Genomic DNA, 1,001,365 nt, shown 5'->3' on the forward strand with positions numbered 1-1,001,365 from the left:
TACGGTACTAGGATATTCGATTCTGTTCGAATTCCATATGATTAATCAAAATTTTTCCTTCGAAAGTTGTCTTACGTTCGAGTTTACAATCTGACATTTGTCGAAAGATATTTTACGACTTATCTTTGAAATATGGTATCTGGATCAAAAGTGATAGATTCAAATTTATCTTAAATTAAATTTAAATTATCTTTTAAGTAACGTCGATTTAAAAATTTAGTTTCGATAGAAAAATTATTTAATTTAGTTATTATAGTTAATTATTTTCTCAATAAATTTTTTGACTTTTTGATCAAAAAATTCGTTTAATTTTCTTTATTTTCAAATATTTTGTCATTAATTTTTGTCATCAATTTTTCAAATAAAATAGATGGAAAACAATATGATAGATGGCGTTCAGTTAAAAAAATATGGCGGACGTACGTTGAAACCGTTTTGCGTTGTTTAATTTTTTGTGTTTGATTAACAAGTGTTATAGCAGAAAATTCTTCCCTGTGATTTCTTAAAAGTAATCTTTTGTTCATCAAAATTAATCTTTGCCCTTTTTTCGAAAGTTTATAACAAATAATTATTCACAATTGCAATTAGATTTTCAAAGCGAAATCCTAACCTAATAATTTTCGTTATTTAATCAACGTGATTGCCAACCTCTAATTGGTCAATTGTGCCAAAAACGATCCATCTATTCGAATCACAAGAGTTAAAAGAAAGTGTGGAAAGTCTTCATTAAAGTAACTTATATCGTAAAAGATTCGTGGTGTGTGGTCATCGTGGTCCTTCCAAAAGAGATGGTTCGAAAGGAGGGTAGTGCATCGGCGCATTGTGTCTCATTCCACGGTGCATTGCGCAAGCTTGTGAGAGAGTCGATTGGCTGATCGGTTACAAAGTCTTTCTTGCGGCAAGACCGCATTCCGTCTTTAACCGGTCCCTACATCGACTCGTCGGCTCGATCTCATCGATGAATTCGTCGATCCGGCAATACCCAAGATTTTTACGATCCCTCCAACCAGGATCAGGCTTCATCGCTTCCTCTCTGCTAGGAAGGGGTATTCTGCTCGTCGATCGAGGTACGTCGTACGACATATTTGTAAACCGTATACCGTTTCACGAGGAAATAAACTTCCGCGCGATGGCGTTTACCTACCTATATTTATCATGCAAATTTGTCGTAATTTAAAATTTACGCGTGTCTTTGAAATTACACGTCTCTAATATATATTCCCGTAACTTTCCAACATGGTTTTAACATTGCTATTTTGATGAATGTGCGTTTTCTAGTGAGTTCCTCGAACTCTACTACGGCAGGTAGCTCTCTGGCTATGTTTGATTGATAAAACAGCACCGATCTGCATACCGACACGTACCTGCGTGAATATATAGGGTGTCTAATTTTATCTTATGAGAATTACTCATAAGCTATTTTTTGTTTAAACATTGTTTAAAAAAGATACTACACAGTAGTATCTAGTAATATAGATGATTTTTCTATATAAATTATATTTGATACTTTTTGTAGGAAATAGGGCATTAAAAATTATATTTAAAGGAATATATATCGTATAATCTCTACGCGTTTATCTATAAAAAAAAAAGATAATTAGAGTCTATTGCATCGAAATTATTTAATTTCTATCTGAATATTTATACAATGAATATAATGAGTTACGAATAATTTACAAAAAAAATAGAATTTATAATTAACTAAATAAGAAATATTCAAGAAGATATTCAGATATTTTTGGAACCGACCATAAATTCATTTCCTAAATTATGGATATGCATTTATGAATCATTCTGTACAAGTATTCAAGAAGAAGTATGAAAGAATTCGCATGGAACAAATATATATATATATAAAATAAACCCGCGGTTGCTCTTCCCCAAGTTATTTTTTTCTCTTGTTATCCCTTGGTTCTCGCTAATGATGCAATCGACTAACAAGAATTCCAGCTATCAACTTCTCGTGGCCGATCGTTTCCTCTTTCCGTTACCGTATCTCGGTCCATCTCGTTCCTCAATCTTCGTTGGTAATCGTTTTAATCTTTTCTTCGAGTGAAAGCAACTCCGGCTAAATTGAGATCTCGTCGGTTCATCCGGACTACGCCGGTGAATTTCATCGATTTACCCTTTTCCCTTTGAAAATTCAACGCAATAATCATCCGTAGCCTTTCTAATTTCGCGCTCTCAATTTTGTAGGATACAGAAAAATGCATAATTTCATTTTCATTAAATAATTGATTCTTCTTAACTCTTCGAAGTAGATATGTATTGTGGATCCATAGTACGACGATTGAATGAAAAGATAATTTTTTAAATTTTACTTTCTGTAAATCTATTGAACTATCAGTATTGAAGAAAATTGGAGGGTGACCAACAGTATAAGTGCTTTTTAGGAGATTAGGATGGCTTTGATTTTTAATTTACGACTTTTAATTAATTAATTGATATTCTACAGAAATATCAAAACGATCCTCGAATCATTTAATACCGTTAGTCACAATTCCACTGTATTTCCATCCATATTTCTATAATTCAATTTCCACGGAATCACAAATTATAAAATGATAAAAATCGTGTTAAAATTTCACCTTATCTTCTATCAAAGTTACTTGAATATTACAAAAGAGAGTCAATTAGTATTTACTTTATTTTCGTTTCATGGGAATAGTTATTTTTTTATCTAGATCCAAGCAAGGCGGGGAAGAAATATGGAAAAAAATTTCTCCGATTGTATTAAATCGGTATCGGAATGGATTTTTAAATCCGTGGCCCGCACGTAAAGTGTAATTTATCGGATTGGACAACCGGGGTCGTTCCGTTTCTATGGTGCAACGAGTGCATCGAAGGCGATACACCTTAGGCGGGAATAAAATCGCCGGGAGTGACGAAGGGTCGTGGCAAAAACGCGCTCTCGAAGAGCTAATTTTTCATTCGTCTTCTCGGTCTATTTGGCCCCTCTTCTCCCCTTGCATGCTACCACTTACGTGTAGATCGGGCAAAGCATCCATCAACCGCGCGGCGGTGGTGACTTCTAGATGCAGAAAAACTTAATTACCTTCATTAAGGTAGAAGAGGCTGGCTGCGTGATCGCGGCTGATCAGTCCTCGATTTCGTCCGTACCCCTGTCCCTCGATCATTTTCGAACGATTCGTCTTGGATCGCCTGTCAAATCAACATTCCTCGTCCCCATCGGATAAAAATTAATTCTCTCTTTCTATAGACGGAATCCTTATACGTTGCAAATACATAGAACCTCTCCTATTTTTCTAGCCTAATTGAGAATAATCTGCGATTGGGAATAGTAAAAAAAAAATATATATTACGAACACCCTTAAACGTATACCCAATCGCAGTTTCGTTCGAATTTTAATCGATTCATAGAAAGAAAAAACAAACGAACAAACGATCACGGCCAATTAGAAACTTCGGCTCGTGCCTTTCTCGAGTGAGCGAGAAAGAAGGCAGTAGTGCATGCATGCGCCCACTTCGCATACGCCGGTAACGCACGAGATATTATACAATGCCCCCCCTCCGCCCCTCCCCCGCCCGCTTAATGACTCGGCCGCCGTAGTGCCGCCAAAGGGGCGAGCTTCGTGCCATTTTATTTTTACTTCCGCAGGCACCCTATAGGCACCCGCTATTAATTGCCGTCGTTCCGCACCGACTTCGCCGCGAATCCATCTACAACCACCACCATCACGGCCAATACTTCTGCGTCCTATATAATACGTCCCGCGGGGTTTCCCCGCTTAAACTTGCGACCACGCTAATTTCTCCTCGCAGTCCTCTCCTGTCGTAGTAGTCGGGATCACTCGATCGTAGGTGGGGGGATCGCTGTTCGAGAGCGAAGTAATAGATATTTTGCGTGTTGTGTAAATGTGGATAAACAATGGAATAAGTTGTAAAAATATTCGTTTCTCGAATAAGAAATAATAACGATAATTTCTTTCCCTCGATTAACATTTCGAAAGGACGAAATATACAAGTTCGAATGTATAACGATACTTTTTTTATTATTATTATTATCCCGGGAGATATTTGGACAGGTGTTATTTTAGGAATAATTGTACGAATTTCGTATTAGCACAATGTTGCGGTTGAAGTTTATTGGTTATGAAAAAGTATAGATATTTTTTGGCAAATGTTTTTTTCGGACAATCACAGTTATCAAACGATTTAATTGAAGCGTCGTCGTGTCCATTATCCTCAAAAAGAAAAAAAAATAAAGTAAAATCCACGAAAAGAACGCGTCTCGGTTGAATATCAGATGGCCTGAAAATCAAATTAGAGAAGAAGACACACGCGAAAGTATTAAGAAGGGAGAAGAGAGGAGCGTGCTCACCTTCGTTTTTTTCCCCCTTCCCTTTCGTGTTTCGCCAACATTTCGCCGGGGGAGAAGGGGGAGGAGGGGGCAATTTTCCAGTGCATGACAATGGGAATGCGCGTTTCGAAGATGACGATAAGAGTAATGGGGCTCCCTTCTTGCTGTCATTATCGTCCCCGCTTTATTATCCCCCGCACCAGCTCGTTATTGGCCGCAGTTAAACGAGAGCAAAGGACTATAACGAAGGACCGTATCTTCTGTTGAAACCCGTACTACGGTTGCCGTGAATTAACGCGGGCATAAATTCCCATAGACACCTCCTTAATCGGCGTGTTCCTCTCCACACCTGCCCCCCTTCCTCTTCGAGGGAACACGTTCACGTCGCCGTGGTTGTACATAAGCATACCATGAACGCGTCGCTGACAATACCGGCTAATGCACGATACAGTAACTGATACAGTTATCTGTTCTTAATTGTGCGGAGAGATGCGCGCGTTTGTCGTGCGGGAGATTTTTTCTTTTCTATCGCCGATAATAATCGGCGAGCAAGTTTTCTCTTCAACTTCGAGCAGAGTTGAAATTGAATCCCAAGAAATTTCTGATATTGCTAGGATTAGGAAAACGTTCGCGAGGGATTGGATCCGAAGTAGTGGTAATTATTCAATCTTGGATGGAATTGTTTCTCCTCTTAAAGAAAATTACAAAAGAAATATTCGAGAAAAAAATAACGAGATCGCTGCACTAACCAGGAACACGTTTCGATCCCGACGCTCAACAACATAATTATCGCGTCTCATTTTTCTTATTCCCTTCGATACTTGGAACAGAGTTGGTTGTGCAAACACATCGCCTCTCCGATATCTGTACACACGTATGAACGAATGGAGAAACTTTCGACCTTTGTCGGCGAGAATATTTCAGTAGCAATCATATCGGGTAATTCGCCAGGCTGATTGTCCCTGACCGCAGCTCCTCCGATCCACCAACGGGCATCGTTCCTTATTTTATTCCGTCCTTATTTGGCCAAAGGTAAACTCTAGCCGAACCACCGACATGGCTAGCCGCGAAGGAATATATATATATATATACGATCGAAGGGGAGGAAGGGAAGGACGAGATCAAAGGATCAGCATAAACGATCCAATCAGTCGAGTAATTCGCCGTGATTGCGTGGTATTCGCGCTGTTCGGACCGTTTCTGCTACCGTGCTGAATATCCGTGCGGCTATGTTAGAAAACAATCGTCGAATTCCTTTCAGACCCGTATGGAAAAAAAAGAGAAAAAGAAAAGAAGAAAGAAGGAAGATCGTATATTATATCTTCCAGTTCCCACGGCGGATAATTTCGGCAACACTTTTAACTCTCACCTCTTTTCCGGCACGGGAGCAGCCAGGTTAATTGAATTCGAAACTCGTCCTTGCATCTTACGCTTCTTATTCTTTTCGTGCTCGTCATTAACCTATTTGGAATAATCTCTTATTTGCACACTTTGTATAATTTCTATAAGCTTCAACTGTCTTCAAAACCCCGTGTTAAATCCATAACGGATCGATGTCGAAAGAAAATAGAAATTGGACGGAGTTAGAATCTCGAGGAGCGTTGTTTGTCCGGAACATTTTCCCCTTAAGGTAGAAAAGATTACACCTCGGCCCCGTGGCTTATTAAATTAGGATGATACGGTGTCTCACGTCTGGAACAATTACGATCCGCAGGGTGTTTTCAAAGATCATCGCCGGGACCGGTACGGTCAATTAGTGATCGGGATCGTCACCCGTCGTCCGCGTATCGTATTTCCAACGTGGGAGGTCCGCGCTATCTCTTCCGAAACGATGAACTCGTGGAACTCTGTAAGAGGCTTCCACGGTATGCCCCGCGTTCGTCGAATACTTGGATTACGTGCAATCGGGGGGAGGAGGATTTTCGCAACGACAACCTCGTTCGATATCATCTCACGAAAATGTCTGTCTTTTCATCATCAGTCGGGAAATAATACAGGAATAATCTTTTTCAATCGATATAACATTCAAACCGATCCGGTTGGATATCGAGTTATTGATATATGTAATTGGAAAATATTTACGAATCCTTTATCGAGCAGCAGATTTAAGATTACGAACTTGGATTCGACTGGTCGAACGAATGGAATGGAATCGTAGTTAACGAGAATCATTAATATACATCGAGCGCGAGCGAGGAGGGGGAGGGAGGAAGGTGTCCGAATTCGGGTGCGATCATGCAAGAAATCTGGCCGAACGAACTGGAAGGGACGGGGATCCCGTAACACGATCGGGCCAGTACGATCACTCCGGTGATCCCTGACGAGGCACACGTATGTAAACGTGAAATGGTGATATCGAGATCGCAGGGAGGAGAAACCGGGCACACTCGTCCTCGCCTCCTCTTCACGAGGGAAACGAGACGAGTGTCGGCCTGTCCCCAACGATTAGCGGCTCGTCTCACCGGCCACGGACCGTCCTACGAAGATTTAAACCGTTTCGATTACGAATTCGCGAGTGTCCTCGTTCGAGGAGAAGCAGCTAAGTGCGGAACGAGAAGTATTCGGAGATGAGGATGCTTAGAGGTAGAAATATGAGGAGAAAGGGGGAAAATTTGGAAGAAAGGAGCCATTAGAGGGTAGGTTATCTCGAGAAGAATTCCATTGAAAGAGAGAAAAACTGTTTTCCGTCGGTCCGTTGCGAATCACTTTGAGATCGAGACGAGCTCGAGCGAGAAAAACTCTTCGTACCGTGAATTCGCCCTTAAGGGTTGTTGGTTCGCCTCTAATGGAGGGTGTCGTGTCGACAAAAGGAGGAAGCGGGTGTCCCTCGAGCTTGTTGACTAAATAAAGGATTGCAAATTTTCGATTCGACCGGCCACAGATTCTGCGCCCTCTCCGCCCTGTTAACGGTCGCCCAATTTGTCACACGGCTTACAGGGCCAGCCACCTCTCCTTTTCACCAATAAACCATTCCAACGCGGGCCTCGTGACAATGCCTCTCGTAACTGGTCTAACGTACCGAGGAGGAAATCATTTGCGGCCGAGAGACGTTCAGGTTTAAGACGCGGGATAATAGATTCCTGTGATCGCCACTGTGTTCGTCATTCGATAAACTGAACGAGCCTTGGAGAGAGAATGGGGAAAGTTGAGCGAGTTCAATTTTGGTCGACACCCAAGGGAATGGCATTAATATTTTTAGACAAAGAAAAAGAAAAGCGTGATCGCCCGTTGGAAGGAGGAAGAGGAGGTATTTATTATTGGTGCGGTAATAGCGGTCGTAAATTACTTTCTAAAGGGAGTGGAACACCTGCGCGGATCCATGCATAAACGTTGGATCGATAAGATCGAAGGTCCATCTTCGCGAGCCGTGGCAACGGTAGGGTAATTCAGCTGTTTCTTTCTTTACGATTTCATTCCTTTCTTTATTTCCGTTTAATTTCCATAAATGCAAGCCCGCTTATGTATCTGCACTCCTGTTCGAAAGTCGTTCGATGCTCCATCGTTTAAAACGTATTACATCGATATATCGGACAATTAACGAAAACGATTATATCGTAACGTCTCTTTTGATACCCGAAAAGCAAAATATTCTTCTTCCAATTAAAAAAAAAAAAAGAGAGAAAAATTGAAAAGCAATCAGGTTTTAATTTAACGCCCGTCATCTCTGTCGTATTAAAATATTTTCAAAGTGTCATACGGTGTACGGGAAAATGCACAGATTGTCCCCTGCATCCGTGTATGCGTTATATTCCGCGTGAAAATTAATAATGAACTCTTAAGATAACGAAAGACTCTTTCGATCGACTGTACCCGCAATTTTTAGTTTTCCTCGCTCAATAAAAACGTAATCATCATTTTACAACCGCGCAATATTTATCTCTCCCTATTCTAAAACTTTTATCGCCGAGTATACATCGGATAAATTATCCACGTGTTTCGTGTGGTGTACAAGCAAGTTGGAATTAAAAGAAAAGAAGAAAGAGAGAAAGAAATATCTAAATTGAGGCCAGCTATTCGATTATACTAATGAAAATACTTTCACATTTCCATGTGGGAAGCGATATTAGCGATCAGAAGAGTGGCGCGCATTAACAGGGACACGTAGAAACCGTGCGGCCTTTTCGCGATAGAGCAGAAGATTACGTTCCGGCAAAAGTAGTGGAAAATAACGCTTCCACCTGCGAGCCGGGCTCACAACAACCGTGAAAAAATCACGTTAGAATTTTACTTAAGCCCAAGATACGTGATTCTCTCAACCAGAGAAACGGTATGCTCGATCCCCCTCGCCGTGGTGATGTAACAGATGTAAGCAAGATCAAAAGTTCGCGTGGATGGAAACGCGAGTCGCCTGTAATAGATAGAAAGATTACGTTCGCGATTGGCATCGAGGGGGGATAACATTTTCTCCTCGCGAGATTAGCGCAAAATTACGGATGGTCGAGGATCGCTTACGACCGATTGCACGCGTCTAATTCTTGGATTTCGTCCTGGATCTAGACAAACGAATTGACGTGAACAATGTAAGTGCGCATAAATTTTTTTCTTAGAACAAGGCCCTCGTAAAAGCGACTATTAAACTCCGTATATCACGTTCCACCTGTATCGTTATCGAGCCTGACTCATCTGTATTTTCGGGGGAGAGGAGGAGGGAGGGATACCGATGATACCGATACCGGTTCTCGACGAAATCTAAGATCCCATGATACATCGGAAGGAGAAACGGCACACCTCGACGTGGATGAATGGTTATCTATCTTTCATCGTTCACGCACCACGACAAATATCTCGAATATCTCCCTTAACGCAATTTCGAATCGCGATTTCGCGGATAAGGATGAACCCCACCCCTCTTATAATAAATTTCACGACGGCCAATTCCCGCGATTTTTAATTTACGGGGTGTCACGTTTTAAAAACCACCGACCCGTAAATTCAATTAATAAGCAAAGCGGTATAATTGTCGTGTTTGAGAGCCGCTGGCCTACAGATGTCTCCCCGCTTAATTAGGCACACCCGGAATTATACCTTTCGGACCAACTGAAACGAAACACAATTCATTATCCCGGCCGTGCCACGCCACCTTTAAAGCCGCGCGGAATGCGCTCGTGCCCTTACTCGAGGAGGACGCGTCATCTCGTTTCTCAGCCTCTACCGCTAAGCGTAATTGGACGTTAGACAGGCAGCTGCAACAACGGGAGGAAAATTGAAATCGCTAATTGTTGTCGCGTTTTTTTTTTCTAAGGACACGATTTTGAACCGCGCGTCTTTCCAATTTCTTCGAGTTGTTTCAAGGGGTGCGGAATATTCTTGATGACAATCGAAAAGATCATACATAATACATAAATCGAGCTGTTAAATTCCAACTAATTATTTATCTCTATGATTCGTCAAGATCAGCCCTGCCGCGTCGAACACCACCCGTCTGAATCTAACAATGGGGGCAAGTTCGTTCGCGAATCGTTGTAATATAAGTGACGAGGAACGTTTTCACGTGAATTCGTGACAAAGGGAGTACAGAATCGGGATTATTGTGTACCAGGGCGAAGTTAGGAAACGATTTACCCCCACATAGTAGTGCACAGTCTCAGCTGCCCATTGCGGAGGGGTAAAGGCCATTAAAGAGGTTTGTCCCGAGACCGTTGTTTACGCGGCGGAAGTGGGCTATAATCAGGCCACGGTGCACAAAACCGCAAGGCAACGATATTACTGTCATTTCAACGGCCCCCTCCCCCTCTCCGCTGCCCCAGTCCTCCCTCGCACCGAGGAAAGACCCGGGGAGAGAGCTGGAAATTAAATGGATTGTTCCGTCGTTATTAAGGGCAAAGGAGAGGCGCGTAATTACCACCGATCGCGTTTTGACTCGTGGAAAAAAGCTGTTTCTTATTCTTCTTCTTCTGTTCGTGTGATTGCGAGCGTCGATCTGCGTGTGTCGTCTCGGAACGTGGGACGGCACCGACGATCGGGAGGGCGATCCTCCCTCGATCCTTATTATCAATCTCGAAACGAGGCTTTGGAACGAAGGTTTGATACCGCCAAATCGGCGAAAATTAAGTGTCTCACCGCGGCGATCGTTCTTCGGCGATTATGGGGTAATATAATTCCTCGCGTTTTGACCAATGGTAATGATACCATTGGGAGAAGGTATGCTGCCGGCTCTCTGTCTCCTATACCCGCTTCGATCTCCAAATCTCCATCTCTTCTTCTTTTTTTCCTCATAAGAAGACGAAGCAGTTAACGAAGCGGATCGTTGCGAAATCGTTCTGCTTGATTTAATTTACGATCCGCGAAAAACTGTAACGAACGAAACGATTCGATTCGATTCGAGATCGTGATCGATCGTGCACGTTAAGATTATTATTATTATTGTTGTTGTTATTGTTGTTGTTATTGTCGGTCGGTCGTTATCCGGTTTGATTGGTCGGGGCCGAAAAATTAAACGCTCCGCGAATCGTATTCCGTGCTCGTTACGAAAGGCGAGTTTCGCGGGAGAGGTTGGGACAGACAATAACGATATCGAGTGGAAAAATACCTGAAACGAGTTCTCCGTTGTTACTCCAATGGAATGGATCGTCCAATTACGGGCAGTGTCGTTCGACGGGCCCGAATAGACTTTCACGACGACGACGACCTATATCTCGATCGTGATCAATCAATTATGGACAATTTTACGACAACAGGCCTCCTATTTCCTTCTTCGAATCTCGCTCGTCTCTCGAACTCTTTCGATATAATATAATTTTCCTTTCGATTTATCTTTCTCCAGTTTTTTCGAAAGAATTCGATTCGACGTGAAAACATTTTTATCTACTTTCAACCCGGAATACATATATTCACACTTTGCACACTTTGAACGGGGAGAAAAAGGGACGGCTTACACACATTTCACCCCGTAAATCTGGGCGAGCGTTGCCTCGTCGGGGGTGACGTCTTCCTCATCGATCGGCGGTGAACGATGCCTTCACGATGCCTTCTTATCCTCTGGCTGCGGTTTAATTTATCGTTTTATGGTCCTTTCTGGGAGGGGGGCGAGCTACGAGGCCGCCGAGCACGGCACACGGATGGGAGAAGCGTCGCTGGAGACCCTCGGAGGATCGGGATGGGCCGAGTCAGCCAGCCAGAAAAGAGAGAAAAGAGCCACGGACGCGAGACGGCGTCCGGATGGAGGGAGAGAGAGGGAAGGAGATGGGAGGTGGGAGGGAAGGAAGGAAAAAAGGTTGGAGGAGGATGGAGAGGAAGAAAGACAAATGAACCGCGAAACAAAAGGGGCATCGGCGCGATAGATGGAAGTGGGGTTTGGCCAGAGGGTAACGAAGAAGGGATGAGGGGGCGCAGCTAGGGGGCGTGGCTCATGCGGTATTAAGCAACCGCGCCACCGCATTGTAAAAAGGCAAAGTGTTATTGTTGCGACCACCGAAACACTCTCTCGACTTAATTAGATTCAAAAACCAATTTACCCCCTTCCGTTTCTTCCCAATTCTTCGCCACTTCCGCTCCTCTTTTTAAATTCTGAAATTTTTGAACGCACCAGTTAAATCGAGCCGACGTCGAGTAAAATTAACAAATTAAATACAACCAGCCTTTTACCTCATGTTCTTCCATCTCTGCTATCTGTACATATATATATATATGAAAAATGTTTCCTGCAACATCTTCGCTTCCGCGATTTAACAACGTAACTCTCAACCACTATCATCCTTTTTCAATTATCCTCTCGGCGTTTCCCCGGTTCCGATAGTTATCGATAGTTGAGCGAGCACCATGTATTTTCCCTTCGAACGTCCAAAGGGAACGATCAGGGTGTTCTTCTCCTCCCCCTTAGTTTTCGAAAACGCTATTACGAATTATTAACCGCGCGTTACGTTATTTTGCACCGGATGCGACGCGCGGTAACAGGAACTTTCGACTCGAATCCGCGATACGGAATATAATGGAACGGGCTAAAGAGAGACGGGGGAAAGGAACTCGAGACGAGCTCCTCCGCCCCCCGAGTCCATTCAAAAAAAGGTGCGAGAAGGTGTATTTCGTAGGAAGGTGTGTAATTAGAGTTATTACTTTAACAAGCCTGTTACCAGAGGAGAAACGGGAGAGAGAGGGAGAAGGGAAAAGTAAAAAAAATACCGTAAGAGCCGCGGGGGCGCCGAAGGGGTTGAGGAGAGGAGCACGATGGTCGAGCCATTGTTAGCGGCTAATGCTGGCCTTCTTTGCATCATAAAGGCAATGTGCAGACCTGGCCTTTTATGCAGGCGACCAGGATAGTGCACCCATACCATACTCGCACGGTGTTGTTCCCCGCGCACGCACACGCGTGTAACGCACGCGAGAACGAGCCGCACCGTACGCGGGCGGTGGCCCGTGCTACTCGCCTTCACGGCCCGCTATCTGTATGCCAACTTATCGGAGTCAATTAATTTCACTTAGGCCCAGCTGCTTTGGCTTGCTTGTTAAACGAGCATCGACAAGGAATGGCGTCTTTGTTGGGTCGCGTCGCAAACCATCGCGGCGGTTTAGCATTGCATCACTGGCCCCGCTTCTTTCCTACGTTTTACGCGTTCGTTATTTATTTGATGACTGCCTTTAAAAGTACTTGTCTTTTTTTTCTTCATTTATTCATCCAGTACAGCCGATGGCAAAACATCATCGATGTTCTAGCAGGGAATTGGTAATATTTTGAAATTTTGATTTTAGTTTGAAACTCGATAATTTCTCCCTAGAGAAAATCGTGTATAAACGAGTTATGCCGCCTCGTTGAATGATAAATGTAATTTAAAAAGACGCGAGTTCGGTATTAATGAGTAAGAAAAGAAAAATAGGATGAAAGATTTTCGATCGACGTCGAGGAACGAAGATCGTTCCTCGTATCTGCTCACGAAATGAGTTCTAATTAATCGCGGCCATTAATTCAATTAAGCCTGAACATCGGTTATCTTACTGTCCTTATGCGCTCGGAAATTCACACTATTGACTTAGCGAATTAACGTAGGCCGCCATTAATTTCTAACTGCACCTCGTGCGTTAAGGCGGTGCATAATTCAGCGTTTGTTAATTAAAAATCCACGGAAAGAAGCGATCAGCGGTACGCTAAGTGGAACATCGTTTCCCTTTAGAACACGACAGTAATTAATTTAATAGCCCGAGAAGATGCGTTCTTGAGAAGCAGAGCTCGTTACAACGTCCTCATGCATTTTTATTCGCTCGTAAAAAAAAAAAAAAAAAAAAGATATAACGTATCTATTTCATTTGTCCGTATCCACATGTTTCGTAACGTGAGAATTTCAAAAAACCTCGAGCGAGAACTAGAAAATAAAATTAAAACTTTTATCAATTATATTGATTTTAAAAGACCAGAGTTAAATCCTCGTCTCGCAAGTTTTTATTACAAAGTTTTAGAGAAATCGACAAATCGTTCTTCTCAAAACGTTAAGAAATTGAGTTGTTAGAAATTTTTATAATCGGCGTTTTAAATCCATCGTATATAAGCGCGTTGGTACGTGATATGGAGAATCGGTGTGATTCGAGTTGCGCGAAAATTTGTGCAAAAAGGGAACGGCGGAACGGAGAGGGAAGAATTGTCATAATGCCCCGTGAAATAAGACCGTTCCCATAACGCGCTAGTCGGGTGCAATGGGCCGGATAAATCGTCAATGTGTTTCGCAGAGGAATTTCGTGACGCTTCATTAGGCGAAACCATGGTCGCGCCGCTTGTCTCGGTGACAAGTTTGACAAATTATTCCTCGGCGGTCTTGTGCAGCTTGCGAGCGTCCTTTAACTTGCCTGAAAACCCGTCGGAGGATCCTTCAAAGGATCAACCTTACGCGTTAACATCGGGGACAAGAGCAAGCCGATACTTTTCGAAGAAAATAATTTCTTTTGCTAATGGCGCGAAGGGAGGGGAGAGGAGAGATTCTCCACAGATGGCGCGACGATCGCCGTCCAATGAACCATAACCTCGAAATTTCTCACGCTTTAAAACGATCGCGATTTAATTTCAAACGAATTCTGCGCAAAGGAGAATCGTTGTTGTGATATACAATTCGTTAAGATTAATTTCGAGAAATGATTTCGTGGAATAAGATTATAAAATATTATTAAATATTTTGAATAAAATAAAAAAATGAAGGAGAATCAAAGAAGTTGGTGAGGGTGAAAGAATAACGGGGGGAAAAAAAGGAGAAAATCGCGGCAAATGTGCTAATAGTTCGCAAAACATTTGGCTTTAAGAGCTGGCAGGGGCTCTCGATGCAACTCCGGGAAAATTCGTAATTCACAGGGGGAGGGTTGCTCGTTTATAAGAGCTTCTCGACTCCAGGAATTGGATCGGGGCGCGAAAGTTTTTGCCCTGTTATTTTTGTAATTAAAATTAACAACCGGCACGCTGCCAAATTGTCTTCTTAGTACCGTCTCCTCCCATCCAACGGTATCGTGTTGTTCCTTCGACGAGAATCTCCCTTGGCACTGGAACCGCTTTGAGCGAAGGAAGGACGCTAGCTGCTGGCCATCATCAATACGTGTCATCATGTTATACGCTTATCTCTATACATATACATACACATATATATATATATACGCGTATTATATAACGATGCAGCATTTAACGTACAACGGCGTGCCACTATTATTTCTCCAATTAATCATATTTTTTACGATCGTTCTGATGTTTCTCCTATGCAGATTTCTATTAAACTTTATTTCTTCGCCTTGCTCGCCTCAACAGGGACAAATAGGGAGTGACGTCCTGTCATAGAATAAACAATTTTCTCTCTCTCTCTCTCTCCAGAGAAAATTCGAATCCTCGCGAGTCCTCGTTCATTCTACGATTTCTTCGATCCTCCTCCCTCCCTCTTCTTTTTTATTATTATTATTATCATCATCCTCGTCGTTCTCGAAAATACGTATCCGGCGGAGGAAAGGGGAGAGAAACGAGAGGAGGAGGGGAGCAGTAGTTAAAAGATGGCAGTGCTACCATCATCAATATGTGTCACGGGATACGTACCGCTCTCGATACGCTATATATAAGAGAGCCTTACACCGTTGCACACGGACGGGAAAGTATTTACCACGGGACCGCCTTAATTATCTCTCTCGCCCTCTCTTTTGGCGGTGTACGTACGCACGGCCACGTTTCTTTCCTGATATCTGCCGCGATCTCGGTTTCTAACGACCGTCCGTACGAACTTGAAAGACTCCTCTCTCGAGTGCGTGAAACGCCTCCTCCTCGGGAGGAGGAAGGGAGGAGGGAACAGGAGACAGCTGCGGCTCTCCCTCCCCTCTTCCATTTCGCCTCGTTATCGCGGTGTATTCGCTGTCCACCGATAAGCTTCGAATTGAATTCGAGGGCGACACGATTTTTCAAACGGAGGCAGGAGAGAGATCGCGATCGTCAGATGACATCTTGATCCGAGGGGATAAAGGGAGGAGGAGGGGAGAGGCTGTCGTTTTAATTAAATCGAATTTACATCGGATTATTATATCGAACGAAAATTAATACCACTCTCGATTTCCATCCAAAGAGAGACGAGAGTATGGACTAAAAATGATCCAATTTTCGAGATAGATCAACGCGAGCGACGAAAGAGAGGCGTGTATTAGAGACGGTAGTTCGGTAGTTCGGGGATAGTCGAGGGCCTCGATCCTCGTTGAAATGATTCCACTTATCCTCTACGGGGAGTCCCCGAAGAATCCAACAGCGGGTACAAAAGCCGAACTCGATCGCCCCGGGACGCCCAGCTACCGAAGATATTTCATTTACCGGACAAAAACCGCCTCCCCCTCCGCCCCCTCCTCTTCCGCTTGCCCCCTCGATTCGTTGGCGCGGTCTAAGGGAGGAATTCGAATTAATATTCGGCGCTGACGTATGAAATTACAGCCAGCCTTGTCTGCCGTCTTCCTGTCATCGTCGTTCCCGTTCTCGTTGTTGTTGCTTCTGCTCGTTGCTGCTCCTCCCGACGACGCCTCACCCGCCAGGAAACAAATGAGCGACGATCATCCTGTCCACTCGGAGGCACAATGGGAAACGAGCACGACTTGAAACGACTCGATGCCACGACATCTTACATATTGGATAACGCGTCGACTTCTCTTCAAAACTGCTCCCTCGATTTGACTACCGATTTTCATGCAACGAGGATGCACTTTACTCCCATCATTTTCCTATGGAATTTTTTTTTAACGCTCACTTCCAATTTTATTTCGTATCGAAAAATATAGGAAAGAAGATTTACAGGAAGATTTTAGAGGTTTAGATTTGTCGAGGATGAAAAGAAAGGTTGAAGTATTCTCGATCTAATGCGTTTTCCAATCACGCTTATAGCCGGGGCCAACGATCTTCCGGAATGGAAACACGAAGCAAAAGAAGACTTCTCACCTGTTGGCCCCATTGTCCGCGAGATAATTTGGTTAAAGTAACTAATCGTTCGCCCTTTTCAGGTCCCGCCGCTTATATACTCGATGCCAAACCGCGGCCCCTTTTGTCGTAATTAATAGTCCTCCCCGCAAGACCTTGCTGCTTCTTCTCTAAATGATTCTTCATCCATCATCGTGCGCCCGACTTTTGAACCTTCGCCTTTCGATTTCCCAGAAACCGCTTCCCAGAACCGATCCCAACCGCTCTCAACATCCTTTCGTTTCATCCTCGCTTATCAACGAGCAACGAATCAATTTTCTTTTTCGACAAAATCGATTTCATCTCGATCCGACGACCAACATGTATCCAGATAAAATTGAGTAATAGTTTAATATCAAAGTTTATGATCCAAGATTTATACGGTGTTTTATCGCTCTTCAAGAATCTCGAACGGTAAAAAAAAGAGAAGAAATTAGAAATTAGAAATTCTCCCTCTGTCTTCTCTTTCACCGTCGGTTCCCCAGAAGCCGTTTCGGTGGATAATATCACCGATCTTGAATCCGTTTGCCGAGTCATCTCTTAAGATGATAGTAATTGTTCGTTAATTTGAAAGGAAAGGAATCCGTTTCCATCTTGCGTTTCGACGGAGAATGTAGGTAGGGAAAAAAATTAGCTACGTTCCAGGGCAGCTGTGCCGGGCTTTTTAAGCGACACACCTGCTAATTTCTTCAAATGCCCCCGTGTGGAATTGCTCCGCGAGTAATCTTTTCCCGGGAAAAAAAAGAAAAAGAGGGAGAAGGAGAGTGAGAGAGGGGGGGGGGGAGACAGATGAAAAGGAAAGAAACCTTGGCTCTCGAGAGGAACCTTGAGGAGAAAATATACACAAAGGTGAAAAAAAGGGAGAAAAAAGTGGGACGTTCGAACGATTCGAGCAACGATTCGTTCTACGATGTATGTTCGTTTAAAATTCGGTTGAAAGCGAAGGTGTTGGCGGAAGAAGGTGTTAGTGGAGGAGGGAAGAGAAAGCGCATGTATATAAGCGTCATCATACGACACGCATAAGGGGGCTGAAAATATGGGCAGTGATTTAGACTTACACCAATCGCGACATCCGCAGGAAGGCAGCCAGGTAAACAATCCGTGTTCACAAGCGGTTCTCACTGAATTCCACCTGCCGCCACACTTTCCCCTTTCATGCCGTGGATTTATCGAGCTCGCCGCCACTTCTCAAGGCAACGAAATTTCCTGAAACGACGACCCACGCTGGATTCTGACTCCTCGCTTCGTCTCAAATAAACGCTAATGAACGAAATTCCGCATATATTTCCGACTAATTTCCATAAATATATGAAGATGGGGCAAGCATTTTTTGCGTTTTTAGTAACGATTTCCAATCGCTGCTTTCACTTCAAAACAAAATTTAGTCGAATTAAAATTGAAACCATTTCCTTATTTTCTTTTTCTAATAGAAGTAAATTCGAAAACTTGCTTCTATTACGATATCTTTTCGCTCGATGAAAGATGTCTGTTCGTATAATAAACAACAGGAAGAACGATCGATATCTCACACTTACCCAAAAGATCTTATCCGGATGCACAGATGTTACGATTAGACGCCAAACCGTATATACACCTTTTGCTCGCGTATTACACGCGAAATCCCACCTTAACGAAGTGAATTTGTTCCTCAGAAATTAAAAAAAAAAAGAAAAAAAAAGAAACAACAACGTTCATAAAGCAGTCGCGAGAGAAAGTCGTAAATTCCCGGCCGCGTATTTTATAAATGATTTACGAAACGCGTATGCAAATGTTCCCACCGCGCTAAAACGATAAGTTACAAAAATGTTGATAGTTGAAATATATCGTCGATTGCTAAATCTGATTCCCGCTTCCTCCTCTCCCCACTCCGCCGCTACCGTGTCCACTCTTCCCCTCTCTCTCCCTCGCGCTCTCCTCCTCCCTCTCTCTTTCGCCCCCCCTCTCGCCCCCTTTCCGCTAGCAACCGCTCTCGCGCACACGCGAGAGTGCGACTGCACATGCAATCGCATCTCGATGACCGTACCTGCCAGTGATTTAACGACTTGTCACCCACTTTATCAATTTACCGCCGCTGGAGACCTCGGGTTTACGCACGTAAACTGTGCCCATCCACTGTGTACTTATAGTTTCTACCCACCGCGCGCTCTCTGTATCGGGTTAAGTAATGATTCTGTCTTGGTGCTGACTGCCGAACGGTTGCCGGGGACATTACTCAACCCCATAATCTGGAATCGAAGTTATCGCGTGGAATTTCTTTGGATGTGTGTTTGTAATCCCTACGCCGATTTCCTAATGTCGTTTTCAAGGGATTTTGTATTAGAGGAGTAGTTAAGTAAGTCGTAAGATATATAAGTTTGTCGTCCAGAGAGTAAGAGTATGCAAATGAGGTTTTTCTTTTGTAAGGCATCAGAGGATGTTTGGACTTGGTGCTTATTTCGTTGCCGATTAAGTTATTCCATGAGTAAATTTATTTTGAAAGTGTGATTTTAATATATATTCAGGATATATTCGTGGAACAGTTTTAGAGATTCTAAAGATTAAGTTTTATTTATATCAAACGTAGTTAGTACATTTTAGATTATTTCTAAACATGTACTTACTTGTTAGGCACAAAATACAATATTTAAAAATCGTTTATTTAGAGAAAACAGTATTGTATCTATATAAATATCTCTGATGTATTCGTTTGACACTCGACTACAAAAATCCCATCTTTATCCGTTCGATCGAATCCCACGGAACAATTAGTCTCGACACGAGAAAACGCTTTGACCGAGAGAATTCTGTAAAACAATATTTTTTTCCGTCACGGGCGGCGTTGATTCGAAAAATACGTTACAAGGAACGTGTTATATCTTGGAGAATTTCAACGGACGAGATGGGACGGGCCCAAAAATGGTCGGGATCGAGAAGAAAGATAAGATGGGAATGGCGTGTCCCAGCATGTTTTCAGAGTTTGCGTGGTAATTGTCCAACCATATGCTCGAAACTCGCCCACCGAAACGATAATCGAAAGAAGCTTGGGCTTATGAGTCTCGATTACAAGCGTGGAGAGCTTCCTCTTAATTATAATATTTAAATTTCCCGCGCGAGGTCAGGCCATGTGTTCAAACCTACCGCGCCCTCTTTATCTTCTCGCATACAAGGTGATGCGTCTATTTCGTTTAGCCAATGTGGCGGCTATTTGCATGGGTACGTGTTCTTGTGCACATGCAAATTGTGTGAGGGTTACGCGAGAAAAATATTGGTTAAACACTGGACGGTTATCAAGATTGGACAACGATAATTCATTACCTTAATATGGCCGCATCAGATAGAACGTTGTGAGTGACTGCTCGAAGAAACACGAGGCTACGTTTAGATTATTTCAAAAGTGGTGAATGAATTACTTTTTTCTGTTTCTTATTTTGCTCTGTGCGATACACGTGATAAGAAACAACATTGTATTCAACGTGAAATCCAAAGATTGTGTAAGTAATATGGTAAGAGATATAAAATAAGTATAATATAATTTATAGGAATAGATTAAAATGTATAGGTTATGGAAATAGGTTAAACACGTAGGTATACGAATAGTATAGGAATAGGAATAGGAATAGGAATAGGAATCAAGTTATATGGATTCAGAAGTTTAGTTTACGTTGAAAAAATTTAATAAACTGTTATAAATGTTTAAAATTCGTAAAATTAGCTTAGATATTGTTACAGTATATTGTGCGTATATATATATTAGGTATTGCGTATATTCAGGCAGGTTGGTCGCTGAAGTTCATTTTTAGGTTAAATGATGTTTTCGTCGCTGATGTATATAAATAGAAGAAAACACTTTTTAATACCATGGCTAGTTATATTATATGTATTATAAATATTGCATATTTACTTAAGTATTATTAATTAGATATCGTTAAAGAGAAAAAAAGATTAATTCCTTTTAGAAATATATTCTTGTTTCTTATTTTCATTTGTTAGATATTAAATTTTTCTTTATAGGATTAACGAAGATAACCAGAATAACATTAGAGTATTGCGTTGAATTCGTCGCGGATACTGGACGATGATTTGTCATCGGATGGGTAACGATGCAAGCGACAAATCTCGCTCGTCTGGCGTATTGATGAACATCGATAATATATGATACTCAATAATGACAAGCTACCATTGATTATATCGTTTTCACTCCTCGTACACCTGCACGCGCCATGTATCCTTTCTGAAACTGGTGCATAATTAAAGGATTCGATTAAACGATAAACATCGCGATTCCACGGTTTTTAATCTCTCTCTTTCTTTCCATATCTGCATGTATATATATATGTGTGTGTGTGTTATATGTGTCATAATTTATCGTACGTCTTTAATGATGAATTATAGACGTTTTTCTTGAGTGAGAAATTTACTATATCATCCGATCAGAATTTTTCATTTATAATCATCCGAAATAAATCAAACGATTAAAACTGTTTCGGATAATTTAATAGAAAGATACGAATGTCACGATATTATTTTGATATAACCGCAAATAGTTACAAAGTGGAGGAATATTCGGCGACGAATTTTCGTTTGAAAGGGATGTCCGGTTCGAGGCCAATTTACCGGCAATTCGTGTTCGACATTACGCTCAATTTTCGCGTACACGTTGGAAATAGGAGGTGAGAGCCAGAATGATTTTTTTTTTTCGAACACACGCGCGTTTACGCGAGTAAGCGGTTTGCAACCGTGCGATTACGCTTCTCCCGTGATCCCCTCGGTTTTTTCTCGTCCACCGGTTGGCTCACTCCTGTCACGTTGACTCGACCAACTGGTTTCGTCTTAATCTCGTTCGACGAATCTCCGTGACGTTGAGAGAAGATCGTTAACACATTTGCCATCAGAAGAATGCCGGCATTCGACATTTTGGCGACTAATTATACGACGCGAATCGTGGCTAATCGCGTTGTTTCTTCTCACCTTTTATCATTACCAATTGAATTCTTTTTTTTTTTTTTATTCAAATGTTAAAAAGAAATTAGCATCTTTCTATGCTAGTTTTGTCATAATATTTTTATCGAAAAACAATACGTAAATAAGTAATGCAAACGTTTAAAATATTTTGTCGTTTTTCCTATTTGATACAAATTATTATTTATTTAAAACGGATCTCCTCAAATGATACCTTATTAATATATCTTCATCATCGATAAATATAAATACCATTTATTATTACAAACGCGAAATATATGAAGCAAAAAACAAAACATTTCTCGTTGTACGTAAATTATGAATATTTAAGAAAAATTAGACAGGTCTGATATGCTGGTACGTTAATATACAACTTTTGCTTCTTCCTTTGCCTATTCTTCAGCAATCATTACAGCTCGCTGTAGAATACTCGTTACACCGGCGAAAAGAGCTGCAAGATCTGCGAAATAACGAAAACTTTCCTGCCAATTTGTTAACTGTTTAACGTACCCTCGTAAAATCCGGCATAAATTAAGGTTAATCGTCATCGCTCCATACTGATTTTACACTCGAGCTCGTCCCGAGACCGCGTAAAAGGAGTTCATTGGATATTCTTCAATTAATTACGCTAACATATATATATACATACACATATAACCTCCATTCCAGGAGGTAACATCGTGTACTGCCAATTTACATGCCAACAATGTTGGCCGATTTCCCTGTTTAAGTACCCCCCAATTATATCGATTTCCACCGAGTAAAATGCGATAAATAATATTCGTGCGAGGCGATTAAGCGCATTGTACACCATACAGTCGAACGTCCATTTTACGCGAGGCCGCTTAAAAGGGCATACAAGCTTCCGTGTGCTCGCCTCTTTCCGAAGTTTAACCATAATGCGTGCTCTTAAACGCGCAAGCGCGTGCATCGGACAGATAAAACGAACCAAGTGGAAGCGAGATAGAGGGAGAAGGCGAGGCGGAAGGTGGTAGAACAGGGAGAGGGGAGGGGGGGACCGGAAGTGGGAGCAATTAACGATATAAGTGGTTCGCTGGTCTCGAAACCAGATAAGATCGGCTAACTCGAGTCTAGCTCCTTTTCTCGAGACCGTTCGATGGGAAGATAGTAAACTCGAAAGAGGCAGGTGCCTTTTGGACACATTATACGCTGTTACCTCGATCCACCTTTTTCTCTTTTTTTTCTTTCTCTCTTTCTCTCTCTCTCTCTCTCTTCTCTTTTTCCTCCCAATCCTTCGTATTTTTGTATTTTTCTTTTTTCTTTTTCTCTTTTTTTCCTTGTTCCTCGCGTAATACAAGAAGATGGAACTCTGTCGTCTCGATCCGCGACGTCGCGAAAATAGCTTTATTTACCGCTATCCGTGATAATCGATCGCCTCGACCGGTTATTTGCATTTTATTAAATGCCCACCGGTTAATTGCTTCTCGCTTCTCTCTTACCTTGTGTTCCAAGGGACGCGTTATTAATATTAAGTAGGCGTCGGCTCTTGGTAAAACCAAGTACATTGTATTTCTAAGATAGCGGGACCGATAATCGATTGATCTTGGCCCGACGCCGGCCCTTAATTCTTTATTTCTTTATTTCGTTCAATTTAACGACGGGATAAACTGTAATTTCAGTTGAGTAGCAACACCGGTTTCGATGTGGAAAAAAGTATGTATTTTAAATTGGGATTTCGATAAGCGTCATGCACACGCAATTAACGTATGTATCAGACTCATTTATACGTTATAATAGATTACAATGTTTTCTTTTTCTTTCTTATAATCAATTTCCATATATTGCATTCGTGCTAGATATATTCGAAGATTGTCCGTTTGATGTTCTAATAAAAATACTCGTGAAGTTTCACTATATACATATACGTATATATTTCCTTAAATTATTTATACACAAGATTTAAAAGTTAATCTATTTGTTCTTTAATTAATCGAAAAAAAAACTGTTTATAAATACTCATGATCTAACAAATATGTATACCGCAATAATTCTCTTTCTCATTTGCATAATTCCTAAGGATTGTATGTAAATGAGAGAAAAAAAAGTCTAAGTCTATAAAGTTAATTATTTTATATATGTACTTTATACCCGCATTATTGCTAATAATAAAATATAATTAAATTTTCTTTCGTACGTGCATATATATATGATGTATATACTTACACTCGCTGCATTAGTCTTGGCTAATCACGTAATGTGATATAGCAAAAAGTATTATTTTGTAATAACAATATTCTTCTCTCTCTCTGCATCTTTGAATATTTATAAAATCCATAAAAATCTGCGCCACATCTGCCAATAAAAAAACAGAATGCGGCTTTTACGCACAGATCATGCCTCGTTTCGATCGAAAAGTCGGGGCAAAAGCGGACAGGATGCGGGGGCAGAGTATACTCGCGTACTTTTGTTCCGGTGATTCTCTTTTGTCGCCCGTTTCAGGATGCAGAAGCCCGGCAAAAGCTCGATTTGACCGTGGGTTAACCACATCCTCTCTCGCCAGTCCCTTCTTCCTCCTCCTCCTTCTCTTCCTCTTCTTCTTCTTCTTCTTCGGTTTCCATTGGGGCGGTGTACCTTCGGGAAACCAACTACCGCGCGAAAAAATGAAACTGTGATTTCCTACCAGCTTTCAGCTAATAAGCGCATCCGTTCTCGGCCACGGTCTGCAATTATGCAAACCGCGCGCGCACTGGTTTCTTAAAACATTTTACGAGGCACACGTTCGGTGCGCGATATTTAACAACGTTGCATTCATGCCCCCTGTCCCACGGAAGTGACGCTCGTTCCACCGACACGAACCTTTCTTCTATAGAAAGTATTATAAAAAAAGAAAAAGAAAGAAAAAAGGAAAGAAAAGAAAAGGAAGAATAAATATTTTGCTTTTCCTCGCATGCGTCCTTTCACCGATGGATCGGTTAACGCTCTATCTAATGGCTGAATCTTCGATGCGACTTCCTGTTTATCAAATATAAATAAGAAAGTAAGCAGATGATTGATATTGATTATTTCAATTTCGAGGATAAATAATCAATGAACCTTTTATGATAATAATTTTCTCCTTTTCATCGTGCGTTTTTCGAATTCTTCGATTCGAGATTGTACCGTTTCCGCGTGACTAAATTTTGTCTATCTTCGCTGTTCGTCGATCGAGAAATTAAAAATTCTTCCAACTTGGATGAGAAATAATTGCTTTCACCGAGGATAATATTCTAGATTTATCATCCTTGCATCGATGCGAAGGAAAATATTGTAAAAGGATAAAAAATAAAAAAAAAGTGAACATCTCACTTTCCTTTATCAAGATTCCTTTCACCGAAAGAATGTGTTTAAGATTTATTAAGATTCCTCGTTGCAAAATCATCGTAAGAAGTTTAAAATAATAATTTCTCCGGAGGGAAATTTCAGAGGATGTAAATTCGATTTAATACGGATTAAAAATTCAATTCCAACAACGAAATCTCAAACAATAATCTGAAATATCATCGGCCGTTTCCCGCTTCAACATCGTAATTACAATACACGCGCAAAGCTCGAGAGTTTTTCCTTCGTGTATCGAGGCGAGGGGGGAGAGTCGTCGAGAAAAATCGTTGGGCCACCGCTAATGGGGTCGAAATTAATTTCACGTAATTGAGGATACAACGAGCGCGCGTCCTCCTCCTCCTCGCTGCTACCCGTTTTACCCTAATAGGAATAAAATAAGCCCTTGTGCAGCAGTTAGCGCTCGAGCCTCGCTCCTACATAATTGCAGCGTCGGCTGACCAACACCGGAAATAAGCAAACGCGATTAAAGCCTCGGCCACGCTGTCACGCTTCCCGGGTTTCGCCTTCGACGGCTCGTAAGGCCCTGGCAAATTACACACCGGGCCCCGAAAACACGGAGACGGTCACCCCTTTCTCTCTCTCTCTCATACTAAAATAATAATTGTTTTACGCTTTACGCTTTTGCGATTCTTTCGGGAACAAAACTTCGATATTGCTCGATTGTTTCGTCTTGCGGTATAAGGGGAGGAGGTAATCGATGATCGCTTGTTACTCGTTAATTTTAATCAATTCATTGGATAAGTTTAGGGTTTATTCGGGGATGAATATCTTGCTTCGTTATGGTCGAAGTTATACGACTGTTTCGATATTGTGACATTTAAATGGTGAAATAAAATTTCCATTTCTCTAGTCACGTTCAATTAAAAATTTGCATGAAAATTCGCAGTCTGTTTATCGTAAGCTAAACTGTCGAATAGGCGAGATCAATATACTCACTGCGTTTTAATCCGAATTAGTGCATATCTACTGTGTACTCATTTTTGGAATATCTGTACGATATCCATTTGAATCGAGGTTCAAAAATTGTGGAAAATAATTCATAAAATATAATACCGTGTAAAGTATTTACGTATATATACGATGCTCGAATAAAACTCGAAGTTTATAAAATTTTTCGTCGATATATTCTAAAGATCGTTCGATTACAAAGAGAAATAAGAAATTCGCGATACAAATTAACAATGTGAATAACTGGAAAAATTAAGACAAATCTGAGAAAATTCTATCTATATTTTCTGTACTTGCCATTGGTAAACAATTCGAAACAGTTTGGCTTACGTTATTCGATTATCACGATTAAGCGTAGCGTTTTTGGATCGTTTGCTTGGAAGACGCAAAACGCGATCAAACGGTTTAACATACGTGTGCGTATGCAAATGGGAATGCAAATGAGCGAATAGTACGCGATCTCTGTGTGTGTTCAGGCATTAACCTGATCGCGAGTCTCTTGAAATATGCATCGTCGCGTGAAAAACATTGGAAAGAAGGGCTTGAAGGGCCCTTGAAAGGTCAATTCGGTGGCCAGGGGGAAAGAATCGATAGCTAAACGAGGCTTGCCTTTTAATAGTTGCAAATTTTTTCCCCTCCGAGGAAACACTGCGAAGAAAACACGCCTCTTCTTCCTTTCATTTTCACCTAACGACCGAGTTGTAGTAACTTTAATCTACGATCTGCTTCCGGCTCGTCGTTAATTTCGCGAATTAAGAAGAAGAAGAAGAAGAGGAGGAAGAAGAAGAGGAAGAAGAAGAAGAAAGTGTTAATTCGAGAATTCGATTAAGCTCTACACCCCGCCATCTTTGGATTATAAAAAAAATAACGATGATTTTCGAATCTCGAAAGCGTCTTTCTTTTTTATATCAAAATGTGTAACGATAATAATACGTTTCTGCTCTCTAATGATAATATCTAATACAACGTTAACGAGCCTGTGTTGCCAGAAAGAGATAGAAAGGGATATTCGTTAAGACAGAGAATAAAGAAACAGAAGAATAATAAAAGAAAAATAGAATGAGAGAGGCTGAGCGTTAAATTTAGTATAATATATTTTCCATATAATAATTCTCGCTATACAGACATTATTTTACAAAGCATGATTTTTATTACTATGTATACTTCTTGCTGCATTACTTAACGTTAAGTCGCACGATACCGTGAGACCCACCGATTCTGATGCGTCCCGACGGTTTTTACACAACAACGTCGTCGTTCCTCCAATCCCTTTACACGTCGTTTACACCTTTATTCTTTTCGTCGTACAGCCTAATTTTATGTATTCGTAATACTGGTATTTCATCATTTCGGTGAACAACGCGACAATCGTGTTGTGGAGCGTCGAACTTTGGAAATATGTATCGAATTTGGATATCTATAAGTCGAGTTCGACGATTAAGTTATTCATTTTTAAAAACGTGTCTATCTAAAGCTTCGACGATTCAAACACGTTGTCCACGCGTTTCCACGCCTTCTACGTATACTGAAATCTGAAAAATACTTCTGGAATATCTCGTTATCACGGTTGGCGGAGTATCGACCAACCTGTTCAACCTTACCGATACGCCATCTCGTCCTGAAACGTAGCTATTTACAACATTCGTCTGCCGAAATGGAATGGAAATCGACGCCGCGCCAATCGAATCCTATAGTTCTATTTACAATTTATTTCGTATAAGTGATACCCATTCGAGGCGAAAAACTGTCGCTCCGAACGCAACGTTCGAAATTCCCGCCAATTTCTCCAAATACTCTCCGTTATTTAAAAGTTTCGCGAACGTTGCATTCGGATCAGCTCCCTTCGAGTTTTACTCGCTCGAGATAATGTTCTACGAGGTCTTTGAGGCAAGGATCGAGGCAAGTCGCGACCGATTAGCCCGATATTCCTCTTTCTCCAAATGGGGGAGAAAAATACCAGTTTCGAGAACTACGCTTCTCTCTTTTCGACCGCGTGTAATTTCGTGTCATTTCGTATCCCTTCCCCCCTTTCCCCAGGCAAAGGTCCCCTCTCTAATGTCGTATTAATCGCAGATTCGTGCGCGGTCGCCTCGTTCCCTGGCGCGACTCCTTCTCGAGAGGCCTCCTAACTCTTCCCTCCCTCTTTTCACCGGACGAACAGTTTCCTTTTTTTCTTTTTTATTTACAAAAGAAAACGTTTGGAAAACGTTTCTTTCTTTCTTTCTTTTTTCACTCGCGTCGTTCAACGACGCTCGACCCACTCGTCGATCGTTCCCTTTTGGCGTTTACGTTACAAACATCCACACACGCACGCACAAACCTGTCGAGTCGTCGTCGATCTCTTTCGATCGGTATATAACGATTATTAGGAGTATGAATACTGGTCTCAGCGTACCGTTCGGCTCGCTAAATCGTTCGAATCGCGAAACTTTGGTTAACCACATAACGCTTCCTCTTCGCCCATTCTCATTATCTAGGAAATCCCGGACGTCCCGTGCAATGTCACTTCCTCCGTTCCACCTCACGAAATCGACCGTTCTTTCTTTCTTCTTCTTCTTTTGCTTTCGATACTTGGCGTGGAATTTCGCGAGCTTTCGCACGCCAAAGTTTTTTCGACGATCGACGACGAGAAATAATTCCTTTTTTTCCTGTTCTTGCTTTTCCTTTTCCCCCCTCCCATTACATTCATCCGTTGGCGGTTACGCAAGGTAGTAGTTGGGTTAGTTAGAACGGAGTAATTGCTACAAAAATCGCCGCGCGTCTTCTTTATAAAGACTTCTTCTCGTCGGTTGGCTGCCTCTAACAACATAATAGAAAGACTCGAACATTTTTTTCTAGATATCACTCGCACACACACACACACAAGCGCGCACAACTTTCCACGTTGAAAAAGAGAGAGAAAAGAAAGGATCTCCTCCCATCCAGAGCGAGTTTCTCCTTGCTCGATCTCAACCCTTTACCTCCATCTTCCACTCTCCTCGTTCGTACCCTAGATATCGTGTATACTCTCGTCGTCACTGTCCGCCCTTATACTCTGAGGGCTGTCCTCCCTCTTCGGGGAACGGCTCGCGCTCCTCTCCCTCTGCCTCGCTCCTCTCCCCAAATGTTCCCTCTCCCTTCCCTCGATCATGTCCGGACTGTCCCTGTAATAACCGGCCAAATTCTGCATCCCGGAACCTGTCAGCGCTGCCACGCTGTTGCTCGGCCCCGGCTGGAGCATCGCGGACGGGGGATACAGCCTCTCGTCCTTGACGCACATGGGGGACCTTTCCCTCAAGCCGGCAGGAGGACTCTTGCTCCTGTCCCTCTGCCTCGACCCCCTGCCCATCCCCTCCCGCCCATCCTCAGGGCTGTCCCTGTAGTACGCGCTCAGGTTGGACAGGCTGCTGGAGCTCGCTGTGAGGGTGCCGCCGAGGGTCGTGTTGCTCGACCCGGCCTGCACCATCGTCGCCGCGTAAAGCCTCTCCTCCTTCATCAGCGGCGACCTGTCGCTCAGCACGGGACTCTTGCTCCTGTCCCTCTGCTGCCTGCCCTCCCTCTCCCTCCCCTCGCCCATCTCCGGGCTGTCCCTGTAGTAGTTGCTCAGGTTGGACAGGCTGGAGCTGGCGGTCAACGATCCAAGGGGGTTGCTCGGCCCGGCCAGGATCATCGTGGGTGGGTACAGCCTGTACGGAAGCGGCTTCTGCAAGGTGACGGCCGCTGACGCTTGCTGGTAAAACAGGCCGTTCGCGGGCAGTGCGTGCGCGCTCGGGTAGGGCCAGTATCGGCCAGCGGCGGGGTGCGCCGGGACAGCCGCTGCCCCGCTTCCGTACAACTGTTGGAACGCCGCCACCGCGAAATTGTTCTCCGCCATTATCTCGAACCCGACGATCGTTTGCCTCTTCCACTTCGTTCTGCGAACAGAATGGACGGGGGGGAGGGGTTAATCTTTAACGCGACTTGTGCATTTCCTTTTTCGGTTGTGTGTTTAGGGGAGAAAGAGGGAGAGAGAGATATCGTGGTATCGTTCGAAGGTATGGAAATTTGATGAACGGAATTTTCTCGAACTTTTTCAGGGTGGAATTAAAGTTGGAAAAGACGCGAGTGTTTAATTATTACGAATCTCACGTTGGAAGTTTGTTAATCAAGGAAACGTTGAGTCGCGAGTGATTTTTCCATCCGGATGATTTGGATATGTATAAAAAGATGGAATTATAAGAATTTACGAGATTTGCACTGAGAAGTTTCACGTGTTACGTAAATGTGGAAGTTTGTTAATTAAGAAAACTTGTATTTTTTTTTTCTTTTCATCGATAATTACAACTTCTACAATTTCAAAAGTTATATTGACCTTTCCCCCTCCCTTTCAAATTTACTTTCAAATTATTTTAGATCCTCGATACGCTTGGTAAAAAAATTGTTCACAGTTAGTTTCCCCCGTCTGTATCCACCCTCTCGAAGGGTGGAATAAAAATTTCTCCTGCCCTTTTTTCCTTTTACGATTTCTTCGAATCCGAACCCCTGCTCGTTCGATCGCCTCCCAATCTCTGCTCGCGTATGTAAATCTCGATCTGGGACAATTACGCTAAAACGGGGTGGCGTGCCGCCAAGTGGTTAGGTTGGCCACACTGTTGGCGGGCTTATTATACTAACAAATAGCCCATGGAGTTTCGCCGCCTAATCATCGCGTATCATGCCACGCGCGCGAATACACCGCCTAGGCTACCAAACTGCTTCCAGTGTTTAGAGGTGTGCCGGTGCAAATCTTTCCAAAATTCTTACCGATCAATAACAACCCACGATTGAATACGAGCAACGATGATTAAATATTTCAAAAATGGAACACGAGAAAAAATATCTCTCTAATAACAATAATAATAAAATGATAAATTTCTTACGAAAAACGGATCTTTCTTGATAAGTAAAATTTGATAAGGGCTTTTTTGTATATACACGGTTGCGATGCGGCGCAATGACTCGAGGAAAATTGCGATCATTTGTAAAATAAAAGGGTAGTGGCATTGGTTCGATCCCATTCACCGATAAGAAAATGTTTGCGAGTAGAAGAGGAAGGGGGGAAAAGCGTGCCAAGCTTTTCCACGTCGCAATTATTACTTGGAAACTTCTCCTCCCCTTTCGAGAGCTTTCGAAAACCCGCAGAGAAAAGTCCAATAATAATAAGATTGTAACATCAACTGTCTCTCGAGATTCGTCGAGGATTTTTCGTTACAAATCGGGAAGGCGAAAAGGGGAGAGGCATGATGATGATGATGATGATGACACGAGTTCGATTGAAACGATTACCCAACTCGGTTGGATAATTATTAAAGAGCGGAGAGGGAAATTATAGTCTCGCGTCGACGAGCCGACACGTGGTGATTTACCTCTCTCTTCGAGTATTTGCAGCGTAGAGTATTTAAACTCGTTTGTTATTACTGTAAACGTAATGTTGCACTTCCATTGTCTTCCAATTACATTAACGGGGATGTTCCAAACGAAAACGACGTTTGCGAAATTATTAGGTCAGACGAGGTTTTAAGAAGGACCAACTTCATTATTTGATAATATACAACGAAAAGAGAAGAAATCGCCCCAATTGTTAAAGCCAAAAAGCAAAAAAGTCTAACAACTATATTACTGCCTCCTCGTTAATAATTAACGGCAGTTATACGCGTAATCGATCTCCATTTAATATGGATTCGTGGCACAGTAACGGTCGATCGATCAACCGACACGCGCGAACTTAATTACCCAGGCCCCCTAGCTAATTAGAAAGAAAGAAAGAAAAAGAAAATCCACGGAACAACAATCGGATTGTATATAAAATTTCGTGGCTAGGCAGCCGACGTCAAACGTCCACGATTATCCACAATGATAAATCAGCCTGCCCGGGCCGTCCACTCAATTAAAAGCCGACGAATTCGCTCGCCGCTCGGAATTCGGGGCGATAATTAACGAGTCCTCCCTCTCCCCCTTGTCGGGAGGGGGACATTCGTTACGTTTTTCCATAAAAACAAACCGGCGGCGCTGCATGAAAATTAAATATATAAAAAAAAAAACGAAATAAAAATAGATAAAAATAAAGTAGAAAGAGAGAGAAAATGCTGAAACCTTCGAAACGAGGCCGCGAGGCGAGCTCGAAGGGGGATGAGAAAGTTCGTTGTCAGGGTAATTAATAATCAGGAGATCCGTAGCTGGCAAGGGACAAAGCGGGGCTCTAACGGATATGCAACTCGCACGGAAAATTCGACAATTAATATATTTCGTGGGGTTGCTGCACACCTCTCTCTCTCTCTCCATCCCTGTCTCTCGACTTTTATCCAACGCGGATCGTTTCGAAATGTGGGCCACACATTCTCTCTCTCTCTCTCTCTCGATATGCCTCTTTTGTGGGGAGATCGGGGGGAGAGGAGAGCAGTAAAATCGTTCATGAATTTTAAACAGGGCCCTCGAATCGAGGAGCCGCGCGATCATTTCTCATTTTTCCGCTGCCACGTTGGCGAGAGGGGGATGGAGAGAGAGAGATGGATAGAGATGGAAGCCGTGTAAACCGAGCGGAGATACGTCGGGGCGAGAAGGGGAGGGGTGGGGACGACAAGTTGCAATGAAAACCACTCGTGCGATTATATGATGAGTAATGTTTTTTAATACCCCCACCGCGTGCACGCAAGCAAGGGGTGGCCGGTCATTTTCGAGTGCAGCCACTCTAAAACACCCTTAATTGCTGTGCCGGCTCTTTGTATCGGCGGTGAACGATACAAAGAGAGAGAGAGAGGGGGGGTCGGAAGTGGCTGCGGAAAGAGCAAGAGTCATTGATTTATCGTTCTCGAGAGCCGGGTTGCGAATAAAGCGAACGGTAAACGGGAGGGAGAGGGGTGAAGTGTTAAGAAAAGTGTAACGATCGCGCTTCCATTCCAGGGCTTAATGATCGTCGACCAAGTAAAGGGAAGTAAAGGTTCGATCCTGACTCTGGGAGACTGGTTTTTCCTTCGATCGGTCGCGTATTGTATTCTCAACGTTCGATAATAATGATAATTAATAACCGATATATTACCACGATATATCTTCTTAATCAAGGAGGGGGGGAATTTCGACGAAATTCGTTTCCTTCTTGCGATTACACGGCGATTTATATGGACGATATATATATAGACAAAGAATTGCGCCAACGGTTAAAAGGGGGAGGATAAAGGGAGAGAGAGAGAAAGAGAGAGTTAATGCATTTATAATGGTGTTTTGGGACCGGTCGGTGGTTTTGCGGTTACACGGTGTCCTCGGCGACACTAATGCAACCAACCTCGGTTTGCGACGATAAATATAATGGCGACAGATGAAGAGAGAAAGAGAGAGATGAAGCGAATAGAATGGGGAGACATATTTTCAAATTATTATCTGCTCGACTTGCTCCGTTCGAACACATGTTCCTCCGTGGATGGATACCTACGTCTACGATCCTCTCGTACAAAGGGATGGTGTATGAAAGCTTCGAAATTAACATTCCCTATCACGCGTTTCAACGTACGACAAATTTCAAATCGCATCAGATTTAAAACGATGATCGAGAGATAACGAGAAAGAAAACTATATATATATATATATATAACCACGCTCTCTTATAGAAATTGTCGTGCCAGTTACGGTATTTTTAGACGAGGAAACATAGTTATATAACCCCCGTTAACTCATAAAGGCCGACAAATGTGCATGCAAATGTATCGTTACACCCTCCTTTGGTTAGCCTCGTTTCTTCTTTTTTCCCTACCTATTTCGCGAAATTCCACGGATCGCGAAATCAATGTGTGTACGCGCGCTCGAAATGCAAGCGTGCAGCCACTTGGTTTTCGTGACACGAATTTTTCTCGGGAGGGGGGAAAGATCGGCTCGAAACGAGCGCATTTGACTAGCCGGAGAAATCAAGACGATCCGTTATAAAGCGGTTTACCGGAGGCGTGGGAAGCTCGTGTGTTCTTCCGGCTGGTGTCGAGAAGCCTCGAGAAACAACGGAGCCGGATTCTCACGATGTGCGATGTATCACGTCGGCGTTGGCTGATGTGTCGCCATACGGCTGTTACGTACGTACGGCGCCTCTTTCGTGGGAGGGGAGGGAGGGAGAAAAGGAGGGGAGGGGAGGGGAGAAAGAAAAAGGAAAAGAGAAGAAAGGAAGAAGAAGAAGAAGAAGAGAAGAACGGGGAAAAATCACCGTTTCTTTCGCGCATTTCTCTCGACGCCGTTTCTTTTCTTTTCTCTCCTTTTTTTCTTTTTGTTCCATAAAAGAATCCCGCGGTAAAATTTGCACTTAATTTACCGTTTCAATGGAAATGCTTTTTTGCTCTTCGCCGTCTCTCTTAATTAACAGATCCCCTCGAGGCGAGGAAACATGTTTAAACATAGGACGGTTTAGGTAATTGCTATATTTAACGAGAACTTTCTCCTCGTTTGCCGTCGATGTCCTTTTGCGCCGTTACTTTGTTTCGACTAATTGATTCGTTAATTCGTAACACGGATGTAACGGTACGATTAATAAAGTGTCGAAAGCGAGGTGAAAATGTTCGTTACGTGTTTTTTTATACATCGTACGGGTTTACGAAAGTGTTCGAAGAAACGATTGATTTATTTGTGAAATTTTTGGAAATTTTCTTTCATTATATGCATCGTTGCAAGTTAACGTTAGATCGAATCTTGATATTGTGCCTGTAAGATCGAAATGTTAAAAAATATCCATAAATATTTGAAAACGTGAAAACGTATTATCCTCTAATTTCGATGACTTTTTTTCCAAATCCGATATAAAACATTTAATTTCACGATTTAATTTCATTTTCAAAGTCAAAATTAAAAAAACTCGATCAATTTTTACTCCGATTTAATCCAATCTGAACGATCTAATAAATCTTCGTAACTTTAATGACGCGATATTCGAAAAAATCATCGAGATCGGAGGAAGATTCATTTTTTCGACGATAAATAATATAATACTTAAATAATTTTTATTTATATTCATATAAAAAATACGTATATTTAAAAATCATCGAGATCGGGGGAAGACACAACATTTTTTCGATGATAAATAACATGATACTTAAATAATTTTTATTTATATTTATATAAAAAATACGTGTATTTATATAAAAAATAATACAAAGGAAAAATGATGTATTAAACGACTCAATTTTAATATTCGACCGATCGTAACGACGAGTCGTACGTGAATGCGCGATACGTATTTAATAACCGTACGTATGTACACAAACGCGATACGTATTTAATAACCGTACGTATGTACACAAACGCGATACGTATTTAATAACCGTACGTATGTATACAAACGCGATACGGGAACGTTCGTTCTCCTTGGGCTCGAGTTCGAATACAAAACAAAATACGCGTACGAATACAAAACAAAATTTCGGGAAACGGTCGTCCTCTAAATTTAGTCGTAGTATATCCGCCGTACCGTTAACATCGTCGTCTTATTTCTGCGCGTCGCGAAATTTTCTTCCCGTTTTCAACGTGCACCGTGCTTTTTCTCGATCCTGCCTTCGTTTTCAACCACCATCCACCCCCACACGCTTCGATTCGTGCTTTCCCTGCATTCCTGTTGGTGAAGATTAACCCGGTTTCGAGACCGTAAGGAAATATAAGAATATATTCTAGTATTAATTGGTATTAATTGGTGTTAAAGAATAGAAATTATTCGGATTACTCGATGAACTCGTGGCGTGTTAGGGGGCAATTTTTTAATTTCCTTTTTTTTCTTATCGGTATCTTATTATCGCCTCGGTATCTCTATCGTTAGGGTTGCGCTGCGTTATACACGCGTATCATTCTTCTATCCAACGCGTATTACGGCTCGAGATAGCCGTGTAGTAAAATATTACATCGTGTTCACGGTCGATGGTGTTTAACGTTGATGGTGTATAACGAGCGCAAAACCGTGTGAAGGATTTTCTAGTAAGCCTCGCGGGACAATCCTGCGTTCCCCAGGATTCGTGTTCTCGTATATTCGTTCGAGTTAGCGATAGTTTCGTCTTCTTTACGCGTAACGAAAGATTCCGTTTCGGTTAAAAACGATTCTCTCGGCTAGTAGGGTGTAGGTGAAGAATGTTACCGCGTCGAGGTGGTAACATTGCGATCTCTTAGTTGTAGCAATTGCCGGAGGGGGGTGGGGGGATTTTGTGGCGAGCACGTGGATTTCTTATATATGCGCGACTTTTAGTTATCGTAATTTGGAAATTACGTCGAATTTCGATTAGATTAGATTAGTTTAGATTAACTTTAATGAAAGGGGAAAGATTTTTTTTTCATTTTTTTATTTTGGCGAACCTATTGGCGACCACGTGGATTTTTAATAAATTTTATATACGCGCGACTTTTAGTTATTATAGTTTAGAAATTAAGTCGAATTTCGATTAAATTAGATTAACTTAGATTAAGTTAAATGATCCAGAGAAGAAAGAAGATTTTTTTTTTTATTTTGGCGAACTTATTGGCGACTACGTAGATTTTTAATAAATTTTATATACGTGCGACTTTTAGTTATTTTAGAAATTAATTAGTTTAGAAATTACGTCGAATTTCGATTAGATTAGGTTAACTTAGATTAAGTTAAATGTTCCAGAGAAGAAAGAAGATTTTTTTTTTCTTATTTTATTCAAGTACACGATGCAGAGAAGAAAGATTTTTTTTTTATTTTGGCGACCACGTGGATTTTTAATAAATTTTATATACGCGCGACTTTTAGTTATTTTAGAAATTAATTAGTTTAGAAATTATGTCGAATTTCGATTAGATTAGATTAACTTAGATTAAGTTAGATGTTCCAGAGAAGAAAGAAGATTTTTTTTTTTTATTTTGGCGAATCTATTGGCGACCACGTGGATTTTTAATAAATTTTATATACGCGCGACTTTTAGTCATTTTAGAAATTAATTAGTTTAAAAATTACGTCGAATTTCGATTAGATTAGATTAACTTAGATGTTCCAGAGAAGAAAGAAGATTTTTTTTTTTTTTATTTTATTCAAGTACACGATGCAGAGAAGAAAGAAGATTTTTTTTTTTATTTTGGCGAACCTATTGGCAACCACGTGGATTTTTAATAAATTTTATATACGCGCGACTTTTAGTTATTGTAGTTTAGAAATTAAGTCGAATTTCGATTAAATTAGATTAACTTAGATTAAGTTAGATGTTCCAGAGAAGAAAGAAGATTTTTTTTTTATTTTGGCGAACCTTTTGGCGACCACGTGGATTTTTAATAAATTTTATATACGCGCGACTTTTAGTTATTGTAGTTTAGAAATTAAGTCGAATTTCGATTAGATTAGATTAACTTAGATTAAATTAGATGATCCAGAGAAGAAAGAAGATTTTTTTTTTTTATTTTATTCAAGAACACGATGCAGAGAAGATACAAGATTTTTTTTTTATTTTGGCGACTACGTAGATTTTTAATAAATTTTATACACGTGCGACTTTTAGTTATTTTAGAAATTAATTAGTTTAGAAATTACGTCGAATTTCGATTATATTAAATTAACTTAGATTAAGTTAGATGATCCAGAGAAGAAAGAAGATTTTTTTTTTTTATTTTGGCGAACCTATTGACGAGCACGTGGATTTTTAATAAATTTTATATATGTGCGACTTTAAGTTATTTTAGAAATTACGTCGAATTTCGATTAGATTAACTTAGATTAAGTTAGATGTTCCAGAGAAGAAAGAAGATTTTTTTTTTATTTTGGCGAACTAGCGTAGATTTTTATTAAATTTTATATACACGCGACTTTTACTTATTGTAGTTTAGAAATTAAGTCGAATTTCGATTAAATTAGATTAGCTTAGATTAAGTTAGATGTTCCAGAGAAGAAAGAAGATTTTTTTTTTTATTTTATTCAAGTACACGATCCAGAGAAGAAAGAAGATTTTTTTTTTTTTATTTTGGCGAACCTATTGGATCTCGTGGATTTTTAACAGTTATATATATTTTTAACGTATTTTGGCGCATATATATATTTAGAAAAAATCTTAAAAGTCATAGTCTATACATAGATATATATATATATATATCTACGTATAGAGGAAAAATTATTCAGAGTCATATTTTCGGCGATATTAATTCTTTACGAATAATTATATATATATATATATATATATATATATATATATATACCAAAACACGTTTGAACGCGTTTCAAATTCTGCGATCATTCATGGATGATTCATCTACTACGCGTCTTAGAAAATAAACAAATATTCTAGAATAGTTTCCAGGAAAGATTGAAACGAACGAGAAATTTGAATCGCGATACTGCCGATAAACAAAACGAGAGTAAACAAGATCGCGGCGCGAAACGAAAAACGACTCGTGGATGGACGCTCGCTCGCCCCGACCGCTATTTACGCCGTTCCTGAAATCCCTGATCCACCATTTAAAACCCGAGTCACGGTGATTTCCTCGGGCGTACGTGTTTTCCGCGAAATCGATCACTGCCCCGGCTCAAATTGCCTCGTCCACTCCTCGATAAGCGATACGCCACTTTTTCTCCACCGCGGCAAACACACTCGGTTGTTATTTAGAAGTCATTAGGACTCGTTACCGTTGCTCGCTCCCCGTTTATCGGCTAATTGCGTGCACGATCGTGCATCGACTCGGTGCATCCATAAACGGCGCGCACACGCGACCGTTTTGGTATTTGAGCCAATCCTTGCTTGATAAACCAACGTGTCGAAAACTCGAATATCCAAGGTGAATCGGCAAGTGTCGGTCGGTTGATAAAATTAAGAATCTTGTTCATTTCCCTTCTGGAGAATCTCTTCTAAAAATTCTAATTCCACTCGCGTGAAATTTGCAATGAACAGAAGATTCGTCCAATAGCAATAAGGTTCGCATTCCAATTGAAATAGGAGCGTATATATCCGCGATGGATTTAGGATATGGAGGTCGTGGTTGGATTTATCGAACGAATCACCGAGGAAGCCTCGCTACTTTAATTAGTTGCCGGCCTTAACCCTTAACCCTCGTTAATCCCGCTGGAATTTAGGTATTTTAGACGTCGTGTCTGTCCAGATTAGAGATAATCTAATCACTCGGAACTCTTGGAACCCCTCCTCCGCTTCTTCTTTCGAAACCGAACGTTTCATCTCCCTCCTTTCTTTTTTGAAAAACTCGGATGAAAATTGGACGTTTCCATCGCTCTCTTCCATATATCGGTCCCATCGTTTCGAGATCTTTTCGCGAGAGGGGAGATTCGGTCCTCGAGGAGCGAAAGAGAGGGTAACGACTTCGAAAAACGTAAGGCGAAGCATCGAGCTACCGCATAATACTCTAGAATTACGAGTCACGTCCCGGGGGCACCGAAGATTCCCTCTCACGAATCTCCAATTCGAAACTTCGCCTTTAATGGCCGGCGTAAGTGCGCGAAATTACGCCGATATCGGCTCGAAACTCGAACAATTTTTACATTCGCACACGCTTCGACTTGCGTTCAACTCCCCTTCGAATCCAGATATATCTGTTGCAGTACAAGGATCGTTTCGTTAAGAAAAAAGATACTTTCCCGTTCGCAAAACGAATTATCCACCGTTGAAAGATGTAATCTAAAGCCCCAAAAACCCTTTGGAAACCCCCCGCATCAGGTCCTTTTAATTACGAAGCGAAGAAAAATCGTTTCGACGAAAAATTGACGAAGAAAAAAGGAAAGGGTGTACATCGATACATTGGAAAGTCATTTGTCACTCCTCCTGCCCCCCTCGTAAGGTGACGCTTGGAGAAATTCATCGCCGAGCCATTCATCTCCCTAAACGCATCCCTCGCCCACTCTACTCGTCGACCTTGCTTCGAGTCGCGAAGAAACTTGCTTCAAAATTCATGGTGCACGGCGATAAAGTCCGCGTTGAAAAGTCGCTGGCCACCCCTCACCTGGTAGGCGATGGTTTAGAGGAAGAAGGGGACTCGCCGGGGGATCCGTTTGGCCGTCGTGGCGCCCGAGGTGTGGTCGGCGCCTCCGCGGCGAGAAGGCGCCGAGTCACTCGGGGCGAAGCGTGTACACGGAGCAACAAAAGTTTAAGCGGGCACTTAAGAAGCCGGCTGACAGAAGCGTCACTAATTTTCCCGGCTTTTTGCTCCTCCCCCTTCCATACCATCCCTTCCTCTCTCTCATCGAAAACCAGCGATAATCGTGGCACGCGTATCATCATCGTCGTCGTCGTCATCCTCCTCCCCGATTAATTAACTCCCCGATCGTTCGATCGTCGGTATGACGATACGTTTTCTTCTCCGCAATTACAATTACAAATAGAAATTGAGAATTCTTGTTGATAAAAATTGAAGAAAAATTGGGTTAGATCGTCAATGTATATTTTTCTTCTTCGTGTAACGACTCGTTCTTTCTTATTCGTGTCGTCTCTGTTTAAATATGGCGAGGAGGGAGAGTAACGGGTTGGATTTCGAGGTCGCAATTAGATTGGAGAAACGCCACCGAAATGGCCGATTTTTGAACGTCTGTCATTAACGGAGCACGGTCGCCACGGTAATTGACAGTCTAATGGCACGGTTTAGAGATTTTGCTTCCCCTTCGTGTTTTTTCCCTCCTTTTCTCTCTCGGCATCACGATGGTTGGGAGATTCTCATTAACGATTCGCCTTCTTTGAGCTCGATCGGCCGCCCGTCCGAGTTGAACGGGGCGCAGAAGTCGCGCAGTCATTCAGTTGTGGGTGTTTCGAGGCTAATCACCCCGCGGAGGAGCTTAACAACGGGGTGAAAATTGGCGTGAAGCCATTTTCGAGGACGGGGAAATTTTAGATTGGAACGGAATTTCTTTTCGCGGAAAGTGAAACGCGTTCCTCGCGAGAGACTTTGAACCCTTTGAAAAGAAGTTCGGAGAAGGGATTTCTTTGAGGAACGACGATTTTCTCTGAATATTCCTTTGTACAGTGAAATTTGCATTCTCTGTGAAATTCGAAGGGAGAGAGACTTGAGGGATGTTTCAATGACTCGGTATTAAAATTCAAGTAGCTAGTAGAGTTTAATCGAATTCGCTTTGATTAGAATTCTTCTTTCGTTGCTCGAGAGGATTATTCAATGGTTAGAAGATTTCCTCTTTTTCTCTTTCTCTCAATGGAAATTCGAAATTTTTCCGAAATTTCCCTTGACGAATCGAAAGACGATCTTCTTATTTTTTTCTCTCCTTTCTTTGCCCGATGTTAAATAACTGGATCTTCGTGACTAACGAGCGTGATGATCGAGGAAAGATAGGGAAGTATCGAGACGAAATTGCAGGCGCCACTGAATGACTCGGTGGAAACAAGTGGTCCGGATACAAAGGATGCCGCTAAAGATCCTAAAAATGGACTCTTCTACCCCTTCCCTTCTTTTTTCCTCCCCATCGAATTCATCCAAATTTTTAATTTTCCAACATCTTTTTCTTTCTTCGCCCTTATTAAAATATCCACAAATTCTTGAATCCTTGATTATCCTCGAAACGGAACGAGCCATCTTTCCGTCGAAATTATTATTTATTACACTTTAACGCGTATCGACCCGAGTTCGCGATCAAAAAATCCTCCCAAGAGATTTTTCTCTCTTTTTCAAAGGATCATCGTTCTCGTCGCCGTGATTATACCAATAATACCTTTGGAACTTTTGCGAGGAAACATGACTTTCGAAACGTCCTCCCTGCTCCTCCGCGATCCTCGCGTTTAACCACGTAAACAGCCCCTTTGTTGGCCGCCGCGATTTCCATTTACGAATTCGACACGGCCTGTCACGAAAAGATTTTTGCCGCCGTGCGTTTCGCCCGAACCCGCCTCGACGAGGAGGAGGAGCATCCTTGGATTGACACGCACCGAAGAGTAATTCGAATCCGATCCCGATTCCTTATTTTCGTGTAAAAGCGGTCCCGCGCGTAGTAATCGACGAAGAACAAGGATTCTCCATCCAATAATTATTGATCGGGAAGAGGGAATTAGGAAGAGTTTTTCTTTTAAATTCCGAAACCCGATTTCGAAGGAAACTGAATCCCTTCGAGGAAAATGGAATCTCAATTTTTCTCGAGAGAGGGATAAGCTGTTCGATATTGGCCAATTTGGAGAGAGGCGATCAAATTTCACCGAGAGGAAAAAGGAAGGAAGAAATTTTCGTCGTGTTTTTGAATTTTAAGATTCGAGAAGATATTTATTACTATTCGATCGATTCGTTGCAGGTTATGGTCGCGAGGAGGTTAATCTCTCCAAGATTATGTCTCCATTCCTTTATTGTCACGGCGCGGGGACAGAAAGTGGTGATCTGTGAAACGGGTCGTAAGTTTCCTCCGAGTTGATCCTACCTTCTGTTCTGGTACCACGTCTTCACTTGGGTGTCGGTCAGTTGCAACTTGGCCGCGAGCTCCATCCTGTCCTGCACGCTCAGATATTTCTGCCGCTCGAAACTCTTCTCGAGGGTCTGGAGCTGATGATCCGTGAAAGCCGTGCGCGCCTTCCTCTGCTTCTTGCTCTGCGCCGAGCTCAGCGTGCTCGACGATGAACTCTTTGGATCGTCCTCCTTGCCACCTGGAAAATGCACCGCCAATGTTCCATTAAATCTCGCTCTCGCGAAATCGTATCGAATCGCATTATTCACGAATTCCACGTAATAGCAATATTTCACGTGTATTCTTAATATATTTTTCCCGCTCCTTAAACCCATCATTCCAACTAAATACGTTTAACATGGAACGTTTAATTGATCAGTTGAATTCGATCTTCGATCTTTCGTGAGAAAAAGGGGAAAAGGAACAGACCTTTCTTCCTTCCTTTTCTTTTTATTCAACGAAATATAAAAATATCGTCCTAATCGAATTTCTCCTATAAAGAAAAATTATTTCATCTTCGAAATTCAGGAATCATAGTCATAGTCGAAATATTTTCAAGACGAAGGAAAAAGATAAATTAAGAGTCGAAGATCTTGCTCCTCATTCAGTTAAATATAGAATGTTTAATTGATCCAATTCGATCTTCGATCTTTCGTGAGAAAAAGGACAGGCCTTTTTTCCTTCCTTCCCTTTTTATCCAAAGATAGAAATATCGTCCTAATTAATCGAATTTCTCTTATAAAGAAAAATTATTTCATCTTCGAAATTCAGGAATCATAATCGTGGAAATATTTTCAAGACGAAGGAAAAAGATAAATTAAGAGTCGAAGATCTTGCTCCTCGTCCAGTTAAACATAGAATGTTTAATTGATCCAATTCGATCTTCGATCTTTCGTGAGAAAAAGGACAGGCCTTTCTTCCCTTTTTATCCAAAGATAGAAATATCGTCCTAATTAATCAAATTTCTCCTAAAAGAAAAATTATTTCATCTTCAAAACATCGGGAGTTATAATCGTGGAAATATTTTCAAGACGAAGGAAAAAGATAAATTTAGAATCGAAGATCATGCTCCTCGCCCGGAGTTCGTTCTATCGGGTTTTATCGTAAAGGGGAAGCGTAATCGATGGCAGCGCGGTTTTTGCAGGTCCCTGCATGGCGATCACGGCCGCCTCTCCTCTCTATCGGCGGAGATCCTTTTGTTCTACGTGCTCGAGTCCGCGCAGCCGTGAGCCGATTGGCTGGTATCGCGGATTGGACCACGCAGCCGCGTCGAGACGCCGCAAATTATCCCTCCGGTTCGCCGGCACCCACGGAAGAGGGTGGGATTCCCCGAGGAAACCGATTACGTGCACCCGATACACGCGTCGCCTTGCTCCTCCACGCTCACCCTCCCCTCCCTCCCCAGTTCTCCACTCATCTCCCCGCGAATCTCGTTAACGGGCCGCCTCCTTTGTTCCTTTTTTCCCCTCTCTCTCTCCTCGTTGGCGGAAAGAAAGCCGGTTCAAAGGACTGATACGAAGAGTTATTAAATTCGTATTTGTCCTTTCCGAACGAAGCCTATTTCCGAGATTTTATTGCAATTCGTATCCCTCCAGAAAGCCTTCATTCGCGATTCGAGGAATAAGATCGATCCGTTTGATGCGTGGACAGAAAGATAGCTGGTTACACGAATAAGAATAATAAACTATGATAAAAGAGTATATTTCGATACAAATACTTTAACGTAATCCTGCCGGATTTAATTTATATTTTCTCCCCCTCTCGAGGGTATCCCCTTTCGGAAACGCGTTTCATAGCTACCTAAATTTTATCTATTATCAGTCGACGTGAAAGGGAGGAGGGAAAAAGACGATACGGCGGAATTACAGTCGAAAGGGTATCCGTTCCGGTGTAAAACCGGAGGAAGAGAAGGAGGAGGATCTCGAGGTTTCGAGGGAATCCCCGTCGGGGGACCGATCGCTCTCTTCCCCCTCCCCTCGAGCACCCCCACGGGAGAGACGTTGCCGCGCGCGGCCTTCTGAAAAGGACTGTCTAAAGGACCGTTGTCGCGAGCTCATCGATTGGAACGGTCTCTCTCGTGGGTGGTGCGGAAGAAAACAGGGTGGAGGGGTGCAAGTAAGAGGGAGAGGAAAGAAAAAGGGAGGAGGAGGAGGAGGCGAGAGTGGTAGAGAGCGGCAGCGATGGAGGGGGTATGGAGCGGGGAAGAAGAGAGATATATATATATATAGCGCGTTGGAGAGGGACGACGTGTTGTTGCAAGAGTGGGAGAGAGAGAGAGAGAGAGAGGCAGTGGATTGAGTTAACTCGACGAAAGCGTGGCTCTTAGCCTCCGTTTGATCGGCCAGATTCGCTCGAACGGATCCAGGGCCTGGGTCCGCCATGTTGAAAGATGGCCGACGATCCCTCAGGAAAAGCTCGTGGAGGAATTTCATCGTCGAGGTCTGGATTTGGAGGTCGAGTCGCGGGATGAGCGAGGGGGATGCGGAGACAGATGGAGGACGGGGTAAAACGGAGGTTGGAAAACTAAATTTACTATGTGATACACTTAGAGCTTGGGTCTCGACCAACGTAGCTTCTCTCTCTCTCTCTTCCATTTTTTTTTTTCAACAACACTTTCGCGATGTTGGAACTTTTTCAACTCCCTCTCTCGAAACGGCAGAGAGTTTCGAGTAACTCGAGAACTATCGCGAAACGGAATCTCTCTCTCTTTTTCCTCCTTAAAAAAAAAGAAGCTGCCTTTTCCACGTTTCTTCCACCGCTTACTCCCACGACACGTAGCTTCTCCAAGCTTTGTATCTTCCTCTTTACTACCAGCCTTGTCCCCAGCTTTGTACGTTTCACTTTGCCTCTCCCCTCCCCTCGATCCTCGCGTAATAGGAGTCGATGCTCTCGAAGGAGATTCCCGTTATGGATTGAAACGTATGACAAAATTGTCGAAGTGAAAAGGGGCCGATCTTGTTACTTCTTCTTATATTTTTCCTCGTCTCTTTCCGATCGATCATCGGTTTAATTCGATGAAAAATGAACAAGTCTCTCTCTCTCTCTCTCTCTCTCTCTGTCTCGTTACTTTTCAAGAAGTAAACCCGAAAGGATTCATTTTTCTTTTTTTCTTTCCTGTCTACGATGACAGAGTGTTTCTTCTTGACTTCTTTCCTCTCCTTCTTACGTTACAAGATGCCACGAGTCTTCGTACACTTCTTTTCTCCTTCCTATCGGGACACTTTCGAACAAACACCGTATATCTTGTTATACTCCACGCTGTCCACGAGTATTTTCCATAAACTTTATTGTTTTCGCGAGTTTGCTTAGGGAGGGGATCGAAACTCTCCCGGATTATTATTTCGTAAACTTTGTATTATTTACGATAGGTGATGTATACACGGTATATTCGGAATTAAATTTTTCAAGAATCCTCAAATTATTCAATCTGCCCAATTTATTAAAATCAACGAAAAAATTCTCAACATATCGTTTCAAAGAATATCGAAACTCTCGATATTCCTCTCGATATTCCGTTGTGATACGATATAGGAAAGAATCATCCCGCGTAAAGATAAAAGAGAGATCGTTTCCACGCATTTCCAGTTACTCGCGCAATTTGGATAGATGGTCGAAACGGAGTTTCGTAATTGCATCGTAATGGATGTAAAAGAAGCTGGAAGAAGGGATGGAATAATAATAATATAAAGGCGTGTATATATATATGTATACCGGATATACAGAAGAGGAGGAGGCGAGTGGAAATTGTCGTGTTTCGTGTGCGTGGAACGGAGAGGGAAAACGAGGCCCTCGCGTGCTGCACAGCTACAATGTATGGAACATAAAAGTGAGATTAACAGGATGTTTATCGAGCAATTATTCCGTGGTGCAATTAGTGCCAGCACGTCCACGAGGTATCGTCTTCGGGCGGAGAGAGAGAGAGAGAGAGTGCGGGGCAAAAATGTTGCTTGGCCGCGTTTTACAACGAAACGCGACACCTGCAGGATGTACAGGCGATTACCGCGGAACGGACATAACTCGGGCGGGTTGATTACGATTGCCCCTGGGGCGAGCGACCACGCGTTATTTTTCAACGTTATCGATTAAATCTACTACTTGCTCGGGAGAAGCGAGCATCGTGGGATTGGGAATTCTGGGAATTTTCGAGTTTCGACCCGAGATTCGATTAGATCGAGAAGGGGGAATAAATTAAATAAATTTGTTACAGAGGCATTTGCCGTATCTCTTCTTCTTGTCGATACTTTCTTACTTTTTCGTTGCATCGATCGTAATTATCCGTACGATACTCGCGTACGTAAGGCGTGAACGTTATCTTATCTTAATAATAAAAACGTCGAAAGACGGGGGAAAAAGTTGAGAAGCATTAGGCGCGATCGCTTTTTGCACCGCGGAATGTTTACTTTGCGGTTTACGGGGGCCTGCATTCCTCGAATCGTTAACGTTTGTACGTTTGTATCTGCGGGTAAAAACGCACACTACTGCGAACTAGTTACCCGCGGAGTAACTACGCGACGAAATAAAGCAATAAGCGAATGAAATCGTGGCGCACAATGGAGGACCCATTCTCCAACCCTTCCGCGCCGCCCCCACACGCCCCTTTCCTCCTCCTCCTCCTCTCCCCTCCCGTCTTTCTTCCCCAGCTCTATCCTCCACGGACCATAAAGCGAAGCGAAGCAACGGTTTGCGAAACTTTTATTATCGTTGCTTTTACGATCTGTCCGGGTTAAATCTCGAAACTCGCACACGACGAGTTTTCCCCCTCGTTTTATTCTCCTCGTAAATGGACGATCGTTAACAACGAGCTCGAAAGATCGGGAACCGTTTAGTCGATCACGCGGAATAAACGAATTAATATATGTGTACATATAATTGGAGAGGTTTACCTTTGATACCTGGGTATTCTCATAGGATCTACACGTTCGTTGCAATAACGGGTTAATTGGTAATGGAAGAAATTTTTATCGCTGCTTGGGTAATCGAAGGAATATATAAATTTATCGTCATTATTCTTATTCGTTATTCGCAACAAGCGTGACATTTCGTGGAGTGGGAAGGGAAACGTTCAAGAATTTAGCTGACAGTTTGCCATGCGCTCTCTCACCCTCTCGCCCATTGTGTACAAGGGCGGTGGTCCCCGACGGGGGTAGAATCTGACCCCTCTTCTGTATTGTGTTACCGTGTCGCCACCTTTGGGGGTCGGGGACATCGGGGGATAATGTTATATAGGGTTAACGTTTTATTGCCTGCCCACTCTATTTCCACTCACCCGGACAGGGGAGGGGGAGACAAACTCCGGGGGGCGAGAATTGGAAAAACAAACTACGCGGTGCCGAATTAGTATCCCATCGCTTCTCTCCCTCCTCCTTATCCTCTTCACAACCCTTGCATCATTCGTCAAAAGTAACCTCGTTGGAAATAATTTTTAAATCCGCGGACAGATACAAGTAATAGAAAAAGAAAGAACGATGTCGTGAAACGATTGAAGGAAAAATTAGGAAAGGGAATCGTTATCAGTGGCACGCGTGTGTGCGTGTTAAGGGGCTGTTTTGTTAACGTAAAGTCTCCCGGCGGTTTTTAAAGGGATCCGGAGGAATAAGGACGGGGAGAGGTGTCGAGTGTCGGGTGTTGTACAATGATCTGTCTTAGCGTGGAAACATTATAGGGAAAAATGCAATCGGGAGTTACTGTCAGATCGAATTATGCGAGCCTAAGGTTTCGCGGGGTGCATAACGAGCGCGTTTCTCGAATTTCATCGGGCGCATTCCGCGTGGCCGGTGAATAGGGATACGCGACTACTGCACCATGCATGATCGTTCCGAAGTAATTAGCTAGGACACCGGAGAAGTTTTACGCAGTTTCCATCGACCGCACATATTTTTCTCCTCTCCGATCGCTACGAACCGGTATTCTATAACTATCGTTTCGAATGGCGTTAACTATGTGCTAATAAACTCTGATCGATCTTTTAACCTTTATGTTAGAATTACCTCTGTTGGATACGAAACGATAATTACGCGATATCACCTACATGTTTGAACGATTTTCAGCGTAGTAGTAACACTGCTACTCCCTCCTCCTCTTCGAGATCTCAGATTCTCGAAAATTTGCATAAATACCTGAGTGGTGGAGTCATTGGTAAAAATCGAAGCATTCGGCGATACGTCGAAAATGCGTAAACCTACTTCTCATCCGAGCTATTAATCTCTATCGATCCGCGTTAACCTACAAAACGGGGAGGGGATTACGATCCACGTAAGAATCTAAATAGCGCCATCAACTGGATCAGCTGGATGTTTTTCCTTTTCTCCCCCCACAAATTTCGAGTCGTGGAAGAAGAGAGGAATCGATTCGATCGAATGGAAGGAAAAGCATCGCGGATGAAGGTGGGACAAGGCGGAGACTCGTCTCGAATCGAAGCGGAAAACGAGGATCGAAATCGAAAGCGACGGGCAGATCGTGATCGACTCGTAGAATTATTAACGAAATGACTTGAAAAAAGAAATCCTACCAACGTAACAAGAACAACAAGAAAGGAAAATGTACATCGATTCGTCGCTTTTTCTTGTAACGAGAAGGCGTGCCCCTCGGCGAAAAATTGTCGAAATTGCGGAATTATTCGTGAATAATAATCGAAGGTCGATCGGCTCGTTCCAGCGCGCCGAAACTCGGTCCTCGCCAAGGCCTTGCCTCGGTCACGCAAAAGTCGTGTTAGCGACTCGCCAAGTGGCCTCCTGGAGCACTCCGTCAACGTTCCCTCCGAGGGGGAGGAGGGTACACGTGTCCACCACTCGCGTGCACTTTTACTCGGTGGCCGCGCTCACGTACAGGGCCGATATCTGGCGATTGTGTGGGCGCGCCGAGGCGTTCGTGACCGTGCTCGCGTGTTAATTGGTGGCGGCCTGCCTGCACTCGAGGTTCATACGTGGAAGGAAATTTGGCCAAACGGCGAGACGCCTGCGGCGATTAACCGAGGAATCCGATGGGAGGAGAATGCTTGTTTCGTCGTAATTTTAATCGGTAAAGGAGTAGAGATTTGGAGAATCTTTCGGAAAGATCGGGATGGATTATCGGGTTAATTGGCGCTCACGCGCGTCCAGTGTTTACAAAGCGGCCGATCCTAGATTAGAAGGGAGTATGATTAATTATTCGAATCGCGGAGTTGTCTTGCAAGTCGGATATTCCTTTTTTTAAATAATTTAACACATCTCGATGATGAATAATCCGCTCGCGCCGCGTGTCCTTGAAAGTGCAACCACCGTGACGACGCCTCTGCACTTTGTTCCACGTCTGCTCGAAGAGGAAACAAACTAAGTAGCTCGTTGTTCGAATTTACTCTCGCTGAAATAAAATTTTACACGACTCACAAAAATTAGACAGGTGGGAACGCGTAGAAAAATATATATATGTATATATATATGTAAGAAATGATTGGATTGTTTCCCGATCGTGGATATCGGATTCCTTCCATTCATTGTTCTTATGGATGATTTACTTTGGCTACTCGAGTATCGAGTCTAGACGATCGGTTTACTTTCAGTCGTACAATTTCTCAAATGCAATAAACAAACGTTGCCTCTTTAACGGTAGCGGCAAAGCGAGGTCACCACTGTCAACGCTGGGACGAGGTGGTTAAGAGGATTTCCGATCCCGAATCTTGTTAAGAGAACGTTGAAAACGAAGCGTGCGAATCCCAACGACAGCGGTGTAGCCAGCCGGCTGTCGTGCGAGAGCTACGGAATGTTTAGGAAATCCTAGCCTGATAATTCGTACTTTATTCACAAGTATAACGATCTCTCGAGATCTCTTTCCAAGCTTGGAAAATGCTTTGCCGAAATGCACATGATTCGTCTCCAATCTCGTGTAATAATACGATAATCGAAAATTTCTCGAAAATTTAAAGTTACTCGAAAGCTACCCTTGTTCTCTGACTTGACTTTTCGAAAAATTTCACTCGGCTTGCTCTCTGTCTCTCGCGTCGAACACCTTTCCCCCCTTCGAAAGGCCCGATTTCACCCTTTTTGACGTTTCTATAAAGACGGGCCCTCGATTATTCGGTGCACGGGATTAATCCTCGGCGGGGACAGAGAGGCGACAGCCGGTTCTCTCGTACGGGCGCGAAAAAAAAGGGAAGAAAAGAAAAAGAAAGGAAATGAAGGAAGGGGAAAGGAGAGGAAGGCTTTCGACTCTCGTGGAATTATTTCCTAATCCGCGCCGAGATCTAAACGGTTGCCAATCATTTCCGGTTCTCGGATTAGTCGCGCGCGAAAAGTTGCCTTCTAAGGGCGTGAAACTGGCCCCCGTTGGCCCCTTCCGGCCAACAATGAGAGTCTTGGGCACGAATGCTGGCTTCGTAAGCGGATTACAAACGATTTGTACACGCGCCTCGAGAAACGCTCCTCTCTCCTTCGCGAGCGAGCCTCACTTTTCTCGCCGATGAGGGAGAGGAGCGACGATTTCGTCGATGTCTTTCGACTCGTGCTCGGCAAATTTTTCGTTTCGAGAAATAGAAGAAAGAAAAAGTGGGATACACGAATATAGTGTTCCCTTCCGTCGGAGGGAAGAATCGGAATTGAGGATTCGTTATTAAAAATTTATCAGATAGAAGGAGAATTGTTTCGTCGAAGGAAAAGGGAAAAGAAAAATCTAGGATCGGGATGGAAGGAAAATTGGCCGGGCAAAGTGGCGTCGCGCAAGCGTGTCCGACGGCAATTAAGCGAGGACGGCGTTACTCCTCTCGGTTAATTGGCTTTCATTAATTCTTTATTGGATTGAACGAGCAAGGTGGACAACGCCGCGTGTTACCTATAATTACTCCTGCTAGATTAGATTGCGCGCGCGCAAAACAGCTGTACGAGATAACGTCAACCCGACGTCAACCCCCTCCCCTCCTTTTTTTCACTCCCCTTTCCTGTTCTTCCTATCAAATACCCGTTATCCTATTTTTAATAATCGTCACGTAAATATGCCCTGGAGATAAAGAGATGCTTGGAAACAATCGTCGAAGTTTATTCCATTTTAACAATTATTCTTCTTTCTCGGCGAGGGAAAGTTTATTCGATCGAAAGAAAGAAGAAAAATATCCAAAGTATCGCGAGGATACTTCGATTCGAGAGGAAGAACGGGACCCCCTTTCTTTCTTGTTAAAACACTGTGAAACTTTGCAAGTTCGAGTTAATATCGATAACGTGATCGAAAGTAAACGATCGTTCACGAATCTTCCCGAGTTTGAATATTTGTGTGAACGTACGGTGCATCTCGATCGTTTCAAATTCGAAATATTTAGAAAGATTATCGAAAGCACGCGTCGTGGTTGAATTTTAAAAGAGTCGAAGGGGAGGGGGATTGGCGCGACACGGCGAATTGACGGTTTGCTACAATACGAGCGAATCCTCTTGTGCTCCAACGATTTAATAAATTCTCCGTCTTGTGTTGTACGTGATTTACAGGCTCTCGAGATCGATATCGAGGGAAGAAACTCGCGAGTAGGATAATTGTTCGGAGCGGGATAAAACGTTGTTTCCGTTTTTTTCTCTTTTTTTTTCTCGCGCGCGGAGGAAAACGCCGGCCAATTCTCCGGTTCTCGCAGCCAGAAGCAGTATTAGTGCCTCTAATCACGTAGCGGCCGTAGTCATGCGCGTAATTGTTCTTAATGTCTTTTTTCTTCCTTTTCGTTGTTGTTTTTTTTTTATTTTTTCTTTTTTTTACGAATAAAAATAAGCCGATTACGAAAAGTACGAGCAAGTATGAGGTTAGCCTCGAGGAAGGAAAACAAGCCTCGTAGAACGGGAGGAGGAAGGAGGGGGGACGTGTATTTACACGCGAGAGGAGAGAAGAGGAGAGGAGAAAAAGCTGATGGTTGAAAATTGACGTTGGAAATCGTCTGAAAAACGATTAACCGGCGGATTAACCAATGCCGTTCCCTTCTTTCTCTCTGTCAATGTGGCAATCAAAAACGTGGACGAGCGTGTCTGCCTCTTCTCTTTTCTTTTTTTCTTTCTTTCTTGTAATTGTTAACGAATCGATCGAGGTGTAAAGTAGTATTCCTCTTGGACGAGAATAATAATAACCGAACACTCGATTTGCTTGAGAAGACGTGAGACGGGTTGGCGAGGAGGATTTTTCAAAGCGAGTTAAATTAAAAGAGGAAAGGAAAAGGATCTACGAACGGGCGGAAGTGTCGAAATGGTGGTGAGCTTGGTTTAATGATCGTTGGGGATATTCCATTAAAATGCCGAAAAAAAGTCCCGCGATGGCGGCCTCTAATTAAGGGGAAGGGCCGGGGAAAGGAAAAATCGGATCGTTAAAAGAGAGAAAAAAGAGCGCCGCGTTCCGTGAAATTTCGAAAGGCAGATCGATCACGGTGTTACATATTATTATGCCGGCCGTCCTCAAGGGTCAATAGCCGTGAAGCATCGGCCAATTAAAGGAGAGGACCGAGGTAAACTCGCGATAGACGGTCAGAAATGATGAATGGGAGGATTTCTTGGTCCGTTTAAAAAATTGCTCGTAATTCTCTTTCGATACGAACGATTATCAGTGACCCCATCGAGTGACGAGTAAAATTCAGAGAGAGAAACGAACGCGCTTTGAAAATACGTCGGTAAAAAGAAGCGTAAATTCACTTGGCGCTCGGTGGCCCCCGACACGTACAGCGAAGAGTTGAGCGGGGAACGAGAAACGAGGGTAACATAATTAAAGCGTTGGAGAGCCGAAGACCAATTTCGGACCATTAAAATCCCTAAACGATGTCGGGTTCGATGTGGAGGAACGAGAAGAAAAAGAAAGAATAAATAAATCCGCGGTCGACATTTCGTATCGCTTCTCTCGCCGAGTCTAACATCCGCCCCCATAAATGTCCTTGACACCTCTCTCCCTCTCTCTCTCCCTCCCACTCCTCCCTCCTAGATCCTTGTACCTTCTAGTAGCGATCGGCGAAGTAAACTTTCGTGCGGAGGATGAGCTTACCATTGGAAGTGACGGAAGCGCCATCGTGATGGCTGGCGTCGCTGTCCTCGTCGAGGTTGCTGTTGTTCAACGACGTCCTCGACTGGTGCCTCACGCTGAGGTCCCTGGGCGTGGACGGGGGGCTGGCCGGTGGCTCTTGGCTCTGGAGGGCGGCCTGGTGGTGCATCTTGCTGGACGCGCCGCCGAGGATATCGGTGATCATGAATCTAGACCTCTGGGGCATGGTGGTCGAGGATGCGTCCCCGCGCTCCAACCCGTTGTTGCCCGCGTGGCTGTTGCTCCTTGCGTCGAGCCCATTCGAGAGACGTTCCACGCTCACGCCGTTCCTCTCCACGATGTTCTCCAGCCTGTGCGCCTCGAGGCCGGACATCCTGGTCAGGTTGAGGCCGTTGCTGCTGGCCACGGTGACGCCGCTACGTGCCGCCACGTGGTGGTTCTGATGGTGATGGACGGTCATCACGGTACACGTAGGTGGTTCCTTCGGGCTACGGCCACCCGCGGGTGCCTCTGTCGCCACCCCAGGACTCGCCCGATACCTGGGAGACAGAATCTTGCCGACGGTGACGGGGCGTAGCAGAGTCCAACACCTCGAATCTCGAAATCCACTCGCTGTTTCTTCCTTCTCTTCTTCTTCTTCTTCTTCCTCCTCTCTTTCTCGTTGTTCTTCACTTCACTTTATTTTACCTCCTTCCAACACCGTTTCCTCCTGTCTCCGCTCGCCCCCCTTTACCCGTGACATCCCTCCGTCATTCTATCCAACGTACGCTCCTCCGCGAATATATTTTGTTACACTCCTCTCTAACGAAACTCACGCCTCGAACAATCGAAACGCGCCGCCGCGGGAAACGCGATACTTGGAGATGAGGCGATGACTTCGTTTCATCGAAGGAAAATGGGGAATAATAACAAATGGCGCGTGCGACGCACCTCCACCTTCTTCCTCTTCTTTCTCTTCCTCTTCTTCGTCGTCGACGTCGTCGTTCTCCTCTTGTTGTTGCAAGCAATTAAGGGGCGCTCCGCTCGCCTCCTTGGTTAATTGCTAATTGGCCACTTAACATAATTGCCGCGCGTAACAGCCAGTTCGTCGGCCATTTCCGCTCTGCTTTTTCCCCTCCCTCTTCCACCCCTCCCCCTCCTCGTTTAATTATCAATTATTATTCCTTTCACGAGGTGGTAGAAGGAACCTTCTCTCCTCTCCTTTTCCTCTCCTTCCTTTTTCACGCGACAGCGCGTGGCCCGACGATGACCACGATAGCAAGGATAATCGTGCACGTACACACATACGACGCGAAACACCCTCGAGAGGGAGGAGTGTGACAGCTCCAAACCGTTCTCCTCCAAGGTGGTTGTAATCGCCGGCCCGGTTCCGCCGGAGAGATATCCCCTTAATGGAACCGGTGGTGGCCGAAGACGACGCGAAGATTCCACGGGATCTTGGACGAGGCACACTCGATCATCCGACCGGTTAATCACTGGTGTCGCACCGCGATTAATGGACGGACAGCCACGGACCGAACCGGTTATATATACCGCGACTCTCTTCTCTTCTCTTCTCTTCTCACGGTTCTCACCGAAACTCTCCAAAAATTGCCGTCCTCTTTCCTTTCCTCGAAGCGGTTCTTCGAGACAAACAACGCTTGTTTGTCGCTCACTTCTCGTTCAATCCCATCCTGTCGATGCGAACTTGCGTCCAATAGGAGGCGGAGGGTGACATCCTTTCCTTCCTTTCCTTCCTTCCTTCCTTCCTTCTCCTCCCTCCTTTCCAAGAATCGATCCACGAAGCCTACGATTTCGTCTCAATTAAGCCTTCGATTTCTCTCTCTCTCTCTGCCTCCCACCCTTCCTCCCTCTCTTTCTCTTCTATCGGAAGAAACTCACGCGCGCGCGCGCGCGCGGAAAATCGTGGAAAGTGATGCGCGTGGTGTTGGAACTCGCGGCGATGTACAATCGGAGACCGAAAAGAGACGCGAAAGATCGAGATTCGAGAGATGGAGATCGGTCGTTGTCGAGAATCGGTCGGTTCGAGGCCGAGGCGTGCGTGTGGCATCGGGTTGCCTCGACTGATCTGCTCGCACTGAACGGGACGCCGACCGCCTCCGTTCCTCGTTCCTGGGCGGCCATATCGCCACTCCGGCACGCCCCCTGCTCCCCCCACCGCGAGCCGCTCGCGGCCAATCGGGGGCAGCGGCGCTAACGAGCCGGCCAATCGGCGAAACGGGGACCTCGGCGCCTCCGCTACGTGGCGCGGCTACGCCCAACTAATTTGAAATGTGTTTCAGCGGTAATTCGATATAAAATTGTAGTTAATATCTTTCATTATAGCGCGGCTCGGGTGGGAGGGAGGAGTCGAGAGCCGAGTCGCGCTTGGAGCGAGCGGAAAGGAGGGGTCGAGGGGAGGTCGAGGGGGGTCGAGAGCCGACCGAATCGGGGCAAGGGGAGGAAGGGGTTCTTCGGAAGGAGGAGAGAGAGATTGATACGAAGCGCGCTCTTCCAGAGCTTCCACCGGGGCTCTCTCCTCCTCGCTCGAGCCGGAGGAGAGAGACGTGGCCACCTGGAAGGGGTTGAAGAGGCATCGAGGAGGAGGAAGGGTGGTGGTCCTTCTACCGCGGATCCTGCCTTCATCTGCTTCCGATTTCGCTCGTCAAGGATGCGGATCAAGGATGATACTGCCACTCCAACTTGGAACGTTTTACTCCCTCCCCCTCCCCCGTTGGACGATTCTCCAATGCTTTTTCGATTGATATCGGTTAAAATCGTGACGCGATTCGATCGATGCGTGGTGCAAAGATCAATTTCTCAACTCGCTCGAAGTCTTCGAAGTCGTCGAATTTTGAAAAAGAATTTTGAAAAAGATGAGAAAGAAGGAAGAGTTCTCGCGAAAGAAAAGTGGTGATTGGAACGGGACGGGGAGGGAAAAAAGGAAACTTTCCTAACACCACCAAAAATTTCACCACCGGCGGATCAGTGAATCGGATCTAACGACCATCTGGTTCGAAGGTGTTTCAAAGCCTCCTCTCTCTCTCCCTCCCTCTCCTCCCTCTCGATATCTGCCAACTATGCCCGCTCCAATTTACGTACCGTGTATGTATGTATGTATGTATGTGTGTGTGTGGATGCTCTTTCTGGAATCTATTGGAGCGTTTCGAACGTGAAAATACGGTTCACGCTCGGAAACAATGAGCGCAAGCTCGTCGAGGAATAATTATAACAGCGCTCGCCTCGTCGAACGAAATCGGATTAGACACACAGCGGCGAATCGAAATGGAAGAATTATAGAAATTAGGGTGGCATCATTTAATTAGGGGCGATGGAAGCCGATAGGCGGATGCGTATTTACGCGAACGAGACCCCCATATGGCGTGCCCTGACAACGCGATTACGTCGTACACCGTGTGTTTGAAAGTAGGATACGAGAGTTTAATATATATATATATATATAATCGATCGAATTAATCGATACATTACGTATCGTATCGTATCTAGATAAAGCTAGTATCTTGTAAGGATTCTTTCTTTCGTATCCGTTGACGCTCGATCGTTCATTTATTTATCCATTTCAATTTTCTCCGAGAACAATATCGAGATGATGAGACATAAAAGGGAGAATCTCTCTTCTTCCATTTTTTTCCATCAACGTGGAACCGTATACCCAAACGTTGAATAATTACGAAAGTAATGGCGTTTGAACAGTCAGAGGGAGAAAGAAATTGCGAGCATCGAACGAACTCGTACCCCCTCCTTTATCGAACAAATTACGAGGCCGAATCGCGGGCTAAGAAATGCTCCGTCGTTAAGTGCTCAGCTATTCGCGCTAACTACGCTGCGTGACGTGTTACCATTAAGCGACGATTATTACACGCCGTAGGAAAGAATAACGAAACGTTATATCAACGTCCTCCCCTTTCCCCCGCGTCCGTACGAGACGGAAAAAAAGGCGAACGACGGTGGCTCGATGTGGAAAAGGGAAGAGAAGAAAGGAGAAAAAAAGAGGTTAACGGAGCCTGTAATGAGAGCATCAAACCGTGACACGATTTAAACCGCGGCAAGAAAGGCGAACGCTTTTCCTCCCTTCGGTTTGCACCTACGGCTGCCCTTTTGCGGATGTGCAACACCCTCCTCCTCCTCCTCCTCGGCGCGGCGGCTGTCGCCTCATTAAAGGAACATGAGAATTAGTCACGAGGGCGGAATGAAAGAGGAGGTTAGAGAGGCTTCGTTGAACAGAAGGCCGAGCGCGAACAATGACTTTTCCACGATTTTCCGCGAATCCAGAGTCAAAGCCTCTCTCGAACCCGGTGTTTCTTTTAATCGATTCGTTATTCGACAGTTATTTTTTCTTCTTCTTTTTCTCGAAACCAATTGAAAGAGCCGATGAGAATGAGATTCGTTTCTCTAAACAGTTTTCTCGAGTAATCGCGCGATTAAAGGATTGGGATTTTGAACGAGATTCGAGTATCTCGGGACGCGATTCTGAAATCGGGTTAGAGCTCATGTTTGGAGCGCGAAGCGAAAAGAGAATTTTTCCTTTCTTTCTCGAGATTTCTTTTTTTTAATAAGAAATCCTTTCCGACGAGGAGGAGGTGTAAGATTCACCGAGGGTTAATTGCAAGTTGATGAAAACAGTTTTAACGCTTTTAACTTTTCACTTGGTCTTCCACACCACGGACGGCGAGACTCTCATGTATATTTAATAAACCGACACGTGGATACACTTGTCTAACCTGTTAACGCGATACATGGTGTATCCATGTTAATTCGCTCTCGAGGCTTTAAAAAATTCAACAACCTAACCGCGCTTCTTCACGCCCGGCTGCGCCCTCTCCTCCTTCGATTCCTTCGGATCGAAATTTTCAATTATACCCGACTCCGTGATCGTCCAACTCGCGAGAAGTGGACGTGATTAGAGAAGCAAGAAAGGTATCGCAGCGAAGAGAAATAACAAAATGTCGAAGGAGCGAACAGGGAAGAGACAATAAAACCGCTCGTCTCGATCGAGAGAGACATCGAGAGAGATCGTTCCGCGATGGAGGGGAGAGCGTCGACCGAGAAGAGGCGATCCCGCGGGGCGGTCGGGCGATAAACGGGGCGAAATTAACGATCCTTTAAAACGGCCGTAAAATTCGGCCGGAGATAAGGATCCACCTTCCACTTGCTTCCTCCGGTATCGGCCGCCACGCAACGAAACGTACTCGCGAGCTCACAAATTACTCCCACGCTCGGTTAACAGTGTTTCGCGCGTGCTGTGCAACCTGCACGCTCTTCCTACGCGCGCGCCTTCCTCCTCCTCCTCCTCCTCCTCGCGCAGCACGAGCCGGCGCGGTGTTCCCGCAAAAAAGAAAAAAATCAAATCCTGTCCCGGTGGTGAGTTACGATAGGTAAGGAAAACGTCGTGTTTAGAGACGTTTGCTGGATTTTCTTTCTCCATTGGTGCACGTATTTAGAAAATATACGCGTTACGATAAGATAAAACGTGTATATATATATATATATATGTATATCGGTTATCGAAGAATGCGTTGGATAGCGTAAACGTCGAATAGCAGGAAAGATCGTACGATATCGAGTACAAAAAAAAAAAGATATTTCGATTTAGAAAACGATGGGCAGGAAAAGTTGGGAATTGAATATTTCAACGGAGAGGAGATTTGTTGATACGGGAGCGTAATAAGCCGAGAGGCGAGCGAGCGAATTAATTGCGATCGCGACCGCAAGCACCGCAACCACGATCAATCAACGCGACTTTATTCGATCCAACTGGGATCCCCTGCCGATACGGCGCCGTTTACCGTTCGAATCGGCCTGTCTCCTCGAGATTTCGCTTCCTCTCTTCCCCTTCCTTCTTCTCTTCTTCTCCCTCGCAATCAACGTGGCGAGCTTTAAACCGAGTGTTAAATAAAACACACGGGGGAGGGGAGGTTGGTGGATCGTGGAAACGGAGCGTGAGCAAACGGCGGGCCTCTGTCGGAGAGAGAGAGAGCAGAGGGTCGTCGCGCGTGGTGGTGGTGATCGTAGCTCGTACCGTGTCCGATGCATATTCATACGGCCATACATTATACCGAGCGAGCAGTGCACGCGGCAGGCCAGAGCCGAGATCTTAGATTAAGGTAAACGCCGGTTAAGTTAACGGCTAAACTTCCATGAGTCGTCGCATGCGCATCGCGCTTCTCTTCTCTTCGATTCGCCCTTTTCTCTCCTCTCCCCTCTCTTTTACTCCCGCCGTAGATTTCCAAGATAAGTTTTATCTTATCGAATTCTCTTCCTTTCTTCTACTTCTTCTGCAAGTGATCGGTGTATCTCGAGTCTTTTCTCTCCCGAGAAGATTAAACGCGTCGCGTTTCGTTCGTCGAGCATTCCATTTCGCATATCGTGCACGTTTGTTACGCTTAACCGATCGGTTCCCGTGCCGATGGAGGAAATTTGGCGCACGGAAGAGGAGAGGAGGAGGAGGACGGTTAGAGAGTTAAACGGGCGGGTTAATCGAAGGTGAAGCTCTGCGAGTTTCGCAAATTGCGTGCAAGCGAATGAACGTTTACGTGTCTTTACCGATGGGGATCGGCCACGAACGGCTCGATGATTTTCAACGGGATTTTTTTCCTTTCTTTTTTTAGTACAACGTCCCATTTTCCAATTCGAAACCCGCCGGTTTATCGCGTGCAAAAATTGCTACATTACGGTTAACGACGCGGTTATCGATCAGTGGAACGGTGTTGCGATTTCACTGCAAATACGCGCGGTTGCCCGATCGGTTTCAACGAGGGATTCTCGTTTAAAATTTATAATCTACGGTTTGCTGAAGTCTGATGGAAGAGTTAATCGTTTCAAGTAAATGGTTTGGAAAATAAGGGATTAAAAGAGACGTTTGAGAAGAAAGTCGTTTCCGTCCAATTCTGCCAGGCAATTTAAAAATTCCATCGCTCTTGAATTGAAAATATTATTGCCACAGATTTGTTCACTTATGCGCCGCAAGCACGAGAGATTAATCAAAACCAGGATATCGACAGGATACGCACGAAAATATAATTCGTCCAACTTAATAAACCATCGGTGATAAGGGAAAAAAAGTGAAACAGAGACAGAGAGACTTACTTTTTTTTTTTTTCAATTAAAGGCTCTTTCAAAACTCGACACGCAAACGCGCTCGATAACACCTCGAGATTTTCCTTGGACGACACAATCGTGCAGGTGAGACGATTAAAGAGAACCGACGAACGCGAGCTCCCTTATTCCCTTATTCCGTATCCGATTTCGTCTAAGAGCCTCCATTACCGGCAATTTGCATTGATAGCGAGCTAGATAACCTTGAAACCTTGAACGTAAGAGCCACTTTGCGTCTCTCGAACCCGCCCTAGGACTTCTATCCACCCGGAGAGCCATCCTTCTGCCCATCGAAGGAACGGTGCTTGGGGGAATGGCGATGGTAAAATTTCAAACTTTCCCAACCACGACTTTCCTCCCCCTTTCTACGTAAAATCATTTGGGAAAAATCACACGAATATTATCTTTTTTATAAAATTATATTCCCTGTTATACCATTACCATTATTATTATTAATTTAAAGAAAAAAATCTGAAATTCTTTTCCCACGAAGAATTAATTTTTATTATCGGGACCGTTGTTATATTCGCACCGTGTCGTTTCCACCGAGTCATCGTTTCTGTGGCATTGTGGGCGGTCTGTGGGGGGAGGGGGTCGCTTTTCGAAAGGTGCGCGGCGGCCCCCCTCGTTCAGAGTTAATCTCGACGGGGTCGTTGTTTCGACGCGGCCGCAAAGTCGAAAGAAGGAAAGAAAGAAAGAAAGAAAAAAGCGTTTCCTCGTAATGGCGGTACTTTTCTATAGCAATTAAGATAATATTTGCATTCGGGGGTTGTGATTTCCTGCAGGTGTTGCCGAAGCAAAGAGGGTTGAGGGGGCTCTCGTTAGTTGTATATATATATATATATATGTGCGTATACCGTGTGTTCCGCCTGTTACGTACAGGCGTTCGCCCCTTCTTTTATGCTATATTCGCATTTTATATAGATGGACAGGGCTGATTATTGTTTCTGTGTGCGAGGAGTTTCTCACTCTCTCTCTCTGTCGTATCCTCTCGTTTTATATAACAACGTGGAAAGAAACTTATTGGTCATTTCAAGCTCCTATTATACTCTTATTACATCAAACTGGATATATTATATAGATTCTGGAAATATTAGAAATATCCGTCTCGATCGAGAGAATCAAATCGATCGACTGACCGTACGAAGCATAACATTCGAGATGGAGGATACTCTCGAGGATTTAACCTAGTCCAGTCGTTGATTCAACAAAACAGCGATCGCAAAGTAAACTCTGCCCTCGCCACATTCGAAGAGGCTCGTCGAGCGGTATGACACATCGAGGGGGAGAGGGTGTGTGTGTACCCACGTTGGCGCGTGTAGCCAACGCACACACGCTCGTCGAGGGCTATTAGATCTTTCTCATGCTGATAAAAACTGTATAATGGGCTTAATCGGTTTGCGGGGCCTGGCCTGAATTTTCGTTATTTTTCACGGGTGCCCGGGCAGGGAGAGAGAGAGAGAGACGGAAAGCACGTCCGCAACGACAACGAGCCAGCCGCGCTCTATCTACCTCGACGGATCTACTCCCGTTTTTCGCCCCCTCCCTTCCTCCTTTCGTCCCTCCATTCCGCCTTTTGTTCCACGGCCGCGAAATCCATTGATCCCGCGGGACACGCACGTCCGGTGGCGGCACCGCACTCTCACGAGGGGGAGGAGGGGGAGGGGCATCCATCGTTCGGGAAATTTTCGAAACAAAAGGAAGGAACAACGGCGGGTCTCTCTCTCCTCGACCAAGATTATTATTTGTTACTTGTCGCGTCTCGTCGATCCGATGCCTTTTTTTTCCACCTCCCCCTTGGACGGCTTGGCTCCCCTCCCCCGAATTTCGCGTGCTTTTTTTTAACGCGAAGGGAATTTCAACAAAAAGGGAGGGAAGCGTAAATCGATACGGATACGAAAAGGCGAGAGGAGGAATTTTTTCACTTCTTTTCGCGCATCCCACTTTTCCATCACGCGATCCTCGAGTCGGTCCACGCATCAGGAAACGCCTCGAGACGCAACACGCGCAAATTGTCGGTTGTGCTCGATCGATTCCGCCATTATTCCGCTGCCCATCGCCATATCGTTCGTACGTATCGTCGAGGAGAGGAAAGATCATCGGATCGTGCGTCCGGAACAATCGGATACATCGGCAATTTCTTCGAGGATAAGAAAAGAGAGAGAGGAAAGTTACTATTATTATTATTATTATTATTATTCGTGGTTGGCGTCAAGGGTTGGCGTAAAAGTGGAAATTAAACGGAAGGGATATACAATTACGAGGCGGCGGCACGGTACAGATGCAAATGCCCCCCGCATATATTATTGTGGCAATTAAAGTTGCCTTTGTGGCGCGGTGAAACGCGGCAACCTTATAGGTATGCCGCTCGCAAGGGTGAGCCAGCTAATCCCGACCAACTAAACTAATATAGGAAACTTGCTCGTACTTATCTACCTGTAACACCGGTGTAAAACGAGTAGTATACCTGGCCAATACGTGCCCTGTGTTTATACGCGTGCACGTACGAGTGACGCGTCGTTGTTGTTATTATTATTACAGGCATTAAAAAATATTTCTCGACGACGAGTTAACAATAATCCCATTCAAGTTGGTTTGAGGAAAATTCTTCTTCTTTTTCTTTTTTTTTTCTCTTTTGTTCGTCCTTAAATAATAACACGATAATATCGTCCGATCGTATCCTTCATTTTGCATTCACACGCGAGGTGTTCGAGGAAAGTGGAGGAGACTGAGTGCGGTCAGAATTTTGGTAAAAAAAAGAGAAGAGAGAGAAATTGTTGGAATTGTTGAAATCTTTAAATATCCAAATTTAATTTTACAAGAAGACTCGGCTCGACTTGGTTTCGAAGTTGGACGCGCGCAACTATTCCCTTCTGGGCGAAGTTTGGGCCAAGAGTTTCCGTATTAACTCGAGCACACGAGCGCCTCGGCTCCGTCCGTCCGTCCGTCTTTGGATAGCGGCTGATTAGCATAGAAACAGCGGTAAACTCGTGGCTAGCTTACCGAGCTAACAGCGTGTAAAATAACCGCTAAGTTGTCAAGACAATGCCTCCTACGCGCGTAGCACGGCCGCGAACAGGCCGAGTCTGAACACCGCCACGGGCTAAGTCCTCGGCGAATTACTTCCTTCGTCGAGGCATTGTCCAAAGAACTGGCGAGACGTCGCCCGACTTCCGCTCTCCCTCCTCGCTCCGTTTCCTAGAGGATCTGGAGAGGATCGGCTCTCTCTCTAACTCTCCGTGAAAAAAAGAAGGGAAAAAAAATAAAAGTGGAAGTTGTCTCACTCCTGTCTATTCGAAAATCTTAATGAAATAAATAATAAATGTGTCGAGAAAGGAACGAAAGACGGATCGAACGATAGTAGTAATGGTAGTAATAATGACTCGCGCTCATCGTGGCGGGTGTTGGTCAAATAACACCTGTACAGTACACGAGTCTATAAATATAATTTTATATTTATCATAATTAGCGGTTCTCATATTTATAATTCGAGCTTTCCTGTTTCCCGTAATTATTGCAATAATTTTCATAATTTATATAGCTTTCATTTACGCGGTAATTACACTCTCGTATCAATTCATTTCCTTTCCTTTCTAATTTTTTTTTTTTTCCTTTTTATCCGTCTATTAAAAACAAATAATCGTAATAGCAGCAACAACAGTAACGACGCAATTCTCTATTCAATTTCTTAATAAGAAACGCGTAAGAAACGTTTTATTGAGTAGCGTGAACAAAAAAATACGTATCAATAAAACTCGAGTTGCGTTACTTCTCTTTTAGGGGGTAAAGGGAGCATTGATTAAAAGAAAAGAGGGGAAAAAATGGGAACGAAGCAGGAGGGAGGGAGGGAGAGGGCTTCGTTCGTTGGTTTCGAACGAAAACTGAAAATAAATTCACGGCAATCGGTGTTCTTTCTCGCTGGTCAAAGCTGCAGATTCACGTCATTATCGAACGTTCGTGCGTTCATGGTTTGGTGAATGCGTGATAGCGAATTGAATCGCGCTTGGCGTAAGAGCTTGGCCGGGCAATTTCATATAATATAAATCACCGTAATGGCGGCGAATTAGTTTGATGTCAGGAAGTAACTATACTTCATTATATGCTACGGCAGTCGTGAAAAACTTTTCGCATTGCACGCCGATTTTGTTGCTAAATACGAGCGATCTTATCCGACCACCGCCATATTTATATATATACGTATATAGTGTATATTTATACGTACGTGTACGTATATATAGCGCACACACACATCGCGATACACCGTTGGTAATTTCGTTGTTTTATTCTCTCGCTCATTCCTCCTCTTTCCTCCATGAATATGGATCGAGGATGAGTTATGAAAAAAAAAAAGAAATAATAATAATAATAATAATAATAATAATAATAACAACATAACCGCAATACCCGTTACGTGTACGCGAGTTGACATGTTCTGTATTTTTTTCCTTTTTTTTTTTTTTTTATTAGAAGCCAACCGATTTCTAGTATTATAATCGTGTTGCTAATTTGCAGAAGAAATCTCTGTTAAAAAAATCTCTGTTCCTCCTTTCTTGGTTCCGTCGATGTTTTTTTTTTTCTTCTTCTTTTAGAAATTTCTAATCCGATTATTCGTCGAAACTTTCCATTGCGATCGAGGATAGATACGCTTACGTGGAACGAGAGTCAAAAGTGAGCGTTGGAAAAATAATATTCGCTCGTCGCGGATGGGCGAAATCTGAACGTGATACGTTAAAAACGTGATACGACACGTGTTTTTTTTTTTCCTTTTCGTATCACGAATCTTTCGTTCATAACAACTTTTCCGATCGATCTCAAAATAGAAATTACCGTAACCAGATCCTCGAAACCAGATTCTCGTACGTAGTAACGCAAAACAATCGTGCAAATCTTTTATTCCAATCGAAATTTATTGTCCATCCCGGTTATTACGCACCGTTGGAGAATAATAGAAATCCAAGACTTTTGAACCAAGATTTTTTTCACCGCACATTCTATTCACAAATTCTAATCAAATTTTTTTTCAGGGCGCAAGTAGTAGTAATAATAATACTGTCCCCGCATGAAATTTAAGAACGAACGCCCGCAATTTTTCCTCCCTGGAATGGAATGAGAGTCGCTTTCACATTCTGCCCGCCACGCCAATTGAAATATTTTTTCCAACCGGGTATATCGCCTCCCGCCACCCCTTGGCGGCCATTCCTGGAAGCCAATTAACTCTCTGGTGGCGTTGGATTCGATCGAGCTCTCGAGTCGAGAGAGGCACGATTACGAGAGAGAGAACGATCACGCGTCAACCACGATCGCACAGGATCGTGACACGAAAAATTCCTCCGAGGAAATGATTTAACGATTTAACCTAATCCGAAAAACCTTTCTACGAGAAGATATATATATATATATATATGTGTGTTGAAATGATGTTTAACACGAGATCCGCGTGGAGATCGCGTGATGCGTCGAGGGAGGAGGAGGAGGAGGAAGGAGGTCGGCGAATCGCGATGAAAAAAGGCGGCTTTAGATTCTTAATTGCCGCCAGTAAAGAGTAAAGTGCGCGCGCATGCGCGCGCGTGTGCTCCTTCGCCTCGTTCGTTTACGGAAACTCGTGGTAGAGGAGGATTTGTTTTATTTTACGTTCACCGAGTTCCTCTCGCCCGTTCATTCGAATAATTTCCAAGTTCTAATTTTCGCTGCTTCGTAATTCGAACGATTCGGCTATCAATTCGATCGATCCACTCTGGAAATTGGATCCGATTTCTCGTGTTGTTATTTTAGGTTATGTCGAACCAAGTTTCTTCAATTAATTATTTGTGTCCGATTAATTTCGTTAATTCGCGTATCAATTGGATCCATCTGTTTGGAGGTGAGCAGTTTTCTACGTGCTGTTTTAAATTATAATGCATGCTCGATGTAATTTCGTTCTAATTTTCGTTATTGTTTCGAGTAATAGTTATCAATTCGATCGATCTGTTCTCGTTTGGAAATGGAAATAATTTTCGATCTGATTTCTCGTGTTATTCTATTTTAGATTATGTTTCGATCGAAATTTCTACACTTTTTACGGTATTTGTTCGAATAATTTCGTTTTAATTTTCCTTGTTGATTCGAGTAATCGACTTATCAATTCGATTCATCTATTCGCGTTTTGGAATTGAAACGCGTCTGATTTTCTCGTGTTACGTTATGTTACGTTAAATCGAACGAAATTTCTTACATTTCTTAATTATTAGGATAATTTCGTTCGTTGATTCGAATAATCGATCGATTTATTCTTTTTTTGTTTTTTAACTTAAAAGGATAAGAATCAAAGTGATGCTATAAAATGAAAATTTACAGACTGTCGAGTAGAGTCTTTGTAGCATTGGGTCTCTATTTAAGAACTTTTGTCCTTTTTTAACAATTAAAAAACAGAAGCGGAAACCTTCCAAGAAGTAATCCAATTATGGATAAATAAAAAACCGCTGATATTTCTACAACGTTCGCCTTTCAAAAAATTCGCCTCGCCATTCTACTAATTTTTTTCGTTACAACACGCGATAATTAGCGATTCCATTTCCATTTTTATCGAGGAGAAATCAAAGGAGAAAGTTTTTTTCCTACGAACGCATTGCTCCATTCGTCGTAATTAATCGCGGGCAAAACGAATTTTTAGCGAATCACACGCTCACCGGAAGTGTGCGAGCCCGATCGGTATATCCACTCGTCGTTATCGATCGAGGAAATCGTCCGAGGAGATCGTCGAAAAAGCAATCTTCTCCTCGGTTCTGTTTTAAATCTTCTCCTCAAGAATGGAAATCTCGCGATAAAAGTCTCCTCTTTCTTCTCGTTCTTGTTCTCTCTGATCTGTTCGAGCAGTTTCCTCCTCTCCCTCCCTCTTTCCTTCTCCCGTTTGCGAAACGCAATTAAACCAATTACCGCGACCAGAACGGAGAAATGAAGGCGCGGGAGTTACGTAAAGTAATTGGATGTGCGCGCGGATTTCCTAAAACGATAATTAACGAGTTATTAAGCGGCGGCTATTCCTGCCTTCGACGGTTGCTCGTCATTATCCGCGTTTCACACGAGAGCCGAGTGAAATCGTCGGCCGATCATTCGTAGATAGTGGGAGGGGAAAAAAAAAAAAAAAGAGAAGAGAAAAGAGAAAAAAGGGGTATCGCGTTAAAAGGAACAAGGAGGGGAAGCGGGAGTTTACTGGAGGTTAAGAGAGAACGACCGAGGGTTTAAAACGCGTTGCGCGCGCATCGCAATATGGCCGCCGCTTGGGCGAACAGCTGATCCGCGTGTGTGGACAGGGCTTAAGCGTACAGGATGCAATTACACAGAGGAGCTTAAGCGTTATCGTTAAAAGAAAAATATGCGGTCATAAATTGCCGGTTCTCAGTCGACGCGCATCGTGCCACGGCAATGTATCATGCAAATACGCGAGTTTCATGCTCGTACCTTTGGAATTCATTACACTTAATTGTTCCCGATTGAGATGCTACCGCGTGTTTTCATCGAGTCGAGTTTAATTGCGGGTGTTTCGATCTCTGCGACTTTGCTACGTCGTCGAGATGTTACGATACGTATTATACGTGTGTACGCGTGCGTCCGTAATTTCGTAACGTTGATATCGTTATGATATTATATTATACGATGAAATTAAATTTTATTATTTTTTTTTTTTCCTCTTTTCCCGTAAACAGAAAGTTAGTCTTAGTAGAGCAATGCCTTCTCTCTCTGGAGAGGCAAGGCTAATTACCGAGCAACCTCGAACCAATTTCTATGAACTAGCGTTGCCTGTTAGAGAGGGTTTTAAAAAGACGAGTTTGAGAACCGTGAAAATAATTAACGTTATAGGGCTCACTGCTCATCAATGATGGCTGTCGGATAAGGCGTACTTGTTAAATTACATACGTTCGCCGAACCGCCGTGCGAGGCTACGGTACGTGAAAGCGGCCATTATCTAGTTTTGCTTTTGCGCAACTGTGTTACACCTTTACCAAAACGTGTCGTCCCCTTCTCGAGGCCTAGTTTATCCTTACCGTGACGCAACGGTACACCGATTATAAATCGCCATGCAACTCTGTTTGTCACGAAAGAAAATTCGTTCCTTTCGTTCGATTATTATTATAGAAATTAACGCTTTTAAAATATTTCCCAGATTTAGAAACGGCGATTATTTTTACATTAACTTATTCTTCCTTCTCTCTCTCTCTCTCTCTCTTCGAAGCAAGCAATCGTTCTCCAGAGAGAGAGAGAGAGAGAGAGAGAGTTTTAAACTCGGAACGATTTCCAATTTATAATTTCGAATCGTTCCGTTTCTCCATTATCTCTCGAGGCCAAGTATTATCGTTCCGGAGGCACGGGTGATACATTGTTGGTTAGCCAGATCGAAGAAGATTCACGCGTGCCGTACACGGAGAGACGAAAAATATCCCGTCCCATCCCATCCCGCGGCCGCCGTGGAAGATGCTGGAGAACCGCGTGATTGCACGTCTTCCACGGGCCATGATGGCCGCTCTGAGCACGGCTATTGGTCGATGGGTAATCACACGGTCCTCCCTTCCTCTCCACCTCGCCTCAAAGATACCGGAGCCACCGCTGAAGACCCGGCGCGCTGTCATTACTCGATCATTTTTTGTTTCAACGGCATTTAATTTGAATCGCCCCTCTCCCCTCCCCCTCCCCTCCACCTCCTCGCTCTATCTTCTCTCGCGTTCCGTTCCATTCCTCTCCTTTCCTTCCCTTTCCGACTCGAAAGCTCGGCCGCTTTATCTCTTCCTCGAACAACCTCTCCTCGATATCGTTCCTCCCTTCTTATTCCGTTCGCCCCGCGAGACCGAAACCCGTTGCTTTATCCGACTGACCACGATTCATCCTCCAAGACGACATGTTATTACGGGGGATCTCCGGTAATGGATGTTCCTTCGATGGACGCGGGAACGCGTGGATGTAATAATTTGCTCGTTTTACGACCGAGTAATTAGGCACGAGCAGGATTGTCCGCTTCCATCCTTCGAACATCGTATTGTATATATTGATTTTGAAATAATTTTTTTACAAAATTACGAGAATCGTAAAAAATCCAAATATTTAAATACTTAATGTCAATCGACATTAACGTTGGATGACGTTTACCTCACTCGACTATTGAAGACATCGAAGCAACGTTTCTTCTCCTTCTTTTTTCAAGTTTGCTCTCATAATCTTTAACCTAGATCGATCTCGATCTCGATTTTCCCCGTCAACACTTGGCTCGAAACGCTTGATCCCTCGTGGATCGAAAGCAATTTGACGATCGACAACTCGTGATCGACGATTCGTCGCATCCTGTCAATTAAGGATTTCGTCCAAGGACGGAAAAGGATCGGTTGGCGCCAGGTAAAGAATCGTGGAATCGTCCCACGCACGGGGGGACACGGACAAAACAGGTACACGACGAGCTAATTTCGTGGTGCAACCGTGCCTGGCCGCAGGTTTCCTCCCTCTCGGCCCCTTCCGCCCTGGCTTAGCCGGCTCCCTCCCCGCGTGGAAGGTGAATGAAAGACTCCCCGCGGGCACGAGCGACTCGCCGCGTCGTCGCCCGGCCAGAAACGGAAATCCAGCCGAGAAACCACGCTCCATTGACCGGCGGAGGGAAAAAGACCGTCCGAAATCTCTGAATGAGTGTAATCTCGTTGCCCCGGGCGAGGGAAAAACGGGGCCTCGGCCAGCGTTTCTCAAACCGGAGGAATCGAGGATTCCTCAAAGATTTGGGAGAAAAGGTTGCTTTTCCATCCACGATGAAAGAGATATATATATATATATATATATACTTGATATCGAAAGAAGGCTGATAGTAGTACATTCGTCCTCGAGTTCGATTGGAAGAAACGGTAAAAAATTTATCGAGGAGGAGCGAGAAGGATTCTTGGAGCTGAGAATCGGTGGAGAAGAAAGGAGAGGGAGGGGTGGATAGAAATAGATATGATTCGCGCGGAGGAAAGGGGGGAGGAGCGGTGTGTCTAGGCGGTGCACGATGCACGATGAGAGTGTTCATCTACGCGGCATTCCGCGACCGAGCACGAAATTACGAAGAAGAAATGAAATGACACACCCGCCTCGGATTATCTCTCGAAAACGACTTATTAAGCCCTCCCTCGAGACCGTGGAGTGGATCCATCCCCATCGAATCGCCGTGTTGAATCGCGTACAATTACGTGCGATCGAGCTCTGCCTCTCCGCTTCGTCGTCGTCGTCCGCAGAAAATCCGCCCCGAACGAAAGATATGTAATTTCGATAATCAATCGCATGAACGTCGTTTAATTTTTACGATACAACGCGCTTTTATATATATATATATATATATATCTCGCATGGGAACAACGATGAAACGCTGCTGCTGCTTTTAGAGAACCCGTTCGATACGAGAAATCTTGCAATTTTTTGTATTTTTGTATTTATCATTTATACAAAGGTTTTTATACATCAAGTTTCTCTTCAACTCTTTTATATTTCGTTTGTTGTGAGACGTGTTCGAAGATCGTGAAGCGAAGATAATTATAAATCTTGTGAGGCTAGAATAATAAAGTTGGTTGTCAAGCCAATTTCTGGAAGAAAAAAGGAAGAAACGACGTTTCATTTAAAATTAATACAACGGATAAAAATCCACGGTTGTAAATTAACTACGAGTACTCACGTATCGCGCTTCCTATCGTGAAGGAACGGTTGATCTATCGGTATCTCTCCGATGTTTCCCCATGATTTGTCCACTAAATTGCTGTTTAAGAGACGATTCTTAAAGACGCCATTTAAATCCACGTGGTCGGGTTGTTGGCCGTACGAGGGCGCTGATCCCATGATGGGAGAAAGTCCATCCAAACCGGATTATCTAAACACAGAAATAACGACCGTCCGTCTTATCGCGTACGAGAAGGAGATACAACTTCTAATTATGTTTCGAGAGCCCTTCCAGGCCCTCCTTTCTTCCTCGACCGGTTTCTCTTTTTGTCCTTTCGATTTGGGTATCCCTAGGAAATCGCGATTTATCCCTAGGATTGATTATCGCGCGTTGATTGAAAGATTTACGTCGTAACATCTGATAATTGGTCGATTCGAAACGCTCATCTTAATTGAATTATTATTTTGAATGAATGTTTCGAATCGTTGAGAAAAAAGTTTCCGCAATTAACGATACTTGGAATATTATTCATCCGTTTCGATCGTGAGATTTTCCTTTTTCTACGTGTACGGATGAAAAAGGAATAAAAAATTGTCGTCAATTTCTTCGATCTTATCCGTTTCGTTTAACCATGATAACGATTAACTGGGATTCGCTAATCTTTATTTCAATATTTCCCGATATTTTTCAAGATTCGATCATTGATTGCGTCGAGCTCGGTTCTTTTTTCCCAACCAATCCCGAACGGAGACGACTATACATAGTTTCGTACACTGAAATTCACCTGCTTCGTTCTATTGCTAAGCTTAACACGTCGATTCGCTCTCCACGTCCGGTTCAGAAGAACGCCGCAGCAATTTCCTACCATTATTCGACTCCACGATATTCCACCTTTACCAACGCCTGAAACCACTCTTTTTACCGGTCAAGAAAATATTACAATATTATTATTATTATTATTATTATTATTGCTATTTCCTCGAAGAGGCGCGGCTGCTAGCGCAACACGTTTGGATTAATAACATCAGATTTAACGTAATTAAACCGACGTTTCTTCCATATACGCACACACACTACGTTCCGCGATTGAAACATGTTGCGCTTTTATCGCTGTTGAATCGGCATCGAACCGCCTCGGGAAACATTTATACTTCTGAATTCGCATACGTTCCTCAATTTCCATCTCGGCGTGGAAGGGGAAGCAAGGATCTTGATACGGGATATGCAATAAATATGTACAGAATGATTCATAAATAAATGGTTAAAAGAGATACACGAGATACACGTTGAAGTAATAAAGAAAATATCGTGTGCGAAATAGAAATATACATACATATTTAGACGTCTTGAAAAACAACTCTCGCGTATCTGCATATAGCAATAATCTTTTTGCATTATCGCGTATTGCATAATTTGAAATCGGTAAAAATCGGGGGATTCCTTGTTTTCAGTTCAGAAAGATGTATCATCCGCTTACGAACTTATTTACGAAACGTACCCTCTTTGAATTATATTATTCCAATCTCCTATATCCTACGAAATAAATATATATATATACATATATAACCATCATTAAGAGGCGCATTGTTGTTTTCTGCGAGTCTCCTGGCGCGTTACAAAGAAAAGTAGGAGGAAGAGAGGTTAACTCTCGGTTACGTTAGTTACGTTAATTGCAACACGCATTACGGTCTGCGGAGCGAATTAATCTGGAAGGAGAAGAAAGGAACGATTTCGTTTGATCGGCGTCATTCTCGTTTCCCCCGCAGTGATGATACGATTACGGATCCTTTGCGAGGAGGAAGAAGAATAAATAAATAAATAAAACGAGGGAAAAGGAGGAAGGAAAAAAAGAGCGGGAAAAATACGTTCGGGCACGAAAGCGACGACGGCGCGCGTGAGCGTTGGACATTCGCATACGCTTAGCGAAACAATTAGACGATTTTATCGCGCCACCGGTGCATTCTGTCCCCTTTGCCGCCCGTGTGTGCCCCCACAGGCGAACCGGAAGCTGCGAACCGGCCGCAGGTGTCGTTCTCTCTCTTACCCGGAATTCCCCCTCTTGGCGTGCACTCGTACGCTTCCGGCGACGCTCATTAACGCGCTGGATTTGTTATTCGTAATCGTGCGCGGTTAATTCGATTTTCACGGATTCTTTCTCTCTCTCTCTCTGCCTTTCGACGGCCTCCATTGTCGGGGGGAGGGTAAGCTTTTGTTCGAGGCGATGACTAAGCGTCGAGAGGCGTAGATTGTGTAGAGTAAACTCGATCGGGGGAAGTTGGGGGAGGTGAGGTGGAACGAGAGATGATTTTTTTATTTTTCTTTTGATAAGAGATCAATTCTGAAATGAAATTTGGAAATGGAAAAGTTTCGGTGGTGGCGGTCCAAGATAAGAATGCGTTTAAGGGAAAACGATTTGCCTGCGCACAAGCCTGTTATTTCGATCGATAAATTAACGATCCCCTGTCAACCGCGCTTTGCCTTGATTCCAACGTACGCATCTCCACTTTACCAATTTTCTCGATTACCGGCACGAAAAGCTCTCTTAAGTGGACGGCCATTAGATTAACCGGAAGGTCTCCCTTCCCCTGTCGAGTTATCCGTCGGCCTCCATTTTCCTCGCCTCGAGATGTCTCGGAAATGCCCGTAATTTCGGCGACGAAACACCGCTAACCACCACCTTCGACCCAGGTTTCGACGGATTCTAACAGGTGCAGCTCTCTCGACAGGTCAACTGGAGAAGAGCGAGAACAAGGGGAAATGATAATTGGATGGAAAGTTTTCGGAGGATCGAAAAGTTGGTTTTTAATATCTACGAAGAAGAGGGAATTATTATAAGAGATCAATTTCCCGTGTTATTATTTATTTCGCGTGGCGATAGAGAAATGAAAAATTAAACGAATGAATTATCTGTTGCCTATCTCCGTTCTCCGCCATTAAAATCACGAGCTGTAAAAATTTCGTCTCCTTCGAATCGGATTGGAATCGATGCACGATCAATTCTAAATATATGTCGTATATATAAATGTTGGCAAGACAGTGAAATTTGCTGAAGGAATATTTTAATTGTACGTGATTGCGCGTAACTGTTTACAAAACAACTGATACGTATCTAAGAAAAATGGCATTTCTAGCAATTGAATAAATAAAATTTCGGTCAACTTTAAATTCTTCAACGATAAACGTAACATTTTCGAGGAGGAGGAGAACACGAAGCAAGAAGAAGACGTCTTGACAATGCTCGAAACAAGCTCGTCAACTCCGTTAACGACTGTAGGGTACACGTCGATCTTTTAATTCCCTCGTAAATCGTGCCGGATGTGACGTAACAGAGAGTCTATCTGGAAGAAAAGCGAGCCATTAAAAAGAAATTTCGAGAGATCGCCAGAGGGCCAGTCGAACGGTGAATGAAACACGCCTCTAATTGGATCCAGCTTCCACGCAACTGTACGGATTGAATTCGCTAATTTCGACTAATTTCGGGGCATCTTGTCTTTTTCCCTTCCTCCTCGATCGACCGCCCGCGGCGTTCTCCTCGAGAAATCGATCACCCACGCGCGAACTCATTTCGAATTTTCAAAAGTTGAGGGGAGGAGGTGAAGAAAGTGGACGATAATTTGTCGGGGAATAAAAAGGCAGCAGCGCTCCCCGTGGCGCGAGGAATAAACGAAATCGGCGTGAATGGTAGCAATGTTGGAGACAGATGGTGCGTTTTAATGATTCCGTGTCGAGAAGTTTAGATCTTGAGTTCAGGTTGATTTCTGGAGGAGGAATTTCGAGAATGTTTCAGGAAAATTTGTGGAGCAGAATTGGACGATTTGTTCGTATTCGTTCTGTTCATTTGTTCGGATAAGGAAAATACTTTGAGAAAAATTATTTCGAAATATTTACCGGTATTTATCGATAATAATATTGGATGAATAACGACGCGGGTGTGAGAGAGTCATTTTTCGACGGATAACGGGAACTAATTTCGTTTAATCATGATCAAAACAGGGGAAAAAAATGTTTTAGTTATTTCTTTCAATTTTTATACAGAGATTACATCGTTATGTAAGAAAGAAATAAGATATGTCTCTTCGCTTTTCCAAAATTAAATTTCGATAAAGACGAAATACCTTTACCTTTCGTAAACAATTCATTGCAAAAAAGAAGATGGAAAAAAAAATAGCCATCGTAAATAAATACCTTTATTTATTTATTTATTTGAATTTTTTCCAGACCGACTGCAAAAGGGGGAGGGCATGCACGAGCACAATTTCGAGCCAGTTTCCTCTGTTCAACGCAACGCGCGGGATATTCTGGCGGAAAAACGATCTTCGTGCCGCGTATTTCCATTTTTTCTTTTTTTTTTTTCCCCTCTCCTCCCTCCCTCCAACCATTCAGCGTGATCGTTTATCCGCCGCTGCGGCCAGCGGTGTCGGCCATGTTGGCCGTGTGGCGTTAATCGATGCCCAGAAAATTAGATTAACGCATTTGGCAGCCACGTCGCGCATACCTATGCGGAATATAACACTGACTAACGACTTTCGCCGGTGCGTTAAGCGCTCCCATTGTTCTGCCGCGGAAGTTGGCCGGTGAGCCGGAAACGCTCCACTCGGCCGCAGTCATTCTCGATGTCGTGAATGACAGAGCGTGTTCGTTAACACCAATTACCATGCACCCGCCCCCTCCTCCCCCCCGGCCGGCTATTATATTGAATTATTGGAAAATTCGCTTGGAAAGTGAATCTGCCGAATTTTCATCGCGTTGCCCTCGAATCGAGCGTGGCCAATCAACCGGCGAGTAACGCGATTCCGAATTTGAATTTTCACGCTCGTTGTGGGTAAACGGTCGGCCCTTTTGTAAAAGGTAACTTTTGACGTCGCAATGTATACACGTTGTTATTTCAAAAGGCAAGAACGAATAGCTTCTTGCAATTATTTGTTTTTAAGGACACGAAGGATCGTCTACCACTGACGACGTTGAAAGACAATTATAATAATACGTGGCCGTGAGATATAATTGTGCGTTTCGCGATAGCTAAATGGATTCGGAAGAGAGGATAATTTTCAAACTTTATCCGCGAATTTAATACGTAATAATACCGCGTACAAATATCTCTAACCGAACAAATATCATCGATAAAAAGGGCCATTTTGCCAAACGTGTGTCCCTCGTTGTAATCGATATTTCGATTTGCAAATAGGATCGTCATGTACCTCGCTTCCACTCTGTTTCATCCGCTCGTATTACTCCACATACCGATATAAAGCAGGAATATTCGCAAAACTATCCCTCCACCACCACCACCCTCTCCGCCACGAGATCGATTACGCAACAATGTTTCGTCCACGATCGTTAACCCACGAGTTTCCAAGAGTCGTCCGCGAATCCCTTTCTTCTTCTCCTTTTTTTTCAACCTTTTTTAACTCGATCGTTAGTCGCGACTAAGCAACGATCACGGATCGTTGGAACAGCGATGAGAGAGGCATTAGACCGATGGAAAGGCAGGAATGGAGGAAGTTGCGGTTACGGGTTGTGGTGCCGTGTTTTCGCGGCCGAACGATCAACGAATAATGGAAAAAAGTATGGGGAGGGGAGAGGGGAAGACTGATGACAGCGGGTGACAGCCAGAGGGGAAGCGAGACGAGAGTGTATGAAAAATTGAAAAAGAAAGAGGAGGAGGAGGGCGTAAGTGGCATAAGTCGAGCACGGCACCCCCGAATGAATCGTCAATTTCGTAATAATGGCAAAGTTGCCATATGTCGCCCTTTCGTATTCTCTATTCCTTCCTTCTTTCCCCCCTAACCGCGCTCCAATATATATATATATATACACGCACACCTGAAGCCTGATTGTTGGTTAATTATCCATTCGTCCGCCATGGTGCGGTTTGTACGCGTTGCCGGGTCAATTATTACGGGGCAAGCGAGCGTGGCGAGCGCGCAGCTCTTCGATTCGGCAGCTTTAAACTGTTCCTCTCTCGTCTTCCACGATCCGAGGTTGCGATCGAAAGGGGAGCGTGACGAAAATGACCCTCGTTAAATTTCGATCGGGTTCATTAACCTCGTAATTTGATCGGACGTGATTAGACAGGGGGGGGAGGAGGGAGTACGTAATTGGACGCAAGTGGATGAATATTTCCTTCCAAGTAATATTTGAAAAATAATATTCTTCACACTCTTCTTCGTATTTCTGATCCATTGAGATCGGTTTTCTGCATCTCGTATCTTATTTACCCAGATGTCGTTCCCAAATTCCTCCTTCCATGCTTCCAAGAAAAATCGTAAAACCTCGGATCTCGATTTAAAGGCCGGCGTCGATGGAAGGATCTCGCGACGAAACGATCATCGCCCCTCCCCTGTCCTCCTGCACGAGAGGATGCGAATGGTCGTCGTCGTCGAACACGGGTAATATTTCATCGAACGTTTTCCCCGCCATTATCGGCCCGGGCCCGGCGAAAATGTACGAGCGGTGTTTAATAAAAATGACGATAATATGAGCATCCCGTGTCGCGGTAATGAGACCCGTGGATCGACTATCTTCTCTGGTCCGTGTCCCCGATAACCGAGCCGCATCAATCATCCCCACTCCCGCATCATCCGCCCTCAACATCACCTGGTAATAAAGACGAAACTTTATGGGGAGAGGGGAGGAGAGGAGCAGCGATTACTTATCGAAAAGAGATTGGATTTGAAACGTTGACGAATCGTTACGAATTCAATTATTATTTCGATAGATTCACTTTCGTGATTCGAGGAATTTGTTCGGTTTTATTCGGTGTATATTTATCGGGCACGAATATACGAAAGGATGGAATATTTTTTTTTTTTTCTTTTTTAAATATGCACTGCCACGGGTGGAAGAGTCGAGCTGTATTTACATTAGTCATAAGTGCTTACCAGCGTTTATGACTTGTAAATTTTGCCGATAATATTAGTCCAAATTGTACGTACTAAGAAGAACTAGTTGACCGTGTAAACATTTTAAAATCGTAGTTTGCAGGCGATACAAATAGCACCCACTTCGTTTTTAAGTGCATATATTAATTTTTATCGATATTTTCAACTTTTCTGTTCTCATATTTTTAATATTTTTAATATGTTTACTTAGAAAATAAATGCAAAGATAACTTTATCTTTGCGGTTATTATCAAATATATAATGAACGGAACTAGCTTCGAAAGATACCAGCTTTTTAAAATAAAGAAAAAAAAAATTTTTAAATATTGTTCAAAAAGCGAATAACTGTCGATTCGCAAAAATATTTTGCAAATAAATTGCGATAATCAATAATTTTTCCTTCGCCAAAAATTGGACGGACCTCCAAAATAATATTTATCCTCCGATCGATTCGTTTCGACGAAACGGATATACATTCACCTATTATTTTTTAAATACAATTTCACAATCCGATATTTCGCATTCGGGTCAAGCCTAATCTAAACCACCTTTACCCGTGATGTCGACAAAAAAAAAATTTTTTTCGATACATATACATATATACACACATATTTCGAAGGACAACCGCGAAGGAGAAACGCGACGATAAAAAAATCGTAGGTGGATAAAATAGCCGCACGGCAATTATTTAATTAAACGTCTGGCCTGGTGTGACTCTCCTGGTGTATTGTCGTACGAACGGATGGAATTTCCTCCGCCTGTGCGACCTCGAGCCGCGATCCAGCTTGGATGGAGAGTGAGAGGGGAGGGGAGAGAGAGGAGTATCGATGAAAATCAGTAAAGCGAGCGAAGGTAAATCGCTGTGATTACGTTGTCAACGATACCAAATAGCTCGTGTTCGCGACACGGTAATAACGGTAATGAGAGAAAGAGAGAAGGGGGGCCGGTGTTAGATTCGATTACCACGGGCGAGAAGTCGTATTTTCTCGCGGTTCGTTCGCGCTTACGTAAGACGAATAAGGCGACGCATCGATTCAATCCGTTGCAAATCGTTCGAATCCGATGAGAGTGGCTCGCGCAACCGTTTCGCAGTCGCACGCGTGTTACTAAACACCTTTGGGATCCCTCGATGGAATCTGTTTGCACAATTTTTCTCTCTCCCTCTTTTTCTTCCTTCTCCGAGAGCGAGAGCGTGTAACGTTAGATCGTGCACAACGCGTGTTTACGTAACCGCGAAACTTGCTTCAACCCGTTAAGGAAACCGATGTAATTTTTCCAACTACGTACGAAACGAATAATAGCGGTTTTTATCGCCGAATGCACAGATCCTTTCCATTTTCGAAAAAAGAGAAGAGATACGAAATTCGGTTCAGAAAAATTTTTCCCTTCCCCTCTCTTTCGAATCCCTGTTGAGGGATACCGGTGGATGGAGACGTTTAATTTGTGAACAGGTCCCCGTATCGGCCCCTTAACTCGCCTTATAAATTAGCTACAAGACCACGCGGCCAGATAAAGCGGGTATACGCGTGCTTTCCACCTCGGATCGCCCTTTCTTCGAACAGGTAAATGTACACGAAATTAAGATATCCGGCGACGAGGCCGCTAGACTAAATCGTTCCCATTTATATAAGAGCTCTCTCGTGATCCCGGGGGACGATTTATGCGAGCCGGCCTCGTACAAATTTGCTCTCGACCTCGCGTTGATTTCGTCACTCGATCGCCGCGTGATCGCGTCGAGTAAAAAGAAGGGGAAAAGGAAAGAGAGAGAGAGACGCCATAAATTACCATCGTAATTTACCGTCGTCGTGTCGCGTTTAAACGGGAATCGGTCACGCTCGGATTTGCACCCCCTCGGAGATTTATCCTTGTTGTATTCGGATGTTGCGGCGAGAAATGGAAGAAATTGGACGTCGCTCGCAATTTTGCCAAAATTATTGTATTCTTTCGAGGCGAATTAAAAACTCGAGTTACGCTCTGCCAAACATTTCGTTCGCGGGGATAATGAGGGAGGGAACGAGTTCGAGTCAGCCACGATAAACGCGAATTACGCCTAGCCTCGGGGATACAATCCAGGTCGTGAGTCGATTCTATGCTAGATTCGAGTTACGTCCACGTATGTGTGTGTGTATACACGTATATACTACTCCATCGAGTATCGTGTAATAAGTTTGTGCAAATTTTTATGGTTGCGGAGAGGTAGTAAATAAATCTGTGTCCGATGATGTGTAAAATACAAATATCCCAGCCGTGTTGAAGAGTTCGTTTTATCTTTTATATCGATTTAATTCCCCCTTAAGTGATTCAATATATACATATATATATATGCATAGAATTCAATCGAATAATTATTGTTATCGAGGGACCACCTCGAAAAATTGAAAAAAGAGAGAGAGAGAGACTTATCCTCCTGCTCGTTTTCGAAAGTGGCGAAATAATTTGTCGGAAAGAAAGGAAGAAAAAAACCGTCGTCCGAATGGGTTCACAGGCAGGCAAAAGACAATCGTAGGAGGCAGAGAAATAATATTACAGCGGGAACCGGCGATAAGGCCGGGGTTACGTGGAGGAGGGGGGGAGGGGGGCCGAGATAAAAGGACGTGGAACGAACAAAGCGCGATTACCATTTGTCATGCCGGTAAACGATGCGATGCCGGACGAGCCGTTATAAAGTATAAACGCTGCGCGCGGAGATTACGAAACTCTGTCGCGTTGATAATGCGTTTCGCGCGACACGCATGCGAGAGAAATGGGATACGGCCGTTCCCAGATACCTTCGCAACTTACAGCCACTTATTATCAGATCCTTACGTCCTCTCTCTCCCTCTCTCTCTCGAAAGATTAAAGTCCCTCCAACGATGATCGTTCCAAGGACGAAGGAGGAGGAATATCGTTGGAGTGGAAAATTTTAACATTTTCGAACGAATCTCTGGGAAAGAAATCCGTTTCTTTTTTTTTCGAATTGACTCGATCAAAGAAGAATCCTCTCTTCCTCTGGAAGAGAAGAAATCTCGAGTATTTATTCTCGTTATCGCGATATCTCCTTCTTTTCCTTCTTCTCGTACGCGCGATTATTGCGAAAATGCTGGTGCAAGCGACACCAATGGAGGGGATCGGGAAATCGCGTAAGTGACGAGAGTTTTCGTTTTCGTCGTGGCACCGCCGTTCGCGGTGATTCGTGGTACGAGCCGGGCCGTAAATCGGCGTGTAAGCAGATAAGAGAGCCGAGCGTTCGTAAATCGGTAGATGAAACGGAGTTACGAGCGCGACGACGAGTTTGGAGTGGACGTGTGGGTATAATGGTGGGGCACTTTTCCAAAAAGGACGAGACTCGGTGTCCTCGACAAAGGGCGTCGTAAATTTCGGATTCCTCCTCCTACTCCTTATCGCTCCTCCATCTCATCGATGGGGATTATAGGCAACACGTGGAGATAATTGTGAATAATCGTGTGCGCTGGAGAAGGAAGTAAAGTATCTTAAAGGAAAAGTATCGCGAAGAACTTAATAATATTGGATGATGTTTAAGCAATTTATTTATCGATTCGAGACGGATCGTGTCGCCGTTCGCAAAAGGACGAAAACGAATCGGGGGATAAATCAAATGTCGGGATAAAAATCGATGTAATTAAGGTGGAAGAAGGTATAAAAGCGTGCCGTGTAAATCGATCGTTTCGCGGTTGGGGCGAGGGACGTGGGACGTTGTTCTTGTTGGACGGGTTCCTTCCACGAGGGCCCCTCTAAAACGCTCTATCTTCGGGAGGAAGGGACACGATTAGTATAAGGCATTCTCGTTATCTTAACAGGGAGGGGGAGGAACGGGTTGTGGCACCAGGGCCTCGCCTTAATCTCTCCTAATCATGGCTCTATTTAGATCCAGGGGGGACTCCTTTAAGAGGATATCCGTGTTTGACTCGAACGCGCTCGCTTTACGACTCTTTAATCGTACGAAATTTGTTGCTGACCACTAAAAACGTCACCTTTCTCCCTCCCCGACACTTCCTCAAAGCCTCGCACTCGAGTAACCCATCCCCCTCCCCCGTAGGAAGGAAGAAGAGATCCTTCCCTCGGGCGAAACGTTTGTCGATAGGATGTATATAGGATCCCTCCTCGTTTAAGATTACGCTGTTTCGTGAATAAGTATCGATATCGCGGCGACAAAGGAGGGCCTTCGCTCGAAATCCTTCTCCAAGATCGGCTTTTCTTCCGTATTGTGTACACTCGATTAAATCGAGTTGGAGGAGGAAATATTCGGAAAATGGAAATATCATTAACTCTTTCTACTTTCGACGAGATAATATAATAGCGAGAGAGGTAAAAATGACTCTGCCTCCGAATGACCGAGCCTCCAAGCTTTTTAAGACGAGGTTTTCTCGGCCGCGCGATCGCCGCCATAAAACGAATGGCATCCGCGAGCACGGTTTCCGATGGCTGTTTCACCCTCGTTGGCTCGCGGCCTGATTGCCCCGTGATTCCGAGTCGTCGATCGGAATCCCAGCGTCGAGCGTGTGCATCCCCGGATCCATTGAACGACTGATTACGATCGTTTCGCAGTTATCGCAGCAATAAAAATCATCCGCTCCTCTTTGACTATCAATTCGAAATTGAAATTGCTACGCTCCCGCGGCCCACGGGATAACGTACTCGCGTCATTAACGTCAACTACCGATACTTCATGATCGTTACGAGCGTGGGCCAATTACTCACACCACTCTCCGCTCCGCGATTCGAAATCCAATCCTCGACAATCGTATCGTTCTCCTCCTCCCTCGCGGGAGGGAACCTCTGCAAGAACCTGCACTGAGAAGAATACGTTTTATCTCGCGCTTTATTATTGAATTTTACAACAGCGTAATTCGAAGAAGAACCGAACTAATTGCTCGACTAGTCGTTTAATCGATGTAAAATTGGTAAATTTTCTTGCTCCAATTGTGACCTGTCTTACGAGTCATAACTTATTCCATTAACTCTCCCCTCGCGGGACAGAGAGAGAGAGAAATTGAGTTATCGGCATTTTTAATCGTCCGATAATCCGTTTTGTCAATTTCAGGGCGAGGCAATTTCACGCGGCGCGAGATTCAAATCTTGTACCCTTCGAGTGATTGAAATTGAAGATGGCGCGATTCGAGGACGGAGTGGAGAGAGAGAGAGAGAGAGTGTGTGTCAAGCGCACACAGGTACGTACACTTCAATTTACCGTTATCTCCTCCCTGAAAAATTAATACCGGCGCGGTTGATCCTCGGGCGTAGATATCCGCTTGATCCACCACCACCCTTGACCACAGCCACTGATCGGCCTATCATTTTCGATCGTGAACAGGGGGGAAGGAAGCGTGCTCGCGATCGCAAAATCGTAATTGCGCGGCTGCGGCTGTGCCCATCGTCGAACGAACAATCGAGCGGAGGGAATGAAGATGGAACCGGGTAAGATGATTTTTCCTCTCGTGATTTAATTTTGCGACGCTTCTCTTCGGGTTGTGCGAAACAGTGGAAGCTGTTTTGGAACAAGCGCAACTCGATATACGAGTTTTATCAAGTATCGAAATATTTATTATCGTTGGATTTCGGCGATCGATATGTATGCAATTTTATACATGGTGTGTAATGCATTTTATTTATAGTCTCAAACGGTGTCGAATAATAAAGAATGTAGAGCGACGTAGAAGAAAGAAAGTTGGCAGCAGGTTACCCGTAGATTTTAAATTACGTAGAAGTATACCGTCGGTAACTGGCTGTTAACCTCGGAATTACGTAGAATTACGTAGAATTACGGTAATGGCAAGTAGCTACAAATTTTCGAAAACGATGCCAGTAATCCGAAGATTTCTAAATAACGTGGAGGCAAAACGTTTGTTACGTTTGCAACACTCGTCGACTTTTAACGATTATTAAAATATCTCTTTCCTTTCTTTCCAGCGAATTGTAACGAATTTTTCTAAACGAATTTTTATCGCAACTTTTATTTAATATTCCTCGCATTTTCTTCTGTAACTAGATAATAAACGTAATTCCAACGTAATCATCGATGATGCCAGCATTCGAAAGCAACGAGATACGAAATTCCCATCCGTTTGGAAAAAGCAAGATTCCGCAATTCCAATCGTGCGTGTAATCCCAATAGTTGGCAGCCACTTTGGAAATAGAATATTCCTTCTGGTATCGGTGTTTGAACGGAGCGACGACCCGTTGTAACCGTGGCGCAGATTCCAATATCCGTCGGCCAATCTCGGAGCAACCGGTCGTCGACGAGCATCGAATCGAATTAGTATTCGGATATCCGGTACAATCTCGGGCTAATGCATAGAAAGCGGGTTGGGTCGGGCGAGTAGCACGTTTTGTATTTGTACGGGTGTCCAGCTCAATATCGGCCGGTCACGCGAAATCGAAGCATCGGTAACTACGAATGCGCACCGAATGGCCACGCCACCTGCCCAGGTAATAACGACGATAAAACGCACGCCTGAAACGTTATTAATTTTAATGCCGGACGAACCGGCCTTCCAACCAACTCCTCCTCGCGTAAACTCGTCTTTCTTTTTTCCTTTCGTCGATCCTTTCTCTTTTCAAAGGTTGACACGCGTTCCCTTCTTCCTCCGTGTAACGATAATATTTTTATTTATATTTCGATAAAACAGAAGAAGCGAAGAAAAGGCGGATCGGATTCGAGGATTAATAATGGAGATAGATTTTGCTTTTCGTCTTTTTCTTTCCTTTTCTTTTCCCCCCCTGTGAGAAAAAGATAATTGCGGGGGCAGCCAAGGTTTCGAGACGATTCGTCACACGCGAGAGGTAAAATAATTTTGCGGCTCGACACCGATTTTACCAGCGATTATTATCTCACCACTTAGGTTCTCTCGTGACAAACTGTCAGCATGCAAAATTCTTTCGCGAGACGACGAAGAATCGTTGGAAAATGGCACGGGCGTAATGCTACACATCGTACACGTTTGGTAAACGTGTTTTACGTGACTTCTCGAACGAAAACCGCCCCCTACTTGGGGGATATACCGTGATAATGGGCGAGTCGTTTTCTGATTGTATCGCGGCCACGTGCCAGCTTTTGCGATCGAGCTTAGATCTGCCCGATTGCCTCTCCTCCGCCATTAGATATACACAAGTCGAATTACTCAGCCGCGACCTTCTTGGGGCCGAGATTGTTTTATTTCGAGATTTAATCGAGGGACGAAATCAAGGACTCTCGAGGGAATCGTGATTTATTCATTTAACCTCTCTCCTCCGCCACGGTTTCATCGATCGCTCGTTCGAACGATGATGATCGATCGCAAATTGCTGTGACCGCCATCCGCCACGTTCCTTCCGCGTTCTCTCGCGATAATTTTTCGGCTCGCGGCGGTGAGAAAAGGTTCGATCCAAGGTTGATCGAATCGTTGCACGACCGATGCGAAAACGCGGTGATGGTGAAACGTTTCCAACGCAATCATTTCATCCTCCTATGGTTAATTCGTTTTTTTCTTCCGAGTAGTCCCTCCATAGTTATCGCTTTTCTAGCGATGGGATCAAGTTGAACGCATACGCGAACACGAAAACGAGTAACGAAAGATTCGAGTCGAGCGAAAGATTGGTTTTAATATGTATCCTCTTGACATAAGAGGATCTCGAACTACTTTTTCTCAATTTTATCAGAAGAAACGCGTCGTGCTCTACGTCTACTCTTTTTCTCGAGATATTAAATTCATCCGCGACTCGACGCCTTCGCTATTATCCTCGCGGAATTCCATTCCTCGCTTAATAGACAACACCTCTCCTCCATCGACGAATTGTTCGATCGACGTAGCAGCAATTTGCTATTTTTATCTCTTTTTTTCTTTTTTCTCAAAACAAGAAAAAGAAAACCCACACAAGAGTATTGCTCAAGAAACAAGATAATGGGTCTGTAAAGTCCTCGGATTCGATCGAGGGGAGGAAGGGGAGGCGTGTCAATTACCGTCGTCGTCTCTCGCAACGGTTGAATATAAAAGAGCGGAAAGCTCGAATCGGAAGAGAGGAGGAGAGCTTTGAATCCGTAATGGGGGTTACCGATGAAGAGGCCTCGAACGCCATTAAAACGCGCGAACAATCAACTCGTTTCTGCCGCCTTTGAGGGAAACGGAGCTGTTGACATCGGCTCGCTTTGAGCCGAGAACTTCGTCGTATGAATTTTAATCCGTCCGCCCGACAAATCGCGGAAAACTAATTTCGTCCCCGCGAACTCGAGATATATATATATATATCTACGTTCAATTTCACCCAAAGTTTTCCACGGCCTCTAAAGATTTCGGCGTTGTCTCGGGATCGATCCAGAACCGCTTTTAAGCAGCGCAACAACGCTGGCTTTCGAGGAGTTCAAGTTTTTCAAGATCAACATTTCAAGGAATCCTCGTCCAGATTTCAGACGGGCAAAATCGATTGTTGCGAACGGTTGGGAGGAGGAAAATACAAGGAAACGTATCGATTCGATCTTGGAGACTCGAAAGTGGCGCTAAAACCCGTCGAGGAGAGTCGAAAAAGTTTGGCGTGACACCGAAACAAATCGTCTTCATCAGCGATCGGCTGATGGTTGCCAAACAATAACGGAACCGTTGAAAAAAATCGTTGGTCGAAAGATGGCGGTAGCGTGATCTCGCGATCCGAATCGGCGCAGATACAGTCCGCAGAAAAACTAACAAGAGGCTGTCATAACCGGCTTTCATCGACATCCCCCTGGCCACGAGAGATGGCGATCCCTTTCGTGATCCCGAGCGTGAAATTTTGAAATTTCGCCGAGCGTGAAACTGTTTCGCCCCGAACAATCGTCGAGGAGATGGGCGAAATCGCGTGACGCGAGCATCCTCACCTCGGGACCGACCGATCGCCGGCTTGTCAACCCACACGTTCGTTTCTTTTCTTTGCGATCGACCTATATCTTTGCGCATACCTCACCGATTCTTTTCTCCAATTATCTTCCTATTCCTCATTATGCATCCTGGATAGCTGTTCACGCGAGGAACGATGGTGGTTGAGAAAAGGATAAAGAAGAAGATCTCTCGAAAGGTTCCGGTCGAAAGAGGGTCGCGTTAATCTCGACGCAAAATCGTGAAACCGCGAATTCGTGCGGGGAAGCACGCGCTTTCGCCCCGGTTCCGCTTCTCCATATGTTGCGAAAACGCATTATGCGCATTATGCGCTGCACGCGTGTGCAGCAGCAGGCGCGTTTCGTGATCTCGGTGGTCGGCCAGCTGCCGACCGATGGTTGCTTCGTCTTCTTCTTCTTCTTCTTCTTCTTCTCCGCTCCGGGCGTCGTCGGTGATTTCCTCTCGGACGATTCAAAAAGGAGGGAGAGAAGAAGAGAGGAAGACCACCGGACATCCGAGACACATGACGGAGGAAGGAACCGCAACGCGCGATTATATTCCCCCGCAACTGTTTTCTCGTGGATCACGCGATATAACACTGGTGGTGCCCTGCACGCGCTTTTGAACAAGTCGGGGCCCAGAAGACGGCCGTTCGAGAACCGTTTCGAGAATATTTCCCCCTTTTAATCTCTCTCTCTCTCTTTCTGTGCAAAGATGAAGTAGAGGATTGGAAGTAACGTTCGAAGACTAGATTCATCGATACGACCGTCTGAATGAAACGAATATTCGAATACGACGAATTTCCTTCTTCAACATCTACCCTCTTTACACCCTTCGCTCGTTAATTGATTCTTCTGGAAAGAAGGGGGGGGAAAAAAATGATGCAATTATCCCGCGTGAAAGGATGATTGGAATTGAAATTTCGCCAAAGGGTGGAGCGTTCCGTGGAAATTTTCGAGGAAATTTTCCAGCGTTCCCAGGTGGGAAGGCAACGTTGAATTTCATAGGTTGACTCGTCGATGATCCTTTTGAAGGGGAATCCCCGTGTCGTCCGGCAACACGCCGCCACGACCAAACTCCACCCTGCGCCCTCGTCTTCGGCAAACCGAGAGAGAATAAAATATACATGAATCTCTTTTTCCCAAATATTCAAATTCTCCATTCCTCAGATCGAATAACCGCGGAGAGAGAGAGAGAGAGAGCGGTATCGGGTCGCCGTGTTGGCCCCGAGGTGGTCTCAGGCCATGAATATCATGACTGACCAAACTCGGTTCCCATACTAGTCACGTTCTGACGATTCCCGTAAGGTGTGGTCCGCAGAGTCGGTTTCCGGAAATCAGGCTATCGGGTTTCGCGCCCGCTACGTAGCCTGGTTTCCGTTTGGAAACCGCGCGGTGTGATACATTTCAAACGAGCCTCGGTTATTAATTCCCGTGTGTCGATCATCTTGCGAGAGAGAGAGAGAGAGAAGGAATTATTGGAGGAGGAAATAGCAAGGTTTGGAAAAGAGAAAAACTTTGGAAGAGATTTTACACGAGTTTGGAAAATTTCTGTTCTATTTAACATATATATGTATATATATAGAAGAGAGAGATTTATTATTAGGATAAAGAGAAAGGAGTTGGTTTTACTGGATAGACGGGCCCTCGTTGCAGCGCAACGTTGATGGATTCCAGTGACAATGGAGAAGGCCCTTCGGATCGGGCTCGTAAATCGAGGCTCGTCAATAGAGACGGGGGTTGGCTGCCCCCTCCTTTTTTTTTTTTTTTCAAAGAGGACGGGCGCGATCGAAATGCACCTCGTTTGCCTTGTGCTCGTCGCTTCCGGCGTAACGAACGGGATCGTCGTTTCGTCGAGCCTCGACTGACGTTGATCGTCGCGCGCAAAGTTATTTTCGTCAACATTCCCTCCGTCGCCGATAACGAGAAAAATACACATCTCTTCGCTGGGAATTTATAATTTCTTTTTCCTTCCTCTTCTTCTCTCCCTTTCCCTCGAAAATCGTAAATAAATAATTTCTCTGTGCTCCGTATTGCGTATCGACCTGCTCGAAACTGGTATGATTGATTCTCCTTCGCGGCATTTGCAGATAACGAAACGTGTGCAAAACGGTGATCGGGTGGACGGAAGTTCATTATCTCCGCTCCAATTTTCGTCTGGGCGACAGAGGAACGATTAGTCAAGTCGAGTTGAGCGCGTTTACGCGTGGAAATTTCCGATGGAAAAAGAATCGCGGGAGGAAGGAATGGAAGAAATTGGTCCGTTATTTCCTTTTTCGAATCAATCACCGCTTAAATCGAAACGTCGAGTAAGTAAAGGTTTTAAATGAATTTGTTCTTCTACTTTATTCCTATACGAGATCGTTCGCGTAAATACATATTTCGAATTGAAATTCTTCCTCCCGAAGAGGAGTTGCAAATCGAAGGTTGCAGCATCGTTCTCTTTCGAACGAGGGAAAAAAGACGAGGAGGAAGAAAACGCGTATATGCGAACGAATGATTCTTTCTCCTCCTTCTCCTCTTCTTCTTCTTCTTCCCTTTTCGAAACACTGTAATTCATCCGCGATAGTTCTAACGCTGGACGATCTTTTATAATACCAGTGTAAAACCTGCAATAATAGGGCTTGCAGTGCCGCGAGATTTTCGTTGGTTTACCGTTTTCTGCCAACCGATCATTTACTCGATTATCGACGATGCACCCTGCACATCCTTCGACTTTCACATTCCTTTGGAGAACGATGCAGATCCTCGACATCCATACTCGAAAGCGAGAAACAGACGTTCAACCATCCTCTTGGAATCTCTTCTTCGAATCCCGAGGAGAAATTCTCTTAACCTCTTGACCTCTCCTCAAGAAAAAAAGAAAAAGAAAAAATTTCTCAGAATCGAAGAGACCGCCGTCCGGCTGCACAAACTGCTAAACAATCCGCACAATTTCGCAAGTCGAGGGGAGCAAGGTTCTTCTCGCGAGAGAGGCGCGTAATTGCGAATCGGCGGTACTTTGGGGGAGGGGGGGGTTGCCGATGGCAACGTGACCGCGATCAGCCGCGCTGTTCGACCGCGTATCCAATATTCGACAGGGAACCCGGTGAGGTGTTGCGGTAATACACGATCGGCGGAGGAATGCCATTTGCCGGTGCTTGATTTATGCATTACAGAATATATATAGCGGAGACACCGTTGCCGCGCCGCGGCCCGTCGCCCCGTGGGGGATTCGTCGAGGGCGTGGATCGGGCCAACGTGAGTATTATTCAAAGTGTTGCTCATTTGGACACGTGGACAGGCGGGGGGGAGGGAGTAAATCGGGCTTTGACCGTAGCCAACGACACGTGACGACACGTGCCACAGCGTTGCACATTTCGTGGTCCGCGCGTTCCAACGATCCTCCGTTCCGCGATTCCTCTATGACGGGGTAAATCGCGGGAAACGGGATTTTTTGAAACGATTTTATCGCGATCTTGTGTCTTGTTCTTGGGTTCGGGAGATCGGGGAATTCTTTTTGTGTGAATTTTGTATTATATAAAGTATAAGGAGAAAAAGTAAGAGGTAGTTGAAAAAATTATTTTGTTAGTTGGAGAACAACCTTGGAATATAATTGTTGATATTTCTTTCTTCCTCTTCTTTTCCATTTAATCTGAATCTTATCTTAACTTTAATCCATATCTCGATTGCACAATTCACAGGTATATTTATAATTATATTTATATATTGTATATACAGTATAACAGGTGTATAATATTAAATCCGTGATCTCATCGCTAGTTTTTATATAAGTATGTAAACGATAAAATTGACTTCTTCCCGGACTCCGTTACTAAATGTAAAAATTCCTCTAAATTACAAACTTGGATCAATGTATCCAACTTACACACACGCACACACACATATATATATATATATACATTATTTTCTATAAAATTTCCACTGTATAATAATATCGGATATACTGCGATTTCCGTCAAATAAACGAATAAATAATAGTGGGAAACGAGGAGAAATCCAAAATGGATAACGCCACCAACTAATTGGATGTATATATTCCGCGGATCGCGTTTTTTGCGGGAATTTCTTCAAAGGCGATCGCGTTTGACGTTAATGGAACTGAACTCGATCTGTATACGAATCGGTGCGGAATAGGAAACGATCGAGTTTAAGATGGAACGCGGAAGAGACGCTTGACGGTTTCTTGCAATCCGATTCTTCCTCTTATACTCTTTCGAGAATCACGTCAATTTACGTAAAGAAAAAATGAAGGAATAAATGGATAAAGTAACGATATAACGCGATAATAATGAGAATCGGAACAAAATTTTTGTCGATCCAATTGATACGTTCTACCACTTAGTGCGAATTTGACGTGGTCACGTTCTCTGGCCTTCCAACGCCATTCTCCGTCACGTTCTAGATCGTTTCCAAACCGTTTCCAAGCTTTCAACGAGGCCTCTCATCGACAAAAGGCGCACTCGAGTTGCGCCACCAAATCGCTCGCTACCAGTTGCATGTTCGAGGACCGTCGAGCAAAGCACTCGAGCTTTCGTGAAATAAAAATCTTTCTTCGACAGTGTATTTAACAGGGTCGAGTGCAGGGTCGAGTCTGATGGGTGGCCACGTAACGGGTGACCCGCAAGTGTGGAGGAACACGAAGAGAGAAGAAGGGAGGAAATGCAAATGTACTTTGATTCCTCGAAATGGCACGAAAGGAAAGTATGAAATCGATCGGTAGAAGGGATCTGTATTTATCGCATTGTTAAATCTTCTCGAACGACAACTTATTGTGAGGAAAAAGAAAACGCTACCGGAATAATACATACACACAAAATTCGAAAAATCAGCTACGAGGCCACGCGATTCCTCCTCTCCACTCGAAGAGCTGGAGAGCAGGAATTGGCAGGGACACCCCGTACACACGCGCGAGGAACGCACGATTCTTCATTCTCCACGTTGGCCATTTATGGGTGGCGTGCCACTTGACGGGACGCACGGCGTCACGGGGTAATCAAAGTGCCATTATCCATGGGAAATTGTAACCCCCAATCTCTCCAACCCCTCCAACTCCTTTGCCACGTCGTATTCAGTACGCGAGACTTTTCTCTTTCTATCTCGAGACCGTAACCGACCACGACCCCTCCTCAACCCTCGAAATCCTACGTCGCACCTATATACACGCACATATACGTGTATGTATATATACACACCTTCGATACGCAACGTGGTACACGTATCGAAGGGGTGGTCGTTACGCAAACCTCTGCCTAACCCTCTTGTAACGCGCGTTACACGGTCTGGCCGAGCGAGGGTCGACGAGTGTCAAAGCGGAGTCAACCGGTGAAAAATGGCCCCGACTTGTCACGAAGGATTCGTAAGTAATCGTAATTCTTATCGGCTTAGGGGAACTGCTTCGACCTTGGTGCGTAATTGTAATTGTTCTCGTGACGCATCGTGACTCGTTAATACTCGTTAATACGTACGATTGCAAAAACGAGGTAAAACATCGGTTATTAAGTAGATTTTTGCCGCGCTCGATAAGATTCCTTCGTATTCGTAAAGGCAATTTCTTATAGCGATATATATATATATAGTTTAGATTCCACGTAACGTGAATAGATGTGGTTAGCCACGTAATCGGAGCTCGTTAAAAAAAAAAAAAAGATTGTAACGATCTTTCGGGTAAAAACGTCGAACGAGATCGAGGAAAAACTTACTTTTATCATTTCCGTACGTGTCTCCTTGCTCCTCGGCCGCGATGGAAAAGTCCGTGGAAAATGAGTTTTTGGATAATCGATAGATCGGCTCCCCTTGATATTTAACCCCGTAATTAGCGGGATGTCACCCGCCGCTATTCCCAGGCGAGGCCGCGTCTCGTCGCGCCGAATCCTCGTGTTTCACGGGTGACGGAAGCGCGGCACCGACATGGTTTCCCTCCCCCCCGCCGCCAGTGGCGCGAGTAAAAGTATTCGAGAGGGTGGAGGAGGTGGTTATGATGAGAGAGAGAGAGAGTGGCGAACCGGTTCGCAGCCTCCGCTGCAACCCCTCCGCTGGGGGTTTCCGCGGTAGCGTGATTTTCTGATTAGCAGCGGGTCGACTGGTTGCGGTTAACCGTTGTTAGGTTACCGGTCAATTGGTATGCATGGGCTGGGACTCGTGCCCACGGTACAGCCCCTGAACCCGGCTAACCTCCTCTCCCTCCTACGCCACCGACTAACGGCCGCGCACCGTGCTGTGTCTACTTCGCCACCTTCCTCGATCGTTGGACCTAGATCGTTTCCACGTTGCGGTTTCCACGCCACTTTTTTTCCCTCGCTCTCTGTCTCTCTCCACCGGCCTAAAATTTTCTCCACCGAATTTCGGTGCTCGGCTGGGGAGGGGGAGGAATAGAGGAATATTCCGTAGGGAGGCTGGTGTAATTTTATATATAGTTTAATATTAAAGTATAGCGTGGACGATGATATATGAAAGAAAAATGTGAGTTTGGGAAAAGGTGTTGGGAAAAATGGAGAAGAGAGATATTTTAATATTATTTTCTGTCATGATTCTAACTCGTGGTTTCCAGTCGTTTCGGCCTCCCTTCCAATCTCGTGGATAACGCAATAACGTGTCCAGTGTTTCGGGCAAGTCGGGCCCTCGAAATTTTCTTGGCGAACGCACCCTTTCTTCGCGTGGACTGCAAAGTGAACGCCGGTCCCACGACCGACGAGGAATCGACACTCGCATCGGTTACGTTTCGAGGGTGCGATCTCCCCTCGAGTTTTTCGAGAGGCGTGCAATGGTCGAGAGCCTCCTTGACAAGGTATTACGTCCGTGGGTAATAGATTTACGACGCGGAGAAAGGTCATTCGATACTATTGCGTGATGTATTGCTGGAAGGTTCTTCAACCTTCGATGAATGGTGACGTAACTTTTGCCTTGGTTATCGTCTTGATCTCGTCGATTTATTTTGAAACGAAAAAAAAGTTAAGAAGATATTCGAAGATATTATACATACGCTCATACGCTTTTATTGTTGAGAACGTAATCGATAGATACGAATAATCTTGAAACAAACGGCTTAAACTCTGAAGAAGAAGAAAAATCTGACAGATCATGGACGATAATTGTTTAATTGTAAGGAAGGACGAGGAAGCAAAGATCAAACGTTTCCAAGTTTCTCTCCCTTCTTTATCCCCGATCCAACCCCGGGAGGAAAGCAGCAACGACTTTTAAAACGCAATTTAAAACGCCGTTGCTGCCGCTTTTGTGAAAATAATCAAGCACTCTCCGTGCTCCGGTGTCCCTGGTGATTCGATCGGTTCCTCGGATCGTGGAACTTTTTAAACCGGCGTCCGGTTTACAGGGGGAGGAGAGAGAGAGAGAGAGAGAGCCGTGGAAAGGGATTTTCCAAGGCAAGGAAAAGCGGCGCGATCGGGCGGGAGTTTAAATTAGATTTCGTACTTCCGAGACGCTACAAGAACCTTAAAAGAGGAGGTAAGCGTGGACAAACGTCCTCCATTTTATCAGAGCTACCAGAGAGTTTCTTTCTTACTTTCTCCGCTCTGTTCCTTTCCAACTCGAACACTGTTTCACTCTGCGAAGAAAGATCTTTTAAGGGTATCTTTTAAATTTTTCCTTTTTTCTTTTTTTTTCGCGACTCTGTTCACTCTGCAATTATTGGTACACAAGATATACTTCACAAAATAATTTTTCGTTTTTGTTTCAATCAAACAAGAAGATTTTAATTTTACAATCAAACGTAAAGTTGAAATTTGAATTATGAATTAAGATTTCTTTTCTTATGCGCTTATGATGCAACGTGAATAAATTATCTTAGTCTTGTAGATGTTTTTAAATCCTAAAAAACTTTTTTTATTTATTTATCCAAACATCCCTTACGTACTAATCTCTTCCTATAATAAAATATTATATATTATTATAAATTTTATTATATATTATATATTGTATATAATAAAATATATATATATATAGATCTCACTATTTCACTAAGAGGGATTCTATAACGTTTACTCGTTATCGAACTTTTTCTTGTCGTTCCCGATAGAAATTCGAACGAGAGGGAGGGATAAAAGAAGCGCGTTCTCGTATATATAGGGAGAGGGGGGGGGAAAAAAAATGAGGGAAGCACAGAACAGGCGTACGCAGAGAAAAGTTTTCGCCAAACCGGATACAAGGAAGTTCTACCGTATTCGCGCATCCGGTGCTATAAATCTCGGTCTCTTCCCGCCTTCTCGTGCCCGCTGGCCAAGTCACCGAGCCCTCACTCTGTCCGACGAATAAATTTGCGATCAAACCTTTTTCCAGTTCACCGTCTTTCTCGATCAATCGGTCGCCTCTATCGATTTTCGAGGAATCGTTCGTGATCGACAGCCGTACAGACAGAACCACTTGATCCGTCGAATCTGTCGATATTTTCTACTTTACCGATCGATCTATATCGTGGAAATATATATTGAATTTCTTAAAGATCAAGACAAGTTGAAATTAAAGTATATCACGCTTGGATCATTGTGTTTGCGTTAGGATTGTAATTGAAAAGTATAAATTTTAAAGGGCGATCATGATAATGATAAATTGCCAATGTTTCAGGTTCCGGTAGATACAACAGATGTGGATCATTGGATTTCTGCAATACCAACCGATCACTTCCTTTTGAATCAGTGGTTCTCACTCCATGAAGAGAGAAGAAGATTGCTACTATTTATTTTAATATAATTGCGTTATCAATTATATTTCATAAGGATAATTAGAATAATTGCTGCAGGACAAATTATAACAATTATTTTTAATTTTCCTTGCTTTGTATGATAAAAAGAAGAGATATTTTTAAATATCAAAAAAAAAAAAAAGGATTGCAACAATGATAGATGATCTTGTTAACAATCATATATATTATTCCTGCGATTGTTTTCTACTCGATTATCGTCAAAATTATTATAAAAAGAAATTATAATCCTATCCTAAAATTTTTTCTTCGAGCGGATTTTCTGCTTAGACAACGGACACGAGATGAGTATTTATGAGTTATTGATGACACGGACGCTTTCAGTATCTTAGAGGATCGTATAATAACGTAATTAACGACGCGTTGACAAATTGAATCGGCGGCGAATGTATTCTTTTCATCGTGGCTGTACCCCGGTGCTCTCGCCATAAATATTTCATGGCGGTCGGGCGTCCCCGTGTCCGTGGAAAATCGTAGAACGTTCAATGATCGTCCCCCAGCCGCGCTACACACCCTCGAAAAATCTTCACGAGGAAACCATGAAGAACCGATAATCTTTCATCGATCAGCATCAGAGAGAGAGAGGATAAAAGGAAGCGTTTCTCGAAAATGGAAATCTTCTTTAGGGGGGAAAAAATGAATTACGTATAACAGGCATGAAAGATTTGTCTCTAAATATACGAATATAGATTCCAGGCCTGTCGTGAAACCGAGTCGCAGCGACAACTTTTTTTCCTTCAATTGATTTAATTTGATCCATTAACGAGTAAAGAAATTGTTTTAGGCTTGCAAAGAGAGAGAGAGATCATAATTAAGAGATATGACGTTTTTAAAATTCCGTCTAAATGTCTATCATGTTGTTTCAATACATTGCTGGAAAATAGAAATATCATACAATACAGTCTCAATTTATTTAACTATTATAGAAAAAAAATGTTTCTCCAAAAAGATTGAGAAACACTGCCTTGGAATGAAATTAAATCAAATTTTATAACGTTGAAAATTTTGTCAATTCTATCATAAATTGTCATATTTTATTTTCTACAACAATCTAACGGTACGTAGATATTTTTCAACTCCCCCACTCCGGATAAAAGCGGGAGATTCTCATTTGGATGCTTGTCAAATTTCAAAATAACACCGAATCTCGATCTCGAAGAACGGGGTTTAGATAAGCGCCCCCTACAGGAAGCCATTAACCGGAGAGAACGGCGTGAAAAGCAAGGAGAATATTAGAGCGATCCGGCGATTGGCTCCGATGCAATTTCGCACGGTACAGTGGCGGCACGTTGGGCGAAGGTGTTAAATTCACTGGATGTACGTCGGACGAGCCATTCTGGGGTAGCCGACAAATCCGATCGTATTTTCATCGACGCCAAATTGGCAATATCCTCGCCGGTGACGATTCCTGAATTATGCATCAGCCACGGGGACAGTCGCTTCGCTTCGCTTCGAAGTTTATCCATCCCGCTCGTTTCCATCCGCAGCCTCGACCCGTTCGACTCACTTCCACAAGGGGTAGAATTTTCTGCCCTCGCAGCTTCCACCCTCGCGACCACCCCCGACCCGAAACACCCTCCGCCGCCTTCTCCGCCGCCTCTGCCATCCACCCACTCCTCCTCCTCCTCCTCCTCTTGCACCGCTTCCTCTTGCACCGCTTTTCACCCCACTGTTCTCGATCTCGCTCCCTCTCCCTTCCTTCGGGCCCTTTCTCCAATGGAAACGTCACTTATTGGTCGAACGAAAGGGAGGAAAAAGAGAGGACACCCTCGAATCCGACCAATCACGGTGAACGTCCGTGATAATGCTCGCGATATTTGCCCGTGGTACAGCCATCGGCAAAAGTGTCGTCTTGTTTTCCAAGAGATCGAGCGAACGATCGAGAGGATTCATTGGATGAAATTTTGATCATTGTTTCGTTGATCACTTTTAACGTTATTTACACGATGACAATTTTAGAAGGGAAATTGATTGATAGACGGTAGAACGATCATTAAATTGCGAATTACTGAATTCATGTGAATGGAATCATCATGAATAGAATCAAAAATGGAATGTTTTCAAATGAATTAAATTACACGTACCGCTTACAAGATTTTTATCATATTTTCTATCGTATATGTTATTTCTAGATATAATCTGGATATAATAAAAAGTTATAACCATACAAAGTTTGTAAAGTTATAATTATAATAAACGATATGATAAATAAACTAAATATAAATAAAATGAAATAAATTCAAAATATCGAAAAAGTTAATTACAAAATATATAATTATTGCACATTGCACAATCATGATTGCAACTACATTCTTTCATCGTGCATAAGAAATTTTTGTTTTATTGATCAATCAATTAAAAAAAATCAATTAAAAAAAAAAAAACTAATAGAAAAACTAACGAAAAAATGGATCGTTAATTATTCGTTTTCGCGAACGAGCAAAAAGTATGTAATGGCGCGTCTCGAACGTACAAGAAAGAGGTACCCGTGGATGATAATCGAATCGAGCGTTTGGAAACAGCCCTTAAGCCTTTACGATAGGGAGACAAACAATGGAAGGTAAAAGTAAAGCGTCGTTCTTGGAATGGAGGGGCTGCACACCCCAATAATAAAATGATAAGAACCCCGATGTATCCTTTTCCCTTTCTCTACATCCCTCTTTCACCCCACTATCTATCGCTTCCTCTGTCCGGACCCGGCTCGTATATAAATGTCGATATTATTGTAACGAACCGCTTTTGATGGCAATTTCTCCTTCCGCGCTGTCTATTGCTCAGACGAGCCCACGCGATCGGACACTCGCAAATTCGTTGAATCGACCGAGGAATTTATGGTTTCCGCGTCGTGTGCGTGACAGAAAGAACCACCAAAGCGACGCGTCGAGATATCTCGATTCGATGTTTCGTCACTCATTTGCCGGTGAAATCTATATCTTTTCGCTTGTCTTTTTTTTTGTTACGTTATAATTGAAAAATTTAAATTGTGTAAAAACTTACCAATCGAAATTGAGTTGCTTATCGAATCCCATTTGTTATTACACCTGGTATTCTACTTCTTCGTAATAATAATCAGTCTCACTTCGTTTGAATAAAAATATAATTTTTTTTAAAAATTTAATTACCGATACAAGCGAGAATTTTAACTACAACTGGATTTATTGACGTATGATATATATGTTTGTACAATTTGTCTTTGGTCTCGTTAGCGGAACTTTCACCTTGCGATTAGAGTACGTGGAAATTTTGATCGAATCACATAAGATAATTATTCAAAAATTCTGTTGCTGCGTTTTCCCGAGCCTATCCCTTTTCTTTTCCTCTTCGTATCCCCCTTCCTCTTCGTTCTCCGCAAAAATCAATCCCTTAACTCACAAGGTCTATACGAATTTAGACTTGGACTTCTTTAAAAAAATCTAATCGAATGTATATCGAGTGTCGCGTGACCCAACAAAGCTCGTTTCGTTGTCGTTCGAATCGGAAAAGGATAATGTTTCGAATGCTCGGTCCGAAAAAAACAGAGAGAGGTTAGGAAACTGGCGAAAAATTTTTCGAGACGTCTGCCACATTCAACGACGGCTTTTCACCTTTCTCACGATTGTCGGGCCTTTACGTGACAAGACTCGGCAGCACAACGAATGAATTTAAGACGAAAACGCGACGTCAGGCACACGACAAAGAATATACACGAACAGGTCGACTCGTTCGCCCTCTGCGTCCCGTTCCACGGATCGTTGGAGTGGGTTCACAAAGATGAGACATCGTGTTGGATAATTTCGATTGGTGCTCGACCAATCCTTGGATCGAGAGCTGACGAACGAAACGACCGAAAATATCGTTGACGACTATCGATCCGTGAAAGGAAATATCAATTTCTGATAGACCTCATGAGAAATTGCAATTTTGTACATCTTCATGTACATCTGATGTCCATTTGGAAATTCTCCTTCTCTGAAAATTAAAATATTAAATGTGTCGATACTTTATGAAAATATCAAATTTTTTTGAATTCAGTATCTAATATGATTTAAGTTGTCGTCCATATAGCCGCCTCGCCATAAGTTCAACATTTTAATTCCTTAATTTATCAACAGGGGGCAATTTCCTTTACAAAACGAAAGGTGTGAACGAACAATTTTTATCTTATATGTGTTTATCATAAAAAAATTTTTAATGAAATGGAAAAAAAATTCAAAATATCTAAGTGTCAAATATTAAGTGTTTATCTCATTATATCAAGAGTGTTATTCCATAGAATACTACACAGTTATTATATAAGAAATTTCTTGGAGGTTAGATAGTTAATAAAATAATAACTCAACTTATTGAAATATAAAACAAAATCTAAAAAAGAATTATATTAAAAAATTAATGTTATTATCTACGATAATAATGAATATCAATCTTAAATAAAATCGACTCAGCATATCATAAAATTTGTTAATAAAATAGCGTAAGTAATAAAAATTATTTCAAAATAATTTCAAATATACAGATATAAAGATAGGTTTCTTTAAATATCGATTTATAAAAGTTAATATTTTAAAATATTCATTTTACGTAATTTTTGTTTGCTACTAACAATATGTATTCAACATACGTAACATATCATTAATCATCAAATATGCATCGCATCATCGTCATTATTTAGTATTTTCGTATCATGCGTCTTCGTATCAGTGTATCAAACGTGATGCAACGTTTATTTTTCGTTGATACAAGAATACGTACGATAAAATGTATATACAAATAGATACGCTCAGTGATAGAACAAATCATTTCACTATTCATATGCATCGTATGATGAATGAAAGCAAAAAAAGTGAAGCAAAAACTATAGCAAAATATTCTTACCTATTTCTTTTTCTTCTTCCTCTTGTCAAGATCGCAGGTCGGCTTCCTTGTACAAGTCGGATCGAATTGACATAAAGTAGATTCATGCGGACAGACGTACTTTTCCTTCTTCGGACATGGTGGGAATTTTGGTTTGGCTAACTTTGGCTTCTTAAAATCGTAACAGGGGCACGGTCCAGCGGGCAACTTAGGCGGAGCTGGACAGGGACAAAGTATTACCGGTTCCGTGGGTGGTTTCGGAAGAGGCGGTGGCGTGCATGTTTGCTTCTTCTTTTTCACGCGATCCTCGCACGGAGGTAAGTACTCAAATTTGGATTCCGGGACATCTGGACAAGGTTTGGGCTTGGCAAACTTCGGAGGTGGACAATCCATGGGCCCGTATTCCATCTTCGGTGGTTTAGGAGAATCGGGCAATTCACATTTTCCCCGTGGAATGCATTTCTCTACACACTCCTCCTTCTCCTTGTGCTCCTTCTTTTTTTGTAACTTTACCATCGTTCTACCTTCGCACACATCTTTCTTCTTCTTTTTCTCCTTCTCGCAAGGTGTTATAACACATTCGTCTTTTTGCTGTTCACAGATATCTGCCATTTTCGTGCAGCTATCCTTTTTATCCTTTTTGTCCTTTTTATCCTTTTTATCCTTTTTGTCCTTTTTATCCTTTTTATCCTTTTTATCCTCGGACAGCATCGAAAACACGTGGAACTTTCTTCGAGGAACGATTCTTCGAGAGAGAAATTTAGATGGAGCGTGATACGTGGACAAACTTCTTTTCTTCATATTCTTGCTTTTTTGGCTCCTCTTAGGGTTGAAAGATTTAGAACAAGACGGGACACCTTTGGGACACCCGATCGGGTTGTCAGATTGTTTGGCTTGTTTTACACAAGGTTTGGGGCATGGAGGAGGTGGAGGTGGTTTAGGACAAGGGCAAGGGCAACACGGTGGCGGGGGTGGACAAGGAGGAGGTTGCGGACATTCCGCGCATGGTGGACATGGTGGACAGATCTTAGGCGGGGGTGGTGGCGGACAAGGAAGAGGCTTGGGGCACGGCATCGGTACTGGACAGGGTGGACAAGGTGGCGGAGGTGGACAACATGGTGGCGGACAGGGTGGTGGACAAGGGCAAGGCTCGCAGGGTGGTGGCGGTGGACATTCCTTTTGAGGTGGGCATTCGAGCTTGGGTACCTTTGGACACTTGGGCGGTTTTGGCGCAGGAGGCGGCGGACAAGGACGCGGACACTTGGGTAGTTTGGGCAGTTTAGGTAGCTCCGGAGGTGGCGGTGGAACAGGAAGCTTGGGACATTTCGGAAGTCTGGGTAATTTCGGAGGTAAGGGACACTTTCGATAGCATATTTTGATCTGTGGAGGTTTTTCGACTTCCTCGACTTTCGGGCATGGCATCGGGCAAGGAGGCGGACACGGAGATGGTGGTTGGATGGGACACTTTGGGTTCACCGGTCGTTTACGACAACACGGTGGAAGGGGTGGTATACACTTCTGCGGCGGTGGACAAGGCTTTTCTCGTTGATACGGTCGTTTGCAAGGCACTTTCGATTGGGGAGGACGTTTATCGCATGGCACGCACGGTTTCCTCTCCTTCGTCTTGGTCATAAGGATCGCGTCCTCTCGAAAGAACCTCGTTTGCTCTTGTCGCAGATATCTCGACAATTCTTTCGACAGACAAACTGTTGTTCCTGGCTGCCACGGCGGGAGAAGAGTGCTAAAGTTTCTCGCGAAGGCGTAGCTATCGTAACGTGTCCTCGAAAAAGACGCCAAATTCCAGCCATGGAGAAAGGAGGATCCCAGACAGTACGGGCTTTTGGCTCGGAAATTGCCAATCGCCGCGATGGAGAACTTGAAGGACGGCCTCAGGAACGGGATGATTCGATCGTGTTTCGCCTACGACACGAACAATAGAGATTTTCGATCGATAGAGGGGATCGTTTTGCCCGCTGCATCTGCCGCTATCTCCACGTACCCTCTGTCTCTTGGTGTGCGAGACACCTGACAAACTCTTTAATCTCTCTAAACTCTCTTTTTTTTGCACGGTTTCTTTGGTGGACATTTTACGCAAAACGGCTTCCTCTCCGGCTTCGGTTTCGAGGGATAGCCCGGTGGTTCCATGGGTGTACAGGGGCCCTCTGGTGGATGGCAAGGGCTCTTCTGATCGTGCCAATCGGGTGGACCCTCGCCACAATCAGGATCGCCCAATCGTAGCTCCCTTATTTTTCCTACACCCTGGATACATATTCATATTCACGCGTTGATTTTTTTGTTTTTTATTTTTTTATTATTTTTTTTTTTTTGTTTTAGATCTCTCTCAGGTCTCTCAACTTTTTTTTTTTTTTTTCTCTCTCCTCCAATCGCAATCGTGCAACGCCTTACCTCTGGTCCACCTCCCTCCTTCACCAACGGGGGTTAATCGACGATATAATAAATGGACAAGGATGAGAAAATAGCAATGGGTTTCGAACGATCGTTTCTCGATGGCGATGGATCACGATCGCAAGGTGAAATTCGCGACGGAAAAAAGATTCTCTTTCTGCGATCGATCTTTCTGGTATCGAGCGAGGATATATATATATAAATATATATATATATATGTACGAAAAAAAGGGGATGTAAGATACACGAGTATATAATTAATGAACGAAAAATTTTAACTACATAATTTCCAAGTGACAAACTTAAATTAGATAAATTAAAGATAATAAGTTTAAACTTAAAATTATATAACGATCGACAACGTGTTCAACGACGTTCGATCATTTCTCCACCAGTTTTCCTCAAGCGTTCTTCGACGATTCGAAGCGATCCGTCAAAGGCTTTTTTAGGGTATCGCTCTTAGGATTTATCGGAAGCATGTCCAATTCTTCCTCCTTCGAACGCCTTTTGTTCGGATAATCTTTCAGAGGTTGCCTGTTATCAAAGCCAATCTCGTCCTCGTAATCCTCTCCTTGAGGAAAATAATCGTCATTACGAATTCTGTCACCCTCTTCGAATAACACGATTTCCCGTTTCGTGATTTTTCCATCGCGGCCAATTTGATCCTTCACGGCGTTGCCGACGATCCATGAAACGCCGTGATCTTTGATCGATGTAATCGTGAATACCTTCGGTTCAGAAGAGATGATCGACAAAGGGCCCCTGTTCCTTCGGTCCGAGACTTGCACGATCGATCCATCGATTCCGAGCGGAGATGTGCTCGTCCTCTGCGGGGAGAGAGGATGATCCGACATTTTTGACTGATTTCTTTTTATTTTTTTTTTTTTTTTTTTTTTTTTTAGAGCAATGTTTTTTACTTTTCTATTTTTTATTATTTTTTTTTTGTTTTTGCTTTAAATTATTTCACGGTAAAATTTTTTGGAGATGAGGAAGAGGCAGAAGGGAGGTGGAGCCATAGCGACGAGTATCGATTTCACGCGCTGCTCGATCGATTATCGTGATCGGGAGTAATCGCGATCGATTATCGAGAGAGGCGATTAGTTAATAAATAAATAGTTGTGGTTGTTAATTTGTTAAACTGTAACTGTAATCTGAAAATTTATTTTTATAGGGACTTACGTCGATTTCGATACGATGCTGTTGCCTGATCAGGGTTTCTGGCGTAGCCTTCAGCTGGAATTAAAATTAAAAACACAGAGATGGATTTTTTTTCTTTTCTTTTCTTTTCTTTTCTGCTATTTTCTAATTTCTCGTTTATTATCGTAGAAGGAAAGGGATGCGCGTGGGCGTAGTTAGGTGGATAGAGGTCGAAAGAGGTTGAAAGAGGAAAAGAGAAAAAGTAGGTCGAGCTTGATGTGAAATTACAACATTTATTCAACAAACGATTCACATATCATTATAGTAACATAAAAATATCAATCGTATCCAATCGAGATGTTGAGAGACAAACGGTTAAAAATATCTATCTCTAATGATTCCGTGAATTTTTCCGCGTTATTCGAGAAACTTGGAAATGGAATAGAAAAATAAACGATTAAAATAAACACGTTGGATAAATTCGTTAAATTTCATAAATTTCCCGTTCCTATAATATTATACGTAATATTATAAGTTCAAAACGCTCGCGCCATTGAAAAAAAATAATACACATATATATGTATATATATATGTATATATACATGTATATATATTGTGGCCAAAATCTTTGCTCGAATCGATCCTCGATAACTCGATACTCGGGAATGAAACTAAAATAAAGCGAAATTAAGATAATAATAATAATAATAATAATAATAATAATAAAAAATTAAGAGGAGATCACGTCCGCAAGTTTTCGGCGTAACACGAACTCGGCACGTGATTGAACACGCTCGTGTTCAACAGGCCGATCTTGTTCATCTTCTCTTGATAATTGTGCTCGGACTTTGCCACGATATCCTTCAAAAGATCGACACTCAGGATACCCTTGAAATCATCGTAAACGCTGATTTTCGAGATGAGGGTGGAGTATTTCCTGTAACTGCCCTTGTCGCCGGAATCCTTGGGGGGGCAACCAGGCGCCCTGAACACGGGCGGGCACTTGCACTTGTCCTCCTCCTTCTTCTTCGCGGTCTCGTACTTCTTCTCCCTCTTCGGCTCGCACTTGGTCTCCTCCCTCCTCCGCTCGCACTTCTCCTCCTTCCTGGGCGCTTTGCACTTCTTCTCCCTCTTGTCCCTCTTCTTCTTCTTCTTGCACAACGGGCCGTGGATATCCTCGTTGTAGAATTGCTCGCAGGGGTCGTCGTCCGGGAACGGCTCCTGGTACACTTTGCACGGCTTGCCGTGTTGCTCGTTCTTCAACGGGGTGCAGGGGTCGTCGTTCGCGGCCCCCCCGCATGTCGATTGACACCTCTTCTGCATAACGTCCTGCCTCTTGCACAGCAACTCCCTCTGCTTCCGCCCCCCGTTCTTGCTCTTCCTCCCGTATTTCTTGCCCGGCCTCGTGCTCGACACCTTCTTGCCGCTGTAGATGTAGCCGTTGCTGTTGCTGTTGCCGGGGATCACGTTGCTCTCGCTGAACAAATCCATCGAGGCGATCAATCTGAGCTCGTTCTCGCTTGACGAGAACACGGACGTGATCCGATCGAACTCGTCCCCCCCGGTCGTCGAGGGGATTTGGGACGGGGGTTTGGTTTCGAAGGGGTCGGCGAACAACGAGTCGAGGTTGTACGAGGTGAGGCTCGCGAGGGATCGCGACTTTTTCCTGTTCACGTTCAAATTCTCGAGGAAAAGGGCGATCTGGGAGGAGATTTTCCTGGGGCTCTGGCTCTGCGACTCGAACACGCTCACCGCGTCGTTCTCGGATCCCTCGTAGCTCGACGTCACCCCCCCCTTCTCGTCGATCAGCTTCAAATTGTCGTCCAATTGGTCGACGGTGATCGACTCTTCCGCTTCCTCGGCCTTGGTGCTCTTGTCCCGATTACCGCCCTCCTCCAATTCTGGCGTCACCTCGCTCATCGAGGTGGACGCGTCCAGCCTCTGGTTCGGGGACAACACCTTGCAACACTTCGATTGATCGCCCCGCCTCTTCAACGGACCCCTCTCGTTGCTCCCCACGGAAGAAGCGAGGTTGTCCATCCTCAAGCAGCCGGCGACCATTTTGTTGTTGTTGTTGTTGTTGTTGTTGTTGTTGTTGTTGCTGTTGCCGCTGGCGGCGACGCTGCTCGTGTTGTTGCAGTACTCGTCCGAGGCGATCTCGTTCTCACGAACGTCGAAGAACCTGGTGAAGAAGTTGGTGAGAGGTTTCCTCCTTTGCCTGACCAACCCGTACAGCATCTTGGGCTTCTTGTCGGACAACGCGGCAGGTATCGTCCAATTTTTCGACCTCGTCTGTCTCCCCAACTGGGACTGCCTCTCGCACGTTGCCAACGTGGTGATCGTCTTCTGCAGGATGTTCAGCTCGTTGCACTTCCTCGCCTGGCTCCCCCTCCTCTTCTCCCCCGCCTTCTGCCCGGCGCCGCCCACGCCCCGGCTCTCCCCGTCCTTGCACACCAATTTCTTCTTCACCAATTGCTCGGACGTGACCACGTTCAACTGTTTCGCTTCCTTCTTCTTCGCGTGCCCCTTCCTCTCCGCTTTCTCGATTAACGCAGCGGGATTGTTTCTCGCCGCCACTTTCCCTTTCGAGGCCGGTCGAGGCTCGAAATACGGGATCAACCCGGGTATCGACGTTTCCAACACGAAGTCGTTTGCGACACCGTTCGACAAAGTGACGTTCGAGTACCATCGTCGAGTCGGTGCACCGACGTGGCTCTCGTTGAAGCGATTCTTGCCGACCGCGAAATCGGGGATCTGGTTATAAATCTCGGAAAAGATCCGGCCACCGTGCGGGAACGTAGCAGGGCCCATCTCGGCGAGAATTCGAGGACCTTGCAGCTCTCTAGCATACGCGTAGTTCCCCTGAGAACAGAGAGACGGAGAGACGAAGGTCGTTCATACTTTCTTTTTTTTTTTTTTTCTTTTCGAATACTTTTCTTTTTTTTTTTTTTCTTTTCCTTTCTTTTTCCTTTCTCTAGCTTTTTTTTGGCTCCGCTCGGCCGTTTCGCGGCCTCGAGACGGCAAAACAAATCGATTTCCTCGAGATAGAGGAGGGGAAGATAGAAGATGTGAATCGTGATTAACCCTTTCGCCGTGATGGAAATTTCGGATTAGAAATTAGTTTCTCTTTTTTTTTTTTTTCTCTTTCTTTTGATTCGCCCTTTAGCTGCTATCGTGCCGTGATAATTTTAAGGTTTCAATTTCAATTCAGATTCGACATTTTATTGACAATGAATCTCGGTTGACAGACTATAATTAACTAAGACAAGAGGCAAATGGCTAATGAAACTGGACCAGGATTGAATGGAAGTAAGTAATTCGCGAATTCTATTATTTTCTTTATATATATATGACGTTCGATTAGAAGGATAAAATTATTGAAAATTATTGAAAATAATTGGACGAATTTGTACTTTATATACGAGGGTTGATTAATCGATCGTTTTCAATGATATCCGAGAAATGAGAAATACATACAGTCGATTTAGTACAGACGAGTTTTAGCAGCGAAAGGGTTAATGAATGAAAGGAAGACTCGTCGCTGGTACAACCAGATGGAAGAGGAGAAAAAAAAAAAAAAAAGGAAAAAAAAAATAGTTGGGACGTTTATTTGGCAGGTTTAACGCGTTCAAAGCCCGTCCATCGTCTCTCGTCATGCATTTTCTAGGGGACAGGGTATATGTTGCAAAAAAAGAGGCGCGCGACGTGTATCACGTACGTGATCCGAATGCCACGTAGGATTCGAATAACGATTCGAGGCGAAAGCAATCCCTTCCGTTGCTTTCTCTTCGCGAATTACACCTGCTCCTAAGCTAACAACTTCCGTTCCCCAACAGAGGAAGGAACTCTTTGATCCGCGCTACTGTTCATTACCTTGTCTTTTGATCTTTGGGATAAAGAATAAATAAAAAAAAGAAGAAGAAGAGAAGAAGAAGAAGAAGAAGAAGGAAAAAAAAAAGGAAATTATCTCCTCTCGTCGAGAGAGAGAGAGAGAGAGAGAGAGAGAGAGGGAGGTTGCTTTTTTCCCCCCTCTTTTTAAATTTTCCAATCTTCCACCGATCATTATTCGATGTGTAAAGAGTGATTGTTGTTTGTCCGGTATATAATAAACCGGAAGTCGCAGCGAAATTATAATCTTTGCGCAGCCTCGTCAGCTTCTCATCCCTATCCTCCTCCTCCTCATCCTATGATCATCGACGCGGTAACAAGTCGACGAGACGCGCCATCGTGTGTTTATATACAACTCATCGATACGTATCTTTGATCGATACGCGCGAGAAAAAAATCTCGATCTCGTTTTCGCATCCGAATATTTGGAGATACACTACGAATTCGGATCGTAATTAATTATATGTGGTGGTCTCGCGTTAACGCGTTCTCAAACTGACAAACTGCTTTCGAAAAAAGTGATCTTTTTTTAGGTTATGTTCGTGGAAAATTTTCGTCCCACTTCGACGAAATTAATTCGTAAGTTTGTAATAATACGATATTTATTCGCGTGGATATTTCTATTTTCGTGATTTCAATAATCGAAATTTACGATCGTCGGGAATTTATTATTATTATTAATTCTTCAAATTTTTCGTTTTGTTTTCGTACTCATTGTTGATACTAGATAACACCGAATTATCCAAGAGATTGGATTATTATTTTTATTAAAAGTATCCGGGAAGAAAAATTCTACTTCAGTGAGAACGTGTTAACGTAGTAATATTCCATTCTTTGTCCGAATGAAATACACGTCGATAAAATATTGGGAATGTATATTAACAAAACACTCTTACCTGCGGTTGCTCTGCAGTTTTCGCATATTGATTGGTGGCGCATTCTTCGGCGGTCGGCAATCGGTGAATGTTAACGAAATCCTCGGTCAGATTCTTCGTATACAATACGAAATATATTTTCAATCTATGTCCGTGTATGTGTATCTTATCAAACGTATCAATTAATAGAGATTTTTTTCAATTACCTCGTTCACGTTCGACAGACGATAGTCACCTTTGTTTGTCCTCGATTTCTCCAGCATCGTTAACATCCGCGAATTCTGTTCCGAAATTCGAATTAAAAGATTTCGTTAAAGTTGTATAAGTAAAAAAAAATATACATATATATATATATGTATGTATGTATGTATATATATATGTATATATACGTACACATATATACATATATATATACACATATATTCCTCTTACTGAATAGAGGAATCTTACCCCGGTATTTGTGATTTTAGCGTCACAAAATTTATTAATCTCAATCGGAGTTGAAAATCTCTTATTCAACGCGGCCACGTCATACAGTGCAAGGACATCCAGCTTAGAACTTTGTTTCAGCATTTGCGACAAAGATCTGCCTATTTCCCCTGCCCCTCCGATCAATGCCAGCTGCATTCGTGATAAAAAAAAAAAAATGATAAGGAAAGGCTAGATGTATTTTGTATTAATAAAAGATCGCGGTTTATTTTCGAGATTGTTTAAAGTCGTGAATTGCCACTAATGGTAATTCGAAAAGGGGAAGGATGATATCAGGGGGGGGATTCGTATCCTTGAGAAATTTCTCGTTTTCTCGAAATAAATGTTATACCTTGATGTTCTCTTCACCAGCGGGATATTTTCGCTGACCGATGGTTTTCACGATGGATTTGGCGGCCCGGGAAAACATTGTTATTCCTATTGGTGTATTACTGGAAATTTTTGTAACGCCTACATTGGGCGCCCGGTATGTCCAAATTATGGCGACTAACGGATCTCGTTACCAGGTGCAATGTTGCAATTGTTTCGCCAACATGTTTCCAAGTGTGCCATGACATCGGAGGAAACAAAATAATAACACCGAAGGGACGGTTGATTTCCGATTAATGGGAATTAATTTGTGTATGAAATAAAATTTACGGTTGATAAAAAAAATTTTCATATTTTTATGTATGTGTATATTCAAGCCTCTTTCTAAACAAAGGGAGAGGAAATGAATTCAAATTGTTCGCGCCCTTTCAAGAATCATCGTAGATACAGACATCTAACGAACGTATGGTGAAACGCGGAAGTGCAGAACTGTCGGTATCTTCGTAAGGAATTGGTTTGGATGCGGACACAGACTATCAGTTTGCTTCATCTCTCGAGTGGCAAAAAACAATTTTAAAAAGTTATGGTAATATAGGATAGGGATTGACTTGTATCACCATCTCTCGAATATCAAAGACACTTTTACGAAGGTGTGATAAGCTAGGGGAGAACTGACTTCTGACGCCATCTCTTGAGTGTTAAAATATCTGTTTTAAAACATAAAACACTCGAGAGATGGCGCTACGAGTCATTTCGGACTATATCTCTATCCTTCTTTCATTATTTACTCTCTTTATTTGGATTGTGTTTCATTTGCGGCACTCTAGAGATGGCGCTGATTCTCACATTTTTATCCTATCTCTGTCCTTGTCTCGTCATTAAAATTATTGTAGCTAACAGATGGCGTTCCTAGCATCATTTCCCTCCAAAAGTTAGTACAACAAGTAAAATTCTTACAGTCGTATGCGTCGTAAGTTATGTAGCGAGAATATATTGAAATTATTGTAGTAAACATTATTTATCATAAAAAATAAATATCAAACAATGGATCCAAGTGAAGTAGAGTTTCTTGGTGAAAAAGAATTAGTCACTGTTGTACCCAATTTTAGTTTTGATACAATTCATTTGATTTCTGGCTCGGTAGGTCCTTTTCGAGCTGGTTTACCTGTCAAAATTCCAATTTGGTTGGCTGTGAATTTAAAGCAACAGCAAAAATGTCGAATTATTAATCAAGAATGGATGGATGCCGAAAGTTTAAATGAAGCGAAGGAAGAAGAAAAATTATCAAAGTAAGTAAATAATTTCGTTTCTTCTTTTTTCTTTTTTTTTTTTTTTTTTCAGTAAAACATCCCTTAAAATAAAAAATTTATCGTTATTTATTATTTAGATTATTCACAAAAATGCCTAGTAATCATTATGTGGATGAAACGCAACTTTTACTAAGTGCTGCAAGTGATGATATACACGAAGCAGATAAAATAAGGACAGCAGTGAAAGTAAGACAATTATCATAATTATTTATATTTTTTTAATATTAACATATGGATAATTTTTAGGATTTATGGGACATAAGAATGTCAAAGCTTCGTACATCTATAGATGCATTCCTCAAAAGTGATGGAATGCATGCAAAATTAGATCATTTAACTGCTATGGAAATCAATAGTGTGCGTCCATTACTTCCACATGCTCTTGATCAAATAATGAGAATTCAAACTGTAAGTATCTTTCGCAAAAAAATAATTTTATTACAAAATTTATTTTGTTATTCATTGAATAAATTATTTTCTTAGATTGCAAAATCAACACAACTTCAACAACATTTAAACAAGGTATAATAAACATTGAATATTTTCTTTTTTACATATTCTAATATTACACTATTGTAATATTATTTTTTAGAACTTAAATTATATTTTATAAATATATGTATATATGTATATAAATATATATATTATATGTATATAATATATAAATATGTATATATTTATATACATATATACATATATATTTATAATGTATTTATAATATATTTTCATTGATCTCATTGATATGAAAAAAAAAAAAAAGGAAGTGGACAATAAAACAATTCATTTATATGTAATATATGAATGTAATAGTTTTATTATTTCTTATTTCTATTTAGATCATTACATACAGTCACTAGCATCTCAATCACAATTTCTCATTATCACTAATGTGTGTAAATTCGTATTTACATCGGTAATTTGTCGCTTCGATTAATTATTTTATTATATCGTATTCATTCGGCGCTATGATTATTATTTTTTTTTTCTTCACAATATTTACATCCCTTAAAATTATAAATACACAGTCCTTTAATAATCTTTGATTTGAATTCTTAAAGTAAAGTTTTCGTTTTAGCAAACTTAACATTGATCGGTTAAGCTAATTAAATGGAAAAAATTAATTTGCTTTAATATCAGTCAAAACTTCAATCCAATGTTAAGTTTGTAAATCGAAATATTCAATAAAGAACGTGGAAACTTATTATGAAATGAAAGATGAAAATAATTGGGAATTGTAACAAAGTAAAATTTCAATGTTATAATTGAAAGTTTAAATTTTAAAATTTGATATAAAATACTCAATCAATAATTACATCTAAATAATTATAAGATCGCTTATTTATGATACATTTCTTATTCAAATATCCTCTTATTCAAATTTCTGAAATTAGATAGAAATATTACATATGAATAAAGAAATAAAGATAATTGAAATTCAAAATTTCCCAATTCATATCCTCCAAGTATTTCATTTCATTAGTTACTATCGTTTCCTAAATGTTTCATGTATATTCTGACAGTTTCGCTATACATAGTATACTCTCAGTGCAATGACGTAAGTACCACGTGCTTTGTATATATAAAGTACTTCTGCCTATCACATCAAGTATACAATTAATAAATATCAAGTACCATTAATCGTTTACTGGACTGACAATACATGTAAAAATAAAAAATGCGTATAAACCACATTGAAAAACACACATGTGCACGCGTGTGTAACATAACAGTACTAAGTGGAACGATAGCGATTGAGATAGTATGATACAACGTATTAAAAAATACGATTCTGGTGAAAAAAGATTCATTCTTTTAAACGGCTACTATTTTACTAGGATCGACCTTTACTCGGATGAACATGGTGTTATCTTTGACAAAATGTCGTTTCTTTACCATTTCATGAGAAACAAATCGAGGAAAACCAAAACCAAGGGAATCGGGTTCACGACTGGGCCTCTGAAAGTTCTTCCATGTTGGATCTGGTATAAAACTTTCTACAATATTGCACGCTTTTTCTGCAACTACTGTTTGATCGAATATGGTAAAAGACACGCTATGGGAGAATGGCCATCGCAACAGAGCGTCGTACTCTCCGGGAAGAATCTTTATGTATATTGAAATATGACTTCCTTCGCCGGTTCCGTTTCCGTTTAAGAAAACTGACGCCTAAAATATTGAACATTTCTACAATTAATACAATTATAAATAATTATTTTTAATTTTTAATGATACTGCAAGGAACTTAACTAAAAGAAAATGATTTGGAATGTTAAATATTATCTACCTGTAGCTTGTAACCATATTGACTAGTGTAAAAGGGAGGGCTGACGAGTTCCATTCCTTCCTTAGCTTTCGCTTCGGACATTTTAGCACTGTAATCCGTGATTTTCCATATAAGAGTGCCTGTATAGTTTAACGATAGTTTACTAATAGCAGATTTCAGACTGGTTATTTGGTGCTGCTGTTTGGTTACCACACTGCACATCAAACTTAAATGCATCTTTGCTGATTCTTCCAGATGTTTGTCCAACGAGAATCTGTTTCCCTGTAACAATGGGTAAAATGTTATTTTACACACTAATCTAAACAAAAAACGGAAATACAAAAATGTTTATATAATTTAAATTATTAAACAAAACATATACCTTAAAACGGCAACCAGCATCTTTGAAAGTACAAGATAAGAGATGTGTAGTACAATGATCTTTCAAATGGACTTCAAGATCTTCTCTTGGTAAAACAGCAGTTTCACAACGATGTGGACAAGCGACTGGAAAACGACCACACTTAGCGTGATGAGCACCAAGAGTGTCAAAAACAAACTCTTTGTTACAATAACGACACGCCACCAGTCTTTTCGCACATTCGCCCAACTTATGCTGACTGAGGTGCCTTCGTTGTACCTTCATACCGCATTTATTCTCGCAGTAGAGCGGTTCGTAGCCACACGTTCCTGTGTGTTTCTGTATACAAACAAGAAGAAATAGAACTATCAGTTATACCGTCAATCTTATTAAATTTCATCACGATATCAAGTTATCGTATAAAATAATAAAAAATAAAAAAAAATAATACATCTCCAAATTAAATCAAATTAAATTTCCAATTATAACCTATAAAAATATTCGATGGAAAAGCAGTAGTGTCTATCCATTCTATTGAAAGGGAAAAAAAAAAAAGGAAAAAGAATTTGAAAAATTTTATTTGAACTCGTATGCTTTCGCTTCTAACCATCCGTTCCCACTGCAATACAGTTAATATTGTCTGGCACTCGATCGCGATTCTTTTAATTAATGCAGCGACGGTTACCTCGAGCGTGTGACCGGTGAATTCTTTGGCACAGAAGTCGCAGCGTGCTCGCCGCTGGGCACAAGTATATTTCAAATGGTCCTCCATCAGTACACGCGGAATCATCGCACCACATTTATTGCTGCATGGAACTGCGTCGTGCTTGCAGGTATTCAGGTGAGCCTAGACAGGATATAATGCGATTTTTACATTAAGCGCAACTAATGCAATCCACGATGCATTCCATTTATTTCGATCGGATCTATCTGCACTCTTGTTGCGACAATCAAAAGGAAACTTGGATGAACAAACCGTATACCGAATCGAAGGAATATCGAAGGAATGATATTTCCAAAATTAAAAAAAGATAATCGAATTGAAAGATAAAACAGTGAATATATAACAAGTTTTATCACTATTTAAATCTTAATTTTTTTAACATTATAGAATTTTAGTTTTTCGAAATGTTAGCCTAATTTTAAAATAAAATATATCGATTTATTAATATAGATAAAAATGAAAAGGATGGTAAGGATTTAATTGATCAAAGTCAATTTTTAAATTAAATAATATTTTACAATAGCTTCTTACAGGATTCTTTTAATAATGGAATTTTCTCATTATTGTTTATACCAAGAAGTACAAAGCCATTTATAGCGACTATTTTCCACTTATAGAGTATTTTTAACTCGCAATTTATCCAGAGGTCATGTAGAGTTTGATAATGATAATAGAAGAAGAGATGATAATTGTTCTTATAAATGACCGGAAGGCCGACACGAGTTATCCTTAAAACGCGTGGGAGTCGTAACAGTGCCGAGACCACAGTTCAACGACCTATCAATGCAAGGTCGCTTAAAGATCAGAAATGCATAATTAAAACAATCTTGTTGAACCATATTTGTATAGTTGGGAAATTTTTAATACTTTTTACAAAGAACAATAGTCTTAATTCTCACATCAAATATACTAATACTCATAAATTTCATATTTTAATTATTACAATCATACCACGACTGTTAAAATTGAATTTGTATCTGGTACAAAATATTTCGATAATAATTATTTTTTAAAAATTTTTTAATTGATTCTGACCAATTTTCCTTTCTTTTAAACTTCCAAACTTTTTGAAAAAAGACAAAAAATAATATAAATTACCTTTAATTTCCGAAGTTCGTCCGACCACTTGCACCCGTCCTTATGATGTATACAGTACACAATGGATCCCATTATTGCCTTTTCTGCTTCCAGATCCTGGAAATTCTGCAATACACAAAGAGAACAACCATCTTATCCATTGTTTCCTTCAATTTCCAATGCAAATAGCCATCTTTCCGCTCAAAAAATTACAGTCTATCAAGTCGTTTCGACTCGACGAAGCGAAACTAGATCAATTAACGAAACTTTGCAAGACCATGACAATTTCGTGCTTGTTCCTCCAACGGAGGAACGATGAATTGTGTGGAATAATCATCCTCGATCATTTTTGAATCTGAACGAATGGATCGTCGAACTGTTCTGGTGTTGATCCAACGGAGAACGTGGGTAGCGATTAATTGGGTAACAGGTAGTTGTTACCAGGCACTCCTGTCTACGAGTGTGCACCTTTCATGCCCAATAAACAAGTCGTTTGATATTCCATCCACTGGTGAAATATGATAATCAATTTTCTACGCGTTTGTAAACCGACGATTTCTGATCCTACGTTTCATTTTGTTAGGAATTCTTCAGATATGCGGTTTCGTATGAAGTCTCTTTCTGGCTGTTTTGCAATTGAGAGATAATAATGATAAATAAAGATCAAGATAATGGATCTTTTTTTTGTCGTAAGTGTTTAAAAGTTTTTGAGAAATCTGGTTGAAGATAAACTTAATTATTTAAAATATCAGATATTCTATATTTATTTTAAAGTATAAAGAACAGGATATTATCTTAAAATTTTATAATTATCCTACATATCATATCATGTCATATCATTTAAAATTTATTGGAAATAGAAATAAATTGCATCTACATAAATCAAATAGTTCCTTAAACTCTTCAATAGTAACAATGATTAATTATTTTTTTTCCTCATATTCTATTTACAACTTTTACATTCAATAATAAAATTTATTAGGTTTTTGAAATAAAACATAATTTAAAATATAAGCAAAATAGTGTCAATAATAGTCAACAAATAATTCTCTTTTTCTCTTACAATATTCAATTCCATGAAGAATAAAACTCAAAATATTTCATCACAACTCGAAGACTAGGATATACGTAACACATTTCAAATAAAGAATTAGCATTATAATCTCTATTTGTAAAAATTTATTTGTTCTTGATAACGCTAGTTAAAATTGTAAAGTTGCAGATCTTCGAATATAGGAAAATTTTTGTAAACAATGTGACGGCGATAAAACTGATATCGAGTACTTACAAACAACAATGCAATATTGAACTTAGAAATAAAAACTCTGTCATTACTCGATACTCGTAAATTAGATAATATCCAGTCGTCGATTGATAAAGTTTACTAGGTCTAGTTCGTATAAACAACTTTCTCCGGAAACATTATCATCACACATGAAAATACATAAAAAATTTGAAATGACTATGGAACAATGTAATCGGTTATTTAATCCTTAATTATTAAGTGGCTGCTGGTTTCGCGTCAATGATTCTTATGATGTTGCTTAAATTAAATGATAGACTGTATCGATAAATACAAGCTTTCATTGTTTGTATGCTAAATGAGAATCCCATTAGTGCCATAGTGAACGATTCCATCAATGACTACTAGCTTATGTCTTTTCTTTTGAATTTAGTTTGGATTCAATTAATAAGTAATAATTTAAATGCTACGTATTTTCCTTACGTCGACAAATGTAATTTTCTATTTTAAGATTATTATTTATTTTCTAATTGTCAATATCGTACGATGATGTCGTAATATTGCATAAGATATTGCTAAGAACTTCTGCTAACTTAGATTTTTTTACGTTGAAATTTTTACAAATCTAATTTAGATTTAATGAAATTTTCTTTCAGAGCAATAACTGTTCAGTTTAAGAATAAAACTAGAATAGTATTGAACAAGTAATATTATAATATTAAAAATTGATATGCAGATTGAAGAATATTACATTATATTTTTATAGAAATGATAAGTATATAAAATATATAGAGAGAGGAGAAGAGAATAAAAATATTTTTCCTTTTTAAATTATATTTAAAAGTATAAGATACGATAAAATGATATTGAATTATTAATATTACATTTTTTTCAATATTGTAACAAGTTTAAATTAATTCCTAATTAAATTAAAATTTAAAGTAGATTAAAATAGGTTGTAAGAACACTTTAGAGGCTCATGCAGAACATGTTCGAAGTGGACAAGCGATAAAACGGCTGAAAATACACGGGAAAACAAACGATGGACGGTGTGTAACAACTGTCCAATAAATCTAAATCCGTCCGTGGAAGACTTTCCCCATTACGGAGGAGGTATGGGTACAGCATATGGGAGGCGGCATACAAATCTTTTTAGAATTTTTATGCCATGTTTCTGGTTCCAGGAAGAACCATCGACCATGGCAGTCGACGAAGAAGTCGTGACGGTTTTCGGAAATAGCGAGGTTCAATAATAACCCTGATGCAGGAGGTGAACCCGTACCGAGAACCATGCAGGAGGCGGGAGAACTGAAATTAAATTTAACGCGTTACGTCGTGCATGGAAATAATAATTGACTCTATTATTAATACATGATACGATTTTTAATATATATCATTGTTCCAAATATCCAATTCCTTTGGAATAAATTATTAGGCAACGATCAAAAACTAGTGCTATTTTTGAATGAATCAACATAGAATTTGGATGCCAACAGAGATAGATGATACTTCTTAAGTATTTTTGATTTCTTTAAAATTAATTTCTGTATCTTAATACTAACGATTCTATGATAACTTTTCAGGATTCCTCAACTTGCGTGAAATGATCATACAATAATTTTCCAAAAAAAAGAAAAAAAGAAACTATTACAAGGAACTTTTAATAATCATCTCCTCTGGAAGAAACTTTTGTTCTCGAGACATAATGGGCGCAATAAAAGGACATCAAAAGTCTCTCAAAAACTGTTCATTACTGAGGCTTTGGATTCATAGAAAAGTTCATGCAAGAATTTCAAGATTATACCATAAGTATCAGAAATTAAATAAATTACAATATTCGATCAAGAATTATTGAATCTTTTTAATCATTATAATTTGATAATATAGCTTTCATCTTTCAGATATCGTGCGCCCCGATATATAATACATTTAGCTTCGTTTTCACGCAGGTACACCCAGTATAGATGTCTGTAGGTGCCTGCAAGTTGAAACCTGCACGACCGGCAAGGTCGAGGAACCTAACGCAACCAGCCACCGCCGGCGCGATATAAACACCGCCGGGAATGGAAGAGACAGACCTACCTCTTCAGTTTCGAGATTGCGAAAAAAAAAAGGAAGAACACAAAGAAATAAGAACCGACCATAATACCGGGAAAAATACACTTGCACTGGTCATGATCGAGACTTCATTTCACTCCGGTCTTCTACTTTATAGCCTTTGTTCATTTGTCTACGACTTTTCGTCCTGAAATGGAAAATCTTTCTCTATATATGGTATGTTGAAATTCGAGTTTCGATTATTTATAATTAAAAAGTTGTTTTTTTTTTCAGAGATACGATTGGATACTTACGCACTTTTATAAATTCAAATTTTTTGAGATTTAATATGATTTGTGAACTGAAAATAGATTAGACGTGCATTAAAATTTTGGAATATACAATAATTAAATTTATTAAAAAAAAATTGTATGTAATTGCATGTAAAATAATGAAATTTTATAATTTTGATGTAATTATATAAATTGGAACGTTGAATCCAAAATTTATTTCTTTTTGAGATAAAGAAGAAAGAAGAAAATAAGTATAAAAAAATATTACATATTTAAAATGCAATTTCTTTTGAAATAAATATTTTACGTCGGAAAAATTATTCTTTATGATGAATACAAATGGTAACTGATAAGTGTATCCTTCTGGCGATGATGGATTATGTTTAATTAGAAAGATAATGACGTGACTTCGTAGAATTGGTGAAGCGTGTACCATTAGGTAGAGTTTGGAACAATCGAAAGGAAGCCAGGCGACGAATTAATTAAAACAAAGAGCGGCCAATTAAGCCAACGGCGGGCAACGATCTCGCGTTGCGCAAGTTCCGTAATACCGTCAAAACGAGACGGTTGCTTTCTCTTGGGAAACTAAGCGGCAACAGAAAATTGTATTACCGAAAGTATAATGTTACATAAGTTCGAAAGTTTGATAATAAAATGATGCGTCTTCGCAAATATTGAAGATCGATATATCAAAGATTAGAATGTTTCAATCGTATGAATTCGATATATTTAAATTCAATATAAATTGAATTCAAATTTAAATATTTACTTGTTGAAACAAACGTCGCTTCATTCAACAACTTATAAGTTAAAACGATTGAAGCTCTGTTAAATAAACAAAGTATAGTATTAAATTCAAATGTATATAAATATAGCAAATTCTTAGTTTTAAAACAATTAAAAGATCAATTTCCGATCTCATTCTTAAAAGATTCAAATATTCCTGGCATACAACGAATATTTCCAATTCTAAATTCCTCGAAAAACAGGAATATAAATACCGATTATTCAATCGAAAATTTCCAACCGTTTTAAATCTCAAGATACGATATTTAATAATCTTAATAATCCGTTAATCTATCAAATAATTGGATTTCTAATTCCTCTAACTGTAAATGATAAAATATAAATTAATAAATAAATCCAATAATCTCAATTTATCAATAAATACTTTTATCAAGAAATTATATCTTTAAAAAAGATTTTTCTAAAAATATAGCATATAAAATAACACGATATAAAATAAAATAACTATTGTCATTATCATTAATTTATTAATGTCAACTAGTTGTCAAGTCAAACGATTAAATGTTTGAAAGAGGTTCCTCTGATTGAATAGCGACGAATCCATACGAATTCATGCATCTGATTCCACGAAACATTATAATGCTTGAACAAGCAAATTAGAATACCGACACGAAGCATCGCGAGGCTGACATCACGGGCAGTTTCTCTCCATAGCGTTCTTACAGCGGTTACAAGTCGTGACGTCACAGCGAAATAACGGACACAATCTTCGCGTACGTTCCACTTATTCTCGAGGACGATGATCATCTCTGCGTTATGCGGTCCCGCAGGAATTTTCTAACTCGGTCTGCCGTGTGAAAATTCTCTAGAAACTGAGGAAAATCGTTAAATAACCATTTTAACACAGGGGAATAGGAAATCGAATTGGATTTATTCAAGAATTCGATGCGTATACCTCCAATTTTTTTAATATTCTTTTTCATACATTCAAGATCTTGAGAATTTTACACGAAGTTGTCTTCATTTTGAAAAAGATAGATAAAAAAAAACTAATAAGATTCTGAAAAGAAACGAATGATAATTATTAAATCGTCAGTAGATATTTTTTGAAATGCAAATAATTTTCAAAAATACATTTATAAAATTCGATTCTTCGAGAACTGATACATCGGGCAAGGAACGCACATTATTTTAATGAAACGGAAAGCAGTCTGACGAGAGTGTTCGGTATTCGAAAAATCTTCCACTGATATTAGCGATGCACGAACATGATGGTTACGCATTCGAATCTCATTTTTTTTTTCGTCAACTCGAAACCATGCGACCTTGACAACTCGATGACTAAAGATTAACATATCATATCTCTCGAATCGCTACGCTTGTTAATCTGTTTCAAACTAAAATTCCTCAACAAACCCAATCCACACGATTCACAATTTCGATCATTTCTTTTTTATAATCTTTCAATCCATTGATATTATTTAAATTTTCATTAAATTTTTCACTTAAAAGTAAGAAAGCCATAATGAATCATCGAGAAGATTCATTATTACAATCTCTCAAATCTCTTTTTATATCACCCCGTATTCAACGTAGCCTTCGTTTATTCCAAACATATCGTGTCCGATGATTAATACACATAGTATTTTATTATGAATGATCGAAATTACGCATCAACGAATTAAAAATCGATTTTTCGACTATTGTATATATGTGGTTTGTATCAAGCCACTATTTTATTTACGATTGAAATGCACGTTAAATTCAATAATTACAGGTTGTTCGCTTGATTTCGAGTTTCCCGTCGTGGAATCGCTATTTGCGGATCGATCATTCTAGCCGGAGGAAGACAAGATGATCGCGTGCGAAAGAAAAACTTCCGGTCGGTTACAGAGAGCTCATGGATCTATCCGGGCTCGCCTGTACACTTCAAATCCTATAAATTAGAGATCGTGGGATGGCATTCAACGATTTCCTAGAGGTAATCTTCGTGATCCATGAATTTCACATAGATTTTGCATGGATTAATCACACAATGGATTGTTAATTAAGATCAGGTTCACCGGTTTTTTCACTGAAGCGAGAAAAGTCGATGGAAAGAGAAAACTTTCATTTCTCTATCGTTGAAGATTTTTCTTGACATTGGAAAAATAGAACATTCCTTTCTTTGTTCTCATGGAATGAACATCAAAGAGTCGTAACATAAAATTTAAGGGTTCCAAGAGAAGTTCACGACCCATGAACGAGCATAATTTTAGAATTTCAACAAGGCCATTTTAATTTCAAACAGTTTTTATAGTCGTATCTCGTTTAGAATATTCTGAAAAATCAAAAATTAATTTTATTCGAAGATACGATCAAAATATATACTTATATATATTCAAACGAACAATTACATTTAAAAACAATGTAATTAAGAATTAAGTAAAATATATGATTGTTTCTGGAATTTTTTTCAAAATTAATAATTAATAATTTTTTCAGGTCACATTCAAAATATAACATTTATAAATGACCGATTTAGATATATTTTTGTGTACAAATTCCATTCGGATGTTATATTTAAGAAGACGACTGGAGCGATAGATTTCCAAGTAAAAGCGCTACCGATAGCCTTTTATCTTTCGAGTACATTTTTCTGGTATCTTATCTAGTCATAGGAATCTACAAACTTTTAAATTTCGAACAAATGCGGCTCGTTCTCTGTGATGTCATATCAGGATTCATGATCATTGTATTTTTACCCATAATCTTAACAAAAATAAATATAAATAAATGTATTCGTAATATTAATGCAATCAGAAGATACCAAAGACAGTCCAATCATTACGTAAATAAGCATACACATAAATTACTATTAATATTAATCACTGGCAATCACTTATTATCAGTATTTAAAGAAATTAAAAAAAAATTCTTGAACTGTGAATAAATATTACGTGTTTAAGAGATATAAATTGTTTAAATACTCTTAAATTTTGAATTTCATATTGAATACTTTATAAAAAAAATTTGTCAGTTCAAGTAATTCAAATGTAAATAAAATTATATTAATTTTTATTCATTAAAATTTCAAAATGCAAATATATATTTATTCAAAATTTTTAATTAATATAAATAATATTCTAATTAATCAAACAGATGATTTTATGTATAAATACTATTTTTAATAATAAATTTTTCACCATCAACTGTCTTCTCTAACGATGAAAGATTATTATATTTAAAAAGGTGCATTCATTTTTCCCAATTAAAATGATAAAAACATTACGGAATTTCAGTAACAATACTGACGGATCGCTTCAAAAGTACCAAAAGAATAGATAAGGAAAAAAACTAATGGTCGCACTTCAAGAACTCTGTTAATTTCTATCATGATTGTCTTATATATCTATTTTCTTAAATCATGCAGTATCAGAGAAAAAGATAGAAATTGTTCATTACAATGGAATGCGTAGAGGGAACAATACTGGAAGAAACAGGCACCATAGCAACTTCCGGTCGCAAAGAAGGCGGTGGCCTCTATGAGAAGGGAGACGGGGATTGCTTTTAAATTAACACGGAGTAATTACAGCGACTTGTAAGCATTTGCGTTACCTCATATTGCTAAATGAGAGTCAAGAATCACTCTTCATATGTAATTTAATAAAAACTAATTAGAGATATTAGTTCACAGGCAACTAATTTAGTCATATTTTTAGGAATTATCCAAAACCAATTGTCCTGTAAAAAGTAATAAAGAAATCAATATGATTGGATTGTAAAATAACTTGCAATTAAATAATTGAAAAAATAGAATGATGATAGTCCTCACTATAATTCGTTCTTTCTTTCAAAGAACGCCTTCTTAAAGATTTTTTAAAACAAGAGCTCATAATTATTTCTGACAGTTATTAAAATGCAAACATGAAAGACAACAGAGAGTTTCTTGTAATGCGTTTATATATATATCATTCTTCATTAAACTGTGATAATATCACTCTTCATTAAACTGTTTTAATGATCCCATAGGTCACAGAATCATGGTGAAGCAAGATAATAAAAATAATGTGATACAACGATTTTTACGGGAACATATTATTTCCTGAAGATTATGTATTTGTGATATTTCCTCCGACAATTTCCTGTATTGTCATCAGTTTCTAACTCGCGAGATTTCGCGACAGATTGGTTAAACTCATTGGAATTCAGATTAAACCTAAAAATAATTTTATTATTATTGTCTATCATGTTAATGTTTGCATTTTATTGAATCATAAGAAATATATGATATCTAAATTAAATTATTTACCTTTATTATATTTATAATAATGGATTTTTAATACCTTTATGCAGATATATATGTGCATTCGATTTTATTACTAATACAATAATATGACTGCATTCAAACATGTTAAAATATGTCTGAATGCTTCCTGAGACTTTACCGATGCACAGTATTGGGTTAAGCAAAAAAAGTTGCCAGCTAATATCTTCTATTATAATTTTTGTTTTGCATCATTGTTAACCTCTCAATCTATATTTCGCTGTCAATCGAATGATATACACTTCGTAAGTTAATTACGTAATTTTGTTTCTTTTAATATTATTTATTTCTTTATCTCATGATAACAGTAAAAATGTTTTGCGACCTACGTGTCAGTTAAATATTTTCTTCTTCGAAAATTAAAATATTCATTTTATCGATTTCTTGAACATTTCGCAATTTTTTCGATTATCTTGTTTAAAATTAAAAAAGATTTAGTATGATAGTAAATCTAAATATTATATACTAACAATGATAACTCACAAGAAAATTATCGAATCTAATTATCTAAATTTTTGCGAGAATTGAATTGCATCGATACATAGAACGTACGAAACGCGCGAGAACGGAAAGCAAATCCGATGCTACGAAGGTGCACGAAAGAGGCCGAGCGGGTTCGGAAGCAGCCGAGGCCATCTGTTACGCTCGGTTCCCACGCTTCCGCCGTCGCCTTTCCCCGCCTTTGGACCAGTCTTCATCGGTCCTTTTCTTGCCTCCACCTTCATCGACACTGGCAGCTCTTGCTGTCGCTTTATTTTATATAGCCCGAGAACGCTTGAACGTCTTTAACCGCGACTTTGCGTTTTCTGTTACGAGGCTAAACTTTTGTCCATTATCGCGAAATTTCTGCGTATTCACAGTTTCAATTTAGTTTTGTGGTATTAAGTAAAAGTTACATGACATATTTTATCGAAATCGAACAATTTTTTAAATTTTTATCGATCCTAAAGTTGTTCATATCGTAACAAAAACAAAAATATTATTATCTTATTTTTTTCATTTGTTTTTTGTGAATTGAATAATTGAATAAATTGAATTTTTTTATAATAAAAGATTAAATATCTTTATATATTTAAGATTTATTTGAATGTGCATATTTCTGTGAAAACAGTTACATAAATTCTGCGAATAAGTTTGTTTTCTTTGATTTATTCATCAAGTTGTCTATGATACTTGAAACTAGTCCATATAATATGCATATACCTGTTTAGTAAAATCTAGAAACAGATCGTTTTTCTAGTAAAGATGTTTCCAAGTTAAAATGCGATTTTTTTTTCTAACCTAATTTTGCCATAACAATTTATAAACTATTTATATATAAATACAATATTAACAATTATGCTAATTATTATTTTAAATATGATTATTAATTTGATGTGGTTAGACACATCAATAACACGAATTTTAGTTTGTGAAAAAAAGAAACTTTTAACGCAAGGCACGTGCCGTCAAGCGGCTACAGTCATGCCATTGTCACGACTTCTGAGGCTGTGTTTACACAAACGAATATCCCCAATCACCCCTTGCGGAAACTTGGCACTCCCAATCATTGTGTACAATCGTTCGCAAATGTGTTCGTATAAAGAGAATCATAAACGACGTGCACGTGTGTTGGCAACGCGTCGTTGAGGGGGCTAGAACGATTAAACCGACCGCAAAAAAGATGAACTCGATTCCTTAAATACACGGTCGATATGGCAGGGGGATGACAGTGACAATGTCAAGTGACTTCCAGCGATCCCTTGTTTACCCATGAATAAATTCCATTTATTTTATTATACAAACACATAAAGAATAAAGGATCAAAAAATATAATAAATCAAATATTTGAAGCGACTCTAAATATATATGAATAATTTGACAATTTTTTGATAATTTTAAAAACAATTCCTTGAACAATTTAAAAAAATATAAGGAATAATCTCAAGAAGAACGATTACATTTTAAATTCGATATTGATAAATTCACATCGTAGTTGGTAATCGATATAATCATCCAATCGATAATAAATCGATAATAAAGAGACAATCGATTCTGAATGAAGTCAAAAAAGTTTGCAAACAATTTAACGATATATTTCTAGCTATCGAAATAAATCGATCATTCAGTCGATATGATAGAAAGATGGCGAAGAGGTTATGTAGTTTCGTCTATGATCCTGTTGAAACATTTGGCTGTTATGTTTCATGATTTTTTTACCCATAAAATTGTTTTAACGAAAGATTATTCTATTCTCTGTAATTAGTGGTGTTATTATACAATTAAAATTTTTTGCAATTTATAATGTAGCCATATTAATTTGCAAAAAAAAGAATATTGAGAGAAAATATTAAATATTAGTTAAGAAGCATGTATTCAAAAAATAATTATTACACTACATTACACTATATTATTAAAGCTGCCATAAGAATAATTTAGTTTTGCATTGAATTGCTTGACTGCACTCAAAGAATGAATACGAAAATTCTCCCTTTTCAATATTCAAACTTATATACAATGTTTTGTTTCTGACAAAAGTGTTCACAAATCGATACCAAATGGTTACAAAGGTATGTATTTACTTTAATAAGAGAACAAATATGTAATATATCAACAAGGGCGCGTATAGGTAGAAAACTGAATCTATGCCAATAACGATATAGAATCATGAATGGTGCTGTTGTAAATGATATCGAAACGCAACCCTCTGTTTCCGTTTTGTCCAATAATAGATTTCCCCCATTCTGCGGTTTCCCTTTATTCGCATGAAGATTAAATTACATGGTTGTTCGACATGGTTATGAAATTGAATATAACGAATAATGAACGTAAGTAAAATTTATTTTCTAAAAATTAAAAAATATATGTTTTTATAGTAATTTTAAATAAATATGATTGGGAGATAAATCTCAATTAAAAGTAATATAAATTAATGTCGCGTTTATTTAGTAATACTTTTTTTTAATGAATTATCAATATGTGAAGTATCAATGTGAAAGTAAACAAACGCATAGGCCACTACAAGTGCAAATGCAAGAACTGAAATGCAGCACATAACTGACGATTAAACCATGGTTGCTTGAAGCGTATAGCAACAGACCGTTATCTGAAACACGTATGACGATAAACTTGAAACGCTGCTCCAGTATATTCGAGGAATGACCTACGTGGAAGTTGGCATGCCTAACTGAGATCATTTATAAGTTAAACAATATAAAATTAAATTTGTATATTTCTTCGAATGAGGTTATTCACTTCGAATGAGGTTATTTGCAGAAACTAAAACACACTTATGTTTACATACACAAAGAATTACACAATCTACTATTATTTTTCTCTCTTACGAAATCAATCATCATTAATATAATATATAACATAGATTAAATTTCGAAAGCATTAGCATTAACCATAATATAAAGATGTTAGAATAAAAAAAGTGAGATTCTAACCTCATCGGTAATAATCGGCGCCTTGTCCATGTTGTCGTTGATCGGGCTGGGTGGCGATGTGGGACTAGCACTGGGACTCACATGAAACCCTTTCGACTCCTTGGCAGGCCTCTGGGGGGACACCCTCGCAGGGAAGCTCAAGGTTTTCGTCCACTGCGACAGACCACGCACCATCTTTTTCTTCTTTTCCAAAATTTCACCGATATAATATACAGTAATACTACTATCTGTACGTATATATCTAATTTAGTGAGTTCAATGCGCGTTCCGGCACTCGCGATTGTTTAAAAAATTGGGAAAACACAAGAAATAACGAGGGAATTCTATGTCGGCATTTGTTCAGACGCAAATCTTCTGTAGCCTGATCTTCACAAACTATGAATTCACTTTGAAGCGTTAACCAACCGCTTATAAATATTAATAAGCAGTTCGAGAGATCGGCTGGCGTGTATCCGTGTCGTGACACGCATGGAAACGGTCTGCTAGCACGCGCGCTAGCAACGCACGCCACGAAGTTTACTGACAGACTGTTCGCAGTCCGGTCGGTCGGTCCTCTCTGTGGAACGGTCGCGTCATGCCCGCTGGACCAAGCGCGCTGATTGGTAGATACGATAGAAAGCGAGAAGCAACGCGTGCGAAACAAGGACGAGCATAGTGGAAAATGGCTAATGGGGTGGTTCGTATTATAAGAGGAAGCGAGACTGTATAAAATGATATCGTAAGACGAACGCAACCACGATATAATTTTCAAGAGATATAAACTTTTTTTCATCAAAGTAATACGTTGCCTTCTTGTTTTTTCTTTATTTTAGTGAACGAAGAAAAAGAGAAGAGCGAGAGAAGTTTAATGGCGTTGATGAGACAAGGACAGTGACCAGGGAAAGACGGTGAATGAAGGAACGTGTGAAAGAGATTATCGGATATGTGGCACAAGTACAATCGCCGCTGACTTCATGGATCGCGGTTTAGAAATCGTTTAAGGTTACCTAGGATTCGCATCGGTTCAATATACGTAATAAACGATACGAAACAATTTTATATTAAGGTATGATTGAAAATAATAGAATTCAATATTTTTTATTCTAATTATTTTTTTTCTAATTTCTTCAAACTTATTCCATTTTAATGAGATTAATAATTATATAAATCAAATAAAGAGTAATAAAAAAAAACTAATTTTAAAAAAACATATCAAAATTTATTATTTTTAAGGTTTGATTAATGTTTGACTAAATATTTTAATAGAGGTTAAGTGAATATCGAGGCCAATCATTTCAAAAATCCAAATCAATGTGTTTAAAGAAAAATTATCTATGATCCCTTTACAATAGACACTCCAACAACTAATCAAGGCTATTGATGTGTTGATTGGGACCAGGTAGTCGAAGTAGCCGCTATCAAAGCGGTACTCTTACTGACGCCCTTTCCAAGAGACAAAGAATTTGTCCGATAGCGACTCGTGATCGGTAGACATACTCGTGTTGCCAACTGCAGGTCCGTCACGGTGGAGGGGAGGAAAACGACATTGTAAGGCCCAACTGGCAAGGCATGTTCCTTACATTCAACCGCGTTCAGCTGTATGTACGCGGACAGGATCTAGCCAGCTGCGGCCTTCTTCGACCTTCCCCCCACCAGACCGGAATCGAGCCTTCTGGCCAACTATACAAACCGGTACCCCAGCGTTCTAACAAGGAACATCCGCGAAGACTCCGCCTTCGATCTTGGTGAGACATTATTTTGCCAGGACAATCGAAAACAGAGCACATTTATATATTATCTCTTTATATTTATAGATGGTGATAGTTAAATGAAAGACAATTATGCCATATGGAATGCAGTGGAGAATTAGCAGAATAAGTGGAACATAAAAATAAACGATTAAAGAGAGAAAGAGAAACAGTTAGTTGATTGATTCTGAATCGTTCATAGACAAAAAAATCCTTGAATTGAATTCAATACAATTGAAATTCAGTACAAAAAAAGTTGAGTATAAATAATCATTGTCTATTTTTATTATGATTGTTTAAAAATAAAGATAAAAAATTCATATATCTATAAATATCATTTTGATATTCTGATAAATATTATCAGATTTGAGTAGTATTATCAGATTTAAAAATATTTAATATTGATTCTCTTCCGAATTTTTAATGCTTTAATCAGTTCCTTCATCGTCATATCTTGTCTAAGCGACACAATTTCGACCAGTGGCTTTACCCTTTGAGTTCATATCTATTATGGGCATTCAAAAGATTCGTAGAACGATTTGAATTTTTAATTCAGCCCGCATAGTTCAAGAGTTCACATCTGTTCCCTATTTTCCTTGACTAGAAAATTCCAGCTGACAATCAGATAAATGGGTATGTCATTTTTCTCTGCCTGATGTATTCTGAACCTTTAGGGGATCAATTCACAATTAAAATTCGAAGCACGTTTTGTTCGAATAACTTTATAAATCGATATTAATTAGTTTAACATATGTTCTTGCGAATAATCCAATTTCTTGCCATGATAATCCCTAATTTGATCAATCACCATGTCGAAGACAATGAAATCTATTTCAAAAATCGAAACGGATTGAGAGAAACGTTATTACTACGAGCTATGTCAGGGATAGTTGAAGTCGATTGTAAGGATTCCTGTTTAAAGCTTTCGACTTATATAAATAGCATTCTTCACCTTGGATGGATAACGAAGTGGATTATCGTGAACGTCGTCGTTCATTCATTGTTTTATTTTTACATGTATATGAACAATGTATATATATCTATAAGAAGGATAAATTAGAAAATTATTTTGATATTTTGTAAAAATAATTCAGAATGAATTACTAAATTATTAGGCTAAATTTCATAATTATTAATAAAATTATATGAATTTTAAATAACAATAATGTTATAATTCAAAATATGATTGTTTCTTGTTTTCTAAATGAGAAGCTTTAATATTGTTTTAAAAAATTCAAGAAACTTATCAATTTAACTAGACTAAGATATGATTGCATTTATTGTCTCATTTTTATTTGTAGCTCTTGTCTTCACAGAAAGAAGGAAACGTCAAGAAGAGAAGGATGATAATGATGGTTTGAATTTCGAATATAAGGATTCTTTTATTTAAAATTCGCAACAGGTGCGCTATGTTACAGGTTGTATTAATTCCCTAAGGACATACTATAATTTCACAGACATGATATTCACGATCACGCACCTTTTCGTCCCTTCTTATACATAGGGCAGGTGTCTCTCCCCTCTTTTTTCTCTCTAGATCAAAATCATTCTTTCTTAAGAGTAAATTTACATAAGTTTCGATATCACTTGTCGTCGACATCACTTTTTACAGATTTTATAATTTGAGTTTCTGAAATATTTTATTCCATTTTATTTCATACAGAGTTTAAAGTGTATAATATATTAAATAAAAGACGAATCATTTTAGATATCGAGGAAGATCACATTATAAAGTTATATTAATGATAAAAGGCATAAGAAATAATTTTTTAAAGAAATTCTAAGGTAATATTTTTTATGAAATTCTAATTTTCTTTCTATATACATGTACAAGATTATATACATATACATTCTACATATACATATATAAGATTTTCTTTCTAGCTACATAAGGATAATTGAAAAGAACTTCCATATGTGTACATGAATTACAAATTATAAAATTAAATATTTCATTATAAGAAAAAAAAGATATCCTGAATCAAAAGAAATTTTTCATTTGGAAAATTATTCGTTTTCTATTTGGATCTAATATGAAGAAATATGGTGGTGCAGACCATTGCATTTTTCAACAATATCAATTCAGGCCACTTTTACGATGAAATATCGAACACTAATGTAATTGGTGCGTAACGTTTCTCGTGTTAAGGGATCCGATATCCTTAATAACCAGTTTCTCCGATTTCCAGACCAGATGCTGACTTATCAGAACCGCCAGCACACAGAATATCTCAATGCAACCGGAACTCAGAAAAACCGTCCTCTCATCGGCATCTTTTTATCATCTCGATCTATTCTAAACCAACTCGATTACATGTCGATAAACTGAAATAGAGCGATTCGAACGAGAATTTAATGATTCACCATCGTTTTTTTAAATAAAAAACAAAGTAGAAAGTTGTCAAACATGTTACAAGTTATCAAACTACAATCCATATTGTAAGTTCGAAATCATAGTAGCTCTTTTTATAGTCAACAGGTTTGAAACTGACAGTTTCATGATTTTTCCATGGATTTCTAGTGCACGTTTTTGTAATCACGAGGGAAATCGCGATTACGTAGGTTCAGTGGTAGGTACACGTTTCCATGACGTTAGTCCAGTTTTGCATCCGGCACAGGTACATACTGGGGAAAGGTCGAGCTACCGACCTGAATATGTTGATGGTTACGCAATAATTCGTGCACTGAATATACTTTTTATACTTTAATTTAAATTGATCAACTTGGAATCAACAATAATATTGGATGGAGATAATTATATAGAAAGGAATATTTTAAAATATTTTATTTTAAGAAAAAAATTCTGAATTATGAGTTATAAGAGAACGAATGTCTCTTGAAGGAGAAAAATAAATTTTCTTTGTATTGCAATCGATCGATATTCGATGATGAAGTAATTTTTGAAGCGAATAAAATTATTTCACAAGTATTGGATATTATATATTTATTAAAAAATTTAGATATAATCAATATTCCTCGCAAATAACATATATTGCAAAACATCTTAAAAAAAAAATATGAAACAAATTTTTAATATATTCCATTTTCTATATAAACTTTAAATAATAAAAAATTTCTTGATACAAACATACAAAGATGACGTACAATATTAGAAGTATATAAGTTTTAATACACGCTTTAGAAATAAAAATAAATTTTCTTCTTTCATCACAATATAACATGAAATCAATAAAAATTCATCCCAGATCGATATTGAACAGGGTAGACAGCACGTAGAGCGTTCAGCTCGAACAAAGAAGGATTTTTCGAGGCGCCGATGCGAGCAGCACCTGGAGAGGCTACGTGAGGGACCATTCGGAGGATAGGAGCGGCCCAGCGAATAATATTGGGAAGTCTGCAGCTGTCACAGCAGCTGCAACCCTCCTCGCTTGGCTCACAATCTGACCGGCAGCTTTTCTGCCTCCTCCTCATCCTCTTCACCCACCTCTGCCACCTTCTCCTCTCGTATGCCATTACCTCGTTCTCATGGTCTAACTTCTGCCTCGTGTTCTCATTCCGGTCCTTCCAGAATTGAGGTAAAAACCATCTTATGGAGACCATTATTGGTTTAATCCTTTAGTTTTAGTTTTAATCTTGTCAATTTCTTGGGAGGAAATTCTTTGAAAAATTTTTCTACTTTTTTTCTTCAGCTTGATTATCTTTTTCAGGTAATAGTGCCAGAAAATTGTGGAATTTAAAAGAATTTATGTAAGATGGAAGGAAAATTATATATGCACCCTTCTAATGATACGTGATGATAATGATATTCTAATGATATAATGTTTTGAATATTGACAATAAATGAAAATGTTTGGAAATAAGATAATCAGTCTTTACATATATGTATTTATGAAAGATAAGCTTTATAAGATAAGAAGCACATTATATAATAAGAATTTATAATGATTCTTAGTTTTCTTTTATTTTTTTAATATATTAATTCATAATAACATATGTTGGATAAATGAAAGTATCATATAATTTTGAATTTTTCTTAATATGTCTACAATGAAAAGTGAAAGAAAACATTTCGTTTGAAAAGTTTAATCAAAGAAAATTCAGTGTATATTACTTCATATATAATACATATAAACAAACATAAGCAAATACGCAATTCGTTTCAAAAATCTACAACAATCAATGAAAAGAAAATGAAAAATAAAAATAATCGTAAATCTTCGAATTTAAAAGGAACAACAATATTCTCACAAATGATTTAGAAAAAAAAGAAAAAGGGTGCCCATTTCCCGTGTCAAATAAGCATCCCTTAAAACATGAAATGAAAGTATGCATTGAGAAAATGAACATTAATGAAGTGGTTTCTCAAATAGGGGGGCCCCTTTCCTTCCTGCGCCAACATGTGGGTGTATATCTAGACCGTACCTAGCTCCACGGAGCAATCAACCCCCTTTTTTGAAGCCAACCACCGAGACCATCCTCTTGCACGAGGAATGCGCGGTGTAGGTCAGCTGCTCCTTCTGTAAAACTAAACTTCCTGCGTCCACGTGCACATCTGCTCCCTTTCAGGCACCTGGAAGGGGAAATCTCGTGGTCCTGGATGAGTATACGTAGTCACGTATCACGTGTATCCCGAGGGTTCTTCGCGACTCGATGGTGTACATGTATAATGACGGAGGAACATAAATATTCTCGTCGTTAATTGCAGGTATGGAAGATTTATTCTTTGTTTCGTGTTCTCCGGTATTTATGGGGAACAATAATGGATTGGTATTGTTACGTCACATTGACACATCGTCTATAAGAAGTTTTTATTGAGATTTTTATACGGTTTTTACATTTGAATATTGTTTCGTATATCATAATGTGTAAGTTCTTGAATGGTGTTTCCTGACTCTTTGAATGATCAGAAGTCTTTAAATGAATATTTTCTATTTTTAGAGGAGATTTTTATGAATGTATGAGGAATAAATTGTGATAATATTGATTTTTATAACAGCCAAATTGAAAAGTTGATTCTTAGAAAGATATGTGGAAATGAAATAGACAGTATGTATGCGGATTAAAGTATTATTGAAATAGTTTAACGAAACAAAAGTTTATTTGATATATCGACTATTTTTCTTCGTTTGAACTAAGGAATTAATGGACTACTTAAATGCAAAGAGGTTCATTCTTATTCAGTTCGATCGAATTTTCTTGTTAAATGGCTTTAATTAACTTAAGTACTTTGGAGAAAAGATTAAACCTGAAATCGCATTGGAGAACGATCAATAAAAATGAAGAGGAAATTTAATATGATTATATCAAGGTATTAATAATAATTATTTATTTAATTGTTAAAATAAAGTTGATCTCCTTCGAAGTTAATTAAATCATTTAGCTACTAATAATTTAGAGATCATTTTCACTTCTAAATTTAACGTCTTAACCTTAATTAATAATTATAAAATATATCATAATGAGCGTCAATTAACCTCAATTTTTGCAAGTCGTAATACCATTCAAATTTATTACTCTGAAGTTAAATCATCTTGAATTCATTAAATAATTTCGAGGCAAGACATCTCTGAATTTATCAGTTTTTTGGAATAAATCGATTTCAATTTATCAATTGCTTCCAGTTATTTCTGAAGCTTCCTGTTATTTTAAATTCATTACTTCGAAATATATTATTTTTTGGATTTATCGAGTTTCATTATTTATTAATTTTTTCAATTTAATTTATCTCTTGATGTCAAATTGACACAATGCAAAAAATAAATGTAATAAAAAGATAGATAATTAAATTACAGAATCCAATACTCGAATTCAAGACGACGTTTTTCATTAATTCATCGTATTCATTCATTGACGAAAGCCATAGTGATTCGGTTGATCCGGCGAGAGACCGGAAGTCGAAACTATTACGACCGGTTTCGAGAGATTGGCCGGTTATCCGGCGCAATTACATTGTAACCGGCTCATCGCACGGTGCTTGTTACGAAACTCAACCTTTTCCAACTGTAATGGACAATCTAATATTTCGTTGAATCGATAATTCTTCGAAACTATTCGATCTTCTTTTCTCGCATACGATCAAGAAATAAATCTCGACGTGACATCCACACAAAGTTTCAAGTTTGTCCGTGGAATCTATGCATTCCACTCGAGCCATTAACACGAAAGCAGTACTGACAACTTACAGGCGAATTCTCAACAAATGGCTTTAAGTGCATCTTCTTGCCTTTAAGCAATATATTTAAGAAAGTCGTTAGTTCGTGGAGCTACTATATAATCGTTCTCCACTACATTGAGCATTTGGCAACTTGTGCATTGTTCTAATTTGTCAGAACTCTTTGTTTCCAACTCGATAAATTGTTAACCTAAAAAGTTTGTTCGATGTTTGTTATCATCGATATGTTTGTCGGTATTGAAGTGAATATATTTTGTGAAAGAAGATGATGAAAGTTGCGGGTTTAATGAACTTTGACTGGAAATATATATAGGGTGGTTTATTTGTTATTTAAATGAGGAAGAAGTACAAGAATCATAAATTCTCTTTCTTTAATATATCCAAACGTCATGAATCTCGAGTGTATAATTAAACTTTTAATAAATATCATAAATTTTCCAATTTTTTAACCACTTCGAAACAATCAAAAGTTAGAATAATTGAATGATTCTAATAAAATTATAAATTTTTCTTTAAAAATCTCGATATTTTTCTTTTTAAGGTTCATCAATGAAAATTTCTTCAATTCGAGGTAACGTTGCAGCGAGCAAAATCCTTGAGATGTTAGATCCCATATCGGGAAAGTGGCAGGAATTCCGAGCAAACGGGACACCCTGTATTCGCTTGGTTGTGTAATCGGCCTTAAGGATAAACGGACGCACACACGTTTAAGTACCATTCGCAAGTAGGGAGGTTCGTATCACAAAACGGCCAAGTGAAAGGATAGGCACCAGTTCATCTTGTGTCTCAACCTCCAACCAACCTTCTCGAATATATCCATTCGTGCTGCAAGTGCGTCAGCTATTCGCATAAAACAACGGTTAATTCGAATTCACGTCGTTCACTCGGCGAGCGAAACGAGAAACGCAGTTATATTATTTCTTTGACTATTTTTTCAGAAGGAAAATACATTCTGTTTATTCGTTGCTTGTTTTACGAGGGCACGCATAAGTTATTACATAAATTTCTACTATTCATGGGTAATGAACTTAATTTGCTTTTTTTAATTTTTCCACCGTGTATAATTTCAAAAGTTAAATTATATTAAATTAAATTAAAATTAAATTCAATTATACTGGATATGAATTTTAATTCGGGAAATTAATTTTATTATCTAAGATTATATATACACGGAAAAATTAAAAAATTCTTTAATCAATTCATAATTTTACTTGTTCTTCATTTTTCAATTTTCTATCTATTAATTCTACTTTAAATTTTTTCTCTTCTTTTTCTATTTTATTGCTATTATCCAATTCTATAAAATTCTTTTTTTGATTTTTTTCGATCATTTATTTTTATCATATCTTTTTTTTTATTACTCATTTAAAATTAAATTTTCTAGTGATTCACATAGATATGGATAGAAGAATTAAAAAAAGTTACACTAAAAGATCGTACAAATCCACCTTCTATGATTCTCAACAGGAAATTTCAGCAAGTATTTTTCTCAATTTACCTAACACCAGAAAAGAATCAAGCAACAATTTATCATCACACGACATCTTTCTCTTATTTCGATCTTCATCTACCAACAGTATAATTAAGGGTCATGAATATTCGACCGCCATTCCGTTTCCTTTTTTCCATCGATCTAAACCAGGATCTCGATCTAGTTAACTGACTATAATATTTCCACGAGCAATTCAATTTCACGCAGAAGGAAAAGCGAAATCTGAGTATCAACGATACTCTCAGATGTTGAACATCTTCGAAAGCGTGCACAACATCTGTTCTCATCAACTGTGAAATCACCCCCAATTTTCAACGTGGAAAGAAACCTTTCGAACTCAACTCGACTGGACAAAATAACGATGAAATCACAGAGGAACGCGCCGCTTGCATGGATCGAGGATGCACCTGCATCTGGTGCATTTTCGGATGGATCACTGGCCAGATGTCTCTCATACCCGTGTCGAGCTTTGGTACACGTTTCTGGCTGCTGTTCAAAATTATCCAGAATTCGATTATTCTTTTTGAAGTGAATAATTTAACATGGAAGATTTTAAATACCGTCGACTGCTTTGATTGAGTACTGTTATGTGAAACGTTGTATTCGTTGAATTGATAATATGAATAATAATGAGATAACTCTGATAAGAAGATTTTTGGATGATGTGTCTGTTCAAATTTGGAATAAGTTGATTATTACGAATCAACATTCATATCTGTTGAGTGATTATCTTACATAACAATTAACAATGCTTATTTGTCTATTAAATGAAATTATCGAATAAATTCACTTTTGTCGCAATCTGGTCACAGGATTAACGAAATATATAATTTCATAGAATTTGAAAAGTTACAGAAAATTGAGATAATTACTGGAGAATATTATAATTATTAAAACATTCTGTTATTAAAAGATTATGATAACACAATGACAATGGAACATACAAAAATCTTAATTTATAATCAAAGAAATCAATTTTGTTTCAACAAAATTCTATTTTAACGTGTCCTACAATGAAACTTTATCTTTCAGTTCCAACTAATTTGCAATAAACAGGATATAGAATATCGTGACACATCGCCCACTATATGAAATATTGAAATATTAAATACCTTTATCGAAATACACAGCTTCAAGGACTACAAGTTTCAAACATCGCGTGGAATTAATCACAATACGCTTTCTCGCGTTATTATTATTTTCTAAAAGATCCACAAATAACGCATCAATGTGCACGATGAAATACGTAAACAGAAATTACATGGAAATTTATTTGATCATTTCCATACGAGTAACCAATCCTTAAGATCAATCGACATTGACTGGAGAATCAAAAAGTTGTCTACGGTAATTATATATTGTTATAATTTATATGTGTAATAGGATATCATATTGCGTCGTTTCCCTCTCTTTTTCCACGGTCTTTTTATCGGCCAGTGGCGTGCGACCAGCACGATCATGCCGTGTCCGACGTCTTCCGCACATGGAAACCAGAGTAACCAGTGCAGTGAGTAAAAAGCTGCAGCTGTCACACAGAGCGGGCAGCTGCAGCCGCGATGCATCGGGGACTAGCGATGAGAGTAACACGTTTCCAAGCGGTTTTAGTATTCACGGTGATTTCCAATTTTGCATAAACTCGTCGAAGGTCTGTTAAATGTCGCCAAAACAGGCGAAAGAAAGATGAAGAAGTACTCCACTAATATCGTACTCTTCAAAGTGTTTTTTAAATAAAATGTTTAAAAATTGAATAATAATTTAATAATCAGAAGTAGCTTATGAATATTTCGAGGTATATATTTGATTTTAATGTCATTCAAAAATTAGCGTAATTTAAAATTGTTACTAATCTTTTCCAGAGAGTATTTTTTTTTAAAAATTCCAAAGAATCGGAATATTCGAAATGAAAAAAAAATAAAATAGAATATGCGATGTTGAATCTACGATCGGAGCAGGTGGTACTTGGAATTACAGACCCTTCTCCTATTCGCATATATGTACAGGTATGCGCTGGAATTCGGTGTTCTCCCTTTCATACTAATTCATTCACCTTAAGCAGGTATGTTGAAACTCGGTTAAACGGAGAATTCTTATAAAGTTTAGCAATTTAAATTCGCCATGATGAGTTTAAAAAAATAGAATTCTTATTTTATTGAATTAAATTATCTTTTTACTTAAAGTGTAACATTTTCTTATTTTAGAATATTTGAAAAGTCCTGCATGATTTTTAAGGATCTTGAATCAGAATTCTGAAATTTTTTCATCCCAAAGAAGCTAAATCTAGCTAAAATATTCAAATTAGAATTCAAAGAGAAGAGGATAAAATAGACTTTGATACGATTTATTATGCATTCACATAATAAAGAAAGGATGAAAAATTCAACATTCCTAAAATTTCAAAAGCAATTTGAATCGAATCGAATAGCATTCAGAAGGCGCCATAAAAAGAGACTCGGTAATCGATCAGTCTTTGATCGCTTTGATCGTCACGGGTGTTTATCGGTCAGCAGCAGCATTCCGTGCATATGCAACCGCACACCTAAGATGGATGCACGGAGATGAGAGAAAGTCGGAGATCCTGGCCTCGAGGTTGTCTTCGAGAATGTAACGAAGCGTTCGTATGCACGCGCGCGATTCTTGCCAGCAGATAGGCGTGAACGTGTCGCGAGGAAAATGTCATTGGATGCACTCTTGCCATCCCACACTCTAATATCATTCTTATTAATTTTCCTTCTTTCTTTCTCCATCCATGAAATCATATCGATTGTATTCGTAATACAAAATTTCAGAGAAAATCAACGTTGTGAAGAAAATATGTTTTAATTAAAATCATGTAAATATTCTTCAATCTTCTTTTGATTCTCTTTTGTGGTATTGGAAACAACTTATGATTCAAGGAAAATTAATTAATGTAGAGTTTTTGATGATACAAGGTTAATGCTCAAAAAATCTTTAAATAAAATTATTTTTTATATTTGTGGAATTAATTTTAAATTAACGAATTAAATTAAAACAATTCTCGAATTTATGAAAGGGATTTCGATCGAGAATTCTATTTCGAATTCTCTTCAGAATTCATGTATTAATTGAAAATTGTAAAATGATCGAAACTAAAATCCTTGTTAATAAAAAGTTGTTAATAGCGGATAGCTATTACATTCGATACGATTAAATTAAGGTTTATTAGCGGCGTATTTTCCATTGAAACGAGCCACTTAGCAGCCAGTAGCCGAGAAACGAAGGTAGATACCGAGTTCCTTTGTAATAGCACACGCGGCAATAAGTAAACAGTCGGGAGAATGGTTGATGCATGCGGCCTCATTATTCTCCCTCGTCAATCGGATTGTTTCGAATTAATAATTCACCGTTCCAGTTTATATGTCACTATGCATCCTTGTTATGCATTAAACGATCGATAAACAATTTAACAATTATTACTCAGCAATTAATATGATCGAATATTGGTACGCGTACAATTCGAATAATTTTAATTGATGATATTAAAATTTCTTGTCGAGCAAAAAAATGGAATAAAAAAATGGAATGTCGAGAATGTATAAAGAAATGAAGGCTCGTTTATTGTAAAAAAAAAAAAATAAAAAATAAAAAAGAATTAGATCGAATCGAAGAATGCTTATGAATTAAAGAAAATAAGTTTCTGAAAGTAAAAATAGTTTCTTCACTTTCTTTCACTTGACGAGAGAAGAAATAAGAATTATTATGATAATGATACTTTAACGTGTTTAGAATTTCCTCTGGAGTTATTTCAAGCGAATAAAGTTTCAAGAAGAGGATCGTTGTGGGAAAGCTATGGAAGAATCGAAATTGCTCGCTCTTGGAACGCGGCCGGAACACGTGCGTATTCACGCCAAGAGGGACGCCATTACAACCGCCTATGAGAAGAAACGCACGAGCCCATTGTTTCAATAGGTTTTTCTACCTGTCCTGACTAATAATATCTTGAAATTTGTTTTTCAAATCAGGACTCTGGGATTTTCCATCAATAATCACCTCTATCGATCGTGAATGTTTTATGACATTATCTCTAATATCTTTAAATCCCGAGGTAACACTCCTTACTTGCAATTAATAATTTTTCAAATAATGGAAAAAAAATGGTAATGGAAAAAATATATAAAATCCATCGATTTTAATCGTAATTATGAGAGGAAGATTTTTTTAAAATTTTTAATTCTAATCTACCATAGATGTAATAATAGAAAAACCAGAATATTGTTGGTTTTATCATAAGAAACTTGTGCAAGAATTACTCACCGGCTACGAAATCCAGATGACATTATAAAACACCGAAACCAACGATAAAGGAATCAGTTCCACAGTGCAAACAGTTCAACAGTCACTTTACAGTGAAGATTCACCTTTCGGCTTCGAGAAAAATTATTACACTTAAACAAATCCTTCACTGTCGCAAGAACTCGCGAATATCTAGTCGAGATCTCGGCTCGTAAAATGGAAAAGGATCGTTCGGCACGCTCAGCTATTTCAAATCTTCTATGCCATCCTTGTTGAAACGTTCCACGATCTATTCTTCCTTCTTCTCAATCAGAACATGAAAAATAAAAACGTCCCTTGTTAAACAATATCAATAACAATGATCCAACAGAAATTCTATTCCAATAGAAATTCAAATATAGATCCGAACTTCCTTTCAAGAAAGATCACAATGGGTTTCAAGGATCACGGTGAACCTTCAATACCTGTTATTATTCAAAATCTAAATAGATAGGTCCTTTCGATTACTCTTTGGAAAAATACTTAGGTAGAAGAACCAGGTAGCAGAAGAGGTACTAAAGAGATATATCAAAAAAAGAAGAAATAGGATTATTTATATTAATCGAACCTTTCGATTCCAATCCTGAAGAAATTGAATTATTCGTGGCCGCGGAGGACACTAACGATCGGGCGCAGGTTCGCCGGTTCGAGGCGTGACTGTTATCAACGGGAGAGGAAAAGCTCCGATAGTCCGGCCGTGGTGAACGACAGCGTAACATCGACTGCGTGTAGCGAACTCGACGTGTTTCCAGGTGGAATGTGTGCGCTAGTAGGCACAAGCCAGAGAGTACACCGTGGCCGATGAAACGAGCGGAGAAACTAAAGTCCCATAGGATACACGCTTTGCTTCTATACGCTGTATACACTTAGATAGTTATGAAGGCAGGTGCCGGCAGTCAGGTGAACGTGGCGGAACACAGGAAGTGCCAGAGACAGAGAGGCATTACAAAACTGTGGAATGGTGGGGACGGGGCAAAGGACGATAGAGGAAAGAAGAGAAAAGAGAGGAATACCGTGTGACTCGAGAAGTCGCGTGCCCCTTGTCGATGAAATTAATTTCCCTTCGTGAATCTGTTGTTTCGCGATTTTCAAATTCCTCGAAATGCTGTGTCGAGTGCTTAGAAATATCCCATGAGTTGTTCATTATGCATTACCATGCATTAACAATAACTTTCTATTCAGTAAACACATTACAGACATTCAATTTATTCGCAGACTTGCTATTCAGACATTCTAATCGTTTTTGTTTTACTTGAGAAAGGTTTAGGTACGAATATCATATAGCTTTGAAATATACGTTTGCTCGATATCGAAATTCTTAAAGGAAAATTGCTTATCCTTCCATTCACACCATAAATAGCCAATGAAACAGTGATGGTGATTCTTAGAATTATCAGGCACGCTTTAAACTTGATTAGTGACGAAACGATTGACTAATACGATATTCAACACGGTTCGACAAATACCTTCCTTTCTTCGTCTCATTAAAATCGACGATTAATGAAAACGAGCGTGGAGGTTGTTTCCATGAATCACATGAATCACATTTTCTAAAGAGTAGAGCAAGGAATTTCAAGATGTCGTTGCGTTATCAATCCACCACCCCATCTCTCGGCCGCAACGAAACGTAAATACATAGCGTATAGGGCTGTGTTGTTATGCTACTTGCGACTCCAGGAATAACTTGCAAGGCATAGCCCCACCTTTGCGATCCACGTGCGTGTATGCGGTACGCCATATTTCCCGCATGCAACAGTGCACGTATGTGCAACACATCCGACAAAGTCGTTGACTGGAAAACGAGCACTGGGCCTAGGAAGGAACATGAGGAACGGCAGCGGCACGTTCTTCATACGCTCGTTTATTCGCACTTTTACCCGGTTCGTTTAAGTGTAGCCGGTTTGTTTATCGATACTTCTTGTTTTTAGGACCGAAACTTTGTTATCCTCGTGATATCTTGATATTCTGATACGGTAATATGCTTTGAGACATCTTCAAGTTTCAAATTAGAACGTGTCCAATAACAATGAATATCATGGAATGTTTACAAATTTGTTATTAATAAAAAATTTTTTTAATAAATAAAAAAGAATATTTGAAATATTTCTAGTTATAATATTTCTAGTTATTACACTATTACCTTGTTTCAATCTTGTTCTTAGAATAATAATATTCGATTCATTGATTATTGGATGTTTAATACAAATAATTGGTAATATTACACATAAAAACATAATAGTTTTTTAAATTTAATTTAAAAAAGGATCAAAAGATTACTCAATTTACTGCTTTTACCTAAAAAAGGATTATTTGTTTATTAACATACATAAATATCTATAACGCTTGCATTTATACTTGAAAATATTTTTTTTTCCTAGGAAAAACCGTTGAACGCATTACCAGTGCTGATTGTTCATTGCTTCAAACAAAAATGTAATATACGCAAGTCAGAGTTCCAGTTTTTACATCGTAGAAAATGACATTATGAGTTCAATTTTTTTGTCAAATTTCCAATAGTCTTCAATACAATATGAATCCGTGCAAATCACGGAAATCATGGAACAACATCTAAATTTACCTGATCGTCATTGAAATCGATTAGTCATCAAACAATATTGAATTTGCAGTTGTATTATAAAATATATTAAAATTATGTACAGTCATAAATTATTTTTAATATTTTTTTTAATTTTTGAAATTAGAATGTATCAATAACAAAAAAGAACAGCAAGAAAAAGAAAAAAGTATTAGAGAATTAAATTAAGGAAATAATGTTTCGATATAAAAAGTATATAAAAATTAATAATATTAAAATATCAATATTTTTTTCTATCTTATAAATGAATTTGATTCATTTCCATATAAATTAAAAACGAAGAATTTATTCGTAATCGTAATGTTATGTTTGAACTTTCGTGACTTCCGGTAGAATCCGCCTTTCCGGTGCCCCCATCTGCCAGCCCACGTACTCTAAGGTTTCTTTCAAACATTTCCGTTTCTTTCTCATTGGGCCGCTTCGAGTACCACCACATGGCAATATTTATTCTTGATCCTGGTTCAGATGGCAGTACAGTACAGTACTACGAAATGATATTTGATGTGTCAAAATAAGTTTTAAATGAATAAAATAAAAATTATATTTATATATATATATATAAAAAATTAGGGAATAGCAATTTTCTTATTGCATCCTATGTTTCATACTTCATACGCCTTATTTTTCTTATTATAATTAAGTTCTTATGACGGTACTTATATATTATTCATAATATATTCATTATTTCATTAATCTTAGAATTCATCAAAGAAATATGTATTGTATTTCTAATTGAACGTCAGTATTTTCCTGATAATTTATGGGGACGGGTTGTGACGGAGTAATGAAGACCATTTTAATCCATCGGGAGTCGTTGGGATTTTCTTTGCAGATGAAACAATTTTTAATGTTTCAGTATCCTCGTCTTGGATAAGTGCCTTTTTCTGCACTTTATGAGGTGTATTTTTACCTAAACCATGATCATGCATTGATACTACATAGTCATTTAAAATTGGGTTAGAATCATAAAAATAACCTAAGTGTTTTAAAACTTGATCTGGAAAATCTTGCGGCGCCGATTTTTTTTTGTTAAATTTTTTATTTTTTTTTGGAGATTTTTCTTCTGAAATTAATTTTGATATATCACCATCTGATACTTGAGAAGCTCTGCTTACTGAAAATTTTAATGAAAACAATTGTAGTGAATGAAGTATATCTATTTTTAACAAAACGAGTAATTAATTTTTACCCATTATAATGTCAGGTTCGTTTAGAGCTGCTAAACGATTTTTTAATTCTTTCCATTTATTCCCTGAATTATTTTTAAATTTTTTAAAATATTTCATTAAATGAGGTCTTGTTTTTTTACCGAATAACTTTCTTATCCTTGATTTTAAATTGATAGTTTTTTGTTCTGGTAGATGTTTATTCTCTTTCGTTTCTTTCGCAACAGATTGTTTGTTTTCCGTGATTTCTAATTCATTATTTTTTACGCGAGGCACCAAACTGCGCAGTTTTGCATGTAATTTCTCAATTTCATCAAGCTTCTCAAAAATTTCCTTCACATATTTTTCGGACATATTATACCTCATAAAATATGTAACATATTTGTCAATTCCAAAAATATATACATATCTATTTTAGTATTTAATTAAAATACAAGAACAGATGAACTTCGCGCCAATCTGAATTTACTTCATTGTAATGTCACAAACATAACCTATAATTTCATCGTGAAATAATGTAAACACTTAATGTAACATAGAAGAAGAAATTAATTTTTTTCACTTCACAAGGCAAAATACATTATTATTGTAAGCATTTTCTTTTGAATATATAATATGCTGTTATATAAAAATATTAATAGAAATGTCAATACATGTAAAACAACCAACGACAAATCGTTGTTATTGTCACGTCCAAGATGAAGAAATCAATTTAAATGATATTGCGAAAATTATAACTATTGTAAATCATAAAATTCTACAATTACGAGATGAAATCAGTGCTCTAAAAAATGTCAACTATGATAAAAAAAAGAAATTACTTAAAAAAACTGAAAATGCTTGCAACATGTCTTTCAGTTTTGAAAATGATTTTAATACTTCTCAAAGTAATATAAAATTTGATAAAGTTATTTTTTCGAAAAGATCAGATATTCTTGCAAGTTTTTTAAAAAATAATTTATTAAATAATTATAAAACAAAATATAAAAAAATTGATGATAAAGCATCTAATTATATAACAGATTTAAATAATCTTTTAACAAATGAAAAATTACAAGTAAGAGATTCAGAGTTTGTTTTTGAAAACATGGAAAAAGAAAGGAAGATGAAAATTTCTCAGGGAACTCAGTGCAACTTAACAATAGATCGTAAAAGGAAACGATCTTTTTTAAATTTTTTCAAGATAGAATCATATATGAAGGATAACAATGTTTTAAAATCAAATAAAAAAATAGAATTTTCATCGAAAACTAATCTTTTTATGACTTTAGATTCTGATATAAACATAACAAAATTAACAAATACAAAAGAACAAGAGAATGACGAAAAATATCAGTTAGATGATTTGACAAATAGTGAAAACAATATAACATGTGCAAAAGTTAATTATACGTGTAAATTAATTGAATCTGAAAAGAAAAAATCGCAAGAAAATAAAATTGGATCGGAAATGAAAAATGAATTGATTAACAATAAGTATAAAATAAATTTAACAGACAATATGGAAGATGAAAGTGAACTTTTTAAATATTCAATAAATCGAATGGCTGGTGGCGCAGAAGTTCGTGGAAACCATTTCATTTCAGATTTCCATAATAAAATACAAAAAATTAATTTATTAAAGAACTCAAAATTTGATGCTAAAAATGTAAAGAGAAGATTGGATGCATGCATAAACGAATTAAATGAAATAATCGAAGATGCTTCTTTAATTTTCTCAAATGCGCAGTGCAATATCATAGAAAAATTATAAAAATAAAATATGAAAAATATTTGAATAAGTAAACAAAAATTTTTCATTTTATAAAATTTTTAAATTGAAATATCATATATTCTCTTGTTAAAAGAAAAAAAAAGAAAAGAGAATTTTATTTTCGCCGTCTTTTTTCATATATTTTTGTGTATTAGTGAATCCTTTTTTGAAAAATATTTAATTATGAAATTTTCGTGATATATTTTTCGTAAAATATTAGGGAATTTTGTTGCATCTGTAGTGCAAGTGTAATCGCGCGTGGATATAACAGCGACTATGATCGTTAATAAAAGTGCATATGTTATCATACGGTGCATTCAAATTAAACCAAAGTAACCTCAGTGCACTTCGAGATGCATGAGCGATTATTATTCACTGAGGCCTACGGGAGTGAGAAAGATAGATTTTTCGTCAAATCAAAAGGTATCTGTATTCTGACATAATAAACATTACTATTAGTTTACCTAACCTATCGCTTAACTTCTACAGACGAGCAATCGATAACTGAACTGTTATCAGACACAACTAGAACGAAGTCTTTTTATTCCGGTTTAATATCGATTATAAAAGAAGTATTTTTACCTCAAGGATTTCCTGATAGCGTTCATCCCGATTATACTTCTTATCAAATATGGGATACAGTTCAGGTTAGTTTACATAGAAAGATACAAAATTTATTTGCAATATTATGAATGAAACTATTGTTTTTAAGTGAAATTTAATCTGTATTACTATTTTTTAATTTGTTGTAGGCATTTGCAAGTACCATAATGGGAACTCTCACAACACATTCTATTATGCAAGGAGTAGGTGTAGGTGAAGCTGCAGCAACTCCATTAGCAGCAGCAATAACATGGATATTAAAAGATGGAACTGGAATGGTTGGTCGAATTATGTTTGCATGGTGGAATGGGTAAGTAAAATTATATAAATGAATATAATACTTGTAATTAATCTTTAAAAAATAACATTTGTTTTTCATTCATTAGGACAGATTTAGATGGACAATGTAAAAAATGGAGACTTTTTGCTGATATTCTTAATGATTTAGCAATGGGATTAGAATTACTTTTACCTTATTTTTCCTCTTATTCTCTTGGAATATTATGTATTTCTACAGCAATGAAATCAATTGTTGGTGTTGCTGGTGGAGCAACAAGAGCGGCACTTACACAACATCAGGTAAAAAAAATTTAAAAACAGATTTATTTAATTATAATAATGAATTGTATTATAGGCATTACAAAATAATTTGGCAGATGTATCAGCTAAAGATGGAAGTCAAGAAACATGTGTAAATTTAATAGCATCTTTTGTTGGTATTTTAATACTTTCAATCTTTCACAATGGCCAGTAAGTATTTTATTACAAATATTTATTGTTTTTGTAATAAGTGAATTTAATTTTATAAGAAACGTGTTAGCAATATTGTTAATGTATCTATAGCATGTATCTATATATCTGCATGTAGATACATAATGGAACTCTATCTCTTCCTCGTGATAATACATCTTTATGCAAATTATTCGGCGGTAAAAGCATTATGCTTAAATTCTTTAAATGAAGATCGTTTAGCTTTAATAGTAAAAAGTTATATTTCGAATGAAGTCATTCCAAAACCAGAAGAAGTTAACAAAAAGGAATCAGTATTATTATTAACAAAATCTAGTAAGAATATTTGATTTCAATTTAAAATATTAAATTACAAATATTAATACAGATTGTTATTTCTATTAATAATTTTTTTTGCAGCAATGAACATATGTGGATTTAATATAAAAATAGGTGTCTCTCTTGCAGCTCTTATAAAAAAAGATTTAATTTTAACAAGTGACACTGAGCTTTCATTGAAACTCTTTTTAGATAGAAAATATTTGATTTCTATTGATGTACAAAATAAAACTATTTTTATATGCCTTAAAAAAGACGCGCAACCATATGATGTCTTGGAAGCATATTTTCATGCTTGTCTTTGCGGCTTGTTTATTTGTATGTCTTTGAAAGTGCCACTTGTAAGTAAGTCATATAAATACGTTTGTATATATGTTGTATATTTATACTTCTAATATTATGCTTTTTTAGGATGTTTTCTTAAAACCTGAAGTAAGTGATTTGTCGTATCCCTTGATGCGGCTTTATGTACTTAATAAAAAATATTCAACTACAAACAATGGCATACAATCATCAAAAGCCATAGAGAGTATTTATGCTACGAATTTATTGATTTCTAATGAATTTAAAGCATTTATTAGTGATCTTGAAAATAAAGGTAAATAATTTTGCTATTATATGATAAAAGTTTAATATTTCTTTTATTTATGTAATTTTTTATATTAATTTTTTAGGATGGAAAACAGAAACTAATTTGTTACCAGTAGCAGGATGGAGATTTTTATAAAAAATTATAAACTGGTAAAAAAAAAACAGCATGAACATTGGAAATTAAAATATTGTTGTTCCTTATTATTTACCTTGATAAAATTTTATAATTGTTAATTATTTAAGCAATTTTATTTGCATATCTTGTAACTATTTGTTGGAAATGAGATAAAATTATTTATAAATATTTTTTTACAAATTTTTATCACAGGTGATTATATTATTAGTAAAAATCTACATGGAAACCAGTTTATTTCCAATAATTTATAAAAATATAATACGCCTTTAACCTGTACAAATATTTCAATGAAGTTAAACTATGACTCTTGCTCTTGTTTAGGGCCAGTCTGTGATAAATGTTTTACTATATCCACCCAATCCCATCCTCGTGGTTTTTCTCCTTTTCCATCTGCTTTATTCCATTGTCTGCGCTTTTGAGCTTTAGTTAGATGTTCCTTCTTTGGCTTCTTTGTTGTTTCTTCCAGCTTGACGTAACATATTGATTCTCTTATATATGTATCTTAAATAAATTTATAATTTGATATAATTATTTCTTACCTTTTGATGTTCATCTGTTATTTTAAGTTGGTTAATTTGCGAGTTTAAATCAACAACAGTATCTGGTTGAGCTGAGATTAATTCGGTAAAATGTTCTTGTATAGATTGAAATAATGTGTAAGTCATAGCACTTCCTAACCATTGATCAGCCTCTGCTTTCAGATGTTGAACCACTTTATCTTTTACTTCTTGTACACTGTATTCCAATCATTCACCTTTAATAAAAGCAACAGAATGCAAGGATAGTCAAAAAACAACATGGTTGGACTTACATGTGCTTGTTATAAAATGTATTCATATTAATAGTAGGTCTTTCTGATGGATATGTTGTGCCCCACGAAATTTCCAATAGAAATGATTTCATATCATTGTCCTCTCCATACTGTGTATAAAATTAATGTTTTATATATAGATATGTATATATATATATATATATAAAATAACTTTATATATATATTTTAACTTTATATATATATATATATATATAAAGTTAAAAAATTATTTTAACTTAAAAACCATTATTTTAATAAAGTTCGAATATAATATAATTTAATCACGAATATTGATTAACTTTAAAATTAAGTTATTATATTTCACAATACAAAAAAATAAATAAATATATAATGAAAAATTTTTATATTTTTATGAAGGACAAACCTTATACTGAAATGTAGTAGGTGTCAACTGTTTAAAAGCTGGATCTCCATCATATATCGAAAGAAGTACTTCTCTTTCCTCTTCCTGAAGTTCGGCATCGCTCATTTCCTTTTCCCAGTATTAAATTTTGACACTTTAATTTTTTTTAACGCATGCAACTCATGCGTTACTTTGAGGTTAGAAAAACAGCCATATATATATATGTAGATATAGTTGCTAATCGATTGTACTATCTCGATCATGCCATGCGTATTATATCTCGATTATCATTATCATGATTTAATTTATGATTTAAGAATTATTTATTTTAAAAGTTAAATAAAATGAATACTTTTTTTATTTTTAAATAAATTTGTTATATATTTTAATATAAATAAAAATTCATTATAATATTTTAATGTTAAGCTTAAGGATAAAGAGGACAATGATCTTAACAACAAAATTAAATAATTACTTCTTTATATACCAGATGACGCCACATTTCTGTTATGTTAGTTTTCTATTAAATTAAATCGATTAAACAAAAAATAATAAAGAATTAAAATTTAAAAATTTAAAAAAATTAACTTTTCAAATCTAGTAAAGGTGATATGAATAAGAAATAATAAATATAAATTAGGCAAGGAATGAAAAAGAAAATTTGATAGAAGAAATATAAAGTGCAGTAAATGAAATGTGTTATTCAAGTTATTTTAAATCTGTCACATACACAAATACAAATATTTCTCATAATATTGTTCGTGAATAATTTGTTTAGTCATATGCCATTACGATAAATACAGGATGTGAAAAGAGAAATAAAGCGAAAAATGGATAAAGAGAAAAGTTAATGAAAAAAAAAATCTAATATGTATTAAGTGAATAGTGAGCTATGGATTAATGTGAATTTTTACTTGACCTAACCCCATATTTATATGAACATCAGTTTCTGATTCTGTTTGCTATTTCGTTTAAATTTCATCGCGTAACACTGTATTGGGAATCTAAGAATGCATCAACTGTAACAACGCATCATCGATTTCCTGTCAAACGAATTTTTCATTCTTGCTTCACGCGATGTGCTACTGATAGCTTCTTTTTTCTGTTCGAAATATTTGTATTAATCTTTCTTCAATATTGTTTTCATAACTTAAAGATATACTTTATTTATATTTATATATTTTATAAACAAATATCGCAAAATAATTTTAATGAAGATGTCATGTTAAATCATTACAAATTAGAGTTAACAGCAGACATTTTGAAAAATGTCGTGATTTTAATTCTCTCAATTTCAATTGGATCAAATGTAAGGTAAATAGGAATATTTTAATTCTTTGAATAAAAAAATTAAAAGATAAAAAAAATTGAAATAAATTTTTTGATATAAAATATTATTACATGCAATTCGTTAAGCAGATATCAAGATCTCGGGTAATTTCATTCTATTCTGATTCAATTACCAAGAACTCAGTGGGTGATAATAATCTACAATTTGTTATTTATAAACAAATCGATGGTCGATCGGTTAAGACAAGCGAGCTTATAGATTGCGTTCGTTTTTCAAACATGCGTCGGGACACGTGGCGAACGTAAGTCATATTAACCCTTTCTCCGTTCACCGCAAAAGAGATTTCGTCGAATTCATCGATGATTCCCTGAAATCTCTGAGATTATATTGCCTCTACGCAACTGTATTTCGCAGTAGACGCGTGTACAGGATGATTCTCTTCTACGAATTCGGCCTGCATGACATTCCCGACGAAATGTTCCGTCTGTCCATTATTCATTGCGACCACTGAAAGTGTGCACGCACATTTCGTGCTTGAATTTTTCTTTTATCCGGGTATGCCCATATCCAATTCGATTCGTATCTTTTCTCAACTTGAGGGAAAGAGATTAAAGAGATTAAAGAGTTTAAAATGATAAAAAATTATAAAATTTATAATAACCTTTGTAAGCCTTGATGAATTTATTTCGTTCTTTTAGTTTGAAATATAAATGAATTCATCTAAATCTATCTAAAATTTATTTCAATATACTGTTAAATAGATTTATTTCAAAATTTTTTATAAGTAAATCTTTAATAACATAGTAAAAAAAAAAATTCAATCCATGAAATAATGAAATTATTAAAAAGCAAACATAATTTTTATATCTCATAAAAATTAAAAATTATTAACGACTATTATTAAGTCATCAGTTAATCATTAATTAATCAGTAATTTTTATCTTTCTTTAGTTTCAGAATTTTATTGCTTTACACTCAAGAAAACTGTACCACTTGCACAATTAAGATTAATAATTTGATCAATGAAAATCTTCCTATGTTACATCGGCTTCAAACTTTATAATGAAACTTTTCGTTTAAATGAACTTCGGCACATAGTAATCATCTTATCTCACTAACAAAGGTTCCCTATAACTTTCGTTCGACACTATCTAATATCGACGCAAATAAAGTTAGCGATTTCAATCAGGATCATTTCATGGAACGTTTGTAAGGAGCTTCCCCACTCTTTGTGGATAAAGACAATTATAATCGCGAGAAGAAAAAGGTAAGGGTGGCGCCGTAGTGTCGCGAGTGTATCGATCACAAAGAATCGCCTAGGTACCTGTGATTCAGAACAGCGGCCTGCCTCCCTCGGCTTGTAAGTGCTTGTACGTGGCCGGCCCTTTCTCTAGTTCGAGCATGAGGAGCCTCATGAAACATGGATCGAGAGTCGCCCTGGAAGGAGCTGCGGGAAAGAAGCCGACCGCCTGCCGTGCGGTTGCCGATCATCGCGATAGTGATGGGATTAATACTCTCACGTATCGTATCGAAAATCCGGTCAAACAAACTACATGTTACCGTTGAAATCATAAGTAAGGTATGGTATCGTTATTTAAATGAAAGCAATACTTTGATGAGATATTATGACGTAAAACTGGAGAAGAAATACATAACGATTGTTATTGTAGATGAAACCAGGAAGTTAAAAAGAAAATTATGAAGATATAGACGTATGAGTTGAAGGTATGTTCAGAAATAGGAAATATATCAGTATAAGAGTATGGAAATTGAGAAAAGAAATTTCAGAAATTGAAGAGCATATGAATTTAGATACAGATGTACAAGGATGCATAGAAAATTTTTGAAATATGAAAGAATGGAAATTTTGGAATTTTAACAACGAAGACTTAGAAATTACTGCTTGTCTGAACCTCGTGTCGAATGATTTCGCGATCAGTCCCATCACTAATCACCGATGTGACTACGCGGTTACTTTTCAAGCGGCTGTGCAAGAAGAGCTTCCTGGCGCTGTTGATTCACGGAAATTAGTGCCACCGCGGTGCGTGCTCTGAACATTACTTTGTAACTCGATATGCATTATGTAAAACCGGCGACTACCGCGTCGTAATTGTATCGTTTTGATAAGTAAGCTCGCACGCTTGTTTCCTCATCTCCGATGTTGTGATTTCACTTTATTTCTTGCGTTCATCCCCTATCTCTGCTTTCGATTCCACGTGAAAAAAATTCATTTCGATCGATTATTCATTGGAAATTTTTTCATCATTCTCGTTGTAAGCTAAATCTCATCGGTTGATAATTTATAATTTACAGTTTAAAAGAATTTATACTTTATTGATACCATAAAAATGATCTCGTAGAATAGAAAATCCTTTTAGGATTTCCTATTTCCCTTCCTTGTAGAATAATGATTAAATTGTAACAGAATCGATCAACCATGACATTACAATTATTTTATAATGGATGGTTGAATTTAGAGTTGAATTAGAGATCGAATAGTACGAAAGGTTTAACGCAATACATAACGAAAACTACGGCATAATAATCGTGTCTGTATTTAGTGCGTTCTAGTATCAGGAAATTCACTTACGAACACATGTGATTGGAGATTAGCGTAATCATACCGTGATTATTTCACCGGATTAACTCTTCTGCCGAATAGTTGGCCAGTTACTGTATACGAATCTGTGAGATGTATTTAAAATGTATTTGTAAAACTATATAAATACAAACATTATTAGGAGATTGAAGTCAAGAATTTAAACTTTTGAAATTTAATCGAGGAAAGAAGTTTAATCGTTTTAAAATGATTAAATATTTCTTTATTAAATTATTTAAAATATTATTACGTTCTGTTATTCTATAAATTTTAACAAATATTTCGAGGAGAGAAAGACGGAGATGGGAAAACAAAGAGGTATGAAGATTCTACGTGAATCAGAAGAAAATATTTGTCACGGATGATATATGTTGGTTGATATGGTTGATGATCGAAATCGGAGAGACAGGTCGCAGATTAAAAGGGCAAATAGAAAAGGCACAGCCTCTCTGCTTGATTGCACGGCTCGTGGAGAGATATTTGTCTTGGAGATGAAATATGTGCGATGCAATTAGACCGGAACGTCTGTAGGAACTAGCTGTATGAAGAAGCAAACGGATGTCTTAAGAAATTCATCTAATCGAAATAGATAAATCGTATTTAAAATGTGAAAAGAATATGAAAATTGATAAAATACGTTTTACAAAGTGACATAATCGTAATTATATAATCAAAAGAATTTCCAATTTTATGTAATATTTTCACATGAATATTATACAAATTCTATTAAGAAATTGAACGATCAAGATCTTAATGGTATTTATTCAACAAAAGTATACATATTCAACTCTCATCGCAGTAATTTTCTAACCATTCACATCTTTTCAGGTTCCTCAAATTTGGCCATGGAAACTTTAACCCATCATTCACGGCTCCTTAAACCTTCGCCCTCGGCCGCGTTAATTCTCAAGTATTATCAATTCAAGAGCAGCTTCAGAGGCACTCGACGCGTCATCAATAAACGATCACCCCTGTTTGGATCTATCTATCTCGTCCTAGGATCCTTGTCTTGTCGATCGTTCGCGTGGATCTCATCGATCATCTTCGTCGTGCGGCGGCGAACGTTCGACGAAACCTGAAAAAAGGAGAATACACACGTGGTGTCTCTGACCACGTAGAAAAAGGAGAGGAAAGGAAGAAATTGATCCTGCCTGTTGAATCCTCGTTACAAAATACTCGATACTCAGAGGAGGTCGGCTTTCGTTCGAAACGGCTCTATCTTCATGCGAAACCATGGGAGAGGCAGGTGGCTCTGCGGCCATAAATGGGTGATGGACGACGTAACGATCTCTTCACTCTCTCGTATGGACGTCACAATTAGCCATCTACGTAGACACGGCTACGAACCAACAAACGGACCGAACAAACTGTCCTGTCTATCTGTTTGTCTATCGGATCTGCCGCTTGCGCGGCCAGCAGGAATTGCGTTCGTTCAATTAACGATAGACTCGATTAACTGTATTCCCTCCGGTGGTGAGCTGGTGCGAATATAAATTAGCGACTTCGATCGATTGTTTTGCCGTAGCTCCGGGAGAGATTGAGAAAGCAGGTGGCGACCGATCGCACGCATCCGGACTTTGAATCGCCGATTTGGAGTAGTCAGATTTAGGGAAGATTCTTGTAAAGATGAGAATAATGGAAGAGTAATTTCATTTGTTTTATAAATTATAGGAAATTGTTGGAAAGGAAGCGATGTAATAAAAGTTTATTGAATCTTCTCACTTGTATGAAGTGGATTAGAATGAGAGTTGTGATGTAATTGATTAAAATCTCATTTTAATAGAATTCTGTATTTCAAGGAATATTCATTTGTCTCTGTTCGATAGTCTTTTAATTCTTTATGTGTTTAGTAGACATTTTTAAGTTTGAAGGAAAAGAAAGTTTTTCAGTGAGTTTTCAGTCAAGATTGTAAAGTGAAGTTTTCTTCGCTGTAAATTCTACAATTTTATTAGTTTTATTCAGTGAAAAATACCCAACTTGACGCCATGGTCAAGAACCTAATTATCTGATTCTGAAAGAAGCTTCACCTCGAAATTGAAGTTTCTAAACTACTACGTGTTAACATTATCAACAAACTTGGTCACACTACAGGCGAAACTTTTCTATTTTCATTAAATTGCTCTTTGATTTGCCGTGATCTTGCAGAAATCTTGTTGCCACGAAAATTAGACTAAACTTAACTAAACTTAGCTAAAGAAGAAAAATTATCGTTCAAATCCGACTTTTTGGCGGATCGAAGAATTGAAATTGTGCTAGAGCGTTTATAATTGAATGATAAAAATAAAAAAAAAAAAAAAATAGAGAAAGAGCATAAAAAAATAGAAAATGAAAGAGAATAAAATGTATTCACTTTTGACGAACTGAAATTTCGAGCAACGCCACGTGCTTTTGGTTCTGCACTTTTGACATTTCACGAGCTTTTCACCAACAGACAGCGATTTTCAATGGGATTGTCCTACGGAAAGAGAAACTTCAAAGGGAATGGTATTCGCAAATTGAGCGGAGTCAGTCGGAATACCTTTTTGTAGTTTCGTAAATGCAAAATTCGACACACGGCCAACAATGGGTGGACGGGAAAGAGAATGGGGAAGAAAAAAAAAGCAAGCAAAATCAAGATTGTGCAGTTACAATACGCTATAACGTTGTCATTGAGAATTACTTATTATTATTTCTTTCCCTTCCTTAAGAAATATTAATGAAAGATAAAATATGGAATAAGGGAATTGAGGAACAGTAAGTAAAAAAGGAACGTATTTCAAAGAAATTACACTACGAACGAAAATAAAATTGTCCAATTTTCAGGTTTCAAAATTACGCAACGATCCAAACAAAAAGGGAAAGAGAAATGTAGGAATTTCCTAGAAGAACCTCCATCACAATCGAATTTCCTTTGCATCAATATTCGAAGGACTGTCTTCTTCGAGAGAATTGCTCCAATAAAATCCACGCGTATTCGTAAAAGTCGCTTCCTTTCTTTGAGCTTTTCGCGTGGAAAGCGTAGAGTTCCATCTGCTCGATGGCGAATAAAAATGAAAGGATTGTTCTTCGATGCTGTTTGATCGTTGCTGAGTCTCACGCGCATTTCTTTGCTCGTCATCGAGTCTCTATAGTAACGTGCGTGCGCCTCTAGTTGCCCAGATTCGTCGAAGAAAACACAAATAGACTTGTCCATGGCACGCTTTTGTTCGTGTCTCGTGTGCACAAGTAATCATTGATTCGTTTTTCTTGTTGGCCCTGTTACACACTTTTTCCGGATCGACACGAAACCCACGATAGTATCAAAGCTTAATCGAAAGTGCGTCCCTATGTTCGTTCACCGATTCAGCCGCAGTTCTTGTTTCTTTTTTTTTTTTTTTCGATGAACAAGGAACAAGGCATGAGCAAGTTTTTCACGCCATTTCGAAGAACAGTGCTGTAGATTGTAACTCAGAGATTGAATTATTTACAGACCCGATCGGTTTGCTCCTGCCACCCGGAGAGTGTTTGATTCTATTTGTTAAAGTGAAGTCAGTAACGTTGGTATTGAAACATTAAATTTATAATAATAACTGTAATAATTTTAAGCTTGACAGAGAGAGATGCTAAATGAAATTATTGTTAAAAATTGGTGATGTTTGAAAAATTTTTGTGATTTCATTAGGAATTATTATTAAATTCTAATTACTGGTCAAATAATGATAGATGGAAATTGTTAAGGAATATGAATATAATGGAACATGGATGTAAATGACATTGATAATTGTTTATTATTTTTATTAAAATACACGTATAATATAATCATAAAATACTTTTAAACCATGTGAAAAAATATTGCAAGTTTACATATAATTATCTTTAAATTAGGCAAATTAAGGTAAGTCTAATATCTGTAACAGCGATATATATATATTGTTTAATTTAAATGTTTTACTCAACTTGAAATTTCAAGAATTTAATTTCTTCTCCATTATAATTAAAGCTTCTTTCCCTTTAATCAGAGATTAGCCATCGGATCGTAAAGTTCTTGGACCACAATATCCCTTCAGAAGACGTCGTTAACCTCCTGTTTCGGTTTATCGTCGCGGAAGGCATAGGAGGAATCAGCTTTGATCTTGGGCAGGTTCCACGCGATTCCTGTCGGAGCCTTGGGCGATGGAGCACACCATGGTTGCACCGTCAGAAAATTTCATGGGACCAGCACAATGTCTGATAGCAGAGATTGCGTAATAGAGATCACTTGGCAGAGGATCTGATCAAAGTTGAATCTCATTGGCTTTCGTTTCGGTGGTACCGACGAGGGAACTGCCTTGTCTCTGCTATGGAAATCCTGGATGGAAGAGATAAGGGATACAGAATAAAGATAGTTTTTAGGGAGTAATGATATTGACCGCGAGTAGATTGTATTAAGATTTCTCAACTCTCTTAAGTGTGATAATTGGATAATTTTAATAATAATGGTAAATTTCTTTTTTATTCCATTTCTATTTTATATTATTTTTACATTATTATATATTTTTAAATTTGTATAAATGCTAAAACAATTTTACAATTGTGAGAAAGTAAAATTTTATTAACATTATTTACTTAAATTAAAAATTAAAAGATGTGAACGAACTCTAATGGTAAAGTTTAACGATAACTCGTAACTTTTTACAATATGTTCTAATATTTTAATATCAATGAGAAGATAATTTATTTCATTTAAATTTCGTAGAATTTAAAATGTCTTATTTTCATTCTAATTGATTCGAGAATTATTTTTATTAATGGCAAGGATGAAATGATTTAAAGGCAAATAGTAATAAATTAATTACTATATATATATATATATATATAATAATAGTCAAATATATTTAACCATTCACCATAATTTATCCCATTATATAATCTGGTTTATTTATGAATATTTATTAGTAAAATTATATTTATCCTTTCTATAAATTTTTAACATTTATATATAGAAAAATAGAATAGAATACATAATGAAATACAATATTAATTTTACGATTTATCTTTGAATATCTAGATTATATGGATCGAATTTAACGTGTGAAAGCTGAAGAAGTGAATTCTCAAAATTGTTAGGAGTTACGTGGGAAAGAAGTACAAGTGCTCAGATTTCCAGCAGAGGATTAGATTTTATAGAAGATGCTGCATAGATCAAGAATATTTTTATTTTTCATCAACCACCAGTTGCCCATTTGTGTTCTCTCGTACCTCGATTATACATTTTGCTACATGACTTAAAACCTGGTCAGAGGTTGTTCCGGTTACGCTTTAATAATGGTAATATTTTCTGAGCATCCGTGTCATGTATTATGAGAAGCCAAGATTTCGCGTCAAAACATATATCTTAAAAATTAATTAAAATGACGGATACGATCATTTTTTAAAAATATTCTTGGAAGAGGAAGATCCAATGAAAAAGAAAAATTTCGAGATCTATTTGGGAAGAACGTGAAATTTCATGCGCAATTTCATACGCGAAAGAAAACAGAGTAAACAGAAAATCGTATTACCAAGTAAAATGATTTTGAAACGGAATAACGTTCTCCATTGAGATGCGGAAATACCGTACAAATAACCGAGATGTTTACATAGGATGGGGACACCGGGCGAAACTCATCTTTTCAGATGTTTCCCAGTACACCGATAGTCGTGGTCGAGAGGAATGAATTAAAAAAGAAACCATAGAGACAGGCTAAGAGGGAGAAAGAGAAAGAGAAAGAGGAAAGGAAAGAAAAAGTAAGAACCTGTGGGAAGAAGACAACAAACGTCTATTCATATCTTCGAGCAATGAATTGAGTTTGAGTTGCGCAACATAAAGATTGCAATAAAATAACGAAGATTTTAATTATTTCCTTAATTTAAAGTGTCACTGGCAGTATAATTACCGTGCTAAATTTAATTTCATAATATAAATATTATCCATGCATACATGTATTATGAGCAATTTTTCTTTTACGTTAAAAAAACTTAAATTAAAATATTCCAATAATTCAAGGAATAGAAAATTCAATAATCAAAGAGCTCTATATTTTACCACCATGGATTAATTATCATAATTGTTCAATCGTATTTTTCAAAGAGGCTAACGAAAAAAAACTAAAAACTTTAATAATTGTGAAGGGAATTTTCATGATAATTCACAAATAAAAAAGTGCACGAATAAAAACGCATAAACGTGGTAATCCAATAATGCAGCAAATTTTAAAACTTCTTCATAAACCGACTTCTTACGTCACAGAGAACGCGTCCTCGTACCTAGAAGTATGTTTGCAAAGGGACAGAGGAAGATGCATCCTACGCGGAGGTGGCTGAAGATAAGGAGAGGAGGGACACAGGGCTGGGGTTCGAGAGGCGGGGGAGAAGAAAAACGAAAAGCAGGAAGAGGACACCGCAGTGAGAGGCGGAGGAGGCTGGCCATACCGAGGAGGGCAGAGTGCGTTTAAGCGTCCGCTGGACGAGGAGGAAGCGAACGTAGGATGATAAGAAAAAGAAAAGGAGGTGAACAAAAGGTAGTGGTCCAGGAGGTGAGCAAGTGCATAATATTCTGGAGAGAAGGAATAAATTCGGCAACGATGCTCGCTTATGAAGAAAATTGGAGAGATAGAACAGATCTGGATAATTTTTGCTTAACAATATGATTCTTATATTTTATACAAGTGTTTAAATAAATTTGAAATGATAGAATAATCAAGGGAATATATATTTAGAAGAAAAATTTTAACAATGATACGTTTTACAAATAAAAGGAAGGAAATGCTTTATTAGAAGTTTAAATTTGGATGCTTGGAAGTTAACAACTACTTTGTCAAGAATAATCAAGAGAATATATATTTAGAAGAAAAATTTTAACAATGACACGTTTTACAAATAAAAGGAAGGAAATGCTTTATTACAAGTTTAAATTTGGAAGTTAACCACTACTTTGTCATAGCTTGATCACTTTCATTTTTCAAAAAATTGCCTCATTCGAATTCAATCCGACCAAAAGTCATGCATATTTCCCTCCTGTTTCCACGATTTAAACCAATCAGACGTACGAATAGAATCGCGAATAATACAAGACGACTTCTTTACGAACCACGTGGAGAAAATCATACGTTTAGCGAGGCAGGAAGGAGAAGAAGAACGAGCATTTAAGTATACGCTAAGCGATCGGGTAAAATGAAATGCGGTAAGAAAGGTGGAGAAGAAGGCGCGAGGAAGCCGGTGGTTGGGCGCTAACGTAGTCGAACGAAGAAGATAAATAAGGAATGTATAAGGCGTGCAAGAAACGAGAAAATTGACATTCCAATCTCGTGGAAAATAGTATGCACGCGAAGAGTGGAAAGGAAGAGGGAAAAAAAAAATGCGTATGCGAGCAGAGAGCGGATGGAGGAAGGAAGAGGGTCAAGGAGGCGGAGATGAGATGAGAAAAGAAGAAATGGAACGGCGAATCGTTCAGCGGACGAGGAAGAAAGGAGTCTGCCGGAGTGAAGGAAACGAGTATCGCGAACTGGAGGAAGAAGAAGAAGAAGAAGAGGAGGAGGAGGAGGAGGAAGAAGAAGAAGAAGAAGAAGAAGAAGAAAAAGAAGAGGAAAGAAGGGAGCCAAGGTAAAAGGGAGAGGAGGCGAGGGGACGAGGTCTGGGTTGGGTAAGGTGAGGGCTCCTACGGGTGAGTACCACTCACTTCATTGACTCGTGCGTACGCCCGCACGTCTGTCAGTCCATCCTCACTCACTCGATCCTCGCTTGGTCTCGTAGCCATTCTAACGGAGGCCACAGTTCTCTGCTTCGAGCTCCACGTTTACCTCGTCCTCGTCCTCGACGTGGTAACGTGCACGGCCACAAGTGAAGTCGAGGCCGACATCAATAACGTGGCTCCTTTTTTCCTCTTTTCGCTTCGCTACGACCGACGACCGAGGGAATCGCGGTGTCGTGATCATTCAGAAAATCTATCTTCGCGGGTGGATGTCGGCTGGCAGCAAGAACAGGATGATTCTGGGCAGCCTGGGAGGAATCCTCGCTGTCCTCCTGCTCGTGCTCGTGGAGATCTCGTGGACCAGGGCCAAGCCTCAACAGATCAAACCTGGTGAGTGTTTTCTACTTCTTCCTCTTTTTTCCCCATCCAATTTTCTTATCACGCAACGTACAATCGATCAATCTTTCCATGGAATATCAATTTCTTTAATTCGAGTAGGAATTATATTCAAAAGAATTCGATGGAAATTTAATTTATGATCCAATTTCTCAATTCTCTATTGAAAAAGAGAATTGTTGAATCGTCTCGAAAACATTTTTCTCAACGTATAACACGTCAAGAACGTATGCGTAACATGTTTCGTACTTGCGAATTCTTTATCGCGTTTCGAAGGATTAATTAAAACGCGGCGGATCTGTAACGAGGGAAGTAATACTTCCTCCTTCATTACGGTTCACGGTTTATCGTTGGCGATCAAACCGTGATGAAAAAAGAAGAAAGAAAGAAAGAAAGGGAGAAAGGAAACGAGAAACAAAGAGACGCAATGCCATTGTTCGCGGCGCTATATCGATTCTTTCGAGGAAGAAAGTCCGATGATCGGTATTATCGGCAGATGTCAGAAACGAAAGCACGCGCACACATACACGCGCGTCGTCGTCGTCGTCGTCGTGGGAGCATTCGAAACGCGGCATTGTTCGATCCGTGGATCGTCTATTGCGCAATTCCACCGGATCAGGGTTAACGTACCGGCACGATTACGTTACCGGAATCCGTTCGCGGAACGATCGATCGATCATGCGTCGTGATCGATCGTGTCGGGAATTTTTTTTCTTTTTTTTCTCCTTTTTCGCATGGAAACGTGGCCCGTTTCGAGTCGTGCCGACTACCTGACCGGCAAGGTGGTCCAAGCGTTGGATATCTAATCTGGCGAACGGAAGTCGCTTTGTGCGGCAGAGAAAGATACGAGCAGAGTAGTTGTTCCTCGCCTACTTCGATAATGATGTTCGAGATTTTATCTCGGGATTCAAGCCTAATATTTTTTGCCCCACTTTCGACTCGAACGCGTTCCTTTTCAGGAGGAGGAAGTTTTTAACGCGCAGATAATTTCCTTCGAGTCTTGTTTTCTCAAGATAACAAGTCTTTCTTTCTTTTCCTTTTTATTCAATGTATTCATTTAATCGGACAAGAAGAAAGGAAGGAGAAGAGGATTATATTTTTTCACTCACATCATCGACAGTTGGCACAATCAATATCGAAGTAACGCTAAATCTAAAATCCATTTTCCAACAACCAACTGTTATTAATTAATGGAAATTTAATCAAACCGCCGATTCCCCAACACTCGACGCATCTTTCTTTCTCAGCCATCGTGTGTACACACACTTCGAACTTTGGCCTCCTATAATAACGATCGAGCCGTAATCGAAGTGAGGACACCGCGTGCAGTTAAGCATCGCGAACGACCAAGAAGTAGTTTGTTCTGGTCCAGCCGAAAGGAGTTTACGTACCTTGGCAGACCGCACGCTTTCGGCGTTATACGGCCGTGAATGCCCTGAGAACTTTAGCTGTATTTCGCCCTGCACGTTTGTCCCCCTTCCGGAATTATTGTCTCGGGACCGAGTCTAACTCGCGGCCTCGCTCGTTTCAAACTTCTTCGCGGCGAGAAATAATATTTCAAGGCGTTTGCAAGGCTCGAGGGGCGGTCCTTGTGTTGTGTCCCTTACGCCTCGCTCGTGTAAACGGAGGAATATATATATATATATATAAAACGGAGGAACAATGAGGAAATTTTATAAATTATCGGGTCAAGTTATGCTTGTTGGAAATCGATTGATTGTGTTCGACTTTCGAACTCGTGTTGAATCGTCTCGAGGATTGCGTTCTGTTCTTGGGGAGAAACTTTTCGATTTTAATAATGAGAATAATGATAAGGGATTGTTGTCGCGCCGGGTGAATGGTGGATGTTTAATAATCAATTGGAAACCGATCGGTGGATCGGTCATTGTTAACCGAGCGACTCGAGAAGGTTTAACGGGTATGTAATGTATATATTGTTGGATCGTTGGAATTTTAAGATCGAGGAGAGGAATCGAGCCGATTTTTTTGCCATTGGCATTCATTCGTCTTGGAGGGAGGAGATAGACAATGGAGAGAAATAAATACGACGAATAGAAGATCCATCTCGATCTCTTGCGTTCCATTGTCCTCCCGATCTATGTGTGCCATCTGCAAATTTCCTGCGAGAAACATCCGGAATTAATTTTCACCAGAGTCACTCGTTGCACATCCATTTAAAATTTAAAAAATTAATTCTCGAGGGGAGGGAAAAAATTGAGAATGTCCGTGCAATCGACTAATTATTGATTAATTCAAAGAGACTCGAAGAAGTCCTCCATCAGAATCCTTATTTTTTTTCCCCTTTTTTAACCATCACCCGTCATGCACCGAAATCCATCATCCCATTCAGGCTCCACTCGATCTTTCGCGAGGTTTTTCCGTCCAATTATCTCTCTCGATCGAATTCGATCTTCTCTGTCTCTTTCCCTCTCTCCCTTTTTCTCCCTCGACGATTCGGTGCCGAATGAATCTTACATGCTACGTCCAAGCCAGGGTCTATATATCATTTCTTGGTCGGAAAACTGTAGCAGGATAGCCTTCTTTCCACTTTCCAGACCGATTTCAACGCCAAATGGCGGATACGCGGCTGGTCCACCGATATGGAACCTATTCCGGTTTATTGGAGATGGCGTATGCAGCCCAAACATCTGGCTCCCGCGAGATATATTTCCGCGGCGATCCGAGAAGATCCGCCGGATGTTTCACACCGGTTAGTTTTTAAGATGGATTCGTGGCGAAGGAATGGGTGATTGATTTCACGAGATAAAGTTCTTCTTGTAGAATTGCAGTTTGGGGAGGAGGGTATTTTTGGAAGGTTGATGCCCTCTCTCTGGTCGCGTGAAACAATTTCTTTTTGATCGATGAATCAAATCGATTGAGAAAATGGAGGTGTGGAGTGTGATAAAAATTTGCCTCGGTCATTTTAAAATTACCGATACGTGAAATTCATTCAAAGATGATTCTGATCCCCCTAAAATCTTTTTCACCGGGTTCAGCAATTTTTCCATCCCAACTTCCTTTCGGACAAGCTCGAAGCTTTAATGGAAGGGGCACCGTGAGATAAATTATGTCGACATTCGGGATAATTAGAGAGATCGTGTATCGTGGCACGCGCTCATCTCCGTTTTCTCCATCGATCTTGCAGCTTCCGCGACGATCCACCCTCCTCCTTCCCCCGATTCGTATGCTCCATTTACCCTCATAGTTCTTGCAACGTTTCCGACAGGTTTGACTTTAAAAGAAGTCGTATTAAAATTCTCTTCACACTTTGGAAATTTACAAGTTTCCAACCGTTGAGCGTATACGTGGAAAAGTCAATCTTTCTCGCGAGAATCAAATCGGAAAATTGTTTGAAACTTTTGAAATTTCTTTTCTTTCCTTTTTTTGTCTGGTTAGTCTAGTTTCGATTCATCCATTCATAGTTATCCATTCATAGTTCGACTTCATCCCTCTTTTCTTCGACTCTATAGACAAATCTAATTCCTAAACTGTTCAAAAAAGATTTGAAATTTTTTCTCAGGCAAATTGTAGTAAATGTTTATTATGAATCATTTGAAATCATTTTTAAGGATATTTTTTCGAATTAAAAAAAAATAAATAAACAAAAGTAAAATAAAAATTCGCTTCAAGGAGATTCAAAAGTAAACGTTTCACTCTATTCAGTTAAAGACTCCATTCCCCTACAGAAGGTTAAATCAGTTCAATCCCCTTAAAAGATATATATCAACCCACTACAAGACAAACAGTACACTCAGAGACAAAGTAAACTTCTCTCAGAAATAGCAGGAATATTCAAACTCTCTTCCTCCTACCATTGTTCCTTACTTGACGAAAGATTACAATTTACAACGCGCACCACCCCTATATAAAACCGAACAATTCTCTCGAAGTGGAGAAAAGTCAAAAGTTAAAAAGAGACTCACCGTTCAAAATGCAGATCGACTCGTCAAAAAGAAAGAAAAAAAGTCACACTTAAGCTTACCATAGTGAAATCTACCATAACCACTTCCATAAGATAATGTTCGCCTCGAACGCCATCGTTCTTAGTGAAGAGAATTTTCGAGTTGGCCAGTCCCGGACAGCCGGCGTCGAAAACGAGCTTTCCATCTTAATTAACGTACTCTTCTCCTTGTCACGGTTCTTCGCCCCGATAGAGGGCACTTGTGGCGCTAATGCAGCCAGACGACCGCCGTTTCTTGCAATCCGTGTCGCACAAGACAAAGCATATAATACGAACCGAACCCCTTTTTTCCCTCACAATCCCCTTGACCCGGTTTTTCTGCTTAACCTCGAATAAAAAGGGGAGTTCCTTGGCCAGTTTCCCCTCCGGAACGATCCCGTGGAAATGTGTGTGGATTAAGATCGAGTTAAATAATCGGGGAGAAATTTGACGAGATAAGAAAAGGGATCCTGTGGAAACGCATGGATCAAGATTAAATTAAATAATCGAGTAAGAAAAAGGAGGCTGTAAGAAAAAGAAGGAGAGTTCGACGTGGAGGAGATTTTCGACTCGAAAGAATCCTTTTTTGATGGAAGATTATGTTGGAAAGAAACGAAAGAATAAATGTCCCGATAAATGATCCTTTGCAACTACGACTTTCGCGTTATCCCTCTTCTTATCGCAAACGTTTAACGATACGTATCGATAATACGCAACCCTTTTCGAGGCCGTTCCCGAACGCTTATCTGACAATTTTTCGCTCCAAATAACACGGTTGACGCGAGCCAAGATAATAATACGAAATGACTCGCGCCAATTGGTTTGAACGAAAACAGTCGGAATAAGAGCGGAGGGGAAAAGGAGAAAAAGGAAAGGAAGAAAGAATAATGGCGTCCTTGGTCCCGTTCGAGCGTGTTCCAATTAATAACCAACTTTTGAACTGGTTCCCAACGATAATTAACAATTTGAAAGGCGTCCCTTTTCACTTTTCTCGATCGGTTGGCGGCCGTCATCCAACATCCGGGATCGGTGGAATGGAAATTGTTCATTTTCACGAGAAAGAAAAGTAGCCGGGGCCGGTTTCGCGGCCTGTATGACGCAAATATTGAATCGAAAGCCGCCGGCTTCGGCCTTTCCACGGCTCATTCATGCCAGATTAAATTTTAATCGAACACTAGACCGAACACTGCCTGTCATCTTGCCAGCTTTTGGCCACGTTCCATCGCGGCCGTTTCGTTGTTAACCCGTCTAACCGGAATCGAATCTTTGGAGCTTTGCAATTGAAACGAGGCGCTATTAATTGGAATCGTAGAGGAGGAAAAGGGTGTCGCTTCGTTTGAAATTGAAATGATTTTAAATCGGGATTGTAAAATAGATTTTTGCGATTTTTACGAATTAATCGATTTAAGGATATCTGTTATACCCACCCTTTTTCGAGACCTCTTTTATTTCGCCTCTCTTAATTCGGGATCTTAATTTTTATTAAACGTCAAGAAACGACACGGAATTCGAAATCATCGATACAACAGATAACCAGATATTTACACATCGCAACAAATCAAGGCCGACAGATCCTGAAAACACGCTCCTCAAATTACGAAATATCGAAAATTTCATCAGGGTGACGAATCATCACGTACAACGATCCCAGAAACGATCTTGCATTCCCCTCCCCTGTTCGAACTTGGTGAAACGAAACGAGCTGTGAAAATTGCAGAGAAGTAACCGGATAAGGCAAGTGTCATTACAGCGGTGCAGCGAAGAAAACGAAAAAAAGAAGAAGAAAAAAAGGAGAGGAAAAAAAGGAAGCGTGGAAATGGCGGTGATTCAGCGGCGATTTCCTGGTGCTCCGTGGACACCCGGTATATGCCTGCTGCGCCCAGGCTAATTACCGAGAACACATAATAATGGCAGCTAGTGGAGGGTCGGCCTGGAAAAACTAGTACAAAGTCGTGTCTCCTCTGTGTTCTCCGCGGCCTCAAACCTCTCCTCGTCACAATCGTGAATGAGCTCGGTTCTTGTCCACCTCTCTGACTAAATACCAGTCGATGTCGGCTCTCATAGGCGTCGATCCCGACCAACTCGCGTGCGTTGTTCACCCTCCAGGCTTGAGAATCTCGCACGGTTCTTCTTTGTATTCCGTGTATTCATTTCCAATTTTTCTTTCTACCAATCCTTTTTCTTTGACGAATTTTATTTCTCCCACCGATCATTTTTATCTTAAGATTTAACACGAAGATTTGAAAAAATGTTGCACATAAATAAATACTTGCCAGAGTCTTTTTAGCCTTCGAGTTAGGAGGATTAGGAGGTGAACGGGGATGGAGAAGGTGGATGGATCAGAGAATAGTTTTCGGAATACGAATAAAATTATATCCTAACCTAATCGTCTCTCGTTTCTTACGCAATTATATATATATTTACAGACTGTATACACAAATCGATAGGAATTAAGCGTAAAAATATTTATTTCTTTTCTCCTGCACCGTTTCTTCGAAATTAAAAAACCGATATCGAAACTTTCAAATAGAGCGAGAATGGGAAAAACGATCGTAGACAACACGTTCACGCGGCATCATCCGATTATGCGATTCGCTAAATTTGTAACATGTTTCGCCTCTATTAATTATTATATTAATTATCCACGTATCGGCGCGACCGTCAACACGCGCCGACAAATTAATAATTAAACGTATTCCGCGTTGTGCGCGATCGAAACCCTCTCCCCGCCGAATTAATTTTCAACGTCGAAAACGCCTAACGTCACGTAAACGGCTTCCGGCCCATTCGATCGTGCGCAATTAACGTGATCAAAGCTTTATGAATCATTAAACCGAACTCGTCCAACGTTTTAACCGTGCGCTTGTGTCGCGACGATCGATCAGCTTGTACAAATCAGCTTTCTCTCAGTGAGTATTTCGGGGATTTTATATTATGTTTAATTTCCCCTGGAAAAAATTTCTCTCTCTGGATGATAAAATATCCAACTATTCTGGGAGGAGCGGGCGGAGATGGAATTTAAAACTTGCGGAGATTCGAATATCGATCTTCTAATCTTTTTGGAGCTTGTACGAAATTGTATAATTTAAGTATAATTGTTGTAGGAATGCAGAAGATCACAGATCTCTCGGGTGTAATTTTAATAATGGTATATACACTTTTCGATTCTCACCCTCGATTTTATCCCTTCCCTTGTGACATTTATCTCCTCGAATTTTTCAATTCTCTCAACGATATGATCCATTTATATATATATTTAGATTGGAATAGCTTTGATCTAAATTTCATCCCAAACAAATAAATATCATACAATGATGAATATATAGATGAATATATAAATTCGATGTATAAACAGTTTGATGAAGTTCAAGTAACGAAGATCTGTCGATAAAAATTTACGTAGAATCTGCAAAGTCGTAAAATATCGAAACGAGGATGGCCGAGTCGTGACGTGTTTCGATCCGAGTTTCGAAATCGATCCGAAATCGCCCGTTTTCCCGCTCGTTTCCGCGCGAATCCCTCTCCGTTTGCCGGAATATAAAATCCGAGCCAACCGATCCAATTAACCTGATGCGTATTAAAGGCGACCGCCTTCTTTAAATTCGCCCTGTGTAACGTGAAAACGCAGATGGACTATTTATAAATCTGTCGGTTTCCATCAAGAAGACGGTCGTGATTAAGATTCAGCCGACGACGAATCGGTCAATTAAATCGGTTCGCCTCCTTGGCCTATGACGATTGGATTGCGGAGCATCGAACGTGGAAAATCGGAAAGATTCGAAATTTTTTCTCGTAATAAATAATTTTTAATCTATTCGCAAAATAGATATCTCTTTTTTTTTTTCAAATTAATTTTGAACGAAACAAGATCGTTATTATTCTTATTTCCCATATAACGTTGCGATTACGAACAATTTTGATCATAAATGGCAATGTACGAATCCTCGGGGATTATCGTTTGTCATTGATTAAATTTGCATCCGTGACATCGTGATAGTATGGATCAAATTGATATTTCTAGATTATTCTGCAGGGAGGATCCACTTTAGATAGATTCCTAAAATTATTTACCCCGTAATCGAAAGTAAATCACTCGTTTCGAAAATTATAAATTATCATTTTACGCGAGGATAAAAGGAATATCTATTTTTAACTATTATATAATTTTTTTTTAAATAAGCTTTTCGAAGATGTTCCCAATAATCTTTTGCGATCGTTTGATCATATAGTGCAAAAAAGGAATAGGTACTTAATCTCTAATTACTAATTGCAAACTTTATTTATTCCAGGTAAATTCGAAAACACATCTATTCAATTACAAATACCTCTCGACTATATATTTAATCAACCCGAACAACATACCTTAAATCAAAGAATCTTGTTCGATCCTCGACAACAACGGCGGAGTTAATTATCCATCTTCGATTAACGATGTCCCTTCCCTCCTCCTCGACAGAACCTACCTCATACAAGAACCAAAGAACGAATAAGGAAGTATTCTTATTTATCGACAATCGCATCGATCCCTCGATTGTCGTTCATTCGATTGATCAAAGAGAGATCGGGCACTAGTGGATTTAAAAAATTGGGCCAACGTAATTGTCATCGCATCTCCACGACCACTCTTCTCCCCACTCGTTCCTTGTTGTTCCTCCTCCTCCTTCTGTTCCTCGAAGAGGTTCTTGGCGGTCGTTAAGACGGGGAACGTTTAGGGGAAGATTTGCATTGCGTTTAATTACGAGTCTACTCTTATGATCGTCAAAGGACTGATTCCACTCGGCGGATTCCTTGAAAATTAGTTGCTCGCGGAGGCAAGCCTTTGTTCCGCTCCCAGAGAGTTATGCTATTTAGACAAGCACTTAGCTGACTGACACGGTTTTCGATGATAGGTATGTTTTCCAGTCGAGGTAAAAATACGGAGAATACGGTGGAAATCTTTCGAGTTTTGTTTCAAAAATCGAAAATCTACTTTCGAATATCTTTTTTTTTTGAAAATTATTGAGTTTCGTTGAAAATAATCAAATGCCTTTCAAATTTTTTTCTTTCTCCTTTTTTTTTTTTTGAAAGCCAGGATGGAAATATCGAAAATTAAAAACATCGACAAGTTTGTTTTAGTTTCGTTTAAGCCCTTGGTTAATGGCTGCTTTATCGAAAATGTCAAAATCCCTTCAATAACTAAAAACTGGATGTATTAAAAATCTCTCGTTAAAAGTGATTGCTTGATGAAAACAAAAAACAAAAAAAAAAAAAAAAAGAAAGAAAAATTGGAAACGACGAAAATTTTTATATTTTGTTAGAAAGAAGAAGAAGAAACAAAAAGATCGGAATTTCAAAAGTTTGACCAAAGATAAATTATTCTTTAAACGATATATTTAATTTCGAGTGAATAAAGATGGATCTCGAAATCGAGATTCAGGGGATGGAATGAAGTCATAACCGTTGTTGGCCGGTATGAAATTGCACGCACGCGAGAATGGTGGTTCGTGTGCAACATGCAAACGACTTTCTTCGTCGGAAGTTAACTAGGTGTTAATTTGGTATTCACGAAACGTGGCTTGCCGAGCACACCTAGGTATGAAGGATCTGCCTCGCTATATTCATTGGGTCACTATCGTCCTTATCATTTTTCCCATCCCTTTCCTCACCATTTTGAAAAATTGCCCAAAACCTTTCCCTTCCAATCCAACAGCTCTATCTAAATTTCTCTAATTCACCATAGACCGAAATAACCTACTCGCTTGTACGATTATTTTAAATCGTTTAAACCACACGTAATTTTCGAGCATATCTTCAAACAACCAATCCATTTCATTCTGGCATTAAGAAAGAGTTGTTCAAAGAGCGTGCACGTACAAACAATCCTCTCGAGACTGTACGAAGAAAAAGAAAAAAGAAGGGAGAGGATGAAAGATATATCGAGAAACACGATCGGCTGTAGTCCAAACGAAAGTCGTGGGGCCAGTTTCGTGGAGGGCATATTACGTAACATTTCTGCCGTGGATCAAACGATCCACGAGCGATCCCTGAAGCGGAATTCTTCTTCTCTGCGAGGCCAAGGTGGTTATACACACTTGGTGAACAGTCACGACACCGTATCGGTCGTATGGCGGTCGTATAATTTCAAAGACCTTAAGGTCTGACCTGAGTCAACAAGAACGAAAGGGGTTTTACACGAAGCGGGGAACGTGGGAAGCGGAGTGTGTGGACAGAGAGAAACCGGTGGACATTCGAACATTCGAAAACATTCCGCGCGATCTCTCCGCCATTTTCACCGGTCATCCCTCTCCGGATGAAATATTATTTAATATTTCCGCCATCTTTTTTCTTCTTACAGTAACAAGTTTATTCGAACTCGTTTGGTAATATTTGGCGAGATTCGTTATACATCGCCTCGATATCCATTTTCCAATTATTTTAATATATTAATTTTGGTCAGTCTGTAACGCAACATCGGTATTTTTAGGTAAACAGTTCCAGTAATTAATTACACGGAGCGTTTAAATTATCCGATTAATCGATTTCAACGAAATTCTTACGTGTTTTTCTTTTTTTTAATCCAAATATTCCACCAGCATGTACACGCAGCATGGCCTCGCAAAATAATTCGAGAATGCGCGGTTTGCATAAAGGATCGTGTTTGCCCGCAAACATTGGCCGAGATATACGTACTTGATTTCCCTTCTCTGCCCTTTAAACAAACCGTTCTTGCTTCCGCTTATTCCGATTTCTTCCGTGGCGGGAGGAGGAAAGGGAAGGAAATCAAAAACCGATGGACGGTTGAGGGAGGAACAACAAACGAAGAGGAGAAATCTGATCGATATTCCATAAAACGCGAGATTTGCCCGGTTATATCGAGGGCGAACGATTTTCTTCCTCCCACGTCGTGTTTCCCTTTCGATTCTTTCGAGCCGGAAGATAAAGGAGGAGGGATATTTACCCGCGGCGAATCATTTCGCGTGTAATCTTCTTCTCGTCGGTAAGCAAAAATTCTGCTGCTGAATTATCTTTAAAAGTTATTTTTAAACCCGATTTTCCCTCTTCGAGAAATTTGGCGAAGCCAGAGTTAGAAATTTTACGCGTAACTTTTACTGCTTGGTTGGCTCTCAATAGTTTCTTTTTTTTTAAATTTATTTTCTATTTTTTTTATCCTGTTTTAGCGATAACTTTCATTGGTGATAAAAAAAAATCAAAATTTGATCATTTCTCGATGGAATTTGGATTATTAAGAAGAAGACAATTGATTATCTTTTATCTATATTAAGATGTACATAACACGTCGCGCGATTAAATCCGACAAAGTTTTTAATCGCAAGTTGAACGAGCCTTAAAAATCTCGGAAACTACCAAAGGGAAACTTTAATTCCTCCTCCTCCTCCTCGAGAAGAAAATATTTTTCTTCTAATTACCCCTTTAATGAACGCATCTCCTATCTCTGCTTACGCCATCGAAACGCTTTTTGCATTTAATTTTTTCCACTGATAATCAGTTGGAGAAATTGATAGTAAAATTCGATAAATGAAGTTTCGAACGCGTGATTCGAATTCCCTTGGGATCTTTATTAAAAAAATTAAAAGTACAATTACATTTAATCACGAAGACAAACAGAACGAGAAACGGGATATAAAAAAAAGTTCGTATTATCGTAGTAAGATTCACCGCTTCGCCCATTAAGAAATTAAGAAGAGGAAAAATACGAAATAAAAATTAATTGGATGTCTCGAAGATGGTGTACGAAGAATATGCCATAGAAACATTTAAAACTAAAAAGAAACTACGTCGAAAGAAATTCGAACGAGAGTCAAAGTCTCGATGTGGTAGAAGACGCTAAATGAAAAGAAAGAAAAATCAACGTTCACACCAAACGGAAAGAATGATAAATCAATAATCAAAGAGAAGGATCGACGAAAAAAAGGTCGAGAAGAAAGGTGTGCGATTGTATTAAAGATGGAAGACATTTTCGGCTCGTTCCAAGCTTTGTTCCAACTTCCCCTCCCTTGGAAACCATCACGATTTCGTGCTGGACGCTTTAATTCCTGCCGGCACCGGGTACAGCACCACGCTGTAAATTAAGTTCGAGCGCAACGATTTCTCTTCAACAACAAATCACCACCATCTTTTGAATTACCACAATGGAAGGTGGCCATAATTTTCGGGTTGCTGGATGGGACTCGCGAGGCCAAAGTTCCTTCCGTTCCAACTTCGTTCGACCCAACTCTTCTCCTCTTCCTCCTCCTTCTCTTGCACACGTATATACACACGTATATACTTACACAGGCGTGGATGGACAAGGTAAAGAAAAAAAGAACGATGGCCAATCGAAACTGTTCGGCCAAGTTTAAAGTTTCTTCGATGTACATCTGTAATTTGTAAGTTGGGCGGAGTTTTATTTTTCTACGTTTCTTGATATTTATTTCCCTCCTTTTCCATCTTTCTTCCTTCCTTTCTTTCCTTCCTTTTCCTCCTCTTCCTTCCCCGCTTCGGTTCTTACTTCTCGTTTTAAGGTGGATTTAATTGCACGTTAAGTTTGAGATTGTTAGAAGGCCGATATTATCGGGAGATCGGAGGATTGGGCGGATTGAAAAGTTCGGTTGTTAAAGGAGGTTTGCGTGGAGAGGGTAATGGGTTACCCTTGGCGCACGTAATATCGTGTAGTATCGAGAAGGTAATTGAATAGTCGAGCAAAGATTTCTCGATTCCTTCGAGAGATTATTTACACGTAGCACGAATTATTTCAACTCGTTTCGATTTTCAATGCTCGGTAAAATTCGTTACGATTTTTCCAACGTTGCGTGTTTTCGAGATGATCCGTCGGGAGAGAAAAATCGTTGCAGTAAGAAGAACACTTGTTTATTACTCTCTCCCAAATTATTATATTAAAAATCATCAAGAGTATCCATGGAAGGAAACAAATTCCACTCTTCCATCCAAAGGTTCATCGACCCTGATACGTACCTCTCGAAGGGAAACGATAACCAAACGCGAATTGAATCGCTTCAGCGGCCGGGGCAGGCATAAAACGCCTAATTATTCGCGTCATGAATTATTCAGTTTACAAATCAGTCAACTGTCTAGTGGAGAAGAGGGGAGGGGTCGAAGGTAGCGGCGAGCGGTCACGTCCGTTCGAAATTTTGGTTGCCGAATAATATCGAATAACATCGGATCTTGATGGATGCGTCCTCTTGTCCTAAATTTGTTTATTTATTTTCGAATCGCTTAGCAATAGGAATCTTACCACTGACTCCTCCTTTTTCGCCTACCTAAACAAGACAGCGTCACATTTCCAATCAGAAATTTCGAAAGAAATATCGCGTCGGTGCGAGGAAATAATTCGCCTCGCCTCGAGGAAAGCCGATATTGGTACCACCAGGCTCGCTAGAATTAATGCATGTTTTCTGTCTGTCGCTTCCTCCCTCTTCCTTTTTTTTTTCTTCTTTTTTTTTTTTTTAATAAACGAACACGTTTCCGCTCGACGAACGCGTCGTAAAATCGGTGATAAAGATATATCGCGTTAGACAGCGAGACGACAGTGACACGTAGCGGTGGCGCAAAGATGAAAATATTGGGCGAAGCTTTATTGACAGTGGCGGGGGAGGAAGGGTAGGGACGCGCGTCGATGCCCGGCTCCACAGCTTCCGCCCATTGATACGGAGGACGCATTTTGTTTCCGCCCGCTTTTCCACCGCCTTTTTTCCCCTTTTCTTCTCTTTTTTTCCCATCGTGGAAAGCGTTATACCTTTAACAGGTAACTGCCTCGGCCGTCAAATGTTCCGTCCAAACGCTCGTCGATGGGATTATCGCGGATCTTTTTGTTGCGCCGCCTATATATATTGGGCTGGTGTCTGCTTTTTACCTCATTTTTTATATCCTTCTCTCTCCCTCTTCTTCTCGTTTTTTTCGCGTCTTTCGGCTTTCGAGCGGTTTGCTCGAGACGAGAGAGGGGATTTTTCAATCGTCTCGATTAATTTTTTCCCACTCTTCTCTGTGTATTTCTTGGGCTGACGACGATAGGATGTGGCAACGATATTTTTCGGTTTATATTCTTGGATTTATATATTCTGCGTTTTTCTATTAATATTGGTTTTATGTCGATTCTTTTTCGGATATTGGAATTTTTTAAAACGATTGCATACAACATATCGTAATAATAATCGTGAAAAAGAGAAAAGATTCTATTTTCAATGTAACGATATATACATATATATATTGTTACAGCGCTATAATTTGTGTTGTGTTTCGTTATGTATTCAAATTATTACGTTTCGGCTTGTCAATCATCATATTATCAAAATCATATTATCAAACATATCAATTTATACTTGCTCAACAATAATACTCATGATGAAGATGGAATTAGAGGATGCTATTAATAATCGATAGTTAAATATGCAAATAAATTAAATTGTATTCATACATTACCGTTAAATATATATCACTCACCGAAATTATTTAATTATTCAATATTCCCAATCATTAGCAATCGCACCGTGTCCCCGCACGGGCCTCAAAAATTGAAATTTAAAAATAATATCCAACACTTTCATATTTAACATTCGGTTAAATTCAAAACGAAATTCGCTAATAATTTATTAAATTTCATCTCGGGACGATAATTTTCCTTTTTCTGCAATTGCGGGCCGGAAGTGGAGGGGATTGAAAAATAGCGCGGGCAGCGAATTCCCGCAACGTCCCGGATTCCCGGAAACGATTATTTGATCGATTAATTCACGTGGATGTTCGTTGGGCGTTCGGAGGACCCATCGAGCGTTAGCCTCGACACGCGTACACCTTTTCCCTCGAGAGGGGCCCCACGGCCCAGGTGTGCGAGTGTGGCCGAGCCGAGGGGTCGCCCGTTTATCATTGCATAAGATTCAGAACCTGTTCCGGTCCATTCATCGCCGGTCGCTCGTATATACAACTTCGAAAGTGACTCGTGGGATGGGCTACGAAAGGTGTAGCCAAGTACGCGCCCCATTGGCGTGGAATTTGCTTCGTCAGCGTATTTTTTCTTTTTCAGAATTTTTTTTTTTACGAATCTTTCCCTTCTCCGAAATTCGTTTCGCGTTCGATCAAGATCTTTTGTTGGAGAATTGGATTAGATATTTGGATATGAAGATTCTTCAAGTTTAGAAATAAAATTTGTAGAAAATTGTGGATTTTTGAACGGTTGAAAGAGGTCGATACTCAAAACTTTTGGACGTTTCCTCTCATTTTTTCGTCGTTTCGTTTGTTAGGTTTTTGTAGAATGAAAGGAAGGAGGAAATTTGAGGGGAAGTAGTTGATGAGCGATACGAATTTTCAACCGCGGATCACTTCTCCTCCTCTCAGAAGCATTTTCTTGAAAGTAAGTTTATCTCAAAAAACATTTTTCATCATCGTCGCACTTTTAATCTCAACTACTTGAACTTTGAAAACTTTTTTTTTCTCCTCCCATCGCACGTTTATTTTTCAAAAACTACGCTCCTCCACGCTTTATATCACTTTCTTAACTACTTTGTCTTACCTTCTTTGTATCATCTTTTCAATCACAGGAGCTTATACATCAACTTTCAATTTTTTTTTTATCCTCCTTTATATCAATTTCCTTATCCAAACTGCTCACACCTTTATCACAACGTATCATTTCCAACGTCATTAAAACTTTTCCCTTACGTATCGCTTCTCAACTTCTCGAATTCTCCTCTCTCAACACTAGCCCCCTTCCAACCATAATCCATCTTCCCAAAAGATGGACAAACACTCTTTAAATCCCTCTAATTACTTGTTGATTAATTTCCATCCACTCGAAGATTAATCGCCAATTAATCTCGATCCCCAATATTTCTCACAAACGATTCTTCTTCTTCTTCGTCAAAAATTAATTTCGTCAAAGAAAGAAAAAAAAAAAACTTTTTCTTCGTTTCAACTTCGTTCCACTTCGAAGGAGCAAAAACCACGATCCATCTTCACGAAAGACACCGGCCTACCAAATCTCATCTTCCCCCTCTCCCGTTATCGTTGATCAATCCCCCCCTCAGAAGCTCAGAAATTAATTATCACCTCGATCCACCTTGCCCGATCGATCGACGATCGAACTCTCGATGATCCTCGTATTAATCTCTCCAGCTGGCCGATGTATCTATCGATCGATCGTGGTTTCGTTAGCCAGATTCACGCTTATCACGTGACCACGGTGTCCAACCGCGGAAAATATTTCGTAATACGCGGCCCTGTATTAGTTTATGGGAAAACTATGGTAATCGCGGTGATCCTCGGCAATTACACGCGCGCCCCCTTCCTCCAACCGCGAAACCCCGACGCTTTTAGACAACGGGGCAACGATCCGTGAAGATCGGAATTAACAACAACCGATTCGAAGATTCCCAAATTGACGGTGGATGGAAAATGTGAACGGATCGATTCTCCCATTTATTTTCGATTTTTTTCGACGAATTGAGTTTCCTCTTAATTTTTTTTTTTTTCTGTTTCGAAGATAGGTATCGAGGATAGCAAGCTTTTAATGATTTTTCTTTCGAATTTTTTGGTTTTTATTTATTTATTTATTTTTTTTTTTTAGGAGAGAAGATCGGAAAGGATAAGGGAATTATTTCGATGTCTATTGATCGAGTGAAATGCGATACGGGTATACGTTATATGTGTCGTTGATTTGTGTTTTGGTAGCGTTTCGTTAGATATTTTTGGTTTTTAAAATTTTTCCCGATTGAAATACTGTAGTTTGGATTATTGGATTAGGACTACTCAAAGCTTTCGGGGTTTTTTTTTTATTTTTATTTATTTTTTTTTCGGTGAAAATAGAAATGGCGATCCACGCAATCACTCAAATTCAAAGTATGCTCGAAATGCAATTCGATTCCCCCAACTTTGAATTTTAATCGTATTTAGGTTTAAATAGCATTCTAACTATTCTTGGAACTTCTAATTCGAAATGATTAATATTTCGAATAAAATAAACTTTTCAATCGGATCAATAGTTTGGAAAGTTTTTCTTTTTTTTTCAAGATTATTTTTGATCATTTTCAAACTATTTTTCATCTTCACGAATTTTGTTGTTTCTCTCATAATATTTCTTGTTCACGTTCTTGATCGCGCGATTAAAGTTGATAGCCCATCTCTTCATAGCAAACGTAATATCTTATAAAAATGATGAATCTTTCTTGTTCATCTCCAACGAGTTTCTCACAACGAAGTTCATTTGTATCGTTTATATCGTATTATTAGCCAAGACATCTGATTCATTAAGAAATATATTACATTTCCACGATATTTCCATTCTTTATTATAAAAATATAATTATAAGTGATTAACGAGAGATAGCCGATAATCACACGGAGTGAAAAGCTTGCGGAATCAGTTGCTTAATATTTAATTTAATAATCTTCTTACTTCGTCCATTTAATTTTTTAAAATCGACGTCTTATTGCATTTCCCCTCTCGCTCTTTTCCCTTTGCAAAAAGAAGTCTTGGGAGAGAGATTCAGGAAATTAAAATACGAAACGGAGAAGGGGGAAAATGTATTATAAAAATATCCAGAAGAAAATTCATTGAATATTCACATCTCATAGTTGTATCCTTTTTGATTATATATATATGTATATGTATATATATATGATATCGATAATGGATCCACGAATTAGAATTTCATCGTCGTTAATTGAAGGATCGGCTGATAAGTGAAATTTCCAATTATCTCCGGAATGGGTTTCGATTCTATTTAAAATTGAACGAGTTAATCGAGTTTCGAGTTAAGAAACTTCAGCTACGAACCATTAGGGTTCGTGGGACGAATTTCATTCAAAAATCACATTTCGATTTCCAATTTTAGTAAAAGTGACAAAATTTTCGAATCTACTATTTTCTATTGGATTCTAGGGATTTTAGGGATATTTAGGGTAACAAAATTGCTACTTTTTCCTATTTTCCTTTTTCTCTTAAACGAAATTACAAATGTAAGATATATATATATTTAACTCTTTTCGTAAATCCTAATTTTTTTTATTTTACTTTGTTTAATTTTTGAATTAATTTCAAATTAATTAAAGGTGAAGAAGAAAGAAAAATATAGGTTAGGTTTTCTCTCCTCGCAAGATGATCAGTTTAATTCGTGAAATCGACGGTAGATAGTGTCTTGCACATTGGATAGTTTCGATTTCAGTCCTGCCAATCGTTCCTCGTGCCCCCTTGGGCAGAATAAAGAAAAAAATTGGAGATATCTCACGAATCTTTATCCCGTGTATAGCAGAGCTCGATAGCAATGGACGTTTCGATCCTTTCGAAATTTTCTTTCTTTTTTCTCCTTTTTTTTTCGTACTCTTCGATCGTCTACGTTATCGTAGAAATAAATTTTCGTACATTTCTATTTTATATATCATCCAGATTTTAATTAGAAGAGGAAAAAAAAGGAATTGATAAGTAAGAAGAATTAATTTCCAAATTTTTTTTCTTTTTAGAATTTAGAACAGTCTTGTCTCATTTTTATTATTGTCATCTCGAAATTCGTTATATTAATCAAATATTAATCGATATATATATATATCAGGAGAATAGACGAAAATCGGGATGTATTCGCGATTCTAATATTCTTACTGAATAAGAATATTATCAGTTTTTATAATATTATCATGCGAGTTAATATCCCTTTACATATTAGCAGGGAAAGAAAGGTATATCTAATTACAAGTTGCTAGATTACAGTTACGCTTGAGATGGAATTAAAAGATTGGGAATGAAAAGGGTTTGAAATTAAACCCTGGGAATTTTTTTTCACTTTTCTCATTCTTTTACCTTGTAATTAAATACAGAGTAATTAAAACTTGTTCATGTGAATTAATAAGCCGACCGTCAAAGCGCAAATCGTATTTCGAATTAAGTATCGCACTATTTTCTATCTTTTCACTTTTCAATCCTTCTTCAATTGCGGATATTGTCGGAACAAAATATATTCGTTAAACGGAAAAAAGCAAAAATTACAAATTGTATAATTTGAAACGAATCAATTTCAATTCTCCTTTCGAACGAATTTCTAATAATCATCGTTATCCAAGCTATTCGATTCGATAAGAAAAATTAACCTTCCCCCCAAAATTTAAGGACAATTTTTCATTTCAATCGCAAGAAGAAAAAAACGGATAATTCCAATTCTTGCAGAGGAAAAAATCAAAAATCGAGGAACATCAGTGTCGTACGAGGAGTTTAATCGACCGCCCGTCGCGGAGGTGCCATTTTCGGCGTCCCTTTCCCTCCATCTCCTTTCCTCCAGACAGGAAGTGGTCCCGTTATCCCCGAGGCGTGCGTCTCGTATTTATCCAGCTTGATTAAGGACGCCTCATCGCCGCCCCAACAACGCCCGATTTGTCAGTGTCCGATCCGCGTTTTATCCTGGCCGCGTATTTTTCGAATCGGTCCTCCCTGCGTGTCGATTCCCGTTTTTTATCTTTTTTACCCCTCTTCCCCAGAGCCTGATGGCCCTCCCCCTCCTTTTTTTTGACGCCACGCTGTCATCGACGGCATTTTACCGTCCGTTGTCCGTTTTTTCATTCAGTTCTTGTCGCGCAAAACAAGTTGCACAAGTAGAAACGTTGCAATTATATTTTCCTCTCTATTCGGATTGTTGTTGTTGTTGTTGTTTCATTTACCACAACGTGGATAGCGTTGAGAATATAATTTGTTCTTTGCTGACGATATTCCTTCCTTCTTCGCATTTGAATTTTAATAATTCGAAATTTCAAATTTGTTGGATCATTGTCTTTTTGGGCATCGAGGGGATAAATTTAATAATCCCTTTCTTTGTAACATAAAACATCCTATTTCATATCTTCGCAAATGTACGAATCAAAAACGAAGATGAATTTAAAATAACCTCTCTCCGCATATATTCAACAATATATTCCCAAAATATCCTATTCCCAGAATTATTTAACAACGTCAAATCCCTTCCCGCGTTTACTTGTTCTTCTTCTTCGTACGAGCGAATTGTTTCCAAACGCTTCGATGCTCGTAGCGTAGATTGTCGATATAAACCGGTATATCGACGATAAATTTTACTAACCGGCCGATTTACTTACAAAACCCGTCCCCTCATTCGACGCTCGACCGCCGCGGCCAATTAATTCGACGAAGTGTATAAACGCTTGCGACGATTTTAACGGGGAATTTTCAGCGGTTATCACAGAGATACTGATCGCGGATATCGTGTATATATGAAATTGAACGGTAATATCGAGGAATGGAAAACAGAGATACCAGAGGATATACCTCGATCGGGTTATATTGCACCGAGTTCTAACTACGAAGTGATTAAACTATTAACTTTGATCACAACGTATCGATGTCAATATCACCGGGGGAGAAAATTATTCACGGTAATTCGATATTAACGCGGCTCCACCCCTCCCCTCCCTTCCTCTGTTTGTCGGATTTTGTAGCTGTAATTGCGATTACCGCTCGCTTAGAATCGATATTGTGTATATGGAGACTGTTAATAGAGACGGATATCGTATGTTGCAGAATAATCATATTAAATGGGATAATAAAGTTGCGGGGGCGAGCACGATTTTCGATTTTCGAGGGAAGGAGGGAAAGGAGGGATGGTTAGATGTTGCCGCGAAAGAACGATTAAATTACGCGAGTAACGAGTATTCTTCCTTCTTTTCACTGTAATGGATAAAATTGATCGAATTTGAATTTCGTTCAATTCATTTCCCTTTTCGACTTTTCGATTTGTCGTCTCGTAATTTTATTAATATAAAAGGATAATCTTGGAAATTTTATAAAAATTATATTTCCACGTATGTATGCAAATAACGCGCGTGTGTATTAATAAATTTTTAAAGTTATTTACAAAAAGATTTGTAATACCAAGTTCCATTCATTGAAAATTTTTAGCCGAATTAGATTAACGATATTGGATTTCATTGGTGTCACGCAAGCCAGCGCTAAGCATTTCCAAAAGCTTACGTTGCATCGTTAATTTATGGATCGATATCGAAATACGCTATTTCGGCCTTTGGCCTTGGTTATATTATTCGGAAAGGGACGTTGCGATAATTACGGATTATACAATGCATTTCAACAATCGAATTTCACCCGAATTTCACGCGTGGGCGATATTTTCTTTTATTCGACGACATCGACTTGAGGCGTAAAGAATATATATTTGAGAGTTTGGAGAGTTTGGATAATTATTTTATAAGAAATATATTCGAAAGTTATTTTTTTTTTCGTTATTGGATATTGGTAAATGTCAGGATAATTATATATTTTTCGATATCCGAAAAAACATTGCATCTACGTGTGTATTCTATTATTTCGTATTTTTTTTTTTTTTTTGATTTTCGTAGTAGCTTTCGAAATTTCTGTTCGAAAAGGACACGGTTTATAAAAGCATCGACAGTATTTTCTTTTAACCATCAGGACCAGTTGATGGTTCCATTTGCTCCTCCTAGATGTGTATTTTTATGTCTCAAAAACGACCATTAGAGATCGATCACCTGTTGCTCTCGGTATTGGAAAATATTCAAACGCCTTTGAAATGGCACAAAAAATGGCAAATAATATCTATTGACGTATGAAATTTTCGTTTACAAGCGATGTTTGAAAAATCATTTTGATCCCATCGGATTTCCTAGTTTTGTGATTCTAGTTTTTTTTTTTTTATTAATATCTATTATATTGCAACACGTAATTTACATTTATCCAAATTTTTATAACAATATTAGCAATCTTAATACGTTAAAAAAAGGACAGAATTCGTTTAATAGATTGGAACGATCGATCGTTTGGTCATTTATTGAATCGAAATATAGCCAGTGTTATCGCATTCTTTCCATCTCGATCATCTAATCGATATTCGAATAATGGCGCCACGTTCAAATTCTTCTTTTTTCCAATCTTTCATTTCTGAAATTAAAATTATTCATTAACTTAAAATACATTTTTAAAAGTATCTTTGTAATCATGAGAGAACTACATTTGAGAGAAGATATACATTCTTTTATAATAATAAAAACAGAATAATCTCTTCTGTAAATTATTTCATTTTTTCCTCGGGTTTTCCATTAATCCTCTGCAAATTCTTTTTTTTTTAAAAACGTTTTATTAATAGCACTTGAGATTAAAATGACAAAGCGTTCTTTTTTTTAACGTGTATTTCATTAATCAGATTTGAAAGATAACAATATAATCTATAGATACTTTATATTTAATATTCTCTAACAGAAAATGGAAACCCAGGTCCACCATTCGAATTTCATTATAATAAGAGAATTCCATGTAAAGTTCATACACGTACAATGTAATTTTATATTTAATTTAATTTATTACCCGATGATGATACTTTCTTTGTAATTTATAAAAAACGTATAAAACGTTTATTTTATTTATTGATTAATCAACGAAGATAAACTCCAACTAATTTTAATAGCAATTTTAAAATATATTGTTTAATATATTGTTATTTATATTGTAATATTCAGAAAATTATCTTATGTAGAAAATATTTAACGTTTAAATTACCTTCTTTTTTCGTCGAGTTTCAATTCACACCACGAATCTTATTTTATAAATATTACACTCTGTATAATTTACATTTATTTTGATTTGAGTAAAATACGAGATAGCATATTTCTTGATTAAATTACAGCGATGGAAACTACTTTCCCATCCACGACTCTTCCTTCGAAAAGACGGAACGAGCGATTTTCTTTTTTTAATATCGTTATCAAAACGGTCCTCGAAGAGGAAGCAAAGGCAAAAGTATCGATTAAATTTTCCACTTTTCGCTTTCCGCTTGAAAATTTTCATTGTGAATTTCGATAAATCACCGACTTCCCACGCTCGGATAAATCATCACGGTGTGAAATTACATCACTTTCGAGGGCTCCGAACTCGAATTGGCTGGACTGGGGAGGGGAAAGAGGAGGGGGAGGAGGTTAAAAACGTTAATAAATAACAAGGGGAGAAGGCTGGTTAAACATTTCTGTCGGAATTATCCGCCATCTCGTTTCCTCGATGAAATATTTTCCCGCGTGTGGAAACACGATGGAACAATTACAAGGGAATGGGAATAATATTAAGAGCGTAGTGAAAAAAGTTTGGATTCTTTTTTTTTTTTATCCTTTCGCGCGAACTCTTTCTGATTTGACCTGTGTGTGTTGCGAGTTTATAAGAGAGAACGTTCTTCTTTTTTCCATTGGTCGTTTGGTATTCTTGCATGCATGGAAGGATTGAAATTAAATTTGCTTTTTGAAATTTCAATGCTACACGAGTTAAAGAAGGTATGGCGATCTTAATCTTTCGTGGAATCTTCTTTTTCGACAATTTTCATAATCTGTCTAGAATTTTAGGTATGTATTGTATAATTGTATATAATATATATAATGTAACAACAAAAATGGAAGATTCGTGCGATTATAAAGTGATTGACATTTAAAGGATTAAATAAAATTTCTTTAGAATATTCTCAGAAATTCTCTAACCACGAAGAATAAAAATTTTAATTCATCGATTGGCGGTATATCTTGAAACGGAAAATTAATTTTAACAATTTTGTATTGGTATCGTTTTTAAATATATAATAATCCCAAACATGGAGAATAAATTTAACTCGAAAAACAACTCGAAAATAGGATAATAATAATCAATATCTGTTTTCCAGTTTGTTTAATGCGATGGAAATCGAAAGATGGTGGATGCGAGCTGCGCTTCCGGCGATACCGGAAGTCCGCGATTCGATTGGCCAAATCTAGCAAGAAGAAGTTAACTTGCGCAACATTTCATTGGAAATTGAAGCAACGATCAACTTCTTCGATTTCGACGAAGTAAAGCGATGAATGGCAATATATTTCGCGTAAATATTTATGCAAACAATTCTTTTTAATTAAATTAGTGATTTGATAGATAAAATTTTGACTATTAATAGAAAAAAAATTATAAAATACGATGGAAATTAAAATATAATATTTAGTTTTAATAATAATCTTCGAATTATCTAATTGAATATTTAATTAGAAATGATGTTAAGAATAAATTTTTCAATTAACTTTTTAGAAAATTTAATCGAAGAGATAAAGAAACGAGTTGATTATATTATTTTACGTAACGATTATCCCATTTCAATATTCAAAATTTCCTAATAAAAATGGAATTTCCAATATTTTTATAAAATATTCGTAAATATGTAAAACCTCTTCTCCATTATTCGAAAATAACATCGCACGTTGTTTCCAATATCTTTTACAATTTTAATCTAAAGAAAAAAATGCGTTCAACACTCACCACGATTCGAATTCGAGAGAAACTACGATAATTCCATATCCAAATGAAAAATATTACATAAAATATATGTAATATTCAAAATCGAGAATTCTCAATCTGAGATGAAACGTCACGAGGTCAGTCGCGTATTCTTTTAAAAACAAAAACGAGAGATGGATTGAAGCGAAAAAAAAGAAAAATAACGAAGAGGAGAGAGAGAGAGAAAAATTGGGTTGGCGTCGCGGTGCATCGAGCAGATTGACCAATCCGCGTCTGGATCGCGAGGATCTCTGCGTCGCACTGATAAATCGGATTCCAGCTGATAAATCAGCCGTGGCGCGACGATAAATTCGGCGGACGTATCGCGAGGAAATATCGCGTGATCGTGCCCGATTAATAACCGGCCGATCGGCCATCTTCGACCGCCATGTTTTAATTAAAAACGCGCCCTCTCGAGCCACCTCCGCGATCTTCCTCTTCGCCGAATCTTTATTACTCCATTATACTCGTTATCCTCGTTCGAGATCGATTTTTTGGAGTTTTCGAATAATATTTTATACACGTCTTTACGACGAAACTTTCAAAGTTGGAAATTTTAAAAGTAACTTAATTTTCGATATTCGAAGAAGATTTCGAGAGATTTGACGTGAATGTTTAACACTGATTTTATGATTTTTGTATTATTATTCAAAATGAATTTTTTTTTTTGGTTGTTGATTCTATTATTTTTTTCTAAGAAATATTTATGCGGACGAAATTTTGGTAATAAGCTTGGTTGAACTGTAAGCATAACAAGTAAATGGTGCATTACTCGATAATGACGTCGCTTATGGAATACCTGTTAAATTTAATGCAATAAAGGTTTGCCCTCGAGTTTACCAATACTCTCCTCTTTTGATGGCATTTCTCAAAGGAATCGACTCTATAAGGATTGCCTTCGAAGAAAGGAAAGTCTAGTTGGACTTTGAACATTGTTTAAAAAAAAGGTGAACTTTTTTACAAAGGTAATACATTTTTTTTTCTTTCATAAAAAAAAGTAATCTTTCTAAGATGAATCTTCAGCTAAGAAGACTCTTCAAAAGATGTATAACACGCTTTTTTTTCTTCTTTTTTTTTGAGAAGATGATATCTCGAGGATGTCTAATCGATTAATCCAAAGAATCTGATATTTTCAGGCTCTTTAAACCATTGAATTCTATATATTCGCGTAGAAACAAACAGAAGAAAGGAGTGAATATGTTAAGAAGAAGAGAACTGTTATAATTGTTCAGTTATTCGATCAGTATTACTTCCTGTATCTTGTCTGGGAAAAGAAAGAATCCCGTAATCTATTCAATCATAATCTTCTCATGACTCGAGTCTCGACATACACACACACACACACATAATGACGATTAAAAATATTAAATTCTTACAGATAAGTATAATTTATGGCAAGGCGGATCGTTAGAGGATGTAATAGTACAAGATATCATACGGTTTACGAAAATTCCTGTTACCCTTTGTCTTCCATCCATTATTCAAACACTCATCCTGCGAAAATTCATTATATACACGCTTTCATAGCTATTGCAACATTTTAATCGCTAATTAGAAATACCATGATATTAATCTTTGATATTAGCCAGCAATCCAGATATACAAAGATCTGTCAAATTTTTATTACAATCCACAAGTCTCCCCACTCTCGTTGTTCATCCATCCTTCTCCAGGATCGAACCAAAAATTATCCAAAAATGCAGGCACACGTGATTAAGACGGAAAGCAAACGCAAGTAGAAGAGAAAATATTACTTAAACTCTTATCTAATCTTATCTCCACTCAACAACGAGTGTTGATCGAAATATTTCTCACGAGTGCATCGATACACGGTGCACATAGTCTTCTTCAGCCTCATCGGCGACCATCACCTTGCATCGAAGACAAAGGTCATCGGGCGCAGCCTTGGTCCGTTCGCGTGTGTGAAAACGTCACGTTATACACGCGTGTAAACGTTGTTTAGCCCGCGGCCAGGAGATCCGTTCACGTGGTTCGTGGAAGGAGAAAGGTTGAACGAAACGGCGGGAGGGTCAGAGGGAAACCGTGAAGGCAACGAGAGAAAGGAGGTGGAGGAAGAGGGGGTTGGGGAGAGGGCAGAGTTCGCTCCATTCATAGCTGTAGTATGCACACGCCGCTCCAATGTGCACGGGTGCACCGTTGCGCTCGGTGCAGTGCGTGCATCGCGGTGCAGTGACTCTCAAGGCTGCGCCGTGGCTCCGCCTCCCTAATTGACGCCGAGCGTCAAGGTTCCGATCCTCGACTCGAGGATTCCGAGCTCCTTCGTTTTCTTTTCTCCAGGATTTTGAAATTTGAACAAAGGAAACGCGCTTCCTTTTACTCGAGATTTCGTTTTGGAGAATTTGAATTCTGCGTCGAAGTATCGTGGATGATTCGAGGATGGTTTTGTTTCCTTCCTCTTGTTTTTGCGACGAGAAATTAGCAAGGGATTTGTTAAAAATTTCGAATCGAATTTTTTTTCGCTGTAAATGTTTATGGATTGAGAACCACTGATCCAATGCGGTAATGGAAAAAGTAAACGAAATTCTAAGATTGGTGTATATACGACGAAGTAGCGTGTAGTTTTTTTTTTTTTCGTATTATCAGAATGTTGGGGAGAATGTTAAAAGAATTAACTCAACGAAAGTTCCACCCAACAAATTTGACTCCCCTTTCCTCTCCCCAAAGATGGAATCTTTCTCGACGAGACACGCCCGTTCCTCTGGCTCTCTTCCGGTTTTGCACCAGCCAACTTGGCTTCCTTTTTCCGCTGAGTCAACAATAAAGCGCCCTTTCCCCTTTGAGTCTTACCAGTTCTTTCGACTAATAGCACTCTAATTCTTCTCGTAGTCGCTTCGTCAACTTTCTGCTTGTTTTCGCGGTAGCGCATGTAAGGGAGAAATTGCGAGGTTCCATTATTTGGCCGCAAAAAATCGATGATACGACTCCGTCTCTTCCTTCCTTCCACGTTGTTTGTTCGAACGGAAATTGATATAACGTAACAATAGTATATCTGTCACACTTTATAGAGTCGGTTAGATTAGGATTAACTTTTTATCGATTTCAATGAAATTTTTTGATCGATCGTAAATGTGAATATCGAACGAAGGAAAAGTTTTATTTCGTTTAAGATGGGCGAGAGCTGATAGAAGAAAAATATTGGATTGTTGAACAAAACGTATCTTTTCTAAGTGGAGTAAAAGTCGATGTTCGATTATTTTATACACAGATCTCATATTCTTAAGTAGAAACGGTCGACTATTGTCAGACGTTTGGTGCATCCATTAAATTTGAACGTAATGTAATTTTATTTTTTCTTAAATCCGATTCATTCATATTCCTTTCCCCCAATATCCATATTTTATATGTATACCTGTAATATCTTTATATCCGTTTTATGTATTCATTATTAAATCTTCTTGTTCGCAATTTAAATCATTCAAACGCGTAAACAAAATAAACTCGTTCGACATTAATTTATATTCCTTCTCCTATTTCTCGATAATATCGAATTAATATCAATTTACAATCACATTTGATAATCTCGCTTCCATAAACAAGCCAATTTCACAGTTTGCGTGATAAACATTCATTTCCATCTTCGCTCTTAAATCCTATTATCCCTCCTTTTCAAGCACATTAGGTTAAACTAAAAATATCTCTCGTATCTCTCGAAAATTAATTTATCGCACGTCCATTTCACGTATTTTCACACACACATATATATATATATATATTTATTTTTCTTTATTTCCTCCTCCCTTTTTTTGGCTTTAACCGTCAAACAAAGATAATTTTTTTTCAAACGAAAAAATCGTTGCGATCCAGTCAGAGGTTATTTCATGATCGTGTTATTCTAGCGTGTACAGCTCCATTACAAATTGTTCCGCAGTGATTTCACATAATCCTATTCACTTGATGGAATAGGTTTTGAAAGCGAGATTTTGCCGCGGTACGATCGAAAATTCGTGTGGAAAATCCGACAAAATGAGTCATTCAAAATCGAATCGGAGCAGTGGACTAGGAAAAAAAAAGAAAAAAAAGTTGATGGAAACCTAGAATTTTGAATTGTTTTTGCATTTCAAATGGCCAATTTTTCTTTCAAACTTGTTCCAAAGTTTTTTTTTTTCGTTCTCGTTGAGAATATTGCTGAAATAAATTATGAATTTAAAAATATATTATTTGCTCCTTAAATAAGAGTGGTATTTGAGATATGAATTGATAATATCGAACTATCGATTCGTAAAATACACGATCGTTTTTTCCATTTCGAGACAGAGAATAATCTTCATTTTCGTTCACGAATTTTAATATTGAATATTATATATGTTACTTTTTAAAGAATTTTTCTTGATAAAAATTTTTATTTGACCTCTTATAAATATTGTTATATTAATAACTTTGAATGTTAAGATTAAAAATATATACATGCAAATTTTTCTGTTGTAAAATACAACCGAACAAATAATCGTATTTATTTTTCACATTTTAAATGAAATTAAAATATCTCCAAACGGAATAAAATTGAAAAGGTTTCGATAAAAATTAAATAAACGAAATTTATCACAATTCATTTATTTATCGAATATTATTTACAATTTATAAAATTTCACTCATTCATCAAATTATAATATCACTTTTACTTTCCTACCAATTCCCAATTTTTGTATTTGCGATTACTTGCCTGAGAAAATTTTATCAAAAATTTATTTATTTTTTTTTTTTTAGAAAAACCATGTCAAATAAATATATTTGAATATTAAAACATTTTCTACGTATTCACGTTTTGAACATTTAAAAGAAAACGAGGGAAAAAGATTGCAATTTATTTGGCAATTATATTCTACAAATAAAATTCTTATTACATCCCACAAATTTTAAAATATCATGGAAGGGAAGTTATCTTTTCGATTATTACAAAAACGAAATATTTATTTCAAAAAACACTTTTTTATTATATCTCAGAATAATTTATTAACTGGAACGAGTTGGTCTGTCGCAGGGTGCAGATACGAGGGCCGCAGATACGAGGAGGGCACGTCCGTGGTCACGTCCGAGCCCTGTTTGCAGTGCAGGTGCAACGAGGGCGCGCTCAGATGTCGTCTTCGAGTTTGTCCACGATTACCAAATCCACCACCCACGGGATGTACCGTCCGCTCCCCGGAAGAGAACGTCTGTTGCGCGGAATTAGTTTGCAGCGAGACACGTTAGTACGACTATGGAAAAAAAAAAACGGTTTAGTTGCAATTTATTGATATTCAATAGAATTAAAGAAATATTATTTTTTTAATATCGTGATAAGTAAACGTATACATAATTAAATATCATGTAATTTAACATATACTTTGAACGATATTACACATTAGTTGATTATATTGTTTCAATCACGCATTATTAATTATTCAAAAATTTTTATTCGAATTAAATTATAATTCAAATATAAAGTACATTCTTTCAGATGAAGCCGTGAGCATGCCACGAAGATCTAACGCTCATGTGGAGCAAGATGAGGGGGACGAGGATTACCAGAATCCTCGTTTTCGAGGTAATTGTCGTGAAGTGGAAATTGGAAGATAACGATCAATATTGATGGTTATTGTTGTTTCGACATGTTGTTGCGGCAACGGAGTGTAATAATTGAAAATTCGTATTGAAGTATCGCGATAAGGATATCAGGATCGTTACGTCCTCGAAAAAGTAACGTAATACCTATTTTTTACGAAACTCATCGGGGTGAGAATGACCGTTGTGCTTTATGAGAGCACAAGTACGGTTTACACTTTGGTCGTTGTTATCATAATCTATGATATGCCACCACGGTCCTACCATTTAAGGGCTGTTATTACCCTCTACTTCGTTAGTATTACGGTTTACGAGTTGAAAATTATCGCTTCTATAACATATGATTCAGAGTTCCTATTATAATGGCCTGTGATTTAGGATAATTGTCGTTAAACCACACGAGATTCAATTTTTGCTATTACAAACTTATTGCTACCGATTCTAATCATTAACTCTTGAAAAAATCTTTAGAAATTACTCTCTTTCCTTCTTTTCTTTTCTTTTCTTTTTTTTCTGAGCTTTTAAAAGTTTTGAAACGAAAAGATGATTCAAAATTTCAGACAATTTGAATCTCCAAATATATTAAAAATTATCCTAATATAAGTGAGTTCTTTTACAAATTCTCAACATTAAAATATCTTTGGCCAATTTTTCGTTATTCTCAGATCCTTCCCTATATTTTCTACGCATAATATTTTCCTTTTATCCACATCCCAAACAAATGTTGCGAATTCTTAAAACACATTCTCCGATACTTCTCCGTTCCTTCTTTCCACCCTTCTTTTCCACGTGTACACATGTGAAAAAGTAAAGCAGGCAACTTTCAAAGCAGACCACGTCCGAGAACGCTCGTAGTTAAAAGATTCAACCGGGCTGACGGTCGTTCGTGTTAACAATCAGGTTGCCTGCACGAAGGCGTGAGATACGGGCCAGGCTCGGCTATGATGGGCTCACGTAGATGCGAGTACTGCTACTGCATTTCTGGCGCGAGAAGATGCATCCGCCCGAAGTGTCTCCTGCCCCTGCCAGGATGCACCCCGCTCTACGCCCCGCACTCTTGCTGCCCTGTTGCCTACAACTGCACCCGTGAGTACCAATTCTATCGATCCGCGGAATCATAATTCGTACACGGAATCATAATTCTGTGCCCCCCTCTGTTTCTTTTTCTTTTCTTTTCTTTTTTTTATCTTTTTAAGATCTCCATTCGTCGACATTGGCGCCGATCACGGGAAACGGTGAGTAAAATGATTCGTTTCTTTATTTACTTTTTGGTTTGTTCTTTGAGGATGAATCTTTGCTTTGTAAGGTTTTTTATCTGCTCGCCAGATATCAAATATTTAATGATAAATATAACGAGGTACAATAAAGTATTTTATATTTTACAAACACGAAAGATTTTACGAATATTTTGAGGTAAAGTTGATTTAAATAATCGGATAGATATATATTATATTGTAATCAAATATATCGAGGAAAAAATATATAAACAAATGGAAAATGTAATAATTAAATATTTAAATTTAGGAATATAAAATTCTCTAAGAAATATAAAAATTAAAATTTTTCAATTTGGAAATATAACCGTTGAAAAAAGAAAAGGAAAAAGAAAAGAAAGATAAAATTGTTAAATGCAAAATATCAAAGATCGAATTATAATAAATAACAAATTTCCTCCAAAGTTCGCCGTTCCACCAAATCAATTCTCCCAATGTTTATATTTCGACGCGGAGGTTAACGATTGTTCGCGTGTGGATTCGCTCAGTTCGTTCGTTTCTCGAGAGGCGTACGGGTGCGGGGCCGTCTCTATCCGGTGAAAGTTGGGACGAAAAGTTGAACGCGATAAAAAGGAAAGTTTGCCTCGGTCGCTGTATCAGCCGCTTTGGAAGAAGCCCTCTTTCCCTTCCACCCTTGCTGGCCGAATTTAAATTTAAGCTCGGCTTATGAGGAAAAATCGCATCGCGGCACAAAATCAGCTGCATGGCGAACTTTAATCCTTTTAAATTGTGCTCGGCTTTATCGCGCGCCGAGTACCATCTAATTATCCTTACAAAGCACCTTTTAAGAATTCCTTTCTTTCTGTCTTTTTTTTCTGCTCGATACGCTATACGTTATTTTTTTTCTTTTTGGTCGAAAGTTTTTTAAAATTTATCATGCTACGCGCGAGTCGCATATCAAGGAATATCGAACTGATCAATTTTTTTGAGAGTATTTTTATTTATTTTATCTTACTGTACTCTTTAATATTATCAATTTTAGAATTTTTGTTTTTTACTTTTACGAATGTGTTTGGTAATTTAATATTTTTTTTATGGAATATTTTAAAAATTTCAAAAAACAATGAAAATATTGTGCTCTTTTCATCTTCCAAAAAAAAAAAAATGAAAGCCAGTTGCATCATCGACGATACAAATATCCTAGATTATATATTTCTTCGATTAAGAAACAATCGTAGGAAAATCGTAGAGTTACAAAAATATATTTATATCAAAGTCTTTAAAGATGCGTGAAAAGACTTTTTGAAAAAAAAGGAAAAGAAAAGTTGGAAGATAAAAACGTCAGTTCTAAGTAACTCGGGGGTAGCGTCGAAAACGAAAATTCACGGAAGTAAAACAAATGCTCGACGTCGCCGTTTCACGCGTCAGATTTGCCGGGGAACATGATTTCTCATTTCCACGGAAGAAAAGGGGCCGCCGTCGTAAAATTGAATGAAACTGGGCGTTAAGTGAACGAGCGGAGGAACGACGGCCCCTGCCTCCGTGGAAATCTTTCCGAAGCGAGGGAATGTCACGGGATAACGTACCGTCGACGTGCACACCGTGCTTTTATTGCATTAAAACGGTTCCTTTCAACACCTACGTATGCGCGCGCGCTACGTATGCATTGAGATGGCACGAAAAAAATCGAGATTGTACGATTATTTTTCTAATAGCGAGGTAAGAATATAAAAAAAAAAGGTAAAGGTAATTTTTAAGACGCTGTAAGTTTTATAGGATGCTGGAGTTTTGATTTTTATTTTTATGTATCGAAAAAGAAGAAAGAAAAGAATAAAAATGAGGGAAAAATTAGAACAATATTTATCCAATTATTGTTCTTTAATAATATATATATATCACTTTAATCGATCAAACAAAACTTTTCGTTGTCTATCAAGAGACCAACATTCTCAGACGTTGATTGCCCGTTTAATGGCCGGTTACACATGACCACTTGAAACTTAAACCTCCCTCTAAAGCCTCGTTTCCACCCCATTAGAAGTCCTCTCCGACCGCTGACTTAATCCCACGTGCCAGTTTCCCGGAAACTATCCACGAAACTGGCCTTCCTCCTCGTTTCGAGTCACCGCCAACCGGAAGTCCATCGTGAAAACATTGAATAACGATCGAGCAACGGGCTCCATTGTTCCCTTTGCGTCACCGATCGACGGAAAGATGCAGTAATCGTCTAATAACGTCCTCAAGTGACGTTTTCGAGATAGAATCGAGGAAGAATCGATCGAGTTCCTCGGCCTTTTTATTCCTCGGCTCGAATAGTGAAGTCGCGAGGAAATTGGCTTCCATTGGTTTATGACGATTTCCGGCGAACAGATTTCGCAGATTCTATTGCCAAGAAAGTTGTTTCGTTCGTACTCGAGTCGAAGATACGATTGGAAAGTTAAATTAATGGATTATCAAGCTCTTGAAAATGTACGGGAACAAGGAAGAAGTAGAATATATTTGGGAGATAAGTTCGAGTATAAAATAACTAGGGTAACTAGTTAATAAAAAATAACTAGTAATAAATAATCTCTCATATCGATCGATAAATCGGACAGATATTCCTCGTTCATTTCCCTTTAAAAATAATTTAGCATTATTTTTGCAAAGATATTGATCGTCCTGTAAAGAATTAAATCTCTGGAATTATTCTGTTTAAAGATATCAACGATTACTACTCGAATGAAGAAAGGGTTGAATCTCTAGAACCGAATTTCCATTCCGTAGGGTGCCGTGTGGGATCGAGGATGTACGAGGAGGGCGAGATGGTACGGGACATCGAGTGGAAGGCCGCCTGTGACAACTGTTTCTGCGCCATGGGCGCGATACGTTGCGTTCCCCTCGCTTGCGCGCCTCCTCTTCAAGGCTGCAGCCCGATCGTACGCGAGGGACACTGCTGTCCGTCCACCTACAACTGCAGTGAGTCGCAATGCCTTCGCATCAGGGTTGCCACGATTTCGCCTTTCACCCGACTTGGCCCACCCTTGGATTGTGTGTTTTCCGCCTCGTGCTCGATTATATTCTCGCCGTGGAATTCTCGTATTACGTCTCTTCTCGATGATATCGCGAATTTTGTGAATTTGTTGGAATTTGTTTTGAGCGATTGTACGAATTGGAATTTTAAATTATTTTATTCTGATCGAAACTTTGTTCGAAATTTAACATAAGGATCGAAATTACAGAAGTTTTCTTAAATATGTCAATAATAACATGAGTTGTCAATAATACAAATTGATGCAATTGTAAATAAGATAGGTAGATAATGTGAGAGATGATATTACGAATTTTAAAAGTTTAAAAAAGATTTAAAGGATCATTTATTCAGTTTGGTTTTGTTTTAATTTAACGTATTTTGAATACTTTACATATGGATTGGATTTTTTTCGAGGCATAAAGTTGAAGAATTGCAAAACAACGATAAACTATTAAATACAATTACTTGCTTTAATCATCACGTTGCTATAGAAATTATTTTCCATAATTAAATATATAAATCAAATCTGTTTCTAATCAATTGAGATACTCATTGAGATTGATATCTCACGTATTATTGGTATCTTCAGAATTGAAATTCGAAGTTTCAGTAGAAGTATGCGAAGATAGAATATGAAATCGATGGTTTGTTACGACGAAGATATTGAAGTTGAAGTTGGAGGATTTCTCCGGAGGTATTGAATGAATTTTTTAACGGGGGAATCGGGGGCATGAACGAATAAGTTTTGGATCAAGTTAGGATGCTGAATGAGAATCTGCGATGGATAACGGGTCACTGAATGAAAAAATATGAAAAGCTTTCAATATTTTTTTTTTTATTTTACTTTCCAACCGAATCGTATCGTATTATTAATACATTCTCGAGAGAATTTTCATACGAAAATTCAAGATTTACACAAAGATTTTATTTCGCAAACAAATTTTCCAAAAGAAATTAAATTTTTACTAAGAAAAAAAAATTCCAATTCTAATCTCGTAAGATTGAAAATGTCACGGCATAGCGGAAGTTGGATTGAATTAGGAAATCGCGCAGGAAGCGTGGAATCGCATGGAAAATCATTAAATTTGAATGCTCCGTTGAGTATCCGGATTCCGTGAAAAGGATAATATCCTCGGTGATTTCGTGGTTCCCGTAAGGATTGGAATTTTTATCTCAACCTCTTTTAATTTTTAAAAATTTTTCCTTCTCTAATATTCTTTAAAAATAAAATTTTTCTTAATTATGAAATATTAATGGTATACATATTTATAATTTATAATTTAAAATTACATACGAAAGAAAAAATTTCAATTCGACTCTGAAATGACTCTGAAAAAATTATATTCGAAATAAATATTTATCGCTAGTCCGAATCTCGGAAATTAAATAAGAAATTTTATTCTCCTTCAAAATTTTTATATATTTTAATAATTCCTTAATAATTCTACAAATTTCTTGTTTTTTCAAAAGTCGTCATAATAATAAAACAGTTATTTATCAAAACAAAATAATCGATATGAAACAAAATTATAAACTATAAATTTTCATAAGATCAAAACGAGATTAAATATTTATCGTTTGTAAACTCTAGTTTATAAACTTTATAACGAAGGAAGAAATCTTATTAGTCTCAAAAATTCTCGTAGCGTTTCCATCGATCCGACTTTAAGCAGGAGCACAGGAGGCAAACGATCGTTCCAATTTCCTTTCGGTTCTCCTTGTTAGGGCAAGTCGGTAAAAGAAAAGGCGGAAACACACAAGCCGGATGGGACGCCCAGCAAAAACCCTGTGCTCTTTCACAACCCTGATTACCACCTAGGTGTTTTAGCCCGAATGCCATAAGAAACTGACAGATTAAACGTTCAAGGCGGTAGCATCGAGGTTAAGGCCACCCAGAACTACGCCTCGTACGCGTTCATCAGCAAGGACTACGCCAAGTTTCGCAAGGAGACCAATTTCTTTGTACGTTTCTCATTTATTTTTCAATTTTAAATCCTTTTAGTAAAATATCCTAATTTTCTTTGTTACATTTTTATATTTTTTTTTTATTATATTATAGCTGAAATAAATTTTTAAATCTTTCTTTCGAATGAATTATTTTAAATAATTTAAGGTTATCTTTTATTAAAAAAAAAAAATACTAGATGAGTAAAAGATTTTTATTTACTAAATAATATCATAGGGATATTTTTTTTATTTTATTGTTACTGAATATGTTTAATTTCAAGAAAGATTTTTAAAACTTTTATTTTTAATAATATTTTTAATAATGTTCAGTAATGTAAATGTAAAATATTTAAAATGTGTATATAAATATTGAATATTATACAATATTTACATAATTCTATATTTTTATTTTAATATCTCATTCATAAAATCGATATTGCGAATGCAAAGAGATTAAAATAACATTTTTAAATTTATTTCGATTCTGAATTTTTATTATCTTTTTTAACAGTCAATATTATCATTTCATTTTATCGTAAATCTATAGTTTAAGCAAATTTCCATGTAAAATTTTTTTTATTCGCAATATAATATTCGAGAAAGATTAAAATAAAAATTACTAAAAATAAAATCGTGTAAAATTATCTAAAATTAAATTAGATTAAATAGAAACTAAAATAAAATTACCAAAACATCATTTTCTTTTTCTCTTCATCCAATTACGTCTTGCAAATTTTAACACTCGTTTTAATGCACGTTTTAATTATGACTATAATATCCTTTTAATTATAAATATTCGAGCACAAGAAGTTCTAGATTGAACTAATCCATCTTCCAGTATCACGAACAGTTCCTAAAGCGTCGAACATTAAGCGACAAAATCGTCAAGACAAATGACCGTATAATTGTTTCGAACAGTAACAGCTGAGTAACAAATACGAGGAACAGGACCGATCGGTTGAGTACCCGTATCTATGTACGAGGAATGCATCGTGCTGCGTTCCTCAACTAACTAAGTTAAACATCTAACTGACATGGCACCCATTCCGGCGGGTTTGCATTAATTAAATTCCACTAGGCTTGTAAATCACGCGACAGAGGGCGCGAAACTGGTTGTCTTTTATGACAATGGACGACAAGTAGAATTGAGACTCATTGTTACATAATTTATTTAAAATAAATTTGATCGTGTTTCTAATATGAAATATCATCGATTATCATTTCTTTGTTATAATTAATTTGTAAATTTTGGTGAAGTTTTGATATTGTGGTAGAGAAGTTATATTACGATTGTTAATGTATTAATAAGATTTGAAGGAAGATGGTAATTATAATGTTGAATTTTAATTCTTTTAAAATTTTTCTCAATTTCATGATTTTAATAATAGGATTTTAATAGAACATGTGATATAATTTCTAATTTTTTAAGAATATATTACGATAACGATATTTATAAAAAATGGATCAAATTAATAAATTAATGATTAAATCATGTATCTCAAGTATTAACTATTTTCTATTATTTATCATAAATCTAAATAAATGAAATCTATATTAATGATAAATTTTAATGATAAATATTCCAAATAGCCGGCAATCGATCAAATAACAAATCCTCCAGTGGAGGGACGAGGTCATCGAGTGGTCGAGGAACGGATCGATTCCAGTACGAAGGAACTCGTGGAGGAATCTTCAATAGTGACCGATTCCACATCCTGGCCGTCCACCTTCGAGACAGACATCATGGACAATGAGATCCTCGAGACAGTAGACTACGTGAAATCTAATCCAGAAATTGCCACTACCACTCCTGCTGCTGTTGATGAGGTAATTTTTGAATTGCAAATTTCGTGAAATATGCGCTTTATAGATAAGAAGATATATCCTTTAGATTTTTCAAGACTGTTATTATTTATTAATCTAATCATTAAGTCAATTTGATAAAAATCTTTTACAATTTTATTTCAATTTTAAAAATTTAATTGCAACAAATCTTTATACTAGATCTTTTTTTTCCCAATTTTAAATTATTATATTAAATTTTCCGAAAATTTTTAAAAAAATTTCAAAATCAATTATACATCACTTGCAATCAAATTCAACCATTTTATACTCATCAAAATTCAATATAATTCAATTTAAAAATTACATATCAACCATTAAATCTTCCAAATAAAAATTTCAAAATCAATTACATGTCATTTTACAGTCAACGACGGTTATCGATTCGACTACTATAGATTCAACTTCGTCGATCAGAGATGACGATCTGAACGATTCATCAACGATTTTCTCGACGAACAGTATCGTCGAATCGACGACGATCACCGTGAGCGAAGATCTGTCGTCGACAGACGACACAACGACCACCACGATCACGACTACGACTACTGAATTGACCACCTTGTTACCAGAAGCGAATGGAAACGATACAGTGACGAAAGTGCAGGGATTGGAGGAAGAGAAGATGCACAACGTGACTGTGAGGAACAAGAATACGACATCGACGACGAGCGGAGATTTCGAGCAGGATTTCGAGCACGCCAACTCGACGGTTAGTGTGCAAACAAATTGCTCCAGGATTACAAATAAATCGAGGATTCTCAAGAGGATACGGGCGAGATTCTCTTGGCTCAATCGCTTGGAAAATGTTGTTCTTGTAGATAATTTGTATTTCATTTTGTGAGGAGATGATATGATTTTAATTAGTGCAATTGAATTGAAAAGTCTATACTATTGTGAGATATAATATTATGTAATATTATATAATACAAAAATCATGATTTTAGGTTTGAATGTTTATAATCTTTATAAGAATAAGTTAAAAAATAGTTTGATTGTATTAATTTAATAATTTATAATTAATAATTAATAATTTTTCATTCAGTATAAGAAGATATTAAGTTTCTTATGTCTTAAAATTATTTGTTTAAGATTATTATGTATTTATTACTAATTAGATTATATCTATTAAGAAAACAGGAATTTTTTTCTGATAAAGTAATTGAATATAAATTTTTATCAAGTATAATTTTTATAAGAAAATATAAAAATTTCGTAGGAAATTAGATTAGATTTTCTTGAAAATGAAATCTTGCAGTATTACAAAAAAATTACAAATTAATATCTCAAAGAAATAAGGCTTTATTCGTCTTTTACCCTTTTCAAAGAAGTTTATTTTCATTATAATTAATTACGATTAGGATAAAAATTTAAAAGAATTAAAAAATATAAAAGCAAAAAGAGTCAATAAGAAAGGATAAGAATAATTTTTTTCTATTTCCCATGATCTAGATCATTTTTGCATAAGAAGAAAGACTCTAAAAAAATTTAGTAAACATTGATTTAAATATTAAAAAATTATTCGAAACAACTAACAACTAACTAACTAAAAATAAATAAGAAGATAAAATAGAAAAAAATCGATCTTTCACGATATTAAACACGTCATTCATCTTTGACTTTACACTCGTAACCTCACCATCGATCAATTAACGTCGAGTTTATCCAACTAGTCGATATCAATTCACAAGTCGAGGTTGAACTACATAACCTGTTGCCATTAGGCGGAAACGATGGAGACCACGGAATCGATGGGCAAAGGGACAGCTACCAGAACATCATCCACCGTGTTAATGCCAGACGACATCCTGGTGATGAACGTGACTGTGAAAACGAACGTCTCGGTCAGTCACATACAGGGTGTGACGATCAACCCTATTAGGTCGATTCCGCCGGACGTTGAGGCTATCCTAAACATCACTCACCGTGAAAAGGGCGAGGATTATGATTACGACTACAGCGAACCAACATTGCCGCCATCATTACCGAATGTCAGGTAAGGTAAATACTATTGATTATGTTGCAGGAAATATAGAAGTAAATTGGATTGAGAAAATTTATTCAAAATTTATTTTTTAATTATTTGAAATTTTATTAATAATTATTTTCTTATCAAAAGAAAAAGAATTGATAATAATTCAAAGAGAATTGAAATATTTTATAGAAATTTAGAAATTTAAAATTTTATGTTTAAGTTAGATTTAGGTTAAGTTGGTTATCTTGGATTGCTTAGAATTTTTCCTTATTTCCTATCAGTAGATACATTTTATAGTGAAAATGATGTGATGAAAGTGAAGTGATAATCATTTAATTAAAAATCTCTGTAGTATTTTGAAGATTGAAAAGAAATTCAGAGAAATTGTGCTTGCTTATGAATGTAAATACATCGAGTCGATTTATGATTCAATTGCTATTAATTCGTAGAAAGAGTTCCAAATACGTAATTTTTCTAAATTTAAAAATCATTTGCTAGAAATAATAAATAAATAATGAATAAGAAAGATAAACATAAAATGTATGAAAATATTAACCTAAAAACAGCAAATATTTTCATATGATATATTCATATCATCAATTGTACAAGAAAACACAACCAACGAATTTTGAAATTGCAAAAAATAAAGACAAACAAATGAATTCTAAAGAAAATGAAAAATATCGAATTTATGCATTTGAATGCAGGATAATTCCGTTCGTGGCGGCAGATGCGCTTGTAAAAGACAAGGCAGTTCCATCCTCGGTCACTGGATATCCTTCCGGTTCCGTAGTGGTTCCTCCAGAGCTACGGCCCACAGACACCTCAGGATTTTACGATATCGCCACTCAGGAAAACAGATTCAGCCCGCCTGTGGAGACTGAAGGTAGGTCGTATTTTAAACTCGTTCCACTGATACATTCAGCAGCCGCTCGTTCGAGTTTTACGCCCTTTCGTAAATCAAGATTTCTCGTTAGGTGACATTTTCGAAAAATCTCGTTTTTATATATTTTTCTTTTTCCTTATTTATTATTTTTTATTTTTTAAGGTTCCATTGATTTTCTTATAGATTTCTTGATTGAGAAACGAAAAGTTCTTATCAATAATCTTTTAACTCATTATTTTATAAAATTTTAGTTTCTATTTCTTTTTTATTTTTATTATATACGAAATAATTGGAAATACATGTAAGGTTTATATAATCTTTTTTATAATACAATGTATCATTATCATTTTAATGAATCATTTAATAATTTTATAATCAATATATCATTTGTTGATTTAATTATTGTGTATATATGAATGTTACATAAACAATTTAAACATAACATTACATACATTATTATTGAAGTTGAATAATTATTTATAGAATAAGAATTTTATTCTATTAATTTTGAATTATTTTTTAAAAATAGATCAGGAAACGAACATCTTTGATTATGATTCTAGAGAAATAAATAATTGATTTGAAATTTATGATATTATAATTAATATTATTTTTTTAACTTAATTTATTTTTCTTATTTGAGGTGGATTCGTACCAAGAGAACCGCCCTATTTCGATCCTTCTTATCATTCTACCGACTTGAATCTGGAAATCGGAACAGGCGTCACTGTGGTTCCGGCGCCAATCACGAATCCCCATCGTAAAGGCGATGGTAACGAATATATATTTCTTTCCATTTTTTACTTAAATTCAATATTTCCTTATTATTTTCACACCGTTAGATACATTGTCAACTAATCATAATATCATGTGGCTCGAAAATTAAGTATTAGTACAAGTAGGCAAAAATTTTATTTACAGATTACTAAATTATAATTTCAAGCTAAATTTAAAATTCAAAAGAATTTTGGGAGCTTGCAAGATCAACAAAATTCTATGCTTTTGTTTCATAAATCTCAGCCAACTGTCTCTTCGAGAATATGGAGTACCGTCACGGAGAGATTTTGCCGAGCAGCAGTATCTGCGTGATTTGCATGTGCTACCTAGGTGAGGTGATGTGTTCCTCGGAAAAGTGTCCGCTCCTCAAGATCGGATGTAGGAGGATCAACACCGACGAGACGTGTTGCGGAAAAATCGTCTGCGGTATGAAAAACTTTACGTGATTATTTAAAAAGGAAGCAGCAAAATTTTAATATTAAATTTTAATTTGAAGATTATTATTGCATGTGTTTAAACATTTCTTAAAATTTTTAAGTTGAACATATTTCCTAGTAAGATATTGTATGTAAATATGCGAAGGAATTCAAATTATATTAAATACAAAATTATATCAAATATTATGCCATCATCACTTTAAAATTTCAAAATAATTTCAGTGGAAGCAGACGAATCACCAACGGTAGTGTTGGACCGAGCAGATGCTACAGCACCTTCACTTCATCAGCCAATAGTATCACCAGATCCATTCCGCGATGTGATTAAGACTGAACCAGCTCCTGATCTGCCATCCCTGATCGGAGAAATGAAGCCTCTCCAACCTAATTTCGATTTCATAAATAAATTTCCTCTTCTGCGTCCACCTTACAGACCGGAAGAAGATCCAAACAGATTGATCTCCAAAAATAAATACAATTTAGGTCAAGAAAGTCTTGTACAACAAGAGATTTCATCAAATTACAATCTTAAAGAAACCGATCAGACTTTGAATCACATCTCTGAGACAATTCCTCAAAGAATTGGTTCTCTGGTGATAGATCACACTATCAAGAAACAAGAAAATGATACACTTCCCTGTATCAATGCAACAAAGTCTTTTGTCAAATCGAATGTTTCTAAAATTGATGATATTAATATTTCAACCGATGCCAAGCTTGGAGAGATATCTGTAAAAGTGAACGATTCTAAATTTTATTCTACTACCAGCAGATCTTCTGAATCTGATCTAAATCTCGAGGATCCTAACGATCACAGTAGCAAAGATACGAAGACAAAAGAAATATCGACGACTAGTAGGTCGGCTACCATTATCAATCAGAAGCCAGGAGAGGAAAAGAAGTTTTCCAAGGCTAGTGAAAAGATGGAAGATTTCACAGAGAGTGTAACGAAAATTATAGAGAACGAAATTCCAATGTCGGTGACGAGTTTATTGAAACTGGCTGGATGTAATATCTATGGAAGAATGTACCGCGTTGGAAGGATCATCACCGAGCTGTCTGGACCTTGTTTGGAGTGCAGGTGCACGGAGATTGGGGTGCAGTGTAAGCAGCTCAAGTGTTGATCGAGGTTGCCCGTGCTCGGGCAACCTGTTTTCCTTGCAATTAGGTTCGTTCGAGTTAATAGATTCACTGCTGCTCGATGCGTTTCCGGAGGAAAATCTTGAGATAATTGATTGACGATCTCTAACGATTTAGAATTGAATGGATCTTTAGATAGAGTGCTGGTATATTGTATTATAATTCTAATACGTTGATTAATACTTTATCTGAGAGAATTTTTGGAATTGAAAGAGATAAATTTGGAAAATTGGAAGAAGGTAAGTGAAAGAATAAGTTTGGAATAATCTTTTATGGTTATTATGTTGAAATGAGAAATTATGTAAAAGATATAAAGATTTTCAGTAAACAGGAAATTATTAAAGAAATTGAAGAAAAACTCATATAAGTGACAAAATATTTTATTAATTGAAAAATATTGAGAGATGAATTTTAATAGAAAAATTTGTATATTTCAAAGATAACATTAATAATTAATAAAAAGTATAATAAACGCAAATAGTGCAAATATGATAAACATAGAATTTTCTGAACTTATATTTGAAAAAAGATTCATTGTACCATTTTTCCTCTTAAAAAAAGTAAAATTTTTCTTTTTCTGACACTTGCATCATTTATCATTTAAACTATACGATTGGATATCATGTTTTTATTTAATTTTTTGAATCAAATTCCAATCTTAAATTTAAATTTGATTAATGATATTGCAATTTATTTGTTTTTCATTTTACTTTATTATTATTATTTCTTTTTATTCACAACCGAGCATATTTATCAAACAAAAGAAGGCTTTATATTTAGATTGAGTAAAGTGAATGTGTTAATTCCTCGAATCTGTTTTGTTCAGCGAATTAGCTTGTTGGAGGGTGATGCCACGATGGAAATTCTTAAGCAGTTGACAAGATTTTCAGGCACGTTCCGAGATTCTAAATTCCTCTTCCACTATATATTATAATTTCAGAACTATGCAATCATAATATTTCTAAGTAAAATATTCTTAATTAGGATTTATATGTGAAAATTTCATTTCGTGCACGCAAACAATTATATATCAGCATTAATTAAGCATCTTATAACAATATAGTTAAATATTATTACAAAATTTTCAATCTTTTATAAATTTTTTTATCAATATTCTAATTAACATCTCGATTGTGAAATTATTTCTATCAATTATTATTGATTCAGAGAAAGATCATTGAGGATTCAGAGAAAACGATTTTTCAATTATATTTTATGGCAAAAGTTCCTTCAAAAAAAGAAGATGGAACATTTTTTCACCGTTAAGTCTTATTAAGCTTTTGGTCTGGAAAAAATCCACAAGATTTGCAAAAATCGATCAGGATGTAATTGCAAAGGATAACAATTTCATGCTCCGTAAGAATAAAGGCAGAAGTTGCCATTTCGAGTTCCGTTCCTCTGCTTTAGGAATTAACCTGCTATTGGTCGGTGTTTCGTTTTGATTTATTCGCGTGATTTAATTCATTTGATTAAGTGGCGCACGATAAAGCTATTAAGCCGTTCACGAGATTCCGTGGATTCATCTTGTAATATTTCATAAAATAAAATCGTTACAATTTTTTTTTGAATTACAAATTTTTATCGAAAATAAATAAAACGTATTAATATTTAATATACGAAAAATATTATATTGTGTGAAACTTAAATTACGTCCTTATATATTTTATATTACAGGAATAAGATCTACATTTTATCAAAAATCTTATTTAGTGAAATATTTATATAAAAAGTATGAGTAGAAATTAAAAATTTTATTATCAAAACGCATTCAGAAAATAGAGGAAACCGTGCTATTGAATTTGCTTTTTGATTCATCCAAATATCTCGATCGGTTGCCGAGATATAAGAACTCAAAGTATCCATAATGTTTGTATTTAAGCCAGTGTAAAGTTTACGAATGTGTTCGTGGCACAGTGACCTATATTTTTTCCAGGAATCGCATCTATTATTTGTTTGGAGTTTGGGATAGGTCAGTGAAACGAAGTGCGAACGAGAGTTCCGAGTAGAGACAAAGACGGAGATAACAGAATATTGAAAATTACCTTTTTCTTTACACGACGATATCTCGGGAACCGAAAGTCGTATCGAGATAAATTAAAAAGCATTTTAAAGGGCAAGGATCCTAATTTCTAATGATCTTTTATTATTGATCGGAAATCATTATCTTCAAAATTATAGCGATTTAAAGTTTTCATAATTTTAATAGGACTTAATGCGATAGATATAATTATTTCTGAAATGATGTTACTTATATCAATTTTACAGGCTGATTTGTTACAGTTCAGAGTTTCGAAAACTCGATTTAAATAAATTCATTCTATATTCCTCCGATAAAATAAAAATTCGAATAGGAAAATTTGCATCTCGGAACAATTGCCAAATAATTCTATTTATTTCAATTTCATAACGTGTATCAGTGGCATCGCGTCCTCCATAGATACACTTAATCCTGTATGTTATTTTTTTTTATCAACCAGATCCCGTATACTGCGTAAATACAATTAATTATAATATTGTGATTCTTACAACGTGGTGCTATGATCACATTGCTATTATTTAGATCGTAAGCGTAGCCAGTAATTAATCTTAACGTAATCAATGAAGAATAAGTCGATATTGTAATCGAATTGGTACAACGATTCCTCGGCGAAACGTCTTCTCTTTCCTTTTTTTCCGTTCCTCTCGTTTTTTCTCGTTTTTCTTTCTCGTTTTAAGAGTTGCAGGGGGACACCGTGCCGGAAATGGATCACGGGTAAGCGTAATCGTTTCTGTATCGCGTTAGCAAGGCCGTAAATTCGCGCTGAATGCCGCACAGAGGCTTGTACTATACGTTTTATTGTACGATTGTCGTAATAAACGTTTACGGAATTCATGTTGGTTATTATTCTTTTGTTACTCCTTTTTTTTTTTCATGTTTTAGGAGAAAATGAATCAGAATATAAGTTTGTTTATGAAATCTTTGTGGAATAGGGATTCATGCATCATAAAAATTGTTTGTAGTTTAAAAATTTAGAAAATGAATTACGAAATGTGTAATAATAATTGATTTTTATTATTTTTCTTATTTTATACTTTAAAAATATAATATTATATTTTTTTCTCTCCTATGATTTTTTATATATAAAGAATCTTACCTTTTCGTTGATTCTTCTTTAACTTTTCTTCTTAGAATAGTTGTTTTATTATTAAAAATTTTTATTAAGATAATTTTCGAATTATTTGCTGTTATCTGCTGTTAATCTAAACTTTCAAGTTATAATTTTATTAAAATCGAAACTTGGATAATACATAAAGATTTTAGAATCATAGATGGAAGGATTAATTGCTCAATTGTGAGGTGAATGGTAGATCAATTTCAATTTATTCAATGATAAGAAATTAACCATGAAATTTGTCGAGGTTCCATGCGTTTGTTAAAGGTAAAAGGCAATGGGATTACAGAAACCATGGTATGATTTCGACTTTATTGCAGGCAATCGATTGTTTTGATACACAGTTGGAGAGGTGACAAACTCTCCATTTAAATATGGCCCGTGATCAAATCACAGCGTATATAATCGTATTTATATTTATATCCAATTAGTCGGTATTTACAGATATATTCCGTGTTCATCATTATTATTAATCGTGTCGACGATATTATATTTTATTGAGTTCATAACACTAACATAATCACAGCCAGTTCGCCACGTGTTTTTGGTAGATGTATGTATATATATATATATATTATATATATATATATATATGTATATATATATATATATTATATATATATATAACTTTGTAAGTGTGTATTAATATCGTTAAACAAGTAGGTACGATGATCGACTAAATTGCCGGAGAGAACACATTTTTTTTTTCGTTCGAATTCCCCACAAATCGATTTAGAAATATCAGAGGTAAGAAAGATATATATTTCTTTAAATGTTGATGTTTAATTCTAAAATTTTAAACTACTCTTCTTCTTCTCCTCGAGAAATTTGAATTTATTTAAAAAAAAAGTAAAAGAATTAAGAATTTTTCTTCGATTATATTTATCTCTCGAAAATTTACAAATTCTACTTTCAGAATCCATCTTAAATAAACAAAGAATTATTTCTAAAAATCTTTCTTTTTTTTTCCTCGTTCAAAAAGTAATTTTCTCGACGAAGAAAAATCAAAATTTTAGATAGATAGTTCTTATTGTCTGACAAAGCCTTTTTTTTGTATTAAAAAAAAAAATCATTTGACGATTTATTGTCAAAAAATTAAGGGAAAAAGTTCTTTCCAAGATTTGTGAGTAATCGGAACACGATACGGCACTACTTTCCTATCTATCGATTAATTCCTACGTACAATTGTAAATGTATTCTTTTCTTGTATTTGGCAGCATGGTTAATGCCTTCGTCGCGATTCAACCAAAGAGACAATTTTCTAGATTGTTGGCTCTTTGGAAAAAATTCTTCACCCCTGAAACTCGGATTTCTTTTTCACCATTCATACTTCCTTAATATTCAAAAAGGTTCATGCATTCGTAAATTCTTAACGAGCGTCTACCAAAATTATCTAAACTAAAATTGGCTATTGATTAAAATTTTCTTCTCTATACGAAAAATCTCTTCGCACGCATTCATCGACTTCCGATTTTTTTTTCTTTTTCATCAAAATTGCATTAATTTTGAGCTGAAAATTCTCGAGAATCTGCGATTCGAGATTTTGAAAAATCTTGAGAAAAGAATCCAAGAAAGAGCGGTTTTTTTTAAATAGCATTTCTCATCTCTCAATCCTCAAGTTCTATCTTTAATTCATTTTTCCATTGCACAATATATTAATAATAATAATAATTGGTTTACAACCAATGTTTGTTAATTAAAAATTCGAGCATTCAATTATATCATTTTCTTATTTGTCTTATCACATGTTAATTGGTAATTAAATGAATATTAAATATTCTTATTAAAAGATTCGAATTTCTAAAGATTATATATAATAATTTTTCTTCTTTTGATATTTCTCTCTCTCTCTCTCTCTTTTCTCTTTTATCACGCATACACGTTAATCGATCAACCCATTTACATTACGATACTTAATTACTTTCTTCCATTGTACAACAATCATTCGATCGCCAATTCAAAAATTCCATTTCATCAAACGTAACAATTTTATTTTCGACAGATAATCGGAAATCGTTTCTTTCCAAGCCTCTATATAACATCAATAATTTTATTCTATCTACTCTTAACTCTTATTTTCTTATCACTGTACAATTGCATTATCGTACATTGCACTGACGTTAGAACAACAAGTGTTCTTGTTTTCTAATAAACAAAACAAAAAAATATTATACAACTTTTATTCAAAAGAAAAAAAAATTATCTAGGATCACTTTAACCAATTAAAGTGCAATCTTAAGTGTCCTTCAATCCCTTGCCTTTTCCCTCCTCTTTTCTTTTTACTTAACCCCTTGTAACCTAATTTATATATATTTTCTTAAACCTCAAAAATCGTATCACCAAAATTTTTTCTCTACTCTGAAACATCTTTTGCTTTACCTTCTAAATCCTACAGCAACAAATCCAAATCTTTAATACAAAAAAGAAAAAAGAAACTACTCATAAACGATATTATATTTCACAATAAAAAAAGATCTTCTTTTAAGCGTTCCTTTCCTTTTCTTTATCGAAGCAAAATCATAATTCCTTCCTTGGTCCGCGAACGTGACCCGATATCACGAGGCAAGGGGTTAAATTCTCATCGAAATCGTTCGGAGCGAGAGTCGCGGAAAAGACACTTTCAGCTTAGAACTAAAGGTGTGACGTCGTAAATACAAGAGGGTGCAGGCGACGCAGAACTTTAATTCCTTCTTCTCCTCCTCTTTCTCCTTCTATTCATTCTCATCTTTCTCTCTTTCTCTTATTTGGCGTGGACAGAGGAGATGCACGATTAGAGGGTGGAAAAAGATCGCGATCGAAATTCCAGCCACGTTTGTGTACGCCAACACCTCGCGTTTCTTGGAAAATTTTTCGATTTACTACAATTAAATTCCATGTCTTTCGATGTTTCTTCCATGGACCCGAATAATACGAGTGATTTTGTGGAATTAACACAACGATCTCTGAATACAACAACTCTTTGCGCTCTTGATCTTTATTGATATTTTATTTTAAGTTGGTACCCCAGGAAATAGGAATCAGTAAGTCATGTTTATGTTTCCTTGTTCGATTAATGTCGTATTATATTTATATCATTTCACATTGCAGGGGATGAAAAAAGAATTGGTGAAAAGAATTTGCTGCAATATAACGGTATTTGATAATTTAACCATTATATTTTTCTAATTCGTTTCATTTACATTAAGAATTAGATTAAGAATTGAAATAAAAATCTTTCCAAACGAGTTACCATCAGAACTACGAACTTTTGAAACGATAGAAGTTTAGAATGCTCAATTGAGAAATTCCATTGCGGTGGCCCTCCCGCATTCACCGCCAGAGGAATTCGTAGCAACACAGCAATTCTCGCAAGTTCTCGCCTAATCATCCTGTTCATGCGAATATGTCCTCCGAGACGCCAGTGGAGCGTGAATTTCACCTCCACCACGTCTGGGGCAAGAATCTCTCTTGGGGAGGCTTGCTAATGAGTCCATTAGCAGGCCCTGGACGACATGCCATTTTTCTTTCTTTTCACTCATCCTTCTTTTCATTCCCTTACCCTTTTTTCTTTCTATTCACCGTTATATTGGATAAAGGGGGAATACGCGCGTCATGAATTTGAATGTCAAAAATTTGGATACAATCAAAAAATGAAAATGAACCTGTCCCTCTGATAAAAATATCCATGATGATAAATTATGAAAATCAGAAGGGTTGGTTTAATGAAAAATTCTGTACATGCGAAGAGAGAACATGGACGTGCAACAATATTGTATGGGAAAGGAAAAATTGTATATCTGGAAGAGAAAATATATATAGTAACTTTTAAAATATGAAAATGGAGAATATTCTGTGAAAGAAGAACGTTATATATAGAGAAAACAATATGGAAGATATGTATGGGATATGGAAATTGATAAATAATAAAGGAAATATTCAATGTGAAGGATATTTATAATAACAAGATATGAAGATATAAAAATTTGATGATACAATGGTGGAAAAATCTGTCTACTTTATTGGAGCTGTATTGTAAAAGGACGGAATAATATTGGCAGTGTTTTAAAAATTAATTTTGATCCCCTTTTCAGAGATATTGGTTTCGTTTTCCTATTTTTTAGAAAAAATCATTCCTTAATTTATAGAAATACAAAATTTAGGCATCGACATTTTTGGAAAAGAAATTTTCATCCCATATTTTAAATATAAAATAAAATATCTATAAAATCACTCTTATCATGACTTGATACAAATCGATAAAGAATCAGAGCGCAAAAGATTAAATATCAAATATCCAAAAATCGTACGATATTCCCACTCGAATTAAATTTAATAAAAATATTAAAATTTCCAATACACGCAAATCGAAATTCAAATCGAAACGATTCATAAAATCCATTCCACCATGCAAAAATTGAACTATATAATACTAAAAGTATTATAGGAGACGCATAAAATTGATAAAAGGTAGTCGTACGATTTTTCAGAAGGAAATCAGGTCGTTCTCACGCGTCATCTTCGACGACAACGACGTCCTCGATGTCGACGACCATCCACCTCGACCAAGGAAGCATCGTTGTGTCGATTCTGAAAATGCATTTCTCGTCCAATTTTTGTCAGATTTCATCCATGGGATCAGTTGGAGGAAAGAAGCGAGCGATGAGAGGAATTCGTCGTTTGCAGTCGCCATTAAATATCGAATACTTATCCTTATTTTAATTGGTAATCTATAGCAAAGAATTATTTTAGAACGTTCTTATTAATTAATGTTCCTGAATTTGTGGAGAATCGAATGAACCGAAGTTCGTTTCTTTTTTTTCAATGTGATAATTTAAAAGAATTTAAGAATTAAAAGTTATAATAAAATTGAACGGTATTGAAATATAATATATGGAACTAAGAAAATGTTTGTTAATATTTATATCTATAGTTGAATGTTATGTACAGAGTGTTTTAATTTAGAAGAAGAAATCAAATTTAAAAATTGCTAAGGCATTAAGAATTACATTAAAATTATAAGATGTTAATACTCTTTATATAAATATTGTATATAGACTATTAATTGATAACAATAGTTATTTTTTAATTGAAATAATAATTTTTCAATGATAGAAAGATATTAGAAAATGAGGAAAATTATTGAATGAAATAAATTACAAAAAACTTGGAAAAAGAAAAAGAGACTATTATATCTCTTCTGTTCATCAGTTTTCACACAATCAGGGACAACGGCCTAGCGATATTTTACCAATCAACGGATTTCAGGCTTACTACTAGTCGATTGTACACTCGTCACTTCAACAATTATCTCGTCGATCGACATCGTTCGCTATCAATTCTTTTCTGTCATTGTTCCGAACGTTTCGATTCAACAACAAAATCATCCTGACCATTTAACGTTTTTCCAACTTTGTTACATCAGTTTTCATCATCCACTTGTTTCATGAGAAAGCATTCTTCAAAGTCTCAAATCTTTGATCTCTCTCTTTTTTATCAGTACACTCAACAATTCTAGTTCGATCATTATTAAACAGACCAATTTCTTCGATTTTCTCGACACTTTTTTTTAACACTTCCTTCGTTTGAAAAAGAAGAAACTTTTAAGTTTTCTTCGAATGCTCAGCAAATAAGTACGTGGATCCATTAGAGGATCCTTCAAGAGTCTAACTTTTGCTTTTAAAATCCTTTTTCTTCAATCATCGAAAGTTAAGGCCAAAAATTTAAAATCACTCTCCTACATTGAATTAAATTGAAAATTATGCAATTACGTGTATCAATAGCAATTTTCTTTACTTCTTTAAAGGCTTTCGAAGAATTTTCATATAATAAAATTCTTAAGTCGATTCTCTTTTTCAATTTCTTAAGGGACTTGGTAATTCCAAACTTTTGGCCAGAATACCAAATCTATTTTTTCAAATAATCCAGTTTCTTTAACTTCCGCACTCATTTCTCTGTCCATTCACTGAACGTTCATTTAAATAGCTGATCAGATCATTGCACAATTCAACTTCTTCTTTCGATTCTCTGTTTCACAAAACTACAATCAAAAGTTCCTGTCGATCGAGTTCTTTCAATTCCTTCTTTTCATACACCAGAAGTACATATAAATATCGTACGTAGTCAAACTTCTTCAGTCACCATTTCTATCTATCAAAATCATCTTTATCGATCGTATTGACAAAATAATCGCGGTCCAGCAAGCAATTTATACGGTTCGTAAGTGTCCATTCGTCGTTTGAACGACGACGATTCGTCAGAGTTTGAAAAAACACCGTCACAAATCACTGTAATCTCGCTATTAGAGACAGTTTGGCCAACATAGATTTCTCTTTTCGAATCGAAGACATCACAAAGTAAAGATAAAAAGAATCAAATCTTTTAAAGGAGATATTTTAAAAACGTGGACACGATGGTGTTGTGGTTCTCTCGAAAAAGAGATTCTCGATCATTCCTGTCGATACACTTAAAGAAACTTCGATCCAGCTACCTGGAATTCTACCAGCCAATTTTCTTTTGTTTCCTTTTTTTCGGTAAGAATCGCTTAGGTTCCTCTCATGTCTCTTCTCCTTTCTCTTTTTTTTTGGTTGATCGATTGATCTTGTTTTTTTCCATTTTTATTACTATCTTCTTTCGAGAGGGAGAAATTGTTTGCTTGATGGATGGTTCTCTTGTGGCAGTTTTTTTGTAAGCAGTGAAAATCAATGGATTTTTCAGGGACACTATCTTTTCTTCGTGTTTCTTCTAATTTTTCAGAATGTCTTTCCTTTTTACAATTAAATGCACATCGTTTATTCATTACTGTTTATTCTCAAAGTTCAAGTTATACAACTCTTTTCAATATTTTATTTTTCCAAGATTTCTTCCAAGTTCAATTTATAAATTAATTTCTTATTCCATACAATTCCAAAATCTTTCTTCTCGATCATTTCCATCAGCACCATGTCACTTCTAACCGATTCACACTTGTAAAAAATTTCCTTATTTATTAATAATCCACAATATTTCCAATCTTCGAGATTCAAAGATTCATATCTCAGATTTCATCGTCGAATCTTTCTTCCCACAATTTCACACGATTCCAATTTTCTCCCTGGGTCCAAGTAGCGTGGCAAATATTCCCATTCCAAAGAGATAAAATTGAGAAGGACCTACTCGAAAACGCTCTCGGCGGCTTCCCTGATCTTGACGATAAGGAAGGATCGTCTGCAGAGCTTGACGAGCAGCTCGATCCTCTGTCAGGATGGCTTCCTCAGTTGTGGAAGGGCGATCAGGTAGATGTTGCCCAAGATGGCGCCTACGACGAGGAGCATCACGCTAATGGCGGATAAGAGTCGAACGAATCTGACGAATCTTCGTCCCCTTGCGTCCTTTTTGCTCTGGTTTGGGAACACAGCCAGCCCCAAGAGAGGTCCTGCCAGTGCACCAGCTACGTGCGCGGCCCAACCGACTCGACCACAACCTAGAAGGGCTGGGATTGGCAGAGAAGCAACGTCCGCACTGGCTAAGAGTAGTACCGCGCCTAGCCGCCAGCCGGCATAACGGAGCTCTCCATGACACTGGAAACATAGATGGATACATAGATGGATTTTGTTATTCAATGGTTTATGAGTTTTGTGAACGAACGAATGAAATTGGATTGAAATTCTTAAGGAAGAAGTTTTTAAGGAATTAATTAAATTAAACAAAATTAACAATTTTTTAAATTTTTTATGCAAGAAAAATTCTGGAAGAATTTAGAGAAAATTTGAGTTGAATGATGAATGTCTTGGAAAAATGTTTTAAAAGAGCAATAAAAGAGAAAGTTAAATTACCTGAAAATCATATAAATAAAGAAAAAAATTTGTTATATATATAATAATAATTTTACAATTTTGAGAAGATGTTGAATCAAGCATGTTTCACAATATCATAATGATAATTAACAATATTTCTTACCAAATAAAGATGTGCAAGATGGCTGGTAAGTAAGGCATATACACCTGCCGAGGCACCAACCAAGAAGAGGCTTGGTTGAAGAAGGGATGCCCCAAGTGCACCGCAAACGCCACCTCCTAAATAGATGGTTGCCACTCCTATTCGACCCTGTTCCACCTATGATCATCGATAATTTCTTTCCTCCCATACATTTCCCATGCCGTTAGAAGAATTTCTTGTAATAAATAGTTGAACACAGAATGCTTCGTTAATACAAATAAAAATAGAATTCTTCGTCTTTCCATAAAAATTTCAATTAAAAGAACCAAAGACGATGAAAAGAAAAATTGAAGGATATCGAAAGAAATTAATGTGAGAATTATTACAGATTACTAAAAAATTCCAATTTTACGTTATAATAAATTCAAGAACAATACAAATATATACAGATTTTACAAAGAGAGACGTAAGTATCTATATATATAAATCTAGGTCCATTGGAAAATCCACGCAATTCTGACGGCGTTTTTAATCTAGCTAATATCATAAAATAAGGAAAAAGAAATTTCAAAGAAGGAAATCATTTTTGAATTCAATGGACACGGATCGATCGGTCTGCCCGAAGGATACACATTGCAGGAGGTCACCGTAAAGGGTGGCCAGCCAAAGGTAGGCAATTAGTCTGATTAACTCACCTCGAGAGGGGTGGCCAACACCAGCTGGATGACCACGTTCAACGCAAGGTGGAGCGCGTTCGAGTGCAGCAGCATGTACGAGGCGAACCTCCATCCTTGCACCCTCTGACGGGGGTCGTAGACCAACCACCTGCGCAGCGTCGCTTCGTCTCCCAGGCAGTGTACGGCTATCTATCGTCATCCAGAATGCGATTTCATTGCCTCGTGTTCTGGCGTACCATGAATATAATGTGCATGATAAATGGTGAATCATGCAAGGGTGAGTTTTTGTAAAGAAACGTTTTGTGTTTCAGTTTCTATCCAGTATGCAGTACACAATACATAATACATTGAATATTTATCAGTATTGGGAATTTAACGCAAATTTGTCATGGATTTGTTATTACCATAGATGATACGTTAAAGGAATAAGAATTGTAGAGGAAAAATTATTTACGACTGTATTTAGATAATTGTTCCTGGTAAGAAAAATATTTTTAGAGTATTTTTTATTTAACATATGTTGAAATGTTTATAATTGTATTGTATTTTTAACTAAAATTTATTTGATTAATGATTGCAGGATGCTGGATATTGCAAAATAAAGGAATTTTATAAATTAAACATTTTAATTTGTTTTTGATACAATAGATGGATTCGTATCTAATTAATATACAAACTAGCTTGCAAATTATTCCAATAATCCAATACACTATTTCATTTCATTAATATATTATACAATATGTAAAATTAATTAATTTATCATAAATATCATCGAATCTTGATATCTTCGCTCAAACGTGCATCAAAAGAGAGACACGTAATGGAAAAAGCACAAATCTTTAAAACTGATTGTCTATTGGAAAAAAAAAAGAAAAAAAAAAAGAAAAATGTGTTGCGAACATTTTCATCGGCGAAATTATTTGCAAATTATTGCCATTACCCCGAAAAACAAAACATTAATGCGTTTCTGGATGAAAATACCCATCCCCTGTGCAAAGGAGTTAAAAATTCGAATGCGCATTATCGATGAACAATCTAGCGAATAATTAATTCCATTCCCGCATGGAAATTCGAGCTGGCAAAATGATAATTAATCAAAACTGCTTGTTTAATGCCGAATAAACCGCCGTCGTTGTCAGCCTTTAAATAATGAACGATTTGAATATCCCTTCGTGTTATTATGAATGATAATTGACACATCGTGCGAGAGAAAAGACGCTGTATTATCGAGAAATCACCTGTGATGCCAATTCAGAAGTGAAGTGAAGTGAAGTGAAGTGAAGTGAAATGAAATAAATTAAAATATAAGTAATTAAGAAATAATTAAGAAAATGTATATATAATGTATATTAGAATGTAAGAATAAGAATATGAAATAAGATTTTGTTATTTTTAATTGTAATAGCACGAATATATTTGAGAATAAAACTTTGAAAAATTATTAAGAATGAAAATTACTCTAATGTGTATCTTTGATTTTATAGAATTTTATTCTTAAATATATTTGTGTCTAAATGCTAATAATTATTAAATGTATTGTAAACTTTTCAATTAATAAGACATTATTTTATTATAAAAATTTTATAAGAAAAATTTCATCATATGTATATATATATTTTAAATTATAAAATATAATACATATGAACATAAAATTTTATGATATAAAATATATATACATATGAATGTTGATTTTGTCTAGTATATTTATGTATAAGATATATGTAATATAAGGTTATGTATAAAATATAAGATATATTACTACATGTACAAACACTTATACAATAAAGCTATTTATTTTTCTTTATATATATTCTTTTTATATTCTATACCCATCAATACATCCTCTATCAATATAAATTCCACATATTCCCTTTTTCCGATTAAAATCAAAAAATAATCAAAATACTAAAATTTAAAAAAAATCCCATAAAATAAATATAAAATAAATATAATAATAAAATAAATACAATAAAATATTTCACTATTTCATAAAATTAATTCCTCTAAAATATGAAGTACTAATTACAATAACATAATAAATAAAAATTAATTATAAGAGCATTAATATTTTTAGCAAATGAAATACTATTAAAAATCATAACAACACAAACCGTAACTTCGCCAACACAAATCGTTAAAAAAACGAAAATTTGGACCACAAATACTGCAAGATCGATGCCTGCGAGAAATTTTAAGTGACACCAACACATACATCATAATCTCCTGTTAAAAAACGGAAAATTTGGACCACAAATACAGCAAGATCGATATCTGCGAGAAATTTTTAGTGCCACCTACATAAACATCATATTCTCCTGTTAAAAAGTCGGAAATTTGGACGAGAAACTTTAAGAAATTGGTCTCTGTTAAAATTTTTTAGTGCCACCTCTTTACATATCATATTCTCCTGTTAAAAAGTCGGAAATTTGGACGAGAAATTTTAAGAAACTTTAAGAATTGGCCCTCTGTTAAAATTTTTAGTGCCACCTCTTTACATATCATATTCTCCTGTTAAAAAGTCGGAAATTTGGGCGAGAAACTTTAAGAAATTGGTCTCTGTTAAAATTTTTAATGCCACCTCTTTACATATCATATTCTCCTGTTAAAAAGTGGAAAATTTGGACGAGAAACTTTAAGAAATTGGTCTCTGTTAAAATTTTTAGTGCCACCTCTTTACTTATCATATTCTCCTGTTAAAAAGTCGGAAATTTGGACGAGAAACTTTAAGAAATTGGTCTCTGTTAAAATTTTTAATGCCACCTCTTTACATATCATATTCTCCTGTTAAAAAGTCGGAAATTTGGGCGAGAAATTTTAAGAAACTTTAAGAATTGGCCCTCTGTTAAAATTTTTAGTGCCACCTCTTTACATATCATATTCTCCTGTTAAAAAGTGGAAAATTTGGACGAGAAACTTTAAGAAATTGGTCTCTGTTAAAATTTTTTAGTGCCACCTCTTTACTTATCATATTCTCCTGTTAAAAAGTCGGAAATTTGGACGAGAAACTTTAAGAAATTGGTCTCTGTTAAAATTTTTTAATGCCACCTCTTTACATATCATATTCTCCTGTTAAAAAGTCGGAAATTTGGGCGAGAAATTTTAAGAAACTTTAAGAATTGGCCCTCTGTTAAAATTTTTAGTGCCACCTCTTTACATATCATATTCTCCTGTTAAAAAGTCGGAAATTTGGGCGAGAAATTTTAAGAAACTTTAAGAATTGGCACTCTGTTAAAATTTTAAGTGCCACCTCTTTACATATCATATTCTCCTGTTAAAAAGTCGGAAATTTGGGCGAGAAATTTTAAGAAACTTTAAGAATTGGCCCTCTGTTAAAATTTTTAGTGCCACCTCTTTACGTATCATATTCTCCTGTTAAAAAGTTGAAAATTTGGACGAGAAACTTTAAGAAATTGGTCTCTGTTAAAATTTTTAATGCCACCTCTTTACATATCATATTCTCCTGTTAAAAAGTCGGAAATTTGGGCGAGAAATTTTAAGAAACTTTAAGAATTGGCCCTCTGTTAAAATTTTTAGTGCCACCTCTTTACATATCATATTCTCCTGTTAAAAAGTCGGAAATTTGGGCGAGAAATTTTAAGAAACTTTAAGAATTGGCCCTCTGTTAAAATTTTTAGTGCCACCTCTTTACTTATCATATTCTCCTGTTAAAAAGTCGGAAATTTGGACGAGAAACTTTAAGAAATTGGTCTCTGTTAAAATTTTTAGTGCCACCTCTTTACATATCATATTCTCCTGTTAAAAAGTCGGAAATTTGGGCGAGAAATTTTAAGAAACTTTAAGAATTGGGCATCTGTTAAAATTTTTAGTGCCACCTCTTTACATATCATATTCTCCTGTTAAAAAGTCGGAAATTTGGGCGAGAAATTTTAAGAAACTTTAAGAATTGGGCCTCTGTTAAAATTTTTAGTGCCACCTCTTTACATATCATATTCTCCTGTTAAAAGTCGGAAATTTGGGCGAGAAATTTTAAGAAACTTTAAGAATTGGCCCTCTGTTAAAATTTTTAGTGCCACCTCTTTACGTATCATATTCTCCTGTTAAAAAGTGGAAAATTTGGACGAGAAACTTTAAGAAATTGGTCTCTGTTAAAATTTTTAGTGCCACCTCTTTACATATCATATTCTCCTGTTAAAAAGTTGAAAATTTGGACGAGAAACTTTAAGAAATTGGTCTCTGTTAAAATTTTTAATGCCACCTCTTTACATATCATATTCTCCTGTTAAAAAGTCGGAAATTTGGGCGAGAAATTTTAAGAAACTTTAAGAATTGGCCCTCTGTTAAAATTTTTAGTGCCACCTCTTTACATATCATATTCTCCTGTTAAAAAGTCGGAAATTTGGGCGAGAAATTTTAAGAAACTTTAAGAATTGGCCCTCTGTTAAAATTTTTAGTGCCACCTCTTTACGTATCATATTCTCCTGTTAAAAAGTTGAAAATTTGGACGAGAAACTTTAAGAAATTGGTCTCTGTTAAAATTTTTAGTGCCACCTCTTTACATATCATATTCTCCTGTTAAAAAGTCGGAAATATGGGCGAGAAATTTTAAGAAACTTTAAGAATTGGGCATCTGTTAAAATTTTTAGTGCCACCTCTTTACATATCATATTCTCCTGTTAAAAAGTCGGAAATTTGGGCGAGAAATTTTAAGAAACTTTAAGAATTGGCCCTCTGTTAAAATTTTTAGTGCCACCTCTTTACATATCATATTCTCCTGTTAAAAAGTCGGAAATTTGGACGAGAAACTTTAAGAAATTGGTCTCTGTTAAAATTTTTAGTGCCACCTCTTTACATATCATATTCTCCTGTTAAAAAGTCGGAAATTTGGGCGAGAAATTTTAAGAAACTTTAAGAATTGGCCCTCTGTTAAAATTTTTAGTGCCACCTCTTTACATATCATATTCTCCTGTTAAAAAGTCGGAAATTTGGACGAGAAACTTTAAGAAATTGGTCTCTGTTAAAATTTTTAGTGCCACCTCTTTACATATCATATTCTCCTGTTAAAAAGTCGGAAATTTGGGCGAGAAATTTTAAGAAACTTTAAGAATTGGGCATCTGTTAAAATTTTTAGTGCCACCTCTTTACATATCATATTCTCCTGTTAAAAAGTCGGAAATTTGGGCGAGAAATTTTAAGAAACTTTAAGAATTGGGCCTCTGTTAAAATTTTTAGTGCCACCTCTTTACATATCATATTCTCCTGTTAAAAAGTCGGAAATTTGGGCGAGAAATTTTAAGAAACTTTAAGAATTGGCCCTCTGTTAAAATTTTTAGTGCCACCTCTTTACATATCATATTCTCCTGTTAAAAAGTCGGAAATTTGGACGAGAAACTTTAAGAAATTGGTCTCTGTTAAAATTTTTTAATGCCACCTCTTTACATATCATATTCTCCTGTTAAAAAGTCGGAAATTTGGGCGAGAAATTTTAAGAAACTTTAAGAATTGGCCCTCTGTTAAAATTTTTAGTGCCACCTCTTTACATATCATATTCTCCTGTTAAAAAGTCGGAAATTTGGGCGAGAAATTTTAAGAAACTTTAAGAATTGGCCCTCTGTTAAAATTTTTAGTGCCACCTCTTTACGTATCATATTCTCCTGTTAAAAAGTTGAAAATTTGGACGAGAAACTTTAAGAAATTGGTCTCTGTTAAAATTTTTAGTGCCACCTCTTTACATATCATATTCTCCTGTTAAAAAGTCGGAAATTTGGGCGAGAAATTTTAAGAAACTTTAAGAATTGGGCATCTGTTAAAATTTTTAGTGCCACCTCTTTACATATCATATTCTCCTGTTAAAAAGTCGGAAATTTGGGCGAGAAATTTTAAGAAACTTTAAGAATTGGCCCTCTGTTAAAATTTTTAGTGCCACCTCTTTACATATCATATTCTCCTGTTAAAAAGTCGGAAATTTGGACGAGAAACTTTAAGAAATTGGTCTCTGTTAAAATTTTTTAGTGCCACCTCTTTACATATCATATTCTCCTGTTAAAAAGTCGGAAATTTGGGCGAGAAATTTTAAGAAACTTTAAGAATTGGCCCTCTGTTAAAATTTTTAGTGCCACCTCTTTACATATCATATTCTCCTGTTAAAAAGTCGGAAATTTGGGCGAGAAATTTTAAGAAACTTTAAGAATTGGCCCTCTGTTAAAATTTTTAGTGCCACCTCTTTACATATCATATTCTCCTGTTAAAAAGTCGGAAATATGGGCGAGAAACTTTAAGAATTGGCCCTCTGTTAAAATTTTTAGTGCCACCTCTTTACATATCATATTCTCCTGTTAAAAAGTCGGAAATTTGGGCGAGAAATTTTAAGAAACTTTAAGAATTGGCCCTCTGTTAAAATTTTTAGTGCCACCTCTTTACATATCATATTCTCCTGTTAAAAAGTCGGAAATTTGGACGAGAAACTTTAAGAAATTGGTCTCTGTTAAAATTTTTAGTGCCACCTCTTTACATATCATATTCTCCTGTTAAAAAGTCGGAAATTTGGGCGAGAAATTTTAAGAAACTTTAAGAATTGGCCCTCTGTTAAAATTTTTAGTGCCACCTCTTTACATATCATATTCTCCTGTTAAAAAGTCGGAAATTTGGGCGAGAAATTTTAAGAAACTTTAAGAATTGGCCCTCTGTTAAAATTTTTAGTGCCACCTCTTTACTTATCATATTCTCCTGTTAAAAAGTCGGAAATTTGGACGAGAAACTTTAAGAAATTGGTCTCTGTTAAAATTTTTAGTGCCACCTCTTTACAAATCATATTCTCCTGTTAAAAAGTCGGAAATTTGGGCGAGAAATTTTAAGAAACTTTAAGAATTGGCCCTCTGTTAAAATTTTTAGTGCCACCTCTTTACATATCATATTCTCCTGTTAAAAAGTCGGAAATTTGGGCGAGAAATTTTAAGAAACTTTAAGAATTGGGCATCTGTTAAAATTTTTAGTGCCACCTCTTTACATATCATATTCTCCTGTTAAAAAGTCGGAAATTTGGGCGAGAAATTTTAAGAAACTTTAAGAATTGGCCCTCTGTTAAAATTTTTAGTGCCACCTCTTTACATATCATATTCTCCTGTTAAAAAGTCGGAAATTTGGACGAGAAACTTTAAGAAATTGGTCTCTGTTAAAATTTTTTAGTGCCACCTCTTTACATATCATATTCTCCTGTTAAAAAGTCGGAAATTTGGGCGAGAAATTTTAAGAAACTTTAAGAATTGGCCCTCTGTTAAAATTTTTAGTGCCACCTCTTTACATATCATATTCTCCTGTTAAAAAGTCGGAAATTTGGGCGAGAAATTTTAAGAAACTTTAAGAATTGGGCATCTGTTAAAATTTTTAGTGCCACCTCTTTACATATCATATTCTCCTGTTAAAAAGTCGGAAATTTGGGCGAGAAATTTTAAGAAACTTTAAGAATTGGCCCTCTGTTAAAATTTTTAGTGCCACCTCTTTACATATCATATTCTCCTGTTAAAAAGTCGGAAATTTGGACGAGAAACTTTAAGAAATTGGTCTCTGTTAAAATTTTTAATGCCACCTCTTTACATATCATATTCTCCTGTTAAAAAGTCGGAAATTTGGGCGAGAAATTTTAAGAAACTTTAAGAATTGGCCCTCTGTTAAAATTTTTAGTGCCACCTCTTTACATATAATATTCTCCTGTTAAAAAGTCGGAAATTTGGACGAGAAATTTTAAGAAACTTTAAGAATTGGCCCTCTGTTAAAATTTTTAGTGCCACCTCTTTACATATCATATTCTCCTGTTAAAAAGTCGGAAATTTGGGCGAGAAATTTTAAGAAACTTTAAGAATTGGCCCTCTGTTAAAATTTTTAGTGCCACCTCTTTACATATCATATTCTCCTGTTAAAAAGTCGGAAATTTGGGCGAGAAATTTTAAGAAACTTTAAGAATTGGCCCTCTGTTAAAATTTTTAGTGCCACCTCTTTACATATCATATTCTCCTGTTAAAAAGTCGGAAATTTGGGCGAGAAATTTTAAGAAACTTTAAGAATTGGCCCTCTGTTAAAATTTTTAGTGCCACCTCTTTACATATCATATTCTCCTGTTAAAAAGTCGGAAATTTGGGCGAGAAATTTTAAGAAACTTTAAGAATTGGGCATCTGTTAAAATTTTTAGTGCCACCTCTTTACATATCATATTCTCCTGTTAAAAAGTCGGAAATTTGGGCGAGAAATTTTAAGAAACTTTAAGAATTGGCCCTCTGTTAAAATTTTTAGTGCCACCTCTTTACATATCATATTCTCCTGTTAAAAAGTCGGAAATTTGGACGAGAAACTTTAAGAAATTGGTCTCTGTTAAAATTTTTAATGCCACCTCTTTACATATCATATTCTCCTGTTAAAAAGTCGGAAATTTGGGCGAGAAATTTTAAGAAACTTTAAGAATTGGCCCTCTGTTAAAATTTTTAGTGCCACCTCTTTACATATCATATTCTCCTGTTAAAAAGTCGGAAATTTGGACGAGAAACTTTAAGAATTGGCCCTCTGTTAAAATTTTTAGTGCCACCTCTTTACATATCATATTCTCCTGTTAAAAAGTCGGAAATTTGGGCGAGAAATTTTAAGAAACTTTAAGAATTGGCCCTCTGTTAAAATTTTTAGTGCCACCTCTTTACTTATCATATTCTCCTGTTAAAAAGTCGGAAATTTGGACGAGAAACTTTAAGAAATTGGTCTCTGTTAAAATTTTTAGTGCCACCTCTTTACATATCATATTCTCCTGTTAAAAAGTCGGAAATTTGGGCGAGAAATTTTAAGAAACTTTAAGAATTGGCCCTCTGTTAAAATTTTTAGTGCCACCTCTTTACATATCATATTCTCCTGTTAAAAAGTCGGAAATTTGGGCGAGAAATTTTAAGAAACTTTAAGAATTGGCCCTCTGTTAAAATTTTTAGTGCCACCTCTTTACATATCATATTCTCCTGTTAAAAAGTCGGAAATTTGGGCGAGAAATTTTAAGAAACTTTAAGAATTGGCCCTCTGTTAAAATTTTTAGTGCCACCTCTTTACTTATCATATTCTCCTGTTAAAAAGTCGGAAATTTGGACGAGAAACTTTAAGAAATTGGTCTCTGTTAAAATTTTTAGTGCCACCTCTTTACATATCATATTCTCCTGTTAAAAAGTCGGAAATTTGGGCGAGAAATTTTAAGAAACTTTAAGAATTGGCCCTCTGTTAAAATTTTTAGTGCCACCTCTTTACATATCATATTCTCCTGTTAAAAAGTCGGAAATTTGGGCGAGAAATTTTAAGAAACTTTAAGAATTGGCCCTCTGTTAAAATTTTTAGTGCCACCTCTTTACTTATCATATTCTCCTGTTAAAAAGTCGGAAATTTGGACGAGAAACTTTAAGAAATTGGTCTCTGTTAAAATTTTTAGTGCCACCTCTTTACATATCATATTCTCCTGTTAAAAAGTCGGAAATTTGGGCGAGAAATTTTAAGAAACTTTAAGAATTGGGCATCTGTTAAAATTTTTAGTGCCACCTCTTTACATATCATATTCTCCTGTTAAAAAGTCGGAAATTTGGACGAGAAACTTTAAGAAATTGGTCTCTGTTAAAATTTTTAGTGCCACCTCTTTACATATCATATTCTCCTGTTAAAAAGTCGGAAATTTGGGCGAGAAATTTTAAGAAACTTTAAGAATTGGCCCTCTGTTAAAATTTTTAGTGCCACCTCTTTACATATCATATTCTCCTGTTAAAAAGTCGGAAATTTGGACGAGAAACTTTAAGAAATTGGTCTCTGTTAAAATTTTTAGTGCCACCTCTTTACATATCATATTCTCCTGTTAAAAAGTCGGAAATTTGGGCGAGAAATTTTAAGAAACTTTAAGAATTGGCCCTCTGTTAAAATTTTTAGTGCCACCTCTTTACATATCATATTCTCCTGTTAAAAAGTCGGAAATTTGGGCGAGAAATTTTAAGAAACTTTAAGAATTGGCCCTCTGTTAAAATTTTTAGTGCCACCTCTTTACGTATCATATTCTCCTGTTAAAAAGTCGGAAATTTGGACGAGAAACTTTAAGAAATTGGTCTCTGTTAAAATTTTTAGTGCCACCTCTTTACATATCATATTCTCCTGTTAAAAAGTCGGAAATATGGGCGAGAAATTTTAAGAAACTTTAAGAATTGGGCATCTGTTAAAATTTTTAGTGCCACCTCTTTACATATCATATTCTCCTGTTAAAAAGTCGGAAATTTGGACGAGAAACTTTAAGAAATTGGTCTCTGTTAAAATTTTTAGTGCCACCTCTTTACATATCATATTCTCCTGTTAAAAAGTCGGAAATTTGGGCGAGAAATTTTAAGAAACTTTAAGAATTGGCCCTCTGTTAAAATTTTTAGTGCCACCTCTTTACATATCATATTCTCCTGTTAAAAAGTCGGAAATTTGGACGAGAAACTTTAAGAAATTGGTCTCTGTTAAAATTTTTAGTGCCACCTCTTTACATATCATATTCTCCTGTTAAAAAGTCGGAAATTTGGGCGAGAAATTTTAAGAAACTTTAAGAATTGGCCCTCTGTTAAAATTTTTAGTGCCACCTCTTTACATATCATATTCTCCTGTTAAAAAGTCGGAAATTTGGGCGAGAAATTTTAAGAAACTTTAAGAATTGGCCCTCTGTTAAAATTTTTAGTGCCACCTCTTTACATATCATATTCTCCTGTTAAAAAGTCGGAAATATGGGCGAGAAACTTTAAGAATTGGCCCTCTGTTAAAATTTTTAGTGCCACCTCTTTACATATCATATTCTCCTGTTAAAAAGTGGAAAATTTGGACGAGAAACTTTAAGAAATTGGTCTCTGTTAAAATTTTTTAGTGCCACCTCTTTACATATCATATTCTCCTGTTAAAAAGTGGAAAATTTGGACGAGAAACTTTAAGAAATTGGTCTCTGTTAAAATTTTTTAGTGCCACCTGTTTATTTATCATATTCTCCTGTTAAAAAATCGGAGATTTGGTCCAGGAATTTTGCAAGATCGGTGTCTGTGAAGTATTTTTAATGCCATTTCTTTACATATCATATTCTCCTGTTAAAAAATCGAAGATTTGGTCCAGGAATTTTGCAAGATCGGTGTCTGTGAAGTATTTTTAATGCCATTTCTTTACAGATTATATTCTCTTGTTAAAAATCGAAATTTTGTTCCAGGAATTTTGCAAGATCGGTGTCTGTGAAGTATTTTTAATGCCATTTCTTTACATATCATATTCTCCTGTTAAAAAATCGAAGATTTGTTCCAAAAATTTTGCAAGATCGGTGTCTGTGTAGTATTTTTAATGCCATTTCTTTACATATCATATTCTCCAGTTAAAAAATCGAAAATTTGGTCCAGGAATTTTGCAAGATCGGTGTCTGTGAAGTATTTTTAATGCCACTTCTTTACATATTATATTCTCCTATTAAAAAATCGGAGATTTGGTCCAGGAATTTTGCAACATCGGTGTCTGTGAAGTATTTTTAATGCCATTTCTTTACATATCATATTCTTCTGTTAAAAAATCGAAATTTTGGTCCAGGAATTTTGCAAGATCGATGTCTGCAATGTATTTTTAGTGTCACTTCTTTACATTTTATATTCTCCTGTTAAAAAATCGAAAATTTTGTCTAAGAATTTTGCAAGATCGATGTCTGCGAAGTATTTTTAGCGTCACCTCCTTACATATCATATTCTTATGTTAAAAAATCGAAAATTTGGGCGAAAAATTTTGCAAAATCGATGTTTGCGAAATATTTTTAATGCCATCTTCTTATTATATTCTCATGTTTTAGAAAGTCGAAAATTTGGACCAGAAATTTTTTAGGAAAGGGAAAATGTAGGAAGAAAATAAAAAAATAGAAGATATGTGTACAATATATGTTTATTAAATAACATTGAAGTTACATTACATTTACAATTATTTTACATTACATTTGGATCAGAAATTTTTTAGGAAAGGGAAAATGAAGGAAAAAAATAAAGAAATAGAAGGTATATGTACAATATATGTTTATTAAATATTAAAGTTACATTACATATACAATTATTTTACATTACATTTAGATCAGAAATTTTTTAGGAAAGGGAAAATGAAGGAAGAAAATAAAAAAATAGAAGGTATATGTACAATATATATTTATTAAATATTAAAGTTACATTACAATATACATAATTATTATACAATATATACAATATACAATTATTTTACATTACATTACATACATAATTTATACTTATATAACTATATTATATTTATATATATGTTGGTTGCTCCCGATTATATGTTGTCTTCGTACTTTAGTTTCAATTTGAAGATGTTGAATCTTGTTGAAGTGATGACAGTGATGTTGCTGATGAATAAATCTTCTTGAGAATTATGTTGCTGGTCAATCCAATTCTCATGGTGTTTGAATTAGTCTGAGCAATCTTCTATCAATTTATGTTCTTCTAATACAAAGATAAAAAATTGACTGTAAATTTCATTTGCTCAAGAGTTTCAATAATTTCAAGAATGTTAGAAATTCCAGGAATTTAATGTCATTTCCAAGAACTGCTAAAATTCTTGGAAAAATTTCTCGGATATCCTTCTTTTAACTTATATTCTCCTAATAGAATCGAAAATCTGATTAAGTTTTCTGAAGTTGATATAGGAGAATATAACTGAAAAAGAAATGATATAAAATTTTTAGACTTTAATACACTTATTTTTATTTTCACTTTTACGTTTATTTTATTTTGACGTTATATTTTCAGGAACAAAACATTTTTTAATCATTTTAGTTAATTCTAATTTGTAAATTTGTTATGCTTACCTGTTTTATATTTATCTTCCTTTTTTATCTCTTTAAGCTATTTATCAGATCAATAATTTTTTTAATAATTTTCCTTGATTATAAATAACTGAACAATGAACAATGTCCTAAGATGTATTTACTTATTCACAGGTTTAATATTTGATCTTTTTTTACATTTATCTCTTTAATTTGTTATATATTCAAAAATTAAATCATTTTCTAAATATTTTTGATTCTTCTAAGATTCTTGAGAAATAGAATCCAAATTTTGTTAATGTTAAAAGATAATTTTCCTTTATTTTTGCTTTCTTTCATTATTATTTTTATTTATTATTTTTAATATATCAATATTTGTAATATATCATTGTAATATCTTTATAGAAAGAAAATATGCAAATGTTTTTAGTAATCCATCACTATGTTATACCTTTTACACAGAAGATTTTTAATAAACTGTTAAAAAAAGAAATTAAAATTTCAAATAATAAAAAATTTTCCTTCGTTCCATAATTTTTAATCAAATCCACTTCAATGCTTATTGCATATATACGAATTTTCGGCTTTATTATCAGTGATATGATCGGCCGAAAAATTTCAGCCAATCAGAATCTGGTCAAATCGAGAGAAATGGTTCGATGACGACAGGTGTTTCTAGCCTGACAACTATATGCCTCTGACAACGATCCAGTTTTAGCTGAAAAAAAAGAGAGAAAAAAAAAAGAAATGAAAAATGGAGGGAAAAAAGTATTGATGTTCTCGTGGATGTTTTGACGTGCCCTGTGTCCTATGAAAATTTATTCATCTCGATAAATGGAAAGAATATTTTATGAATGATTTCGTTCCAATAGATTACTCCTAGAAGTTACACGAACGAATTATTTGGAAATTATTTATTATCCTTTACACTCATAGATTTGTATTCATTAAATTCATAATCTTGGAATATGTAATAATAATAGATATTGCACAGAGTGTTAATATATCCGTAAAGAGTCAATTCTAAAAATCAAAACGAATAGAAAAATTAATATGAAAGAATATATCAATTTATTAAATTGATAATAAATTGATAAACAATTTACGCTTGCATTAGACGAAACGAGATAAAAATAGAACGATATAGCTCTATCTGCATCTCCTTACATCTAATCCAAACCTAAAATTGCTAATATAATTTAATAAATAAATAAACCAAATTTTTATACACCAACTTTTATACGATATAAAAATATCCTGTAAAATAATATTATATTTTCCTTATCATTTACATTTATTTCGAAACTTAAAAATCTTTGAAACAATTATCCATCTTTTCTTTCGTCAACCCTTATATAAACGTATTATCCAACCATGGAATTTAAAGTCGTAATTTCAGCTCCAATCTTTTAAGTAACTGCGGATGATCGAATAGAAAGTTTCCTCGTGCTTCTCTATGTTTCATTTCCGTTTCGAATCGTGAAATTTTATTTTCAACGAGGAAGAAAAAAATGCACTTTCAGAGGCTATTGGTCAGGGTTGCCGGAGATATTGCATCACTCGGGAACGAACGATAAAGTATATGGATTGGTCGTGTAGCAGAAAAATGGTTTCCCCCATTAAATAAATCATAAACTATCGAATGTACCGTGGAAACAAGCGGATACGACTCGGGAGTAGTATTTTTCGCCCCTCTGTCCAACTATAAAATTTTACACTTGTTCCGTGCACAGATAGATGTATTTTTACCAAAAGACGAAATTGAATTATGTAGCTCTAGCTTTTCGTTGTTGGACACGATTGTTAACACGTAGAAATCGATATCGTGGAGTTTGCATTATTATAGATATTTCTCCGAAATATTCTGTTTCAAATATCAATTTCCACATTAATTATAATATTATTACCGATAATTATATTATAATTTCAATTTACATCGTGAAATATTATATATCAAATATTATAATATATAAATATATATGTATTATAATTTCAATTTATATTTCAAGAAGGAAAAGTTTAACTGGATCTAAAGAAGTTATAATGAATATTTCTATCCTTAGATAGAAATGGTGTACACATAATTTTATTATAAAATAGTTTTGTTAACCAACCGTGAACACGGATCTACCATTATTTCTATATTAAAATATAATAAAAATATCTTACATACAATTTCAAAGAAACAATTTTATTTTCTGTTCAAATATAGCGCATTTTATTACATGGAAAATCCGAGGAAATAAAATGGCGCCGGTAACCGAGATTTCTTTATTTTATTTTTCATCGTTACTCAAGTTTCTTAAAGAAAAGTCTCCGTATACTTAATAAAAGAGAGCATTAAACGAAGCCGCGATAACCAACTATTCCAGCTAAATGTAGAATTTCAAATTTGAAAATTTCATCAAAGAAAATGTAAGTATCGAAATTAAAACCGTCGATAAAAACGGAACTCGTCGATACCATAAGAGCGAAGAAATTTCGCGAGTTGAGAACCGCCGAGCTCTTTTTCAATCGCGATTTAAAAAAACCCAGCTTTGCAGAGTTTCTCCTTCTGCAAAATTCTCAGAGCCGATTTATCAGAGCTCTCTTTTTTCTCTAACGAGCTGTATTTACAATTCTGCACTTTTTCTTCTCCTCGATTTTTATCGCGCGTTTCGTTATGCTGGAAGAAAACACGGGAACACAAACACGCGTGCGATTATCAGCGGAACGGAAGTCGACTTTTCGGCGGCGTTTCGGGCCGGATATCGCCGTTTCCGCTATCTCAGCGTTTTCATTAAAGGCCCGCACACCACGTTATCGTTCACGTTTCATCGCGCGAAACTGGACGCGAACGCCGATTGGATCCCAACCAACCCCCGTTTCGACGAATCAGCCGTTCCGATTTTACCGAAGAGGAGAGAGAAGGAGTACGGATTTTACTCGATTTTGGGCGAATTCCTTGGTTTCACGCAAAAGCGTGTAATTAATGTGTGATATGCATTTATTATTACACTTCTGAATAAATATCGATATTAATTTTGCTAAAATTATTCTTACTGTAATACTATTTTTAAATTTTAAAGTAACTTGTTTGATATCCAAATCGTTCCTTTTCCTTTTTATCCGATCGGAAAAGATTAAATTCGAATTAAAGACGATGATACAAGTTTACGATGGTATCGAGAAAGAAAAATTTGACGTTTAAAAAGAAACAGATTACACGAGAATCACTCCTCCTATCTTTAATTTTCCCAATCTATCCAAATCTATCCCCAATAATCTCGGGAAGAGCGAATTCAGAACAACGGCAATAACCGTTCCAAGAACATCCCCCGGTGAAATAATCGTTTCGTCTCGAATTCTGCCCGATTATCGCTGCCCGAAATCCGATCTTCGAACCGCCTCTCCCCTCCCCGCCCCTTTCGGTGGCCGCCATTCCTCCACACCCCTTTCTCGTTTCATTAACTCCCGTCGACACCGTTAACTTCTGTTTTATTGCACGAGACTTTGCCCGGTGGAAAAGAAAAGAAGAGTGCAATTCAAGTTGGCGGCTTTAAACTCCTCCCGTAGCATTTTATCCGCCACGTTCGCTCCTCGTGCCGACGATCCCCCGGAAGTGCTCGAATAAGCTCCCCTGGAATTATTATCGAGCCAGAGGGAAAAAGTCCAAGGAAAGAAGTATATATATATATATATATATACACTAGAAAAAGGTAAGGAAAGATGTAAGGAGTAGAGCATGGAGGAACGTCTCGCCTCCCTCCATTTTTTCCCCCTCTTCTCTCTTTCTCTCTTATTTTCCCTCTTTTTATCATTCTTCCATCCTCTTCTTCGCCTCGTTCTCCTTCATTTTCTTTCTTTCTTTTTTCCTCGTTTCGTTTCGTTTCGTTTCGTTTCTTTCAGAGTTTCTTGAAATCTACCGGCACGACGATATTCCTTCGTGAACTCGTGCGAATAATTGAGACGGATTCCACATCGGTCTCTTCAACAGGCTTCAACGACGCATTAGCTCGGTTAATGGGAAATTTTTCGAGGTTGGACGAGTCGGTACAGACGCGAGATCGAAATTTCTTAGTCGAGACATCCTTAGTTGCATGATATTAGTTGCGTTTTTTTTCTTTTTGAGGCGCTATAGATGGATGCTTTTCGATGTAATCCCGAAAATATATGTAGATAAGACTATTTGATAATATCAATAACTTGGAGAAAAATTTATTTCAAGGATGGTATATATTAAAAGAAATATCTAATTATCAATTGAATATTAACAGTTGATGGATCACTAATATCGCATCGTAATGTTAAAGAATAAAAAAAAAAAGAAGACACGACAGGTTTTCTAATTTTTAAGACGAGAAATATCCTTATTATTTTGCATTTAAGTGTTATTAACGATTAAGAGTTTAAGGCGAAGAAATTCCTTTTAAAATTCTGGATCCATTTATCTCGATATAAGAAGCAGAAGGAATTTAAATAGTTCGCCTTCTGGAAATTAAACTCCATCAAAAGATTAATATTTAATTTCACGTATTTCCTTTTGAAACACGATAAACGAAGAAGAAGAAGAAAAAATCTCCTTCTTATAATTTAATCAATTTTCGAAACACGATTCGTTGAATAACTACTTCTTGCATCTAAATTAAATTTCGATACATTTCTTTAATAAGTCATAAATCACTCCAAGCAATTTCCAAGTCCAAATTAATTCTCATCCCGGTTCGTAAATTACACCTGCAGTTTACAACCCATTCAAAAACATCCCACAGCTAACTTCCACGCTCTATCTCCAATTATAAGTCTTACCGAACTATTCAAAAACACATCCAGTTTTCCAAATTTAATTGTCGTAATTTCTACTTCAAATTTCCCAGTTACTCTTTGACACATTAATTTATTCTTATCCTTAAAAAAAAAACACCATTATGTTTTATGCCTAAAGAAACGTTGCCTGTTTGATTATATCCGAAAAACAATTGTTTGTAATATTTAATAAAATTACAATAATTTTTATACATTAGAATAGACGAACAGGGATTAAAACAACTATTAAAATACTATATTTTGCACACGATTACAAATTTTTACGAGTAATTTTATAACAAAATTAACTTGGACTGATTTGATTCGATATTGAATAAAAATTTATGACCTGTATATATTCACCTCGATCTCGATCGATAGCAAATTTATCCACGGATAGAACTACGCCGTTCTCGAGGATGAAAAAGTAAATCAATTTTCGAGGCTCACCTCTATGATGCTGATGCAAATCATGAGATAGGGCGGTCGTATCCGGAAGTTGGGCTTCCTGGGCGGTAGTGGATGCCTGGGTGTCGGTCTAGGCGTGACCTCATCATCCTTTGTTTTCTTGTACGAGGACGAGGTGACGATGATGGGCGATTCCGGGGAATAGGGCGAGCCAGGGCCCGAATATGTGGTGTCGGTGCAATCCGACGAGATCGTCGACAGTGTTGGAGAGTTCTCCAGCAGCGCTGCCTCAACGTCCATGATGGCCTGTCTGTAAAAAGGGAAAGATTCGAGAACCCTGGTTGGAGGAGAGTTTCACGATAATAAAATCCCTCGTTCGGGAATATTATATTTTGTTATGGAAAAATCAATATTTCTATTTCCGCTTCTCGGCCGAATATTTTGAACGTGGCGTGTTTCACGTATACGGAGATAATTAAGAGACGAAGTTGGAGAATTATTTCGATTATGATCGATTGTGAGAGGTTTATATTTCTTTTTCTTTTTTTTTTTAAGAGAAAGTTTGCTCGTATCTTCCTTTATTTTTCCTTTCTCCGAACATCCATAGAGTTTTCTAATCCTAATTTCAATTTAATCCAAAGCTTTCTCACGTAAAATTTTACACTGCCGGAAATTTCACAACCTTTGTTTGCACATAATTCCATTTTAAATTAACTAACTCGACGAGAGGAAGGAGAAGCAGATGTTGGGGAAAAAAAGAAGTTCAAATCGAAAGAGAAAAGAGAAGAGAAAAGCGCAACTAAATTGCCCTAGGAAAAATGGCAACGTTTCGCTCGACTGAATCACCGCTCGATCATTGTCCAATTATCGCGATAATCTCGCCGCAGAATCGATTAATCGTAATTTACGAACCGTATTCCCCGTTCTTCGCGTAGGCAAATTTTGCCAAGTGGAATTACAATTATCTTGTAACTCTGTGAATAGAAACAATTTTATATCGCAATTTTGTATCGTTGTTAAACAAAACCAAGAAAAATAATAAAAAACATCCAACATCCCCTTCCCTCCCCTATTTTCGAGCTTTTTCGTTCAAGAACCATTATTTACCCTTTATTTTCAACCCTTACAGTTCCCTCAGCCACCGTTCACACTCTTTAATTCAACCGCAGCTGCACGCATTCATTTATCCCCTGTGGTTCCCGAAGTGGACAGGGATGCAGTTGCACAGAGAGAAGAGTGGGGGAGCAAGCAGGACAGGAGGATGCAAGGTGAACAGGAAACAGGACCAGGAGACAGAGACGCGACAAGTTTCGCGAGAAGGGTCAATCCTGGTCACCCTTTTGTCCCCGCCGCAAGGCTTTGTCCTGCCATCATGGCTGGTTCCATAGAACCACCATAGAATTTGTCTCTGAATTATTGGGGCTCGACTCGAGTTCGCGAACGAGTCTCTCTCTCTGTCCCACGATTGCACACCCAAACGATTTCATCCACGAGGCTGTTCCATGCCTCGAATCGAATCGATCTTCGATCGCTCAGTGTCTGGATCTCTGTACGGGTGGAATTTTGTCCTTGAATTGGGAGGATAAATAGTTCTATGGGATTTTATGAATCGTATATACCACGATATTCAAAAAAAATTTTTTTGAATTTTTGATGCAATTGACGAGCATCGCAGTATCGATATTGGTATTTTTTCTTTTTGAATTGTCTAACAGGCTTTCTCCAATTTTTGAAGGGAATTGATAAAATTCCAGATGTACAGAAGTAGGATCACTGATCAGAGGTAATTGAATCTCCAAAGTATTTGAATTTTATTTATGTGTTTTTTTTTATAAAATTAATGAACATTGCAGTATCGATATTGATATTTTTTCTTTTTGAATTGTCTAACAGGCTTTCTTCAATTTTTGAAGGGAATTGATAAAATTCCAGATGTACAGAAGTAGGATCACTGATCAGAGGTAATTGAATCTCCAAAGTATTTGAATTTTATTTATGTGTTTTTTTTTATAAAATTAATGAACATTGCAGTATCGATATTGATATTTTTTCTTTTTGAATTTTGAATTGTCTAACAGGCTTTCTTCAATTTTTGAAGGGAATTGATAAAATTCCAGATGTATAGAAGTAGGATCACTAATTGAATCTCCAAAGAATCTCGAGAAAAGATTGAAGGGAGGAAAGAATTTGAATTCTTTTTGCAACAAATTCGAGCAATGTTCCAACGATTAAACGCAATCCGCAACACATTTCAATTCCTTCAATTTCTTCCGCATTACGTTCAAATCGTCCCCGCGTATCGCCAACACGAGCATCGTAACAATACCATCGTCGTGCGAAACGAAGGGCGGTGGAAAAAAAACAGGAGAGAGAAAGAAAAAGAAGAAAAACAAATAACGGGAGCGTACCGTGAAATAACCGGGAATTAAAATTCAAGGCTACTAAATGTTAAAAAACTACTACGTGCCCCATCCGTCCAACAACCGCCGAACAAAATGAAACCCGCGCGATTAACGAGGGGGAAAAAAGGGAGGGAAAAAGAAGGGTGGGACGACAATGAAGCCGGCAATGGCGCATATTTTCGCGTAGAATTCATTTGGCAAATGTGGAAGGAGGAATATAAACCGCAACGGGATCATTTATCAACGGAACGATCACTCGTTACAATAATGAACATTAAATGGTCACGGCGATGTCACGGTGAACTGTGGTCGATCCTGGCGCTAGAAAATGGTGGGAAAACGAGAAAGGGATGGCTGATTCAACTATGATTGGTTCGCTCTCGTAGATTTCGCGCCCCTAAGGGCCGGATCCTGTGTTAAGCTTTGCGTAGAATTGCACGGATGTCAAGTGGACGGCCTGGAAGAACGCTTCGAATCTAAAATGGCGGAAAATTCAATTTGAAATCTGTTCTTAATTCAAAATTATACCAATATTTAAATAGAATTACTCTTCTCAAAACTTAATTCAAGAAATATTTATACTCTTTAAATTCCTCGGGGAAAAAAACGAAGTAAAAATTAATTAACGATAAAAATAAGCTAGAAAAATAGAGCTTATTCTTACACTTCTCAAAAAAACGAAGTAAAAAATAAGATAGAACGATAAAAATAAGTTAGGAATTCGAGGGGCTCGCTCGAATCGTTCAACTTGGGCGTGTAGCTGTCCGCGCGTAATTAACGTAACGGCACGCAAATCAAACGTACACGGGGAGCGGCGGTGTAATTAAAGCCTCTCCCAGGCTGCACGAAGAACAATGCGACTCCACCCGCGTGTGTCACGCGTCAATGGCCACGACGTGGCCGATCATCGATAATCGGCCACGTCCAAGTCGATCCAACCGCTCCTCGACGCGTGACAGGGGATGGGCGGCCTTCTCGATTCAACACTGGATACAACAATGTGGCAGAAATTCTTCCTTTTGTAATTGTCCGCTGTACCTTTGTTCCCCATCAAAGGTAATTATCGATAACGATGGATTTTTGTCGTATTTCTTTTCCCTCTCTTGTTTTCGTTCCTGGCGAGTAATGAATGTACTGAGTATTCTTGCGATTAATTTTTTGTTTTGAAACAGTGGACGATAATATAATTCTCGTTTTAATTTTACTTGGGTCCTCCTATGCATTTCCTCCATTTTTTTTTAAATTCTTTTCAAAGAATTCGAGAAGGAATAATTGTTCTCGATACATCTCTGAAAAAGATTATCTTGAGATATAATATTTTTCCATCGATTTGTACTTTTCAGAATCGATCCTCGTGTGAGTTTATAAATATAAATTTCACTTTCGATTTCGAATATTATTAAATACTAATTAACGAATAATTAACATTAATTTTCGCGGGGATATTAAACGGATGAGAGATTAAATCGATACGAAAAGAAGAAGAAGAAAAAAAGAAATTATAATCGAAGAGTATAATGAATAATATGAATAACATACGTGGAAAATCGGATGGATTTCACCGCGTTATATGGTTCAAAGGCATAAAGGAGAAAAATTCAGATCTAAAAAACTTATTCACTCACCGATGGAAGAAGCAAAGTTGATCTATTCCTAGCGATTTAAAGTGGAGCTTTCTCGAGCGTGAGGCTTTAAACAAACAAAGAATTTTTTCGATACTTTTCTACTACTTGAAAGTCTGCAGACGTTAGGATTTTGGTCAGCGAACTTTAATGTAGGTGAGCAAAGGCGATGAATAATACTTTCGTGATGCAACCGCTAGAACAGAGTTACGGTTCAAATTTTGCAATTCATGAGGGACAGGTGAACTAGGCTCTTTCGAGCTCGACATTTTACAAACTTGTCATTATCCCATGCTAATTTTCAACTTGAGTAAATCGTCAAAATGAAAGAAAAAAGTGTATTTTTCAGAACGATAGAATCCCCTTCGAGTTGACCTTTTATTAACATACAATCTTCCTTCGATACGATGTGTTCCAAAATTAAAAACGATCACATTTCACAAGAAAGCTGAAATATTAAAATAATCCTATCAAGACTCTTACTCAACGACAAAAATCACCATGAAATATTCAATAGTTCCTTAATTTTCCTCACTTCCTCTTTTTCACGATAATTAAATAATAATATCCATAAATAAAATTTGTCAAATCAATGTAATCATCCAATCCTTTCGCTTTATATCCAAACACACCCCCCTCCTCCCGATCAAGGCAAAATTGATCCATTTCTCTGGAAGAAGAAGCAGGATGCGTCAGGGAAAAGCGACGAGGGGCTCGAATGGGAACCGAAGAAATTACAAATAACGGGATCATTAATTATGCCAGCCACTCGAGCAGCGTGGGGTACACACGATTGGCTCATTAATTTTCAGCGACGTTCCTATCGACTTTCTGTCACGAGGCCTTTGCCAAGCGCACCGAAATCCCCTGGTCGGGACGACGACGACCGCAAATCAAAATCGTGATCGTGCATCAGCCTAAATAATTTCCAACTTTAACCCGCCCCCTCCTCCTCCACCTCCTTCCGCCATTATGGGCGTAAAGGGAATTGCAAATCGTACGGACGAATATTTAAGAGAAATCGATGACACACGATCCGTGTGTAGCGCCTTTCCGTACCATGAAACTCGTATTCTATCTTGGAAAAAATTTCCATTCTTGGACGGTATGATAGGTAGGTGATATATTCACGATATATTCATTTTATTATTGTATCGATTATCTCATTGGCAAATAAATAAATAAGAAAGATGTGGAAGTGTATCTATTGATTTCTATTCCTTGGAGCGAAGAAATTATTTAAAAAAATTGGTACAATCGAATTATTTTTATAAGAAAAGGAAAAAAGATCCTTTTAGGAGATGTCTATCTAATTATTCTATTTTCATCTTTCGATAAAATGTTATGCTTAAAATAATATTTGAAAAATATGGAAATGAAGGAAAATTGTAAAGGAATATAATTTTAAAATTGTATTTCGAAACATTTTTAAAAAGGAAAATATTATTTTAAAAGAAAATTACGTTTTAACGAGTTTTGACAAATTTTTCTTTAAAAAAAAAAAAAAAAAAAAAGAAAGATTCGTATGCGTGTATTTATTTATTTCTTCTTCCTCTCGAATGTATCAAGTGAATGGATGATTTATAACGAGCATAAATTGATATCTCGATTACAGATGGGAATTGGGAGTATTCCGGAAGTTGTACGCGACCTGGTTCGTGGACAGTTTTAGGGTTTGTTTGATTTAGGAATTGCTCTTCTCTCTTCAGAAAAATTTTGAGGATCTGTCTGGGAATACTTCTTAAAAGAAGTTTCTGAAACACGTTTTAGAGAAGATCTCGGTTTCTCCTTCGGTTCCGTTCGAGACTCAAGACTTTCCTTAACTTCAAATTTTACTTGATTTTTTGGAATTACTGGTTCGCCAATTTCTATATTTAAATGTTCAAATTTCATGGAAAATTTTATAAAAGATATTATTTTATTTTGAACTTTACGAGATAAAGAAAAAATTCGATACGACCTCCTTTTGAAAAAGTCTAATTTTAATAGATAGTTAATTATTGCACAAAGAGTTTATCTCGGTTTAATCCATTTATTCCAAATATATGAAAAAAATAAGCAGAGAAATATTTTTCGTACACAAGAAATATATACAAAAGAAAACTTAAATTTACCACCAAATTTACTAGTAGTAAACTAAACGTTCGACACTCGATATCCCGACACGTGATTTTTCCTGTTCAATTGATCAGCAAATTTCAAACACAGTGAAGTGGGACACGGGTCCAGTTCATGCTCCACTTAGGCTCGCTAATCGAGTTCAGCTTAGTCTATCGTGATCGAAACCACGTTTCGTAATTCAAGCAATTTTAACCAATTTTAGCCTGTTTCCGGCCTGGATCAAAAGCTATCACTTCGATTCCAATTTTCGTTCACAAGGGGAGGAAGAGGAGAGAGAAAGAATTTACTTAATCCGATATACGTTTGTTCTATAAAATCTAGGGAACCCTAGGATCGATAGGATAATATAACGCAGAGGGCGTGTTACGTGTAATCTCGTGGATTCGATGGAGTAACATGTTATACACGATATATACGTCAACATTGTAAAATCCATGGGTCAAACTAATCATGTATCGGATGACGAGATAAATAATTGATGAAAGTACAGATATAAAGGAAATTTCAAATGTTTGAATAATACGAAGAAGAAAAGAAATATCATAGAATATTCGTATTCGAGTTTAATCGCTTTTTTTTCTGTTTGCACCATCCTTAATCAATCCATGTTACGTGTATCATAATATGGAATTTGTTAACTTTGGTCTATTTCTACTAGCAGACACAAATGTTGTATCTCGACCCTAATTGTCAAGCACAAACACCAGGAGAAGTACATATATATACACGATGTGTGACAAATATCGATTGATCCGAGCTATTCAGTATCCTGCAAGTTTGTGGATGTCAATTTTAGGTTTTATTTCGGCAAATCATTGTTGGGTAAAAATGTAACTAAAGAAACACGCGTGTGCTCGACATCGATTGTTCTTAATTACATTCAACCAATTGTATTCCACACGATTTTATATCGTGCATTTCGTGTTGTTTATAAATCAAAGATCAAAAATTGTCTCTCGATCCATTCTCGCGTATCTTTAATCTTTAAAAAAGCATAAATACTCACTTGATTCAACAAAGAATATTCGAAAAAATCTTTCGAAAGAGGACATCTAGTCACAACTGTTATTAGACGACTGTTATGATACAATTCTCATCACAATATCGCACTTGCAACAGACTTAAAGAACCTATTTAACCGCTGTTTCGAACACGTCTTCCATTTACTCCCTCTCAACCCGTCTAAGCGCCACGTTTTCCAAACACCGTCGAAACCCCATCGATCCCTATACACATACACACCAAACTAGTCGCCTCCTATCCTTCCACGGTCGACCACGAACACGAACTATCAACTGAGACCAAACTAACGCACAGCCTCCGCACGAAACCGATCTACCAAAGATAAAACTGGGACAGTGTGTTACGTAAACCGGAAGTAGACGATAAACCGGCTCATCGACTCGCGATTCCAGAACCGAGTACAGAATTAGAAACCAAACCGTTTTCGGCCAAATAAATTTATTTACTTGATTTTTAAAATGTTTTAAAAGGGAATTGCAAATTTTGATTCGAATTAAATTTAAAAATGGAAAAATCCAAGCAGGAAAGTATATCAATTTGGTTTCTGAGTTAAGTTTTTCGAATTTCTCGAAATACTAAATATTGTTTTTTTTTAAATATTATCTGGTTAATTTTAATTTTTGTTATTCAATAAAAAATAGAAATTTAAATTTCCACGTTTCCATACATTCGATACTTATACCATTTTACATCTCTCGAAAAGTTGGTAATTATTTTCAATAAATATCTTACAATTCACGACGACTATTTATTACAATATACACTTTTTAACTATTCGTATTAATATTTTAACACAATTTCACATTCCAGAAATCTTCTGAAATATGTATATACGTGTTACTCATTTGTTACAATTTTGTTAATAAACCAAGTTCTCTCTCGTGCCGAAATTTAATACACTTAATTCTCGCACGGTATATTGTTGCATTTCGTTAAAACTTTTACCCATTACTATTCATGTTTTCAGGAAACAGGTTGACTGGCTGCGACAAAACGTTGCAAAATCGTCCACGGCCACGTTCAAGCTTTTTGCATAAATTATGTAACCGCGACACAAGGCTGTAGAAATAGTGACGAGCTTCTGCCTCGATCAATCGGGGCCAACTTCAACTTGACCCAGGTTGTCGCCAGAAATTGACTCTAGGTCGCCGTTGGAAACGGGGGCGAGGAAGGAAAATTAAATGGATCCGGAAATTCGGCGCGTACAGATTTAACGTAATCGTTTTCGCGCGAGGAATTATTAGATTTGTCGAACGATTTTTCGTCTCTTTTTTAAATCGTATCTTTTAAAATACGATAATTTCTCCATAATTCTCAATTGTAAATTTTGCGTCACGAAATTCTTTCTTTTTTAGAAAATTTTGCCAGTTAAATGTAGACGAAGAGACACACACACACACACACATATATATACTCAATCATCGAGATTTTTAAAACGAAGAAAATGGCGGGAAAAGGTTCGAACGAGCGAATAGTTCGAAAGATTTCGAGAAAACTGAGGAATATCTCTTCGTATTTACTTACTTTCCTTTAAATCTGGAAAAATATTTCGAAAGTTAGTTCGAGAAAGAAGAAAAATTAAGAAACAACGAAAAGTATTTTATGATCTCCCCATAAGAGATCCGATATTTCACCACCAACGTATCCTTTCACTCTCGATCGAAACAAATACAAGAAAATCATATTAGAAATCATATTCCAAAATCGAAATCCACTTTCACTAGCTCCAGCGTGATCGCGGGCCAAATTAACCCACCCGATTAACTCGAAACTCAAATATTTTCCCATTATTTACCGCAACCGGTATTTATTACCGGTTCGAAACCGTTCGAGTCCACTTTGTAACCGAGCGAAAAACGCACACATAAGGCAAAACGATTCCGGCACAAAAGGGAGGGGGAGGGGGAGGCGAGCCATTTTTACACGCCGCTATTTACACAAAACGCCATTTATTTCACTATTTTTCTAACTTTTCCACCGAAGCTCGGCCAAATATTTGATCCGCAAATATTTGTCGCGCAAATAACCGCTCTCTCTCTCTCTCTCTCTCTCGTCTGTTAATATTTCGCCGCCACGTCTCCGTCCACGAAAATAACACTTTTCTGATCGAACGGGTCGAAGAATTTCTTTTTCTCTCTCTTTCTTTCTTCTTCTTCTTATTATTATTATTATTTTCCTTCGTTATTTTTCGCAAAACGACTGTACACCCCCGTCTTATACGCGGTTTTTACGCCAACCGCGCCTCGAGGGCCAACACGAGGTCGCGGTGATTGCGCGGGATTAGAGCGACATTACGTTTATTAAATCATTCCGACTCGTTTGTAATCAAGGGAAGGCCGCGTCTCTTGCCGCGTGAAACATTGTTTCATCAAAGTAATGAAAGATTTAATGAATATTTCAAAGAGGAGGGCTGACGGTTTACGTGCTGCATACTCGGTTTTGCGCTGGTAGCGTACAGTTCTTGGCTGGATTAATTCCGCTCGTTTATCTTTGAATCGAATACTTCCGGGAGGAGGAATTTTCTTTTCGAACGGTATATATATATTCATATATTGTTTCGCTGGATGGATGGGAAGAAGTACTACTTTGCGAATGATTCGTTACGATAATACGAATATTATAAATAATATAATTAATTGGACAAATATGTATAAATGTTTCCATCGTTCGAATTCGTTCTATCGGTAGAATTATTTATTGTGCAAATATATCTTCATCATTATACTATTCAAAAAGAAAGTTTTTTTGCTGATGGAGTATCATGATATTCGATGGAAATACAGAAATAGTGAAGATACAGGAAAGAATAATTGTTGAACGAGGGAGAATTTAAGGATTAAATTGTTGTTGTACGAAAATGAGGTTGAACTGTGCTCTAAAATTTGCAGGGGCTTCGTTGAATTCTAATTGCAAATAGAACAAGAGTTTTTCACCGAGTATGTTTGTAACAAGGATATAATATCTGAAAATTATATCCCTATGGATATAAATTTCACAGGATTATCCTTAAAAGATATAAAAATTCTTTAATGTGAAAAGCTAAAGTAATTTATTTTAACTTCTTTTCAGTTTCAAGCTTCGTAATATAATTTAACAAATTAACGAATCAAATAAAAACTGATCAAAATGATTCTTTATCTCTTCGCACGTGCAAAATACTATACATTATACACAAGTACGAACACAATATCCTACAAATTCCTCCATATTGTTCCCAAAATTATTCACTTTATTCGCTTTAAACTTCCCCTACTTACATCCTTTCAATTCCCTTTTTCACGAATAAATATACGATTACGAACGATTTAAGCTCGCGTTGTCTCGCATTATTATTCCAAACGATCCCTCCCTTTCTTGCAAAGCAAGAAACTCAGAAATAGAGAGATACCTGAACATTAACAACCGTGCAATTAGTTCCACCAAGTACGATCGGCAAACTTCTTCCCCCTCTCTCTTCCCCACCCAATTTCATTGCTCAAAAACACGCGTGCAGCTTCGAGTTCGGCTCGTATCTCAAAAACGCGGATGGAATTTCATCGTCCATTAAGTCCAACTTACCGAAAGCGAATTATTCCGGGAGCTTGCTCGAGCGTAATTGCCTACGCGTCCCCCCATTTCGTCCATTTTTCGTTTCTCTTTGCGGGGAATAAGATGGCGGAAGGGTGAAGCAAGTGGCGCCCCCTGTGCCAAAAGAGAGACTTTCTCCGCCGCAGTTAAGATGACAGATCGAACGGAATCGCGACGAGGCAGGGAGAACAAGTAGAGTGGAAAGCGCGAGTAGAGGCGCAATCGGGGCACCCGTGATTTAATGCAACGCGACTGGCAACGATCTTATCCGGCCGAAAACTCGTTTTCCTAGGGGAGACGCCGCCCGATTGCGGCTCGAGAGAATCCGGAAACGTTCGATCCGGGACGATAAATTATTCCGTCGTCAACTTTCGCCCCCCTGTTCCGTGAGACGAATCGCTTGGGCAAAGGGATCTTTCCATTTCTAGGTTAGGTTCAGTGGTACAGGGATTTTTTTTAATATTGGAAGAATAGTTAATCGTTGATTTTTACGATTATTTGGATTTCTTTTTCTTCGAGTTTGGGAAAGGATCTTATATACGTTGATAAGATAAATATTAGAATTATTTAATCGATCTGGAGTTCAATTATGTTTATATATTGTTATTGATTATGGAAAATAGGGTTTGGAAAGAAAATTTTCGAGATTCTTTTGAAAGAGGTCGCAGTGGATTGCTGGTCCTCGAGCAGGAATTAATTCGAAAGTTTCGCGATCGATCGACAAACTGCTTTCTATCGCGTCCACCCAATTTCTCGTGGCATTACGAAATAAGGGAAACAGGGAACCGGCGTACATTTAACCAACGTACGGCCGTCTAATACGGTAATGGACCCAGAGACAAAGCCACTCGTTAACTTTCGACATTTTATCGTGAAATATCCCCAGCAACCCTTGGTCGCCGATTTCCCTCTCGGGTCATCGCGTAACTTTTGTGATATTTTCAAAGCCTTTCGCGACCCCGATGTACCACCAAGCACCTCGAAACTTGATCTTTATCTTTGAGATTGAACATCTTCTCTTCTATTTTTGTTGCGATTTTTTTTTTTTCATTTAAATAACCGTCGAGTTTCGTTTTTCTATATCTTTATATATGTATAAAATATTATTACATCGTAGCTATTAATGGCAATAAATTACAATAATAATAAATTAAAATCATTACGAAGAACATGCTCCACTTGATTTGAATGCAAATGCAATATGAAACCTTTCCTTATTCAAGAATGTATGAGAAAAAAACTCATTTGTTTAAGTATCTCTTGAAATATTCTCGACAAAATAAATTCACGTATTCACGAAAATAATTAAAATGATCGGATTATTTAGCTTCATATAACGTATAGTGCCTGATCCATTTATTTTCTACGCGCTTATATTAACTTTGTTCGAATAAATAACAGGAACACGAAGAACACATGGATAACATCCATTAATAATAAGTGAAGTCAAAATTTCAGTAGCGAGGCTCCGTTAAATAACTCCGGCCAATTATCCCGTGACACTAACGAGTCAACGACAAGTCAGACAGCTGAATTCCATCCGAACTCTTTCTCTCGTCCGTGTATTTTTCCTCGAGGATGGAGAGGATATTGTCTCCATTTTCAAGCTTGATATCATGAATTTTTAAATACATATGTCCCAACCACCAATCTCCTCCTCCTTTTATTGTATACCGACGAAGAAAAGAAGATACGTGCAATTACGTAATTGCGAATCTTATTTCGTATTTCGTTAGTTAAACGAATCATTTATATTATTTTGTAGACAATCAAATTCTGATAGTTTTCCCACGAATTTTCTATCTAATTTTTCCTGTAGTTTTTCTTATAGTTGTAAGAATTTATATTTTTTTATATCTTCAAAATAATCCTGGAACAATTAAACAAATACAAAAAAGAAAAGCTCAACTATTTCAAATTCTATTACTCGCTCCAACACGTATTTATTCCATCCCGTAATCGGAATAATCGAGTAAAATTTTCACGATATTACAAAAGAAAGGTGGGGGGAAAAAAGAAACGAACCCATTACTCAACTTAATAATTTACAAGTCTCGCTAATAAGAGTTGTGTATATTTTCCGCGTCACACCCCAGAATTCTCCAGTTTGTAGAGCGGCCCTGTTTGCGGATTCTCTGTACAAAGGTGCGCCACGACGCCGGATTATTCGCAAACAAACGGAGGAGAGAGGGAAGGGGGAGGGGGGGACCTCCACAACGCTTGTTTCTCCTTCCTTCGCTGTCATCGATCATCCGCCATTGTTATCGCGTTCCACCTCTTCTTCTCCCGAGTGAAAACGATTCTTCGCGCTGCGTCGTTGCGAAGATACAGCGAAACGAAACGAATGCTTCCGCGAAAGCTAAAAGCTAGTTTCCATACGAGATGTTGCCGCATGAAATTTTAGGTTAGAGGGGAAGAGGTGGTTGTTGCGGGGCTTTTGAATGATTGAGAAAGTTGCCTTTTAAACGCCACGATGCGTTGAGGCAAGGTTTTTCGGATCGTTTGTTGGATTTATCTCCTGGAATTTTTTTTATTTTTTCTCTCTTTTTTTTTGGAGGAGGATGAGGGATCGTTGTTTGTGCCGCTATTTTTTTTTTTTATTCCTGGAATTCCTGTTTTTTACACCGCTTTGTTTTCACAATTGGGAACACCTCTTCTTTGCTTCGGTTCGCTACTTTTTTTTTTTTTTTTTTTTAATTAATCGAATATTTTTTTTTAACTCGTTCATTGGACGATTATCGAGTTGTATTTTTTTTTCAAATGTTCTTTAGATGTTTGCTTTCCTCTTGTTTATACTCGGCAATCGATATGTTTTCGAACGGCATTAACAAGCTACGAAGCAAGTTTCCACGTTGCTACTAAATTTCATTATTGCAATCTCTACAATTATTAGATAAATTTAAAAATCTCGATCTCTGTATTTTCTTTGACTGGAGTTTTTTTTTTTTTTTTTTGATTGTGAAGATAGCAATAATCGTGATTTTATTAGAAAACAAAAAACTTCACTTCAACGCTTTCTTTCTATTCTTTTAATTCTTCGAAAAAAGAATCTTTCTTAAAAATATATACTTCGTGAATATATAATTCAAAATCCACAATCCATTATCCAATCCTTCGCAAATGATTTAATGTAACGTTTTACAAATGATCATTTACTTTTCTCGTCTTACATCCGAAACAACCAAATTCCAATAAATTACACGGCTCGCGTTCTTCCTGGCTGTATTCACCACCGATCCCGCCCAACAATCGCATAAATCCATCGTACTCGATCCCTCTTCGTTACATTAACGCGGCAAAAGACCGTCTCGTAAATAAATAAGGGCGAAAGCGAAGTCCCTTTTTCCGGGTATTAAAAATGCACTTTACCCGATGAATCTTCCGGCTTGCAAAGTTAACACACACATACACATATACTGTCACGACTTGTACACTTGCGTACATTGCATGCATACAGGGCGGTGCACAAGCATTCCAAGATCCCCGTGCACGCAACCGCCGTTCGGACGGTTTGGTAAACAAGCTGGCTGGTCCCCGACGCTGTAAACGTTCCGAGAAAACATTGATGCAGTGCCGGAAGCTCGGCGAGGAATCTTCCTGTTGGCGAGAACAACGCCGCAAACATGTAAATCACGCGACGAAGCTTTTGGGATAGGATGGAGGTTTTCCGATTTCTCTCTCTTTTTTTTTTTTGTTCTCTGCGGGTTTGAAAGAATTTTCAAGGGATCATTTCGAGAAATTAGGGGAGAAATTAGCCTGGAGATACGAGTATTTCTTTCTCCTTTTAATTTTTTGTGAATTTGTAAATTTTTAAATATTTTTCAATATTTCCAATATCTCGCGAAGGAAATATTCCCCCATGTTTTTGTTGTAATTGTAATTTTTGCGCGGGTTATAGATGAAGTGTTAGTACGATCCGTAATTAGTTTCTCAACTAGTTTTCGTTTGTTCCGCGGGAAACACTAATTTGAAACGAACGGGGCGATAGATTCTTCCGAATATTAATTCCTTCTTCCGGGGCAAAGTTAGGAGGTTGTAACGTGTGTTATCGCGTTGCTAGTATCAACCATTCAGAGGGTTAGATCCGGAACTAGTAACCCGATTCAATCCAAAGTTTCAATGAGTTGCGGGTTTCGATTAAGAAACAAGAGAGAGAGAGAGAGAGAGAGAGAGAGAGAGAGAGAGAGAGAGAGAGAGAGAGAGAGATGTTGCACGATTTTAGATACAATAATTGTCTGTCTGCGACATAAAAACTGCGGATAACGAAGAAAAATTTTACAGGATATACTATTTTTACTCCAAATAGTTGATTTGATTACAAATAAATTATAAATATAATTGAAAATATTAAAAATTATCTTTTAAACTTAATATAACCTAACTTAACTAAAAAATATATAATATCCATTATCTTTAAGTGTATCATTCTGTTTTCAAGCGCGTGCACATAATAATATATGATGCATCACCCAAAAGCATTTAATTTCGCCTCATAAAATTTTATACTATCTTTTATCACTTACGGCTAGTTAGTTTAGTTACATGAAACATTCTGTATACAACTGGGATAATGCAACGACCGGAATGATTGATCGAGTCGTATAAAGTGATAAAGGAAACAGTCATTAGATTGAAGACATACCGAGTAAACTATTACTTTGTAAGGATCGAGTTCTATCGCACAAGTTAAATATCGTACTCGGAGATTGATTTATGTATCGTTCGCTTTGGCGAACTTTCAAATTGTAATCCTTAAGATAACCTAACCTGTATCAGGATCCATGTTGAAATCAACCGGCAACGATCTGCCCATTTTTCTCCATGCCGATTCAACCAGTCCAACTTCCAGCACGCAATTAAACAATTCCATCAATCTCATAGTAGCCATTTTCTAAGCGCTCCTGGAAAATTACACTTTGTTCCGCGACGCGACAATAGCTTGACAAATTCGTAACTCACTCAACCGGACAATCTAACCTACAATGTACAACTCAATCTACACCTGCACTCCGTATACAATTCTATTGCACACCGTGCACCGTATTTATTCGCGTCGACGCACATCGTGCAAACGGTGAAAAGACACGTGCTTCGTGTCACGCTCGAAATTGCGTAGAATTTGCTAACGACAAGCGTCAAGGATGCGTTCGGAATATTCGCCGCGAAGGCGAAATAATGGGATTAGCGGGATCGTAATGGCGGCCGACCGTGCGCGAGAATGTATGCGCGAGCGTACGTATTCGTATTCGATGGGAAAATTGAATTCGTTGGAATCGCATGTTCGAGCGCGATTCGATTTATTTTAATCGCATTGTTACGTACAGATGGAACAGCGATCTAATACCAGATACTTACTGGCGCGAAAAATAAAATTTGCCATTTATGCGTATCAATGTTTTTTAATCTTTTTCGAGTTGCGATCCCGTTTGTAATATTTGAATTGCACATTATTGTTCAATTCTTCCGAAAAACAAGCGATTCGCTTACGTAAATACGTATAAAAATAATATACATATATTCATAATAAATTCCATCGAATATTTCTAACATTATCATATTCTCTATTTTATAATTTTGAAATTAACGCAACTTCAAGTTTTGAATAGTTTTAAACGAACATTCTATCATTTTCCCATTTTTCAATCTTTCGGAAATGGCAAACTTTTCCAAATCTCGCGACTTGGAAAATGTTTCGCAGCGGAACGTAGTATTTCATTTTCTCACGTTGTCCCCGTTCCATGTTAAACGCGGTTGAAACGCAAAATGGACAATCAAGAGAGTGGGTGGACAGTGGCGGAGGCGGACATTTTGGTCGAAGGCGTTTAATGGGGGCCGCGTTCGCGGGCTAACCGCGACAGTTAGCGAAAATAATCACCGCGGCCAACCGGAACGTCGCTCGACCGGTGTCACCTATGGGATTCAGGTCCATTTTTAACGCAAGGCGCCACCGGTGAAACCGCGAATATCGAGGCCGTCCGCGAAATGGGCGAATAAAAGCACCGCTAAAAGAACTTTTGCGGTCGCCGAGGCGAAAAATGTAAAATTTTGTCTGTGGTAAGGACAATGAAGAAGATTTTGGCCACTCTTCTATGTTAATTAAGAAGAAAAACTGAACATTTTTGTCAGAGAGAGGCGAGAATTATTAAAAGAATTATTAAATTCGCGAATTTTGCTTGATATTTAAAATGGAGAAACTTCTGTTCCCTTTTGTTCCGATGAAAAAAATTTAATTGCCGGTAATGTAAATTGACTGAAGTAAACTATAAATAAAATGCAACAAACATTGGAAAGTTGGAAATTTTTAAATTAATCCTTTTTCCATCCTTCTCCCATGATCGGTATATTGCGATAAATGTAGAAACATAGTATAACCTGCGTATACGTATATTTTATTGCGAACAATTTTATCCCACGATATATTGAAATTTTATTTCCGTTTATTTTCAACTATTTTTCCCTTTAATAAAAGAATTTTCAAACGTATCTACGTATTTATCTTTCCATTATATCGATGTTTTTGCAATTCTATGTGAAAGGATGCATTAAGTTATAATAACGATGACGATAAATTGCTCCCCTTTTAATTTTGCAAAAATAATGCAAAATATAATGCATTTCTTGGTTATTGATTGTGTTCTCTCTCTTTCTCTCTCTCTTTCCTTTTTTTTAAATTTCAAATTTATCTCGTTCCATAATTCGATCCATTGTGAAACGCAATAATTCTAAACTAATAATTCGACGTTTATATTTTATAATATATACGATCATCGCGCTATTCGTTTCTATATCAAACTTTATTCACGGATATTTGGACAACGCGAAAACAAACCGGTTCAATCGATATCGTTGAAATTTAACGATTCTCCATGAATTATCTTCGAATTATCCGACATTCTACCCTGGACAATCGTCATAATTAATCGATCAACATGTCAACTCTCGATTTCTCGTTTTATAAATATTTTCCCAACGCGTATACAGAATACAGAGAGGGATAAATGTAAATGCCTCGAAACGAATTATTTTTCACGATTTTGACGCGATTCAGCAACTGGAAACGGTATTATCAACCGTGTAACCGAATAAAATTGCTGCCCTCGATGAATTCGCTTGATCGCGATATCATCTGAACGTTATTATTAATCGTGTAAGTGTCGAATCTTCGCGTTTGATGCTGGGTCACGACTCCACGTGGAAGTGGTAGTACGAAAATTGCGCGCACGAAAGTTAAACATCGTAATTGGACGTCTCGTAATAATTCATCTCGAGCCAATGACAATACCCTCCCCCAAAATGATAAATTTGGTGATGAATAACGATTTCCTTCTTCTTACCCCGTTGAAATTTTTTTCCACGGCTTTTCGATTTAAAAAATTTTTGATTCGAAGAAGGCCCCAAATTTCCCAAAGCCTCGACGAAGGATAACAATTCTAAACCTTCCATCTTTTCTTCGAATCGTTCGGCCTGATTATAATTGATCAGTTTAAAATTAAGCTAGCATAAACAATAGAAGAACTCGTCTAAAGGAAAATGAAGAGGCGCCAACAAGAAAGGAACGAGGTTACTTTGGAGGAGACACGACTCTTTAAATCTTCCAACAACGATTCCACACGTTATAGATTTTTTTCTTTTTCTTTTTTCTTTTCTCCCAGACCATGGTAAAAGGCTTCTCGATGCGACCTGTGAAAGCGCTTAAACTCGATTCTCTTCTGTCAGCAGGGGACGTTGCTCGTAAAGAGGTTCCCCGCATAGTCGTTTTCCTGACCCCCTCTCTACAACCCTTAATGGCACTCGTAATTCCGATATGCCTTCTCATCGAGGAAAAAACCGGAAGTACAGGAACTCGAGGGAAGACACGTGGAAAGATCAATCGTATGATATATTCCAATTTTCATTCATCTGCTCGAACTGTACCATACCAACGTCGCCAAATCAACGTTTCTATTGTTTAACTTGAAAAGAAAAACGGGCGAATTAATTAATTCCACGAAGCGATCGGGGGGGAAAAAATTATAGAAGATACAGAGAATTGAAGGAATTAGAGAGAAGCTTAAAAAAGAAAAAAATAAAAAGAATTAGCTAGGAGACTCTATTAAACTTTGGATTCGATTAAAATTGCCTGTGATAAGAATAATTGCAAGTAATTTTTTTTACCTCGCTCAAAAAGAAAGGGAGAGGGAGAGAGAGAGAGAGAAATAAAATTTCAACCAAGAGTGAAACGGATACAAAGGCCAGGCGAAACAGCGGTTTAATTACCAAAGCGGGAGATTTTTCGAAATTTCGTCCTCGTCCAACGTCCTCCTCCCCTGCAAATTGCCCCTTAAACGACTCTCTAATTACGCTTCTTGGCAGGGCGAGGGCGTAATCGTTACCTTTTCCCCTCGGGCTGCGGAAGAACTTTTCGACTTATCGATAAACTTCTTCTCGGTTACTCGGCATACTTTTATCGTGGAGCACGTGCACGACGCAACGACAATTGAGAACTTTAAAGGCTACTTTTTCGAGTTGGGCGATATATGCAGAAACATTTTAAATATATTAATCTTACAGTATATGGAATTGATGGAAAATTCGAATTTATTTTTTTCGTATTATTTAATATTGAAATAATTAGTTCAGAAGCAGCCTCGAACTTTAAAAATTCGTAAAAAATAAAGATTTTGAACTGATTCGATGGCTATCTATTGTGTAAAAGTATGTAGATATATAAGATGTTCCATTAAAATTCGATCAACTCGAATATTTCGATAAATATTGGACGATATTCGAAAAATAGTTTTCGTCGAATCGAGCTACTTAAAAGAACATACGAAGATTAATTTCTTTTTCACTTCTGCCAGAAAGAAAGCATCGTGTATTTTTAATGGATACATTCTCTTTTCAACTCCAAATAATTTTATATTATTTGTAAAAAAAAAAAAAAAAATGGAGCTATTCGTTAAAAACGTCAATTCTATCTTCTCGATTCGTCGAAGATGCGCGATAAGAAATTTCCCTTTCCCGGTTTCCAATGTCTGTTTCTTTCCTCTCGCGTATTTCGAGGGACGATGTTTACCATTGAAATTGCAAAATTTGAATGTGAAAGCTATTCAAAGAATGGCGAATGAAAGAATAATAAAGATGGGTGGGCGAGTGTGGTATTGTTGTTTGCAAGCTTTTTTGCGATTTCTTTTTTTTTTTTTCTTCTTCTTTTGACTGGTTCACGTTGGAATTCAGAAGAAGATGGATACGAATTGGAAATATGAGAAAAATCGCATAATCGAATCTTTATTGGTATTCTTATATTTGAGATTTTCAAGATACGATCAAGTTTGTAAGGAAAGGATTGATTTTTTTCGCAATTATTTGCACGAATCATTGGAGGATTTATAATTACTCGAAACAATTCGAGATAATTAAGAGGAAAGAAAGTTCAATTGCAAACATGGATAAATGCATTTTTGTACGTAAGCGGTTCCTTTCCGTTAGCTTTTCAATTGACCTCTTTTTCCATTTTATCGTACCATTTTCACCTAGGTTTAGAGGTCTGTTTTATTGTTGCTTGTTACTTCAGTTTGCAGATTTGGTATATTACTCGTATTGATATGAATTCGTGGAAAAACACGAGCGATATCACAATATTTATACGAGCAAAATAAATATCGATATCAGTAATAAAAAAAAAAATATAATATTTTTCGCGTGCTATTTTTCGTTCTTCAGAAAATTACACGAAACTTCAATTATTCTTTCATTTATCTACGAATCGATAATACATCTTCTAATATTTTCCCTTTATATAATTAACTATTTTTATTAAACTTGAATAAGAACACGCAGTAATACATTACTCACCTCATAAAATGACCTTCATAGAGATTTCCTTAATTTTTTGGAACTACATTCACGAAAAAAAAAAAAAAAGAAGAAGAAGAAAAATCAAATTACATCATTTAATAAACTTGGAAACAACACTCTCTCCAAAAACACCACCTTTTAAACTCGCGCGTCCCATCAACCCTCTGTTAATCTTTATTCATGCCACTTGTTAGTTAACTTCGTGCTCTCCCCGCTCCCCCCGCTGTTCCATGTTTTTCGTCGAATCGAACACGACACGCGACAAAACCGGTCCCTCTCGATCGGTGAATATTCAAAAACCGTGCGCCGAGACGAATTGATCGAAACGAGTGTCGTGCCAGTCGTGAGCGGCTAGAGAGTAAGCAAAACGAAAAAAGAGGGGAGGAAGGGAAGGGAGGGGAAAAAAAAAATACACGCGGTTATGCGTCGTTGTCCGTGTTCGAACGGGGACGTCGATCTGGCGAGGATTAATTTATTGGCCGCGGGTTTAATATCGCGGGTTCATCGCCGGTTCATAAACACTTATCAAATCCGATATTTGCCGAGTGCGGTCGGTCGACGTGTTTTCTCCGATGATCCCCCACGGTTTGTACGTGAATGAATATAAAATGGCGTTCAACGATAATTATAGACGCGGAAAAAGAAATTTGTTTCCTCTTCGAAACGCACGTTTTATTGATATTTCCATGTGCTTTTTGTTTTGCATTAAATATTACGTGCATTTAAATTTTCGTGCCACAAATTACCAACCAACGTTTAATAACGTGATGATGATCGTTTACGATGAAGTTTTGAAACTTTTTTTTGGATTTTTTTCGCCAACGAAAAAAATTTAATCGGAATTTCTAATTATGTTATAGATTTTATTATATAAATATTTGTTATTAAATATAGGTATTTCGTAATACGCGAAAGTTTGACGGATTTAGTTTGGGTGAAATGATGATGGAATTTTATTTGTCTCGCATGATATCGCATGATATTGCGCTATTTTTTTTTTTGTTTTCCGATAATATCGATAACACTTTTTTCCCCCTCTCCATATCGATAGTTGCTGTTTTATCTATTCAGAATTATTGGAACAATATTACTTGACTTTTCTTCTTCATAATTATAAATTATAAAGAAACAACTAGAAATGAATAATTCTAATAATTCCGTGGGGACAAAAATGGGAATAAAAAGTATATACGTATTAGCGACAGAGCTTTGATCGTTGAAAAGTGGAACGTGCATTAGAGATAAAGGCGTGAAAGAAGAGTATCTGACCGTCCAGTCTTTTTATCAACTACAACTACGTAATGGTAGCGATAGTATATCGTTCCATTTAGAAAAAGGTTTCCTATTTTAACATCCTTTCCTCTTCCTCACAAATATCACAATTTCTTTTTCGTAGTTATACTATTCCCAATTTATTAATCTTCCTCACTATTTCTCACTATTACTCCATATATATAATATGGTAAATAGACTGCATTGACGTACACTCGAGTATCTTTATTTGTGCTTTTTATTCTTTATCTTTTAATTTATTTTCCTCTCTCTCATATACATTTTTATTTATTTAACTTTGCCATAAATGGAGAGGAGAAAAAAAATAATAAAAATTCGCAGTTTAATCACAAATTTTAAAGCGCACATACAACGTTGATTTCGGTCAAGATACTTCCTCACGTACTAGAATTTCACATCCACGGCATCTTCAACCATATATATATATATATATATAAATATACGTACTGTAAACGAGGATCGTATCTCGCTTTTCGCAGTTACTAAATTTCATCGTTACGAAGACGTGCCCCGTTTACTAATGATTGCGATCATTCAAAGGTATGCAAATAACTTCTACGGATTTTAGTTTACGTAGTAATAACTTCCGGCGTATCTGGCACGGTATCCAATAAAACGTTTCCGTGTTTGGATTTCGCCATTTCCCGCGAGAGTTTTCCACTCTGAATATCTTCAATCTTATTTCGTTAATTTTCTTTACACGTTAATCGAGAATTATCTGGCTAATTATTTTTCAATTTTTTTCACCGAAATAAAAGTTTCTGAAACTTGAGATTTCGAGTTTAATCGAGGTTAATCAGAAAAGTTTCTTTTTTACCAAACAATTTATTACCTAAAATTTTTACTTTTAATCGAAGTTATATTAAAACTTAACATCATCGTGACTCCTCCATTTTACAATTTCTTTTATTCCAACCATTTATATCTCACAAACGAGTAAATCACAAGATGGTTGCTGGAGGAATCATCCGGTATTAAAATATATAAACCCGTTACACGTTCGACGGTGGTCTGGTCGCGCGTTTCGAGCGCGGAATAAACGTATTGAGGGGGGTCTCAGTCGACCCATAAACGAATAAATAGCGTCTTAATGGGCGGTCGTAAATCGAGGGAATCGACCTCGTCTCGTGGCGCCTCTCGTCGAATTTACGACGCCTGACAAATTTGTTCAGGGGTTGGAAACAGAGAGAGATAAAGAGAGAAAGAGAGATTGGCGAACAATGTGCTCGATCCACTTCTTCTTTCTCCACCCCCCTTCCTGTCCCCCAAGTTTTACGAACAGAGAAAGAAAAAGGAACACTTTGCCACGAATCTTTGCTCTCTGCCCGAGAACTCTTGTCAGATCTTTCGATATTCCTCTAGTTATAGATAATTTCGTTTATTTTCCTTTTTTTATTTTTTATTTTTTTTTAATGTTTCTCACATTTAATCGCGAAACCCATAGCTTTTATATTATAATCTTCTGAGACAAAATGATTTAAACCAGTTGAATTTATGACTCTCGATTAACTCAAACTGAACTGTTAAATTAAATACAAATACAAATACAAAATCTTCCTTTAACCACCAAAAACAATTTATCCTACTTTCCACTACTTTTCGACCCTCAAAAATTCTCGTTCCAACAAGCCAAGAATCCAAGTTTCCCTCCCTTAAAAACCCCCTGTGCTCAATCAAAGAAACGACAAAGTCCCCCAAACCAGGTCCGCGAGTTTGCAGGCGGAACAAGAACGCGGAGAGGAACGCAGTGACAAGGAAGATCAGGGGAAAGGGGGCGGCATCGCGCTCGAGCAGGTTCTCGAGAAAGTCCGTGGCAAGCGCGAACTTGGAAATTAACAGAGGGAAGTCGGTCGAAAGGGACGGGTCGAACGGAAAGTGGAGTAAATTAATAAGTTTTGGATCGCGGCCAAAGGATGAAACGCCAGAGGTGTCGCGCCGTGGATCGAGAAGCTTTTCTTTACTCGACGAGGAGAACTACCAGGGTCCCTTTATCGACCCTGTTCGCAAAACGATGATAAACATGGCTGGAAGTAACTAGAATTTCGACGAATGAGTGCCAATGATCTTGAGTCCTCGTTTTGAGATTCGTTTTACCTGAACGCCTTCAATGTTGTCCAAAATATTACAACCAAAAATGATCCTCTCACCTGCAATCAAACGAAATCAATCTTTAACAATATTCAATTAATTTTTAAAAAATATTTCTCTGCGTCAAATTCTTTGATAAAAATCAATTATATATAGATAACTGTAATTACTAATTAATGATTTTCAGATGTTTCCATTAAAAAACATAGTCGAAAAACAATTACGTTTCAATTGGCAATGGAAATTCTACCTAAAAACTCGAGTTAATGACACGTTCGCGAATTCGATAATGAATCACATCCACCTCCCTTTGTGTAAATGGATAGACGAAGGGGTTTCGCGTGACCGTCCTTCCTAATTCACCGACTAACACACAGCCACGGGACATTTCTGTTCATCATCAGAGAGGGAGAGAGAGAGAGAGGGAGAGGGTTTCCCGTGGAACTTGGGGAAAGTAACAAGCGTGTTGTTCAGAACTATTCCACCCCTTCGCGTAGAATTTACACTTCCACTGTTACGGCAGGGGGGCAAAAGACATTCCCTGGAACAATGTTCCCCGAAATGTCCCTGTTCATCACCGGCTTCATCGATCTTCTTCCTGAGGGAGCGAGACACAGCTGAAGATAACAAGTGTATCAGAATCCCGAATTTCTCTTACACGGAATTCCATCCCCTTGATATACCCCACCATTCCTTGGGTAATCTTGGATCGAGAGGAGAAAGAGCTTACTTCACTTGAGGATACATTCTATATTTTTTCTTGTTGGAGATATTTCAAGTTACTTTAAATTTGGAAATTTAAATATCATTGATCTTTATCTGATGGACAATGCAATTCTGTTTTTCTCTCTACTTTCCTCTATTCTTGCCTCTTAAAAAATATATTTATACAATAAATCAATACAATCGCTTTCCAAAAAATTATTTTCGATTTAATTTTACCGATTCTCATATCGCTAATTAAATTTCACATCGTCGCAATTTGTTCGAAAATTTTCGAAAATTTTCCTATCTTTATATATACTTTTTTTTTTTTTTTAATTAACTGCGATATCCCACTCATTTTCCTCGATGTTTAACTTTCATACACGATTAATTTCCCGAACTTGAAATATTTGGATCGATAATATTTATACAACCGAAAGTTTCGATAAAGCAGAATTAAAATTATTGCAATTATATATATATATATATAAAATATGAAAGTTTTATACGAAACAGAATATTGTCTTTCGGAAGAATAACGTTCGAATACGTTTTCTTTTCTTTCGTTTATCTTTCGAAGCTCCGAAAGAAATACCAAGTATATCTTTGTAGTAGCGCTGGGGCAACGTACGCCTCCACCATTACACCGTTTTTCCATTGCCACCAGAAATATCTCGTTAAACAACCATGTTATCTAAGAGTTAACGGCTCCGTCTCGGCAAAAGAAAATGTCTTAAGGTGTGCCTTAAGTAAGGAGCATCGTCCGGAAAGCGCCTCTTCCATGGAATTTACACGTTTTTAGGGTAGTCCTTGCTCCAGGACCACGTATATTTTTCAAGACCACGTTTATGACCCTCGTTGTTCATAAAATATGAGAATCCCAGTATGGAGTGTGCAATTTTTGTATTACGATATTTAGAAGATTGTTGAATTTAAAAAGCTTGTTTTTTTTTTAATAATTTTTGATAGATTTTGCTTACGACAAAGAAATTAAGTTTACATTTAAGCATTCAGTGTTTTATTAATTTTTGTTTAAATCACGAGTCGAAATACCCAAGTTTCTTTCCATCATTTTCAATATTCCGAAATTCGATGTATTAAAAAATATTATTAAGATCGTCAAACTTTTAAAAATCTTCAATTCCCAAGATTTCCACGATTACATCCCATCTGGCCATTTTTAAAATTTGAGAATTTCAATCGAACCACAGACACTCGATTCTTAGAATGCCTTCTGAAAACCTATTCCTATTCAATTTTTCCAACTTTTTCCCCCAAAACACTTCGATCATCAAAAATTTAAACGCGCGTCCCGAAAAAAGCGCCGTGCCTTCGCCAGAAGCGAAACTCAACGAAATTGAGCCCGCCGCGTGGAGAAAACCGCGCCGTGGTGAAAAAGGCTCGAAAATCCAAGCTAAACCGCACAAAAGTTCCCTCTCGAATCGGCCAATTCCAAAAACCACCCCTTTCAAACCGCCATTTCACAACCATCCCCTCCCCCTTCCCTCCCCGTAGTCATCGTCCAATTTCACCCACGAAAGTTTCGAAAGGCAAGCTGCGAAAAATCGTCAGTCGGAAATAAAGGAGGAGGAAGAGTGGATAAATCGCAGGAATCCGGAAGGATAGAAAATGGTGGAAGAGGAAGAAGGTTCGAAGGAAAAAGCCGAGAATATTTCTATCCCCACAATTGCAACAATTCCGCAAACGTAGAGCAAGAATCGAATTAGCACGTAACAAGTCGAAGTCTCTCTTTCGATTTGTTCGAATTTAACATTTTTTTCGAGAGATGTCGGTCGACGATTCATCGATTACTCGAGATATTATATGCTAAGATATCGAGAGGCTGGCGCGCAAATGGCCCGGCCCCGTTTCGATCGAGCTTCTCACCTCGGCTGCTATAATCGTGTTAATTAATTGGCCTCCGGCTCACCTTGCAGGCTGCGGTCCGCGAGGCTGCGTTGCGGTCTGGCCGTCGGTTGCCAAGCTTGTCGTCTCTCGGAGGGGCGCGATTGTTGCCCTCCTCCCAAACCGCCGCCGATCATCCGTTGCTCTCGCGTGAAAGAGGAATTACCGTGTCATTGTGCCCCGATCGAGGCCCTAATTTTCCCGCCAACAGGAACAGTTCCGACAGAATTCGAACGGGATTATTATCGAACACCCGATTAACGATAATCCGTTTCCATCGAAGAGCTCGTTTTACTTGGTTTTTTGTTGCTTCCATTAACTTCGTATATAATTTTTCAAATTCATTCTTTTTTCGCTAAAATGTGATATTAATTTTATCTTCGGTTTCTCTGATTTCTCCGAGTTGCGTTTAAAAGAACATAATAAAAAGCTTCCTATTCCAGGATTTCCTCGGAATTTTATTCAATGTAATAACTTGCTCAATAGTCGAAAACCGCAAGAATTTTCTTTCCAACCTGATACATTAGATGTCATTTCACTATCTTCGAATATCTTTAAATTCATCCTCTCTCTAAGAATTCCATCCATTCCCATCGAAATGATCAAACAACGAAATAAGAACAAAAGCGACGAGGTAGAAGGAGAAAGAAAGGAACGACTATGGTCGTCAAGCGGTTTAATTATCCCGAACGGTGGTGGTAAGCGCGCTTCATTAAAAGCACGGCATTTAATTTACCCCGCTACCTGCTCGCCGCAACCGAAACGGCCAATTAAGATTCCTAATTTCGGTGTTATCGGGCCGGTCGTCCGTTGGATAGGATCGATCCAACAGGCGACACCTCGAGAGTCGTGGATACGTTTCGACAACGAGGGAGAGGAGAGGCCGATAATACTCGGTGATCGCAACGAAATACCCCGACCAACTAATTGTTAGTCGATTATTCCCTTCCACTCCGCTCGAATTACCGATTTTCGAGTCGCATCGAGCCGTGGCCTTTGAGGGCCAAGCTTTCGATCGATACTTTATTGACAAACTGAGCAAGGAGTGCCCCTCCCCGACCCTTCGTTTGGAACAAGTTCAATTTGTCGAGCAGCGTGGTGGACAGCGAAGATAAACGAAAAGTAGGGATGAATGTTTAATAAAAGGATAGAAGGAAAGAATCTTATAAATATTTTTTACGGCGAAATCAAAAAATTGGTGGGTTTACAAAACCTCAAAGACAACATACGAGGATACATCGAGTGTTCCCTTAGCGGCGTCCTCGCTCGGGAGTTTCAACTTCTGAAAGCCTCCTCCCCCTCTTAAGAGTTAAAAATAAACGCGATGGTCGGACGTATCCTCGAAACTTTTTATCGAATCGAAGGAGGGAATGGGTTCGATTGAAAAGGCAGCGGATAACGAGGGTACTTTTCTTTAATGGACGAGTTACCGAAATGATCGTCGATCATTTTGATTCTCGAGAGATGATGATTCTTTCGACAACATTTCGATTATTAATTCTCCTAACTCGTGATACAATTATTTTCCATAAAGACACGATCGAAAAATAAATTTCATTCATAGGAATTCTAAACTTGGCGAGATCCATCTAATGTAATACTTCTTCGTCTTACAAAATATTTGAACTTTTAAATAATCCTCTTACGGGAAGCCCTATGTATATACACACTCGTACATACATCTTGCAAATATCTAGAATCAAATCTAATTTATTTCTCCCAACAAGAAATGAGAACGCAAAGAAGATGATAATAAAAAAAATCTTCCTTTCCTTTGAGTTTGAAAATGTCGGATATAATATTTCATCCGCTCCTCGACTTTCGAGTAAAATTAGAAAGCCCCGTGTATTCTCTGCAAACATCTACATATAATCGTGTCCAATTTATTACTAAAAACTTCCTTCCTCTCCCTCGAACGCAACGATTAATCCCAGACGAAAGAAATTTCGTAAAAAAAGAACCTTTCAATTATTGTACGCGAGATGTGATGTTAATTGAAAATTAACAATCGAGAGAAGACGTGAATTAGGATCGATCGAAACTTTTCCCAATGTCGAATCGATGAATTAATACGAGATGGACGCGTTGCCGTTTTTGTCACTTTGTTTGCCGCGTGATAACGGTGTCGAGTGTCCGTCGCCAGCGTCCGATTCCACGCCACGATATATACCAGGTATTGATTTAACAGGGACTGCGGACGCTTTGAACTACGACACCTGGTATCCCGCGCGAAACTGGAATCGGATCCGACTCTTCTCGTTGTTCTTTCCATCCTCGATCAAACGATTGACGCGTTACGATCGGCGCACGATTTTAAACGAGCTATTCCAATTAATATATATCCGCATCACGATTCAACTACGAGTTTTCGAGACACTCGCGTTGTATTTCGTTAGCCGTATTAAATTATGGAGAATAGTAAAATGTAAATAATAACTAGTTCGAGCGTTATGTTGTAAATAATAATACACGTATAATACGTATATATAAATCACCTAATTTTTATAACAGCCGAAACTATCGTTAATGGAGTTTGAAAGTAGTTTGTAAAAAATAATTCTCTTTCCAACTTTTCCCCATATTATTCCCAATGAAACTATGAAACGTGGAACAATATTTTCAAATTTCATCCAACGACAGATTCACGATCTCCTTTATCAGGATCGACTTTGTAGATAAGATTCGCGAGATACGATCGAGAATCGACGATTAACGTGGAGAAATTTCCGCTCGCGGCTCATTTGCCCCCTTTGTGAGTTTTAACTAAGGAAAGGGGGGAAAGTTTGATTTCCCGATTTAAATTCCTTTCCACTCCATTTTTACTTCCAATGAGAGATAGCAAACGAATAGGTGGGAGGGGAGAATTGTTTCGTTTTATATAATCTATGAATCGATGAAAAAAAGTTAATATAAAAATAATTAACCCCGCTTATATATACCAAAGCAAATTTTCTAGAGAAAAGCCTCATCCTTGCTCGAGGAAGAAGCGACAATTATTTGAATCAATTAATTCGCCTCCCTTCCACTCCTTCTCCAATCGCTAATGAAATTGATAAGTATGGCTCCTTCGATCCCTCTCTTTTTTTCTTTCCTTTTTCCATTCTCTCGCGTCGATAAATAGGATAGAACGCGACCAGTGTTCGATATGGAAAAGCCATACTATTCCATATCTCTCGCCACGATGTAAAATGGGCGAAAACGCGTAATGGGATGCTGATAGAGGGAGGGGGAGGGGAGGATCGATTTTTCCCAACCGGAAACCGTCGCTCGGGTTTTTCTTTGACCCGAGGTGGAGAGTATACGTGGACGGAATTTTTTCGGAAGGGTGTTTCTCGAAATGGACCAGCGCTTTTTTTTTTATTTTGCGTTGTTTAATGGATTTCGAGATGGAATGGGAACAGAGAATGATAAGGTGGGGTAATTATCGAAAAGGGAGGATGTTTGTCGATTGGTTTTAAATTGAATAAGGGTGCGATTTATCACGAAAAGGGGAGAAATGTTATTAGGATTATTCAATCGAATTTGCTCGTTTGTTTCGATCGAACAGACGTCGAATAAATTTTTCGAGATTCAGATTTAAATTTTGAGATTGAAAAATGGTATTCGTGCGTGTGTTATAGATGATATGGGTAATAATTTTGTAGAAATTTTGATTATGATACGTAATATTAACGATTGAAAATTGTTGGATAGAATTTGCTGATGAAATTGATAATGATCAAAGTGGAACTATCGATGATTGATAAAAATAATTGCTGAAAATTGGGAATAATAATTGAGATGCGAGAGAAATTATTGATATCCGTGTGCGTTGATTGTTTGATTTAAAAAAAAAGAGGAAAATTAAAAGAATATTCGAGTAGAATTTACACAATAATTAAAATGACAACAGTGGAATTAATGTGATCAAATATTGACAGAATTAGATTATCGATATAATCCTTAAAAATGAATAATAAATCGCCAACGATTGTGAAGCTGTAGTAAATTGTGCAAATTATTGGAATGGTTATGTACATGACATTCATCCAAATTCTACATAGAATTTCATTTTATTGCATCGAAAACATGAACAATGAATTTACTTTCATCAGTTTCAAAATCGCAAATTAATTCCAGCTGGAAACATTCGAATTAACATTTGGAAATTTCATTCACAGAATTCAAGTCAATTTTGTTGAAAAATTTCTTCTTCCTATCAAATTATCTATCGAAAATTGCTGCTGCTTTTGATAACATTGATATTAATTTTTTTAAAAATACTTTTTCAATAATTGCAAAAACAACGAACTTTTGGAACCTCTCAATTCTCATTATTCTCGAAAATTCAAATTTAAATGATATCTCTAAAATCAGTTTATTACTATTACTATCTCAGGCGCAAGAATCACTTTGAAATCGAGGAAAATATCAATGGAATATTTCTAAAAAATTACTTTTACCACCCGATAGAATAAAAATCCAAGAAAAATTGATCTTTTTCGATTCGAACGAAAACGAGAAAATTATTAAAAAAAAATATCTTCTCAACAAACAAAAAAGATCGTATTCCAGCCACGATCGCCTGGTAAATTCTCCAGGAGGGGGAGGGGGATGGCCGCCCTTTATCCCGGGCGACAGCTTGACAAACACTGATTACGGAGAACCGAGGAAGCGTCGAGATAAAACATCGCCGATTTCCTTTATCAGCCTAAATTGCCCTCGTTATCGAAAAACTATTTCGCCGCGGCTTGTTTCAACCCCCATCGCGGGGTTCCTTATAAAAGAAATATATGAATTTTCAAATTCGTGTCCGCCAATTCAATTTCGAAAAAAAATAAAGAAAAACTTTTTTTTTCACGGATGAACAAACGAGAAAATTTTATTTCAATCGAGAATTCATCGGATTTCGACGGAGCATTAAATTTCGATATCGAAATTTCTGTCGAAACGCTCCTTTAACGGTGTTTAGCGAACGGTATCGTTAACGATGCGTGTTGCGGAAAATTTTTAATTGAGGTTTTCCACTCGTTCAGCAGCGAGATTGAAATTTTTATTTTTTCTCGATTAAATTCAATAAACGTCTAACCCTTATTTTAAACTAATAATAATTCCAACGTGAAAGAAACAAAAAATATATCTCAATTTCAACTCTTCCCGAACTGAAACAAAACCCTTAATTGCGCAGAGAAATAAAAGAATAAATTGATTGAAAGCAAACACGATGTGCCAACAGCTTCTATCATTCCAAATTAGATCATCGACTCCATCCCTCCAAAAAAAAAACATTTCAAATCTCCACCACTTTGTTTCTTATCCTTCGATCCCTTCGAAAAATTCTTTTATCTCGCAGCATAATGGCGTCATAAAATTCGTACTTTTTTGCAAGAGCAAAAAAAAGGGAGGGAGAAAACACTTGTTTCCATTAAACGATTTGCCACCGATTTGCCTGGAGAAACGGAAACGCGGCTCGTTAACGCGGAGAGAGGGGCTCCCAGCCTGAAATCGGACGTTTAATTTGATTAATCGTCTCGAGGGTCTCGAGGTAAGCAGCCCAGGGCAACGCGCCACGCCCGCCAAGAATATTCTTCCGGGGGTGAACCGAGGGTGTTTAATTAAATTAACGTTACCAAGCAGCTCGTAATTACACTCTTGAAAGGCTAATCGGCGTTCAATTAGAGGAATTCTTGCTGGACTTGAAAATGCGAATGTGTTGTTGGAGATACGATTCTTTGTTATTTTTACAAAGATGAATCTTCGAGGATATGTAAAAAAAAAAAATAAGTTTTCTTATTCTTTGATCCAAATCTAAATAGAAACGTTTAATATGCTTTTCATGCTTTACAAAATTCAGAATTTAAAGATGCTATATATAACTTTTCGTATCGAATTGTTCCATTTAAAAAATCGAATTTTCGATATACCTTTTACTCGTCCACATACAAAAGAGAAATCTAATCAACATATAAATTTCAAAGCAAAATTCCAACGATCGATTTCTCATTCGAACGATATAATTAGCGCGAAGCGAGATAATGTTATCGGTCGAAACTTGCTGAAATAAAAAAAATAATAATTTCATTTTCGCCTGCTTGGATTAACTTTTTCCAATCTATTTATCTTAGGATCTATCCGTGCAATTACGCTCGAGATCACGAAAACTTTTATCCCACAGAATGGAGTTGGAGAATCCGTGAAAAAGATTTCACGGATGCAAAGTTTCTGGCGATAAAACACCGCGAGAGAAAATAAGCTTTGGGAAAGAAGGGGGTGGAAAATGGCAACGGTTCAATTTCAAGAGAAAACGATCGTCGTTAATAAACTTTTTTTACCACCGTCTCATCGACGTTTACTCTCTTCTCTTCTTCCTACGCGAACAATCTTTCCTATCACAATTCTTTTCTTTATAAGTATATGTCAATTTCTTTCGATTAAAAATTAAATTCCGAGTATTGACAAGTAGAATACTAGAGGACATATAATTTCGAATTGGATCGAAATATTTTCTCTCTTCGTTCAAACGATTCCAACGAGGTAATTTCATTAATTTTTATCAATATCAAACAAGACGTTCGTCGTTGATCGATGGTTTTTAAATGGAGAAAATGGACGAAAAAGTAGGAGAAGAAAGAATTTGTCTCGAATGGAAGAGTGCAAAGGGAAGCGCGGCTAATTATTATTTGAACTTCATCAACACCGCCATACTTTCGAAAGAAGTTAATTGCCACCCTTTCGACGGCCAAAGAAAGGACAAATGATGGAAAGAATCGTAATTATAGTCTTCACCAAATACACGTCGGAATTTCTGACTTTTAAACAATTTTTTAAAAACGAAAGATAAAAAAGAAACCACCTGTAAAATTCCATTCCAAACCGTGCAAAAATGAATCGAGGGAGAAAGAATAAATCAAACTATTTATACTGAAACCATCCACAGATACTTGTCAACAATTAAAACTTGACGTTGATCATCTGTGTCCAAATAAGATCCGTGTTTCTTCTTCCTCTTCTCAATTACATTATAGATAGGGACGAAGAAACACCATCCATCCAAAAATAATAAAGGATGGTTGAAATCGTGTATGCGAACTCGTACAAAATCCGTGACGGGATTGGGAAGAGTGGAAAAATGATAACAGAGTCGAGAGACACGATAGAGGGGGGCGGTCAAAGAGGAAACCGTGCGGAGAATATTCGCAGCTACTATCGGCATCCAATAAAAGTGGAGGGGGGGAGCAGCTGGAATTGTTCCAATGGTTTATATTTATAGATTGAAATCCTTCTTTCCTTATCTCTCCCTTTTTCACTGCTTGTGTCTTGTCCGATTGTGCACGATAAGGTTCAAAAGTTTCATTGCACGGCTTTTGACTCTTTCTCGCGAGAGAAAAATTTTCAGAGAATATTCCACGCTCGAACCTTCTCCGTTACGTGCTCGACGATAACTGATCGGTGTTATTGCTCGCCGATGAATTCTCGTGATCTTTAAATGGTTGTAATACACGTAAATATTACGAGTACGAGCACGATTTAGTTTTAGTTTCTGTATTTATGTAAGATATTATGGAATATTGGGACAGATCAACGAGGTATGATATATATGTAAATATTGACATCGTTCCTCTTCCTCGTAGAAGAATCGTACAGAGAAAGAATGATAATTTACAATAGAAAATAGAGATTATATTTTTAATACTTTTTAAATCTCGAAAAATTTTCATAAAAAAAATTTCATCTTCCCTCCTTCGTTTTATATCGTATATTTACACGCTTCTTGACTTGTTGACTCAACTCCTGTTTTGTTATTGACGTTCGGTCGTTACTCGAAAAATGTTTTCGCTACAGGATAAAAATAACATTTCCCTTTTCATCAAATCTTCCCCTGGTATTTATTACCAGACTTTCCAAACTTGCTCGATCCTCGGTTACAAATAGATAATATTCGAAAATATCGGCAAATTTTCCTCTAAGGATAAGCATATAAATAATATCGCAAAAATAAATTCCAACCCTACTCGTTAAATTAAATTCTTATTTGAAAGCTTGCTCTCTTTCTCTCTTCTCGCGAAATAGGGTTTTCGTTTCGTTTTATATTAATTCCAACGATGACGATCGAGGGCGAGCAAAGCTTTTCAGCTTTGTATTTCCTTTTATTCGATATCCTATTTCTATCCTCCTTCTCTTCCCTCGTCCTTTTATCGGTTATCGTCGATACCGTCTCCTCACTTGGGCCAAATGACGGACCCTTGATTCACCCTATTATTCGTCCTCGAGGGCCCTCGAAATTCACGAAATATCGAGGAGAAAGAGGGGGGCGGGGAGTGGCCGAGAGACTTTTTCGAGTGGCGAACGTTAAATTCATATCGGAGAGCCGAAGGAAGAAGATTTCCCCTCTTGTTTTCATTTATTTGAAGGGAGGAAATTCTTAGAGGAGGCTTGATTTTTTTAATATACCGAGTCGTTGATATTAAACAAAGGATTGTCAATTTTTCTAATCGAAAACTTTTATTAAATTATTAATAAAACTGATTAAACCTTCTCTGCAAAAAGAAATATATCCCCAATTATCGAACCAAAGAACAAAAAAATTTAGACATATAATTTATAACTATATTCTGAGAAGAAAAAAGATGTTACAAAAAAATCTTTCTAAAATTTCCACACACACACACATATATATACATCGAGGGAAAATTCTTCCTCCACATATTCGACAATTCTGCCAACAACCCCTCCCCGGAATCGTTGGCGATTCACATTCAAAATCCCCCCACATTCTAACAACATCTTTTCCACGTAGCAACGTCTTGAAACGTCCCTCCGACTCAACCCCTCCTCTCCTTTTATACCCTCTTTTCACCCCGTCAACGTTTCACCGGTCTCCACCGCTCATTTCACCACCCATCCCCTCCTCCGTTTTTGTGCGCGCACATACACACGGTCGGCACACCCACATGTATCTATCCGGCCAATGGATGATGGAAGGGGGGCACGAGCGTGTCGCGCCATCCATTCCGTTTGATCTCGCGACCGTGATATTTTTCCAGATTCCACCCTCTTCTATCCCACACCCTTCATCATCCATCCCGATTGAAACAAAAAGGAAGGGAGGGGGAGGGCGTCGTATATGCGTGCGATACGGAAACCTCGAGAGATCGGAGAGGGATCGATGGAAATGATATATAAAATATCATTTTGAAAGGAAAATTACTAATCTTCATTATTTCATCTCCCAAAATATAAGTACTTATTATATCTCGGGAGAAAGAATAATTATATCGGATTACAATTGAATTTTCCATTGATCGAGAATTTTATCCTAATGAAAAAAAAGAAAAAGAAAAAAACAGCGTGCAAACTTCGGTGGATTAACTCCGAAATCTCCCTTCGTTAATTCGATTCCAGGGGGGAGAGCCTTCCAACAGATTCACCCCTTTGAATCGTGAAGGGAAGCACGAATTTCTCTCCGTATCACGGTAAATTAAGGGAGCGAAAGGGTGCACAAAAAAGGAATCGAATGATACAGGAGGGAGGGATGTACAATTTGCCATAATCGAGGAATAGGAGAGGGATGGAATGGACGTCTATCGAGAGGGAAAGAGAGGGGAGAGAAATGGACGGCCACGATAACCGCGATTCAACGAACGCTGCTCCCAGAATTTTTGTTGATATCGAATGAAGTTTGGTGGACGAGTGCCCAATGATAAATGCGATTACTAAATTTTATTGACTGTTCGGGGACGTTGCTCGTTCGAGATCCACAATTTTTATCGTTTCGACCGTTTCTCGTTTTCGTTTCGTCGCATGGAGGGGGAGGAGGGGAGGAGAGGACACGTTTTTCTTTGATGGAGAAACGGAATTCCATTTTGAGGAGAGATCGTGATGGAGGACGAAAGCGTTTTGGAAAGCAGAGATGGAAAGCCTCCTCCTCCTCCTCGTAGCGGGGCGCTATCTGAAATTCTATCTGGATTTAAGCTCTTGTAATTACATTTTTAACCCGTTAACCGGGTAATTTGTTAGGATTTTGGCGAGATTTTCGGGACACCGATTTGAAGATTAGCCGAGAGAATTCTATTTTAATTTTAATTTAAAAAATTGCATATCGAAATAATAATATGAATCGTAAAAAAACAAATAATCAAAACAAAACAATAGAAAAGAGATTGAAAAGTATTTACAAATTGCTTAAATATTCTGCATTTTTTTTATTACCATTAAATAAAATAAAATCTATCAAACTATGCAAACTTACTTACCACGAATAATACTTGAAGTATTTTTCTCCGTAAAATACAATCGCATATATTACTTACGCCTAATATAATCCCCACATAAATGCCTCTCTCTCTCTCTCCGTAATACGTCGCAACGTAAACAGCATCCGTGTCTAATAAAATCCTTCGGGCAATTAAGACCCGATTAATTAAATCGAAACTAAAACAAATAAGCTCGGCGCGGCTGTTTTAATTATCGGCGATAAATAAGATAGAAAAGTGGGCGGAGGAAGGGGGTACATACCTTTTATCGTGGCAATTTGTCGTCGAGACGAATATCGACGGATTAAAAGGAAGGAGGAGCTTTCGCGCCACGCCTCCTCTTTTTTTTCTTTCTTTCTTTTTTTATTTCGTTGCCAATTGAACGTTGCTTAAGAGTCGCGAGGGGACCCGAGCAATTGCCGCGAAACATATTGTTTCCCTCGTGAAAGGGGGAGAGATCACGATTATTTTTCCTCCCCGGAAGGGAGATTTAACGAACTGCGCCGCTTGGCTGGTGTTTTTCGCGATGGATGGTCGTTGATTGGGATCGTTGATGGGCGCGTCGATTATTTTGCTCTGAACGGTATTTAAATAATTAATTTTGCGTCCAAATTTACGAAACAATGTTAAATATTTACGATTTTCTAAAAGTTATAAAAGGCACAATTTTAATAATCCTCCTCGGTTTCCTTTCTTCCCCTTTTACACGCACGAAGAGAGGTAAACTCGATTAAAATTAATCGAATCCCAAGTTTTCGCAATATCAAATATGTACATCAACAATTTTTCTTCGACTTATTCCGCCTATTTCTCTTCTCCCTTATCGAAAAGCTTATATTCGTTTTCCTTTCATCGGACAGCCTCCCGTGTTTGTTTGCCGCTTAATGAACGCGAAATTGCCGTGCAAAACAAAAGCTCTTCCACCCCCTCTCTGTCCGGCATTCGTCATTTATTTATCCGTCGCTCATTGTTCGCCAGAAAAGAAGGAGAGAGACAGAGAGAGTGAGAATAAGAGAGCGAATAAAGTAAAAGTCAATCCTTTGGTTTATTGTTCCTACTCCCTTTACTCTTCAGCTTGTAATTATTACTGAAAAATAAATATCTTCTTTATCCCCGTTGAACGTAATTACTGCTATAAGATAAAAAAAACCGCCCTTCCATTGGCTCTGACTATATATATATATATATTTATATACGTCATTATCATTTCAATTTCTGTCTTCGTTAATTCTTTCTCCGCTTTTATTATCCAGTTTCGCAGGACCCTCCTGGGAATCCTTCTCTGCAATCTTTTCGGCATTGTTAATCTCCTTTGTTCTTCCTTTTTCTATCCTTTGTACAAATCCTGATATTTGCTTCTCTCGTCCTCAATTTAGAGCGAAATCTTTTTTCTTACTTACTATTTCTCTTACACATATATATTTATTATCCCTCTTCGTTTCCATTCTACACAATTTCGAAAAAAAAAGGGAAAAAGAAAATTTCCCCTTCAAAAATCCTGCTGCACATTTAATACACCGTTAATACACGGGAGACGGCAATAAATCATGCGAGAGCACCCTTGTCCAAATAAATTAACCCCACTCGCGTCTTAACACCCCTATCTATCACGCCGATCTGCACACCGATAACCGCTTCACAACGCGTCTGTATCCAGGATAAACCATCCATCCTCGGCGCGATATCCATTCACGGGGAGGAGCCCCGACATACGAGCCGATTGTTTCGACTTTCGCGGAAATTACACGGGTCGGGGAGCAACGATTCCGATCGGATGGAAGAGGGGAGAAATTGGGCCACAATTCGTGGAAACGTTGGACGGGTGGCAGCAGGTAGCAAGGGTGGGGGGGAATCTGGAAAACGGGCCACCCGGGGGAGGATTCGCCGCCGATCATATCCTCGGCCCGCTAATTTGCATTCGATCATTCGGTGTAATCAAATCGATTCCACCACGAGCGGCCTCCTACTATCCCGCTGCTACGAGGGGCTATGTTATTTCCGGTCGAAATATGAAAATGGGGGTTGCGCGTGATTAACCGCGTAAATTCGGCCCCGAGACGAGTCGTTCGATTTTAAAAAGCTTGATTTTGTATCGTTTGATCTGATCGTGGGTGAAGTTTTCAATAGGAGAGAAGAGAAATTGAATAATTGAGTTATTTTTATGGATAAAGGAAGTGATATAATTTTAATGACATAAAGGAGAATTGCGGTGGAAAGGAATTTTCTTCTCCTCCGCCGAGTTTCTCCATTATTTACGCGCAACGACGTTCACGCGTGTATTGCGAGAGGTGTTTGCAGTTTAATGAGTACGGCCACGGTCGGAAGAGTAGATTGTAACGAGGCAGTGGAATTGATTCCAAAGGAATGACGCGCGGCGGACCATGTACAGTCCGATACTACTTGCACGGATCTGCTCGAGCAACGACAAACGTAATTTCTTCGTTCGTTGTTCGAACGAATAATTTGAACTTTCCACAAGTTTCCATTAGCAATGGTGTAATAAATAAAATTCCAAGAAAAATCCATTGAATCCAATTAATTCTCTTTCTTAATAAGAAAACCTTGAGAAATGAAGAGAAGCAAAGAGAGTAGCATCACGATCGTAAAGCGTTCAATATCCTCTCGCCATCCCTTTTGGGTCCAGAAATTACGAACCTCCCTTATCGAAATTGACTTTATCGATAAGCCTGCCCCGCACAATGTACGCCTCAAATACGAAAATAATTTACGAAGGCGGGCTTCCCTCCCCTCCCCTCTCTGATTGATTTATACACGCATACCAGTATTCCATTATCTAATTCCCAGTTTCGATTCGGCTCTCTTTTTTTCTCCTTTTAAATTAAATTTTGTTTCTCCAGTTCATCGATGCGCTACTTCAAAGAAAGGGGGGGAAAAAAAGAAACGACTTTTTCCGCGTCGACTAATTTCGCGCGTGGATGAACGGTCGAAAAAAAAAAGATGACGTCAATTGTGAGATTACGAGAGCTAGATTCGAGCTAGGGGCGATTTGAAAGGCGTCCAGAATAGCTTATTGGGAGAAATAGATTCTCGGTTTGATGTGTTGCAGAAACGTAATGGTAGAGGGATGGGAGGAAGAGGGGGGATCGGTATCACGGAAAATGGACACGGTCCATTTTCGTAGCGTAAGAGGCACTGCGGAAGATTAATGGCGCGTTTGGTATCATAGAAAATGGATATGGAAGACTTGTAAAATTAATCTTCCACGATGGAGCGACCATCGAGCGGAAATAAATTTTAAAAGCCAACGTCTTGCGGGCAGGATCAATGATATATATATATATACTTTGTTGTTGAGGGGAACAGACGTGGCGGTACTTGAGAAATTAAATGAACGGAAGCGAGGAGGAAGATAATGGAACGTGTCTTCCTCTTTTAAGTAAATTAATATTCCAAGTTTCGAAGTTTCGAAGAATAATCTATACGTGGAAGAGATTCATTTTGAGCAATTTTTCTGATGTTATATATGATACGTTCGATGTAAAAATATGATCCAATTCCTTTTTCCCTCTTTTAACGTGTTCCCCTATATCGTGAAACAAATAAACGAAAGATACCTTTTATATGTAAAATTGGATGTTAAGAATTAATAATATCTCGAGATTTAACCAATTTCCAAGATTTAATAAGTAACCGTCCTATTTAATTGAATTGAGATCCCTGGATAAATAAAGTCGAATGTTTTCCCGATTATAAGGAACCTGGAATTTCTTCCCTCGATTTCGAGAGATGAAAAATCCCCTAACCTAATCTGACTTCGTATAAAAGACAAATATTAGGATAAATCTCGACCGGAGATGTAACAGGGCGGTGTACGGTTCGATGAAGGAAAAAAAAAGAAAATAAAAACCCTAGACTCTTATTGTGCCGCATAATAAAATTTTCAATTCAATCGTACCTCTCATGAATCGTATTGCTTATTTGCGATAAGCGAAATAAAATTGTATACCAATGTAAAAATCATTAGAAACTACATAAACAAAATTATCGTATTTCAACGCTGTGAAAAAGTGAGGTTAAGAGTCAGAGTTACACGGGTAAATATCCTACACATCTAGGGAGAGAAACATAAATATAAAGAATGTCTCCAATATCTGGTGACATGTTTTCCACTTTGAAAAATTCCCAGCGAAAGAAATCGACGAATCCAGGACATTTAGAGAAATCTATGCCCGATCCTTAAACGATAATAAGAAAGACATATTCGTCGAATCACGGACCGCATGTATCCCCGCCTGTTCGAAGTTTACGAGATGCTATCACTTCTTACGATCTGGCTTGCTTTTATATCCGAACGCGTGATACACATATTCGCAGATCTTTTTTGGCTCCTTTCGTCTTGGATCTTATATTTCTCTTTATATATATATATTTTTGTTAAATTATCCGGAGATAAATTTACGATCTTTAATAATTTAAAAAGTATTCACTTTCTTGACGGTATTTCAATTTTGTACTCTCTTATGCGAAACGTATAACATGTTATTTTAAAGTATAATATAATCCATAACCGATGTTGTTCGTACTTTTGTTACGTAAATTATGTTGTGGATTCTCAGAGAATAATTTCATGTTTAATATTTAAATTTGTTCCTGATATAAATTGGCAATTGGGAAATGTTTTTGTTTTTGTATTCGAGATCATGTATTATTCATAATATACTACATGAATTTCCGCGTAGTTACACATTTGATTTTTTCGAGGCTGAATAAAAGATTACGTTCCAAACTAATTTTCTCTTTCATAGATTTTAGATTATCACGTAACTTTTCTTATTATATTGACAAAAGGGAAGTAACATTATTAATCTTATTTTTAAAATTGGACTCGATCTACTTTTCTAATTTTAGTATCGTACTCATTGCCAAAAGTGAAATAAATAGATGAATGTATGGAAGATTCTCTCAGGCCACACGAAATAATTTAATTCGGATATAATTTAATTTAATAATTCTATTCTTGTAATTTAATTTTTCCTTTTAATCGATGCCCTCTGTATTTTGAATTTCTTTTTTTTCTTCTTTTCACTCGTTAAAAAAAAAAGTCTTTGATATTTTTATAGTTTTAGTATTTTCCTCTGACATTTTGCTATTTTTTTATTGCTGCAATATTTCACTATCCGTTTCCTCCTTTTTCCACAGCCACGCCGTTTTTCGCTATTTCACTTTTTACCTTTTTTGATTTTCTCACGGTTTCACGTTCTTCTTCTGCCCACCTCCTCTATTTTTCACTATCGCAATGTTTCATCCTTTCTCCTCCCCTCCCTTTTTTTTTTACACACCGCTTTGACTCTCCCTGTTTCTTTTTTTTGTCCTTTAATAATCTATTAATATTCCGTCCTTTCCGCTCTCTCGTCTCCATTTCCCTTTTTTCTCCATTTCCATTTCTAATTCTCGCCCATTTTTCTCTAATTTTCTACTTGTGTTGTATTTTTTATACCTTCTTAAAAAAAAAAAGAAGAATATTCGTTCCACTAAATTTCTCTCTCAACCCTTTGCTTAAAACTTTCCTTCTTCCTTCTATTCTTTACATCCCTTCCTTTTTATCGCAATCTTGTTTCTCATTTCTTATTCCTCTCTCTCTCTCTCTTTTCTTCATATCTTTAAAATTTTATACTTGACATTTTTTCACCGTCCCCCTCGTCTCTCCTTCTAATATTCCCTGCTCTCAAACATACTCTCTCTCCAATATTAATCCAAAGAAAAAAAAGAAAACAATATTCTCTCTCCACCATTACTCCGATACAATCGTTTACTCTTTCTCAAACATTTTCCCTATTACTTTTCCCCCGTCTATTCCCATTTCCCCTATTGCCACTTCTTCCCAACTATTTCTTCGCCACTTCTTCCCTCCCTGTCTCTCTCCCCCTCCCAACCCAAAAACTTCCATCTAGAAATTCCTTCCAGTTACACATACCGACACAGGTATGCAGTCGAGAGTTCGAAAGAGCGAAAAGAAAACCGTGAAACAAGGAGAGCGGAGAGCGTATGCCCCGGGTTATCCGTGTTATCGCCAACTATTCCAGCCTCGAAAGTTTTCCCTTCTTCTTCGAGGGATAAAAAAAAGAGGGGGAGAGAGAGAGAAAAAAAGGAACAGGAAGTGGAGAATCCCGCGAGGCCGGGATTTTAAGATTCGAAAGGTATTTCATTACGGCTTTCGTTCATCGATCGTCCAAGTCGTCGTCGTTTTGCAACGCGGCAGCCGCCGTTTATTGAATCCGGAATCGCGGATGTAAGTTGGATGGCCAAGTTAGACGGGATCCACTGGTTGAAAATTGGGAACTCGGTGGGATATCTAGTTTCTTCTTCGGGAACACGTGAAATTGTTTGAAATTGTGGATCATGAATCGACGATGGATGGATGACGGAATCGAGTATGATTGAATTAAATCACGGTTGTCCCACGCCGCGTCGCGTTTGGAAACGTTTGGTAATGGATGTTGGTAATGGCCTCGATCGATCGAGAAACGACGGAGGCCGGGCAGATTTGGAATGGCGCTTGTCACGCGTGCCGATATCGTATAATTCCGTTGCGTTTTATCGCGTTGCAACGAGTGATTTTGCTCGATATATTTTTGGAATATTTTTTTTTCCTGACGCGAAAAATCGATGGTAACTTTGATCAAGAATTTCTATTATATTCGTCGTTTAGTGTTTTATCAATTGGCAAATGTGAATTTGATTGTATATTTTTCAGAAACAGATTTTTAAATCGTATTAATTATTAATTATTAATCGACTTGATCGAAATTAATTTCACAGAGAAAGAATTCGTTTCGAAAAAGAAGTTAATAAATATATCCTTTTAATTACAAAAAACTATAAATACATAATTCTTTTAGAAAAATTAATATTCTTGCCTTTCATCGAAATGAAAAAAAAAACATGCAAAAATTCATATCGTACGAATCAATTTAATTCGCAAAATATTCGTACCATCGACAATCAAATTAGATTAGAACAGAGCTCGTAGAGAACGATGGAGAAAATTCTATTATCTATCCCAATAAAAGTGGTATTAAAAAAATAATAATAATAATAATAAAATAAAAACTGAAAAAAAACCTGCAATATCCATTCGCAACGAAATTATCGAGCTTCGATTTAAACTAAAAAAGAGAAACAAAAATAGAGAGAGAGAGAGAAAACTTACACTATCGACTATAGAATCGAATTAAAAATGGATATTGAAAGAAGGATCCTGAAAACAGTTATTGAAATTCGTGTCGTTCCTCGTTGGATCGAGATCGGGACCAAAAGGTATGATGTGCAAAAGTTGGCGTGGCATAGCGGCGATTGCCAAATCCTATAAATGAATCAACAAGTTGCGAATTCGATAGAAATTCGGGCGTCGAGATTGTGCAATCAGCAATACGCTACGTATCCAGATAAAAATAAACGATATCCAAGACCGGATCGCTCGATCGATAAGGAATTTAAATTCAATCCGGATACCGATCGAGTTGGACCTCACTTTTCCGAAACCCTTCTCCCCTTCGTTTCGTTCATTCGTTCCGCGCTTATCCGCCATCTTTCAATTCTTCGAAAAGAATTTTTTTTTTTTTATCATCTTTTCCGCTACAACGCGGATTAATTTGAAACGTGGAGCAATTTTCTCGACTCAAATTTGTATCCCCGTTCTTCTTCGAGATTATTTCTCCATAAACGTGGAGCAATTTTCGATTATTGTGAAGATGTAATGACTGTAACAACTGTCACGTCGATATCTTTAAAGGATGTATCCGATTAAATATATACGCTTTTTAATGTTTATAAATAAAATACGATCTTTGCGTCACAATTGCATACAAAATATAATCAATCATAAATTAACAAAAAACGGAGTAAGGGGAAAAAGCGAATTTCCAAGATGCAAATCGATCATAAGCTGAAATTAAAAACAAAAAGAAAACGAGAGAAATGTATATGAAATACGAAACCAATCAGATTTCCGGAAGAAAATTAACGTATTCACGATATTCCTTCCCTCCTTCCTTTCTTTTCTCCTCGTCTTTCCTTCTCCCCTGTGTCGAAACGCACGTGCGCCCAGGTGAGAATATTCATAACGAGGCCGAAAGAGAAGGTATGGCATTAATGGGCGGGACCAAGAGGGAATTTAAACGTTTCCGGCGCGAGGGAAAATTGCGAGCAGCTTAATCGTTCGAAAGACGGGATGGAAATCCGAATGGAAGCGCGTGGAACCACGAGGGACGATTGGAGGGAGAAGATTGAAAGAGGGATAACTTTTGACTTGAAAAAAAAAAAAGGAAGATTTATTTTTTGCACGGCGAGCGAATGGAAAATCGGTGGATTGATTTATCTGTTGCTCGTTGAAATATTATATGGTAAGATTATTAATTGGACAGAGGAAAGTATATTCAATTATTAATTATAAACAAATTCAACATGCTGAGATTAGAATTTCAATATCAATTTCTCGAATCGAATCGAAAGGAGAATTAATCGAAAGAAGGGGAAAGGAAAAGAAGATAAAAGAATGTGAGTTTATGCGTGTCACGTGTTTAAACGATGATTAAACAACCTTCGAGTCGCGATTTCATCAATTTCGAGTGAAGTGAGAGATGAGAACGATGTGTTGGTCATCGTGCGCAGGTGGATGAGCGGAAGAAGGGGGTTAGGTAGTAGCCGCGTAGGTCGAGAACGCTGGAGACGATATTTCATCAGGAGAGGCACAGTGGTCGAATGGTTTTATTAAAAAGCGCGAGTTGGCGTTGTAGAAAAAGAGGGGGGGAAAAAAAGCGGACGCTGAATTTATGCCCGAGAAAATCGGGAAAATTCGCGATCCACACCGGTTGGAGGGAATTCTCTGCCTTTTTTTCCCCCTCGTGGCCATCGCGATTTCTTGTGACCGAAACTGCATTCATCTTTCTACTCTGCTGCAGGTTTTTCCCATGTTTCAACGAGATTTCTCGACGTCGCGTGTTTAATGAGGCGTCCAAGATAATTGGCTCATTAACCGTTCGTTTTTATATCAATTTTACAAGTATTTTCTGTAATATATATATTTGTGGTTTTATGATCCTAATTTTAATGTTTCTATTCTGATGAGTTTCATTTTTTTTATAAACTGGAGAAAGATATTTCTTCGTTACGTATCATCTGCTGATATCTGGTGATAATAATTGTTCGCCATTACTTTTGGAATAAAAAAAATTTTCTACGCGAAATATTATTCCATTTTATTAGGAACCGAAATCGTTCCCATATTTCCACAGCCGAATAAATCATTCTCGAATCTCCGAATTGTGTAAAAAGGGAAACGACCGTCGGCGACGAAAATCGTATCCATCCGCGTCTTCGTGGGCAGAGCATCTAGGCGCGAAAAAGCGCGCGATCGGGCGGAGAAAACGGCTCGTTTCCGGGGAATCGAGCACGGGTCAACGATGATCAACGATTTCGAGGCGCGTTAAAAAGTAATGGAACATCGTGTTTCACCTAGGCGGTAAGGGTTGCTACGGGAGGGCGCGGCCACCCTGTCAATAATTCATCCTTTCAATTTTCCGCGTTATCCGGTTAACGTCCCGTCTCGTGTTTCGCTCGAGCGTGTTGGCATAGTCGAGCAAACCCATCCAATAATTATTGTCCAGCCTCCGATCGACCGCCATCATTGCTAAGTGACGCTAATTCTTACGAATTTCATTTCTTTTCTTTCCTTTTTTTCCATTCTTAACTTTGGAAATGTTACACGAGATCTTTATATATCGACGAGTTTAAAATATACTTAGATAAGTTATTGTGATTAGGATTGATTAGATTCAAATATTCGGTGTAGAAAACATATGTTCGCAAACCATTGAAATCACGCAATTGAGAAATTTTCACGTGGGAAATATGAAAAGAAAATTTAAAAAATTGAATTCATTGTTTACCCCAAACGATTGCCGAGATACGAGGTTTCGAAGTATTCATTAAGACAGTGCAGAAATTATGGATGAACTCGTAACTCGAACTTTGAAATGTACTTTATACGTTTTTCTAGAAATCGTTTGTTTGTTTGGGATAGGTTGGCGAGGCGAGACGCGAGCGAAAGATCCGAGTAACCGATAAGAAGATAGTTAAAACGATTAAAAATTATCTTTCTCTTTACACGACGATATCTCGAGAAGCGGAACTCGTATCGAGATAAATTAAAAAGAGTTTTAAAGAGCAAGCTTTCGCGCTTCTAATGATCTTTCATTCGTTGATTGGAAGTCATTATCTTCGAAGTTATAACGGTTTAAAGTTTTCTTAATTTTAAATTACGCGACAGATATAATCATATCTAAAAGAATACAGCGATCTTAGTAATGGTATATTAAAGATTAAACGATTGATAAGAAGAATTTGATTATTCTTCAAAAGATAATAATTTAGAATTACTCACAAGTATTATGCTGTTCCGAAATATAGCCCCGTAAGGAATTTTCTAATTTTATTAAGCTTCGTAATGGACAGTACCTGAAACAGAAAAAAATATTGTATTAGTGTAAATTCAACGAAGGATAAAAGGGATTTTGATGAAATTAATATAGAAAAATATGGTACGATCGAGAAAATATATTTTTTCGGGATAAAGAATTTCGACGAAATTTATAAGTGATTCAACCAGCAATTTCAATTCGTCGAAATCGTAGAAACGAGAGGATGCTAATTGGTATTTCTGGCGCACGTGAATTCGATCGGTTAATTAATTAAGAGTACCTGCCCTGCCAGCTCGAGCATACATTCGATAAATGGGACTAAGCTCCTCCTCATCCTTTATGTGGTTTAGATTATTCCCTCCTATCAAATTTTCTATCTCTTACCGATGGGGAAATTAAAACAAATATTTTCTATCCACATACACGCATATATCTCCAATAATTCACGAATATATGAATTATCCGGGAGAGGAAAATTTGATATAATATATTGTAATTTTATAATCCATAGAGATCAATGATAAAAGTAACACGGTGATTCATCTTCGAATAATAATTTTATGAATTTACAAGTTCTATTAATTAATTCTGCAGATTTATAAGTTTAAAGATTTTATCATACATATATATAACGTGAAAATATTATGCGATTACGATTATTTTTCTCACATTTTTTTCCTTTTTTTTATATGTACGACAACACCACGTAACGAAACGAATTTCGATTCTCCGCCACAAAATATCAACAATGCAAACATATTTCAAACACGAACACGTTTCATCAGATCGTCGTCCATCGTGATAAAGGTTGCAGATATTTCAATACAACATTTTCTACCTTCGAATCATTTTTAGTTTACGTTTCAAAACTATATTAAAAAAAAAAAAAAAATAAATAAATAAAACAAAATAAAAAAAAAAAAATAAAAATGACATAAACAATTGTTATTTCCGTCTCTGTTCATTTCGTGAAATGTAACTTGTTTGAATTTCACGTCATAGTGATTCGTGACTTTATAAACAATTTTCTCTTTTTATTACTCTATGATGGCCTGTTTTTTTAAAATATTTATTTATTCTTTTTTTTTTTTTTTAATATTTGAAATATCTATCGCGGGGAGAAATAAGCGAGGCAAAATTGATTCGTTATAACGCGTTTTTTTTATTTTTTTATTTTTTTTTCCATCGATCCCAACGATCCGGATGAGAATAATTTGCAACAACGAGATTAAGCTACTTTGCAATTTTATCTGCCAGCCGATGCCGTTAATTCGCCCCTCGACTTTATCAATAATATCGCGTTCCCAACATTTATTGCCACAATTGATCCGATTATCTTATAAATATTACGCCAAGTGCCGATTTTTAACTCTTTTGTATACTTAACGCAAATGTGTGTATCGTGCATAGAATTGTCCATTTTTGATGGCGAGTCATCGATAGTTTCGAAAGAAATTTGAAATTGAAAGTAATATTTTTCAAATGAATACGTATAATAAATGCATGTGTGAAGAGTAAAGTGTGTGCGTGTGTGTAAAAAATCACGAATAAATTACTAGTTTTATGATTTAATTTTATGATTTAAAAAAGATGGAAAGATGAAAATTATAATGAAATTGATATATTCAGATTTTAACATGGTTTAAATAATGTTACGTGTTTCGATTCAAGCACTTGGAATGCGATAAAACATTCATCCATTATTAGAGATTGTTTGGGAATTCTGGATATTTATTATTCATCCTTATAAATTGTGTATAATACTTGTTGTTTACGAGCGATTTTAGATTACATTGGATTACTCCATTCTCTATGTCACAGATTTATCAAGTATATATCTTTTTGATTGTTTGAAAGATCAAGAAAAAAGTTGTTCGTTGCATTGGATTGCTTGCAACACGAAGAAATTTCTTTGCAAAGTTTACAAGAGTACAAGTTGGTGTTTACAATGCAACTTGTATCTAATCTTGCCATGAGTTAACTTGTTTAACTTCGACGTAAAATTGTCAAATTGCACGACTACGTGACCTGAATGATTATTCAGAGATATTTTTCAACATTATTGTTCATCGTCTAAAGATTAATCTCATCAAAATTCTATTAAACAGTGCGAAGAGATATTCATATGGATGATATATTCATTTATATTTTATATTCATTATGAATATAATTAAAAATGATTAAACCTCTTTTATATCAGTGAAACTATATTAAAAAGATCCTTTCTCCATCTACCGAAGAAATGAAAAATTGATTCTAGTCAATTCTTATCTCTTTCTAGAAAGGTATAAAAATATATTAGAATCTTCAATTTTTTCGAAATTTAAAGAAATTTATATATTCAATTATTGTGCGTGTTATCTACAATTATATATTACAAAAGAATCTATATCTAATTAAATATCCTACAATTTTCTGAATCCTAAATCCTAAAATTACCAAAACTTTCCATTTTCTAATTCAATTATAATTGAACGATAATTCAATTCAATCAAAATAATCGATCAATTTCACGAAAAGAAGAATTATGCAAATTCGCTTCTTCCATTAGAAAAGAAAGAAAGAAAGAAAAACCAAAATAACATCAAAGATACAGATTTGCAGAGAATAATGGCGGATCAAAGTCCGTCGATAAGGCTTCACGGCCCTGTAATAAACATCTCCAATTGCTCAAACGCAATGGGATTATCAAATATCATCGGGCTGTGCATTAATAAGCCGGCCATTTATCGTTCGCTAATTTTCTGTAATTAAATAATGGACAATACGTGGCCATCGACAATAGAAAATCTCGTTTGCACGCAAAGCGTGTACACTGGCACAATGTACATCGGATGTTCGACGAATTTTCCCTCGAATTATCCTTGCAAAATGTCATCCGACGAATCCTCCTCTGTCACGAACCGCTCCGCCTTTATCCGCGTGAATTCCACCGGTACACGGTAATCCAATTTATCGGGGATCGTGTATCGTGTGTTTGTTATTGTAAAAAAAAAAAAAAAAAGAAAAAAGGAATTGGGACAGGGTTATTGCAATAGATGAATCGATGATAACACCGATAAATAGAGATTCGTTTTATCTAATAATTGGAAAAAATATCGATTGATCGATGCGCGATGAAATTTTAATAATTTTTTATTTTTTATTTTTAAGGGAGAATAATTATTTACGATGATGATAATGAATGAGGGTTTCGTTCGGGGAAAAGGGGATATTGATGACCGATATACGATGTAAAATTTTATATTGATTCATGATAGCATTTTATTTTAAGGGGGTGATTACATTTTTATGTGAAGATTAATAAATGATAGGCGATAAAATATTGGAAAATATAAATTGTATTAAATAAATTAGCGGGGAAAATTTTGTAAAAACGTCAAAAGTAGAATTTAAAAAGATGCAAATATTAAGATAGAAGAGTAATATAAAATTTCTCATTCAAATTAAATCTTGAAAGTTAATATTAAAATTTTCAATAATTAAAAAAAAATTAAAAATCCAAAAATTATACATATTACAATTTAAACACAGATAAAATATATCGTCCATTTAAAATTTGAAAAAATGGTCCCATTCCAAACCGAACGAAAGAAGCGATAAATTTTCCAACAACCTCTAAAGCGAATTTGTGAAACAGGATCCATCGTGCACGCATTTTAGAAACCAGACGGAGTAGAAACAAGCTACGTTGTTCATTCCTACTTTTGCGTCTCATTCAGCATTTACGCGATCCCTGCTCAGGGTATTTTTCCCAGGGCGCTGAGACACCAGTAATTCAAGGGAACGCGGCCACACCGAAGAAGCTTTACTTCTCTACTACGAATTCCTCCCTTGGGAACTTGGTTGCCCGTGTGCACGCTTCTTCCTGCCTCTTTGTTTTCTCTTAGTGCTCCCTTCGCTTGCAAAACTCATCGCGAATTTCGTAGGATAAGGTTTAAAAGGGTTGTCTACATAAGAAGAAAATGGATATATCTTCTTTTTTTTTCTTTATATATTCTGTTTCTTTTGCCTATGCTTCTTTCTCTCTTATTTTTTTTTTTTTGAAATTTTATTATTATTTTTTTTTTTGAAAGTAATAGTTTGATTTTGAATATAATGAAAATCTTATCTTCGTATCTTAAGAGAATATACTTTGTAGTAGAGTACAATGGATTATAGATATATGAAACAATTTTTCGAAGAGATGAAATTAATTACAAATAAAGAATGAAAAAATCTTGAAATAAATATTTTATTAATTTTGTGAAGTAAAAGTTGTCTTTGTATTATATATAAAGCTGATACACGCTAATTCTTAATCCAATATTTATTCAATTTTTAATATTTTCCATTATTCTATTTGAATGATTTATCTTCAATAAAATTCTTCATTTATGAAGAATGCATATTCTAATAAAACATATATATATATCCATTTATCATTACGCGATAGAATTTCCCTAAAATTAAATTTAAAATAAATTTTTTTCTAATATATAACTAATAACTAAATATAAATTATGCAATTCCTGTTATCAAAATAATTATTCCCAGACGCACGATAAAATAATCTAATTATCATTATTTTCAATCCGATCAATTTCGAATCTATTTCTATAATTTATCATAAATTTAAAATACTACTGATATAAATAGAAAAAGAAATATTTGTTCCATGAATTTAAAAAGCCATTTTCAATATTCAGAATCGTGTTAATGGAATATTTCCTTTATTATCCCATCCATTTGAAACGAATTTCTGAATCACAGAAATTGGATTACGATAGTTGATAATCGAATGTAACTAGCGACCAAAAACATGATATAGTTTTACCGAGTTACAAATTGAAATTATCAGAAATTTTCTGGAAAAATTTCATTTGGAACGATTAAATTCTTAATTATTTCATTTTTTAGCAATATCGAATCATCTTATGACGAAGATTTGGCGAATATTTCTAGATAAATGAAAGAACATTGCGAAATACAATTGATGCATTATCTGCATTGATTTATATTTGATCTTTGATATTTAATAATTATAGATATAATTATAACATATATATTTATAATTGAAATTTTATTTGCTTTTGAAATAGATTCTTATATCGAAAATTAGATAGAATAATGATAATAATAATAATAAAACATTATTTGACAGTAATATAATAATATAGGTTAGGTTAAATTCGACTTCTACAAAGATGATACAAGATACATTTTCATGAGTTATTATTTATATTAATTCACAAAAGTTTTCAAATCTAACTAAAATTATATTTAACCTAAATTTAAACATCTCATTATAATTACACATATTTTTATCTTTAAAAATTCATAATATGTAAATACATTTTCATAACTCACTATTAATCCACAAAAATTTCTACCCAAGAAAATCTAACCTAAATCTAAATATCTTATAATTCACTAACAAAATTATCTTTATTTCTTAAATATATTTTCAGAATAAATTATTTATAATCAACACAATCCTTTTAGACAATCTATATAGACAAATCTAACCTAAATTCAAAAATTTCACAATCCATTACTATAGTTACACATATTTTTATCTTAAAAAATTCTTCCTCTAACATCTCAAGCATGTTTTTATAAACTATTCCATTAATCCATAATACTATCTTTTTCAATGGAAAATCTAACCTAAATCCAAACATTTCATAATCCGCTATTACAAATAGTTAAAGTTTCATCTTCGAAAATTCTCCATAACATCCCAAGTACTACTTACCTTCTTATAATCCTTTTATACAACGCTCATCTCAAAATTCCTTTCCGAACAGCCCATTCAGGTTCACAAAACTGGATCTCATGGACCCCAATACCGTATACGTCTCTCGGTGGAATTTCAATGATAACAGTTCTTGCAAGTTACATTGACGAAAGTGCCGACGAAAACGATTCTAATCTTAGACGGTTGTTCACGTGAAGCTTTTGCTCGCGAATAAGGAAACGTACGTGCCCACCACCGAGTCTCGCTTTTCTCGAGATCATACCTTCTTATGGCCCTTCTCTCTATCGCGTTTACGATGTCCCGTTATATCGTTTCTGCGAACACTCGATTATTAAATTTTCTTCTCGTTATATACACTATACACTTTGTAACTTTTGTTTAACGAAACAAGAAAGGACTACCTTTTATAACGGATCTAGTCGGCCATTGAAGACCATAACTGTTTTATTAATTTGAGGTTATAGGTTGATTTTTAAAAAGCGAACTAGTGGAATTTTGGCTGTACTCTATAATGAAATGAAAATGTAGCTTTAATAGATAGATATGTGAGAGTGAATAAAAGAAAAAAAGATAAATTTCGTGGATTCTTATTTTACAATTTATATAATAGTTTTTATTAAGGATTCAATTGGTTGTGGTTTTAAAGAATAAAATTTGAATGAATATAACAAATAGAAAAAAAAGAGATGAAAATATATATTAATTTAAAATTCTAGTAATTTTGGTGAATAATTTAAAATGGTATGATTCTGGTGAATAAAATTGGTGCATACAATGATTCTATTAAATCGAAAAAAAATGAATTTATATAAATTCGAATAATAAATGTGAACAATTAGATAAATCCATTTTTTCAATTAAATAAAAACAAACAATATTTCATTATATTTATACTATAAAAATTGATCGATACTTCAGTTACACGAAATATACAAAACAAATATCTATTGAAACAAGATATGAAATCATAATTTAAATTCTCTCTTCAATTTTTTTTCCAATAATTAATTTATGCTATAAATAAGATAACTTATAAAAATTAAATCATTTTTAAAAAATAAAAAAATACATAAAAAAGAATATAATATATATATTAAAAAAAAATAAAGTAAAATAAAAATTGAATCTTTTCATCAAATTTAATACTTACACCATTACCACACCATTACCAAAAAATCTACCATTTTCCCATCGCTAACCAACGACTCCCTTAACAAGCACGTGATGTCCCGTGGGAGTGATTTAGCTTTTACATTAACGATGCATTAACGAGGAACCAGAACGATGCCAAAATTTCTCTCCACCCTCCGTTGATTCCCCTCTAAATCAATTATGATAATTGGCCGGCAATAAATCGCTTATTACTCGAACGAATCGATGGAACGGGGGAGGAAAGATTTCCGGTCGCCCCATTTTAAATCGAGCGGAAAAATCGCGGAACATGGTTCGTAAAATGAAAATCAGCGAAACAGGAACGAGCTGTGTTTTATTAATCTCAGCCCCGCTGTTGCGGCAATTAGAGGGATTCGGCGATCAAACTGTTTTCAACCGCAAATTGTCTGGAAATAAATTGGCAAGGGGTGGCGGGATTTGGGGAACAGTGAAAGCTATCGACAAAGTCTTTTCGATGATTCTTTGTAATTTGATTTTAATATTACGTTAATTGAATTGTTAGAATTATATTCTTTGCACGAGATAATTGAATTCATGAGAAAATGGATTATTTTATTGTGACATAGTTTATTGATAGAATTGTTTCATTGGGAAATATTTGAGAATATATATTAATAGTAATTATTAACTAGTAATTATTAGACTAGTAGTAATTATTAACTAGTAATTATTAAATAGTAATTATTAACTGTTTGCGAATATGAATTAAAAATAATTATCTTTAATTTTTATATTATTTCTATTATTTTAATTCAATTACAAAACGAAAACAAAGTGCAAAATATGATTTGAAAAATTATATTAGAGAATTTTTTCATTGTTAATTTATGCTCATTATTAATTTCAATTATTTACTATTATAAAACGATAATCGAAAATAATTTTTTTCCAAATCCTCTAATTTTATCTATGGAATTCTATACTTCCAAAGAAATTTTATCCAACAACAAACCAAGTCACTAAACAATCTATTACTCCAAGCACGACGCAAACATAACGTTTTCTTTACAAAACCATTTAAAATCCATCCCTCAATTATCCTCTGAACAATCGAATCTTTTTCTAACGAACCAAAAGAAAAAAAGAAAAAAGAAAGCTTCCCTACAACTAGAACACTTTTTCTCAACGCGAAACAAAAGCTACCCCCAAGCGTTTCTCGCTTTTTACTTTTTTCCTGTCTTAACCCTCCACCCTCTTAGGTAGAAATTAAATTTTACATCTCACTCGTGTCCGCTCCTTCTTGTCGACTTCTCGCTACCGTTGCCAGACGTTAAAGGGAGAAATCCTCTCTCCACCGTCCCTCGGTATATCCCCGTTTCCTTTTCCTTTTATTCGCGAGAAAATTTTTCCGCGGGACCAGGCTTCTCCTCCGTTGGCGAGCCATTGAATTATGTATATGGAATAAATAAAAGCCGGATGAACAAAATTAGACGCAACATACGCGTCGTCGTACGCGACTTAAGGGCAATTTAAATTTTCCCGCTCTTGCGATACATGGTCTTTATTTGAATTCGACGCGGCAATTCGAACGTGATAATGGTACATATTTTTAATAAATTTGTTGAAAAGTTGCTGAAATTAAAAAATTATAAAATTAAACCATTGTTAATATTAAATACTAAAATAAAATTATTTATTATTAAATAGATATTAATAATTATTAAATGATTATTGAAATATTTAAAAATTCAGCAAAATATAAATTTTTTCAAGCAATTGTTTTGAAATGACTATCAAAAGGTTATTCAAATACAAATTAAAAATGATTAAAAAAAAAACATTGTGTTAAATTTTAGAAACCTCAAAGGTTTTAATAATTCAATCGTTAAACTCGATAAATTGGAGTTGAAAAATTTTTCATTTCTTATGAATACTTCCTTCAAAAACTTATTGTTTCTTTGAACTTTTCCAACGAATATTCTCTTTTATTCTTTAAAATATTTCGAAGAATTTATAATTCCGATGAAAACCAAATATTAATTCCTTCAAAAAATACCTAAAAAAAAAACACATTATAAATTTAAATTTTTATATAAAAACGTTAGAAAATTAAACAAATATTTATCAGAAAATTGTTTCGCATTTTCAATTACGTATTATAGCTATTTATCGCGAAGAGATTTAAGATTAAAGAGATTACTATAAATTTTAGAAAAATTTAAAAAAAAAACGCGAGATGTTCAGAAAACTCGAGGAGGAGGTTTAAAACGAGCTCCGATATAATTCTTGTTTCTTCAGGAAAATTTTCAACAGGCTCGCGTATCGAACTCACAGGTACGATGCTCCAGTTTCGAGAAATTCACGATATTGGTTCACCGTCTGTTCACCACGGGAGTTTTCAAATCGCGATATACCGTGTTTTCTGGCAATTTTCTGCTCGTTAACAGCAACCATTCTCACCTCTCGCAATGTCGCAAATTTTCAAACGATCTTTCCATTCGTATCTTTTTCATCAAATGTTATACATTGATCTATCTAGAGAATTTTATGATACAGTTTTTCTTCTTAATGATTCGTACGTTTTTTATGAGAATGAAGATTTCTATAAAATTTTATTGAATTATTTAATAAATATGATCACTCTAAGAGCTTAATTTTTTGCAATTTGCAACTACTTGTTTTTTTTTTGCATCAAAGTTTACTGGTTTAATTATTCAGATGAATTTTATTTTAAAAGTTCAATAAATAAAGAATAAACAAAATTATTTACAGAATGATCTAATATTCACAAATCAATTTTAATAAATTTTGAACACAATAAAGCAAACATGTATTATTCAAAAGAATATAAAGATGCAAGGAACGAGACGATATTTTCGAAGATGGTTGTTTTATGAGGTGATTCCAAGGGTTGTCGAGTATAGTAGTAACTGGCCATTTGAGAACGAAATATTCCATGCAAGAGGATCCAAGGAATCTAGATGTAAAGTTCACGCAGATCCTTTTAAATGGTCCCCATTTATCAATCCAATGACCAGTCATATTCTTCTTCTCTTTAAGCTTGAAGAAACCAGAGAGATATTGTTCACGATGATTCTGAATTGTAACATAATTGGTTGCTGGTGAAGTACTTTCTTTTTCGCAGAATACAAAATATTACTTTTAAAAGTTTTTTCATTTTTCCATTATACACATGTTCATTGAAATTTTCATATTATTTTTATGCTTCTAATATACATTTAAAGAAGAAAGAAATCGATTTTAGATTTTTATATTTTATCACAAGAGTTCAACAAAATTTTCTTGTCTTTTATCAACACATATATTAACATTAATAAAGCCTTTATTAAGCTCTATTATTTAGAACTCAATATTTCTTCTATATTGAGTTCTTTGGAGAATGTAATAAAAAAAAGAGTGATAAATTTCAATAGGAATTAGAATAGCTTGGATATTATTTAGGGTTTCCACAGAGTGGGATTAGGTTTTAGTTGGGTGTATGACCTCAACTGGATTAGAGTAGGTTAGGTTTGGATCAGGTGTGGATTAGAACTCAACTAAGTTAGATCTCAGGTAAGATCTGGCAAGGATTAATCCAGATTTCAGTTGAAAGCCTGCATTCGATCCAAGTGACGTTAAGTTACTAACTTTATCACACCTTGATTTATATTCCAAATTTTTAATTCAACAAAATTAAACCATGGACGTTACAAATCTTTCAATTTTCAACAATATATCCAACATTTCTCTAAAATTCGAAATATGCATCCTTTAGAAATATACCAAAGAATCAAAATAAAAACTTTCTTTTTTACCTTCTCAAACGACGTTACTCAATACGATCAAAGAACAAAATCTTCCTCTTCCACCTTCCTCTCTTTCATTTTATCTCATCAAACAAAGTCAAGTTTTCCACAAAATCCGCAAAAAACTCGCAAAAAAATACGGAATGATTTGCCAGAGAGTAGAGTAGTGTAGTTTCACATCATGAAACCTTTAAGCTTTAAAATTCAAAAGAGGATGAAAAAAAGAAGAAAGAGGGGGCCGAAAGGCTTGAGCAAACGTTTTAAAAACACCTTGTACAGAGGCTTCCGAAGGGGCCTCTGTAAGCAAATAATCCAATCAGATTTTGTCGTCCAGTCTCCACGGGCTCGTGGCCCTTCTCGAGGATTCTTTTATTGGCTGAAAAGGGTTGAAGAAGGATGGAATTACTGGCGAGTCAATTGGAGCAAGTGAGAGGATCTCGTGTTTTTCCTCTATTCCAGCTTTCTATAGACTTCTTCGCGAGTCCTTCTGTGTATACACCCGGTGCCTTTCTTCCTTCCATTTCCGCCGTTTTCTTTCCCTCTTCTCTTTTTCTCTTCAGCTCACTTTTTTTTCTTCCTTCCTCCCTTCTCAACCTCCGTTTGTTCCCGATTCGAAGCAACTTTCATCTCCCATTTTTCGCTGGTAAATCAGCGGAGCGTAATTTCCGGTGATTAATAATCTTCTTTCAGTTTGGTAGCGAGGAATTGCTCGATGACTATCGATACGTTCGATCATCTGTGAAGAAACGCTGCCACTGCTGATTTTTTTTTCTTTTTTTTTTTTCTCTCTTTGTAATATAATTTTCCATCCTCGAAGGAGATATCATTATATCGATTCGAGGGATTCATGGTTGTAATTTTTTGATGGATTTGGTTGATATATTTGGTTTGATGATTACATTTCCCATATTAATATCTTCTTCTGCAATTAGAAAATTAAACAAGTTGAGCAAGTTAAATTTTGCAGTTTAAATCTGCCGTATTAAATCGATTTTAATCTCATTGTGCAAAAGAGGAAATTAATGTACGAAACTGAAAAATTGTTACACGAAACTTTTTTAATAAAGTCAAAAGATAAAAAATCCGTGAATTAACCAATTCCAAAAAGCTTATAATCGTATATAAATGTGTAAAATAATTTTAAGAAATAATGAATATATTAATCTAATTTCATTAATTCTTCGATAATAAATAATTAAAAAAAAATAAAACGTTAAAAATATCAAATATCAACGGCACAATATACCATAACAAATTTCTAAATAATTTATGCAAACAATGTCGAAGACAGGTGATTCATGAATATCCAATCTGTTAGAAACCACTTTTTCCATCGTCAACTTGAAGGAAAGCAAACGGCTGAGAAGCACGAAATCCTGTGAATCCGCGGTGGAAACCGGAAGCGGGCTAGGGATTATTCAAAGCAAGAGAGCAAGAAACAACAGACAACACAGAGAGAGGGACAATTTACATCTTCTTCGGGTGTTCTTCCAGTGATTAACTTGCTTGCCGCGCGGTTAAGTGACATAATTTCGAGAAAGCTTGGTGCTTGGTTAATTACATTGAATGAACGAATTTCTCATCCTTTTGGACCATTGTCGAATTCGTTTCTCTGTCGAAGAGATTGTTTGAAACTTTTGTCAAACGACACTACGTGATTGAATCACTTTGTGTAATCAATTACATAGTTTTGCAAATGGTTTATAGTTTGTCAAAATTATTATTGTTATATGATAAGATTCCATTTTAAAAATATGTATTACAGTAGACTATTCAATAATGTATAAAATAATTTAATATAGTAATGATATTCAATATAATATTTAATAGGCTTTAAATACATAATATTTGTTGTATATAATATAATTATTATTTAATGTAATTTAATACTTGAGGTTAATTGAATACAAATTGAATTGCAAATTATATGCTATGATGTGTAAATTATATTTTAACATCCAACCGAAGTATCTTTCTTACACAAATTGATAAACTTGCAAATAAAAAAAGAGACCAAAAACCTCTTGTAAAAAAGTAAAGTAAAAAATTAATAATAATGATTAAAAAGTTCCATATTTTTTCATAAACATTCTATAATATTCTGTACTTTTTTTAAAACTTTTTTATGAATAAAATTCTTCAAAATAGCAGACAGAAATTATGAAGAAGAAAAAAAGTAGAAATTCCCTTGAATAGGGTTAATTCGCGGAACGTAAAACCGCTTCTCGCTACATATTTCGTTTGTATCTTAATAAGGTAATCTCCGGTGAAAGTAGCGACTGAATGACAGATCTACGTCTTAAAACTTCATTGCAACGAGCTAAATCATAAGAGCTTTCACAGATTTCATCTTTCATTGCTTAACAAAGTCCACGTATTTTTTTCTCTTCTACGTATATTATATATTATATACATTTGCTTGAAATAATTTCTTTTTCAAGCATTGCGGTCATACTTTCGAGAAATACATCATAATTGAACTGTCTCATCCCTTTACAACGGCTGTCTCTTCTTGTGTTCTCCAATAAGAAAAACTCACTCTCTTCTGTTCATTTAAACCGAGTATATATGTTTCATAACCGAGAAATTTTTTTACCTCTTCTTTTTTTTAAACGTCAGTGATAATTCATTTCTCTCTTTCAATTTTAAGATGAGAAGATATATTTTAAGATTAATGTCGTTTTGTCCTTTAAAATGAGAGTTGTACTTTTCTTTTTTTTGTTTCTTAATATTTCACAAAATTCTGTAAAGATAGAAATTTGTTCCCTCTTTGTAAATTTCTTCACGCTTTATTACTTATAATGAATAATAATTTTGTTTCTGGAAGAACATTTTTTAAAGCTCCAAGTATAGAACATGCTTCAAACACTTCCCCTTTCATAATATTGCAACATTGTCAGGATGAAATGTGAATTCCTTTGGAAAGGTTATTTTCAAAGGATTTTATGAAAGATGAAGAAATCTGAGTCTTCTCCCTCTCTCTTCCGTTTCTTTCTCTTTTGTTTTCCTCCTTTCCTCAAGTAATTTCACATTGGAAGAGTTTTTATAGCATGCTTGTACATACAAACTTTTCATAGATGTAATATCTGGTGCACGTGCTTCAATGTTTCTTTCATTCAATAATTAACGTATTTTCGCTGAATTCATCCAGGAGATTAATTCAATTTCAATTTAAACGGCTATTTATTTTTGTTTTTTTCTTTTTCCCCTGTAGATTAAATGTAAAATTCATTAATTTTCATTAAATGTATAATATATTCAATTTCTTCATATTAATAACTCCTTTCAAATTTTTCCATATACAAAAATTTATCGAGTTATATGTTTTGCATGGAACAATAAGTATTGAGAATTTTATTTTTAATTTAATTAATTTCCATTATCAATTTATTCATCGTTAATAATTTAACGATACATTTATATAGAATATATATTCTAAATTTAATTTTGCATTATTAATTTTAATTGTAATTCACAGAAAAATTTTCTTCACTCATCAAAAATTTGAAATATTGGTTATTTGTATCTAAAGCCTGACGTTTAACTATTAGACCACTTATGTATTGTATACTCCAATGTTATTTTTAACTACTTATAATACATTCATTTTAATAATACAATCATAACAATAATAACTTTATTTTTTTTTTTAAGTACTTATTCCATTTTTCTGTCACTTATGTTAAATTTAAATATTTTATATTCTATAATATTATATATTATTTATATTCTTCTATATTAAAAAATGTATTAATGTAAATCCTCTAAAATAAATCCTCCTCTAAACCTCTACATGCAAGTAAATGATTCACAATTCTCCACGAATAATTCACATCTTCTTTTATATCAGCCCTTAACAATTACCTTAGATCCAACGTCTCATAGACTAACTCTATCTTTTGTACAATGGCACGTTTCCCACATTTTACGGTTTCACCGGGCCCGTTCTTTCGACGACACAGGCGAACATTCCGCGTAAATTTTTGGATCACGTAACGCGATATAATACGTGCCAGAAATATCGATATCCACCATCGAAGCCCTTACTCGCGAGTACACGTCATTAGGAAGGAGGTTGGTCGCTCGTGCTATCAGTTTTCAACATCCGAACGATTATGCAAATGCGATAATTATTCGGAATTAAATCGAATTCTTAATCGTGACCGGAATACTGGGCCAATCGGCGAACAATATCGGGTTTCACAATCAGTGGGGGATAGTTTTATAGTGTAATTGAAATTTTCCGGTGTAAATTGTTTCAAATTATCAATTTATGAAAATATTTTAATGCAAGTTGTTTGTAAGGCAGTTGTCAATAGATTATTTCATGATAAAAAAATATAATAAAATAGATAAATTAATGTGAAATTGAATAATGGAAGAGGACTTAAATCAACTTAATTTTTCCCTATAACTCTGTAGTATCATCAATGAATCTAAAAAAAATATACATTCTAAAAGTAAAAAATAAAAATACAAGAATGCAATATAAATCAACATCACAATAGAAAATTTTTCAAAAAAAAGTTGAACTCTTACACTCTACATTTGAAGCGAAAAAAATTTCTTTAAAATCCGCGCACCTCTAACAATATCCCCTCATAAATGTATCCCGATTTATTCGACTTCGGGCAACAGCGAGCCGTCAAAAGTATCATTGAAGGGGGACGTAACACGGCCGGGTTCCGCTAAATCACTCGAGCCATGCCATTGTTGCATTGTTTCCGAGTGGCGAACAATACGGAACCTCCGCTCGTAATCGTTAGCCCCGCCGCGTGCGTTTATTAGCGCGAGAACGCGCGTCTATGGGGCAACTCGCGCGCGCATAATCCACGCATCATTCCACCCTCGCACAGTCGTATATACTCGATCACGCCACGTCGCGTTATATACCTCGCCTGTTATTTCGTAACGGGCCATCGTTATTACCGCGAATACGGTCGTCGGTTATCCAGAGAATTGATTCAATGGTGGAGGGATGAAGAGTTTATGGAGAGTTGTGTGCGGTGTCCGTTTTAACAGGCCATGAAAAATACAAATTTGACAGGGCAGGGGTTAGAGATATTTTTAGAGTGTAGGGATTTTTGATTATTTGTGCGATTAATCGAGGGAATTATTGGAAAATGTTTGTCTGTTACCTTTATTTCAATTTATTGGATAGATTTTCATTTTGATGGTCTGTGATATGTGAAATGATTCATCGTCAATGTATAATGCTTCAAGCGAAATATCAAATATTTCTAAAGATGTCGTTTCAACTCGAGATCGGGAAATATATTTCAATCGTAGAGGTTGGAATTTTCTTCAATGATAATCTAAAAATAAAATTTGATCGTTAGTATTATTATTCGTAATAATAAAAAAAATATTAATAATGATCAATTAATGTTGTATATTAATAACGTTAGTATAAAAACTAAGTTTAAAGATTTTGATATAAATCTTGAAATTTACTAGAATGCATCTTGCACACTTTATGCTTCGATTTTCTCATATATTTATCAATAGAGGAAAAACAGCAGTTTATATTTGTTTAACATCGAATCTTCAAAGATTTATCGCTCGTTATAAAAGTTTGACAAATTGGATCAGAGCGAAAGCTCGATAGCACGTATGAAAGGACACATTTTGAACGAAATTGAAAAATATATTGCACAAATTGTAGGATTAAATTTGTCGCACGGTCGATTCGTTGAAATCTAGAGACAACGACAATATTGACAGATATTGTTGGAAACGTTACACGTGCTAGATTGGGATCGGAATTAATCGTGTTTTTTCCCTATATTATTGAATGCAGAATATGGCCGGGTGAGCACGAGATTAAATTCTATCATATACTGTCACGTTCGATTACGCCGATTGCTACGAGTTATATTATATAAAAAACCCCGGAATTGGTGCGCCATTTTTCGGAAAATAAATCGCGATAAAATCATCGAGATTTGACTTCGAAAAGAAGTTTCGACTAATTTCATTAATATGCAACACATTCTGAATAATGCATCAGCTTTTTATTAAATTTTCAAATAACGATTTTAAAAAGGGGATAGAAAAATACTAATTTAAAAAAAACTATACAATTTTAATTCTTAAAACAACTTATTTTAAAAATAATGATATGTTAATTTTCAAGAAATCTTGTAATCAAATTATTAAAATTTGATTTTTAAAAAATGTGCTCATCAATATCCTCGATTCTAAAATTTTATTTGTTTAAATAATGCATTCACTTTCGCTGAAATTTTGAGATAAAAATTTTAAAATATATTAATTTTGAAAAAATTGATTATCTTTCAGTTTATAAAACAAAATTTCTTAATTTTTTTTATTATTTTCACTAAATCGAATGCATGAAACGTCCTTCAATGTCCATCGGTCTAAACTATTTAAACTAAACTCTCTAACTCCGCAGCCAAAACTCAAAATTCAAATACAAGTAAAGCCATAGAAACAATCGTATAACAAACCGGGAAACACTTTGAAACGCCGTAATTATCCTAATTTCTGACAAATTGAACGCATGAAACCTCCTTCAACATTGGTCAAATCGTCCAACCCCCAAGTCTCGAACTTTCCAGCCGAAACTCAAAATTCAAACACACGTAGGAATTGTGGAAACAATCGTGTAACAATTCAGGGAATACGTTTTCCTCTTCTAAAAATCTTTCTATTTACCGATTTCTCTCGGAAATCGAGAAATTCACTGATAATTCCAATTACACTTGCCACAATAATGCACTATTGGAAACGAACAATAACGTGTAGACGAATCTCGTATCGTTGCATTCACTCATTCTGCTTTATTCCTCTATTCTTTGTGTCAAAGAACACGTATTGCGAAACCACATGATCGATCTGAATCTTTTATGAGTTTCTGTAGTAACAATGTGCCTTTTGATCGAGATCTAAATTATTTGTGATTAGTTCAAATGTTTGCAAATAAATTGAAAAAAAATTTATAAATATATATATATAAGAACACTATGGATATTATACTATGAAACACATATCAATCTAAAACTACATATATATATATATATATATATATATATATATATATATATATATATATATGTATATATAATAAATTACGTATTATAAAAAATTATTATAAATTATATTTATATGTAATGAAAAATGAATAAAATGCGTCACACATTTTATTCGATACTATCGTATACACTCGTTCGATATTATCGTATTCACTTGTTCGATACTATCGCAATATTATATTACTAACTTCATTCTATTTTATTTTTATTTTATATTATAAAAATATATCAATAAATCATTTGATGTTGAATCTAATAATTATTACCATTTATCAGTGTGTGATCCTTAATATTCTTAATACTCTATTGAAAAAGGCACAGATTCGACGAATATCCAATCAACAAATCACCTATTGCATACGATATTCACTAAACTCAAACAATGCATATCTCTTAGCCTAAGATGAACATGCATCTCTCATTATGCAACACAAAATGTACTTATCAAACGAATTAAGCCGCTCATCCCCTAATCATACGTGTGGCTCACATTTCCAAGCATTCTGTTCGACCGCTACATGGTGGCTTAACTATTCCAACCTCGTATATAGAGAGCCAACTCACGTATCCTAAATCCTAAAACGCGAATTTCAGCCTATAGATAGCGTACAGGTTCTCCAGAATAATGTTTCAACTGTCCACCACCATCGCTGCGAGTATCGGCGCGAATCGTTTTCGGGCCCACCCGTAATAATTGGTCCTGCACACGGGTCGTTCATGCACTCGACGGCGGTTACGTTATGTAAATTCCACGATCATACGCCGCGATACAGCGGAATTAACGTGTACACGCGCCTGAGCAGCCGGCCGATGTAATGGCTTAAGCCGTTTACACGTCGTTGGACCGTGCGGATCTCTATGGGATGGGATGGTGTCCATCTCGGCCTCTCATCGTGTTCAATATATGCGAATGCGTTTAACAGAGTCGATGGTGAGTGTGCACATGTACGCGGATATTTCGTGAGAAATGGCGGCGTGTATACGAGTATATCTTCCTCTCCTCTGGACGCGGGAACGAGGAAGCTTGTGGATTTGCATTTTAGGGATTGGTTGTTGGTGGTTGTATCGTATAGGTTAAGGTGGTTTTTGGGAAATTGAGTGGTTTGTTTGGAATTGGGTTAGTTGTTTGAGAAAACTGGATGCGTTGAAATACAGATTTCGATTGGGGACGGATGATAGAAAATTGTGATGTTATTTATTTAATTGATGAAATGGAATGGATAAAATTAGGTAAAGAATCATGAAAAATTATTTTAGTAACATAATGATTCTTAATGTTGGGATGATAGCTATAACAAAGAATCTTTAAGAATTGTATTCTGATGAATTGTCTTTATATTTTTTTTATTTTACATTATTTTAAATCACTCTACATAAAATATAGAGATATATACTTTTGTTATACTTTTCTTTACTTTTTATACTTCTAGCTAAAATTTTAAACAACTTAATCATTTTTCACAACATTCTAAATCACTCGCAATTTCAATACATTGTAATTTCAAAAGTGATTTGTTTTTATAATAAATATATACGATTCTCTTATATACGTGAATAAATTGTATCGATAACCGTACTGAATTTTTGTATAATGGAAAATATCAAAAGTAAAGGAATAGAAAGGATGTCGATAAACATAGGATGACTTTCTCTGATAAGGAAAAAAACTTGTAAGTAGAACAATCTAATTTTTCCAATATGTCTCGATAATAATACATCATATATATATCTCATTTTCATTCAATCTAGAAAAAAAAATAATTTGCTATTCTTACTCAAATTTTTAAATTTAATCTTTCAAATTATGTTATTTTTATATTTTAATCATATATTTTTACAAAACATTATTGAAGAAATAAAAATATATGAAATTGAATTAAAAACAATAATTTTTTATTCCATTTAAAGAAATCAAATTTCAACAGGTTAAGTATTATATGTACTACAGAAGCCTTTTAAAAATATAAATATCAAATCCATAAACATTCAAACAGAAATATCAAATTCAGATTTCAACAGCTTACGGAAATAAAAACTCGTAAAATCGACAATAAAAACAATAATTTTTTGCCATATTTCAAAATATCGAATTTATATTTCAACATTACACTATATAAGGTAATCTTTATTCCCTATTACAATATAATAAATTCAAAAACAAATTTTCTAAACTTACTTCTAATCCACAGAAACCAAAAAGATCAAAGAGAAAAATCGTCCGTAATCCTCGTCTCCACAATTTCATCTCTCGAACACGAAAACTAAAAAATCGTGTTTCGTCGAGACCAACGTATAAAGGATCTTTTATATCCGGTATTACATCCGTCGTTTATGACGTAATACAGGGAACGAAACTGAGCAATCGAGGACATTCAGCCGAGCAATCTGCGGCCCGCATGCATACAGAAGTTGCTATGAAACCCAACTCAGAAATCTAAGTTTCGTCAAGCAACGCCAACATGCTTCCAGATAATATTCTCATCAGAGTAATAATTACCACGATTCCTACGTGTCGCGTTACCTAAATATTCCTATTAACAGAACTAATCTAGCCACTCGACGCGACCACGATTCGTTTGTTTCTATCAAACTTTGACTCGTGCCGAAATTAACATTGAATCTACATACGAAAGGAAAATTATGTATTCCATCGCGAGCATTAAAGGTGATAATCGGTTTTCACGTATGCCAATATAATTACGAATCTAAAAATTTAATTTGAAGTTCTTTAATTTTTCTTTTTTTTTTGTTCCATTTCTATTACGTGTTTCTTTTTTTCTCTTTTTCAAGTCGAGATGTTTCTTTATCTAAAAGAGAATATAAAGAAAATTATTTACAATAAATTCAAAATTAAACTTTTGATTCATAAATATTGAATAGAGAATTTCAAAATATATAAGCACTGATTTAGAATTAATTTTTTCATATCCAAATTTTGAAACATTTACAATTAAATATGATGAGAATTATTATTTATTCAAAATAAATAATCAAACAAGATTGTTATCAATTCTGACAATTAAATCAACTATTGGACAGCATCGAATTTACACATATGCCATTACAAAATTCCGCATCGATATAGCTTTCTCGTCGAACTAAGGCCAGACAACTCGATGAAGATCTATAGGGAAACACGTGGCGCACATTGGAGGAAGAGGGAAAGGAGAGGAAAGAGGAAACTCGTTTCGCGGACTGAAATTGCAGCCGAGAACCCCGTGGAAAGTTCTTGACAGAAAAAGATCGAGTTTCCAACTGTCTACGCGGCTCTACACCACCATCCCCGACGCGCCATCTGCAACGTATATAATCGTCCGCCGGAAGATAAGACGAATCTCTGCGTCACAGAGACGCGGCGCAACTTTTTCGCCGGACCAACTGCTGATTACAACCCCGGATACCAGACCACCCTTTGCTGCTGTTTTCCAAAAGAAAGGGAAGCAGAAGGCTTCTTCCGGTCAAGTTTCTTTGAGTCTGATTCTAGATGAGATAGTTGGAAGATTGATTTTAAAGGGATAAGGATGATTAATTTTTCTTCTAGTTGAAAAGAAAAGTTTCCTTTTGAAAAGTTTGATATATGAAACTGTTTATGAACATTGAGATGATTGTTGAGATGATCTTATGAGAATTGACTTAGATATGTGAAACAACAGCTCATGGTAGAGAAAGTAAAAAAATATTTTCACCAAAGCTCATAATTTCTGCAATTTCTTTTAAAAAAATATATATATATTATCTTGTGATAATTTAAAAAGTATCATTGAGAAGGAAGAATTACACTTTAAGTATACAATTTAAATAATTCCCATAAAATGCAATCGTCCAATGAATCAAAATAAAACGTGGAACACAACGTGGAGCAATTATCCAAGCGAAATGGAAATGATCAACCAAGAGGGGCATCGATCACGTCAACGATTTCAATCATTTCGATTCCTTCGGGGAACATCCATTTCGCGTAGTCATTTCGAACGTTTTCCAACCCTTTGCCGGGAATATCTCGTGACGGTTCCAACGAATGGCGTCGATAGATCGAATCCTCCGCCGGTCCCGAGAAATCGACGAATTCCACGAGTCTGCGATGCGAATTTCCGAATCCATGGCGAAAAAAGCGAGGGAGGGAAGGTTGAAGCTCGAAAAGTCGAGCTGTCGATCCGACGAATGGGACAGCTTTGCCTGGCAAATTTCGTATCTGAGAAATAAATGGGAACCGTAGCATAATCTCGTTCGCTTACAGAGGAACCCTTGCAAGACAGGCTTGAGGTATTGGAAGCTTTTTTGCTTTCGGTCAGGTTTATACGGCAAGGAAGAGATTTTCCGCGTGGCAGGGAAAGATAAGTGTTTTTTTTATTTCTCTTTTTTTTTCAATAGTTATTATTGATTTCAAGAAGAAATTATTGATATAAAGGATGGACCATCTTTGGAAATCTACAAAATCTTCTGGATAAAATAATCACTAAATTTCTAGAAACTAATAAATTTAAAAGAATTTTTTCCATTTATTTTTTTCATCTAAAAAAGTTGTTCCACCTTTGTTTTAAAAGATTATCTATATAGAAAGAGAATGATTAAAATTTTTTGTAAAAAAAAAAATTACTTTAATCTTCGTGATTAAAATCGATTGTCTTTCAGAAACGATATGTGGGTTACGAAATGACGAGGATTGATGAAGTTGGTAATGCCTAAGCACTATCATGGAGAGATCATAGAGAGATCATAGAGAGATCAAAGGGACGATAATCCCTCCAAGGAGATCATTTGAAGCTTATGCTTACGGCTCGAACCAGCGCACTGGCCACAATTTTCCCAAGGAATTTGCCAAAGACACTGTAAAGGATTCATAATCGTAGGTTGAAGTCTTTGAGGCTTTAACCCTCGTCAACATGGATATTCAAACCGAACGTAACAAGTCGAACATATCGACAATTTATAATTTTATAATTATATCTTATATCTAATATAATGAAATAAGAATTTCAATAAAATAAGAAAGAAATTTACTGATGTATTATTTAATTTTGTTTTAGATTTTACATATCAATCAGTAAAATAAATAAATAAATAAATAATTTTTTAAATGTATCGAAATTAATAAACGCATAAATTGTCACATTCTAATAATAACTTACGTCATTTTAATAATTAATTGAACACCACTCGAGCTTCCATTGCTTGAACAATTATTCAGCGTCACAATGCAGTTATACAAATGATTTTATAATATTGTTACTCTAAAAGAGAGATATATATATATAGATGGGTTTATGTTAGAGGATGTATTAGTAATGGTTCCAGACTCGTGTCTTGGCCACTATTACAGTGGAGGTCATATCAGGGGATGTTAGTGTCACGTTGAACCTCTCATGAATATATCTCGACTACACCCAAGTGATTAGTATATACCTGAAAAACTAGAACACTGATCCCCAGTTTACAATTATGGAGATAAGTATCTAAGATAAGTAATTAGATCCCATTTGTTATTATTTAATTTAATTAGAATGTACTATTCAATTTCTAAATATTTCATTGTCATTGATAAAAAATTTATTTCTAAATCCTCTATTTTCTATTTAAATTAAATTAAAGCAAAAAAAGAAAACGAATCGATACCTATCGATTAAACATCTTCCATTCGAATCTCCTTTTAAAATAAATCGACAAATAACAATATCAATTTGTCACTAGGATCTTTTCAAAACACCCTCTATACAACAGTCCAGTAAAAGCGGCCACCGTTCAGATAAAGAAATAGCCACGAGAAAGGACGCCAATAAAATCCTTGCCGCGAAATCACGAATGAAGTGGCTCGTTTATTTTCCTCTCGATGAGAATCGGGAGGAGCTGGGTCAACAAGCGCGTGGTGGAAGACGAGGAACGAAAGAGGAAGGAGAACGAAATCCGGATGAAGTTGGAGAGCGGTAGCCTCTCTGCACGCGATCCGCTTCCGCCTCGGCCTCTGTTCGCCGTGGAAAGCGGCTTAAAAAAAAAAATGAAAACGCTTGATGCGGCCTCCTCAGGGGGAAAAGAGATCCCGGTTTCGAGAAACGAAACGTGTATTTTTCCACCCTCGATACGAGGGATCGATGATTCAATGGTACGATGGTTAGGAATGGATGTAATTGGGGTTAAAATCGAGCGGAGTGATTGCTCGAAGATTGATGAAAGAGGATCTTGAGAAAGATTTTTTAGGATGATTTTTTTAAAGGAGTGGAGTTGTTTTTTTTTAAGAATTGTGAATTGTAATTTTGAATGAATTGGTAAGATGGGGTTAAAATGAAATGGAGTTTAGGAATTTAGAAGATGGGAAAGAATCTTATGATAAGAGATAATATAGTTCTTTTTCGAAAAAGAAAGTTAAGAGAACAATTTTGAATAATAAATTAAATACTATTGTTATTAAAAATAATATCTTTTTATAATAATAATCCAAAGTTTTCTATCTTTGAATTTATCGAGTTGTTCTCCTTTTTCAATCGTTTCAGATTAAAATATAAAAATAATTTTCTATTTTAATGACCAACTTAAAAATTAGAAAAGAAACGAACGACAGAGTTCATCCATTATTGAATCAAATCAAATTTAATTCCATGAAGTTATATTTGGCCAAATCATATTAGGTTTGATTTAATATCATTTAATTAAACAGCATTGTATCAAGTGGCTCCCAAGTGTGAATACTCTGTTGTACATATGTAAGAACATATTGATAAGGATTAATTGCGTTTAATTGAATTAGATTGCAACTAAATATGGAACATAATTCTATAAAAGAAAAATTAAATAAGATATTACAATTCTACATTTTCATTTCATTATTAATTCATCCATAAATCTGATTGTTCCATCTTAAATACATCCAACAGTATCTAATTATAATCACGAATATTTTAAGAATACAAAAAGATATAACTTTTAAATCCAATTTAAAATCCAATTTATTCCTATTAGATTATATTATGAGTATCTCAAAAATTAATTCTTTACTTTTACATTAAACTACTTAATCTTAGAAGAAACATAATAATAAAATTAATAATTATTTATAATTCTTACCATAAACTATTTCTAATTCTATTTTTCTATTTTTTTATACAATTTCTAAAATTAAAAGAATAATTCCTCCTAAATTTACAATGTAAGATCCATCAAATCTCTTCGCGTTCAAACCAACAAATCAAATTACCAAAATCAAATAAAGCTCAAACTTTCGAATAAATCAACTTTAATTAAAATTCCATCGAACAATCTACAATTCTCCATAAATCAACCCTTTCAGAAACTTCTCTTGATCCTTCAAAAATCTCATTTCCAGTCATCAAGAATACAAAACCATTGTCCCATTAGTTTCCAAAATGAACTACTAACACGAAATCGGATCAAACAATCAGATCCTGTTTTTATCTAACCAAAATCCAACTTCCAACTCAAGATGGAGGGGAAGAATTGTCGAAGAGTACAATCGAGGATAAAGAGTAATGGATTGGGATAAGTGGAAAATTAACTGGAAAAGATCTGGAAATCGTGTACACGAAAAGGGATGAGTTTCGTCTGCGGTTTCGAGGCAACCAGTGTCAACAAAGCATCGAGGCGAGTGAAATGGAATTAAATCAAGGTTTTTTTTAAAATGAGAAAGCAAGAAGGAGGATCGAAATGAGACAGTTTCGAGCAAGGGGGGATAAAAAAAAGTGTATTTGTACTAATAACGATGCAGCGAGCCAACCTCTCGTAGAAACACGTTGAAAAATAGAAAAGAATTCTTTGAATTCTTTGAGTTAAGAGTCAGAGAGTGTGTTAGTTTATTCGTAATGGAATTAATTAAGCCGTAGTTTCGTTGGAATTATGTGGGTACCATGAGGGTGATTGCAGAGGAGGAGATGGAGCTGGAAATTTGAATTGGATAATTATAGAAAGTGTGAATTTTGATGTGAAACAAAATCTCACGAAAGCTGATGACATGCTTAAAAATGAATTTTTTGGAAGAAAAAAAAATTAGGATATGCAATTTATAGAAAATATCCAGGAAAACAGACTCTCGAGAGTTTGCAGAAGAGTTAGAAAATTTCTAAAAAAATTTCCAAGAATTCTAAAAAAAAGAAAAAACTTTAATTAGACTTGGAACAATTCCTTTATACAAATTTAATTGTTGTTAGAATGTAAAAAATCATTCGGTCACAATTATCTCCTCAATTTACAGATTTAACCATATTTTTCCATTTGCTCATAAAATATTAAGAATCTTGACCAAACCCATTCAATTCCTTCTGACCTTACTCCTCGGGATCTTCCATCGTTCTTACATCTTTACCACGTCTCCAGTTAGCTTTTCCATTCGACAAAAGTGGCTTGCACGAGGCTGAATCTCTTCATCCTCCCTTTTGGCTCGTGTCTCCCTTTCACCGGTGAATCTCTGCACCCTGGTATTCCGTCTCAGATGAGCCAGCACCGGAAGCCACTCGTGGAACCTCAATATCTTATCAGTGGTCTCCTCGTCCCAGAAAAGTACACGAGAAGCCACCACGTGAAACTCGGCTATAGCTCCATTCGCTCCCTTCTCTATCTCTTTCTCTTTATTCTTCCTTCCCCTCTTTTCATTTTTATTCTTATTCTCCTTTTTTTTTTATTTCTTTATTCTTATTTCGAAGAACATTTTCTAATCTTTTCCCTCCTCCTTCTTATTTCCGAGGAATTTTCTTCCTCCTTTTCCACTTCTTTCCTTTTCCTTTTTATTTTTTAAATTATCCTCGAGGCTTTGACCCCTCTTCTTTTCTTTTCTTTCTTTCTTTTTTTTTTTTTTTTTTTTGGAGATTCCAAGTCTTACGTATCGTTCAGTTTCCAGTTTATGTTCGACTTGGCCACTTCTTGAAACGCCTCGTTTCCTTTTCCTTATCACCACAACGCCGCTTTTCACCCTCCTTTCGACCCCGTTCGACCATCCTTTCCGTCACGTTCTCGTTTCAAAGATCGTCGCTTAAACCCTTACCGTACGCGACACGTTTCCTCGATGAAACATTCTATCCCCGTATCCTCGATTCGATACGGAAAATATCCGATCCGTTCCGAATATTTTCGGAATTTTAAGGAGAAATCAAGGTATTACTAGATCTAGTGAGAAAATCGTTGAGATTCTGAAAAATTTTATATATATAAATATTGTAGAATCCTTAAATAAAGTAATCGAATTAAAAAGAAAAGGTACTCGATAAAGCTTTTTAATTTTGAGAACAAGTTGGAATGAAATATGAATATTCGATCCAAGAAAAAATTCTTAGAGAACTTGTATCCGTTCGAAAAGCGTGATAAGCGTTATTTTTTTATTTTTAATTTCTCTTTCGACCATCTTTCGCGCAATTATAAATTTAAAACGATGCAATTTTCAATACCTCATTTTGGGTACATCAAGTTACATACGATAAACGAAAATAAATTACAATCTGCTATTCCATCGTTACAACGCTACAACTATTCAATCAGTATAAAATCACTCTTCTTATCTTCGAAAGGAAACAAATCACGAGGCAAAAACGATGCAACGAAAACAAAGGAACGATCGAAACGGATACGATTCACCGAAATAATTCCTCGACTTCCTCGCCGCGCGAAAAGTTCTTTTGATTCTCGCACGAACCAATTTCCGTGAAAGTGAAATTTTTCAGAGCGTGTCCGACTATTAACAAAAGTCGAGCTGTAAGATCTCGTCCGAAGAACAACGTAACGTGCAATTTCGTTTCAGTCGCGAAATTCCTACGCGCGTCTCTACGGAGGAAAAGGAGGAAGGCCACGTATTTCCGGAATGCGGTGAGAAGAGACGGTTGAACAGGAAGGGCGGAAAAAGAAGAGCGGCGGCGTGCAACCGAGTTGAAAATAAACCAGCCGAGAAAACAACCTTTTCGGGCAACCCTTTCCCCCCCTTTCTCTTCTTCGAAATGAGCGAAACGCCATTTATCCATCTCTCTCTTTCAATTGAAATTACATTGGAAATGGAGAAAAAATAAATATGTAGGATTTTTAGTAAGATTTTATTAAAGAATTTATTAATCCCTTCCTCCAAGTGATCGAAAATATAGATTCGACGTATTTATCTATTTCCTCCGAAGAATCGAATACAAAAAGAAGTATTTTCGAATGTATTCTCAGATTTCTTATTACTTTTCGACACCTCCTCGATTAATCGGGAAGGAAGGGTGAGGGAGGAGGGGAGGGGGAAAAAATCTGGGCGAATAGAGCGCATCGACCAAATCCCTCGGAAATAAAGGCGAGCGCCCGGGTTTCTGGTTCGCGCTCAGAAATTAATTCCCGGACTCATTAAAGTAATTAAAACGAGGGAGGAGGGGCGAGTGCACGGGAGAAAGACAACTAGTAAATGAAGAGAGGGAGAGAGAGAGAGAGATCAGGAGCTGTAATGAAGGAGGCTTCGAAAGTTGGAAACGTTGGGCTGGAAAAGTGCAAGGCACACCTGAGCTGCTTTGATTAATCTGAATGTTTGAATTAAGGGGAGTGGAAGGAGGAGGGGAAGGGGAGGGAGGAATTACAAAAGGGGAAATTTAGTGTGTTGTTGGATATTTGATCCGCTCGACGCAATCCTTTATTATCAACGGTTTTCTCATTTTGTAAATTCATTTGTCGAACTCTTGTTCCAATTTTTCTTCTCATCGAGATTCTTTTTGGGGGGAGGACAGGTAATTCAATGACGCGCAGCGACGCAACGTGTCAATTCGATGATAAGTAAAAAAAAAAGTAAGGCAAATCTCTGTTCGAACTTCGTTTGTTTGGTTGTTCGTGCTGGTATAAATTTTATTTGAGGGGACGTTTATCGAAACAGACATCACAGAAATCGATATCCGGAAATCATCCGTTGGCATCATCGAATTTTGTAGTATAATAATTTTTTCCTAAAAAAAATTCATTGCGTATTAAAAAAAAAAAAAAGGATTAGCTCGTTTTCTATTTAAAAAGAAAGGGAAAAAAAGGAAACGAAGTTAATATTTTCATTAAGGTTTCTGAGAGAGCAATTTGCAACATTTCATTTGGACTAATGACCACTTTAATTGGGAACTACCGCTTTGAATGAATATTAAATCGTTGGTGAAATAAATATTAAATATACAGGGTAGATTGTTACGTTACAGTCTCAATTATTTTCATTATTAACTGAATGTCGGCTCACTGTGATATTGTAATATTACGTAACAAAGAACGAATAAGATATTTAAAAAAAAAAAAGAAAGAAAAAAGAATTGCTGTGTTACGTAGAATACTTTTTTGCACAATGAATAAAAAAAATTGAGAAGAAATACGAGTAAATTATTATCGTTTGAATTTTACAAGCGAATTTTATGATATAACGAGTGAAGATTTTATAGAGTTAAATTTTGTCGAATTATAAATCATTCGAAAAATTAAAAATCATCAAAAATTGTGAGGGAGAGATCTACGATTTTATTCGTTCGATATTTAACGCGTAATTTATCAATTCAAATAATATTATTACTTGGTAAATTATTGTGCAAAACGATGCAAGATAATGAATAATAAATTGTACAGTATTGATATGTATCAATGGTACATTATTAATAAATTTTAATAATCACTGATACTTCGAAAATTTGTATTAACAAAAGGTAGAAAATAAATGGCAAATTTCGGCAATAAAAATTGATTCATCACGCATACATACATTCGTCGATCCACGCGAAATTTCCATTTTTTCCAAGGGATGAGAAGAGAGCCAATTTCATTCGGTCATACCTGAAAATAAATAATGAAGAGAATGATTAATGACGTTGATAATTCATATTATACCTATTATCATTATATTGTAGTTAAAATATTAATGAGTTATTATTACGATATTGCAATTTAAATATTGTTAAATAATTAACATTTCAATGAAAATAATTATTAGATTCTTGAAATTATAAAAATCAACCACAAAGGGAGAAACTAAATCTCACATCTCGTTCCAAAGATAAAAATATGATCAAAATTTTTATCACACTTGCAATAAGCAGCAAATATTAGGTCATTGAAAATCAATAATAGAAACTACACATCTTACAATATATTAATCTTTAAAAAATATTGCATCATTAAATAAAATAAAAATCAATCACGACATTTCACAAGCCTCATCTCAAAAGCTAAGTACCTAAAATGACCAAAATTTCTAATACTCTTATCCCACAAAGAATATCTCAAAATATCTCATCCCAAAGCTAAAAACTAAACACCAGTCTACTAATTAACGTTTCTCTCAAAATTCTTAATCACGTTCAAAAATTTCCACACTAGTAATCTACTAAATACCAAAAAAAAATAAATAAATAATGATTTTCATCCCACGAAACCTATTCCATGAAGTTAAGCATCAAAAGCGTAGAAAATTCGATAACGACAAACAAGCGTTAGCTTCCCCTTACACGGTCGAAGACCAAGTCTGGAATAACCTGAGGCAATCTTAACAACCTCCCTCCGGTTCCTTTTGTTCGAGACGAGGGTTGCGAAACTGGGTCGCGAAACCTTGGGCCGAGTTAATAACGCGGAAGAAGGTTGGTTTGCAAAGGGGCGGTTGGCCATCGGTTCGCCCGCCAAATTTGCATACTGCATTATGCACGTATGCATGCACGCACGTATCCAAGTTGCAGGGAGAAATAGACCGACTCTCAAAGCGCCACTTTTTCCTACCTTTTCACGCCTCGAATCCCCGCTCAAGTGGAATTTTCCACTGGAATATATATTATATAATTAAATAGGAAGAGTTATCCTGGCTATATAGTTTCAAAGGCGGGCGTGCAAAATGTATTTTGACGATCAAACGCTTTTGAATGGTCTATGGGCTGTTTACCGATTCTGTGAATCGAGGAACTAATTTTATATGTGTATATTTGTGTGAACTTGTTTGTATTTAGTGACTACGCGCATGCGTGTACGCGCGCGTGTGTGTGTAGAGTTAGATTAAGTTCGACTATTGAGTATGCATAGTGAAGTTGCCGATTATTGCAGTAGTGAAACAAATAAGTGGATGAATCTAATTGATGAAGATTGCTATTTGCTAATTTCCCCTCTCTCTCTCTTTCTTTCTGTATAGAGACAATGTATGATGTATGAAATTGTCTGTTTACTTGTGAAAAAGAAAATATATATATGTATATATAGTAAGCAAGATTACATAACTGAATTCCTAATCCAACTACACAGACAATTTTAATTTCTTTCTCAAACTGCGTTTTCTCAAACAATGCAAACATAAGTTAATAATCTCGATTTTTGTGCATCAACTTTTAAAATCAATCTCCATCTCATAAAATACCGACCTTATACCCTGCACCTTCATACGTAACGAATATTTATCAGAGCAGGCGTCGCTATTATATACTTTTTACACAACAATACGCGCTACAAATAAGAAGACAGGAAATGAAGTCAGGAAAGAAAGAAAATGCACCAAAATTCTCAATTACTCACAAAACTAGACCATACGACGAACGACCAAGTAAAAATGCAGAAGATTTTCGTTAATATATCGCAGTCATCTCCATGCAGCTGGCAAAAGATACCAGACGCTTTCCACGACAATTTCAACCGGGATTACCATATACTCGCGACCAGTCATCGTTTGTGTACACTCCACAGTTACTGCCACCGGCACTGTTCATTTTTCTTTCCCGGTGACTATCTTTATCACCCCACGTGCAACGATGAATTACACGGTTGTACAGGGTAATTCCCTCGTTCAATGGTGTATTTTTGTTTTTTTCTTCGAGGAAAGGGGGAGGAGGATTATTAATTATTGTCAACGATTTCACAATTAAGAAAACACGAAGATATTTTTCAAATAACGAAATATTAATAATGTAATTTTGTTAAGATAGAAATATAATGCATCATTTATATATGAAACAGGCTAATTTTTATAAAAAATAAAAATGTTATTCACTTTATCCTTTAGATCTCATCTTTTAATACAATTATAGTTGAAAAATTCTTTTCTGCGTAAACTGGAATATTATCTAAAATGTAGGGTTTAAAAATTGAAGAGAAAAATTAAATATAAATAAAATTGAATTATTAAAAATAATAATAATAATAATAAATAATTAACAATTCTCTTGAAAAATTCTTACCTCGATAACTACCAAATTTATTACATATCTATATTTATCAGACAATACTGTACTATACTTCGATGCAGTCGAAATTGGCAATACTTTCAAGTGACAGAAAAGAAGAATCACCCCGTGGAGCGGAGAACCAAGAGAACCAAGGGGTGAGATTTATTTGGACAGATTTAGCGATTTTTGCACTCAGTGGTGAAGGTTTACGATGTGTAACAGGGGTGAGGTTTATGGAATTTATGGAGGAAGAGAAATTAGTTTGCGGCCAGGAAGGATTGAGATGGAAAATTTTCCTAACTGCTCGTGCGAGTTAAAAGGTTGTTTAAATCGGTGTGTGCAGCATTAAGTAATGGAATAATCTCGGAGGGAAAAAGGACGAAAAAAAAAAAAATAAAGAGAAAGATATAATTCAAAGAAGAATTCGTAAAAATAATTCGTTGCGGGATTACATTTAAATAATTAAACGCAAGGTAAAACAAAAAAAAAAAGAAGAAAGCGCGGGTCGTGGAATTTACTTGGAGGATATTTTTACGTTTAGTGGCTGAACTTTATGGTGTGCAACGAGAAAGTTTATGCAAAGGGGAAGAGAAATTGCGATTACCGGGGATTGGAAAAGATCTCATAGGATTGAGTTAAATGTAAAATTTTATGAGATTAAGGTAAATTGATTTTTGACGTGTTCAGCATTTCTATTTAGTTAGAATCTTGAATTTCTTTCTTTCTTAAATCTGCAGATAACGTGTACATTACATCAAACGAAATTTATATCTCTGATATAAATTAGATAAATTTATGCAAACATGTAAAATAAAATATGCTTTTCTTTTCACATAGATCGTGTCTCGAATATTTAATGAAAGCAATTTATGCGTGATTCTCTGCTCTCTCTCTCTCTCTCTCTCTCTCTCTCTCTCTCTCTCTCTCTCTTTTTCCTCAATGATTTATTTCATACATTTAATATGTATAATAATATTTCAGATTTGATTCAACAAATTTTTACGAATAATAATAGATGAATCAAATACATGAAATTTCAAATATACAAAGTTAAATATCTGTAAATAATTCTACGTATAGCATAAAAAATATAAAAAAAAGAAAAATAAGAATACAAATATTTCACTGTAATATTATTCTATTACAAATACTTAACTGTTATTTCTATCACATCCTGTTATTGAAAACTTTATATACGCCGAAATTGAGAGCGTATATTTTTCTTGAATAAATATTATTCAACGATCTACATTTCGTTTTATAAATAAGTCTGGTATTATCAACAAATGAGAGCTGTCTCTTGTTGTTCTCAATTTTTCTAATACGAAGAATCACTAAAATTAATTGCAAACGATTAAACATGAGAAGAAATTAAGCACGATACGGTCAAAGGTCACTATTAATTATGATATCATAAGTTTCTGGGCTGAATCGCTGCATTCATGATTGTGATACGCTATTCAATTCTCCACTGAATGGGGACAGACAAGTTCCAGAAACTCTGATTAAAGTTTCAGCTTCTTGGGACTCGAGGGTATAAGTTTCTTTAAGCATATGAAGCTTGGCGTTCTCGAAAGTGACAATCAAACTCCGTGACATAGCTTGAGAGTTCATTCTCAGTATGACACAAATAAATGATAACTTTGCCAACACGTACATAATTAATTGAAATATTTAAAAAATCGAATTTTTTTTTTGATATATGTACAATTTTAATGGTCAAACATTTAAAAATCGTGAGATTTCACTTTTCATCGATCATTCAAGAATTTTATCAAGCCGATTCAATTTCGAAAACACTTGGAAATCGTTGAAATTCGATTTGAGTTTATGAGTGCATCATCAATTTAATGACGAGGATAACATTGTCAACTTTTCCTTTCTCCCTCTTGAAAATTTTTACGCTCAATTTGATTTGAAAATATTTATTGTTGCAAGTATGCATTCACCCATAACGATTCTTGATTTCTCTGAAATGAAATAAAACAAATATTAAAACAAATTTTTATATTTGTTTTGCAAACAAAAATCAGCGATTAACTTACCGAAAATCTAACGTAGAAGGGGCAAAAATTGTTGTCTCGCTGTTCTCGCTCACAAGGATCGTATTTTCGACGAGGAGAGACCGCTTTTATCGGATGGCCTTCGGCACTTTAGATTACCGTGTGCTTCGGCAGTTTCCAAGATAGATAGGTTCGATGGAAACGTGTACTGACAACGAAGTATTGCGCACCGTGCAATCTCCGGATAGATAGAGACGCGCGATGCAAGAATTTCCATCCACCGCTTTTGAATTTCCCGCGCTCCGATACGCGTCCTTTATCGCGGACACCGCGCGAATTTTAAATGAAATCGCTTCTCCCACGCGAAAGATAATTCGATTTGAGGGTATATTAAGGATATTTTGCGCGAATAATTTAGATTTCTATGGATGTGAATAAGAATATGATTGGCCACAAGATAATAATATATGATTATCAATTAATCGCTGTAATAAAAATTTTATTGTAAAGTTAATTTGTTAGAACTATTATTTTATTGATTATTGAAATATCCTTCTCGAATTATAAAAAAAAAATTATTATTCATCCAAACTTATTCAATTCTAAGAAAAAATTAAATTCTACCAAGTATTCGAGACTCGTAGAATAATATTAATTACGAATTATAAAAATTCTGTAAAAAAATAAACAAAGAGTTTCACTTAGTTTAATAGATCATTTCATAATTTCAAACATACCGTTTCCTATCGTTCATTCGATCCACCAAGCTCAACGTATTATATTACAACCCGGCTTAAAGCTTAAATTTCAAATATGAGCCGACTGATACCGAGAAATAATCGGTTGGGTGAACGTGGCACGGCAGGTTAAAAAGTGAGATCTCTATGCCGCGTTCTTGTCACGTTTTCGACTCATTGGATGGCTGGTGGTCGATAACGAGAAAGATTTCCGGCAAGGCAGAGGAACGGGTTGGCACGAGCACGGGTTACTCTGCCCACGAATTTCCGACTTTCCAAGCCGCTCGTTTTCCAAACCTCCTTTACGGTTGCCAGAGCTTCCTGTTCCTCCATCTTTACGATATTCGCGGTTAGATAGCTCAATAAAGGATCCATGTTTCGAAACAGTAATTGTAAAGAGAAGATAGAAACTTGGAAAGTTAATAATAAGGAATTATTAAATTGAGATTCTAAAGATATTTTTATTGCATAAGATGAATTTAAATTGACGAGAATGCGATGAAAATGATTCTGTTGAAAATAAACTATTTTGTTAAAATTATAAATATATTAAAAGACTTGTATAGATAAACGTTTTATGATTCTGTTTAATGAAGATTGAGTATTGAGAAATTGTTAAAATGATGAATTATATGTGGATAATATTTTTCTACAATATAATTATAAACAATATAGCAATTGTTTAAAAATCTAGAATTGAGAGAATTTAAATTTATTGGAAAAAAAGACAAAATACTATCCTATCTTAGAAAAAGAAAAATATCAAAAAATTTTGTTTTCCTATATCATTCTTTAATAAATTTACGCTAAATATACATGCAAAAATTTATTTAAAATTCAACATATCATTGAGAAAAATTATCGAAGAAAAATATACAAGACGAAATTTCAAAATAAAAAATATACAGATACGTATTAAAAATTTCAATATATCAAAATCCTTTACATTTAAAATTACACATCTCTAACAAATATATTCTTTTATCCCTGTATAACTGATTCCACGAAAATTTAAAATTAAATTCCCAAAAGTACTCAAGAAATCACGCAAAACTCTCTCTCGAACTACTTCCAAAGAACAAAGAACAATAACAGGAAGACTTTAATTATTTACAACGAAACGTTGTTAAAACTCTCTCAAGAGCGAGACCATATCATATTTTCCCCCAAGGCGTGACAAAAGAAACACTTTTGCAGAATATAACAAAAGCGAAGCACACCCTGTAACATCTCCAATTTATCTGATACACGTTCTTCATAACGTTGACAAAGACGATTTTCACCTAACGTGATAGAATGGGAACAAGCATGTTCTCATTTGGTGTACGAGATCTCCACGGCCACGAAATCTTGGACTTCCTTTTCCGAATCCCGTTCCTCGTCCATCCCTTCGGCCAATCCCTCGTGATTCGAGGGAATGAGACGTTGGCGGTCTTCCAGGGACACCCTTGCGTCGTTAAAAGGATTCACGAGTCTTTGACCTGACAATAACAAGTTGCAGAAAGGTGAGAGAGTGATATGGAGGCAATCCAGCCTTGCATGATGTGAATAGATCACTTTACAAGAAGGTACAAGATTCGAATGACGATTCATCGTGGGAAGAAAGCAGGTATAATGTTAATGAGGTGAGGATTTTGAATTGAGATTAAAATGAGATGAAGATGGATGAAAATATACAAGTTGATGAAATGGGAAAAATGGAAGATTGTAAAAGAAAAAGATTTGATTATAGGTAAGAATTTAAGAATGGAACAAAATATTGTAGAAGTTGGTAAAATAGTAAAGATTGTTTAAGGTGGAAAATAGAATATAATGCAAAATTATACATTATATAAATTTAGATATAAAAAATAATGAAGTGTAGATAGCAGAATTGTTCTTTGGAAAATAGAAAAATTTAGAAAATACTAGTATATAGAAAATTAAAAATAAAAAAAAATTGAAGTGGTGTTGAAAAATTGTAGATTATAAGTTAATAAAGAAGAATATTGAAATACTAAAATATAAAAATATTGAATAGATAGCAAAATAATCTGGATTAATTTGAATGAAAAGAAAATAAAAAAGACTTTGATAAATTAAGAAAATAATAATAAATGTAGAGAAGAATTAATATAATGATGGAAAATTGTAAATTATAACAATTAAAAGAAAAATATTTCATATATTATAATACATAGTATAAAAAGAGAGTGATTATTTGATTATTTTGAATGGAGAAAAAGATATAGTGTTTGAACACTTTAGATAGTAAGAATTTATTACTGGTAATGAATATTCATGGCTAGATAAAAAACTGTCTTAGTTTTAAAATAGAAGGTAAAAGAGGTTTTATATAGTGTTGGAGTACTTTAAATTCTATTTGTAAATGGAAATGAACACTCAGGAATATATAAAAAAGTAGTCTTGTAAAGAGTGGAAAATAAAAAAGAGTTGAGCACTCTGAATTCCATGGAGAAAAATATCCAAGAGTATATGAAAGAATTTTTTAAGATAGAAAATGTTATATAACATATTGATGTAATACTTTAACATGATATTACAAATTTAAATATAAAAAAAAAATATATCCAGCAATATACAGCAAAATGATTTTCTTTTTTATAAAATATATTAGTTTTAATATAATTTTGTATTACTTTGAACTTTACAAATTAAGATAAAAAGGTTATCTATATTAAAAGAGATGATATTGAAATACTTTCAAACTTTATAAATTTAGAGATAATTCTGTAGCAATATTTACGATTCTGTATTTCAATTCTCTCGAATTTATATACGATAATTTATGGTGGTTATTTTTTTAAAAATAAATCGAATATTATTATATTCGAGTATTATCGATAATTGTTAATATTATAATAAATTTTGAAACTTTGAGAAAGAATGAAAACCGAAAAAGAAAAAATATTTTAACTAAATTTGCGTTAAATTTACTTACTATCTTTAAAATCCTTATTCTTTATTTCTTTTCCAAAGAAGATTAGAAAATTCTACAAATTTAAAAGCAATTCGTTGTAATTTTTACTGATTTACAATACCCTCTATCGGATTCTATAAAAACTAAGATCAAGTAGCCATCATGGTTGCCACAATAGAAATTTATGTCTGCGAATGAACTAGATATCCAAAGGATCTTTGAGTTCTCTAGGGAATCTAGTGAACTAAGGATTGTTAACCAGTTTAACCGATCTGTGAGTAAACTGCGGTGTATCTTTAATGATTCGAGTTCTCAGGGATCTATGATGCGTCTCACGAGTTTAGAGATAATTTGTGGTATCTTACGGCTCTGTAATGATCCCTGATGGGTTACGACTTACCGAGTAATATCTGTAGCTGTACTTCTTAATGACATATCATGAATTATACATATGTGTTCGTAAATCGACTACGATGCAATTAGCCTAGTTTTACGTGTTTGAAACGATTTATATAGTGTTCCAGTGAGATTCGATTAATTTTGTAATATGTGAATAGTGTACAAGGTATTCGTTGATGAAAGTGACGTCATATCAGATATATTAAAATCGATTTTTAATTTAGAAAAAAATATCATTATGCCCTGTTTTCAATGCGTTTCGTACATATCTAATTTGAATGAATTCTCCATGTTTATTGGCTTGTATGTGAATTCAATTACTTCGTGAATTCGCTGTGAAGAAATTTATCACGGTAATATTAACTTGAATCATTACGATCATTCATACATTTATAATCGAACAAATTAATTAAATCGGCTTTTTATTTTCTTTTCTGTTTTTAATTTTTTCTTGAATAACAATGTTAACGCAACCAGTCATGTTTGAATTATAATTGTTTTAAATTCGAATTAACAAAGCATTAGTATTATGATACTCTCGTGATATAAACGTTAATATAATATTAATGTTACGATACAATATACATTGTATTACAATTACATTATTCTATCCGTCATTTTCAATTCTTATTGTGTCTCTACAAAATTAATGTAGATTTACGATTTTGATAATTTAAACAATTCTTAATTAATGTGATGTTAATGTAGATAAATCTATCGATATCGAAATTTTAAGATATGTACAAGAATTAATTTTTTATTATTATATTAGATTTTATATTAATAACATTTCCAATGTTATTCAACTTTTGATTTCGGTGATTTTCTCCTAATAAAATTCTAATATATGAAATATAAATACGCAGCAAATATATCAATATAACAAATATTCAAATGAATTTGAAAATTTTTTGAAGAGAAAATAATTAAATAACTTTTTAATTTTACGTAAAATAAGAACGTGAACTGTGAACGTAAAGGTTAGGTTTTGCAAAGTAAAACATTTGAAACAGGTCTTTTACAATATAATAGTGTTAAAAGTTTTATGAAATTAAAAATACAAATAAAAAAGAGAAATATAATTCTATGAATATTAAACACAATAAACACTATCACAAAGATAATCAATGACGATCATTCTTACAAAATCTCGATGCAATAAGCCAAAACAAACGAAGCGGCAGAGACAAGACAATAAGAAGCTCGAATACAATTTTCCATGAACAGCAGATGAGCTCTAGAAAACTTTTGAATCTTGTTCTTGTATTCGCTAAAAAAGTTCCATCGTTTCCATAGTATTAGACTTCATCTCCCACTCTCTTTCTATCTACATCTCCATATGTATATCTATATATAGGATATACAGAGTGGTCCAATAATTTTGGCCAATTTAAAAGTATGAAAAAGACTTTATTTCTAAATAATAAAAATTTGTATAATTGTATAACTAATATCTTAAATTTACGAATATTTTTCAACTTTCGTCAAAATTTTAATCAAAATATCGAATAATAATCCTTTTTTCTTGCATAACGAGCATTGTTATTTCTCCACGCGTCCATATACTCATCAAACATAGTTAACAGATAAAACATAATTAAAAGAGAGAGGAGGAAGGGGATCAGATTCCCAAGAGATCAAATTATATTTTAAATAAACAACAACCGAATGCAAATCTGTAACCTAGTTTTCCAAAACTGCTTGCTTCTTCCTTCCATAAAGTCTAGAAAAGCTTAAATACGCCGATCAAAGTCAATCCAAGTTTTCTCCCTCGAGATCGAAAGTTTCGATTCGAGTTGACGCCTTCCGATGTCAAACCTAAAAGAAAAGTTACCCAGTTCTTCTTTTTTTTTTTCCTTTACTTCCTTAGTAATTGCCTGTACGTATATACCTTTAGGATCTTCTGCCGGGATTCTTGAACAGAGTATACCCAGATAAGATATTTTTGGCGTATAGCCAACCCCTGATTCTGTCCCCTAAAAATTCGCGAATAACTTCGTTATTCGTGGAATAAAAATCTTCTCTTTCGTACAGATATTGGTATTTTTCACGCGTATACAGGATGGCTTATTAACATTGATAACTTTGAATATTTAAAAATATTATCCATTATATTTAAAAACATGAAAGAAGTTTATGTAGATGTTGGTAATTAATAAATATAATTACGTTATTTTAAATATAGTATTAAATAATTCTGAACAAGTGATAATAATTTTAATTTTTTTTCAGTATCCATTCCTCTCCAATTCTTTCTTTTTTAATATTGGACAGTTCGTTTAAACTCAACGAAACTGAAGAGAATTGAGGAGTTCCCTTCAAGGTGTAGACGGTAACTTTAGGAGATACTCTTGTATCTTGACTGACGTCGATGAAACCAGATTAGTTCTAGTCAAGGCGCAAAAATACTTGATATCGCTTTTACACGAAGAGAAAAAACTTTGCAGACAACAAAGAGGGTTGAATTAAGGATTTAATCAAGTACTTTTTTTTTCAATTTTCTATTACACGATATTATACAATATTTATGAAAAAGATAATGACAATAAAGAGAAAATAGTGTAGATGCTTTATACAAATCTTTTGAATGATTAGAAAGATAATTTTTGGAAAGGATATAAATTGAAAGCAATTTGAGTAATAGAATAGAAGTGATATTGTCGTTTAACAGGTTGGCTTGTAAATACCGTTGTTCTATCTCCAATGCATCAAGTACTGAATTTGTAAATAGGTATCCACGTACCATTATTCTCTATTCCCGGTAAATCACTATAAAATTAACCTTTGAGCGTATACTATTCATCATTGAAAATGTTTGTATTTCATAATAATACAAATATTTCACTATTATGATATTAAAAAGTTCATTAGTATTTAAATTTTTATTTATAAAATTTGGAATTTAAGAATCATTCATTCCTTTGTCTTGTATCTATTAATTTCTATTTTATGAACTTTATATTTATTATTTACAGATTTGTTTTATTTTCTTCAATAAAATTTATTTTTTAATTTTCTAAAAAAGATATTTCAATTATTTAATGTGATGTATAAATATGTTGTAGGTATATATTGCACGTATGCATTCCAGATTCTCCATTTTTCAATTCTCTCTATCCCACACAAAAATCGATCAATCATCCCCAAGAGTGGTGGAAACTACACTACATCTAGGATACATTCACACCGATTCACCTAAAAATTCCGGGAGAGTCGGACGTAAATCTCCAGGGAGGGCGCCATTAAAAATTTAGATCCAACCCTGAAGGACACAATTCTCGCCATCGTTTCCCGCAGCCACTACTGGAAAACTGGAACTGATTCTGTTGATTTATGCGGCTAATATAGCCATTAGAAGAGATTTATCACGTCGAAAGAGGCGCATGGCGAACGTATTAATATTTACGTTTCTACCAGCTTGATATCTAACACGGTCGTACACTCACACTGAGCCCATATATATATATATATGTATGTGTGTGTATGATACATACTGCTTTCAATGACATACGATGTGAATTATTATTGTAAAATGATTTTTATTGCTAAATTTTATTATGGTTGTGCAAACTATTCTCAAAATTTTATTGTTATTTGAAAATTTGTTGGATGTGCATGAAATTATTCAATTTGACAATAATACTTTTGTAATTTATTTATATAGAATATCAATATTTTTTTTTGGAGGATACATATGAAAGATTGATTCTAGAAGCCAAAACAAATACAAAAACAAATATAAAATAATTCATATATCATTATGATATTTAACTGAAACAGATCTCTGTTTAAATTCCACATTTTCAATTACTTTGAATTTGAAAGAAAGATAATAATATAAAATATTTTTTTTTGTCACATTGAAAAAACTATTGATATTCCACACCACAATGGAAATTTGATTTAGAAAGATGTAGGTAATAAAATATTTTTAACACGATATTATTAAATATTTTTAATAGAAAAGAACAGATTTAACATTCTGTATTAATGAGAACTTCTTCATTTTGGAATTAGCATATTTAATAATTACAAATAAAAATTGAACATTTGAAATTATTAAAACTAGTAAATTATTTATTCACCAATAATTCCTTTTTTCGATAATTCCATTACAATTAAAAGAATATTCACATACCTATAAAGTGTACTAATACAAAAACACATCCTGTGACAGAGCAAATATAGCTGGGGTCAAGTGGTGAAAACGAAGGGCGGGAATAGACGTGGAAAAGTAAGGAAAATAAACGAATGGGGGAAGAAAAAGGAGGACACAAAGAGGAATGAAGGATGCCTGCGGCCGCGTATGCTTTTTGCTTGCTGTCCTTTCGTTGAAAGGGAAAGTGCGGGGAGAAAGGAAGGGGAGAAAAGGGGAATCATCCCCTTTGTGTCCTGCGGGGATAAAGGCCGCCCGCTTTCAGCGATCGTTAAATTCACCTGTCGACTATCGAGAAAACCGTGTTTTCATTGAAATTACACATCTTGAATATGATTTCTCTTAATCTCTTGACTGTCGAGGATTTTTCTAAAAAAAAAAAAAAATTCAGAAATTAGTTAAATTGACACGATGAAACAATTTATGTATAGAAAAGAATATAAGGATACGAGTTGATCATATTATTACAATACCGTATTTTCTGAGTTAATATATATAATTATAATATTGGATTTCGTGTTCGAATAATAATTGATGTTGTTTTGCTTCTTATTATATGATTTGCTACTTTATTCGAAATAAAATTGATAGGTAATTGATAATAAGCAAACATTTTAACTTCGAAAATACACAGAATATGTATTTGAATAACTCGCACGCGAATTAATGAGATATGCACGTTAATGATACGCTGAATGAGAAGTCTCAAAACACACGATGATTAAAATTTTCTAAAAATGCACGAACTAATATTACTTTTAATATTATCATTATGGAATAATTTAAAAATATCAAAGCTATATTTACAAACTAATTACCAAATATTATTATAAATTATACATCACATATATAATTAATAATAAATCTTGTTTCACCACTAATTGTAATTTAAAAATATATATTCATTCACTAAAAAAAAGTATTTCTTTTTAATAGCTAGACTTTCTTTTCCATTTTATTTTATAACAATCTAAATACCTGAATTCAATATATACAAAACCTGATCCATTATCATTCTTCGATCATTCATCATATTAATATTTTCATTATAATCATTCCATTAATATTTTCTGAACCTATTAATTCCTCATTTCTTCGATGGAGTAAAAATAAAAAATTAAAATTTAAAAAAAACAAAAAAATATTCCCGCTGTCTTCATACGATCTCACGTTCTTTCCGAGTAAATCTCTCCATAGTATCGGCGATGTGTAACGCCAATTTTTTAACCCAACAAAGCTAGGAACGGCATTATCGGATTCCAGGAGCCGATCTTGAAGCCTCTCCAAATGCGCAACATTCACATTCGAGTGTCGATTCCATCCCAATCAACCAGCCTCGATTCAATCGACAGCCCATCCATACCTTCCAGTTTTCATTTTTACCGCGCTTTTTACCCTTCTTTCACGGACCTCGGATCCCAATCACTCGAACCTTCATTAATTTTCATCCCATGTTTTCAGATTCAAATGAGTTCAAATCAGTTCCCGTCTCTAACCAACACCAATTCCTCGATTTCTTTTATTACTATCATCAATTATTCTTATTATTTGAAAATCTTACTTAAATTTATCACGACAGATTATATTACAAGCGAAACGTGTATTCCTTGATTTTATTTTTCGTGCGAATTACGCTCTATTACGTTCCATCTGTCGCACTCGTTTGGGAATAATATTCATCGAGGAAATAATTTTTTAATCAAAATCTCAATAGATGAAATAGAAGGGGGAATGCTTCAGAATAGACGGAGATTCAGAAGTATCGTTACATCTATTCTTTCCACATTCCTTCGGATGCAATAAAATCAAACAACGCATCACACGTTTCGTGCCGCGTTAAACCGTGCATTTACTTTAATTCGCGATTTCAACAATTCCCGCCCACCGAATTCCACCTGTTTTACCATTCGTTCCGCGTCATTTATTTCCACCTTTCACGATAAAACAAAACTCGCGAGATCGTTGACGAGTTGCGTCACAGGACACGGATGAAAGCACGTCGTTGAGACGTGGTATCGACGGGAGACAGACAGTGGGTTGGTTCGAGAACGGAAATCGGGGTCGAGCGACATCGAGAAAGGCATCGTCGATTAATTATTTAAGCCGGAGCATCGACGCCAATCCACCCAACCCCTTAAACCTCCCCCTCCCAGCCTTTATCCAGGCTGACACTGCACCGACGTAACCCGCGATTCGTTTAATTAGGTTAATTTAATTAAATTTCATCCCACTCTAATTAGTTGCGCAACATCCTCGACCAACGGAGCAAAGGGACTCTCTTCTCTGCCCCCTTTTGCCCGCCATTGTGTTCGTTGCGCCTCGTGTAACGAACTCCCTGCCCCTCCTGGCGGGGGAGAGACGAGGAGGGAACAGAATATACGAGGAGGGAGGAAAAGAAAGAAAGAAAAGGGGGGGAAGGAGCAGCACAATGTCGAGCACATTTTCTCGATGGGATAATTATTGGCGTGTATAAATATCTAGATATTAATGAATTTTTATAATCGATACCCCCCAAATCCAATTTGAGTTTTGTAAATTGGTAAAATAATTAAATATCGAGTTTATAACGGATCAAGTGGAGGAATCGAATTTCCATGCACATGGAAAGAACAATTTTTAAACTAAAATAGATATAATTTCCCCGAAGAAAATTATCGTGAAAAATATGAATGATTTATTTTCACACGTTCGATCATATCACGAATATCAATCAAATATTTATTGGCTACCTTTCAAGGGTGAACTTAAAACCGACAAAACTTTTCCACCGACTTTTCGAAAAGATCCCAGAAGCGGGACCGGCTTGGGTCGTAATTATCGAAAGCTTCGATTCCCTGGCCACCCCATTAAGAGAGGGGGAGGTGGAGGAAAGAGAATTTTATGCGACGGATCGTTCGCAGAATTTTTAAGAAGTCGTTCCACCCCTTTATGTGCAACCCTCCTCCGACGCAGAGGCGGAATGCACGGTGAATTTTACAGTTCAGTCAGGGGGAGGGGGTGGAAGAGGGCTTCCGGCCCAGTCTCGCCCCTCCCTCTGCGCCACGAGGCAAGGAAATTCGAGCTAATAAAAAGGCTACCTTACGGATCCTAATTCCCGGCATACCGTGCTCGCGTAAATATGGCGACCATCATATTCTTAAATTTCTCCATCGAGTAATATTATTTATCTTAGTTTATTCAATTTTGAACATAGAAACGGCAGTATGTATAAAATTATATTTCGAGTTTAAAATTAAATAAACAGAGAATCCTTTTTTCTTTTTCATCTTCCAACATGAATAATTGTACATTTCAAATATTGAACCAAATTAACCCTCCAACGGTATGCCAACTTGTTCTACAATCAAAAGGGAATGTATGCGTGTGTGGAAAATATCCACGGTCGATTAAAAAGTCGGTGGCAGCCAGTGAAGTGTCTCTTTCATCGAGAACGATGACAAAAGGGTGGCAGAGAAGGTAAAGCGCGTCTGAGTGGTGGCTTGAAACCGGGGAATCCCGTTCCACGATCCCTTTCGGGATAACTAAGTCTTCTCCTCGTCTTTCAGACAGTGCCACCCTTCCACGTCTCCTCCACTTCCGACATCGCGTGCCCCTCCTGCCATTTCGAGTAATCAGCCTATCCGAGCATCGACGTGAAATCGAGACGAAAAATCTATCTTTCTCTCTCTTCTTATTTTTTCTCTTATCTTTACTCGACAGCTTGTCATAATAATAAAATAATACACGTGTTTGGATAGTGATATTAATCGACGAATCGAAATTATTAAGAACGAAAATAAGTTCGATTTATATTTTCCACGAAATATAATTTTCCATTATACTTAATCATTTTCAGCAATGATCAATTTAAAATTCGGACTCAAATCCTGAATTTTGGGATGATTCTCGAATGAAAAGGACGCCTAGTGGATGATTGTGTGTTATATAGAATTCTGCCTCTTACGACAACAGAGGCCATTGTTAGTTTATGCGATGAACCATGTTTCTTTCCTCCCCTCGTTCTTTAATCCTTCGGTGAAAAGGCTGGCAAAGAAAGGGTTCTTCTCATCCATCAGTCCCTCCGCCATTTAAACGTTGAAATAATTAACGATAATAAGTAAAGCAAGAATAAATACGGACGTGGTGGTCGAGGCATTGAAGAGGCCCGGCCAGAGAGCCTCAAGGGCCTCCAATTTTTATTTCACCCCGCGAATAATTCATTATCCCCCTTTTTCTCGGCAAGGGTGGAGAATGGAGATTCGATAGATCATTATTTTCTCCTTTGTTGCTGAATCAAAAATCGTATCGACTGCTAGTCGATTGTCGCGATTTTCGAGGAGAGAAATATTTTAAAATATTATTCGTTCTTCTTAGTAAATTTAAATGAATTCCCTTTTTTTATAAAAAGAGACTGTACGTATTAAATATTGTAAATATTATCTATCCGTGCAGAGAGAACATATATTTATGAATGAAATTATGATCAGGATTAAACGAGAATCGTTTTTATTGGTGAACCTTGCGATTGCCTCGATTGTCGTTCAAAAATGATAAAAAATAAAACGATAATAATTAATCGAAATAAAAGGAAGTATTCGGATCGGAATCCGGTGTTAAATCTTCCCCGTTATAAATATGTTAAAAGCAAACTGTATCCTCTATAAACAACGTTATCGATCCATTTTACATCGTTACACACCGTCCTTGTTTCGAATGTAACATCCATGTAAATCATCGCGTAATTGCTCCCACGATTCGTTCGTACGTTCGTTTCGAATCGTTCGCAGGTGACGATTTTTTATCCCCGGTATTAATGATCGTAATTTTCAATTACTCGCGGGAAATTTGAACGGATAAAGCGTATAGGTTGCATCGAGAAATTAACGGCGTGCTTCGAAAAGCACAATACTTTCATTCCGAAAAAAATAACACTTTCCTTCTCTCCGATAATTCGGAAAGATCGAGAAAAATCATACGCGTCGATTCATTGGGATAAGAATTTTGACATTTCTTCTAAAAAAAATTCTTCTCTCTAAAATCGAGGCGAACTCTCCCATTACCACCATTCATCTCGATTACCGATTGTTACGAACCTTTTAATCCTCATTCTCATGTTCGCGCGCCGTTAATTTCGCACGCAATTCTCGTCCATAACCCCGGCGTGCACTGGACGCGAAAGGGTCGGTCGCATCCCCATTGGAAAACGCTTCCTCATTGATTCCTCCACCCCCTCGTGTCGCAATGCGCACCACTCCCCCGTTAATATTTAATCGTTAATTTTATTCGACCGGTAAACACACGCGCGCACACGTGTTAAAAAAGGGGGGAGGGGGTTGCACCGCCTCAGGATACGATTTTTTCCCCGACAAGTGAGATCGATCATTATACGCGAAATTTCGTTTTTCTTTTTTCTTTTTCATTCACGTTCTCCAGGGAGATGGCGTTAATTTTTAACGACACCCTCGATGGGCATCCGTCACGGGCGAACGAGTCCCGTGGAAACGAAATTTCGTGGAAAAATCCACGCCACTTGGACAAGTTCGCTCGATACTTGTCGCGGATGGGGATTGGAAAACGCGGCTTGGAAAAATGCGAATATTTCTCTTCCCACCGTGGTTAATAAATATTTATCCTTCCTATTTTATCACGTAAATTATGAGGAACGATTGTAGCGTTATTTTTTCACATCATAAGATGAATATTATTGTTATCGTTGTTTTTAAACTTACGTTTTACGTACATCGTTTCTAAATCATTCTTCTCCCCATTGTTCGAACAATTCGGATGCAATTTAAATTTTATAATCTCCTTTTTAATTTTCCATAATTGTTTTCGATGGGGTTGGTGGGAGGGAGAGGGGAAGAAAGGAACATTAATCGACCGAATTGCCGTTCCGCAAATGGAAAGTCGAGGGGGTTGGTTGCTCGTGATTCGTGACCATAGCGCGCAACTTGCAATTTTTATCCGTTCCCATCGTGTTTCCCTCCCTTCCGTTCCGCGATTTAAAGCGTGTGTTTGCATCATTAAGGCCGGTGCGGATAACGACGTGTATCGCGTTCAGAACGAATAAACCCTGCCCCCCTTTTAAAACGCTTGCCGGAAATTGCTCGTTATTAAAAGTTCCTCAACCTCTATTCTCCATCTTTTAATGCGGTCCCCAGAGGGAGGGAGAAAGACCAGAAGGAAAGAATTTCGGTAAGATTCTTTCCATTTTCTCCACCGTTGAACCATTTTATTCATAAATAAATTTCTTTCTTTGGAAATACACGTTATACATTTTTATCCTGAAACTAATCGAATCGTATTTGTTTAAAAAAAAATACCAATCGCCTTAATCGATGAAACTTGCTACGAAAATTGCATATCCCACGCGATAAAAACAAAATTAATCTTTCGTATTTGATAAATATTAATTCACTCGACAAAGTGTCTTGGGAGGGAGAAATTACAAATAGATAAAAATCAACAACGACTTCGTTCCCAACCATCTAATACCATTCCCCTGGAAACCACACCAAATCCCCAACCCCCAACCAAAAGAAGAAGAGGAGGAAGAGGAAGAAAAAGAAAATCGAAATAGCGGGACGAGGAAGAGAAAGAAAAGAGAAGAAGAGAAAAAGTAACGATTACACGATTTCCCTCCCCCGTGGCAATTGTGCCTCGCGGAGGGCGGAGCGCCGCTCGTATTTTCGCACGCAACAGGAAGAGAATGAAACTGCTGAAGTCACCGGGTCCCCGCAAAAATGCTCGTTTCCGGGGTGGCGACTTATCGCCATTAGCTGACACTTCAACCGACGCTGCGCGCTTTTTCATCGGGCTTTGCAAACCGCCCCGAGAGGGGGTGGGTCGCGGCCGAGTCGTCGCGGAAGGATTGCAAGCGCCGTTAATTCCGGGAAGAAGAAAAACGAGATTACGACGGTTTCTAAGGAACTAACCATTCCTCCTTCGCCCTTCCGTACATTTTTTTATCCTTCGTGAAATTGCGGACAGAGGGTGGGATGCGATCGTTGTTTCGCGCGAAAGTTATTGTTAGGAAGGAAAATTTAAATTCGAAGACGCGCAAGAATGAGCATTACATTCTGACGATTTGTCGTACGTGTAATTTAATCGAGGAAAATGGAATATTCGTGGAAAAAGAAGTATGAAACTTATTATTAACGTTAAGTTGAAGATTGAACATCGAATCGCTACTGTTCGAGATAACTTCTTGCTGAGAGCAAACTTGTTAATGTCTCCAGTTTCTTTATTTACATCTCTCTCTCTTATCTCTCTCGATTCTCGTATCTTCGACGTGCGTTTATTTACATTTCACGCTCAATTTCGTGATATTTTCGCGTTACGTAAGAGAATATTCTCCCGACGACAAAAAGTTGAGTAATGTTTATAATCGGTTGATAAGCTCCTAAGCTCGGCCGCTTGGAAGATAAAGGGTTCCCTTTGAAAACCGGAGAGATAGGGAAAGGTCTTCTTCAATTACCGCGCAAGTGCACACGTCAGCGTGCCTTCCGGCTACCACACTCCATTATGTACTCTCTCTTTCATCCACCATGTGCGTAATATCTTCTCTCCTCCCCCAAAAAATATTTTTTTTCCTTCCTTTTTCGGAGAAGACTCGACCGAGTTGAGATTAAGACGGAATGCGCAATTCTCTTTTAATGGCTCGTTTGAAAAGCAACTTTTTTACACGAGGTAACTCGTTGGGAGAAAAAAAAAGAAAGAAAGGAAGGAAGTTCAATGAAAATTTGTGAAAAGCTCGGCTCGTCCCTTTTTGTCTAAAATTTGCACGACGAACGCGTAACAAAGAAACGAGTGGAGAAAATCGTTGCATTCAGGCCGCTTGAATTTAGGGGATTGTGGGGGAGGAATTTTCGATTCGAACAGTTTGTTGTCAGACATTTTGCAGTTTGGATAAACGTTTGAATAAGTATGAAGAAAAGGGGTATTCAATTTTAAATAAATCTTTTCGACGAACCAAATATATTAAATATATTAATTCCGTATATGAATCGAAACAAGAATAAGAGTAAATTCTTTCGATGAAAAAAAAGAAGAATTTTCTTGTTACCCGAGTAATTTTTGATTCTCGATTAGTTTGAAACGCGGATTTAAGAGCGAGGTAGTTGGTCGTTTGTGAAAATGGCGAGGGGGTGGAACCCTTGGGACGTGGAAAGTTATCAAGTGGCAAATACTGGTGGAAAGATGGAGCGAAGGAAAAGTTGCTACTACGAACTCGTGAATGTTTCACGAGTGGAAACGATGCTTCTCGATGTTTCTCGGTATAATTAATTTCACTTCGAATTTCGGATAAGAAATTACAAGGGGAGAAGAATTTCGAGCAATCTCAGGCGACCCAATTAAACCTTTTGCAAACGTAGAAAAAGAAAAACGGCTTCATCGTGACGAAATCTTATCTCCAGTTGCGGGAAAAAAATAGAGAATCCGATCTTTTACACCTAACTTCGAGCACTTGCGCGAAATTATCCTAATCTTTTCGAGAAAATTTTTAAACTACGAAAATTTCATTATTACCAATTTCTCCAAGATTTCGATCCTACCCTAATACCGTTTCCAAGATTAGAAATCTGGCTCTTAATTACCCCCTCCCCCGCGTTATACGAGAGCCAACTCCAAACAGCACAAATCTTCCAAGCTTAAATCCTCTAAACGCTTTATCAGCTTAACAATCACGCAATCATTAGCAGTGAGTAGAAATAAGGGAGCAAACCTGCGTCTAATGGCAACCTTAATTGCCTCCACGGTATATATATATATACATATATATAGAGAGAGAGAAGGGGTAGAGATCCTGCAGCAAAATTCTCTAAACGCTTTATCAGCTTAAAAATCAGCATAAACTGTAATATTCCGCGTAGAAATAGGGAGCTGAATCTAACGATAACTCCAATTACTATCGTGCACACGATCCATCAGCCGAAGAATCTTACGTAAAAATTCCTCCATGTTATTCTCAAACATGTCCAATTAATTCACAAAGCTTCATTATCCATATTAAAATTAAATCCAAATTATTAATTTCAAGTACTAGTAATAACTCTAAAACGAAAATCCGCTCTTACATATAATCGATAAACATTCACAATTCGATCGACGGAGAAACTTTTCCTCTTAGGTTGGGAACAAAACTTCTCTCTTTGACGGCGTTTTATCAGCGGAGAAAAAGAGAAAACCGCACAACGTTCCGTGGCAACAACGCAGAAATGGCGTGCAGCAACAGGGTTGGAAAACGCAGCTCTCTCTCCTCCCCCCCCCAATAAAGCAACGTCGGTGGAAACGGAGTAATTTTATACCCTTTCTCGTCGGGCGGCAGCATGAATACGCGCGTAAACGAAACGTGTCACGGTTTGCAGCCAGCTCGTTCACAATTGCCATTCGCAGCCGGGACGCAAATTTTATTTGTCAAATGTACAACACGTGAACGACGTGTCGCATGCCTGGCATAAACGTCACGCCCCCTCCCCCCTCCCTGGTATCGCTTACTTTTGCAACCTTGCCACGCACCAACGGTTCGAGGAGAGCAAATTCAAGGGGGGAAATCGTGCGACTCCTCCTCCTTCCAGAGAGAGAGAGAGAGAGAAAGAGAGAGAGGTACGTCGTTACGTCATTAGCGTCGTCAGCTCGTTCGCGTTTATAACGTTAGACTGCGCCATTTTTCCGCCCAACTCCTCCCTTCAGACGATCGTCAGGGGGTTTTAAAAGCGTTCCAAGCGACGGTTCTTCTCTCTGGCTTTATCGAGATATTTCCCTTTTTCCAGCGAGGCGAAACTCTGATTTGTGGTAAAGATCGTGTATCGGATGCTCTAGGATATTAAGGAATATGTATGTGATTTTTTACGCGTGTATGTAAATTTTTCTTGGAATTTTCTCACTCTGAAGATAAATTTGATAGGCGGGGAAAAATGTTTTGAAATGTTTTTTTTTTACTTTTTTACTCTCTCTGGAATATCATATGTAAAGTATTCTGATAATATAGTAAGTTTAATATTATATATTCCGAAGGTACTGAAGAATATGGAATTGACATTACCGTGGTAAGTTATTATTAAGTTGTGATATTATAAGTACGTAATTGAATACAAAGTGATAATTGGAGGAACACGGAGGAAGTGCAGAGGTGCAAGATTCATCGAAAGCCTCGAAGAACTCCTTTCTAGAGAATATTCTATCGTTAATGAAACATCCCAATCTCAAATCGATCTCAAAATAAGACACGCGGATATTATCAGAAGTGATAAATCTCGTTTTAAAAAAATCCGAAATAACATCAAAACTGTCTACTTTAAACCAGTTACCAAATTACATACATATATATATATATATAGAGAGAGAGAGAGAGAGAGAGAGAGATTTCAATTTTTGAATATTAAAAATTCAGATTAAATATTCAAATGAAAATACTTATAGTGGATATTTTTAAAAAATACCGCCTCTCCACAAACTTGCCAAACTCCAATTCTCCTCTCCATTACCCCCCTAGAAGCGACTTCGCTTTTGATATTTACCATTAATTATAAAATATCCTGGTCGCTCCTGGCAGTCTCTTCAACCCTCCCCTCCGTTCACCAATTCCACCGTCCATAAACGAGCCTCCAGAAAGGGGCAGGGAGGGATAGAGATCAGCTCTGACGTTGGTGAAGCGACCCACCACCACCACCACCACGCACGCAGAGCCATCTCATCTGCGGTTCGTGTCTCGGTAAAGAGAGGTAATCGTGGTAAATTTAGGGAAAATCCGAGGACGTGGAGCCCGAGCATCGTCGATTCTCTCGTTACGTCATTAACGTCCCCCGACACAATGTGTCCCGAGTTCGTTACCGCGAGTGCGATCACTCGCGACACTCTCCTCTCCCTACGACCTCGTTACGCCGCTGCACTCCCATTAGAGGAAAATTGATAGTGACTATCTCTCTCTCTCTCCCTCCGCCAATCTCCAGTTTAAGTTTTACTAACCTCCTCCTCTTTCCATCTTCGTGCTCCCTTTGTCCCCGTTTCGTTCCACTCTCTCGCTCTCGTTTGTCGAGAGAGAGAGAGGGAGGGGAGGGTGTATCCCAAGAAATGTCACGTGTTCGTCGTGTCAAAATATAAAGATGGAACGAAGCTAGATAGGTAAACTCGGGAATACATCTTGTTTCTTCTTGCTTTTCGAATCACGACCGTTTTTATCGCTACGTTTCTTCAGAAATTTCCATTTCTGTCCTCTCTTTCCTCCAGTTTTCCACCAACTTTTTATCGCTTCCTTTCTTCTTATTTAACGAAACTTGCCTTGTCTACGTTTCGTCGCTTTTGCGCAATTTCTAGGTTTCGTTCCTCCTTCAAGGCGGCCAGATCGCGACGTTTTTTTACCACCCCCTCCGCTTCCTGCAATCTTATTGCAGTCAAGTCTCTAATTTTCCTTCTGCTCTAAATTCTGCCATGCTGTTGTCTTTCGTTTTTTTTTTTTTTCGTTTTCTTTTTCTGGATTTACTGGCGCGAGTTACTTTATCCGTTTACGGGTCTCTCTGTTCAATCCTCGTAAAAAACGAGGGTTTTTCTTTTTTTCTTTTTTTTTTTTTTTTACTCCATGGATGGATTCGATCCATCCCCTTTTAGATCCCTTCGGATCATTGTCCCGAGAATCTCTCCGCGCTCTTTGTTTCCATTTCAGCCTTTCCGGTTTTATGTCTTCGTTTTTTCTCCTCTCTCTTTACGAGTTTATTTCGTTTATTTGTTTTTTTTTCCCTCCCTCTTTCTCTCTTCCATTTTTGGTCCTGGGTATTTTTATCTAATCGTAGAACGAGTGCGACGTTAATAATATCCGGGAAAATTTCGGAGGGACATTTGCACGAGGCAAAAGTCGTAATGTTATTACAAATATAAGAGCGAGCTGGGTCAAAAATATTAATTTTAACGCAGGTATCAACTCCGATATTCCACGGTGAAATTCTTTCTTTGCCAAAATTATCCGCAATTCTTCCCAATAAAGAAATGAATCCTTCGCCCCGTAATAATCTAGCAGATTTTTCAATCCACGATTCTTCTTCCACGATTACACACCCAATAAAAGAATCTTCGTCGTTTCCTCTAAATCTTCCCCCACAACGTCGATTTCTTCCTCCCCTCTTCTCAACTGTTCACCAAGTTCCAAAGGGAAATTAACGAAACGAAGGAGCATCATTCGCCGTGAATTACGCGTCGAGTGACCCGATATATATACCGGGATCGAAGGAAATGGACCCTCTTTCACCTCTGTCACGTGCTCCAGGAATTTCGACCAGGTCTCCTCCCTGATAAATCGTCGTGCGGATAATTTATGAGAGGGGAAGAGAGAGAGAGAGAGTTATCATCGACCCTCGTGCTGTTTACCCCCCGCGTTTGCTATATCTTCCACGATCAATTGCCCCCCTCCCCCTGTTTTTTTCGTTGCTCGTCGGTGAATTACACGAGGGCGCCACTTTCCTACAGTAATTTATTTCGCGTCGAACGTTCTCCCCCGAAGCATGGAGGAATTTTCATACCATCGAACCTGATAAGGTTTTAATGACCTCCTTTTTTTCCTCTTCCTCTTCTTTGCACGACTAATCGCGCCGCTGAGCTACTAGATTAGAGTGGATCAAGCGAATTAAGGAATAAGAGGATTACGAATGCGTGTTTGAATTTATAGATTTTGGTTTTTTCCCAATTTTTCAAGGAAGTTCGACCGATAATGCAGCGACGTAAGTATAAAGGGCGATATTAATTGAAAGATTTATACGCCTGTTCTCTTTTCTTTTTTCAAGCTTCCATTACGCGTAATCGATTCGAGACGCGCAAGGTTTCACGGTGGAAAATTAACGAGGGGCGGCGTATTAACGATAGAGACGATTATTGAAACTGAATTAAGTCGGAAGGGGGGGAGGGTCGATTTAAGCAAGCCATTAGGGTTGGCCGTGTAACGTAAACCTCGAAGGAAAGAACGTGGAATGGCACTCAAAGGGCTCGATCTCCTCTCGGAGGAGAAAATTCATGGATAAAGTTCCAATTTTCAAATTCACCGGCTGCTTTTACGGAGAGTGGATTAATTTTACTTTCATATCTGCAATTTTGATGTGTAAAACGGCCTCGAGAGAGAGAGACCTGCTACACCGTGCACAGGTCAAGTAAAAGTGATTTAAATACAGACGTAAAAAGGGATATAAAACTTCGAAAGTTAAAAGTTGCGTAAAAAAAGCTATTAAAAGTTGTTAAATAATGTAAACGAAAATTGAATCGATCAATAGTTTATCCTACAAACGATTAATTATTTTAAAAATACAATTTCCATAGAAGAATGATCCAAATACATTTAATGCTTGCAATTTGAAAAATGTTTTGATTTATTATCAACGATTAATTACGATCTTTCGTGTAATTATTTCACGGATTAATCGAGTCAATCAGATTCTATAAACAGATGAATTAACGATATTACCTGTTGACAGTAAGTTTAATGAGGAAAATTTCACCAACGAAATCATTTGTTTACAACTGTTCACAACGAAAAATTCACGAACCTTCCCTGATTATTCCGTGTTTCGTTTGTTACGAATGCTCCCCAAGGACAGTGTAAAAATTGGGCAGCTCGACTATGATGCACGATAATTGAAATAACTGGTCCGCTTGTTCCGCTCCAAATGAACGCGAGTGCGGTTTCATTAAAACCAGCGAAATATACGGAATATCTAACGGGATACGTTATATAGCGTGTACGAGGAGCGAGAATTTTGTAGAGATAATGCAATGAAATGTTATTAGAAGTGGCTGTAAGTGATAACACGCGAGCGTGATAAACTGTGAGCAAATAAATATCATCCGTTATTCCAAGAAATTGTACTGTTATTAACTTACGTATAATTAATAACCATATACACTACAAGTTACGTTTTATTAAAACTATCCAACCTAACCTAACTTACACTCGATACGTATTCCTAGATACCACGGGAGACGCATGGCTCGGCCAAAATCAATTTCGATTATTTCACGCAAAATAACAAATTCCTCCGCATCGATCCGACCTAACCTAACCCTACACCCCGATATCAGATTCATAGACTCTGAATACACCGCGTTTATCCACAAAAAAAAGAACCACTCCGAGGATTTGCATAATCCCTCTCTCGCCGGGGGGTGTAAGCGACGTTAATTGTCATTCAAATTGCACGACCCGATCGAAAATGAAAAATACACTTCCTTTGTATCCGCGTCCCTTATTCCGCCCACCGTCGGAGGTACAATTGAAAATTTCCACTCGAAATGGGACGATTTATCAAAGCCGCCCGCCCGATAATTCGCCCCCCTCCGTTCCTCAATAACGCGCAGCGCCGCGTTAATTGCCGTTTTAATTGCGCCTCAAGTCTTTCCGCGGCGGCCACGCTTTTTTAAAAGGAGCGGCGGCGCACCGCCAACCCTCCCCCATTGTCTCCGTCGTTTCCTCTCGTCGACTCGAAACTCTATTTAATCTCGCTTAATCTCGGGAACGTGGTCGAGCGTGATCGTTGCACACCTTTTCCCTCCTCTGTTGCCCGCGACGCCGGCTTTAATTACATTGATTATCATCGTAATGGCCAAGAATTCGCGACACCGGTTATTATTCCGTGAATCCATGCGTGTGTCGCGCGTTAAAGCGCCTGAAACCACCGAAAAGAGACGTGTATACGTTGCGTACGAATTTTACGTATATATGTAAAGATCAGAGAGAATAGCAATAATGTAATAATTTGTCGAAATAATCGAAATAAACGGATTTCCTTTCGATCGAATATTTTATGCTTCCAACAAAGATCTAGTTTAATTCGTTTAACCTTCGTAATTTATATAGTGGTATTTCATATTTTATATACGAAATACGAAATTCTTGGGCGAGGGAAAAATTCCATGGAAAAAAAATCGCATCCATCCTCGACTCGCGTCCATTTCCCATCCCCGAAACGAAAAAAATCTAGGCGACCCGAGATACTCGGGGGAAAAAAAAGAGAGAGAAAAAAGGGGAAAAAATCTACGTCCAATTAACCGCTCGTCGCCACCTCCAAAAATTCGTCGAAAGCGTCGACACCCTGTATCCGATAGCCGTATAAATCCAGGCGCCGCGACACGACCGTGTCGCAAAGTCGAGCACGGTGAAACGAACACGGCCGCCTCCCCCTAAAAAAAACGAGGAATATGAACGAAAATACGTGGCGAAAAAGAAGAGAAAAGAGGAGCACGAGAGAAAGAATAGGGAGAGCGAAGAGGGGCACGATCCTGTTAAAAGTTGGGATAATATAATTAATATTTTCTCCCTCTCCTTTCTTTCTTTCTTACTCTTACCTCGTTGTTTCCTCTCGGAAAAAAGTTGGACGTTTCTTCCTTACTTCGTTTATTTTCCCAAATTTCGCGGTTTGCAGACGAATAAGAATAGGACGAGGGTTGGAAATTGCTTGTTTCGTAACGTTTATTTAGCAGTAAGGAATGAATTTATATGACGAGTCTTCCTTTATTCTTCTTCTTCTTCTTTCTTTTTCGCGGTTTTGGCAAAAATTACCTCGTATCCCGAAATGGGCGAAAGGGGGATGTAAGGGGAGAAATTTTATTCAACGATTATGGAGTCCGAGTAGTTGGAGGAACTCGTGGGGGAGAGATTTCGAAGAGAATGAATTTACTTTTTTTTTCAGGAAGATCAGAAGAAGTCGAGTGGTAAAAATACGACTTGGAATACGATTTATATATTCTCTTTAAAGAGAATTCCGATTCAATTAGATTACGCGCGATGAAAAGATATATATTACTCCATTTCCATTATTAATTCCATCAAAATCTAAATTTATGCATAAAACATTTTAACGCACTTAAAGTAAGAGTGGAAAGAGAAAATCTTTCTCTCCGCTTCGTGGCTAACGCGATAATCGTTTCGGAGGCAAGGCAAACATGGTAGCATCGCGATAACAATTGCTTCATCAATTTTCTAATTTGGTACGACTCCAACGACTAACTAACGGCAAAGGAGGGAAAGAGGGGGCCTCGAAGAGGACGAGAGACAAACGTTAACGAGGCTTGCAATAATCCAACGAGACGAGAACAGAAGTTAAACTTGTTCGAGTCGCTTTCTCTCTCTCTCTGTTGGTCCCCCGGGCCATCGAGGCGGCCTCTCTCAAAATCATTTGGTTAACGAATCGCGTGCCTTCGCCCATTCCATCGAAACGTTTACGTGTTCTTCGACGACCACCAGGAGGAAGAATCTCCGCTCCACGCTCGCCTCGAATCGATTCTCGAAAAAATATATATACAGTCTCGACCTTCGACCAACTTTTCCCAACCTCGACGCCAAACTTCCGCCATCGACCAACCCCTCCTCTTCGAGAGCGAGGCTGAACATTGAATGTTCTCTAACAAGTTCTCTGCTCTTTTTTAATTTCACCTACGGGTTTCCAGCGTACGTAAGTCCCCTTCTTCTTCTTCTTCTTCTTCTTCTTCGTGTTTCTTTTCGCTCTCCTCTTCGTTTCTCGTTCAATTCTTCTTAAGTTTTTTTTTCTCCCTTTATAGAATGGAGAAGTACGATGAATATAGATTTGTATTAATTTTGTAAAAATTATATGGGTTGGTTTTTTTTTTTTTTGATCAGTCAGAATACTGAAAGTATAAATTCTTTTTTCTCTCCTTTCGAGCTTCTTTTTATCAGTTATCTTATTGCAGATAACATGATACGATATATTTTGTTAATAAAAATAAAACTTGTAATTGATATTTCCATTTTGAAATTGTGATTGATTCCGTGGAGGATGGATTTCGAGAAAAAGCAAAAATGACTGAAAATCAGATAAGATTTTCACGTGTTCTTGAACGTTGATTACTCTGTATCTTCTTGAATGCAAAATATAAGTTGGGCAAAGTTTTTTCCCTCCTAGGTACAGAGAGTTCAACGTAGTTCTCTCTACGTTTTTTACTCTTCTTTCTATTCGAAAAAAATATGCAGATTTATTTACGTGAAGAAGAATAAGTTTCGCGAAGAAGTTTTTAACGGAATTTCCTGTGAGAGGTTGTTAAACAGTAAGATGCATTTCATGAACTATGCAATTCGTTCCATTCTTTTCTTCTCCTTTCTCCTTTTTTTTTCCATTTTTTGCGTTGTTAGTCGATCTTTTCCGTTTACATTTTCTTTTTAAAATGTACCAAGTTTAAAGAATTATATTTAAAGGAAAGAATCGATAAGAATCTTTTAATAACTTTTACTCGAAGGAAGTTGCTTTATCTCGAATCTCTGGAGGCCAAAAAAAGAAAAAAGTTTCAGTGATCTTACGTTTATTATATTCCCAAAACGAACCTAATATTATTAAAAAAAAATTATAACTATTTCTAAACAATAAAATAACAACGATAAATTTCTAAAGAGAGAAACTCACGAGTATAAACAAAAATCTAACATTTATCGATAAAACGAAATTACATTCCTCGCGTTCAAAAGCAAAAAGAGTTCTAGAAATTCTAAAAATCTAGAGAATAAAAAAAAAAGAAAAGAAAAGTACCTACTTGAACAAAATAAAATTAAAAACGTTCGTTATTAAATCTTCAAAATAGAACTACTACTACTAGAACAAGAAGAAAAAAGATATCACATCCCTGTAGAGTATAATAAAAACGAGGAGAAAAAAAAAATCGATATCCATCAAAGACCGATATATACATATACGTGTAATTACTCTTTCATAAAAAAAAAAAAAGAACCCAATTAACTAGCACTGTAAAAAAAAAAAAAAAAAGAAAAAGAAAAAGAAAATACGAGAACACTGTCAATATCCGTATTCATCGATAAAAAAGTAAAGAGAAATCGGCTTCTCGAGCCAAATATCCACCTTAATTTCGACCCCGTTTTAATCAAGCATCGTTTCAATCCGTTTCCCCGACGCATAATCGAAAACGATAAATCCCAGGGAATCGTCGGGTCACGCTCTTTTCGTTGATTTTCAACGACGATCGACGGTGAAACAAATTTTCAGACAATCGGGAAACTTTATTTCCCGTAATCTCGTAACGAGGCTGTGGCGAATATGGATTACAGGACGAGCAATTTTAATTTACAAAATTTAATTATCCTCCCAAGTAATCGTTTTTAAAAATATTTGGAACGGGACTGAAAAGGGGAGTTAATTTCAATTTGAAACGTTATTTTTATAAATGAATGCGTAAAAACGAAGATTGATTTTTTCTTCTTTTTCTTTTTTTTATTTTTTATTTTTGCGCTCATTTCTCTTCCCTTTTTGTTTTTTATTTGTTGTTTTAATTTGATTGCGGGCAAATATATTTTTCATATTATATTTTAGGTTAGTTATTTTTTCTTTTTTTTTTTTTTCCACTGCTCTTGATTCTCGAAAAATTCTGAAATTATTTATCCAAGCCTGTATTTTTGATTACAAGATGATAAAAAATCTAAAAAGAAAATCTCTTGAAAGAAACTTACAATGCTCGTTCCATTTACATCATAAACGATCCAAATTGTCCACTGAAGGTGTAAGATAATAAAATCGATTGAAATTCCAAAGCTTCCAGAGACAACTTTCTTCTAACAATATTAAAATATAAATATCGTAAAATCAACACGTGCTTACTTTTTAAGCACCGGTATCACACATATATACACATAAATTCTCTTCAAATATTTACAAATTGATCGAGTTGAAAACACTTGGTAAACAGTTAAACTATTCTCCCTTCCTCTCTCCTTTCATAATTGCACAAATTCCCTTGAAATATTCTCATCTCATCATAAAATGAACGCATCTTCCAATTTCACCAAAATATCCTTCCCTCTTCCTCAACCACCGTGAAACCACCATAAACAAAGAGAGAAAGACCGCGGAGTGGCAACCATTTTCGTTCCCAAGGACGAGTTCGCCTTAAGGTTAACCGAAAATTCGAAGTATTTCAGGTTTTATCCTCGAGAAAAGGTGGGGAACAGAGCAGTTTCCGAATCCAGTTTCTTCTTCTCGATCTCCATCGAGTGGCAAACCGTCGAACAGAGATGTTTATCGGCCAGGCTGCGAAAAAGGGGTCGTCTCTTTCGCCACCTACGAGGAGGAAGAGGTGTCTTCACACTATTTACGTTCCCCTCCCCTTTCCTTGGGAATATTCTCTCCTTTATGTGGTTGCGTTTCTGGAAATAAGAGGGAGGATTCTTCGAGTGGAACTCTCTCCATCTCCTTTCCCTTCCCGAAACGTTTAGAACAGAGATCGAGGGTGAATTTCTTCGAGGGAAGTTTTAGAAATCGTTGCAACGATCCAAACTTAATCCTTTGAATTTTTAATGGAACGAGAAATTATATAAAAATTTATATATGTATATATATATATTTTCCTCCGAGAATGGGCGACGAATAGCAAGGAGAACGATGTCGAGTGGTCGAGCGCTTTTGAGGAAATGAAGACGTGGGAAAGTTATTCCTCGTCGATGTAAATATTTCCATGTATTCGAATCGTCGTAGGATTAACACGGAGACGAACAAAAACAAAAATAAATACCATACCCGAATCTACCTTCGTATACTTTCACATATATTATAAATACGTATCTTACGTGTTCGAATATAATTATTAAATAACCGATATTCGAACATGAATCTAAAAATAAAGAAAACGCTGCTGGTTAACGATTATTATATCTATCAAACGTAAGAAATTACTTTGATAATTTCAAATTCAGCTTAAAGATCACAAGGATCACTCGAAGCTGAAAGGATTGGAAAGAAAAAGTTCGAATAATTAACTCGGTAGCAAACTCGTAGTTTGCGTTTGATTATCATCCTTTCGACTCGCATTCCATGGATAATAATAAACAGGCTGATATCGTTAGCGACGATCCGCGCATGCTTCCATATTATACACGCGTTGACCGAATTTCGACGGCCGTGTATTTCGAGACCGCGATCAGCTTCAATATTTGCATCGAGCGATCCGGCGCCGATTAATTAGCAAAATGTATATTTGTTCCCAAGTTAATGCAACAAGATCGTTTCGGTATTGCTTACGTTGTTTCGCCGGGGAGCCATGTTCGATCGATCCTCGTCGATCGAACGAAGTTTACCGCAACTTTTTAGGTCTTTTCTCGCTTCAACCAACGAAATTTATCTAAATTGTTTAATTCCTCTCTTTCCTAATTAACAGTGGAACTTATTATTGAGGAGAAAAATATTAATGAAAATGACAAACGGAAAAATATTCGCCAAAAAGAAAAAGAATCCCTGCTCGAAACTAATCGTCACAATTTTTAAAGCAAATTCAACGAGACCTCCTCCTATCGAAACGTTGTTTCTAAACGTTGCTTCTTGCGGAGGAACCTCCTGATGAGGGGGAGGATGAACCGGGTCCGAGCCCAAGAAAACAATCCGTGGAGTAAGTTTTAATAGAAACCAGTTCCCCTAAGTTCGCGCCGGTGACACGTCATTAAAGAAGGAACATTTTTCTCCGACGGTTGTCCTCGCTCTCGCGAAAATTACACCAACCACCCTAACGCGAATCTCGTTTTCTACGGGAATGGGAAAAGGCTGGATACAAGATTTTTCGCCGAAAGGAGGAATAATAATAATAATAATAACAATAACAATAATAATAATAATAGTAATAATAAGAAAGGGAGAGGAAGAGAAAAAGGGAGGGAAGAAAAGTGAATCGTCTCGGTGAATTGATTTGGAACGAAGGTGGAGGATGAAGCGGAGGATTGTGGAAGAATTATATCAGAATTATACGAGAAAAAAAGGTGAACCCTGGTATCCTTCTCCTGTCTGCAATTTTTTTTTAGAAAATCAGATTCCTCCCTTCGTTTCACGTATTCCAATTCCGAACGAATATTTTCCTTTTTTTCTCTCGTAGATTCGGAAAGTTTGAGATGGTTTAGGTTTGAGGAATGGCAGACAGGTTGAGACAGTATGTACAGCATGCACAGCTAGAGGGGGTTGGAATTAATTCGACGGTATGACTCGATCGTGGTGACTTTGAATGATGAATAGCTCTGGTTTACGAGATCGCGTGCGCAAGAAAAATGTAAATAATACAGTATTTATTAGCAAGGTAATCGAATATCAAAAAGAAATGAACGATTCTAAAAAAGAAAAAATCAAATCGTACACACAATATATATTATTCAAAAATTCGTATCAAGGGAATATTACTTGCTAAAAGAAAGAATTTCTTCCCTTCCTCCTCGAAACCATTCAACATTCTTCGTTAAAACCAAACCAAGGGAGACATTTAAATGGCCTCCCTCGTCTGGAACAACCCGATGAAACAACGGGAACCCATACGAACATTTCTCTCCTATCAACAACAACAACAATAACAACAACAACGACGAGGAGAGAGGGAAAAATCCTGGAGAGGAATATATACGCTCGTTGAACCGAGACGAGTCGAAAAGTTCTCCAGAGTGGCGCGAGCGCGACAAAAAGGGGTGGAGCCGAGACAAAGAAGGCCTTCACCAACTTTTCTTATCAATGCATCAACCCTCGCGATAGAATTACCCCTTCTCTCCTCTCCTCTCCCTCTTTCTCTCCGCCTACTTTTTCGACCCCTACCGAAAAAGGAACCGGCCAGAGAGAACAATGGATCCCCCCTCCCCTCTCCCCGAAACGCGTACACGTGAATACTAAATTTTAAAAGTAAGCCCCCCGCCGCCCGTCCCAGGGAAATTTATGGCCGGCTACAAGTTTACAATTACACGGAAGAACGGGGAGGAGGGGGCGGGAATCCGCATCTTAATCCCCTTTTTATCTCTCCGCCACCCCCATCCGTTCTACTTCCTCCATCCCCCCTTTTGGCCGGTTATCCGTGACCTTTCACGGAGGAAGGGGGAGGAGGATCCATCCCCTCCCCCGTAGCAGATGGTAGATACCGAAAATCGGGATTAGAGGAAAAGGGAGGGATATACTTTTGGAAATTTGCCGATTTTTCCAGATCTTTGCAAAACTATTTTTATACATAATTTCCTATGTTTTTGATTGTTGATTGAGGGAGAGAGAAAGAATATATGGATGATTTATGGTGAGAGTGAGTTGAAATATTTCGTTATTGAGTAATTTGGAATATAAATTGTCATTTGAAAAGGGAATATATTGTACGGTTTCGCGAACGTATGAAAAATTATTTTAAATTTTTGCAAGTATATAAAAATTAAATTTACTTGAATAGGAAAATAGCTCTTTGCATATTTCAGGCTCGACCGGTTTAAAAATAATGTGCACAAAATAGGTTACGTCGCATATAGGTTAAACAGAATCGTGGAAGCGGTACGTCAATATTAATAAATAATAATTTATCGCGAAAAAGAAAAAAAGAAAAATACTTTCTCGTTGAACGGTATCGAACGTGTATACAAGACATTCAGAAGCATGAAATATATAAAAATCTTAAAGTACACAAACTGTGTAATAGCTAAAATACACGTGTATTTGAAGAAGATAAAATATTGAAATTATTCCAAGATCTAAAATATACAAAACCACTGAAAACTGAAATCGTCGAATCGTGCGATAAAAAAGAAGAAAAAATACATACGCTTCCTAAAATATATGTTCTATAAAAAAAATATAATTTCAAAGAAGTAAAAAAAAATTTTCCAAAAATAATTTTCCTAAAATATAAAAATTTTAAACGAAATCCCAAAATAAAAAAATTCAATATCCATATCCAAAAATAATTTATCTTTACAAATAGCAAAATATTAAGTCGATCGAGACAATTAACAAAATACCAAATATATCTAAAATATCGCAAAACTCTACCGAAATATCTATTGTTTAAAACGTTGCTACCAAGAGCAAGAAAAAAAAGAAAAAAAAAGCACAATACGCGCTTCAAACAATTTACAGAGCAATCAATTTCCCTGTTACCGGAAGCACGATGGATTTAACCAACGGAAATACATATATAACGGTATGCTTTAAACTCCGGATGGGATAGCAGAACGGCGGCAATGACACCGGAGGCAAGCTCTGCAAGCTCTTGATACCGTCTACCGATTCCCAGACTGTTTCCATCATACTCTAAATTCCAAGTTTATACGTGCCGTCATTGGGCAACATCTGCGCGGACGCACGTGCTCGTCCAAATTTACTCTAGCCGTCTCTAGCATCCTTCGAATTACGCTGTTCTACACCGCGCCGGATAACCCCCTTATTACAATTGAAATTAGTCCCGCTGCCGGCCGAATTCGCTCGCCGCCACGGTTAAATAATTAACGAGGATCTTTGTACACAGCCCCGTGTACCGATTCGATTAATGTATCATTTTCCATGAGAGAAAGAAGAAAAAAAGGAGTAAGGAAAAAGAAATTTATTCTCCAAGATACAAGATCGATATATTTGTAATGAAATTTGCTCGAGTCGAGAAGAAACGATGAAAGGGAATAGCCTGTTGTGCTTACGAAGGCGATTTTTAAAGCGATTCCTGGCACGAATCGCGGTATCTCCCTATCTTAAGGGAATTCTCGCGGTGTCTTTCGATTAAACGACTAATTACGATTGAAAGTGAGGCGGTGATATTTCGACATTGTAGGAGGTATTACGATTAAATCGAATTATAAAATTAAACGGAACCGTTAATATTATTCGTGCTGTTATCATTCCTGTTGTTATCTAATAGATTCAAAGGCTACCGTGTTTCTTTCAGCCAGAATAATTTCTTTATCTTATTTGATTTATTTAATATACGTGATTAGGATTAAAGTTTTATTAAAAGAAACTTATTAAAGAGGTTTAATATATATATATATATATATATATATATATATATATATATATATATATATATTTTTTTTTGATTAATGATTGTAAATTTGTAGAAAAAAAAGTTTTTCCTATACAGAATACAGAAAATAAAAATAAAGAGAAACAATTAATTTGTACCCGGACGAACGAAGCATTAATTCAACGTGAAAAAAAAGAATTTAAATCCGCATACGCTGTGAAAAGAAATTGTTCCTTTAACCTCGACCAAATCCCTCGAAATCTACATTTTACTAAAAGCATGAGAAATAAAAAAAAAATAATAATAATAATAATAATAATCTCCCCTTCTAATCCTCGGAAACCTAAAACGTGACCCGTTCCATTAACGGAATATTAAAATTTACTATAAAATTCCCGTATCGTACAAAAAGAAGAAGCTTTCGCTATCTCGCAATGAAAGTAATTTCGATAAAATTTGACGTAACGCGGAAAATTTCGATTTTCAAGGAAATAAAAAAAAAAAAAAAAAAGAAAGAAAAAAAAACCACGCGATAGTGCAGACAAACAAAAGTAAATAAATAAAAGGAAAACGCGTACTTTTTCCCTCGTTCGAGAGAAATCGAAAACACAAATACTGCCTCTGTAAAAGGAATAATCAAATTTTACGAAGAAAAATATCCTCGAAAATATACGATACAAAACAAACTCATTTCATCGAACTTGGCTTGAAATAAGCGTACAAAAGAGCAGAAAATGCAGAAAATTTGAAAAACATCCATATATATATAAACAAAATTTAAAAACATTCTTCAACGCAAAAAAAAAAGAGAGAGGCTGCTACCTTCGAATCGAAAAAAGAAAACTTCCAAATTTCCAAAAAACTCGGAAATATTTTAAATATCTACTTTCTTTTCAAACCGCAAACAAGAGGGAAACGAGAGAGAAAAAGAGAAAAGGAGGGAAAGATTACCTCGACCGCAAAAAATCCAAAATCCCGCGCAGACGTAGCCAGCTGGAAGGCTATTAATTCGAAGGGAGGAGAATGCACGTGGCAGTGGAGTGTTTTTTTTTTTCCAACAGAGATAATATTGTCGATGCGGCAAGCATCGGACAGAGATCGCGGTGGGGTAAATCAAATCGAAACCGAAAAACTCATATCGGTTTAATAAAGCGCCTCTGGACATTCCCCGTGCGCTGATTACACGCCGATGGGGTTATTCACGAGCTCCGTTTCCTTTTTTTCCCCACCCCTCCTCCTCCCTCTGTTTTATTTCCACCCCCTCCCCCTCTGAAGCGAGTCGGTAACGGTGAAACGTGTACGGGGTTCGCGATCGACGCGAAATTGGTCCGATGCCAGATCGAGCTTAAAGCTTTTCCACTGGCCGCTGCAAATAGCACGGCGGAGCATCGCGTGGTTGGTCAGATATATGTTTGAAAAATCGGCCGTCGCCGATCCGTTTGAGAAAATATTTGCAGTTATTTCGCCCACGGAAACTGGACACTGGAGCAAGGAAAAAAGCACGTGTGCTGCGGGGAGAAGGGCGGTGCTTCTGACTTCCCATCTGTTTTTTCTTTTCCTATCGTAACACGGCTTATCCCAGAGGTGTAGGATAAAATTTAAGAGATGGGAAAGGTAATTTTGGGATCTTTTTCACATTTTGGATGTGCTCGAATGATTTTGGGATTGGTTGGAATCATCGAAGCTGCTATCCCAGAAATTATTTGTGCGGGAAATGTGGATTGAATAAAAATGGAAGGAGAGAAAATTGTTAAAAATCTCGAAAGATCGGATCGAGTCAAGGAGATTGTAAAAATATCGATCCGCAGAGAAACGAGAGATATATCGATGGAATAATGGAGACCTCTGCTCTCATTACAGGAGAGGCGTGTTTTCGTTTCGAATTCGTTCGGCTCGACCTCGTAAATTTCTAAAGGGGATGGCAAAAAAAAAAGAAATAATTTCACGATTTCCTATCTGGCATCTGGGAAAGGGGGAAAAAAAAAGGAAGCCAGTTTGTCGGGATTGGAACCGATCCAGACTTTCCTATAAATATTACCAGCCCGTTGATCATATCTTGAAATGTTAATTTGAGGCAGGGATCGAATTTATTGGATTTTCTCTGACAAACGCTTCGTTCGTATAGATACTCAAGGGTTGATAAAAAAAAGAAAGAAGAAAAAGTAAAGGAAATTTTTCATTCCAAAAAAAATGCAAATTTAACGAGTATGTAATGGAGAATTAGATTGAACAATTCGTATTCATATTGCAAAATATTATATATTCTTAAATAATAAAAAATAATAAATCTACACCCGACTTCAACTTTCCACAAAAGATAATAGATTTTTGTTCGACGAGATAAGCGTGAAACATTATTAAAAATAATAATAATAATAATTAATACATCGTTCAATGGAATTGTGAAATTAACGAAAAGGAAAAAAGAAAAGAATTTGTATCCATCGAAAGCCATTCCATTCTAATTGCTCGTTATACAATATTGGCGACTTGGTCACGTATTTCGATAAAGGAGAAGGGTATGAAAAGGCGAGGGGGCGGGGGAGGAAAAAAATTTGTGTAAACCATGATAAGGGTAGAAAAGATGCCATTGTACGGGGAGGACAATTTCTTCGTGGAACAAGAATGCTTTCGAAATGCGAAAGAGCCTCCTCGAGTTCTTCAAATAGAGCAATATATATTTTCTTCTCTCGAGGCTTTTCAACCGATCTTAACGACGTATGAAAAGCCAGCAGGACAGATGTCTTTCGAAATCCTTTGTCAGAGACTTTTTAAAAAACATTGTGTGTACGAGAGGTGTTCGAGACACCCTTAACCTTCGTTACCTCTTTTTTTTTGTTTTTTATCAAAGCAAAACTTTCCTTGCATACATGCACAAGAGACAGAAGATTATTTATTTAACTCTCTGTCGCATTGAATTTTTACGACGAGTTGAAAAAAAATATATATGGCTGTTAGTCTGCTTAAAAAATAAATAACAGCATTTTGACAACATTCTTATTTCTTAAAACACTGTTAAGTTATGGAAATGCAATAGAGGTTAGATTACACGCTAAAAAGGCGAGTAAAAAAATATATGCGCACATTCTATGCGCGTGACGCGATAAATAAACGTATTTATTCTTTTGATCCTCCAATAATGGAAAGTTTTGTTCTTAAGAGCCTGATTTGTTATCTCCTACATTCCGATTACCTATTGCGTAATCTATTGCCATTACGTATTAGATTTGACCACAACGCATACCTTGTCTCTTAATCACCAGAAATTTCATCATCGCTCTTCTAACCGCGATTATAAGTGCGCGGTGAGCATTCTGTTACTTATATTTAAGAAACAGATGAGAATTTTAATTTTATATCTCATTTTTATCTCGAGAATTATTTATTCGCCAAAAGTTGTAGGATAATTCACGATACTTTCAAAGGCAATTTCCAATCTTTCCAATATACAGAGCTATAATCATCACATTTCTGCTGATTTCTCATCTCTAATAACAAAAGGAAATACATAAGAAAGATACTTATTTTATTAAAATATTTAAAAAGAATTCCTCCCTCTCGAATTCCAAACGCTTCGTCACTTCCTGTTCGAACGCCATCGCGCGAGTTAATCATACCAATCGCGACACGCGTGAAAGGAACACCAGCCCAATAATAGCTACGTCTAAATAAACGTCAGTCGATCCAGCCGGTCGATCGAGAAAGGTGATCGATCGAGATGACAGAAAGAGAAAGAGAGAGCGTTCTCAGCACGGGACAAATCGTATTTCCGGCCAAAGCATCCGCCCCGCTCTCCCTTCGCATCCCCCTCGTCGACAATGGTCGATAGAGAAGTGAAAAAAGGACAAAGGGAGAAGAGGCGAGAGAAGGAAGAGAGAAGAGAGAGAGAGAGAATCGGTAACGAGACATCGAGGAAGACGACTTCGCCTCTTTGATTCCGGGGAACGAGGATGAAACAACTTTCACGCCGATTGCGAATCGATGGGGAGTGCATCCCCTTTCGTTTCTCTAATTTCAATCGAGGCGGGCGCGAAAGAACGGATTCCACCTTGGAGAAACGGTTTAGTGCTTCCTCCGGGGTACGATTACTCCCTAACTTGGAGTATAGACCAAGGAATTAGAAACCTGAGAGAGAGAGAGAGAGAGAGGGAGGGGTTGCTATTTTGGTTGCGAAGTTGGGGGAAAAGAGGATGGGGAGTTTAATTAGTAGAGCGAGGGCTGCTTTATGAATTTTTTATCCTTTCCTAGCCGAGAAAATGAAATCGTTCTTGGTTCGAAAATTATTATCTCGTTGATCTGTTACACAATTTCAGATTCAGTGCGGCTATAGGATAATGGCGTTGAGATCGGTATTTTCAAGAAGGATTGTTTTGTTGATGTTTCGTTGATTAAATTGCAATATATAATTTATTTTTAGAAATATGATTAAGAATTCGTTTCATAATTCCTTCACGTTTCTCCACCTGCGTAATATTACGTTTGATAACGTTTGATGTGATATTTGATTACGTTTGGTAAGATCATATTGGGTATCGTGTATTGTTTCTCTTTCTTTTCTTAGATAATTATTGTTGTAAGGAAATTAAAGGTATCTAGGATACAATTGTTTAAAAAAAACGAACGTTTTATATAACGTTTGAACTGAGGATATACGTAAAATGTCGAGTGACAAAATGAAATTTTTCCATTTTTTCAGAAAATTGAATTTGAAAATTCGTCAACGTGATTAAACTCTTCACCGATCATTTGAACACATTCTTGAAAACTCAATTTCAGTTTACAATACAGCATCCCCCAGCAACAAAAATACAAAATTTATCCACCAGCCTGATTTCACAAAAATTCCTAAATCCTCGATCTACGTCACAGAATTTAAAAAATAAAAATTTCCACTCTCTTTAAAAAAAAAATATCTACTTCAAAAATTAGCCACTAAATTTTTAAAGGATAAAAAAATCTATTTCGAAAATTAACCAAACGTTAAACTGTAATAAAAAAAAAAGAGAGAGAGAGAGAAATTTCGCAAATCTGGTGAAAAAAAAATTCAGAAATTAACGAATCTGATAGATCCCCCGCTGGGAGAGCGAATTTTCCAACAAAGTCCATCGAAAGCAACGATATTTGTATTCGTATGCGGGCTCAGTCCATATATCCGCCGCGTGGATATTATAAAATCGCGATGCCGCTCGGCCCACCGTGAAATCGTTTAATAAACGACGTCGACCCTCCGGTGTATCGACGAATTTTGAAACCGGTCGTGCAATTTTTCACCGTAACGAGAGATCAACAACAACAAGGCCCGAGTTTCGCCAATTCTCCCTTCATTTTTTATAACCATGTAAAAGATGCAGGAGATTAGAAATGAAAATTTAAATTTTGGGCGAATAAATATTGCTCGCGTGTGCATTTTACCTCGAAAAGAAAGAATAGTTTCTTCGCTTTAAACGAATGGACGGATGGATGGATGGATTCGTTCGAGATGGAAAAAAGTGTAAATTTGCCTTGTACGTTCGAAATTTATTTAGGGATGTTTTTCTTCATCGTCATCTTTCGCGCTAGAGAGCATCAACCCTTCTGGCTTTTCTCGCTAAATATTTCCTCCTCCAAGGCAAATGTTTCCGAAACGTTATCTCAACAGTTTTATGATCGAATCGACCAACTCGAAACTCGAAAATACCTCTACTTGATTGTTCTTGATTTTAGAAGCTTTTGCTTTTTTTAGAAATTTCTGGATAGAGAATTATTGGATTCACTCGCATGTTTATTTAATATCAATTTTACACGACGTATAAGATTATAATAAACTGACTTACTTTATAAAATAACGCACAATGTGAATATACATTAAATTTGAAATTAACAGGGAGATATTGGAATTGCTATCCTGAAATAAATCATCGCTTTTAATAAATTAAAGCTTGTGCACATTGAATTCTGTCTTCTATGTTTATCCCCGTTATTTATGAATCGTAAATATCATACTATGATCTAACGATTTAATGTTGAAATCGATAATCGAAGGGTTAAAACACTGGATCGATCCATTTTCCTCCTCGATTTTCCTATTATTTGAAAGTTTAATAGATAACCACTTAAATTCTCGAGCAAATTTATTTCTGTTCGAATTTTTACTTAACAATTTTCCCTGATTAATAATCGATATTCGAAAAAATTAAACGAATCACGATTAACCGATTCCTCGATATTCCTATTGTCGGAGGTTTAATGGATGGTCAAAGATGACCAAGACGATACTTAACCCGATAGGAACCACCTTCGATTCAATTAGACCCAGAAGAAGAAAGGGATCCTCGGTGACCCGGATATCTCAATTAATAAAACAACCCAGCACCGCGAACAAAAGGGTTCCAATTCGAACCGACTCTTCCCTCTCGACCACGTCCATCCGTTCCCAATATGATCCTCAGTTACCCTTAATTTCGATCCCCGTGCATAGCTCCGCGCACCTATCCGATCGGAGGGCAAACAGAAGAAAAGAATAAAGAAAAAAAACATTCACGAACGATTCAACCTATAGAAAAGTGTCTGCAAAATCGCAAACAATGGTCTCGACCTCAAAATCCGACCACCCGATCGAACACGTTCTTCTTCTTTTTTTTTTTCTCTTCCTTCTCTTTCTTTTCGATAAAGTTGCAAATAAAATTTTCGTAGTATTTTTTAGTATTGATCGGAAAATATTCTACGAGAGTCGGGTTTAATTTCTTCGTATAATAAATTTGCGAAACGAATTCTACGTAATACATTGCGAATAAAATTAAGTATTACGATAAAGCGATTAATTTGTTTCTCGACTCTCGATATAAAATATTCTCTGGATAGTTATAATTAAAACTTTCATTGTGAATTTAAAAAAAAAAAAGGGAGGGAAATAATTCATTTCTTAATATTCTACCTCGTAATCATTAATTTCTTACTTTCGTGAATATTATTTCGAATTTTTCACCATCTCTTTTTAAAATTCACAATTCTTAATATTCGTTTCGTTTCCTACGAAATATTCACCGCTATTCCCAAGAGTTCGCGAAGAGAGCACGTCGAAGTATCCCGACCAATTACCGTATCGCAACCAATATTAATTCTGACCTAATTACTTTAACATAAACAAATGCGTGCAAATTTAAACTTGATAAACAGTGCCGAGAAAATTACGCATATAAGGGGAAAAAGAAAAAGGAAACGATGATCGAAACTACCTAAAAATTAACACGATAGATTTCACGTCGAAAGAAGAAGAAAAAAAAATAAGAATTTTTGCAACGTGTATAATTTACACGAGAAAAACTCGCATAGTGGAATATTTAATTAAGGAAAAAGGGAGTAGCACTCGTGTTCAATTAACTGCGACTCTTTTGATCATTACTCTATTGCAATAAAACAAAAAAAAAAAAAACGAACTATTCTCTTTAAGGTTGAAATATTTCGTACTTTTGAAATATACTTTGAAAGTTTTTATTTACATTTCCTTTGCGAGAGACCTGACTTTAAATCCCTACAAAAGACGCAGAGTTTGTTAATTTTCTAAAAAAAATTAAAATATATATTTCTTCTTGAAGAAAGTAAGGAAAATAACAAAAGTTTGACCATTAATTTTCGGCAAAGGAAAATTCGTCGTCTGATCGATAAAGTGAATATAATAATTTTCCGTAATTGACTATGATATCGTTATTACAAATCGTATCAGATTTCCTTATCGCGATACTATTACTGTAAATTGCATTCTACAACGGTGCCCCACCCCCTCTATTATCTCTGTACATGCAAGCGGTGGTATAATTATTAGTTTCTCCAGTTGCGACACACACTCGTATTAGCTATCGCATGAATTTACATCGGCGCATAAATCTCACAAGTCCTCGCTTGATTATCCTATTCGAACACGAAATATGTTCTTTGACGTGTTTGAAGAGTACGATATCGCTCCCCCACGTGTTTGCTGCACGTGCAACCCTTTTCGCGACTATAGACGAGGTCTGCATCGCGTCGAAACATTATTCGTGGATACGTGCCCTTTCGTTATTACGCCAGATATTCCATAGCTAAGCTCGCTAACTGTTTTAAACTCGATGTATACCGTGCTATAATATTATCAAGTTCTAAAAAAAAAAAACTTGGTTCTAAAGGGGAGATTCGGATTAAACTCCTCGTCAGAGAGTAAAATTATAGGGAAAAGTTTTGCTACTCGCATGAAACGAAGAAAAATCTATTTGCAAATTCTTGCATAATTGAAAAAAATTGCTGAAATACGTACGTCCCAATTTTCTTTTTTTTTTTTAAGAAGCAAGGAAAGTTGTTGCTGGGATAGTAAATACAATTTTAAAAAGCTACCGTATTAATTCAATCTACGTATCTTTAATTAAATACTATAAATTCTTAAAGTAAGAAAGACAAAAAAAGAATTTAAAAGTTATTTTATATAAACACAAAAATCATCGCACAAATTTCAAATTCAATCTACACTCTATTTCTAATATAATAAGATACCTAATTTTAATTTCAAAATAGAAGAAAAGAAAGATTAAAACCACGTAAGAAAAACTTCTTGTTTAAAAACAAACAAAAAGAATTCCTTCGCGAATATATTAAAAAACGTTTCATCCAGATTCACGTTTTTCAACGAGAAATAGAAAAGATGGGCGTAGTCTCGTTTCGTATCGCGTAAATGGACAAATCGACTCTGAACCGGATGCAAATGCACGCGGGGAATCGTGCACCGAATACTGAAGGAGCTACTTCCGAGTTTGAGCAGTCACGGATCCCTTTGAACGGGGAAGGGTGGAACGAAAACAAAGGCGGCAGAGAGGCGAGGCGAGCTTATTCGAAAGGGAAATATTTGGACTGGAGCGCGTCTTCGCGGTGTTAACCTTGAAACGGGCGGGCTAAAACGGAAGTCAGCGGCGTCTGCAGCTTCCGCCGAGGTGGAATTTGGCCGGCTCTTTTAAACCGAACCGCCGCAAACCCCGTCTCAGAGACGCCATTTTGTGTGTACCGTGGATCGCTCCAACGATCTTAGGTGAAATTACATCGCTCGAAATAGGCGAGTTCGCGAAGCTTTGGAGAAGACTTCCGGTTAAGTCGATTTAGACTGGTTTCTGTGAACAGATGCGTTTCGTACTGATTTATAAATGAGACGCCGCGAATAATGCGAGAGCGAGAGATGTCTTTGCACAGTCGAGCTCTAGTTTTTAAAATTCGTTATCTTTTTATTCCAAAATTTACAGATTTTAATCGTGGAATAATCTATATTATTTGGAAAATAATTATTATATATGTATATTGTATGTTAGAGTGAAATAAAAGATATGAATAACATTTTTTTTCGATTCGTTTCTCATGACTTCTCTAACGAGAACGAAAGTAATTTCAGCTATTAAAATTTGAATTTGATGGATGAATTTCTTAAAATGTTGTCAACAGTTTGAAAATTATTATATTCGTTAATTTTATTAAATGATTTCGAAATATATTTCGCAATGATTCATCTCAAATAATTGCTGGAATTTTGTCCACCATTTAATTAATATTATTGTGTTACGTTCGATTTAAAAACATTTTTAAAATTTTAATTATTAAATTTTAATATTTTCTAAATGGAACCAATAAAATAAAAATTTTTTTAAATTACTATAAAATTAAAAAAAAAGGAAGATAATTTTTTCATCCTGCAATAAAGGAACGTAATTTTCTAAAAGTCACTAAAATATCGAACAAAAAGCAATGGTTGCATCTACGCGAACAACGCGGAGTTTAAAAGGGTCGATAGTTCGGGTGAAAAGCTTTTCGACCTAACCAAAATCGAAACGACGGGGAAAAAAATCACGAAAGTGCATTCAGGTCGAGGATAACGCCGCTTTCATCGTAACCTGATAAACGACGCACTCACTTCTAATGCGATCTTCAAAACTAAAAGCAGAACGAACCACTCGATCGGTTGACAGAGATTGGAACACTTGAGAAACATTCGTTTCCATTAACGTGTCCTAACGCATCACTATATCGTAAAAACGATATTTTTATGTTTAAAAGCATTAAAATATGCATTGTCACATATTTTATTCTTATAATAATATTTCGAGAAAAAATTGTCCGATTCAAATTTTCGCGCCTAAATATGTAGTTGAAGGAAGCCATTTTGCTTTTTTTTGACGCATTTTATAGCTATTTGCTCAACTTTATATTATGTGATCGTACCATTCTATCGAACGCAATATCGATATAATATCAGTTGTTGAATCCGCACACAAGCTATTTCGTTCTTTTTACAACGGCTGCCATATTACGAGAAAGCGTTTCTCAATATCCTATCGGTTTTATCGTTTCAATTTTACCGGCTGACAACTAAGCGTCAGTCAACGATACACGTTTGTAACGATATTAATGCACGAATATTTTTCAACAGAATTACGATTCCGTCAAATGCGATCGCTTTTTCTAATTCGATAGAGATGCCTGTAATATATCGATGAATATAATATGATACCTCACCTTATTTGAGAAGTCGATGAATAGTCACTCCATGATCTCTTTAGCCACGATGAATTTTGATCCTTACGAAACCCTTTCGGCAGTTCGCTGCTTGTCCAATGATACAAAAACACAAGCACTATAAACCGACGGTACGAACGACACGAGAAAGTTAAACGTCACGAAAAATTCGCACAAAGAGAACATAAACATACGGCTCGACGTCCGCGCGTGCACTGACTTCTGTTCGGTCGCAGTCCATCCACCTTGGAGTGTAGACTCGTCGCACGGTTGCCATGACGATGGGTCAACAGCACGCGTTGCGCGCGCAACGAAGATAGTTCCACTCCACGCTGAATGGTCGCAACAAGGATCGACAAGTCGATCGTGTCGTTTCTTGTATGTATTTTACGTTAAGTCGAGGCCAAAATTATAATACGCGCGCATGGAAAATTAATAACGACGCTTGTTAACTTGGAATATGCAACTGTGTCCAAAGTACACGATCACTAAAAATAGTGATCTATACGATTGGCTAGCGGACAAAAATGAAACACGATATCTGATTCGCGGAAATTAATAACTAGCAAAGTACTACGTAGTTCGAACGACTGTGTGGAAAATCGACATGCGATCGAAGGATAGTTATTTTAAGCTTTATTTTAAGTTCTAATAATATAATAGGATAAATTGAAATAACGAGGTAATGTGTTACATACAAACAAATATCCTATTAAAAATTCAATCATAATTCAAAGTGTCGAAAATGACTAGCGCAGTAGACGTCACGATCGTGAATAGTAGAAATGGCGGGATTTAATCGTTTTCTCGTGGTCTGTTTCGTCAATTTCCGAATAAAGTGACATGATTACTATACACGTTTAGAGTTAATAAAGTTAAAGTTAATAACGATCGTGGTGAAAAGGAGCATCGAAGTCGAACTAGCTGATGCTGCAAGAAGGTATTCTGTGAATATATAAGCCAACGCGACAGGTTTTCTGTAATCAGCGTGTTCCAACGACGACAACTCCCTAACCTTCCATTCGCCCACGTTGGCAGATTCGCAAGTAACGCAAACACGCGAAGGGATGAATTATAAGGTAAGAGGCAGAGTTCACACGTTAGAAATTTAATCTTAACACGAATGAGATTTCTCGTGGTGCGGCTGAGAAATGACTTTCGTCTATGTTGGATGCTTTTTCATGTTTCGAAGTTAACCTAACGAAAATGTATTGCGACTTGGAAATATTTTCGCATCGTTCTTAGCTGGAGATAAATAACTTCTCTTAAATCTTTTTAATTTATTTTTCATCGTATTTTTTTCTATTACTAACTATATGCATTAAGTAATAATTATTAATGTAATTAATATTAAAACATTTCGTTGATATGTATCGAGCAACGCGAAAGCCATTTTGAACGTCGCAATTAACCGATGATGAAGTAAGTTCACTGTCGGAAGTATGCATTTATATTTATTATTCCCTTGAGAGGGGTTAAGCTTCCATATTGCTCTTTATATTGACCCTTTCTCGTTTGAAATTAACATTTCTACGAGCACATAGTATCTTCAAGGCGCACATGGGTCCGGTATTATATTAATTAAATCTTGTTATTAGTATTTATGGGTATGATTTGTAATTAGTTATGAATTTATAGCTAATTAAAAGTTAAACTTCTTATTAAATATATAGAGAATTTAGCATTACAAAAACTCTAACATCTAAATTTAAAACAGTTCCTTAACCACTCATATACATATTCCAAATTTACATTGTAAATATTAAATATACATTTTAAACGTAAATATATACATTTATGCTTTTATATATATATGTATATAATATAAAGATAATACATATTATCCTAAATATTAATTAATGGCAGGCCTAGCTTTAATATTTATTACAGCCGAATATGCATTAACGTTAATGGATGTAATCATTCAGTAGCTAACGTAGCAAAGCAATTTTGATAATATTTAAAATTCGCAATACTTTTAATATTACGATATAAATTACATATTTTTTGAAAAAATAATTATTATTCTATTTCTTACTCTATTAATATGAAATGTAGAATAGTTAGGTTAGTTTAAACTACGTCTTAATAGTAATAAAGATTATTATTCTTACAAGATAAAAGAATTTTTTAATTTTTATACTTTTAAAAAAATACATTACTTTTTCGACTTTCTCTTCGTCGATTTTTCATTTTAAACATAAAATAAAACTTTGTGAGAAAAAACTGTAATAAAATAGTTAAAATTAGAAAAAAATGATTAACCAATTTTATTCTTTACGACGAATTTCGAATTTTTCCGTGAAATCTATCCCGTCACCGATACAACTATAATCAAATACGGAACGAACAATAGCGAGAAGGGGCGCAAAGAGCACATTTTTTACGGGACTGTCGAAAAAATGCACTTGGACCGCGGTGCATCATGACGACGAGGTGAAAAGTGGCCCGAAACATTTTACTGATTTTCACGAGTTACATAGTACGCGCACGTCGTTATGTAGTACCGATTCCCTCGTTCTCTCTCTCACTTTTTTTTCTTTTTTTTTTTTTTTCCCTTCTCCCGTTTCGTCCGCGCGAATACACATACAGAGACACGAGAGGACGTGTGTCGCGCACACGAAAAGAGATCGTAAATTTAAAGCACGTGTAGCGCCGTGTATTCAGTCAATGAATACCTAGACGACCATGTACGACTGTGTATCGCGACAAAGGGGAAATATCCTGATAAATGGAAAAATAATTTTTAATCGCGGACCGCCTGTGTAATCTATTTCGTTGCGTAAAATTCGCTGTATTAACGGGATCGTGGCGCAGGAATTATTCGCCGCCACGTATCACCGGACATTAAATTTTAATTGGGCCGTTGAATCGTCGAATTTCCTCTCCTTCCCCCAACTTGGCTCGCTCGATCCCACGAAAATTCAAAAGCGGAGAAAATCGTGAAAAGGAGGTGGTGTTGGAGGGTCGTGGACTGGCCGAGAAGGTGAAAGACAAAGAGGAGAGGTAGAAAGAGTGGGCGGGAGGGAGAAAGCTCATAGGTAGCCGGCGGGGAAATTTACATTTTTAAATTGCATTTATTGCGAGCCGGCTATATAGCGGCACGCCGAGTGGTTCGAGAGCGCTTACCGTGAATTAAAGCTGACTGATTCATCGATGGCTCGCCGCTCTTTTGAATAAACCACGCTTTACGTGGCCGAGCTTTGCATTCGGATTTCCCCTGTTATCCGTTTAATTGATTATTTCCACGGAATTTTTGCTACAAAATTCCGTGTACCGAGATGATTAGGATGGATGTGAAAGTAGATTGGGTTTTTTCATATTTTTCTTGGTGATCAAACGAAATTACGATCTTGGTATTTATTTGGAAAGACGTTGTTATAGAATTACGAGATTAGATTTAATAGAATATTATCGCTTTTTTTCGTTACAAAATTCTGTACATCAAAATGATTAATGAGTAAATAATTTGTAACTCTCAAATCCGTGATACGTCCATGATATAACGTGTTCTTGGTAGAATATCGTAATTGTAATTGTATACGATAAATTATTTTTTACATTTCCCTTGTTATCTGATTATTCCTACGTGTCCTTATCGTAATTTTGTATATCGAGATTAATTAATATCAAGATAATTAGGATGGAGGTAGAGAAAAATTGGGGATAGCATCGTTGATATTTAATTTAACGTTTTCCAATATTTCTCTATAGTTATCGATAATCAAATAATTGTCGAGCCTCGAATTATCGGTTCATATTTGCATGGAAAGATGTTATTATAGAGTTGCGAGTAATTATTGGATTTACGACCCTTAGTAGAATATTACTGCTATATCGGAGTAATGAAACACAGTAGAATTCCGTTTATATGAAGCTGACAGAGGGGACGAGCAGATTTATATAACCAGGTTGTTCATATAAGTAGAAGTCTATGTAATTCTCGTCACGAGTTATGATTTTTCGTTCAATTAAGAGGAGTTAATGTTCATATGAGAGGATTTTATGAAACATTTTCTCTGAAATGCATAACGATGTATCATACATTATAAATTTAAAAATAATTTTTCAAGCGTGATAATTGCTCGATGCTTCGTGAATTAATTCTTAATTATTTATTTTTTATTGATGAATTAAAAAATATTTTCAATTATACATATTATTTTTTTATATTCGCGAATGAAATTTATTTTTAAAATAAATTGCAACGAAAGATAATTACGATTATTTTTCGAGGGAATACTTTACGATCTTTTCGAGATTGTAACCACATCTGATTAATTATCATCGAAGCAGATATAATCACAAATTTGCAATATTTGCAATTGTTAATTTATTATGAAAATTTTATTTTCCAAGTAAATTTCCTTTTTCGAAAAATTGTAGGAAAGAGAAAATCGCGGATAAAACGTGGTAAAAATTCTTTTAGATCCTGCTTTATTGTTACAAAAGCTGTTAACACGATTCAACGTTCCTTTGAGTAAAATATTGACTTCGAGAATTCGACGTTCCTTTCAATAAAATATTAACTTTAGAAATTCGAAAAATTCCTCTTGAACAAAATTTAAAACTTCCGGAATTACATTTTTATATTATATAAAATAAAATAAAATTTTCCTTATACGATATTACCTCATACTTTATTCGACAATTCAGAAAAATTTTTCGATAAAAAAAAGAAAATTCTCTTCATTTTTACAAATCCACGATTCAATGGAGGCCGCGATTCAATTTAATTAAGAAACCTCTATGCGACCCTTACTTTTTCCATCATTTTTCAAGGAACTTTCAATCTCATTTTCATCACGATGAAACTGCTAATGGTATCGCGATAATTAATTTCGTGGTGGAAATTGTATGACTTAGACAGGGTGGAAGACAGAAGAGAAACAGCGGAAAGTAACAAGCGCGGAAAATAAGAGAATTGTCTATGAATACATCTTTCTTTTTCTTTTTTCTTTTTTTTTTTTTTTCTCTCATACCAAGTATTTTTCCATCACGAAAAGAGTCTCTCTTCGTGGATTTGAAATCTTTTAAAAACGAGGCGAGGAAGGATAACTGGAGAACAGGGTTTCGCAGTTAAATTCGTACGTCTGGTAGGATATTAATAAGAGGAACGATGTAAACATGCGCAACAGTGATAATCTAGAGAAACATTAATTAATTCGAGTATCTCCTATTTCGATTCTATTCGAAACGAGAGATTAAAATTTTGACAACAAATTCGTCAAATTCTGACATTTTGCGAATTTCGAAGGAAGGATTTTGTTAAGAAATATCGAGAAATCTTTTATTCGGGAGATTTCCAAATAATACTAAGAAAATAAAACAAATAACAAACAATAATAATTTATCGTAATTGCATACGAGATCTTTATCTCTTGGTTAAACCAAGATATAAAGAAGGAAACAATTTTTTATATTTTTTTAGCAAAGACAAATTAATGCCGGGATAAAATAAACAAGTATTAAAATAATTTATTACTCGATTAAATAAATACAAATAATACCGTTTGCAATAAATTGACAATTTACTTCCATAACGCTCAATCCTGGTTTAAAATCACCTGGTGTAATTTATCGATTGTAAAATTTAAAAAAAAAAAAAAAAGAAAAACAATCATATTTATTCGAAATTAATAAATATCTCGTATATAAATACAATTATCGCGATGTCGATTATTAATAAAAATTATCATTGCTGATATAAATTCAATTTTACACGCCCTACACGCATAATGACGAATTTTCGTTGAAACACAGCGGGGCGAGATGAATTATTGCAGGATAATAATAATAAATTTCCACGTTGTTGTATTCTTTTCTATTTCCCCCCTTCTTTTTTTCTCTCTTTCTCTCTCTTTTTTTTTTTCTTTTTTTTTTTTTATTTTGTAAAGAGTGCTTATACATTTTTCCTCCCGTGTATCAATGTGATATACGAGGGAACGAGGGCTTATAAATCCAGTTAAATCAGGGGAAAACGTATCGCGAGCTATGGAAACACATATTTGCCCGTAACGGAAGCACGTTCGCGCTCGAGGTTTATCGAAATACGAGTATGACAAAAGTAACACAAAACCCATTCAGAGTCAGCTTTTATATACTGCCTCGCGCGTCATTTGCATACGCCTCTGCTACCTTCGACCTTTCCCAGATATTACTGACGCGAAATCCAGCCTTCTTGGCGAGGGAACGCATGAAAGTATCGCATATTAGACTGCTGGTAACTTTAATACCCTTAAAATGGCGAAATACATGTACCGAGAATTATAAAATATTTTTGATAACTGTGGTGTAAGAAACCTCTTATCTTTTTTTCTCTTTCGGTCGTTTTTTTGTATATTTTAAATAATATCTTGAATAAGAATTGATAAAAAATTCAGGGACCATAAAAGTTTCTTTCCTAGAAGGTTCTAAAGCTCGGGATAGCGGGCGAGAGATATTGAACTTGTGTGAAATATGGTTAATTCTTCTTTTTCTTCTTAATCGTATATATCAACTATATTATAGAAACTTAAATGAAACGGAAATTAATAATTGAAGATAAGTCTGCATCTACCAAGCAAAATATTATCGCCGATATTTCAAATTTAATTAATCGTTTACTCCTTCTATTTCCAACATATTCATCGTGTTACATGCATTTGCAAGACCATTCGATTAATCACAAATTATTCCAAATTAATCTATCGAGAAACTAAAGTAAAATAAATAATTCGTCGCTAAAGATACCAAATTAACTTTCCCCTTTTCATCGTGTCATCGAAGAAAAAAAAAAGAAAAAGCTTTATTTCTCCGGCAAAACCATTTACCGACCCATTTATCAATCAACCTCGATCATAAAAGTGTCCAACTGGAAAACCAGAAACTCCCAAAACGCTTCCCAAACTCTCGCCAGTAATTCAAACCAGCACTTGACCGGCCCTCGAACCGATTCCTTACCTTCCCCCTCCATCGTCCATCCGGTTCCTCTAATCGCCCTGTCCTGTCGGTCGTCGTAGAGCTCCGCGTTATCGATCGGGCGGGCCTCGAAGGGAAAAAGCGACGATCCATCAAGCGAGAGAAGGGGGGGGATCGTTTTTACGAAATTGCGTCGCGCCCGATCGATCCTCGCGTGTGGAGAGGAGGGAGGGGGGGTAACTTGTTCCGTGGACGACGACGCGTAAATTATGACTCGTCCGGGTCGAAAGAAAGGGTTGGGAAGAACCGATGAAAGAGGAGAGCGTGCGTCGGGGGACCGTGGCAAGTCGCGACGAGTCTCGTTAATGGGTGCAACCGAGGGCGTCGAACGAAGCCCTCCGATTCGACGGAAGCTTCCGCCCGTCTGACGCGGATTTGCGTCAACTTGACTCGAAAAAGTCGCGAGAATTTTATTTTTCCAAGGGAAAAATCTTCCTTATCCTCCTCGCAATTGCTTGTTTCCCGCTTTTATCTCTCGGTTTATCAAGCAATATTCAGAATGCGAGAGTAAGGAATAGAGAGAATTTTTGAAAGACGTTTCACAATAGAGATTCGAACGTGAATGAAAGGAAAGAATGTAAGAAACATTGATAAAGTAATCTTGTGATTTTTAAATTAAAACTGAATATTAGGCTGCATTAGATCGGATTAGATGGAATCGAAAGAAACAGCGACACGTAATTGACACGTATCCCTCGCGTAAAATCCGCAATATTAAGTCACCAGGTAAGAGCTTGGAAATCCTCTATCGCATCATTTGCACTTTTCACGCATCGATTCGGAATCGATTCGAACTCGGCGTTCACGAAATCGTTTGTACGCCGACTTTGTTATTTTATTCGCAATTTTAATCCCGGCTACGCTAATGCAAACGTGGATACGCATCGCTCGTCGCGTATCAATCAGTGCCTTGCTCCTCCTCGTGATCCCCTTTCACGAGCCGCCATTATTATTGCATGCAATTTTATTTCTGCCTTTCGAGATCGAATCGTTAAAATTGATGGGGGGACGGGAATTGGTGGAATTCGAAACGAGGGATATTATCGGCGCATACGTGGAAATTTCACGATTCATATTTTCTTTCCCCTCGGTGTCGACTCGCCTCGTCGATTTTCCTTTATTAACCTCTTGATTTTTAATGTCTACGATCCAACGAACGGCGCAATCGGGAATCGCGTCTTTTTCAGGGTTAAAATATCCCCTATTTCGTTGCGTCGTTGAAAAAATTAAATCGATTGTAGATCCCTTTCGAAAAATATTCATCGAATTTCGATCATCTTCGATATATTTATCTTTCGATTGGATGGAAAATATCGACCGCCACATTTCGAGAAGGAGGTTAATTACTGGAGTATAATGAACACGAGAGAAAGAAGATGGTGAAATTTTGTGTCTGTACAAATGACCGATCTTCTTGCAACGATAACGTAAGAGATTGTTCTGCTGCATTATGAAATATGCCCGCAGGGTTTTGAAATATAGTCGAAGGAAAGGTGTTGCAGGGGTGTCATTGAAAATTCGCCGGGAAATCGAGGACAACTTTTTCGATCCATTTTCCTTATCTTCCGAATGGAAAATCAAGATTTATGGCTTTGTATCGGGCGATGTTGCTAGATGTTCGCCATTAGCTAACGGTTAGAGAAGATCGATATTTTCTTTGAAGTCGGAGGGAATATTTCGCGTTTATGTATGAAAATGAATCGGCAAGCATTAGCGCACGTGCTTCGTAAATTTCTTGTTGGGGATATAAACGTCGAAAAGTCGCGAAGTCGTGTGGTAGTTCCGTTCCAAATTCTCATATGCGACTCTTCTAAGAGTTCTTGTCATGATTGGAACGAAGTACTTATACGCTCGAGATATCGATCCGACTTAAATTCGTTTTAAAATCGGTCAAAACTTCACGGATTCGTTATCATTCGATTCTCGAATAACATTACCGGTGATACGCGAATGGCCGCAATTCGTGCAATGTGAATTTATTATAAAATTATTATACTTTTATCCGCGCAATAATCAATTTTTCACTCTCGTCCATTAATGACGAATAACTTATTCAATTATGCTTTTGAGGCCCCGAATTTGGAACGAAAAAAAAGAAGGAAAAACCTCGCAATCAAATTTAGATCTGGAAACGTTTTCATCCCGACGAGAATCCTCTTTCTTTCTCTCTTTGGGGCGCAAGAGGGACGAACGGTTAAGAGACGACAACGGTTGCAGACAAAAAGATGAAGGGCGGCGAGGAAAGGAGGAATAGGGAGGCTGCGTCGCGCTATTTAATCACGCGCAGATTATGCAAGATTAGACGCGTCTCGAAAATTAATATTCGTCTCGAGTTAATGTTTGTATCTCGTAGTAAACACGAAGAATTCGAGGAAAATTCTTCGGCCAACTTCGTCAATATTTTGCCGCGCGAATATCTGCGTAATATCTACGATGATATTCTTCTTCAATTAGCGAGAGGGAAACGGAATTTGAATGATGCTGCGCCGATAGATAAAAAATTTCGTCTTAATTTTTCTCCTCTTCTTTTTTTAAAAATTCTTTGTCCAAGGTGTTCGTCGAAGTTTGAAATTTATTACAGTTATTTGGAATTGTTTAAATAATAATTTTACGGAAAGGATATTTCTCAAATCCATCCATTGAACGAAATCGTATCCAAGATTTCTTCCAAGATTTGATCGGAATAAAAGAAATTTAAATTAAAAATGAATTAAAATTTTACTCCTTGGATCTCCTTGGATTTTCTAATAAAGTGGATAGATATCACGTTTCGAACGAACTCGAAGGAAGATGGTGCAAACGTATTCGCAGGAATTTCTTAATGAGACTCGCAATAATATACAAGACTCTCCAACAACCCCTTCCTCCCCTCCATCCCTGTGTAATTCTCGCGATCCAACTTTTCTCCGAGTTTATCTGTTTCCACGAGCGAACCATTTATTACGAGATATCGCCGTCCATACGATGGTTTGTAAGTTAATGTACCGAGAAAAATTGCTTATCTTATCTTCGACTGTATTGTTGCATCGCTGCTGGATATAATTTTCCGCCATTTCTTTCGACGAAATTTAAAATTATCCAAAAAATTTATAACTTTTCCCGAATACGAAGTTTCGAGCTGTCCTAATTTTACTAATACATTTTTTTTATGAATACGCTACATTTAATTACGCTACATTCCCTAAAAGGACGATATAATACTTTTGTCTTACAGGAATGTGATACGAATTATCGAAATTTTAGGGAATACTTCAGAGAATCTGAAGAAAAGTATTCTGTTCGATTAATTCGAAAATCGTGATACTCTCCAGAACCCTGTGTTCGAACATGTTCGAAATTCTTTAGATCAAGATATCGCGAAACCTAATATATCCGAGTTATTCTGTACAAAAATTCTATATAAAATTCGAAAAACCGAAAATTTACAAATCTAGCCGACGACGAGAAAGTTCGCTTCATAGATATTAATAGAAACCGTCGTGAAAATCGACGCCCAATCGATTTATACACACGCGGTTGTTTTCTCGTTAGAACATCACCGATGGGATACGCGAAATTGATAGTTTCGTACGAACGACAGCTTTCGACGAGTTTTCTTTTTTTTAATTTTTCCCAATCGAAAACCTCTTGGCAACCGATCCCCGAGAATCGTCGATCGAAAAGTCGGGAATAAATTTGACCAAGCGTGTGGGCAAAATTGGAAAAGAAAAAAAGGGGAAGAAAAAAATAATAATTACCAGTGGAGATGGACGTCCTCGTTTCCCCGGCAATTATTCCCTCGAAAAGAACCAGCCTCCTTTATTAAATCGCGCAATTTCTCATCTCTTGCCCCCGTGTTCGTTCAACTTTCCTTCCTTCAACGATCCACCTCGTCGGGGGATAGATAAATAGCGAGATAATGTCCGTGGAATGAGACAGCAAGGGTGGAATTAACGTTTCCCTTGGCCTATGATTTTTTAGCTCGCCCTCCATTCTTTTTTTCTTCTCGTGTTTCGAGATTTTCTTCTTCTCGATCTTTCGACACATTTTCTTTTCTTCTCGTGAGGATCTTATGGTATCGATTTTTGTTAATCATTAAGGAGGTTTCTTTTTTTCTTATTATTTTGATCTTCCTGTGTGTGATAATGTTCATCAGGATAATTACATAAGAGTCTTCTCCTGTCTCTCGAATTCTTAAGATAGTCGTTCAATCAACTTTAATTTACAGATGAAATTATTGGATAAATATTTGAACGAAAAAAGAATTTAAGCGATATTAAAAATTTCACGTAATCTCTCGTTTAATTAACTGCACAAGAGGATATAAAATAACGCGATACACATGGCGTGCAAGTGCATACATCTCGAAGCCCCGTGTCAATAAAGTTTCGTTTTACACGAGAGAATGGCCTTCCACGAGGCTAGATTTTCATCGGTGTTTCGTTTCCTTCGATATGCGTCGCTGTCGATCATCGCAAAATTCGAATAATTCTACCCGTTCATTGTTATCATATCCATTAATAATAATCGAGATTCCCGGTCTCTTAATCGTTCAACGAACAACCATCGTTCCATTCCATCTCGTTTCGTTTCGTTGCTCTCTCGTTTATTCGTGTTATCCCAAACGTTAATGGAGTGACGAGTTGTTAATCCTTTAAGCAGTTATTGTACATATCGCGACCGAAATCATTGTGAAACAAATATATTGTTTTATTCCATCTATACTCGGAGATAATATAATGTAACGCAATAAAGATGAAAATTTGACGTGATAATATTTCGAATACAGTATTAATGCGATTAATATGCAGCGACGAAAAATTTGCCCGTCATCGTAGAACATCGTTGTACGTATTTACTTGACTTATTAAGTTAAAATGGATCTGTATTTTTCCATTACTTTACATTGGTATTATATTGCAGTTGAATATCTTGTGTAATTGTTAATCATTGTAACGAGAGACGTAAAAATTGTTTATATCGTTTATATCTTTTTTCTTTCTAGATATACGTTTACTCCGTCTTTGTCCAATTCAATATTCGGCAAATTGAGTCATAGCCCTATCGTCACTATCGCGAGCGAAAATTTATTCCGTTCTCGAATTTGCTCGAATTTTCTCGAAGAACGTTCGCTCGGCCACACCGAAAATAATTCATACTTTCGAGTTGGTCGCGTATTCGCTGCATACGTCATTAATTTAATCCCCGTATTCGCCCATCCCGCGCAAACATTCATTCGAAATTTCATTAAAGTTTCCTCCAACGTCCCCGCACGTCCACACGTTTGATAATTAAATCGTATCACTCCTGCACGACGTTCGAGGCGAAACGTTATTTGATAATATCTTCTCGTAAATCCACGATTCCGCGCGGTTAAGAAAATCGGTGGAAATTTCCTTTGGGACCGCGCCGCTCCTCGAAATTCGACCGTCTGTCGTGAAAGTCGCGACGAAAATGGAAATGTTTCGATCGTCTCGAGCGGTTATACGCAATAACAATCGGCTTATCCCTTCCACGGGAGACGTTCGTCCGCGCCGTAATTTGTAAATATTCGTGACTAATCGTTCGAATCGTTGATTTATTAACAATAGGATGTTAAAAATGTTTGTGGATAAAAACTTAACATTTTTTCCCGTCGTTATTTTTGAAAGTCTTTTTTAATTTTTTTTTTATACGAAGTTTAAATAAATAATCTTCTTCTTTTAATAAAGTTTTTTTAAAGTTTTTTTTTTACTCGAATATTAAGCATGCTTTCTTTCTTTCTTTCTTTTTTAATATAAGAATAACGGGAGATGAAATTTTCAATTACAAAATATTTCGTGCTGATGTGTCCAAAAAAAAAAGAGAGGCAAAATTGTATTTTGAAAAACACGAAACTTTGATTTTATCCCGTCAAAGAGATTTTCTCGTAAAAAGACGAAAAAAATTTCGCTTCCCGTGTAACTTATTACATGCCGCAAATTTTGATTAAAAAATGCGTACACCAAATTTATTAATTAACTAATAATACCGTATAAAAGTTTCCTTAAAAATCCTTAAAAATGAAAAATAACGAATATATCAGCAATGCCATTCGTTTTCGAAACGAATCGAAAGAGTGGCGAGAGAGGAAAGAACGAGAGAGAGCCTGCAGCCTCCCTGCCCTCCCCAATACAGAAATTCGTTATCCAGCGCCTCGACGTAAGGGATGGAGAGATCGACTGGTCGGCCGGGTCCAGGTGGGTGGAAAACCTTTTTAGGCGGGTGTTTCGCATGAGAACGGTAACGGAACACGATTTACGGGCGGAAAATAGAGGCACGGGCGAAAAGCTTTTAGTCGTTGGGGGTAGGTCGGCAAATATGTGACTAACCCGGAGCTCGGGGGTGCACGGCGGACCTCGCTTTCATCCACCTGTGTAATCGTCCCCCCTCCGCCATTTCTCCCCCCTGTTTTCGTTTCGAGGCCATCCTGTCGATGACGATCCCGAGCATCCTTGCGAGGCGATCCCTTCGTTTCTCCGGGTTTAATAATAAGCGAGAGAAGTTGCGACGATTGCGCTCTCTCTCGTTCTTCCTTTTCTTCCTTTCTTATTGTCAGTTATTATGGAGGTAAGTAGGAGGGACGAGATTAATTATCTCGGTTCCTTTGATTTTGTTTATTGAAGGGGGATACGAGATATTTTTCGAGAGCTTGGAAAAAGCAGTTACACGATTACATCAATTTTTCTACAAAATAATTTCCACATTTCTACGATTTTCTTCGATCCACCAGCGTCCATTACTCGCCAATCGACCGCGCGCGCTATCACTCGAAAGACTCGAACGGGGAATTAATTGGAATCTCGTTCGCGAGGGAAATCGTTCGATTCCACCTTCCTTTTTTTATTTCTTTTTCTTTTCCCCTCCCGCCATCATCGAGGAGTGAATTTAAATTACCGTGGAAGGTAAATGAAGCGAATTCTCCCCGCGACCGAATTCGTTCATTCGGTAATTAGATCGGCGGACGATACGCGTTTCCACGAGGTCCGCCGTTCGAGATGCCTGTGCCCTCCCCCGTCTTTCATTTTCGTGCGCCGTAACTTCCAATTTCTCGATAATATCGTTCCTGGAATCGTGGATGCACGGCTCGCATCGTGGAAGGGTGAAGGCCTCCCCTTTTACCGCCTTCGAGATTAATATTCAGTCGGGTGAAATATAGCGGAGTAGACGACAGAATTTTATTATTTTCCGGAACGATGCTACGATTCATAAAAGTGTATGTTAGACGATTTCTTTCTTTCCTTTTCTTTTATCCGTGGGGCGAATGTTTTTTAAGCGATGATTAATCGATGGATGTAAAAATTCACAGTGTCTCGTCGATTGATTCGATGTCGATTTGTTTAGTCTTTGCCGTTGAAAAGAGTGTTTTAGATAAATTCTCGTCACTTGTATTCTTGCATTTAAAAATTATTGCTTTTCGTTCCCTTCGCTATTCCCTATAACTGAAGCAAAATATAGAGAATTGTAAAACAGTCGAATAAATGACACAAAATATAAAGAATTATAGTAGAACATAGAAACGTGTGTGAAAAATTTATGCTTCGATATTTTTCTAGAGAGCAAAATTGCATTCGTACTCTCTGTTACTAAAAATCTTAAAATATTCACTTATAAAATAGATCTTGATTCAATCATAATTCATCGTGACACGATATACTCACTCGATACATTTCCGTGTCTAATAATAATTCCTCTGTTAATTAAAATATCGAATACTTGTTCCACGATTTATCGATACGAAAATACGATTTAATATCAAAAGGAGTTTCGCTCCCTGTTCAAACACCACCACGATTATTCGCATTATTCGTGGTCGTTAGCTCCAAGTTTCTTTCGTTTGGGTAAACAGAAACTTTTCACCTCGGATTTCATCTCTTCCCCCGCCACTTCCTCCTTCCGCCCTTGCATTATAGAAATTATATGTAATATAGAAAAAGTTTTGGAAAAGATATACGAAACTTGAACTCGATCGAACACGCCGATCTCCTTTGTCTGAATATCGAGATCGAATATCTTTATCGACTTTAAGGAACTTCCAATATACGAATTTTCTATCGATCCGATCGAATGCCTTTTCGCCCAGAGAATTCATCTTCGTTATATTTGATTAGAACAGAAACGTACGATTATTCGAACAGATTTCCCTTCGAAAGTATCCTTATTTCGGTTATTAGATTTAATTAATAATAATTTCGAACTTTTTGAATCGATGAATTTATTCAAGAAGAGTAAGGAAAACGATATTATCAGATAATTTTTAATAATATTTGACATTAGTATTGCTGTCCAAATTGTTAAATTGACGATAAGTAATTAAGAGAGAGAGGTAATTAGATATTTCATATCCAAATGAATTCCGAAGCAGGAAATTTTTTATTGATTCGAAATTAAAATTATTCGAAAAAAAGAGAAACTTTCGATTTACATAAATTTATAATTTAACTTTCAACATTAACTTCAAATAATCTATATTCAATTCGACGGAACAAGTTTCTGAAACAAAAACGAGTCTTATCCTGATTTTTCAAAGCGCGTACAATTTTCAAGATGAATCGAGTTCACTTTAATGGAATGAAAGATCGAAAGAGAACATGGTGCATTCATCGACCATATTAATCGATTCAATTCAATTTACCTTTGCAATCCGGTTCGCCGTCTCTCGTTTTTTTCCATTTTTCTATTTTTTTTTTTAGCTTCTATTTTATTTCATCCGTGTTACACACCGACTCCCACACACAGTGGCCCGCTCGCGACCCCTCGATCGGTTCGTTTCGATGCTCGATTTCCGTGTTTCCGCGTCGAAATCGCGGATTAGCCCCGCAACGGGCCAGAAATGAAGGGGGCGAAAACAAAGTCCTCTGCGGAGGAAAATCAGAAGGAGAAAAAAATAAAAAGTAAAAAGGAAGGGTCGCAGACAGAAAAAAGAGGACGGGGAGGGAAAAACAGGAAAAAATAACGAGATATACCGCGAGCGGAGAGGAAACGGGGAAGAAAAAAAGTAGAGGAAGGGTTGCTGTAAACCAGAGGGAAATTTCAAAGAAACTAGCCGAGAGAGGTGAAAAGGGAGGAGACGCGTAGTGAAAAGGATGGAAGGGAGGAGTTGTAGAAAAAAGATCGAGGAGAAATATAAAGATGGGCAACGATGAATGCCACGATTTTTGGGGCGAAGGAAGGAAACAATTTGTCCAATTCGTTGCAAACTCCTTTGCAACGATTGATTGTATGAAAATCGGAGATCTCGTTGATGATGGTAGGATAGTTTCGAAACTTGTTCCCGAATTTTACATCGATTCGTTCGTTCGGATAGCGAGCTGTTACTTTCATTTCGCTCTCTCCAAACGCTGAATTAAATCCATCTTTTTCCAACGCGTTTCAGTTGTTTGCCGTGAATTATCGAGAAGCCGATTGTGTGGGAATAAAAAAATTATAGAAAGAGCAAGAGAATATTAAATATTTCCTTTTGTATTCGAAAATATGGAAATAAAAGAAAAAAAAAAAAAAAACGAAACCTGAAACCGTCAAGAAGCAGACTTATCAATTCCCCAACAACCACTTCAGCGACGTCGTCGCTTCCAACATTCTTCGAATCATCTTTGCCCCGAACTTCGGCATCCGAGGAGGTATCTGGAAAGGCTTTTTCCAGCTGCGAAAACTTTTTTCGCGATTAGCTTGTTTTTCACCAGGGATAGGAAAATAATATCACCCCTTCGATAAGAGGGAAAGAATATACATCTGAAAGTTGGGAGAAAATTATAATTCGTCCGCCAAGAATGTGTCGATCGTTCGTTCCTCCTTTTGCTCTCTCTCTTTCTCTCGGTAATTCTCTGGATAATCGATGTACAACGACGTCGAGTTTTGACGACGAGAAACTGGTTCGAAGATCGAATCGAACTCGTTCGAACGGGCGCATTATCTACGACGACGAAACTTTCTTATGGCTCGTTTCTCCTCGTCGACAATTTGCCGCTTCGCCGGAGGATCTCCTTCTAAAACTAAGTTCGGATGATCCTTGTCGAACGAGCAAGCTGTGGTTCTTCCGGTTATTGGGAATGGGGGGAAGGATAACCGCTTGTCCGATTTTCAATTTCGCAGTTCGTTTCGTTGCTGATAACGCGAGAAACCACGGTGTTGAAATACCCTGCGATCGTCTTTATTGTGATTTTTCTGTTTCGTTTTGTTTAATTCTTTCGCTATTTATTATCATTATATTCCTTGTAAGACGTACGTGAACGATACGAATGCGTGAATTGTTCAGTTTTGAAGTAATTTCGAGTAGAACGAGTCGGTGATTCTTGGTTAATCGTACGACGATTATTTATTATTCATTTACGAATCGATAATTTTAGCACTTAACAACTTCTTAAGCATAAATTTCTTTCCACGTTGGAACGTGTATTATGCTCATTTCGCAACGAAATTGTGGAAATTTTGTCGAACATGCGTGATAATTAATCCTTCCGGCTATATTTTATGATAATCGACGTGTTCATAGCGCCAAGGGAATATCGACGATCGAACAATGATCGGCAATCCGGAGAATAATTTCGGCCGTAGCAAACCAGTTTCAGGTCGAGATCGATCAATCCTGTTTAAAATGGCTGACGGTTATTATCCTAATTTCCAGCCGACCAAATTTGTTTACGAAACGCGACGTTAAAGCGCAATCATTTTCGGACCACATTACGAGGCGATAAGTGTTCAAACTTACCTTTAACCCTCGTCAAATTGTGAAAGAATCGTTACTCTTTCTGGGAAAGAATTGAATAAGACAGCTATTGAATTAATTATTAACAGGGCAGGAATTATTAAACTCGAGTATTTCTTATCGTGGATTGTCAAATTAATAGACAAGTTTCTCTAATTAGATATAAAAAGCCACCATATTATTTAATTTTAATGATTCAACATTTAATTGCTTAATAAATAATTTATCTTTTTATAGTAGGGTGTCTAATCCTAGTTTTTCATTAAACTATTAATTAATTCTAAATTTCACTTCAAATCAAATATATTTATTTTGATTTTTACATGTTAATTTTATTAGAAAAAATTAATTTCCGAATTAAACTTTCGTTCATTGTTTCAGAATTATCTATTGATTTAAATTTTTATTTTTAATAATTTTATATAATTTTATTGATATAATTAATTTCAAAACCATAATACAATTTTTATTAATAAGTATAATTGGAAATTAATGATCTGTAATAATTAAACTTATTATTCATATCTTTTAATTTATAATTATTACAAACTATCCATTCTTCTAAATGAATTCGTATATCTCTTATCGGAATAAAACGGATTCTCAAAACGTTTATAAATGTTCCAAATCCGATTCGAATTTAATTACGCTTTCGTTTGACAATTTGAATAAACTACCCCCTCGACAATCCAAAAATTGCAATTTAAAAACGAGCCAAACCTATCACAATCATAATTAACATCCCTTCTTACGACTTATCCTTATCCACAGAATCTGAAAAATCGTGAAAAAGAAATCTCGATAACGCAAAATCCCCTTCGAATTATTATTATCCCAAGAGGCACCCCTTTGACCCATCCCCGATTTACATTGAAGGAAAATAACGTTATAAAGGGGAAGGAGGCGCTATACGAGCATTAACGAGCGCGATTATCCGTGGAGAATTACACGGGGATCCATACGTTTCCCCCCTCGTCCCTTATCCGTGGTAATCGTTTTCAGATAACGCGGAATACCTGGTGTAAGAGTTTACCCCGGTATTTGCATGGCCCTTGGGAACCGAGGTCGGTATAAACATGCCCGCATCTCCTTTTCTTCCGATCGGTGAATGCCCCTCCATGCGGCAGCCTCCTCCTCAGGGATCGAAAACTCATCCTAATAGAGCTGATTCCTTAATTCCTTCGGCCGTTCGTCTTCTCTCCGTGGAGTCTTTGGATGGATAAAGTGCGGGGAGAGGGGACTATCGCATGCAACGATACGACGGCTCGTCTGACAGGGGTGGGGAAAGGAATTTTTGTCATCGAAGACTTAAAATTGAAATTAAGCGAGGAAGAGGAGAATTGTATATTGGATTCGATCTTTGAGGTCATCGCGGTTTCAATCGTTTTGTTATGCGATTAAAACCGAGGTCCTTCGAGCTTCCATTTCTAATCTACTTGGTCTTTAAGTGGAAGAGTCGGTAATTATTTTCATCAAGGCTTTATGAAAAATAAATACTTGGAATTTTGCCCCTTTTTTTTCGTGGAAAAGGAAAATTTGTACCTTCTTTGGCTCGTTCCAATTTTCGGCGCAGTTGCGCCAGATCTCTTCGCTCGAGATCAGGGTCGCTTGTCGCATTTCCGGCGCATCCTCCGAGATTGAAAGCTGCTCCCTTTATGCAACAACAACACGGGTATGGAAAAAGAAAAAAAACAATCGATGGAGATGGGGAAAAAATGAGGATGGAAAAGAGAAAGAAACGCGAGGAGGAGACCGATGCTCGATCGATGAACCAGCTCGGCGGTATGAGCAATAAGATCCTCATCTCTCTCGTTAATTATCTCCCTGTAATATCTTTACGAATCGTGCCTTCCTTTTCCTTTTCTTTCCCCATCCTCGTTCTATTCATTTTCCAGTTCAGTTCGGCTATGTCGAAAAAAATATTCTCTTGCATACAAATATTCGTGAATTTAGAAATTTGTAAACGTTGAAAAATGATGTAGAAAATAATTATCCAGATGGATCGTGTTGCAATTCGAAAACTCGATTCCCGAAACGAGACTCGAAATCCAAGTTTATTAAACATATTTTCCCCTGGAAAAATCGCTTTGTTTTAACATAATCCCGTGGAAACTGACGAAACGAACAAGCCCAACGGACGGTTACTTGGAATAGATTTAATGGCCACTTGAATCCAGTTTGCAGCCCTTTCGCCCTCTCTCCATCTTTAAGGCGGAAAAAAAAAGAGAGCGAGAGAAGGGAAGAAAGGAAAGAAAAGGAAATGAAGCAGGAGAAAGGAGGAGGAGGAATCGTGAAAACGAAAGATCCAATTTACTCGTAATCGCGTCACCGCTTTCGGCTCGATTAATTTCTCGTTTCTCCTTTTATCCCTCTTATCTCCGCCCCACCAACGAGACGACGATATCATCGTGTTATGCTTTTCTTTTTCATTGGTGCACACGTACCGAGAAGATTTCGCTGGATCGCCATTGAAATCGGCTAGTCAAAAGCAACCGAACATTTCTGGATGTGCAACTGTTCTGTACTTTGCGATAAAACAAGAAGAAATTGATATTTGGAGTGCAATCGTTTGAAATATTTCTTTCCATCGAAATGAATTGATATTAAAAACCGATCTCATCGCTGGCCGTTTCCTGCACAAATATCGTAATCTCGTGTTTAATCGTGGCGAGTATCCTAATATAATATTCTGTATATTTATTTCTTATGCGAAATTCCAAAGTGTTGAGAAGAATTTCGAAAAATGATAACGCTCCATTTTCTCGCCACTTTCGAGGCGGATTTTTCGCCTTTGTTTAACCCATCGAGATTGAAAGCTACTTCCATTATTTCGAAACGACTCGAATGGATCTTGGAGGAAAATCTTTCCGCCGGGTCCACTGCTCGATCCCCGTGAAAGTAACCTTGTCAAACTCTGCCGTTGGATCGCCTTTTCATCCCCCATTTTCACCCCTCCGCTGTTTTTTTCCTCGCCATTCAATTCTCATTTCTCCACGGTTTTTTCTTTTTTTTTTTTTTTTTCCAACTAATTTCATAACTCTGTTTCCTTCTCTCTCTTTCTCTCACTTTTTTTTTTCTATTTCTTCAGTTTCTCCCGGATTAAATTGCATTATTTTCCGTCCACCCCTCCCCCATTCTCGTTTCATTCGCGACGAAAGAATTAATTTCTTGCGAAAATCTCGTAATCTCGTCTTTTTTAAACGCACCGTGAAAGAAATTTCGATACAATGGATGGCTCTAAAAATCTTATCGGGGCTACTGTTCGTGGTCTCGTTATGCTTTCGCGTTAAGCACGCGAGAATTTTAAGTTTCCTTTGAGAATTCGAAGAATTGAAATTACACTTGGTGAAACAAACATTTCATTTCATTCGACACTTTTTTCTTTCTCGTTGTTGGCACTCGTATTGTGCGAATCGTCACTTTAAATTTTTTGAATTTGTTAATATTTGGACTGGAGAAAGATTAATGAAGCTCTGATTGTACGTGTTTATATTATTTACACGTAGGTTTGTGTACGTTTCAGTGATATTAATCGAGGAATAAATGGAAGAAATTTTCCTTCGTAAGTTTATTTAATGGGTGGCAATAATGGTTCATCGTGGATTTTAAAATAGTGAAATTGTTATATGAAGCTATAGAGCAAGTGTACAGAGGTTCCACGAATTAAAAGACCTCGCCGTAATATAGGCCACAGCGTAAAATTTTACGATATTGCGCCTGTTTATCAGGAAGTTCGTTTGTTCGCGAATAGGGGGTGGCGCCGAGTCATTCTCCATAATCGAAGAGAAAAGATATTATCACCTTTACGAGCATCTTCAAATTTATTCAAATAGTCCAACAATTAATTTCCTTTTATTTCTTACGAACACTTAATTATTCGTCACGCTCCAATTCTTCCCGATAAAATTTTCGTATTACTCCTCGAAATAAATTACTCGTAATTAAACGAAAACCTCGATATATTTTCTTTCCTTCCATAAAATTTTTAACCTCGAATTATTTTATTTTAATCTCCGAGTTTCATCTTCACACACAATTTCTGCAACTCGTGAAAATTTATAATGTTACAAGATGCCAGAAACTAAATCGTTCGTTATTTAACATCTCCCTTCTTTCAATTATTTTCTCAAACAACGTAGATGACCTATTTCTTCAACCAGAATTCTGATTATCAATTTTTCGTATCAATTTTTTTCATTTATCGAATCTTCTTTCTTCAAACCATAATTGACGATTTTCTCGAGAGTCGAGCTATTCGACGTATAATAAAATTGAAATTTGACGTGGATCGACACGAAAGAAATATTATAAAAATAAACCGGTAAAAGGAGAAATTAAGAGATAGCGTAGGACGATGGAAATCCTGCAGCCAGATGGATGAGCATCGAGTAAAATACCAGGAATCGTGGAGCGTGCAGTGATTCCGTAGGTCGAGGTCTGTTTTGAACGGGCAAAGAGCCCGATAAGACCAGGAAGGAAGTAGCTCGGCTTGTTTCCCATTGTTGCCAGCCACAAAGAATGTAAGTACGTCCCTTGCCTTTTCTTCTTGTTTCTTGCCAGATAGTTGTCCGATCTAATACGGCCGAATTAGGTAGCCAGTCAACGATAGATCGATAGAACGATGTTCTTTCGCCAATGCTGCCCTCGAAAACTTGAAAAGATTTACGGCGATCTCGTAATTCGTGCGTTTTCTTCGGAAAGTAGATTTCCTCGAACTACGTTAATAATAAAACGTCGAAGACTTTGTATTAATTTAAAAGTTAATATTCTTCGAGGTAAGTTGGATCTTTATTTAATCGATCTCCGTCGAGATTAATTATGTCGATTAAGGAAGTATTGAGTAACTGACGAAACGAGGGGAAAAAAGTAAAGGAATAATGTTGCTTAATAAAATTGACTACCTTACAGGTACTCAATTAGTTTATTATTAAGTGTAAAGAGAATATTATAGATAAAATAAAAGTAAAGGTGATCAGTTAATGCAAGTAGAATATTAATGCAATAATGGGCGTTAAGGAAAAGAGGATTGGATTATAAAGGAACTCGCTAAAATGGTTATAATAAATCGTTGGAAAAATCCTTATCAAAGTGAATATATTCCTCCATAAACGATCTTTGAACGATTAATCGCGATAACAATTGTAAATGAAAGATCGTTAGAAACGCGCAACTTTAAAACGTTTTTTGATTTATCTCGATATGACTTCCGGTTCCCGAGATATCGTCGCGTAAAGAAGAGAATAATTTTTAATCATTTACCTTGAACTAAACCTGATTAATCCTATTAAAATTAGGAAAACTTTAAACCGCTATAACTCCGAAGATAATTACTTCCGGTCAACGAGCGAACGATCGTTGGAAGCGCAGAACCTTGCCCTTCAAAACGCTTTTTGATTTATCTCGATATCGCTTCCGGTTCCCGAGATATCGTCGCGTAAAGAAAAGGATAATTTTTCATCGTTTACCTTAAACCTGATTAACTCTATTAAAAATTAGGAAAACTTTAAACCGCTATAACTCCGAAGATAATTACTTCCGGTCAACGAACGAAAGATCGTTGGAAGCGCAGAACCTTGCCCTTCGAAACGCTTTTTGATTTATCTCGATATCACTTCCGGTTCCCGAGATATCGTCGCGTAAAGAGAGAGGTAATTTCTGATCGTTTATTATCTCCCTCCTTGTCGGTTATTCGGGCCTCTCGCTCGTTCCTCGCCTCACTGACCTATCTCAAACTCCTCGACGAACGACAATAGATTCCTGGAAAAAATGTAGGTCACTGTGTCGCGAATTCGTTCATAATTCCTGCACCGTCCTAACCACTTTGAATCGTTATATCTCGGGAACCGATCGAGATATCGGGATAAATCAAAAAGTGGCTTCAATGGAACGATTTTCTCTATTTCCCAAATGTTGTTTAATGACGAAATTTTTAATTTCTCGTGCGATTTTTTTTAACGAAAACTCAAACTTACTTTCTTCATTTCTCGATCGCGGTTCATTTGTAGTTTTATCGCGATAATAAATAAAATGAACGATCCCACGTTCGTATCAAATTTTTCTGTCTAAAATTAACCTAAAATTATATACATATATATATAAAATATATAAAAATCTATTCCCAATTCAATTTCTACGCACGAGAACGATAACGTTTTCTATATTTTCCTTCAGTTTTCAATCCCTACTTCTATTATACTCCCACGCAAACTCCGCGCCCCACTATGAGGAAGGCTACATTGGACGGTAGCCGAATTCTCCGGATAGTTGTTGATTCGTATCGAGCCACGGGCGGAAAAAAAATTCAATCAATTCCGCGGCAACTCAATCAACTTTCATGACAGAAGGTAAAGCCACTAAATTGATCGATATACGCATACATGTATATCCTGCCTGTACCACACGCTCGCGCGCACACGTGCACGTATATATGAAACCTACGTATCCGTTCTGGAGTCGAGGTTCGGAAATAATGCCGCGGAATAGATTTAAACAGCAAACCAGAACAGACTCGGTTACTGTACCGAAACGTATTTCACGGTAATTTCGAGGGGAAAACTGTGAACAAAAGGCCGGCCACGGCTGAAAAGCGGCCGTTATCGGCAGAACAATAGCAAATCCAGCTGAAAATCTTTATTATCGCCGGGAATTGGATACATATATATATATATATATTGTATCCACGCAAAGAAGGAGAGAAGGAAAGAGAAGAATGGAGTTACGGATTTTCCTCTTACCTCGGAAAAAAAAAAGACAAACCGTTCACGCTGTTGCACGCATCGACGTGCATTTTCCAAAGTGTGCTCCTACGAATTCGTTTCGCCAGAAATGGACCTGGTTTTTCCAAATTACACGCCATCCTGTTCGACCTATCGCATTATTATAAATTATTATAATTAATATAACATTACCTCGTGATATGTCGATGACACCGGCGAGTTTCAATTTTAATTTTCGACAATTTTTCCAAAAGAAATTCCACGAGATTATTAACTCTCGTTAACGCAAGTATTTCTCGCGACGTAATATTCGTTCGACTGGAAACACGCGCAAATATAAGCCACGCTTCTTATCTTCTAATCCGACTCGGTAAACTCGGCCGAATGTTTCCATCCTTGTGTTGACATTTTTTCCCAATATTTCTATCCCCGGCACGAATATGATGAATTCGTAGGAAATAATATATACCGAGAGGAATCTCGTTTACGCTCCTGAATTAAAACCTCTTCAAACTTCCTCTCGGGAGCGATAACGTTGGAAATCGAGGAGAATCCGGCGAATTCGCTCGTCAAACCGAGTGACAGTGGAGACGAATGGGCGAAAAGTGGAGAGGTGATCCGAGACTTATCGAACGAGTCCGCGAAAAGGGGGGAGGGGTCGGTAAAAGGGAACGAGGCCGGAATAACGACGTCAGCCCGAACTAGTTTCGAACTAGTTGGAGCGGATTGGCCGGGCTGTGAAAGACGGCGGACGGCAGGTGCGTGGCCGGTTGATTGTCGAGGTGTGAAATCGCCGCGATTTCGAGCAGAACAGGGGTCACCCTCCCTCCCTCCCTCCCTCCCCGCTTGAAATTTCGTAAAATTAGCCGAAACTAGGGAGGGAATTCGTGTGATCGATCCGCTTCCATTAATACACAGGGATCCAGTTTAAAGTTTGAAATGATGAGGGTGGAATATCGAAAAGGGTCATATTCGGTTATGTTCGATTAAAAAGTAAATAATAACCATAGGAAGCTTATTATTTTATATACGAACGAATAGTGGAAAGTATTAGAATTTTTATATTATCTTAGGGAATTTATTATACATAGGGAAGAAAAGTAGCAGAGAATGATAAATCCTTGAGGATAGTTTAATTGATTATTGAATTTGTGTAACTTCATCGTACGTGTTGTATTTCGAAACTTAACAAGTTGATAGCTTCGATAAGAGAAGTTTAATATCTGAGAGAGGGGGAGGAGGAAGGAATTTGTTTTTCAGATACACGTTTCTGCAAAGACTCCGTTGAAGAAATCGTATGGAGGAGGGTTCAAAGCGTGGAAACTTTTAAAATGGCACAAAGCTGTGTCCACCTTGTTTCGTGGCGGAGTTCTTTTAATGAAGAGGAAACTAATTAAAACGTCTGCGAAGACGAAGTCGGCCGCGTGCGTTGCGGGAATAAACGAAAGTTTCTTTTGTTCCCGCGCGGACAAAAGGGAAACAAGGTTTCTGATGAAAGGGGATATGTTTTTTCATTAATGGGATATTATCAGATTTTCTGTCTTATTCTAAAAATAATCCACCGAGAATCTAACTTTTCAAACGTTTATAATTCCTCGATGTATACATCAGAGCAAATAACAAAGAGAACATATATATATTTTCAATAGAATAATAAAAAATAGTTATACTAAATCAACACGTATTATGTACGCCTAGATTAAAAATTTTCACAATTTCATAACTCTTAATATCACCTCGATTGTATATAAAAATTCGCGATCAAATTATTAAACGTAATTACAATTTTCAAACGGAAGAAGCGGCATAAATAACATGCTGGAAACAACAAAGTAGCAATACTTTGAAGGGAAATACGCGCACGATTACCCCATCCCGATTCAGAAAGCGGCGTTCGAAGCGAGCTGCTTCTTTCTGGGCTCGAAGAAGAGGGAAAGAGAGAGAGAGAAGAAACGCGAGAGGATTCCTCGAAACGTCTCTCGTTATGAATGACGAGAGAGGGAGAAAGAGCGATGGAGGGGACGACGAGGAAATCTGGGTCAGTGGTGGAGGGCGGAAAATCGCCGGTTACGGCTCGGTTGGCGACCGACAGATATTAAAGGGGCGACGACCACCTCCGTCGTCCCAGAGTCTCTTAATGCCTCTTAATTAACGTCGACGAGAGGCCTGGCCGTGTGCATCCCTTTACCACCTTCCTTACCCACATTGCCGCCTCGCTAACAGGCTGCGGAAATTGCCGTGGTTACGCGTGGAAAGCGGCGAAAGAACGATTTTCGAAAACTCGATCGATTATCTCGATCGATATCTTATCGATTATCAATCTGGATTAATCTTTTCTTTTTATTTTTTCTAAATTGGAACGAAGATTTGAGAAACGGTGATATTTCTTTTACAAACGGAGTGAGTTTAATTTGGAATACGACGACGATTATAATTGTTGAGTTGAGAAACGAGTTGAAGAAATTAAATATTGATCTGTCGATGATATACAAATTAATTTTTCCACTTGTCAATAATATTATTAAATTATCGAGTTAATGTACGAATTGATATTTGATGAAGGAAAGGGAGATTATTAAGGGGAGGTAGATTACATGGAATCTTTTTAATTTCAATCCCTTTGAAATTTAAACTTCTCTTGTTTTCGCATTTATTATTAATGCGACGCGTTTATCCATTCGTCAAACGTTTCTTTACATTTACAAAGATAAATGACAATACACGGTGAAACCGTGGGACGAGATACGCATCAAGAAATGAAAAATAATGTTCGAAACGAAATGGTCGGTGGACTTCCGTTTTGTTCTATAGTAATATGTGTACGATTTTATCGGATCAGATATAGAATATCCGCGAGAGGTATTAGAGAAGGGCGCGCAAGGGTGCGGGGAGGAATAAAAGGCGGGATTCCATCGAGAAAATATTAAACACCGAGGCGAGCGCAATTAAAGGTACACAGCGATATCTCGATATTGGACTACATTCTTCCTTTATGGAAAAGATATTGCCGGGCACAAAGCGTCGACGCTGCACCTCCATATTTCATTCGGCAATTAATCCAACCTCACGGTCCAATAAACTCAACGGGCAAATAAATTGGGAACAAAATTTTCCACCGAATAAACCCCCTCTTGAAAAAAAAAATCTCGAAGGAATCCATCCCCTCGTTTCAAAAGTCATCATCAGGGAGAAAATAAATTTTCGCGGGAATCGAGAGAATTGAAAATTTCCCTTCCCTTAACACTCACATAAATGATAAACTTTGCAAAAACTCGGTTACCAATTAAAACTTAACGACGAATAAATTTCTTCGTTACCAACGAATTTCGAGAATTGAAAAAATCTTCTTTTCAACAAATATATCCCTTCGAAATCTAACTTCCGAGCGTAAGATTTCCGAAAGAAAAAAGAAAAAAAATAAATCCTCGAACAAATCCTTATTTCCTTATTTCACGTCTAATTAAAAATCAAGAATCTCTCTCTCTCTCTTCGTAACGAACTTCGAGAATTGGAAAAAGAAAAAAAAATCTTTTCCAATTTCTCTCCCCCCCTCGAAATCCACGTGTAAATTCCACGATGAAATTTCCAAGTTTCGAGGATTCGTTCGCGTTAATTCCTCGCGAGATCAAAATTAATTCCAAGACGAGGAAGGAGAGCGAGAAAAATCGAAGGAAAAGGGAACGATCGAGGGTAAATCTACGCGAAGAACAATGGCGGGAAAGAAGTGGAGAGAAGTAGAGGGGGGTAAAGCGGAAAAACGCGGTCGTTCGCCGCAAGCTCAATTTCTACGTGGAATGCGCGCGATCCACCTTTCTACTTTATCGTTCCGGAGAGAAAGAGAAAGAGCACTCGGCCGTTTAAACCCTGCCACGCGATCGACAAGGAAATTTCTGCACGAGTTCACTGGGATTATGTTGTCCTCCCCGTACCCGTAAATTGCCCCCGTTGTAGTTTAATAAATTTCTAAGGATCGCCCTCTCCTCGAAACTCGGCTCACAAGCTCTCACTTCCTCAATTACACACCCGTGCAATTTCTTTGATCGTGATGATTTTATCCGTTTCTCCTTCCCCGTATCATCCATCCGTGCTCCTTCGATAGAAATGAAAATTTCCCAAGAAGAAGAAGGACTCCTTCCGAATTCTCCTTCCCTCGAAAAGAGAATCATCGACCCTTTCAAACTGTTTTCCAAACTTCGCAACAATAATTCTACCTCTATAGAACTTTATCTCGCCATGGTGAAATCACTTTATTACTGGTTGAAATAACTGTAAAGGGATAAATAAATAAATAAAAACGAGCGAATTCTCTTGCGTGTCACCCTCTCCCCTCCCCTTCCCTCCCGTTAGATCGCTCCTATAATTTGCACGGGGCCGAGGCGGGAAAGAGGATCGATTCGAAGGGGCCGTGTAATACGGGGCATCCGCGCCGGAATTCACCGCAAGGATCGTGAAATCCTGTTAGGGCCGGCCGTTGGACGGCCATTTAACGAGACAGACGTCCCGCCCACGGATTAGAGGGTAGAAACGACAGGACGTTTGACTCTGAGACAATCTATCGTCGGATAAAGGCGAAAGATAGGGGCCGGGAGAGGGAGAGGAAGAGGGACGTCTCTATCTATCGGAATCCACTTTGCAGACGGATGCCGGGGAATTTTGAATGTCCCGGCAAGAAGCGGATCCTTCCCCCTCCTCCTCTCCCCTCCCCTCCCCTCGTATCGACAGGTCGAACTGTATTTATGGTCGGTGGACCGGCCTTCGAGTAGGAATCACGGATGTGGGCGGGGGAGGAGGGGCGCGGATCCGATTCCCGGATGCCGGATTTATCTTTCGATTGTATTTGGTGAAATAACGGTGGATTTTGTTCGTTTCTGCCCTTCTGTGAAAAGGGATATTATATCCGATTTTTTTTCTCCTTTTTCACGTCGTATACGTTTTCTCTCGTTGTTGCTTTCAAAAGTGATTAGATGAATTTGGTAAATTTAATTATTATTTGTCGTGCAGTTTCTTTCTTTCTTTTTTTTTTTTTTTTTCGTATTTGTTAGTTGAAAAGGATTATTGTACGGATAAATTCATTACACGATTCGTATCTTGAAATCTATTTACAAACTATTTAATTTATTAAAATTATTATTAAATCGCAATTAACAATCGTGAATGGGAAGATGATGTACAAACGAATAAACGAACTCTCTCAGAAATAAATGAATATATGTATTCGTGCGAGGATTGAAAGGAAGAATTTACCCTTCTTTCCGATAACAGTACCGATATGATCAATATCTCTCGCGGCAAATATTTTTTTAATAAAATACTTGTTTTACACGGACACGTTTCAAACACACCAATGATATTGACAAACACTGCAATTGTAAATATTCATCGGCAGGGAACACGTCACCGACCGATGAACATCAAAACACCCATCTCCTATCTCTCTCTCGAACTCTCTGAACCGAAACCTTTACGCGCAATTTAATTATCCTGTAATTCGACAGGACTTGTATTTGCCAGGAATCGGTGAAAACGATCCCTAGGTGATGCGAATTCTCGAAAGGGAGGGAAGGGGTCGACGTCGAGCATTCGTGAACTTGGCCATCGAGGATTTTGGAGGATCGACTCGATTTATTCTTACCTCTCCTTTATTCTTTCGAAGAACAATTTTTATGATTTTGTATTCGCGACTACACGTTAAAAAATGCTTCGCAATTTCTACGATATATTACATTGTACAATTTAAATTCTTTTTTAATTATTTTATTGATGAGGGGGAGGATGATAATTTCCGAAAGGATAATTAAATAATGTATTCGCGTTTATCCCTTCTTTACAACCCCTCGTACGACTTCCTCCTCGTTCCCTTCGAGCATTAAAGGTGAAAATCTATCGATAACTGGAACAAACTACCCCTCCCCCGAAGGAACATCGTCATCCGCAAACGCTTCTCCTCCCTCCACACCCATTTAAATTCAAATTCACCCACTTTCCCGCCACTTCTTCCCTCGCAAGAGACCACTAAATTCTCCATCTTCGAAAACTCGATTTCCACGAGTAGAGTAGACTCCGGCGGTAGACCAGCATGATTTGCATAATGCTGTTTAATCAACAAAATATCGATACCGGGAAATCTATGGATATTCCGCCATGAATACAATGCCCAATTAACGTTATACAGGGACTCGCGTAAAATTGGCCTTTCTCCTCCACCCCAAAGTTTAATATAATGGAAATCCTGTAAGACGCGGCGGGGAAGTTGAGCTGGGACGGAATCAATTTCCCCCAGAGCCATCCAGCGTCAAATCGCTCGAACAAAGTTGAAATCACGCTGCAACAACACCGATAACGGGTGTTCCTGACGCGCGGCAGCCTCTGTTTCCGCTCGTGGCCTTCCGGTCGCGAAGTAAAGACCTCCCAGTTACAGGAGGAATGTTTGCGGGTTGTCCAGAACGATCTTGAATCTTTCTTTTTTGGTTAATTAAATTCAGAACCAGTAATCTTCTTTCTGATGTTTGATTAATTCTTTTTTTTTTTTTTTAATGAGACTGACTATTTTAACGGTATGTTTTCAAAGGAAAAATTAGATGCCTGAACGATGATGCAGAATTTATTTATTAATTTTTATATGTTGTTTGGAATTAATCAATGAATACCAATATCTATAATTTTCGGAGAAAATATATTCCGTTTTCGGGAGAGGATCGTATTTCTGGATAATTCAGTGTAATAAATTAAATATTGGGAAATCAGATACAGTTTATTTGATACGATAATATTTGTGCTCAATGTTTAATGGATTCGGGTTGACGAAACTACTGAAATATTACTCTAGCGAATATCAATGTTATTTAAATAAATCATCCTAACGTGTTATAACTCTAATAAATAACAAGTCTATATCTATCCATATTGAATTTTTAATTTCCACGAATCTTGCGCGATCCTTTCTTACATTCCAACTGTAAGTAAAATCTTTCGATCCAAAAAGACGAACCATCTCAAAAATCGCCTTAAGCCTCGCTTAATTAACCTTGAAAAAATTCATATCGCAAATCCCTGTGAAGAACGGAACTCTTGAAACCCCTTCTAAATAAATAACGCGCAAACGAGGTAACAAAGTGAGCCCCCTCCCCCCAATTATTTCAAATACCAGGCCAGTGTATAGAAGAGGTACGTACCAATTAAAATCCACGGGGATCAGACGGGGAAAGGTTGATACACACCGTTATACACACCTCCTGTAAACGACAAAGTCGTTTGAGCGAACGATCCGCTAATTATTTCCAACGACAAAGTCGTAAGCGGCGGCTTACAACGCGCGTAAGCTTCGCCAATTTTTCCGTGTTCGTTCCAAACTCAAACTTGTCACGACCTATTATTTCGCCTTCCTACGTGTGCGTGGGTGTACACGTAGCGGAAAAATTTTCGCGAAAGAATATTTTTCTAACTGTCACCGTTGTTTACTCGCTACTCGTGCAAAAGCTCGTGGAACCTGGTGGCACGAAACTGAAATTTCCTCCCCGGCCCGGGAATATCGTTCGAATTTTATTTCGTTTCGAAAGATAAAACGAGTGGAGGAACGGAGGGAGGGAGGGGAGTAGGTGTGTGTATCGACTCCTCGTGTCGCGAAAGAAACACAATAATGCCAAGAGAAGGGAGAAATTGTACGCTCGAGGAGGAAATTTATCGACGATGAAAGGTGGTCTATCGTATATTTTCTTCTCGTTTTTTCCGCCTATTTTCGATATAACGATTGCGGGGCTTATTTATGTAACTTTCGAGGTTTTTAATTCCTCGAAACGAGTCGTAAAAGATGTATTGACGAGAGTGAAATATATCTGAAGATCAATTTAAGCAATGTTTCTCCTTTTTCTGATTTTATAAAATGGAGTATATAATTGACTTTAACTGATCCGTTTACGCATCAAGGTTAAAATTTTACCAGAGAGATAATTATTTTTTAAGGGATTTTTAAGTGTTCGATTTTCGCGCGTGAAAACCGTTTCGAAATTTGCGTCGAGCGAAACTCTGGAATACAATAGGAAAGAGGATATAGTGGAAATATTCTTGTTGAGAATGGGGGATGGACTCGTTCGATTTGTGGAGAGTACAATTCTGAGTTGTAATTGTTGATGGGCAGGTTGATTGTTTAGGAAGAGTGGTTCATTGAAATGGTTGAGGGTAGAATTTATTCAATGCGTAGAATGATGAGCGAAGTAGCGGATATCGATCCTCGTGTACTGGCGTCTCCTCTATATTTTCTGAAAATGTTGCGTACACGCAACATAAAATAGAACAGAACAGAATTGGACGTTTTACGAGTTACTTACAAGTATTCACGAAATTCACGTTATATAATGACAATGTATAAATAATTTTTATGAGAAAGCTTCATAATTATAGATGGATTCGTATATAATACCACGCTACATTAAAAGAACGATATTTCAAAACCTTTATAATCTTTCTCTCTCCCCCTCGTTTCGTTTGGAATAGAAACGAAATAAGGTGGAAACGTCCTCGAATCCTGTAATCCAACCCTGACTTCCGGTTTAATTACCGTTGGCCGGTGGCTGTGTGTTCGTTTGTCCCGAGTGCAATTACATAAGCGCGTATCTCGTGTCAAAGGGGAAAAGAGGAGAAGGAAGAAGAGAAGAGAATCGAGCATTTTCGAGTTGACGGTCGTCCTAGTTGGGAATTTTTCCCACGACTTGGAGAGCTCGCGGCCGGAAACCGCCTCGGCCAACGGAGGAGAACATCACAGAAAGAAACTGTAATACGCTCGTTAGCATGGTCATCTAAATGCAAAAGTGCGCCGAGGAGAGGATGCTGCTTGTAACTGGTCGCCACTTTAATTTCATTCCTTCCTTCCGGGTCTCGGTCGGTAAATGATATCTTGCAGTCATTTTGGCAACCTTGCCGGCAATTACTACCGATTTCTTTCAATTTTCAATTTAAGTAAATATCCTTTAATAAATAATATTTTCCTTTCTTTTCTTTTTCTTAATCGGAATGATAATCGTTAATGATAAAAAGGAATTGTTTATTATTAATTTCTCTCTGATATTTTCGAAGAATATAACAAAACGAGTAAACAATCTTGCTCTCTTTTCAATTTTGCAAATATCTCTCGTCTACGATTCAAAGATGATTCCGTCTTCTGAAACTCGATCGAATGGATCAATTAAGCGGGCAATGAAAATAACTTGTGTAATTATCGAGCGTGCGACGCTAAACAAAAACCTATTATAATATAGGCGGGCGAATTTGAATATCGACTTAGTAATTAATGCGACTGGAGCAATTATCGATGCTCATTTGGTTACAGGGGCTGATATTCGCGCGTAATGTATGTAGATCAAACGGGATCCCGCGTGATCATACAATGCTTCCCGCTCTCAATAATGAATCTCTCGTATAATTTGCCGCTGGTAAAATAACAAAAGATATCCGAGCAAACGAGCATTGTAATCAACATTGGTTAAAACTTGGTTAATAAAAGGGAGGGGATCGTTCCTTGCGTTAAATCTCTTTTTGCAATTCGATCCCCTCGAAACAATTTTAATATCGTAATCGCGTGTACGTAAATAATACGGATTAATATTATCAATTTTAGGCCAGAAATATAATTCATACGCATTTAATCCATCTTTATAACAATATAATAGATATTCTCTTTCAAATTTTCATCCATTCTGCAGCGTCCTATTTCCTATCTTCTTTATAACGTTTCCGTTTTTATGCCAGCTATGTACAATTAAAAGAAATGTTTCAACTACTGGAATTATAATAATTGACGAATATCTTGCTCGGTTTAAGTAACTTAAAACGTTTAATAATCATATCTTCGCACCTTATCCCCTGTTTTCTTTGTACGCCTCTCCAACGAGCGAGCCATCGTTCTCTATTTCGTATCTCGCGTCAAAGAACGGAGGAGACTTGGAGGCGAGATTGCGCTAATTAGAGCCTCGACCGCCACGGTAGACAATAATTATCACGAGAGATCCGTGGTTAAGAAAAAAAGGGAGAGGAGGGGGAGAGAGTGGTGTCGTTTTGAAACGCGGATCGCAGCCACAAAACCGGATGCTAACAACGTTTCGACAAAACGCCGTTTCGAAAAATCGTGGACGCTTTTGTCCCGCGTCGACGACGACAACAACAAGCGTGGAAAACTTCAATTTTTTTCTTTTTTCTTTTTTTTTTTTTTTTTGTATCGGGCGAGCGATGTAATTTTCGATTGAGATTAAAATGCTTTCCGAGAGGAATCGGTTGGTTCTCTTTCCACCATCGGAAAAATTGAAAATGGGAGAACAAAAGGGTGGAGAAAATATTTTTAAAAATTCATTCATCTCTAACCGCGAATGCACTTTTTTCCTTTTTTTTTTCGTTCTACTTATTCCGTTGTAGTTCGAAACTAACAATTTCAATTTTCAGCGTGAAAAGAATTGAAATTTTTAAGAAGTGAAATTTCAGATAGAATTCGAAGAATCGAGAAGATCGAAAGGAATGTAGAGGTAGAATGGGATGATCGTCTTTTGGTCAGGCGTTATCGAACTCGTTATCGAATTCCAAACTCGTGAAGGATGGGAAAAAAAAGCAGTTCTCGAAGAGTTATTATAATTATTTATTTATTATTTTAATATTGAGTACGTGTAGGAATGTGATAAATAGAATTAATATCATGGTTATATATAAATATATTTCTGTTGACAGGTTCTTAATATTTTTTTATTAATTATATACGATTAGAAGTATACATCTTTATCTTTTTTACAATGGATATTTATGGACCTATCACTAACAATTAGATACCTCCACCAGTGCGAGTTTCGTTAATTAAAATATATTTAACGAACCATTTCATTTCGTATTCGTGGTTATTTTCCATATGCTGGAGTGTTAATAATTAATAATAAAAAAAATACAACACAGTTATATTTACTTCATCCCATACATTTTTATATGATTATAAGAAGAGAAGGAATAATCGTTGATTATTCGAGTGTTATAAAACATATCTCAAAAAAAGGGAGGAGGGGGAACGAAAAATAAAAGAATCTCGCTCTGTATCGTGTTTTTTTTTTTTAATAATTCGTGGAAAAATATCGGTTTACGGAGATATAAATTTTAATTGCGCGTCGATGATGCGAACAATGATAAAAAAAAAAAAGAAAAAAAAAGGAAAACATTCGAAGCGTATTAAAACACGACAATTAGCAACATCAGAAAGAAGAGAAGACCGTGTGTGTTCTCGCATCGATGCATCCGATTGCGTTTTCAGACCGTTTTATATCTGCAGATATGATTCGATATTATATTAAGTGATTGTGGATTTTATCGCTAATAACATCGTTTTATAATTTATCGCGAAAATTAACAAAACAACTGATGCATATATACTTCGATTCACGGAGATTATTATAGAATTAAGTATATTATTCTTCAATTTTCAATTCTCGATACAATGTTCATTTTTAACGAAAAATAATTCTAACAATGATATTACTTAGAAATACATTTGCATAAAAATCTATGGCCATTTCTTTCACTTAGATAAGGTGAAAATTATTTTTCATCCTTTTCTTTTTTATTCTGGTGATTTTCAGTGAAATGTACAACAACAAAAAGAGGTGAAAGCGTTGACACAAAAATATTAATAATAGATACAAATTTATAGAATCTTCAATAAACGAATCTAAGAATGAATCTAGACCTTCGAGAGAATTTCTCTCGCCAATATTTCCCAGCAAATGGATACTACATTGTAACTGTCCAAGAGTAACTTTCGTTCCCTTCCTCGATATCCTCGAGTATCCATTATTCTCGAAATTTCCCAAAATTCCAACCCACGCAAATTTCCAATTATTTTCTTCTCCATTTCAAAAGAAACGGGTACAAAATCGCCGCGATTGATCTCCACGTTATCGACAATTTCTACAAACGATAATTAGCCAAAGGAAAAAGTGTGCATCGATGCAACGCTGAGATTATGCTCGTAAATAACGAGGGGTTCAACACTGGAATACCTTTATTAATGGTTGCATACGTTTTCAGATTCCGCGCTATTAAACGAGATTTCTCGCAATAATTATCGCGTATAATCCGAAGGTCGAGACCCTAATTAGCGCGAGTCCAACGTTTCTCATTTTCCGGCCAATCGGGCAAACGCAGTCGTGCCAACTTTAAACCGAGACTGGACCCTCGAACGCAATTCTCTCTCGTTAAAGGGATGCAAGCCGCGGCCCTCGTCATTGTACACCAACCTAATCGACGCGTTCCAACCAATGGCTGCTCGTTTTCCTTGGCCAATTAAGAGAACTTTCGTCCCACTCGCTCTTTCTCTCTCTCTGTTTACTTTTAACGATGTATACGTAACGTAAGTTACTTACGTTGCGGATGGATTTAACTTGTTGACCAGGTAATTTTCTTCTCTTCTCTTAATGGGAGAATAGTTATTTTTCCTTTTTCCTCGTACGGTTAACGATTTGAGAGGATTGTTTAATTTCATATGTATAATTGTGAAAGCTTGTGTTTTGAAGTTTGGTTCAAGTAAGGGATCGGGATGTTATTATTTTTCTTCTTTTTTCTATATTCGTATAGTTGTTGTTATCCATGTTTCAAAGTTTCTTCAATTTGCACGGTATAATTCTTCGTTTGTTTATATAATTTATATGAACAAAGTTTTCAATAATATCTCTTTGTCCCGGTTTGAACTTCTTTGTTATCCAAACATATACGAATTTATTAAAGAAATGTTATCATAAACTATAACGTATAATATCGTCACTCGAATTTATCTCTCGAAATAATCCTTTCGCTTTACAAATTCTCGATATAAATTACATCGTCGTCCAAATATTCGTATCTTTTTTAAAAAGCAACATGACTCTCGAATCGAATCGGAAAAATTTAAAAAAAGGAAAGAAAGGAAGGGAGGATCCTCCTCCCCCGTAGGTTTATCACGTGCTCAAAGAAGTAATTCTGAAGTTTGATCCCGCCGGTCGAATTGCCTCGAAAATGAGGGAAACGCTCGAGGACGTTAATTAGGGGTTGGAGGAGCACGCGAGCACTCGCGAATCCTGCACGCCGATAATCGTACACCAAGGGGGAGGGGTGTGTTACATCGATTTCGGTTTTTAAAAGCCTCCCGGCTTCGTTAAAACTTCCCCGCCGGTCTCGTTTCCACAATAACCAACGGATAATCGTGGATGCCTGGAAACTCGAGGATATCTAATTAACAGTGGCGGAAAAACGTGTGTATAGGGGAGGAGGGAAGGATAATTTTATTTTTTTCATTTATTTCCTATCGAATCGTTACAATTCTCTTACTTCTTTCCACGTATGTATATCGTTTATATATATTATATATATATGTGTGCGTATATCTATTTTTCCTTCTTTTTTTTTCTTTTTGCAAACTACCTGTCGATTATTTTCACGTGGATCGAGAGGATTTTCAAACAGTTTGTTAGAAAAGCGTGGCTCGCATAGCCGACAAAATATTCTCCTTGTAGAGGGGCTTTCTCTTTTTTATTCATTTTTCCTCTTTTTTTTCTTTTTTCTTTCTTTCTTCCTTTTTTTTTCCCCTTTTTTCGTGACCAACCAACGACGAGTTAAAGCCAGCCAGACGATAGGTCATTAAAATGCAAAGCGAGGATCAAAGGATGGGATTGGATCTCCCCGTTAGGGGGACTGGCTGCTGGCTTGGTGGTGGTGCTGTTGCTGCTGCTGCTGCACCAGCAGCCTGAAAACTTTTTCTATACACGCGAATTCGAAATCGAACGTGCAAAGGTGACACGGTGGTTTAACTACAGGTGAACTTGTTCCTCTTTCAATGGAAAAATCGTTTCTCCTTTTTCCCTTCTTTTTCTAATTACTTTTTTCTCTTTACTTTATCGCGCGCGATGTCAATCTTTTCTGGATTCACGGGAGACGCGAATTCAATCCTCGAATCGTGGTTATAAATGATCGCGTTATAAAACAAATGGGAATTTCTCTACTATATTTTTAACTAATAAAAACTACAACTCTCTCGTTTAATCGGATGAAATACAATCAATCGGGTCAATCGAATTATGAAATTATATATCTTGAAAAAGAATACTTTTCTATACGAAGTGTAAAATTACACGAAAAAAAAAGAAGAAGAAGAAAACACTCGTCGACCCCCTCCAGAAAAAATGCCCACTCCCAGGAAAATTCAGTGGGAAACAAGCTATCCCTATTAGAGAACGAAATAAAGTCTGACAAAGAAGCTGGGTATCGAAGGAGGTATCGATATCGATGGGTTGAAAATCCATCGGTGAAAGCGTAGAAGCGGCTGTCGTTACTGGAGAAGAGACCTCTCTTCCCCTGTTCCACGGTGTCTCGCACCCTCGGGACGTATAGAAAATGGGAGGGGGGCAAGGAGGGCAGAGGGGATGCTCACCTCTTCCTATTACCTCGAGTGACATCCAGGCTAATATCCTTCCACTTCCTGTCACTTCGTCCCCGCTGTGTCTATTCCCTTCGAGGCTGGGATACTCTCTCTCCATCTTTCTCTCTTTCTCTGCGTCACGGTTTGTGTACGACCCTCCATCCCCCTTGGGGAATATTCGAGGGACCGCCACGTAGAAAAAGGATGTCGTCGCTTTTGCGAGCCGAACGAAAATTCCTCCTGGCGATTTTCGCCCGCTTTTCGACGATGGAGGATGAAAACACGTTAAATACCGGTGAGATATTATACAGTGGGTATCTTTATTTAAGTTAGAGAGTAGTTTCAAAGTGCCACTGAAGATTCTAAATCTTTTAATGTTTTACAATCGGTAAAATTTAACTTTGGAATTATATATTTATTTGAAAAGAGAAAAAAATCCTCCATTACAACTCGACTATAAATCTCGTTACAGGGAACTACTAGAATTTTCAGAATATTTTTATAACACTATCAAAGCCGTTTCAATCGATACGATTTTCGATACCACGTGCGATACTATCGAAAATAGCGATATGAATGGTCAGAGAGAGAGAGAGAAAGGGAGAAAAAAAAGAACGAGAGTTTCGCGATTCCCTCGTCTTTTCAATTACGAATTTACCAAAGGGTATATCAACGAAACAAGCCTCCGCATTCAAATGTAAAATACGCGCTGCTGGTTGAAATTCGCGCGAATAGAGATAACGTAAAAATATGTTGGAAAATGGCGGATCAATATCCGGATTTACGCCGGATGGAAACTTTCGTCGGCGTGGAAAAATCATCGATGGGAAAAAATAGCCGGTAAATTTTCATTGGGAAAATTCCTTTCCATACCTCGCCGAAAAATTCGCTGTATCGGTTTATTAATGAATTTTTGCAAATTGCGTGTTAGCAATTTATAGTAACTTCGAAACGAAGTGTTCGTTCGACAACCTGTGTTTCGAAAAGCTTGATTCGTTCAAATTTCATTTCGTCGAATGCGAAACGTGAGTGCTGATTAACGAATTATTCCCTTTTCCCTCCAGTTTTAAATAATTAAATAATTCGAATAATTCTAATTTATTAGTTTTTGTTTTTAAAAAAAAGGAATAAATTCGTACGTACATGATACGATTGAAAATATTACAAGTAAAAAGATTGATCCTCGTGTTACGTGAAACGCTCGATTTGTGTAATGATGTAATTAACTTTACTCGTAAAATATACGGGCAAAATTAAGTTGGTGTTAATGCCGTGGATAGAGATTGGATTTACGGATAGGAACGTGACTCCATCGCTATTTTTGAGATTAAGAACTTCCCACGTATTTTCTGTGTCAATATGTTCGTTCCTTTATACGCGGGAAAAAGTCCAAAATTTTAATCAAGAATACGGGAATCCTTTTTTTTCGTAAATCTTGTTTGCTTTCTCGTAAACTTTAAATTTTAAAAAAAAAAGATGATGATATCATTTTAATTATACCACGAACGATCGATTTCTTTTTTTAATTTTTTTAAAAAAACTTGACTCGTGTAGTAGAATTTATAATTTATGTTTATAAATTTTAAATAAATACTTTTACAATTTCGCTTTTGATTCATAATTCAACTCCATCGATTTCTAATCATCTTAAATCTTCTAAAATTATAGAAATATCTATTTTTTTCAATAAATCGGTATTTCCAAAGCGACAAAGAAAAACAGATGTAATAGATAATTAATTTAAAAAAAAAAAAAAGGAAAAATGAAAAACATACGCGTTTTCTGAATGTTAATTCGTAAAACGTCGACGATTTCTGATTTCGTTCGCGGCAACGAACGAATATTCGTCGACGCTGACGTCCTTCCGGCCGCTTGCCGGAAGTTTGAACGTGGCCCGCCACCGTGGCTGAAAACTTGTGACTAACGAGATAATAATTTTGACACGTAAGGGAGGAAGCAAAACGCGAGATAGACCAAGTTACACGAGTCGAGTTATACGCGTTTCCGTACACACGTGTACGATATTCACTCCTGTACGAGTGTGTGTACACGTACGTGCGTGGATGAAATTCCATTATAGTTGGAGAAAAAATACGCAGAAACGCGTTAATTAACTCGTGCGACGAAAACTTGTATCGCTTGGATCTAGCCTCCAATGCGTTCTCATAATAAACTCGTCACTGTGTATCATTTTCTCTAATTTAATTATACTTAAAATTTTTTTTCTCTCTTTTTTTCATTTTTTCACGTAGCATTAATTTTTAATCGTTCGTCCCTGTTATATATTTTTAACGCATGATGTAAAAAATGTAATAGATTTTTAATAATAAAAAAAACTTTGTAGGATGTTATGTTATAGAACGAGAAAGTTTGATTAAATTTTTCGCACGATTTCGAACGAATAATAGAGCCCCCACCACTGCGCCGCTCTAAGGTTAAACGAACGCGCTCGCCGCCAGTTTACTATCGAAAGTCGTAAGGAGTGGTTGCGTTACGACGTTCTTAATTTCGTTCAATTAATTACGTGTTCCTTCGATCATTTTTTAGCATCTTGCGTATTTTTTTATCGAATTGAATAATTTTTCGTAGAATTGAAAAATTTTGAACAATAAATAGAGCGGTGTATTAGTTTTTCGATAGTTTGCTTATATTTTTTATTTTTTATTTTTTTTTTTTATAATTTAAATTATCAATTTTATTATTCATTTTCACGGTAGCGTCTCTTAATTCATTCTCGCGTATTCGCATACTCCCTTTCCAACTTCTTTTCAATTTTCTACAACTTTTCGATCGAAACATTTTTTTTTACGAAGAATTTATCCAATAGATCGAATTACAATTTTCGACAGATAGATATCGTTTATTCCATCGTCTCCGTTTGTATCGCGAATAGAAAATAGGGGAGAGTATTTGTCGTTGTTTTATCGGAAACGTTGAAAGTGATTACCGGTGTTGCTCTAATGCGAGAAGAGTAGAATTCTAGTTCGAGTCTGTTAGATGCGAAGTACGTAAACGAAACGAAGATCTTGCTATCTGGTTGAATAAGATCAAATGAAGGGAATTACGAGGCAAGTGACAGATGCGAAGTGGTAAATGGATATTCGAATCGTGTTGTTATATGCGTTATAAAGTTGAAAGAGAGAGAGAGAGAGATTCTTAAAAAAAATTCACACGATATATACTTTAGCGTAAGAAAACAAAAAAAGTATAAATCAACCAGCCAATTTCAATTCTCAAGAATCTTTTCGAAAACAAAATAATCTCTCCTCGCTTATTACTTATTCTCTCTCCTTTATCATCTCCTCCTTTCTCATTTTCATTTCACTCCTCTCCCTCCTCTTTTTTTCTCTCCTCCCTCTTTTTCGCCATTTGCTCTTATCCCCTGCACGACATCTCGTTACAACGCGATTTGTCGCGTGCGAAATGCTTGCGCGTATCACACGTTGACGTGTTGTCGTCTCTCGTTCTCTTTGTGCTAGAATCACAACGTGTTCACCTCTTTTCTTTTTCTTTTTTTTTTTTTTTTTTTTTTGAAGGACCGATGACAACGTTCGTCGCCGGCAGACGACCGTGGTTGGAAAAATGATCCGTGGTTCTTTTGAAGCCACGAACGTCGTCCTACGGTAAATTGGAAACCGGTATTCAAGAGCTTTGAGCTGCTCGCGAATCAAAGTCTAACGAGAGAAAGAGGGAGAGTTACGTTCCTGCGCGACGTATTCCTGAAAGTCTTCGCTTTTTCCTTCCCCCGCCGCAATCGAACGGGGACGTTCGTCTCTGCCTCCAAAGGATGAGTTTTAAATCATCTGCTGGTTCATCGTGCTGTTTCGGATTTAAGATCGATGATAATTACTTCAATATTGTATCGATTTAATTTTTTCATTGTTTTCAATAAATTTATTAATTTTTTGTTAAAGATAAAACGGTTTATCTCGCCACCTTTTTCTGGTATTTTGTTATCCCAGTTTCTTAATAGAGTGCTCTCTCATTGGAGATAAATTTCGAAATAAAAAAGAAAAAAGAAAATGGAATTTTTTGAAATTCGTCAAACAAGTATATCCAATGAATTGAAAAAAAAAATTAATATTTCACAAAAAATAAACGGGAAGGGAATAGAAAATCGATCGATCGACACGAGTTAAATCTTAACTCTTTATTCGATCGACATACACGAAATAAAGAAAGAAAGGAAAAGAAAAATTCCGTGGAAATGATTTCGAATTGGCAATCGAGTGGTGGAAAAAGTAGATCAAAACGTTATATCGGGTGAGTTTGATCGACCGCCTATTTCCGCGTATTTCTCGAAGGCAAACGGAACCAGAAAGGGATAAGTGGTAAGGAGACGAAACTCGCGTGCCCCAACTTTCCCTGGCGAAAGAACAAACTGGAAGGAAGGAGAGGAGGGAAACGAAATCGAAGAAGAGGATTATCGGCGTTGGGTTTCGGTATTTTCGGTCTTTTATCGCCGTTTAAAAGTTCCTCGCCCTTTGATCGGCTTCGAATCGAAAAGTGGCGATCGTTGGTCGCGTTGTCTGCCCGCTTGAAAAGTTTCTGGCAATCAAATTGGAATATCGAGTTTCGATATTTCGCCACGAATATCCGATTTCTATATCCGAAATATTTGAAATTTTCTTCAAGAATATTTAGGATGAGAGATTTTTGTTTGTTTCAGGAAAAAATTAAAAAGTGTTTTTCCTTTTTTTTTTAAATTGGCAACCGTCTTGATAATATTTAAAGAAAGGAGAGAATATCGTTTAGAAAATCGTTGAGTCTATTATCGCGACGAAAATGTAATTTGCGAGTCTCTTTTCTTCTCGATTCTTTCCAATAAACGGATTATTTATTACAACAAGGTTAGAATATGGATAAAAACGGCAGCCATTTTCGAATATTACGAAAACTGAAAAAAATACAAATCGTTCAATTGCACAATTTGCAGAGAATCTTTCGCGCAGTATCGGTATCGTGATTCTCGAAAGTAGAACAAGATTTCGGATAAGATTTTTGTTTTCTTCGTTAATAATTGTCATTAAGGCAAACGTCCATGGTTGAAATACGAGCTCAAAGAGGACGAAATATGGATGACTCTGAAATATCGCCGAAATTCCTTCGAACGAATTGGAATAAATAAAACGCCTCGAATCGACGATGGAACACTGTCCGCTCGAACAAGTTCCAGATGTCCGTGGCCATTAACGGTACTACTCCCACAGAGCGGGAAATTGTCACGAGGAAGCGTTTTGCCACGGTCCCTTGAGTAGTCGAAACCGATTTTCACGCTTCGCGGAGCAATCGGCTAACGATTCGCGACCAGAGCCCGAAAGCTAATTCGTGCGGATACTCGCAACAGCTGTCCCCCCCTCCTATTTATGCGGTATAGAAAGCACGTGTTTCCCCTCCAAACTGCCCCCTCTTTTCCCGCCCAATATACGACATTTTTCCATTACTCCATTTGTATTTCTCTCTCTGCCTTCGAGGAACACTTAAATTGCAATACGTTCGAAAAATTAAAGAATCGAGATGTGGCTTACCATTCGATGTAACTTCTTTTCCTTTCAATTACTGTGAATATAAGAATTTAAATATCCACGAAAGATTCGCGATAAAATCGGAGAATTCAATGAGGTTAATAACTCGCACATCGATTATTCCCTTCGACTCGATCCAAAGATAGCCAAATTCCCCGGAGACTCGCCCTTGCGTGTCGCAACAATTACCCCAACAATCGACCTGCTCCACCGAAACCAGTGTATAACGAAATTAGCCTGTGCAACTCCTCGATCAAAGAAACATCCACCGCTGGAAAGGCTGAAAATCACGATGGAAACGAAAGGAGGGTGGGCCTCGATTATCGGCGACAAAGATGTCGTCGATCGATAATCGAAAGCACAATCGCCGTCTCGTGTCTGCGTGCGTGCGTGTGTGAGGGCACGCGTCTCCGTGCCCGTCCTCTGTGCGTCGTAGCCGATGTGTTTGTCCACGTGCTTCCGTGCAAGCACGATATTTGCCATAGGAAACCGCACAATGGCCCGTCACACCGCAGCTCGAGCATGGCGGACGTGCCGTGTGTCCACTGTGCCAATGCGAAATAATGCGGCCTCTGTCCAACGATACAATGAAACTTACTTACGAAAGAAAGGTTAGGTCTCTTTCTTTTCCTTTTTATTTCGAACGAGGGACGGGTATTATTGGGTATCGTTGGGAGGGTAAGAGAAATTGATGGGCGAAAAAATTTTTGCGAGAGTTTGAGATGTTGAGTTGGATGGATCGGAGGTGGAGTTGTTATTCGTGGAAAAATAAAATGTATCATCGTTTAATTAATTAGATTAAAAGGGATTGTATTTATATGATAATATTTTCACACGATTATAGATAATTTGATATACGCGAAACGTAGAATATGATTGATAAACGTTTTATATACGCGCAAATACTTTTTTTTTTTTTTTTTCATAAACGATAAATCACGTTCACGTATAACTGAATTTATTAATTTGTATGTGATGGGATTATTTGAATATCGTGTTGCTTGTCGTATGGAAATATCCATGTGTAATAATATCAATGATTTATCGCAGTTTGTATGAATACGAATAGAATATTTCTTTTTTTTTTAAATGAAATAGATTAAAAATAAAAGAACATTAGATTACATCGACGAGTAATCGTGTCCCTTTCCTTTTTAATATTTATACGAAATATAAATTGAAAAATAAACGAACAAACAAATATCTAAAACTTTCATCGTTTCGTTAATTTCTATTATTAAGTAAATGATATTTCCCCGATTTTTATTAATATAAAAGTAACGAGAGGAAAAAATATGTATCGATAGATTGTAGACTCGTAACAACGTGCTTGATTAATAATGGGTATTTTTTTGATTCAACTTCGATTCGAACGGGGGGATTGTTTCGTTTTATTGGAAATTTATTTGGAACAATAGAATTTCATATTACTTATGTATCTCGTACGTATAGACGTTTTATACGAGAAAGTTGCGCAGTATCGCTGGAACTCGTCCAGAATCGTATTTCATACGGAATCGAACCTCATATCCTAAACTGCCACTGAATTTCTCCTCTAAACAAGTGGCTCTCGCGTTTAATACAGTGGATGGTTCGCGCCCGCCATTCCAAAAATTTACTCGTTCGTGAAATATGCACTTACGTGCGATATATAACGAACCCTTGAAATCTATCGAGCAGAAAATTCGATTGTGTTACTTTATTATCGTAAAAGTTGCCGCGAGAGATGTAATTCGAGATAATAATACAAAGATCCGTCGCGATAAATATAATTATCAACTCGGGTGGGAAATTATCGGATTAACGCGTGAACGCGTGATTAAAAATTAATAGAAAGTCGAGTCGCGTAAATAATCAAGAATAAACGGATTATTTGTTCCTTGAAAATGGATAATTTAAAATCGATACGAGGAAGAAACTTTGAATTCGTTAATTTTTTACTCGTGTCATTTACATCTTTTTATGTAATTAAAAGAGACGTGCGATGAAAATATCGTTGCGTTCTTTTTACATTGTTTTCTCCAAAATGTAACCAAAATTTAAATTAACGCGTCCACGATATGTTTCATCTTTTATTTCTCTTATTCACGTGAATTACTTAATTTTATCGAGAATAAATTTCTCCCTTACCAACCATAATTTCTCTAAATATTATTCTGCGAATTTCGATGAATATTGGAATAATCTTCGTGGAATGGTTGATCCCTTTGGAAATTGGTGATCCGTATCGATAAGATTTAATGGAATTTCGAAGAAAACGCATTATACACTTTATCTTACGCATCCAACAACACAAATATCCACTTACCTTCCATATCACCTGAAAACTTACTTTCTTTCCAACAACAATTAAAAAAACCTCCCCCAGAATCATCGATCATCATCGACGACGTGATTTCTCCCGTGTTCCTCGGCCAGGAATCGCCACGAGGCTCCTCCTCTCGAGCCACGAAAGGGAACCGGGTTACGACGCTGGCCAGAATCGATTGATCTCTTGTCTTTGAACACGGTAGACAGACACTATTTGCCCACCGTCCCAATGTATATGTATACGTAGTTACCCCGAGCTTTGGCGGGTCAATGCGTCGAATTGCGCGCTATCGAGTTTCGGCTGTACGCGCCGTTGCGACCACCACCCCCTTACCTCGCGTATATTGCCTCGTAGAACCTCGTGGTATCATAAACTAAGAGGGGGAGGGGTGTAGGTATTTGCGGGAAACAGTTCCATTTCCTAACCGAAGGGGGACGTGTGTAGCGGTGTTTCACCCTTGGCCGTTCGCGTGTCGACGAAACTTTGGATTTATATCCCGGTGGCCACGTCGAAAGGGATGCCCTCGGGCCTCGTGATGCCCTGTGTGCGACACAGTTTCCATTCCGAGCTCTCTTGCTTTGGCTTGGCTTTCCAGTTATGCGTGGCGACACAGCCAGGAGTAGAATCGTTCTGGAGAGATATCGGAGGGATTCGAGGGATCCCTCGTTTCTTCCAGCATTGTATTTTAATAATGGAGATTATTTCGATGGACTGAGGATGGAATAAGGGTTTCAACAGGGCAGGATTTTTGCTTTTCTTTTTTTTTGGAATAATATATAGGATAATAATAATTTTGACACGTAAGGGAGGAAGCAAAACGCGAGATAGACCAAGTTACACGAGTTATGCGGGTTTCTGTATACACGTGTACGATATTCTGTACAAGTGTGTATACACGTGCGTGCGTGGATGAAATTCCATTATAGTTGGAGAAAAAATACGCAGAAACGCGTTAATTAACTCGTGCGACGAAAACTTGTATCGCTTGGATCTAGCCTCCAATGCGTTCTCATAATAAACTCGTCACTGTGTATCATTTTCTCTAATTTAATTATACTTAAAATTTTTTTTCTCTCTTTTTTTCATTTTTTCACGTAGCATTAATTTTTAATCGTTCGTCGCTGTTATATATTTTTAACGCATGATGTAAAAAATGTAATAGATTTTTAATAATAAAAAAAACTTTGTAGGATGTTATGTTATAGAACGAGAAAGTTTAATTAAATTTTTCGCACGATTTCGAACGAATAATAGAGCCCCCACCACTGCGCCGCTCTAAGGTTAAACGAACGCGCTCGCCGCCAGTTTACTATCGAAAGTCGTAAGGAGTGGTTGCGTTACGACGTTCTTAATTTCGTTCAATTAATTACGTGTTCCTTCGATCATTTTTTAGCATTTTGCGTATTTTTTTATCGAATTGAATAATTTTTCGTAGAATTGAAAAATTTTGAACAATAAATAGAGTGGTGTATTAGTTTTTCGATAGTTTGCTTATATTTTTTATTTTTTATTTTTTTTTTTTTTATAATTTAAATTATCAATTTTATTATTCATTTTCACGGTAGCGTCTCTTAATTCATTCTCGCGTATTCGCATACTCCCTTTCCAACTTCTTTTCAATTTTCTACAACTTTTCGATCGAAACATTTTTTTTTACGAAGAATTTATCCAATAGATCGAATTACAATTTTCGAAAGATAGATATCGTTTATTCCATCGTCTCCGTTTGTATCGCGAATAGAAAATAGGGGAGAATATTTGTCGTTGTTTTATCGGAAATGTTGAAAGTGATTACCGGTGTTGCTCTTTTATTTTTTTATTTTTTTTTTTTTGTAATTTAAATTATCAATTTTATTATTCATTTTCACGATAGCGTCTCTTAATTCATTCTCGCGTATTCGCATATTCCCTTTCCAACTTCTTTTCAATTTTCTATAACTTTTCGATCGAAACTTTAATTTTTAACAGAGGAGGATTTTTGTTTTTCTTTTTCTTTTGGATCGATCGAATTGGAGAGAGAGTTTTTTTGGCGTAGGTTTCGAGTAATTTTTTTTTTTTTTTTTTTGGAATAATATATAAGAGTCATATATACATGGCTTTGTTTAAATACCATGAAATTCGAGGACGATGATAGCCAATACATTGTCGAAGTCTGCGTAATCGATGCCAATACGCGTACTCGATGAATAACTAAGCGTTAATTAACAAATCGAATCAGCAAATATCAAAACAGATTGCTGCTATCCGCATCCAATCTTCTTACAGTTACGATCATATTCATTGCCTCCTGTACTATCATCTCGCTCTAGACTCCAATTAAACTCGAATTATTCGCATCTTGATAATAAACAAGCCGATCGAGCTTTTATTCATCGTTCGTTCCGACTTTTAAGTTTCAACCAAGAACATCGATCAACAACGTTACATGCACCCACACTCTTCCGTTTCCAAATTCGAATAATCGTTTGGAGAGATAGGGAAAACATTTCCAACCTGCTAGTTACTCGAAGCGCCGTCGAGATTAAAGTTCGAATTGAATTGGAACTACTTTGGATCGACCCGAATCGGGGTTAATTAAGGATTAAGAGTAAGGAGACTTTCGTGCCACTGTATCCTCGAAATATTACACATACCCGAATCTTTCCAAACAGAACTGCATCCTCTTCGAATTCACCTTTAAAAGAGATCCAATCGAAATTTTGAAATCCCCTTTTTTTGAGAACAACTCGTTATCGAGACGTATCTGTAAAATTTCATTCGTAAGAATTCGATTTGAAAGGAGGGAAATCTGCTTATAAACGAAGCAAATTACGAGATCCAACGATTCTCCTCCGAAAGAATCCCTCGCGAGAAGCGTGACGCGATCTCGAGGAAAACACATCCCCTTCCTCGTCGAATCAAACCGTTGTGACGTTTGCGTTAAGAGGGCCAGCAGCTTCTTCCCCGGGAACAATGCATGCTAATTACCAGGCGGCAATTATGATTCGCTCTCGAGCCGACGAGGGAACAAGCTGGCTCATGTACACGCGCGCTCATATACACACGGAGGGAAGAGGAAGAGAGGAGCGCAGGATGGAAGTTTGTTGGAGTGTAACGAGGGTTGTAGCTTTGAAAAAGGAGGAGGAAGTCGTAAAGATGGCGCAACTTCCGGCTCGATGAAAGAATTACAGGGAATAATAAAGGGGAGGAGAAAGACATTGCGCGGAGGAGGAGGAGGAGGAGGAGGAGGAAGGGGTCGTTTGAGAAATTGGAAAGACCGAATGGAGAAATGCAGTTAAAGCTGGTGGCTGTTGCCTCGAATTTATCGCTTACCCTTTCGCCATTGTTCGATAATTCGGAGATCCTTTATGCCAGTGTTTCTCAATCGATTTGGTATCTTTGATCTTAAGTGGTATTAATACTTTGTTGTACGGAAATTTGTGTGATGAAAAGTACGTGTTAATAAAAAGTACGATATATTCGTTCATTGTTGTTCCATTGTTGTAAAATCTTACTTTTTATGTGTTGCTTTCGAGAAGGAAGGAAGGTTCTTTATCTGGCTCTTTTTTTATAAATCGTGTCTTGAGAAAAGGATTTTGAGAAACGTTGTTTTATCGCTCTGATTCGTTTCTGTACAGAACGTAGAAAGGAATACTGTGTTCTTATTTTCTATTATTTCTATTGTTTATTTGCGTTAAACATTGAAAATTCCTCGAAAGGGAAAGGTGTTGAATTGGGAGATTGAAAATATTCCGTCCCTTGATTTTTCAATTTGGAAATATTAACAGGATATTCTAAATAATTGTCCTTTCTTCGAACAAATAAAACTCGATAGTATCCAGGCCAAAATTCGAACCAACAAATTTACCAAATATATTATCAATGGAGTTAACACGTATATACAATTTTCCTTAACTCAATCTGTTCAACGATACAATCTTCTCTCCAATATTTTTATAATCTTAATTTTAATTTTCTCTGCCACTTGGAATCTATCGTTTTCAGAGATATAAATATAAAAATTTCTATATACATTTCTATATACATTCAACAAACTAATAATAATCAGTTGTTAAGTTCGTATCCAGACCAAGAATCATCGCGTAACCATCATCGTGTTCCATAATGGCGGTTTTATTTCCCCTCTAACTCCACTTCCCTCTAAGAAACTACTCACGATGCGACGTGACACGAGCGTCCCACACCCGCACATATTTCTCCAACGTTATCACGGAGAAGAATGGATGGAGGGGACAAGCGTGGGGGTGAATCCGTGGGCGTGCAAAAGGGAGAATAGCAGAAGGGATTTAGCAAAGTCCGGCCATAAAGAGTAAATTACGATGTCGGCCCCGCTTCACAGTTTTACGTGGGCCACCCTTGTTCCGCTCCCACTCCTCTCCTATTGTGTGACCCGTTGCTTACTTTCTGACGTTGTCCACGAGGGGGTCAAACGAGGACCAGGCTTTTCGAGTATCGTACGAAATGCGAATTACGAAATACGAACTCCTTCCATCCAATTTCTCACTTGGAGCTTCCTTTTTCTCTTTCTAATCGTTTGTTGCTGTTCATTATTGTTATAATACTTGTTGCAATAATGTAGAATATATTAACAGTGCTTCGAGTTCTCTTTGAAAGATTTTAATTTTTTTCTCTTTTTAGCATATCCTTTGATGGTATAATCAATTAGTTTCCTAAAATTTTATCAGAAATGTGTCTCGTTCAATTAAAAATAAATTCGAGGAAATAGTCTTGCTCGATAATTGTTAATTGATATTGTAATCAGTCAGATGGATTAATTGTAAGATACTTTTAAAAGTGTGGAATTAATTGTCCATTTATAAGATTCATAAGGAAACTTTAGAAAAATTGTGGTGGTTAAATAATACCGCAAACGCTTTTAGTGGTAATTTTCCGGGACCAATTAGGGTTCGTGTTAAATAACATCGCGTATCCATTCAGTCGGAGCAAAGTGAACAGGCCGGGGACATTGTGCAGAAATGACACACATCCGTGGGAACAAACCGCGGGTGTATAGGTAACCCGTGTAACAAAAGAGCTAACGATTATAATATCACCGTTGTAAATAATGAACAGTGGACAAACGCAAATCCCAGCATTGTACCAGCGCTCGTGTACACGCGTTTAATCAGTGGACACGTTCGATAAAATCTAAAATTCGAATCAACGATCGCCCGTCTGTTCTCCCATGAATTATAAAATATACACGGGGAATGAATTGAATTATAAAGTATTACTGGGTCACCCGATATATTATATAGCGAATAACAGCTCATTAACTTTTTAGAAAATTGAGAAATGTTTCAGATACAAATTGTACGATTTCGAGCAAAGAATATTGCGATATTAATTTTGTTACATTAAATAAAACCATGTGTTTTTTAATATATTAATATATGCAGCTCGGTATTCTCTATAAAAAAAGTCTTAAGCCATTTATAACAAAAATACATTAGTTTAAAAGTCATTAAAAGATATTCATTTAATCTTAATTATTTTCTGAACTATAAATTCTCTTCTACGTGGACTAAATATATCTGTATGAAGGCAAATGATATACATCAATTACAGCATTGATAAGCTTATGATTCTGTCCAAAAAATCGATATTGATATTCATAAATATTTCAATATACAAAAAAATTCAGCACATCAAAATCTATTTCTCTCGAAACTTTTCTTTGAAACATTTTTTAATATTGCCAAAAATAAGCTTGATACATCGGAGAATATTGTTGGGACACCCAGTATATTGTATTATGCAATTAATTATTAAAAATAATCGATATATTTCGAGTAAGAGCAATGCTGCTTTGGAATTTTAAAAAAATTTAAAAAATGATAAAAAACACTCCAGAATTGGCAATATTTATGATAAAAGACGAATAGATACGTTAATTTACATAAATTGTGAAAAAAAATACTTTATAGTACTGAAAGAATGGTAACAATAAAAAAAAATGGTAAAAAAGTAAGTACAAGAACGATAAGTATGTAAAAACTCCTTTGAAATTATGTTCTCCTAATAAAAGATCGAATTCCTGGGCAAAAGTTTCGTACGTGTGAAATTCACTTGGAAATTTCCGAGAAAGTGACGTCAATTCCAAGAACCTTAGAAATTCTCAGAAATCGACGTCACTTCCAAGAATTTCAGTGCTTCCGAGAACTTGACGTCATTTCTAGGAAAAATTTTTCGATCGACCTCCTACCATATCATGTTCTCCTAATACAAAATGGAATTTTTAGACAAAAATTTTTCTACCGCTCAGGGAATTTCGATATTAATCTTTTTTCTCAAATATCTCGTTTATTCTTCGTAATATTAAAAAATGCTTGGAATAAAAGTTGAATGGTTTCGAAAAGGCTATATTCTGGTGATCTCACTTTTTTTGTAGGTGGACCCATAAAAAAGTTATCAACGTCAATTGTATTTGTTTAAATGGAATAGTATATTTTTTAATGCATCAGTCGATGCGTCTCTGTATTCTCTATAAAAAAGTATTTGGCCATATATAGCGAAAAACGATTAGTTTAGAAGATATTTAATAAAATTTAAATTAAAAAACCTCCTATCGGATCATGTTCTCCTAATACAAAATGGAATTTTTGGGCGAAAATTTTTCCACCGCTCAGAGAATTTCGATATTAATCTTTTTTCTCAAATATCTCGTTTATTCTTCGTAATATTAACAAATGCTTGAAATAAAAGTTGAATGGCTTCGAAAGGGCTATATTCTGGTGATATCAGTTTTTTCGTAGGTGGACCCATAAAAAAGTTATCAACGTCAATTGTATTTATTTAAATGGAATAGTATATTTTTTAATGCATCAGTGGATGCGTCTCTGTATTCTCTATAAAAAAGTATTTGACCATATATAGCGAAAAACGATTAGTTTAGAAGATATTTAATAAAATTTACTTATTTTCCGAACTATTAGTTTTTTGGTATATATGGCTTAGTACTTTTTTGTAGAGAATGCCAAGGTACGTCAATTTGAATAATAAAAAATATATAGTTGTATTTAAAAAACATTATTCACTTTTGTAGATCCTTTAGGCTTGTGGATATAAAAAAATGAATAACAGCAGGATAGATTCCCCTCAAAACTGTATAACTTTTATTCGAAATATTTTTTAATACTGCCAAAAATAAGCTTGATACATCGGAGAATATTTTTGGGACACCCAGTACATTGTATTATGCAATTAGTTATTAAAAATAATCGATATATTTCGAGTAAGAGCAATGCTGCTTTGGAATTTTAAAAAAATTAAAAAAATGATAAAAAACACTCCAGAATTGGCAATATTTATGATAAAAGACGAATAGATACGTTAATTTACATAAATTGTGAAAAAAAATACTTTATAGTACTGAAAGAATGGTAACAATAAAAAAAAATGATAAAAAAGTAAGTACGAGAACGATAAGTGTGTAAAAACTCCTTTGAAATTATGTTCTCCTAATAAAAGATCGAATTCCTGGGCAAAAGTTTCGTACGTGTGAAATTCACTTGGAAATTTCCGAGAAAGTGACGTCAATTCCAAGAACCTTAGAAATTCTCAGAAATCGACGTCATTTCCAAGAATTTCAGTGCTTCCGAGAACTTGACGTCATTTCTAGGAAAAATTTTTCGATCGACCTCCTATCATATCATGTTCTCCTAATACAAAGTGGAATTTTTGGGCGAAAATTTTTCCACCGCTCAGGGAATTTCGATATTAATCTTTTTTCTCAAATATCTCGTTTATTCTTCGTAATATTAACAAATGCTTGAAATAAAAGTTGAATGGCTTCGAAAGGGCTATATTCTGGTGATCTCAGTTTTTTTGTAGGTGGACCCATAAAAAAGTTATCAACGTCAATTGTATTTGTTTAAATGGAATAGTATATTTTTTAATGCATCAGTCGATGCGTCTCTGTATTCTCTATAAAAAAGTATTTGGCCATATATAGCGAAAAACGATTAGTTTAGAAGATATTTAATAAAATTTAAATTAAAAGACCTCCTATCGGATCATGTTCTCCTAATACAAAATGGAATTTTTAGACGAAAATTTTTCTACCGCTCAGGGAATTTCGATATTAATCTTTTTTCTCAAATATCTCGTTTATTCTTCGTAATATTAAAAAATGCTTGGAATAAAAGTTGAATGGCTTCGAAAGGGCTATATTCTGGTGATATCAGTTTTTTCGTAGGTGGACCCATAAAAAAGTTATCAACGTCAATTGTATTTGTTTAAATGGAATAGTATATTTTTTAATGCATCAGTCGATGCGTCTCTGTATTCTCTATAAAAAAGTATTTGGCCATATATAGCGAAAAACGATTAGTTTAGAAGATATTTAATAAAATTTAAATTAAAAGACCTCCTATCGGATCATGTTCTCCTAATACAAAATGGAATTTTTAGACGAAAATTTTTCTACCGCTCAGGGAATTTCGATATTAATCTTTTTTCTCAAATATCTCGTTTATTCTTCGTAATATTAACAAATGCTTGAAATAAAAGTTGAATGGCTTCGAAAGGGCTATATTCTGGTGATCTTAGTTTTTTTGTAGGTGGACCCATAAAAAAGTTATCAACGTCAATTGTATTTGTTTAAATGGAATAGTATATTTTTTAATGCATCAGTGGATGCGTCTCTGTATTCTCTATAAAAAAGTATTTGGCCATATATAGCGAAAAACGATTAGTTTAGAAGATATTTAATAAAATTTAAATTAAAAAACCTCCTATCGGATCATGTTCTCCTAATACAAAATGGAATTTTTGGGCGAAAATTTTTCCACCGCTCAGAGAATTTCGATATTAATCTTTTTTCTCAAATATCTCGTTTATTCTTCTTAATATTAAAAAATGCTTAGAATAAAAGTTGAATGGCTTCGAAAGGGCTATATTCTGGTGATCTCACTTTTTTTGTAGGTGGACCCATAAAAAAGTTATCAACGTCAATTGTATTTGTTTAAATGGAATAGTATATTTTTTAATGCATCAGTGGATGCGTCTCTGTATTCTCTATAAAAAAGTATTTGGCCATATATAGCGAAAAACGATTAGTTTAGAAGATATTTAATAAAATTTAAATTAAAAGACCTCCTATCGGATCATGTTCTCCTAATACAAAATGGAATTTTTGGGCGAAAATTTTTCCACCGCTCAGAGAATTTCGATATTAATCTTTTTTCTCAAATATCTCGTTTATTCTTCGTAATATTAAAAAATGCTTAGAATAAAAGTTGAATGGCTTCGAAAGGGCTATATTCTGGTGATCTCAGTTTTTCGCAAGTGGACCTATAAAAAGTTATCAACGTCAATTGTATTTGTTTAAATGGAATAGTATATTTTTTAATGCATCAGTCGATGCGTCTCTGTATTCTCTATAAAAAAGTATTTGGCCATATATAGCGAAAAACGATTAGTTTAGAAGATATTTAATAAAATTTAAATTAAAAAACCTCCTATCGGATCATGTTCTCCTAATACAAAATGGAATTTTTGGGCGAAAATTTTTCCACCGCTCAGAGAATTTCGATATTAATCTTTTTTCTCAAATATCTCGTTTATTCTTCGTAATATTAAAAAATGCTTAGAATAAAAGTTGAATGGCTTCGAAAGGGCTATATTCTGGTGATCTCAATTTTTTCGTAGGTGGACCCATAAAAAGTTATCAACGTCAATTGTATTTGTTTAAATGGAATAGTATATTTTTTAATGCATCAGTCGATGCGTCTCTGTATTCTCTATAAAAAAGTATTTGACCATATATAGCGAAAAACGATTAGTTTAGAAGATATTTAATAAAATCTACTTATTTTCCGAACTATTAGTTTTTTGGTATATATGGCTTAGTACTTTTTTGTAGAGAATGCCAAGGTACGTCAATTTGAATAATAAAAAATATATAGTTGTATTTAAAAAACATTATTCACTTTTGTAGATCCTTTAGGCTTGTGGATATAAAAAAATGAATAACAGCAGGATAGATTCCCCTCAAAACTGTATAACTTTTATTCGAAATATTTTTTAATACTGCCAAAAATAAGCTTGATACATCGGAGAATATTTTTGGGACACCCAGTACATTGTATTATGCAATTAGTTATTAAAAATAATCGATATATTTCGAGTAAGAGCAATGCTGCTTTGGAATTTTAAAAAAATTAAAAAAATGATAAAAAACACTCCAGAATTGGCAATATTTATGATAAAAGACGAATAGATACGTTAATTTACATAAATTGTGAAAAAAAATACTTTATAGTACTGAAAGAATGGTAACAATAAAAAAAAATGGTAAAAAAGTAAGTACAAGAACGATAAGTATGTAAAAACTCCTTTGAAATTATGTTCTCCTAATAAAAGATCGAATTCCTGGGCAAAAGTTTCGTACGTGTGAAATTCACTTGGAAATTTCCGAGAAAGTGACGTCAATTCCAAGAACCTTAGAAATTCTCAGAAATCGACGTCACTTCCAAGAATTTCAGTGCTTCCGAGAACTTGACGTCATTTCTTGGAAAAATTTTTCGATCGACCTCCTATCGTATCATGTTCTCCTAATACAAAGTGGAATTTTTGGGCGAAAATTTTTCCACCGCTCAGGGAATTTCGATATTAATCTTTTTTCTGAAATATCTCGTTTATTCTTCGTAATATTAAAAAATGCTTGAAATAAAAGTTGAATGGCTTCAAAAGGGCTATATTCTGGTGATATCAGTTTTTTCGTAGGTGGACCCATAAAAAAGTTATCAACGTCAATTGTATTTGTTTAAATGGAATAGTATATTTTTTAATGCATCAGTCGATGCGTCTCTGTATTCTCTATAAAAAGTATTTGGCCATATATAGCGAAAAACGATTAGTTTAGAAGATATTTAATAAAATTTAAATTAAAAGACCTCCTATCGGATCATGTTCTCCTAATACAAAATGGAATTTTTAGACGAAAATTTTTCTACCGCTCAGGGAATTTCGATATTAATCTTTTTTCTCAAATATCTCGTTTATTCTTCGTAATATTAAAAAATGCTTGGAATAAAAGTTGAATGGCTTCGAAAGGGCTATATTCTGGTGATCTCAGTTTTTTTGTAGGTGGACCCATAAAAAAGTTATCAACGTCAATTGTATTTGTTTAAATGGAATAGTATATTTTTTAATGCATCAGTCGATGCGTCTCTGTATTCTCTATAAAAAAGTATTTGGCCATATATAGCGAAAAACGATTAGTTTAGAAGATATTTAATAAAATTTAAATTAAAAGACCTCCTATCGGATCATGTTCTCCTAATACAAAATGGAATTTTTGGGCGAAAATTTTTCCACCGCTCAGGGAATTTCGATATTAATCTTTTTTCTCAAATATCTCGTTTATTCTTCGTAATATTAAAAAATGCTTGGAATAAAAGTTGAATGGCTTCGAAAGGGCTATATTCTGGTGATATCAGTTTTTTCGTAGGTGGACCCATAAAAAAGTTATCAACGTCAATTGTATTTGTTTAAATGGAATAGTATATTTTTAATGCATCAGTGGACGCGTCTCTGTATTCTCTATAAAAAAGTATTTGGCCATATATAGCGAAAAACGATTAGTTTAGAAGATATTTAATAAAATTTAAATTAAAAGACCTCCTATCGGATCATGTTCTCCTAATACAAAATGGAATTTTTAGACGAAAATTTTTCTACCGCTCAGGGAATTTCGATATTAATCTTTTTTCTCAAATATCTCGTTTATTCTTCGTAATATTAAAAAATGCTTGGAATAAAAGTTGAATGGCTTCGAAAGGGCTATATTCTGGTGATCTCAGTTTTTTTGTAGGTGGACCCATAAAAAAGTTATCAACGTCAATTGTATTTATTTAAATGGAATAGTATATTTTTTAATGCATCAGTGGATGCGTCTCTGTATTCTCTATAAAAAGTATTTGGCCATATATAGCGAAAAACGATTAGTTTAGAAGATATTTAATAAAATTTAAATTAAAAAACCTCCTATCGGATCATGTTCTCCTAATACAAAATGGAATTTTTGGGCGAAAATTTTTCCACCGCTCAGAGAATTTCGATATTAATCTTTTTTCTCAAATATCTCGTTTATTCTTCGTAATATTAACAAATGCTTGAAATAAAAGTTGAATGGCTTCGAAAGGGCTATATTCTGGTGATCTTAGTTTTTTTGTAGGTGGACCCATAAAAAAGTTATCAACGTCAATTGTATTTGTTTAAATGGAATAGTATATTTTTTAATGCATCAGTCGATGCGTCTCTGTATTCTCTATAAAAAAGTATTTGGCCATATATAGCGAAAAACGATTAGTTTAGAAGATATTTAATAAAATCTACTTATTTTCCGAACTATTAGTTTTTTGGTATATATGGCTTAGTACTTTTTTGTAGAGAATGCCAAGGTACGTCAATTTGAATAATAAAAAATATATAGTTGTATTTAAAAAACATTATTCACTTTTGTAGATCCTTTAGGCTTCTGGATATAAAAAAATGAATAACAGCAGGATAGATTCCCCTCAAAACTGTATAACGTTTATTCGAAATATTTTTTAATATTGCCAAAAATAAGCTTGATACATCGGAGAATATTGTTGGGACACCCAGTATATTGTATTATGCAATTAGTTATTAAAAATAATCGATATATTTCGAGTAAGAGCAATGCTGCTTTGGAATTTTAAAAAAATTAAAAAAATGATAAAAAACGCTCCAGAATTGGAAATATTTATGATAAAAGACGAATAGATACGTTAATTTACATAAATTGTGAAAAAAAATACTTTATAGTACTGAAAGAATGGTAACAATAAAAAAAAATGGTAAAAAAGTAAGTACAAGAACGATAAGTATGTAAAAACTCCTTTGAAATTATGTTCTCCTAATAAAAGATCGAATTCCTGGCCAAATGTTTCGTACGTGTGAAATTCACTTGGAAATTTCCGAGAAAGTGACCTCAATTCCAAGAACCTTAGAAATTCTCAGAAATCGACGTCATTTCCAAGAATTTCAGTGCTTCCGAGAACTTGACGTCATTTCTAGGAAAAATTTTTCGATCGACCTCCTATCGTATCATGTTCTCCTAATACAAAGTGGAATTTTTGGACGAAAATTTTTCCACCGCTCAGGGAATTTCGATATTAATCTTTTTTCTCCTATATCTCGTTTATTCTTCGTAATATTAAAAAATGCTTGGAATAAAATTTGAATGGCTTCGAAAGGGCTATATTCTGGTGATCTCAGTTTTTTTGTAGGTGGACCCATAAAAAAGTTATCAACGTCAATTGTATTTGTTTAAATGGAATAGTATATTTTTTAATGCATCAGTCGATGCGTCTCTGTATTCTCTATAAAAAAGTATTTGGCCATATATAGCGAAAAACGATTAGTTTAGAAGATATTTAATAAAATTTAAATTAAAAGACCTCCTATCGGATCATGTTCTCCTAATACAAAATGGAATTTTTAGACGAAAATTTTTCTACCGCTCAGGGAATTTCGATATTAATCTTTTTTCTCAAATATCTCGTTTATTCTTCGTAATATTAAAAAATGCTTGGAATAAAAGTTGAATGGCTTCGAAAGGGCTATATTCTGGTGATCTCAGTTTTTTTGTAGGTGGACCCATAAAAAAGTTATCAACGTCAATTGTATTTATTTAAATGGAATAGTATATTTTTTAATGCATCAGTGGATGCGTCTCTGTATTCTCTATAAAAAGTATTTGGCCATATATAGCGAAAAACGATTAGTTTAGAAGATATTTAATAAAATTTAAATTAAAAAACCTCCTATCGGATCATGTTCTCCTAATACAAAATGGAATTTTTGGGCGAAAATTTTTCCACCGCTCAGAGAATTTCGATATTAATCTTTTTTCTCAAATATCTCGTTTATTCTTCGTAATATTAAAAAATGCTTGGAATAAAAGTTGAATGGCTTCGAAAGGGCTATATTCTGATGATCTCAGTTTTTCGTAGGTGGACCCATAAAAAAGTTATCAACGTCAATTGTATTTGTTTAAATGGAATAGTATATTTTTAATGCATCAGTGGATGCGTCTCTGTATTCTCTATAAAAAAGTATTTGGCCATATATAGCGAAAAACGATTAGTTTAGAAGATATTTAATAAAATTTAAATTAAAAGACCTCCTATCGGATCATGTTCTCCTAATACAAAATGGAATTTTTAGACGAAAATTTTTCTACCGCTCAGGGAATTTCGATATTAATCTTTTTTCTCAAATATCTCGTTTATTCTTCGTAATATTAACAAATGCTTGAAATAAAAGTTGAATGGCTTCGAAAGGGCTATATTCTGGTGATCTCAGTTTTTTTGTAGGTGGACCCATAAAAAAGTTATCAACGTCAATTGTATTTGTTTAAATGGAATAGTATATTTTTTAATGCATCAGTGGATGCGTCTCTGTATTCTCTATAAAAAAGTATTTGGCCATATATAGCGAAAAACGATTAGTTTAGAAGATATTTAATAAAATTTAAATTAAAAAACCTCCTATCGGATCATGTTCTCCTAATACAAAATGGAATTTTTGGGCGAAAATTTTTCCACCGCTCAGAGAATTTCGATATTAATCTTTTTTCTCAAATATCTCGTTTATTCTTCGTAATATTAAAAAATGCTTAGAATAAAAGTTGAATGGCTTCGAAAGGGCTATATTCTGGTGATCTCAGTTTTTTTGTAGGTGGACCCATAAAAAAGTTATCAACGTCAATTGTATTTGTTTAAATGGAATAGTATATTTTTTAATGCATCAGTCGATGCGTCTCTGTATTCTCTATAAAAAAGTATTTGACCATATATAGCGAAAAACGATTAGTTTAGAAGATATTTAATAAAATCTACTTATTTTCCGAACTATTAGTTTTTTGGTATATATGGCTTAGTACTTTTTTGTAGAGAATGCCAAGGTACGTCAATTTGAATAATAAAAAATATATAGTTGTATTTAAAAAACATTATTCACTTTTGTAGATCCTTTAGGCTTGTGGATATAAAAAAATGAATAACAGCAGGATAGATTCCCCTCAAAACTGTATAACGTTTATTCGAAATATTTTTTAATATTGCCAAAAATAAGCTTGATACATCGGAGAATATTTTTGGGACACCCAGTACATTGTATTATGCAATTAGTTATTAAAAATAATCGATATATTTCGAGTAAGAGCAATGCTGCTTTGGAATTTTAAAAAAATTAAAAAAATGATAAAAAACACTCCAGAATTGGCAATATTTATGATAAAAGACGAATAGATACGTTAATTTACATAAATTGTGAAAAAAAATACTTTATAGTACTGAAAGAATGGTAACAATAAAAAAAAATGATAAAAAAGTAAGTACGAGAACGATAAGTGTGTAAAAACTCCTTTGAAATTATGTTCTCCTAATAAAAGATCGAATTCCTGGCCAAATGTTTCGTACGTGTGAAATTCACTTGGAAATTTCCGAGAAAGTGACGTCAATTCCAAGAACCTTAGAAATTCTCAGAAATCGACGTCACTTCCAAGAATTTCAGTGCTTCCGAGAACTTGACGTCATTTCTTGGAAAAATTTTTCGATCGACCTCCTATCATATCATGTTCTCCTAATACAAAGTGGAATTTTTGGGCGAAAATTTTTCCACCGCTCAGGGAATTTCGATATTAATCTTTTTTCTGAAATATCTCGTTTATTCTTCGTAATATTAAAAAATGCTTGGAATAAAAGTTGAATGGCTTCGAAAGGGCTATATTCTGATGATCTCAGTTTTTTTGTAGGTGGACCCATAAAAAAGTTATCAACGTCAATTGTATTTGTTTAAATGGAATAGTATATTTTTTAATGCATCAGTCGATGCGTCTCTGTATTCTCTATAAAAAAGTATTTGGCCATATATAGCGAAAAACGATTAGTTTAGAAGATATTTAATAAAATTTAAATTAAAAGACCTCCTATCGGATCATGTTCTCCTAATACAAAATGGAATTTCTAGACGAAAATTTTTCTACCGCTCAGAGAATTTCGATATTAATCTTTTTTCTCAAATATCTCGTTTATTCTTCGTAATATTAAAAAATGCTTGGAATAAAAGTTGAATGGCTTCGAAAGGGCTATATTCTGGTGATCTCAGTTTTTGTAGGTGGACCCATAAAAAAGTTATCAACGTCAATTGTATTTATTTAAATGGAATAGTATATTTTTAATGCATCAGTGGATGCGTCTCTGTATTCTCTATAAAAAGTATTTGGCCATATATAGCGAAAAACGATTAGTTTAGAAGATATTTAATAAAATTTAAATTAAAAAACCTCCTATCGGATCATGTTCTCCTAATACAAAATGGAATTTTTGGGCGAAAATTTTTCCACCGCTCAGAGAATTTCGATATTAATCTTTTTTCTCAAATATCTCGTTTATTCTTCGTAATATTAAAAAATGCTTGGAATAAAAGTTGAATGGATTCGAAAGGGCTATATTCTGATGATCTCAGTTTTTATGTAGGTGGACCCATAAAAAAGTTATCAACGTCAATTGTATTTGTTTAAATGGAATAGTATATTTTTTAATGCATCAGTCGATGCGTCTCTGTATTCTCTATAAAAAAGTATTTGGCCATATATAGCGAAAAACGATTAGTTTAGAAGATATTTAATAAAATTTAAATTAAAAGACCTCCTATCGGATCATGTTCTCCTAATACAAAATGGAATTTTTGGGCGAAAATTTTTCCACCGCTCAGAGAATTTCGATATTAATCTTTTTTCTCAAATATCTCGTTTATTCTTCGTAATATTAAAAATGCTTGGAATAAAAGTTGAATGGCTTCGAAAGGGCTATATTCTGGTGATCTCAGTTTTTTTGTAGGTGGACCCATAAAAAAGTTATCAACGTCAATTGTATTTGTTTAAATGGAATAGTATATTTTTTAATGCATCAGTCGATGCGTCTCTGTATTCTCTATAAAAAAGTATTTGGCCATATATAGCGAAAAACGATTAGTTTAGAAGATATTTAATAAAATTTAAATTAAAAGACCTCCTATCGGATCATGTTCTCCTAATACAAAATGGAATTTTTGGACGAAAATTTTTCTACCGTTCAGAGAATTTCGGTATTAATCTTTTTTCTCATATATCTCGTTTATTCTTCGTAATATTAAAAAATGCTTGGAATAAAAGTTGAATGGCTTCGAAAGGGCTATATTCTGGTGATCTCAGTTTTTTTGTAGGTGGATTCATAAAAAAGTTATCAACGTCAATTGTATTTGCTTAAATGGAATAGTATATTTTTTAATGCATCAATGAATGCGCCTCTGTATTCTTTATAAAAAGTATTTGGCCATATATAGTAAAAAATCATCGGTTTAGAAGATATTTAATAAAATTTAAATTAAAAGACCTCCTATCGGATCATGTTTTCCTAATACAAAATGGAATTTCTAGATGAAAATTTTTCTACCGTTCAGAGAATTTCGGTATTAGTCTTTTTTCTCAAATATCTCGTTTATTCTTCGTAATATTAAAAAATGCTTGGAATAAAAGTTGAATGGCTTCGAAAGGGCTATATTCTGGTGATCTCAGTTTTTTTGTAGGTGGACCCATAAAAAAGTTATCAACGTCAATTGTATTTGTTTAAATGGAATAGTATATTTTTTAATGCATCAGTCGATGCGCCTCTGTATTCTCTATGAAAAAGTATTAGGCCATATATAGCGAAAAACGATCGGTTTAGAAGATATTTAATAAAATTTAAATTAAAAGACCTCCTATCGAATCATGTTCTCCTAATACAAAGTGGAATTTTTGGGCGAAAATGTTTCCACCGATCAGGAAATTTCGATATTAATCTTTTTTCTCACATATCTCGTTTATTCTTCGTAATATTAAAAAATGCTTAGAATAAAAGTTGAATGGCTTCGAAAGGGCTATATTCTGGTGATCTCAATTTTTTTATAATTGCGTCGATAAAAAACTTATCATCCTCAACTTTAATTTTTTAATGGCAAGATGTATGTTTTAATACACCAATCTATATATCTTTGCATTCTCTGCAAAAATGTATAGAACCATTTATAGTAAAAAACCATCGGTTTAGAAGATATTTAATAAAATTTATTTATTTTCCAAACTATTAGTTTTTTGTTATATATGTACTTAGTACTTTTACTTTTTTGGCTTAGTACTTTTTTGTAGAGAATGCCAAGGTACGTTAATTGGAATAATAGAAAATACATAGTTATATTTAAAAAACGACATTCACTTTTGTAGATCCTTTAGGCTTCTAGGTATAAAAAAAGGAATAACAGCACAATATGTTCCCTTCAAAACAGTGTAACTTTTAGTCAAAACATTTTTTAATATTGCCAGAAATAAACTTGATACGTCAGAGAATATTGTTGGAATGGTCGGTGCAGTGCATTATATAATTGATATCTGTTTAAGAATTTATAGGGATCATTAGGAATCTCGTAAATCATTATTAAGAAATCGAATAACTTAGTCATATCCGTTAATATTTTAGAATATTTAGTAATCTTTATATATTCTTAAATTAATTTCAGAGCACCCATAATACGCACGAAAGATTGTCCTCAATTTTTCGTCGGAGAAAATTCCGATACATGTTTCCACGCGTTGGCGAGTGAATTTTTTTTTCGAAAAAATGAAATCGAATGATAAAATGATAGCGAAAATGAATTTTCCTGGGGACAACCGGTATTCCAGTAGATCGAACGGTTTTTAATTAAGGGCTGAGGAACAAAGCAAACGAATGAGACAACCGAGAAGTTTCTGAAGGGGAAACGAGGAACGTACGATCGTCAAAGAGAACGAACGCTTCGATAATCCCGTGGACGTAATTAAATCGTAATTTACAGTTTCCAGATGAATCACTCCCCGTCCATGCAATCTCTTGACATTATTCTTACGAATCTCCAATTTTATTTTCCACCTAGTATAATAATTCTCCTCTCCTCTTTTATCATGCATCATGTCACCATTCTTTCGTCTGCTGTTCCCGAAATATAAACAATTTCGTATTTTACGTCGTCCTTTCTTTCTTTTTTTCGTTTTGACTCTTTTTTTTTTTTTTATGGAAGGTTTTTCATTTTCATTTTTGGCATTTTTATAATGTCTCTCTCTCTTTTTCTCTCTCTCTTTTCCTCCATGGAAGTATCGTTTTCACGAATTCAAGCGTATCGCATAGCTTGATCCCGAGTGAGTTACCTCCACCACCTTTTATATAATATACTGTGCGCGCTCGGTTAAAACTGGAAACGACAGAAAAAAAACGTGGCGCATTTGCATAGCTACGCGAGACTCAGTGCGACCCACTTCTCCTATCGACATTCGGTTTACGCTTACGCGAATCGGTTCTCTCGCTCTTTGCCGCCACAAATTCGAGATTCGAATATGACTTCGACTCTCAATCGATCGAAGATAAAAGAATTTGCAAATGCGTGGAGGAAAAAATTTATTGGAATTTTTTTTTTTTTTTTTCTTTTTCTGAAATTTCACCATTATATCCGATTTATCGTCGAACGAACGTTCGAGCGACGTGAGACGTTTATTTCTATTGTTACTTAAATATTGGATTCAAATTTTTCCAAAATAAAATTTAAAAAATTGGATAATTTAAAAATTTAGAATATTATTTGTTTGATGCTTGAAACTATATAGAGTGATATTTATTTGAGGTTAATAAAATGGAAATTAAAACGGTTTCCATTCAATTACCACGCTATGGAAGCTGGAGATATCTATGCTTGATATTTCGTTTCGCAAGTTGGAAATTAGCACATTGTTTCTTTGATGTTTTACCGTAGAATGGAGATTAAAGCAATGTTTGTTCGACATTTCATTACGGTTTGTAAAATAAAACCCGTCTTTTGTTCGATTATTCCGGTATATAAGGCGGAAATTACAGTGACTTTGGTGCGATATATAATCCATATATATGTATCGAATCGATCTTTGCTCGATACCACGAGATCAATATTTAAGAGAAAATATCTTCGCAATTAAACCGAAGAATGAAATAAAACCTTCTTCCTCTTTCTTCATCTCCTATGAATCCTCAATTCGAAAATCTCAATTCAGAAATTACCCAAGAAAATTCTTTCCAATTGCATAATTCGAAGGGTGAATGATTCTCATCCGTGGAATAGTGATGTAAAATTTAATGACTCCGCCGGATTGAGAAAAAAGGAGAAGCGAAGGAATATAAGGGGAGGGAAAAAAAGGAATTACATCAAAGCCACTCCCCGCGTAAGGGGAAGAAATTCGATCCAAGAATGGAATATGATTCTTCCCGATACTTTTCCTCGACGAAATTCCCGAGGAATCGGGACGTATTTCTCCATTCCCAGAAATTCTTCCTCCCTGATGGAGTCTGGAGCCGGAAGCCACGTTCTCCTCCTCCTCCTCCTCCTCCTCGAAATCGCGTGGCGGATATGCAAATGCGGCGACGCGGCCGCTTTCTGCTAATTCGTTTCGCGTACTCCACCCTCAAAATACGATTTCCCAGAAGTTGCGCAAACTTGTTATCCTTCGTTTTATTCCGAGGAAGTTGTGCCTTCCTCGCGGCTTTATCCCCTCGCTGAAACTCTTCACCCTCGATTGTTATATACTCGAGACATTAAACGTATTTCCAATTTCTAATTGCCATTAAACGATAACAATTATGATGATATTGTTATATTGATCGTTAATTTCTGATCGAGCAGAAATTTTTCTTTTTTCGCAAAGCGAGTTTTTCGTTTAGCTTTGTTCTTTGTTCCCCCAGTTTCGCGATTATTATTGTTGACACGCGTGATTGACATAATCATTCTTGTGATTTAAAATGTGATTAGCATTTTATACGATTAATTTATATAAGATAGATTTATGGAAGGAATTATTACTGCAATTTTAATTTTCAAACTTATCTAATTTCTAACCTCGAAATATCAAATTTCTCCGTGATATCGAAAATAAATCGAAACATTCCCTCCCGAAGATAAGATATGCAGGAAAAACGATAAGAGACAACGATGCACGGTTTATTCTGCATCGATTCGCAGCGAAAACACGTCGTAGTGCCGTGTTACTTACGTGAACCGGGAAGAATCGGGTTCTTGTGGAGGAAAGGTCTCGAAATTCAACGAGCTACGTTTATCCAGGTTTCCCCGTTAGAAAATCGGTTACCAAATACCGAAATAAAGGAACAAAAATATACGGTACAGGAAAATATGGGTTTACGAAGTTGTAAGAAAATACGTGTAATATTTCCATTTATGTTGATTTTTAAGAGGCGCAGTGAAAAAACTATTGGAACGATCGTTAATATTCATACAAATATAAAATATAATCTTGCGAAAATTTCATCTTGGACGAACGTTTTCTTGTAGCTCTATATATATATATATATCCACAGTAAAAATCCAGTCGAATTGGAATTAATTTAATCGCGATAATATTATTCCAATGTTAATTGGTAGATTCCCTGGTAGAATTGGTGAAAATTCAGAAAATGGGGGGATAAAACGAGATTTTTAAAAATAATCGACTCGTTTCGATTGTGATCGATGAAATTTTTTAAATCCGAAATATTCCGTGCGTTTGATTAACGCCTCTAAAAAATATAATTGATGAAACACCACGTTTCATAATCGTTGAATTAATTTCCTATGTAAACCCCTCGCTTCCGTGTCCCAATATCGTTTGCCAAATAAACAAACGTTCGAACTGTTCAAACGTTACGAAATCGTGGTATTTTCATAAAGTATTCGAGCGCACGATGGCGTTTGTTCGCGCCCTGATAAAAGTTTTCCAATTTTTTGTTTGCTGAAAAAAGGAGACGAACGAAGGAGGAAAGAAAAAAAAAAAAGAAGAGAAAATTAATGAAATGTGTGGTTCTAGGATCGCAGTATTCGTTGAAACGTTCAACAACGATGTTCGGACAACCACACGAATGCGACGAATGCGTGATCCCTGACGTGGTTTTTAATTATTTGTACTTTGTGCGGTGAAAAAAAACCAGGAGGTTTATTTGGAGGTTCGATTGGAACTCTTTTTTACGTGGCACTGTATATAAAAAAAAAGTCGTGTGAAGAAGAGAGAGAGAGAAAAAAGAGTGGTGAAACAATCGATTCGCAACAAAGCATAAAACTTGTGTTGAATTAAAGCAAACAATGGGAAAAGCAATTTAAAATATGGAATTGCATTCGATAACAACTTTTTTTTATTCGATAAACTCGTAAAAAGATAATGCGTCGAGGAAAGTATATATATATTTTTTTCAAAAATCATGAAAATTTTATTCGCAAACTCAACTCAACGACAAGCATTACGATTGGTTGTAGCGTTTTTTCATTAATTACTACGCTAAACCGAAAATCGAAAATCTCGGATTTATGCTCGATTCGATGCAGGACGAATTCTATAACATTTTCTATAAATTTCCATTATATTTTTAAATTTCGAACGAATTGTGCTCAGCTAAAGTTCTTTTAAAAATCCAAACATCTCGTTTCGCGAATCGAATAATTTATTCGACGACGGCAAAGTGTCGCTAATAGCTCGTTCGCCGATGCAAATTACTGTTCTCGCATCGAATTACCGATCCAGTCAATAATTCAAATCCCATCAGGATCTAAAACATCCCTTCGTTATTCTTTCCCCTCCATTTTGTTTCGTAAATAATTCAAGCGCATAGGCGTTCTCCCAACAAATAGATAAGAAACTCGTCCATTATTATTATTCTTCTTATTATTACACGATGATAATTACACGATGAAAATGATCATTCTTCGTGGAAGAGGATCGAACGATTTCCTTTCAAATTCCCACGGAACTTCGAAATAGCTTTTCCATCTCGAGGTGAGGGATGTTCCGCCGCCAATGGGGGGAAAAAATATCTGAAATTCATGAATCTATCGGCGACGAAACGTGTCGGTTTAAAATTCCAATCATATTCAAAATAAATAATCAAATATGCATTTTATCGATCCGCTCCCCATTTATTCGAATCCGGAAGTTTTAATTGAAAAAGACTTTGCCAAGCACGGAAATGTCTTATTATCCCTTGCACGTTTCCCTCCGATTATTCACGATGACATCTTACCTATCTGTAAGAATCATCGTTCCATCGAATGTCAAACTTGTTTTTCCAATAATTTTCTTCTCGAGTTTCTCCTATCGCCGAGTGCTATTCTTCTTTTTTTTAATCTCCGCGATCGCATATTCGATTCGCTCGAAAGCTTCGTTGGAATTTTGAAAGCATGCAAAATTGAAGAGATCTTGTGCAACCATCCCTTTGTGTCGCGAAGGGCGCGACGCGACGCGACAAACCCAAACGCAAAATAATCTCGGGTACACCGCGATCAAAGCAGCCAAGCAACCACGAAACAATACCTAGCCATCAACGCGAGCGCGAAAAAGCGCGACTCTTCCACGTGTATATATATTATATATATATATATATGTAGTTACGATGTCGTGGCTCGTTAAGCGTAGGAATTATCAGATAATTAATATGCAACCCTTCTCCCCCTCCCCCTCCCACGTTGACGTCTCTTACGCAAGAACCTTCTCTATCCGCTCCGGTAAACCGAGTCAATAGATAATACAATTAACCGACAAGTGGATGGAGAATGCCTTGTGCGGTGCATCAACGCGCAGAATTAACGCGCCCTGCGTGTGCACGTGCAGATGCACGCCCCTATAATCATGTCCACGTGTATCCCTGCACATCTGTCGGATCCGGTGTCAATCGTCTTCGGATATTGGTAAGGTCGATGAATGGAGGCACCCCTCGGTCGAGGATTTGATGGAGATGAGTTGACAGGCAGGTGGTCGCTTTGATGGATCGTTTTTCCTTTCTTGTTTATTCTATATGTAATATAGTATACGAATCGTATGAGTAATGTAGTATATCGTGTCGGTGCAATGTGAATTTAATATGGTTCGTAGTGGTACAGATACAATAGCGAGGAAGTGGAAATCTTGTGGTTAAAATACATTGAGAGAATAGAGAAAACTATCCCGTCGAAGCCACTTTTTGATTCATCCCGATATCTCGATCGGTCCCCGAGATATAACGGTTCAAAGTATTCGTAGCGGTTAAGGAGAAATTATGAACGAGTCCGCGACACAGTGACCTATATTTTTTCCAGGAATCTATTGTCGTTCGTCGAGGAGTTTGAGATAGGTCAGTGAGGCGAGGAGCGAGCGAGAGGCCCGAATAACCGACAAGGAGGGAGATAGTAAGCGATCAGAAATTACCTCTCTCTTTACGTGACGATATCTCGGGAACCGGAAGTGATATCGAGATAAATCAAAAAGCGTTTCGAAGGGCAAGGTTCTACGCTTCCAACGATCGTTCGCCCGTTGACCGGAAGTAATTATCTTCGGAGTTATAGCGGTTTAAAGTTTTCCTAATTTTAATAGAGTTAATCAGGTTTAAGGTAAACGATGAAAAATTATCCTTTTCTTTACGCGACGATATCTCGGGAACCGGAAGCGATATCGAGATAAATCAAAAAGCGTTTCGAAGGGCAAGGTTCTGCGCTTCCAACGATCGTTCGCTCGTTGACCGGAAGTAATTATCTTCGGAGTTATAGCGGTTTGAAGTTTTTTTAATTTTAATAGGATTCGATAAAAAATTTTCGATTCAGTTCGTGTAAAATTGATCGAAAATTAGCTTTCGAAAAAGGTATAGGATAAAAAAAAGAAAGACAGGATCGTTGAATGGATACACTTTGGCCGAGGATTTAATGAAGAATTGTTCAGAGTTCGGGTGTTGTTCGGGGGTTGGTTTTTTCAAGCACGCAATTAGAGTAATTGAGAGGTCTCGTTATTGTTTCCGTTTCGCGGAACTTCGAATCCCCCATGGAAATGTTTGCTTTGCTTCGGTCCTAAAGGGAAGAGGAGGGGGGAAAGGGGTTAGAGTCACAGAGCTTCTACATTTACGTGAAAACTTTCAGTGTTTCGGCGAACCGTAAAAATATAACCTCGATCCCTTCTTTTGCTAAAATTTTATTGTACGATATTGTTGATCGAAACGTGATTTCAATATTATTCAAAAATATTATTCAAATTTATTTTTATACACCATATCAATCTTAGAAACCTCTTAATCAATCCGTCCTTGATCATCGGCTTCTTCGCTCTAACTTCCTCAATTTAAATCCTCCAACTTTCCTTCCTTCACGAAAGATTTGTACAATCTATAAATGAAAGAAATAACAAGCTTCTTTACAAAAAAAAAAACACTTCGTACTTCTTCCATTAAAAAATTTCTCTCGATTATCCGTCAAAAAGAAAATATACAAAAGAAATAACAATCACAAAGAAGAATAAAATAACCAATACCCTTAAACCTAGATAAGATTCGATAAACTATTCCAATCAACTGAACCACTGGACTCTAAAGGGTATGCAAAAATTTAAAAATTCCTAATTTTTAAAGCCCAAATACCAAATTTTCAAACCCTATCTACCCACATATAAAAGTACATTAGTTTCTTCTAACTCCCACGTACAACTTCGATACTTTTAACAATTTCCTATCCTTCCACGCCGTTACATGAAAATCATCGTATCCATACTGAAAGAGAGAGCTCTTCACGCGAGATATCTCTGCTGGTACAATGTATCGTATGATAGATGCTCCTCGTGTTTAAACGAGGGAATACGGAAACGTATGCCGGCCGGGTAAAGTATACCGTTTTATAGACGATTATTGATTTCCACGGTATCGAGAATAACCGTAAAAATGGATTTACGGGTGCCGCGACGATATAATGGCCGAGGGAGGGTGGTTACGCGACGGGGTTAAATCGCGCGTTCCGCGCTATTCTCTGCTCGTGGAACGACTCCACTATATCGCGAAAAAAAAAAAAACTCACGAAATATACACGTGCATGCACGTATGTATGTATATATTATACGTAGAGGCGTCGTTTTCCTCCATCGAGTCGATCGAGTTCTGTGAATTGTGGGGAAGGGGGGATCATGGAGATATAGAGATTCTGGGGAAATGGGAAGAGGAAGTGACGAAAGGATGAATGTTGAACGAACAACCGATCGAGCGGTGATCGATGGTGTTATGTATTTTTAACGGTTATGGTGGATGGGAATTATTTGTGGATTTCTGCGGTATTATATTGTTTATAGTAAAGCGCAAGTAAATTGTGTTTATTGGTTTTGATCTTTTGGCGTATCGCATTTCGTTGCCGTCGATTTCATCGAATTGAATCTTTTTCTTCGATAGGTGGATCATTATATTAGGTGGAGTATTATTTTATCAAGAGTATGTGTCCGAAATGATGATTTTATCTCTATTGATGAAATTACTTCAAGTGTATTTTAATAATAAAATTCAAAGTTTTAATAATTCAAATAAAAATATATTTCAATCTGTTTTGATTATAATTTCATGTAACTTACTCTTTTAGAAATATTTTTTTATTTTCGATAATTCATTCGTAGTTGGAATTATCAAGTTTCTTGCACTTGGTTCATTGAACATTTCGTCAACGAGAAAAATAATGGTCGAAAGCAAAAACTCAAGTTGATTATGTATTCAGGATACTCCCACTTCTTCCTCCACTTTTCCATAGCAGCAGTTTCTAATTAAACGAATTCTCTCTCTCTTTCCTTTCTCTTCTCTTTTTCTGTTTACTAATTTTATCGCTTGCAACGCATCTCTTTTTTTTCCAACCAACTTTCTGTCTTTGTGATAGAAAAATTTAACGTTTCGTTTTTAGATTCGTATTTGAAAAAATTTGCAGTGGAGTAACTCGATGATATTTCTGCCAATGTATCGTTAATTCAACACGTATTCACACTTGGTATGCAATTGTCGATGTCTTCTTTCCATGTGTGTATTCGTCAGTGTGATCGTTTTGATATAAAAATTTAAAAATTTCGTTTAGCTTTATTTTCAATAAAATTTCCGTTTACACAATAGTATAACTCGGTGATCGTTCTGACAAATTTTCATTAATTCCACACGTGTCATGTATTTCCATAAAGTTGTTGCGTATTTTCCATACGTATTGTTGATTTATCTACCAATATTTTAATAAAATATTAAAAGTTTCGTTTAACTTCGTTTTTTTTTTTTTGAAAAGGTTACATACAATTCAATCATTGGAATAATTTTTTTATAATTCGAAAAGTATCTACAATTCGTATGTATCTCTTTTTGTTTATGTGTATGTGTATGCATTTTATATTGAAATCATTTTCACGTTCGAAAAATTATTGAAAATTTAATTCAGCTATATTTTTTAGAAAAAAAAACTTCCTCTCTTCTATTTAATATAATTCGATAATTATTCAGATTTTTCGTAATAAGATGACGGATAGATATCCTCAATCGATACGAATGATCGTAAAAAAAAAATTCCATTTATTATTTAAAAACATTTCAACGAAAAATCTTTTTTTATTATTATTAATAAGAAATTTTTGGTAAACAAAAATTCCTCAGTCGACATTAAATCAAAAACTTTCAGATTTTCGGTGAAACGATCGGTCCTTTTTATTAAAAACATTCCTTTCGTTATCGAAAATTTTTTCTCGTCTTTTATATAATCACGTTATTGAAAGTTCTCTCCCGGAATTTTTAGCTGCATCGCAGATTTCTGGCTGCCTTCGTTTTTAGACCGGCGAACAACAGAGTGTGAACGACGGTCTGAAAATAAATTATATTCTGAAAAATTTAATTAAAATGTCTATTATATACGATATTTTTCATAACCGAGAGATCAACTATGTTCCGTATTACTTTTATACATGCGTATACACACACAACGAATTCTGAAAAGAATCTTGTTATAATTAACTTTTCTCGATTTAATTTTCCTTCCTTTCCTTCTGTTTCTCTATTTTTACACTTTTCCTTATTTTAATCGCGTGTGATACTCGTATAATTACACGTTTGATGACTCACATGTATTTACACATTAAACAAACGGTTTGAAAATAAAATATAATCTCGAAAATTATATAATTAAAAATTGATTACACGATATCTATTGTGATTAAGATCTCTTAAGATTGTTTTACATATTATTCTCATGCAATACAAATAAAATTAAGATTAACTTTTCGATAATTCAATTTTCTTTTATTCCTATCTCATTGATGGCATTTTATTCGTAAGTTCTGTATTTTCAATTATCAGAAATATAATATATTTCATTAAAATTAGTATCCACTCGACACCACGATATTTTCCGATTGATCAAGAACAATTTTGCTTTGTATCATTTTCATCATCACGAAATCCGCGAATAAAATTCGCTATCGATTAATCCTGTCGTTATTTAATTTTTCTCTTGTTACAATTTTCGTATTTATTTCGTTAAAAAGAGGAAAAGGGGAAAAATTCAATTGATTAACACGCATTTTTGCGTTCTTTTTTAATCATATTCACTAATAAAATCGTCGAGTTACCATTCAGAGCCGAATTCAAATTTCAAACACGCTCGATCTTGTAATTAAAATAATAAAAATAATAATAATAGATCGATCTTCGTGCGTTTATTAAGGGGGATTAATCAAGTTTGCTCGAATGTAAGCAAATTTGCATACAATGTTCGTCGAAGACGTTCGAGGGAAGCTATCGACTCCTCAGATTCATAATGCATCGCACGTGCATCGAGTCAATCCGATTACACGGCTGAACGGAGTTAAACACGCTCCCCAACCCCGCGTCTAGGATGACGTTTACGCATGGTCGCCCCCTCCCTCCTCCCCCTCTTCCTCCCCGGCTTATGGGTATATTCTGTCTCGACTATATTCCCTCTCTCTTGTTTCTTTTCGCTAATCCTCCAATCTGGTTAGTTACTCCGATACCCTTCCAATTTTTACCGATCGAGCCTGTAATACCTTGCCGATCGAGCAACTTGTTACGTGGGGAAATTGCGTTACTTGGGGAAATTTATGCATACTCCTTATTCGAGGCTCGGCATACTAAAAAAGTATGCCTTATATTTATAAGGGAAGCCGTATTATGGATCAATTTTAAAAAAAATGATCCAAGTTGATACAACGCGAATTATATCGCGAGAGTAACAATGCGAATCTTGTTTTTAAACGGGAATTAAAAGAACAAGGATTAGATTCTTGACCCCTATTTTCATTATAAACTTATAACGAATATTTTCTAAAAGGGGAGTGTCGAGGCATCGATCGAAAATATACTTAATGAAGGGAAAATTATTAATTAAATTGTAATTAAATTCTACGAACAATGATCGATTTTGAAGATAACAAAAAACGGTCTCGAACATGATAAAAAGTATATAAAGATATATATATATATATATATAATTCTCGTTTTCCATGACGGGTTGCACGAGAGGGTTAAGACACGCATACAAGGGGTGCGTGAGAATTCAACGATCGTCATTACATTTAATTATCGCAGGGACGGTTGCGTTTAACCATTAACAATGGCCGAGATGGTAGAATGCCAACGCAGTGTGAAAACGCAGCCCGTCGTTTTCACGATTTCCACCGTGATTTTCGCGGCGCTGCGATCGCTTTAATGATCTCTCACGGTGCGCCATTAACAAAGCGTTCTGAAGGGTCGGCTTCCTAGATGAACCAACGTTCCTGATGGCACCTCCTCCTCCTCCTCCTCCCCTGTCCCGTGACACGTCGTACACGAGGCCTTTTCAACGCACCAACCCTCCACAAATTCACCCTCTCGTTCTTATCACACGCGTACATGATTATGCATGGCCGATGGTGAAAGGCAGGTGTTGTGTATGGTTTCCTCCATGTTATGAAGTCGTTGATCTTGTTCAGTCAACTTTGTTAACAACGTTGGATACTGATAACGTGATAATGATTCTTGGTATCTATAATTTTTTGAACTACTTTAATTTATTATTGGATTTTTATTCGTCTTAATCATGTTTTTTAATCATTTCCATTATTTTTATTTTCCTCGTTAATTAATTTTATTCTAATTTTATCTGTCCATTATCGTTTTTCTATCTAATTATATACGATTACTTTCGTTAATCAATTCCATTAACGAGAGATAAGTATATTGAGAATCTTAGGAATTATTTATGCAACCCGATGTATCCATAATCGATCTTAAATTTTACAAAGAAAAGGGAGATGGAATTCTTCGCGTCACATTAACGATGTCGGTTAACGTAGAACGCGCGTCACGCTTTGGTATACAGAGTTTAGCAATGCGTCGCTCTGCAACGTAGCAACATCGAACATTAAACTGCAGTGTGCGCGAGCCGGTTCATCCTGCCTCTAGTTTATCGTTGCAGGATTTCCTCCTTTCGTCGTTTGCCCGCCGCAGCCTAATGGGGAACATTTACTTCGAAGGGTTGAACCACCTCAGAGCCGACGTTCAGCCATTTTCGTGGAGGATAAATTCCACGAAAGATCAATACTCGAACGAATGTTGGCTTATTTAATTGTATCCTAGTGAACGATGAACGTGCACTAGTTGCAAGATTAGGTTGCTCCATTTTAAGGAAAATTATATTGCAAAAATTAAAACTTGGAGAATAATTGAGAAAATTATCAATTATTAGAAATTCAATGTTCGATATATATATATATATATTGATTTAATTAAATACTGTTCTATATCTACATGTATATATTTAATTTTTCACAATATCTAATTTCCTTTCTTACATGTAGTCCATATTTATAATTATTCGTATCAATTAAACGAGATCGTATATTTCAGAGTAACCATATCGAACGAATGAAAAGCGAAAAAATAATATAATCGTTCGTTATATTTCTTATTATACCTCCAATCACGTCTGTCTTTCAAACATATTCGCCCAAGGAAAATCTGCGAAAATTTCGAAAAGTGTATCCCATGAGTCGATTCTATTGAAAAATAACGTATACATACACATAACGCGAAACATTCGATACGTCAACACTTACCTATCGTTCAAGGCGAGCCTTCAGGCGACCCGGAAATATTCCCTGGAAAAATTCAACCGCAAATGCCCACCCACGACTTTCCCCGTTTAACAGGTAACTACCGAAGGGAGCGGTCCGCTGCGTTGGAAGTGAATCTTTTAGCTTGTCGAATGCAAAATCGTCGCCAGACAGCTGCCCCTGGAGCTCCTTCCAATATATTTCATTCTTATCTACACTTCATCGTGAAGGTCTCTTTTTCCCCTAGCTCTTCTAGGGATGGACTTTGAGCACCGCTATCTTTAATGCCATGTGTACACGCACACAAACACACATACGGTTTCGTTTTAATCCGGCATGAAAAATACCTGGAAAAAATACGAAAAATGTTAAATTACGGGATAATTATTTGTTCATTTATAAGTATTTTTGTATATTTATTTTATATTGCACGAATATACATAATAATGTGTAGAATGTAGCTTTTGATCTTCGAAATGTAAATGTAGAAATTATTATTTATTATCCCGTTTCTATAATTTTGTTGATCCGAGAATTTCCATCCGAGAGTTTCCAAACATTCTCATCGTTAAGAAAAAAATCAATAACTTTACGATCATTATTCTTAAAATATTATTATATCCCGTATCGTTTTTTAAATGAATAGCGTTATGAATAAAATATCCATAAAAATAAGAAAAGCATATATTATTCTAATATATAACAATGTCCAACAGCATATTACAGGAATATTATCCAAGGAAATAAACGAAGAAAAAAGGATCAAGAACAACGAGATAATTCCAACTTCCAGTATCCTCTTACAACCAACTTCCGTTTCTCCATGAAACCCGATCGGCGCCGGTTACTTATAACACCGGAAAAACGCTAATCCCGAGACAGAGAGCATCCGGTTAACGAGGCAACGCCTAGCCAGAGGTAAATTGAAAATAGACGCAGTGATGCGAATTATTATATATAATCCAAGGAAACCAAGAAAAATATTATAATTTCGTTGAATTATTAATTTTTCGAGAAATATCAATTTTATGTGTGGACAGTATAACAATTGACCGATATCATATCATCTTACCTTTACACTTATCATCGATTAGAACGTGGCGTAAATTCGTAAATTGATACAAACAAGATCAAATAGAAAAATCGCACAGTATCCAATGGGAGAAAGGATTATAACATATATCCATTTCTTCTTAATTTTTTCGTCAAAAGTAATAGAAAAAAACAAAGTATGTGGCAAATATAAATGAAGATATTTTAAGGTATATAAAAAGAAATTCAATGGCAAATCTATGATTTGCGACTGGCCCTTCGGGTATTTCCGTCAAAATAAATTGTTGTTCTCTTTCGAGAATTCGAGGAGGATGCACCGCGTGTGAATCCACGAATGCCCCAAACAATATCGTTAGTACCTTCGAGAACTCTGAAATCTCTCTCTCTCTCTCTCTCTCTCTCTCTTTCTCTCTCTCTTTCCTCCAGTTCCACCATCTCGCTCCGACCATGTCCAACATTTAAATTTATGGCACGTCGCGCATTTATATGCCCACACCCTCCATAAATTTGACTTTACGCGCATGTAAGTGGCTCCACTTTTGTTCATAGATTCCTACGACTGTCAGATTTATACTCGCGTACGATTCGTGCCACGATTCGATGCCCGAGACATGATAAGGGCGGGCATTCGAAGGGGAAGGATACTGTTTTGTTATCGGCTAATAAAACTGCCGAATTGCCGAATAATTATACCGTGATATTGAGAATTTGAGTGTATAAGATTTTTACTCATTCTCTATTATTTATTGTATATTTTATTCGATTGATATGCCAGTAGTGCGGAAAAAATTCTCGAAAATCTGGATTTCGAAAATAACGATAGGATATGTATATATATATATACGTTCAGATAAATATCGATAGATGTAATTAAATTTGATGAATTAATATATGATGCAATAATATATTCATTTAATAATATAATATTGATCATCGATCAATTCAATATCATAATTACATACATCAAAATTAAAATTAAAAATTAACAAATATAGATAGTATCATTAATTCATTAGAATTTTCAACTATATGTAAATAAAACCTATAATATAATATTACATTGCATAATCAATTGTAATCAATACATCGTTATAGATTGAATTAATTTTTATATTTTATATTAAATATAACAAATATTTGAGTCTGTGTTATATTGATACTGATTATAAATACTTCCTATTAATAAAAAATTTTTATTTTTAAAAATAAAATAATTATATTGTAAATATGATGTAGAACAAGCAAGTAGATATTCGAATATCTCTATGATATCAAACAAGGATAATAGATGGTAAGAGAAGGACAGAGATAGGATAAAAATATGGAAATCAACGCCATCTTCAGAGTGTCGCAAATGAAATTAATGAAGGGAAAGAAAAAATAATAGAAGAAGGATAAAAATAGAATAAGAATTGAAAATCAACGCCATCTTTTGAATATAAAATAAACATTTCTTACAAAAAGCACTCAAGAGATGGCGCTAATTCTCAATTCTTTTCTATCTTATTCTATTTTTAAAAAAAGAGATCTTTTTAGTATTCAATAGATAGCGTTATTAATCTTTTATTTTTTTCTTACTATTTGCTTATCTTACATTATTTTAATCTCAAAGATATTCAGAAGTGGCGCTAATTTTACAAATTTTACTCTATTTTTATTTTTTATTCTCTTTGATTACGATTTTCATTTAACAATTCATTAAAATTTCGATTTGGATTTATTAAGTTTTTTAAGAAAATAATTACAAGATTTTCTGACGAGACAATAATGAATATAAATAAATAAAAATACAATTTCATGAAATGTAATGAATTTTTTTGTAAAGTAAAAAAATAATGAATTCACTCATTTTATTTTGTTTCAATATAATGAACTATAAAAACATGTAATATAATATAATTTTTAAAATTAAACTCTGTATTATTTTATGATGATTCCTTCATTGAACACATTTTTTCAAATTGACACTCTTCTTCTTGGTCAGGATAAAGTGCTTTCATAGTAGACAATGAACATGGTATATTTATAGGACATCCTGGTAAATATAATGGTCTTTCCTGATGCATAAAAAGAACACTGGAAATTCCAGAACAACTAAAATCAAAAAAATTACAATATTATATACAATTAATACAATATTATAATTACTTAAATTATATATATATATATAATATAAGTAAATAATTACTTATATAAAATGAATGCAATATTAGATGCAAAAGTATCAATAATTCCAGTTCTCCAAGCTCTATCGTCAGCATATAATGGAAATAAATCGTGTGTTAAATGTTGGTCATCTTTTGCAACTCCTAATAAAGTTAGCAACTTTAAAATAGTGCCTGAATGAGTAAAATACGCCGATACCAACAACTCTTCATCTGATCTATAAATTGAAAATAAAATTTTAATAATACATTTAACATAAATATTTCAATTTTCAGAGAAAATTTATTCTTACGCAAAAAAGTTAAAAACATCTCTCAAAGCAGGACATGCTTGCTCATAAGATAATTTATAGCCATATCCATCATTCCAATAATATTCCAAATCATCAGCAAATTCAAGTATCTAATAAAATATCAATTAATAATTAAAATTAACAAATTCAATAAATTTAATAAATTTAAATCAAATTTAAAAATATACCTTAAAGTCATGCAATGAAAATACTTTACACCATGGTGATTCAAACTTTTTATTCCATGCTGTTTCAAATCCACACATCAAATACATTAAATATATATTTTCTGAAATATAAATATTTTTTTTTTATGATATATTTTTTTTTCATGTTTTGAAATTAATTGCAATATATTCGATATACCATGATTAATTTGATAACCAATACGTTTAGAAACATCATCTAACATTTTCTTATAAATTTCACTTTTCAAAAATTTATCTTTTTCTACGCGCGAGTTTGGGTTTTTGTCAATTTCAGAACGCCAACGTTCGCAACGTTTATAAAACTAGAAACTTAAAAAATCATCATATAATAAAAAATCATATAATTATTAAATTACATAATTATAAATTACTCTTAATATAGGATCCTTATGTTCTGCTTTTGGATATTGAACTTGATGACTATTGTATCTTCCAAATAGACCAATAACAAAATTTTTAGCACTTTCTTCTGTGCGTTGAGTAGCAGTGTATTTAAACTAAAATTAATTCTTAATTAAGAAAATATATTAAAAATAAAAAATATATATTATTATTTACCTTATAAGTTTGATTATTATATATTTCTGGCATAAGATCAGAAAATCTGGATTGATATCTTTCTCCAATATCGATCATTTCATTTTCACCTTCTTCTGTTAATTTCATAATATTATCTTCGCTAAAACTAATTTTCCATTCTTTAAATAAAACTGCTTCCTCTTTTGTAAATTTTGTTTTGTTTTCTTTATAGTTGTCTAGAATAATTTTTTTTAATTTTGGCAATTTCTCAATCATAGATGATGCATATTTTTTACCAGGATATCTTGTACCATGTCTTAAAAGCAACCATATTTTTTTTGAAATACAACCTAAAGTTTAATTTTGATAAAAGTTTGTTATTAATAGAATAAAAAAAAGATAATACTTTGATTTTATTCAATTAATATTACCTGAATATTCAAGAGGAGAATCATTATAATTTGATATAAATCTATATGGTGTCTTTGTTCCTAGTTTACATCTATAATCTTTATTATGCAAAACACAATTATGTGTAAATGTGAATATTATATTTATTGCATTAATAATTAAAAGTATTTGAATATTTAATAGCCACTGCATCTTTTTATTTGTTTCCAACAATCTAAAACATATTATATATACATAAAAATTATATTCAATTTAAAATATTCAATACTATTGAAAAATTAAATTTCTACATATTAAAAATTCTTTTTTTAAAAATTTATTTTAAAAAAATAATCAACTTATATAAATTTAAATTGATTATTTAAAATGATTTAACTTTCAAATTCTAAAAATATACAATTATTCCTATTATTTGTTATTTATATTTTTTTAACATATATTTATATAAAACAATAAACTCAATTAAAATCATATAATTTTTATTTTTTGTTGCAATATAATTTTGTAAATCTTTTTTAAAATTTAAACAAATTTAAAACTTATTATAAAAATATATAATATATAGTATAACCAAACTAAAATGATAATTAAAATAAAAATATAAAATGTAAAGGATAAAATTATAAAAAATTTGAAAATTAAAATATATTAATGATATTATTAATACAAATATATCAACTATATTGGATTAATTGATAATAAAATATACTTTACCTCTGAAAAAGAAATCATCGAGTTCGTTAAATGTATAAAATTACTGGAGATCATTTGATTTGTGTTTTTATAATAATTATTAATTCCTAATTAATATAATGTAACTTCTATTCAAAAAAATTGAAAATAAAAAATAAAATTAAAGATATAATAAAAATTACTTAATTTTCATTAATATAAAAAAAAAATTATATATTTAAATTGTACTTAATATTCTAACCTCATTTTTTCAAATTCTCAATGATATATATATATACATATATATATTAATAAATAAATAAATAAGTAATTAAGTAATTTATCGTATTTTTCTTTGATAATAATAATTATATATAATTTTTATCTCCAAAAGAAATATGATTTATATTATTTAATATACAAATAAATTCAACGTGAAAGGTTTGTAATAAAATAATATATGATACTATAAAAATTATAAAAGTTATTATTAAATATTAAAAATTTATATATATATAAATATGCTAATTGTTTTATAATTTAGATGGGAAAAAAAAGAAACAATCAATCACCATCTGTACCAATACCCGGTCGTGTAAAGGTAGAAATAAAAGATGAATTAGGTAATAAAAACTTATTCATATTTCATAATTTCATTAGTAATAAATAGAATATTACATCAATATGTATAATAATTAATAATAAAGTATATTTTATTCTATAGGAGATAGTGATGTACTTGTAGCAAGAGATCGTTTAAAAGGAGCTCTCAGAGAGTTATTGCAACATAGTGATACAGGATCATCAGCAGATTCAAGTGAAGAGAGTTCTACACAAGATTATAAACATCAAATTAAAAAAATGTAATTCTTTTAATATGCATAATTTCTTTTATATATTTATTATAAATCATTAAATAATAAATTTTTATGCAGTGATAACATATATAGAACAAAATCAATGGGTTTTCAACAACCACGTAAAGTAAGACGTCGTAGACAAGTGCAAATGGATACTGCATTTCATCATACTTATGTAATGAAATTATTTGATAGAAGTGTTGATTTAGCACAGTTTCAAGAAGATACACCACTTTATCCTATATGTAGAGCATGGATGGCAAATCAACCAAGAAATCCTAATCTTGTTCCAAAGTGAGTAATAAAAAATAATGAAAAAATTATTAATATTCAATTTTAATATTGTTTCATATATGTTAATCCTGTAATGGCATATAAAAATTTTTGATTACCTTAGTAAGTAACTAATTTTTATTATTATATTGCAAAATAATTAACAATATAAAAATTACAAATATAATTTTTATTTGAACATTTAATATATCTTAAAGATAAATATTTATAATGAATTTTTAAAAAATTTTTTACATAATATAAACTATTGTGTTGTCTATATGTATTTAATAGAAAGAATATGCCAATGCAAAGTTAATGCTAATTTTAACATAATTATAAATATTAATTATTCATGATGTTATACAAAAAAATTATTTTAATGATTTATTATATATATTTTATTATATTATATTAACATAAAAAAAATAATATGAAAAAAAATTGTATATTTTTTTGTTTAGAATACGTAGTCCAAGTCCAGAGATATTAAATGAAGTTAATATAAGTAATAATATATTAGATAGTAATGGAGAAGTTCGTGATGTTTATTATTTACCACCTCCATTACCTTGTGAAGAAGCTATACCTAAAAATCGTATACCCTCACCAATAATTAGAGAAAAAGAGGAATTGAATTTAGATTATGTAAGATATTTATGTTGATAAATCTTCTTATTTTGTCTATTTTTATAAGATGATTTAACCAATACATCATAAATTTGTAAATATTGTAAATACATAATATATTCCAGGACGGACAAACTCTAAAATCACGAGAAATGTTATTAAGAGAACACAGAGTACATTGGAATGCTGTGCGCAAAAAATGGTATCAACAAGCATATAAGAATGAACAACGTTTCACACAAAGTGCAAATATATTAAATACTATATTTAAGAGGTACATATTAAATATTTTCAAATTATTTGAACGAATATAAATAACATAAAAATATTGTTCAAATGATATTTTATACTATGAAATGTAATTATAATTATAAAAACATTATTTCTTTTTCTTTCAGGGCACAATCAGAATTTGAATGAATTATTATCTGACAAATTAATTACTATCATCTATTAGTAATAAATATAATTTTTGCTTATGTTATATAAATATTTTTTTTCACACTTTTTCTACATATTTTATTTTGTACACATACTTATATTTGTTATATACTACTTGTAGAAATATACCTTTTTATTACAATATTAATAATATACTACAATTACATTTCATTATGACCAATTATTTAATTTATAAAAAAGATTCTGTTTTAAGTAATAATTCAATTTTGAAATAGAAATTTTTACAGATATGTAGTTATTACATTTGTCTCTTGATAAATTATTGGTATACTAATAACAAATTAATTAATAATTTTTTTTTTTTATTTCATACACATAATTTGTACTAAACATTCCAACAAAATTATTTATCTACAATGCATAAACTACAAGAAATAAATAATATATTTTCGTTATATTGCTATTTTTAATAAATTGAAATGCTACTTACAATTATTTTATCACGGGTATAAAAAGGAACTTGGAATAGTTTTAATTGCCTGAACGTTAAGAGGCAGTTTTGTTAGTATATTATTCGATAAAATATTAATTTGGTATATATCCCTAAATTTTGATACTAGAAATTTTTGAAAATTCGAATCTAATTATTAGGAAAAAGGATAAAACAGATAATCATCGAAGACTTGAGAATTACAAGCTTTTTATTTGAAATATTGACAGTCGTAACTTACAATACTTTCAATAAGAATTTATCTCTATTTATTTAATATCATTTAATTCGAATATAATTTGGAGAGCCAGAAATATTCTGATCTTTCTGTTAGAGCAATTGTAATTTTCAAGACTTCTGAGTATTATGCATAATATACCATGTATTCCTCCATACTATTCAATTTTTTAATTCATATAAAATGTAGCTAAGAAATAAATAACATAATTTAAATTATTTACTTTCATAGTTAATGTTATATTATCTCCACCGTTCGATTTATATATATATATTACGTATGTACGTACGTACGTATGTAATGTATGTATATATTTATGTATATATATATGTATTCATAAACACATATACATACATACATACATATATACATATTATATATATATATATATTTTTTTTTAACTATTTATATATATTATAACAAATGACTGTTGTAAACAACAGGTTTATTTAATGCGTCTTATGAATTGTAAGAAATGATTTCGCGTTTAATAGCCATGCTTTTGGAAGATTTCACGTAGTCGTGGAAGTATAATGTGATCAAATTTGCTATGACTATTGCACATTCATTTGTCTGTGAGAGATAATTCCAACACTTGTCGAAACGTTTCTTCTTCTAATAATCGACGCTGTTCTTCTTCTAACTGTTGTAATTCCGAAAGTCTTAACGCCAGTCTTAATTGTTCCGCTGTATCTTCGAGCGAGTCACTGTTTTCTAAATCATTTGTTTTATCCGTGTTATTTTGACCGCTCGCACATCCAGCAGTACTATCTTGACAAAGCGCCAAACTTGCCTGTATAGCTCTGTTTTACATATGAGAGAAAAAGAAAGGATAAAAATTATTTATTAAAAAAAAAATTTTCTGATAATAATATTCTATAGGTACATTAATATGTACTAAAAAAATATGTAATATATGTAATAATGTAATAAAAAAAAATAAAATATCAAAATAAATTGGATTTTTTTTTTAATATCTGCTACAATTCCTTGAATTTTCTGTAAAAATATTTACATATATATATATTGTTAATTTATTATGCATCTAATATTTATAGCAATCCATCACCCACCTTTCTGAATTTTAATTGTTGAGCAAGAACACATGCAAAATAAAATTTTAGAACTTTTAAAATAAAAGAAAAATATCTAAAATAATATTCATAATAATAAACGACATATTTTCATACCTTTGTAGCTGCCTTTCTTCTTCAGTAGTCATATTAGGCGTAGTAGGTCGTGATGGTTTCTGCGCTCTTAAGGCTTCCCATATATCAACCTTAATAAATGATATTAAATTATAAGAATTTATTTTTTATTAAGAATTTATTTTTATTAAGAAAAAATTTTTTAATGAAATATAAAAATATAAAAATTTTAAATATTTCTACCTCATCACGTTCACTTCCAACTTCTAATAAACTTTGTTGAATAGCAAATTGTAATAGATCATCCTCTTCTTCCATACTAAATTGTGTTCGAACTTCAGCACCTGCTAAATAAATAATTACAATTATATTAATGTTGTAACAGTAAAAGAATTTTGTCAAATGAATAAGTACATTTAAGAATAAAATAATAAAAATTTAAATTATGAATACTTTTATTTAATGTTTAATTTGTATAAATATTGAACTTACCTAGTTTTACATATCCCATTGGCGCTTCAAAACAAATATCATCAACTAAACAAGTCATTCTATTAGTTTCTTGTAAATGTCCTACATGAGCCACTTCTTGGTCCATACCAAAAATATTCCCGAATGTTATCCTTGCATTTAATATATGAAATAAAGGAATTTCTATAAAAAAAATTCGAATACTTAAAAATTATAATTTATATTAAAAAGAATAAATAAATAAAAACAATTTAAAGCTAACCAATTTTAACAGGAAATCCAGCTGGTAGTTGCATTTGGATAAAATCCTTTAGTTTTGCAAAATGTGAACTAGATATTGCCATAAGATCAACAATTGGCATAATTTGTTCTTGAAGGCTTAATGGATACTGTTCACTAAGCCATAAAGTTGCCTATTGTTTTATATTTGATTATATTCATTATATATACAAACATAACTAGATTTAGATTTAGATTTTTTTAGATATTGCTAATAATGTTTTTTTATATATATATATGTATATATATATATACCTTAAATTTTTGAATTTTTGTATTAACTTCTTTTGGTCTACCTATATCTCTTCCATTTAAATCAACATCTGGATCAAAATATTCTTCAGCTGTTATATTAGAAGGATTTCCAATATTATTATATTCTTCCTAAAAACGAATGATAAATGAATTTCATTGTTATTGCACATTATATAGAAAAGAAATATATAAGAAAAAAAAATTACACTAGTAGTTGCGCTATTACTGTTCTCTTGCTGCTGTTCAGCCATACCAAGAAATGATTGAAGAGGTGTACGAGGTGCACGAGCTCGTGCCTTATCAGGTTCAGATAAATGTTCTAATCGAGTTTTTGTTATTAATTCTACATTACATGCACTAAACACTTTACACTCATGTCCATTAACTACTTCACTTTTATCAGAGCGCCATCCCCATAAACCAGCTTTATTACTAATTAAACATAAATAATTATTAATAAATATATATATACTAATGGAAATGATAAAGAAAAACAATTACCGTTCAAAACTAATTTTATCTGTATCTATATATGTAGTAACTATTGGATTTGTAAGTCGAGCTAGTACTCCTTCTTCAGAGGGTTCCATTAATTGCATATCATCAATATCTACGAGTTTAATATGCTCAACATATACTTTTCTTGTTTTGTGATCTACTTCCATCATTGTTGCTCCATCATCTGTATAAATAAATTTAATTATTATTAAAAATATATATTTAAAAAAATTTATTCAAATAAAGTTTTCTACTTAAATTTAAAATTTTTTACTGTTAATTACAACAATTTTAATCAAAACTTTTCAAATTTATTATATTAATCATTATTATATTAAATTACTCATAAAAAACATACAGATATAAATAACATTAATAATAATTATTTTTACTACAATATCTATATTACACTTACCATTTAAAGTTTCAATTTATTATATCAGCTTTTTAAAAAATAATAAAAGTAATAAAATTACAAGAAAATTATAAGAAATAGAAATATATAAATAAATATGTATATAAGAAATAGAAAATTTTCCTATTTTACAGAGATGTTTTATTATATTTTTATATTTTCTATGATTCTGCATATGAATTTAATTTTAAAAATAATTCTGTCACCTGACTCTTGTCCAACCATACTGAACACATAACTCCGTTCACATCTAATTGCCACAGGTACATGTGATGCAGCTTGCATTTAATATATACAATTAAAGAATAAATAAAAAATTCTACTATTAATATAAAAGAAAAAGACACAAAAAAACCTGAAGATTAAAATAAATTTATATTAATGTTCATGCAAAGAATTATATTCAATTACTCACTTTGTCCTTTAAAAACATAACTACGATTTCCACGTTGCCATTTTGTATGATCAAATCCTAATAAAGTTGTATCAATTCGCACATTACTGCCTTGTTTATATACTTTATAAGTATCACTAGGACATATTCTAGAGGCAAGAGGAACTAATAATAAATAAAATATTAATTTAATTTAATATTTATAATTAAAGACAATGAAAAAGTTATAAAATCTATAATTACCCCAACTAGTAAATTCCCATTTCATTTCTACATAAAAATCAGGAGCCTGAAAAAATATTTTTTTAATTTATAGATATTATAAATACTTATAGATATAAAATTTTTATTAACCAGGGAAATGTTTCACAAATATTTTTGAATTTTTGATTTGTATTATTGATATGAATTTTTATAATTTGTATTTCATATTATCTTATTTAAAAAATCAAAAGAAAAAATTCTATTCATGAACATTTGTTTAATGGAAATGCTAGCTAAAAAATTTTCACTATGCTCATAAATATTTGTATACATATTTTAACTCACTTGTTTAAGTTTATGAAGCAATTCTGGAATACCAGCTACCCGATTACAATATCTTTGATAATCCCTATGTGCTAACACCATTTGTATTAATTCAGGATTTCCAGTACCAACTGCCTCTTGTACCACTATAATAATAATAAAATTATAATATTAATTAATTTGATATTTTATCAAATAAAATTATATGATTAATACCAGTCCATCCTTGAGTATTCTCTGTATTAACATTAGCTTCATGTTGCAATAATACTCCAACAGATTCAATGTGACCCAAAGTCACAGCTAACATCAATGGTGTTCTTCCTCTATTATCAAGTTTTTCAATATTATGCTATAGAAAATAAAATATTACTTTCTTAATATGCAATAATATAAATAAAATATTATTAAAATATTTGTATTGTATAATTATATTGTATTTGAATTTTAAGAAATATATATATGAATTAATATTAAAAAACATTTTTAATGTTTATTTTTCCTTATTTTCCTATTTTTCCTTATTTTTTTTCTCAATTATAAATGATATTAAGTACTATCAATATTAATAATTAACATAGTAGATCTCTTATAAGCTTTATCAAATTCATCAATGATATATTGAACATATAATATCAAAAGTTTCAAGTTGATGAACATTTATGGTTTCTACTCATGCAAGGCTTCATTCATCAGATTCTGACAGTATCAAATGATTTTCTTAAATCAATAATAATAATATATAATTAATTTCCATAATTTAAAAATCAATGATTTATTTATTATATAATGTTAATATTAATATCAAACATATAATTTTAAAAAAAATTAAATTTATATTTTATATACTAACAATATACAACTTTTTTAATAAAGATATTTTTATCACGTGTATATGTATATCTTTCTTTATTGTAATTACAAACTATAGTAATGTCTAACATAAAATATAAATTGTCATCTGTCATATATATATATATATATATATATATATACATATATTTTATAGAAAAAAAAACAATTGATAAATATTGTCAATTCGTATATTTTTATTGTCACCATTAGTTTAATCACAGGTATAGTTTACTTAGTAATCGACACTTCTTTTTTTTTCCTAATTTTTTTTTTTTTTTTTTACCAACCAGCTTTGTAGATAATTCCTCTTCGAGTTCTACATAATTGTTATTCCATATAAGCCAATGCAGCGGATAATTTTTTTGTATTGTGTCTATATTCACCATTTCTATAAAGTCTCGTTAATGTTAACATACAACACCAACAATTATTGTAAGTTCCACAACTTGAAGGCACAACATAAAATTTCGTCTAACAAATACATGACACTGAAAAGAATAAGCAACGAATGATTTTGATCATTCATTGAAACGACAAGAAAGCTAGATAAGAAACCGCGATTATCATATTGAATGCACCAAGCCAACGAAAAAATGTTGCAAGTGGCGCTTATATATAGTTTTATTATATATATATATACACACACGCACATATACACTCACGTGTATATATATATATATATATATATATATCAAATAAACGTTTCCAAACTAATATATTTTAGCTTTATTTTGAAACAGCCTTAAATGCATTCAATACATATTTCTTATTCAGAAATAAAATTATTTTTTATTATAATACATATAATTTAAATAAAATTAATAAAATTATTAATTCCTCCATTAAAAATTTTTTAATACTTAAAGAAGAAAAATAATATATTTTAGAATGACAAATATAAAAAAAAATATAAAAAAAATATTAAATAGTAAATTTTACAAATATAACATTAAATAAACTAAAAATATTATTGATAGAATAGATAATCAAGAAGAGCGATTTTGCGAACGCGAATATCGTTCAAATAAACGTACTGAAATCCTGGATTGTCGGGCACCGATTGACGTCACCGATAGGCGGCCAAAATGGTTGTCAATGTTGATAAGTGGTTTGGTTACACGAAGAGTCAGTAATAAAGCCGTGACCGATAGGAGCCTCGGGCAAGCGAAATTATGCCTGTGAAATAGGAGTTAGCCTCGTATAGAACGAAACAAGAGGCCGTCATCGTGACACGGGATGGCGGACGGTGAAGATGCTGAACAAGAAATCCGTCGAGCCTTAGATGTCGTTCAATCCATGATTGACATCTCTGCTGAACGACTCGAAGGCTTGAGGACCCAATGTTCAACCAGTGCAGAACTTACTCAACAGGAAATTCGAACGCTCGAGGTATCTTGAAGAGCGCGCAATTCTTTAGATCCTTTCCTATTTTTTCCTTTACTTCCTTCGAATGATCGCCTTGACCTCGTGAAGGATTGCTTTGTGGTTGTCAACAAGTTGCAAATATATTTCTTTATTAACTTGAAATTTGTGTCTACGTGCTTATAATTTATCTTTCTTTAAAAGATATTTTAATATCTTTTTTTATTTTTAAAATACTTATTTACTATTTTTTTAATATTTCAATAAAATTCAAAAGATTATAGTTTATATCATTGAGTATAAAATATTCTTAAAATAGTTTTTCAAATAGATTTTTCAAATAAATTTTTTGATCCTAATGAGAAAAATATTTTTAATTTGTCATTTAAGTATCAATAATTAAAATACATTTTTAAGTAATTATATAATTTAAACAAAATAACTTAATTTGATGACAAAAAATAATAGATTAGATTTTTTATTTATTTTAGGGAAAACTTATTAAATTATATTCAAAGCAACTTGTAACCAAAGCCAAATTGGCTTTAGAAGAATCATTACCTCCAGAGATGAAACAATATCCATCTTTGCAACAATGGTTAAGAGTAGTAGGTCTTACTCAAGAGTCTATTCAGGTATGACTAAATATAAGTTTTTTTATATATCAATTATATTATATTAAATAATTAAAATTTTATATTTCTATTACTAAATTTTATATTATTTTAATAAATTTTAGATGATTTGTTCAAAAGCTAATTCACTTGAAGCTCTTAAAGAGAAATCTGAGCATGAATTAGGTAGTATGTTGGGAGAAAATAATGTTAAACATGAAGAAGAACTACGTAGATTATGTAGAGCATTGCGCAATCTTCGTCGATATATGGGTAATAATTTATTTATTTGATATTATTATGATTATAAAAATATATTGAAATATGACATATAATTTTATATATATATACTATAATTCTTTATTCAGATGTTCTCCTAAAAGGAGATATGGATAACAGTGATATGAATTTATATTGGGATTCTTGGGATAGACACCATTTACGTACAGGAGCATCTCCTAGGCCAGCAAGATCTCGTACAACAAGATGCTCTGTTCCTTCAGAAGACAGCATTCCATATCATAATAATAACAACAATCTTAACAGTGATATATTAGCACAAGCTTCTTCCATTACATCTTTATCTTCAACTAGTCCACCTTCCACTCCTCTTTTGCAAAGGCCAGGACGTGGTAAGCGATATATAGAAATATTTTCTATTTTTTCTATAAATTTATTATTATAATAGTGAAATAGTGAAATTTATATATAGTGAAAGTTATATTTAATATAATGTATAAAATTTTACTTTTTCAAAACAGGAATTAAAGTTCCAACAACTCCTCCTCCTTATAAAAAACATCAAATAGGTTTACAGAATACAATATCACAACCAGAAGTGTTTCCTTTAACTAAGTCAAAATCTCATGAATCACAATTAGCAAATCGTCTTGAAAATGGAGATACAGCTTCAAGGTAATAATTTAGTTTTTATTATAATGATTTTTTTATATAGAAAATTAAAATTAATATTGATATTAAATATTTTTTTTATTATTTTCATAGTTGTGGAAATATGGACCCTGTTAGTTCTGTAGGACGAAGAAATCGTTTACCTACAGAAACAGGATCTTGCAGTAGTAATGCAGACATTACAGGGGAAAATCTTTTATTAAATAGTAATAGTCCTGTTAAGTCACCACCTTATTCTAGTGCAGAAAGTGATGATAACAGTTTTAAGGGAACAGGTAAATGTAATATATTATTTTAAAAATTTTATATTATCTCATATAAATATGAAAAATTTAATCACAATTTTTAATAGTAACAAGTCTCCAAGTGCCAAAGTCACCGCGTACTCCGACTGTAACCCGAGGAATGGGCCATATAATTGCTCACCGTTTTACCAAAACGTTTAAGATGATGACAACATGCGATTATTGCGATAAACAAATGTTTATAGGCACTGGTTTGAAATGCAAAGAATGTAAATATAAATGTCATCGAGATTGCGAATCCAAAGTACCACCATCTTGTGGCCTACCTCAAGAACTCTTTGATGAGTTTAAAAGAACTGTACAAGGTGATGGTATGTACATAAAATTATTTAAATCTAATTTTACTAGTTTATAATTTGTTTTTATAAAAATATTAAAACTAAAATTTTTTAGGTATGGTAAATGTTTCTCCAATATTAAGCAAGCCTGGTATAACATCTCCTAATCATCATAATTCAAATTTATTAAGCTCTTTAAATCGAAGGGATCGAAAACGATCGCATCCACATTCTTCTATGAATATACCTTTTCAGGTATGTTAATTATGATTTTAATTTTTTATTTTTCATATTAAAAATTAGTATACGTTATAATAATATATATTTAGTATACATTATTAATTATATTGTTTTTTTAGAGCGCGGATTCTAGTTCAAATACCTCGAGCTGCAACAGCTCAACGCCTTCTAGTCCAGCTTTGCTACCTGCCAATACTAGCCAAACTCTACAAGCACCTGCCAAACAACAGTTCCATTTTCCAGGTAATTTTTTTGTAATATATTTCGTTACAATAAATAATATTAAAATTCATAATATTCTACTTTTAAATTTTTAGATGTTGTGCTCAATGAAAAAGGTGTTACATTAGAGACTCATCAACTCGAAGGTACAACTATGTCAAGTGATAGTGAAAGAACGGTGAGCGTTTCAGGATCTGGTAGCGTTAGCACAGATTCTGAACGAACACCTGTTAGAGTTGATTCACAAGATTCTCAAGTCTCTGATGGAGAACCAGGAGATAGTCGTTGGCCTCGACAAAATAGTGTACGTAATTTTAATATATGTTTACAATGTTATTATTATATTTAAATTAATTTAATATTATAGTTATCTATGCGAGAATGGGACATTCCTTATGATGAATTAAAAATTGGAGAACCCATTGGTACTGGAAGATTTGGTACAGTGTATAGAGGTTACTGGCATGGTAATGTTGCTATTAAAGTCTTAAATATGGACTATTATTTAGATGATGACAAAATATTGGAAGCATTCAAATTGGAGGTATATATAAATATATATATATTATAATATTTCATATAATTAATAGTATATTTGAAAATATAATGATTTACTCTCAAATTTGAATATATATTTATAATATAATTTAATTATTTATTTTGCATATAAATATTGAAAAATATTGCATAAAATAATTTGAAATTATTTTATTGTTAAAATTAATTTACATTCATATTATTAAAATTATATTTAAATTTATAGGTGGCTACATTCCGAAAAACTAGACACGAAAATTTAGTTTTATTCATGGGAGCTTGCATGAAACCTCCACGCTTGGCTATAGTAACTAGTATGAGTAAAGGAATGACTCTCTACACTCATATTCATTTACGTAAAGATAAATTTAATATAAATAAAACCACCATCATCGCTCAACAGATTTCTCAGGTATATTTTTATAAAAAAATATAATTTTCGACATTTTAATATATTTTAATATGACTTATTATTTAGGGAATGGGATATCTTCACGCTCGTGGTATAATTCATAAAGATCTCAAAAGTAAAAACATATTTTTAGAAAGCGGAAAAGTTGTAATTACGGATTTCGGTTTATTTAGTGTTACAAAACTTTGTTATGGAAATAGGTAAATATATTTTATTTATTGTATTATATTTATTATATTTAGTTATATCTGAATTTTTTATAAAATATAATTATGATTTTATATTTATGGTTTTATTTATAAACAGAAAAGGAAATGCATTGAGTATACCACCTGGCTGGTTATGTTATTTAGCTCCTGAAATTGTTCGACGATTAAGACCTCAACAAAATCGGGATCAAGAAGAATTACCTTTTACTGAAGCTTCTGACGTTTATGCGTTCGGGTTGGTGTAAAAAAATAATATAAAATATAATTTTAAGAAATCATTCTTTTATAAACTTATTAAAAATACTTATTATAGAACTGTATGGTATGAACTTTTATGTGGAGAATGGCCATTTAAAGGACAACCTCCTGAAGCAATTATATGGCAAGTTGGCAAAGGAATGAAACAAACCTTAGCTAATTTACAAGCTTCTCGTGATGTAAAGGTACAAAATTATAATAAAAAATTATTTTACAAATTTTAATTTTATTTTTTAATTTTTTATAAAATAATTTTAATTAATTATAATTATTAATTTAATTTTAATTAATAAGTTAAATTTTTTTTATTAATTTCTTTATATTATTTCTAGGACATCTTAATGCTTTGCTGGTCATACCACGCAGAAAATCGGCCCGATTTTGCAAAATTGTTAACTACAATTGCAAAATTACAAAATTGTTTAGAAAAGTTGCCTCGCAAAAGGTTAGCACGTAGTCCTTCCCATCCTATACATCTTTCTCGTTCTGCAGAATCCGTGTTTTGAATACATTTAAGTCTATTTAAATACACTGTTGTTCTCGTAGTGTAAATATAGAACTGTGCAAATATTGCCAGATCTTTGTTCGTGAAAAGTAAAATAAAAATAATCACTGAAAGTTTCATTCGTATATCCTTCATTTAGGTTAATAAAATATCACTAAATTAAACGTGAAAAAAAATTAATGAAATTTTATTTCTTATATAATACTACAGTTTTTATGCAGAATATTGTTTCATCTTCTATAATAATAAATAATACGAAAATAAAACGGGAATTCATTACTATGCAATAAAAAAAAATTCAACTTAATGTACTTATACACACGAAAAAATAGAGAAACATTGTCTTTAATTATAACATAAATTTTCATCAATTATATATTTTTTGTAGTTCTTGTAGCTGCCTTCGAAGATATGCAGCACGTAATTTATTTAAAGCTATCCTTTTCTTAAACATTAATACCAAAGGCTTAGTAATTATATCTGTTATATGAACTAATGTTCGTGTTCTCACTGTAATTAATAATTGAATTAATTTTTGTTATATTAAATAAAACTTTCAAATATTAAAATAAATAAACTAACCAGCATTATTGTGTATGCTGGCAAGAATATCTTGTTGATCTTTATATGTTTCTGCCATCTCTTCTTCTTCTTGTACCAATAATTTTAACAAATTTGTCATTGTCTAAAAAATATATAGAAATTATAATTGAAATTTAATTACAAATAATTCTAACTAATTATCTATGAGCTTACTTTTAGACATGTATTTGATATTATTGGTGTATGTACAATTTCTAATGGAATTTCTGTTAATTTCTCATTATGAGATTGAAAACAAATTAAAGAAATTTCTTGCTCCTAAAATAAAATATTTCATTTAAAAAATTAAAAATATAATAATATTAGAATTATTTATTTATTGTTTACCTTAGATTCTTTACTTTCTGAAAATACTGAAAATATTAAACCAACAAAACCATGATCCATTGTTTGATAATTTGTTTGAGTTCTAATATCTAAAGATAAATTTTTTAGATTAAAATGATATTTTTAATTATAATTTGTTTTTACAAAAATATATATATACTAACCAAGATGTGATGGCCAAACTGTAATATGAGGATGAGAATGATACCATCCAAGAATACGTACAGGACGTTTTAATTCTTCACTTAAACGATCTGCTTCACCAACAGCTTTTAATAATTGTTCAGTTGAAATTTCTACTCTGTCTTTCTTTTTATCCAAATGTCTTAAAATAATGACTGCCACTATTCTTGCAATATTATCTTCTGTCTAACAAAAATTATTAATAAAATAATAATTTTTTACACATAAAAAATTATATAAAATAATAAATATGTTCAAAAACATACATCTCCAATTAGTAATCCCATTACTTCAAATTTTTCTGTTGACAAGGCATGCTGCAAGCATACCATGTATACATCAGTTTGTAATTCTACCTTTGCTAATGTAAATGTAGCCATTATGTAAATTTTAAATTCAATGTTTGTAATATAAATGTAGAACCTGTAATTATATTATTTAACAAATTTAAAGCATTAGTTTCCATATCAAATAAAAAAAAAATTATTTTTATTTTTTGTTTTACTTAAAAATCTGAATTTTATAAATAAGCAAAAAAAGATAAAAGTAACCTGTAATATTATATGAATCAAAATTAAGATTAATGTAAAATCGATTATTATTTAGTTCTTCTTACACTTTTATTTTCAACTATTCAACAAATTCATGAAATAATAGTTACTTTATTAATGATAAAAATCATCAAAACTTTAGAAGTCATTAAAACGAATTTTATATATATGTACATATATATATATATTATATATATTTACTTTTTCTTATGAATGAAGATACAAATTTAAATTGTTATAATTTTTTTATTCTATTTTTACGTATTGTTATGCAAATTATATTTCATAAAACATAATATTCAAATTAACTTCATCAATTATGCACCAATGCTCACTTATTATTGTAGGTAAAATCCTCGTTTATATCTAGAATACAACATATCATAACGATTTAATCAAGATAGGTGACGTTAGAAAATTTTTTTTAGTAAAAATTATATTTATTGTATTTATATATAAATAATAAATATATATACTACAAATTATACATAATATATTTTAAAATCAAATAATAAACTGGAAATATGTTTAAAAGTTTAAAAAAAGTAAAAAAAGAATTATCTACAGAAATCTTTTTAAATAACATGAAATTATTTTAACTACTTAAATAAAGAAAATCTATAATAAAAATATATAAAAAAATATTTCATTTGTTAATTGAAACATACAATTTAATATAAACGCATTATTTATATATTTTATCTATTTTTTATTAAAAATCTTAATATATTATTAACATAAAAATAATTATATTGATAAAAATATTTTTTTTATAAATTATTTTTTTTTTAATATTGAATGTACATATTGATATTTTTTTTTAAATATAATCAAATTTTAAAAAAAATTAGGTATTAAATATAGAAATAATCCTTAATATAAATCACATTTTATATATATTTTATGTATTACATGCATAAAAAATTTTAAAAATATTCACTAACAAATTTTATATTCGTTTAAATAATTCAAAAAAAAATTTAACAGAATTAGATGTTTCCTACACTGCTTACCATTAGACTTACAGATTACTTTACTTCATGGCGAATCAAGATTCATAACAATATCGAATTCTTCTCGACAAATTTTTAAAAGTACTTGAAAAGCATTTTGTGTATGTTGGATTAATTAATAAGCAACGATAATTAATGATGAATACATTTTGGAAATAACGTTTTGTTAAATCAGTTAAATAGTTAAATAATACCGCTCAAGATGAAATGTCGGAAATGTGCATAACTTTTAAAGCTAGTAATACATACAACGATCAATAACACTTAATTAATTTTTCATTAATAAATGACTGACAGAATGGCTAGTAGAGAAACATCAATTAATTCAAAAAACTCGGATGATCATAGTGTAGAGGTTTGTAAAATTGTAATGTTTTAAATTTTTGTAATTATTTTTATATGTGTAGTTTAAATTATAGTTTAAGTTATATACTTTTTTTTTATTAAATGAAACTATAAAAGTAATGAAATATAATATTTTAATTCAATATATCAAATTTAATATTTTAATCTATAATATTTAAAAAAAAATTATTTAAAACTTAAAATATACCATAATCAATATATTATAAATTTGAATTACAAATTTAAAAATATATTGATTGATTACTACATTGCATATATTATTATATATGTAATTAATTATACATATATATATGCAATTAATTATATATAACAATTAATTATACAATATTATATATATATATATTATAAATTAATATATATATATTTAAATTTTTATTTTAGACATTAGCAGAAGTCTTCAGGTGTTTTATTTGTATGGAAAAATTGACAGATGCACATCTTTGTCCTCATTGCAGTAAATTATGTTGCTACACATGTATCAGAAGATGGTTAACAGAACAACGTTCTCAATGTCCTCATTGTAGAGCTTCCTTACTTTTACATGAATTAGTAAATTGTAGATGGGTTGAAGAAGTAACACAACAACTTGACACACTTCAAGCTGTTGGTATTTCAAATTCTAGGCACGATGATTCCAGTAGAGATAGGTATATTCTATTTATAACATAAAAATATTTAAACTTATGTTTATTTTAATTATTACTAATACTAATGTCTATGTCTTTTTAAATAGGTGTACTGTGCACCGTGAAAAACTGTCTGTTTATTGCTGGACTTGTCGTAGATGTATATGTCACCAGTGTGCTCTTTGGGGTGGCACTCATTCAGGACATACTTTTAAACCATTAGAAGAAGTTTATGAACAACATGTTACACAAATAAAAGCAGAAGTAGGTCAATTAAAAAGAAGATTGATGGAGTTAATAAGCCTTGTTCAAGAAGTAGTATGTGTGAATTTTAAATATTAAATATTTTAAGGAAGATCAAAATATTATTTTATATCTGCTTTTTTACATTAGGAACGAAATGTAGAATCTGTAAGAGCTGCAAAAGATGAAAGAGTTAGAGAAATCAGAAATGCAGTAGAATTAATGATAGCACGTTTAGATTCTCAGTTAAAAGCTAAATTATTAACGTTAATGAGTCAGAAAAACTCTTTGACATTAGAAACAGAACAACTAGAAGCATTATTGCAAGAAGTAGAGCATCAATTACACACTTGTACTCGTTCTGAACTTATAATTAAAAGTGCAGATCTTTCACGAATGATACATCAAGTACGAAAGAAACCAATGACTAGTTTTGTTACAGCTCCTGTTCCAGCAGATTTTCATAGGTATTTGACTTAATATATTTTTAGTTACAAAAAATTTCATAATTTTATATCTCTTATAATAATTAAAATTATTTTAGCGAAATTGTTCCGGGATATGATAGTGCTACATTTGCAATGCAAAATTTTACACAATTACAATTAAAAGCAGATCCAGTATATTCTGCACCTTTACATGTTAATGGATTATGTTGGAGATTAAAAGTATATCCTGATGGAAACGGTGTTGTACGCGGAAATTATTTATCTGTTTTTCTAGAACTAAGTGCTGGTTTGCCAGAGACATCAAAGTATGTAGGGATGATTTCATTTTTAATCATATTTTATTCAAAAATAATTTTTTTCAGATATGAATATAGAGTAGAAATGATTCACCAAGGATCTCGTGATACAAGTAAGAATATTGTTCGAGAATTTGCTTCTGATTTCGAAATTGGTGAATGCTGGGGATACAATAGATTTTTCAGACTAGATTTGCTTGCAACTGAAGGATATTTAAATACCGAATTGGATACTCTTATATTGCGGTATGTTTTATTTTCACTAATATGTAATAATAATATTCAAGTATAATATAAAAATAAATAATAGGTTTCAAGTACGTCCACCAACGTTTTATCAACGTTGTCGAGATCAACAATGGTATATCAGTCAATTACTTACAGTTCAAAATCAATATGCTACTCAAATTAATGAATTAAAAGAGGTAATATGCGAATTTATAATATCTAATTATATATTATATTCATACATAAATCATTTTTCTTATAGAGATTAGCAATTGAAATATCACGGAATGCTATAGCAGCAACCCGAGTACCTAGTGGAGCAACTTTATGTGGATCAACATCAAATGTGACACCTATGATTATGCAACAACAATCACAAACTGCTGGAGATTCATTACTTAATTCCAATTCTACTCGTTCGGGTGAAACATATCAAAATAGCACATCCACGAGGTAAAATAATTTTTTTTTAGAAATATTTTTAAAAAAAAAAAAATATTTTAAAATTCAAATCTTATGTAATTTTTAGTAGATCAGTACAAAATGTACTTCCTGGTGGAAGTAACAGTGATGTTTTATCTGGAGATCAATTAATGCCTATGTGTGAATTAGGAGAACCTTCAAATATGCGTCCTCTTGGTTCTTCTTCGACATTATCTTCTATTTCATCAAAAACAAGTTTAAAACAACATAGAGTAAATAACTTAAGCGTCGTTGAAGCTGAACCACCTAAAATGCATAGTACGAATGATAGTTCTATAGGAGATTGTCCAGCTACAAGTACTCATTCTCCACCTCCTTCATATTCTTCACCAACAGTTAATCAACAACAACTGAATCTTTTGTCTAGTAGCAGCAGTAGTGATAGTGGAGTAAGATATTTAAATTAAAACCAATATAATTAAATATATTCATGAATTTTAATTTTGATTGATTTATTTATTATTAATAATTTATGTTTTATTTTATTTATTATAATTTATTTCAGGAATTAAGTGAACATGATATATATTTGGATGAATGCGAACATAACGAACCACATTTAACACTTTTAGATGACAATTCTAATGATGAAAATGATGTAGATGATGAAACAATGTCAGGTATGACATAAATCGTTTATTATTATTTTATTAAATGTAATAATTTATAATATTAAATTATTCGAACAAGCTAAAATTCCTTTTTATATTATTTTATCATATGTATGTATATACGTAATGTAATACAATAATATACTGAATTAGGTACAAGTTCAAACAGAGGTTCTATAGATAATGTGCAGAGACAACGGGAAAACAAGTTAGATAAAGGTGTTGAAAATGAAAAGCCCACGAATGAGAAACCAGATGAAGATTTTATGAAAGAAAATCCCACTTCCCATACTCCTAATCATTTTCAAGCAGTTTTATAAGAAATTATCTGTCTTTTTTCAAATTAATCTCCGTCCTTTTATGTTTCATTTTATAACAAAAAATAAATATTCCTATATATGTACTATGATATTCAAGTTGGCAGAAACTTGATCTTAATTTACTTATATTGCTTGTGTTATCTTATATGAAATAATTTTTATAAATATCGTACATTTTGAGTTATTTATAATATTTTTTAGTTACATCATAATTAATATATTTATTAATTAATGAAAATATGTTTGTGATATTGTCATATTTGCAGGAGAAAATGACGTAGAAGTTGCCGAGTCATTATCAGCATGGATTCAGAATAAACAACGTACAAAACAACAGAATAATCGAGAAAGTACAGGAGATATTTGGAGGTATATTATTGAAAATAAAATTTTACTATGATTATAATTTATAAAATTAATAATTTAATTTTATTGTAAATAGATTAGGAGGTACTGATAGTTTAGAAGATGAGATTATGTTGCAGTTATTTGAGATGCAAGATCGAAATTCTACTTGGACTTCATTATGTTTTAATCAACATGTAGATGATACTTGTGATTCAAGAACATCTTTAACGACTATACAACATCATAATTCTAATCCTTTACAACCAGAACATGATTCAACATGTAATGAACAATTTGCTGACAAACGTTCCACATGTCCTTCACATCTTTGTCAACCACAAATGATATGTGGTAGATCAAAATTAAGTCAATTACCCAATATTTGTCAGCAAGAAATTTCTGGATTAATAGCTTGTGGAAGTCAAACAAGATCTGAACCTGCAACTCGTTCAAATTCAATAGACTGTGAAAAAGAACTTCCAAAGATACCTATGGTTAATAAAGTTAATCACGAAGTAGAAATATCTAGATCTGATTTGATAGTGCCAAATGGTAAATAAAATTAAAAATTTATATAAATTTTATATAAATTATATATATATATATGTATTCATATTTATCATATGAAGTATACTTTTTCAGTAGTACTGGATAGTAATAAAATAGTATCAAAACATTTATTATCACGACGACAATCTTCGCCATCATCGTCTACTAATGTTAGTATTATAAATAATGAAAATAGCAAAATATTTGAATTTGAACAATTGCTGGAAACTATTCAATTATCTCCAATATCTCAAAAAGATACTGCCAGTTTCAATAAATTAAGGTATCGATTTTTTTAATTATTTAAAAAAAATATGTATGCATTTTTAATATTTAAAAATTATTTATAGGAAAAATATTTCATTAGAAGGAAAATCTAATGGTTGCGTCACTGCCAGTATAAAATCTACTGCACTTTCTTTAGGACATGATGTTCCATTATCGTCCACAAGCAGCACAGATGCTATTCCGAGTTCCAATAATTACAGTTGGGCACCTGCATTATATCAACATAAACATGGTAAAATTATTTTTATAAATATAATATAAAATAGCTAAATATAATAAAAATCATAAATCATTAAAATAATCTTTTATTCTAGGTCAAAAAAACATTTTAGAGGCTACTGCATCATCTAATGATACTTCCAATAAATGTACCGCGGAAAAGTAAATACAATTTTCTATTTCATTAATGAAATATCTATATAATTTTATATATATAATAATATTTAAAAATATAAAATTATATTACAGATCGTTAGAAGAAACTAATTCGTGAAATTAAATTTGACCTGTATCTGTGACATTTAACACTATGAATATTCTGTGATTTTTTTTTTATTTACATATATACAATGTGTTAATATTATTAAAATGATAAGTAATAAGAATTAGAGACTTGATATTTGACTTGATATTCTAACAATAGTGGTAAGTGAAATATTTTATTATAAAGATGATATTTTTTGTACTAAATATTGTAAAAAAATATTGCATGTTTATTTTATGATTATGTCAATACTGCTTAAATCTTAATTGGATATCAGTATTACAATATTGATTTTTTTTCAGTTTAAAAAATATATAAAAAAAAATATTATGTATATAAAATATATTCAATTCTAAGTAAACTTATATTCAATTATTAATATATTGTATTATAATATCAAAATACTCAATATGTTTATCTCTGCAATTGGTTATGGTATTATAAATATTATAAGAACAAATTTTATATTATTTTTATGTGATTGCTTGTGAATATACATAAAACGAGCACAGCCCATGACAGTAAAATAAAATAAAGAACATTAAATATATATTCATTACTATTGTATCTACTATATACTGTTAAATCTTATTATAAGTACATAAATTAACTTTTAATAACAATGTTATCGTTCTAATGGAATCAAAATATAAATTAATTACTGTTTGCAGTTCAAGCTTTGGTGTTTATTACATTTGCATGATATTTATATAATAAAAATGTCATTAAAACATAAATCATTTCTCACTCTTATTATACATATATTCATACACACCTTATTATCACATATAAATCGAGTTAAAAATCAAAAGATATTATTTATTTGAACTGCCAACAGTATTTTAAATAATAGAAAATTATATGTGATACACAATTTGTACAAATTTTGTTTCATTTGTTGCTTTTTTAATTTTTTTAAACAAAAATTTATTAAAAATTGTTTAAAAAAATTTATGATGAATTATATCACAAATAAAAAAAATTTTTTTTAAATTTTCTTTTATGAAAATATTTTTTTAAATATTATTTCTTTTAATATTATGCGCGGGATACATAATAAGGAAAAAATAACTATTTTATCATACTATTATCTTGTATTCCAATTAAGGAATATAAATTGTTAAGTAGTATTATATGTTATTCCATTTTGCATATATTCAACAATTAATTCGTTGCAAACTTTTTCATCTTCTGGATATTCTCTTGCTTTTTCTTCATTTGGTATGTAATGTGCACCACTGAACTTATAAAAATATCTGCCAATTGCATGATGATTTATCCATTCTGGATTAGGAGCCAGTAATAAATTTTCTAATAATAAATTCATATATTAAAAATATTTTGCTTTTTTTATAAATAAAAACAAAAATATATAAATAAAAAACAAAAAAATAATAATTTTACCTTGAGCTGCATATTGACATGAACCATCATCTACAAATATTTTATAAAATGGTTGATCTGCACCTTCTTCTAATCCATCTACGTTCATTTCATTCATCCATTCTGTAGAAGCCATACAACGGACATCCCATCCTGTTATTACACATAAATATCCATATATTTTATGTTTCATTATCAATCCTATTGCATATTTTACACTTGGAATTCTTTTCTTTGGTTTTATTTCTTCCTGAATAAAGTATAAAGAATAAATATAAATTATATAAACTTTATTATAAATTTAAGATAAACTTTTATTATTTGAAAATTTTAACAAGCATTACCTTAGGTTGTAATCTTTTTTGACATTTTTGGAGTGTTTTAAAAGTCTGTGAAATCATATTTGCTTGTCCTCTTGACATTAACTCCAAATCCTTTAAATTTTAATAAGACTTTGATACAAAAATAAATTTAATCCCTCATAATATATATTATCAATTTTATAAAATACCTTTTGCATATTTTCTAATATTTTTACTAATTCAGTCAAATCCATATGTTGCGACATATATATTCGTCCTAATTGTAAAACTGTGTTCGTGTCATTGGGTTGTATCATATATCGAAGTTCAAGTGCAGAACGTAATCTTGCAGTTCTATGAGTACCATTTATATGAGTATGTTGTCTAGCAGCTATTTCTAAATTATTTGCCATTCTTGTCACTACCTATTAAAAATTATTCCTATTAATAAATAAATTGAAAGAATAATATAATAATAACAATAAATTTTAATTCAAAAAAACTCTATATCAACCTCTACAGCAGTTGCTTCTTCATGAACATTATATTTTTCTATTGGACATCTTGAAACACCTCCAATTCTAGGACAATTTTTTTTAGTCAGAAATTGACCTCCATTGAAGACATCAATATAATAATTTTCAGTGTCCTTAAATTCTGGTGCACTATAATGAAACATAATATTTAAAGTAAAACGAAATATTTAAAGTAAATTTAATTAAATTAATGAAATTTGATATCATAATTATTAACAACAAGATTCTATAAGAATTTTTGTTTTTAGCAAAAATTTAAAATATATATATTTATTATCTATGAATCATATTAATAACTTACTATGTTTCTTTCCATCGTAATAAAAAATGAGATGGAAAGCTAACAGGCTCACAGCGTATACCAAGTCTTCGAGCAACACTTTCAAATACTATTGCTAAAGTTATAGGAATTCCGCGTCTACGTTCTAAAACCTAATAAAAAAATTTTATATACATTCAAAAATAATTTCATATATAAAATAATTTATTATTTTTTTACTTTTTATAATGTTTATTCATAACTTACGCGATCTATGAACGAATTTTCTGATGAATAATACATTTCACTATTTCCATAAAATCCTAATTTTTCAAATAATACTTTACATAATGCATCTGTTACTTGTCTTGTTTCTGAAATATTCCACTGATTGTCATCAATAATATTATTTTTCCAAAAGATAAATCTCTCTGTTGGAGTTGAAAATATAGAATGATTTGGATGTTGTTCTTTGAGTAAATCTTTTGTTTGTTCTGCAATATTATCTAATATTGATGATATTGTTGGATATGATACATGTCTTTCTGGCTGACTCCATTGTGCTACAATAGTTGCACCACGTTCTAAAGTTTGTTGTTTTGATGGTAAAGATATAAACTTTTGCCATTCACCTTTCAAATGAGTTTGTTTCAAATATCGAACAACTTTAAGAGCATAATATCTATGTGTTAAATTGCTTACTCTAAAAATATTAATGTTATTAAATAATAATAAATTCTAAGAAAAAATATATTTGATGTTGATATACTTACATAGCAGGACATTTAATCAATGTTATAAGTTCATCTATTAAAAAATAATAAGCTAAAGGATGAGCACCTTCTTTTGGACAAAATAATGAATCAAATTCTTTAAATTCAGAATTGGATAATTCTTGTTTTTTATGGTGTTTATTAGACATAGAAGATAGAAGACAAAGTAATTTAGTTCTACTATTCAAACTAATTTTTACTTCTTCTTTCCAGTTTATCATCTGATGCTCTAATTCTTTACTTGTTTGATATATTTCTTTTAAAAGTGGCCATCTATTGTTACAAAAAAATTAAATTAAATTAGATCAAATAAAAGTACTTGTAAAAATTATTTTAATTTCATTTAAAAAATTTTATATTTTATTATAATTAAGAAGAATAATGTTTTTTATTAAAATAATCTGTATTTACAATGTTTTAAATAAATATAAATATTTTTCAAATTAAAATAGCAATTTACATTTCATTTATTCTGTCTAATATAAATAAAAATTCGGCTTTAATTTAAAATCCATTACAAATTTCATAATAAAAATAAATAAAAAAATTATTTTCCAATTAAAGTTAAGTATATATATAATTTGTTTGATTTTTTATTGTAATAATTTTTCAATATTCAAATTGACAAATACCTTTGAAAAAATTTAGTCTTCCAAAGTTTATTATTTTCGTTGACAATTTTGTACAAACTTTTACACGTTGAACTAAAATTAATGACATCCGAAAAGTCAAGTAATTTATCTTCCAAAATATACACGATTATCTCTCCAGGTAACGAGATTATTGCGTCACTTGCCATGTCTTATTATTCTGCCTTATAATATATGGCTAACTTTATTTTTCTCGTTCAAAAATTTGTAAGATATTTTTACATTTTCTAATATCATAATAACAATTTTAACTTTAAAAATCCATGCAATCGAAAGTTATATATATGTAAAATTATATTTTATGAGTTACTTCGACCGCCATTATGATTTTACTCACAGTTCATCCAATGAGAAGAGTTTCTTGTCCTTCATGATGACGTCATATATATCTTGCTTATGTTACCATTTTTACCGACATCTGAATTTTATTTAATTGCACAAATTTTCTAAATTTTAGGCTAGATTTATATTACAATGAGATTATCTAAGAAATTTTTTGTTTTATTCATTCTATAGCATAGATAATTATTATATCAATTTACAACTATTAATATTATTAGATATCGGTAAAAATGGTAGTATAAATAAGATATGTATTAGAAGACTATAGATGAAAATCATAAATTCTTCTCATTGAATTATTAAAGAAACTATCAAAACTATGACGATTGAAATAATCCATAAAACATCGTAATATTTTCACATTTAATCTATTTGATATATTTTTTAATTTCAGATTCTTAAAATTAAAATTTTTATTTTTGAACTTTACTTGACAAATGTCAGAAGATATAAATATATATCACAAATTTTTGATTCAAAAAAATAAATTAATTCAATGTGTAATTAATCCTGATCCTTTATATATAAAATATTATATAAAATTGAACGAAACACATTCTATATGTATATTTGTCATTTCACTGCCTCGAAATTATGAACTTTTATCAGGAACAATCAAATTAACACTTTTAGAAAAATACGCGGCCGACCAGGAAAACCGCACTGAAATGTTGTTTCTAGATAGATAAAACACTACTACAAAAATAATAGCAATACTCAACTTGACAACCAGTCAGTATTGTATGAATCATAAGTATTAGCCAATAGGAATAAAATTCTCTTTTAAACTAAACATAAACTTCCAATAGTGGCATTTTATTGAAGCACAATCTACAAACTAATGAAAAGTATATGTATATATTACATATATCATAAATACTTATATGTCTGAGATTAATACAAAATACAATTTCAAGTATCATATTAAATTATATAATGTCTTTGTTTCTAATGATATATTCAATTAATTTTTTTTTTATATACGAAAATTGTAATATAATATTAATTTTTATATTTTTAATTTGTATAAAAAATACTGTTATTATTTTTTTATATTTATCATATAAAAATTTTAATGATGTTATTCAATATTTGAATTAATTTCAATATACATGATAGAACATACTCTGACGAAGAGTCATACAATCGACTTCATCAATTTTTAATGTATTTGTTTTAACATTAATATCTTCTTCGATCTGAATTTGTGTTTTCAATAAATAACGCAATGATGCCTGAGCCTAAAAGAATAAATATAATTATTACTATATATTACATATGAAATTAAATGATCATATAATAAATTACAAAAAATATAAAATATAAACCTCAAACATAGTTGCTTGCAATTTAGACATAACATCGCGTAAATCATATACTTCCTTTACAAGATTATTTTCGACTAGATCTCGTGTAAGTTCTAATCCTGGTCTTTGACAACGATTACCGAGTCTCGTATGAGCCAAAGCTAAGAAACATTCCTTTTCTGCAATTGATTTTTCTATCCGCGTAATATTCTCCTTCATTTCTTCTGCTTGTCGCATTATCTGTATATATATATATAAACATTTATATATATATATATATATTAAACATTTTTTTGTTGACTTGCATTCAAATTAATAAATGTATTATAATATTTATAATATTCGTATTTATATAATGTGGGCTATTTTTATAATTTTTAATTAAAAATCTGATTATACTATACACACACCTCAGAATGCTGTAATTCTAATTTTGTTTTTGCTTCCTTGGTTTCTTCGATACGGCGTCTGAAAGCTTCATTAGTAGCATTTTTTTGTTCATTTAGATCATCGATTGCTTGTTTTATAATTGTATCAATATAACAACGCAAAGTTATAGCACAATTTACTTCTTTCGAAGCTATCATGATATTGTTATTAGTTTGCATTTCCCATTCATTCAATTCAATAGTTCTTAATGAATAAAAATAAATTTTAATAAATCAAATATATTTATGAAATTAAGATGAATAAAAAACCTAAAAAAAATGATACTTACGATGGATCAAGTCGTGAACTGCCATGATAAATGCTTAAATTTAAACTAGTTTCTTTTAATGTTAAATTATGTTTGTCAATACGTAAATTATTTTCTTTATCCTCAAGTTCGTGATCCATATAATAAAGTGTTGCTTTTAATCGACGTATTTGTTCCTGAGTTTGTTCTAAAGTTCGAACTAATAAATTTTCGACGCCCCTAATTACTTCACATTCTTTTATCAATTCTTTTTCAACGTCATCATGAACTAAATCAATTCCTAATCTTTGTTCTCTATAATTAAAATAATAATAAAAATACTACTTATTAAATTTTGTGGTTCAATTCTTATAAAAAATTTAAAATATTTTTATGATTAAGATACAAATTATACGTTTAATTAAATTAAGAAAATCATATTATCATATAATCATATTTGATTTATTCGAAAATCTATTTAAATTAATAAAAATAAACATACTTTTTTTTAACAATTTCGTATGCATATAAATCACCAATTATATTAATTTATATTTTCAATGTCATTTCGAAAAATATTTGCTGGATAATCATTTATTGTTTTTTTTTCTATTTATTAAATCTTACCTAAAAACGAGACACTTTTCGCAAATAATAAGGGCACTTTTCCTTATGGATGATAAAGCATCCATAATACGTTCCTTATATATCGATAAAGTATCAATTTCAAGGATAACTTCTTTCCTTATACGTAATAGTTCCTTTTTACGAAATTCTATATCTTCAATTTTTTCTTTAAGTCTATGATCTGTTTCTTCTTTATTATTTTTTACTGTTTCAGAACTCAATTCACAAATACGTTGAGATTCATTAAGTAATCGATCTGCTAACTCTTGCTGCGCTTCCGAACATCGATACCTAATAAATACTTTTTATGTTCAATTATTTTGTCTTTTTTATTATTTAAAACTTAGATGAAAGAAAAAATGTGATATTATTGTTTATCATTGAATATTCATACCTATGACGATTATTTAGATGCCATTGATATAAAGTAAACTTCAATGGAGGTGGAGGAACTAATTCAAGTGGACGATTGTTCATTTTATTTTTCAATTTCGAAAATACGTATAAAGGAATAACGTTTTGTTAAGCGACGGGTTCACAGGTTTGATCTATATATGAATGAATCAATTCAAGTTTCTATAGAAACGTTTAATGTTTAACCTATAAATTAATTCTTTTAATTTATTTATAAATCATATATTAGGAAATCATATATTAAGTATTACATTGCAATACAAACAAATTATTTTTACATGAAATAATATACTTCTTATTAATGATTAAATAAACTATTTCTTAATTTACATGAACAAAAAATTATTTAAATACCAACTATAAATAAAGTGTAGAATATATTTTCATTATATAAGACTTCGCATCCCATGTTTTTAATTATCCTTGAATTGAATTATCTTATTATTTTCATGTTATAATTAATGAAATGACGTGACGTTTATTGGTTCAGTAAGCGAAATTTCGAAAGCCTGTCATCTAATTTGATTGAAACTTTGAAGATAGCTTCATTTTGCATGATATTTAGAAAAAACGATATTTAGAAAAAAAAACTTTTGGCGATTTAAAAATTAAAATCCAAAATATTGTATCCAAAATATGTTTTACTATTTAGTATCATTTTCAATAGATAGAACATAGAATTATAACAGAATTCAATATATTCGAATAAATTAATTTAAATTTATCTTTATTAATTTCCTGCATATGCATATGTTATATCATCTAATAGTTGATAAAATAAATCTTCTCTGATTTTTATCTTATATCATAAATATTCATATATACAATCAATTCATCTTCATATCTCCATAGAGATCCTTCGAATATATGCGAAAATGAAATATAAAACAATCCTGCAATTGAAATTATGATCGAAATTACAATAATATATATAAATATAATAATATATTTATATATTAAATATAATATTGATATTATTATTATTATAACTTTGATCATTATAATTTCAGAACTGAATGCAAATAAAAAATATAAAACATAGAGAGTTTAAGTATAGCATAGTATAAATATTTCGAATGTCAATAATCTTAAAAGAATTTTAACAAGTTTTTATAATTACAAGTAATATTATAATATTATAATTTATACTTTAAAAATATTATAAAATGAAGATGAAATGAAATTTTTCTATATTATTGAAATATAACTTTTTTTGAAAAGTGATAATAAATTAATAAAAATATATTATCATTATACAAAATTATGATTTTTTGTATATATTTCATAATGTAGATGAATTCAGAAGAATTAAAAATCTGGAATCAAAATTTATGATTCAAAATTTTCAAATAGGTTAGGTTTTTAATATAGATATTTTAATATCTCTATTAATTATAATCTGTAGTTAGAAATGATTTTTGAATTGATACCTATTATTATAATTTTATTTTTAATTTTATTCGTATGATAATTAATTAAAAATAAAGGAAATATAATAAAAATTGTCTTCTATTAAAAAATAGAATTAACATGTTAATTATTATTGTATTATTCTTTTTAATAAATTTATAATTTTAAAATCTATAAAATAAATTATTATAAATTGAATGCATAATAATATTTTCGATTAAAATATTTTAAAGAAATAATATGAAAATGTTATAAGAAACATATAAATAATTATTCTTAAATGAAATGTCTGATTTTAAAATAAATCTGCACTTACATATATTAATTTTTAATGTTTTGTTTTACTTTTCCTTTAATTGATATGATAAGATGATGTTATCTACCTTTCTTAATTTATTCAATTTACATCAGATGGACATACAATATAATTAAGAATCCAAATGAAAATGTAAATGATAACTATGTTTCTTATCTATTTAATCTTTATAATCATGGTGAATGGTGTTTTCGCTTTATTTTTTGATTTGCCGCGTATGCAATGCTATGATATAATGGCGGCTTCCGTTATAAGCACGTATGTAGAGTTGGAAAGAAAGCATTCGAAAGGAATGTGAATTTGATTGGTTATTTCTGATAGAACTAACACAATCATATAAATAAGCACGCATATTGGTCGAAAGTGTCACATTCACAAAGACGATCATATAACACCGCGTGTCGATGAGCAAAAGAGGGGAGGATTCCCCTTGCCCCTATATTGCCCCATGAGACTTCTTTCTAACTCTGCATAGTACTTTTTGTCGACCGTTTTCATAAAAATGTAAAGATCTGTCGAGAAAACAATCTTTTCGACAGGTTTTAGATATCTAAAAATGACATAGTGATATCGAAACTTTAAGGTATTTGTGGAGAGGATCGCTGGTGGTATTAGTATACGTTACGAGGTACGGATTCTTTTGATCAATAAAAAAATTTCAAAGATTGTAAGCAATAAATTAGATACAAAGTGTTTGTTTTTCATTTTTAAATTTTTATATATTTGAATTTTTAGACAAGGAAAAACGCTTACGACAAAATGTCAAAGCGACCTGCAGAAAGTGGGGATTCGGGTTCCCAGCCACCTATTAAAAAAGTTCAATTCGAACCAATTTTAATCGGACCTATTTCAACTCTTGAAGAAATGGATATGAAAGTTTTACAATTTCAAAATAAAAAATTGGCCCAGGTTAGTTGTCAAATATACATTTATAGAATTATGTATGAATTTGCAATGTTTAAAAAATATTAGCCATAAGATTTTAAGATATTAATATATCAATCTTTATAATAAAACCATTGTCATTTTTTACAACTAATATTATTATTTTTGTGATTATTCATTATAAATGCAGATGTCATATAAAAGTAGTATTTATTACTAATAATATAAAAAGTTTATTATGTAAGCATGTAATATTATTCCATATTTATTTGATTATTAACAATATTGGATCGAAAAGACATAATATATATTTAGATAAGATTATTATTAGTATTTTATTTATTTTAATATTGAATCATAATTAATTATTTATTTACAATAAGTAAAGATTAATTTTCTAGTTGATTATTTTTTTTATATCCTTTCTTGATCAAAATATAAAATTATATTCATAATTTCCTTTTATATTACATTATCTTGATTTTTTAGAGATTAGAACAGCGTCATAGAGTAGAAGCTGAATTAAGAGAACGAATTCAACAATTGGAAATACGACAAATGCAAGATGATGCAGTGCTTAATGTTGTTAATCGTTATTGGAATCAATTAAATGAAGATATACGTATATTACTTCAAAGATTTGATGCTGAAACAGCTGATGAATCTGAAAATAAAAGTAAAAAAAAACTAAATAATTGCATTTATTAAAGCTTTAGATTTTTATAATTTATAATAAATGTTTTAACATAATTATAGATGAAAGTGAAGCTACAACATCATTTCTCATGCAGCTTTCTTCATGGGACAAAGAAGAGTTAAATGATAAATTAGCAAATCGTGTTCAAGTATCTAAACGTGCTGTTTCTAAAGTTGTACAGGCATTTGACCGTCTTTCTCAAAGAAATGAAAAAATTACTCTTGCACTTAAAGGAGAGTTTGATGGAGGTATTTTATTGAAATATATTTTAAATAAAAAAATATTTATTTTTAAAAAATAATAAATTTATTATGAAAAATTATTATTTATATTTAGAGGAAGCACCTAATATTGATGAAGTAGTACGTAGAGCAAATGCTGAAATACAAATGGAAAATAGGAATCTTCAAGCAATAAATATACAACTTCATGAAAAATATCACACCATTTCATTAAAGGTAAAATAATTTTATATTTATTTTAATAAATAATATTTAAATTATGTATTAATAAGTATGTTTTTTCATAGATGTCAGAATTACAAGATACCATAACAGCAAAAGATACATTTGCTTTAGAACTTTGTAACCAAGTAGAAGATCTTCAGTATGAATTGAATAAAATACGAGCCCGTAATGATAAATTAGAACATCATCTTGGAGAAGCAATTGAGAAATTAAAAGCATTTCAACAAATACATGGTACAGATGAAAAAGGAAGTAACAAACCAAATACTTTAGTTGCATCAAGTGTGTCACAAACGAAGGTATAATATATATAATAAATAATATAATTATAATAAATAATTATTATATTTTATTATATGATGGTTTTTTATTAAAATCATTATTATATGTTATTATTATATGTTTAATTCTATTTTGTCTTTTATAGCTTGAAGATTTACAAAGAGAATTGGAAGAAACCAGAGAGTTAGCTAATAATAGGCTGCAAGAACTGGATAAACTGCATCAACAACACCGCGATGCATTGAAAGAGGTAGAAGAATTAAAAATGGATGTGAGTTCTTTGGTTTTTGTATACACTTTTATGATACCCAGTATAGAATGTAAATTAATGTCATGTGCAATAAATACTTATGTTATATTCGCTTTTGCTGATTTCTTGTGTTTTACTTTTTTATATTAATAGATAAAATATTATGTAAAAAAAAAATTAAGTAGAAAATTATATGATCATATTATGTTCAAGTATTATTTTTACTTTGAAAAATATTTTATATTTACAGATACGACAACTTCCAGAATCAGTAATTGTTGAAACAACAGAATATAAATGTTTACAATCACAATTTTCTGTATTATATAATGAATCAATGCAATTAAAAACGCAATTAGATGATGCTCGTCAGCAATTGCAATCTAGCAAGAATGCTCATTTACGTCATATTGAAATGATGGAGGTAAATGTACTTTTTTTTTTTCATAAAATTATCAAAATTAAATAAATTCATTAATATTTTTAGAGTGAGGAGTTAATGGCACAAAAGAAATTACGTGGAGAATGTATACAATTGGAAGATGTTCTAGCTCAATTAAGAAAAGAATATGAAATGTTAAGAATAGAATTTGAACAAAATTTAGCAGCAAATGAGCAAACAGGACCGATAAATCGAGAAATGAGACATTTGATTACATCTTTGCAGAATCATAATCAACAACTTAAAGGCGAAGTTCATCGTTATAAACGAAAATATAAAGAAGCTTCATCAGAAATACCAAAAGTACGTATATTATTGATATTATATTTAAAAAAAAAAATGGATTAACAGAATAAAAGTATTTACAGTTGATATACGTTTATTGTAGTTAAAAAAAGAAATTGAAGAATTAACGACAAAATTGGGTCAACAAACATCTCAAGAAAATAAAGAGGGCAATAATTCAGATGGCAGTGGAAAAGAAGAAGATGCATCGAATTCTCTTCCAGGTTCAACACAGGTATAAAATAAATTATTTTAACATATTTTTTTCATATTGAATCTAATATTTTTCATGTTATAAAAATAATTCTTTAAACTTTTATATTTTTATATTAATTTAGATAAAAGAGGAGAGTGGAGTTTCAATAAAAAGGGAATCTGGAGAAGAAGAAATAGAAACTATTGAAGTTGGAGAAGGAGAAGGAAATAAGGGCACTCCAGATTCCTTAACTTTAACGTCTCCAACTTTAAAAAAAGAAAAAGATATTAAACGCGAAAAGGACATAAAGAAAGAAACTATAAAAACTGAACATCGTGATCCTGCTCATCGTGCCAAAGATACGAAAGTAGCAGAATCGGAGCTTGTTAGAGATTTGAAAGCACAACTTAAGTATGTTGTGTATTATTTTCAATTCAATATAATTTATTTATTATTTATTTATTATTTATATTTAATCGTTTTAATTACAGAAAAGCTGTGAATGAAATGAAAGAAATGAAATTATTGTTGGACATGTATAAAGGTGTTGGAAAAGAACAAAGAGATAAAGTGCAACTAATGGCAGCTGAACGGAAAACAAGAGCAGAATTAGATGAATTACGTCAACAATTAAAAAAAATTCAAGTATTTTTACCATTAAATTATAATTTATAATTAAAGTTTTTGTACTTTTTAAAAATTTTATCAATAAGTCTGTTTTCTTTTTTTTTTTTTTTTAGGAAAGTAAAAGAGAAGAACGTAAGAAATTGGCAGATGAAGATGCACAAATAAAGATTAAAAAATTAGAAGAACAAGCATATACTCTTCAGCGTCAAGTTGCTTCTCAAAAGCAGGTAACTTTATATATTTGATAAATTCTATAAAACATAAGTCTTATTTAAAACTATGAACTATTGGTAATGCTAAACAGAATTGTGTGTGGTTTCAGGAAGAAGAGGCTCTTTTGAATGAAATGGAAGTAACTGGACAAGCTTTTGAAGATATGCAAGAACAAAATTCTAGATTGATTCAACAATTACGTGAAAAAGATGATGCGAATTTTAAACTTATGACAGAAAGGATAAAAAGTAATCAATTACATAAATTGGCTAGAGAGGAGAAAGACGTTTTAAAAGAACAAGTTTCTACCTTAACAACGCAAGTTGAAGCTGCTAATGTTGTTGTTCGTAAATTAGAAGAAAAAGAACGTCTTTTACAAAATTCACTTGCAACTGTTGAAAAGGAATTAGCTTTGAGACAACAAGCAATGGAAATGCATAAGCGGAAAGCTATTGAAAGTGCTCAATCTGCAGCTGATTTAAAACTTCATCTCGGTAAGAGATTTATTTAAAGATATTTATATTTGTAATATTATATATATTTAATTAATAATTACAATAGAAAAATAGAAAAATATTAATTGTCTTATTTAGAAAAATATCATTCTCAAATGAAAGAAGCACAACAAGTTGTAGCTGAAAAAACGAGTTCTTTAGAAGCAGAAGCATACAAAACAAAAAGATTACAGGTAAAATTGTTATATTATTATAAAAAATTTTACAAATTAATTAAAATTTAATTATTCTCATATATATTTCATTATAGGAAGAAATAGCTCAATTAAGACGTAAAGTTGAAAGAATGAAGAAAATAGAACTTGCAGAAACATTGGATGAAGTAATGGCTGAGGAACTTCGAGAATATAAAGAAACTCTTACTTGTCCATCTTGTAAAGTTAAGCGTAAAGATGCTGTTTTAACAAAATGTTTTCACGTATTTTGTTGGGATTGTTTACGTACACGATATGAGACTAGACAACGTAAATGTCCAAAATGTAATTGTGCTTTTGGAGCTAATGATTATCATCGTCTATATCTCTCCACATGAAGAAGAAAAATTTAAATTATTAAAATTCATATTAATGTCATATTAATTCAATTGTGTAAATTTTTCTTTCTATTATGATGTGCATTTTTTTCTTATATTTTCTATTTATTCTCGTGATCATTGGTAAATAAAAAATACAATTGCACGTCTTGTGAAAAAAGAAACTGAAAAGAAACAAAATATGTAAAAAATTGTTATTATTTAGTCGAATGTAATATAAAAAAAATACTGCATTTTTTAATTATTTTGTGGTAATTTTTTTGAATTAATTATAATTTTTTCATAAATTTTGATCTCATGTAAAGTAAAATTTTGTAATTTTTTTTTTTTTTTTTTTTGGTAGTAACACAATGAGAATACTGGAATACTGAAATATATAATAAGTTTAGACTTAAAATTCAATTTGATTGATTTGAAACGGAATATTGTAATATATTATAAATAGACACTTAAAGTATATATTATAATTTAATAATAAAAAAATGAAAACATTTATTTTATAATTGTTCTTTTATGAACAATTATATTTAAAATATATTGAGAAAATTTCAGTTTTTAAAAATCACTTGATACTATCTTTTTTTCTGATTAATTGAACTATTAAAAAAGTAGAAATGTAATTTATTATATCAAAATTATATGAAATATATAACTGAAAAGTAAAAAAAAAAATAGTTAATTTTAAAAATTTTATTTCTTTAATTGAATTTTATATTTTGCCTAATGTCATTTTTTTTAGTTTTGTTAATATTTTAATTAAAAAAATAAAAAAATGTGAAAATATCACTTGTATACATGATGTATTATTATATGTATTACATATACATGTATATGTATTACTATAAAGAGAAATACTAAATCAAAAAAACAAAACCTAAATGTAAAAATAAAATGATAATCATCATTTAATGATGTAATTTATATTTTGTAACAAAGACCAAAAGATATGTATCAATGATTTAAAGTATAAATAGAATATATCTTTTAAATTATATTTTTAATGATTTATAATAATTAATTATGCCATTTTTTAAAGAAATTAAAACAAATATATCAAGTTACAGTAAAAAATGTTTCCTGAAATACATAAGAATATATTATCTTAATTTTAATTTAAGTGTTAAATTAAAATTAATTAAAATTTTTTTTTCATGATAACAATATAATATTTAAACAATCTTTCTTGTGTTTAAATATTAATAGGAATAATAAATACTTAATTCTATTAATATTTGATATCTGTAATTAAAAATATATACTTACATTAACCATTTTTAAGGAATTAAATTATACATATTTTCATAAATTCTTATGAATAAGATTTTATTATGTTGTTATGATAAACAAAAGTTATGTTATTGCATTTATATAAGATTATCATAATAAATTAGAATATTACAGATTACATAATAATATTTTAAAATATTTTTATCTGAATATAAATTATAAATTTAGGAACTGTTTTAAAGAAAATAAAATATTGAAAGTAAAAAAGAACTATGTTTATGAATTATATGTTTTTTGAATAATTTCTTGATGAATAAAATTATAAATTAAATTTTTAAAAAAATTAAGTTGACTGAAATAATTGATAAAACCATTGTATATAAAGTGTTAATATATTGGATATCTTGTTTAAAAGCCAAAACATACAAATATAAAAATATTGATTGAGGTTTATTTATTAAATAATAAGCAATTTAAGTTTTTATTAGAAAAATGAAATAGAAAGAGAGATAAAATCACATTATTTTTATTATTTTTACTATCATATTTTTGCCTCATTTTATCTAATGTAAACTTAAATTGTTTATAATTGAATACATATACTTTAATTAACATTTTTGTATATCAACTTTTATGTTTATTTTGATTTTGATCCAAAAATGTCCTACAAATATATTAATATTATTATTTAAAACACTTTAATTGAAAACATTAAAAATGTGCAGCATTCAGAACTATATAATATTTTATGAAAATTGAATTTACTTAGTTTCATACAATATGTTATATTCACATTAACAAGTATTTTATTAATTATAAGACTCAAAAAATGAGTTATTTATAAATAAAATTTTATCTATAATTTTGTAAATCATCTTGTATACATATATTTATTGCAATATAACAATAATACAATAAATTTAATATTATAAATTTATTTATCTAAAGCAAGGGATCTAATGTCCTTTTACAAAGTTAATTATTATCATCGGCAATCATTAATAAATAAATTATCTAAATATCTTATTAAAAGAGGCTCACTATTATTAAAAAGTAATCAGAAATCCTTTGATATCTTGTATTTTACTTGAATTATATAACGAACACTTTTTATTATATGCAAGTTTCTTTTTCAATAAAAAGCACGTAATATGTAAGTACTTACATATATCTGAATACACATGTATATATATATACGTAAAAACATGCAATGGAGGACAAATATATATTTCATAGTAATTTTATATTAAGAATTTGTGCTAACTATATGTAATAATCAAAATACTTTTTTAGTAAAATGTAAAATATTATTAATTTATGCATAAAAATATAAAATTTTTTTAAAATTATTTAAATTAAAACCAATTATAATTATAATTTAATGAAAACTATTGTATTTTAAATTGTATAAAAAGATTATATAAATTTATTTTTTTTATTTAAAAATCTTTAATAGAAATAAATTACTATATAAATTAATGTAATAAATAATACTAATAATTAATCTAATTATATCTTGATACAGTATTTTTTTCATAATTTTCTAGTATTTTTCAATATGCTATTATAATTTGTATGAAAAGTGTTTTGCTTTTAAGTAAATAATTTTTAAAAATCTTATAATTGAAAACATAAAAAATTTATTTTATGTAGATGTATAGATATACAAATAATTTAAATTTAAAAAGAAAATAGATCAAAAAATTTAAAAGTCGGAAATCATAATGTATTTATAATAATTATATTCAAATATTTGTGCTCAAAAACAAGCAATTATAGTTTATACAAAACTTTTTAATAATCGAAAAAATTTGTAACATTTTTTTATTATTTATATTTTATGAAAATGAAAGTTTTGAAAGGAAATCATACTTATTTCTATATTCTGTAGTAGCACATAACATTACTAATCAAATACTACTTAGATCAAATATATATCGGATCATTATAAGTTAGTTTAAAATTATATATTAAATAACAATAAATTAATTTGAAAAACAAGAAGCTCTTCGCAATTATATGAACATTTCTTATTTTTTTATAATATTCTAATTTTAAAAAACATGAAACGCTTGAAAAAGGACACTTTTTAAATGTTTAACTGATTTCTTTTTATTGGTGAAAAAGCTTCCATTTAACCAATTGATTACATTTACTTTACATAACAAATATGTAATTCCGCAAAGTCAACCGTTCATCGATAGGGTGTATATTTGACGTGTAGTTTTTATTGATGATAATCGCATTTTTTTTAATAATTGTATCTATATATGAGTCTCTTTCTCTCTTAATGTCTTTGAGTGTATAAGTGCGTCTATTAAAAGCACGAAATCCTTATCAGATGACCGGTCGCGCGCGCCAGTGCATGAGTGCATACATGCATGTGTGATTATGTAAACGTGTATATGTGTGACTGTGTAAATTTTTTTCGTCTATTTTTTCAATTAAACGAAAGATGACTTAACAATAATTTATAAATATCTCGATACGAATATATGTATATATTATTCCTACAAAATCATATATACCAATGAAAATCGATTTTATAATTGATTTATAAATGAAGTTTGATTATGAAAGAATGGCTTCTTGTATTTCTGTATATATTTTAATAGTTACATTATAAAAAAAATGTGTGGTACAAAAAAATTTTAGCTGGTAATGATAAAAATCACTCAAATAAAGTTGAAGAAAAACTTCAAATCAATATTATGAAATATTAATATAAATATTTTTAAAACAAATTGAAAGATTTGCAGTAAAAGAGATGATTACATTAATTATTAATTCTATATTTTCATATTAATTTTCTAATTTTCTGATATAACTATTTTTCTTATTATTATAAAGAAATTTTTTCTTTTTAAAAATAAAAATTAATTTTTACAGTGATAATAAAAATTCATATAAAAGTTATTGTGAATTGTTTATATAAAAGAGAGTTTCTCATTTTAAATTAAAAGTTTTATTTATGAACATATCGAATAGTTCGCAAATTTATATAATTTAGTTTAATAATTTTGAGAAAATTCAAAAAACTGCAAATTCTCTCACTGCAAATTCTCTAATTATATAAATATAAATCCATATGTATATTAATATATATAATACATTATATGTGTATATACATATATATCGATCGATATAAAAATTCGACAAATGTGAACGAGTCACAACAGGAAAAGCCAAAAAATGGCGATTAATATGAGCAAAGAAGATATCATGTATAACTACAAACAAACAAAAAAAATAATTATTTGTGAATACAAGTTATATCTACTTTTTAATGCAGCACAACAGTATCTTTAGGAATGTTTATAATTTTCCCATCTTGTAATTGTGATATACTTAAAACATAATTGTGTTCTTAAAAAATGATATACACATATGTATATGTTATATTTTATATAAATATATAAATATGCATATATTTACATATTCATATATAAATATGCATATATTATATATTCATATACATAATTTTCATAAAATTATCTGCAGTTTTCCTTTTCTTTATGTAATTTCATAATTGACTAAATTTTATATTGATGTGATATTAACTAGAACGAGAGTTGTGCGTACACAATCCCTTATAAATGTGCGAATGCACGGTAGCGCATGTATAATTTTTCATTTTACATTTCCTACTATATCCTTCTTATAACGAGTTTTATTTACAAAAATTAATATCCCCTTACAATGAAATTTTTATTTTTGACTACCTATGCACTATAATCTATAAAATATTTCGTTCAGTCCGTCAAACAGTATTCTCTTCCGTTCGATTTTTTTGAATTTTTATTACGGAAGATGTACGCACATAAATATTAAAAAAAATCTTTTTTCCAATAGGAAAAAACTTGAGACTATATATTTTTTTTTCAACTTTTCTTTTTATCCTTTCAATAGATTTCATTTGTAATGCATAAAGCTTACTCGAAATCGGATTATATAAAACAAGATACCTAGCTTTTTCTATCCTATTATTAGTCTACTTTTAAAATGGGTTTAATTTAATAATTTTACGTAAAATATGCATATAATAAAAAATTATTGTTTTTTTTATTTTCACTCTTTACTTCAGTTTCAACTCGTTTTAATCAGACTATTTCATTTATTTAAAATTGCAGTAGAATTAAAGCATTTTTCGGAAAAATAAAAATTTTAGAAGATAAAAAATTTAATTACAACATAGAAAAGAAAATTAAAAATATTTATAAATAATTTTACATCGATAAAATTCTTTTAAAATTATTAAATTATTTATATAGATTATCAAATATTATTTGTAATATATTTTTATCATATTCAAGTTGTCCTATCAAATTTCAATTGCCTCTATTATAGAAATCTCGTATTAAATTATTATCGTCTTATGTGCTACTGAGGCAAGATTAACAACCTATAATTTGTTTTTTGTTTAAAAGATTTCAGAAAAGACGATAAGTAAATTGGAGTACATATTCATAAATATGTAATACATATTATCTTATATGCACAAATTAAACAGCCCATTATGTTTTGTATATAATCATATCTTTTCTAAATAATGATATAATTTTTTTCAACAATATTCGAAATAAGTGCGAGCAATAATAAATATTAATAAATAAATATACGTTCCTATGTTTATCAATATCGATAAATAATCCATTGAATTCAGTATATTTAAAAAGAATTTAATATTGATCTTTGGATTTGTATTTTTTTCGCTGTTAATAATGTTTATTATTCTTAATAATGATAATAACGTTCCAATTCCACAGCAATATTATTTGTGAGACTTATTTATAATATTCATAGGAATCGAATAATAGACTATATTACAATGTAATTTAAAAATTATGAATATTACTATTTAAAGTATTAGTATTAGTACTGCATTTTTGCTGATAATCGAATAAATCGTTTACAGTTTGCACATTACACGATTTTCTATTTACAGCTCAATTAATTTTTATACATGCGTCCATTTATCTCACGATAATTACCTCAGGAAGTCATTGTTAATTCTGATAAACGCAACAATATATCGACACAAAAAAAAATATCTAATATTTTTAATGATTAGGTCGATCATGTATAACGTAAAAATATGTTTTTTTTCATTCACAAAATTGTCGAGTCAAAACAGAATTTATACCTTCAAAATCTGCATTCAAAGACATAAAGTTCTTTTGTAATTATTAGAATATTTTTGATATTTAGAATGCAGAAATCTTTTTTTTAACTTTGTTTAACTTCATTCTCAATAATATTTATGTGAGAACACAAAACACTAATTCTTCCAATAAGAATAATTTTTTTACACTTTTTGCACAAATTGAGCAGTTCCATGAGTATTTCACTATATAACACATGAGAATAAACACATTCATTTGTGTGAGTTATCATTCTCCCGAATTAGATTCATCATAGTGAGAAAATTTAAGAAAAACTTGTTCCAAAGTAGTTTGGCTGAAACTGTATTCTTCAATATCCAATTCAAGCTTGGCTGAAATTCGAAATATCAATTAAATTATTAAATTAAGAACTTTTAATGGTTTAATTATTTATTTGATGTTTACCTTTCTCCAATTGCATAAAACACTCGGCCAGCGAGTTAACTGCATGTTGGGGTACAGCAAAAACTAATCTATCAGCAAAACTTTCTTCTAAAGTTGCATCTGGAAAAAGACTGGAAACAAATTCCTTCAAACTTGTAATTCTATCACCGGAAGGTGTGGTAGGTGTACAATCACCGCCTAAAAGTTTCATTTCAAGAGTATAGCCTGCACCATATAAATTCTTCAGATGTTGAGTAGAACCAATACACCTTAACTCTCCTTTTACCATTATACCCACTCTGGAACAGAGAGCATCAGCTTCTTCCATTGAATGAGTAGTTAAAATCGCACCTCTACCACCCTATTGTATAATAAATTTATTCATAAAAGAATTATCATCAACAATCATATTAATAAAAAATTAAAAATTTTAACAGAAAAACAAACCTGAAAACTAGCAAGAATTGTATCCCATAAAAATCTCTTAGATCTAGGATCCATTCCTGCACTGGGTTCATCCATTAAAACAACTTTTGGACCTCCAATCATTGCCATAGCAAAACTAAGTTTTCTTCTAGTTCCACCTGAACACTCTTGAGTTTGTTTATCGGCATGCTCATGAATTTGCAAACCAGTAAGATATAAATCTACAATTCTGAAATATAAAGTTTTATTTTACAATAATTTTTTAACTAAATATATATTTAAAAATTTTATAATTATTAAAATAATTTGAATTCAATATTTTCCGAAATATTCAATATCTAGATATTATCCTTATCATCACCTGTCAATATCTCCCCACGGTACACCACGAATCGCAGCGTAACATTCTAAATGTTCCCTGACAGTAATATTCTTCCATTGAGCATCATGTTGGGGACAATATCCCATTTGTTTAAAAGCTTCTGTTATACTGGAATTAATATTATGACCACCAATTTGTACTCTCCCTCGAGTTGCTGCTTCTTCTGCTATGATAATTTTCATTGTTGTTGTTTTGCCAGCACCGTTGTGACCAAGTAATCCAAATACTTCTCCTGGTTCAACTGCTAATGATAGATTTCTTACAGCAACTTTTCGTTGTATTTGGTTAGCTTCTTCATCTTGTTTCGAACAGCAACTGCATGATCCTGACTCCTTTTGTCGATATTCTTTTCTTAAATTCTAATAAACATAATAAATTCAATTATATATATATATACATAAATTAAAAAATATTAAAAATAAAATAATATATAATAAAAAATAATACCTGTACTAAAACTACAGGTGGTTCTTGAACAGATGATGAAGTAATAAGATTAAAAACTTTCTGTCTTTCAATTTTAACATCTCCATCTTCATGTTCTCCAATATCAGAATTTTCCATTATTTCTTCACCGATTGAACCACCATTACGCTATGAAGATAAAAAAACTTTTATTTTAAATTTTATTTTAAATTAAATAAATTTTAATAAATAATTTTAATAAATTTTATTTATTTTATAAATTAAATATCTATTTAATTTTTTAATCTATTATATTAATTATACTAACCAAAAAATGCTTCAATATATCGCCAATATTACCACCAGTTTTTTTAATATCCAATAATAAAAGTACGAAAAACCACATCGGACAGTGCAGAAGCACACCAAAGGCCATTAAAATGATTTCCGTGGTTAAATAATCGGACATAGTTAGATGATGACAAGCAGCGTTAATAGAGCACATTATATGTACTCTTTCTACATAATATACTGCAGCATATGGTATATATAATGTGTTTAATAAAGAAAAAATTACGTGTAAAACGAATGCTGCTGTCCCACCTAAAAAATTTATTAATATTAATCAATATTAATTTATAAATATAATTCTTAATAAAAATTGGAAGTTACATCTAAATAAATGAATTTCTATGAATAAATAATAATTTTTGAAATATAACTTACTAAGACCTAGCATATCAAGAGTTGTGACTAGTATAAATGGTATAAGTCCAAAGAACGTAGCAATATTGGGTAAAATACTTTGAGCTGAATCCATCTTGTCAAAAATATAACTCAAACACGTCGAAAATAGAATGGATGATGGACAATAAAGCATCAGAAGACCACCTAAGGTAATGAGTGCTGGTATTTCTTGAAGCGAAGGCACATCAAAGACAAATATGATGCCAAGGATGCATAAACTTATAAATGTCATCAGGCCGATAAGTACAATAAAATATGTTAGAAAGTACATAGAAAATGACAGACCATTAACACGAAGTTGATTCTTTGCTTTTATCTAAAAATATGAATATAAGGAATATTGTTTTATAATATATAATATTATTAATTATTTATATAATATAAATAAATAATATAAATATCTAAAATAAGAAAATAAATATATTATTTTAAAAATACGATTAAAATAAAAAAAAAATCTTACTTCACGATCATAAACCATATCTACAACTAAGGTTATTGGTAATAATATAAAATGCATTCCAATAAATAGAGCAGAACTCGCTGTGCCAATATTAAATTCTTGTGGCTGAGAAGTTTGTTGGAAAGGATGTGTTTTAACTTCAATATGTGTTAAATTATCTTTATCTGAGATCAACCTAATTAGAAGAAAATAAATGAATTTTATATACAATTATTTAAATTTGCAATATATTGTTGAACTATTAATTATACCTATAATAAGTGTTTGATAATAAATTTATCAAGATTGGTAGAGAATGTTGCATAGTATCGTTATATGCGATAATTAAATTGATTTTAGATAGACTATATTCATTGATATTGAAAGCGGCAACATGTGGTGCGATTTTTAACAAATTTGCAAAATTTCCGTGGTACTCTTTAATATATTTTACATCTTGACCTATTCCATCGATTAAATCTGTGATATCGTGGTCAGTACTATTTGTGTACAAAATTTTTGTCTGATTTCCATAAGTATCTGTAAAAGCAAAAAGAAAAAAAAAATATTCAATCCAGATAAAAATTATTTATTAAGATACAATTATTCCAAAATATACCGTTATTCAATTTAAGAGATTGCATTTTGATCTCGACTGTTTGAATGCTATGTAAATGAAGGCCAAGAACTATCAAAAAAAGAGGCGCAACGATAGTGAAATATAATAACTGAATGTTCCTAAAAAGCCTGAGTATTCTTAGGCGAAGCATAGCATACAAAGTTTGAATGAAATTAGGCCGAATTTTTATGGGGTCTAATCCGAGGCCGAGAACTGGAGGGTTTCTATCACTATGAACGCCATCCGGTAAATCTCCTGCCTCTACAGTAAAATAAAAATGAAATTAACACATTATAATCTTTCTAATATTTTAAAAATATTAAATTGAATATACCTTTTGCTTGACCATCATTCTGGACAGTAACACCTTCATTTTGCAAACTTTGATAAGAAGTGCTTTTCGACTGTAATGATAAGGATCTACTTAATGCACGATTGCGCACCATTTTTTTTGATAAATTATCCATCGTATATTCAGGACCTTCGTCCTTTTCTAAATGTAAGAATACTTCTTCTAGAGTAGTCATCGATACTCCATAGCTACTAATACCCAATCTACTTGATCGAGTTTTAATCTCATGTTCTATAGCTGAAAAAAGTGGTGCAAAGCTTTCTACTGAATTATGAGGTAAAATAAAACTCAGTTCACGGCCATGACGTCTCGCTTTTTCTGCTTTTGAAACATGAGACATTACCAATCTAGTAATAGCGTGTTCTCTTGCATTTCCTTCAAGTACTAATCTGTAAGAAATCAACAAACATATATTTATTAATTATACTATATCATATCATTTTTCATTTTTTAATAAATGTCGGACATACGTTAAATGATATCCAATGCCAAATTTATTTTTTAAGAATAAAGAACTACCGCAGCATCTTAGTTTTCCTTTACTAATAACTGCTTTCCTATCTGCTAGTATATCTGCTTCATCCATAAAATGAGTCGTCAGTAAAATCACTTTTCCGTGACGTCTAGATTGTAAGAAAGACCACATCTGTCTTCTGGAGTAAGGATCAACTCCAGCTGTAGGTTCATCCAGAATAATAATTTTTGGATCACCGATAATGGCGATACCTACGGATAATTTCCTTTTCAGTCCCCCGCTTAAATATTTTGCAAAAGTATCTGCCTTCTCAGTTAAATCGATATCTTTTAAAGTTTTATTCACCTAAAAATAATCAAATATAATTTGTTATTCATAATTTATAAAAAAATTTTTTATATAACTTGTTTATGTTACCTCGTGTTCAATCATTGATCGTGGAATACCACGTACAGCAGCAAAAAATTCAAGATGTTCGCGAGGTGTAAGAAGATCAAAAAGAATGTCATGTTGTGGACAAACGCCCGTCATACTTCTGATCATCTGCATATCATTAGAATCCCGAACATCGTAACCAAAAATCAAGGCAGTGCCAGCGGTAGGTGCAGTCAAACCAGTTAATATATTAAAAAGACTAGTTTTGCCAGCTCCATTGTGTCCAAGTATCGCTGTGATTTGGCCTTCGTAAATCGTTAAATTAATACCATTTACAGCTTTAATTTCTGGTTTACGACATTTTTGATAGGATTTGTAAAGATCAACTATTCTAATTGCTTCACGACCTTTCATTTCACGCACTACTGGTTCAACATCGCGATTAATTTCTTCACCAGGAATAAAAGAGTTCGATTCACCATTTGATGATGGTACCTATAAATACAATTTTAAATATATTTTTTTTTATTTTTATATTCGTTTCTTTATTATTATTAATAAAATTCACCCGTGGAGCTTTTCTTTGACACCAAAATTCAGGTGTGAAGCAAAACCAAGGAGTTCTTTTCGTTCCGTATTCACCTAAATTATATATTTAATATTTAATTCGTTATTAATAATTTAATGGATATAATAACAAATTATATTTTTAAAAAACATACTTGGTATGACACAATCAAAATAGTAAGCTAAGCAAGCATAGAGAATTATGTCTAATGTCATCATAATAAGGCTTCCTCCAAATGGTATACCAGGACCTGACCAAAGATTATCAAAATTAACTCCTTCTCCTTGCAAATCTAATACAAGCGCCTGTAAAAGAATTCAAACATTTTTATATAGAATATATCTTTTTTCGTAAATACATTATTTTCTTCCAATACAAACTTTATCCATAGCTAAAGCAACTCCTGTTGGACTAAGAAGAGAAACCAACCAAAATGGTACAGAACTAGAATCGTTCACAAAGACTTGAATAAAGTACATCAAGCTCATTATTGTGACTGCGAAATTGCCAAGTACACCGGCAGTCTGATAAAAATAGTTAAGATTAATTTAATAAAGTAACAATACGATAATAATACAATAATATGAATAAAATACTTACTCGTGACTTATCAAAGAAAGGTGTTATCATAAAAGCGAGCATGATTATAGAGAAACTGTATAGTACTACTAAAAGAAATATTGGTAAAAAGTGTGTGTGTTGAAACATTTGTAGTGTAAAAAGTAATATTACTCCGACAGCAGAAAGTAACAAAACAAAAACGCTATAGATAATGAACCATGATAACCTGAAATAAAAATATTAATTAATTTTTAAAAATTTTCATTTTTTAAATTTATTAATATTTTATATATTACTATATATTAACATTTCAATGTAAAAAATTTTATAAATAATATTCATTTACCAGAAAATCGAATCTTTTAGGCCCATTATCTTCATTCCTTCCTTAATCTTTTTTTCTTTTTCACCAACTATCAGGATCAGAAGATAAGTAACAAATTGTGAAATGGCCAGGACCATAAAAAGTGGTATAACAACTCTAAAGGCCAACATCCAGTCTAAATAAAAAATATTCTTAGAAACATGAAAAAAAAAATAATATCAAAAAAAAAATAAAAAAAGCAAGAAATTTAAATATAAACTTAATTTATAAATTATAATTTTTATAAATTTTAAATTATATAATTATTATAATTATATAATTTAAAAAATTCATTAATTTTTAATCAATATGCAGAAAGATGAAAAAATTATTTTAAAACTAACTTATTTTATAATTTAACATCTTTACCTGCGGTGAAAGCTTCTTTAGGAAACATTTCTAATTTAATATCCGGTACAGTTATATCTGTATTCCTCGTATCTAACTAAAAATTGTTAATATAGAGATTTAAATCAATATAAAATATTTTTCGATTACGAGTTAATCTAAAATATCAAGAAACATACTCTTATCTTTGTAATGTCCATTATCATTTGTAACGCCAAGAAACCTGAGTGCAAATAATTATTCGCAGGACATGATCCACCAGTCTCTATTGACAATACACCACCTAACCAGTGGCTCGTATCTTTCCGACAAGTAACTGGGGCAGAATACAATTCAGTCGGCGAAGGTGGATTCGTATATGATGGATTTGTTCTTATCTCATATCTAATATAAATTAGATAATTGCATTTAAATTTCTTAATTTTAGTTAATGCAATTGATTATTTAAATTAAATATTATTAAATATTACAAGAGATGTTGAGATATAGGTTGAGAATCTTCGAAGATTACTGCTAGGGGAACACTATATGGATCTCTCCAATATGCTGCTTGCAAATCATCCTTCGTATCAAATACCATGAAATTTAAAGGAAGCTTGCCAGGATAATCCCACATTGATAACCATAGAGCATTCATTGAATTTAAAAAGGCCTAAAATGGAAATATTATAGAAATTGAACATTGAGAATACAGATAAAATTGTTAATACAGGAACATATACCAAAGTTTCTGTTGAATTTGGAACAACAGCTATCGTATTGTTCTTGTAGCCATTGAATGTCTCGAATATACCACCTTCTTGTCTTTGTGTTGTCATTGCGGGATAGTTTGGATTCGGTGGTAATACTTTCACCACAATTAACACACCTAGAGTGCAAAGAGGGAGGAAAATCTCCTGTGAACAATAAAACAAAACAACATAAGAAAGAACATAAAGGAAAAAATATTATAAATCAAAATTAAAATTTTAACATTTTTTAAAATTATTTTTCTTTATTCTTATTTATTTTTTATATATATTCTATGTTTTCTATATAATTTAGTTTAATTATGTTTAATTTAATTATAAAATCACATGATTTATTTATTATAATACAAATTTTAATTAATTAATTAATTAATAAGATTTCAAGTAAATGAAATAAGTAAATAAATTTAGATTTATTTCAAAACTATTATTATTTTCATTTTTAATGAAAATATTTGAAAAATAATTTATAATAATATAATGAATAATAAATTGTTCAAAGTAAAAAAAATTAAAAAAAAAATATACAGAATAAATGAACAGACATTTTTAATTATAGAATCGAACAAGTTTTTAACTCGACTCTCAATCGTTACCAGCAGCTGTTCTTTTTTATATGTATATAGTTGAATAATAGATACGTTAAAAATTACTCATTTTAGGAGAAAAGAATATAGGAGAAAAAGAGGTGCATAGTTTCTAAAAGGAACCACCCTCGTGCGTGCATAATAATTATTCCACCTGCACTCTCTCCCACAGTTGTCGTGCAATATAAACCTGCGCAAGCGTTCGATACAACCTTTGCTGGTTCGTTTGAATATGAGAAAAGTGGATATACTAGTAGTTCGCTTTCGTATTCCGTCACCATGACGATCAACAACGGACCAAACCAGTCCGATTCATTAGCACGATTATTCTTGGTTTTACAGTCGTTCACAAGCGATTTAAAATTTCCTTGTTGTAAATCGAAATTTTTTATTTATAGAAGAATTTATAGATAAAGAAAATTAATTAAAAAAGAAAAAAAATAAATAATGGTGTACATTGTAGTAAGATAAAATAGATTGGAAAAAAAAGATAATATCAGAAAATAATTGGTTTTGAAGAATTTTAAAAATTATATTAACCAGAAGATAAAAATTCTTCTAATAATAATGAAACGTAGTTTTTCAAGAAATCATTTTGGATTGAAAATTTCAAAGTTTTCCCTTTATTGATAAAATAATTCAATTTTAGTGCAATTTAACGATTCATTCTTCTCAACGAATAATCAAAAATCTTTATTATATAATTTCAGATGCTTCTGAATTTTTTAAAAATAAAAAATGTTTATCATTCAAAAGAATGATTTTTAATTATTAAATATTAAGATCGATATAATATTTAATTAATAAACATTAATATTTTTCGAAATCGTTCTTTGTGGGAAAATTGATGAACGAATATTAAAAAAAAAAAAAAAAATACATAATAACTCAATGTCTTTCTTCGTCGATATCGTAACGGAGGATTCTTTTTACGAGAATCTTACATTAGGTGTGGTCAAGATTCTCGAAAGTTTTCCATATGTAAAAAATGTACGAGTCGATCGTAGAAACGGATGTGAAACTACGGTCATTAATAGCTGGGAACAACGCCATTGTTGTACACTCCCAGAAGATGTTAAGAACTTTTACGCCTCGATCGACGGCTTTCTGCTTCAATGGAATCTTGAGATAGCAGGTAAAATTCTAAACTTTTATTCTAAACTTATCCACGCATTCGATAATCCAATTTGTCAGCTTTCATTCATGATCATTGCTCGAGATCCCATGTGTTATTAATAATTATGTCATATCTCTATTTCTGACTCTTCAATAGCATCATAATTTCAATTTCTGTTTTTTATTATCTTTCTATGTTTTTTTTAATATAATTTTTTCTTTATAATTCTGTGATTTGAATAAAAGTAATTTTTGCTAATATTAATTAATTTTTTAAAAATATATTAACACTAAAATTATCAAATTATATTATAATAAAAGTTTTAGATTTTTTATTTTTTGAATTTATTAAGAAAATAAAAATTTGATGAAGATGTTAATTTTTATTAAGATAGAATTTTGATTGTATACACATATCTATCTTTAATTTCATAACAAAATTTTAATTATATATACTATATTATATATACTATAATAAGACATATATATTAAAATCTGATAGTTTTAATATTATAATTATATTAAGTTGATAATGTTAAAGTTTAAAGTTTTAAATAAAAATAATCTTTTTTGTTTTATTTTTTTTTCCACGAGAAAGATAAAATAGAATTAAAATAATTATCTTTATAAAAAAATATATAGATATCAACTAAATAATTAATAATTATAATATTAATAATATATAATAATAATATTATATATGAAAATTATAATTAAATTACATATTTTATATCAAATTAAAATAATATAATATCATTATTAATTGTTATCAATTTTGAAAATTGAGAATATCTTCATAAAAAATTTATTTATTTTATACAGGTGAAGAATTTCCCATAGGATGCATGGAAATTGGCACCTTTTCCTCTTTAAAACGCTATACAAACAATTCTAAAAATTATCAAACAGATGCTACTAAGAAAGAATCTTATAATGACATTCATAAATCAGACAATGAAATTTGTGGTAGTTCTACCGATCTTGAAAATACAATTTCACTTCATTTGCAGGAAAATGATTACAAAATGTTTGAAATAGCAAGATGCTTTCCAGAAAGTGAAATTGCCAAGATCTATTTGGTATATCGTATAAAACCGGAAGTGGAGTCGCCAACAATCTGGCTGCATCGAGAGAGTACTAATAAATGGTATCGCTTAGCAGAAAATTTCACTATATATTTTCGTATGATGCTTGTTCATTTGGGTCTGCCATTGTGGCAATGTTGCGTGGCTGGTTTGTCTCTTCCAGCATGGATACAACAAGTCTATTTTTTAATTGGTCCTCATTTACTTCCTTCTACCGTTGAACCAATGGAGACAATTTCTACTTCCATGTGGAACAATGGACCTACAAATATTATCGATCCAGCTATTTTTAAAGGAAGAGAAGGAAAACAAAAAAATTCAAAAAAGAAATAATTTTTATAACATTATGGTTTCACTCTTCTTAATATATGGTTTGTAAGATTCAAGAGTAGATAAAATTGATGTTTTTAAATTAGTAGAATGTGCATCTACATTTATGTACGTAAAAGTAAATTATAAAATTATAAAAGTAAATAATATTTTTTTCATGAAGATATTTTTTGTTGAATATATTGTTGTTATGATATCATAGTAATAAAATTTCATTAAAGCATTAATAAAACATGTATTAATACATTTCAATTGATGAAAATCTGGCAGTATTTAAAAACTATTCACATTTTCCTCCAAATGTCAATCATTAAAAATAAAATATACTGTTGAAATCGACCACGTGAAATCACCAAACAGTAAAGCTAAATGAGTGAATTTATTTTGAGAACTTGAGATCATACTATGCTCTAATATATTCACATTGTCCTTGGTCAAGAGTATCAAAGAGGAAACAAAGAGAACATTGTGTTCCATTTCTAATCCATCTTTCAAGATCAATGGAAAAATAATAAGACGAATTAGAAAACTTTATTCTTTCCTTCTTTTCTCCTCTCTTCTAGACCCTTCCACGACGACCCTTGGCCCAGTTGGCACAAAGCTAATGTAAAAACACCTAATGAATTGGCAATACGCCTTCCCCCGTTGGCAGATGTGAATGTCCACGGAACGCAGTCACTTTGTCGTCGTCCATGGAAACTATCTGCACATCTTTCTCTCCATTGTAACTGGTGAATTTGGATTGCAGCTTTACTGGCATCCAACATACACATTTTTTTTCTTTTTTTTTACATTCCCTCTTTTTCTGATTCTTGCATATTCGATTTATTCTGTACTCTTATTCTATAGTAGACTGACTTATATATCCAATTCACCAATTCATTCATATGTAAATTTCTTCCCAATGAAATTGTTTGTAATAGTAATTATTTTCAAAAAATCTTTTAACGATAAAGAATTGATAATTTCAAATATTAATGATTAGTTTTCTATTTTGGAAAGCAAAAATTATTTTTTTCCCCTTATTTCTCTATTTATATCAACATAAAATCTTTAAAATTTATTTAAAAAGAAATTTTATATAATAAAAATAAAAAAAATTGATAATTAAACTATTTAAAATATCTAAAATAAATGATAATGTAAAATAGAATATAATCTGTCCCACAGATTGCAGAATTCATTTGTCAAGATGCCAGAAACGCCACAAATATTGACACTGGCGCCAATAAAATAAATACTTGTTATATAAAAAATTATTATGAGCAAAAATTTCTCAACAACAATGATCAGGTAATATTAATAATCATTTTATTATATATCTATCTCATATTATTTATAGATCTTTTTTTAGCCATCTATTTTAACATCAATAATCATCATGTAAATTTTCATTACTTAAAAACAATATACTTCATGATGTCATATAAGTATGTAGTCACATTCTTTCATACAATTCAACTCATTGTTATAGTATCTTATTACCAAACAGATTAGCAATTATTTTCTATCTTTCAGATTACAATAAAAAATTCTAGAATTTCTTTTTTTATAAACAAATTAAATTCCATTTATAGAGAATTAATAAATATTAAGTGCGTATTCTTTCTTCTTCAATTTTTAATTGTTGTTTTACTATTGAATCTTCTTTCTTTAGTAATTTTCTTTCACATAAAATGTGTTATTGTTCAAATATTATTTTGTTACACTGTTCATCAAAACTTTTGCTTCGACTTGTTAAGATAAAGGGCAGATCGAAGAGAAGAGAGGAAAGGCAAGTCTAAATATAGCTCGTTAAAGGTAGAGAAAATCGATTTATACATAAAATAAGTATTCGTGTCTATACTTAGTTCTGGCCTCCTAACGCAAACTACTACTTGAATAAGACTCTTCGTTCCATAAAATGGTAACATAAAAATCCTACGATAACAATTCAGGTGTATACTTGAACCTCTGTATGATAGTCTGGATCAGATTTCTCATTCCTTGACAATCGGTGAAACATAATTCCTTCTTAACGCAATATATGCTGACACATTCAATACAAACTTGAAAGATTCCACTGGAACCTTGAAACCAGGTCAAACAGCTGTATGACATTATTTAATTATACAAAACTAGCGATTTTGATGAATTATTCACAATTTCGTCGTTTCTCTTCTTTAAGTATGTATTTGATTGAAGTTTTATTGTGTGTATTGATGATTCATAGTATGTGGAATTCGATAAGATCAAACAGATATAACTTATACATTCTATAGATAAACAGAATCTTATATTTCATATTCATTTGATTAAAGTTTCATGATTAATAATCAAAACAATATATAGAATTCAATAAAAATTTGAAAAATAAATTAATAAATCAAACGTTTTATAATTAAATTGGTGTAGCATAAAATAGAAAAAGAAGAAATTCTGTCAAAAATTGTAATAACAGTTTTACGAAAAAAAGTAAGTTTTTTTTTTAGTTTCAAGTTCATGTTAATTATAACGGATGTTAAATCTTGTTAAATCAATTTTGGAGTGTTAATTGCTTTATAATTAACATACCGCCGTAGTCTTCCGTTTCTCACGCTTTTTCAAGAGAAGATTCCTCACGAGCATTGCTCGCAGTTGAGACAAGTAGACCCCGCACGTACCCATTTTGCGAGATGTACTCGTCTTTGTAATTTCTGCAACATAAACGGAGGCAAGATAAATTTTTTTTTTATAAAACAGAATATATGGAATTTAAATTAATGTAATATATTGATTCAAGTGTGCTTTTTATCAAACTGGCAAATATATTTGTGAATTTAATGATAAAATAAAATACTTAATGATTAATATTATACATGTTTGTTTATAAATGTATAGTTTGCAGAATTCTTTTTTGAAAAATATTAAATTATTAACTGATTACGAAATATAATGTTTTTATATTTCAGCAAGATTATTTTCCCATTTTCCCAGAACCAATCATTTTGTCTTTAACAAATCAGACAACCATCTATCATTTTTATTACTTTTTATTACAATCTAATTACACTCAAATCCTACAATTCCATCCAAATCTTTAAAAACTTTTACTTTCTGTCAACTTTTTAATATTTTATTATAATTTCCATTTTATTAAGCATTCCCTATTAATGACCTCTTCAACCTCAAATCTATTCATTCAATTCCTTGATCAGATATTTTAAATCTAATATTCTCTCCACCAATCACTTTAAATCGAATAAATCCGATCAGAATGCAAACTTCCTTCCATATTCGATCATTAAGTTATGGATATTTCTAATTATTATTGTGCGAGAAATTGGCCACTATAGTGGCTTAAAAGTAAAAAATGTACTCACTTATGATTTTGATGATGACAAATCAACAACACACAATAGCATTAATTTTAATGTTCTTATTATAAATCTATAATAATATAATATTCTGAAATTAATATCAGGTTTTCTAAAACTTTGTTCAATTACATTATGATTATATTTGATAATGATAATTTCCTGATGTATTTTTTATTCTTATAATTTTCTTAACCGAATTTTTACTTCGTACTTCAATATATCTCGTTTTTTTTCGATAAACATGCTCCTCTATAAATAGATTTGCGTTATGAGAGTTTCGATTAGCAATAAAAATTTATGAACGCTATATTTGTAATCGTACGAGAGGAAATACAGGCCTACAATCAATCAAACTCAAATTCCTTCCGCTCGTCAATTTCTCATCTCTGAAACAATAAGGCTTTCCTAAATTTCAGATTCGTATGGATCTATATTTCGCGGTGTCGGGTGAACCAATCGCGGAAAAAGATTCTTATTGATTAACATCCAGCTGTGCCGATGATTGGCCCCGGCCGTGACGAAGGTTTTCGCTTCGACGTTCGGACTTTTTGTTGGAAAGTCACGGGCCTAGTAACGTCTGCTTGCCACGTAAATACATAGATACAGCAGCGATGTGGTCGATAATTCGTCGTTTGCACTATTTAAGCATTCGCGCGTGTAAGAGCGAGCAATATGCCATCGAATATGTCAAGGTCTTCGTATATAGTTCCTCTATAGTAACCTATGAAAAAAAAAATAATTTATTAGTGGATAGGTAGATGGTGGAAGTAAGAGTTGAGACCGGAATAACAATGGAATCGAAAAGAGAAGATGTGGATAGAATATACGATAGGAGATAAATGTGGACACGTGATCTTTTTGATGATTATTATTATTATTATATCAAATGATTTTATAAAGAATCAATATAATATGAATGAATTTGACTGAACTTGAATCAATAATCAGAAATTATATTTTTTATAAGCATAAATATTATGCTTATTAAGATTAAAAAAATTCTATTGATCTATCGTAACATTAAAGAAATTTATAAAATAAAATATGATTTTAACATATGATTTTGCTGTAAATATTGAAAAATTTAGAAAATATTTTTCAAAAAAAAAAAAAAAAATCAAATTTGATGATACAATTAAGTTTTATATAATAGGAATACAATAGGAAAAAGCAATTAGAAAAATCATACATGATATAATTAATGTACGATGATAACCAACGATGCAAATAGTTGATAAGAAATTCAACGTGCATTCTTTTCTATCATGGCATCAATAGATGGTTGTTGCATAATACTGACTTCATTCTACGAGCAAGTTGAATTTCCGGTCATATCAGAAATTGCAGCTGGAAACTTCTTCGTCGAAAGATAAGTAGAAACTCTTTAATCTCGTCGTTTAGATGTAGATCTCGAGATTCAAGAGAAATAAATTGGCGAAAAAATTTTGGATAACTTTTATTCGATCCGTGCCAAAATTAATCAAGTTGATGTTATTTTTTAAGCAATATCATTTGTAACTTTCAGATGGTTTAATTGGTTCTTGGAATAATGTATTCCACGCTTATTGTTAATTATTATAAATTAATAAAATTAAAAACACACATCGTGCATTGTATTATTATTTATTATTATGTATTAAAAAATTTCGTTATTTTTATAACGCATGATTTTCTCTTAAATTTTTTTTTATATTATTTCTTTTTATTGAACTTGAATTTTATAATATATAAAAAATAGATACTATAATATAATAAAAAAAGATATAAATTAAATTAAAAATGAATGCCAATTGATTAAAATTTCAATCTTTTCTAGAACAATTTGTTTTTCTTAACAATTCTATGATTCACGTTTCATGCTATGAAACACGAATAGCTAGTCGACGATTAGTTGATTATCATCTATCAAGTAACTATACACGTTAGACATTTATATCTACAAACGAAGTACGAATGCGCGATTCATAGAAATCGAATCGTAAAAGACACAGTACTTGGCAATAAAACCAATAACAAAGCATTTATAAACTAATTTAACCGATGGCCAACGGGGTTTTATCGAAACGATAAGTTTATCTTATCTTAACCTTTGCGAAAATCGATTCCCTTTCTTTACACTTGTTTGCGCAACAAAAGACGTATTTTTTCACAAGTGAACATTATCGTAATATCAATAGCAATTTTTGCATAACTTTTTAAATATTGTTTTAAAACATTTTAATTCTTCTTTTATTTATTTCTCTTTTTAATTTCAAAAAAATCAGAAAAAATAGGAAGTGAACAATTAATTAATTTTGTTTGCTTTTCTTTTTATATATTTTTTGGTTTTACTTGAGTTAAATAATAATTGGATAACTATTAATCTTCCTTAATTAGATTCCCTTCTTTTTAAAATGTAAAAATCTAAAAATAATTACTCAAGTAAAGTCATTAAATAAATTATCTAAATTATTTACTTTCCATTAATTTTCAAATAAAATATTTTATAATTTTTACAATACATTTTGCTGAAAGCATCAAAAATTAAATATCGTTATCGAATTATCCTTCGTTTAACACATAAAAATCCAAAACCCCATTTTGATGGAAATTCCAAAGAAAAAAAAGAACCATGCTCATTGACAGCATCCAATATCGATAAATAAAAAAAAAATTAAAAAAAAAAAAAAAACGAGGTCGTTCGATATTTTCCATCAACACGAGAGAAGAAAGAAGAAGAGGATAGAAAAATAGCAAAGAGAAGAAAAATCTCAATCTTGTCTATTCAATTGGCCCAACAAATGAAAAACCAAATAAACAAACAAAGAATAAAGAGAAAAATAAAAAAAAATAAATAAAAATGAAAAAGATACCAATTTGCTTTATTGCAAACGTGAAACTTACGTGAATCACGTGCTGCTCGGCAGTTGTATCGAAAGGGGCGACTCTAATCGACCGTGCCCTCTCCCTGATCGAAATTGGCAGCGTAGCCAGTGTAGGCAGAGGTAGCAGTGCCGTGGCCGTTTCTATCGTACCCGATTCCGATCGATCGTGATTCGCGAACAGACGTACTACAAGCTGCGACAACGGCATCGCGATGAACGACGATGGTGCGATCGGTGCATCGCCGGTGCGCGTTTGTAGAGCCGCTGCTCCTGGCCATCCTCGTCCCCGATTATCCAAGACTTTTCACACGCTGCAATTCATCAAACACACAGGTTTTTATAGAGCATCAATAGAGAGAAACACGTAAATCGTGTTAAGAAGGAATTGATCCGGTGGACGATTTTTAAACTAAAAGCTTTAATCCCGTATATTGGATATATAAATCAACGAACATAATAGCGGACAGAAATTCAACCCTTCGCGATAAAATACATGTCGAGATATAATGAGATTGTAAATGAAATCATCGAGAAAGGGTATCAAACGGTGACGTTTGAGAGATCCACTTAAGAATTTTGCATTTTGTTTTAGGTTTTTATACTGGGGAAAAGATGATGACTAGAAGATGCTTCATGAATCGAGAATGAGAGATTTTAATAGAAATGTAAATTTTTGATTTTTACATAAAAAAAAATGTGTTTACTTTACTTTTCATTGTTTTTTTTCCTTGAACATGCTGTATATTATAGTATATTTAGAGATTATTTTGTCTATCCCAAGAATCTTTAATAATTTAGGCTTTAAAACTTATCAAAGCATTCTAAACTTGCTAAATATTTTTATTTTATAATCCAAAAAAATAAATTAATTGTGAAAGTTAATAACAATCGAAATAATTCACTTCATGTATTTTCATATATTATATATATTTATATATATTATATATTATATATATATTTTAATATATTTTCATATATATATATCATATTTTCATACATCTCATATATTTTCTAATCAGGATTAATAAATAATTTCTTATCTAAACGAATTCTAAGATATTAACATAGCTATCTTCTTAATAGGTTATCATAATATATGATATGTAAATATTAAACAATTACAAATTAACAATTTGTAATCTTATTTAATGTCTTACTCACATATACATATATATATAATACACGTGTATGTAAATTCACTGTACTTATGTCTGTACTTATATCTTTAATTTATATGAATGCTGTAGATTATCAAGAAATATATGATTGAATCAGTTTCAAGAAATCAGTATTTTTCACTAGCTGTAGGATTATTTTATAATTTTTTTTTTTAATAACATTACGTGAAATGATCTCAAAATTTTAATGTGAATATTTGGAAGTATAATTTATAAATCAATATATATTTAAAATTTGAACTACTTCACATATTTCTTTCATGATGACGTATAACGTTTGAGATAAAAATATCATTGCAATAATTATCGTATGTTGAGTTCTTAATCAGAATAGGTTTCCGTTTAGAACAGATTTCTGTTGTGCCAATCAGCATATTTAATTTCATTATTATATTTATATTATTGATTATTATAATTTCATTATTTAATAATATTATTTGTTCAACAATTTTAAATGATGATCATATACATTATCAATGATATTATTTTTAAGAAATGATGAAATATTATATAAATAAATACATTAATTGTATAATTATAAAGAAAATAAATGTGTAAAATACATATAAAAGTCGATTAAAATAAAGGATTTTTAGTTAACTATAAATTTCTTATAAAAGAAACAATGAAAAAAATAAATAAATCATTGATACTTAAGATACTTAATAACAAAATACTCACGTTTGGCCAGAACAAAATTAATCCAGTCCCCAGTCGTCGAAAGCAATTCGATGAGAAAACAGTTGAGGACCAGGATGGCAACTAGGATGGACTCTTAGCCCTTCTGGCTTATTCCATCCATGTGGACTAAGTTCGATTGGAATCAAGGGATTTGCCTTTCATCTATGAACAAATAATAACGAAAAACACTTTTAGTTATTCGTTATAAGCTAGATTGAAAAATAAAGAAGCTTTCCACCATCGAAAGATTTAACGCATGGAAGGAAAACTAATTTTGCAAGAAATTGAAGTTAACTTTGAAACATCATGCAAGTATTACAAGACAAAGAATTAATATGATACGATGAAATAAACTATAAAAGAACAGAATTTCAATTTTTATTAAGATAGCTTAAGATAATTACAGAATATGTCAGTAAGAAAAATATTTCATCGATTTCATGTTAGATATTTTAATAGCATAAACAATTTAATATATATAAATGTTTTATCTAAGGATATTACGTCATGCGATTATTCTTACTTGTATATATGTTTAATAGTAGAAACATTAAATAAGCAAAAATTCTGTTTAGATGATGTCACATCTTATTGAGAAAGCATTGCAAATAATGACACTTAATGAGATCATGGGAATAATATTAGATATTGTAGTTGTTCATTTTAAGTTATTAGTTTTACTAAATTTTTAATAAATCTGTTTTATGTTTGATTTTTAAAATAATATGATTATTTTTAATATTTCTTAATATTTTTATTAAATAAAAATTAAAACATAAATATAAAAATTGGAATATATATGCATAGGATACAATTTAATTCTGAAAAATTCTTTTTATTAAATCCTAGAGATAATCTCGATTTCATTTTTTAAAATTTGAAATGTTTTTTAAAATTCATCAATATTCGATATTAAATCATATAAAAGCACTTATATAAAATTCTTTTTTTCTATGTAAAATATAATTAAAAAAAAAAAAAAATAATAGACATCATATATGTGTTCAACAAAATTATTAGCGTACGAAACACGCGACATTTCCTTCGTCCCTGAAACTTAATTCATTCCGTTGAATTGTACGGAAACGCGAGACCCTAATTGTCTTGATCATATTATATCTCCAGCAAACCATATTTTATCAAGAATTCTCCTGGAATCCTTTTTCGACGAATTCTTTCGATATATAAAGAAAAAATTTAAGAAAGAAAGTAAAAATTGTTTTGTAAATTATAAAATAATATTTATAAAATAATATTTATAACAAATATAATATATGATAATAGTATTTATTAATACTTATAAATAATATTTATTATAGAAATTATTAATTTCTTACCAAATTATTAATTTTTATAGATTAATATATGAATTTAATAAAATTCTCTTTCTAATATATATATATATATATATATATATATATATATATATATATATATATAATAATATATATATATATTATTTCATTTTTTGAGATTTCATTTTCTTCCCTTAATTACTTTCTTTTTCTTCATTGATTTATTCTTATATTTTCAAATTAAGAATAATGATTTATAATTAATTGCATTCGTTATAATTTTCTATATAAGAAAAAAAATTAAAAAATTAAAAATAAAAATATTAAATAGAAGAAAATACCGTATTTAGAAAATTATATATAAAGAAGAATGAGTAAATAAAAAATTACATAATTTATTTTATTATCTAAGTATTGCATCAATTTAAAACATATAAAATTTCAATTAAGATTTATTTTTAAAACCAAATTACTATAATATTCCGTATAATACTATCCTATTTAAACGAACTTTGAATTCTTGTTGAGCTCTCTTAAGTATTCCTTACACACAAATGATGCATCCTCGTTCACATAGATAATAAGCGAAACACACAACAGATGGACGCGGATATAAATAGTTATAATTCAAGTATAAATACTAAGTATGCGGTCGAGTTTTCTTCGATCAAACCTTGCGTTCCATTATTCATTCGATTCATGTAACATAGCAGTACCATAAACAACCAAGGTTTTCCGATAAAAATGCAAATCCGACAAAATTCTGTCCTTTAATCCATGCTATGTGAGATCAACTTCTCCGCGATCCAGTAAAAAGATGCGGAAGAATTTATGAATTTCAAGTGAATTCTTCGATTCCTCAAAGAAATATTGTCCTGTTGATAAAAGAAGATTTTACAAAATATTTTTAGAAATGTTGTATTTATATATAAAGATATAATTAATATTTAAAAAATATTATTATTGAAAAAGCTAAAAACTAAAATCTAAAAGATATTAATTATATCTAATAAATTTAAATCTTTTTCTTGATAAAAATTTTATATTTTAGAAAAGTTTGTTAAATAATTTAGTAATATCAGAATTGAGAGATAATTATTGCATTATTTATTGTGCATAATGTTTTCTAATGTGAATATTTATAATTTTGAATTGAAATTGTAATCAAATGATAGAATATGATAATAAAATATATGTAAATCTAGATTACTAAACAATCGACATTCATGAATAAGAAGTTAGATAAGTGTTGTTTTTGTATATTAATTGAATCTTGAGTTAGAACTTACACTTATGTAGAATAATAAGATTTGATTTGTTAAATAATTTGTGACAAAGGATTACATGAATCAATAACATAATTTTTAAACGATCGATTAATTTCAATCATTTTAAATTAATTAAATTTAATTTAAAATTATTTAACGTATTAAAATCCTTAAATTTAATTTAATTTATTAATTCTAAATTTATTCATCTAAATCGTGTAAAAAATAAAAAAAGATAATTTTAATTTTCTATTGCAAGATTTTTTGAAAAAATTATATTGAATTATTTTCTTTAAAAATTAATTTAATACAATATTACGAATATATCAAATAAACAAAATAAAACATATTATTTTTTATTAATCTAATTATCTATTTTATTAATCTAAAAATATCAATATAAATATTCAATCAAATTATTATTGTAAATTAAGAATCATTCTCAATTTATCCAAAATCTTAAATTAATTTCAATTTTTTTTAAAAATACGAGCCATTCAATTACTGTTTTTTTAGAAATCTAATGTTATCAAATACAAATAATAAACTCGTGTCGCTGTATTGAATTTGACTGTTCATTTTAGGAAATATACGATGGAAAGATCTCCCCTTAATCGTATAATTTTGCATCGGGGTACGACGCGATACTCTTTTTTAACGAAGTGGATTTCCCGCGCGTATCCTACCGGATGTAGACACTTGTCGGCGTATAAATAATAAATACGAAATGCACGGGAGACTCTGGCTAGACACGCAGGGTCTTCACCCCACGACATCGAGGGTTGTCGAGGTAAGGAACATGCCAGACAAACCGACGCCGCGTCGTAACGACGATATTACTGACCAACGCCGAATACGAAACGGCAATAATTTTTAGAATTACATGACAATATAATATATATTAAAATTATTAATTATAATTATAATAATAATTATTAAATTAATGATAAATTTTTCGATTATATAAAATTCGCATGATATAATTTCCAGTTTGATGTTTTGCTTAAAATTTAAAAAATTTTTAAAAATTTATATTTTTTGTAAAATTTTTTATTCAAATCTGAATCAACAAAGAAATTAAGTTAATTAATTAAGTAAATTAAAGAAATTAAGTTTAGTACATATTATTTGATTAATTCAGATTGCATTTGAATCTACATATATTGCATGTCACATTATATATATGAAACAAAAACGCATCTTCAAACGAAATAATTTTTATAAGCATCAACGAAAAAGTTTATTGTGTTAATAAAAATCAAAGAATTATTTTTTCTTATTAATAATGTAAAAAGATTAGGAAAAAAAAAAATAAGAAAAACAGAAAAAATGAAATCTTCGTTATGCAATTAATATACAAATTAAAACGATATCTCACATTTGCAATATAAATTTGAAATATAAACATCGAATATACCATGAATATTTTCAAGAATGAAAATATAAGAATGTAGTATTATAAAAATGAAACAAATAAATGATAAGATCAAAAAGATGAATTAAAGGAGCTCGAAGACTAAATTTATTAATTTATTAAAAATAAAGTGTAATCGCATTTTAAAATAATTAGAGATTATAATATTAAATCTATATTAATACTTCTAAACCTTTTTTTTTATTAATTTTTTTTCTTTACTTATATATTGTTAAAGTGATATTTAAAATCATTAATTAGATCATCAATTAGAATATTTTTTTAAAGAAATATTTCATCTCTGCTTACTTTAAAGGATTAATAAAATGATTAATAAATTAAACATATAATTACGTTTGCATTGTTATTAATTAATTTGTTTTCTTTAATTCGCTGAAATATAAACAGAATTTTCTAATTACATCGCGATAGATATATACAAAATGATTTAGTAGAGTAGATTTAATGTAAAACTTTATAACTGTTTTAACGTATTAAATTCTTAACTTGTTATTTTAAATGGTATTATCAAATGTAACTGAATTAAATTTTTAAATAAATTAAATTTTTTTTAATTAAATTAGAAATAATGATTATCAGATTTAAAGATTCTCTTTCGTTTCTCGAAATATGAATTCATAATGAATAATATATGAAGAAAAAAAACGGGATTTAATGTCAACAAGACAGAGAATACGAAAACCCTACACATAATCTCGAAGCACTACAAAGACCTTAGAAGATTACTTGTTGCAGTTGCAGTCATACACATATCCAGGATTTAATCGTATTTGAGGAAAGTCACGTAAGCTGTAAGCAGTAGACACTATTCTTTGCAAAAGAACATCTTGTTATGTGTTATTATTATTCTCACAATAGAATAGTAATAATTAATATTAATTCAATATGAATAACTGAGAGATGTACTATCATTTTTGTTTGGGATCATTTTTTTTAAAAGAAATATATGAGAATATATCAATATACTCTATATCATAAATGTCATTAAATGTTTAAATGAATTAATTGAATTTTGATATAGATTTGTGAAGCATATGGATTGATTTTTTTATAGAAAATATTGAAATATATTTTCATTTCATATAAAAATAAAAATTTATTATATTATATTTAATATTTTGTGTTAAAAAATTTTTCTTTATTAAAAAATAATTTAAAAATAAAAACTTTTTTTCTAGTTCTATTCCTAAAAAAGGAAGATTTACAAAAAGATTTTTTTTAGAAGTTATTCAGGCGATTGAGATATTACAAAAGTTATTCGGCTTAAATAATTTAAAAAATTATTTAAAAAATTCGGCAAAATAATTATATATTTATTTTCATTGTTTTCATTAAAAAAATAAGGAAAGACATAATTGCAATAATATTACATTATTAATGTACATTTATTGTAATTATAATATAAAATTTAAATGCGGATTAAAAAAAAGTATATTTCAATTTCAACTACAAAAATTCAAATCTTGTTATCATAATTTAAAAATATTAATTAAAATAATAATTAAAATACATTTTTGCTTCATTAATTAAAAATTTAATCAACATCATTTTCATCACTGTTTTTATACAGATTCACTAATTCAATTTATGTCATTTCATATATTTGTTGAATATCTTTCTCCAAAAAAATAAAAAATTTATTTCTTTAAAATGTTAATATTTAATTTATAAAAAATTATGATTAATAATCTCTCACTTACCAATAAATAAAACTTAGAGATGAAAAAGCACAATTATTTGAAAGAAAATCTCAATTTGTTAAAGTGAAAATCACTTCTGAAAAGTTTAATATTATGGACTATTAAATGTGCTTATTAATTCGAGTCATACTATTTCGACAATTCGATTACAATTTCTGTATTCATTTCCCTTCAACTGTAATAATTCTAACGAAATACATAAAAAATATAATTATCATCAGTCTTTCACTATACTTCATTAGCTATCACATTATGTATGGTCCATAAAAATTTAATAGCTATAATATCGATTTAGAAAATATAGCAAAAATATCAGATCTTATATAATATAAATATATACATATAATCATGATACAATTTTCATATTTTATTTTCTTATTTTTTTCACTTCGTCTTCATTCTTTTTATCAAGCGCATGAAAGAGAGAGAGAGAGAGAGAGAGAGAGAGAGAGAGAGAGAGAGAGAGAGAGAGAGAGAGAGAGAGAGAGAGAGAGAGAGAGAGAGAGAGAGAGAGACGTCAAGTTGGGTCTATCGACCGGAGGAGAATCAGAGGGCGGAAGAGGGTCAGAGACGCGGAACTTCACTAGAACGAAAATTCCATCCAATTACTGTTCGTATAATCCGCATATAATGTTGATACACAATATCATTTATACACGAAGTATCTCGTTATACGAGACGCGTCATCTTTGTTTAAAACGGTCAATGGTTTCTAATTCATTTAGGGCGCATTTAAAGCGATTATTACTTTTACACTGGTACGTAGAGGTCGCTAAACGTCATTCTCGTGATAATAATGCCCTCGATCATTTTCTAAGATCTTATTAAAGTTTTCTTTTTATAATAAATTACATTTGTTCAAGAAGTCAATCTTCATTTATAAATTAATTGTAAATTGACTCAATTCTCAAAAATAATGCGAAAATTTATCATTGTAATATGTATAAAGCACAATGGCTGAAATTGATCTACCATGAAGTCTCATTTTTCGTATGAATTATTCAACCTTTGTGTTCTCAATATCTTATGAATCAAAAATAAAATTTATGATAAATATATTGTTTTAATTATAATTATATAAGAAACAAATTTATAATCTAATTATATTTTCTAATTTTTTTCTGATGAATCAATTTATAATAATGTCATTGATATAGTATTACACCGAAGCGTGTTTCGATGAAAAGTTCATGTTCCTTTGGTTGCAAGACGTGTTGGAACGGTCAGTTACCAGAAATACACTCGTAGGTATGAACGAATATGAACAAAATGTAAGATGTAACTAAATAGAATGAGAGAAAGAAAAATAGACTAACATAATAAGAATGAAAAAAAACTACCAAAAAAAATATATTGATTTAAAAGGGAGATAATATAAAATATAATAAATCAAATACAGATAAAGAAGAATTAATAAAAATAAAGGAAAAATACTCGTTCTATCCCTGTTATCTTCTCTCATTCGATCGTAGCACATACGTTCGTTCTTTCCCTCTCTCTTTCTCTCCCTCTCTCATAGCTCCCGCTTCTCTCTTCATGAAAATCGATTCGTTACCGGCCTGGACAGCAGTCCACATAGAACGATTCAAAATTTTTTTTTTGTATTAAAACCTTATTACCTTATTACCCATTGTATTAATTGGAGACCATCGAACGAAATTTTCCACGATAGAAGTCACAAAATCTCATCGACTGGCATAACTAGTTTTCGCTTACTATCATTGTACTACAGATACAAACTTCGCGACAACACTCAAAAAACGAGTCTCGCGAGAGACATAAAAGCAAACGATGTCACGATTAAAACTGTTGAGAGTATAAAGAAATAAAAGAAAGTCACGATTAAACACACCCTCAATGTACACCTGTCGGCCGACGACGCCAGACTGCGCGAGAGCGCCACCTTTCTCGCCTGTTCCATTCCATCCCCGCCGCCCCTCATAACGTTTTATATTCGCTATCTTCCTCTTTCCTCACACCGTTATTATTCATTCTATCCCTCTTTTTTCTTTTATTTTTTTATTCTATAATATTGCATTCTTTTTATTTTATAATATTTTATTTTCTATAATTATTAATTTTTATTCATATGCCATATTTATTTAATGAATCTTTGTTTCTGTTTCATTTCATTATTTTCTGTTTCTGCTTTATTTCATCATATTATATATCTTGTAATATTTTTATGTCATGTTTTCCTATATTCTATTTTATATATACCTATATTCGTTTGCTTAGTGTATCTTTTTTATTCTCTTGTTTTCACTCTAATCTTTTCACGTCATGTAAACTATCTCTCTTTATCGTTTTTATTTTTTTTCTCTGCTTCTTGTCTACAAATTCTGCTTCAATCTACGCAGTCGCGCAACTCTGAGACCGCCATCATAAATGAAAATTCTATCTTTTTAATATCTCGTTTTTCTAATTTTTTTATTTTTTTGTTATTCTCTTTCAATATTTAGAAATAATTTAGAATTTATCTATTCATCTCCTTCTGAAATAATAATGCAATATATTTATTTATTGATATCAATTGATAGATGATGCCTTTTGTTCTTTTACTATCATCATCAAGAAATATGTTTAAAGATAATATTAAGTAAAAATAATGTCTATTCGATATTCAAAATATAAATTTACAATATGAAAATCCAAATTAGTAAATATAAATAAAAATTAAATTTATTTTAAAATATTATGACGATATACAATTTTTAATTTCTTATTTATATTTCTTTATTAAATACATCTTTATTATATATTCTAATATTCATTTATATATATTAATAAATTTAAAATTAATTGTTCTATATACAATTATAAATTTTTAAATATTTTTACGTAGGAATTTATAACTTTTTAATAATAACGAGATGGCGCTGATGGTTACAAAAAAGAAAGAATATCGATATATCGATAGAAATTATTGTTTAATGCAGGAAAAAATATGTATTCAGCATACGTTTTCACGGTCTTATACCATATATATATTATTATATACATTATTTATATATGCAATTATATTTAAGTAAATTCGAATTTATAATTAGATTTGGAAATTCGCAATTAAAATAATTATATAAGGATATATAATTATATGGACTTATTAAGAAGATAATATTAGAATTTTATTATATGTTAAAAACACATATTTTGAAAAATTATGAAAATAAAGATCTTGGAATATTTGTCAATATTTCTAATTCCTTTTTAATTGTTTTAATATCGCTAAATTATATTAAACAATTTTCCAGTTTTCATCGAGCAATACCAAATATAAATTTACATCCAAGAAATACGATGTCTACTATATTATTGATACATTCTCCTTATAGTTTTCTGCGATCAAGAATTCCTTACAAAAGTACTTAAACAAGTATCTTTAATTTTTAGACATATCTTTCATCATTATTATGATACTCCTATAATTATAAATCATTCATTAATATTATGTAAAAATATAAATTATATAAATTTTAGAAAAATTTTAAAAATATTACATTCATAAAATATTTATCAACAAAAATAAATATTTTATAAGACAAAATATATTTAAATTATTTATAAAAAAAAATTCTTATTTTTTTATATAAATTAAAAATTTTTATTCTATAAATATATATATATATATATAAATTTTTTATAAGAAAAATTAAAAATCATTGAAAAACTGAAAATCAAAATGTAACATTCCATGATAATATGTTATATTATTTGAATGAATGAAATAAATCGAAAGAAAGAATCACTTAAACAATTGATCACTTGAGGTGTGGTCCTGTCAAGATAGATTTACTATGTTCTGATTAAAAAAACGACACATCCAGAAAAATTTTGTCAAAAAATAAATATCTTCGATATTCTAAAAAAAATATCTAAAAAAATAAAATATTTAGAATTAAATATTTTTAATTGAATGAAAACTTTGATTAAAATTTTAAGTTAGGATTAAATTAATATCTAACTACAATAACTTTAAATTTATGACTATTTTCCAATAATATGAAAACAATATCGAGAAGATTATCACTTGCTATAGGTAAATAGCAATTTACTCATTATTAGTAATTAAATTAACATTCATTTGTACTTATCAAAAACTATGTAATTGACAAAAATTTTGATCCTCTTAGATTGAAAAAATATAATATAATAATTATATATATATAATGTGGTAATTTAAATAATTGATTTTTATCAAACGAGAAATTTTGATTAAATAATATATTAAATTATATTATTTGTGATTTAAGTCAAATAATATTAAAAATATTAAATAAATAATAATTATAAATAAAATATTCATAAAAATAAAATTTATTAAATTTATTTTTATAACATTTTTTGTAAAAATGACATAACCTGAAATTTCTAAATTCTAATTTTATTAACACAATTAAAATTTCATGATATTTTTATGTTGAATAATATAATATGAAGTATGCAGTAACATCATAAAAAAAATAACTTCGACCTTTATATTTGTAATAATGTCAGAACATGCGAAAACCATTTCATTCATTTCTTGCGTCACATTGACTCTTCTATCTTTTTCTATCAAATCAAATGTTTCGAGGTCACATTACGAGATGTTTGTTATCGAAAAACTTAAAATTAATTTCATTGATAAAAAATAATTAAATTTATTAATTTAATAAAAGTGTATCAATTACCTTTTCTTTTTATTATTTTCTATATTATTTATAATTTCTATTAGAAATAGTTTGTTAAAATATTTTAAGTTTCTGATCGGTTTTATAAAATTAGATTCTACATCTAATTCTGTAAAATTTAAAAATAATAAAAATAAATGTAGAACTAGATATAATATATAATTATAAATATAGAATATATGTAAATAATTTAAAAGTAAATTAAATTATTTTTTAAATCTATATATATATTAATTAACCTTATTTTGTTCTCAGTTTCGGTCCTCAAACATAAAACCTTCGATAGCTCAGTTGGTAGAGCGGTGGACTGTAGTTGGCTTCTTTAAAAATTCTCAGATATCCATAGGTCGCTGGTTCAAATCCGGCTCGAAGGAAATATTTTTTCACTTTTTTATAAATTTATATAAAGATATAATAAGGATTTAATAAAATTAAATACTTTCTTTTACAATTAATATTGTTAATTAATAATAAAGTAATAATTTTGTAATTTTGTATGTAATTATAAATAAACTAATGTAAAGAAACTAATATAAAATATATTAATCCAGATGAAAGACTAGAATTTTTAATTTTTTTTTGTATTTAGATTCTAAGTTCATAAAAAGATATAAATTATTTATTTATTAAATGAATTCATTTCTAACAATAAAATAATTTTTTGATATGTTGCTCAATTAATTTTTTCCGAATACAAATAATATGTATACAAATAAAAATATTACTTTAATAAATATAATATATTGATTTTTATAAAAATTTTGAATAAAAAAAAAATTATTTAGAACGACCGTGACAGGACTCGAACCTGCAATCTTCGGATCCGAAGTCCGACGCCTTATCCATTAGGCCACACGGTCAGTTGTACCTCATCATAGAAATAATTTTTATTAAAGATTTTTATATTATTTATTATTTTATAATATTTAATAAATATATATCTTTTTTATGTATATAATATGAATGGAGATAAAAACTAATAATTATTTTTTATTTCTTAATATATTCTGATAATAATTTTATTATAAAATTAAAGTTTTTTTAAAATCGAGAAAACTATCGATTTAATATCGATTTACAAGATCGATGTCTTATTGTCTTAATATGATTATTCAATTAATTTAAATAAAAATATATCATTTACTGTTCAGCAAAAGAGAAATAAAAATATATAAAATGGGATTAACAACTATAATATTCTATTTTATATATAAATTATATTTTTAAAATTACCAATTTTAGTAGAATATTAAAAATTAGAATAAATGTTTAAAATAAAATATTCACTCGCATGATTTACCTACAGTTAATTATGAAAATACGAATATTTATGTAATTCTTCTTTGACAAACCTCATCTCTATTATTTATCCATATAGTCACAGTTCTCAAAGAACTTATTCATTTCTGGCTTCATAATTACAATTGTATTTTGCTATTTAAAAATCAAAATTATATGATTTCGAAATTTAAGGGATATAATAGGAAAAGGACAGAGGTTAAAAATTATGGAATCAGCGTTATTTCCAGAATGTCATAAATAAAACAAATGTAAAAAAGGAAAGTAAATGATAAAAAAAGAATAGAAATAGAATAAGAATTAACTATTGGTGCTATCTCTTGAATGATCAAGGCATCATTTTTTCAAAGATAATATAAGATAAAGTAAGAATTGAAAATCAATGCCATCTCTTGATTTCTAAACATATTTCTCTAAAAATATTTATAATAAAATATTAAGTTATCATTTATTATTACGTTATAATATGATTTGATAATAATAAAATTTTTTTATTATTCATATTTTATGTGTTTTGATATCTTAAAAATTTTAAAAAAATATTTATATTTTTATTATATTCTCGATCCACAAGATGGCATTAAATACTGAAAACAAATCAAAACAATAATAATTTAGATAGAACAGTATTATTTTATTACCACTATTTTCAAATTTCAAAGAAGAGATTAATTTATTTAATTTTTTCGATTCATTGTTTTTTATAGGAAAAAAATATCAGAATTAAAAAAATGACAACTTTTCAAACTCAACTTTTTTATGCTTTAGGAAATAAAACAAAAATTCTTTCAGAATTAAAAAAGGTATTTATTCGACCTTTGATTCAAAGTAAGTTTAAATAATATATTTTTATTTTATATTTTAAATAATATATATAATATTATAATAAGTAATATTAGATAATGTTTTTGTATGCATACATATATCTTTTATATTATATTTTAAATACTTTATTTTTTGAAAAAAAATTGCAATTCATTATTTGTAGTAGCTGTAAAAACAATAAATCAAGAGTACATAGAAGAAGGCATATTAGATAGAATAAGTCAAAAATACAATGTATCAGAAGAAATTATAGATGAATATTATTCAATTATTTTTACAATATTAAAAATTCATTTAAGTACATTATCACAAAATGTTAAACCTACAGAATTTAAACAAATATTAGAAGAATTAAAGTATGTATTTTATAAATATTATATTATTATATTATTTCATTATTTTTAATTTTATTATAATAAATATATTATTTCATTATTTTTAATTTTATTATAATAAAAATATATAATATTATTTCCTTAGATTATCACCAGAATGCATTGATGATCTTTCTATAGTTGTATATGGTCAAAAGCGGTCAGAATTAATATCAGGATTAATACAGAAAACAAAATTTTATCCACATTTAATATCTTGTAAATGGCGCATAGATATTACTATTTCTTCCAAGTAATTTCATATTTTTATTAAATTTTGATATTTATAATATAATAAATATGTAATGTAATATAATGTAACTTAGAAAATATTTTTATAAATATTTATAAATATTTAAGAAATATTACTTATTATATACTTAATATTATTTATTTGAATCTTTTTAGTGTATTAAATAGAGTTTTAGAACCATATATTATTATGGAATGGACATTTAATAATGGAAAGCGTCAAATATTTGAATTATCTTTGCCAAAGTTTCATCAATTAAGACATGCTATAGCAACTATACTTGTGGAAATGCAAAAAATTGAAAAACAATGTGCTGCAAAAAATATTATTTGTAGTTGATAATAATATAAATTTTACTACTGTTAATTTTTTTATTTTTATTTCGTATAGCATTGAATTAGAAATAACCAAAAAAATATAAAATATGTATAAAAAAAATATAAAAAAATTATTTTCTTTAATGAACTATGGAACTATGGAATATAAAAATAATTATTATAAATTAATAACTATAAATTATTATTATAAAATTATTAAATTATATATCTTCTTATTTTTTAATTTTAAAAAATTTATAATTATATTTATATAATTTATATATTATATTATATTATATTATATTTATAATATAAATTTAAAAAAACAATATTTCATATTAAAAAGTTAAAAATTTATATTCTACTTTATTTATTTTTATTATATGAAAATAAAAAGATAATTTTATGTTAGCATCTTCTTATATTTTAATGTTTTAAATAAACAAAATGTATTATCATATATGTATTTAAAGTATGTAATAGCACAACATATATATATATATATATACACCAACCTAATATTTTATAGTATTATATGGATGAGTGTATATGTAATAGTGGGATGAGTGAATCTGTTTGAAGAGAATCGAAGTTTTTCGCAAAAATGTCATCTTTATTAAAAAATTATTGGAAACTCATGAGAAATCTTCCTGTTACAAGCCCAAAATGTAAAAAGTTTATTTAATAATTTTTTAATCTTTTATATTTTATATTATGTAATAAATTATAAACTGAATCAATAGGTTATCCAAAACTTCTTCCTTTGACAAGAATGAATACTACAAATACTGAAAAAACAGAAACGCGACGTATGTAAAATTATAATTCATTATATATCTAATAATTTAATTTTTAATAAATAATTATAATATATTTGTAATAGTTCTCTTTTAATATTTAAAATAACCTTTATACTTATATATGTATACTATAGTTATACTTTTTTTAATAGCAACAATACGTAAAATTCAAACTGATTTGGAAACTGTAAAAGATTTGGGTTTATATATTGCTGGATGTTTACCAAAGTATGTGCAAAAAACTCAGATTGTTGCTGGTGATGAGCTTGAAATATTAGTATGTCCAGAGGGGATTATTCCAACATTAAAGTTTTTAAAATTACATCAAAATACTCAATATACTTCATTATCAGATATAACTGCAATGGATGTTCCTTCAAGACAATATAGGTTTGAGGTAAATTATTATTTGAAAAATTTTAATGTTTTAAAAATTTTATATAACAAATATTGTTCCATTGATTTTTAGATTATCTATAATTTACTTTCTCTAACTTTTAATAAACGTATTAGAGTAAAAACATATACAGATGAATTGACACCTGTACCATCAGCAGAACCAATTTTTGATGCTGCTAACTGGTATGAACGAGAAATATGGGATATGTTTGGTATATTATTTATGGGACATACAGATCTTCGTAGAATTCTTACAGATTATGGTTTTGAAGGACATCCATTAAGAAAAGATTTTCCTCTCAGTGGTTTTGTAGAGGTAATTTTATAATTTTTATATCTTTTTTAATTAATACAAATATTTTTAATTAATAATGTATAACATAAAAAATATATTACACTTAGGTACGCTATGATGATGAATTAAAAAGAGTTGTATGTGAACCATTAGAATTAGCACAAGAATTTCGTAAATTTGAATTATCTGCTCCATGGGAACAATTTCCAAATTTTCGAAGTATACCTCCATCTGATGAAAGTAAGGAAGATTCAACTAAAGATAAAAATTAAATTATATTGTCATTGCATATAAACATAAATTGAGAAAATATTTACATTAATATTTATTTAGTGATATTATTATGTATTCAAGAAAATAAATATAAAATATAAAAACTTTTATAATTTGTTTATTGAAATTTTTTATAATTTGTTTGATTCTAATAGCATGAACAATTTATTTTTTTTATAAATTATATATTATAAGACTTTATAAATTATTTCAAGTGAAACATATAAATTTTATATTATTATTTATTTTATATATTGTATAATATAAACATAATTCATTAATTACAAAGTGCTTATATCCTAATTTTAAGGCATATTTTCCAGTGAATTGTAAACAAATCGAATTAATAACAAAATTGACTGATTCTATCTTTAATATATATATATATATATATATATATATAACAATAAGAATTACTATGTATTCATTTTTTTCATAAAAGATGTGTACAAATACTTAATCTTTGCATTTTACAATTGTACATATGCTAAGAACATTTTATATGTAAATTATATTATTGCATCTTTCATTTTTTTTATTTAATTACAATAGCACCAGTAATTAGTACATTTCTTAACTAAGTACTTAGATAAATATACTCATATAATTTTATTTAGTACTAACAAGAACTTACTTTCACAGAATAAATTTTTTTTCAAAGTGTAAGGCAAGATACTTCCAATTTAGCAAAAAAGAGTACTTTTGTGTTTTTAAAAATATATTTTTTAATAATTATTTTCTTATTAATTCTTTTGAAAATGTGCGTGTAGATTATATATATATACATAAGGTCATCACAGTGCCAGTGGTTTATAAGTACATACATAACATTCGTTCTAACATCACAGTATTTCATAACATGTCTTGTTATATGTGTATATACGTATATGCATAATTGCGATACACATTACAAAAAATTTTATAATGACCATATAGTTAAGCTCTTGTCTATGTTCAATTTCAACTAATAGATACATTATAATTTTTCAATTGGACTCTCTTTCTTCATAATTTTTTGTCGTTTCCTAATAAATGGAACAAAACCCCATAATGATGCGCCTACCACTAAAACAATTCCTAAGATGCTAAAGATTGGACCATAACTGCCGATTTGTTCATATATAATACCGCAAATAGGGGGGCCAACTAGTTGTATGATTCCATTTACAAATAATGAAATACCATAAGATGAAGTTAATTTTTCGGTTCCTAACATATCTGCCATTATAACTGCGGTGATACCGACGTAAATACCGGAGGCTAAGCCAAAAATACCACAATAAACTGATAATAAAGTGTAACTTGTAACTATAGGAAGAAGGGCCAACGAGATTCCAGAAATGAACAAACCACCAACAAAATACCAATGCTTTGGCATGATCGAGACATCAGAAAGAGCAGAACCTCCGATACGTCCTATCAAATCTAATACAGACACAGTTGAAAGAAGAAGGGAAGACATATTTTTATCGAAACCTAATGAGATCGCGTATGCTGGTAATAAGATGACGAAGTTTGTATAACTGACAGCGTTTGTGGAATTTGAGATTAAAATTACCAAATAAATAGGATCCCGCAATAAACTAAAGTCAAAGAATTTGTTCTTCTTTTCTTTTACTTCGTTCTTATTCGTTTCTTCAGTGCCTTTTCTTGCGAATGTGCTTGATATCGCGTTTAAAGTTAATGTAGATGCTCGTTCCGGATGTAGAGCGGAAAGTGTACTTCCATGATATGGTGTGCTGATATAATTGAAAGATGACATACTGGGTGATTGAAAGGGCGATTTCTGACGTTTCGATAGCTTGCCAGAATCTGCAGCACGTTCCGGAACCGCATGTAGGGCCGGTGTACTGTGCATCTGACCCGTTATCTCTCGTCCCATTGGCATACTAATTTTTCTCGTTCGACCTTGAACGGGTGTATTCTTGTAATATTCTAAAGCAACACTGGACGCGCTCTTTGGTACTATTGGCGCGGCTTTCTCATTTGTGTTCGAAGAAGAAACAACATGATTTGATTGCTTCTCATCTTCGGGACTAGTTATTGTGACCGAAGCGGCTTCCAAGTCGACATCGTTCGATTTGTTCGACGATGATGCTGGTACCATGTGTCTTTCCACTGGTTCGTACAAAAGAGCACTCGCCCATACATTCAAAGTGACAGCACCCATTATTAATACTGCACCTCTGTAAAAAAGTAAAATGAGTTTTAGCGCATTTTGTTTGATCTAACAATAAGATTAACTATAGCTTACAATATCGTCATCAGGCAATATTCCACGGCTGTTGAGAAAAAAATGTCACTTCATTAGATCAATTATAATATTTAAATTTGTTATTAGATCAGTTAATATTTTCCAAATATATTTTTTTATATTTAATATAATTAACCAATTAAAATTTGTTTGATAATATAAATATATAATTTAAATTATATTGTCAATAACTTAAATTACATTAGTCAATAATTAAAATACAGTCACATTTAATTGTTAATTTAATTAATCATGATTATGTAAGTATGGAATGGAATAGGAAATGTTTAAAAATTTTTTATGAATATCTTCTAAAAAATAAAAAAATAAAAAAAATAAAAAGGATTTTTCTATGTAATGATTTATGATGCACTGAAATAAGAATAATTCGAAATATTATAAATATAAGCGTTTCTGAAAACGCTTTATTATTACATTTATTGCATATTTTTAATTATTTTAATTTTTAATTATAATTAATTTATATTAATAAAATATATTATTTTATATTGTATGAATAAATTATAAAAAATACAAAAATTAATATTATTAAATATATACAATATTTAAATATAATTTGCTAATCTTCTTAAGAAATTTACTTATTATAATTTTTGGTAACCAATAGATAATAACATGTAACAGATCTTAACTTTTAATTAATTATTAATATAATTTTAATATCAGATTAAATTTTGTAAATTATTATTGAATATTAAAGATAAAGCGTTATATATTTTAAAATATATAAGCTTATTTATTAGTCAAATTTCTTTTTTAAATAACATTCTTAATTAAAAATTCATATATTATGTTTCATAATCTGTGCTTCTTTTTTAGTTAGAACTGACTAATATATACAATTCGTGCGTCAATCTGAAACAATTTTTTATATCCATTAAAAATTAAATTAATAACATAGATAAAATTAATTAAATTAACACATAATAAAAAAATAAAAATATAATTTAAGCAAACATTTCATTGCAAATATCTTTCATTAAAAGATATTTTTTCAATAAGTTATCAATCTTTTCAAAATAGAAAAAAAAGATTATGAAAAAGCATATATTTAATATTCTTTTCTCATCTTTAGAATAAATTAGAATGAAAATTATATTGTTAATGTGTGTTTCAGATTGCGTGTACAGTATTCTGCGGTACGAAAGAAATTCATCTTCTTCGAATTGTCCTTTTCTTCTTCCATGGAAAACATTTTTCTGCAACAAAAGAAAAAATAAAAGGAACGCTTAGATTGATAGAAATTAGGCTAGCTTATATCTATTATAAATACTTATATATGTTATATATGCATATATATATATATATATATATATATATATATATATGTAATAGCATTTATAAGATGTATAAAAAATGTGATTACATCTTGAAGCTTATATGATATTCTATATTTGGTTTTGTCAAAGATTAGAATTTTTATTTCAATACACATATTTAAATCATAATTAATTCAATATTCTAGTAGTATAATATATGAATTTTCGACAACATATACTGTCTCGAATCGCTGCAAAGTAAAACTATAAAAAAATAAACAAATGCTAATATAAAGAAATAAAAAAATACGAAATATATATTGGAATTGATTTACATTCGAAGAAACATACATTAGTTAATTTATACTTTGATTTTTCAATATACTTGAATAAAAAAAAATAATTACTTATTGTTCACATTCAATTGATAATATATTAGCGATATATAAGTGAAAAAAAATAAATTTGCTATATTTAGTTTATAGAATAAAAATATTGCATAGATATTAAAAAAAGATAAAAATACTTTTTATAAAAGTGATAAATAATTTTTTTACTACAACTATCACAATTACTATAATAATATAAAATACATAAAAAGGAAAGTTATCTTAATTCCATTTTTATGACTCATTAACTCTAAACACGTGAGTATCACGCGTTTGCCATTTATAATGCGCACACTAAAAATGTGCAAGCACTTTCAACGTCAAATCGTACGTTTCCGCAATTCTCGCACGGACGTGATTATTACATATGCATATACAAAGAAAGACATACACGTGTAATTATATTCGCGGTTGTTTAATAGATATTTCTTCCTTCTTCCTTCTATTTTATTTTCAATCTAGCGATTCGTTTTGAAAAAGATAAGAAAAATATATTATTTTCTTATATGTATATATACATATATTTCAAACAAGACAAATTACATTTTGTATACTAATGATGATACTTTAATTCTAATACTTAATTGTAAAGAGATAATTGATAATGAAATAATTGATAAAGAGACTGCATCATTTGCACTGATGGTTAAATATATAAATATCGAATCGCATTTCATTAAAAATCACATCCTAGATATTTAATTATTATCCAATCAAGGATCTTATTTTTATCATCATGGAAAAAAGTCGTCATAATAGGTTGATGATACTGGTCCAAACTATTTCGTCCTTTTCTATCGAAGTTCAATGTTGTTGAGTCTAATTCAAAATCAAGCGTTAAAATTACGCGTGATAAAAATTTAATAGCGACAAGATAGAAAACATAACAGATATTTTACCATTAAAGAATATAACATAAGACAAAAACGTACATACAATACGGAATAAATTCTTACCTAAACCATATCAGATGAGTTAAGTGCCATTTTCACATGCAGGCTTCAGGGTTAGTATATAGAATATTTCTGCGCCTTTTAAAATTAAAAGAAACGTTAACTTTCCGCGAATCTATTTTTTTGACAGATAATAATTATTTTTATACGTATGTGTACATTACCGTATCGAATAGTTAATATTCGTTATTTTTAATAACAACATCTTTGAAAAAGGCTATAAAACAATTATAGATATTATAAATTTTGCAGAGATACAATAATGAAGTGTACACAAATGCACGCGCGTGGTTGGTCCGACATGCATGATTGATTATCATCACATTTAATTAATTTTAATAATGATTTAATAAATACTCACCAATAATAATCTTCACAAAATATATAAAAACTTTCTATGACACTTTACATACGAATCTTCATAAGAACAAGAAGATGCACGTAATAATACACAGACTTCTCGTATTTTTTTTTGTGTCACAAATTACATAAAGTTGGATAAATCAAGCTCACAAACCACAGGTACATTCAATTTTGTCAAAAATAAAACGAATGTATTAAAACATATTTTAATTAATTATATTATTTAATCAATTTCAAAATATTATTAATAAATTTAATAAATTAAATACTATTAAATAAACGTTTTATCAAAATAAAATAAAAATTCAAATTTTAATTTTATTATCTATTTATAGATTCTTTGACTTAATTTTTAACAATTATAAAATAAATTTTTATCAAAATAATGAAGCCATACCTGTTATTTTTTATAAGTATGAAAAAAACCTACCTATAACCATATTCTCGTAGAAGAATTCCTAAGATGGGTGGTAGAAATATTGAACCTAATGCACTGCCAGATATACAGAGTCCATTTGCAAGTCCACGTAATCTTACGAAGTATGAAGTTACTATATATACAGTTGGAGGAAAAGCTAAGCCTGCTCCTGTTCCTACCAGAACACCATAACTAAAAAATTAAACAAATAATAAAATTATACATGAATATTAAAAATATTCTATATTTATGTACTTTTATTTATTAAAAGTATATTAACAATTACCTAATACACAAGAAGGCTACAGAATTTGCAAAATAACTTAACATCATTCCTGCAGCAGCAAATGTTCCACCTAGTAAAGTTACTGTTCGATAAGAATATTTAACTGATAATATACTGGAAAGTGGACCTGTAAAAAAATTATTATTTTTATTTTTCGTTTTTTATTTTTCATTTAAAATTTTTAAAAATATCTAGTTTTATTTTTAATGTCTTACCAAGTGAACTGTAGAGAAAATAACATAAAGCTGGAATCCAAGCAGCTGCAGCAGGTGATGCATCAAAAACTTCAAGAAATTCAACAAATAAAACTCCAAAAGATTTTACTGTTCCAGGAATAAGTAAATTCACCATAACAGATGCTAACAATATAAGCCATCCCCATCCTCCATCTGGTGGGACTAAATCTTCTTCAACAGTTATACATTTAACTAAAAAAAAATAAAGTATTACAATAATTTTTCATTATTATTATTATTTATAAATATATGTTATATATGTTATTGATTTATTAAATTAAATATTTTAGTATATTTTATAAAAAAAATTGATATTATATATAAAATGAATATTAAATATTGTAATTTTACTAATTCAAAAAAATTTTCTTCAATATTATAAGTATTCATTAAAGTATATCACATTTTTTAAATTTGAAATACATTTAAAAAAAATATTGCAAAATATTAGTGTCTATGTTATTTTACTATATCTTTATAATTAATATTTATCATAAATATTTTAAATTTTTATGATTATTATATAATAGAATACAGAAAAAAATAATATAAATTACTTCAGAAAATTATTTATTTATATTATGTTTTCCCTCTTTCATATTATTTTAAAATCAGTGGCCATTGATTTTTTAAAAAAATAGAGAAAAAAATTAAAATATACTCACAATGTAAATAACTTACTTTGTTTATTGGTCCCATTGAAATTACTTTTTTTTTCATTTTCGGAGTGTTGCGATACAAGTCTATAGCTTCCTTTCTTGTTTTTGTTTGCACCGAATTTGATGTTGATTCCATTGTCTTGATCTTGGACTCGTTGCATTGTCATCGACCTTTTCTTTTCTTTTCACACTAGCGCACGCGCGCATACACACATGTATAATGTATCTTTGTAATTATACAAAGAAATAAAACTGATTCACTGTGAAAAAAAATCTAAACCACTGTGTATACCACTGTCGGCACACGAATACTAATTAAAATGCCACAATATAACAAAAAAATAAAAATTAAGAAAGTGAAAGGGAAATAATGAAACTGGCAATGCACTGGATTACACGAATGGAATATATTGTGATCTATGGTTGCATCAGCATCAATGTTCACAAACTGCAGGATCAGCAGTCGTGTCCTCTTCTTCGATTGTTTCGGACTTCATCAATTTTAATCTGATGTTAATAGTCACACCTATATCATAGCTCTTTCTATATCTGTGATAGGATGAACCTCGTGAAGCGGTCATAGACCCTAATCGTATGAACAATTTTCTTCGAAAAAGAGAAAAATATCTACGATTCAAGTGATTCGACGTCACTAATAGCGATCCGCAATGCGTCGATATTGTGAATAATTTCACTGGTGTTATAGCTTCACCCGTAACTTTTACTTTCGATACTTTGACAAATTGCATAGAGCACGTAAACAATGGCATGTATACGAAAATTCTTATATGTGATTCACTGTCATTCTATGGAGAAAATTTCTTTCGTTTCAATTTTATACCATCGAATTTATACCAAAACAACTTGTCCGTTACAGAAACGACGAACGACTGACTGATCAGCTGTGTCGCTGTCTCACGCAGCGCAGGCTGCCACTACTTCATCCTCTCTCCCACCACATTCATATCCTCCCATTTCAATCTTTCTTTCGATGATTAGTCGATTCTTCTCCTACTCTTTTTAAATGATATACTATTTTTTTTTCTTTCTGATTCACTTTTTTTTACTATTCTTTTCTCCTATCGAAAACTTCTTTCTTTTTTTGTTATACTTTCTATAGATCTATTCGAGAATATATCAAGAAATAAGAGAATGGAAATTTTACGATATGGTATAATAGAATCATAATCAAGAATCGCGCAGAATGTATCAAATGAAGAATTTTTTATCTTTGTGATGCAAACATCGTGTGAATTTAATGTTTGTCGCGTGCGACCGCGTTCCACTTATAGTGAAATCGAGATAGAAAAAACAAGCTTAAAGCATCGATTCGAATTTCTCGTATCCTATCATGAAAAATCATTTACAATCTCATCTTTTAATTAGATGCAGAAAAATAAATTTTCAAGCCATTAATTAGCAAATTTACTCACCTCTTAAAAAATCATTATTTGATGATATTCTATATAAAATGATGAACTAATTCATTGATGTTTTTACAATAAATAATACATATTGTAAATTTATAATATTAATAAATGTGTTATTTTAATTCTTTCTAAATAATTAATAATTTTAATTTTAATAATTTTTTTAATTTTTTTAAATAAAATTTTTTTTAAATTATTTATTCAATATATTATAAAATTTAAAACAATGTCGAGAATAATACATTTCTCTTGTAATGACACTATTTGGTTTCGTAGAAAAGCAAGATTCTATCGTTTCAGTCATATCGCAAATTGGTAGTATTATGTGTTTGTTAGAGAAACCATTGTGCGTACATTTGATGATGATTGTTCAAAGAATTAGAACGAAATATTTATGATAACACGAACATAATATAATCTTCTCAATGAACACTAATTATACTATTCTTTGAAAAATTAAAATATTAAAAATATTAAAATACTTTTATATTAATTTTAAAAATTCATAATTTATATAAATAACGTAATAATATTTTTAATTTATTACATTTCTTATTAGTTAATTTATTTTTCAAATAAAAATAATATTTTTATCTGCAAAAAGAACAATATGTAAATATTGATTGTATATAAATATTATTGAATCAAATATATAATTTTTTTTAAAATAATTTTTCTAAATAACTTGTGATAAAATTTTTTTAATCAATCTGGATGCTCTATTTTTTTCAAGTACATAAAGGTACGCACTTCATTTTTATCATACTTTATATACATAGAACATATTCCTGATAGTATATGTATATTGATATTTTGATATGTCCATCATAAAACGTAGATTTATATTAAATCTATAAAATTCTGATAAGCATGTCGAAACATCTCGAAAATATATACATATTATATTTCTTATATGAACACGTATAATTATATTATAATATATAATTATATATTTTATAGTATGCATATATAATGCATTATTATAAATTACAAGTGATTTTCATTGACTTTATTTAATATAGTAAAATCGATTGATTTATAATAGAATAACAGAAAAAATGATATTTAATTTTCAAAATTAGAAAGCAATTTCTTAATCAAAAATGTTGGGCTCCTAAATAGTTATAAAAAACTATAGGCAATGTAATTACGAATTAACGAACTAATTGTTGTTCGCGAATTAACTTGAAATGCACAATTGGCACTAACTACATATGACTCAGTTTATATTCGTTCTTATTAAGCATCAATTGGCGTTCTGATGATAGTTATAAGAGGAATGTACAAGTTACTGATCCAACTTAACTTTTTAAATTCTTTTAATTATTTGAATCGAAATCTTATTCTAGGAAATTACTCGCTATGAATGTATGTAATTCCATACATCCATATATGGATAAAGATATAGAAATGTGAGTAAATATTTAATCGGATATCACGACTATGAGGAAATCTAAATGCTTTCATGTTATGTTTCTTGTTCTATGTTAATATCATGTATGAATGAAATTATTTTTACAGAAATATCAAAGGATATATTCAACGGGATTGAATTATTGAAAATTTTAATTAATACCTTTATTCATTGAAAAATATGATTTGAATAATATATTTATTTTTTTCACATATAATATTGCATGAAATGATTAAATTTTTAATTTTGTCTATCATATATTTATTAAATTAAATATAAGAATTAAATTGATAAAACGTATCTATCCTTATCCGCTTCTTTCTTCATCGATTACGTTATTACATCGTTGTTGATAGCGTAATAAATTCATACAAAAACAAGTACAAATAGAAATGTTTTTGTCAACAACTTAAATTGCCATTAAAATAGTTCATTTACAATGTGCATTTGTGTCAATAAAAATATTTATCACAATGACATACTGCTTTATTGTTTATACTCTAATAAATTTTGATTGTGATCTGAAATACTTCCCGTTGATAATTTATAACTTTTGAAATTTAAAAATTGATTATTTTAAAGCAAAAAATTTAAATATAAATTTAATACAGGAATAAAATTGATATTTTATGAAATAATTCAATGAAAACTGATATGATAACTTAATTATGATAACAAATGATAACTTGGTTAAAAACAGTACTGATACTTAAGTTTATTAATTGAAAAAAAGCTTTAATTGTTTAATTAAATATATTTATTTTTGAAAAAATGAAAGAATATATGTAAGTACTACATTAATATTAATTTTAATTAAATTTTATATATAATTTAATATACACTTTTTCATTCTAATCACAACACATAATTTATGAATATTGTTATATGTAAAAATTAGTGAACAAACAAGTGAAAAAACAAAAAATAAGATATATAATTCTAATATTTTTTACTATCATTTGAAATATATGAGAATCATGTTTCATTTTTATTCTTATTATCATTATTTTTCAATTTTTGTTTCTGTTTTATATTATAATCTGACAAAGCAGCCTTAATTGCATCTTCTGCGAGCACTATAATATATAAAAGAAAGAAAATAAATAGTGTATCTTTAATCAATATTATAAATATATTTAATATTCAATATAAATAGTTAATATTGAGTAATAAATTCTTCATCAACATAAATACTTCAATATTGATATAAATTATTATATATTATATTATTATTATTATTATTATTATTATTATTATTATTATTATTATTATTATATTATATTTTTAAAAAAAAATCTTTATAAAATCTTTCTACTCATATTTTACAGCTTATGAAAAAGATATTTAAATAATGATAAATATTACTTACTTGAACAATGTAACTTGACAGGTGGTAAGCACAATTCTTTAGCAATATCACCATTCTTAAGAGCCAGTGCTTCATCAATCTATAATATAAATTATAATAATTCTTTTTTTTTGTTCTATATAAAAAATTTATGAGCATATAATATTACTTACAGTTTTTCCTTTAACCCATTCTGTGGCTAAGGAACTTGAAGCAATAGCAGAACCACAACCAAAAGTTTTAAATTTAGCATCAATAATCTTTCCTTTCTCATTAATTTTAACTTGAAGTTTCATTACATCTCCACAGGCTGGGGCTCCTACGATACCTGTACCAACCTGAGAATCATTTTTATCCAAAGAACCTACATTTCTTGGATTTTCATAATGATCTATCACCTAGAAAATAATGAAATATTATAATATAAAAAAAAATAACTTTCATGTTTTATTTCAAAATTGTAAATATTTTCAATTAATAATGAAATAATAATAAGTTTGTTATATCATCAATAATAACCTAAAATTTTTTACAAAACTAATATGAAATATTGACTATTATATTTAGAAAAATTTATTTTTTAAAATAAAACCAATCAAGATTATAAATTAAGGTCAAACTTTATGTATGTATGTATATATATATATTGATTGCTTAAAATAAACGCAATATATTTGTCAAAATTGTCAATATTCTAACATGAAATAGTAAACACTTACATTTGGATGATAAAATACAGCTGGGACACTTCGAGATATTAATTTCGAAGTTTTGTTAAGTCCTGAAGACAATGATTGCAGTAAAGACATTGTGTTTATTTTTGAGTTAACATTGAGTAACTTGAAGCAATCTGTTCGTTATATATACTTCACTAAGCAATCGATATTGCCTTGAAGTGTACGATTTAAATGTTGGTAATGTTCAAAAATGGTAGTCTTGCTTCAATCTGGGAATAAATAATAATATGAAAGGATTTGTTATTATTTTTTTATAAAATTAAAAAATCAGATTATTCTCTTTAATTTTTTTAATAATAATAATAATAAAGTTAACATTATAATAAGTATTTGTAAATAGATAATTTTAATATTTTAAAAATCACTGCAATTTGTTTATATATAAAATCAATATTATATTCTGTATTAAATGAAATTTTAGAAATGACATTTTAGATAATGAATTATCCATAAACTATATATATATATATATATATATATATACTACATTATTTTCTTATTTTATAAAAAAGTTAAAGAATATTACAAAAAAGCTATTCCATAAAATATAACTATGATTTCGTAATTTTGATAATGTTTTTAAATAAGTCTATGAAAGATTTGAATTGCTAATGTGTCCAGATAGTAATTTTAATATCTGTACTGGTTGGACTCAAGAATGGATATCTTCAAAAAAACTTCAAAAAGATAAACATCTTGATATACAAGAGATAGTGCGTGGACCATTTTCTTCACCAAGACTATTAAAAACTTGTCCATTAATAGTGTTTTCGTCTTGTCCACAACAAAATGAAAATATAGAAAAAAATTATTGCAATATACGTCGAGGTATACCTGATACTTGGAAAGAATATCTAGCGTGTAAAGGTTTTTGTAATACAATAGAAAAATATATATTGCAAAAAAATTTGATATCTTCCTGTGTCAGATATTTTGCCACTGATAAAATATGGACTGACACAGGTTTACATTTTACACAAGGAATTCCTGATCCATGGAAATGTAAGTCTCTGACAACAAGTCAGTGCATCAAATATCCACGAGCACAATATTCTCGCGCCAAAAACATTTGTTCTACTCGAAAGGCAAATACATATGACGGAGATGATGAAGCAGAAATAGAACTCAATGAACAGTTTAATAAAGATCACATTGATAATAAAAAAGATTCTCTTCAAGAAGAACGAAATAAATCAAATCATCCGCCAATTTCAAACAAAGAATTTAAAATATTAAAAAATAATACGGAAGAAATTAAAAAAGAAGAAAAAAAAAATACTAATCAGTTAATTTTAGATAAGAATTCAAAATTAATATCTAATCAGAAAAAGCATAGAGAAAAAATAAAAATTGAAAATACTGAATTTAATAAAACTGAATTAAATAAAACTGCTCTTAAACCTCAAGAAATCATATCTAATAAAAATAAAAAAAAAAATATTAAAATAAATGTAGATGAAAAACAATTTTCGCCAAATATACATTCAAATGATTTAAAAATTAAAACAAATAACAAAAAAGAAGTTCAAACTATACCAATAAAAGTTATAAATGAAGCTGTGCAAACTAATACAATTCAAAAAGAAAAAACTGAGCAAGTACAAGATTCATTTTTTGTAAATCAAGGAAATCTTAATACTGTCTGTTGCAATTGTATATTACAAAATTATATACTTTCATGTATGAAACATTTTTCTAATTTTGCAAACTTATTAAAAGGCGTAAATCTATCAAATCACATATTATGTCAAGATTGCGAAAATATTTATTGCAGAAATAATTCCCAAAGATTAATTTCTGCCGTGAAAGAGTTAGAATTTTGTACTCCACATCCAGAAAAATATTCAAAGCAAAAAAAAATTTACAATTGGACAAAATTAAAACTGTGTGCTTGCATGCAAAAAGCTAAAAAACAATTCGAGAAACGAAACAGATTAGAAAAATGTATGAAAATAAAAAATTCGATTATTTCTAAACAAAATCTAAAACTAATATGTCATCATTGTGATAGTCCTTATTTAAAAATTATAAAAATTAATAATGCAAATACTTACGATCGAAAAACATATTCATGTATTTGTAAAAAAACCTTGAATGCATCGAAAAACGAAATACAAAATACATGCATACAAAATAAAATTAAAGATTGCACTTCACAACATTCAATTGCAAAAAAACGAAGAAATCGAGATTCTAAGAAATGTTATACGTGCAATGAAAACATAAAGCATACTTCTAAGAATGACCTTGAATGGACGTCACATTTGATGGCTACTGAATGTGAAAAAGATAGAACAAAAAAATGTGATCATAGATTCCCAAAAAAAAATAATTACGATGATAATATTTTAAAATTAGAAATTCCAGAAATTAGAATTAATAAAGAAGAAGATATTCAAAATTGTTCTGAGATATATGATAGTAATATGATATATGAAAATATAATCAAAATGCAAAAAATGCAAAAAAATCTTCAATGTAATCAATCGTTTATTGACAATGAAAAAAATGAAAAAAAATGCAAAAAAAAAATATTGAAAGATAAATGTTTTAATGTTATAAATACTGGGACTAATACTAATGAAGAAATTAAAGTTGAATTTTCAAAACAAATTCAATGTTCAAAATTAGACAAAACTTTATATTCTGTAACAGATAGTGGAGAATATGCGGACATATCTGATAACATATCTGGATTTTAATGTAAAAATCAAATGTCAGTGACTTTAATAATTTAAGCACAATGATTAATACAATTCCAATATTGAGACAATTTAAGAGAAAAAAATTTAAAATTATAATTATAAATTGTAAATCATTGGAAGAAATCATATTATATATGAAGATTTTGAATTTTAGAAATCAAAAACAAAATCAGACATGACATCAAAATAATCAATTGTGTAACAATATTTTTTGTTTCATGTTTAATAAAAAGATAAAAATTATGATTATGAAAAATTAATTATTGATTATGAATAATTAATTAGAACAAGAAAATCAAAAGATAAGTATTGAAATATATAATAGATAATATAAAAGTATATAATATAAAAAAATATAACAAAAAATATCTGATGTTATTTTCACAGGATAATATAATTATGTTAGTAACATATAATTGAGAAATGATCATAAAGGAAAAACTAAATTGATAATATTCTTGTAATTAATATATAAATAATTTCTAAAACAATTTTTTTGCTAACATCAATAATAAAATATTCATCAATTTTTATTATCTGAAAGAAACTTGTTTATATTATTTTTCATTTAAAAATTATTAAATCAGTATATTTATTAAAATTTACAAAATTAATTATGAATTTAACATATTAAATTATAATATTAATATAATAAATGATTTAAATAAAATCTCAAAAGAATTATTTATTATGCATAAAATAAATATATGAAATTATCAATTATCAATTAACCAAACAAGATTAGAATATTGTAATTGAATATCTTTTGACATTATAGGACAAAAATTAGAAAATACTTAAAAGATATTTAATAGAATAAATATAAAAGATAAGAAGATTAATTTAGAAAATTATTGTTTATTTTTCACTTTATTTTGTATAAAAAATAATTTTTCAAACAATATATATTATATTAAATAAAAAGATTATTCCTAATTTAATTGAAAATTTAAAAAAAAAAAAGATAATAAAATTAAGTTGAAAAAAATTCTTTTGATAAAAATAATATATCTTATAAAAAAACAATTAATTTAACTTTTTTATTATTTTTGATTTTCATAAATATAAAATAAAATTCAAATTAATTAAGAATATTTCAATTCATTATTCAATGAGTATAATATTTAAAAAATATATATTTATTATAATATAATAAAAACAGATTTTTAAAAATTGACATGCTTTTTTGATATTAAAATTTAAAATATTCGAAATACTTAAAAAAAACATGTTTAAAATATAATAAAATAATATCTTAAAATAATATCAAGAAATTTTAACCTAATTTTAGCTATAAGATATATTAAAATAAGTTATCTTCATGTAATAATGTTTTAAATTAGACAATCAATTTACTTGAGAAATCAAAAAATTAGAATTGAAATTCTTTTAAGAATGATAAGATATATTTAAGATATTTATTAGAAAGATTATAATCTAAGACAATTTAAGTTAAATTTTTTCTAGTAATATATACATAGATATAAAAATCTATTGATTTACGTGTAATGCTAAAAAATAAACTTTCACCTGATGTTAAATGTTAATGTTTGTCGTAATTACAATCAATTATTTGTTGATTGTAATTATTAAAAATATATTTATTATAATTTTCAATGTTTATTTATCGTTTCATTTATTAGAAAATACAGTAACATTTATATTTGAAAAATAAAGAAAAACTATAATTAAATAGAAGATTTTATAGTTTATAAAATCATAAATTATCATTTGTTATTAATATTACAAACCTTATATTAATATTACAACCTTATATGTAAATTAATTAAAATAAAAACACAAAATATCTTCACAAAACTGAATTATGCATTGGTCGCGATTGGTCCATTCTCTTAATTGACTTTTACCGCCATCTATCAATGGGATTATAAAATATTTTATATTGTGTTTCTTTTATATATCACGGCTGTCATTACTTATTAGCGTAATGCTAAGAGCAACAAAAAAATATTTAATGTTATAGTGAATGCTCTTAAAATGCACCCTTATCGATATAAAAGTTATTTTTGTGCTGTGATGTCATTATTTGACAATATACTTTAACGTTATAAATTCCTAGTCATATTTAAATTGTAAATAACCTAATCTTAATTAAATATTTTTTCGTAATATGGCAAAAACTAAAACAATTAGTAAAGGTTGCCCTAAATGTGAACAACAGGTAATCATATTATGATTATTTATATTTATATGATATACTTTATATTAATTTTATTTTTAATATTTTATAGCTGTATTTAATTACATTAATTGTATTAAATTTTTTTGAATGAATTTGGAAAAATTCAACAAAGAGAGAATAAAGTCATATTTTGTGAATCATAAATTTTACTATTATTATCAAAATATATATATATTATCTTTAAAATTAAATATAATTGATTAATTTATGATTTCTTTAAATGTAAGCTTTGAATAATTATATTAATTTTTAATAATATATACAAGAAAATATTAGATCTCTATTTAGAATATACATAAATTATATATATTATTTATATAATGCATAATATATTTTTATATTATATTATATTTATTATTTTATATTTTTTTTTTATATTAATTACATTTATTTATCAAGGTCCCTGTAGCTTGCAAAGCATGTCCATGTGGACATTCATTTTTCAATGCAAGACGAAATTCAATAAAAAGTCCTCCTAGTCCTGATAATGGGGTAATGAAAACAAGACGAACTAATCGAATCAAACGTGAAAAACCAAATTATTATGATGCTTTAGAATATGATAAACAGTCAAAAAAGAGTGCTAAAGTAAGATATTATTTATTTAATTATATAAGTATATATCAGAATGATTATACAAAATTTTAATTATCATAGATTAGAAAAGCAACAGATGCTGCTAGTGATATAGATTGCAGACAATTAAATAAAAAAAAGAAACGAAAGGGAAAAGGTAAAGGAAAGAGTGGAAGTAATAATGGAATAGGAGATGATGATGATGAAATGGAAGGAATTAATAGTTTATCACCAGAAAAACAGCTTACATGTTCTTTAATATTACAAGAATTAAATAACAAAATGAGAGTTGTGGCTTGGAAACCAACATAATTTTTCTTCATTGTGACATATTTCTTACTCTAAGAAATACTAGTATCCAGTTTTAGTAAAACATAATCATTTTATATAGGTATTGAATTGTATTTGAAATACTATCTATTATGCAATCTAAAAGATTAAGATAGTATTATATAATGTTATGCAAATTGATAGCATTAATTTATATAAATTATATATAATTTTTATTAACAGAAATATATATATATATGTATATAAGATATACATAATGTATATAATATATATATGATATATATTATAGATAGATTTATTAATAAAATTATATATAATTTGTGATAAAAGATATATATTTTTTTTATAGCCATTTTGAGATTTTTAAAGTTTTTTGAGTATTAATTTGAATGTTGAATTATCTTCCAAAGTAGAAAAAATAATATTACATTAATGAAAAGAATACAATTTTTATTAAAGATCACTGTGTTTAATTACATCTGTTTGTATGAAAAATATGTATTTCCTACTAAGATTATTTCTTTCATCGCAGGATCTGCCGCAATTCTTCATTCTCTACAAATAATCATAATGTAACATGTAAATATAATGTACATAGTGTTAATGTGATATATAAGACAAATTACAAATATAAATCAATTTTTTTTAAAGTAATTCTTTATATCGTGTATATATGTATATGTATAAGAATGTTTGTTCTTCGTTTTTACTTTGAATGTAAATGAAAATGTCATTTACCAATAAAATAAGAGAGATGTGCATTTATAAAAACTTACAAAAATTACCCTTACCTGCAGCAAACGAGGTATTTTATGTAAACGTTTCGAATACACTGAACCAATTAATACATCATAGTGGAATAATTGTAGCGACAAATGTGGTGATTTATTAGATTTCTATTACACATTCAATCACATTCGCAAAATATCTTTATTTTTTTGCAATCGCTTCTCCTTGACAATTACTGTTCTTGACATTATTAACAGTCATCTTCGATGAATTCGATACTTCGTTAAAAATCAGAAGTAGAGGTAGACCTCCCATAACCATGCATGTGCCCATGCATAGGAAACATACGGAGTAACTTCCGGTTACATCACGTAGATATCCTGAAATTATTTGAATATTAATATTATTATCACTGTTTACATTTTAAATAGTTAAGACAATATTTTGTAAATTAATATCGAATAAGCACTTTTATCTTTATTATATTATTTTTTTTATTTACCTGTAATCAATATTTAATATATTTTAAATTTATTATAATAAGATAATGTCATACCTGCTAAAGGCGGAATAGAAATTGCTCCGACGCTCTGGAACATCCTAACAAGACCGTAAGTAGAAGATATTTTATCAGTTCCGTATTGGTCTGCAAGAAGGACGGGAACCAAAAGAAACCAACAGCCTAAGCATAATCCATACATGCCTACGGAACATGCCAACACATAGAAAGAATGGGCCATTGGAATTGCCAGTACTGCTACACCAGCACCCACAACACTATCAAAAATAAACATAGAATATTTTTATTATAATAATAAAGAAAAATATATATTTTTATAATACCTTCCGATATATCCTTTCCGTCGATCAAAAAGCTTTAAATCTGAAAGCCATCCAAGTCCTAATCTTCCGCATAAATCAAGCGCGGCGGAAATAGCTACCAAGTATCCAGCTTCTGACTTTGTGTAACCAGCAGCATGCACATATGCCGGAAGATAATAAAGCATATATGGACTTCCAGTTGACATCAGACTAACGGAAAAGCACATCATGATGAATTGAGGATTTTTTAATAGAGATAAATCGATATATTGTGTTATTCTCTGCATTAATGTTTTCTTTTCCTCCGGCAGTTGTGCTTCGTTTTGAGGAATTGAAGTTCGTTCTGGACATACCACCGTAATCGACGACTTTAGTGATCTTAACGATGATCTGGCCTTGTATACACACGTAGAATCGGTCGACAAATCTTCGACACTATGCAATATACTTGAACTACGTATTTTCGAGATTGGTTTCATCTGGAGACCTTCACCCATCACGTCCTTCTCTTCATCGCTGTCTGTCAGTTCGACCGTCACCACACTGTTCTGATGAAATAATTCGTTCAACAGATTATGCTTTGCAGTCGAATCGTTAGCGAATATTAAATCTAACTTTTGTTGTTTTGCTGATTCTAATTCCTTTGTATATTCGACCTTTTCCTCTTTCTCTGGTATCTTCAAATCTTCCGGCGCGTAGTTATTCTCTAAAGGCCGATATAGAGTTGCACTCACGCACACGTGTAACATGCAACCACCAAGTAGGAGAATAGTACCGTGAAAACCAAAATTATCCACTAGAATCTTGATTAAAAGTGGAAACACGAAACTACCAGCCGCTGTACCAGATACACATATACCATTTGCTAGGGCACGATGCTTGTCGAAATATTGAGAAACGAGGATAATACCTGGTGTTGTCGAGAGACCACCACCAATTCCTAAAATTGTTATATTCATAATAAATATTATTCTAAAAATATTTATGTTCAAATATTCGCAATTTAAATATTAAAATATTATTATTATTATTATAAATATACATATATATCTTTTTCTTATTCTATTGAATCTGCAGTTTGTTACGTAATCGAATGACGTAAGTTAATAGGTGTATGTATAACTAGAGAGACATAGCGATATAGTTAAAATAAAAGTATTTCAATGATGATTTAAATGATTTTAGGAAAAATAGAGGAATATCATCAATCAGTACTACTTATGATACGATATTTTATAACATCACTATATCTTCTCAATTGATTATAGATGGAAATATATGATAAGAATTTGATAAAATTATTAATCTTAAACAAACCTGTCAAAACACCGAATGTAAAAAAGAGATGTATCAAGCTCGTGGCAAAATAACTTATTGTTAATCCTAAAGCGCAAAACAATCCACCGACGAAAACGACAGCCCGACAACTGTATTTCTGACACAACATACTCGTCACTGGAGCTGTATTTGAAGTATTTGTATGTTAATTTTCAAAATATAAATGAAACACATGTATGTTACTGTTACATATTTCAACAACTATTTATCCTTTTAAAAAAAAGGATCTTCGTTTAATAAATTTTTTATTAATCTAAATATATTTATCAATATATTTATCAATATATTACAAATATATTTTCAAAAATTTGTAAACATTTATTTTTATTATTTTCATATTATGGTTTATAAAAATACAATATTCTTTTGAAATATCATGAGAAATATTAGAAAAGAATCTTAAGAATCAACTTATACCTGAGTTGAAATTCTTAAAAAATTACTTACCAAGTGCGAGACAAAGACAAGATAAAATAGCTGGTATCCAGGAAGCAACAGACGCTGAGGAATCCTTAAACGTTTCCATCACCTCAACATACAGCACTCCATAAGATTTCATAAGTCCAGTCACCCAAAACTGAACGAAAAACGCCCCGAATACGATAATCCAACCGTAACCACCATCTAATGGAACGTATGTAATATTTCTTGATTTTTTTTTCGTTTCGCTTTTTTTAGGTTTCTTCTTTTTCGTACTAGAGTTTTTAGTTGATCGAAGTTCTCGAGATTTGGCAATCAACGGTCTAGCCGTGAGACTCGATATAGTCAAGAGATTGTCGTTATCTTCGTCCTCTATCGTCTCTGGACTTTGAAGATGCGGTGGTACAACTGGCGTCGAAGTTGCTGTCGCCTGGACGGCTAAAGAAGCTGGTCTCTTAGGCGATGGCATACCTGTACTCAAATCGAAGACAGGCGCTGAATGTATAGACAAAAGGGAACCCAGTTGATTTTGTTGATTCATATTTTCGTCGATGACAGTCGTGCCGACCATCTCCTGCGACGCTGTCGTCGGTGCGACAGCGTCACGTTCAACCGAATCCTGCAGGCACCATTCTCGTGGTAACGACATATTTCTGTAATTTCGTTTACGCGAGGGGGACCGTAATACATTGGAGTTATGTTACTTTTCTTCCCCTTCGTTTGCTTTAGCTGGCAAACTGTCTTCTTTCACTTATTATACTATCTTCTTCTATTTTTTTTCTTTTTTTGAAAAACGGAACTTTTGTTTCACTAATGTTCTATATCTCTATTTATGTGTTCTTCACTACGTTTTCTATATTTTTCTCTATCCGTCTTATTAAATGTCAATCAAAATGCTCTATTTTTGTGTCGTTACTCTTCAAATCTGTAAGCTTCTTGGTTCTAGTTACGCGCACCTTATCGGTCTACCCGATTTAATTTTCTTGTTATCTATGCTTCCTCGATTTCCTTCTCACCATTTGCACGTTCTCCAAAGTTCTCCTGACTCGGTCTAAGGGTGCTTGGTAAATAACCGAAATGAAAAGGGTGCGCACGCAGAAGAGGTCGCCACCGAATGGAAACTTACGGGATCGATATGTGGCCACAATTGACGCACTGGCATTTCACGGTGTAATCACCACCACGTGGCTTGGAAACAATGCAGAGCCTATCGGTTTATTGTCCTACTAGTCGACCTACTTTTCCTTTTCTTGGTTTCCAACTTGTAATTCCATTCAGCAGGCTTCCACCCTATAATTTTTGCAGAATGACCTTCGATTCATCCAAATCACGTGTTTTTTATTCTTTTGCAGTTTCAATTATTCGAACATCTTACGAAAAACAGAGGTTGTCGATCGATACTAATCGTTAAAAAAATATTGATTCGAAGGAGATGTTACCAGTTGTTATGATAATTAAGATAATCTTTTAAATTTTGCTAACTATTTCTCCTCTTCTTCCTTTGTATCGAAGACTGAAAGAAAAAAGACTATATTAGAACTGAATTGTTATTTAATTTTACATATTATTATATTTTACATATTATATAATTGTTTTACATTTATATATATTTTTTACATATCATTATCAAAAAAAAAAAAATTTGCATTATTTCTTATTCATTCTTTACTTTTTCAATTTAATAAAATTTATGTTATATTAATACCACAATGAGAAAGCAATATAATATAAAAAAATAAAAAGCTAAATTAAACAATTTTTATTAAAAATTAAAAAAATAAAATTTCAGAATATTTAAGAATAAGATCTACAAATATATTTTATATTTATTACTAATCAAGTTTATAACAATGAGTAAACTTGGAAGATTAAATGTAAATTTGAATCAAATTGATTGATTTTATAAATAAAAAATAAATAATAAAATTAAAATAACGAAGAAAATATATGCTTTGAAAAGATTGGAAAGATTGACTGAAAAATGAATTAGGAAAACATCCTAATATTATAATAGTGGGGACGAAGTCTGTGCGCAGCATCCGAACGGATCAATGAATCTCCAACTTCTGTCTCTCAGATCTACTTTTGCGCTCATCGTTAACACTGGATCTGTTCATCGTGTATTTAGATAAGGGCGTGAACGGTTAACAAATGAATCATCAGCCAATCTATATATCCCCAAATATTACGTGAACAATCGAGAATTCTGCACTGATCTGGTACGTTCAGATTTGATCTTTAACAAAACGTTTTTAAAAATAATTATTTCAAAAGAATATGTACTTGAATATGTACTATTTTCATGATTCATTACATACATATATAATTTTATATAGTTTTTTTTATTTATACTTTAATTAATAGATAAAATTCATTTCTATATTTTATTGTAGGTCAATTTTTAATAATGAAATACGAAAGTATCGCATTATTCATTTCTTTGATTATTTTAAATGATGAAATATATAATATCATCGCGAATCAACAATTAAACAATCCCACCTTGTTTATGATTGGCGGTGTTTTCTCTAATAATAAGAGTAAAAAATGTTTCGAGCAAACATTAAATGTAAGTAATATGAAAAGAAAAATTTTTAAATTTTCTTAAATTAAATTCAATAATTTAAAATATATACTGATTGTTTCATTTTGATATTTTATTAAAATTTAAATCAACTTAATTAAATTTTCATAATTTTTTAATATAACTTCCCCTTTATAATACAAAGTAGTTAAGTTTAAATTCAACATGAGATTTAATTATTTTATCTAATGAAACATCAAATATAGTCACAAATCTATATAGAAATCTATATCTATATGGAAATGGAAATTTTTAAGTATTTAATCATCATTAATTCCGCGTTTTCCCTGGTTTCCAGGAATTAAATTTCAACTTAAATTACGTTAATAAAGGAGTGACTTATAAGCACACAATAATTGAAATGGATTCCAATCCAATTAAAACAGCTTTAAGCGTATGTAAGTCTTTGATAGAAAGACAAGTGTATGCCGTAGTGGTATCTCATCCCCTTACAGGAGATCTGTCACCAGCTGCTGTTTCTTATACAAGTGGATTTTATCACATACCCGTTATAGGTATATCTTCGAGAGACTCAGCATTCTCTGACAAAGTGAGTCAATTAACAGATTTGACAAAGATTTCTATTTTATGAAAATCAATAAAAATATTTGTTAAGAAAAATAAAGAAAAATATTTGTTAAGAAAATATAAGAAAATATCAATTAATTATTAAAAATTAAATAGTGACATAAATAAAATTTCTTTAGAAAAAAAATATAATTAAAATTTCTATATTATATTAAAACATATTTAATATATAATAAACATTTTTTATGATATGTATAATATTATTTTAATATAATTAAAAATATATAGATTTTAAATTATTTTTTAACATAACATGTTTAGATATCTCTTAAATTTCGATTCACCAGAATGTTCTATACAAATAAGATTACTTATAATAGTATTACTTTAGTATTATATTATCGGTATTATTGTATTGTTACGTTAAATATCTATATACCATGCATGAACTATATTAGGAACTACAATGATTCTGGATATTTCAAATCAATAAAATAGAAAATAAATTTAATACTTATTCTTTTAGAATATTCATGTTTCATTCTTAAGAACAGTACCACCATACTCACATCAAACAGATGTTTGGGTTGAACTATTGAAACATTTCAATTATATGAAAGTGATCTTCATTCATAGTTCGGATACAGATGGCCGTGCATTACTTGGAAGATTTCAGACAACTTCTCAAAATTTAGAGGATGATGTTGAAATCAAGGTTCAAGTACGTATAAAATTATCAAATTATATCCATCTAAAATAGAAAGTTTTTAATAAAAATTTTGAATTATTAAATTATTTAAAAGGTAGAGTCTGTGATTGAATTCGAACCTGGTTTAGATAGTTTCACACAACAATTAATAGAGATGAAAAACGCGCAAGCAAGAGTTTACCTTTTATATGCTTCGTAAGTATTAATTATTTCAATTTAAAATTTATATGATATTAATCTAGAAAGAGAGAAAAATAAGATTTATAAATTATTTAAAATAATTATAATAAATATTAATATAATTAATATTATATTCTCATATGATACAAAATAATCTTATGAACTTATAAACTTATAATCTTATGAACATTAGCAACAAATATATTGTTCTTTAATCTTTTCTAAATTTTGTTTTTATTTGTTAATTATTTAAAAAAAATCCGTTTATTTTTTAATAGAAAAATGGATGCAAATGTTATCTTTCAAGACGCTGCAGTAATGAATATGACCGGTGCAGGATATGTTTGGATTGTGACAGAGCAAGCCTTAGATGCGCCGAATGCACCGGAAGGTCTTCTTGGCTTGAAATTAATTAATGCAGAGAATGAGACGGCTCACATCAAAGATAGCCTGTCAGTTCTTTTCTAATCATATATAGACATCCACGCATGTATATTACCGTCCGTAGTTTCATGTATTACTACTGAAAAAATCTTCTCCCCAGAAACAGAAACAGAAGAATACACGCATGGAAAGGCTTAAAATAAATTAATAGATATCTCATAATATTTTATAAAAAAAACAAACAAGGAAAATATTTTCCTCACTTCTTTAGATTTCTTTTGATATAGATTTGTACAATTGCATGCAATGCACAAGAAACATGCATCTTGATTTCACAGCAATGTACAATTGATTTCAGATCACTGGATTACATACTCTCTTAGCACATCCTTCCAATGGATATTTCGTACAGCAAACATGAATATGCTTTGAACATATGTGTGTACAAGTAACGTTGCTCTGTCCCTCTATGTGAAACAATCTAACAATTTCAGATACATATAATTAATAGTTAATGAACACACGATTGGATGATATAAAAATAATCTCGAATATTCATGAAAATTATTTAATTTGAAAAATTAATTATATTATTATATAATTTGAAAATTATTTAAATAAAAGAAATTTAATATTTTAAATTTTATTATTTTGAATTGGGCAAATTTTATAAATTTGATTTTTATAATTTAACACATTATATATTTCAGGATAGTGCTTACATCTGCTTTACAAGAGATGAACAAGTCAAAATCAATTACAGAACCGCCGAAGAATTGTGGAGATTCTGGCTCTATATGGGAAACTGGCAAAAATTTGTTTGAGTATGGTTTATTTCTACTATTTTCTTTTTTAATTTTTTAATATAAATTAATTAATATTATATGATAAAATTTCATTCTATTTTAGATTCATCCGCAAACAAATATTATCAGGTTCTACTGGCAAAGTAGCGTTTGATGATAATGGAGATCGTATTTTTGCGGAATATGACATAATTAATATTCAGGAGAATGGTGATCAAGTCTCCGTTGGACGATATTTTTATCCAGTGAGATTAAAAAAAAATAAATATAATAAAATAATAAAAACAACTTTTTTTTATATTTATGATTATTTTTTTAGACAATTATTTAAATATTAATTTATATTATTAATTATTTAAAAAATGAATAATATTTTTTTTTTAGGAATTATTTTTTACAATTTTTAATATAACAAGTAATAATGCTTTATGATAGATATATAATTCATATATATATATAATTTAATTTATAATTTAATATTTTAAAATATTAAAATCTAAATATTTTGTGAATATATCTTTTTGCTTCTTTAGTATTGATATTCAGTATCATATCGTAGAATGGTACTGAAAAAATGATATTAAGTGTCAACGAATCGAATATAACATGGCCTGGCCGATTACAAACTAAACCTGAGGGTTTCATGATTCCTACGCATCTCAAAGTGCTCACTATTGAAGAAAAACCATTTGTCTATGTTCGTGAAATCGCATTCAGTGAATCATGTCTTCCAGAAGAGATTTTATGTCCTCATTTTAATGTCACCGATGGTGAAAGTAAGAATACTAAATATCACAATATATAATATATCTTTTTCATTATTGACATTAATTGAAATATTTTCAGCTACAAAAACATTTTGCTGCAAAGGATACTGCATGGATTTATTGAAAGAGTTATCAAAGACTATTAATTTTACCTATAGTTTGGCTTTATCTCCCGATGGACAATTTGGCAATTACATAATCAAAAACAATTCAGGTGAGAATAGAATTATGATAAAACAATTATAAAGAGATATAAAATATAAAACATATAAGATCTCACTTTTTTGAAAATAAAGTTTGATATGAAAAGATGATTTATATTTAATTTATAAATACCTTTTTTTAGTAGGAGGAAAAAAGGAATGGACTGGACTTATTGGAGAACTGGTAAACGAAAGAGCAGATATGATTGTTGCTCCTTTAACAATTAATCCAGAACGTGCTGAGTTCATCGAATTTAGTAAACCATTTAAATATCAAGGCATCACTATTCTTGAAAAGAAGGTATATTTTTTAATAATTAATTTTAAATTAATTATGATTAAAATTAATTTTAAATTAAAGAATAATTAAAGAATTAAAAAAATAATTATTTATTTATTATTTAACATTATATTTCATAATAATAATTATTTGAGTAAATAATTAATATTATATTGATTAATAAAAAAACTATAAAATATACTACTAATATTAAAAAAATATTTATTTTTAGCCATCAAGATCATCAACCTTAGTGTCGTTCTTACAACCATTTAGCAATACTCTATGGATACTGGTAATGGTATCGGTGCACGTAGTGGCTCTAGTTTTGTACCTCCTCGACCGGTTTTCGCCTTTCGGGAGGTTCAAGCTAGCAAACACTGACGGTACCGAAGAGGATGCTCTGAATTTATCTAGCGCTGTTTGGTTCGCTTGGGGAGTTCTTCTTAACAGTGGAATTGGAGAAGGTTCGTTATTTTCCCTTTAAAAAAATCTATTCAAATAAAAAAAAGAATTTATGTATAATTATGAAAATGATTATTTTAAAAAATGAAAACTTATTTATTATATTAGCTTTTTTTAATACTTATATAATTATAATTTATAATATTGATTTCTATAATATTGAATATTATAGAATATATTTATAACTATAAATAAATATTAAATTGATTGTAAGCAAAAATTAAGTTGTATAAAAATAATTTCTATAAATGAGCATGATTTTTAAAATTTTATTTAACTTTATTTATTTAATATTTAATTATTATTATTATTTAATTTTTATTTATTTAAGGTACTCCACGAAGTTTTTCTGCTCGAGTGTTGGGCATGGTATGGGCAGGTTTTGCAATGATTATCGTTGCTTCTTACACTGCCAATTTAGCTGCATTTCTTGTGTTGGAACGGCCAAAAACGAAATTAACTGGTATCAACGATGCTCGAGTAAGAACAAAATTAATAAAAGCAAAATTAATATTAATTTTTTTAAATTCTAATGCAATTGACTAAATCGTATACAAATAGTTCCATGACAATATTCAATATTTAATTGTATTGTTTTAGATATAATCTTTGATATCAGAAAGAAAAATAATAAAAAGAATTCTACAATTTATTTTAATAATGATGTTCATAATAATAAATACAATAATATTATACTGCATATATTTTATATGTATTTTTTTATTATATTTATAATATTTTTTTTATTAACATTTATAATTTTAAATTCTTTATCGAGTTATTTTTATAATATTTTATATATATGTATATACATTTATTGATTATTGTTATTGCTATTTTGTTACTATGTTAATATTGATTTTAGTTAAAGTAACAAAGATATTACATTACCTGCGAAATATCACATGCATATATTTATAGCATATATTTATAGCTTAGAAATACTATGGAGAATCTTACATGTGCCACGGTAAAAGGTTCTGCTGTAGACATGTATTTCCGTCGTCAAGTCGAATTATCCAATATGTATCGTACAATGGAAGCGAACAATTACGATACTGCCGAAGAAGCTATTAGAGATATAAAAATTGGGTAAAGAAAAAAAAATTCTGGTTGCTATAAAATCATTAGCAATTCTAAGAGAATATAATTTTAAGAATTATATTATGCTAGGAAACTTATGGCTTTTATCTGGGATAGTTCTCGATTAGAATTCGAAGCTGCTCAAGATTGCGAATTAGTAACTGCTGGAGAATTATTTGGTCGTTCTGGCTACGGGATTGGTTTGCAAAAAGGTTCTTTATGGGCAGATGCAGTAACTCTTGCTATTTTAGACTTCCACGAAAGTAAGAATTAATATAAATTATTACCTAAAATAATAAAAAATTTATGATACAAAAATTATCACATATTAAAGTTAATAAAAAGAAATATTAATTAATAATTTTTTCAATTATTATTAAATATATAATATATTTTTAGGTGGCTTTATGGAGAGTCTCGACAATCATTGGATTCTCCGAAGTAATGTACAGCAATGCGAACAACTTGAAAAAGCTCCCAATACTTTGGGCTTAAAAAATATGGCCGGAGTGTTTATAGTAGTTGGTGTTGGAATTATTGGTGGCATCGGACTAATTATTATCGAAGTAGCGTATAAAAAGCATCAGATTCGTAAGCAAAAGAAGATGGAATTAGCAAGACATGCAGCCGATAAATGGAGAGGTGCAATTGAGGTAAAGAAAAATTTGAATATACTAAATTTTTAGCAGAAACCGATTTTCTTGTGTTCGATATCTTTCGTTCTTTTTCTCAGAATTCTATGTTTATTAGTAAATTGCAAGCAGCCAGGACAAATTAGGGGAGCAACGCAGGAAATTCTAACAGATCTCAGTAACAAAAAAGAATACGATTATCAGATGAACATAGATCAAAGCACAAATATTCATCGCTTTGCAAGCTTCAATAATAAAAATAAATTAGTTAATGCAATGAGATTCAACTTTTAATGAAAAAGGTGTAAGCTACGATGAAAAAAAAAATAATTATCGTATTCTACACCAAAATTGCTTTTTTTATATTGCATCATACTGTTGGCTTTTTTATACTGATAATTATACTGATACTAATAATATCTTTTTAGTCTTTTCTTTTAAAAATATATACAAAAATTGAGAGAAAATTTCTAGATTTTAATATGCTACTGCAAAAAGCTATCATTATTATCATAGAAGCACAAAATATCACTATTTATAATTAATTTTTAATATTTTTTATATATTGCAATACGAATACAATAGCATTAGTTAAAGCAATGAAATGAATGCAATTGTTTAAAATATTTAATATCTAGTTTATATTTAGTTCAATTTTTTGATTTTTGGTTTTTGAAATGCAGAAACGGAAAACTTTGCGGGCTTCGATAGCTGCTCAACGAAGGATTCAAAGTAACGGCTTTAACGATCCTACAACCGTGAGTTTAGCAGTCGATACGGTAGCTAGATCAAACGTGACTCCACGAAGTCCTGGTCGAGCATGGCCAGGAGATAGTGATATCCGTCAACGTCCTATTCCTCGTTCAGATGATATCAGATTATCGCCAGCTGCAAACGTCTCACATCTCATTGTATAAACAAACTAAAATTTTTATCTTAATTTATTAATTACTTGTATATCATAAAATATCAAAATATATCATTACCTGAAAAATTTGTTAGATGTGACAATATATATAATTGTGTTAAGAGTAATAAGATTTGTTTTATACAATAATAAAAATCATTGTTTTAATATGATGTTTTAATGCTCAATAAATATACTTTAATATCATAAGTTATTTTAATTGAATAAATTTTGTCAATTTCCAATTCAATAATTATTGAAAAAATATTTCATATTTAATATAAACAACTTCGTATTTTATTATTCTTTAAAATTTAAAATTTTGAATAAACCATAATCAAATGTGTATTATTATACAATTTCATAATTGTATACATATCGAATTTTTGAAATTATATATATCTACATACAAAAATGATCATTTTAATTGTTTTTATGGTTATGCGATGGATTTTTCTAAAAATATATTATATTCTAAAACATTTTTACCTTATTTTATTATTGTTTATTAATTATATGTATAAGAAAAAATATTGATATATTTATGTATCAATTTTTAAATATTTTTAAAACATTTATTTTATATAACGTATAATAACTAGAGTCAATATGTAACTTTCGATTAATACATCTATATAATATCCGTAACTATTACATACTATTAGAATATTTAATTATATATTTAATTTATTTAGCGTAATTTTGCAATATTATTATATTATTACTGAAAGATGATTATATTAAAATTTAATCAATTAAAAATATAAATTTGACAAAAACGTAGTTTTAATATTATTTTATAGACATAATATACGTATCTTATTTAATTTGTAAGTTTCCTCTCTATCTCCATTCTCTTATATCATAACCATAGACATAACACATGAGAATAAATTGTGTCAAGTTTCTTACCGCTGTCATTTGACGAACTTTCATTATCCATTGTATCGAATTTGTTTTTTAGGTGATATTTAAACTGTTTAATTAATTTACAGTTAAAAGGTATGGCGGATACGACAGTGGACGCTACACGTCGTTTAAATGTTAAAAAACAGACTCTGGATGACGCTTATGCAGCGCCTGCAAATTTTCTTGAAATTGATGTGATTAATCCAATCACACACGGCGTCGGCAAAAAACGATACACTGATTATGAAGTTCGCATGAGGGTAAATGATAAATTCTTTTTATTTTAAACTTATTTTTATCTAATATTATAAATTTTGTATATTATTGGGTATTTTTCTATTCTAAATGTCAGTTTTTTTTTTGCCGCTTAAATGCAACATAAGACTATATATTCTTATCAATATATATAAACTCTTTATTGTATTTTTACGTAATGTAATAAAATATTTAATTAATTAATTCTTATTTATTAATATAATAAATAAAAATTAATTACTTATATATATAATATATCATTTTTTGTAAAAAAAAATTAGCATTGTATTTAATATATATATATATTATAATATTACATATTATATATTACAATATTATTACATTTTATTAGATAATTTACAAAAATTTGCAAAAATAAAATTTAAATGTTTTTAAATATTTTCATTTCATATATAATTATGACATTAATGAAAGGAGTAATTTTATTGTAGATATTAACCAAATCTATTATGGGCAGTGTCTGCTATCTTACTTTTAATGATAATTTGGGTAGATATAAAAAAATATACTATTGAAGTTATAAACCTTAGATTAATGTCTATTATTATGGATTATTTTAAAAAATTAAAGCAATAGTTTTTTATACAAAATAATTTTTATATAATTTATTTACATTATATTATTTATAATATTATAATATTTTATAATATTATTTAAATTAATTTAAAATAATATTAATTTGTATATTATATATTATATTAATGATATAAATATTTTATTATTTTAAAAAAAAATTAATTATGAATTATATATTTTTATATTATATTTTAAATGTTATATAAATAAATTATAAAAAAATAAATTTTTATTTCAGACAAATCTTCCAGTTTTTAAAGTAAAAGATTCCACAGTAAGAAGAAGATATAGTGATTTTGAATGGTTAAGAACTGAATTAGAAAGAGATAGCAAGGTTAGTTAATAAAATATATGTAAAAAATTAAATTAATTTTTTTAAATGTGTATATTTAATATTGGCAACATTGACTCATTATGCTAAAATTTTTTTATCAAAAATATCAATATTATAAATAAATAAAAAATATTTGCTACAAACTTATAGATAGTAGTGCCTCCATTACCTGGAAAGGCTTGGAAACGTCAAATGCCATTTCGAGGAGATGATGGTATTTTTGAAGAAGATTTTATTGAAGATCGAAGAAAAGGTTTAGAAGCTTTTGTTAATAAGTAAGCATATTTTAATATAATATAATTAATTAATATATATATTTTTTTTCAATTTTAATATATAAAAATTATATAAATTTAATATATAATATATAAAATTGTTGAAATTAAAATTTATAATATTTCAGAATAGCAGGACATCCATTAGCACAAAATGAACGATGTTTACATATGTTTCTACAAGAACCTGTAATAGACAAGAATTACGTACCTGGAAAAATACGTAATACATAAGTTACAATAATTCTTATTTCAAGTATATTTTTCTCCCCACCTTCAATATATATGTAAAGTTATATTCAATTATTTTAAAATTTTAAATTTACAATTTATTAAGATCCCTCTATATCTATATAATATTTAATCGAGCTTTCTATACTGTGATGTTGGACTGAAATTTGTTTCTTAAGATCATTGTGTTTGAAACACAATGATAAAATATTTGGAGGGATTTTATTATTAAATATCATTATCAGTTATAGAAAAAAAGATTAATAAAGTTTTTTTTTTTTTTTTTTTTTTTTTTTTTTTTTTTTATAAATAATATAGCTATTTCAATTTCTATAAAATATTTATAAATTTACACTTATCAGTTTCAGAAATTGCAGAATAATGTTGTATACAGTTCACTTAATACATAAATATATGAAATTGATGAATTTCAAAATATGGCTTGAAAAATAAAATATTAAGACAAAAAGTATTTATTTACAAGTTATTCAATAGAAAGTATAATAAAGATTTGATCTTTTTTAATAGCTTTATCACTGTTTTTTGTATACAAATAATATCAATATAATAAAATAAATTAAATAATAATATTTTATTATGCTGTTTTTTTTTGAATAACTTGTAAATAGCATATAAGTTTATTTGTAAACAGAATTATTACAAATAAGTAAATAAGATAAAATAATTTAAAAATAGAAATGAATCTCTAAAAAATTGTTTATAATTTAATATTCTTTGCATAAGAAAAACTGTTAAAAATCTAATATTTACTAAATTTAATCTTTGTTTATTAATGATAAAATATATATATAATTAAGATATTTTGAATCTCCTTGTTATGCTCCTTATTTTATTTTGAAAATAAGATACAAGAATATTATTGTTTTGTGGAATAAAATCAATAATTCATATATTATGTTTTCACATTTTTGTAACTTACATTATGGAGAAGTAATACTTTTGAAACATTTATATTTATCAAAGGGACTATGTACAGGGCATAGATTAAACTATTTTACATTATTTTATTTAAGTTATAATTATTGCAAAAAAAATTTTAAATATATTTCATTAATTTAATATAAATATATACGTATATACAAATGCACACATAATATTGCATACTAAGTTTTAATATTGCAGAAATATTATATATCAATATAAATAATAAGGAACATAAGAATTAAGACTGTGTTTTAAATATTTATTTTTACGAGAATATTCAAAAAAAATTTTAATTTTAGTTTATTTTAAAAAGTTTATTTAATTTTTTATGTAAAAATATTTAAAAACTCAATATTCTTGAACTATAATACTTTACTTTTAAATTAAAAAAAGTTCCTGTAAATAATCCTAAATTATTATTTTATCTTATATTGTATTCTAAATTTAGTTTATAATAATTTAATATAATATTATATTTATTCTTTTTTTTATAATAAAACATATAATTTTGTTTTGATTTAATCTCAAGCTTAAAACTTTTATTTAAATAAATGCAATATTAATAATTGAGTTATATGAAACATTTTATGAGATTTTTTTTGATCTAACAGATTAAATTACATAATGTATATTTATAAATATACATCTTGTTTAGTTCTAATAAATTTTTTATTTTTAAAATATGTTTCTATATATTTGCTCACACAGTCTTGTTCTGAAAAATAAAAAAAATGTATTATATTAAATAATTTTTAATTTGTTAAGAAATTTAATATTTGTTTACTAACCAGGAAATGTATTTTCAATAATAAGCATATCAGCTACATGCTTTGCAACTATTTTAAATAATTGCCTATCTTTAATTCTTCGTTTTTTATAAAATGGCATTAAATGTTTTACAATCCATGGTGCTATTCTTTCTTTACATGCAGTTAAATGTTCTTCTATACAAATTGGTGAATCTGGCATCATTTCTTCATCATCAGTTTCTCCAAATAGTTCAATAAATTTTTCTTTAACTCTACCATGTCTTCTATAATCTTTTAAAGATAATTCTGTCATTTTTGCTTTTAATTTAGATACTTGATATACACGTTCAACAAACCAAATACTATTTATTCTACGTTTATGTTTATTTTCTATTGTTTCACTTTCAACTGGTAATAATTTATTAGTTTGTCTGGTTTTCATTTCTTTATAATAACTAAAACTGTACTTTCCCGTATTTGTATTTAATGCCTTTATATTAGTATTCTTAACAGAATTAATTTTTATATTATTTTCAGGCATATTAATAGAGCCATTTGAATTATGTGGAAGAAGAGCATTAATTTCCTTATCCATATTAGCTTTAGTAACACCTGAATGTTTTTCAATTAATGTCATAAGATCGCTACTATCATCACTATCGCAAAACATGTCTTCCATGTGTTGTAAAAGCGAATCCTGTGAATTTTCATCATCATTTTGAATATTAGATTGATTTGGAATTTGAGAATTAGAATTATCTTTTATATAATTAAAAATATTGCTATCTTCTTTCATTGTCTCTTCATCTACTATCATTTTTTTATTTATTTCTTCATCTGATTTGATATCAAATTTATTTTGTATTTTATCATGAGTAGAATTTACAATAGGTGAAGTTGTATTATTGCAAATAGTCAATTGAGAAGATATATCATAATCTTCACTTTCATTATTTATATCATCTTCTTCTTTATACTTTGGTGTTTCTTTATGTAAGGATAATTCTTCACAATTGGATGTGATACATATACTTTGTATATTATCTGCCCTTTCTAATTCTGCCCATGTATTAATTGTTTGAACCCCAATGTCTACTTTAGTTGATGGGGTTTCTAAAAATATTATTAATTTTTTATAAGCTTTCTTTTCTGATGTATGTGATTTTACATCTGAAATCTATAAATCTTAATTTCAACTATTAATCAATTTATAATATTAAAATACATCAATAAATAGACTTACTAATTTTAACATATTTTGTCTATATAAAGTAGCTTCTAAAGATGATCGTACTGCAAGCAATTCCATTTCATTTGCACATTTTTTTAATTGATTACTGGGAATATCTTCATTTTTTTCTTTATAGCAAAGAATATAATTAGTGAGTAAACATTTATGAAGATATGAAAAATATACAGCACGAACCTGTAATAAAAATTAAAATATTAAATATTTTAACATTTTATAGATATATTGATATTTAATTAATTATAAATTATAAAAACCACTAAAATTAAATGTATAAAAATAACTAAATATTTAGATTTTAATATTTTGAAATATTTATTGTATTTTATACAAGAAACATGCCGTAGTAGTTAATCGAAGAAATTCATCATTTAGATCAGTAGGAATGTGAAATTTATTCGCCGAAAGTGAAGGTATTGATATTGATAGAAGATCGTTAATATCCTCGAGACTAGTATTGTCATCATCAGTATCTTCTATATCAAATTTTTCTTGTCCTTGTTTCAACGTAAATGGTAAAGATGTATCAATTTGATTTATCGTTGTCATATTCAATAGTCTGTAATTAAAATTTTATAGAATTATTTCAAATTTTTCACGGATATTTCGTATATTTCGTAAATATTCACCATGCAATAATATCTTGTTCAACATTCTTATGAATCAAACATCCATTTATTACTTCGTAAAATGAATGTAATAGCTATTAAATTTTTATATTAATATTATAATTCAGGAAAATTAAATATTCTTTTTATTATCAAACGAAAATATTATTTATATCTACACTTATTTGACTCCACAATTGTAATTTATTAAGTAAGTAACTAACTTCACACATATCAAAACTTTATATGTATATAAAATGATTTTTATATAATTTATGATAATCATTAATAAAAAATTTAAATAACTAATAATTGTTTAAATATAAGACAAAATTTTTACTATATTCTAGAATATTGAAAAATATTTTTAATTAGTAAATTAAATAGTAAATTATTTATCTAATTACAATGATAATCACAATTTGATATATAATTGAATAATTGTTTAAATTTGAAATATATCAGAATTAAATTTAAATAAATATCAATATTATAAAATAAATTATTGAAAGTTTTACATACTTTTAATATAATTATATTGCATTTCTTTAAATATTTTTTAAATATTTCAATATAAGTTTATATGATAAACTAATAATTTTCCAATTTTTATATTAAAAAATATATTTTTATAAGAATATTAATTTATATTATAATAATTAATAATAATAATTACAATTATTAAGTTCATATAATGGTAAATTAAAATACACAAATTATTTTTTTATAATTTTTTTATATTACAAATTTTATTATTTTTTAATTTAAAAATAATATTAATGGTATAGAAAAATACAAAACACAAAATCGGAAAAATTTGTTTTAATGATCCTGATTTATATTTGTACTCTTTCAATACCAATTTTTATGAGAATGTTAGATTTATGTTAATATATGATGAAATTGAAATAGTACTGAAATATTTTAATTATCTCTAGTTTCTGGTTCTTCATCATATGCTCCCATAACTTTTTCCATTATTTCCCAAAGTTTATCTCTTGTTAAATCTTTACAGAAGACCTAAAAAAAATTACAATTTGCTTTATATTTTTAAATGGTTTTTGATTTTTAAATTTAAAGTTATAAAATATTTTAATTATTACATTAAACCAAGGTTGCTGATCACATTCATCCATTAATGGTACTACTACACCATAAATCTGTAGTGACAAATTAATACAAGCAATTGCTATTAAATTTGGTGGATAATCAAGTATAGCTGGAGAATGATGAAAATCTTGCAAAAGTGCCATACTGGTTTTTGCAACTGGATATTTAGACCATTCTTCTTCTCCAAACCATGCTTGCAAAGACCGTAAATAATGTAACATGTACTAAAATTAATATTGATTAATATATATAATAATTTATATAAGAATATAATATTTATATAATATAATATATGATTAATATTTACTTTATGTGGATGTATTGGAGTTACTTGAAATTTGAGCATACGCATGATTAAAAGTTCTGCTTGAACTATTGCATCTCTCATACTCCAATATTGATCTCCCAATTCTAAGGGTTGTGATCCTCTATGTAATGTGCTATAAGATACATTCATTACATCTCTTATTTTTAAATTATCATCTTTTACTTTTCCAGCTAAATAAAGGCATGTTGCAGCAATTAACTAAAAGACATATATACATCTATATAAATGTTAATTATAAAAAATATATATTAGATATTCTAATTATTAATATTATAAATGTATAATTTACATAATTATCATAACCTCCTGGAATAGCTTCTTTTATAAATCTATGATATAATGTTGCAGCTGTAGCAATAGTCAATGGATGAGCTTCTAATTTTAAACCTATAATTTTACAAAATTTAAAATTATTTTTCATAAATATAATCTTTTTGAAATACAAAATTTTTAATTATTATTTTTAAAAACCTATACATATACATTTTTTAAAACCTACCACATTCAAATATAAATCTTGAAATTGTGAAACTATCACTACTTTTTGTATAATCAATTGTAATACTTTTCTGCAAAGTATTCCTCTTCTCTCGTTGCATAGCTAATACATCAATAACATCTTTCATTTTGGAACTATACAAAATTTGAAAAAAAAGTTTATTTTAAACAATATACTTTTATTAATTAATCTATTATAGATTATTATTAATTATAATATGAAATTAATTATAATATATAATTATAATATATATAAAATTTTTAAAAATACTATAAAAAATTAATTCAAGCATAAAATTTATTTAATATATTATTGAATTTTTTAAATATGAAATAAAAATGAGATTAAATATAAGAATTGCATAGAAATTGCATAGAAAATAATTCAGTATATTTTTATCTTAAATTTAAAAAGAAATTTATTTTAAACAATTAAATTATATATAATTACCTTAAAGTTTCAGTACTTGTAGGTTCTGTTGGATTCATTTTAATGATATTTTAATTGAATTTGTTTATAATGAAAATAATTTGTTCTGTTACAGGTTATAATATTTATTTACTATACACTGCGTATCAAAATTACCAACAGTCAATTATATTCCTGCAAAAATTCCTTCTTAAAGAAATGTGCTGTATGATTATTCTCACTCTTATATCTCACTTTACATTATATGATCTTCACTTTCATTTGTCAACAATCTACAATATGATTATTATAATAATGTTATTATAAATTCATTAATTAATTTTTTTTTAATACAATAATTCTATTTATTACTTTTTTATTTTCTACATTAATAACTGATCAATATGCTGGTAACTCTGATTATCAATATGTACTTTTTTCCATTGGAAATTTTAATACCAATATTTGAATAATTAAATATTTTTTTAATAAAATTAATTCAATGATTAAACTTTATTTTGATATAAAAAAATTGATCATTTTTTTGTTTTACTAATAATTTTTAACAAAGAATTTAAAAATGTTAATTTTAAATTTAAGAATTCACTAGTTCAAAAATTATTCATATGTAAAATTGATGCTTTTTAAAAATATATATTGATTTCGCTCATTGGACAATTCAATATGACGTAATAAAATATTTAATAAAATATTAAATTTTAACATCATTAAATAAGTTAAATACGAAGAATTTTTGAATAAATTTCTAAACTTAAAATTAATATTCTATTCATTAAAAACAGATACAGAAAAAAAATATTAATTTTTTTATTTTAATAAAATTAATTGATATAATTATTATACGTAATATCATATACATTTATTATCAAAGTTTTTTTTTATTCTTTTTTATTATTGAATATTAATGCAATTGTATGTAAATATTCTTCTATATAATTTTCATTCCGTATTGATTTTTGTGGCTTTTATCATTAATATAAATATGCCTTTAAAAGGTATAAAAGTATTAGAATTAGCTGGAATTGCTCCAGGTCCTTTTTGTGGAATGATATTAAATGAATTTGGTGCATCTATAATTAGAGTAGATAAGGTATTATTAATATATGATTTTTTTTCAATTGAAATAAGTTAACATTCATTTTTTTGTAGATTGATGGATTTTATAATACTATTGATGTTCTAAGTCATGGAAAAAGATCAATTGCATTAAATTTAAAAACTTCTCAGGGTCTTGATATATTTAAAAAACTGAGCAATCAAAGTGATGTCATTATAGATCCTTATAGAGCTGGTAGTATTTTTTAATAAATATTATTATTATGTAAATATAATAAAATATAATAAAATTGTTCAATAGGAGTAATGGAAAAATTAAAACTTGGACCAAAAGAACTTATGGAAACAAATAAGAGATTGATATATGCTAGATTAACAGGATTTGGTCAAAATGGATCTTATGCTAATATGGCTGGACATGATATTAACTTTTTAGGTTTATCTGGTAATTTAATAATAACATATATTATTATGTATTTATATATATTTAGTTATTTTATTTCAAATATTTCAAATATTATAAGAGTTTTAAAATATTTTTAATAATATTCAGGTTTATTATCATTATTTGGACGATATAATCAAAAACCAACACCACCAGCTAATCTAACTGATTTTACTGGTGCATTGATTTGTGTTTTTGGTATAATGCTAGCATTATTTGAACGTAGTAAAAGTAACATTGGTCAAATAATTGATGCATCAATGGTAGATGGATCAGCATACATAGGTAGTTGGATATATAGATCTCAAAATATATTTGGTTTATGGGGAAATCCCCGTGGTAAAAATATGTAAGAATTTAATTAAATTAAATCATTACTTATTTTATTCTCTATAGTTTCATAAAAATAAATAATTAATTTTTTATAAATATAGATTAGATTCTGGAGCACATTTTTATGATACATATGAAACAAAAGATAAACAATATATATGTGTTGGAGCAATTGAATCTAAATTTTATGAGATATTTTTAGAAAAACTTGGTATTACTTCTGATGAATTACCACAATTTGATAAATTTGAAAAAAATCGTGAAAAATTAGAAAAAATATTCAAACAAAAAACTCAAGCAGAATGGTGTGTCATATTTGATGGCACAGATGCTTGTGTAACACCAGTTTTAAATTTAAAAAATGTTGCATTACATGCACATAATAAAGAAAGAAATACATTTAAGATTGAAGATGATGGTTTAGTTACTCCAAATCCTGCTCCTCGTTTATCTCGTACGCCTGGTATATCCAAAAAATATCAAAAAATTCCTGAATTAGGTGAGCATACTATAGAAATTCTTGGTGAATTAAATTTTAAACATGAAGAAATTACTAATTTTATAGCAAATGGAATTGTTAATCAAAAAATGAAACGTTCTTCACTTTAAGCATATATTTGATTTCTACTGAAATTTATATATCTTTATTAAATATATAAAATTATATAAACATATGCCCATACTAATCATTTATAGATGATACAGTAAATAATGAGAATGGAAAATAACAAATATATTTTTTATATGATTTATATATATATCTGTGATTTATATACATAATTGTATAATATTGTTTCATTATTAAAAAATATATATATGTGAACTATTTATAGATAATGTTTATTATATATCATATATTATATATTATAGTCAGGTAATATGATTGTATGTATATGTATAAAAAATATTCTTTTGTTTTCACTATTTTGTTTTTATTATTTAAATATTTTATATTTTTGTATTTCATTATAAATATAAGTATATATTTTTTAAATTATTGTTTTTATTTATTATATTATAAAATTAATATAGTAAATTATTGTTTTTTAAATTTAATATTTCTTTTTTATTTAATCACATGATCAATTGGATTTTTAATAAATCATAAGTTATTTATTTGTTTATTATAATTTCTGAAACAATATAAACGATTATTATATCATTTGATTTCATTACATAAGCGATATGATCAACTATCAAATAATAATACTATCAAAAATAAATCTCGATTTTTTTTAGATATTTAATCCAAGAACTTAACTGATATTTAAAATTATTTAGCCTCTTTAATCTATTATATTATCCAAATCTATATAATATTTACTTCTATCTCTTGTTCGATTTATTTCTATGTTATAAATTTTATTAAATTTAATATTTTTATCCAAATTTTAATGTAATTTAGCTGATTTTTTAACTATTAAAGATTTGTAATTCTCTTTAAATTACAAATTAAGAATATTTAATAAATTGTGTTCTATATCTTTGTTGTTAGTAATTTCATGAAGAATTATTTGATTAAATCCATTATTTATATGTCATTAAATTTTTCAAAATTTGTAGAACATAATATTCTTAAAAAAAATATATATATATATATATATATCTTAAATATTTTATCTTTTATGTAAAATATATATTCTATATATATTATATATATATTCTACATATTTTATATAAATATATTCTAATACTCAGCAAATAATTTGCATGTTTATATATTATATATAAGAAAACAATATTGACAAAATTTTTTCATGTAAGAGAGAATATATATTTGTAAATAAATAAATTATACAACTAATTAAGTGCAAAAATTTACTAAATATTTAATATAACATTGAAGTAATCTTTCTAACAATATGTTTGAATACGTTATGAATCACTTTTTATAATATATAAATTTTATTTACAATAAATAATTATTACAATATCTGTTTATGTAGTACATTGCTAATTAATGTCAATTTTTTGCACTTTAAATTTTTCACATAAATTTTTTACATAAATTTTTTAAAATTAAAATTTATATAAAATATATTTTATTATTTAATGATAAATATCTACATAATAAAATTATTTATAATAATGTACTTGAAATTTAATTTATCAATTATATACTTGAAATGTAAAATTTTATTATAAATATCGAATGTTTGCTACAAACTACATCAACAAATATGAAGCATATTATTGAATTGGAGATGGTTGCACAGGCTCATCTCGACGAGAATCCTTTTTAACAGGGGGAACAGATACAGATTTTATTGACAATAAAGAACCAAACAAAACATGTTGAATAACAGGGAATTTCGCCAGAACCTAATATTTAAAATATAAAATTTTTTAATATAAAAATATATTTAAAAATTATATTTAATTTACAAATTATTAACAATAATATTTACCTCAACTCTATACATTTTAATAAGTCCACTATTTACTTTGACCCATGTAGACACTGCACTCACATTCCATAATTGATTTGAATGTTCAGCAAATGGACCTGTTTTTACCTAAAATAATTCAATATATAATTCAATATATAATATATAATAATTCAATAATTTAAAATTTAAAAAAAAAATTAAACTATACCATCTATACATATACTATGTATACATGCATATATACAAACCTTTGAAATGAATTCAATGCAACCAAGAAACATATATTGCTTGCTATATGTTTGAACAATATCTGGTTCAACAAAATGACGAGGTTCTATACGAGAATGTCCTAAAATATTTATTTTATGTATGTTTATATATATATGTTTTAAATATATTATTATAATAAAAAACGGAAACAAAATAATACCAATTAATTGAGCACTTCCCCATATAAAAGGAACAAATTGATAGTCATCTAGACTCCATACACCATGACTACCTGCTGGTTCCATCCGATAAGTTAATTGTAATCTACGTACTAATTCCAAATATCTTTAAAAAACATAAATAATTTTATTTTTTTAATTTTAAGAATATATAACATATTGATTTTTAAATTAAATAAAAAATAAATTACCTATTAAATATTTTTATTACTACTGCAACTTTATCATCTTGTGTAAAAGCACCAATTTTGAACATACAACATAAAAACATTAAAAATGCCATTTCATGTCCTGTGCCATAATCTATACGTGTTGCATTCCCAAAGCCTTCACATAAATATTGAACTATTTCTGGAACTGCTCTATGTAATTTTTGTGGCAATACTTTTTGTAATTTTGTTATTCCATTCTGAAATATTATTAATCAAAAAATTTTGAAGATTTTCATATAAAAATATATTATATTTACTTGTTGTAATCTTTCATGCCATATTCTAAATGATTTATTTCCAAAACGTTGGGGCTGTTCAGTGGGAGGTATTTGTGTTATCCATTCATCAAATTCATTAAGCATTTTAATAACATTTCCTATTGCAGGACTTTGTGGGCATTCAACATCTAAAGCTTTTCCTTGAACTGATTCATTCAAAGCTAATATAAATCCCAAATATTCCTACAAAAGCATTCTTATATTTTTTTCATGTATTTGAAGATACTTAAAGATTATGATTTTATGAATTAAAAAAAAATTATAAAAATTCTTACAAAATATGCTTCGGATTTTTCCCACATTTTCATATGAGTCGGTGTTTTAATCGATTTTTGTGGAACAACAAATTCATGATCATCAGCTAAAATTTAATAAAAAATAATTATTTGAATTTATTAATTACAATTTTGTAAAATACATACGTGATATTGGTAACTTTGACGTTGACATCATATTTATTGTAGAACTTGACTATCATATATTGAAAATAAATTCGGACTATGAAAAAAAAGAGAGAGATATACTTAAATTATATATAGATATATATAAAATATTATAAAACATTTGAATTATATACAAATACCAGTGTTAAAAAGCTAAGTTGTTTTAAATATTAACACAGTTTTATTCAGAAACATACAAATTTAACTTAAATTGTTAAAATTGTGTAAGAAATACGTTTAAAAATGTTTTAAAAAAAAAAATGATTTTTTATCATATTAAAATTTCATAAAAAAAAAGTTAAAATATAAAAATATATCATTTATGAGCATTAAAATTAAATTTTAAAGATAGATCATATACTGTCTTATATACAAATTTATTACTAAAAGTAAAACCAATCATATTATGTTCAAAAGTTACTGGAAATATAACTATCAAGAAGTTACTGGAAATATAATGATTGAGAATGAAATTTTTCCCTAGATAGTAAAATAGTATCATTCAAATTAAATAGAAGCAATACAATAACTTTAAACAATAACTATCAATAAAATAAGTTATTAAATTAATTTAAATTATAAAATAGAAGAAAATGAAAAAACTATATATTGTTATGTATTTTGTAAAATCATATTGACTATTCAAGATTTATAAAAAAATATATACAAAGAAATATACAAAGAAATATACACAGAAATATACAAAGAATATATACAAAGAAAGGTATACATTATATACATATATATGTATCAGATTTATAATTATAATACAAAAATATTTAAATAACATTTTTAAAATTTTAGGCATGAATTATTCTCAAGAAGAAATTGAAAAAAAACGTTTATTAGCTATACAACGTAAACAACAAGCTCAATTAAAAAACAGTTCATTTAATTCTACAAATATAGGAAATAATATTTCTTCTAATGATAATATTTTAATTAAAGAAAATAAATCAAATAATAATACAAAAGTTTTGGGATATGGTCAATCAAAATATATTAATTTCAAAACAAAATTTGGAAGTAATTCTGATAAAAATAATGCAAAATTCAATAAACAAAAAGAACGTTTTAATCCTATATCAGCTCAAAATTTTTTTGGTCAAAAATCTTCTATTACAGGAAAATGTTATATGATAAGTGATACAAGATTTATGTTAGAAATTTCATCATATTTTCCTCCACTTATCGAAACATTAAAAACAATTTCAAGCAGAACATATGGTAATATAAAATATATATTTGATATAATTTTATTAGTTAATAATTTAATATTTAAAATAAAAAATAATATTTATAAAATATGATATATATTTTAGATATGAAAACTAAAAATTGGAGTTTTCATTTGAAAGATTACGAAGCATTAATGGAAAAAATTATTAATTTCAAATCTGATGTACAAATTATAGGATTACCAAAAATAGTTCTTCAGGTACATTGAAATATATATTATATAATATAAATATAAATATATATATATGGATTTATATATTTTAAATGTTTTTTAGATATTTAGAAAAAATGATACTTCAATAAATACAACTGAAAATATTGATCTATCAGATATTGATCCTAAATTATTAGAAAATATAATGCCATTTCAACGAGAAGGAATATGGTATGTGATTTATTGTATTTTATGATTATATTTTTATAATTTATTGTATTGTATTTTAACAAATTTTTTAAATCAAATAATATTAAATTTGTTATTTTTAGTTATGGAATATCTAAAGGAGGTCGTTGTATGATTGCTGATGATATGGGTTTAGGAAAGACTATTCAAGCATTAGGCATTGCACATTATTTCAGGAAAAATTGGCCTCTTCTTATAATTGTACCTTCTTCAATGAGGTTTGACAATGAAAAATACTATATAGAATACTATATAAATGTATATTGTATATATGTTATATAAATATATATATTTCATTATAATCATAATTTCAATATATTTCAAAATATATTTCAGGTATCAATGGGCAGAAGCAATATATACATTTTTGCCATCTGTACCTACACATTATATTTATCAATTTGCAAATACAAAAGATATTATTGATGATAGTAAAATTGTTATTACAACATATGATCTCTTAGTACGAGCTGTAGACACATTTCAATGCAAAATTTTTGGTTTTGTTATTTTGGTATGTTATAAATATCTTATACATATAGTAATATAGTAATTATATATTGTAATATTTTATTGAAATATAGAAATTTATATATTAGGATGAATCTCATGTCTTAAAAAGTTCGAAAACTGCAAGATTTAAGGCTGCACAATGTATAGTTTTGCAAGCACGTCATGTTGTTTTGCTATCAGGAACGCCCGCGTTATCAAGACCTATAGAATTATATTCTCAAATAAATCTTATAATGCCAAATTTTATGGGGTAATATAATATTTCTTATATATAATATATGCACAAATAAAAAAAAATTATATTTATATAGATATCATGAATATGGAACTCGATATTGCGCAGGAGAAAAAACTTCATTTGGATGGGATTTTACAGGATCATCAAATATGCAAGAATTGCACTTATTATTAAAACGCAGTTGTATAATTCGAAGATTAAAAAATGATATTCTAATTCAATTACCAATAAAAAAAAGGTAAAAAATAATATTAATATCTTAAAATTATATATAAATATATATCTTTATAATAATTATAAATGTTTATTTTATCAAATAAATTTTAGGGAAGTTATTTTATTAAATCCAGATTTAATAAAAATTGGTAAAGAAATGTTAGAAATATCTAAAAAGCTAGAAAAAAAAGTTTTAAATAACTTAGAAAAACATAATACTCTTTTGCAATATTATAATGAATCTAGTATTGCTAAACAAAAGGCTATATGGTAAATAATATTATTATAAGTATAATAATATATTATTTAATAAATATTATTTTGAATCAATAATATTTGTAAATGGTAATAATGTTTCAGTGATTATGTTTCAAAATTATTTGTAAATAAACAAAAATGTATTATATTTGCTCATCATCATAATATTCTAAATGCTATTTGTGAAGTTTTGGAATTTATGAATATAAAGTACGTAGTAATTATATTGATTATATTGATTATATTGTTACCTTTATGCCAAAGACATAAATATGTAAATTTTCTGTTAAGAATATAGATAATAAAGAATATTATATTTAACTTTAATTTACAATGATTTAAAAGTATTTTATAATCAAATTGGCATTGAAAATAAATATTGATATCTTAAATATATTGATTTCAATAATTGTTTTTTTATTTTTAATATTTAAATTATGAATTTCCATAAATTATCAAATTGCATATTTATATCTAGTATAAAGGGCATGATATATAGCATTATAGAAAGATAAAATTTTTATTTATTCGCAAAATTGTATGAATGTTTTAGATTCATTAGAATTGATGGGAAAATGAATCCAGAACGCAGAAAATATGAAATTGATAAATTTCAAAACAATGATTCTTATATTGCAGCAGTATTATCAATTACTGCAGCAAACGCCGGAATTACACTTACAGCAGCACAACTCGTAATTTTTGCAGAATTGTTTTGGAATCCTGGAGTATTTATTGCTTATATTATTTTTGAAATTATTGTTATAGTTATATAAAATTAAAAATTAAATTTATTTAAAATATTTTATTATAGATTTTATGTCAAGCAGAAGATAGAGTACATAGAATTGGTCAATACAAAAATGTTATTATTCAATATTTAATTGCGAAACATACAGCAGATGATTATTTATGGCCTTTAATTCAGAAAAAAATGAACGTATTGAACGAAGTTGGACTGGATCAAGATTTTTCTTTGAAAGATATTGATTGTACTACACAAGGATTAAATTCAAAACAAAAAACTTTAAGTTTTTTCATTAATAATGAACAATATAAACATGAAGTTGAAAAAAAAACAGTACAAAATAATGAAAATATAACAAAAAATATCGTATCACAAAATCAATCTTGTACTACAGAAGAATTTAAAGAATTACTTGATATGAATGAAGAAGACTTTGACTTTTGTGATTGGGACAATATGGAATAAAAAAAGAATTATTATAACTTTATAAGAAGTGTATGAATTTGTATTCAAGTAATAAAAATGTTTATTTTTTAATATTTTTTTTTAAATTATTAACTAAAGTTTTCATAATAAAAAATATGTATTTCAGTAATTTTTTATAAAATTTTAATTGCAAATTTGTGAAATTGTAATTCTAGACATATTGTAAAATCAAAAATATATATTATCTTATTTTTTATTAAAAATTATAATTATGAATAAAAATATTAAGATTATAATTCTAAAATAGGAATGATAAAGTTTTGTTAAAATTGATATCTCATATTTTGTCTGTAAAATAGTGTCAAGAGTAAATAAACAAAAAAAGGATAAAAACAAAATAAAAATTAGTGAAATAATAATGAAATATAATGAAATATATGTAAACAAGGAAAATAATGCATAAAAAAAAAGCATAGGAAGAGATAAGAAAAATTGACTATTAGCGCTATCTCTTTAATACCGAAAACATTTCATTCAAAGATAGGATAAGATAGACGGAAATTAAGAATTAAGTGCCATCTCTGAATACATTTAGAAAGATGTTTTTTGGAATAAAATAGCGTTGGCTTATACACATCTTATATGAATATAGTAATAGGTTATACTTTGAATATTTACCGCACAAACGAATGCTTTCAATGCAGTGTTTTTTCTGAAACTTATGTTTGTTCGTTGATTAAAGTTGTGTGTGAAACTTAATTTGTATTTATTTATAACAAATATATTTGCAATGTCCATTTTTAACGCGCAGCAGTTTTTAGGTGCATTGTATAAACGTTATATAATTTCACTGCCATCGATAAATTTATCTAGAACTCAAAAAGCAAGTATCTCTTTTTGAGGTTAGAATAAATATATTTACATTCAATAATTTTGACATTACATAATATTTAAAAAATGATATTTCATATTTTTTTTATTATATTATTCTTTTTAATAATCTGAAAAATATTTGTATTATTATTCCGTATGATATTACTTCGTAATAAAGTAATTAATAATATTTTAATATTTTGTTTTTCTTTTTGTAGATTTTTATTATTTGTCTTACGGGAGGATCATTACTATTAGGAGGATTAGCACAATTTTTAAAAAGACGAAGAAGACATCCTCTTCCTTCTTCAAGAAGACCTTTAAGAGAATTAAAACAAAGATATGCTGCTGCAAAAAGTTCTAATTTTGGTAATCTAAACTAAAATATAAACTATATAAACTATATAAATTATAAATTTATAAATAGATATTTAGTAATTGTGATTAATAAGTATAAAGTTTTATAATATTAAAATAAAATTGCATAATGTTTTTTCTATATATAGATGCATTATCACAAGCATCATGGGCAAGAAAAAGTGAGGCTAGCAGCAGAAGCCATATAAGTGATCGAGTATCACTTATATCTTCTGTTCCAGGAGGTCCAGATGGTGATGTAAGACTTACTCCACAACAATATGGAGTTCTTGGTAAGTCATTTTTATATTTAGCTCTTATAATATATTCTTCTAGTCATATTTTAAATATATTCTTATATTAATTTTTTTATAATTTTTAAAAGATTTCTTAAAAATATTTAATATTTTTATTATTAATATTAATATTATATTATTATTAATATTTAAAAATGATATGCAAAAAAATTATGAACTTTTTTCCTTTATATGGAAATTGAAAAGTAATATAAATAATATTTATTAGTTTTTAATTTTATTGAGATAATTGATGATATACAAGAAATCGGAGTATACATAATATTATTAGAGATAAAAATAATAGAATATAGAATAGATATAATTTTTTTAATGTTCAAAATTATTCTTTATATATATATACATACACACACACACGCGCATAGAGAGAGAGAGAGAGAGAGAGAGAGAGAGAGAGAGAGAGAGAGAGAGAGAGAGAGAGAGAGAGAGAGAGAGAGAGAGAGAGAGAGAGAGAGAGAGAGAGAGAGAGAGAGAGAGAGAGAGAGAGAGAGAGAGAGAGAGAGAGAGAGAGAGAGAGAGAGAGAGAGAGAGAGAGAGAGAGAGAGAGAGAGAGAGAGAGAGAGAGAGAGAGAGAGAGAGAGAGAGAGAGAGAGAGAATGTATTTATATTTGTAAAAGATAGAAATAACATAATAATTTATTTAAATGATATACCTACATCATATATTTATAAAAATTGAGAATAGTTGTGGATATGGTTAAATGCGATTTTTTTATGTTAGAATTTTTATTAACATTTTCTCAAAGGCATACAGAAATATGAAGAAGCAACAAAAAAATAAGCGATAATTCTTTTTCCAAATACACAGATATCCTATTATCTTTTGTTTCTTTCTTTTCAAGATAAAATTAATTTTATCTTGATACTATATTATTGATTTACTTTGAGCCACATCCAATGTATCATTTTATTCACAATGAGAAAATATTGTTGAGTATTAAATATCATTATTTTACTTTATCTTCTATCTATTTTTTTCTTCTGTTTCATTTAAACACATAACATTCTAAAATTTACATGATCCAATCTTGCAACAAATTATTGCTTTCTATTATAATTAACAAATTATTTAACAGAATATGTTATATCTTTTTACATCTACATAAATCTACATAAATTTTTTACTGAATATATCACAATATTGTGATTAGGCTTACTTTATATATATATTAAAAAATTATAGACATTTTGTTTTTATTCAAATTAAATGATTTATGATAATTTTTGCATATTTTTTTTCATTGGTGCATATAATGTAATAAAATATGAATAATTCATACAATGTTATTTACCGTTCTTAATTATAAATGATTAAATAAATTCGTAACAGTTTCCTAATAAGAAGAAATATAGAAATTACGTTATATACATATAAATGTACTAAGAAAATATCGAGAATACGTAACGAATGTATGATAAATACTATTTTATTTTCGAAACTTCCAACGCAAAACCAAGTTCTATTAAATGTAGTTTTTAAATAAGTTCGTATTTCTCGTTTTCTTATCAAACAAATATACTTTACAAGTTATTAACATATCTATACAAATTAAAATACTGCATTCGTTTGTCATTACAATTTCCATTAATAATTATTTTTTAGGAATCTGCAAGCCCTATCACTTTACATGAGACAGATGGGTACACAAAATATTGTATTATTTTTACTGTATTCAAAACAAATCATTTCAAATAATTATAGAAATATTAATAGCTTTTTTTTAATTCTTTAATATTATTTGAAAATTTACATATTATTATTCATTCTCAAATAGTGTGCACTTTATTATTATTGTTATTATTATTATTTATTATTATTATTATTACGTAGCAAATCCTATTATTTTTTTTTTATTTGTTTTATCTAAGGATCTTTCAAAGCTTTACATCAGTCGATTAAATAATACTAAAATAGCGTTGGAAAAATACCACGTACCCATCCACCTGAAGTCTACATATTCTTATTTGCTACACCTTTATAAATCTTACAATTTTCTAAAATTATACTGCACTCTCAAAAATATATAACTGCATTAATTCGCGAATCTTTATCTCTTCACATTCTTATTCTCTTTTATTATTCTTCAATTTCCATTCGTTTACTCATCATTAAAAGCTTTCTTTAAAAGCTATTCACATTCTTATATACATATATAGTTGTCTGAAATAATACCTGTGGTAATTCTAAATTCTTTTTGAACACGTCTTTCTCAAAAAAGGATATCATTCTTTTCTTTCTTATTCTTTTTTCCATTCAAAGCTTTTCTTCAAAATTTTTCCCAGAAAAGATTCTAGAATGTACACTTTGCGAAGGCATAAAATAGTTTAACTGGAAAATCGATTCACAGCAAGATTAGTTTAAAGACGGAATGTCATTAGTTTACATTCATCAGTTAATTCAACAATATAGAGGTAAATGTTAACGATCTATAGTTGTTAACATATCCATATATATGTTGGCTGCGATCGCTTGTACTTAACATTCGTCATGAGACTAGCTCATCGTTAAGATATTTTTCGCTATCCTAAATGTATATATATATATATATTTTTATGTATATATATATATTAAATATGAAGTATTTTTTATTCATCTTTGAAAGGCAAGCACTATGTCAGCTCTGACACGGCATTCTGACTGATCAGCAATTTATAACGAAGGAGCTTTTTTATTTCATATCCACACTCGCTATATGTACGAAATTACAGCAATATTTCGGTGTGATTTGTTCTTCTATTTTTTTCTTTTTTATGTTATTTTTTTTCCTTTTTTTTGGTATATTTTCTTTTGTAATCTCTGGACAATTTTTTCTCTACGAATATATTACTATTGTAACTTAGGTAATTAAAATATTTTTAAAGTTGTAATTATTTCACGTAATTCTATGGACGATAATTATTAACGAAATTATAAACATCCCTAAATTTATTCTAAATAGAGATGTTCCAGAGTGCGTCGTTTCTACTTTATTCTTCAATGACAACGGTCCACCATCGTCGCTTTGCATATTAGATATATCCGATTTTTTCGGTGGTATGATCATGTTCTCATCGTGATCCTCGTTATCATCTATGTTATGATCACGATGAATATTTTTTCTCGTGTTTTGAGAAATTGTGGTAGTAGTAGTAGTGCTCGGTTCCGTTGTTGGTGATGCGGTGGTTGTAGGAACTAAACTGTAATTTCCAAGGAAATAGATAGGTCCAAATTCGGGTTTTACATCAAATATTGTCTGTTCGCTGCGAATACCGTTTATCAAACGAGATTTGGTCTCTCCATCTTCGTAATGCGAAATTAAGGTTCCAGAATAGGGTACTTCCATATCGATACAATAACCTTTTAAAGTAACGTTTATTCCTGTACCGGGTTCGAGGATTATTTCCACCCTGTTATAAATAAATATTAATATATTAAATGAATATAATATAATATTATATTTATATAATGATAATAATTAGAGATATGTTCATAATATAAAGTGTAATTTTTTTAATCAAATAAATTATTTAATATTATTTAAAAGCTGTCAATAATTAGTTGTATAAAAAAAATATCTGTTATTTCTCATATGCCTTAATTAATTTATTTTAAATAATACAAAAAATACTCACGTATATGCATCAGTACGAGTACTAGTTTCCTTTGTGCCCCACATTATTTGTGGCAAAGTCGTACCATTCATCAATACAATTAATGTATTTAGACCTTTTAGAATGGCGTGACCTTGACCCCAGTACATAGAATAATTGTACGTGTAAGTGAAAGCTTTCGCCATTTTTGCAGCTTCCGGTCCATTATTGATGATCGTCGCGTTATCAAATATACAAGGATTACTTGACATTTTGGTCACTCGTTTTTTAGGCCAACTTAATTTAACCATCGTCAGATTATAATAGATAGGTTCCGTTTCGACCAGAATGTCACCACTCTTTGCAATTCCTTCTGTACCATCCTAACGGAAAAAACATAATGCTTTTTAATTATATTTTATTAAAAAAAAATCTATATATAATTCAATATTTTAATTTTTACTTATTGAAATGCAATTCACGTTTTGAATAATATTAACTCTCTAACTAAAACAACAAATTTCTTCTAATTTAAAATAAGTATCGATCAATTACGTAGCCGATAAATGAAATCAGTTTATCCGTCATTTGCATGCAAGATTACCCTTCAATCAATTATACTAATAACTATATTTTCCTGTTGTACTCTTTATCCTATGTCAATCCTTTCCTATTTCACGTTAAATAAAAAGTTTTAACAGGTAAAACGTATAATAAAAATATATATACAAATTACAAACAATTATCGAAACTGCTATTGCATCGAATATAAATCACTGCCGTTCGAATCGCAAAGGGTTTAATTCACCGCAAATCTTAAAATCCGGTGGCAGTGCCCCATTTTCATCCAATTCTCTCGACTGAAAACCAACCCGTAAACGGTTCTTAACCGCAACTTCACATCTGAAAAGGAACATCCTCCTCCCCTGTTTCTCGTTTCAATTCCCTCTACCACTCTCCATTAACAAATCTCTATTACGGCCATTGCAATTTCCACCATCCAAGCAAACATCGTATCCAAAAGAGGAGACTAACCCCCACTAACCCTCAGTATGTTTTCATTCCATGATACGAATGGCTTAATCCCTCTACCACCTTACAAACGCGAAACGCAAGCATTGCAATCTCAACTACAAACATCCTTCTTCCTCAAGAAAAAGAGAAAGAGAGAGAGAACACCATGTATTCCACGCTGCACGAGCCGCGTAGCAATTACTTACATCTTTCACGTAGCTGATACTCTCTAAAATGTTGTCGTTGGTGGCCAAGGTGCCGATATAATGGGTATATCTCACCGCCGATGTGTTCTTGGGGGTTTCCGCTAGGTGCCGGGCGACGAACATCTTCTCCGTGGCTACAGCTCCCAACGGGGTGGGTTTGTATTTGTCCAAGTACTCCCAGTTGATGCGTGCTGCATTGTTCACGTTCTCGAGCAAGTCGTATTTATCGTACGACTGCACGGTACCGTGCATCGTCACGGTGCATCGTTGCTCGTTACCCCTTTGGGCACCAGCCACCCAGACAGTCGTGTGCAATACCCTGCATACGTACAGGGGTACTCTTTTTTCTGATTTGTCTGCTTGATTGTTGAACGAGTCGTCTGCGGAAAGAAAGAAAGAAAGAAAGAAAGAAAAGAAAAAAATAAATGTCGACGGATTTTTATCGGAAGAGACGAGAACGGTTGGATATTTTTATCCAGCCAAGAGAGGGGATGGAGGAGATGAGAATTGCATATTCAAGATATTGTCAAGAGAGAATAATCCTGTCTGAGCCAGGTGTATAGGCGAGAAAAGTTAATTCATGGGCTCTTTTGAAAATGTTGCTTCGAGGCGATGCTTAGCGGCAATTAGTAAGAACGGGAAATTAACGCGAGCTTGTGCAACCGTGCAGGCTTTCCGAGTGTAAATGATATACATTACCATTCACAAGTGGTGGCCAGACACTTGCTTGATTTCGATTTAAGGATGTATCTTAATTATGAGATTGTCATGATAAATATTCGTTTATAATAAAATATTTAAACACAATTTCTTCGAACCTACATTTCTCTTAAATATTTCGAAAGAATTTTCTCAATTATTTCAATTTCTAAAATTTGAAGGATAAAGATATTAAAGAATGTTTAATTAAATTTAAATAAATAATCAATCAAAGTTCTTAGGATTAATTCATTTATGATGATTATACGATACATATAAAAAACTAATTTATTTTAATGCATTTTATATTTCAATGCTTTTTCGTAACAAAAATTAAGATTTTTTGACAAAGTTAATCATCGAAAAGATTATATTTCATCCTGTTTTCTCCTCTAATTCGACATACCTTCCGAGTTTTCGATCTCGAAACCACCAATGACTATTTCCTTGAAGCGATCATAATGGGTGCGGGGCAGCCAGTTCAGGGTGGTCGAAGTGATCAATTGGTACTTTGACAGGATGTGCACGCTGTTGTCTGCATTCGTCAGCAATAGAAGAACACCGAATAGTCCTACAGCGAGGAAGATCCTTTGCCAAGACATCTGCAATTTTAACGTTTTGCCATTAAGAAGAAAGAAAGAAAGAAAGAAAGAAAAAAAAAAGGAAAAAAGGGAAAGAGAAGAAATAAAAATGTCTGTGAAGAGAATAATTTTTTGTGCGAGCTATTCGCAAAATCTACATGCCGGAAGTTCAAGAGTGTAGTTCATATCTAATCCAGGAAAGGGTTGAACACGTGGTGAACGAAGGAGACGAGTTCTAATGAGATCGTTATTACGATACAGCAAGCTAATTTAGAGGTAATTTGAGATAATAAGGCTCAGCTTGCACCGTAGAAAAAAAAAATATCGGCAAATTTAACATCGTGTGCGCTATTAGCTTTTTTAACCTGTGTATATATTGTTAATGGATTGAAGCTTCATCGTTTTCTTCGAGGATATTCTTAATATTGCGTGGAATTAATTTTTATTCGAATAGTTTTGAGGATTTGGAAAAGTAAAGATTGTAATAATATTTAAAATATTGTAAAAATAAGAATATTTTTTAAGATAAACGAAAATTTCTCGCTCTATTGATTTGTATAATTGATAATATTTCTGCCTTAGAGAGAAAATTAAGTAAAAGAATTTATTTGAGGATAAAACTCTTGAGAATTCCTCTAACTTCTTCATTTTGAAAAATTTTTTTCAAAAAATCAATTATAGATAATATTTTTATGAAAATAATACATTATCATTTGCCATACTTTTTAGACAATGTATATTTTTTTTCTTATTATTATTTTTCTTTTTTAAAGTAAACATAATCGTTTCTGACAAAGTAATCTATCATTATTTGTCTTTTTCTTATATAATGCATGGTGTTCTCAAAAATCAGCCAAGTTTCCAATTTTTAAATACAATGTTACGCAACGTTTCAACGTGTTTTATAGCGACCTTAACTTTTGTAACAGTAATACCTTGCCTCTTTGCGATTATGTTTCTGCTTACAGAGCGTATCTTTAACACAGCTCGCGTATAACTGGATCTCCTACTTCGCCTCGTGTGTTTTCGCTTCAGTTAATGGCAAGAAAACGAAACGAACACGCGAATATTTCTAGAGTGTCCTGTGATCGAGCCAAAATATTTTCTCATATCGTATTCATGGTCAATTCTTTTTATTTTATCAATTTCCTGTTTTTGAATTCTTACATATTATTCATGAAATATATTTCTTTGGAAGTTCTCAGTTTAAGAGTCAAAACTTTATACAATTTTGTTCAAAGTTAATAATATCGACAGAATTGAAAACATCAAAAAAAAGACTTTAAAAAAGAATCGAATATTTATAATAAAATTTTCAATTATAAAAAAATAGTAATACATACATAAATTCTTAAGAGATTCTTGGTTATTTAAATTTTTTAAAGAATAAGAATATCCAAGAATTTAAAAAGGAAAAAGAAATTATAATTTTATAATAAAAATATTTAATTGTAAAAAAGTAGAAACAGATTAAAATTTATAGTATACTTTATATATATATATATTTTGTTGGAAAAATTGAATCTTGAATATTTTTCTTCGGTCAGTGGAAATTTTACCTTCGAGCTACATGGAACGTGTTAATGTATGATTTCCTGTATTTCTTAAGTTTCTTTTTATAAAGATATTTTTATGTTTAGCAATTTCTAGATAATATTATATAGTTAGACGATCCAAAGTTATTATGTTAATAATAGATAAACGTTGAAAAAGAAGAGATTTTTCTTGAAATCAGTTCACAATAATTTGAAATAATTGATTTTTTATTTTTCGATACCCTCTATCTGACTATTAGATTTATAAATTTAAAACATTTTCAAATTAATATTAAATATTGGAATATTAAAATTTTAAAACTTGTCCAAATTCTTTGCGATTTTAAAATAATTGATCAATAATTTACTTTTCGAATAAATATAACAGAGAAAATTATTTTTTCTCGTTTTACAAAAGAAATTATAATTTTTCTCTGTTAAAATTTTCTATAAACTTAATCGGTCATGCTCATCTACGCATTCGCAGTCAATGGTGTAACGGAAGTTGCAGGCTTTTACCCATCATTAACGGAGATTCATAAAATAATATAATATCGAGTTGGAAAAAAAAAAAAGAAAGGTTCGGTCGTAAAAAATGTTAGTCTGGAAGGAAGCATGAATGCACTAGTTTCCTTTCAAGGTGTACCTGGTACATATATATCTTCAATATACATAGAAGTTACTGTAACGGTTCCGTGGCATATCCGTTTACGTGATAATACACTTATTTTATAACGCTCGTGCCCCACTGCGTACAATTCTTTGCTTTTTCATTTTAAGATCTCGCTTGACTGACTTCTAAAGTTATCTTTGAACATGGGCAACAGAGTAAATCTTAACTCAATTTTTACGCGATATTTAATACTATTTTATTGCGGCCGATTTAATGATGAAATGGGAAAATTCTTACATGATTATGGGGGAAGTTTAGAGAAATTTTTATCTTTTAAAGGTTTTAATTAAATGTTTGACGAATAAATTGGAGGAAATTAATTTCTTTGAAAACTATTTGAGCTAATCGTCTTGGGTTATTGATCTGTTGATTCGTGACTCATATTTTTGAGTTGTAGAGAATAGTTAGGTTACGTTATTCAATTTTATTAATCAGTATAACTTTTTCCTCTTAAATACACGTAGAATACATTATATTATTTAAATATATTATTTTGATTAAATAATTATATCATTAAATTTTTAATTATACATTAAAATAATATAAAATTCGAAATTTTTTTTATATGCTAATAGCAACGTGGATTAAAGAAATAAGAGAATTTTAAATATTTTTTTCAAACGATTTATATTCTTTAGAAAGAAAAAAATAAGCAACTATATATTTGAAAGACTTGGTTGTCGATTTTTGGGATAACTCCAAATTGTAAGGAGGGCTGTTCCATAATCTAGTTTGGCGAGTAAAATAGATTAGGGTTCACAAAGAGAGGTGGATGCTCTTTGTTCCATTGCGTAAAAAGCTGAACAAAAGCGTGACGTTGTAGCTAGAGGGAACAAAAGAGCATCTGTGTTTTTCGTTCCAAGTGATCCTGAATCGCGACCGGGATCAATTTCATTTAAGAAATGATGCAATTTTATGCGGCAAAGTGCTCCGCATTTAAACACTCAATTTAAAGATCTTGCATTCACTTTGAAATAAAAAATTCAAATAGAATCTTTTGTTTTAAACGAATATTTCAAAATATTATAAATATTATGTTTAAAAGTTGTATTTTCAAAATACATATATACATCTCCATTTATATGAAGTTATAAGATAGCTACAACTGTACATTTTTTATAAAAATTTATTAGAATTTATTGTCCTATCAGTCGAAAGTATTAATTTATTTGAACAAACTACGATTACATAAATTAATTTCAATTTCAAAGATGGAAATTTCCAAATACACTATCCAATAATTAAATTCCATTCCCATAATCCCTGAAATTTCATTAATTCTTTTAAATTGATCCTAGACACGTGATCGTTCAATTCATTTAATTATAAGGTTTGTATATATATCTTTCACAAAACCTTATTTTCAACTGTATCTTATTTTACTTCATCTTATTTCTTCTCATTGATATTTTAATTATATCGCAAATTGAATGAAATCTCATTAATCGTTAACAATATATCGTTAACAATATAAATATCGATAGTTACAATTTTATTCCGCGCTACTTGATGGATTAAAAATCGTGAGGTACCTGTTCTGTCTTATTTATTTTACTTAAAATATCCTATCTACTAACATTTCCCAAAATATGTTGCAAGTTTCATTTACCTTTTTAAGCAAAGTTAGAAAGTTTGAAACGAACTTTGTAAAACCAAAAAAAAATGATAAAAGACTACTAAAGATGGTAGTATTTTATTTCGTATTTGTATTGACGAGTGAAATCGTAGGTAGGTAGCGTGGAGTACTCGCTATACCCTTATGTTTACTCATAGTTTAACAAAACGTTTCCGTTCTGCCCCATGGATTCCCGCGGATGCATCGGTATTGTTGCTGCTTTCGATCGAACGATCGAAAAAGGGCTCTGACCTGGTGGAGATATCGCGCATTGTGCGTTCCTACGTGGAACGCTAGACCCAGTGATGGTCGGTCGAGCATGTTGAACGACCAAGCAATAAAATTCCCCATCTAGTCCTCCCTAAATCGAAATGAGAATAGCTATCGGCTCAAAAGAATTCGTTTTTATAAACTGATCGTATTGAATTAACGTTGTGAAAGATAAATCGTTTTTTCCCCCCAATTTTTCAATTATTCTGCGACACATTTCTATGCAATTTGTCCGTCTGCAATGAGTTTTTATCAAGAAGTAATAATTTTCTTTTTATTTTCAGTAAGTATTTTAAATTGCTATTCAATGATGTAAAAAAGATTGTTGGGTTTCCTTAATTAATATCATGTTGGTTTTTATTTTATTTTCTGATTATTTATATTTATACAGAAGTAATCTATTCAATATTATAACTATTCTTTATGTTATTAACATGTTTTCATTTTATTTCGTTATTTTATAAACTTACAGTAAGTATTTAAAAGTTTGATTATCTATTTTTCTTTCATTCTTTTCTTTTTAATTTGCTTTAATAATTTTTAAAAATGTATAATCTTAATTATTAATCTTAATTCGAATTCTTAGATTTCTTTCGATACATTATGGATCAGCTGTGAGAATTTCCCGTTCTATTTCCAGTTGTTCGATCAGCCGAGCGGTTTTATTGAACGACCAGTCGCTCGTGATTTAATTAGCCTCGAAAACGAGGTATCTTCTGTCGAATCTCTAGTTGCATCTCCATTTATATTCCAAAATGGAAGTATGTCCTACATAGATGTGATTTTATAAAACATCAACGGGATCGTTGCTAGATTATTATCGAAGTGTTCCAACATCAGAATAAAATAAGGAATATTTTAAAGATTAAATTCGATATTTAAATATCCTGTTCTGAATTTGTACGTTCCAAATTCATCAAATATCGAGTTATGTATTTCGAAACTAGGATCGCTAATAATGAAAGTGAAGAATACTAAGAATACTCGACCAAATATCTGGAAAAAAAAATTTATCTAAATTTTGTAAGTTACAAATAAAATTTCTAAAATTCGCGAATATTATTAATATTGGTCAAGAAGATTTGATTATTTAAAAATACAAGAAATGTTATTATATATTATACATGGTCAGATAAGGTTATAGATTATTTGATGAAGATAGATGATCTGTAAATGATATAAATATTTGAAGACTGAGAATGAGAGAAAGAGATTAAATATTTATTTTAAAATATATGTTATCTGAGTATCTGATGATAGATTCTAAGAATGCACATGGAAATTATTCCATGATGACACGTGGAAAGATAATATTATCAAACGATTATCAAGTGATCAGTATTATATGAATCTTTGCCTTTCATTTTTTAATCTTTCATTGTTTAAATGTACATATTTTAATCTAAAAAATATTTTATACACAATAATCGAAATACATATGCATAAAAATACTCTGATACATAAAATACAACGTATTTAAATAGAATACTCTTATTATATGCTCTGAAAATGCTCGATAAGATATCAAAAAAATAATAGAAAAATTAATCGAAAATAATCATGAAAATAATACAAAAACAATATATATATATATATTTTTTTACCATTTTATATCATATGCTTTTATTTTCCAAAAATCCACATATAGGATATTTTACTAAAACTAAATTATCACATTAAACAAAAAAAGGAACTTAAAATCATTTGAAAATTGGTCGAAATAATTATTTTTACATACGAAAAAATATGCAGAAAGGATTTTGTGCTATAAAAAAAAAAAAAAAAAGAAACAAATCGGATGAAAAAATACGAGACATTTGATCATGACATTGGAGAGATACCAAGCCTAGCTTATCATCGTTCGACCGAAAATAATAGGATAAAAGAGGTGGTGTCCACATAGTAGGTGGCCTGTCAACAAGTTACTTTGCAACCAGTTACTTTACCGATAATGCGAAGCGCCAACCTCGATAATGTCTCGAATACAAGTTAAAGAGCTCCAATAATAAACCGTTTTACCGTTTATTTTTTTTCCTCTTTCTGTTGGAAACCAAGGAAATTTATATTCATGAAACGTTATTCCATCTGCTCGTTTCACGTAAATAGCCTATTACGTGTATGCATGGAGAATTATTATCCTTTCCCCCCTTTTTCTGTCGCGTAAGTCTAGGTTGCGAATCGTTTCACCATGAGGATCACGGTCCATTGTGGAATTCTGGTTACATCATTTTCCGGCTTCCGTGCGATTCACACCGAGGGAGAGTAAATTGCCGATTTAATCGTTGCGTTTCCTTTCGAAATCGCTTGGCACGTTCAACGATTCGGAATAACTACAGTTTCGAGGGTATAGACATGAACGAGTTGGATGAAATTGCTTTTTATGTGTAGATAGAAACGAATATTTTAATTCATAAGAGAGAAAATTCACTGTGTATTTGAAGCGATAAATGGGTTAGTGGAATTAGATTATTAAAATCGAATATTAATTCTCCTTAAAATTTCGATAATAAGTTAATTATCGTCATGGATAAACTTCCATTGCTTACAGAGAAAATTATTTAATCTACCAAAACTTGATCCATTCTATTTAAAAAAAAAACGTTTCGATCATTATTCTTTTGACCACGAAAACATCGAGCATCCTCTTTTCAACCCCTGCAAAATTCAATTTTCCCCAAAGTGACCATGAAAAGCGGGCATCGATTGCCATCGAAAGCAGGGAGAGAGAGAGAGAGAAAAAGAGCAGGTTTCTCTCGTTGCGGCTTTCATCAAGATAGATTGGTTGCGACCACGCGATTCGATATCAAATACACGATACATCAAAGGGATCGAGAGCCGCGAGTCGAGAGCAAACATAATGAAACGGAAAGAAATGAGAGAAAGAGAGAGGAAAGAGAAGAAAAAACTGCGTGCACCCTAGTCACGGATGACGATGATGCCTTCGAGGTGCACGATTGACAAGATTTACAGACAAGAGGGAAAGAGGCTATATGTTGTGCGCTATGTGTGCCGCATGCATTATTAACACGCCGACATCGTCCTTCGTGCAATTCGGTCGGGTTGGATTCGTATATTTCATTTGATACGACGCCGACCTACTGACCTTAACTGGTACGGAACTTTTATACGAGTCGAGCACATACCGGCACATAAAGTTTATTTAATTAAGATCGTCGCGCATCAGAAGGTACATAAACGTCTGAGACGACGAAGAGGAGACACCATAATGGGAGGATTGTGATTGTTTCTGCGAGCCTGCATAAAAATTTAAGGCATCCTTCCATGACGGTGATACGATGGTGCGTACGTGTCGTTACGTATACTGTCCCAACTATGTGAAGGGAAGTGTGTGTATTCTTATTGCAACTATTATTTTATAATATAACATGATTTATTATCTCAATTATTTTCGTTATTAGTGATCGATAGAGGAATGATAATTGCGTTACACACTGTGGATGGTGTATAATCCATAATGACTGCTCTTAAAAGAAAAAAAAGCATCGTAAACTGGAATGATAATTCAATACGTTTATATAATGTTAAAAGTATACCTCTTATTCGAGATGATTCTATTTTTAAAGAATTAATACTCGTTTGTTCAAGATCAATCGATACAATATTATGACAACTATACATTCTTTATATAATGTTAGAACGTAATTCGAGAATACATATCAAAGTCTTTCTTTGATTTAATAATATAAAAATATTCGAAACTATAAAAATGTTTATAATAAAATTTGATTAATAATATTATTAAATTAAATTCTTAACGAATTGATTGTACGATGTTTTCTAAAAAATCTTAATAAGAAATTTTTATTCCCAACTAAAATGCTCGATTACGTGATTGTACACATCAGTCGATTTGTAAATGTCTTCATCTTTCGAGAAAGTTTATTTTTCGTAATCGTACAAATCTAATTTGATCTAATATTAAACATACTCTGCCACAATAAATACGAACATTAATAAAACGTTTTTTCTCTGCATCTTTCTTCGTCGTGCTTCATCATCAAGTGAAAACAAATATTCCATTTGAACGTCTATTCAAGAGAGGCACAACCTACTACAAAGTTTTTCGTCCAATAGATGCCACTTTCTAAAGGAGTAACGAGAAGAGATACGATCTCCTGTTGGAACTATAAAAGGTCTTTGACCTTTCTTGGCACTAAACTCCAATGAGTTTCGAGGATTTCGACCACGGAATTCAAAACGATTCCACGGTAATTCCTTAATATTTAAAGTTAAATTGTATCTTATAAAATCATTCTCTGTAAAGATCGCTCTAATTAAAGAAACCTTTCTCTCGATGATACGGATTATAGTTAAAAAAAAAATAAAAATCACGCGATATATCGGCGTGCATTTACGGTGAAACGTTACCGATGAAATTAGATAATTGACTTTCACGCTAAATTAGCTTTGAAATACCTTCGATCTCTTAGAGCTAGTAATTTTAGAGAAAGTCTGGCCATTCTCTGACCGTAGATTGCTCTTTCGTCCCTCGTCGAATACGGTTTCCGAGGCTCGTGGGAATAGTACACCTCAGATTTATTTTAAATCTTTTATTTTGTGATGGAATCACTGTGTAATGTAAATCGTGATCGAAGCGTGATAAAGACAGTTGTATTTGTCTTGGAGATACGTTGCTTATCATTAGATGATCGATAATGGTAAATGAACACGGAGAGAAAATGTTACTTATGAAGAAAAATTTTTAAAAATTTATTTCTTTTCTTACGTTCTTTTTATGTAATATTCTATTCGATCGTTTAATAATTTGCAATATTTAAAATTAATTTTAATAGAAAAATTATATGTAAGAAACGTAACAAAGTGAAGAGCAAATGTTATTTGCGCCTGTTCTTTACAACTATCCATTACCTACGTTAACTTGTATTCCAATTACCATTTAGTATCATGTGCCTACTTATGGCATCATTAAATTATGACACAATTTTTCGTTATTATCGCGATAGCATTCTTTTCTCTTTTTTTCCCCCCGCAGAATCAACCTATTTTAACATTATTCGTATTCATCTCCTTGTCCACGAATCCACGAATTTTTTTAAAGAATTTTAAAAATGATCCTACTTCACCATCGCATTTTAAAGAGATGATAAAGTGTAGATATTTTAAGGTGAAATCAGCTAGATGCTTTGGGACGAGGTAAATTGGCATATACCGTGAACGAACACGATTCGAACATCGAAGGTCGAGTTTTAGAGGCCGGTAAAGGTGGACACTTGAAACCTTTGGTATATATCGTAAAAGGAGCGAGCATTGGTCGATTGCGCATGAAAGGGACCAGTCTCGAGGGTACACATATGCACTGATAAATAGATTATCGTTCCCTGCACCGTCGCGAAAACCGATACGATCGACGAAAGATATTCCCAGTATTATTCGGAATGCAGCTACATTCTGATATTTGTACAATTTGATAACAATATAGGTAAATAGTTTAGTCTGAGAAACATTGTAGATACGAGAATTTATCTAGAAATTGTACGAATATTTTTCGAATATTTATTTCGAAAGGAATTTTTCGATGAAATTTTCATTTCTAAAGAGAAAAAATGTAATTAACATTAATTTTGTTACGTCGCTCGAAGGAATGTTCACTTTGTCGATAAAAAAAAGTAAAATTAACCCTTTCAACATCTGCCTTCCAAACCGTCTGAACTCACAATCATATATCTTCATTCATGCAATATCTCGACCAAAGTCTCGAGTTTCTTGGATTACTCCGGTTCCAAGTTCAACTAAAATAATAATCAGATTGATCTCCGTCCTATTTAATTCGATTCCATGGTTGAAACGAAGTTAGCCTCGTTTTCACGCCACGATACAACACAAAACTGGCCCGATTCGTGAAACGCATTACCGCCCCTCGAATTTATATAATCCATGCGCCGATTAAATAATTTCTTTGCGTGAGAAAATCGTTCTATCGTGTCTGATAGAAAAATTGCTGAAAATTTTCCAATGTCGACCGCATTTAATGGGCTACTTATTGCAATTGCACTACTGTTGCGTTGTTTGATAACGCACTTCCTGCACCGGTATATCCAACGCGTGTATATATATGTTAAAGTAAATGTTATTAATCCAGTAAATACTAGCCACTAGTATTAATTTGACAAATATAATGATATGTATTCGCAAGCGATATAACGGTATTACGATACTATTTCATTTTATATATGTAAATGTTTTATATATTACAAATTAATTTTATAAAAAGATCGGTGTAGAGTTATTGAAGAATATAAGTGTGAATGAGTATAGTGAACCATATTGATAAATATGAACAATTAATTTGAGTACAAACATAATGAGAAAAATTATTATTTTAAAATAAATTTCCCATAACTGGCCTGGCCCTTATGGACGAAGGGGTACTGTGCACAGTTTTACACATTCAAAAATGTAAAAAATAAACAAGGGTCACAGTTGGTATGTCAGGATGGTAGATAGGGCATGCCCTTGCCTTGGAATACGAAATGAGAAAGGTATCGACTTTCCACAGTCGTGCTATCAGCGTTACCATGATAACACCCCCGCATAGCAATCCACGCCGGAGTGAAGAACACTTTACGATTTTGCTTCTTAGCCACGTGCACACACGCGTTACAATTGTAGTTTATTCCACTTCTTTCGTTCTCTGTTGCCCTGGCATTGGCGTGAAGTAAAGAGTAGAGAATGAAAGAGAGAAGGAGAAAAGAAAAAAGAAAGGAAGAAAGAAAAAGCCGCGACAAACACTTCAGACTGTGGTAATGACGAGGAAGAAGTAAATTTTACCGGGTACAAAGCAAACATCACGAGGAGACACCTCAGGTACACCCTACCGCGTCGTCACAAGTCGCGCACAATGGGACAAAGAACTTCACTGTTTGCTGATTCGTCACTGTTGTTTCCCTCAATTGGGATATATTGTGTACAGAATCCTGTTGAAGCGAGGATAATGACGATTTAATAGAATCAAGATTGTTGACTGACTATTGAACTTTAATTAAGTTTAATTTAGTTTTTCTATGAGAGAATTTAAAATTTTGATAGAATTTAAGGAGAAAAATATGAAATTTTTTATTTGTAAGAATTTCATGTATGCTCGAATAAAAAATGATTCATCATGGTTAATTTTCAATATCAGAGAAACTCGATTAAAATTAATGATAGGAAATGACATTTTTAGCACGACTCCGTTTATCTGAATCATTAGAATTAAAAAACAATTTCATAGAATCAGCTATGATTTTTCATTCAAATAAAAGTTTACCTTCGGATAATTAAATTCAGAAGTTAATTCATACTGAATTAATAAATCCATATTAATTAATTAATTAATTAATTAATTGTTTTGAAGTTTTTTATTATCTTTGTCTTCAATTATCTATATCTCTATCCTTTTCGTTTGAAATCAAGCTTTCTTTGATGATCACCATGAATCACCATGAATGACCTACGTGACACAAGAATTACATAGAATAGAATTAAATCCAATTACATGAGAACTCATAAAAATCGAGAAAAATTTTTACAACAGAGATGTAAAAACTCGCAGAAATGTTATCTCGATTAATCAATTATTATCATCCATTATCGACATCATAATCAAGACATCAAAAATGAATTTCAGAAAATTGACCCTGATGAGAACTTCCTGCTACTGGCCAATCGATAATACACTCAGGAGAAACGTGATTCATTGCGTGCTACGAATGCGTCAGTTTCCCCGTTCGAAATTTATGAGAGAATATTATTGATCATTTATAAACTACGATTATTTCTATTACAAAACATAGAAAAACAAAGTTTGCTTGGAGCAAAAAATTATTAATCGATGATATATGCAAATCAGTTAAACGATATATAAACAAGCATTATAACTTGTAATACCGGTTTTTTTTGAATCTTTACTCAACGTGATCATTCTGAATTTTTCCCCCATTTCTTTCTTTTATTGTAGAATTGCGTCACAGTACAAGAATATTTTATCATCGTTAACAATTGGGTTCTCGACTTGTGGAACAAGTAGTGGTAAAACGCTAACAACTTAAAGGTCATCTTGCTATAGTTATTTGCTATACTGATTCCATGAATCGTAAGCTTCCTTGACCCGAAAATTCTCCTTAAACGAACTTCAATATATCCCCATTTTTATTTGTAGAATTTCTTTTATATTTCAATTCTGAATACAAAAATTTTAAACCATATTATTTATAAAAAATAAATATTTTCCAATAGGAAATATTAAAACTGTTGAGAAACCTAACAGTCGGATATTAATTATTTTAAATTGAATACTTCCACACGTTTGAAACTAATAATAAGACTTGTTAACATGATAATTTGTATATGCTATATGTATACTCATCTATCCTCCAAATGCAATTACCAAATCGATGGAACATATAATATCGTCTACTGTAATCATTCAAACTATAAAAAGAAAAACGAAATTATCCAATCGTTATTGGCTATGATTTTATAGTTATTGCCATGTTAATGTAGCAAACTGAACGGCATGGAGTGATAAAAGTGATAAAAGTCTACATAGAAATTTTTATATAAAGAGAAAATAATCTTTTTCAAACATTTGCATCATATAAATAGATTGCAAAATAATAAAATCGGCTCAAAAATTCGAAATCGAGATTCTCCTTGTTTTCATATGGAATCATATCCTAGCGGCAAGGCTATCACAGTATCTATTTATCACTGTCAAGGGCACCTATGCAACCGGATCGTCTCTCTGCAGTCATTGTTAAACTCATTTCCGTCGCTCGATTGTCCGTGAGTGCATTGAAAATTGAATCACCAGTTTATGACTAACAAGATCTCCTTCTCTTATCATTGTCCATGTCACAGATTATGTTGAAAGTAGACATACGTAAAATCACTTATTTTTAATTATTTTTCATTCAGAAAGAAGAGTGACTCTCTCTAATAAATCACTTAATCGTAAAGATTTTCCTTGTTCCAAAAATATCTTTTGAAATTGGGCTAAGTCATTTGTAAGAGATGAATGAAAATTTCATTAAGCTAAATTAATCTTTTCATATTGTCTATGAGAAATTCAAACAAGTCATCGTTATTATGATAAAATTTACATTTTAAACATTACTATACTTAATGAAATTATCGAAATGTACTGTGCATACAAAAATTTGAGAATATATATTCTTTTGTGTTAAAATTTTTTATAATGAAAAAAATTATTAATTTCTAAGTTATTTATGTTCTCAATTACTTGTTATTGTATTATTATATATGGAAAGTTTAAATGATTTCAAGTGGTATATCTTGTAATCTGTTGCGTGCCCCAGAAATGAAGAGGTGCTTCAAAGATTTCAGGACCACTTCTATGTGTACATATATTTTCGTAATTTAACTATATATGTTTCCATAAATGTGTTGATGCATTGTTTTTATTTTCTTTGAAAAAGAATCGATATAATTAATTTGAAAAATTAATTGTAGATCTTGAAGCTACGATTCGTCTCCTTAAAATATTCTATACGTGTATTGAATAGCAGAAGATATTTACAATATACATTATATATTATTTAGATCTTATATATTTTCTTTTCTCTTCTATTATTCTTAATTGTTTATAATATTTCTCATTATTTGTTTAAAATCGATGATAAAATTGATATCTTTTTATTATGATGTGTTGAATTCATTTCATTGAATTTATCGTTCATTAGCTTTTATTTCTTCTCTCATGCAAATCCGTATGAATAATCGATTATGAACGAAGCTTCGTATTTAATTCCACAAGGTTTATTCAAACCGATTTGAAAGCAATCCTCGAGTCCTTCAGATCCAATTCAATGAATCCTCCACTTCAGTTTCGTTCCAAGAGATTGGAATCATATTCCTTGAACTCATCTAGCAAAGTTTCTAACACTTGATTTCCACGAACTTCCTTTACAATGTTACATTGTCTGTCTTCCTCTCATTAAACCAATGTGTCATCTCAAGGCAACGATCTTTCTGTCAAATTAAAGCTAATGAACTAGATTTCTGACTGTATCATACCTTATGCATATATCATCTCTCATACAATGCTGTAGAAGAAGTAATATTTATCAAATTTTTTCTTTATTTTTTCTTTTTTCTTTTTTAATTTATAATTGAACTTTTTATTTTAGTATTATTATTATATATATAAGGAATATAAAATAAATATATATATTTATGTTGCATAAAATAAAATTAGCAAAATTAATTTAAATTAAGAAAAGTCTATTTTAATGATTATTTAAGTTAAAACATTAAGAATATCCAGAAGCCATACTATGGAAATTAAGTCACCTATCTTCACCCTATGAAATGTATATGCGAAGCTATACGAAAAAAAGAGAAACCATAACATTATATTTTTATCCTATAAATTTTAATGAAACAAGTCGAAACAATTTTAAAAATTCATTAAATATAAATGCACTAATTATTATTTTTTAACAATGATACAAACTATCAGTAAAAAATAATATTAGTGATAGGAAATAAATCATAATTAATATTTACAAATATACGAAATCAAAAATATATATTTACAGGAAGACTTAAATCAAAACATAGTTTCTTTTTTTTTTTAATTGAGCTTAATATATAAAGATTTATTCTAAATTTTTGATTCATAGAAATCATTCTCTTCATAAAAAAAATCATCTCTTTCGTCTGTGTATTACACAATCCTATATATCGAGAACATCACATTCTCTGTAAATGAAAAATCATGATACCCAGTCGATGATTCATCTCGGGTATATAATACGTTAAGAAGAAAGCGACCGTTTAAAAACAAAACCGCTATGTTCGATTCGACTCGATGCAATCAATTGAAAGTTTCCATTCGATAATTCTATTTCTCACAATTTCGAGGATTCAAAATGGAGCGATAATCTTCAAGTCGAAAAACTCGAAACAAATGGGACACGTTGCCGCTCAGAATAATGAATAATTACAACCGTCATTGTAGTTATTTACACCGATCTTACGCCACTTTCATATTGCACCACATTTCCAGGTACTCGAATTCCGACTCGTTCTATGCTCCAACCGATTCCATCGAATACGAAGCTCCCCCACACGCCCACGAGAAACGTTCTAATACCTTGATGACGTTCAATGAATTCAAACGGGTTCAACTGCGAGCTTGGCCGACGAGGGAACTCGCGTATTATTCGAGAATAGAACTTGAAGAAGAAAACTAAGAGATATTGGAAGAATTTTATTAGGAAATTGTGAGAAATCAAGTTTTTTGAATTTTAACGTGTTTGAAGTGGAAGTATCTTCTCAAATCTATTCCTCAGAAATTTTTATATATAAAACGAAAATGCTAATCTTCGAAAAATCATTTCCAATCAAATTTCACAAACAGAAAATCTTTTGAGATTTTTATAAAAAGTGAAATTTTTCTAATTCATTAATATTTATAATTTTTTTTAATTTTTATATAATGGATAATGGAAATGTGGTAGAAGTCTTATTTCTTTATGAAATTTTTTTTTTATGAAAAATACGTTTCTTGAAAAAGAATAAAAGTTTGAAGAATTGAAAAGAGATTTGAACTCTGAATTAAGAAAAAATATATTTGAATATTTTGCACTCCTCTTTATTCTCAAAATACTTCATTGAGTTTGAACTACGATATATAGAATTTATGGATAATTTGAAAAATTTTATATCACCATTGATATTCCATCGATATACTTCAGTATTTCAAACTTTAACTTGAAGAAAAATGGTTTCCGTGTTTCTGATGCAAGTAATTTCTAATTTATCAGAAAAAAGAATATAATCTTAAACATTGGACTTCGAATTTATCGAGATATCTTAAAGATATCTGAAAAATCTTTTCAGCTGACATGACTCGTATAATGTGACCTTCGTCGTCTACTTTATGAAAGTAAAATTCTAAGTGGAGGGTATGTACACTTTTTACTTTTTTTCCTGTTTCACGATCTTTCAAATGCTTACTTTAAAATAGTAAGTAGATTTTTTTTTCTTTTTACTATCTATAAATATTATGATCAAACAATGAAATAAAACGTTAAATTTGCGTAAATTGAAATGTTAAAACTGAATTTTTATTGAAAAATATAATAATTATTAAAATAATTCTTGATATTGATTAGACAAGAAAAAATTAGATAAATAAGAAACACAAAAGAAAAATTCTTACAGTCTAGAAAAAAGAGAATTCGTCATACTTTAATTTTCTTAAATTTTATAAAATTGAGATCTAAATAATAAAAATAATGAAAAAAATGAATATATAATAACAAAAAAAAATGAATTAAATCTATTAAAATTTTCTTAATTATAATTATAATGTTAGGAAATAGAATTCCTAAATGTAAATTGACTAAAGAAAAATCACAAATGAAATTTAAAATCAATATTTCTTTGATGAATTAATACTATTTTCATTTTCAATTGATACTAGATTTTTCTTTTCATAATTTACAAATGTTAGATGTAAATGTTAGATAAAACAAGATAAAAAGAAAAATTTATATTTTTATAAATACTTTCTCTCTTTGTTATTTACCGGCACTAACAAAAAAAAGCAAATGGAGGATAGAGCTTTCATGATGATGTGAACCAGATTATGAAAATCAGAGCGAGCCACGTAGGTTAAAAGCTCGTTGTGGCGAGCGATAATAATGTCACTTTTATTAGGCTCATCAGGGTCGAAGCATCCTCGACAGGGGATCTACTATTACCTAATAATCGACACGATCATATCATGTCTCTTGTAAGTTATCTATAGCAAAATTTGCATTCACTCATCGACAATTGGTATATATCACATGTCTTGTATAGTTTCCTTTTTGAATTGATTTTTAATAATATTACTAAAAACTTATCTAGTACTAAAAACTCATATGGTTCTTGAGTCAATCGATCGATTTTTGAATTTTCACTTAGTTTATTAATGATTTCATTTTCTATTTTTCTTACCTTTCTTTCTTTGTTTTAATCTTTTAATTAAAAAAAATGATATATAAGATAATTAATATAATTGGATAATTTAATCAATCCATTTATGAAAATTTTTCTCTTTTTATTAAATATTATAAATACATCAAATCATACTTTTTAATTCCTTCTCTTTTTAATCTCATTTACTGTAATTTCAAGATTATATATTGTATTATAGTTATTAACATAATTATAATATAAATATAAGGTATAATGTTAATCTTCTGATAATCAATTCTTCAAGGTATGATGTCTGATTCTTTAATTTTTTATTTTTTGTTCTTTTTTTGTAATTTATAATTTGCTTTTATATTAAGTATATATTAAATAAATAATATAAAAAATATATAAAATATACTATAATTTACTTCAATTTAAATATTGTTGATTCATTGTCATAGTTGGTGCTATGTAATTAAATCGCCGCTTTAAAACGGTTTTTTCGTTTTATCATACTATTTTATTCTAATGAAATTATTTTTTTTCATGTATATCATGACTCATACATTTATATCACTTTATATCATTTATTTTCATAATGTACCATTACTTTTTTGGCAAAACTTCAATATATTTCAACAGAATTTTCAAGCAGAATTCAATAATTCAATTATAACAATAATATTAAATTCTTTACACTCCAATTTTTATTTCTTCTTTTTATATTCATGCACTTTAATAATATTTAAATTAAAGCAATATTTTTATCAAATAAAAATAAATTCAAATAGAAATAAAAATTAAAATAAGATTAAATTATACATAACAAGATTATATATATCTTATATTTAATTTTCACTTCTTCAATTTTATTCACTATTAAGTGTTGTTTTGATTGTTTAATTTAAATTTAACTAACATTTTTAATTTTTATATTTGTTAATTTTTATTATATTTGATCAATTTTAATTTTATTATATTTTTAATCCTTCATAAAGATTTTTCATAAATTTCATTTATCCTGAATGATGCCAAGATCTTTTATATTTTGCATACAATGTATTTCGATTACGGTACATACTCGTCAAATATCCTATGCATCACGTTAGGTGCTTGTACTTTAAGATTTAATAGAAACATGTACAGTTCGTATAGGACAAAATATATGTAATAGATACGCAAATATCACGGGTGCAGGAAGTGCGCGTGTGCTAGGGAAATTTCCAAGTTCACCAGCGCACCAGGCACCTCCATCGATCTGCCGGTACGCGGTGCTATTGCTACATTTACGGCATTCACTTTTATTCAAGATTCAACGGGTATGAGGTATTGACCCCTGAACTTGACCTATACTGAAGACATATCTGATCTTGAACAATTATAGAAACAGACAAGTTTTTCTTTTAAAAAGATATCAGACATTTAATATAATCTTGGATGATTCTCATTATGTCGTTTATTCAATTGGAAACCATGCAATATTTTAAAAGCTATAATATTTCACAATTTTTCTTACTACAGTCAATTAATTGTCTAGTCAAAAATAAAAAATTATTCTTACTTTTATATATTATTATTAAACTATTTTCTTATCTAAAAAAATGTAATAGAATGTTTATGATATCCTTCACATAAATTATTAAATTTTATAATAGTATCATCTGAATATTTTATTTTCCGTTTGCCAATAAAAATATAACATCGTTTCGGAAGAATAATTGTAACGATTTAAAATGTGTAATGATAAAAAATTTTCTATAATTTCATTATTCTTTTTTTAATAAAATTCGGTTAAAACCATTGATATTCAATAATCAGAATAGAGAAAGAAACAATCATACTTACTATTGCATTATCTTAATCCAAATAATGCGAGCGTCCAAATGGCATCAAGAAGATGGGGATTATGCGCTATGACACTAGATCTTGTCCAAAGATTTATTCTGTTTATTCTGTATGTAACAGAATATACGTTACAAAATATTTCTTCAAATACGTTTATAATTTTTCGCGTATGTTATTCGTCGTAACAATCGTCGAAAAATATATAAGCACACTACACCCGCTAAGGAAGCGGTAAACCGAATAACTGACGCTAGCGCCGAGGACCCACGATGTGTCCCACCCTCCCTGCTTCCTCTGCGCGCTCACAATCTAATTCGATCTTCGTCTCTCTCGTATTGCTTTCGCGTGTTCTCCCTCTTTTCTTCGTATTACTCTCTCAAACCTACCTCGTCGTGGTGTTTCCAGCAGTGCACTACTAGCGCGCCGAACCGCGATGCCGCAACGCGTGCTTGGAGCACACTTTGAGACCGCGCGCGCCTCCCAGCTGCCGTATCGACCCCTCCCCATTGGATGACACATCCTCCAATAACGAACCTCGAAAAGGATTACGTCACTTTGGTATTATTGACGCCAACCATCCGGCAGCATCGCAGTGCTGGATTCTTCAGGGTGTATCTTTTCTCTAATAGGGGATGCAAGAATTCTCAATGGGTAGTCAGCTACATGAAAGTTTTTCTCCATCTAAAACTCACAGAGAATCTCTATCTTCGTTAAAAAAAGGATACTTGTATTTACTACGAGCTTGAATGGCATGGTTTGTATTATTTTTTAGGTTATCTTTCTTTTAACATATAAATTTTCAATTGACCATTTATAAGAAACTCAAAAAATTAAAAAATTCAAATAAATAAAAAATTAATATATATTTATTACATATATTAAAATTTTTATGAATTACTTATGAATTATATTAAATTCGATATAAGTATAAAAATATTAATTTCTTTTTAATGTTTAATGTTCTATTAATTAATGTTATAATTTATATATATAAGATTTTCAATGTTACATAAAATTTGATTCATTTAAAATATTTTATATAAATGTTATATACATTTCATTTCCATATTTTTTAATAATAAATTTCAATTTTTAATAATAAAAACTACGTAATTGCTTATATAGATACGTCACTGGTAAACACCTCTACTTCGCTTTTTGTATTTCTTTTTTTATAAGCGTTCTCTTTAAAATTACGACAATTGAAAAAAAACATAATAAAAATAAATATTTTAATTGAAGAAAAGTATAAATATATTCATATTTATACAATATTTATTTATATTTAAATGTCATATTATTTTTTTATAACAAATTTTGTTTAATACAGGTGCACTGTATAAGAGACAGTAACAACTATTTCAAACTATTTATTTTATTTGTATATATTTATATATATTTATGCTCATTGTTCTATTCATCGTCAGCATATTGTATATATTATTGATAAGTTTAGTAGATAAATTTATTTTTGCGCAAATTAAAAGTAATAGATGCATCTTTAAGATATGGATTCTTTTTAATTAATACAACGCGTGCTTAGTTTCCGTTTCACAACAAATTTCGTGTAAGCATGCCGATTTATGAGTGATAAAATGTTGAATACAGAGAATGTCGTCACCGACTCGGAATTTAAATCCTGCGACAGTGTGACAACGTTAAGTAGGTGCTCTCAACCCTTTACTCTTTGCTGACTGGTTGACACGCCGGCCAACAGGGTCTCTCATTTGTAAATCTTCTGTCGTTGCAAAATCAGTCGTTGAACTTACCTTTGCCTCTTGTGCGAATGTCAAGTACCGAAGTCGCGACATTCGTCTGAAGCTTCTTTCCGTCAAGATATTTCCTGGTTGACTGAAAATATACATTTTACTCATTTTCTTAATTCAAAGTATTATCATTTTCTTTTTTTTTTATTATATTTTTAAATTTGTAAAATTGCATTTTACGAATTCTATAGTTATTTTTTAATCAATATTCCAATACATACACATATAAAATATAATTCAAAAATAGAATTGAAAAAAAAAGTAAAATTCCGATTTTAAGATCTTTATATTGTTATAAAATTAATATTCCTTCTATTCGAAAAATGCAGGAATTACGTCTGAAAAAACTGATTATAATAAAACAATTATTTCATAGAAAACTCCTAAGTTCAATATAAACAAAAATAAGGATCTTAAACAATATACTTCTTAGCCTTAACTAAGAAAAGAAAATATAAAATTTATTTCTTTATATCGTTTAAATATGTTATATTAATACATTAAATATAAGTTTAATATATGAGTTGAAAATGTAAATAAATTACAATTATGTCAAAAAAATAAAAAATACTTATTTATATATTTGGAAATTATTTTTTCCAATTATTTTTTATTAACTTAAAATATTTTATAATTAATTAGACAGTAAAAATGATAACATTACAGCATAACATGTGTAAAAACTAACTAGTCTGTTTTCTAATATTGTTGATATACATTTTTTAATAATTGTTTCGTATTATATAATATAAATATATTTATATATAGAAATATAAATATATAATATATATATATATAATATAAATTATATATATATAACGTAATATTCATAATATTATACATAATATTATATATATATACACAACATAAATTCATTTATTTTTTTTCTTCTAACTTATTATATATTATGTATTATCAATATAATTCTTTCAAAAATTTAGAGTAATATATTTATGAATAAAAATTATAATTTTTAAATGATTTATAAAGATTGTCATAGATATAATATTAAATCATATATATTATTTAATTAAGAATTATTATATATACTATAATCATATAATTATCATATATACTATTTAATTAAGATTATTTAGTTAAAAAAAAACAAGCAATAAAGATCAAAAGAATTGAGATACACAATATATATACAAATTTAAAATTGAAAACATTAAATATCATTTTGATTACTGATGATTAAAATCTTTAATAAATTTTTAAAGAATAAATAAAAATAAAGAATAAAGAATAATAAAGAATAAAGAATAATAATTTTTATTCTTATAGAATATATTTTATATAAGAATATATTTTTTATTCTTCTTTATCTTAATTCAAATAAATCTATAATAAACAATGTTAATAAATAAAATTTATTTATTCTTGAAAAAAATTTTATTCAATATTTTTTTATCGTAAATAAAAATTTCGTAAAAAATAAAATATAATAATAATAAAATGATAATCATGTAAATTTCTTTTATATTGCTGTGCGAAAATGTTTCTCAGAACAAATTAAATAAATTCGAATTCATCATTTACATTATATATGCTAAGGAGAAGAATGAAAATTGACAAATGTAAAACGATGTAACTTAATGATACAGGATTGGAGGCTCTGGAAAAAGCTCTCTATTGCTGGGAGGATGCTCTTACAGCATTCAGCTCTTCACTCAATAATGGTACGCTCGCATTACCGTCTAAGGCGGATGCAGCATTTACGCACGATGTGCAAGAACTTCTCGATATGGGTTATCAAATCCAAAACCATGCAGAACTCCTATTTATCGACCAGGTAAACATATCAATATATATATTATTTTTCTTTTTTTTTAAATTAATAGATTTCTATTAAAATTATTGTATCATTTAAAATATAAGAAAAATAAAATATATTTATTATAAAATATTTTGGAATTATTTAATTTTTATTTTAATACGTTATTATAAATTATTTTAATAAAAAAAAATAATTAATTTAATTAAATAAAAGTACTAAGTAATTTAATTTTGATTAATAATAAATAATTCCTCCGTTATTTAACTAAGATTTTATAAAATTTTTTCTATTCATTTGAAATCTTTTCTGTATCATGTTAATATTTATATATATTATATTTAGATCTCCGCTATATTCATAAATTTTTTTTTACTGCATAAAAAATGCAGAAATTAATCCAATTTAAATGATAACTGACCAGAGTAATTAATGCAATGAGTTACTTGACTTAACAACAGGCAATAAAGAATTATACATAGGAAGTTTATAGCTATTGCTATTTTAATCTAATCTATGTTATATAAAATGTTGTTACATATATAAATATTAGTTATTTGATATAAAAAAATATATATATATTTTAATTGAAAATTTTGTTTAATATAATCTATAATCTATAATCTATAATCTTTTTATATTTTTAATGTTATTTACCTATTAATATTACACAAGCAATTTAAAAATAATAAATTTTAAATTAGAAAAATAAAATAATTTATTATAAATAATATTTCAATATTAACAGCATTCAGTATTGTTCCGAAATGAAGATGAGGAAAGTATAGATAGTCATAAACCTTCGAATGTAGGTAGCCGAATATCCGGGAAAGATAAAGCAGATGCAGCATCTTCTCCAGAATCTTTCGAATCTGCACGTGATGGAGTAAGTAATTTTTTCGTGTCTTTGAATAAAAATAAATAATAAAAAATTATTTTTAATATTTTAATTAATTAAAATATTATTAATAATATATAATATATATTTATATAATATATAAATATTATATAATATATACATATATATTTAATTAATAATATATAAAATATATATATTTTTAATATTAACAATGTATAAAAATTATTGATATTTATATTAATATAATATATACATTAATTTATATAATGTAGGTAGCAGATTTGCGGGAATTTGAAGAATTCTCTGAATTTTTTCCACATTTTGAAAAGCAAAAATTATATCATGCTGCTCTTAAACAACACGAAGACAAAGGTATTCCATGCAGGTAAATAATTTTAAGATATGTCTAAAAATTTATATTTAAATATATATATGAATTCATTATGATTTATATTTATTATAGACGATTACATACGGAACTAGTGAAATGTGGTTCAGATGTAGAATATTTAGCAAAGGTACATTGCTTACGACAAGCATACACGAAATTATTTACTGTATCTTCTGCTGCAGAGTGGATTGCAGATATAGGCCGACAAGTTATTAGTGATTTGATCATGTATGCAGACAGGGTATACACAACATATATATATAATATCATTATGTATAATATCATTTATTTCTATCTGAAAAAAACATAAATCTTAAGAGTAATATAATTCGGATTTTAATAAATAATTTTTAGTAAATTTTAATGAAAAGTTTCTAATATTAGGATCCTAAGGATTATTTAATACACTATGAACGAATGTTAGAATTCTTACAAGAACAAAACAATCGTAGTATTATGGAAGAAGAACTAACTAGCAGAGGTGTAAAATGTATAAATTTCTACGACGTTCTGATTGATTTTATTTTATTAGATGCCTTTGAAGAAGTTGAAAAACCACCATCATCAATTAAAGCTATTTTACAGAATAGATGGATATCTGCTAGTTTCCGCGAAACTGTAAGTAGAAAAATAAATTTATTAATTTAATTTTTTATTTACTTTTATTTTATATTTAAGGCAATTGGAACTGCAGTTTGGTCAGTGCTTGTTGGTAAAAGACAAATGTTAAAGTATGATAAAGGATTTCTAGCCCATTTTTATTCGATTTCTGAACAAATTTCTCCAGTACTTGTGTGGGGTTTCTTAGGCCCAGAAGGAAGTTTACGTTCTACTTGTCATTATTTCAGAGATCAAGTAATAGAATTCCTTATAGATATATTTAATTTCTTTAAAGTAAGATATACTACTATTGATAATCTTGCTGAAGATATACTCAAGGAAATGAAAATAAGAGTTGAAAATATAAATCAAAGACTTTCTCTAGAAGGCTGCTAATTGAATATAAAGTAGGTATATATTAAATAGGTATATATTAATATTAAATATATATAAGATATTGGTATATTTAAATTAATATGATAATGATTTGACATAATTTCTATCATGTAATAGATTTAAAATTGTTGAAAATAATTTAAGCTAAGAAATAATTTTTATTCTTTTGAAATTTTTTATTCAAATATTCATATCAGTACAATACAAGTATTATATGAGCATTATAAAATTAATGTTATAAGAAAAGATTGATATATTGATTATTGATATATTTCATAATATAATAATCTCAGTGAAATTATTAAAAATTTAATTTTAAAGCTTCAGTTTAATATTCAGCAAAAATATTTTTCATAATTTGCATCAAAATATTTAAAAATAAATATATTCAAATAAAAAATGTATAAAATATAAAAATAATTTTTTATATAATTTTATTACTTGTAATATATGTAAATTTTTGTAGATATTAATTTCAATATATTACATATTTAGTACAAAATTTATAACAAGATGTTTGAATATAATTATTTTATAATGAAAATGAATTTTAATATATTGTTATCATTTCAATGTTATAAAATTGTTTATATTAATATATTATTGTATAATTATATTGATTAGGTATAATTATATGATAAACAACTATTCATAGTATTTAAAAATAGCATAAAAAAATATTTTAATTCCTTATATTTATATTTCATGAAATATCATGATTTAATATCAAGGTTCTAATATGCTTTAAGATATATTCAATTTTTATCAAAAAATTATTAAAAAAACATTAATAATTTTATTTCATAAATGTATTTATATTATCTTTTCTATGATAAAATTATATGTACAATATTTTTTTAATAATCATTTATAAAATTTACATAAACATATAAATATTGTTTAAAAAAAAATTCATTACAAAAAATAAGCAATACAATATAATTAATAAAAATGTAACTATATGTTTCAATATTTTATATTTTAGCAAACATTCCAATATTTTGTAGGAACATTATTTATTTTTTCATTCAATGTTGAATTTCATATTCTTTATTAACAAAATGAAAACTACTAGAAATTTAATACATTATTTTGTCTTAATTTAGAGCATAAATTCTGACAATAAGTCTGCATGAATAATTTATTTTAAAATTTGTATTAATATTATTATCATTATAAATTTTTATTTATGAATTTTACTTTGATAAAATTGATTATAAAATAAATACAATATATTATATTTCTTTTTTTATTCTTATTTTTATTCTTATTTTTTAGATGTTATAACATAAATTGCATGTTTATATATGATTAATATCAAATTATTTATAAAATTGAATCAATATAGATTTTAATAAATTGCAAATAAAATTAAAATGATCAAGTTTATACAATTTATATACACAAAAAAATGTATTTTATCTTAGATTTTATTATATATTATGTTATATAATTTTACAAAAATAATGAATATATACAAAAATTTAAGTAAAAAAATTTAGTTTAGAAAGAAAAATATTAAAGTTATATTTTTTATTTTTATTTAAAAATATATTTGAATATTAGATATATTAGAATATAGATATTGCATTGATCAAATATATTTATCTTATATAGATATAGATTAAAGAAATAACATGTCCATTGCTTCATCATCAGATTCTTCTTCATCAGTAGATGGTACATCTGGCATTATTTGAGTTATATTATGTCTACGTTTATACTCTGCAAAACTTTCTCTTTCTGTGATAAAATAATTTTTGTTAGATAATATGATAACTAATAAAAATATATTATTAATTGTATTATTATCTTTTTCCACAAGCAAATACGAATAAAAATAAACAAATTATTTAATATTAATTATAACATAATGTTGTATAATTACCTATGTTTTTTAATGAATCAATAATCCAATCACGTTTATATATATGTGCTGAATCTATACTAATTAAAGGATTTCTTTCTTTTTCAATACATAATCTTAACCATTCTGTCCCTATCAATTTGATAAAAATTAAATAAAAATGGTAAAAACAATATAAAAAATAAATAAATAATTATTTTACATTTATGTGCCTTTATAAGTGTTATTTTAATTTCTCTTTCTAAGTTTATGTGAATTGTTTTTTCTGCTATTACAGTTCCAAAAAGATATAAATAAATATAATAATTTTTTGAATTTACTGTAGTGCTAGAAATAATATATAAATATTCTTATATAATTTTAAAAATTTTGTAATTTTTATTTTATATGAAATATTAAATGTTTAAAATACCTAAATAATAAATGATCATATTCTACTCGAAGGAAATATTCCTTTATATCTTGTAATAAAATACGTACGATTACCGTAGTATCTGTTTGATACCATAGAATTTTTGGCGTAAAATATTTACTTACAAGTTTTGGACAATTCATAATTAATTATTATCTTACAAAAAATACATTTATTATGAATAAAATATCATAGAAATATAATATTATTTCGTCTTCAATCTTTTACAAATTTAAGGAGTGTATTCATAAAATATAAATGATATTTGAATTAAATGAAAAATAATTTTACATACAAAAAATGTTTTCATAAAAAAACATTTAATTTGTTATTATTTTCCACATCAAACAATTAAATATAAAAAAAATGTAAAAAATATATTAGATTAGATTTAAATCTAGATTATATTTGGCATATACACTTTTTTAATTTATTTGATTTATATATATTATATTATATTATAAAAAATATAAATTATAAAATTAAATAAAAAAATAATAAATTATAAAAATATTTCGTATTTCTAATTGGTAGAATTTTTTAATGCATTTAATTAAGAATATATTTCTTTATAATTTTATATTTATAATAAAATAATATAAATATATACAAGAAAATTTTTAATTATAAAAAATAATGAAAATAAATAACAAATTTCTTTATTTTATTCTCTGTTTAAAAAGAAAGACATACTATATAGATTACATACTTGAAGACCAATAAAGATTCATTTCACAACGTTAGTTGATAAACCGGGTATAATCACGGTGAAACGTCAAATAGAAAGATAAAATGTCAAGAAACGATGGCAAAAAAGATTCATCAGCATCGACATTTCGAAAAATCGATGTTGATCAATATAGTGATAATAATTTCAGAGAAGAAGATGCTGATGGAGGCATAGGAGGACCTACAGGTCCAGATGAAAATGAAATTTTAACACTTCTTAGCCAATATCCTTTTTATAACTTTCAATAATTTTCTTTTAATATTTTTTATAATATTTTTCAATATTTTTCTTAATATTTATTTACGGGTAAGAATGCCGAAGCTTTAATATCAGTATTGAGATCTGCACCACTTGGATGCAAAAATCAACAAGTAAAGGTAACCTTACAAATACGTTCATAATTGTTTAAAATATAAATTTTTAATAATAGAATTTTTTTGTATTTATTATTTTAAAATATATTTTAATAGTTTTAATGTATAATATATATATAAAATAATTTAAATTCTTCAAATTATATAATACTAATAAGAATATATAATTCTATGTAATGCTATTCATAAAATATATTTAATGTAGTATTTAACAAAATAAAAATAAAAATTTGTGTTGACTTTCTTTTATTTTATATTAATATAATCATATATGTCACAATATATAATTATTTTTGCATCAAAAGCAAATATTAATTGAATGTTACAGGACAATGCTCGGAATTTAACACTAAAAGTTCTTCTAAGTATAAAATCTACTCAAATAGATGATTGTTTAACACAATTAGATCGTGACATGCTGGATGTTTTAATGAAATATATTTATCGGGGATTTGAAATTCCAACAGAAGGTAGCAGTAGTCATTTATTAACTTGGCACGAAAAGGTATATAATATCAGTGGTGTTGGCAGTATTGTTCGGGCATTTGCAGATAGCAAACGTGCTTAAAAAAATTTGTACATTTTCCAATGATATTCATTACAATAACTGCTATTAATCCTTACTGTTATTCAGTGTCATTGTTAATACAATGAGGATGTAGATAGAGGATGTAGATTCCAAATGAAAAATATAACACATTGGTGTACATTTGTTATCAATAAAGTAATTTTTATTTCTTATATATTTGGAGAAATGTCTTTCTTATTTTAAATCTTCAGATTGATAAATCTTATTTTTCTTCTCTATTTAAACTAGAATATTCTTATTTTTATATATAAAATAATAGTACAATATATTAGAAATTAGAATAAGTTAGAATAAATTAGAATAAATATGTATATATATGTAATAAGTGAAACCAAACCTCAATTATTGAATCCATATCTATGTATTATACGATCTATTAGATCTACTGCATACATATTTTTATACGTTATAATATATTTTATATTATATTTTTGTATTTTTATTTTAAAAGACAATAAAGTTTATCAGATATTAGAGTTATCTTTTGAGCACATAAATTTCGTAAAACAAATATAGAGAAAGCGAACAAATAATAGGACAGAGATAGGGTAAAAATTCAGAAATCAGCGCCATCTTTAGGATGTCATAGATGAAACAAATATAGACAAAAGACCAAATAGAAAAGTATTAGGTATTTGTTAAAATATCAAAAAAATTTTTCAGACTAGTAACTTACTTAAAGTAAAATAAGAATTGATTGCCAGCATTATCTTATTAAAGAGTTTTAAAATTATTTAAGAAATAACATTGATTCTTAATTCTTATTTTATTTTTATTCTTTTCTTATTTGCTTTCATCTACATTACTTTCATAGCAAAATATTAAGATATTGGCACGTAATATTCTTTTGTGTCGCATAAATCATTTGAGCCTTTTGTAATACATGCGACATTATTAGTTCAATACAAAAAATGATTATAATTTTGAGTGATCAGAATTCATATTTAATTTTATATTAAAATTCATTGACATAAAAAATTAATATTCTTATATATGAATTAATATATATTATGTTACAATGTAAATTAGTATATATTATACGTATGTACTTTATGCAAAGAATTTATATATATTTTTATATATTATATTAGTTTTCCTATATATAAAGAATTTATATGTATTTTATATATAAATAATTATAATTTATCTATGTATGTAATTTATGTATTTATCTATGTAAAAGATTCATATATTTTTATACGTTTTTTATATGTAATATTTATAATTTAAAACATTTATATTTTCATATTTATTAGATATAAAATATTTCTTTTTGCTATTCCTAAAAATATGATGTTTTAAAAAAATAAATATAAAAGATACATATAAAACAAAATATTATTTTTCATAATTAGAATTAAAATAAGTAAAGTGAAAAAATTATAGAGTGATAATTTCTGTCAATATATCTTAAAGAATATATAAAAAACAAATATATAATAAAGTAAATAAGAATTCCAAAAAAATTTCATATATCATTTCTTGCAGAACTATATTTTTATAATCATAAAATTTGATAAAATATTTTTATCAATTATATTATTATACTTAAAAATTAAAAAAAAATTTCATATCATGTGTCTTCTAATTATATTATATCCTGATATAAAATTTTAAATTTGAACAAAAATTTCAATTTTGTATTAAAAAAAAAAAATTTGAAAAAACAATATGAAAACTTTCTCTTTTCAAAAATAATTTATCAAGATATAACATATATTTATGATATATATGTGCATTTATAATTAGCATAATTAAAAACATGAATTTTTAAACTCCTAATGCATATTAAACATATATTTTAATATAAAATAACTTCTCTTAAAAATAATTATATATTAAATATTAATATTTAATTAAATTATTTAATTAAATTATATATCAAAATATTTATATATTTTAGAAATCTTATATATTATGTATCTATGTATTCATTTACATGTAATAATTTTATAAAAATTTAATACATATAAAATAATATTATACATGTTTTATATGAAATGATAATTAAATTTTATGATAATCAAATACATAACAAAATGGATAAAATTGGAATTAAATATTTTATAATAGTTCCAATTAATTTTATTATTGCAAAGATATTATTTAAACGAACACATTTATTCACATTTATCTTTTACTGTGAGCATTATCATATTTGTTTGATGTATCAAATATAATGCACTCACAAATACTGCATTTGCTCTGTAAAAAAAGATAATTATAAAAATAGAACAACTTAATAGAAAAAAATGAAAAATTAATAATGCTTACTGTCCTTCTTTAAAATATTCTTTTAATGTATTGCTAAATCTTTTACTATATTTAACAAATTCTCTTTTTCTTTGATCTAATGCTTGTTTTCCAGCAGAACCACGAATAAATGCAGTTACTTCATTCACTGCATCTAACAGTTTTTTTATTGCACTTGCAATTTCTCTGAAAAAGAAAGATAAAAAGATAGAAAAAGTATATTAATCTTATATACATATAATATTAATGTTATTGTAATATAGAACTTATCAAAACATACTTGATTGTTTCAAGAAAAGTCTTACGATCTGTTATTTCATCAGGAATTCTGCTAAGTATTCTTTTTAAAGAAGTTGATTTACGGTTTAATTCTTGAAAGGCATCTTCAGACCTTGTTGATTTATATTCTACAACTATAATTATAATACATGATAAAATAATAAAATATTTGTTAACTATATCAAACAATTTTTAATTAATTTGTTTTTTTTTATCTTGTTGTGTATTATAATTATACCATCATAATCAGAAGCTGTTCCTTGTAATCTAAGAACACTTTCATTCATATCAAGATTAAGTTCTGCACGTCGTATTATACCAAGAATTAAATCATGTGTAATTCCTGGATGAGAATTTTCAGCTTTTAATAAAGCTGTACGTAATGTTTGAGCAGCCAATACATTTTGCCTCTCTAACTATGTAATAATGGATTAAAAAAATAATATGAATTAGAATATATAGAATTATACATTAATGTATATTATTTTTAAATATTTTTTAAAATAAAAATTCCAAAAAAAATTTTTTTATATTTAAAATTTTGTTTATAATCTCAAAATTATAAATAAAAAAATATCAATACCTTCATTAATATTGGTCTTAAAATGACAGGAAGAACCAGTGATGTAACTGGAGTCTCATCACCCATTGTCATCCTTTACAAAGTTTATTTATAAGTACAGTTCAAATGTAATTAATTTTCAATTAATTAAATGCAGCTAATTGATTTCTTAATTAGCTAGCTTAGCATAAATCGAATTGTTTACATTAAAAAATATCTATTTCAATCATATTTCTACTATGACAGCTGTCACGTTTAATAATATCTTGTTACAAAACGAGGTAAACAGGTTGTGCAACTTGAACTTAGTTCAATATCTTTAAATAAATTTTCTTTGAATATATAATTGTTTTATTATTTTTTACTAATTTTAATATTATAATAATTTTAAAATAAAATGTTTTTAAAAATATAATATTAAAAATTTTAAATATATCAAATATTTTATTATTTTATAATTTAAAAATAGAATATTTCTTAATATTTATGAATATCTATAAATATTTTTTTTAATAAATAAAAATATTTTCTATTAGATTTATGTACAGCACCAAATAATTTTCAATTATTAATGATCAATGAAATAGCACCTTGATATAGCGTGGTTGAAACGAATTGTATCAAAATACACAGTACAAAAATAACCTCAAAGTACCTCAAATAATTATTAAAATTTTCAATAATGTTAGAACGCAAAGATCCAGAAGGAAATATATATGTTTTTGTAAGTAATTCATTGTGAATTACATTGTGAATTATATAATTGTGAATATCATTTTAATTTTTATAATATTATTTTAATATCTTTATCTTTTATGTAATTTTTTTAAATAGAATGAGGAAGATTTACCATACGAAGAAGAAATTTTAAGAAATCCATATTCTGTAAAACATTGGCAACGTTATATAGATCATTTAAAAAGTACAAAAAGTAATAATTTAAATATCGTATATGAACGAGCATTGAAAGAACTTCCTGGAAGGTAAAATATAAAATTATATCTTTTTTATTTCTTTTTATCAGATTTTATAAAATATTCATTTTTATTTATTTTTATTTTATCAAATTTTCATTTTTATATGTTAGTTATAAATTATGGTATAATTATCTTCGTCAACGTGTCAATCAATTGAAAGGAAGATGCATAACTGATCTTCTTTATGAAGATGTAAATAATGCATTTGAACGTGCTTTAGTTTTCATGCATAAAATGCCTAGAATTTGGATGGATTATTGTACATTAATGACAGAACAATGCTATATTACACGTACTCGTCAAGTTTTTGATAGAGCACTTAGAGCTCTTCCTATTACACAGCATCATCGTATATGGCCATTGTATATTGAATTTTTGAAAAAACACAATGTATATGAAACTGCAGTCAGAGTTTTTAGACGATATCTAAAGGTAAAGTAGAACATTCTTATTATGATTTATATTTAATAATATAAAATATATTTCTAGTTAGCTCCAGAAGATACAGAAGAATATATAGAATACTTGAAATCAATTGGAAGGCTTGATGAAGCAGCTGTAAAACTTGCACAAATTGTTAATCAAGATGATTTTATATCAAAACATGGAAAGTCTAATCATCAATTATGGAATGAATTGTGTGATTTAATATCAAAGAATCCTTCTAAAATAAAATCTCTTAATGTGGATGCTATTATTAGAGGTGGATTAAGACGTTATACTGATCAATTAGGTCCTTTGTGGAATTCTTTAGCAGATTATTATGTTCGTAGTGGTTTATTTGAAAGGGTATTAAATAATCTTTTATTTATATTAAAATGTAATTTATTAAGTTTATAATCATAACTTCATATTTTCATTTGAAATAGGCAAGAGATATTTATGAAGAAGCAATACAAACAGTAACTACTGTTAGAGACTTTACTCAAGTATTTGATGCCTATGCACAATTTGAAGAACTTAGTCTTAGTAAACGTATGGAAGAAGCTGCAAAAAATCCTACTGAAGATGGTATTAGAAATATATTTTTATTTTTAATATTCATATATTTTTTATTATATATATTGCAGTAGAAGTATCAATTCAATAAATGTTACTTATTACTCAATGTATATATTAATTTATAAAGTAAATGTATTCTAAAATCTATTAAATATAAATTAATAAATGCATACATTTTCAAATCTATTTTAATAAAAATATATACAATAAAACTATATATTTGTACATAGATTGCATATATATAATTTACACAATGATATAATTATAATGATTATTTGAACAATATTAAAAAACATTATTGCTGATATTATGAACCATCTATAGCTATCAAAAAAAATTTATTCTAACTAAGTAATTTTAAATATATTTAATGGATTTATTTTAAATTTATACATTGTTTAGTAAATGTGTATTATTATTAAAGAATTGTATTGAATTAATACTTTCACTAAAATCTTAACTATATAGTATGTATATATATATATATATATACACTACATAGTAAATATATGTATATAAATAATTTTATTGCAATATATATATTTATTAAAAATATATGTATTTATAATTTCTATCATATTTTCTATCATATTTATAGATGATATTGATTTGGAATTGAGATTAGCACGGTTTGAACATTTAATGGAAAGACGTTTATTACTTTTGAATTCTGTATTACTCAGACAAAATCCTCATAATGTACAAGAATGGCATAAAAGAGTTAGACTTTATGAAGGACAACCACACGAAGTATAAAATATTTTTATTAAAATTTTTAACAAAAAATATTTTATAATTTTGCTATTATGATTATCACTTTTTTTTTTAGATCATTAATACATATACAGAAGCTGTACAAACTGTGCAACCACAATTAGCAGTAGGTAAATTACATACTTTATGGGTTGAGTTTGGTAAATTTTATGAAGAAAATAATCAAATAACAGATGCTAGAGTAGTTTTTGAAAAAGCAACTCATGTTCCTTATACTAAAGTAGACGATCTCGCTTCTGTATGGTGTGAATGGGCAGAAATGGAAATTAGGCATGGGTATAGTATTTTTTTGTAAAATAATTTTTTCTAAATATATCAACATTTTATAATTAATATAACAATATATTTCATTTATACAGAAATTATAAAGAAGCATTAAAACTTATGCATCGTGCGACAGCTATGCCATTCCGCAAAGTAGCTTATCATGATGAGACAGAAACAGTTCAAATGAGATTATACAAATCTTTAAAAGTTTGGTCTATGTATGCTGATTTAGAAGAAAGTTTTGGAACATTTAAAGTATATTAATATTTTCTAAAATCATACTTTTTAAATATTATTCATGAAATTTTGTAATTTTTAATATTTCTTTTACAGACATGCAAAGCTGTATATGACAAAATTATAGATCTAAAAATTGCAACACCACAAATCATTATTAATTATGGTCTCTTTTTGGAAGAAAATAAATATTTTGAAGAAGCTTTTAGAGTATATAATGAATGATATTAGAATATTATTGAAACTTTAATCATTTTTTTTCTTTATTATAATTTAATTATTCTTTTTAGGCTTATGAAAAAGGTATTGCACTCTTTAAATGGCCCAATGTTTATGATATATGGAATACATATCTTACAAAATTTTTAAAGCGTTACGGTGGAACGAAATTAGAACGAACGCGAGATTTATTTGAACAATGTTTAGAATTTTGTCCACCAAAATATGCTAAAGGTATTTTCAAATAATATTTAATTATATATATTATAAAAAATAATGTTTTCTTTTCTTATTTAATTTTTTTTATTGTAGCTTTATATTTACTATATGCAAAATTAGAAGAAGAACATGGTTTAGCTAGACATGCAATGTCTGTATACGAACGAGCAACAAATGCTGTTCTTCCTGAAGAAAGATTTGAGGTAAAAAATATAATAATATCTATTTCATATGTATTTAAATATATCAATTATATTATTAAATACATATAGTAAATCTCATCCTAAAATTTTTTTATTCTAAATGACTCTAAATGGCTGGATTATTTGATTTAAAATAAAGATCATGTTGATATCTGCAAAAATTTCAAAGAAAATATTTTATAATTTTATTCACTTATGTCGATATATATTTACCAATAATATAAGAATGTATATATATATTTATATTAAGAACATGGATTTTTAATTTTATAACATGTTACATGTATCCCTATATTTTAATATATGTTCAAAATCAAAACACAATAAAAAATAATGTTCATACAAATCTATATTTAATAAAAATTTAATACATTTTTATAGATGTTCAATATATATATAAAAAAAGCAGCAGATATATATGGTGTACCAAAAACAAGACAGATATATGAAAAAGCTATTGAAGTACTTAATGAAGATAATACAAGAGAAATGTGTTTAAGATTTGCAGAAATGGAAACAAAATTAGGAGAAGTTGATAGAGCTCGGGCAATATATGCTCACTGCAGTCAAATTTGTGATCCAAGAGTATAAAATATTATTTAATTAATTAATATAATAATAATATTGAAATTAATATTATATTCATATATATTTTTTTATTTTATTTAGGTAGCATCAAATTTCTGGCAAATATGGAAAGAATTTGAAGTAAGACATGGTAATGAAGATACTATGCGTGAAATGCTTCGAATTAAACGTAGTGTACAAGCTATGTACAATACTCAAGTAAATATGATGTCTGCACAAATGTTAAATAATACATCGAATTCACTATCAGACGTACCAGCAGATGCAATGCGTCTTTTGGATAGTAAAACACAAGGTATAGATTTTAATTTTATTATTAATTATTATTATATTTGTTCGATTTTAATAAATTTTAATAAATTTTGTAGATAATATTACTACAAATAAGGACAGTATTAAATTTGTTCGTGGTGTGACAGAAAAAGACGGTAAACCGGAATCTCAAGTAAATAATCCGGATGAAATAGATATTGATATTAATGATGTTAATGAAGGAGATATAGAAGAAGGTAATATATAATGTACAATATATAACACATTAAAATTTTTATTACTCTTTATCATGTGTAATATGTTTACAAATTGCTTTAAAGAACTTTAATTGCGACACATATATTTAATATTCTATTTTTGTATATGTGTTTTTCGTTTCAGATATACCTATTGAAAAACAAACTATTCCGTCACAAGTGTTCAGTAGTTTAAAAACAATTGATGATGATGATTAACATATAAATTATATCATTTGGAAAATATGTAAATAATAAAACTTGCAATGAAATGATAAGATTTTATAATTGATATACATTGTTTGTACAACTATAATAATTATTTCTGGTCAAAAAATTAACTTTTCTAGATGATTTTTTTTTTTTGACAAAAATAAAATTAATACTTTAAAATTATTTATCATAAAATTTTCTCACAATTTTTTAATAATATCACTTTTTTACTTTCCAGTTAAATTAATTTTTAGTAAATAATTTATAATAGAATCAAGGCTAACAGAATTAAACTATTCTTAATTAAACATAGAAATGTATTATTTGTTGCTACAAGATATTAAATAATATATCTTGGTGGATTTATAAAATGGAGATCATTATAAACTTCAGGCTCATCCATATCAGGATGATTTTGTATAGATGCTTGTTCTTTGCCAATACCTCCAAATACTATTAATTCACCGCGACCAGCTACGAGCGAATAAAGTATTCTTTCATTGGGACCCGATTGATCATTATGTTTTAAAGGAATCCACGAAGCACTACATTCTTCGCATAAGACATTCGTGATGTCTAATACAAATATGGACAAAGTATTTTTTGTCTTTTTTGCAGGCTTCGATTGTGCTCTTCGATTTCTAATACTTTCTTCCATTCTACGAAGAGATTCTAATTGTCGTTGTCGATGACTATTAATGTCATAACGCACTGGTTCATTACGAAAAGCTGTCATACTTAACATATTATCATAACATAATGTTAAATTCTTTGTAAAATTAGGAGGATGATGCGGAGGGCGTGGATTTTGTATAGATATTTCGGAAAACGAACCATGTCGTCCATTAATGTTTACATCTCTATCAATATGAGATACGCTTCCTTGTCTAAAAATAATTTATAACTGTAGATTTAAAGTTAACTTCACACATATATAAGTATTAACAATAAACTTAAATAACCAAACCTTCCATGTAATGGAGATGAATTATTTGTTCTCGTTGAAGATGCTGCTTGACAAGTGACCTTTTTGAGCGATATACTCATATCATTTGGCTTATTCTGACATTTATTAATGCTAAGAACAATAATATGATTTCCCACCTATAAAATAAAAAATATTTTGAATACAATATAATAAAAAAATATTATAATTGTATTATGATAAGATAAAATTATTACCTTACAAGCTTGATGACACCAAATGCGTGTTGGAGCCCATTCTGTATTGTGCATATTTACTTTTTTCCATGTCCATACTGTACCTTCCATTTTTAATAACCAGGCATCATTCATAGCAACATTAGGTCCAGTGCAGCCTCCTTTAAATATTTATATTCATATTAATATGTTAAGATATTTATAATAAAATCAAAAAAATTTTTAGAGTATATTTTTAAATTATCTACCTAATACAAGAAGATGTTTGTCTCCAAGCTCTATTTGAGATTGACCATAACGTGGTTGTGGTTTTAAATTTGAAGTAGGTTGCTTATGCCAACTATAGGAATCCAGATTCAAACACCATACGTCATTGGATCTGTCTCAAAATAGTACTGCATTGTTATTAAATTAAATTAAATAGTTTATTAAATGCCATTCAACAACTTCTGATATATACCTATATCCATTACATATACCACCAAAAACAATCATATAATTTTTATGAATTGAAGCAGAATGTGCTGAAGTGGGTGGAGGTGTTTCCAAGGTATTTATAGCAATCCATTTATTGGATTCTATAGAATATACATGTAATTCATTGAATAATTTTGATTGCTAAAAATATAACAATAATATTAAATAATATAATAATATTAAATATTTTCTTACATAATCAATTTTATTTATTCATTTATATATATTTATATATATTTATTATTTTATTTATTATATTTTTATAATTTTTTAATCAAATGTACCTGATGTACAGAGTATAATGCTGGATGAGACCATCCTCCAAATAAAATGAAACTTTTTTTATAATATAACATAGTAGCACAAGCTTTAGGAGATGGATATGTTCCCATTGTGATTAATCTGATCCATTTTCGTGTATCCAAATCCAATCTCCATAAATCATTGAATGTTGTACATGTTGCAGTACATCCACCAAATACATACATAGAATTTTCATATGTACAAGCAGAATGCGAATGTCTTTTTGCAATAGTAGGCATCCAATGCTTGGATGGCCATGGACTCCAAAGCAATGATCCATAAGCTACAGACTTATGAAAATGTGCTTTATTGTGTTGTATTACATCTATAATAAAAATAAAATTTTATTGATTTTTAAAAGTAAATTAATAATTAAAAGATAGATATAGATATATTTTTAGAACAAAAAAAATTTTACATACTTTTGGTAGCACGGAACCATCTTTTGGATACAAGTTTACATTCCTGAAGATTTTTATATGGTGGAATTAAACTTAAAATGTATTCTAATACAACATCTGGTAAATCATCAATATTACACTCCATTCTATATTAAATGCTTATTAAAAATGTTTTACTAATAATCTTTTATTTTATGTCTAATTTTTTAAATATTCAAGCCAAATTGAAAGTATTATTATCTCAAAGAATCGAAAATCATGTTTTTTTTTTTATTTACTTTCTGGCGATTCCGCAAATTAAAGAGATTCCCACCTGAAAATTAAGAGAATTTTCTATGCGACAAATTCGATACGTCCACATAGCATAATAGATATTTATGCTCCTATTATGCATTTTACTTAACTATTTTATAAATTACAAATTATACAGGGTAAGTACTACCATTTTCATAAATAAAGGTAACCTAAGAATGAAAATCATATGTATAACTGCGATATAATGTAGATAGATAGATCTTTACATGTTGGCTATCATGAAGTAATACTTGTTTGACAGTAACTAAAATATATTCAAATCACGTTAATTTCATTTTTTTGTTAATTTCTTAAGAGGTATTTCCCTTATGTATTCATATTTGTTTATGATAAAAATATTTTTATATAACATAACTGGAAAAAAGTTATAATTTCGATTAACTTCAGATTTTTGTTAATTATATTTCGATTTCAAAAACATTATTGTATAATTGACTTCTAATTTCAAGATAAATATATTTCTGTATCAATTTTTTCTTATTTAATAAATATATTTAATATAAGATTAAAAAATAATATAGAAAATGCTATTTTAATTTTAAATTTTGTCAATAAATTTTTATATAAATAAGAATTACATTTACAGCATTTCTGTGTATTGTATTTTGCATATCTATCAATCTTATCTATCATTATTCTAAATAAGAATGATATTTATATCGATCTTATTGTTGCTTATTTGTCAAGAAAGCAAAAATATTGAAATAAATCCATCAAAAACGATATTTTGGGGACCAGGATTGAAACCAGATAAAATAACAATGCGAGCAAGATATATTTTTTTACAATTTGTCGATTTAGAAGGAAAAAAGTATGTTTTTTTATTTTTAAGATATCTACATCTTAAAAAATTATATTATTTTTTATTTTTAAGACTATAAGATTATAAGAATTAAAATATTTTTAAGATATTTTTAAAATTTTATTATTTTTAAGATATCTATATTTTAAAAAATATATAAATATGTTAATTATATTAATTATATTAAATACATTAACTAATTGAAATTAATTAGCTTAGGTTTATTTTTTTTAAATAATTATATATTATTTCATTCATTATATATTATTTTTAAATAATTATATTTCATTCAAAATTAATAATATATATAATTATTAATATATATATAATTTTTTATTAATTTAAAAATTTTTAAGTTTAACAGAATCACCTGGAAAAGATATAATATCTGTTTTTATACAAGGACAAACTTCAATAGGATATACATGTCATGTATGGACACAAATTTTAGATTGTAAGGATGGAAGTTTTATTGTTAGATATAAGTTACATAATACATGCTTTAATTTAAAATTAAAAATAAAAATGAAACATAATAATTTACCTATTTTATCAATAGAATTTAAAGGTACTAAGTTAATTATAAATTAAGTTTATTATAAATTTCTTCATTAATTTTTGTACGATATAATTAATTTAATAAAAATTTTTTTAGGACCTATTTATGAAGAAGAATGTTATTGTCCAAATCCTTCTATTAATAATTGGTTAAGCGATTTAGGGTGTTTAAAGAATTACAAACAAATACATAATGATCTTATTTCTTTCACAAATGTAAATTTTGATAAAATACGTAAAAGTATTGTGAAAGCATATGATCGACCAGGAAGTGTTAGTTTATGTCACTATGTAGTTCAATCTAACAAAGTAAGTAATACTGCAACTTGTAATTTGAAATTAATTTAAAATTATATTTGAATTAAACTGGATGAAATAAGATTTTTAGGGAATGTTATGGACGATATGTAGGCTTCAAAATATTTATGGATTCTATTCTTTTATCTATTACTCGTAAAGTTTTATTGCCAGACATTGAATTCTTTGTAAATTTGGGAGATTGGCCACTTGTTCCAAAAGAGGGTAAAAATTATCCTATATTTTCTTGGTGTGGTTCTTTTGATACAAAAGATATTGTTATGCCGACTTATGATATTACAGAATCATCATTGGAAGCAATGGAAAGGTATAAATTTATTAATCATATTTTAAATAAATAAATAATTATTTTAATCCATATAATTTTAAGATTATTGTATATTTTTATGTTGCTAATATTATATGTAAAATAATATAAAATAATAATATTTTACAGAGTAATGTTAGATATGTTATCTGTACAAGGTAGTACAGATACACCATGGAAAAAAAAGATAGAAAAAGTATTTTGGCGTGGTCGAGATTCCCGCAGAGAACGACTTGATTTAATCGATATTTCGAGAAAATATCCTGATTTGTTTAATGTTTCAATTACTAATTTCTTTTTTTTTAAAGATGAAAAGGATAAATATGGTCCTGGGCAAAGTCATGTATCTTTCTTTAATTTTTTTAAAGTAAGAATAAATAAATTCATATATCATGTAATTTAATTATAAATTGAAAAATTGAAAAATATTAATATTTGCGCAGTACAAGTATCAATTAAATATAGATGGTACAGTAGCAGCATATAGATTTCCATACTTACTTGCTGGAGATTCTTTAGTATTAAAACAAGATTCAAGATACTATGAATTTTTTTACAATGATCTCATACCTGGAGAACATTATATATCAGTTAAAAGTGATTTATCAAATCTTATTGAAAGAATTATGTGGGCTAAAGAACATGATCAAGAAGCATTACAAATTGTTAAATCTGCTAGAAAATTTGCAAGAGATAATTTATTACCACATAACATATTATGCTATCATGTAGCTTTGTTTCATGTAAGAAATTTCGATTAAAATTATACAGATTCAACTTTATTTATTTTTTTCTTAAATATATATATATTAGAATAACATATTTTTTTTATATTTGAGGAATGGAGTAAACGCTTAAAGAGTAAAATTGAAGTTTTACATAACATGGAAGAAGTGCTGCAACCAAAACATTCTTGTAAATGTTACAACGCCGATGTTACAAAAATTAAAGAGGAACTATAATATATTAATTCAATCCTTAATAATATAATTTGTATTTTATATTCGATTTTGTGTGAATAAGTAATCTATATTTTTATATGCTTTTTGTAAATATAACAAATATTTGCAATAAATTATAATAAAAGAGAAAAGATGAATTTGATAGCATAAAATATTCATATTATTACAATGTTAAAAGACTCTATTTTAGATTCTACAAATTTAAAAATATGTTATTTTATGTTATAAAAATCTTTTTTATTTTAATTAACCAAATTTATTTAAATAATATGTTATATTGATAAAAACAAAAAAAGTATACACAAAAATTCTATGAATAATAAAAAATAATTATACATGAAATTAAATAATATATAATTAAAAATATATGTAAATTTTTTGCTATCAAAATGAGAATTTTTCATATATAAAAATGATAAAAATTCTTCAAGAAAAAAATGAAAATCGTTGTATAAATTCAAAACTTTTTAATGATAATTAATTAAAAACTAAAACTAGATAAGTAAATAAAAAATTAATAATTCTAAAACAAATTGTTTTAATGAAAATTGTAAATAGCAAGTACATATTGTACTATATTTCATACATTTTATCTTGGTGTGATAGATATGATTATATTATTTTATACACACCAAACTTTTCAAATTACATACATTCCTAAACAATATATTTTATATTTAAATACCAAATTAAATATAATAAAGATTAATAATTCTTTAAACTTATATATAATATAAATATATAAATCAAATTTTTGATATCACATCAAAAGATTTATAACAATAATTTGATAAATAATATATTTTTTGAATGTTTTTAATAAAATGAAATTTTTAAAATTTAATGTTTAAAGTTTTTTGAAATTAAAATCCTCAAATATATAATTTGCAATATTTATACATTTTTTTCTGTATATTGAAATATATTTTATAATATTAAATTGCATATCATATTTGAAAAAATCGAAAATATAATTTCGAATTACTACAAACTTAATGAAATTTTAGCAGCACCTTTCCTTAGTAATATATATTTTCTATTGTTTCATTATATAACATTGGACGATATGCTATTAAGAATTAAATTAAAATTTTATATACCACTTGTTTTCAATTTGAATCATTTTTATATTAATTAAATCATTTTTATATTAGAATGAATATCGCTCGAATTTACATTAATGTATACTCTATTGTGGAGGTGGTTGATATCCATAACCTCCATATTGATTTGGTGGAGGAGGTCCTTGAGGTCCAGGAGGAGGAGGCATATGTCCACCAGGTGGTCGCGGTGGATATTGAGGATATCCTTGTCCTGCTGGTGGTGGTGGATAACTCTGAGGATATTGTGGATGTCCATAATGTTGGCCAGCTTGAGGTGGATGAGGAGTATATACCTATAATTTAATATATTTTTTATTATATAAATTTCTATATTAATAAGAATTGAAAAATAATTAAATAATTTAATATTTTTAACTTATTTTAATACCTGTGGCTGTCCTCCTGGTGTTGGTGGTACATATGTCTGTGTAGTAGCAGGACCATATCCAGGCTGTGGTCCTGCTCCTGGAGGTGGAGCAGGACCTTGAGGAGGTCCTGAAGGTGGTTGAAATCCACTAGGAGCAGGACTTTGAGACTGTTGCTGTTGAGATTGTGGTGGTGTCTGAGATTGTTGTTGAGATTGTTGTGGTTGATGTGGTGCCTGATGTGCAGGAGGTTGATGAGTTGATTGATGAGAGGGTTGATGTGGTGGTTGATGAGGGGCATGAGGAGGTTGATGTGGAGATTGATGTGGTGGCTGATGTGGTGGATGTGATGATGGATGAGGTGTTTGATGTACAGGATATCCAGATGGAGTAGGACCTGGAGGAGCATAATTTCCACCTTGTGAAGTAGGTGGTGGGGCACTATTTGGTGGATAAGTTTGAGTTGAAGCAGATGGTGTACTAGTTGGTTGACTACTCTGAGCATAAGTGTTTACTCCACTGGCAGAAGCAGTACTGAATGGTGGAGATGTAGAAGCTGGACCATATTGTGTTGCACCAGGACCAGGACTTGGTTGATTACCATAATTTGGTTGAGGACCAGTATTTTGTTGAGATCCAGCTTGAGGAGGTTGGGCACTAGATGTAGGAGGAGCTGGATAATTTTGAGGTGGAACATTATTTGCATATGCTTGTGATGAAGGAGGAGGATAATTTCCAGGTTGACCACCTCCATATGCATTTTGAGGCGGAGCTTGAGATGGAGGTTGTTGATAATTTGGTTGTGGACTAGGACTACCATATTGTCCTGGTTGTTGTTGCCCACTTGATGGAAAGTTTTGTTGAGAAGGATTAGAAGGAGGATATCCTTGTTGATTGGGTGGTGGTGGTGGACCATATCCTGTAGGAGGTTGAGTTGTTCCTGGTGGTGGATATCCTGGTTGAGGGCCATAACTATTCACAGTAGTTGGAGGACCATAGTTAGGTTGTGTCGATGTGCTATATCCTTGTTGCTGAGAAGTATTTGGTGGTCCATATTGATTTGGTTGACCTGGAGTATATGCTGATCCCTGAGGTCCTTGATAATTAGAACCCGGATTTTGGTTAGCATACTGAGCAGGATAAGTTTGTTGAGAAGGTTGTTGAGGATAACCTTGAGGTCCTCTATATTGTTGTGGTCCAGGTGCAGCAGGTGGTCCTTTGAAATAATAGTATATTAAAATTAATAAATAATAATAATATATAATAATGTATAATAATAGTAATATTAAAATTAAAAAATAATATTGATTTATGAAAATAAAAAAATTTTTTAAATATAATTATATTACAACATACTATTTATAGCAGGTCCTTGCCCAGGCATAACAGGACCACGATATCCTTGTGACATTGGTTGCCCTTGACTAAAGCTTGACATTGGTAATGTTGGTTGACTATTTGGAGGCATATCACCTGCAGGTCCACTTGATCCTGTAGGAGCATTAGGAAGACCTTGTGGATTCATCATACCATGTTGAGGACCATTAGGAATTCCTTGCGGAGGCTTATTAAAAAAGCAAAAGTAATATTAATATATTTTTATTTTAAATATTTAATCATTTAATAATTAAATATTTAGAATATTTCTTACTGGTAATAATGCTTGTATATTTTGATTTGCATCAGCAATGGATGCCAAATATACTAAATTCCGATGTAACATTTGCTGATATCTAAAAAAAAAAAAAAATCACAATAATTATATTAATATAATTTGGATATTAACTTTGAAATTAATTATAATTATGTATATTTACTGTATACATTCTTGAGGTTTTCCTTTATTCTGATATTCTTGTATTGTCTGTATTAGTTGACTATTTTCATCAAGCATCTATTGTAAACAAATTAATTTATATAAATATAAAATATATTATATTATACAAAATAAAAATATTTCAATATTTTACATTAATAATAATGAGTAATTCATACCTTTTGTATTTGAGCAGGATTCGGTGGTGGCCTGCCGCGTTGAGCAAAGGTCACGGACATTTTTAAATAGAATCAATCGTCGAAAAATCACAATAGATAATATAGTAATTTATTGTTTTTTTTTTTTTTGATCTTTTTTATTTAATTTATGGTTCCGTTACCTTTCTCTTTTGTATTACTATATTCATTTGAAACTTTTAGGCTTTGTATCAGTATTGGTTGTTCACATTACTGCATCATATCTTTATACGTAAAAGAGAAGCACTTTTAATGTAATTTTGCTTCAGAAATCCAAAAAATCACAATTTTATTTTATCAAAATTGATATTTATTGAAAAAATTCTAAATATAGCAAATTCTTGCTAATAATTGCTTTGTAAAATTTCTAGTTTTACAAATAAATTATGGTGGATGTCCATTTCTAAAATAGAGAGCTTGGGATAAGAGCGTACCAGTGGCAAATTCGTGAACTATCATAGTAAAATATATAGGATAATACGATATACAGGATAAGACAATCTAGTAAAAATTAAAAATCTGTTATTTATTTGTATTACCAAAAATTGTACAAAATATTAAATATAAAAGATTTTTAATAAAAATATAAAAAATTGTATATTTATCAATAAATAATAAATTTAAAACTTATTCTTAAATAACTTAAAATTAACGGTAAAAAATTTTTATTTTCATTATACAATAAAAATTCTTATTATTACTTGAAATTTAAATATATTTTTTACATTTAATTTTATATTTTTAAATCTAAATATGCAAAAAATATTTTCTTTTTATTGTTGATATAATTTGAAATAATTTTTTTCTTTTACATTTTAATAAAAATTTGTATTGAATTTTTTACATAAAAATGATTATATTCGTATATTTTATATTATATTATATTATATTTTATATTATATTATTACATCTATTTATTGATATGATTTGAAATACATACAACAAAGAAAGTTTTTTACGATTTTATTATATTACGAAACACGTAACCTTAAACCACTGAAGATTAATTTATCTTTTTTTGTAACAGGAAAACTTACTTTTTGCTGATACTTTTGCTAAATAACATGACTACAACAAAGGTAAATTATAGAAATACAGAAAAAATAAATGTTATTAAAATAGTACACTTTTAGATTGAATTTGCAGTAAACATGACTTGTCAAAAATGTGTTGATTTAGTACGCAATACATTAACCGGTATAGATGGAATTGAAAATATTGACATATCATTAGAAAATAATAATGTTATTGTTGAAACAAATTTACCATATTCTATAATTCAAGAAAAAATTGAACAGTCTGGAAAAAAAGCTGTTTTAAAAGGATATGGAGGTAATATTGTATATAGTGCATTATATTTTTCTTCGATTTTTATAAAATAAAAATTTACATAATTTTTTATAACATAGATACTTCTAGTGCTGTTACAATGTTAGGAGGAAATTCAGGATATACTGTAAATAATAAGATAATGGGTGTAATAAGATTTGCACAAACTCCTGATGGTTGTCTTATAGATGGAACAATTGATGGTTTAACACCTGGTGAACATGGTATACACATTCATGAATGTGGTGATATTTCTCAAGGTTGTGATAGGTAAGCATATATATTTTAGGTTTTTTTTTTTGTTTTAAATTTTTTGTATTATATTTTTAGTGTTGGAGAACATTTTAATCCAAATAATACAATACATGGTGGTCCTAAAGATGATATATTTAAACGGGTAAATATTATAATTATAATATTATATTTAATTATAATGAATTATTTTTAAACAAAAAAAATATTACAGCATGTTGGAGATTTAGGAAATATAATGGTTAATGATTTTGGTAGAGCTACTTTTAGAATGATAGACAAAGTTATAGAAATAGCTGATATTATTGGAAGATCTTTAGTTATTACAGAAAAACCAGATGATTTGGGAAGAGGAACTAACCCAGAATCTAAAATAGATGGAAATAGTGGAAATAAGTAAATAATATAATATAAAATAATAAAATAATTGATATACATATATTATATTATATATCATATATACATTATAATTTATAATGTTATACTTATATATTTTAGATTAGCTTGTGGTATTATTGCTCGTTCATCTACTTTATTTCAAAATACAAAAAAGATCTGTGCTTGTGATGGACTTACATTATGGGATGAAAGGGATAAAACTTTTACAAATAAATATGATTATTCTAAATCAAGTAACAATTGTACAGTATTCTAAAATTTTCAATAACTTTTCAATAACTATATAGGATAATAATAAATATAGTCATATTTATAGATTTCACATGAACTTTTATATATTTTTTATGCATGCATATTTTATATTTGTCTATTATCCTATAATGAATAATAATTTTTATTTATTTACAAATAATTTTAAAATAATTTGTACTTTTTTTAAATTTTTGACATTTTGTTTTTTTATTATTTTTATTTATATTTTAAGTGTTAACACTTAACAAAATTTATCCTTTTTCAGCAAAATTATAAATAACATAAAAAATCCAGAGAATGGATTTTATAAAATAAATCATTCCAATAAAATGTTTCTCATATAATGGAAAGAGCATAAAAGCACAAAATTATATTTTTTATAATATGTGAAACTTATATTAAGTTTTAATACTAATATTTTTCTTAAAATATTACATTTATAATTAATTTATAAAATAATTATATTTTCAATGTACATAAAAATAAAAGATATAATATAATTTGTGTATTTGTTATAATTAAATATTTTTAAGATTTTTTTTTCATGCAAAATTTACTTATTTTTTTTCCAAATTTGTATTATTTATTCAAATTATTTTCAATTTTAAAGCATCATAATATCATAAATTCTTTTATTTGCATTTATCAAATCTAATGACAAGTTATAAATTTTAAATACATGTAATTCTTCATTTATTTACGTATAATTATAATATCAAAGCGAAATTTAAGTGAGTTTAACAAAAATGATAAACATTATATTTTAAATAAAAATATGATGACAAATAATAATATGTTCATAAATAATACAATTTTTATTTTCTTTTTTTTTCTCAACATAACCTATGTTGTTAATAGAAAAACATCTTACACATAATATGTAAAAAATATCTTTAATTTTTGGCGATTTATAATTTTAAATTTAAAGAAAATAAAAATAAAAAAAATATAATGGGAATTCCTGGCTTAACTACTTATATAAACAATCGTTCAGATCGTTATTTAGAATATTATGAATTACAAAATTCATATTTAGTAATTGACGGAAATAGTGTCTGTTGTTCAATATATAATTTATATGCAAAGTGTAATTGTGCATTTGGTGGTGATTACGATAATTATGCACAATGTATATCAAATTTCTTTGATGATTTATTAAAATGTAATGTGACACCTTTAGTTTTAATTGATGGCGGCAATGAAGATAAAAAATTTAAAACTACTATAAGAAGGACTAAAGAGAAAATTCGTATCGCATGCTCGTTTTGTCCACTCAGTCAAAAGAAAATGAAATTTTTTCCTTTGTTAATACGAGAAGTTTTTAAAGAAATAATGACAGAAAAAAATATTCGACATGTGCAATGTTTATTTGAAGCTGATAATCATATAGCAGCAGTAGCAAGAATCTTGAATTGTCCAGTACTTAGTTATGATTCAGATTTCTATATATATGGAACATTATACATACCATTTGACACATTAGATACTTATGTAATTAAAAGTTCAACTGGAAATTGTTATGTGAAACGCTGCAAGATTTATAAAGTAGAAAATTTACTTAAATCTTTTAAAGGATTAGATCAATCAATGTTACCATTAGCTGCAATATTATTAGGTAATGATTATGTAAAACGAAATACTTTTAAAAACTTTTTTCGTCATTTGAAATTAAGAGGTGCATCAAGAAAAAAACATAATCATAGACAATGTCGCATAGAAACAACTTTAGCCTGGTTAAGCAAATATACTTTGAACAAAGCTATCATTGAAATTTTAAGTAGATTAACTAAAACTATACGACAAAGAATATTAAATTTAATAGAGATTAATATAAATGGTTATACAAATATATCTGCTGAAATACTTATACCTCTAGGTTTTTCAAAAGATTATATTATTCATACTAATATTCATTATTTGAACAAAACTTTCAAGTTTGATGGAGATGTTAATACATTGGCATACATAGAAGAAATTTGTGAAGGAGAAGATAATGAAACAAGTGAAGAAGAAAATGAAGAAGAAAATGAAGAAGAAAATGAAATTGAAATAATAAATATACTTAGTGAATCTGAATCAATATTTAAAAAAAAAGCTATTAACAATTTGCCAGAATGGTTTATAAATGAATTTCTTATGGCTAGACTTCCAACATATTTTATAGATTTAATAATTAGACATTTATATATTTGTTCTGTACAAATAGAAGATTATCGTTATCCTCCCAGCATTTTAGCAAGTTCAAAAATTCTTAGTGTAATATTTGGAATTCTGAAATCAGGAATGAACAATAAAATATGTTATATGAGATATATGACAAGAAATCAAAATAAAATTATGAACTTGCAAAGAACAAAGATCATATGTTATAAATTATATGGCACAGAGACTTTAGATATCTATAAACTTCCTTCTTTATTCAATCTTAGAGAAATTTCTTTAGTTGTTCAAAAAGAGATTTTAAATAATACTCTAGGAATCACAAATATGGATTGTATATGTGAACTTCCATCAGAATGGATGTTATATGTTGGATGTATAAAATATTGGATGCAACAACAAAACCATTCTATATCTTATAAATGTTACTTATATTCTATATTTATTTCTATGTTGTTTAATATAATAGATTCTAAAATTGGAAGATACAGAGTTATGTATACTTTTCAAAATAAATATGGTCAAATAATTGCAAATATAAAACAAAAGAGAAAAGAAAATAATTTTAAGCCAAGTAATATAATGAATGATTCAATCATTAAAGCTTATAATGAAATTGATTATGATGACTGTATATTAGCAGCATCATTTTTTATCACTCATTTTAATATGGACAAAAAATTATACACAAATCCAAAAAAGTATAATAGAGCTACAGTACATATATTTGCAGAATTTCAAAATTGTTTAAAACATACTATGAATTTAAATGCACTTTTGGGATATCCTTACCCACAAATTAAAATAGCAAATTTATTTAATGGTACTTTATTATATAATTTAAGTAATAATTTTAGAACACGTAATGATATTGAAGAATATATAAATACTGTTTTTCAAATAGCTCCAAGTCTTTTGAGATTACTTAATATATTTTTATTAAAAATTAAACCAATGTTTCCATCTATGCTTCAAAATAAAATCAATTTGCTTAAAAAACAAAGAATAAAGTCAAAATATTCAAAATCTGATAAAAACATTTCAGCTGAAAGTGATTCTGAATATTTTACTGCTGATGATGATTTATATGAATCATGTTATGATCCAAATAATCGTTTTTCTATGCTTAATCATTCATTATGATATCCATTTAATATTCCGATTGCGGAATCTTATTGCGTATTTAGAAGTCAAGTATTTAAAAAGATATTCTTAAGCATTTCTATTTTCCTTTTTTTATTCTATAATCTTTAAATAAATTTGATGTTAAATCAAAGAACGTATCGAATGAAAATGTGGAATTACAGTAATTAATCAGCAACCAAGTGATTATCTTACTATGTTTATTATAACTCACCTTATAAAATTAGATCTAAGAGCAGATATATTATCGCGTCCGAATAATAGTTATAATAGTTATAAATAATTTTTTTTCGATATATTTCTTATGAATTGCACATTTTTATATATATTGTATAATTAGAAATATAAAATATTTCAACATCATGGTTGTAAAATTACAAATGTCACGATGAATTGTTTATTTGTAACTATTGTAATGAAAATTTAATATTTCAAAAAAACAAAAGTACAGTCAAAAAAAAAACTATTACATTTTTCGAAAATCTTATAACATTGTTGAATCACGGCGATATTATAATAAAATATTTATTTTTTAAATATAAATTGAAATTATTAATAAAAAATTTATAATATTTCATTTAAAATATTTTTTATTTATTATGATTGTCATTATCTTTGAAATATTTCATATTTTTGGTTCGTTTTTTAAATGTAGAATGATTTCTATTTTGATTTTTGGTTTGTGAAATATGGAATTTAGACCACTGAAAATGTTAAAATATTTTTAAGAATTAAGACATTACTAAAAAACATAAATCATAAATAAAAATTACAGAATGTCTAGTAATATTTATGATTACGTTTTTATATATTTCCCAAAATGCAGTAAATGCTGTTTTAAGTGTATTTGCTTCTTGTCTTAAAGTAGGTAAGTAATACGAATCTTCTCCATGTTTTAGAATTAATCCAACACGTACAGCACAATTTAATTTCTTTCTTAATTCTTCGTTAAACGTTTTTATATTACTTTTAACTGGATAGGAATGACGTAAATATTCACTAATAAGATTTGATGGAACATAAATTTTAAGTAGTTGAAGTCTTTTTACAGCTTCAATTATCATCTGCGGCGTTATTGAAATATGACTACCTAATTAATTTTTACATAAAATAATGTTTAGCATAGACATAATTTAAAAATATATTTCATAGAAACGATATGAACAATAAATATATATATATATATATATATTATTTATAATTTATATATTTTGTATATATAAATATATAACTTTTTAATATCTTACATAATTTATCGTTATTAAAATTCATTTTATATTTCCGGGTGAAATCCTTTTTTTAAATTATTTATTTTATTTGAACATATTATTTGATGGATTTTAAATGATTATTACTTGATTTTAAAATTTATAAATAGTAAAAATCAATTTTATTAGTTACATTTTCTTAAAACAGGTTATAATAAAAAACAAACGTCTTCATGCAGTGCTTTTATAATTTGAAATCATGAATATTAAATAAATTATTTTAAAAATGCAAATTTCACATGTTTTATTTTTAAGTATATTCTTTATTTATTATTATATTATATATTACCTACACAATTCCAGTGATTCCATTAATATAAACAATTAAATCAAAATAATGCAATTATTCAAAAAGACATATATGCATACATATATTAAAACCTGAAGTGGAATATATATTTTTTAATAATTATTTGTATATGATAGTTTATATATATATATATATATATATATATAAAATATAAAGATAATATATAATATATATATAAAGATCATATGTTTGAATTTATAATATAAGAATATTAGATATTAAGATAATCATTTTTTCATTATTTCAGTTTTTGTATTTTTATAATTTTAATATTTAAAACATCAAATTATCATAAAGAATTCAAATATTTCAATATTTATAATTTTTTTAACTTAAATATAAATATGTTGTAATATAAAAATATCAGGTACTCTATGGAAAATATTTTACAATATGATAAATATTAAAAAATAATTAATATTAATATAATCTAATAAAATTTTTTTTTTGATATTAAATTTTTATCCAGAGATGTCAAAAAACACTTAATTTTAACAATGAATTTATAATAATAATAGAGTAAATAATAGAGTAAAATTAAATAATAGAAATAGTATAAACAGGAAATAAGTTTGAATTTTTGTGCAAAATAAATTAGATAGATAAAACTATACTTAAACATCAATTTTTTTTAAATATCCAATAAATAAATTTAAATTAGGAAATTCAATAATTTATTTATGAATTTATGTAAATAAAAAAATAAATTTAGCTAATTGCAGTATTTTAAAAAATTGTAAATGTATACTTTATAATTTTTATATAAAAATTTTTATACAGATAGAAGTAGATAAAGATATAATTAGGGAATGTTTCATTCATTAAAAAAAAAAAACATATCTAATAAAATTAAGCTTTAATAAATTGTATCAAATATATGTCATCAGTAAAAAAAATATATAGTTTATATTATTAAAAATATTAGAAGAACAAAAATAATTATAGGATGATTTAAAATTTTATATAATATATAGATTATATTAGTATTTATAAAAAGAATAATTTTACACTAATAATAAATGCTTCATTATTTATAAAAACATTTTTCTATTATTTCTTTTATTAAAATATAATATATGATATCAATCAAAATAAGAGGACTATTTGGATACTAATTTTTTTTTTTAGAAGAAAAAAAAATTAATTCTTACTTGAATGTTTAATGAATGTTTTATCTTGATATACTAATATAAAAAGTCAATTTAAAATTTATATAGAATTGATACAGAATTAATGATACATTTGTTTTATATATTATCAATATATAAAACAAATATATATAAAAATATATTTAGTTTGATATGATATAGTTAACTTTGAAAATTATCCATTATAAATTGTTATTTTAATAATATAATTACTAACATACAATATTCAACATATATTTTTATTATTATATTTAATTAATTTTCAAAATAAATTTTGAAATATATCTCAAAAAATATTAATAATAAATTATAAAATACAATTTTATAAATATATTTATAAAATTGTATTATTATGAGTATATTTGTAAATATATTTAGAAATTTAAATTATTAAACTATTATTAATGAAAATTACTCCAAATATAAAAACAATTTCTATACAAATGCATCATAATATATTTATCAATATAAAGATGCAAATAATACAAAATAAATTTACGGTTTAAATTATATATTAATATTTTGGACATATTCTTATTATATACGCGAATTATTAAAATTTGATTTTTATTTTATAAGGAATTTATTTTTGTTAATAATAATAATAAAAAAAACTGATGACTATTTAATATTTTCAAGATACAATTTCTTGATAGCCACTATAAAATTGAATTTATATTTCTCTTGAAACTGCAATTAGCTTCTTTTGTTTTATATCGCGATAATTCCAAGATAATCAAATTCATAGTAATATATGTTACATTACTATATTTTTATAGTAATCTTATTATTATCATAAATACACTTTACTATTGAGCGCCTGCAATAAATACTACAACATTATTAGAATTTCTGAATAAATATATAATTATTTTCTTGTGCATTAGCACATAAAATATTATATACATAAGCTCAAAAAAATTCAATCCTTTTATCATGGTTAATTGTTGTGAAGAACAATTAACAAAGACTAAAAATATTACATTATTATATAAGTAATTACTAGAAAAGGCTAGATTTATATAATGAATGTATCATCAGTAATTAAAATAACAAAAGCTAAATAACATTGCACTGCGATTATCTGAATATATATCTTTATATCTGTAACTTTTTTACTCTATTTTTTAATGCACTAATAAAAAACAACGTGTTTTTTGCTTCCACCAAAAATACATTTGAATTAACTATTTTAAATTTCAAAATCTTATTTCAAGATTTTTTTTTACACAGAAGCTGATAATTCGAATTCAGATAAGATAAATAATATATACAATTTATACTACGATCTTATTAGCGTATTTTCAACCTCCACTAGATTCGTCGGTCCATATTTTTACAAAGTATTGTACAGAAAAAACTATTACAATAACAAGAATCGTATCTATGAAGCTTTTCAACATATTTATACTATGATATTGATCACCCTGTTCTCTTTGTCTTATAGCAAGTTGTTCTAATATATGTTGTATACGATTTAATTTATCACCATATTCTAACATTTGTCGTTCTAATTCTTTAATAACATCTATAATCCTGAAAATACAATATCTTCTTGGTTAAAATTTATTAGAAGTATATCAAATATTATTGCAATAAAATTATAATAAAAAATTGAAAAAATTAAATAATTTACCTTGCAGCAGAGCGTTTCCTTTTACCTATTGATTGACTAGAATCTGAATGTACCTCTGCAGAGGAACTTCCAGAATCATGAGCAGTTTCTGCTAAATTATTAGATAATTGTCTTTTAGAAGATTTTAATACAGAAAGTGATGAACGTGATTCAGCTTGAAGAAGTGGAACCTGTAACATAAAATATAAATTTTTAGAATATCTTATTTTGTATAAAAAAAAAAATAAGTGAAATGAATTATTCTTTAATATACAATTAAACAATTAGATGAAACGATTTTAATATTACGTTACACGTTAAATTATTAAATAAATTATTAAAATATAAAATAAATTATTAGGATGCAATTTATTTTATTAATTTTTATATTCTTATACCTGTGTTTGTGGTTCAGTAGAAACGATACTGCCAGTACGCATAATCGGTGTTTTGTGTCTAGTTTTTGTACGTACTATATAATCTTGTTCATATTGTACAACATCATTTCTAGGATCCCATGGTCGAACATCTGCATGTCGATAAACCCAATTACCAGTTATAATATCCTATTGATATGAAAAAATGATATTTTTAAATAATTTATTTTTGAATATTTTTAAAAATTTCAATTATTTAATTTTATTAATTTTATTAATATATAATACCTGAACAAAGTGTTTAGGAACCCATTCCTGTCCTTTAAGTTTTCGTTCTTTAGCACGCTCTCTTTGAGCTTCTTCTAATTGAGTTTTTGCTTCAGTGGCAGCAATTTGATCGTCTCGATTGATTGCTTGCGTAACATCATACCATAATTTCTCACTTTCCCACAGACCTTGATGTTCCAAAGGTACGGTATATTTTTTTAATCTTCTTTTACGTACTTCTGGAGTGGGATTAAAGAATACATTTTCTTGCTATAAAATTAAATAATATAATAATGATTTATTATAATAAATAATTCATAAATAATAAGTAATACAAAATTCTATTGTCTGATTAGACATACTCCTGTTCTTTTATCAGTAATTAATATTTGACCATCCCAATAGCCTGATATAGTAGCAAGAGTTTCTTTGCCTAAACGTATTCCTCCTGTAACTTGATTCATTTGTTCTGCACCCCCAAGAAATGGCTATTGAATAAATGATTAATTAATTTTGTTTATTATTTTACTTTTGTATTCCATATTACCTTAAGTTTAAATTCCAATTCAGTATGATAACCTGTTTTTTCGCAATTTATATGAATTTTTCCACCTAATTCCATTGATAATGTACCCATAAGAATTCCTTTGCAATGAGCATAAGGTATTGTCATTGTATAATCTTCTCCCCTAGGTAACATTGTTAATATGGCAACACCATCTAAGACTGCTGATGTTGAATTTCCTGAGGAATAAAAAAAAAATATATATATATACTTATATATAACAACTATATTTTAGAAACATCTTTTAGAAAAAAAAAAAAAAAAATAAGAAAAAAATTACCGTAAAATTTAGATTTTGCAATAATTGTAGCACTAATAGTAAATCCATCTTGTCGATTAGTAACATAAAATCCTGATATAGGTGGATGATGAGAAAGCTATTAACATTAATATGTTTATAATAAATATATTATAGTTATAAAAATGGCAATACATAAGTATAATTTAAATAATTACTATACCTGTTCAGCTATATAGAAAGTTCTTGAACCATTAGGATGCTGCCAATAGCAGCGAAAAGTTTCACCCAAAAGTGGATTATAAGGTTTCTTTAAACCTTGAGGTTTTTTATAAAATCCAGATAAATACCATTTAACAACACCTTTCATACGTGTAAATGCATCATCTTCTACTACTGCTCTGTAAAAGCAAGTATTCATATAAAAATATATATCATATTTTTATATGAATATTTCTTGAAATCTATAAATTTATACTTACTGAGACAATAAATCTGCATGATAATAAGAATCAGCCAACTTTTCTAAAAACGAACGAGGTTCTAAAATAAAAGTCGGTAAGACAACTTTTGATAAATCCATGCCTGGTCGAACTTGTTTCATTAAGAACCATATTAAAGATTTTTGTTCTTCTTGTAATTCTGTAACTACTTCTCCAGCCTATATATTGAATGCAAATATAAAAAATTTAAATAATTTTAATTATAAATATAATACATAATATTATATAATTTTTTACCGCTCCAAGAACTTCTTGTTCATTTGCAGCATATGGAGTTTCATTAATTGCTTCTTGTTGATCTTCCTTGGCGGATCCTTCAGATTCACTATCCGAAGCGCTAATTTCTGCATCAGCTGTTACTCCATTTTCCGGTTGGCTAATATCGTCCAAATCTATATGCGAGGAGTGCAGAGGATCTAGCATTACTACTGGGGTATCATACTCCAAAACATGTATAGAAGGAACAGTCATACGACGAATACAAGATAGAATTGGTTTAGAAGAAGAAGATTCGAAATGTGAATAAATATTTCCATCACTCAATGCATCTACAGAATTTGAAGATAAAATAATCTCTGTATCTGTAGCAAGAGTTGGAGATTTATCATGAAATTGTTTGTCCCAATATGCTACTGCATGGTACAATTGCTCAAACATTGGAGTTGGTGAAGGACAAATGCTTATAGCATCATCATTTATCATAGATGCTATTGCAGGTTGAGGATATGATAACAAACGTTTTTGAGATGTTGTAGATGATTGAGGAGCATAATTAGATAAGCATACTAGGTATCAAAAGCAAGTATTTTAGGTAATATGTCAGGAAAGGAATGATAATAATGATATAATTAATACCATTAATTTTCAAGAATAAAATTTAATCAAATATTTTTTTGAATACTATTCTTTATAAAAGTCAAATAATATATCAAATGTAAAAATCAATTATAACATTAAAAAATAAAATATCATTCCATATTTCATTAAACAAATTTTTTTTAAAATTTAAAAAAAAATTTTATTTTTTTAACGAATACTAATATTTTGTAATATATTTGTTTTACCTACCATGTTCATCAAAATGTTTTTCATAATCTGCTTCACTCCATTGAGTTTCATGAGTTGTTGTAGTATCATGTGGTAAAGTACGTGGCAATGCACTTGTTGAGCGTACTATTAAAGAAGAACAACGTAAAGATAATTCAAGTGCATCCAACCAACATTTACCAGCTGCCTGAGAAGGTGCTCTAAATATTAAGTAAGATGTTGGCAAAGGTTGTACAACAGCACCTATAAAAATAATTTAATAAAAATATATTTTTTAATTTATAAAAAATTTTTTATTTACCAATAGCTTCTTTTTCTGGACCTCTTGGAGCCCATATTGATTGTTCCAAAGGATGAAACAATTTAAAACAAAATCCATCTTTTTTACTTGGCCGTTCTATCACTTGACATGTATTAAGTAAAACCGTTCCTACCCAATGATTGCTCTGTAATAATTATTTAAGTGTAATTTTGAATGAAATAAATAAATATTTTAGTTAAAAGCAATATAAATGAGCACTTTTGCTTTTGGACTTTTATATAGCAGTAGCAAACCAGGCTTCAGAATACACCATAGTTTTGTCCAACTTTTTAATGTACCACGAACTTTGAGCCAATCACTCATCACAATAACAGTTGGATCTTTAAAAGAACTTAGAAGTTCATCAGCAAATCTCTTTTTTTCCATTCGATAATTCTTTCTTTGAGCTTTATATGATTCTTTCCTTGTTAACTTACAAGAATCAAAAGACTAAAATAAAAAATTTATATATATATATAAAAATATATAAATTTTCATAAAAATAAAATAATTTTATTTTAAATCTTTTAAAACAGTAAACTAAATATTTCTTACTTTATCAGAAACATTATCTGTTTTTTGATTTGCTTCTCCCATTGATGTAGATAATCCTATAACAAATAAATTATACAAAATTGCATGATTAAATATTAATTAAATATTAATATTATAAAAACATAAAAATATAATTTTAATTATAAAATTTAATTTAATAAATAAATCTTAATATTTATAAGTAGTTATGAAAATATTAAATAGTCGTAGTATAGAATATAACTATTGTTATGGTTTTAATAATTAAGTTATGATTAAGTTATATGATTTCAAATAATGTATATTGAATAATTATTAAATAAATATAATATATATTGAAAATAGATAAAAATGAATATTAAATATTTATGAATATTTTCATATTAAAGTGTTTATAAAATAATTAAGATATGCAGATAACAATATTTATTTAAAATTTATAAATGATTTTATAAATTGTACAAACAATAATTTTAATATACTTTTTTTCATTTATAAATTATCAAAAACTTTAGAAATAATCATTAGCTTAAAACATTTATACAACAAGCTTAGCAAGTATTTTAATTTTAAGAAAATGCAAACTTATTGATCTATAAAAAAAAAATTCAAAATTAAAAGATAATTAAATTTTTAAAATTAAAAAAAAGAAATAGGATGCAATTTTTTTTAATTAAAATAATTATTTTATATAAATAAAATTATTTTATATAATAAATCTCAATAACATAATGCATTATGCAGTTAGCATCTTTTTAAAATAGATTTTAATTCCATGTTCTTTTTATCTATGTTAAAAATTATATTTAATAAAAAATATTGATTGCATTTATTTTAATCATTAATATTTAAATTAAATAACATAGGATTTATAAACTATAAATTTATATATAATTATTATACAAAAATATTATTTACTTAAAATTTATATTCATAATAGAAATCTATTTAATATATATCATCTTTCAGACAAAGATTATACAATATATAAAGATTACATTTCAGAGCTTATAAAAACAAATAATAAAATATGCATGATATAAAAATACACACACACACACACACACACATACACACACACACACACGCGCGCGCGCGCGCACGCACACAAGCCAAACAGGAAATAAAAAATATGCAATTTATTATAACTAATCAACTACTTGAATAAGTAAAAAATAGTATTAATTTACATAAGAAAAGCACCTGATAAAGTTTGAATTATTGTCCATTATGATATTAACATAGCTTTGTATTTATACCTGGAGATAGTGGAGGTGCAGCAGTTGCAAAATTTACACTTGTTGATAGGGACTCTGTTGATGGAAGTTTAGGTAATGTTGCAGATTGAACTTGAACACTGCTTCGTCGAAGTTGTTGATCCACTGGTTCTATATATTTAGTTTTATGTTTTCAATCACAATTACTATTTATCAATATCTTTATAACTGTTTTAGAAAAATATATTCTTCAAATTTATTTAGATATCTATCTTTTAAAATCACAAACTCTAAATTTTTCAAATCTAAACTATTCAATAACAAAAATTCTAAGATTAAATTATATCATATTACATTCTAATAAAATTTTTTTTTTTTTGCAACACTAATTGTGAATTGCTAATAATATTAATTTTCAAAGAGAAGATTTGTAAATATAATTATATATAATATAACTCCAAATTTTAATTTAATATATTAAATTGCAAAAGCAAAAAACAAACAAATATGTATATTAAGATGTATAAAAGTATAAATTCATTAAGAATATTTGCATGCATAAAAAGAAACATATTTTTTAAATATACATTATATTATGTATATTTTGAATATTCATAAATATTTTTCTACTTAAAAACTATTAAAAATTATAAAGCAACATTAATTTAGTAACAAATTTAAATATTAACATGCATCAATTATATTACATAAGATGTAATTATTCATGCATTAAAAATTAAAATTATAAAAATTTGTTCTAAAAAAAAAGTTTACATATAATACTCCTTATAATTCACACAATAAACATATGAATAAATGTCCATATTATACAATATACTAAAAAATAAAAAAAAATGTGCTAACAGCATGAATGTATTATGTTAATTTGATATTTAATAACAGCATTTTAATAATTCTAGTAATATAAATTATTTTTTTGCTTAATAATAATATTAATAAAGATCATATTTAAACATTAAATGAAATCAATTTGTATATGATAAATTTTATTTATAATTTATTTGATAAGATGATAATATAAGAAGTTATTGGAAATGAGAAAATGCTAATAATAATATGTAATCTGAAAATAGAATATTTTATATATATATATATATATATATATATATATATATATAATATAATATTCTATATAATATTCTGCAACATATATATATGTATATACACATATCTACTTATTCACTTTTGTGATTTTAATATCAAGGCTTACTACTGTATGCACACAATATATATTAATAAGCCTACCTAGCTTACTTGGTAATGTACCATATCCACTGTCATTAATACCTTTAAATAATATAGTTCACATAATATTTTATATATTATTAAAATAATAAATAATCATTAAAATATAACATATAATTAATAAATATTAATATAACGTATAATATATAATATATAATATATAATATATATATATATAATTATAATATTAATATATATAAATATCATAATATGTATATATAAGTTCATATATTTTTTTATAAAAAAAATATAATAAATTAAAATTGAATATAGAAAAACAATATATATTAACAATATATATATATAATAATTGAATATTAGAAGACAATATATATATATAAAGAAATTATTTATTAAATTTATTAATTTGCAACAAAACTTTTTTATTTTATATTTTATATTTTTCTGATAAAAAATATATATAAATATATAATTTTCACATATATATTATATGATTATACATATAATTAAATTAACATCTATAACTAATCAATTATTATAATCAATTATTCACTAATAACATTTCTTCAAATTTTTATTAAAAAATTTTATTAAAAAATTTATATTTATTCTTAAGAATATAAAAGTCAATTTAAATTATAAAATTTAATTCAATGTGATACTTACGATTACTTAATGATCTGCTTACATTTGGTGGTGTCATAGTTTTAAAAGATTCAGAAGTATTTCCAACAGACATAGAATGAGTTTCTGATTGTGATCGATGTTCACCTCCAGGTACCACAATTGGTTGGGAAATCATTATGATCTGCCACATTAAGTACATATTTTTAATATACATATAATTTTATGTACGTTAAATTAATATATAAATAATATATAATACATAATAATAAAATATATATAAATTATTTTAACATAATAATTTTATAATAAAATATTAAAAAATAATTAAATCAAATAGATAGACATTTAAAAATTATTATTAATATTTATATACTACACTAAAAATATAATATATATTTAATATAATATAATAAATATATATAATAAAGTAAAAGTAATCTTCAATTATTAATAATTGCTAGAATTAAAAAAATTAAATGAAGCAATAGATAATTTATGTAATACAATGAATAATATATGTAATTATAAAATGCTATGTAATGATGATTAAATAACATTTTACTTTATGATACAATTTTTTACAAACTAAGCGTAAAGAAATAATAACTAAACAAAAATAATGAAAAAAATATATATATAAAATGTCAATATCTCATTCATTATTTATATGATCAAAAGTATATAAATTTATTTTTAAAATAAATAACTACAAAGATATTACGTAAAGTAACCATAACATACCTGATTTTGAACAATTGTTTGTCCAGTCAATACTGTATTATAATAATTTATTACACTTAGAAAAAAATATTAGAACACAAATAAAAAATAAAGATATAAAATTTATATATATTTACTATTATATATAAAATTAAAATGATTAAATTTAATATATCTATATATACTTCCAAATTAAATAATTTTTTATTGATGTAAGAACAAATATCCGAAGCAAAGAAAGAGATATATGTATATCAATATCAGGCTACGACGGCGCGAGCGCGAAGTCCGATGTTCCATTGATCACTTACTAATAACATATGGATCTGCCAAGTTACTTGCAATCAAAACGTATGACGCATAAATGTCGCAAATATATTTTCTATTATAGATGTAAAATTAATGAAGTATAAACATTTTAATGAATGAGAATTACTTGCCGAAATAATAAAATATTTGTTAAAATAATGAAATAATTATGCAAATTGATGCAATCCAATTAAATTCATTATTCAATTAATCAATTAAATATATAGTAAAAATAAAAATATTTATTAAACCATAGAATAGAAAAGTTATAGAAGAATAAATATTTTTTATAAATCAATACAATTTTGACGAAACAACTTCAGATATTAATATACATATATATATGAATATTTTGAACAAAATTATTAATAGGAATGCGCAATATATAATTATTATCGATGATTCAAAAAATAAAAAAAATAAATATTACATATTAAATATTACACGTTTGTTAAATTAATTAATTGTATTAATTTTTTATTCATCTAAATTTATTGATATCTAAGTTTATATTTATATTGTATATTTATATTATATATTTATATTCTATGCAATTAAAATAAATAGTATAAAAATAAATCTATATATTATATTTAAGTAATAAATTCAAATTTGAATAGAAACTTAAAAAATATATTTAAATAATAAATTCAAACTTAACGTTCAAAATAGAGAAAAACAACATTTATATTACGTCAAAATGACGTCATATAAATAAGAACATTTTTTTTATTTTTTGAAAATAATTTAATGTATTAAATTTTTTTCTAGTTAGATATTTCTCTTAATCTCTAAATAATACAATGCATTTTTTTATTTATATTTAATTTTTTTTATATATAATTATAAGATCGAATATATATCGAAATGTATATTTAACTTCATTGAACTTACCTGTGCCTATGTTCATCTTATATTTATTTTAATAAAGGTAACTAGAAGAGCTATAAGTAGTATTTATTGAATTTGTAAGTACAATTGGTAAGGAATGTAATTATTATTTTATGTTATATTTTATTTAATATTTTTTATTTTGATTTGTTATTTGTATTGTAGAAAAACATAAATCTATATAAATATTTATAATTATTAAATATAGATATTCGATTGAATTATATCAATCTTGTGAATTAAAATTATAATTTTAAAGAAATATGAATCGCCATCCAACTACGGACTATAAAAATCGTAGCGAGCCTCAAGTAGAATTGGAAAGTCAATTTATTTTGCGTTTACCACCGGTAAATTTATTGTTTTAATATATAACCTAAATTATTTAAAATTATGAGTTGAATTAGAAGTGATTTAATTTTTTAAGGAACCAGCGAGAGTTTTACGAGAAACATTACGTAATGGATTATCTTTAAAAGATAGATTAAGTATAAAATTGGAAAATGATATGCGTTATGGTGAGGTTAGATTTGATCATTGGCTTCTTCATGGAAAAGTAAGATATTTTTCTTATTTATATAAAAATAACATGTATGTACATAAATATAATAATTTTAAAAAATATGTTATTACTAGATTGTTGATTTACCAACAATTGTAGAATCTTTGAAAACTATTGATAACAAAAGTTTCTATAAAACTGCAGATATATGCCAGGTAAAAAATCAATTTTATTTGTTCACTTACTTATTAATTCTATTTTATTTAGTTTTATTTTATTTTATTATTTATAGATGTTAATTTGTAAGGAAGAAGATGATCATACTACTACAGATGAAGAATCTCCAGTTAGACAAAAAAAAAAAGATCCCAATAAAGTAGATAAGAAGTTTTTATGGCCACATGGTATAACTCCTCCTACTAAAAATGTTAGACGTAGAAGATTTAGGAAAACCTTAAAGAAGAAATATGTAGAAGCTCCAGAAATTGAGAAAGAAGTAAAACGTTTGTTAAGAGTAGATAATGATGCAGTTAATGTTAAATGGGAAGTAATATGTGAAGATGAAGATCAGTCAAAACCAAGTAAAGTCTCATCATCTGGTACAGTGAAAACTAAAAGAGAAAGTATTAGTGGTAATACTTCGCAAAGTCTTGATGTTGGTAAGTGATATAAAATGAAACATAAATGATAAATTAACTATGAATAAAACATTAATGTTTTTAATTTATAGCGGAACATGATATATTTGGTGAACCTGTAAGTGACAGTGAAGAAGATGATGAAGAAGGAAACATAAATGTAATGGAACTAGATGAGAACAGTCGTCTTTCTGCAGATAGTAGAGTATCAGACTCTAATTCTATGCAAGCTACATATTCTGAAAGATCTAACAATAATACAGCAACAAGTAGTAATCTTGTTACAGAATTTAGTAAAGAAATGTTTCAAAATGATAATAATATAGAAACAGAAGTAGAAAAATCAGAAGATACATCTCCATCAAAAATAGCTAAAGTTGAACAATTTCATTCAGAATATATTATTTCAGAAAATTTTACAGAATCTCCTTCTGCACCAGTAACAAAAGGTATAATTATATTTACATATGCATTATTTTTCTGGTAAATGATTCATATTTAAATATTATAGATTCATTGCAAACACGTCTCGCAACTTTACACGCGGAATTAGCTGAATTACGTCAAAGAAGACAACAACAAGAACTTGAAATAGCCAATATAGAAAATGTTAAGTTAAGACAAAGATTTCAAGAAATATTAGATAATTTATTAACTCAAGAAATGCAAAAAGTACAAGAGGTATGTATTATTATTCATATAATTTTGAATAATAATTATATCATCATAATGTTTCAGATTCAAGATTTAGAATTAGGATAGTATTGATATGCCATGAAGTTCTTGCCAATGCAATTTTTTTAATCAAATTTATGTATTGTATTTTTTTTATTTCTAATCTTTTTGTATAATACAATGTATTTTATTATTTAAATATGATATTGTATACTATTTCTTATTGTACACATTTTTAACATGTATGTATATAAAATGTACATAAAATATACAAAACATTAAATAAAATATAAATTTTTTACAATTAATCAATTATTGCAAGGTTAATAAAACTATAATCAATATTTAAAAAATATGATTTATTAAAAATTTCAAAGCGTTTTATATTATGCAATATATAACATTTTAATATAGACAACCAATTGTCAAATTCCAAGTCGCCGTACAATGCATAACCATGAAATGCACCAATGAAAGTCCAGCTTGAGTATTCGACTACGACATTCAAGATACAACAGGACGACCGTAATGGCTGACTCTTATTGAATATAAATGCGTTATAGATTCTTATTTTATTGTAGTGTCAAATACTAAAGTGCTGTAAACATAATTATTCTTATTTTATTGTCTTCCGTTTTCGTAAAAATATTAAGGGTGAGTAAAAATTTCTGCCATTAAACGATTTTTGTTCATTCCAACTGTCATTCATTTATCATATTTTTCTTTTCATTTGGCGGTAATAGCAATGAATTATGAGCTAGGTGTCAATTGTTGTTTGATCTTTTTTGTTTCTTAATTATTATAATATGATTATAATAAATTTTACAAACATATTCTATTTATACTGTTTCGAATTTTAATTACTTTAAACGTAACTTTTACAGAATGTTGAATTCTTTTTTGTATTATTGTATTCTATCTTTAATGTAATCTATCATCTTTGATTAGGATATTTTATTTCAAGATTTAATTTGTATTTAAAAAAATTATTAAAAAATTTAATAAAAAAAAAAAAATGACATAAAGAAACTACATATATGAATATGTACCACGTGTCATTTATCATTAAATTCTGAATTTGATATAGAATATATGCAAAATATATCATTTATGAGTTTTAATAATATGTGAGTTATAATATAATTTTGAATCTATATTATAAATGATTATTATTAAAATAAAAAAACTTTTAGATATTTTTATAAATATATACAAAAATATAATTTATGATATATCATGTATATATTACAATAATATTTTTTTTTCTTAATCGTTTTATGTTAAATATAACATTTATTATAGAATAAAATTGTATAACAAAAAAATTATAATATTAAATATTAAATCTAATATTCACTAATTTTAATGAAATTTAGCATATTAATAAATCTATAAATTATAATTATAGCTCTAAATAGTTTACCAATTATATAAAAAAATGTATCTAAAGTTTGCAAAAATTTATATTGTAATTTTGAATATATTTAAATAGTATACCCGATTTATGTTGATCGCCACGTCAGCCATATCTAAATGACAATTTCCGTATATTACCTATTATTTATACATGTATATAGATAATTTTTTTATCCAATTATATAATATTTTATAAAAAATACATTATAGTTTTTAAAAATTTTTAGAAATATGAATATTTAATTGTAATAATATACAAAGTACATATAAAATTACGATACATATAAAAGTATGTAATATTGTTAATTTTTGTGATATTTTTTAAAATAGTTTTGAATATTACTTTATTCATATTATTATTTATTTTTTTTATTTTCTTATAAATTTATTTCTTCTAAAATGTTTTCAATATTATCAATATTTAATATATGTATATATAATTCATTATAAAATAATGAAATTTGAATAAATTCTTTTTTTTCTATTTAATTGAATTTTTCATCTTCTGAACATATGTACTCATAATTATATTTTTATATATTTTTACAATTACAAATATTATAGACAAAAAAATAGGAACTTATAAATATACATATATAGAATATTATTGCAGATTTATTAACGAAAAAATATGATTCATTTCTTATTGGTAAAGTTTAAAAATTGAAATTTATTATACTATCGACCTAATAATTTTAAGAAACGAGTCATATTTGCATCTAATATAAAACATATTAAATTTATGATTGATTCATATATAGTAATTGTGATATAGCAAATAATTTAATTTAATAAATTTAATTAAATTTTTTATCTTAAATTTAAATTCTTTCACAGAAATTAGATTTTTCAGTTATAATTATTCTTATAATTAATTAACTTTTACGAAATATAAAATGTAATATAAATAAGTTTGTATTTTTATTGTTTCTATCAAATTCTATGTATAATTATTAAATAAAAATTAATTATTTATATCTTAATCTATATTTATATACTTGTTTTCCTTTTTCCTTCCCTTTTTAATAAAATATAAAAATAAATAAAGTTAGAAAAAATAGTTGATATCTTAATAATTTTAAAAATTTATATAATTTCTTTTTAATCATTTCTTAAAAAAAAGGATATTTCTGTGATAGGATTTAAATTCAGGATAAAAAATTTGAAATTATTTCTATTTTCTATTATACATGCTGTTAAAATTATTATTAAAAATTCTTGTACATTAAAATATTCATAAATGTCAGATTCCATAATTTTTTAAAAACTTTATTTTATCTATAATAATCTATGATTGATGAATTACAATTATAATAGATATTTGAAATCAAAAAATATTAAACTTGAGATTTCTTTTATGAGTAACATATATATATATATGTATTCTTATAATTCCATACATTTTTAATAGTTGCTTTGAATAAATTTTAATATTTTATATCGATTTATACTATATATATAATATATACATATATTATGAATATAAATTATTTAAATTATTATTTAATTATTATTATAACATATCCAATTATTGATAAAAATTAAAATAATGTATGATTTTATTGAACTAATGAACTAATATCATAATTATTTTTTTGTATTTTCAAGTAGATTTCGTGATGGCCGACGAAGGATTTGATCTATGTGAATGTATATGGAACCATGAATTTGCTATGCAACGCCTACTTTCTATTGTAAGTCTTGATCAAAATGTTTTGCTTGCTTATTCAAGAAATTAAAATCTTTATTAAAATTAATGTATATTTTCATTTTTAGTATATAGAAATTATTTAATATTTTATTCATTTTAAATAACTATTAAAAATATTTCATTTTATCATATTTTTAAAAATTTATAAATTATTAAAAAAATAAATTAAATTTCCTTTTATTTTTATTATTACAATATCATTTTTATAACGTTTTTAACAACGAGTGTAGTTGTTTCGAAATAATCGAAAACTCTACGGATGAATAATATTTAATCTCTATAATTTAATATAAGATATTTTTCATATTTTTCATATAGTAGTAAAACCATTCGACTGGTAAAAATATGTCACAGTAAGCAACTTTTTGGGAATTTATTTTACTTTATCAATTCTTTTGTAAGAATTACGCAATTAAACAAATATAAATAAATATATAAAATATGGTAAGAGAATGAATATATATTCGATAATAATTATAATTTTATTAAAGCATTAAATTTATCTACATATTTATTTTTTTTTACATTAAATATATTTTTAAACTAATTACAAAATCTTTATTCATTTATAGAATTTTATCAATTCTGTATAAATATTTTACGTATGATATTTATCGTTTCAGTTGCGACAGAGTCAAAATTACTGTACAGATAATGAATGTTTTGATATGTCACGATGTAAGCATTTTTTAAAATTTATTATTGATATTAATTTTTTTAATTTAATTAAAAATTTCTATTATGTATTTTTCAGTACCAGGGCCACGCGATGTTTCATCGTGGAATTTAAATTTTTTCATGATTTTATTAATTATTGTATTTGTTATCCTTATGTATGCTCTTAGACCACAGTCTCTTCGTCATTTAAACAATGATATTGCTAAAGATCGAAACAACGAACGTGTAAGTTCGTTAATACAAATTGATTTGATCAACTTATATATTTTTTATTCTTATCTTATCGATATGAAATATATTTTAATTTTCACACATTTTTTTTAGGATTCGCATGACGATCCTCCAGTACCACCACCGACAATACAATAAAGAATGAAATATAATAAACGCTTTTATGTAGGTTTTTGTAAGAAATCTACTGAATTTATAATAATAGAGGAAAAATTAATTAATTTGATTTATATATGATATCTCTATGAATATATTTAATCTAATCTAAAAAGAATTGTAATTTTCTTTTTTTTCTAATAATTTGAAAATCATTATATTTGTATATGTTAACATTCGCATTTTTCGATTTTTATTTACTAACATTTGTTACATATCAAAGCTATGTGTAAAAGAAAAAAAATAATTATGATTCAATGAAAATATTTTCATCAAATATCTAATTGAATTGTTGATATTATGCTATAGGCTGTTGGAAATTCATTTTTTAAAAACGCATAACTGTATAAACGATATTGAAATTGTGATTGTTAAAAAAAAAAATAAAAATTTTTTTATCATAAATAATTTTATTTATAGAATAACATAAATTAATAACAAATTAATTATTACATAAATAAATTATTAATAATAAATTAATATCATTAATAATTAATATGATTATTAATTTATGTTATTCTTATAGTATGATTTTTCATATGAATTTTTTATCGAAATTCATTTAAATTTGTATTACACGAAAAATAGAATTTAATAATTTTATAAATTATATTTTGAAATCATAATTCGATGAATTGAAATTTATTTATTTACACATGATTTAAATTTTTTAATAATTTTTTTTTCTTAAACAATTGTGAGTGTTGCATTCATTTCTTTAGAATAATAATAATATACGTTATTTTAAATTTATTTTTATCTGCTTTTTTTTATAAAAAAATAATTTAATATGTTAAATTTTTATATTAATATTATAAAAAATACATTATTATTATTTTTTAATTAAATAATAATATGCATTGTATTTAAATTTCATATACGATATTTAATTATAAAAAATATAATAATTATAAATACATGTATGTTTTACCAAAAAAAGACAATATATAATTAAAGATATTTTATGGAATCAGTATACTATTCTTTAATGATTCAAAAATTATCATTATATTATAACATATGTTAAATATCAATAACATATAAAAAGAATATATATATATATATTATAATTAAAATATTATATTATATTAAAATATTTTAATTATAATATATATATATATTAAAAATTTAAATTATTGACTTTATTAAAATTTAGAGTTCTGATAAAGTTTTTTAATTATTTTATTTTATTTTATTTTAATAATTCTTTCTTTTTCTTTTTCTATTTTATTTATTATATTATATAATTCTATTAGAAATAAACGAATTTTTTAGAAGGGAGAAAGATAGACACTTCAAATACATATCTTGTTAAAATGTTTCTATTAATATCTTATTATCATTATTACAAAAACACATTCCTTTTTTTATTTACATATATACATAGTTTTCCAAATTGATGAATTTATCTTATTATAATTATTTATTTTTTAATTGGAAAACTAGAATGAAAATTTTAATATAAAAATTTTTTAATTAACAATTTTAATTTCATTTTCTATTTGCTTAAAATTTATTATTGAGCAAAAAAATTAATTGCTCAATTATTTTTCTTTCAACATATTTGCTACTAATTGCTAATAATATATGTATATGTGTAATTAAATATTATATGACATATGTAATATATATGTGAAAGTTAATATCACATATATATAACAAAGATAATTTTTCATTATTTAATTATATACATAAATGAACATAATATATTTTAGCCATAATCTAATATCATTATGTTATATGTGCACAAATAAAATATTATGTATATCAGTGTAAAACTATTAAAATTAATATAATGACTTATAATGATAGGCAAAACGCATAATAGTAAAAATGTTATAAAAGAAAAAAATTATTTATACATTTATTTATACACATGTAATAAGAGAAATATTTTAAATGCATATTTAAAATTTATAAATTTAAGTACAATTAATATTTAAAAATAATTTTAAATATAATTTGAATTTATTACAAACAATTTTTATCGTTAAAAAACGATTATATTTTACTATGTACAAGAATTTTGCTTGTACTGATAAAAATATTCGTTAATTTTAAAATAAATTTGACATATAAACAAAATTTATTGTAATTTATAGCAATGAGTATAATATTATAATAATATTTAATTGAAATAATTATAAAATAAAATTTGAAATCTTTTGTTCAATATGAAATAGTTAATATTCATTTACAATATATTACGCGAGAAAATGTCATTAATTAATAGAAAAATAGTATATATTTGTACTTCTTTTATAAGTGAGGTATCATTAATTTTTTTTAAAAATTATGAATCTTTTTTTTTATCTTTTCGACACAAATAGGAAGACCAATCAAAAGGACGATTATTTTACATTGCATTTTCTTTCTTTTTCATTAATATAGATTTATGTCAGAAATATTCAATTGCAATATATTTATAATAATGATTAAAAAATTTTTAATTAAAATTAATATAATTGTATTTTTTTATTTATTAGAACAAATCATTCAAAAAAAAAAAAAAACCTTCAATCATTTTAGATTAAGAGAAAAAATTACCAATAAAATATATTAAATATTTTCTGATCTTTTGAAAAATATGCAGATATATAAATTTAAAAATAATAAAGAATAAACATATGGTTCATACATTTTTTTAATTTATAAAACACATATTTTTACTGAAAAATTATATATATTTTAAATTAATTATAATTAAAAATATATTCTCTAACTAGAATTATAGTTATTTAATGAAATTTAGCGAGAAAAGAAAATAATTTTTTCTTTATATCTTAATAAGATACCTATAAATAACATAGAATTATTGCTTACTTTTTAATGAAAAATTTATATTTATGAATTATGATATTCCTTTGATATTATAAAACCTAATTGAATATTTATGACTATTCTTGATTAAGTTTTGCCAATGTGTTTCTTACTTTTTGCAAAACTCCTGTCATTTGTTCGTACTTACCCGTTGAATCCGGTAAGTTTTCGTAATTAATCACATTGCAAATATTCTTTGAAAATTTTTCAGATGATGGTAATTTATTATATGGAGATGTACTTTGTAACACAGGTGTGCCTAAATCAATAGATTTCACACTTCCATGACTTGTATTTAATTCATTTTGACGAATATGATTTGATTCTGGAGTAGTTTCATTACTAGATGGTAATATATCAGATTTTGGAACTGAATTTGAAGAATTGCTTTTTAATGGAACATCTAAATTTGATTCTTGAAGTTCTACAAGTAATTGTTTTTTCATATTTTCCAATTCAAGTAATGATGGGGATTTCGTTCGCGAAGGTGATATGTTATTTTCCTGTAATATTTTATATAAAATTTATCTTTTTTTTTTTAGTATATTTCATAAAAATAACATACAGATATATTTATTATAAAGATAATACATGTAACACTGTTTTATACATACTACTGGCTTAGAAAGCTGTAATTCTTGAGAATGATAATCTGAATCTTCAGATATTGTTTGTGATACTGGTAATGGTGGTTCAGGTGGTTTCAATGGAGATTCTGATGGTAATGGTGGCACAAATAACCCATTAGCAGGTACATATTCTACCACACTTTCTATTTAATAAAAAAAAAATATTTTTATATTATATAAAATGTTAACATATTGAATTTTGAAGGATCAATTTTGGAAATCAAAACAATAGAGATATACAAAAATATCTATTAAGACTTATTTATTGAGATAATAGATGTAATTAATGTATTTAACATTTATAAATGATAAATATATAATTTGATAAAAGATAAATAAATATTCAATTAAAATTTTTGTACATTGTATTTGTTTTGGCTTTTAGAATTAATATTTCAAACATATTCCATGAATATATTAACATCATATATTATTAGAATATGTAAATTTTAAAAAAACAAGATATATTTTCTATACCTTCTGTATCTTCAATTTCCATTTCACTAGGTTGTGGTGCTGGACTATCATTTGATGCACTATTAATAGTCTTGAGTTTTTTTCTCTTATATCCATCATCTGCTTTCTTCCCTCTTAATTGTAGTAACATTCTTTGCTTACTATTAATAGTTAACATTCTTGATATCCAATATTGTCCATCCTCCTATTATTTATAATTTATAATATAATTCAAGAAATTTAATTTTGTAAAAATATATTAAATTGTACTATGAAATTTGTTTATCTTACATCACGGGTACCAGGTGGAGCTGGTACATTAAAACCAGGAAAATCATATATTTTTTTTATATCATACTGATCTCTATCACCTTCTTCAATAATAGATCCTGGTTCATCATTAGGATCTTCTACTGGAATACCATCAGAATTAAATAAAGATAAACCAGAATGTTGTAAACGTGCTTCTTCTAACCATCCTGGAGGATAACCAAGCATTCTCATTCTAGAAAAAATATTTTAATATAAAAAAACTATAAGAAACTTTTTTTTTGATTCTTATATTAAAAATTATTTTACTTATATTTCTATTTTATATACAATCAAATAAATTATTTTTTCTATTTTATATTTTTATTTTTATATTTTTTTATATTTTTTTTATTTTTAAAGATTAATTTAATTTCATCAAAAATTAAATATAAAAACTAATTACCTATATATATGTCTAGGTAATTCATTACTTCTCAAACCTAGTGCTTTACGTAAATTATTGCTTAATTGACCAGGAATTATATGACCAAATCTTTGATTATCTTCCAAATGATATCTAACAGTTCTTGTATTTTTCATATTGAAATTTTTTCTATTTATTTCTATATTAGCATAATTTCTTGGTTCTGGACAATCCCGTAAATTATGATTTTCCAAACAATTAAAACACATCATTCTTGAAGATGGACAGTCAGTCTTTAGTTTTATATCTGATTCTAATATTTCTTTATCAAACACATTTTCATATTTCTAGAATAATTATTAATAATGTTAAAATATTAAAAACTTAGCAGCAATAAAATACCAACAAATATTTACTGTTTGGAATAAAAAATCTTATATATCACTAAATTAATTTAAATATTGAATATTAATAAAAAAATATTAATAAAAAAAAACAGACCTTTCCATAAGTTGGAATATCAAAATCATCTTTAAGTTTTGGTTGTTTATCTACAGTAAATAATGTATCACATATTATATCTTGACTATCTTCACTTTCTGTAGTAATTTCAATAGACTGACTTATAGAATCAGTGTCATTATCCCAAACTTCTAATGTTAAACCATTATCATTTTCTTGACATCTAATTTTGCAAGATTCTAATTCTTCTAGAAATTCTTTAATTTTTTTATTATATTGCCTAAAAATTTAATAAAGAAATGAAAATAAAAATTATTTCAGCAATAATTGAATAATTGTTTTAATTTATGTATTAATTAATATATTTTACTTAGAATTAAAATGTTTTTTACAGATGATTCTTTTATCATATATAATAAAATATGTATATTTAATATATATAGTTCAAATTATATATAATTAAATAATTTATTTATTTTACGCGAAAATTTTTAGCAAATTATTTTTAGCAAATATAAAAATATTTTATAAATATTGTAATTTCTTACCGTGAAATACTTTCATCTCGAAACATAACCTTCAAAAGTGGTTTTGATGTACTTGCGCTATCACATGTTACTCTCATAGATGTATTCTTATTATTATCTACATAATCACTAATTATGTTCGTCTTCTTCGCATTGTTGTTCGATAATGAATTTTTTTCAATCGAATATTCACTTTGGTCATTGTCAGTAACATTGATGGCATCTTGGCTCGAGTCCAAATCAATCACCTCTTCGTCGGTATCTTCGATAGTAATCGTAGAATTCATGGAAATACTATCGACACTGGAACGAGAACATAGATGAAACAGTTATATATTGTAAATGTATAACTTTATCGAACGAAAACTTTTTCCTCTTTCGAACTTTTGTCTTAAAAAAAATACAATACTCCAATCCTATGAAGTTTCCCAAACGCAATAAAACTTAACTGTAGAGGCGCTCTAATTCGTGAACAGATAAACATACATGGAATAAATTTTTTTTTAAAATTTAGTTGAAAACTATGATTAATTTAAATATTTCTTTAAATAATTTTATTATTAATATATTTTTATTTAATAATTTTTGATATTACAAATTTTTAAATATATTTTAAATAACAATCATAAATATTTATATATTTTATTATATATATAATATTTTTAATAAAAAAAATATATTGCTAGTATGTTTTAAAACGATTAATTATATTATTACATATTATTTCATATTTCTAAATTATAAAATATAAAAGTTTGACTGTTTTAATAGATGGCACTGTCAATATAAAAATTTGCATCACTTAATTTCGTATAAAAATTTTGATAATCTGTATTCTCAGACTTGTATTAATGAATCAAATTTTTAGCTTTTTTTTAATTTATTTTCATTACATTGATATTAAGTGATATTTTTGAAAAAGAACAATGAATTATAAAAGATAATTAAATATTAACCAATTTAATATTTAACATGCTAAAAAATTATTTTCAAAATTTAAATGAAATATTTAATAAATTTTATGATGGTTTTTTTAAAACATATTAAAACTTCATATACTCGACGTAAAATAGAAAATTCAAAAAGAAATGGTTTGCGGCATACTATTTTCAGCCCCCGAAGCAAAAGTTATTATATAGGTGAATGGAAAAATGATATAAAAGAAGGTAGAGGTAGAGAAGTGAACAGGTATATTAATTATTATGTTGATAATATATAATAATTATATAATTATATTATAATATTAATATTATAAATAATATTAAAATTAATTAAAAATATTTATTATTATTTGTCTTTTATCATTTATTTTTTGATATTTTTGACATATTTGAAAAGAAATTTCATTTTGAAATTTTATAGAGATGGATGGATATACGATGGTAGTTGGCTTAATAATAAAAAGCATGGTTGTGGTATTTTAAGCAAAATTTCAAAAGAAGATCATAAAATTCGCCGATATTATATAGGCGAATGGGTAGCTGGAGCAAAACAAGGATTTGGATATAATTGGTTCGAAGATGGTAGTTATTATGAAGGTGATTTTTGTCGAAATAAACGACATGGCTATGGTCGTATATGGTATTGTAACGGAGATTATTACGAGGGAGCTTGGAAAAATGATCTTTATCATGGTTTAGGAATATTCATTAAAGGTTTCTAAATTAATATCGTCTATTCTTTTTGTAGTTGATTTTTATATTTTATAAAAATAATATAAATATATAAATTAAAAAAGTAATTTATCAAATAGAACAATGATTGAATTTAAAAAAAATATATTTATGCTATATCATTATAAAAATTAAATATAATTTTTATAGATAATGGCAATAAATATGAAGGTCAATTTGTTAAGGGCAAGAAAGAAGGTTACGGCACATTTTACCATATAATTACTGGTCAAGAGCAGCATGGTTTTTGGACAAGCGATTTATTTATAAATGGCACTATGTTGGATGCAGATTTTCGACAATGTGCATCTCGTCCGACGCCATATCCTATTCCAGAAGTATAACGATTATAAATAAAATTTCTATTTAATTTATATTCATTATCATTTTTCTTGATTCAATTTTCTAGATTAAATTGATATCGCATATCAAGAATTCTCAAGACATTTCTGAAACCAACGATCAAAAGAAAGAATTACCTTATACTGAAGATTTATGTAGAAAAATACCAAAACATATAATCGCAAATATATGTGTATCTAGAAACACATGTTTTTGTTTAAATTCTGTTTTATAAATAAATATATTTATTTTTTAAAATAATACATAATACAAACTGAATCGATGTTATTATATAATTTATTGTAGCAAAAGTACTTTAATTTTGCATATTTTTTTTTATCAACAAATCATTTGTTCGCAATAAAAACTATGTACAATTAATTACTACTCTTTCAGCGACGGCAGTAACTTGACAACCAAGTATAAATACAACAAAGACAATAAAATAGGAAATTATTTTGTCTCCGCGTAAAAGACTTGAAATGTCACTTGAGCATAGGACGTCTTATAAGATTATAAAATAATAAATTAAATGAACAAAATTGTAAAAATTGTGAATAATACCGGGAAGCATATTTTTAAACGAGATAATAAGTACATTCAACGCGAGTTAGTCACGCATTGTCAACGAAAAATATAAACTTATATTCACAATTGTTGCTTTTTGAGTTATAGCTAAAGAAAATTATATGATAAATATTACTGCATATCGTTATTTTGATAGATTAAGTCGCTATGCAAGAAAAGGAATGTTTAGCTTTCATGCCCACACTCTTTCATCAAAAATTATTTTTCAGTACGTGTAAAATTCATCACTATGTGGATAAATATGGGGAAAAATACATTATATCGCTTATTGTTTTCTTTCAAAGTTATTATGTTTTTCAAGTATTGAATATTTTCTTATATGATTCAAAAATCACATCTAATGTAAATTTGTTATATACATAATTATTTTTGGTATTTTCCAAATTTTTTGAATCAGTTTTTATCTTGCATTGTAATATATATAACATGTATAAGTTTATATTGCAGCCTGAGCAGATAATCAGAGATTCACCATCCTCCATTATGAAAGATTATCACACTTTAAAAGTAACATAAATCATGTCTCATTATGTTCAAACTACGTGTGTCACGCCAGCGGTTTGTAGCAAATTTACACCATTCCTACCCTCAACATCAGTTGATTCTATTTGTTCTTTAAGTAACTCCAATTCTCTTATACCAGATACTGTGACTTCATATTTATGAGCTACTAAACTTCGATAAAAATGTATCGCGAATGCAAGAAAAATTATTAGTACTGGTATTAATACGATACAAGCAGACCAAGCGGCCACTTGTGAAAAATCATAAAACTTTACCCAACAAAGTATAGCAATTTCCAATAAGAATAGTAAAAGTCCTAATAAAGTGGAAAATGCCCATGCTACTTCAATGTACCAATGTAAACGTTCATGTGGCGATTCATGTACCAAACTTATACTATGTAAATTGCATACAGCTTCAATATTTGGTAAAATACACGTTGATATCATTAGGGCTAACATATGAACCGCGACCAGCAAGGTAGTACATACAGCGAAGGCAATTAACATCTCTGAAGGTACTTTCGTATCGGAATTCAATTGTACTTCAACCATGGCTACCTGTGACAGAAAATTTTATGTATTAATGTATATTAATATATAATATATAATAATAAATATACAATAATGTCTGTGTAATAAAATCAATGTATTCAATATTATATAATATTTTCTATTATACATATACAATTCTTTGATCTTTAAAATAATATTTTTTTTTAATAAATTGATATCTATTAAAAAACTGATATCTGATAAAATTAATAATTTGAAAAATTCAATTATAGATTATTAATAAATATTAATAATATATTTATATTTCAATTTACGTAAATTTAAAAATTGTATTAATTTTATTAATTATATTGTACTTAAATTATAAGAAATTCTAATTAATATAATCTAATGCTAAAAAATATAATAATAATCTAACTAAATTATTATTACTAAAATATCATTATTAAATTTATTAATATTAAAATATAGAGTAATGTGAAAAGTTTAAAAAAGTATAAAAGAAAACAATAATCAAAAAATAAAATGAAGATACATTTTTGTTTGATTTTCAACGATCAATTATTTTTGAGATTATATTTTAGAATAATAATATATTTGTTTTCAGTAGTATTATATAATAACAACAACTACAATAACAATATCATAATGAATTAATTTAAAAATATTTTTAACTATTAAAGAAAAGAAATATTAAAATATTGATATATATATATATATATATACCATAGCAAAACCGGAAAGTAGAGCAGACGTCTTGCTTGACGCTTTAAGTTTCGCTCGGCTGAGTTGTAATTTTCTCCAAGAGAGATAACCCGGCGTGTGAAGGCCATCTCCTGATTGTGACATCTTTGACTAGTTTATAAAAAAGAAAAACAAACAATATAGAGAAATTATATTAATATAAAGTTTGTAAAATAGAATTGAATGAAAGCAAATGATTGCACAATATGTTTAATCGAAAACGATATGCTAACTTGTCACTGCCTCGGATATCTCGTGATAATTATACAATCTAATTGAAACTACTGATCTATATTATCGGACAATGTAATATAATTAAATTAATTAACAGAATTATTTTTTAATATATTTATAAATTACGTTAAATAATATAATGATTTTTTATATGTTACAAATATTTTATAGATTTTCACAAATGAGTTTATGTGAAATTATATTTAATTTCTTAATATGATATATTAATTTGATATTAGCAAATCAGAAACTCTGAATATATTGTATTTTTTTTTCCTTATAAATAAATAAAATTCAAATATCTTACATATTCAGCTAAAAATGTTATATAAGACGTTAATAAAATTATTAGACAACTACAAATTATATAAATTTTAAATAATAAAAAACTTACATTGTTAAAATAATTTATTTTTAAATTTGAATTACAATCATTAAGTTACAAATATAAATCCTAACTCATTTTTTGCCTTGAAACAGCGATCAATATATTCATATGAGATTTTAGATTTATGATATATGTTCGTGTGGCAAAATCATTGTTGAAAATACATCGGAATAATTGCATATCCAGGGTTACTAGGTATCCGGATAATTGGCGCTCAACTGTACAAGCACATGAAGAAATAAAGACACGTACCGAAAGTAGATGGCAACGTTGGTGCCAATGGGAGAACTTGCCAAAAGTCCTGTGTAGGACAAAAACCCAACGGGTGCTGAACGAAACAAATAACAAGGAAAATTAATGAAAAGATATAATAAAAAGAAAAAAAAATTCAACTACTAGATTGATATATCTGCAAAGTTTGGCAAGCAATAAAACGACAAAATAATTAAAATTAAAAAAATCATATTAAAAAAAAAAAGAAAATATTCTTTTTTCATGCCTTACTTTATATAAGTAATTAATTAACTTTTTTGATGATATAATTTTTGCTATATTTAGATCAGTATAATTATTTTAGATTATGATTAATTATAATCTAAATCAATTTAAAGTATTGTTTCCCGTATAATATACATCCGTATAATATAATAGATAATATAAATATATTTTTTTAGTTACTATGAAACTATTAATATATTATGTGTTTGTGCTTTATGTAAGTTGAATTTGCGGACATAAAATAGTTGTTAACACGAATATGTAATATCACATAATTATGTGATTGATATGATTGCCGGATAAAGATGTTGTATCATCAACAGTGATAATAAGTAAGTAATATTATAATTCGTACAATTCCGATTGATTTTATCAGTATTTTCAAGCATTTCTTGAATACAAAATAATACATATTCAATTTTCTGTTTCTACCGACGAACATTAATATACGAGTTCTTTTCCGGGTAATAATCAACGATTCTCATGAATCTCAATGTTTCAATCTAATTTCCTGATCATGAAATCATCAACGGAATGAATTTTAAACAATAATATAAAGAGAGAATGATTTATCAAATAAAAACAAGCAACAAGCAAATTGATCCTTGTTATTGAAGTTCAATTGTAAAACAAAGAGATATAAAAGATTTAATACACATTCTCATTTGAAAACTATAAAATAGTCATGATTGATTTAATATTTATATGAAATTGTTCTAATTTTAATATCTGAAATTTTAAAATATATATAATTAATAATTTAACTAATAATAATTTAAATAATAAAATTTATAATTTTAATATCTGCATATTAGATAATTTTGATTAATACAATTTTAAATGCAATTTTATCTATTCACATATTTTATTGAAATATACAATATGTAATTATATATACATTTAATATTTTTTTATTAATTATATTTCAACATATTTTTTTTTGTATTTTCAAAATATTATTATTTCATAACAAAAATATTATATTTATATATATCATATATAATAATTCATTCTCTATAATATATATAATGTTAACATAATTCATAATATAATTATGAATATAATTATTCATAATTATTTGATATAGTATATCTTTATAAAATAAATTCTTGCCAGATAATTCTAAATATTTTTTCATAATATTATTTCTTGAATATATATACCAAACTAACATTATTAATATTTATATCCATAATATTAAAAAATAGATCAAAATGATCAAGAATTCATATATGAATCTTAATAATCTTAATTAAAAAAAATGAAAAAATAAATGAAAAATTAATCACTAATAAGAAACGCGAATATAAAAATGTGTATGATGTTCGGCAAAAGAAGATAATAAGACAACAATATAATATGTAGTACGATATACGAAAAGATAAAAAGGAAACGAACTGCAAGATCAAAGAAACAAGGGGAGAACTACCGACCTGACACTCGTGGAACCGCTTATGGAAGCAGTGGCCGTCAATGTTGCGCAGATGTGTGCGCGCCACGTGTATCGGCAAATGCGAGGAGGGGAGTACCGCTCCGTCCTCCGCGCCAAATACTGAATTGCGTCCAGTGCTTGTCGACCATATGGACATTAGGCTTGGTTCTTGTGTGGCTCTGACAAACGCTAAAATAAAAAAAATTGTAATAATAAACTGTTCTAAATATTAAAATTGTTAATTGTTATAATTGTAAAAATAGATAAATTTTCATTGTTAATTACTATAGTATTGATTCACAAAATTTAAGTAATAAAAATTTTATCTTAAAATATTAACTTTTTTAAATAAGATAATAAAATAAGATTTTATTTAAAAGTTTGTATTTAATTTCTTTTATATTTGTACATGTATAAAAATTAATACATGTATCTATTTGTTTATTTATTGCATTGTACTATGATTATGTCATTCAATAATGCAAAACTCTGATTTTTTGCCTGTTTCATCATTGTATAAATAAAAATTTTGATTTACCGATACGCGAAATTGTTAAGATTATTGTCCATAGTTAAATAAACAAACAAAAAATGATAAAACATTCTTTATTCAAATAAATTCAATTATATCATATCATTTTTTTATTATAATGGTAAAAAATTGGTTAATACCGATATTCATAATACCAATTTTCGTATCAAATTTTGTCACATATGATGAAATTATATATCTATCTACACTAGTTAATGATCAGAAACAAATGAATATATATATATTATCTTGAGTATAACCTTAATGCAATTAATGACATGATTTTAAAAAGAAAAAGTGAAAGGAGAGAAAAATTAATCTCTCAATTTTTCAAAGTTAATTTTATTTCTTAATCTAAAGTAAATTGATTGTTTTGATTTTTTTAAATATTTATAGCTTCTTTTTATTTTATTACATATAAAATATACGTATAAAATGTATAAATATACGTATAATATCTATATATCGTTTAGCTAATATTTTTTACTCACTAATGCATAACCTTCATAAGCAGTCAATTAACACCTTAAAGAAGTAAATTTTTCATTTATATTCATTGATAGTGCATCAAAAAACGATTTAATAAAGATTTAAAATAAAGAAAATAATGGATTTTACTTTAAAAAATTGTGAATTTTGATTTTTTATTATTTTTAATGATCATTGATAGCAATGATAGCGTTGCACGCATAATGTTCGCTTTCATTTACATGCTATTATGCAAACGATATATTTCCTGCAACCTTTTCAACTTAAACGCCATCAAAGAGCAAATATTGAAATAAATGTATGCACGCAGAATTAACATTCTTTTTTGAACATATCATTTGATCATTTATATATATATTTATATATATATAAATCAAAGTGATTTATAATTTCTATATTTTTGTTCCAATAGGTCATTGCACTTGATAAAATTGTCACAGATATTATATATAGTATTGCTAAAAATATATCGGTACTTAAAAAAAATAAGTATTACTTTGATTAAAAATAATTGTAACTAAAATTACCTATTGAAGAAATATAATATGTATGTTGTACAGATGAAAGATTATCAATATTATCAATAATAAAAACAAATATTATTGACAATAAATCTTTGAATATCAATAAATAAGTAATATATATTTTGAATGTTAATAAATTAATATTTTTCATATTATAATTCCTTTAATATTACAATAAAAATTTGAAATTATACAAATAATATGATAATGATTCATTTCAATGGATCTTAAATTTGTTTTTTTTCACATAGCTATTCTTGTTAATTTGACCTTGATTTTATGCTGCCAAAAAAAAAAATGGAGATTAGTCCAAGTTAAATATTATGAAAAAAAAAAAATTATTTTTTCTTTAATAAGCATTTCAACAATATTTTTTTTTCTGAATTAAATATATTTGAAATTTACATGAAATTTACAAATTCCAATTTATAAATATATAATTCATTAAAAATTACCTTTTAATTTTATTTTATATATATATAAAATAATTATTTAAAAAATATATATGTATATAAATTATTAGTAATAATTTTATATCTAAAAGTTATTATAACATTATTTTAAAGAACTAATAAATATTTAATATAAGAATATATTATTTAGATATCTACAACATACATTTTAAAAAACTAATTAAAAATTATAAATCTTAAATGTATTCAGTGTGTTAAATATAAATTTTTATTATATATTACTTAAATTATTTATAATAATTTAATAGAATTAATTTTAATTATATGTTTGTTTTAAAAACAATATAAAAACAAATAAGTATTAATTATCTAGAATACATCTAGAAATGATTCGTAATTCCTATAAATATAATAAATCCTATAAATATAAATAGATAATAAGAAAAATTTTCATTACAATTTTTTTACGAATGATTCAAAACATTTCCATTAATCATATGTAAAAAATAAAAATCATAACGAATTATCTATATTGTCATTGAGTTGCAACTAATATAGTTCAGAGATACGTGCCAATATCACTAAAAATACGGACGACGGTAGAATGCGTAGAGAGCTTGCTGATACGACTTAAATACCAAATTAAATCATGATTAAAACAACTGAAAAAGTTATTATTGATGAAAAATAATTAGTTTTGTTTGATATACTTATACAGATGTCATATCATTACACACGAGGTCAACAAATTGTCGAGTACTTAGCGCCAACATGTTCCTGCTTTTTATGAATGCTATAAGATAATGACTACACACACACACACACACACACATTGATAATTTGAATATAAAAAAAATTAAAAAAAATTTTATAAATACGATAATTACAGAAAAGTAATATAAAAATTTTATAATATAATTTTTTTAAAAAATGAGAAGAATAACATTGATTTTTTAATATAATTTAAATTATAAATTAAATAAAAAAAAAATAAATAAAAAATAAAAAGAAAAAATTCAGATAAAATCAAAATAATAATTCATTTTAGTAGATTATATATTTCAATAAAATAGAAGTTATAATAAATAAATTAATTAAAGTAATTAATAAATAATTATAAATTCTATTACCATTTTGAGAGAAATTGAAGAAGTGTGTAAAACAATGTGCGAACTCATAACAGAAATCAATTTTATATATTTTTCACAAGAAAAAAAGATAATATTAAGAAAAATAAGAAATAAATAAAAACTTGATGGAGAAAAAACACTAGCATTTACTTTAAAATTATGATATTAAAATGTTTGGAAACTAAACACCATGAAAAATTTCGCAAACAAGTAAAAATCACACCAAATGACAGTGGCAAAAGACATCAGTATACTGAATAAGAACGCGATATGGCATCGATGAACATTAACGACTGATGTCGAAAAAAGCCGATAATTGCCGAATGTTTTTGGCGCGTAAATTAGATACCAACAAATCTCAGATATAAATAAAATGCAAATTTGATATAAATATTGATCTTTTTTATTTTATTAAATAAATGAAAATAAATTTATCAACTTATAAATAATCTTGTAAAATATTTAAAGATTATAAATAATTCTAAAAAGTCAAATAATTACTACTCTAGATAATAATTAAAATTAAAATAATTTTTTATATTAATTCTCTATATATATTTATTCTATTTAATATTTTAATTGTATATTTTATATATAATTTAATTTTTATTAATTTCTTTCAATCTTAAATATATTTTACAAATATTAAAGACATTTAAAATCAAACAAAAAGGAATTACGAATGTGTTCATATACCATAGATTGCATCATTTTCGTTTACATTTTTCTTGTACATCAAAGGATAGATAAAAATATAAATCAATGTTTGACTAATGTTAAATCAAATTTATCGTCTTTTTAACGACTTATAAACAGTTTTGGTATCTCCAATTTTATAATACTGTGTATACTGAAATGCATTAAATCAATAATAAAGAAATATCATAAGATATAGTCATTTTTAAAAAATTCAAAATATATGTAATATATAAAGTTCACGTAGAAGTAATAGATGCAAAAATTTTTATTACAATAAGCTGAAATACTAAAATAGCTAATAATTTTATTTTATAAATTTTTCTTCATGGCAAACATCCAGAATGTGGTCATTTCCAGTGGAAAAAAAACTTCATTTCCAAATCTATTATATTCAGAATCAGGTAATCTCTATTTATTGTATTGTTATTGCTTTATTTAATTTTAATTTAATTTAAATTTAATTTTATTTAATTTTAATTTAAAACTTAAAAATTCTTTTTGAGAAAATTATTCACTTATTTTACTATACTTACTTTAATCCATATTAGATACCTAATTAATGAGATTATTAGTATAGAGAAGAAAGAAAATTATTAGTATAGAGAAGAAAAATAAGTAGTTTATAAATGAATCATATTTTTTATGAATTTTATTTAGTTTAATTATGAAATGCATGTATACGATATTACTAATTATTAAAAAAGTATAATCTATTACTTATAAAAAAATTTCAATAATTTAAATATGTATTGCCAATATTTATCTCAATTTAAATTTTATTTATATTTTCCCATTTCTTAATTTATAAATATTTTACATAAATATTTTTAATAGCTTTCACGCAATGAGCAAAAAAAGAAAAATAATTAATTTATCAAATGACTTACAAGAATTATGCTCAGGTTGTTGACGGGTTTCCATAATTAGCACAGATTAATCTATGATTTCAATAATTTATGATCAATAGTTTTTCATATCATCATTTTTTATTAAAAATATATATATATAAACATACAAATTTTTATTCCATTTAAGTTTGTTAAGAAACTCTTTCCTCTTTACTTTTTTAAAACTTTAATATTTATATTTGCAATTCAAGTTTATCATGATCATTGATAAGCTGGTATCAGAAATGTGCACAATCTCACAACTTTATTTTTGTCGATTTATAATAGTGTCTATGTATACTTTTATAATTATAATAATTTTATAATTTCACTGAAAAAAACTAAAATATAGATTCACAATTCTTGACAGATAACTATGAATACGGATAGAAACTAATTGCATGTGAAACGACTATATCTAACTATATCACTAACTATATCTAACTATATCACTGAATTGTTTCGATAAATTATTGTTTTCAATTTAAATGATGATAGCCCTCTCTTGAAGTGAAAATATAATATGGACATATTTAATAAAACAAACATGAAAATCACGAAAAAATTAAAAAAAATAATAAAGAAGATTCAATGTTCCAATTTTATTATATGTATATAAACCGGCCGTAATACAATACAATGTACAGCTTCAAGCGAAGCTGAGAGAAAGATACCTATAGTTTAAGAACCAGATCTTTTTATCCCTAATATTTCTTTAGTGCCAGTGTCGCTCAACGTATAGTTTTTTCAAAACTATTTTCCACGAAGATATTTGGAAAATATTTGGAATATTATACATATATATGATGCAGCGTAAAAATTATGTTTAATAATTATTAATTTGCTTAAAATATAGCTAAAACAATATAAAAGATATAAATTAGTGAATATCAATTTTATAATTTTTTAAATTGTTATTTAATATTATATTATACTATATATTTTTATCATATGAGAATTTTAAGTTAATTTTACTTACAAATATTTTTAGAAATCAAAAAGGAAATTTTATTCAAATATTGAATGATATCATAATTTGTTTTATCATATACATATATTATGTATGTATACGAACAGATAATATTTATATATTTATATATATATGATATATTTATATCATTTTAGTTCTTTCAATTAGTTCTTTCAATATTAGAAAATTAACAAATAGATATCAAATTTTAAAATGTTATATTTTTAAATAATATAATATATATAATATAATATATAATAAATATATAATAATAATAATAATAATATATAATAATATATAATATAATATAATATATAATAAAATTTTATAATAATTTTTTTATTCATTATTAAACATATAAAAGAAAAAATAAATATTTAAAATCAGAATAAGAACCACTGTTCTTCACTTCACTTCGAAGTATAACATAAATGTACATGGCTTCATTTCCTTTCTTGACTTGAATTTTATTCTTTGAATTTAATAAATATGTATACATTTTAATTAAGAAGATAATAATTCTTAATAATTAAGAAAGTATAAGACTAATTTTTGATTTGATAAAATTTTTTACAATATTCAAAAATAGGAAAACAAATATATAAATTTAAAATTTCTTCGCACAATAATAAATTACGTTATATTTGACATGAATTCGTATGATGAAAAAAATTGTCAAATTGTTATTTAATATTTTTATATTATTTAATATAATGTTATATAAAAATTGCATAAATTTAAGTATAAGTTTATTTAATACTTTTAAAAATATGATATAGAATATTTAAAATAACAAGTTGTGAATAACAAATTAATATTTTAATGAATAAACAAGATATATAAATAAAATTGATGATGTAAAAATTGATTCAATATGAATTGAATGCAATAGAAAGTAAAATTTTAATATATTATACTTAATTTACAATAATATTTTTTGTTTAAAATATTATATTATAATATTTAAAAAATTATAATTTTTATAAGGTTAGATTACAAATAACATAAAAATTACAGATATTATGAATAAAAAAAAATAAAAAAAGATGATATATGAATTATAATTCAAACTAGATTCAATAAATATCGTTTAGATTCAATATACTTAAATATTTTTTAATGTAATTAATTTTTTTTATTACGATTGTTTTAATAGATAATCAGAATGCAAATAATCAATATTTTCGGATTGGTATTGTTTAAAATATAAAATAATTATAAGAAATTACTTACTTGATAAGATTCTGATAGCGATAGAATTTGTTTAATCTCGATATCGATGAATATATTCTGTCGTATAATCTGTTTTCTTGTCGAAAGTTATGTCGGCACAAAACGCCGATAATGTATCGCTTGAAACAAAACTGCATTCTTTGATGCAAGTTCAACTAAATAATTATAATACAATTACATAAATCACTTTCTCAATGCTAATTAATCAAAATATGGATTTTAAAATTAATAATATTGAACTTATTCGACGAAAAATCACATAAGATGTTCCATTTATCCTACGCCATAACTAGATGTACGAAAACAAGAGATCGATCGAGTTGAATACTAGTGATTGTCAATATTTTCATCACAGATAATATGAGAATTTTTCTACAGATGGCATTAGTGATACTTCGAAATGGCAGTATAAAATTGAGTATCAAATTTTCTTTCAACTGACCCACAAACTACTTATAATAGTATTATATATTTACATATTATATAAATAAATATGGCGTCCGTAAACCAAAAATTATCAAGGTTACTTTGATATAAATATGTAATAAAAACGCTGATCGATTAATCATTGATTAGCATATAATATAAATTTATTAAAATGAAATATCGAAAGATTAAATCATAATAATCAGTTAATAATAATCATAGTTTTCAAATAATCTTAACTGTAGTTACTCACAAATTCGCGCGCATTCAAAATGATCCAATCCAATACTACATTTTTCCCAACGTACGCTGTAATCTGCGGAGGAGGAAGAACTCATATCTTAACACGTTATCAAATATTTCCAATTTAAAAATAATTGAAAAAACTTTTGATTGATTTATGTTTCTCTATTATAAACTTGGACACGAACGGACAAGTGGTGGGGTATCCCCTAGTACGGTAGCGCCCCAGGCATCATGAATACAGCGTAGAACAGAACGGTACCCACTCTTCGAGTGTCAGTCAGCGCGCAATATTCATTTTTAGTAGAAAATTGATTCTTGAACTGGAGCACGATGATCACAAGAGACACCTGTTGCGCCATAAACTAAGCCTGTTACCGCGAAACACAAACGCAATAACGATTCATTATTCGAACATGCTTACGCGCCAAGTGACAACGTAACATGTTGACGATTTAATAGATATACAAAAGTTTTTTGAAGAAAAGTTATAAATTCATTTATTTCATTAATTTTTTTTTTAAATAGTTCAAAGTGCATTTTAAATAGTGATTACGAAATTAAAGGAGTTAAAGGGAATTTATTTGATTGCAACATACATTTTGTACATATATGCGGAGAGAAGTTGAAGTATGGTAATTATTGTATCGATTATATTAATTTTTTTAATAATATTCATTAAATAATATTTTTTTATAATAATGATTTCTTTATGATTTATTATGATAATTTCATATCTTAATTTGATAATATTATATAATATATTTCTTTATAATATCGATTGAATTTTATCGAATTAATATCGATCACTTATATTTGATCAAGAATTGTAATTATATAGATGTTCATGTAATTTTTTTTAAATTTTAATTATTTAATCGGTAATACATTCTTTAATATATTTTTTAAAAGATACAAGAAAACGAATAAAATAAATTAATAAATTAATAGATATAAATTTTTTTTCATAAAAAAGCATCATTCAGTTAAATCATGTTTTTTGTCTAACCTTATATATATATATATATATATATATATATATATATATATATTTACATATTTATTATTTTATAAAAAAAATAAGAATTGATTTTAACATTTATAATTTTGAAATATAAAGTGAGTTTATTCCTATGTATAATAATAAATTGATTATCATACAATAATATATGCTATGTCTATATTATATTAAATTTTTTCTAATTTATTAACGAAAAAAATAAATAAGTTACCAAGTTATCAAGAATTCTCTAAATTTTATATCATAAATTATTATGTACATTCTATTAAATTACGTACAATCTATTGTATCTATTAAAATTTATTCATTATAAAAAATTAAATGTATTTCATATTGATGTTCATATTTGTTCTAAAAATTTTAATAATAGAAGAATTATTTTCAAAGTTGTTTTTAATTTCTTGTAATTTTATTGCATTCTTAAAAAATAATAATAATCATTACATTTATACATGTGAATATTATTATTTATTATTTTAGCAAATACAACAACAAATTAAAGATCAAGAAAAAAAAATCTTGTATGACACAGCATAGTTTAAATTACTATAATTAGTTCAAGTATATTCGAAAAAATAAGGTTGGTATGATAATAAAGTTGATTTGTATGTATTAGCTATTTAAATATCTGTATAATCATGCTCAATACAATCAAATGTTGTTGTTTATAATTAAATATGAATTGTTTCGATATTCCGTATTTGAATGGATAATATAAATCAAATAATTATATAATATAATATAATAAATATATAATTAAATATAGGTATCAAGGAAAAAGAAGAACTGAAATAATAGTTAAAAGACAAATAAAAAAAAAACGAAAATGATGAAAATAGTGGGATTGGAGGACAACCAACGATTTGCATTGATGAAAGTAAGTCAATGACTCGATTTTAAAAAACATATGACACTAGAGGTCAATGATGATATATAAAAAGTGTTTAACATATTTTTTTGGTAAATTTTTTTAAATATTATTGATATTTAATGATAATAAAGGATATAAATGTGTATCATCAATGGTTCACAATTAGTAAAAGTAAAACTTTCTAAAGAAAAAAATTTAGAGAAATTTAAAGAATAACTTTATATTATTATAAAATAATTAAAGAATAATTTAGAAAATAATCTCAAAATTTCAATATCAATTTTTTTATTTTTTTAACTTTAATTTTTTTAATTTTTTTTTGAGATCTTATGACTTCTATCAGGTTATCTACATAACAAAATGATTATATTTTAACTTAATATATAATATAATGATTTTCTTTTTTTTAATTATATAACTATTAATCAATGATGATTATCATATGTTATCATTCACATCTTTTCAAAATCAATTCTGTTCAATTAATGAACTGTTATTACAATTTATCTACGATTATTTTATTATTGTTTCCTATTCCTTTAAAACTTTCATTCTATGTCATTAGGAACGGGCATGTTTTTTACCATCGCTTTCGTTGTTCGAAAACGTGTTATTATTTGATGAATTTCACCCGAATGAAAACCTTTTTATCGCGCGATTTGGACCGTGCATTCCCATCTACATTTCTTTTGTCTATGGTCGCTGATTTCTTTTTTTGAGAATCGCTAAATCTATCCACATTTTAAACGATTTCAGATTCTCTCCTCGTAAAAGGCAATTCTTACTATACTTGTGTTTCTCTAAACAGAAGTAGTTTTTTTTATTCAAACACTATGATGATCGAAAGGAAACGGTACCTCGTGTAAAACGGCACTTTCTTTATTCTGTCGTTCTTTGTAGATATATATGTAATTTTATGTGACAAAGATTAGTCAGATACATAAGTCCGAAATCTCTTTTCGCTCATTATATTTGCTTATTGCTTATACATAAATCTATACTTATAAGTCAGTTTCATCAAGTTTTCGAGAATTATGCTACATGATATAAGAATATAGTTAACATCGTGTGCATAGTAGAAATGTTTTATTAATTGATTGAGAACTACAATAATTTCCTATTTATTCTACATTATTCTAAATAAGAAATTATACAAAATGTTTTTATAAAAAAATATTGATTTTTTTCAAATTTTTTATAATATTTTGTAATAGTATTTTTATTGTTATTGAATATGTGTTGTAGATTTATACTTTTTATACATATATATACATATATATTTAATTTTTTATATAATTAAATATCAATTATATGTTATAATTTATGAAGTTTTTTAAGATTTAAATTAATACAGATTAAATTTCAATTAATTTTGCATATTTTTTGTAAAATCGACTATCTCATAATTACTTGGACTATCTCTTGGACTATAATTGTAAAATGTACGAGTGAGATGGTATGAAGGATATTTATGAAAGATATATATAATATAATATATATGACATTTTGAATATTCAGAAAAAACTAGTAAAAAACAGTTAACATAAATAACATAATAGAATAACATAAATTAGAATAAATATAAAACAGAAGAAATCTTTATCATATGATCTCTTCATTTTTACATCTTTTTATTTTTTAGTAAGAAAATAATATAAAAATATTATGTGCATATTCTGATTATTCATAATGAATATCATTATTATTTTTATTTTTACAAACTTCATTATAATTTTAATTTTTTCTTCTTTAATATGATTAATAACTCAATTGTTAATTATGCATTTGTGATAAAAATTAAAAATTAAAAAGTAAATAATTAAAAAAACTATATTTAAAATAACGTTATAAAATTTAATAGATAAAATGAATTTTTATTTATTCATTTAGTTATTTTTACAAAAATATAAATTTGTATATCAATAAATTATTATTAACAATTGATGATGAAATAATATTTAATAAATAGAGTTTGCTCATCAAATTTAAAAGATATATTTCATATATATCAATCTTATAATATATCATGATTTTTTAATTGCTATTTTTCTCAATGTTTAATTTAATTAAGTATAATTTTAAGAAATTTAAAACAATTTTATTTAAAAAATGAAAAAAAGAAAGAAAAAATAAAAAAAAAATTTCATTATTAATTCGATACATGTCGGTATGTATTGGTAACTGGTATTTCGGTTATGGGTAACCGGAGTGGGTTGACCTGTAAAAAAGTCTGATAATGTGAAAGTAAATACAAGTGGTTTTGTGAACAGTACAAAGCGAAATAATCGAAGATTTTTGTGCTGATCGTAAAATCATCATTGCATTTCTCTGAAAAACATTTTGCTTTCACTACAAATCATAAATAAAAAGTGAACAAATAATATAATATCCTAGTAGCAGATAAATTATTTACAAATTGTGCATAGAAGCACACATTCCAAGTTTTATCTTTTTATTATGTCATATAATTACAGGTGTACATAGTCTATCGTAATCTGCTAGAAAAAGTATAATTTAGTTACATAGTTTCTACAGTTCTTTTTTGTTATAATTTATAAAGTATATTTGTTTCAGTTTAATAGTATGTTACTATTTCAATTTTATTATATATTACTTGCCTGAAATTTAGAATCTTTACCGTACATTCGTTTGTTTCTATCATTAAAAATTAATTACAGTTTCTCTCTCTGATTTAAAAAATACAAAATAATATACTATATTAATTATTCAATAAATAAACTGTAATGTTAATATGATAATATAGTAATAATAATAACAATTATGAAGAATTAAAGAAAAATGAAAAGTAATTAATATCGCGATAAAATAAACTAATTTAATTTTAATTTAAATTCTAATTTTCATATATGAAATGAAAAAAAAAATCATTTAATTATATAATTTGATGTATTCAGTTTAGGAAGGCAGTTCAAGATGTAACACAACCGCATCATGACGATAACTTTCTACTACGTTGGCTTCGAGGTAAAAATTCTTGTAATTTATTATAATTCTTGTAATTGTTTATAAGATATTTTAATATTATATGCATTAAATGAATAGCCTGAAAAAAATCTAACTTGGAAAATTATCTTTGCTTTTAATTTAATTGCGCTTAAATTTTTATGTTTTAATAAAAATAATACGATAAATGTGTACAGTAAATTGTTGCTTTTATATGTTTAAAGGCAATAAATATATATATTCATTTTTAGTGTTTTATTGAGATATTTTCCTTATTGATTGATTCAAAGTCAATGGCACGATTATTTTATTAAATTATTCAGTAATTTTAAAATTTTTTGCTCGAATAAATTACGACTCAGTAAAAAAATTTTATTTCAATTATTTTTTTCACAATTAAAAAAAAAAGTTGTGCAGTTTAAAATTTTTATCCGAATTTAATATATAATAATATATAATAATAATAATAAATCACGACTTCTAAGAAAATTTTTGATAAAATTACTAAGAATTCTTTTATCTTTTCGATTATTTGTCTTAATTATTTTTTCAAACAAGACATAATCTTACAAAATTTATATAAAATGTCATTAAGAAATTAATCTCTTTTTTTTAAGCATTATTAATAACCTAGATAAAATATGCATTAAAAGAAATTTATAAAATGTAAATATTTCTTGATTTAAATTGAATGTAAAAATCTTGAAATCTTGAGGATCAAAATGATTATTTTGAATACTGAAATAATTTTATATTTTATTGAAAATCAAATTAAATTAATGTATTTTCGTTAATAAAACTAAATATATTATTAGATAAATAAAGTTAAATAAAAGAATAATAAAATCTTAAAAATTTTAAAAAGATATTTAAATATTTTACTATTTTTATTATAATACAATAAAAAAACTGATATCAGTGAATAAACATATTTTTAAATATTTCATTATATATATATGATGAAATATTGATCATGAAATTTAAAATGAAAATGAATATATTTGATACATTTCATAGTTTTGATATATTTTTTAATTATTTTAGATATTTTTAATTGATTTTAAGTTTAAGATAAAGTTTAAATAATTTTATTTTAAATGTTTATAATAAATATTTTTAAATAAAAATACGTTATTTTCAGCAAGAAAATGGGATCCAGTTGCTGCGGAGAAGATGCTGCGTGATGTAAGTTTTTACATATATACATATAAGTGTTTTTGCATATATATATGTATGTTTTTGCATATACACGTAATACATATAATTACTAATGCGATCCAATTATGTTCATTTTTCTTCTCTTTTTCCATCTTATCCATCTTCGTAGAAACTGAATAATAAATAAACATTTCTGTTTCGAAAAAATTCTTTTGAAAGGGGGACAACTTCGTTCAAACTTACTCTGTACTTTCACATATTTCTTATGCATCCTATATTTACACTATACAAAATCATGCGATTAAAAATTTGATTATTACACTAATTAAACATCATTAAATTAATTTCAATACGTATAAGTTCATTAAATTTGTGTTAAATGTTTTATTTTTTAAATCCATTGTTATTTTATATTATTTATTTTTTCTAATAAAATGCAATATACATTGCCAATTGAATCAAATTCAAAAAAAATTTATCAAATAATATTTTTAAATGTTTAAAAAAACAATAGAATCTAAAAATAAAATTTTTCTTATCTAACTAATATAGAAAACAAAATTATTTAGAAAAAGATAAGAAGTATTATTTATGAAAAATAGAAGTATATTATTTATGAAAAATATTTGGAAAATAGTAAATCTTTCTGAATGAATCATATGTTTTTTTAATAAATTTTAATAAAATTCATAAATTTATTAAGTCTTTTTTTAATTTGTTATTATGAAACATTTCATGTAGTATTTATTATATTTTATTTTAATAAAAACATATTAACTTAAATATATTATTTCTTTGCTTGCAAAAGTAATAAAAATACATGCAAAATAAATAATTTTTGAAATCAATTTATTGATTTTAAACAAATTGAAATAAAATATCAAACAATGTTAATTATATTAGTTAATATTAAATTCATAATATAATTTAAACAAAATTTAAATAAATAATTATTAATATAAATAAATGAACGATATAATATATGAAAATAAATGAAAATAAATATATATTTTTCATAAATTACAAATAGAAAAATTTAAAATTTACCTTTTTTGATTGATTCTAACATTATCAAATATAATTTTAAAAAAAATCATACCGAATGAAAAAATATATTCGAACTGCATACTTTTTTTATCGTAATCTTATTTAGAAATTTAGATCTACTTTTTTTAATTGTAATCTTATCTAGAAATTTAGATCTAGACATAATAATGATAAGTTGTACATTCATACCATCGATTATTATAATTGATATCCATATTTCATATAATCAATTATCCATATTTTGCGTTTGACTTCGCGACTCCAAATTTAAACTTCAATTTTTTTACTTAAATTTAGCGACAAATTTAATTAGAAAAGTTTAAAGGAATATATTTCACAATTTTCTGAAATTTCATTGATTTATAGATTGAAATGTTAATGAATATGAAAAAGTTCATTTTACGGACTAGTGATCAACAGAAAGAAAAAAAATGAATTTTTTGGCATTTTTTATTGTTTTGGATGTTTTTAGATGTTATCGTGTTAAATCATTAGCAACATGAATTTTTTCTATTATATTCTCATTTGGTCGATGTATATTTTGTATAATTATTTAATTAATGAATTAGATACATATTTGTATATTGTTTATACAATTGTTTCTAAAATAATATAAATTTATTTGCATTAGATTTTAAAATATTTTAAAATATCATGAATTATTATATATAATTAAGGATTCTATATTCCTAATCCCTTATAATGTGGATTTATATATGAAAAAATTACTGCAATAGTTATACAAATGATTATAGAAAATGATTTACATTTAAAAATTAATTTATTTGATTTTATTAATATCTTTATTAGAACATTAATTCATCAAAAAACATATTCATTATAACTGCAACTAAGAGATAAAAAGAGAGTATAACAAATTGCAATATAAACATAATATAATATTTTATATTCATATGTTGACTTTCTGTATATATTTCCTCTTATATTTATATTTTATATATTCCATTATAAGTTCCATTATAACAAAAGAAAAAACAAATTATGAAAGAAAGTAGATTTCATTTAATAAATGATTACAATTTTCTATATTACTGTTAAATTGTAAAATAAGGAATTCAATACACAATTTAATGATGTAATTTTATCCATAAGTCATTATAGCTTTTTACAATTAAATAATATTTAAAAATAATATGTAATAATAAAATGTTTTAAATATACGAATATATTTTATTTTTTCTACTTTTCTTCTTTCGTGTATTTAGAATTCCGGATATTGCAACATATTGATTGCAACTATATTGCCTTTCTCCTTTTCAAGGAAACTAGAAATCATATTTCTCAACTCTATTCGATTAATGCTTTCAATTCTATTTAAAAACATAAATTTAGAATCAAAAATGTTCTTTGGATATAGAATTTTTAAATTTCTTGAACTAATATTTTTTTAGTTTTAATGATCTATGAAATCTTCTAACTTTATATCTTTTTAATTTCATTATATATAACTTTTCAAAAAGATTGAAACATTGTTTTGATCCAAAGACATTCGACATTTTATAATTAATTTAAATAATTTTTCAGTCTATGGAGTGGCGAAAACAATGGGAAGTTGATAAATTAACTAAATGGGATCCTCCTAAAATTTTGAAAGATTATCTACCTCATGGTTTATGTGGTTTCGATAAAGATGGGGCACCAGGTATAAATCTTTTTTATTTATTAACTCTTAATAATGAGATAAATATGTTAAGTTTATCAAAAATAATCAAATTAAAAACAATTCTTAGAAATATTATTAATTATTCTAAGAAATTCTGATATTTTTACAGTTATTGTTGTATATTTCGATGCGCTTGATCTTTATGGTATTTTGCACGTTGTTTCACGTATGGATATGATAAAAATGACGATAAAATGTCTTGAAGAATATTTAATGTTGTGTAGAGAGCAAATGTTAAAACACGGTCCTTTGGCTGGTCAGGTAGTTGTAATATTTGATATGCAGGGATTCAATTTAAGACAGTATCTTTGGAGACCAGGTAAAATTTATATGCATCATGTAATCTATCATTATTACATAAGTCTTTTATGGTACATTTGATTTTTGAAAGTATTCTTACAAGAAATCTTTTTAATTCATTATATGCGCAAAATCTATAAAAACAAAATATTGAGTAATGAAATTCTTATATAAGATGAAGTAGTGTTTTGTATCCTATAAATTTTTAAAATGATAGTGATGTAATCCTTATTAAATTGAAGTTTTTTTCATATATATATTTCATATTATATATCAGTTAATAGTTTTTTTGCCAAAAAGATAAAATTTGAAGTTTTTATAATAGTTTAATAATTTTATTTTATTTTAGCTGGAGAAGTTGTAATTACCTTAATCCAAATGTATGAGGCTAATTATCCGGAGATTTTGAAAACTTGTTATATCATTAATGGTATATACTTTATAATATAATATATATAACTATATAATGATATAATCATATATATTATTAATGTAATTATATATTTTTATAGCTCCGAAAGTATTTGCTTTTGCGTTTTCGGTAGCGAAAAAGTTCATGAATGAATATACTCTGTCAAAGATTCAAATATTTAAAACAGATCCTTCTAAATGGCAAGCAGCAATATTTAGTAACATTTCAAAAGATCAAGTACCTGCTTTTTTTGGAGGTACTCTTAAGGATCCTGATAGCAATCCAAAACTTGGAACAAAGGTGAAGAAAGAAAAAAATTTACATCATTTCTAAAGTTTAAATAAAGTTTTGTTAACTATATAAAAATACAATAGAATATTTATCAGAAATGACTTATTAAAACGAAATTTTAATTGATATTCAATAACTAAGTTCTTACCAATTGAATTCATTTATTTAAATTTTATATATTATTTATATTAGAATAAGAAATTGTAAGAAAGAACATCAATATTAATATTATATCAATTACATAGTACATAGTACATACAATTTTTAATCAAAATTTCTGTTTATGTTCAGATTTGTCTTGGTGGCAAGATTCCTCAAGAAATGTATGTGACTAATGATAGTAAAGAGAACTTTACAACAGTCACAATTAAGAAAGGTGGAAAATTGGAACTTAATATGACAGCACTCGAGATAGGATCTTTATTAAGGTATAAACAAATTTATAAATTAATTATGAGAATTATGAGAATTATGAAAATTTATTAATTGTATTTATTAATTGTGAATGATTATAGTTGGGAATTTCGAACCGAAAATCATGATATTAAATTTGGTATTGTAAAGAAAGATGATAATGGAATGCAAAAGGAAGTGATACCTATGCGACGAGTAGCTGCTCATCAATTAGATGAAATTGGAATTCTGACTTGTGAAGTACCTTCTACATGTGAGTATACATCGCGTTTTAATCGTAAATATATCAAACATATTTTATTCATAATTTTATCTATTTTAGATTCTATTGTCTTTGATAATACTTATAGTATAATGAGAAATAAAAAAATTCATTATTCCGTGAAAGTTATACCACCATCACAATCGCAAGAAATAATATCAGCGACTTTATAAATAAAAAGTAATAATAAATACATAAATATTTTTTAATAAATATATTCTATAGATTATTGATATTTGAAGAAAATTATTTTTTTGTTATCTTTATTTTTTCTTCTTTATTTGTATTATATCTAATTATAATTTATATTAAGAAATATTAAGAATTTAATGGCATTTTTTATAGGTTTTATAGAAATGAATTTAAAAATAATTTATTTAACTTTATATATAAATTTATGGATGTTAAATTTCATTATAAAAATTATTTTTATTTTATCTGTATTATAATTGTATTATTATGTATAAAAAAATGTAGAAAATTTGACTACAATATGTATTAATAAAAATTAATATTGTAGGAAACTTCAAATTCATTTTTTATAAACTTACACAATTATTCATTTTGGATATCCATATCATCATGTAGAATAGAACTATCTAATCATCTTCATCAGCAAGTAACATTTCAATTAGATCAAGTTTTAAACATTGATTTCCTTCCAAACGTTTTTGTGTACCCCATTTTGCTAAAGTAGGTAGAACTTTTAATTTTGTAACTGAATTTGCTCGAAATGGACAATTTAAATCTTTCCAACTAAAAGAAGAAAGTATTTTATAAATTAATTACTTTTCAAAAATAATATATTAATATAATATATAAAATATTTGATTTATATATATATATATATATATTGATATATAAAATATTTACTACGGCCGATCTCCAACTTCAACTTCAATTAAATGTGCTGATGTAGGAGCTATTTTAAATCCTTCTTCTATAAAAGGTTCAGCTATAACAAAGATATAATTTTGTTTATCCTCACATATATATATTGTTGATTTATTCACAAGAATATTTTGAAACACTAAAATATACTTTAATTTTTATTATAATTATATAAAAATATACATATGATAAATAATTACTAATTCTAAATTATTTTATGCAAAAATCTGGTAAGTTACATACAAATTTATGTTATGTATGAAAATATATAGTTTAGGTTATGTATGAAATAAATGACGACGATCGAAAGATTGTACCTTCAACACAGTCTGGACACCAACTTTTGCCGTTAGGAAGTTTTTTTCCAGTATAAAGTATGTAAATTGATTCATTAGATTTAAAATTTTTCATAAATTCGAAAAAATTTTCGAATCCTTCAACGTGATGACGTAAAACCATTTTCTATTATTTCTCTTTGAACAATAAGTATAATGATATTAAAATTTTACGATTTTTTTTTATTACATGATATATTAGTGTGCAATAGTCTCTTATCAACTGTAAAAAGGTGACACCTATGCGAGATATTTTTGGTTGATATCGAGACGATAAGTAGTAAAATTTCTGATTAATTGAGTTGAATATAAAAATTCTAATTAATAAAGCTAATTTAATATTGTGAGTAAAATATTGTAATAAAATACAATTTACAAAAAGATTTTATTATATTTGAGATATATTTGAAATATTAATATTAATTAAATATTTATTCAATAAATAACAGAATATTCTATATGATATATAATATACAATATTTATATATATGTGATATACATATTATTATTTTATTATATTATAATATGCAAATGTTCACATAATAAATATTTTAATTTCTATTTCATATGTTTGATATTTCAATAATGCATAACTTCAATAATATATATATATATATATATATATATATATATATATATATATCAATTTTTCTAATTAGTAAAATTGTAATATTTAAATAAACCGCGGAATATCCTACCGAGAAAACTTGGCAATAGTGCGTAGAATTCCGTAGTTGTCAATTCCTTTTATATAGAACTTGAACATCATTATCCGATTGGTCGAAGCATCCACCCTCCCACTCCGATAACATGACGATGACGAGATTCTATGGCCAATCGGAGTGTGTGTAAGGCGAGGGTGTTTGGTATGCTCTGGGACAGGGCAGCTTGTTCGCAGTAATTCAAGGTTTTGACTGTGTAACAATATTGTGTATCGTTGTTTATTACAAGAAAAATAATTCGTTTTTACAATAGCCGCGAAATCTCGTTGGATTTAAGTTAGCTGCGCATAGAATGGCTGCAGTTTTTGATATTGAATTACACGATGCAGATACGGTAAATAGGGACGAGTCTGATGATGATGTTATCGAGATTGGCGAGGTAATTCTTCATCCACACACGAGCACTCCAGTTTCCTTATCGTCATTTTCATTTCACGTTCCATAACGCTGTTCCTATACGTTTTTCTTTTCACATAGGAAGAATACGATGCGAATCCAAATGTGAATGAAATAACCGAGTGAGTAAGCTTTCCTTTCCGCTTATATATCTATCATGCCTGAAAATTTTCATGATAATGACAATTTTCATGCTCTGTTAGCTCGGAAGGTGTCGAGACAGTTCCAATATCAGAACAAAATGTTAATCGCGGAAGGGAAAGAGCTGGACCACAGGATTTCGAGCTATGCAAAGTTATTGGGAAGGGTGGTTATGGCAAGGTTTTTCAAGTGCGTAAAATAACGGGTAATGACAGTGGCACAATTTTTGCGATGAAGGTAGGAAAATATTAGATTTATTTACTTATATATAATTTATTAATATTTTACGATATGTATGACATAATATTTTCAGTAATATAATGATTTTATTTCGTAAAAAATTTTAATTGATTATTTTGTTCAGTATTATATAAGTTCTTTGTCTCCCTTTGTCTTGTATATAATTGTTCAAATGATTATTTTTTTCCTCTTTTTTTTATATATATATTTAAATGTGAATTTTTTGAATTAAAAATTTAAAAAATTCTTGTAATTAATTTTTTCTTTCTGTATTTATGAATTTTATAAAAAAATGTATAAATCTATTCATTTGTATAAATCATTATGTATAAATCATTCATTATTTCAATATAAATAATTATTTTTTTAAATTCTCTAGAAAAAATATATATTTTATTGTATTTAAATATAGAAAATAATGTTTCATTTAATAAATTATGATAATGTTATTATGTATCTGTCTTTTTTTAATTTAAAAAGATTATATTTATTTGTTTAATGTCATATGTCATGTTTTTAATTATATTTTTGATAAATTTATGTTAAATATATTTATCTAAAAAATAGGTCTTACGTAAAGCTTCAATTATAAGGAACCAGAAAGATACTGCACATACTAAGGCTGAAAGAAATATTTTAGAAGCTGTAAAGGTAGGTCAAATAAATGAATTTTAATTTAATAATTTTTATGATTATTTGTCATTTAATTTTCAATATCAATTTATTTTAATTAATAATAATATAAACTAAAAATAACACTTATCAAAAATATATATCAAATTACTTATTTTTACTTATTTTTATTTATTATAATTACACAACTTAATCAATAATTTTTAATTAATAATTTAATTAATAATTTTTTAAGTTAAATTTTGTTAAATAATATATATATATCATATGTTCTATATTATATAAAAATTAAAATATGTATATGATTATGGCAGCATCCTTTCATCGTAGACCTTATGTATGCTTTTCAAACTGGTGGAAAATTATATTTAATTCTGGAATATATGTGCGGTGGTGAATTATTTAGACATTTAAATGATGAAGGCATTTTTCTTGAAGAAACTGCTTGGTAAGAAAAATAATATTATAATAATTATTTCAATTGTAATCTATTGTATATATAAATGCTCTTCAAAACTATATGTAAATTTTATTTATAGCTTCTATCTATCAGAAATAATATTGGCCCTTCAACATCTTCATTTACAAGGAATTATTTATAGGTATTTTAATCTAACTATATATAAATTTAAATATATTGATATTCAAAGTATATATATAATATATGATATATAGTGTTATTTCAATGATTAATTATTTTTTTATTAATTATATTTTTAGAGATTTAAAACCAGAAAATATCTTATTAGATGCAGAGGGACATATAAAATTAACTGATTTTGGTTTATGCAAAGAACATATACAAGATGGTACTGTTACACACACATTTTGTGGTACTATAGAATATATGTAAGGAAATTTTTACAATTATAGAAAAAAAAATCTTATAATCAATTTTCATATTTTAATATTTTTTATTTTAATGAAAGGGCTCCAGAAATTCTAACAAGAAGTGGACATGGTAAAGCAGTAGATTGGTGGAGCCTTGGCACTTTAATGTATGATATGCTTACAGGTTCGGTAAGTATCATTAGATTCTGAGATGGATTAATGTTGTAAATTATCTAACTTATGTATCTTTAATTTCTAGCCACCATTTACATCTGATAATAGAAAAAAAACTATTGAAAAAATTTTACGTGGTAAATTAAATCTTCCACAATATTTAACACCTGATTCTCGAGATCTCATTCGAAAATTGTTGAAGGTTAATTTTTTAAATCATAATCATCAAAAGATATATATTCTAAATTATATAATAATACAATAATTTTATATTTTCATAGAGACAAGTTGCACAAAGATTAGGATCCGGTCCGTCTGATGCAGAACAAATAAAAAATCACCAATTTTTCAAGCATATCAATTGGAATGATGTTATCTCTCGTAAATTAGAACCACCATTTAGACCAACATTGGCAAGCGAAGACGATGTATCACAATTTGATAAAAAATTTACGACATCTGCACCAATAGATTCCCCTGCAGAATACACATTAAGTGAATCTGCTAATAGAGTATTTCAAGTATGTTTTTATATATTTTTTTGTCAATTTTCTGTAAAATTTTATTTTAATACTTTATATAATTTTTAATATTAAATTAATATTATATTATTTTTTTACTTTTATTTTTTTTTAGGGATTTACTTATGTAGCCCCTAGTATACTTGAAGATATGTATTCGCAACCACGAGTAATAAATGCTAGAAGTCCACGTAGAGGCAATATGCGTGGTTTTTCTCCACGAACAACGCACTTTCATTTACATAATAATCATGTGCAAAATCATAGGTAAATATATTTTTTTGTTATAGTTTTTTCAATTAATTATATTTCATAATATCATTATATATTCTAGCATATAATATCATAATTTAATTTTCAAATATTTTCAATAATTGAAATCATGAAAATTTGTAGACATAATGGAGTTGGACATGGCAATGTAGAAGATACAGAAATGATCGAAATAGGCTAACTGCCACTTCTTCTTATAGTGAAAAAATGCTTAGCATTTCGGCCTAACTGCTAAATATCCATGACCAATCCTTGTGTCTCAGGGAGGGATTTTATAAGATATAGATGGAATAGCAAAAGGATAGGTCCAATATCCATTGCTTCATTGGATATTCAGCAGTTAAATTTAGCTAATTTTTTTTTTTAAAATCAAGTTTAATTATAATAAAGGTACTAATTAAGATTATGCTTTAAGTGCAGCGACGCAGCAGTTATTTGGTAGCATATAATGAAAAAATATATATTTATGAGTAAAAAATCTCTTGCAACATAAATAATCAAGAGGAAGAAGTTTTATTTACTTATTTTCGTTGGTAACTATGTACTGAATATTATAAAGATACATTATTCGCATATATTAGTCAAAATACTGCATATGTTTCATTAATCCATTAACATGTAATCACTTACTATGTTTTTTGTACATATGATCCACAGGTTGGTTGGATATTCGTATATATATACATATATATATATATGTATATATATATGTATGTATGTATTTCTATAAAAAAAAAGAATACACACAAACATCATTTAAACTAAGTGCGACAGACTGAAAAATTCCAGCACTTTTAGAGATTCATAAATTATATTGTTAATACATAAGTTCAACCATCCTGTAATTTACTTGTATATTTAAAAGTCCGTACACGGCGCTTATAATAATATTGTACACATGCTTAAGTATAATTAATTCAAAGAAAAGAAAAAATCGGAGAAAGAAAGAATAGATAAAAGACAAATAGATTTAAATAACGAAGACTTACAGCTGCCACAACCGCTCCGCCGCTCAAAATTCCATATCCGGTTGTTCATTTAAAAAATATTTTCAGCAGTAATAACGTTTCCATGGCAATAATATAAACAATAACACATCTGCACGATAGTCTTAGACAAAATGTTTATGTAATATTGCAACGGAATTGCATTTGTACAATTGAAAGTTCCTAAAGAAATGCGAGTTCAAAAAACTTTGCAATTTATATTTCAAACTTTAAACATACAAATAACATTTGTAAAAGTATTTATTATAAAAAATTTAATTTAACCACTTGAATGTTTTAGCAAAACAAACAAACTTTTTTTCCAGTTTTGTATAATTAATAAAAAAATTTAACACAAAAACAAGTTACCATGGTAACAATGTTACTGCAAAATGTTAACTTTCCACTATTATCAGAAAATGTTTCGTATCTTAATGTTCGTGTTTACACGTTATTTAGTGTGACCTATATCGCAATTTATTTAAATATCTATTTGTTACATAAATATTTATATATTACTGAAAACTAATATATATTAATTTCGATGTATACATGATACACTAGAAAAGATAAAAAAAGTGTAAAAACTAAGTGTTTAGAGTGACTTGTTGGCCGCTCATCGCGTAATTTCAAACTACCCAAGTGTTCACAGGCCATATTAGCTGGCATTACAATTTTATCTATATTTACTACAGCGAATATATACACATGGTCGAAATGTTAGAAAATTTTCCCAATGATTTCGATATTACATTTCGACTATGCATACACGGAGACAAACGTATATAAATAAATAAATATATATATATATACATATATATGTGTGTACGTGTATATATATATATATACACACACACACGATATATGATTATATTCGCGCAATTGTATTGTATTAAAAAGAAAGCGTATATTTGAAGAAAATAATTTATAAGCCACTTTTTCAGTACGTATCGAATGATGTATTTTCGATGTTGAAGTGAGAATCTGTCTACAGAGTTATTGGAATAGTAATGATCGTGTTTAATATATATGGATTTTTTTGTAGTAGAAAGTATTAGGATACAATTGATAAACGATTTGGTATTTTGTTACATCGTTTTGTCGGATTTATAAAATGAAGAATTAGCATTTAATTGATAATTGTAAAAAATCATTTATGCAATTACAATTAATTATAATTATATAGTGATGTCAGTGTATTATCATATCTTTATATATAATATTATAATAATTTTTTATGTATTTTTCGATAAAAAAGAATGTTATATAAAATCAAGATCATTTTGGAATGTATTAGGATATTTATAAAAAAAAACATTTCATTATTCATATAATATAACTTGTAGGTGGATTCTACAAAATGTGCTTTATAATAATCGATCTTGGTGCTCGATACTCATTTGATTCAATTTTAAGCGGCCTGAATACCGTAATTAATTTTTATACTACAAAAAAATATTGTTTATTATAGCATGTAGTGTTCCATTTAAATTTTACGTATATTACATTTTTTCATAGCGATTGGAAATGATTACGAGACCGAATTTAGTAAAAATTGAAGATTTATTTTTCATAATATTATTTTCAATATAATAATAATAATAATAATAATAATAATAATAAAATAATAAAATAATAATAATAATAGGAATAATAAAAAAATGTGTTATAATTATTCTCGAGGCACAAGAGATATATATATATATATATATATATATATATATATATATATATATTAATTAAGCGCTTAAAAAACAAGAAGAAAGAAGTATCATCAATGATGTGCAAATGAAACACTAGCCATTGGCCAAACCAAGTGATATGTGGTTTAATGCTTCCAATTAAAAAAAATATAGATTCTTCAATTGACTTATCGCAACCATGATTTGTAATCCTCTAAATCATATTTACGAATAAATATAATGTTTTGTGACATGTTTTTGTTATATATGTACCAATTTTTGTTTTTAAAAAGAATGAAAAATAATTAGTATTTTGAATTTGGCGCCATTTAAATATTTCAAGAATAGCACTATCATTAATTTTGCTATTATTTTATTATAATGATTGCTACTATTAATTGCTATTGCTAGTATTTAAACGAAATACAATTGTAGTATCTATTGTGAAACTGAAAATATTGGCAAACAACAGATTGTGTTTAAAGGACATTTAAACTATGCACAACGTGTGTCATATTAATGTCTGATTGTATATACATGTATACAAGAATGGAGAACTAGCGTCATTCGCGTGGGTGCGACCGTGCGTGGTTAATATTTCATGGACGTTCAAATGAGTTGCAGATGATCCAGCTCAATCGTCATAATATGTGTACGCGTAAATGGCATCGCTTCGAGGCATGTATTCTTCCGTTTTTGGCAAACCATGATGATCCGAAGGTGTGAATACGCGTCACATGCACGTTAAAGATCGATGGTGTACATACGTCGCAATTTTAAGTGTCGAGCATTCGCATCGATGTTGGTCTCGAGAATCGATTGTTTTGAGTAAAGTTGTGTCAGTCATCTTGAAATGTTTAAAGTGTTGATTACGAAAATTTATTATGATCTTATTCGAGTGTGGATCTAGTATATATATGAAGATAAAGTTTTAATTTCAATTTCGTTAAATAAATTTGCATCGTAAAAAAGAATATCATTTGAATTTAGTATATGAAGTGTGAAATAAAGATTTTGATTTGACGTACATATGAAGCATTGATTTCTATTGAAAAAAAGTTTATTATTTGAATTAAAGGTTTGTGCTTTCTCTATACTTATATATGAATCAATTATATATTAATTATGTATGAATTAGATTACAGTTATATACAAAAAATAGAAGAATTGAATGAAAATTTATTAAAAAAAATTTATTGCGCAGAAATAGGATTTAGCATTTTTTTATTTTTTTTTTTTGAAGAATGTGGTACTTTTAAATGTTAAAATCTTTAATATTATTAAAAATTTAATATTATTTTTTCATTTTTATTTATATATTATCGTTTTCTAGTTTTCTTGTAAATATTGTGTAAATATTTAAAATTTGAAGAAAATAGTAAACTTTAATTGTATCATAAATAAATTTAAAAATCATATTTAGGTTCATCATATAATTGCTGAGAAACAATGATGATTCATCATGATAATTTGAATACAAGTTCGCGGTCGTCTCGAATCGGTTGATCGAGTGCCAGCATCGAGACGTCAGTGCCGCGGCTCACTTCCGGTCTTCTGCGCCGGTAAAACGAAATTCTAACCGAACGAACGATTATTTCAAAATTTTTCAACGAATTCTTTAATATCTTGAAGGTGTTTTTCAAATTTGAAGTAATTTTAACAATTTTTCGTTATTTTGCAATGTATACAGGTTAGTAAAAATTTATAATTAATTGAACTCAATTTATTAATTTTTATTAATTACACTATCGATGATAAATATCTAGTATCTATATTGAAAATAGACTTAATTGAATACAAAATGAGAATTAGAAATTTAGTAATTAAATATATATTATAAATATTTTTTTCTATAGTTTTTACACATTGATTTTTTTATTTCAACAATAAATATAAAATATTTCTGTAATTACATATAACCGAAAATCAATTGAAATAATTTTACAATTATAAATATAATATTATTAATATTTAAAAAGTTAAAAAAAATAATAAATTACAAGGAATTATAATGTAATTTGAAAATATATATGTATAATTCTATATATTTGAACAGCTTTTATACTAATAAGATATTAAAAAATTATTATTTTATTTTTGAAGTTTTTTAATCAAATATAAAACATTATGGATTTTCAAAGTTGTTTTTTTTAAATAAAAAAACTTATCTATAGGAAGTTTATTTTACATTTTTGACATTTTTTTGTAAAAAGCCACGCATTTCCTGGATATAACAATCGCAGAAATATTTTATATAATAAGAATAAGTTATAAAAATTATTATTATATCATTTTTAAAATTTATTAAATTTATTTGTTGAAACGTACAGTGTAATTGGTCGCAGAATCGTTGATCTCTTCAACCATTGTAATCGAATAATTAGTCTTCAAAATGGTACGCGTTGCACGTTTGTCTCATGCAAAAGAAGAAGCAACAAAGGTAAGTTAATTAATGAAAACGGAAATAAAATAAAAATTAGATAATGTAAAACGAAGGACAGTATAATATAAAAATGTTCTTTATCTAAGAATGGTGAATATATTTACAAGATATTGCATTAGTCATAGATATTTAAGACACAAACGGAGATGGAACTGAGGCCAAAATATTTCGTGTGTTTTTAATTTCACTTTTAATAGATATTAGATAAATTATTAGATATTAGATTAATTAGGAATTGAAAATCTTTATTGTATTATAATTTAAAAAAAAAAAAGATTAAAATATAAAGTATTATTATTATGAAATATAAAAATAAAATTATAATACAATAAAAATTACATTACAATAAAAAAATTGAAATCTTGTATTTCGATTCATCATTCTTCATTTTTAATTTTTCTATTGATACTATCTAATGATACTATTGTGGATTTGCATATCGATAAAAGATATATTATAATATATATAAATATTATATCTATATCTATGATTAATATTTTCGCTAATTACAGGCATTGTGCTTTTATATCATTATTAATTTATTTAATACTATATATTATACGTAAAATAACAAGCGATGAATAATCTTTTTTAATCGTGCATGAGAAGATACCACACATTTTATATCCATTTTAGTAAAAAAGTTCTAGTTGGCATCAATAGAGGGTAAGCTAATTCTAAGAAAATATTAACCAAGTTTAGATTCGCAAACTCCATACATATAAACTACAAGAATTCCTAAATTTCTAAAATATTTTAATTATCACATCTCGAAGATAATCTCATTATAATAGATTAATTTATTTAGATAAAGAAAAAATAATTTTCTGCATAAAGAAAAACATAAAAAATTAAATACAATAAGTTTTTTTTTTATTAATCGTCACTCCCTACTTCTTCAGTGCGATTTTTACTACATGTACTTCGAAGAGGTGACTGAACACGCGCTCAGAACCGGGTACCATCAAAGAGAAGCGTGGACGTTCGCGTTCGACAATTTTCGGATCCACCCTAAAAACGTGTTTCGTCGACACACAATCAAGGATGATTCTCGTCGGATATTTCAGTCCACTGTTAGCGCGGTGCAGCGCGCATTAATACGTATGTAAGCTCGTATCGTGTGGCTGTATATTCGTTGGTTCGTTTCGTTCGCTCGCTCGTGGCCGTGTCGTCTATTATTAGTCGACAGTCATCAGAGTCGGCTGTATAACGCGCGGCCGAGCGACAACGCGGAAAAAGCTGGAAGAAAATTCGACGAGAAAACGCGAGAAACCCGCGAGATTTTTGTGTGGCACGTGCTGATTGATAGACAGTTTGTCATTACTGCTCGTATTGCCAGCCACCTTGCCGTTCCCGCCCTCACTGCCACCCTATCGCGACCAGGATTTCCATCCGACACTCTCTCGACGCCCTTGGAAATGATGATTTTCACACGCTTTCCACTGTGAGTCTCCTCTGTTTGTTTCGGTACTGCGTCTTTCGCCTATCGAAATACTATGTAATCTCTTTGTTGCGAGCACATTTTTTGAGTATATTTTTTGAAAAATAGGGACTATTGTAAAACATTTCTATGAGATAATCGAATTTAATCCCCGAAAATCATATTTTTCCTTCCTTTCCATATTTATTATTTATATTCCATAATTATTTATACAGAAATTATATACATATAATGAAGTACATAAATGATATAATTAATATGTATGATACATAGAACAAAATTTAGAAAATATTTATTATTTTTTATGTTTAATTCGTATATTAATTTAGTGGTTAATTTATTTAAAATATATTTAAAAATATTGTACAATGAATTTTATATCTATTTATATGAATTTTTTGAATTGAATTTGTAAAAGATTTTTAAAATGAATTGTTTTTATTTTTGAGAGAATCAATTATCAATTTAATTTTTATGAAGGTTATAGATCGATACAGTAATACATATCTGAACATATGGTCAATAAGTTAGGAAAATTTTAATGTAAAGTACAGTTGTCTTTCTATTATTAGTGAAATTAATTTAGAACAGTATATATAGATGTCTGTAAACAATCATTGATGCATTTTTGAACAGTGATTGCTTGAAATTAATTTGTTGTTTAATCTTGCAGATGAGGGATGCGGTTCCACACAAAGGAAATAATAATAATAATAATAGTAGCAGTAATAACAATAACAACAACAATAATAACGTAACCACATTAAAAAGCAAGCCTTCCTTGGAAATTTATCGACCTCCAGGTTAATATTTTATATTAATTTTTTAATAAGATTTCTAAATTTTATATCCTTTTTTAAGATTTTCAAATAAATTTAATGAACATTTAACAGTTGATATTATTTTTTAGGAGGAAGAACGGAAGGAACTACGGCGAGTATCACTAATCCACGGCTAAACGTACATGCTAAGGAGTTCACTATGAAGCAGAACGATTCGCATCCTTCTAAGTGAGTATAAACTACTTACTTAAGTTAAGAAGGTCTGGTCGATATATTGAGAATACTTGGAAAAATGTTTAGAAAGTATGATGTTCTTATAAAATATAAACTTCTTATAAAAATGATTAGTATTATTTAAAAATTATAGATTGAAATCTTGAAAATAAATTTTATTTTAATATAAAAAACAATAAATTATTTACAGTATTTTATATATAAAAAAAGAAAGATTTGCTTTTTCATGTTTTAAGAAAAAAATTATTTCTATTTCTTATTTCTATATTTCTATTTCAATTTGAGTATAACATATTTGGAACGTAATATCTTTTTTTTACTTATAACTTTCTTTAATCCTTATAATTTTAAAAGATCAAAAATATAAATAAATTAATATATGCAATATGATTAAAATTAACATATATTTAATAAAAAAAAAATATAATTTCAATAGGATATTTTATGATTGATATTTTAATAATTTTGATTCAGGTCTCGGACAAATGCTTCAGAGCGATCTCCATATTATTTGCAACACAGCAAATCAAGTGGAAACGTACATCGATATCTTTATGCTCAACAGCAACAACAAATACAACATACTCTTCAGCAACATCATCAGACATCACGTCACTCTCAGAGTAGTCATCATTCAACGGGATCTGCTTTACGACAGTCACATCCACTCGATACCTCGGCATCAAGTGGAAATATATTACATGTAATCATAAATTTCTTTTACAAAATAATATTAATTGTCTATTAATAGAACTTGGAAAGTAAGTTTAATTTTTTTAAAAAAAGAAAATACTATAATAGTAAGAAAAACAACAAAAACATAAATGAAAAAATCCTAAAAAATAAATAATATAAAAATTGAAATATTATGAGAAATGTAGAATATAAAATATAAAATATTAAATATACTTTTTAGTATTATCTTCTTATAAAAAAATTAATTTTTATAGATTTAATTTATTATTATATTTATATTATTTAATGACATAAAATATTTAATTGCCTTTAAGATTGTAAAAAACCTTGAAATATAAATGTGCGTAGGATGAATGTGAAAGTATCGCGTGCTAAACACATGTTATGAAACAGGGTTCAGGTAGAGTCCACTTCAATGTAGATCAAAATGATGTCAAAGTGAACACAGCTAAACCTGGCAGACTTATAAAATCATTATCCTTTGTCTCTACTTATGGATTGAAACGATCGAAAAGTTTGAATGCAGCTGATGTGTTGGCTGCAAAAGCAGTAAATATTTCAGACGCATCTGAACTCGGGAAATTTCCAACAGTGATTCAGGATACACTTCTAAAAGCTATCGAAGGTAATTATAAAAAATTAAATATATAATTTTAAATTTAACATTTATTCTTATTCTTATTATAATATCTATGTTTATTAATTGAAATTTAAATTTTTAATTCTTTTTTTTTTAAATTTAGATCCGAATTTATTGAATGCTCGAGCTTTAATGGAACTTGTAAGACATATTTTGGAGAGAGTTGTCGAGAACCGGAAGTATGCTGAACCTGCAGCGAAAATTTGTATCACTATTATTGAGGTTGTTATATTTACACTGTTATAAAATATTACACTATTAATTAAGACGAATTTCAAATTCATGATTATCATAGAATTTCTTTTTTTAATGTAGAAAGAAAGTAAAGAAACTTTCTTAGAATCCTTGTTAAATACATGTCAACAATGGTATCAAGATCGAGTTAAAATACTTTATGATGGATCCAGTTATCATCGTTATTCCGCTTTCATGACATTCTTGAACGAGATGTATTGTCAGGTAGAATAAATTTTTTTTATCTTATATAAATTAACCATTAATAAATTTTTAACTCACATCCATAATTTAAATGATTTTTATCCATCACGATTTTTAAATTATCTTATTTAAAATTATTTGAAATTATATTTCACAATATTAGTTGCATTAAACCAATAAACTTTTTGCTATTTGTGAATGTTTGATTATACTTACATATCTATCCTCATCCATATGGATGATTTTATAGCTAAAACGAAGGCAACTTCAATTAAAGACACAACAGGAGGGTGTTCCTCCCGGACGTGTTCTTCTCACATTGCTTTGGAAATGTTGTCAAGATTGTTTGCAACCTCCAGTTGTAAATTCTTTAGCTGAAGTAAGTTTAATACATAAGTATCAATACACAATTAAAATAATACAAAAATTTATTCATTATTTGATATCCATATATGATAAATAAATAATTTTTCATGTGTTTTTTCATGTGTTAAAGACTGACTGCTTGTTTTTCATCTTAACATGTATCGGCAAAGACTTGGATGCTGAATTACCAGTCCAATTGCAGCAATTACTTGGAAGTTTAAGAGATGCCTTTCTCGCGGAAGATACGATATTACCGTCAGTCAGAAAGACCCTTTTACAACTGATCGAACTACATGCTGCACATTGGCAACTTCCAGCACCAGCAGTTGTCTATTATTATCCTGGATCGACTTCGAAATGATGTTTCTATCTTTTCAATTTCTCCGTCCGTTCATTGATTTTCTGTAATGATACGTTGACAATTTTTTAATCATTTTAAATTAATTAAGAGCTATATTTTAATACTCTACGCAATTATAAAGTGGAGTATTAAACGTGTAATAAACGGCTCTAAAAAGTAATAGATTAAGCCGTTTGTGACGCGTTCTTGTGAAATTTTTTTTTTTAATTAATGTCTCATAATGTAGTCGTAATGTAGTATTGACGATTGATGCGTCAATCGACAAAATACGAATAACCGTGATCTCGTTGTTACTACAAAAAATGACTGTGCCTTGTGCAATTCTGCAAGAAGTGATTTACGATGAACTTTGTTGCGAGAAATGTCAATTTACGTTTGATTTTTTACATGATTGATTATTTCATTCGTATAAATACTTGGACGTCTATCATCTATTGACATGATGATAGAACTCGTTCGTACTTTCTATGATTTCATATTAAAAATATTTCATTAGAAAGTCAATGGATTAAGAAATCAGAAACTAGTTAAAATTAGTATATTATTTGTCCTAATTATTGTGTTAAAAAACCGCGAAGTTTGAATTTTAAAGGACAAATAGATTCATGAATAAAAACCTTGAGAATTAAATGTGTATATATATATATAATGAATGATTTAATAGAATGGATATTTACAAAAAGAAAAAAAATATGTCATCATCAGAGAATTAAAAAACATGGATAATCACGGATTACGATAGAGATATTTTACTTCGAATTTTCCCCGGCTTTTTCCGTAAATAACGATACTATAATACACGAAGCATCTTAAAAAAGATATAAGATAAAAAATAAAAACGAATCGAATGAGTGATATTACCGTCGAACTCGTCGAACGATTATATTATAAAAACGACCCTTATGTGGAACGATTTGAATGTTTGCAATAATCTATATGGTTTTTTCTTAAAAGTGTGGAATAAATGATGGGTAAAAAACTGATGTTAAACAATCTTCCGGTGTGTTCTGGATGCATTAAAATCTGTAGTCGAACATTTTTTTTTACATGTATGCAAACTATTCGAAAAAAATAGTGAATGTGATTTACAGATTAAAATACAGGTACAAAAATTTTTTCGTTCTAAAGCGTTTGCTTCTTATTAATTATTTTTTATCCTTTGTACATTAATATTGATTTTAATTTCAGATATAATTTCCCAGACAAATAATATATCAAAGACATTTTTTTGTGATTGCCTATAAATTAAAAATTGTTGGTAAATTGGCTATATATTTATCATAGAAATGAAGAGCTTTTTGAAAGAGAGCAGATAAGCAGAAAAGAACTTAGCATGACATATATTCTCAATAAGGAATATGTCTGATCTGCTTTTCGAAATGCAATCTCTTTTGCTAATTTGTGCCAAGGGCGATAAAAATCGTCTGGTAGCTGAAGTGAAGATTTCTTTGCGATTGACTCATTATTCATATTTTTTTTTTTTAATATTTATATATATTATTTTTATTAAAATTTTTGAAGATTTTATATTTAAAATCTGTGTACATTATTCAAAAATGAATATTATAAAAGTTATAAAATCTTATGACAAATATAATGTCAATGCATATAATTTCATTTTTCTGGTTTTTTTTAGCTAATTATATATGTGCTATAAAACAAGAAAAAAAACACATATTTTTGCAATTGTTCTTATAAGTAAAGAAAGAACACATTATCAAGATAAGATATATACAATTATTCTTTCATTGGTAAAATGAAACAATTGTTTGATGTAAAGAATAGGACACAAATATATAATTTAATTTAATATGTGAATTAACGAAACAGAATTTCATTTTAAAATTTTCTTTAGGAATTTAAAATTTACAGGAAAATTCATAGAGATATAAAATTAATATTTTATGATGTGCAAAAATCTTTGATCAGGTATTTTTAAAATTTATTTCTAACAATATAATCAAACAATAATCAATAAAATAAATAATAATAAATATATGTTCGATAAATCATTTTTCTTTTAGCATACATCCTCATTCATAATATTATTGAAACATTTGTTTTATATTTTTGATGAAAAAATCAATAAAAAGTAAATTTTTATTGTTTTAAAAATATTTTATAATTACAGATACTTCAAGCTAAATTCAATTTGATATAACTAGTATTTATATTATTTATATTATTTCTTCAATTTATGGAATTATTTTAAATGGAAATAACAAAAATTTTTTAATTTTTTAAATTGAAACATTAAATATACATCTAGTTACATTAATCACATTTAGAAAGCATAAAGCTTTGAGATGCAAATTGATATTCTATTCTCTTACATCAAATCATTATACGGTATTAAATTCTAATTATTTTTACTTACTATTCATTTTAAAAGAAACAATTTTGTAGAGACCTAAATAGGATTTTGAGATTCTCAGTTCTCGAAAAGTATCTCAAATTACACGTTAGTATCTTCAAAATTATATAATTATATTAATGTTCTAGCTAACTTTAGATCATATATTTTATAATCATAATATATCGTTTCCTTTAGTATACCTCATCATCAAGCAATGTACTCATGTCAAGGTCACGTATATTGTCCTCCATACTTGTCCCAAGTTTTACGTCCGGAATCAAAGAAGCAGAACACGAAATACTTGTATTCCAACTTGTAAATTTCGTCGCTGCCAGGATGTTCTCTACTGGTATCCGTAGGAGAGACGTCCCGTCATCGACCTTGAAAACTCAGGTCAGAGAACCGAGAGAGGTTTCGCCTTGGGTAATCGGTGCCGCGGATTCGAAAACTAGGCCTGTGCCTGCGGTGGCGGTGACGTCGTCATCAGTACACATCGCGATGTATACGGTGAACGAATCATGGGAAGAGGTGAAGAGACGACAAGGACGAGAAGACGAGAGTGGAGGAGTGTAGAGGAGAATAAGACAGAGCTGGTGAGCATTTGAAAGAAGAAGAAAGATAGAAAGAAGAAAAGAAATACATGCATAATGTTAAATGGAGGAAAAGAGAAAGAAGGATAGCGCGTTCGCGGTAACGAAACAAATAGGCCGGCGACTTTCACCACGTATCCAAGAACGGCTATACAACACACAGGCAATAGGCCGAGCGCTCTTGGCCCAAACCACTTGATTATGAGGTGTACCCTCGCTCACCGTTCTCGATGTCCTCGCAGTGGGGGGAATCCTGCTCGAAGCCACCAGACACGAGGCATACCCTGAGAGCCAGAGCGAACGGACCTCGATTCTTTTTCTTTCATCCGTATATCGCACGTGTTGTCTCTGTTCTCCGTGATAGCCCGGTTACAGACACACGGTGGCATATCCACGACAGTATATCCACGACACGGAAAGTGTCATTTCCTCGCTCTCCTTTTTTTTTCTTCTTTCGCTCAACTCTTCTTCGTAAACAATTTTTTAAACATTTGTCTTTGTCGCGGTGCGTGCCTCATCTTATATGTCTTCCTCATAACTGTTCCTCTTCTACACGTTAGTATACTTAAAGATCGTTCTACCAAAGCAGAAACATATTTCGCCGGGATATGCATTCCTTCGATAGAATTTGAATCTAAAGCATCGGATAATAGTGATTGTTTAGTGTGCCAGAAGCGGGACCAAGTGGTGATAAACGAAAACATTAAAAGAAATGCACGGGTGCGTGTTGCCGATTCGCTGACGATGACACGACGACGACCACCGAGATCAGATTCAAACTGGATCTATCTGTTAATCTGGCTACTCTGGATCGTCCTGCCTATTAAGACCGGTACAATGCTCATGACTTTTACTTTATGATGTTAAATCGTTTAGTGTATGCCTGCGATTCCGTTATGCGCTCAAACAAGTTCAAGTCGAAAGTGTATTAAAAGTGAAAATGTAGAACAACGATGTTCCATCGGAGAGGTTTTTTTTTTTAGTATCTTTTAATTGGAACAATGATGCATCATTTTTTAGTATTGACACATTAGAAGTAGATCTATATGAAATGAAATAGAATTTTTTTGTATTTTCATAGAAATAGTTGATTTAGTTTTGAAACGAATATTCAGATTGTCTTTTATCTTGATTGTCTATAATAAAAAATCTAAATGGAAACAATATTTAGGAACAGAATTTTAAATTGAATATTAATTCTTAATCTTTTTTGTTGATATATGTAGTAATTTTGAAAATGAATGATATATTAGATTATTAGTTTATTAGTATTAGTTAAAACATATGTTGATTTTGATTATGACATATGAATAAGTATTTAATTTTTACAATTAAAAAAGAATTTTTATTCAATTTTTATCACAAGCTCTAAATAAAGCAAATTAAAGATAGTTCTAATAGCAATGTTAATAATATATTAATTCTTAGTCTTTGCACATTCATTTGTAATTAGTAAATAAAAAAACTTCGTCGATCGTAAATTAGACGTTGATAGCCGGATCTGTTTAAATATCTGAGCCGCGATCTCCTCTGTAGCTAAAGAATAATTTATGTGCATAGTCAGTCTAAATGTCTGTCTAAGCGATTATGTCTAAACTAACTATTCAATCTTTTCAAAAATAGTGACAAAAATAAACGAATAATTTTCTTTTTTAAAAGTTTCACGATTCTAAGAAATGATTCATACTTCAATGGTACAAGCCATTGATGATTCATTATATATTAAAAATTTATTGATTTATTTAATTAAAGATTTTCACTAATTATTAAATAATTGCTATAACAATCTTGAATTCTTTTATGATGATCGATTTTAAAAATAATTGATATTTTATTGATAAAAATTTATATTTTGTTGTTGATTATGATCATAAATAACATTTTCTCATGTTGCAGGAGTAGTGCACAGTTATGCAGATAAACAGAGGTACGATGGATGGTACAACAATCTGGCTCATCCGGATTGGGGATCGATTGGCAAGTAGTTCAAATAGCATTGCTTTGTTATTTTGTCAACGACAAATATATGTGTGTTGATTTGTTTAGTTTTATTGTTCTGTTTAAATTTGTTTTACTTAAAATGATGCATCTGTAATGCATTGAAAATTATTACAATTTAAAATATAGTTAAGCATAGTAATTATCAATGATAGCGAATTGTCATAAATATTTTTCGTTGACATTGTGATGCGACTCAAATTGCAATAGCGTGTAAAACCAATAGTGCATAGAGTGAAACGCGAAAAAAATTGCTATTTTGTTTCAATATAGGTCGATATAAAATAGCCAATAAAAATTTTAATAGAGAAAGAATGTGATTAGCTCGACAAAAATGTTATGGCTCTTTAAACATGAAAATCATTTTGTCCCTTGATCATATCTATTATTAATGTATCTATTTAACATGAATTATAATAGTAATAAATAAATAAATAATCTAAATAGAAATATATAAAGAAGAATAAAGAAAAATAATAAAATTTTGTTATGATATTATTTAATAATTATATATTTTATATGAAAAAAAATTAATTATAAATTAATATTTTTAGCAAGATCTATCTTTTTTTTTTTATATTAGATATGTTTTTATAATTGAATTATTATAATTGATAATAAATCCAAATTATTATAATTGCATTCTGAATATCTATTATTTTTTAAGCTACATTGTGTCTTGCATAATGCTTAGCATGATATCGAGATGAAATCCTATCTTAATGCATATATAATAATAATAAAATTTAATGTTAATTTATATTTATAATTTGATAGATAAAAACTTGTAATAAAATGTAATTTTAAATAAAAGTAATTTTAAGTAATAGACTTAACATGTTCCTTACATCCGTAGACAGCAGGCTGATACGAAAGATGCCAGCAGCTTATTCTGATGGAGTTTACATGTTGGCTGGCCAGGATAGACCGTCTCCAAGGAAGCTTAGTCAGCTTTTCATGCAGGGTGACGATGGTCTGTCATCCGTTAAAAATAGGACAGCACTATTTGCGTTCTTTGGTAAGAATTAAAGCTGGAAATTTTTTAAAAATAATTATAGAAAATAATAGAAAATTATAGAAATTAATTATAGAGAAATAATATAAATATAAATAATATTGTTTGTAATTTTAAATAATTAATAATTATGAATAATTATGAGTAAAATTGAATTGAAAAGAAAAAATATATATGCTTACAAATATTAAAATAAATTAATATAGTATTTTTAATAATTTGAAAGAATAAGAATATTTAAATGATTATGGATCTTAAATAAGTTTTTTATATTTATTTTGTTTGGAGAAAATATATTTATATTTTTATAGAATAATTATTATTTTTAATTATTATTATTGTATCACTTATCAAATAGTACATTTAAATTTGTCATTCATATAAAGAAAAGTAATTTCGTATTTACAAAACGATTAATTATATTCATCTATTTCATGCAAATGTTTTATTAATCATTTTGCACAATTTATTTAGTTTTTGTAAAGAAACTAGAGGCAAAAATACATGATGCAAACTATCTCTTGATAATTTCTTAAAAATATATTCTCCTTCTATTCTCATATATATTTGCAAAAAATTGACATAGCTTGTTACATAAAAATATTTAATATAAATTGGATAATAATAGAATATTATTAATAGAATATTGTAAAATTAGGAAAAAAAAATTACCATGGTTGACGGTGCACCTATTCGACATTATTGCGTAAACTGTAACGTGTCTGAGTGTTGGAATAGCATAAGGTGCAAGAAACTTTTTGATCTACTTTTCACGCTAAAATATTCCGTAATAGCGTGAATATAGTGAAATTTTGGTTCATGTAATTCAAATAATTAGGAAATATTATTAATTTAGTGGATAATTTATATAGATATATTTTCATGTTAAAGAAGATAAATATAAAAAACAAGATCCATTTTTATTTGAAATATAATACATTCTATATATGATTATTGGTGATTATGAAAATCTCATTTAAATCTTGTTCAATATTATAATTCAAGTTTAGAATAAATACAATATTTACATTTCTTTAAGATTAAAAAAATACTTTTAGAAATTAATCATAAAAAATAAATCACAAGTTATAAATTCTTTTACGATGATTTTTTAGTTCTTACTTATTGTTGAAACACGCGAACAGAACAAAAGAAAATGATTATCTAAAAAAGTAAACATATTAAATTAAATAAGTAAATTTCAAGTTAAATCTATTGTATACAAATGATCAAAATTAACAAAATAATATTGTAAAAATATATTATTTATATATAATATAAACGCGTTTCTGAATAGCTAAATAAAAATCAACATTAATTTTGTTAATAATAAAAACATTTTCATGCGTGTAAAATCGTTTTTCAAAAATCTTACGAACTTCAATTATCTTATATTTATATTTGTATGCGTATAAATAAAGCAAAGATATAAAGATAAAATTGAAATGAAAAAATGAGAATGTAAAATGTAAAATTCTCCGATAATTCGAAGTAAAACGTGGGTAATCTCACGTGTCCTCCACTTTGCCGAAAATGTGGGGCATCACACGTTAAAGTGGAATGAACAAACATGGTGAGACTCGACAGGGAAAAGCGTGGCCGATTCTCGAAAGAGGCGGAAAGTAAAAACTGGGCCAGTCCCCTGGATTCCATCCGTGTCGATTTTTTTTTTTTTATTGGCGACCAGTGGTACGGAAGCGCGACCGGAGAAAAAGTAAATCCTTCGAGTAGAACCGGTCCCGGCGTTTGCAACTTCTCTTCCTCGAGAGCAATAAATATCTGGATCGGTGTACATCGAATACCGCATACGGAATCGTTTCAGGGCAACTGGTCACGTCGGAGATAATCATGGCCAGCGAAAGTGGCTGCCCCATAGAGTACCATCGAATCGACGTGGACAAATGTGATCCGGTTTTCGACAAGGAGTGCCAAGGTAACAAGTACATTCCCTTCCGACGGGCGGATTACGATCGACAAACCGGACGCAGCCCTAATAGTCCTCGTGAACAGGTAATTTCTTGCTTTCCCTGATCCGATTTATTCTCTTTTCTTTCCGGGAGATAATTTTATCCATGCGTTGATTTGGAATTATTTAAGATAATTGCAAATATAAGTCATTCTTTTTGATTTTAATTGGAAAATAGTTTTATTATTTTTAATTTATTTAGAGAGAAATAATTGGATGGAATTTGAATGGCCAGTGGTGTTGTCTATTAAAAGGTAGAGTTGTAGTAGTTTGGAGAATTTTTGGATATAAAGACGGTAAAGAATCTTGAATTTAATTTAAATTCGATTTGAATATTTTATTATATAAACATTGTGAAAGTTTTAAAGAAAGAACTTTACGTAGTAACTTTTTAAATAATAATAAAATTAAATGATGCAATCTATTTTCGTTTCGAATTGTACTTTTATTGTAGTTTTTCATAATTGTTAAATTTCTGAATTACTTCATAAAAATTCCCAGAAGTATAGTAAAATGGAATTATTAAAGAAGAGTTAAAGATTTTATAAAAAATTTATACGACCTGTTTCTGAAACAAGATGAGTTATTTTTAACGATGGAGAAAGTAATGGTCATTAAGAGCTCTGTAAGCTGTTTCTTACCCTTTCTTTCAGCGTATCACATAATTACTGACCAAAGCACGTCGAACATTTTTCATGAGAAAATGTCACGTATATGCTTTTAATACTATAAATAAATAAATATAATATAATATAGTATAATGTAATTCAATATAAATTCATAGAAACTTTTTCATTTCTAATACCAGAATTTCTACTCATTTATTTTTATTGCTAAACGTTAAGAGAATGAAATTTAAACACAGAAATTTTTTTCTTGTATCTTCTTCATGTATAATTTGTACTTTTTATATATTTTATATATTTTTACATATTATACAAAATTTTCTTATCTTCTATTGTTTAATATTATCTTGTATTGTTTAATATTTTCAACATTTGGATGACCACCATGCTGGTTCCCCATGATTGAATCTTTCACGATAATTTCTTTTTTTGAAATCTTATTTTCGATATAAAAATCTTTTAACATTAAACAATATAATTTTAATTATAGATATTCTAAATAAATAAATCATGAAATAATTAAAACACTGTTTCGCTGAAATTTCAATCGAAATTTCACATATGTGAAAATGAAATTGCTTTTGAATCAATTATATGAGAATAAGTACGAATATTGTGAGTATCGAAAATCGTTCAAATACTGGGAAATAAATCGTGAAAAGTAGCTCTGAATACGTGAGGTTGCAGATAAACAAAGTGACGAGCTGGATCGATGGTAGCTTCGTTTATTCGAGCAGTGAAGCGTGGGCGAATACCATGAGATCGTTTAAAAATGGGAGCCTCCTCATGGAACCAACCAGGAAATTCCCTGTAAGGAACACGATGCGTGCTCCACTTTTCAATCATGCTGTTCCACATGTTATGAGAATGCTCAGCCCGGAACGCCTTTATCGTGAGTTTCTCTCCTTTTATTTCTTCGTACGTGACAATTTTCAATAATTTTTTTCACGATAAAAAAATCGTTCAGTTCTTGGAGATCCACGAACAAATCAACATCCTCCACTATTGGCTCTGGGAATATTATTTTATCGGTGGCACAATGTGATTGCTGCTCGTATTCAACTGGAGAATCCGAGTATGTCCGATGAGGATATCTTTCAGAAAGCAAGACGTGTTGTTATAGGGACGCTTCAGGTAAAAATCTTTTATATCTTTTAAATTTTGTATTATAATGTTTAGGATTTTTTTTACAATTTACGTAGATCAATAATGAAGTTCAATGTCATAATAAATATACAAGTATCTTTAGTTTCGATAATATTAATTAATACTATTTAATTCAATTATAAATTCATCCTTCTTAAAATTTACATATAAATTATCATTGTAATGCAAATAGTGTTATATTTTTTGCAACTTGTATACCGATTGATGTAATTTGATATACCAATTTTACTTCAAGAATTAATATAAACTCACATACCGTAATCCTTCATGAAATCCTTTGAATATCGTTTTTATACTATTCAAACATATTGCACATGATATACAAGATTTCTTTCTTTAATTTTGTTTTTTTTTTTCCTCTTAATTGCAGAATATCATTTTGTACGAATATATCCCTATACTTTTGAACGAGGATCTGCCACCTTATACAGGATACAAGTCGGATCTTCATCCTGGCATCAGTCACATATTTCAGAGTGCAGCTTTCCGGTTTGGGCACACTTTGATACCACCTGGATTGTACCGTCGAGATGAAAATTGCGAATACAGAAGAACAAATACTGACCAACCTGCGATTAGACTCTGTTCCACCTGGTGGGATTCTAATGTAATTATTAAAATATCATATGAATTTATCTTTTATTTCTTATTGTTTGTTAAACTTTAAAAAGATAATTATTTTGAAGAGAATAATCTAACTTAAATATAATTATACATGTGTATGTATACTTGTATTTAGGAAGTTTTAACTAATAGTACAATTGAAGAACTTCTCATGGGTATGACCTCGCAAATAGCAGAGAAAGAGGACAATCTTCTTGGCACTGATATCAGAAACAATTTATTTGGGCCCATGGAATTTTCAAGACGAGATTTAGGGGCTTTGAACATTATGCGAGGCAGAGACAACGGGCTTCCAGATTATAACACAGCCAGAGCACATTTCAAACTACCACGAAAAAAGACTTGGAACGAAATCAATCCAGAATTGTTTAATAAAAATCCTTCGTTATTGCGTACGTTAGTCGAAATCCATTCAAATAATTTGAACAATATGGATGTTTATGTCGGCGGGATGCTGGAGTCTAGTGCAGGCCCTGGAGAACTTTTTTCTACTGTGATAAAAGAGCAATTTCTTCGTTTGAGAGATTCTGATAGATTTTGGTTTGAAAATGAAGAGAATGGGTAAGTCATGTGGTTAAATTCGATACTAAAAAGCAATAGAAATTAAATCAACATCCAATAATCTTGACTTATATATAAAATTGAAAAGATATATGAATTATACAATATAAAATTTTATAATATGTAAAAATCTATAATATACTATCTATTCCAAACATATATTATAAATCTAAATTTCGTTCCAGAATTTTTACAAAAAGCGAGATAGCAGATATTCGCCGAATTACTTTATGGGATGTAATAGTAAACGCGACAGGAATACCAGCGAACGCGATTCAGAGAAAAGTATTCACTTGGGAGGAAGGAGATCCCTGTCCCCAACCCTATCAATTAAATTCAACGATGTTAGAACCCTGCGTCCCGTTACAACGTTACGACTACTTTGAGGTGATTAGTATTCCTTATATCCCATTCTGGTACATTATCTAATGCAACACTGTCTTCCTGCAATTCCCCTCTTGATTACCTTATACGTACAAGTTTTAAAACTATGTGCATCCACTCCATTATAGGGAAGCGAGCTGGTGTACATATACGCCTGTGTTTTTCTCGGGTTTGTACCGATTCTCTGCGCCGGTGCCGGTTACGGTCTGGTCAAGCTTCAGAACCGGCGAAGAAGACGATTGAAAATTCTCCAAGAGGCGATACAAAAAAGAAACGATGGTAAGATCTGCGTGGACAAGATGATCGTGCGCGAATGGCTACACGCGAATCATCGTCGTTTGGTCAAAGTGAAATTTGGGCCGGAAGCGGCTCTGCACATCGTCGATCGCAAAGGCGAGAAACTGCGCACATTTGATTTCAACGACGTTAACACGGTCACGATGGAAGAATCGCAGGTGATTACGAAAAGCCTTCATTCTTATTTATATTAAATTTCAAAGGAAAATCTAGTTAAGAGATCTTATACGGAATTTCTTAATTGTATAACAAGTAAGGAAATACTAATACGTGGAAATTTTTCAAGACTGGTTCTATGGAATTCAACGGACCGGATTGATACATGAAGCCAGTGTAATTCCACGCTTTCGTGAATTTAAAAATTCATGAAAATTGTGATTAATTAAATGAAGTTACAATTATTGTTAGAATAATTAATTGTAATTATATTCTTATCTTACATTCAATCCCTGATAATTAATCATTGATGTCAATCAATGAATAATTTATCCTTGATTATTAATTAATAATGTATGATTATTAATTAAAAATTAGCATGTCCTTCACAATCCTATTTACGATAATAATTATGTGTTTATATAGGAGAATGAAAATGGTCATCGTAAGCCACTGGTTCTGTTGAGAATACCGCGAGACTACGACCTTGTCCTTGAACTGGATTCACTGGCCTCGCGTAGAAAGTTCATTGCGAAACTGGAGGCATTTCTGGCGTCCCATAAGAAGCACTTCACACTGTCCCAAGTGAGCCGGGACATTATGCTTGCAAAAGCGGAAACGAAGGAACGCCGTCAGAAAAAATTGGAACAAGTATTATTATATTTTTTCTTCCTTCCTTCCTTCCTTCTCAAGAAATCAATTCCTATCTCGGGTTTTAACCTACCATTTCCTGCTTCACCGCTATGTAATACCAGTTTTTTCCTTTTATGACAGTTCTTTAGGGAAGCTTATGCTTTGACGTTTGGTTTACGACCTGGTGAAAGGCGGCGACGATCCGAGGATAGCGACAGCGGTGAAGTCGTTACCGTGATGAGGACGTCGCTTTCTAAAAGCGAATTTGCGAGTGCGCTTGGAATGCGTGCGGATGCGGTTTTCGTGAAGAAAATGTTTAATATCGTCGATAAGGACAGAGATGGTCGTATTTCGTTCCAGGTAATGAAAATTAAATATTTGGGAAATGGTCTTTATGCGTAACTTTGTATCTTTTATATTCGTTAATCACTTACTACTTTACTGTAATGTCTATCGTTTATATTTATTGTATGAATTTTACATGAAAGTTTCTCCTACTTCCGGTTAATAGAGATTGGTAAACTTCTTCTATTCTTTTGAGGTTAAATATTTCAATAATTTATGGGGATATTATGCAAAATTAAAAAAGAAAATAATGAGAAAAATTAATAAAAAAAGAAAAGAGAAAGAAATTGATTAAAATTTTAAAAAACTAATAAAGATATAAAAAATAAAAGAGTTAGTAAAAAATTATTTTTTAGGAATTTTTGGACACTGTTTTGTTATTCTCGCGAGGAAAAACTGAGGATAAATTGAGAATTATCTTTGATATGTGTGACAAAGACTGTAATGGTGTTATCGACAAGGAAGAATTATCAGAAATGCTTCGATCCTTGGTAGAAATTGCACGTACCACCAGTCTGTCGGACGATCATGTCACAGAATTAATCGATGGAATGTTTCAAGTAAACTTTCAGTTCTAAAATGGCATTGTTAAATTATCCGTATCTAAAGACATGATTACACTTTAAATCGATTTGTTTCAGGATGCCGGACTCGAGAGAAAGGATTACCTTACATATAACGATTTCAAGTTGATGATGAAAGAATACAAAGGCGATTTCGTGGCAATCGGTCTTGATTGCAAAGGCGCGAAGCAAAATTTTCTCGACACATCAACAAACGTAGCTCGCATGACGAGTTTCCATATTGATCAACTTCCACCTGAGGACTCAAAGACTTGGGCTCAAAAACAGTGGGATGCCATTTCGACATTTCTCGAGGAAAACCGACAGAATATTTTTTATTTATTTGTTTTTTATGTCACAACCATTGCTTTGTTCGTTGAAAGATTTATATGTGAGTCTTTTTCATTATTTTACTTTTCATTACGAAAGATCTTGATTACTAAATTATTTTAAATTTCAGATTACTCTTTCATGGCTGAACATACGGATTTGAGGCATATTATGGGAGTTGGAATCGCCATAACTAGAGGATCTGCAGCAGCTTTGTCTTTCTGTTATAGTCTGCTTCTTTTGACCATGTCTCGCAATCTTTTGACTAAACTTAAAGAATTTTCTATTCAACAATATATTCCACTCGATTCACATATACAATTTCATAAAATTGCTGCGTGCACTGCATTGTTCTTTTCCGTTTTGCATACCGTGGGGCACATGGTTAATTTTTATCATGTGTCCACTCAACCATTAGCTCATCTTCGATGTTTGACCAGCGAACTTAGCTTCCCAAGCGATGCTCGGTTGACCATTTCGTTTTGGCTTTTTAGAACTGTAACAGGTAATTAGTTGACTTTAATATCTATTATAAAATTTCGTATAATTATTAAATTATTGTTTCTTTAACGCAGGTTTGACTGGAATTTTATTATTTATTGTAATGACAATAATATTTGTTTTTGCTCATCCAACTATTCGCCAGAAAGCATACAAATTTTTCTGGTCTACGCATAGCTTATACGTGGTATTATACGCATTGTGTTTAATACACGGTTTGGCCCGTTTGACTGGTTCTCCACGATTTTGGATTTTCTTTGTTGGACCTGCCATTATTTATTCTTTAGATAAGGTAAATTGAATAATTATTTTTACATGTAATCATCTTTCTATTAATTATTTTAATTATTTTCCTATTGAATCATTTTTTATCTATTATATATTATATAATAAATAATCTTATTATTATCATTCTTTAGGTAGTAAGTCTTCGTACTAAATATATGGCGTTGGACATTATCGAAACAGAATTACTTCCTTCCGATGTAATTAAAATCAAATTCTACAGACCGCCAAATTTGAAATATTTATCTGGTCAATGGGTTCGTCTTTCCTGTACCGCCTTTAGATCAAACGAGTTTCATTCGTTCACTCTTACTTCCGCACCGCATGAAAACTTCTTATCATGTCATATTAAAGCGCAGGGACCATGGACTTGGAAACTTCGTAATTATTTTGATCCTTGTAATTATAATCCAGAGGATGAACATCCAAAAATAAGAATAGAAGGACCGTTTGGAGGTGGCAATCAAGATTGGTATAAATTTGAAGTTGCTGTAATGGTTGGTGGAGGTATTGGTGTCACTCCCTATGCCTCTATGTTAAATGATCTCGTGTTTGGAACCTCTACCAATAGATATTCTGGAGTAGCTTGTAAGAAGGTAAGGCTTGTAAAGGTAAAATTTAATAAATTATTTAAAATTAAATTATAGTGTTATTTTTTATTATTATTATATGAAATATTCCAAATAAATTTTTAATAACAGATTAGAATAGAAATTATTATATTTTAATATCTCGTTTTCTTTCTTATTAAATTTAGGTTTATTTCTTATGGATTTGTCCATCACATAAACATTTTGAATGGTTCATCGACGTACTCAGAGATGTCGAGAGGAAAGATGTTACAGATGTGTTAGAAATTCACATATTCATTACACAATTTTTTCACAAGTTCGATTTACGTACAACTATGCTGGTAAGTTGTTGCGTATTTGTGATGATAGTTTTGAAATTATTGTATAATCACTTCTTTGTTACAGTATATTTGTGAGAACCACTTTCAAAGATTATCTAAAAAAAGTATATTTACTGGATTAAAAGCAATAAATCATTTTGGTCGACCGGATATGACTTCATTTCTAAAATTTGTTCAAAAGAAGCACAGTTATGTAAGTTCTATAATTGTCTTTGTTTAATTAGTGAGTATAATTAAAACATTGAGATTTAAAATTAAAAACCTTATATTAATGAATATATTTAAATTCAATAATTTGATTAAATTCAATAAATGTTTGAATAAATTAAGACATGTATTACTCGCAGGTTAGTAAAATAGGAGTATTTAGTTGCGGGCCTCGACCATTGACGAAGAGCGTGATGTCATCCTGTGACGAAGTGAATAAAGGTCGTCGTTTACCCTATTTCATTCATCACTTCGAAAACTTTGGCTAGTCTGATCAATATTATTAATGAAGGAAAAATAGAAGAAGAAAAACGATGGATTCTATCGTGAATTTCATGCAATTCCATCAAGTGTACATATTTATGCGCGTACGCTTATTTATAACAAGTATTATATTTCTTATTTATAATTACAAAAAATGAAAGAATATTCCTTTGTTCAGTCACGTTTTGAAATGTCAGTATGAACGAATCATATCAATTTGTTTCATTCTGATATTGATAATCAGAACTGATTAAATTGAGGAAGAGAATTTTTAAGAATCATTCATGATTCTTAAGACATCTCCCTTGAGTTTAGATATTTTTTTTTAGATATTTTTTAAATGATTAAATTTATTTAATTGTTTGCAATTTATTAAGAAAATTACAAGAAAATATTTTATTATAAATCATTATTTATTCCTTTCCTTTCTCCATTTTAGAGCTAAATTTATAGTTTTAAATGAACTAAAAACTTCTGAAATGTTGAGGAATTTACTAACAATAAAAGGATAAATATAAATAATAATTACAAAAAGAGATTAGCCATTGATAGTTCTACGAGAAGATGATGGAAATGGATAAGACCAATTATTTTTTGATGAATCATTAGATTCATGATGAAATTCTGAAGATTCATGCGATGTATATCCTCGATTTATCACACCTTGTGATTCCTCCTTGATATCATGTCTATTTTGCAACTTTGACGATAATTGACTGAAATCATATAAGTTTCATTCATTTAATAAATCTTAAAACATATTATTTTATTGAATAAGACAATTGATCAGAGTAAAATGGAACCTTATTATACGATCACCAAATGAATCCTCTATTTTAGGTAGTCTGCGTCTGATATTCCTCGTGTCGAAACTTTCTTCTATAATAACATGTCTATCATACGGCGTATCATAATCAACTTCTAATATGGTGGAAAATTGATGAGGAAAAATCATGTCTATTGCTGTTATCACCACTCCAGCGAATAAACATCCGATACCTAAAGAAAAATTCACTTCCTGAAGATCCAAGATCCTATCCCACCAAATTCTATGATATATTTAAAATATAAGAGAGCTAACCAGCTAATAAAACAAGCCAATAATTCCATCCTAAATTAAAAGCAAGAATGGAACCGTCTACATGTGCTATCAGAGGCTCGCAAGGTAAAAGTGCCCAGTAAACTAAATTCGTGATTAACATACATATCCCTGTAAAGATCATTCCATAAGCGCCGTATCGTGGCACTACTATTAATAACAGATTCATCATGGCCCAAGAGGCAAAGGACGTCCTAAAAAAATATAATTAGTCAATGTAAATAAAAAAGAAAGATACAATCAGGATGAAAGAATGAATTAAGTGTGACTCAATGCTAATGGTATTTCGTCGAGACATACCAGAGCATGAGCGATGCGTAGTAGCCAGCCTGCCGATACTTGCTTCCCCAGGAGAAACCTTCTTGGTGAAGACTAAAATATTCGGCTAGAGAAACGATAGGAAAAGGTGCTCCCTGATTCAAAGCTTGTTTGAAAGCGCTTGTCATCTCTCCTGTGCTTCTCCACCAAAATCTTTCATTGTATTCTACGTCGTCCATTGGATTTTCACTACTTGGTAACACTATATATGGAAATTAATTAAAATAATGAAGGAGAATAATTTGTAGTTTAATTGAAAAATTAAACTAGATTTCTTTTTTGCTTTTTTTTTATACAACATGTCTTGGATGTAAATAAAACTTAAATAATTAATATAATCCAAAAAAAAAAAGATTTTGAACAATTAATTGATTATGAAATTATATTTGATTAAATATATTTAAAATTCAATTAAAATTATTTTAACTGAAACACGTTATTTATAACATCTTTTATAATTTAAGAAATGATCTTGAATAAAATCAAAATTACTTTGCTGTGTTACGTTTGAATATATCTAAATCTATTTTAGAATAATTTATATACGTCATTCTTGATACTTTTTATAATCGAAAAAGAGACCTTGAACAATTGATTTTGGACGAACAGTAGACTATTATAATCGACTGAAAAGTTTGTTATAAATGACTCACATCTGTACGTGATGTTTATGTGCATCAAACCGATATATCCGCCAATTTCAGCAGCGGTTTTCTGCCTTGAAAATGCACTGTACGTGCTGACGATAGTCGCGGAGCTCGTGTGCCAGGAGGATCCATACTGAGCAACTATAAACGTGGAAAAATAAGTTATATATATATAATTCAATGAAAAAAAAAACGCAATTAAACGTGATCGAATAAACCTTGAATCGATGCTCCAACAAAAAGGCTCAAGGTCACCGTGAGGAACGTGCTAAAACGCTGTGGACGACACAAAAAAAGTTGTAATTAATTCATAATTACATCTATTGATAACGTAAGACAATAATTTCAATAATAGAAGGAAAAAGATAGAAGCATTAACCTCTTTTCGTATCCCAGGAAATATGACTAAGAATGCGGTGAAAATAGTGCCGAAGACGACGAACACGATCACCAGAGGAACATCTCCCGTGACGGGTGTGCGATTACTATAACTATACAACGTGGGTCCACCGTCGATTCGAAACGCGTCGAACCACCCCTTCATCTTCTCGATTCAATCTTCGACTTCTCTTCGATCCTGAGGGAACCGGCTAGTTCCGGTTCTCTTTGCAAACCGCTTGGCATCAGTGGCTTTCCCTGAACATTCGACAAAATGGAACGAAAAACGAATCCAGCTAAATACAAAACTCTAATAATAAATTGAACATTGATGCAACCAAAGTTCTTTTAGAATTATACCTTAGGTCGCCTCTGGCTACCAATGTCCAAGGACGATTAATTGTGAAACCAAGATACACACAAAACGAGCATCTGAGCCATCAACATGGAAGGCACGAAGGCAGCGCGAACACTAAGGCCCACAGTAGGTTAACGGGTCTTCGAAAGCGATCTCCAGTCATGGAGCGTAGAGGGGACTGAGAGTTGGTTATTCAAGAGGGGAGTATGAAAGAGAAAGACGGCCAGGTGGGGCTGAGTAAGGAATCGGCCACCACCACCCATTCCAAGTGGCCGAGGTGAAGAGGGACAAAAGGTATTCCCGATCAGCTGAGGCAGGAAAACGCGGCTCCGCGTTTTAAAGTGCATGTCTGACGCGTTTTATTTCGGCAGATCGGCGATCGATGATCCCGGATGACGACACGAGACGTGACACGTGAGCGTGGATCGCGAGGTATGCTCGATGGCATGCGGGAGACTTCGATGGCTGCACGAACAGTGACGTTGCTTAGCTCTCCGGAAACTTTTTCGTGTTTCATCACATGTATACCTGAAATAAATCATAGTGAAAAGAAACCACGTTAGATCTTTTGTTTGTTGATCTAAGGTATGTTAAATGTTGGAATTTTTATCTATTTATATATCTCTAAAAACCTGTTGAAAGATGTTAAGTTGAAAGATTTTTATATAGAAATATAGAAAAGTCTCATTTTCTAAATTGAAATGGAGAGTAAGTAAAGATTGCAAAAAGTTTAGAATGATATATGCAAATATTTATTAATATATAATATATAATATATAATATATTAATATATAATATATATTATATATATTATACAATATAATATATATTATATATATAATATATAATATATAATTGTTTCAAGATAAAAAAAAATATTAATTTAATTTATTCAATAAAATGTTCAATAAAATTTATAAGCAATTATTATTTCCTGATAGAGATATTTATTGGATTGTTTGCCATTCTTCTTATTTCTAGTTATTTATCTATAATATAATTTTTAATATGAAAAGTAATATTTAAATAAATAAGTCTTTCTTAGAAAGTTTCTTTTCATATATTTTTCATAGTATATTTCACTCCTACTATATATAATGCAATCTTAATTAAATGAGTACAATTAATGATATAATAACATCATTATTATAATAATATTTCAATATAATAATCATCCAATAATCCAATTGAATCGCAGAAACTGCCGGCTAGAACCGACAAACTCTCCAACCGAACTCTCACCTGACTCACATCCTCCTATTCACAATAAAAGCAACCCACGGAATGCTGGTCAACGGAGTTACTGGAACGTAAAATCCCGGATACGAGCTACCGTTTTTCATTGATGCGGCTACGGCCAGGTGTGCCGATCGCACGAGATGTTGAAGCATCAACTCCACAAAGGCGACGGTGTTTCATAGGCGTGAGGGCAGTGCCAAGAGGTGGACACGCGCGTATCCGTGTCCGGTACCGGAAGTAGCCGCGTATACCGCGATCACGACGTGCACGATAGCGAGGTATGCGTCCAGGCTGGTCCATAGTGCCGGCAATAACTCGGCTGCTATTTCAGGAGGTCTAATTCGAGCCGGGTGACGGTAAGCTTTTAACGGCAGCGCTGCTAGCATCATCCACCGTCGACAGTGCCACCACCACCTATGGCACCTCCACCACCACCAGCACCGCCGACGACGACGATAACCACCGGAACGAAGAGTCTGGTGGCAGAGAGGCTGTTCCTCGCGCAGTCTCCCGTGCGCGTAGGCCCCCAATACACCGACACTGCTCCTCTGACCCTTCAAGGTAAACCATATAATCTCTTTTGCCTTCTAATTGACCCGGTGCTGACAAGTGATGGCGATGTTGTTGCGATCTTTTTACCGTGAGCAACGATCACGTGTAGTTCGATGAGCAAAATTAAAAATGTAGTTGTTAAACTGTAAAGAAAAGTTCACCGGTAAAAATTCGCAACGACGTACCATCGCATATTCGTTCGCAATGGGTCCGAATAATCGAACGCTTTGTCATTTTTCATCAATCTCTGTGGAATATCCGAGCTTCCTTCTCGTCCATGGTTTGAGACGTGCATGTTGAGGAATAAAAAAAAATGGACAGTAGAGTAAAATAATAAGGAAAGGGATGGAAGAGATCGTGATTTCGACAGAGAATTTAATTGGTTTAAAATAGAGCAACAGTTTTAAAGCGGAAGAAGACCCGCCAAGAAAGAGGGACTCGTCATCGCATTGCAATCGATTCCGTTGTGTCGTGTGCTCTTGACGATTGAAACGCGTTTGGATTCATCGTTAACGCGTACGTTGCCAAAATCGGGCAGCTTTCGAGCAACAAACCGCCCGTTTGGCAGACGTCCACGAAGAACAGACCGTGTGGCCGATCGCCTCGAATTTGATCGCTTGTAATAGGCAGTGGAAACGGAAGGTCGCGAAAGATATGCGTATTTTGATTAACCTATTAAGAATCAAGCAGTGAAATAAATGCATAAATGTTGTACAAACGCAATGTTAATCATAGAATCGAATGTACTAATAATTAATGTGTTGTTTTATCCAGATAATAGATTAATGGATATGGAATGTCCTTTTTCAAATAAGATTTCATGTATTCTTACTTTTCTTTTTTATCATCATATATTTAAAATAATTTCTACACATTTTTCTCAATGATTAATTAATTGTTACTTCAAATAAGAATTTAAAAATTTCCTTGAATGCTATTCTTAAAGTTTCTTTTAAAATGATTAATATTCGTCTTCTTCTCCTTTAAATTTTTATTTTCTTTGAAAATAAGGATTTTCCTTTTTTCATAAGGAAAATCTAAATTTATATGACAAATTTGTTTCATTTATATTAGCAAAGAAAAATAATTAATTATTTCTTTGAATAAGAGACGAGTAATGATGAAAAAAATAAAACAATTTCATAAATGTCAAAAGATAGAATTCGATAATGTAAAAAGATTGGAAGAGAGATTGCAAATCGAATTTAGAAATAGTAAATACTAGATTAATTCAACTGGTTGGTCTTTAATGGGTTAATAAATTTGCTAAAGCTCGAGGAAGGCCGATGAAGGTGCTTTCTCGAGGTGGTATCGAGAGCCGTCTACCACGGTGAAACTTCTCCGAACTATTTATAAAGCAATACAGCAACTCATGGTAGGACGCAGTTGCCTATCATGGTCGTCTCGCGTGCAAAGCAAACTGACCGGAACTTTCGCCCGCTTTCTCACCCTCGATAGAACCATCGTCTAACTACACGAGAAGAGTAAATGTTGTTCGTTTCCTATCTTAAAGGATTCTTGCTGAATAATGTTCTTGCCTGGATGTCATTGACATCAGTTTTTCTTAACTTCTAGTGTTAAGAATATATGAATGTGTGTACGTGATGGAATGTGTTGGAAGTAGGAGAGACTATATACCTCCTTTCATAAGTATTGAGACATTTATGAACGAATGAGGTAAAAAATTCTGAAAAATCAAATAAAATAATAAAGAATTTGCATGCACTATTATAAATTATAAATTTGTATGTAATTAAAAATTTTAATCAAGTAAAAAAAGTATCAAAATAATTATTTTTATACCAATAATTCAAATATTGCAAATTTTTGAAAAAATAAATTGTATTACTATTATGATAAATGAATGATATGTATTAATTATATCCTAAATATTTTCACTGATTAATCTTCTGTAATCTGAGATCAATTATATCATTTTGTATAAAAATTCGCAAGTATCTTAATATTTATAACAGGAAATATAAATATATGTTTCTCATTGATTAAAAAACAATTGTTTTTGGCTAAGAAGTATATTTCTAAAAGCAGAAAAAATAAATGTTTAATATACTGTTTAGTAAAAATTTTAAGAGATTTAATAGATCAAAATTTTAATAGATCATCATACGTTATGCGTATATTTCTTGCTATTAACAAAATTAGATTTCTGAAGCTGGGTATCATCCAAAGATTCATTATTCCATTTAATAAATATTTCTTAAAGGCTTGAAACAAATTTGAAACTTGAAGAAGTAAAATTGATCCAAACATTGTAACATCTTTATTATTACTGGTATTACTTTAATTCTTATAATTTCAAAATTCAGAAACTTAAAAATTCAAATGAGGTTACTGAATCTCTTACAGATTTTTTAAAATATATATATACATACACAATTTTAAGTATAGAAACAGTTAAAATTATATTAAAGTTAAGATATTTTTCAATATTAAAAATATTTAAACAATATTTAAACGATCTGACACAAAAAAGAAATTAATCCAAAATATTCAATTGTTGCAAAATTATCTCATTTGAAATTCTAATGATTAATAATTTATTTTATATTCTTTTATTATTATGATTCACAATTATTCATAATTATTTACAATTATAGTCTGCGATAATATACCTAACTATTTTTACTTTCATGAAGTTTATAAATAGTTTGTCACAAAAGCGCAGAAAGTATAGAAACTCGTTCGTTCCTCAAAATAATCTTTATGATCACGTTGTACGAATGTTTGTCGCTCTTTCCCTACCCTTTTCTTGCTATTCTAAGGCATTAACACGAATAACTTTGCCGAGTGACCAAAATGTTACCGAACGATTGGAATAATGCCGGAGAAACGTTTATAATATAACACACACACGGATTTATAGATTTTGCGTTGATCTTTTACGTGAAAGAAATGAATGAGTAAACGTGTATTACGCAATACTCTTGGAAACATTTATTATGGTATAGCAACAACTGGAGGATGTTTGTTTAACTCGAGTTCTAAAAAGATTCGTAGTTGATGATGATACGAGAATAAATGAAGACTAAAACACTTTCATTCCAACCGATTTTTCTATTCTACATATGACTTAAAAAATGATGTATATAATATATAATATGTATATAATATTAAAAATATAATAATATTTTTTGTAAAAGTTTTACTTTAAATATATTTTTAATAATATTCTAATTCAAATTTCAAGTAATAATGAAGAAGATTTTATAATAATATACTTCAATTTATATATATATTCATTTTTCTATTTATAATATTGAATAGTTATAGAAGAGAATTATCTCTGATGTATCATAACTTTAGATATTATTTTGTATTTGTATTTGTGTATTAATTAAATACATTGTTTTTGATATTTCTCTTATATCTTATTTTCAGTATTATTTTTTATTAGATGACAGAATTGTTTTATAACTTCGATTTATTTTCCAATGTAACATGTTAATCTATATAAATAATTAATTGAATTCCAGAAAAATAATTCATCTGGTCATCTATTTTCAATATCTATAACCAAAAATTCTAAAAATCTTGATGATAAAAAATAATTATTTTTTAAATTGTTTATTTTCTAAATTTCTTTTTATTTTATTCACTATTAATATATTAATGTTAATAAATATTAACCAACTACAATATATATTTTAATACACATTGTATAAAAATGATTAAAGTTAGAATACTTACATCATGAAAATAATTGAATATTAACATTATTTTGTCAAAGGTACTTGTGGATTTTTAAAAATTTCAAATAAAACTCTGCGAATTAATTAATTTCACTTAATTTCACAGTTTCATCACCAATTTTAATATTAAATTAAACATTATTGATATTAAAACTATTCTATCAAATTATTCTATGCATCAAGAAACGAAACTATCGAACTAAAACTATCGAAATAAAACAAGAATCGACATATTGAAATCGAGGTATCTGAATAATTTACGAGTCACGATTCCGAGTATCGATATATCGTATCGAGAGCATGGCGCGTAAATCGCATAGAATCGCAGCGAAGACTTCCTAATTTCCGTATGCGCGAAAACAGGTCAAAGTTATTTTCGCGCGAGGCTTGCCTCCGAAACAGCCGCCAACCTTCTCTGCGATCGAGAAATACACTGGCTAGACCTAGAGTCGGTCATTTAACATTCTGGACCCAGACGCGATCATATTCAGTTGTTTCGCGGAAACGCAAGATCAGAAATCTCGAAAACGCGGCGGATACTGTTAAATTGTGTAGAATGAATGTGATCAACTAAAAGTGGCTCAATGTATTCAATTCAAATTAAATAAGAAAAAGTAAAAAATTCTCTTTTTTCTTGAACAAGAAAAAATTGGGAAAAAGAAGGTAATGGATATATTTTTTGAAGGATAGATTAATATTATGGTTGAATAGGGATTTGAAAAAGTTGAGAAAGTTAAGAAAATATATAAATTAATTTTGTAGTTACATAGAAGTTGCAAGATAAATGGAATTTTTGTTTTGATTTGAAAAAATATTGAAACGAGAAAACGAGAAATAAAAATAGATTGATGCTTCAATATGAATTACTAACAGCAAAATAGAAATTTATTTTTCTATATTTTGAAATAAATAAAAATTATGAAAAAATGAAGTGACAAATAAATTACAGAATTATATAAAATAAATTAATATTGTTGAGTAGAGATTTCTAATATTACTATAAAAACTCGCTATAGAATAATGTTTGATTTCGGTTCCAGGCGGCCGGTTGAAGATCCGGAGGATCAAAATGTCAGAGGCGGAAGGTGAGGTCTTCTTTGTGACGAGCTGGTGTCACGATATTCTTTGAATATTTCTGGCCTAGAATTATTCGAATATCGTATGATAGAATAATGAACAATACGTCGACAGGAACTCAGGGAAAAATGTACGATAATCGTGGCTACTGAACGAATCTGAAAAGGCGTTCAAATGATTCCTTTCATTTTCAAATATATAACATAATTAACGAAACACTATCTCTTATTTTCTTTCATTTCTGAATTCTGATTCTGACTACTTCTTACTTTATCACAATTGAAAGATGCTCTTTGCACGTCATCTCTTTACTAAAATAAAGCATTAAAAAAGAAAATAAAATTAAAATGGAAATTAAAATTAAAATGCGTACATCTTCCTGCGATGTAACCATTGCTGTATTGTCTGCTATACAAATGTATAATATAAAGAAAATGAAAATATTACTAAACAATATTATTGATAATTTATATTAAAACGATATTAAAACGAATTAATCAATAAACAAGAAAGTTAATTAATTATTGGCATTTATTATCTAAATACTTATACTTTATCAAATATCACTTGAATAATATTATTTGATAGTTAATTAATATTAGAATTATCAAACTTGTCAAAATGAAAATTTATAATTACTGAAAATATGCTAGTTTTAGTAAAATTTATTGATGTTTTCATTAATTTCACAAATTTCATTAATAAATGAATTAGATTATTGATGATAAATAAAATTTCACAATTTATTTTTATTGAAAATCAATTAAAAAAGAACAATTAAATTAGAGCAAATAATCTAATTTGATTTCCAGTATTTTGATATATATTAAAAATGATAGTTCTAGTGTTAATTAATAGGATATTTAATATATTTAATAGGATAACGAAATTCAAAAAATATTTGCTACGGTTAGTATTTCTCATGAATGGATGATTCAATTTGAGTATTTATTAATATTTAATTTTTGAATTTCTATTCTTTCTTTTTAATAAATATATTTATTTTCATAAGAAATTAATATGATGATTCCTCTTAATCATTTATATCCATCTATAAGTTAAAACATTTTGAATTTATCAAAGTTCTTAAAAAATTTCATTTACATCCTTTTGGAATTATTATTTTTATGTTATTGACAAAGAAATTTCACTTTATGATGAATCACATTGACAGAATTCTATGTTCATTTCTGATATTTCTACTTTAATATCTGTGAAATTTTTTCAGATATTCAATCTGTCGTGGAGAACCATGATTTCCAGAGTATCATAGAGGGAGAAAGCAGAAGATCCAACTCTGTACATTATTTAAACACTCATGAGAATATTCCAAAAGAAAGTGTAAAAGAATATCCGGAAGAGACTAAAGAGGAACTATACCAAGAGAAAAAGGAAAAAGAAATATTCGTGGAGAACGAGAGGAAATCGAACGAAGTGGAGAAGAAAGAGGGCACCCAAGCAGGTTCGTGACGCATAGTAATTCAAGGGTAGATGGATCACCTGTTTCGAATCGAATGTATTTAGCTCAACATTCCGCGTTGTTAATTGCGTGTGAATTGAAATGCAAAGTGATTTGGAGAATCATTATATCTTCTATTTAATTTAGTCCATTGTTATTTACGATTAAATTGCGATTTAATTTCATTAATTTCATTCATTTTAATTTTTCTTTTCTCTCGATAATTGTTATCAATGATTGTGACACAGAAACTGTTAAAAATGACTGACAATTTAATATAATAACTATTATAATATAAAGCTTACTGAAATCTGGAGTGATGAATTCATAATAATTACCGCAAGATATTTTTAATGAATCGAAGATAATTTCATTAACAAGAGATTAAGAAGCTGGACCAATTCCATCAACGTTATGTATAAAATCTCTCATTGTGTAACGAAGAGGTTGATCCATCTGGCTCCTTATCAAAAAAGTTAAAACAACAATCACAAAAAAACAACAATTTAACTCTTTATACACAAGTACCGATCATCTATTATTATCGACCTATGAATGACCACAATTAGAGAAACTTCAAAATATTTTAAAAAATATTTTGAAATTGTAAGATAACGAAATATGCTGGATAGTATTTAGTTTGAATTAGCCGGCCCCATCCGGCACCGATCTCTTGTCTCGCGGCTTCGTTCACGATTCGTCAAGCCTCTCTCTTCTGGTGGGTAGCCGCGAGGCGTTGAACGAGCGACCGAAAATAAATCCTCGCGGAGAATCCCGTGGCTTTTAAATAAAGCGAGCGCGACTGCCGGTCAAGCCAAGCGGCTCCTCCTCGCGAAAACGCGTTTCAGGCGTTTCTTCTCTCTTCTCTTGCCATGTCTCGAACCAACACATGATTATATTTTACTCTTCATGCATACAAACTTCTTAACTTCTTACCTCACTGTAAAAAAATTGAAACAAAAAAAAACAGAATATAAAAGAAAACAGAAAACACAAAGAAAAAGATAGGAAAAAAAACGAATCGACAAACAAGAAAAATAAATTTTCTCTCGTGTGTACCTCATGTGCTGTCTCACAAGTTCTTCAGCTCGTCTGTTGGGTTCAACCCTTGCTTCGTGTCGTTTCTTTTTCAGCGGGTTCGAGCACGGGAACCGTGGACGACAACGACAAAGGCGTCTCGAGACTCGAAGAGAACGCGACGAGAAAAGAAGAGGCCACGAATACGTCGACTACGACAGGTACCACCATCGATGGACGGAACGCGCCAGTCGGTGAGTGGAATTCATTACCACATCTGGTAGATCGTCTACGCGCGGCGCTCGAGCTTTCCCTAGGAAGTCGTCGCGACGATGAGCCGCCAGCTGTACTCGAGGACTCCGGTGTCGATTCTGAAGAGGACTTCCGGATGCGCAATTCGATGGAACAAGCGTTGGGCAACTGCAAAGAGCCGGAATTAAAAAAGGATCTCAAGTTTTTGGAGGATCTGTTGTTATCAGACATACAAACTGCCCTGTCGCGTCTTCGTGAGACCTTGGAGAAGATTGATGTGGCTGCGCTGGCTAAACACAGTGCTGCTTCCGATCCTACAAGTAAATTACAGTTGTTAAGATTGGTATCGAGTTTATTGTCCAGACTACAAGTGCCTGAGGAAAGAACTAAAGAGAAAATATCATCGGTATTACCATCGACATCCTTGAGCAGGAGACGAAGAGGAACCAGACATACTATAGGTGTTTCCACGGAAGAATTGGCTAAAGCTAGAAAGTGGTTAGAGGAAGAAAAGAATATTTTACCTTTGGAGGATATTACGCTGGTTATTAAAGAGCAGAAAGAACAGAATGTGTCTGAAAATGGAGTTAATGTGATTAATATGATAGACAAGAAATCAGAAGAGATTCGTGACAAATGCACAAAGGACGCGATCAATCAACGTCAATTGTTAGAGGATAAGAATAAGGAGATCAGAGATAATTGTGTGTTTCGAGAAATACAACAAGTGGATATTGTAGATAGTAAAAGTAATAAAGACTTAAATATGTATCCGACTCAATATCGAGTTAATAATTATCAAGAAAAAGAAAATAATGAAAATAATATTGTTGAGGATAATGAAGAAAAAAGTCGTGTAAGTAAATTAGCGTCTATGCTGAAACAACGTGCTGAATTATCAGCTTCAGGAAGTGGAAAATACGGTGGTGCTAACAAGTTCAGTGCAAAAAAGTCAAAAATCAAACGTGCAAATACTATTGACATTCCTAGTTATTTGAAGCTTCAAGCGGAAAGTCTTGGTCACGAGACTGCAGGTTGTGTTTCTTTGAGGAAACCAATTAACGTTGGAGATAAGACAACTTTTAACTCGGCCAATGTTATCGTGCCCACATTTCAACCTAAAACGGAAAATGATAGAAAATTTTTGGCTCTGATTAATAAGAACAATGAAGTACCACCAGTTTCCTCAGTAGTTCCATTTAAAACCATTGGACAAACTATGGATATGTCATCGGTGACTAATGAAAATTGGAACAGTAGATTCTCTAATATCAAGACTGCCTTTGATAAATCATCTGCAACAGATAAAAGAGAAATTAAACCGTCTTTAAAATTTCGTGCAAATAAAATGTTCCCAAGTTCACCTCAAACACAAATTTATTCTAATACTAATTCAAATTATGGACCTCGAATGATGAAGATGGACGCAACTACGGGTTTCAGACACGCGCCATCTTCTCCTTTTCGTAAAATAGAAAAATCAGGATCTCCGTCAAATGTTCCATTGTCGTATCACTGGCCGAAAAATATTCCAATGCCGACAAACACATTGAAGGAAAAGGCTAGAATGATGTTCGATCGAGAAACCACACAGTCATCTTCAAAATCCTCTAGAAACTATCCGGAAAAATCTAGTTTCACTCGACCTCCATGGATCGAACATGAAAAGAATGAGAATGAGAAATCCAATGGCACGGTCACAGAAAACGGTAAATTGGATTATCGATCATTTTGCAAGCAATTCGCTCCATTCGTTGGCAAAACTTTTTCCATGGAATCAAAGAAACTGGAAGAACAACATCAACAAGAATTGATCCAACGGGACAGACTTCCTGGAATAGTGGATGGTAAGATTTCCTTTAAAGTAGTACCAGATAAACGTGTTCAAACCTATCAGTATCCTTCGATGGAACGTCGAGTATCTAAGGAGAAGCTTGAAATCATAAAAAATGGAAAAGAACATGAATATGATGAAGATAGCTTTGCTGATGTCATTCTAAGAGGTAGTTCATCTGTGGCTGTTCAAACTGGAATTGACGAAGATCATCAAAATGAAGAGAGATCGTTCAGAGTAGCGCCTAGAATCTCAAAAAATCAGAATTTAATTTGTAACAATGTTGCTGTGCAGACTTCCAGCGAATTGAATAAACCAGTAATATCAGTAAATAATATGGATAATAGAAAACAATGGACACCTTTGTGTTATGAACAGTCTGATTCTGATCAGACATGTGAAGATCGTCAGAGATTCGTTTTGGATCATAACCAAAATTATCACACTATATCCAGTGATTCTGAGTTCAGTAGTCCTATAGTGATCCCTGATCATGTTATTAATGAACAAGGTTTTAAGGAGATTGTGCCTTTTCTGGAAACTCAAAGTTACCAGAAATCAATTGAAAATCCGGTAAAGAATTATCAGACTGAAAATACGGATAATCAAAATTATTCTTCTTCTCTTATTTCTCCTATTTTGTCTGATTACAATCAATCGGATGAAATATTAAATGCACGAGAAGAATGCGAAAATCATCAGAAAACACCAGATTGGCCTGTAGAAAATTCTAATTTCCCAAATGATCAAAATATTCAGAATCAAGATATCAGTCCGGAAATTGGAGTGGTTACAAGGTATACATGTGCCATTGGAACGGTAGCATCGTCGGTAGATAGTCCTGAACCTCGATCAGAGGAAATAGCAGTGGATTCTAGAGCATCTTCATCTCCATCACCTTCACAATGGTCATGGACCAGATCTAGACCACCAACTAACGAGACTATTGCCTCAGAAGATGAAATCCGTCGACATAACTTATTGCAACAGAGTTTAGTTCGTCGTCTGCAAAATGAAATCACTTCTCTAAATGATCAGTCTCAAATTTCTAATTTTGGACAACATCTGACTATTAATCAAAAAAGTCAATCTCCTAATTTAGTTCAGAGTTACGAGCAAAAGTTTTCCAATCAATCGATGAATTTTGCGACAACTCACCAACAAAACCAACCTACAAACGTATCTCAAAAGAATATTCCTTTTCAACAATCCAATTTTAATAAATCCATACATACCATTCATCAAGAACAGACTTTCAATCAATCTGTAAACTTTGATCGATCCTCAGGTTCTCAAAAACCAAATCGATTTATCAAATATCTAACACCTCAGAAGAAACCAGAGACATCTCGAGTACATTCACCAGGTCCAGTGATTGTGAATAGAGTAGGTGCTCTCAGGGAAGCCTACGAACAAACGCCGAATTCTCAAACAAAATTAATTCATAAGGAACGTTCACCTGTTCCAAATGGAATGGCTCCAAATGATTCTAGTGATGAATATTTAGTATCCTGTGCAACGAAACCTTCTAGATCCATAGTATTATCGAAATCAGAATCCTGGCATCAGTTGGCTATTTCTAATCGTTATCCTCGGACTTCTCGTGTAAATGCACCAGCATCACTATTTCCGAAACCACCAAAGCCAAGATCACCATCTTCTCAAAAATTGAAATCTAAACAATTTGAAGCGTCCTCTATGGCAGATAGTGTAAAGAAAATGGAGGATAAGATTAGACAATACTTCGATCAACCAAATGATATTGTTGAAACAAAGGATTCTATAAAACATAGAAGATCTCCTAGATTTGCATCTAAAGGAATGCTTGAATTATCTCGTAGTCGTACTATGCCTGGTTTGTCCGAAGAAAAATTACATGTTTTAATACCAATGCCTCAACAAGTGCCATTATTGAATGTAAATACTGCAGACGTTGACAAAGTATTTGACGATTTGTTCGAAGAAGCCACGAGGACTGATAATCAGTAATTATTGATATATTATACTGATTTGAATCATTGTATTCTTCGTTTATATAACATGGCTTGTATTCGAGAAATACAAGTTACCATATAGGATTTTTCTATGGTGAGATCTATTATTTTTTGGCCTAACTAGAGGAACTGTTGTATCCCAAGGATTCTTGTTGTCGATAATTGTAATTGTCCTTCAATTCCAGAAGAGGTCTCTAGTATCGTGTTTAATCGAAACATTTCATCGATATAAACAATTAGTTCGATTACTTGTGACGCTACAGTGTCTTTTAAAAATTAACAAACAGAAAAAAACATCTATAAAAATGATATTATTATATTAATTTAGTAGAGATCAATTAATTAACAGCGTTGTGACATAGAGAAGACAGTGAAAGTATCAAAAAAAAGTGAAGTGAAAATAAAAAAAAAGTAAATCTTAATAAATAGAAATAAAAAGAGTAAAAAAGTCAAAGTAATTACACAATGAAATAAAAAAGAAGCTCAAAACAGTGGATCTGCGTGGATTTCGACAGAGAGGATCAGCTAATATTGAAAGTCGTTCGTTGAGGAGACAAAACTGAATACTGAACTGATTATTGCTCGTGTATCAAGCGTTCTCTCACGGAGAAAGTTTCTTGTTTCATGCCGAAGAAACACCCTGCGTATGCTTTTCACTCTTGTTTGTTTTATATTTCTTTTTTTCTTTTCTTTTTTTATTCTTTTTTTAATAAGCTTCGAGTCGCGCTCTATGCGCGAACACGTTTTGTGGACGGACATTCAGAGTCGCTAGAAGGTCGTGCCAAAGCCCGAATAAAGCAGTGAGTCACAGCCCTTCTTTGTTGATCCTTTTTTGACGCGCAGTAGCGTGTAGCTTGCACCAGCCGAAATGTGCACGAAGTTTGAAGAGTAGCATATATTAGTATTATACATTATACATCTAGGTACTATAAAATACAATGGAGGACGCTGTCTGAGTATTCTAATTCAATTTTACTTTGAAGAATTTTTGTTTTCTCTATTTATTTTCTTCGTTGAATTATTAATAATCAGTCAGTATCAAATTACTATTTCAATTGTTTTACATATTTATAAAATAATTAGTATTAATATTATAAAAATTTAATTTCAGAAATTTAGATAACGTCCTTTCATCAAACAGGCGACAACACACACAATCTGAAATTGTTTGAAACTAACGAATCTAATTATAATATAATAAGAAAAAATGCATTAAAATTTATTCAAAAGGATCAAACAGTTAATTTCATGAATTAAAAAAAACAAAGACTTGATAATCTTTAATTAGTATAATAGTTTTATTTTATATTCAATGCTTGGATACTTGGCAAAAATGAATAGTATATATTGATAATATGCACTGATAATATATTGATTGTTCTTAGCAATCCAAAAAATGGAGAAGGATATATATATATATTACTAGCCATATGATTGAAATTCATTTTAACAACTTACTCAGTTCATTTTTTTCTTTTACTAATCAGACCATAAAAATTATTTTTATACAAATTACAAAAATAAATTCACAAATTACTTAAAAATCATAATGGTTTCATTAATGATAAATATAAAATATAAAACAAAAAAAATTGAAAAACTTATTTAAAAATCATATAATAATTAAATATTAACAATATTAACAGTATTAACAATTGAAAGTTATTAAATAAAAATATTAAAATTTTCAGGAAAAAAACTTTCTTACTGTATTTTTTATCAGGAACTTATAATAAACAGCAAATGGTTCTTCGATTGACGTAGAAGTAATTCGTCCTCTATTAATATAAAAATAGTACACCTTGTAGTTATACGTATATTTATTTGGAGATTATAAACACAGAGGGAGAAAGAAAATCAGGTGATGCGCCAAGTTTCCAAGTTTTATTCGCAAAATCAATGAAGAATTATTTCTGATAACTTAATTTTCACACTTTTGCGTTTCATCGAGAAAATACCATTGTACTTATACGAAACTTTACTTTCATGTATTTAATATGTATGCATACACATATATGAATATAAATATTTATGTGAGCGCGTAAAACGCACGAATTGAATCTATTGCACTTTATCTAAAACTTTTATTGCTAACGTTTCTCACATGAACACAGAAAACACACATTTTAGATTAGGAATCTTTTAGTTTTAGATTTAGCTCCACGTGTTTCTTGCTATTGGAGCGATTTCGTCATCGCCTCGTTGCGACTCGAATCACAAAATCAGAAACGAAAAACAATGTTTAAAATAATGATGTATTATAACAATATATTATTATTTATTGGTTATATTGATTTGAAAAAAAAAAAAAGAAACCTCTGATCGAGAAATGGCGACGAGGTTGAGAAACGAAAATTTTTTTCTTAATTTTTGAATTTTTTTGTTGAACTTTGCCAAATCCTTCTAATAATTCTCACATGCGCAAAAATTTTTATTGACAAATTTTTAATTAGATATAGACAATTAACATTGATAAAATGAATTTCAATGAAGTTTTATATAATGATAGTAATGCTTTCTTGATTTAAATAATTTTATTCGTTTTTCAGTTCGCAAGAAGCCGTTATCACCGTTTGCCAAGTTTCGTGAACTCGACAGACAAAATAGCGCCGCTTCGTCACCTAGGTAATTGAATACTATTTACAAACGTTGTTTATTTATACAATAGGTATTTTCGCTTTTACTATTGATGAAAGAATCGATATTATTAGACAACGAATCCGATATTTAAAAAAATGTAACTATTTTAATAATATTATATCAAAGAATATATTTTTTAAATAATAAAAAAACCATTACTATTAAAATAATTAATGATATTTTAATATTAATAATACTAAAATATTTAAAAATATTAAAATTACTAGAATTCAAAGTTTAAATTAAAATAGTAATTACATCATTTAAATTAACTATGAAATAATATTATTAGATTACAATATACAATATTTATGTTAATTATGTTAGAAAAAACATTTTTTCTTTTTCTAAACTATAAAATAAATATATTTTTTTAAAAGTCTAAAAAAAAATATATCTTGTTGTTTAACATAATCCTCTTAACAAAATCCTCTTTTTTTCTATTTTCTTTTAAGAATGCTATGCTATTCATTTAGGTAATATAATGACAAACCATTTGTTAGACTATTTTCAAGTTTTACTTCATTTTAATATATAACTTTAACAATTAATAGTTAAGAAGACTTACCAATAATTCTGTTTATGGTTGGATTATCCTCAATCCTCATTATCCATTTATCCTCATCATAAAAATATTCCTTAGATTTAATTTCTATTGTAAATGTTTGAATGAACAATAACGGTTATTTACTTTTGACTATATTTTTCTATAATCGCTATTATTAATATATACATATAAATATCATAAATATTATATTTGCCAATAATTCTAATAATTTTATATTCATAATTCTTTTATATTTTTTTTCTATATTTAGTCCTGTAAAGTCACCGGCAACAGAGTTTCGATTCAAGTTTACTGAACCAACAGTGCGGGACAACGCGGTACAAATAAAAGAGCGGCTACTGGCGTGGTGCCGTTCCAAAACCAAAGAATATGAGGTAAATCCGTTTTGCAAATAGAACTTATACATTCACATATTCATATGTAACTTAACTTGTTATTTACAGAAAAAAGCGGTTCTGAATGAAAAAATGAAAAATAATTATACATTGGTAGCCAACATCAAAATTGCGCATCAATTATGATATAATTATATTTTTTATTGCAGAATGTACAATTAGATAATTTCTCGACGAGCTGGAACAATGGATTGGCATTTTGCGCTCTGCTTCATCACTTCAGACCAGATGCTTTCGACTTTTACTCGCTACAGCCGGAGAATCGCAGAATGAATTTTGAGTTGGCGTTTAAAAAAGCCGAGTAAGCTTGTATAATAAATATTTTTTTATAATTTATATATATATTTCTTCATTTTTCTTTTCAAATCATTTTTTTAAAATAAATCTATAATATAGAATATATATAATTTGATAAACTCTAATTAAAATAATTAAAGAAAACATATGAAAGAAAAAGAAAAGATTACTATTAGATAAATAATTATTTTGAATAATTAACTATGAATGTTATAATACAATTTACAATGTTTTATTTTTCAAAAAATCCTCTACATTTTATTTAAAATTCTTCTGATTTATAATTATTTAATAAAATTTTTATTTTTAAAATTGAATATAGTTGATAATTTTTTCATAGTGAACTCGCCGGAATCGCACCACTACTTGATGTTGAGGATATGGTGATGATGCGTCGACCAGATTGGAAGTGTGTCTTTACTTATGTACAATCCATTTATCGCCGCTTTAAAGACGAAGATTAAGAATTGATTTTAACGCTTTTTAATAGCGTTTTCTCAATGCACATCTAACTTTCAACCATCCTACGATTCGTGGAGTCGACTTACTATTCTTTTGAATAGATATTATCAAAAAATCATATTCTTCAAACATGAGAAGGAAATAAATTTGGAATAAAATTCTAGAGCAAAAAACAATGAAGAAATACTAAATAAAAAAATATACTATTGTGCATTTCACGTTCAGTAATACATTCTGTAACATTTTTATGCACGATTTTTATGCCAGTCTTCTGATGATAATTCTTAATTATTTTCATTAAAAGATGTGATGCAAATAAAACAGCTTTTTTGAATATATATATATATATATATATTATATATATATAATATTGTATTTGATGCGTGAACAAATCATCAGTTATTATCAAAATGAAATTTATATTATAATGTTGATGTTTTGAATGAAATTTAAAATCTTCTACACCAAAGATTTGTGAAATAAACATGTGATGCTAAATTCGATTAATATCATTATTTCTTGTTGACAATAAAGTAATACAGATTATAAATTTTTTAATTTTAGGTACAAAAAAAATAATTTCAAAAAATATTAAAAGACCAGTTTATTAATTATAATCAAAAATATATTTATATTATATTAGATAGTATTCTGAGTAAGTACAACTATATTCGCAGTCATAGTCTTAATTAATTCAGTACATACATACACATAATCATGAACAATTAAAAAGAAATAACTATATAAAAAAAAATCTTGCATTTCTAGCTTATAAAAGCTTTATTTGAATTTTAATTCAGATTATGCAATCTGTTAATTTCTTATTAATAAATCTATATATTATCCATTATATTTGATCTCAAATTAAAAAACATTTAATGTTTGAAGAATCAAGAGTTAAGGCACTAATTGCTATTTGATTGCATAATATTAAATTAAATAAAATATTAAATGGTATCTTCTAGGGAATTATTTATATCATTTCTATCTTCTCCAATCATTTCCTATAAAATAAATTATATTTAATTATACAAAAATATTTTAAATGTTATAAGTAAAAGATTGCTTATGATTATACCTGTAAGACTTCAACCAGTGCTCTAGATTCATCTAACATTTCTTTATAAATACGATTTTCTTCTTCTAATGTTTCAACGCGTTCAGTCAATTCTCTGTTATCTTCTAAAGCATCTTCAAGTGCTATCCGTCGTCTTTCAGCTAATACTTCCCAATAATTTTCACTAGGGCCAGCTAATATATATGAAATATGAAAAATTATCATATTAACAATCATATAAAATAATTTTTTTATTTTTAATTTTTGTTTTTAACAAAAATATACCTTCAGATGTCAAATCTTCAACTTCAATTTTTATTTTTCCTCCTCTTGCAGTTTGTACAGCTTTATCTTTTAAAACTATTTTCTTACGTTTTGGCTTTTCATCAATTTTTGGTTTTTCTTTCACTTCACTGAAATTTAATTTGAATGATATATTTACATTTAAATATGGAATATAAAAAAATTATAGAATTTATTTACTTTTTTATTGTTTCCTTTGCTGGAAGAGCAGATCTAAGCATCCTCCTCCCACCACCAACTAAATTTTCTTTATCAGTTGCTGCTGGCTGCAAAACGTGCAAAGACTTTCTGACCTTATCCTGCTTTAATAAAGATATATGATGAAAAAATATATGATGTATGATAAAGCATTCACATGCATTGTGTTGCTTGAATCATATATTACATTTTCATTAAGAATGAATGAATAATTAATAAAAAAAAAAGAATTTATGCATTATACAAAATAAAAAAAAATCATATATTTATATATTAAATTACATACAATTTTAAGAATTTATTGATAAATTTAAAACGACAGTTAATTAACATTCAAAATTCGTAGAGAAATAAAAAATTTAACAAAACAAAATAATAGTTTCATAAATTAAAATATTTATATTATTCTAAAACAATAAAATTTCAATATAATCAAAATGCAACCAATATTTTCATCTTTTATAAAAATTATTGTATTAAAATTTTCATTACTATACTAACCTCAGGAGTAACGGTTTTGGCGGCAGAAACCTTCGTGCCAGGTTTCATGATAATAGCCGTTAAAAACGCGAGTCAATAAAATAATTCAGGTTATTATTGTAACGCTGAACGTATGTACAAAATATTAAAATGATACTTATATTTTCAGATTATAATTTTTAAAATAGATATAGTTCAAACAAAAAATAACCTTCATCCTGCGTTTACAACTGTACAATAAACTTCAATATATAGTATACTATTTTCCCGCTTTAAGGTATTATTTCTATCTCAAAAATATTACTTTTATAACGCAATAATAATTTAAGATTAACGGATAGTCTTTAATTATAATTAGATAATTAATATAAATATATAAATTATAAAATTATTTTAATGATTCTAAAAAAAATAGGGAAATTATTTTTTAAAATATTATTAAAATTTAAATAAATATCAGATTTTTATTAAAATACGAATATTAGATATATTTATGAACACTAAAATATTGTAAATAAAATTAAAAAAAAAAAATTTTTTTTAAAATATATTATATTAAAAAATTATATAAAAATAAAAATTTTAATTTATTTATTTATTTTGTCATGAAAATTTAAAATATTAATAAAATAAGTTGCTAGAAAATTTTCTTTTCGCTATTTATATATTATATATGTGATCAGATAGATGGCGTTATTTATTGTCTTGTTGTCAAGATACACAGTCTTTTACCAGTACTAATAGTTTCTTTTTCTATGCCATAGATGTAATTTCTATATTCTCATTTTCCATTTCTCTTATTTAGTTGATGTCTGTATCTCGATAAGTGTCTGTGAAAAATTTTTGATAATTTCATTCGTAGAATATTATATTATTTATTATAATATATTAACCGTTATTATTTATTCAATAAAAATATTTTTTATTGAAGATTAAACAAAGATTATAACATAAAACATTAAATATGTCGATGGAAACAGTTCCGAAAGAATTACGTGGATTAAGAGCATGTTTAGTATGTTCTTTGGTTAAGGTATATATTTTTGTTTTTATCATAATTTTTGTATAAAATTACATCATTAAAAATTTTCATTTTATTGTAGACATTTGATCAATTTGAATTCGATGGTTGCGATAATTGCGATGAATTTTTACGTATGAAAAATAATAAAGATAATGTTTTTGATTGTACCAGTTCTAATTTTGATGGGTAAGTTATTTAAATAATAAAATTTTTATATACTTTAATATATATAATAAATATATTTTTTTTATTTCAAATAAAATTAATTATTATTTTTTAGTATGATTGCAGCAATGAGTCCTGAGGATAGTTGGGTATGCAAATGGCAAAGAATAAGTAAGTAATAAATCTATATTTATACTTAATAAGTTAAGCAAAAGAAATATTGTTATTTTATTTTTGTATTTTGTACACTTTTACAAAATTTCTTGTTCAAAATTATAAATATTTATTATTAGAACTGAGATTCGATTTTGTTTTTTTTTTTTTCAGATCGATTTTGTAAAGGTGTGTATGCAATATCAGTATCAGGTCGATTGCCAGCAGGTGTTATAAGAGAGATGAAAAGCAGAGGAATAGTGTACAGACCACGAGATACAAGTCAACGATAATTTCAAAAATTGTAAGATCACTACTGTATTTTTTTTTTTAATATTATTTAATAGAATAATCTAATTACTTATTTCATAATTTGCACTAAGAATTTTATAAGATCTTCACGAAAATATTATATTTGATTTGATTGATATGAACTTTTGTTCAGATTTTCAGAATTCTATTGAAATTCTTCCAACCTTTTTGACTATATTTAAGATTTTTGTAAGATTTGTTCGCGATTTTTTTGCTTTTTTTCTAATTTCAAAAGATTATAGTATATTAATATTTCCTCTAAATTTTTTGATATCTGTACAGTTTTTAAAAGAACTAATTAATACGATTTTGAAAATGTTCGATTTTTAAAGAATATGTACAATTTTCGTGAAATTCTTTTTCTTATCATAAACATTTTCCAGATTTTTTAAAACCGCGTTTATATTGGATAATTTTTAAAAAATGTTAATGTTTGATTTTCTAATCATTAATTAAATATAAAGTTAGTTCACTCTGATTTTCTATAAATTTTCATAGTAAATTAATATGCGTACATTAAAAATTTTTAAACGCAATTTTTATCTTTTTCTCTACAGATCAATATCAAATATGATTGTTACCTGGACATGTGTTCGAATGAGAATAAACGGGATGCCGCATCACGGGCAAATTACTATTTACACAATTAAGCCATAGATTTGCACAAGTAACGTGATAATTATTCTCGTTATATATTACTCTGCCGCTGGTAATAACTGTTAAACAAAGTGAGCAACAAATGGCTTCTCCTTGATGTAAAGGCCAAGCTGGTAATTCCGTAACGATCTGAAATTTATTATAAAAACGTACAAATTTTAATGTATAAATTATATAATAATTGTATATAATAATTGTATGTAATGTAATTGTATAATAATTATAATAATAATAATATAATATATATTATTATAATATATATTATTATAATTATAATATAATAAAATAATAATGTAATTGTATAATAATTGTATAATAATTGTATAATAATTGTATAATAATGTATAAATTTTTGTACAATAAACTTTGAATTAATAAAAATTAACAATTTGATCTTATTAATTAAAAACCTTTAATGTTTGAAGAATCAAGAGTTAAGGCACTAATTGCTATTTGATTGCATAATATTAAATTAAATAAAATATTAAATGGTATCTTCTAGGGAATTATTTATATCATTTCTATCTTCTCCAATCATTTCCTATAAAATAAATTATATTTAATTATACAAAAATATTTTAAATGTTATAAGTAAAAGATTGCTTATGATTATACCTGTGAAACTTCAACCAGTGCTCTAGATTCATCTAACATTTCTTTATAAATACGATTTTCTTCTTCTAATGTTTCAACGCGTTCAGTCAATTCTCTGTTATCTTCAGAAGATGCTTAAAGCATCTTCAAGTGCTATCCGTCGTCTTTCAGCTAATACTTCCCAATAATTTTCACTAAGGCCAGCTAATGTATATGAAATATGAAAAATTATCATATTAACAATCATATAAAATAATTTTTTATTTTTAATTTGTTTTTAACAAAAATATACCTTCAGATGTCAAATCTTCAACTTCAATTTTTATTTTTCCTCCTCTTGTAGTTTGTACAGCTTTATCTTTTAAAACTATTTTCTTACGTTTTGGCTTTTCATCAATTTTTGGTTTTTCTTTCACTTCACTGAAATTTAATTTGAATGATATATTTACATTTAAATATGGAATATAAAAAAATTATAGAATTTATTTACTTTTTATTGTTTCCTTTGCTGGAAGAGCAGATCTAAGCATCCTCCTCCCACCACCAACTAAATTTTCTTTATCAGTTGCTGCTGGCTGCAAAACGTGCAAAGACTTTCTAACCTTATCCTGCTTTAATAAAGATATATGATGAAAAATATATGATGTATGATAAAGCATTCACATGCATTGTGTTGCTTGAATCATATATTACATTTTCATTAAGAATGAATGAATAATTAATAAAAAAAAGAATTTATGCATTATACAAAATAAAAAAATCATATATTTATATATTAAATTACATACAATTTTAAGAATTTATTGATAAATTTAAAACGACAGTTAATTAACATTCAAAATTCGTAGAGAAATAAAAATTTAACAAAACAAAATAATAGTTTCATAAATTAAAATATTTATATTATTCTAAAACAATAAAATTTCAATATAATCAAAATGCAACCAATATTTTCATCTTTTATAAAAATTATTGTATTAAAATTTTCATTACTATACTAACCTCAGGAGTAACGGTTTTGGCGGCAGAAACCTTCGTGCCAGGTTTCATGATAATAGCCGTTAAAAACGCGAGTCAATAAAATAATTCAGGTTATTATTGTAACGCTGAACGTATGTACAAAATATTAAAATGATACTTATATTTTCAGATTATAATTTTTAAAATAGATATAGTTCAAACAAAAATAACCTTCATCCTGCATTTACAACTGTACAATAAACTTCAATATATAGTATACTATTTTCCCGCTTTAAGGTATTATTTCTATCTCAAAAATATTACTTTTATAACGCAATAATAATTTAAGATTAACGGATAGTCTTTAATTATAATTAGATAATTAAAAATATAATTATAATTAATAATAATTATAATTATAATTTTTAAATATAATTATAATTAAATATAATTATAATTAATATTTATATAATTATAATAAATATAATTATATAAATATATAAATTATAAAATTATTTTAATGATTCTCAAAAAAATAGGGAAATTATTTTTAAAATATTATTAAAATTTAAATAAATATCAGATTTTTATTAAAATACGAATATTAGATATATTTATGAACACTAAAATATTGTAAATAAAATTAAAAAAAAAAATTTTTTTTAAAATATATTATATTAAAAAATTATATAAAATTATATAATATATAATAATATAATATAATAATATATAATAATATATATATAATAATATAATAATTATATAAATATATAATAATTATATAAAAATAAAAATTTTAATTTATTTATTTATTTTGTCATGAAAATTTAAAATATTAATAAAATAAGTTGCTAGAAAATTTTCTTTTCGCTATTTATATATTATATATGTGATCAGATAGATGGCGTTATTTATTGTCTTGTTGTCAAGATACACAGTCTTTTACCAGTACTAATAGTTTCTTTTTCTATGCCATAGATGTAATTTCTATATTCTCATTTTCCATTTCTCTTATTTAGTTGATGTCTGTATCTCGATAAGTGTCTGTGAAAAATTTTTTGATAATTTCATTCGTAGAATATTATATTATTTATTATAATATATTAACCGTTATTATTTATTCAATAAAAATATTTTTATTGAAGATTAAACAAAGATTATAACATAAAACATTAAATATGTCGATGGAAACAGTTCCGAAAGAATTACGTGGATTAAGAGCATGTTTAGTATGTTCTTTGGTTAAGGTATATATTTTTGTTTTTATCATAATTTTTGTATAAAATTACATCATTAAAAATTTTCATTTTATTGTAGACATTTGATCAATTTGAATTCGATGGTTGCGATAATTGCGATGAATTTTTACGTATGAAAATAATAAAGATAATGTTTTTGATTGTACCAGTTCTAATTTTGATGGGTAAGTTATTTAAATAATAAAATTTTTATATACTTTAATATATATAATAAATATATTTTTTTTATTTCAAATAAAATTAATTATTATTTTTTAGTATGATTGCAGCAATGAGTCCTGAGGATAGTTGGGTATGCAAATGGCAAAGAATAAGTAAGTAATAAATCTATATTTATACTTAATAAGTTAAGCAAAAGAAATATTGTTATTTTATTTTTGTATTTTGTACACTTTTCTAAAAAATTTCTTGTTCAAAATTATAAATATTTATTATTAGAACTGAGATTCGATTTTGTTTTTTTTTTTTCAGATCGATTTTGTAAAGGTGTGTATGCAATATCAGTATCAGGTCGATTGCCAGCAGGTGTTATAAGAGAGATGAAAAGCAGAGGAATAGTGTACAGACCACGAGATACAAGTCAACGATAATTTCAAAAATTGTAAGATCACTACTGTATTTTTTTTTTTTTAATATTATTTAATAGAATAATCTAATTACTTATTTCATAATTTGCACTAAGAATTTTATAAGATCTTCACGAAAATATTATATTTGATTTGATTGATATGAACTTTTGTTCAGATTTTCAGAATTCTATTGAAATTCTTCCAACCTTTTTGACTATATTTAAGATTTTTATAAGATTTGTTCGCGATTTTTTTGCTTTTTTTCTAATTTCAAAAGATTATAGTATATTAATATTTCCTCTAAATTTTTTGATATCTGTACAGTTTTTAAAAGAACTAATTAATACGATTTTGAAAATGTTCGATTTTTAAAGAATATGTACAATTTTCGTGAAATTCTTTTCTTATCATAAACATTTTCCAGATTTTTTAAAACCGCGTTTATATTGGATAATTTTTAAAAAATGTTAATGTTTGATTTTCTAATCATTAATTAAATATAAAGTTAGTTCACTCTGATTTTCTATAAATTTTCATAGTAAATTAATATGCGTACATTAAAAAATTTTTGAACGCAATTTTTTGTCTTTTTTCTCTACAGATCAATATCAAATATGATTGTTACCTGGACATGTGTTCGAATGAGAATAAACGGGATGCCGCATCACGGGCAAATTACTATTTACACAATTAAGCCATAGATTTGCACAAGTAACGTGATAATTATTCTCGTTATATATTACTCTGCCGCTGGTAATAACTGTTAAACAAAGTGAGCAACAAATGGCTTCTCCTTGATGTAAAGGCCAAGCTGGTAATTCCGTAACGATCTGAAATTTATTATAAAAACGTACAAATTTTAATGTATAAATTATATAATAATTGTATATAATAATTGTATGTAATGTAATTGTATAATAATTATAATAATAATAATATAATATATATTATTATAATATATATTATTATAATTATAATATAATAAAATAATAATGTAATTGTATAATAATTGTATAATAATTGTATAATAATTGTATAATAATGTATAAATTTTTGTACAATAAACTTTGAATTAATAAAAATTAACAATTTGATCTTATTAATTAAAAACCTTTAATGTTTGAAGAATCAAGAGTTAAGGCACTAATTGCTATTTGATTGCATAATATTAAATTAAATAAAATATTAAATGGTATCTTCTAGGGAATTATTTATATCATTTCTATCTTCTCCAATCATTTCCTATAAAATAAATTATATTTAATTATACAAAAATATTTTAAATGTTATAAGTAAAAGATTGCTTATGATTATACCTGTGAAACTTCAACCAGTGCTCTAGATTCATCTAACATTTCTTTATAAATACGATTTTCTTCTTCTAATGTTTCAACGCGTTCAGTCAATTCTCTGTTATCTTCAGAAGATGCTTAAAGCATCTTCAAGTGCTATCCGTCGTCTTTCAGCTAATACTTCCCAATAATTTTCACTAAGGCCAGCTAATGTATATGAAATATGAAAAATTATCATATTAACAATCATATAAAATAATTTTTTATTTTTAATTTGTTTTTAACAAAAATATACCTTCAGATGTCAAATCTTCAACTTCAATTTTTATTTTTCCTCCTCTTGTAGTTTGTACAGCTTTATCTTTTAAAACTATTTTCTTACGTTTTGGCTTTTCATCAATTTTTGGTTTTTCTTTCACTTCACTGAAATTTAATTTGAATGATATATTTACATTTAAATATGGAATATAAAAAAATTATAGAATTTATTTACTTTTTTATTGTTTCCTTTGCTGGAAGAGCAGATCTAAGCATCCTCCTCCCACCACCAACTAAATTTTCTTTATCAGTTGCTGCTGGCTGCAAAACGTGCAAAGACTTTCTAACCTTATCCTGCTTTAATAAAGATATATGATGAAAAATATATGATGTATGATAAAGCATTCACATGCATTGTGTTGCTTGAATCATATATTACATTTTCATTAAGAATGAATGAATAATTAATAAAAAAAAAAGAATTTATGCATTATACAAAATAAAAAAAAATCATATATTTATATATTAAATTACATACAATTTTAAGAATTTATTGATAAATTTAAAACGACAGTTAATTAACATTCAAAATTCGTAGAGAAATAAAAAATTTAACAAAACAAAATAATAGTTTCATAAATTAAAATATTTATATTATTCTAAAACAATAAAATTTCAATATAATCAAAATGCAACCAATATTTTCATCTTTTATAAAAATTATTGTATTAAAATTTTCATTACTATACTAACCTCAGGAGTAACGGTTTTGGCGGCAGAAACCTTCGTGCCAGGTTTCATGATAATAGCCGTTAAAAACGCGAGTCAATAAAATAATTCAGGTTATTATTGTAACGCTGAACGTATGTACAAAATATTAAAATGATACTTATATTTTCAGATTATAATTTTTAAAATAGATATAGTTCAAACAAAAAATAACCTTCATCCTGCGTTTACAACTGTACAATAAACTTCAATATATAGTATACTATTTTCCCGCTTTAAGGTATTATTTCTATCTCAAAAATATTACTTTTATAACGCAATAATAATTTAAGATTAACGGATAGTCTTTAATTATAATTAGATAATTAAAAATATAATTATAATTAATAATAATTATAATTATAATTTTTAAATATAATTATAATTAAATATAATTATAATTAATATTTATATAATTATAATAAATATAATTAATATAAATATATAAATTATAAAATTATTTTAATGATTCTCAAAAAAATAGGGAAATTATTTTTTAAAATATTATTAAAATTTAAATAAATATCAGATTTTTATTAAAATACGAATATTAGATATATTTATGAACACTAAAATATTGTAAATAAAATTAAAAAAAAAATTTTTTAAAATATATTATATTAAAAAATTATATAAAATTATATAATATATAATAATATAATATAATAATATATAATAATATATATATAATAATATAATAATTATATAAATATATAATAATTATATAAAAATAAAAATTTTAATTTATTTATTTATTTTGTCATGAAAATTTAAAATATTAATAAAATAAGTTGCTAGAAAATTTTCTTTTCGCTATTTATATATTATATATGTGATCAGATAGATGGCGTTATTTATTGTCTTGTTGTCAAGATACACAGTCTTTTACCAGTACTAATAGTTTCTTTTTCTATGCCATAGATGTAATTTCTATATTCTCATTTTCCATTTCTCTTATTTAGTTGATGTCTGTATCTCGATAAGTGTCTGTGAAAAATTTTTGATAATTTCATTCGTAGAATATTATATTATTTATTATAATATATTAACCGTTATTATTTATTCAATAAAAATATTTTTTATTGAAGATTAAACAAAGATTATAACATAAAACATTAAATATGTCGATGGAAACAGTTCCGAAAGAATTACGTGGATTAAGAGCATGTTTAGTATGTTCTTTGGTTAAGGTATATATTTTTGTTTTTATCATAATTTTTGTATAAAATTACATCATTAAAAATTTTCATTTTATTGTAGACATTTGATCAATTTGAATTCGATGGTTGCGATAATTGCGATGAATTTTTACGTATGAAAAATAATAAAGATAATGTTTTTGATTGTACCAGTTCTAATTTTGATGGGTAAGTTATTTAAATAATAAAATTTTTATATATTTTAATATATATAATAAATATATTTTTTTTATTTCAAATAAAATTAATTATTATTTTTTAGTATGATTGCAGCAATGAGTCCTGAGGATAGTTGGGTATGCAAATGGCAAAGAATAAGTAAGTAATAAATCTATATTTATACTTAATAAGTTAAGCAAAAGAAATATTGTTATTTTATTTTTGTATTTTGTACACTTTTCTAAAAAATTTCTTGTTCAAAATTATAAATATTTATTATTAGAACTGAGATTCGATTTTGTTTTTTTTTTTTCAGATCGATTTTGTAAAGGTGTGTATGCAATATCAGTATCAGGTCGATTGCCAGCAGGTGTTATAAGAGAGATGAAAAGCAGAGGAATAGTGTACAGACCACGAGATACAAGTCAACGATAATTTCAAAATTGTAAGATCACTACTGTATTTTTTTTTTTAATATTATTTAATAGAATAATCTAATTACTTATTTCATAATTTGCACTAAGAATTTTATAAGATCTTCACGAAAATATTATATTTGATTTGATTGATATGAACTTTTGTTCAGATTTTCAGAATTCTATTGAAATTCTTCCAACCTTTTTGACTATATTTAAGATTTTTGTAAGATTTGTTCGCGATTTTTTTGCTTTTTTTCTAATTTCAAAAGATTATAGTATATTAATATTTCCTCTAAATTTTTTGATATCTGTACAGTTTTTAAAAGAACTAATTAATACGATTTTGAAAATGTTCGATTTTTAAAGAATATGTACAATTTTCGTGAAATTCTTTTTCTTATCATAAACATTTTCCAGATTTTTTAAAACCGCGTTTATATTGGATAATTTTTAAAAATGTTAATGTTTGATTTTCTAATCATTAATTAAATATAAAGTTAGTTCACTCTGATTTTCTATAAATTTTCATAGTAAATTAATATGCGTACATTAAAAAATTTTTGAACGCAATTTTTTGTCTTTTTTCTCTACAGATCAATATCAAATATGATTGTTACCTGGACATGTGTTCGAATGAGAATAAACGGGATGCCGCATCACGGGCAAATTACTATTTACACAATTAAGCCATAGATTTGCACAAGTAACGTGATAATTATTCTCGTTATATATTACTCTGCCGCTGGTAATAACTGTTAAACAAAGTGAGCAACAAATGGCTTCTCCTTGATGTAAAGGCCAAGCTGGTAATTCCGTAACGATCTGAAATTTATTATAAAAACGTACAAATTTTAATGTATAAATTATATAATAATTGTATATAATAATTGTATGTAATGTAATTGTATAATAATTATAATAATAATAATATAATATATATTATTATAATATATATTATTATAATTATAATATAATAAAATAATAATGTAATTGTATAATAATTGTATAATAATTGTATAATAATTGTATAATAATGTATAAATTTTTGTACAATAAACTTTGAATTAATAAAAATTAACAATTTGATCTTATTAATTAAAAACCTTTAATGTTTGAAGAATCAAGAGTTAAGGCACTAATTGCTATTTGATTGCATAATATTAAATTAAATAAAATATTAAATGGTATCTTCTAGGGAATTATTTATATCATTTCTATCTTCTCCAATCATTTCCTATAAAATAAATTATATTTAATTATACAAAAATATTTTAAATGTTATAAGTAAAAGATTGCTTATGATTATACCTGTGAAACTTCAACCAGTGCTCTAGATTCATCTAACATTTCTTTATAAATACGATTTTCTTCTTCTAATGTTTCAACGCTGCTCAGTCAATTCTCTGTTATCTTTAGAAGATGCTTAAAGCATCTTCAAGTGCTATCCGTCGTCTTTCAGCTAATACTTCCCAATAATTTTCACTAAGGCCAGCTAATGTATATGAAATATGAAAAATTATCATATTAACAATCATATAAAATAATTTTTTTATTTTTAATTTGTTTTTAACAAAAATATACCTTCAGATGTCAAATCTTCAACTTCAATTTTTATTTTTCCTCCTCTTGTAGTTTGTACAGCTTTATCTTTTAAAACTATTTTCTTACGTTTTGGCTTTTCATCAATTTTTGGTTTTTCTTTCACTTCACTGAAATTTAATTTGAATGATATATTTACATTTAAATATGGAATATAAAAAAATTATAGAATTTATTTACTTTTTTATTGTTTCCTTTGCTGGAAGAGCAGATCTAAGCATCCTCCTCCCACCACCAACTAAATTTTCTTTATCAGTTGCTGCTGGCTGCAAAACGTGCAAAGACTTTCTAACCTTATCCTGCTTTAATAAAGATATATGATGAAAAAATATATGATGTATGATAAAGCATTCACATGCATTGTGTTGCTTGAATCATATATTACATTTTCATTAAGAATGAATGAATAATTAATAAAAAAAAAAAGAATTTATGCATTATACAAAATAAAAAAAAATCATATATTTATATATTAAATTACATACAATTTTAAGAATTTATTGATAAATTTAAAACGACAGTTAATTAACATTCAAAATTCGTAGAGAAATAAAAAATTTAACAAAACAAAATAATAGTTTCATAAATTAAAATATTTATATTATTCTAAAACAATAAAATTTCAATATAATCAAAATGCAACCAATATTTTCATCTTTTATAAAAATTATTGTATTAAAATTTTCATTACTATACTAACCTCAGGAGTAACGGTTTTGGCGGCAGAAACCTTCGTGCCAGGTTTCATGATAATAGCCGTTAAAAACGCGAGTCAATAAAATAATTCAGGTTATTATTGTAACGCTGAACGTATGTACAAAATATTAAAATGATACTTATATTTTCAGATTATAATTTTTAAAATAGATATAGTTCAAACAAAAAATAACCTTCATCCTGCGTTTACAACTGTACAATAAACTTCAATATATAGTATACTATTTTCCCGCTTTAAGGTATTATTTCTATCTCAAAAATATTACTTTTATAACGCAATAATAATTTAAGATTAACGGATAGTCTTTAATTATAATTAGATAATTAAAAATATAATTATAATTAATAATAATTATAATTATAATTTTTAAATATAATTATAATTAAATATAATTATAATTAATATTTATATAATTATAATAAATATAATTATATAAATATATAAATTATAAAATTATTTTAATGATTCTCAAAAAATAGGGAAATTATTTTTTAAAATATTATTAAAATTTAAATAAATATCAGATTTTTATTAAAATACGAATATTAGATATATTTATGAACACTAAAATATTGTAAATAAAATTAAAAAAAAAAATTTTTTTTAAAATATATTATATTAAAAAATTATATAAAATTATATAATATATAATAATATAATATAATAATATATAATAATATATATATAATAATATAATAATTATATAAATATATAATAATTATATAAAAATAAAAATTTTAATTTATTTATTTATTTTGTCATGAAAATTTAAAATATTAATAAAATAAGTTGCTAGAAAATTTTCTTTTCGCTATTTATATATTATATATGTGATCAGATAGATGGCGTTATTTATTGTCTTGTTGTCAAGATACACAGTCTTTTACCAGTACTAATAGTTTCTTTTTCTATGCCATAGATGTAATTTCTATATTCTCATTTTCCATTTCTCTTATTTAGTTGATGTCTGTATCTCGATAAGTGTCTGTGAAAAATTTTTTGATAATTTCATTCGTAGAATATTATATTATTTATTATAATATATTAACCGTTATTATTTATTCAATAAAAATATTTTTTATTGAAGATTAAACAAAGATTATAACATAAAACATTAAATATGTCGATGGAAACAGTTCCGAAAGAATTACGTGGATTAAGAGCATGTTTAGTATGTTCTTTGGTTAAGGTATATATTTTTGTTTTTATCATAATTTTTGTATAAAATTACATCATTAAAAATTTTCATTTTATTGTAGACATTTGATCAATTTGAATTCGATGGTTGCGATAATTGCGATGAATTTTTACGTATGAAAAATAATAAAGATAATGTTTTTGATTGTACCAGTTCTAATTTTGATGGGTAAGTTATTTAAATAATAAAATTTTTATATATTTTAATATATATAATAAATATATTTTTTTTATTTCAAATAAAATTAATTATTATTTTTTAGTATGATTGCAGCAATGAGTCCTGAGGATAGTTGGGTATGCAAATGGCAAAGAATAAGTAAGTAATAAATCTATATTTATACTTAATAAGTTAAGCAAAAGAAATATTGTTATTTTATTTTTGTATTTTGTACACTTTTCTAAAAAATTTCTTGTTCAAAATTATAAATATTTATTATTAGAACTGAGATTCAATTTTGTTTTTTTTTTTTCAGATCGATTTTGTAAAGGTGTGTATGCAATATCAGTATCAGGTCGATTGCCAGCAGGTGTTATAAGAGAGATGAAAAGCAGAGGAATAGTGTACAGACCACGAGATACAAGTCAACGATAATTTCAAAAATTGTAAGATCACTACTGTATTTTTTTTTTTTTTAATATTATTTAATAGAATAATCTAATTACTTATTTCATAATTTGCACTAAGAATTTTATAAGATCTTCACGAAAATATTATATTTGATTTGATTGATATGAACTTTTGTTCAGATTTTCAGAATTCTATTGAAATTCTTCCAACCTTTTTGACTATATTTAAGATTTTTGTAAGATTTGTTCGCGATTTTTTTGCTTTTTTTCTAATTTCAAAAGATTATAGTATATTAATATTTCCTCTAAATTTTTGATATCTGTACAGTTTTTAAAAGAACTAATTAATACGATTTTGAAAATGTTCGATTTTTAAAGAATATGTACAATTTTCGTGAAATTCTTTTTCTTATCATAAACATTTTCCAGATTTTTTAAAACCGCGTTTATATTGGATAATTTTTAAAAAATGTTAATGTTTGATTTTCTAATCATTAATTAAATATAAAGTTAGTTCACTCTGATTTTCTATAAATTTTCATAGTAAATTAATATGCGTACATTAAAAAATTTTTGAACGCAATTTTTTGTCTTTTTTCTCTACAGATCAATATCAAATATGATTGTTACCTGGACATGTGTTCGAATGAGAATAAACGGGATGCCGCATCACGGGCAAATTACTATTTACACAATTAAGCCATAGATTTGCACAAGTAACGTGATAATTATTCTCGTTATATATTACTCTGCCGCTGGTAATAACTGTTAAACAAAGTGAGCAACAAATGGCTTCTCCTTGATGTAAAGGCCAAGCTGGTAATTCCGTAACGATCTGAAATTTATTATAAAAACGTACAAATTTTAATGTATAAATTATATAATAATTGTATATAATAATTGTATGTAATGTAATTGTATAATAATTATAATAATAATAATATAATATATATTATTATAATATATATTATTATAATTATAATATAATAAAATAATAATGTAATTGTATAATAATTGTATAATAATTGTATAATAATTGTATAATAATGTATAAATTTTTTGTACAATAAACTTTGAATTAAGAAAAATTAACAATTTGATCTTATTAATTAAAAAACCTTTAATGTTTGAAGAATCAAGAGTTAAGGCACTAATTGCTATTTGATTGCATAATATTAAATTAAATAAAATATTAAATGGTATCTTCTAGGGAATTATTTATATCATTTCTATCTTCTCCAATCATTTCCTATAAAATAAATTATATTTAATTATACAAAAATATTTTAAATGTTATAAGTAAAAGATTGCTTATGATTATACCTGTGAAACTTCAACCAGTGCTCTAGATTCATCTAACATTTCTTTATAAATACGATTTTCTTCTTCTAATGTTTCAACGCGTTCAGTCAATTCTCTGTTATCTTCAGAAGATGCTTAAAGCATCTTCAAGTGCTATCCGTCGTCTTTCAGCTAATACTTCCCAATAATTTTCACTAAGGCCAGCTAATGTATATGAAATATGAAAAATTATCATATTAACAATCATATAAAATAATTTTTTATTTTTAATTTGTTTTTAACAAAAATATACCTTCAGATGTCAAATCTTCAACTTCAATTTTTATTTTTCCTCCTCTTGTAGTTTGTACAGCTTTATCTTTTAAAACTATTTTCTTACGTTTTGGCTTTTCATCAATTTTTGGTTTTTCTTTCACTTCACTGAAATTTAATTTGAATGATATATTTACATTTAAATATGGAATATAAAAAATTATAGAATTTATTTACTTTTTATTGTTTCCTTTGCTGGAAGAGCAGATCTAAGCATCCTCCTCCCACCACCAACTAAATTTTCTTTATCAGTTGCTGCTGGCTGCAAAACGTGCAAAGACTTTCTAACCTTATCCTGCTTTAATAAAGATATATGATGAAAAAATATATGATGTATGATAAAGCATTCACATGCATTGTGTTGCTTGAATCATATATTACATTTTCATTAAGAATGAATGAATAATTAATAAAAAAAAAAAGAATTTATGCATTATACAAAATAAAAAAAAATCATATATTTATATATTAAATTACATACAATTTTAAGAATTTATTGATAAATTTAAAACGACAGTTAATTAACATTCAAAATTCGTAGAGAAATAAAAATTTAACAAAACAAAATAATAGTTTCATAAATTAAAATATTTATATTATTCTAAAACAATAAAATTTCAATATAATCAAAATGCAACCAATATTTTCATCTTTTATAAAAATTATTGTATTAAAATTTTCATTACTATACTAACCTCAGGAGTAACGGTTTTGGCGGCAGAAACCTTCGTGCCAGGTTTCATGATAATAGCCGTTAAAAACGCGAGTCAATAAAATAATTCAGGTTATTATTGTAACGCTGAACGTATGTACAAAATATTAAAATGATACTTATATTTTCAGATTATAATTTTTAAAATAGATATAGTTCAAACAAAAATAACCTTCATCCTGCGTTTACAACTGTACAATAAACTTCAATATATAGTATACTATTTTCCCGCTTTAAGGTATTATTTCTATCTCAAAAATATTACTTTTATAACGCAATAATAATTTAAGATTAACGGATAGTCTTTAATTATAATTAGATAATTAAAAATATAATTATAATTAATAATAATTATAATTATAATTTTTAAATATAATTATAATTAAATATAATTATAATTAATATTTATATAATTATAATAAATATAATTAATATAAATATATAAATTATAAAATTATTTTAATGATTCTCAAAAAAATAGGGAAATTATTTTTTAAAATATTATTAAAATTTAAATAAATATCAGATTTTTATTAAAATACGAATATTAGATATATTTATGAACACTAAAATATTGTAAATAAAATTAAAAAAAAATTTTTTTAAAATATATTATATTAAAAATTATATAAAATTATATAATATATAATAATATAATATAATAATATATAATAATATATATATAATAATATAATAATTATATAAATATATAATAATTATATAAAAATAAAAATTTTAATTTATTTATTTATTTTGTCATGAAAATTTAAAATATTAATAAAATAAGTTGCTAGAAAATTTTCTTTTCGCTATTTATATATTATATATGTGATCAGATAGATGGCGTTATTTATTGTCTTGTTGTCAAGATACACAGTCTTTTACCAGTACTAATAGTTTCTTTTTCTATGCCATAGATGTAATTTCTATATTCTCATTTTCCATTTCTCTTATTTAGTTGATGTCTGTATCTCGATAAGTGTCTGTGAAAAATTTTTTGATAATTTCATTCGTAGAATATTATATTATTTATTATAATATATTAACCGTTATTATTTATTCAATAAAAATATTTTTATTGAAGATTAAACAAAGATTATAACATAAAACATTAAATATGTCGATGGAAACAGTTCCGAAAGAATTACGTGGATTAAGAGCATGTTTAGTATGTTCTTTGGTTAAGGTATATATTTTTGTTTTTATCATAATTTTTGTATAAAATTACATCATTAAAAATTTTCATTTTATTGTAGACATTTGATCAATTTGAATTCGATGGTTGCGATAATTGCGATGAATTTTTACGTATGAAAAATAATAAAGATAATGTTTTTGATTGTACCAGTTCTAATTTTGATGGGTAAGTTATTTAAATAATAAAATTTTTATATACTTTAATATATATAATAAATATATTTTTTTTATTTCAAATAAAATTAATTATTATTTTTTAGTATGATTGCAGCAATGAGTCCTGAGGATAGTTGGGTATGCAAATGGCAAAGAATAAGTAAGTAATAAATCTATATTTATACTTAATAAGTTAAGCAAAAGAAATATTGTTATTTTATTTTTGTATTTTGTACACTTTTCTAAAAAATTTCTTGTTCAAAATTATAAATATTTATTATTAGAACTGAGATTCGATTTTGTTTTTTTTTTTTCAGATCGATTTTGTAAAGGTGTGTATGCAATATCAGTATCAGGTCGATTGCCAGCAGGTGTTATAAGAGAGATGAAAAGCAGAGGAATAGTGTACAGACCACGAGATACAAGTCAACGATAATTTCAAAAATTGTAAGATCACTACTGTATTTTTTTTTTTTTTTAATATTATTTAATAGAATAATCTAATTACTTATTTCATAATTTGCACTAAGAATTTTATAAGATCTTCACGAAAATATTATATTTGATTTGATTGATATGAACTTTTGTTCAGATTTTCAGAATTCTATTGAAATTCTTCCAACCTTTTTGACTATATTTAAGATTTTTGTAAGATTTGTTCGCGATTTTTTTGCTTTTTTTCTAATTTCAAAAGATTATAGTATATTAATATTTCCTCTAAATTTTTTGATATCTGTACAGTTTTTAAAAGAACTAATTAATACGATTTTGAAAATGTTCGATTTTTAAAGAATATGTACAATTTTCGTGAAATTCTTTTTCTTATCATAAACATTTTCCAGATTTTTTAAAACCGCGTTTATATTGGATAATTTTTAAAAAATGTTAATGTTTGATTTTCTAATCATTAATTAAATATAAAGTTAGTTCACTCTGATTTTCTATAAATTTTCATAGTAAATTAATATGCGTACATTAAAAAATTTTTGAACGCAATTTTTTGTCTTTTTTCTCTACAGATCAATATCAAATATGATTGTTACCTGGACATGTGTTCGAATGAGAATAAACGGGATGCCGCATCACGGGCAAATTACTATTTACACAATTAAGCCATAGATTTGCACAAGTAACGTGATAATTATTCTCGTTATATATTACTCTGCCGCTGGTAATAACTGTTAAACAAAGTGAGCAACAAATGGCTTCTCCTTGATGTAAAGGCCAAGCTGGTAATTCCGTAACGATCTGAAATTTATTATAAAAACGTACAAATTTTAATGTATAAATTATATAATAATTGTATATAATAATTGTATGTAATGTAATTGTATAATAATTATAATAATAATAATATAATATATATTATTATAATATATATTATTATAATTATAATATAATAAAATAATAATGTAATTGTATAATAATTGTATAATAATTGTATAATAATTGTATAATAATGTATAAATTTTTTGTACAATAAACTTTGAATTAAGAAAAATTAACAATTTGATCTTATTAATTAAAAAACCTTTAATGTTTGAAGAATCAAGAGTTAAGGCACTAATTGCTATTTGATTGCATAATATTAAATTAAATAAAATATTAAATGGTATCTTCTAGGGAATTATTTATATCATTTCTATCTTCTCCAATCATTTCCTATAAAATAAATTATATTTAATTATACAAAAATATTTTAAATGTTATAAGTAAAAGATTGCTTATGATTATACCTGTGAAACTTCAACCAGTGCTCTAGATTCATCTAACATTTCTTTATAAATACGATTTTCTTCTTCTAATGTTTCAACGCGTTGCTCAGTCAATTCTCTGTTATCTTCAGAAGATGCTTAAAGCATCTTCAAGTGCTATCCGTCGTCTTTCAGCTAATACTTCCCAATAATTTTCACTAAGGCCAGCTAATGTATATGAAATATGAAAAATTATCATATTAACAATCATATAAAATAATTTTTTTATTTTTAATTTGTTTTTAACAAAAATATACCTTCAGATGTCAAATCTTCAACTTCAATTTTTATTTTTCCTCCTCTTGTAGTTTGTACAGCTTTATCTTTTAAAACTATTTTCTTACGTTTTGGCTTTTCATCAATTTTTGGTTTTTCTTTCACTTCACTGAAATTTAATTTGAATGATATATTTACATTTAAATATGGAATATAAAAAAATTATAGAATTTATTTACTTTTTATTGTTTCCTTTGCTGGAAGAGCAGATCTAAGCATCCTCCTCCCACCACCAACTAAATTTTCTTTATCAGTTGCTGCTGGCTGCAAAACGTGCAAAGACTTTCTAACCTTATCCTGCTTTAATAAAGATATATGATGAAAAATATATGATGTATGATAAAGCATTCACATGCATTGTGTTGCTTGAATCATATATTACATTTTCATTAAGAATGAATGAATAATTAATAAAAAAAAAAGAATTTATGCATTATACAAAATAAAAAAATCATATATTTATATATTAAATTACATACAATTTTAAGAATTTATTGATAAATTTAAAACGACAGTTAATTAACATTCAAAATTCGTAGAGAAATAAAAAATTTAACAAAACAAAATAATAGTTTCATAAATTAAAATATTTATATTATTCTAAAACAATAAAATTTCAATATAATCAAAATGCAACCAATATTTTCATCTTTTATAAAAATTATTGTATTAAAATTTTCATTACTATACTAACCTCAGGAGTAACGGTTTTGGCGGCAGAAACCTTCGTGCCAGGTTTCATGATAATAGCCGTTAAAAACGCGAGTCAATAAAATAATTCAGGTTATTATTGTAACGCTGAACGTATGTACAAAATATTAAAATGATACTTATATTTTCAGATTATAATTTTTAAAATAGATATAGTTCAAACAAAAAATAACCTTCATCCTGCGTTTACAACTGTACAATAAACTTCAATATATAGTATACTATTTTCCCGCTTTAAGGTATTATTTCTATCTCAAAAATATTACTTTTATAACGCAATAATAATTTAAGATTAACGGATAGTCTTTAATTATAATTAGATAATTAAAAATATAATTATAATTAATAATAATTATAATTATAATTTTTAAATATAATTATAATTAAATATAATTATAATTAATATTTATATAATTATAATAAATATAATTATATAAATATATAAATTATAAAATTATTTTAATGATTCTCAAAAAAATAGGGAAATTATTTTTTAAAATATTATTAAAATTTAAATAAATATCAGATTTTTATTAAAATACGAATATTAGATATATTTATGAACACTAAAATATTGTAAATAAAATTAAAAAAAAAAATTTTTTTTAAAATATATTATATTAAAAAATTATATAAAATTATATAATATATAATAATATAATATAATAATATATAATAATATATATATAATAATATAATAATTATATAAATATATAATAATTATATAAAAATAAAAATTTTAATTTATTTATTTATTTTGTCATGAAAATTTAAAATATTAATAAAATAAGTTGCTAGAAAATTTTCTTTTCGCTATTTATATATTATATATGTGATCAGATAGATGGCGTTATTTATTGTCTTGTTGTCAAGATACACAGTCTTTTACCAGTACTAATAGTTTCTTTTTCTATGCCATAGATGTAATTTCTATATTCTCATTTTCCATTTCTCTTATTTAGTTGATGTCTGTATCTCGATAAGTGTCTGTGAAAAATTTTTTGATAATTTCATTCGTAGAATATTATATTATTTATTATAATATATTAACCGTTATTATTTATTCAATAAAAATATTTTTTATTGAAGATTAAACAAAGATTATAACATAAAACATTAAATATGTCGATGGAAACAGTTCCGAAAGAATTACGTGGATTAAGAGCATGTTTAGTATGTTCTTTGGTTAAGGTATATATTTTTGTTTTTATCATAATTTTTGTATAAAATTACATCATTAAAAATTTTCATTTTATTGTAGACATTTGATCAATTTGAATTCGATGGTTGCGATAATTGCGATGAATTTTTACGTATGAAAAATAATAAAGATAATGTTTTTGATTGTACCAGTTCTAATTTTGATGGGTAAGTTATTTAAATAATAAAATTTTTATATACTTTAATATATATAATAAATATATTTTTTTTATTTCAAATAAAATTAATTATTATTTTTTAGTATGATTGCAGCAATGAGTCCTGAGGATAGTTGGGTATGCAAATGGCAAAGAATAAGTAAGTAATAAATCTATATTTATACTTAATAAGTTAAGCAAAAGAAATATTGTTATTTTATTTTTGTATTTTGTACACTTTTACAAAATTATAAGTTACATTATTTCATAGTAAATCATATTCTAAACTGGTATTTTTTATTTTAGTATTTTGACATTTTTTTATTTCATTAATGTTTCTTCATGATTTTTGATATATTAATTTTTCTTTTTTTCTGTTCCAATAATCTGTTTTGGCAGTGCAAATAACAATAATCTAAATCATGTTTTATATTATATATGTATTGAAAGGCAGCACTTTGTACAAGATTTTAAGCCAATATTTCAATGCAACTAATATAAAACAATTAAGTATTAAATTGCAATATATATACATATATATTGCAATTTAATAAATTTCTTTGTGTTTGACATTCTTAATATTAAGTATTATACATTTATACAGAATTTTCATTAATATATGATAGTATGTATAATTAAGGAACATGCTTATGTGCGTACATAAGATTCTAATTTTAACATATTTTAATTTCATTATATTTTGCAATAATCTTTTTATATGTTATTTTTATGTTTTATAATTTTTTGCTTAATTTAACTTAAAACAAAATGGACAAAATAGATAAAATTTCTTGTTCAAAATTATAAATATTTATTATTAGAACTGAGATTCGATTTTGTTTTTTTTTTTTCAGATCGATTTTGTAAAGGTGTGTATGCAATATCAGTATCAGGTCGATTGCCAGCAGGTGTTATAAGAGAGATGAAAAGCAGAGGAATAGTGTACAGACCACGAGATACAAGTCAACGATAATTTCAAAAATTGTAAGATCACTACTGTATTTTTTTTTTTTTAATATTATTTAATAGAATAATCTAATTACTTATTTCATAATTTGCACTAAGAATTTTATAAGATCTTCACGAAAATATTATATTTGATTTGATTGATATGAACTTTTGTTCAGATTTTCAGAATTCTATTGAAATTCTTCCAACCTTTTTGACTATATTTAAGATTTTTGTAAGATTTGTTCGCGATTCTTTTGCTTTTTTTCTAATTTCAAAAGATTATAGTATATTAATATTTCCTCTAAATTTTTTGATATCTGTACAGTTTTTAAAAGAACTAATTAATACGATTTTGAAAATGTTCGATTTTTAAAGAATATGTACAATTTTCGTGAAATTCTTTTTCTTATCATAAACATTTTCCAGATTTTTTAAAACCGCGTTTATATTGGATAATTTTTAAAAAATGTTAATGTTTGATTTTCTAATCATTAATTAAATATAAAGTTAGTTCACTCTGATTTTCTATAAATTTTCATAGTAAATTAATATGCGTACATTAAAAAATTTTTAAACGCAATTTTTTGTCTTTTTTCTCTACAGATCAATATCAAATATGATTGTTACCTGGACATGTGTTCGAATGAGAATAAACGGGATGCCGCATCACGGGCAAATTACTATTTACACAATTAAGCCATAGATTTGCACAAGTAACGTGATAATTATTCTCGTTATATATTACTCTGCCGCTGGTAATAACTGTTAAACAAAGTGAGCAACAAATGGCTTCTCCTTGATGTAAAGGCCAAGCTGGTAATTCCGTAACGATCTGAAATTTATTATAAAAACGTACAAATTTTAATGTATAAATTATATAATAATTGTATATAATAATTGTATGTAATGTAATAATTGTATAATAATGTATAAATTTTTTGTACAATAAACTTTGAATTAATAAAAATTAACAAATATAAGAATATCTTACTGGTATATTTGCATAAAATGGTTCCATTTCTGCCCAAATTCGATCAATGTCCATTAAAAGTTCATCAAAACCTATTATATTAATATCCATTTCTTTATATGAAAAATTAACTCGTCTACAAACAGCTGCGACTTCAGCTAAATCTGATTTAAAAAAAAAGTATTCAATAGTAGCATTATTCATTTTAAAATACTATAAAAAAGTTAATAAATTCTTTGAAACTTCATTTTATTTAGTAAATTTTTACAATATTACTTACTGCAAAGAAAATTATATCCTTGTGCTGAATTTAAAACTTCATGCAATATAAGTTCCGAATTAATATTTGTAAATATATTTGCAGCTATTTGTAGTAATAATACACAGCTTTCCATATATTGCTTCCATTCCCAATATTCTGACTATAAAATTATATAGATTAAATTATTTTTTATATTATCCTTTTAGACATATATTAAAAATATAAGAAAATTAACCTGATGTGTAGTGTCTATTATTTGTTCATCTTCTGTATTTGAAGGTAAGAAAGACTTAAGATCTAAACTAGGCACAGATCCTGATCGAGTTAATGCATTCGATGCACCATTCATAAATTCTATACTATTAATTGATATGGCATCTTCCTTCTGAAGAGCTTTCCCTTAAATTTATTTATAATGTATATTTATAATGTAAAAAACAATAGAATAAATAATTTGCAACATTAATTACCTATCTCTAAGGAGCGTTCTTCTATGTTATCCTCAAGCTTAAGATTGTCAAATGATTCAGAAATATCTGGCATAAAATTAAAATCTGCTGCATTTGCATTATTGTTAGTAGATTTAAATTCAAAATCAGTAAAAATATCAACAAAATTGTCAGTATCTAAAGCATTTATGGCAGGAGTATTAACAGGTTGTTCTGCAGATACAAATTCTCCAAATTCATCAGTTGATTGATTATTGTAACTTGCGTTTGAATCTGGTTCAGTTGATATACTTGTTTCTTGAACCAATGCACGCAAGGCACTATATTTATCTTCAACAAGTTGGAGATTCATAAGATCCTGCTGAGTGGGTTCCAATGTTGCTGATTGAGCCTACAATTATACATTTATAATTAAATTATAATAAATTTATATAAACTTTAAACTTTTAGTACAATTAATATAATTTATAAATATTAATAAAATACCTTATCAATCCATTCTAACTTGTTCAAAACATCTTTATCATTAGATAAATGTACAATTTCTGTATTTGTATAATCTTTTACATTTTCACTATGGTCCTTGGGCGGATCATTATTTCTTATCACTGTATCCTTAAGAATTACTGTTTTAGACTGATTTTTTATTGTACACTTAGGAAATAAATCTGATAAACAATCTAATGTTGACTGATCTTTGCTTTGAGATATTGCAGTTAATGGTACTGATGTAACACGTGTTTGAGTAGTAGTGCCATGAACAGATTTAGCATTTATATTATTTTTTTTTGTCTTTTCCATTGGTTTTTTAATACCTAAATTATGATTTGCAAGTCTACTTCCAATAGCTGAGCCTTGTTTTGTATCCCAAATGGGAATGTTAGAAATATTAGGGATTGGAGCACTTTGAAACTCAGAAAAGTCATCACACAAATCTGTTGCTGGTTTAGAATCTAATTGAAGGCGAGAAGTTTGCTTTGTATCTCTTAATATATTATTGGTATCCCATATTGTAGTAGAAGAGACATAAGATTTATTATCAAAACATGAAATTTTTCCAGGTACATTGTTTGCCATTTGCACATTTAAATCTGAAGATATGATTCCTTGTTGTAATTTAATTTTTTCTTTAGTTTCTAAAGAATATTTTTCATCTGAGGCAATAAGTCCAATTTCAGTATTATCTTGATCATTTTGAAATTTAGCTGCAGAATTCATTTGTGTTATAGGTTGTAGATTCATTAAACATTCAATATTTAAATATGGAGTAGGTGGAAATGGAAGTAAATGTAATATATCTAGACTATTAAATGTGTAAGAAGCTTGTGCTGCAGCAACAAGAGCAAGAACAATATATAATTCTTGTTCTGTGAGCTGTCCAGCATATTTTTGATTTGCCAAATTCCATATGTGTCCAAGAACTTCTGTAGGAAGTTGACTTGTGAGCAATAAAGGAAAAACTTTGTTAGTATCAACTAATAGTTCAGTTTGTATTCCATTTGTTCTGATTTTATCTTCCCGTACTGCTTCCCATACCATTTTATAGATTGGTGGTAAAGTAGTGGAGTTAGTCCACAGCCAAGTTGGCAACTGATTCAGTCTTTTATCCATATGAGTTTTGTTCATTATCAATAAATGATGTTTAACCGAGTTTTTGCTATGACGAGTTTAAATTATGTGAACTCGTCGAGCAAAATAATTTCATCCTTTAGTTTACTACCCTGGTACATACATCAAAGTTGATATCATAAACATTTCACTCATTTACTCGATTTATTTTAATATTTGCACATGTCACTAGTGTTACATTTCTTGTTGATAGTTTCCATTGCAAAAAATATATAAAGAATAATTCGATTTCTTGATTATTATGATTCTTGATACAATCAAGATTATTAATTCGAGACAAAATGAGACAATTGCGTGGCAAATAACTTAATTCAGGTGTCACTGGATCACTACTGAACAATGTTCTGTTACAAAGGTAGATTCGCGACAAGTATGATGAAGTTTATTTAAATTTCTTAAGATGCTTTACATTATACAAAATTTGTAAAAATGTTAGTTTTTAATATCGCATTTTTAAAATATAAAGTTTATATAAATAAAAAATAATTAATTTTAATATTCTTTATATAAAATTGTAATTTATTAATATTTTATTTGTTAATCAATATTTTTTATAAAATATAAGTTTTCTTAAATTTTCTTTTACCAAATTTTTAAAAATTAAAAAATTCTAAATTTAAAAAATTTAATATAAACATTGTTATGATTGATAAAATAATTGCAAGATTCATAAATTGAAAATTATAAACTGTAATAAATGTGGAAACTGAATCATTTTATATAATATTGCAATTACATATGATGAAATTATGTAAACTCGCCTTAGTAATCGATCACACCAATATTTTTGAATAGATTTATCATTCAATATATTTTGTCATATATAATACATATTATATATAATATAATTTGTATTATATTTGTATTATATATTATATATTTTTTATATATAAATTTGTGTTTCTATATATATGTTGTATATATATTTTAAATGTAATTATATTTATAGTTTGTAAAATATATTTTTATATTTTTATATATCATTATATTATATATATAAAAATATATTTTATATCATATATATATATATATTTTTTGTGCATTTCTTAATATGACATAAATATATATAAAAAAGATAAATATAAAACAATAAAATTAAATAAATTGTTGAAAAACTGACAAAGTTCCTGTTAATATATTAACATAAAAAAATAATTAATTTATTATATCTATCATTTTTTATATAATTTTTTTATATAATTTATTATATCTATCATTTTTTATATAATTTCAAATTATTTTTTCAACAGTTTTAATTATAAAAATGCTTATCTGTTGAAAAATTGAAAAATTAATTAAATAATGAAATTAATGTCATTTCTAAAATATCATAAAAACATGCATAGATGAGAAAAGGAAATAATAGAAAAAAATAAAGATAGGATTAAAAAAAGAATAAAGAAACTATTGACTATTATTACAAAATATACAAAATTTAGGACACAAAATCCCACTAATAGTAAATCTATTCTATATCTTATTTGTTTTGTGGCTTGGCAACCATAACGCTATAACACTCACAGATTAATATACGATATATTTCCATTGTTTGAAAATATTTGTTTTACATTGCCATGTGTAACAATACAACACTGTTAAAAACTTATTAAAATTATTAAAGAATTGTGCTTACATCTTTATAGAATAAACAATAATATCAATCTATTGCATAAAAGGAAAATAATACTAAGGTACATAAAATAACCTCTGTAATTTGTAAATGTCGTTTTTTAATATATTAAAATATAAATTGTGAATTTATCATTTTAGGTAAAATATCAATAAATTGTTGTCATAATGTCAACAGATTTTTATATACGCTATTATGTGGGTCATAAAGGAAAATTCGGTCACGAATTTCTCGAATTTGAATTTAGACCTGATGGTAAATTGCGATATGCAAATAATTCAAATTACAAAAATGATACAATGATTCGAAAAGAAGCATATGTGCATCAATGTGTGATGGAGGAATTGAAGAGGATTATTCAAGATTCTGAAATAATGCAAGAAGATGATTCTTTATGGCCACAACCAGACCGTGTTGGACGTCAAGAATTAGAAATAGTAATTGGTGATGAACATATATCATTTACTACTTCAAAAACTGGTTCATTATTAGATGTAAACCAATCACGGGATCCAGAAGGATTAAGATGTTTCTATTATCTTGTACAAGATTTGAAGTGCTTAGTATTTTCTCTTATTGGACTTCATTTTAAAATAAAACCTATATAAATGTATAATTATTGTGTATTACAAATTTAAGTAATCTTAATTATTTCATACTAAAAAAATACATGATTTATAATTAATTTTGTATTTTTATTTATCTTTATGATATTAAAATTTATTAAATAAGTTATTTGTTTTTATGTTAAGATAAGATTTATTTTAAGATTTTTTTATGTTAAGTTATAAAAGTAATGAATCATAAAATTAGTTGATTAATCATAATTTCACTTATCACTTTTCATTGTTGTGTATAAATGTGTGAATGAAACTAGTACTAATATGATTTTATTATAAAATATTGATAAAAGATAAGAAGTAATTAAAAATGATACAATTACTATTATATTTGATATTATATTAAAATAAACAAGTATGTTAATTAACGAAAACTAATTATTATAGTCACTAATAGTTAATAAAAGAAAATCTCATGTAAGTATATGATTTAAGGTTATAATTTTCTAACCTATATAAAAGTAAAATTCAAAAATATTTGAAAATACATGTATTTTTATAATAATTGTAGTTTTCATTTTATTTTTTTAATTGTATTTTAAACTATACTTAATTTATTTATTTTAAATTTCTTATTATATTAAATTAATATATATGTATTTTTTAATATTAAAATTTTAAATATATTTTTTTAAATATATTTATACGATAAATTTTAATATTTTTTATTTCATATAAGAAATATATTTATAAATTTCATATAATCATTTTAAAATATAAAATTATATTATAATAAATATTATTTGTTGTAATAATTATTTTTTATTGTAGGAATAAAATGTCTTCACAAAATATTGAAGCAACTAATTCAAGTCATAAATATTCAGATCAACTGAGTCAGCGCACTGATACTGACTCAGTACACTCAAGATTTCGATCAACAAAAATATATTGTGATATTTGCAATATGAGTATGGTTATTGAAAATCATTCTTTTATAGAAAAACATTTTAATGATTCTCATCCTTCTAAACAATTTTGTTGTTATTGTAAAGGCAAAGTATTTACTTATATACAAATGCCTAATGATTGTACTCAAAAACCAAAATCTATATTATACCATAAATGTAATAAATCTTAAGTACAAATAATAATTATAAATATTTAGGAAAAGAATACAAAGAATTTTTTTATAGATATTTATATATTTAAATAAAATATATTTCTTATAAAATTATTCTACATTAAATTGTGCAATACAAAACTGAATAAATAGTATAAATACGAAAAAATTTTCAAAATTACACAAAGAATCAACAATAACAAGTATATAAAAATATAATATAATGATAATAATTATTGATCGAAAGATGCGATTTTTCCATTATTTTATATACAAATTATCAAATTATAAAAGTTTATAAGTATGTTACAATTTATTCCAAATATAAAAGTACAGATATTTATACAAATATAAATATTCTTTCTGTACAAGTTATAATTAAGAATTGTTTGCAAATTATTTGTTCTTGAAATGACAATTAAGACAGTACAAAACTTAAAATATATTAATAGATAATAACTTCTTATGTTTTTTGTTTTTTTTTTAATACTAGCAATTTTTTTTATAATACTGATAGAAAGGAATATATTATTCACAAGTAATTTCTAAAATAATGAATTATAAATTTTGAAATAATAATAATAAGTTATTTTAAAATCCATAACATTTTTCATTGTAATTAGATAATAAATGATTTCTTATATTTTATAATTAATTCTAGTAACAATTATATATGATCATTTCAATATCTGTATATATACTGTGTAGAAATAAGAAAATGAATAACAGAACAGCATAATACAACGCGTACAATTTTTTTACTCATTTAGCATGAATTTAATTTTGATAGTTTCAACTTTTTTTTAGTTCCTATTAAATTTTTTGGAAAATTTCAATTATATTAATAATTTAAATTATAATAGTTTTAAAGTTCGTATTCTATTTGGTTTTCATATATTTCATTTGTTTTTTTCATTAAACAAAATTATATGATCTAATTTGAAATATTTTCGAAAATTCATGTATCGTATCTTCGAGATTGTATGCGAAAAAGTAATATTATATTATTACATTAATAAGTCCAATATTTTTATAGCGATTTAATTTTTCGTTTCTCTATTTTGTATATTCAACTTTCCTATTCGTCTTTATATTTTACATATATCGATTCTTTCATTCTAATATCACATATCTGATTTAATTTTTAATTATCATGAATTCTATATAAAGATATTTATAATTATCGATACATAATGGAATTTATTTTTTATGTATGCTATTTTAATTAAACAAATAGCTAATTTTAGCAAAAATCTAATTTTAGTTAATTATAAATTAAATTTGCAAATATTTTTTTTATTTTTTGTATTAAATTATTCAATTAGATATAGAAATATTCAAAATTCAAATTTCCTTAAAAATTTAGTGATTTAGTGATTTAGTTTAGTGATATTAGAACAAAGATAACAATATATAAATTCTATGTGTAATATATATGTGTAATATATATTTTTTTAAAAAATATTGAATTGCCTTTTTAATAAATATAAATTAAATTAAAAAAATAATTTTTTAGCAGAAATTATTCACAAATTTGTTAATATATCTTTACTTATAGATGTGTATATATATTGCAATAAATTTTATATAAATAATAAAAATCTATGTGCAATATCAATAATTATATACTTACGACTTACTAACGACTTTGGATCTCAATTTGTTTGTTTTAATATATATAAAATAATAAAATAATACTAATCATGCAATAAATGCGAATTAATATTTAAAGTTATATAAATTCGAATTAACAGTTGATATAATGATAAAATTTGTTTTACAATTAATTATATTAATATGTGAAAATTTAAATTAATAATCATTTTATAAAAATATTTTTATAATTATTGAATTTTTTATTTCAAATATATAGAAATATTGAGTTTTTTGAATATGGCCGAAAGTATTTTTGAAATTATCAACATATTTTTATTAACATCTATGAATATTTTTTGAATATTTTATATTTTAATAATTTTATAATTTGAATAATTTTATATTTTTTATTTTAAATAGTATAATAAAAATTGTTTTATTATAGTAAGTTGTAGTATTATAGTAGTTGTTTTATTATGCAATTTTTGAACTTTATTTTTGCTTGTGCTATATGCAATTTTTTTTAAAAATAAGCTATTTTTACTTACTTAATTATTATGTGCATAGAATAAAAACATATTTTTCATAATTTATAGCATTTGTTTGTCTAAAGATTTTACTTCTTTTTAATATTTTAATATTTTATAATAGTATATATATTTCTTGGAAATAAATCAATGAATATTTTATGTACCTAATATATATCAATATTGTTTGTATTCACTGCATTTAATATCTTACTCAATAGAAAAATTATTTAGAAATAATTTCAATTTCGTAGGATAATCTGTCATTACACCAGTAGCTCCAAGATCAAAAGCTTTCTTAAATTCTTCTTCTTTATTTAAAACCCAAAAATAAACCTATAACAATATATTTCAATATTTTAATATATTATAATTATATATATATATTTTTTTAATATTTAAATGCATATTTAAAATATTATTCTGATATATAATTCAAAGATAACTTACATGTATACCACGAGCTCTTAAATGATTAAATAAACATCGTCTTATTAGAAGTACATTAAGAGTTCTTACAATTACTTTTTCCAAAGGTAAATATGTTGGATTCGGATTTCCTTTACACCTGTAACAAAGCAATAAATGTTGAGTAATTTAAATAAATAAATTATTAAATAAAACATTCAAAGTACCTCAAATAAATAGAAGGTAGAAATATCTCCAAATGTGTTTCTTTTAAAGGTATAAATGGTAATAAACCAGTGTATAAGAAAACTATTAATAGAGTTACACGTCTCATAGAAAATAATAAGTTTACATTGGGATTCTGGAAAAAATAATTGAAATTAATATCATTGACTTAGTATTTTAATTTATCTTAATTTTAATATATATAATCATATAATTATATATATATATATAATATATATATATATATAAAATATATATATATAAAATATATATATTAATTACCGTTTTAAAACATTTCTGTGTTATTTCATCACTAAAATTTCCCCATACAGTATATTCTTCTCGGTTATATTCTTTAATTAAATTTGATACTTTTGTTATAAGTTCATCATTATTAACTTTAATGTCAATATTAATTGGTATATTGGGAAATGCTTCAAATACTTCTTTCAATAATGCAAATCGTCTATCTTCTTCTTTTTCTGTACCAACATATTCTACATCTGTGAAACTATAGTTTTTAAATCATTTTATTCAAACATATATAATTTGAAAAACTATATAAATATACCTGGATCAAAATCTATTGGAAGACGTGGTTTTAATAGAGGTAGATCTCTGTAATTCATTTCTGAAATACTTTTATTTGTACCTGTACTTCGTAAAAGATTATGATCATGTGATACAACTACTTGTCCATCTTTTGTTAAATGACAATCTAATTCCAGCATTTCTGTACCAACTGCCACAGCTCTGAAATAAACAAGAAAACATTTTAAAAATCATTATATGTAATTAAAAGTATAAAAATAATCATTTAATACTTTATTATTCTATTTAATTTATTATTATTTCATTTTAATTATCATTTTTTATATTTAATCATTGTGCTTTTAAGTAATTATAAGATAATAAATAAAAGTTTAAACTAACCGTTTAAAGGCGTGCATTGTATTTTCGTATCCTTCACCTGCCCCTGAAAAATAATTTTTTTTGTTAAAAAATGTATCTTTTATGTATGTAATAATATCAATTATTGAATCACTGAAATTTCGAAAACGTACCACCTCTGTGGCTGATATGATGGCACATAAATTTCACTTGTTTCTTTTTATGTAATAACGTTGGATATTTAAAAAGTATCATTGACGTTAACATATAACCTCCTACTAAAGTATACAACAACATCTTATATTTTTCTATTGTTTTTTATGCATATAACATATCTAAACATGCTGCTATTATTTAAATCAGTTTTGACTAACATGAAGATAAATGTTTCAATTGACAGCTAGCAGAAGTTAAACAAAAATTTCATATGATTAACATACTGCATGACGTGCATAGTTACAATATAATTGACATAATAGTAAACGAATATTATAATTACGAAATCTTTTGGGTGAAATCATATGAAAAATTTCCACATAATTATATATTTAAAAAAAAAAAAATATATATATAAGTACATATGTAAGTATATAAAATTATATTATTAATTCTTTTTATTTAATTTTATTATTTAAAAAATTTGGAAGAATAGACACAATGTATATTGAACAAGTCTTTATAATATAAATAAAATTTTTGATGTAATTATTGATTTCAATTATCAATTTTAATTATCAAATATTTATATTTTATTTTTTACAAAAATTGCATAAAATATATATATATATATGATTATATTATCATTCAAATGATTTGTAATTATAATAAATTTATTTCATTTATACATTAATTTATTAATTAATTATACTTTGTATAATTAATAACTTTTCTCAAATAGAATAAGTTTTAATATTCTTTTTTTTATTTGATTCCTGTAAAATAAAAAATAATAAATGGTCATAGAAAGATTTATGTAAATCATTAAAAATTCAAAAATAAGATATAAGGAAAATATGAAATTATAAGGAAATAAGTAACTATATTAACCTGTTGGACATCTATCTCTTTTCTTAGTTCGGAGCTTTTACGAATGCACCTGTCAAACAAGTTTAAAAGCTACCTTCATAAAAATGTGTTTTCGCCAGCGTCTCTCATTCGTTTAACGAGATGTCGGATTCGAATTCGCCGAAAACAGATGCAAGCAGTTCAAGTCTTTCAGGAAACTTACGACAATTTCGATTTCAGAAGAAACAACTGAAACCATCGAATATGTGTAAGAGTTTTTTTATTTTCGAATTTCAATTTTTAGGTCAATAAAACCGGTGTCCATTTCTTGTTGTGTTATTCAAGAATAATTTCTAATATGACTATTATATCTTTTTAAATTTATGTCTTTTTAAGTTTATGTCTTGTATTTAAAATTAAAAATAAAGAATATAGAAAAAAATACACTTGTCTTCTTTTAGTTGTAGATGGAAATAATATTATTGATTGTTTTGCAATGAAATTATAAATAAATAATGATAGTATTTTTATTTAGCGGATGATGATAGTAATTTAATGGGATCTGAGATACAATTTCGACGTAAGGCAGTGAATATAATTGAAGATAGCGATAGTGATGCTGGTAGTACTAAAGAAACTAACTCTTTAAATTCTACAGAAAAGGTAACTATTGATTATAATTTCATTATTATAAAATATATGCTTAATTATAACATTAATAATAATGAAATATTAAAAATAATTAAATATAAATATATTTAATTTAATTTATTAAATGATATATATATAAATGATATTTTATTATTTTAATAATGAATAATCATATTAAATAAGACTATTTATTCATTACTATACAGGATATATCTAATAATATAAATTGGAATAATGAAGAAGGTGATGAAATTTCCAGACATAATCGGAAAAGAACCTTTAAAAATTCTTCAAGAATCAATAAGAAAAAAAGAAGAAAATTAAACACTGAAGAAGATATAGATATTGATTCAGATGAAGCAAGTTTTAAAGATAAAGTATTTGATAGGTATGTATCTGAAAGTTTGTATGTTTTAATTTTAGTATTTATTTTTTAATTTTTATAGTGATGAAGATTCAGATATTGAAATATCTAATGAGCTTACTGCTGATAAGAAAGCAGTCTTAGAATTTATGCAAAATGCTCTTACATCAGAATTATTATTGATGTCTCAATGTTCTCAAAAAAAAGCAAATGCTATTATAGAAGCAAGACCATTTGAAAATTGGATAGACATAGTTCAAAAGTTCCAAAACAATAAGTATCTAGATACAGAACTTTTGAATTCAGCACAGGTAAACAATTCAAAAAATTGTAATAATTTTAATTTCTATTTAGATTGAATTATAAAATTTAGGCTAATGATCATTGTAATATATTATTAGAAAAATTTTGTAGAGAGATTCAACAATAATAGTTATACTTATTGCAAATACTTTTATTTAGAAAATATAAATTAAATTACGATATAATTAGAAAGTATATTTTTTTTACAAGAAGTATAACTCTTACATTTGCAATTTAAGAAATATAACTCTTATATATATTTAAAAATTGACGATCGGACTCGTAAGAAAGTTGATATGTGTTAGCGATAGCCGAGCGTTATAAGAGAAGATGATTTAACTCAAATTAAATATTTTAATAATTATTGCGATATAGTTAGCAAATTTTTATATATTTATATATATATATATATTTTTCATTTTTTTTTAATAAGATCGTTAAGATACGACAAACTTATTTAATTATTTTTTTTATTATACATCATAAGAATCACGTTATATCATATCAGTCGTTTCAATATCACGTAAATATTATATTGTATTTAGAATCTATATTGAATAGAATATGTTTTATTGTTGCCATTTATAATATAAAAAAAAATATATATTTTGTACATGGTATATATATTAAATTTTTTTATTATAATAAAATAGGAATTGTTAGCTACTAGACATGCAGTAGAAGCTCTTATGAAAAAATGTCTACGTTTGTCTACAAATATTGAAAGAGCTGTTGCTGCAGGAGCATCGGCTATTACAAGGCAACCAAAAGGATTATCACCAAATTTAAAGTTAGCACCATATCAAATGGTTGGATTAAATTGGCTTGCTGTAATGCATGCACAAAATGTTAATGGTATACTTGCGGATGAGATGGGTTTAGGAAAAACAGTTCAAGTAATAGCTTTTCTTACATATTTAAAAGAAGCTGGTCTCAAAGGCGAAAAAGATGGACCACATTTAATCGTTGTTCCGAGTTCGACAATGGGTAAATAAATATTATAGATTTCTTTAATTTATATTATTCTTATTTATAAAATTTTTCGCTTTCATTTATATAGAAAATTGGAATAACGAATTAGAACGATGGTCTCCTGATTTAAAAGTTGTACAATATTATGGTACTCAAGAAGAAAGAAAAGAAATGAGATTTGGTTGGCGAAACGGTGATTTGGATGATGTGGATGTTTTATTAACTACGTATAATTTAATTAGTAGTACACCGGAAGAACGGAGATTATTTCGTGTTATGCCTCTCTATTATGTTGTTTTCGATGAAGCTCATATGTTAAAAAATATGGGTACTATCAGATATGAAAACCTTGTTAGGATTAATGTATGTATATTATATTACATATATATATATTTTTTAAAAAAATAAATAAAAAAATAAAATTATATAATTCTGATTATTTTGCAGGCTAAACATCGAATTCTCCTAACAGGTACTCCTTTGCAAAATAATTTATTGGAATTGATGTCGCTTTTAATATTTGTGATGCCTTCATTATTTGCTGGTAAACAAGCTGATTTAAAGAGTTTATTTTCAAAGAATCCTGTAAGTATTAAATATAATAATAATATTTATATAAGATAATTATATATTTACATAACATTGAATTTTACATATTAGAAATTACCATCAATTAAAAAAAATGCTGAACAGCCATTGTTTGAACAAGAACAAGTGAAAAATGCAAAGCAAATCATGAGACCATTTGTGCTTCGCCGTTTGAAAGCTGAAGTTCTTAGAGATTTACCAGAAAAAAAAGAACGAATGATTAAATGTCCAATGATAGAGAAGCAACAAAAAATGTATACTAATTTAATTGCCGAATTTTCGGCCGAAGCTGATCAAAGCACGGAGGTAAACGGTATTGGAATGATGATGCAGTTAAGAAAATTGGCTAATCATCCACTTTTAGTGCGAGATTATTACAACAAATCCAAATTAAAAGTATATTTATAGTTTCAAAATAATAAAAGTTTATTTGTCACTTTAATATGAATGAATTTATAATATGAAATTTAAATTTTTTATAATTTTATATTAGGTAATATCGAGTAGATTAGCAAAGGAGCATTCATATAAACAGAAAAATGCAGATTATGTATTTGAAGATTTACAGTGGATGTCAGATTATCAAATAAATCAATTAACAAGAACATATAAGAGCATAGCTGGACTAGGTTTACCTCAAGAACTTATTCCTGAAGCTGGAAAGTTAAAGATTTTGGACGAATTGTTACCAAAGTTAAAAGAAGAAGGACATCGAGTGTTAATTTTCAGTCAATTTACAATGATATTAGATATTTTAGAAGAATATTTAACAATTAGAGGACAAACGTACTTAAGGTCTGTTTTGAAGTTTTTATTGTTTATATTTTTTTATTATTTTTAATCCTTTATAAAAATAGATTAGATGGAAGTACACCAGTAACTGATAGACAATGTCTGATAAATCAATATATGGAAGATGAAAATATATTCATATTTTTACTATCTACAAAAGCTGGAGGCTTGGGGATCAATTTAACAGCTGCCGATACTGTTATAATACATGATATTGATTTCAATCCATATAATGATAAGCAAGCGGAAGATCGCTGTCATAGAGTAGGTCAAAAAAGGTATGTTTTTAATTACTGAATAATATTAAAAAACATAAAAGTCATAAACTGTAAAAATATGTATTCAAATTTATTTTCAGACCAGTTAGCATAATTAGATTATTAAGTGAAGATACTATAGAAGAAGGCATGTATGAAATAGCTCAAGATAAATTACATCTTGAACAGCAGATTACTGGTGATGAAGGTAAATGCTATAAATTTTCCATTTTATAATATAATATATATAATATATATATTGCAGTATAATATGTTATAATGTAATTATATAATATATATTATTATTTGTAGAAAATGAAAGTACAGATAAGAAGAGTGTGTTAAAATTACTTAAGATGACATTAGGATTGGATCATAATAAATCGTTATCACTATCTCCCGTGAAGAATGCAAGAACGAGTAATGGATTATTAAACGATGAAGAAAATTGTAATATAGAATTTTGAAAGTGATAATTTATCTAAACATATTTTTTGCTAGCATTTTTATATGCATCCTTAATCTTTGTGATAAAGTTTAGTATCGCAATTGCACTTTAAAGATTAAAAAAAAAAAGGAACGAAAAAAGAAAAGAAGAAAATAAAAAAAAATAATATAAATACTATCTTAAAGTTGCATTTCATATTTGATTATTAATTATCATATACATGAAACTTTTTTGCTTTTTTTATTTAATCATTACATACGTGAAATTGATTAAAAATGTGTGCACAATTTAAATTATTTGTGAATTATGGAACTCAATTAATTTTGACATTTTGTACATCAGTTATATATTTCATCATTTTTTAATTTATATTTTAGATTTATTCATATATTTTGTGCTCGATATCTACATTGTAATATTTAATGATATGTTTTTAAAAAATTTAAAACAATTATTAAGACTGCACAATATTTAATATTTACACAAAAATAATACAGAATGCTGAAGGAAAATGAACAAAAAGAAATTCATATAAACGATGTCAAACTATTTGATATTACTATATACACATTCCTAAACAAATAACTTGATCTTTGTACAAAACCATTAAAGATATTATACACCTTTTATCAGAATTAATTTATTATCTTATAAAATATACGGTTGTATTTGATTGAATATTACATATTGAATATTATATTGAAAAATTTAATAAATTTAAAAGTTAAATAAATTAAAAATTTATAATCAAATAATAAAAATAATAAAAGCATCTATTTTAGAAATTATGAATTTTTAGTATTTAGTAATTATATTTACTATTTAAATTATGCGAATAATATTATGTAATTATTTGAAATTTAAATTAGTATGATTTTGATTTGTTTTCTCTATTATTTTCTATTTGTAAAAATTATCCAATTTAATTTATTTTGCTATAATTTTTAAAAAATAATAAGTTATATAAATATTCTAATTTCTTTTTTAAATTCATCATCATTTTTATCTTTCATATTATAGAAATGAATTTGAATTATTTATCTATTTTATATATATTTTTATTTATATGTAAATTATACATTTTTCAATTCTTTTTATCGAAAGATTATTAATTACATATTAAATGAATGAAATGATTAAATTATTTACACACATTCTTGAACAAATAACTTCATTTTTGTATAAATTATATAATTAATTTTATATTTTTTCATTATATTTTATTAAATACACGAAAATTCAAATTTATAAATATATTTTAACAATTTTAAAACATATATTTTTTTAATAGATTTTCTTAATAATCTACCTAAAATTAAGATCTCAATATATTATTAAAATTGCACAATAAAAAACAATAAAAATAATAAAAAAAAATTCCTAAAATTTATAAATATATATAAATATAATAATATATAAATATAATAATATTTTTTAAATTTAAAAATATCATATTATTTATAACATAATTAAATTTATAATGTTTAAAATATTATTTTTCATTAGAAATAACGATTTGTTGCACAAATTACATACAATAATTCTACGTTAATCTTTTTAATGTCGATAATCTATGACGTAAATTAAAAGCCGCAAGTTTCCCTGATCAGAATCTAAAGTGATAGAATTTGATAGAATTATTATCAAAAAATTTAAGAGAATAGAAACTTTTCTATATTACTTCGATAATATTTTATAATTGTTTGTAGTTATAATTTTAATTATCAAATGAAAATCTTTAGTGAAATCTATAGTCAAATAGAAAAGATGTGTAAAATATATAATTTTATTTGCAAGTAATTGTTTCAATTCAAATTTATAACATTATATATGAAATAATTTTAATATTTTATCACAATATATTGTTTTCCTTGGTCAAAAAAATTCATTATTATCAAAATACAAAATTAGAAAAGGAGTACGAAGAAAAGTAAAAAATTAAATAGAAAAAACAGAATGATAAATGAAGAATAGAAAAAAAAATGAAAAACGAAATATATAAAATATAATAGAAAAGCAGTGATAAAGGAAATCCCACGAGTTTCTAGTATTTTGAAACAGAAAAATAAAATGTGCATCAAATTTGCAGCAGATTATTAATAAATTAATAATTGCTTATAAATTATAATTTTTTTTCATATCTCTAAATAGGGATACAATGATATATTGAATATATATTGATATATTGAAAGATAAATAGCATGACAAAAATTAATATTTTATAAAATGAGTTTTTAAAAATTTTTTTTTAGAAAATTATTATTGATCAAATTAATGATTAATTTTTTATATATTTATTATTACATTAAATTATTATATAAAAATATTATCATTATATTTATTTTCAAAACAATGATATGAATGGGATAAAATATTTGATTTGTTAAAAAAATTTTAATAAAAATTAGAGAAAAAAATATATTATAAATATTCTCTATAGAAATATTTGAATAAACGATAAAATTAAAAAAAATAATCAGAATTTGGCAATCTATTTTCTTCTTTATTAGTTTATTATATTTATTTGGTTGACGAATATAAAATAATATCATTTTAATCATATAGAAAATATGAATAAAAATAGCAATTAATATGATAATTTGTTATTTATTAACTATTGAAAATTGCTAATCAATTAGAATAATTAAAGAGATATTTTAAGATTTTTAAAATTCGGCTCAAAATGACGAATAATAATTTCGACAACCATTTCATCTCATGATAATATTATTCTTATCTCAGATGAACTATTAGTAAATAAATTTTAGTCTTTTATTCACAAATTATTATGACAAATTATAACATGATAATATCTTTACGTATGAATATATATTTGGATTATAATTAATTGTTATTATTTATCAATTCTAAATAAATTCTATTTTAATTAACTTATTATTAAATGAAAGTTATCACTAGTTTCTGATTCAGTTAATATCAATGATTATAAACAGATATTTATTCATTTCGCGCTGTATAATTTTCATTATCAAGATAAATATTGAGTTCTCCATTAATCTTCCTATATCGAATTACATATTAATTTTTAATCCTATCAACGTTTACAGTAATAAAATTGATTGCGTTGTAATTGAGTACGATGTCGCATCACATTATATAGTCTTATCAATAATGTGATGCGACTAGAATAAGAATCAAAGGCAAATGATTAATGAGAAAGAAGCAAGAAAATTATAATATCATGTTTAAATGCTTTTCAAAGCATTTATAATATATATATTAACAGAATTCTATTGTTTTATTACCGATTGGAAAATTGGCGATAATGGCATTGATATTTCCGAAATATCAAAAATGTCATCGTATTTATATGTAGTGGAAATTTACAGAAGGCAAAGTGTTTCTGAAGTAAACCGACTCGCTTTACTTATTGTTAGATCGCGTGTCGAGTAGACTTCGTAAGGTACTTGAGCCGCATCGTCGCTCGTCCGAATCATGCCGTGAGTGACCAGCAAACGAAATGGCAACGAGTACGGTGTGCCGTATGTGTGGTATGATGCTATATAAATAATACTTGGCGCGAACCCTGATCAGTCGAGTTGCGGCGGCCGTACCTGTCGCAACACAATAATGCATCGTACCATAACAAACTGAAACCGGTTGTCCTTTTTCGCATCTTTCGCTGCTTCGCGTTCTCATTTACCTTAACCTTGTTCCGTGCTTGCATCGTGTGGCTTACATATTTTTTTCTTTTTGACACACCACTTTCAGGTGAATTCTTCATCTTTCTTTATCTTTTTCCCCATCTTATTCTTCGGTGTGTACAGAAGTGACCCGCCAGGATGTCGCACGATAATTTGGGATTTACTTCGAGTACGGTAAGTGACATTGTATCTACGTATAATTTACTTTATTCCATTTGCTTCTGTTTACCTTTCTTGCACATGACATTTTTACGTTTATTAATATTCTTTTCTTGTTTTCTACTTTGCATGGATCATTTGAATAAAATGATTGTTATCATTTAAATTACCTGTATCGATAGAAAATTGTTAGAATAGAAGTTAATAATCGTTAAATGAATTAATAATATTATTAATTTGATTCCTTTTTAATTTTATGCTTTGTTTATATTATGTTAATTAATGTCCAAATTAACAAAATTGAACATATTCGTTATATATTAATAATATAATTTAAATTTTATTTCAATTTGAGAAATTTTCATTTCACTTTTATGTCAGTTGAGATTGTTTTCACAGATCAAACTGCTTGATATATAATATGATGTACTATGGTCATAATAAGTGGCTCACTTCACGCTTATTTCTTTTCTACTTCTCAATAAGATGAAATAATTTTATAAGACACATTAATAATAAAGTTAATAATTTATAAAAGAAATATATTTATTGAATTAATGAAAAATAGTATAAAATTATAATATTTCACTTCAAATATTTTATTGTGCAATTCTAACGAATATAATCGAATTTTCTTCAACTTCTCTCTAACTTTTATCTCGAAATAATCGAATTAGAGAAACGATGACTCAATCGATCATGATATTAAATCGAAGGATAGGTCAACGATTTTAATCGATAATATCGGTTAATTGTTAATTTTTAATTGTACTCATACGAGTATTGCCAATCATTCGTGAATATTGTGGTGAATGTGAAAAGAAAATTTGCGTCTGAATAAAAAATTTTTTATATTGAAGAATAACATTAATCAAAGATATATATATATATATATATATATATATTAAAGTGATACCAATGTTCGCGATTTAAGGGAAATACATAATTTAATCAGAACAACTTTTTCATATTCGATATCAAATTCGAAATCTCGATAGATTTTTTCTTTCGTTTTGAGATTTGCATCATTTAAACGTGAAATTTAATAGAAGTATTGTTGTTCGAACGGTCAGTGAAACTGCATGTCCTTCGTATTGGTTATTATTATGAGATTTTTGTTCCATTCTTTTTTTTTTTTCTATGAATTCTAACTTTTTTCTGCGATTTATTAGATTTGAGATTTTTAAAAAAGAAAAATAAAGTAATATTTATCTGGTTTTAAAACAATGTGATATCATTGTTTGCAATAACAGTTGGTATTATTGCCAAGAAACCTTTGTTTAGGTTACTTTCACCTCCTTTCTGCCTTCGCATGCTATCGTATGAAGTTTTAAAATTTTATTAAAATTATCGAATGAAGTATTTTTCATTCGTTTTGAAATGTTTATTAAATATATATTAAATCAATTTCTATGATTTAAGAATTTATCTTATCACAATTAATCGTTAATTTATCATGACGGTAAGTGAACATTTGGTAAAACAGTCGTTTAAACAAAATTATCATCACATTATTGCACGTACAAAAGAGTGAATAGGAATTTATGTTAAGAATCGATAATCTCTGTGCTTATATTGTGAATTTAGATATCAATGTAAGCAATTAAAATCATTGAAAGTTTATGATGATTGTGAGTCGTTTATGATATTTGAATTTAATTTGCTAAGGAATTCATGTTTTGATAACTGTAAATCTAGGTAATCCATATTTGATAACAAATAAAATATGAGTTATAATATTTAAAAATATGAAGAACTCGCTCTCTTTTGTAAGATGGAGAAATCGAAATATCGAAAGTTCGATATATCGAAGAATCGAAAGATCGCGATATGAAAAAATCGATAATCGATTTTAAAATCTTTTTATTAATAATCGATTTTAAAATTAAAATATCGAATATTTAAACATTTGATCCATATTTCAAAGTTGATTTTATTAAAATTTGAACCTATGAATGTTATTATATTATTTTTTAATAATAAAATTTTTCTTTGTTTAATTTGATATATGACATATGATTATATACATATGCAATGCAATTATTTATTTCAAAATAATTGAATTTATTTAAACAAAAAAAGAAAAATAACTCTCGTTCTAGAAATTTACTTAGCATTTTTATCTGTAAAAAATAGAAAAGAAAAAAATTATTGCTCTTAATAATAATGTTAACTGTGATATCAAATATTTGTTACTTTGATTGCTCATCATTCTGACTGTTTACCTTCGTTTTATTTTCGTAGATCATATTACTTGATAATGATTTAAACGAAGGAATCGTTTGAATGGAACTTTTTTTTAGGAAATACTACGATAATGGCAAAAGTTAATAAATTTTCGAATCCAAATGATAATCGATCTATTGATAGTTATGTATGTATTTTTGTAAATCTTACGAAATGTTAATGTATGTATTTTTTTATATTAATAATGTTTTTTAAAATGTAATAAATAGATTATAGATAGTGATTTACTAAAGAAAAATTATATAATAATAACTATCGATAATTAAATGTTATTTAACAAATTCGCATGTTCACTTTAAATCTTAATTATCATGATAATTGTTTTTTTTTTAAGACAAGAAAAGAAAATTGAAAAGAAATATGGATTTGATTAAATATTACAATTCATTTGATTGAATTACATTTTTGCATTTGTAATTGAAAATTTATTTTTAAGCGAAGAAATTAAAAGACTGTCCTTTATCTTAGTAAAAATAATTATAATAAGAAATCAAATATGATAATCTTATTTACAAATATTAATTATATATATATATATTAATTAAATATATATTATTATAATAATATTTAATTTTATTAAATGTTAAATTAGATATTACGAATTAAATTAATAAATTTTATTCTGAGTTATATTATATTATTGAATAAAAGAATTTTTTTAAGTGACTCTAATTTCATGTCTATCTTCCACGTGTGGAATGATGAAAATAATAAACAATGTGTTTATCAATCCAGACCATATAGAAGTCTTTGATAGTGAAGTACGATGTACAAAGTTATTCAAGTAGATAACATTGTAACTACATATACTATCTACGAGATATTCCAGATAATAAATTACATAGGACTCGGTATAAAGTAAAGTTCACGTATCGCGAAATGCAGTGAAGTTATTTGAAGGTCTAATTTATTTATTTCGCGTTCGATTTAGTCATCGATATGGATGTCGATTAATCGACTTACTAAGAATCGAACTATTGCATATACATATATATCTCTGATATATCTACGGGATATATTGTCAAAGATTTACATGATTGGAATGTAAAAATATTCTACGTGATTGGAATGTAAAAATATTTCGCGATATTTTTTTTTTTAAATATATTTTATGATTATCGATCATTGGAACGTATAATAATAATTTTTATGACATGGCTATCAATATTTGCAGGAATTCAATTTCTGATAATTGACGATTTCATATTAGAGGAATGTATACATATGTACATGTATAAATCTAATATCAAAATTGTTTCAGATATTTAATTATAAATAATATATTTATACATGTAAAATTTTATCATTATATATACATACATGTGTATGTGTGTGTGTATATATACAATTATTAATTTCGAAGAAAACCTTTTTTTTTTGTGATTTATTAATACAGTAGTACACTACTGTTATTTATTATTCATTAATAATTTTCTTGAAATTACATTTATAGATTGATTTTTCTTTTCTTTTTGTTATTATTATTATTTTCAAAGGATATTTGTATTTACAGATTTTAAGCAATAACAAAGAAAAAAATAGGTCATTCATAATAGAATATGTCCTTGAGTTTCGAAATGTCTATAAATCACGCACTTGCTAATCGAAGAATTTTGTGTAAATACGAAGAAATAGTAGAGCATATGATTAAATAAAATTAAATTTTATGAGAATAATCTATCTGCACGCGCGTGTTTTATTAGTATTATTAATTTTTCAGTTATAAGATATTATTAATCTTGAATATTTAATATCACTCGTTACAAATATGATAAATCTGTCTTGTTATTTAGGATATATACGTATGTATATTAGGGTGTATATTTGATCATTGTTATACGATTTTTAAAATATGTACGTCATTTTCAGAGGGAGAAAGAGAGAGGAGGGAGAGAGAGAGAGAAAAAGAAAGAGAGAGAAATTATTTTAAAGGCAAATATGTTGATTCTGTGATTAAGTAAATACATAGTTATTAGCGTGGGTAGTATATTATGTAGAAGATTAGTTATTAAGAAGGTGTTAGCGTAATATATCAAGTGGCATATTAAATAGAAGATTCTATTTTATGTACGTGTACATATATATATATATATTTATATATATTTATATATATGTGTATGTATGACAGCATATGCGGTAGCATAATTATGCAATGGAATGTTAATGCAATCGAGAGTTCGATAAGATCGAAAAATTGGAACAATATTTGATAAATTGAGAAGTTCGTGGAATTTGAAAATTTCAGAAATTTTTAAAATTTGTATTTATGAAAAACTTTAAGAGTAATTGTAAATTTTAAATTTCCAAAATTTAAATTATTTCAGGATTTAAAAATTACAAACATTTTTTTTTAGAATCGCAAAAATTCAAAGAAAATAATAATGTTTGAAACTCAGGAAATTTTTATTCTAAATAATAGTTAATATATTCGTGATAAATTCGTAGAAAAATATTTCATTCGTCGCGATAAACAAATATCACTATCAGTTCATTTCAGTGAAATTTTATCATTTTATCATTTATATTGTATAAGATAAAAGTCATAAATTTCAAATATCCATACAATTTGAAAACATGAAGATGTTGAAATTATTAATAAAAGAACATGTGCGTCTGGTTTCGCTAAATTTTTTCTTTTAAAGAAATAAAGTAATCGACTGACGACCAGAAAATAACTTTCTATCTAATCTGGCAAACGAGTTTTGCTGATGTACATAAATACATCATTGGTTATTGGAAACAGATACGATAATTAGCATTTTTCTTGTATGATATTAGAAATGAATATAAATTATTTTATCTCATTCTAGATTGTATATTCCTTAAAATTGGCATTTTTCTTTTTACAAATATTGTTATGTAAAAAAAAAAAATAGCCCTTGGAAGTTTAATATTATTGTAAATTTTAAGGATTACATAAAATTTTTCTAAATTTTCTTATAAAATTTTCGATTTAATAATATTTATTCACTTTTTTTTTAAAGAAAAAACGGAATTGGAGAAACATTCAATATGCAAATGCTCATCGCAAACAATGGAACTCACGTAACTCCATTAATCTCCTGATTAACCGGTTACTCTACTTAGCGATATCCCTAATAATCCACGAGTATCGAGTAATTTACGATAAAATTTCCGTGTAACAACGGCGTTCCACTTTAAAAATCCATCGAAATGTTAAATGAAGTTACGTAGAAAGGAAAAAAAAAAGATTTTGATTCACTCGACAATAACACGTTTCAAATCGGTCTCGACTAACGACGTCCATTAGCGTACAAAGCTTTCTATTGCGAATAAATTAAACTCCTACGCCTCATTTTTTCAGAGCAGAAGAGGAAAGAAGTCTTTTTTTTTTTCTTACTTTTTTCGTTTTGGACAAGAAGCCGAAACGTAAAATTGTACGGAAGATCGTGATCTAACGAGACTTCCGGCCGACTCGTGTCATCGCGATTAGCCAGTGTTAAATTGCTGGATGTCCTCCTCTCGTATTTCTCGCTAATTTCCTTAAAACTGGCGTAATGTGTCAGTTTCAACGTCTTACATACCTCGCCTCAACGACACCATTTTTCTTCTCTTCACAGAGAGATTTGAAAGAGAGAAAGATTTCGGATAATTCAATCAGATGTTTGAAGAAGAAGATCGATGGGTTTCGATTAATTTTAATCGTGATTAATTCGAAGGATGAAGAATTCTTTTTCATTTGGAGGAGAAGAATTAATATCGTTGTAGATATAATTGTCAAATTATATGAACACTGTTTTTGATTTTTTGAAAATAATATTAATAACTCTAATTATATGATTCTATATCGAGTTTTTTTTTTCTTTTAGAGAAAAATTAAAACGACATCGATAGAGATTTTGTTCATAATTTAATTATTCCAAATTTAAAAGTTAGATATGAAACAATTGATGATACTAGACTTTGCATTTTATTCCATTCGATTTATTTCTGCTTTAAAGACGTGAAACGTATTCTTTTGTATGTTGTAATTTAATTAAAAATAAATTAATTATTTTCGCATTTATTAACAACTTTTAAAATTTTTCAAATCTGGGTTCTGTTTGTTCTCTTACATCGTGTTTTTCAAGTAATTATTTTTTAAGTAATTATCGTATATGCTTCTTGGCGCCTCTTCAATAATTTCTTGAAAAGTTATTTAATCATTTCATCATAGATTTCAATTTTCTTATCTTTTAAAGTACCATCTTTATCGTGATCAATTTATCGAATCTAAATCTCCCAAGATTAATAATTTTTTCTAAATTATTTCTAATTTCTAAATTCTCCTGTAATCATTAGACTTTGTAATAATAATCTCCTGTAATAATTAGATTAATATTGTTTTAATTTTTACTTAAAGAATCAATTTATAAATTCACTTTCCAAGTCAGGCTTTGTTTTTGTTAAGGAATATATATTTAAAAAAAAAAACAATATCGAAAGTAATCCTATTGACAACAGACACTTAAACAAGGCACGAAACTTTAGGCTGAACGAATTGGATAATGCCATATTATTGCAGCTTTCAACGACTTAAAGTGAAAAAATATGAATTAAAAGCTTAAGCAAACCACTCATTGTTTCGAGATAATTGTCATCTGTCGAATGGAAAGATCGATTACTGTTTAATAAAATTCTTAACATTGGATATTATCATATAATTATCTATTTCTACTTGATTTCCAATCAAGAAGATGATGCGTATTCACGATCCAATTTATTTTGATTAGATATTACATTTAATTAGCAAATGTCAAAATTATTATCATACAAAATCGATCTAATCGCAAAATTATTTTAACGTAAAACGAGAGATTTTAACATAAAAAACAAGAGAATATTATTTTTTTTTATTTTAAATAATAACGTGAGATGAATTTATCACGAAATTTTGTAATTCAATTTAATTTAATAAAGAAATATCTTAATGTTAGATATACCATTGTTTATATAGAAAATTATTAATTAAGATAAAATGTCGAATGATACTTGGGTTGTAAAGATTTAAAGTTGATTAACACAAAAGTTACTTTTTTCCTTTTCTTTTTTTCTTAACTATTCGAGAAAAGACTCCTTTCTAAGAAAATATTATCATAATGCAATGCAGTTATATCTAAATACTGGCTTTTGACTGAAAAAGGTTACTTGTTTTTAATTAATTTTTTTAATCTTTTGATACTTTTAAAATTTCTTTAATTACAAAACAAATTTCTGTATTCTGTAAATTGTGTATTGTTTAAAATATTTTAAAATACTGTTTTATATATTATTGACGATTAAATAAATTATATATATGTAGATTTTAGAGAGTAGATATATATGCAAATTAGTGACCTGTTTTGAGTTTGTTTAATATTATTTGTTACAAGATTAGCAATAATTATATTTGCTTGATGGGATAGGAAAAGAGATAAGATAATTTTATGTGGGCCAGTGAAATTATTGCCGAACGTAGCCATTTTTGTTTTCCTTTGAATATGATACATTTGAATATGATAATCGATTTAATTTATTTATCCAATTTAATTTATTTTATTCCTTATTTATCAAGTAAATTATTATATTTATATCAATCTATTTTAATTCATTATATATTAATCACATATAATAACTTTTACTTACTTTTAACATTTTATAACTTTTATTTCAAAATATGCGATATTATTACGTTATATTTATTACGATAGTATCGAAGTTCATCAGATTTCATTGAACTTTATGAAAAATTAATTAGTTATCTTCGTTAAAATCATTAATGAAATCAGATATTTGTTAAAATACTTCATCGGATACTTAATATCACTTAATACATTTCTTATCGAAACAATAATGAATAACAATCTATCAGACAAAAAAAATATCTTATCGATGCATTGTACATCGTCATGCACAAATATGCGAATTGATCATATATCGTGACATCTTTGAAAATAAAAATATTTTGTTGTCGAACAATCTTTTATACACGCTTCGAGATAAGGAAAAAAAAATTGATCTTAAAAAGTCGATCAAATAGATATGTTTTTCGACTCGAAGATTTTTTTTACGATTCGCAAATTGCAAATTGCCGGATAATATAATTTTCAGTTTATTCAAATATTTTTTCTTTATTTTTTCCTCTCTCTCTTTCCTTCAGATATTCGCGTAATTAACGTGTAATGATCATAAACATCATTCATTGTCTTTGTTCCAACCAAACACGACGAATAAAATATTTGAAAAACATTTCTATTAAATATAGATCAATGAATAATTAATTCATTTATTGTCGATATGCAAATAATGATAACTCAATTCGTGCAACGTCCGTGATTAACAGTTCTCAATAACAGGCTGAACCGTCATTGAAAATTGTTAATTGACAATGCGTAACACGTGTTACGTCTTGGCTGAGATATTGATTCAACTAAGTTCATTCATTCTCGATGACTTATGATTGTTAATTAATATATATATATATATATATATTTTTCGATCACAATTAATTTATTCAAATGTTAGTTGATACCTTGAATAATATCCGGTTCGAATTCCTTCGCGACACTCGCTCTTCGTCACTTCTATTGTCGTCATCGACGAACGATAGAATCAGCAGATTTATGTCAATTGTGTCGGAATCTTTGTCTTCTTGGAAATGGCATTGAACAGCTGCAAAGATGCATAAATCGATTAATCTAATTGTTCGAGCATTTTTTAAAATTTTAAATGATTAATTTCATAAAAGTTTTATAAAAATGAAATATTTATTCATATTTTTTTTCGAATAATTATTCCGTAATTTAATGTTTCTATGTATATGTAAATAAAAATAATTGTAACTATTTTCCAAAAAACGTTATATAAATAACTGTACTGAATCGATAAACGATTATTATTATTATTATTATTATTATTGTTGTTGTTATTATTAGCTTTTAACATAGAAGTTCGATGTTTAATATTTTGTAGACTATTTAACATGTGTGCAAATGATTTTGACATATGCAAATGATATGAGTCAGATGTTTTCCGATCTTTTGTCTACGTGAATATATATATAAAATATCATTGGAACCTCTTACGTATAACTCATAATATTTTCTTTGTTAGCAAATCAGTAGATACAAACATTCTTGGTCAGACACGTGTCCGGCTATCTGTTGCATCTCCAGTGATGCGACAATATGTTTTCTCAGGCAATCGAAGAATGTGTACGAAGTATAAAATTCTTCGTGTTATTAACCTCTTTAAATAATCTCTTTAACGATGGGATAAGAGGAAAAATAATTATTCCTTTTCTCTTTTTAAGTAAGCATGTGCTAAAATTAATTCCTTGTAAAAATATATATTGTTTATCGTTATATTAACGTTTGTAAAGGATTTTTCTGGAATCATGGTTGAATTGGGAAGAATTGCAATCAACATATAACATTATCTTTAATAACGTACATAATGATCCAAGCTTATTCCGCCAACAAACAATGTATTTATGTAAAAATCTTTTTCAATTCTTCAATTTAACTCTTCTTCTCTACTATTTGAAGATTAAGCGTTGCAATAAAAAAAAGAGACAATATAAAGTGTTGCAATGCAAGAATAAAAACAATAAAAAAAGTAAACAGTAATAAAAATCTGAAGAAATATATGGCAGAAAAACAAAGAAAGAAGGGATTAAGAAAAAAAAATTAAAATCTTAAATAAACTGAAAGAAAGAAAAGATAAATTAATTAAAAAATAAATGAATAAACCTTGAGAGATGGTAGTACAATTTAAAATCTATTCTTCGTAAACACATATAGGAGGGATGCCTATTTACAAAAATGTCGTTCTTTATTTTCTTTATCTCACGAATGATAACGACTCGTGAAATCTTTACGATAGGCCCATCGATCGATCTAGGGAAAAATTCCATTAAGAAATGGCGGGAAAAAATGATCATTTAAAATATTTTACTTACAATATTATTTAAATTCACTATATTTCTAATCTTTTTTTATGTAAAAGTTGAGTTGAAAATTTACAGTTTGTCAAGGATGATGGATTATCTTCGATATAGTCGATACGTCGTTAATATTTTTATTTATGACATTTACAAGATATCTGCGATATTAATATTTTTCATAATAATATTGTTTTGTAATAATTCATTTTTGCAGACTGTTATTCTTGAAACATGATTCAACGGTGACGGTTTTTACAAAATAATTTTTTAAAGGACTAAATGTATTTTTCAAAATTGTTTTAAATATTTATTTCTTTCCACAACATTTATTGAAATTGGAAATAAATAATATTCCATAATTCTTGCATACCAATATCTGAATTATTAAAAACTTAGTTAAATCGCCCATTATCCTCATGATGATTGTATTTTTTATAAATGAAGTTTTCAGTTATTTAAATTTTTGTTAATAGAAGCAACATGTATCGATTCATTTTAAAAATATAACGCAATAATTGTAAAAAGTAGAAAATGCTGTACTGTTCATTTATAATTCTCATACTTAATACCAATTTATTTTTAATATTATATATTTGATCGAAATTTTTCTGAAATATTAGTATGTATGATGTCACATCTCATCCATATATTTTCTTCTTTTTTTAAGAGAATACACAATCTGTAATAAAATACGAAATATGTTCTCCTATGTGTCTACTGCGCAAAAACGTTTTTTTTTTCGTTTTAAATAATCTACATTATTTAAGCCTCTGACTAATACACGTATATTTAAAAGAAAAATACTGTTAGAAGTAAATCGTAGATTTCATAGCGTAATCGTCTCAATATGCGTGTTTATATTTTTCAACGTGAGAATTAAAGTTCAAGTAATGGAAAAATTATACGAATATGAGAAAAATGTTACAACACAATGTATTTGATATTATATAATATCGATAACGATACATTTGATATTACATGTTGATATCGAAAAGCTTCTGGTACAATGATATTACAATTTGTTTTTCATTACTTTTTTTTTCTTTTTATATCTTCTTATCGCATTTATTTTTTTCCATTTTTTTCTATCTGGAATGTACATCGATATTGAAATAATATCTTCCATAATATCAGCTGTTTATCGATAGTCTGAGGCATTCGCACTAATCCTTTTGAGATCTACTGTTGACTTTTATAAGTGTAAATCGAACTAACATACTGAAACAAATATCTTTTGGAATAACAATTTTAATGATAAATATATACGATAACAATTTATTTCACTTCTCGTTACACATGCTAATTAATTATATCAATGATGAATTACAATTTATGAATAATGATAAGTTTTTTTTTTTTTTTAAATTCTCATGTTATATCTGATAATATGATAATCCTAAAATGCTCGTGCAAATGTTTCTTCGGAATAACATAGTTATAACGTTTTCAATTGGAACACAGTTGGAATTTTTAACTTCTACATACATTCTTATAAATTAATCAATCAAATGACAGAAATTTAATTTATCAATAACGTTATCATATTTTATTCCAATTTTATGTCAAAATTAATACATTTTTAAATGTGCATCATTCGTTTCCAATAATTATAACGAAAATTTAATTCAAATTTTTATCGTACCACACCTCTTAATTTCATTTCGAACTCTTTAAAAAGATAAATATTCAATATCTTTTTCGACATAGATAAGACTGCTTTAGACTGCTTATTAAATAACTCGAGCAACATTCATCGACTTAAAACCATCGCTTAAAAGGCAAAAGATATAAGCTTGTATCTCGAGCGAAATAAAATTTATTCGTCGTAAACGTCGTAAGATAATATTTTTATGGGGAAAAAAAGAAAAAAAAAACATATCATCTCGCGCATCCAACTCATCACGTATTCGACGAAAAACGGACTAAACATAAAGTTATGCTGATTGATATGGTTATGCCCGAGGAATATTAAAATCCGGCTATTTTGTCACGTAATATAAAAGTCACGTTCACGCGGTTATCATCGTTTTGTATGATCGTTATTCATCGCGATGAACCGTGAATTACGAATCGACGAGGATTCCAAAGCGAAAAATCGACGTATTCCCATTGTGAACCCATCCATCATTGGACACTGTACTGCTGATTTTTATCGGAGACAAACACCGCTTAATTTGCATCGGCGGTGTATTGCATTACGTATATTTCGCAGTGGCCAGTTATGTAAATCGTCTCTATTTTGCAATCTATTTAGAATCGTGTACAAGAGCAGAATTTTATTATTTCTTGATAATAGATTCTTAATAATGGAGAAGAATTCGTCATTTTTCGAGAGTTGGAACTTGTTTGGGAATATTTAATAGTACTTTTTTAATTTATAAGATAAAATTAGAGAGATTTTTGTTTGGAGAATGAATGGAGGCTCGTAAATTGTGCTTCACACTTTTAAGAATATTTACTTTCGATCAATGACAAAATTTCTTTTTTCCTCCAGGATACTTTGGATACCAAAAGGTGGTCGTCTTCTAGGAGCAATCAAAATGGGTACGTTCACCACGGTCAAATATTCACATTCTTCATCACAATTCTTCTTCACTCGTCAATTAATCTACTTATTCATAATCGTTCCAGTTACGATCCAAGCCACAACAAGTCCAATATCTACGTGTTGGAACTGGAGGAGAAGAAAAAGAGCGTGCAAGAGTACGAGGAGGATTATAATCCTTATGAGCACAGGATGGTCGCCCATCCAACCACGTAAGTATAATTAATAACTTTCCTTGTTACAATTCATATTTAAATAATAAAACAATACGATTTCTCCTGTTACCTGCAATTATCACTACTTTCTTCATTTCCTTATCTCTATCTTCATTCTTTTAAATTCAATTCGCAGAAAAGCTGCATCACTCACGGGATGACCTAATGATATCACGGATACCAGAGAATCGTGGATCGAATAGATCGATCGATATCAAGGGGGAAAAAAAAAAGAAAATAAAAAAACAAAAAGAAATAAAATCGAACGAATCGATATCGGTCGGATAGCCAATGCATAATGTTGAACACCGCGTGCATTCGAAACGACGTTTCATTTATTCCAACAGCGTTTCTCTAGATACAAATTATCCGGTAATTTGTTACGACGATTAGCCACGAAGCGGAAGAATAAGATTACCTTCAAGGAAACAGCTTGGAAAATGCTGGTTAAAAGATCGATTTATGACGAAACCTAGGTTCTCTGGAAAATGATAATTAATCACGCGATTTTCGTCACCATACGTGACGAAATTTTGTCCACACAAATTTAAACCGTGATTTTTTTCTCTCGATTAAATCATTCATTCCTCATCGAATCCATCTTTTCCCTTATCATACCGAGCTTGGGACTAAATTAAAGGGGCAATTATCGCAATTTAAATTTTTAATCCTTGAGAATTTACAATTTTTAAAATTAAAAAACGGGGGACTTTTTTGGTTAAATATTTCAGGAGCTTCGAGACGTTGCTGCACCTGCTTAAAGGCAGCTTAGGAACCGGAATACTCGCGATGCCAAGGGCTTTCTACCACGCTGGCTACGGTATTGGCACAGTCGCGACCATAATCATAGGTTTATTCTGTACTTATTGTATGCGGATACTCGTCAGCTCCGAATACGAGCTTTGCAAGAGGAAGAGGGTGGCTTCGTTGTCTTATCCGGCTACGGCGGAGGCTGCGCTGGCCGTGGGTCCAATGCCGTTCAGGCGATTCTCAAGGGCGTCCGTGTGAGTAGTTTAATCGTATTTAATCGTCACGCAGGATGATACGTCTTGTAAATATCCTTGGGATATTTTTGAAACATTCCTTGAAGGAATACGAGTATGATAACGAGAAACAAAATTAATAAAAATTATTTTGAAGGACGATTTCGACAAGGAGAATAAGAAATTCAAAATTTAACAACTTAGAGATTCCAAATTTTTCTGTTAACCTGTTAACTCGATTTCTTTTTTTTTTTTTGAAATGAGAATTAAAACGAAAAATCTGTTTTTCATATTCTGGTGTAACTGAGATACTTAGGTATAATTGTAAATTGGGATTAATAAAATTAATTCAAGTCAAATCATTATCATAAATGAAAGTTTAGATATATTTTACATTATTAGCTTAAGCTTAAGCTTAATTGATTCGTCTTCCACGGTTAACAGGTTAAGGATCGATGAATTTTTGTAATAATTTATCATTAGTTCAATTTATTTTTAGAAGAAGAGATATCGACTAGTAAGATTTATTTAGTTACATCGAAATTTTTTGAAAAGATTATCCTTAATTTATCACTATTAACACGAGAACGTGTTAAATCGTGTCAAGATCGCGATACGTAATAAAAAAAATAGCATAATAAAAAAAAATGAATGGATTTGCGTGCAAATAAATGTTTAACGAGATTATCTCTATACAGCGCAATAATAAAGTAATCTTGTTGAAATTTCAATCGAGAAAAATCCTTTGTTTGCAGTCACACGATAAACCTATTCCTTATGGTATATCAATTGGGAACTTGCTGCGTCTATACCGTATTCATCGCAACGAATTTGAAAATGGTTAGTACAATTATCAATTAATCGTGAAATTCATCAGTAGGATTAAAAAAACCATTCATCGAAATCATTTTCATCGATTCTCCCCATCATACGACCGATCATTTGAACTTTTAAACAATTAAAAATATATTTGCGCGTATCAACGCTTTTATCAACTTGCGAATTTCTCCCTCTTTTTTTTCCTTTTTTGATCTAATAAAAAAAAGATATTAGAACGATTGAAATTAGCAGAAGAGAATTAAAATTTTGAACGGGAAAAAGAGGAAAGAGGGAGAGAATTGTGAATCAACTCGTCAGTGAAACTTAATCAAGATTTAAAAAATCAAGTAGACCTAAAGCCAAATAGATAAACCTAATTAGAATTTAGTGTCAGTTAATTCTAATCAGATTACAGATAATGTGAATTCAAATCCAGTTCTGTACCTAATAAGATTTCATCTAAATTCAAGTGAACGCTACTTAATCCACAATTAAACCTCATTAAAGATTCGCTTCCACTCGTATAAACTCAACTCACACAATCAAACCTGATACAATAAAAACTCGTCTCAAATTCCTCTCAACCAGCATCGTTAAAAATCAACGTTCAAAATCGCTCCTCTCATGAAAAACCAAAATCGCCAATTCAACATTTAAAATTAATACAAATCTTCAATCTCCAATTTCCCTTTTACCAAATCCAAAAAATAAATTCTACTCAAAGATACTCAGAAATCAATTCATAAAAAACGTTGTAATTAACTGAAAATGCTCGATTCAAGCAACCAATGACATCACCTATTTCGTTAGCCAGCTCCGCTCTCCATCTTTCCCCGACGAACGTAAGCAGAAATGACTCACAGAGATTTCGCTACTCTTGTTACTCGCGCTGATCTAGCTTTTACCGCCAGGAATCCCGCTCTAAAGCGGCGCGACCAGACTGTGTAGTGGCACGAGTGTAGGCAGAGAAAAAGAGAGCATGTAGGTCAGGGAAACACGGCACGAGGAATGAACGATTAGACGGGCCGACGCGTCGTCGTAAACGCCGAGCAGCCTCGAGTCAAGGTGATAAATACACGGTTTCAGGTTCGTTGACATTTTTATCATCGGACGATGAGGTAGGATGGGGCTAGATTTTTTTTCTTCTTTTACCGAGGACACCGAGACGGCCCGTTTCGGTCATCGTCAAGTATCAGGAAGAGGCTCGAGGCTTTTCTTCTTTCTTGACCGTGGAATTAACATAAAAGGTGTCTCGAGGGTACTCGCCTCCTTTTGTTTTTTAATTTTGGTGCGAGGATATTTGTTCTAACGCTTGTCTTTTTTTTTTGTTTTACCAAAAAAGAGTATTCCTGATTTAGAAGGTGTGATGGTTTATTTATTAGATGGTTTTTCTTCGAGATCAACGAGATAGTGCGCGAGAAGAGAAATTTGGAAAATTTTTTTTTTTTTTTTTAGATATTTTCGTCAGTATTCTTCCAATATTTTTACCTCGAGATTGTTTTTCTTTCTTTTAATGCGCCTCGATCGATGCCTCGAGATCTCTCCAAGAATGCGATCATTATATAACTCGTGCCCCCTCCTCCTTGCCAATCATTCGCACAATTTACAAGTCTAATTTTCATGCAGTTACAACTTCTTCGTTCGACGCGCGGCATTCCTCTTCGACTTTCGCGAATACGCAAATAAAAAACATATATATTCCTCCTTAATTATAATACGAATTATTCGATCGAGGAAACAATTGCGTAATCGCGTAAGATATTTTGCAAAAGTGCGTCAAGGATCTTCCGTAATCGGAAGGATTTGTAATAAATCTCGAAAGAAGGTCGCCTCGATTACTTTAGATTTCGTTTCTGAGTAACCTCGTTCCATCCTTTTCATGGAAATTCCCCACACGTATGGGGACGAAATCCGATCGTTTGTTAATTCGTTGGGGTTCGTTACACTAGCCCCGTTACATTAGAATCTTTCCAATCGTTACAATTCGTTTTTTGTTGAAAAAAAGAAAATCCAAATTGAATTCTTCAGAGAGATTGTTCATAGAGAAACGAGACCTTTCCTTTGATCACTTTAAACGGTATATTTCGTAATATTTCTTTCTAAACATTAAATAATATTTTTAATTCGAAATAAATATTTAATGTATATAACTCGTAGAAATATTATTTCGAGATCAATTATATTTATAATCGTAATAAATTTTTTCACTAAATACCACGATATATAGTCTACATTGTATAGAACGCGACGGATAAAAATGCTTAATACAAAAGGCTAAATCTATTTTCGGTATCTAAGGAATAAGAAGTGAAAAATAGAATAAGCGGTTACGTATCTTACGACGCTTATTGCGTTTCGATTAAATGGAAAGTAGCGTATAGATCCCGTTCATTCTTTTCCCACTTGCTTGTTATATCGCGTTTCGACAATTCTTATCATCAAACTTATTTACTTCTACGTAATATCACTTCTTTTATACAAATTCTATATCCGAAAAACGATTCGATTTACAAAAAAAAAAAAAAAAAAAGAAATTCGTGCCAACTCTATACGTACCCCAAAACGTAGTCCCAATTTCACTTGCATTTATACGTCGTTCCGATATCACGATACCCCAGCCACGAATATTTCGAAACTTCACGATCGATACACTTCCCACCGATATACTGTTCCCACACAGAAAACCTTCTAGCCGTCCTAACAATCCTTTCTCCGTGACTAAACGCACCGACTAAACAGAGCCAGCCAGTTCAACAGGTGTTCGTTCACTCGAGAGATAGATAGAAAGAGAGAGAGAGAGAGAGAGGAAAGAGGGAGGAAAAAAGAAAATATACACGCATAATTCGAAAGCTCACCACGATTTTCGAGCACGAAATCAATGATACTGATCCAAGGAGGATGGATTTTCTGCGAATTCGATTCGTGGAACGAATGGAGCTCGTTCAAAGGAATCAAGTTTTCCCGAGTGTGTTGTTGCCGCTCGTTTCATCCACGTTTTCTAACCACTTGCCGTAATAACATGTGTCGTAACTGAACTATCCATTACATTGCCAGCGCAGGAGGTCTGCGTTCCATTGCACAGTGAAACGGGCGCGTACACACACATGCACACCTGCGCGCGCGACTATCCATCTATCCAGTTTCCAAACGGGTCGACACAGACACAGAAGAATTTTGCTTGAAATAATCGGTCGACCGGTATCGCTCGCGGATATGGATCACGTTGGACGTGATTTGCCTCCTCCTGCTTGCCTTTGGGGGAGGAGGGAAATCAAGGGGTCGAAGATTTATTTTTCGGGTTTTCCTCTCGCTTTGTTTGAAATTTTCGTTGGAATTCGGGTAAATAGGTTTCGTTTCTTCTTGTAAAAGTGGTTGATTCAAGAAATTTGGCGGTTCCATGGATATTTGTTTGAAGTTTATTCGGATTACGTTTAGCTTCGTTTGATTGGGAAGAAAGTGATGATGCTCGTTCGAGATTTTCATTTATCTTTATTAAGGAAAGGAAAATTTTTTAGAATACGTTGAATTTACTTTATTGTTATTATTATTATTATTTATTGTATAGAAAAACTTCCATCGTAAGAAAGAGTTTGCTTCCTTTTGATCTTATGATAAAAATTTGTTAAATTTTCCTTATATATGTATTTCCTAGAAGAAAGTTTATAAACAACCTGATTCACTGATTTCAATTTAGATTTTTAGCTAACGTAGGATCTCTTTCCAAAAAATTATTCCTTGTTATTCGATACAATTAATCCAACCTGAATTATTATAACCAATATCTAATCGCGAAAAAGCAAAGGAGAAAAAGGAGATTGGATAATAGTGCGATTTCTCAATCGATCAATTAAGATTCGTCGTTCTGTAATTTGAGAATAAAATAGGGGAGGGGGGAAAAAAAGGAATAAATTTCAAAGAACTTCTAACGGAAGTTGTTAATTGGACAATCGATTGAATATCGCATTACGATTCGTTGTATAACTCGAATAAACCGATCGAAATCGGTTTAATCCGGCTACGACAGGAAATAAAATGTTGCTGTATCGGTTCGGGAAGTGGAAGATAATTTTTCCTGCAATAAAACATATCCCATTCGTGCGTGAGAAGTAAAATCGAACCGGTTTCGCTAATATCTGAATAGGGGAAAATATTCGGTCGGTTTTCAATATCAAAACCTAGTTTCAAAGATTGATTTGATCGAAGAGAAAATAGAGAAGGCGAGAGAAGAAAAGATAAAATGGAATCAAGAAAATGTAGCGTATTTCTCAATATACGCTAATCTATAACAAGTTCATTAATCCTGACATAAACAACAACTTTTATTTCCATTTAATCCAATTTTTTTAATCAAAATCACATAGTTAAAAAACACGCATTGATTGAATCACGTATTTTCTTTTTATTTGATCGATACTAGGAATTATTATTATTACCTTTATTACCTTTATCATCGATATCGTTATATTTCTCTCCAAGTGTAGCCAATAAATACTTTTTGTAATAAATATTACATAACCATCCCGCGAAAAATCATTTCTTCGAAATACAATCAATATAATCTTATTAATCCTCCACTATCCAATTATACTTACCGATACGAATTATCGCGGATTCTATCCAATTGATGATGCACCAAAGCGCTTATATTTTCCCCGTTCTCGATCGTGCCCTTGCAAATCCGATTAAGGCATTCCGCCCTCTCGATCGTACATCCTGAAACGAGACAGGAATTAGAATAACGAGAGCCACGGTCGCGTATACACAGTCAACGCGCGAATAAAAGAGGTTTGACCAAAATGGCGTCGCCTCAAGGCGATCTACAAGTTAGAGGTGGTAGCGTTTTCCATCCAATATTTCTTTTTCCTTTCGATCTCGTTCGAAGAGCACGTCGAGGACCCCTCGAAGAGTGATCGAAGAATAAGAGAAATACGCGTGTGTGTACATATATATCGTTCTATATTTGGCGTGATTAATAATCTTTCGATTCGTAACTTTCGTTTTTGTCAACTGGAGGCGTTTCGTTTCGTGTTATTTCGCGGTCGAGAGATTGGAATGTATCGTGGGGCTTGCGAAACTTGTGAGATAGAGAAAATGAGAATTCTTGAGCGCGATAGTACGTTGAACAGTAAGTTTTACACGTGTCTCGCACGTGTGTCTTGGGCAGATTGTAATTGGCATACTTGCTAATGAATCATGCACGTATTTGATCTGTTAGAATTTCGTATAATTTTTAGACGGTGACGGTGATCATTTATTTTTGAATCTTCTTTGTATTGCATTTCCACCAATTCGACCATATCCAAGCCCGATCATATCTGACGATATAATCTCTCAAATTAATGTAATCTAACAAATTGATTGTTCAACTGCTACTTCTATAATTGGCACAGTATGCATTACGCTCAGTGTATATCAATCTATTTTATGATACTATTATATATATCTTGCATAGTAATCTATTTATAGCGGAACGTTTGTTTTGGATATTATTATGCTTAACGTGGCCTTATATTCCTCTTTGATTTTTAATTACTTTTTTTAACAGATTACTGTTTATTTCGATGCGATTTCTTCTTCTTCTTAAATTAATGAAATAAAAAATTAATTATATACTTCTTCTTCACATATGCTCCAATACGATACAACTGCAATACAATATACAGTTTCATCTGCGACAAAGAAAAATTAATATATCGTGTTGGATATATAAACACGTTGGAAACAATGCATCATTCGACAATATACAAAGTGTATAGCGTGTATACACATCTCATCTTCTCAAAGTAGCAAGCAACATCGTGGCTATTATTCCTTTCCTTCGTATTTACCGTAATCGCGTCACATTTAATACGATGTTGCCGCCATTCAATCATGCCGTGTTGAACTTAGTAATATTACGCTCGAGAAAATGGCTAGTGACCGGTACCTTCACCATACCTCCACCATTACCACCATTACCGTGGCATTTACCGTGCACAGTGTACTAATACCACGGTTTATCGTACTATTATCGTTTTGTGCGTGCCATTCGTTAGAATTTCATTATTATACCTGCGTGAAACGTGTGTAAACACATGTTTTCGATAAAAGAACGAGAGGATCACGTTGTTCCGCCATCCGGAACACGCATAATTATCGTGATCTCAATAAAATCACGATCGTACAAAGCGACGTTACGCGATCCTATTTTAATATTTATAGTCCATTCAAAACGTATGTATTTCTACGCGTTAAACTCGAGCGGGATTATAAATGGAATTTCTTCATTTCTTCTTCTTCTTCTTCCTCTTCTTCTTCTTCTTCTTCTTCTTCTTCTTTTCAAGGATACGTATATGCAAATATTCTACGAAACGAGTTATAAATAAGGCGGTAGTGTCGAAAAATAGATAACTGTAATGGATCTCGAAAGTTTTTTTCTTTCTTTCTTACATAAGTTACATTGACATTGTCTGTTGTGTATTTTTAGGATTTGCTATTTCTGGGATTCGTGGTTTAGATCGATGTAGAAAATGTGATAATAGAAATTTGGCATCGCTGAATGAACGTATGAATATTTATGGAATTTTTATTATCGTTTTATTTCATCGTTCGAGTTTTTTGAGTTGAAAAAATTAAAATGATAATAATAATAATAATAGGAAATATATATTCAATTTTTGATTTATAAATTGGAGTCAAAAGAAAGAAAAAAAATTATCCAATTCATAATTTGTTTCCAAAAAATTCCACTAACACAATTAATTTATCTCATTTCACTATCAGAAATCATGGAATTCTTTCACTGATAAAAACTTTTATTCCACTTAAAATTTTATCGAACGTGTTATCGTAACATTCCTTAGGATTAAATAAAATTTATTGATCTTTAAGACACGTTGCAATTTTATAGAGAGAATTAATCTAGACTAATCGAAATCAGTGATCAAAAATAATAAAATTAAAATCGAGATCGAAAACGAAATAATTAATAAAACGTTCCATATATTTTATATCAATAATTAATAATTTTCTATCACCGACATCAATTACGTTATCGATTAAAATAACAAACAAATAAATTATATGTCAAATGATAAATTGAAATAAATTCCAGTCTCTCTTTGTTATAAAAATCAGAAACACGAATTAAAAATTTAACTTTTAATGATCGACAAAAATTTTATCAATTTCCTTTACCGGAAGTAGATACACGCCATTGTTAACTTCTACTAAAACGGGTCTTTTCATCGTCAAACAGATCCATTCTTGTATACCGACCAAGTCGGTTACGTAATTACGTAAAATGCAGGTTTATATAAGGCAATCGTTCGAAAGAAACTCTTTCTCTAAGGAAAATTACGTTCAACGCGAGAACTCGATGGTTCATGGCAAAAATGTGCTACAACCGTGCTCATGTTGCGTCATGTTTTCATTACGTAAGGCGAAGGTTGTACCGTCGGTAAATGGTACGTGTTAAGAACCGAGTCGTGGCTCATTTCCGGCCGCCCTTGAATTCAAAACGCAACAAAACGCCCGATATCGACGACATCGATAACGATCGTTCAACGCGACAGTTTTGTGATTGAAAACTTGTGAAAAGTTGAGAAATAACGGAGAATCGCGAGATGAAAAGAATAGGAGGAGAAGAAGGGAAAGGAAACGTAAAAGGAGGTTGAGGTAAAGGAGAAAGTAAAGCGAATTGATACAAAACAAGAGGAAAGTGATGTAAAATGAAAAGCAAAGAAAAAGTTAAGTTAAAGTAAATTAAGAACTATAGTAAAGTGAAATAAAACAAAAATTGAGTTATTAAGAGAAGCAAAGTGAAGATAGTTGAACAATAATAGAAATATTTTGCATGAAATGTATATAGACATTAATGTTATTTCTAATAACATCGATCTAATCTGTCACATGCATCCTTAATTTTTACACTACGTTCATGTCAACATGCTTCATTTAATTACACATAACATAACTTTATACAAAGTATAAAAGAATATAAAAATTGTATGTATTTTCATTTCTTTTGGAAATAGTAAATTTCACTTCTAAACAAACTAATGAATATTTCCTTCTTTTTTGATTTCAGGCATTGAAAACGTATGTTTCAGATATCGATCTCAGGCTGTACATGCTAGCAATCTTGCTGCCCCTGATCTTGGTCAATTGGATCAGAAATCTAAAGTTCTTGGCGCCGTGCTCCACGGTAGCTAATTTCATTACGTTCATCGGTTTTGGCATAATATTGTACTATATATTTAGGGAACCTTTATCATTTGAAAATCGCGATGTGATCGGGAACGTGGAAAACTTTCCCCTTTACTTTGGCACTGTGCTCTTCGCTCTCGAGGCTATTGGCGTGGTGAGCATTTATTTATAATTAACGGAATTTTGAAACGTTTCTTAAAATTATAAATGGAAAATTTACAACTTAATTTTGAAACTTATAAATTTTAACCAATTTTATATCATTTCGACACGACTTGTAATATTTGTTGATTAAGTTGAAACAATATTTCAAGTTTCAAATGATTAGAAAAAGAAACTCTGGACAATTGCCACCATCTTTCGTCCCTAATTCACAGATCATGCCACTGGAGAACGAAATGAAGAAGCCAAAGGTGTTCATGAAGACTTTCGGCGTGTTGAACATAGGGATGGGCGTGATAGTTGCCCTTTACACAGGGATGGGCTTCTTCGGGTACATTCGTTACGGCGGCGCCATCGAGGGTAGCATCACCTTCAGTTTGGGGGAACCTCTGGCTCTGGCCAATGCTGTTCAAATATTGCTGGCCATAGCCATCTTTTTCACCCATCCTATCCAGTGCTACGTCGCGATCGACATCATTTGGAACGAGTACATCGCCCCAAATCTCGAGAAGAATTCGCACAAATTGTTGTGGGAGTACGTCGTGAGGACCAGCCTCGTCCTTCTCACGTGTAAGTGAACGTCTGTCTGAGAAGAGTCCTTCACCCGATCTGACGTCAACTCCAGCCAGGAATCGAACCAATGGCCGCATATTGATCACACAGCATCGATTATTCTCGTGTTGCTAAAGTATCGAGCACGATTTTTATTCTTACGAGATACTTGAACACGTTTTCCCCTTTGAATGCGTTCACATTTGACGTCACGGTTAAATTATCCTTTTCGAGATGCTGAATAATTTTTTTTCATAGTGATAGGAAAGAAACTTTTCTTTTTTAAAAGGAAGATTCCTCGGTATTAAACGGACGAGATATTTTATTCTTTTTGATTTTAATTTTAGATGGGATTAATGAGGGTTAATTGAGGCTTCAGATAATCAGAGTTAAATGAAATATAAGTGTTATTGAATCTTGAGCTCTTCCTGCTCAATGTAATTGGTGTAAAGGCTTATTTGCGTTTGATTCAAACTGGTTAAAACTAACTATTGTACAAATATAACTACTTCTCAGATTCTCCCTGACCCGTGACCTGATCCCTTCTGACACTGAGTAATTATTGTGAAGACCTAATTGAATCTAACCGTACTTCATTGAAAATCTTCTTTTGATATCTATTTATTTTTTATCTCTCTATAAGCCAAATTTATTAAATTCAATCCCATTCATTTATAAAATCATCCAAATAATTTTAAATCCTTGTAAAAAAAGAAAAAAAGATCCAAATTTATCGATCGACCACAACTTCTCTTTGATAAAAATTTGATCATCGACTGAAAGATACTTAAAAGAAAAAAAAACATTTAAACGAAGCAAGATAACAGAACGTCGATTAAACCTGTTTTCTGTCCGTTTCTTGCAGTCCTGTTGGCCGTGGCGATCCCCCAATTGGACCTCTTCATATCGCTGTTCGGCGCCCTGTGCCTCTCGGGCCTGGGATTGGCGTTCCCCGCGATCATCCAGATCTGCACATTTTGGACGGTGTGCGACAGAACGGAGAGGTCAATAATGGTTGCGAAGAACATGTCTTTGGTGCTTTTCGGGATTCTCGGCCTGATAGTTGGCACCTACACCAGCCTTCGCGACATCATCAAGACCTTCTCATGAACCGTGCACCTTGGAACTGGTGTACTGAAAGGGTCGATGAGGGGAGAGCGATGCGTGTAGGCAACGAGAAAGGGAGGAGGAGCGGGGAGAAGAGAAAGAGCGAAGGAATGGAGGAATCGTTCGTGACAAGAAAGGGAGGAAATGTGATACAGTTTAGCCGTTTAATCTAATTAAACTAGCGATCTATCTATCTAGTATTTGGACTGAGTTTGGAAACGAGTCTAAACCAGCCACGTTTCGAATTATCTTATTTTATTTTCGCCGATGGGGGACACGTTTGTTTTCCTCTCGTTCCGTATTTAAAAGAAGAAGGAAAAGAAGAAGAGATAATGATATATATGCGTTGATCGCGTGATTAAGTAGCCGGAAGATATAATAGTTCGTAAGTGGAAAAAGATAGAAAAAGGGCGACGCCTGGTGTGTCTGATTCGACGATACATTGTGTTCGACTTATTGTAAAATATAAATATCGAGTAGTGGTATATCTTCGCTTGACAAAACTGTACCTTTTTTTTTTTTTTTTTCTAATCGTTTTCGCTTATTATACTAACCGTGCCTTCGACCACTGATCATGCAATTTCTTATTCGAAGACACGAGCGATATCTCGATACGATCGGTCGGTTAGAGATTATATATAGATCGCGAGTAAAGAATTTGTTGTATTTATGATACAAGGAGGGAGGCAGACTCGAGAAGTGCAGCTCGACCTTTTTTAACCCCTTAACGTATACGTATGTATTAATTACGATCGACGGTCGGTAATTTGGCAAAAATTGATTAATTTTTGGCATATTACGATTTCTGGATATTCTTGGATAAATGCATCGCGTTGTAACACAGTTACATGTTTGTTTTTAAAAAGTTGAAATCTATCGTTCGAGCGATAGATTATCAAAAAAAAAAAATCTATTGTATATTGTGGCATAACACGTGTTAGTTATTGCTTTTAATAACTAAATTTGATACAATATACATTGATTATTATTTTTTAAAATCATCTCTCTCGTGATACACGATATGCATTGATTGATTATTATTATTATTTATTTATTTATTTTTTTTTCTTTTAAAAAAGAAGCTAAAATTTCCCATATATGCTGGTCTATATCAGTAGTATTGATAAACGTCATACGCAATGATGGTTATCATATAGTTGAAATTGTGAAATGAATTAAATCGATGAAACAGATCAATAGATTCTTGTACGTTAAGTGGTTATTAAACGATTATTTAAACGATTAACGCGAGTTGATGTGTTCTGACCGTTAATAATTCTCATCTAAACGATAAGGATCGATGACTGAAAAATGAAATGTGTTCTTGTGACATTTTGAGAGAATCTCGGCATGCAACATCATTTCATTTTTTATTCAACACTATCATTTTCTTCAAAGCGACATTGTAAATTTGTAATGATAATAATAATAATAATAATAATGATAATAATGATAACAACAACAACAACAACAACAACAATGATAATAATAATATCAGAAATATCATTCCGTCCACGATTCTTTGTTGGGATGGCAAAGGATGCATGCCTGAAATTGTTTCTGAAATATAATTGGTCAATCGATTAATTGGCGAGGAAACGAGGAATGATATTTCAATGGATTTTTTTTTTTTTTTTTATATAGACGATACATATGTATATAACTGAATATAGAGAATATAATTGTGAATTAGGAAATTTGATACGGACGATGATGTACAAAAAAAAAAAAAGGAAAAAAAAAAAAGAAAAAGAGAAAGTTGTAATAATAAGGAATAATAATGAAATATCGCGTAAGAACGAAATCTCTCGGTTTTTAAGTATGTAATATTATTAAATTATTATTTATTTGCGTAAGATAAAAAAAAGAAATATTAATCTGGAACGCGTTATTTTCTTTTTTTCTCTTCTTTTTATATTATATAACTAAGCAGGGTACGTACTCGATACGTCTTCCTTCTAAAATAAACTAAACTAAATATAAATCGTCGAAATGATTAATATATAAATTATAGTGAATACGGATTATAAAGAAAAAGAAAACCCCTCTTGTTTTTTTTTTTTTTTTTATCTACTTTACTGCAGAAGATATTATATCATTTGTAGCCATGAAATAAAATTTGTTGTGACAATCAACGTTTGTACAAATAAGAATTTTCTTATTTCCAAAATTTCGACCGATAACTTCAGATATATTCTAATTTAAACCTTACCCCCTCTCTTTCCTCCTCTCAATCCTCTCGAATCCCTTCCTTTTATTTATTTTTTTACATCTTCTTCGACAAAACGGTATAAACACGCAGCACAGGTCTTACAGCGAGTGAAAAACCCGTTACAGCGACGGGGAGGGAGAGGAGAGTGGGTGCCCGAGAGGTGGAGGGTGGTGGATTTCGACGCAGACGCCATGAGACGTCTTGCCACGGTCGTATGGATCGCTATCGGGGTAGCTGCCCCCGCATACTTCGAAACAACCCCGTTGCGGACAGTTCCTCGTCGCACGCGACCCCATGTCGATAAGAGGCCGTTCCGTATGTGTGCGGCCAGCACACACGCCCTCCTCGTGTTCCTGATCGGTGGGTCGCCACGTCTTTCCGTCCCAAAAGGGAACGTGAGTCCAACGTAAGTCCTCGAAGGAAAATTCTTAAAATTGTTAATAATCGAATAATCGGTGAAAGGACCGATTTTTCGAGACATGGTGCATCGTAGGAAGAGTCGAATTCGAACGTAAGATGATCTTTCGTAAGGTGTTGAATGAAATTGGTGCGTGTAAAGTTGATTTCGATTTCCAAGTGGTTTTGGAAGGAGTGTGATGATCGGATTTTTAAACTTACGAGTGAAATTCGATATTGTACAAGTTGTAATATATGAATTGTAATTTTGGAGTTGACGTAAATTTAATTCAGTAGTCATAAAAAATAAAATAAGATAAGATAATGGTAGGAATACAAAGTTTGAACTATCGATAAATCGAAAGAAATATCGGTGTACAGACATGGAAGAAAAAAATATAGTTCAAGAGGTTTTTAATAAGACTTAGAAAGTTGTAAAGACATTCGATAAGTCGATTTCTCACGATGAGGATGGACTATGCTGTGGATTATCAATGTAAAGGGTGAATTGAAATGCAATTTTTTTCTTTTCCAATGAGAATATTTCTAGAAACGAACCTTAATGCTAATGTGTTTCGAATGTGAAATTTATATTTCGATTTAATCAGGCGTAGTTGATTATATAACGCGTGCCTATATAGAAGGGTTGTCAATGGTGCAGAAGTGGTGCACACTTTCTCTGAATCTCGTGTCGTTGAAAAGTGTTTACTCGTTTCCTTTTATCTAGTCAATTGTGAGAGTCAGTCTTTCTTCTTTCATATCTCAAGAGGGTGAACAGTAAGTGTTCTTGGAAACTTGTTGTGCTCTAGTATTCCACTTAGTGACATTAAAGAGAGAAAAAAAAGAAAGAAAGGTAAATCTTTCTTTCATATTTTAATCTTTACCTGTTTTAGTTATACAGTTCTTTTAGAAAATATGTCAAAAGATTATTTTATTATGAATCTTAAAGCAATAAAAATTTCTACAAAATTCATTTATTTATTTTGCCTTTCAGTATTTTTATTTCACTCATTAAACGTTAAAGTGAATATTTCAGATATTTTGTATACCTTTAACGCAACATTCAAAATATTTGGTAAATAAAAAAATTAATTATTACTTGTTGTGCTTTGATTATCCTTTATTTCATATATTCTATTTCGCTCTATGAATAAATATATATTTAGCAGGAAATTTTTAATGCTTTAAGAAACATCGATTGAAATAATTATTATTAATAATCCAAAGAGAGATCAAAACGAGCTAAATGACCGATAATACTCCTAGCACATATACATCCTTGACGATCGATATATTCTCTTCATGCATCACACTATGCCTGATTTATTTATCGTTTGTCCACGCAAATAATGGTGATAATGATAAATTTATACGTATCACCATTATAATATATATCAACGTATCAAAGAAAAAGAAACCTGTTATTTTTTTTTTATCATTGAATTTATTGATAATATTAATGTCATCCTTGCACGGTTATCCTTCACTTGTTTAAAATTATGAAATTTTAATTATTTCTATCATTAAATCATAGCTGATTATAATCTAGATTATATTAATCACAGGTTTCCATCCTGAGGAATATAATTTTATAATTCTTATATTTTTTATATTTTAATAGATAGAGAGATCATTGATATTCGTTGATATTGATATGAAATGAAATATTTAAATGTTAATTTGCATCGTCCAAATAAGAAATAATTGTAGTATTTTGGATTAACTTTTGAGTTATTAATTTAATTTAATAGTAAATTATAAAAAATTGACATGTGAGGAATATTGACATGTGAAGTGTCTTTCAACGGGCTCGTTATCTTTAATAAATGGCAATCTTTATAATTTCTGTTCGGCGTTCGCATGATTGTGATCCCCTTTGTGGGTCAATCGATACGTTCTCTACCAAAGTTGACGGTTAATAGGTATTTATATGATTCTCATCGCCAAATCTGCGCACACGTCTTCTTTTATAAACATCTCTGAAAATCCTCGAAGGATAAATCATGCTCCTTTGTGACTGTATTTTAATTGAATCTTTAATTAATCTCACTTTTAATAAAAAAGATTTGAATCATTGAAGTGAAGCGATTCCAAACTTTGAAATTCAAAGTATAGGAGCAAATTATCAAATCTATTTTCTAAATTTTCAAATACAGAAATCCAAATTTCTTAATGTTCAAGCTTTCAACACCAAATCAAAAATACAATTTAAAATCTCAAATTCCAAAATGGATCCAAAATCCATTCCACACCGAATTCAAATTATCTCCAAATTACCTAAACTTCATTCCACATTCAAATCTTCAAAAATATTCCAACTTCGTACCTTAAAGTTTCCCCAACATCACCTTAATCTCCACCAAACAATTTCGAACAAATCTCCAAACCTCAAACTTCACCTTGAATTTCCAATTTCAACTATATTCTCCTCCATCTTAGAAAATAGCTTTTCTTCTTATCTCATCAAACTTCACCGATCCTTCGATAAAATCTCAGATGAGTTTAAAAAAATATTCTTCCACGAAAAAAGAAAGAAAGAAAATATTCTGCGAAAATATTGCTGCCTGTTCCGGAGCAACGGGCAAACTGGCGCCCCATCCTCGTCGCTTCTGAATCCCTTCTGTCCCCATGCCAGAGGCGTAGTTTCCAACTTGTGTCACGTGATGTCCAAGTCGCGTTGGAAATTGAAATGTTCCGCGATTTACCAGTCGCTAGACATCCTCTGGCCCGTCCACATTAAGCAGGACCACGGTGCAAGTGGTTAATCCGACTGGATCCACATATTTTTCGTTTTCCCTCGCTGCGGATGTGTTTCATCTGGTGAGTCTAGAATTGAATCGTATTTCTACAATTAGTCCTCTATTCTAATGTAATTTCTTCCTCGTTCTTATTGTTCGATAAATATTGTTGCCTTCTTATTGTTTCTTATTGTTGCCTACTGGCCTATTCTTGGTGTGATAGATATCCTCCATTGTGGACTGGGACGAGTTTGTCTCGATTGGAAGAAATGTTGTTGAATTTTGCGTAATGCGTGCTTTTTCATTTTCGTCTCGTTGAGAAATTTATGGGGGATGTATTTGGTTTCTTTTTCTTTTTGAAAAAGTTTGGAAAGTAAGTGAAATTTGTGCTTAATTATTAATGGATTAATTGGTGTGATTGAACGATGACTTGTAATGCGTTTATAAGTAGATTTATGTATTACGGAAAGAAAAAGTCGACGATGATCTTCCAATTTGGAAGGTAATTTGTTTATTTTTACGTAATTGTACGAATTTTGATAAGGAAGCTTGGCAATCGTGTGAACGTCAGGTTTTTGAAAGAAAAAAAAGATTTCTCTGAAATTTTAGGAAATTAAGAATGACGTTATTTTGAGAAAATTTTAAATTGGTGAAATTCTTTTTCTTCTTTTTTTAAATTCAATTATAACAGATTGATCGTATTGAAAATTGGCACGAAGAATTAAACTAATAGCACAACATACACAAAGAGTCGGAGAGAAAAAAAAAAAACTCTGATGATGATGATATTAAATTGAATCTTAAATAGAATGGTGTATCGGTAACATCGTACGATTACAGAGAATTAGAGTAGAATGTGTACGTGTACGAATATATAGATTGTATTAGCACCCCAATAAAAACGCTATAAACGGTAATTGATGAACGTGAAATATAAAATTGTATTAAAGTTGTTGCAATTTTTATCTTAATTCACGATTGACAATAAATAAAAAATGATTATCAAAATTCTTGCGTTAATATCATCTCGTTTTTTTTTTAATGTTGATGGATACGACTATTACCATTTATTTTTCTATTTCTATTTTCATTTGTGAAAAAATAAAGCGAAATTCTTTATTCTTATTCAAAATTGTATTTAATCTCTTTTACTATTAAAAAATTGCCACGATTCTTCTAATCTGATTAAGTTTGCTTTTTATTTTAATTATGCGTGAATGAAGAATCGACGTTTTTTTTTTCCTTTATGAAAAACTGAATTTCCATTTTAAAAAGGATTGCGATTAAATATCTTTTAAAAATTTCACTTTAATTTCATCTTAACCGTGATACGATTATTTTAATCGATTATTCCAAGAAAGATAATCGGTAGTCGATACGATGTTACGCCAATTGGAATGAACAAACGGTTCAACTATTGCATAACGCTTCCCTCATCAATCTTAATAACCCTTACTTCACTATATTTGCGACGAAAAGTAGGGATCATTCGATAGAAATCTCGTTGTGAGAAACGTGTCGTGACTTTCAAAAATTATTATTATTTTCCATTATCTATTAATTAATTCGATTCTTCTCTCTCTTTTTTTTTATATCAATAATAAAAGAACGATCCATTACAATTTAACCATATTCAAATTTAATTTTTATCCCATCCTTCTACATTAAAAAAATGAACTCAAATTCATCGATATTCTCGAGTATAAAAATTACTTACAAATCGTTATCCTTTCATTTTTTTAATTCAAGTCATTTTTCATATTTTCAAACGAGGATCATTAGATGATTACGGGGTGGATCGTTGATGAGGCGGTCAGAAAATGATTTCTACATCTAAAATTAGACGCGTAAATATATTCCAAGTGACATTGTTTCGATGGTGAGCGTTCACGAGCCGTCATGACATGTTCCCCTAAAGCGTTCCGAGGAAGTAAGAATTAGGAGATCGATTACTATACTTAAGCTGCTTTGCACAGCATTTGATGCGAGGGCGTTGCTTAAGTAATCAAAGGTGACGCCATTTATCCCTCTCTCAATTGCTACTCGCAATTACCTATTTCGATTAATTCAATCCTAAAAACGCGTACTTCTATGGAAGAGGGAAAAATATTTTTTTTCACTGTATAAATATTTTATATTGCACGTTTTTTAAATGGAGGAATACAAGCAAGTTGCGCGAAATAATCGTTAAAAATAAAATGAAATTTGGAAGGGAATGTGAGCATAGATAGAAGATATTTTCTTAATTTGAATTATAAAGATTTGGTCATCGAATGAATTATGCGATGCGTGATCTTTTTCGCAAGCTGGAGGAAGTTTGAAATTTAACACTCCAGAAGGAAGTTTTAATTGTGCTTAATCCGAATAGCAAGTGCAAAGTTACTTGCTGCACGTCGACCAAGAATAACAAATAATTTAAATTTCCCCAATTTACATCTTACGAAATTAAACTCAACCGTTCATATTAAAAAAGTAGAACGAACTTTTACGTTTTACAGGAGAAATCAGCGACCACCGAAGGAAATCAACAAACGCAGTAGTCAGAATTTTTTAAGGAAAAAACAATCTTTATTTGCGGCGTGATAAGGTGAGCTAAAATTATTCCAAATTTTGCAACATTCGGTAAATTTAAAATTCTTTCCATATAATTTTCTCCTTTTTCAATCGAATTTAAATAAAAACTCATCGTTATATTATATTTAACGAAAACGAGCATTAAAATAATCGAACGACTTATATTTGACTGACTTTAGAGACAGACCTGCAGTTGATTTGATAATCAACTAATCGTAACTGACAGCGCAAACAGCAATTGGTGTGCAAGGTATACTTTTCAATCATGTTTAGAAAATTACGCTATCCAATTTGTACACATTGACGAATTAACCCCCTTCCCCCGACAAGGGATTGTATACTCCTTCTTTTTAATCATCGATTTTTATCTCAATTATTCAAGATTACACGCGGAATAGATCATCGACGGAGTTAAATTCGGTTTAATCGTGTCAATGGTGCTCTTAGGTAGAAAATATTTTTAGCCCGATGATTAACAGGGATTGGTTAACAATTTTATATGATCGTTGATATTTCGCTGTGTCGATTGTGAACGACAATTCTTGGAACGTTTAAAATGTTTAATGAAATAAGTCTTGATTTTTCTTTGTTTTTTTTTTTTAAATATTTTAAGATTTGCCATTTCTTATCGATACCAAAGTGCGAAAAGGGATAGAGGGAGGGGGAAATAAAATCTCGAGCTTATTTGGGATAATTGAATAATAAATAATCGGAAAGTTATGATTTTTCTTAGTTCCTCTTCTTTTTTTTTCTTTTTTTTTTTTAGATTTCTAGGAAGAGATCCTTCCAGCCGTCTGACTTACCGACTTTTAACCACACCGATCTTCACGCATGATCATTATCCAATCAAAGGGAAATCGTGCACTGGTTCAAGCATTTTAGCCTCTATTCTGTGCGCTTCATATCATAATTAGATAATGATTTCCTTATTTCTGCATGCTTTCGCTTTTCGAACAGCTTCACGCGAATTGTGATTTCACCATTAAAAATAAAATACATATTCTATTAACCCCGATTTATTTTCCTCTTCGCAAAAACAACTAAAAACGGAATATCGTCTCATTAAATATCGTCCAGATGAAATTTCCAACGTAAATCATCATGTAAAAACCATGTTCTTCTGCGAACACTCTTAAAAATAATAATAAAACAAGAAAAACACAAAACAAATTCCAATTCAACATTCTTCCATCCCCTCGCTCTTGATCTTGTTCTTTAAAATTTCGAACGATCATATACATATCCGTCCATGATCTTTTCCATACACGACAGAACAAAGAATGCTCGAAAGATGGTGAATAAGCTTTTCGAAATTTCGAGAACGAGGTAAATGCGCAAGTTTCGGTTTCGACGTTCGTTCTTCGAGCATGGATCAATTGGTAGGTTGGCAAACGATGAAGTGAAAACGTACGGTTGCTATATGTATAACCTTCAGTAAGTTAACTACACATTTGACCTCAATGCAATAATTAAGAGCAATCAGTTCGCGAAAGAATGTGCTAAAGCTACACGCGTAGACACGCGGATCCGAACAGATTCGCAATGATGAATTGCCATTTTTATCGTATCGTGATCGTGTATCGCTTGCTCCATATCCGCCAATTGATCAGGAGCCTTGCCGCACCGATATCTGGGTCGTGCCTTTGATCCTGACGCGCTTCCAACGTTATACATCGCTTCCGCGTTCCAGGATCCTAATTCTCCACGTGTGACTTTGTTATTTTTTTTTCTATATATTTATTTTTCGATAGCACATTAATATGATGAATAGAGAGAGTAGAACAATATTTTTAAAGAACAGAGAAGAATATTTGGGAAATGCAAAAGTTTAATGCGATCATTTAATGATATCAGAAAATATAACGAGAGTTTTAATATATGGTTTGAATATATCTATCCATAATAAATTTGGTATATCTATATCTTGGAATAATTTAATCGATCAGAATGCAATAAAAGTTTTAATAAAATAATAAAGTTCTGAGTTGATCTGACTTTAGTCAAAAATATTTCTTTGTTCATCGTGTATTGTTAAATATATGATAAAAATTGAAGAAAAAAAGAAGTTCAATCCTGCCACCGTTTCTCACGGTGTTCCTTGCCTATCGTTTCATTTGAATTACTATAGAGAAGATGGAGAATGAGATGTGCATTCGTGGCTGGGAATTTTCCTATGTCTCGTTCGTGCTGAATGAGTCGCATTGAGTGTTACGCATGGGTTGATTGGAAGAGGGGAGGTAGCGAGTGAAGAAGAGTTGTTATAATGGTACTTATGTGACTCATGAAAGTATTTAACCCTCTATAAACGGATATTTTTTCTTTTTTATAAAAATGAACAAATGTTTAATTCTTTAGTATTATTTCTTTCAATTGGAGAAAAAAAATAAGGAAAGCTAAATATCGTGCTACGAATAAATATAAAATGATGACGAATCGTGACACGATAAAAATTAAAATTGAGACGTCACTTTTAATTTGAAACTAGAAAAATGTAAAAAATAATTTTTTTTTCACCTTCTATATAATTCTAAGATAGTTATATTTATATTCATATCTGGTTACTAATAAACTAAGTTTTTTTCTCCCATGAAAAATATAGAAGATTAAGCAACAAACAAAATGGAGAACGCGAAGGAGGAGACGATAAACATGCAGCTGATCGGTTCCGAAAGTCCGTACAAGTACGTCTTACGATTCCACTTATTATACCTATTATTCAATCTCGAAAGGAATTTAATAGAAGCGTTATATACTCATTTTCCAAGTTCATTATCGTATATAAATATATTTCTCCCTTTTTCATTTATTTATTTACTTCGATTTTATTTTTTCTTAATCGCAAACACAATTCAAATGTGTGATATCGAATGTATCATCACGATAGACGTATCACAATGTTTGAAAATTCGATATACATAAAAGCACGGGGATGTAGATTGCATTTGCAAATTGATGCGGTTGCAGAGTTAATAATGAAATCGCCGGAAGTGGTCTAAATGCATCGGAAGTCCCAATATCGCAGACCACAAACGTAGAAGACTACGATCCCCACAAACATCGAAATAGGCCAAACCCGACATCGTGAGTATTTCTAATTTTAATAAAAACAAATTTATCGCTTAAAGTTAGTTATAGGAAAAAATAATTTCTCTCTTTCTTTTTTTCGAACGTACTTCGAACGTAGTCACAGATATTTACCACTTGTTGTTTAAAATTACATCATATATTTTTAGATATGCACAAGAATGGAACGTAGCTTCTTATATCTCGTTATTTCCTGTAATCTCTATTATATAAGAATTGTATCATACTCACTTGCACACAATTCAAGTAAATTTCATAAGCCACTTAAAAAGATAAGCCATTTTTTTTCTTTTTATTCAAACGCTATTCTCAGATACGGTCAAACAAATTTATTAAAAACTTATTATATTATAATTTCGAATCCAATGTATACGCAAAATAAAAGCAATATTTAGCAAAAGTAATACCTAAATGGATTTTAATTCATAAAATTTCACACGTCTTCTTCCCATATTTTTTTCTCTCTCTATAAATTTTAATTTGCAGGAACGCAGAGACTTTGATACATTTGTTGAAGGGAAGTTTGGGCACCGGTATCCTAGCGATGCCGAACGCGTTCCGCAACAGTGGCCTGGTCACCGGTGTAATAGCAACAGTGATCATAGGGGTGCTGTGCACCTATTGTTTGCACGTATTAGTGAAAGCTCAGTACAAACTGTGTAAACGGTTAAGAGTTCCTATATTGAGTTATCCATTGAGCATGAAATACGCTCTCGAGGAAGGGCCTGGGTGTGTCCGATGGTTCGCACCCTATGCACCGTAAGTACACAAGTTGCAGACCCCGTTACAGACACTCATACATGTACTCACTCATTCATTGACATGAGCTTGCGAATTTTTTTTTCTTTTTTCTTCATTAGCCGCTTCCACTCGAAGTTTAATCCATTAAGAATTAAAAATTCCAAAATGCGGTGAAAAATATGATAAAGATTGGAATCGATGATCATCTCGCTTCGAAATTTTATTAATAATATTTATATTTCGTTCCATTATTATTTCGTAGAATTGCAAGATTTTTTTTTAAATTTGATTGCCTGTAGAGCGATAAAAATGTGTGAATTTTTTTAATGTACGAAAATTGAAGTAATTTACTGTTGGTGGTTAATATATTTTAATAAAATAAAAACAGAAATACTTTGGAATAATTCCTTAAATTATTTATGCAAAAATGAAAAAAATGGGTTGATTCGAGAAGATTTCTAGAAGTAGTTTCTGTGCATGACACAAGTTTTTTTTTTTTACTATTTCGAATAATGTAAAATATCGAGAAAAATTAAGATGTTATTGGGTTGGCCAAGATATCCTTTTTCGTTTATGCCAATGTGATATTTATTTTATCCCAGTGTAAAATTTTATATTGTAATTCTTTTGAATTTTCTTGAAAAGATTAGATAAAAACATTTTGTCCAACCTGATAAAATATCGTGAAATCTTTTTCAGTCGAAAATCGAAGAAATTAATTGGGGACAGACGAGTAATCGTCGTCTGATTATAATCGACTGATTCTACTTATTATAATAGTCTTAAGTAGTATTATTGCAGTTTTAAGTAGCATAATTTATCGAACAGTCGAAAAGAGTTTAATAGAACAGAATAAGTTAGCTGCATGCATTTTTTCACAAAAATTGAATTTATATTAATACGGATTAATTAATGCAAAAATCTGTATATATATATATAGAGAGAATAATAAAATAATGTTTAATTATATCGGTGACTTTGTAAAAAGAGAAAAAAAAATAATCATATTTTAGGAATTCTAAATTTCTTCCTTAGTAATAAACAAAATTAATTATCCTTTTCATTTTCCACAATAATAAATGACATCTTCGAACATTATGATCTCATCATCTCTAATTGTTGCATCTTTAATTATAATTACTTTCATATTTCTTTCTAATAATGTGATATAACGATAATCATTAACGATTAATATAAAAGAGAGAGAGAGAGAGAGAGAGAAAAAAAGAATATTCTTCCCTCATTCACAAAGATCGACCAAATTATCACAATCACACAACGCACGCACAAAATCACTTCACCAAGCGGCCTCGACAATAATTTTTTCAATTGTTACATGAAAGTTGCTATTATATTTGCAGAGGACTCGTAGACGGGTTCATGATTGTGTATCAATTGGGAATATGCTGCGTTTATATCGTATTTGTAGCGTCGAATATCAAGCAGGTAAATAGCAGGCGCCATAGATCAACTCTGTCGCCAAAAAAAAAAAAAAATGGCGAAGAATCAATTTATGAATCTTTCTCGTAAAAAAGAAAAGAAGCAGGAAAAAAGAAACCGAAACAAAATATCGATCTAAACTAAGCAACGAACGAACCGAATTAAGAAAGGAAGTATAAAAATAATAATAATAAAAAAAAAAATGTCCATAGTAATCATGGTTAAAAAATATTATAAATAAATATTATTAAATTCCTGATAATGCGTCGTATATTAATAAATAAAATTAATAAATAATTTAAAAAAAAAGCGAGAAAAATAACATCTCTTAGAATAATTGTTCCAAATTTATTGATCGTGGGTATTTTTTTTTTTTTTTTGTTTTTCTGTTGTGTTGAATACAGGTAGCGGACCAGTATTGGGAACCATTGGACGTTAAAATCCACATGCTGATTTTATTGGTACCATTGATTCTGATCAATTACATTAGGAACCTCAAGTTACTCGCGCCATTCTCCACCCTCGCCAATGTAATCACATTTGTCGGATTGACGATGATTCTAGTTTACATGTTTAAGGATCTACCCTCCCCTAAGGAAAGAGAGATGTTTGGTACACTGAGAAATTTCTCTCTCTATTTCGGTACAACGTTATTCGCGTTGGAGGCTGTTGGCGTGGTAAGTTTAATCTCGTTCCTTCTTTTCGTCTCTTTGCTTTGCTTTTATCGTTTAAGTTATAATAAACTAGTTTGCTAGTTGGAGAGGCAACTATGATTCATAGAAACTACTAAGTCTATCGAGATGGCCAGAAAATGACAATTTCAATCTATATCAATAATACGATTACTCAAGTTTCATCTTGTACATTTGCAATTATTAAAAGCTGGTATTTATTACGAAAGAAATCTTTTCAATTCGATTTATTTATTCGAAATAATTTTTAACAATAACACTGAATAAATACATTAATATAAAATTATGTAAAACAATCCTCAAATTTCAAGCATAATTAAAATAATTAATAAAATTATTTCTCGTATCATAAAAAAAAAAAAAAGAAAAAGAAAAAGAAAAAGAAAGAAACATTATTGAATATGATTTGTTCTCGTCCACAGAAACGTACACGTGACCGAAAGAAACATCGACGGAATATTTCCAACTTCGACACACGTACGCGCAATTTAGAACAATATCTCGCATTAGTTTTTCAATTTTACCCTACGTACCCTCGATCGATCTATCATTTGGCCTCGTCGATCATTCCCCGTGACTGTTAGGCAGAAACGAGTTTGCCTGAGCTTAGAATAGATCGACGACGCCGCCGCATCGTTAATAAACAAATAAATGGCCACTTACGGAACAACTTTGAGATTGCGGTGATCAAATCGTGAATGCGTCAATGCAATCCCTGCTATTATTTCCCAGAAGTTCTCAGCCTGCATCCAAGATTCCAGTGATCCTCAAATTTTTCTCGATCCTCAAGATCCTGTACACATTGTTTTTAATTAAAAAAAAATAATTAAGATTATGAAATTTGGAATTTAATTGAAAATTATAAAAAAAGAATCTTTAGCTTAAAACTTTAGAGAACATTTTCTTTTTCTCGTTTAATATCGATTTTTTCGAGAATTTCTTTCTTCTGTTATATATTTGGATAAAAAAAATATTTCAATTATCGAATTATAAAATTTGATAATTATTGTACGAGTAATAAATGTATAAGCTGATGAAATTTAGAAAATTTCTTTTAGATAACCTGGATATTTAAGTATTAAAATGAAATTGATCGTTTTAATTTTGCAGAATAACAAGGAATGAAATAGAGTCAATTGTCGAATTCAGATTTAAGATACAATTGCTTGTAGGTATACTAACAGCAATCTTGATTTCTATAATTATTAAAAAATAATAATAATAATAAACTGTAAAATCGGTATTAATTAATTAATACAATATAACAATATAACATTCATTTATTTTTCGAATCTTTAATTTATCATTTATTTTTTTATCCTATTCTATGAAAATTTAAATAAATATCGATGTGAAAGCTATTCTTCCATTGCAGATTATCGCACTGGAGAACAATATGAAGACGCCACAATATTTTGGAGGATACTGTGGCGTATTGAACATAGGAATGACGATTATAGTGGCTCTTTACATCGTCATGGGATTCTTTGGTTACATAAAATATGGATCCAATGTTGAGGGTAGCGTTACTTTTAATTTACCCTCCGAAGAAATGTAAGCGATACTTCTTGTATATTTATTTTTGTTAAAAAAATATTATTATCGTGGATCTGACTATGATTGTGACATTACAGTATGGCACAAAGTATCAAAATAATGTTCGCAATCGCTATTTTTATCACGCATGCCCTTCAAGGGTATGTTCCAGTCGATATTATTTGGAATACTTATCTGGATCAAAAGATACAGAAGAGAAAAATCTTCTGGGAATACGTTTGTCGAACCATCATCACTTTGAGCACGTGTAAGTTTCTTGATTAATGTGTTTTTTAATGTTACACTTGAAGTTAATACCATTGAAATTGAAATATAATGCAACCTCTTCATCTATACATTATATGCACTCTTTATTTCTTCTTTTACAATTCTATGTATATCTCTTCATTTATTACAATATCCATCTTCTTGTAATTAAATTGATCATCATTATCCTTGCACCAAGTCTCTTTCATTCCTTTATTCATCATTCTGTATTCTCTCTTGATATTTTCCTATTTAATTCTCTTTTAATCCTATTCCTAAAAACAAACAATTCTATATCTCTTTCTTCTCTTGTAATTAAATTAGCTTTTCTTTACCTCACTTTACACAATATAAAATCTTCCTCTTCACAATCACATTGGCCATCACCATTCTCAAACAAGATTTCTTCATTCCTTTTTCTTTCTAAAAACAATTCCTTTTATTTTATAATATAATATTCTTTAAATATGAAATCATCTTCTTATAGTTACATTGGCCATCACCGTTCCCAGACTGGGTCTCTTCATCTCTCTATTCGGCGCCCTCTGCCTCTCCGCTCTTGGCATCGCGTTTCCAGCGATCATCGAGATCTGCGTCCTCTGGCCAGACCGTGACTTGGGTCCCTGCATGATCATGCTCGTAAAAAATCTCTTGCTGATCGTATTCGGTCTCCTGGGTCTTGTGGTCGGCACATACGTGAGCATGGTCGACATAATAAATTTCAAGTGAGGCCTTCGATCGACGTCAATTCAAGAAGGATCGAAGGAAGGCAGACAGATGGGGATGAGAGGAAAGCAGAAGGGTTAAATGAAAAAAAAAAACCAGTTTGGACACGCTTGTTCGAGTATCGAGGACGAGGCTTCGTCACAGTTTTATAGCTTAATGAGCGGCGCCTTTTTAGGTAGTCAGGTACCTCCAAAGCGGCTGGAAGTCTTTCTTTTAGTGAAAAATCGCGAGAGTGCATTCTGGAAATGCTTCTTGTTAGTGCACGTAGACCGAGTTTAGATGTTTTATTAAGATGGAGAGTCGTGCAGTGTTGGATAAAAGAGAGAGAAACATGATTAATGGAGAATTTAATTGCTTGGAGTTTGATTTCGCAAAGTGTTGGATAAATTTGTTAATTTAATCGTTGCTGTTTGTTCCTTGATAGTGACTAATTAGGCTTAAGATAATAGCGTTTTATAAAAAAATGAAACGAATATAGGAACCGAAATGTAAGTCTTAATGTTTATTTTTCTTTAAGATTTTTCTATTCAAATTTAATTCTAATCGTATAATTGTAATGAAATTAATTATTCTTCCCTTTCGAATTAGAAATATTAGATCGAATATTGTCCATTAAGAATATTTCGCGTTTTTTCGCAAAGAGGAGTGCCCTCGAACACGGTGCCTATTAAATGATTAAATGCCTAGCTCACCTTAGTCGCACTGCCTGAGAGCACTTTGAGAAGAATGAATTAAACGTTCTTTGACTTGCTCAGTTTATTCGAAAGTATCTTAAATAAATAATAGAAGGCTAAGTAGATATAACTTGTAAGATATATGTATTGTAGAAAATTAAAATTAAGACGAACGATTTTACAAACTAAATCGAAAGGGAAGAATTATCACGAATTAATAAGGTTCATTTGTAAAAAATTTTTTTACGATAAAATATTTGTTTTGTATCGATGAAATTTTCAATATTAATTATAATGATGTTTCATTTTTTAATTTTTAAATGACGCCCAGCACTGGACATAGAGCGCTCTTCAAAGAAAAAGAGAAACTAAAAAAAAATAAATAAATAAAAAAAAAAGGATAAAGAAGAAGTGAAAGAAACATCATGACAAAACGAAACCTGTGATCGAAGATTTTATAAAACGAATGTTGCATTTCTATCGAATTTGTTGATTATTGTTGAAAGAGTTTACAGATATATATATATATATATGGACGTTAATTATTTTTCGAAAATGAAAAAAAAATATTTACGAAGTCGTTCGAGAGTTTTTCTTTCGTTCTCGGTGATACGAGTACTTATGCTCATCTTACCGGATGTTTCTACATCCAGTGTGATTCAGATGTTGACAAGGAAATTTTTTTTTTATTTTGTGACAATTGGAAACGATATCAAAATAAGAAAAAGAGAAAAATGAGAACTCGTAATTATAAACGTAAAGAAAAATATGTATAGTCAGTGACTATTATATTATATATTAAAGGAAATTTAATTTCGAATTAAGATATAATCGTGACTATAGAATAGAAGAAAGACTATACTGTCGATAATTACATATGATTATATTTTTAAAGAAAAATATCATCTTTAAAGTTTAAAATCATAATTATAATATTAGAAAATTTATATAATTATCTACTATAAAATCTAAACTAAAGAAACGCTTGTTAGAAAAAAATATCACATAATTGTGATTGTAAAGTAAATGATTAATCAGAAATTATATTATCAGAATTAAAGAAATCAATTATTAAAAAAAATTATTATTATTAAAAAAACAGATTTATAGTCACGATTACAATATTACAAATCTCATATAGATATCGACTATTCGATTTAAAAAATATTATTGTTATGAATGAATATAAGATAATATAAGATAGAAAACAATTTTATAATCATCTATTATATATGCATAAGCTATAAACAAATAAAATAGGTAGGTAAACTTCTTTATTTACATTGAAATTTTGCACAAGAATGATTAATTTAAGACAATTACGTAATATACGTTTAGCTATATAGGTACTACTGTACTAAAAATATAGCATTTGTAATTGTACATATTCTAGTCTTTCTTGTCAAATTTCAATGTAAAATTTTTAAAAAAATCCCTAAAAAGGAATCAAAAGTTTGGCCACCTATTTCAATTGTATCCTGCATACCCTGAATCCGAGCCAAAAAAATTGCAAATTATAATCACTTTAAATAATTTTTTGTCATAATAAGCAATTATCCCTCAAGTAATTAAAAAACCAAATTATTCATAATCAAATGAATATCTTATACAATTGTTAAACAGTATAAAGAAATCATTATGAATTCTTGCGAATCATTATAACCTCTCAACGCCTGAATCATTCGTACGCCAGGACAAAAAAAAAGCAACGACACAATAAAAGAAATAATAATAATGATAATAAAAGAATGAAGGTCTAAGCTAAGACAACTGACGCCAGCAATAACAGAGGCTCATCATCAATGCCTTATTTTGTATTCGTTCGCGGCTACGAATCAAGCAAGCTGAACCAGAGATCAAAGTTCAACATGGAATAACGTACCGTAAAAAAGAGATGCACCGCTACTTCTGTATCATTGTCACTGGCGGGAACTTACTCGGATTATCATGCGAGTCACGATGCAATATATACACGTACAAACTCACACAAACAAAATATGTAAATTAAAAATCGGTCACAATCTCTACGTCCAACGATTCGTGACACACGACTCCCGCGCTCGTACTTCGTTTGCACGAAATCGAACGAAAACTCCCGACGCGATACGAAGTTACCCGAATTTCCTTCGTGCTTATTCGCGCTTTAATGGGGTTACGACGATCGTACAATCATTTTCTAATTAATTTAAATTTCGATATTTTCATTGATTTTAATCTAATTTGTCTCCAGAAATTTAAAACTTAGTGTTTTTTTCTATCGATTTTTGTTTGACTTTTCTGGACAATATCATTAATTGGTGAAATTGATAAGAGGTTATAATTAAAGATTTTATTGTTATAATTTGAAGTTTTTATAAACTATATCCAAATAAGAATTATTGGAAGAAAATTTTTGAATATATTAATAATATTTATGAATATATTAATATATTAATATATTGGACATGATTTATATTAGAAACTTCAAATTGTTAATAATAATAATCATAAACCGTGAAAGTCTAAAATTTTTGTTATAGAAGTTAGTGTTTAAAATTTTTTTTTAATTTTGCAATTAAAGATCATATATACATATTACGTAAAAAATTTTACTATTAAAAAATATTTAAAAAATATTACCATTAAAAAATCTCATTTCTTCTTTGGTTTAATGGTATTTTAACCTTCATTGCTTTATGAAATATTTTATATGGATAAATATTGTAATATTATTGTAATATTATTAAACAAATATCAGTTGAATATTAAAAAATATAGTGATATTATAATAATTGTATGTTGGAATCATATATATGATTGAGAAAAATTGCTCGTTATATTAGATGTGATGTTAATAATTTAAGATCTTATTAGAAATTTTATTTTTCATAAAAAATAAATCAAAAATTGTACTTATGGATTTCACGATTAATGAAAATATTGGTGCAATTAGATTCGCGATTTTATAACAAACGGAACGTTTATTTTTATTTGTTGATTATCATTTGTTGACTATTTTCGATTTTTAAACCGGAAGTGATTGTCAAGTTTTGTATGTTTTTACAGATTTTTCTTAAAAGATCTGTATTTTGCTTATATGTTTTAAATTTGAATTTTTTATTTTATTTTTGGTCATATTCTAATATAATAATAATAAACTCTCTATTCTTACCCGGCTTGTCCGATTTATTTCGAATGTTTCTCCTGTGATTGTTTAAATACATGAATAAGTGTACATTTAAATTTGCTGAAAAATTGTTATATGTAACAAAATATTTGTTGCTTTGATTAAAAAATATATCTTTTATATAGAATGAAAAAATAATTACAAAAATAAATAATATTTTCTCTTAAAAATAAAAATTCTACATAACCTAAAATTTCCAAATAAAAAAACTATTTAAACAAAAAAGAAAGAAAATTAAGAAAGATTGATCGTTAAGAATTTTTAACTAAATAATTAAAGAAAATTGTTGCTTTTAAATAATGAATATATGAAATAAAATTTTAAGAAAGTGAATGCCCGGCCTGTATAAAGGTTAATTAAACATTTATTATTCAAACAGCGATTCGATTCGATATTCATTTCTCTCAAACATATTTTACATATGACTAATAATTGTCATATTTCTTTAAACAATTTTTTTTTAAATTCGATCGAGAGAATTATTAATATTATCGACATCGGTGTTTAGCGACACAACTCGTTATATAAAATATTGTAAAATGCTACATTTATATTTTTCTTCATTTTTTTCTTCTTTTTATCGCTTTAATTATATCTAACGGTTATAATTAACGATTCTATCGATTTATTCATTAACGAACGAATAAACTTATAATCTAATATTTAATTGAGAAAAATTGATTTTTTAAATATCTCTTTATGGTTAAAAATAAAATAAAAAATGATAATAGGGTATAAAGCAATGATTGTTAAAATGTTTCTTTTTTATACAATGTATTGTAATTTTCACTAACTCGTATGGTTTCTAATAAATGCTTCTTGTCAAACCTAAATAGCTTGGCTATTATTTTTTTGTAATTTAGACTGCAATGCTATGATTTAAAAATCTTTTCTGAATCGATTTTCACATAAATGTTTTTTCTTCTTTTTTTTTTAAGCAATTAAAAAAATATATAATACTTTTATGACACTTTAAAAAAATTAAAGGCAACAGCTAGATCTTTTACTATAATGACATGAAATTTAAAAAAAAAAATTATTAAAAATAAAAACTTGTGAAAACTTTATTCCATAAATTGATCAATTTATGTATTGAAATTTTTCTTGATAATCATTCATTCTTATTGAATTTCTACTTCTATTTTTATTTCTTTTATTGAAAGTGCATTGCCTTTAAATTTTTCTTTTATTAAATTTTATCTTTAATAATGTTAAATAATTTTAAATATGCTAATTTCTCGAAATATTCTCCAATTTGTGAATAATTTATATATTTTTTATTTAATAAAATTAATTTAACATATTGCAAAATATACCAATACAGAAGAATCTCGATTCAGAATTATGTTTGTTAACAATAATCTGGCAGAAATAAAGTCAACGTTTAAATAGATGCATTTTATATGTAGAAACCGAGTACATCATCATCGTTTAATATTAAATCTAAACAATGATACATCTTAGGCTCGCATGTTTTTGCCTCTTGTTTTAGTATCACGAGAATCATTTTAATAAAATGACATAGCATTAAAAATGATAATCGTGTAGCAATACTGATGAAAATCTATTGTACAGCATTTTTTTCTCATCAATGAATAAATTATGTATGATAAGTAAAATAAAATTGATATGATAATGAAATAAGTTGAAAATAGATAATTTAAGAATACTACCTCAAAATAATGGAAATTTTTTAAATTCCATTTTAGAAAGGACAAAGTTTTAGATCTAAAAAATTCAAAAATTTATTAATGGAATCATAAAATTAAAATCCAACAAAAATTAAGAAATAAAAATTAAAAATTTGATAGTATATCAAAATAACAAATCAAACAAATAAATGCATATCACAGAATCAAAAAATAAAAATTAAAATGTCTTGATAAAGCAAAATTTACCTGACTAGATAAATAAAATAAATAGAAATAAATCAAAGAAAAATAAGAAAAAATATTTAAATAATAAAATATTCTAATAACTAAACATTTTTTTTAAACTAAACTAAGCTAATACTTGCTAGATAAAAAAATAAATATTAATTCATTACATATTATATTTGTATTGATTTAATTTTTTTTTAAAAACTTATAATAAATAATTAAACATATCCATCTATTTTAAGATCTAAGAAAAATAAATCAAAAAAAAATGCTGTACAGTTTTTTTCATGCATTTTGAATCACGAACCAAAAGACAGGAAGTGTTGCAATTAACGACACATCGATTACGCGCAGGGACCAGCTACGCCGATGGGGTTAGGGTGAACCAGTCACGAGAAAAAGAGGAGAACATTATTTTCTTCTTTTCTTTCCCTTTCTTTTTCTCTTATTTCGCATTTTCTCATGTTTTCCTCTTCTCTCTCAAAGATTACGCATGGTCACCACTAAAATAACTACTCTGCATCATAAACAGTTTGTCGATTGGATTATGAATCGCAGCGTGCAAACTCTGAGACAAGGAGGGCGCCTCGTGAGACGTCGGTCCATGGTGGGAGTGGCTGCTACTCTGATGGCCACCCTCTTGGCCACCACCACTTTCGTTCTCACCTATATCGAAGCCAGCTTCTGTGCCATCCAACGATAGATCGCTGCTGCAAAAACTCTCACCTGAATGACCTGGATACGCGTCTGAAATTAAGGATTGAGATTAGATGAAATAGAATTAAAAAAATAATACCGATTTTTAAATATTTGACATAGTTTTTTGGAAATTTTCAAGAATTCTTTAAATATTTTAATTAAATCTCAAAATGTATATATATAATTTTAAAAAATTTAGAAGAATTTCAAATAGATGAAATTAATGAAATAGACAAACATTAAAATTTGGAAAATTATCTCTGCAACATTAATGATTTAATGATTTTCTATAAATAGAAGAGACTTACCGTCGGGCGAGTACGGGTTATTGGGGTTGAGCGGTTGAGTTGCTGAGGGGAAACTAGAAGATTCCCCGTCGCGCATGTTCATGGCGTTCAAGTAATGACCTGCGAATTAGATCAAACGATTGGCATTGTACCAATAAATATTTATCGAGGCCCCATTAACCAGTCTTCGCAAAATGAAATTCAACTAATTAAATATTTAAATCTAAAATAATTTAAAAACGAAAAATCGTATTAGAAATTTGGAATATTCAAGTGGAAAATTAAAAGAAATAAGTAAATGATATTTAAATAACAAAGAGAAAATTTGAGAAGAAAATTTAGTGAGTAATATAATATATAATTTTATAATAATGTTTACATGCAACAATGATTCGATAATAAGTAATAATTAATATGAAAATTCTTACTGTGATCACTATGAGGACTTTCTGTCCGACGTTCCTCCTTTGGTTCTTTATCCGATCCAGGCTCGGACTTCGCTTTCCTTTGCAACTTTTTCATTTTCGCCCGTTGATTTTGGAACCATACTTGCACCACACGTACACTAAGACCTGTATCTTTCGCCAAAGCTTCACGAACTTTTCGACAAGGTTTCGGCGATACTTCAAACGACGCTTTGAACTGACGTCTCTGCGCTGATGTGAGAATCGTCCGTGGTCGTTTGGGTCCCCGACGACCATCACGGGGTCTATTATCGTCCAATAAATCATCGTCTGCAAATAATTTAATATTAATTTCATTTTCTTGAATTTATAGTTTTTAGTTAAATTTTATACTAATATAATTTGTGATGTTTATATTAATATAATTTTTTTTTAATTTTTTAGTAATATAAAAAAAATAATAATATAATATAAAATAAATAAAAGAATTATTTGCTAACGTTTTTGTAACATAAATAAGGAATAGAATAAAGAAAATGATAGAATAAATAAAATATAGAGAAAATGAAAGAAGAATATTTATTGTTAAAATAAGTAAATAATTTAAAACAAAAAATAAAATTTGTAAAAAAACCTGAAAAAATTCAGATTAAAATATTTGAAATAATATTTAAATAAATGTGAACACAATGAAATCAAAGAAAGAAATCAATAATTAGAATTATAATTTGAATTATAAATGAAAGCTGTAAAAAAGTATTTAAAAATAATTAATAATTAATAACAATAGACAAAAGATGATTTAAAAAGATTCATTAATTCCAAAAAATCGTGACTAACAAACTGCTCTTCCATCGATTTCATCATAAGTTTCCTTTAAACAATTAAATGCAACATTTAAGAACAAATCAAGTTTCATTTATTTAAGAAAAAATTATAAAAAATATTCAATCAGAGAAAACACGAATGCTAATATTTTCATCTCATATATTTAGATTGGCGTTCTTTTTTTTCATCAATTATTTTTCCGTCCAATTTATGGAAGAATCGTTTCTAATTATGCTTGGTTTAAGTAGTATTTACCTTGAAAAGAGACACAGCCTTGATTCGAAATTCCTGCAGATTTTTACTTTGGATGTCTTTAGATTGTAGTAGTACAACCTGCGAACAATGCAACAAGGTATGTACAATACGTCTCGCACGTTTCGTCGATTATTTCATCATTCTCAATTTTTTTTTATTTCCAATTTTTCATTTGTTTCGATTTTCCTTTAGATTTTCATTTTTGTTTAAATATTTATTTCTAGAAAATAATTCTATCGATCGAATGTATATACGCGCTTGGTCACGAAAAATTTTACGAACGAAACTTTGTAAAACCATCATTTTCAATCATAGGTTTGACAATTTTTCGTTTGAGTGAAACAATGTCAGTCTATATATATATATATTTTTTTTTTCCTATATAGAACCGCCAATCTCGATTTTATCGAAATCGATAATAAACAGAAATCGTGATAGTTGAGCAGTTTGCTATCGAATATTTCGATTTTACGAGAATATTATATTGCATTACACCTATAAATTCACGTACGTATGTGTAATATCAAAACAGTTTAAAAGTTTATTTTATTCTGATATTTTAATAAAATAATGAACAGAAATATCTTTTATTAACTAAATAAAATGAGAAAATAAAAGGATATATAGAAAATAACATGCAGGACTTAAAATAAAATAATCTTTAGTAAATTAAAAAATTCAATTACTTGAATTTTTTATTTTGATGTATTAATTTATTTTTGGCCATCAATTATTAGAAAATTATTTATGTACTTATAATATAAATTAAAAATTGTATAAAAATTGTATTTATTAAACTTAAATAATAAAAAATTTAAATGAATAGAAATAAAAAAAAGCAAGGAAACTAACCTTTTTTCAACAATCATGCTATATTTTTATCTTATGTCTTACTATTCTGTTATATGTCTTACGATTCTGCTTATACTATAAAAGATAATAATTAATATATCTTTGTGCAAAATAGATTTTACATTATATTATTATATATAATTTAAAGAATATTTAATTTTAATCTAAGTATAAAACAACAAAAAAAATAAGACGAATATTGATGAAATGAAAAATATTCTACTAATTTCAAACCTAAAAAAGTGCCATCTATGTGAATTTCAATCCATTAAAATTAAATAAACTAAAAATATTGAAGAAATAAAAAATGATATTTACTATAACTAGAATTTACAAAAATTAAGAAAAACAACTAGCTAAAACAAGAAATAAAAAATATCACGTATATTAATCTTAATTTACAATATATCACAAAAATTATATTAAAAGAAAGAAATAAAAGATTTCTAATACCTGTACCAACCTCGATTCAACAAATGTCACTTACTACCAATCTTAATTCTTAATAATATATCACAAATTATATTGAATATAAAATTAAAATTAATTCTAGTTAATAACTAAAAAGTAAAAAAGATACAAGACATTATATATACCGATTATGACTGGCTACAAAATAACTATAAAATAAAAATAACAATACATAGAAAGAAAATTCAACAAATATTAAAGATAGACATAATATCATATATAAATGAATTTATTGGCTATATAAATAAAGATCTATACAATAAATAATAAGATTTTATTTTTAAACAAAAAAATTAATGCTGAAATTGAAATTCTATTCGATTCGAATATTATAAAAAAATATACGAAATGCAGAAGAAAAATAAAAAACAATTAAATTATTATTTTTGCTTCCGATAGACGTCGCCTAATGACATCTTCTTAATAGTTTCTAATAGATGTCGCCATTGTTATATGTTACAACTACAAAATAAAATACAAACATTATTAAATAAAAAGGTTAGAAAATACAAGCATCACAATAAAAAGAAAAGAAATTCAATAAAACATCATAAAATATTAGACATAGAAGATATAGTATCCACCAACCTTGAGGACTGTTCAGGTACAACTCGTGTTCATAATCTCTTCGACAAATCGGTTGTCCCTGACGTAGGAAGTAATGGGCGCCAGGAGGCAATGGTTGGCCGCACATGCAACACGCAAAACACTCCACGTGAAATACCGAACCCGGTGTCCTTAACACGAAATCCGAGCAGCTGATCTTCTCCATGCATCGTGCACATTTGACTCCAAAGATCCGCTCGTAGTCGGTCCGACAATAGAGTTTTAATTCGCGGATGAAACAAGAATGAATTAAAGGTGTCGCACACGCGGCGCATGACAGACATTCCTCGTGATAGTTTCTTCCAGCTACTTGCATCACGTACTTGTCGACTATGGTGCGACCGCAACCGGCGCAGATCGTTTCCAAAAGGCCTGATTCCGTTTTCACTGATACTGATGGCTCTGAAATCAGCAATTGAACTTTTTTTATAATATTTTGGATAATGAACATATATTAAGGTTTGTCTTTTTTTGTTTTTTTAGACATTTTTCTTTATTTATTTTATTTTCTTTTTCATTTAATTTGATTTATTTTTATTTAGCTTCTTCTTTTTATTTGATTTCACTTGATATTGGTTTATTTCTTTCTCTTTTTGGTTTATTTTTTGATTTTTACTTAATTTGAATTTACATAGGTTGGTTTAATTTGTTTTTATTTAACTTGAATTCGTATTATTTTGAATTATTTTTTCTTATTTAGGAAACGAAAGTTTGTAATAGAAGTAAACTAAAAATTTGAATTAATGAGAAATTTGAAATTTTTGCTAAAAATTTGTGAAGTAACAATCTAAAATTAGATAAATTCGATATCCACAAAATATTTATATTTGTTTATTAATATCATTTATTTATTAACACCTTCTATAACATCATGTAAGTTGGACATTATTCATGTATCCATATGTTACAAAGTTTACTTTATTTATAATACTTATCAATGTGTTATCACTTATTTTACTATATGATTACTGATGGCAAATGTTCTATTTACATAAATTATTAGCATCTCGATTAGAAGCACAAAAAACTTATCTTAGATAAGCAAATAAAATTTAAAAAAAAAATGGAAAATTATGAACTTACAAAAATAATAAAAATTTAATTTTTACGTGTAAATTTATGAATTAACCTTTTATTATTTCTATAATATGTGATTTAAAAAATATAAATAATAAATTTGATATATAACAATATTTAATTAACGATTGATAGATCAATTATTTTGAAACTTTCTAAAAAAAAAGTCCAATATAAAAATTATTCCAATATCTCTTTTAAGTTAAGTAAATTTAATATAATATTTATTTATTGAAAATATCAATATTTATCATGATATTTATTTATTAGAGATATCGATATTTATTATGATATTTATTTATTGCAGATATTGGTTGAAAATCATTTCATCTCTTTTTATATAAGTTTAATTAAATTAATCTTCAAAAGAATTTATATTCCTTAAATTAATATTATATAATCAATTCTACAAGAAATTGAATATGAATTTTTTTCTGGGAATATTTCATCGCAAAAGAAATAAATACGCAGAAGTTATGCCGAATGATATGGCTGTCAGACTGAGAAATGTGATAGCATTCTAGAACAGAGTAATATTGCGAGTCTCATGAAATTTGTTCCGTCGCTTATCGATTGTCGATAGCGATAAAGCTACATTGGAGGATAAAACACATAATAATTTTCTGTTTATGTGGTTATTTTAGGTTATACAAAGAGTTATTTTAATTATAATATATTTCAATTATAAGACATTAAAATAAACAAAATACTATATTCTTGGTAAGTAAAAAATAATTATACTATTATTATATTATTATAATTACATATATTATTATATAATTATAATCTATTAATGACTTTATTAGACAAAAATTGTTTACAGATAAATTCATCTCTTGATTTTTTAAATCAATTGATATTTCTAATAAATATGATAAATATGATAAATTTATGATAATTATTATTATCAGATGTTGACATAATTTTTATATCTAAATTTTTCACGAAAGATCAAAATTGATTAACTTTAATTTTATTTTATATTTAGTTCACTAAATATTGTAATATATTTATCGTTATTATATTTTTAAATAATAATATTACAGTAATAGTAGAGAAAATATTAGCAAATTAAACATAGAAAATAGAAAAATAGCTAAAAAATAGTCTATAATAAAATTAAAATTTTGATTCAAAAAAATATAATTCTTTTCTAAATCAAATAAATATATACTTTTCTATATTTAAAAAATATAATATATTTATTTTTCAGTGTGCCATAAAATTTTACTAATTTTTTTTTGCAAAAAAGATAAAAATATAAAAATCACTAATTTGAAAAAACGAAAATTATTAACTTTACCTGCATTATTATTGTCATTTGCAGGACGAAATGGAATCGGAGGTGCAGCAGATCCCATAGTCGGCGGACCCGACTCACCCTGCCGGTTCAAGCTACCTGGTAGCGGAGGGTAGAATTCCAACATGGTTCCTTATGCCCTCGAGCTCTCAATTCCTCAGTCTCCCCACCACTTTTTCACTATTTGCACTTCTCAATAATTTTTTCTCCTTTAATTCTCTCCTGTTCTTTTTCAATAATCTTTAAAGAATCAACTTTAATTCCTGTGATTCCTTTCAGGCCATCAAAAAGTTCCAAGTTATCAGAATCCAAATTCACAAATATCAATGAAATAACAACCTATCCAAATCTCGATATCAACCTTCACATTTATTCAAGTCTAAGGGTCCCTTTGGTCATCAAGATCCAAGTTCACAATTTCAATAATACAAGTATAACTTGTTCCATACATCTATATTCCACGTCTGTCCAAGTCTAAAAATCTCTCTCTAGTCACCAAGATCTAAATTCACAATTTCAATAATACAAATGTAATCTATGCTTTTGTAGATCTATGCTTCGACTTCACGTCTGTTCAAGTGAAAAAGTCTTTCTTCAGTCACCAAGATCCAAGTTAATAATTTCGAAGAAACAACAAGTATAATCTGTCCACCGTTTGTCGAATACGAAGCTCAAGACACAAATAGAAATCCGAGTTCACAAAATCGAGCGTCCTCGAGATCGAGTCATTCCCGATCGTTCAACCCTCTCCCGTCCTTCGACGCGGTAACAAGTCTCAAGAAAGGATCCCATGGTCAACTCGAGCCATCCTGACGGACTTCCAAGCCCAATGAAATTTCAATCCTCCGTTTGATACCATCCTGACGCAAACTTTGTCTCTTTTTGATTATTCCGTACCACGAAGGGTTTTCGTTCCTGAGGTGCTGGGACAGTACTGGACGATACGTGACAGTTGATACGTGTCAGCGGCCCGAACTCTCAGGCTTTTTTGATGCCAGCCACCGCATCGACAGTGAAAATCATTCCCCACCCACCTGCGCCGCGAACGACGATCGACTAGAGGGTGAGAATCGAGGGCGGGACGTTGAAGGCTCGCTAAGGGAGACTAAAGCTGCGATGTGATTGGTTTGAATTGGAACCGCCCCTTGATGAAAGCTTGTGGAGAGGGTGAGTTGGTAATCGCGGTGCTCAACTGGTTGCGCGATGTTTCCGGAGATCAATATCTCGCGACAGTGACGTATAATGTTGGTGAAGGACTTGGGATTGTTACCTTGAATTTGGAATTGTTGAAGATTTGTTGGTCATGAATGCTTAGATTGATGGATTATATAATGGAGATTTATGATATTATAGAGTTAACGTTTAATGCATGCAAGTATGATGAAAGAATTAAATATGAATTATTTTGGATGAAGTCAGAATTAAACAGGTGAGTGAAGAACTTGAGATCACTTTGAATTTGAAATTGCTCATTTATTAATGAATGGTTAGTCTTATTGAGAATGTAGGAAAAAAAGAGTTTGATCAATATTGATTAAATATGCTATAAAAAAATATTTATATTGATAGAAATTTGTGATAAGTTTATAAAATGATGAAATTTAAGTAAAATTTATAATTTGTTAAGTTTAAACATTTTTTAATCACTTATGTACATAAGTAATTAAATATGTCATATCAGATTACATTTGTAATTTTAATCTTACAATCTCTTTCAATTTTATAAACGTAATCTTTGATAAGAATAGCATTACAAATATGTACATGTGGATCACAAATTAAATCACAAGCTTAACATTTAAGACTGATGGGAACGAATGATGCGACAGATTAGAATATTATAGAATAAAATTGTGTTACATCTCTATTCTGAAATATTATTTTTCTAAGCATCTAACTGATATTAAATACATAAATTATAACATAAGTGGAAAAAAATCAATTTCAGTAATTAGCATTACAGAGCCAAACTTAATTGAAAAATTCATTAATTTTTTTATCAAAAAAACAAGATGGAATTCGTTTTACTACTATAAGAAAATAAAAATAATCTAACAAAAAGTTACTCAAGTATCTAACTTAATATTTATAAGAAATATAAATTTCTCTTTTCACTTACTCACTTAAAAATTAACAATCAAAATCGTTAGTAAGCATCCAAAAAAAATCACCAAAAAATTCCAAAAATTAAAACAAACTGCCCCCCTCCCCGATATCAGAAACCAGAAAAAATCGCCTTTACTCCGCTCCATCGTTTATCGAAGATGGTCCAGAACGTTTCCGACCAATTCGTCCCGCAAACGCCACCCCGAATAAGCGTATGCTCGGTGTCGTGTCCGTTCCACCCTCCTGGTTGATCGTCTCCTTGGTCGGTGCGCTCGCACGTGTTCCATCGTGAAATACTTTGCATCACCGTTTACCCGTCTCTCGTCTCGATGCCCCCCTTTGTAAAGGGGCCGCCGGTTTCATAGGCAACTAGGCGTATCATTCGCGTGGCGATGGGGGAGAGGGAGAGACAAAGAGGGCCCCCACCGTATATAGGCTTTTATTTGGCAAACATCGACGATAGACGGGCCGCACAAAGGGAGGGCATTGTCGCGTATTTACGCGGACTGACAAACGGCCAAATACTCGATACTGCTGCGCCTCCTCGTACTTTCAAAATACGGGGAACATCCTTCGAGTCGGCCGATATTGGCCGGGGTACATCATGGGAAATCGGTTCCTTGATTGGCGTTCTTCGAGAGGGGAGGGTATTTCTTTTGGATTTGCTTTAGCTTGTTTCATGCTTTTTCATTCCTTTCTTGGAAACTGTGAAAGATGAATCGATGATTGGTATTGTTCATTTTGAGAGCAGGAAGGTATTCTTGAATTTTTTCTCTTCTGTTTCTTTTGCTGTGGTTTCTTGAAAATCTTTAATGGCCGGTGTTGTTCATTTTGAAGGAGTAAAGGTATTATGAATACTTTTCTCTTGGAAAATTGGTGATTTTTCATTTTACAGAAGTGGAGATATTTCTTTTGAAATTGGTTTTTTCCTTTCTTTCTTTTCTGTTTCGGGTTTGCTTTTTCGGATTATATATCTATTTTTGAAATAAATTATTTATGTCTTCTATGAATTATTGTTTTAAGAAATAGAAGATTATTATTAAGCATGATTCATTTCTAAAGTATTGAAAAATAAATTTTCGAAATTGAACGTCAGATTTTTCACGAACGTTGAAGAGCATTATACAAAAGACTACTTATTCTGATCGAAGAACAGAAACAAAAGAAACCCTAGACTTTTTATTTACCAAATATGATTTCTATAGTCTGGACAATGAATCGGCAAACACCTCTCAATGTTCAATATGTCAATTCTTCGAGATACACATCCATAATAGCTTCCAGCTATTCTCAAGTTCGATTAATCAACTATAATAATTATAATCTGCGGTTGAAATAATTATAAAAAAGCTGCAAAAAATTAAAATTAACAAAAAGCAATAACTATACGTATATTTATTAAAAAATAAAACAGAAATAAGAAAAATTTCTAAAAAGAAATTAAATATATCAAAACATTTAATATATACCTATTAAGAAAAATATATTTAAAATATTCTTCTAGATAAAAAAAACAGAACAATTTTCATAAAACATTCCCAGAGGAATGGAAAGGAAAAATTTAAGCCTTGTGAATTTTTATCAAAATAGAAGAATAAAAACCTTTTTTAAATTATACTAAAACTAAAAATAATCTATTAATGATACTAAAAAAGAAAAATCAGTTAGAAAAGGAAAAATATAATTGCAGTATCACCTAGTTAAAGAAGGGATGTATCCCCCGATGACAGTCGACATTTAGCACGGTCTTATCTCGGGCATAATAGAAATTAGGGAAACCTAGTGACCCTCGCGATTTCACGGCGTATAAAGGCACAAAAGTCGGTGTTCCGTTCCCCGGATGAAATATGGTTCCTTGCAGGTGCATCCACCCCATTCTAACGCTCTTTCCCTCTCCTGTTCCATCCTATTCACTGGCCATTGTTCAGGATATGTGACACTAACGCCATCCGTGTAATTATGCCGATACGGTTTCGCCGTTGTTTCGTGACAGGGGGTCAAAGCATCCCCTGAACACCCTTTGGTCACGCATTGTGGGGGTGCTTTTGCATCATAACACGCGCCACGGATTTTTCCAGGTATATCCTTTAAACAGAGAAATTTTGTTAATTAAAGGATTTTAAAGCAGGAAAAATTAAATTTAAAACAGTTTATATGGAAGATTAAATTTAATTTTATATAGAACATTCATGATTTTGAAAATTTTAGGTGGTTGTCTGCTGATACTTGTCTCTAAAGGATTGGAAAAAATTTAGAAAAAAGAAAAGAAAGTTAAATTTAATCTTATATGAACAGATTATTCATAATTTTGAAATTTTAAGTACTATTTGATGATTCATTTATATTGTTTTAGAGTATTGGAAAAAAACAAGAAGGAAGTAATGTGAGTATACTTTCCAAAAAATAAAGTACATATAAGTAAAATTAAATATAAGATTCCTATTTATCTAGAAAGTTAATTACTTGTGAGTTTGTTATACTTTTTTCACTTTCATGAATTATATAATTTATTTACATTTGTATTAATATTCCCATTAATGCAAATTAATAATAATATTGTCATCAAAGAAAATCAATTAAATGTTCATTTTTCAAATATCTTTAAAGATTAAAATAGGAAAACTCTTTGAATAATTATGCAACAAGAATTACCATATAATTGTATTTTCATCCACGATAATTCAAAGTCAGACAACCAATCTCTAATCGTTCGCAACAAGTATCTCTCAACCAGTAAATTCGAATAATTTTCCTAACAATACGATTAATATAAAAAAAATGAAAGCTCTTATCTATCGAATCATCCCTCGATCTTATAAATTCGCTTAATTTATAATCAATTATGGTAATTTCAAATTCGAATCGCTCTTCTGTGAGTCTCCATGCCGCAACCGGATCCAAGAATCTTCAATGAATTATTACGATGCAAGGGCACCCTTTTGTGCATGACCAAAGGGGGCTGGGATGGCCACGTGCAGAAAACTTGTGAAAAGTTCATCGAGGATGATCCCCGATTTTTTTCTTCCTTTTCACCGAACTACTTTTTTCCACATATATTTTTAACAAAATTTATTATACACGTTTCCACTTTCGTGTTATTAAAAGAGAAGCAATTGGAAATTTCCATTTTATTGAATCGATAAAATCCATCTTCTAGTTCAATTCTTCCTTATTAATATCATTCTGTAATAACAACAAGTAGCATAGATTTGCAAAATAAAGGGAAATTGGAACGAAATGTAGCTGTTAGTGTAAACTGTGGACGTTTATCAGAAATTTGAATCATACTTAATCGTATAATATGATTTAAATCGCCGAAATTAAAAGAAAAGAAAGAAGGAGAAGAAAGAAAGTAAAAATTCAAAGTAATACTACTATATAAAACTATTTCAGGGAAACGAGGGATCCTCTGATGAACAGAAAACGACCTATTCCAACCTGGCACGTGTTCTCATGCTTGTTCCTTCCTCGCCATGGTCTTAGAGCGGCATTCCAGGCTGGTCGGCCCCTGATAAAATGTAATAACGCGTCCTCTTCAGGGCTGGCGCGCGCGAATCCATCTTTCGTTAACGAGGGTGGAGGCTCACGATTGCGTCCCAGGAATGCGTGATGACTACTTTGTCAGGAATGCGCCGTGGTGCCTATACGCGGCAGCCAGCTGTGCTCTCGCAACAACCATCATCCGGAGCTAAGAAACGTCCTTCTCTTCTCTTCTTTCTTTCTTTCTTCCTTTTCACGTTTTTTCTCTTCTTTCCTTCTTTGTTTTAATGGAATACGTATCTGGTGAATTATGCATTTAACGATTCGAAGTCAAGAAAAGTAGATCTCTTCTTGTTTTCACTTTTAATGCTGAGAGGAATGGAATCGTATTTCGTATGCATTTAACGAGCAAAGATTTTTTTCCACGTTTCCTTCTCTTCTTTTCTTTCGATGGAGAAGAGGTTTTATCGCACGACGTGAATTATTTTTTAAGATTTTGTTACGATACGATTTTATTACGATATCTTCGAAACGAATGTTGGAATTTTGTGTGATTTGATTATACTTCTATCTAAAATTTGAATATTTTCTAATTTTAAAAGAGATTTCATTTCAAATTAAAAAAGTGAACATTGAATATTACCAGAAAATAATGAAATTTACATGAACCTCTGTGCAAAAGGCCTGAATCTGAGCTCTGTAAATGAAAAAAAGAAACCACAAAAATCACAGAACTCCTCGAACAATCTCCCACTAACATCGAGCATCGCGCAGTATAAAAAAATGATAAATCTCGCTTTGATCGAGGTTTCAAAACTTCTGTCGGTTTTGTAATTTCCCGGCTCGCGAACCAATTAATCTTCAACCCTTTGAGCTTCGGTGAAAACAATTTCGAAAAGTTTTCGAAAGCATGCGCTTTTTTTCCAATTTTTATTCCTCTTCGCGTTGACGCCATCACAGATTGTGAGTACGTTCTATCATTTGATGAAGAATTCTGGAAAATCTTGGTTTAGATAGAATAGAGAATCTTAGAGAAAAATTTTGAAAGAAAAACTCGTGATATAGAATTCAAAATTTCCCGCCATTCAAGAACATTTAATAAAAGAATCGTGATTCGATTGATTTATATGAATAAAAAGAAAATGCATAATTTAAATGGAAAAAAGTTCTGATTTAGATAATCATTTCGATTATTTCAAAGATTCGTTGAAAAATCTTAGATTATCAAGTAGAAAAACCTTTGATTAGATAGACGCGATTCTTGATTTAAATCAATTTTCATATTAAACGTACAATTGAGAAAATTCAAATTTCGATTATACAGAAACGCGTGCTTATTTTTTCCCACAATTTTTATGATAACAGATAAATCGTTCGACGAGAAGATTCAAAATAATTTAAAATTCACTGGTGCTAAGTGAAAAAATACTCTATTCGCATATGTAGATTCTATGCACATCGTAATTTTCCCTATTGAACCAATAACTACTACGCGAATCAATTAATCTCCATTTCTTTGATCGACGAAAAAAAACGAAAAAGAACACTTTCAAAAAGTTTTTTAAATTCACGCGCTTGTTTTTTTCCAATTTTTATGCCGGATATCCCTCGGCGTCGAAGCTTGCCACGGCTTCCTGCCGTGCTCGACTTCCGACTCACCGGTCGATAAAAAAGGACATACCGCGTGGAAAAAGGGGCAAGAGAGGCGGGATACAATTCCCCGAGTTTCACTCGATACTTTCATTCCCTTCCGTCTGTTCCTCTCGTCGGCCGATTCTTTTGAGGAACGCGAGACTGAGTAACGTCGCTCATGCAGAAACTCGACGCGTACTTAGAATGCTTTCCAACGACGGAGGCGTTGGAGAAGACGATGGGAAGCGTAGAGAGAAATTTGAGCGGAAAAAGCTTGAAGAGAAGGTTGAACATTTTTCATTGCTCGATGGAACGCTCTTGGTGGGGGATCTCTTGTCTGGGAGGGGGGAGAGATCCTTGGCTCGGGAAATTTTTAGCGATGATTGGCAGTTGTTTGCGAGGGTTGATCATTTTCTGATTCTTCAATCTTTTGATGAAACTTTCAATATTTGTGAAGAAAATTTGGAAGAAATTTGAGTAGAGGAATCTTTTGTTCAAGAATTATTCAATTATTGGTTAGAATAATGATAAAGATTGACAATTATAGCATAATAATTTTTTATGATTGTATTTTTTGTAGTATATATGTGAAGTGAATTTGTTGAAAATCGAGAATGGTTGGAATATTGCAGGTGAGGATATTGCTGAGGAAGAAAGAACGGAAGGAAAAGATTCTGCAACGAATAAGATTTGAATGGCAAAGAGATGGGAATATATTCATAGGGAATATGAATATTTAAATAGTGGCTTTTTTTTTTTATTATTATTCAAGGGACAAAGGTGTTCATTTCCCGCTTGAATTCTTCATTTGAAAAATTCATGTTTCGAAATGCAAATTAAAATTTCAAATTCTTAAATATTCTTCTACTCATAATCTAAATGAAGATTTTATTATTCCAAAACTCTTCCATTTCCGAATATGATATAACCCTATCAAAATTCTATCTAACCGAGAAATCTTCCATTTACTCGACAATCTCTCAATCCTTATGCATCGATTAAAAAAATGATCGATCTTTATATTTCAATATTTACCATAATAACTACAAATTTTAATTAAAACGATTCTTCCATCGAATAAAAGATCATAGATCTGAACCTATAATTTTTTTTATCTCCTTTAAATTTTCCAAAAAAACAAACCTGAAACCCATCAAAATAAACATACGATTTAACTAAGAAATTTAACCCAGAAAATTCTCTCTCTCTCTCTCTCTCTCTCACTCATTCAGATATATCCGTTAAATACTTCACGCCTTCATCGTCAAACAATTAATTCGTCCATGTGATCTATCCCCCAAAGGGAGCTGCGTAAAAAAGTAAACAAAAAATGGAGGGACATCTCCAGTCGAAGGCAGACGGCCTCGCGATATGGCCACTCGGCAAACAACCACCCTCTTCAACCCTCTCCACTCTTTCACTGGAGACTCTTCATCCCCTCTGTCCCCTCTCCCCCTCTTGGCCACCCGCGAGGAGATTTTCGATTCTCGCGCGCGGTGGATTCACGCCGACTTCCGGCGAGATAGCCAGGACGAAGGTGAAGCGTCAAATCGCGATTAACGGCGAACGTGTGCAGCTTCAAAGGGCGATTTTCCACCCGCTTGACCCGAGACGACACGTGCCGCCTCGTGCGACCTTAGCAACGATCGCAGGAACAACTTGTCTCGTTATTGGCCGTACGACATCTATGTTTTTTAGATTCACATCTGGATTCGTTCAAGGGTTGCCAATTGGGTCGTTCATCTCGTCCTTCTTTCAATCATTCTTCCGAAGCATACAAGTGTAACGAATTTTTGTTGGAAAGAAGCTTGTCTCTTTCAGCGTCCACATTTCATAATTTTGAATATTTCCACACAGTATAGAAGATGTGTATATATATATATATATTGATGAGAGTAAATATAATAGCAAATTAATATTGGATTAAAAATGGCGTATATAATAAAAGATTCGCAACTATACATGCTGGATCAAATACATATCTCTGATTAACTAAGAACGACGTATCCCGATACTCATCCACTCTATTTTTTTTTTATTTAAAATCGGATCGAGGATATCAATCTCTCGAAACGGATGAAAAAAACTTGAGAGAAAAAGAGACGTCTGACTTTTGATCGAGCCGATCCCTTTTGCACCGGAGAAGTTTCTCATGGGCGTAGGAGAGCACGTGATGCGCCCTCGCCACGTGACCTCTGTCAATACGATACATTCAAGGCTCCCCTTCCCCATAATCGTTGAATAGGAAGAAATATCGCTATGAAATCTTCATAGGCTGCTCGCAAACGAGAGCAACTATTTGCAAAGTGACCGGCTTTTCCAAATTGCACGCGCTTCGAAAACAAGGGGACGAATCTGGGAACAGTTCTTCGGACAAATATCCAAAAATTCTATCAATTTCGGAATCTTTGTTACTTTCTATCAATCTTTGTATATTGTTTCATCGCGTCGATAAGAATTATCATTCAAGATATCGATTATCTATAATTTTCTGTGATTCCTCATCCACGTTCACTTTCGTTCCCTATAAATATCAGTACTCCTCGAACGAAAGCCGAATGGAAATTCGTTTCGTCATTCAACGATACAAATCACTTTAAACACATCTTCGCTCGTTTCATTCATTTTTCCATTCTCATCGAGAGAAAGAATATAATGCCGACTTCGATCGAGACTTTTAACGAATCGAAAACGTTTTATCGGTGGAAAAAGAGGTGTCGGTCCGGGGACGCCCGTATGAGTGATGGAACACGGAGGACCGGTCGCCGATCGGCATTTTCAAAGGGCAGCCCGATCAAACACAGGGCGCAGCGGCGAATAAATATTGTTCTTTGCCAAAATCACATGAGCACACGGCCGATTCATATCCGGGTGACGACGGCCGCGATGCAAACAGACCAGAAGCTACGCTGGCGCTGTTATTCCAATTGTTTTTCGTGTTCTGCCGTGTGTGACCTAGCCGTGGAAACGTAACGTTACGGCGAAAAATTGATTTCCGCCCTGTAAATCGTGCTCACATTTCCGTTTTCATAATTTTCCAATGCCGATCACGCTGAAATCCACGTTTTATTTTTACGCGGACGTTATATATGTACCTTTTAGATTGAATAAAAAGTAGAGTTTAGTGAAAAGATTCAAGAAGAAAAATCTTGAAAACACGCGTGACGATCCTTCGAAAGAATTCCTCTTGGAAAGGAAAAAAAAAAAATCGATGCTCCAAAATTCCTTCTCAACAGAAAGAGAAGAACAAGCTAACTACAAACTAACACTAACAACTCCTCGAGTGATCCACGCTCTCTCTTTCCCTTCTCCTCGAAGAAAGGAGGGAAGAAAAGAAAGGAAAGAAGGAAGGAACGAAGCCCATGTGTGAAAATCAAATATCGAGGGCGGCGTTCGGGCAAAGAACTTTATTCATAAATCGGAACGGTGAATGGTGGCGGTGTTTGCCGTGCCAGATATTAACTGTATCTATGCACCGTGCCCACTGGGCTCAGGATATTATGACCGTTCTCGGCGCATAATTAGTAATCCCTGGCACGTGACGCACACGTGACTGCGGCTCGGCACGAGCTACACCTTCGAAGGGTGGTTTCGCTGGTAGCCAGGCCGGGGGCATCGAATATAGGAGATCTTCTTGGTCGCGTGCACGCTTTAAACGGTATGGTTTCCTGCGAGCAGAGCGAGGCCGTTTCGTTCAATTAAGCCTGTCGTCCGTACTCGATTGATTCATTGGGATCCATCTCGTCCACGCCTCCCCCCCTTGTTGTCGCGAGTTTCGAATTTTTTTGAACGTTGAACACTGCTGCTGGAAAAATTTAAGGTCCAAGGTATTCCATCCAGGTGTGGAATTTGGAGGAAGATCGATTTTGCGTTGCGGTATGGAAATTGGTCGATCTCGGCCGATACGTTGGGGACTCGTCGTGAAAATAATCATCGATCGAGTTCTAAATGTCAGCTATCGATTAATTATTATGATGTTATAATTATTATAATCAGGTAAAATTATATTTTATTTCAACGGGAACATTAATATCTATTTTTCAAAATCGAATTTTTAAAAATCAATCCTTACTAGAATAAATACAAACAATTTTGATCTAAATTATAATAAAAAAAGTAGTTCTAAATATAGTTTTAAATATCGTCAAAAAATTTGCATATTCCTTCTGCAAATCATTCTTCGAGCGAGTCGGAGATACAATTCGAAAAAAAAGAAAAAACTCCCTAGCCATAAATCGCTACGATCCCAGCAGGATCATCGAGACACTAAAATCGAAGGATCAACAGGCTTCTCGGACAAATTACGAACGATTCGCGTGCTTACTTGTCTCACGGAAGTTCACCATCGACTGCTACACCACGAGGAGTAAACGAAAAAAAGGAGAGAGAGAAAAAAAAGAAATCCACGTGTGGTGGATTTTTACGAGCGGAGGAGCTGGAGAAAATTCCCTTTATCGCTTCAAATATTCCCAGGCGCACGAGGGGTGGCGAACCGGTCATTAATTATTTATGTGCGGGAAGACGTAACGATCGAGACGCGTGTCGAGGCTTTTAGCGGCTACGGAGAGACCTTCTGGCCGCCGAAGGTCGCCACCTTTGCACCTTCCGATCCGCCCTAGGGAAAATCTGCGACGACTTTATTACTAGGGCCGTTCGCACGCTTAATGAACTTTCGCTTTGCAACTGGAACTTTATCATCGTAATATTTCTCAGTCTCAAAGCGTTTTAAATTTGAATTTATTCTCGATATTTTTTTTTCTTTGTTCTTTTGCTAATGATGAATCGATTTGGTGAATTTTTGAGTTTTTGAATCAATCGAATTATCATGATGTTATGTTTATGTTTATTTAAAGTTAGATAGATAGATTATATGATATTGTAATAATTCGATGATCGTTCGATTTTTCTGATCTATATAGTTTACTTCATCTTCTTGAGAACAATATGATATGGATTATTCTTTCGGTTTAGTATATTTAATATAGATAAAGTATCATTCATATGTTCGAGAATCGATTTAATTAATAATCGCATCGATATCTTGGATTTACATGTCATCATGAATGATAACAGTGTGTGGACAGGTTTCTGTTCTCAGGAGATGAAAAACGCGAACGATTATTCGTTATCGTTCAGAAAACATTAGCATATGTTTCGTGGTCTTAGAATTGATATTTATAAAAAAGAATCAAAAATTTTCAAATTATGTTTTCAAAAATCCTCATGAATTGAAAATTTATTAACAATCGAGTAACTTACTTTCAAGTTGCAATTGCAATTGAAAAGAATCATTTGTTATAATCTTTTGAAAAGAATAAACAACTAATGCAACTTTACACTTATATTTTAAGAAATTACAAACTTCCTTTCCTCTAACAAATGAAACAACGATCGATTATACAATAGCAACGATAATGATAACAAAAATTGTTATTAATATATTAAACTCTTTTCACCACACACTTTTGAGAATTCAAACCAAAATCAAATTATCAATTTTCTAATTGAAAACCTAAAACTTATAGACAATATATTTTTCCATTTTAAAATTATATGCTTCAAAGCATATATCATCAGCGAAGTGAAATCGATATAATTCGCGCCGATACCCGATTAAAAAGAAAATTGAAAGATTCAAAATTGAAAAAAGATCGATAAAAAATGGCGGCCGGAGGAAAACATCGCGGATCCCTACGCATGGAGCAACCCTAGTCTGGTACAAGGGATCAACATGAGCTTAACGGCAGGCGCCAATATACCTAGCTACCCTCCCTGCTCACCCCATCACCCCCCACATACCACGACCAAGCCGTCAAGCTGTGGTATTAAACGGGGCATGCGTGAGGTCCACGGTGGTTGGTCACGTGTACGTTTCCAACCACCCTCTATCCTCGCCACCCCCTGCCCGACTGTGTGCGTACATTCTTACGATTTCTAAGGAAGTGTTGCCTTCGCGATATCGCACCACGGGACAATTAAATTAAACCCGTGGTGTATAGGGAATATATGGAGATACGGGGATGGTAATCATGATTCTATGGGGATGGAATTTTTTCGAGACCTTTGTTCCAACGTTATTTATTTGTTCTTCTTGCGAGAATTTGGACGATGAATTTCTGGAATATTTTCAAATATCCCGTCATTTGAAAATAATTATTAAGGAAAGACGAAGATTTGGAGATTTTTGCGGTTCTTCTATCATTACATGGAGTTGAGAAAATGAGATTTCTATTTTTCGTGTAAATATTCGGGAACGATGATAATTTTTGGAACGTTCAAAATTATTTGTTCGACATTGAAAATGAAAAATATCCGAGACGGGAAGAAGAAGAAGAAGTCATTTATTGAAATAATTTTGATTCGAGAAATATTAAAATTACATCTTATTGCAAATCGAAAAAAAGAAACTTAAATATTGTTCCTTCCCTGCAAATACAACAAGATTTCGAGGGAATATTTAAAGATGGAAATTGAATTCTTTATGAGAATTTCACGTTTTGTTTTCCTAAGTTGTTCGTTGTTAGAATATCGAATTTAAGAAATATCAAAATTTCAAATTTCCAGTAAAAAAAGAGAAAACAAAGAAAAAATGAGAAAAATACTACTAACGCTTTATAAAACTTCAAAATTATAATTATAAAATCTTAATTATGAACTTGCTCGGATATTTTTCTGCTCTTTAAAAGAAACGAATCTACGCGTGCGAAATTTTTCCATCGGGAAACTGCGTTTCCGATCGAATTCGTGAATATTCTGAAACGAATTCACGAATATTATCGAGATGGCGGATAATAAAAAATTCCTACGGATCTATTTGCAATCCTTTCAAGAAATGAATCAAGAAATCCAAAGGCAGGGATATTTCAAACTTCTTCGTAATTCCCCCTTGCTTTTCGAAACGTTTTTTTCCCAATTAATATTTCATGTTTAATATTTCGTCGGATATTTTTATTCCTATTTAAATATGAATTCCGCCTGTTTCCTCCCCCCCTCTATTATCTATGGATCCGTTAAATTTCGATACGTGGATCGAAACGCAATTAAAATTAACGGGTGCAATTTTAAATGTGAAGAACACGTGGAATGTCGTTCAATTAAAAACGAATAATGACTGTGAAAAAAATGTCATCGTTGTATAAAATTGTCACTCGTAATGTTTCGCATTGTTGCAAATTGTTATTATATATGAAAGATTGGAAATGAAACGCGAGTGTGTTAAAAAAAGAGAAAAAAGATAGGAAAACGAGAAAAAATTTCTGGTTATATAATCATAGAAATTGATATAAATGTCTTTCGTTCGAAATATATAAAGGAAAGTGAAGAAGGTACATTGTTTCTTTTTAAGAGAAATTAATCGTTTCAATATGAAGATCGATTAATGTATCAAAAATTAAAGAAATCTTCGAGATTATCGTATATTCCTTTTTCTTTAATCTCATCTTATTGTTATCATTTTTCTTTGTTGGATGAAACTGAACTTGAATTAATTTTGATCATTTAAAAAAGAAAATAATTCTAACTTATAAAAAAAAAATAGAAATTTTAGAAAAAGAAAAAACTAATAAAAATCTATTACAATCGTTTCAAAAATTGTTTGAATTATGTAGCTCATTCTATATGTTATTTATAATTAATCATCATAAAGATTAAAGAGTAAGTATTTTCAAAATTTATTTTTTTGTCTATATTTGGTGAAATCTATTCCCTTTTTTTAATTTCACCAAGAAACGCGTTATTTGCACAACGCTAAAGCATCGAATAAACTGCGAGACATATCCTGGTTATTTAGAACGCGACATTGTAGAGAGAGAAGTTTTTTTCATCCCTTCGAGTATTCTGTAAGATTTAATTAAAAATCGAGAAAATTGAAAAAGACAAATTTAAAAAGAAACATGAAAATTTGTTACATTTCTTTTTTTTTTGAAACACATGCAGAATTAAAATATATAAATACAGTTTCAAACACGTAATTTGAAGATGTACAGACACGATTACATTGAAAAATAATAGAATTTAATTGTGAAGTGATTGATTTTCAAATACATTGATAACTGCTATAGAAAATTTTTGATAATAATTAAATTCCTATCTAAAAAATATGAAATCTAGCCTTATTAAAAAAATAAAAATTATATATCAAAATCTCCTTATTTAAAAATTGTTACCTTCAGAGACAAAAATAAGTAAAACGAGAAAAACATAAAATAATTCAACAAATTGTTTTCAAAATTAAAATGAGAATCAAAGTCGAATATCCATTAAATAGCCATTCTTTCGCTTCATTCTTTTTCCCCCCACGGATCAATCGATCTTCGTACATCTTCAAACATTTCTCTGTCTTTCAAATTTCTTACCTTTTAGATTTTCGATAAAAAGAAAGAAAAAAAACAGGTAGGTATTAGTTGCATAATGGCGAAAAACGGTCCACCGTTCTCGGTTCTCTGTTCATGCCTGGCCTCTAAGCTGTGTGTAGCATTGTATAAAGCGCAAGCCTCGTCCTGTAGTAGGAGCCTCCCTGCTCCTCCTCACCGCACTATTGACGGGAGTTTTAATAAAAGTACCCCCACCAGGAAAGCTAAACGTCGCAGTGGAAGGACCCGGTGAACGCAGAGCTAAGAAGATATTGGGTAAAGCAAAGATCGTAAGGACACTTATAGACATCGGGGCCCGGACGAAATTTCGGAGCAGATTGAGACCACTGCCGTCACCACCCCCACACCGACCAGGATAATCGTAATTTTCTCCCTTGAAGGTAATGCTGGAACGGCGAATATCCGAGGCGAACCGTTGCGTGGATCCACCGTGTGTTGGATTTTGTTTTATGAAGATTGATGTGTTATCGTTGGATTTTTTTGATTCATCTCTGAAAAAGTTACAGTTCAATTCAATGTTGGAACATTTGAATAATTTAATTTGCGGATTGGAAATACACAGATGACGGCGTTGAGGTTAATTGTTCATCTTAAAGTTTAAATAGTAGTGCTTTCTTGTTGGGGCTGAATTTTTGGATCAGGTGTTTCGTTCATCTCTGGTAATTTCTTCGATCAAGTTGTTTTCGTGATTCACCTGCAAATTAAAATTTAATTATTAGTATGATGTTCTCGGATTGAAGATACACGTAAATGCTTCTTATTGAAATTTGATGGAACACTTTTGTATATTGAATTATACGATGAATGAGATCTTTCCTCTGATACATTGTTGCAGAAATTTGAAACCTGAAATTAAAAATTTAAATATTAGCATAATTATTCTATTCCTTAAAACACAATTTTAATAAAAACTTGCAATTATTTCACAAATGTACTTAAAACTTCCACTTTTTTCTCCATCCCACCCCAACTATTTGCCTCTCTTCCTACCATTCCCAAATTTTTTCCCCACTTTTCCCCATTTTCAACTTGCTCAAATTGCACGAATTGTTCAACCAACGCAAGATTCATCGAGTGATCGATACATCCAGTCGCGATGGCGAGCGAAGAGTGGCCGGCCGGGATTAGATCACGAGCGAGCGGGTATTGCTCAACGATTTGAGAAACGCAAATAGAAGTAACAGAGGGATTAAAACAGTTTGTGGTCAAACACAGAGAGGCCCGGCTGTGAATAGTAGAAACGATGGATCCTTCTTGTTGCACAGGATCCACGGGAACGAGCCTCGACTTTCTATGGGATCGACGAGGCGTCATAATAGTCCCGGGGTGTGTATTCAAAGGACGATCTTGCCACCTTGTATTCTGCGGCATTAGACCGTGATCTAGAGGGCGATTCACGGATCGAAAATTAGTTTTGAACGATGGTAGAAAGTCTCTGCTTTACTCCCGACTTTTTTTCACGATCAATAATTTTAAATCCTCCTTGTTTAAAATATCCTAATTATTACGATTATGTTTCTTTTATCCTTTGTATTTGAAATTAACATCTTCCATCTTTTAGAAAATTTGTAAGCAAAATTTGTGATTAATAATTTAATTTATGTATTTCTAAGGAATGTCAAATTGATACACGTATAAATTAAAAACGGTATGAAAAAGATGCGTTAAGTTCAAAGGGTTGATGAGCCACTGTTTCAAGAAGAATCGGAAACGAGAACAAACTAAATTGTCGTTAGATGGACAAATAAAAGAGAGAGTACGGTTCTGATTTGAATTAAAAAGGACGATTAATGAGAGATCAGTCGGGGATTACGTTAGAGTGAACCTGTAGGAAGGAAAGAACAAACCGAAACACCTGTGATTAGTTTGCGGGCTTCGGAGGAACGGCACGGTTAATCGATAGTTAAGCAAACACGAGAACTTCGTGGCTAATAGTATGTCAAATCTAGCGAGGGTAATCGGTGAAGCCCCGTCAGCTGTGTCCACACACGATACTTTTCAGTCTTGCCTTTTAAACACCCCCAAAGCGTTTGATTTATTGACTCGTAGATACCGTCAGACGGACCTCCATCGACTTTCTTCATCATCCTCGTTTGTCTACGTTGTTTAATGCAATTTTTGGAAAGTGAAGCCTGTTTCCCAATTTTAATTTAATATAAAATAAATGGAACTTTTGGTTCAGTATTTCTTTGTGGAATATCATTTTGGAAAAGAAGAATCAATATCTTTTTATGAGAAAATATATATATATGATTCTTGGAGGAAGAATATTAAAATATTGAATGCAATTTAATGAAATTTATCGTTATGTGATATTCGCAGGTTATTCTTGAAAATCTGAATCCTCGTACAATTTCCAATTAAAAAAATTCAAAAACATAATAAAGAATTTCAAAAAATCCTTCATCATCTTTTACAAATGAACGGAATACTGATGACAGGTCCCGGTATCCTCGATTAATTTTCCATTATCCTGAAAATAAAGTAGAATTAATCGTTGAACGAGTCCAGGGAATTATTCAATGAAAAAGAAATTACGGAAAATAATTATAAATATTAAACAAATCCACTCTAGAAAGCCTGCCAAATTCCATCCCGTTCGATTAATTCCCGATTATCCCGAGAATAAAATTGGTCGTCATATAATCCCGGATCGGGAAAGAGAGAATAATATGGGCAATCTTGTAGTTTGAGAACCGCCATGGGATAGGTTGTACGCGCATGTCAGCCTTCCAGGGGTGGAATACGAGGACTATTGGAGGGCGGAGCCGTTGGAAACGTAGCCTCATGGCTACGTGTGGGTTCCCTCTTCCACCTCGAACGATAACCTTTAACCTTTACCCCGGTCGGCCGCTAAGTTCGGCCTCAACTTTCGGATTTCGACCAAAGTTCACTCGACTTGAAGGTTTCGCGGATTAACAAACGCCCTCCTCGAAGGCGTTCATCGCGACTGCGTCCCATTCTAAATGGAAGAGGACGGTATCCGAAGAAAATGGACATTGTTCTTTGGTAGGTGAATCTTTTGATCGGGTTTTAATAAAATAGCCACGCGTGGAAGACGTTTGGGGAGGTTGCAAAGATAGGAGAAGAGTCGAGAACTCTGAAGATGCTATGGGATTGGTACAAAGATCTGGTAAACGAGGAGAAGGTATGAGATTGAAAGTTTAGTTCATTATTTAGAACAAAAGAAGCTTTCGACAAGGTTTATAATGGATATCGATACGTATATTTTGGTAGCTGCAGAATGCAGAATGGGATGAGACGTGATAAAATTAGCAAGAAAGCAACGAGGGAGGCGCGATTGAAAGAACGAATACGATATGATCCATATGACTGCCATTTAACCTTCTGTTAAATTCAAGAATTACGAATTACTATAAATCCGAAAAATGCTACTAGAACTATAATTCGAAACAGATTGAAACCTCGTGTAAACCCAAACCAAATAACAAATTACTAATAACTGAATCTAAACATCTCGATGCGATAACATCTACGGATCCACCGGCCGATAAACCGATCAAACTGCATAATGCGATTTAAACGTCGCCCTAACGAGATCAAGCCACCCCCGATCTTTCTCTCTCTCTCTCTCTCTCTCGTTGCGAAGGGTGCGGAACGATTAATCCGTGACTTTTCGTCCGTGATATCCTTGCCTCGACGGGAAAACGACGGGACGAGGTTGGCCAGCTGTCGGCCGGGACAACGGCTGCACGTACAATATCACCCGGTGGCTTTCGGGGGGCTCCAAGATGACGGCCCTCTTCCAGTCGTGTTACTACGCCGGTTTAGGGGCGCGTCCGAGTCTCTCTCCTCGTGGCGTCAGCTTGCGAAGAAACGGGAACGGGCTGACCATGGAAAAACTGTCCCCTTCCAGGGGAGGGTTATTGATGTATCCCGGGATGAACGGTTGGAAAGAGAGTTTCCTTTCCCGCGGGATGGAAAAATTCGCGCGATCTCGTTGCGTTTTCTTTTATTCGATTGAATGTGGAATATCGGGAAAAGGAGCACTTGTTTCAAGGGAATTGATTCCTTGATTCCTCGACGGGAAGTTTGTTAGGATGAGGGTGGAAGACATTTGGCGGTCTCGTGAAATCAAAATTATAGAATTGTTGAAGATTTTTGTATTATTATTATTATTGGGAATGGATGATCTTAAACTTGATTTGGTAAATATTTGCATTTGATGCTTTGCAAAATTCATTTGCAAGATGAAATGTATGAATTGGCTCGTAATTGATCTTGTATATATTATATATTTTTAAAGTAAATTGAGAAAGTCTTATGTTTACTCGAGCAACGTATCATCGACGATGAAAAAGATAATGGAATGAGAAATCTTTCAATAATTGTTAATGCGGTCGTGTTGGATCACATTTTTTTTCCTTTTTTTTTTTTTTTTTAATTTTTTTTATTTTAATTTACGAACTTATATCGCTAAATTTACATAAAATATACTTAATCGATACAACTGCGCATAATATATACTCGTGATACCGAGAAAAAATATATTGCACGGACGCTACGTGCACGTATACATAAATCCTCTGACGTTTTATATATCTTTACTTTTACTTTTAGTGCACGAGACATCTTTGTGACTGCGGAGTAGAGAACATCGTAAATCGCGCATCCCTTAAAACAAAGCAGAAGGATACAGTTCGAAACTTCTGCATACGAAACTTCTTCCATTTCTCAACAAGTCATAGACACTCGATGAAAAAGAAATCCTCGAAGAAGAAATATTTCTCTCAACGTTCCCTCCCCCTCCCTCAATATATTTACATTCTCTTTTTTAAAACGCACCCACATCGAATTCAAAATAGTCATCATTTCCGAGCGAAATACGACGATGCACACGGACACACTCACACCCTCGTTTTAAATATATCTCTCGTACAAGTTACACCATTCATTTTGTAACAAACATATCTGTATATGTATGTGTATATATATATATATATATATATATGTATATATATATCGTCTCTATACATATAATAAAATTTCTGCAAATATAATTTGCAAAATATTTCATTTTTCAAAGGAGTAAAAGTTCAAAGACAAATTTTTTTATTTTTCATAGAAAACTATAATCTTTTTTCTTTTTTTTTTTTTGCTCTCTCGAATAATTTTTTTTTTCTTTTTTTTCTTGTTTCGTTGCTCTCGTTCAAGCAACCAATCGACGATTCTTCCCTTTCTCACAAAACTTCTTCCAATAAATGCAAAAAAAAAAGAAAAAAAATACGTCGATCGAAAAAAAACGAAAATTCGTTGCAGATCCCTGATACGATAGCCAGACACGATTACTTTAATATCAAAATCAGATCAGATCCTTCTATTTCCACGATATATATAGAGTTCCTCGTGAATGTCGAGGAAAATATGTACAGTTAAGCCATCGAGTTATTTATAGGAGCACGATTAAAAATTAATCGATTCGGAAACAATGAATATAAGTTATGATCCGCGTTATGATCACTTAATTCTCAAGCTCGATTCCTTCTTCGTGTTTCTAATTGATACAAATCTTTTAATATCTTTGTCAAATGCTCCCTTCTCAATTTTGTTTGATTATTCGACGTATGATTATTCAATATTAATGTTCAATGATAATATTGTTATCTTAAAAAAAATCATTTCAAAAGCAAAATTGATTGATCGAGTATTTAGAAGAAGATACAAAGCAAAAAATAGCTGCCATTAAGTAATTGATCTCAGATTATAGCTTTATTTCTACAAAAAAAAATACAGGATGTTTCATACGATTACGATCCTTCATTTATCTCAAAAAGTTTTAAAAGTTATATTATTGCACAAATTTATCATACATGTTATATGATTCTGTATATAAAAATTATAGTTTATTTATATGAAACAGCCTGTATATTTCTAAGAGAATATCTTCACATTTTTTTCCCCCAAACTCATGAAAATCGACAATTTAACAAATGTTGCTCTTGAAACACATGTCTCTCTTAATTACACATGATAAGGTACAATTTACGATTCTAATTTAAGGTACAATTTACAATTATACCTTGTACATATTTCTTTTTTATTTTTTGCTAGACATAATTTCAATGGGATACGACGGAATCGAGAAATCTTATAGGATTAAAAGAGAGGGAAAAGGGTAAGAGAGGGAAGTGGGTAAATACCTGGATATTCCTGGAGAAAAAGCGAGATACCGTGAGATTCTACCATCTTCGTTTCAATTGCAGCACGTAAAACCAGTCCTCATCGTCTTCTCGTGTTAATATTTGCGATGCTCGACATCCTCAAAGGAACATCCCTTGCCGTTTCCACGTCTCACAGGGGACGTTCCCTTCAAACAAACTTTGTTTACTCCCTTAGGAAATTCTTGGATGCTTTTCGTGAAACGGGCAATACGATTTTTAATCAAGAAATCTTACCAGAGGACACAGTGTTACATACAAGGTGGTGTAGACACTGACTTCTAAATGACATGTGTTTTTTTTTTTTATTAAATTTCTCTTCTTTATTAAAAGAAAACTCTTCTTAAGAAAGAAGATCAATAACTTTAATTAATCAGAGATAAGTTTTAAATAATTTGTTATGATTCCAGATTATTAAATTAATCAATTAATGAGAAAAACTAAAGTTGAAGCTATTAGTTACTTGCATTGATTTTGAATTATTTGCGTTGAATATATTTATAACAGTTCAAATTAAATTTTAATTTTACACGATGCCAAGCTTTAAGTTATTTCTACTGAATCAAACTAGTAAGTATTCTGATATATTTATAATTTGTATTAAGTTAGATTCAAGATTTGTTAAAATTAATTGGAATTGATGATCTTTTAGTCTGATCAAGTTTGATCCGAGTTAAGGGTTTAATTAAGTGCATATAGATTAAGTACTATTTTCTACTTTTTAAGTAGAAAGACAACTTGTCTTTTTCTCATCTATTTTTAATATGCATAATTTTATATCATTCTATATAAGACTTTCATTGTACCTATTATGTTTGTTTTTAATAAATTGTTTAAAACTTCTTTTCTAAAATTGTAATTCTTTCAAATATAAACAAAAATTATTTTACAACAATGTTGAAATTATCAACGCGTATATTTTTCATTCGAAAAAGTTAAAAGTTCGAATATTTTTATTGTGTAGAATATTTAATCAATAATAAGAAACATAGAATCAATTTCGATATAACATATCGATTATAACATAAATTAATATTATTCCTTTACTTTTACTATTTAAAAGCCCAAACGAACCTCTAATCACAAACATTTCATGTTTCATTAATTTAAAAATCTTCAACAGTATCATTCTACTAATATCTTTAGGAACTTTCATTTTCAATTCTTCTTTTTTCATTCTTTTCAAAATATCATTCGACAAACAACGATACAATGAAAAAAAAAAAACCAGTTCTCACGTTCGAAAGATCTCTTAAAAATGATCCATTCCAAATTCTTTCAAAAGTTCGGGTTAATTTCATGGCATCGTTGCGATTGTATCGGGAGATACCACAAAAATAATTGAGCCTGGACGAAAAGGATAAAAGATCAAATCGGCGATCGCATCGATTACAAATCGAACAATTCACGCGGCTCACTGTAGAGTCATCGATTCGTTTTACCACGCCAATTAAAACCACGTGCACTGACGTGTGCGATTCAAAAATGATTATATTTACAAAACGAAAACGCGTTAGACCGAACTCGTTTTCGGCAAAGGTTTCAACTTCAATTCTCGTCGCTCGTGATACTCTTGGAAACAGGGTACAATGCACAGGTTGTCCTGACACTGGGGACAATGATACTTTGTTTTCCTACGAAGCGTCCTCCCTTGGGCGTCTATCGTGTTCCAACAATGATTACAGCGCAGTGCCGGGCCTGGACGTAATACTGGACAATGACCGACACGTAGATCACCCGTATTCTCTCGCGATTCCCTGCTCGTTGTCTGCAACAAGATTCAATTTAAACAAAGTTAATTGATTCAGACATATAATTCGAGAAGAATGAGAGCAATTCGACCGATTATTTTTACATTTTCTCAAACGTATTCCTTGGAATTTAAATTCCTTGGGATCCCTTACTTGCGGTGACGATGAACTCCGTCTGAGCTCCGTAGTTTTCACCCTCAATCCGGACGTAGAGCCTGCTGTAGTGGTGCTGTCGGTAGTAGAGGTAGTGGTAGTGGTCGTGGCAATCGGATCCTCCAGAATGTCCTCCTCCGTTTTGATGACGGGTGCCGGTTCGACCACGATCGAGGGACTTGTCGTTCTCCTGGGGAACTCCGGATTCGAGTGTTGCCTATGTATCCAATAATTTCCACTGCCTGATTGTTGCTGGCTAGACAAGAGCGGGTGGGAATGTTGTTTCATCAAGTAGGACGGCTGGGGCACGGTCAACAGGTTCGTCGTGGTGGTCACTGTCAACAGGCTAGGCTGGTTCACCAGAATCGATTGCGGCGGCAACGGCGAAATTCTCGTTTCGTCCAGGCTTTTCGACGTTTGCGGCAAGCTCAGGGTTGGGGTCGTCACGTAAATGGGGGAAGAAACGATGTGCGGTGAAGGTGCCTCGCTGTCCGGCGACAAATGATTCGATTCCTTCTTGACTCGTGGCTGGCGCAACAGACGATACCTCTTCGGACCTACCTGCTTGGCGTAAATGACTGAAACGGAAGATGAGATGTCATTAAAGTTGTTGAAAGTTGTTGAAAACGACCAGCGAATGAAAATGGATTTATATATTTGAAATACTGTTTCTGTTAAACATTATGCGTTTTATTATATAAAGGATACGTTAATTATATTCGATCGAGTTAATTTTAATATAATTTGATTTAATGATATATATATATATATTTTTTTTAATATTTATTTACATTGTTTGGTATTTAAGCGAATTGTGGTCATGACATATCGAATATCTTTATGGGAAACGAATATCTTTAATTTTAATAATTTTATTTCTAAAAGGAAATATTTATTCGAAAAAATTGAAAATAATTAATTTATAATTTAAAAATATTGAAAGTAGATTTAAAAAATTTAACATTTTCCGTTTCAAATATATTTCTATTATAAATAATCGAAATAATGGAAGATATGATAAAAAGAAATCAGTTTCGAACTATGTACAGGAATTGGTAAATATCTTGGTAAAAGTATAAAATTTTACCAGAAAAATGTGTTCTTGGTATACGCAAATAATAAAATCTAATTAAATATGCGGGCACAGATAGTTTCTGCTGAAATAGTTACATCTTCTTCTTTGTAAATAAAATTTTATTTTATATACAGAAAATTGCTACATAAATAAAAATCTAAAAAGACGGATATCTTACGTGAACAGAGTCGTGAGTCTGGTCAGAAACAACTTTAATTTGTTCTTCATGTGATTTATTAAAGGCGTTACACAATAACACTGACACATCGACTCTCTGCATATAAAATTCTGTACCGTGTAATTCTGTACTGTTAAACTAGTTCTTTTTCTTTGTATCTTATAATTTTTTTTTCCTTTTTTTTCTTACGAAATATCAATGTATGTAATTAAGATAGTGTACATTACGATCAACATTTCTTTAACATTCTATATTCATCTATCATTTTGTACAGATGTTTTAAAAAAAGAAAAAAGAAAATAAAAATAAAGCTCAACACTCTCAATCTGTATGTTTCATTAAAATAATATCTCGATTGTTCTGTCAATAACGTTGAACAAGTGTTCTCTGATAAAATTCAATATCAATAAATGATAAAAATTTCAAATAAAACTTGATCGTTATTGAATTATATTTTTACATTGTCTATTAATTGGTATATTAATTAATCGAAAACAGGAACAAAGTTGCAATTGCGATATTTTCAATGAATTAAAATTTTTAATTGTACACGATAAATGCAACTATGTAAAAATAAGAGATAATACTTGTTCGTACGAATAAAAAAATAAATCAAGATACAATAAATCGCTGTTAAAATCGATTTACGCTTATTTAAATGCTAAACGAGAAGATATATTCATTTTAATACTAGCTTCATAATGATATATGTATATATTATATACATATATATATATATATATAAATTTCGCGTTTCGATCAAACACTTATCGATCATTCTTCTTTTTCTATTCTAACAAAAAAATAAATTTATTATACAAGAAATATTGCAAAAAAATGTTAGTCCTTTGAAAGATATTGCAAGATTACCATTGTAAAAAGGATTAAAAAATCGGACATTGACATTAATCAAAATTTTTGTTTGCGGAGAATTTAGAAAATTCTCCGATCATTAATAATAGATTGTTGCATTGTCTATTTTTCAATACATGTATTACTTTATTATATTTTATTTTTTCTTCTTCTTTTTTTTTTTTTATATAATTTATATAATGTTAATACTAATAAAAAAATCAACAAATTATTCAGGAAAAAATTTATTCCCTTGAATAATGCAATTAATTAGCACTTATAGGCTACAACATCTTAAATCGATCAAAACTATACATACATACATATATATATATAAATAATATATATTAAAAATATATAAAGAAATATTAAATATAATAAAGAAAAAATAATTCGCTATTAAGCATTGTAAATTTGTAAATTCAATTATCCGTTAATATCGAAAGATAACTTGATAAAATATCAAATTTAATATATCGTAAAAATAAAAGAAATTGTTTGAATTGTAAACATTTTATATATACTTTTTAAGTATGATGAACTGTTTCCATTATTTATATATTAAAATTCACTAACTGAATCTTTTTTCATTCTCTTATCTATAAACTGATTTACAATAATGTTCCTATTTTATGAAACAGCTATATAGTGGAAGCTCCTATTATAGTGGAATTTCTCATGAAAAAATTATTGAAAATTTCAAACAAACTTTTTGAAACATATATTTTCGCGAAAGTTACCATATTCGTTAAAAAAAAAATATTTTTACAAAATTTTTCTCACAGATAATTATCTTAGATATCACATTTGTTGTCGAATATTCCTTTTTCAACAATATCAAATTAATTGTAATACATGTATTGACGATGTATTGTATTTTACTTTGTCACTCATAAATTAAGTAGTTAATTCTATAAAATGTATTAACTGCGATGTATGTACGTACGTTTTGTGTATGTGTAAATATATGTGATATTTTCGAATTACATTTCCTATTATTATTTTATTTACTAAAAAATTCGCGCGGTATGGTACAGACTAAATGTGAAATAGATTCATTATACGCCACATTTTTTAACGCCACGAATAAACGTATACGCGTTATTCCACCAACTTTAGATTATATCGATATTCATCCAAAGTTAATATTTAGAACAATAAAAACATTAAATTAAAAGATCTTCAATAATACGTCTATAAATATCTCAAGTTACAAACAAGCAAATATAATAATGCCTTGATAACTGTCGCATAGTGACTTTACGACTGTTAATGAGACTCTATTATATTTATATGTGTTGAGTGAATGGCCGTTCACACTCTATCACATCGTATATAATTCGTAAATTTCAAATCATATCATTATAAACTAAAGGAACCTGTCTAAAAATTTATTCTACTTGTTGTCAAAACTTTCAGTGTTGGACAATGCCATTAATAAAAATTTGTTGTCATCCACTTTGAACTCGTTCACTCATAATTTAAATTTTAATTAATTTTAATAAATACTTAATAAAAAATTTATTAAAATATTAACTCTTTTGAAACAATGTCGATTTTGCTTCCATTTTTTCTTTAAAGAATAAAAGAAAAAAAATTGTTGTTTATACCTTTATAATGATCATTAAGAATGAAAAGTCAACGAGCTCCAGTAGTACAGCAATTTCATTTTTCGTTATATACGTGTACTCTAATGTAAAAAATCTGTAGAGTATAAAGTATTGTGTACTAATTTTTCCATTTTATCGAAATCTTTATGTTAATCTGCAAATTTTTTATGATTACATACAAATTAGGCAAAGAAGGTACCTAAAATCGTATGTTTTCTTTTTTTTCGTTTTGTCATTTATCATTAGAATTTTTTGTTCACTTTTGATAAATATTGCCGATGTAATCTTTATTTTATGAAAGATCTAATTTTCAAGCTCGTCTATACAAATCAGTGATAGCATTATATCATGACCAATAGCTCACATCGCATTGTAATTAACACCGTGTAAATTGATTGGCATTGTAGTGCTTGGCAATGCGTAATCCGTATGTCTGCTATCGATATAACCGCTTAACATCGTATGAGGACTATGAGTGGTCAGCATGGTATGCGTGCTATGGGTATTGTGTGTACTATGTGGAGTAGTGGGGGGACCCATTGGCGTAGGACTCTGCGAATTAACCGGCTGCGCTGCCTGAGCTGGTGGCGGTGAGGAATTCACTTCTTGCTTAACTCTCGATTTCAAACTGGGTCGATTATTCGGATAACCGCGCTTTTTGTATTCCAACCAAAGTGTTCGATTATTTACACCGAACATCCTAGCCGCTTTACAGAAACCTATGCCACCGTACCGTACGGCATCTAACGCCCTGATAAAGTTCTCATCTGCTTGTGGATTTGTTGATCGTTTTCTCTTTATTGCGGTTTGTGGACTGGCGCATGGGCTCTGGCAGTTACTCGGGCACTGTGTCGACGGTGAAGGGCCGCTCGACGATGTGTGCTGCAATGTCCCATGCGAGGAATTCGGATAATTCGTCAGGGCGCAACTGGAACCAGTTGTGCTGGTACCAGAATACTGATCGCTGATGGTCGAAGAAGCTGTTATTTCGGGCGTGGTAAAAGCTGATGATGCTTGGATCGACAGATTCGTTTGACACGAAGACAGAGCGAAACGTGGATATGTATGCTCCATAATAGTCCATTGCAATCCTGTGGAACAGACCGGTTCATACTTTGGTCAGAGCACAGGAATTATTTTGTTGTTGGCTGTATATATGTTTTCATATTAACGCAGTGATAAAAATATACTAATTACATGTATATTATATATTTATGAAATGTGTTTTTGACTAAAAAAATGATACATTCGTATGATATAATAAAATTATGATAATAAAAATTTTAATATATATTTATATAAGTATATTGGAACCTAATAGCGGTAATGTATTTATATGATATAATAAACGAAAAGAACAATTCGGCAATAATTGGCTTAATCATAATAATTAAACTATATAAAATCGAAAAAGATGTCTAATGAAATAAATTGCTTTATGCTACTATGTGTGTAGAAAAAATGAAGATGCTAAGCTGTAAGCAGAAAAGAATTAAAAAAATACTTATAAAAATATCTATATGAAATTAATGATATATATATGGGAATATTAAGAACAGAATATTGTGGCATGGCACAGATACATTTTAAAGCACATTTGTAATTCATCTTTGGTATAGAAAAATGTGTATAAATTTATTATGTAAATTAAAGGACAGAGTAAGGCACACATACACACTCAACAATGTTTAAGGCCCGATTTTACTGTCCTCTAAAAGAACATTATACATTGTGTGCTATGTATCTGTGTACCATGGTGAATTTCATGAATGAAACTAACCTTATAGAAATTTGCACTACTAATTAATAACATTTTTTTTCCTCTCAATTTTCGCTCTATTTTCATGTCAAACGTCTGTTGATTTGTGCAATACATTTAAACGCATCTGTGCCAGCATATAATGTAAGTATTATTTATTCACATGCAATTTTAATACTCATTACGTTCGCTATAGATTGTGTTTTACTACTACAACTAAAGTATATGTGTGAAAAACAGATATATCATGCATATTTAAAATGAAATTATTGCCGCTTGTGCACAAATAAAAAACAGAATTAACAAATATATTTAATAAAAATCGAAACAGTATTCAAAATATAATTAATATTCTTTTATACAATCTATAGATTTTAATTATTAACCATAACCTTAATTTTAACATACATTTTTAATTAGATTAAATTTCATTGGGAATAAATAAAATTTATTTATTTATTTTTGTATCTTTTAATAGCATTCTACTGGATGAGTAGAATTCAAAAAAATAAATTTTAAACAATCAATGTATCAAAATTTATCAATGTATTTAAGAATCTATATTTTATATATATAGTTTAAGACTATATTAGATTCGTTTACAATCCGTCCGTCCATATTTTGAAAAACATAAATTTTGATACATTGATATATATTTGATTCATACAATCTTAAACTATAAAATTTATATTTTTGAATCTTATTTATCAGGTATTAAAAGACACAAAAATAAATAAAAAAAACGTTTGATTTTTTAAATGAAATTTAGTTTTCAATTAAAATTAATTGTGAACAATACATATAAATATTATATAAAAATGTTGCATAAAAATATTGTTTAAAATTTAATTTCAATATCTTTTAGAATTACCGCTTGTAAAAAAATATAGATTTTAAATATTTAGTAATTACTTAAGTATATTTAAGAATATAAATTTTCTTCTTATATTATATATACTTTATATTCATACATATAATTGTATCAAATATACAAAAATTATTTCAAACTAATTGCATACATTATAAAAACTTACCTTGATGTGCAGGAGGTTGTTGTGAAGGAACTGAACTTTGGGGTACATTTCCTCCTGATTGTTGACTTACATCTTGTATCGAACCATCACTTTGTGCTGGTGTTGTTGTTGAACTATTCTCCATATTACTCATCTAAAATTAATTATGATTTTATATCTTAATATTATACATAAACAATATAACATTATATATATAAAAAGTTATAAAATTTATTTATTGTATACAATTATATTTTACATATTTTATATATATAAATATTTGATAAATAATATTTATGTTTATATATATATAAATATGAAATATACTTACAATTGAAATTTGATCCTCATCAATGCTTCCTTGAGATTCAGTATTCGTATTAACAGGTCTTCTTACATTTTCATTATTTTCTTGTGAAACTATTAGCGGTTCTGGTTTTACAATATTGGTAGCAACTAAAGTGATTTCATTCATTTCTTCTGGTTTATCACCAGATCCAGATGTTGACCCTGTTGATGATTTTCTTAATCTCTTTCTACGAAAGGACGGTGACAATGGAGAAGGACTAGGTGAACAAGATTCTCCACGATCTCCTCCTCCAGGTTCACTACCACTTGGCCATTTTGTTAAAGAAGCACTGTGCATTTCTGCAAGTCCTTTTATTTTCAAACTCTCTGCAGTCTAGATAAAAAAATTATATTGCTATTTTTAGCTTTCTAAGAAATGTAACAATTAACAAAATTATTATTTTGACATTGCACCTTGATAATTGACGGTAATTGATCTTGTGATATATTTACTTCACCATAGTACATAAAATCAACCATAATTTTCAAATCTGAGAATTTTACATCCTTTAATATCACAATGGGATGTTGACATGGATTCACAGTAAACAATGACTGGAAATATGTACTACATGCAGATAAAACAACTTTGTGTGCTTGAAGATGCCTGCCTTCAGCAGCTAATGTCACATCCACCAAAGTCTCATTATTTAACAAATTTGAAAACACCGAAATGAAATTTGGTTGATGATTGTTCCATCGTAAACAGAATTGTTGCATCGTCATTGCAACAAATTGTTAAATTCTTTTCAAGCACTATAACCACACCTGTAAAATCATTAGTCACTTATTTACCTATTAATGATATCTTTAATATAAATAAAATATCATGGAACATTATAAAATACATTTCACAACATTTTCAAATAAAATATAAATCATTTTGAATAAATTTCACATATATATATACCGACACGAAAATAGAGAAAACAGAAAACGGACAGTTTACGATAAATAAAATTATCAGTACTCTGAAAATTCTTGGCAATAATTGTAAATATTAAGTCATCGTCGAAACGTATAATTTCTTTCGTATATCACAAAATTTTTGAAAGATTTATATTAAAAACACAATTTGATTGCTATCGCCGTTGGAACATGATTAAACTCAAATAAAATACTTAATGACGATAAAAACTTGGAAAATTAAATTAATATCACAATCAAGCAAGTTGTCATACTATGTATAAAAAAAAAACAAAAGAAGAACTGTCCAACAATACGGTTACAATCGCTTCACACAATAAATATAGATTTGCATGGTGAACATAACGAAAAAGGCAGGTAAAGCGAAATTGCTCACTTCGTTCGAAGAAGTATTCCTTGAAAATAATACCACTATTAACAAAACATCCACTGGATAACACGACGTATTTCGATGCGTTGTTTAACTATTTATTAGGAAAAACAGATTTCACTTGGTGCTGCCATGGATTCGATGAAATTTTCCACAACAGACTGAGCGATGACGCTTGTGTAATTCACAAATGACGTCATAAGCGAAAAATTAAGATTCCACGTATGGCGCGCGGCAAACTCAATGAAAATCGTTTCAATGGATATATTGATATCGTAATAAATTTCTCATATAATTGACAAATATGAGATCTTATCAACGTGCGTCCTTAGAAAATCTAACTTGATCAATATAACGGCCGACTAAGAGTGACATCTATCGAGGATCTGTCAAGCACAACATTTTTTATATCTTTCGAAATATTTTTCTTTTCGTTCGAGAATCTTATATCTTTACAAGAATCTTAACAAGGAATATATACAAGATACATAAAAAGAACTAAAATTAGAGCTAGGGACGTAGAACGTAGAAAATTGAAACAATTCATGATTTATTGAAATTATTAATATTTTACTCCATCATTATGCAAACACATTTGATAATACATAATGGAAATGTTTTATTTTTCTATATAAGTGACAAAAAAATGGTGCTACAATTACTATAAATTAAATAAATAAGTAAAAATCGTTTATTTCATGTTAAACAAAAAAAAAAAATTCTGCTAACTAATAGTCACCAACATTTTGTACGTATATCTATAAGTATACAGATTAATTCAAAATTTACAGATGTTCATTGAAGCAATAATTTGTGAAGTGAAGTGAAGTGAAGTGTATTAATTGTCACCATTTAAAACACATATTTTCTGTTTCTCTATCTTTCTTTCTGTCGCTCGTCCTTCAGAGAAATTCGTGTGCTTCTTTTACAAATCGTATTCGTTGTATTTTAAATTAAAATAAAAAAAAAACAAAAAATTTAAAATTCAAATATATAATTATACTATACAGTATATGTATATACGTATACTGAGGTATATTCATTAATGATAAATGTAAAAAGAAAGGTGCATTTACATGGATATTGCTTTCAATAGTTGTTTAAAGAACTTAAAATTAGAATTTTTTTTTTATCTGCATTATCAAATCGATTCGCGATATAAGAACAAGAATTTCCTTTTAACTTGCGAATGGACCCTTAATTTGGGGTTGTACTCTTATTGCTATTTAATAATATTAATTTATATTGAAATTCTCACATAACAATTTGATATTATAAATTTTGATGTAATAGTGTTATATTTATAAAATCTTTTTCTTCTATGACCACGTTTAATCTCAGAATTATATTTGATTTTATCATTTCGTTTTATATTAATTGATTAGCAAAAGAAAATTTGTTCCTATGTTATATTAATATGATATGCATCTTTTGATCATTTTTAAAATTTTTTAAATAAAAGATAGCTTAACAATACGCAAATTAGATACAAATATATAAATAAATAAGAAATATGGCGATTTTTTTTTTATTTTCGCCATTGAGCACTTTCTTATTAATGGTGGACGAACACTCGTTTTCTACAAATATACTTCCCATCTTGTTCTTACTATCCCGGTGTCTAAGGCACGGGTCTGCCAGAAAATTTTATTGATAAATCCTCTGGTAGTCCCAGGACGAATCTTTCTTTTTCTTTTTTTTTTTCTTCTCTTTCCTCCATTAATTTTTCTTTACAGCACCACAAGAATATAACTTATTGTGCGTTAATTATGATGCGTTTTTTCAAATCGGATACGTTATTTAAGTATTCTATTAAAATATTATTCAAGTACATTACAAACCATAATTAAAAAAAAATAATGAAAATATAAAATAAAAGTAAGTACTATATAAAATACAAACAATAACTCAACACTGGTATCATAATATCATTTTTATAATATCAATATAAAAGAAATTATTATGATAAAAAAATATAATATCGTAAAAAGATATCCGACTCGATATTGATAAAATTTCTTTTGCAATTCAGTATAATACTGTAAAAATACTATGCAAAAAATTGAATGTTTATGTCAAAAAGAATTATATCTGCATGAAATTGAAATATGTGATAAGTGCATAAAATATCAAATATCACAAAAATTTTTTTGAATTGAATAAAAAGAACATTTATGCATCTGCCTATTTTTATCTCCGAGATTTTTATATTTCTTGAGATAAAAAGAATTCTATTGCGATGATTGATTTTTAATCTTATTTTTATTAAAGATTATTGAAGTAGAAAAAGAAATATAACTCGCGATAAAATTTTCTTATTCAAAAAATGGACTTAAAAATAAAAACGATCACAGATGCATAAATTTGTTTCGTGTATCCGAAATATTTCAATTTACTAGGCTTTCGCTACTAGGCCGTGGTTTAATGACCAGATTCTGTAAGGCTCTTATTTCGTTTTCTGTGAGATTTGGAGGTCCGAATAGAAACTCTCTATGAGAACTGGGATTAGATAGAAGATCTTGCATGTTCTCATTAGTTAGCATTAAATAATGCAGAGAAGTTTGTGTTAAATTTACTTTCCTAGCTAATGTCCCGGTAATGTGAACATCATCTATCCAAAAGTATGGCTCTTTCTGCGCTTCACGATACAAAAGAAATACGCTATCAGGAGAGTACAATATAGCCCACCCTGCACAATATGCAGGATAATGTCTACCAGGATATTCTTGAGGGGAGACTCTCCACTTAGATCGCCAAGATCTCTTCACGGTACCTGTGGGGTGAAGATCGCAAAGGATCAATCGCCTGGCTCCCCATGGTGATAGATCACGCGTCAAGAAATCCAACATGGCAGGTATATGAACAAAAACATCATCATCTAATTTTAATATATATTTGGCACCTGAAAAAGTAGATAGATCAAATATTTTTAAAAAACTTAAATAGAATTAAGAATTTTTCATAAAATTTTTTTTTAATGCTATTAAAAAAGATTTATATATTATACTTAATAATTAATAAATTTTAATATGTTCAATTAACTAAAAATTTATCTATAAAATTAATCACTTAATGTTTTTTAAATAAATTTTGTTATTAATTTAAAAAGATTAATATTATTCTATATATTAATATAATATAATATATTAATAATAAAAGTACAATAATAAAAGTAAAAATTTGTCAATCTATTTCAAGCATAGTACAAAAAAAATATACTTACTTGGACAATGATACGTAGCCCATTTCAATGCCATCACATGCTTATAAGTCATGTTTCTGTAGGCATCGAGAAAGTTGCCTTGTATCAAATCTTTATATTTTCTATTTTCCTCCTCCAACATCGTTTGGTATTCATCAGATGAGCCAACGAAGAAGAGGAGCGCCACATTTGACGATTGCTGGCCCCAGGTTTCCCTGACTACATTTCTCTTCACGAAATTCTCTGGAGCCGAGTGAACCAACATCAACAACAATAGATGTGTCCCATTACATGGATCATTGTTGATTGTGAACCGAAAGTCTTTTATATCAATAAGAGTTGATTTGTCACCGAACGGAAGTTCGTGTAATAAATATGGCTGCGGAGAGGGTGTTACGTTTCCGGGTAAGATTAATAGATATCCCGGTGCCGATACGCTGTATGGCGTCGGTGAACCGGAATTGTCGATGTGAAGCCAGAAGGAGAAGCATCCAGTCAGTGCCAAAGCGACCACAAAAATCAGAGTGCAAGGCGACGTACCGGAGGCATGGAGTCGCCGCTTATCCAGCATACTAAAAAGTCCCTTACATCATACAAGTCTGAGTCCGGCTAAAAAAAGTAAAATAAAAGATTAACTTATATTATATAATCAATTATATTTTATTTTAAACATTTATTTTCATATATGAATTAATATGGATTAGTAATTTATTTTATATATTTTTTATACAGATAATAGTAAAAAAATCCATTGTCAGTACTAAACTGGTTTAAATTATTTAACTTGTCTCCAGAACAGCAGTCATTTCATGTCATTAGAAAACATATGTGATGCTATAAATACTATCTGCTATAAATACTATCTTTTATTTTGCTTATATATATTTTTAATAGATAATAATTTGTGAAATGTTAATATGTGGATAGTGATAATAGGAAATAACACAATTGATAAATTTCCAGTTAATATATTTATAATCAACTAATAAATTAAAAATCGAGATTTGAATATTAATCCAGCAACTTTTCAATATCGCAATATATTAACTTTCGAATTAGTTTATGTTCAGCTCTATAAAAGTATTATAAAGACAGTCGATTATTAATATTAATATTAATATTTCAACCTTGAACTAATGTTAGACTTACATTATTGGTAATATTCACTAATAAATAGTGAAACAATTTACGAGTTGCTAGAGTTTAAGATGAATAATAAATCGAACTGCTAATGCTATGTCAAGCGAATTGTGAAAAATTTAAATATATATATAAACAATTTATCTTATTATTCTCATATTAATAGGCAACCTTTGATCTTGGATAAAAAATATTATGATAATATTCATTGTATTAATAATATTAAAATCGTAATATAATAATTAAAAATATAATCATACGAGTTATACTACATTTGCATCTATATTATAACATTGTAATAAAATCTTTAAACAATTTAGAAACACAAATATTTCATTTATAAATTTAATTTTGTTTAAAAGCTTCTAATATATTTTAAATTTAAAATAATTTACAAAAAGATATATTAATTAAAGTTAAATAAATAATTTTTAAATAAATATTTATGTAAATAATTTTTATTTAATGATCTAAAAATTTGAAAATTAATGTTTAAAATATAATAACTTTCGAAGTTATAAAATTTGTTTAAACAGATTAATTTCAAAACAAACTCGAAAAGAATTTTTTTATATTTTTATTGGTGAAAAAATTTCCATTTAGATTATTTACATCCCTTATCATTGATTTATTTCATAAGTCGCATATCTTTGAACGTTTCATAAATAATGCACAAATCATTATTATTTAATCTAATGATTAAAAAATAATTTAATAATTATAATTAATAAGTATACTATTAATATAATTAATAAATATAATTTAAATAATTAAATTATCAAATGAAAAATAATACATATAATTTTTATATGAAAAATAATACAATCTTTATATAAAAATTAATTTTTGGTTTTATTTTTTAAGCTTTTCAATATTTATTGTCATTGTTTTCGAAATTGTTTTTTCGTTTCTATGGATACGCTCCTTATCGGATTGTAATGCAGCAATAATCAAAACGATCATTTATCAAAAAATTCTTATGAAATACATATATCGGCTAGAAGATCGACGTGGCAGTATTCAACAGAACTCAAAGGCTAAAACATTATTTTACTAAGATTCTTTATTTTTTGTACCAAATTAGTGCATTTATTGAAAAAAGGTGCTATTTAAAATAATTATTTGATTTGTGACATCATCGAAGAAAATTGAACATAATATTTTTGAACAGGATATATATTTTTGGATTTCTTGGGAAGTATCTGGAAAAAAATACTTTATTTTACAGTATTAACAATATTTTATATTTTACTTTATACGTAATTGATATAGATAAAGATTTATTCAAGTTTTAAAAAAAATTTGTTTTAAAATTATTAAAATTAATTTTCTATAAATATATTTTCTTTATTATATTATAAATGCTATTAAAAAATTTGTTAAGTATGATAATAAAGATAACTATATTGCATGTAAAACGTTTATGTAAAAAAATATTTCATTAATTAAAATTAATTTAATAATATAAATAATATATATATATATATATATATATATATATATATCATAATATAAATAATTATATTTAATAATTGATAACCTTTTAGTTAAGATTCTGATCACATTCAAATAGATAAATTCACTATTTTGATTATTAATATAGAAATGATATAAATATACATTAATTTTAAAAATTTTAACTAAACAAGAAAGAAAAATAATATTTATAATAGATATAAATAAAATATATATATATACATAAACATATATATATGAAATATATAAGACATATATATTCCAATGCAATTTTTAATTTGTTGTAAAATAAATTTAATGAAAATATTTTGTAAAAAAAAAAATATTTTATTAAGTAAATCTCGTAATAGAAAGTATCTTGAAAAATTAACATTCTAGAACTTTCACTTTTGATATTCCCAAAACATTTGAAACTCGGATATACACAAGCCTTGTTTCCTAAACATGTACTTGTTTTTATTTCTTTGAAACAAAGGTAACATTACAAAACTAAATGACCGCTTTACATGCATTTATTAATAAGTCAAAAGAATTTATTACACATTCTCAAATCTTAACAGATAAATAATTAATGAAATAATATACATATTTCATACATATTTCATTAAATTTACAAATTTAAATATTTAAAATCTTTTAATTTTTTTAAATTAATGTATTAAAATTCCTATTTATAATACAAATAATAATTATACATAATTATTTTTTTTAGAATATCAATTTGATATCAACATATGAAACAAGAAAAATTTGTCATCGTCTTTCAATTGTATCTCAAGATTTTTAATAAATTATTAAAATGAAAACAAAAACATCATGCAAGGAAATCGCAAAATAGAAAATATTGCAATTTGAAGAACAAATAATATATATAGATAACGAAAAAAGGAAAAAATTATACTTACAACTTACGTGTGGCAAAGAGCTATGAGGACTTCTAAGCATCTGTTTCGACGATGAAGATCTTGTTTTACACATTTGGCACAGTTAACATTTATGCCTCGATGTTGTTGAAGCGAAGTATAATCACAGGAAATTTGAGGTTATGTTAGACAAATGGATTGTTAACTACAGGTCACATTTAGGCTGGTATATCACGGGCCAAGAAATGTAAATGCGTGTTTTCGAGAAAAGTCACGCGAACGTCAACATAACATAGATATGTCGTGTTGTTCGGCAGCTCTGTTCCTTTTTTTCCTAACACCCTTCATTTTTCCCTTTCTTTCTATTTGTTTAATCGTACACTTTTCTACACAACCGATACAAATCGAATCATGTGTAGAAAAATGCGTTAAGAAGTAAAACGAAATGGCAAACTGTAACTGAAGGGCGAAGTCCGTTTGACCCATGAATGAAGGGTTAATATGATGTTCTCACCCTACAATTGTCATCTATTGGATGATACCCTCTTCTGTCGGCGTTGCATACTGCATCTAAGGCGGAAAATTTAAAATTAAAACTTTATTTATTTTGATTTTATGGATATCATTTTTATATATTTAAATTATATTGTTAAATTTTTTTTATCTATTGTTTATCAACAAAAAGAAAATCTTAATTAAAATAGAATATAAATATTAAATAAAATATAGTTAAAATTGTAATTGTATAAAATTTTAAAATCGTTGTATATCTTTATATTTTTAAAAATTTATAAATAAATACTATGAAATATAATATTATATTTTTTGTTTTAGTTTTAATATTTTTTAAAATAATATTAAAAAACAATAATATTAATATTAATATTAAAAAAACTATTTATAGAATAAATTTTATTATAATATTTTTTTCAACTTTTTCTAATTTAAATTTTTAAATACAAAATTTTTATTTAATTTTTTATAAATATAATAAACTAAGTTTTTAAAAATATAAAAAAATTATATATAAAAATATTAAATTTTATATTTAATATTTTTATATATTTAAAATACTATTTTAGATTGAATTAAATTTTTAAAAAATCTTATCTAAAATGTTATATAATATAAACTTGAATTTTTTATGACATTTAAATTCATGAATAGAATTGAGAAAAATATCTTAAAATGATGAATAAAAAAACAAAGTACTTTTTTAAACTTTATTTGATAAATCGATAGAAACAGAAAAATGATAATGGAGGAATGAAAATGCGCGCTTTTCTAACATGGCTCAACAAAGGATTATTTTGAATATTACCGCGAAATAAATTTAGTTATGAATAATAACTGTGGATGGCGCTGAATGTTCGCGGCATGAATTGAATGGACGCGAGAAACTCAAGCGTCTGCAGCGCTATAGCCACCTCTCCCTGGGGCGCATATTGCGCATGCGTTGCACGTTTATTATCTTCTTTCTGTTCAAGTGCCATTTCATTGCATGCAGTGCAGTCTATAAAACAGAATGCGTTCTCCGTGGATCTCGAGTTTCCTATCACTTATCGTCATTCGTAGCGTATAAACATAACAGCACGCGGTCATTAACTTACAAATTGTTTACGTGTCATTCGACACATGCGAATCTAGTAATATCGTGCACGAAATGCCAGTTTTCGAGCTATAAAAAACACGATCAGGCCATTGTTAGCGTCATAGACAGGTTTCGGGTCGAAATTTTCGAACGATCGCGCAAGCAAAATGTCATGCAGCTACGCGGACGGTCTCTCGCAATACGAAAACAAAGGAGTGTTGGGTCTGGAAGAGGTAAAAAGTATTATTCCTGACCGTTCATTTGGCGGGAGTCGGCCATCCGCGACGATTTTTAATCGTTCGCCGCTTGATGTGTGAAATTTTTTTTTTTTTACAGAGATACGACAGTGTCGAGGCATTACGATTGAAATGTGGCCTTCTAGCCGATTGGATACAGGCCGCACGACATGTCGTCGTTCACACCGGTGCCGGCATCAGTACTGCGGCGGGCATTCCGGATTTTCGGTGATTATCATTTGTAATTTTTCGCTCAAATCCCCACCCTACTTCTATCTACTTTCATCCCCTCCCTGACCACCCCGATCGTCCTGCAATTGCGATCTGTTAGGTATGTGTTCGAAAGCGCCACTGACCAATTCTTTTAAATTAATCGAGCGGGAATAACGGAGCCGCGAAGAAACGATTAAAATTCCTTTCGATAGACGCGTCCACCATTGTTGCGCGCGACAATGGTGACCGTGATCTATTCCAAAATGCTAATTAATATACAAAATTGAATAGGAATAATAAGATTTGTGAAAATTTTATTAAATAAATATATAAATATGATAAAAATGGATAATTTAGAAAAAATATATATATTTTTTTCGCATAAAAATATAAATTAAAATATTTTAAATAAATAATTTAATTGAATTTAATTATTATTTGATAAATATGTAATTTTATTTTTTTCATATTTATATGTATATCACTATTATCTAAATTTTTTTAATTATTTATATGTATATGATTTCTTAGAGGTACAAATGGAGTATGGACATTAGAACAGAAAGGTTTGAAACCTACAATGAATATTTCCTTTGATGAAGCCATTCCTACAAAAACACATATGGCATTGAAAAAATTAGTAGATGCTAGTGAGTAAGATTAAAATATTAAAATACAATTATATATAAAAGATTAATATAAAATTTTATGAATATTATTTTTCCTTTAGAAAAAGTTAAATTTATTATAAGTCAGAACATTGATGGTTTGCATCTTCGATCTGGTGTACAAAGACAATATCTTGCAGAATTACATGGGAATATGTTTACTGAACAATGTGATAAATGTGGAAGGTTGGTATTTTTTATTAAAAATAAAATTTTATAATAATAATATTATGAATTAATATCAAATTTTATAATATTTATTTAGACAATTTATTCGGAACTTCGCGACTAAGAGCGTAGGAAAAAAATCCCTTGATACTGTGTGTAGATCTGAACAAATTGGTGGTCGTCCATGCCGTGGACGTATGCATGACACGATTCTCGATTGGGAACACAACTTGCCTGACAGTGATCTGACATTATCTGACTTACATTCTAGGTAAATTGATAAAAAACGCGATAATTTCTAATTTTTTTTATATCGCAGCATATAACAAATTTAAAGCACGAGGCACGGTGCAAGATTCTTAAAGCAGATGATAAAAATATTTTAATAAAGTAAATGCACATTATAATACATTTTAATGTTAAAAATTTGGTATTTTTTGCGAACAGATGAAAGGAAGAGTGCCTAACTGTTGTTGAGAGTTTAAGAATTACATATTAATAAGATTTGGAACGATTCGTTGATCGAAAATCCTATGTTGATATCTCAGGTTTTAGTTGACAATTATTTACGAAAGTTACTTTGTTCGATAATTTTATTATTATAAGAAATATTGAATAAAAAATATACATTTACAGTGTTGCGGATTTAAGTATATGTCTTGGAACAACACTTCAGATTATCCCGAGCGGTAATTTACCTCTATATACCAAAAAGTATGGAGGTCGACTTGTTATATGTAATCTACAACCTACAAAACATGTAAGAGAATTTTTTATTTGATCAAAAATTTTAATAAGAGATTTAAAGATATATTATTATAAATTATTATTTTATAGTTAGTATATTCATTTATCTGTTAAATAATATAATTTAAAAACAAAAGATATTATTTTAGGATAAAAAGGCAGATTTAATTATTAATGGCAATGTTGATGAAATAATGATCAGCGTTATGAAAAAATTAGGGCTAGAAATTCCCGAATATGAAAGTACAATGGATCCCACACGTAATTCTGATACAACATCCAAGGAAATGGATTGGACGATACCAACAAGTAGAATAAAAGAAATGAATGTTTTGTATAAAAAAGTGTGTAAACCGATGAGAAGGAAACGAAAGACATTCATGTATGAAAGAGAGAGAACCGATACAAAGCGAGAAACAAAAACAAAGAAACAGGCATTCATGATAAAACAAGATATAAAAACAGAAGATACAATGAACACAGCAAATCAAATTTGCAACAATGCTGTAGTTTCGGAAGATATAAGCAGTAACACGGTGAAAATCGAGGATGAGATAAAACATGTGGAACCATTTGAATTTACGACGAACAATATGACTCAACCAGATCCTGGTTTAGAAGTGAACAACATACTGTAGCATGATTTCAGCAGGTGGTGATTCAGCGACGTAATACTCGTATTAATATTTTCTTTGTTAAATTTATTTACGAGTGCATATAGAATGGATGTTATCTGTATGTGAAGAATGTCTAAAAAAAAGTGCTATTGATTTGTTTATATGAAAATGATAAAAAAAAAAGTAACAAAAAATAATATAAGTTTATCAACCGATAAATCGCTTTAATTGTCAAGTCAAAAAGCGCTGCAATACATGTACATATGTGTAGTAGTACTTTCGTAATCGCTTCCATGTTCTGTCCGCTTTTTCATTACTCGTAGTTCTTAATCAGAGAAAGTCAGAGTTTCCAGTGATCTAATCATATTCTACTAACATACAAATATATGCATGCATAACCATGTTTTTCTCCATTATGATACATTAAATGTTAAGTACTTACGATGATTTATTTAGGATCATTTGTAAGATGTTGAACAGAGATTTTACAGAGAGTATCGTGTCGATCATGAAATGATCTTTCTTCAGATAAATCTTGAAATGATTATAAAGAGCACAGCCAAAATTACGTTCAAGTGCGTTTGATTGATCTCTATATAGATATAATACTGTTCGTGTTTTTCAGAGAAAAAAATTAAACATGACCAAAAATCTTCCATACGGCTGTTTGTAATTTCACGAAGCGATTAACGGAAGATCCGCAGATGTTTTAATTGCATTGGAATAGTAAATACTCGTTGCTACTTTGAACGTTTAAGATTGAAATCTTTTAATAGAAAGCTCCATATGAGCGTTGGTGTTGTTTGATCGATCTAATAGTTAAGTGTCTCTTGTTAAACGCACATATGTTTGTATAATCGTGATAGAGTGATTAAAAGCGTTTTGTAGGTAGACATTAAAACGGATAACGGGACCGCGAAAATTACTCCCTCGACAATATGTCTTCTGAGTGAGTTAAGAAGCGGAAGTGTAAACATTTGAAAGAGAAAAAAAAAAATATATATGAAAAAATGCAAGCGAGTCTTTCTTATATTGGCATTCGACGCTATTTTGTCGATAGAGTTTTATAGTAGAACGCAGATTAGTGAAATGTGTAATATTTATATGTACATAGTAATATATGCTTGATTGCTCCTAATAATTTATTACTTTAATTGATATTATTTACTGGACGTTACTATTAGTGAAATATTATAATATTCGACAGAAAATAAACTTGTGGAAAGGGCTGCTTCATGTGTGCTCATTATTTCCTATTCTATTTTTAAAAATAATTTATGAATTATTATATAATGAAAAACAAATCATTATTTTTCTATTTTAATATAGTATATTCTTATTCATAATACAACATAATCATGTACACATACGCTACAATAATTATTATATTAACAATTCAAAAAAAAAGTTCACTTTAAAGATGTAGTTCACTTTAAAGATATCACTTTAAAGATTTATTTTATTTTTTTAATAAATAAATCTTTTTTGTTTATTTATTTTATATATATATATATATATCTTTTTTTTACGTAAAATTCATAATTGCAATACATATCGACGAGAAAATATGTTAAATCTGAAATAGCGTTCCCTATTTCTTTCTCTTCAATCTATATTTTAATGATTAAATGATTTATTTGGTGTTTTTATTAATCTTTTTTTTATTGGTTATACACTTTTCAAAGAAATTAAATTTTACATTGAATCATTTGAAACTGAATACTCAATATTCAAAATACAATATTAAAAAAACAAAAAATCTTTTTTTATAAAGTTGACGACTTTCCATCAGCAATTTTATGAAATAAAATTTATTATTTAAAAAATAATTCTTTTTGGATTTTTAAATATCTATATAATTTTTTTAAATCTATTTTTTTATGGAAACGCCAATTCAGAACGAAATTATTAGGGTGTCTTCCATTAATCTAATATTATCTTAATAAAAAAAAACATTTTTTACTTTACTCTGATAAATATATCGTCGTCATTGAAATTGAACAAGAAAAATATACAAATTTTCACATATTTTTATCAATAACTTAAGTTTCCAGTACAGTTATTAAGTTACATACTGTATTTACACACATATGGTTTTTAATATAATATTTTTTTTTTGACTAATTTCTGATAAAAGTTTACATTTTAATAAGAAAATTAATTCTTAACCTTAAAATTACATAAGGAAATTACGCCGCTTTAGGTGAAAAATGGGTTCATTGTCGGAGTTCGATACATCACAAATTCTTATATATCAATAGTTAAAAGTTCTTTGTATACGCATATAATTTATTTGAACTAACTTGCACAATACTTATATAACTTATAATCAAAAAAGAATCTAGATATTATTGAAGGAACTTAAAACAAAACGGAAAACACCCCAAATTTTTTAAACTCTTCTTTTGGCGAGCACACGTCGATTTGTACGCAGCCGTTTTTGCTAAAAAAAAAATAAATATAATGAGTTTTAAAAAGAGAGACTCAGAAAGATTTAGAAATAGAAAGAAAAAAGGAAGAAAGAAGGTTAGAGAAGAAAGTATATACCTGTGTATATACATGAATTGTGTATTTGTGATGTAAAAGAGGATTATATGGTGAACGACCAAATGTGAGAACAAAAAACTGTAGGAAACTGTAGGAAAGAATGTGGAAAGAATGTAGAAAAGAAAGGGATAAAAGTGTGGCGATTATTGCATTTTATCGATTGGTTCGACTCGCATTTTTGGCATCCATCCAAGGATCCGATTGCCGCGTTATGGTAAATTGAATCGAAACCGACTATTTGGTATAGTTGCAATTTTTTTATTAGATATCATTTTTAAAGAGTTTAACGTAGGTTATGTATATACGCGAAACATAAACCTGCTAAAAACTTTAATTAAGCTATCTATATACAGTAATCTTTTGCCCGAAGAAATAGAAATCGATTATCATATATATTTATATAATAATAATCAATTTTTTTCCTATATTATTTTATTATCGATCATGTGTTTCGATTTGCATGACATTTAACAGAAATGTATTTAGGATTTTATCGATCGACTCTCATCATCTTCGGGTGAATGATAAATCGATACAAGGAAATCGAAATAAATCGAACATTCTTTATCAATTTTTTCAATTGCTTCGATTTATGTTTCGAAATATTTCTTTTTCAGAAATTACATTGGCAAAAAAATTTTCCTCGTTACAATGTGATAAATCTCAGTACTTCTAAGTATTTACGTGACAATAAATACACGTATCATATAACTAATTTAATTCATTGTGTTAAATATATCTTTGGGTTTTTACGACTTGATCAATTAAAAAAAAAAATTATTATTCAAACGACTATTTTATATTTTATGATGGACGTATTGTTAATTTTCGTCCTTATATATATATCAAAGTTTTATGTTTTTGAAGCGTATAACGCTGGCTTTTAAGACTTACTAGAAACGTGTGATTCACACGTGTCATATATGTACATACGTTAATATAAAGAGATACATAAATATCTGTGTTTCGTAGAAATATAAGAAAAAAAAGGCACTTAACCAATGGAAAAAAAAGAAATATAACAATTCTATGATAGCTAGCATTATGTAAAAGTAAATATGGGGCACCAAAAATTTTTAATTTTTTTTTTATTTATAATATTAATGATATTCGGCGAATAAAACACAAAAATATAAATTTTGAAGGAGTCTATTGTTTCGAAAGTTATATACGTATAACGTTAATTGTTTTAGATTCTAAAATCAATATAATATAAAACTAATCTGTGAATCATAGGTTATGTACGTAATCTAATCTGTAAATTACAGATTAGTTTTATATATTTCGAACCAATGAATCCCTAAAATTAAAACTTGTATTTTTGTATTGCCATTATTATGAAAAGATATTTAAAAAAAAATAATAATAATAAAAAAATAAAAAAAATTCTTGATGTCCCAAAGTAAAATTTAACCACGTTGGCTCACTCCTAATAATTTAGCGGCATCATCAGCAGTTCCTTGCAGTACTCGGTCCATGAAATTTTTATCTCTTATTCCTAAAAGATTCGAAATTAAATCATTATCCATATTCTCGTTTGCTTCTGGATTCACATTTTGCGGAATACTAGCCAACTTTCCCGTGAGAGTAGTTAATTTCTCGTAGGGATTAAATCTCATCAGTCCACTTGGTGCAGCATCACCAGTAGCGACTGAAGCGACAGTAGGTAAAGAGATTCTATCTTGAATTAGGGAATTTCCGTTATTGGTTGCCAGTAGAATTGGCTGTTGTTGCTGACTTCGAGGTGTGATTGTTGGTGGTTGTGTTGGAGAATTCTCTTCATCGCCACTGGTTCCAATATACATTGTCGAATCGATAGATTCATGTTTCTTCCTATGTCGCAGCATACTATGTTTCAAAGTAAATCTTCTACAACAAATATCGCAAGAAAAAGGCCGTTCTCCAGTATGAGTTCTCATATGACGACGAAGATCTTCTGCGGACCAGAATCGTCTTATGCAAAAGGCACAAACTACCTGGAAGAAATGAAGACCTGACTAGAAAGAAATGAAGGCACAGACTGATCTGATAGAAATATTGAGCAAATATCGGAATAGCAATTAATCACTCGTCTGCTAAAATACCACTTGAAAATAGAATTGATACTAGACACAGACTTGACGTATGTACAATTATGTCTTAAATTATTTTTCTATCAAATCAACTTATTTATATCTTACAAATATCATTCAAAAATTTAAAGCATCTTTACCTTCCTATTACTATAATCTGGAAAACGTCCTTTTTTCTCTTCACCATCACTAGTTTGATGTAATGGTAATTGTTGGTGATCTTCCATTGTATCGCCTATTTCCATATCTAATGCTCCTTTGGCCATTAACATTTCATAGGATCGCTTGTGATTTATTTTAATGTGTTCTAAGCAATCCTGTCGTTCCGCAAAACCGCAATCACATAAATGACATTTAAACGGTACATCACCCGGTCCCGGTGATGATCTTGGAGATGCTTTTCTCGATCTGGGAATATCATTAGCCGATGGTGAAATATTCGATGTGGATTTAGGAATTCTCGGTATTGATGAAGTCTCTGTGCCTTCAGATATACTCGAAGATTGACTATCATAATCAGTTTGTTCGTTATTTTGTTTTCGACACTCCTGAGGACTATTTTGAGGTTCACTGGATGGAGTATCTGATCTCGGTTTTATCTTTCGTGCATGTTTAGTGGAACGATGCTTCTTTAAATTTCCTAGAGTAGAAAAAGTTGAACTGGGGCATTGATTGCACTTATATGGTCTTTCTGGAACATTTCTCATTGAGAATGAATTATTATTGTTAATCATTGTTTGGGAATCGGGAGAAGAAGAATTTCTGATTCGACGTATTTTATTGGGATTAGCTTTATGCTTCCTTAATAGATGGCGATCACAATTTGATTTAGTAGTGAAAAGCAAGGAACAGTGAACACATTGGTATGGTTTTTGACCCGTATGGGTTAATATATGCCTTCTGAGAGAAGAAGTCCAAGGAAATGGTCTTTCACAATATGGACAAATTACTCGATTGGGGGCCATAGAATACGCGGATTTTTTCTTCTTCTTCTTCTTCTTCTTCTTTTTTTTCTTTGATAGATTATTTATCGAGTTTGAAGAATTTATCGAATCAGATTTTTCATCGCTACCGGAATTATTGCAATCGCTATTAGACGCTGCTAAACCTTCCTCATCGCTTAAATATTGCGGCTGAAATTGCTGATATTGTTGAGAAGCGTTGTCCAATAATTCTGATACGCTAGCCAAATCAGTTACTCCATCTTCTATTTTTTCACTTTTTATTTCAACTTTTAATACTGTATTAAGGCCTTTATCTATTGATTTTTTTGTCTCAGATTTCTCCATCTTTGATTCTTTTTTTTTTTCATTAGTGATCTTTTCGTTTTTTTCAATCTCATTTGTTTCCTTCGAATCCTCCATAGATTTTTTATCTTCCTCTTTCATCGAGATAGAATCTGTAATTTCTAATTGATCTCTTAATAAACTTTTTTCCTTTTGATCTTGAGATTTATCATCCTCTTTCTCTTGAGGATCTTCATCTATAATTAGTTCTTCCTCAGAATCATTTTCTTCTACTTTGTTCGTTTTTAATTGCTGTGCCAAAATTGCATATTTTACTTGATCTGAGATAGAATGCTTTGCGAATTCTGAACTCATTGATTGTTCATTGATTTTTGGCAAAATATTAAACGATTGGGTAACCTGAGAAGTTTGTCCAAGATTTTGCAACAAAGTAGGATGGCTAGGAGGCCTTCCTCTGGTCGAGTGCCCTCCTCTAGGTCTCTGACTCCAATGTTGAGGATGTTGTTGCTTAATATGTCTTTCCATGTTACTTCTTAAAGTAAATCTCGCTGAGCAATGCTCACAGGTAAATGGTCTTTCAGTTCTATATCGTCTTTGCTTCTGTTTAGGCATTAACACTCCGTTTTTAATTACCATTTTTACAGAATTTGAAGAAGCTAAATTATCCTGTTTGTCGCGATGCGTCAAACTTTTATTAACCATCTTAGAAGATATTAATTTGGCGTATTCGCTTTGTTCTGTTATCGATTGAGAATTCATATCTCTGTTTTGGGAAAAGTTATTGAATCCAGTGCCACTAGGCATAGATGGTTCTACTAAACTGCCTCCACTGGTTAATTGAAGCCCCCTTACCAGTTCTTTTTGCAATCTCTCCTTCATGCAATAATCTTGATTAAAAACATGAGGATTAAACATATAAGGTGGCAAAATTCCTGTACCTGTTGGAAACGTACTAAAATTTCTATAAATGGCGTTGGCGTATAAAGCTTCTAGAGAGGCGGATTGCGAACTACTTTGACCGGCTTTTAGCAACGCCTCAGTCAATAGTAACTGACTGGTGGCGTATAAGTCTTTCTCGGTTTTGTTAAATTTGTCACGTGATATAAAATCGTTATTCTCTTTCTCCTTTGATTTTTTGCTAAGATCTAGCACATCCATTGAGAGATCCAATGGCCCATCCTCGCCAGAATTCTCAGGCATGTTTAAACCCTTTTTCAAGTTTATTGGACTAGCTTGTATTCTTTGCTGTGAGTCAGATTTGACATCATTAACTACAGACGCGAGATCATCCGACGACCTCGAGTCCAATTCATCGTCCAGCTTCGAATAATCCTGTTTAATATCCTGGCTAGATTTTCCTTCGTCAGTATTACGCTGAGTTAACTCCATAGCTTGATTAGGCCTGGAGAACATTTCACTCTTTTCGAAATGATTCGTATTGTGTACAGACATTGTCGAATTGTGCAGCTTCGCTTCCTCTATAATTCTAATTTCTGCTCGAACATCTAATGGTACTGGAGGATAATGTATTTGTGCCTGATGATGAAATTCCTCACGTTCTGTAGAATATATTAAGTTTTTTCTTACCTCCTCTTTTAAAACCCTTGGTGAACTTCTTTCCACATTTTCATTAGTAGAATCCTCATTAGGATGATAAATTAGAACGCTCTTAATATCCTCCCTGGTCAATTTTCCATGCCGATTTCGCACATGACGTTCACAATTCGCTTTCGTGGTGAAAGCATAATTGCATAACGAGCATTCGTACGGTCTATCGCCGTTGTGAGACCTCAGATGTCGTATCAAAGTCGCTTTATCGGTACTGGTGTAGGGGCACATGTTGCAGGGATAAGGCATGCCAGGTCCCACCCCCATGTGCGCCCTATTGTGACCCTTCAAAGCTCTCAAATTGGGAAATATCGCGGAACAAAGTCTGCAAGGAAATTCTCCCTTCAACTTCATTTTCCTAAACTCCGCGGCAAACGCATCTTGAGTTTCATCCTCGTGATATTCCGAGGAATAAGTGCCCGAGGAGCCGGAGGAGCCCACGCTAGGATTGAATTTGATATTACTTTCTGGCGTGCTAGCGTCTGATCTAGGGAAATTTTGCAGTATCGGCCCAGAAGTAACGGATATGATACTCTGGATGTCTGCTAAATCCTTCCCCTCCTTAGCCTCGGTTAAAGCAGCTTTATTTTGAAGATCCAAACCCGCGAAGAAATCGTCCCTCCTCGACTGACTATCGTCGCTCGTTCTTATTTGGGAATTCGTCGTCCCACAATCAGTTTCGTGAGCGTCCAGTGCCGATCTGCAAGGAAATGCTCGCAAACATTTGGAGCATTGGAACTTGGTCGCTTCTCCGGATGCCGGCCGATGCAACGACTGTTCGCACACGGCTCTGGCTATAGCTGGGAATTTATCCGATGAGAAATCAACGAACGTCAAATCGTTGAAGCCAACCACCGAGTTTCTCAGATTTCTCGCGGTGTTCCCTATCGAATGTTCCGCAAAATGGATCATGAAACGGTGCAGGTTCAAAACACGGTGATTCTTGAACGATAAATTGCAGGTGTCGCATTTAGCGGGGAACTCGGGATGACATCTTTCCAGATGCGCCTCTAAGAGGGCACTAGTGGCGAAATCTTGCCTCCCGCACACTGGACAATTGTACGCGTTCTGGTTATCATCCGGTATCGATTTTATCTCGGTCCTCGAATTGTTTAAGAGGATCTTATGCCTCTTCTGCCCCTCGTTGTCGCTCAAATAATCCGAACATTTTCTCTTCCCAGGTAACGTCGCACTCCTTTCCTCCTGGCCTCCTTCGATAAAATCTGGTGAATTTCTTTTCGTAATTTCATTGTTATTATATTCCTCGAGATGGCGCCTCTTGGACGACTTGTCAGAATCGCTGCTGCCTTCCGAGTCCGTGCAACTGTGCGGCGATGCAGTCCTGTGCGCCGTTCTTATGTGCCTGTTCACAGATATCATTAAACGTCATTTCACACATTTTCAAACGCTCGTCCACAAGAAGAATCAATTAATGCACACCTGTCTAGAGAACTCGCAGAGCTGAGGACTTTGTTGCAAATGCCGCAACAGTATTCATCTTCGCCGCTGCAGTCTGTGCTGCGGGGTGAACTGTGACCACGTAAATGATTCGTTAATTCCCTGGAGGTGGACAACACCGTGGGACAGGCAGGGCAGGGATGCGCGCTTTCCGGCAAATCAATCTATAGAAGAAGAGGCATAGGATGTTAGACAGATCTGTTTTTGGAATATAATAATGATAAGCGTGGAAGTAAATGTCGCGATAATAAAATGTAACGAAATAATAAGATATGTAAAAATTTTTCCAAGTGATTCTATTACAAGAAATTGTCAAATACTGGCATCGGTGATAAACTAATTCAAGCGAAAGAAGAACGTACACTCGATGGTGAGGATGCAGCATCAGCTTGTGCTTCGTTTTCCTGTCCCTGATCTGAGCCACTCTTAACGGTCACTGAAATAAAAAAGAAGAAGTGTAATGTTTAAAAATTCACAAAACTTAAATCATAAAAATAATTTTCCATACAATTGAAATAATAACGATTTCTCTTCATCTTCATCAATCACGGAATTAACGGATAGTTATTCAAGGTATTAATTTATTATTTTTTATTTCTCGAAATGCAATGTTTAAAAGTGTTTTATTTTGTAAAAAAAAAAAAAAATTGCCATTGCATTTAAAAAGGCGATTAAAAATACCAGCGAGATACATTGCTAGCCGACCGGTCGATTTCACTTCGATCGATAATGACTTATTGTTTGTAAATTTTTTTAACTATAGCGACCGGTACCATGCGATACAATCGTGTCACAGAAATCTACACGGACCCATGGCCTCTTCCGGAAGCTGATAGACGACCGCAAAAAAAAACGCCTCAAAGCTGGAACAATGACACTTATCAGTCACTCGCGAACCGCAATCGTCCTTATTTTTCGATCCTGGAGGCTACTAGTGCTGGAGCATACTTCCGAGAACGATACTATTACGAAAACAGATAAATATTATTTTGTATCAACGACGAATAATATTGTTTTGCGCCCAGTATGTGGAGATTAAAATTTCACGAAATTTTTTACGGATTTATCATCATAAATTTCATCAAATTGTTTTGTACAAATTATGAAGGATATTAAAACTGAGATTAAAAGATAATTATTTAATTATCCTCTGAAAATTTTTACCTTCTTTTAAATTTTCCTTAATAATTTTTAATCTTTAGATTTTAATCTTACAGATTTTATTTCTTTAAAACTCCATTTCAAGTTATCAACCACACACGTATCACGTATTAATCCTATCTTTGATAATCGGAAAGAATGATCTAAAGGCTGTCAATAAATCGTAAAACAAAAACCAGCAACGAGCAATTACAAAAATATATTTATAAGCATTGGAAATCTGACTCTCGAGTTGTATCGAGTTGTTACATAAAAATGACTGATTACTTTCAAAACGATATTTCTATATAAACGTACATCGGATGAAATATGATGAAACACCGCATTCAAGAGATTTGAAAAAATCTTGGTAGCGTAAACGTACGTGATCTTGTGCATTGTTCATCTTTATCTCATCGGTGAAGCGTTTTTTTCATCCGACAAGAAACGAGATTAAACGGTATTGACATTGCCGATTCGAGTTGTAACAGGAAGCAGACACAACATCTCGCTTCGTTATCGACGATCCAACGGTCAGTTGACCTTAGATCGTCGCCGAGAGGAGGAGTTTTATCCGTCTTCGTGATCCTTTCTTATGTGGATCGACAGATATTGTGCAATTGTTTCTACGGAGTTGCAGAGTGAAAAACTCGAGGTAAGAAAAAAAAAAAAATCACGGGCAAATCACGATTAACAATCTGGAAAAAGAATTAAGAAGATAAATTCCTCGCATAAGATAAAACTCTTTCGAAGCGATTGATTAGAAAATTCTCTATCTATAAAAAAAAAGAAAAATAATAATGGCTTCAGTTTTAACCTAACCTAACATTTACCAAAAACAAAATTGGATAAGAACGATTGCTTGAAACTTGAAAACGAACGAATGAGAAAAACTCTGATTTCGCGTAAATTAAAAGGCAAAAGATAAGAAGGAATAATAATTGAGAATAGGGAAAATAGGGAAGAAAAAGCGGACGAATTCCTCGCGCAAAGACGTAGTGTTTGAACGCAAACAGGTGCGATTAAAGCCGGCCTTACTCTCTGCCTAGCAGGTGACTCGATTCGTGCGCATAAATCACGCGGACGAAACGGGTTTTCGGCCGTTTAACTTTGACTTAACTTGCGGTTTGCGTCCGCGTTTAGCAGCCCGATTCACGCTTAAGCGCGCGAATAAATTCGACACGAATGATGTACGTCCGCGACCGCACCGACCTCCTCGACTCGTTTTTCGCTTCGTGACAGTAAAGGTGTCACGTGTCCCTTTTTATGTCGCCGGAGAAGTTTGATGAAATAGCGTGGAAGTGGTGGAGGAAGTGGCGAAGCGAAGAAGGTCGATGGCCGTTCGTTTTATCGATCACTGGCGATTTTTTACTTCGACTCTTCATGATTTTAAATTTGAAATTCTCGTATAGAAATGGATTTTTAACTTTCTGAATTGGATTAAGTTTAAAGGTAAATGGATTGTCTCTGGAATTTCGGTGATTTTTCTATAACAATTTTTTGAAATTAAATTTCAAATAAATTGTAAATATAGATTTGGATTGTTTAAATTTATAAAGATAAAAGGATAATTTGAACAATTTAAAATAGATATTTAAATGTTGAATTTGAATATTTGAGTAATTAAATGGGAATTTATTTGAACTTTAATATAACCTGGCCATCAGAGTTTTACTTATTTGAATTTCTATTTAAATATTTCAATTTAAGATTTGAATATTGGCACCCATTTGAATTTGAGTACGTATTTGAAATATCTTAATTTGAAGCCAATAATATTTAATAAAAACTTGAATTAGATGTTAATACATATATTAACGTGATTTTGAGGAGTCGTAATGTGAACATGATTTTTAATTTTTAATGTTTCAGCTATATAGTTTTGAAAGGGAATTTATTAATTGTATTTGAAATTGTAATTGATTCGACTGATAGAAACAAATCTTAGATTTTTTCGTCTGAAAAAAAAGTATTTAAAAACAAATAAATAGATTCTTCAAGTTCAAGATTTATCTATCTACGCCTGATACAAATTTCTTCACGGGATACAAAGAAACTTTGCAAAAATTCCCTCCGCTTGATAACTTCGTAGAGTAAGAAATTTATCTAAGATAAAAAGATTTATCTTCACGTGACACGACAAAAGTCTTATCTGAATTTAGAGAAATTTAGTTTTTGAAATATCACATCTCTTATAGCGCGTTTCGATTTAATCTCTCATCCAGAATTCGAAAATTATAATTAATCCAAACACTTTTGAAATCCATTCGCGTACAGATTTTCAATTCAAAATTGAAAGCAATTATAATTAAATTCGTTAAACTGACCACCAGATCGATACCAAATGTTCAAAATTATCCGCAACTTTAATTCCAGTGTTTGAAAAAACATTCGAAAAATTTATTTGAATCAAGATTGAGAATTTGATAGAACACGAATATCGTGTATGGAATGGACGGAAACCTGTGGTGAAATTCAGGAGTGGATTCCTCCGTCGTGACATGTGGAAATCCAGCTGCTTTCCATTTCTAACCATCACCGATCGTGGTGGACACCAATGGTTACGGGGCTCCGTGAACCAAGAAAACCGATTTCTATTTTTTTTTTCTCTCTGTCTCTCAACTCTTGCACGTATCGATCGAAACAACGCAACACGCTCCGCGATCCATCACAAATAATATATATTTTAATCCTCTTAGAAATTTCCTTCTCTATTTATTCTTTCTTTTTCTAAAGGACGATTCGATGAGAGTAATTATTTTTATCTTTTTTTTCTTTTTATTTTCTCAAAGAGATTCGCGATAATCGATATCAACTCGAATCGATCGAAATAAATTCTCGCTCGCGATAGAAGGAACAAGATCGAGATACATCGTAAACGTTTTCCGATTTCGAGCGGAGCAGATCGATATCGTTTCTTCTTTAGTCGCCGCGCTTCGATGAATGACAATATTTTTTCGATTACGTTCTCATTGTTGATTCAGCAGAGTTCAGAGAAACGTCCACCGTGGTTAGAAACGATGACAACGCTTCTACAATTATGTCGTACAGGAATTCTGCAAAGTTTCTTCGACTCGAGATTCGATTATTCTCAACGATTCAACGAAACAATTCTTCCTTTCCTCGAATAGTTTTCGAATGAAAACTATATTGTTTCGCAGTTTCGTTTAATCCTTTTCTTCTTCTTTTTTTTTTTTGTGTCCTTTTATATCCGTTTTTAATCGTTGTATTAAAATTAAAGGATTAAGTTTAATGCAATTTTATTTTCACCGCGGTTTTCGGTTTAATAAGAACTTGTTTTTATCGGTTTTAATCATTCTACGCGGAAGAAGCGCGCAGATTGAAAAGTGCTGACCGATTGAGAAACGGTGTTATTGCATCGATCACTGAACGCGACCGGTTTAACAAAATATTTAAATACATTCGATTGAAAATTTCGATCGGTAATTGATTCTCAGTCACGAAAATTGCCTTATCTTCGATAATGCAACCTGAATCCAAACCGGAAAATATTTGGAATATTTTCAAATAAAAATATTTTTATACACAATTCCACTTAACGAAGATCGAATCGAGTTAAAACAAAACTGCACGTCGTCAAATTTCGACATATCATCGAGGATGAAAAAATTCTAAGTTTTAAATTTAAATTCCAAAAAATGAAAGAAATAATCGACAACGTTCCATCTCAAAAATTCCTTCCTTCGTTTCTCTTCTAAATCATCAATCCCAATAATCGATCGATTTTCACTTCCAGGGATTTTCAGAGGGTAAAAAAAAATAAAAAAAGGAAGGATCTTTCGATCGAGACATCGCGGAGGGCCAAATGCCACGCCCTGTATCCGCAATGCACCCCCTGCGAGAGTCGGCGTCGCAGGGAGCCGTGGAAAAGGGAGCAGTGTCAGTCCATCGAGGGCGGACATGCGCACTTCCGCCAACCGGAGCCTCCTACGAATCATAGGATGCTGCGCTGAACCAATGGTGGGGGAGATGCCCGCCATTGGTCCCCTCTCATCTGCACGAGCTTTTATCTCGTTTCCCTCTCTTCCGCTCCACTAACTTCCCCCACCACTCCGTGCCTCCTCCTTCCCTCGTTCCTGCATCTCCCCTTTTTCCTTTACATTTCGCTGCCTACACATTTTTTTCTTCGTTTTTTCCAACCGATCATTCCAATTGCCATCTTTTTTAATCATTTTTTCCCACTCGTGCGAGGTAATTCTTCTTTTTCGATATGTATCGATATGTTATAGAATTCGTTGCTCGCGGAGAAACGGATGGATTGGTGTTAAATATAATTTTTCTGGAAAAAAACGCTGTTTCACTTGTATTGCCATCAAATAATTTATCTAGTTCCTCGATAATTCTATTTAGGATGAAATAATTAATTCTATCTTTGGTAAACAGTGCTGATCAATAATATTCTATCAGATTTTGTATATCGTTGAGATTAGATTTTAATTCGACTTGGGTCCAAAGTTTCCATTGGGATATAACGTTAAATAGAGAACCCGATAGAGAAGACTTAGTTTCAGAGTTGAAAGATCGATATCTTAATGTATCACAACTTATCACGTGCTTCGAAATTTTCGATTCTCTTCAATTTGGAAATTAATCTAAACAAGTTACTTGTAATAAATACAGTTAATTAACTCTATGACGATCGATATCACGATACATGCAAGATCAACATCCTTATCGTTAATTATGAAGCATATATATCCGCCAAATTTACGATTTTTTTTCTTTTTTTTTCTTTACTTAAGCTGTTGTAACATCGATACAATCTATTCAACTCGACGTTATTTAAACTATCTTCCATTTCGTTCCAAGTTGACGAAATTATATGTTCGATCAAAAAAAAAGAATGATGTGTGAAAACAAGGAGAGAATTAAAAGCATCATCAGAATATTTTAGAAACTCGTAAAGTCTCTCGAATCTAAAAATCAAGTCTTATATTATTAAAAAAGAGATTTCTATTTTTAACGTATACGTACACGTAAAAGAGAGCATGTGTCACCTAGGATACACAGGGTGGTAGGGTGTTACGGCTGGGTAAGTCCAAGGTTGTCAGGGCTACGACTCTCGAAACACACTAACCGACCGCCATCTTTGCTTCTCCTGCGTGGTACTGCGTGGGTGTATCCGAGCGTGGAGAGAGCGGGGAGGTTGGGGGTGGGTGGTGGGGCGGAGGGAGGGGAAGAAGAGCGAGAGAAGAGATAGGGGAAGAGAGAACCTGGACGACAACGCGACGACCGAAGCCGCTCGGTCGAAGAAACGAGAGAAGAGAGGAGAAAATGGAAAATGGTGGAAGAGGGATAGGGAAAGATGAGAGCGTGGAAGACGTATTTGTCAATATGTATGAACGTGTGTGTGTGTGTGCATAGTGAAATAGAGAATTGAGTAGAAAAGTAAGAGTATAGTTTTTTCTTTTCTTCTTTCGATGATATTATGCAACGCGAAGTATAACGGATTATAATTGGAGAGTAGATAGGTGATTCGAAAAATTGAAATTTGGGATTGGCAATACTTTAGAAATGACAGTAAATTTAAATACGAATTCGAGTGAGAAAGAAAGGAAGAATTAATCGAAAGTTAAGAAAAGATAATTTTAGATGGAATTAAATTGAACAAGCAAAGAAGATTAGGATTTTGAGAGAGAATCTTGATGTGCAGATTACGTTTTATATATATATATATATGTAAGGCTAAAATTCAATACGACCGCCATTATCGTATTCGATCTACGACAACACAATTTCGAAACACGCGCCATTATCTCGCCGGAGCATGATCAGCTTTTCTCCGAAAACGATGATCTGTCCGTGTGTAAACACGAGAAATGACCTCTAGAGCATGGAAGCAAATAATATCGGGTAATTTGCCGTATTCTCTTCGATCCTCGAGAGGAATGAAAAAAGTTTTCTATTCCGTGGAACGTTTGTTTGTTTCGTTTCCTTTGTTTCTATCGAAAGAAATTATCGTTAAAAAACGTAGGATGGAATCGTCTACTCGTGGAGAAAAACACTAAAATGAAGTTCGAATCGTCGAATTTTGGAGGAACAAACTGCCGCTGATAGAAAGTTAAGAAAATTTAGATAATCGGCGACTAAAAAAAATAATCAAAATTGTGTAATTAAACGGGATTAAAACAAAGGAATAAATTGAGAATGAATTTACGAAATTGTATACGGGAGTGAAATAAAAATTAATGAGAATCAAGTTTGTGAAAAATTAATGAAAATTAATGCGCGAAGTAAAATTTAGTTATTTTTCATCCATATTTGTTTTTTTATCTTTATAGCATGATATTTTATTTTTTTTTATATTTAACTAATAGATAGTTGGGCAATATATTTATTTTATGGTACTCGAAAGAAAATTGATGGTACATGAAAAGTAGACAAGTAATTGTTGTAATATAACTATGTAACTATAAACAGTCTCTTCCTGTGTGGCACTCTGTATTCTCTGTATGTTACCTATGTTACGTGCATAACAAACATAAAACGCATCCACGTTTTATTACATTGATTATCGTGTACTCGGAAAATTATGTTGTTTATATACGATCTAATGTCGAAAATGAAAATTATCGCATTAACTGTTACGTTTATTTCTCTCTCTCTCTCTCTTTCTCTCTCTTTTTAACGAATATTCGAATTAAACACGACGTACGTTTAATCCCAAATATAATCAAATTTATTAACCCCAGCTGATACCGTTTTGCGTTATTAAAAAGAATAACGACGGAAGAAAACATTTAACCTAACGTTCCAATAGATTCTTAACTATCTTATCTTTTCAAATATCTGATATTATCGTTCATTGAAAACGTCACGAGTGATCAGTACAATTGATAAATTATTTCAATAAATCCATTGACGAATGGATATCATCGATTTAAAAAAAGTGTTATTAACATCTCGAATACCGTTCGTTTCGATAGCATTTCGAATAAAAAAAAAAAAAAATCTATGCTTCTTCTGATTCAGAACAGATTCAGGCAGAGTTTTTCACGGAATTTTCGCTCGACCTCGAATTCGATCGATCTTTTACGAATATTGCAATTAACATTAATATACATACAGAGATAGAAACGATAAAAGCGAGATTATTTCATAGTGGGAATGTTAAAACGAAGGAGGAAACACGTTTTCTCACGTTTTCAAGATTTTCTTGGGAACAGCCATGGTGGATCCATGCGTTGTAACGAACGCATGAAAAATGAAAGGCAACGTTCGTTCGTTTCGCGCACGGATCGAACAGGAGGAAAATTCTTTCTCAGGCCTGGCGAAACCAGAACGAATCGTTAATAGTGATATTCTAATTTCCACCGTCCACTATCCTCCCTTCCCCGTTTCGAGATATCGTCTTGGAATTTTTCTCTTTTTTCCTTTCGGTTCATCCTTTCGTTTAATCCCCGATATTTCTCCTCTTGAAGAAAATGGGGCAAGCCTGATTCTCCTTCTCGTGAAAATGAAAAGAAAAAAATTATGAAATTTTGCTGATTCTTAAATGATAAATCATGGATCACGATTGTTCGATATAATTATCTTTTAATGGATAAAATTAGTAGAGAATTGGTTTGATTGTATTGGATTGAGATATATATATAATCTAATATCAATTTTATACAATTTTTGTTATTCGCAAGATTTCGAAAATTGTCGTTTCATTAAATGAATGATACGAGGACCATGAATAATTCATAGCCACAACTATTTATAGAACGCTCTATGAATTGAAAAAACTCTCTCTCTTTCTCTCTCTTAATCGAGATTATCCCTTTACCAAAAAATGATTCTTCTCCACTCTCGATTAACGAAGAAACAAATTAATTTCTATCGTCTACGACAATGAAATATTCGCACAAGTGGACAATAATTTTCTTACTCGATTCAATGCTCGAAATAAAAATGTAAAGTCAAAGTTTGGACGGACTCCAGCCGATTTGCAGGGCGATAAAGCAAAGCTCGATAATTCAAACGTCCACCACGGATTACTTTGTCAATCCACGGTGGTATCTATCGCCACCACCCCTTCGTAATTCTCTTCTGGTAACGATCCACGACGCAGCTGGTATGGTATGACGACCGCGTCTCTAGGTATATGCGGAAACACTCGGTTGGGCCACGTATACGAGGATTCTTTACGTGACATCCTTTGCGGTGGCTCGCGCACCTTGGTCAATAGAAAACGTGGTCGAGAAAAGTGGCTGGTTTATACCGATTATCTCATTGACAGCAAGAAGATTCGATCGTTAACTTTGCTTTGTAAGATTTGAAAGATTTCGATATTTTCGAATGAATATTGGTTGATAGACTTGTTCTTAACTTCTTTTTTGTTGCAAGAAAATTGTAAAGTGGCTAATATTACGGTTTGAATGATGGATTAATGGATAATGGATGGATGGATGTCGTTATCATTGATAAGATCGACAGATCGCGAGTAATTATGTAATTTTTAACCAGCTTAAACGAATTCTGATTACGAAGAAAGAAAGAGAAAATTTTCTTGGGGGGACGAAAATGCAATCTTAAAATCTGAGCATTATTAAGAACTTTAGAATTGTAAAATTCGCGAACAAGGAAATATTTCGTGTACATTTCCAAGATATTTCTTGAATTAGAAATTCGGTAATTATCTTCAATCCTTGGTGAGCTAATTTCGGAGATTTCAATGCGAGTAAAGTTGTGAAATCGGCGGTAAGTAATCGTCATCGAGGCGAATGTTAATTGGAAGGGTTTTGTATCGAGGGTGAGAGTGTGGAGGGTGAGAAAAGGGAGCGGTTGACTTTCCACGCCACGCCCTAATTCGCGTGCTTCCTCCCTTCGAAAACGTGTTTTTCTCGCCTATTAACCTCGGCCAAACATTTCCAAACCGCTGTGCCACCTGTGCTCGAAAATATATTTTGAATTTGATATGTACATCTTAAATAAAGATCGTGCTAATTTCGTCTGTTTATATTTTTTCCGTGATTTTTTTAATATTCCCATATGTTGAATAACCTCTCTTTTCTTTCTCTCTCTCTCTCTCTTTTTCTCTCTTCGAGCGAAGAAAAAATTCAAGCAGAATATCGGTGATATTCGATCGAGATTAAACGAAAACAATGGTTCGTTATCGATACAATTAACAGTGTAGAATCTTTTTAACCGAAAGCCTTAAGCATGCTCTTTGTGAATATATTAAGTAATTACTTAAGAGCTGATCATCTCCAATGTTCCTGTTAATCTCTTGATTATTTTTCGACGAAGGAAGATTCGACGATATTGTTTATGTATCTCGTTTACAACTAAATCAATACAATTCTTAAAAAGTAAAAAAGTTTAATAAATTCCAAGAAGACTAAAAAAAAAAAAAAAAAACGAAAACAAACGACTTGCGAAAAGAATCAATTTGTATATCGACCGCCATTTTACATTAACCGATACGTTCAAATTTTTTTGGTTGAACGACCACCGCGACCTATTTCATTTATTTAAGAAACAGAGTGCAATAACCTCTCCGATCTTTCAACTTCCTCACAAACTAATTCAAAACCTATCCTATTCTTCCTCGATTGAATCCAACTCGAAGCAATATTTCAATCGCGATTAATATATAATAAACTCTCTGCAAAAGAAAAAGAAACGAAAAGAAAGAAATAAAAAAGCGTACACGTGTCTCTGCAAGATACTCCATCCTCGAAGATCGTCAGTCCTTTCACGGGAGCGGTTCAAAAGATAATCCCCCCAGATAAGGGAAAATTCAGGTCCTTATCTACCGGACTTATTATCTGGAGTCGGACTGTCTCATCATTCTCTCTCTCTCTGTCTCCCTTTCTCTCTCTCTGTCTCTCTTTGCACGCGCATCGATACTTCGTAGATAGATTAGAATTCAAACACGTCACCACGATCGCGAGATCGTCCGCGCCTTTTCTACTCTTCCCACCGGGTAAATCGCTATCGAGCGAGGCCGAAAAAATCGATACGAGGCTTCCTGGAAACTGAGCGGCTCGTTCTGGGGAATAGTACGAGAGTTACGATTGCGTCATTGGGGACGATCCGCGTAATCTCGTTATCTCGTAAGCTTTCGTTCCGCAGACGCGAATTTTTCAGCTTTCCAGCTTTCAAAGAGGCGAGAAAGTGACGATTGTTAGCCTTGACGGAGGTTGAGCAGTTTTTTTTATATAGTTATGACGGTAATTCCATCCTTTTCCCCTTTTCGTACTTCGTCTTTGAGGTTATGTTATTTTTTTGGCTGTGCTTCTCGTGCATCGATCGTTTGATTGTAATTAATTCGATTTCCTTTTCCTTACGAGGATTTCTGGAATTTTTTGAATTATGCTGTGTTATTATGGGATGAGGTTGTGTAAGTTATGTAAGAGAATCTTTTAAATGATTGTTAGGATTACGTTGATTAGTGACACGTTGATTCTTTCCTTTCTTCGCAGTTTGGGTTTGAAATTGAATTGTACAGGATGGCTGCACTGATAAGAAGGAAATAAATTATTATTTTTTTTTTATAACAGAGGGAAAATAATTATTTGAATTTTCGCGGTTGCAAGTTTTTCACAGTTGAATCGTCGCGTAAGATGATTCGATTGTTCGAGGTTATGTAAGATTTGTAGATTAATAGATACTTTAAATGGTTTGAATTTATGAATTTTGAATAAGAATACTTTGATTAGTAATGTTTTCATTAAATTTTTACTAGGGAAGATTATGCAGTAAGATCGATGTTTAATTTTTATCAATTTTAAATTAAGAGTTTTAATATTATTTACGATTGAAATTTTGAATTACGACTTATTTTTGATCAAAGATTACATAAGATAGGAATTACAAAGTTTTGAAAGCTTGAAACAAATTCCAAAAAAATTTCTATAATATTGATTGCAAATGGCAACTTGAAAGCTTAACAGAGATACAATTATCTATAATTTCGGAAGAAGATAAAACAAATACTGGAAATTACATCTATCAGCTATATTTTCTATTAATTAAACACAATCCTATAAACCATCTTTCGAAAACCACTAAATTAATTACTATCCAAATTTTCGAATAAAAAAATTTCTCCATCAACCAAATTTCCAAAATCAATATAAATTTTATCTAATTTCCATCGTTTCCCCGATACTTTTATTTCGAAACTAGTTAAAAAAAAATATATATATATTTATATATAAATAATTCCTATCTTAATTTCCAAATCAAACATCGATCAACTTCTCAGAATCAGTGAACGTGTTCTCCTCTATCGTTTATCAATCATTTTCGCCGAAACGGAATCTCGTGTAACATTGACACGCGAATTTCAATGGAGAGAACGTGCGCCGCGTTCTTGAAACGAAAATCCCATTACACGCAGACTTAATGGAGACACCGATAGGCATCGATATTTTGTGTGTTAATCGAGGAAGAATAGAGAGAAAGAGAGAGGAGGATAGCGGAATAAGCAAGCTAGAGAAAGAGAGAAAGAGAGAGAGAAAGAGACGCGCAATACAACGGTCACGAACGATAATATCTTTTCTCCTTCTCCTCCCCTTCTCCCTCCTCCTCTTTGTTGTAGCACACAACTCGGTTTGCTCATTAACCATGGATCGAATTTCGGTCGTTTCCTCGCATCCTGTTGCCTTTCAGCCTAAATAATTCCCAGGCCACCGATAAATCGGTTTTAACACCACGTCAGGTCGATCCGAAAAACAATGGGCTCCTCGTTAGAACGGCAATAAGAGGAGAGGAGAAGGAAGGAAGGAAGAAGAGAGGGAGGGAGGAGGGAAGAAGAATCGTACGAAAAATTCGTCTGGTAAAGTGTCGCGATGTGTTTCCTCTTTTTCTTCTTTTTTTTTCTTTTTTTTTTTTTTTCGAATCACCTTGGAAGAAAGAACAAAGATTGAAAATAAAACGTTTCCGGGATGACTTTTGATCTCTTTGAGGAGGTGAAGGTTTTTGAAATATAGATAGCGGCTGGTGGATCGAAAACAATGATGTGGTTAATTTGAAAGATCTTACGTTGATAAGTACGCGTAGTTTCTATATTTTAGACGATTCCAACGAATGTGATATATATATATTTTTTTTTTTTGAAGAATTCGATTTATCAGAAAAGATTTTGGAGAATATTGAACAATTGAATTGAAAATTTGTATCCATCTATTATTCTATGAATTTTTGAATGTTAACAAAAATGACTAGAAAATTTAAGTTTCTTGGATTTTTAAAAATTAAGAAATAAATAATTATTTAATAATTCGAAGATGCTGGAGATAAAATTATTTATTGATATTCTACGCGATATTTAGATCTTACACAAATATCATGTTTACGGTTTAATCTGATACATTTCACCTTTCATCTTATTTGGAAATTTATTCAGAATTTTAAGCGATCTATATTTAAGAAGGGAGGATAGATACGATTATTGAGAGAAATTATAATCGATCTGTGCAAAATTCTTGAAATTTTTCAACGAACGAGATGTCGTTCTCTGTCACATCTTTTCGATATCTCGAATCAAAGAATCTTACTTTCCATCGCCATTAACGAAAAACGGGATGGACTAACGAAAAAAAAAAAAAAAACAACGCAAGGAATCGAATGGCCTGACTAGAAATTCCTTATCGTCGGCCGTCGAGAAAGAAAGACAGGTCCATCACCTGACTGCAAAACAGGAAAAAGAATACAACATACCTTTAGACGTAGAGAAATCCATGTTTTCCACTTAACGTCGTGGCCGATTCATGGAGTTGCAAGGCTGGTCTCGATACTTAAAATCCAATTAAAATGGTGTGGGTTGCACTTAAGCACACGAGATTGCTCTGCCATATAGAGCCACACTCGAATCAAAAAAAATCTGTATTTTTCACAATTTCTTCTGTATTTTTGGAATATGAAACTTGCGCGTCAACTTTTTAACTTAATATTAATTTAATGATAATTAATTTAATAATTTACGTAATTAATATATAAGTAAATTTAAGAACTAAATTATAGAACTAAATATAACTATATTTTAATATTTAAAATAATATTAACACTATACTAGAAAAAATTCGAATGGTCCCTTAACGCGAATTAACTTAAACCAAAAAAAAAACACAGATAAATATGCGAGTGTTCTTATTGGCGTTTCGAACGTCTTATCAACCTCTGTAATTAATTTACATCGATCACAACACTTGATCTATAGTTTTTTCATCCGGCACCATAACTTGACAGTAACATCAGGCACTTTTATTTCGATCGAATCCTTTAATCCGTTCGGATACATTGACTTGTACCCTGGAGAGAGACTTGCACATCCACGCGCCACCGAGGATCGCGAACGAATAAGGAATTCTGAATTCGGGAATTCAGGCCGTTCAACACGTACAGTGGTCGCACACGGACAAATTGATCACGATCAGGCGTATTCACAGACTCCTTAAACTCTCTAAATTCCGGAATAAAGTCTGACGTATACAAGAGTGGGATATATGAACACAAGGCTCGCACGAGAACACGTCGTATCTGATCGGCGTACAGCGACGAAATGACACCGCTTCTGAACTTGTGACTGACAATTTCTCTCAGCCTGCGCGCAAGAACATCACATCCCTCCTACCTGTCTCCCCACCTCTCTTCTCGCCGTAAGTTCGGCTTCATTCGCCCGCCCGAATCCCCACTCCACGCCGTTCTCCCACCACTCCTTTGCGTATCTCTCTCGCTCTCGTCCCTCGCTCGTCTTTTCGGTACTCCACCACACTTTTCTTCTCCTATTTTCTATCGTTCGTCCTTCTATCGACGCTTCTCTCGATCCCCTATGTTTAACACCAAATATCTCACTGTAATATATATTTTTTCTGTTATTCGATATCTTTTAATCTGTCCTTATTTTTCCAAGTTCTAAATTAATCCTTCGTCCTTCTCTGTCGAACGAAATCTCTATCTATTCCCCGAAACATGTATCTTACTCCGTTGTATCTTTCTCTCTTCCATATAAATGATACGTATCATCTATCATCGCAGTTCTTACTCTACATATTTCCTCTTCTATCGACTACATCACACCATTTATCCATCCTTCTTCCGCTAGTCGTCTCCTGACTCTTGCGGTCATCCCCACCACTGGACGACTCTCTCCCGCCCGGTCACGTAGCTCCGTTCCTACGTGCGTTCTCCACCGAAGAAGCGTGGTGTACCCTCTCGTCTGCATCTCTTTCTCTCGTTACTCACGATCTTTTCTCTTTCTACCCCTACCCCGATCGAGCGCAGTCCGAGTATCCTTATCCCGCCCCTGGTGCTTCCTTCTCTCGCCGCTGATCGTTTTCTCGGCTCCTGTCTGCTGCCATTCCCCTCCCTCGCTATTCACCCTCATCTCTCCCCACTATCTCCCACATCAGCCTTTCTCTTTCGCTCCACGCTCTGCCCACCTCCACCACTCCGTTCCGTACCTATGCCAACGCCGCCGCTGTCATCGGTACAGCGACGCGCGCACGTACTGCTATTCGTATTTTTTCGCGTGAGAATGTGTGCGTGCGGATGGGAGAGCGAGCGCGCGCAGCCACCTACACGAAGGGGACGCGGTGAGCTTCTCCGGACCATGCGATATGTGCACGCACGCGCGCGATTCTTCCCTCATTCGAGCCCCGGGAAACGGTGTACCGTTCCTGTGCGGTGCAACGGGAATTACGTAAAGGGGGTGGCGTGTTGCGAGTTAACTCGATTCCACGCGTCGCTCTCCAAGTACCTTTCGATAGTCGGGCGTGATTAGTATTGCCATTCTTAAGTTAAAATCTATATTTTAAATTGCATGCATTTTTTTTTAAATTTTTAAGCAAAGATAGGAGGGACACTTCTTGTGCTCTCTTTAGGGATTTAAAGTTAGGGTAATTAAGGATTATATAATATCTGTATAATGTTTTTTGAAAAATATAAAATACAAAAGGGGAAATATAACATGAATATAAGGATTGGATGGACAGTTGATTTCATTTTCATCTAATGTGAGATATATATTGAAAGAATCATGTAAGAGGGATAATTTAGATTGGGAAACGAGTGAAATATAATAATGTAGAGTATATAATATGAAACGAAATAAATTCATTGGAAAATAGTTTGGAAACAATTCTTGTAGTCGGTTTGAAATATATGAATAATATAGATTATACGTTGTTATTCTAGTAATTAGACTAATTATTCCAACCTTCTGGAAGCGTATTATCTTACAGTTGAATTTTATACATCTTTCCACCATACCTATTTGTGATTAGCTTTATCTTGCATGAATCATCAAGAATAAGCACTTAATTGTCTCTTTGGCCATTGGAAGAAAATTGAACTGTTTTTCGATTCTCATTTTTTTCTTCAAAAACATTCTTTTCCACCGATTTCTTTCAACGTATAAATACATAAAACATTATTCTAGAATTCGCATTCTATTAAAGATTATAAAAAAATAAAATCGATTGAAAGCAACGGTTTAAAAAGCTTTTCGACGAATCTAATGAAATCTTTGAATTTGAAAATAAAAATTTTTATTCTTAATGAAATTTCTTAATGTTGAATCAAATTTTTAACCTTTAAAATTGTATTTTTTCTTCAAGTTCGTGGATGTGCGAGGCAAATATCGGAAATCATCGAGAATCGCATAACATAATTCAACAGATGACCGAGCATTAAATTTTTAGATAATGTATACTTGAATTTACGTCAGCTAAGCTGAGAAAGAAATTAGAAACAGGGGAAAAACAGTGGAACGACGCGCCTCAACATGCGCCATTTGCGATAACGATAGAAACCGGCCGCGAAAGTTCATCGCTTCCGTTTCGTCAAAAGTCCACTACTTAACAATAAATAACTCAGTAGAATGAATTCTAATGAAGACAATTTTAATGTGCAATTATTAGAGAAAAAGAGAAAGAGAGAAAATAACAAATATATATATATATAACAATAATTATTATTTAGAATATTTTTCATTTTATTTTTTAATATAACGGAAATCTCATTTCTTTTAATAATATCTTTTCAATTAATTAAATATTTTAAATATAATTTTATAATTTGTTTTGTCTCATTTGAAAAAATGCAAGAGACAAATTTAACGAAATGTTTAAAAATGTTTAAACAATTTGTTTTATCTAACGAGAATAATAAAATCTTTCCAGTTTCATATTTCTACATATTATAAACCACTATAAAAAATGATACATTTATCTTGGGATATAATTAGTAATATTTGTGTAACTATTTTCATAACACGCAATGTGTCCATTTCAACCTACTTTTTCTTTCTACTTTTTACATTTTTTTTAATTATAAAAAAATTTATAATAGCTAATAAGATAAATGTAGAAGAATAATAAAAGTTGCACTAATTAAAATTAGTCAACAAATTGCAAAAGTAAAAAAATCATTTGCAAATATTCACGTTAAATACGACAATGCGCATAAATATAATTTATTTTTAAAAATGGAAAAAAGAAAAAAAAAAGAAAGAAAGAAACGAAAAAGAAAACTCAAAACCAATACATTAATAAAAAGTTATTATACATAAATGGATTCAAGAATTGTTTTGAAGAATTCCAAATCTGCTGATAATCGTGAGAAAATCACATTATTAAATCAAAAGCAAAAAAATTGATCAAATGTCATATGATAATATTTAAACAATCGTAGAATCATGAAAATTAATGTACTCCATCATGAATTTTTAAAGACTAAGAACTATCGATTAAAATTCTCCATAAATAAAATTTGCATCTCTCTATTGTTATATTTTTTTTCAACAGTATAACGCGATATTATAAATTAAAACTAAATTAAAAATAATAAATGAATCAATAAAACTTTTAAACATTTTAAATTTACGAAAAGAAATTTAAAACGAAAAAACTTTGTTAAAAAAAAAAGACAAAGAAAACAACGATTCTTCAATAAGTCTCTAATAAGTAAATCAAAAACTTTTCTCTAAACATCTAAATTATTTTATAGAAAAATTATTATGATAATAAAATGACTAACAATATTCTTTCACGCACAAGTAAGTAAAATATATCCTATGCGTAATAATTTTATTATGGAAGCATTATAACAAGTTCACTGGTGATATAAAATATTACCAACAGAGTGAACCAAAAGAGGGATAAGTTGGTAATTTTCTGATAATGTCTCCTCGTTGTTTATGAGCCTATGAGGTTCGAACAAGGTGAATGCAGAAACATTTCTGAGCAATAAACTTGAAGCAAACGGTTTGAGACTCCACTCAGATATTGCTTATTTTCCAAATATTATTCTGCATAATGTTAAATGGAAGATTATTTAAAAAATTTAAAAAAGTTTCGTTTGGATGAGCACAATGATACCCTCCAATTTCGATATAATTGATTCTTCTTACTTATTGCCAATATTGCTAATAATTCCTTTGTGTGGCCAACAATTACGGATGTTTGATACGGAAATTTTCATTTTAGAATAATTCCAATTAAAAATGTAATAAAAGAAAAAGGGTTTTTTTATGGATTACTTGCTTCAATCACTTAAGAAATTAAGTGGAAAATCAGATTGAAGATATTAATTATTTGGAAAAAATTCTTATTTGTTCTTACTTGTTCTTATTTGAAGAATCGTCAAGAGAATAGACCGTTTCTTACAAATCCTCTGGTATAGAATGAGAATGGAAGATGGAAGATTGAAATATATATAAATATCTTTAGATGAAATAAATTTGAAAGAGTCTGAAAGAAATTCGAAGAAAGGAGAAAATATTTATAGAGGAGCGTTATAATATTTCCGGCCAAATTTTCAAGGTGTAATTTATTTGAAGCATTTGGTATTTCTTTTCTATTTTGATATTTGAAAAGATTGATATATGCCATCTATTTTAAAATGTATCATTATCTTGAATAATTTTTGTCATAGATAATTTTTAAATAAATTTAGATAAAATAACAGAATCATAGAGCGAGATATCTTAGTATTTGTAATTTCAAGCACTTGCAATACTTATAATTCAAAAAATTGAACATAAATAAAAATACAAACAGATTGTATCACCATTTACCTATTTTATTTAATCTTATTTATAAATACCTTTATACAATATACATATATTTTATATAGAGAATTTTACAATCTATTTCTGAAGGTTTTATCATAGAAAATTTATCATACCTTTTAAAGTGATGATATATACTTAAATTTGTGTATGTGTGCGTACATGTCATGTTTAAAATAAACTTTTTAAGGTCATCTTTATCTTTTTTATATGTGTATTTTAACATATGTACGTTCAACATATTATCTGTTTATAAGATCAAAACAAAGAAATTATATTTAATATCACAAATAATCTTTCAAAAGACTGGAGGAGGAAACATATATCTATATTAATTTTTTTTAATTTTATCTATTACGTTCTTTTCTTTTTTTTTTTTCTTAATAAATATACACAACAAGTATTTTTCCATAAAAAATAGGTAGCAACAAGATAGTTACCTTCTGGATAAACCGTTCTGATAATAAATTGCCATAAACGTACGCGTATACCTGAGAGCAATAAAAAATGCATAATGTTCCAAGTCTGTTGGTCAAATAGACAGTTGGACCCGATAAACTAACGCAGGACAACACTATGATTCTTTCTATTATTATCCTCGAAACATTTAAGTTATATTCGAAAGAAACAACAAGAGGCTACTACTGTATAACGTTTAAGGGGTAAACATGCTAATATCGGATACCTGAGGCACATTGTCTGGCTTCGTTAGATTGAATAACATTGTCCGTTATTCAGTTAAACAGAACGATAAATTTATATAAGTCATATTTTATAAATAATAAATATTACTTGACAAACATTTTCTTTAATCCTCCAAATTTTAATTAATTTATTAATCTTTGAATGATATCTGGATTTATTTTCAGACAGATATCCATATCTTTCCTGTACAATTTTTCTACTAGATATTTTTCATACTAGATATTTTTTTCCCCCAATCTTCAAATAATAGAAAATTTAATACATTTTACTTACATTCAATAAATCGATATATATATAAGGATGCATAAAATAATAAATACGATTTATAAATTTTATTGCCGCGCATTTTCATCGTCTTTTGATCATGAAAAAGCAGAGGCAAAGTCGACAAACTTCTCTCCCTTTTCTACGAGGATAACGTTCATTAGAACGGTCCCCTGTTTCAGCCACAGCGTGAAAGGGGCTTTTAAATTGAATAAAATAAAAACGGAAAGATTCGAAGAGATTGGACCATGATGTCCAGATGGTCCATCGCGTGACCTTTGGCACGGGAAAAAGGGTGTAAAGGTGGCGACCCTCGTCATTATTACGGATCTACCTGTCGGAAGTCAAATTGGATCCAGGAACAAATCTTGCAGTTAACTTTCAACCGTTTCCAACCTTTTACCTGAAAGGATCGAGTGAGTCGATCCTTAGAATTTTTAGAAACAGATGTTAATCCTCTTTTCTTTCTTCCTTCATTCAAAGTTAAGTATTTCTCGGTATTGTTGCAATGTTTACTTTAACTGGACCAATACGAAATCGATATACGTTCAAAATGTTTATGGTTCGGTCTTAAAATGGTAAAATTAAAATTAAAAGTTTATTCTTGACATAAATAATTTTTTCGACATCGTTTTTTCAAGAAGATTCTTAGGACGGATTGTTTCAGTTTTAGAGAAATTTCACTTGGAGAGAATTTGGAGAATTTCTAAATATACATTGAACAATAGACTTGATAGATAATGGGATTAAAGATAATGGATATTGAAAATACTTTCTCTCTCGAAATTTTACTTAGAAATCGAGCAGAAAAAGTAATAAAATATAAAAGGGAATAGGAAGTTTCTGAAGAAAAGACTTTGAATAAGCCGTGAAAAGCTTTTCTAATCCGTATTTGTAGAAAGTTGTTAAGTTGTAATTATAATATATGAACTGAGTGGCCAACAGATTATTGTCTAAAAACTAATCATGTTTTTGAAACCAATATTTAGAAATTTCTTCCGGTGTATAGATTTCTGTTTCTCATTTTATCTTCTTATTTGTTAAATTTTGAACAATATATAGGCATAGAGAATGATGAATAATTTATGAAAAGATGTTGGATTGGTACATTTTGAAACTGAATTTATCCTATCTTTGGAAATAATTGTAAAAATTATATTTTACTGGTTAAATGTAGAATAATTGGAAAAGAAGGAAATGTAAAAAGAAAATTTGAAATTCAAGAGAGAATAGAAATTTAAAAAGATAGAAAACTAAAAAGAAATAATAAAAATATGCAAAAATATCACTTGAGACTTATTTCTTGGTTATAAATAATAAATAATCTTAAGAGTATTATTTATGTACATAATTATTTCAAGAAATTTAAAGAAATATTCAAAAGTATATGAAAAATCCCAGAAAGATGTATCAGAATAGAACATATCAATCTCTTTTCTTCTTTTGACAATGTTCCTTTCCTTGGGTTTACAATAAATCCTTTTTAATCTTAGTTCCATTGCATTCATTACTTAAACGAACAAAAATTAGGGAAGGAAAGTATACATATTTACCATATTTTATTATATGGATCAAGGACAAAGGATCTACAAATCCATAAATTTGAGAAAAGATTCGAGATTAGTCGACAAGTCACCATTTATGATTGTTACGTTCAGGTAGGTACAAGCTTACAGTTTAAACGCATTTCCATTTTAAAACCGTTATCCTTCTATCCTTCTCCTTAAGCGGTTAAAAAACAATTAATACTTTGATTGTTCATGTCAATGATCTGAGCTTTTGAAGTTACTAACAAATTATTTGTTTAATAATAAAAAAAGTAACGTTAGAGATATTACATCTCTGACGATTAAAATATTATAAAATGCTTTTTTGCATTTGTAAAACAGATAAAAATAAATCCTCTTATAATAAAATTCCATGTCATAAGATCGATTAATCATTATGCTTGCCGTATAAATTATAGACTATTATATCTATCAAGACTTTTTCGTTAGAAATTCTTCTATATTTTTAATATTTAATTCCTTCCATTGGAAGAAATAATACACCAACAAGAGAGAATCTATGATGAAAATATCTTGTTGCGTTTCTCTCTATAAAAGATAAATAAAAATAATAAAAAATTTTATATAAAGAAGCTTTATATAAAATCATTAAAAATTATCCCCTTCTGTTTCGGAATGCTAAGAAGAAAGGAACAAAAGCAAGAAAGGATCTTAGTGAAAATGAAATTTTCGTTTCAAATAATCTAACAATTGAAAATAAAGAAGAAAATAAAAGAGATTAAAAATAAAACAAAAAAAAAAACAAAAGAAATTCAAGAAAATGAATATTAAAAAAAATATATATCCAATTACTGTGAATATCAATTGATCAAATCGAAGTAATTAATATTATAAATCAACAATTGCATTTTAAAAAAATAAAAGAAAGAAAAGAAAAATATCACAAATTCTTTTGAAAGTCGATTTTCGAAAGAGAAGCGAATTCCACAGTTATCGTGGATATCGTGGCCGGATCGAGGAGAGGCGACATCGAGAGAGGAAGGTCGGCATCGACCACGGTTTCCGGGACGGAAACCTATCAACGCGACCGCGTCTCTCGTGGCAACGAGCGATGTACGTCGGTTCCCTACCCCTCTGATAAGGTGTTCCCACAGGAAAGTGTTCTGGAAACAGCGCAGTCGTGAACTGAAAGATGCTGCAACGTCAATAACTTTTCTCAGTTCGGTAAAGCTCGTAACCATGAAGCTGATAAAAGCGACGAGTGCGATTAGATCGCTCTTGTTTGCTCCTCCTCGCCCATGTTTGAACGATGATGTCACCGTTTGGTCCATCCGGTTTGGGATTAGGTCAAAGTCTCTGATAAAAATCGAACATCGTTCATTCGAGTCGAAATTGTATCGATAGGAAGAAAAAAAAAAAAAAAAAAAAAGGAAAGGAATTCTATCGAATATGTAGTTTTTTACTTGGCTCGAAGTAAAGCTTTAAAGTATTTGATAGAGTATTAGAGAGATTAGTAGTAAATAGAAATATGAATTATATCTATCATAATTAGTAAATTATAGATATTTGATTATAAGTATAAATTAAAAAAAGCCTATATATGCTAATCTAATATTTATTTATTTTTTATTTTATCATATTTCAATTATATCCGTTATTTATATTAATAATTATTTTATTCTGTTTAAAAAGAAAAAAAAAGAAAAAATTGTCATGCGTCAATTGATATCGATTTTGTGAGTAATCCTTTTATCGTTAGCGATCAGGGCAGAATCTTTTGAGACCTCGAATGAGAAAATATTTTTCGTATTTGCCCGCCAGATAATGCTCTATCTCGATGCCAATGTATCGATAGTATCGAGCATAATCATATTCTTCCTATCAAATTCGCGGAATCACATTATAATCACGATATTTTTAATACGATGTTCAAAAAGTTTTTTTTTATAAAAAAAAGAAAAAGAAAAAAATGAAAATGAGTTTGTTTCTCTTTTAAGTTATCTTTTCTTGGAATCTGAGAATGCAAGATGAAACGTGAATTTTCAATTGGTAAGCAATTTACACGTTTGAAATGTTAGAAAAAATTATTATAAATATCTGCGATTTAATTCAGATAATTAGGCCTTATTCTAAGTTATTCTAAAGTTAGGATTAAGAGTAAAATAATATATTATGTTTTTTTTCTGAATGAAATGAAAAAATTTACAAATATTATTTGAATTTAAATTATTTTGCACATAATTAATATAATTGATTTCATAATTCTGAATTAATTATATATATTTCTATAATTTTTTTTTATTAAATATTTTATTTCAATTTGAAAAAAATTTCGTAAATATTATTAGAAGCATAACCTCTCAACATAACCTCAGTGTTAATAAAGAATTTCTGTAAAGAATAAAAAGTTCAATAATAAACGAAAACAGAAAAATGAAATATGTATCAAACCATAGATAAAGGAATTAGAATTAAATAATCTGAAGAATAATCAACAAATTTTATTACCGAAAAGTTTTTATTCACGTAACATTCTTTTCTGCTCTCCTCTTTCCCCCGTAGTGGGTCGTTTCAGTTTAAAACGCGAGAGACAACGGTACGAGACCCACTTACGTACTATGTATATCTGAGTACGTACGCACGCATGTTCGTTGTGGATACACGTGAATAAAAGTGTACATGGAGGAAAAGAAACGACGAAAGTTGCATACGAAAGGGACCCGACTAATCCACGTGGACGGCCGTGAGCGTATCAGTTCGACGCGAATGTAGGTTATCCGTTAGAATATGACCAGCAATTGGAGCTGTCTGTACTGAGCATTTAAGATTTGAATGAAATAATCTTTGGTCGATAGAAAAGTTCGATAAAAGAGTGATTTTAGAATAATCGAAAAGGTAATAATCAAACAAAGTGGTATAAAGAGGTTAGAACGATCGAAGGAACGAATTAGTGACGCAACGAATTATTGCGATTTTATTGCAGCGAAAATGATTCAGGAGTTTTATATTTTTAATAATGCATATTGTATTCATGAATATTGTATCGTTAAAAGTATAATTCTACTGAATCTATCTATATTGCTATAAATTCGTAGTTACGAGTGATTATTACGAACGTTGATCGAATGAAATCTAGCATAAATAGGTTACAATTCAGTGATGTGATATTATTCTAATTTTATATTTAATTTTATATTTTATGTAAAGATGAGTGATTTAAGAGTTCTATATTTTTAATAATGGAAATGCACATTTTGATGTGCTGTATAAATTGTGTTGAATATAAAACTGAAAAATAAAATTGAAAACGATTAATCGAAACGCAAAATCGAGTATACAAATAGGTTAAGGTTTAATAATGTGATATTGTTGCAATTTTGTTGCATGTTGTGTTTTGACGTATAAATATAAATTTGCTAGATTATTATTTTTAATAATTCAACGTATATGATTGTGGAATTTTCCAAGATAGACACTGATGTGATCGATTATTACGATAAAGATGCAACGATCGAAGAGATAACTTGATTCTGTGTTGAAATAAGCGATGCTATATCATAGTGTAATATTATTATATATAATATAGAACAAGATTATGTTTCTAATTATATAACGCGATTATTCATTTATATAAATTTCACGAAAAATTATATAAAATATATACTACAATATTACTATTCGGAAATCGTCGCATTATTCATCCGCTTATTGAGGTTATGATGGGTAAGTGATATCTAATATTGCAATTTAAAGGTTATACAATATTTATATGTATAATCTTTAAATCAAGTAAAGTAATAAATTAATTTTCGTATTATTAAAAGAATTTAAAAGATAATTGAATGTATTTTGAATTAAATTTGACTCAAGAATAAAATAAGTACGGATGCAAATTTATATTTTTTATTCATCATATTTCCTATTAATGCAATAATTTCGACTAATAATCTTACATTTGGCGATTCGTATCTGAATGAAAATTTTAGAAGCATGACGTCACTTTAATTTGTCAGAAAACAATTCGTATGTGTGTCTGTATGTGTGTACCGATCATACTACCTGTGCAGACAGATGTCTGAACGGGTCGTGTAAATATAAGTACCTGTCTAGCCTCACCCTAGTAGTCGCCCTTTTACCTCGTCGCGTCATTATATGCTCATCAACCACCTTCCATGGGGTTGCGACTTTGTAACATGTGTGTCGTTAATGTACATTGTACACGCAAGACCCTTTGCTTTCCTTCGTCTCGTCACACATTGAATTTCCTACTTTCTTTCAATCATTGTCAGTCTTTTATCTATTTTAATTATTCAATGCACAGAGAATCAATAAATATTTTCCACAATTTTATTTTAATATATATATTTTTTTTTATTAAAAGATTTCTTTGAATTTTTAGCATTGACTCACACGCATGCGCATTTAGGATACCCATACGTTTACTAACCTATACGTTTATCAATCATCGAATGAAACTTTTTAGTTTAATTTCTATAATTTTATAAAAAAAAAATAAAGATTTGAAAATTTCGAACTAAATTGATTTAATAATTAATAATCTTTTAAAATAATTCTATTTTTAAGCAATATCTAAAAAATTTTTCAACATTAAATATCATTATTCAAATATTTTATTACATTTTTGGAGTGCGAATTATAAATCATAATTGTATGTCAGAGAAAAATTTTTATATTATAAAAAGAAAATAGAAATCTAAGATATACACTATTTGAAATATCACATTTGAAATATTCTTTAAAAATAAAACTATCAATTAGGATCTATAAATTTTAGACCAAGTCTAGCGAGAGAAATTTCAAAGAAATACTTCGAAGATTCTTTTTGAACGAAGAGAGAATCGAAAGACTACGCGTTTTCACGTAGATGAGGAGCAGATTACAGATGGAGCTTTTTATGCTTCCCGTGTTTCCGAAGTCTCATTCATCTGTGAACGAAACGTTGTTTGAATTACGAATGAGAAACGGCCATTGGTCCGTTTCGTCTCTTATATTTTTATTCCATCGAAGTCGAAGAGAAGATTCTTCTCCTGAGAAGCATAAGATTTCCTTCTCCTTCTCCAAGATTGATTAATCATTTTCATATTCTTTTCGCAATAAATATTTCTCACTAAACTATATTTTACCACGACTTGAAGATTATAATTCCTTGATCAAAAGAATTGCATAATTTTTTAAATTCTCGTTTAAATTCTCGTCTATCTTTATATTTATCTATTCAACTAGCTTCATAAAATCTAACTTTCACTTAATTTTTTTCGTTAACGAGCGCGATATTATACGATAACTCACTCATAACTCCTCCTCCTTTTTTTTTCAAATATAATAAATTACCATTATTCCTATTGATTGAATCTTAAGCTCGAAACTAAACCGATATCTCCGTTAATATTCAATCATGATAAATATCCAATTAATAAGATGCAAAATTGAAAATAGAAGATCGAGCTGTAAAATCTGTACGCTCGTTACATCCGATTTAAATCGCGTAAGGAGATGCATCGTTCAGTGGCCGAATAGTTTCGTGACGGAAGCGTTTCGGACAGATGGTATGCACTGCTTTCTCCCGTATGGTTTCCCGTGCAACCACTCGCATGAATGGTTCCCTTGGAGGAACAGGTAAGCGTTTGTGTCGCGCGCAGGTTTCCTCGAGATCCTTTCGCCCGTCTAATTTTCTTAATTATATCGCGAGCTCTACAGAATTATTTCGATTGCCGCCTTGACGAGTTAGGAAAGATCAACATCCGTGAAATTTTATGAATATTCCTTTCGATTCTCTCTCATCGATCTGTAGGAGGAGACAATTTAGGTTAGATTAATCTCGAAACGAAAAATTATATTTCGAATATAATATATTCTTCCCATTGGTTAAAAATGTCTTTTTAAAAGAGGGATAAGAGAATTCACATAATCGTGTAAAAAAGCGCGATCTCTCAGATTTCCGAACCTTGGGTGTCGGAAATCGATCCAGGATCGGCGATTTCTGATCCAGGATGAAACCTCGAGCCGGCAAGAATTTCTCGCGTGGCTGGCTCGGAAGGAAGCTGCGAATCGCGCGATCCTGTGACACGAAACTGTGCAAAACTTTACACTACGACACCATAATAATGAAAAAAAGCCTTGCATCATCTATTAACAATACTTGACTTTATACAATATAAGAAGAATGATCGAAAAGCGAATAAATAATTATCATAACATCTATAATAAAAAAAGAGAAACGAATGAGAGAAATATCTAGAAGTATACCGTCCCACATCTTAAAAATAACAGCTTAATCGACATAGCGAAGGCAGTAATGAAGATTCAGGTGTAATTATAAGATACACTCCCCAACACACGTTCCACTTCGCGTAAAAGAAGAAAAAAGAAAAGAATCTCAAGGTATCATGTGGTAGGTCTGCGTATTTCGTGCATCCCGTATAATGGTCCCCACCGGCCGGAAGTGAGCTACCTGTCTCCCACGTGTGTGATGCAGCCAGCCTCCCAACGTGATGCAACGCAACACGGGTTGAGGTCGCATGCGTGCACACAGCTGCGCGGACAAAAGCCACGCACCGACACCACCGTCCCGTGTTTCTCGATGCAAGACGAACGAGGCGACACGATGGCCAAGCGTCAACCTTAGAACGAAATCCAATTAGAAATATCTACTATTTATCATCTTTCGAATCATCTTATACTTACGGAAACGAGACATTTACTTTTTTTTTGAAAATCGTGCAACGAATAGTTGCATGGAAAATTTGTGGAGTTTGGAAGGAACGGTTCAAGGGATCTTTTAAAATTATAAATCAGAGATGGTGTTGACTTCAAAATCCTCCACTCTTTCTCTCCCTCTGTCTGCAAATTATCAAGCAAAATCAAGAAAGAACGAGGATATCTTCTTTGGAGAAGAATAAATGAATAAATCTGCGTGGACCACACTCGAAGAAGTTGGAAAGCACGTAGCATCTCAGCCGTTGGCGAGTGGTACAATGGTCTCTGTCGACCGGAAGTGAGCTACCTGTCTCCCACGTGCAGCTTCCCGAGTGCGCACGCTCTCCGGGAAGATTAGTTTGTATTCATCGAATAGATATTTCCTTTTCTCCGCTTATTTTTTTTATTGTTTCTTCTGTCGACACCCACCGAGAGAACATTGTGTTATTCAGCGGTGAGAACGCTCGCGGCGTTTCAGTTAGTCCCCTTCGCGTGAAAACGGTTTTGCATCGAGATATGGAAATTGTGGAAATTAACCGCCGGCGGGTGGTGAATTGTCAGTCGGTTAATTGTCTCGTTGGTTAAACGCAGCACAGGTAGATGGATTAGTTTCTCCAACGAAATCGTTTCTCCTTTGCCTTGCCGTTCATTCTTGCTCTCTCGGTCACAAATATTTAAAGCTATCGATCTATATTGTAACGTATTAGTTGAAGATACACAGTTTATTACGCATGAATTTGAGAAGAACTTTAGCCTACTTTCGTTGATGTCAATTGATTCCATATCGAAAACTCTCTAGAATTCATCGAACCCACGTTACATCTTTATAAGATAATGCACGGTGGCCATCTACAACTCTCTCTTTTTCTTTCCTTTTTTTTTCCTTGTACCTCTTTTCTTTCCATCGAGCGAGCAAGTAAAACATAAGGAAATTTATTTCTATAGCGTTTCAGTACAGTTTCCTGTTAGAGGAACGCGATTATGCCCCTCCTCCTCCACCTCCTCGTCGTAAAAGAAAGATTTCCTATACCGATACTAGGGATAGGATTATTTGATTGTTCGAACCGCTTATTATTATAGATCTTTTCAACATCTTGGATAATTAACGATACCTGCGATTGATCGTTTTTTATTGTTCCCCTCGGTCGAGTATTGTTCAAGAGTGAAATAAAAAGGTCTCTCTCATTAATCTCTCGTTAACGGCCCATGGGTAATAACAATAAAATCGCGCCAAGAAAAAACGGAATTCGTTCAAATAATCAATCCTCTTTTCCCCTTGGCGGAAACAAACCACGGCTTTTCACCCGTGTCTATCGTGGCCGATCATTGCCAATCAAAATTGTTTTCTATGGAGACGGAAGAAGAGAAAATAATAACGCATATATCGAATTTCTTACCTCCTTTCGAAACATTATTACAGAATTTTTTTTTTAAATATTCTTATTTATTCACTGCTGTCGTAAATTTATTATGAATGGACAAATTATGAACAATAAGAGAGCTCTCTCTCTCTTTATATATATATAGGCTCGAACTCTTTAATAGGGATAAGTAATACGATACGATCCACGATGTTTGTAATTTATATATAACATCATGTAGGTCCTAATATGATAATTACAAATATCACGTGTCATAAATTGTGAAAGAGATCGTGTCAAGTTGATACAAGGGACAGGTGGATACGAAAAACATTATATATACATGTACGTATATATTTTTAACCAAATTTAAATTATTTCGAATGAAAGTAAAAGGGAGAAGACCGTATCCGTAATTTGTCCTCCGGTATAACAATTTATTTCCCTTTAATAAATTATTCCCTTATCAATTTTTATTAATTAATTTCAAACGCGTACAAATTAACTCCAACTAACAATTAAATCCTCTCAATCTCCGTTAATGATACAACGTTTATTTCTTGTAATATTTAAAAAAAGAGAAACTTGGAATAATAACGGTGGAATAAACGAAGGAAACTAAACTCCCGGAAGATGAATCGCGACGAGCACGTTTGTCGAGCAATCGTGGAAACGATGATAAACCGCGCGTGACGGGCTCAACAGCTCAGAAGTAATGTTATCGTGGCGTCGATAGCGACGATAAAAGCCACAAGTGTCACAGAATAAAGCTTACGTGCCCGAGTAAACAGAATCTTCGGCTCCGATCGGAGTTCACGATCGAGTCGAGAGGAGAACCTTGAAAAAAAACTGTATTATAAACGTGTTTATCGATAGTGCTCGTAATAGATAATTAGATGATTCAGGGGTTGGAAAAAGAAAAGATTTCTGGGAAATTATCGAAGTAATCCTCCACTTCTTTTTTTTATATATTATTTGTAAATATATATATATAGAATTTTTCTTTCGATTTATCGAAAGCGACGAATGATATAACGGAAAATGAGAGATTGATCGAGATTCGTTGAGATCGTGTTTATAATATTTTCTTGGAAAGTGATAGCAAGATTATTAAATCTTGAGTAATCAGGCACGACACACATTGTAAAGATACAATTGAAGAGATTCTCTCTTGATGTTCTTACCTAATTTCGAGGAAAAAGAAAAATACCAGCGAATTATGGTCGCCAATTTAATTTTGTAAATTTTACGTTCATCTTAACCTTGATGATAAATTACAATTTTTCCTTTGAATAACAAATTTAAAGGAAAAGATTTAGTAGGAGATAGCTAGGTTAAACAACATTTGGCGTTATTTAATCAAATACATTATAAATATCGATAACTCGATGACATAAAGATTGTACAATCCTTCACTACTATTACTCCGACTTTATCTACTATATATATATATATAAATTTCTCATAAATTGTATCAAATACGAGAACCTTTTCGAGACAATTTCAAGGTTTTTAAATGTTACAGAATTTTAAAGAATCAACAAGTATCGATAATAAATCCAACTTTTCAAACTTGTTTTTAAGAGATCATTTCCATAATCTGAATAAAAAGAAAAAAAAATTATTACTACTACTTTCGTCAAAACACCTTGGAATTCTCCTCGAATCCGCTGTATCCCCCGGATGAGGTCCCTCGACATCGCTTTGTTTGCACATCTGTGTGATCCGCTTGCCTTTCCAGCAAACTTGTTTTATCTTCCAGCAGTTCTTTTTTTCTTCTTCTTTTTTTATTTACAAATTACGACCTCTCTCTCTCTCTCTGCCCGTATTATCGCGACAGATATAACACGCTCAAAGAGAAGAGATCGAGGCTGGTGGAACGTTATCGCGGATCTCCGGTGCTGATAGAGGCGGCTGTTTCATCCTTTGGGCAGATTTCGATCTCGATATCGATTATCTGCTCGATTCTGATAAGAGATTGGAAGAGGAGAGGATCGATGGAATTTTTCCAACTCCAATTTGCGCAACTCGTCGAGACGTGGATTATTTTTCAAAGTTTGGACTTTCGAATTCTTCTTCTTCTTTTCGATCTCGTTATCTTTTTACGAAAATGGAAAGGATGCTCCTTCTCCAACTGCTTAATTTCTCGAAAATCATCGATAACGATTGATTCCACGATAATCGTTCAAATATCTTTCGTGTATCTTGCGAGATGTGCTCACCTATTTTTCTCGAATTCTCTTTATTTTTTTTCTCAAAAATCATATCTTTTATCCTCTCCTTGAATATTTCTTGACGAATAGTTTCACTTTTTTTTCTAGAAATTCTCACATTCTTCGTATCGACGAGATAAAAAAAAAAAAGAAAATTCTTCCCGTTTCTTTCATCTCATTTTTGGTAATTCATCATCCTCCCTGCCGAATGATCGGTTTTCGTTTATTTCGAGAACAGCCACATCCTCCACGTCGCAGGAAAAAGATACGTCGAAGATATAAGAGAGTTACGAGTTTGTCGAGCGGATGACAAAGGCGTGTTCTCTTCGCCGTGGAAGATAATGTGGTACGTTCGTGTACACAGGTGGCAAGAGGAAAGCGCGCAGATGCTGTAATCGTCGCTTTGCCAGCAACGATCGTGATCGATGTAACAATCATTTTTCATTCGGTGTTAATGGAGATATATATATATATATATGTGTCCATTGCATTTTTGTATAACAATTTTTCTGGAATTATATTCGATGAGTTTGAATTTTCGTGCTCGAGGATTAAAAAGATTGAACGAGACTCAATTCTGTGCGATGTTTGTTATGCAACGAAGTTAAGCGACGATCGAAGAAGAGATCTTATTTCGATATTTCCACATTGAAATCAATCCAATCTTCCGAATTAACTTTACGAAACACGTTCTAAAAAGAGACAGAAACAGAGAGAAGAGATTGGATTTTGAGAGATTGCAAAATTATAAATTAAAATTGCATACGATATTTTATAATATATTGCATAAAGGTACACACACACATATATATATTTTTAAATTAACACGATTACACAAGTTAAAGAATTTCCATTCCCGACAATCGAAGAAGAAGGCCTCGTGAATCGAAAGCGGCCATTAGGCTACAATCTTCCTAAACACCGACTAAAATTGTCCCATTCGGTCGAGAAGTTGCAGAAGGAAATCTCGATAATTTGGTCTCCGTTTCCTGTTACGCTCGCCGTCCTTTGATTCTTCCCCTCCTTCCTCCTCCCGCGAGGAGGCCACTTTCGGACGTGGCATGACTAAACGCACAGCCTCGTGCACCAGACCGCGAAGATGTAATAATTCTTCGCGCTCATGCGAGCTCGTGCTCCTTCTCCTCTCCAACGCTCCACCAAACGGAGATCGGCACACCGAACTTCCGCCTGCTGGGGAGGATCCAACTCCTTTTCACTCCTTTCTTCCCTGATCTCTCATCTTTAACGTCCTTTCCGCGATTAATTGCGGTTAATTGGTTAATTAATTAATTAAGTTTGGGCAAAACCAAGTTCATTTTTAAATTTCTAAATTTTTCTCCTCGTCGAACGCAACGGAACGGAATCGAACGGAAATATCGTTGGAAAAACTCGAGGGGTCTCGAGCGTTGTCTGCTGGCTGGTTTATTTGTATTTCGCGGTTAGATCGGGCTCGTTAGCCGTACGATCGCGCGGCCAGATAAACGAGGCTAATAGTTTTCTTCGTAGAAGGATGCACGCGAGCAAGAAACATCCGCAAATTTTTATCTTGGCCGTCCATTACCGTGACGGATCGGACGATTCTCTCTCCGGAAAACTGATCTCCCTCCTCCCTCCTCCCAACTCCGTTGCCCAATCATCTTCACAGTTTCGTTATCGATGACTAGCCTGCTCTACATATATATATATATATATATATATGTATAAGTAGTGTGAACCTTCGTTCCTTTACAGAAAAATTCTTTCCCCTTTTTTCATTAATATTATTATTATTATTCTACCCCTTCCTCCTCTCTATCTCTCCTCACTTTTAATCGATTGGAAGAATATTTCGGTTGTTATTGGATAGAAGAAAAAGAAAGTAAAATTGTATAAGTAATCGTGACGGTTGGCTGCCTTTTACCATGAATAATACACTTTTGAGTATGGAAAAAGAATTTCACGAAAATTAACAAGCGATTATTGTTACTGGGATCGCGAGAGGGAGCCAATTGTTATTTTTATAATTTTTACCGTCCGATTCGAGGAAAATAAAACATTCTGCGATGAAATATACTATCTATGGATCGATCGTTGGCTCCTCCGATTTCTTTGTTATGTTTGCCAATACGTGAAACGAGAAATTAGAACGTTTAATTTTCGATGGAATTTTGAGAGAGTATTATCGAAAGCAGAATTTAGGCTCTGAATTTTAAACGATTGGAAGATACTGGTGGAGGAGGCAGAGGAAAGAAGACGACGGGGAGAAGAGAGGAATTGAAAATTCGTGGTTCTTTATGGGCATTTGGGATGCAAGTCAGTGGCCGTTTGCAACCGGGGTCATTGAACGCGTAGGATTTCCTGGACAAACTTTCGTTCGAATGTTTCCTTCTTCCTCTCTCTCTCTCCTTCTCTCTCCCTCCCTCGCTTCGCAGTATTTTTCTTTCTTTCTTTCTTTCCTTCACTCGTGAAATACACGAGCGGACAATTTGATGTAAAATGAGAAAAGGTATTGGTTAATTTCAATGGATTAAAATAATAATTTAAGCAACTCGAGGAATCGTAATAATAGTTGAGCAGAGTTGAACAATGGGAATGTCGTTTTATACGTTCGAATCGATCAGCTCATGTTGAGAAAAGTAATTTACAGTGGAAGATCGAAATCCATCGATAAGATATAAAAAGAAATTCCTGAAACGAGACTTCTAAGCGTTTCAGTTTCACTCACGTGGTAACAAAAGAGACAGCTAATCAACTCTTCTATTATACAAGATCCTCGTCTCGAAATACAAAACCATTAATGAGAAATCCCTGCAAAAGCGACGCGAGGAAATCGAAATTGATAGATAAGATATTAAAGGAATTCTTCGAACCAACGCTTCTAAACGTCGATTTTATTCTACGTGGCGCGTCAAAGAAAATTTGTGAATTATCACTCGCATAATTCGTGGATTCTATTTTCCATTGGACGAGAATTATTAAATTCGAAAGAATTTTAATTGTAACACAAAATCACAATTAATACTAGCGCCAAAGGAGAATGATTAAAAATCCGATAATTATTCAAAAGATTTCTTAAATAGAAATAAAAATAAATCGCGCGAAAAGAAGAAAAAAAGAAAAGAAACGAGAGAGAAAAAGTCTTCCGCGTGCGAGAGAGTGTTAGAATTCGAAACTCACGATTCCAAGAATCCAGAAGGAAGGCGAGGCGAACGGAAGAAGACGCAGCGTAAGGGGAATCGCGACGAATCTTGGGGATCATCGCGAGAGTTGAACACATCTCTCTCGACTCTCGTATCAAATGACGTCGATCTCGCGTTTTCCTCCCGTCATTGCCTCGTCTTTCACAGATGGATCCACGATGAAGCCAAAGGCGGCGGTAGGGAGGCGGAATCGGAAGCGGGCTTCGAATGGAATTCGCTTATGTTTTCGCACCGCGTGGAAAAAAAATCGATGAGATCGCGATACCGATGCGTTTTAAGTGGAAGACGGTTTACTCTTATTCCGCAGACTGGGCGGAATCAATACGACGGAGAATACGAGCCGTTCCAACCGCAAAACGATCCCTCCTCCCAAATACCTACGTCCTTCGATCATCCTCTTTACGTATCCTTTCCCCGGATTCTGAGGATTTATCGAGGAGTAAGCGAGAAAATTCTTTCACCTCTCATTTCTTCCTTTCTCGATAACCTAATGAACGAGTTTCGAGTTACATTCGATTTCTCGTGGAACAATTCGATCCAGTTTCTTATTTCGTATTAATAAAAGAGCGAAATGAGCTGTGATTCGATCCACGGCTTAATCTTATCTGCAAATACGTCTCGCGCGAAAAATAAAGAAAAAGAAGGAAAGGCGGCGAAAATATTCGATATCGAAGGAACAATTTGTTGGAATATAGAAGGAAAGCGAAATAAAATTCCTTTCCGAGCACGAAAGTGGTGTTATTCGTCCATTCTGCTGATTTTGCGTCGGTTGTGTTTCCAAAGATTCTCGCCGATCTTTGGCCAATCGTATCTCTCGGCCGATGTGCCAATAAGAGGCGTCCCGTTTCTTTGCGGCTGTCACGCGAGACGAGGTTTGCGCAACTTGGAAATAACTTTGGAACACGATGCACGATAAGTGTTCTTGTGATAATTCAGCGTGTTCGTGCGTAGGCTCGCGGATTCCTCGCACACGTCGCAAATGGAACAAAGAAAAAGAGTACTCGGCGCGGCCGGAAATCAGAAACCGGCCGCTCCACGCTTCCGATCCTCCCGCGTTTCGAATCGATCGGTACGCTTCGAGTAAGCGAATTCCTCGCGCTCGCCCGTTGCCAACGAGAGATCCTTCTTCTTCCCTTTTATTATACTTATATTAAATTAAATTGAATTTACCCCCCACCCAATAAAAACAATTGTAATAATAATACTACGCGGGAAAAATATTCGAAAAATAATTAATATCGTTCCGATCTCGAGGAAATTATATCTTGGAATGGATCGATACGTTAAAAATCCTTGGAAAGGATTGGAGGACGAGATTCTTGAATAGGTTTTTCCTTTTTCTTTTTCAACGTAGATCCGCGAGGAATCTGTCGCGTAATGCGTGTCACACGTCGCTCGTGGAAAGCAACGGTGCCACGGTGCTGACGTATCGTCATTTTGTTATGCGCGGGGCGTCATTTCCTTCTTCCATCGTGAGCCACCTCGGGAGAGCCAGCACGGGGAAGAAGGAACATCGTCAATCGGGAGCAAGATTTGTAAGCACAGTTTCCGACTCGCGCAGACGATCCGCGCCTTGAAAGCTTAATGCGTTTCGATCGAGGTTTTATTTCCCTCTCCCCTCCCTCTTTTTTTCGAATCGAGTATTCCCGTCTTGGCGTCTTAAAAAGAGAGGAGAAATCGCGAATCGCGTACGTCCAAGTCTTTTTTTATCTTTTACTTTTCGTTTTCAAAGCTCGACACTTTGATTAATTTGCGACGAGTTTTTCAAAAACATTTTAAGATGTATCGCGCAACCCATCGTTTTTTTCTTTTTTATCTTAATTACGCGTTATATTTTATACACCTGTTTTTTTTCTTACTTACTTTAAAAAGAAACCAGTATCGATCTTTATCTTTCCATTACGTTGCAATCCCGTTAATTCTTCACCGCGAAAAATTTCTAAAATAGTAGATGCGAGTAACGAAAATAAACTATTGAGAAAGATCATTTTTAAGAGAACAACAGAGTGTCCAATTATTACCCATTTAAGCTCGACAGCAAACTTTATCGTCGTTTTCAACCCTCCAAAATTTCCTCCGACGAGCATAATTCTGAACGAACGCGATCAATTTGGAATAAAAAATAAAAAGGAACACAGTTGATCCGATTTGGCAAATGAAGAGAAATTTGGAAATTGATGGAAACGCAACAAGAAACGCCACGCGATCGGCCATTACGTAACACACGTTACACGTAACACGTTAACTCGAGGGAGAAAAGAATCGGTCGGGCATCGGTCGGTTTGTTATGCGAGGGGCATCATTTCCTTCTCGTCGTCTCCGTGAGAAGAGGAGAAATGACGGAGAACGATGAGCGGAGGGAACAGCTGCGATTCACCTGGCCATGCTATCGAACCTGTCCTCCTTTCGTCCAACCTTTGATCTCTTTATCATCAAACAATTTAGCCGAATATCGATTCCTCTCCTCTCCCTTTCCCTGCAATCTTTCGATCAAAATTTTCTTAAATATAATTCCTTCAATTGCGCTGGAAATTCCAAGGAGCCCATTCCAGAAGCCCTCGAAAACCCTCCTTTCCAAATTCCCATCCTTTCGCGCACAGATCGGCCATCTTTTCCATCCATCCACGATTTCCTCATTTCCGATTTGCCATGCACGGTGCGTCGTTTCCTTCTCCTCTCCGATCGCCACTCTCTTGGACAGGCGCGCAGGACACGAGAGGAGAAGGAGCTCGTTGGAAGAGGAGAAAGGCGACAGCGGGAAACGCGACGAAATGTGAAGTGTAGGCACACGAAGGAAGGAACGGCACGTGTTGAACGAGTCATTGGCCGGAACCTGCTCCGTCCCGAAAAAGGGACGAAAAGGAAGAAAAGGGCGAGTTAGGAAAGATGAGGTCAAGTGCAACCGGAAACACGCTCGATACTTGGGGCGCGTGTGATTCTTTCACACCGGTTTTCTTCCTTGGCTCCTTTATAAGCAGGAATTATCCGATTAATAGCTCTTATTGAGTCTAAATGTTTTTTCAAAAGGATAAGTGTAATCATGCTTGTCATTCTTTCATAATTTTCTTTTTTCGTTCCTTTGTACATAGAGATTATCCCATTGATATTTCTTTTTTCTCTTATTGATTCTAAATGTTCTTTGAAAAGGATAAATGCAATGATACTTTTTCGATTCTTTGATCAATATTTCTTTTTTCTCTTATTGATTCTAAATGTTCTTTGAAAAGGATAAATGCAATGATACTTGTGATTCTTTGATCAATATTTCTTCTCTTATTGATTCTAAATGTTTCTTGAAAAGGATAAGTGATGTTTGTGATTCTTTGATCAATATTTCTTCTCTTATTGATTCTAAATGTTTCTTGAAAAGGATAAATGCAATGATACTTGTGGTTCTTTGATCGATATCTCTTCATTCTCTTATTGATTCTAAATGTTTCTTGAAAAGGATAAATGCAATGATACTTGTGGTTCTTTGATCAATATTTCTTCTCTTATTGATTCTAAATGTTTTTTGAAAAGGATAAGTGATGTTTGTGATTCTTTGATCAATATTTCTTCTCTTATTGATTCTAAATGTTCTTTGAAAAGGATACTTGTGATTCTTTGAATATTTCAATATTTTTTCGTTCTCTTATTGATTATAAATGTTTTTTTGAAAAGGATGCTTGTGATTCTTTGATCAATATCTCTTCGTTCTCTTATTGATTCTAAATGTTTCTTGAAAAGGATAAATGCAATGATTCTTTGATCAATATCTCTTCGTTCTCTTATTGATTCTAAATGTTTTTTGAAAAGGATGCTTGTGATTCTTTGACCAATATCTCTTCGTTCTCTTATTGATTCTAAATATTTTTTGAAAAGGATAAGGATAAGTTCGTTCCTTTATATAGGGATTCTCCGATTAATATCTCTTATTGATTCTAAATCAATAAGGAAAGATGAGCATGTGTGATTCTTTGACACTGGTTCCTTCTTTGAGAAAAGGATTCTCTCCTTGCCACCTCTTTATAATTAATATCTAATTAATATCTCTTGGTGATTCTCTTACTGATTCTAAATATTCCTAATTTTCGACGAATCAATATTTAGAAGAAAACAAAGAAGTCGAATACAATTTCTTCTCACAATTATTATCCTTATATTGATACAATTTTAAAAACCAAGAAAACGCTTGCCGTGTAAATCTCTCCTCGAGGAGCTCGAAGAAGAAAGAGAAAAATTATCGATCCACTTCGAAATCTTGCAACTTTTTCCATCACGATTTAAAAGCAGGGCAAAATCCTTTCCGGAAGAGACACGTGTCGCGTTTTTATTTCTCTTCGTTCGCGTGTAATCACGTAAGCTACCCGTTTTGCTGGTCCGGTGTCAGATCCCCGGTGGCGTGGGACCATGGACGTTTAAAATGCCGTTTCCTTGTCGCAGAACAAATTGGCCGGTTTTGAAACGGTGAAAGAGAAAGAGGGAGGGGGGAAGGAAAGATGGTTTAAATCGAGTTTCTGGATTTTTCGTAAATTAGCGGGATTCTTGTAAATTAGATGAGATCCTGGTGGCAAGATTCTTGTGGATCTTGTCCGAGTGAATAGGTAAATGGGACCACTTACGGTAATTTAAGTAACGGAATTTCTTCTTTTTTCTCTCTCTCCTTCGTGAAAGAATTGAAGAAACAGTTCTGAAAGCTTTTCTTCTTTTCTTTGGAAATTTGGAAAGGGATAGAATTAATTTCGATTCCACAAAAGAGAGGAATCGGCGTGGAATTTTGTAGAAACGGAATTTGAGGAAATACTTTATTTGAAATTGGCGCAACGAATATTTATCTTAATTTTATAATTTTATATTTTATTACATATACACGTATTTAATTTTAATATTTCATGAATATTAATCTTGATTTTCAGCCGATTAATCGAAGTAGAGATCAAAAATACGAATAATAATGTGTTTTTCTCGTATATCCGTTATTTAAAACCAACTTTAATTCGTTAATATTATTCGTGGGAGCATTAATTGCGGAGCGAGAATCGAAACGCTGATAATCATTTCCTCGAATCCAGCTTTACAACCTGGACCAACCGTGGGATTTTGTAGTTTTTAATCTGTTTGATGATCAACGCTCGAGGCAAATAAGATTATCCTGTTATCTGAACACGGTTAACAGGAATGACAATGACACAACGTTTCCGACTCGCGTAATGGAAAAAACGAGATAAAGAGAGGCTTAACGTTGCCGCATATGACTCATTTTTTTGAAATTGCGCAGGATTCCCCCAGATTATACACTGCTAAAACAATCATCTACGAGATTACATCTTACGAGACGAGGAGAGCTTTTTAAGAAAATGCTCGTCTCGTCGACTCAATATTTTTCTAAAAACAATAACGACTCAATATACGTTCAATATTTCTACGAAGGATAAGAAAGGAATACTTATCACGGATTCTTAATTGCAAAATTACCTAATATCGATAGTTTTAATTTTTCTAATACATTCAAATGGAACGAAGATATCTTAGATGAGAGTAGAAAATATTTTAAAGAGACTTATCTACACGTTTAACCAAGGAGTTAAAAAGAGTTTCATTTGAAAATAGGCGCGAAATCATTTTTCCATTTTCTTTTTTATTGTTGTTGGAATCGAGGCGAGGAATCGTTGGCTTTCAACGCGGTTAAATCGCCACGACTGGGCAGGATAAATGCGAGCGGAGAGAAAGAGAGAGTGGAGTGATGAAATGTGCGAGCCATACGGATAAATCAGGCCGCCATGTTCTTTTTTCCGTGGCGGAAGGGATCCCGAAAACGGCGCGGCTTCCAACTTTTAATTTCCACTCGAGCGAATATCTCCTTCGACCAATTATATCGGAATAAAAATATTCGAAACATTTAAATTTAATTCTAAATTAATTTTAAGAATCAGATTATCCTCCACCGTGAAATGAAAAATATCAGCGCTATTAGCTTTTGGAACTTATTAAAAAACATTAAAGTTTAGCTTTTAATTGGAAATCCGGTAAATCTCGAGGTAGATTTTATTGGATAAATGTAAGAGAGTAACATGTAAATGTTCGGATTGGACAGCAATCGTTTCGTTAGAAATGGTTTAGAAACGGCGAGACGCGGAAATGCTTCGCTTTCGATCATTTCCATCACGTCCGTTTTACTCTTTCTCCTCTACGATTAAAAATCTTTTCGAAGCTCGTGATTTCTTGTTATCGCGCGATCGGCGGCGTAACGCGCCTTCACTGATTCCAATTCCAACCAATGTAACTCGCGCACGCTTCCTCGTCTCGAGCGGAGGTTTTTCCTGGTTCCTCTCCAACGAGCCACCCTGTACTGTTGAATGGGGATTCCTCCTTTTCCGATCCAATCGTAAATCATCGCGTATGAAATCGAAACAAGATGAAATTTTTTGTTTTTTAATTTTCTGGACTATATACTTGATAATTTCATGTTATTGTATTATCGTCCAAGTGTTAACGGGATCAAAGAATAATAATAATAACGTTTGAACGATATTGAGAGGTTTCCGTATACTTTGTATTTTTATTGCAATATTTTTTATATATCTACTCATATTTGTAGGGATTACAAATTGATATAAAAATACTAAAAAAGAGAAAAAAGGAATAAAATAAAATCAACGATTAATTAATCGGTATACGTTCATTATGGCATTAAAGAAAAATTCTTTGGATGATAATAATGGAGTAATAACGATGAAAAACTCCACTATGGATACATCTTCGTAATTCTCACGCAATTAAGTGATTAACGAAGATTTTTATCTATATTTATTTATGCGACTCGTGAAAAAAATATATATATATATACATATATATACCTTTAAACGTAAAAATATTAATAATTTGTTCGCGAATTTCCACCTTATTCCATAATAAATAATCGTTGAATCGGAGTGACACAATTGTTAAATACAATTTTAACATATACACTCTATACGTATCGGTCGATAAAGCAGAGAGACGACACCTAACCCAAGACGAAACTTAGGTAGTGGGGAGAGAGGGGAATAGCGCTCCACCGTGTCCTTGAACGATCGATCGATCTCCATCCAAGCTATATTATCCCCCCAGCCCGTTAAAACCCTACGACTCACGGGATTTTCTTATTCGAGAATAATTCGAGAAATGGCCACGGCCCCTCTCGTAAGGATTACGAGAATCGTATCCGCCTTTCCGTTTTACCACGGGCTAAAAAAAAAACTAACGTACGCGTACACGTACACGTAAGAGGAGCGTGTAACCGGGTATCTCGGCTGGCTGGCCGCCGGTTTCTCCCGCGCTAATTAGCAAAAGTTCGCCGTGCAATAAACGCGTCTAGTTTTACGTAACCCTGGCTGGACAAACTCGGCGGATTCGAGCGGATTGCGAGCGTGAGCGCGAACGATCCCGCGGAAATAAATCGCGATAGCCGCGGAAGGAGAGAGAAAGAGAGAGAAAGAAAGAGAGAGAGCTGGTAGTGGGAGGGCGAGGAAGGGAGATAGATTACGTCTCCCAGCGTTTCTCGTAAAATTGCTACGACTAGATGGGTATCCGTTGCTCGACTGATTCTTTTCCTTTTTTGAAAATTTTTTCAAATTACCTTTTTTTCTTCTTTACAATACGATACATCCCCTTATTTATCGTCGTAATTGCATCATCGAGAAATTATCATGCTCCCCACATCATTTTACATCAAAATAAATAACTCGAGAATAACGCGTCTGTCATTAAAAAATTCTATCGATCTTTTTAAAATCTACCTTATCAATTTTTCTACGCTTTAAAGATCATTAAATAGGGGATTAATCACAGTTATCTAGATCGTGTCTCTCTCTCTCTTCCTGGTGGTCGCCACACACCACAGTTGCCATGGGCTCTCGCTTTCCGAGACAGCCTCACCTCTCCGTTCACTGACCATTTATGCTCGACTAATTTTAGTTGAAATCCACACACGTGCGCACACGCGCGCCCGCGCACACTCACGCCTCTCGATCCCGCGGATCAGCCGGAGGAGGCCGCGGATCTCTCGCGGCGCGATTTCGAAAAGTCACTTTCGAAAACCCGATTTGAATCGTTCGCCTCGCCTCGAAATCCCTTCTCTCGCCGCGAATCAAACGATTTTCTGTGCATTTTCCGCGCAGAACGGAATTATTAAGCGACGGGCCACGCGTAACGCGATCCGAGAGTTCATTGTGCGGTTGTTTGGTAAACAAGAAGCGTCGGTTCGATCGAAGATCGGTGAAAATTGCGTCGTTACTTACGAAAGGCGGAGGGGCTTTTTTTTTCTATTTTGAGTTGGTTCCACGAGTAGTGGGATGTTGCGTCCCTTTCTTTTCCACGATTTATCTCGTTTATCTCGTTCTCTATTCGGCTTCCTTTCTATTTTTATTCTATTTTATTTTATTCGTGTCGATTCGAAAATTGTAATTTAATTCAGCTTTAATTCAGGATATTGATTCCATGCATCTTGAAAATATTTTCTTTACTTTTTCTTATATATATATAAACTGTATATCAATCGATATTGTATTGCCAAGTATTGTTGATATCATTATCTAGAAAAATACACGAAAATTATTACACCAAAGAGCAATACAAGTATCCCAATATGGATCTCTCGAAAAATAGAAAAAATAAAAGATCGTAAAGTCAATAAAGTCTCCAATTACTCTTTAGAAATCACGAGGAAATCGGTGAAGATACGGTTATATACGTTTCCACAGATCTGCAAGATCTTCTTCCTGGATCTTTTCGCTGAATGAAGCTGGATCGTGAAAGCGGTTGACACGAGATAGTTTCATGCGCTCGAGCACGGTAACGTGTATGTAAATAATAGAAGATTCTAAACGAGAGAAAGAGAAAGGGAGCAGGGAGGAAGGGAAAGAGAAAGAGAGAGAGAGAGGGTAAATGATTGGATCGTTAGCGCGAGCGGCGCGGACAATGATAATTAAAAGTAATTAAGAACCGTGAAATGAATTTCGCAACTGCGCTGCTATTGCGGAAAGAAAGATGGTTACGAGGCGATCGAGCTATCCCCGAGCCGCGTTTCTTCGCACTGAACGAGATACACGATTCTGCTTTTATCGAGAAACAAATTATCGCCTTATTCGTATTATTGTTTACGAATCGTCGCCCATACGTATATTTCCTCGAACCTTTTCAAAATAGAGATCGCGCGTGTCAATATTTTCATATCGAGAGGATCGAATGGAAGAATTAAATAATATCGTGTAAACTGTTCTGTCCAAGAATATTTTTCGAATAATTGAAACTAACTGCGCTCTTCGCTTTTCTCCATTTATTACACACGCGCTCCACATTCGACGATGTAAAAGCGATTTAATGAACTATATCTTCCTCGTTAAAGCACGTTGGATATGTATAAGAAAGAGAAAAAAGCGCGTCTAGCATCCTCGATATCGAATTCGCGATCTCCACTTCCCTCTTTTTCCTCTTTCAACTTTCACCGATTTCATCTTGACGAGCTTAAACCGATCGTTTATACGAGTCGTTTTATATATATATATAAAACAAAATTGCGTGATGATTTGAATCATAAGCGCAATTAGCATGTAGAATTTTTACGCAGCCTCTCGATGCATTTCAATGATAATTCTTCTAAATGAAATTCAACGAGATAAAGAAATCTCATTTTATGCAAGATAATTGTATCCACGTGCTAAAATCTTTCAAGGTTTATTCAATCAGGAAGTAATTTTTTATCGATTGAATGCATGTGTGATTATACGATCGATCTTCCACTCGTTAAATCTCTTTGTGCATACGAGATAAGAAATTCGTCCAATTGTGAAATGCTTCGTTGTTTATTAATTACAAGTTTGATCAAATGAAACGTAGCTTTTCCAATCGTTCTTAATCGCTATTTTCCTTGAAAGACACTCTTACGAACATTTCACAATTTAACTAATTAATAGATGCACGGATCGAAATCTAAGTGTATCTTTTAATTATAAAATCAAATTTATTATAACATTTAGATTACTTAGCGATATCACATGTATTAATGTTATTACATAACGTTTTATCGAGCTTCCTTCAATATAAATCATCTTTTCCCTCCCTTTGCTCCAAAGAAATAAAATAAAGAAGAGAACAGTAATTCAAAATCCCTACAATTGATTTCACGTGCACGTAAGATTTTGTCTAGATTACATTTTTACGAATCTGACACATATCAGATACACGAAGACTTTCTGATTCACCAGAACCATCAGGTGGATCCGATGGAAAACGCGATAACTCTGGAAAGCGTATGGAAAATCGCGTTCTCCGGTATAAGGAAGCGGTATTCCTTTTCCAGTTATTTCAATGGAAACTGAAAAAGCTTACGTAACAATATCGTTACAGAAGAGGAACGTGGATCGCTGTTTCTGGAGATGGTTTTTACAGGTGAAATCTTAGGATTCGGAAGGAAAAAAAGTATCAATGAGAGATTAAGATCGATTTTTTTTTAAATTTCTCAAGATTCATATTTAAATCTAACGTGCAATGGAACTAAGTTTCTGTTTATTTTTTTTTTATTCGAAAAATTTGACACTCGATTGTTGTGAATTTATTTAAAATTTCTACTTGATATTTTCTTACGTCTACTTTATTATTATTTCTCGACAAAAATGAAAATGCTTTCAATCCACCAAGGATTATTTTTAAATTAACGAATGTGTTTTTACTTGAATCGAACGGGAAATGAACCGTCTCTTCTTCGAATCACTATCAATATCAATTACAAATTAAACTCCAGTAAAATATAAAGCTTGAAGAGAATGGTTCATTTTCTAACGACTGAATTTACCAAGTAAACAATATTTTATTCGTCATTATCGATTGCAAATTAAATTGAAGCGAAATATAAAAAAGATTGAAAAGAATAATTAAATTATTAGCAAATTTTATTTTTTTTTAAATTAAAAATGGATTAATTGAATTATTTGTTCAGAAGAAATTTTATATCTTCTTTTGTTCAACGATCAAAGAACTTTTTAAACAAGTTATAAATATTTGTCCTTTTATCGTACAATTTAACATAGGAAAAGATAGCTTTCGATAATTGATTGAGTGTAAACGTGTCAATTATTTTCGAGGAGTGCAATTCGGAAGTCGAGAAACAGACACTTTTACAGGTAAAAGCCTGTAAAAGTATGTACAAGCCAGCTGCGACATTCCAATAACAGATACCCGAGAACTGAGGATTTCGAACAGGTTTTTGGTACCCATCCTTAAAAAACATGGGACAGGATCGATTGCACTTCTTGATTAATTGGAGAGGAAACATGTGTTAACATGGATTATTTATCAAGTGTTTGAGAAATTCGTGTTCGAAAGAAAAACTAAAACAATCGCCTCGTTCGTTTATCATTCATTTTAAATCAAATGTTCTTCCAATTCTTTCTAACCTCTGAAATTTTCTTTTCTATTTTTTGATTGTACGTTTCAAAATTAAAAAAATGTTTTTCTTTTGAAAAAAAAAAATCAATATAAGATTTCAAGATGTTCTTTAATTTTTTAGGAGATATCGAGAAATCTTTCATTTCGAATCAAAGAATCTCTAAATTTTTCACTTCAATGTTTTTTTTTCTTTTTTTTTTTCTTTAAAAAAAAGAACTAAACCAGCTCAAGATATTCGTTTCAAGATGAAAACGTTACGCTGACATACGAAAATGGGTCTGACTTGTTTCGTAACAGTGCACGCCCGGGGTTACTATGACACGCTCATCTTGGAGAAAAACTAGAGCTATTAAACGAGTCTTGCTACACCCAACGCCGTAAATCCCATAAAGCTTAAAGTCTACCTGAACTTTATAACGTGCATCATTCCTTTTGTCTGGTTGAACTTCCAGTTTTAGGCGGAAACGTCGTTCGACTATAAAGAAACTTCATACCCATGGGATATCTCGTTGATGAAACCGTGAAAATGTCTGATCTTCTAAACAGATACGAGTAGTATCCGCGGTTACGTGACTACCGTACTGGTCACAGAGGTGTTCGTATTCAGAACGCGGCTTAAGACTCCCTTTGGACTCGAATTTTGAATCATTATTACTGTATTTTCCAATCTTTCTTAAATTCTGACCCCATTTCGTAGTATTTAAATAATCTATCACCCATTTTTTGCAACGATTCAAATAACTTACAATATCTCGTATTTTATACGTAGTCAGATGATTTAGAATAATTTTCCGATCTTTTTCCAAGTTGAGAACCTCATTGCAATTAATTCGCAATGGTTGACAACCAGTGTTCTCATTGCAATTTAAACAAGATTTTTTGATAGAATAATCTATAATCATCTACAAACAATATAACAACATAACAATATATTTAAATAAAGAGCTATATAATTATATAATGAATTTGATATGAATAATGTTTAATACGAAATTAAATATTGCATGACAATCATCACTCAAATGTAAATGCGACTTTAAAAAAAATTAAAATTCTCAAAAAAATAAAATCTAATCTATCATAGAGAATATAACCTTTAAAATAATATATCACAAAGAACATAAACCAATACTATAGCCTTATTGTTACTAAAATAATGTAATAAGGAAATATCTAAAAACACATATCGTAATAATCTTTCAATTTTGCCTTCGAATTTTCATTCAATCATATAATCGAAATTAAATATCGAACGACAATCGATTACTCAAATATCCAAAAATCCTAAAGAAAATTGTTAACCTATATAACCATAGAGAACATAACCTCTAAAATATATCGCGAAGAACGAATCGAAGAAGTTCTGTAAATCAACACCACAGTTTTATTATACCAGAACGCTAGGCTAAGGGGAAAGAAAAAAAAGAAGAAAAAAAAAAAAAAGAAAGAACAGAAGAACGAAATGCAACAGGAATCGGATATACGCGTGCAGACTCAACAGCTGAGTTATTCCAGCACGTGGCAACGGGACACTGTGTACTGTGTGATGATCCATACACGCGTGTATCTCTGGCTTGTTAAGTGATAGCACATCGAAACGATACGGACATGGTGTACCACCAAGATACACCACGACGATGGCGACAAGGATACGAGGTGTCCCATCTCGCGATTGTTCGCTTTATCGCGCGATCTACAGCTCGTGTATAGGATGTCTTCGAGACTGCTGATCTCACTAAACGAGGATTGTTGGAGGAAAAGAATAAAAATAGCATTGTTGTATGCCACGTAGACGTCGAACACGATTGACGATACTTTTACAATAAACGTGCAATAGGAAATTCTTAGTTTACTCTGTCAAGATGAGGGGAATAGTTTTTGAAAAATTTCGCGATAGAGAGAAACATCATTTTGTTTTATTTTAATTTTTTGTGTTGAAAAATATTATATTTGATAGATTCTCGACATTATGTAAAAAGTATTTAAGTATTTGACATTATAACCTATTTCATAACCTATTTTATTTCGACCGATTAGATATATTTTTGTAAATTAAATTTTGAATTATTTCTTGTTTAAATATTAGACAATATATTTAAAAATAAAGAATGTAGGTAAATAGATATTTGTAAATATCTTTTTTCCTTGTCTTTTTCTTTAAATTTTTAATCAATTACTAAATTTACTCGTCATTTACGCTCATTGTTTATCAATAATTCTTTGCTTGCTATCTCTCGATCCACGAAAGATACATTCAGTCGAGTAATACTATTTTACAATTGCAAATCAGCGTGGAAGAATTTGCAGAGAGCAATGTTGAAAATCTAAAGATATTGTAGAAGGTGTTGAGTGACGTTTATGCAAACACGGCCGAACACCAAACGAGACGAATGATATTTGCGATAGGGTGGTAATGGTGATACGAGGGAGAGGAAAGAGGCAGAGGATCATGAATCGGTGGCACGTGTAATCTCTGTAACGCTACACTTCTATATTATCTGCACACTACCTGCATTTTATCCGCGTTACATCCTGTATATATGTTATTACATTCGTAAGAAGTATGTGTACACAGGATGTTCGTGATAGATCCGCGTTGGAAACAACGATGCGATTTAAAAGAATCGAGTTCTCGTCGAGTGCTTAGGATGAAATAAAACTCTCGGCCATATATACGTTTATCATTGGATATCTTTTAATAACATTATGCAGTTTCCACGAATTTAATCTTTTTCGAAATTTAATTTTTGCTGAATTGATGCCTAGAAATATAATTATATTAAGCAATTGAAATATAACAATATTTATAAAAATTGAATAATGTAATTGATATTAACATATCAAATTCATTATTTCTTTTTCAAATCATTAAAAATAGATGACAAAATTAATATTAATGATTTGCAATGTGTGATTATGTTCATAATGTATAAAGAAATTTAAAAAAAAAAATAAAAATTAATCTTTTATTTTCCTTATAGTAATCTAAGCAAATGACACACATTGAAAACAACAAAGACTCATTGGTAACATATATCATTGATATGCAGTTTAAGTATAAGTTTCATTGAAATAATAAATCATTGTCCAATTACACTGGAACATAAGATTGTAAGAAATTAAACAAATTTTCTGATCAAACAAAAGAGCAAAAAATTTATTGAAAAAAGAATTAAAAAAAATTTTAATCATAAAAAATAATAATTAATTGATTAAAAACGTACAAATAAAAATTATTTTTCTAAAATTATGTTTCTAAAATGACATTATTTACGGAATAATCTAACCTAACCTATACCAACCAATCAAAACAGGAAAAGAAAAGAAAGGAATGGATCATGAAATGCATCATGTTGACCAATGAAGAGTCACCTAATTCTTTTCGAACTGTACGAAAACAAGGTTTCGCGTAATTGCATCAATTTCCAACCATCACCGGTATCAGTTCGTCTAACGGGACGGTTTTACACAATACCTTCTCGGAGGAGGGACGAGGAGACTCAAGAGGGTTAGGAAAAGCTGTTTCAGAATCACCGAGCACGTTGTTAATGCAGATTGGCTGATTGTGGGGCCGATGAATCACGTGCTTTCCGGGCTGCGTGTCCGCACGCATATCGAGCTACGCGTTGACAGAACGGGCCTCTGTGACTCATACTCAGATCCTGAATCTTTCTTTCTGTTCCAGCTGCAATTTGCACAAACGATCCGAGACAATATTTGCCTACCGTTCTTTTCTTCTATTCCTACCGTTCGAAGCAATAATCATTCTTTAAGGATTTACGACAAAGTTTTACAGAGAATCAAACTATTTTCAAATTATTCGTGAAGATTTGAAAGATTTCGAATCACTATGAATATGTATTATTAAGCAGAAATTTACAATCGATAATATATTCTATAAAATTGAATTTGCAGGAAAAAGTTAGGTTAAGTTAGTTGGATAATATTTGACGTATTAAAAGTATTGTTGATTGATTAATGTAATGTAAAATATATTTACAAAAATTTTCCCAATAATTATTTTAAATTTTAAAAATTTAAATTTCTTTGAATATTAACTAAAATATTAAAAATTAATATAAAAGAAAATATTCCTTACTTACTGATCGATGTCTTTATTTTACAGGTTATTTATTACAGCAATAATTATCCTTTACTCAATATAGATTTTTCTTTTTACGTAATTAATAAATAAAACATATTACACATTTCTTGTTATAAACACAATGTAATAAAAAAACAAATGTTTTTATTATGAACATGAAAATCACGAAGATCAATTTACAAAGTAACTAACAAAGTACTAACAAACAACAAAGTAAGAACTATATCACAATCTTTTCTTATATATTAAAAAGGCAAATATTAATTGATTAAATTTTTTAATAACAATTAAAATACTAATAAACGGAATTAATAAATTCGAATATTGATTAAAAAATCACGACCACGAAAGAAGCTTGAAGTACGAAACTATTGGAAGAAGCTTGAAGTACGAAAGTATCGAAAAAATCGATTTATCGATAATCTATCGAAACGTATCAAGAATCGAAGGATTGGTCGCTTAGTCGCTTGACAGCAATGTCGTGAATCAATCAGTCACGTAGTTTGACAAAAGTTCAAAAAAGATTGCCAATTGATAATCTTTATATACGCGTGCTTATCAATAACATCTACTGTACTTTTTTAAATGATAAATAGTAAGTGGTTATGAGTATATGACGCATTGAATAGTTTGATATTTCTTTTTTTTTTATTTTCTACCTTCACTCTTCCCACATTTCATCTCTGATTATCAATACGATTATCAATACGATCGAGAAATAAAATATCGACATACGAAATATTTGAACGTAAAACATGTTCAGTTTTTAATATCTTAAAGAAATTGTACGAAATTTTGTAAAATTAATCAATAAATATTACTGATTTGTCGAAATTTAATTAATAAAATTATTTGTTGTTAATTCAAATTTATGCAAAAAAATTATTTTCTAATTAAATTTATAATATTATTCAACACAATTTCGTATCAACTTAAAATTAATATTTTAAATATTAATAATAATTTTGTTCATAAATATTGTTTTATGAAAATTTTTTTCATCTAAAAATAATTCCTAGATTAAAATTATGCTAATTTTTTTATGAATAACATTCGTTTTCCATAAATATATAAAGCTTCATTTAAATATGCAATTCTTTTTTTCAATATACAATACATTTAAAACTTTGTAATAGAATATATTTCTTTTATAGATTCTTGACGATCATTTTTGATCGATCTTTAAGTAATCTGATACAAGATAGACCTTGGCAATGATAGACCTTGGATGTTATCTTTACTTGGAACCAAGCTGAGAAAACGCAGATAATTCAGAGTCTCGAGTATATATTGAGATTTCAAAATATAATGTATAATTTTGATGACATAATTTTAATCCCGAGTTTTATATTCGAACGAACGATAAATTTTATAAGATAAACGAAACTTTAAAATTAAAATTGTATAAATTATAAATTGTCTAATTATTTCATTTCGATCATAAAATATCAAAAGAAAAAAAGTTAACCTATAAATCGTAACTTTTCAATTCATTATTATCAGTCAATAAATTTTTATGCAACAAGCCTTTGACACATTCTTGCTATTCAATGCAATGTATTGTTGACTCTTAAAATCTCTTATCAAAGAAAATAATATTCTTATAGAATGAAATATCACTAATGTACAACGCGTTATACATTAAAATCAATCCTAAAGATTTTCTTCGATCTTTCAAAGAAGTTTCTAGAGTCATGAGATTTCTATTAAAACTTCGTAATCTCCAAAATTATAGAGGTGGCAACCCTGACATAGACATATAATATGTGTTCATACATCATATAAACATACGTATTTATACATTCAAAGCATGGATCATCATATAGTTCGATAAATTGCGTAAAAATGTTAAAGCAAAACGAAATAAGAATATTACTCACCCATTGTATCGTCGATCGTCCAACGAAGCTAACCTTTCCGAGGCTGTACAGGTCAGAATCTCCGACGCCTCATACGCGCGATCGTTCTCTGTTTGCCAATCGAGTCAGCGGATTGATCGATAGTCGCAGTTACTCGAACGGAATCGATTCGCGTCTCTGCAACCAAAACAATGGCCGCGTCTCTCTCTCTCGACTTTACGATTATACTTCGCTCGCGTTGAAACGTAAAAATAAATAAAATGATTCACGCCGTACTTTTACTTTTGTGTTTATGAAACAATAATTTAGATAAATAAAGAAGAAAAATCATGGTGAAATTGTGATAGTGTATAGAAGAAGGAAAATAAGTGAAACACTTTCTTACACCGAATATATTCATTCGCAATTAAATTTAAAAATGAATATCCTGGAGTTTTTTTTATATATTTACAAAAAGAAAAATTAAATAATAAAATAGGAGGAAAAAGCAAAAAAGTGAACGAACACTTATATTAAGTATAATCACTCGAATTAAATATAAAAATAGATAAAAATTACTACTTTATAGAAATATAATTCAGTTAGATAAAATTTAAAAGCTACGATAAAACGATAGAACGATAATATACATACGATAGTATACAGAGAAAAAATGAAGGAAATAAACGAAGAAACATTCACTTATGCCGATTATACTCATTCACATTATACTCACATAAAAATAGAAATAAATAAAAATATGAATTATTCATGCGTGTAAAAGAATCTAATCCAGATTCATATAAAGAGGAAAAATCGTAACGATAGGACAATAAACTCCAGTTAAAATATATATCAACCAGTGTAATTCAAACTGTCTCCCATTCACCTCCGTTCACTCGTGTTCAAAAAATATAAAAATAAAAAAGAGAATGAAAGAAATACTTACATGTTTACAGAAAGTAAGAAATCGTTTGATTGAACGATGACGTAGAGGGAGGGAAGAGGGGACGAAGTGGAGGAATACTGGTATAAGAGGGCCGTCGATTGTATTTCACCGTTATGTCAGACGCGAGAGAGCGAGGAACATTCCTGGACCGTGTCCAGAAGCGATCTGAATTCCTCGCCGAGGAAATTCCAACGAGGTTGTCATTCGATGATCTCAAGGTGAACACAGTGATCGGCTATGCATCGCGTATGAATGAAAACTGTGGGCTCGACCTCCGTATGGAACCACCCTTTGCTCGTGCTCCAGTTAACGATCGGTGGGACGGGTCGATTCTTTATTTCACGTATGGAAGGGTCGACCCTCTTTTCTCGGGTTTGACGCAACGGATATCTTTGAACTGGATTTCTTAAACGATTTTTACCTCACTGCTTGACTAAACACTTTCACGTATCGAGGCAAAGGATAAGATATGAAGATAGATAGATGAGAGCAAAGGGTGGAAAATTGGGAGAAGTTCTTATATGATTTGTGAGTAATTTTTCATATTGGATTATTTTCAAAATAAAAATATGATTGATTTAGAAGATTTATTATTAATTGATTTGTGCTTGAATTACAGATTTCCTTTATTGAAATTTTTATTGTATGAATGAAATAAGATAATTGTATGCAGATAATGGATTGTGATGCGTTTAAGAGTAAAGAAAGGATGATTTTGAGATATTGGCAATAATATTAATTTGGTTTTGATTAATTTTAGTATAATTGTGCTCACTGAGATATTTATGTGTAGAAAAAAAAATTGTTGTACGAAGATAGGAAAACAGAAGATATTACATAGCAAAGAATGAAAGGTTTTGAAAAATATATATTTGTTATGAATGTATGAATGGAAGATAATGCTTGTAGATATCCAAATTTTTTGAATTCATTAAAATTTATTGAACAAAGATGAAATAATTGAATAAACCTCTACTTTTCTATTTTTCAGTTATTTAAAAGAAAAAAAAAATCACTCAAGTCAAGAGATTAATGAAGTAGTTGGAATTTAGATAAAGCCAGATATATAGAAGTATATATAGAAGAATAAAAAAATATAGATCCTATCTTCAATATTTATTTGATAATCGAAGATAGAATCTCTGTGTATATTAAACAAAATGTTTCATACACATACTGAAAAGAACCTCGATACTAGTATCTTCAATCACAACGTGAATCATTACACCTCTGGACATTTCTGAAATTATAAAAATTAAATGATCATTATTAGAAAATAAAATTTTTATACAATGAAGAAAGTAATATAATGATACTAACTGTTACAGGAAATGGAGGATTTTTTAAACAGCAGTATAAATGATGAAGGAACAATATCCAGAAGAAAAGTTCTAGAAGAAATTTATTATTTATTTAGAACAAATCAGGTATTGATCATCAAATAGGTTATTAATATTAACATGGATATATTATAAATAACATATCGAATCTGTTCCATTGAAAGTCGAATCCAGAATGTCGGTCATCGATAAAATCGAATAAAATTCATCGTATTCCTCCTCTGCAAAACCTTGTTAAACATCTCATGACTACACACCCATATGTGAGTTTCATACAAAGTACTCCGTGCGGATTAAGACAACATATACCTTCAATATCTATGGTACGTTATCGAATATTTTCTTAATCCTGAATCAGTATCTTCCTTGGTAATCCTATAACAAAATTTAAATTAAATTAATTTTAAAATATATCACTTAAATGTTCACTCTATAGAGATACTTTCCATTTATGTATCTATATTTTGCATATTTATACAATATAAATTATAGAATTAAATATTCTAAAATTATGTAGAATAGAATCTTAAATTTTAATAGATTATTCTTTCTTTCCAAAAAAGAAATTATCTCTATATAAACAATTAAATAAAAAAGAATTTTTCTGTAATTTAAATTTTAATAATTCATCCTTAAAAAATTTGTGGATTTTAAGGATTAATTAAAAAGAGATTGTTCCAATACCATCGAAATGGAAATGAAAATCCGTAGTATTTACTTTCTCCTGGCATTCTGGTTCGAGCGCCATTTATTTACACATTGGCGATAGTATTTCTAAGAATAGTGTAAATACATCGGTGGAGGTATATTATCACACGAGTACCAAGGTGATTCTGTTTTTCATGTAATTACAACCAAGAGACAATTCGTGTTTCATTCTTATCGTTCCGTGTTTCGAGCTAGTCATTTCAACCGACCTTTCAGGTTAGACAATTTTACAGTGAAGTAAGTCGTTGCTAATATAATGTCAAAGATAATGTAATAAAATAAAAAATCGAGGCAGAAATATTTTTAATGTTCGTTTCCATGTTCGATGAAATTATTCCTATTTGTTGAATTTAAAACAACTTTTATAATTAAAATTGGAAGGTAAATATATAATAAAATTCAATTTGGATTGAGTAAGAGGGACAAGTGATTGGATAAATTGAATGTAAAGTGATAACAATCGTCTTTAGGGACTCATTTAAAAAAAAGAGTTATAACATTGAATCGAGTAAATTTTAAGATCGATTATTTATTAGGAAAATTAAAAGTCTGGACGTTATTCTACTACTCACATTCTACATTGGCTGTGCTTCGTAAAATTAATTAAACATAAATAATCTTCATAATATATATATCTGTAAAAGAAAAAGAGAATTAAAGAATAATCACATCTATAAAATCGTACAAATATAAAAAGTAAGTATATAAGTGAATAAAACTATTACCATTTCTTCATACATTCTTGTCATATCTGTTTCATTCCATTTATCTGTAAAGTTTCCACAAACAGGTTTCTTTCATCGATTATAAGAAAATAGATAAAAATAAGAAAAAGAAGGGAGAAAGAAGAGAAAGAAGAAGCAAAAACAAACGAAAGCATTTTTTGCACCTCGGATGCGTGATTTACAAAAGTAGACCGGCTCGCAATCGGTTGCGTTTGAGGAAAGCGACCGGTAATTCGAACGAGCCATGTATTTCCTCGCGTGTAATTTTTCCTCGCGGCCGAAGGAAACCGGTCTTCTTTATCATCGTGACGATAAGTCCCTGCTTGCGCAACGATTATGCGCCAGAGAAACCGTGCTTCGTATGCAAAAAGCGTCCCCGTTCTCTTTCTTCTTCCTCTTTTTTTTTTTTTTTTTTTTTTATTACGAATACGAAGATTCTTCTTCTCTTTCCGACTAAGGTGAAGAAACTGATGGAACGTAAGTAATAACATATTTAAATATTACGACGAATGATTTTTTGGACGAAATTTTAATGAGAAAAATTTTGGAATAATGTGAAATAATTTCGAGTAATCTTTTCTTTTTTGACGCTGGACTGTGAGTTGAAGGGGGGATAAAAAATTGGAATCGAGAGGGAGATAGTTGATAAGAAGTGGCGTGAAAGTGATTCTGACAAGAGTGGTCGAGAGGCTGGACCATTCGAGAAGTGGGGAGATCTGAATCTGGATTGGTTGTGGTCCAAAGGCCAATAGGAGACGAGGGATCACGCTTGCGCAGCATCCGGAAATCTCTTCGAGCATTCATCTCTGCAACAATTGAATAATCGCAAAATTAAATAAACGTATATCGTAAGTAATCCAGAAATAGCTTTGCTGTCAAGAAACTTATATTGTTCATGATCATTGATAACAATATCAATCTCCACTGACTGATGTTTCTATTTTAATTACACTATAACACATATCTTTGACAAAAAAGAAAGAAAATAAAATTTCCCCTAAACCTTCAAATTTTAAACATCCCCCAAACCTTATAAATATCTATCTTCGATATCTAACTCTAAAAAAGATGCTTATTTTTCTACCTCCAAAACCTTCAAAAGGATTCCTTCAAACATTTTCTCCAAAGAGAAGATGACTGAAATTTGCTGAAACAATAAAAACAGAACAATAAAAAGTAACAGCATGAAAAAAAAAAGATAAAAACTCCAAAATTGAATCTTCTCGCGATTAGCGAGCATTGCATCTTTCCTCTGGAGGAAAAGGGCAAGAGGAGAAGAAGGAGAAAAGAAAAAAAAAGGGGAAGGGAGAACCGGACGACCCTTGGAAAGGTTGATCGGGCCAAGATGCAAGGATCGCAGGGTCATATACCTGCACGAGCCCAGCGTCGTCCACTACCTGTTCGACGCGAAGAGCGTGCGTGTGGAAAACCTGATTCTCTCCCCCTTGGGGGACTCGATGATCCGGCGCGAGGGGCGCAGGTCAGAAGAGAGCGAAGGGTGAAACGTTGCGCAGGTACACGATCCTTTTCCACAAGGATCCGTAATCTAAATATGCCCTTATTTCGCGCTACAACCCTTTCCCTTCGGTTGTCGAAAACTATCCAAAACAGTCTCATCCTCGAACGCTCCCGATTGGAGGATTCCACGTGGTGGAGAGGAAGAGGTGTGAGGAGCGGAAGGCAGACATTTGGAAACCGTTCTCTGGAAGGGAGGAAGAAGATGGGCTGGAGAACCGTTGGCCGTTTTTGCGAGGGAAGAGAAACGATCTGTTTCGACAAGAGCCAATCTCTTGCCGATTGATTTGAAAGGGGGTAATGGAAATTAGATGAGTCAATTAGTGATGTGCTGATTAATGTGTATGTCTGGTTTTCTTTAGAAATATGGAAATATTGGAAAAATAATCACTTTAGTCAATAGGCTGACAATATAATTTTTGGTAGATTTTGATTCGAAGATGATTGTTATATCGATCAATATTTGAGAGATCGATTTTGATTATTAAGTAATTATTCCCTTTCTCGAGAGACGTGTCGGAATAAAATTAAAGATCACGTTAAAAAAAAAAAGAATTACACACCGATGATGAAGTATTTCTGTCAGTTTTAGAAAAGAAAAGAAAAACATGATAATGAAAAACTATGATTGTCATAGTAAAAAAAAAAAAAAAAAAAAAGAAAAAAAAACGAAAAGACTCTGTCAAAGCGAGGTTTGTTGCAAAACCAGCATTAGTCACGTTGTAATAAATAAATAAAGATAAAAAATAACGGTTGCAAGAACGATGGACACGGTATAACTTGCTCCAATAAAAATCTATCGATCCTTCTTTTTCGAAAGATTACACGTTTTCATAAAATCTTTATGTCCTGCAACAATTATTATGTTCAACATTTTTATGCGTTACCTGTTGTACATTAATCTTTTTTTTCTTTTTCTTTTTCTTTCTTTCTTCTTTTTTTTTTTCTTTTTTTTTTTTTACGAACAACGAAACAATCTCGCGATTTCGTTTCCTGGGACGTGACACGATCGTGAATTTATACAATTCGAATTCTCGAGAATTACGGATTCGACATCTTCTACAGCTAAAAAGCGATTTTTTTTTTTTTTGTCAAGTATATCTATTGAATAATGTAAAGAATACGATGACGTATAACCTTCCGATAAGAGGCGATAAACTGACGTGTCTGGTTAAATTTCAAGGCTTTGGTCGGGACACGTATAACTCTCGGAGAAAAATTCGCTCGACATTCCCCGATTTATCACTTTGGCAGTGGCCTGCCCATTGATATCCACAAATCGAAGAAGTGGTACGCGCTGCAATTTCGAATTTCTCAAAGCTGTTGAATTTCTCGAGCTGCTCGAACTTCCGACAGTATAATATAATAATATTAATATCTTTCAGATTCTTCGAACAGATTCACTTGTATTTCTCCTCTTCGACTTCGAAATTCGAGAGGAAAAAAAGGAATAATTCTAGATAAAAATTTCCAACGACCTCTTTCTCTACGCCACTATTTCAACCTCGTGTCCGTTGCTCCACATAAAATTCGACCACCTAAGCACCCCCCCATAAAAAACCCAACGGTCAGTTATCCAACGATCGTTCGTCCAAAATATCAAACCGACCCACCATCGTCCAGTCTCAAAGTGGGGATGAATGTCCGTTGCTCCAGTTAACGAAATGGCTCTAGTTTTAAATAAAGAAAAAAGGAAAGAGAGAGAGAGAGAATGAAAGACAAACCGTCAACTCTTTTTTATACTCGAGTCTTTGGAAAATGTAATTAATCATATCGGATTTGTTTACTGTTATTATTATTTTATTCTTCAATGATATAGTCAGTGATGATCAAAATGCTTGAGAATATCGTAGATCGTACGTATTTTGTCGTTTAAAATGGATCCCAGAGATAAAATCATTAGAATATATTCTTTTTATAATAGATGTTAATTAACTCAACAAAGCTCAACATTGATTATATAAATAGTCGTTATCTAAAATTATTAAATTGGGGCTATATTTACGCTTAAACTTGTTTTTCTTTTTCTTTTCCTTATATTTATATCTTTTTTTTATTTTTATCTTACATATATATATATTCATTTTGAATATAAAAATAACCTTCTAATGATTTACATCTTCATTATAATATTGAGGTGTACGAAAAAATTTAAATATAAAAAAACAATCTATAGAACGCGCGAATGAATATGCGAAAAGATAGAAGAATGCAAATGATTCGTACAAAATATCCATACAACAAATTGCATATTGTAATGTTTAAAAAAAAAAAAAATGAAACAGATCTCCGTTTCAATCCTATTTTCATAATTTTCATAAAAATAACATCTACATTTGCATAAATGGTCTACCAACACAACTCCATCCTTTCCACTTTACTCTACCGTCCGAGAAAACTTTTAAAACTTTCCCCAAGTGAACCATCCCTCGATCTCTCTTCAATTGCGAAAGAAACAAAGTATTAATTTCATAAGAAGAAAGAAAAGGAAAATAAAAAAAACGTAATAAATTAATTTTAACAGGAAGACAAATGTAACCTTGCATCCCTAACGGTTCACCGTATTGGAACCTTTTTCCCATCGCTCTTTGGACGGCGACACGTGAGCTGGACACGAACCGTGTCTAACGGATTTCTTTTCGACCTGATTTAAATAGGTTCCTCGTCGTATCGCGTAAAACTAACAGTTACGGGCCAACACAGACAGGGTGTCCAGGTAAAATTCGATGACCGATTCTTCTTTCGGAGGAAGGAGAATGCTGCCTTCTCCAGGTAGCCGTGATCCCGTCCACGGAGGTTTCATGGGAATTTAGGCCGACTGACCATCCGAAATTAGAATATCGGCCACCCTTGATACCGTGCTCACGGGGATGGACGTCCCTTTCTCCTCCTGATCCATCCATACTGTATTCTGGAGGATGTGACCATGGTCCAGGGGATGTATGGGAAACTGGGGTGGTTTATCGGTGGCAGAAGTGTGAGAAAAAGGGTGGTAGCTTTGATAAGAATTGGAGGGGTGAAAAAGGAGATATTGAATTATATTTTAAGAATTAAACTATCCTCAATGTTTCTGAATCGCATGTAGGAATGGACGAAGAGAGTGCGGATAATATAAAAGGAACGAATTAAATATTCTACTGATTCCAAAATTAACATAGGAATATAGAAGGAAGCTAAATATAGTTAACAATAGCTTGAGTTTTGTTCTTGAATGAAAAGAGTGGTCCAACGGACGATGTAAAAGGATTAAATGAAAATAAAAATTAAAATATATGTACGTATTCTTTCTGAAATGGGGAAATATCTCCAAGAGGAAATATTCAGGCCACGTTAACAGGTCCTATCACGGTGAAGTATACCAACGAGTCGGTTTTGAGCTTCCAGAACGACTGATACATCGCGATTAACATAAATTTACAGAGGGAACGTCCGGCCTGTATTACCCTGGGACCGACTATCAGCGTGGTAACTGTCTGCTTTGCATACAGTTAATCCTTAAACGTTATTTATTATCTATAGATTCTATAATGCTCGTTGAACGAATCGAGACAAATCTCTTTCCATACAATTACACAACAATATTACACAACAACCGTATTTAATTTCCTATTATTGTGACGTGTGTACGTTTGTTATGGCAGACGATGAAATTAATTTTTTTAAATCGATATCTAAATTCAATCGTTCATTACCATTCTTTCGAATTTAATTTGCGTTAATTTAAAAAATAATCCGGGATTTTATGCGAATTGAGATCGAGGCTTTATTAAAAAGAAAATTATTTTTCTCCAAGCATTATAATTTAACCTAATTTAAAGTTTCGTTATTTAATATCTAATATTTTTAGAAAATGTTTCTATATATAGCTTGAACGGACAACATTATCGAAATTGGAACGCATAATCTCACAATTCCAACAACCCAATTCCTATATTTTTCACACAAATACATCCAAATTTCTCGACGAGGAAAACAGAAGGATAATCTCTTCTTGATTAAAAAGAATTCAAAGAACTTTTCCCTTTCACGATCCTATCAATTTGCATTCAATGAAAGCGTAGAAGATCGCAGCTAAGGCAAACAAGCGACGACGAGTGACGTCCGGATGGCTATGTAATCAGAAGTTAGAGCATCCTCCTGACCCGAAGGATCAATGAATGATCGATAAAGAGCGATCCATATTCATGGTGATTGGACGAGGGGGAGGGCAGAAGAAGGTGGCGCAACCACCAACGAGTCTGGATTATTTGCGTGTAACGATGATGTTGCGGACGGGGTCGTGAGGTCATTGTGAACAATCATGAGTGTGTGTGTGTATGCATGTAGGAATTCGTGTCAGAGAAGGAGAGAAGAGAAGGAAAGGGAAAGAAAAAAGAACGCGTTCGATTTATTGCGAACGAAAATCGTGAAAACTAGAAAATTAGATGGAAATTATATTTGTTACTCGAAAGAGAGGTTTGTGGACTACTTTTGATGATTTGTTTATTTATTTTTTGATTAAGTGAGTATTTAATTGTTTAATCGAAAATTTTTATTCTGTCTGATCGAAAAAAATATAGATTTGGGTGAAATATCAAATAAATAAAATATGAAATGGATGGATAATTTTGAATTCTTTTAAACGTTCGATTCCCCCCCCCTCTCTCTTATAATTTTATGAATCTATGAAAAGATTATATGGTCGAAACTTATGAAAAATGGATTAGTAAAATTGATAAAACGTGTTAAGGAATATAAAATGTAAGATGCATTGTATTGAGAAAATTTGTATTGTGAGAAAAGTTTATCAAGTCAATTTTTAACGGAAGTCATTTGAACTTAACATTGACGCAAAGAAAACGGCACGGTTTAAAACTGATTGAAATTATTAATGCTCTTTTAGAATCATTCGACGTAGATGATTTTAAAAAATCATCCAATTATAATCGAAAACATCTTACATAACCATATATATATAAATTGAATTAAAAGAACGAAATAACAACGCCCGACGATTTTTCATTTAATCTTTCATTTATTTATTTATTTATTTTTTTCTTATTCGAGCTACAAGTCCCGTTAATTTTTCGATATATCGATAATATAATAATGGCTCGACACGTGACTCCAGCGAAGAAAAATGACAAATAAATTACCTACTTATTAGTCAATCGGTTTCTTCATCATATATAGATATATTCTAAACTACCACTCCTACTCATACGTATTTTATATATATATCTATATCGTTTGCTTTTCAGTAATCGACTCTAGTTAGGAGGATAATTCGCAAGCTTTTCTATCGTTGTTAATTGTATACCTAAGTTTGGTTAAGTGTCCCGTAATTGGCCACGATAACAATGACGTCAATGTCTCTTGTCTTCTTTCCTTCTGCCCCCCAAGCGAGTTTATTGCAGATACATTCTTAGAAAAACAGGAACCGAATAGTTCTATGCCGGCGATATGCACGGCTAATGCCGGTCATTGGTTATATTTGGCATATCTAGAGTTGGAAATGTGTGACTCATCGGCTCGTATCTGTACCTGTGTGGGGTAAGATACGCACCTAACTATTCGCATGCTCCTGTTAAAAGTAATGGAAAAAATACGGAGGAATAATTCGACCCCCTGTTCCTCTCGACGACGTTTATATGATAATTTACGATTTAAAAAAAGAAGAAGAAAAGAAGGAAATGTTTGTTCAATTTCTGAGTCGAGAAATTTCAAGATTCTGAAAGAATTCGACTATATCTTTCTTCTATTATGTAAACTCTGTATACGAAAAACAAATAACAGAGGATCAATTCCAATATAATTCCAGGGAACATAAAGATTACTATATTTAGACGAGATATTCTATCTTCCTCGCACGTTCATCTATATGTATACACCTATACCCATAAATTGTAATTCGCATAAATTTCAATAAATTGGAACGAATGATATATATTTCATTGCTCCGTCGATAAGATGGAACCGAAAAATGAAAATGAGAGAAAAAAAACCCGTGGTTTAAAAATTAGGCGAAACTTGACGCTTTTAGATTATTTACAGTCCTACGGAGAACGAAAAAGGAACGATTGGAGGGAGGGGAAGGAATGATTCCGAGTAAAATGTGTTTCCTCCTGTAAGCGTAATTCGAGGTGCACGACAGAGAGAGCCTCGTCTCGTTCCCCCCTTTCACGTTTTCCTCTCTCTGTCTCGGCGGATAATCGTTAAAGCAGGTGTCCCCGACGAGCGTGGGAGAGAGGTGAGCGCCACCCAGCGCAAACTCCCAACCCATTACTATAACGAAGCGTCGCCATGGAGACCCTTGGAGAAACACACGTGGGGTTGTGCAGAGAGAGAGAGCTCCCGTTCTTTTTTTCCTCTCTCTCCCCCTCCCCTTCTCACACCCTTTCGCCTCTTTCTCCCGGTTTCTCTCGCCCGGTTTTCCCTCTGAGTTTTTCACAGCCTTCTCCCTCTCTCTCTCTCTCTCTCCCTCGCCCCCGTTCGACCACCACGCGGCCGGAATATCTCCACGTTTGTGAATTAAAGCGCCGAATGAGGCAGCCAACGGGTTACCACGGGTAACGGGCCGGTTGCCATCGCGATACCGGGGCCACAACATAAAATCGCCACTTTGACGATTTGTTTCGGGCCATTGATGCCACATCGGAATCAATTTCACCCTTCTCCACACTCTCACCCCCCTCCTCACTCTTTATTCCGTCCCTGATTAATATCGTTGGCGATGGTTGGCGATGATCGGCTATTAGATCGGTGGATTTTAATTATTTAAATTGTATTTCTATCGATCAAGTTTTTTGGATTTCTTTGTGACGATTGAGCTTATGGTGATGGGCTTGATTTTACACGATATATTTGTGGTTAAGAGTATGGAGTAAAAATTGGAGGATAATATTATCCAGATTCGAGGAGGATTAATAAATCCACGGTTTTCTTAAATCGAGCTTGCTGGACGTAACTTAATGGTACTCTCGATGACGTTTGCTCGCCGATACGATGGCTTTTTTTATTGTAAGTTGAATAGGGATGGGTCTTGCGATTCTTCTTCGTTCTCGTTTTTTTTTAGATCACTGTGTTATTTGTTAGTCTCACAAATAAGTGAATTTCTTTCTTCAAACGAAATGCAGTATTTATTGTAATTTTCTCCTTCTTCTTGGAAAAAATTTTCTGTCACCTTTGCCCGTTCTTCGGAGTATTTTTTCCCCTCTATTCCAATTAAAAATAAGAAAAAAATCACTCGAGCATTTTCCAACCTCCTCAAATCAATTTTTTCCCATTTGGTTGCTCGTTCGTGCAACGGACGCATAAGCGCTGCGTCGCACGGATATTTAGGCGTATACGTGTGCATTTGGGTATAACGTTGTTCAAGTTCAAGCTCACACACGCCGCACGCCTCCGTGAACGGACGGAGGTTCCATTTGCTCGATAAAGTCGAAAACTCCCTCGCGACTGTGTGGCCAACTTTCTTTCGCGGTGTTTCCTTACGACACGCGTGGCCGGGAAAATTGAAATTAATTGAAATTAATGGGAACGCGAGTTACCTGAGCGGCGATCGATATTTGGCAACGTGTGAGGAGTATCATTTCCAGATAAGTTAGATGTTGTTTTTTTTTTCTTAAGGGAAGGTTATATAGATTGAAAATTAATTTACTTAAATTTTGTTATTCCTTTATTGAGAGAATAATAAGAAATAATATAACAATAATGTAATTTTTAAATGGAACGTATTTTTAGAATGGTCGTTAAAAAAGAAAATATCCATGAATAAGTCGTTCAACGTATTTACAATTCAAAAATTTCCCTATTCAATCAACTTTGAATCATCTTTCACTCATGAAAAATTTTTTTTATCGATCGCAAATTTTATTCTCTCTCAAAGTGTAAAAAATTCTAAAAAATTATCTGACTCGAAACATTGAAAAACTTCGAAAATATTTTAAATTTATATTTTGAAATAGAAACGAAATTAAATAATATAATAATAATATAAATTTTCTTCTTAAATAAAATATATTTTTACAATGGTTGTTAACAAAAAAAATATCCACGAATCTAATGTTGTAACTGAGTTAAAAAAATAAATAAATCGTTTTACGTATTTACAATTCAAAAATTTCCCCATTCAATCAACTTTCGACCATCTTTCACTCATAAAAAATTTTTATCGATCGCAAATTTTATTCTCTCTCAAACTGTAAAAACTCTAAAAAATTATCTAACTCGAAACATTGAAAAACTTCGAAAATATTGTAAATTTATATTTTGAAATAGAAACGAAACTAAATAATATAATAATAATATAACTTTTCTTCTTAAATAAAATATATTTTTACAATGGTTGTTAAAAAAAAAATATCCACGAATCTAATGTTGTAACTGAGTTAAAAAAAATAAATAAATCGTTTTACGTATTTACAATTCAAAAATTTTCCCATTCAATCAACTTTGAACCATCTTTCACTAATAAAAAATTTTTATCGATCGCAAATTTTATTCTCTCTCAAACTGTAAAAACTCTAAAAAATTATCTAACTCGAAACATTGAAAAACTTCGAAAATATTGTAAATTTATATTTCGAAAGAAAAACGAAATTAAATAATATAAGAATAATATAACTTTTCTTCTTAAATTTTATTCTCTCTCTCTAGTATCTTTAAAACATCTCTAAAAAATTATTTCGAAACTAACTCGAAACTGAAAACTTGAAAAACTTCGAAAATATTGTAAATTTATATTTCGAAATAGGAACGAAACGAAATAATATAATAACAATATAATTTTTCTTTTTAAATGAAATATATTTTTACAATCGTTGTTAAAAAAAAATATCCACGAATCTAATGTTGTAACTGAGTTAAAAAAATAAATAAATCGTTTTATATATTTACAATTCAAAAATTTTCCCATTCAATCAACTTTGAACCATCTTTCACTAATAAAAAATTTTTATCGATCGCAAATTTTATTCTCTTTCAAACTGTAAAAACTCTAAAAAATTATCTAACTCGAAAAATTGAAAAACTTCGAAAATATTGTAAATTTATATTTCGAAATAGAAACGAAACTAAATAATATAATAATAATATAATTTTTCTTCTTAAATTTTATTCTCTCTCAAAGTATCTCTAAAACATCTCTAAAAAATTATCTCGAAACTAACTCGAAACTGAAAACTTGAAAAACTTCGAAAATATTGTAAATTTATATTTCGAAATAGGAACGAAACGAAATAATATAATAACAATATAATTTTTCTTTTTAAATGAAATATATTTTTACAATCGTTGTTAAAAAAAAAATATCCACGAATCTAATGTTGTAACTGAGTTAAGAAAAATAAATAAGTCGTTTTATATATTTACAATTAAAAAATTTTCCCATTCAATCAACTTTGAACCATCTTTCACTAATAAAAAATTTTTATCGATCGCAAATTTTATTTTCTCTCAAATTGTAAAAACTCTAAAAAATTATCTAACTCGAAACATTAAAAAACTTCGAAAATATTGTAAATTTATATTTCGAAATAGAAACGAAACTAAATAATATAATAATAATATAATTTTTCTTCTTAAATTTTATTCTCTCTCAAAGTATCTCTAAAACATCTCTAAAAAATTATCTCGAAACTAACTCGAAACTGAAAACTTGAAAAACTTCGAAAATATTGTAAATTTATATTTCGAAAGAGAAACGAAACTAAATAATATAATAACAATATAATTTTTCTTTTTAAATGAAATATATTTTTACAATCGTTGTTAAAAAAAAAATATCCACGAATCTAATGTTGTAACTGAGTTAAAAAAATAAATAAATCGTTTTACGTATTTACAATTCAAAAATTTCCCCATTCAATCAACTTTCGACCATCTTTCACTCATAAAAAATTTTTATCGATTTATTCTCTCTCAAATTGTAAAAACTCTAAAAAATTATCTAACTCGAAACATTAAAAAACTTCGAAAATATTGTAAATTTATATTTCGAAATAGAAACGAAATTAAATAATATAATAACAATATAATTTTTTTTTTTAAATGAAATATATTTTTACAATGGTTGTTAAAAAAAAAAAATATCCACGAATCTAATGTTATAACTGAATTTAATTAAAAGACGTAAATAACTCATTTCGATATTTACAATTCAAAAATTTCCCCCTTTTTTCGTTTACAAAAATCTTATCAACCGCAAATTATTTATTCTCTCTCAAACTATAAAAACTCTAAAAAATTACCAACATCGAAACATCAAAAAACCTCGAAAATATTCTAAATTTTTTGAAAAAATAAAATTGCATTGTAATATCGTATCGAGGAGAAGAGAGGGAGGAATAATAAAAAAAGAGAAAAAAAACTCGATGATAAAAACGAATTGAAAAAAGAATTAGAGCGGTGGAAACGAAAATCGGGGAAGAGCGACGTGTTACCGCCGCGACGTTTCGAATCGAAATGGGCGCACGAGCGAGCGAGCAGCCATATTTACATAACAATCGGGGTTCACGTAACGACATTCGCGCGACGCGCTTCTCGGTTTCGTGTGTGCCTTTATTCGTCGACTTGTGCGCGACGTGGAAAGTCGTGTAAAACGGCTGTTGCGCGATTGCTCCGTGTTTGCGGAACGATCGAAAGCGTGCCCACGCCGGAACTTCCGTCAAACGATCCACCGCGGATTAATTTAACCATCGAGACCGTGATTACGACGAATCTTTGATATTATCGCGAGTCGAAATTTTTACAATTTTTAAATCGGAGCTCGAATCTAAATCGATACATTTGTATACACAGTATACATAAATTTTAGTAACTCTTTCTTCTTCGAATGGATCGAGTTTAGAGGAAAGTTTTTGTAATTTAAATATAAAAATATAAAATATAAAATATAAAAATTATGGAATGTATTCACTTTAAATAAAAGTGAAGTTTAAGGAAAATATATAAATTCGAATTTGAAGAAGAAGAAGATATATAGAGAGAGATAAGAGAGAATTAAATAAAGTAAATTTAAGATATTAATATATGTAATTAATATACATATAATGGATACATATGTTAAGTTCGTCGTCGAAAAATTATTTAATATGATACTGCTTGAATGTTACTCGTATCATTGTTCAATGAAGCTCCTCTTCTTGGAAAATTCTCATTGAAAATATTTTATCCTTCGGATTTCATCGTACTTTTTTCGAAATACCTTCTTTTTATCTCTCTAATCTATTGTTATCTAAACGTATTCGTAACTGAAAAAAAAACCGATATTTGTGATTATTTCAATATATTAAGGAAATAGATAAAACGTTTCGCGTGCGCTGTTTATCAATATTATACTTATTAAACAGCATTACCCGACAATTTGTGCGAGCCAACTTTAACTTAATGGCTAAGTTCTTTCCTATGTTCCATATCCAGGATTAATAGTACATCGAGCCATTAAAAAAATATTGAAATCTCTAAACCTTGAAAAAAAAGTTTCCATGTTATCTGTTTCGAACGATCTTCAAAATTCTCGAAATACGAAAAAAAAAAAGAAAAGAAATTACGAATTACATTCAAGATATCGACATGTCTTCGTTTCGAGGACAAAACTCAAAAAAATTAAAAGAATTATTATAAAAGTATCGCTCTTGATTAAAAATTTTGCGATCGAAATTATTCAGAGATCGATAAAAAGGATAAGCGAGAATGATCGAAAAGAAAAAAAAAAAAATAGAAAAGAAAACTCGAGATCACGTGGGGGAGGGGAGGGGGAGAGGGGGGGAAGGGGGAGGCGGCGTCGAGTGAAAGTGCAAGGATAGACGCTCGTTAGAACTGGATACTGTTAGTTAACGTGGCCAATAAGATGCAGGGCCGCTCATCAACCATTATTTATCGCGTGCAATTGCGAAAAATAGCTGCATCGTGCATCGATGCGCTTGGCTCCTCCGTATCTGCGTTTCAATTTCGTATTACGCAGCTCTATCGCTCTGTTTTGTGCGTTTCTATTAAAAGAAAAAAAAAAAAAAAAAGAAAAACTATCCCGACCGTTCCGCTACTCGGAATCCGTGTGCAGTCTTACGCCCGATTTACACTTACGAAATAAGAAGTGGAAAGAAACGGTAGAGATTTCGTTTTTGATCGCGTTTGATAAAATAAAAAAAATTTTTTCGTGAATTAAATTTATATAAACGGATTGAACGGATGTCAAGACGATCGGTTTATAATATAATGGAATATCTCTTATAATTTTTTTAATAGAAAAATATATATATAGCATGTATAGTTTCTTTTAGAGTTTCGAGATATTCGGTGAAAAATATATTTTGATCAATGGAAGAGAGAGATCGCTCGAAATTTTAAGATAATTGAAACGGGAGATGTAGATTTTTGTTGTTGTAATTAGCAAAAAATAATAGGGTTACATACAATCGATTGGTATATATTCGTTCTTTTATATATTTTATCGTTGTTATCAGACTTTTATTCGTAAAAATCTCGTTTGTGAATCGGGCTTTACGATCATCAAAGATGCTTTCGCGCTACGATTTCTTTTATGTCCTCGCGATTCATAATGTGTGTAGGTGTATTTTAGAAAATTTTTAAGATTTATTCGTTTCTCATTCGAGGCTAAACATACGTTTATTTCTTCCAGAATTTCTTAAAATCCTTACGATATTTTCATTATTCCGTTAAGATTATTAAGATTAAAATAAATAAATAAATATCGCGTAATTTAAATTTATTGATAATGCAAATTAAACACGATACTGTTGAATGATAGTTATTTTAAAAAGAAAACGAATACATCGATAGTGAATTGATTAATAATTTATAATTTGATTGATGTTCAAGTAGAAATAACATTTTTATTTTTTTTTTAATCACGATTTTTCGTGTAGTTAAAAACTGGAAAGTAAATACTTTCGTAGATATCCTATTCATTTTTTTTTTCATTTCCGTTATTGGAAATTAATTTTGTGCGAATTATTTTATTTTTTTTTTATATAATTTCTTTAACAACAACAACTTAAGTCTCGAACTTATTCCCGTCCAACAACTTTGCGTTTGTGAACAAGAATAGTGGTGGAGGAGCGGCGAAGAAAAGACGCTCGTGATAACGATAAACGTATCAGCTCGTTCCCCTTTTTCCCTTTTGCCCCTTGCTGCAAACAGCTTTCCACTGTCGGTTGATCGCATAATGCACCAACATGGCTTTCCATTTACCACATCTTTCAAAATATTCCACAACACACACACATATATATATATATATATACAACTTTTCATTTAAATTAAATCATTCTTCCAATAACAATTTGAAATTTATTTTAATTATCGATCTAATGCGATAATTCTTTTTTTGAAAAAGATATCGATTTCAAGGATTCGGTCGATCCTTTCGTGTAATTCTCTTTTAAAGCGAAGAAAGAAATAAAAAAGGAAAAGAGAGGGACAAGAAACAAAAAAAAAGAAAAATTCATTTATCTACGCAAAGTTCGATCGTTAATATTAATGCATCTATTCTCAAGAATGACAAAGTAAGATAATGGAGTCGCTGAAATGTCCTCGAACCGGAGGAACCCTCTCACGGAAACGAATCTATTCTATCGATTCTCTAATCCATGCAAATTCTATGCGAAACGAAGGCAAACATATTTGTCATCTTATCAATGATAATAAGTATGTGTCTGCTGTCTCGGTAATTGTTCCGAGCGTGGAAATTTTCCTTGGACGTAACAAAAAAAAAAAAAAAAAAAAAGAAGAGGAAGAAGAAGAAGAAGAAGAAAATCATTTTTCTTTTTTATAACGAACCATAATCGAAATAAGAAAGTTCGGTCGTTAAAATATAGATAAGTGCATAATGCACAAAAACAACTTATAACTCGTAATAGTACGAGTATAATTTCTTTTCCTTTTTTTTTTTTTTAAGAAAGAAGGAACGAGATTACGAACGAATTTTGAAAGATGAAACGATTATTTATTCCTCTATTATATTTTCACGTCGATATTTTTACAATAATCGATAATGGAAAGGATTGATCAGACCTAGAATGGTAGCCAATTACCGATCTGTTTCGTCTACGCCCCTCGCGTAAATCGCGCATGTATCTTTCGATTGGGATGAAAAAGGGTCCGCCACGTTTCATCACCCTCGACCTCCCGTGGCGCACATTGGACGGGATGGAACCCTGGCCGACCAATCAACCATTTCAACGAAATTTTCCTTGCTGGGAAGAAGTAACAGGTGATTCGATGGCGGACCAAATCGAACACCATCGTGGCCGGTTCCATTTCAAGGAAAGGCTTTTTTTTTTCAATTTCAATTAAACAAAAGAAACTGAAAAATAGTTGTTAATTATCGAAACCTGTTCTCCTGTGGAGAATTGGTGGAGACAGAAAAAGTTGAAAAATTGTTATTGAGCAAGGAAAAAGAAGAAGAATTTGAAAATTAGAGAAATGAAAAATTGAGACGAACGTGAATCGGAAAAATCGATCACCTTTTTCGCAAAAGAAACGATAAAATATCCTTCCTTAGCTCGCAATCGGTATCGAGCAATAAAGCGTCAAAGGAGTGATAGCCGCTAATAGACACGTTAATATCTTTATTCCATTCGTGGCACACCGTTTCCTAAACCATTTTCACTTACGTTCTAATGTAAATTGACTTTAATAAGCTTTCGTTGCGCTGGTTTCTAAAACGGGATTATACGTATACGTAATATCGTGGAAAATAAGCGAAGAAATTGAATAAATCTAGGAATTTGCCAATCACGTTAACCAATGTTAACCAAAAAAAATATACCTCATCTTAGATCTTCTTCTCCAATTATTATAATTGGAAACATATATATATATATAAATACGTAATGATATAAAATATAAAATACAAATTTTTATTAAAGGACAAAGACATATACACGATGGAAAAGATTTTATTATATTTATAATGCTATTCCAATTTTCAAATCGATAACTCGTTTAGTTTGTCACCCGGGCTTGAATAAATTTACACAAAGATCATTTTTCCCGCGGACGTTCGCAACTGCGACGTCAATTTCCATCGATCGATAATCCATCAAACGTTACGAATGTTAGTCCATTCAAGCATGATTTCCTCTTTTTTCTCACGTTGCCGACATATTTTTCATATCGTTCATCATAAATCCAGAAGAAAAAAAAAGATAATTAAATCGAATCATCAACGAAGACACATGTTAATCGTAAATGTAAAATGAAATATATCACCTTTCCTCCTAATCCTTTTTCTTCTGAAAATGCATCCATTCTCTAAACATTAAGATAAACGAAAGCAAAACAAAACGCACACAATCTTCGATACGTAAGTCGCGCTTTCTCCCGTGCAAAAAAGCACTTGAAAAACAAACTTCAAGTTGAACTCGTCCGAATTGATCTCGTCAACGATCCACTTTCGCTTTTAATAAAAATTACCGGTCGGTAATTTTTCAACGGGCGACAAGTGCGGCCCGCCAACGCGCTCGCACACGACGCGTGCGTGCACACGTATATGCACAGGTGGCCTTCCATTGGCCCGCTTCCCGGAGACATTTTCATCTGCGATGTACAGCGAAGATCGTTGACCGTTACAGAGGTACAGGGAGATACCGATTAAAAAGTGAACGAACGTGAAGCGAGCGTGAGGAGGGAGGGAAAAGGACGGACGGAGGTGGAGGAGAGTGGAGAGAGAGAGAGAGAGGAGAAAGGTAACGCAACGTAATGGAAATGTGGATATGCGGTTGGCGCGTGCGCCTGCAGTAGGGCAGGGCAAGACGACAGCTGTTTCAGTCCTGAGGCAACATCAGTGTTGCACCTGCCTACTTGCCTGCTTGCCTGCCTGCCTGCTTGCTTGCTTGCCCGCTTGCCTGCCTGCCCGCTTCCTTGCTCGCTCGCTACCTCGCTCGCCTGCTTGCTGTGCAACCACCTACCCATCTCTAAGCAGACTCCTCGTCTCTTATTAGGTTCACTGATCTCCTCCGTTTCTCCCCTTTTTTGTTTAGCAGCGTCTGGAAAGGGGGAGACGTGGATGAGAGATCGTGCGGATGATTGCTCTTTTTCTCCAACGGTCCATGGATGCTGGTAGGTTTTTTCCAAGTTGGGGGGACTGAAGTGGTTTCTTGGAGAAGATGTTTTGGAAACGTTTAATTTTAGAGATTACTTTTTGGCACGATTTTGAAGAAGGAGGATTCTTTTTGGTTCTATTTAAACGAAGATTTATTAGTAGAAATTGCAACAAGTTTGAAGAGGAGGAAAGTCTGCTCCAAATGAGACTCGTCGTCGTGAAAATTATCTGAATGATCTGAGTCTAAATATATTCTAATTATATCGCGCTTCATAGACCGCGTATAATTTGAAATAGCCGGCATGGTTCAAGGGAGTAATAAATTTCATCCAGGTACACCTTTATGCAGCCCGTAAGACGGGCCTCCTAGCACGTGTTAAGAACTTTAACGCTTTATTTTCGGTTGCTGTACGCATAGTTGGGTGACGCCTAATGTATCGGATGTATCGGCGCCCGCATAAGCAAGCGTGGCACGCGTCACGACGCCTCGTCGCCGATAAACAAGGCGCTGGAAACCATAGGTAACGGGATTTAAAGACCTCTCTCTTCTTTCCCTCCATCTTGCTCTCCTAACATTTTATTTTCTCTGAAGTTTCAAGTATTTTATTTTACTTTTATTTTATTTTATTTTTATTTTTATATCTCTTTGAAAGAGATATTTGGTCGGCGAGAGAAAACAAGTAAAGTTGTCCGTGTTTGACATTACCTGTTCTACTTTTTGGAACAGTTTTCTTCTCACTTTCTGGTAGAATTTGGTTTATTTTATTATTGTGAAAGAACGGATTAAATGGAATTTAGGATCAGATATAGCGAATAATAATAGTAGTCTATGAAACTTTTCTGGTTTCAAAAAAAGAAAAGGAAAAAAACGATTAAACGTAGGCAAATTATTATTGATAATAATAAATGTTATTATGGAATAATTTTTCAATTAAAAAGAAAGAAAAGGGAGAAAGATTCGAATGGATTCGAATTTGAACGATCTGATTTCATATCGTTCGAGTCTTGTCTACGAAAGCATCGATCGTGCATGTCGATGGACAGATCCCGATTCATGTGGCAATAAAAGTGGCGACTTAGAAGGCAATCGCTGTCACTGAAGGCCTACTTCATGACGGAAGTTTCTTGGCCAATCAATCCGTCGATTCTTGGTCAACGGGTCACTCGGATCAAATGGAAGAGAAAATTAATGTTGCTCACCAACATGGAATGGCCTCCACTTTTCATTTATTTACTCTCTCGACGAATCATCGATTATCCTTCGATTCGATTCAAAATCACGAGAAATTATATTCAGAATTACATCTGCTTTGAATTTCCCCTCTCCCCCATTTTCTTTCAAATATCCTTTGAAATATTCCATCTACCATTCCTCCAGATCACCCTGATAATAAGGATACTTAAAATTCTACGTGCTCCTAAATTCTACAAATAAAATTAGAAAATCCCTTTCAGGGATTTAATTTCAAAGAAATTGGTAAAAACCCGATTCTTATCTCTCTGAAAGGAAAAAAAATAACAATTTCTACGTACGTACAATCAACGAAATTGTAGGATAAAATTCTTCGCTTCCCCTTAATCCAAAATCTACAGACGAGTTTATCGGAAGAGAAGTTGTCGTCGTGTCGAAGTCACGCTAAAAATCACGACGTGTCGCGTGATTTATTAAATCTAATCGTACAGATTACGCTAATAAATTGAGACGATGGAACGACGAGGACACGATTTTAAGTAACAAGATATTTTCTCGTATTATGCCAGACGTATCGTCCAGATCTATTTATACAGGCCTGTTGTTTAGACCTAACTGTAACGACTCTTTCTCCTTACAAAAGGCGAACGGTTCGTTCCTCGGATTCGGTCGACTGCGACCCTCGCAGCGATTTTTAAAAGAAGAGAGAAATTTCGAAAGTTCAGACACAATTCACACAGGATAAATACTTATATTAGAGAATATTTATTAGGGGGGATAATTTAGAGGGTGAAATTATAAAATCAGAAGATTTCTGGATATATTTTTATATTTTATATATAACGAGAAATTTTTTTTATCTTTCAGATATTGTGGTGAAAAATTGCATTCGAAACAAAACATTGGAATTTAATTGAAAATTTAAAGATATGGATTTATATATTATAATATCATATTACAATTATGAATAATTTTTGGAAAATGGTAGTATTACGAGAGGATTTCGACAAAGATAACCGATCTAATTGATTAAAAATTATATTTCCAAATGGAAATATGCGCTCGAAAAAAAATATTTAATCAATTAATTCTTTCGATAATTAAGACATTCGAGGCGATAAATTGATTACATTATCGCGAGGGAGAAATAACGAATGGAAGAAAAAGGAGAGAGAAAAGAAGTTTCCAATTTTTTTTTCTTTTTCAAAAGAAGTATAATTATTCCTCTGTGCGAATGAACGAACGAAGCTGCGCCCACGAACGAAGAGGCGATGACAGATGTTGCAGCCGCATTAGATAATTAATCTGATGGGAGGGAGAGGGATACGCCGAATGACGGGGCGTGGAGGGATGATTATCGAGCTCGTTTGGTTTTATTAGGGCTCGAGATGGCTAACCTCTCGTGCCCTTTTTCACCAACCACCCCCGTGATTTCTAGTCTGGATCAACGGATATCTAAATCTATATAGCGAGACATAGAGATCCTGTGAAAGGTAAACTTTGCTTCTATTGTGAAATCTGAACGAGATCTTTTTTTCTTGTGTGAAAATTTTATACTCGATTCTCGTTTACGTCCCATGTTCATTGTTATTTAAGGGATATAGATATATTGTTTGGACGATGATAATCATTGGTGGATTGAAAACTTGTCGAGCAAAGAAATTCATTTCGTCTGATAAATAAGGAAGAAAAATTGTCAACAATCCCTTCTAAACGCCAAATCACCCTACCTCAATTCGCATCAAATTATCCAATATACTCAAATATACTTCTATTTTTGTTTCAGCAACAACGATCCCGCAAACTTCCTCCTGAGATCGATTCCAGGGAAGCCAATTAGAGCAAAAAGTCGGTGATCGATCAGCACGTGAAGAGGGTGAAAGTAAAAAGAAAAGAGGAAAGAGAGAGAAAGAGAGAGAGAGGATAAAGTCTGATTCAGATTAGTCAACTGGATTCGAATTGGATCAATGTGAACTTATTATTGAAAATTTAACTTGAATTAACTTTTCAAATTTCTATCTTACTTTATATCAGATGAATGATTAAAATTTTATTTAAAATAATTTCAATTCAAGTAACATGATTTTAAAATAATGAATAATTGAAAGATGTACTTTGAAGTAAAATAGTGGGTTAAAAAAAATGTCTCGTGCTTTCAATACCTTCATTGTGATGGGATATTTTTCAATCCATCTTAAAAGATTGAAATATATTATAATACACACCAAGTTGCATCATTAAATTTATTTTTTTAGTTTTGCTTGTTGAGACAATCCTATTATTACTATGTGTTTTATTAAATTATAAAATTGTTCCTGTACAATTTGGAACAATTTTTTCTTATTCCAAAAATTCTGATGTTTGAAAAAGATTTCAAAAATAACGATTAAAAATATTATATTATAAATATTAAACCTATATCATCGATACGATATCGGCAAATACGAAAATTGGAAATTGCACAAGGTAGCAATTTCTTTCAAGTTAAGAAACAATAAATTTCAATTTTCCTTGAAAATTGAAACTCTGATAAAATAACACGGTACGAATTACCATGAAATGTTTTAAATTATTTAACAACAAATGACAAAAGTGGAAAAGAGTCTTCGAGTTAACTAAATAACAGGCTCATAACAAAAGTAAAGTATAAATTACTTAACTGGAAAGATCTTTCCAATTAAATAGATAAGAAAAATGGGTTTCAAATTGGATAAGGTCAATTTATCCATTAAAAAAATAGATACATATAAAAATAAATAAAGGAAACGGCATACGATTCTTAAAAAAATTCTTACTTATTAATTCAGCCAAAACCTCGATTAAAAGTCTAAATAAAAAAGAAGATGCTTGTACAAAAATCTCCAAACTCAGATTCAAATAAAACTCGATGCAATCCAATCGATGCACAAAGGGAGAGAAACAGAGACGGAAGGAATGAGGAGAAGGACAGAGTCAGGTCCACCCACGCTTGATCCAGGGGAGAAGGATAAACAAGCGATCTCCCCCTCGACTCGAAAAAGTTCCTCGGCCGGTTTCACGGCTCCCCCATCCCCCTTCCACTCCCTTCGACCGGGCTAAAAAGTGGAAGGGCCCTTTGGTAGCGTGGTGCCACGCACCCTGACATTATCTGCCCGGTTTATTATATAGGTACCTGGTGGCACGCGCCGGCCCCGGCAACAGCTGCTCTCGCGGCGAGCACCGGAGGTGGATGAATAAAGTGAGAGGCACACCTTGCTGCAGACGCGTGCCGCCAGCCTTCAAGATGTGAATACCGAGATCTTTCTTGTGTCTGGCCGTTGCCCTCCATCTCGAGAAGAGACAAATTTCGCTTAGGAATACAATAAATATCGAAATGACGATTTTTTTCCAGGGATGAAGCGAATCTCTGCTCTGCAAGAGTCGAGTTCTTTCTTTTTTTAAATTGATCGCGCGAAACTTATTCCCGCGTTTTCTCGGATTTCGTACTTTTGAGTTAAATTTGACGCCAAGATTTATCGTTTCCTCGTTATAGAGTTTATTAACGTGAGAAACCTTGTTATCTGTCTTGATTTATCTTCAAAGGTCCATTGTATCGAAGCTTGATCTTTTTCTAACTCATATAGCAAGGTATAATATTTCCTGTTGAGTACAATTAAATTATCATCCTTATCCAAGTTTATCCTCCATCGCGGCAAAACCTAACCTAACCTCTTAAGAATCTTCAACAAGAAACCTATACTTATTTCGATTATTACTCGGAGCATCGTTAAAAATATTAAAATTGTACAAAAAAAGAACGAGATTTATGATTATTATCGTCATTGAACCAAACCTAACCTCAAACTTTTATTTCTTTTTATAGGTATGGACTTCTTAAACTCAACTTGCAGCAAAACTAACCTCCTCTTAAGAATTCTGCATTTATTTCGAATACTCCTAGCATCGTTAAAAATATTAAAACTGTACAAAAAAAAGAACCACGTCGAAATTTACGATTATCATCATCATTGGGACAAACCTAACCTCAAAACCTTTATTATGGATCTCGTTATGGCTGGTGCGATATAGACCCGGCGTCCTTTAAACTCAACCTTCGTGCGTGAAAGTAAAAGTGAAAAATTGCTTGAAAAATATCTGCGGACGTATCTGGGTTAAGAGGTGACGCGATGGACGAGGTAAGTTGCTTTGTCGGTTTGTGTCTCGGCTCGAGTTCGAGTGATAAAAAAATTTTTATGCCAGGATCTTCATCCGAGATGGAGAGCATTGTTTGGCCCAGGCAGTAGCAGGTGCTACTACCCTTCATGCCACGGGATGAATGCTGCGACTCGACTTCTCTCACACAGATCCCGCATCTGCAAGATGGTCGCGCGATCCTCTCCCATAAATGCACCGCTTCCATTCACATATCTTCGAGCATTTTCAATCAGCGTACTTATTGTTCCTTGTTCGATATTGCGTTTGTTAAATGTTTCACGAATTATCTTTTAATCGAATTTCAAAAATTCAAGAAGAGGATGAACGTGAGAGAATTCTTATTTAATTTACGATATTAGGCATTGTGTTTGATGATGGATGAATTATTTTTTTTCTTAATTCCAAAAATTCATTCGTCTTGGGAAAAAGAGATCGGTAGATTAATAATTTAATACGTTAAATAATTAGTCTATCTTTCTAGTCTATCCATCACACGTACACAGAAGGGAATTAAAAACACTTAATCACATTAATATTAATACGAGATTAATCGAGAAGATTACTCGACATAGATCATTTAAGAACGTAACCTAACCTAGCTAATTAAATGCCACCTTAAATCCTCTTTACCATATCGCGATATTAAAAAGATCCTCTCCTTCAACCTGTTCAAGCTCAATACATCTAACAAAAAAGAAGAAGAAGAACGATAAAGGAATATCGATCGACCTTTCGAACTGTGGCAAAACAACGAGATCTCGCGCCACGGAGATAAGATCTGATCTCTCATCTGCGACAGTGGCGCTACCTGGATCGTCCGTTTAAATTCATGGATGTCACCTGCTACCGCTGGTGGACGAAGGAAGGAGGCTTTTTATCCGTGCCGCGGCGATGCACGGCCACAGATGCATATCGACATCCGACGACAGGGTGCCTCGGCCTCGAATTTCCCTGGGAACCGTTCATCATCCACTCGTAATCACACGTTCTCGATCGTGATAATGTTGCACAATGTAGCCGCCGCCGGTCTAATTAAGACAATCATCTGTGACAAGTTTTAAACGCACCGATCGGTACGCGGTTCTCGTTTAATACTTGATTATATACGTCCCTTGATTTTGATATTCTTATACCCCGTAAAAGGGTAAGTGTGAACGATCATTATTCGAATCCAGTGCCTCTCATATATCCTTTCTTCGAATTATTTTCATTTCCTCCTCGAGTCGAGCTCAAAGCAATTTGATTTAAGAAATTTGCCAATATATATTTTCTTTTCTTTCGTAAAATTTAAGTCGCCCATATATTTATGACAAAGAGAAGAGAATTATTTGTGTCTTTGTAATCTCAAGAATCAAAGCTTGAGAACCACTGTTTTAGAGTTGTAGGATGAAATTAGGTAGATAGATGGTTTAGGTAAGGAGGAAGGCGTGAGTTACATCACTCGAGCTGCGAAATATTAATTAATTTTATTATATCGGGTGATAATTGAATTTCACGTGTTTCATCTAATCAAAAAGAAAAAGCACGCACGTTATTATTAAAGGAGCGAAATTTGAATTGAAATTTATTTAAGAAAAATTGGGATCTGTATCGTTTAAATATTAGATAAATTGTATCGATTTTTCTGAAACTTGGCGTACATACATGTTTGTACATCTTTGGATGGGGCTGACAATAACCTACTGATCGAAGGCAGCTGGACCTTCCTCGAGTCATCTGCTTGTGTAGCTCGCGATGCGATAACTATTCCCCCTTCTCGCCACGACTGCATTAATGGATATTTATTATCGTCATCGAAGGTGGGCAGCCAGAAGACAGCTGACTCGGAGAGGAGAGGCGAGCTGGATGATGCGAAACAACGAGATAAATTGTTTTAAATCGTCACCAGCTTATCTTACTTTTTATTCTATCAAAATACGCGTTCAACGTATTCCAACGTTCTATTATTTTGAACTTATCCTACTCTAGAAAAGTAAGCCGTTTCCCCATAAATATCCCAATTTTTCTCTTATTCTTATCCCTCTATCTCCAATTCGAACGATCGATATTTTCTTGCAATCTAAACGTTTCAAACATTCGTTACAGAAAAAAGAAGGAAGAAAGAAATATGCCCAAATTAAAAAGGAAAAAAAATAATTATCAAAAACGTTATGCAACCGTGTACGATTTCGATTACCTCACATCGAGCAATTAATACACCTCTCTGCTGACCAGATAGAACGCAAATATTTGACGCAGCTAAAGTGTGCAATTCCATCCGGGGGTTTCTGTGTCGCTATGGTGGTTTTGGCACGCGCGTGCCACTCAGCCCACCGAGGAGTGTGGGAAGAGTACACAAGCGCGAGTGCAAATATACACACGTAGCAGAGACGGACAGGAGGAAAAGAATAAAAGAAAAAAAAAAGAAAAAAGAGAGAGAAAAGGGAGGATAGAAGAGATGATGGTATTATATCATCCGGAAAGGCGGGAAATGTTCACCGTGTTAATATCGGTGATCGGATAGGAAATTGTGTAGGGATGTTTAACGAGGGGGTTGGAAAATGCCACGCTGTTAAAATGTCAGAACAGCATCCCTCTAATAGGATGTTACCCACTCTGGCGCCGACCTATTGTCGTTGTATAGTTCATCAAGTTACTTTGTCACGGTTTCGAGTCATCTTTACGCTTATGGGGATCGAGGGGAGAACCGTGAGATACGTAAAAAAGGCTTTCTCTTATTCTCACCCTCCTTTTTTACGGCGTTCCTTGCTGATGAAAGATGGTTAGCTTTTTGGGGAGAGAGTTTTCGTTAAGAGAATTTATCTTTTTCGTATTTTTGGAGTTTTCAATATTTTTTTCCTTTGATAATCGGTTGTAATTTAACTTAGCTTAATTGAGATGATGAAGAAAAGTTGTCTTTAGGGTCTGTTGTTATTGATAATTTTTACTTGGACAAATTTTTAGAGATCTTCTAGGGGATTTAGGGGAAAAAAGTTAATTAAGAAACGTATTAAAATATGGAAAGATTTGGTCGTATAGATATTATCGTTTCTTGGATGAAAGGCGATGGAAATTTGTAAAAAATGAAATTAACAAATGAAAAAAACTGAATTGAGAAAAATAAAAGTTTTGTAACCTTCGTAAACCGAATGGCAGAGTTCTTTTATTCCGTTCAGTGAGAAACGATTGCGTTGTTTGGACGGATGAAACTTAGAAATCTTTGTTTTCGAGCGCGTTCACGCAGCATTCTGTCACGGTTCGAAGATGTTTTTAAATTTTAAGAAAAGGCTCGGCGGGATTCGCAAGAATCGCCTTTGTTCTTTCTGCTACACTGGCGTACCGTGAAACGGCGGCTTTTCTCGATGACGAGACATTAAGCCGATTATACGATATCAAAAACAGATTCTCTGCTCGATAAATTATATTTCCAGTTTTCTTATTAACTTTTTAAAAAAAAATTTGTTTATCATTTCCATTATTTAATTCTTCGATTTATTAGATTTAATTTTAAATTAGATGAAACTTTTATTAATTTTAATCTTTCATTTACATCTGTTTGTTTTTATAATCATGATTATCATATTATGTAATGAAATTCTGACTTGATTTTCATTTAAAAAAATATTTTTAATTATTCAACTTCATTCGCGATATACTTAAGTTTTCTTTAGTATCGTTTATGAATTAAAAAAAAATAAAATTAAAATAAAATTGCCAAATATTTCTCTGCAACCTATTTTACGATATCAAAATAAAAGCAAAAGAAACTCAAGATTCGAGCTATAACAACATATTATCCTATTAAATTCATCAAAATTCTATAGAATTTATTTCCATGGAATAATTTATAATACAATTATGACGAGATTGCGGATGTTTATGCGTTTATAGAAAATTTACAGGATGCATAAAATATCTAAAAAAGATATAAAATATTCAAAAAATCCATAATAAACGATACTCGAACGGTAAAACAGATACTTGCTCCCTTTTCCCCTTTCTATTCTTAAAAATTTAAACTTGCGCTCGCAACTTATTTACTCACAATAAAAATACGAATGTTTGCGCATTTGATGAAACTTTTCGACAATACAACACGCGCGCAAAAAAAAAAGAAAGAAAGAAAACCATCACAAAACCATCCAAACCAACCAAGCTACGTATTACTCAAAAGGTAAAACAGATTTTCGTTTCTCTACTTCCATCCAGAGAAAAAATTCGCATAAACATCGGTACTCGACCCGATGCAAGATCGAAAACGTACCTGGACGCTTTCGAACGAGTGTTCCAGAACGAGAGGAGGACGGTCAGCCGAGCGGCGCACGGTCGAGTGTCGCATTTTTTTTCCCCGCTTCTCTGCGGACGTGGCCACCCACACACGAATCGCGTCTCGTCTATCGAAAGGAGGCGCGTGCACCTATCGGCGTGCAAATGTGTCCACCGGTGGTCGATAACGGGCAGAGACGCCGCAGACTGTAGGATGTTCATCGGACACCGTATATCCTGTTATTCGGCCTACTACTACGGAACGATGGATCGCGTCGCGTGGAGAAGAGAGGAAAAAAAGAAAAGAAAAGAAAAAAGGGGGGAAGAGAAGAGAACGATAGCGAATATTTTTCTCGTTTTTTAATTCTTTCTCTCTTTCGAAGATTTTCGTGTCCCGTTGCACGGGGTTACGTGCGCATCTTCGACGCGGTGCTCCTATTCGATCGGAATAAAAATGATCTTATCTGAGGTGAAACGACTCCTCGGCCGAGATCGGCGTAACGTTTCGCGCGATGTAAATAAATCGTCGCACGTGTCTCGACGATTAAACGCGAATATTAAATCCTCTTTTCCACGGCCACTCTTCGAAACTTTTGCAATGCATTCCTTTCGCGATATTTTTTGAGAAATTTATCTAATTATTCGATCAAGGAGAAGGAATGCACAATTCAGAAAATAAAACGAATTTAAAAGAATTTCAATCACAAAGTCTTGCTATCAGTCTTTTCTTAAGAAATAATTAAGGATTAATATTTATTTTAAGAAGGATAATTTTTCTCGATCTCTTAACGAAGTCTTTCGAAAGATGTTTACCGTGACAAGAATAGAAAAATCGATGGAAGAGTAACGAGATTTCTATTTGATGGAAATTGTTTGTGGGAAGCGCGTGCCTTCGCGAAACTGGGAAAAGCCACGATGTCTCTCGCGTTTCGACTCGTGACCGGCACGACTCATTAGCGACATTCCACGTTGTTCCCTGACTCATCGGCAATACCTTAGCACTCTGCATACCTGAGGACGAGAAGCTCATATTGTGATTTCGATCTCACGAGCTCGCGATCCGCCTCTACAACTCAACTTGGAAACGACAACCGAAAAGGAACGATAGTTGCTTCGCTTTTCCACTCACAACTTCTTCCATCGAGATCCCATCCCAAAATTAAAATTACGAACAATCCTCTCAAATCCTTGCTCTCCTACTCCAACAGGAGGGAATTATTATCACGAGTGATAACACGTTGAGACGGCAATTAAAGAGCGTGGCGTCATCCGCGGATGAGTTGCACGAAAATCATGCGATGGCCGGGAAGGGAGCGTCTTATTTTTCGACGTCTTATTACGAATCTCGTATGGAACAACACGTCATGCAACGACATTTCTCGTAATCATAGGAACACGGAGCTCGCACGACTCTTCCATCCATGTGGAATATGCACACATATACGCGTGTATATACCTTGAATTCGCGTGTTCCACGGATCGTGGGAACTGGTGTAGTATCTTTCAAGAGCGTGGGTTGCCGGTGTTGGTGTTTATTCAACAGGCAGAACAATGCACAGGATTGTCGGCCCCCCTCCCTCCCCCCTCTCGTTCCGCATTGCTGCGCCCAAGATCATCAGCAGCCGGCTCGCTACTGTTCTCTAAGTGTAGCTTTGTCACTTCGCGATGACTAACGCGTGTGTGGACCTCGCCGCTCCTCCTCCCTCCACCCTTTGATGGTTATTTAATGAAATCGTAAGTGTTCTCTCTCTCTCTGTCTCTCTCTCAGAGGTTACGTGATGGAGACATCGGATTGTCTCTCGGATATATCTTGATTCCGGGCGAGGACGAGGCTGCAAGGTTTTCCACTTCTAAATTTAAAATTAATCTATTCCCTCGTTTCGAGTATTTCTCTTCTCTTCGTTTATTTTCCTCGAGGGATGAGGGATGCTTTGGAGATTAGGCAATGTACGGAATTTTTTTTAAAATTCAAACCCATCCGATCGAATTCCGAGATTAATAAATTACCTTGAAATTAGAAAGTTTCCTAATAGCAGCGGCGAAGATGGTAAAGATAGATGCATCGTAAAAGATCTTGGGGAAAACTGTTATCAGTTTTGGTAGAAGTTTATGATATTTTCCATTAGGAAATTTTACCATTGCCCGTAAATTGCTCCTTCCATTGTCCGTCGATATCTATTATCGCGCAGCCTATGGCTATGAATAACAGGATCATAAGTCCCCTCGCATCTTTTATCTCTACGAAAACATCTCTGGACTTTTCAAACAACTTTCCTAACGACCTAACCATTACCCATTCGCTCAACTTTCTCAATCCTCGGATCATTTGCGATCGTTCAATTTCCTCTTTCTTTTCCTTCTTCCTTTCCATCTATCAGATCTTCAACTCGCTTCCTCTATCTCGAATCATCCTCGACCCGATTTTACCCCATTTTCCTCGAAGAAAAACGCGAAAGAACGATCCTTCCCTCGTATAAATGTATATACAACTCCATTCTTCTGAAATCATCTTCTCGCCAACGCGAGAAAAATTGGAAATTAGGAAGAGGCAGGATTCCGGCAATTAAATCGTTAAACTCGAGAAATTTCCAGCTTTAATTTCTCCCTCGCAGAGCTCCCTTAAGGGGGAGATTCTGGCGGCACCAGTCACTCGGCCGGCCGCTCGCGGCCCAGCAATTGGCGCCGCTTTTCGCTTCCAACTGGCTGAATTTCTGCGAATTTAACGCAATTTCCACGAAAGGTGTGTACTCGAGGCACGGAAGACAGCTCGTGGAGCTGGCGAGGTCCCCGGTTATTGATCGGTTGGCTGGCTTGGCTCGGCTCGGCTCACCGGCCTGCTTGATTTTACTCCCGAGGAGGACCATACTGGATGTGGTGTATGCATAATGGTATAGGTAGATGTACAGCGTGGAGGCTACACGTAAGTGGATGCGTGATACAAATTCTGTTTCTGGAAAATTGTCCTTTTCTCTTCCAACAATCCGTTCGATTGTATTATTTTGAAAAGGAGTCGCTTGAAAGTGGAAAGTGATTTTTTTAATATCGATTATAGATCGTTCGGTAATCGTTTGTGTGTTATTATAAGCGTTGAAGGATTCCGTGTGATTTCGAAGAATCGTCGTTCTTTCTTTTTTCAAATTCCTGGTGAATAATCGCAACGGAGTGGATGTGTGTGATCGATGTTTTCATTGTTTTGTAAATTCGGCATTTGGTGTTCGGTGGAGTTCCGCGGTGGCTTACGGCGCTCTTTATTCTCTTAGCGAAGATTAGGTGTCGTCTCGTAGGGTTTCGGCCGGTTCGGAAGCTGATACGAGCGATAGGTTTCGTTTGGGAAACGAGAACGATCGATGATCGTTCGAGGAGGATTTTGTTATATCGTTTCCTTCCACGACGTTAATGAGGATTTCTCGGATGATGTGTACGATTGATTTATTCATAAGCGTGGTTGGAATCGATGTAAGGACAGTGTAAAGACGTGGAAAGGTAAATGAAAGATTTCTTGCGGCGAAAAAAAGTCGCGGTATGAATAATTTTTGGAAATTTGCAGAAAGAGAAAAAAAGAACATTTCCAATTTTTATATTTATAAAAGATTGGTGAGAGAAAGACGCGAGATGTTGAATTGTTATTTTTGTGGGTTTCGCGTGGACAGAGGGGAATTTTTGTAAATTTATTTCAAAAAAGAGAGTCGAGTGGAAGCAGATGGTTATTATCGATGTTTAACGTATGGAGAAAACGAGGCGAGGAACGAGGGCTGTGAACACGACAGCGAGGATCCAAGGTAGGTGGTTTCGTAGCCTGGCAACCTGGGCTAGTTCCAGCCGTAACCACACCCTCGATTGACCAATTTATTACTCATCTAACAACCTTTGGCTACTGTGCGCCGCGGTGTGTGATTCTGATGAGCCAGCTCGGTCGATCCAGCTACCCTGGATCGTTGCAACGTTTGCGCTTGGATAACCTACATTTCGATGCTCTCTTTCTCTCGCTCTCCCTCTCTCTCTCTCCCTTTCAATTATCGTCTGATAATCCGCCAACCGGCTGGATCGATACCACCTACGGTCGAATATCTTTCGTTGATCCGATTCTTAATTTAGAATCGATTGACTCTCCCCTATTTTCAGAATTTGTAAAATTTAAACGGATTTTAAACGATCCCAGATTTTCTGTAATTAATTCTCAACGACAATTTTCAAAGCGTCTTCAAAATTTAAGAAATTTAAAGAGGAAGAGAATTCTTTCAATCTCTCGAGTAAGTACGAAATCAGACCATCGTCTCGAAGTTTGAAAAATTATCGAAACTTAAAAGAGATCACGCCCAGATCCCTCCCTCCACCTCATCTTAAGGGCTGATGCGGGGGTACGAATGCGAGAACTCGCGAGGAAGCCTTAATGATCGGTCGCTTCTTCCACGAACACGGGGGAATTCTGATTGAAGGGGAGAAAGAGAGAGGCGTGGGTGGGCAGCGCGCGCTAAAGTCAGATCTCCAAGGTTTCATAGGTGTGTTGGCTACAAACGGTTGCTAGGCTACCGGCAGGGAGGCAACCGGTCAATACCTCGCCTCCGCTGCTGCTTTACCTCCGCATGAGGTAAAACGTCACCGGTGGAGAGAGTTGCTCTCTCTCCACCTGTCCAAACCCACCCACCCTTCCCGCCACCCCAGCAGCCAGCACCAGGACAAGCGAAACGTCTCCCTCACCGCGTCTTGTCACGCCACCATCCCTGCTCTTCCTCTCCTTCTCGCGGCCGCTAACCTCATCTTCTTCCCTCCCCTCCATTTTCTTCCCACCTCCTCGATCCTTCTTTTGGAATTTTTCCTTTTTCTTTAGTAGAATTAGGAAAATTATTTGGATTATTTAGAATCCAAAGGAAGGATTTAACAGTCGTGGCTGTAATATTTTTCTTTTTTTGATATTTGGTTTTTTTTTACCAGGTTTTTTAATAATGGATAATTAGCAGACGTAGAAATTATGAGAGTTTTCGAGCGAAAGGATAGAAAATGTGACGTAGCGGCCACACGTGTTTCCACAAGAAACGAGGCCGTGACTAAATGGAATTAATCCCATGATGCAACGCGCGGAGGTTGATGTGACTGTGTTGATCGAGTGTGATGATCGAGCTCGTGTTAATAGGGCAAGTTTTCGTGTATTTAATCAAGATTTCACGTTATTTAATTGGATTATTATTATTGTATTAAAATTTTTCTTCTCTTTCTGAACAATTTCTGATATTGCGCCAACATCGAGAAGATATTGAACTACCAATGTTTAGATTTAAAAAGAAATTTAAAAAGGCAATTCTTATTTTCCCGTGCAATTTAAATGGAATTTGGTTACAGAGATTGACGGAGTAGCTATTCATGGCGTTAAATATAAAATTTTCTACGATACACGATAGCTTAAGTGATATATACGAAATATATAATAGAATAAAGCGTTCAAGATCAATGCCCGCGATAAGATCGCCTACTATTATGCAATTTTGTACTAATTATTACGTATACGAGTCTATCGAACAACATATCTCTCCGCATTTTAAACGCACGAACCTCTCTACATACATGAATTCGTGTCCACGCCTCGAGTTAACGCTACGAGCCACCTTTCTCTGCTCGTCTTAACATCACTAACACCTTCTACATCTATCATCAACCACTATTCTCTTTACTATTCGATATCCAAAGATAAATTCCTACCAATTTTACACTCTCCGTCCATCCGTCATACCAAACAACAACATCATCATCATCGTCATATCTCTCCCTCCTCCCTCAACATATCACGTGAATCCTGTCCACGTGGAACGAAACCGCAAGCAGAGAACACGCACGCCTAAACCGTCTCACAACGACTCCATCCTGCGACACCGAGTATCGCATCAAGCCGACCTTTCGCCACGTCGAGGAAGCCTCGAAAAAAGAAAAGAAAAAGAGGAAGAGGAAGGCTAAACCAACGTTGTCATCATGGAAACATGGAAAAATGGCGGAGGAAGCGAGGTGTGCACAGGGGATGCACCGTGTTGGCGTGTTTGCGGGTGGCGCGGCGGAGGAGAGACAGAGAGGGGAGCACCCCTTTCGCCCTGGTCCCTGGGGCTTCGAGGGGCGAGGGGAGGCACGGTTCCCGGAAATGGGTGGCTGGCTGACTGCCTCGGCTCGGTCACCACGAAAGGAACACGCGTGAACACGAGTACGCGCGAAGGGAGATATCGGCCGTTCCGTAGATAATTTTATTGCGGAGCAGTCCGGGCTGGGGGAGCTGCGCGATCGACCAACTCCACCACCACCACCGCCACAACCACCACCACTTCCGGCTTTCATTCTTTTTCCCTTCCCTTCCTCCCTTTCTGGGAGTGGACTGAATTTTTTAAACCCGCTTGTGCTTGGCTTTGAAATCGGTTGGGTTTTGAGGAGGGATGTTCTGCGAGGAAAGGAAGGATCTCGTTTGAAGATTCGTGTTGTCGATTCGAGAGGAGGAACGTAAGGCTGTTAATGGTAGGCGGCTTTCACTTGGATCATTAGAATCTCTTCTTGACGTTAATTATTCATTTTAACGAGACGATCTTATCGGCAGATCTTATCCGCCTTGAGTTCATTCATCAAGGATTTTATATATATATATATTTGGGCTCATTCGGATATTTTAGAATTATATTGTACGTAATGTGTCTGCAAGGGATGTACATTGAGGATCTAGATAGCAATATGTTTCGTGTCTGAATGTCGTAATTTTTTAGATATACAGGATAGAAATTTTCTCTTCTTCCATTGAAACTCGATTCATAAATAATAATCCTGTCTTTTTGAAATTGAATTTGAAATTTCTCACTTTATCAGAAATCGTTGTTACTACTTCACCTGATAAATAAACCCCCAAATCCATAATCCTTAACCCCTTCCAATTTTTCCAATTCTACCTGCAATTGCAAGATGAACGCACAAGGAACGCACAAAATGATCTGAAAAGCAAGCATTGCCAACCCATAATCGAGAGAAAGAGGAATTTCTTAAGGAAACGAACCATCCAGTTTTTCCACGAATCGATCGGAATCCATATTCATTAGGTATGCAACGTATACACACGAGGCCCTCATCCACGGGGACGTAGTACCCGCAGGCGAGTCGATTCCTCCGTTTCAGCCGCGTGCACATCCTCGCCGCAGCCTCGTTGCTCACCTGCGTTCACCTGTCTTCCGCTCCTTGCCCCAATACGTGGCCGAACACGATCCACATTGCGGCGACCATTTAAACGCATCGACGTTTCCCAACAGCAAGCGCTCCCACACCGATTAGAGAACTCGGTTGCGACATCTACGCGCGTTCGGCTCGCGTATATGGAGATTTTTCCATCGTTCCGTGCCAGACAATCGCTCGCTGTGCCCGTTCTTCCTCTCGTTGCCGCGAAATTCGAGGAAACGTTTAAAAAAGAAAAGGTTAAGAGTTAGTTAATCTAACTCTCGCTATCGTCGTTTGCAAGTCCGAAGAGGATTGAATTATCGAGAGAAATTTCTGCTAGGAAATAAATAGAAATTCTTTGGGATGTACGTTTTGGTTAAAATAATGGATGCTATTCGGAGAAGGCAATTTGGCGTTATGATCGCATGCTGGGAGTTATATTCTAGTTGTATGCTGTGTTTTTACCGCAGAGGGAACTTCTGCATTGCATTGTTCTGTAGCGAAAGGGTTAAAATATGCAGGCTGCGGGTAAAAGTATTTTCTTTTTTTCAAATAATCTTCGAAAGTTTTGAAAAGATGGGAAGTAAAACGAATGAAACGAACGAATGGGATGTATATATGAGTTACCAGCAGAGACTTTATTAGAAGGGAAAAATAGAAAGAAAGAAGTAGAAAGTAGAGTATAAAAAAAGCTGTCACTTGGTTAAGGGTTATAAATGTCGAAATATATTGCAGGCATCGAAGCAATAGATTTGAGTCAATGGTTTGTTTGAAACTGAAACGCTATTTTCAAATTATGCGCTGATTTAAACCCATCACTCGAATCGACGTTTGGATTGCAACGCGTTACAACATATCTTTAAAGTTGCATCTAATTGTTCAAAAAATGAATATATACACATTTAATAAATGCATAGTTTAAACTATCCAAAAAAAGATTTTATCGTAATTGGAAAAACGGAATTTGTTAGCGATGGGTTTAAGTCACACGAGACCGAAACTTTTCCTATATGAATATTGTGCGAACCATTCACTTAAACCCATCACTCGAATCGACGTCTGCGTTGCAACATGTTACAGCATCTCTAAAAATCGGCTCTAAAAATATGCCTCCATTGTACACATCTAATTTATTATTGTCCAGAATGCAATTTCAAGAATGCACAGTCAGCGCAAAAAAGACCATGATGTGTATAGGCTTAAATTAATCAAAAGTCTTGATGCTAGAAAGGGCATGGTTGCAGTGGTTGAAGAAACAGAAATACACGTCCAATTAAGGATCGTTAGCTGGAAGTGCACACGGTGCAGCGAAGAGAAGTCCAACGAAAAGAACGATGCGTGTAAAGTTGCATTGAATGTTAATTAATGAGAATTGCGATCGACTCGAAAGGAAAAAAGGGAAGAGAATATAGAAAGTAAAGAAAGAGCAAGAAGAATCGACTTGCTAGGAATTATGTCATTCGAATTAAATCCTTCTTGTGCGAAAAATCGATAATCGATTTCTCATAATTTATACCCTTTGTTGAAACTCTTTAATTCCTATTTCTCCGTTTGCTATGTAAAACGAGGAGAAAAATCGAGCAAGGTTTAAAGATTTATCTCTGATCTTTTCTTCGAAGTTTAAAGAATTTTCTGTTTTAAAAATCAAACTTACTCTTTACTGAATTCCTTCAATATGATTGAAATTTTCCTTTGTTACCTTTCTTCTAAACCAAAATTTGAATTATTATTTATCTCATCCACTCGACTCCATTGTTCCACACCCTCGAACAAATTATCCTTTCAAAATTTTCAATCCCACCAAAAAAATTCCAATCACTTCCACTTCATTGTCCTTTACTCTCCGCGCGATATTCGAGAGAAAGTTGCCTAAAAATTATTCCTTCCATCATCCAGTTTAACCAGCCCTAACGAGCCTATAACTCAATCCAACTGTCAGGGTGTAAAGCACGCATACACACACACACAGACACACAGAGGTCAGGTGGACACGGAGAGGGCGGGAAGCGAAGAGGGCAGGATTTCCATAGCAATCTCGAATCGCTTCTCAGTGAGGGCACGAATGCATTAAAGCAAGTCTAAGGAGAGTGGTTATCTTCCTCTCGCGGCGAGAATTAAGATCAAGATTAGGATTCCCACATCCGGAAGCGTTTCTTATAAAGTTTCCCTTTTCCTTCATCTTCCGCGAACCGCCTCTGGCTCGGCTCACGCACCCACCTCGCGTACACGCTGCTTTTCTTTTCATCTTACGCGTGCACCTGCGGATATATTCGCCGTGGTGCACGATTAAAACGCGCTTAAACTTGCCCTGGAAATTGCACCGAGTTCTTCCTCCTCCTCCTTTGTCTTCTTCTTTGTTGGCGGACGGTAATTTGATAAAATTTAACCATCATTTAACGAGAAATTAGATTGGAATTCCAAGAGAAATAATAAAATCTCTTTCGAGGGTGGAAAAAATGGAGGGTTATTGCGAGAAATTTTTAAGAATCGTTTATTTGACACAATTTTGTAACACAATTTCAAAGTATTAGTCGTGAGACAATGTCGAGTATATTATAAATTTCATTATTACAGATTGTTCGCAAGTTATAATAATAATAAGAAAGATTCTTTCGAATCTCAACTACTGTCCAATAATAATTTATCCCTAACTCTTTGGATCCTAATTCCTTAGACATCGAAAGAACAAAAGAAGTGGCACAATGATGTTGGATAAAGAAAAAAAAAAAGACGCGATAAGGGATATTATGAAGAATATCAGGTGTTGAATATGTTGGACGCGGTGAGTAAGAGAAAAGTCTGTCGAGTGAGTCACGATGAGTGTCGATGGCTCGCTCTTTCGATAGCGAAAGATGAATTTACGTGGATGGATGTTCGATCGCGAGCTTCTTATTGGTTATTCGAAAAACATTCGATGATGGAAACGAGATGGAAACGTTGTGATTTAGATTTTTCTTATCTACTCTTGCGTTACGATAACGAGATAAGGCGAGAGGAGGAAAAAGAAATTACGTAAGATTCTTGTTTTCCAGCGTGAAGTAAAATAAGTTTTACTTCATTTATCTGATCTCGAGATAAATAAAATCTAGAGGAAAAAAAAAAAGAAATGTTCCTAGAAAGAACAACTACATTCGATTCGAATTTTTATTTGAATTTTACTTGAAATTCCATCTTATTCCTTATGAATGTGAGAATCGTTATATTAAAGAATATTAATAATATATATAATTAATTTTAGAGACATTTAATTGCCCGAAACTTGTCTCATTTGTTCGAGTAAAACGTGTTGCCCTATTATATTTATATATCGTATGATTCTTCATTTTCGAATTGGATCGATTATCGTGGAGGATAATCGTATAATACCGATATAGGCGGTATAGTTTTCTTTCACGAGGAAAGATATCGGAGGATTAATACGCGACAACGCTGGCACAGCACGGTGAATACGTATCTTTCGTGCAGAAGTTATGCTTCTCGTTTATCAACTGCCTTTTGTGATACGCGATCTGCTATATTTGCAACGGTGTCATCGAAGCAAGTTGTCGCCGGTATAATACGAGAACGGTTCTGAGAAAACGGATGCGGCGCTAATATTTCCGAGCCACGTGTAACGCGCAATGCATTCGTTCGAAAAAATGCTGAATTCGCGAGAAAAGTTTTTCTCCTGAATTCGATCGATTATTTATTTTTATTCTTACTTTTTTTCTCTCCTTACAGGATTTGTAGAGGATTCGATATTTTTATCTTTAAAAACAAGGAGACAAGTTTGATTTATATATAAGTTTCGACTAATTTCATATACATTTCATAGAGAAAATTATCAACGATTCGAATATGTAAAAATTAAGAATGTATAATGTGTTTAAGTGTTTAATAGTCACGTGACGCTAGTGTCGCAGTGTTAATTCTTAATTGAAAGAGAAAGTATCGAATCTTGAAAAAGAGAATTCCAATAAAATTCAAAATATTACAGAATTATTTTTAAAACTTCTAATGATCTAACAGAGAAATCTTTTTTTTATAGATTATAAGAAGAAGAAGAACAAAAATTATACTTGATAACTGTGTTACAAAAAAGGAGTAGTTGGATCAATTTTGGACAAAGAGTAAAGAATAGAATATAAGAAAGCACGCACAGTTTCGATTAAAATAATTCGCATTTATTTGGTGGCACTTTTGGAGAAATGAACCGGTTGACCGTATATAATAAACGACTTCCATATAATTAGCATTCGTATCGTCCATAAATTCGTCGGCGCGTGACAACGTGTGAGTTTACAATATGATCAATTTAATATGCACGATAACCGGACGTGAAACGTTGCAAATTATTGCAAATATTATTAAATTATTGTTGAAAGTATAATGTTTGATACAAATACAAAGATGGACGAAGTTTTTGTTCAGCATCTGTTTCTCATCTGTCTTGTAATTTTTTTTCTTTCTTTTATTACCATAAATTCTGGAGATAAGCGGGACACGTTTGCTCACCACATTTTACAGAACATGAGTTTAATCGATGATCATCATCTTTATGCCTAATTGGACCCGATCAATCGATATATCGATATCAATATTTTTCGAGTATTTCATTTTATATATTATGTAACAATTACAATTGATATTTTACTTTCACTTTGTTGTTCAATTTATATATATATATATATATATAAAAACTGATTCATCATTATTGAATTAAAGAATCAGTTAGAACATCTCTCACTTTCAATAATGTACAAGCCTTAAATATTAATGAATGTTAAAGGGTAAGAAAGTTTGAAGGATTAAAACGATCGTAATTAAAATATATTAATGCAATATCCACGATATAAGCATCCAACTTCACTCCAATTCGCGACTGACGAAATTTAATATTCCTTCCATATGAACCCATTCACCTTACATAATATTAATATATATCACGTGTACAGAAAAATAATCTACAGTCAATCGCAAAAGTTTAAATGTTAAAAATATTCGACTTATCACTTCATCGTCCCATTTCGAGAAATACATTTTCAAAATCCCCTCAATCTTTTATCATCCTCCATCAAAATAAACAATCTCTCACTACACAACAAACAAACTTTCGTTCCTTCAAAATTCTCCAAATTCTTTCGTTTCTTAAAACTAAATCTCTTTCATCGATCAACAATCTCATATCTCAATATATAACAAAAGTTTGCATTATCCATCCTTGGACAAGAGCATATCACAAGAGCATGCACATTATATCGTGATACATCCGAACGAGCGTCGCGTGCGTGCTTCGTTCGCCAGACCTTCGCACACATTCAAAGTGTGAAGCATAAAAAACGCATCGAAATAAAGGTATCCTGTTCTTCTTAACGCACGCGTAATTCTACGTGCGGATAATTAAGGGTATCATCGGGGGAAGAGGATGAAGAAGGGAGAGAAAACCCTTCTTTCTTTCGCCAACACCCTCAGCTTCGAGAACGTTGGAGGAGGAGGAGGATGATGATGATGATGATGCGGTCATCGTTGCATTGCAAAAAGAAGAAAAGAAAACCTTACCCGGGATAGAAACTTTTTTTCCCCCTCTTCTTTCTTTCTCTCTTTCTTTTCTTCTTCTTCTTCGTCAAATATAAACGAGCCGGTGGCTCGAGTCGGGCACGAATTAAAATGCATATGTATTCGATCGTTCTAGGCCGACTGATACGGTCTCGAGATCGAATAAATAAGCATACCGCATTATGCGCGCTGGATGACCCTTGATTACTGACCTCCTCACCTCCCGTGTACCCGGCCACGCGTGAATTATTCATCGTCCCCGCGCGCATCCTCGAAAAAACTCATCAGAGAGGGCCCAAAACGTCCTCTCGCGGTTTAATGAATAGCAGGGGAGGGGAGGGGATGTAGGAGAAGCGGCTGATGCGTTTCCTTTACGATCGTCGGAAACGGGGAATATACATGCGTCGCATTGTCCACCATTGGAACACAAGTACTTACTTATATTCTCGTGTCTTTTCCTCTCTCTCTTTCCTCCTCTCTTTTCGTTCGCTTCTCCCTTTGTTTTTCCCTTCTTCTCTTTTTCTTTTTCGATCGGGTCGAGAGTTTGAAAAGAGTTTTGGAGAGAGTGGAAATTTGGGGTATTGTTATTACATGGATTTATGCGGCGTAAGAATTTATTTAATCCTCGAGTGGAGGAATTAAGAGACGGTGTTTGTGTATCTTTGATTTTTTTTATTTTATTGGGAAATTAATACACGAAAATTTTGTAGAAGACGAATTTTGGATTCGATACTAGTATTTTTAATAATAAGAAATGCGATATTTGGTAAAGATGTTTATCAAGAAATTTTTATGGAACTGTCTATACGGAATTGTATGCTTAAGAAATTAGCGAAGCCTCAAAGTTCGCATCGCAACTTTGTTGCAAATATTCTTTTGTGCTTGTAAGACTTCCTTTCAATCTTGCACGAATCATTTATCTTCTATTTAAAACTCAATTATTGCCATATTTTAACATACGATTTGCAATCATTGACACGTAATTAAGAATTCTCCATTTTCTTCGTTGCGAGATTTAAAATTGTATAATCGATCGAGAAAAAAAAAAAAAGAAAAAAAAAACAAAGAAGACAATGAATAATTTAGAACATCGAAATTGTAAGACTTATTAATACCTCGGTACAGAAAAACACCAAATATCACGATCAAATTATAAATGCTCTATAGTTAACATGTTAATTTATACATTAAGCAATTTATGCATATACCAATTCGATAAGTAAATGTATTCACAAGCAATAAAATCTATATTATCTATTATTAGAAGATTACTAATGCATGAGCATTGTGAATGAATTTACAAATTTAGAAATAGTAAATATTTTTAGATTTTGATAATTTCCGATAAAATTTGTTAAAAAATTCGTTAGAAAAAAAAAAATGACATTCTGCGTCATTTAAAAGAAACCGTACTTTTGAAGAGGAATGTTCGAATAAGTGTTGATGCATCTCTGAAAAAAATCACCGCAAAAAAATCTAGGCAATTTGAATTACACTTTTTACATTATTCTAACCTAACCATTTTAGAACAAGTCCAGAGTCGACAAAGTTTCGAGATTCGAGGTATGTAAATTCAAAAAGGAAAAAACTATATATTATTCTAATTACGCTATTTTAAAAAAAATCCAACGACAAAGTTTCAAGAATCGAGGTATGTAAATTCGAGAAAAAGAAACTATATATTATTCTAATTACGCTATTTAAAAAGGAAAAAAAATTCAAATGAAGAGTCGACAATGTTTCAGATTCAACGATATTTAAATTGAAAAAGGAGAGAAGAGACCGTTCTAACCTAATTATATTTATATTCCAGGGGAGTATATATCCAGCGAGAAGGAATCTAGTGAGTCAGAGCGAGTCTAGGGAATTTTGGCGCGGGAACAAGGGCCGCAGATGCGTTTCCCGTCCAGATGTATCCACGTCCGTGGAGATACGCGCGCATTAGCCTGTACACAGGCTTGGAAACGGCGTGTGTAGGTCCACCTGAGCGAGCAGACGAGCGAGTGAGCACGGAGGAGAAGGTGTCTCACATGGGTGCCTCTGTTCCCTGCAACACGAGTCCCACAGATGGGGGAGACATCCGGGCAGCTGACGTTCAAATGAAACTGACTGACTGACTTCGGCTTAACCGACTCCACATCCTCCTTCGATTAAGGAGAACTACGTCCGGGAGAGAAACGTTGGAGAACGTTTGGAGGATGGAACGTTTATATATCCCGTCGAATTGTTTTCCCAAAGGGAGGAGGAGGGGAGAGAGAGAGAGGGAAGGAGGGAGAAAGAGAGGTCCGTTGCCCCTGTCTCTTCTTCATCGATCCCACGGATCCTCTTTGTCTCGAACGTTTCTTCGTTTCGAACGGAGGAGGAAACTTGGAGTAGATGGAAGATTCCTCCTTTGAAAAATTATTTCTTGATTTTAATCCCGTTGAGAATCGGGGTTTTCAATTTTGAAGGAATATGTAAACGATATATCTCTTCTATAAGAAACTTGGAGGAAGAATGTGGAAAAGTTTCTTTACCACAAGCAAAAGAGATTATTCAGGGAATTTGTTTAATTTTTCCTTCCTTTTTGCGATTTTGTGAAAACGTTTTGGAAAAATAGAAATAGATATATTTATAACAGTATAATAATTTTACTTTTTTAAAATTCTAATTGGCGCGATAATGGTAATTATAATTAGTATTATAATAGTTTTTAAGGAAATAGCCATTATTCTAATACGTCTTGTACATTGATAAAATAACATGTAAATACTTAATTATGTCTTTAAATAAGTTTGTGGTTACACAACTTTTACGCATTACTTTATTGTTTGGCCCTGAATAGTCGTGATAGCTAATAGTCAGAAACTGGATAATATAGTTGTACAAAATATAAACAAAAAATTATAATATAAATATAATCAATTACCAAATGAACGTATGTAACATACAATTCGAATTACACATATATATATAAATTGATAATTAATAATGGCTCCCAAGTTATCTCGTTTTCGAGAGGATCGAAATATCCGAACGAAGATTGGATCTCGTATTTTTAATTAATGAAAGGATAAAGAGGAATTTAAACGTGTCAGGGCGTGAGAAGAACGTAGAAAGTGAATCGTGAGAAATAAGCGTGACGAATTATGGAAATATTACGGTTCTTCGTTACTTTTCTACGTTGATACGTTATATACCATCTTCTCTTCAACGCGTTTCCCTCTCCTCTTAACTCCTCTTGGAGGTACACTTCGATAACGGAATAAAAATTCTCGGAAAACTCGTGCAATGTTGATACAACGTGATGGAAAAGGATCTTTCATCGATTCTGCCGAAATACAGCTCCGATATCAGCCCGATTCGATAAGATTGCGCGATATACGCAATAGCACGCGAACGTGTCATGTAACTACTTTGTTTGGTATTAATTCAGCTATTGCCGTTTATATGCCGTCGCAAGGCATTAATGAAAAATGATCGAGCACACGAATCGGCTAGACACGATTCCTATACACGTCGATCATATTAATCTTCCTATCTTTGCTTTCGAATAATTGTGAATATTTATACCGAAATCCTACAATCTAATTAAACTATCCACAAAACTAACATTCCAAAACATTTGCGAACATCGTTCTCATCGTATGCAACGATAATCCCTCAACAACAAACCCAAACCGGATCGAACCGATCGAAAACCACGCTATTCCGATCGAGCCAATAAAATATTACTAACTCCTGCCCGCGATAACTGAAAAGCCAGACCTTCGTCGAGATGGATATCCCCCTCCTTTGTTCACGTTGACCAATTTCAACGTATCCTCGGTTCACAGGATCACCGGGTAGAAAACGAGTAGAACGAGATGGAGCCGGCATTTGCGAACCAAGGAGGAGCGACTCGTGGAAAGAAGGGGATAGAACTACCGAGAAGGCAAAAAAAAAAAAAGAAAAAAGAAGGGGAGGGGAGAGAAAAAAGCGGAGGAGATAGCGCATATACCCCAGGGACGGGGAGTAGCCCGTGAAACGACGACGAGGAGGGCCGGACCAGGCTTCGATAAAGGGAGCAGCGGAGGAAAGAGAGACGGAGAGATAGAGAGAGAGAGACGTAGGCGCGGATAGGAAGGGAGATAGAGAGGCAGACATCGGGAGAGACAACTGGAGAACGAGGGAGAGGGAACGTGGATAAGAGGAAGCGTGGGCACTCAGGTGTGACTCTCCCGCGGGTTCTCCTGCCTCTCCTTGCCAGCAGCAACAGATACGCGGACCTTGGTCTCCCCGTGCACCTCCGGAAGTGCTCTTTATCTCTGTCGGTCTGTCCCCTCGCCCGTACCACCGTGCGTGCGTGCGTGCGTGCGTGCACGCGTGCCCCCTCTCCCTCCGCCTCTCTATCTACCTTTCCCCCGGCCACCGCCACCGCCGCCGCCACCGTTGTCGTCGTCGCCGCCGCCGCCGCCGCCGTCGTTGTGGCGTCGTACGTTGTGGCCCGCAACGGCTGCGTTTCATCAACCGAAATTTCGATTCGTAACCGAATTCGTATCGATCAAACGGTGGGTGGACGAGTATGTTCCTTTTTTTTTTCTTTCGAGGGGAAGGAGGGTAAGGGTTTTGGATTTTTGGGGAGGGTTTGAGCGTGATTCGGGGTGATGATTCGTTTGCGTTGTTTGGATATTGGTAACGGGAATGGAATTCGAGTAATCGCTTGAAACAATAAATCGATTTGCGATTTATTATCGTTGTTTTGGTTTGGGACGAGAGAATTTTTATTACTTTTTTCGTTGATGAATGTGCGATTTTTGCGCCCAGTGAAGAATTTTGATGAACGAATGAACGAATAATTTTTTTTTTTCTTCATTTTCAAAGATCAATATTCCAAAGGACGTAGAATGGTATGTTAGTAACGTATAGATAGAGAAGGGAACGTGTGCTACCACCTGCTATACACACTGGCCTCTAACTGTTCGATTCTCCGCGATTCCGCACGAAGCAATTTCCTTTCACAGTGCTGAAAAATGGGAATGTTAATTTTTCATCGAACCACGGCTAACTCACGTGTCCGTCGTTCGCCGCGGACGATCGAATAAATCCATACCGAAAAAACAAGGATTTCTACCGCTTCCACCAAATTGCCTGATTCCAAGGGAAAAAAGAAAAAGTAAAAATAAAATTACGTAACGAAAATTTCCCTCCAACCTGTCCGCCTTTATCTTCGAATAAGCCGATAAATAATCGATCGAAGGCATCGAGGTGTGGAAAAAAAAAGGATCTCTGATCGGCTCGACGATGATGCACGAGTTGCTCCCAATGCACGTCGCGTCGCGACTCTCGGGCAAGAAGAAAACAAGGCGCAAAGGGGACACGAAACTCGGTGAAATTCGCATTACGTATTACATAGCGATGAATCCGACGCGTCTTCGAAAGGTAACGAGGAGTGTGCAGGTGTGCAGCAACGAAATGATCGGCTGTTGCACGATTAGACGCATTTCCCGCATTTATTTACACGCAAGACTAACTAAGCCGACCCACGTAAGTGGTCGAAAGGAGGATTTTTCTTGGATTTCGCAACGGTGCCCGATTTCGATGCCGATGTATCGTGGTGCGCGTGCGTTATCGAGTTTCATCGGGAGAGAAATATTTTGATGTTGTTGTTCGCTCGTTTTTAACGAGGGATTGGCGTCTTTTTTCTTTTTTTTTTTTCTTTTTCGAAGAGGAAGGAGAATAAGAAATTGCAAACGTGGAGTGAACGAGAATGGAAATGATATAGATAGATTATTTGAGAGAATGGAATAAGAGGTGTTGGGAAGAAAATGAAAATGGAATCGAAGAAATGGAAGAGTTACGGAGATGGAATAACACGACGGTTGGCCTGGTGGGGCTTAATCGGATGAAGAGACCGACAAACTGGACGTCCTCTTCAGCTTTAGAGGCATCGACGTATGCGACAGCTAATTTCGTTATTTAAGTCGTCCAATGCTAGAAATTAAATTTCTCCAAACAGAACTCTTTTCTTTTCTTTTCTTTACGCTGATTCGAACAGTTGATTCTTTCAAACGAAATTATTTCATCCGATCTGGTTAAAACATGTACATTGAATAATTATAAAAATCAAGGGACAAGAGTATTAAATAAATTACAAAAAACTCTAAAGAATTTTTCCATTTAACTCTTCTTAAATTAAGAAGATTTTCCTCCAAACTCAATCTCAAGCTTCGATCGACTTATAAGTATTCGATCGTTGTGAATGGAAACCGAGTTACGAATCTCGATTGATATCTTTGGAAAGAACATTTTTTTCCTCGAAACAATTCGAAAAACGAAGCATTTGCGAGAAGAAGCAGAGCGTTTTTCTTTTTTTTTCTTGGTTTTTGCCGTTCCAGAGAGGAGAGAGGAAACAGAGGGAGGAGAACAGAGACGAGAAGAGATGGCAGAGAGGAGAAGCAATGCTAATTCCTAGGTCCGAGTTGGGAGACTCGGAGAGGTTTCCCACCTTTTACGGTTTCCCTCTTCTAGACAGCACGGCGGCCACTCGTCTGTCAACCGTTGGGGATGATAATGATTTCGTTTCCAACAATTCATCTCCACTCGATTAATACGAACGACAACATTGGGATGGGAATTTTCGTGGAATTGAGAAGTAGTTGTGAAACTACTTCTATTGATTGCTTATTATAAAGATTGCCTCGAAATAAATAAATTCATTTATCGTATCATCTTTGAAATTATTTGTTCTTTGAAGCAATCATTTGTAATCTTCGTTTCGGGTAATTATCGTTTTTAACGTTGTAGAACTGGATATCGTGGAAACAGAATTTTTATTTTAAATGAATCTAATACTTAGGCTTAGATTCGTGGAGATTTGGAAATTCTAGAAGAACGATTTTACCACAGAAAAATATCTGAATACAAAATAATTAAATTTTCTCAATATATCAATGTTCAAATATTCATTCTTCTAGAAACTAGTTTTTATCTTGATAAACCAAAATTGTAACCGATTGAATCCGAATATTATTATGCAAGATTGGCCATATTATATAATCTTTTCATCGATCATCTTGATAAATTAAAAAAGAAGAACAAAAATTACGTCGTCGTTTGTTAAAATAATTTCAATTGAATTGTACGGGAAAAAATTCTCGATTTTAGATCAAATTGATATAAATAACGATAAACGACAGCAATTGAAAGAATGATTCTTTAATTACAACGAAATATGAAATATATATTTTCTTCTTCCATCCGTGCTTTTTACTCGATTTTACACAAATCATCGATAACGCGAGTAACGCGAGAGCTGAACACGTTATCGGTCTTGTAACGCTAGGACGTAATATCAAACGAAATCGATGACGAGATAATGGACGCAGACAATATGACGTCGAGTGCTGAATATAAATCGGCCCCGAGCAAGAATGTCCGTGGATATACACTTTGACCATAATTCCGTGGAACGATTTACGAATAAAACTGCAGGTTTTATTGAAACCACGCGACATCTGTCGGAGAACCAGCAAAATGGCGGATGGCTTGCCTGATAAATTCGTCGCTATACCATTTTTTTTCTTTCTCTCTCTCTCTCTCTAATTCATCGAATATAATTTATAATCGAACGAATCAATTTTTGGATCAGATTTTATTTAACGTTATTTTATGAAAAAATGTTTTACAAATTGGAGGAAGGAATATGACACTTTTTCTCAATTAAATAAAGAATCAAAGAAATGTGAAATTTATCATCGCGCTTTGTCGAATTGAAACTCATCGATATTGTGTCATTTATGTCGATTTATTAAACGTTTATTATCGTTTTTTTTTACATATGTATATAAGAATATTCTCGAATCGATCGTTACGAAATTAAGATATGCTCTGTTACTGACAGTGCAATTCATAATTTTCTCCTGTGCCTGTTTCTCGATCGAGAAATATATCATTTTATATAGTCTGATTAACGTCGCACCCATTATTGGCAACTCGCGAATTGCCATCTCGACTTGGTCTCCGGATAGAACAGTGGTTCTCCGACTCGTTACATCTTACGTTCCTCAAAATAATCACGTACAATCATCCTTAATCTATTTCCCGTTGTAAATGCAAAACAGGAGAGGAAGAAAAACTTTCTCACAAATTCTGATACTTTGATACGAACGACGACGAATCTAAAACCCTCATCTCATTTTTTAGAAAAAAAAAAATATTGATATTACGAATCTTATCATTTAATAATCGTCTTTCTTTGCGAAAATTTTCCAAAAAACTTCGTCGAAGTTTACCTACTCCGTATCGAAAGCAAATTCGATCCCAAAACGAAGACGGTGGAATTGTTGTGAAAGTCGAGATCCCCCGGTCATCGAGAACCACTATCCGTTGTTTAGCAGTTGTCATTTCGCGGATGGTAGTCGCGAGTTACGATGGCAATACGGGAAATGCTACACTCATCCACCCTGGCCAGGCAGAACGACCGTTACATCGCTGTTCTCTCTTATGCGCCAATGGTCAGTCGTGGAAAAATAGAAAATCTTACCGGTTGATACCGGTAATTTTCATCGACCCATTATATCGTCGATGTCCGATTTCCCTCTTTCGAGAGGCTGTGCAACAATCTAACGTTAATTAACCATCTTGTGCCAGGCGAAAGGAAAGCCCGGTCTAATTTTTCATTTTTATTTTTATTTTTAACTTTCTCGAGAATTTGGCGAATTTGCAACTTTTCATGTCGAAACGCGAGATTGAATTTCCCGAGATGAAGAAGAACTTTGGAAAGTTCTTGGAAAAGTAAAAAAAAAAATTGCTCCTTTCACAGACCGCTGGAATCTGTGAAAGAGACATCAATGATCCGTGAAACCCAGTTTTTCAGACCCGTGATCCGAATAGAAGTAAGACGCGGCGTTCAACGATTTTTCTAAGAACATATCTAAGAACACTCTTCTTTTCTTTCGAGACTAATGAATCAATGAAATTATGCGAATCTATTATCCCAATAAATCGAAATTCAAATACCAGTACAAGTAGCTCGTCACAAAACGAGACTCGAATCGATTACTCGTGCAAAGGAACCTTAAAAATTCCAATCGTTTTTCTACTTTTCTCGAGTTCTTTTCGATATCGCGTGCGAAGAAACGAAAAAGATAAATAAATAAATAGAAAAGAACCTGGCGTTATCTAAATGCACGTAACGCAGATATGTATTGAGTTCAAGAGATCACCGTGGATGGTTTAGAGGTTCGCCTGCCGCGTGATGACCGGAAGTTGGCGATACCGTAATGTTCGGGTGCCGGAAGTGGGGCTATCCACGTGTGCTACAGAGACGAAACGTAGGATCGAGGGGAGGGGCAGAAGGAGACCGATGGTCAGCAAGGTTGGAGACTTTCTTAACGAACGACTCAATAAATCGATCACGTAAAAGAAACTTATGCGCAATGTTTCTCGAATATGTACGATAAGTTATTATTATTATTATTATTAAAGGACCTCCCCCCTCTATTAATTTTCAGAGAAGATGGTGCTCGATTTCGTTTAACGGTTTGTAGGCGAAATCATTTTTGGAAAGAGGTTTATTATCTGCTGAATAAAAATTCTAATTCTCTATAATAATATATAGGATTATCGAAGTGTATTCAGTTGGACGAATGAAAGAGTTTTAGAGAAAGATTCCATTACGATTCGTGGATATTTAAATTTATCGCGAATATTTTTGTGGAAATGGAAGATTATCTGGAGCTCCAGTCACTCTTCCATCTGTGTAAAGTATATATATATATATATATACCGATTCTATCGAGACTTTCACGACTTTCACAGTTAATCGCGTAGGAATAAGCCATCAGATCGAATCGTACGATAATCTGTTCAATTTTCAAAGGAAAAAAGAGAAAAAAATCAGGAAGAAATTTACCCAAATTTTTCCAAAAAATTCAAAGAAGTTAAAACTATTCCAATTACGGGAAGAAATATGAATAGGATTAAGATTGGATCGCAAGCTTTCCAATCCTCCTCCCCTCTCAACATCTTCTCCAGCAGCGATACCGATACCGATTCCAGGAGGAGAGGGCTCGGTTTTAAAATGGTTTTTTCCCCAAGGCCACCGCGTGGCTAAAAACACCCTTTCCCTTTTCCCTCCCCCTCCGCCCCCGTCGTAATCGAGAAAGCTCCGCTTATAAAAGCGTGGCGGAGTGGCCATCGACGTGGAAGCGGCGTCGGCGGCGGCGATCACGATCTCACCGCATCTAAAATCACCCGGCGGTCCTCGTGATTGTATTAATTCACTTGACAGAATACAGAATACGGGACGCAGAGTGTATACAGATGCGGCCGGGTTGCCGGTGTTGGATGTGGTTGTATTGTCTTCTCTCGGCTCCTTTCTCGCATTAGCATAAGAATTCAGCGTGTACATGATCCGCGTATCAATCGGCGTCCCGGTGAATCAAGACTTAAATCTTGCACCATGATCACCCGGCCGACGCTCGAATGTTGAAATATCGTCATCAACGATTGGAAACCAAGCGGGGAGAAGGGGCTAGGAGGAGGAGGGGGAGGAGGAGGAGGAAGGGGCACCCAACCGTTCACCCAACCGGTGATTCTCTCGCGGGGAGAAGCTTTCTGGGAAAGGGTTATATGGAGGCCCGCGTTGCGAAACGTGTCGGAGAAATTTGTCATTCGATTTATCTTTTTTCTTGCTCGTTTTTCTTTCTTATCCTTCCGTTCTTATTCTTATTCTTGGTTTTGGGAGAAAGAAAAGGAAAGTTCAAGAGGTGGTAAAATAGCTAGATGCTTTGTATCGGTTTCGTTTCAACAATTTCGTTTTATCATTTTCGAGGCGAAGGAGTCCCGATTTCTCAAATTTATATCGAGCCAGTTCCAGAATATTAAATCGAAAACCTTCTATGGTTCGGCTCGACCCGAATCACGGGCACAGTTTATGAAGATAAATTCGAAAAGCGTCGTTCAAACAGGATGATGAAGCTGCCTGTTCGACATCCTAACGGGAGAGCCAATAAAATAGAATAAATCCTGACACCAACTAAATCTTTTCATCCCCTAACAACCTCTCTTCCATCCACACGATAATCTCCTAATCAATATCGATATCCTTTTTTTACTGAACACTACAAATCGCGTAGATCTCGTCCCGTCAACTTCTATCGATTCGTCGTAACATTAATCTTTCATTCGTGCCTCCAAGTACAGACACTCTTAAAATTCGCTCAATCCAATTGAAAAAAAAAAAAAAATATCACGGCGCAATTTCACGAAGAGCATCTGTCCGAGCATGGTGCACATGACGCACTACCAGTTGTAAACGGAATGGAATGGAGAGAATGGAAACGGGGACGTTGGATCGATCGAAACGGTCTCAGGACGATGAAGGAGGAAAGCTGGGTTGTTTTCTCTTGCAACGAGGAAGATTGAAATGGCGGGAGAGCGGGCGCGGATGTGCAACACGGCCAACTGAAAGGATCGACGATCCATCCACAGTGGCTCCAGTCCCAAGAACAGAAATTGTTACGTGCCCGCTCTGTCGCCGTGATCCGAATGCTCATGCGTATCGACCGCGGTCATCTAGCGACGAGAGGACAGACAAGAGAGTTCCGTGGCGTGGCTCGAGCGGAGAGCTTTCTTCGACGCGTGTGTACACGCGCGCGTGTGAGTGCCCCCAGGTGAAACACACACGTACAGGGTGTTTCGCCTGCACGGCGATGCATGAAGCGACGCGCGGTGCAACGACGGTGTAAAAATGAACTATAAATCTAGAGTGATATATACTCATTGTGGAAGAGCCACGTTTTATGGAAATTTAAAAGTCGAGAAGAAGTCTTTGACTCCGTCACTTTTTGCGCAAATTTCGCGAAAAGGAGATCTACTTGGCAACAATTTCAATCGAGATATATTTTTTTCCGATCCATTATCCGTAAGAGCATCGTTAGATTCATTTTATTCGTAACGCTTAATAATCTCGTTTTAACTCTCTAAGCCCGAATATCCAAAGTTTGGGATCGTTAAATCCAACTCGACGCTTGAGAGGAATTAATAAGAAAAATTCCATTTTCTTTCTCTCTTCTTGTATACGATTCTCGATCTTATACACGACTCGTTACAGGACACCCTGTATCCGCACACGAACACAGACACGAATTGTTATGCTGTGGTAGTTTGGCGGGACGATGAAATCCGTGCTGGTAGAGAGCGCGTGCACACGAACGAGCTCGTCAAAGGCGATTGTCCGTCCACGCGGAAGCAGAGCCACCGCTCGCGAGCATCTATCCCTCGATCGCCTCTCACTCGCAGAACACGTACACCTCGTGTCCCCGTACACGTTCCTCAGGCTCTTCTTGTATGCCGGTATTTTGGCGGCGGTGCGTGGATGTGCCAGTTACCTCCGCCCCGCGCCGCCTCTGCAACGTCCAAATTATCGAATAGGAGAGCCAGCGACGACGATGCTTTCGCGACGAACATTCCAAGGAGCGAGACGGCTCGAACGATGACACGATGACTGGTGAAAAGTAGTCTACGTGTGATGCCTCTTCGTGTGCGTTATGGGCTGGGTTGGAGGCTGGTTGTCTGCCGAGGATGGGTTGGACGATTCTTTTAGGTGAGTATTCTCGCGACGATGGAGGATTTAAACACGGATGTTCGAGCTTTCTAATTCGAGATTGGAGGTAAGGATCGATTGGATTTGTTCTATTGCTAAAGATTTCATGATTCGCTCAGCAATTCTCGATAAGTATTCTTGCCATTTAAAAGGGATTTAACGTCGTTTTAAGTTATTGGGACGGCAGTTTGGAAGTTAGGTTAGGTTTAGAGATCGAAGGGATCTTGATTCGTGAAATGGTTCGATATTTGCTTGATTATTTATTAAATTATTATTTTATTATTGAATCGAGTAATGGCCCAGCATCTCTCGATTAAATTATAAACCGAGAACGAGTATATTTCATGTGTGTCTCGAATTGACCCACCTTTCTCGTCCAACTAACTTCTAAAGCAAACGACAAAGCAGACGAAGACTTCAAAGGAAAAGCGATCGAGACGCAGAAGAAAAAAAAAACATCTCCCTCCCATGACTCAAACGATTTCTAGCCGGCTAATTACGCTTCCAACTGGTATCGTACGGGATCTATTTTAAGCACAACGTATCTCGGGTAACGTTACGCGGGCTGGAAAAGGCCATTGAATACCGACAACTGGATTCCAATTTTGCGTTTGCAACGCGTGCAACGCTCACGTATACGGGTACAGTGGCTAATAAATAGTGAGATCACAAATTATCGACCAATGGTAATGATTAGTAATGCTTCTTTAACCCACCTCGACTAGTTCAATATCGATCCTTTCTCGTAATATTCCATCAATTTATCCCATATGAGCGAAAAGAAAAACTTAAAAGATACAATTTTCTCGCAATTATATCGAAATAAGAATAATCGATTAAAGATCCCCTTTTAAAATCATAACTGGAACAACCAGCCATCGAAACTCATTTGATTTTTAAAACATCAAAGAACCTTTCCAAGAATTGATTTCTATATAATTCCACGATATAAAATTTATACTTTCGTCACCTAATAGAATCGTGATCGAGTCACAACAAAATCCGCGAATAATACCCGATTCCACCAACTTCACACGACGATCCCATCCTTAATCGTCGCGCAAGTGGGACCAAGGACGGTATTACGCGCAATACGTATTATACACAGATCGTTTTAATTCGATTGATCGGCGAACGGGTATGGAATAAGGTTTATGAATGCGGCTGGCATTGTTGCCGTGGGTGGGTACACCGAATATGGCCGCGAGTTGGAAGATGAGTGTGGCCGATCGAGACGATGCCCGGCGAATAAGGACGTGACGTAGTTATATCCTCGCGTATAAGGAAAAGCGGATTCGCTGTTAATAGTCAATATGCATTAGAGAAACAATGAGCGGATCTTCGTGCCGCACACGACGACAGACCGCGGGAGGATGTTGGCCGCGAGGCGATCCGGCTCGCGGACACCTTCTGGAAATTTTTTTTACGACCGCCACGACTCATCGCGGTGTCCTTCGACGGAGAAGCACTCCTTCCTTCCAAACGTTTCATCTGTCAACGTGTCGTATCTGTTGCTTGCGGACAATTTTTCTTTCCACCCGTTTGTTGAGATTATTCAAATAATCTCAAAAATAATTGGAGATAATTATGAGTATTTATGAATGTAAGGGTAGGAACGAGATTTCAACCCTTTCTAATGATATTGCTCGTTTGTTGCGCGATTAATCCTCAGAAATTATAAATGAACTCTCAATTTGTAAATAAGAAACAGACTTCAACCCTTTTAAACCCTTTCTTTCGTTTGTCGCAGGGTCAAGTCTTGGAAATTACAAATATCGATGAATTTATATATATTAATTCTCGATTTATGGAAAACGTTTAGAAACGAGATTTTGAATAATAATTATCTTTTCAAGAAATGTAATGAATGAGTATTTAAGAATGAGAGTTTAACTTTTTTTCAGTGATTAATTCGTTGCGTCAATCAATTAATTTGTTGTATAAAGTGATCAATGGATTTATATCGAAAACTTTCGAGTGCATGCACTTGAGAAATGAGATAGATTCGAACACTTTATAAGGAAATTAACAAAACAGTGTAATATATGCTTTCAATTATAATCGAATCTTAATGAAAAATCAAAATTTTATGATCATATATTTGCTCGTGTAAAAATTCCTATGATTCCTTTCTCATAAAATTCTCGAGAATTATTATATTAAATCTCGCTACGATTATCTAAATGATTCATATTACATTAATTATTTCATTACAGATATTCCATAAGTATTTCCAATTAAACATCCCAAATTTCCCATTGAAATGACTTCCCTCGACATGCTCAAGTTCTTCAAGAACTAAATCAAAAAGGAATATAAAGATGAATTGGATGTTGAAATTTCACACGATTTAATCAATTTTATAATCGTATTTTTTCTTAGAGAAAAGAAAAACTGTTTGTTTACTTAAGAAGAAAAAAGTAGCAAATAATAATTACTGTAAAAATTATATTATTAATGTTTGATCAAGATATCGATCATTGATAACTGATATCTTAATATTACTTGTGCTATCATGACATTAATTCATTAAAAAATATAATTTATAAGCGTTGCAAAAGCAAGAACAACAATAATTTAGAATAAAAAAAAACAGACGTGCAAATATTTTTAATTTATCATAAATTTCAATATAATATATGTGCATTTTATTAAAACAAACAAACCACTTTTCTTCCCCTTCTAATACAAAATTCTTACAAGATAATTCCTTATCTTGCCCCAAGATATATTTTAACATCGTTTCATCGAATTCTGATACGCGAAACACGCGCAATTTCATTTTAACCCGAACAAGGAGAGCAAGGAAAATTCAATTCAAATAAATCACGCGCAATATTATGATAATTTAAATCGAAATATCCTCCTCTTATTCACCTATTATTAATCTATAAATTCAATAACGTTTAATCACAAAAAAAATTAAGATTGTAACAAATCGAGTAAGAGATTAAACGAGGAAGAATCTATCGAGTGAACAAGTGCATTTCGAATTCGAGTCGATTCTTATCGTTTGATTCCTGTGTTTGATACACGTGTCGTCTTATCGCCTTCAAAGATAAAGATTTAACGCTATATAAGTATATAAAGAAATAAAGAAATCGAGATGATAATCCTTACTCTTCACCCGTCGCAGCTGAGGAAGAGACAACTCCAGGAAGTTGTTGTCGAGGCGATCGAGAGGAAAAAAGAAACGGTAGAAAAAGGCGTACGGTAGAAGAGGTACAGGAAGAGGGTACATCGAGGAACCCGTGGAGGAATAAAAGATGCGAGAGATGTCTCTTTGGTAGACAGTAAAAAAAAGAAAAAAGAAGAAGAAGAAGAAGGAAGGGAAGAGAGGAGATAATTGTCCGACGAGGGGGGCATTGGAACGGAATTATCGAGAGGGCGGAGAATCAACAAAGAGCGAGATGGAGCGAGGGAGGAGAGGGAGGAGAGAGGCGAGAAAAGCGAGCCGTGTATACAGAGAGGCACGGGAAAGGCTAAGTAGGGAGGGGGAGGGAGGGCAGATTTATCGGCAGAAAGGGGAGAAAATGGAGAACCGACGGGAGAGGAGACGAGATGGTTACGGAGAAATCGAAGAGATGAAGGGAGACGTTCCTGGTAGCGGTGGAGAAACGAAATTTGAAACGATAAATCCCGCGTAAGATAAGGACGAGACGAGTAAGTGGCCGTGTAAACCGTGAGAAGCGGAATATAAATATATATATATATATATTCAAGTATATTGGAGATGCAAAGAAAGATATAAATAGATATAAAGGAATGTAGAATGGAAATAGTAGGAAGAAAATTGTGAAACGTGAATATTGATAAAGAGGAAATATGTACGATTTGAAGCGAAATCTCTATACGTGATGCTACTGTATTTATATTAAATTGCTCCTTCTATTTCTTTTAAATTTAAATCCTCGAATTAATAGTAATATTAGCGCAAATCATCTTCCTCCGAAAATTTCACAAGACTCGTGCAACACCCGTTACATTAACTTCAACTATATCTCTGCCCCCCTTCGAGGCAAAATGGAATTTGTTTCACGCGGGGAGAAAATTTTTTTTTTTCAACTCAAAAAAACTCAAATTCGAATCCGACGAAATGAAGTAGACGCATGCTCCGTTTGATAAAAAAAAAAGAAAAAGAAAAAAAACGATTATTCCAAAAATAGCACGGCCGGAGAAACTCTTACACAACAAGAGCACCTAAAAATACGTACCGATAGAAAGCAATCGTTTCTCCGAATAAAGATGCAAAGGAATGAAAGATGACGAGAGGAGGAAGAAGCGTTGCTGGTTGGTGGTGAAAGAGAAGGCAGGGCAAGTATTTCGAATGCGTATCACGGATCGCTACGAAATCTCGGATTCTATTAACGGAGAAATTATAACGGATTGACGGACGCAGGGAATGGATGCAAAGACGGATGGACGGAGAGCCGCGAAAGATTTCTCTTGAATCGTAAATACCGATCAGTCGCTTTACCGGTTAGGGCCCACGTTGCATTTTAAACCACTTCCCGGTGCATTCGCAAATTGTGGCCAGAGCAACGTGATGGACAAACGGGAGGAGATTGTCGTCGTCGAGGTGGAGAAAAGAAGAGATTTTACGAGGCAATATGGACGTGGGGGAAATACGTTTGAGCATCGTTTTCGATGAAGAGCAATGAAGAAAAGTCTTTAGATTAAAAGGAATTGATCGGATAAATCTGACAAGATCTATCGTTTTAGATAGAGAAATATATGTATGTGCGATTGCAAATGGTGATTTTTTACAATTTTATAATTACAACGTATGGCATAAGTAATTCTCGATATTTCTAAATTTATTTTATATATTGAATTCACGTTCCTTTAAATGAATACGTAATAATAGAACATAAGTGTTCTATGAGTTTTAATATGATGTATCATGAGGCATGCATTTTAATTAAGCGTAAAGCAATTGTAATTGAAGCTTGAAAGCAGAGAGAAAGAAAAAATTCGACTCACCATGTATAGCGTGCGTTGATATTTCTATAATTTCTTCTTTTTCTTCTGTAACCTCTTCCTCTGACTTCTCTTCATCTCTCATTCTGCAAATTATTAAAGGATCGTTAAAAATTAATTGTTGTTAAACATCGTCTAAAATGCAAATGCATATTTTTAAATGCATATTGTTATTCATTGCATTGCAAACACAATGTAAAAAAAACGAGTAATTAATGATTTTACAAGATTTATAATTTTTTTAGATGAAGCGAATCTATTCGTTCGAATTCTATGACGAAAAAAAAAAAAAATTGAAGAATATTGAAGATTGACAGACGTCTCGCAAACATGAGATCAGTAATTTGGCGTGCCAAACAACGGTAAATTTAAGAACAAATTTTATTTTGTTATAAAAATGAAAATTTTTTAAGGTTCGTAAATTATAAAATCATTACAGCTATTAGCTTCCAGATATAAGTAAGAAACGTAATCGATCATTCCCTTTTTATCTCTCCTTTAGGTTCAAAGAATCATGTGTTTGGTTAATTACAATTTTGTAATCAGATGCTATCTTTGACAATAATAAATTATCTTCGATACCATCACCAGTTACTATTATTAAATGCCTATTTCAATGTTATATTGAATATAAATCGTCGTTTTTTATGGAAGATATGATTGGGTTACTTTCAACAATTAAAGATCAATCACATGAAAATTTTAACAATAAGAGAATTCTATCCTGATATACAAATAATTGTACGATTATTGGAGTAAAAGTTTGCTAAATGGTCGTTCTACGAACAAAGTTTATAGGAAATAATAGCGCGTACAAGAAGAACGCGCTTCGATATCCTTTCACGATGTACGAACAGAAAAATGTTGTATACACAAAGAAAAATTCACATATTTACGACAATAAAAACTTCAATCCAGATGGTATTTATGGAAAAGAAAAAAGAAAACTAATGATTGAAATTTTTTAAAATAAATTTCCTAACCTATTTTCTTCCCTAGATATTACTACAGTTTATAAACATCCGGATGTTACTTATATCTGCGAATATATAAAAGACAAATTCTATTTCGCGACGTTATGCAACGGTCGAAAAGAAGTGAAAAGCACATCTCATATCCATTTTTTTACAATCGATGACGAGCTAGTTTATAACAATTTCTATCATGACTTTGGTCCCTTAAATCTTGCTTGTTTATACAAGTAACAATATTAAATATTTTTATACTTCAGGAATTTAATAATTATCCTCTCCTCCTCATAAGATTTTGTTTTTGATTTACAATATTTTTAATTTCTTGAAGATTATTCTTTATATATTTAAAAATATATATATATTATTAACAGATATTGCCATAAGGTAAACAAAAAACTAGAGAGTCCAGGAAATGAGCACAGGCAAATTGTGCACTACACTTCGCAACGAGAGCACAAAAGAGCAAATGCCGCGTATTTAGTTGCCTCTTTTGCAGTATTATATTTGAACAAGAGTCCAAGAGAAGCTTACAATACTCTTTTCATGGGAGGCGAAATTCCTATAAAGCCGTTTCGAGATGCCTCTATGGGATCAGCCATTTATAGCATTCATTTGTTAGGTGATATAATTTAAATTTATATCAAAATTAAACTGAAATATTAATTTAGTGTTATCTGAATAGAATAATCGTATATAATTGTATAATTATATTATTTAATTATTTTAATAAAAATAGATTGCTTAAATGCGCTTAAGAAAGCAGCATCTTTTGGCTTTTTTAATTTTAACGATTTTGATGTGGTTGAATATGAAAAATACGAGGACATGAGAAATGGTGCTTTAAATTGGATGGTACCGCAAAAGTTTCTGGCTTTTGTTGGTCCAAGCACGGAGCCAGGCACTCCCTATCATCCTCCTGAATGTTATATTGATTATTTTTTACAAAATGAAGTCACTGCCGTAGTTAGATTGAATAAGAAAGCGTACAATGCATCAAGGTAAAAAATAAAAAATCTATTTAAAACTTTTTCATATCTCCAATTCCTATGCTAAGGAAATAATATTATTCTTTTGAATTTTTGGAAACTTTTAAATGATATTTTTATATAATTAATTAATTTGAAATATAGAACTGATATAATATTTCAAAAATAGATTCACCGAGGTAGGAATCACGCATTATGATATGTTCATGCCAGACGGCACGGTACCACCAAAAAGAATTTTGAATGAATTTTTGAATTTAAGCGAAAACACTAGTGGACCTATCGCAGTTCATTGCAAAGTAATTGAAACTTATAAAACTTTAATTAATTTATGTAATTTTATTTAAACTATTTATAATAATATAACTATTTTTAACTCTCTATTTATTTTTTATATTTATTCAGGCTGGACTAGGAAGAACAGGTTCATTGATTGCTGCATTTTTAATAAAACATTATAAAATGACAGCAAGAGAAGCTATTGCTTGGATAAGAATTTGTAGACCTGGTTCCGTTATAGGACACCAGCAATCTTGGTTAGAAAATATTGAGAAAATTTTGTTGAATGCTGGTCAACAATATAAGTAATTTATATTCTCTATTATATATATACGTAAATAATATGAAAACTTTTTATTGTACGCAAAAAAAGAAATTTAAAAAAAAGGAAATTTCTTTTTGTATTATTAATTTTCAATAGAAAACAAAAAAAATTTCATAATTTCATAATTATTGTGTATTATAATTGTTAATAATATATATATATATAAATAAGTAAGTTAAATAATATAAATAAATACCTGATTTATGATGTATTCTTTTGCAGATTGAAGTATTATGGTGATGGCGATGTAATATTACACCATAAATATGGGATATATTCGCTCGCGGACAAAGCAGAAAAGAAAATATCATACACATCCGAAGGAGAAAATACAGGTGGGAATTTATATCTATTCCTAAAAACAATCAATGAATTTATAAGAAAATAATATTTACAAAACAGTATATAACAGTATATTTTATAGTATATATAATATGGTATATATTATTAATATATCTACATAATTAATATATATTACAGTATATATATTATAAAATTATATAAAAAGTATGTATAAGAACAATAAAATAATTATGAATTTTATTAGAAGTTTACTTACATGTTTCCATAAAAAATATAATTCTTATTCCAATTCTTCTATTGAAAATGTTGAATTTTGGAACATTAACAAGAAAATGCTGATCTGAAAAAGAAAAATAATTTAAGAAAAAAGATATACATATATATTTTAAATTTTTTAATATATTTTTTTATTATTCTAGGATTTAATAAATATGACAACTCAACCAACGAAAAGAAGGGCAAAACAAAACTTACAAGAATTTTAGGTATTCATCCAATATTTTATAATTTTATTATTTTTATTTTTTTTAATTTGTAATATGTGTATATATGTATATAATATATAATTAATTAAAATTTAATCATAATAAATAATTGACATAATATGCGATATAATTTTCAAAAAAACATACTTTTTTAATTAAAAATAATATTTTCAACTCAATTTATCGTTATTATGACAAAATTTCAACAAATTATTGGAATGCAATTGTAGATGCATTGACCTTGAAATGCTACCACATAATATTTTGTTCTTTTTACATTAAAAATGATATTGATTTATGTTATATATGCATATATACGAACCACAAACGAAGGATGATTGAAATTTTCACTCTGATGAAATTCTATCTTCAATTTAAATATAAAACACAAAAAAAAATCAAGAAAACGTCAATGCGTGCACAAAACAACAATCGCGCGCCGAAACTAATGTAGAAACTTGCGCGCGCATCTGATCTCGATCACGCACTAATCGATTATAATTTATTTTCGTATAAAAATTTTAATTTTATTAATAATCATTCATATTTTATTAATAATTATACAAATTAATATATAATTTATTTTTATAAGACATTAATAAAAAAAATTTATATTTATATACGAAGATAAATATTATTATTTCTACTTATTGAATAATTTATATCGATATCGATAGTAGTATATTAGATGCGCACGCATCTAATATAATTAAAAATTCAATATTGATTCAAAATTAATTTTAAATAAAATCATGTATAATAATAAATAACCCACAAATATAAAAGAAAAATGTTAGAACATATTTCACCAAATAATTTATGGTTAATACTGTTTTTTTTAACAATAAAACAGTTCAAGCTCATTCATATTCGTGCTAAATCTCGTATGTTCAAAAATCTTGCGCGCGCATCAATTTCCATCAATCTAATTTTTAACTTTTTTAACAGTTATGTATAGACTAGTGTATAGGCAATAGTGTTTTTTATTTTTGTGATTTTTGTATCGTTTATTATCGTTAAATTAAATTTAAATCAAGTAAGTCAGTATGAATAATGATAATTTCTATTATATTTATAAAAAACAAATCACAATATCAAGAATAGAAAAAAAATTTAAATTTTAAATAACTAACTACGTCATTAAATGAATTTTTGTTAATGTATTACAAAAGTATTTATGATAAAATAATTTTCTATTTTTTTTTTTTTATTTAAAGGAAAATTAAGAAATTTCCGGGGATCAGATGATGCAGATCGAGTGTCACAGAAATTCAGAGTTACCGATTCATATAATATGACACAAGGAGATAGACTCAACGAAATCAAAATGAATAGATTCAAATCATCTCGAAATCCTGAATCACGGCAAAAGAATTATATCGCTTATGGATTAGATGCTTTAAAAAACGCGCGGCGAAGAAAATAAGTAAGTAATTAATATGAAAAAAGAAAAAGTAATTGTTATTTTGCGTTCAAACACGAAACGTTCATTTGTAATTATAATTAAGAATCTATCAATTCAAACATTATATGTATAATAATTTATATCGAAGTATATACATATAAGGATAAGTAAAGTCAAAACAAATTTCAGAGGAAAAATGATTTATAGAAAATCGTTTTACATAATTTTATAAATCATTCAATACAAAATGATTTGTTTTGTATAAACTAAATAGAGAGATTTCTTGAGAAGAATTATTAAAAATAATTATACAGAGAATATAATTTCTAAAAAAGTCCCATTGATATCTTTTTTATCTTTATTTTTCATATTTTTTATTTTTTTTTTCCTCCAATTTATTATTGTATTATTTACGGATATTTCAATGAAACTTATTTAGAGAATTCTATATATGCTCTATATATTTAAAAATAATTTTCACGCAAAATAGTTAGATTAAATGGTCGAATCGACAAAACAGGAGGTATTCCATCAAAATAGGATTTTGAGAAACACGAATAACCATAAATTTTTAAATTGTATATATGGCTTTGCGTCTCTCAAAGCTTTTTATATAATTATGCATCAATTAACACTTTTTTCAATAACATTATCTATTTTACTTTACTTTTACTTTCAAATTGCGAATCTTGATATTGAGATCATATATTATTTTAAATTTAAATTAAAATATTAAATTAAAATCTGTGTCCAATAAAGAAAACAGAAATTGATAAAAATTTATTAGAATTTTCAAAACCATGAATCATAAATTTCACCAATTCAGGTAAACAGGAAGAAAAATTGTCACATATCTGTCAAAAGTGTTAATTAAAGTAATCCATCATTCATATTTCGCATTTCATCTTGAACGCTTTTTCTTATTTATATTTTATGATTACTATTCATTACATTACTATCAAAGTTTATACGATACATAAAACATATTCATTTATATACCCTAAAATTAGCAGGAAACTGTTTGAAATAGGGTATATGATTGTGCAATTTAACAATGTGAAGTCGAATTCATAGAAAAGAATAAAGGAAAATCATTTCCTTTAGGAATTATAATTTTTATGATAAATTCATGATTTTATATTACACGACTAAAAAGATTAAAGACTAATCGAATTTTGCGAGTACACTTATAATCACAAGTATTATTTAACACAAAATATTATAAGAAAGTAATTAATTAAATATCCCTTATTTTTTTGTTTGTGTTAATGCAAAGAGTAACTTATTTTATTTCATCGCATTTTGAATTTTCGTCACGTATCACAATGATTAGAATTTGATAGATAAAAGCGTAAAAAACAGACCATGAATTTAATTTCTTCCGTATTGATAAACATCTTTTTTCAATATTCAATTTTTTATCATTTTGATAGATTTTATTCTGATTGAATGAACATGTCATTCTAGTATATTATGCCTATTAATTTGTATATCCAGAATATCACTTTTGCATTGTCATTTTATTTCATTTTTCACGCGTTACAAAATTTTGTTTTACGAAAATTATTTTTTTTACTTGCACTAAGCACATTATTATATTTTATCGTATTAGTCATTAGTGACATTATAATCATTATAGATTCCTCGTTAACTATCAAAATTCTTATTATTTTTGAAACTACTTTCCTTTTTTCTTTTTTTTTTTTTTTTTTATTATTATTATCGAGTTCAGACATTACATATTAATTGCTCGTATAATTTATAATTCATTTTTTTTATTTTTTTTTTTTTTAACTATATTTAAAACTTATAACCAAAAGATAAAAATGGTATATTAAATATGATATTATTGAATATTGCAGACACTTGTACCCCTTAGTTGATCGTCTTTTTGCTTTTTTCGTGTTTTTGTTTCTTTTTTTTTTTTTTTTGTTTTGTTTTATTTAATTTCCTTGATTTTAGATATTCCAAGGAAAAAATGTAAAAGTTTGTAAGCAATAATATATGATATTCAAGATGATATCGCTGATTTTCTGAGCTTTGTATCGTCATTGCCTCCTTAGTAATCTTTTTTTTTTTCTTACTTTTATTTGAAATCTTTGCGGTTTCAATGTTGTTATATTAATGTTAGGAAAAGAAACTGCATCAGGATTTTGTAAATATTTGCACTCTTGTTAATTCTCTTTGCATTGTACAGTCTTTTTCAAAGTTGTTGATGTTATTATGCAATTTCTAACAGACTTAAAACTTGCCTATTTTTTTTTGTTTGTTTTGCAAAAAACACCATTCCATCAATTGCTCTTTAAAGAGCGGTTTATAATGCACCATATTATTGTATAAATTATTAAGGTCACACCGCTCTGTATAAAGTTACACTCGCAATATGTTGATTTGCCATGACTTCAACAATCGCATCGCGTATACCATAACAAAATGTGCAACCAAATGGATTTGTTGTGTTCGTCGAGGAAGCACGGTTTAATACTACTGGCCGTGCACTAGCCTTCAACTGCTCACTTATTCTATCCCATTTCGTATAGGCAGTGATCTAAAGTAAACAATTTTATTGAAAATATTCAAATATTAAAACATTTATCAAATTTATCACTTATTGATATTTCCATTTATCAATATAGTTTGTTTAACAAATCTTATTTAGATATTTTATATCGTACCGTAACTGGAGAAGGGGAAACATCTATGAGTTTTCCCGATTCGGTGGAATTATTTTCTGGTGGAAGAGTTAAAGAAAACTCACAGCGATGATACATATTAAAATTATAATGCCCTGGATAATTTGTGTGTAATACAAACTTCTTAACACATTGAGTTTTGGCATCAAATAAAACATCCTACGAGCGATAAAATATTTAAATGTATTTTTTAGCTTGTTTTATTAGATCGTTTACATTAAGAAAATTTTTTACCAATCCTAAAGTAAAATAATTATAGAAGAAATCCGACCGTCTTATTTTATCACGTTTATGTGCATGAGGACTATGAATACGCATTTTATCCTCGGCTTTAAAAAATACACGAGATGGTGCTCCTAAAGCACTTAAAACATCTTCACAAGTATCCCCAAATAACACCTATAATTAGGTATAAAAAAAAAGAATAAAGAAAATTGTATTACGAATACTTTAAGTATTACATTAAATAAATCATTTTATAAAACACTCATAATACTAAAAAAAATTAAAATATACTATAAAGATATAACATAAACAATATAAAATAAATAATATAATATAAAATATAACCTCTTTGGTTAAGCAACGTTTTTTCGGTTCCAATAATACTCTTGTTACAGAGCTACCTTCAGTGAAGAGATGCAATTTAAGACCTCGTGTACGCATTTTGTCACGTATGACATCTGCCTTTTCTAAATACAAATTGTTATGATAGCAGACCTAACAAAATATGCTTATGTAATATCAATTTTATTTTTATATATGTTATAATACTAACAAAAAATAATTACGAGTGGTAAAGGTGGTGGTGGTGCTTTTAAATTGTGTTCATCACTTCCACCTCCAGCACCCATATTACCCACATAAATAGCTGTTTTTGCTACAAGAGGAGAAGTTCCATTTGGAAATTGCAATGATCCTAATCCATGTGCATATCCAGGTTGGAACTTTGAGTCAATGGGGAAATAAAATGATAATCCTCGAAAATTTAATACAAATACCTATAAAAAAATATATTTTGGTTCCATAAATTTTGATTAAGTAGAAGTATAAATGGAAATATCATACTTGTTTGTCACTATCATAAACACCAGGATGAGTTGCTCCAAAGGAATGCTCAATCTGTTCAATAGATGGCAAAACCTCTGGTGAATTGAATGGCAAACCACAATATTTGAGTTTAACTAACTTCATGTTATAAATCTCAATTATTTTGAGCCTTTGCACCACTGGATCGAATATAAGTCGAACTCCATCATGAGGTAAGTTTATTACTAAATCTACATCTAAAGGATTCTATAAATATATATACATATATATATATATATATATTAATTTTATATGAATGAAAAATATAATAATAATGCTTTAATTAAGTGTTCTGTTAATATATACTCACACTATCGCTATAAAGTACTTGTACTCCCCTTATAATGCCCACTTGGGATTGTATTATTGATACAGATTGGGAAAAATGCATACCTGAAATAGTTATTCTTTTAAAAAATGATTCTTCAGATTTCATCGCTTTGATTTTTCTAATTACTCTTATTTTTCCATATTAATTTCATCCATATACGCATTAACAATCATTTAACATAATTCCATGATTTTTATTAAATTTATATTTATTTTTAAAATAATATTTTACTCCATCAAATAATATCAAATTTTAATTAATTATCATTCTATTAATTTATATGATTTTAGAATCTTAAACAATTAGTCTATATTTGTAAAAAAAATTATATAATAAGTAATAAAATATTCATAACAAGCACCATTTTCTTTGTTTACGTGCGATTGTCAAACGAGATGTTTACAAATAGAACGAAATAGTAAAGTGCGAATGCTGACATGACAGTAACATCAATAAGATCAATTAGACGCTGTAAGAATATTCTCTGATTGTCGATCATTTTATAAATTATTATAAATTAATTCGATCATCGTAAAATTATGCGTAATACGACTTAGCCGTGATACATCATTAGTGTTTCGTCACTTGCCTAAAATAAATTCCCACTGCTCGCAACCGAGGGATCTTTCGGGCACCACCTCGAGTTCCAACATTCTATCGATTCTATTGTTTCTCTTATTTTAAATTAAACTATAGGATGCACAACGCGTCTCCAAATATCATGAGAACTGCGTTGTTTCTTTGTCTACGTATCGCACTGTTACTAATCACCAGATAGCCATATTGCTTCCCAAACAATAAACTTCGACTCTCTACTCTCACGGCTGGCAAACTGTCACCGAACAGCTGATACGTACCGCGGAATACGTGAAATTAAACTAGACTATCGGCCGTGTACGGAAACGTAATATTATGAGGAAACAGTTCGTTCCGTATATTATAGATGTCGCATAATATGCTATTCTCAATTACCGCGAATATTTGAATTTTAAAACTGATTCAATTTTAAAATAAATTTGATAATAAATTTAATTAAACTTATGATTTATTTAATATTCAATTACATATTTAATTTTTAATTTTATAAAAATATATAAAATATAAAATATAAATTAGCAATAATAAAACAAAAGATTTTTCATAGATGATGAAATATCGATCTCGCAACAAATGTGCAATAAAATTCTCTTTATGATAAGATGTAAGGGTTAAAGACCATAGATAATAGAATCTTGTTTCTACACGCTGCAGGGTATTTTACGATATAAAGAAACTTTCAATGTTATATTTAGAAATTTTTTTTAAGAATAAATGTTTTAGACAAAATAAGTTTATTAAAAATTGTTCGATTTTTGTTTTATTTATAAAATAGATATTTTAAAAAAACAAACTTTTTTAATTGTCAAAATAATTTTGTAATGAAAAATATATAATTTATAGTTTCGTGTTGTGATATAACGACTAATCAAATCAAAATATAAAATAATCTTTTGAAAAATAAAAAGTATATTTGAATTAAAAACTATGGATCAAAAGATTTAAAATTTAAATTTAAAATATCATTTATAAAATTATAAATATCTTGTAAAATCATTAGTGTATATTTATATTAATAGTTCATATTATTAATTTATAAAAATTTTGAGATAAATAATATAAACAGTAAATCCAGTTTCATTAGTAAATAATTAAGATAAATTTATCGATCGTCTGAAATAAATCTGAAACGAGTCAAAACATACAGAGAACGTGAATCATAATAGTTAAGATTTCAACAAACCGAGTATTGTGTCACAATCAGAATACATACTTTTGCTTTGCAAAATCATTATTGGAGGATACATCGCACAGTCGTGCCCACTATGTTATGTAATCATTTATGATAACCATATCATAAGCCACACAGTCGAGCCTCCAAATACGTCAATGCATACGCAATTTTCTCTCTAATATGTGTACATTTTACATTGTCCACATGTACATTTATGCAAAATGTATTAAAATTCTGTGACATCGAGTCAAAGTTATCAGAATTGAGAAAATTGAGAATTGAGAACGAAAAAAAGAAGAATAAAAGGGGGCAGAACGTTAACAATTTCGTGGAATTGCTTAGTTAAAAAATACCATATTGAAAACATATTTCAGTTGTATCTTTAATCATATTTTCTTTTTGTAGTTTAGACAGTACGTTTATTCTATTTTAATAAAGATTTTCCTGTATGCAGTACTAATTTTTGCTATGATTTTTATATCTGTTATTTTTCTCTTTTAATTCATTGTTTTATTGCATTTAATATAGTATAGTGGCTGATTTCAGATGTTGTTGTGTTTCATTTTTTCTTATTTTCACATTAATATTTGAATTAATTACAGTGAAATTTAAGTAAGAAAATAAGATGAAAAGGAACTAGAGGAAAAAATGACGTCTTTAAAGAATATATTTCAATCAGCCTTTCATCTTTCTTATTACGATGGAATAATTATCGGTCAAAGTATTAGAAAAAAAATAATAAAAAAAGATTCGATAACGTGCTCCTTATCTCTCTTTGTTTATGCTTATCTGAAAACTTCACCGATAAATAATGTAAATATCATTCGGATTTTTGCATATAATTTCGGAAATATTTGTTTGCTCAACGATACCGTTAAAAAACTGTTTTATTGTCTCTGTTGCGTGCATTGCGATATCTTTTCGATGCAATAATTATCGTATACATTATTATTCGTGTATTAAAAAATTTTTCTCGATAAAAAAGAAACACCATGAGCTTTGGAGTTTAAGATACGTCACGAGCTTTAAAACCCAAAGGCCGTTATCTTCGTAAGCTAGAAAAGTCATGATCCTTTTATCATTCTCGCTTGTTTCGTATTTTATTTCGTTGTGCACAGACACGCAAACACTAAAACAAATTAATCATTAATTAGTCTCAGTCTAATGGGTGAAGAAAAATATCGGTCTCTGATAAATCTCGAGCAATCTCTTGAAATACAGGACATTAAGTAAAAATGAGGCATGAGTCAAATATCGTCTATATCATGTGCTTTCAATAAAATAAAATAAAATAACGACGAAGAAGACTCCTTTCCTTTCCAATGCAATATCTTTAATTTTTCGAAATTTTATTAAATTCAAATAGAAAATTACAACTCGATACAATTCAATTCGATGCAATTGGATTCATCTTATAACTATTGCATGATTCAATTTGATTTGATCTTGAGTCCAATCTCTTTTCATCGACTCAATACAGATTATGCCTGATTCAACTCTTCCTGTTCAGCTCGAACGAATCGAAATGTTAATTAGTTCAACTAGATTAGTTAGTTAAGTTAATTTGTTTTGAAAAAAAAACGATATCTGATTTATGAAACGAGAAACTAAATATCGATTTATTCGAGGGTGTCTTGTAACGAAGAAAACGGGTCATAAAAGCAGGGAAGCCCGATACTCTGGAATTATATTCTTCGTTCCATCAAATTAATCAAAGCGGTATGATTAAAGTCATATGGAATCCAAACAAAGTGCCAAGTTGTACTCAGTAAACAATAATGTTGTATAAAATGCGGGCAACGGACAGCTTAGATCAAAGTGCAATATACACATACGTACACGCGTTTCCTTTCTCTCTGCAATCTCACCTCGATGGTGTCTTTTTTCCACGCTCTAACGTTCGTAGTTTGATCGATTTCCTGTTTGTAATCGATACCTAACTAATTCATATTTCAATCAACTAATTCTATATCAATACTTGGTCGCGCTTCATACGTTTATCAAATTGCAATGATATCAATTGTACGTGAATATGGACAGAGCACATTTTAAATATTGTTTCTCTCTTGGACTTTGTCAGTCCAAAGAAAAATCAAGGAAATTGTAATAATAAACTAGATATAAGTGTGTATAAAATCTTAAATCTAACAATATATATGAAAATAAACGATTGCAATTTTTTCGATGTATGCAAAGCCAGCTGTTTCGCTTTCTTTGCTCATTTTTTTGATCTCGTCATGAAACGAATGCATCTTCTTGTTGCCTTGCTTCTCGGTTCATT

General features: G+C 31.7%; 83 protein-coding genes, 24 long non-coding RNA genes, 2 other non-coding genes and 2 pseudogenes across 245 annotated transcripts; 60 read left to right on the forward strand and 51 right to left on the reverse strand.

Moving 5' to 3' along the window:
• Positions 1-19,197: 19,197 nt before the first annotated feature.
• Positions 19,198-20,952, forward strand: LOC133665863 (uncharacterized). The gene is made up of 2 exons (XR_009829291.1): positions 19,198-20,170; positions 20,691-20,952. It is a non-coding gene; the product is annotated as an uncharacterized LOC133665863 (long non-coding RNA).
• A 6,049-nt stretch (positions 20,953-27,001) lies between these two features.
• LOC107992539 (homeobox protein B-H2) lies at positions 27,002-55,314 on the reverse strand. The gene is made up of 3 exons (XM_017048473.3): positions 53,218-55,314; positions 42,229-42,451; positions 27,002-29,818 (listed from the first exon to the last, which is right to left on the reverse strand). The coding sequence occupies exons 1-3, from the start codon at positions 53,672-53,674 to the stop codon at positions 28,915-28,917; spliced, it is 1,584 nt and encodes a 527-aa protein (XP_016903962.1). The 5' UTR covers positions 53,675-55,314; the 3' UTR covers positions 27,002-28,914.
• Positions 35,352-95,504, forward strand: LOC133665861 (uncharacterized). Its single transcript, XR_009829285.1, has 4 exons — positions 35,352-35,531; positions 82,871-82,997; positions 83,071-83,244; positions 95,228-95,504. It is a non-coding gene; the product is annotated as an uncharacterized LOC133665861 (long non-coding RNA).
• On the reverse strand, positions 70,578-78,305 carry LOC107992542 (uncharacterized). Its single transcript, XR_001764925.3, has 3 exons — positions 71,733-78,305; positions 70,967-71,158; positions 70,578-70,877 (listed from the first exon to the last, which is right to left on the reverse strand). It is a non-coding gene; the product is annotated as an uncharacterized LOC107992542 (long non-coding RNA).
• Positions 95,505-100,214: 4,710 nt separating the features above from the next.
• Positions 100,215-103,453, reverse strand: LOC107992529 (ras-associated and pleckstrin homology domains-containing protein 1-like). The gene is made up of 3 exons (XM_062072167.1): positions 103,328-103,453; positions 102,285-102,452; positions 100,215-102,113 (listed from the first exon to the last, which is right to left on the reverse strand). The coding sequence occupies exons 1-3, from the start codon at positions 103,451-103,453 to the stop codon at positions 100,215-100,217; spliced, it is 2,193 nt and encodes a 730-aa protein (XP_061928151.1).
• A 5,049-nt stretch (positions 103,454-108,502) lies between these two features.
• Positions 108,503-109,126, reverse strand: LOC108003224 (uncharacterized). Its single transcript, XM_062072168.1, has 3 exons — positions 108,950-109,126; positions 108,706-108,780; positions 108,503-108,613 (listed from the first exon to the last, which is right to left on the reverse strand). Exons 1-3 carry the CDS (start codon positions 109,124-109,126, stop codon positions 108,503-108,505), a joined length of 363 nt encoding a protein of 120 aa, XP_061928152.1.
• A 1,077-nt stretch (positions 109,127-110,203) lies between these two features.
• LOC114576820 (probable DNA replication complex GINS protein PSF2) lies at positions 110,204-119,299 on the forward strand. 2 transcript variants are annotated; one of them, XM_062072292.1, is made up of 7 exons: positions 110,219-110,586; positions 110,685-110,793; positions 110,854-111,015; positions 111,091-111,129; positions 115,147-117,388; positions 117,460-118,549; positions 118,607-119,299. In XM_062072292.1, exons 1-5 carry the CDS (start codon positions 110,342-110,344, stop codon positions 115,219-115,221), a joined length of 630 nt encoding a protein of 209 aa, XP_061928276.1. In that variant the 5' UTR covers positions 110,219-110,341; the 3' UTR covers positions 115,222-117,388; positions 117,460-118,549; positions 118,607-119,299. The 2 variants fall into 2 exon arrangements, with proteins under 2 accessions (XP_061928275.1, XP_061928276.1); XM_062072291.1 differs by lacking the exons at positions 115,147-117,388; positions 117,460-118,549; positions 118,607-119,299 and having other exon boundaries at positions 110,204-110,586; positions 111,091-111,401.
• Positions 111,391-140,852, reverse strand: LOC107992533 (TNF receptor-associated factor 4). Of its 4 annotated transcripts, none has more exons than XM_062072289.1 (6): positions 140,711-140,852; positions 115,054-115,158; positions 113,917-114,078; positions 113,253-113,570; positions 112,892-113,152; positions 111,391-112,773 (listed from the first exon to the last, which is right to left on the reverse strand). In XM_062072289.1, the coding sequence occupies exons 2-6, from the start codon at positions 115,123-115,125 to the stop codon at positions 112,420-112,422; spliced, it is 1,167 nt and encodes a 388-aa protein (XP_061928273.1). In that variant the 5' UTR covers positions 115,126-115,158; positions 140,711-140,852; the 3' UTR covers positions 111,391-112,419. The 4 variants fall into 4 exon arrangements, with proteins under 4 accessions (XP_061928273.1, XP_016903955.1, XP_061928272.1 ...); XM_017048466.3 differs by lacking the exon at positions 140,711-140,852 and adding an exon at positions 127,087-127,260; XM_062072288.1 differs by lacking the exon at positions 140,711-140,852 and adding an exon at positions 115,310-115,448.
• LOC107992538 (uncharacterized) lies at positions 119,860-124,677 on the reverse strand. Of its 7 annotated transcripts, XR_009829046.1 has the most exons (5): positions 123,988-124,677; positions 123,644-123,878; positions 123,167-123,550; positions 122,950-123,075; positions 119,860-121,672 (listed from the first exon to the last, which is right to left on the reverse strand). It is a non-coding gene; the product is annotated as an uncharacterized LOC107992538 (long non-coding RNA). The 7 variants fall into 7 exon arrangements; XR_009829047.1 differs by having other exon boundaries at positions 119,860-123,550; positions 123,988-124,070; positions 124,142-124,677; XR_009829043.1 differs by having other exon boundaries at positions 119,860-123,075.
• On the forward strand, positions 125,718-142,831 carry LOC107992536 (uncharacterized). 5 transcript variants are annotated; one of them, XR_009829037.1, is made up of 16 exons: positions 127,666-127,804; positions 127,899-128,131; positions 128,418-128,810; positions 128,880-129,073; positions 130,115-130,215; positions 130,522-130,598; positions 130,698-130,938; positions 131,003-131,252; positions 131,335-131,431; positions 132,035-132,349; positions 132,482-133,479; positions 133,713-133,820; positions 133,911-134,082; positions 135,488-138,227; positions 138,295-138,494; positions 138,637-142,831. It is a non-coding gene; the product is annotated as an uncharacterized LOC107992536 (long non-coding RNA). The 5 variants fall into 5 exon arrangements; XR_009829039.1 differs by lacking the exon at positions 127,666-127,804 and adding an exon at positions 125,718-126,465 and having other exon boundaries at positions 128,465-128,810; positions 128,880-129,446; positions 131,335-134,082; XR_009829040.1 differs by having other exon boundaries at positions 128,880-129,446; positions 131,335-134,082.
• A 178-nt stretch (positions 142,832-143,009) lies between these two features.
• On the reverse strand, positions 143,010-144,969 carry LOC107992534 (uncharacterized). Its single transcript, XM_017048468.3, has 2 exons — positions 144,514-144,969; positions 143,010-144,438 (listed from the first exon to the last, which is right to left on the reverse strand). Exons 1-2 carry the CDS (start codon positions 144,854-144,856, stop codon positions 144,083-144,085), a joined length of 699 nt encoding a protein of 232 aa, XP_016903957.1. The 5' UTR covers positions 144,857-144,969; the 3' UTR covers positions 143,010-144,082.
• Positions 144,970-146,524: 1,555 nt separating this feature from the next.
• LOC107992531 (RUS family member 1) lies at positions 146,525-148,809 on the forward strand. Its single transcript, XM_017048465.3, has 9 exons — positions 146,525-146,666; positions 146,733-146,890; positions 146,996-147,156; positions 147,233-147,425; positions 147,481-147,596; positions 147,715-147,911; positions 147,996-148,255; positions 148,326-148,512; positions 148,589-148,809. The coding sequence occupies exons 1-9, from the start codon at positions 146,597-146,599 to the stop codon at positions 148,639-148,641; spliced, it is 1,395 nt and encodes a 464-aa protein (XP_016903954.1). The 5' UTR covers positions 146,525-146,596; the 3' UTR covers positions 148,642-148,809.
• LOC107992535 (RWD domain-containing protein 4) lies at positions 148,689-150,063 on the reverse strand. Its single transcript, XM_017048471.3, has 4 exons — positions 149,838-150,063; positions 149,453-149,562; positions 149,181-149,376; positions 148,689-149,107 (listed from the first exon to the last, which is right to left on the reverse strand). The coding sequence occupies exons 1-4, from the start codon at positions 149,940-149,942 to the stop codon at positions 148,940-148,942; spliced, it is 579 nt and encodes a 192-aa protein (XP_016903960.1). The 5' UTR covers positions 149,943-150,063; the 3' UTR covers positions 148,689-148,939.
• A 69-nt stretch (positions 150,064-150,132) lies between these two features.
• On the forward strand, positions 150,133-157,491 carry LOC107992530 (uncharacterized). Of its 3 annotated transcripts, none has more exons than XR_009829050.1 (6): positions 150,133-151,130; positions 152,059-152,686; positions 152,778-152,832; positions 152,896-154,462; positions 154,535-156,439; positions 156,509-157,491. It is a non-coding gene; the product is annotated as an uncharacterized LOC107992530 (long non-coding RNA). The 3 variants fall into 3 exon arrangements; XR_009829051.1 differs by having other exon boundaries at positions 152,059-152,374; positions 152,428-152,686; positions 152,778-154,462; XR_009829049.1 differs by having other exon boundaries at positions 150,134-151,130; positions 152,778-154,462.
• Positions 157,492-160,064: 2,573 nt separating this feature from the next.
• Positions 160,065-207,656, forward strand: LOC107992553 (uncharacterized). Its single transcript, XM_062072336.1, is given in 17 exon segments — positions 160,065-161,222; positions 161,225-161,345; positions 161,435-161,519; positions 161,521-161,762; positions 190,994-191,197; positions 191,450-191,536; positions 192,454-192,639; positions 192,750-192,788; positions 195,534-195,725; positions 197,648-197,742; positions 199,318-199,554; positions 199,937-200,281; positions 201,294-201,565; positions 202,252-202,430; positions 203,074-203,202; positions 203,451-203,633; positions 203,867-207,656. Coding segments are annotated over 17 exon segments (3,681 nt in total). The 5' UTR covers positions 160,065-161,039; the 3' UTR covers positions 204,769-207,656.
• On the reverse strand, positions 190,551-201,297 carry LOC133665774 (uncharacterized). The gene is made up of 2 exons (XR_009829054.1): positions 201,209-201,297; positions 190,551-191,207 (listed from the first exon to the last, which is right to left on the reverse strand). It is a non-coding gene; the product is annotated as an uncharacterized LOC133665774 (long non-coding RNA).
• Positions 207,657-208,219: 563 nt separating the features above from the next.
• LOC107995213 (protein rhomboid-like) lies at positions 208,220-370,337 on the reverse strand. 15 transcript variants are annotated; one of them, XM_062072320.1, is made up of 9 exons: positions 357,958-358,242; positions 324,036-324,123; positions 311,106-311,176; positions 281,678-281,751; positions 258,440-258,492; positions 234,523-234,790; positions 216,525-216,695; positions 215,851-216,006; positions 208,220-215,471 (listed from the first exon to the last, which is right to left on the reverse strand). In XM_062072320.1, the coding sequence occupies exons 6-9, from the start codon at positions 234,778-234,780 to the stop codon at positions 215,151-215,153; spliced, it is 906 nt and encodes a 301-aa protein (XP_061928304.1). In that variant the 5' UTR covers positions 234,781-234,790; positions 258,440-258,492; positions 281,678-281,751; positions 311,106-311,176; positions 324,036-324,123; positions 357,958-358,242; the 3' UTR covers positions 208,220-215,150. The 15 variants fall into 15 exon arrangements, with proteins under 15 accessions (XP_061928304.1, XP_061928305.1, XP_061928306.1 ...); XM_062072321.1 differs by lacking the exons at positions 324,036-324,123; positions 357,958-358,242 and adding an exon at positions 368,655-370,337; XM_062072322.1 differs by lacking the exon at positions 324,036-324,123.
• On the forward strand, positions 216,694-218,310 carry LOC114576819 (uncharacterized). Its single transcript, XR_003696268.2, has 2 exons — positions 216,694-216,985; positions 217,087-218,310. It is a non-coding gene; the product is annotated as an uncharacterized LOC114576819 (long non-coding RNA).
• On the reverse strand, positions 290,848-297,723 carry LOC133665758 (uncharacterized). Its single transcript, XR_009829003.1, has 3 exons — positions 297,512-297,723; positions 292,383-293,295; positions 290,848-292,315 (listed from the first exon to the last, which is right to left on the reverse strand). It is a non-coding gene; the product is annotated as an uncharacterized LOC133665758 (long non-coding RNA).
• Positions 300,083-304,546, forward strand: LOC114577175 (uncharacterized). Its single transcript, XR_003697018.2, has 4 exons — positions 300,083-300,359; positions 300,859-301,098; positions 301,354-301,546; positions 301,618-304,546. It is a non-coding gene; the product is annotated as an uncharacterized LOC114577175 (long non-coding RNA).
• LOC114577176 (uncharacterized) lies at positions 321,836-323,878 on the forward strand. Of its 2 annotated transcripts, none has more exons than XR_009829055.1 (2): positions 321,836-322,359; positions 322,664-323,878. It is a non-coding gene; the product is annotated as an uncharacterized LOC114577176 (long non-coding RNA). The 2 variants fall into 2 exon arrangements; XR_003697020.2 differs by having other exon boundaries at positions 321,836-322,079.
• LOC107993844 (protein lin-37 homolog) lies at positions 358,730-444,690 on the forward strand. 3 transcript variants are annotated; one of them, XM_062072332.1, is made up of 7 exons: positions 358,730-359,036; positions 441,385-441,463; positions 441,565-441,703; positions 441,776-441,994; positions 442,438-442,621; positions 442,729-442,877; positions 443,002-444,690. In XM_062072332.1, the coding sequence occupies exons 1-7, from the start codon at positions 359,025-359,027 to the stop codon at positions 443,021-443,023; spliced, it is 804 nt and encodes a 267-aa protein (XP_061928316.1). In that variant the 5' UTR covers positions 358,730-359,024; the 3' UTR covers positions 443,024-444,690. The 3 variants fall into 3 exon arrangements, with proteins under 3 accessions (XP_061928316.1, XP_061928317.1, XP_016905959.1); XM_062072333.1 differs by lacking the exon at positions 358,730-359,036 and adding an exon at positions 436,244-436,436; XM_017050470.3 differs by lacking the exon at positions 358,730-359,036 and adding an exon at positions 441,092-441,281 and having other exon boundaries at positions 443,002-443,215.
• LOC114577177 (uncharacterized) lies at positions 375,363-381,618 on the reverse strand. The gene is given in 4 exon segments (XM_062073211.1): positions 375,363-375,499; positions 380,017-380,152; positions 380,155-380,334; positions 381,592-381,618. Coding segments are annotated over 4 exon segments (480 nt in total).
• Positions 438,405-440,360, reverse strand: LOC107993843 (multiple inositol polyphosphate phosphatase 1-like). Its single transcript, XM_017050468.3, has 8 exons — positions 440,189-440,360; positions 439,797-440,107; positions 439,610-439,735; positions 439,396-439,540; positions 439,218-439,318; positions 439,030-439,139; positions 438,760-438,954; positions 438,405-438,665 (listed from the first exon to the last, which is right to left on the reverse strand). The coding sequence occupies exons 1-8, from the start codon at positions 440,358-440,360 to the stop codon at positions 438,497-438,499; spliced, it is 1,329 nt and encodes a 442-aa protein (XP_016905957.2). The 3' UTR covers positions 438,405-438,496.
• LOC107993896 (ankyrin repeat domain-containing protein 13D) lies at positions 443,351-449,176 on the reverse strand. Of its 4 annotated transcripts, none has more exons than XM_017050564.3 (14): positions 448,864-449,176; positions 447,938-448,073; positions 447,743-447,867; positions 447,437-447,482; positions 447,215-447,358; positions 447,006-447,077; positions 446,388-446,568; positions 446,093-446,318; positions 445,887-446,015; positions 445,615-445,765; positions 445,374-445,535; positions 445,125-445,225; positions 444,924-445,012; positions 443,351-444,536 (listed from the first exon to the last, which is right to left on the reverse strand). In XM_017050564.3, the coding sequence occupies exons 1-14, from the start codon at positions 448,960-448,962 to the stop codon at positions 444,299-444,301; spliced, it is 1,899 nt and encodes a 632-aa protein (XP_016906053.1). In that variant the 5' UTR covers positions 448,963-449,176; the 3' UTR covers positions 443,351-444,298. The 4 variants fall into 4 exon arrangements, with proteins under 4 accessions (XP_016906053.1, XP_016906052.1, XP_016906056.1 ...); XM_017050563.3 differs by having other exon boundaries at positions 445,125-445,228; XM_017050567.3 differs by lacking the exon at positions 447,006-447,077 and having other exon boundaries at positions 448,864-449,175.
• A 427-nt stretch (positions 449,177-449,603) lies between these two features.
• Positions 449,604-455,041, forward strand: LOC107993880 (kinase suppressor of Ras 2). Of its 2 annotated transcripts, none has more exons than XM_017050547.3 (16): positions 449,604-449,965; positions 450,430-450,573; positions 450,678-450,825; positions 450,921-451,184; positions 451,314-451,467; positions 451,558-451,739; positions 451,817-452,080; positions 452,163-452,302; positions 452,407-452,530; positions 452,605-452,813; positions 452,877-453,053; positions 453,273-453,458; positions 453,525-453,658; positions 453,765-453,902; positions 453,981-454,110; positions 454,258-455,041. In XM_017050547.3, the coding sequence occupies exons 1-16, from the start codon at positions 449,813-449,815 to the stop codon at positions 454,429-454,431; spliced, it is 2,721 nt and encodes a 906-aa protein (XP_016906036.1). In that variant the 5' UTR covers positions 449,604-449,812; the 3' UTR covers positions 454,432-455,041. The 2 variants fall into 2 exon arrangements, with proteins under 2 accessions (XP_016906036.1, XP_061928294.1); XM_062072310.1 differs by having other exon boundaries at positions 449,828-449,965; positions 450,412-450,573.
• On the reverse strand, positions 454,590-457,238 carry LOC107993881 (lys-63-specific deubiquitinase BRCC36). 4 transcript variants are annotated; one of them, XM_062072334.1, is made up of 8 exons: positions 457,108-457,238; positions 456,296-456,460; positions 455,810-455,966; positions 455,525-455,729; positions 455,361-455,449; positions 455,187-455,291; positions 455,013-455,115; positions 454,590-454,940 (listed from the first exon to the last, which is right to left on the reverse strand). In XM_062072334.1, exons 3-8 carry the CDS (start codon positions 455,921-455,923, stop codon positions 454,798-454,800), a joined length of 759 nt encoding a protein of 252 aa, XP_061928318.1. In that variant the 5' UTR covers positions 455,924-455,966; positions 456,296-456,460; positions 457,108-457,238; the 3' UTR covers positions 454,590-454,797. The 4 variants fall into 4 exon arrangements, with proteins under 4 accessions (XP_061928318.1, XP_016906037.1, XP_061928319.1 ...); XM_017050548.3 differs by lacking the exon at positions 457,108-457,238 and having other exon boundaries at positions 456,296-456,498; XM_062072335.1 differs by lacking the exon at positions 457,108-457,238 and having other exon boundaries at positions 456,160-456,483.
• An 81-nt stretch (positions 457,239-457,319) lies between these two features.
• Positions 457,320-462,948, forward strand: LOC107993879 (E3 ubiquitin-protein ligase TRIM37). Of its 10 annotated transcripts, none has more exons than XR_009829052.1 (18): positions 457,320-457,462; positions 457,855-458,120; positions 458,207-458,417; positions 458,493-458,809; positions 458,887-459,096; positions 459,154-459,333; positions 459,398-459,512; positions 459,578-459,768; positions 459,845-460,187; positions 460,304-460,418; positions 460,563-460,628; positions 460,996-461,098; positions 461,172-461,629; positions 461,720-461,909; positions 461,977-462,146; positions 462,229-462,295; positions 462,383-462,559; positions 462,701-462,948. XR_009829052.1 is itself a non-coding variant. In XM_062072301.1 (17 exons), exons 1-17 carry the CDS (start codon positions 457,394-457,396, stop codon positions 462,405-462,407), a joined length of 3,096 nt encoding a protein of 1,031 aa, XP_061928285.1. In that variant the 5' UTR covers positions 457,320-457,393; the 3' UTR covers positions 462,408-462,948. The 10 variants fall into 10 exon arrangements, 8 of the variants coding, with proteins under 8 accessions (XP_061928285.1, XP_061928287.1, XP_061928286.1 ...); XR_009829053.1 differs by having other exon boundaries at positions 461,723-461,909; XM_062072301.1 differs by having other exon boundaries at positions 462,383-462,948.
• LOC107993898 (F-box only protein 21) lies at positions 462,859-467,339 on the reverse strand. Of its 6 annotated transcripts, none has more exons than XM_062072313.1 (11): positions 467,074-467,336; positions 466,639-466,719; positions 466,284-466,465; positions 465,652-465,924; positions 465,146-465,581; positions 464,921-465,051; positions 464,598-464,748; positions 464,293-464,508; positions 464,126-464,215; positions 463,803-464,031; positions 462,859-463,709 (listed from the first exon to the last, which is right to left on the reverse strand). In XM_062072313.1, exons 3-11 carry the CDS (start codon positions 466,448-466,450, stop codon positions 463,519-463,521), a joined length of 1,884 nt encoding a protein of 627 aa, XP_061928297.1. In that variant the 5' UTR covers positions 466,451-466,465; positions 466,639-466,719; positions 467,074-467,336; the 3' UTR covers positions 462,859-463,518. The 6 variants fall into 6 exon arrangements, with proteins under 6 accessions (XP_061928297.1, XP_061928295.1, XP_016906059.2 ...); XM_062072311.1 differs by having other exon boundaries at positions 466,284-466,528; XM_017050570.3 differs by lacking the exon at positions 466,639-466,719 and having other exon boundaries at positions 467,074-467,339.
• An 85-nt stretch (positions 467,340-467,424) lies between these two features.
• Positions 467,425-471,582, reverse strand: LOC107993846 (tektin-1). Of its 6 annotated transcripts, none has more exons than XM_028664832.2 (8): positions 471,394-471,549; positions 470,026-470,560; positions 469,648-469,853; positions 469,254-469,544; positions 468,669-468,941; positions 468,361-468,583; positions 467,972-468,190; positions 467,425-467,884 (listed from the first exon to the last, which is right to left on the reverse strand). In XM_028664832.2, exons 3-8 carry the CDS (start codon positions 469,728-469,730, stop codon positions 467,747-467,749), a joined length of 1,227 nt encoding a protein of 408 aa, XP_028520633.1. In that variant the 5' UTR covers positions 469,731-469,853; positions 470,026-470,560; positions 471,394-471,549; the 3' UTR covers positions 467,425-467,746. The 6 variants fall into 6 exon arrangements, with proteins under 6 accessions (XP_028520633.1, XP_028520632.1, XP_061928298.1 ...); XM_028664831.2 differs by having other exon boundaries at positions 470,022-470,560; XM_062072314.1 differs by lacking the exon at positions 470,026-470,560 and having other exon boundaries at positions 469,648-469,801; positions 471,461-471,582.
• A 178-nt stretch (positions 471,583-471,760) lies between these two features.
• Positions 471,761-477,028, forward strand: LOC107993895 (E3 ubiquitin-protein ligase Bre1). Of its 2 annotated transcripts, none has more exons than XM_062072307.1 (16): positions 471,761-472,021; positions 472,129-472,302; positions 472,768-472,954; positions 473,035-473,223; positions 473,312-473,433; positions 473,505-473,741; positions 473,870-473,995; positions 474,225-474,398; positions 474,462-474,719; positions 474,805-474,936; positions 475,040-475,308; positions 475,389-475,542; positions 475,638-475,751; positions 475,829-476,231; positions 476,331-476,425; positions 476,503-477,028. In XM_062072307.1, exons 2-16 carry the CDS (start codon positions 472,153-472,155, stop codon positions 476,782-476,784), a joined length of 2,892 nt encoding a protein of 963 aa, XP_061928291.1. In that variant the 5' UTR covers positions 471,761-472,021; positions 472,129-472,152; the 3' UTR covers positions 476,785-477,028. The 2 variants fall into 2 exon arrangements, with proteins under 2 accessions (XP_061928291.1, XP_061928292.1); XM_062072308.1 differs by having other exon boundaries at positions 475,847-476,231.
• Positions 477,029-480,097: 3,069 nt separating this feature from the next.
• Positions 480,098-512,226, reverse strand: LOC107993865 (cholesterol transporter ABCA5). 9 transcript variants are annotated; one of them, XM_062072296.1, is made up of 28 exons: positions 508,867-509,150; positions 503,561-503,719; positions 501,550-501,711; positions 499,710-500,001; positions 496,830-497,547; positions 496,042-496,163; positions 490,344-490,517; positions 490,092-490,273; positions 489,801-490,005; positions 489,643-489,718; positions 489,256-489,409; positions 488,949-489,135; positions 488,729-488,872; positions 488,503-488,653; positions 488,349-488,422; positions 487,823-488,275; positions 487,401-487,750; positions 486,913-487,319; positions 486,579-486,839; positions 486,232-486,499; positions 485,981-486,155; positions 485,497-485,833; positions 485,099-485,373; positions 484,813-484,959; positions 484,345-484,724; positions 484,005-484,212; positions 483,579-483,918; positions 480,098-483,505 (listed from the first exon to the last, which is right to left on the reverse strand). In XM_062072296.1, exons 6-28 carry the CDS (start codon positions 496,132-496,134, stop codon positions 483,402-483,404), a joined length of 5,145 nt encoding a protein of 1,714 aa, XP_061928280.1. In that variant the 5' UTR covers positions 496,135-496,163; positions 496,830-497,547; positions 499,710-500,001; positions 501,550-501,711; positions 503,561-503,719; positions 508,867-509,150; the 3' UTR covers positions 480,098-483,401. The 9 variants fall into 9 exon arrangements, with proteins under 9 accessions (XP_061928280.1, XP_016906002.2, XP_061928281.1 ...); XM_017050513.3 differs by lacking the exon at positions 503,561-503,719 and having other exon boundaries at positions 508,867-509,166; XM_062072297.1 differs by lacking the exon at positions 496,830-497,547.
• LOC107993867 (tubulin polyglutamylase complex subunit 2) lies at positions 490,729-493,750 on the forward strand. The gene is made up of 2 exons (XM_017050520.3): positions 490,729-492,092; positions 492,896-493,750. The coding sequence occupies exons 1-2, from the start codon at positions 491,849-491,851 to the stop codon at positions 493,489-493,491; spliced, it is 840 nt and encodes a 279-aa protein (XP_016906009.1). The 5' UTR covers positions 490,729-491,848; the 3' UTR covers positions 493,492-493,750.
• Trnay-gua (transfer RNA tyrosine (anticodon GUA)) lies at positions 512,197-512,294 on the forward strand. The gene is made up of 2 exons: positions 512,197-512,233; positions 512,259-512,294. It is a non-coding gene; the product is annotated as a tRNA-Tyr (tRNA).
• A 413-nt stretch (positions 512,295-512,707) lies between these two features.
• On the reverse strand, positions 512,708-512,780 carry Trnar-ucg (transfer RNA arginine (anticodon UCG)). The gene has a single exon. It is a non-coding gene; the product is annotated as a tRNA-Arg (tRNA).
• Positions 512,781-513,649: 869 nt separating this feature from the next.
• Positions 513,650-515,037, forward strand: LOC133665776 (COMM domain-containing protein 5-like). Of its 2 annotated transcripts, none has more exons than XM_062072344.1 (4): positions 513,650-514,047; positions 514,208-514,400; positions 514,525-514,671; positions 514,827-515,037. In XM_062072344.1, exons 1-4 carry the CDS (start codon positions 513,951-513,953, stop codon positions 515,008-515,010), a joined length of 621 nt encoding a protein of 206 aa, XP_061928328.1. In that variant the 5' UTR covers positions 513,650-513,950; the 3' UTR covers positions 515,011-515,037. The 2 variants fall into 2 exon arrangements, with proteins under 2 accessions (XP_061928328.1, XP_061928329.1); XM_062072345.1 differs by having other exon boundaries at positions 513,652-514,047; positions 514,211-514,400.
• Positions 515,038-515,497: 460 nt separating this feature from the next.
• On the forward strand, positions 515,498-516,863 carry LOC107993868 (NADH dehydrogenase [ubiquinone] iron-sulfur protein 3, mitochondrial). The gene is made up of 5 exons (XM_017050521.3): positions 515,498-515,656; positions 515,732-515,797; positions 515,941-516,185; positions 516,258-516,503; positions 516,590-516,863. The coding sequence occupies exons 1-5, from the start codon at positions 515,593-515,595 to the stop codon at positions 516,752-516,754; spliced, it is 786 nt and encodes a 261-aa protein (XP_016906010.1). The 5' UTR covers positions 515,498-515,592; the 3' UTR covers positions 516,755-516,863.
• A 642-nt stretch (positions 516,864-517,505) lies between these two features.
• Positions 517,506-525,151, reverse strand: LOC107993866 (monocarboxylate transporter 12). Its single transcript, XM_017050519.3, has 5 exons — positions 523,616-525,151; positions 522,914-523,126; positions 522,699-522,825; positions 522,425-522,604; positions 517,506-518,941 (listed from the first exon to the last, which is right to left on the reverse strand). Exons 1-5 carry the CDS (start codon positions 523,758-523,760, stop codon positions 517,732-517,734), a joined length of 1,875 nt encoding a protein of 624 aa, XP_016906008.1. The 5' UTR covers positions 523,761-525,151; the 3' UTR covers positions 517,506-517,731.
• Positions 525,152-526,144: 993 nt separating this feature from the next.
• On the forward strand, positions 526,145-527,513 carry LOC133665778 (uncharacterized). The gene is made up of 2 exons (XR_009829063.1): positions 526,145-526,435; positions 526,545-527,513. It is a non-coding gene; the product is annotated as an uncharacterized LOC133665778 (long non-coding RNA).
• On the reverse strand, positions 527,177-533,119 carry LOC107993877 (iron-sulfur cluster assembly scaffold protein IscU). The gene is made up of 5 exons (XM_017050538.3): positions 532,979-533,119; positions 528,505-528,731; positions 527,959-528,183; positions 527,807-527,885; positions 527,177-527,513 (listed from the first exon to the last, which is right to left on the reverse strand). The coding sequence occupies exons 2-5, from the start codon at positions 528,592-528,594 to the stop codon at positions 527,413-527,415; spliced, it is 495 nt and encodes a 164-aa protein (XP_016906027.1). The 5' UTR covers positions 528,595-528,731; positions 532,979-533,119; the 3' UTR covers positions 527,177-527,412.
• On the forward strand, positions 528,730-531,774 carry LOC133665775 (putative autophagy-related protein 11). Its single transcript, XM_062072342.1, has one exon. It carries the CDS (start codon positions 529,134-529,136, stop codon positions 531,222-531,224), a length of 2,091 nt encoding a protein of 696 aa, XP_061928326.1. The 5' UTR covers positions 528,730-529,133; the 3' UTR covers positions 531,225-531,774.
• Positions 533,120-533,240: 121 nt separating the features above from the next.
• Positions 533,241-535,068, forward strand: LOC107993878 (UPF0547 protein C16orf87). 2 transcript variants are annotated; one of them, XM_062072347.1, is made up of 4 exons: positions 533,241-533,409; positions 533,480-533,652; positions 533,830-534,018; positions 534,088-535,068. In XM_062072347.1, the coding sequence occupies exons 2-4, from the start codon at positions 533,638-533,640 to the stop codon at positions 534,316-534,318; spliced, it is 435 nt and encodes a 144-aa protein (XP_061928331.1). In that variant the 5' UTR covers positions 533,241-533,409; positions 533,480-533,637; the 3' UTR covers positions 534,319-535,068. The 2 variants fall into 2 exon arrangements, with proteins under 2 accessions (XP_061928331.1, XP_016906028.1); XM_017050539.3 differs by lacking the exon at positions 533,480-533,652 and having other exon boundaries at positions 533,269-533,409.
• Positions 534,731-541,960, reverse strand: LOC107993875 (monocarboxylate transporter 12). Of its 7 annotated transcripts, none has more exons than XR_009829058.1 (9): positions 541,288-541,425; positions 538,982-539,119; positions 538,733-538,896; positions 537,634-538,666; positions 537,166-537,309; positions 535,870-536,788; positions 535,583-535,803; positions 535,089-535,406; positions 534,731-534,852 (listed from the first exon to the last, which is right to left on the reverse strand). XR_009829058.1 is itself a non-coding variant. In XM_062072343.1 (6 exons), exons 2-6 carry the CDS (start codon positions 538,253-538,255, stop codon positions 535,228-535,230), a joined length of 2,085 nt encoding a protein of 694 aa, XP_061928327.1. In that variant the 5' UTR covers positions 538,256-539,119; positions 539,205-539,582; the 3' UTR covers positions 534,731-535,227. The 7 variants fall into 7 exon arrangements, 1 of the variants encoding a protein (XP_061928327.1); XR_009829060.1 differs by lacking the exon at positions 541,288-541,425 and adding an exon at positions 539,205-539,444 and having other exon boundaries at positions 539,046-539,119; XR_009829059.1 differs by lacking the exon at positions 541,288-541,425 and adding an exon at positions 539,205-539,444.
• Positions 540,014-547,344, forward strand: LOC107992915 (glutamate [NMDA] receptor subunit 1). Of its 4 annotated transcripts, none has more exons than XM_062072340.1 (16): positions 540,014-540,175; positions 540,489-540,740; positions 541,245-541,439; positions 541,522-541,622; positions 541,886-542,059; positions 542,702-542,815; positions 542,901-543,042; positions 543,357-543,573; positions 543,644-543,778; positions 543,911-544,068; positions 544,280-544,514; positions 544,844-544,992; positions 545,447-545,604; positions 545,686-545,858; positions 545,995-546,248; positions 546,329-547,344. In XM_062072340.1, exons 1-16 carry the CDS (start codon positions 540,014-540,016, stop codon positions 546,371-546,373), a joined length of 2,664 nt encoding a protein of 887 aa, XP_061928324.1. In that variant the 3' UTR covers positions 546,374-547,344. The 4 variants fall into 4 exon arrangements, with proteins under 4 accessions (XP_061928324.1, XP_061928325.1, XP_061928322.1 ...); XM_062072341.1 differs by having other exon boundaries at positions 546,346-547,344; XM_062072338.1 differs by having other exon boundaries at positions 546,911-547,344.
• On the reverse strand, positions 545,203-548,234 carry LOC133665777 (uncharacterized). Its single transcript, XR_009829062.1, has 2 exons — positions 547,624-548,234; positions 545,203-547,536 (listed from the first exon to the last, which is right to left on the reverse strand). It is a non-coding gene; the product is annotated as an uncharacterized LOC133665777 (long non-coding RNA).
• LOC107993891 (sorting nexin-12) lies at positions 547,693-549,754 on the forward strand. Its single transcript, XM_062072346.1, has 4 exons — positions 547,693-548,303; positions 549,134-549,229; positions 549,380-549,504; positions 549,633-549,754. Exons 1-4 carry the CDS (start codon positions 548,139-548,141, stop codon positions 549,736-549,738), a joined length of 492 nt encoding a protein of 163 aa, XP_061928330.1. The 5' UTR covers positions 547,693-548,138; the 3' UTR covers positions 549,739-549,754.
• Positions 549,755-550,298: 544 nt separating this feature from the next.
• LOC107993892 (uncharacterized) lies at positions 550,299-553,509 on the reverse strand. Its single transcript, XM_017050558.3, has 5 exons — positions 553,308-553,509; positions 553,021-553,237; positions 552,673-552,855; positions 551,469-552,606; positions 550,299-551,395 (listed from the first exon to the last, which is right to left on the reverse strand). The coding sequence occupies exons 2-5, from the start codon at positions 553,225-553,227 to the stop codon at positions 551,313-551,315; spliced, it is 1,611 nt and encodes a 536-aa protein (XP_016906047.1). The 5' UTR covers positions 553,228-553,237; positions 553,308-553,509; the 3' UTR covers positions 550,299-551,312.
• A 493-nt stretch (positions 553,510-554,002) lies between these two features.
• LOC107993893 (cyclin-Q) lies at positions 554,003-556,029 on the reverse strand. The gene is made up of 7 exons (XM_062072360.1): positions 555,892-556,029; positions 555,674-555,826; positions 555,224-555,357; positions 555,014-555,111; positions 554,704-554,922; positions 554,390-554,620; positions 554,003-554,306 (listed from the first exon to the last, which is right to left on the reverse strand). Exons 2-7 carry the CDS (start codon positions 555,709-555,711, stop codon positions 554,211-554,213), a joined length of 816 nt encoding a protein of 271 aa, XP_061928344.1. The 5' UTR covers positions 555,712-555,826; positions 555,892-556,029; the 3' UTR covers positions 554,003-554,210.
• On the forward strand, positions 555,997-558,480 carry LOC107993894 (alpha-methylacyl-CoA racemase). Its single transcript, XM_017050561.3, has 5 exons — positions 555,997-556,742; positions 556,802-556,943; positions 557,010-557,153; positions 557,262-557,502; positions 557,588-558,480. The coding sequence occupies exons 1-5, from the start codon at positions 556,557-556,559 to the stop codon at positions 558,093-558,095; spliced, it is 1,221 nt and encodes a 406-aa protein (XP_016906050.1). The 5' UTR covers positions 555,997-556,556; the 3' UTR covers positions 558,096-558,480.
• An 888-nt stretch (positions 558,481-559,368) lies between these two features.
• LOC107993871 (serine/threonine-protein phosphatase 2A activator) lies at positions 559,369-566,120 on the reverse strand. Of its 4 annotated transcripts, none has more exons than XM_062072358.1 (9): positions 565,978-566,120; positions 561,238-561,313; positions 561,091-561,176; positions 560,795-560,998; positions 560,517-560,734; positions 560,307-560,431; positions 560,125-560,225; positions 559,895-560,002; positions 559,369-559,808 (listed from the first exon to the last, which is right to left on the reverse strand). In XM_062072358.1, exons 2-9 carry the CDS (start codon positions 561,266-561,268, stop codon positions 559,677-559,679), a joined length of 1,005 nt encoding a protein of 334 aa, XP_061928342.1. In that variant the 5' UTR covers positions 561,269-561,313; positions 565,978-566,120; the 3' UTR covers positions 559,369-559,676. The 4 variants fall into 4 exon arrangements, with proteins under 4 accessions (XP_061928342.1, XP_061928343.1, XP_016906017.1 ...); XM_062072359.1 differs by lacking the exon at positions 565,978-566,120 and adding an exon at positions 561,399-561,541; XM_017050528.3 differs by having other exon boundaries at positions 560,125-560,431.
• On the forward strand, positions 561,622-565,410 carry LOC107993873 (SWI/SNF-related matrix-associated actin-dependent regulator of chromatin subfamily A-like protein 1). The gene is made up of 12 exons (XM_017050532.3): positions 561,622-561,982; positions 562,063-562,485; positions 562,581-562,696; positions 562,773-562,882; positions 562,984-563,118; positions 563,237-563,414; positions 563,500-563,663; positions 563,725-563,889; positions 563,979-564,137; positions 564,228-564,335; positions 564,679-564,853; positions 564,940-565,410. Exons 2-12 carry the CDS (start codon positions 562,065-562,067, stop codon positions 565,336-565,338), a joined length of 2,130 nt encoding a protein of 709 aa, XP_016906021.1. The 5' UTR covers positions 561,622-561,982; positions 562,063-562,064; the 3' UTR covers positions 565,339-565,410.
• Positions 566,050-598,554, forward strand: LOC107993869 (mitoguardin). The gene is made up of 9 exons (XM_017050523.3): positions 566,050-566,182; positions 566,391-566,541; positions 566,679-566,822; positions 595,179-595,366; positions 596,097-596,234; positions 596,480-596,592; positions 596,671-596,839; positions 596,983-597,216; positions 597,277-598,554. Exons 1-9 carry the CDS (start codon positions 566,090-566,092, stop codon positions 597,592-597,594), a joined length of 1,548 nt encoding a protein of 515 aa, XP_016906012.1. The 5' UTR covers positions 566,050-566,089; the 3' UTR covers positions 597,595-598,554.
• LOC107993870 (protein unzipped) lies at positions 567,554-592,309 on the reverse strand. 2 transcript variants are annotated; one of them, XM_017050525.3, is made up of 5 exons: positions 592,192-592,309; positions 572,742-572,937; positions 571,637-572,016; positions 570,459-570,799; positions 567,554-570,233 (listed from the first exon to the last, which is right to left on the reverse strand). In XM_017050525.3, exons 2-5 carry the CDS (start codon positions 572,935-572,937, stop codon positions 569,720-569,722), a joined length of 1,431 nt encoding a protein of 476 aa, XP_016906014.1. In that variant the 5' UTR covers positions 592,192-592,309; the 3' UTR covers positions 567,554-569,719. The 2 variants fall into 2 exon arrangements, with proteins under 2 accessions (XP_016906014.1, XP_061928341.1); XM_062072357.1 differs by having other exon boundaries at positions 591,806-592,256.
• LOC133665779 (uncharacterized) lies at positions 572,935-594,151 on the forward strand. 2 transcript variants are annotated; one of them, XR_009829064.1, is made up of 3 exons: positions 572,935-573,192; positions 592,211-592,559; positions 593,414-594,151. It is a non-coding gene; the product is annotated as an uncharacterized LOC133665779 (long non-coding RNA). The 2 variants fall into 2 exon arrangements; XR_009829065.1 differs by having other exon boundaries at positions 592,214-592,559.
• Positions 598,555-599,118: 564 nt separating the features above from the next.
• On the reverse strand, positions 599,119-600,238 carry LOC107993872 (uncharacterized). The gene is made up of 4 exons (XM_017050531.3): positions 599,874-600,238; positions 599,664-599,788; positions 599,483-599,593; positions 599,119-599,337 (listed from the first exon to the last, which is right to left on the reverse strand). Exons 1-4 carry the CDS (start codon positions 600,014-600,016, stop codon positions 599,219-599,221), a joined length of 498 nt encoding a protein of 165 aa, XP_016906020.1. The 5' UTR covers positions 600,017-600,238; the 3' UTR covers positions 599,119-599,218.
• Positions 600,239-600,561: 323 nt separating this feature from the next.
• On the forward strand, positions 600,562-601,720 carry LOC107993845 (actin-related protein 2/3 complex subunit 5-C). Its single transcript, XM_017050471.3, has 3 exons — positions 600,562-600,826; positions 600,908-600,980; positions 601,306-601,720. Exons 1-3 carry the CDS (start codon positions 600,666-600,668, stop codon positions 601,543-601,545), a joined length of 474 nt encoding a protein of 157 aa, XP_016905960.1. The 5' UTR covers positions 600,562-600,665; the 3' UTR covers positions 601,546-601,720.
• Positions 601,683-602,208, reverse strand: LOC114576994 (uncharacterized). The gene is made up of 2 exons (XR_003696650.2): positions 601,904-602,208; positions 601,683-601,800 (listed from the first exon to the last, which is right to left on the reverse strand). It is a non-coding gene; the product is annotated as an uncharacterized LOC114576994 (long non-coding RNA).
• Positions 602,209-603,455: 1,247 nt separating this feature from the next.
• LOC107993888 (programmed cell death protein 10) lies at positions 603,456-604,824 on the reverse strand. The gene is made up of 5 exons (XM_028664824.2): positions 604,682-604,824; positions 604,337-604,514; positions 604,100-604,232; positions 603,841-604,005; positions 603,456-603,771 (listed from the first exon to the last, which is right to left on the reverse strand). Exons 1-5 carry the CDS (start codon positions 604,751-604,753, stop codon positions 603,687-603,689), a joined length of 633 nt encoding a protein of 210 aa, XP_028520625.1. The 5' UTR covers positions 604,754-604,824; the 3' UTR covers positions 603,456-603,686.
• LOC107993883 (pre-mRNA-splicing factor syf1 homolog) lies at positions 604,803-609,927 on the forward strand. 2 transcript variants are annotated; one of them, XM_017050549.3, is made up of 16 exons: positions 604,803-604,941; positions 605,197-605,384; positions 605,495-605,643; positions 605,748-606,069; positions 606,127-606,426; positions 606,507-606,648; positions 607,238-607,389; positions 607,469-607,689; positions 607,773-607,935; positions 608,014-608,127; positions 608,208-608,370; positions 608,449-608,558; positions 608,940-609,143; positions 609,228-609,441; positions 609,515-609,655; positions 609,801-609,927. In XM_017050549.3, exons 2-16 carry the CDS (start codon positions 605,343-605,345, stop codon positions 609,872-609,874), a joined length of 2,511 nt encoding a protein of 836 aa, XP_016906038.1. In that variant the 5' UTR covers positions 604,803-604,941; positions 605,197-605,342; the 3' UTR covers positions 609,875-609,927. The 2 variants fall into 2 exon arrangements, with proteins under 2 accessions (XP_016906038.1, XP_016906039.1); XM_017050550.3 differs by having other exon boundaries at positions 606,127-606,402.
• On the reverse strand, positions 609,678-612,373 carry LOC107993884 (F-box only protein 42). Its single transcript, XM_017050551.3, has 7 exons — positions 612,232-612,373; positions 611,791-612,134; positions 611,490-611,647; positions 611,278-611,408; positions 611,051-611,190; positions 610,836-610,972; positions 609,678-610,755 (listed from the first exon to the last, which is right to left on the reverse strand). Exons 1-7 carry the CDS (start codon positions 612,353-612,355, stop codon positions 610,209-610,211), a joined length of 1,581 nt encoding a protein of 526 aa, XP_016906040.1. The 5' UTR covers positions 612,356-612,373; the 3' UTR covers positions 609,678-610,208.
• Positions 612,374-612,499: 126 nt separating this feature from the next.
• LOC107993885 (protein O-glucosyltransferase 2) lies at positions 612,500-615,603 on the forward strand. Of its 2 annotated transcripts, none has more exons than XM_017050553.3 (8): positions 612,500-612,641; positions 613,112-613,336; positions 613,684-613,895; positions 613,983-614,194; positions 614,266-614,510; positions 614,640-614,877; positions 614,954-615,253; positions 615,350-615,603. In XM_017050553.3, the coding sequence occupies exons 2-8, from the start codon at positions 613,173-613,175 to the stop codon at positions 615,470-615,472; spliced, it is 1,494 nt and encodes a 497-aa protein (XP_016906042.1). In that variant the 5' UTR covers positions 612,500-612,641; positions 613,112-613,172; the 3' UTR covers positions 615,473-615,603. The 2 variants fall into 2 exon arrangements, with proteins under 2 accessions (XP_016906042.1, XP_016906041.1); XM_017050552.3 differs by lacking the exon at positions 612,500-612,641 and adding an exon at positions 612,683-612,822.
• Positions 615,604-616,585: 982 nt separating this feature from the next.
• LOC107993842 (basic proline-rich protein) lies at positions 616,586-619,078 on the reverse strand. Its single transcript, XM_062072354.1, has 6 exons — positions 618,936-619,078; positions 618,758-618,834; positions 618,592-618,673; positions 618,297-618,504; positions 616,964-618,156; positions 616,586-616,868 (listed from the first exon to the last, which is right to left on the reverse strand). Exons 1-6 carry the CDS (start codon positions 618,993-618,995, stop codon positions 616,662-616,664), a joined length of 1,827 nt encoding a protein of 608 aa, XP_061928338.1. The 5' UTR covers positions 618,996-619,078; the 3' UTR covers positions 616,586-616,661.
• Positions 619,079-619,466: 388 nt separating this feature from the next.
• Positions 619,467-621,685, forward strand: LOC107993862 (copper chaperone for superoxide dismutase). 7 transcript variants are annotated; one of them, XM_062072363.1, is made up of 8 exons: positions 619,467-619,607; positions 619,981-620,032; positions 620,087-620,285; positions 620,363-620,552; positions 620,613-620,679; positions 620,749-620,930; positions 621,033-621,175; positions 621,451-621,685. In XM_062072363.1, exons 2-8 carry the CDS (start codon positions 620,018-620,020, stop codon positions 621,459-621,461), a joined length of 807 nt encoding a protein of 268 aa, XP_061928347.1. In that variant the 5' UTR covers positions 619,467-619,607; positions 619,981-620,017; the 3' UTR covers positions 621,462-621,685. The 7 variants fall into 7 exon arrangements, with proteins under 7 accessions (XP_061928347.1, XP_061928348.1, XP_061928345.1 ...); XM_062072364.1 differs by having other exon boundaries at positions 621,033-621,166; XM_062072361.1 differs by having other exon boundaries at positions 621,033-621,685.
• Positions 621,686-621,805: 120 nt separating this feature from the next.
• On the forward strand, positions 621,806-625,275 carry LOC107993855 (protein asteroid). Its single transcript, XM_017050489.3, has one exon. The coding sequence runs from the start codon at positions 622,137-622,139 to the stop codon at positions 624,486-624,488; it is 2,352 nt and encodes a 783-aa protein (XP_016905978.1). The 5' UTR covers positions 621,806-622,136; the 3' UTR covers positions 624,489-625,275.
• Positions 625,014-625,872, reverse strand: LOC114576993 (uncharacterized). The gene is made up of 3 exons (XM_028664852.2): positions 625,736-625,872; positions 625,289-625,578; positions 625,014-625,192 (listed from the first exon to the last, which is right to left on the reverse strand). Exons 1-3 carry the CDS (start codon positions 625,758-625,760, stop codon positions 625,079-625,081), a joined length of 429 nt encoding a protein of 142 aa, XP_028520653.1. The 5' UTR covers positions 625,761-625,872; the 3' UTR covers positions 625,014-625,078.
• LOC107993854 (oxysterol-binding protein-related protein 8) lies at positions 625,848-636,757 on the reverse strand. 8 transcript variants are annotated; one of them, XM_062072348.1, is made up of 18 exons: positions 636,474-636,757; positions 635,772-635,913; positions 635,145-635,186; positions 633,921-634,049; positions 632,683-632,738; positions 632,347-632,577; positions 632,128-632,272; positions 631,848-632,069; positions 631,017-631,171; positions 630,759-630,937; positions 630,500-630,677; positions 630,319-630,415; positions 630,021-630,217; positions 629,836-629,961; positions 629,495-629,743; positions 629,228-629,395; positions 628,851-629,020; positions 625,848-628,765 (listed from the first exon to the last, which is right to left on the reverse strand). In XM_062072348.1, the coding sequence occupies exons 2-18, from the start codon at positions 635,905-635,907 to the stop codon at positions 628,519-628,521; spliced, it is 2,727 nt and encodes a 908-aa protein (XP_061928332.1). In that variant the 5' UTR covers positions 635,908-635,913; positions 636,474-636,757; the 3' UTR covers positions 625,848-628,518. The 8 variants fall into 8 exon arrangements, with proteins under 8 accessions (XP_061928332.1, XP_061928334.1, XP_061928333.1 ...); XM_062072350.1 differs by having other exon boundaries at positions 625,848-628,750; positions 636,474-636,756; XM_062072349.1 differs by having other exon boundaries at positions 636,638-636,751.
• An 858-nt stretch (positions 636,758-637,615) lies between these two features.
• LOC107993857 (transcription initiation factor TFIID subunit 7) lies at positions 637,616-644,064 on the forward strand. 9 transcript variants are annotated; one of them, XM_017050491.3, is made up of 9 exons: positions 637,617-637,729; positions 637,818-638,002; positions 638,080-638,208; positions 638,289-638,369; positions 638,447-638,813; positions 638,885-639,241; positions 639,304-639,473; positions 639,531-640,121; positions 642,495-644,064. In XM_017050491.3, exons 2-8 carry the CDS (start codon positions 637,916-637,918, stop codon positions 639,552-639,554), a joined length of 1,215 nt encoding a protein of 404 aa, XP_016905980.1. In that variant the 5' UTR covers positions 637,617-637,729; positions 637,818-637,915; the 3' UTR covers positions 639,555-640,121; positions 642,495-644,064. The 9 variants fall into 9 exon arrangements, with proteins under 9 accessions (XP_061928354.1, XP_016905980.1, XP_061928353.1 ...); XM_062072372.1 differs by having other exon boundaries at positions 637,655-637,742; XM_017050492.3 differs by having other exon boundaries at positions 637,669-637,729; positions 637,912-638,002.
• LOC133665763 (small integral membrane protein 14) lies at positions 642,503-643,641 on the forward strand. Its single transcript, XM_062072169.1, has 4 exons — positions 642,503-642,577; positions 643,218-643,272; positions 643,349-643,497; positions 643,597-643,641. Exons 1-4 carry the CDS (start codon positions 642,503-642,505, stop codon positions 643,639-643,641), a joined length of 324 nt encoding a protein of 107 aa, XP_061928153.1.
• Positions 644,065-644,965: 901 nt separating the features above from the next.
• On the reverse strand, positions 644,966-650,081 carry LOC107993856 (zinc finger CCHC domain-containing protein 8 homolog). Its single transcript, XM_017050490.3, has 7 exons — positions 649,251-650,081; positions 648,742-648,982; positions 648,280-648,587; positions 647,856-648,069; positions 647,586-647,769; positions 647,094-647,251; positions 644,966-646,982 (listed from the first exon to the last, which is right to left on the reverse strand). Exons 1-7 carry the CDS (start codon positions 649,514-649,516, stop codon positions 646,557-646,559), a joined length of 1,797 nt encoding a protein of 598 aa, XP_016905979.1. The 5' UTR covers positions 649,517-650,081; the 3' UTR covers positions 644,966-646,556.
• On the forward strand, positions 650,072-651,523 carry LOC107993861 (MORN repeat-containing protein 3-like). Of its 2 annotated transcripts, none has more exons than XM_028664851.2 (4): positions 650,072-650,417; positions 650,592-650,767; positions 651,053-651,240; positions 651,312-651,523. In XM_028664851.2, exons 1-4 carry the CDS (start codon positions 650,230-650,232, stop codon positions 651,477-651,479), a joined length of 720 nt encoding a protein of 239 aa, XP_028520652.1. In that variant the 5' UTR covers positions 650,072-650,229; the 3' UTR covers positions 651,480-651,523. The 2 variants fall into 2 exon arrangements, with proteins under 2 accessions (XP_028520652.1, XP_016905996.1); XM_017050507.3 differs by having other exon boundaries at positions 650,118-650,417; positions 650,592-650,884.
• On the reverse strand, positions 651,455-661,627 carry LOC107993859 (calcium release-activated calcium channel protein 1). Its single transcript, XM_062072374.1, is given in 7 exon segments — positions 651,455-652,896; positions 653,578-653,706; positions 654,470-654,535; positions 654,537-654,545; positions 656,149-656,336; positions 660,822-660,872; positions 660,950-661,627. Coding segments are annotated over 6 exon segments (957 nt in total). The 5' UTR covers positions 660,856-660,872; positions 660,950-661,627; the 3' UTR covers positions 651,455-652,365.
• Positions 661,628-663,748: 2,121 nt separating this feature from the next.
• Positions 663,749-674,641, forward strand: LOC107993858 (SEC14-like protein 2). 3 transcript variants are annotated; one of them, XM_017050496.3, is made up of 11 exons: positions 663,750-664,328; positions 665,481-665,591; positions 668,501-668,570; positions 669,691-669,734; positions 672,300-672,417; positions 672,548-672,757; positions 673,088-673,168; positions 673,251-673,450; positions 673,733-673,869; positions 673,957-674,108; positions 674,178-674,641. In XM_017050496.3, exons 2-11 carry the CDS (start codon positions 665,541-665,543, stop codon positions 674,288-674,290), a joined length of 1,176 nt encoding a protein of 391 aa, XP_016905985.1. In that variant the 5' UTR covers positions 663,750-664,328; positions 665,481-665,540; the 3' UTR covers positions 674,291-674,641. The 3 variants fall into 3 exon arrangements, with proteins under 3 accessions (XP_016905986.1, XP_016905985.1, XP_028520648.1); XM_028664847.2 differs by lacking the exon at positions 663,750-664,328 and adding an exon at positions 665,190-665,294; XM_017050497.3 differs by lacking the exon at positions 665,481-665,591 and having other exon boundaries at positions 663,749-664,328.
• LOC107993864 (thioredoxin domain-containing protein 17) lies at positions 674,527-675,825 on the reverse strand. Its single transcript, XM_017050512.3, has 3 exons — positions 675,326-675,825; positions 674,991-675,072; positions 674,527-674,873 (listed from the first exon to the last, which is right to left on the reverse strand). Exons 1-3 carry the CDS (start codon positions 675,465-675,467, stop codon positions 674,717-674,719), a joined length of 381 nt encoding a protein of 126 aa, XP_016906001.1. The 5' UTR covers positions 675,468-675,825; the 3' UTR covers positions 674,527-674,716.
• A 342-nt stretch (positions 675,826-676,167) lies between these two features.
• On the forward strand, positions 676,168-682,193 carry LOC107993889 (ribosomal protein S6 kinase beta-1). The gene is made up of 12 exons (XM_017050556.3): positions 676,168-676,444; positions 676,543-676,583; positions 676,665-676,839; positions 677,410-677,493; positions 677,790-677,923; positions 678,015-678,077; positions 678,196-678,324; positions 678,405-678,495; positions 678,566-678,682; positions 678,762-679,001; positions 679,117-679,268; positions 679,398-682,193. The coding sequence occupies exons 1-12, from the start codon at positions 676,358-676,360 to the stop codon at positions 679,453-679,455; spliced, it is 1,371 nt and encodes a 456-aa protein (XP_016906045.1). The 5' UTR covers positions 676,168-676,357; the 3' UTR covers positions 679,456-682,193.
• Positions 682,194-682,486: 293 nt separating this feature from the next.
• On the forward strand, positions 682,487-690,470 carry LOC107993847 (ras guanine nucleotide exchange factor P). 3 transcript variants are annotated; one of them, XM_017050478.3, is made up of 10 exons: positions 682,487-682,620; positions 684,273-684,382; positions 686,500-686,629; positions 686,737-686,836; positions 687,317-687,545; positions 687,932-688,163; positions 688,282-688,400; positions 688,494-688,637; positions 688,867-688,995; positions 689,113-690,470. In XM_017050478.3, the coding sequence occupies exons 2-10, from the start codon at positions 684,335-684,337 to the stop codon at positions 689,341-689,343; spliced, it is 1,362 nt and encodes a 453-aa protein (XP_016905967.1). In that variant the 5' UTR covers positions 682,487-682,620; positions 684,273-684,334; the 3' UTR covers positions 689,344-690,470. The 3 variants fall into 3 exon arrangements, with proteins under 3 accessions (XP_016905967.1, XP_016905966.1, XP_016905968.1); XM_017050477.3 differs by lacking the exon at positions 682,487-682,620 and adding an exon at positions 683,490-683,632; XM_017050479.3 differs by lacking the exons at positions 682,487-682,620; positions 684,273-684,382 and adding an exon at positions 685,308-685,829.
• Positions 689,027-692,040, reverse strand: LOC133665785 (uncharacterized). The gene is made up of 2 exons (XR_009829069.1): positions 691,900-692,040; positions 689,027-689,384 (listed from the first exon to the last, which is right to left on the reverse strand). It is a non-coding gene; the product is annotated as an uncharacterized LOC133665785 (long non-coding RNA).
• A 464-nt stretch (positions 692,041-692,504) lies between these two features.
• LOC107993848 (dual oxidase) lies at positions 692,505-713,100 on the forward strand. Of its 3 annotated transcripts, XM_028664839.2 has the most exons (23): positions 692,505-692,688; positions 692,879-693,121; positions 694,186-694,266; positions 695,144-695,305; positions 697,125-697,312; positions 698,582-698,786; positions 698,862-699,028; positions 699,432-699,668; positions 699,801-700,246; positions 700,432-700,633; positions 700,759-701,085; positions 701,510-701,734; positions 701,858-702,076; positions 702,418-702,621; positions 702,703-703,015; positions 703,085-703,459; positions 703,530-703,747; positions 703,875-704,336; positions 704,498-704,653; positions 704,718-704,846; positions 705,001-708,218; positions 708,296-708,509; positions 709,123-713,100. In XM_028664839.2, the coding sequence occupies exons 1-21, from the start codon at positions 692,520-692,522 to the stop codon at positions 705,127-705,129; spliced, it is 4,857 nt and encodes a 1,618-aa protein (XP_028520640.1). In that variant the 5' UTR covers positions 692,505-692,519; the 3' UTR covers positions 705,130-708,218; positions 708,296-708,509; positions 709,123-713,100. The 3 variants fall into 3 exon arrangements, with proteins under 3 accessions (XP_028520640.1, XP_028520638.1, XP_028520639.1); XM_028664837.2 differs by lacking the exons at positions 692,505-692,688; positions 708,296-708,509; positions 709,123-713,100 and having other exon boundaries at positions 692,701-693,121; positions 695,148-695,305; positions 705,001-705,287; XM_028664838.2 differs by lacking the exons at positions 692,505-692,688; positions 692,879-693,121; positions 694,186-694,266; ... (1 more) ...; positions 708,296-708,509; positions 709,123-713,100 and having other exon boundaries at positions 697,180-697,312; positions 698,575-698,786; positions 705,001-705,287.
• Positions 705,519-707,732, reverse strand: LOC107993851 (dual oxidase maturation factor 1). The gene is made up of 7 exons (XM_028664843.2): positions 707,568-707,732; positions 707,407-707,464; positions 707,195-707,329; positions 706,524-706,743; positions 706,206-706,417; positions 705,928-706,123; positions 705,519-705,840 (listed from the first exon to the last, which is right to left on the reverse strand). The coding sequence occupies exons 1-7, from the start codon at positions 707,730-707,732 to the stop codon at positions 705,663-705,665; spliced, it is 1,164 nt and encodes a 387-aa protein (XP_028520644.1). The 3' UTR covers positions 705,519-705,662.
• Positions 713,101-713,947: 847 nt separating the features above from the next.
• LOC107993850 (uncharacterized) lies at positions 713,948-724,634 on the forward strand. The gene is made up of 6 exons (XM_062072373.1): positions 713,948-714,088; positions 714,466-714,510; positions 715,731-715,964; positions 717,095-721,858; positions 723,608-723,683; positions 724,517-724,634. The coding sequence occupies exons 2-4, from the start codon at positions 714,495-714,497 to the stop codon at positions 721,051-721,053; spliced, it is 4,209 nt and encodes a 1,402-aa protein (XP_061928357.1). The 5' UTR covers positions 713,948-714,088; positions 714,466-714,494; the 3' UTR covers positions 721,054-721,858; positions 723,608-723,683; positions 724,517-724,634.
• LOC107993841 (smoothelin-like protein 2) lies at positions 724,155-725,422 on the forward strand. The gene is made up of 4 exons (XM_017050466.1): positions 724,155-724,174; positions 724,517-724,640; positions 724,811-724,962; positions 725,299-725,422. The coding sequence occupies exons 1-4, from the start codon at positions 724,155-724,157 to the stop codon at positions 725,420-725,422; spliced, it is 420 nt and encodes a 139-aa protein (XP_016905955.1).
• A 587-nt stretch (positions 725,423-726,009) lies between these two features.
• LOC107993852 (uncharacterized) lies at positions 726,010-735,711 on the reverse strand. Its single transcript, XM_062072170.1, has 14 exons — positions 735,455-735,711; positions 734,937-735,058; positions 734,739-734,866; positions 734,574-734,650; positions 733,895-733,981; positions 730,854-730,971; positions 730,656-730,772; positions 730,385-730,497; positions 729,694-729,898; positions 727,480-727,544; positions 726,961-727,082; positions 726,763-726,890; positions 726,499-726,671; positions 726,010-726,424 (listed from the first exon to the last, which is right to left on the reverse strand). The coding sequence occupies exons 1-14, from the start codon at positions 735,500-735,502 to the stop codon at positions 726,368-726,370; spliced, it is 1,560 nt and encodes a 519-aa protein (XP_061928154.1). The 5' UTR covers positions 735,503-735,711; the 3' UTR covers positions 726,010-726,367.
• LOC133665781 (transcription elongation factor SPT4-like) lies at positions 728,239-730,154 on the forward strand. Its single transcript, XM_062072376.1, has 5 exons — positions 728,239-728,491; positions 728,562-728,668; positions 728,763-728,818; positions 728,975-729,104; positions 729,670-730,154. The coding sequence occupies exons 1-4, from the start codon at positions 728,423-728,425 to the stop codon at positions 729,091-729,093; spliced, it is 351 nt and encodes a 116-aa protein (XP_061928360.1). The 5' UTR covers positions 728,239-728,422; the 3' UTR covers positions 729,094-729,104; positions 729,670-730,154.
• On the reverse strand, positions 728,837-731,591 carry LOC133665784 (uncharacterized). 3 transcript variants are annotated; one of them, XR_009829066.1, is made up of 6 exons: positions 731,366-731,591; positions 730,854-730,938; positions 730,656-730,783; positions 730,385-730,567; positions 730,180-730,310; positions 728,837-729,898 (listed from the first exon to the last, which is right to left on the reverse strand). It is a non-coding gene; the product is annotated as an uncharacterized LOC133665784 (long non-coding RNA). The 3 variants fall into 3 exon arrangements; XR_009829067.1 differs by having other exon boundaries at positions 730,854-730,971; positions 731,366-731,589; XR_009829068.1 differs by having other exon boundaries at positions 730,854-730,974; positions 731,366-731,577.
• Positions 732,267-734,238, forward strand: LOC133665783 (transcription elongation factor SPT4-like; annotated as a pseudogene).
• A 723-nt stretch (positions 735,712-736,434) lies between the features above and the next one.
• On the forward strand, positions 736,435-738,324 carry LOC133665782 (transcription elongation factor SPT4-like). Its single transcript, XM_062072377.1, has 4 exons — positions 736,435-736,659; positions 736,730-736,836; positions 736,931-736,986; positions 737,144-738,324. Exons 1-4 carry the CDS (start codon positions 736,591-736,593, stop codon positions 737,260-737,262), a joined length of 351 nt encoding a protein of 116 aa, XP_061928361.1. The 5' UTR covers positions 736,435-736,590; the 3' UTR covers positions 737,263-738,324.
• On the reverse strand, positions 737,016-739,866 carry LOC133665780 (uncharacterized). The gene is given in 8 exon segments (XM_062072375.1): positions 737,016-738,068; positions 738,350-738,480; positions 738,555-738,632; positions 738,634-738,660; positions 738,662-738,738; positions 738,828-738,955; positions 739,026-739,147; positions 739,546-739,866. Coding segments are annotated over 7 exon segments (537 nt in total). The 5' UTR covers positions 739,594-739,866; the 3' UTR covers positions 737,016-738,068; positions 738,350-738,423.
• A 744-nt stretch (positions 739,867-740,610) lies between these two features.
• LOC133665787 (transcription elongation factor SPT4-like) lies at positions 740,611-742,422 on the forward strand. Its single transcript, XM_062072378.1, has 5 exons — positions 740,611-740,752; positions 740,823-740,929; positions 741,024-741,079; positions 741,237-741,366; positions 741,937-742,422. Exons 1-4 carry the CDS (start codon positions 740,684-740,686, stop codon positions 741,353-741,355), a joined length of 351 nt encoding a protein of 116 aa, XP_061928362.1. The 5' UTR covers positions 740,611-740,683; the 3' UTR covers positions 741,356-741,366; positions 741,937-742,422.
• Positions 741,898-743,848, reverse strand: LOC133665632 (uncharacterized). The gene is given in 7 exon segments (XM_062072380.1): positions 741,898-742,165; positions 742,449-742,579; positions 742,654-742,758; positions 742,760-742,836; positions 742,925-743,054; positions 743,123-743,242; positions 743,640-743,848. Coding segments are annotated over 6 exon segments (537 nt in total). The 5' UTR covers positions 743,688-743,848; the 3' UTR covers positions 741,898-742,165; positions 742,449-742,522.
• Positions 743,849-744,552: 704 nt separating this feature from the next.
• Positions 744,553-746,514, forward strand: LOC133665788 (transcription elongation factor SPT4-like). The gene is made up of 5 exons (XM_062072379.1): positions 744,553-744,842; positions 744,913-745,019; positions 745,114-745,169; positions 745,327-745,456; positions 746,029-746,514. The coding sequence occupies exons 1-4, from the start codon at positions 744,774-744,776 to the stop codon at positions 745,443-745,445; spliced, it is 351 nt and encodes a 116-aa protein (XP_061928363.1). The 5' UTR covers positions 744,553-744,773; the 3' UTR covers positions 745,446-745,456; positions 746,029-746,514.
• On the reverse strand, positions 745,203-748,066 carry LOC133665786 (uncharacterized; annotated as a pseudogene).
• Positions 748,067-748,654: 588 nt separating this feature from the next.
• LOC107992507 (transcription elongation factor SPT4) lies at positions 748,655-751,044 on the forward strand. The gene is made up of 5 exons (XM_017048432.3): positions 748,655-748,941; positions 749,012-749,118; positions 749,213-749,268; positions 749,963-750,092; positions 750,663-751,044. The coding sequence occupies exons 1-4, from the start codon at positions 748,873-748,875 to the stop codon at positions 750,079-750,081; spliced, it is 351 nt and encodes a 116-aa protein (XP_016903921.1). The 5' UTR covers positions 748,655-748,872; the 3' UTR covers positions 750,082-750,092; positions 750,663-751,044.
• Positions 750,210-754,100, reverse strand: LOC107992506 (synergin gamma). Its single transcript, XM_062072381.1, has 6 exons — positions 752,227-754,100; positions 751,762-752,131; positions 751,527-751,690; positions 751,310-751,451; positions 751,051-751,193; positions 750,210-750,891 (listed from the first exon to the last, which is right to left on the reverse strand). Exons 1-6 carry the CDS (start codon positions 753,364-753,366, stop codon positions 750,670-750,672), a joined length of 2,181 nt encoding a protein of 726 aa, XP_061928365.1. The 5' UTR covers positions 753,367-754,100; the 3' UTR covers positions 750,210-750,669.
• A 626-nt stretch (positions 754,101-754,726) lies between these two features.
• On the forward strand, positions 754,727-755,684 carry LOC107997264 (protein mago nashi homolog). The gene is made up of 2 exons (XM_017055718.3): positions 754,727-755,060; positions 755,140-755,684. Exon 2 carries the CDS (start codon positions 755,167-755,169, stop codon positions 755,605-755,607), a length of 441 nt encoding a protein of 146 aa, XP_016911207.1. The 5' UTR covers positions 754,727-755,060; positions 755,140-755,166; the 3' UTR covers positions 755,608-755,684.
• A 2,833-nt stretch (positions 755,685-758,517) lies between these two features.
• LOC107997289 (lysophospholipase D GDPD1) lies at positions 758,518-796,622 on the reverse strand. Of its 5 annotated transcripts, XM_062072383.1 has the most exons (9): positions 796,487-796,622; positions 788,859-788,979; positions 778,292-778,431; positions 760,372-760,414; positions 760,010-760,191; positions 759,721-759,941; positions 759,441-759,574; positions 759,256-759,373; positions 758,518-759,141 (listed from the first exon to the last, which is right to left on the reverse strand). In XM_062072383.1, exons 4-9 carry the CDS (start codon positions 760,386-760,388, stop codon positions 759,016-759,018), a joined length of 798 nt encoding a protein of 265 aa, XP_061928367.1. In that variant the 5' UTR covers positions 760,389-760,414; positions 778,292-778,431; positions 788,859-788,979; positions 796,487-796,622; the 3' UTR covers positions 758,518-759,015. The 5 variants fall into 5 exon arrangements, with proteins under 5 accessions (XP_061928367.1, XP_061928368.1, XP_016911258.1 ...); XM_062072384.1 differs by lacking the exons at positions 788,859-788,979; positions 796,487-796,622 and adding an exon at positions 786,823-787,245; XM_017055769.3 differs by lacking the exons at positions 778,292-778,431; positions 788,859-788,979; positions 796,487-796,622 and adding an exon at positions 761,377-761,471.
• On the forward strand, positions 761,466-766,345 carry LOC107997286 (SWI/SNF-related matrix-associated actin-dependent regulator of chromatin subfamily A containing DEAD/H box 1 homolog). 2 transcript variants are annotated; one of them, XM_017055762.3, is made up of 12 exons: positions 761,466-761,602; positions 761,870-761,997; positions 762,192-762,373; positions 762,432-762,660; positions 763,306-763,639; positions 763,713-763,987; positions 764,072-764,209; positions 764,285-764,608; positions 764,706-765,007; positions 765,070-765,282; positions 765,363-765,469; positions 765,574-766,345. In XM_017055762.3, the coding sequence occupies exons 1-12, from the start codon at positions 761,497-761,499 to the stop codon at positions 765,726-765,728; spliced, it is 2,493 nt and encodes an 830-aa protein (XP_016911251.1). In that variant the 5' UTR covers positions 761,466-761,496; the 3' UTR covers positions 765,729-766,345. The 2 variants fall into 2 exon arrangements, with proteins under 2 accessions (XP_016911251.1, XP_028522271.1); XM_028666470.2 differs by having other exon boundaries at positions 764,285-764,518.
• Positions 769,105-796,421, forward strand: LOC108000919 (proton-coupled amino acid transporter-like protein CG1139). The gene is made up of 8 exons (XM_062072382.1): positions 769,105-769,548; positions 782,199-782,248; positions 782,336-782,461; positions 783,196-783,468; positions 784,203-784,287; positions 792,335-792,607; positions 792,831-793,185; positions 794,033-796,421. The coding sequence occupies exons 1-8, from the start codon at positions 769,513-769,515 to the stop codon at positions 794,275-794,277; spliced, it is 1,443 nt and encodes a 480-aa protein (XP_061928366.1). The 5' UTR covers positions 769,105-769,512; the 3' UTR covers positions 794,278-796,421.
• A 130-nt stretch (positions 796,623-796,752) lies between the features above and the next one.
• LOC107997287 (proton-coupled amino acid transporter-like protein CG1139) lies at positions 796,753-814,504 on the forward strand. 2 transcript variants are annotated; one of them, XM_028666471.2, is made up of 10 exons: positions 796,753-796,892; positions 802,119-802,207; positions 804,794-804,875; positions 805,159-805,275; positions 805,765-806,037; positions 807,381-807,465; positions 807,864-808,136; positions 809,527-809,705; positions 809,786-809,955; positions 810,442-814,504. In XM_028666471.2, the coding sequence occupies exons 3-10, from the start codon at positions 804,814-804,816 to the stop codon at positions 810,681-810,683; spliced, it is 1,401 nt and encodes a 466-aa protein (XP_028522272.1). In that variant the 5' UTR covers positions 796,753-796,892; positions 802,119-802,207; positions 804,794-804,813; the 3' UTR covers positions 810,684-814,504. The 2 variants fall into 2 exon arrangements, with proteins under 2 accessions (XP_028522272.1, XP_016911252.1); XM_017055763.3 differs by lacking the exon at positions 796,753-796,892 and adding an exon at positions 799,563-799,702.
• Positions 798,602-823,325, reverse strand: LOC107997360 (LIM/homeobox protein LMX-1.2-like). Of its 5 annotated transcripts, XR_009829071.1 has the most exons (7): positions 823,183-823,325; positions 820,785-821,204; positions 817,815-818,120; positions 817,408-817,506; positions 813,237-817,147; positions 808,815-808,944; positions 798,602-799,708 (listed from the first exon to the last, which is right to left on the reverse strand). XR_009829071.1 is itself a non-coding variant. In XM_017055902.3 (5 exons), exons 1-5 carry the CDS (start codon positions 823,304-823,306, stop codon positions 816,888-816,890), a joined length of 1,209 nt encoding a protein of 402 aa, XP_016911391.1. In that variant the 5' UTR covers positions 823,307-823,325; the 3' UTR covers positions 810,446-816,887. The 5 variants fall into 5 exon arrangements, 3 of the variants coding, with proteins under 3 accessions (XP_016911391.1, XP_016911392.1, XP_016911393.1); XR_009829070.1 differs by lacking the exons at positions 798,602-799,708; positions 808,815-808,944 and adding an exon at positions 810,446-810,577; XM_017055902.3 differs by lacking the exons at positions 798,602-799,708; positions 808,815-808,944 and having other exon boundaries at positions 810,446-817,147.
• LOC107997361 (uncharacterized) lies at positions 821,121-824,864 on the forward strand. The gene is made up of 3 exons (XR_009829072.1): positions 821,121-821,261; positions 822,187-822,599; positions 823,207-824,864. It is a non-coding gene; the product is annotated as an uncharacterized LOC107997361 (long non-coding RNA).
• A 20,379-nt stretch (positions 824,865-845,243) lies between these two features.
• LOC107997325 (protein tramtrack, alpha isoform) lies at positions 845,244-854,413 on the reverse strand. Of its 3 annotated transcripts, none has more exons than XM_017055846.3 (5): positions 854,102-854,413; positions 853,671-854,021; positions 853,361-853,493; positions 846,853-847,430; positions 845,244-846,716 (listed from the first exon to the last, which is right to left on the reverse strand). In XM_017055846.3, exons 1-5 carry the CDS (start codon positions 854,411-854,413, stop codon positions 846,462-846,464), a joined length of 1,629 nt encoding a protein of 542 aa, XP_016911335.1. In that variant the 3' UTR covers positions 845,244-846,461. The 3 variants fall into 3 exon arrangements, with proteins under 3 accessions (XP_016911335.1, XP_061928369.1, XP_016911336.1); XM_062072385.1 differs by having other exon boundaries at positions 846,804-847,430; XM_017055847.3 differs by lacking the exons at positions 845,244-846,716; positions 846,853-847,430 and adding an exon at positions 848,026-851,658.
• Positions 854,414-855,533: 1,120 nt separating this feature from the next.
• On the reverse strand, positions 855,534-858,757 carry LOC107997326 (lactosylceramide 1,3-N-acetyl-beta-D-glucosaminyltransferase). Its single transcript, XM_062072386.1, has 2 exons — positions 858,208-858,757; positions 855,534-857,886 (listed from the first exon to the last, which is right to left on the reverse strand). The coding sequence occupies exons 1-2, from the start codon at positions 858,755-858,757 to the stop codon at positions 857,372-857,374; spliced, it is 1,065 nt and encodes a 354-aa protein (XP_061928370.1). The 3' UTR covers positions 855,534-857,371.
• On the forward strand, positions 857,697-859,649 carry LOC133665789 (uncharacterized). Its single transcript, XR_009829073.1, has 2 exons — positions 857,697-857,838; positions 858,346-859,649. It is a non-coding gene; the product is annotated as an uncharacterized LOC133665789 (long non-coding RNA).
• A 279-nt stretch (positions 859,650-859,928) lies between these two features.
• On the forward strand, positions 859,929-861,838 carry LOC133665790 (uncharacterized). The gene is made up of 2 exons (XR_009829074.1): positions 859,929-860,428; positions 861,515-861,838. It is a non-coding gene; the product is annotated as an uncharacterized LOC133665790 (long non-coding RNA).
• A 1,287-nt stretch (positions 861,839-863,125) lies between these two features.
• On the forward strand, positions 863,126-867,134 carry LOC107997357 (NAD-dependent protein deacetylase Sirt6). 2 transcript variants are annotated; one of them, XM_017055899.3, is made up of 7 exons: positions 863,126-863,489; positions 863,593-863,720; positions 864,237-864,355; positions 864,436-864,559; positions 864,639-864,812; positions 865,178-865,301; positions 865,438-867,134. In XM_017055899.3, exons 1-7 carry the CDS (start codon positions 863,424-863,426, stop codon positions 865,924-865,926), a joined length of 1,224 nt encoding a protein of 407 aa, XP_016911388.1. In that variant the 5' UTR covers positions 863,126-863,423; the 3' UTR covers positions 865,927-867,134. The 2 variants fall into 2 exon arrangements, with proteins under 2 accessions (XP_016911388.1, XP_061928376.1); XM_062072392.1 differs by lacking the exons at positions 863,126-863,489; positions 863,593-863,720 and adding an exon at positions 863,930-864,154.
• An 81-nt stretch (positions 867,135-867,215) lies between these two features.
• LOC107997306 (ras-responsive element-binding protein 1) lies at positions 867,216-927,481 on the reverse strand. 5 transcript variants are annotated; one of them, XR_009829075.1, is made up of 7 exons: positions 888,653-889,558; positions 875,200-875,273; positions 874,820-875,001; positions 870,665-874,742; positions 870,024-870,428; positions 869,880-869,950; positions 868,300-868,348 (listed from the first exon to the last, which is right to left on the reverse strand). XR_009829075.1 is itself a non-coding variant. In XM_017055796.3 (6 exons), exons 1-6 carry the CDS (start codon positions 927,342-927,344, stop codon positions 868,298-868,300), a joined length of 4,938 nt encoding a protein of 1,645 aa, XP_016911285.2. In that variant the 5' UTR covers positions 927,345-927,481; the 3' UTR covers positions 867,216-868,297. The 5 variants fall into 5 exon arrangements, 4 of the variants coding, with proteins under 4 accessions (XP_016911285.2, XP_016911286.2, XP_016911284.2 ...); XM_017055796.3 differs by lacking the exon at positions 888,653-889,558 and adding an exon at positions 927,341-927,481 and having other exon boundaries at positions 867,216-868,348; positions 869,880-870,428; XM_017055797.3 differs by having other exon boundaries at positions 867,216-869,950.
• On the forward strand, positions 875,265-875,980 carry LOC107997308 (uncharacterized). The gene is made up of 2 exons (XR_009829078.1): positions 875,265-875,410; positions 875,601-875,980. It is a non-coding gene; the product is annotated as an uncharacterized LOC107997308 (long non-coding RNA).
• On the forward strand, positions 876,012-880,290 carry LOC133665791 (uncharacterized). The gene is made up of 2 exons (XR_009829076.1): positions 876,012-876,632; positions 879,735-880,290. It is a non-coding gene; the product is annotated as an uncharacterized LOC133665791 (long non-coding RNA).
• A 1,156-nt stretch (positions 927,482-928,637) lies between the features above and the next one.
• LOC114577475 (uncharacterized) lies at positions 928,638-930,382 on the forward strand. The gene is made up of 3 exons (XR_009829077.1): positions 928,638-928,775; positions 928,867-929,910; positions 930,243-930,382. It is a non-coding gene; the product is annotated as an uncharacterized LOC114577475 (long non-coding RNA).
• Positions 930,383-972,183: 41,801 nt separating this feature from the next.
• Positions 972,184-973,811, forward strand: LOC107998480 (uncharacterized). Its single transcript, XR_001766196.3, has 2 exons — positions 972,184-972,458; positions 972,709-973,811. It is a non-coding gene; the product is annotated as an uncharacterized LOC107998480 (long non-coding RNA).
• A 9,254-nt stretch (positions 973,812-983,065) lies between these two features.
• LOC107997307 (dual specificity protein phosphatase CDC14A-like) lies at positions 983,066-993,390 on the forward strand. Of its 4 annotated transcripts, none has more exons than XM_062072389.1 (10): positions 983,066-983,463; positions 988,689-989,364; positions 989,443-989,644; positions 989,789-990,036; positions 990,154-990,415; positions 990,573-990,702; positions 990,809-990,987; positions 991,230-991,342; positions 991,730-991,795; positions 993,013-993,390. In XM_062072389.1, the coding sequence occupies exons 2-10, from the start codon at positions 989,214-989,216 to the stop codon at positions 993,219-993,221; spliced, it is 1,560 nt and encodes a 519-aa protein (XP_061928373.1). In that variant the 5' UTR covers positions 983,066-983,463; positions 988,689-989,213; the 3' UTR covers positions 993,222-993,390. The 4 variants fall into 4 exon arrangements, with proteins under 4 accessions (XP_061928373.1, XP_061928374.1, XP_061928372.1 ...); XM_062072390.1 differs by lacking the exon at positions 983,066-983,463 and adding an exon at positions 983,470-983,530; XM_062072388.1 differs by lacking the exon at positions 983,066-983,463 and having other exon boundaries at positions 988,526-988,856; positions 988,946-989,364.
• Positions 993,391-995,105: 1,715 nt separating this feature from the next.
• Positions 995,106-998,168, reverse strand: LOC107997259 (PHAF1 protein CG7083). Its single transcript, XM_017055711.3, has 8 exons — positions 997,903-998,168; positions 997,293-997,375; positions 996,962-997,189; positions 996,685-996,894; positions 996,464-996,613; positions 996,128-996,292; positions 995,876-996,052; positions 995,106-995,748 (listed from the first exon to the last, which is right to left on the reverse strand). The coding sequence occupies exons 1-8, from the start codon at positions 997,964-997,966 to the stop codon at positions 995,551-995,553; spliced, it is 1,275 nt and encodes a 424-aa protein (XP_016911200.1). The 5' UTR covers positions 997,967-998,168; the 3' UTR covers positions 995,106-995,550.
• Between the last annotated feature and the right edge of the window lie 3,197 nt (positions 998,169-1,001,365).

Source organism: Apis cerana, linkage group LG3 (genome assembly GCF_029169275.1).
Source record: "Apis cerana isolate GH-2021 linkage group LG3, AcerK_1.0, whole genome shotgun sequence".
Classification (NCBI taxonomy): Eukaryota; Metazoa; Arthropoda; class Insecta; order Hymenoptera; family Apidae; genus Apis; species Apis cerana.

Excerpts from the sequence above, each read along its gene's own strand:
- LOC107992539 (XM_017048473.3), bottom strand. The coding sequence starts at position 53,674 with ATGACCGTCCATCACCATCAGAACCACCACGTGGCGGCACGTAGCGGC. Across the intron at positions 42,452-53,217 it reads CGCTTCCGTCACTTCCAATG|GTGGCAAGGAGGACGATCCA; the intron begins GTAAGCTCATCC and ends TGCATTTTCCAG. Across the intron at positions 29,819-42,228 it reads ACGTGGTACCAGAACAGAAG|AACGAAGTGGAAGAGGCAAA; the intron begins GTAGGATCAACT and ends TTCTGTTCGCAG.
- LOC107992529 (XM_062072167.1), bottom strand. The coding sequence starts at position 103,453 with ATGTCGGATCATCCTCTCTCCCCGCAGAGGACGAGCACATCTCCGCTC. Across the intron at positions 102,453-103,327 it reads TCATCTCTTCTGAACCGAAG|GGTGTAGGAAAAATAAGGGA; the intron begins GTATTCACGATT and ends ATATGTATCCAG. Across the intron at positions 102,114-102,284 it reads CGGAGAGGAAGCCGTTTTGC|GCGAAACACGATCGAATCAT; the intron begins GTAAAATGTCCA and ends TTCGTGTCGTAG.
- LOC108003224 (XM_062072168.1), bottom strand. The coding sequence starts at position 109,126 with ATGCAGCTGGCATTGATCGGAGGGGCAGGGGAAATAGGCAGATCTTTG. Across the intron at positions 108,781-108,949 it reads CTAAAATCACAAATACCGGG|AATTCGCGGATGTTAACGAT; the intron begins GTAAGATTCCTC and ends ATTTCGGAACAG. Across the intron at positions 108,614-108,705 it reads GTCTGTCGAACGTGAACGAG|AATCTGACCGAGGATTTCGT; the intron begins GTAATTGAAAAA and ends TTGTATACGAAG.
- LOC114576820 (XM_062072292.1), top strand. The coding sequence starts at position 110,342 with ATGGATCCAAGTGAAGTAGAGTTTCTTGGTGAAAAAGAATTAGTCACT. Across the intron at positions 110,587-110,684 it reads GAAGAAGAAAAATTATCAAA|ATTATTCACAAAAATGCCTA; the intron begins GTAAGTAAATAA and ends TTTATTATTTAG. Across the intron at positions 111,016-111,090 it reads AAATAATGAGAATTCAAACT|ATTGCAAAATCAACACAACT; the intron begins GTAAGTATCTTT and ends TTATTTTCTTAG.
- LOC107992533 (XM_017048466.3), bottom strand. The coding sequence starts at position 127,260 with ATGGTGCGTGGTCTGTCGCAGTGGACGAAAACCTTGAGCTTCCCTGCG. Across the intron at positions 114,079-115,053 it reads ACGAACTTCGGAAATTAAAG|GCTCACCTGAATACCTGCAA; the intron begins GTAATTTATATT and ends TATCCTGTCTAG. Across the intron at positions 113,571-113,916 it reads TCACCGGTCACACGCTCGAG|AAACACACAGGAACGTGTGG; the intron begins GTAACCGTCGCT and ends GTTTGTATACAG.
- LOC107992534 (XM_017048468.3), bottom strand. The coding sequence starts at position 144,856 with ATGAGGTATAATATGTCCGAAAAATATGTGAAGGAAATTTTTGAGAAG. Across the intron at positions 144,439-144,513 it reads CGAACCTGACATTATAATGG|TAAGCAGAGCTTCTCAAGTA; the intron begins GTAAAAATTAAT and ends TAAAATTTTCAG.
- LOC107992531 (XM_017048465.3), top strand. The coding sequence starts at position 146,597 with ATGCATGAGCGATTATTATTCACTGAGGCCTACGGGAGTGAGAAAGAT. Across the intron at positions 147,157-147,232 it reads ATGTTTGCATGGTGGAATGG|GACAGATTTAGATGGACAAT; the intron begins GTAAGTAAAATT and ends TTCATTCATTAG. Across the intron at positions 147,912-147,995 it reads ATTATTATTAACAAAATCTA|CAATGAACATATGTGGATTT; the intron begins GTAAGAATATTT and ends TTTTTTTTGCAG.
- LOC107992535 (XM_017048471.3), bottom strand. The coding sequence starts at position 149,942 with ATGAGCGATGCCGAACTTCAGGAAGAGGAAAGAGAAGTACTTCTTTCG. Across the intron at positions 149,377-149,452 it reads ACATTTTATAACAAGCACAT|TGTACAAGAAGTAAAAGATA; the intron begins GTAAGTCCAACC and ends ATTGGAATACAG. Across the intron at positions 149,108-149,180 it reads TAACAGATGAACATCAAAAG|CTGGAAGAAACAACAAAGAA; the intron begins GTAAGAAATAAT and ends TGTTACGTCAAG.
- LOC107995213 (XM_062072316.1), bottom strand. Across the intron at positions 216,007-216,524 it reads TGTTGGCCACCCCTCTCGAG|GTGGAACAGGGTCGAATAGG; the intron begins GTGAGTTAATCA and ends CGATGATCATAG. Across the intron at positions 215,472-215,850 it reads ATCTTGCACATCTTTATTTG|TGTCATGGAGAGCTCCGTTA; the intron begins GTAAGAAATATT and ends CTATGTTTCCAG.
- LOC107993844 (XM_062072332.1), top strand. Across the intron at positions 441,704-441,775 it reads AAACATCAAATTAAAAAAAT|TGATAACATATATAGAACAA; the intron begins GTAATTCTTTTA and ends ATTTTTATGCAG. Across the intron at positions 442,878-443,001 it reads TTAAATACTATATTTAAGAG|GGCACAATCAGAATTTGAAT; the intron begins GTACATATTAAA and ends TTTTTCTTTCAG.
- LOC107993843 (XM_017050468.3), bottom strand. The coding sequence starts at position 440,360 with ATGCAGTGGCTATTAAATATTCAAATACTTTTAATTATTAATGCAATA. Across the intron at positions 439,319-439,395 it reads TGGTTATCAAATTAATCATG|AAAATATATATTTAATGTAT; the intron begins GTATATCGAATA and ends TTTATATTTCAG. Across the intron at positions 438,955-439,029 it reads GATGTTTTTAACTTTTTTGC|ATCAGATGAAGAGTTGTTGG; the intron begins GTAAGAATAAAT and ends TTCAATTTATAG.
- LOC107993896 (XM_017050563.3), bottom strand. The coding sequence starts at position 448,962 with ATGGTGAATATAGACACAATACAAAAAAATTATCCGCTGCATTGGCTT. Across the intron at positions 445,766-445,886 it reads CAAAAATTCAAAAATTTAAG|GCAACTTTATGGCTTAGTGA; the intron begins GTATATATATAT and ends ATAAAACAATAG. Across the intron at positions 445,229-445,373 it reads AATGGGATATGTAAAACTAG|CAGGTGCTGAAGTTCGAACA; the intron begins GTAAGTTCAATA and ends TTATTTATTTAG.
- LOC107993880 (XM_017050547.3), top strand. The coding sequence starts at position 449,813 with ATGGCGGACGGTGAAGATGCTGAACAAGAAATCCGTCGAGCCTTAGAT. Across the intron at positions 452,081-452,162 it reads AAGAACTGTACAAGGTGATG|GTATGGTAAATGTTTCTCCA; the intron begins GTATGTACATAA and ends AAAATTTTTTAG. Across the intron at positions 453,459-453,524 it reads TCGCTCAACAGATTTCTCAG|GGAATGGGATATCTTCACGC; the intron begins GTATATTTTTAT and ends CTTATTATTTAG.
- LOC107993881 (XM_062072334.1), bottom strand. The coding sequence starts at position 455,923 with ATGGCTACATTTACATTAGCAAAGGTAGAATTACAAACTGATGTATAC. Across the intron at positions 455,730-455,809 it reads TGGGATTACTAATTGGAGAT|ACAGAAGATAATATTGCAAG; the intron begins GTATGTTTTTGA and ends AATTTTTGTTAG. Across the intron at positions 454,941-455,012 it reads CAGCATACACAATAATGCTG|TGAGAACACGAACATTAGTT; the intron begins GTTAGTTTATTT and ends TATTAATTACAG.
- LOC107993879 (XM_062072301.1), top strand. The coding sequence starts at position 457,394 with ATGACTGACAGAATGGCTAGTAGAGAAACATCAATTAATTCAAAAAAC. Across the intron at positions 457,463-457,854 it reads CGGATGATCATAGTGTAGAG|ACATTAGCAGAAGTCTTCAG; the intron begins GTTTGTAAAATT and ends TTTTTATTTTAG. Across the intron at positions 458,810-458,886 it reads GTTCCAGCAGATTTTCATAG|CGAAATTGTTCCGGGATATG; the intron begins GTATTTGACTTA and ends AAATTATTTTAG.
- LOC107993898 (XM_017050570.3), bottom strand. The coding sequence starts at position 466,450 with ATGGCAAGTGACGCAATAATCTCGTTACCTGGAGAGATAATCGTGTAT. Across the intron at positions 464,509-464,597 it reads AAGAAGCAACTGCTGTAGAG|GTAGTGACAAGAATGGCAAA; the intron begins GTTGATATAGAG and ends AATTTTTAATAG. Across the intron at positions 464,032-464,125 it reads AAAAAAGATTACAACCTAAG|GAAGAAATAAAACCAAAGAA; the intron begins GTAATGCTTGTT and ends TACTTTATTCAG.
- LOC107993846 (XM_062072314.1), bottom strand. The coding sequence starts at position 469,730 with ATGAACAATCGTCCACTTGAATTAGTTCCTCCACCTCCATTGAAGTTT. Across the intron at positions 468,942-469,253 it reads GAAAAGTGTCTCGTTTTTAG|AGAACAAAGATTAGGAATTG; the intron begins GTAAGATTTAAT and ends TTTTAATTATAG. Across the intron at positions 468,191-468,360 it reads TAGAATTACAGCATTCTGAG|ATAATGCGACAAGCAGAAGA; the intron begins GTGTGTGTATAG and ends ATATATATACAG.
- LOC107993895 (XM_062072307.1), top strand. The coding sequence starts at position 472,153 with ATGTCAAAGCGACCTGCAGAAAGTGGGGATTCGGGTTCCCAGCCACCT. Across the intron at positions 473,742-473,869 it reads CAAGTGTGTCACAAACGAAG|CTTGAAGATTTACAAAGAGA; the intron begins GTATAATATATA and ends TGTCTTTTATAG. Across the intron at positions 474,720-474,804 it reads CTTCATCAGAAATACCAAAA|TTAAAAAAAGAAATTGAAGA; the intron begins GTACGTATATTA and ends CGTTTATTGTAG.
- LOC107993867 (XM_017050520.3), top strand. The coding sequence starts at position 491,849 with ATGTCTTTCTTCGTCGATATCGTAACGGAGGATTCTTTTTACGAGAAT. Across the intron at positions 492,093-492,895 it reads ATGGAATCTTGAGATAGCAG|GTGAAGAATTTCCCATAGGA; the intron begins GTAAAATTCTAA and ends TATTTTATACAG.
- LOC107993865 (XM_062072294.1), bottom strand. The coding sequence starts at position 496,134 with ATGGGTACGTGCGGGGTCTACTTGTCTCAACTGCGAGCAATGCTCGTG. Across the intron at positions 486,156-486,231 it reads TTATCAAACACTTATTATAG|GTTGATCTCAGATAAAGATA; the intron begins GTATAATTAATA and ends TCTTCTAATTAG. Across the intron at positions 484,960-485,098 it reads ATATATTGAAGCATTTTTTG|CGTAATGGTGGTTCAATCGG; the intron begins GTTAGTATAATT and ends TTATCTTCATAG.
- LOC133665776 (XM_062072344.1), top strand. The coding sequence starts at position 513,951 with ATGACAACTTTTCAAACTCAACTTTTTTATGCTTTAGGAAATAAAACA. Across the intron at positions 514,401-514,524 it reads CAAATATTAGAAGAATTAAA|ATTATCACCAGAATGCATTG; the intron begins GTATGTATTTTA and ends TTATTTCCTTAG. Across the intron at positions 514,672-514,826 it reads GATATTACTATTTCTTCCAA|TGTATTAAATAGAGTTTTAG; the intron begins GTAATTTCATAT and ends GAATCTTTTTAG.
- LOC107993868 (XM_017050521.3), top strand. The coding sequence starts at position 515,593 with ATGTCATCTTTATTAAAAAATTATTGGAAACTCATGAGAAATCTTCCT. Across the intron at positions 515,657-515,731 it reads TCCTGTTACAAGCCCAAAAT|GTTATCCAAAACTTCTTCCT; the intron begins GTAAAAAGTTTA and ends CTGAATCAATAG. Across the intron at positions 516,504-516,589 it reads CTCTCAGTGGTTTTGTAGAG|GTACGCTATGATGATGAATT; the intron begins GTAATTTTATAA and ends TATTACACTTAG.
- LOC107993866 (XM_017050519.3), bottom strand. The coding sequence starts at position 523,760 with ATGACAATGCAACGAGTCCAAGATCAAGACAATGGAATCAACATCAAA. Across the intron at positions 523,127-523,615 it reads CAATGGGACCAATAAACAAA|TTAAATGTATAACTGTTGAA; the intron begins GTAAGTTATTTA and ends ATTTTTTTTTAG. Across the intron at positions 522,826-522,913 it reads TTTTCTCTACAGTTCACTTG|GTCCACTTTCCAGTATATTA; the intron begins GTAAGACATTAA and ends ATTTTTTTACAG.
- LOC107993877 (XM_017050538.3), bottom strand. The coding sequence starts at position 528,594 with ATGTCTTTACTGCAATCATTGTCTTCAGGACTTAACAAAACTTCGAAA. Across the intron at positions 528,184-528,504 it reads CTGTATTTTATCATCCAAAT|GTGATAGATCATTATGAAAA; the intron begins GTAAGTGTTTAC and ends ATTATTTTCTAG. Across the intron at positions 527,886-527,958 it reads AATGGGTTAAAGGAAAAACT|ATTGATGAAGCACTGGCTCT; the intron begins GTAAGTAATATT and ends TTTATATTATAG.
- LOC133665775 (XM_062072342.1), top strand. The coding sequence starts at position 529,134 with ATGTGTCCAGATAGTAATTTTAATATCTGTACTGGTTGGACTCAAGAA.
- LOC107993878 (XM_017050539.3), top strand. The coding sequence starts at position 533,359 with ATGGCAAAAACTAAAACAATTAGTAAAGGTTGCCCTAAATGTGAACAA. Across the intron at positions 533,410-533,829 it reads GCCCTAAATGTGAACAACAG|GTCCCTGTAGCTTGCAAAGC; the intron begins GTAATCATATTA and ends TTATTTATCAAG. Across the intron at positions 534,019-534,087 it reads AGTCAAAAAAGAGTGCTAAA|ATTAGAAAAGCAACAGATGC; the intron begins GTAAGATATTAT and ends TAATTATCATAG.
- LOC107993875 (XM_062072343.1), bottom strand. The coding sequence starts at position 538,255 with ATGTCGTTACCACGAGAATGGTGCCTGCAGGATTCGGTTGAACGTGAC. Across the intron at positions 535,804-535,869 it reads CGGAAAGGATATATCGGAAG|TGTTGTGGGTGCTGGTGTAG; the intron begins GTATTATAAAAA and ends TATTTTTGATAG. Across the intron at positions 535,407-535,582 it reads TTCTATTCCGCCTTTAGCAG|GATATCTACGTGATGTAACC; the intron begins GTATGACATTAT and ends AAATAATTTCAG.
- LOC107992915 (XM_062072338.1), top strand. The coding sequence starts at position 540,014 with ATGAAATACGAAAGTATCGCATTATTCATTTCTTTGATTATTTTAAAT. Across the intron at positions 540,741-541,244 it reads ACTCAGCATTCTCTGACAAA|AATATTCATGTTTCATTCTT; the intron begins GTGAGTCAATTA and ends TTATTCTTTTAG. Across the intron at positions 543,779-543,910 it reads CATAATCAAAAACAATTCAG|TAGGAGGAAAAAAGGAATGG; the intron begins GTGAGAATAGAA and ends ACCTTTTTTTAG.
- LOC107993891 (XM_062072346.1), top strand. The coding sequence starts at position 548,139 with ATGGCGGATACGACAGTGGACGCTACACGTCGTTTAAATGTTAAAAAA. Across the intron at positions 549,230-549,379 it reads AATTAGAAAGAGATAGCAAG|ATAGTAGTGCCTCCATTACC; the intron begins GTTAGTTAATAA and ends ACAAACTTATAG. Across the intron at positions 549,505-549,632 it reads TTAGAAGCTTTTGTTAATAA|AATAGCAGGACATCCATTAG; the intron begins GTAAGCATATTT and ends ATAATATTTCAG.
- LOC107993892 (XM_017050558.3), bottom strand. The coding sequence starts at position 553,227 with ATGACAACGATAAATCAAATTGATACATCTTTACCATTTACGTTGAAA. Across the intron at positions 552,856-553,020 it reads TTCTTCGATTAACTACTACG|GTTCGTGCTGTATATTTTTC; the intron begins GCATGTTTCTTG and ends TTTTTATTACAG. Across the intron at positions 552,607-552,672 it reads GACAAAATATGTTAAAATTA|ATTTCAGATGTAAAATCACA; the intron begins GTAAGTCTATTT and ends TAAGATTTATAG.
- LOC107993893 (XM_062072360.1), bottom strand. The coding sequence starts at position 555,711 with ATGAATCCAACAGAACCTACAAGTACTGAAACTTTAAG. Across the intron at positions 555,358-555,673 it reads ACAAGTACTGAAACTTTAAG|TTCCAAAATGAAAGATGTTA; the intron begins GTAATTATATAT and ends AATTTTGTATAG. Across the intron at positions 554,621-554,703 it reads CTCCAATACATCCACATAAA|TACATGTTACATTATTTACG; the intron begins GTAAATATTAAT and ends TATTAATTTTAG.
- LOC107993894 (XM_017050561.3), top strand. The coding sequence starts at position 556,557 with ATGCAATTGTATGTAAATATTCTTCTATATAATTTTCATTCCGTATTG. Across the intron at positions 557,154-557,261 it reads TAACTTTTTAGGTTTATCTG|GTTTATTATCATTATTTGGA; the intron begins GTAATTTAATAA and ends AATAATATTCAG. Across the intron at positions 557,503-557,587 it reads AATCCCCGTGGTAAAAATAT|ATTAGATTCTGGAGCACATT; the intron begins GTAAGAATTTAA and ends TTATAAATATAG.
- LOC107993871 (XM_017050528.3), bottom strand. The coding sequence starts at position 561,268 with ATGATGTCAACGTCAAAGTTACCAATATCAC. Across the intron at positions 560,432-560,516 it reads GTAATAAAAATATTTAATAG|ATATTTGGAATTAGTACGTA; the intron begins GTAATTTATTTT and ends TGTTTTTTAAAG. Across the intron at positions 559,809-559,894 it reads TTAAAATGTATAGAGTTGAG|GTTCTGGCGAAATTCCCTGT; the intron begins GTAAATATTATT and ends TTTAAATATTAG.
- LOC107993873 (XM_017050532.3), top strand. The coding sequence starts at position 562,065 with ATGAATTATTCTCAAGAAGAAATTGAAAAAAAACGTTTATTAGCTATA. Across the intron at positions 562,486-562,580 it reads AATTTCAAGCAGAACATATG|ATATGAAAACTAAAAATTGG; the intron begins GTAATATAAAAT and ends TATATATTTTAG. Across the intron at positions 564,854-564,939 it reads AATTGTTTTGGAATCCTGGA|ATTTTATGTCAAGCAGAAGA; the intron begins GTATTTATTGCT and ends ATTTTATTATAG.
- LOC107993869 (XM_017050523.3), top strand. The coding sequence starts at position 566,090 with ATGTCCATTTTTAACGCGCAGCAGTTTTTAGGTGCATTGTATAAACGT. Across the intron at positions 596,235-596,479 it reads TCGAATCTGCACGTGATGGA|GTAGCAGATTTGCGGGAATT; the intron begins GTAAGTAATTTT and ends TATATAATGTAG. Across the intron at positions 597,217-597,276 it reads CTGCTAGTTTCCGCGAAACT|GCAATTGGAACTGCAGTTTG; the intron begins GTAAGTAGAAAA and ends TTTATATTTAAG.
- LOC107993870 (XM_017050525.3), bottom strand. The coding sequence starts at position 572,937 with ATGTCTTGGCAAAGGATCTTCCTCGCTGTAGGACTATTCGGTGTTCTT. Across the intron at positions 572,017-572,741 it reads CGAGATCGAAAACTCGGAAG|ACGACTCGTTCAACAATCAA; the intron begins GTATGTCGAATT and ends TTCTTTCCGCAG. Across the intron at positions 570,234-570,458 it reads ACTCGTACTGATGCATATAC|GGTGGAAATAATCCTCGAAC; the intron begins GTGAGTATTTTT and ends TATTTATAACAG.
- LOC107993872 (XM_017050531.3), bottom strand. The coding sequence starts at position 600,016 with ATGAATTGTCCAAAACTTGTAAGTAAATATTTTACGCCAAAAATTCTA. Across the intron at positions 599,789-599,873 it reads TATGATCATTTATTATTTAG|CACTACAGTAAATTCAAAAA; the intron begins GTATTTTAAACA and ends TATTATTTCTAG. Across the intron at positions 599,594-599,663 it reads ACTTATAAAGGCACATAAAT|GGACAGAATGGTTAAGATTA; the intron begins GTAAAATAATTA and ends TCAAATTGATAG.
- LOC107993845 (XM_017050471.3), top strand. The coding sequence starts at position 600,666 with ATGTCAAGAAACGATGGCAAAAAAGATTCATCAGCATCGACATTTCGA. Across the intron at positions 600,827-600,907 it reads ATTTTAACACTTCTTAGCCA|GGGTAAGAATGCCGAAGCTT; the intron begins ATATCCTTTTTA and ends ATATTTATTTAC. Across the intron at positions 600,981-601,305 it reads GCAAAAATCAACAAGTAAAG|GACAATGCTCGGAATTTAAC; the intron begins GTAACCTTACAA and ends TGAATGTTACAG.
- LOC107993888 (XM_028664824.2), bottom strand. The coding sequence starts at position 604,753 with ATGACAATGGGTGATGAGACTCCAGTTACATCACTGGTTCTTCCTGTC. Across the intron at positions 604,233-604,336 it reads AACAGCTTCTGATTATGATG|TTGTAGAATATAAATCAACA; the intron begins GTATAATTATAA and ends TTATAATTATAG. Across the intron at positions 604,006-604,099 it reads ACTTTTCTTGAAACAATCAA|AGAAATTGCAAGTGCAATAA; the intron begins GTATGTTTTGAT and ends TTTCTTTTTCAG.
- LOC107993883 (XM_017050549.3), top strand. The coding sequence starts at position 605,343 with ATGTTAGAACGCAAAGATCCAGAAGGAAATATATATGTTTTT. Across the intron at positions 606,649-607,237 it reads AAAAAATCCTACTGAAGATG|ATGATATTGATTTGGAATTG; the intron begins GTATTAGAAATA and ends TCATATTTATAG. Across the intron at positions 608,128-608,207 it reads ATTTTGAAGAAGCTTTTAGA|GCTTATGAAAAAGGTATTGC; the intron begins GTATATAATGAA and ends TATTCTTTTTAG.
- LOC107993884 (XM_017050551.3), bottom strand. The coding sequence starts at position 612,355 with ATGGAGTGTAATATTGATGATTTACCAGATGTTGTATTAGAATACATT. Across the intron at positions 611,409-611,489 it reads GGTATATGTAATGGATATAG|ATCCAATGACGTATGGTGTT; the intron begins GTATATATCAGA and ends ATTTTGAGACAG. Across the intron at positions 610,973-611,050 it reads GGTGTCATCAAGCTTGTAAG|GTGGGAAATCATATTATTGT; the intron begins GTAATAATTTTA and ends TTTATTTTATAG.
- LOC107993885 (XM_017050553.3), top strand. The coding sequence starts at position 613,173 with ATGATATTTATATCGATCTTATTGTTGCTTATTTGTCAAGAAAGCAAA. Across the intron at positions 613,337-613,683 it reads GTCGATTTAGAAGGAAAAAA|TTTAACAGAATCACCTGGAA; the intron begins GTATGTTTTTTT and ends AAAATTTTTAAG. Across the intron at positions 615,254-615,349 it reads ATCATGTAGCTTTGTTTCAT|GAATGGAGTAAACGCTTAAA; the intron begins GTAAGAAATTTC and ends TTTATATTTGAG.
- LOC107993842 (XM_062072354.1), bottom strand. The coding sequence starts at position 618,995 with ATGTCCGTGACCTTTGCTCAACGCGGCAGGCCACCACCGAATCCTGCT. Across the intron at positions 618,157-618,296 it reads GCAAGGACCTGCTATAAATA|GACCACCTGCTGCACCTGGA; the intron begins GTATGTTGTAAT and ends ATTATTTCAAAG. Across the intron at positions 616,869-616,963 it reads CACCAGGAGGACAGCCACAG|GTATATACTCCTCATCCACC; the intron begins GTATTAAAATAA and ends ATTAAATTATAG.
- LOC107993862 (XM_062072361.1), top strand. Across the intron at positions 620,286-620,362 it reads TGTTTTAAAAGGATATGGAG|ATACTTCTAGTGCTGTTACA; the intron begins GTAATATTGTAT and ends TTTATAACATAG. Across the intron at positions 620,553-620,612 it reads ATTTCTCAAGGTTGTGATAG|TGTTGGAGAACATTTTAATC; the intron begins GTAAGCATATAT and ends TTATATTTTTAG.
- LOC107993855 (XM_017050489.3), top strand. The coding sequence starts at position 622,137 with ATGGGAATTCCTGGCTTAACTACTTATATAAACAATCGTTCAGATCGT.
- LOC114576993 (XM_028664852.2), bottom strand. The coding sequence starts at position 625,760 with ATGAATTTTAATAACGATAAATTAT. Across the intron at positions 625,579-625,735 it reads TTTTAATAACGATAAATTAT|GTAGTCATATTTCAATAACG; the intron begins GTAAGATATTAA and ends AAAATTAATTAG. Across the intron at positions 625,193-625,288 it reads TTTGGGAAATATATAAAAAC|TGGTCTAAATTCCATATTTC; the intron begins GTAATCATAAAT and ends TAACATTTTCAG.
- LOC107993854 (XM_062072348.1), bottom strand. The coding sequence starts at position 635,907 with ATGATTTCCCAACCAATTGTGGTACCTGGAGGTGAACATCGATCACAA. Across the intron at positions 632,273-632,346 it reads ATAAAAGTCCAAAAGCAAAA|AGCAATCATTGGGTAGGAAC; the intron begins GTGCTCATTTAT and ends TAATTATTACAG. Across the intron at positions 628,766-628,850 it reads AGGAAACGCTCTGCTGCAAG|ATATTGTATTTTCAGGATTA; the intron begins GTAAATTATTTA and ends TTAACCAAGAAG.
- LOC107993857 (XM_062072370.1), top strand. The coding sequence starts at position 637,916 with ATGAATCGCCATCCAACTACGGACTATAAAAATCGTAGCGAGCCTCAA. Across the intron at positions 638,003-638,079 it reads TTATTTTGCGTTTACCACCG|GAACCAGCGAGAGTTTTACG; the intron begins GTAAATTTATTG and ends TAATTTTTTAAG. Across the intron at positions 638,209-638,288 it reads ATTGGCTTCTTCATGGAAAA|ATTGTTGATTTACCAACAAT; the intron begins GTAAGATATTTT and ends TGTTATTACTAG.
- LOC133665763 (XM_062072169.1), top strand. The coding sequence starts at position 642,503 with ATGGCCGACGAAGGATTTGATCTATGTGAATGTATATGGAACCATGAA. Across the intron at positions 642,578-643,217 it reads TGCAACGCCTACTTTCTATT|TTGCGACAGAGTCAAAATTA; the intron begins GTAAGTCTTGAT and ends TTATCGTTTCAG. Across the intron at positions 643,273-643,348 it reads ATGTTTTGATATGTCACGAT|TACCAGGGCCACGCGATGTT; the intron begins GTAAGCATTTTT and ends TGTATTTTTCAG.
- LOC107993856 (XM_017050490.3), bottom strand. The coding sequence starts at position 649,516 with ATGAATTCTACGATTACTATCGAAGATACCGACGAAGAGGTGATTGAT. Across the intron at positions 648,588-648,741 it reads ATATTCCAACTTATGGAAAG|AAATATGAAAATGTGTTTGA; the intron begins GTCTGTTTTTTT and ends TAATTATTCTAG. Across the intron at positions 646,983-647,093 it reads TACAGCTTTCTAAGCCAGTA|GAAAATAACATATCACCTTC; the intron begins GTATGTATAAAA and ends AAAATATTACAG.
- LOC107993861 (XM_017050507.3), top strand. The coding sequence starts at position 650,230 with ATGAAATATTTAATAAATTTTATGATGGTTTTTTTAAAACATATTAAA. Across the intron at positions 650,418-650,591 it reads AGAGGTAGAGAAGTGAACAG|AGATGGATGGATATACGATG; the intron begins GTATATTAATTA and ends GAAATTTTATAG. Across the intron at positions 651,241-651,311 it reads CGCCATATCCTATTCCAGAA|ATTAAATTGATATCGCATAT; the intron begins GTATAACGATTA and ends TCAATTTTCTAG.
- LOC107993858 (XM_017050496.3), top strand. The coding sequence starts at position 665,541 with ATGATGAAAATAGTGGGATTGGAGGACAACCAACGATTTGCATTGATG. Across the intron at positions 668,571-669,690 it reads TCTACTACGTTGGCTTCGAG|CAAGAAAATGGGATCCAGTT; the intron begins GTAAAAATTCTT and ends CGTTATTTTCAG. Across the intron at positions 673,451-673,732 it reads ATCCAAAACTTGGAACAAAG|ATTTGTCTTGGTGGCAAGAT; the intron begins GTGAAGAAAGAA and ends GTTTATGTTCAG.
- LOC107993864 (XM_017050512.3), bottom strand. The coding sequence starts at position 675,467 with ATGGTTTTACGTCATCACGTTGAAGGATTCGAAAATTTTTTCGAATTT. Across the intron at positions 675,073-675,325 it reads GTGTCCAGACTGTGTTGAAG|CTGAACCTTTTATAGAAGAA; the intron begins GTACAATCTTTC and ends TCTTTGTTATAG. Across the intron at positions 674,874-674,990 it reads GAAGTTGGAGATCGGCCGTA|TTGGAAAGATTTAAATTGTC; the intron begins GTAAATATTTTA and ends TTCTTCTTTTAG.
- LOC107993889 (XM_017050556.3), top strand. The coding sequence starts at position 676,358 with ATGGCTGCAGTTTTTGATATTGAATTACACGATGCAGATACGGTAAAT. Across the intron at positions 678,683-678,761 it reads TCATTCGAAAATTGTTGAAG|AGACAAGTTGCACAAAGATT; the intron begins GTTAATTTTTTA and ends ATATTTTCATAG. Across the intron at positions 679,002-679,116 it reads CTGCTAATAGAGTATTTCAA|GGATTTACTTATGTAGCCCC; the intron begins GTATGTTTTTAT and ends ATTTTTTTTTAG.
- LOC107993847 (XM_017050478.3), top strand. The coding sequence starts at position 684,335 with ATGGTACGCGTTGCACGTTTGTCTCATGCAAAAGAAGAAGCAACAAAG. Across the intron at positions 687,546-687,931 it reads CAAGTGGAAATATATTACAT|GGTTCAGGTAGAGTCCACTT; the intron begins GTAATCATAAAT and ends GTTATGAAACAG. Across the intron at positions 688,996-689,112 it reads TTGTAAATTCTTTAGCTGAA|ACTGACTGCTTGTTTTTCAT; the intron begins GTAAGTTTAATA and ends CATGTGTTAAAG.
- LOC107993848 (XM_028664839.2), top strand. The coding sequence starts at position 692,520 with ATGTCCTCGCAGTGGGGGGAATCCTGCTCGAAGCCACCAGACACGAGG. Across the intron at positions 693,122-694,185 it reads CGTCCTGCCTATTAAGACCG|GAGTAGTGCACAGTTATGCA; the intron begins GTACAATGCTCA and ends CTCATGTTGCAG. Across the intron at positions 702,622-702,702 it reads TAATCGATGGAATGTTTCAA|GATGCCGGACTCGAGAGAAA; the intron begins GTAAACTTTCAG and ends GATTTGTTTCAG.
- LOC107993851 (XM_028664843.2), bottom strand. The coding sequence starts at position 707,732 with ATGAAGGGGTGGTTCGACGCGTTTCGAATCGACGGTGGACCCACGTTG. Across the intron at positions 706,744-707,194 it reads CATAAACATCACGTACAGAT|TGTTACCAAGTAGTGAAAAT; the intron begins GTGAGTCATTTA and ends TTCCATATATAG. Across the intron at positions 706,418-706,523 it reads TACGCATCGCTCATGCTCTG|GACGTCCTTTGCCTCTTGGG; the intron begins GTATGTCTCGAC and ends ATATTTTTTTAG.
- LOC107993850 (XM_062072373.1), top strand. Across the intron at positions 715,965-717,094 it reads GAAAGAGGGCACCCAAGCAG|CGGGTTCGAGCACGGGAACC; the intron begins GTTCGTGACGCA and ends TTTCTTTTTCAG.
- LOC107993841 (XM_017050466.1), top strand. The coding sequence starts at position 724,155 with ATGCTATGCTATTCATTTAG. Across the intron at positions 724,641-724,810 it reads CCAAAACCAAAGAATATGAG|AATGTACAATTAGATAATTT; the intron begins GTAAATCCGTTT and ends TTTTTATTGCAG. Across the intron at positions 724,963-725,298 it reads TTGGCGTTTAAAAAAGCCGA|TGAACTCGCCGGAATCGCAC; the intron begins GTAAGCTTGTAT and ends ATTTTTTCATAG.
- LOC133665781 (XM_062072376.1), top strand. The coding sequence starts at position 728,423 with ATGTCGATGGAAACAGTTCCGAAAGAATTACGTGGATTAAGAGCATGT. Across the intron at positions 728,669-728,762 it reads ACCAGTTCTAATTTTGATGG|TATGATTGCAGCAATGAGTC; the intron begins GTAAGTTATTTA and ends ATTATTTTTTAG. Across the intron at positions 728,819-728,974 it reads ATGCAAATGGCAAAGAATAA|ATCGATTTTGTAAAGGTGTG; the intron begins GTAAGTAATAAA and ends TTTTTTTTTCAG.
- LOC107993852 (XM_062072170.1), bottom strand. The coding sequence starts at position 735,502 with ATGAAACCTGGCACGAAGGTTTCTGCCGCCAAAACCGTTACTCCTGAG. Across the intron at positions 733,982-734,573 it reads AAGATGCTTTAAGCATCTTC|ATCGTTACGGAATTACCAGC; the intron begins TGAAGATAACAG and ends AATAAATTTCAG. Across the intron at positions 730,773-730,853 it reads AGCAAAGGAAACAATAAAAA|AAAAACCAAAAATTGATGAA; the intron begins GTAAATAAATTC and ends GTGAAGTGAAAG.
- LOC133665782 (XM_062072377.1), top strand. The coding sequence starts at position 736,591 with ATGTCGATGGAAACAGTTCCGAAAGAATTACGTGGATTAAGAGCATGT. Across the intron at positions 736,837-736,930 it reads ACCAGTTCTAATTTTGATGG|TATGATTGCAGCAATGAGTC; the intron begins GTAAGTTATTTA and ends ATTATTTTTTAG. Across the intron at positions 736,987-737,143 it reads ATGCAAATGGCAAAGAATAA|ATCGATTTTGTAAAGGTGTG; the intron begins GTAAGTAATAAA and ends TTTTTTTTTCAG.
- LOC133665787 (XM_062072378.1), top strand. The coding sequence starts at position 740,684 with ATGTCGATGGAAACAGTTCCGAAAGAATTACGTGGATTAAGAGCATGT. Across the intron at positions 740,930-741,023 it reads ACCAGTTCTAATTTTGATGG|TATGATTGCAGCAATGAGTC; the intron begins GTAAGTTATTTA and ends ATTATTTTTTAG. Across the intron at positions 741,080-741,236 it reads ATGCAAATGGCAAAGAATAA|ATCGATTTTGTAAAGGTGTG; the intron begins GTAAGTAATAAA and ends TTTTTTTTTCAG.
- LOC133665788 (XM_062072379.1), top strand. The coding sequence starts at position 744,774 with ATGTCGATGGAAACAGTTCCGAAAGAATTACGTGGATTAAGAGCATGT. Across the intron at positions 745,020-745,113 it reads ACCAGTTCTAATTTTGATGG|TATGATTGCAGCAATGAGTC; the intron begins GTAAGTTATTTA and ends ATTATTTTTTAG. Across the intron at positions 745,170-745,326 it reads ATGCAAATGGCAAAGAATAA|ATCGATTTTGTAAAGGTGTG; the intron begins GTAAGTAATAAA and ends TTTTTTTTTCAG.
- LOC107992507 (XM_017048432.3), top strand. The coding sequence starts at position 748,873 with ATGTCGATGGAAACAGTTCCGAAAGAATTACGTGGATTAAGAGCATGT. Across the intron at positions 748,942-749,011 it reads TAGTATGTTCTTTGGTTAAG|ACATTTGATCAATTTGAATT; the intron begins GTATATATTTTT and ends ATTTTATTGTAG. Across the intron at positions 749,119-749,212 it reads ACCAGTTCTAATTTTGATGG|TATGATTGCAGCAATGAGTC; the intron begins GTAAGTTATTTA and ends ATTATTTTTTAG.
- LOC107992506 (XM_062072381.1), bottom strand. The coding sequence starts at position 753,366 with ATGAACAAAACTCATATGGATAAAAGACTGAATCAGTTGCCAACTTGG. Across the intron at positions 751,691-751,761 it reads AGAACGCTCCTTAGAGATAG|GGAAAGCTCTTCAGAAGGAA; the intron begins GTAATTAATGTT and ends AATAAATTTAAG. Across the intron at positions 751,194-751,309 it reads AGGATATAATTTTCTTTGCA|ATTTAGCTGAAGTCGCAGCT; the intron begins GTAAGTAATATT and ends TTTTTAAATCAG.
- LOC107997264 (XM_017055718.3), top strand. The coding sequence starts at position 755,167 with ATGTCAACAGATTTTTATATACGCTATTATGTGGGTCATAAAGGAAAA.
- LOC107997289 (XM_017055765.3), bottom strand. The coding sequence starts at position 760,626 with ATGTTGTTGTATACTTTAGTAGGAGGTTATATGTTAACGTCAATGATA. Across the intron at positions 760,192-760,371 it reads ACAATGCACGCCTTTAAACG|AGCTGTGGCAGTTGGTACAG; the intron begins GTTAGTTTAAAC and ends TGTTTATTTCAG. Across the intron at positions 759,575-759,720 it reads CACAGAAATGTTTTAAAACG|AATCCCAATGTAAACTTATT; the intron begins GTAATTAATATA and ends TATTTTTTCCAG.
- LOC107997286 (XM_017055762.3), top strand. The coding sequence starts at position 761,497 with ATGTCGGATTCGAATTCGCCGAAAACAGATGCAAGCAGTTCAAGTCTT. Across the intron at positions 762,661-763,305 it reads AACTTTTGAATTCAGCACAG|GAATTGTTAGCTACTAGACA; the intron begins GTAAACAATTCA and ends ATAATAAAATAG. Across the intron at positions 763,640-763,712 it reads TGTTCCGAGTTCGACAATGG|AAAATTGGAATAACGAATTA; the intron begins GTAAATAAATAT and ends TCATTTATATAG.
- LOC108000919 (XM_062072382.1), top strand. The coding sequence starts at position 769,513 with ATGTCGCACGATAATTTGGGATTTACTTCGAGTACG. Across the intron at positions 782,462-783,195 it reads ATGGTCGCCCATCCAACCAC|GAGCTTCGAGACGTTGCTGC; the intron begins GTAAGTATAATT and ends TAAATATTTCAG. Across the intron at positions 792,608-792,830 it reads CTCTCGAGGCTATTGGCGTG|ATCATGCCACTGGAGAACGA; the intron begins GTGAGCATTTAT and ends CCTAATTCACAG.
- LOC107997287 (XM_028666471.2), top strand. The coding sequence starts at position 804,814 with ATGGAGAACGCGAAGGAGGAGACGATAAACATGCAGCTGATCGGTTCC. Across the intron at positions 806,038-807,380 it reads TGGTTCGCACCCTATGCACC|AGGACTCGTAGACGGGTTCA; the intron begins GTAAGTACACAA and ends TTATATTTGCAG. Across the intron at positions 807,466-807,863 it reads TAGCGTCGAATATCAAGCAG|GTAGCGGACCAGTATTGGGA; the intron begins GTAAATAGCAGG and ends TGTTGAATACAG.
- LOC107997360 (XM_017055902.3), bottom strand. The coding sequence starts at position 823,306 with ATGTTGGAATTCTACCCTCCGCTACCAGGTAGCTTGAACCGGCAGGGT. Across the intron at positions 818,121-820,784 it reads GTACCTGAACAGTCCTCAAG|ACGATGATTTATTGGACGAT; the intron begins GTTGGTGGATAC and ends AATTATTTGCAG. Across the intron at positions 817,148-817,407 it reads TAACCCGTACTCGCCCGACG|ACGCGTATCCAGGTCATTCA; the intron begins GTAAGTCTCTTC and ends CCTTAATTTCAG.
- LOC107997325 (XM_017055846.3), bottom strand. The coding sequence starts at position 854,413 with ATGACGATGCAACAATTCTGTTTACGATGGAACAATCATCAACCAAAT. Across the intron at positions 854,022-854,101 it reads AATTACCGTCAATTATCAAG|ACTGCAGAGAGTTTGAAAAT; the intron begins GTGCAATGTCAA and ends TTTTTTATCTAG. Across the intron at positions 847,431-853,360 it reads ACAACCTCCTGCACATCAAG|TCATTTACGCCAAGCAGGTA; the intron begins GTAAGTTTTTAT and ends CTTCCGTTTCAG.
- LOC107997326 (XM_062072386.1), bottom strand. The coding sequence starts at position 858,757 with ATGCTGGATAAGCGGCGACTCCATGCCTCCGGTACGTCGCCTTGCACT. Across the intron at positions 857,887-858,207 it reads GGCTACGTATCATTGTCCAA|GTGCCAAATATATATTAAAA; the intron begins GTAAGTATATTT and ends CTACTTTTTCAG.
- LOC107997357 (XM_017055899.3), top strand. The coding sequence starts at position 863,424 with ATGTCATGCAGCTACGCGGACGGTCTCTCGCAATACGAAAACAAAGGA. Across the intron at positions 864,356-864,435 it reads GAAAAAATTAGTAGATGCTA|AAAAAGTTAAATTTATTATA; the intron begins GTGAGTAAGATT and ends TTTTTCCTTTAG. Across the intron at positions 864,813-865,177 it reads TTATCTGACTTACATTCTAG|TGTTGCGGATTTAAGTATAT; the intron begins GTAAATTGATAA and ends ATACATTTACAG.
- LOC107997306 (XM_017055795.3), bottom strand. The coding sequence starts at position 888,674 with ATGGATTTCTCTACGTCTAAAG. Across the intron at positions 874,743-874,819 it reads TCTGCGAGTTCTCTAGACAG|GCACATAAGAACGGCGCACA; the intron begins GTGTGCATTAAT and ends ATCTGTGAACAG. Across the intron at positions 870,429-870,664 it reads CAGATTATAGTAATAGGAAG|GTAGTTTGTGCCTTTTGCAT; the intron begins GTAAAGATGCTT and ends CATTTCTTCCAG.
- LOC107997307 (XM_062072389.1), top strand. The coding sequence starts at position 989,214 with ATGGTCGTTCTACGAACAAAGTTTATAGGAAATAATAGCGCGTACAAG. Across the intron at positions 990,416-990,572 it reads AAAGCGTACAATGCATCAAG|ATTCACCGAGGTAGGAATCA; the intron begins GTAAAAAATAAA and ends TTTCAAAAATAG. Across the intron at positions 991,796-993,012 it reads AAAACTTACAAGAATTTTAG|GAAAATTAAGAAATTTCCGG; the intron begins GTATTCATCCAA and ends TTTTATTTAAAG.
- LOC107997259 (XM_017055711.3), bottom strand. The coding sequence starts at position 997,966 with ATGTTGGAACTCGAGGTGGTGCCCGAAAGATCCCTCGGTTGCGAGCAG. Across the intron at positions 996,614-996,684 it reads CACCACCACCTTTACCACTC|GTCTGCTATCATAACAATTT; the intron begins GTAATTATTTTT and ends ATATTTTGTTAG. Across the intron at positions 996,293-996,463 it reads AACGTTGCTTAACCAAAGAG|GTGTTATTTGGGGATACTTG; the intron begins GTTATATTTTAT and ends ACCTAATTATAG.